Below are 1153433 nucleotides of genomic sequence, written 5' to 3' on the forward strand. Positions count from 1 at the left end.
TGCCACCCCAGATCCAAGATCCTCTGGACTACTGGGCAGCCAAACTTGATTATTGGGCGCAACTGGCCGAGTTTGCCCTGGACAAGCTTTCCTTCCCGGTCAGTAGTGTGACATCAAAATGGGTGTTCAATGCGGCAGAGGAACCCAAAGAGAACTTGCATTTCAACACATAATGTTGAGAGACTAACTTTTGTAAAGTAGAATCAGGCATTGATCAGCCAGGATTTCCACATGCCGGTGCCTAATGAATCAGACTAGATCATTCTGGAAGCCACACCAAAACATTGTGAAAAATGGCCAATTACTCCTGGCCACGTGATTTATTATTCTGATGCTGCCACCTGCCTGATGCCAGACACCTGCTGCCATCTTCTCCTACTTCCACCATCCTATGCTGTTATTGCTACTGCTGTTGCCACCCTCACCACTCTGTGACTGGGCCACCTTGATGACTCCTTATGCTGTTGCCACCCACTCCACTCTGTGACTGGGCCACTAGGCTGACTCCTCATACTATTGCCACCCTCACCACTCCGTGACCAGGTCACTAGTGTCCCTGTTTGGCCTTGTTGACATCACAGCTTATTTCGCTGTTCTCCTGATCCGTCAGAAGAACTGAAAATTAAAATTAAAACCACAACGGATCCTTTCGTTGGAGTATCCATAAGTCCTCTATCCCACGGTCAGTGTTTTGCATTAGGATTTGGAAGCCAAAAGCAGGAGTGGATCCAAAACACAGAAGACATGCAAATACTTCCTTCATGTTTCATCTCTGTCTTGGACCCACTCTTGTTTTTTCTTTGGCCTTACCAATACTGATTAATTAATGACCAAATACTGACTGTGTGAAGGCAGATGCTCAAAAGACAGGATCTGTTTTTTGTTGGGTTGTTCTTTTGACAGATCAGAAGAAGGTAAAAATAAACTTACTGCTGACACCATATCCACTCTTTCATGGGGCCACTACTTGTGTCAGTGTGTTACACACCAGCTTCTCAAGCAATCTATGTGGAAATAGGAGACATTGTTAAATGAGACAGCCTTTTCACTCTACAGTGGAGTTTGAGTGGGTAACACAATAGCTTATCAACCAATGTGGACACCCCAACAGCAGTGAGATAAGACCCTATTTGGTAGAATCAGTGTGTAACACACCAGGTTCTCTAGCAAACTATGCATAAAAAGAGACCACTCTATAGTAGAATCTTGTGCCACTGCACGGTTAAATACATTATACCTGAACCAAACATTTGACCTGTAAGGCTGAATTCACACTTTAGTTATTTGGTCAGTTAATTCCAGCAGTTACTGTATGTTAAGCCAATCCACTCTCAAATAAGGTATCAGGAATAGATCTGTGCCAGTTCTGTGTTTTGGATCCGTAACTGACCAAATAAGGGACATCCAAATAGAATTTTTGAAAACTTCACTCTTCTCTACTGATGAACTTTCAATTTTGTGCAGTGTGATAGTAAACCTAGGTTTCCTTTCAGTCCTATGTAAAGCTATTGATAGCATGATATTACAATGAGGCCTGTTAGATGACAAACTTAGCACTGCTACATCTGTACAATCAGTGACGTTCAGAAGATGATGTAATCTGAAAAAATATCATGACCCTTTCGGAGAGACCATATACTATAGCTAGTGACATTAAGGGGATAACTTCACTTTATAACAATCACTTCATCATTATCTTTCAGAACTAAAGATCAATAACTAAGCTCGGTACTTCTGTGCTAGGGTTTATTTTTTATTAATCCAAACTTTGTTTTTAGCAATTTATATTTACAATGTTGAAGAGAAAGTATTATGATCGTGCAGTCTCATTTTTCCAGGGTGTCCGGTTACTATCTAACCATAGATTAGCCGGTGCAAGATAATTTGTTTAACTCATTAAGAATGACAGAGGCCTAATGCGATTTGCTCAGCAGGTATGCTCAGATGGATGTCTGGTCGACTTTGTCCATATCAGCAGGGAACAAAAGAAAGCAAACTCTCACTAATGCTTGAAAGAAAGGAAAGGTTGGAATTGAAATGGCTGGAAATGTTTTGAAATTCATACGAATTCATTCTAGCGAATCCATTACATCTTGATATTAACCCTTCCTGATGGCTGAAGAGTCAGTAATAATGAGCCGTTTAGAAATATCTTGTCTACAGATACCAATACCCCATTTGGTTGTTAAAGATGGCAGGTGCCCACCCCTCCAATGGATTCAATTCATTCTGTTACTGACTCTTTTACCAGTTCTGAGAATAGGCAGAAGGTCTGCCAACTCAGAATAGGTCTGAGTTGGGCAGAAATTAGGAGGGGGTGATAAAACAATAAAAGAAGCATTGGTTAACTTTTTATTCTCTGTTCTAATGCCACCGCTGTAGACCTCCCCGCTGGTCTCTATTTAGTAGGGTAACATGCCCGTATACCAACGTGACTGCTGTAGCCAGATCAGTATACGGCACAAGATCACTGAGACCAATGACTGTCTGCAGCAGTTGCTTGGGTATATATAGGCACCTGTGACATCAGGGGAATAAAAAGGTAATGCTTCTGTTTTTGTGTTATTATCACATTTCCTTTAACTGCCCCTTGTGTCTTACAACAACCTTATTGACTTTTTTTCATAGTAACTGGAAGAAATGTGAATGTCAAATTGCTAAGAGAATGTTTTTTCCATTTTATCCTCACCTCGACCAGATGCATTTTTAATAGTGGGGTTTCCAACCAAATAATCTTTTTTTTAAAATTGGTAATTAAAATACATTTTGTGTCCTTTTTTGGCAATATATGGGGCTTCATTTTTATTTTATAAATTTTTTTTATTTCTGGGAAAATGAAGGGGGAAAAAATAGTACAAAGTACACCTAATATACTATGTTAACCTATTCAGAACCAGCGCTACACATGTAAAAATGTGCCTGCTTGTGAGCAGAGTAGGTGTCATAGCTGCCAGGATTCTGATCTCTTAAACAGTAGACACGCCGGAGTTAATCTCTGCGATCTGCTGTGGTCAATTGTGAAAACGGAATCTGAGGTGGCTTTCCCCAGGAGAATTGTGCTCCTAGGGCCCAAATGGCTTTCCTACATGGTGATCAGACGAGCTGTTTTTTCCCTTGTGGTAGCCTCAATACCAGAATCTGAGGCTACCACAGCAATAATTACTATGGAGCCACCTGTGACTTGTTTTATTTTATTTTAGATGCATTGGAGCAATAAAAATATTGTTACAAAAAGATGCATAAACAGGCTTTTTGGGGCTTTGATGTTTGTGGGTCATGAAAACAATGTTTTATTATATTCCACCTTTCATTTTTCAGAGCTCCTTTGGGAAATAAAATCATCAATCTGAGGGAGATGATATTGTATAGAACAGCCTGGAGAAGGATTGCCCTGAAATACTGCCCTGCTCTAGGGCTCATTTGCCATATTATATAGGTATGCCTTTAATTCTAGCTGACCCTATGTAACATACAATGTGTTATATGGAAGTGATGTCTGTCACACACGGAAGATTTCTCTGTTAAAAGGAGATTAAAAAAAAACAAATTTGTGTTTTTGCACAAATCTCTCTGCTCAGCTGATATTTATTGAGTGATGATGTATCTCGTTTTTATCCCTTTATTTTCACATAATTGCCAGTAATTAGGAATAACATTGTGATTTATATCAATGTGCGTTGCTCTAAGGGGAAGGGGCTTTCATCTTACAAAGGCAAGGTAAAGTTGCAACATATTACAAAAAAATGACTTGCTATTGAAATTAAATCGCGCTAATTGGTGTCGGAGTGATAATACATCTCAAAACACATTATAAGGGAAGGTAAAAAAAATATAATATATATATATATATATATATATATATTTATTAAAAAGTAATTCAGCATTGTGGAAGAAACTACTGATCTGACACTCAAGAGGCGTAAACATACAGAGCATGTAAAAATGACTGTTAATGAGAAAAAAGTGGTTAAAAAGTTTAAGAAACAGGCAATTAGCAATAGTTATTTCTGTAAGAGTTTGTCATGACAGAGGGGGATAAGTGCTGCCCTAAACTCCACCCACCTCTGTCCCTGCCTACTTGCACGGCCCGTCCTAACCGACGGCGTACAACTTGGTGGCAGTCCCTCGCTTAGATATGTGCAGAGGCCCAAGAAGGTAAGAGGAATACCGTAACAGAGTCAGGCAAGCCAAAGTCAAAGCCAGGAGGTCACGCGGGTACACAAGGAGCAAAACAATATTGAGGTTTAAACACAATCCGGAGTCAGAAGCCAAGAGGTCACGTAAAATCCAAGGAGGCCACAAGGTCAAGGTCAAACACAGTGCCGAGGTCAAAACACAAAACACACAGAGTACACGATATATACAATGCTAGTGAGGGTAGCAAGACCAATCACAGGCAACCTGTGGCCAGCAGGTTACCTGTTTAAATAGGTCCTCCTGATAGGTCATGTGACGTGGCCAGCGTCACATGACCCGTCCCCCGCAAGTCAGAACAGCTGAGCGCCGACTCATCAATATCGGCGCTAAGTTACCCTCGTGCTCATTGTCTAGGGGATGGAGGACACCGGCCACGCCGAGGAAGCGTAGGCGGCCGGGTCCTCCCCGCCCTCTGGTTGCTATGGAGATGAGGCCGCCGGCCGCGTCCTCGCTCCTCCTCACTAGCAGGATGTCAACGGCACTGCAGAGGGGAAGCGTGTCGCCCGCTCCCCGTTACAGGGTTGGAGAATAATTTAAAAATTTCTAAACAATAAAAATATCATTTATTTCCACTCTTGTTAAAGGAGTTGTCCCAGCGTTAAATATTATATTAAATATATATGCCATTACATTTAATATTGGATAAGGTATAATAAAATGTATTTACATACCATGGCACCACCTGGTGTTTAACGTGTATAACAATGTGCATGTCCATCTACTGAGTTTTGTGCTGGATGCCACACACATCTGCTTAGTCTCCCCACAGCCAGGACTCCAAGGAAGGACAACTGGTGAACTAGAGACAGGGTAATGGGTGGCCAAGGCTCATTCATAAATGTGTCTACGGGGGTGAAGGTTAGTCCATTTGGACTGAACACACAGAGGAACTAATGTAGATAAACTGCTAAGAAAGCTAATGCTGAGTATGACAGAAATGTGTCTGATCACACAGGACATCACAGTTTGCTGTATATGGGTCTGTGCAGTGCAGACTTGCCAGAGCACCCATGCTGATCTCTGTCCACTATCAAAAGGAGCAATGGAAGAAAATGGCCTGGTCTGATGAATCATATTTTCCTTTCCACGAGAGTTGCTTACCTGGTGAAGAGAAGGCACTATGGGAATGAAAACAAGCCAGCAGAGGCAATATGATGCTCTGGGCAATGTTCTAATGGGAAATCGTGGGTTCTGGCATCATGTGTATGTCAGATGTAACACCTAGATGCCACATTGTAAAGAGTTTAAAAGGTAATGACTTGGCCTCCATATCCGCCTTAAAATCTGTGGAAAGTACTGGAAAAACAAGACTGATCCATGGAGGCCACACTGAGCAATTTAGGACATGTAAAGGATCTGGTGATGTCTTGGTGCCAGAAACCACAGGACACCTTCAGAGGTCTTGTGGAGTCTATGCCTTTAAAAACTTTCAAGAAAGAGTCCCCACGGCTTTGGCCGATTCAAGTGGCTAAACATCTCACGCAGCCTTGGTAATTTCGTGCATGTGCCACTACAGCGAGTATCAGTGCAAGCGCGATGATAGCAAAATGAATCCACAACAACGAATCTGCATGCACCACAAAAATTTTTTACTGGCACATGCACAATCGCTTATTCAGTTTACTAGGCAAATCATTTGTGCATGTTCCAATATTCGCAGCACACGCGCAGGATAATCATTGGCCGCGCAGGATGTGCGACCATGTTAATCTGTTGGAACATTAGAGAATCATCTGTAGAGGAACACTTACAGATGTGAAATTCATTCAGATCATCCCTAATATATATATAGTATATTATATTAGCATATGCCAGATGTGCTAGATGGTAGACAAGTCTAGAGAGGCTGAATGCCATGGTAGCATGTTTAGGTCATGCAGGCTGCTTACAGTAACACGAGCAACATTTGACCTGGCATTGTCCTGTTGAAAAACAGCTCTTGGGACACTGTGGAGAAATAGCCATATCACTAGTTCCACAAACAAATAAATGTACCGGCAAGCTGTTAGTGTACCTTAAATGAAGGCTAGGGGGTCCAGCTACCGTGCATTATGCCACGGCACACCATAATCTCAGGAGTAGGACTGGTGTGACACTCCCTTGTGAAAGACAATTCATGGTGTTGACCAAGTAGTCTCTAGACCAATCTCCAGCTATTATTGCACTTGAGACAAAAGCGGCACTCATCGCTGAAGAGGACAGACCTCCATTCCAGCCTCCATGTTGTGCACTATGATAGCCTTTGATAGTGATGGCATGGGCTCAATGGAATACATTTAGCTGGAAGTCTACCTTGTAGCTCAATGTCGTGCAAACAGCTTCTGATCGTCTTTGTAGACACTGTTTGCCGCCCTAGGCTTTAGGATATGATGTCTAATTTCACTTGCAGGACAGAACGGATCACTATGCACCATTCTTCTAATCAGATGATCTGTCCATGCATAGGCTCGCCTATGTGCACCTCCTGCTGTCAGTCCAGTTCGTTGTTGTTCTCCCAACCCCTGGGACACACAACGTTGAACAGTGCGGACATCTCGGCTTAGGCGCATAGCAATTTGCCGAAATGATAAATGAAGATCTCTCAGTTCAAGAATTCTGTCCTTCTCAGTCTAAGTGGTGATAACTAGAGTGTCAATGAACAAGAGGTATTGCACAATCGTCCTACATGACAATCCAATTTTTGAAGTTTCATGTGGCTAAACTTTGCTTTCAGTTTGGCTTTAATGCCCTTCCCACATGCCACAGATTGGAGCTAGGTGCTTGAAAATTTGATCATCTTAGCGATATCTGCTACTTCCTCGATTTGCATAACCTTACGGCTAGTCCTTGGTAATGCAATTTCAATGTTGAGGAGTGTGTGTGTATATATAAATATAATACATAAAAAAAATTTTTTTTTTAAATATATATATATATATATATATATACACATACATACACACAATGTGTACATTTTAAATTATCAATTATTTCTCTCCCTGTAACTGAACTCGACCGCCAATATCCCCTTTGTAGCAGAGGAGCCATTTTTCTGTCCATAAGCAGCTTGCATTTAAGAGTATCCTGCTCATCCATCTTCATTTGAGCAGTAGGTTAAAAAATAAAACTAATGATTGCTATCAGGGAGAAGATGAGCGGCTTCACCACTGAAAAGTAGTTCTGCCACTTTTTCCCAGGGCTGACATTTTTCACTGGTTGGATATGGCTGGATATACTTGTAAACATTATTAAAAATAATAACTTAATGTTTCCTTCCTGTGACTGGCTGGCATTAGCTAGGTATTGCCAATTAGTACTTCCTTGAAGCAATATCAGCCATTTACTTTATTCTGTTTAAAATGCGATTTGTTCTCTAATTTTTGCAGCTGCTTTTTGCCAATTAGAGAAGATGGCTGTTCTGCTATTTCATCGGTTGACAAGGTGACTGCTTGTGAGTCATGGTCTGGGAACGTAACCTTTCTGATCCTCTGGGCCGTGGCACTGTGCATGGCAGGTAGACCGACACGACAACAGGAATGTATGAGCATATAGCATCCATCCTGCTTATTACAGAGGTATATTATGCTCACCATTAGTTGGGATGACACTATAAATATACAGATATTGCTCACATCTCCATATATATTGTGCAGCTTTTAAAAATCATAAATCTAGGGTCCATACAAAAAAAATACATTACATATGTCCTAGCCAGTGTCTCTGGCATTGCCCATTAAGACATTTGTAATGAAATAATTACAAACCATTTAAATAATGGAGCTTGGAAGAGAATATTAACGGATAGCCCCTTAGATAGGACAGGCATGTATGATCTTGGTTTTGTTTAAAGGGAGTCTTTCACCTAAACTGACCATTATAGAACACTAACACCATGATCTGCATTATAGTCTTCATATTGAAATGCTACTTACCGTATAGGTGTCCGTCGCTTATTTTCGCAAAAAAAACCCCACTTTTATTCAATATGTTAATTAGGTTCTGAAGGTGCCCAGGGGCGGCATTCAAGCGGTCGGTGCCCAGGCCCCTCGTCGCTTTTCATATGAAACCCCTCCCTTTTCACCCCTCTGGCCCGCACTAGGTTCTTCAGAAATCCAGCGCCGTTCACAATATTCGCCGCGCCTGCGCACTTCATTCCCCATTATGGGGAGCGGGTGGAGACAAAAATGTGGGCCAATGAGAAGGCAAGGTAACAAAAATAGCACCGTTTTTATTTGTTATTTACAGTGTTCATCTGACAGATTAGATCATGTGCTATTGTTATAGAGCAGGTTGTTACGAACGCGACAATACCAAATATGACAACCTTTTTTGTTGTTGTTTCAGTTTTACATAATAAAGCATTAAAAAAAAAAAAAAAAGATTTTTTTAGTGTCTCCATATTCTGAAAGCCATAGTTTATTTTTATTTTTTGGGCGACTGTCTTATGTAGGGGCTCATTTTATTTGGTATAAGATGACGGTTTTATTGGTATGTATTTTAGGGTGCATATGACTTTCTAAATCGCTTGGTATTACACTTTTATGATGTAAAAGGTGACAAAAAATAGCTTTTGTTGACTTTTTATTTATTTATTTTTTTACAGTGTTCACCTGAGTGGTTACGTAATATTTTTATAGAGCAGGTTGTTACGGACGTGCCAATACCTAATATGTCTACTTTTTTTTATTTATTTCACTTTAGCACAATAATAGCAGTTTTGAAGCAAAAAAAAAACAAACATATTTTAGTGTTGTCACGGATGGTGTTGCAGATAGCTGGAAGTTATGGATAAACATCTGACTGGCTTGATCCCAAACTAAGGAGCATAAAGGTGACCCCTATAAAACCCTAAGAGCTCACCCTGACTGCTATGCCCATGTAAAGGTCTTTATGGCAGACGATCTCATGCCCCCGTACCTTACTATGTGACACCTGAAAACCCTATAATAGTGAGGGTACACGACCACCGGCTCCCTGCACTTAATACAGATGGAGTCAGGGTCACCTACAATCAAGCCAGCCAGGAAACACAAATAAATGAAACAGACTTATATGAGGAATCAGGAGAAGCAGCATCCAGCAGTGAACAACTATCCAGGAAGAAGTATAAACCGCAAAGTGAGGCAGTATGGGAGGGAATATAAAGGGAGGCAATCAGTGTAAATAGGTGACAGCTGGGAGCAGGAAAAGAGATGACAAAGTGAAACCAAAACAAAGAACATCATGCAAGACGTACAGAAGAACGTCTACCAGACCTTCTGAGAGAGCTGGCGGTGACAAGTGTCTCCATTGTCTGAGAGTGATAGCTTTTTTATTTTTTGACCGATTGTCTTAGTTAGGGGCTAATTTTTTGCGGGATGAGGTGACGGTTTGATTTGTACTATTTTGGGGGACATACACCTTTTTGATCGTTTGGTGTTGCAATTTTTGTGGTGTAAAATGACAAAAATGGCTCTTTTTGGCACTGTTTTTATTTTTATTTTTTTACAGTGTCCACCTGAGGGGTTAGGTCATGTGATATGTTTATACAGCAGGTTCTTACGGACGCGGCGTATTTATTTAAGTTTTACACAATAACAGCATTTTTTTAAACAAAAAAATATTCTGAGAGCCATTGTTTTTTTTATTTTTTGGGCGACTGTCTTATGTAGGGGCTCATTTTTTTCGGTATGAGATTACGGTTTGATTGGTACTATTTTAGAGTGCATATGACTTTTTGATCGCTTGGTATTACACTTTATGTGATGTAAGGAGACAAAAAACATTTTTTTAGCAGTTTTTATTTAATTTTTTGGACTGTGTTCACCTGAGGGGTTAGGTATTTTTATAGAGCCAGTCGATATGGACGCAGAGATACCCAATATGTCTACTTTCCTATTTTTTATTTTTTTTAAATCCTTTTTATTTTATATTTATATTTTGTTTAATTCTTTTTTCACTTTTTTTTTTGTCCCACTCTGGGACTTCAACATTACAGGGTCTGATCCCTGTTTCAATGCAGACAGTACATCTGTATTTTACTGCATTGATAGTTTGCCTAGGAGACCCAGCCTGGGGGCTGGGCCTCATAGGCCTCCATACATGCCAGGCCCCAAGGCCTTGGAATGCATTGGGGCTGCCATGACAACCATCGGGTCCCCGCCACCGCAGCACGGGGACCCGATGGCTAAGGAGAGGGAGCGCAAACCTCCCATATGCCGCGGTCAGTGCTGACCGCGGCATATGAGGGGTCAATCCACCGGCATCGGCGTCATCACCGATGCTGGTGGATGCAGCAGGGATCCGACTGTCAGTAACATCACACGTGGGGGAGAGGAAGGACCACAGGACAAGAATGCTTGTCCTAGAGGGGCAAAGTACCGGCCATTTAGGACAAGCATTCTCGTCCTGGGTCCTTAACCACTTCACATCCGGGCCATTTGCCCCCTCCCTGACCAGGCCTAATTTTGAAAATCTGACATATCTCACTTTATGGGGTAATAGCTTTGGAACTTTTTTACTTATCCAAGCCATTCAGAGATTGTTTTGTTTACAATTTTTTATTTTTTTTATTCTCAATTTTCAAAATTTCTATTTCTCTGCTTTTAAAACAGAAAGTAAAACCTCACAAAATATTTATTACTTAACATTACCTTTATGTTGGCATCATTTTGTAAATGTCATTTTATTTTTTTAGGCTTAGAATTTTAGAAGCAATTTTAAGAAAATTGCCAAAACCCACTTTTTAAGGATCAGTTCAGGTCTTAAGTCACTTTGTTGGGTTTACATAGTGGATACCCTCATAAATGACCCCATTGTAGAAACTACAACCCTCAAGTTACTTAAAACTGATTTTACAAACTTTGTTAACCCTTTAGGTTTTCCAATTCATGTGAATGTAGCCTAACAAAAAGAGCTTAAGAATAAGTCCCTGATTAGCTTACAGAAAAGCCGTGTAAAAGTTTTATGGCTTAAATTGATGTTATGTTATTTTAGAGACCTGGTGCCGCACTATCTTTGGTATAGAGTTTTTAGATCTTGTAGTGTGATATAAATCCCATACAGGCAGACCACGCAGCTGCTATGGGGCCGGTGGGGAAGGGGGGCCCGCCGCAGAGTATAGGCCCCGCCCCCTAATTACCTATAATACTGGCTCCCGTCCATCTTCATTTTAAAATTCCTATAATCAGTGGAGGGGCACAGGTGGATACTTCCTTAACTGTAAGTCTCTGACAGATTATTCACTGCAATTGAACTTGCAATGGTCAAAGAGCTTCGTAAATATTGCAATCCCTTTAATTTTGCAATTAGTATGGGGCAAGATTTGATTATTTAGATAGAATTTTCTCTTTCCCAGCTTCTGAACTGTTTTAGATAAGAACGTTATGGCTGATACTGTCAAACAAAATTACAATTACTCACTCTGTGTTAGAAGAGGCTACTGAAGTTACTAATTTAATTGGATACTACTATAAAAGAGTCATCCATATTAAGGAGAGTGTTAAAAAAAAAGGCTGATTACAGACATTCACTACATTAATGTTCGTTGAAACTATAGACAGGGCCGAAGCCAAAAAATGACGAAACTGATGGCCGCTGTCATTCACCGGTAGCATAAAAGAATTGCAAAAGAAATAAAGGAAACAGGACAATAAAACAACACAGTCTATGCTCTCGAAGTCTTGAAAGTTTTGTTCCATGGGTAATGCTTATTTTAAGGCCGCAGTAAACTACAATTCTTGTTATTTACTGGTAAAGTGTGAAAATTTTTTATGGAGCCAATAAAGATCGTCTGCTTGCATGTGCTCTTACTGAAAGCCCGGGACAAATATGTTTACTAATGGAAGTCTAACTGAAAGGAGCCATAAATTTGTCACGGGCTGAGATTAATACATTTCGATTTAGCAATATGGCTCGATGAGTATAAAGGGTACATGGTTGAGTAGCAGAAATTTGCAAAGAATGTTTTAATTTGTGCAGAAATGAAACCTTTCAGTGGCTAAAGGCCAAACATTTATACACTATATTATCAATTCTAAGAGATCTATCATCTCCGCAGAGGCTGCAGGCAGCAAACTTTGGATAAGAAACTGAAAAATGTCATAAATTTTGTAAAGATATTTTAAAGAAAAATAAAAACAACATGTTAAACGTTCGGCTGTAAATTGCCATTTACAGATATGATTAATTTGTCAAGCAGGCAAAAGTCAGCAATATTTAGCAAATTTAAAATGATCAATTCTAGAATAAACGAAAGAGGAACAATAAGTAAAGCAAAGTCGGAGTATATCATTCTGTGAATATCACGTATGTCTTTAGTCTTAAAACAGACGCAAAGTGTCAAGAGCTTGGGACGGAGAGGTTTATAAAGTAAACAAATGTGGAGGATTAATGGAGACTTACTCGGAACATGTCAATGAGAAGGATTTGTTGGGACGGTCGACTGACAGAGTGTAAAAATGACATAAAACAAATGGATACAAGCACTGGCCAGATGGATGGCTGAAGGCTCGGGAGCTTGTGGGAAACTAACCCTCGATACAGTGACCGAGGAGTTAAAGTGACACATGAATTGTTTAAGAAGAAATAGGTCAGGAGGAAAATGTACACTAATTTTATTGGTTTCAAGAGCACTTCCACCTGGTATAACTTGTGATATTTCACTTTGAGTAGGCTGCTGGTCTAAAAAGGAAAACAAAGAATTACAGCAAACAGGGTGTCATCATGAGGCCTTCACAGGGCTTCTCACTTCCCCTCTATGACGTGAAACAATAACTAATGGAATTAGTAACCAGGGTACAAGTTCAATCAAAACACCTAAGCCCTGACCAATAATTTACAGACCAGTGACTGTTTTCAGTGAAGTAATTTCAATAACTTTTTAGATTGCTACAGTTCGACTCATCATCGTGCTGTACAGAGATAGCAGCCCCATTAGGTACCTGTATTCATTAATGGGTTACAATCTAAATTCCCATGTAAAGAGAATGTTCTGGTAGTTAAATATTGATAATCTATGCTCACAGTAGGCCATCGTCAATATCTGATCGTGGGGAGGGCGTCTGTCTTCCAGCAGCCCCACCAGTCAGCTCTTGGGAGGGGCAGCAGTGCTAGGTTGAGTGCTGTGGCCTCTTCCTCAGCTGGTGACAGGACAGAGCTGCAATCCCATGCACAGCCGCTATCCAATGTACAGGGAGTGCAGAATTATTAGGCAAGTTGTATTTTTGAGGATTAATTTTATTATTGAACAACAACCATGTTCTCAATGAACCCAACAAACTCATTAATATCAAAGCTGAATATTTTTGGAAGTAGTTTTTAGTTTGTTTTTAGTTTTAGCTATTTTAGGGGGATATCTGTGTGTGCAGGTGACTATTACTGTGCATAATTATTAGGCAACTTAACAAAAAACAAATATATACCCATTTCAATTATTTATTTTTACCAGTGAAACCAATATAACATCTCAACATTCACAAATAGTGTTGAGCGAACAGTTCGAGCATAGTTCGGGTCCGTACCGAATTTTGGGGTGTTCGTGACACGGACCCGAACCCGAACTTTTTCGTAAAAGTTCGGGTTCGGGTTCGTCGTTCGGCATGTATTTTGGCGCATTTTGAAAGGCTGCAAAGCAGCCAATCAACATGCATCATACTACTTGCCCTAAGATGCCATCGCAGCCATGCCTACTATTGGCAAGGCTGTGATTGGCCAAGTGCAGCATGTGACTCAGCCTCTTTATAAGCTTGTGCGCACGTCGGGACGTGCTCACTCCCGATGTGAATAGAACAGGGATAGACGCAGCTGATGCTAGGGCGAGAATAGGCAGGGATAATTGAATAACTGGAAGCAAATTTCTCTCCTCCACCTGTGATTCATCTGAACAACTGCAGCTGAGCTGCTTTTTTGATAGGGATTGGCTATTTTTAGAGTGGCCAGAGTGATTTTTCCATCCACATGTACCTGGGCTGACCGCCGGCCGCCATTTTGCGACTTGTAGTGCTGCAGCAGAAGCTGCCACAGTGTGCATTCCAAAGCTCCAAACAAGTCAGACATCTACACCTGGGATTCAGACCAATAGCGATTTAGCAGCACAGTCCAAGGCTATTTTTTTTAAAGGTTGTGCAGACCATTTTGTGGCACATGTTACTGGGCTGATAGGCGGCGGCCATCTTGGGACTAGTGCTGCAGCACAATCTCTCCCAACGTCCATTAATCACTTGTAATAGTGGTCTGTGCCATAGAAATCCTACATCAGGGACTTGGGTGTGCTTGTGTCACCCCTACTAATACCAGTCCACCTGTAATCCATACAGTGAAAAGCCATAAAGTATTCCAGTGAGGGAATTTTTTTTTTATTTAAAAAAGGCCAAGTTAGTTTATCTGGCGTTCAATATACTAGATACAGTTAGGCCTGCGTTTCATACATCTGGAATTAGCAAACTAATGTGCTGGGGCTGGGAAAACATATATGTACCCATACTAGAATCTGTCAAAGAAAGCGGTACTCACATATAACAGTCATTCCATCTGTAATCCATACAGTCAAAAGACTGAAAGTATTCCAGTGAGGGAATTTTTTTTATTTAAAAAAGGCCAAGTTAGTTTATCTGGCGTTCAATATACTAGATACAGTTAGGCCTGCGTTTCATACATCTGGAATTAGCAAACTAATGTGCTGGGGTTGGGAAAACATATATGTACCCATACTAGAATCTGTCAAAGAAAGCGGTACTCACATATAACAGTCATTCCATCTGTAATCCATACAGTGAAAAGCCATAAAGTATTCCAGTGAGGGAATTTTTTTTTTATTTAAAAAAGGCCAAGTTAGTTTATCTGGCGTTCAATATACTAGATACAGTTAGGCCTGCGTTTCATACATCTGGAATTAGCAAACTAATGTGCTGGGGTTGGGAAAACATATATGTACCCATACTAGAATCTGTCAAAGAAAGCGGTACTCACATATGAACTGCAGTGGGGTACACACCTTAAAAACCAGGCACTCGCTGAGGCTCCCCCTGCTCCCTCTACCGCTGCTGCCTCGGCTTCCGCCTCGAGAGGAATGTTGCCACCTGCCGAGCAGCAAACAGAGGATGTGCCACCGACACCACCACCACCGTCAACTAGCGTCTCCACTATATCACACAGCAGCGTTCAGCTCTCAATATCTCAAACCTTAGAGAGGAAGCGCAAATTCCCCCCGAGTCACCCTCGAGCCCTTGGCCTGAACGCCAGCATTTCTAAACTGCTGGCCTTTGAAATGCTGTCATTCCGGCTGGTGGACACAGACAGCTTCAAACAGCTGATGGCCATGGCTGTCCCGCAGTATGTGGTTCCCAGCCGCCACTACTTCTCCAAGACAGCCGTGCCTTCCCTGCACATGCAAGTGTCCGATAAAATCAAGTGTGCACTGCGCAACGCCATTTGTGGCAAGGTCCACCTAACCACAGATACGTGGACCAGTAAGCACGGCCAGGGACGCTATATCTCACTAACTGCACACTGGATGAATGTAGTGGCGGCTGGGCCCCCGGCGGACAGTTCCTTGGCGCACGTCCTTCCGCCCCCTAGGATCGCAGGGCATCATTCTCTGCCTCCTGTAGCCTCCTCCTCCTACTCGGCTTCCTCCTCCACTGCTTCCACCAGCTCATCCGGTCAGCCACACACCTTCACCACCAACTTCAGCACAGCCCGGGGTAAACGTCAGCAGGCCATTCTGAAACTCATATGTTTGGGGGACAGGCCCCACAGCGCAAAGGAGTTGTGGCGGGGTATTGAACAACAGACCGACGAGTGGTTTCTGCCGGTGGGCCTCAAGCCAGGCCTGGTGGTATGCGATAATGGGCGAAATCTCATGGCAGCTCTGGGACTAGCCGGTTTGACGCACATCCCTTGCCTGGCGCATGTGCTGAACTTGGTGGTGCAGAGGTTCATTCACCACTACCCCAACATGTCAGAGCTGCTGCATAAAGTGCGGGCCGTCTGTGCGCGCTTCCGCCGTTCACATCCTGCCGCTGCTCGCCTGTCTGCGCTACAGCGGAACTTCGGCCTTCCCGCTCACCGCCTCATATGCGACGTGCCCACCCGGTGGAACTCCACCTTGCACATGCTGGAGAGACTGTGCGAGCAGCAGCAGGCCATAGTGGAGTTTCAGCTGCAGCACGCTCGCGTCAGTCGTACTGCCGAACAGCACCACTTCACCACCAATGATTGGGCCTCCATGCGAGACCTGTGTGCCCTGCTGCGCTGTTTCGAGTACTCCACCAACATGGCCAGTGGCGATGACACTGTTATCAGCGTTACAATACCACTTCTATGTCTCCTTGAGAAAACACTTAGGGCAATGATGTTAGAGGAGGTGGCCCAGGTGGAGGAGGAGGAGGAGGATGAGGGCTCGTTTCTAACACTTTCGGGCCAGTCTGTTCGAAGTGGCTCAGAGGGAGGTTTGTTTAAGCAGCAGAGGACAGGTTCACAAGTCGCCAGCCAAGGCACTGTACTGGAGGACGAGGAGGATGAGGAGGAGGAGGTGGAGGGGGACGAGGATGACGCAAGTTCACAGCGGGGTGGCAGCCCAGGCCCATCACTGGTGCGTGGCTGGGGGGATACGGTGGACGATGACGATACGCCTCCCACAGAGGACAGCTTGTCCTTACCCATGGGTAGCCTGGCCCACATGAGCGAATATATGCTCCAATGCCTGCGCAACGACAGCAGAGTTGCCCACGTTTTAACGTGTGCAGACTACTGGGTGGCCACCCTGCTGGATCCCCGGTATAAAGACAATGTGCCCACTTTAATTCCTGAACTGGAGCGCGACCGTAAGATGCGCGAGTACAAGCGCACGCTGATAGAGGCGCTCTTGAGAGCATTCCCACATGTCACAGGGGAACAGGTGGAAGGTGAAGGCAGAGGAGTGGCAAGAGGTCGCCAACGCAGCTGTGTCACGGCCAGCTCATCTGAGGGCAGGGTTAGCATGGCAGAAATGTGGAAAAGTTTTGTCTCCACGCCACAGCTATCTGCACCGACACCTGATACGGAACGTGTTAGCAGGAGGCAGCATTTCACTAACATGGTTGAACAGTATGTCTGCACACCCCTCCACATCCTGACGGATGGTTCGGCCCCATTCAACTACTGGGTTTCGAAATTGTCCACGTGGCCAGAGTTAGCATGTTATGCCTTGGAGGTGCTTTCCTGCCCGGCGGCCAGCGTTTTATCTGAACGCGTATTCAGCACGGCAGGGGGCGTCATTACTGACAAGCGCAGCCGCCTGTCCACAGCCAACGTGGACAAGCTGACCTTCATAAAGATGAACCAGGCATGGATCCCACAGGACCTGTCCCTCCCTTGTGCAGAGTAGTCCTTATTAACTGCCTAAAACATGTCTTGTTGTGCTACGGGCCACTTCTTTATTTGATACAAATTTTATGAAACCCACAGTTGAATGAAACTCTTCTCTGTCTGGGCGCCGGGGCCTAACCAGATGAAAGTGGCCGGTTAAACTAACGGGTGACATGAAGCCATAACCTCTGCCATGCTACCTCTGTCTTCTGTCTGGGTGCTGAGGCCTAAGTCAAATAAAGCGGTCTTCTGCTGTGCTGGGGGATATGAAGCTAATCTCTGACCTCTCTCCTCTGTCTGGGTCCAAAGGCCTAAATCACTGAAAGAGGCCTTCTCCTGTGGTGTGTGATATGATGCCAGAATATGTGCTGTGGGGCCTCTCTCCTCTTCCTGGGTGCAGGGGTCAAATAAACTAAATTGTGGCCTACTCCTGTGGTGGTTGATATGATGCCTGATTCTCTGATGTGGAACCTCTCTCCTCTGTTTGGGTGAAGGGGTCAAAGTAACTAAATGGTGGCTTCTCCTGTGGTGGCTGATATGATGCCAGAATATGTGCTGTGGTGCCTCTCTCCTCTTCCTGGGTGCAGGGGTCAAAGTAACTAAATGGTGGCTTCTCCTGTGGTGGCTGATATGATGCCAGAATATGTGCTGTGGGGCCTCTCTCCTCTTCCTGGGTGCAGGGGTCAAAGTAACTCAATGGTGGCTTCTCCTGTGGTGGCTGATATGATGCCAGAATATGTGCTGTGGTGCCTCTCTCCTCTGTCTGGGTCCAAAGGCCTAAATCACTGAAAGAGGCCTTCTCCTGTGGTGTGTGATATGATGCCAGAATATGTGCTGTGGTGCCTCTCTCCTCTTCCTGGGTGCGGGGGTCAAAGTAACTCAATAGTGGCTTCTCCTGTGGTGGCTGATATGATGCCAGAATATGTGCTGTGGGGCCTCTCTCCTCTTCCTGGGTGCAGGGGTCAAAGTAACTCAATGGTGGCTTCTCCTGTGGTGGTTAGTATGATGCCAGAATATGTGCTGTGGGGCCTCTCTCCTCTTCCTGGGTGCAGGGGTCAAAGTAACTCAATGGTGGCTTCTCCTGTGGTGGCTGATATGATGCCAGAATATGTGCTGTGGTGCCTCTCTCCTCTTCCTGGGTGCGGGGGTCAAAGTAACTCAATGGTGGCTTCTCCTGTGGTGGCTGATATGATGCCAGAATATGTGCTGTGGGGCCTCTCTCCTCTTCCTGGGTGCAGGGGTCAAAGTAACTCAATGGTGGCTTCTCCTGTGGTGGTTAGTATGATGCCAGAATATGTGCTGTGGGGCCTCTCTCCTCTTCCTGGGTGCAGGGGTCAAAGTAACTCAATGGTGGCTTCTCCTGTGGTGGCTGATATGATGCCAGAATATGTGCTGTGGTGCCTCTCTCCTCTTCCTGGGTGCGGGGGTCAAAGTAACTCAATGGTGCCTTCTCCTGTGCTGATTGATATGAAGCTGATGGTTGTGCCATCTGACATGGTTGCCGGGGTCCCATTAAATTGGGGCCTACTCCTGTGGTGGGTGATCTAAATGCCTGATTCTCTGCTTTGAAACCTCTCTCCTCCGTCCGGGTGTAGGGGTCAAAGTCTGTCAAAGTCGCCTTCTCCTGTGCTGATTGATATAAAGCTTATGCTTGTGCCATCTGACATGGTTGCCGGGGTCAGATTCAATGGTGGCCTACTCCTGTGGTGGGTGATCTAAATGCCTGATTCTCTGCTGTGTAACCTCTCTCCTCCGTCTGGGTGTAGGGGTCAAAGTAACTAAATGGTGGCCTACTCCTGTGGTGGGTGATATGATGCCTGGTTCTCTGCTGTGGGACCTCTCTCCTTTGTCTGGGTGCTGTGGTCAAAATAATAGTAAGTGACCTTCTCCATTGGTGGGTGACTTGAAGCCTGATTCTGTGCTATGGGACCTCACTCCAATTAATATTGTTTAATTTTTATTTATTTTATGTTAACTCATCATTTCCCTATCTACATTTGTTTGCAGGGGATTTAACTACATTTTGCTGCCTTTTGCAGCCCTCTAGCCCTTTCCGGGTGTGTTTTACAGCCTTTTTAGTGCCCAAAAGTTCGGGTCCCCATTGACTTCTATGGGGTTCGGGTTCGGGATGAAGTTCGGGTCGAGTTCGGATCCCGAACCCGAACATTTTTCGAAAGTTCGGCCGAACTCGTCGAACCCGAACATCCAGGTGTTCGCTCAACTCTATTCACAAATATACATTTCTGACATTCAAAAACAAAACAAAAACAAATCAGTGCCCAATATAGCCACCTTTCTTTGCAAGGACACTCAAAAGCCTGCCATCCATGGATTCTGTCAGTGTTTTGATCTGTTCACCATCAACATTGCGTGCAGCAACAACCACAGCCTCCCAGACACTGTTCAGAGAGGTGTACTGTTTTCCCTCCTTGTAAATCTCACATTTGATGATGGACCACAGGTTCTCAATGGGGTTCAGATCAGGTGAACAAGGAGGCCATGTCATTAGATTTTCTTCTTTTATACCCTTTCTTGCCAGACACGCTGTGGAGTACTTGGACGCGTGTGATGGAGCATTGTCCTGCATGAAAATCATGTTTTTCTTGAAGGATGCAGACTTCTTCCTGTACCACTGCTTGAAGAAGGTGTCTTCCAGAAACTGGCAGTAGGACTGGGAGTTGAGCTTGACTCCATCCTCAACCCGAAAAGGCCCCACAAGCTCATCTTTGATGATACCAGCCCAAACCAGTACTCCACCTCCACCTTGCTGGCGTCTGAGTCGGACTGGAGCTCTCTGCCCTTTACCAATCCAGCCACGGGCCCATCCATCTGGCCCATCAAGACTCACTCTCATTTCATCAGTCCATAAAACCTTAGAAAAATCAGTCTTGAGATATTTCTTGGCCCAGTCTTGACGTTTCAGCTTGTGTGTCTTGTTCAGTGGTGGTCGTCTTTCAGCCTTTCTTACCTTGGCCATGTCTCTGAGTATTGCACACCTTGTGCTTTTGGGCACTCCAGTGATGTTGCAGCTCTGAAATATGGCCAAACTGGTGGCAAGTGGCATCTTGGCAGCTGCACGCTTGACTTTTCTCAGTTCATGGGCAGTTATTTTGCGCCTTGGTTTTTCCACACGCTTCTTGCGACCCTGTTGACTATTTTGAATGAAACGCTTGATTGTTCGATGATCACGCTTCAGAAGCTTTGCAATTTTAAGAGTGCTGCATCCCTCTGCAAGATATCTCACTATTTTTGACTTTTCTGAGCCTGTCAAGTCCTTCTTTTGACCCATTTTGCCAAAGGAAAGGAAGTTGCCTAATAATTATGCACACCTAATATAGGGTGTTGATGTCATTAGACCACACCCCTTCTCATTACAGAGATGCACATCACCTAATATGCTTAATTGGTAGTAGGCTTTCGAGCCTATACAGCTTGGAGTAAGACAACATGCATAAAGAGGATGATGTGGTCAAAATACTCATTTGCCTAATAATTCTGCACGCAGTGTATAGTGCTGTGCTTGGAATAGTATGAAGAGGCCACAGCTCTCCTCCGAGTGCCGCAGACCCTTCAAACATTTGATCAGTCAGGAATTCTTGGAATCAAACTATCCTGAGGCTGGCTGATCAATATTTAGTTCCTGGGAAACCCCTTTAATCGATCAGTCTTCCTTTTTGTGCAGTGTGGGAGGCATCCAGAGCACCCGGATGAAATGGTTGCATACAGAGGGAGAACACACAGTCTTCATGCAGATGTTGCTCTTGGTCAGATTTAAACCCAGGATTCCAGTGCTGAAAGTCAACAATGCCAACGACCGAGAAAATGTATGGCCCATGTATGATGCTTCTAAAGTTTAGTGCTGTATTCTTCCGCATTTAGACTCTTGGCCAGCCAATCTGGGATCCAGCTATTTGTGTTGAATGCAGAAATGGAAATTTTTTGTCTTGAATTAAAGTTTTTTTAAACATTTTTATACTGATAACCCATCCTCAGGATAGTATCTGATTGGCAGAGGTCTGACACCCAGGACCCCTGTCAATCAGTTGTTTCAGAAGACCATGGCACTCTAGTGGGCGACGCTGCCACCTCACACCTAAGCACAGCGCCATACATCGTATAGCGGCTGAGCTTGGTATCTGAGCTACACGTAGGCCACGTGAATGATGAATGTGATATCACTGGCCTAGTATAAGCTGCGAAAAAACTACTATGCTAACAGAAGCACTGGTGCCTTCTCAAACAGCTGATTGGTGGGGGTCCTGGGTGTTAGACCCCCACCGATCAGATACTTATGACCTATCCAGAGGATAGGTTATCAGTATAAAAAAGTCAGAAAACCCCTTTAATGGCATTTTACGTATAGATCTGTAAAATTCTGTACACAGGCCGAGCAGGTTGATTGATGCTGCGCTTGTCCTCGCCATGTACATACACATATTTTTTATAAAGGCTGGAGCACGTTATAGCGCTTTTATAAGTTCTCCACAGGATACAGGATAATGTTCATAATGATTTGTTGGACAGTCCACGATTATTGTAAGACAAGTTTTACTCTGGACAAGGTCAGCGTCTGAATCCTGATTATATTTTTCCCCCTGAGCCAGAAAACATTGATTTGTGCAGAGAGTCAACCTTGTCGCCTTTCCTGTTTCGGAAACATGACAACAGTTTGTTCTAAAGAAAAAAAAAGCCACATAAATAAATTACGACTTCACATCCGCACACAGTTTCATTTTGGAGTTGGCATTTGAATATTTAGAGAAAGACGAATATGACGTTTTTCACAAGCCGACACGACGGATGATTCTGATAATGCTGTCATGTGTAATGGAGCAGAGGCACACCATTAATCAAAACAGCCGATCAAATAACTAATTTTGCCCATATTCTTTAACGCTGACACGCTGGTCAGTAAAAAATGCATTAAAATATCTATGGATCAATAATATGCACTTGGGATTTGGTTTACAAGAGGAGATTGCACTTAATGACAGTAACAGCTCATGCTTAAAGAACAATATGTTTTGTAATGTAATCATGACAAACGGTGCATGAACTTCTGGGGGAAAGGAAGCTCTCTCCTGCAGAGCTTACAGTCAGAGACACTGTTCCTTAGATTTTATAACAGAACATAAAGCATTAGCAAATGGGCCTAATGGAGACTTATACCAGGGCTAACCAGTGGCCAAAACCACAAGAAGGGAAACAAGAGCTTACACTGGGAACATTGCACACCATTAGGCCTCTTTCACATGAGTGAGTCTTCAGTCTGCATGCGATACATGTTGCTATCGAACAGCATTCGGACTTAATCCTGACCCATTCATTTCAATAAGTCTGTGCACATGAGCATTGCTTTTCACTGATCATCTTTGCATTTGGGGGGGGGGGGGAGTTACAGCATGTTCGTTTTTCACGCACCCCTGGTTCCATATACATGAATGGGACTGAAGACATCCAGGTGCAATACGTATTTCACTAATGGTTGCTAGAAGATTAATTTTCCGTTTTTCTTCACCACATGAAAAACGGATGGAAAAAACAAAACACTGAACGCAATTGCAGAAAAAACAGATTGAACTTGTGTGTAAAACCCCTGAACAGATCCTGACACATTCAGTGATGTTAATGTAAAAAAGGCCTAAGGGTGAAAACAGCATGTCCTATCCCAGGAAAGATACTGGCATAGCAAATACTTAGATACTTAGCATAAGCTAAGGCCTCTTTCACACTTGCGTTGTTGGGATCCGGCATGTACTCCACTTGCCGGAGGTGCCCGCCGGATCCGGAAAAACGCAAGTGTACTGAAAGCATTTGAAGACGGAACCGTCTTCAAAATGCTTTCAGTGTTACTATGGCACCCAGGACGCTATTAAAGTCCTGGTTGCCATAGTAGGAGCGGGGAGCGGGGGAGCAGTATACTTACAGTCCGTGCGGCTCCCGGGGCGCTCCAGAATGACGTCAGAGCGCCCCATGCGCATGGATGACGTGATCCATGCGATCACATGATCCATGCGATCACATGATCCATGCGCATGGGGCGCCCTGACGTCACTCTGGAGCGCCCGGGGAGCCGCACGGACGGCAAGTATGCTGCTCCCCTGCTACACTTTACCATGGCTGTCAGGACTTTAGCGTCCCGGCAGCCATGGTAACCACTCTGAAAAAGCTAAATGTCGGCTCCGGCAATGCGCCGAAACGACGTTTAGCTTAAGGCCGGATCCGGATCAATGCCTTCCAATGGGCATTAATTCCGGATCCGGCCTTGCGGCAAGTGTTCAGGATTTTTGGCCGGAGCAAAAAGCGCAGCATGCTGCGGTATTTTCTCCGGCCAACAAACGTTCCGTTCCGGAACTGAAGACATCCTGATGCATCCTGAACGGATTTCTCTCCATTCAGAATGCATTAGGATAAAACTGATCAGGATTCTTCCGGCATAGAGCCCCGACGATGGAACTCTATGCCGGAAGACAATAACGCAAGTGTGAAAGAGCCCTAAGTAAAGTATGGTTACATGGCTTATTCTGTTTGAGAATCACCACCTTGTAAGCTACAACAACAAGCAATGGGGATCACAAATTAAAGTAAAATCTTAGAGACATAGGGGGAGATTTATTTCCTTTGCGCCAGAAAAGTGGCTTTAAAAAGCCGCAGGCTGTGTGTTTGTAACTTTTTAAATGCAACTTTAAAAAATAATAATAATTTGCAAGTGCCTCTTAACGCCACCCTCTGCACTTTTCTAAAAAGCGGTGTAACAAGGGAGGGAAAAAGAGCGTGGCCAACAGCTTAGACAAATTTATCTTCATTTATGCGAAACCAAAAACAATCCTCGATATGTAAAACAATGAGTCTGAGCAAAAATTGGAAACAAATATATACCTACAGGCACAGCACTATAGCAGGGACCACCAGCAGAAAGGTAAATGCCAGAATCCACCGGCCTATGCCGCTAGCACCCACCAAAAGTTGTAAAACATGTCGAGCACAACTGAGTTATACATGCATACATAATCCAGGCGTAGAAGCTGAGGCGAAACGCGTGTAGAGGTTCCTATCCTGACCTGTGCTGCCTCTCTCACCCCCCATCATGTCCTGCGGTATACATTGATTTTATTGCAACTATTTATCTTGCTCAGTTCACCCTTTCACTATAGGGTCTCACATTGCTATTTCTTGAGGGACTTACTTTTTTCTCTCTTGCTTGCTCTTATAATTAGCCTCTGCTGTACTTCTGTCCTTGGCTATTGTCTCTATTGGAGTGATAGGTTTCACCCTTTTAGGATTGGTATACGTTTATAGGATACTTTAATGTTATATATTGGGCCATATAATTATTGATATTACTTCTATGACTGGATTAGGTATGCATGCATAACTGTGCTCGACATGTTTTAGAACTTTTGGAGGGTGCTAGCAGCATAGGCTAGTCAATTCTGGCATTTACCTTTCTGCTGGTGTTCCCTGCTATTTCTATTTTATGTACATTATGATAGGTTATGATTTTATTGGTATAAAATAAACTGTATTTTTGATTATTTTGTGCATTTTGTCGTTGTTTGTTTGTAAACAACACTGTAGGTATATAATAATTTATGATGAGGTCTGCACCTCTTCATAAATTAGGCAAATCTTCCGGCAGTGCAGAGGATATCAAGACCAGCGCAGAAAGCACTGGTATTGATAAATCTCTCCCATAGTTTTATCAGTAACGTCCAATTTCAGAATGCAGCTCTCTCTCTCATATACCCACCATGGAGGCAGACCATGAGACTGTTAGGGTGCTGAATAGAGATGAGCGAATTTCTGAAAAATTTGATTCGGCCGGTTCGCCGAATTTTCCGAAAAGATTTGGTTTGTGGCGAATCATGTTAAAAAACGTCTATTTCCTGGCTGCAGAGAGCCTTTATAGTGGAGTAGAACACTGTGCCTTGCAGTAACACACATAGGGAGTCTGCTGTGGTAGTGAAACAATACTGTGAGTCAGTATGACATGTAGATGACAGGCGTCGCTCTTCGAATCACTGCACACTTCGCTTATTTGGGCAGTTACGGGGCCAAAACTGACCAAATAACTCAAGTATGAACTCAGCCTTACAGGTCAATGTTAGCGCCAGGTATAAAGAACCGTGCAGAGGCCCAAGATTCTACTATAGCGTGAAAGAGCACACTCCTTTTACACCAATTCACTGATTTCACATAGATGTCTACAGAACCCGTTCTATTAGACGCTTATACAAGTAGAGCCCCCGACAGAGTGGAGAGGGTGTCAGCAGTAAGTTTGTGTTGACGTCACTGATTATTTTGCCCTTCCTCTGATCCATCAGAACAATAGCCCCCAAAAAACTGATTCTGTCTGTGGAGCATCTGCCTTTATTCCGTCAGCATTCGGTCAGTAATCCATCAGTATTGCTAAAGCCAAAAAAAAACAGGAGTGGATCCAAAACAGAGATGACATGTGAACGGAATATTTGCATGTCTTCTGTGTTTTGTACCCACTCCTGCTTTTGGCTACCAATTCATAAGCCAATTCTGATCCAAAATAGGGACCATGTCATGCAGGCCTTACAGCTGTTACATAGACAGTATCCGCTGTGCGTCTCATTTCATGCAGGCCTTACAGCTGTTACATAGACAGGATCCCATGTGCGTCTCATTTCATGCAGGCCTTACAGCTGTTACATATACAGGATCAGTTGTGCGTCTCATTTTTCATTCCTTCTGACAGATCAGAAGAAGGGTCAAATAAATGATGAGGTCATCCAGGCCGAAAGGCAAAATAGTGGCCCAGTCATAAAGTGGGGAGGGTGGGAACAGCATGAGGAGACCACAGATTGGCCCAATGACAGAGTCTGGAGGTGGCAGCAGCATCAGGAGGAGGCAACAGAGTGGCGCAATGACAGTATGAAGGTGGCAGCAGCAGTATCAGGAAGCCACAGATTGGCACGATGACAGAGTGTGGAGGTGGCGGCAGCAGCAGCATCAGGAGGGGGCCACAGGGTGGCACAATGACAGTGTGGAGGTTGCAGCAGCATCAGGAGGCCACAGAGTGGAACAAGGACAGAGTGTGGAGGTGGCGGCAGAAGCAGCATCAGGAGGGGGCCACAGGATGGCACAATGACAGTGTGGAGGTGGCTATGGCAGGCGCAGCACTATGAAATGCCTTTTGCGCTGTGGCATTAGAAGAATTTTGATATCTCTGACTTTTATAGTCTAACCAGACTGTCTATTACTCTGTAATTCTTCTAGCGCTGTTCTATGGAAACAGTAGGTTTAAAGAGCACACCAAATGCTTGAATAAACTTCTTTATTAACTTCAACTTTTCTTCATATAAGGCCTCATGCACACGACCGTTGTTTGGGTTCGCATCCGAGCCGCCGTTTTGGCGGCTCGGATGTGGACCAATTCACTTCAATGGGGCCGCAAAAGATGCGGACAGCACTCCGTGTGCTGTCCGCATCCGTGGCTCCGTTCCGCGGCCCCGCAAAAAAATATAACATGTCCTATTCTTGTCCGCGCTTTGTGGACAAGAATAGGCATTTATATTGCCGGCGCCCGTTCCGTTCCGCAAATTGTGGAAGGCAACCCGGGCGGCTTCCGTTTTTTGCGGACCGCGTGTATGAGGCCTAACACTGCCGCCTCCGCAGCAGAAAGTCCATGTACAAAACACATGTTGAATAAAATATCACAAAATGGCGGTATGCATAAGATGGAGTTTCAACTGTTCAATCTTGTCATTCAACATAAAATGGTGGATATATTTCTCTCTCTCGAGTACCTGTACTCTCACTTTAACCACTTCCCATCTGGGCCATTTGCCCCCTTCCTGACCTGGCCTAATTTTGCAAATCTGACATATCTCACTTTATGTAGTAATAACTTTGGAACGCTTTTACTTATCCAAGCCATTCAGAGATTGTTTTCTCGTGACACATTGTACTTTATGATAGTCGTAAATTTGAGTCAATATATTTCACCTTTATTTATGAAAAAATCCCAAATTTACCAAAAATTTAGAAAAATTTCAATTTCTCTGCTTTTAAAACAGAAAGTGATACCTCAAAATATTTTTTTTTATTTTTTTAGGACTTTAGAAGGCTTAGAAGTTTAGAAGCAATTCTTAAAATTTTTAAGAAAATTGCCAAAACCCACTTTTTAAGGACCAGTTCAGGTCTGAAGTCACTTTGTGGGGCCTACATAGTGGAAGCCCCCATAAATGACCCTATTGTAGAAACTACACCCCTCAAGTTACTTAAAACCGATTTTACTAATTTTTGGTAACCCTTTAGGCGTTCCACAAGAATTAAAGGAAAATGGAGATAAAATTTTTATATTTCACTTTTTTGGCAGTATTTCCATTTTAATCAAATTTTTTCTTTAACACATCGATGGTTAACAGCCAAACAAAACTCAATATTTATTACCCAGATTCTGCGGTTTACAGAGACACCCCACATGTGGTCATAAACTGCTGTATGGGCACACGGCAGGGCGCAGAAGTAAAGGAGCGCCACATGGTTTTTAAATGTCATGTTCCATTTGAAGCCCCCCTGATGCACCCTTACAGTAGAAACTCCCAAGAAGTGACCCCATTTTGGAAACTAGGGGATAAGGTGCCAGTTTTATTGGTACTATCTTTGGGTACATATGATTTTTTGATCATTCATTATAACACTTTATGGGTCAAGGTGCCCCAAAAATTGGTTGTTTTAGCACAGTTATTTTACAGCGTTCACAGGGGTTCGGTCAAGTGACATTTTTATAGAGCAGATAGTTATGGACGTGGCGATACCTAATATGTATACTTTTTCTTATTTATTTAAGTTTTACACAATAATAGCATTTTTGAAACCCCAAAAATTATGTTTTAGTGTCTCCATGTTCTGATATATATATATATATATATATATATATATTTTTTAAAGGTTTTCCTATGTAGGGGCTCATTTTTTGCGGGATGATGTGACGGTTTTATTGGTATCATTTTGTGTGACATACGCCTTTTTGATCACTTGGTGTTGCACTTTATGTGATGTAAGGTGACAAAAATGGCTTTTTTTTACAATTGTTTTTTTTTTTTACGGTGTTCACCCGAGGGGTTAGGTCATGTGATATTTTTATAGAGCTGGTTATTACGGATGCGGCGATACCTAATATGTATACTTTTTTTATTTATTTCACTTTAACACAATAATAGCATTTTTGAAACCAAAAAAATTATGTTTTAGTGTCTCCATGTTCTGAGAGCTATAGTTTTTTTTATTTTTTGAGCGATTTTCTTATGTAGGGGCAAATTTTTTGCGGAATGAGGCGACGGTTTTATTGGTATCATTTTGTGGGACATACGCCTTTTTGATCACTTGGTGTTGCACTTTTTGTGATGTAAGGTGACAAAAATAGCTTTTTTTGACATAGTTTTTCTTTTTTTTTCTATGGTGTTTATCAGACTGAGTCGATCATGTAATATATTTATAGAGCCGACCATCACGGATGCGGCAATACCAAATATGCCTATTTAATTTTTTATATAAAAAATATATATATTTAATTCCTTACTTGGGGAATTATTTTTTTTACATGTGAAACCTTTTTTTTTATTTATTTATTTTTACACTTTATTTTTTTATTCTACACTTTGCATCCCCCATAAGGTCATACAAGATCTCTGGGGGACATTTAACTTCACATTTTTTTTCCCCCACTGTTGATTTCTCCTGTAAGGCTACTTTTACACTACCGTTCAGAGCGGGTCCGTCTGATGTCTGCACAGACGGATCCGCTCCTGTAATGCAGACATTTGGATCCGTTCATAACGGATCCGTCTGCATTATAGTTTAAAAAAAATTCTAAGTGTGAAAGTAGCCTGAACAGATCAGTCCAGACTTTACATTGAAAGTCAATGGGGGACGGATCCGTTTGAAGATTGAGCCATATTGTGATTGGTCAAAACTCCTGCTGTGTGTGAGGCTGGCTGTGATTGGTCTAGACTCCTGCCCAGCAACAACGGTTTAACTCTATGGTTTCTGTTGTTTCTGCTGTGTTATTGAGCTTCTCTTACATCCATATAATGAATCTTAAAGGCATATTATCTTTTCTGCTTTTGTGAATACAATATATAACAGTTATAGGACAGCCAAACATGAAGTCACGGGTGGCAATACCAGTAACAGCTGAAGATGTTGGGTGAAAGAAGGAGCACTTGGCATCAGATGTGTGGAAGCATCAGAAAAGTAGCTGAGGCAGATAGCCAGAAGTCTCTTGTTGGTGTGGCACCATGGATGATCTAGCCTGATGCATCAGGCATTGGTGGGTGGAAATCCTGGCTGATCCACGCCGGATTCATCTTGACAAAAGTTAGTCTCTCTACATTTTGGATGGACAAGCAAGTTCTTCTTGGGGTAACTATGGCCCCTGCCGCACTAAACACCCGCTCTGCTGCTGTTGGTGAGTAGTTTCTTCACTAGGCGGGTAAAGAAAGCTGCTCATCAGCGACTCTAGACTCAAGTTTGATCTGGAACTGCCACAGGAGCCATGGCAGCCAGTCAGACCTGCGAGAGGGCGGACAATGGCGCAGATAGGCAGCGGCCAACTGACTGCATGGGATGCCTCTATAGTAGTTCAGTTTGTCCTCCCTCTCAGCGGGTGTAAAAGAAAGCCCCTATTTTGGACCAGTAGCGAGGGTCCAACAAGGTGGAGAGCAAGAAGTCATCCCTTTGCCAAATGCTTACAATTTGGCTGTCACTACGCCAGTAAGTAAGCATGCATCAGGCCATTTGTGCAAGTGACTCAGAGGGACTTCCTGCCTTCATCTCCACTGCATACTGCCACGGTGTGTCTGGGTCTTGTGTCTTGCCTTCCTCATCGCCCTGTAGCTCCTCTTGCTGCTACTGCTCATCCTCTCCTGTCACCTGTGTAGAAAAACCACCCATTGTGCTACACATTGCTTGTGCTGCAATGTCCTCCTCCTCCTCCAGGTCAGCCCCCACAGTCCCCTGACCAGACAGATTCACCAGCACCTGTTCCAGGACATGAAGCAGTGGAATGACGTTGTTCATCCCGTAGTCCTGGCGACTGACAAATAAAGTGTCCTCCTCAAAGGGTGTGAACAAATGTCAGGTGTCATGCATGAGCTGCCACTGGCTGACATTGAAGTTACACAGGGGAGTACTCCTGTCCGCTTGGATCATCAAGAAATAATTTATGACCTTTCTCTGTTCGTATAGTCGGTCCACCATATGGAGGGTGGAATTCCAACGGTTGGAAACGTTGCATATCAGCCTATGTTGAGGGAGGTCATTCTCCCGCTGCAGCTCAAGGAGGGTGTGCTTTGCGGTGTACGAGTGGCTGAGGTGCATGCAAAGTTTTCTGCCCATTTTTAGGAGGTCTTGCAGATGGGTGGAGGACTTCAGGAACTTCTTGACAACCGGATTGAACATGTCTGCCATGCAGGGCTCAGCCCTCCTTGACGCAGCGCCGACACAATGTTCTTCCTGTTGTCAGTCACCATGGTTCCGATTTAGAGTTGTCGCGGAGAAAGACAGAATTCGATTTCTTGATGAAGGACATGGAGCAGTTCCTCCCCTGTGTGACTCCGTTCGCCCAGGCAAACGAGGTGCAGAACAGCATGACACCGCAGTGCCCTACACATGTGGTATGCTGGAGGGGCACTGTGAATTGTCCCAGCAGTGGAGGCTGAGGACACGGTGGAGGATGTCGCAGGACCAACGGCGTGAGAACGTGGAGGCAGAAGCGGCGTCACCTGCTGGTGTAGCTGTGCAGGAACCACATTCCCCCAGTGGGCCGTAAAGGACATGTATTGTACCTGACCGAAGTTACAGGTCCACACATCAGCGCTGCCGTGCACTTTAGCAGACACCGACAGGCTCAAAGACTGGCCCACCTTCTGTTCTACATACGTGTGCAGGGCTGTTACTGTATTTTTGGCAAAGAAATGATGGCTTGGGTCTCTCTACCTCGGCACGGCACAAACCATCAGTTCTATGAAAGGTGCAGAGTCCACCACTTGGAAAGGGAGGGACTGCAGCACCAGCAACTTGCCCAGGAGCACATTCAGCTTCTGCGCAGTTGGAGGAGTTCACTCATACTGTTGTCTCTTGGCAATCGCTTCGGTGATCGATTGCTGACGGAATGACTGATGTGAAGTAGGAGGAGGAGCAGAAGCATCAGGACTAGCAGATGATGGGAAAAATAGACGGCTCCCTTCGGCTGAAGTGGTGGAAGCTTGACTGCCTGAAATTGGATGCGTGCCACTGGGTGATGCAGCGGTTACTGCGGCAGGCTGGACCACCACATCGGAGCCACGGTTCTCCCAGGCCACTTTATGGTGACGCTGCATATGTTGACGCAGTGCCATGGTGCCAACATTGGCACCCTGGCCACGCTTCACCTTCTGCCCACAGATTCTACAAATGACCATGTTCACCTCCTCCGGTGGCTTAACAAAAAACTCACACACCGCTGAGTGATTTTTACCCCCAACACTCTGCACTGACTGACTGCTACCACCGCTGCTTCCGTGAACCCCTGCACCTCTACTTTCCGGGCAGGTAGGCTCCTGCAAAGCGGGTGGTCTACCCCGGGCACTTTTGGCTCCTGACATCCCACTGCTGCCACCCTGCTGACTCCCGTTCACACTAGCGACTTACTGACTCCGCCACTGCCTTACGGGCAAGCTGCCACCCTCTTTTCCCGATGATTATGAAGCCCCTAATTCACCTGGCTCCCAAGTGTGATCAGCTACATCATCATCATCGAATACGGTCTGTACGTCACTGATGTCCTCCTCAATGGTCTCTGGGTCAGGAGAGCTGACCGCTCGCAACACCAGCTCCTACGCCACTCTCCTTATTACTACTTGCCCACCTATAGGAGGAAGCGGCGGATGTCTCCTCCACATCTTGGCTGGCCAGTAGCTGCTGACTGTCTTCTAGTAGCTCATCCTCGCTGTATAGTGAAGCTGAGCCTACAGCATATAATACTTCTCTGGCTGAGGGAACAGAAAAGAACAGAGGCAGGTTGAGGACAGGTGAGGGCACAGGGCCTGCTCCCGGGCCATGCCAACTAAGGGTTGTGTCTGACGAACCCACGACTCTTGGCTGGGGGTGTCTGATGTAACTTGGGACGAAGTGGATGACTGAGTGAACCATTCAAGAACCGCTGGGTTGCTGGTCAAGACACTACTGCCTCTTGCTGCGACTCCTGCTGCCACCCCCCTTTACTCTGCTGCGACCTGTGCCTCCGCCAGAAACATTTACACTTTTTTCCCAATAATACAAGCCAAAAAATGCTTTAGAACACAGAACTGCACCGCACAAGAGAAAATAAGACATATAAATATTTCCTTGTAATAAAACCCTGTTAATGGCTGTATCAAACAGCACTTGCACCCCAATAACAAGAATGGTTTGCTGGAATTACAGAGCTGTATAATGGCAATTTGGATCCCCAGTCAGTGCAGCAAGGTATAATAGGATTGTTCCTATTACCGAGGCTGTATACTCCCCTATTGGATCCTGTCCTGGGTCGATACTGTGGAATAATTCCTCCCTATCCTTTCCCTGAACTTCTATACAACGAAATAAAAAAAATTAAGTGTTTTTTACCACTATTCTTAGAGCCTGCTGACGTCTCTCCCTGTACTAAGTACACTGGAAATGGCTGAATCCAAGATGACTGTCTGATTGGCTGCATGCATGGCATTGTGGGTGTTCCCTCGTTCCCATGTCCAAACACGTTCAGCAGCCATTTTAGGAAAAAATGCGATTAGTTACCATGAAGCATGAGAGAATTAGGATTTGTTGCGAATAGAATTTTTCCTGAAATTCGGATCGAATTCCACTTAGTCAACTTGGATTCGCTCATCTCTAATTATGTTCTAAAACCTACTGCTTCAATTGTGCACCAACTGCATTTGAGAATAATCAGCTGAGGTTTTATAGGAAAGAAAAATAGCTGCTCTCTGCTTTACATTTGAAAATTACAACTATGGTGTTGGAGTAAAAGGCTGCTTGATTAGGGGGAAAAAAAGAAAGCAATTAAGTTTTATTTAATTTTCTGTATCTTTCCTCTCTTTAAGTAATGTCTTTCCGTAATGCAGAAGTCCTAGCAGTGAAATTAATGAAGGTCTTATAGAGCAGCGCGGCAGCTTGTTATAAAGGGCCCGGCGAGGCCGCCTTTTACAGGTTACTCCCCGGAATGGCTCTAGTTTTTTTTAATACTAAATAAGTAAAGTTTAATGGTATCCACCGTATAACTGCAGATGAATTCAAAAGTTAAAATTACATTAAAAATGACCTCTATCTATTTTATGTTGATCGTTAACTGAGGATATTTCACACTGGAGATTTGTCATATTAAGGAGAATTGAAATCGCTTATATCAATTAACTATATTATATCTACAGTAATCTCTTCATAGATTACTGAAATACGTTTGATACTTACAAAAGGCGATATAAATCACGTCTAAACAGCTCTTATAAAAAAAGCAAACAGCCACAACCCGCGCTGCCATTTTTCCCCCCCTGCTTTTTCTTTGTAATTAGTTACATCTAGCTTAAATAGTAATTACAAAGGCAGAGAACTAATATAATGGTCATAATAAAATGGAGCAATTAGAATTTATAGGCCAAAGTCAGGAGATGTATGATGAATTAAAATATGTGACATGAGGGGAACCTGTCCAATGATTAACCTGTGGATTGCTGGAGGACATTGAATGAATGTATGAGACATGACTTGCTTTGCATTAGTCACTTTTTGATAGATAAGTATATTAAATGTTTTTACCTGGAGCCTATACATTAAAATGATTTACACAAAGATGTTCTGCACAGGGCTGGATTATAAATGGAGCTGATGGAGCTCTAGCTCTGGGTTCCAGATCTTCTTGATCCTGAAGGAAGCCACCTAAGTTTTATTTATAAATATATATATTTTTTAATTTGTTGATAATTCTGTATCTGGTGGGGACGATAGATAGATAGATAGATAGATAACCTAATGAATTTTCTGTATCTTTTGAGGTGTTTATAAGAGGTTAGTATGAATCCCTCAGATGCTACAATTAACACTGATTGCGGCATCTGACAGTCACATTGAGGCCTTTCAGGAGTTAAAAAAAAGAACCAACATGCTCACCTCATCCATTTGCTCACGGATTGAAGAAAATGCGCCACTTGCACGTGCTGATGTCATCACACTGGGTGAACACAGTAATGTCATCACCAATGACATCACTGCACCTGGCCAGCATCACACATCAACACTTGCAAAATTTGGAGCGTGTTCTTCAATCAAGATGGCTGCAATGGCCTCTCCACAAACAAATAGATGAGGTTGGTTTTGTTTTTTGCCGCAATTTCAGGAAAAATTGATTTGTTACCATGAAGAGTCAGTAAATTCAGCTTCATGGCGAATCAAATTTTTCCTGAAATTCAGATCAAAGTCAATTAGTTTAACTTCGATTTGATCAACACTATTTACGTTATTCACCACCTACATGAAACTTAAAGGCTATGTTCACCTTTGGGGGCATTTTTTTTTTTATTGCATTGTACTCATTTTGAGCTAAACATTTTTTAAATTTGTCTTTATTGAAAATATGGAGTCCTTTTTTTGTACAGAGCTAAGAGGCTCTAGTAGCACCCTTTGGATTTTATATCTTTTCCATCAGATCGGGAGCTGATGCCTCCTTATCTCTGCTCTCTGACCTCCTAAACACTCATTATAGCTCATTTTTTATCTTACTGATAAGAATGTGGCTTGAATGAGTGTTTATAAACTCTCAGTAGTTTTGAGAGAAGGTTTATTAGATGAACGGAATAAAGTGAAAGTATCATTCACACAGACAGCAAATAGTTAACCCTTTGTGACAAAACGGCTCAATATTTTTAACCACTTCAGCCCCCAGTGCTTAAACACCCTGAAAGACCAGGCCACTTTTTACACTTCTGACCTACACTACTTTCACCGTTTATTGCTCGGTCATGCAACTTACCACCCAAATGAATTTTACCTCCTTTTCTTCTCACTAATAGAGCTTTCATTTGGTGGTATTTCATTGCTGCTGACATTTTTACTTTTTTTGTTATTAATCGAAATTTAACGATTTTTTTGCAAAAAAATGACATTTTTCACTTTCAGTTGTAAAATTTTGCAAAAAAAAACGACATCCATATAGAAATTTTGCTCTAAATTTATAGTTCTACATGTCTTTGATAAAAAAAAAATGTTTGGGTAAAAAAAAATGGTTTGGGTAAAAGTTATAGCGTTTACAAACTATGGTACAAAAATGTGAATTTCCGCTTTTTGAAGCAGCTCTGACTTTCTGAGCACCTGTCATGTTTCCTGAGGTTCTACAATGCCCAGACAGTACAAACACCCCACAAATGACCCCATTTCTGAAAGTACACACCCTAAGGTATTCGCTGATGGGCATAGTGAGTTCATAGAACTTTTTATTTTTTGCCACAAGTTAGCGGAACATTATGATTTATTTATTTTTTTTATTTTTTTTCTTACAAAGTCTCATATTCCACTAACTTGTGACAAAAAATAAAAAGTTCTATGAACTCACTATGCCCATCAGCGAATACCTTGGGGTCTCTTCTTTCCAAAATGGGGTCACTTGTGGGGTAGTTATACTGCCCTGGCATTCTAGGGGCCCAAATGTGTGGTAAGGAGTTTGAAATCAAATTCTGTAAAAAATGACCTGTGAAATCCGAAAGGTGCTCTTTGGAATATGGGCCCCTTTGCCCACCTAGGCTGCAAAAAAGTGTCACACATCTGGTATCTCCGTACTCAGGAGAAGGTGGGGAATGTGTTTTGGGGTGTCATTTTATATATACCCATGCTGGGTGAGAGAAATATCTTGGCAAAAGACAACTTTTCCCATTTTTTTATACAAAGTTGTCATTTGACCAAGATATTTATCTCACCCAGCATGGGTATATGTAAAAAGACACCCCAAAACACATTCCTCAACTTCTCCTGAGTACGGGGATACCAGATGTGTGACACTTTTTTGCAGCCTAGGTGGGCAAAGGGGCCCATATTCCAAAGAGCACCTTTCGGATTTCACTCCTCATTTTTTCCTGAATTTGATTTCAAACTCCTTACCACACATTTGGGCCCCTAGAATACCAGGGCAGTATAACTACCCCACAAGTGACCCCATTTTGGAAAGAAGACACCCCAAGGTATTCTGTGAGGGGCATGGCGAGTTCCTAGAATTTTTTATTTTTTGTCACAAGTTAGTGGAAAATGATGATTTTTTTTTTTTTTTTCATACAAAGTCTCATATTCCACAAACTTGTGACAAAAAATAAAAACTTCCATGAACTCACTATGCCCATCAGCGAATACCTTGGGGTCTCTTCTTTCCAAAATGGGGTCACTTGTGGGGTAGTTATACTGCCCTGGCATTCTAGGGGCCCAAATGTGTGGTAAGTAGGTAAATGACCTGTGAAATCCGAAAGGTGCTCTTTGGAATGTGGGCCCCTTTGCCCACCTAGGCTGCAAAAAAGTGTCACACATCTGGTATCTCTGTATTCAGGAGAAGTTGAGGAATGTGTTTTGGGGTGTCTTTTTACATATACCCATGCTGGGTGAGATAAATATCTTGGTCAAATGCCAACTTTGTATAAAAAAATGGGAAAAGCTGTCTTTTGCCTAGATATTTCTCTCACCCAGCATGGGTATATGTAAAATGACACCCCAAAACACATTCCCCAACTTCTCCCGATTACGGAGATACCAGATGTGTGACACTTTTTTGCAGCCTAGGTGGGCAAAGGGGCCCATATTCAAAAGAGCACCTTTCGGATTTCACAGGTCATTTTTTACAGAATTTGATTTCAAACTCCTTACCACACATTTGGGCCCCTAGAATGCCAGGGCAGTATAACTACCCCACAAGTGACCCCATTTTGGAAAGAAGAGACCCCAAGGTATTCGCTGATGGGCATAGTGAGTTCATGGAACTTTTTATTTTTTGTCACAAGTTAGTGGAATATGAGACTTTGTATGAAAAAAAAAATAAATAAAAAAATAAGCATTTTCCACTAACTTGTGACAAAAAATAAAAAATTCTAGGAACTCGCCATGCCCCTCACGGAATACCTTGGGGTGTCTTCTTTCCAAAATGGGGTCACTTGTGGGGTAGTTATACTGCCCTGGCATTTTACAGGGGCCCTAATGTGTGGTAAGTAGGTAAATGACCTGTGAAATCCTAAAGGTGCTCTTTGGAATATGGGCCCCTTTGCCCACCTAGGCTGCAAAAAAGTGTCACACATGTGGTATCGCCGTATTCAGGAGAAGTTGGGGAATGTGTTTTGGGGTGTCATTTTACATATACCCATGCTGGGTGAGAGAAATATCTTGGCAAAAGACAACTTTTCCCATTTTTTTATACAAAGTTGGCATTTGACCAAGATATTTCTCTCACCCAGCATGGGTATATGTAAAATGACACCCCAAAACACATTCCCCAACTTCTCCTGAGTACGGCGATACCAGATGTGTGACACTTTTTTGCAGCCTAGATGCGCAAAGGTGCCCAAATTCCTTTTAGGAGGGCATTTTTAGACATTTGGATACCAGACTTCTTCTCACGCTTTGGGGCCCCTAGAATGCCAGGGCAGTATAAATACCCCACATGTGACCCCATTTTGGAAAGAAGACACCCCAAGGTATTCAATGAGGGGCATGGCGAGTTCATAGAAATTTTTTTTTTTTGGCACAAGTTAGCGGAAATTGATATTTTTAATTTTTTTCTCACAAAGTCTCCCGTTCCGCTAACTTGGGACAAAAATTTCAATCTTTCATGGACTCAATATGCCCCTCACGGAATACCTGGGGGTGTCTTCTTTCCGAAATGGGGTCACATGTGGGGTATTTATACTGCCCTGGCATTCTAGGGGCCCTAAAGCGTGAGAAGAAGTCTGGAATATAAATGTCTAAAAAATTTTACGCATTTGGATTCCGTGAGGGGTATGGTGAGTTCATGTGAGATTTTATTTTTTGACACAAGTTAGTGGAATATGAGACTTTGTAAGAAAAAAATAAATAAATTCCGCTAACTTGGGCCAAAAAAATATCTGAATGGAGCCTTACAGAGGGGTGATCAATGACAGGGGGGTGATCAATGACAGGGGGGTTGATCAATGACAGGGGGGTTGATCAATGACAGGGGGGTTGATCAATGACAGGGGGGTGATCAGGGAGTCTATATGGGGTGATCACCACAGTCATTGATCACGCCCCTGTAAGGCTTCATTCAGACGTCCGGATGCGTTTTGCGGATCCGATCCATCTATCAGTGGATCCGTAAAAATCATGCGGACGTCTGAATGGAGCTTTACAGGGGGGTAATCAATGACAGGGGGGTAATCAATGACAGGGGGGTGATCAGGGAGTCTATATGGGGTGATCACCACAGTCATTGATCACGCCCCTGTAAGGCTTCATTCAGACGTCCGGATGCGTTTTGCGGATCCGATCCATCTATCAGTGCATCCGTAAAAATCATGCGGACATCTGAATGGAGCTTTACAGGGGGGTGATCAGGGAGTCTATATGGGGTGATCACCACAGTCATTGATCATGCCCCTGTAAGGCTTCATTCAGACGTCCGGATGCGTTTTGCGGATCGGATCCATCTATCAGTGCATCCGTAAAAATCATGCGGACATCTGAATGGAGCTTTACAGGGGGGTGATCAGGGAGTCTATATGGGGTGATCACCACAGTCATTGATCATGCCCCTGTAAGGCTTCATTCAGACGTCCGGATGCGTTTTGCGGATCGGATCCATCTATCAGTGCATCCGTAAAAATCATGCGGACATCTGAATGGAGCTTTACAGGGGGGTGATCAGGGAGTCTATATGGGGTGATCACCACAGTCATTGATCATGCCCCTGTAAGGCTTCATTCAGACGTCCGGATGCGTTTTGCGGATCGGATCCATCTATCAGTGCATCCGTAAAAATCATGCGGACATCTGAATGGAGCTTTACAGGGGGGTGATCAGGGAGTCTATATGGGGTGATCACCACAGTCATTGATCACGCCCCTGTAAGGCTTCATTCAGACGTCCGGATGCGTTTTGCGGATCCGATCCATCTATCAGTGGATCCGTAAAAATCATGCGGACGTCTGAATGGAGCTTTACAGGGGGTTGATCAATGACAGGGGTGTAATCAATGACAGGGGGGGTGATCAGGGAGTCTATATGGGGTGATAACCACAGTCATTGATCACGCCCCTGTAAGGCTTCATTCAGACGTCCGGATGCGTTTTGCGGATCCGATCCATCTATCAGTGGATCCGTAAAAATCATGCGGACATCTGAATGGAGCTTTACAGGGGGGGTAATCAATGACAGGGGGGTGATCAATGACAGGGGGGTGATCAGGGAGTCTATATGGGGTGATCAGGGGTGATCAGGGGCTAATAAGGGGTTAATAAGTGACCGGGGGGGGGGGGGTGTAGTGTAGTGTAGTGGTGCTTGGTGGGACTTTACTGAGCTACCTGTGTCCTCTGGTGGTCGATCCAAACAAATGGGACCACCAGAGGACCAGGTAGCAGGTATATTAGACGCTGTTATCAAAACAGCGTCTAATATACCTGTTAGGGGTTAAAAAAAACACATCTCCAGCCTGCCAGCGAACGATCGCCGCTGGCAGGCTGGAGATCAACTCTCTTACCTTCCGTTCCTGTGTGCGCGCGTTCACAGGAAATCTCGGCCATCGCGAGATGACGCATATATGCGTGACTCTGCGCAGGGCTGCCACCTCCGGAACGCGATCCTGCGTTAGGCGGTCCGGAGGTGGTTAATGAACGCCAATTGAAAAAGTTATTTTTGCCAAAAAGGAGTAAAATGCAATCATAAACAAAATTGCTCCAAAAGGTGTACAAAGCCTTTAAGTGCACCTTTTCTTCAGTGCATCTTTCTTACTGATATTTGTCACATGACCTTTCATTGTACTTGCAGCTCATAATAAATAAAGAGGTCACCTCCTAGCATTCCCTGATACTCTCCCTAAGCTGCTTAACAACATGTGCAAATCTCAATGGTAGAAATGCACATGCACAGGAACCTGAGACTGCTGAAACACTGCACCAAACCCTCAGCTTAGGCAACAGGGAAAGAGGCAACCAGCTCCTTCCAAACTGAAGGAGCTAGTGTCTCCCTGAGGCCAAGTCAGGGCAGACACACCAAGAAAAGGGAAAGGACTTAACGTGAGATGTAACTGGAACAGGATAACCACCACACAAGCAGAGCACTCCACAGAAGAGCTTTCAGCCGCAAGGAAACAAGTGAGAGGCGGAACATATAAAGAGCCACCTGACTGATAATGAGCAGCATCTGCGAAGGGGTGGAACTTGTCAGCAACAATGAAAACAAGACATCTGTCAAATAGACTCCTGAGTATTCTGTCTATTTGAACTTCTAAGATCTCTCTCAGGGCCGGTGGTGACAGTACCCCCCCTTCTACGCGTGACCTCCGGGCACCCAGGACCAACTTTATCAGGGTGGGCTCTGTGAAAGGGTCTTCAGAAGCCGACTGGCATTCACATCAGTTGCCGGGACCCACATTCTCTCCTTCGGACCGTAACCCTTCCAATGAACGAGGTATTGAAGGGAACCCCAAAAACGACACGAGAGTCAATGTTATGCAAGCGGGTGTGGACCCACTGCGCCACTGACTGGGTATACTCCAGAGGGGCGTAACTAAGCAGCTACCTGGTATTCACTAGATCCCCTGATGGTGGGGATAGGCTTGGGCTGTAGGGTAGCTGCCAGGTGCTACTCTAGAGTAGTCCCCAAGTCAGTGGCAGCTGAACAGGGGGTCAGAGTGCTCGGTGCAAGCACCAAGGGGACGTACGAGGCCTGGGAGGTACGGGTCAGGACAGGCGGCAATCAAGCGAAGTCCGCGAACAAGATCAAAAGGTCAGGGGCAGGCAGCAAACAGGCAAAGTCCATAAACAAAGTCCGAGGTCAGAGGCAGGCGGCAGAAAGCAAAGTCCAGGAGTACAATAGCAGGATTCGGTACACAGGAAGGCAGACAAGATAAATACCTTTGGACAGGGACTAGACAAGCTAGACACTGAGGTTGCTCAGGCAACTTCCTGTAGTAGGAAGTGCCTTTAAATACATGCTGCAATCCGGCCATTGTCTGCTGAGAGGGCGTGTATGTGTTGCCACATAGGAAAGAGACACACCCACGCAAGCTTCAGCAGCAGTGCAAGTCTCCAGCAGCAAGGAAACACTGGCATGGATCACATGTAGCAGAGTTAAGTTAGTTGCTGCCCGTGTTTGTCAGCTGGGCGGCAGGAGGGAAAAGAGGGAGCCCGGCGCCTGTGCTGGCGCCGCTGCCCCTAATAGTCAACAACTCTGGAAATTTGAAACTCCAGATTCCCGTCAACAAAGACAGGTGGAGGTTGCAAGAAAGATGGTACAGCAGGTTCCACATAACTCTTTAACAAAGATTTATGGAAGACATTATGGATCTTCCAAGCTTGCGGAAGATCAAGGCGAAAAGAAACCGGATTAATAATGGCAGAAATCTTGTATGGACCAATAAATCTTGGACCTAACTTCCAGGATGGCACTTTAAACTTAATGTTCTTAGTGGACAACCACACCAAATCACCCACATTCAGGTCCATACGTTTATACCCATCGCCCATCTTTTTTTAATTGATTTGAATTTTCCGCCACATAGATGATAAGGAAGAAGCAAATCTCTCCTCATCAGGAATACCAGAGGAACTATTCCCAGAGAACGTACCAAACTGAGGGTGAAACCCATATGCACCAAAAAATTGTGACTTATCAGTGGACTCCTGACAACGGTTATTCAAAGAAAATTCAGCCAAAGACAAAAATAAGGACCACTCCTCCTGATACTCAGCAACAAAACACCTCAAATATGTCTCCAGTTTCTGGTTAGTGCGTTCAATTTGTCCGTTCGACTGAGGGTGAAAAGTCGAAGAGAAGGACAAACGACTCCCCAGGCGAGTACAGAAAGCCTTCCAGAATCTGGACACAAATTGAGTCCCTCTATCAGACACCGCATCAGAGGGAATGCCGTGTAATTTCACAATGTTATCAACAAATGTCCGAGCCAGAGTTTTGGCATTGGGTAAACCAGAAAATGGAATGAAGTGTGCCATCTTACTGAAGTGGTCGACCACCACCAAAATCACTGTCATCCCCGAAGAACTGGGCAAATCGGTGATAAAGTGCATGGACAAGTGCGTCTAGGGACGGGATGGGATGGACAAAGGAAGAAGAGATCCTGAGGGCCGAGTATAAGTCACCTTGGCACGTACACAGGTCTCACAAGCTGCCACATAGCCCTCAACACTCTTACGTAAACCCGGCCACCAAAATCTCCAAGAAATAAGATCAACAGTGGATCTGCTCCCAGGGTGTCTAGCAAGGACAGTATCATGATGTTCCTTAAACACCTTGTGACGAATCTCAGAAGGAACAATCAACCTCCCTGGGGGACAGAATTCAGGTGCCTTTCCCTGAACTTTCAACACCTCTGCCTCCAGTTCAGGATAGAGGGCGGATACAACCACCCCATCAGCCAAAATCGGACCAGGATCCTCAGTATCACCCCCCCCATGGAAGCTACGCGACACGGCATTCGCCTTGACATTCTTGACCCCAGGGCGAAAAGTGACAATGAAATTAAATCTGGTAAAAAACAAAGACTATCTGGTCTGCCTTGGGTTCAAAAGTTTAGCCGTCTTCAGGTAGGCCAGATTTTTATGATCGGTAAATACAGTAATGGGATGAATCTCTCCTTCTAACCAATGACGCCATTCCTCAAAGGCCAACTTAATGGCCAGCAACTCTCTATTGCCAACATCATAATTTCTCTCGGCAGAAGAGAGTTTTTTCCCCCAAAAAAGCACAAGGGCGACATTTGCCAGGAGAAGGACCCTGCAACAAAACTGCACCAACTCCCACTTCTGATGCGTCCACCTCAACAATAAATGGCTGAGACACATCAGGCTGCACCAAAATGTGAGCAGAAGAAAAACATTTCTTTATAGTGGAAAAAGCATGTAACGCCTCTTCCGACCAGACAGAGAAATCCACCCCTTTCTTAGTTATGTCAGTCAGAGTTTTGACAACAGTGGTATAATTCAAGATACATTTTCTGTAGTAATTGGTAAACCTCAAAAACCTCATAAGCGCTTTCTGATTCTCAGTCACTTCATATATTATCATACAGGCTGTTAATGGGGTCATCCAATACCCATAATGACCCCCAGAATGCCTCGGCACCTCCTTTTGAGCATACTTACGTACCTGCTCCCCGGAGTCTGATCCGGATTCCTGCACTGCCGTTGCTGCATCTCCCTATTACACGGATCAAAATATCTGGCGACGGGGGTAGCAGCCAATAGCAGGCCGCAACAGTGACCTAGAAACGCGGGCGACACTAGGGAAACTGATCACCATCGCAGCCTGTTATTGGCTGCTCCCCTAGTCGCCGGATGTTTTGATCCACGTGAGAGGGACATGCAGCAGCGGCCGTGCAGGGATCCAGAGGGACGCGGGCGCCGGGGAGCAGGTAAGTATGCTCTAGAGGAGGGGCCCGGGCATTCTGGGGATCATTATAGGGATTGGATAACCCCTTTAAAGAGAATCTGTCATAAGGCGCATGGTCTGTGAATTTCCCATGCAAATGGAGTGCATCATATTTTACAGCAGGATAAATGCAGTAAGTCACATATCAGATGGCAGCTTTACAATGGGGTGGTAGTTTGAATAGATGGTGTGAAAATGCCCAGCGCTTAAACCTCTAGACCAGGGATCAGCAACCTTCGGCACTCCCAGCATGCTCCATTAATTTCTATTTGAGTTCTTAGAAGAGCAGAGCAAGTATTCATGCTGGGAGTGGTAGTTTCACAACAGCTGGCGTGTCGGAGTTGGACTGCCCCTGCTCTAGACTCAATTCTCTGTTCTTAGCAGGAGCTCCCATCCAATGGATTCACCATTAACTCAGTGTACTCTTCCAGGACAGATTCCATTTTAGAGGACTGTGCCTGGAATCTGTATCTGGCAGTTTTGGCCTCATTCACATGACTGTATTTTTGGTCCTCATCTGATCCGCATTTTTTGAAGATTGGATGCGGACCCATTCATTTCAATGGGTCAGCAAAAAATGCATTCAACACACTGTGTGCTTTCCGCATCCGTACGTCGTCGTAGTCCCACAAAAGAGACAGACTATGTCCTATTCTTTTCCGTTTTGTGAACAAGAATAGGCATTGTTTCAATGGATCCGCAAAAAAAAAACAGATGCAAATCGGATGTCATGTGGACAACATCCGTATTTTTTGCAGATCTGCATTTTGCAGACCGCAAATAACATATGGTCGTGTGAATGCACCCTTAGCCTCATTCAGTTGAGTGGAGATGAGTTACAATACCAGACACAGCCCATGTACAGATGTGGCAAGGTCTCCTTTTTCAATTCCTTGTGTCTTCCATAGAATATACTGGAATTTTTTGTTGTTGCTAGAAACAGAAGGATTTGACTGCAAAGAAATCCAAATAAAGGATATTACAAAATAGAAGTTCTACACTTTAGCCCGAGGTAGATCTCTGAATTAAAGGGGCTACAGATATTTATGACGTATCGTCAGAATATTTTAATGTCAGATTGGTTTGGATCCGGCACACTCACGATCAGCTGTTTCTTGCAGCTGCCGCACCCAAAACTATACAGTGGACACGTGAATGGGAGCTTAGCTATAGTGACCTGTCAAGACACTACACCATCTATAGAGCGCTGCTCTGTCCACAGCATAGTTTCGAGCACCACAGATGCCCGAAACAGCTTATTAGTGGTGTTGCTGAGTGTCAGACCACCATTAATTGATATCCGGAGGATAGGTTTTTGATACCTGTTTTGGGCAGCTGAGGAGTCAGAAACTATACTGTGTACACTTGAATAGGAGGTATGATGAGCTGTTGTGCCTTGGTACGGCCACTGCACCATGTACGGAGCTCAGTACACATCATAGGGACAGCGGCTGCCCAAAACATCTGACTGGTGGGTGCCGGGAGTCAAAGCCCCATTGATCTGATAAGGATATCCTGAGGGTAGGTCATCAATAGCTGTATCCCGGACAATTCCTTTAAGCCAAGAGAAGTGCAGTAAATAGGTTCATATACATCATATTGGATCAGCTCGGTGACGCCTGTAGAGCAGATGCATTTCTGATACACCTTCATTACACCTGTGCAAAAGGGACATAATCCTCCCTATCGCCCCATGCTCTATGTGGGCAGTAGAAGCTGCTGTTGTATCTGTCCTGGGAAGAACACAATGTTACATAAAGCCGATGAAGGAAATCTATGGTATTTTTTGTAAAAGACAGTAGTTTCTCTAGAATCCTTGCCTCTTTTTTTGTCCTATCCTATCTGCAGGGTATTGACAGCTCTGACAAGACTTTGATTATCTAGTCAGCGGGAGGCTGCAGCTTGTCACTTGTCAGGTGTTAGCAGACAGTCCTGCAGTTGATGAAACAATTGGAAGGAGATAGGCTGAGCATGAGGAATATCAGGGGTCATCAGGCCTGAAATACTGAGCTGTCTCTATGAGGGTTACTATACACCCTCATTAAAAGCTCCGATCAGTCACACAAAGAATGGGCAATGCACCCAAATTGTACAAGGTGAGAAAACCTGCATGGCATATATTCAATGCATGGCATAATTGATTATAACAGGTTAGAAGGGGCAGGATTTCAGATACAACAAAGAATTAAATGATTATTTATGAGACAAATATGTGTCACATGTCAAAAAAAAGAAATCATAAATTACAATTAATATCATATCAGGATTTGTACATTAAATAACTCACGACTACATTAAATTATTACTGGTTAGTTACCATAAAAGTAATAAGTAAACTTTTTGCCTTCACTGTTGTATACTTTGCATATATTTAACTTTATCTATCTCTTTCTATTCTTGTGTTACATCAAGTCATACACCATTCACACAATGAAACGCAGCACAGCAATCGCAAAGTTCTTTTCATATTTCCAAGTGAGCACAGAATTAATACAACAACCAGGAGTAAGTGTCTCATAAATGGGGCAGGAAACTTGGCGCTCTCAATATGCTGCATAAAAACTACAGGGCACATTTATTAAGACCAGCGTAAAGCACTATGCGCAGGCCTCTCCATAACTTTGGCGCATCCAGCGCCAGTTCTAAATGTAGGCCAGCTTCTTAGCTGTCTTACATTTAGACCTGAAACAGGCGTAGAAAATGGTAAATGAGATGTCCATTTCCCCTCCACGCCCCCAATTTTAGACCTGGTGTGGGTGAGGCAAAGTCGCAGATAGCAGCACAACTAAACATTGTGCTGCCATCTGCACCTGAAATATGCCTAATATAAGTGTATTTCAGTATAATAAATGCCCCACTCAAGGATTTAAAGGGGTTATACAAAGTTTAAACATGCCCCCAATGGCTGGACCCTCATATAGATTATACTTACCCTGCTCTCCGGCACCTACGTAGTTCCTGACCCCTGTACCACCACCGCTGAATCTCCAGGTGACGCTAGAGAGGCAGCAGCAGTCGTGTGGGGATCAGAAGCGACATGGGTGCCGGGGAGTGTGGTGAGTATTATCTATATGAGAGGCCCAGGCATTGGGGGTCATGTTTTAGACTTTGGATAACCCCTTGATGGCTGTAACGGTTGCTGTCTGCTGATGTTCCCCTGCTTACCACCATGGTCCTAGGCTCTGTGTTCGTGGGCTCTGTCCTTGCAGACATCATACATGTTGGAATTCCCTCTGCGGTTTCCTTCCAGCCCTGGGCACAGCATTCTTTCAGTTTGTTCTCTGTAGCACTTCCTTAAGAGTGCACGTCACTTCCTGTGATTTATGGGATAGCACATGTGACCGTGCTGACCAATCCTAGCCCTGCTGCACCTATACAAATGGCTCAATCCCCTTGCCAAGTGCCTGAGCATCAAGGTTCTTGTGTCCTGCAAAGGTTGCTGACATCTCTGCTTTGTTTGATCCCTGTCTGCTTGACTCGACTCTCCTGTTGCTGATCTAGATTGTCTGACCTGTACCTATTCCGCCTGCCCTAACCTATTGCTTGTTTTACTCTGCATCTGCCTCATCCTTCGGTCCTGCACTGTTGCTCCTGGTTATAACTCAGCCTGATGTCTACGTCTGTACCTCTAGTACCTTGCCCTGGTATCCTCTAGTCCGTCTGGACCAGATGCCTTGTGTGCCAATCCTCCTCAAGAGATAGCGACCTGGTGTTCCCCTCAGGAAAGTCTATCCCCACCATCAGGGGTACTGCGAAGAACGAGGGGTTCACTTAGACACTGCTGTTAGAGGAGGTAGGCACAGTTGGTTCACACCCGTTGGTTCGTGACAATGGCCCTTTGATGGACCTCATGGTCGTGATTAGTGATTACAGTAATTATTGAAGTGAAAGGAAAATAATAAAAATTCATATTCCCACTACTTCCGATAATAAAAGCTCCACAAAATATGTTTGTACATCTCTCCCAGCCCCTACAAAGTGCTGTCAGCAGTTTAGCATGGTCAACACTACTGACAGACTCCTTTTAAGGGTAAGACAACATAGGACCGATGTGCTGTAGATTTGCCATCATGGATTTGTGTGTAGCAAGCCCGCAGCATTTTTCAGTAGCAGCACAGTGGATGAAATCTAACTACCAGCATAAAATACCTGTGTGTCTGTACCGTAAAGAACTCCACAGTCTCTCCATATAGTCTGCTTTCTGACCTAGCTTTTTAACTTCCTCTTTGCTTGGAGTTTCAGCATGGCAGACAGTCTCACTTAACTGTTTTAGTCAGACCGTTGACTGAGGCCAGAGGGCGTAACCCATGCAGTGACTGAATTAGAGCATCACACATTACACTGGTCAATACAATGCATCGTTACCTAGGCAAATCAAGATAATAGAGCCATCATACTGTAATCCCACTTCCACTCCTATTATCATGAGGATTACCCTTCAAATAACATCTTTAAGTCATAGCAGCAGTAAATTGACTATAGATTATTGATTGATATAGGAGGTCTTATGCAGGGGCGTAGCTAGCAGTTGCTACCGGGCCCAGGAATCTGAGGGTGCCCAAAGACCCTTGTGCTGCAACACCGGTGTTATAGAAATTGCTTGCTGGGAGGGCTCTGTTATAGATTTTTTGCTCCCATGCCCCATGAGCCTTTAGCTATGCCCCTGGTCTTATGATTTATTTGACCGATACAGAAAGACAATGGGGTTAATTTATAAAGACTGTCCTTTTTTGTTAATTTAAGACACAGCCTTCTTCATAAATTAGTCTCATCCTCCGGCAGTCCATGCACCTAGTTTGAAATCTTCTCCAGTCAAGGACAGGACTCCACGGACTGAACTCTGAACTCCAGTTTAGATGTCTTTTACATAAATGTTTGTGAATTTTCAGAAGCCTATGGCCCAGCTGCTGCCACTCTCCACTCTCGAGGATGGCTTGAAAACGACTGTGCGACAAAATATTGTTGCACAGGTGTTTAAAAGGTTGCACAATGGGGTTTTCAACTGTATTACTGCCAAGAACTGGTGTAATGATCTCAGTAAAATGACCCCTAATATTTAGCATCTCATTTTCAATAGCATAGCACTGCCAAAATGAAAAAAAGAAAATTTGACAAAAATGTAAAAAAAAAAATGAATTTCTATGGAAAAAAAAAAAATAACCTTTCGGATTCAAGTGTGCCTTTAAAATCAATCAGCAAAGCTACTGAACGTCTCTGTGTAGCCCAAGCCTAAAGGCCCTATTACACAGAGCGAATATCGTACAGATTCTCGTGCATGCGAGCGAAAATGAACGAGAATCGTGTAATGTAATAAGCATGAACGATTCAAAGATGAGCAACAAATGGCTTGTTTCTCATCCATCATGATCTTTCAGCATGCTAAAAAATTATCCTAGTTAATAGATCCGTTCGTATAATATGGAGTCGTTTACTCGCTAACGATCTCATACATGCCTTTTGACCAAGCATTTTTCCCCCATCTTTACATGTAATAACAAGGAACAATTTAAAAGCAAGCGAGTAACAACCGCAAGTACCAACGATTATCTGTGTGTAAAATAAGCTTGATCTGTACGACATCTGCTGATGTAATAGTACGTAAGGGTGGTTTAAGTCCACACTGTCTGCTAATGGAATAAGTGTTAACTTGTTGCTGTTTGGTAATGGTTAGACGGATTGCCTAAAACTGTGTTGTCATGGGCAAACAGAAACAATTTAGCGCTCATTTCCTAACCAATCCATGCTGAGCTGCAGCTTGAATGTGTGATTTATATGGGCCCTTTACGGTGTTACACTGTGTCCCTACAGTACCATATTACAGACCTACTGGCACTTGTGAGACACTAGAGTATCTGCGAGACACTGTAATCACCCCTAAAAGCTATACATCTGGGGGGATCGGGAAGATACCTCCATAACATCATTTTCATTGGAAGCTGCCACAATTTTATTGTCACAGTTACAAAGAAAAACAAGATTTGTGCACACAGAGGTATATGTGATGTTTGGGCCATAGAAGGCGTAAGGACCCTACTGCAGATTTATACAATACGGATCCATGATAGGACTGTGTGCATGACCCCTTAGTCTAAGGATACTTTCACACTAGCGTTTTTCTTTTCCGGCATAGAGTTCCGTCACAGGGGCTCTATACCGGAAAAGAACTGATCAGTTTTATCCCCATGCATTCTGAATGGAGAGTAATCCGTTCAGGATGCATCAGGATGTCTCCAGTTCAGTCATTTTGACTGATCAGGCAAAAGAGAAAACCGTAGCATGCTACGGTTTTATCTCCGGCGAAAAAAACTGAAGACTTGCCTGAATGCCGGATGTGGCATTTTTTCCCATAGGAATGTATTAGTGCCAGATCCGGCATTCAGAATACCGGAACGCCGGATACGTCCTTCCGGTCTGCGCATGCGCAGACTGAAAAAAAGGTGAAAAAAATAAATGCCGGATCCGTTTTGCCGGATGACACCGGAAAGACAGATCAGGCATTTCAATGCATTTTTTCGACTGATCAGGATCCTGATCAGTCTTACTAATGCGATCAGTTGGCATACGTTTTGCCTGATCCGGCAGGCATTTCCGGCGACTAAACTGCTTGGCGGATCTCTCTGCCGCAAGTGTGAAAGTACCCTAAGCTGGAGGAGAGGTAAAATCAGACCACGGTGATGTGATGTACAGCATAAACAAAGGAATAAAGTGTATCTTGATATACTTTGTACTTCTTTTCTCTCTCTCATTACTCAGACTCCCAGGTCTCCTAGACAACTACATAAACCCAGCATACTCTAAACCAAAGCACATTTTAGGACAAGTCACTGACTGTGAGCATCCAGGATCACACCTGACTTGTCCAGCGAGATCCCAGCAGATGTGACCATTACTCGGTAAGACAATTGAATTGTTCCTACATGTTGTTTGCTGGTTTCCAATCAATGATGCAGCAGAGATGGATATGTGATTCTGGTGGTGCCATAAATAAAACTCTCTGCAGAGAGTCCTGGAAGGGGAGTGGAGATGAATGACACAGACCGATCAATGGGTTATCACTGATGGTTTCAATCTATTTTATTGTTATTCAAGTCATCATGCAATCTAAAGTATTAAAACAAATGACTGCAAGCTATTGATGTTTTTCTAGACAGTTGATTTACTTCTTTCACTATGACGGATTAAGGAGTTTATATTAAGACAAAGACCCACGTGGCTCGTTAATGTCCTAACAATATAACTAAAATTGTTGTAGTATTACCTGCCAGAGGTAAGGAGTGAAATATTGTGTAAAATGAGAAACACTAGATAACAAGGATATTGTACATATAATGGTCAGTGGAATGTGATAGTCCTGTACATACAAGGCAGTATTATATTGGTTATATTATTGTACATAGGAGCAGTATTATAATAGTTATATTCTTGTACATAGGAGGCAGTATTATAGTAGTTATATTCTTGTACATAGGAGGTAGTATTATAGTAGTTATATTCTTGTACATAGGAGCAGTATTATAGTAGTTATATTCTTGTACATAGGAGCAGTATTATAGTCGTTATATTCTTGTACATAGGAGCAGTATTATAGTAGTTATATTCTTGTACATAGGAGGCAGTATTATAGTAGTTATATTCCTGTACATAGGAGCAGTATTATAGTAGTTATATTCTTGTATATAGGAGCAGTATTATAGTAGTTATATTCTTGTACATAGGAGCATTATTATAGTAGTTATATTCTTGTACATAGGAGGCAGTATTATAATAGTTAACAGGCCCAGACTGGCCCACCGGGGAGGCAGGGGATTCCTCGGTGGGCCCCCAGTCTCCTGTGCCTGGAGATAAGACGTAGGAGTAATTATTTCTCTTGTTTCTCAGGAGAGATAATTATTGTAGCCACTAGGTGGCAGTATTGCACAGTGATGCAGCCTCCTACTGGTGTAAGTTGTAACGGAGGCCTCGATGTATCTTCTAAACTTCCGGTCTGCTGGCAGTGAAGGAGGAGAGAACATGTCTGGCCTCCCTGCTGTCAGGAAACTGGCTGCTGGAGAGAAGGACTCCTCTGCGGTGCTGGGCTGATTTCTCAGGTGTGTGACAGTAGTGAGCTGTAGGAGACTGTAAGGGGGAAATAGGGGATTTGTTTATAGCAGACACAGATCTATGAATGTATGCTGCTCTCTGCAGAGTTCAGAATGGCATTGGGGGGACTCTGCCCTAGGATCCCCATTGCATCTGCTTTAGGTGCACCCTTATAAGTGCCCCAGCTCCAGATGCCCCCACTCTAAATGCACCCCTAATATTGTATCTTTTCCAGTTGCCCCCTAATACCTCTGCTCCAGGATCACCACTATTACCCTGCCTCAGGTGACACTAATGCCTCTGTTTCAGTTATGACCCTTTGCTCACGTTGCTCCTCTGGCACATTTGCTTGGGCTTTGTTAAAGGTTATGACCTGCAAAGGGGGTTGGACTTATGACTGAAAAAGTCTGCACAGTGTGTCACATTCTCCAGTATTGAGAGGTATAGATTACATGGTGGTAGTTATGATATTCCGTATTTACAGGCATCACTGCTGCTATGTAAAGAGATATTGGTCGTGGAGTGGTGGATGGTTTAAAGGGGTTGTCCAGGTTCTCAAGTTATCCTCTCCACACCATAGGGCATAACTATACGATTAGTGGGGCCGATTAAATTGCCCCCCCCCCCCTTATCAGATGATCTGCCCATATCATGACATCACATATGTTCCACCCCTTTCTCAGCATTTAAATTAAAAGAACTGCTATGTTTCCCTTAGGGTTAATCAAGCTTCTTGTAGCTGTCTCCCTGACTGCCGCTAGAGGTGCTTCCGCGATTCTCGCTGTAAAAATTACAGTGGGAAGACGCGGAACATAGTTTTGAATGCGTGCGCATGTGCATTCGCAGCTGAGAGGAGGATCGGGGAGAAGAGTTCCCAGTACCGGCGCTGGAGAAAGGTAAGTGGCTGAAGGGGTTTTAACCCCTTCAGCCCAGTGGGAGGGGGACATGAGGGTGCCCCACTCCTAACAACTATATAGTGCCGGGAAAATGAGTTTGTTTTCCTGGCACTATAGTGCTCCTTTAACACCAGTACTGCACAGTGTCTGTTCTCTGCAGGAACAGGCTATAGACACCAGTACCACTACATTAAACTGTAGTGGTTCTGGGACTATAGTGTCCTTTTAATGTGAGGTAAATTAGTTTCCAATGTAATATTAATAACTAAACAATTAAATAATAAACATATTGCATTGTCTACTTACCACCAGGACAATAAGATGATCTGGTCTCTGGCTGCAGTCTGGCTCTTGGTCTGGCTCTGGGGACTCTGGCTCTGGAGACAAACACCAATGTCGCCCTGGGGAAGAATAAAGCAGCTGCACTCCAATCCAGGAGCCCACTTCTGTCCCAGAAGGCACTGGGAGGCAGGAAATTGCTGGTGGCTGGCTGCTCGGCTGCTAAGTGGCCTTGCCTTCCTTCTTCGCTCCACCCCCTCTCTGCTCTGCGTGCTCAAGGGTGGGAGGGGTCAGGGGGGGTAAACTTAGAGATCAGGGCGCACAGTGCGCGGCTGTGCGCCCTTGAGCTACCCAGCCTTCCATCCAAGTCGGCAGAGCTCCGCCTCCACCCTCAGCCTGAAGGTAAGCTCAGTCAGACCAGAGAGACAGCAGTGTCAGTCTCTCTGGTCTGCTGCGCCCCCACGGCTTCACTGAGGCTCTGGACTGTCTGTAAATCATCTCTGGCCGCCGGCTCAGTGCTGTGCCGCCTGAGGGATTCTTACTAGAGCGCTCAGCCGCTCAGGCGGCGCAGCCTGAGGAGCGCCGCCGGCCGCCACTTAACCAACGTTTTTTTTTTTTTAAACGCACGGTTACGGCGCCCCCTGCTAAATTGCGCCCTAGGTCGCTGCCTAGGTCGCCTTACAGGTGGCGCCGGCCCTGTATCCCCGATCCTGTGGATAGACGATAACTAGAAAAGTGGACACAGGCCCTTTAACGGGCATTTCTATTTTAGTTTGACACATATTTTGGGCCACATTTTTATATTTTTGTTTTTTACCCAAAGAAAACCTTTAAGGATAGGGAATGTGAAAAGGTCCAACAGCTATGACACGACAGGTGATAAGTGTCTGATTGATGGGGGTCTGACTGCTGGGACTGCAAGGGAAGGTGGTCTTAAGACCCTTGTGTACATAGATTGGCGGTAATGTAATTGAATGTCTCAGGACCCCTTTTTTCATGATCAGTGGGTGTTCCAGCAGTCAGACCCCAGCAATCTGATATTTATCACCTATCCTGTAGATAGGCAACAGGTCATTATGGTAGGACAATAATGTTCATTGTGTTACCCTAAACATATAAATTTCACTTTTCATTTCATTTGCAGACGAATTCAATAAGTATTATGCATTTTTGTACTTCCCGCCTTTTATGCTAATTAACGTAAAAGAGTCATATCTTACTTGTGTGACCAGAAAAGAGTCATATTTTCAAGCTCTGACTCATCTCAGGTTAATTTGCATATGTATCAAATCGTTTTTTTTACACAATAAAAGCACACAGAGCTATGGGGACTGGGTATTGCGGATGTGCTAGCGGCCATCTAGCAACCCATGTCCTCAGCTCTATACACAAAATCCCGGTGACAGGTTCCCTTTAAAGGGGTAAAGGGTTTGTCTCACTTCAGTAAATGGCATTTATCATGCAGTTAATACAAGGCACTTACTAATCTATTGTGATCATCCATATTGCCTCCTTTCCACATTATACACAGCAGGTATCCGTGGTTATTACCACCATGTAATCCAGCAGCAGTGGCCGTGCTTACACACTATAGGGAAAGGCTGGAAGTGAGCATAGGCCAACACCTTTACCTATAGTTGCAAGCACGGCCACCGCTGCTGGATTACACGGTGGTAATAACCATGCATACGTGCTGAGTATAATGTGATGGAAAGGAGGCAATATGGACAATCACAATACATTGTAGTAAGTGCCTTGTATTAACTTCATCAGTGGCATGTGACCCATGTACAAGTGTCTTATGTCCCACATCTGTCCAATGAGTGATTGGTGTGCGCTGCATGTGTCTTGTTTCTGCCTAACTTAAGTGCAGGATATCCATATATGTGTAAATTCTGCCACATATATGTTTGTGCATTTTGCTGTGAATGTCTGCTATCATACTTCGTCTTTAATATTTCGGTTATCACTGTAAATGCTCATGAACACGACTGTTGGATGTTTTGCAGTCCGCAAAACATGGATACCGGGTGTGTGCATTCCACATTGTGCGGAACAGAACAGCCGTCCTCTAATAGAACAGTCCTATACTTGTCTGTAATGTGAACAATAATAGGAGATGTTCTATCATTTTGCAGAACGGCCATGCGAACATACAGCCACAGAATGCACACAGTCATTTTTTTATTTTTTTTGCTGCCCTATTGAAGTGAAGGGAACGGTACGGACATGGAAAAAAAAAAAGTTTGTGTGAAGGAGCCCTAAGGTGAGCCCCCAGAATCTGTTACACTGGTGGGCCCTAAGTACCCCAGTCCGACACTGGTAGTTATATTCTTGTACACAGGGGGCAGTATTATAGTAGTTATATTCTTGTACATAGGAGGCAGTATTATAGTAGTTATATCTTGTACATAGGAGGCAGTATTTGTCACGTTCGGGTGTGGGAGGGAAACACCACACCAAACATAGGAGGGAAAGGGGTGAGGGAATAAGGCCTGGAAACTAGGGAAAGGAGATGGACACCAACTAGTAAAACCTTATTCAAAGTCCTGACTAACTAACAGTATGAACAGACCCCAGAGGTAGGCGAGTTCATACACAGGAAAACCTAATGTCCTAACTCAACCTGTTCCTCCAAAAGGAAGGACGATCAGGAGTCACCCTCAGGCCTTAATACAAATGACAGGGAAATGCAATACACAAAATAACCCAAACAAAATGCAAAAGGGAAAGAAAACACTTAACTTCAAGTGGCTATGGCACCACCAGGAACTCAGCCGAGATCCACACACCAGCTATCCACAACTAAAACTGAAGCTATAAACCGCATAGCATAGTGGGAGAAACAACAATAAATAGAGAAGGTTAAATGACCCTAATAGCCACACCTGGGGAAAGAAGGTGTAGCAAGCACCAGAAACAATAGAGACGTCATTTGATCCAAAAGGAAAACATGTCAGATCAAACCACGTGTTGCCAGTCTCACCGATACCGTGACAGTACTCCCCCCTTCTACGCGTGACCTCAAGGCACCCAGGACCACCTTATCCGGATGAGACCTGTGAAAGGCTTTCACCAAACGACTGGTATTCACAGCAAATGCCAGTACCCACATCCTCTGGTCCATAACCCTTCCAGTGAACAGGATACTGAAGAGTAGTGATGGACGAACATTGGCCAGGACAGTTTGCGAACGCGATCAAATGTTCGTGAACCGCAAGTTCGCAGCGGGCCCCATTCACTTTAAAAGGCAGGCAAATTTGAAAAACCTTCAGCTCATATTTGCAGCCACCAAATACTTAGTAGAAGTGCACATATAGTCCCACAACATGGACAGTGACATACTAGAGGGGGATCAATTACAAAAATTCTAACAAAAAATATATATCTTAATCAGGGGACATTTTTATGTGTCTTAAAGGGAAATTCTCTGAAATGTGCCCTGTCGGAGCCTAGAAACATTTTATTTTAGGCCACAGGAGTACGGGCCTTAAAAATTAGGCATTCACGCGACATAAAAGAAATTCTAATTAAGTGGCTCGAGGTACATTATGCGGTCAATGGATAAAGATTTTACTGTAGGCCACTGGACTACAGGACCCAAACATTAGGCATTCATCGGACAGAAAAGATCAAGTGATTATTTGGCCCAAGGTATATTACACAGTCAGTGGATATCAATTTTACTGCAGGCCAGTACAAATACAGGTCAAATACATATGTTTAAAAGAACTAAAAATATAAAATTGGAATAAAAACATGGCTAACGAAATCCCCCCTCTTGAAAAAAAACCCTAATGATAATTGTTGAAATTCAATAACACTTGGTCGTCACTGGTGTTGAATTCCTCCAAGGCCCCAACAATTATTCATTCACCGTAAAGAAAAGAACAAGTAAGTATGTGGTTGGAGGTAGATTACATGGTCATTGGATATCAATTTTACAGCAGGCCAGTGTATTATAGGCCCCAAAAATAAAGCATTCACCGTACAGAAAAGATCAAGTGATTATGTGGCTGGAGGTCTATTAGACGGTCAATGGATATCAATTTTACTGAAGGCCAGTACAAATACACGTCAAATACATATGTTTAAAATAACTAAAAATATATTTTAAAAAATCCCCCCTCTTGAAAAAAACCCTAATGATAATAGTGGAAACACGTGGTCGTCACAGGTGTAGACTTCCTCCGAGGCCCAAAACAGGAATTCACTTGACAGAAAAGGCCTTTTATGCCGCTGTATTTACCTAAGGCAGGGACCATTATTTGTTCTGGGTGATGGCGGATATTTGTGGGCTGCCATGAGGAAATTCAATTAAATGTGGTCGTCGCATGTGTTGAATTCCTCCGAGATCCATGCCTCATGCATTTTTAGAAATGTGAGATAGTCCACACTGTCGTGAGCTAAGCGAGTGCCCTTATTAGTCATGATCCCCCCTGCTGCGCTGATTGTCTTTTAGGACAGGACACTGGACGAGGGGCAAGCCAAGAGTTACATGGCAAATTGTGCCAGCTCTGGCCACAGGTCAAGCCTGCACACCCAGTAGTCCAGGGGTTCCTAGCTTCTCAGAGCGTCCACATCGGCCATTAACCCAATGTAGTCGGACACCTGTTGGTCTAGGCGTTCCCTGAGGCTGGATCCGGAGGGCGGCTGTCGATGGGTTGGCTGCAAGAGTAATCTCATATCCGAAGTGACTAACACGTCTTCAATCCGCCCTCTTCTTGCATGCGCTGTTGGATTGGTACCCGCAACTGTTTCTCTGTGAGTGGAAATTCCTCTGCCAGCGCACGCAAAAGCAGAATGCAGCATTTATCTCAGCAAGGCCTCCAAGTGCTGCATTCTGACAGCCTTCTGTGATGCTGGTAACATGTCCGCAATTTTGTGATTGTACCAGGGGTCTAAGTACATTGCCACCTAGAACTGGTCTTTGCCCTTTATGCTTTTTATATAGGGGTCCCTCTTCAAACACTGGAGCATGAAGGCCTCCATTTGCACTAAACTGGAAGCGGTGGAGTGGGCTGGCTCCTGCTCATCATCCAGGATAATGTAGTCCTCGGTCTCCTCTTCCAGCCACGGACAACACCAGGGATCCCAGAAAAGTTTAAAGCATGCTCTTTTGCTCCTCCTCCACCCCAGCACCATCCTCCTCTGACTGCTCTTCAGACTCCTGTTGACTTGTCTCAGATGGAGTAGCCCCCCCCTGGGAATTCATCCAGCATTGCGACTTCCTCATCTTCCTGCTCCTCAACGGCTTGATCAATGACACACGCTATAGAAAGAAGGCGTAAGGTACGATGTCACTGATGTCACCCTGGCTGCGACTGAACAGTTTGGTGATCTCATCAAATGGCCACAGAAGTCTGCATGCGTCGCGCATGAGCAGCCACTGGCGTCGTACAGGTAGTTGTTAACTGCACATTTCTACTGGAGCAGCCTATCAAGCATATAAAAAGGGGGAGTTCCAGCGCGTCGGGCAGTCAAAAAAATCAGACGTCTGACGGGCAGGTGGTGTCGCCGCTGAACATCAGCAAGGCGAGCCATGGTCATGTAAGATCTTCTAAAATGGCCAAAGATTTTCCTGGCCTGCCGCAAGACGTCCTGGACCTCTGGGTATTTGGCAACGAATCGCTGCACTAGCTAAGTTCAGGACGTGTGCCATGCATGGCACGTGTGTCATTTTGCCCTGCTTCAGAACGCTCGGCAGATTGGCACCGTTGTCGCACACCACTTTACTAACTGTCAAATTGAGCAAGGTTAGCCACTGATCGGCCTGTGACCTCAAAGCTGAAAGGAGTGCAGGACCTCTTGGCTTCCAGGCACAACAGCCGCAGCACAGCATGGCAACGTGTCACTTGGCACGTCGAATAGGTTCTGGGGAGCTTGGGGGGGGGGGCTCAGAGGAAGAGGCGGTAGCAGTGAAAAAGTAGGAGTCAGCCGAGGAGGAGACGGAGGATAGAGTAGGAGGAGGAGAAGAAGAGGCAGGCCTGCTTGCAATACATGGCGGTAACACCAAATCCACACGGGTTCCATGCTTGATGACCATCAGAAGGTTCACCCAGTGGGCAGTAAAAGTTATGTACCTTCCCTGCCCGTGTTTGCTAGACCATGTGTCTGTGGTCAGATGTATCTTGGCACCGACACTATGTGCCAGAGATACATTCACTTGCCGCTGAACGTGGCCATATAGCTCTGGGATGCCCTCCTGGGAGAAATATTTTCTTCTGGGGACCTACCATTGCAGTGTGCCAATGGCCAAAAATTTTCCAAAGGCCTCTGAGTCCACCAGTTTACATGGCAGTAGTTGGCGGGCTAGCATTTCCAACAAGCCAGCAGTCAGCCGGTAGGTTATCCGGCGTCGTCATCTTTTTACTCTCGAACATTTGAGCCACGGAAGCCTGCCTTCTGCCAGATGAACGCGACGATGGCATGGTGGAAGGTGGAGTGGAGGACAAATGGGAGGAGAATAGAGAAGGAGAAGAGGCAGGAAGTGCAGCGCCGGGAGTGTGGCTTGGTTCTGATGGTGTTGCTCCCACTAGGCTCGGTGATGGGAGGCCAGGTGCCTTCTTAAGACGGTCATACCTAGGTGAGTGTTGGGCTAACCGCGACTTATGCGTTGATAGCACAGGCTGCAGATGGCTACACTATTATCAGCAGCTGACACGTTAAAAAAAAAAAAAAAAAAAAGCCCACACTGTGGAGCCATGTGCCAGCATCCTGGGAGCGCCAGGGTGGCGACCGTTGATACCTCCTCGCCAAGAATGGCTGCGCATCAATAAGGTCTTGGAATGGATGGGAAAATAATTCCTCTGACTCGAGCGGAGGGGATATGGTGGTGGTGGTGTCTTTGGAGGTGCACACAGCAAAGAGTGAAGAGCGTGCAGATAGAGAGGATGAGGAGGGTGCAGAAGCGGAAAGCTGAGTGAGCCACTCAACCAACTCTGGTGCATCCTTTGAAGTAATCACACGCACCTTCTGCAACTTCCCACTTAGGCTCCGGCCTGGTGCACCTGCCCGACCCCTACCACCTGTGGAATGGCCTGCCTCTTCCTCTGCCTGTCATTTTCAAAATGACCCTGTGAAAAAAGTCCCTATAGAAGAGCAGTATTTGTGGAAGCAGGTATATCACACCCCTGCCTCAATCAGTTTTTTAGAGGACAACTGCTGAGGTGGGACACAGTAAGACAGCTATTTGGAATTTCTTAAATGATCCTGAGGGTTATGGAACAAAAAAGTCAAGTGGAAGACCCAAAAAAAAATTCACCATCCCTGAGCCGGAGGATCCAATTGGCTGTCCGTCAAGACACCGGACGATCCTCGACCCAAATTAAGTTCCTTACTGGTGCTGACTGCAGCCCCATAACCATCAGACGGCATCTGAGATTGAAGGGCTTCAAAAACACGTCTCCTTGAACGCCACAGAACTGCTCGTTTGGACTTTGCAAGAGAGCACCAAACATGGGACATTAAAAAAATTTAACCTTGATGGTCCTGATGGTTTCCAACGTTACTGGCATGACAAGCAGATCGCACCTGAGATGTTTTCTACGCGCCACAGTGGAGGGGGCGCCATAATGGTCTGGGGTGCTTTTTCCTTCAGTGGAACAATGGAGCTTCAGGAAGTGCAGGGGTGTCAAACGGACGCTGGCTATGTCCAGATGTTGCAGAGAGCATTCCTCATGACTGAGGGTCCTCGACTGTCTGGTAACGACTGGGTTTTTCAACAGGACAACGCTACAGTACACAATGCCCGCAGGACAAGGGACTTCTTCCAGGAGAAGATCATCACTCTTTTGACCCATCCTGCGTGTTTCCCTGATCTAAATCCAATTGAGAACCTTTGGGGATGGATGGCAAGGGAAGTTTACAAAAATGGACAGTAGATGGCCAGACAGTAGATGGCCTTCGTGCGGCCGTCTTCACCACTTGGAGAAATGCTCCCACTCACCTCATGGAAAAGCTTGCATCAAGCATGCCGAAACAAATTTTTTAAGTGATCAACAATAACGGCGGAGCTACTCATTACTGAGTTCATGTTTGGAAGTTGGATTTCTGTTTTAGGGGGGGGGTTTATTATTTTTTTTGGAGGTGTGGTCCTAAACTTTTGATCAGCTGAAAAACACCCTGTTTCAGTTTATTCGTTGTTTTCATTAAATTGAATGCTCTAAAAATGTTTTGTCTCACTCCCATTTCTTCTTGTTGCATGTTGAAGCTCTACTTGGAACCTTGTTAAGATCCAGCCATGCTAAATAAGATTTTTTGCCATTTTTCAAGTGGTCTTAAACTTTTGAACAGGACTGTATGTACAGGGTGGGCCATTTATATGGATACACCTTAATAAAATGGGAATGGTTGGTGATATTAACTTCCTGTTTGTGGCACATTAGTATATGTGAGGAGGGAAACTTTTCAAGATGGGTGGTGACCATGGCGGCCATTTTGAAGTTGGCCATTTTGAATCCAACTTTTGTTTTTTCAATAGGAAGAGGGTCATGTGACACATCAAACTTATTGGGAATTTCACAAGAAAAACAATGGTGTGCTTGGTTTTAACGCAACTTTATTCTTTTATGAGTTATTTACAAGTTTCTGACCACTTATAAAATGTGTTCAATGTGCTGCCCATTGTGTTGGATTGTCAATGCAACCCTCTTCTCCCACTCTTCACACACTGATAGCAGTACCGCAGGAGAAATGCTAGCACAGGCTTCCAGTATCCGTAGTTTCAGGTGCTGCACATCTCGTATCTTCACAACATAGACAATTGCCTTCAGATGACCCCAAAGATAAAAGTCTAAGGGGGTCAGATCGGGAGACCTTGGGGGCCATTCAACTGGCCCACGACTACCAATCCACTTTCCAGGAAACTGTTCATCTAGGAATGCTCGGACCTGACACCCATAATGTGGTGGTGCACCATCTTGCTGGAAAAACTCAGGGAACGTGCCAGCTTCAGTGCATAAAGAGGGAAACACATCATGTAGCAATTTTGCATATCCAGTGGCCTTGAGGTTTCCATTGATGAAGAAGGGCCCCACTATCTTTGTACCCCATATACCACACCATACCATCAATTTTTTTGTTCCAACAGTCTTGGAGGGATCTATGCAATGTGGGTTAGTGTCAGACCAATAGCGGTGGTTTTGTTTGTTAACTTCACCATTCACATAAAAGTTTGCCTCATCACTGAACAAAATCTTCTGCGTAAACTGGAGGGTCCTGTTACAATTTTTGTTTTGCCCATTCTGCAAATTCAGTGCGCCGATCTGGGTCATCCTCGTTGAGATGCTGCAGTAGCTGGAGTTTGTAAGGGTGCCATTTGTGAGTAGCTAATATTCGCCAAAGGGATGTTCCACTAATGCCACTCTCCAGTGACATGCGGCGAGTGCTACGCTGTGGGCTCTTGCTGAATGAAGCTAGGACAGCCACTGATGTTTCTTCATTAGAGACATATTTCATGCGTCCACATTTTGGCAAATCCAACACTGAACCAGTTTCATGAAACTTAGCAAGCAGTTTGCTAACTGTAGCATGGGAGATGGGTGGTCTCGTAGGGTGTCTTGCATTGAAATCTGCTGCAATGACCCGGTTACTGCGTTCACCAGACATCAACATAATTTCTATTCCCTCCAAACGTGTTAACCTCGGCGACATGTCAATGGCTGTAAACAAAGAGAAACTTGTAAATAACTCATGAAAGAATAAAGTTACGTTAAAACCAAGCACACCATTGTTTGATGTGTCACATGACCCTCTTCCTATTGAAAAAACAAAAGTTGGATTCAAAATGTCCGACTTCAAAATGGCCGCCATGGTCACCACCCATCTTGAAAAGTTTCCCCCCTCACATATACTAATGTGCCACAAACAGGAAGTTAATATCACCAACCATTCCCATTTTATTAAGGTGTATCCATATAAATGGCCCACCCTGTATATTATATATATATATATATATATATATATATATATATATATATATATATATATATATATATATATACACACATATACACACATATACACACACACACACTCACCTAAAGAATTATTAGGAACACCATACTAATACGGTGTTGGACCCCCTTTTGCCTTCAGAACTGCTTTAATTCTATGTGGCATTGATTCAACAAGGTTCTGATAGCATTCTTTAGAAATGTTGGCCCATATTGATAGAATAGCATCTTGCAGTTGATGGAGATTTGAGGGATGCACATCCAGGGCACGAAGCTCCCATTCCACCACATCCCAAAGATGCTCTATTGGGTTGAGATCTGGTGACTGTGGGGGCCATTTTAGTACAGTGAACTCATTGTCATGTTCAAGAAACCATTTTTCCAGTCTTCAACATTTCAATTTTGGTGAGCTCGTGCAAATTGTAGCCTCTTTTTCCTATTTGTAGTGGAGATGAGTGGTACCTGGTGGGGTCTTCTGCTGTTGTAGCCCATCCGCCTCAAAGTTGTGTGTGTTGTGGCTTCACAAATGCTTTGCTGCATACCTCGGTTGTAACGAGTGGTTATTTCAGTCAACGTTGCTCTTCTATCAGCTTGAATCAGTCGGCCCATTCTCCTCTGACCTCTAGCATCAACAAGGCATTTTCGCCCACAGGACTGCCGCATACTGGATGTTTTTTCCTTTTCACACTATTCTTTGTAAACCCTAGAAATGGTTGTGGTGAAAATCACAGTAACTGAACAGATTGTGAAATACTCAGACCGGCCCGTCTGGCACCAACAACCATGCCACGCGCAAAATTGCTTAAATCACCTTTCTTTCCCATTCTGACATTCAGTTTGGAGTTCAGGAGATTATCTTGATCAGGACCACAACCCTACATGCATTGAAGCAACTGCCATGTGATTGGTTGACTAGATAATCGCATTAATGAGAAATAGAACAGGTGTTCCTAATAATTCTTTAGGCGAGATATTATACCCGCATGGGTAATTAAAGATTTTTTCTTCTTTTACTTTTTGGAGTGCTGCCCTTTTTGTTATATATATATATATATATATATATATATATATATATATATATATATATATACATACATACATACATACATACATACATATACACACACACACACACACATACAGTGGCGGAAATAATTATTTGACCCCTCACTGATTTTGTAAGTTTGTCCAATGACAAAGAAATGAAAAGTCTCAGAACAGTATCATTTCAATGGTAGGTTTATTGTAACAGTGGCAGATAGCACATCAAAAGGAAAATCGAAAAAATAACTTTAAATAAAAGATAGCAACTGATTTGCATTTCATTGAGTGAAATAAGTATTTGAACCCTCTAACAAAAAAAGACTTAATACTTGGTGGAAAAACCCTTGTTTGCAAGCACAGAGGTCAAACGTTTCTTGTAATTGATGACCAAGTTTGCGCACATTTTAGGAGGAATGTTGGTCCACTCCTCTTTGCAGATCATCTCTAAATCCCTAAGGTTTCGAGGCTGTCTCTGTGCAACTCTGAGCTTGAGCACCCTCCATAGGTTTTCGATTGGATTAAGGTCCGGAGACTGACTAGGCCACTCCATGACCTTAATGTGCTTCTTCTTGAGCCACTCCTTTGTTGCCTTTGCTGTATGTTTTGGGTCATTGTCGTGCTGGAACACCCATCCACGACCCATTTTCAGTTTCCTGGCAGAGGGAAGGAGGTTGTCGCTCAGGATTTCACGATACATGGCTCCGTCCATTTTCCCGTTTATGCGAATAAGTTGTCCTGTGCCCTTAGCAGAAAAACACCCCCAAAGCAAAATGTTTCCACCCCCATGCTTGACGGTGGGGACGGTGTTTTGGGGGTCATAGGCAGCATTTTTCTTCCTCCAAACACAGCGAGTTGAGTTAATGCCAAAGAGCTCTATTTTGGTCTCATCAGACCACAGCACCTTCTCCCAGTCACTCTCTGAATTATTCAGGTGTTCATTGGCAAACTTCAGACGGGCCTGAACATGTGCCTTCCTGAGCAGGGGGACCTTGCGAGCCCTGCAGGATTTTAATCCATTGCGGTGTAATGTGTTTCCAATGGTTTTCTTGGTGACTGTGGTCCCTGCTAATTTGAGGTCATTAACTAACTCCTCCCGTGTAGTTCTAGGATGCTTTTTCACCTTTCTCAGAACCATTGACACCCCACGAGGTGAGATCTTGCGTGGAGCCCCAGAGCGAGGTCGATTGATGGTCATTTTGTGCTCCTTCCATTTTCGAACAATCGCACCAACAGTTGTCACCTTCTCTCCCAGCTTCTTGCTAATGGTTTTGTAGCCCATTCCAGCCTTGTGCAGGTCTACAATTTTGTCTCTGACATCCTTGGACAGCTCTTTGGTCTTTCCCATGTTGGAGAGTTTGGAGTCTGCTTGATTGATTGATTCTGTGGACAGGTGTCTTTTATACAGGTGACTAGTTAAGACAGGTGTCCTTAATGAGGGTGACTAATTGAGTAGAAGTGTCTAACCACTCTGTGGGAGCCAGAACTCCTAATGGTTGGTAGGGGTTCAAATACTTATTTCACTCAATGAAATGCAAATCAGTTGCTATCTTTTATTTAAAGTTATTTTTTCGATTTTCCTTTTGATGTGCTATCTGCCACTGTTACAATAAACCTACCATTGAAATGATACTGTTCTGAGACTTTTCATTTCTTTGTCATTGGACAAACTTACAAAATCAGTGAGGGGTCAAATAATTATTTCCGCCACTGTATATATATATATATATATATATATATATATATACACACATACACACGTAAAATTTTATATCTGAATACCCCAGCAAGTAATGGGAGAGGGGGCCTATATAGGCTATGTCCGGAACATGGCCGCCATTTTGAAAACCGCCATATTGGATTAAGGACACGTTTTTTCCAATGGGAAGGGGGTCATGCAGCATATCAAAGACCAGAATTTTTAAACTGGGTCCACGGATCTCTAAACTTTGACTCCCGTAATTTATTACTTGGCCTAGAAAATCCACACCTGATCGGTTAGTGAATATTTTCCCATTGGTAATAAATGGAAAGCGTCATGGAAATGATCAGGCTTTTACTTTTTTTTTTTTTTATCCTATGTAGAAGTGATTTTGCATGTGTCAGCTGGCTTGTTAGCATGGAGGCAAGGAGGAACGCAAATGTCAGCCCTACACAATGCTTATGAGCGAGGAAGGTTGTCATAGTCCAAGTGACCTTCAGGTGATCTGGAAACAGATCTCCATTATTTCCTCTTACTCCTCGCCAACACACAGAACCCCCCTTGAAAAAGTACAGGAAATGCCTGGCAAATTAAAGATAGTGGTTATTGAGTCCAAAAATACTCTTGCTGGCGGCAAAATACATTTTTAATTATTTTCTTACTAGCTGTCATTTTGCATAAAGCTGCCTGAAATGTCTAAGACAAGCCAAGCAAAAAAAAAAAAATTGCTCCAAACTAAGTGGTATCAAAGATCAAAGGCTGCTCGCCACGGTTTTCATATATGGACTTCAACCAAGCGTTAACCATTGACACTGGGAAATCAACAGTTAGAGAAATTATTTTGGAGGCGCTGTGTCTTTAAATTAGAATTTTGGAGTAACATGCCATATTAAGAAATTGCTTAACTAACATTCCCTAAACTAATACTATAATTACATGCCTGGCCAATGATGGATTTAGTTTTCTTCTGACCATGACAAAAGAGCAATGAATCGAGAGTTATTGCATTAGGTATAGCCTAAGTTTTGAGGTTAGAGAACCTTTATGAAAACCAGGGATAGCAGGGTGCTACAAATAGTTAAACAATATATTTTCCATAGAAGGAGGTTATTAAGTAATGAATGTCATGCTCAATGAGACAGCCCTTATTTTATTATATTGTGGGTTGTCCACAATAAAACTCATCATAGGGGGCTGGGGGCTCCAGCAATAATTTGGGGAAACCCCAGTGTATATATAATGTGATGCCTCCAGAGTAAAGGTTTCAAATGGATGTGGCTCTTGAGTCTAGGTGGCACAGCGCTGGACATTTAGTCTGGGACCTATGGAAGAATGTACAATAGTCCCTAATAGGAGTCACTGTTTAGGAAAACCTAGGCAAAAGGGGGTTGAGTTTGGGACAAATCCAAGAAATTGCAATATCAGTCACACGTGTGATATCTTACAAAAAGTAGTGGTTATGGAGGGAAAAGGCTGTATTACACCAGGCTATTCTGCAGGCGATTGTCGGGAGGGAATTGCCTGCTCGCTAGCAGAGGAGAATGATGCTATTGCATGCAGCGATCTCCTCCACAGCATGGTGAGGAGAGATCCTTATGCCATCACTTGTCCTCATGTGTCTAGTTATTTGCCGGCAGCAGGTCGTGATTAGACAGCACGATCTGTCGCTGCCAAATCATGGACTTTCAGCATGTTGAAAAGTCACAACTGCCCGATGAATAAGTGTTTGCTCAACAGTGGTGTAGTGTCCCACTCCAGTTGGATGGGAACACTCCAAATTGCTATATGTCATTTCATGCCATTTTATGCATTTCCTTCTTCACAGCTGCTAAATTTCTATTTCTGGCTGGTGAATGCATTACATACATCCAACACCAGAGGTCTCTGTAACACCATTTATATAGGTCAGCTACAGGAAGTAAGGGAGAGATTAGGAGTGAGGAGTTAGGAGAGGAGACAGGCCTAGCCCAGGGGAACCATACTACTGCAACCTTTGTAGCCCAAGACTAGGACTTATTGATCCTTTACTGTAATGACCTTTCCAGGGATTAAGAGAATAATTGCTGTATCTTATGCAACCTTTTCAAAGAATGGAGCAGAGAGTTTGCCTGCCATGAGGAAGACCGCCCTTGGATGGCTGAATTACTGAATCACTGAATATTGCTGAATTGCAGAATAGAAATTACAGAGGATCCAAACTATTATTGAAAGGCTGAGTAACCAGAGCAAGATCAAGAACCAAGTATAGTAAGATCCGGCAAGCCGTATACAAACGGATCAGTCTCATCCGATATCATCCGGAATAACGGATCCGGTATTCAAAGATCAAAAGAGAAACTAGCTCCTCCTTTATCTTGGCACATGCGCAGACCGGAAAACCGGATACGGCGATGTGGCAATTTCCAAAACACTGGATCCGGCATTAATACATCTCTATGGAAATGAATGCCGGATCCGGCAAGTGCAGTATTGTTCCAGGATTTTGGCCCAAAAAAATACAGCAGCAAGCTGTGATATTGTGTCCGGTCAAATACTGGACAAAGGACGGAACGGAAGACATCCTGATGCATACTGAACGGATTGCTTTCCATTCAGAATGCATTAGGACAAAACTGATGCTTTTTTTCCGGTATTGAGACGCTTTACCGGATTTCAATACCGGAAAAGAATAACACTAGTATGACAGTACCCTTACTTATTCCTCCACAGAGTAACATAAAATTCTCTTACTACTAAAATCACTGTGGAATCGCTGCTTAATCTCTAGCAACTAAATTGCTTCAGGGATTTCACAGCCATTTTATTTGCAGTGTAGGTGTAGTCTACTTGTGACCATGTTTCCATTCCACTAATGCAGTCAGCACAGCTACAAACATGTTCTAATAAATAATCAAGTCTGATCCAGTGCAAGGAGGAGGAGATCCGGCTGCTCCGACAACATTGGTTTGTTTGTTAAAAATCAACATTTCAGTTGATATAATTGTTATAATTGACTGTTAATTAATTCCCATGGTGGGATCCTTTCTGGGCCCTTACGGTTTACCAGTATCCTATCCTGAAGAAATGAATAATTTACAGGCTGTTCTGATGACTGCGATGTTGGGATGTCGTCTGTACAACATAGTGCATGATAAAATGATTAACCCCTGCAGCGCTGGAAACTTATCCTGCCAAGTGCAAAGGCAAGTCATCTTTTTAAAAGTCATTGTCTTGTTTCCTCCTAGGATATGCTTCAGAGGTCATTTTCTTTTTTCCCCCTCTAAAATCATATACTATAAATATTTATGTACGCAGGTTAATTAAAAAATACATATTACCAGGGATTTTGCTTGCATATTGAGTTTATTAGGTTTATTGTCATGCTCGGTCATGTGGCTGACATTTTTATTATCCTAATGAATGAGAGACATGAGATGAGATAATAATGCTTTCGATTCATCCAGTCAAAAGAAGAAAGAAAAAATGCCGCTCATTGCCAGTTTATAACCTTGTTGATCAAACCTGGGTTGTTGCTAATATTGCATTTAATAAGGGGCCAAATCATTTCATCACCATTTTGGTGATGGTAAGATTTTATTGTTCTGCACAAAGGTGTCTTTCTGATGGGGATGTGAAATAGAAAGCAGGTAGCAATAAGTAATAGACTGCTGAGGATGCGGCCTCTTTGTCCTCCAGCAATCTTTTAGCTTTTTACATGATGTCTTCTTGTAGCCTTTAGCCTTCAACTTGAGGAGGAAAACATTTTTAGTGCATGGAGGAAGTGAAGGATATAATGTATGGGTACTGCGGGCAGCACAGTACGGGTACCTGCACACGGTGCTAATTTGTGTGCAGAACATACGCATAAAGTCAGCACCAACAAACGCACATAAATACGTTTCTGCGTTTTTTGTTGTGGATTCAACCCCATTGGAGTTCATGGGGAAAACCTCTCTACAGAAGGTGTGGAAGCACACAAACAATTGACATGCTACAGATTTAAAAATCTGCACCGCAGGTCAATTTCTGCATGGAAGAAAAAAAGCAAATTGTTCATTTAATTTATCAAATCTCATTCATTTTACATGGTACTGTATTTCTCTGTGGATTTTTCCACACGAAAATCCATGTGGGAAAAAAATGTATGTAATCCGCATTGTGTGCAGCTACCCTCATAGGGTAGCATTACTGGTTAGCACTATTATGTATACAGCATGATTGCCACTATTGCTTAGACAATGTCTGGTCTTATTATATGGCCATTCATACACCTGGTTCTATTATTTGGACATTATATGGCAGTATTGTCTAGGTATAGTATGGCACCATCACTATTCGCACTTGTTCACATGGTAGATTTAAAATCTATCAAAATCCACTGCATATATTGTGACAGAAACCGCTGTGGTTATTATGTTTAGATGCTGTGGGCCCACTTGCGACTTAGATCTTTGGAATGAAAACAAACTGCAAGTGGACAGTAGTGATAGACAAACATCGGCCGGGACGTTTCGCGAACGCGTGTTCGCGATCAAATGTTCGCAAACCGCGCATTAGCGGCGGGCCCCATTCACTTTAATGGCAGGCGAACCTGAAAATCTTCAGGTCATATTTGCAGCCACCAAATACTTACTAGACATGCACAAATAGTCCCTCAACATGGACAGTGACATACCAGAGGAGGATCAATGGCAAAAATTCCCACAGAAAAATATATGTATTTTAACCAGGGGCCATTTTTATGCGTCTTTAAGGGAAACTCTCAAAAATGTGCCCTGCTGGAGCCTAGAATATTTATATTTTAGGCCACGGGAGTACAGGCCCCAAAAATTATGCATTCACCTGACAGAAAAGAACAAGTGATTATGTGGCTGGAGGTACATTAGGCTGTCACTAAATAAAATTTTTACTGTAGGACAGTGGAGTACAGGCCTCAAAAATTAGGCATTCACCTGACAAAAGAACTTGTGATGATGTGGCTGGAGGTACAATAGGCGGTCACCGGCTAAAAAATTTACTGTAGGCCAGTACAGGCCCCAAAAATTAGGCATTCACTTCACAGAAAAGAACTTGTGATCTTATTTGTCTGGAGGTACATTAGGCGGTCACTGGATAATTTTTTTACTGTAGGCCACTGGAGTAGAGGCCCCAAAATGTAGGTATTCACCTGACCGAAAAGGCCTTTTATGACGCTGTATATACATAAGACAAGGACCATTCTTTGTTCTGGGTGGTGGCTGATATGTGTGGGCTGGCATGAGGAAATGCAATTGCACGTGGTACTCACAGGTGTTGAATTCCTCCGAGATCTATGCCTTGTTCATTTTTAGAAATGTGAGGTAGTTCACACTGTTGTGAGCTAGGTGAGTGCGCTTATCGGTCACTATCTCCCTGCTGCGCTGAACGTTCTTTCGGACAGGACACTCGACAAGTGGCAAGCCAAGAGTTCCATGGCGAATTGTGCCAGCTCTGGCCACAGGTCAAGCCTGCACACTCAGTAGTCCAGGGGTTCCTCGCTTCTCAGAGAGTCCACATCAGCCGTTAACCCGATGTAGTTGGACACCTGTCGGTCTAGGCGTTCCCTGAGGCTGGATCCAGAAAGCGGTTGTCGATGGGTTGGCTGCAAGAATGATCCAATATCCAAAGAGACCAATACATCTTCAAACCGCCCTCTTCTTGCAGACGCGTTAGAATTGGTACCCGCACCCGGTTCACTGTGAGTGGAAATTCCTCTGCCAGTGCCCACAACAGCATAAAGCAGTATCTCTCAGCAAGGCCTGGAAATGCTGCATTCTGACAGCCCTCTGTGATGCTGGTAACATGTCCGCCATTTTGTGTTTGTACCGGGGGTCTAAGTACGTTGCCACCCAGTACTTGTCCTTGACCTTTATGTTTTTTATAAGGGGGTCCCTCTTCAAACACTGGAGCATAAAGGCCCCCATTTGCACTAAATTGGAAGCGGTGGAGTGCCCTGGCTCCTGCTCATCGCCAAGTAGAATGTCGTCCTCGGTCTCCTCTCCCCAGCCACGGACAACACCAGGGATCCCCGAAAAGTCCCCCTCAAAGCCTACTCTTCTTGCTCCTCCTCCTCCTCCCAGCCACCATCCTCCTCTGACTCCTCTTCACACTGCTGCTGACTTGTCTCAGATGGAGTAGCCCCCCTGGGAATTCATTCAGCATTGCGACTTCCTCATCTTCCAGCTCCTGCTCCTCGACGGCTTGATCAATGACACGACGCAATGAACACTCCAGAAAGAAGGCGTAAGGTACGATGTCACTGATGGCACCCTGGCTGCGACTGACCAGTTTGGTGATCTCATCAAATGGACGCAGAAGTCTGTGAAAAGAAACCAAGCTCCCCAGAACCAGTCCTGCTGCAGAGTTCGTACAGGTAGTCGTTATTGGCACGTTTCTGCTGGAGCAGCCTATCAAGCATATACAAAGTGGAGTTCCAGTGTGTCGGGCTGTCACAAATCAGACGTCTGATGGGCAGGTGGTGTCGCCGCTGAACGTCAGCAAGGCGAGCCATGGCCATGTAAGATCTTCTAAAATGGCCAAAGTTTTCCTGGCCTACCGCAAGATGTCCTGGACCCCGGGGAATTTGGGAAGGAATCGCTGCACGACTAAGTTCAGGAAGTGTTCCATACATGGCACTTGTGTCATTTTGCCCTGTTTCAGCTCGCTCAGCAGATTGGCACTAGTGATGAGCGGGAGGTGCCATATTCGATTTCGCGATATTTCGCGAATATTCGCATGAATATTCGTGTTATATTCGTCGAAATCGAATATTCGCAATTATTCCAATTATCGCGAAATTATTTTTTCGCATATTGCGAATATTTATCTTGATAGTATAAGGCAACATTCCTATGCTAATGACTATGGCTAGGCTAATATGTGTATTTTACGAAATTTCGTAATATTGCTCTAACTTCGTCTCTTAGAATATTACGAATATTCTAAAAGACGAAGTTAGAGCAATATTAAGAACATTTGCAAAAGTCGAAATTGCGATGCGAGTAATATAACACGAAATAGTCGCATGAAGATTTAAACTTAGCACTGCTATATTCGATATTCTAGCCTAATATGGAATATAGCTGTGCTAAGTTAGCACTGCTATATTCCATATTAGGCTAGAATATGGAATATAGCTGTGCTAAGTTGAAATCTTCATGCGACTATTTCGTGTTATATTACTCGCATCGCAATTTCGACTTTTGCAAATGTTCTTAATATTGCTCTAACTTCGTCTTTTAGAATATTCGTAATATTCTAAAAGACGAAGTTAGAGCAATATTACGAAATTTCGTAAAATACACATAGATTGTATTTAAGCTAATATACTGCTATAGTAATAATTTTTAATAGTGTACATATTTTACAAAACTTAAGTTCAGAAGAGGCAAAAAAAAATTACAGGAAAAAAAAGGGATTATAGCACTATATTAGCTAAATTACAATCTATATGTGTATTTTACGAAATTTCGTAATATTGCTCTAACTTCGTCTTTTAGAATATTCGTAATATTCTAAGAGATGAAGTTAGAGCAATATTACGAAATTTCTAAAAGACGAAGTTAGAGCAATATTAAGAACATTTGAAAAAGTCGAAATTGCGATGCGACTAATATAACACGAAATATTCGCATGAAGATTTCAACTTAGCGCTGCTATACTCCATATTCTAGCCTAATATGGAATATAGCAGTGCTAACTTAGCACAGCTATATTCCATATTAGGCTAGAATATGGAGTATAGCAGTGCTAAGTTGAAATCTTCATGCGAATATTTCGTGTTATATTACTCGCATCGCAATTGCGACTATTGCGAAATTTCGTAAAATACACATATAGATTAGATTGTAATTTAGCTAATATAGAATATAGCAGTAAGTTGAAAACGCCACTGACTGGAGCAGCCAGGAAGCCAGGAATCCAAAGGACAGGTAAGAACAACTTTAGGGAAGTGGGAAAGAAAAAAATATAATAATAAAAAAAAAGAAAAAAAACGAATATTCGATTTCGCGAATATATAGAACGATATTCTAAATATTCGCGAAATCTCGAAATTGCGATATTCGAGAAAAAAATTCGCAATTCGAATATTCGCGCTCAACACTAATTGGCACCGTTGTCGCACACCACTTTACCAACTGTCAAATTGAGTAGTGTTCAGCACTGATCAGCCTGTAACCGAAGAGCTGAAAGCAGTGCAGGACTGGTGTGGCTCTTGGCTTCCAGGCACAACAGCCGCAGCACAGCATGGCAACGTCTCACTTGGTGCATCGAATCGGTTCTGGGGAGCTTGGGGGGTGCAGTAGAAGAGGCAGTAGCAGTGGAAAAGGAGTCATCCAAGGAGGAGACTGGATGGAGTAGGAGGAAGAGAAGAAGAGGCAGGCCTGCATGCAATCTGTGACGGTAACACCAAATCCACACAGGTGCCACGGGTTACATGCTTGACTGCCATCAGAAGGTTCACCCAGTGGGCAGTAAAAGTTATGTACCTTCCCTGTCCGTGTTTGCTAGACCACGTGTCTGTGGTCAGATGTATCTTGGCACCGACACTGTGTGCCAGAGATATATTCACTTGCTGCTGAACGTGGCCATATAGCTCTAGGATGCCCTTCTGGGAGAAATATTTCCTTCTGGGGACTTTTCATTGCGGTGTGCCAATGGCCACAAATTTTCTAAAAGCCTCCGAGTCCACGAGTTTATATGGCAGTAGTTGGCGGGTTAGCAGTTCCAACAAGCTAGATGGGCAAGAGGGTTATCCGGCATAAACAACTTTTTACGCTCAAACATTTGGATCATGGAAGTCTGCCTTCTGCCAGATGAATGCAACGACGGCACAGTGGAAGGTGGAGGACAAATGGGAGGAGAGAGGCAGGACGTGGAGCATCGGGAGTGTGGTTTTGTGGGTCCTGACGGCGTTGCTCCCACTGGGCTCGCTGATGGGAGGCCAGGTGCATCCCTAGGTGAGTGTTGGGCTTACCGTGACTTATGCGTTGAGAGCACAGGCTGCAGATGGCAACACTATTGTCAGCAGCTGACATGTTGAAAAAAGCCCACACTGCCGAGCCATGTGCCGGCGTCCTATGAGTGCAAGATGTGAACGTGCATGGTGGATGGCTCGCTCCAGATACATTTGCAGTCTGCTTTTTGCCTCCAGTGCACTGCGAGTTCAGCCTGCTTCTCCTCCTTCTCCTCCCTATCTGCTGCTCCTCCCCTCCTCTTCCTCTCTTGTGGGCACCCATGTGACGTCCATCGACACGTCATCATAGTCACCTTCACCACCACTGAAATTAGAGATCTCGGAGTAGGCAGCAACAGAGGGGACCACCCTCCTTGGACTGATCTGGGTACTTTCGTCAGACCGCTGGGTGGCGGCCTTTGCTACCTCCTCTTCCTCATCCGATGCCAAGAATGGCTGTGCATCGGTAAGGTCTGGGAATGGATTGGAAAATAATTCCTCTGACTCGAGTGGAGGGGCTATGGTGGTGGTATCTTTGGGGGTGCACACAGCAGAGAATGAGGAGTGTGCAGATACAGAGGATGAGGAGGGTGCAGAAGCAGAAAGCTGAGTGAGCCACTCAACCAACTCTGGTGTGTCCTTTGACGTAATCGCACGCCCTTTCTCCAACTTCCCACTTAGGCTCCAGCCTGGTGCACCTGCCCGACCCCTACCACCCTGCGGAACGGCCTGCCTCTTCCTCTGCCTGTCATTTTCAAAATGACCCTGTGCCAAAGTCCCTAGAGAAGAGCAGTATTTTGTGGAAGCAGGTATATCGCACCCCTCAATCAGTATTTTGTGGAAACAGGTATATAGAACCCCTTAATCAATATTTGGTGGAAGCAGGTATATCGCACCCCATAATCAATATTTTGTGTAAGCAGGCATATTGCACCCCTCAATCAGTTTTTTTGGGGGCAACAGGTATATCACACCTATTGCAAATAGCTTGTTCCAATAGTGCTTGTCCCTTTATATACCTGCGGTATAGCAGCAGAACAGCATACAACTGCTGCACAATACAAATGAACTATATACTATCTATGTTAGAAAGTATATTATAGGTTTTTCACACCCCTTAATCAGTTTTTTGGGGGGGCAACAGGTATATTACACCAGTTGAAATTAGTTATTCCAATAGCGTTTGTCCCTCTATATAGCTGCGTTATCACAGCAGAACCGCACACAACTGCTGCACAATATAAAATGCACTATAATATACTTTCTATGTTAGAAAGTATATTATAAGTATATCACACGACTCAGTATATCACGCCTATCGATAGCACACCTATACCAGTCCTTAAAAGGACGTTTGTGGCCCTATTAGCTAGCGTTTAGTGTCCCTAACAGTCTGTCCATGCTCCACAAAGCAACCTCTCCCTATACTGGCAAAACTCAGAATGTAAAATGGCTGCCAGATCGGGTTCTGTTATAGGGTGGGGGTCAGTCCATATACTTAAACGTCTCAATTGACTGTCCTGTCCCACCTGATGGATGTGTCATGGGTCAAAGTTTGACGCAATGCAAAAGAATATGGCGCATGTGAACTTCACCATATTTTCACATGTTTGGCGAACTGCGAAACGACCGCCGGGTGAACAGCAAGACCATCTCTAGTGGACAGCTGCCTCAGCTTCAAGTGGCTGCTGCCCACACACCACGCCATGACTTGTTAACAGGCAGGATGTAAACTGCAGTGCTGCCTCCCATTGCATTGAAAGCAACAAGAAGAAGACATCACGTTGCTGCCAACAGAATTTTGTTGTGGTAACCGCGCCAAAGTTCTGCTGACAAACTCAACTGTGTAAACAGGCCCTTAGATTATAGCCACATGGGGAATTTATGGATTTGCTTTGGATTTTCTGCAAATTTGCTATGGATTTTACCCTAAGCATTGAAAAAGATGAAATTCACAGTATACATAAGTTTACATGCTGTGGCTTTAGATCTACACCACAAGTTTCACTGTAGGTTTTTCATGGAGTATATGGATTAGATTTAACATGGTGCTATAATATGCTGCAGATTTTACGCATGCAATTCCACAGTGGGTCCACCATGTATGTACCCTTTTTTTATAGACTGTAAGGCAATAATATGTGGCTTGAATCAATGATTTGTAGCGTATAGTAACTGTGTAGTGAATTAACTGCAGCACGTTGCACAAACTGCATCAAAGTGCCCCCAAGTCTATGATCATACATTGTACGAAAACTATTAACAGAACAGCATTAGAAGTTCTCCTTAGTCGTGGCATGTATCCCCAAGGCTACATGTACCAGGATGAGAACCTAGGCTGTACATAAAACAGGTGCAGTGAATACACTTTCTGTCCTCTGGGTTATTTGCAGTTCACAAAAGTGTTTTTCTCCATGTAAACCCTACCCCATTTTTCTTCTCTTGGATAAATGATATACTCAAAGATCCAGCAATCTCACATTCTTGGAGCAGTCACAGAGAACTGACTTTCAATCAATCTGACAGCTCTGTCAGTGGCCTCAGGATTTCTGGCTGATTGACAGCACGCAGATGGTGGACGTATGAAGCTGTCACCCTGGTTGATGTTTGTCTTTGAGCCGTGTGCAATCACAGTTAAGGAAGAATTGCAGCCCAAGGTGATCTCTTGTTTAACTAGAAGACTTTTTAAGTCGTCTCACTGATGGCCGTGTCAGAAACTTGCCAAAAGGCCACTAAACTCAAGAAATCTAAATTGCTCTGCCCTTAAGAGGAGAAACACTAAATGTGAAGTTTATGGGCAAGAAACTCCGCAGAGAAAGAGAAGTCTCTGGACGGACAGAGCTGCTAAAAGTTATTTTTCCCTGCTCCATGTACACAACTGGCCGCAGAGCTCGGCGAACATGCTCCAGGCACTATGAAGCAACACAACTTTTATAGGCTCCAAGATCTTATTTAATAACTGGTCTAAAAGAAAATACATTGGTTCAATAGGGTTACAAAGAATGTAATGAAAAACACAAACCCCAACAAAGAAAAACAGAGGACGTTGAACTCACGGATGGATTTAAAAAAATACCAAACAGAGCTTAGGATCTTGGAGTGAATTAGAAGGACAGGTTCAACATAAGTTTAAATATGAGTCTTGGAGGTGTAGTTATCTGACATATGTCTCGGGTCTGGGAAGAGGCAAAGTTTGAAATTGTAGAACCCCAATGCAAACAGTGTATAGCCATCATTACTAGTCTCAGTGCGGCTATAGAAGAGTAACAGCTTTACAGATACTATACAATGGTAAAGAGGTGCCAACTGAAGAGCACAGAGGTGGAATGGGAACTTAAAGTGGTTGTGGGAAAAAAAATGAAAGTGGCCCCATGTTGTAGGCAGGTCCAAATTGACAGAAGCAATACTGTAGTGCAGACCAAAATACTGCCTCAACAAAACCAAATACCACAGTGCATCCCAAAGTACTGTAACCTGTGGTACAGTATGAAATGTATCATCGTCCTGAGGATGGCAATACAATTGAATTCAGGAGGACACCCGATGCCAGTGCCTGATGCTCCTACATTAATTGATGCTGCGAGTATCAGATCTTTATGTACCTAGCTGGTGACCTGAGGACTGCTTGGGCGGGCCCCTGAGCATAACCAGTCCATCTCTGGTAGAGCATTAGAAACCAGCAATCTAAGGTCCCAAGCACCTATAGAAGAGTATAGGGTCCTATCCATACTATTTGTGCCACTTTTTAGACAGATTTTAGGAGCAGAAACTTTAGTAAATCTAGGCCAAAGTTTTTTATGGCTCTGTAGTAGCAGGGTATATTATAGAATGATGTGGTTCAGACCCCTGAATTATTTATGACACATATGGCAGAGGTTTATGCACTCCAAAATGTCAGTTAAAAGGTAGACAATAAAATTTACTTTGCTTAACCCCTTGAGGACCCTCGCCGTATATGTACGTCGCTGGTGGACGTGACTTAAGAACCAGCACCGTACATGTACGGCGGGCTGATCAGGCGGGTGCAGGAGCTGCGTCCCCCTGATCAGCGGCACGGACCCGGCAGTCATATGTCTACTTCATGTTTGGATCATTTTGTAAATTACATTTTCTTTTTTTGGGACCTTAGAAGGCTTAGAAGTTTAGAAGCAAATCTTAAAGGGGTTTTCCGAGTTATGAAAAAAATATATATAGCACTGAAAATCTGATGGGCAGCAATATATAACTGAGCTAAGCAAGTTTTATGCAAAAAAAAATAAATATATATTTCCTCATTTCCCTGGTTCTTTTCTGGCCCTTTGTTTACATGCAATAAAAACAATTTCTGCCCCTCCCCCCTGCTCTGCTAAGGGAGTGGCTACAAGAGCTGCCCTGAGTGACATGTCTGCCTGCTGGGAGACTCAGCAGCATGTTGTATGTGTAGAACTACAAGTCCCAGCTGTATAATGACACTGCTAAGGGAGTGGATACAAGAGCTGCCCTGAGTGCTGGGAGAATCAACAGCAACTTGTAAGTGTAGAACTACAAGTCCCACCTGTATAATGGCACTGCTAATACACATAGGATCTTATCCCTACCTTCTTGTGCAATGCTCTCTCTAGTCTGTCAGCTCCTGTGCCCAGAATTGTCACTGCTGCTGCTAGCCAGTGTGTGCAGCTGAAGGGGTTAAGAATCCTAGGAGAGAGCAGATGGCAGTGAAGGGGGCATGGCCAGCACAGTGACGTCTTGTTTACAGGCTTGTAAACCAACTTTATCAGAGCAGGGAGAGAAGCTGACATCACAGGTCATGTGACCCTCAGTGAAATCTGAGAAACCAGCCACTGGGGATAAAGTGAGTTAATTGGAAAGCTGTTACATTTGCCTAGTTAGGAACATAGAAAGAACAAACAAAAAAACTCGGACAACCTCTTTAACATTTGTAAGAAAATTTTCAAAATCCAATTTTTTAGGACCAGTTCAGGTCTGAAGTCACTTACAGTTAGGTCCATAAATATTGGGACATCAACACAATTCTAACATTTTTGGCTCTATACACCACCACAATGGATTTGAAATAAAACTAACAAGATGTGCTTTAACTGCAGACTGTCAGCTTTGATTTGAGGGTATTTACATCCAAATCAGGTGAACGGTGTAGGAATGACAACAGTTTGTATATGTGCCTCCCACTTGTTAAGGAACCAAAAGTAATGGGACAGAATAATCATCATAAATCAAACTTTCACTTTTAAATACTTGGTTGCAAATCCTTTGCAGTCAATTACAGCCTGAAGTCTGGAACGCATAGACATCACCAGACGCTGGGTTTCATCCCTGGTGATGCTCTGCCAGGCCTCTACTGCAACTGTCTTCAGTTACTGCTTGTTCTTGGGGCATTTTCCCTTCAGTTTTGTCTTCAGCAAGTGTAATGCATGCTCAATCGGATTCAGGTCAGGTGATTGACTTGGCCATTGCATACAATTCCACTTCTTTCCCTTAGAAACTCTTTGGTTGCTTTTGCAGTATGATTTGGGTCATTGTCCCTCTGCACTGTGAAGCACTGTCCAATGAGTTCTGAAGCATTTGGCTGAATATAAGCAGATAATATTGCCTGAAACACTTTAGAATTTATCCTGCTTCTTTTGTCAGCAGTCACATCATCAATAAATACAAGAGAACCAGCCATACATGCCCACGCCATGACACTACCACCACCATGCTTCACTGATGAGGTGGTATGCTTAGGATCATGAGCAGTTCCTTTCCTTCTCCATGCTCTTCTCTTCCCATCACTCTAGTACAAGTTGATCTTGGTCTCATCTGTCCATAGGATGTTGTTCCAGAACTGTGAAGGCTTTTTTAGATGTTGTTTGGCAAACTCTGATCTGGCCTTCCTGTTTTTGAGGCTCACCAATGGTTTACATCTTGTGGTGAACCCTCTGTATTCACTCTGGTAAAGTCTTCTCTTCATTGTTGACTTTGACACGCATACACCTACCTCCTGGAGAGTGTTCTTGATCTGGCCAACTGTTGTGAAGGGTGTTTTCTTCACCAGGGAAAGAATTCTTCGGTCATCCACCACAGTTGTTTTCTGTGGTCTTCCGGGTCTTTTGGTGTTGCTGAGCTCACCAGTGCGTTCCTTCTCTTTAAGAATGTTCCAAAAAGTTGTTTTGGCCACGGCTAATGTTTTTGGTATCTCTCTGATGGTTTTTTTTTTTTTTCAGCTTAATGATGGCTTGCTTCACTGATAGTGACAGCTCTTTCGATCTCATCTTGAGAGTTGACAGCAACAGATTCCAAATGCAAATAGCACACTTGAAATGAACTCTGGACCTTTTATCTGCTCATTGTAATTAGTTTTAATTAGTTTTTATTTAGTTTTTTACAATGTTCATCTGACAGGTTAGATCATGTGCTATTTTTATAGAGCAGGTTGTTACAGACGCGGCGATACCAAATATGACAACTTTTTTGTTGTTTGTTTCAGTTTTACATAATAAAGCATTTTTGAAAAAAAATAGTGCCATAGTTTTTGGGGGGCATACACCTTTTTGATCACTTAGTGTTGCACTTTTGTGATGTAAAGGTGACAAAAAAATTGCTGTTTTAGAACAGTTTTTATTTTATTTTATTCTCTGGCGTTCAGGTGAGGGGGTAGATCATGTGATATTTTTATAGAGCCGGTCATTACGAACACGGCAATACACAATATGTGTGTTTTTTTGGGTTTTTTTCTATTTTTTTCTCAATTTTGTGTTCTATTTTGGGAATTTCTTTTTTTTACTTGAAACTTAATATTTTTTATTATGAAAAACACTTTTTTTCACTTTTTTTTTGTCCCACTATGGGATTTCAACTTCTGGGCTCTGATCCCCTCTGCAATGCATTACAATACAACCTGTATTGAAATGCATTGGCTATCACAGGCAGGCTAGACAGCCTGCCTGTGAGACGCAGCCTAAGGGCTGGATCTCACAGGCTTCCGTAGAAGGCAAGCCCCGATGCCTATGGAAGGCATCGGGCTTGCCTTCTCTGCCATCGGGTCCGCCACTGCAGCGCGGGGACCCGATGGAGATGCGGAGGGCACCCATATCCTCCGCAAACCCTCTGCATGCCGCGGTCAGCTTTGACCACGGCATACAAGAGGTTAACACGCCGGCATCGGGGTCTTCACCGATGCCGGTGTATGCAGCAGGGACCCGACTGTCAGTGATTGCCGGGTCCATGCCACTGATCGGTCGGGCACAGCTCCTGCATCCACCCGATCAGCCTGCCGTACATGTACGTCGCTGGTCCGTAAGTCACGTTCAGCTGTGACGTACATGTACGGCAAGGGTCCTTAAGGGGTTAATATAGCAGTGGTTTTATTCAGGTGAATAGGAGCAGTACTGCAGTAACCAGGCATGGCCTCCATACAGTGGATGAAGTTGTTTAGCTTTGATGCCTGGTTTTGGCACCACACAGCAGATTAGTGGGAGTGCAAGAAGTTGGATCCCTGACGATCTGATATTGCTTAGCTATTCTAAAAACATTAAAAGGAGTTGTCCCACAAAAAATATACAACAGTTGTCAAACCAGCACCTGGAACTAAATTATTTTGTAGTTGCATGTAATTAAAATTTTTATATAGCCACTGAGTTATTCAATAAAATTATTTGTATAATGCCACCTGCTGTTTGTTCTTTTTCTCACTTCCTAGTCCTGCTCACCGACTAGGATTTCAGCTTGGGCCCCCCACCACCACCTTTTCTCGGTGCTTTATGGCGAGGGGCAGTGGTGCACCTAGTCTTTCTGGTGCCTGAAGCAAAAATTGAAACATTCCCCCCCAGGGATGGACTGGGACAATAAAGTGGCCCTGGACTTCAGCCAGACCGGCCCACTTTATTTTTCCCAAACACACTCAAAAAAAAACATAAGTAAAAACATTCCACTGTAAGTATAAGTATGTTTCCATCTCCTCTGTCATCTACTATCTCATGCGTTATGTCTTCTCCTCTCTCTAATCCTCTGTCTTTTTTCAGAACTTCTCTCTCTTGTCTACACTCATGTTCCTGCTCATCTCCTCTATCGTCTTCACATTCATCGCCTGCCTCATGCTCCCTCTCCTCTCCACTCTCCTCTATTGTGGACCCAGCCTGAGAATAGACATATAGTAAGTCACAACTGTAGGCTAAATATGTTCCATAAAGTCCACAAATCTGTATGTGGTTTAAGAAGGAATAAATAATAATGTCTGACTTACCATAGCAGTCAGGCCCGCACTGCTCTCAGCTTTTGCGGACGTTCCAGCAAATAATGCATCTAATTTTACACATTTAGTGGCATCTGCCTCAAGTGCTTGCCTTTTTTTGTCTCTTAACTTCTCGGCTCCTCCCTTACGTTTAGTCTTGTGTTTTAACATGTTTGTTGTTGCAAGTCACACCTAATGGCAATAGGTAACACTTGTTGTTAACCTTACTTGCTGACGCTGTGGTGGTGGCACTGAATTATCGCTGTACTCGTACACTTTCTCGTTCCTCCTCGGCGGCGCTGGCTCCGCCTCCTCTTGTTGCTTGAACGGGCTCGGCTCCTCCCATACTCCTCCTCTCCTCCCGCATACGGCCGTGAGCGTGACCCCTGAGATACCTCACGTCGCTGGGAGGTGATCAGGGCCGCTCTAAACATAGGAGGAGGCGGAGCCGGAGGGAAGTGGCAGGCCAGCGCAGCTTGATGGACGCCGGTCATTGGCTGACGGCGCCGCCGACGCCAGCCGCCAGGTAAATGAATCAAAATCACACAGAAAATGACAGTGATTGACAGCCGGCCCATAATTCGATCGGCCCACCGGGATTCTCCCGGTACTCCCGATGGCCAGTCCATCGCTGTTCCCCCCCCCCCCCCCATGCCAAATTCTCAACCTAACCCATTCCCTCCAGTCCTACTGTTAAAGGTAGTTGTCCTCTTTTTACTACCTAAAGATAGGTCATTAATATCAGACCGATCTTTCGGTGACGTCATCGGAGCAGGCGCACTGAGGGAGTGCTGAGGAGGCGAGCCTCCTTATCTCAGAGCGCCTGCGCCGAATCAACACAGGCGCGCGATTTTTGAAATGCTGACAGGCTGGCCGGAGGAGGAGATCGCGGCTGGCCCTGTCAATTAACAGAAGGAGGGGGCGGTTTTCTGCGGCTGCTACCAGCAAGTAGACTCCCTACTTGCTGGTAGAAAGGTAATTAGCATATCATAAAAGTAAGTTTTTTGCTAAATCTACTGAACGAAAATTATTATTAACATAATGTATGGGAATATGGCAGGGTAGGGATTATAAGTACACAAAAAAAAAAAATGAGTTTAGTGGGGTGACAGAAGCCCTTTAAGGTTAAAGACATACTTGGAAAACATTACATACAGCGCTACAGAACATACAGGGTAATACAGTCCCACATATGTACCTCTTCCATCCAGTGATGTCTCCTCTGATGTAGATATTCTCTTTCCTCATCTTCTCCTTCAGACCAGACTGCCATGGTGACAGACAAGACAGACATCTTACTTTCCTACTTTTCCATCATCCTCCTCACCTTTTCAACACCCCATTCTGAACCCCCCCCCCCCCCCAATCCCCAATACTATACTGTAGAAAAAGTCCCCCTGAAAATACTCATACCACACAGATAGTGTGCCAGTACAAAAAAATACCCCAGATGATACCCCCCTGTCTCAGACCAGACCCCCTTTAGACCTCTGTCAGACCCCATATCAGACCCCCATTTGACCTCAATGTCAGACCCCACCCCAATAGTTGCATGTAATTAAAAAACCCCATTAGACTGCCAGACCCCCATATAAGACCCTCAATAGACCTCCAGACCCCCATTAGACTTCAGACCAGACCTCCAGACCCCCATTTGACCTCCAAACGTCCATATCTGACCCCTATTAGACCCCCAATCAGACCCCCATTAGACTTCCAGACACCCATTCAGATCCCCATTAGACCTCCAGACCCCCAATCGGACCCCCATTAGACCTCCAGACCCTCATTAGACTTCTCTAGACCCCTAGTCAGACCCTTCAGACCCCTAATTAGACCCCCAATCAGACCCTTCAGACCCCTAATCAGACCCTTCAGACCCCCAATCAGACCCTTCAGACCCCCAATCAGACCCTTCAGACACCCAATTAGACCCTTCAGACACCCAATTAGATCCTTCAGATCCCCAATCAGACCCTTCAGTCCCCCATATCAGACCTCAGATCAGACTATAAAATAAATAAACAAACTTACCTCTCCTGTGCCGCTCCTCTTCCGGTCAGGCTGTCTCCTGGCCTCTCATCTTTTTTCAGGTCCCGCGCTGCAGTCACCTGACCTTCTTCAGCGTCAGGTCAGAGTGCGCTATGTACGTCCTGATGCTGCAGGCAGCCAGGACACAGCAGCGCGGGCACTGGGAAGAGCGAGCAGGAGGAGGGGTAATTACTGTACAGCGCTTCTCTCCCCCTCCTCCTGCAGACTAGTGAGAGCTTTCGTTATGTAAGTGCTCACTAATATTCCCTTTATAAGATGCAGTGCATCTTATAAAGGGAAATATACGGCACCACTGGCAAGGGGGGCCCTCTGCCCAGTGCTAGCACATCCTTTAGGGCAAGTAGCAGTTATCTTGTAGGCAGCACTGATAGTTTTAAATTATATCTCAGTTAAGAAAAGGATTTTATAATAGAAAATAAACATTACGTTTTAAGATATGATTACTGGTAGCGCATGTAATTAAGAGACAACCATTGGTCCTCCGGACCATCTGTAAATATTGACCCCTGGCTTAGGGGCCCGGTCGCAACTGCGACCGCTACGACCCCTATAGTTACGCCAGTGCCAGCAGTTAAAACCAGATAGCGACATATATCCTGTTTTACTAATCGGTTTTCATTTTTAGCTGCGATATCACCTATTGTGAATGGTGCATCTTGTGTTGTATGTACACACTGGATATAATGAGGCTGCAATGATAAGGAGATTATAGTAGTAAAGTCATCTGTACAGACCAAGAAGTGGAGCCTATTGGGCTTAGTGGCCAGTGCGAAAACTGCACGATTTTTTTATTTATTTTTATATATTTTAATATAGATATTGACATGGAAAATTAAAAATAACCACCAAAAATTCTTTAAAAACATAACAATAGGTCATCATTTTCTAAATACAAATTTACTTTAAGTCAAAGAGGCAGTCCTATCAGTGATTGACAGCTATCGCTATATGCACAATCAGAGGGAAAGCTGTCAATCACTACAAGTTATACTGAATCTTTTCCTGTAAGACTATATATCAATCTGAAACACCAAAACTAAATTCCCATAAAAATATATCAGACCCATATATAGTCAAATTATCAACACCAAAAAGAATATATGGGTACTCACTAGATCACATGAAATATTATGCCAACACAAGATATACTGTATTACAGTGATTATAATACAATTTTGTATAGTTTGATTATATCTTGTGTTGGCATACTATTTCATGTGATCTAGTGAGTATCCATGTATTCTTTTTTGGTGTTTATATATCAATCTGCTCAGCTCCTCCTGCTCTATAACATGCTGCCTGCAGCTCAAAACACCGATGTTCAATATAACAGGTTCCCTTTAACAATAGAAATACTACAAAACTATTTTACCAAGCATTATTATTATATATTCACTTTTTAGTTTTTACTAGGACATCTTGAGGGTTAAGTGGAAACTAGATTATGCTTGCAAATTGTTTTCTCTTAATAACTGATGATAAGATTGATTCTTTTTATCAACCATCTATGTAACACAACACAAAGCTGATCTCTCCAGACTAAAAGAAATGTCTCAATACAGGCATTAATTAAATATTTTTTTTTTTCCATTCATGTGCATTAATGGCAACCAGGCTTCTACAGAGAATGGTCATTATTACAGACAGCAATGGAGACATAAATTTCCAGATAATGAAAATGTCAATTGGGTAAGAGTCTATCACAGTGCATGCTGATAAGTACGACCTTTCCCTCTGTCTACAGTCTAAGTCATGTTTCAAGAAGAGTAACATGTAAGGTTAAGTCTTATTTATGACGGGGTTCGAAACAGAAGCCTTTAAATGACAGATCTCACATTCATTGTACCTTGGTTTGGCATTGAAACTTCCTCCTTAAAACTTACAAGGTCAAAATTAGCCAATACTTTCCATGTCTTTCTTTCGCAATGTACAGAATTTAACAGCCACTTAATTAAACAAAACATGCAGCCAAAAATAGGGGTCCCATTATGATGATATAATAGAGTGGAGCAATATTAAAACACACACACACAGAAAACAAAAATGCCTGCTTTCTTCCAAACACAAGTTCAGAAAAAGTTTGGTTACTCACCTTACCCAGTTCCAGCGGCATCCTTTGTCATGTCCTCTGGCTGCATCTGGCCATAGCTCTCCTCCTCTGCACAACCTGCTCTGTCAAGTTGAAAAGCAACAAGCGCTCCTGGAAGAAGTTGGTCCTTGCAATCTATGTAAAGGAGATTCCAGTCCTTCCACCTCGCCTGCAAATGAAATTACATCATTTCTTCAGTTCTTGATCCTGTTGCGTTGAGTTAGTTCCTGGAGCCACTCCTGTCTTGCCCCTTGGATTTGTCATCTGGTACCTGTGGTTGCACCCCTGGTATCGACTCCTGGCCTGTCCTTTAACTTGGGTTCCGTCTGATCCTTCAGCTTTCTTTATCCTCACTACTTCTCTGCTGCCTACGTTCCTGACTTTGTTACAGTTCCTTCAGTGAACTGACTACAAATTACTGACTATTCTGTGGACTGTGACCTGGAAATTTGACAAGGAAAGTCCATGTAGAAGTTAAAAGCGAGGTAAACGGATATTCCTTAGACTCCTCACTCAACAGTAGAGAGCACAAACCAAATGAAGCTTTGAGAACCCACTTTTCTGTTGAGAAAATAAGCTTCTCCCATTGTAGAGACTGAAAGATGGACATGACATCCAGAATACAATGTAATTTATGTAAATCTATTTTTGAATGTCCGTAACAACATTTAACGGAAAAGTTTAGTTGAGTATTTTTTTTTTATGTTTTTAAATAATATCAATTTTGACTGGCATTGCCAATTAAACATTCATGGTAGAGGTAAATAAAAGAATGAGGAAATGTAACATCGGCAACTTCACTGTTACACAAACACATATAATTTTATTTAGATTAATCTAGATCTGAAAATTGAGGGATGTCTAGATTTACCAAGTTTCCATATTTTAGCTTTAAGTTTGAGTGCCATGTTTCTTCCTGAGTAAACTGCGCTTTCTAGCGCTGAGCGGTACAAGGTTGAGTTCATAGGAGTAGTTAAATTATTCAAATTCTTTTCTAATCTAGGGTTCAGTCACAAACAAGAATGCTGAAGGCACAATGCATTTTCTATGCAGCACAGATTAAACTATGCGATTTTATACTTTCATTAAAAAGACATAACAATGTGTGGGATTGAGGATGAACAGACCCTGATTTCAGTGCTTGAGAAAATAAAGACTCACATAAATTCTTGTTGTAAAACTTGAAATTGTTCTCTCACTATTCCTCCGAAAAAGTATAATTTTTACAAATGATATCTATAAATTCATCCCACGTGGAAGTATGCATAACAGACTGCTTAATATATAAAAGGCATCTGAGGGGAGGTGGGGAGGGGGGAGATTAAACCTTTCTCTGCCGGTGCAATAGACTCTTTTTACTGAAATGGCAAATGTTTTATTTTATAAAAGCACATAAAAACCGTGAGCAGTCCTCAGCGCTACTCCCAGCATACAATGTAAATCCGACAAGACCACTGACATTCAGCCTGTATGTTTGCTACAGGTAGTAGAGGTGCAAACATGCAAAACTTTTGTATTGACTATGCGTTTTAAGATGCAGCTCCAAATCTATTTATGGCATTTTATGTTAGAGCCATAATAAAGGGGTTGTCTCACTTCAGCAAATGGCATTTATCAGGTAGACAAAGTTAATACAAGGCACTTACTAATGTATTGCTATCCACATTGCCTCCTTTGCTGTCTGGATACATTTTTCCATCACATTATACATTGCTCGTGTCCATGGTTATGGCCATCCTGCAATCCATCAGCGGTGGTCATGCTTGCACACTATAGGAAAAAGCGACAGCCTATGTGCGCTCCCATGGTCCTGGCCACCAGAGACAGGCCGATGTCTTTCCCATAGTGTGCAAGCATGACCACCGCTGCTAGATTGCAGGGTGGTCATAGCCTCTTGATACAAGCAATTTTATAATGTGATGGAAAAAAGAATCCAGCCAGAAAAGGAGGCAATATGGACAATCACAATACATTAGTAAGGGTCTTGTATTAACTTTTTCTACATGATGAATTCTGTTTGCTGAAGTAAGACAACCCCTTTAAGCATTATTGCTGCTCATATTAAATGGAGGGTGTTGCATGTGCTATTTCAGAATGCAAAAAAATCCAGATATTTTGCAATTTGATATCAAAGACACCTGAGCACGTACATGTCCAATTTCATGTGACTCCATGGGCTAATGTTAATGTCAATAACATCATACATTTCACTTGTATTTGAAAAGTATGATAACCATGATGGTGAACTCACCACACTCTACATGTGAGCGTACTTTTATGGCCTAACACACTTCACATTATCTAGAAAATCAGGACCATGAAGTGCTGTGGCAGGGAGTCACACTTAACGTACTGATACGCTAAGGTTGCTCTCAGGTTGTTCGACTGGTCTTTCTCCTGACTCCCCCATTCACATGGGTGCTTGGCCGAGTGTGTATATGATATGATGTCATGGTGGAGAAAGCTGGTGCCAGAACCTCACAGGAGCAAAGGATTGGGCACTGAAATTCAGTGATGACAGATGAGGAGAGTTGGGGGCTTCCCTTACACATTAGATTATTGGACGGTTAGTTTGGACAACAATAGTTTAGCATGTATAGAACCTTCCTCCCTATGGTCACATTAGATGGATTTACACGTTAAATATACCAGCTCTATGCAAGCTAGTCATCAACAAGGTTCAGTTTGGTTGGATCAAAAATAAAATATAAAAAAATAAAAAAATAAAGCGCAAAGTGCATTTTTACATTATCTCGAATATCAGTACCAGGGGGTTTGCAGTAGGGTGCTGCCGCATAAATGATTAAAACGATTTAAATAAATGGGTTTATATAGAAACATAAATACAGCACTGCACATTATCAAGAATTTCTCATATAGGTGGAGAACATTCATAAAACACCTGAAAACTGTAATAATTGCAATTTAGACTATTTATATACCCATGTGGAGTGGCAACTGAATACCAGGACATTCTGCTGGTAGTGCTCATGCAGTCAGTGCTAGAAGCTGCCCATCAGCAATGGGAAGCATTGTGTGAACCCACAGAGTTTTTGGATTTGCTGATGAGTCCTATGGGGGATTGCGGTGAAATCTGTCTTTTGGATGTTAAAGACACATAAAAAATTTTTTTACAGTGTCATACTGGTGGCAGAGTAAAAGGAATTTTTATTGTATGCATAAAACAAAAGGGAGACCTATATTAAAGCTTTTATGCCACTACTGTGGCTGACAAAAAAAAGCAGCAAATTACAGTGAACTTCAGATTTGTGCCATAATGTGCAATTTTTTGGACGTTCTTGACAATTATGGATTATGAAGTGGTGAGAAAAGGGGTGGGACTTATCAGGGGGGAGGAGACTATTCTGGCCCACTGTATTTACTATAACTTAAAGGGAACCTGTCCCCTGGATTTTGGGTACAGAGCTGTGGACATACGCTGCTAGATCACCGCTAGCACGTCCGCAATATCCAGTCCCCATAGCTCTCTGTGCTTTTATTGTGTCAAAAAAACGATTTTATAGATATGTAAATGAACCTTAGAGGAGTCCTGTCTCCTCCATGCTTGAGAGACGAGTCCAGCGTTCTCCGACTCTGAGCCCAGCCACGCTCACTGTGAAGGAGCCCACACCGCCCCGCATCCTCCGAATCTCCTCCTTGCTCCCCAAGGTTACAAAGCTAGAGTGCCGTAATCTCGCGATGCGCAAGCTAGCGCATGCACAGTGTCGGCATAGTCTTCCTTCCCCGTGCTGGCATTAGCCTCAGGGAACAAACTGTGCGCTAGCTCGCGCATCACAAGATTACGGCGCTCTATCTTTGTGACGTCGGGGAGCAAGGAGGAGATTCGGAGGATGCGGGGCGGTGTGGGCTCCTTCACAGTGAGCGTGGCTGGGCTCAGAGTCAGAGAACGCTGAACTCATCTCTCAAGAATGGAGGAGACAGGACTCATCTAAGGATAATTTACATATCTATAAAATAGTTTTTTTTTTTACACAATAAAAGCACAGAGAGCTATGGGGACTGGATATTGTGGACGTGCAAGCGGCGATCTAGCAGCCCATGTCCGCAGCTCTGTACCCAAAATCCAGGTGACAGGTTCCCTTTAAGCTAGACACTAGTATAAGTTATAGCTCTAGTCCTATTTCAGGCCCTGACTGTTAAAGAGATCAGTTTCTGGTGCATGGAGTGCAAGAGATGCACCTAATTCATTAAGAGGCATTTCCCTCTCAGTAAATCAGGCGCATCTTACTCCAGTGCACAGAGGATCAAGCCTCACATATGGGAAATCTAGTTCTTTGGAAGGAAAAATGAAAAAGCTCCAACAACATAGGGTCTAGTTTTAGGGACTCTACAAAGTGTATTTCAATTAAATTTTTTGAATTAAAATAAATTACAATTTGATAAGACCTAATAAGACCCAGCCAAAGGATCCATAGGAGCAGGAAACTAGATTGGCAAGAGTCATTTTGGCTATGGGCCCACTAAAATATGCTGCCATTGGTGCTACCTGCAAACCTACATTAATATTAACTGGCGAGGATCAGTCCATTTTTGGAAAATCTTTCAATGGACTTTTCCAGACATTCTGACCACCCTAAATGTCAATTGCCACAGCAAAAACATAATTGTGCTTGAAGACATCTTTCCTATGTCTTACAATGAAATATACACACTTGTACCAAAAGAGCCAAAACAAAGAAGTTACTGAAATCTTCAGCAGAAAAGGAAATGACCTATGATAGACAATTTCAATATAAATTGCTAAAATAAGACCACCACCCCATAAAGTAAAATATATTGCAAATAAGTCTGCAGTGTGGTATGATCCTCGGGTCATCTGTAATGTATTTAAAATTTGCTTGAAACAGAACAGTTTAGTTAACCTACGCTGCATAAATCCGCAGGGGCACCTTCCATGATACAGCGTAATAAAAATAGTCTATGCATTATATTGCAATGTCATAACTCATAGAAGGACCAATGCGTGCGATTCAGCAGATGCCTGCAGAATCTTTCCAGTACAGAAAATACTTTGAAAAAAATGACGTCATTTTCTCTACAGAATATTATTGTCTTATACATTCAATGGGCAACTTCAATAACACATTTTATATAGTGTGAGAAGGCACAATGCCATAAGGAAGGTGGGGTTTACGATTAACCCAGCCAAATGTGCCCTAGGGATGGAGGAAACCAGATACCTGGGCTACGTAGTGGGGAGAGGGGAGATTAAACCCCAGCTTAATAAAAAGTAGAAGCAATTCAAAATTGGCCCCACCCACTAACAAAGAAGCAGATCAAGGCGTTTCTGGGTATTGTGGGATACTATAGGCGGTTTGTGCCCAGGTTCGCAGAAAAAGTGGTTCCCCTGACTGACCTGACAAAGGGCATGAAGTCGGCCATGGTGAGGTGGTCCCCAGAAGTAGAAAGGGCCTTTTAGGAGCTTAAACAGGCCCTATGTAAGCAACCCGTGTTGATAGCCCCAGACTTCCCCATGAGTTTGTGGTCCAGACCGATTCCTCCGATGTAGGTCTGGATGCAGTCATGTCTCAGGTAGTGAATGGAGAAGAGCACCCAGGAATATACCTTAGTAGAAAACTGTGCCCAGCAAAAAGGAATTATTCCATCATTGAGAAGGAGTGTCTGGCCATAAAATGGGCACTAGACTCCCTCAGGTACTATTTACTGGGAAGGAGGTTCAGGTTAGTGTCGTACCATGCCCCACTTAGGTGGATGCGAGAGAAGATCGGGAATAATGCCCAAGTTACCCGCTGTTTCCTTGCACTTTAAGATTTCTCCTTCTCAGTAGAACACAGGCCAGGCAAGATGCAAGGGGATGCGGATGCCTTGTCAAGGGTACACAGTCTGATGGCTAAAGATGCCCAAGCCCCCGGCACTGGACAGGGGGGGGGGGGGGGGGGTATGTGAGAAGGCACAAGGTGCCATAGTAGATGATACATACGGGTCACCGAGGTGCCTGGCCTCGGTGAAAAGAACCGGTAACATTTTGTCAGTAGGTTACTGGCACTTGTTAGTAGTAGTTTAGCTGCTGGCTGCAGCTTAACAGGGCCGGGTTTCATTGGAGTAGTCAAAGAGCAGGGTGGGATGACTACTCCCACGCATCCAGACCAGATTTTGGCTGGCCTATATATGCTAGGAAGCCCAGGAGAGCTAGGGGTGGTTCCTAGTCTGGAAGTGTGATAGACTGGGAGTACAGCTGTGTAGAGTATTTCAGCGGAGAAGCCTGCTATTTCCAAGTCTTTTCCCCCTCAAGCTGGTGGTGGAAACCAGGAACTACAGAGGACTGTGAGTCAGACCAAAGCATATGGACTGTGTTTTGTGGGTTTATATGCTGAAGTAAGCGAATATTTGTTGAATCCGTTTTGGACAAAATAAAAAGATTATTGTTTGAACTATATCTGAAGTCCCCATTTGAGCTGATCGCCACAATAGGAATATAATTCATTTAAACTGGTATCAATGGACAGATTATCTTAGCAAGGCTGTGGCAGGAGCAGCAGAAAATGAAGTGTCTGGTTGCGATTAGTGCAGAGAACGTTCCCTGGGACCTGGATCGGCTTGAGTTGGGAGTAAAAACTGTGGGTTTACAGCAGATTTCACCCTATGTATTTCAAAGGGTGAAATCCATGGATTTCTTACCAGCGTTGGAATAACCAGGGGCAGACATACTGCCTGTGCAGCAGTTTCAGCTGCCCCACGTCCCAGCGTGGGAGGGGGCCCATTCTAAGCAGCGGCCAGGCCAAGGAAAATAAGTGCTTCCACTGTAGAAGCGCTAAGGTGATACAGTTGAACGCTGCAGTTGGGCAGGGGATAGACGTCCCCCTTCCCTGTTCCTCTGATAGGCTTCTGGCCTAGTGCCTGTAACCTATCAGAGGCCAGTGCAGGCATCACAATGACATCATGACGCTGCCTGAGCCCGGCAGCATGCAGCTCAGGACACAGGCTGGAAGAGGCCTGCATCGCATCGCAGAAAGCTGCAAGGAGGTAAGTATATGTGTTTACACTATGCTGCTGTCCAGTATGGGGAATTGGGAGAGGAGCACTATGGGGGCCCTATATATTGGCATTATATACTGGCACACATTATGGGGGCACTATGGAGAAGTGGGGGAGAGGAGCACTATGGGGGCAACTACTGGGGGGGCATTTTATACTGGCACACATTATGTGCATTATGGGGACACTATGGATAAGTGGAAGAAAGGAGCATTATGGGGGCATCTACTGAGGGCACTATATAGGAGTATTTTATACTGGCACAAATTATGGGGACATATAAGCCGCTTCTAAACCACAGAAATTTCAAAGCCACTGAAGAAGGTCTGCATGGACCAAAACGTTCGGTTTTTAATGTGGAAAGTGCTAATTTATTAATTTTCTGTAAACTGGATCATAAACCTCTGAATGTGAAAATCACAAAATAAATAATTTTTTATTTTAAAGACTATCTTGTGTGCTGCATATTTATACTACAGGGCCAGGCAGGATAACTTTGGAGGAACCTGGTCCTGTCCATCAAGACGAGAGAGGCAGAGAAGCAAGGCACACATTGTGCTTGGCCCTGCTCTCGTCTGCTCATCTATATATACAGTCCTGATCAAAAGTTTAAGACCACCTGAAAAATGGCGAAAAATCATATTTAGCATGGCTGGATCTTAACAAGGTTCCAAGTAGAGCTTCAACATGCAACAAGAAGTAATGGGAGTGAGACAAAAAAAAATTTGGAGCATTCAATTTAATGAAAACAACGAATAAACTGAAACAGTCTGTTTTTCAGCTGATCAAAAGTTTAGGACCACATGCCTTTAAAAGGCCAAATCTGTGCAAAGATGTGGATTCATTGTCATTTTCTGTCAGGTAGTCACACGTTGTGATGGCAAAGGCAAAAAACACTCCCTTTTTGAACGTGGTCGGGTTGTTGAACTGCATAAGCAGGGTCTCTCACAGCGCGCCATCGCTGCTGAGGTGGGACACAGTAAGACAGTCATTTGGAATTTCTTAAATTCTTAAATGATCCTGAGGGTTATGGAACAAGAAAGTCAAGTGGAAGACCCAAAACCCAATAAAATTTCATCAGCACTGAGCCGGAGGATCCAATTGGCTGTCCGTCAAGACACTGGACGATCCTCGACCCAAATTAAGGCCCTTACTGGTGCTGACTGCAGCCCCATAACCATCAGACGGCATCTGAGACTTAAGGGCTTCAAAAACAAAAAAAGTCTTCAAAGACCTCGTCTCCTTGAACGCCACAGAACTGCTCATTTGGACTTTGCAAGAGAGCACCAAACATGGGACATTCAAAAGGTGGAAGAAAGTTTTATTCTCTGATGAGAAAACATTTAACCTTGATGGTCCTGATGGTTTCCAACGTTACTGGCATGACAAGCAGATCCCACCTGAGATGTTTTCTACGCGCCACAGTGGAGGGGGCGCCATAATGGTCTGGGGTGCTTTTTTCTTAAGTGGAACAATGGAGCTTCAGGAAGTGCAGGGGCGTCAAACGGCCGCTGGCTATGTCCAGATATTGCAGAAAGCATTCCTCATGACTGAGGGCCCTCGTCTGTGTGGTAACGACTGGGTTTTTCAACAGGACAACGCTACAGTACACAATGCCCGCAGGACAAAGGACTTCTTCCAGGAGAATAACATCACTCTTTTGGCCCATCCTGCGTGTTCCCCTGATCTAAATCCAATTGAGAACCTTTGGGGATGGATGGCAAGGGAAGTTTACAAAAATGGACAACAGTTCCAGACAGTAGATGGCCTTCGTGCGGCCGTCTTCACCACTTGGAGAAATGTTCCCACTCACCTCATGGAAAAGCTTGCATCAAGCATGCCGAAACAAATTTTTGAAGTGATAAACAATAATGGCGGAGCTACTCATTACTCAGTTTATGTTTGGAAGTTGGATTTCTGTTGTTTTTTTTTTGGGGGGGGGGGTTAGTTTTTTTTTTGAGGTGTGGTCCTAAACTTTTGATCAGCTGAAAAACAGCCTGTTTCAGTTTATTCGTTGTTTTCATTAAATTGAATGCTCAAAAAAAGTTTTGTCTCACTCCCATTTCTTCTTGTTGCATGTTGAAGCTCTACTTGGAACCTTGTTAAGATCCAGCCATGCTAAATATGATTTTTTGCCATTTTTCAAGTGGTCTTAAACTTTTGATCAGGACTGTATATATACAGGTCCTTCTCAAAAAATTAGCATATTGTGATAAAGTTCATTATTTTCTGTAATGTACTGATAAACATTAGACTTTCATATATTTTAGATTCATTACACACAACTGAAGTAGTTCAAGCCTTTTCTTGTTTTAATATTGATGATTTTGGCATGCAGCTCATGAAAACCCAAAATTCCTATCTCAAAAAATTAGCATATCATGAAAAGGTTCTCTAAACGAGCTATTAACCTAATCATCTGAATCAACTAATTAACTCTAAACACCTGCAAAAGATTCCTGAGGCTTTTAAAAACTCCCAGCCTGGTTCATTACTCAAAACCGCAATCATGGGTACGACTGCCGACCCGACTGCTGTCCAGAAGGCCATCATTGACACCCTCAAGCAAGAGGGTAAGACACAGAAAGAAATTTCTGAACGAATAGGCTGTTCCCAGAGTGCTGTATCAAGGTACCTCAGTGGGGAGTCTGTGGGAAGGAAAAAGTGTGTCAGAAAACGCTGCACAACGAGAAGAGGTGACCGGACCCTGAGGAAGATTGTGGAGAAGGACCGATCCCAGACCTCGGGGGACCTGCGGAAGCCACCATGTACAGGCGTGTGCAGGAAATGGGCTACAGGTGCCGCATTCCCCAGGTCAAGCCACTTTTGAACCAAAAACAGCGGCAGAAGCGCCTGACCTGGGCTACAGAGAAGCAGCACTGGACTGTTGCTCAGTGGTCCAAAGTACTTTTTTCGGATGAAAGCAAATTTTGCATGTCATTCGGAAATCAAGGTGCCAGAGTCTGGAGGAAGACTGGGGAGAGGGAAATGCCAAAATGCCTGAAGTCCAGTGTCAAGTACCCACAGTCAGTGATGGTCTGGGGTGCCATGTCAGCTGCTGGTGTTGGTCCACTGTGTTTTATCAAGGGCAGGGTCAATGCAGCTAGCCATCAGGAGATTTTGAAGCACTTCATGCTTCCATCTGCTGAAAAGCTTTATGGAGATGAAGATTTCATTTTTCAGCACGACCTGGCACCTGCTCACAGTGCCAAAACCACTGGTAAATGGTTTACTGACCATGGTATTACTGTGCTCAATTGGCCTGCCAACTCTCCTGACCTGAACCCCATAGAGAATCTGTGGGATATTGGGAAGAGAAAGTTAAGAGACGCAAGACCCAACACTCTGGATGAGCTTAAGGCCGCTATCGAAGCATCCTGGGCCTCCATAACACCTCAGCAGTGCCACAGGCTGATTGCCTCCATGCCACGCCGCATTGAAGCAGTCATTTCTGCAAAAGGATTCCCGACCAAGTATTGAGTGCATAACTGAACTTAATTATTTGAAGGTTGACTTTTTTTGTATTGAAAACACTTTTCTTTTATTGGTCGGATGAAATATGCTAATTTTTTGAGATAGGAATTTTGGGTTTTCATGAGCTGTATGCCAAAATCATCAATATTAAAACAAGAAAAGGCTTGAACTACTTCAGTTGTGTGTAATGAATCTAAAATATATGAAAGTCTAATGTTTATCAGTACATTACAGAAAATAATGAACTTTATCACAATATGCTAATTTTTTGAGAAGGACTTGTATATATAAAAAAGGACGTATGTATGTATGTATGTATGTATGTATATATATATATATATATATGTGTGTGTGTGTGTGTGTGTGTGTGTGTGTGTGTGTGTGTGTGTGTGTGTGTGTGTGTGTGTGTGTATGTTCCACGAAAACTCAAAAACGCAACCATCCATTTCAACGAAACTTGGTATACACATCCCTTGCTACCTGGAAATAAATCTTGTGGGGGTCTCAGCTCTCTAGGACGTACCATTCCCGAGATATTCCCAAATTAGCCAATACAAGCCTGCCATCCTTTTACTTAAATCTGAACTGCCATACACACGGTCACATGTCCCAATAGAAGCTCGCAGGTCCTACTCCAGGTTTCCATAACTAATCACAGGTTTTAGCAGTTCGCAGGTCCTGAAATATTCAGTCATATGACATATGGCGGCACAACTACACTGCTACATGCATGGGGGGCAGGGCCCACTATTAAACGGACGGGCGCCGTGGAGGTCACTGTTAAAGGGGAGGTCACTGTTAAAGGGGTGGCAACTGTGAAAGTCACTGTTAAAGGGATGGTCACCATTAAAGGGGCGGCCATTGTGAAAATCACTGTTAAAGGGGCGGTCACCAAAGTCACTGTTAAAGGAGCAGCCACTATAAAAGTCACTGTTAAAGGGCGGTCACTATAAAAGTCACCGTTAAAGGGGAGGTCACCGTTAAATAGGTGGCCACTATGAAAGTCACTGTTAAAGGGATAGTCACCATTAAAGGGGCGGCCATTGTGAAAATCACTGTTAAAGGGGCGGTCACCAAAGTCACTGTTAAAGGAGCAGCCACTATAAAAGTCACTGTTAAAGGGCGGTCACTATAAAAGTCACCGTTAAAGGGGAGGTCACCGTTAAATAGGTGGCCACTATGAAAGTCACTGTTAAAGGGATAGTCACCATTAAAGGGGCGACCATTGTGAAAATCACTGTTAAAGGGGCGGTCACCAAAGTCACTGTTAAAGGAGCAGCCACTATAAAAGTCACTGTTAAAGGGCGGTCACTATAAAAGTCACCGTTAAAGGGGAGGTCACCGTTAAATAGGTGGCCACTATGAAAGTCACTGTTAAAGAGACGGTCAATGTTAAAGGGACGGCCACTGTGAAAGTCACTGTTAAAGAGGCAGTAACCGTTAATGGGGTGACCACTGTGAAAGTCACTGTTAAACAGGCGGTCACCATTAAAGGGGCAGCCACTGTAAAAGTCACCGTTAAATGGGCGGCCACAGTGAAATCACTGTCAAAAGGGGCGGTCACTGTTAAAGAGGCAGCCACTGTGAAAGTCACTGTTAAAGGGGCGGTCACCGTTAAAGGGGCGGCCATTATGAAAGTCACTGTTAAAGAGGCTGTCACCGAAGTCACTGTTAAAGGGGCGGTCACTGTTAAAGGGGCGGCCACTATAAAAGTCACCGTTAAAGGGGCGGTCACCGTTAAATAAGCGGCCACTGTGAAAGTCACAGTTATTTAAAATTGCAATAAATAAATACCCGAGCAACGCTGGGTTATCAGCTAGTTTACCTTCAAATTAAAAGTAAATTTTTCTCCAGAATGAAGCAATGGATTGCTAAGTTAAATGCTTCAGTACATTCAGGTGAGCTAGCCCTACCAGGCAGCATGCCTGGTGTAACAGTAAATTTCCTTATGACAGATTCCCTTTAAGGCTGCATGTACACAGCAAACACGTGTGCATGGAGCCTGTTTGGCAGTATATGTCCATACAGTGCCATATTCTCTCCTATAGGCAGTGTTTCTTGGGGAGAATACCTCTGTAATACAGAATCTGATGGAGTTTGCCATCAAATTCCATATGAATTCATGAGGAAAAAAAACCTCTAGAGGTACACAGTGGTACAGCATGGGTGCACACATTTCTATAGGTGTTGCCATATTACAGAATTGTACCACGCAGATCTATAACACGACTGCATGAGCCCTTAGGGATGGCTTTATGATCTAACAAACCATTGGACAGCTTGGCAGTAATATCTCTTGCGCTACTGCACGCATCTCTCAGGCATGTGCTTATTCTAGCTTTATTCACCTAGGATAGATAGACAATAATTAACACAATAAAAACTCGGTATGATGTCCAGGTGAGAAAAAACTTGAAATTGAAATTAGCTGGGATTTAATGGATGCCGTTTCTGTGCCATGTTTTAATTTCTTATCTTTACAACTCCTGGACCTGTACCGGTCTTGCTGCAGTGGTTCATCTTGTCTGCCTGGGAAAAAAATAGAATAGTGTTGCAGCTCCGCTGCCGATGTAAAAACAGCGACATCCGCTGGACGGTCGCCCCCTTGGGTGCAATAACCATCCCTGATCTCTAGTCATATGTTGAGCACATCTGGAATCTAAAAGGGTCAAGATCTATTGTAATACCGCACTGTCTCATCCTTCTGTCTCTTTGATGAGCAACAGTTTTGAGATTTGAGAGCATTCAAGCCTCCTTCCTGCTCCATCGAGTGAGTCTTATTTCCTAGGCCACGATTATGCAGACCAGACCATTTGGTATCTATGTATCATTATACCGAGCTCATATATAAAACATCAGCAGTATGGCGGTATAATATTTTCATATCCCCAATCACAAAAAGCAATGTTGCGGCCAAGTCTCACAAAAAATATGCTGTAAATGTAAGCCTTAATAAGTCTTGTTCCGTTGAAAGGAAATAAAACCTGAGTATTAATGAGGTATAATTATATATTTAAAATCTTTTTCCCTTGTGCAGTATATAGGATTAATGCCAGTAAACTCATAAACTGCAGCATTCTAGTCCATTACATCTGCAATGATTAGAGATAGTTTGAACATCTGGCATATAATCTGTGATAGAAAACAGCATTCCACTCTTTTAATGGACGTCTGGAGGCTACACGTATCTGGTTTTATCTCTTTTCTTTTAACTCTTTGTTACAGAGGAAAGATTGGGCTCGCCGGTCGGCTTTTGTTCTGTGGATTTTTTTTTTTGGATTTTTTTTTTTTTAAGAGCTGCCAAATCTTGATATACAGAGAGTGGAGGCTGGTTGTTTTTTTGGGTACCTTTTTAGAGTAAATTTCAAATGGATCCCAGAGGAACCATAGATGTAGCCATGAAAAAATTTATTTCTAAGCCTATTGTGTTGTGCTGCAGTTTTAAGGTTCCCAGAAAGTCCCCAGTCTCTGCATTTCTCAAGACTGTACACCTACTCAAGCAGCTGCGACAAGGCTTGGAGGGAAACCAGGAGGATAAGAGAGAGACACAGTATGCCTCATTGTGTGGGCTGAACTGATGTGTTTCATTCAAACACAAAAGTTACATCAAGAGAAGATCGATCTGCAAGTCATTTAGGCAGTGAGGTTACTGGAAACTCATGGGTTCCAGCAATCCAACCCCTTGTCTGCTTCATTACAATCATTTTGGAGAATAGTGTAATTGACAGATGTTCCAGCGGTGACCAGTATGCCTTAATGATCCTGTAGAAATGGCCAGTATTCCCAACAGCAGGCAATGCAGAGGCTAGCATCTAGTTCAGGGCTCTGTCTGGTGTGCAATACAAAGCCAAATGTGAGCTGATAACATTAGTATTTTTAGAGGTGTTTCTGCCCATATAGTATGTGTTACCACCTGGCATTTTTATTTATTTTTTTACATGCCTAGCGTTTTTGTTTTTGAAGAGAAAAGTATGTGCCACTTTGTGATGTCACTTCCTCTGTAGAGCAGTATGGGGAAAACATAGTATGAAAAAACATCATTAAGGCTACTTTCACACTGGTGTTTCTGGGTCCGCTTGTGAGATCTGTTTCAGGGCTCTCACAAGCGTCCCAAAACGGATCAGTTCAGCCCCAATGCATTCTGAATGGATAAGGATCCGTTCAGAATGCATCAGTTTGGCTGCGTTTGGTCTCCGTTCCGCTTTTGAGGCGGACACCAGAACGCTGACGATGCGGAGACAAACGGATCCGTCCTGACTTACAATGTAAGCCAATGGGGACGGATCCGTTTTTACTGACACAATATGGTGCAATTGAAAACGGATCCGTCCCCCATTGACTTTCAATGTAAGTCAGGATGGATCCGTTTTGCCGTAGACTTTTTTTTTTAAAGAATAATGCAAACGGATCCGTCTGTGCAGATACAAGACAGATCTGCACCGAACGCAGGTGTGAAAGTAGCCTAAGAAAAGCCAACACACGTGTCTTTTTGAAGCAGGAAAACAAAAATAAAATCCAGATCCAATGCATGCTTCAACATAGAAAAATGCAACTGACACAAAAACATACTTCATGGGTGAAAAAACACCACTACAATAAAAAAAAAAAAAGCTGTTTGTCCTGCATCTTATTTTTTTCACACCAACAAAAGGAAAAAACAGCCACAAAAAATGTGTGACACTGGCCTAAATGTATTATATTTTTTTTTAAAAAACAATGATTAAAAGGTGTTGGCCACTTTTGTGGCTAGTTGTGACTAATGTGTATGTAAGATGACTATATAGCACTTAGTAATGTATTTGTTGATATTCTGTTTGCTATATTTCAAAAGCCATACCCACTTGTTGGGCAAATCTTCTGTGCTGTCTGCATAGAGGTCCTATCCATAAGATGGCCGCTAATGGAGGGTCATGTGACCAGGCAAATCACCTCCATGTGATCTCTTCCTCCATTTAGGCTCCATTCACACGTCCGTGGTGTGTTGCGGACCCGCAAATTGGGGCCGCAAAGATCGGGGTTGCGCTCCGCAAACGCGGATGCGGACAGCACACCGTGTGCTGTCCGCATCCATTCTGTCCCCATAGAGAATGAATGGGTCCGCACCCGTTCCGCAAAATTGCGGAAAGGATGCGGACCCATTTGCGAACGTGTGAATGGAGCCTTAAACACACTGCACCTGCACTAAACTCTTAATAGTGCAAGTAGAGATGGCAGGTGCAGTGTATTGAATGGAGGAAACATCACATGTGTCCACTGGCGGATCCAGGGGGCGGGGCAACGGGGCAATTGCCCCCCCCCCCCCCCCGAGCTGGCAGTGCGGCCCTGGTCACAAGTGGGGGGTGGCGGCGGCAGGGCACAGGGAGATGAGCGATTCCATTGTGGAAGCACTCATCTCCATAGTCATCTGTATCACCATCCTCAGGACAGCGATACAGATGGCTGTGCTGCGACAGGGCAGGGGAGGGGAGGGGAGAGAGAGGCGTGTCCCTTCCCCTTCCTCTGATAGGCTGCCGGCCTAGTGCCTGCAGCCTATCAGAGGCCGGCGCGCCGCCTGAGCCGTACAGCGCAGGACACAGGTCGGAAGAAGCCTGCATCGCATCGCTGAGATGGAGTTAAGTGTTTTTTTTTTTTATTATATGTACAATACTTTTACTGGCACATTGGGGGAGCCTCTTATTACTGGCACATTGAGCAGTATAGGGGGGGCTCATTACTGGCACATGATGGGGAGTGCTTATTACTGGCACATGATGGGGGGGCTCATTACTGGCACATGATGGGGGGCTCATTACTGGCTCATGATGGGGGGGCTCATTACTGGCTCATGATGGGGGGCTCATTACTGGCACATGATGGGGGGGCTCATTACTGGCTCATGATGGGGGGCTCATTACTGGCTCATGATGGGGGGGGCTCATTACTGGCTCATGATGGGGGGGGCTCATTACTGGCTCATGATGGGGGGGCTCATTACTGGCTCATGATGGGGGGTGCTTTTATTACTGGCACATGATTGGGGGGCTTTTGTTACTGGCACATGATGGGGGGTGCTTTTATTACTGGCACATGATTGGGGGGCATCAATGGGGGCACATTTTACTGGCACATGATTGGGGGCATCTACTGAGGCCACAAAGAAGGGATATTTTATATGGGGGCTCTGTACAGTAGCATTTTATACTGGGACACATTATGGTGGGTACTATGGGGAACGGGGGAGAGGAGTACTATGGGGTCATCTACGGGGGGCACTAAGAAGGGGTATTTTATACTTGCAAATTATGGGGGACACTGAGGGCATCTACTGGGGCCCTATATATGGGGAATTTTTTACTGGTACATTATGGGGGCACTAGGAGGAAGGGGGGAGAGAAGCACTATGGTGGCATTTACTGGGGACACTATATAGGGGTATTTTATACTGGCACATTATGGGGGCACTATGGGGACATTAGCTCAACTGGGGGCATTACAAGGGGGTATTTTTTGTCACGTTATAAGGAGAATTATTTCTACTGGGGGGGCATTATGGTGGGCTTTATTACTCCCCCATGGTATGAGCCGCCTAGTAGCAGCACCAGCCTCTCTCTGCTTTGCAACCCCACTGCCCCTTCTCCAAATCCTTATTATGAAATCTTTCTCATTAGGATAAAACACAACATCAGCTCCACCGAGCCCCCCAGCCAAAGTGTTAAAGTGGTGTCTGAGATCCCCAAGGGCCAAGCAATTGTAAGTTTTCATGTGAAATATGTTTATGTTATACACATATAGCATACACTATGCCACACAATATACAGTATACCTCTACACTGCGTAGTCTGTTCTATAAGCACCATTGTTTTGTTGCGGCGGACAAAAAATAATCTGGAAGTGACGCTCCCGAGACCAGGCTCTGGATCCGCCACTGCATGTGTCATGGGTGAGGTATAAGAGGGAACACCACACCGACAACAGGAGGGAAGGGAAAAGCCACTAGGCCTCAATGCTAGGGAAAAGGGGAAGGGTCACCTCCTAAATAACCCTACTCCTTGCCCTGTCTCCTATCCGTATAGGCACTGTTGATTGTGGGTTAGAGAAAACACTAGTAGTTTGTGATGAGGCAGAACTTGGTTTACTTGTGTGGATTAAGTTCCAAACATACAAGACATTTCAGCAAACTGTAACAGCAGCCATCTTGGTATAAAGAGAGAGAGAGAGAGAGAGAGAGAGAGAGAGAGAGAGAGAGAGAACCAACAAGTTTTACAGATATGCACAACTGCTAACCTTAACATTCAGTGCCATCTACTGGTCAAGTGATATTAATACACAATACTGTACATGGTACATGCTGTTGCATCCCCAACACCCCCTCTTCAACGGCATGTGCTTAATTATACGACATTCAGTCTCTTTTGTAGAAAACAATGACGTTCCATTGGCAAAGGTTTGGTTGAGTGTGCGTCTGCAGTCATCTCCTCTGATGGACAGTACTAGATGTCGATAACTCCTTGTTCTTGCATGTCCCTGAGCACATGATATTTTACATCAATGTGCTTGGTTCTTGGGTTAATCTTCTCAGAGTGTGCAAGCTTTATGCATCCCTGATTATCTTCAAAGATGGGTGTGGGTTGTGACATATTCAATCCTATGTCTAGTAGAAGTTGACAAATCCAAATGGCGTCTTGACATGCATGTGCTGCTGCTATGTATTCCGCTTCAGTTGGAGAGTGCAACAGTCACTTGTTTCCGACTAGACCAGCTTATGGTTCCTTGTCCATACTAGAAGATGTAACCACTTGTAGATTTGCAGTCAGTGGTGTCTCCAGCCCAAATCGGCATCCACATATCCAATCAGTTTTGGGTTTGACGATGCTGGAAGTCGCAGCTTCATCCGATTTGTACCCTTTAGGTACTGTTTTACCCTTTTTACTGCGTTCCAGTCGCGTTGACAAGGTGTTGCGACTTTCCTGCAAAGTATTCCCACTGCTACGGTGATGTCTGGTCTTGTCACGGTGGTGATATATAGCAATTTTCCGTTTGCCCTGCGGTAATAATCATTGTTAGGTAACAAGTTTTCTGTTCCATTTGTTTTTCGGATAATCTGGTTCCATTGGTTTCTCGCTTCCTTTGCATATTGCATGTGAAACAGTTCTACTATTTCTGTAATTTTATGACTTTAGTTAAGAAGATAGCTTCCATCCTCTTCCCGCTCCATTTGAATTCCTAGGTAGTGAGTAATGTTCCCCAACTCTTTAATTTCGAAATTTTGTTTCAGTTTGTGAACTATTTGGTCATAGTCCCCTTCTTGTTCAAAACATGTCAAGATGTCATCAACGTAAATTAGGATGTATGTCCATTTGTTCTGTTGATTCTTTGAATACAGACATGGATCTGCTTTACTTCTTGAGAATCCTTGTTTTGTGAGTATTTCGTAAACTTTTTCATTACACACTCTCGCCGCTTGCTTGAGCCCATTGTTGCTCTTTTGCAGTTTGCATACAAGGTTCTTTTCCTTCTCAAATCCTGGTGGCTGTTCCATGTATAGATCCTCCTTGATGTCTCCACACAGGAAAGCAGTTTTGACATCTAGGTGCTGCACTTGCATTCCCTTTCCTGGCAGCATTGCTAAGGAGTGTTCTTATGGTGGAATATTTCACAACTGGAGCAAATTTCTGGGAGTATCCCTTGGCAACTAATCTTACTTTGCATCTATAGATGTTTCCTTCTGCATCATATTTCACTTTAAAAGTCCATTTGCTTCCGATAGTCTTGCTACCAGGAGGGAGTTCGGTTAGTGACCAAGTTTTATTTTCTTGAAGTGATTTTACTTCTTCAGCTGCTTTTCTCCACTGATCAGCTTCCCTTCTCGGCAAAGTTTCTATGTCTTCCCAGGATGTTGGCTCCTGTGTTTGATGTGTTTTAGCAGCGTATGATAACCTGCGGGGTGGTATCTCTTTTGTCATCCGAGAGGATCTTCTGATTTCTTGTTGTTCAGTGGGTTCTACTGGCTCGTTGATTGTAAGTTCCACTTCTTGTTCTGGTTCTTGTCCTGCTTCGCATGGATCAGCGTTTCTTGCTGATTCAGTTCACAAATCCTCTCCACATTTTTTAAGAATTGTATTATCTGGTGCTTCGCGTTCATCAAAATAAACACTGCGGCTTACTGTGACCTTGTTGGTCTTTGGACAAAGGATTCTATATCCCTTACTCTGCTCACTGTAGCCCACCAGAATTCCTTCTATGGCTTTGTTCTCCAACTTGGAGCGTTTCTCACTTGGAATAGGCATATGCTTTACAGCCAAACACTCTGATGTGCCCTACGTTAGGTTTTGATCCATTCCACATTTCATATGGTGTACTTACAATAGCTTTTGATTGGAGCCTGTTTTGTAGGTATATGTTGCAGTCATTATCGCTTCTCCCCAGTATTTGTTAGGTAATGCAGCATCTGAAATCATACATCTGGTCATTTCTACAAGAGTGCGATTCTTTCTTTCTGCTACGTCGTTTTGCTCAGGAGTGTATGGTACAGTTGTTTGGTGTATAATACCTTGTTTCTTTAGGTATGATTCAATCTCTGTACTCATATTCCCCTCCATTGTCAGTGCATATTATTCCAGGTTTCCTTTGAAACTTGTTGCTTGTCATAGCTACAAACTCTTCATGTTTTTCTAATGTCTCACTTTTGTGCTTCATTAGATACGTTATTGTGTACCTAAAATAATCGTCGATGAAAGTCAGTAAATATCTGTTCCCGCCGGGTGTGATGGTTTTCATTGGTTCGCACACATCACTGTGTATCAGTTCCATGGGTTTAGTGGTTTTTCTCTGACTGGTCTGTGGAAGAGAGGTTCGGGGGGGCCTTTGCTTTGATGCAACACATGCACTTGCTGAGTGTGTGGCAAGGAAATATTTTCATGTCTTCTGATAGACCTCTCTTTGCAAAGTCCTTTATAGCTTCTGGGTTTTCGATGCCCCAATCTTCTATGCCACAGGTGGATGCACTTGTCATGTGGGTTATGAGTTGCCGCTTTAGCCTTCACACTTTCAGTGAGGAGTTTGTACAGATGTTCATAACCTTCCTCTTGCTAGAATTTGCTTTTCATTTTGAATTGTGCATTCATTACCTCTGAACTGGACAGTGAGTCCATTGCTTGCAAGAGTTTTAACTGATAGGAGGCTTCCTTCTAGGCTTGGAAAATACAGAACATTCTTTACAAGGATTTAAATAATAATAAAAACAGCCCCAAAAGTACGTTGCCTAATAGCGTCGCATGTCCCAGTGGTGAAGTGGGTACAGTTCACACAGGTAAATGCGTTTCTTTTTGTTGGACCGCGCTGCCTCAGGAGTAGCAGAAATCCCACATTCGAAACCAGTCAAATAATCGCAGACATGGGAAAGCAAACAGGCCAGTCGAAGACTTTCCTCCTCTGCCTTCCAGGCTTCTATGGAACACCAAGAATGCAGCCAATAGTGAAGTACCGTCACATGAATTGGAGTAAAACAGGGTTTATGATACTCACAATATACAGGTGAAAACGAGCAATGTACAAAGGATCAATCACCTGACCCGGGTTTCGCTCAGTCGAGCTTCGTCAGGGGTATTCTTCGAGCCCCTTCCAGGGAGGTCTTATAAGGGGTCCAGGAAGGTCCACACCCACCACCCCGCTCAATCATGGGTGGGTGTGGACCAACCTGACCATGTCCGCGATTATTTGACTGGTTTCAAATGTGGAATTCTTTACAAGGATGCTCTGCTTGCCCCCTGATGGCGTTTTGAAGTTCAGAAACCGATGACCATTACCTTCCGCTGTAATACTTTTCCCATTTGCTAGAAAGTCTTTGTCTTTTACACTAAAATCTATTTCTGTGAAGAATGTCTTGTCGCTTGTCATGTGACTTGTTGCCCCTGAATCAATTTACCATCCGTGTGAGGTACTATTCTGAGTCACTTTAAAAGTACCACTCCATGATGCACTCTTATTTTCTTTCATGACGGCTTTAGCTCTTTCTCTTGTGGGTAGCTCCCACTTTCGCTGCTCAGCTTTCCAGATTGAACAGTTCTTTTTCAGATGACCGGCCTTTTTGCAGCGAAAACATACCTTGGTTTCTTTGCTTTGTCTTATGCCTTCATGCACCTTCAGAGCTGTCTCTGATCTCTCGTTCTCTTCACTATGCAGATTCTCCTTTCTTCTGCTGTATTCATCAATTAATTTTCCCTTAACATATTCTAGCATCAGTTCAGTTTCTGGTCTAGTTTCTAAAGCATTTATAAGGGCACTGTATGATTCTGGAAGACTGCGTAGCAGTAATGCTACTACATGATTGTCTTTCATTTCTTCACCTATTGCACAATCTCTAGCATAGCCTTTACATGTTCACCCATTTCCTGCCCTTTTTTCAGCCTCATCTTATACAGTTTACGCAACAGATATAATTCATGCAGTTTTTATAATGCAGTCCACATACCTTTAGCTGGGTTTTCTTTCCTTATATGAATGAGTGGATCATCCTCCACTAACAGGCTTATGTAGTGGCGTCGCTACAGGGGGGCGAGGGGGGGCAATGTTATTCTTTACCCCCCCAGGTGCCCCCCCGCTGATTCCCCCCAAAGCAGGCCGGTGAATACTAATGAGCGCTTCCATTATGGAAGCGCTCATTAGTACCGAAGGACCAGGAAGCGGTAAACGCTCTGTACTTACCACTTCCTGGTCCTCGGCTGTCGGCTGTGCAGGGCTGCGCACAGCGTGAGGGCGCTCTGTGACCTCACGCTGTGCGTGCCAGTTCAGAGCACAGTCAACTGAGGAGAAAGAAAATTGCAGGCGGCGTCCAGGAGCAGGAGAGGTAAGTGTTTTTTTATTTTATAAAAAATGTGGCTGCTGGGGGCATAATAAGGGCTAATCATGAGAGGCATAATGGGGCTAATTGGAGGCATATGGGGGCTCATTAGAGGCATCATGGGGGCTAATGAGGCATAATAGGGGCTAATGAGAGGCATCATGGGGGCTAATTTGAGACACAATTGGGGCTAATTAGACTATTAGAGGCATATGGGGCTAATGAGGCATATGGGGGCTAATGAGGCATATGGGGGCTAATGAGGCATATGGGGGCTAATGAGAGGCATAATTGGGGCTAATTAGAGACATAATGGGGGCTAATTAGGCATATGGGAGCTAATGAGGTATATGGGGGCTAATAAGAGGCATAATGTGAGCTAATGAGGCATAATGGCTTATAATGGGAGCTAATGAGGCATAAGGGCTGATATGGGGGCTAATTAGAGGCATGGGGGCTGATATGGGAGTGATGAGAGGCATAATGAGGGCTAATAAGAGGCATAATAAGTGTCATCCACAGATGCCCCCATAACAGTGTGTCTTCCACAGATCCACTATAACAGTACGCCTGCGCACTGACGAGAGACAGAAAGAAGGGGAAAGAATCAGCGGAAGCAAGCAGAGGACGGCACAGCAGACGACTGAATAGCTTCTTTTGTAAGTAAATTGTTTTATTATAAATGTATCCCTGCATACCGCAATTCTCTCGTATTTTGTAATCTTATTTATATATACTTATTTTGTTTTTGCCCCCCCATTTTTGACTGTGGTATCTTTGTGCCCCCCCCCCCTCCCTATATATTGTTCCTAGAGTCGCCACTGGGCTTATGACTGCTTTTTCTGTCCCATTCTTCCGGGGGGTGGGTGTGTGTGTGTGTGTGTGTGTGTGTCTAGTACCTGCCACAAGTTTTGCTATTGTAAACTTCATATCTGAAGCACTTGACATCTTTCAGTGAATTGGATACAGCATTCGTTTTCTCACACAGGATTTGGTAGGATCGTAGATGCAGCACTTACTTGCTTGTAGTTTTCCCTTTTTCTAGTGTCTAGAGCTGGGCCCATACCTGTTGGTTGTGGGTTAAAGAGGACACTAGTAGCTTGTGATGATGCAGAACTTTGTTTACTTGTGTGGATTAAGTTCCAAACATACAAGACATTTCAGCAAACTGTAACAGCAGCCATCTTGGTATAGAGAGAGAGAGAGAGAACCAACAAGTTTTACAGATATGCACAACTGGTAACCTTAACATTCAGTGCCATCTACTGATCAAGTGATATTAATACACAATACTGTATATGGTACATGCTGTTGCATCCTTAACAGGCACACCCCGAAGTTAGGAATGCCCATACAATGTAACCTGAGACCCTGGAGACCCTAAGGATCCCTATAGATAAAGGCTGGGCTTAAGGCGACCCGCTCCTTCCCGGTTGAAGGAACCAGCGTCTCCCTGAGGCCTAGTAGCAACAGACACGGGGAGGGACAACAAGACACAAAGAAGCAAGACACTTAACTTCTGAAGAGATGGACGAGCATGGACTCCAGAGAGGACAACACACCAGCTCTTCCAAAATCCAAATGAAGCTATCAACCGCATAGCCAGAAGGGTGAGGTCAGACTATATAGGGGAGGTGTGATGACCACCAAGCTACATCTGAAACAAGGGGTGTGGTCATGAGCAATAACAACAACTGAAGCAAGTAACCAAAGAGGCCATTTGGCTACACGTGAAGGAATCTGTCTCTTTGATCTCCTGACATCTGTCATAGGAGGGACCATGACAACATAAAGGTGATTCACCTGGTCGCATGACCTTCCATCAACAGCCATTTTGTGAACAGCCCAAAAGACAAGGGGACATAGCTTATGAAATATAGAAAATGGCGCAGTGTTTTAACAAAGGCTATATTAGTAGGTGCCATATAATCATCTTACAAACAGGTTGGCCAACCCCTTTAACTATTAAATCCCCACCGCTACAGCACCAATACCCCAGTAGGCCAAACTAGTGTTTGGTTACTTTTCCCCAATGTTGACATCGCACACATCCTGTTGACCACTGCAGCCAATAACTAGTCTCAGTAACTGTGCACTGTACATGCTAGCACCACAATAAACATACTGATTGGTTGCAGTGGTCATGTCACGTGGATGTCAACTCTGCAGGAAAAGCAAGCAAAAGCTGGCAGAGACCACTGAAGCATCAATTCTGGAGTGGTGGTGGATTGGAAAACATGCAAAGTGCACCATAGAGTGGACTCTATGAGACCAAGACAAATGGTGTGCAGGGATGGTGGATTTGCACTCATTTATACATGCTGTACAAATTAGGCACAACTGTGTATCAGGTGCGGCTGCAGCTCCCTCTGTGAGAACTGGGAATCCGGTTTTACTAAAGTAAATAATGCAAGGAAGGAATGCTGTAAACAGAATCAAGGTTCGGTTAACACTTTTATTGAAAGATAGGACAATGAGGTTCAAAATACGACTTATTTCTTCCGAAGGTCCAGAGGAGCTGAAGAACCTAAGAAAGAAATAAGTCGTATTTTTAAAAGAGCTGCCCCTTCCTCCAGTATAAAGGAAAAGCAATCTTTGATTTTTGGCGGCACTTCTGTTTACAGCATTACTTCCTTGCATTGTCAACTCTTTTAAAAAGCCAGTGGTTGGTTATACAAAACAGGAGCTCAATCACCTAAAATAGTCTGGAAGCTACCATACAACATAAGAAAGCACAATAATAACTAATAGTGTTGAGAAAACCAAAGCATTCAAAGCGGAATGCGGTCTTAGGTTTAGGAAAAAAAATCGATTTGCAACTAATCCAAATTACCTTGTGCTTCGGGGTAATTATTCAAGTTTTCCTAAAATGGCAGCTGCACATGTTACAAAGTAAAACGAACTGTAGAGGAGACAAGCCCAGGAATGCAAGATCTCCCATAATGCCATGCAGCCAGCCAATTCGCAGATAGCCATCCCCTGTGATGTCAAAGCCCTATAAAACTCTCATCCTGCATGGTCTCCGCCATTGTCCTGTGGGCTGAGCATAGGGAAAGTGTTGCTGAAAATGATTAATAGAAGAATACTGTAGAGGAAGAGTGCAGGGAGACTTATTCTGTGTCAGTTTTATTTTATTTATTCCTAAATTTACTTATTCCTACATCAGCCTTAAACTAAGATATGTAATTCAATACCAATAATATGGACGCCTTTATTATTCCAGTGCCAGCGTGCCAACCAATACCATCCAGTCTGCTCTCCTTAGGAGGCCATGCCCTAACGATGACTATCCTCATCTTTTGCTGGATTTACTTCTTCCAAATCATCCTTCTTGGCCTCCATGTCCTAGAAAAGTCATCAAGATGCAGAGAGAGGAGGAGATGGATGTTCCTGATGACATATTCTCATCGATATTAGATGATATGGAAGAGGAGGAAATCAAATGGTAGAAGAAGAAGAGCTCCCACCTGTAGGGCAGGAGAGAGCTGGGGTTGTTTAAAGGTGCATCAAAAGGTGCTGTGTGGCCATTAACAATGCAGACCAACTATACAGTGCAGTCTTCATTATTAAATGAAAGGCAGCTGCGGGCTAATTGGTCGCACGGTTCTTCGCCGCAGCATGGCCACTCCGTGTGGTAGAGTGGCCTGGGTATACCTGATTCACAGCGATTTGTATCAAATTAATTCATAACGAATCAAATTTCTTATGGAACTCAGTGGATCAAATTTTTTCGAATACTTTGCTCATCTAATAACTAATACACAATGCATGAGACAGCACAGTGAAAAGTATACAAATGAGCTTACAGTTCCAGAACCCTGTTCACCATTGCTTTTCCTGTGAACTTAAGAAAATACAATGCAATCTGTGGACAGTTACAGAGATGGAGGAACGAACAACATTTATATACAGTTTTATGGGGAAAGATTCAGTAAAACTTGTATTTTATTAATTTTAATCTGTGCTCATGTTTAGCTTAGGAGTCCAGTGGGCGATTATAATGATGACTGACAGCTACGTGCATACTTATACAAGTAATGCCTAATACACACGTCAGTGATTTCCATCAGTGATTATAAGCCACAACCAGGTGCGGCACTAAACACAGAACAGGTGCAGATCTTTCCCTTAGACCTTATCTCTGAGGAGGCTCCAATCCTGGTTTTGGCTCACAATCACTTATGGAAATCACTGACCAAACACTGACGTGTGAATGAGGCTTATTTTTCTGTTTTTCTGATCCGTCATCCGTGATGTGAACCAGGCCTAAGGCTGTCAATCACTGAAAGAACTGTCCACTGGACTCCTAAGTTCAGAAGGAGTTTAGTGAGAAAGCATTCAGCAAAACGTGTAATTTATTAATTTGAATCTCTGCTCATTCTGGAGTCCAGTGGAAGGTCCTTTCAGTAATTGACAGCTTTTCTTGTATAAGTGTGTAAACATTGATAGCTGTCATTTTTTTAGGACTGCCCACTGAACTCTTAAAAGCCCATAATGAGCAGAGTTTTAAATTTATAAATTACACGTTTTTTTTTTTTTTTTGTTTGTTTTTTTACCACAAAACTATATAATTAATCTGCTCATCTCCTTCTGCTCTTTAACATTCTTTGCACTGCAATATTTTGGTAAAAGGTTCACTTTAAGTTCCACAAAGTTGAAAATAATCAATTTTAGACTGGTCAAGTCCAATATATGCTAATTACATTAACATAGAAAAACCAGGAATCACAATATTTCCTTTATATTACAAGCAGGAGCATAGACAGCTAAAGTATTGCCCAATTTATGATGCCACGAAACAACACTCTGTACCTCAACTCCCTGCAACCCAGTGACTAAGAATGGGGTAGAAGTGAGATATTCATGTTAACTGTCACGTCCGATTTTATAATGGTATTAAGCATATGGAATTATAATGAAAGAGCGGCTAATATAACTACTCCAAGGGATCTCAGCACTGATGAGATAAAGTAGTGATCTTCCAACCCAAAATAATTTATAACGGAGAATAATAGATTGTATTCAACTGCAGAGCAAATGGACATAGTGCAGGCTTAATGTGTAGTATCTTTTTATCTGAAATACATGTAATCGACCATACAAACCCCATTGATTCTAAATGCAAAATGAATATTCCCCAAAGAGAAATGCCTTCACAATACAATATATTAGTTTTTATATTGACTTAACAGAGAGGAAGAAAAAAAAAACACTCCGCAAAATGATAATCATGTTTCCTGTGCAGTAATTAACTTCTGATAAGGACACATTAATTATATCGAGTGATGAGAGTTTGGGGATATTACACGGCTTCACATGGGTATGTAATATAATTTATCACAAATCACAGAGCAATAGGTAATTATATTTGAACATAACAATACCTCCAGTGTATGAAGAGGCAAAACGCTGCAGAAGACCCGGCCACTGAACTAACAGTTTACATTACAATTTGTAGCGAGCGCAGACTATGGAGACAACATGGGGCAGGAGTTTCAGACACTATACTTTATGGAGGGACTAAACTGAAGGTAATTTATTAAAAACTATTATTATTCACATTTTATTACATAAGTGCTAATACTTCAGAAAAAGGTTTTGTTTTTTAGGTTATTGCTTAATCTGAAATTATTATAAAGATGCACAAGTAACACAGTATGGCGGCACTGTTGATGACAGACCAGTAGGGATTCTATGTGCAGCCATAGTCTATGTTCAGGTCTGTCAAATTTATATACTGCAAATCTGACACGTAGTTTATGGCAGAATCACAAGGCTTAGGCATGGGCGTGCCGCAGACCCATGTGAAGATTAGCCCCGTTGTCAACCAACCCTCCTAGAAATGTTCCATTGCATTTGAACATGGTCACATAAACCCCATTTCCACTACATTATATAGTGGTTGTGCTTGGTATCGCAGCTAAGCCCCATTCACTTCTATGGAGCTGAGCTGCGCCTAGGCCATGTGACCGATGAATGTGCCGTCACTCGGCCTTCTCGAACATCTGATCGGCGGGGGGGTCCCAGGTGTTGAAGCCTCACAATCAGATACCAAAGTCCTATCCAACGGAATCTCGGACGGCAATTGGTTTTGCAAATGTATGAAATATCATGTGTAGGCATTACACCTTAAAGGGGTTGTCCGGGTTCAGCTCTGAACCCGGACATACCTCCATTTTCACCCAGGCAGCCCCCCTGACTTGAGCATCGGAGCAGTTCATGTTCCGAGGCTCTCCCTTGCCCTGTGCTAAATCGCGGGCAAAGGCATTTTCAAGAGTTTCGGTGACGTACTGGGCTCTCCTAGGGGCTACCAGGAAGCCTGGTAATGTCACCGGCACTGATGGGTAGGCTTTAGCACTTCCCTAGTCAGTAAACCGGCTAGGGCAGCACTAAAGCACGCCCATTTGAGCCGGTGACATCACCAAACACACTGCCGGGCGGAAGCTTCCGCCCAGCGGTGTGTTATTGTAAACAAAAGCGCAGCGCAAGGGAGCATGAGATGGTCCGATGCCAACATCAGGGGGGCTTCCTGGGTGAAAATAAGGGTATGTCCGGGTTCAGCTCTAAACCCGGACAACCCCTTTAAGAGTTAATGCCTCTTGTCAAAAAAGCATCGCAATTATTAGCACGGGTATGAAGAAAATCAATATTTTTTCATGTGCTACTTTATTTTTGGTTCTTTAGGTGACAGATAATATAAAGCTTCTAGACACTCCAGTAGGATGAGAACCAATTTTTCTCTGTAAGGCTACTGTTCGGGAATCGCCTCTGTTAACGAGATATTGCTCTACTATAAAACACAGTTAAATTGAATTGATACATATGGCACCAGGGGTGCATGATGTGTTGTGCTCATCTTGCTTTGAGAATATGACTTTGGAGTAATGATCCAATTGTTAAATTTGTATTTTGAGCAGTTTTAGGCATTCCTCTGTATTCATGCCTCGGAGTCACTGCTGGCTCTAAAAGCTATGCATAAGAGGGATACAAAAATAATAATAAAAAATTGGTTATAAAAATGAAATTGGATGTAAATGTCCATTCGAACACAGACCCCAAGTGCAGAAAAACAACTTGAGATTCCATTAATTAATACATCACCAGATACAATGTCTAGTTATCTGGCGCCTCAGATACAGAACACATGCTCATTAGCCTTATGTACATCAAGCAAAAAAATAAAAATAAAAATGCCATTTATTCTTTTTAAAATAATGATTTGCTTTATGTTCGGGATGCGGCCGTGTAACACGGTTGCTAAAATCATGAGAGAAAAAAAATGTAATTGCAAATCATTTACCATAAAAAATAATCAGTATGAGAGGAATAACAACCAACACTACAGTCATACGCTGTAATTATAGGTCAGGAGCTACACAGTGACTACAGCCATGCAACCTTGGTCTCAATTCGAATCATGCAATCCGATTTTTGTCAGACAATTCTCTTACCTTGGGTCACACTTACACACAAAGCTCTTTACACAAATCTCCTAAAAGAACTTCACATATGACCTCCAGTCTGTCCAAGGCTTTTCAGACTCTTAAGGCCCTTTTACACGAGCTTCCATGAACCTTCTTTCCTAATCATTCCCCACAAGCAGCTGGCATATAACTAAACAACTGCTTATTAATGGCTGTTCACATCTTTTAGGCTTAGGCTACATGGAGATCTCGGCCACGACACCAGTCGCACAACCAAGGATCACTGTGTAGTAGTGCAGATGTAGTAATGAATGGGGTCGTACCGTCACAGGTTGACTTCCAAACTGCCATTACCACAGCCCCGTAGTATTGTTAAAAGAGAAGTAAACTTTTATTCTTTAGTCAACGCGTTTCGAGGGCGCACAGCCCTCTTCATCAGGACAATAATGGCATATACAGAATAGTGTCAAGGGATCGTCTTTTAAACAGTATTTTGGCGGAGAGCCAGTATGCGTGACGTTACTAGTGATGTCAGGTAGATGCCGCCCACATCTGCCTGACTGACATCGGAGATAAAGGCTAGTTTCTGTACATTTGCTAATTACTATCTATATGGTCTATGTAATTGCTAGGTGGAGCAGAGATGTGTTTATATGTTAGGGTATTAAGTGTCTGTAACTTTACTGTTACTATGTCGAAACAGACCGACAGGATGTACCTTTGCTCGGCCAGTAGCAGTATAACAACATCAGTACATCGACACTATATGCTGCGACCAGTAGTGTGCATTCCCACTGCCGGTCAGTATCAGACCTGACGCTGGTGATGATACCATCCCCTTTGGATCCCTCTGATACCATCTCCTAAGGAGCCCACTAGCAGATTCGGGCTTGCGCTCTGCAACGGAGAACAGCGCGATCCGCCGGTAACCTCTGCCCCCAAATGCCAGAAGTCTAAACCAACCTACAGGATGTACTTTCCTTAAAAAAATAGGAGCATTATAATATAATCACGTCCATACTCTATGCTGCGACCTGTAGTGCACATCCCCCGCTGCTGGTCAGTGCCAGATCTGAGCGCTGGTGATAATGCGATCCCCCTCTGGATCCCACCTTTAGTTTGCACCCTGCGGTGGGTGACAGCGCGACCCTCGGCTAACCTCTCTGCTTTCCCCTGCTGTCAGTAGCTTAATAAAATATAGCAGCAGATCGTGAGTGCAAGGATAGGACTGCCCGAACAAGTCCCCTTCCCGACACATGCAGACACTTAATACCCTAACATATAAACACATCTCTGCTCCACCTAGCAATTACATAGACCATATAGATAGTAATTAGCAAATGTACAGAAACTAGCCTTTATCTCCGATGTCAGTCAGGCAGATATGGGCGGCATCTACCTGACATCACTAGTAACGTCACGCATACTGGCTCTCCGCCTACAAACCACTGGCCTGCGCGCCAAAATACTGTTTAAAAGACGATCCCTTGACACTATTCTGTATATGCCATTATTGTCCTGATGAAGAGGGCTGTGCGCCCTCAAAACGCGTTGACTAAAGAATAAAAGTTTACTTCTCTTTTAACAATACTACGCGGAACATTGCCTCCTGTTTTAAGCGCCACTACAAAAGGTTCGAAAAAACTGTGATTTCTTTCTTCTAAACTTGATCTCTCTTGTCACATCTGGGGCAAAGAAAAGGAACCTTGGCAGCAGTACAGGACCCCGCATGCTGGACAGGAAAATACCAGCAAAAGCTTCATACAGTTGTTGTGGCTCCTCACAACAATAAATGGTAAGCGCTTCTTATATATAGTGCCTTAAAACTGCCATACAGCCACACACACGAGGCGCGGCCTCCTGTCTCCTTTTTTTTTTCTTTTTTTATATTACCACAACCCCAGAATTGTAAGAAAATCCAGCAAGGTTTGATTTTTTATTTTATTTTTATTTTGGGGTTTCAGTTGTGGCAGCTTGAGAGTTGCACCGTGACCCTGTTCATTTCTACAGCTGCAATGCGGCACGGTGATCCTTGGTTGCACATTAGATGTTGCAGCCAAGATCGCTGTGTAGCCCCATAATAAAATGCTTGTTTGTCAGCGACACATCTTCTTGTGCAAACAAGGGATGTGCTGCTGACAAACGCAAACTGAATGGGGAGAATGATCGCATTAACAATCATTTATCCCCATACAGTATGAGTGGTGCATTTAAATATGTAAAAAAAGCTCCGATCTATAAGTGTGAAAAGACCTTTACATACTTATCTTTCCCCTGCATTCACTTACAAAGATTACTTCATGTTATCCCACTCTTCACCCTATGGGCATATGCACATGGCAGTGCAGGTTATACGGTTTTTGCTGCGTTTCCACACCCTAATCTGCATGTGTTCTTGCAGAGAGCGTCTGGTAAGCTGGTGCAGAGGATGGGACTGGTAGTGGCCCTGATGAGATGTAGAAGCCTTGTATCAAGGTGTACTTCCTCAGGAGTTTGCTCCCTGGAGTTTGGTACAGTGAACAAGTGATGTGAAGGAAGATATTATAGAATAGTATCTTTCTTTACTGAGTGCAAGAAACAAGTAGGGTGTTTGCCCCTCATCAGTGTGGAGTAGGATTCTGGCTGGCTGAGTACGATGCCTTGAATGCAGCTTAGGTAGTGTCAGGGGCGTTGCTAGGTTAAAACATTAGGCCCCTGATGGGAAAACAAAATGAAAAGAAGAATCCCCCTAGGAAAGAGAACCATCTCACTAGCACCACCATGTGGAAGTGGCTCCCTGTAAGTCATAGTCCGACTTGGGACATGACTAGGCACTCAGCCAGCCAAAATCCTACTTTGTATGAATGAGGGGCAAACACCCCGAAACAGCTGTCTACTGATGGATATTTGGCCACCGCAAAAAAATATATCCTGTCCTATTCTTGTCCATTTTGCGGACAAGAATAGGCAGTTATATCAATGGCTGTCCGTGCTAATCCGCCAATCGCCGAACGCACACCGACGCCATCCGTGATTTGCGGATCCGCAATTTGCGGACTGCAAAACACACAACGGTCGTGTGCATGTAGCCTAAGTAGAAACTGCAGAGGATGTTACAGTGTCATATTGTAGTGCATAGCTTTTTTTTCAATCCCCCAAAATAGTGCTTTTTTTGCACTCAATGACGAAAACCGCATAAACAGCTGAAGTATGAAAACTGTAGGTAAGGGCTCATTCCTCCGTGCCCGCATGGCGGACCACAAACGAAGGGCCCTTAATATACAGACACTGTCCGTGTGAATCTCACATCACGGATGTGGGCCCGCTGACTTGAATGGGTCCGCAATCCACAAGATACGGCGTAGTGAGAAGACACGGATTGGAATCACTACAAAGCACTTCTGTGGGCTTTTCGGTTTGTGCCTCTGCACCGCAAAAGATAGGATATGTCCTATCTTTTGCAGTATATTGTGAATCGCGAACCCATTCATCAATTGGTCCACGCCGCAATACAGGATTCACTCGGCCGGTGACCATGCATTGAGGACCACAGATTGCTGTGCGCAGCACGGGCGGCCTACGATTGCGTGAATAAACCGTAAGAATAATGAAATTAGTTGCACTCTTTCCCTAGGACATTCTCTTTAAAAATGATGCAGAAAAAACACACCATCTGCCAAGAGTCCTTGATTAGTTCCACCTGGTGGTCATTATTAGCACTGCAGTGTTCAGATAATTCAAGACTCCAGACAAACGTTAGGATTTATGCCAGCCAAAAAAACTAAACAATTTTTTACAGGGAATTGCTTCGTTTTGCATGTGTTTATCAGCTGCACAATTTTACAGGTAAAGCATATAAAAAAAATTTCCAAAAAATGCTTCAACTTTAAAAGACCATATAACCCAATAACCTAATGATAAAACTGCGGCAATACATGGTATTAAGTGTGTGGGTTTTGCCATGTGCTTTATGATGGTGCAGCACACACTACCTGCTTGTGTGAAAAAACTGTTAGGTTGGTTTGTCACACAGGGTTTTGCAGCTTTTTTGTGTGTTGTGAAGGAGGTCGTATCAGTTTAAAAAGTTATTTTCTAAACCTAATGTCTTTTATACATGGCTGTGTGTGGTTTGTTAGATGGCTGCATTTCCTGAACCGACAAACGCACTGCTCATAGTGATCTATTCTGCTGCAAGTTCCAGCCTGACCTCAGTTCTAGTGTTCTGTACTCACAGCATCATTTGAGTACAGGACAGTGGACCTGAAGTCCGGCCGGAACTATGACCAGGGAGCCTTGTTTGGTCGGGGAAGTGCATTCACGTGGTGCGTATCTCACACATCACAAATGGCCACGTGAAAGTGGCCCAAGGTAAAAATAATAAGCTAAGAAATATAGCTTGTTTGACTATTTCCACGCCACCAATCTCATAGCTAACAGCATAATTCAGAATATTTAAAGGCTGTCTTTCACCAGGAAACTCACTGATAAGGCAGGTACAATGTCTTGCAGGGCTAACTTTGCTTAATTTAACGATACCTTCCACTTAGAGATCGGTTTCTTCATTCTGGAGAAAAAGAGACTTTTAACCCATATGCAAATGAGCAGTTAAAAGAATTTTCTAGGACTGTAAGGAGGCTTCAAGCAAGGAGCCGCAGTTTTTGTGGCTTGGATGCAGATCCATTTACTTCAATGGGGCCGCAAAAGATGCGGAGAGCACTCCATGTGCTGTTTGCATCCGTTGCTCCGTTCCGCGGTCCGCAAAAAAAATATATAACCTGTCCTATTCTTGTCCGTGCCGTTACGCAAATTGTGGAACGCACATGGACGCCATCCGTGTTTTGCGGGTCTGCAATTTACAGACCGCAAAACACACAACAGTCGTGTGCATGAGGCCTAATACTGATGACCTGTCCTCTGGTCATTAGTATTAAAGTCTGGATAGGTCATCGGTATCTGATTGTGGGGGTCCGACACCCGGGCGTATGTAAAAATCACTGTGCCCCATAGTAAGAATCTGAATTGGGCCCCCTTGTCAGTGACCCATAGCACCTGTTAGGATACATGCATATCTGCTGCAGCGGTTCCACCAGAAGCTCTGTCCCAGATTGTGGCAAAAACTAAGGGCAAAGTACCATTGTAAGCTAGATCTCGACTGACCCCATTATTGTGAATGGGATCTGACATGTGCCAGCAGTGTTCGGAATAGGCTGGATCTGGCGATTCTGGTATTGTGTTCCTATGCTGGAGCAGAAGACCGAAATCTGATTGCAAGTACCAAGCCTTCCCCCATGAACTGTGCCTGCTGCTGTGTGAGATTGTGAAACAGCTCTTATTGCATGAACACTGTTGTTTTGCTGTTTGGCCACAAGAAGACGCCGTTTCCCCACACAGCTAAACAGACTGCTCAGATTTAAATATTCATAGGAGGTGGAGCTGTGTGTCTAGAGGAAGGAAGCTGGCGTCCATCTTAGTTGCAGACTGGAAAAGTGTGTGAGAGAAGAAATCCATTAATTTCCTAGCGTGGAATCACCCTTCTGCGACCAGGACTGCAGCCAAGTGAAGCTGATCGCGTCCAGGACCTGGATCCCGTCCAGGAGAAGGAGTACAGCTGCCAGGATCGCTGATGAGAGCTGAAGAGCAAAGCAACGGACCCTGCGGTACCGCACGTGTGTTGGATCAGCCTTTGTTCAGTTCGCAGTCACCAGCTGAGGCAGAGCAGACCCGGGTCAGTAAGACAGAGCGTGCACGCACCTCAATATAAGATTGGCGCCTAAATACTAGTGTTGCTAAGTGGCAGGCTACCAAGAATTGCTGCTTGTTTATCACAAAGACTTATCAGTTAAAGTTTTGGTTCACTCCGGAGAACAGAGGACTTCACCATAATCTCCAGTTACCCCAGCATGTTTATCGGGAGTGATATATATTAGGCACGTGCCACATTACCAGTTTTGGGAAAAGGGAGGGGGAAATCACTGTATAGGCCGGTAAGATTGTAAGCTTCGGTGTCGCACCGCGGGCTAGCCTGTATCTCACACTCACACGATTGTTCCTGTTCTTCAGGGTAATAACAGGTATGGCAAGGCAGAGGTAACTCTGCTCGCAGTAGGTAAATTGCGCAAGTGTTTTCCGGCTACTATCGTAGAGCGCCGTGCTGTACGACACAGGGGTCTCAGCCTCCGGGCTGAGTGTATGTAATCTGATTTTATGTTCACTGCATTTGGGAGTGTGTTTGATATCCTGTAACAGCAAAACAAAGTCTGTTCTATAAGAGCTGGTGTCAGAGTCGTTTTCCTTGTTCGGGACTTTGCTGTATCCTGGGGAGCCCACCCCGGTACACGGCTTACAGCTGTTTCACCCTTACCACCCCCCTTACCACCATCAAGTGTTGATTTAGTGGTTATGCTGCTGGCAGAGTGCAATCTGGGCCTGTATCAGATCTTCACAGAACTGGACTGGAGTCTGGACTGGTGACGCTGCTAGGTCATGTTAGGTCTGGACTGGTCAGTCAGGTCACAGTGAGACGAGTGCTGGCAGAAGAACAGGGCTGGAACAAAGTAGTTTGGTGCCCCAGGCATATTAGGCAAATGACGCCTCCTTGTAAAAATAGGACAGGTCATCAGTATTAAAGTTTTGGAAGAACCCTTTAAGTTCACACAGGATGGGCACTAGCTTCTATGCACCCTTTCTCCTCCCATTTCCTCAGCTAGCCCCTCCCTTACCCCCTTGATTGACAGGGCCAGAGTGCCGCATAGTCATCTCTCCTGACCCTATCAATCAAGGAGATGGAGGGCCTGGCTGAGGAAGTAGGAGGAGCAAGAAGTACTGAGTGGCTTGTACCAGCCATCGGAGCACTTAAAGGGGTTATCCCATGACTAATGTGCAATATGCCGGATTGGGGTTATGCAAATGTAACATCCCAGAGTTATGTTACTAAACTCTTTCTCCCCGCTACATCCTGTTAAGTGTATGTACAGGGAGTACAGAATTATTAGGCAAGTTGTATTTTTGAGGATTAATTTTATTATTGAACAACAACCATGTTCTCAATGAACCCAAAAAACTCATTAATATCAAAGCTGAATATTTTTGGAAGTAGTTTTTAGTTTGTTTTTAGTTTTAGCCATTTTAGGGGGATATCTGTGTGTGCAGGTGACTATTGCTGTGCATAATTATTAGGCAACTTAACAAAAAACAAATATATACCCATTTCAATTATTTATTTTTACCAGTGAAACCAATATAACATCTCAACATTCACAAATATACATTTCTGACATTCAAAAACAAAAACTAATCAGTGACCAATATAGCCACCTTTCTTTGCAAGGACACTCAAAAGCCTGCCATCCATGGATTCTGTCAGTGTTTTGATCTGTTCACCATCAACATTGCGTGCAGCAGCAACCACAGCCTCCCAGACACTGTTCAGAGAGGTGTACTGTTTTCCCTCCTTGTAAATCTCACATTTGATGATGGACCACTGGTTCTCAATGGAGTTCAGATCAGGTGAACAAGGAGGCCATGTCATTAGATTTTCTTTTTTTATACCCTTTCTTGCCAGCCACGCTGTGGAGTACTTGGACGCGTGTGATGGAGCATTGTCCTGCATGAAAATCATGTTTTTCTTGAAGGATGCAGACTTCTTCCTGTACCACTGCTTGAAGAAGGTGTCTTCCAGAAACTGGCAGTAGGACTGGGAGTTGAGCTTGACTCCATCCTCAACCCGAAAAGGCCCCACAAGCTCATCTTTGATGATACCAGCCCAAACCAGTACTCCACCTCCACCTTGCTCGCGTCCGAGTCGGACTGGAGCTCTCTGCCCTTTACCAATCCAGCCACGGGCCCATCCATCTGGCCCATCAAGACTCACTCTCATTTCATCAGTCCATAAAACCTTAGAAAAATCAGTCTTGAGATATTTCTTGGCCCAGTCTTGACGTTTCAGCTTGTGTGTCTTGTTCAGTGGTGGTCGTCTTTCAGCCTTTCTTACCTTGGCCATGTCTCTGAGTATTGCACACCTTGTGCTTTTGGGCACTCCAGTGATGTTGCAGCTCTGAAATATGGCAAGTGGCATCTTGGCAGCTGCACGCTTGACTTTTTTTCAGTTCATGGGCAGTTATTTTTGCGCCTTGGTTTTTCCACACGCTTCTTGCGACCCTGTTGACTATTTTGAATGAAACGCTTGATTGTTCAATGATCACGCTTCAGAAGCTTTGCAATTTTAAGAGTGCTGCATCCCTCTGCAAGATATCTCACTATTTTTGACTTTTCTGAGCCTGTCAAGTCCTTCTTTTGAACCATTTTGCCAAAGGAAAGGAAGTTGCCTAATAATTATGCACACCTGATATAGGGTGTTGATGTCATTAGACCACACCCCTTCTCATTAAAGAGATGCACATCACCTAATATGCTTAATTGGTAGTAGGCTTTCGAGCCTATACAGCTTGGAGTAAGACAACATGCATAAAGAGGATGATGTGGTCAAAATACTCATTTGCCTAATAATTCTGCACACAGTGTATAATGTCATCCTGTGTAATTTATATCACTTTCTCAATTATGTGCATTATCCAAGCCTGTTACATATAATTTGCTGTAATTTTCATGTTCACCAGCAGGTGGCAGCAATGTATTCAGCAGGTCTTAGTTCAGTTTAATGTTTCTAAACTGGAATAGTACATTCCAGTTTGGCCCCCCTCTATGGGCAGAAGTGGGCTGGCCCATGTCCTGTCTCATGGGGAGGAAAGGAAGTATAGTTACTGTACCAGCCACCCCTGCTTGGGGAAGGCTGTGTTGGTAGGAGCCCCAAGAAATAGGGATCCCAAGCCAGGATCTATCTCGGCTGAGACCAAAGATCACCATCCCCAGACTGAGCCCTCAGCCTCAGTGCTGGGAGAAAGTAAGCAGCACCTTCAGAACTACCGATCTCCAGGACGAAACATTCCCTGCGGGCAGAACTGTGAGTAACTTATCCAGAGACCGGGAGAAGCCAAATTCCTCCTCAGCTAGTCAGGCCCACACCAAGCAGAAGATAGAGCAAAAGACAGATTCCTGCCATATTCTCCAGGCACATAGTATAGAAGCAGAAGAGATATTGATCCCTGCCATACATTGCCAATACCTGCTGGGACCCAAAGACTATTGCTGTATCTCGTATGGATTAAAGCTGCAACCAGTAAAGACAAGTTGAACTTTATTACAAGTCTGGATCTCATTCATTATTACCAAAATCACTCAATTACTCCTACTAGCAAACTCATTTTATTGCAAGTGAGCCAGGATCCAGGAGTCTAGCCGTACCAAGGTAGGAGACACTGTTGACACTATACCTACTACCATACAGAGACATTATACCCCTCTGGCATTCCTCACCTGGTACGTGAGTAGCAACACCTTAAAGGGCCCTGTGTTAGTACCCTGCGCACGCTGCAATTGGCGTCACGAACAAAAACCATAGCCTATTATACACATATCCTCACCCACTGCATTATTTTGGCGTCCGCCTAACCGTACCACGGTCCTGCTCATTGAACACACTGACGCTATAATATGCAATGACTGGGTCAGGTGTAAATGATAGTTAAGAGTTTTTGTTTGTGACGCCAATTGCAGCATGCGCAGGGTACAGTCTCAGGGCCCTTTAACATGTTGCAACTCACATACCAGGTTAGGAATGCCAGAGTGGTGTAATGTCTCTGTGTTATAGTGGCAATAGTGTCAACGGTGTCTCCTACCTGGGTACGGCTGGACTCCTGGATCCTGGCTCACTTGCAATAAATGAGTGTTGCTAGTAGGAATAATTGAGGAACTTGGTAGCAATGAATGAGATCCAGACTTGAAATATAATTCAACTTGTCTTTACTGGAGGCAGCATTAATCCACATGAGATACAGCAATAGTCTTGGGTCCCAGCAGGTATTGGCAATATGTGACAGGGATTACTATCTCTTCTGCTTCTATCATATGCCTGGAGAATATGGCAGGAATCTATATCTTCTGCTCTATCTTCTGCTGTGTTGGGGACTGACTAGCTGAGGAGGAATTTGGCTTCTCCTGGTCTCTGGATGGTACTCACAGTTATGCTCACAGGGAATGGTTCGTTCTGAAGATGGATGCTTGCTTGTCACCAGTTGAGGCTGAAGGGCTCAGACTGGGAATGAAGATCTTTGGTCTCAACCGAGACAAGATCCTGGTTTGGGATCCTTATTTCTGGGAGCTCCTACCAGCACAGCCTTCCCCTAGCCGGGGTGGCTGGCACACTAACACTAACTTCCTTTCCTCCCCATGAGGCAGGACATGGGCGAGCCCACTCTGCTCAAAGAGGGGGGAGCTAAACTGGAATGTACTATTCCAGTCTAGATATGCTAAACTGAACTAAGTTCCTGGTAACACATTGCTGTCACCTGCTGGTGTACATGGAAATTACAGCAAAATACATGTAACAGGCTTAGAATATGCACATTTGTGAGAATGCGATGTTAAATTACACAGGATAACAATGCAGATACACTTAACAGGTTGTAGCGGGGTAAAAGAGTTTAGTAACATACCTCTGGGATGTTACAAATGTAAAAAATGAAAATCAGACATCATATAGAACATGACTCTTTCTAACAAAGCTAGAACCAGCCCTGTACCTCACATGGATCCAGAGATCTCCCCATTCATGGCTCTGCTAGATTTATATCAAGCTGACAGCACAAGGGAGTGTCTTTTCAGCTGCAGCTAAGGTGGCATGTCTCAGCTCTCCCTATCACAGCTCAGGAGGCAGTTGAAGGATGAAACTGAGCATGTGCGGCCTTGTTAGTGAGAAGGTCAAAGAAATAAGAAAAAAAATAAATAACTGCAATGGCACTATACCGATGCATTTTATTGAATAACTCAATGGCTATGATACATTTTTTATTACACGAAATTACAAAAGTATTCAGATCCAGGTGAAGGTTTGAAAACTGTAGAATATTTTTCATGGGACAACCCCTTTAACTGTCCATTTGCATATGTATTACACGCACTAAGTGAAAGGTATCATTACATTCAGCTGAGGCAGCCCTACAAGGCATTGTGCCTGGTGTATCATTGAATTTCCTCCTTTCCTAATTTGCTTAAACCCCCACTCCAGACTCCTTCCCCCTATTTTCCAGGACTGTTGGCTACTATGTGATCTCTTAGGACACCCCCTGCTGTTTCGTACTGACCACTGGTACAAGGACATGTCCCATCAAATGACACCCCCACCACCATGCTGACGTCACTATGGGAAATATGATGAGATCGCCAGTGATGAGCAGCAGGGGCAATATTTGAATTTGCGATATTTCGCGAAAATTCGTCATATATTCGCAAATTCGTGATCTCCAGTCATTATTTTCTTGATTGTGAAAATCGGCAATCGGAAAATTAGCGATACGAAAATTCACGATCAACACTACTCCTAAGGGTGCATTCACACGACCGTATAAATGGATCCGTTCCGCAAATTTGCGGAACGGGTGCGGACCCATTAATTTCAATTGGGCCGCAAAAGATACGGACAGCACACCGTGTGCTATCCGCATCCGTTGTTCCGTTCCATGGCCCTGCAAAAAAGATAGAGCATGTCCTATTCTTGTCCGCAACCACTTAGGTATTCTCTATATAGCGCTGGCCATGTGCAGTCCGCAAATTGCGGAATGCACGCGGCCGGTATCAGTGTTTTGCAGATCCGCAATTTGCGGACCGCAAAACACTTACGGTCGTGTGAATGCACCCTAAAGTCAAAGATATTGCAGCCTTCTCATTGGCCCATAAGCAAGAAGCAGTGAGGGATCATGGGTACTGATGAAAATAAATCTAGAATATTCGCGATTACGAAGATATAGCACTATATTGCAGATATTCGCGAATTCTTGAAGTGACAATATTCGCGATAAAAATTATCTATTAGAATATTCACGATCAACACTAGCGGTCGCTACGGCAAGCAGTCATTGGCTGCCATGGTCATGTGATATGTCTTCACTATGGACAACAAGTCATCACAGTGGATTGTCGACAAGGAGCGCAGAGGAACTCGGAAACATGGTGGCACGGTAACAAACAAGAATCAGTATGGTACAAAATGTAAGAAGAAAATTTCTTAAGCCCCTAAAACCTTATTAATGTAGTAGTGATTAATAAATATGGAGGTAATGTACCTTTAAATGTACATTGCTGTGGCGTTACACTATATTATGTGACTAACGGTACATCGGTTTTCAGTCATGTCTTCTCAGGAGTCTCCATGTTCAGTAAACAGTGACGTTTGCATCGCAATATGCTGTGGAATTAGGACAATTTATCTCAATATAAAAAATTTTTTATCACAGATTTTTGAGTTTTTACATAAAATTTACCTCCGGATCGAGGAACAAGCCTAACAGGAAACACTAGGTCTGTGTATACAGACAGAGCTGAGAAACAGAGAATTACCTATACCAACCAATCAGATTCCAGCTCTTATTCCACTACAAGGTGAGAAATAAAAGCAGCTTTCTGATTGGTTGCTATGTTCACCTCACCTTCTTGCTGCAGTAGTAGTTTTTATAATCCTGTTTTTACAAAGAAATTCTCAGAAATTAAGATAATTTATCAGTTTACCTCATTATTTCATTTTTGTACCTCAGTTTTCTTAGTTTTTACATAAAATTTACCTCAGGATCGAGAAATAAGCCTGACAGGAATCACAAGGCATCGTGTATAAAGCCAGAGCTGAGAAGGAAAGGAGTTACCTATACCAACCAATCAGATTCCAGCTACTATTCTACTGCAAGGTGAGAAATAAAAGCAGCTTTGTGATTGGTTGATATAGGCACCTTACCTTCTTGCTGCAGTAGTAGTTTTTTTTATAAACCTGTTTCCACACACAAAAAAAAAAAATAGGAATTAAGATAAGTTATCAGTTTATCTCAATATTTTTCACTTTTTACATTAAATTTACCTCAGGATCAAGGAACAAGCCTGAAAGGAAACACAAGGCATGGTGTATAAAACCAGAGCTGAGAAGAAGTAGAGGAGTTACCTATACTAACCAATCAGCTTTCAGCTCTTATGCCATAGCATAGTGCGAAATAAAAGCAGCTTTCTGATTGGTTGCTATGGGCACCTCACCTTCTTGCTGCAGTAGTAGTAGTTTTTAATAAACCTGTGTCTCGCTTGTATTTCCTGTGTTTGATGTAACCCAGCTTTCCCACGTTCAGCTGGAGTTGTCATTTTTACACCCTCCCCCCAAAAAATGCAGGAAAAAAAAGCCACTAGAAACCTTCATGCCTCATTCACACATACATGGACCACAGTCCGTGAAAACCTGTCCTGCCGAGTGCACGGCGTCATTGGTTGCTATGACGCCGTGCTCTTTCGTGCCACCGCTGTACAGTAATACACTCGTATAGATTATACGAGTGTAGTACTGTACAGCAGCGGCAGCACGAAGTGCACCGCATCATAGCAACCAATGACGCCATGCGCTCGTGCACTCAGCAGGGTGGCAGGCTGGGTTTTCACGGACCGTGGTCCACGTATGTGTAAATGAGTCCTAACACAGATGGTAACCACTATGGTAGTTATCACTAGGCTTTCCCAGACCCCTGAATGACAAACCTGCAGCTACCATCCTCTGCTCCGGCACCACCAGCATGATTTACCAGGCTTTGGCATTCCATAACCTGGAAAAGTTGGGTGGCCACACTTGTAGGAGCTGTACTGGCGGCCAGGCTGGTTATCACCCCACCGTCATAAAAAAAATAATATATATATTTTTTAAAATATAAAACATACTGTTTTTAACTAGATATACATATATATGTTACAATATAGCTTACATAACTTATGGCACAAGCATGGTGCTCATGTGGCATGCTGAGACTTGTAGTTCCACCTTAGTTGGACACGGGAGGCTTGCATAATTGGGTATTTAAACTTGAAATCACATTATTTTTGCAGGACTGTGGGAAGAATCTTATTGAAAATATGCCAAGGTTTTCATACCTGATGCACGTCCCCTATACCAGCCACGCCGCAGTGACCATGCTTCCAGTCAGTGCATGTGGCCATCTGGGCTCTGCTGCTTCAGCCTGGTTTGGATCAGGAACATTCAGGTGGGTGCAAAATTCCTAGCACCTGTGGAAACCTTTTTGCAGTCTGCTACTCTGCTTGGCAGTATGCTCCTGGTGTAGAACCTGCTCCTCCTCTGTCCTGTAGTAAGGTAAGTGCTCCGTCCAATGCATAAAGTACATACCACACCTTTAGGATACTGCGACCTTCTGCTGGCTATAAGTGTTTGTATTAGGTCTCATGCACACAGGACAGATGAAATCCTATGGGCTCTACTCTATAAACCACCACTGTAAAAATCTCATGCACACAGAACACCCACCGGGGGGTCATTTATAAAGTGATTTGCGACTACTTTTGTCGTAAAAAAAACTCGCAAGTCCCTTTTTTGACCGGACATTCTATAATATTTTGTCGCATGGCCGGTTTTAAACTGTGTTTGACGGTTGGGCGTAGCATAGGCATGTCGGGGGCAAATTTACTAACTTTTATGCCTGGAAACGGGTGTAAATTATGGTGAAAAGCTGGTTTTAGTAAATGACCCCCACAGTTCTGGGCTATGTTCACACATTTAGGACGTGATGAGGATTTAGGCATGACTTCTGCATCTTCCTCCCTCCCATACAAGTGAAAGGAATACTTCAAAACCCATTTCATATGTTCTATAAAAAATTAAAATCTGCATGGATTTTTGTGTGCACTGCGGGGAAAATAAAATTGCAAGAGTAAGGCCTCGTGCACACGATCGTGTGCCAGCCGTTCCATGCATTGGGGTTCCATGCCTCTGTTCCGCGCCGCTTCTTTCGGATTGCAGACCCATTCAAGTGAATGAGTCTGCAAACAGTGGGCACATGGCCAGTGCTCGTGCATTGTGGACCGCTATTTGCAGTAAGCGGCACGGGACGCACACATTCGTGTGCATGAGCCCTAATAAGCATGCACATTACATTACAATGGTGCTAAACCTGGAGTGTGTCTGCATAAAATGCCACTGAAGAAGCCACAGTGCAGAGGTTTCTGCCACATATATCCCAAATTTTTCCCCTGACAAAATCCTCCATCTGAACCTGCCCCTAGGGTGGCTGCACACAGAGGGACAGATTTAGGCCTCATGCACACGGCCGTTGTGTGGCCGTTCCGTGTATTGGGGAACGCAATGCACGGGCAACAACTTGAATGGTTCCGTGGTATGTCCGCACCGCGAAAAAATATGACATGTCATATTTTTTGCTGTGCGGAACCACGGAAAGAAACACCACTCAGTAGTGCTTCCGATGTTCCGTGACTCCGTTCCGCATCTCCGGAATTGCGGACCCATTCAAGTGATTGAGTCCGCATCCGTGATGCGGGGTGCACACGGCCGGCAGCCGTGGATTGCCGACCCGCCGTTTGCGGGCCGCAATACGGCCACGGCCGCCCAACAGCCGTGTGCATGAGGCCTTATGTGCAGAAAATTGCATGAAATACACACCAAAACTGCACAAGAAAGGTGCATAAATCTGCACTACTTATTGTGTTTTTGACACATTTTTTATGTGTATTTGATGCAAATTTTCCACAGATCTCACCCTTCATTTGAAAAGGGTGAAATCCAAAGCTAAAACCACAAACATAATTGACAAACTGCGGATTTGGAAATCCACACTGCAGATCAATTTCCACATAGAAAAAAATATGCAAAGTGTACGTGAGATTTGTGCAATCTCGTATACTTTGCTTGTAATGTACTACACTGCGTTTTTTCTGTGCGGAAAAACCGGGCATATGGACCTATAGAGTGTATTGTGACATTGTAGCACAGGCCCCGTCATAAATGAGGCTCATCCTCCGGTGGTTCGTGCATCTAAACAGAAATCTACGGCAGCTCTGAGCTGCCGTAGATTTCTGGCTTCATTTCAAGTTTGTTGCTGTGGCTGGTCCTGCTCTTACCACACCCCATTTTCTGAAAAGTAGCCAGGGTGGCGTAAAACTTCCCTTTTGCATTTATAAAGTCGCAAACACATGTGTTTGCAACTTTTTAAAGGGTTTCTCCCACTTCGTTTGGACATATTTAGCTGTCAGACACTAGCGATCCGCTAGTGTCTGCTCTACCAAACAATGCTATTATAATAGCTTTATGTGCAACCGTTTCCATAAAAAACGAACTTTTATCGATATGCTAATGAGCCTCTAGGTGCTATGCGGGCGTCTTTTCAGCACCTAGAGGCTCGGTCTACTCACACAAAATGCCGCCCAGCGCGTCCCTCCAGCCCGCCCATCTCCTCTGGAATGCGATCCTCCCTCTGAGCCAGCGGACGAATTCTTGCGCATGCGCCATGTGCGTCTGTCTTTGGCGCAGGCGCAATTAATGTCTGACCGCTTTCTGCACAGACATCTCCACTGCGCCTGTTCCTCGGAGCACTATGACGTCATCGGCGCAGGCGCAGTGGAGATGTCTGTGCAGACATTAACTGCGCCTGTGCCGAAGACAGACGCGCACGGCGCATGCGCGAGAATTCGTCCGCTGGCTAAGAGGGAGGATCGCATTCCAGTGGAGATGGGCGGGCTGGAGGGACACGCTGGGCGGCATTTTGTGTGAGTAGACCGAGCCTCTAGGTGCTGAAAAGACGCCCGCATAGCACCTAGAGGCTCATTAGCATATCGATAAAAGTTAGTTTTTTATGGAAACGGCTGCACAAAAAGCTATTATAATAGCATTGTTTGGTAGAGCAGACACTAGCGGATCGCTAGTGTCTGACAGCTAAATATGTCCAAACGAGGTGGTAGAAACCCTTTAAAGCCATTAACTACACAGTAGAATTTTAATCCTGTAGTGGAGCACAAGGCAAAGACTGACACTTTTTAGCCTCATTGGATAACATGGATAGTTGCCAAATGTCTTGAAATTGCCGGGACTGTCCCTGATTTTCAGAGACAGACCCAGCAAATTCGCTCTGTCCTGTACAAAAAATGGGCTGGGCTAGCACAAATGGGCATTACCAGTGGGTTTGGTTCGTTCCCTGGGGCGGGGCTTATATACCGCAATTTTTACCGACTGAAATGTTGGTAAGTATTTTCTGGCGGAATTTTTTTTTGTGCGGATTCCACAGACGGAGTCAGACCCATTCAACACTGCAAAAACATGTCCCTCCACACTGCAAAAACATGTTCTATTTTTTGGCTGGGCGGAAGCATGGAGAGAAACCCCATGGAAGCGTAGCACTTTCTGGACTGCAGACCCATTCAAGTGATGCGGTGAGCACACGGCTGGTGCGCGCATATTGCGGAACTGCTGTTTGCGGGCCGCAATATGGGCACGCCTGGACAACGGCCGTGTGCATGAGTTCTTAAGCTGATAAATCTGCTTTGTGAATGTACCCCTGGGCTACAACAACAAAAAATAGACATGGTGCAGAGTTTCAGAATCCGCTCTGGCGGCCAATTACCGCTCTTAAAATTTCCACACCGTGTCCATGAGATTTTGATAAGTTCATCTACTTAGCTGGCACGGCATTACACTGCATGCCAATCCATGCAGCATATGCACCGTGTGCAAGTACCCCTAGGGTACCTAACCTACCCATGTTGCGGATTCCTTTGTGAAAACTATGCAATATACGAGTGGCTGCACACAAAATCCACATGAAATTTGCACCAAACCACAAAAAAAAAATGCACATACATCCCCATTATTTATCATGTTTTTTGTGTGGTTTTATGTGGTTTTTGGTGCAGATATGATTTCAGCAGATTTCACCCTTCCATTGAGAAGGCAGGTCAATTTCTGCCCTAAGAAAGTGTACATGAGATTTTTCTAATCTCATACACTTTTCTGGTGTTGTATTACGCTGCGGTTTTTTCAGCACGTAATTGCGTGCTATTGGTGAGGTTTGGGTGTAAAAGCGCACGGAAATTTGTGCGGATCTTCTGAGTGTTCACCAACACCCATGTGAAGGTACCTTCAGGCCATGGATTTTAAAATGTAGAGGGTGAAATTTGTTGCAAACCAGCAGTTTTCTGGCAAGCTTTTTAGCAACAAAACCCACTACATCTGGCTATACCCTTAGGGTACATACATCAGATATGTGTAGTACCCAAAGAGGGGCACTACCATTCTTAAACCTAGCTACTGTCTCTAATGGCTAGCAAAGAATGTCATCTGTGTATTTATTTCCAGGTCCTCTGATACTGTGTCTTCAAAATTTTGCATTGTATTTCAAGCACTGTGCCTGGTTGTCCAGCAGGTGGCAGCAGGCAGATAGAGATCTTTAGATATAATGGAACTTACCATTCCATTCCCTCCCCCCCCTTCCTCTTTTGGGCAGAATTAGGATAGTCCTGCTTCCTATCAGAGGAGGGCTTGCAGGGAGCTATAGTTGAGTGGAGAGTTGAAAGGAGATGAGACATGGTGAGGGTAGCGCCCCCCGTCCTGCAGCAGGAGTCTTCCAGGGGAAGCAGCTCATAGAGCACCAAATTCTTTGAAGTTCATTGGAGTTGGAGTATTACGAAGGGATCAACAGCCAAAGGCACCCCATTCAAAGGTACCAGAATTGCTAGAAAGTACAGTAACCAGACTGAAGCCAGAGAATAACACAGCAGAGAGAGATAAAGCAAAATATTCAAGTTCACCTGCCGGTTTACCCTTAGCCTGCTACAGCCAAGAGACAGATCAAGTATTGTTTGGATGACACAATGTTGTCGCAAGTTTATTCAAGTAAAAACTGTTAAACTTCACCAAGTCTGGACTCAACTTATTCCACCAAATATGACTCCTTTGATGCTAGGGAGCAGGTAGGAGCACTGTGACGCAAAACCATCAGGGCCACAACATACCACTCTACATTCCTCACACTGGGACCCGATAGCGCCCTTGGGAGGGGGGGGGGGGGGGGGGGGGGGGCGGCCCGGCCCATCGCATTTGACATCGCAGGTTTCTGTGCTGCAAATCTGCAAAGTTGTACAGTACCAGCAAAGTGAATGAGATCTAAGAATTCTAATGTTCACGCTGCATTAAAAATGCTGCATGAATTAGCCTGGGTGCAGTGCATTTTGTAATGGAGAGAATTCAAGCAGCAAAACCAATGTGATTTATGAACTTTTATTGTAGTTTTTGCTGCTGCGGACTTTAGAACTGGTCCTTTCAAGAATAAATGCACAGTAAGTGCGGCAAATCTGTGTGTCCTTGCATTCTCACTGTGGCCTGGCTTTGAGTTCCCATTAAGTAGAAAAATATATTTTTGCTGCAGATTGTCACATCTCCGCTCAGTAAATGACCCCCTATGTCCTTGATGATCAGATATGCACCAGTTTTCTGGCGTATATCTGTTGCACCGCAATCTGCGACTTTTCTCTGCTCATGCCAGGTCTAAAAATGGGGGCATGATGTGGGGCGGGAAGGGGACTACTGGCTGGCCCTTCTCATTTATCATTTTCTACATATGTTTTAGGTGTAGAAAATGGTCTAAATTTAAGCCAACAAGGAAGCTGCCTTACCTTTTAGACCGGTGGTGGATGGGCCAAAGTTATATAGACGCTGGCACCTCTACATAACTTCAGCGCATCCAAAGCCAGCAGAAGGGGTTATTAAGACCGCTGTCTAAAACCCTGATCTTAATAAATGACCCCCATAGTGTATATGTATAGACAGTGCTCCATATTTATTAAGTGCCGTCCACTAGTTTTATAGATTGATGAGCTACTGAGCTTGTGCAACGCAGTGAACCTGGTACCAAGGGTCCCTGTTGGTAATGGTGGTGGTACCCAGGTGTAGAAATGGCCGAGTGGTATAGGGTGGCCTAAAATGTCCCTTTAAGTGTACTTGTGTCACGGTGCTCCTACCTGGATAAGCCGGGCCCCAAGCCTTGGCTCCGAAGCAGAGAAATAGGGGTCCAGACCTTGTAATGTAGTTGAATAGCAGCTTTACTTTGCATAAACATTCTCCAAAACGGTTTACAGACTTTATATTGGTCCTAGCAGGCTTTAGCATTAAAACTCTGGCAGGCAAACTCAACTCTGCTACATCTGTTGCTCTCTGGCTCTGCTGTACTGACAGGCTGGCTTGATAGCTGTATAACTTAGCTTCGTCTTTATGCTGCAACTTCTCTCTGTAGTCACTCTAGATGATGCCAGGGAATCTCTCTCCTTGCTCCTGAGGTTTCCAGTTTCTTCCTCCAGGTCCAGCAGAGCTGAAGGTGCTCTGGCTGGCTTGTTGTAGCTTGGCATGGGCACGTCCAACAGCGACGTGCCCAGCATTTGCTTCCTTCCCTTAGCAGTGAGTAAGCTGGACTGCACACTAAACTAGTCCCCACTCTTCCTGCAGGAAATGGGGCTCGCCCACTCCTCCACAGAGGGGGTTAGAATGAAATGGAAAGCTCCATTCTACCTAACTGTAGTTCTGCCATACTTGCTGCCACTTGCTGGTGAACCAGTCACATTACACTTGAACATAACAGTTACAAACAGATTAGGAATGCACAGTGTAGTGGACCTGAACAAAATACGTAAGATGACATTATATTAGCACATTAAAGACAGTAGTGGGGTGAAAAAGTGTTAATGCCACTCTAGGGTGTTACACTTGGTCTAAAGTTATCAAGATGGCGCTGACAGTCTTGTTTGGCAGTAAAATTGTGCTGGTCCATAATGCAGTTGGTGCCTTGTTTTTCTCTTTTTGCTGCATCCTTGTGCATGCCTTTCATGATGCACATCACGTTTCCAGACTCCCGTTAAACTAACGTATTTTCTTTCCATGTCTGTTCCGTTTTGTTTTTTTTGCGGACTGTATGTGGAACCATTCACTTCAATGGGTCCGCAAAGAAAAAACTGAAGTTACTCCGTGTGCATTCCGTTTCCGTATGTCCTTATTTCCGTTCCGCATTACGGACAAGGATAGCACTGTTGTATGAAGGGCCAGCTGTTCCGTTCCGCAAAATACGGAATGCACACGAATGTCATCCGTATTTTTTGCGGATCGCAAAATATATACGTTTGTGTGCATGAGCCCTAAGTCCAAAAAGTGTCACAGTATAGAGCAGGCGAATAAATACATTTTTATCATTTTTCCAACAGGTTGTTTGCCGCACTGGTGCAATTGATTTGTGGCATCCATGCCCAAGGTAGGTGACAGCAGAAACTGTGCTCAATATGTGCAGCTATTCTGCTACAGATTTTTATTTAAATGCACTTCCGATTTGCTGTAGAGTCCACCCTTTGAGCTGCAGAGGGTGGAATCTGCTGCAGAAAACCACAAGATCAATTGATATGCTGCCGATTTGATTGCGGACATTTTCCCAGTATGTGGATGATATTTTTTTTAAATCCCATGCACTTTGCTATGAATCCACGGTGTTTATGCTAGGTGTGGCCACGTGAATATTTCTCTTGTGGATATCCCCTGATATTATTGGCGGATGTTCACTGTGCTTCCATTTCCCACCATTTTCAAGATCTGCGTTTGCTGTCAGTGAATAAGAATATTTTTGTTAATGGTGACTAAAAACCTGCTCACAGCTGAGGGTTTGTTACCCTTGTTCTCATGTTTTATAAGCTAAGTACATCAGCAGTTACACAGAGGATTGCCTAGACCCAAAGACGTAACTACCATAGCAGCAAACCATTCGACTGCTATGGGGCCCAGGGCAAGAGGGTCCCAGTTGGGATCATCTCCTCTTCTACTGGGGTCGAAAACTTGGTCTGGACTCTACCCTCTAAAGAAACAACTGTTAGCAAATGATGCAGTGGGAAAAAATGGTCCATGGGTCACAGAAAGGGGTTTAGGCGGAAACCCTTCTGTCCTGTGTGGGGGCCTTGTTTGCTATGGGGTCCTTACGCCACTGCCTAGACCAGACACAATTGTAGACATTGAGGTAATTATCAGGATAGCAGGCGTAGCATCTGCAATGGGACTGCACAAATAAGTGGTCCTCTCTCCAACATTACCATCTGATGTTCAAGGATATAAATCCACTCATGTGATGATGTAAGTAGGAACAAGGTTGCATGTGACTGGAGCATGATTTGGGTGGGGGGTCAGTGGGGCCGGACCAGGAGCACAGCGTTAGGGGTAGGCCATCATGACGAGGGTTTAGGAGTAAGAGAGGAGGTAGATAGGTTAATAAAAAATAAAAAATGGCAGTGGTTCGTGGGAGGAGTTGTAGTTATGGTAACGGAGGTGGGTAGAGTAAGGTTTTAAATTTGATAGGAGGCGTGAGGAATGCGCCATGTTGGGGTTCAGCCAGAAAACGCCCCCACCCTCCCACCCATTAAGGTCATCGTTTTGGTAAGTATGAGGTACATGTCAGCATATGTCGGCAACAGGTTAGTTAGCATTGTACGTTTGAGGTGGTGTTTAAAAAAGTTAGGGCTGGTAATAGTCGCGGCAGTCGGGAGGCGGGGGAGGTCCTCGAAATTGGAAAAATATTGTGGTACTTGGGGATGGGAGGGCCCCGCGGGAAGGGCTGGACTCTCATGGAGGATCTGGAGTTGAGGAATTAAAGGCAGCCATCAGTTGGTGCCTCCGAAGTGGGTTGAACGGCTGGGGGTAAGATGGAGTAACCGATTGGGTTTGAGTTCTCTGGTTTTTGGTTATTTAACTGTTATGTTGTTATTTATTTATTTAAATAAACGGCTGCTGTGGCCGATTATAATACGAACTGTGGTTATTTGGTATGGGATTGGGGAAGTCGAGGGGGGTAAGGGGGGTTGTTGTGTATATATATAAAAAACAAAAAAAAAGTACCTAATACCATTGTCCTGATGTTGCAGTCTTAATGTGCCCAGATACCATCAATAGCTATCGTCTGATTGTTCCCTTATACAATGCCAACAGAGAAAGCGACTGTCTGACACCTCTTCTGTCAAAAGAAAAGGATCGGGCATTGGAATTGAGCACACCCGATCCTTATTTCCCCCTTCATTATCTCTTAATGGAGCAGGTGATAATTTACTGTGCATGGTGACCTTTAGGGTTAGATACTAGATGTAGCAGGGTCTTGAGTAGCCATTGAGCATAACACAATGTCTAAATGATTATCTCTCCCGCTAAAAAAAATCAGGGGCACACATCAGAGGAGCCCAGAGATTGGCCTATGTCAGGATTCATTGGGATGAGGTTGTGATGCTGCGAGTGTTTACTGTCCCTGCGTCTCTGTGGAAATTATCAGCGTCTTGGACTGGCACCTACAGTCTACACTCAGCTAAACATTGCAGAAAATGTTCTGACCTTTTTGAACTGCACTTGATAATTGATTATGGCGGAATTTAGCACTGACCAGAGGAGCCATCACAAGGCTGTCACTGTCCATGAGTCGCCTTGGAAATGTCTGCGGTACACTGATTTCTGAAGTGTGCCGCCAAAACTTATATATTTTTTGCAATCAGAATATTGGTGTATTTTGGATGATATACAGCTCATTCATTGCATGATACAGAGGCCCAAAACTCTGTCCAGTTTTTATTTCCTCACCATCTCTGCTAACAGAATGCAGACATTCTTACTTACACCCGCCAGCTCAACACTTTACATGATTACGTTATTGGCTGATTCCTCGGGTACTCCTACTCCATTACTTTATTCTAAACCCTACTGCACACCCCAACCCATAATAAAACACAAACACCATAGATGGATTTAATCGGCCACAGCAGCCATTATATTGAATACTTAAATACATAACATAATAACAATAAATTAACCCAGACGAAGGAGGTCCTAGAAGCCCCAAATTTTGTCAACCCCCCCCCCCCCCCAAAACAACACGGCAAATCCACTTTGCCTCCAGCCGTAGAACACCAGCTCGGAGACACCAAGTGATGGACGCCCCCCTGGAACTGACCAAGTGCCCCACCATAAGAGTCCAGCCCCACCATTGAGGCCCTCCCATTTTCAAATTCCAAGCCCTACCACCAGCTTTGAGGACCTCCTACTGCCAACGATGCGCAAATTGACCCTCCACCCTCAAGCTTGCGCGTTCCTCCACACAACTAAAGCCCTCTCAATTCCTCCCTGAAGCCCCAGCCACCACAAATCAATGCCTACCCCGTTTAGGGGAACCCCATCCAATCCCCAAAATTAGCCAACACCTGACTCCAACTGCAGATGTCCCACAACCCCAGATGTCCCCACCGCCTAGCCACAAATTTACCAACTGCCCTATTTACTTTTATACGGCCTTTATTAATCCGGTCAACTGAATGTGCCTCCCTGTATTGGAAGTCCTGCAGTGTATTTGAGCTGTTTTAGTAGATGGTTCAACGTCCAGTATTAAGTCCACTGTATTATACTGCGCAGTATACCAAAAAAAAAAAAATTGTTTTACTTGGAGCTTTGTATTTAATGTTATCAAGTAGCAGCTCCAAAAATTCAGCGGTTTCTAAATGGTTAATACTTGCGGAGGTTAATATAGATATAGTAATGGAGATATCACCAAACTTCATATAGATGTCCTATTTATAAGGGATTTATAATGTATATAGGTAGGCTAGTACTTTTCATATAGAAGCGGACCAGTATTGACTCGTGCCTCCAGTGGTGTCCCATCTTGCACATATATACCGGCCGCTATTACCTGTCCCGGCGTCTCCACAGGCTATTGCCGCTGTTGCATAGCCAGCGCTCTGTGCGCGTGGTGCTGTCGGCCCGGCATCCCACGTGGTTCTGAGCTGGGATGTTTGAGTAGTGCGATCTGCTCGGTGTCCCACCTGGCTCTAAGTTGGGATGTTTGGATGCGTGTGCGGGCAGGTAGTTTGGTTTGTGGAAGCGCTTCCAAGGACTACATCAGACCAGAATGGAGTGCGCAGGTTCTGTAATGTGCTTTACCAGCCGCGTTTCGAAGTCTCACTCTGACTTCTTCATTAGTGGTGACCCGCCTCTCTCCATTCAGTGCTTTTATACTTATAAAGTATACATAAGGTTGGGCAGAAAAATCCAAAATGGATTTTGATTTATTTGTATGTTTTATAATCCTCCTTTGAGGGCACATTTAACATAAATCCAGGACCAGATACAATTACTTACATATTGCCACAATTTCACCATATTTGTATTCAGTATATCAAGATGCGGTACCGTTGCGTCTTTTTATGTACCGTACCGTTGTCTTTCTGTAGCGCCAACTCTTTTGTTCACTTTCTTAATGGTAATTTTTATTTTTTTTGGTATACTGCGCAGTATAATACAGTGGACCTAATACTGGACGTTGAACCATCTACTAAGACAGCTCAAATACACTGCAGAAATACACTGCAGGAATTCCAATACACGGCAATATCGATGTATATTTGGAAAGTATTGTCAATTTACGCTGTCCATTTTTAAATCTAGAGACCACCTGTCTGATTGATGTGACGCTGAATACAGTTATTTGGGGCATTTGAGGACAGACTTGCTTTTAAGGTTTTTTAAATTATTTTATTTTCTGTTTGGACTACACTCGCCAGCCAATTTAGGGAGGTTTATATGTATATCCATCTAGAGAATATTTTATCATTTTATGTACTTTATTACAGTATATATTATATCTTTTAACAGCAATTTTTTTATTCAATAAATAGTAGAGCCGGACTGGGGGGCGGGAGCCTTTAGGGGAGGCGACCATGACGGGGGGGTGGTTAGCGAGACCCCCCAGTGTAGGGATTGGTAGGTTTAATTTAGTGGGGGTGGCTGAGGGGTTAAATGTGGTGAGCAGCAGCCGGTCAGGGGCCATTTTGTGAGGCAAGCGGACGAGCGCCAAGTCCTGACTCACCGGCATGGAGGCGATCATCCAGGAATTGCGGAAGGCGGCAGCGGAGCGTGGAGAAGGGTGGCTGCAAGAGCGGGTACAGGAGCTGCTGCGAGGGGAGGCGGAGGTTCCAGTTGTGCCTCCGTCTGTGGCATCCCAGCCGCGGCGGGCCAGGCCGCCGGCGCGCCCCAGCCTGGAAATGGGGTCCCCTCAGGCTCAGCGTTGGAAACGGAGCCCCACCAGGGACCCTTCACGCCGGGGGACAGCTGATCCAGTCCCTCCCTGCACCCCCGGTCGTGGAAGGAATCTGAGGATTCGGCGGATCCCACCCGCAGGCCGTGCCAGGTCTGCCCGGCGGTTGACCCGGCGTTTGGATTCCGGACCGGGAATGGCGGCCCCAGCCTGTGGATCGGTGGCTGGGGGCCCTCAGGAAGGGAAAGATAGAGGGAGGTACGGGGCTGCTGCGGGGGAGGGGACCGCCTCCAGCAGGCCCTCGGCGGGAACAGGCAGAGAGGAGGAGGAGGGAGGCTCCGCCTCCTCTGAAGATGGACGGGTGCTCTCTGGGAGCTACGTCCCTGACTCCAGCGCGGTCAGGGGGACATCTGGCTGAAGAGGATCCAAGGAGGTCGGGACGTCAGGATTTAGGATCTGCGGCTGGTGGGGTCACAGCACCCACGCAGCCAGGTGAGGCACCTTGGGGTTCGGTAGTACAGTTGGGGGTTGATTTAGCAGGCAGGGATGGGGGGTCCCAGTCAGATCTAGGTAGGGGGTCCCAGTTGGATCTAGGTAGGGGTTTAGGTCAGTTGCCTGGAGGCTTGGCAGGTTTGGTTGCGGGCTTGGGTGGGGGGGGGCTGTCCCCGTTACCGGCTTGGGGTGTTGGGGGTCTTGGCGGAGTTGGGGACGTTGGGGCGGGCGAGTACGGTCTCTGTGCAAACGCAGGCGGGGGGTCTGGGGAGGAAAAGGGGGCGAGGTTGGATGACAGGGCAAAAGGTGAGGTGTATGTCTATTTTGAGGGACCGTTGGGCGCCCATTTAAAACAAGAGTTAAGGGAAAAAATATGGAAAGGGGAGTATGTGGATATTTTTTCCCTGCTTACCTTGAAATTTTTTTATTTAGATAGGGCAAAGCGGGATGAGGGCAAGAAGGAGGAGGAAGAGAGACGGAAACATCGGTTAATTCCGCGGACGTTTGCCAATTGGTTGCAGGCGTTCGCGATTTTGGCTAGTGTCATTGGGGAAAAAGAGCCGGAGTGCTGCTCCGTGCTTTTTTGTTATCTTGATGCGATAGGGGAGGCGTATAGGGTGTATGGGGGTGTTGCGTGGCTGCGTTACGACGAGCAGTTCAGGCAGCGGAAGGCGGTGCGTCCGGGGATAAAATGGGACCACAAAGATATCGCCTTGTGGTTAAAGGTGATCGCGCCGGTTAGGGCTGGGCAGTCCTTTCGGGTGGAATCTAGTAGTGGGGGGCAGTCCGGATTTGCAGTGGCATCCGCAAAGGGGCTGTGCTTCCTTTTTAACGAGGGGAGTTGCAAGTTTGGGGCAAAGTGCAAGTTTAAGCACGAATGCTCCACTTGCGGCGGATCACACGGAGCCTCGCGTTGTTTCTGGGGAGGTAAGCAGAGAGGGGCGGACAGTTTTGGAAAAGGGGGAGACGCCAGTGCGGCTGGAAAGGATGCGGCCTTACCTCGATAGGTAGGCGGCGGCTTTGTTGGAAGAAGGGTTTGCGTCGGGTTTTCGGATACCGTTTGTTCAGTTCGGCGCTCGTTTAGTTAAAAAGAATTTGCGTTCGGCGTTGGAGCACCCGGGGGTTGTTACGGATAAGTTGGGTAAGGAGGTTAAGTTTGGTAGGATGGCCGGCCCGTTTTCGGTGCCGCCTCTAGCGGCCCTGCATCTTTCCCTGCTGGGGGTGGTCCCGAAGAAGGAGCCTAATAAATCCTGGCTGATTCACCACCTGTCCTTCACTAGGGGAACGTCAGTCAATGATGGCATAGACCCGGCTTTGTATTCCGTGGTTTATACGTCATTTGACGCGGCAGAGGCATGGGTGAAGCGGTATGGTAAGGGGGCGCTTATGGCAAAGACGGATATTGAAGCAGCGTTCCGTCTGCTGCCGGTGCATCCGGATAGTTTGCATTTGTTGGGGTGTTTTTGGATGGGGGGGATTTTTGTAGACCGTTGTTTGCCAATGGGTTGCTCCCTGTCATGCGCGTATTTCGAGACCTTTAGTTCATTCTTGGAATGGGCGGTTATGGAGGTGTCGGGTTGTAACTCCGTCATCCATTACTTGGATGACTTCCTTTGCGTGGGCCCAGCGAGTTTGAGGGTTTGTTCAGTTTTGCTAAATACGCTATGTGGGTTATTTGGGCGGTTTGGGGTTCTGTTGGCGGGGGAAAAGACGGTGGGGCCTACAACTGAATTGAGTTTCTTGGGGATCATGATTGATTCAGAGTGGATGGAGTGTAGGCTGCCATCAGATAAATTGAAGGATTTGAAGAGGGAGGTGGCCAGGGCGGGGCGGTTGGAAAAAATAAAGCTTAGGGAACTTCAGTCGCTCCTTGGTAAGCTGAACTTCGCATGCAGGATCATGCCTATGGGCAGGATCTTTTGTAGGCGATTGGCGGGGGCGACATCCGGGGTGCGGGCTCCGCATCATTTCATTAGGCTGGGCCGGGAGTTGAAGGCTGATCTAGTGGTTTGGGGTTCGTTTTTAGATGGGTATAACTGTAGGTCGTTGTTTATGGGGGAGTTGGTGGATGCGGTGGATTTTTAGTTGTTTTCAGACGCGGCTGGGGGTTGCGGGTAGCTGGGTCCAGAGGGGTTGGGTACGCAATCTGGCCCTATTGGAACTTTTATCAATTGTGGTGGCGGTAATGTTGTGCGGGGAGTGTTTCCGGGACAAGAAAGTTTGCTTTCATTGTGACAACTTGGGGGTAGTTCAGGCGATTAACGGTTTATCGGCCTCATCGCCATTGGTGATTCAGTTGTTGCAGAAGTTAGTGCTGAAGTGCCTGGTACTTAATGCTTGGGTGATGGCTGTGCATGTGCCTGGGGTTGACAACTGTATCGCTGATGCTCTCTCTCGTTCACAGTGGGACTGGTTTCATCAGCTAGCTCCGGGCGCGGCAGAGGTGGGGGTAGAATGTCCAGCCTCGCTGTGGAACGTTCTGGAGTAGCAGTGTCGGGCCTTATCCGATCATCTTTGGCACCTGGTACGTGGGAACGGTATTCGAAGGCCTGGGAGTGTTGGGAACAGTGGCAGAGGAGTTTGGGTGTGGGCGACGAGGATTTGGAAATACCGATGTTGTTTATTGGGCATTGCAGGGATGAGGGTTGGTCCGTTTCTAGGATGAATAGTTGCTTGGCAGGGCTGGTCTTTGGTTTTAGGCTTAGGAATTTAAGGGATGTGACTAAATCTTTTTGGTGGTGTGGGCCATGAAGGGTTGGCGGCGGGAGAAGGCAGGGGCAGACTCTCGGCGGCCTGTGTCATTTACATTGCTGATTAAGCTGGGGGAGCAGTTGGGGAAGATGTGTAGGTCAGTGGGGGAAGTAAAGTTGTTTAGGCTGGCTTTTTCATTTGCGTTTATTGGGGCGTTGCGGCTCGGAGAATTGGTTAGCCCGACAGTGGTTAGAAAAGGGGGGTTGTTTAGGGATGACGTTGATGTTTGGCCTGATAGGGTGGAATTCGTGATTAGGCGTTCTAAGACTGACATGGAAGGAAAAGGGCGGCGGGTTGTTTTGTTTGAAATCCTGGGTTGTTTGATGTGCCTGCTGCGTTGCGCGCGGGATTTCATGGGGGACAGGGTGGGAGATGGGTGCAATCCGTTATTGGTTCACGATGATGGTTCCTTTCTTTCTCGATTCCAGTTTTCGGCAGTTTTTAGGCGGTGTTTGGCTGAGTTGGGGGTGGGGGAGTTAGGTTTTTCCAGCCACTCGTTTAGAATTGGGGCGGCGACGGAGGCAGCTAGATGGGGGTTAGGCGACGACGTCATAAAAAGGATCTGTAGGTGGGAATCTGTATGGTTTAGGTCATACGTAAGGCCAGAGGGTGTGATTGGGTGGGAGGTAGTGGGGAAAGGTGATCAGTAGTGGTGGCATGGTTGCTTCTTGTTTTTCTTTTTGTTTCCTTTGTCGTTGCAGGTTCGGACCCACCGTTGGTTTGGCTGTTGGGTCACTCGTATGTGTGGTGGGGAGCTGCCAGGGCTGCGGTTAGGCCAGACGGTTTACAACTTGGTTTGGCTCGTGAAGTGGTGGTGGTAAGGTGGATTAGCAGGCGGGGGATGATGTGGAGTGGGGTTCTTCCGGAGTTTAACAGATTTGTTAGGCAGGACATGGCACCTGATGTTTTGGTGCTACATGTAGGGGGGAATGATTTGGGTGGTCTAGGCCCTTTAGGGAGTTGGTGAGAGATGTAAAATTCGATTTGTTGAGGTTATGGGCGTTGTATCCGGGAATAATAACAGTATGGTCGGACATTGTGCCGCGAACGGTTTGGCGGGGGGCTCGCTCGGTGGAGAGTTTGAACAAGGCCCGAGTAAAAGTCAATAGGGCTATTGGGAGGTTTATGATGAGGAATGGGGGTTAGCGGTGCGGCATAGGGATCTGGAGGGGGGTGTTGGGGGGGTTCTGGCGTAGTGACGGGGTGCACCTCAACGCCCTGGGGTTGGATATGTGGAGCTTGGCAATACAGGAGGGCATGGAGATTGCTGTACAGGTGTGGAGGGAAGCACGGGCTTGAGGGAAATCAAGCCTGTGCGTTTGTGGCGGTGGGAGTTCCTTGGAGTCGGTGTGATTTGAGGGTAAGGAGGATGGGAGGGCCCTACATGTGGGGCTGGACTCCCAGGATTGTTGGTTGGATGTGGCAGAACTGTCAGGGTGAGCCATCAGGGGTGCCTCCGAGCTAGTGGTCAACGGCTGGGGGTAAGTCGGCTCACCTCGGCACGGTTGTTTTGGGTTTTAGGGCTTCAAGGACCTCCCCCTCGGAAAAGAAGGGACATACAGGTGAATGTGTTTTGGTTGGCATTTATGAGGTTACCATTGTTATAATACTATATGTATGTTTGTAATAAATCGGCTGCTGTGGCCAAATTAATCCAAAAAAGCAGTGTCAGTGTCCTTATTGGGGTAGAGAGGGTTGAGGGAGGCATATTGATTGAGGTGGGGTGGAGGTATGGCCATGGGGGTCGAGTGGTATTAACCAGTACCTCCGTCAAGTACACTATAATCTATTATCTCCGTGTGACTCTGGATTTAGAGTGCCTGTCTATACTACTACATATTTATCTGTTTTTGACTGATTGGGCGAGTCAGATTAGACACAGAGCACCCAATACATACTGACAAACAGGTGAGCCACCACATTTTCTGTCTTATAATGTGAAACTTGTGTATATGTAGACTGGCTGAAGAAGACCTGCCTTTGGTAGCTCATCTTTCTTATGTCAGCCTAGTAGTAAATATGCAGAATTAATAGGGTACGTAAGAATTTTATCAACACATCTTTAGATTTTTTTGCCCGTGTGGTTACACCACAATGCCTGTTATATGGATATTGCCCATTAAATAAAATGTAAAGCCAAGTCATCATTTTTATACTCCAGCCATAAATTTTAAAGTAGGAGATTTCTTTTTTAATTCCCATCTAAAAAATTTATCAGAACGAAATGATGAGAATAAAACTGGTAACAAGCCAATCAAAAAGTGACTCGATGGAATGTGTAATTACCAAAAAGTGATTGTTTTGATAAAAGCTGAAGCCTGTTATAACTATTCTATCCTCAAACTGTGTTTCCCCCAAAGAATATGAATAAAGAATTTTATTCTGTTAGAGTTTAGCTCTTGGCCATAAAAACCAAGCATGAAAAGATGCTTTCCTCATAGCGACCAATTGGCATATGGAGATTAAAGGGCAATGACTCCCCTGCCCCCCATTTATGCAAAAAAAAATCACCATTTAAAAGTGACCTAAATAAGTCTATTGGGGTCCCAAAATTAAAAAAAAAATCGCCCGTACTATTAAAATATATTCATCCCGCATGGAAATGAAAAAATAATAAGTCAAAATGGATGATTTGCAGTTTTTTTTTTTTGTTGCGTCTCCCACAAAAAACAGCCCTCACACAGCTCTGTACATATAACTGCAAAAAAGTTATAGGGGTCAGAATATGGAGAATAAAAGAAAAAAAACCTGGATTTTTGTTTTCACTATAAAATGCAAGAAAAATTATACGTATGTGGTATCGCCATAATCGTACTGACCTGGAGAATGAAAGAAACTCATCAGTTTTACCTTATAGGGAACGCCATAAAAACAAAATCCATAACACTGTTGTGGAACTGCATTTTTTTTTTTCCAATTTCACCCCATTTGGAATTTCTTATCCACTTCTCATGAAATTGTATGCAACCGTTAATAGTGCCATTAGAAAGTGCATCTTGTCCCGCAAAACACAAGTCCTCATGCATTATGTGAATGAAAAAAATTATGGCTTTGGGAGGGTTGGGAGTAACCAAAAAATAAATAAAATGGAAAATCACCCTGTTTTAAAAAGAAATAACCTGTGGGACCACTGGAGCTGCAGTGCCGGAGCGGTGAGGAATTTACCAGGTGAGTTATCGTTATCTTGCATCGATCACACGACTGTGACGGCTGCAGCCAGTTATTGTTAGACCGCTGAGGACAATAATTGACTAGCGGTCATGTGCACATGGTTGCAACTTCATTACTGCAGTATGGGTTAGAAAGCGTGGCGGTGCTGGTGCTGGTGCTGCCGTGCTTTACCAGGTGAGTGTTAGTTTTTGTTTTGTTTTTTTTTCATTACGCCCTCTGCTCTCAGATATTTATAAAAAAAAAAAACCTTGACAACCTCTTTTTATAAGACGCCTTTTCCCTCCCTTTCGAGTATGGACCCTTGTCACGTACATAGAGCCCTGAAAAAATCTATACCGTGCACCCATGCCACAGCGGCTCCCATTGTGTAAATAACAGTGTGTATGCAGACCGTGTCGCATGAAATATAATGCAGTATACATTTACTTATGGCTAACAACCTGAGAAAGATTGCTTTTTCGATGCCGCTGTGTTTCCTTGCGCAGAGCGAGTCGGGCCCCATCCCATTACCCGAAGATCTTTTTTCATTCGGTTGGTCACACTTGAACTATACTTAGCAAATTGATAAGGTTCCACTGTTAAACTTTATTATCAGTGACACGAGCCTATGACACTTTATAAAAAGAATAATCCCGAACAATCTCTAGGTAATTAACACCTAGATAAACAAGCATAAATTTGGATATTGCCTTTATTTGGACTAGCACTCAAATATGCGTGAACCATGCTTTTTTTAATTAAAAGATAAATCCATATGACACTTTGCCTCAAACTTAATTATTCAGCATAGTATAATAAAAAAAGAGAGCCCATTAAACGTGTCTTGTTCCGTGTGCCTGTATTAACAGCAGAACAGTTCAGCCTGGGTCATTTAAATTTCCTCCGCCTTTATAAGGTGCGCATCTAGCAACACCAACAGGTAAATAGCAGCACGGCTTGTAAAAAAAAATTAAAAAAAATCCTTCCGTCTGCTGCCGCTTTTTTTTTTTTTTTTACCATCCCTGTGGAAATTTCTGAATATTATGACTATTCTGGCGTTTCCTGCTTGTGCGAAAGCCTAGGAAATAATGAAATACCGAGCAATTTCACTAGTGTTTACACAGCCGCCTTCTCGACGTTGGCCAACCGCCAAGACGCAGCGGACTGAATGGAAGTCAGATCCAGCACGTCAAAAAAAATCTGTGTCCAAAAACAGGAGGTAACGTGTGACATGGTGTTCACCGTGCAAATGTTGTGAATATTAAAGGGGTTGTCCTACTAGCGCACCATATTCATTTTGCAGATTATCAAAAATGAAGCATATTTGCCATATACATGCTATGATATTTACTTGCCTAGTATGGCGCAAACTGGTTTATAGCAATGTCCACCCGTCTGCAGGATCAACCCTATGATAGTTATTATCTTATTCAGTAGGATCAACCCTATCTTGTGAAAATTGGTATCATACTTTTATGACTTATGCAAATGAGGGCTTCAGTGTACCAAGGGCATGACCTTGCCCCTTGGTGCACTTCAGATTTCCAGTACTGGCCGTGCCCTACAGTGCCCTGAAGACCCTTAATGCAACAAGGGGCAGGGCCTAGCCCTTTCGTGCACTTAAGCTCCTCAGCTTTCCAGTTATGGCCATGCCTCTTGGTGCACTGAAGTCCCCATCTACATAAAGAATAAGTCTTTTTTTTTTTTCTTGGTAACACCAAGGTGTCATTTTATTCAGCAGGATCAACCCTCATGTTAAGCCACACCCCAAATCACATCTCTTTTTACCCGTGTAAACTTATTCGGTATATTTTGATGGGAAAGTTAGCAACTTTCACACAAGATCAGTCACCCTCCCCACTGCCAGGTCTGTATACAGCAGGGCTGCTAATAGAAATAGCTTTATTTCTTGCTTGTCAGGGAAGGAGTAGAATCTCTGCAGTAGTATGGCAGTAAAGCTGGGAAGACTCCTTCTGCAAGGGAAGTAAGAAAGAACTTTAAAGTCAACTGCCAGAGGTGGAAGGATACTGATTCTGTCCAGAGCCTGCCAGCAGCTAGAGAAGAGCGAATTTTTCTAAAATTCGATTCGGCCGGTTTGCCGAATTTTGTGAAAAAATTTGGTTTGATCCGAATTTATTTGCGGCAAATCGCGTAAAAAAAATTGCTATTTCCTGGCTGCAGAGAGTCTTTATAGTGGTGTAGAACACTGTGCCTTCCTGTAACACGCATAGGGAGTCTGCTGTGGTAGAGAAATAATACTGTGAGTCAGGATGGCATCCAGATGACAGGCGTCGCTCTTAGAATCACTGCACACTTCACTTATTTGGGCAGTCACAGGGCCAAAACTGACCAAATAACTCAAGTATGAACTCAGCCTTACAGGTCGATGTTAGCGCCAAGAAGCGCAATCCTTTTACACCTTTGTCAGCTGATTCCACATAGATGTCTACAGATGTGTCGAAGTGACCCCTGTTGCCACGGCCCCTTACTCTGCTGCAACCTGTGCCTGCGCCAGAAACATTTAGGCCTCTGCCACTCTCCTGTGCAGGGCCTGGCGCTTCTCTGTCTCACATACTGTTAGATCAAATAAATAAATAAAAAGGAAATTAAAACACCCCAAAAAAGTCAGTAATTTTCTCACTTCACCACACAACGGCTAATAAGCCCCCCCCCCCCCCCCCCACACTAATACGCACAAAAAAAGGGCTTTAGAACATATAACTGCACCGCTGAACGGCAAATATATTTTTCTTTTGCCACTAATACACGACAAAAGGCTTTAGAACATATAACTGCACCGCTGAACGGCAAATATATTTTTCTTTTGCCACTAATACACGACAAAAAGGGCTTTAGAACATATAACTGCACCGCTGAACGGCAAATATATTTTACTTTTGCCACTAATGCACGACGAAAAGGGCTGTAATTTTCTCACTTCACCACACAACGGCTAATAAGCCCTTTTTATTCCCACTAATACAAGCCAAAAAATGCTTTAGAACATATAACTGCACCGCACAAGGGCAAATAAGACACAGAAATATTTCCTTGTAATAAACCCTGTTAATGGCTGCACCCCAATAACAAGAACGGTTTGCTGAAATTACTGAGCTGTATAATGGCAATTTGGATCCCCAGTCAGTGCAACAAGGTGTAATAGGATTGTTCTTATTACCTAGGCTGTAAAATCCACTACTGAACCCTGTTCTACATAAAAGCTGTGGATTGATTCCTCCCTATCCTTTCCCTACACCTTGAATAATCTTTTGCTGCACTTGTAAATCGTTTTTTTAGCACAATGAAGTTTTTCCTAGCACTGTCCCTAGCGCCTGCCTACTTCTCTCGAAAATGGCAGAATCCAAGATGGCTGAGGCTATTCCCAAAGTTCTCACACGTGCAGCAGACATTTTAGGAAAAAATGCAATGGAAGCGTGAGGAAATTCGGATTCAGTGCAAATCAAATTTTTCCTGAAATTCGGATTCGGAATTTCACTTCGTCAACTTTGATTTGCTCATCTCTACCAGCAGCATCTGGGGGGAACACATGGAATCATAAAATTATTTTAAAAAAAAAGGTATTTTTTATGGTAGAAACATTGCATATAATACTGTAAAACAGCTGTAAACAACCTCTCAGGACTTTTTGATTAAAGGTTATACATTGGATAACATGATTAATGCTGAATTCTATTGAGGTGTAGGACTGTACACTGTCATATGATGCATACTCTATGCTTCTTTTTTGCAGTTTCTTTTATAGCTTTGCTAAATGTTTTCGAGCTCCATCAGATATTGTCTCCTATTAATTAAATTGCACCCACCCCAACGGTTATACAAAATGTCCTAGCTATAGAGTGTGATGGTTATGTATAAAGGGTAAGGATGGGTTCAGACCTGAGCATATTCGATATGCGCTTTTTTCAGGCGTTTTTATCGGGCGTTTGTATCGGGCGTTTTTAATGGGCGGAAACAAGCAAACGCCCATTTAGGCGCGTTCCCGCTGAAGTCTACGGGCAGGAACGCGCGACAATACGCCCCAAAGAAGCTCCTGTACTTCTTGAGGCGTAGGGCGTTTTACAGCGCTTTCGTACTCGCTGTAAAACGCTCAGGTGAGAAACATGCCCATACGGAAACATTGGTTTTTGCCTGTTGAGCGTTTTACAGCGTGTAGGAACGCGCTGTAAAACGCTCAGGTCTGAACCCAGCCTCAGGGTTCAGTGGATATAGAAGGCCATATGCCACAGTTTGTTTTTCTTATGTTATGGCCGCAAAAACAAATCCGCAAAAAATACGGATGACGTCCGTGTGCATTCCGTTATTTGCGGAACGGAACAGCTGGCCCTTGATAGAACAGTACTATTCTTGTCCGTTATGCGGACAATAATAGGACATGTTCTATCTTTAAACGGAAATATGGAAACGGAAGGCATACGTTTTTTAATTAATGGTTCCGTATACGGAACGTAAAAAACGGAACGTGAACATGAAGAAAAAACATTTGTGTGCAAAAGGCCTAAAAGTCTGATGGCCCGCTGGAATTAGTTGCTCATGATTCCACTTTCCAATTTGTCTACCTTTCTGCTTTAAAAAGGAACAGTGTCATTAGAAAATTACCTATTGCTTAAATCATGTTTTTATGTTAGACATGTATTTAAATAAATTTGTGATCTTGCTTTTTAATTTTCCATGTACAGCGCTGACCAGGACTTTAAAGATGGTGCATGCTCGTGAGAGCGGCGGGCAACGTAGCTATCGGATGCCTGCTATTTCATACCCATGGCTAATGTCAACGACTGGCGGTAATGCCAATTGCGGACATTTAACCCTTCAAATGCCGTGACTATGGCATCTGTGTGCGCGAAAATAAAGATTCTGCTTCCGGGTGTGCTTTGGCTACCCCTGGTGGGGATCGGGGGAGCCAGAGTGTGTGTGCAGCAGCCCCTGACCTCCTGTGTGACAGGAGGCTGCTGCACACTAATTCCTATGGAGCCCCTCCCTGTGGCAGAGCTCTATAGGAACACAGTATGATTCCCATAGAGTCCAATGCTAATGCATTGGAGTCTATAAAGGAAGCAATCTAATGATTGCTTGTTATAGTTCCCTATAGGAACTATTAAAAGTGTAAAGATAAATGTTTTTAAAAATTAAAAAGTATAAAAATTTAAATCAGCCTCTTTCCTCAAAATGAAAATAAAAAACATATAAGGGGCCTTAAAGGGATTGTCCAGGATTAGAAACACATGGCTGGGCTCCTCCTCCTAAAACAGCGCCAAAGCTCTCCACTGGTTGTGCCTGGTACTGGAACCGAACTGAAATGGATGGGGCTGAATTGCAGTAGCACACATCACCTGAAAACAGGTTTTTGAAAGTCAGCAGCCATGTGTTACTAATCCAGGACAGCAACTTTAAAGACCATATCACATGTCGGATATTCCTTTTTTGCAAAAGCCTGTCTCTGGAAATGACAAATGTAGCCAAGGAACGTAAAAAAAGGGGCGTACTAAGATTGACACTTATCACCTATCCACAGGATGAGTCATGTGTGTCTGATGGGTGGGGGACCCACCTCTCCTGTTTGAATGAAACAGCAGTTGAGCATGCACGCCGCTGCTCCATTCAAAGCCTATGGGACCACTGATGTTGTACTGGGCTATATTCGGCAGACCCATATAAACTGGATGCTCAACTGCTGCTCCATTCAAACAGGAGAGAGAGGATCCCTATACTCGATAAATGTCATTCTTAGTACAACCTCTTTAAATATTGAGAATATAATGCATTGTGGTTATATGAGACAACATTGCACATGAATAACCAACCCCCATCATGATGCCAGAATGATCTTTCAATTTATGTCTTCATTAAATGCCAGGAAAACTTTTTTTTTTAAAGGGGTTGTTCCATTAAAACAATTGTCCCCTATCCACAGTATAAGGGGATATGTGATCGGTGGGGGGTCCGACTGCTGGGGACTGGGCTCCCCAGTTTGGTGTGGTGGTGTCATATACAGTCCTGATCAAAAGTTTAAGACCACTTGAAAAATGGCAAAAAATCTTATTTTACATTGTTGGATCTTAACAAGGTTCCAAGTAGAGCTTCAACATGCAACAAGAAGAAATGAGAGTGAGACAAAACATTTTTTGAGCATTCAATTAATTGAAAATAACGATTAAACTAAAACAGGCTGTTTTTCAGCTGATCCAAATTTTAGGACCACATGCCTTTTTAAAAGGCCAAATCTGTGCAAAGATGTGGATTCATTGTCCTTTTCTGTCAGGTAGTCACACGTTATGATGGCAAAGGCAAAAAAACTCTCCCTTTTTGAACGTGGTCGGGTTGTTAAACTGCATAAGCAGGGTCTCTCACAGCGCGCCATCGCTGCTGATGTTGGACGCAGTAAGACAGTCATTTGGAATTTCTTAAATGATCCTGAGGGTTATGGAACAAAAAAGTCAAGTGGAAGACCCAAAAAAATTTCATCAGCACTGAGCCGGAGGATCCAATTGGCTGTCCGTCAAGACACTGGACAATCCTCGACCCAAATTAAGGCCCTTACTGGTGCTGACTGCAGCCCCATAACCATCAGACGGCATCTGAGACTGAAGGGCTTCAAAAACAAAAAACGTCTTCAAAGACCTTGAACGCCACAGAACTGCTCGTTTGGACTTTGCAAGAGAGAACCAAACATGGGACATTCAAAGGTGGAAGAAAGTTTTATTCTCTGATGAGAAAAAGTTTAACCTTGATGGTCCTGATGGTTTCCAACGTTACTGGCATGACAAGCAGATCCCACCTGAGATGTTTTCTATGCGCCACAGTGGAGGGGGCGCCATAATGGTCTGGGGTGCTTTTTCCTTCAGTGGAACAATAGAGCTTCAGGGGCGTCAAACGGCCGCTGGCTATGTCCAGATGTTGCAGAGAGCATTCCTCATGACTGAGGGCCCTCGTCTGTGTGGTAACGACTGGGTTTTTCAACAGGACAACGCTACAGTACACAATGCCCGCAGGACAAGGGACTTCTTCCAGGAGAATAACATAACTCTTTTGGCCCATACTGCGTGTTCCCCTGATCTAAATCCAATTGAGAATCGCAAGGCAAGTTTACAAAATGGACAACAGTTCCAGACAGTGGATGGCCTTCGTGCGGCCGTCTTTACCACTTGGAGAAATGTTCCCACTCACCTCATGGAAACGCTTGCATCAAGCATGCCGAAACAAATTTTTGAAGTGATAAACAATAACGGCGGAGCTACTCATTACTGAGTTCATGTTTGGAAGTTGGATTTCTGTTTTGGGGGTGTTTAGTTTTTTGGAGGTGTGGTCCTAAACTTTTGATCAGCTGAAAAACTGCCTGTTTAAGTTTATTAATTGTTTTCATTAAATTGAATGCTCAAAAAAAATTTTTTTCTCACTCCCATTTCTTCTTGTTGCATGTTGAAGCTCTACTTGGAACCTTGTTAAGATCCAGCCATGCTAAATATTATTTTTTGCCATTTTTCAAAGTGGTCTTAAACTTTTGATCAGGACTGTATGTGGTCATGTATGTGTGCTGCAGCTCCATTTAGCTCCAGGGACTGCTGGAGATAGTTCAGCGCTTGTACTTGGTTATCTCCCGCAGCCCCATAGAGTTGAATGGAGCAGAGAACGCACATGTGGAGCACAGGCCCCAGTCAGGGTTAGACTGACCCAGCAGAGTTCCACAGGATCCTCCTGTGGGCCCAGACTATAATACTATAATGGGCTTCAGAGGACCAGGTGCAAAAAAAACATTTGGCTACTCTTTAAAACCATTCACTTGCCACTAGGGCCTGTTTCTTTGATCTAAAACATGTAAGGTTAGGTACACACCTCCATTTAACTGATCTGGCAGGCTGTTCCAGAGGAGAACAGCCTGCTGGAGGTCACTGGATCCAGCCTAGCCAGATACTGCTGTTCACTGCGGGACCCAATTGACTATAGTGAGATTCATCCTCTCTCCGGCATGAGTTCTGGGTTTCAGGAAGGCAAAAAAACACTGCATGCACCAGTTTTCATCTAGCCAAAACCCTGCACTCATGCTGGAAAGCAGCCAGATCCCATTATAGTCACTGGAGTTTGGCAGTAAACAGCAACATCTGGCTGGCTGTTCTCTGCCAAAGGTGTGAACCTACCCTTAGACAGTACTGATGATGAAGGGTTGGCCCCAAGAATAATTTCCTCTCGTGGGCCCAAGGAACCCAGTTCAACATTGGACTCTGTTCTTGTGATGGGCAGCTGTCCGACCGCTGGGGCCACCGCCAATCAGGAAATTATCCTGTATCCTGTGGACAGGCGATAAGTTGTCCTAATGGGACAACCCTTTTAAGAAACCTATCCTCTTCCTAAAATAATAGTAAAAAAAAAAATATATATCAACAGAAAAAAACAAAAAAATAAAATTCTGCTTGGAATCACCAGGAAGTAATAAAAGCTTGTTTTGTTTAGTCTTCAGAGGTAGAGGTTTTATTGCGTAAAACACAGAATAAACTTTTACTGTTTCAAAGACATTTTATTCTAATAGGAGAAAAACAGTCATTGCTGAAAAAAAACAATTTAATACTTTTTGTACCAGAATAAAGTTATGTCGACTGATGTCATGTCTCTCCATAATAAATAATGACCAAGAATAAAGTTTAAATACAAAGTCCTCTACTTCTTACAAGCATAGCAACAGATTCCTCTACTCCTATCATTCTCTGATTCTTCTCCAAGAAGAGAATTTTTTTTTCATTTCTCTGTGTAGGAATGTAGACAATATTATTATGACCAGAACTACAGACAACAGGCATTACAGAGGGAAAAACATGACATGTTTATATATGAAGAGCACGATTATGTTCAGAAACTGACAATGTATCACTGCCGCTGTCACTTGCCAGGACTACAAGTTACAAATGAGAAAGGGAAAAAAAAAAAGACAAAAAAAGTCTCTGCCGAACTGGTAGGGTAAGGGGACTGCTGGGAAGAATAGTAGGATTACATGGGTGGTAGCACTGGACTATGGGCTCAACATACAAGCACATCACAAGGAACAAGAGATGGATCCAGTGTTGCAAACAAATTATTGCCTATCTGATCTGCAAATTCTCAGAGGAGACAAAAAATACTGAAAATAATTTAAAAAGTGCAAGAAATTGTGTTGTTTTTTTTTTATATTTTTGATTTAATATTTTTTTTGCGAAGAGAAGATACCGAAGGCAGCTGCGCAAACACACAAAGCAAGCGACTGACATTGTCACTAAACACAGTAGTGCACTTGAAATCCCTAAAGCTTACTACAGTCAAAGAAAAAAAAAATCAACAATATTTTAATATATTTTTTTTTTCCTCTGAAACAGTTTCATTTGTTTTTCACTTTTTCTTGAGTAAGGCAGTGAGAACTATTCTAGAAAATAAAAGCCAAACGGAATAAGCAGCTTGCTCTACGTGAAACGAGTCCATTACATTATGACCTCCCAGGAAAAAAAAACATAAAAAGAAGAAAAAAATCACTAGGGTGTCTTCTTTTCTTTCAGGCAGTGTATGTAAATTGTACTCTTCAATCTCCTGAGATATGTTTCCAGTCTCAGAGCAGAGCATACAGAATTCTATTTACATTGATTGCAGTTCAGTACTTTTGTGAAACCGCTTCAGGCAGAGTTAAGTTTTTTTTTATTTTCTTTATTTTTTTTGTTGTTTTTTTTTAAGGCTGTTGGGATCAACACCCTGCTCTCAGCCTTCTTGAGATATTTTGTTCTACTGAGTCATCTTTTCTTTTTTTTCCCACTATTTTCAAGACATTTGTACAGTAGTTGTAACAGTTTTAATACAAAGCACCAGTTCTGTTTGTCTCACCAAAAAGCGTAATTAAAATTTGAAGAGCCGTGACTGAATCCTTTTTAATTAAAATGCAACAATTGGAAACTGGAATAATTGTGACGGGGGGGAAAAAAAATAACAAAAAAAAACCTCTCAAATTTGCCAAAAATATAGAATCTGTTTCATTTGTTCGAAGAAAAACAATGCCCATCCTCCGCTAGAGACTAAAGAAGCCATATGAAACTTATATATATAGCTTAAATTATAGCTTAAATCACCTACCGTACTTTGGAGGATTAGTTTTTAAGTAAAGGTAACAAAAAATAAAATACTATATTATTCTCCATTCAAATAAAATTAAAAAGTAAAGCAAATCTGATATATATATATATTTAAATTCAAGTGCTGAAAAGGGCCAGTAAATTATACTGTGTGCAGAGAATTATTTGTTCGGCTGCATTCGAAGAGACGCAGAAAATGGAATATTATATTACATTTTTTTCTTTCCAATATGCTGTAGGTCAGTGGTGACCCCAGCTTGTGGGCTGTCTTAGATTTCTCTTACAGTGCGGCTGTAACACCACTTCAATTGATTTCTTCCCTGTAATGACAGCTCCAGTCAGACTGGCACCATGGCAATCTACCAACTCATCTCATTACTATGCTCGGATAATGACAGAAGCTGGTGTCATATTATAAAGGTGTTTTCAACTATGAAAACATGATGCCCCCTCCCTCCTCTCTCTCTCTCTTCAAGGCAGCTTTGAATCATCTCGACAGTATCGTTTTTCTGATAAGAGCATCTTGCGTTAGACAAACATTACTCAAAAAGTCTTTTGATGCTGTACTGGACCTCTGGTCCCATTTATATAATCGAAATGACATGGTTTGGAAGTTCTTGTTGCCAGGTAACAGTCCCGCAGCCATATTTATTTATTTTTTTCGAAGAGGGGAAGGGCATGGTTGTATGTTGTGACATTCAAAGTCTCCCAGGTTTTCTGTCCTACACTGGTCAATGGAGTCAACGAAAAGTCCTATTGCAATATACAGATTGATTTGACAGCGTGGATTAGTCCTGGGGTTTACTGCCCTCTGCTGGAAGCTGCGTGGAATTCCCAGGCTTGGGAGGCGCAAGTTCTTCACAATTACCAGTAGTCTCTGCCAGTTCAACCCTGGAGCGCTTGAACCTTCGGTCTGGGTATTGACTGTTGTCGAAAGGCATTCGATGGACACATAGGACGTGGGTCTTCAGGTTTCCCTTTTGAGAGGCACTGTATGGGCAGTATCTGCACTGAAAAGGCCTTTGACCTGTGGGAAGAAAAACAATGGATATATTTTAGTTTAGCAAAAGGTTTGAAATATACATAATGCGTTGTGTGACTTTAGAATAGGGCAAGTGCATAAAAAGTGGTGCTCAAAATGCAATGCTTCAGCTAGATAAGCCAGTGTGCCACAGTTTCATCTATTTTTTTCATAGAACGCTCTGTTCATATAACAGAGATACTGGATCTAGCCAAAGTAGATCCCCAGGATTGCTATAGATCAGTCTTTTCAAAGGCCATATGACGGTAGCGGGGATGGTCACCACTACAGTAAACCAAGCTGTCCTAAAGGATTCCCTATTCTCGTTGACGTCTCGCCAAATATATGGAATGCTAAACAATAATTTATAAACTTGTGAGGAGGCTAAATGGATTGTAAGTGGGAACAGGGGCCAAATAACCCTTCTTCTCTATGGACAGGCCTTGCTCTTAGGAGTTAGGTTTTGTGCACATGGCCACATACTGTATTATGAAGGTATGCTCACAGGGGTTGGCACCAGAATGTGGCTTTTACATAGAGACTAAATCATTCCGTCATACAGAGATTTGGTGCTGCATGTTCATGAAGTTTGAAAGGGGTTGTCCGGCCTAAGAGATGACTTAACTCCTGCCCAAGAAAAAAATATATATTCACCTGTCCATAAAGCTGCGGCTCTCTTCCTGGCCACTTATAGTTACCCCACTGGACCAGAAGTGGCATGGTCCTGTAAATGCTGTCACTTATCACTGGTGTGAATGGTGCGTCACTGGGAGCCACAATGGTGGAAAGGTGAAAAACCAAAGATCCAAGAACTTGACTTTAAATGTAGCAGCAGGGTGCAAGCCTGGACACTACTCCAGTAAAACTTGTCCTAGTGCTCGGCTCTTTCTGAAAGTACATAGACTTTAAATGGGGTGGCAGGGCCCATGATTGACCATGCTGAAGTCTTGTCTCTGTCATTAGGGTGTGGAACACCACTGATCTCATATCATTTATCCAACTGATTGGTGATAAATTATTCTGACCAGACTACCCCTTTAAATCTCTCCACATTTAGGGGCAAAAAAAAAGTATTTTTATTTTTTTGGCTCAAATCCTCATGAGGAAGAATGTCTTGTCTCATAAGAGTTGAGGATGAAGGTATGTCATGGGACCCCTTTTACCTCTGCTGATTGGCCTACAGGTGGAAGAGGCGATGATCTGAGGCAAAGTACTTTCCAGCTGGATGACCTGCACTTCACAAGGTGGTTTATTTAATAGACACAAAGCCACCATTAGTTGACTGCTTTTCAGGCATCTATCTGCTGAAATAAATGTCAGGGGATCTGCTCTGTAATTTTATTATGTGACTGTACCCCCTTTTGTGGAAGGGAGATTCTAGAATAAAGTGCTCAGTCAGGAGACTCTCTATCCTGAATCAATAATAATCATGTAAGATCTAGAACATGAGCTAATGTCTATGATAATGACATGAATACAGATGAGGAACATTTTATGAAAGAGTCTCCCGAGTGAATCTGATCCAAAACAATTTCACCTGACAGTCCTATTTAGAAAATGGGGCACAATGCTAATTACAAAGGCGACTTCAGCTTCTTAAACCAGAAATAGGATAATGATACTTTGCTCTGATTTTTTAATAAGGCACCAGGGATTTTCTTGAATCAGCCTCAAGGTCCAGTATAATACTAAAGACATCAAGACATACCTTATTAAAATGTCAGGCATATCTACTGGGCTCTACAGACATGATCTTTAGGATGGAAATATGCCAGGTTTTATTGGCTACCGGTATATATAATGTGATAATGCAGCAAGTTTGGCAAAATCATTGTCAAATTGTTGCCTTAGAATGACTTCCCTTTTCCCATAGGATCAAGCTGACCACAACAGACCTTGGCCCAGGCAGTAGGAGCTCAGCATGGATCAATGGCTTTCTGCTGTGTAGTTAGCAGAGGTATTATATTCGATGCAGGCCCTTGTTCGGCTCATGGCATTTCTACTCAGGAGTGATGCTCTGTGTATAAGCATAAGGAGTGGGGGAAATATCCATGATGGAGGCCTTAAAGTATATGTTGACTTTAAAGGGGCTGTGCACCCTGTTTATACTGATGACCTATCCTCAGGATAAGTCATCAATATCTGATCATGGGGGTCCAACACCTGGAACTCCCGCAGATAGGCTGTTAGAAGACAAGGTGGCGTTCCTACACTGCACTTTATCTCGGAAGTGTAGTGTAATGACGAGTACTCGCTCTATTCACGCGTAGTGTAATGAAGAGGAAGCGGCACTCATACGGATCCTCGCCAATCAGATATTGGTGACCCTTCCTCAGAATAGGTCATCAATATAAACAGGCTGCACAACTCTATTAGTTCCAATGTCCTATGCTGATTTCTTAATATTCCTTTGCAGCAGTTAATGCTCTGTTTGGAGCTCCAAATCTCTTGCATAGAGCTTAAGTAATTGGTAAATAAGTTTTGCCTTCTTCCAACACTAGGGGGAGCTTAGTAGGTTGCTCCATACAGTTTTATTTATTTAGCGCAAAATGTTACCACTATGCAATAAGCTTCTAGGCTTCGTCTAGTGGTGCCCGTAGGCACCTGGAATTGTATCATTTAGGGCTCCTACACACATGAATTTGGTCTGGCATATTTTTGCAGCTAAAATCTTTTATTTTGTATGGTGTTTTTATGGTGGCATATTTAAATTGCATTTTTTAAGGATGTTGTTTCCCTATAGAAAAGGGACTGGAGAACCTCCCAAAAAAAGGCCATTGTTTCAACATGCCAAAGACACACAAAATTCATCCAAGTTAAAAAAATGCTACTGGTAAAACAAAAAAAAAAAACCTGAAGTGTATCCTTCACTTCAAAATTTTAATAGACTTTCAGCTAATATCTGGAGCTGGCATTTCTCCTGCAAAAGAAAATGCATGTGCAGAAAAAACATAAAATTATGTTGTTGATCCATTCGGAGAGGTCATCAATATCAAATTGGTGGGAGTCCGACTCTTTGCATCCCCGCCACTGCTTTTGGGATAGCGCTGCGGCCTGTTCATGTGAATGGGATTGGTAATTTCAGTACCTTGAGAAAGTATTGAAATTGGTGGTTAAAAAATAGTGTTCTGAGGGGGACACTCGCTGTACGATTATTTCCTGGGGGTACTCTTTTGTAAATGGCAATTTACTTCATCTTCATTTTTACATGAAGACAAAGTTTTTATGGGCTGCAGGAAAATATGCAGCGCTCACAAAAAGTATCCTCTCGTTAAACACCTTGTGTAAAGCAATCTGTCACATTTGAGAACGAGGTGGTGATTTATGTTGATGAATGCGGCGTCATGTAGTTACTGTTATGATAATGCTTGATTTCCTCACAAAACAATAGAATCAGATTTAAACTGCTAATTCATAATCATGTTTTAGACTACATGCTTAAGTGAAAAAGTAAGTAAACGGGGCAATCTAACTTTGGTATAAAGACCGCATTAAGGTTACATGCACACGAACGTGGTTTGGTTCCGCATCTGAGCCGCATGAGCTGTCTTGTTAATTGAAAGTTTTTTAAGTTAATTACCTTCTGAAACACCCCCCCACCCCAACTGGTAACACCCAAGCAGGAAGGAGGAAGAATTAAAAGTAAGACGTGCAAGCCTCCATTTTATTGAGTTTACAACGAAACATAAGAAACAACAATAGAAAACTCTAGTCCATTGCAATTAAAACACATTACATCATAAAGTAGTAAAAATATCAAAAATACTCCATGCCTCTTAACAAATTTGGCGACTCTTCTGGCAACCCCTGAGCTAGAAAATCAAATCTACTGCAGGTATGAACTGACCGACGTTGAGTTGTGCTATAATTTCCATCAGTTTATGGTGTAAATAATAGTAAACCACATTGTGTGCCTGCACCCGCCTCTCCCACTAAGCCCCACCAACTTTATTGTAAAGAGGCATGAAAACAAAAATATTTCTATATTTTTTTTCGCACAAAGCAGGCGTGCACCAAAGTTTGCGACTTTTCTTATGCATCCTACATAAACTTGATTTCCTGAAAATGTGAAACCCTTTTTAAAGGGGTTGTCTCCTGAAGTCCACACCTGCCCACTTGCCATATCTAGGACTTGTGGACACCATATAGATGAGTCACTCACTTGTGACTCTCCTCTATGAGCTGGAACAGAGAGTCGATCTAGAAGACCCGACCCATCTGCATTATACCGTTGTTTGGTTTGGTTCAGAGGCTTACATTCAGCCACATGTCATATTCTTTCCAGGCGTAGGTACATATATTAGTACGTCTTAATTATACTTCAAATTCAGTGGAAACTGATTTGCACCATGTAAATAACCAAACTGCCCAAAATAATTTGATAATCTGATCATTTTGATGGCTCTAAAATACATTCTAAAAAAGCAGGATACCCAGGCCCGCAAGCGAGACATTACCCACACATTTTTTTTCTTTTTTCTTCTTTTCCTAACAGCTGTCTTGTTAATTGAAAGTTTTTAAAGTTAATTACCTTCTGAAATGTTGATCTGTCAGGCATCGTGTCAAGATATATCAGACACATGGTAGCCTAGATATGACACCATTTGTGGTGCCAATACCGCTCCCTCGCACTGTGTGTTTTCAAAACACGGTCACGGTGACAACCATTTACACCGCGCTAATTAGGTTTGTATTTGCTTAAATGATATGATTTATGTAAGTGCTCATGTTGAAGTCAGCATGTCATAAACATGTGGAAAGATTATTACGCAAAGCTCAATTTTAGTAAAAAAAAATTTTTTGAAAAAGAATACGTTTTTCTAAAATACATCAACATAGCTGTATAAAGAGATGATTACAGCAATTGGTAGCACCTTAAACCTTTATCCAGGCTCCTAGAGGGCTGGAGATATACTTGAGGAGCCTATTGAGCCTCAGTCATTGGTGTCGGATAACCCCACCCTATTCACTTTTTTTTTTACTTTTCATATAACTGGAGCTAGGCATAGGATGCCAATACAATAATAACAAATGTGTCCAATCATTTTTTATTATAATCTTATTCTTTTTGCCAGTTTTTTTTCAATTGAGAAATCTATGGTTGGAAATAGAAGTAGAGTATTTGTTACTAGGCCAAAAAAGTCTTAGAGGACCCATCAGCTCTGTATGATATGTCTGTTTTAGTACTTGTAATTTAATACTTGTAGTTTTAATACTTGCATTACCAATTCTGGAACATTTTTTTTTTTACTTTGTGCTGGGTTGTTACTCTGTTATTCCTCCTAGAAATATGAATAAATTGACAACTGGGTGTTACCTGTTGGGGATGTGTTCCTACACACCCTGACTCTGCCCAAATTCAGTCACGTGGCATCTTATTTTTTAGCTGCTGACCTTCTTGTTGTATCATTATTATTTTTTTGGACTATATCTATGCACTTTGGTTCATAAATATATCCCAAGGGCCTTAGGGCTGATCACATGCATCCGTCCAGGGTCTCCGCTGTTTGAAACAGCAGAAACCCGGCGGCTATGGCGCCCGCTGCACACGTGAGCGGAGCCATCTTTTAAGTGGCGACTTCTGCCGTACATGTATTTGGACTATATCTATGCATTTAGGTTCATATATGTATCCCAAGGGCCTTAGGACTGATCGCATGCATCCGTCCAGGGTCTCCGCTGTTTGAAACAGCAGAAACCCGGCGGCTATGGCGCCCGCTGCACACGTGAGCGGAGCCATCTTTTAAGTGGCGACTTCTGCCGTACATGTATTTGGACTATATCTATGCATTTAGGTTCATATATGTATCCCAAGGGCCTTAGGACTGATCGCATGCATCCGTCCAGGGTCTCCGCTGTTTGGAACAGCAGAAACCCGGCAGCTCTGGCGCCCACTGCACACGCGAGCGGGTGCCATCTTTTAAGTGGCGACTTCTGCCGTACATGTACGGCAGAGGTCACCGCGAGGTTAAAATGTGTCACATTATTTGAAGTAAACTAAGCCAACAAATAGGTGTTTTAAACTTAGACTACACCAAGGGCACTCCAAACAAAAAAATAAATATTTTTTTTTTTTTGCACAAAGCAGGCGTGCACCAAAGTTTGCAACTTTTCTTATGCATCCTACATAAACTTGATTTGCTGAAAATGTGAAACAATTTTTAAAGGGTTAACAACAACTCCCAGCATGCACACTTGATCGGCTGTTCTTGGAACTCCTATAGAAGTGGGTGGAGCATGTTATGAATTGTAATAAAACAACAGCTCGAGTACTAGAGGTTGCTAATCCCTGGTGTAGTCTAACTTTACAACACCTATTTGTTGGCTTAGTTTACTCCAAATAATGTGACATGTTTTAAGCCACGCCTATTTCACCTGAAGTCACGCCCCTTTCATTTATGTACCTTGTCTGACAAGACAAAAAAAGTGTCTAAAATGATTGAGTGCCTATACAGTAGATGCAGCAGATTTATCAACCAGCCTCAGCCACTGTGATAAAGCTTAGACTAAGTCTTGGACAGTATTAGTAGATCTGTCCCAGTGCGGCTCATGTTCTAAAGACTGGTGTTTCATATCATGCGCCGTTTAGTATGTTTGTCACGTTTTCTGCTGTAAGGGAGCCAGAAACTGAGATCTATTCCAGCTCGGTGCTAAACTAAACAAAATTATGGTAAATGTGTTCCGCTGTTTTGGCCCCGCCCTTCCCACTAAGCTCTGCCCACTTTCTTGAAAAGGAGTGAGAAACAAAAAAGTCCCCAAATCTTTAGCCAAAATGTCACTTGGAGTACAAATTGTTTTAATGCCCCCCGATACCTGAGGAGGCGAAGCATGACGCATACGTTATCCATATATTGTCTTAGACCAGCCCCTGAGGGACGCATTGTATCAGGTCTGCAGGAATTCTCCCATAGCTAAGATTTAGTTCTCTTTTAGATTCTATTCATTTCTGTAAAAACTTTGCTAACAAATTTTTATTTATTTTTTTACAAAAGTCTAGACCCATCGTAAATTAATTTGAATCCCTACAGATTTACAATAAACAACAAAAAAATCCCCCTAAATAGGTCTGTTTTCTTGCTGATGCCCCCTCCTCCCTCCAGTAATCATTGAAACTTAACCTCAGGGCTCTAAGCCACCTACGAACATAGAGACTCTCTGAGTAATTCATGCACGGTCCATTTGTTTTATTGCCAAATTATTCCATATTATTCCAAGTCTGTAATGATGTAACGTATATGAAATTTCGGACCGACAGTGGATGGAGTCAGTGCGGATCATAATAACTATTCCTCTGTACCTATTAAAGAGAGATTACAGACTGAAGCGCACTGGGCAGGCCTGCGGCGGCAAATAATTATTTATATTAATGATTATACAATGTAAATAAGGCACCCCCCCTCCCCCCAACGAGGAAATAACATATCTCTATGGAAGGTTAACATTTCAAGCTCCTTTATGTCTGGGATCAGTAGAACAGATAATGTCAGGATTAGATAGAAAATCCTATTAGTCAGGCATCCTTGGATAATGTCAAGTGTTACACTCTAATGTAAAAACCTTAAGACATGAATCTTACACTTGGTGGTGAGCTCCACGGTGCAGCTGGCTATATCTGAATGTCTGTGTCCGCCCAATACCAACGATCATGTCCTTAATTCAACCAAGGGTAAATGTATTTGGTGAAAATCATCTCAGGCTGTGGATGTTACCTAGCTCCTCCCCCCCCCCAACTATTGGGAGGTATCGTGAGCTTCATTGCGTAATTCAAAATGGCTGACAAGAAAGGGATAAGGAGAAAGAGCAGGTTAAGCATGCGCACTGCTCTCTCCATTACTTCCAATGGGAGTAAGACCCCATCAGGACATCCTTCTTCCATATTCCCTATAAGAGCAGTTGGGTGTCCTAGAGGTGGAATCCTCCATTCAAGTTGCCCCTCGATGTACACACAGTGGAAATTTCACTCAGATCTTGCCATGTATTCCTCACTAAAATCCTGCCCGTTCCATAGTGTCCGATGCAAACCTGCATTCTGTTCACATGGCTGAACAATTTTTTTCAATGCAGTTTTTACATTTCCATCAAGAAGTATTATGTCACTTCTCCATGTGGTTTCCATATAGAAACCATAGTGGCTTAGCTATACGCAGGTTAGACTTATTGAATAGTACTAGTACATGTGCGGACTGATGGAGGTTTTAATGCAAATATGCATCAGAAATCCTGTTATGGCAGTGGATGTGGAACCAGTGTGACAATCAATAGATTTGACTTTGGGCTAGACCTAAGGGCGTCATCCTGTTGGTATTCACCCTTTATCCCCTGTACAGGGATCTAGACTTCGCAGCAGGGGATGCAAAGGAACCACTAGACCGCTACCACCTGGAGTAATCTCTGTGTGCAGAGTACCAAGGAGTCAGGCAAAATCATGGTCAGAGCAGGCAGACTACGCACTTTACGGTAAACGGTGTGAGGTTAGGTCAGGCAGTGAAGGGTCAATATGGAGGTCAGGCAACAGAAGGTTAGAATCTAGTAAACGGGCAGAAAGTCAGTCCTTGAGCAGATAACAGAGTAGATACCTTTACAAGATAGTATGACGCTAGAACATCTATTGCTCAGGCACCTTCCCACAGGGGGATGTGTCTTAAGTACCCTAGGGTTGCCACCCATTGGTTAGTGAAGATTGTGGTGCATACATGCTGACCCTTTAAGAGCTGGAGAGAGACGAAAAGGTCTTGGCAGCAAGCAGGCAGCAGGAGAGAGAGAGCAAGCCTGGAGGCCAGGCCCACAGAGAAGAAAACAACAGGAGGCAGATCGGGACTACACGGGGAGAGGCAAACAAAGCAGAGGAGGCTGAGAGCCACCGCTGTAATAAATGCAAGGGCTAGCCTTGGATTTCTAATGTGGAGAAAAATATGAACATACCATTACATTTTCCCACTTGAACCACCCTGTGTGGAAATGGCTGATTGTTGGGGAGCTTCATTTTGAGAAAGGCTGGTCCATTTGGGACAACTCCTTGTACAAGAGTAGGATGAATCCTTAAAAAAATAAAAATAAAATAAGTATGCACCTCTGCACAAGTTGTTTGTGGTATTGCTATTGTGCTATCACTTTGAAAGTGCTGACCTGTAATATCACACACAACCCATGGACATTTGTGACCCTGTTTCTTGAGGAGAGCAGTCATGTTTTTTCTAGATGCCTAAACACCATTGCTACACACAGTCCTGTTGTACATTTTTTGCAACTTTTTCATTGTGTTGTTTGCATTTTTCTTAGGCCTCATGCCGTTTAGTGTTGAGCGCGAATATTCGAATCGCAAATTTTAATCGCGAATATCGCCACTTTGAGAATTTGCGAATATTTAGAATATAGTGCTTTATATTCGTATTCGCGAATAGTGTTGAATATTCTATTCGCGAAATTATCGCAAATTTATAGCGAATATTCATCCAAACTTTCGCGAAATATTGCGAATTCGATATTGCCTATTCCGCTCATCACTAATGCCGTTGTGCGCCCCCGTGGCTGTATTGCAGCCTGTATACAGTGGGTCCGCAATACACGGGGCACCAGGCCGTGTGCACCCTGCATCACGAATGTGGACCCATTCACCTGAATGGGTCCGCAATCACTGAGGTGCGGTGCGGAACGTAAGCACGGATCGGAAGCACTACTGAGTGCTTCCATGGTGTTTCTGGCCGTGCCTCCGCACCGCAAAAAAAAAATAGAACATGTTCTATTTTTTGCGGTGCGGACGGATCACGTACCCATTCAAGTTGAATGGGTCTCGATCCGTCCCGGCCGCCGCACAGACGTTGCCCGTGCATTGTGGACGGCCGTGTGCATGAGGCCTTACATTGTGGTGAATATTTCTTGATCCTGGTCTCCACTGTCCACCGTTGTGGGTCATAGACATGACATGAAAGAAGTTAGATGTGTCAGCACAATAGTGTCAGGCTCCCGGTGGCTCAGTCATAGAGGATACAAATTGGTTCCATCATCTCTGGTTTGCAGACAGCCGTACTCTTGTGTGGCGCTTGCAGTTTATGATGTTACACTAGACGTATTTTATATTAAGTCATAAAAGAACGTTCTTCCATTCTCTCCTTGCCTCTCGTTCTTTCTCTCTTTACCAGCCAAGATATTCTCTAAATTGAAAGGTGTCAGTTTTTTTTTTCCCCTTCCCGTGGCATCATCCGGAATGAATGGCCGAGAAGATGACAGATGTTCGCAAACGGCCGCAATGAGGCATGCCAGTGCTCCAGTCTAATCCATTCATTTCACCACCGTCACATAAACCAAAACAAATGGGCGCAGGCTACTATTATCCGGGAATACAACAGAGTCTACTTTGTTTCATTATTTACTTCAATGTACGTTGTCTTTTTTTCGTAGGGTGAAGATGATAAGGCGGTTTAACCTTTTCACCGCCGAGGATTCAATAATTGAGATTTGTCCTGCTTGTCGCTTTCAACAGCGCAGGGAAAATGATTCATGAAAAACCCAGGAGATGGAGCGCAGAAATAATGGTTCCCTTCAAAAGCGCTCAATATGTTTAGATAGTAAAATCTTGTAGAAAATCTTAAATGTGTAGCTCTACTTTTCAGCATCCTTTTATGTGAACGGGGATTAGCTGCAATACCAGACACAGCCTTTGGACTAGAGAGGTGCTGTTTCTAGGAAAAGCAGACCCCTTTTTTTTCTCATTTCATACAACCCCTTTAAATCAGTATCAACAAGTCTTGGATTCAAAATTCGTCTTCTAGTTTTTCTGCTCTCAGACTACAGGACTTCATTCTCACTGCTGCCCCCTGCTGGTTTGGAGACTATATTGAGCCTGTTCCTCATTGGGGATGACGTACCTTACACTATTACAGTACTGTAGTCCTACAGTGTTTTTGTTATAGGGCAGGGGTCAGCAACCCGTGGCACTCTAATTGTTGTGAAACTACAACTCCCAGCATAAACGCAATGCAGCAACACACTGCAAACACAAATAATAAAGTAAATACAATAGTGCTATACTCACTATAAAAAATTTGCTGATGCAACATTATAAATGTGAGATTTATACAACATTTCTACGAAATTATTTGTGCCTGTCCACCAGCGTCAAGGTGATCTCTTTAGGACTGAAACCTACACTAAATAGTACCTCCTCTGGTGCCATACTGGCCTCTATTAAAGTCAGGGAATGCAGGTTCCACATGCATGCTGAGCCCACACTATGTTATACCTCTTTTGGTGCCATACTGGCCTACATTAAATTCAGGGAATGCAGGTTACACATGCATGCTGAGCCCACACTATATTATATCTCTTTTGATGCCACAATGGCCTCCATTAAATTTAGGGAATGCATGTTCCACATGCATTCTGAGCCCACTCTGTATTTAACCTCTCCTAGGGCCAAATTACCTTCCATAACTGCAGGGAGAGCACGCTACAGCTTTATACTTGCACTAATTAAAGTCTGTCTATGGAAGTACATGACCAATGGAGTCAACCACACCTCCAATGCAGACTGCAAAAAGTAAAATAGAGGTTAGTCAGCACATCCCAGTGCGCAGGTGCACATCGCCATGGCTGAATTTAATGGAGGCCAGTATGGTACCAGTGGAGGAAGTATTTAGTGTAGGTTTCTGTCCTAAAGAGATTGCCTTAACGCTGGCAGACAGGCACAATTTTTTTTGTACAAAATGTATTTGTCAACAATCTCACATTTATAATGTAGCATCAGCATTAGTACATTTTCTACAGTGAGTATGGCACGATTGTATTTACATTGTTATTTGTATTTGCAGAGTGCTGTTGCTGTTGTTTGTTTTAGCGCTTTCAGCCATGGTGACATGCACCTGCACATTGGGATGCGCAGAATAACCCCCATTTTTTTCTTTATAACTCCCAGCATGCTCCAGTAAACTTTGTGGTAATTCCAAGAGCAACTAAGCAAGTGTTTATGCTGGGAGTTGTAGTTTCACAACAGCTGGATGGCTGGAGGTTGCTGACCCTAGTTAAAGGAGTTCTTCTAAGCTTCAAGGGAAAGGTTGAAAGTAGGATTCTAAATCAGCTCTGGATGTGACTGGAGTATAAACTATGATGCAATGTAGCTCAAAATCAACTTTTGTTGGGTGCACATGCAACAGACGGGGGGTGACATAGGCCAGGGGGTCCCTTATTTAAGATGTTAATAAATGTAATTTTTCGGAACACCAGTTGCATTTCAACAACGAGGGACTGGGTCCCCCTAAGTAGATGGTGTTACCCAGGTGTAGGAATGCCAGAGTGGTGTAAGGGTTGCCTATAATGTCCCTTGAGGTGCGGCCTGCACTTGTCACTGTGCTCCTACCTGGATATCCTGAAACCCTAGGCGTTGTCGCCGAAGCAGTGCAAATAGGGTTGTGGATGAAGTGGGTGAAGAAATAAATTAAGTCCAGACTTGTATTGAAGTAGTTAACAGCTTTACTTTGCATAAACTTGCATCAGGGAACAACTGTAATGCCCCCAAGTGGCATTACCACTCCTACACCCAGCTTCTGTCTGTATATGCAATAACCATGTCATCTTATGCCTTTATTCCAGGTCCTTCATGTAGTGTGCATTTCTTCCTATGCATTAGTGTTGTTCATGTAATAACCTGGTTCCCCAGCGAGTGGCAGCATACTTGGCAGTGCTACTCTACAGAGGGTGGAACCTGGCTTTCCAGCTCTTATACTCTCCTCCAATGAGAAAGTACAATCTAGTTAGAATCAGTTAGTTCCTGTACTCCATGCTGTAGGGAGAAAAGCAGACGCTGGTCCCTGTGGGACTGAGCTCTTCCTAAAAGGACAGACTTAGAACAGCAGCATCAAGCAGAAGGGAAAGCATATCTATTTAATATTGCTGACAGAGCAGAGAGAGTACACTACAGATTCAGCAGAGAGAAGTTTGTTTTGCAGAAGTTGTTTGCCTGCCAAAGTCCTGCTAAAACCTGTTGGGAACCAAGACAAGTTCTGTGTATTGTTTGGATCACTGTTTATTACAAGTAAAAGCAACTGTTCAACATTTAACCAAGTCTGGACTCAACTTTATTTCTACACTATCCAAGTTAACTACCCCTTTTGCACTGCTTCGGACAACCACGTCTGGGATCCAACCGTATCCAGGTAAGGAGCACCGTGACACGTGCACACAACATCTTCAGGGATATTGTGGCCACTTCTACACCACCCTGGCAATCCTACACCTGGGTACCAACAATTCACTTAAAGGGAGCCTTGTGCCTCTGTTGCTGGAAGGCAACTGGCGTCACGACTACTTACTCTAACAGAGGGGCATATCGTAAAAAACCTCTTAAAGGGTAAGGGATACCCCAAACACTGAACCTGTCCTTTGCACAACCTTCCAACTTTATCTTGGTTACCAGCATGCTTTGGCATGAAGTTCTGGCAGGAAAACTATTTCAGCTCTGCTATGTTGGCAGGATTAAGTAGGAACTTTTCTTTTTGCTGCAACTTAATCTTCTGTAGTCTGACTCCATCTTTATCTTGATCTGTACCTGGGTCCAGGGAACTTTTCTTCCTGGCTTCTGCGGCTTGTAGCTTGGGCCTCTATGCCCAGCAGAGCTTAGGGGTGCTCTGCTGGCTAGCACACAGCCTTCCCCTTACAGGGGGTAGACACAACTAACTTCTAACTAACGCAACTCTTCCCTCTCTAGAGAGGGGGCTAGAATGGAAGAAGGGTTCCATTCTCGTTAACACAGCTCTGCCAGAAGTGCCGCCATCTGCTGGTAGACCAGGTACATTACATGGGAACATAACCTTTGCATAGAAATACACACGGTGCAAGACATGGTAATAAATGCATATGATGACACAGGATCAACCATAGGAGATAGTGGGGGGGCAAAAAGGTGGTAATGCCCCCTAGCAGGGCGTTACACAAATATGCACATATTGCCCATTCATATTATATACTTGTCACTATGGCATTGCACCAAAATTCGGTCACATAAACCACCACAAAGCAATGCCAATTGCAATATTAAAAGGGTTATCCAGGATTTTATTTGATGGCTTCTGCTCAGGATAGGCTATCGATAATCTGATCTGCAGGGGCTCAACACACTGCACACCCACCAATCAGCTTTTTAAGTAGCTCCAGCACGGGAATTATTCTGCTCTGTCAACTCCTATTAAAGTGAAAGGCAGCAGCACTGCAGTGACCTGTTCCGTGTACTATAGAAATGGACGGAGCTGCGTATTTCTGCGCTGGAGCTATCCAGAAAGAGCCGGATCTTCACCCATCAGACATTGATGGCCTGTCCTGAAGATGGGCCATCAATAATAAAACCCTAGGCAACCCTTTTAAATTATCCCAGACAATATGATGAATATTGATATAGTACAGGGTCATCTGTGCACCTCATATATGTAAGTCACTGGATTTTACGTACTTTATTTACAGTATACAGCGCAAATTTATTCTGCAGAGCTGTTCTAATGGCCTCCCAGTCCCCACTTATATAGAAAGCCAAATGTTTTTGCAGTGTGGGATCAAACTATGTTAGGGAGCATTTACAAAACTGTATTTTCGGTCCAAATCTGATCAAAATTTTTTGCGAATTGCACGGGGACCCATATAAGACCTTACAAAATATTGACCGCACACGAATGTCATTTGTGTGCTGTCCACATCCACTCAGCTGAGCCATAAATTATAGAACATATCCTATTCTTGTACGTTCTGCAAAAAATGCGGGATGCACACGGTCCACATCCATATTTTGAAGAGCTGTGATTTACGAACCGCAGAACGGATACGGTCATGTGAATGCACCCATAGACTGAGCTAGTTTGCTGTACAGAGATTGTCCTATTGGGGATTAGAATATTAATTCCAAAGTAGTTTATCTGCGTGTTTTTTGGAATGTTGGAGCACGCCGGCGTAACCCGAGGAAGCCCACATAACTACGGGGTGAACACGCAAGCTCCATGCAGATGTCATTCTTAGTCAGGTCCAAATCCAAGTCCCCAGTGCTGTATGGTAAGAGTGTATACCAGTGCACTGGCCATTGGCGCCAGCCTCTACATAACTTGGGCGCATCCACCGGCGGCCTAAATCTACGCCAGCTCCCAACGAAATCCCCTTTGCGACTGAATCTGCGACAGATATACAAAAATTGGCGTATATCAATTCATAAATGACCCCCTTAATACTTTATAATTACCCCACCCCCAAAATAAGTTATCAACCCTAGTAGCAAGTGATCCGCTCTACTATTGGCTTTACATGAAGCTGCCTGCTGTGACTCCTCATGTTTCGGTCAGACTCCATTATAGAGGGTCTTCTAGTTCTCTAATGCTCTACTCTGACCCTGACATTTAAAGGGGTTGTGCAGTACAAAGATACAGGTTACAGCCCCTTTTAATGCTGTATGAGACTGTGCACAAAATAACCTAGAAATGACCTTCTCTTACCACAATCTAATGGCAGCCTCTGCACCGTCACAATGCAATGCAAATCCAAGAGTTTCCCCAGAAATCTCATCTTTTTGGGAAGCAAATACGCAGAGAGAAATGGAAATATTCTCTTTTGCATCTGAACATTTGCCCTTTTATAAACGAGGCCCAATATGTACAGTCATATGAAAACAACAACTCTCCCCGCGCCTCTAACGTGCTGCAGTCATAAAATACAGCAGCTCTTTAATTCTGTGATTTTGGTGATAAACGCCAAGAAATTGCAAATTTGCATGTGAAAAAAATATAGACAGGAAACATTAAGTTTTAAAAAAATAATTAAACCTATCGTTTCTGTAAGTATATTTCCTCTGTAATTACTAACCCCATGGTGTGCCTGTACGCAATAAATACGGGCGGATATAAAAAGTAACACGTTTAACCGCGACTTTAATGAGATCTAAAACACTTTTACTGCGGAGGCTTGGAACTGGGTGGCGCCGCTGAAGGGGTTAACTTTGTCCTAGGGCTTCTCTGCTAAAGGGGTTAATTAATCTGCTTGGAACGACGCTTCTCAAACTGTCTCTTATGTGCAATTGTCTCATTTGATTCCTAATCCAGCTTTTTTTTTTTTTAGGCTAATAGGTAATGCATTTTTAATGCCAAATAAAACGGCAAATATCATAAAAGCTTTTAACGGCCTCTAGTCCCTCCTCCATTTTATATGTGATTTTAAATGAACGGCCAGCCGCATGAAATATAAAGCGTTTGACGGTGATGCAGCCGTCCGCGTTGACCGAGCAGATCATTCTGACATATTGCGTTGCCGCTCGTTCTGAAGTATAGTAGGGAAAAGTTCATGGCTTCAATTCTGCCGCAGACGTCACCCCGCTCGCCGGCGCTCTTGCTGCACGCTCTCGTCCAAACACTGCAGCAGCCAACATATTAATTCCATAAATAAGTTGTTTTAATTAAGGTGTCTAGATGCAGAACTTTTGTAAGAGCAGGGGACGTAAGTTTCCACATAGCTGCATTCTCTATTAAACAGAACATGGGGACCGGGGGATGGGGTATCATTCATGCAGCAAGAAGTTTTGCCCATAATGGTACATTTCCCCCGATTGCAGAGGGGTAACATTTAGGCTGCTATGAAATGCATCTGTCACTTTTTCATCTCGGGTAGCAAAAAGGTTAGAGGCACCACTAGTTTACTGTCATCTCCATCAATAGAAACGCCAAATAAACTACAGATACTTAAAGGGATTGTCTGACCCCCACCACAGTTGTAATTATGTTCCCGAATCTGCTCTACCCAAACAAAGGCACTAACCTAGTCATTGGTGCTCTGTTCCAGGGCTGAGGGTCTCATCTCTGCTACTTCCAGTCTCCTGTGCACTGTAAGTGTTATTATGTCCCATCCATCTGTCACCACCAGTTCTGTGAGAAGGTCTGTTAGACGTTCTTCTCTACCTCTTGCATGACGTTCTTTGTTTTGGTTTCACTTTGTCATCTCCTTTCCTTCTCCCAGCTGTCACCTAGTTACACTAATTGTCTCCCTTTATATTCCCTCCCATACTTCCTCACTTTGCGGTTTATACTACTTCCTGGATTGTGTTCACTGCTGGAGGCTGCTACTGCTGATTCCTCAGATAAGTCTTTTTTCCTTTATTTGTGTTTCCTTGCTGGCTTGATTCTAGGTGACCCTGACTCCGTCCGTATTAAGTGCAGAGAGCAGGTGGTCGTGTCCCCTCACTATTATAGGGTTTTCAGGTGTCACACAGTCTAGGTACGAGGGCATTCAATCGTCTACCATAAAGACCTTTGTATGGGCATAGCAGTCAGGGAGAGCTCTAGGGGTTTTATAGGGCTAACCCATATGCTCCTTAGTTTGGGATCAAGCCAGTCGGATGTTTATTTATAACTTCCAGTTTTCTGCAACACCATCCGTGATACCATCATCAAGCAGACTACTGCAGCCATTCACTGGTTTCAGCACGTACTGTACATGCCGCTTGGGGACACGTCACAGCTGAGGTCATGGAATGGCTGCAGTGACACACATCACAACGGACAGAATGTCACACTCGCTGTCCACAGGGAGCTAAAAACAATGCGGAGGAGACTAGGTAAGCAGCACCTGTCTGTCTTAAGGCACATAACTAAAATTGTGGTGCTTTTAAAGAGCAAGTTCACCCAGTAGGGAGGACTGGCGGGAGACTCTGAAAGCATCAGAATGGGATCTGTGGGCAGTGGCAGATTGGCCATAGACCTTACAGGGAAATTTCCCAGTGGGCCGATGGCCAAGGGGCTGCTTGGGCCCTCCTCACAACGGGCCACTGGAAATTTGTGGGGATGTATTTTGTGCTGCTGGCAGTATTTTGTGAGGGACTATGGTATTTGGATTTATTGGGGTGGTATAATCATAATGTGCTGCAATATGGCATTGCTGGTGCAAGGGGCGCCTACCCCCAGGGCCCTCCTATAACGCGACCCAGGTGTATGAATGCTGAGTGGTATAGTGCGGCCTATCTGTTTCTTTGTGTGTCACGGTGCTCGTACCTGGATACGGCTGGACCCCAGGCTTTGGCTCCGAAGCAATAAATAGGGGGAATAATTGAGGGATTTGAAGAAATAACTTGAGTCCAGACCTTGAAGTTCAGTGGCAGCCTTACTTGAATAAACATTTCTCCAAACAGTTTCAGGTTTTGTCTTGGTTTCAGCAGGCTTTAGCATAAAACTGCCAGGCGAACTCAATTCTTCTTCTATATCTTTCTCTTACTCTACTGTACTGACTAGCCTAACTTATTGTCTTTGTTTCCTCTTTATGCTGCACTTCACTCTTGTAGTCAGACTTATGTTCAGCCAAAAAGTAGGTTGGAATCCTGGCAGCTCCAACATGGAGTCTCAACCAGAACTGCCCCACCTCCTTCTGGTAGCAAGTACTGGCCCACTTCTGACCAAAGGGGGAAGGAATGGAATGGTGAGTTCCATGCTTTCTAACTGATATCTGTGGCGCCGGGGCTGTTAGTGCATCCAGCGATATACTCAACTGGCTAACTGTAGATATGGTCCAAGAGAAGTTAAATAGGGTAAATGTGAACAAAGCTCCAGGTCCAGATGCATTACACCCAAGAGTGCTTAAAAAGCTCAGTTCAGTCATTGCTGTGCCTCTGTTTATAATTTTTAAGGATTCGCTAGGGACTGGTACAGTGCCAAGTGATTGGCACAAGGCAAACGTGGTGTCACGGCGGGGAGTGGGGGAAACCCCCCACCGTGCGGTGTCAAAGGGTAAAGGGGATCAGCCTGGCCAAAAAGGAGTGAGAAGGGAGCGGGTCACCTCCTACAACATCTCTAATCCTCTCCCTGACTCCTCACCATATGAGCGGACCCCGATGGTAGGATAACTCATACTCAGGATACCTAAAGACCCTAAGTCGGCCTGGTAATCCCTCACCAAGGAGCAGGGAAGAGACGACCTGTTCATCCCAGTAATGGAGGAACAGGAGTCTCTATCTGAGGCCAGGCTGCAAGGAGAGGGGAACACATACAGCTATAGAGATGGCAGGTAAGCGAGACCAGTAACACAGTTACCTGCCACAGACACACTGACTGGAACCCGTGCACAAGTGCTAGTGTCCACACCAACATTAAAGGACACAGCACACACCACGAACCACACAGGGACCCAGGACACTCATAGCTGCAATAAATGTGAGACAGGGGAATGTCTTAAAACCATGCTGGACACCAAACACTACCAGACATGTAACACCAAAAATAGACATACCAACACCCTGATCAAAACCCACTCCATACACAAAGGGACAGGAAGGGAAGGAGACACCGGAATAACATTGAACATCTATGACCACAAGGGTGGCCTTCACTGGACAGATGGAACAACCAGACACAGCATAACTCCAGCACACACCAAAGCTGGAGTACCACTGAGCTACAGGCTTCCAGCAGAGACTAAAAAGCCCTAGCAGCCACACCCACAAACACATAAACCAAGTGTACACCAAACACTAGGAAGGGAGTTAATCCTTCCAACACCAAACAGAGGAAGGAAGCCACTTAAAGGGGATGTGCACACACAAGCAAACTAAGCCACACGTTATCACCGGCAACAGCATGCATGGCAACCATGTCACGGCAATCACCCAGAAGGCCGAGACACTGCCACTGCATGCTCAAACGGCAACACGTTGCCGCGGGCAACTGCAAGTGTGGCAACAGTGTCACAGCACAAACCAAAGGCTGTGACACGTGGTGGCCATATTCAAAAAAGGATCAAGGTCCTCCACAGGTAATTATAGACCAGTTAGTTTAACTTGTGTTGTGGGAAAAATGTTTGAAGGACTCTTAAGGGACTATATACAGGAGTATGTGACTATAAATAATATTATAAGTGATAACCAACATGGGTTTACCAAGGACAGAAGTTGTCAGACTAACCTGATTTGTTTTTATGAGGAGGTGAGTAGTAACCTGGACAGAGGGGCGGCTGTGGATGTAGTGTTTCTGGATTTTGCAGAGGCTTTTGATACTGTCCCTCATAGACGCTTAATAAGTAAAGTAAGGTCTATTGGCTTGGAAAGTATAGTTTGTAATTGGATTGAAAACTGGCTGAAGGACCATGTCCAGAGAGTTGTGGTCAATGATTCCTATTCAGAATGGTCCCAGGTTATAAGTGGTGTACCCCAAGGTTCAGTGCTGGGCCCTTTATCATTTAATTTATTTATTAATGATATTGAGGACGGGATTCTATTTTTGCAGATGACCCTAAGCTATGTAGTACTGTACAGTCTATGGAAGATGCCCACAAACTACAAGCTCATTTGAACACTCTGAGTGATTGGGCATCAACTTGGCAAATGAGGTTCAATGTGGACAAATGTAAAGTTATGCATCTTGGTAGTAATAATCTCTGTGCTTCATATGTCCGAGGTGATGTAACACTGGGAGAGTCACTTATAGAGAAGGATATAGGTGTCCTTGTAGATGGTAGATTAAATTACAGCATACAATGTCAATCAGCTGCTTCTAAGGCCACCAGGATATTGTCATGTATTAATCGAGACATGGACTCGCTGGGCAGGGATGTAATATTACCACTTTACACAGCGCTGGTGCGGCCTCATCTGGAATATGCAGTTCAGTTCTGGGCACCAGTAAATAGAAAGAATGCACTGCAGCTGGAAAAAGTTCAGAGGAGAGTGACTAAACTGATCAGGGGCATGGAGGGTCTTAGTTATCAAGAAAGATATTAAAATAATTGAATTTATTTAGTCTTGAGAAGACACATCTAAGGGGGGACATGATTAACCTGTACAAATATATAAATGGGTCATACAAAAAATATGGCGAAAAGCTGTTCCATGTAAAATGTGCTCAAAAGACAAGGGGGCACTGCCTCCGACTGAAGAAGAAAAAGTTCAGTCTCCAGAAGCGTCAAAGCTTCTTTACTGTGAAAACTGTGAATCTGAAATAGACTTCCTCAGGACGTGGACAGTTTCAAAAAGGGTTTAGACGAATTCTTAAAAGTAAAAAACATTAATGCTTATGAAAACGTGTAGAAATCGGAGTCTCAATTCCTTTTGGGATTCGCATCCCCACCTATCCCTTGGTTGAACTTGATGGACGTATGTATTTTTTTCAACCGTATTAACTATGTAACTATAGCTCTGTCGTGTTTGCTGCCACCTGTTGGTGAACCAGGCAAATTACATGAGCAGTTACACAGCATTATTAGGAATGCACAGTTTTGAGAGATCTGGAAATATATTGGTGACATACAGGTTAGACCATAAAAGATAGTAGCAAGGTGCAGAAGTGGTAACACCACTCTGGGGTGTTAGGCTACTTTCACATCTGCGTTGGGTACGGATCCGTCTGGTATCTGCACAGATGGATCTGTACCTATAATGCAAACGATTGTATCCGTTCAGAACGGATCTGTTTGCATTATGAAGAACAAAGTCAAAACGGATCCGTCCTAACTTATATTGAAAGTCAATGGGGGACGGATCCGTTTTAAATTGCACCATATTATGTCAGTGAAAACGGATCCGTCCCCATTGACTTACATGGTAAGTCAGGACGGATCCGTTTGGCTCCGCATCGTCAGGTGGACACCAAAACTCTGCAAGCAGCATTTTGGTGTCCGCATCCAGAGCAGAATGGAGGCGGAACGGAGACAAACTGATGCATTCTGAGCGGATCCTTATCCATTCAGAATGCATTGGGGCTAAACTGATCCGTTTTGAACCGTTTGTGAGATCCCTGAAACGGATCTCACAAACGGAATTCAAAACGCCAGTGTGAAAGTAGCCTTACACTGGCTCCGCATACTTGTGTTGGCCATGGCTTCCATCAATTTGGACCAGACTACAAAATGGGGCCACTTTTAATATTTTTTCCAGGGCCACTTTAAAGAGGACCTTTCACCGATCCTGACATTGTGAACTAAGTATACAGACATGGAGAGCGGCGCCCGGGGATCTCTCTGCACTTACTATTATCCCTGGGCGCCGCTCCGTTCTCCCGCTATGCCCTCCGGTATCTTCAGTCACTAAGTTATGGTAGGCGGAGATTTCGGTCACTAAGTTATGGTAGGCGGAGTCTGCCCTTGTTCTGCTGTAGCGCTGGCCTATCGCAGCGCAGAGCTCACAGCCTGGGAGAAAAGAACCTCTAATCCCATCCTCTCCACGTAAGGACAAAAGGATTTTACAGAAAGAATGCCAATGGATCTATAGACTAAAATCATCCAGTCCGGATGGCTTGAATGAACAGCTATCATTTGGCTGTTTCTTATAATACCCGGATTCTCTCTCTCTCTCCTCCTCATACCCTGTTCTATATATATATATATATATATATATATATATATATATATATATATATATATATATATACCTCTCCTGTTGTTCCCTTATGGTTCCCCCACCCTTTTTCTTTCCCCTCTCCTTCCTCTCTTATCTGTCGCCAGCTTCCAATGGGGATCCTATATGTATTGTTATTCATGCCATTTTACTTGTTATCGGATCGCAAGAGATCTAAAAAAATATATTGTAAAGCCACAACTGGGTCACCCTTATCATATGTGGTTGTCCTTTCTGTGGTTTGGTATATGTGGACAATAAAATAAATGTCTGGTGAACTGGATATATTGGTCTTTCCTGCTTGGTATATTTACTGCGTGTCCTCCCTCTTCCCCCTGTGTCGGTCTCTGGAGTCCCCTCCGTCTTGTGATATTCTATCTGAATAGTTATCCAGAAGTACTATGATAACCTTTAGCCTTTTCATATGTCTGTATAATTAAGGGATTAAAAAGATATTTATTATTGGGGGTACCTTATGCAAATAGTATTCTGGCTGGATAGGGCGTGATAATATTTTTCCGTTCTGTATGGCTATATATGAGTGTCCCTGATGGAACGCATTAAGAACCAGTAATCAAATGTAATTGCCGGACTGTGGAACGCATAGAGATATTATCACTTCCGGTCTCTGAGCCCGATGTCGCTCCTACATCCGCATTTGCGTTCCAGAGCTGTTTACTGATTTTAGGGCTGTAGCGACTGATGTCATTTCTGTTTTGGACACTGGCTTTGTGCGTCATTTCCGATTAGTGGAGCGCAAATGCGTTCCAAAGCGGGGTTATGTTTGGGCTATGATATGATATTTCTGTAAAGGTACTCCTCGATTCTGAATCTGGGCCGATTATCTGTACATAATATGTATTATGGATGAGTGGTCCCTTTGTGTGAAGTGATCTGGGATGAAACCTTGGAGGAACTGATGATGAGGCCGTATGAGGGGGAGGGACTAATTATGGGAGGACATGTTATAAGGCGCCAGTTTTTGAACTGACATGGGGACACCGGTCATCTTGAGCCTACATCCTAGGGCTTCTTCTCCTAGAGGGTCTCGATTGCGGAACACTGGTTGGAGTATCATCCTCCTCTTCCCCTGACGAACCAGTCGTGATTTATAACGGCTGGGGAAACGTAACGTTGGGATTAGTTTGTGTTTGTCATTCAGTATGTCCTTTGTATGTTTATGTGCTCAGCCTTCCTTCTTTAGGATAGGGGTGTCTAGGGGATACTAGACTAGAAAAACAAGGACAGGGAGCCCCTACCTTCAAGGGGTGTCCCTGGGCTTAGCTCAGCTAGGGATTTACAGGGAATATTTTAGGTCTTTCATCGTGTTTGACTAACCAAATACAATGTTGGTGGATTTCTTATCCTTGACACCACTTACAAGGTCCTGTTTATCATCTTCATCCCAGGACTATCTTCTGTACATCATCCATATCCCTCCGCTCGGTCGAAAATCACCCTACCTATTGTGATTTCAGCTAATCGTCAGTAACCATTGAGTATCTTTGATACTGAGGGCAATAACATACTGAGTATTTTTTGTATATGTATGTGTCATCTTGATCCTTGGAATTTAGCCCTGCCTGGGGCCAATTTTTATATGATTGTTTAATAAAAGGTATATTTTAGCATGATGGGAAGGTGTTCATGATAATAGTGTTTTATTCTTCCCTGGTCGATATTTGCTGCTGTAGCAGTGTTTGTGTGGTACAAGTGGTACCTTGGAACCGAACCACAGTTCGGGAAATGTTTTTTTACAGTGGAAATTGATTTATTAAGTTATTATGCAATGTCTTGCGAGACTTCGCGAAGTAATAACTTCGGCTCATAGGAGCCAATACATTGTACTACTGTACGTAGCGCTCGCTCCATACAGTATTCAAACAAAGTATTATTTTAATGTGTCTGCTCACACATCAGTATTTTTTTATACTGACACTGGGTCAGTGAAAAAAAAAATCACTGAGACATATAGTACATGCACAAAGATATGCACTATGGCTCCATGAAAAAAACACGGATGGCATCCATGTTGCATCCGTGTTTGGGCCGTTTTTCACTGATGGAAATGCCTTAGAAATTAACTTTCAGCTGAGCAGTGTCCATAGAATACACACGGACCAAACACTGACATCTTCATGGATGGAACACAGACTGCGTTTTCCACGGACGTCATACGGACACAGAAATGTGAACAAAGCCTAAGAATGGTTTACTTGCTAGACAACCCCTTTATTCGTTGCCAGGAACGTAGCCCCATTTCAGTTGGTGAGATGACCTGTTTTTGTGCATGCCGCTGAATTGATTGGTAATGCTAAGCATTGATCCACTGTAACTTACTGTATCCATTATACCACACACAATTTGACAACATGAGACATGGGGTGATTCTGTGCACTGTAGCATCTACAAAGATGACACGTGAGATTTTTAGCAGTTTTTTTCCAATGACTGTACATAGGAATGATAGGCATGTGCAGATTGTATATGTAGTATGCTCTTACTAAAGCCTTATATAAACACTCTTATACTTAAGTCATGATAAATAGGGACCCTGCTTTGAAATACTTTACTATGGAATCTACAAGCTTCTTCTGTGGATGTATTTGTGCATCTGAAGTGCCTGAAAAATAGCTTTTTAAACATGGTGTCAGCTTTCATCGGGGCTACTGTTAATCTACTTACATCCATGTACAAAATGACCACAGTGTCCCTAATTTCCAGGTACATGATTTTAAATAACATAAGTATTACAATAAATATACATAAGATGACGAATACCCTCTTTCTAAATGTCATTCATGTCATAAAAAGAGGCCAAATTTCATATTCTTACTATGGAAGATGTTTTATCCTGTGCTTAATACTAGAGTTGAGCAAAGTTTTAAAAAATTGGATTTGGCATCTTAGCCAAAGTTCTTCAAGAAATTTTGATTACTTACGAATTAATTTGTCACATTTGTATACCCAGGCCACTCTGCCTTAGGGTACGGCTACACGGAGCGCCCTGCGGCCATGGTGCGGTTAAGATCCGCGTGGCCAATTAGCTGCAGTTGCCCTTCATTTCATAATGAAGACTGCACTGTATAGTCCTCCTTCATTGGTAATTGCTGCACGGCACCTTTCATGCACCTTTAAACAGGGGCTGTACCCACTTCTCCAACCCCAGAGCTCTCCTGCCCTACAGGTGGGAGCCCTTCTTCTGCCATCTGCTTTTACTCCTTTTCCACATAATCTAATATCGATGAGAATATCTCATCAGGAACATCCAGCTTCTCCTCTCTCTGCATCTTGCTGACTTTTCTAGGACATGGGTGTCACGGAGCGCCAAAGGCACACTCTGTCTCCCATCACCCGCAGACCTGCTGCTTAGCTTTGGGAGTGAGGATCTGTGTTTGGCCTCGTTCCCAGGGCGGCTTTGCTAGCTGGGAGGCTCCCTGCTCCTAGGTCTGCCTTGAGCGCCGAGCTGATCACTCGGTGCTCGACTTGTCTGTCTGTCGGTCATGTGACGCTGGCCACGTCACATGACCCCACTATAAATACAGGCTGCCTGCTGGCCACAGGTTGCCTGTTAATTCTAGGTTCCTGGCTATTTGTTGGACTACTGAATACTACCTGATCCTGTTCCCTGACGATCCTTTGCCTGCTCCTCCTGTACTGCGCATCTCTCCTGGTATTCTGACCCCGGCTTCCACCTGAAGATTCTTTGCGGACTCCTGTTGTACTTTGTTTCTCTCCTGTTATTTGACCTCGGCTTTTCCTGACTATTCTCTGCTCATTCCTTAGTACTGCGTAGCTCTCTAGGTATTGACGCGGTCCGTTCACGTTCCGTTATTTGTCTTGTCTGTCTTCCCAGCACGTATCCTAAGTTAGGGACTGCCGTCTAGTTGTCCCCTGTCATTAGGACTTGCGAGGCAAGTAGGCAGGGCCAGGGGTGAGGGTGGAGCGCAGTGGTCACTATCCTCCCCCCTGTGTGTAGTGTACGTGACTGTCACAATGGGGACTTTTAAGGATGATTTGGAAGAAGAAAAGCCAGCAAAATATGAGGATGGTCATCATTACTAGTGTTGAGCACGAATATTTGAATAGCGAATATTAATCTCGAATATTGCAACTTCGCAAATTCGCAAATTTTATGAATATAGTGCTATATATTCGCTATATCGAATATTCGTAATTTTTTTACATCTGAAAACATGATTCCTCCCTGCTTCTTTCTTGTGGGTCATTGAGTCATTGGCCCACAAGCAACTAAAGCAGGAAGGAATCATGTTTTAATATGGAAAATAAAACGTTATTTAGAATATTCGTCTTTTTTTTTTTTTTCAATCTGTACGGTCGTTCACATACTCCTCCCTGACAAGCGTCCCCGTCACCATGGTAACACCTGTGGGTTAGAAAAATACCATCGGATCTGAGTTTTCCCTGAGATTGTGAAAACTCAGATCCGATGGTATATTCTAACCCACAGGCGTTCCCATGGTGACGGGGACACTTGTCGGGGAGCAGTATGCCAAAGTGGAATAAGAGTACACATAAAATAAAAAAAAAGACGAATAGACTGCAATTTAGCTAATATATATAATCTTCTTTTTTTATAGTCAGTTTTTTTTTGTCTCTTCTGAAGTTCAGATTTGGAAAAAATGTACACTATTAAAAAAAAAATACTACAGCACTATATTAGCTAAATTGCAGTCTATATGTGTATTTCACGCATATTCGCTATATTGCTATAACTTCGTGTTTTAGAATATGACAAATATAACGAATATTATAAAAAACCAAGTTATAGCAATATAGCGAATATTCGTTATTTAGAATATTCTTTTTTTTTTCTTCCAATCTGTACGGTCGTTCGCATACTCCTCCTCGACAAGCGTTCCCGTCCCTTGGGAACGCCTGTGGGTTAGAATATACCATCGGATCTGAGTTTTCACGATCTCAGGGAAAACTCTGATCCGATGGTATTTTATAATCCACAGGCGTTCACATGGTGACGGGGACGCTTGTAGGGGAGGAGTATGTGAACGACCCTACAGATTGAAAAAAAAAAAAAAGAATATTCTAAAAAGCCAACCAAAAGGAAAGTTGCCTTATATAGTTAAAAGAAAATCGCAATACGCGAATAATTAAATCGCATATTATTCGCGATAAATGAAGTGAAATCGAATATGGCACCTCCTGCTCATCACTAATCATTATGACCTGCCCACCTAAGGGGAGCAGACTTGCCTCTCATTGGTTGGCACACTGGCACTGGAATAATAAAGACTTACATCTTATTGGTATTGAATTACATATCTTAGTTTACAGTTGATGTAGCAACAAGTAAATGTAGGGGGGGAAAAAATAAAACTGACGCAGAATAAGTCTCCCTGCACTCTCCCTCTCCAATATTTTTCCATTAATTGTTTTAAGCCACACAGTCCCTAGCATATGAGTGCTTGCCACGTCTCTCATATAAATCACAGAAATTGAAAATTCAGTAATGCAAATTAAAAGGAATTGTATGAATGCAGCTTAAAATTAGAATTGTATCTCAAGACACTGATGCTCCTATTGCTTAACCCTTTCTTTACTGAACCACACAGCAGCAAAGAAAAAACAATACCATAACCACGAATGGGCAGATAGCCCCTCCCCTTAGCGCCAGTATAAAGGGAACTCCTGTCAAGCCATCTTCCTCTTTCTTTGCTGCTGCCACCCAGCTAAGTATTCCACTGACCTGTTTTGCAGGTTTTTGGTGGTTTTTATTTCTGGGATTCCCCCCCCCCCCCCTTTTCTTCCTATTAGAGCGTTTTTTCCTCATTTAGTTTCCATAGAGTGTTTAATTCCTCATTTTGGGTTTCATATTTATGTAGGTTATATATTTGTTATTCCTGGTTTTATTTTAGGTACTTTTAGTGCAATTTGGTCTGGGGGGGAGCTCTTCTCCCTGTCCCACCTCTGTCCGACCGCCCTCTGTATCTCTATCGGCTGGGCAGTGTCCCCCATTGGTGCCATTTACCTGTGTTTTTTTTCTTCCCCTTCGTCCACTCGGTCGCGCCCAAGATCTTGCGAGTTTTTGCGGGATCTCGGGCACCATCTTAGTTTTACTGCGCCCGCATTACAACCATCGGCGTTCGAAGTCTCGTGAGATTTCGGACGCCTTCTTCCGCCGCGCCGCTGCTTGTATTCGGCGGGCGGCCTCTGCACTGCTCACTCGCTCCTGCAGGTTCTCAGTTTTTTAGGTGTGGGGTGACTAACCCCACTTCTGGTTCGGGGGGGGATTGTTATTATTAGTATCACCCGCTTCTTTAAGGTTTTGCCCCGTATTATCATGTCCTCTCATAGGACCCCTACACCAACTAGTGATGGCCCTAATCAGGAGGAAAAAACCCTCCTCCCACTAGGCAGGGGATTATGCCGGCATCAGGGAGGGTATTACCTGTGGCTTCTGAGGCGCAGGCTCTGGCCCTTCAGCAGTCAATATCAAATGCCATTATGACTGCCATGGGCTACATGTCATCTGTGCTAACACACTCCATTTCCCAGGTCCTTATTGCCAACCCACCCTCTAGTCTGGCCTCTAATCCATCTCCCTTACCAGTCCCAGCTGCCTCCAGAAATGATGACAATGATGGCCTAGTACCATCCCATGACGGCGCGCTGAGGTCGCGCAAACGAGCTTGTCCGTGCCAGACAGAACGTGCACGGCAATGGAAGTCGGCCCGGTCTCAACCCGAGTCCGATTCTGACTCTTTTAGAGAGTCCGAGGAGGAGGCTTTGATGGAATCTCCGCGCGATTCCGATGAGGAGGGCATAGACATGTCAGCTGACCAAGTGGCATCAGTGTCTTTTGCACCTCGGCCTACTACTGCCAAGTCGGCAACGACGTCCGATCCGCCCGTTCCCCTTACGGACCCTGTGGGCGACCCTTTATTTGATCCGGACTCCCTCCACCACCCTAGGTCTGCAGAATGGCTCCCGGCTCCTCATGTAACCAGCTATTTGGAGACCATGGTCCGTAGACCTCTTAGTAAGGAGACACGGAATAAACTACGGGCCGAGTGCCCACGTCCGGCTATCTCAAACAAGGTGTGCAAAACGCCTGTTGTGGACCCTAAGATGGTCCAATTTCTATCTAAATCGGGGTTTAGTCCCAGGAGAGGCCTAGATTCGGCTCTACGAGCCTGCCAAGACAAGCTACTAGACATCTTGGGGCCCCTAGCAAAAATGTTTGATATGGCAGAGTCTGCCAAAGCAGAGGGACAACAGGTCGACCCGGAGGAGCTCCGAGGTTGGGTCCAGAAAGCCATTTGCATGGCAGGTAATGCAAACACGTCGCTGGCTATCGAGCGACGCAAGGCCATTTTGATGAAAATAGAGCCTAAACTGACCAATATGGCCCTAACGGAGTCAGGGAAGGAGGCCCAAGGGTTTCTCTTCGGAGACCCGTTTATAAAAGACCTCAGGAAGTTCGTAGGAACCTTCACCGCCCTGGATAAAGCGCAGACATCCATGCGCAGGGTCTTCAGCAGTAGGGTTTCCTCCAGGGCCGGCAGTGCAAGGGGCTGTTTGTCCGGCCGCTCCTCTTTTCAGACCCGGGGCACGGGTCGAGGAGGCTCCTTTCCATCCTACCGGTCTTCAGGCCAAGATCCAAGACATCAACCGTCCTTTTTCCCATCCCGTGGCGCTGCAGGAAGAGGGAGAGCATATAGAGGAAATCCGAACCTCAGATGCCCCTTCGGTAAGTCTCCCACCTCGTCTCCTTTCTTCAGACAATTATGTCGGGGGCAGACTCCAACATTTTTCTCATGTTTGGGCGTCCATTACCAGCGACCCGTGGGTTTTATCCACGATTCGGGGGTTTCACATAGAACTAGTGGGGCCCCCGCTAGTTGCTTCCCCGCTTCATCCCATAATCCGGTCTCAAACTTCGCAATCCCTCATAGACACGAAATTACAAGCTTTATACCTAAAGGGAGCCGTGGAACTGGCTCCTCACGCTCACGGCAGGGTAATCAGCAATATTTTTCTTGTCGAGAAGAAAGGGGGTCAACATTGCCCCGTCATCAACCTCAAAGCACTGAATGCTTTCGTCAGGTATCGACATTTCAAAATGGAGGGCATCCACCTTCTAAGGGACATGCTTCTTCCAGACGATTGGATGGCGAAGTTGGACCTCAAAGATGCGTACTTGACGGTCCCGGTTGCACCCTTCTCCAGGGACCTGCTCCGGTTTCGCTGGCAAGGGAACATTTGGCGTTTCACGTGCCTTCCATTTGGCCTCTCGTCCGACCCTTGGTGTTTCACCAAACTCATGCGTCCGGTTGTAGCTTGGCTCCGCAGCTGGGGGGGTGAGACTTATAATTTACCTGGACGACATTCTGATCATGGCCAGGGATCGTGCTACCCTCCAGGCCCATCTCCAGATGTCTTTAGACCTCATCTCCAACTTAGGTTTCGTAATCAACCGCGAGATGTCCTGTCTTACCCCGTCCCAAACCATGGAGTTTCTCGGTTTCATGGTGGACTCTGCCTCTTTGACACTCAGCCTCCCTTCAGCGAAGGTTCGGATGATTCGCAAGGAGTTGCGCCGCACCCTGACTTTATCGTAGGTTTCTCTCCGACATCTGGCCCGGGTGATAGGTCTCGTGTCATCTTCTATTCAAGCTATCTTCCCGGCACCTCTGCATTATCGAGCTCTCCAACGACTCAAGATCGCCCACCTGCAGGCGGGTGCGTCGTATGCGGATCTGATCTCCTTGGATCCAGAGACACGGGACGAACTGGAATGGTGGATTGGCAACCTTTCCACATGGAACAGCAGAGCAATCTTCGGTCCGCAACCGGATATAGTAGTGGAGTCGGATGCCAGTCTCCACGGCTGAGGAGCCCACTGCGAGGGAGTATCCACCGGAGGCCCATGGTCAGCGATCGAGTCCCACCTACACATCAACGCTCTGGAACTCTTGGCAGGTTCTTTTGCGATTCGCAGCTTCACCAGTGGGAGAGCCAGGGCATGTGTCCGCCTCCGGATGGACAATGTCTCCGCGGTTCGCTACATCAACTCCATGGGGGGTACCCGCTCCACCATGTTGACCCACTTGGCGAATGAATTCTGGGATTATTGCTTGACTAAACAACATCTCGGTAGTGGCAGAATATCTTCCCGGACTCCACAACACATTGGCATATTGGAGCTCGCGTTACATTTCAGATGCCAGCGACTGGAGATTAGATGTGAAGGTATTCTCCACCATCTCGTCACATTGGGGTCTGTTCTCTATCGACCTCTTTGCGTCTCGCTGGAACGCCCAACTTCCCAGATATTTCAGTTGGAGACCAGATCCGGCCGCAGAGGCGGTAGACGCGTTTCTTCAACAATGGTCGGACGACTTGATGTATGCCTTCCCACCATTTTCCCTAATCCCTCGAGTCCTAGCCCATGTGCGTCGCCAAGCATCGGAGCTTGTTCTAATACTACCCTTTTGGGGACCCAGTCTTGGTTCCCGCAGCTGCTAGAACTACTGGTGGACGAACCCCTATTACTTCCCAACCAGTCGACTCTGCTGCTAGGTCCAGTGAATCAGCCGCACCCTTTGCTTTTGGAGGGCTCCTTGCGTCTGCTGGCGTGCAGAGTATCGGGGTGTCCTGGCAAACCCCGGAAGTTTCGGAGACAGCTAGATTCCTTTTGGAGAGCGCGTGGGTCCCTGGAACCAGAAGGTCCTATCGGGCAGCCTGGCAATCTTGGGCTAGTTGGTGCTTCCTTCGGAACCTGGATCCCACTACTGCATCTGTGAAGGATGTTATCCAGTTCCTCACCTCTCTCTACGAGGAAGGCAAGGCCTATCGCACTATTAATGTGTTTCGGTCAGCTATTTCTTCCGGGCATAGAGGTTTTGAGGGTTGTCCTGCGGGGTGCCATCCTCTGGTATGTCGGTTGCTTAGAGGTTCCCGCCTCACTCGGCCTCCTCGACCACGCTTTACTAGCTCATGGGACGTCTCCACAGTGTTGTCATTCCTTTCGGCTTGGCCAGCTAATGATGTCTTGTCGCTTCGCCAATTGTCGGCCAAGTTGGTCACTCTCTTTTGTCTTATCTCGTGCAAGAGAGTTTCGGATGTCCGAGCTTTGGATCATGACACCCGGTCATTTACTCCGGAGGGGGTGACATTTAACATTTCTCACTGTACGAAGACCAATATCAGTTCAGTCTCTTATCCTAGTTTCCCTTCATCTTTGGCGCTCTGTCCGGTCGCATGTTTGAAGGAGTACGAATACAGAACTCGGTCGCTACGGTCCCTGTCCTCTTCACAATTATTAATTTCATTCTGTAGACCGTATGCTCCGGTTACATCGGTCACGCTGTCACAGTGGGTGAAGTGGATTTTATCCCTGTCGGGTATAGACACTTCTATCTTTACGGCACATTCCGTTCGTGGGGCTTCCGCCACGTCTTTGGCTATGTCAGGTGCACGCCTAGAGGTCATGAAGCTGGCGGACTGGTCGCGAGTCTCCACTTTTAGGGAGTTTTATTTCAGACCAGATCCTCATGTGTTCGCCTCTATTGTTAACCGGCTTTAAACTAGCAATAGGAGCCTCCGTGTCTTGAGATAAAATTGCATGATTTTCCTAGTTTATGACGTAAAGTCATGATTTTATCAAAGACACGGAGGTGAGTATTGTCCCACCCTTTTTTTCCCTCCCCTATTTGACCTTTTGCATTATATATTTCTGATATGTATACTTATTTGACCTTTTGCATTGTATATTCTGATATGTATACTTATTTATAATTGCACTCTGTTTACCTGTTCTAGTGTTGATAATGTAGACGCCTTGGTTGCGTTCTCTCTACTATTTACCTGTTTTATTTCTTCTCAAAGGTTGAATCTGGAAAACATCGGATGGGAGGTTGATTTCCTACATACGCGGACTGTGCTTCGCTGTCAGGCTCACCGTTCGGTTGTTTCAAGTTGGTTTCGTCTACGGTTCGAGTTGATTAGTTCCTTCAGGTGGCGTTTTTTCCATTGAGGAGGGTGTCAAGTCGACAAAGAAAGAGGAAGATGGCTTGACAGGAGTTCCCTTTATACTGGGGCTAAGGGGAGGGGCTACCTGCCCATTGGTGGTCATGTTATTGTTTTTTCTTTGCTGCTGTGTGGTTCAGTAAAGAAAGGGTTAAGCAATACTCACCTCAGTGTCTTTCATAAAATGATGACTTTACGTCATAAACTAGGAAAATCATGCAATTTTGTGAAAAGGTTTAATATTCTAGGCTCAAAGTGTCACACACTAGTCAGCTATTTAATACATACCTCCTGAGCAAAGGGTACCTTAAAATTGAGACTTTGGGGTTTCATAAGCTGTAAGCCATAATCATCCAAATTATAACAAATAAAGGCTTGAAATATCTCGCTTTACATGTAATATGTTAGTTTCACCTTTCAAGTTGCATTACTGAAATAAATGAACTTTGCACGATATTCAAATTTTTCGAGTTTCACCTGTATAACACTGCTCCTTTGTACAAGAATATAACTACTATAATACTGTTCCTATGTACAAGAATATATCTACTATATTAATACCTCCTATGTACAAGAATATAACTACTATAATACTGCCTCCTATGTACAAGAATATAACTACTATAATACTGCCTCCTATGTACAAGAATATAACTACCTTAATACTGCTCCTATGTACAAGAATATAACTACTATAATACTGCTCCTATGTACAAGTATATAACTTCCTTAATACTGCTCCTATGTACAAGAATATAACTACTATAATACTGCTCCTATGTACAAGTATATAACTTCCTTAATACTGCTCCTATGTACAAGAATATAACTACTATAATACTGCCTCCTATGTACAAGAATATAACTACTATAATATTGCCTCCTATATACAAGAATATAACTACTATAATACTGCCTCCTATGTACAAGAATATAACTACTATAATATTGCCTCCTATATACAAGAATATAACTACTATAATACTGCCTCCTATGTACAAGAATATAACTACTATAATACTGCCTCCTGTGTACAAGAATATAACTACTATAATATTGCTCCTATGTACAAGAATATAACTAATATAATTCTGTACCTGATGGACAGAAATGTATGAATACTGATAATGTTACCCCTTTAGTTAATAAGAACATGGTAGTGAATGGTTCAAAGAATGTTGATGTCTACTCAGAATTATTTACACTGTGTATTGGGGTATTTTGAATTCTTCCCTTTCATCAAAAGACAACTAAATTCCAGTCTTCGGCAATGTGTCAGCATCACCCCAATTCCCGTTACTATATAAACACCCTTTTTTGCGCCATTTATGAACAGTATACCGTTCTCCCTGTTGGCCCCTGACTGCTGGAGGGAGGTCGATTTCTGAACGGTTAACATAAACGATCACAAGCAATGGCTTCCTCAAGGCGCGACCCCATGACATATTAGGATGTTAATGCATCGGCCCCGGTAACCTTTCCTCCTGTAATCTGTGCACTGGGAGTGAGAGGAAGGAGAGGCTTGTACTGGGCTCCATGACAGCGCTCCCCACAGCTGCGCAGCATTATTCATAACAACTTACAAAAAACACACACACAAGAAGAAGAAAAAAAGCGAGACGTGTTGAATTTCGCCTATGGCGGAATACCGTTACAATTACTGGCCCTTCAGGCTAAAACAATAAAGGCATATAGGAAAATCGGAGATTTCCCCCTTAAAGCTTCACAACAAACCTCAGCAAAAACCACATGACTGCCTCGCACCATATCCCTGGTGTGTTCAACGCAGCTTTGGCAGAAGATCAAAATTACACTTATATAAATTCCATCTGATGCCAGAGCTACCATCTGTGAGCAAAACTGCTTCACCTCCGTCTGCACACAAAGCCACTCTCCCATAGACAAGGGGAAAGGAGGGAGAGGAAAAAAAAAAATTTGATTAATTTGCAGAATGCTCCTGATTCGCTCATATTTTATTATAACTGCTCATCAGCACATGACAAATTCCCAACACTCTGCATAGGAGCCCGGACGGTTTCAGCAGTTTTTTTTTTTGTTTTGAGCCGGCACCTGACAGGCTGCAGAGCCACTAATGACTTTCAGATGCTTACAAACAGTAATTCTATCTTCAGAATGAAAAAAAAAAAAAACACAAAGGAAAAAAAAAAATAAGACTAGAGTTATGGTCAATCTTACTTGCCGGCTGCAAAGCAGACAGGCTTTTTAACTCTTGCTGGTAAATAGGGTCTTGTGGGGCATTTGATACCAATAGGAACTCCCCCATGGGAGATGTGATAGGACCTGGCTGTGAGCATGAGCAGACATTATCTTCTAGCTGGTCATACAGTAGGGAGAGCATGGCGCATACATAATTCCATGGGAATGATACATACAGATAATGCATTTCCTATAGACAGTACAATTCCAGTAATGCTAAACCTGCCGGGCTGGGTGGAAGCTGGATCAGCAGGCTCGTATTATTGGGCTGAGCGAACATCCATAATAAATCATCTTTCTGGGTTTTCTTGCTGTTTTTTTGTTTTTGTTTTTTTATAGTTTCTCACCAATCTAAGATATGTGTATATATATATATATATATATATATATATATATATATATATTTGTAATTTTTTGGTCCATCCAGAATTTGAGGCCATTGAGTGCTGGACTAAAGGAATTCTAAGGATGTAAATTGCCCTTATTCCAAATGTCAAGGTTTCCTGTAAATCACTGATATGGAATATATATGGTTATGAATTAAAAGATGGTAAGCTCTTGAGACAAGCTGTAGTAATTATGGGTCCATGTGGTCACCTCAGTGCTGCCCACAAGATTGCTACACTCATCTACTGAAATACTCTGTGCACTTAGGGACCTTGCTTCTTCCCCTATTGATACTCCCACTCTGTGACCTCCTCCCTGTCTTCTTTCCCATTTATCAATCATGATACTGCCCTGAAACTTGCAGATTTTTTTCTTTACTAGCATCACATGAGTGTTTCAGGTCACTGCTTCCTACAAGATCAACATACTCCTCTCTTGAAATTCTCTGGGCAGCCGGGGACCTTGCTTCTTCCATTATTAAAGTCCCCATATGTGACCTCCTCCTTGTCATCTTTTCATTTTACCCAAATAATAAAAGTGCCCTTTTGCCCTCACTTTTATCATCACATGTGAGGACAGGTCACTGCTTCCCACAAGATCATCGCACTCTTCTGCTGCTGTTGTGAATAATCATATTACCTTATTGGGTGCAGGTTAATTCTATCCACACCCATTTCTAAAGCACAAAACAAACAGGAGGTAAGCAATGTACTGTAGATGTGGTGTGGAGGAGACCTCAGGATGCCAGTGGGTTGTAAAATGTCTTGGTGCTCTACTTAATATTAGCTGTGTCCTTTCCAGTATGGTGCTGGGGTAAGATAAGGCCCCAGACGCCATGATTGGTGGGGAAGTAAGTGTAAAAGTGCTTAGACATGGGCGCATACATGCGCCAGTGACTATCTTATAAAGGGAGTGTCCTTCTGGCCCAGGGAGGACTTCTTAGGCCCATCATTTCTTCACCCACTGTGCCGGGTTACACCAAAGACCTCTGCCTGGGAGGATACCATGAAGGTGCTTATAGATGGGGTGCTTTTTACTCACTGGTCTCCTTGGTGGTCTGTGTGGCAACATCAGCCATACAGAGACTGGGACATTCGGAGGAGGTAACGATGACAGCCTGACCTATAAGCTGGTCCCAGGCAGACTCTGCAACGCATAGCCAGCATTTAGCCACATACTATACCCCTTGGAAGAATTGCACATTTTAATTTGTGTCATGTAGGACCCACCACTAGTGTCTTGTACAGTAAGTTAAACGGTGTAATGTTCAAGAACCATGCCGCAATGCAGGAGATGATGGTGCCACTCTAAAGTTGGCTGGATGGTTGTTACCCCAGAAGAGCGCCTTATTAAATTTTTAGTTGGTCACTAAAGTTGACCGTGTTGCTGCACCAAATTGTGTCAGTGGCGTTTTTCCCCTCACCGCACCCCACTGACACTTGTGGGGATGCTGCTAGTGACCCCAGCACTGACATTACAGCTAGACAAAAATGTTATGGGTTGTCAGTGGATATATATCCTTGCCCCACAATGAATTATCCACACAACTATATTTATATAATGTCACATCATTAATCCTTCCATCGTGTCTTCTGTTTGGAATAGAATTATGCTCTGCAGTAGGAGTCTGCCCACAAGACCATGAATAAGGAGAACCTCTAATGCCCATGCCGAGACAGGCAGAGCGCCCTGACAATTATCCTGTAACATAAACACTTGGCCAGCGGGTACAATAATGCTGGTGACATCTATGCAGTAGAAAACGGCATAAAATGACCCAGCTTGCCCTTTTTAAGCTGAACATACTGTAGGAAGATTTATGCATTTTTCATAAGTTTCCCAAATTAAAGCAGCCTGGTGACCGCTGCACAAGAGAACTTTCCACATGCTCCTCCAAGGCACTCAATGCAGAATACACCGCAATAAAATATCATGCTGCTGTTCACTAATGTATAGATTAAGAACGGATATTATATATATTTATATATATATATATATATATATATATATATATATAATTTTTTTTCCTTAATTGATATATAGCGCACATATTCTCACTTACTATGCTTCTATCTACATAAATATGTAGGGAAAATAATAAATAATATTTCAAATGAAGAGTTTTTTTTGCCTGTATGATTTATGGTATCAAATAAAACCTTTTTGTCAGCACAAAGTGGTATTTTTTATTCCTTCACTGATCATTGAAAGTATCTTGAAAATGGAGATATGCAATAGAAAGCTTGACTGCTGAGGGGGCAGCAGATACCGTAGACTACGGTTGGCCCAATCTTCTTTCCTCATGGGCGGGGTAAACCTGGACGAGGGGCTTCCTGTGAAAAATAATTTAATAAGTGAGAGGGTAGTCAGCCTGGGGGTTATGCCATCCTTTTCTTCTACAAGCAATGGAAAAGGAAGAGGATGAACAAACACTATGTCTTCTTATGCCAAGAAAGTTGGCAGGAGCATAGCTCTAGGGGGTGCAGAGTTAACAGCTGCATCTGAGCCCTGATGATAGAAGGGAACAAAAGATCCCTCTGACACATAAAAGGCACTGGTACAATAAGTGACTAATGATAGGTGGATGGTTTACTAATTTTCTTTTTGCATTGACTATGATGTCTATGATGGCTAACCTCCGGAACTCCAGCTGTGGTAAAACTACAACTCCCAAGATGTACACTTGCTTGGCTGTTTTCAGAACTCCATAGAAATAAATGGAGCATGCTGGGAGTCATAGTTTCACCACAGCAGGAGTGCCAGAGGTTAGCCATCACAGACCTATGTTATAAGTTACATCTGTGATTATTGGCGTGGTGCTGCAAACCAGATGCAAGAACGGGTCTCTTTGATTCCCACCGAAGAGGTTTGCTCTCTGCTATGTGCGCTCCATGGTAGCTAACAGGAATTTTTTTTAGGTGTAAGAACATGTTCATAGATGGTAGATCACCATTGGCAAGAGTCCATTTATATTTTTTTCCAGATATTCCCAATTTATTTTGGCCTGAAATTTTAAATTCTACAGAAATGCAATATTCTCATCTCGGAAATGAAACTTTTACAACTCCGATGCAATCATCATATGCTATACAGACATCTTCTCTTATTTCTTGTCTCCAAGAAAAAGAAAAAAAAATGGCCCTGACTACTCATAACTGGTTTCCTCTTCCCCCTTTTCCAGTACTTAAGAGTCCACTTTATTCGCCTATGGCCACATCTGGCCTGCAACGGTGGCTTCTATGTATATTTTAATGTAAGATCCTGTTTTCCTGGGCGCGGTTTTCAGTGCTCCGTTGCCTGTTTCACATTAGAATTTTTTTTTTGGGAGTGCGAGAAAATAAAGATTTCCAGAAAAGCACATCGGTCTACATCTGAAAATTCACAGAAGGAACAGGCAATAAACTGTGATGCGCCATCTGTCCGTAGACAATAATCTGCGTGTTCTCAATGCTTACAAATTACTTAGCAGGCAGCCCAACCAAATTATCGTGCCCCTTAAATAGAGCGGCAGTTTCGGAACAGGAACCTTTCTTTTGATGTCCCTTTATGTTTTACAAATCTCACTTAAATTGATTGCTAACGTTGGAGGTGTTCCTCAATGATGGCGTAAGAGTGTGAGGCTCTTTATTCTTGTAATTTTTTTTTTTTACGAGACAGATTTAGTCCACAGTTATGGAAGAACTGACTTCCCACCTGAGAACCTTAACAGAAAATCTTCACCTCCCGCCGTAACCTGTAATCACAGTCGCCAAAGGTGCGACCGCTGCTCCACGTTTACTGTGCGACAAAACGGCTTTTCTTTCTCCTTTCTGGATTATTCCTTCCAAAGAAAGCTGTAAATAGACAAATAAAACTGCAGGCAGGAGGGAAAGCGATAAAAAGAAAATCCAACATAGTAACCGAGGCTCACTTAACAGGCGCTTAGACCCAATTTCATGTACAGTAAAAAAAAAACATATATATCTGATTGTTCGCTATGCTTTAAAAGCAATCAGAATTTATTTTGGGTTATGAAATTTTACACCCACACATCTTAAAACAGAGATTTAGAAAACACGGACTGGAAAAAAAAAAGAGAGAAAAGCTTTATTTTTACGTATGTTTTGCCAAAGGCTATAAATACCTATTGTGTGCAGTTTTTCATCTGTGTGTCTTTTACATCCTTAAAGGAACACTCCTCAAAATACTGGTAAGCTGTTTTCTGTCTAATGTAGGCCTGAGGGGGTGGCGCATGACCCAGGGTTTTGCCCCTTTGGTTTTGAATCCCTATAGAATGCCAACAATCCTGTTCAGAGCCTTACGGTTTCTGAATGAAGAGACTCAGCAGATCTTTTTCGGGGGAAAAAGTATGCAAATTAGCTTGGAGACTCCTTCAAAAGGTAACGCGTTGACCGCTTTTTCAGGGTTCTTGCTTCCCATCAGTACAGAACAGGATACTGGTTGACTGGATGGTTCTCATTTAAAAAAAAGGGGCAGCATAAATAAGAAACAGTACTCTCATGAGCTCCAAGGGGATGGGGGAAGCTCATCAAGTCAACCAGTACCCTGCTCTGTACTGATGAGGGATAAAAACCTTGAAACGGGTGTCTACACTTTTTCCTTTTGGCGGAGTCTATGGTTTGGCTGCTAAACTAATTTGCATACCTTTTCCAATGAAGCATTGCGTGAAATTATCTACATATACTCACCTGGACTCTAAAATGAGAAATGGGTCCCCCACCTCTGAGCCTGCTTGAAAGCATCTTATCAGACCAACCAACCAGTACCCTGCTCTGTGCTGATGAGGGGCAAGAACCTGAAATGACTACAGATGGTTGTTCTTAGTTTGATAGGAGTTGCTGGTTTGACGGACAAAAGCTAACTTGCATACATAACATATGTATACGTTTTGCCTTGTCTGTTTCTTTAAAGGAATGGAACTTAACCCCATCTCAAACCTGTTGGATCTTTAAAGGGGTATTCCCATCTGAGACAATGGGGGCATATCGCTAGGATTTATCCCCATTGTCTGATAGTTGTGGATCCCGCTGCTATATTGAGAAAGGAAAGGAGAAAGTGGTGGCCGGAGGACCCTGGCTTTCCCCACAGTAAAATTCCCATTAAGCCCTGCCTGTTGCAGGGCGTAATAGGTACACAGTGATTTTCCCATAGACTATAATGATAAAACACTTCAGTGTATGGTAGAAATGATCTAGTGTTCGCATATTTAAGTCCCCTAGGAGAAGCTAAAAATTAAGTTTAAAAATTTTTCTAATATTTTTGAAAAGTTTTTAGAAATATCAAAAACAATTATATTAAACATTCCAATCACCTCTCTCCATTTTTACATATAAAAATAAATCTGAGGATAGGTCATCAATAGTAAAAACCCAGACAACCCCCTAGATATGTTGTAAATGTGTTATCTGTATAAATCCAACCACTGGGACTTAATAATCCTAAGGACAACGGGACATAAATCCCAACTCTTTACGCATGTATCTACACATGCACTGTTATACAGCTGGGAAATGTTCTGATAGGATAGGTCAGTGATGGCTAACCTATGGCTCTCCAGCTGTTGTAAAACTACAATTCCCACCATGCCCTGCTGTAGCCTGATAGTTGTAGACTGTCTGGGCATGCTGGGAGTTGTGGCTCTCCAGCTTTTGCAAAACTACAAGTTGGCCATCCCTGCTGTAGGTCATCAATAGAAAAAGCCCGGACAACCTCTTTAATATACTGTGACTCCAGTATAGGTCCACTCTTTTTATTAAGTGATAGATTTGGTCTACAATTCTGACCTTTTATTCCTACTATTGTCCATTAATTCATCTTCTTCTTTCGTAAAGCAGCAGGACTGGCAAAGGACAATCTTCCTCAACATGATCCGTCATCTTGGATTTTTAGGCCAGTTGTTGGTGCTCCTCTATGAATTTGCAGCTGACCAGACTTTATGAAGCTCAAACACAGCGTTGTCTCCTTTTGTCTTGTTCATGGTCATCTATGTCATTAATACTATCAACCAAGAGTACCAGTGTCCTCCATTTGATAGCTAGTTTCCATCTCACATCTATGGCCAACTTTAGAAGAAGATGCATCAAGGTTCGTAGATGGTTTACCATGTCTCTTCAGTCTAAAGTATATTGGTGCCAAATGTTGGCATCACGACCATAGAATTTCATAGTATACATCAATGTTTTTCCAGGGTCCTCAATTTTATCCAGTTAAAAAAAAAAGTTGAAATTGCTTTGAAAAGTATACAGCGTTTTATCTGTTGTTATGGAAAACAGATGTTGAAAGAAGCTAGATATCAGTCTGATAGACAGCCGTGCCAACCTCAACAAAACGCTGTTATTTGTTTGCGACACTTAGAGGGAACAGACTCAATGTACGAAACCCTTTCAATACCTTTTTTCTCTTTTCTCTTGTACAGTTCCAAAAGCCTCTTATAATCTTCGGTTCAGGTCTAAACCTTTTAAGCAAGTAAAAATAGACTATGGGTCTATGAAGTATTGGGCTTTGAAACATCTTTCTTGCGCAGAGAGAAAAGGGCAGTGAGCAGACGGAAGACAAAATGTCAAATGACAATAATCCATTTGTTAAAATACCATGACAGGTTCACTATATACATGTTTCCACCATATGTCTGACAGAAATAGCTGTCTGCGAGAGTGGAATCAGCACGTTTGTGGAGACGTGCGGTGCGATGCCCAGCCAGATTTCATTTTGTTTTTTAAAGACTTAGATTTAGAAAAGGGATAGGCGTGAAATGTTCTTGAAGAAACTCACATTTTATACAGGATAGGGGCAAACTGTTTGGAAATTACGTGTCTCAGATGGAGGATCATTCTGAACAGTGTCTTCCTATAATGATGACCTTACAAAGGTTCTGAAAGGGTAAGAGGAGATGAACCAGGGGCGTAGCTATAGGGGGTGCAGAGGTAGCAGTCGCTACCGGGCCCAGGAGCCTGAGGGGCCCAAAGACCCTTGTGCTACATAAGAAGACACTGGTATTATAGAAAGTGTATGCAAGTTACACCTCTGGCTGGACAGAAGGGGTTAAGTTAAGAATTTGGTATGGAGGAGGGGGGGGGGTGCAGTTTCAATTTTTGCCTCATGCAGCACAAAGGTTTGAGGGAAGGGGGGCCCAAGCTGAACTCTTGCACCAGGGCCCATGAGCCTTTAGCTACGCCCCTGAGATGAGCAAATCAGTTTTAGAAGAATCAAATTTGACTTGAATTTTCAAAAAATTTGGTTCAAATTGGAATCTGAATTTTTGGCAATTAGATTTGGACAAACTTCTCAAAATGGCATCAGCCATTTTTCAAATCGGAAGACAAGAAAGATGAAAGAAGAAGATTACATGAGCCAGGAGGTGGGTGTGTGTGTATACAGCAGCAGGTGTTTGCCACCAGAAATGCAAAAAAGTTTTTTTTGTTTTAAAAGAGCAGTTACCACCCCGAGCCATGCATTTACCCATAGCCAGATATGTTGCTGTCACTTCTAACGTTGACTTGGTGTTTAAGAGCTTGAAATGAGTTGCATACAGTCCTAGGAGACCCCAGAATGTCATCCACAACTTTACAGGGCAACTGAAGTGGTTTTGATTTGGTTTGATTTTATTCAGACCTGAATCAAATCACCCAATTGATTCGGTTGAATCGAATCCGAATTGAGTTTCAAGAAATTCACTCATGACTATTAAAGGGCTTTCCACAAATAATCAATTTGTTATACCCTAAATATCTTATAAATTGGGATCTAAAGGATGGAATGCTCGTGTATCCCGAATACGGGGGTGTCTGGTATCTCCTGTAGTTCAATGGGAAGTGACCATTCACTCTCGTTTGTGGGATTAGTGGAGGTCCAGTACTAAACCTATACCGATAACATAGCATATTATATGGATTTACCATTAATGTTTATTGTGGGGAAAACCCTATTAATGGTGAGTAATAGGATGTCCCTTAGTGAGACTCATTTGCTTCGGCATGCTTGTGGATATTAAGGCATAGTCTTCCTTAACTTCCTTGAGGTTTAGTATCTTGGAGTATATAAGTAATGTGTGCGTTCTGTCAAGGATATCTATAATCTCTGACATCAACAAAATGGGACAGGGGGTGGATTACTTACTCCATTTCCCTACAGTGAGCAGTCTGATTACTGGAACAGCCTAGAGTGGGTCAACCAAAATAAGGATAAGTGCCACTAGTTGTTTTTACTTTAAGGGGTTTTCTGGGTCGTTTTACTGGCTAGGGCAGCGCTAAATCCCGCCCCCCCATCAGTGTGGGTGACGTCACCGGGCTTCCTGGCAGCCCCATGGAGAGCTCCGTTACATTACCGCATCTCCAAAAAATGCCTTTGCCCTGTGTGATTTAGCGCAGGGCAAAGGAGAGCATCGGAGCATGGTCGTACCCCAACCAATGACTCTTGTGCATCTTGTCGAATTGACAGGTGTGTATGGACAGACAAAATTTATATTGGAGTAATCCACTAATTCTCAGCATTTTACTTTACCCATTGGTTTCAGATTTAGATAAGGTTGAGAGGAAATGTCACAAGATGGCATATCCATGTCAGATATCCTTTCCAGAGGTCTCGTGCCTCCATAGACCCTTTAACATTCTCTTTCCATTTGACCACAATCTCAGAAAAGATGTCAAGTGGTGGACTGGAGATGTCACTAACAGTTGTCTTCTCTCCAGGGTCCACTCAGCCATAGCCACAAAATAATACCTGTACTTACATAGTAATATCTAAAGAAACCCTGTCTGAAGCAACTTTTTATGTTAATATGTATAATGCATATAATGCACCTCTTTATCTCCGAGACCTGAACCCCGACCCCTTTCCTATTTGTTACATTTGGGATGTTATGGATTATTATGATACAAAAAGGTATATGAAACTAGTTTGTAAGTAAACTTCCAGCATAACACCCCAAAGAAAAACTGTGAAAAGAAAATCCAACAGGGCTCCATGGCATCTTTTGGTTGTTTGACAGTCACAGTCGGGTCCGAACCATAATCAAAGGAATTTCCAGTTTGACCTCTCCCCTTAGGATTCTGGTCTTGTGCAATTCCATGCTATATTTCAGCTCTGTGCTGAATTACCAGAAATTCCAGATGCTGGATTACAAATATGGCTGCAGTATACCAAAATAGAGTACTTGCAAATTGTTTCTTGTTGCATAATGTTCTGATGTGTTGTATTACCGATATAGTTTTGTATGGCACAGTCACGGTTAACAGTCCTGACTCTGCCCTTGTAGGAGTCCAAGAGATGGACTTTGATCCGCCCCTAATTAAGTTAGTGACACTTTAGTGTTCGCTGAGCTACATGTCCACATTCCTTGGAGATTGGCATCAAGGAAGCCATCACTACTTTACAGTACTCCAGGAAAGATAGAGATAAAGAAAGAACTAGAAGGCACAGAATCTGCATGGCCGAGCACTGGAGTCAGTCAGTAAGGTACTGTATTTGTTTAAGGTGGGTAGAGGCTTTATTGCAGTGAGAGGGACATTGCTAATACAACCTTCAACACAGTCCTGTACAACCGTATCGTTAATCCTCCACCCCTCAGCTGGGACTTGCAGACAAGTTTGCAAGAACCATATTGTCACCCTTAGATTTTGCAGAGGGAGACTTTGGAGAGTTAGAGGAAAGGAGTACTACAACCCCTATTCTTGCTTATATCTGTGCATGTGCATCCCTTTTTGGGGATACTTGCACTGTGAATTGTTAGGAACTATGTCTTATACCTTTAGAGGTACTACAACTTCCATTTTGTACTTTAGTAAAGAGAGACTTATCTATTTTCTACAACTGTCCTATTTACTGACTCCAGCACCATTTACTGTCCACAGTATCTACATCTCCTGCCTTGTACCCATATAACACAAAGGGGAACCCAACTACAATCACCCAGAAGCCCCAACACCTAGATTTGTTCCAGGAAAAATAAGTGCATCTCCTTCTGTTGCTACCCGGCCCTAAGGAGTATCGATGTCAGGATTGCTACTATGAATAACTGTTGGAGCCAGAGCCACTACCACTTCCGTCCTCTGCTCCTCCGGGGCTTGAGGCATGGCCACATATGGTCAAGCGGACCTGCCAGAATCACACAGCAGCGAAATCAGCACCAAATCATTTGAATTCTGGTCTACAATTCGTCATGGAAATGTTGCAGGTTTTCTACAGATTTCACCTTCTGCATTGCAGAGGTGACCTCCATCACAGAAATACACAACATAAGTTGACATGCTACAGTGCATATGTATCATGTACGCGAGGCGTAGCCGAACCCTTGAGGACTTTTACAACTAGGTACTAGGTGTATAAGCAATTTACTAATGTACTGTACTGCTCTTCGGTTACTGGCATGCAAGCAGATGCACTGTCATAAGTTTATCAGGCTCAGTGGCATCCAAAAATGTATTACTTGGTTCCCCATTGGCCCATACCTTAAATACAGTCTTGACGGCACATCATTAAAAAGGGATACACAGGAAAATCAAAACCCCGGGTCTATGCATCTACATTCTTTCCTAATGAAATAAATGCCAAGACGAAGCGGTGTTCAATTTAACATAACATCATAAAAGTCACTTTAGGATGAAAACTAAAGAAATTATAGTGGTTACTATCCAGTTTCTGGGATCTCTCCTGAGCCAGCTGGCTGCTGGCTCCTTACCACAGGACCTTCTAAGGTTTTAGGATTCCTGGTAAACACTGATAGCTTTTGCTGCCAACAACATAGTTATGGTTTTCATCAATTCAAACTAATGTGCACCATATCATGTCTTACATGATGGCCGGGATCTCGTTCCAATTTCACATTATTCTTAAAATATTAAGTTCAAAGCATGACTTACAAACTGGTAAACTGACTGTCCAGGCTCCAGAGATACTGCAAGACTAGACACGTTAAAAAAGGGATCTGTGGTTTAGACATCAATAAAGTTTTCTGAAACTTTTCAAGATGACTGTTGGCTAAGGAGTATGACAGGGTGCTGGCTTCCGAGGGGGTGGGGGTTGGGTGGTGATGGGGCTTGCTGTAACACCCCAGAGTGGTGTCACCATTTCTGCACCTTGCTACTGTCCTTAATGGTCTAACCTTATGTCATCTAGCATTCTATTCCAGGTTATCCACAATGTGCATTCCTAATAATGTTTGTAACTGTTATGTTGACGTGTAATGTGTCTGGTTCACCAGCAGGTGGCAGCAAACATGGCAGAGCTACAGTTAGGTAGAATGGAGCTTTCCATTCCATTCTAACCCCCCTCTGTGGAGAAGTGGGCTAGTCCCATTTCCTGCAGGAAGGGTGGGGACCAGTGAGAGTTAGTCTAGTTTACCTCCTGCTAGGGGAAAGGTGTGCAGGGGGAACGTCTCTGCTGGACATGCCCATGCCAGCCAGAGCACCTTAAGCTCTGTTGGTCATGGAGGCCAAAGCTTGAAGCCTCAGGAGCCAGGAGGAAAGTTCCCTGGCATAATCTGGAGTCAGACTACAGAGAGAAGTGCAGCATACAGATGAAGCTGAGTTATACAGCCAGCCTGTCAGTACAGCAGTGCCAGAGAGAAGCAGATGTAGCAGAGACGAGTTTGCCTGCCAGTTTTAATACTAAAGCCTGCTGGGACCAAGACAAAGCTTGGAGACTGTTTCTGATGAACGTTTATTGACGTAAAGCTGCTGTTCACCTATATACAAGGTCTCGACTCAATCTTTATTTCAAATCCCTCAATTATTCCCCCTATTTATTGCTTCCGAATCCAGGTAGGAGCACCGTGACACACATAAAGGGACATTCTAGGCAGCACTATACCAATCGGCATTCCTACACCTGGGTCGCATTGTGGAGGGCCCTAGGGGGAGGCACCAGTTGCATTATCAACAAGACACGTTGCCTTGCCCATGGGGAAACTGGGGCAAGGAAATATTTTCCATGAGTGAAGTGAACTTTAAAATATACCTGCCACCTTTTCATATTAGTGATCAGGGAAGGTAGGGGTTGCAGCGTGCCACCCTTTGTTACAATCAACTCCGCCCCTTTACTACTATAGTGCAACCGCCGGTCACTTTAGCTAACCCCCCCAACCCTTACTGCCCCCACCCACTCGGTTTGTGTTTAGGCACCAAAACTGCTTCTGATGACACACACAATTAAAGCAGCTCTCCCTGACATCACCTCTTTTTCCAGGAGAGTTGGGGTCTTAAAACAACTCGTCGGCCACTGTCTGTATGAGCCATCACCCTTGGGAAATAATTATATGTAGGGGTTGCACAAGCTTAACCACTTCCCATCTGGGCCATTTGCCCCCTTCCTGACCAGGCCAAATTTTGCAAAACTGACATATCTCACTTTATGTGGTAATAACTTTGGAACGCCTTTATTTATCCAAGTCATTCAGAGATTGTTTTCTCGTGACACATTGTACTTCATGATAGTCATAAATTTGAGTCAAAATATTTCACCCTTATTTATGAAAAAATCCCAAATTTACCCAAAAATTTGAAAAATTCGCAATTTTCTAAATGTCAATTTCTCTGCTTTTAAAACAGAAAGTGATACCTCATAAAATATTTATTATTTAACATTCCCCATATGTCTACTTTATGTTGGCATCATTTTGGAAATGTCATTATATTTTTTTAGGACGTTAGAAGGCTTAGAAGTTTAGAAGCAATTCTTCAAATTTATAAGAAAATTGCCAAAACCCACTTTATAAGGACCAGTTCAGGTCTGAAGTCACTTTGTGGGGCCTACATAGTGGATACCCCATAAATGACCCCATTGTAAAAACAACACCCCTCAAAGTATTCAAAACCGATTTTACAAACTTTGTTAACCCTTTAGGCGTTCCACAAGAATTAAAGGAAAATGGAGATCAAATTTTTAAATTTCACTTTTTTGGCAGATTTTCCATTTTAATCAATTTTTTTCTTTAACACATCGATGGTTAACAGCCAAACAAAACTCAATATTTATTACCCAGATTCTGCGGTTTACAGAAACACCCCACATGTGGTCATAAACTGCTGTATGGGCACACGGCAGGGCACAGAAGAAAAGGAACTCCACATGGTTTTTAGATGCCATGTCCCATTTGAAGCCCCCTGATGCACCCTTACAGTAGAAACTCCCAAGAAGTGACCCCATTTTGGAAACTAGGGGATAAGGTGCCAGTTTTATTAGTACTATTTTTGGGTACATATGATTTTTTGATCATTCATTATAACACTTTATGGGGCAAGGTGACCAAAAAATTGGTTGTTTTAGCACAGTTTCTATTTATTTATTTTTACAGCGTTCATCTGAGGGGTTCAGTCAAGTGACATTTTTATAGAGCAGATTGTTATGGACGTGGCGATACCTAATATGTATACTTTTTCTCATTTATTAAAGTTTTACACAATAATAGCATTTTTGAAACAAAAAAAATATGTTTTAATGTGTCCATGTTCTGAGAGCTATAGTTTTTTTATTTTTTGAGAGATTTTCTTATGTAGGGGCTCATTTTTTGCGGGATGAGGTGACGGTTTTATTGGTACTATTTTGTGGGACATACGCATTTTTGATCACTTGGTGTTGCACCTTTTGTGATGCAAGGTGACAAAAATTGCTTGTTTTGACACAGTTTTTTTTCTTTTTTTTTTACGGTGTTCACCCGAGGGGTTAGGTCATGTGATATTTTTATAGAGCTGGTTTTTACGGACGCGGCAATACCTAATATGTATACTTTTTTTTTATTTGTTTCACTTTAACACAATAATAGCATTTTTGAAACCAAAAAAATGATGTTTTAGTGTCTCCATGTTCTAAGAGCTATAGTTTTTTTATTTTTTGAGAGATTTTCTTATGTAGGGGCTCATTTTTTGCGGGATGAGGTGACTGTTTTATTGGTTCTATTTTGTGGGACATACGCGTTTTTGATCACTTGGTGTTGCACTTTTTGTGATGCAAGGTGGGGTTAGGTCATGTGATATTTTTATAGAGCTGGTTTTTACGGACGCGGCAATACCAAATATGTCTATTTTATTTTATTTTTTTAATTTTTTTTTTTTTTTTTTTATTCCTAACTTGGGAACTTTTTTTTTTTTTTACATGTGAAACCTTATTTTATTTTATTTTTTCAACCTTTTATTTATTTATTTTTTTACACTTTTCGTCCCCCATAAGGTCATACAAGACCTCTGGGGGACATTTGCTTCACTTTTTCTTTTTTTTTTCACAGTTGATTTCTCCTGTAACTGGGGCTGACATAGTAGCCCCAGTTACAGGACAAATGCACCCCTATAGAGGCTGTACAGCAGCAATCCAGCGCTGTACAGCCTCACAGCAGGGCTGATCGAGGTCTCTGAGAGACCTCACACAGCTCCTGCACACTCCGGTCACGGCGGTCACATGACCGCCGGGCCGGAACAGGAAGCGCACAGCGCTGTGTCTTCAGCGATCGTGAAGGCAGGGACACCTGGGAACTGTCCCTGCCTTGTCTTAGGGTTGCCCTGCTGTCACTGACAGCGGGCAACCCGATCAGCAGCTGCACGATTAGCGTGCAGCTGCTATTTCTGACAGGACGTTTTAAAACGTGCTGTCAGAAATAGACGTCCACCCATAGGACGTTTATAGTCTATGGGCGGACGTGAGGCGGTTAAAGGATAATTGTCTTTTTTATTTTTGTTTGCTAGTTTATTAGAGCTAGGCATGTGTACCTGAGTTAGTCTGTCAATGATTGCCAAAAGATCTGTAATTACCTTATAATAACAGCTTTTATTAATGTCTCCTGTCCCTTTACACTGCTCCCTTAAAAGACCGTTGCTATGGCTCATCTGTCTCCGGCTAGGAAGACAGAGGGGCGGCCCTTCACACTGCATGCCTGCATTAGGCTTTAGTGTGAGGAGGCGTGTCTCTCAGTAATCTAATCTGATTGGCTGGCAGGAAGCTGCTGGCTACAGCAAGTTTGTATGTGACTTGAGGGAATGTAGTTTAGGCCTCAGAGAACTGGCAGAGGAGCCATCTTAAGAAGATCCTCATAATGTAGGATTCAAAACAGCCGTAACTAAGGGGAAAACTCAAGGAAAACAGTGGTAAGTGAAGAAACTAAAAATTGCTTTCTGCATAATGCTGCTGCAGCAGTAACATATGCTAAAATAGATTTTTTTAATGAAAATATGACAGTTATCCTTTAAATACCTTAGATGCCACACTCTGAAGTGGCACCAGGAAAAAGTTGGAGCATCCAATCATGTCCCTTGAATGACCGCCATAAAAAGACTATACGGCAGTCATTAAGGGCTTAAGATGACCCTTTACAAAAAGAAATTAATCCTTTTAGTTTATAAAATCCAACAGTCGTCTTTAATATTGCTTCATATTTCAATCCAGCCATTTCATAGTTTTTCTGAGAATGCCTGGTGACAGCCAGTATGGCCACCATCACAGATGTTGTCACTTAGTCCTCTTGCACACGAACATTTTTTGTTTCCGTTTCCGTTCCGTTTTTTGCGTTCTGTATACGGAACCATTCATTTCAAATGGTCCTCAAAAAAAAAAAAGGAATGTACTCCATATGCATTCTGTTTCCGTTTTTCCGTTCCGTTCAAAGATAGAACATGTCCTATTATTGTCCACATAATGGACAAGGATAGTACTGTTCTATTAGGGGCCAGATGTTCTGTTCCGCAAAAAAGGGAACGCACACTGATGTCATCCATATTTTTGGCGGATCCGTTTTTTGCGTACTGCAAAACACTGAAACAGCCATACGGTTGCGTGCAATAGGCCTTTCTTATACACTTCAATGGCCATTACAAAATAATACAGGAGTGCAAGGAATGTACCGTAGCACTGCTGAGCTAGACATATTCAAGAGGTGTCAAAGAAATCTGACAATCCATTTGAGAGCTGAAATGGTAGCCATTGTGGTTGTCACCAAGCTTTCCCTGAAACAGTAGAATAGAATCTTTAATAACTTGAGAAGACAAGAGAGTCTTGCAGACGCCATCGGACAAAAGAATAAAATCTGTGAAGATGTCTTGGCAGAGCATGTCGATGTGGCAAGATGATATATTGCTTATAAGTCTCCTTCTTTGATCGGTTGGTGACCGGGCTCCTTATGCCATTGCTTACAATTAATTTACCTTTTGCTAAACCATCGGGTAAACGGAAGGAATGCGTGTCCTTGAATTCACACTGAACAATGACAGTGATTATTTCTAATAAAGGGTCCCACTGTCTTCCTCTCCACGTTAAACTAAAAGGACTTTATCAACAGCCGATGCTTAGGTAAACAATGCCAACGCAACGCAGTCCTTAATAAAGTTCACTTATCCACTGAGGGATGTATGGAGACGGCAGTGCGAAGTACCATGCTCTAAAAGCTGCAAAGCTTAAAGGGTTGTCCACAATTTCAATATTGATAGCCTATCTTCAGGACCCCGTACCTCTGCCAATCAGCTGTTTCCTCGTAGCAGTTTTTATGTAATGGACAGAGCTGGTAACTGCAACGCTGCGCCCGTAGATATGAAAGTTACCGGTGTGGTCCACTACACAATGGACAGAGCTGTGTAGTTCGGTGCCAACTTCCTACTACGTAACTATGGCATAAGAAGATGGCTGATCAGTAAGGGTGGCGTGTCAGGTACTCACTGACCTGATATTGATGGCCTATCCTGAGATAACCCCTTTAAAGAGGTCCTCCAGCTAAAGGTAATCTACCAGTGTGGCAATAAGATACAAAAAAGAGCTCATTGACAAAAGTGGCCATACGCCTTCAGAACCATTTGGCCAAATGCTTATTTGTCTAGCAGCTATTCCTCCTAATCCCCTGCATCCTACATGGATAGCACAGTTCATACATGTGTTTTCAAGAAATAAAACCAATATGCTTGACCCTTCTTTTCCCCAGACATCTTCCTTCAGAGAGGAGTAAGGACACCCCCCCCCCCCCCACATCATATGATTGGCCAGTTGCACTGAAATTGTCGGGTTTAGCTGACATTTATCTAATGTGTATGGTCCAAGAACTGAGTTATCTAAGACAGACTGGTTGATATGAACTCACTGTCTGACAACTTCAATGACTTTGGTTGGCAGGCCTTGTATCTAGGGTTGACATGAAACATTTCGGGGCCCCGTACAGTTAAATGGTCAGGGTTCTCTGTACGTCTTGTGCCTGTGCTCTTGGCTTTTTTTTCTGTCTATCAAGCCTCCTTTAGATGCTGGGGCTTTCCCATCACCATGGTACAATGGTGAATTTCCCTGTAGGAGTTTTTTTCAAAAATAAAGTTGATGTTATGTTTGTTTTAAAAAAATAAATAAATTAAATACCAAATATTTGGCATCCTTTAAGAAGTCATTGGGCACTGATATGTTATCATGTGAATAGCACATTGGTGCAACTTCATCATCTAAATGCCTCCCTTTCAAGAAGGGTGGGAGGGACAGCGCTAATTGCAAAGCATTGCATCTCTCTTGACTTTGTAGCAAAGCAGGCAAATATTTTTATAAAGAAAAAATGTGAGGGATTCAGTCAGCACAACCCTGTATGCAGGTGCACATCGCTATGGCGAAATACACATACAAACGCAAAAACACAAATGCAATAGCACTCTGCAACCAGCACTCTGCCCTGCCTCTATGCTGGATGTTGAATGAGGCATTGGTGTACATTTTGGCCAAAGCGTAATAAGCCACTCACCACGTCAAGGTCGCCTCTATGAGTGGTCCCTAACACTAGTTCCTACCCGTTTATGGGCCATGATCGCCACACAAAGTCCAGGGAGCGCATGTACAGCATGCACGCCAGGCACACTCTGCTTTTAACCCCGTCCGATGCCGTGACAGCTTTCATCGGATCCAGGGATGCAAGTACCAACATGCATGCTGAGCCCACTATATACTTCTCCTGGAGCCAAATGGCTACTGGTAGGCGCTGTAAAAGTAGACTCAGTTTTATACTGACTTTAAAACCAGCGTCCAGGGCAGACTAACTGGTCAGGTGTGCATGACTGCATGGAGATCGCCACGCCTCCAATATATACTACAAAGAAAAAATGTGGGGGATATTTTTAAAAGGTTGAGTATATCAGGTGAAACTGTCTTGGTCTCATGGCTTCCTTTATAACAGAAACCATGACGGCAGTGCCGGATTCATCAACGAGGCCGACGGACACCACTGTCTTGAAATGGGGTCCTTCTGGGTTCCAGAGAAAATGCATATCATTTTAACAGGAAGAACAATGCAGCCTGCTGGGCTATTCCTCCCGCCTAATTCTAACGCGGCTCTGACAGTAGTGTCAACCCAACAACCTTAGGTGGACGTCCTGAGCAGGAGGAATCAACAGAACACCAGAGGGCTCCATAACAAGTGTGCCACGGCAATATTTACACACAGGGGGATATATATATATATATATATATATATATATATATATATATTGTTTTTGTGTGAAATTTAATAATGGGATATCCCCTTTAAACTTCATCTGAAAAGCCCTTTTATGGAGCACAACCTTGTTCCACCATGGCACCAAAAATAAATTGGTTGAAGCCAACACAGAAACAAATGCAAAGTTTGGATTACAAGCCTAAATAGATTTTTTTCTAGCAAGTAATAAAAACAGCATAAAATGTAATAAAAAAAATATAGAAACTTTCTATAAAATCCCCAGCTATGTCCTGTGTACATTGTGCCATTTGCAGGATTACAGTTTACCTACCTCTAAGCTGAAGGGCCTATTTGTCTGCTTTAAGTGAAATCACTCAATTCTCAAAAGTCAGTGGAGGACTTTGGACGGGGGGAGGGTGGAGAGAGGCCACTTCAAATAAGTTCCATTAATCAAAAGGCACAGTCTAATGTAAGTAATACTTTACAATTAGAGTAGACAAGATGGAAGCAAAAACCATCTATCTCTCTTACACCACACGATCATCGATTCATAATCAGAAGACTGGGAGTCTCACAAAGATGCATTTACAGGGCTGGGGGGGGAGGAAGGAGAAGGGGGGGATTGGTCTGAGCTGGAGATAATGAACACAAGGAGAGGGAGCAGGCGCTGGGGGCTGCGAAAAGATGACAGATTGGTTCAATGGTGACGGATGACATACAGATGAGTACTGATACCTGACAGGCAGCCGAGTGATGACTGCAGCCCTTTTCTACCATTATGATCCTCAATTATCTCAGTAAGGACTAAAGAGGGGAGGGCGAAAAATTAATAAATAAAAGGATTGGCGCATCCCAGTCGCTCAGTCCTGACCCCCCCAGTAAATACTTTTATTTTTTGCAATTTTATCACCACTTTGCCAGTCGTATACATTTTCCTGCAGAAGAATGAAGGGGAGGGGTTGAGAATATTGTAAAATTACAGAATACGTCCATCTGTTTTGCAATAAAATCCAGAATCTTCAGGGAGAGAGGGTGAGTTTTGGAGTAGGATTTTTTTTTTTAAAGGAGGTGTGTGGGGGGGGCTTTATTTTCTTCTTCTGCCACCTCTTCGAAAAGGAAAGTTGCCAAGATAAATCTACGATTTGAATGACCTCATTTTGGAGCCTATTCTTCTTTCCGCAAGCAGGAATTAGAAGTTCGGAAGTGACTCAGCCTGTTTAATGATTCGGCTGTAAGAATGAGATCTGGGGGTATAACTCGTCCACATTTTGCAGGCTTTTTTCTAAGACCACAGGAAACTTTATAAATGGGATATTTTCTGTGCCGAACAATAATACTATTTTCTGAGCGCCCACGGAATTTTCATTGCTGGACGGAGACCACAAACGGAAATGTTAACCCTTCATGTGCAAAGATGGAGAAGAAACTAAAAAAAAAGAAACGCACAAGTGACTCGATTTTTCCAAATTTAAGATTTGAGTCTCATCTAGGCTAAGTTTGGTAAGCCTATTCACAAACTGATTCATAAATCTCAAAGAGCGGAGTTTAAGGAACACTTTAGGCAAAAGTAATAAACTGTGTTATGCGTATTGCAGGGTGCAAAGAGGCGGAGCATGACACAGAGATTGAAAGATCACCAAGAAGGAAAGTCTCAGGACACCTTTTTATTTCAGAAACTAAAGGGAAAATGAAATATCTGAATACCCCAGCAAGTAATGGGTGAGGGTCCTATCTTTTAGGTTAAGTCCGGATCATGGCCGTCATCTTGAAAGCCACCATATTGGATCAAGGACAAACTTTGCCCAATGGGAAGGGGGTCATGTAGCATATCAAAGAAGACCGCAATCAGATTTGGAGGATCTCTTGTGGTTCAATAGTTATCAACACAGAAAGTTCAAAACTTCAAAGTTCTGAGTTCATCACCAGGAACAACACATTGAACATGTCAAATAGCTGTGCATCACAAGGAACGTTCCCGGTTGTTGTTGCAACAATCTGTGTTGTTAAATTTTGAACCACAAGATATTGAAAATCTGATTGTGGAAATTGATTTCTGAGAAAATTCTGATCTACTTCCATGATATGCTACATGACCCCCTTCCCACTGGAAAAATTGATCCAAGATGGCGGCCATGTTCCGGACAAAGCCTAAAAGATGGGCTCCCTCAAACATTACTTGCTGGGATATTCAGATATTTAATTTTCCCTTTTGTTTCTGAAATAAAAGGGTGTCCTGAGATTGTTGACTCACCATGTATATCAGTGTTGCTTGGACTGTTCTTTTACTCTTTGGAACCAGCCATCTTATAAATTTTCAGTTTTTGTTCATTCTGCCTCCCAGAGAATGGAATAAAAAGTGCAAAAAAAAAAAGTATGTTCCCAGAATGGCACAAAAAACAAGACCTAAAAAGGCTCCATCAATGGAATAATAATAAAGGCATTGTTCTCAGAAACGAGTGACACAAAAACAGATATATATGTATATATTTTAAAAGCCTTTTTACCGTGCAAAACTAGTAAACACAATTTTATATATATATATATAAATATATATATATATATATATATATATATATATATATATATATATATATATATATAGTGTATATATATAAATTAGGTATATTAATAACCATGGCATCCCCCACAATAATTTTAACAAGTAATTTAAACGCAGTATTTACACTCCGAACAACTTATAACGTTTTCAATATATTATAAACCCCCAAAATGGTTCCATAAAATAAAAATGACTCATCCCACAAAAAAAGAATAAAAAAACAAGCGCTTAGGCTCATTTCACACAAGCGATGAGTCAAGGTTTGTTCAGAGAAAAACCCTACGGTTTTGCATACTGTATTTTTCACCCCAAAAGATGCAAAGTGGGGGAAAAATGTTACGGTGTCTTATGGGGTGAGTACTAATGAGCGCTTCCATTATGGAAGCGCTCATTAGTACCGGAGGACCGGGAAACGATGAAAGCGTGTCAGTTCACAGCAGGAAGAAGAAGAGAGCTGGATCCTGGGAGTCCGGAGCAGGAGAGGTAAGTTTATTTTTTTATTTTATATGCTCTCAGGCATGGGGGCTGATCTAAGGCATTGGGGTCTCATTTGAGGTCTGAATGGGGGAGTCTTATTTATATTGGGGCTGTTATCTGAGGTCTGTTTGGGGGTCATTTACATTGGGGTCTGAGCTGAGGTCTGATTGTGGGTCTTAATATTTTCAAATGTTTTTATTTAAGGTTGACATAAGAAAGAGTAACATACATTTTACTAAGAGCAGTAATATTGATCAGTATTATTTATACAGGCATGCTCAACCTGCGGCCCTCCAGCTGTTGTAAAACTACAACTCCCACAATGCCCTGCTGTAGGCTGATAGTTGTAGGCTGTGCTGGGAGTTGTAGTTTTGCAACAGCTGGAGGGCCGCAGGTTGAGCATGCCTGCTTTATATGTCTCTAGTGATGGTCCCAATACAGGTAAATAGAGCAATATATTAAAAGTCCTTTCGTCAACCTTCCGACGTCCGTCGCTTTTTAGAAGGGGAATAAGGGGAGGGGGAAAGGATGGGTGTGGGGAAAAAGTGGTGAAAGAACCTTAACTAAATTCTCTACAAACCGCGGAGCCAATAAAACATAACATTAGCCCAGCTCATTCATCTCCTCGCGCAGGGACCCCCATTGAGCACTCAGATTAAATCACATCCCTGATATAGGCGGGTCATTTAATAGGATTCGTGTCTGGTACCAGGAGGTGAGCTGGAAGAATTCCTGAATACATCTTCTAAGCCGGAGGGGCAATATATCTATAAAACTCTCCCAGCACGCAAAAAATTGCTTCACGTGAGCCTCCTTTTTTGAAGACGCCGCTACCCAGTCCATCTTCATTAAAAAGGAGAGTTTCTTAAGAAATAACTTAAATGGTGGGGGTGTAGGATCGATCAATGTATGGAGGATGGTCTTGACTCCTGCAGCTGCTATTAAACATAGTAGTGTCCGGCTGCCAGGGGTGCACCGCGTTGTGGTCGAGTCAATTTATCTAAAAATGGCCCATATAGGGTCCAAAGGGGCTGCTGACGTCAGATGGGTGGTGGTAAATTTGTGTATTCTATCCCAAACGGATTGTATCACCAGGCATAGCCATAAGCAATGAAAAATGTCTGCTCCTGCCTCTCTACAACGGAAGCAGCTATCCGATTCAAAGATGCCCATACAATGGCCCCGTACCAGAGATATATATGCCCGGTGATAAATCTGCAAGGTCATCTCCCGGTAGCGACTGGACGGCAAATAGCGGAGGTTGTGTTCCAGGGCCTGATACAAAGTGGACATCGTCAGTTGCGGGATATCACTGAGCCACTTAGTTATTGCCTATTGCCCTTGACTATAATGTAGAGGGGTATTTAGAAATTTATAGTAACTGGTGGTATGTCCCCTTAAGGTAGGAGTATGTTTGAGAAAGGCCTGTAAAGCCGGACTCCATTCTCGAGGGGTTAGGTTGGATAGTAACTTCTGGAGATAGCTACTGGCTTGTAGGTAAGAAAAAAATATTAACTTAATGGTGGTGTATTTAGTTTTGAGAGTTTTAAATGACAGTATCTTGTGTGGTGTGGTCCACCAAGTGGCTGAGCAAAGTTATTCCTCTTATGCCATTCAGAAAAATCTCTATGTGGTGACCCCATTTGGAAATGTGGGTTAGCTAAGAGGGTCATATGTAATGAGTTGTTGGGGTGTACATTTTTGAGGATTCTCATTTTTTGCCATGTCCGCCAAGTGCACATTAATAAAATGTTTTCCCTGGCTTGTTCTGGGATCTCTGGGATCCCATTGGGGTCTGGATTAAGTTAGGGAGGGCTAGTCCGGGTATAAAGGCCTGTTCCTGACCCCAATTTGAGAACATGGACGTGTGGTATATCTAGTCTATAGCAATTCTCATGAGAGCTGCGATATTATAAGCCCTTATTTTAGGAAAATTCAGCCCCCCATTCAATCTATAATCAAATTAAATCCCAGCAGGCGTATCGATCTTTCTTCAATGCTTTATTGATCTATACACAGGACGCGTTTCGTCCCGTCCAGTTGATTTTCTTCTCATCCCTAGGGCGTAAATATATTGGTAGTGAATGTAAAAAAGGTATAACAAGCAGGGGAATTCCACCATCTTAAGAATGTACGTCCGCCCCATATATGACAAAAGAAGGTGTCGCCAGCCTGCCAATGTGCCCTTCAAGTGCACGTATATAGGGAGCGATGTTTGCATTGTATTATTTGCCCGGTGACTTGGTGATCTGTACCCCCAGGTATGATATAGAGTGCGAGCGCCATTGAAATGGGTAATGAGTACTGATCGGCAGGAGCAATATTAGAATTCGCAATATTTTGCGACCAAAGTGTGTTTGAGATTTTTGTATGTAAATTGGCAATCTGCGGGATAGGTGTTAGACTCACATATTGTTCCATTGCTGACCCGTCACAGATGATTGTACTGTATGCAATACTATTGGCACTTTAACATGTTTTTTTATTTTTATTGTCAGGTATATACAATTACCCTTATTTATATGCTATTTGCACCTGTGACACATGCTGACAGTATCTGTGTAGGGGGAGATGTTGGTTTCATGGTTCTCACCTGCTGATTTTATGATGTGTTTTTGTGATATTTTGTCTTGATGCGATTATGTTCAATAAAGCTTATTTCTCTATACTACATGTGTGGTTTAGTTGGGTTGGTATATAGAGTTACTATGGTTCCACACATGACACACATGCTCAGTTTTACAGCCTTTGTTATTTGGTGTTCTAAGTATTGTTGTGAACTTGTGACATCACAGCACTATGTATGTATGTATGGACAGCAGAACCTACAGCTACACTATATCACTATCTAACCTACACTTGATATCTCCCACTAACTATCTGTAATATATATATATATATATATATATATATATATATATATATATATATATATATAAAAACTAACTAACTAATGTAATGACACAGGAAAGCACAGAGCACAGCAATGACACTGCTCTCTCTCTCAGAACTGCAAAAATCTGCAGAAAATTGTTGCTGGGGAGGTTCTTATATAGTAAGGGGTAGGCAACTTTCCTATTGGTTGCTAGGGATGTTGCTAAGCTCAGACAAAGACATTGCAGCCTTCTCATTGGCCCACAAGCAAGAAGGGAGGTTACTGATAAAAATAAAATCTAGAATATTATAAATTACGAATATATATCACTATATTCTAAATATTTGCGAATTCTCGAAGTGCCGATATTCGCGATTAATATTCGCTATTTGAATATTCGCGCCAAACACTAGTAATGAGCATGGCTTTAGATTTATCCAGATTTAGGGTATATCCTAAAAGTTGTCCAATATCCGTAAGATTCTGTAATGTTTGTGGGAGTGTGATTTCAGGGTTTTTGATGATTAACAGAATATCATCTGCAAATGCAGCCAGGGTGACTAAATCATGACTATGAATAGGAATAATGTGGCGCACAGGAGTAACACACAAACCAAATAGAGGTGCACACAGTTTAAGAGGAATCACCCTTCCTCCCAGAATAAAAGACTAATAATGTAATGTAACCGGGCACACTCAATATATTGGGATCATATAGAATTTATTATGTTCGTAAAATTATTGGGATAATAAAGAATGGATGGGTACTTTAGATGTACAATCACTGTACACAATTATTAACCCACAAAAATGGCAAACAGGCGGTTAACACCGAATTACAAAAAGAGGGAAGGTTAGATCCTGGACAAATAGCGTTTTTAGTAAATAGTATAGATTTTATATTGACACACAATTATTTTAATTTTGGTGGTGATTTTTATCTGCAGACGCAAGGGACGGCTATGGGCACCAGGTTCACCCCCAGTTATGCGAATTTGTTTATGGCTGACTGGGAGGAACAAGTCATTGCCCCCCAACTGGGAACGGACCTGGTGCTTTGGAATCGATATATCGATGACATACTTTTCATTTGGCGATCAGGTAAAGTAAGTTTGGACAATTTTTTGAGGGAAATTAATTTGAATAATTTGAACTTGAAATTTACACACACTACGAACAAAGAGAGTTTAGAATTTTTGGAGTTAAGAATATATGTGGAGGCGAAGAAACTAAAAAGCTGTACATTTATTAAACAGTCTACTAGAAACAGCTACATTTTATACAGCAGTTGCCATCTACCCAGTTGGCTCATTAACATACCTCAGGGCCAATTCCGTAGAATTAAACGCAACTGCACGTCAAATGAACAGTTTGAGATAGAAGCTGATAGAATGAAAAAGGCATTTATGGAAAAAGACTATCCCACAGAACTTTTAAATGGAGCATTGGATAAAGTGAGAAAAATGGAAAGGGAGGATTTCTTTAAAGATAATATAGCGGACAAAGAAGGGAAGAAAGAGGATATCCGCATAATCTTACCGTTCAATAATGAATATAAAAAAATTCAAAAGATAATACATAAAACATTGGCATTTGATAAGAAAAGACAAAATAATAGGATCCACTATCCCAACTAGGCCCCAAATTACATTTACCAAAGCATCAAATTTGGGTAACATGGTAGCGCCAACAATTAAAAAGAAGAGGAACATTGTGAGTTTAGTACAAAATTGGGCGAAATATGGAGGGATTTTATAGATGTGGCCAATGTGGGAATTGCAAAATTACCTCATTCCCACGGAGGACAAGTGAAATCACTTCAACTGTGAATAAACACAAACATAAAATAAAGGAATTCCTATCCTGTAACTCTAAAGATGTAATTTATATCATAGAATGCCCATGTGGTAAACAGTATGTGGGAAGGACAAAGAGGACTCTAAAAAACGTATTTCAGAACACTTCACTAACATTAGAAAAGGCCTAGAAACACACACATTGTCCAACCACTTCAAAAAAGTTCATAACAAAAACCCAATGGGTATTAAGTTTGCAGCTATCGATAAGGTTAATAGAGATTGGAGAGGGGGCAATCATATAGGTAAGATGTCTAGATTGGAAACTCAACGGATATATGAATTAAACACATTGCTCCCAGGAGGATTGAATGCAGAGTTTGAGCTTTTTGGTTTTCTGTGATTTTGATGGACGCTCTCTGTCGATGGTATAACCCCACCCGGTATATTCTATCTAGGGGCGGTTGTTCCCTTGGCAGCGGGCGGCCGTCCATGTCATCGGGTCACCTTCTAGTTCACTCTTTCATTCTTCTACCTCAGCCATTACAGTTCATTCTTCTGCCTTTAGATATAACTCTTCACAAATTTCAAACATAATACCAAAATACAATCCACAGTGTAACAAATAATTGATGTATGGACTAATGTACTATAAAGAAAGGTTACTACTTGGGTTGATTGCATACCACAGCATGCAACAATGAAACTAAATAAAAATAGAAAGCATTGAGAGATATGAGAAACCGCATCAAAACCGCACTGATATCGCAGGGGTCTCATAGCGTTTTGTGGTTTAAAGGGAGCAGGGACCTTCGATAGGAAAACGTATAGAAAATCATGCGTATTAAAGATTGCTTGAATGTATTTATACTAAGTTTTTTAGAAAGTTTTTTTAGAGCATTTTATTCAATGGTGATATTTATTGTATTATTATAGTGGCCTGAATTATTTAATAAGATGGTACATAGGGTGCATAGGAATGCTAAAAAATATTTATTAGTGATATAATGAAACAAATGGAATGAAACTTATCCATTGAAAACAAATCCATATCGGGTCTTTGAGAAGACCAAAACACCCTATACAAGGGGTGATTTTATGGGGGACTGAGAACCACTGAGGAAGGGGTCATTTAGAACCCCGAAACGCGTTTGGTCAAGGATCCCCCAGAAACATTGGAACACTATTGGATACAAATTGTCCGTGTGTCAATTTACCCACAAGAAACTGTCCAGTGCACGAGGAGTGGAAAGTTACTGCACTACTACAAGCTCTAACGGCCGTATACACGTGCAAACAACCACCAGCGCAGAAGTCGGACGAATAGAGCTTGCAGGACACCGGTCTCCTTTTGCACAAGGGAGGTGTTCAGAGCGACAATCGGGGTATGCAATAAGTGCGTTATGCACTTTTCCAAACAGGACGACAACAAGAACTCACATTGGAAAGGAGCAGCATTCAGTACAGTTCAGCGGGACGCCGCTGACTTGTAAGTATAGCTGGACGCCGCTAAACTTTTACTTACATTTAAACAATATATCTGGAGTATGCATTTTGATTGAGACTGTTGATACCATCTATACATATTTTCGCAACAGCAGCACGGATTTGATGCCGGTATATACCAATATTGGAAGCAAAGTTTATAGGATGACTATAATCCGGACTATAATCCGATGAGTAACATCCATCAAGCCAATTCGCCTGTAGGTCCCTATTGGACCCTTGCTTCCAGTGTGTTTCATGTAAGAATATTACATCCGGCTTCATGCGTTTTAAATGGGTGAGTAAATTTTTTCGTTTGACTGGGTTATTGAGGCCCGCTACATTCCAAGATATTAGTTTAAAGAGGACCTTTCACTTGTATAAACTATGTGAACTGAGTATGCTGCCATGTAGAGCGGCGCCCGGGGATCTCACTGCACTTACTATTATCCCCGGGCGCCGCTCCGTTCTCCCGTTATAGGCTCCGGTACTTTTGCTCCTTAAGTTATAGTAGGCGGGTCTTCCCTTGTCCTGTGGGCGTCTCCTTCTCCTAGGCTGCAGCGCTGGCCAATCGCAGTGCACAGCTCACAGCCTGGGAGGTTTTTTTCTCCCAGGCTGTGAGCTGTGCACTGCGATTGGCCAGCGCTGCAGCCTAGGAGAAGGAGACGCCCACAGGACAAGGGAAGACACCGCCTACTATAACTTAAGGAGCAAAGGTACCGGAGCCTATAACGGGAGAACGGAGCGGCGCCCTGGTATAATAGTAAGTGCAGTGAGATCCCCGGGCGCCGCTCTATATGGCAGCATACTCAGTTCACATAGTTTATACAAGTGAAAGGTCCTCTTTAAGTGTGAAGGGGGTGTGATAGTCCCCTGTGTCATAAGATGTGTGTGATGTCATTTGATCTCGAGGCTATGGTGTAGAGATTCAAGAATTGCATCATGAGTAACTATTCTCCGTCGTCCCAGCAGCGACAGAGAACAGTGTGGCGAGACCGAGGTGGAGTGCTCAGGGGCCTGCGCGCCGCGGCCAAGTTCCTGGAGGAGGAAAATAAGAGGCGATGAGCGGGCAATAATAGAAACGGAACATACAAAAAAACATGTAAACAAGTGCACATTGGTGCAAACAAAGGCGGGTCTCATTGTAAACAAAACAGCGTCCCGTAGACTAGTACTGTGGGGGCAGTGAGACCCATATGTTGCCCATGATAGAGAGATCACGGGCATAGAAAGGTACATGGTACCCTCCCATTATGGTGGTACAGGCTTCAGTTCTCCTGATCAAGGCGGAAGTGGCGTCGGGCGTCACGCGGATCTTCAAAAATTAGCACTCGTAATTTTGCCGGATAAAGCAGCTGGAATCGAATCTCCCTGTCTTGGAGACCTTGGCATATTGAAATAAATGCTCTCCGTTTCTGGGAGACCAACGCGGAAAAGTCCTGAAAGAGCAAGACGTTGTGTCCCCGTATTTTCAGGGTGCGTTGGCCTCGGTACGCGTGTAGGATCTGTTCTTTAATCATCCAATTCCAGTATTTTGCGATTCACCGGACGGGGTTGTCCATTCCAGCTGGTTTAGATGGTCTAATTCTGTGTACCCGTTTTAATATGGAGTTTATCAGTCAACATCTTCAGGCTCAATGCCGCAGGCATGTCTACGGCAAGATATGTGGGTAGGTCATCCCCAGTAACACTCTCCGGGATGTCTATGAATCTAAGGTTGTTGCGGCGATCCCGATTCTCTAGGTCCTCCAGTTTAGCGGTTAAAGCTGACTCTGCTTTTCTACATTGTTGTACGGTGCGTTCCAAGTTGAAGATGGTTATTTCCTGAGATTTTTTGAGAGTTTGTGGTAATTAATTGTAAGGCAGAGTTTATAGAGGAATGGAGTACCTCCAGTCTTTTGTCAAAGAGAGGTAGGAGAACCCTGGAGACTTCTTGCACCACGGTTGAGGCGTGATTACAATCTTCCACCGGGGAATGCTAATCTGTAATAGGTTCAGACGAGAAAGGCATATCTGAGGCTGATTGAGATGGGCCTTAGGTATTCCTGGGTGTTTTTTTGGGCAATTTGCCCGTAGATTTGGACATTTTAGTTGAGATATCAGTGGCGGTTATTGCAGATTGCGCTTGAGAGGAGGTACGTGTTGTTTTAGAAGAGTTCTTGGCCACAAATTTGTCCATAATCTCTGTCAGGTTTAAGCCTGTGCAACTGATGTTTGAATTGCGTTAGGTATTTGGGAGGGTAATCCCTGTAAGGTATTTATTCCATTAGGGAGAAAAAGCTAAATTTGGCCATAAAGTGTTGTAGAAGCATCAGTGCTATTAGATTGTTATTCCGTAATAGGCCACAAGGTGTCACTATTGGCTCAAAAGTGACTGTGTGGAGATAAGTGAGGGAATTCCAGTATGAATGGGGAAGCGCCATCTTGAAAGTACTCACAAGTCCCTTGTATCGCAGGTATGGCACCTTCTTCACTCCAGGAGGGGTGTCTGTGTGGGATCGCTGGTCTCCCTCGCAGATGCGATATGTTCCAGCAGCTGGTGTTATACAGTGCGGTGGATGGAGGCAGACATCGGTGTTGAGGGTGTTCTTCAGGGCCTTCTCAGAAAGGTGTTTTAATGTTGGCACTGGCTCCACTGCTGACCCCGGTGGCTGGAGTTGAATGGGTCTGGCGTCGAAGATGAAGTGCAGGTCGCAGCCGAGCGGACCGCCGGCCTACAAGGATGCCGTGCAGTTCACTGCCGCGGACTCTGAGGCAATTCTATCTTCTGACCTCCAGGCAAAAACTGTCAAAGGGGGTTTGTCCCCTCTTTGGCACCGCGTCTGTCGCTCTATTAGGCACTAATGGCGGTGGATTTCTTGGCTGGTGAGGAGAGCTCCGTTTAAATGCGGCCATGCTGGATACCCCGCCCCCGGAAGTCCTTGTGGGTCTTATTAACATTGGGGGTCTGATTGCTCATCTGATCTGAAGTCTAATGAAAAATATTATTTCCTTATTGTCCTCCTCTAAAACCTAGTTGCGTCTTATGGGCCGGTGTGTCTTAGAGGGTGAAAAATCTGGTAAGTTTAATCAGTTTTGTCTGCAATTGTGTTAAGTGTTCCAGCTTTTTCCACGTGGATGCAATCAGTTTTTAATGCATTTTTGACGCACATGAAGAAAAGCTGAAGAATAACAATCTACATCTCATAGCAACCATCAGTGAAAAACACATGGCAATTCCATTTTTTACGCAGGTCCCATTAATTTCTGTAGGGCTAGGGCTAGGGCTGCATGGAAAATGCACAGAGATGGTCAGGGAAAAATGACACTCATGTACACAGACCCATTGAAATGATTGGGTCAGGATTCAGTCTGGATGCATCCAGACAGTAAACTTGCTCATGTGAAAGAAGTCTTAGAAAATGAAGACCTCAAGACCTAAAATGGCATAATGATGCCAGTTCTATATTAAATAGTTGGCCACGTACTACACAAAATCCACAACCAGTGGGTTAATTTATCTTATGGCTTCCACTGGTGATGCCGGGTGCCAAATAAATCATTATACAATGATCCAAAATGATGCCCAATAATATGACACATTAAAGGTGCAGGGCATTTCTGATGGCTGCTTTGGTACCGTAAACTCAATGCCTATCGGTTCACACACTTGTCTAAGATCCACTTTTTACAATCCACTGGAAAGGGGTAGTGTATTAAGAATGTATGACATTTTACTTTCTGCTGCCAGAAATTGGGGGTATTTTTTTAAATAAAATTTTATCCAGCCTGCTGTATAAACTGCTTGATGTCTACATTGGATACCTTTATCTCCCATGTCTGGCCTTTGAAAAGCTGGAAATCCTGTTCACAGACTGAAACACTGAACCCCATATTTTGACAAATATGATAGACTTAAAAAAATTGCAATGCATCCTCTGCTATGCCATACACTACTTGTTTTTCACCCATAGACTGCAAAACACAATTGATGCAGTTTGGGATCCATTATGGAGGTAATCCACTTGCATACCTTTGTATAACAATAAAGCTTTTTTTTTTTTTTTTTAATACTGTAGAATCCCCATATCCAAAAAGAAAACCCAGATGATATGTTACTTTTGTATGGACAAAAAAAAGGGTTAAAAACCTCTCTTTGGAGTTTACAGAACTATAATTTTTAGACCCATATTCCATAGCTGATTAACCAGAGCAGGTTTACACAGCTATCACTTACTTATGGGACAAATGTGCAGTGTAAACCCCTCTGTGTTTTACTGGTTACGTTGATTGATTGATGATGTTCCACTAGGTATGAGAGACAACTGGGGATTAACAAACTGCTGAACACTACTATATAGAGATTGCAGAAGCCGAACTGATCAGCATGGCAGGGACTAGAGCTCATCGCTGCGCTCCACGGCCTCAGTGGCCCCAGTCATGTTGACAGTAATTTACAAGTTAAAGAGCAATTCCAGTCACAGTTGATATTATCAATGAGACAGCAAATGGGTCTAAAGCTACATGAAATAGCCAGTTTATAAAAGTAGGTATTTCCATAACCTTTTTGCAGTTATTCTAAATACCATTGCCACCATGCCTCAAGGTGGAGCAAGAGATTAATATTTCCTAGGAGCTCAGTTTTGCCCTTTGCTAGTCTGTGCACTTTGAAGTCTCAAGGTAATGGGCAAAATGGAAACTGTTTTGGAAGTATTACCACTATACTACTGTCTCCTATGTAAGATAACATATCTACTGTAATATTCCTCTTGTGGATAAACATTTTACAAGAATATAACTACTATAATACTGCCTCTTATGTACAAGAATATAACTACTATAATACTGCTCCTATGTATAAGAATATAACTACTATAATTGTCACGGGGCGCCAAAGGCGCACTCGGTCTCCCATCAGCCGCAGACCTGCTGCTTAGCTTCAGGAGCGAGGATCTGTGTTTGGCCTCGTTCCCAGGGCAGCTTTGCTAGCTGGGAGGCTTCCTGCTCCTAGGTCTGCCTTGAGCGCCGAGCTGATAACTCGGTGCTCAACTTGTCTGTCTGTCTTGTCTGTCTGCCACGTCACATGACCCTCAGACCCCACTATAAATACAGGCAGCCTGCTGGGCACAGGTTGCCTGTTAATTCTAGGTTCCTGGCTATTTGTTGGACTACTGAATACTCACCTGATCCTGTTCCCTGACGATCCTTTGCCTGCTCCTCCTGTACTGCGCATCCCTCCTGGTATTGTGACCTCAGCTCCCACCTGACTACTCTTTGCGGACTCCTCTGGTACTTCTCTACTTTCCTGGTATTTGACCCTGACCATTCTTTTCTTAACCCTTTGTACTGCGTAGCTCTCTTGGTTCTGACCCGGTCCGTTCACGTTCTGTATTTTGTCTTGTCTGTCTTCCCTGCACATATCCTAAGTAAGGGACTGTCGTCCAGTTGTCCCCTGTCAACAGGACTCGTGAGGCAAGTAGGCAGGACCAGGGGTGAGGGTGGAGCGCAGTGGTCACTATCCTTCCCTCTGTGTGTGTGTGTGGACGTGACCGTTATAATAATACTGCCTCTTATGTACAAGAATATAACTACTATAATACTGCTCCTATGTATAAGAATATAACTACTATAATACTGCCTCCTATGTGCAAGAATATAACTACTATAATACTTGTATTGCCTGTCTATTTTGGGAGTGCACAATAATGTCATGCTGTATAGAGACTGGGGGTGTCTCTGTTTTGTTGATATATTAATATCCTCTGGTGCACGTTTAGTTGACACCTAAAAGCCCAATTGAACTCTTAGGGTGCTTTCACGTGTGCCAATTGGCACTGTTGTTTTGCCCTACAGCCAATTACTGCATGGTAAAAATACATGCATTTTGCCACAAAAGTTTTGGCCATACAGCTTCTACACGAGAAATACATTTTTTCAAATGTTCCACCTGAAGAAGGTTGCATTGCAAAACTTCGGTAATTTATATCAGGTTTTCTGAGCCTGGTTGTTGACACGAGGCATACCTAGATAGTGGACCCTTTGGGTTGCCACAAATGGAAGTCAATGCCTCTGGTGTGGAATTCATGGGCAAAGGCTAGTTTAAATTAAAAGAAGTTCATAGTAGCAAAATAAGGAGACAGAATGTTTAGTCAATCAAGCAAAAGGTCAAGACTGGCAGAGTTCATGTAGACAAGGGCAAACTCAAGCAGTAGAAGTTCAAAATCAAAGGCAATCCAAGTTAGTACATGCACTGCAGAAACTAAAAAATCTATTGCTCAGACAAGAAGCAGTGAAAAGAGACGTCTTTAACCCCTTCTACCCCGGGCCAGTTTTCGCCCTTCTGCCCAGGCCATTTGTTGCAAATCTGACATGTCACTTTATGTGGTAATAGCTTTGGAACACTTTTATTTATCCAAGCCATTATGAGATTGCTTTATCGTGACACATTGTACTTCATGATAGTCATAAATTTGAGTCAATATATTTCACCTTTATTTATAAAAAAAATCCCCAATTTACCAAAATTTTTGATAAATTCGCAATTTTCTAAATTTCAATTTCTCTGCTTTTAAAACAGAAAGTGATACCTCATAAAATATTTATTACTTAACATTCCCCATATGTCTTATTTATGTTGGCATCATTTTGTAAATGTAATTTTATTTTTTTAGGACGTTAGAAGGCTTAGAATTTTAGAAGCAATTCTTAAAATTTTTAAGAAAATTTCCAAAACCCACTTTTTAAGGACCAGTTCACGTCTGAAGTCAATTTGTGGCGCTTACATAGTGGAAACCCCCATAAATGACCCTATTGTGGAAACTACACCCCTCAAGTTACTCAAAACGGATTTTACAAACTTTGTTAACCCTTTAGGTGTTCCACAAGAAATAAAGGAAAATGGAGATGAAATGTCAAAATTTCACTTTTTTGGCAGATTTTCCATTTTAATCCTTTTTTTCCTCTAACACATCAAGGGTTAACAGCCAAACAAAACTCAATATTTATCACCCTGATTCTGCGGTTTATAGAAACACTCCACATGTGGTCATAAACTGATGTAAGGGCACAAGGCAGGGCGCAGAAGGAAAGGAGCGCCATATGGATTTTTGGAAGGCAGATTTTGCTGGACTGGTTTTTAGATTCCATGTCCCATTTAAAGCCCCCCTGATACACCCCTACAGTAGAAACTCAAAAAAGTGACCACATTTTGAAAACTACGAGATAAGTTGCCAGTTTTGTTGGTACTATTTTGGGGTACATATGATTTTTAATTGCTCTATATTATGTTTTTTGTGCGGCAAGGTAACCAAAAAATTGATGTTTTGGCACCGTTTTTATTTTTAACAACATTCATCTGACAGGTTAGATCATGCACAATTTTTATAGAGCAGGTTGTGACGGACGCAATGATCAAATATGTCTACTTTCTATGATGTTTGTTTCAGTTTTACATAATAAAGCATTTCTGAAAACAAAAATTAGGTTTTTGTATCTCCATTTTCTGAATTTTTCTGCCTATAGTCTTGTGCAGGGGCTCTTTTTTTGCAGGAAGAGTTGATGTTTTTTGTACCATTTTTGGGTACGTATGATTTTTTGATCATTCATTATTACACTTTATGGGGCAAGGTGACCAAAAAATTGGTTGTTTTGGCTCAGTTTTATTTATTTTTACAGCATTTACCTAAGGTATTAGGTTATGTGACTTTTTTATAGAGCAGATCATTACAGACGTGGCAATACCTAATATGTCTACTTTTTCTTATTTATTTAAGTTTTACACAATAACAGCATTTTTGAAACCGAAATAATGATATTTTAGTGTATCCATAGTCTGAGAGCCATAGCTTTTTTATTTTTTGACCAATTGTCTTAGGTAAGGATTCCTTTTTTGCAAGATGAAGTGACGGTTTGATTGGTACTATTTTGGGGGGTATATGCCTTTTTGACCGTTTGGTGTTGCAATTTTTGTGATGTAAGGTGACAAAAATGGCATTTTTATACACATTTATTTTTTTTTTTTACGATGTTCACCTGAGGGGTTAGGTCATGTGATATTTTTATAGAGCTGATTGTTACGGAGGTGGCGATACCTAATATGTATACTTTTTTTATTTATTTCACTTTAGCACAATAATAGCAGTTTTGTAGCAAAAAATAATCATATTTTAGTGACTCCATTGTCTTAGAGTTATAGCTTTTTAATTTTTTGACTGATTCTCTTAGGTAGGGTCTCATTTTTTGCAGGATGAGCAGACTGTTTGATTGGTACTATTTTGGAGACCATACGCCTTTTTGATCACTTGGTGTTGCAATTTTTGTGATGTAATGTGACAAAAATAGTTTTTTTTTACACATTTTTTTGTTTTACGGTGTTGACCTGAGGGGTTAGGTCATGTGATATTTTTATAGAGCTGGTTGTTACGGACGTGGGGATACCTAATATGTATATATTTTTCTTTTTATGTATTTCACTTTAGCATAATAATAGCAGTTTAGAAACAAAAAAATTATGTTTTAGTGTTTCCATGTTCTTAGGTATGATACCATTTTGTGGGACATATGCCTTTTTGATTGCTTGGTGTTGCACTTTTTGTGATGTAAGATGACAAAAATTGGTTTTTTTTTACACCGATTTTTATTTTATTTTTTATGGTGTTTATCGGACAGGGTGGATCATGTGATATATTTATAGAGTCTGTCATTACGGATGCGGCGATACCTAATATGTGTGTGTGGGGGTGGTTCTGTTTTTTATTATAAAGTAAGGGGAAAGGGGCGTTTTTTTTTCTTTCTTTATTTACTTTATTAATTATATTACTTTTATTAATTTTATTAAAAAAACACTTTTTTCAAACTTTTTTTTCTTTACTTTATTTCTGATGTTCTCTTTTGGGGGTCTGATCCCCTCTTCAATGCATTACAATACATCTGTATTGTAATGCGTTGCCTGTTCGTGTACTACAGTGAGTAGTACACTAACAGGTTGCCTAGGAGATGGGTCTGAGGCTGGATCTCCTCGGCACCCGTAGAAGGCAGGTCCCGATGCCGTGCAAGGCATTGGGCAGCCTCTGCACGGCATCGGGCTGCCTTCTAACACATCGAGTCTCCGCCACAGCAGCGCGGGGACTCGATGCGCTCCCTCACCCGACACAAACCCCTTCTATGTCGCGGTCAGCGCGGACCACGGCATAGAAGGGATTAATCTGTAAAATCTGTAAACAGCGATGCCGGTGGATACAGCAGGGGCCCGGCTACCAGGGACTGTCGGGCCCCTGCAGTGATCGCGCGTGCACCGCTCCGAGGCCGGTCCGATCACCATGACGTACTATTACGGGAACGCAGTGGCTTCCATGACGTAATAGTATGTCGTGGGTCGGGAAGGGGTTAATCCCGGGCCTGTTTTTAGACCAGCTTTTATCCAGACCTAGGTCTTCATGGTTACAGACTACAAACAAACATAATGTAGTCTGATATTGTAGTTTTTCTTTCTGATTTGGTTACAATTTAAAGGATGTAACAGAACCAAGAGAAAAAGCCTAGTTTTATCACTGGAAAAGCCTTGTATACTTTTCAAGTTCTTCCCCCAAAGTAGCTAACTGCTTTTTTTTGTGTAATGGTCAATACGTTTATAGCACTGATGAGTCTTTTACCACACTAAATTCTTCATCCATGCTTTGTTGCGTTTTCCACTACTACTTCAGTAAAATGAAATACTTTCAATAATAATAATAATAATAATAATAATGGAAACCTCATTCCTTTCTAAGTACACTCCATATCTTTAATGCTCTGTGCTGCTGGAGGACTTCATCCACCATGTAGCTCATAGTCTGTAATACGCCTCTTACCTTCTTTGCCCTTCTCACACCTTGACACAGTCCCTGCCAATACCTACTATAACAAATCATGCTGTTATGAACTCTGGTATGATCTGTTGAAACTAAAAATAGTTGTTTTTGTTTTCCCTTTTTATTACATTTGATACTTTAGATCTGTATACTCTTTCTACGGGTACATTCACACGACTGTATGTGTTTTGCAGATCCGCAATTTGCACACACGAATACCGGCCGTATGCTTTCCACATTTTGTGGAATGCACACGGCTAGCCCTATGATAGAAATGCCTATCTTTTGTGGGGCCACTGAACGAAACTACGAATATGGACAGCACTTGTGCTGTCCACATCTTTTACAGCCCCATTGAAATTAATGGATCTGCATCCGTTCCATAAAATTGCGGAACAGATGCACACCCATAAATACAGTCGTGTGAATGGACCCTAATACTGCATATACGCGTGCTCCCGCAGGAAACAGAAGTCCTGAGTCAGACATGTTCAACTTTATTTCAGTGGTATAGTAATAGGATTCATTAAATCAGAATTTTGCTTTATTGATTTATTTTTATATATATATATGGCTTAATTTAGATTCTTGAATTAATGGATTATTTTTGGACTCTGCAGACCCTCAAATAATAAAAATAATTAGGAAATGGGAAAATCAGTACTTAATAAATTCTAATTTCCTGCCTTCAGGTAGAAATAAATTTAATTTAACAAACCTGTACTCTTATTATTGTTGTTGTTTATGCAATTATTTAATCCTTGTTTGATTGTTTATACTGTTGGGTTATTAAAATATTTTCATTAAAATATAATTATTCTATCCATATTTTTTATATCCCTAAACTCATTTATATTTACCAATAAATGGATTATATTTCATACATATTATAATTCTAATTTGGTTAATTTTGTTGATTTGAAAGTTTTAAGATGAAATGAATAGATATGTCATACAATAATATTTCATACATTGGAAATAATTTCATTATTGAGGTTGCTACTAGTTTTACTACACTTTATAAGTTATGGCACAAAAAAAGAATGCAAAGTTTTAAATTCATTCCATCCAAAGTAATAAATATGCTTTATCGTATTTTACAGTAACAGATTCAGAATTTTCCCAATGAAAAATAACCTTCATTTCAATATTATCTCTCTAGGTTGTGATGTAAAAAAATAAATAAAAGAGTTAAATAATCATAAACACAAATATCAGACACAAAATCTATAAAAAGCCTCATTGAAATGTAAATTACTTAAAAGCTGTTTACCAATTCATGTATAATAATGTCAAAATGGTCATTTTTCACATCACTCTATATTGAAGCCAACCATTGTTCAAAGAAAGAGAATTCCGCGCCCAATAAACATATGCAATAGAGTCGTACAAATTTTTCTTCTATATTTTATACCAGCATTAATTTTAATTTGAAATAAATAAAAAAAATTGGTCTCCAGCACCATCTAGAGTCCAAACATGTGAACACCGCCGGAGAAAAATGGGAGTGCAGCTGAATAATTGAATGAGAGGGCAAGTTCAATCAGGGGTCACCATCTGCCTGACTAGGAACTGTTGGCGCATTTCAACTAAGCCTCAGTCGCATCATAAACGCGCTTATCATGGCTCCGAAAATAAAATAAAATCACTCTTACAATAATCTAATTATAAGGGATAAAGAAAGTAGCCATGGATACAGGATGAAGTTGACAAAATTAGTGAGATATTGGAAGATGTATCAGCGCACAGACAGAGATGCAATGAACACAGCGCTGACATTAAAACCTCATAGACGCGGTGTCTATTCTTAACCGTGGTAATGGGCCCAGTTAATGGTCTGTTTGTTAAGGAGACTTGGGAGGCTCAATATAAAGGACCAGCGTAGAGGACCTTGGCCGGATATTAATCCTAATTACATGTTACGTGATATGGCTTTGTGTGGCAGTCCAGGGGCTAATTTCATATTTCAAAGATGTAAATATAAATCCTAATTTTTATGTGGCCATTTCTCTATGGCTCTTAAGCACCTAGCGGTCAGTTTAATCATTACTGGTAAAACTCTGCTTTATCTATCTCATATCTATCTATCTATCTCATATCTATCTCGCTAATTTATGTTTCTTCTATCCTCTATCTTATATTGGTCTGCATGCCTGTCTATCTCATATCTCATTCTACGTACATATCCCTATCTTTCATATATCTACCTTTCTATCTTATAACTATAGTTCTATCTATTTATCTATCTATCTATCTATCTCTCATATGTATCTATCAGTAATCTATCTCATATTTTTCTAAGTATCTAGTTTATGTATCCCACAGACTTTACACTAACATTGATGCCTTTGACTGACGTTTCCTTACTCCGGTTAAATGCTGGCTAACTTTACACCATTGTTTTGAGCCCAAAAAAAAATCACCCCATTTATATATCTGGTGAATTCTTAAACTACACCTTTTCTAGACATGAAAAAAGTGTCTTCACCCCTTCTCTCATTTGGATGTAACTGTATATCTAGATTGCATGTAATTTCACACACCCAGGCGTACAGTTACACCCAAATAGTTAACTGGGGCTGACACTTTAAAGTATCACAGCCCCGCATTCTCCTCTCTCTCGCTCTGATTGGTTCGTCTGTGCAGCGGAGCGTGGCAGTGAAAAAAATGCCAGGTTCAGGCTCTGACCTCGACTCTGGAGATCAGATCGTGAAATTAGCCATGCCCCCTGATGTCCCCTGTGCCCTTGTATGCCGCCTATGCCCAATTCTATCCCCAATGCCCCCTGCAGCCCCCCTGTGTGTGGTCCCTCATGTTGTATGCTATGGTGACAGCTTATGAACAGAGCCGCCACTATCAGCAGCAAGTGGCAGCTGTAACATACAGCTGACACTCTGCTGCAATGGCCGAGATCGGTGCTGGCACCAGTTTCAGCTGTTTAACCCCTTTGATGCAGCGGTTCCTACGCGCTGTAAAACGCACAACAAGGAGAAACCAATTCTTCCCTATGGGAATGGTTCTCACCTGGGCGTTTTACAGCGCGTACGATCGCGCTGTAAAACGCCCGACGCTCAAACAAGAACTTGAGCTTCTTTGGGGCGTTTTGTCGCGCGTTCCCGTACATAGACTTTCGGGAACGCGCGACAATGGGCGTTCGCTTGTCTCTGTATGCACGCTTGTAAACGCCCGTACAATCGCGCATACAGAGCGCTCCTTTCAGAACGCTCAGGTGTGAACCCAGGGTCACGAGGGTAATACTGACAGTGCAATGCAGTAGATGACTATGGCAGTGCACTGTACATCAATCAGCCCCACTGGATCTTGAAGGTCCAAGTGGGAATTGATAAAAAAAAAGTGTAAAAATAAAAAAAGTTAATTTTTAAAAATAAATAAAATTAAATAAATTGCCCTTTCCCATGTCCAACATTTATAATAAAAAAAAGAAAAAAGAAAATATACTACACATAATTGGTATCACCGCGTCCGTAACAACCTGATCTATAAAATGATCATGTTACTAATCTCATGTGGTGAACAGCGTAAATTTTTTTTTTAAAACTATGACAGAATTGCTGTTTTAGTCACCTCACCTCCCCCTAAAAAATTAAATAAAAAGCGATCAAAAAGTCAAATATATCCCAAAATTATACCAATAACAAATACAGCCCATCCCACAAAAAACAAGCCATCACACAGTTACATAGGTAAAAAAAAAAAAAAATGTTCAGGATGTTAGTATATGATGATGCAAAATATTGTTTATTTTTAATACAAAAGTGATTTTATGTTGAAAAAGTAGTAACCCATAAAAACTATATAAATTTTGTATCATCATAACTGTATCAACCCACAAAATAAAATTATAATATCACATCAGATCAGCTACATTGGTGAAAAAATTAAAATGTTATGGCGCCTAAAAACAATTTCAGCTATTCTATATTAAAAAAATCCAGATGCCGCTCCTTCCTGTCTGAATGCTGCAGTGCCCCCAATCAGCAGCTTATAACTACATATGGGGTGTTATTCAGGAAAAAATGTGTAACAAATTTTGGGGTGCATTTTCAACTGTAATGTCTTGTGAAAATGAAAATTTTGCGGCTAAATCAACATTTTATTGGAAGTAAAATGTAATTTTTCATTTTCCCAGCCAAGTGCTTTTAAATTCTATGAAATACTTGTTGGGTCAAAGCATTCACTTCACCCCTTGATCAGTTCCTTGAGGGGTGTAGTTTTTTGGGGTTACCTTTCTAGGGGTACCTCCTGCTCTCTTTAAATGTGACATGGTACCCAAAATTCATTCCATCAAAATCTGTCCTCCACAAAGAATTTTGCGCTCCTTTCCTTCTGAGTCCTGCCGTGTGCCCATGAAGAGATTTTATGACCACATGTGGGGTGTTTCTGTAAAGCGCAGTATCAGGTTAATAAATATTGTGATTTGTTTTGCTCTTAACAGGAAAAATTTAAAAAAATGGAAAATATTTACACAAAACAATACATTTTTAAATTTCACCTCCATTTTGCTTTAATTCCTGTGGAACACCTAAAAGGCTTAACAGACTTTGTAAAATCATTTTTGAATAAATTGAGGGGTGTTGTTTCTAAAATGTGGTAATTTTTGGGTGGTTTCTATTATGTAAGCCTCTTTAAAGTTACTTCAGAACTGAATTGGTCCTTTAAAAACACAGTTTTGAAAATTTTCTAGAAAATTTCAAAAATTGCTTCCAAAATTCTAAGCCTTCGAACATCCTAAAAAATAAAATGAAATTTACAAAATGATGTCAACATAAAGTAGGCGTATGGGGAATGTTAATTAATAACTATTTAGCGAGGAATCACTATTTGTCTTAAAAACAGAGAGATTGCTAATTTTTTATAGATAAAGGTAAAGCCATATCAACTTAAATTCACCACTAACATGAAGTACGATGTGTCACAAAAAAACTGTTAGAATCGCTTGGATCAGTAAAAGCGTTCCAGACACTGGCGTAACTATAGGGGTCGCAGGGGTCTAGAGGTGTAATAGGGGTCAGATATGTGAGTTTGGAGGTCAAATGGGGGTCTGGAGGTCTGGTCTGAGGTCTAATGGAGGTCTGATTTGAGGTCTGACAGAGGTCTAAAGGGGGTCTGGTCTGAGATAGGGGGTCTTATCTGGGGTTTGATATGGGGGTCTGATCTAAAAGGTAAGGGGGTATTTTTTTTTGTACTGACGCACTATCTGTGTGGTACCAGTATTTTCAGGGGGACTGTTTCTACAGTATAGTATTGGGGATTGGTGGGGGGGGGGGGGCAGAATGGGGTGTTGAAAAGGTTAGGAGGATGATGGAAAAGTAGGAAAGTAAGATGTCTGTTTGTTAAACTCTGCAGAGACGAGACGCAGCTGAAAGAAGTCACCATGGCAGTCTGGTCTGAAGAAGAAGATGAGGACAGAGAATATCTATATCAGAGGAGACATGACTGGATGTAAGAGGTACATATGTGTGGCTGTATTACCCTGTATGTTCTGTAGCGCTGTATGTAATGTTTTCCAAGTATGTCTTTAAAGGGATTGTCCACTTTATTTTTCCTACGAGCGCTGCCTTCTCTACTGTTTACTTGCTCATCACTGCAATTGCTGCGGTGAGCAGGTGAACAGAGCAGAGAAAGCAGCTCTCATATCAGCACTGCCCTCTCTTCAAACAGCTGATCTCCCATCACCCCTGCCGGTCTGATATTAAAGGGATATTATCATCTTAATGATCACTGTTAAATCTGTTAATGATTTGACAGTGATCATTTTTCGAAATACATTTTATTACCCAATTCCCACTTTTTTAGAAAATAAGTCCCCTCTTACCTGATGTTGTCTTTGGTCTCCCCTGGTTACGGCCACCTCTCCTGTCGAATCCCGCCGGGCCGCGCTTGCACAGAAGACTGAAGATTCTCTCCCGACCGGACCGCGCAATGTCCTGAACACGCACGCCGCCATGCATGCGCCATGATGACTTCTTCCTGGCCAGTATAGTACAGAGCCGCGAACGCGCACGCCGGCTCTGTACTATACAGGCCAGGAATAAGTCACCATGGCGCATGCGCGGCGGCGGCGTGCGCGTTCAGGACATTGCCCGGCCGGGAGAAAATCTTCAGTCTTCTGCGCAAGCGCGGCCCGGCCGGGGAAAGAATCCAGGAAGTGAACGTCGCGCTCAAGGAAGGTAAGTATGAAAAGGGAAGATGAGAATACCCCTTTAATGACCTATCTTTAGGATAGTTTGTCAGTAGTAAAAAGAGGACAACCCCTAACAGTAGGACTGGAGGTATTGGGTTAGGTTGAGAATTTGGCATGAGGGGAGATGTTTAAATTTTTGCCTCAGGCACCAGAAAGGCTAGGTGCACCTCTGCCCCTTACCATAAAACACCTACCATAAAGGGAAGGTGGTGGTGGGGGGCCCAAGCTGAACTCCTGCACCAGGCCCATGAGCCTTTAGCTACGCCCCTGGTTCCAGAGTTATTACCAGATAAAGTGACACATGTCAGATTTGGACCAAATGCTGAAGCCCAATTTTTCAAACTGGCTTTTGCTGGAAGGGGTTAAATAGATAATGAATATAGGAAATGAGACGTGCACCAGATTTATACCAGAATTCTAATGCATCAGAAATAGTACATTTTCCCCATCTCTTCCATCTCGGGTGCAGAAGGTTTCGAGCGCCTACAAGTCTTTCGGTTTCCGCTTTAGAATGGCTTAAAAAAAAAAAACCAGTCGGGCTGGTAACAAGGGCATTTGTTGTGGGTCCAATAGGAGCATTTGTTGTGGCCCCCACACTGACCCAAAGCACTAAAGCTGTGGTAAAACTACAACTCCCAGCATGCTACATTCACTTCTGAGAACAGCAAAGCAAGTGTGCATGTTGAGAGTAGTAGTTTCAACACAGCTGAAGTGCCAAAGGTTGCTGGTCTCTGTTTCTCCAGTTGATGGCGCTGTCCATCATCTACAAGGATTAGAAAAACATGACTGCCTTACTCTAAAAACAATGCCACACTGTCCTGAGGTTTAGTCTGGTATTGCTGATCACCCCCATTCGCTTTAATGATGCAGAGCTGCAATACCACACACAACCTTTTTGACAGGTGTGGCACTGTTTGTTAGAAATCAGCCATTGTTTTATAATCATGTGCAGCCCCATTTATCCCCTTAGTGAACAGCATGTTTAGGCCTTAATGACCAAGTGATTTTATTTTTTTATTTTTTTATTGTCTCATTCCAAGAGGGTTCGTTTTTTAAGTGGGACAAGTTGTAGTTTTTTATTGCACCATTTTGGTGTACACATACCTTACTGATTAACTTTTATTAACTTTTTCTTCAGCAGTACTGCTGCCATTGAGGTTTTTATGTTATAAATTGTATAGGGTTTATTTTTCGGCATAAGTAACATAATAACTTTACTCTGTAGGTCAATACAATTACAACAATAACAAATACATATTTTTTTACCGTTTTACTACTTTCGCACAACAAAACCCCTTTTTAAAACAAAAAACATAAACCATAATTTTTATATTTTTAATTCTAAGGAGTTGTGTGAGCAAAGAAAAATAAAACTTTTCTGTCCAGTCTCATAGACCCTGGCACTCCAGAATCCAGTTGAAGTAGGTCGTCTTCTCTATATTTCAAAAGTCCTATGTTATGATCTGCGCTGCCTCAAAATCCACACGGAAAGAGCAGGAAAGGAGCATCCGCTTGTGAGGGCTTGATTTTTGAGAGGGGAGTTGTGTAAGGGCTTGATTTTTGTGTGACGAGATACTTTTTATTCATACCATTTTGGGGTACATAACACTTTTTGTTCTCTTTATTTTTTTTGGTGGCAAATAAGCAGAAAACGGCAATTCTGACAGTGTTTGTTTTTAATGCATTCACCGTATGGGATAAATTACATGATAATTGTGTAGTGAGGGCGATTATGGATGTAGCGATTGCAAATATGTGGAGGGATTTGTATTTTTGCAATTTCTTTCATAGAAATGCATTTTTTTTTCAATGGAAAAAATATTATTATTTTTTTATTTATTTAATGAAACTTTAAAAATTATTTACTAGTCCCACAAGGGGATTGTAACAGGCGATCTATCGATTGCTTATTATTATTACATTGTACAGCTTATACACTCAGTGCTATTCTGACAGTGATCATCACGGTGTGCCAGAGAGGTACAGCCTGATGGGAAACACTGGAGCCAGGCCTGCCGTACACAGACATCTCATCTTATTTTTGGGCTGCCAATGGGAAACTAGAGGAAGTCTGCTCCCTCAGTAGCAGCTTAGATGCCAGGGTTGCTATTGACTGTGGCATCTAAGCAGGCGTTTCCCCTCTCATGTGAGATACGTAAAGTACCTAGACTATGCTGCTGTAAAAAGGCCCAACTTAAGGGCCCTTGGACACAACCGTATGCTCTCCGAGACATACGGTCCGTTAGCAGGCCATATGTCCCGTAGCGGTACTGATTGTGCGCACGGGAGCACACAGCATCATAGATTACAATAATACTGTGCATATATGATCTTATGAGTGCAGGACAATAGCACCACGGGTGGCCTGACGTGCACAGTATCATTGTAATCTCTGACCAAACACTGAAGTGCCAAAGAGGCCTAAGACCTCTCAGTGACTGCCATAAAAAGGTGTATTAGGGTTACGCACCCAATCGTGTACTTACTAGTGATATATTTTACAACTTTAGGGGATGCAGTATCTTACGCTGGGTTCACACCAGAGCGTACTGAACGTACGCTCTGTATGCGTGATTGTACGGGCGTTTACAATCGCGCCGCGGAGACAAGCGAACGCCCATTGTCGCGCGTTCCCGGAAGTCTATGTACGGGAACGCGCGACACTACGCCCCAAAGAAGCTCCTGAACTTCTTGGGGCGTCGGGCGTTTTACAGCGCGATCGTACGCGCTGTAAAACGCCCAGGTGAGAACCATGCCGATAGGGAAGCATTGGTTTCTCCTTGTTGAGCGTTTTACAGCGCGTAGGAACGCACTGTAAAACGCTCAGGTCTGAACCGGCTGTTAAAAGGAATGTCCGTCACTCATGCTTAAGTCCAATATCCTCTGCTAATAAAATTATAATATTTATGATATTAATATATGTTTTTCAAGGGCAGAGGTCTGCTTTTCCAATACAGAGCTCCAAATCCCCTGCCTATGCGTTCAGGAAAACTGCAGTTTCCAGTAGAGAGGGAGCTGAGGAGCTTACACTGCATGCTGTTTTATTGTAGTATGCAGTAAGCTCCTGAGCGTCCCCTAGTGGTTGCTGCAGAATTTTATATACAGTAGCTATGCAGAGGATTTGGAGTTTATATATCAGAAAAACTGAGCGGTGACCTCCAGAAAGTTGTATTAAGAAATAAATCATTACAGAATGCTGGACCCATTCATGGTGGACATACATCGTAAAGACATAAGTTTATTCTCCTTCCTTCTTGTCACTTTCAGATTGCTATTCATTTCTACATTTGAGTTTATTTTTATTTTTTTCGTTTTTTTTTTTTTAGATGAAACAAAAACATATTTTTTTTTCTCTTTTCTCTTAATTTTAAACAAAATGGATTTGTGAAAACATTGTTTTTAGAATAAACTTTGCGGGATATATTCCCTAATTACCTCCGGAAATGTAATAAAGTTCTCCAAAAATTTATTAAAAATCATATTTAAAGCTTTCTCATAAAAGCCCCGTTCAGAGGAGACACATTTGAATCCTCTAAGGCTCCTTTATTGAGGAAAATATTAATATTTGCACAGCCTCTAAATTGGAATAAAATTACAAAGAGGCATAGATATCCTATATCACATTTTATAAACGAGTTGGAAATGTGAGAGCAAACACGGCAACGCATTCGAGACAACGTAAATAATCGGGTTAGAATGATTTTCAATCGCATTTCGCGACGATGTTCATTTATTAAGTGCATCTATGGGAAAACCGCTTATTGAGACGCAACGAGAATGAAGATATTGATAAGGCGGCTGAACGCGCATCTGATAAGCAATTAATTGACCTGCTTGTTAATAGGATTTGGTTGTAACCATTGTGTCTTAGACGGGCGCTAATTAAATGATATTGGTGATGCACTATTGTAGCACTTGGCTGTACAGAGCCATTAACGCTCTGATCACTGTTTGACCAGGAACCGGCTGATGAAGATCATCTGTCTCTATAAGCGGTGATCTATATTTTCTCTGCAGATGTATAAGGAATATATTGGGTTTCAGCGCAGTCATTAGGGTGGACTGTTATCTTTTTAAAATTTAATTCACGGCTAGGTGGCAGCACTGAGTAAATTCTGTATCCCGTTCGTCACAACCACAGACTGTCAGGACATGCTGGGAGTTATAGTTGTTGCAGAAGCTGGAGAGCCTCATTATTGGAGGAAGAACGTGTGTTTCTATTTTTTGTCTATTTTAGATACTGTCTTTGTCTTTGGTTAATGGAGTCTGTCACCAGAACATTCACTATAAACCGGACACCATGCCTTGTAAGGCTAGATCAGCTGAATGTAATGATAACTTACACTCATTTATTCATTGCTTCATTCTGGAGAAAAAGTGCAATATGTAAATGAGCAGTTAAGTGCACCGAGGGCGGGCCCAAGCCATATCGTGCACCCTTGCTCCTCCTGTTTCCCCTGCCTGCCCCGCCCTCTCTTTGATTGATGGGCCCAGACAAGGTGATGACGGTGTAGATAACTGACCCTGTAAATCAAGAAGGAGAGGGAGGGTCTTGCTGAGGAAGCAGGAGGAGCAAGGATGCACAGAGTGGCTTAGCCCTGCCCTCAGTGCACTTAACTGCTCATTTGCATATGGATTAAAAGTACTTTTTCGCCAGGATGAAGAAGTTCATCACTATGTGAAAAGTATCCTGACATTCAGCTAAGCTAGTCCTGAAAAGGCATTGTGCATGGTTTATGGTGAATTTCCTAAAGACAGACTCCCCTTTAAGGGGCACTCTAGCTGTATCTATCTAAATAATACATTTAAACTCTGCTCATATCAATATCAGAGCCTACATCGCAGTTGCTGTCATACTAAAAGGAAAAATTAGCATGTTATTTTATTTTTATTTTTTGTTAAAATGATGGACACCTTGGCAGAACCCAACAGATTCCATTATTAGTCAACGAGGTCCAGTAGGCACTGGTATCCACTGTGTGACGGATTCAGCAGCAGAGTGATGTGGCTTCTGTCTTAAAGGGGTTTTGCCATGACAGACAATGTGGGCATATCGCTAGGATATACCCCCATTGTCTGATAGAGACAGAGGTGGGACCCGCACCTACACAGAGAACGGACCGGGGAAAGTAGTGGAGGGCGCACTGTGCATGAGCGGCTGCCCTCTATTCATTTCTATGGGGCTGCTGAAAATAGCCAAGCGCTGGCTTGGCTATTTCCGGCGGCCCCATAGAAATGAATAGGACCCGGGGCCGCGCATGCGTGGTGTGCTTCCATTCACTTGTATGTAACCCAGGGTCCTCCAGCCACAACTCTCCCCGCTCCGTTCTCGTGATGTGGGACCCGCACCTATCAGACAATGGGGGCATAGACTAGCGATATGCCCCCATTGTCTGTGATGGGAATACCCCTTTAAAGGAAAGCCACAAGTAATATGTTACCTCAGCCTGACGCTGGCCATAGGCATAAGATGGGTCGACTAGAATATGAATAATCCCGCCAGCAACTTCCCAGATGAAACTAGCCAATTAAACACATGGAGGCACATTTATTAAGTCTGGTGCCAGTCATAATAAAGACCGCTTTTGAGCTACTAGAGATTGAAGGCTGAGTGGTGCCAGCAGGAGTGCTTGCTCCTCGCAGATATTGCCCTTGCTAGATCATTTGGCCACCATGGAAACCTTTTTCTGTAAATTGTTAAAGGGGTTATCTCATAATTTAATGTAAAAAATGAAAATAATATGCCATAAAGTACAACTCCTTTCTAGATGAAGTTAGAACCAGCACTGTACCTCACATGGATCTAGAGATCTAGAGTGCTTGTGTCAGTCTGCACTGTAGTTCTGGCATTATATTCATGAGCCAAAAGACTCACAATGAACAATGATATAAGCTCTGCCCACATGAATAGCCCTGCAGAGCCTTAAAGGGGTTTTCTATCTTCGGGGGCCTTTTGGTCAGACCCCTCTTCATGAGGAGGGAACTGCGGAGAGAATTATACTTAACGGCTCCCTGCTGCCGGGTTCTGACTCCTTCACTTCCCCTCCGCTGCTTCAGTGCTCTGGTCCCTGCGTGTCGACATCTGGTGTGACGCCCGCTGCAGCCAAAGTCTGGCCAAAATAGTGACGCGTCCCCCTTATGGCACACCAATGGGTCATGTGGAACAAAGTGGGGGGGGGGCACTGCTGTGGCCAGTGATTGGCTGCATCGGCTGTTGACACGCAGGGACTAGAGCGCTGCAGGTGTGGCGGGGGAGTGAAAGAGCCAGAACCCAGTGGCAGGAAGCAGGTAAGTATTCTTTACTCTGCATGTTCAGCCATGTGGTGTGGTCTGCCCGAAAGGCCCTCAAACATGGAAACCCCCTTTAAACCTCAAGTTGACAAATAGTAAAAACAGAATTTAATTGGTGAAATGATTATGATTAGCGAATTTCAGGATAAATTTGATTTGCCATGAAGCCGAATTTTCTCATGCTTTATGGTAATGAATCGATTTAACTTAAAATAGTGTAAAAAACAAAAAAAAAGAATACTTACTTGACCCATTTGCTCGCAACGGGCCAGCCGCCATCTTTCTTGAAGATCTCTGCCGAAATCCTGTGCACAGTGATGTATGATGTCACCACGGGCCAAGCGAGATTTCACGCCAGAGCAAGATGGCGGCAGCCGGCCCGTCACGAGCAAATGGATCAGGTAAGTATAATTTTTTCAGTTTTATTTTTATTTTACACTGAATTATTCCTATCAGATGCGATCAGCGTCAAACACGATCAGCTACGAAAGCGGCATCTGAGGGCTACATTGACAGGTGCAGAGCAATCGCCGCTCCCTGTCATTGCACCCGCTAATAAAAAAGAATGCACTTCGATAAAAAGTAATTTGTCACAAAGCGGATCTTTTTGTAAAATTTGGCAAAGCAGCAGAATAGAATTTTACAAAACTTCACTCATCTCTAATTATAAAGCATTGCTGTAAGGCCTCCTGCACACAAACTTTTATTTTTGCGTTCCGTATACGGACCTTATACGGAACCATTCATTTCAATGGATTCGCAAAAAAAACTTAAGGTACTCCGTATGCATTCCGTTTCCGGATTTCCGTTCAAAGATAGAACATGTCCTATTATTGCCCGCAAATTACTTCCGTGGCTCCATTCAAGTCAATGGTTCCGCCAAAAAAACTGAATGCATACGGAATACATCTGTATGTCTTCCGTATCCATTCCGTTTTTGCGGAACCATCTATTGAAAATTTTATACCCAGCCTAATTTTTTTATGTACTGTGAGGATTTCGCTCTGGTAGATCGGGTAAGCGGGCGCAGTACAGAAGCAAAATACAAGTTCTTAACTCAAAACGTCAGTGTTTATTCACACCTGAGGCAATTTCACAAAACAGCACGTAACTTTGCAGTCTTGGTGTTAGGCTGGGTTCACACCTGAGCGTATTCGATAAGCATTTTTTACAGGCGTTTTTGTGGCGTATTTTGGTGCGTTTTTGTATTTTGGAAACGCGCGTAGTACGCACGTTTGTGTGATTAACCACAGAGGCATCCAATGAAAAACAGCCACAATACGCGCGACAATATGCCCCAAAGAAGTTCCTGTACTTCTTGGGGCGTAGGGCGTTTTACAGCGCGTTCGTACGCGCTGTAAAACGCTCAGGTGAGAACCATGCCCATAGGGAAACATTTGTTTTTGCCTGTTGAGCGTTTTACAGCGCGTAGGAACTGTTACAGGGGGTTCCGATCCAGTGCTGGAGAGGGGGTTGCAGAGCTCTCCAGAACATATCAGCCAATAGTCTATCCAGCAAAGCCGTGGGACTCAGCACATCAGGCTCTAACAACTTTTGCAAGAGGTGGAGTAAGTAATAATACTGGGTCCTCGCAGGCTCAGCCGGCTTAAACCCCCACTGATGTACCCGCTGGGCCCGGACGAACACATTCACCCCAGTCTTTACTTTTTGGTAGTCGGCCACTTGATCGTCCGGCAAGTCGAAATACACGCGCTGGGAATCAGATGCCAGGAATGGAGTGACGACCTCAGCCCACTGGTCATGGGGTAGCTTTTCCCTGATGGCCACTTTCTCGTACATCGCCAGGTAGGATTCGATGTCGTCTGCAGGGGTCATCTGAGGAATCGCGGCACGGACTGCTTTCCAGGCATCGTGGACGCTCTGGGTTGCTGCAGGTCTGTCTCTCGCTGCTGCAGATTAGCCTCCATGAGGGCCTTCACAACAGCCTCCATTTTGTCGTGGGGCACTGGTTGTAATACAGCTGGTTTAATGTATGACATACAACCGTGCCTGAAAAATGCAGAAACCAAAAATATCAGTGTTCACGCCAGCCTCAATGCTCCTGCCCGCATCCTCCACCAATTGTGGGGTTTTGCTATGGTAGATAGGGTAAGCGGGCGCAGTACAGAGGCAAAATACAAGTTCTTAACTTAAAACGTCAGTGTTTATTCACACTAGAGGCAAATGCACAAAACAGCACGTAACTTTGCAGTCTTGGTGTTAATTCACACACAATGGAAAGTTCATATAACACAAGTCATCTTGCTGGCAGCTCTGCCTCCAGTAGTCCACAGCAGGCTTTAGGGGGCCTGTTTACCCAGCATGCGGCTCTCAGCTCTCCAGAACGGCACAAAGCCTTTAGATCCCAAAAGCAGAGACCTCTCTGCTGAGCCCAGCTGCCTATTTAAGGACAGCCAGGTGCTGCCAAAACCCGGACCGGCACTTAAACTCTGGTCTGGTATTTGACCTCACCTGGCTGGAAACCAGCCCAGCCGCACACGCTGGGAGGAAAATACCTTCCTTGCCAGACACAACCCCTCACTGTGTCACAGTACTTACTGTTTAAACATTATTGTATGCTTCCGTTTCCGTTTGCGATCTGCAAAAACCGGATCATAAACGGAAACCAAACGGAATGGCAAAACGGAACGGAAACACTACTGAAACAAAAAACTGACAATGGATCAGTGAAAAACAGACTGCAAAATACAGAAAAATCCATACGGTCGCGTGCAAGAGGCCCAACAGTAATCTGGGAATATAGCTTTAAGGCGCACTGAAAACGTCTCCCTCTCCCCCACCATGAGCTGCTTGCTGTATAGACTAAAAGCTGAGTCAAATTAATATCCTGGTATGAACGATGCTAGTAAAATCTGACCCAGCACAGTGAAATTTGATTAATAAGTGTACACTTAATGTATGCAAATGTATCGACCTTTGTCTATAATCAGGACTGCTGACCACAAAGTACGGTCAACAGCAACCAACAAAATATACCGCGTGTCATAAGCAAATCAGCCAGTCAGCAAATCCAAGAGCCGATATTCTGCTCAAAGCCTTCATCCGTTTATAAAGCTCAGGTTATCTGGGTATAGGTGCAAAATGAGAGGAGGAAAAAAAAATAAAGTTATTTAAAAAATATGTCTGAGTGCAACTCTAGTAATGAGTGTGCCCGCATCCTGGATGTACTCTTATGCCTCATTTTCAAGGGAGTAGTACTCCCAGTTTGCCTCTTACTGGATGACCACCATTTGGGTACATGTGGTTAGAAGCTACAGGTCAGTCTATCTGCTGTACAGTACACTGCTGTTAAACCACAACTCCCAGCATGCACACTTACTCTGCTGTTCTTGTAACTCCCATAGAAGTGAAAGGAAGATTCTGAGAGTTGTCGTTTCAGAACTGCTGGGGTGGCGGAGGATGCTGATCTTTGTATTAGTGCTGCATGTGTGCTGAGAGGAAGACACGGGGCGGCATTGGATGGCAAACTGAGCTAGGTTGTAAAGGAGGCACCATGCTGGGGTGCTAAGATATATGCAAATTTATTATTTTAATTGGTACTACTGCTATTTTTGCTTATAAATGTAAGGTCTTTAAGTATTTTAGGACAGCGGTATGCCGGTGGCAGATGCCTATTAGACAAAGCGATCTGCCACCAGCAGATCCTGATCTTTCAGCATGCTGGACAGCCCGATAAACGAGCGCTTGCTCGTTCTTTGGCTATTTAGCGGCGATTATTGTGCAGAAAACTGGCAGTCTAATATACCCTTAACTCATGCAGATTTTGCCATAGACGTATCGCTGTTTATGCTGCAGATTCACTCCAGAATTTGTCACAGATATTATTTCCACTGAAATTACGTCCCAAGTGGACATACTCGTAGGCTAGGTGCACACTGCTTTTTTTGGAGGAGGATTTGAGACAGATTTTCCTGCTGGTAGACCTCCAGCATTATCAACCTCCGGCTCTCCACCTGTTGCAAATCTATAACTCCCAGCATGCACCTTTTGCTTGGCTGTTCTCAGAACTCCGATAGAAATGAATGGAGCATGTTGGGAGTTGTAGTTTCAAATCAGCTAGAGTGTTCCAGGTTGCTTATCCCTGCTGTAACTACTGTAGGTTATTTTTTTTTTTAAGTACACCCGTCGCTGTACTGATGTATATACCTGTATGACAGTACATACCACATATTGCATTACCAGAAACTCTTTCTAGATTAAAAGCTACGAAAAGAGGAGGAAAAAATAAAACAAATAGCATATTTGCTATTATTTATTTATTTATTTATTGTCTGGATGCAATGTTATATCACAGCATCAGCTGAAGGTAATGATATCTTTCTCTTAGCAATCCATTGCAATCCATTTCTAATCACTTCAGTCATTTTTGTCCATATGCAGATGAGCAGTTAAGTGCACAGAGGGTGGGGCTGGCGAGACGACTGTGCAGGCGCCTGCACCCTGTCAATCAAGAAGGAGAGGATGGGGATAGCAGAGGAAACATCAGCTTTTAAAGGGGTATTCCCATCTGGGACATTGATGGTATATGGCTAGGACAGGATCCCAGAAGTGAAGAGCGCACACTACACATGCACAGCCACCCTTCATTCACCGCTATGCAAGTTCTGAAAATAGCTGAGCTCTACTGGGACCTCTTCTGGAGATAGGAGAGGGCCCCAGAGGTGAGACCTGCACTTATCTGACTTTGGTGGCATATCCTAGTGATATGCCATCAGTGTCCCAAATGGGAATACCCCTTTAAAAACAGTCCAAGTGACTTACTAAATAGTCTCTCCTTTCAATGTGGGCTGCAGCTCTCCTTTCTGATTCTGGCTTTTAACGCATGTGCCGATCATGTGACTTCCCCTTTCTGTTGCTCCGCCTCTTTAGACGAAACGGGGAAGTTAGATTGTCAGACAAGATGTCTTGCCGCAGCATTGGAAAGCTGGAACCCTCAGGTCACGTGACTGCCGTTCCGAAAGGGAAGAGTATTTGGTAAATCACAGTTTTTTTTGTCCCTGCACAGCCCCTTTAAATAGTATATTCTGCAGTTAGGTGCATGTATGCAGTGGATTCCTATGAAGGAATGTGCTGCGCCCGTCAGACGTCAGTCAGCATGGGGCAGTCTGAGTAGACGTGTTTAGGTAAGCGGGGGCGATTTAAACACACACATTCAATTACGCATTATTTAATTTAGCACTGCGGCAATGCAGGGTGGACATCTCCTACCGGCGCTCTTTAAAATGCACGCGACCTTTCCCTCTCTTCCGCCCAAAACTTAATTTTGGTGATTAATGAAATAACCTCCAAAGCATTAATCTGCCTATATGAAGGATTCAAATGAGAAATTATTGACAGCTGATAGCCCAGAAATGTCGAGATTAAGCACATTTTCTCTTCTGTCCATCCGAATGTTGGAAAATCTATTGATTGGAATATGACATTGTGTAGAAAGTATCATAAATCTAAACTCCATTAGATTAACAGTGGCATTCAATTAACATAAAATGACATTCTACAGGAAGGCTGCGCCTGGTGATCTATACGCCATGTACATATATATGTTGCTTTGTCATATCGCTTTGGAGTTGGGCTGCACTTACATGCTATTTTAGCACTGCATAGATAATTGAGAGCTTTAAAGGGTTACTCCACCCCAAACCCCTGCTACTCCATATCACACATTCATGCTATGGATTCCTTGCGGCCATGACTGACTTGCAGTGCTGGGATCCTGGCTTCCAATCTGCATGGAGTCTGTACATTCCCCTCATGCCGCATGGAATTCCTTCCCACAATCGATAGGGCTCTTGGCTTCTTATATAACTGCCTCTAGTAGGTAGGTAGGTAGGTGTGCATGAGAAATTAGCACATAAGTAGCACCATGAGCAATACTGGCTATAATAACCAATGTCATTAATTATCTCAAAGAATATCTAAGGTTATGGGGGCAGCACAACTGCAAACTCTGGAGAGATGATCAGTATCTGATCGGTGGGGGTCTGACACCTGGGACCACCGATCAGCTGTTTAAGAAGGCACTAGCTCTCCTGTGAGTGCCGTGGCCTTCTTGCAGCTTACCAAGCACAGTATCCTCCATTGGATAGCGCCTATGCCTGGTATTGGAGCCCAGCCCCATTCATGAACAATGAGCGTGTCGTCTCTGGCCTAGGTTAAGCTACGAGAAGGCCGCAGCACTCACAGGAGCGCTGGTTTCTTCTCAACAGCTGATCAGCGGCGGTCCTGGGTGTTGGACTTGCAACGTGCCAGTCCACAGGGGTAGAACACGTGAGGTTCACGGTGGGCCGAAGTGTACAAACAGACCATCGGTTACTCACGGTTTAGCAGACGAGTCCCTGGGCCGGCAGTGCAGTGAAGGGGAGAACAGCACTGGATTCTCCGGGGCACAATCTATTACGGGGGGACACCGGCCAGGGGGTGATTGAGGTGCCCTTGATGGTGCTTGGGTTTCTGAGTGCTTGTGCGGCTGGGCCCCTGGTTTAGGTGGTGTCGTGACGCCAGCACCTTGATGGTGCAAAATGTTGAGAGTGGTAGTAGTATGAAGTAAGAAGAATGAGGCAGGTTTAAATCCAACTGAGAACTTTACTATAACCAGCTTCTTGATAACAATTTGCATCCAGTAATAAAGCAGTCTCTGATACACAGGCAAGTTGGATGTGATGAATCCCAGTAACAGGCTGCGCTGGTAGTAATGTGTCAGACTAGGGTAGTTAGTTAGGTACTCGCTGATATTCAGCTCTTTGCCTTGCTTCAGTCTCAGTTGAGGTAGTTCAAGTCTTAGTCTTCTACACACAAGTGATGCAACAGAAAATCTTATCTGTCCTTAGAATAACGGTGAGGCTACCGGAAGCTAATAAGTCCTTCACCTAGATACAAAGGCGTCTAGAGCCTAGAATAATGGTTTTGTCCTTCCTTTGTTTTTATCCAACAATAAACCTGACGAAATTCACTTGTTACTACTGGAAAGTGAATGGGAGAATATAGACTTTACCTCTGCCTGTCTTCCTGGCTTGATACTGAGATACACGTTGGCTCCTCTGGGCCGTGGAGCCCAAGAGAGAGCTGAGAGGAGAGGAGAGGAGAGGAGACCTCTCCTTCCCCCTAGCTCCTCACTCCATCTCCACTCCTCACTCTCACCAACTCCCTAACTAGGCCTGAACTGTGCTATATATACTGTGGTGCTACCCCCATCTAGTGGTGGAATGTATGTAGTGCACCTTACAGCCTGATAACAGCGATTTCACAATAGAATGAAATACAGCATGACATTACAGATGACAAAACAAGCTTTTGCAGTGGCCACCTACGCTAGTGGGACGCTTCAGACTCCCACAGATCCGATACTGATACTCGTCAGTTAAAAAGTGTAAGAATACCCCTTTAATGCCAGTGGAAAGAAGGATTGGCATGTTGGAGTTCAGCATACACAATCATTGTTTCTTCAGGGAGATCAGCGGCACCAGTTCTGTTTGGCAGCCATGTATTATCTTGTTCATAAACTTGCATGCATGTTTATGAAGGAGTCAGAATATAGCTGATCATTTGGCTGACAGCTGTATAAAGGATGGATGGATCTCAATTAGTCTCGGGGACCTCTAAGAACCGGTGTACTTATACTCACATCATGTGACAGATGGATTGCACACAGGGGGAACCTTATTCAACTAATTATGTGACTTGGGAGGTGAATCAGTTTGACCGGACCTTATTCAGGGATGAAAACATATGCACTCACAACTTTATGGGTTTTGTTCCTTTTTTATACTAGTTTTTTTTTTTTTTTTTCCCATTGTAACAACTTGGACTGTTCTGTCAGGTCCATTACATAAAATCTATTTTAATTCCAGGTTGTAATGCAACAGTAACTGGAAAAAGGCATTGCAAATCCAATGCTTTACAGGGCTCATTTTAACAAGTTATATATTACAAAGTGTAAGACTGCAGCACTATTTGACCATGTTTTAATAAGTCATTGTAACAATGTACATGTGTGAATATGGGTATCAGTATTTCACAATGATCATATAACTATAATACTTGTAATAACACCGTATATTGTCTTCTATACATAACATTGCTGCATACACCGGATTGTGCCTTTGGTTTTTACATGCAGATTACTTTCTACATTTTCTGCAGCCACTTATTTTGTGGTCACAGGGCTCCCTCTTGTGGTAGAAAAGCATATATATGCAGGTTGTGGTTGGGCATATTTTCTTTTTAGTTATTCTTTTTACATCAACAAAAACATATTTTGTGCAGCAAATGAACATCAAAGAGATGAGAATAATATATAAAATCAATGCGACGCAATACTTCTAGCTTTAAAATTGCCATAGGTTAACCCTGAACAGGCTGGGAATATGTAATTTTTCTCTTAATAAAAAAGGTAATTCTTTTCCTTTGGTCAAATGTAAGAAAACAGGTGCAGGGATTACAAGGCCAAAAACACAGGGACAGTCCATGGATGACATGCAGCAATGTAGAAGGAACATAGTTCACACATATATGATATATATTATTCAGGGCTAGGAGACAAAAGTATAAAGTGTGTGAACATGGAGGAAACCAAGCTGAGCAGCAAGAATCTAATTTAATCCCTATGCATTTTGCACCTTATTGACAAGCAATTATTTTAGTTTTTTGATCGCCGCATTCCAAAAGCTATAACTTTTTAAATGTTTCCGTCATTGTAGCCGTATGTGTGATTGTTCTATGCAGGTCAAATTGTAGTGTTTAATGGCACAAATTTTGGGGTACAGGAGCTCAGTACAGTATTAGAATGTATTGGCTCCGATGAGCCAAATTTATTGCTTTGCGAAGTCTCGCGAGACTTTGCGCAATAACTTCATAAATTAATTTGCACTGTAAAAAAAGCATTTCCCGAACTCGGGTTTGGTTCCAAGTTCTGGAAATGTTTTTTTACAGTACAAATTAATTTATGAAGTTAAAGCAATAACTTTGGCTCATCGCGGAGCCAATACATTCTAATACTGTACGGAGCTCCTGCTCCAGACAGTATTAGAATGAAGTTTCATGCGAATCGACTTCGAAAGTTTCATCCGAAGTCGATTCGCTCATCCCTAATGATAACGTTCCTTCTCGGGTCAGTGCGATTATAGTTGTGGCATATTTTTTATGGCGTCCACTTTGCAGGATAAATTATATGAATATTGAATCGCTTGGGTTGTTACAGATGTGGTGATACCAAATATGTGGAGGAGATTTTAGTTTTTCTATTTCGTTCCATTTTTTTATGGAAAAAAACTTGTGTGTTTTTAACAGATTTTTTTTTACCTAAACTTTATTTTTTATTTTTTTTAACCACTTATTACATACTATCCTTTGTTCACTTCCATAATACACTGCCTTTCTTTTGTAGTAAAGTGTATTATGCCGTCAATACAGGGCAATATCTTCATTTGACCCCCGTCTGCCATGTACAGACATCAGTACCCCATGATCTTATTTGCGGGGTTCCGACGCCTGACAGAGGGAGCCTCCTCCCTCTGAAACCACTTAGATGCCGGTTACTATTGACCGTGGCATCTAAAGGGTTAAACGGCTGGGATTGGCACTTCTGCCAATCCGGGCCAGTAAAGCAGGAGCCCGGTTGTCATACAAAAGCCACGCTCCTGCTCTCCACTGCACAGGAGACCCGTGTAGTGCTTATTCTAAGCTGACATAAAAAAATAGTGGTCTAGAATAAGGCCTCGCAATGACCGTCGTAAATAGCCGTATCGTGATCAGTAAGGGGTAAACTATGACCACAAGATTTGATTTGTGCTCACAAGATTTGATTGAGAAGTCATTAACTAATATCTATATATACGAAAATTATCCAAACTGAGACTCCAGTATGCCAATTGCATATTTCAATTAGTTGAAATTCGCCATTGAGGACCGGTCTTAAAGGGGTATTATCATCCTAGACAATGGGGGCATATTGCTAGGATATGCCGTCATTGTCTGATAGGTGTGGGTCCCACCGCTGGGAACCAGACCTATCTCGTAAACGGAGCCTAGAAAGTCACAGAGAGCACACCGCGCAAGCGTGGCCGCCCTCCATTCATTTCTATGGGGCTGCCGGAAATAGCAGAGCGCTGAAATGGGAGTGGTGGCCACGCAAGCGTGGTGTGCCCTCCGCAACTTTCAAGGCTGCGTTTATGAGATACTGTAGGTGCAGGTCCCAGGAGTGGGACCCACCCCTATCAGACAATGGGGGCATATCCTAGCAATATGCCACCATTGTCTAAGATGACACCACCTTTAACTCTGCTGCCTAAGACTTAGGGCACGTTCACACAGAAAACCGGCTAAACCGAAGGCAGACATCTGCTGTAGTTTCCAGCTGCGTCCTTCCGGAAACCATACCAAGAGAGGTCATGGTTATTCTTGGCATAAACTACAGCCACATGAATGGCACCGTCAAAGAGAGGTGGTTTCTGTGTGAACGCTGCACAGTTTTTGGTGCAGAATCCACGCCAAATTCCACGGACAAAAACCTCCATGTGGACAAGGCCTAAGAGGTTAAAAACCTAACAAAATAGGATTTCTGTTTATATTTTGCATTCCTTTTGTATCTAACTTTGAATTTATATTTCTATATTTACAAAGTTGCTTCTATCCAATCAATACATAAGTAACTGTCCCCATACGCCCTTCTGCGGACATTCAACTTACCATCCAGGAGCCTGGTCCCCTGGAGACATATAACCCAGTTATCAGGAAGGGGCTGCAGAATCCATATAAAAAAAAAAAAAATGTTTCAGGGTTTGTTCATTTTGGGGATCTGATCTTTGATTATTATATTAATATAGAATTTTGATCTGGGGTCTGAAATTATTCTGCATATATTAAGCCACGACCTTTTACATAAACCAGCCTCTTGAAAAGATTGCAGCCTTTTTTGCTGCATAAAATGCTGGCCCCTCAGTACTTAAAAGCTATGTACACCTTCAGGGACATATGTTTATAATTCCATTTTACTCATTTTGGGCTAAAATTTTTTTTTCAGTTGGACTTTATAAAAAAAAAAATACTCAGGTTTTGTGATAAAAGGCCCTTTAAGGCTAGGGCTACACGACGACATGTGTTGTGTGACATTTTGTCTCAACAATTTTTATGATAGGCTATGGTGTCGCACTGCGACATGCGACATGTTGCGACTGTGACACGACAGACGCCAAAAAATCCATCCAAGTTGGATGCATGTAGCAGTGTAGTTGTGCCCTATGTGTCGTGTGACTTGGGTTGGCTGGGTTGTTATGGAAACCTGGAGTAAAGCTGTGTGTGTGGAGAGTAAGGGCCTGCGAGCTTCTATTGGCTGATAAGGGACATGTGACCGTGTATGGCAGTTGGCATATGAATAGAAAGACTTGCAGGCTTGTATTGGCTAATGCAGGTTATTTTGGGGGAATATCTCAGGAACGGTACGTCCTAGAGAGCTGAGACCCCCACAAGATTTTTTTCCTGGTAGCAAGGGATGTGTATATTAAGTTTCGTTTAAATGGATGGTTGCGTATTTTAATTTTTTTTCGCGGAACATACACACATACGGTATATACGTCCTTTTTAATATATATAGATATGTATTTTTTTTTTTTCTTTGATACTCATTCGACTGGCTTTCTCAGTTAGAACATCTTGTACAGGAATTCTCCGACATTAAATACTGGTGGCTCATGCATTTTTGTGCAGTTTTTCACAGCTGAAGCGATTAGGCATGATTTCACTGCCTCGTGAGAGGTGTCAGAACAGCATTGGAAGTGGCAGACAATAGATGCTGTTGCAATGCTGTTCTAACACTTCTCCCAAAGTAGTTTAATCACACATAATGGGTGTAGTCATGCAAATGCAATTAACTCCATGATTGAAGCATGAGTCACCAGTATTTAATGCCTGAGATTTCTCCTACAAGCCATTCTAATTGAGAAAGACAGTAGGAAGACTAGCAAAACTTATTAAAGAAAAATAAATACTATGTGTTTATGTATGTGTGTATATGTGTGTATATATATATATATATATATATATATATATATATATATTGTAAGGGATCGCCTCCTTTCAGGGGGGTCACAATCACAGATTTCTTCACCAGACACCAAGTTTAAGGTCCAAACTTGTGATTTATTCAGGACACTTCAGCCAATACAGGTAATAAAGTCGCAGCTTCACCTAAAAACGTGTGACATCCACACAATATAATAAACACTTGCCTGACTAGGCTCTAACTAATACATATAACGTGTCTCCCTGACTCACCTACATAGCACAGTTCACACACTGTCTCAGCTGTGGCTTTCTCAGCCCAAACAGTCCAGCAGCCTCCAGGCTGTGACAACTCCAGTACCTTTTTGGGGATTATGGCCCAGTAGTCCTCCTGACTCTGGCCGTGCGACCCTCGCTCCACAGGCGTTGTTGGGCCCCCCAAACTTCGGGCTATCACGTAGCCTTGTAGCCCCTCAACCTTCCTGGCTGAGACCACTCAGAGCCTCTGCAGGTCATTGTTCCAAATCACTCTCTGTCTTAGACTGACACCCTGAGAGCTGATTGAAGCCAACCTGATTACAGCAGGCTTCACCTGCGGTCCCCTCAGGGCAAAGGGAACACCCATACTGGAAGGATGTGGATTGGCAGATCCAAGTACCAAACCTATCTGCCAATCCAAATAAAATCCAGCCCAGAACACAACTTAAACAACACTGTCTCAGAAACTACACTTTGCTGAGACTACTGCAGTTTTCTGTATTTTAGTAATCCCACCTGGCTGAGGTGTGATATACATGCCTCCCAGCACTTAAACTGTACACGTCACCACAATATAAATATATATATATATATATATATATATATACACATACACGCAAGTCCAGTTTTTCTGACTTACTTATACTCATATACCATAACTAGAGATGAGAGAATTTCTCAAAAATTCGATTCGGCCGGTTAGCTGAATTTCAAATAAAAATTTGGTTCGATCTCAATTTATTTGCGGTGAATCACTTTGAAAAACGTCTATTTCCTGGCTGCAGAGTGCCTTTATAGTGGTGTAGAACACTGTGCCTTGCAGTAACACACATAGGGAGTCTGCTTTGGTAGTGAAAAAATACTGTGAGTCAGTATGACATGCAGATGACAGGCGTCGCTCTTAGAATCTCTGCACACTTCACTTATTTGGGCAGTTATGGATCCAAAACTGACTAAATAACTCAAGTGTGAACTCAGCCTTACAGGTCAATGTTAGCATCAAGAAGAAGCGCACTCCTTTTACACCGTCTGCAGCTGATTCCACATAGATGTCTACAGAACCTGTTCTATTAAACGCTTATATAAGTAGAGCCCCCCGACAGAGTGGAGAGGGGGTCAGCAGTAAGTTTGTGTTGACATCACTGATTATTTTGCCCTTCCTCTGATCCGTCAGAACAATAACCCACAAAAAATAGATCCTGTCTGTGGAGCGTCCACCTTCACTCGGTCAGCATTTGGTCAGTAATCCATCAGTATTGCTAAAGCCCAAAAAAAACAGGAGTGGATCCAAAACAGAGATGACACTTGAATGGTAGTGTTGAGCGAGCATGCTCTGCCGAACTGCTGCTCCGCTCGAGCATCGCTATGCTCGGCACATGGCGGTACTCGGCCGAGTACCGCATGTGCTCGAGCACCATGCTCAAGTCTCCTCCCCACACGTTTCTTGGCTGCTATGCAGCCAGTAAACGTGCAGGTAAGTACTGCCATCACTGTAATGCCGTGGCCTTGTTGGTTACTGGCATTACACTGATTGGCTGGCCGGAACACGTGATCGAGTGCTATATAGCACCCGATGGCGCGTGTTCGGCTCATTATTAGTCAAGGAGAGCTGCGCTTAGGAAGGGACAGATAGTGTAGGGAGTGTGATCGCAATCTATTTTGTTGAAAAACTTTTCAAAGACCCAAAAGTCCTATTGTGTGTGGTGACAGCAATATAATATAGCCATCAATTTTTTTTCCCATACTTTTTCTATAGAGCGTGTCTGAAGTGACTTGTGACATCTGTGCAATACCTTCTGTGTGTCAGAGCCAGAGATAGAAAAAATATAAGTGAAATCTAGTATATTTTTTACATACTTTTACGTACTTTTCCTATAGAAGGGTGTCTGCAGTGACACCTGTGCAATACCTTGTGTGTGTCAGGGCCAGAGATAGAAAAAAATATAAGTGAAATCTAGGATATTTTTTCCATACTCTCATGTACTTTTCCTATAGAAGGGTGTCTGCAGTGAGTTCTGACATGTGTGCAATACCTTCTGTGTGTCAGGGCCAGAGATAGAAAAAATATAAGTAAAATCTCAACTGCAGGCCCTCGCATATAATGTTTTACAGGATCAGCTGACCTGCAGGCCCTCGCATATGTTTTACAGGGTCAGCTCACCTGCAGGCCCTCGCATATAATGTTTTACAGCATCAGCTCACCTGCAGGCCCTCACCTACAATCTTTTACAGGGTTAGCTCACCTTCTGAGGACGACAGCGAAGTCTTGCCTGTTGGTACTCTGGCACACATGGCTGACTTCATGTTAGGCTGCCTTTCCCACGACCCTCGCGTTATACGCATTTTAGACAACACAGATTGCTGGTTGTTCACCCTCCTCTACCCTCGCTACAAAGAGAACTTCTCATCTCTCATTCCTCTGGTGGAGAGGACAAGCAAAATGGTGCTATACCAGAAGGTCCTTGTTGAAAAATTGCTCCAAAGTTTATAGGGCAGACATCCAAATGGATTGTCGCCGTCACGGGGACGTGCGATCGCCTAGAAGTTATCTAGAGTCAACAAAGTGGCAGCAGGCCCTCACCTACAAGTCCAGTCTCAGTAGCCAAGAGTCTAGTCAACGCAATCCTCACCATGACGGCACACTGGGTGAACGTTGTGGAGGCTAGGAGCAAGTCAGCTGCTGGCACCAGACTTGCCCTCCAATAGATCCTTGTTAATGGAAAGTGTACTCATTCCAATAACAGGGCCGCTTAGGAGTGCTGTATTGTTATTTATCGTTACTACCTCCCCGAGCCGGGAGTGGGTAATTGCCGCGCGCCTGCTGCCTTCCTTGGACGCTTGTGCTTTAATAACTTGTCCCACCCTCTCTGGGTGGTTCTCAATTAGGAAAAAATAGGGGCAAGGCAACAACAGCCAATCAGATTTCAGCCACTGACCTCCCTTGGATGTGGTAGCCGTTTCTCAGGCTCCCTCTCCGGCATCGAACACGGATTCCCCCTTACCCGGGGTTGACGCTGAAAATAACATTGAAAGTTGATAGGGCAGACATCCGAATGGATAATCGCCGTCACAGGGACGTGCGATCGGCCCCAGCTTATCTAGAGTCACCAAAGCGGCAGCAGGCCCTCGCCCCTAATGTTTTAGATGCTCAGATAAGCAGGCCCTTGCTCCAAATGTTTTTGAGGGTCACCAGCAGGCCATCAATCATAATTTTTTAAGGTTGTGTATGATGTCCTCCTTTTGTGTAACAAAGGGTGTTTTGGAGTGCCGGTTCCTTGTAATTTTTGGCAGCCCTTTCACTTAGTGCATCGGCTTTATGAGTGTAGGAGTCCCACTACCTGAACTATTGTACCACAATGTGAATGAGGCCCTCCATTATGTGATATACAGGTTGAATCAGAGTACCTCTAACTTGTAATTTTTTGGCAGCACTTGCACTATATATACAAGTAAATATACAGGAAAGAATGTTTCTTAACAATTTTTACTCTAAAATAGTTTTTTTTTTCCGGTTTTGTGCGTATTATTATCAGTATGTAAAAGTGGCATACTACTCGGACAACATGGTTCCCAGCAGCGACCTGGGAGTCCAAGATGCATCCAGACATCCTCCCCATGCTGTTCCCGAACCATTTAGGTGGTGTTTCCATCAATTTCTGACCTTTTCCTATGAACCAGGCACCCTCCCCTCTTTAGAGCAGGGGGTGCCTGGTTTAATGCTCGGGTTCTCCCTTTGACTTCCATTATACCCGAGCATCCCGATGTGTTCAGCCAGAGCACCCGAGAACTTTGGTGCTCGATCAACACTAGTGAACTGAATATTTGCATGTCTTCTGTGTTTTGTACCCACTCCTGCTTTTGGCTATTAAATCATAAGCCAATTCTGATAGGGACCATGTCATGCAGGCCTTACAGCTGTTACATAGACAGGATCCACTGTACATCTCATTTTTCCTTCATTCTGACAGATCAGAAGAAGGGTCAAATAAATGATGATGTAAGCCAGGCTGAAAGACAAAATAGTGGACCAGTCATGAAGTGGGGAGGGTGGGAACAGCATGAGTAGTCTACAGAGTTGCCCTATGACATAGTGGTGAGGTGGAAGCAGCATGAGGAAACTACAGAGTGGCCCAATGACAGAGTCTGGAGGTGGCAGCATCAGGAGAAGGCAACAGAGTGGCACAATGACAGTCTGGAGGTGGCAGCAGCAGCTTCAGGAGGAGGCCACAGGGTGGCACAATGACAGTGTGGAGGTGGTGGCAGCAGCATCATGAGGCACCATGGATAATCTAGTCTGATGCATCAGGCATTGGTGGGTGGAAATCCTGGCTGATCCACGCCTGATTCATCTTGACAAAGGTCAGTCTCTCCACATTTTGGGTGGACAGGCGAGTTCTCTTTGGGGTAAATATGGCGCCCGATGCACTAAACACCCGCTCTGATGCCACACTACTGGCTGGGCAGGACAGCTTTTCCAGGGCAAACTCTGCCAGTTGCGGCCACAAATCCAGTTTGGCTGCCTAGTAGTCCAGCGGATCTTCAATGTGCCAAGTATGCCACCACCTGCTGGTCGGCCATGCTCCAGGTCTAGCTGCTGCTGGTGAGTAATTTATTCAATAGGCGCGTGAAGAAAGCTGCTCATCAGCGACTGTAGACTCAAGTTGCTGCTGATGGAGCTGGAACTGCTTCTACCCCCCCCCCCCCCCCCGCCACAGGTCACCTCCTAAAGCATCCCTAATCCTTGCCCTTATTCCTCACCGTATGAGCTGACCCAGATGGTAGGTGGGCTCATACACAGGAACCTGGGCCCTGAATCGCCCTGATGATCCCTGAAACAAAGAAAGGGCTGAGACAACCTGTTCGTCCCAGACACGAATGAACAGAGACTTACAGGCCTAGCTGCAGGGGAAGGGACAGGCAGTGCACAGCTACTGAATCGGCAGGTAAGAGCCCAGTGGCAAGAATAACCACTGAACCAAGAACAACGGTATACTTGGTAACTTACCTGCCTGCTGGAAGGCACACCAGAAGACCACACCACAATGAACTGGAACCCATGCAAATGTACTGCAACCCGAACACCATACCAGACCAGTACAAACCGACACACCAGCACTCCAGCAACTGTGCACTGACCTGTGTTTTCCCCTCCGAGGAACCCAGGGTCCCTCTCACCGAAGGCAAGACAGACAGGGGAACGTCTAGCAACCATGCAGGACAACAACACTAGACAGACCAGACATGGAACACAACACTAGACATAACAACACACCCTGTACATAAACCCACACCAAACAAGGAGACATGTAAGGAAGGAAAGAAGACAAAGGAAAGACATCAGATCACATCTCATGACCTCGATGTCTAATTCGGTGGCCCTCACACTGGACAGATGGAATATCCAGAAAGAAGCATAACTCCAGCGCACACCAAGGTTGGAGTACTACTGACCTCAGGCTCACAACACCGGAATTAGTAGAGCTATGAGGCCACACCCAGCACCACACCTTAACCACATACACACTGGACTGGGAAGGAACAGGGTAAACAGGAGCAGTTCACACACATGCAGAAACAACATGTTGCCCCAGGCAACAGCATGCACGGCAACGTGCCACGGCGCACTACAACAAGACCGAGGCACAGCCTTGACACATGAGCAAAGAAGCCGCCCCCCCCCCCCCCCCCCCGGTCAGACCTGCGATAGGATGGACGATGGCGCAGATAGGCAGCGGCCAACTGACTACATAGAATGTCTCTATAGTAGTTCAGTTGGTCCTCCCTCTCAGCGGGTGTAAAAAAGGCCCCCATTTTAGACCGGTAGCGAGGGTCCAACAAGGTGGAGAGCCAGAAGTCATCCCTCTGCCGAATGGTGACAATTCGGCTGTCACTACGCAAGCAAGTGAGCATGCATCAGGCCATTTGTGCAAGTGACTCGGAGGGACTCCCTGCCTCCATCTCCACTGCATACTGCCACGGTGTGTCTGGGTCCTCTGCCTCGTCTTCCTCAACGCCCTGTAGATCCTCTGGCTGCTCGTGCTCCTCCTCTCCTGTCACCTGTGTAGAAAAACCACCCATTTCACTACACATTGCTTGTGCTCCAATGTCCTCCTCCTCCTCCTCCAGTTCAGCCCCCACAGGGCTCATGTGGCCGTGAGATCTAGGCGCCACATCTCCAGTTTCCTGACCAGCCAGATTTACCAGCATCTGTTCCAGGACATGAAGCAGTGGCATGAGGTTGTATATCCCGTAGCCCTGGCGACTGATAAATAACATGGCCTCCTCAAAGGGCCTGAGCAAACAGCAGGTGTCACGCATGAGCTGCCACTGGCTGACATCGAAGTTACACAGGGGAGTACTCCTGTCCGCTTGGATCATCAAGAAATTATTCATGGCCTTTCTCTGTTCGTATAGTCGGTCCAACATATGGAGGGTGGAATTCAAGGGGTGGAAACGTTGCATATCAGCCTATGTTGAGATAAGCCGTTCTGCCGCTGCAGCTCAAGGATGGTGTGCTTTGCAGTTTACGAGTGGCTAAAGTGCATGCAAAGTTTCCTGGCCATTTTTATGATGTCTTGCAGATGGGTGGAAGACTTCAGGAACCGCTTGACAACCAGATTGAACACGTGTGCCATGCAGGGTGCATGGCTCAGCCCTCCTTGACGCAGCGCCGACACCATGTTCTTCCCGTTGTCGGTCACCATGGTTCCAATTTTGAGTTGTCACAGAGAAAGCCAGGATTCGATTTCTTGATGGAGGACATGAAGCAGTTCTTCCCCTGGGTGACTCCGTTCGCCCTGGCAAACGAGGTGCAGAACAGCGTGACACCGCCGTGCCCTGCACATGTGTTATGCTGGAGGGGCACTGTGATTTGTCCCTGCAGTGGAGGCTGAGGACTGGGTGGATGATGAGGAGGCAGAGGCGGACATTGTCGCAGGACCAACGGAGTGACAACGTGGAGGCGGAAGCGGGTGGGCCATAAAGGATATGTATTGTCCCTGACCGTAGTTACAGCTCCACACGTCGGGGCTGCCGTGCACTTTGGCAGACACCGACAGGCTCAAGGATTGGCCCACCTTCTGTTCTACATACGTGTGCAGGGCTGGTACTGCCGTTTTGGCAAAGAAATGACGGCTTGGGACTTTCCACCTCGGCTCGGCACAAGCTAGTTCTCTGAAAGGTGCAGAGTCCACCACTTGGAAAGGGAGGGACTGCAGCACCAGCAACTTGGCCAATAGCACATTCAGCTTCTGCGCTGTTGGATGAGTGCACGCATACTGTTGTCTCTTGGCAATCGCTTCGGTAATCGATTGCTGACGGAATGACTGACGAGGAGTAGGAGGAGGAGCAGGAGCATCAGGACCAGCAGATGATGGGAATGACAGACAGCTGCCTTGGTGGAGCCTTGACTGCCTGGAATCAGGTGCGTGCCACTGGATGATCCAGCGGTTGCTGCAGCAGGCTGGACCACCACATCGGAGCCACGGTTCTCCCAGGCCACTTTATGGTGACACTGCATATGTTGAAGCAGGCACCCTGACTACACTTCACCTTCTGCCCACAGATTCTACAAATGTTCAACTCCTCCAGCGGCTTAACACAAAAAGTTTGGCTCCCGGCCTCCCACTGCTGCCACCCTGCTGACTCCTGGCCACGCTAGCGACTTGCTGGCTTCGCAACACCAGTTCCCACGCCACTATCCTCATCCGTACTTGCCCGCCTACCGGAGGAAGGAGCGGATGTCTCATCCACATCTTGGCTGGTAGTGATGGCCGAACATTGGCCGGGACGATTCACGAACCTCGTGTTCGCGGCGGGCCCAATTGACTTTAATGGCAAGCAAACCTGAAAAACCTTAAGGTCATATTTGCAGCCACCAAATACTTACTAGAAGTGCACAAATAGTACCACAACATGGACAGTGACATACCAGAGGGGGATCATTGGCAAAAATTCCCACAAAAAATATGTATTTTAATCAGGGGCCATTTTTATGCGTCTTCAAGGGAAACTCTCAAAAATGTGCCCTGTTGGAGCCTATAAATTTTTTATTTTAGGCAACGGGAGTACAGGCCCCAAAAATTAGGCATTCATCTGACAGAAAAGAACTTGTGATCATGTGGCTGGAGGTACATTACGCTATCATTGGATAAAAATTTTACTGTCAGCCAGTACAGGCCCCAAAAATTAGGCATTCAGCTGACAGAAAAGAACTTGTGATGATGTGTCTGTACGTACATTAGGCGGTCACTGGATACAAAATTCACTGTAGGCCAATACAGGCCCCAAAAATTAGGCATTTTTATGCCACTGTATATACATAAGACAAGCACAATTCTTTGTTCTGGGTGGTGGCGGATATATGTGGGCTGGCATGAGGAAATTTAATTACAGGTGGTCGTCACAGGTGTTGAATTCCTCCCAGATCCATGCCTCATTCTTTTTAGAAATGTGATGTAGTCCACACTGTCATGAGCTAGGCGAGTGCGCTTATCGGCCACGATCCCCCCTGCTGCACTGAACGTCCTTTCTGGCAGGACACTCGACGAGGGGCAAGCCAAGAGTTCCATGGTAAATTGTGCCAGCTCTGGCCACAGGTCAAGCCTGCACACCCAGTAGTCCAGGGGTTCCTCGCTTCTCAGAGCGTCCACATCGGCCGTTAACCCGATGTAGTCGGACACCTGTCGATCTAGGCGTTCCCTGAGGCTGGATCCGGAGGGCATCTGTCGAAGGGTTGGCTGCAAGAATGATCTCATATCCGAAGTGACCAACACATCTTCAAACCGTCCTCTTCTTGCAGGCGCGGTAGGATTGATATCCAAACCTGTTTCGCTGTGGGTTGAAATTCCTCTGCCAGCGCCCGCAACAGCAGAATGCAGCATCTCTCGCAGCAAGGCCTAAAAAAGGCTGCATTCTGCCAGCCCTCTGTAATGCTGGTAACATGTCCACCGTTTTGTATTTGTACCGGGGATCTAAGTACTTTGCCACCCATTACTGGTCCTTGCCCTTTAGGCTTTTTATACGGGGGTCCCTCTTCAAACACCGGAGCATGAAGGCCCCCATTGCACTTAATTTGAAGCGGTGGAGCGCCCTGGCTCCTGTTTATCGCCCTGGAGAATGTTATCTCAGTCTCCTCCCCCCAGCCATTGACAATACCAGGGATCCCTGAAAAGTTTAAAGTCCCCCTGAAAGCCTGCTATTCTTGCTCCTCTTCATCCTCCCCCCAGCCACCATCCTCCTCTGACTCCTGCTGACTGTCTCAGATGGAGTATCTTCCTCTGGGAATTCATTCAGCATTGCGACTTCCTCATCTTCCTGCTTCTGCTCCTCGATGGCTTGATCAATGACATGACGCAATGCATGCTCCAGATAGAAGGCGTAAGGTACGATGTCACTGATGGCGCCCTGGCTGCGACTGACCATTTTGGTGATCTCATCAAATGGCTGCAGAAGTCTGCATGCGTTGCGCGTGAGCAGACACTGGCACGGTGAAAAGAAACCAAGCTCCCCATAACCTGACCTGCTGCAGAATTCGTACAGGTAGTTGTTAACGGCATGTTGCTGCTGGAGAAGCCTATTAAGCATATACAAGGTCGAGTTCCTGCGCATCGGGCTGTCAAAAATTTGACGTCTTGCGGGTAAGTGGTGTCGCCCCTGATTGTCAGCAAGGCGGGCCATGGCCTTGTAAGATCTTCTAAAATGGCCAGAGATTTTCCTGGCCTGCCGCAAGACATCCTGGACCCCGGGGTATTTGGCAACGAATCGCTGCACGACTAAGTTCAGGACGTGTGCCATTTTGCCCTGTTTCAGCGCACTCAGCAGATTGGCACCGTTGTCGCACACCACTTTACCAACTGTTAAATTGAGCGGGGTTAGCTACTGATCGGCCTGTGACCGCAGAGCTGAAAGCAATGCAGGACCAGTGTGGCTCTTGACTTCCAGGCACAACAGCATGGCAACGTCTCACCTGGGACGTCGAATAGGTTCTGGGGAGCTTGGGGGGCGCAGCAGAAGAGGCGTTAGCAGTGGAAAAGGACGAGTCAGCCGAGGAGGGGACGGAGGATGAAGTAGGAGGAGGAGAAGAAGAGGCAGGCCTGCATGCAGTCCTTGGCGGTAAAAACAAATCCACACGGAAGCCACGGGTTACATGCTTGATGGCCATCAGAAGGTTCATTCAGTGGACAGTAAAAGTTATGTACCTTCCTTGCCCGTGTTTGCTAGACCACATGTCCGTGGTCAGATGTATCTTGACACAGACACTGTGTGCCAAAGATATATTCACTTGCCGCTGAACGTGGCAATATAGCTCTGGTATGCCATTCTGGGAGAAATATTTCCTTCCGGGGACCTTCTATTGCGGTGTGCCGATGGCCACAAATATTCTAAAGGCCTCCGAGTCCACCAGTTTAAATGGCAGCAGTTGGCGGGCTAGCAGTTCTGACAGCGGTCAGCCATTGGGCAAGAGGGTTATCCGGCGTCATCACCTTTTTACGCTTGAACATTTGGGCCACGGAAGCCTGCCTTCTGCCAGATGAACGTGACAACGGCACGGTGGAAGGTGGAGTGGAGGAGAGAGGAGAAGGACAAGAGGCAAAACTGGGCTCGGTGATGGGAGGCCAGGTGCCTTCTTAAGGCGGTCGTCCCTAGGTGAGTGTTGGGCTTACTGCAAATTATGCATTGACAGCACAGGCTGCAGATGGCAACACTATTGTCAGCAGCTGACACGTTAAAAAAAGCCCACACTGCGGAGCCATGTGCCAGCGTCCTGGGAGCGCAAGATGTGATGTGCATGGTGGATGGCTCGCTCCAGATTTGAAGTCTGCTTTTTGCCTCCTGTGCCCTGCAAGCTCTGCCTGCTTCTCCTCCCTATCTGCTGCTCCGTCTCTCCCTCTGAACTCCCCTCCTCTTCCTCTCTTGTGGGCACCCACGTGACGTCCATCGAAACGTCATCATCGTCACCTTCACCACCACTGACATTTAAGATCTCAGAGTAGGTAGGCAGCAACAGTGGGGACCTCCCTCCTTGGGCTGATCTGGGTACTGTCGTCAGACGCTAGGTGGCGGCCGTTGCTACCTCCTCTTCCTCATCCGATGTCAAGAATGTCTGTGCATCGGTAAGGTCTGGGAATGGATGGGTAAATAATTCCTCTCACTCGAGTGGAGGAGCTATGGTGGTGGTGAAGTATTTGGTGGTGCACACAGCAGAGAGTGAGGAGGGTGCAGATACAGAGGATGAGAAGGGTGCAGAAGTGGAAGGGTGAGTGAGCCACTCAACCAGCTCTGGTGCGCCGTTTGAAGTAATCGCACGCGACTTCTCCATCTTCCCACTTAGGCTCCGGGCTGTTGCACCTGCCTGACCCCTAACATTCCTGCGGAATGGCCTGCCTCTTCCTCTGCCTGTCATTTTCAAAATGACCCTGTGCCTAAGTCCCTAGAGAAGAGCAGTATTTGTGGAAGCAGGTATATCGCAGGCCTCAATCAATATTTGGTGGAAACAGGAATATCAAACCCCTTAATCAGTATTCTGTGGAAGCAGGTATATCGCAGGCCTCAGTCAATATTTGGTGGAAACAGGTATATCGAACCCCTTAATCCGTATTGTGTGGAAGCAGATATATTGCAAGCCTCAATCAATATTTGGTGGAAACAGGTATATCGAACCCTTTAATCAGTATTTTGTGGAAGCAGGTATATCGCACCCCTCAATCAATATTTGGTGGAAACTTGTATATCGAACCCCTTAATCACTATTTTGTGAAAGCAGGTATATTACACCCCTTAATTATTATTTTTGCCACAACAGTTATATCACATCACCCTGTTTATTTGGGGCAACAGGTACAGTGGCGGAAATAATTATTTGACCCCTCACTGATTTTGTAAGTTTGTCCAATGACAAAGAAATGAAAAGTCTCAGAACAGTATCATTTCAATGGTAGGTTTATTGTAACAGTGGCAGATAGCACATCAAAAGGAAAATCGAAAAAAATAACTTTAAATAAAAGATAGCAACTGATTTGCATTTCATTGAGTGAAATAAGTATTTGAACCCCTACCAACCATTAAGAGTTCTGGCTCCCACAGAGTGGTTAGACACTTCTACTCAATTAGTCACCCTCATTAAGGACACCTGTCTTAACTAGTCACCTGTATAAAAGACACCTGTCCACCGAATCAATCAATCAAGCAGACTCCAAACTCTCCAACATGGGAAAGACCAAAGAGCTGTCCAAGGATGTCAGAGACAAAATTTTAGACATGCACAAGGCTGGAATGGGCTACAAAACCATTAGCAAGAAGCTGGGAGAGAAGGTGACAACTGTTGGTGCGATTGTTCGAAAATGGAAGGAGCACAAAATGACCATCAATCGACCTCGCTCTGGGGGCTCCACGCAAGATCTCACCTCGTGGGGTGTCAATGGTTCTGAGAAAGGTGAAAAAGCATCCTAGAACTACACGGGAGGAGTTAGTTAATGACCTCAAATTAGCAGGGACCACAGTCACCAAGAAAACCATTGGAAACACATTACACCGCAATGGATTAAAATCCTGCAGGGCTCGCAAGGTCCCCCTGCTCAGGAAGGCACATGTGCAGGCCCGTCTGAAGTTTGCCAATGAACACCTGAATGATTCAGAGAGTGACTGGGAGAAGGTGCTGTGGTCTGATGAGACCAAAATAGAGCTCTTTGGCATTAACTCAACTCGCTGTGTTTGGAGGAAGAAAAATGCTGCCTATGACCCCCAAAACACCGTCCCCACCGTCAAGCATGGGGGTGGAAACATTTTGCTTTGGGGGTGTTTTTCTGCTAAGGGCACAGGACAACTTATTCGCATAAACGGGAAAATGGACGGAGCCATGTATCGTGAAATCCTGAGCGACAACCTCCTTCCCTCCGCCAGGAAACTGAAAATGGGTCGTGGATGGGTGTTCCAGCACGACAATGACCCAAAACATACAGCAAAGGCAACAAAGGAGTGGCTCAAGAAGAAGCACATTAAGGTCATGGAGTGGCCTAGTCAGTCTCCGGACCTTAATCCAATCGAAAACCTATGGAGGGAGCTCAAGCTCAGAGTTGCACAGAGACAGCCTCGAAACCTTAGGGATTTAGAGATGATCTGCAAAGAGGAGTGGACCAACATTCCTCCTAAAATGTGCGCAAACTTGGTCATCAATTACAAGAAACGTTTGACCTCTGTGCTTGCAAACAAGGGTTTTTCCACCAAGTATTAAGTCTTTTTTTGTTAGAGGGTTCAAATACTTATTTCACTCAATGAAATGCAAATCAGTTGCTATCTTTTATTTAAAGTTATTTTTTCGATTTTCCTTTTGATGTGCTATCTGCCACTGTTACAATAAACCTACCATTGAAATGATACTGTTCTGAGACTTTTCATTTCTTTGTCATTGGACAAACTTACAAAATCAGTGAGGGGTCAAATAATTATTTCCCCCACTGTATATCGCAGCCCTCAATCAGTATTTTGGTGGGCAACAGGTATATCACACCCGTTGCAATTAGTTGTTACATTAGCGTTTGTCCCTCTATATAGCTGCAGTATCGCAGCAGAACCGCACACAACTGCTGCACAATACAAATGCACTATAATATACTTTCTATGTTATAAAGTATATTGTAAGTATATCACACCCCTCAGTATATCACACCTATCAATAGCATACATATACCAGTCCTTGAAAGGACTTTTGTGGCCCTACCAGCTAGGGTTTGGTGTCCCTAACAGCCTGTCCCTGCTTCACAAAGCAACCTCTCCCTACACTGGCAAAACACAGAATGTAAAATGGCTGCCAGCTCTGGTTTCTTGATAGGGTGGGGGTGTGTCCATGTGCTGAAACATCTCAATTGGCTGTCCTGTCCCACCTGAGGGATGTGTCATAGGTCAAAGTTCGGTGCAATGCAAAAGAATATGGCACTGGCAGACATCGCCATATGTTCGGCGAATCGCGAACGCGCAAAGTTCCCCGCAAAACGACTGCTGGGTGAACCGCAAGGCCATCTCTATTGGCTGGCCAGTAGCTGCTGACTGTCCTCAGCTGGTCCTCGCTGTATAGTGGAGCTGAGCTCACAGCATATAATACTTCTCTGGCTGAGGGATCAGAAAAGGACAGAGGCAGGTTGAGGACAGGTGAGGGCACTGGGCCTGCTCCCTTGCCATGCCAACTAAGGGTTGTGTCTGACGAACCCACCGACTCTTGGCTAGGGGTGTCTGATGTCTCTTGGGATGAAGTGGATGACCGAGTCAACCATTCAAGAACCACTGGGTTGCTGGTCAACACATGACCACTAGATGACACTGGGAGCTCAGGCCTCTCGCTGCAAATCCTGCTGCCATTCCCCCTTACTCTGCTGTGACCTGTGATTGCGCCAGAAACATTTAAGCCTCTGTCACTTCCCTGTGCAGGGCCTGGCACTTCTCTGTCTGACATACTGTTAGATCAAATAAATAAATAAAAAGGAAATTAAAACACCCCCAAAAAGTCTGTAATTTTCTCACTTCACCACACAACGGCTAATAAGCTCTTTTTTTCCCCACTAATACACACCAAAAAGGGCTTTAGAACATATAACTGCACTGCTGAACGGCAAATACGGCAAATATATTTTGTTTGGCCACTAATACACGCCAAAAAGTGCTTTAGAACATATAACTGCACAGGTGAATGGCAAATATATTTTGTTTTGCCACTAATAGATGCCAAAAAGTGCTTTAGAACATATAACTGCACCGCTGAACGGCAAATAATATATATTTTTTTGCCACTAATACACGCCAAAAAGGGCTGTCATTTTCTCACTTCACCGCACAACGGCAATTTTTTTTTTGTGCCACTAATACACGCAAAAAAGGGGCTTTAGAATATATAACTGCACCGCTGAACGCCAAATATATATTTTTTCCCACTAATACAAGCCAAAAAATGCTTTAGCACATATAACTGCACCGCACAAGGGCAAATAAGACTTAGAAATATTTCCTTGTAATAAACCCTGTTAATGGCTGTATCACACAGTGCTTGCACCCCAATAACAAGAACGGCTTGCTGGAATTACAGAGCTGTATAATGGCAATTTGGATCCGCAGTCAGTGCAGCAAGGTGTAATAGGATTGTTCCTATTACCCAGGCTGTAAACTCCCCCACTGAACCCTGTTCTGCTTCAATACTGTGGAATGATTCTCCTTATCCTTTCCCTGAACTTCTATACAGCAAAATAAAAGTTTTCTATTCTTTCCTAGCACTGTCCCTAGCGCCTGCTGACGTCTCTCCCTGCACTAAGTACACTGGAAAATGGCTGAAGCTATTTATAGGGCTGTGACATCACAGGGCTGGCTGTCTGCTGATTGGCTGCATGCATGGCATTGAGGGTGATCGCTCGTTCCCAGAGTTCCTTGCTTCATATCCAAACACGTGCAGTGAGGAAATTTGGATTCGGTGCGAAACAAATTTTTCCTGAAATTCGGATCGAATTCCCCTTCGTCAACTTCGATTCTCTCATCTCTAACCATAACCTGAATGAATGAGGACCTTCGCAGACATAGATCTGATGTAAATGTACATGTTCTCTTTGCAACGCTGCAGATTGTGTTGGTGCTGCATACATGATTATGCTGCACTAGTTGTTATATTGAATATGCTAACACTTTCCTCAATGAATGCAAAGTTTCCTGTTCAGGACAAGTCGAAGTTTAACAGCTTTGTCCCTCCTCCTCCCTGTGCGTTAAGCAAAAGACGGTCATCAGCGGGGAGGCATTGCTGCAGGCGCAGGAGTTAATCCCAACCTCTAATACTTCTGTTCCCATTTAAAGCATAGCACTTGCACAAGATTCACGCTCCCCATGTTAACTTTAGTATAACAATAACCTCATTTGTTGGACACAGATGACACAAAAAACAAAAATAGGTTTGAAAGGCTTCAAAAGGACGACGTAATCATGTGCAGGCTTTTGGCTTAATCGGGATAAACTATATGTACAATCCTAGAAGACTATAGTCTAAGCTTTCACCCCAGCTGAGCTATTCGGAAAGATATTGGCCAGACCACAAAAACCATTTTGGTCAATAGTCCGCTGTTCTCCTCTCTCTAGGCAACGCATTTCGGAGCCTCCTCTCCCAAGCTTTATCCCTATACTCCTCAAACTCTCCTTCTCCCAGCCTTCGTCGCTCCCCTTTCCAAAAATAAGCAACGAAAAAAAAAATTACAATACACAGGATTTCAGTTAAAAATAACACCAGCCATTGTCGCCTGCTTACGTGAGATCCAAGGGCTATTGTTGCTTAACATTTTACAACATGAATAGAAGTAACCTAGCTCAGAGCCGGGGAGTCACATACTGTTTCTTTGGCATGTCTAAACGTTGGGCCCATCTGTCAATGTGGCATCGTGCCCATCATCAAGGTGGTTTTATTTTCCTCTGGGCAAAGGTGCCAAACAAAGATGGATTAAAAGGAATGGACCATGTTCTTTTCAGGAAGGGGGGGAAAAGAAATATAAAAAAAATATTAAAATAGTGAGAGGTTAATGCAGAGCAGAACTTTATAGAAAAGACCTTTTGTGTTTCTTGTGGTGAAGACCTGGCAGCTTACAATGGAATTGGCCACGTTTTTTTATTTTTAATTTTGCAGTTTTTATTTTTTGGGGCAGTCATGCTGGCTGAAGATCAAACTCTTAAAAATTACAATATGGGGAGTACGTGCTCTGTGCAACCCTGTGCAATTATTATAGGACTATTGCTTTTTCTCTGTGTCGTCCTCTTGTAGTTGTATATTGCATTTTTTTTAGTTCTATCTGTATCTGGAAAAGCTGAGTAACAGCTAGTATGTAACAGCTGCCACATGGACTGTTACACAAACCTGGTTTTCCAGGTTTGTGTAACATTTTAAATTTCACGCCCAGCCTGCTGTACCTATTGAAATTATGCATGCTTACTTGCTCCCCGCTGTTCTGCCTTGGCTCCCCGAGTTCCTGGCTCCCTTCTGAGGTTTTCGGGTTCCCACTCTGTAAACTTTGGAAGGACGGGGGTTATGTGCACCGCTGCAGCCAAGGACTGGCCTCAGCAGTGACATGTCCCTAAGTGGCACATCCCTGCTGGGTTATGTGCCAGTCATTGGCTGCAGTAACGCAGTCAGTCAGAAAATGTACACAATGCGGACAGTAAGACTGCAGAAGGGAACCAGAACAGATAGGTGAGTATGGCTTTTACAATGGGTACATCAGGCTGGGCTTGAAATAAATAAAAAAATATATATATTTAAAATAAAATGCACATAAATAGAAAACCCCTTTAACGCCCCTAGTAATTAGTTCACCATAAGGACTCTCTCATGCTGTATTCGCCACTAGAGTCACTGCTGTCCTGCTGACATGGATGCAGCTTCGCTTGCAGTGAACCACGTCTCACCATTGTTGAATTCCGGCCATGGTCTTTCCAGAAACACAATGCCCACCCACGGTTCTTCTTCCACCATCCTCTGCTGTGTATTACATGCTCACTACACAGTTGTGATATACATTTATGTACTTTGCAATTTCTATGCTAACTCCCCTTAAAGGGATTACACAGGTTGCAATCACAAATGGGTTCCTAAGTCTTGAGGGCCCCCTAGTCCTTGCATGAGCAATGTCTATGTCATTATTAGAGTGAAAATACAGATCTGTTTCAGCGTGATGTCACCTGACATCACTGGGTGTTGGGAATGGTGACTTACTGATTATAGTTTTTACATTGTGGGGCTCTAGAGCTTTAGTCTGTATATCTGTATATAATACCATTTTGTGTATACAGCTCCAATGTAGAACCTGCGTATAGTCTGATCCAACAGTCATGCCTTACTTTACATATTTTGCTACCTTTTGTCAAAATACAGCTAGTAGAAGAACAGAATGAGGGAGGAGAGCGACATAACTGCAAGGTCTGACTACACCGTGTTTGGTTGTAGTCTGTCTCCATGGAGACACATATAGCTGCACTAGACTGTGTTAAAAAGGAGATTTTTTTAAAATCAAGACTAATTATGAAATTCTATATTTATTTATTTTTGCAGAGAGAGGAGAAAACGTATTTCATGTGCAGGGAGGTCAAGTGGAGGGCAGATACAGACACAGGCCCTGATTTATTGTACCTTCACTCCAGAATTCTGGCTTCAGAAAGTCGCGAAATAATGCTTTTTTTGTAAGCGATTGTGCAAAAAATTTTGACTTTTTATACTCGCATCAGTTTTGTAAAATGGGTGGGTGTGGTTAGCTATGTTAATGAGTTTCACTCCAGATTTATCATTGCAACAATTTTAAAAAGTCGCAAATAAGTCGCAATCTCATTCCAGGAGGAAGCTGGAGTAAGAAAAGTGGAGTAGCCAGAAGTGTTAGGTTTAAGGACAAGCCAAATTTAACCTGTAACAATTGATAAATGTGGCACAAAGCCCTCCAACACAGAGTGAAGCAAATCTGACTTCAAATATTCTCCCCGTGATAAATTCCCCCCCCCCCCCCCCCCCCCCCCAAATCTGCTCACCTTTCCAGGACATAAACAAGGAGAACAAGTCAGGTCCGGTCAGATCTCTGGTCTGAGAGTGGCAGATACAGAAGACAGCAAAGATACGACTTCCAACACAAGTAGTATTTTGTTTTTATCCCTCTTCCAGGTTACTACTACATGTTGTTGTGGAACGTCACCTTCCCTTCATCAGGAGATGTTCTATCCCCGAAATGCAGAGTTTACTACTGTTTACAACTACTTGGGTTGGAACTCCTGCCGCTCTTCGTATTTTTGCTGACTTTGTTTTAGTTTGGATATATTGGAGCAAAAAAGCGGTTTCACTGGGGAAGTACCATTTATAATGCAGCATTTCTGTGTTAAAAAGAAACTGCCTCAATAACCATATTTTTGCAAAATACATTTAGATAAAGAACCCCTTTAAGATGAAGCGCGAGGTCACTAGTCCTCTCCACTCAATCTGGCCAGTGCAGTTTCATCCTCTGTGGCCCAATATGATCATAGGATCCCTAAAATTGCCTTTTAAAAGAATGAACATATTTTCACAGGCTTTCCAATACTAAATACAGAATCCTCTGTACGATACACGTGGATGGGGATTTCAAAGCCCAATCCACATGTTTCGGGAAAAATCTGCAATTTGCTTTGAATTCCCTTCGGATTTCACTCCGATGCATGGAGTAAAATCCGCAATGAAGCTGCATCACAATCCAACGTGGTCACTTGGTGGATTCGCCACCATATTTACACTTGCCGTCAGGCCCGATTTGTAGAGGTCTGACAGGTCATAGTAAGTGGACCTTCCAGAATCCGCAATACTGTCCTTCCCACGCGCTGAGACCCTGAAGCCTGTATTTCAGATTTAAACACCCATGAAGAAACCTTGTCGCTGGCGTGTAGCGGAATCATAATTTGTACTAATGGGGCTCTCAATTAACAAGCGATTAGGTAATTACGGCTATCAAAGATTTAATTTAATAATTTAAGACAGGTCACGGATTTTGCATTCCACAAACCGTGCAGGATATTTAAAAAAAATTAATTTTATTATTTAATTTTTTTAGTTGTACCTCGTACACTCTCATTCTTTCTCTGGCGCCATTACAGACAAATTTATTCTTAACAGCACAAAAAAAGAAAATGAAAAGGAAAATACTTTTTATAAGCTGTACCAGGCCTTTTACTGGACAGCTATGACTAACAAAAACAGCTGCAGATTTTAAAGGGCAGGAGCTGAGATGATGCTTTAAAGATAGCATTTTAATATTGTTTGTGTTATAGGGAGATAGAAGGCTCGGCGACTTATTTTTTGAATTAACCGTGAACTTAAATGAACTCCGGGTGCTTACGACTGCTTTTACCATATAATACATTTTGCAGCTGCTGAAATACAGAATTTCTCTTTTGAAAGCTGTTTATTACAGAATCCGAAAAAAAAAAAAAATCTCAAATGATATTGGCATCCAAACCTAGCCATATGTTCATTTGACCTAGGATACATAAACCTGTTGTTTAATCCAGAGAAAGGATTACAGTCCTATTTTTTTTTTAGTAAGTTCCTTTCATATGGAAATGTCTTTTCACTGCACAGATTTGTATTTAATGATACAAACATAAAAAAATAAAAAATGAAAAAAAATTCCCATGTTTTTTTATTTCATCGCGGTGAATGTATAGGTTTTGCCGAGTTTCAACAAGCATACATTAATGTTAATTTCATCAATCTCTTTTGTATTGTGTTAATGTCACAATCTGCTCCCAGATCTTGCCAAGTTTCTTAACTGTCATGTTAATTCCGAGACCTATTCTGCGCTCTTTGACATTTCAGGACAGAACATGGCAGTAAAAATAGATTAAAAACAGCTTAGATGTATTATAAAATCCAGAACTTTGCAGATGGTGGCATTAGATTTGCAGAATAAAAAAAACACACACCAAGCAGCTTGGTACAATATAATAACACAGTAGTCCATTGATTTTGAGAGTAAATATCTCAAAGGCAGTAAAAATCATTGTGGTCTGAGCAAACTGATGAGAAACAACACAGCAATCAAAGGGGAGGGGGGCCTAATTAATTTAAAGGACAATTCCAGTCACAAGTCAAATTAATATCATTGTTCTAGTCATTGCTCATAGAAAGAAATAGCTTTTGTTGTTTGAATGTGTATCCTAAATGTTACTCTAATGGTGCCTTAGAATACAGCTCAGATGTTATAATGTTCTAAACTTACTGTCACCTGTTCTGATTAGTAAGTACCTGGTATAAGGAGAGTGAAAAAAGTAGCGAAAACTGGTCAAAATGTGGCACTGCAGCTATAATACTGATCCATATAGAAAAGAATAGAACTATTACAATACTGCCTCCTAAATACAAGTATATAGTATAATGTACACTGCCCCTATGTACCAAAATAAAACTGCCATAATACTGCCCCCTATGTACAAGAATATAACTGTTGTAATACTGGCTACTATGCACAAGAATATAACTAATATATTATTGCCCCCTATGCAACTACTATAATACTGCTCATATGTACAAGAATATAACTACTATAATACTGCCTCCTATGTACAAGAATATAACTACTATAATACTGCCTCCTATGTACAAGAATATAACTACTATAATACTGCCTCCTATGTACAAGAATATAACTACTATAATACTGCCTCCTATGTACAAGAATATAACTACTATAATACTGCTCTTATGTACAAGAATATAACTACTATAATACTGCCTCCTATGTATAAGAATATAACTACTATAATACTGCTCCTATGTACAAGAATATAACTACTATAATACTGCTCCTATGTACAAGAATATAACTACTATAATACTGCTCCTATGTACAAGAATATAACTACTATAATACTGCTCCTATGTACAAGAATATAACTACTATAATACTGCTCCTATGTACAAGAATATAACTACTATAATACTGCCTCCTATGTACAAGAATATAACTACTATAATACTGCTCCTATGTACAAGAATATAACTACTATAATACTGCTCCTATGTGCAAGAATATAACTACTATAATACTGCCTCCTATGTACAAGAATATAACTACTATAATACTGCTCCTATGTACAAGAATATAACTACTATAATACTGCTCCTATGTACAAGAATATAACTACTATAATACTGCTCCTATGTACAAGAATATAACTACTATAATACTGCCTCCTATGTACAAGAATATAACTACTATAATACTGCTCCTATGTACAAGAATATAACTACTATAATACTGCTCCTATGTACAAGAATATAACTACTATAATACTGCTCCTATGTACAAGAATATAACTACTATAATACTGCTCCTATGTACAAGAATATAACTACTATAATACTGCTCCTATGTACAAGAATATAACTACTATAATACTGCCTCCTATGTACAAGAATATAACTACTATAATACTGCTCCTATGTACAAGAATATAACTACTATAATACTGCTCCTATGTGCAAGAATATAACTACTATAATACTGCCTCCTATGTACAAGAATATAACTACTATAATACTGCTCCTATGTACAAGAATATAACTACTATAATACTGCTCCTATGTACAAGAATATAACTACTATAATACTGCTCCTATGTACAAGAATATAACTACTATAATACTGCCTCCTATGTACAAGAATATAACTACTATAATACTGCCTCCTATGTACAAGAATATAACTACTATAATACTGCTCTTATGTACAAGAATATAACTACTATAATACTGCCTCCTATGTATAAGAATATAACTACTATAATACTGCTCCTATGTACAAGAATATAACTACTATAATACTGCTCCTATGTACAAGAATATAACTACTATAATACTGCTCCTATGTACAAGAATATAACTACTATAATACTGCTCCTATGTACAAGAATATAACTACTATAATACTGCTCCTATGTACAAGAATATAACTACTATAATACTGCCTCCTATGTACAAGAATATAACTACTATAATACTGCTCCTATGTACAAGAATATAACTACTATAATACTGCTCCTATGTGCAAGAATATAACTACTATAATACTGCCTCCTATGTACAAGAATATAACTACTATAATACTGCTCCTATGTACAAGAATATAACTACTATAATACTGCTCCTATGTACAAGAATATAACTACTATAATACTGCTCCTATGTACAAGAATATAACTACTATAATACTGCCTCCTATGTACAAGAATATAACTACTATAATACTGCTCCTATGTACAAGAATATAACTACTATAATACTGCTCCTATGTACAAGAATATAACTACTATAATACTGCTCCTATGTACAAGAATATAACTACTATAATACTGCTCCTATGTGCAAGAATATAACTACTATAATACTGCCTCCTATGTACAAGAATATAACTACTATAATACTGCTCCTATGTACAAGAATATAACTACTATAATACTGCTCCTATGTACAAGAATATAACTACTATAATACTGCTCCTATGTACAAGAATATAACTACTATAATACTGCCTCCTATGTACAAGAATATAACTACTATAATACTGCCTCCTATGTACAAGAATATAACTACTATAATACTGCTCCTATGTACAAGAATATAACTACTATAATACTGCCTCCTATGTACAAGAATATAACTACTATAATACTGCCTCCTATGTACAAGAATATAACTACTATAATACTGCTCCTATGTACAAGAATATAACTGCTATAATACTGCTCCTATGTACAGGAATATAACTATTACCATACTGTCTCCTATTGACAGGGATACAGCTGATCAATCCCCCTGTATAAGTTTGCCCTTAGCCCAAAAAACTCCTCCACATTTAGATGATATCTTTTTCTGGAAACTTCCTTCCTTTCAGTGTCATTTCAGCCACATATTACTTTTCCATCATGTAATTGCTGACGTATTTTGGCATATATTTATAGCACTCACTGGGGTTAAATAGGATGCAGCCATTGTGTGTATATGTAAGATTAAATATCACAGTGCATGCCATCAAAATGAGGCAGCAGCGGTATTAAGATTCATTTTTATATATCCCCTTTCTCATGTTTTTTTTTTTCCAATTCTAAAAGAGTTTTTACTTTTTTTCATATAAACTAAAACTGTAAAAAAAAAAGATATAATTGTCCCTTGGAGAGAATCAGAGGTTCAAGTTTACAATTTCTGTTGCACTTTTTTTAAATTAATTTAAAATATAATTTTTTATTTTTTTTGGCTAAAAGAACATTTATTTTTATTTTCCTTTTACTAAATGCTCATTCCAGAATGGTTGATCGGATGCTCACATCGGAAGCCAAGCCAAGCCCTCTCTCTTTTTTGTACTTTTTTTTCCCTTCTCCATGACTTGCTCTGTTCTGTTCCCACAACCTAGACAGCTTGTCAGAGCAGCTTAAATAAAACAGTGTACGGCGACTAGGAAATGCCATTCGGTCCCAATTGATCTCCTAATATTCTATGTTGAAATGATAATTGGGTACAGTCCTCATTGGGGAGGAAGAAAAAAAAAAAAGGCGAAAAAGAAACAAAAGTTTGTTTCAGTCAGCGCACGGCATTATCTCTGGTGATGTCTTCGAATGAACAGATACATTAAAACAAAAAAAAACTAAAAACCCAGGGCTATATATCCCCCATCTGCTGGAGCCGGCCGTCCACAATTCTTTTCAGCTGACATAATCCAGATTGATTCGTTCAGCAGATAAACTTCAGAACCCTTCTGCCCTTTATAGGCGCAACATAATACTGCTCTTTATTCAGTAACAATGTAGCATAATGGGATCAGAATGTATGAAATGACTGTACTTAAATGACTGTGACATACGAGGTTCTAACACAAATTGTTGTTTAGAAAAAAAAAAAAATCATTATTAAAATGTTCCTGCTCTAACAAGGTCAAATAATTGTAACTTGTCTTCTTTTTTTTTTTTAAGGGAAGAAACATAGGATTTAAAGGGCATCTGTCAGCAGTTTTGTCCCTATGACACTGACTGACCTGTTACATGTGCTCTTGGCAGCTGAAGACATCTGTGTTGGTCCATGTTCATATGTGCCCGCGTTGCTGAGAAAAATGATGTTTTAATTTATGCATATGAGTCTCTAGGAGCAATGGGGGTGTTGCTCTGCTCTCTCTGCAACTGCTGCATCCTCTGCAGTTTGATTGACAAGGCCAAGTGAAAATGTGATCGTGCCTGGCCCTGTCAAGGAAGTGGAAAAGGTTTCGGCAGCTGCAGAGAGAGCTGAGCCTCCCGGTGTAACAGCATTGCCCCTGTTGCTCCTAGAATTTTAAAATTTCATTCATTTTTATTGTGTTGCAGAGGTCCTCATATCCTGTAATGTCTACATAGAAGCAGAGGAGACATGGGCTAGCCCGCAGACCTCCTGTGTATAAAACTACGATAAGCCTGCAGAGATTTCTATCCTACATCAACCTTTATATCCAGCACATATGTAGGGAAAGCTAGGCAGCAGGTCTCCCTTTGTAAGAAAAGGATCGGGCGTGTTCAAATCAACATGCTCCTCCCTACTTTCTATTGACATCTGCTGTCGGGGAAGAGTGCATTTGATGCTCTGTCTGTCCCGCCATTATCAATTACTTTGGCTGACATTCATCTAATATTTATGGACACATTTATGGTCAAGTTCTGCTTCCTGTCAGGGAATGGAAGCATTTCTGTATCCAGCCTACATAATCCTCTGTTAGTAGTAAAATTTCTCTACTATCCTGACACATTGTAACAAATTATCAATGTGGTTGCTCAGCTCACAGAGGATTGTCTGGACTGGATACAATTGTGAATCAGATTTTGAAAGCATTAAAGGGGTTGTTCACCCTTGGGAGCTTCTCAGACAGACCCCCCCCCCAGGCCGGACCTACTAAGGCTACTTTCACACTCGCGTTTTGTGCGGATCCGTATCTGCACAGACAAATCCGCACCAATAAAAGTCTAAGCCAAAACGGATCCGTCATGACTTACATTGAAAGTCAATTGGGAACGGATCCGTTTTCAATTGCACCATATTGTGTCAGTGAAAAACGGATCCGTCCCCATTGACTTACATTGTAAGTCTAGACGGATCCGTTTGGCTCCGCATCTTCAGACAGACACCAAAAAGCTGCAAGCTGCGTTTTAGTGACCGTCTAAAAAAACGCAACGCAGCCAAATTGATGCATTCTGAACTGATCCTTATCCATTCAGAATGCATTGGGGCTAAACTGATCCGTTTTGGACCGCTTGTAAGAGCCCTGAAACGGATCTCACAAGCGGACCCAGAAACGCCAGTGTGAAAGTAGCCTAACCTGATCCCCGTCGCGGCTCCTTTGCTCCCCCGATGTTGCTGCAGCTCAACATCCGGTTTCACGCAGGTCACAACGCCTGGCTGAAGTTGTGATGTGTCATATGACCCAGTGACTTGATACGTGGGGGGGCACATCACCTCTGCGGCAGCCACATGACCCATGCCAAACCGGATGTTGACGTGAGATGCTGCAGCCCGGAGATGGAAACCAGCAGTGGGGATCAGGTATGTATGACTCTGGCCTCACTGGGGAGTCTGCCCTTTAAGTCTGTAAAAATGTCCGATGTCTGGATGTCAACAAGAAAATAGTTACAAACTTGCAGAAAACTTTTAAAAGATTTTAAACTAGCAATATGGATATTATATCAAGGTTGCAGAAGGGCTTAAAGGGCATGTAATAGTATACAGACATTCCTAGAGAGAGAGAAAATGTGACCTAAAGAAATTGCGCTTAACAAAGACCTGCTTTTATCCCTTTCCTCCTTCTACAGATGAGAATTAAGAAATAGCAGAGGACTAATCCTTTTGGAGTGGGTCTCTGGCTATTCAGGCCATGGCAAATCATACATTCTTTTTGTGACAGGGCTTGAGTGACATTTGATCAGACAAACCCCAGATTCAATAGAGGTGCACAGTGTTCAAAAACACACAGAGCGGATTGCAAGGTAGGACATTGTTCGGCCGGCGAGGGTCTTAGAGCCGCTGAATGCAACTTTTCTTGTTAAGACACAAACTACCAGCAACTCGGTGACACTGTGACGGCTCTCTCAAAGAATCCAGGCTGAAAGGACACAAAATGCAACGTGCAGAAATGTGTTCATGTGTTTATTTCCATCAGGCCCCTCTCTCTCTCGGGCGCATAAAATATTAGAACAAGTGTCAATTCATGTTAAAAATTTTGGAGGGGCGTATAAGCATCAAATAGGACCTGGAACAAAGGGACGGTTGTGTGACAGGGACAAAAGTTTAACACTGCTGGAAAGTCCGCCGTAGGAATTCTGCAGCACGATGACGGGACATGTAAAATGGAAGGGTTTTGGTAAAATGTCCTGTTTATGTTTATCACAAAGCAAAGACCCAGCGGCCGATGGGGCCCGAGATGCAATAGAGACCTGACCGTTCTGCAGGTGCAGAGGACTCTTGCTTTGTTAAGTACAGTGGATTCGTAATCTGTGCGAATGGAGTTTGTGCAAAATATGGAGGCAATGTCATAGGCAGCTATTCACATCTGTATGTGCTGCATATTTTCCAATATTTAGAATGTTCCAATCTAGGAAGAAACACAGTGTGTAATAGGGCATCCATATGGAACAATACTGACTGTAGTATGGTACGCAATACAATGTTGTGCGCTATATCGTGATTCAGACTTCACACACAAATGTATATGAAACCTAGCTGTCTAGATACATTACTTCTATTTCGGAGCTGCACTCCCTATTCTGCTGGTAGAGTCACTGTGTACATACATTACATTACTTACCCTGTACTGATCCTGAGTTACATCCTGTATTATACTCCAGAGCTGCACTCACTATTCAGCTAGTGCAGTCACTGTGTACATACATTACTTATCCTGTATTGATCTTGAGATACATCCTGTATTATACTCCAGAGCTGCACTCACTATTCTGCTGATGGAGCCACTATATACATACATTACATTGCTTACCCTGTACTGATCCTGAGTTACATCTTTTATTATACTCCAGAGCTGCACTCACTATTCCGCTGGTGGAGTCACTGTGTACATACAGTACAGACCAAAAGTTTGGACACACCTTCTCATTCAAAGAGTTTTCTTTATTTTCATGACTATGAAGGCATCAAAACTATGAATTAACACATGTGGAATTATATACATAACAAACAAGTGTGAAACAACTGAAAATATGTCATATTCTAGGTTCTTCAATGTAGCCACCTTTTGCTTTGAATACTGCTTTGCACACTCTTGGCATTCTCTTGATGAGCTTCAAGAGGTAGTCCCCTGAAATGGTCTTCCAACAGTCTTGAAGGAGTTCCCAGAGATGCTTAGCACTTGTTGGCCCTTTTGCCTTCACTTTGCGGTCCAGCTCACCCCAAACCATCTCGATTGGGTTCAGGTCCGGTGACTGTGGAGGCCAGGTCATCTGGCGCAGCACCCCATCACTCTCCTTCATGGTCAAATAGCCCTTACTTTCAAAGTTTTCCCAATTTTTCGGCTGACTGACTGACCTTCATTTCTTAAAGTAATGATGGCCACTCGTTTTTCTTTACTTAGCTGCTTTTTTCTTGCCATAATACAAATTCTAACAGTCTATTCAGTAGGACTATCAGCTGTGTATCCACCTGACTTCTCCTCAACGCAACTGATGGTCCCAACCCCATTTATAAGGCAAGAAATCCCACTTATTAAACCTGACAGGGCACACCTGTGAAGTGAAAACCATTTCAGGGGACTACCTCTTAAAAGCTCATCAAGAGAATGCCAAGAGTGTGCAAAGCAGTAATCAAAGCAAAAGGTGGCTACTTTGAAGAACCTAGAATATGACATATTTTCTGTTGTTTCACACTTGTTTGTTATGTATATAATTCCACATGTGTTAATTCATAGTTTTGATGCCTTCAGTGTGAATCTACAATTTTCATAGTCATGAAAATAAAGAAAACTCTTTGAATGAGAAGGTGTGCCCAAACTTTTGGTCTGTACTGTACATTACTTATCCTGTATTGATCTTAAGATACATCCTGTATTATACTCCAGAGCTGCACTCACTATTCTGCTGGTGGAGCCACTGTGTACATACATTGCATTACTTATCCTGTACTGATCCTGAGATACATCCTGTATTATACTCCAGAGCTGCACTCACTATTCTGCTGGTGTTGTACTGACCTTGAGTTCCTACTCTAAAGCTGCATTTACTATTCTGCTGTTTGTTTTTGGAAAACAGTAACAAGCTTTTTGAGACATACCATTGTTCGTTTTGCTGAAGGAGTTAGTTTTAATTACACCAGATAAAATGTTCAAATCTTATCAGTATGGAAATCGCTAGAGCGAGCTGTGTGCAGACACTGAACAAGCAGGGCACACTCAGAGAATGCAGTTCAGGCGCATAATACAGACAGGCATCCGAACAGGACAAGTTCTTAAAGTGGACAGTGTGAGATATGGGGGCGACAGATGGAATGGAGGGACATCCACAGAGAAAAGGACAAGAGAAGGAGGACACCATGAAGAGAGAACTGTCTTATTTCTGTTCCATTATCATATTATCTCCTGCCTATCAATATATTACTGATTTTATTGATGCATTAACAGAAGTAAAGCATATAAGCCATGGCCCAGCGCTCAGCCGGCTCTGCTATACGTCTCAATGCAGATTACCAAATATAATTATATATTCAAGTACTCTGTTTTGAGAACCAATAAACGCCAGCTTGATGGAAATTTGTCCATTACTTAATTTTTTTTTTTTCAGTAAGATAAAAAAAAAAAAAAAACTAAAGTCGTATTATCCCATCAATGCGAAAGAATAGACAAGGTGATAATACAGTTGTGTTAAAGCCTCCCTGTATTTACTCATGTGTGAAAGCGTTATGTCTGGTCACATAATTGGCACTCTTCTGCGGAATATTTCACATTTTATAATGAACATTAAAAGAGTTTGTGGATCATTACTTTATATGAGTTTCAAAGTTATTACATAAAATCCCAACAGGAAGGGTCATAAATTATTTCATCTGCAGGCCTGGCCTTAGTAAACAGAGTGGGGGCTCCACGGCCCAGCGGCCAGAGCCATGACGGTCGGCAATGGACTTTCTATACCAGGGGTGCTCAACCTGCGGCCCTCCAGCTGTTGTAAAACTACAACTCCCATCATGCCCTGCTGTAGGCTGTCTGGGAATGCTGGGAGTTGTAGTTTTGCAACAGCTGGAGGGCCGCAGGTTGAGCATCCCTGTTCTATACAATCTAATCAGAAGCCTGCGCTGTTAATGGGGTTTCCCACTCTAGCGGTACATGGCATATGGCTACAATATACCATCACTTATGGATCAGTGTGGGTCCGATTGCCAGGGAATTATCCTCCCACCTCAAATCCCAGGTTATAATTCCCTTGAAATTTTGGGCTGCTCAGCATTTCCCCCCCCCCCAGCTCCATCCAACCCCACCCGGTACACCGCATATCTTCCTCATGACCCTCCCTTGCTAGCTATTGTTACGTCACGTCCACAAGCCGTCTTCAGTTACTTGTCTGACTGCGCATGCGCTGCCTGCCACATACGCAGTCCAGATTTAGCCATATAGGTCGCCCCTTTGATTGTGATTAGAAATGAACGAAGTTTGTAAAAATTCTATTTGACTACTTCGACCAAATTTTACAAAAATTATCTTCGCAACAATTTACTTCGAAACGCATTTCTTTGTAAGTAGCATGCTCAATTAAGGGAAATGGCGATTGCGCCGCCCCTCGTCATTGCACCCCTGATGAATATTAAGGCCTTTCGGGGGTTGATCAGTTAAAAAATATATATACTCACCTTACCAATTTGAGCGCGAAGAGACCATCGCAGCCATCTTGCTTGAAGATCCAAAGCGATGTCACCTTGCATGAGATTTTGTGCGGGATCTTCAAGCAAGATAGCCTCAGCGGCCTCCACGTTCAAATGGATGAGGCGAGTATGATTTTTTATTTTTACCGCCATTTCAGGGAAAATTGATTCGTTACCATTAGGCACGAGGAAATTCGGCTTCCCGGCGAATCGAATTCTCTTAACACTATTTGTGATGTCAAGTATGATGACATATACATTGACAGAGAAATTTAGTGAGGAAAGATCACGTGAGAGTGTATGACATAATGTATGATCTAATGAACCGGAAGATGACCCAGCACTGAATTTGCAGAACGCTAACTCAAGTAGAAGTATATTTTGGGGCCTGTTCACATGGCAGATTTTGCCTTTGCAAAATCTGCTATGGTTTCTGACAAGGTTTTTCACTTTGAATGCTCCCCGTTTAGCCCCATTGAATGGAGCAAAAGAACAGGTGGCCCAGCACTGAATCTAGATACTGTGATAAATGACAGGGTGGCTTGTTGACACCCTTTCTCTGGTCGCAGCACCCAGGGCACATGCCACCACCTGCACCCCAGCTATCCACCTGATAACATTTTGACTGCACCTAGGGGGAGCATACGAGCTCACTGCATACTGTTTTATTATTAAGCTCAATGCATAACAGCAGGAAGCTCCCCCTAGTGGTGGCCGCAGGTAGCCAGATTTTTTACATTTAATTCTGTATCCATACAGGGGATTTGAAGCTCTGTGTCTGAAAAGCTGAGCTCTGACCGCTATAAAGGTATTAGAGATGAGTGAATTATATATTTTGAAATTCGTTCATGCTTTGTTTGGTGGTAAAAGCAGAATTGCGCTATGGATTCTGTTACCATGGACCATAACGCAATTCTATGATGGAATGCCTTTAGGGGCATTCCATTATTCATTCCTTCATAATAGAAGTCTATGGGCTGCAAAGCGGATATGTCCCGTTTCCGTTATGCAGGAGAGGACACCCCTGCATAACGGAAACGGGACGGATCCGTTATGCAGCCCATAGACTTCTATTATGACGGAATGAATAACGAAATGCCCCTGTAGGCATTCCGTCATAGAATTGTGTTATGGTCCGTGGTAACGGAATCCATAGCGCAATTCTGATTTTACCACCAAACGAAGCGCGAACGAATTTCATAAGATGATATTCGCTCATCTCTATAGTAAGAAATGTATCAGGTTTTATTTTGGATTAAGAAAATCAAAAGGGTGCAGTAGATACTCCCGTCAAATCTCTCTGACAAAACTGAAGCAGAAAAAGGAATCTACACAGCGACAATTGTAACAATTTCCAGCAATAAACGGGAAAACAAAAGATTATGTTACTTCTGCCGAGAATACAATGCCCTTTGATTCAGACATAGCTTTAAACTCAAGTGTTTTTTTCTCTCCTGTTCTTTTCTTGTGTATTTTTTCAGCAGCCCATCAATTACCCTTTTCACACTGAAATCCGTAAGGCAAGCTAAATAGGAGGGGAAAAAAGGAAAATTATAACTAAATGAAAAAAAAAAAGACAAATGAAAAGGGTGAGACAATCGTTATAAAGAGATCACTTCAAACAGTGCTGCGGAGAGGATGTAGGGTGGCTATATGTACATGGGGGGGCACTTCTTTGGTTATGATTGTGCTGCTTCATACAGTAATCAGCTGGTGATTATACTGTTACAGATATGGGTGCTACATGCATCAATAAAGGTCACATAAATGCATGCCGGAGCTTCTTTTAGTTACTTTCTTACATGGTCTCAAGGGTTTACAAGCCGAAGGGGCAGTGGAGAACCTATGTAGGATCCTGTCAGCAACAGGGGGTCATGGAAAGAGGTTGGATGTGGAATCATACACCACGCGCCCCTTTATAATGGGGGGCCCAGATAGACCACTGCTGTGGTGCACCATCGCTTCTCATATTGTGGGAGTGGAAGAATCAAGGCCTCCCAGCGGCACAGAGGAGTTCAGGAGAACAGAGTGCTGATCTTGTGAAAATAGGGTCTTTGTAGACAGACAAAAGGTGAAAGAAACTGGGTCCTGGGGCAGCACAGAGTGTTTCAGGAGAGGAGAGTACTGATCTTGTGGAAGGCAGTGACCTGCCCGCTCATGTAGTGATGTTGGTAAGGACAAGACTGAGAAATGAATAATGGTAGAAGCAGGGTCCACCAGGGGCACAGAGTATTTCAGGAGAGGAGTGAGCTGATCTTGTGGGAGGCAGTGACCCGTTCACATACATGATGTTGTCCTTGAGGATAGAGCTGCGTGTGACCGAGCCAGTGCCATCACAGACTGACAGTTAAAGGGGACATTGATGGCACATTGCTAGGCTATGCCATCAATGTCAGATTGGTGGGGGTCCTCCTTTTGTGACCCGCTCCCATCCAGAAAACAGGGTCCACGAAGTAAAGCCAGTGCTCGCCTGTTTTCTGAACTCCCATCCCAGTGAATGGAGGGTGGCGATGCATGCACAGCTGCTATCAACTCACTTCGAGGGTCCCGTTCTGGAGATAGGTGCGGGTCTCACCTCTGGGACCCGCGCCTATCTGCCATTGATGTCATATCCTAAGCGATATGCCGTCAGTGTGCCAGATGGGAATACCCCTTTAAAGGAATTGTGCCTACAGCAGCACAGAGTGTCTCAGGGGATGATTTCCAATTTATTTATTTATTTTGGGGGGGGGGGGGAGCAATGGCCTGATTATTTATGTGATGATGTTAGTGAGGACAGGGCTGTATGTGATGGAGACATTGAGGAGGGGAATGTAGAAACGCATTAAAAAATAGAATTAGGCCTCATGCACACGAACGTATTTTGTTTCCGTGTCCGTTTTTTTCTTTTTTGCGGATAGGATGCGGACCCGTTAATTTCAATGGGTCCGCAAAAAATGTGGACAGCACACCATGTGCTATCCGCATCCGTATGTCCGCTCCGTAGCCCTGCAAAAAAAAATAGGACATGTCCTATTCTTGTCCGTTTTAGGCATTGTTACAATGAATCCGCAAAAAAACGGATGGCATACGGATGGCATCCATTTTTTTTTTTTGCAGATCCACAAGTTGCCGACCGCAAAACACACACGGTCGTGTGCATGTAGCCTAAGAGCTATACAGAGGTGAGAACCCAGCCCAGCTCTCAGCACAGAGTATTTCAGGAGAGGGATGTGCTCAGCTTGTGGGAGGTCACAAATCCAGCATCCACAGCAGCACAGAGTATTTCAGGGTGCTTATCTTGTGGTAGGTTACATAGTAGACGGTGCAGGATTTCCTAGCAGCACAGAGTGTTTTAGGAAATCCTTGCTTGACGTTGCTGAAGACTTCGCTTGACTCATCTGACACTTTTACGTGTTAATTATTCTATTGTCGTGAGATTATCCATTCATTATGATGCTGAGCCCAGGTGGCGGGGAGTTTACAAACTCTAATTTCTGATCATTTCCCTACTTTTGATGCATCCCTTTACCGACTATCTCCCTCCATGTCTCGCCCTGCACTCCTGAAATGGGATCAATCACTTGAAATTCTATTAAAAATATTATTTTCCTCACACCACTCCATGTTCCCCCCCCTGTCTCTGCAGCCGCATCCGACTGACTGCTCATTTGCTGCTTGATAAATCTTGAGTATTCTGCAAAAGTCTCACTTGTGAATTGACATGAGGAAAACACTGTTTTGGGCTTCCATTAACACCGCTTTCCCCTCGCGCTGAAGGATTTTAAAATATCTGGAAGTTACTTAAAGAGGCAATTGCAAAAGTGACTTCTCCTTGAGAATTAGAATATTTTCCATCCTGATGTACAAATGTAATATTCATGCCTGTGAGTTCCATCACGATGAAAGGTGAGACACTCGGAAGGAAATAACAAAAACAGGCAATCGGTGCAGTTTGTTTTAATGTCTGCCACCTGCAGAAGACCCGTCTAGTGTGTTATCTGATGGAGAGCGCAATCCCAAGTATAATGTGGTTTCCATATCTAAATCAGTTTGGTTTCCTCCATCATATTTCATCATGGACAGAACTTTATCTATAGCCATGGTTAAAGGGGCCACCCGCTTTTGTTTAAAGGGTCTTCCAAGTACTTCATATTCCATCATGGACAGAACTTTATGAATAGTGATGGTTAAATGGTCCGCCTGCTTTCCCCCAACATTAAACTGATCACAGTCTATCCTGCTGCTGAGACCACCGATCAATTGATCAGCTGTGATCTGTTAAGGAACCGATCAGCAAGTGTTCAGTAATCCTGACGCTCCCCTGCAGAAGAAGGGAAGTATTACACAACTGTCATTGAAATCAATAAGCTGTAATGCGTGGAGGGGTTGGGTCCACCAGAGGAAGACTTTCTCTATGTAGAGTTAAATTATAAGGGATTTATGGTACAGGACTTTAGCTCACAGTTATTTCAGTGGCGAGTAAAGTTGCATATGCAACCAAGTCTTCCTTAAGTGAGGATAGTGTAAGGAATGGAGCACCGCACACTATATAAAACTGGTGCCAGCAAGGACTCAGTAGTCAGTAATCAGTAGTATGAAATTTGCAACATTGCGGTTATTCTTTTGCAATTAAGGTAATTCATTATTACATCAAAGTTACAAAATTGAAAAATCTGTAATAGATAACCACTCTTTATATTGACGCTTGACCGGACTTTTCGGTTTAAAAGGACTAGTGTTGGTCAAGCACCAAAGTGTTCGTGTGCTTTGGTGCTCGAGTAGAACACTTTGCGATGCACCCGAGCACAATGGGAGTCAATGGGAGAACCAGAGCATTAAACCAGGCACCCCCTGCTCTGAAGAGGGGAGGGTGTTGGGACTTAGGAGTCCCTGCTCTGACTCCATATATAACTATGTCCATATAATGAGTCAGTGCTTGGGGACACCTAGTGTATTTAAATCTAATTTAGCCTCTATTTCTGAAAAGTTTTTGGCGGGATTCAAACTCACAACCTTCTACATTACAGCCAAGAATCTTAACCACTACACTATACAGCTGCATGGTCAGTTACTTAAGAAAATACAATAAAATAAAAATATGAGACTTCTGCTGTATAGGAATACTTACTAGTAGTAAGTATTCCTATACAGCAGAAGTCTCATATATATATATTTCTTTTTAAGTAACCAGTGGCCATGCAGCTCTATAGTGTAGTGGTTAACATTCTTGGCTGTAATGTAGAAGGTTGTGAGTTTGAATCCAGTCAAACTTTTCAGAAATAGAGCTAAATTTAATTTCAACATATATATAAGTTTTTAGCCATAATATATTTATATATATTATTATATATTTAGAACAGGGCTCGACAAATCCCAGGTGCCAGGTCGCCATGGCGACCAGGAAGTTGGTCCTGACGCTTGGGTATTTGTCAGCCCGTTTTCAAAGGTGCCCGGGCGACGGGTGCGGAGCTCCGGAGGGAGCCATTCTGTCCAGAGGCAGCACAGGAGTGGAGATGAGCGGAGAGCTGTGTGACGGTGCCTTAGGTTCCATATATGCGGCTGCTCTTTGGACACACTCCCTGCCCATGGCTGAGCGTACGCCGCGGAAGTCCACTGTGACAGATGTGGTGTGATGAGGAGAAGCTCCGTCCTGCCCCCAGCGAGCTCGGGCCGCCCATCTGCTCTATAAGCGGAATGCAGAGTCCGGCCTGGCAGCACGTTAAGCGGCTGCTGTGTCTGATGGGCTGGAGGCCTGACCTGCTGTGCGGGGCCATAGCGCTGACCTGCGCCCTCCTCGTGGCTCTCAGGTTCACCTGCAGGTAACTACCCACCCCCAGTGCAAATTACTACTACTCTCATCCAAGTGAGGGCTGAGGTGTCAGCACATGTACACTGTATGTCATAGTCCTATATACTGTACATATATCATGGTCCTGTATACTGCGTATGTAACATAGTAAACATCACATGTACACTGTATACAGATCATAGTATACAGCAAGTACACTGAATGTCAGTCCTATATACTGTACATATATCATGGTCCTGTATACTGCATATACCATACTATACAGCTCATGTACACTGCATATGTAACATGGTATACAGCACTATTGGGGGGGGCTCTATGGAGAAGTGGGGGGGGAGCACTATGGGGGCATCTACTGGGGACTTTATGACGCGGCTCCGCCTGGCTCCTAACTTTTTTTGCGCGGGTGCAATGTGTTTTGATGCGTTTTTCACGTGTGTGATTAAAAAACGGAAGGTTTACAAACTACATCTCTTAAGCCTCATTCACACAGTCAGTGTTTGGTCAATGATTTCCATCAGTGTAGTTGAGCCAAAACCAGGTGCGACTCTAAACACAGAACGGGGGCAGATCTTCCCCTTATACCTTATGTCTGTGGAGGCTCCAATCCTGGTTTTGGCTCACAATCACTGATGGAAATCACTGACCAAACACTGACGTGTGAACGAGGCATTAGGCCCCTTGCAGACGAGCGTATCCGGATGCGTCCCGGTGCATTGCGGCAAACCCGCGCGAATAGGTACGCAATTGCAGTCAGTTTTGACTGCGATTGCGTTCCGTTGTTCAGTTTTTATCGCGCAGGTGTAATGCGTTTTGCACGCTCGTGATAAAAAACTGAATGTGATACACAGACCCGAACTTCTTCACAGAAGTTCAGGTTTGGGTTCAAGGTCGTGTAGATTGTATTATTTTCCCTTATAACATGGTTATAAGGGAAAATAATAGCATTCTGAATACAGAATGCATAGTACAATAGGGCTGGAGGGGTTAAAAAAATAAATAAAAAAAATTTAACTCACCTTAATCCACTTGTTCGCCGGCTGCGCGAACAAGTGGATTAAGGTGAGTTAAATTTAAAAAAAAAAATTTTTAACCCCTCCAGCCCTATTGTACTATGCGTTCTGTATTCAGAATGCTATTATTTTCCCTTATAACCATGTTATAAGGAAAAATAATAATGATCGGGTCCCCATCCCGATCGTCACCTAGCAACCGTGCGTGAAAATCACACCGCATCCGCACTTGCTTGCGGATGCTTGCGATTTTCACGCAACCCCATTCATTTCTATGGGGCCTGCGTTATGTGAAAAACGCACAAAGAGGAGCATGCTGCGATTTTCACGCAACGCACAAGTGATGCGTGAAAATAACCGCTCATGTGCACAGCCCCATAGAAATGAATGGGTCCGGATTCAGTGCGGGTGCAATGCATTCACCTCACGCATTGCACCCGCGCGTGTGAAACACTTGCTTGCGGATGCAATGCGTTTTTCACTGAAGCCCCATTCACTTCTACAAATCAGGTAAGTATGATTTCTTCGGCTGGCGGGTCTGCCTGAAAGGCCTTCAGGGTGAACAATCTCTATAAGCCACCCAGTACTTACTACTTTCAAGAATCCATCTATGTACAGCATTCTGTATATGATCCACAGCTTCTATATCAGTACTGTGATTAAATATAATTGTATACTATGAAAATGCTTTAATACAATGTTAACATTTCTTGGACACGTACAGAGTAAGTCGCTCCTCAGTTTCCGTGTCCTTCTCCCTGATATCTTCATAACTTATGTTCAGAAAATGATTCTGAACTTCTTAGGATTATTCTGCGCCCTCAAGTCAATTTGGACTCCTGCGGATTTGCAGCATCTATAGCTGGAGGCCTCTAGGTGGCGCTGAAGTAGCACAGCTTTGTCTTTTCCAAAGTACAATGAAAACATTAATTTGCTATGAGATAATTTTTGACGTAGATGTAAAATGGTGCCCATTCGAACTCAGTAATGAAGCATGGTGCATTTCTACAGCTCCTAATTTGACTAGTTAAATGACTCCATTACGTGTCTAACAGACAGAAGCAAATAATTTCTGGTCAGTTGATGCTCAGTTATCCATGTTATTTTCCTCTCAAAATAAAAGTCTGTAACCCTCAGTTTCTTTGTCTTTATCATTAATACAATTAAAGCAGATATTCAGGATGCAAAATACAATGCCTATATTATGATGAGAACCCCAGACCGTCATAAATTCACTTCACCCACAAGTCCTCATCGATCGCCTATACGTTGTATGATATTTATTTTCTTTTTGTCATTTTGCGACAATTAGATAAAAATCTGGATCCTATCGTTAGATTGTAAATGTAAAAGCCATCGCTCTGCTCCATATTGTAGCATCCGTTCTATTACATTTACTTTGAAAATGTCACAAGGCAATTTACTTACCACTAAGAAATAATAATTATTGCCATTATGTTCCATAAATGTTTCTTTCCCTTCCTGAAACAAACAGCGATACAATGTATCGTTTTACACACATCGCACACATATTAGGGGGGCACAGCTGTTTTCATCCTTCTCTTAAGAGCCATGTGATTAAGTTAAGGGATATCAGATAATCTGAAGCTCTCGTTCGATTGGTTTCCCCGCAGACACAGCGGCTTTTAAGTTTTAAGTTTATGTAATGACATAGTTTATGAATCTGCCGCTAATTATTACAGAACACCTGTGGTCTGGTCTCTTTAAATGCATAATAAAAAAAGAAAATGGTTGCGTGTACTCATCTGCCTAAGTATGATAATGTGTCTGTACTTATACACACATGCAGGCAGTGTGTACCACATGAAATATTGATGAAGTCATAAGCAGACAGACAAGAATACAGACGGATTCATGGATGGACAAATAAATGGAAATTTGATATATACTGTATATAGAGAGAGAGAAAGGAAAGCTTTAGTAGACACTTATGTGTGAGACGACTAACGGATTGATAGAGACAGATAATTTGATAGATTTGAGATAGATATGAAATGGATAGAAAGATGGACAGATATGATAGACAGATATACAAAAGAGACAGATATGATAGAGATAGATAGATAGATATGAGAGAGAGATATGATAGAGATACAGATATGATAGAGAGATACTGTATACATAGATATTAGAGAGATATGATAGATACAGATATGATAGAGCGATATAGACAGATATGAGAGATAGAGATATGATAGAGATACAGATATGATAGAGAGATACTGTATAGACAGATATGAGAGACAGATATGATAGAGAGAGAGATAGACATATATGAGAGAAAGATAGATACATATGACAGAGATATGATAGATACAGATATGATAGAGAGATATAGACAGATATGAGAGATAGATAGATATGAGAGAGATATGATAGAAGATACTGTATAGACAGATATGAGAGACAGATAAGAGAGAGATATGATGGATAAAGATATGATAGAGAGATATAGACAGATATGAGAGACAGATATGACAGAGAGAGAGAGAGAGAGACATATATGAGAGAAAGATAGATACATATGACAGAGATATGATAGATACAGATATGATAGAGAGATATAGACAGATATGAGAGATAGATAGATATGAGAGAGATATGATAGAAGATACTGTATAGACAGATATGAGAGACAGATAAGAGAGAGATATGATGGATAAAGATATGATAGAGAGATATAGACAGATATGAGAGATAGAGATATGATAGAGATACAGATATGATAGAGAGATACTGTATAGACAGATATGAAAGACAGATATGATAGAGAGAGATAGACATATATGAGATAAAGATAGATACATATGACAGAGATATGATAGATACAGATATGATAGAGAGATATAGACAGATATGAGAGATAGATAGATATGAGAGAGAGATATGATAGAGATACAGATATGATAGAAGATACTGTATAGACAGATATGAGAGACAGATAAGAGAGCGATATGATAGATACATATATGATAGAGAGATATAGACAGATATGAGGGAGAGATATGAGAGATAGATATGAGAGAGAGAGAGATATGATAGAGATACAGATATGATATAGAGATACTGTATAGACAGATATGAGAGACAGATATGATAGAGAGAGATAGACATATATGAGAGAAAGATAGATACATATAACAGAGATATGTTAGATACAGATATGATAGAGAGATATAGACAGATATAAGAGATAGATATGAGAGAGATATGATAGAGATACAGATATGATAGAGAGATACTGTATAGAGATATGATAGAGAGATATAGACAGATATGAGAGATAGATATGCAGAGATATGATAGATACAGATATGATAGAGAGATATAGACAGACATGAGAGAGAGAGATGATAGAGAGAGATATGATAGATACAAATATGATAGAGAGATATAGACAGATATGAGAGATAGATATGAGAGAGAAAGATATGATAGAGATACAGATATGATAGAGAGATACTGTATAGACAGATATGAGAGAGAGAGATATAGACAGATATGAGAGATAGATAGATAGATATAAGAGAGAGATATGATACAGATATGATAGAGAGATACTGTATAGACAGATATGAGAGATAGATAAATATGTGATAGAAGATGGATAGATATGAGAGAGATGGGTAGATATGAAATGAATAGTTATGAGATGCATAGATAGATGAGAAAGTGAGATATGAGAGAGATATATGACGGATAGGGATCACAAATATATTGGAGCACTTGACTCTATCCGCATATAAAGCTATTGTAATGTTCTGCTGTACCAACCATTTTCTCCAGTCTCAGGAAACTTATACCACCTTGAAAAATGTAGCCAAAGTGACCCACGCCTGTATTTCGCATTACGAATTCCCATTACGCAATTTTTACATTGCCGATTTTTCGCATTTAATAAAATAATCTCGAAATTCGCAAATATATGACGAATATTTTACAAAATATTTGTGAAATATCGCGAATTCGAGTATAGCCCCTCATCACTAATAACCATCCTCATCTTTTGCTGGATTTACTTCTTCAAAATCATCCTTCAAAGTCTCCATGTCCTAGAAAAGTCAGTAAGATGCAGAAAGGAGGAGCTAGATGTTTCTGATTACATATTCTCATTGATATTAGATGATGTGGAAATGGAGAAAAAGCAGACGGTAGAAGAAGGGCTCCCATCTGTAGGGCAGGAAAGAGATGCGGTTGGAGAAGTAGGTACAGCCCCTGCGCATTAAAGGTGCCGCGTGGCCATTAACAGTGAAGACCGACTATACAGACTAACTAACCGTTGTACTGCAATCTGTGCCTGAAATACGCCTAATATAGGTGTATTTCAGCATCATAAATGGCCCCCTCAATAAAAAAATAAAAAAATGAGATAGATATGAAATAGATATTAGATAGAGAGTAAATAGTGCAGATAGATACAATAGATATATCAGATAGATATACCAAACAGATAAATGTGTACTAGGTACGGATATAGCAGGGTTAACACACATGCTTTATGAGACATGTTATCTAAACTAAATGCATTAAGCAATTGCTTTTCAATGGCTTTTGTTTCAAGATAACGCGATGAGTTAAGAAATTTGAGTTGAGTGTGTGTTACCCCTGCTACATCTGTATAGAGATACAATATCATACAGATATGATAGAAATGAGGTAAACATTTATTAGAGATTGAGAGAAAGATATATAGAAAGTAGGAGATGCAGAGACAGCTAGATAAGTGTGTCCGCACCCCTTTCCCCCCCCCCCCCTTCCCCCTGTCATGAAGTGCCACGGACTTCTATACACCGACCCCGGGTGTGTCCCCATTTCTCAACCCCCTATTTCCCACATGCTTTGGCAATACTAATGTATAATTTTAGACCTGCCAATAAAACTTTATTTATTGATTGATTGATTGATAAGAGATAGATATACATTAGATAGAATGTGAGATATAGTAGCTATCACATAGATACAGATTAGTAGAAAAATGCCAGTATGAGATAGATTAAATGGAATAGATTGAGTACAGTATGACATAGGTATTAGAAATATGAGATAGGAAATTGTAGATGTGAGATAGATACAGATATGAGGAAGATAGAGATATTAGACTCAGAGAGATAAATATAGATGATTGATGGATACATAGACAGATGAATATGTTTGATGGCTAGATGGATAGATACAGTAAATATGTAGATATAGTAAAGAAATAGACATTAAATTGATAGCTGCCATATCTTACATCCTATCACCTAGACACACACACACACACACATATATATACTCACCTAAAGAATTATTAGGAACACCTGTTCTATTTCTCATTAATGCAATTATCTAGTCAACCAATCACATGGCAGTTGCTTCAATGCATTTAGGGGGGTGCTCCTGGTCAAGACAATCTCCTGAACTCCAAACTGAATGTCAGAATGGGAAAGAAAGGTGATTTAAGCAATTTTGAGCGTGGCATGGTTGTTGATGCCAGACGGACCGGTCTGAGTATTTCACAATCTGCTCAGTTACTTGGATTTTCATGCACAACCATTTCTAGGGTTTACAAAGAATGGTGTGAAAAGGGAAAAACATCCAGTATGCGGCAGTCCTGTGGGCAAAAATGCCTTGTGGATGCTAGAGGTCAGAGGAGAATGGGCCGACTGATTCAAGCTGATAGAAGAGCAACGTTGACTGAAATAACCACTCGTTACAACCGAGGTATGCAGCAAAGCATTTGTGAAGCCACAACACACACAACCTTGAGGCGGATGGGCTACAACAGCAGAAGACCCCACCGGGTACCACTCATCTCCACTACAAATAGGAAAAAGAGGCTACAATTTGCACAAGCTCACCAAAATTGGACTGTTGAAGACTGGAACTATGTTGCCTGGTCTGATGAGTCTCGATTTCTGTTGAGACATTCAAATGGTAGAGTCCGAATTTGGCGTAAACAGAATGAGAACATGTACCCATCCTCTGATGGCTACTTCCAGCAGGATAATGCACCATGTCACAAAGCTCGAATCATTTCAAATTGGTTTCTTGAACATGACAATGAGTACACTGTACTAAAATGGCCCCACAGTCACCAGATCTCAACCCAATAGAGCATCTTTGGGATGTGGTGGAACGGGAGCTTCGTGCCCTGGATGTGCATCCCTCAAATCTCCATCAACTGCAAGATGCCATGCTATCAATATGGGCCAACATTTCTAAAGAATGCTATCAGCACCTTGTTGAATCAATGCCACGTAGAATTAAGGCAGTTCTAAAGGCAAAAGGGGGTCCAACACCGTATTAGTATGGTGTTCCTAATAATTCTTTAGGTGAGTGTGTATATATATATATATATATATATATATATATATACATATATACACACACACACACATAAAGATAAATAGTTATAAGATATGATATATATTTGAAAGAGATACAGATATTAGATACCGATATGGGGTAGGAAAATGCACATAGACAGAAGGTGGATATGAGATACAGATATGTAAAGATATGAGATTAGATATATTGAGATAAATACAGATATGTTATAGATAAGAGACAGCTAGATATATATTACACAAATGTTAACCCCTTAACACAAAATCACATACATGTACATGATCAGCGTTTAATGTATGGAACAAGTTCACATGCTGAGCTCAATCCATACATGGTGGGTGCCCGCTGTATAACACAGCCAGCACCCAGCCACAATGACCGTGATCGGCAATAATGCCGATCCCTGTCATTCAACCTCTCAGATGCCACTTTCAATAGAAACCGTGGCACCTTTGGGGTTAGGCAAATGGAGGAGGCTCCCACTACCTTCTGATCGGAGCTCCCACGGCAAAATCGCAGGGCACCAATCGGTTGCCACAACCGCCTCAGGTCTTGTGGAGGTCATCAGTCTTGTCATGGGTAACTGCCTGAAAATCCATGCCTCAGGCATGGCTTGGCAGTCAGTGTCTCAGAATCCCATAGACTGCAACAGTATTCTATTGCAGTCTACGGGACAAACTATCAGAAGATCGTATGTTCAAATCCCCTAATGGGACAAAGAGCTGCTGTGTAAAAAGTAAAAGAATCTTACATATAAAATTAAAAATAAACATAATAGTTATCGCCACATCCTGAAATGCCCAAACTTTTAAAATATGAAAATATTTTTCCTTTGCGGCTGTAACAGGATTAAAAAAAATCCCCAATTTGCCATTTTTCTACTCAAAAAATTGTACCAATAAAAATTACAGTTCCCCCAGAAAAAAATGAGCCATCATACAACTGCAGACAAAAATATAAAAAAAGGCATGGCTATCAGAAAATGGCGGTGCAAAAGAAGGGAAGCATTTTAATTTTTTTCAATGGTTTTTATTTTTTTAAGTAGTAAAACAAACCAAAAACTATAGAAATTTGACATCTCCTTAATCATACTGACCAACAGAATAGGGGTGTCATGTCAATTTTAGCGTGAATTTTTAGAGTGAAAGCTGTGATATCAAAATAAAAAACTAATTTATTTCATCTGCACTTTTTAAAAGCCATAACTTTTTTATTTTTCTTTATTGACACTCATTGGTCAATAAAGTGACTTTTTTTTTCTATATCTTTTTTATTTATTTTTTTACGAATTTTAAAATTTTTGCTTTTTCTCGACCCCCTCCACCCTTTAAGCTCTTAAACATAATGACAGCAATAACAAATAATGTTAATCTCAGAGTGACACTGACATATATAGCTATGGGTAAACACATGGTTGGCAGTGTTAACAAACAGCTTGTTCAAAAACATTTGTTATGCTTTTTTAATATTGGATGTTGTTTAACCCTATTAAGAGCCTGGGATTTTCCATTTTTGTCTTTTCATTTTTTTTTACTCCCTACTTTCCCAGAGCCATAACCTTTTTTATATTTATGTTCACATAGCTGTTTGAGGGCTAAATTTTTTTAGCAAAACATGTTGCACTTTCTAATGGCACCATTTATATTCCATATGATGTAGTGGGAAGCTCGAAAAAAAAATTCAAGTGTGAAATTGGGAATAAATGCAATTTCGCCATGAATTTATGAATTTCATTTTTACGGCGTTTCGTACACAGTAAAACTTACCCGTTCCCTTTATTCTCTTGGTCATTGTGATAACAGTGATGTCACATTTGTGTAGTTTTTCTTGTGTTTTAATACTTTGGGGGGAACAAAATGAGTTTTGCTTTGCATCACCACATTCTGACCCCCATAACTTTTTTAAATTGACATCTACGGGACTGTGTGAGGACCTGTAGTTTGCATTGATGGTTAGTAAAGCAATAAAAAAAACTATTCATCAATGAAACATATAGGATGAACACATTTATATTTTAATAGTTTGGACATTTTAGAATGCGGCAGGTCAAATGATGTTTGCTTTATTGTTTATGTTTACACTTATATTAAATCCTCTTGGGGGACTTAAACATGTGATCATCAGATTGCTTGTCCCATAGGCTGCAATGAATTACCACTACCCCTGGTGAAAGCTGCCTCAGGTGCTGGAACCCAATTGACCACAGCATCTTAAAGGTTTAATGTCTGTGATCAGCATTAGCACAGCAGAAACCTTGTGGCTATGGTACCCACCTAACTCTGGAGTGGGTGCCATCTTCAAAGACCTGAATTCTGCCGTACATATAGGGCGGAAGTTAGGAAGTGGCTTGTTGGGAACAAACATCACAAAAATTATGCCGTAATGGGGACAGACCCTGTCTTGTTTATACACATGAACAGAAACAGTGGCTTGTTTTGCACAAGTGTCCAAAAATGTATACACACACAAGTGTTGTCAAAAGAAACAGTGGATTGTTTTGAAGTTAAAAAAGCCTGTTCTGAAGTTAATTTGGTTAATAAAGCAGTTAGGTACTGTAGGGATGTGGAAAGGGTAAGGTGTGTAGGGGTTAGGCTACATTCACACAATAGTGATAAGTGGACACGTGACAGCTGTCACAAGCCCTTTTTAAGAACTATGGTAATCTATGGGGTTATTCACACAGCCATTTTTGACAGTGAATAATGGACATCCATAAATAGGATGTCTTATTTTATCCGTTTTCACCGATCAACAGCCCCCATAGAATTGAAGGGGACCGTTTTTTAACATCCCTCTCTCAGAAAACCATTAACGGACTGTTTTGCAGTTTTTAATATCCATTCTTTTCACTGTCCTGTGAATGTAGCCTAATTGTGGCAGCAATAGTTGCAATAGCAGCACAGATTGTAACAGACAAGGCGGTAGATGGGTGTGCAGCTGTGTTGGGGTAGTAGTAGTAGTAGTAGCTGTGTAGGGGTAATGGAAATGGTATTAGGGGGATTAGCAGAGGGAGTAGTAGCTGCAGCGGTGGAGGCCACCATCAGCAATGGCAAAATTTTGGGAAAGAAACTGAACTGCGCCACATTTAAAGAATGATGAAACAAGTATTATAGACAGCTAGACAGAGGGACCAATGCCTGTTGAATTCAACTTTGGGGAATTGCGTGATTTTACCACAACTAAGTGGTATGGCAGCAACTGCACTATCAGCAAGTAGGAGTTCAGCTTGCACACAAGCTAATTGCTGGTCACAAATATTTTTCTCATGACCACACATTCCATTATAGATGTCTAACAATAGAGCAGAGGGTTAGGAGTCTGATCAGGAGAAGAAGCAGCTGATGATGATGACAAGAACACTGTAGTAGGGATGCAGACTGGCTGCCACAAAGAAGACCGGGAGAAGGAGGACAGACTTCTTCTGATTTGGAATGCTAAACAGTTCTTTTTTCCCACAGGATTCGGTAATACCACCTGCAATAGAGCCCTGGTTACCTATGTTTGTGTTAGAATGCCCATGGCTTATTTTAATCCTGCAGATCTTGCACGCGGCAATGGTTTCGTCTGCAAGATCTTGTCTAGAGGAAAATGACCATATGGGAGATACTCACACAAAGCTAGTGGTAGCCAAACTTGCCCTAGGTCTGGCACGTTCTAAGCCTGTGACCACAGTATCAACAGCATCAAAAGTTCTCAAGCTGACCATATCAGCATTAGATCTGGCCCTGCTAGTTTTTTTGGAGGTTTTGGCCATACGTTGCCTCTACTCATTATTGCTGCTGTGGCCACCACCTTCCTCCACAGATGCCCCCTCCTTCTCAGCACCCTATTCTGGCTCCACGGTCCTGTCCAACACACAATCATCATCATAGTACTTGCCCTCCTCACTACTTTTATCAGACTATGATATGTCATTGTGGACTCCTTGGCCACCCTCCCAATTCCCTCCTCTATATTTTCCCCAAGTGCCACTGTCGATACCACTGTCCCTACCTCCACAACTGTGAATACAATTGCCACTGCTACCACCAATACAGCTATGCATAGGGTCCCCTGCCTCCATCTGAGCCTCCTACCTATGGCAGATGCTTCTCACGCAAGTCTTCAACTGGAAGACTTTCTTGAGTATCTTCCATAGCACGTGAAGTTTTGTTGCCTCTTTTTAGTGAAAAGAAGGTGCTTCACTATGCCTTGGCTCCAAGGGACAGTGTCAGATTCAGAGGTTACCTCAACATCATCCTGCTGTGAATGAGAGGAGGAGTGAGCCATCCAGTCCACAATCTCATCCTCTTTGTCCTCAATAATAATGTGACACCTATCAGAAGTGAAGGAAGACTGTGGCCTACTACTGGCCTGAATCTTGGATGACAAGGAATGGGTCTTTCAATTTGCAATCTTCCATTTACCAGTCATTTTTATTATAGGGCTATAAATCAAAAGTCATGGGTTTGGTACACAGATTATTAAATGTTACTAGCAAAACTATAATTGTTTTCTGTAATTTAAAGACAGAAGTGCAATTACACATCCCTCCTCTTCTATAAACACACTGAACACTGGAATTGACAATTTACAGTAGTAATAATGCAGTAAAATGCTTGTGCTGCACCCACATGGTAGCTTGAAGTAATACATGTTCACTAAAACGGGTATAATGATGCAGTGTTGGTAGTAAAACATGTTCGCTAACAGGTATAGTACTGCAGTTTTTGCCATAAAATGCTTTTGCTATAACTGCATGGTAGCTTGAAGCAATACAACACATTCACTAAAATGGGTATAATAATACAATTTTGACTGTAAAATGCATTCACTAGTGAGTGTACTAATCGCGTTATTGCAGAAAAATGCATTTGCAACTTTGCTGTAACTGAATAGTATCTTGCAGTAAAATACAGTACGTTCACTAATACAGGTATATTAATTCACTGAATGTATGCTATTGGGGTGCTGGCAGTAAGCCTATGAAATGTAGACTTTTTTTCAAAAAAGGAAGCTGGCTGGCTGTCCATATACAGAATTTTTTTGTGTGTTTGATTAGTTGTAGTGTCCACTCATTTCATTTCATGAGTGTCCACTCATTACATACAGCTTTTTCTTTACTTCTTATTCTGCTTTTACAATTATCATACACAGATGTAAATTCAGATAAGATTGCAAAGGAAAAGGCATTTCCCATATTTTATAATAATTTGGTTTTGTCTTCCTATTCTTTTCTATTCCCTCTCCTGTACTTCTCCTCTTGTATTTAGTACTTTTCCAGTAATTTTATTCTCCTACTGTCTTTTTGTATTGTATTGTATTCCTTACTCTGCCTTCCCTGCCTTTTTTCCACTTTCCACCCCGTCACCTTGTTTCTGTCATATGTGTCTGACATACCGTATATGACCAGTAACTTTCTTGATTTCTCATTGTCAACTTTATGTTGCCTCCCTTTACCTTTGTTCCATTTCCTTCTTTTGCCTATAACACACCCCTTCTCCTTTTTACCATCCCTGTATTTTTCTTACTTTATTTCTCCTTTTGTCTTACTTACATTGCTTTCCTTACGTTGTCGTTTTCCCCTCTTAACCTCTTCCTTTGCTATCATTATATTTAGAGATGAGCGAATTTCTAAAAAAATTTGATTCGGCCAGTTGACCAAACTTTTTGAAGAAATTTGGTTTGATTCGAATTTATTCGCGGCGAATCGCGTTAAAAAACTTCTATTTCCTGGCTGCTGAGAGCCTTTATAGTGGTGTAGAACACTGTGCCTTGCAGTAAAACGCATAAGGGAGTCTGCTGTGCCAGTGAAACAATACTGTGAGTCAATACGACATGCAGATGACAGGCGGCGCTCTTAGAATCACAGCCCACTTCACTAATTTGGGCAGTTACGGGGGCAAAACTGACCAAATAACTAAAGTGTGAACTCTAGAGATGAGCGAATTCCTCAAAATTCGATTCAGCTTGTTTGCCCAATTAAAAAAAAAAATTTGGTTCGATCCGAATTTATTTGTGGCGAATCGCGTTAAAAAGCGGCTATTTCTTGGCTGCAGAGAGCCTTTATAGTGGTGTAGAACACTGTGCCTTGCAGTAAAATGCATAGGGAGTCTGCTGTGATAGTGAAATAATACTGTGAGTCAGTATAACATGCAGATGACAGGTGTCACTCTTAGAATCACTGCACACTTCACTTATTTGGGCAGTCACGGGGGCCAAAACTGACTAAATAACTATGAACTCCGCCTTATAGGTCAATGTTAGTGTCAAGAAGAAATGCACTCCTTTTACACCGTCGTCAGCTGATTCCACATAGATGTCTACAAAACCTGTTCTATTAAACGCTTATACAAGTAGAGTCCCCCGACAGAGTAGAGAGGGTGTCAGCAGTAAGTTTCTGTTGACATCACAGATTATTTTGCCCTTCCTCTGATCCGTCAGAACAATTACCCCAAAAAAACTGATCCTGTCTGCTGAGCATCCGCCTTCACTCGGTCAGCATTTAGTCAGTAATGCATCAGTATTGCTAATGCCCAAAAAAAACAGGAGTGGATCCAAAACAGAGATGACACGCGAATGGAATATTTGCATGTCTTCTGTGTTTTATACCCACTCCTGCTTTTGGCTACCAAATCGGAAGCCAATTTTGATGGGACCATATAGGCCTTAGAGCTGCTACACAGAAAGGCAAAATAGTGGCCCAGTCACTGTGGGGAGAGTGGGAACAGCATGAGAAGTCCACAGAGTGGCCCTCTGACATAGTGGTGAGGTGGAAGCAGCATGAGGAGACCACAGAGTGGCCCAATGACAGAGTCTGGTGGTGGCGGCAGCAGCATCAGGAGGCGGCCACAGAGTGATACAATGACAGTGTGGAGGTGGCGGCAGCATCAGGAAGCCACATAATGGCATAATGACAGTGTGGAGGTGGCAGCAGCAACATCAGGAGGCCACAGAGTGGCACAATGACAGCATGTTGAGGTGGCGGCGGCAGCAGCATCAGGAGGAGGCAACAGAGTGGCACAATGACAGTGTGGAGGTGGCAGCAGCAGCATCAGGATGCCACAGAGTGGTAAGGTGACATAGTGTGGAGGTGGCAGCTGCATCAGGAGACCACAGAGTGACCCAGTGACATAGTGTGGAGGTGGCAGCATCATCAGGAGACCACAGAGTAACCCGGTGACAGAGTGGGGAGGTGGCATCAGCATCAGGAGACCACAGAGTGGCAAGGTGACATAGTGTAGTGATGACAGTAGCATCAGGAGACCACAGAGTGGCAAGGTGACATAGTGTGGAGGTGAAGTGGAGAAAAGAAAAAAGAAGGAGGTTATCCAAAAGCTACCAGGGACTGTGTTTTGTCCCTGAAGAGAAGGATAGAGAAGGGGCGCCACCAGGACCGTACGATGGAGGGATTAGAAAAAAGGAAACAGTAGAATGGAGAGGCATCTCTGGTGTAGGATAAAACCAAACACCACAGAGAAGTTGAGATAAATCGGTGAAGGGTAGGGAACAGGGGGTAGTCACCCACCCCGAGTGTCACACCGGTCACTGTGAAAATATATAAAGTCGAGCGCCAAACTCCCAAAAGACAGAGTAAAAATAGGTGGTGGTGTTAGAAAATCGTTGACGGTATCAAAAATCACCAAACTCAGGTGCTATAGACTGATAGGTAGAGCACAGTCGAGGGTAGGTAAAAAGGTGACAGGAATAAGATAATACTTGTAATATTATTAGGTCAAATCATGCAGCACTAAAAATGAATAAGAAATAGATGCATAAAACGAAGTAAATTCTTCAAGAATGTTAAAAAATATTAAAATTATAGAGATAATAATACAGATAAAATCATTGGTAAAAATCCACTCACTTCACAGGGGGGTCGCCACCAGGATAAACTCAAGACACCTGTGGCAAGTCATCCCCCTAAGCCGGGATCGCGTATAAGTTGTTAGAGCTTGACGTCTACGACCCGGCTGTGCAGCCTGGTTGGTAAAGCAGCAGACAAATCAAAAGGTACGTAATCAATCCTCTTTATTGGTATAATGTACGGCTCAACGTGTTTCAGGGGTCATAATACCCCCTTCATCAGGAGCAGAATATAGAATAGACATAATGTATGGGCTTTAAATACATGTGGATGTGCCGTTTTGGCGCCAAAAAACAGTGGGTGGAGTTACAAGAAATTACATCATCGTTATGGAAATCAGAATAAAGGTTGTTTATATCATAAAATAAAAGTACATTGGTGGGGCTTGTGATGGGTATAAGGCTAAACACCTATATATATATAAAAAAAACTATATACAAAGCTGCCCTCAGATCATTAGTCTGTCTTTGTAAAATCGCTTACCGCGCGACCGGAAGTCAGGTGGGTGGAACGCAGCGTGCGTTCCACCAGACCATATCCGGGACAGAGTAAGCCGCGACCGGAAGTTGCTATAATAGAAGTGAGTGGAACTTCTACTATAGCCACCTAGTGCATATCCGGAACAAGGGGACCGGAAGTTGGCCTGTGGAACGCACAGGTGGCTATAGTAGAAGTAAGTGGAACGCAGTATGCGTTCCACCTAGTGCATCTCCGGAACAAGGAGACCGGAAGTTGACCTGTGGAACGCACAGGTGTCCAACCATGCTGCAGATAGAATCATCTCCTCGGAAATATCGTCGCCCGAATCCGGAAGCGACGGCACTCGTGGTGGGAGGTTACTTTGGTGGAACGCAGATGTCAAAGTGTTCTGCGTTTCACCTAATTGGTCTATAGGGGGGGGGGGGGGTATGTGAAAGCGAATGCTATGTCTATGAAATGCGAATATTAATTGCCTACTGGACATACAAGAAAAAATGCACAGACATCAATAAACAAATAGTCATGGAAATATATCTGGTAAATCAGTCAATGGCATTAAAAGGAATTTTAAAAAGACCGGGAGTATATCAGTAAAAGGATCAGTAAAATGAAGGAATATACGCACCTCGATTATCCCTATATATAGCTACAGGGATTATGTCGGTGATAATATAATATTAGTGCTAATATAAAGAAATAAGTGGGTGTCGACTTAAAATCAAATAACATAAAAAACATACATAGAGACTGGTTTATATTGGTGTCCATGGGGAATATATATATGCCCGCACTGTTCAGCAGAAGCGTATATATATTCCCCATGGACACCAATATAAACCACCCATTTCGCTACACATTGCTTGTGCTCCAATGTCTTCCTCCTCCAGTTCAGCCCCCATAGGGCTCATGTGCCCGTGAGATCTAGGCGCCACGTCTCTAGTTTCCCGACCAGCCAGATTTACCAGCATCTGTTCCAGGACTTGAAGCAGTGGAATGACATTCATCCCGTAGTCCTGGCGACTGACAAATAATGTGGCGTCCTCAAAGGGCCTGAGCAAACGACAGGTGTCACACATGAGCTGCCACTGGCTGACATCGAAGTTACATAGGGGAGTACTAATGTCTGCTTGGATCATCAAGAAATCGTTCATGGCCTTCCTATGTTCGTATAGTCGGTCCAACGTATGGCAGGTGGAAACATTGCATATCAGCCTATGTTGGGGGATGCCGTTCTGCCGCTGCAGCTCAAGTAGGGTGTGCTTTGCGGTGTACGAGTGGCTGAAGTGCATTCAAAGTTTCCTGGCCATTTTTAAGATGTCTTGCAGATTGGTGGAAGACTTCAGGAACCGCTTGACAACCAGATTGAACACATGTGCCATGCAGGGCGCATGGCTCAGCCCTCCTTGATGCAAAAACACTGCAAAACATTGTAATGCTTTTTGCACGCGCGTGAGAAAAATCGGCATGTTTGGTACCCAAACCCGAACTTCTTCACAGAAGTTCGGGCTTGGGATCGGTGTTCTGTAGATTGTATTATTTTCCCTTATAACATGGTTATAAGGGAAAATAATAGCATTCTGAATACAAAATGCATAGGGCTGGAGGGGTTAAAAAAAATAAAAAATAATTAAACTCACCTTAATCCACTTACTCGCGCAGCCTGGCATCTCTTCGGTCTTCTTCTTTGCTGTGTGCAGGAAAAGGACCTGTGGTGACCTCACTCCGGTCATCACATGGTCCATCACATGATCTTTTACCATGGTGATGGATCATGTGATGACCGGAGTGACGTCACCACAGGTCCTTTTCCTGCACACAGCAAAGAAGAAGACAGAAGAGATGCCGGCTGCGCGAGCAAGTGGATTAAGGTGAGTTAAATTATTATTATTTTTTTTTTCCCCTCCAGCCCTATTGTACTATGCATTCTGTATTCAGAATGCTATTATTTTCCCTTATAACCATGTTATAAGGGAAAATAATAATGATTGTCACCTAGCAACCGTGCGCGAAAATCGCACCGCATCCGCACTTGCTTGCGGATGCTTGCGATTTTCACGCAACCCCATTCATTTCTATGGGGCCTGCGTTATGTGAAAAACGCACAAAGAGGAGCATGCTGCGATTTTCACGCAACGCACAAGTGATGCGTGAAAATCACTGCTCGTGTGCCCAGCCCCATAGAAATGAATGGGTCAGGATTCAGTGCGGGTGCAATGCGTTCAACTCACGCATTGCACCCGTGCGGAATACTCGCCGTGTGAAAGGGGTCTTAGTCCTTCTAATGTCCTCCTTGCATTGCATTCCTTTCCTTCATTTTAGTCATCCACTTGCTTCCATATAGTTGCTGTAATGCCAAGCCTGTACTTGTTTCCTTCAGTTCTACAATTGTCTTCCTTGCTTTGCCTCCCTTTTGTCCAACCTTCTTCCATTTACTGTACATTTGTTTCTCTCCTATCTTCCAAATTTATACATAACCAATAACTTTATTCCTTCAATTCTTAGTGTCCACTTTGCATTGCCTTCCTTACCTTTCCTTCCCCTTGCCATCCCCTCTACTCTTTGCCTTCTCTGCACTTTTCTTCCTTTATTTCTCTGAATGTCTTACATACATTGCCTTCCTTATTTTATCCTATTTCTTTCTTAATCTGTCTTCTTGCTATGATTAAATTGCCTTTTCTTTTTGCATCCCCTGTATATTTCACCCCATGTCTTCCTTGCATTGCCTCCCCGGCCTTGTCCTATTCTTCCCTGGCTTTTATGTCATGGTTTCGCTCAGCTCTTCACATGCACCAAAGAGTTAAAGGGGTAGTGCCATGATTAATGTTCAAAATGAAATTCAGACAACATATAGAGCGTGACAATCTCTTCCTAACAAGACTAGAACCAGCTCTGTACCTCACGTGGATCCAGAGCTCTAGCCTTTCATTGCTCCTATTGCTCAGCTAGATTTATTTCAAGCTAGCAGCACAGGGGGTGTGCCCTTTCTCAGGGGGCGTGTCCATTTTGCTGCCGCTGGTTGCAGTTGAAGGATGGAACCGAGCATGCATGTCCACCTCATTGAGGTGGACAGAGAAATTAGATGAAGAACAAACAGCAGGTGGCACTATACACATAGATTTCATTGAATAGCTCAGTGGCTATAACACATTTTTAATTGCATGCAATTATAAAAAATATTCAGCTCCAAGTGCTGCTTTGGAAACTCTAGAATATTTTTGTGGGACAACCCCGTTAAACACCGTATTTCACAAGACAGAATGCAGTGCAGTGACTAATACGTAAGAACACAGACAATACTGTAATTAAGATGCTGTACTGAATCCTAGAATAACGCAGCTTCCACACCAGAGAGCTTCAAATTCCAAATGCAGCTAATTACTTTACAAATGGTGGCGCAGGAAGGGGTTAAAACTTTATCCGTCTGTCTGTGCACCTGTATTGGCTGGAATTAAATCATACTCCACTTAATATTCTCAATTCCATAAATACTCTTTGCACAAATGGATAAAGCGGCGGCCATTTATTTTACTCTGATACACATTTATGCTTTTGAATCCCAGGCACTAAATTTAAGCACGAGCATAAAGACTTTCTGACTTAGTAAGTGAAATCGGAAGTAAATCACAAGTGCATACAAGACACAGAATAACAAGGACTTAATTATGACCACTGCAGGGTAAAAGAATCATTAAACTGTGCGGGGTGCGAGGACTGTCTCAGCTGCAGCAAGCTGCTCTGAAGAGAGCCTACAAAATGACTCTGTGTGCTCGGGATTCGGGAAGTCTTACCCTGCACCTGGCAGGTTGTCTTTACTGCACCATCTGAATCTTATACTATTTCACCACTGCAGGACCAGGCAACCTGTGGTCGAACCACAACTGCCAGCAAGTTTTGTGAACCACCTCTGCTCAGGAAATTGATTCCCCAATTATTCCTGTTTAAATTATCCACATTATAAATAAATCATATGCAAATGTCACATTGTTTGTGTTATAGTTAAAGATTTCTTCCTCGTCTGCAGCTGTGAATGGATATTAATCTCTACCGTCTATAGATGCAGCAGAGCTGAATGCGTCTTCTCTTTGAGTAAATTGAGTGATTTATGTATTTTTATATTTGCATCCACACCCTATCCCATCTTGTGTAGGATGCCATTGTGGTGCATGTGATCCGCTGCCGACATCCTCCATTTTTCTGAGGGATTGCATTTAGCAACGGATCACATGCGCAGGAATTGCTCCCCCGGTTATAGACACGCCACAGTGTTTGGGGTTTTTGAGCATTTCCTCCCATTTAGGCCACTTTATTTCAGTTATTTGTCTTCTCTTTAAGGCCTTGTTCACACGTCAGTTATTTGATCAGTTATTTTCATCAGTTGTTATGAGCCAAAATAGGTGCAGGTCAAAAACACAGAACAAATTTTTTCGTTATACCTTATCTCTGTGTAGCCTCCACTCCTGGTTTTGGCTCACAGAAACTGATCAAATAACTGACGTGTGAACTGGGCCTAACCTGTCAAGCTGAGCGGGATTTGATAGGGCCAGATTGTGACTCATTCACCCAAGGGCCTGCCTCTTTTCCTTCCATACTGCCTCTCTTTTTTTCTATTTTTCTTTCTTTCTCTCTTTTCTTCCTTTTTTTCTTTCTATTCTTCCTTCTTTCCCTCCTTCCTTACTTCCTTTCTCTCCTTCCTTCCTTTTTTTTTTCTTCCATTGCTCTCCACATGTCAGGCACCGACAGCTTTGTAAGTGCAGTTCAATTTATGTAAAAGTCAATGTATTTCTTCAGAAAGGCATTATGGGTAGGTTTGGCGCGATGTAAAAGCTGTCATTGTAACTCATTTCCCCAAGAACCCACCTACTTTACCTCCATCCTTCCTCTTTTCTTTCTTTCCTTTTTATTTTCTTTCCCCTCCCTCCCGTTCTTCCTTCATTCCTTGCCACCTCCCTCTGCACGTCATGCACAGACAACTTTGCAGTTCAACTTGATATAAAAATCTATGTAATTCCTTCAAAAAGGCATGCTTGGACATGAAGCCACACAGCTTTCGTATGCTATCCTGCAGCAGATTTGCCCACAGAGGTTCCTGCTGCACCTGTAGATCCTGCACAATCGTAGGGTGCTGAAGCTAGCATCACAGCTGGTCCCATAACTGCAGTTGGGGCTGTGTGTCGCTCTGCAGGATTAACGGGGGGGGGGGGGGGGGGTGTAAAGATGGTGCCACTTGTGTCTGGATAGTGGACAACGAACCTGTGGGAGCTGCTCTTGTTTGTCAGTGGATCAGATGATTGTCTCTACTGGTTGTCTGTCTGGGCTATCCAAAGCCTGTCAGACCAGGGATGCACCCCCTTTTCAAAGTCTGTCAGCTGGGCAAAATGTCTGCAAATGCATCAGAGGCATGTCCAGCAATTAACAATCTCTCACCCAGAGGTACACTACCCAAAAGTAGCCTCTGTGAACCTTTTTATAGGGCAACAGGGGAAGCACTTTTACGCCCTCTTGTGACAAGACCCGATATCTAATCTGACCACACTTGTAATCATTTACATATCAGCCATTCTATCTGGGTGCAGTGTACTTTGCTTTACTCATGTTTTTACCAAATTCTTTTTCCTTCTTGTCTAAGCCTGATTTCAGCAGATAGCAGTGCATTACAGGAGCTTAGGCGACAGCTAAGGAGTGCATTGTGGGAGCTCACCTGTTAGGCCCCAACTATTTTGACACTATCTACTGTCTGTACGTGAATGGCAAGAAAACATGAAAAAAAAATCAATGTTGTTCTAAAAGTAGTCAATTAATTGTTTTACGTGATTTTTGAAAGGGGAATTAGGCTTTGTTTTTAGTATTTCATGAGAATTTTTATTCATAGTTTCTATCACAAGAATTTGCATACTCCTTTAAGCGGGGTGCTCCTTAAAGAGACCATTGCTGTACAGAGACTTATTGGCAATGCTCCATGGGAAACAAATATGCAAAGAGGTATCTCCCCAAGAAAGAGAACCATCTTGCCAGCGCCACCTATTGGAAGTGGCTCCTTATGAGTCCAGACTGATGAAGGGCAAGCACCCACAAACTGTTGTCTACAGGATGGTTATCTGGCCTGGCTATATTCCCTTGTCAAATCCCAAGGCTTGTTGGAAAGTCGGATCTTGACTCATAGGGAGCCGCTTCCAATAGGTGGCTCTGGCAAAATGGTTCTCTTTCTTGGTGGATACCTCTTTGCAGACTCCTTTAATAAAGAGCTGTAAGATGCTCTTAGTGTTGTGCTACAGCAGGGTGTACAGCACCCGCTCGGTGGTACTGGGATGCCAGTCAGAAGAGTGTTGCACATACTAATTATGCTTCTTCTTTGCCTGATTGGCTTAAAGAGGACCTTTCACCTATTCTTACTCTATGAACTAAGTATACAGCCATGTGGAGCGGCGCCCGGGGATCTCACTGCACTTACTATTATCCCCGGGCGCCGCTCCGTTCTCCTGCTATGCCCTCCGGTATCTCCGTTCCCTAAGTTATGGTAGGCGGAGTCTGCCCTAGCGCTGGCCAATCGCATTGCAGAGCTCACAGCCTGGGAGAAAATAACCTCACAGGCTGTGAGCTCTGCGCTGCGATTGGCCAGCGCTAGGGCAGACTCCGCCTACCATAACTTAGGGACTGGTATCTCCGCCTACTATAACTTAGTGAGCGGAGATACCGGAGGGCATAGCAGGAGAACGGAGCGGCGCCCGGGGATAATAGTAAGTGCAGTGAGATCCCCGGGCGCCGCTCCACATGGCTGTATACTTAGTTCATAGGGTAAGAATAGGTGAAAGGTCCTCTTTAAAGGCACCACATGGTATCAGAATACAAGTGACATGGCCACGACCACGTGCTGCCTCCTGGCCAATCAACTCAGGAGCCACCAAAATTATGCACTTTTGAAAAGCACAATACTGAGCTTCTTATACATTGCTGTGTATGATACGCTGGCAGATTTACAGTATTATTCTTTTAAAATTCAATTATGTTTCTGTTAGGTTGACAACTAATGGCAATACAATTTAATTTCCATTTAAAGGGTTAAACAGTTTATTGTATTAAAACAAGTAGTGGGGATTGATACTACCTCTCCGTATATTGTCTTTACAACCATCTGCCAGTAAGAGAAAAAACAGTTACCACGTTGTAGAATAGAGCGATACGTGGCGTTATTAAACGGGACGCATTATGTGAGATGCAGTAGCGTGCGGTAATATTTACACTAGCGAGTCCTGCGTGTTTGCATTGCAGATATGACCTGAGATGATAGACGAGCATATTGGAGCCATGTAACAGTTTTTTTATTTTTTTATACCACAACATGTGAGAGTCCACGGGTCAGGACAGGTCACATCTGTACGTTACATGCTAGAGCTGGTGTGACATATGATGAGAGACCGTAAATATCTCCATATTTGTGAAATGCCAGAAAATATAGCAGGTTTCCGTGGAAGACTGTCACAGAGAAGCAGTGTTAATTCTGCCTGGAGATGAGGATAAGTACTGTTGTCCTCTTAGATGCCAGAAGGGTGTTAGGGCTCAACAGGAACCCAGGCCTTGATGAGTCGGCCACCTGTGCACCCATTAAAGCTGCACCCCCCCATGTGAGTGCAGTGTGCAAACCCCCACAACTACATCACTTCTGCACTGCCAATCCTGGTGGGTGCATTAGGCAAAAGTGATAATTAAGATAAAGTAGCCCAATGCCCTTAAAGGGGTATTCCATAAGAATATATCAAGGGGAGAAAAACAACTGGATCGCACATCCACAATGCTATGCTTAGATCTAATTAAACTTGCTTCTCAACACAATATTAAAGTGTACAGCCCCCTATACTGCATGCTGTGCAAGAGGCATTAGTGTACATTTTGATCAAAAGGCATAAGCCCACTCACCACGCCAAGGTCTCCTCTTTGAGTGGGACCTACTCTGACTAAAAAAGGCGCAGCACAATGCAGTGACAAAGCGGCACTGCCCTAGTAGGCGGCAGGACCCAGGAGTCAAACAGCAACCCTGCTGTCTGACAATGCCACCCATGGCACTGGGTCCCACCAGCACAGCGCCACAAAAACAGAGGCCACCACGCAGTCCTGCACCATGTGAACAGTTGTCTAACACAACATGTCCATTGCTATCAGGAACTGCAGGTCAAATACCACTTATATGCAGACTTCTGCAAAATTAAAACCACCTGTGCCAAATGGGAAGAGCGCTGATACCAGTAATAAAGAATAAAGATTCAACATGCATATATCAAGGGGAGAAAAACAGAACTGGATCGCACATCCATTAGAAAACAAAAAATACAGAAGGCGATGAAGCGGGTCATCGCAGCAGCCAGTGATTGGCTGAGTGGCATTCCCAGCTGTTTCCTGCCGTGTCAAGACAGGAGCAGGAAGTGGAGCGCAGTAAGGTTGTGGGTCGGCAAGGTGAGTATAACTATCCCGTAACCATCCAATAATTTTCTTTTCTAATGTAATATCCCTTTAAGTGTTCAGTTTTTCACATTTTATATACTGTATGTACGGTATATATTTATTCACCATTTTTTTTATATATAAAACAAGATGTTCATCATCATGATTTAGCGACTAGGTACACGAAACTTAAGGTAGCATTCTCCTCTCCAGTGCATGACTCGGTTCAGATGTCTCTTTTACGCTTTTGTCCCGTTTTTTTGCAATCATTTTCTCAAAAAGCCACCAAAATTGCAAGGTTTGAATACATCCTAACCTATATTAAGATGATGATTCTTAATTTTATGCTAATTTCCACTTGCTGATTCTCAAAAAATTTACATGATTTGGGTTTATTGGCTCTTTCCATATTCTCCCTGAAAGCAAAAGGTTAATGATTCTCAGTATTTGCAGAGCAGAGAAAATATGTTTCTGTCATCAGTAACACTTCCATATAAGAGTTACAATTCAGTTCAGCTTCTGCCAAAAAATATTAATATGCTTTAAAAAAAAACTACACGCTGAGTTTCCATTAGAATTCCATAACTCTATGTAATCGCGATCTACCGGGATTTCTACTTATTTCTCCTACAGCAAAAGGCAGCAAAATAAAAGTTGCACTACCCGAGCAACGCACTTTCATCTTCTTCTCTGATTGGGTTACTTTAACCTTTAACCCCAGAACAATCCTAATTTGCAGAGTACAGTATGCCAAGGTCGGAGGCCCAACACCACTTGCAATGCGACCGTTTGCACTTTTGCTGAGCTTTCATGTGGCAACTGGTTTCCTGTACAAACTCTGCTCCCCTAACCTCATTGGGATCAGGTTCCATTCTGGTTTGAAGATGTCAAGGGGTAGAAGGACATGTTCCCTTTCTTTCAACTTAGCCCCTAAAAATGTACCTCCCCCCCTCTCATCCTCCCCGGTTCCATAGACCCAGAAGGAGATCTGCTTTATTAAGAACTCTAAAAAAGGCTGATGTGTGTGCCCTCTTTGTGGTACCCAATGGACATCAACATCAGCAGAGTGCCCATCAACATATGCAATGGCGGACAGAGCAAGGGGTCCATGTGCAACAACCTTTAAAGGCCCCTGCTGACTGAATGCATGACTTTCAGGATAGGGCACATTGATATTTCTCTCTAATAGGGATGAGCAAACCCGGTGAAGTTCGGGTTCGCCAGGTTCGGCAAAAGTTCAGGTTCGGGACCCGAACTGGACCCGGGCCCCATTAAAGTCAATGAGGACTGGAATTTCACTTTATTATTTTCCGTTATAACATGGTTATAACGGAAAATAATAGCATTCTTAAGATAGAATGCTAAATAAAATGGCCATTGAGGGGTTAAAAAAAACCCTCACCTCATCCACTTGATCGCGCAGCCTGTATCCTCTTCTTTCTTCAGGACCTGCAAAAGGATCTGCGATGACATCACTGCGCTCACCACGTGGTGAGCGCAGTGACGGCATCGCAGGTCCTGCTGAATGAAGATAGAAGATCTTCAGTGAAAAAGTCCGGGTTCGGTTGCGGGTACCCGAACTCGCAAAGTTCGGTACGAACCCGAACTTTGCAGTTCGGGTTTGCTCAACCCTACTCTCTAACACTCCAACCGATTCACAGGAAATTAAATAAGAGAGAGCGTGCATCATAGGACCATGTGGGCAGTAGAATGAGAGAAAGAGCCAAAAAGAACATTCTCCTGGGTAAGTTGTGATCAGGACACAACAACCTGAATGGCCTATGCTGATTATTGAGGTGCAACTCACAATCCCTGCCAGGTACCCAAATTGGTCCAGAATAGGCTTGAGCAATGCGACCTTCAGATCATAGATCCGTAGTCGATTCGTTCAAATACTTTCATTTTAATGCTGTCCCCGTATGGCATTAAAATGTATTGGCTCCGTGGAGCCAAAGCTCTTCTTGCCCGAAGTCGAGCAAGACTTCTGTGAATTCCTACTGAATTCCTATTTCTGCTTATTTAAAAACAATTTAAAATAGCAATCCAAACTGGGCTTTAGTACGGAGGTACGGAGGTACAATTATGCACAAAGTAGGAATTAACTGAAGTCGTTATCTATGATCCGAAAGTCGATTCGCTCAAGCCTAGTCCGGAATACATGCAGGCAAACAGTAGAGTAAGAGGGACTTGACAGCAGCGCCACCTCTATCCACACAGCAGTACATCAGAAGAGTTTTATTGGCCTCTTTACAACGCGTTTTGGGACCGGACTAGTTCCTTCGTCACAATCCAACAGTAAAGAGTCAAGACATTCCTTAGCTGTATCCCTTGTATGCAACTCACATTGCGTTACTCACCTTGATAATCCCCCGCCACTGCTGTTCTGGCACTCACGGGGTCCCCACTGGTCTCTACTTCCTGGTGCCGGCTTGGCATACAGAAAATGGCAGGAGATGCCGGCTTGGCAGCAGCAGTGACCCACTCCAACCACGGATTGACCAAGTGGCATCGCTAGTATTCCTTGTGTGTTGAGTCAGGACCAGGAAGTGGAGAGGAGCAGAGATCTGGGGAGCATCGGAACAGCAGTGGCAGGGGATCGATGAGGTGACTAACGATTCATTTTTTTTAACCCATTCTGCTAATTACAAAAAAAAAATTTTATCCCACTGAAACATCCCTTTAAGGTAAAAGTAGGCTCAGCAGAGTTTTAGGGTCCATTCACACGTCCGTAAGTGTTCTGTGGATCTGCAAAACACGGACACTGGCAATGTGCATTCCGCAATTTGTGGACCGCACATCGCGGGCACTATTATAGAAAAAGCCTAATCTTGTCCGCAATTGCGGACAAGAATAGGACATGTTCTATTTTTTTGCGGAAACTGAAGTGCGGATCCGCAAATGCAGATGCGGACAGCACATTCTGGCCCCTTTGAAAATGAATGGGTCTGCACCCATTCCGCAAAATTGCGGAACGGATGCGGACCCATTTTGCGGACGTGTGAATGGACCCTTAGCTTGCTTTTTCTATAACCAAAATTATGCTGCCCCAACCCAGTGTCCAAACACCCAGGCAAAAGGCAGAGTGATTTGCTGGCACCCTCCATGGCACCCACTGTGGGTCCTATGTGGGATGTACAACACAATACATATGTAGCTTGCTGTCAGCATTACTGTGTCTTCTGCAAGTGTAGAAGTATTTACACCTATCAGTTTTTCTGTCTAGGTGGACACAGGGTCACTGAAGACGATACAGACAGAATATGGGCATTTCTGCATCGCTGCTATTCGTTCACCTCTTCCCATCCTTGCACCTTGCTGATCGTTTAGCCTATACTCGTATGAATACAATCCTGTCACCGGGAATTGAGGCCCAAAGTGCCTTATGCCCCACTGACGTCATAAAATTCTTACAGACCTGCTAATAGATGTGGCTGAATCTACTCAAACCATGCTTCAGTCATACAGAACTATTCCATATAGCTGGCTACATCTGAGGTCTGTGACACTTCTATCCATCCATCCTGAAGATAAAGATAATTTAGTTACAGTCCTAAACTGGAGGAATTACATTTTCAAGCACTTACAAGGACATTAGCAATGTGATCACTGTGTCTGAATTCAGTGACAGTGGTCATATGGTCTGGCAATGTACATATCAATAAGGACACATTAGCAGATACAAGATAATTGTGGAGTCCAGTTCTCATGACATTGGGGGTGGATGGAGATAGACAAGCGATAAATAGATGCATAGTGTCCCTGTTTGTTAGAAACGACTCTAGGTTTGTAAATTTCTGGAGGACTAAGAATATCCTAGCGAGCAAGCAACACAACCAAAGTGATGATGGGTGGGGGCGCTGTTCCATTAGTGTCTATGGAAAAATTTACCACCAACCAAGGTGAAAAGTGGTACTGCAAGCATAAACAAATAATGCACATGGTCTACTGAAGGATCCATAGTCTATGGTGCTACATTCCATAACTACAATGATCTCAGACCACATGCTTAGTGGTACTGTATCTGTGTAAGAAAAACCCAAAGACTGAGGGCAACAGATCTTTACCTGCTGCTGGGTGTCTGTCACCCACAAGATGCCAGAAGAACCCCATGATGTTGTGACTCCCATCCATTCATCAGCAGGCCTGCTCCTTGGCCTTTCCTAGAATCCATAGACCGGAAAGTAGGAATCAATCTTTGAGTTGGAAGGCCACAGCCCAGCCCATTGATTGTATTACCCATGGTCATTGGAATCCTTTTACACTCACGAAGCATCTATTAGGGTGAACTTGGTGATCGATTTTCATGAATGTTAAATTCATAAAGATGGAGAGCCCAAGCAGTAAAGCCAACCGGTGTTCATAAGGCATGAGATAGACCGTTATAATAGTATCGACCAGCTTCACTGCTGAATGGAGGGAAAAAGATCCCATTTCTCTATATGTAACATGCGATTGGTACTTTTCAAACACTGTCAGAACCAACCAATGAAGGAATGCCCCCAACACATCCAGAAATGCCAAGTTTAATGCAAAGAACCATAACCCTACTCTTTTTTTGCACCAAAATGCTGGACTTACGGTACATTAAAATTGGAACTCTTACAAAGTATATCTGATTAGTTAGGACATTTAAGACGCCAATGTAACAGCACCCAATTCTTCTTCCAGATCACCCTTTTTTCCTTCCATTTCCTTCTTCCAGACCCCTTGTTTTTATTCATTTCTGCTCATTTCTTTAATCAAAAATCAGCACCGTAATTGAACATTAATTGCCAAAAAATTTAAATTCAAATGAGTTCTTGGCTTTGTGCTTCCAAGTGAGGTTACCTACTAAACACGGCATGTTCTCCACGATAAATACTTTAAATAATGATTATTTATACCTCGCCGGAGCCGTGCCAGGGGCTGACAGCCTCTCTATAGTCGCCCGTGCCTGTCCAAGGTCTATACTTTGCAGCCGTCTGTTTTTGCACCACCATCACGCTCCGTAAACAGTCTCCACCTTTAATTCCAAAGAATTAGCAAGACAAAATGTAATTTTCAAGTCTTGTTCTACATCATGATATGTTTCTCTTTCAGAACACGGTGCTGTCATATTTTCCTACTGTGCCAGCTGTTCCTGTTCCTGCCACCATAGCAACCGCTGTGAGTTGGTTGAGTGTAGTGCCAGCCAATTGGGCACCTGTGCTAGCCTGCACCCACCAACCCCCTCCACCTGCCGAACCTGCTAGTCCTTTTCTTTAATGTTGCTGTTTTATTTCGGTGTAATGAATGTATGAGTTTACTGGGCAGATTTGCCCCCCGGTAACATCAGGACCCTGCAGTAAGCAGCAGTGGTTGTGAGCGTGGCTATCTGTCGGGCAGAGGAGCTATAAGGAAAGGTCAGCCAGGATTAAATGCACCAGCGTGGCCATGGCTGAGGCCCTAATAAGGGTCGGGCTTTGTTCAAATCTAAATGTCATGGAGGAAGGGCGGGCAAGATCACAGCTCTCTGCGCCTGATATTAATGTAGTGATCAAAGCATCATCTGCTTGAATGTAGCAGCCTCCAAATCTATTGATTCACCACTTAAGTCATGTTTTATAGGAAAGTGACATTCTGATCACAAGAAAAGTTTATACACTGCAATCCCCTGGAGAGATGAGGAGAGGTTGTTACATTGTATATAACCCGGGAATGATGTCACATTGTATATAACCCGGGAATGATGTCACATTGTATATAAAACAGGCATGATGTCACATTGTATATAACCCGGGAATGATGTCACATTGTATATAATACAGACATGATGTTACATTGTATATAACACAGACATTATGTTACATTGTATATAATACAGACATGATGTCACATTGTATATAATACAGACATGATGTCACATTGTATATAACAAAGACATGATGTCACATTGTATATAACACAGACATGATGTTACATTGTATATAATACAGACATGAAGTCACATTGTATATAACACAGACATTATGTTACATTGTATATAATACAGACATGATGTCACATTGTATATAACAAAGACATGATGTCACATTGTATATAACACAGACATGATGTTACATTGTATATAATACAGACATGAAGTCACATTTTATATAATACAGACATGATGTTACATTGTATTTAATACAGACATGATGTTACATTGTATATAATACAGACATGATGTTACATTGCATTTAATACAGACATTATGTTACATTGTATATAATACAGACATGAAGTCACATTTTATATAATACAGACATGATGTCACATTGTATATAATACAGACATGATGTCACATTGTATATAATACAGACATGATGTCACATTGTATATAATACAGACATGATGTTACATTGTATATAATACAGACATGATGTTACATTGCATTTAATACAGACATGATGTCACATTGTATATAATACAGACATGATGTTACATTGTATATAATACAGGCATGATGTCACATTGTATATAATACAGACATGATGTCACATTGTATATAATACAGACATGATGTTGCATTGTATATAATACAGGCATGATGTTACATTGTATATAATACAGGCATGATGTTACATTGCATTTAATACAGACATTATGTTACATTGTATATAATACAGACATGAAGTCACATTTTATATAATACAGACATGATGTCACATTGTATATAATACAGACATGATGTCACATTGTATATAATACAGACATGATGTCACATTGTATATAACACAGGCATGATGTTACATTGTATATAATACAGACATGATGTTACATTGCATTTAATACAGACATGATGTCACATTGTATATAATACAGACATGATGTTACATTGTATATAATACAGGCATGATGTCACATTGTATATAATACAGACATGATGTCACATTGTATATAATACAGACATGATGTTGCATTGTATATAATACAGACATGATGTTACATTGTATATAATACAGACATGATGTTGCATTGTATATAATACAGACATGATGTCACATTGTATATAATACAGACATGATGTCACATTGTATATAATACAGACATGATGTCACATTGTATATAACACAGGCATGATGTTACATTGTATATAATACAGACATGATGTTACATTGTATATAATACAGACATGATGTTACATTGTATATAATACAGGCATGATGTTACATTGTATATAATACAGACATGATGTTACATTGTATATAATACAGACATGATGTTACATTGTATATAACACAGACATTATGTTACATTGTATATAACACAGACATTATGTTACATTGTATATAATACAGACATGATGTTACATTGTATATAATACAGACATGATGTCACATTGTATATAATACAGACATGATGTTGCATTGTATATAATACAGACATGATGTTACATTGTATATAATACAGACATGATGTTACATTGTATATAATACAGGCATGATGTTACATTGTATATAATACAGGCATGATGTTACATTGTATATAATACAGGCATGATGTTACATTGTATATAATACAGACATGATGTCACATTGTATATAATACAGACATGATGTCACATTGTATATAATACAGACATGATGTCACATTGTATATAACACAGGCATGATGTTACATTGTATATAATACAGGCATGATGTTACATTGTATATAATACAGACATGATGTTACATTGTATATAATACAGGCATGATGTTACATTGTATATAATACAGACATGATGTTACATTGTATATAATACAGACATGATGTTACATTGTATATAACACAGACATTATGTTACATTGTATATAACACAGACATTATGTTACATTGTATATAATACAGACATGATGTTACATTGTATATAATACAGACATGATGTTACATTGTATATAACACAGACATGATGTTACATTGTATATAATACAGACATGATGTTACATTGTATATAACACAGACATGATGTTACATTGTATATAACACAGGCATGATGTTACATTGTATATAACACAGACATTATGTTACATTGTATATAATACAGACATGATGTTACATTGTATATAATACAGGCATGATGTTACATTGTATATAATACAGGCATGATGTTACATTGTATATAACACAGGCATGATGTTACATTGTATATAACACAGGCATGATGTTACATTGTATATAACACAGGCATTATGTTACATTGTCTATAATACAGACATGATGTTACATTGTATATAACAGGCATGATGTTATTACATTGTACAGTGCATTCGGAAAGTCTTCAGATCAGACACTTTTTCATTTTTTTCAGATTATGTTGCAGCCTTGTAAAATAAAATAGAAGTTACAATTTTTTCCCCATCATTTTGCATTCAATATCAAATACTAAGAAAGAATGTTCAAAAATGCTAATTTACTGAAAAGGAAAAACTAGAATCTTGCATTGACATAAGTCTTCAGACCCTTTACTCAAGATTTAGTTGAAGCCCCTTTGGAAATGATTCCAGCCTCCGGACATCATGGGGATGATGCCACAAGGTTTACACCTTTTCTGCAGATCCTCTCCACTTCTCCAGCTCAGTCACGTTGGATGGGGACCATCGGTGAACGGTCATTTTCAGGTCTCTCCAGAGATGTTTAATTGGGTTCAAGTCAGAGCTTTGGCTGGGCCACTCAAGGACATTCACAGACTCCTCTCTAAGCTGCTCCTGTGTTGTCTTGGCTGCATGCTTAGGGTTATTGTCTTGTTGGAAAGTGAACCTTCTGCCCAGTCTGAGGCCCAGAGCTCTGGATCAGGTTTTCATTAAGAATATTTCTGTACTCTGCTCCATTCAGCTTTCCCTGAAATCTTACCAGTCTCCCTGTTTCCCCGAGCATGATACTATCTTGGTATCATGTACTTACCTGTCCAAGCTCACCTGGCAAGAATGGCTTCTCTGTGGCGGCGCCATCAACACTATGACTTTTCCCTGGCAACCTTCCCGATCGACCACTGGGTTGGTCGTCCTATCAATGTGCAGGGATGCTGGGCCATGCTGACATCAAGGCTTCTAGACTTCTAGACCTATAAGATAGCAGAGATGCCGGGCCAATCAGACTTGGCACTGGCCTCCCGTGCTTCCTCACTAGAAGGTTCTTAACTACTTCTTGGCTTCAAGGATCTCTATGACCTTTGGATTGCCTATGATTTCGCCAATGACTGACAATTTTACCACCAACAATCTCCTAGCGCTCACTCTGTCTGGTATTAGACTCTGTATTTGCCTCTTGTTTTGGTTCTGATGTTACTCTCTGGTTTGGTGTCTGGCTTGTATTTGGTTCTGCATTTGGATTCAGACTCTGTTCTTTGTTGTGACCGTCTGGTTTTGACCTGGTATGTTTGATTACCCCTTCTCCGGCTTGTTTAGGCCCTATGCACTTAGCCAGGTGAGGGCTGCCATTTAGGGCAGATCATCCAAGTAGGTAGGGACAGTGGTGTGGTTGGAATTTAGGGTTGCACTGTTCCCTACCTTACATAATCCTAGGTTTCTACATAATCCCAGATGCATTATCTTGCACTTATCAACATTCAATTTTAGTTGCCAGATTTTTGACCGTTCCTCTAGTTTTCCTAAATCCTTTTCCATTTGGTGTATCCCTCCAAGAACATCAACCCTGTTACAAATCTTTGTGTCATCAGGAAAAAGACACACCTTAACATCGAGGCCTTCTGCAATTTCACTGATAAAGATATTAAACAATATGGGTCCCAGAACATATCCCCGTGGGGTACCTCAGGGATCTGTTCTGGGACCCATATTGTTTAATATCTTTATCAGCGAAATTGCAGAAGGCCTCGATGGTAAGGTGTGTCTTTTTCCTGATGACACAAAGATTTGTAACAGGGTTGATGTTCCTGGAGGGGCACACCAAATGGAAAAGGATTTAGGAAAACTAGAGGAATGGTCAAAAATCTGGCAACTAAAATTTAATGTTGATAAGTGCAAGATAATGCCCCTGGGGCGTAAAAACCCAGGAGCAGAATATAAAATCAGTGATAAAGTCCTAACCTCAGTATCTGAGGAAAGGGATTTAGGGGTCATTATTTCAGAAGACTTAAAGGTAGGCAGACAATGTCATAGAGCAGCAGGAAATGCTAGCAGAATGCTTGGGTGTATAGGGAGAGGCATTACCAGTAGAAAGAGGGAGGTGCTCATGCCGCTCTACAGAGCACTAGTGAGACCTCATTTGGAGTATTGTGCGCAGTACTGGAGACCATATCTCCAGAAGTATATTGATACTTTGGAGAGAGTTCAGAGAAGAGCTACTAAACTAGTACATGGATTGCAGGATAAAACTTACCAGAAAAGATTAAAGAACCTCAACATGTATAGCTTGGAAGAAAGACGAGACAGAGGGGATATGATAGAGACTGCTAAATACATAAAGGGAATCAACAAGGTAAAAGAGGAGAAAATATTTAAAAGAAGAAAAACTGCTACAAGAGGACATAGTTTTAAATTAGAGGGGCAAAGGTTTAAAAGTAATATCAGGAAGTATTACTTTACTGAGAGAGTAGTGGATGCATGGAATAGCCTTCCTGCAGAAGTGGTAGCTGCAAATACAGTGAAGGAGTTTAAGCATGCATGGGATAGGCATAAGGCCATCCTTCATATAAGATAGGGCCAGGGGCTATTCATAGTATTAAGTATATTGGGCAGACTAGATGGGCCAAATGGTTCTTATCTGCCGACACATTCTATGTTTCTATGTTTCATCGAACCAGAAAACCTTCTTTCTCACAGTCTGAGAGTCCTTTAAGTACTTTTTTTGCAAACTCCAGGTGGCTTTAATGTGTCTTTTACTGAATAGAGGCTTCTTTCTGGCCACTCTACCATAAAACCCAGATTGGTGGAGGCTGCAGCGATGGTTGACCTTCTCGATGTTTCTCCAATCTGCACAAAGGGTCTTTGGTGGAGCTTAGCCTGAGTGACCATTGGGTTCCTGGTCACCTTTCTTACCAAGCCCTATTATTTCCGTCTGAAATAACGGATCTCTGGCGGAAATGTCTCAAACGGATGTCAAATGTGCATAACTGATGCACAGGATCAGTTTTTTTTACAGGATCAATTTTTATTTATTTTTCTGCTCTTCTGACAGATCAGAAGAATGGAAAAATAATGGTGATGTGAACTCCTCCTTACTTAGTTTGGTGGGGTGGTCAGCTCTAGGAAGAGGCCACTATGCTCTTAAGAAATTTTTGTGTACCCTTCTCCAGATCTGTGCCTTAACACAATCTTGTCTCTGAGATCTACATGCAGTTCTTTCCTCCTCATGACTTGTTTTTTTTTCTGATATGCATTGTCAGCTGGGAGAACTTATATCAACAGGGGTAGTGAGTCCAGCTGAATGGGGGAAAACTTGAATTATTTTTGAATTTAGCACATTCAGACATAACAGATGCTTACCTAAAGGACTCTCAGACTGCGAGAAACAAGATTCTCTGGTATGATGAAACCAAGACTTTACTTTTTGGCCTGAAATTTAAGCTTTATGTCTGGAGAAAAACATGCACTGCACATCACCTGCCCAATTCCATTACTACAGTGAAACATGGTGGTGGTCAGGGGCGTTGCTAGGTTAAAACATTCGGGGCCCGAATGTACTGCCTGTCTGCTAGATACAACTGTATTGCCATCCTCAGGACAGCAATACAATTTAATTTAATGCCCTGCAAGAGCTGAAGGACCTGTGATGACATCACAGGTCATGTGATCAGTGCTAAATGCAGTAGCTCAAAAGGACCTGCGATGATGTCACCGTCATGTGACCAGTGCAGGAGAGGACGGCTCAGCAGTCAAGAAAAGTCGTGGGAAGAAGCTGAGGTGAGGTCTGCTACATGAGGAGAGGTAAGTGAAAGGGTAGATTAATCAGTGTGAGAGGCAGAGCAATGTTGGGAGTTGTAGTTATTTAACTGGGACTGTATGTTAGGGCTGAAGGGAGGGAAGTTATTTACATGGGACAGTGAGGTGGAGTGATGTTATTTATATGGGACTGAAAGTTGAGGGAGTGATGTTATTTACATGGGAATGTATGTTGGAGGTGGCTGGGGCAGGGTGATGTTATTTACATGGGACTATATGTTGAAGGCAGCTGTGGGAGGGAGTGATATTATTTACATGGGACTGAATGTTGAGGGGTAATGTGATTTACATGGGACTGCATGTTGGAGGTGGCTGGGGAGGGGGTATTTTTTTTTACATGGGACTGTATGACGAAAGTGACTGGGTGAGGAAGTGATGTTTTTTTTTACATGGGACTGAATATTGAGGGGGTGATGTTCTTTACATGAGACTGTATATTGAGGGGGCAGGAGAGATGGTGTGATGGTATTTACATAGCACTCTATGGCGGAGAAGGGAAATAATGTTATTTACATGGGACTGTATTTTAAAGGGGGCTGTAGATAGAAAGGGATGTTATTTACATGGGACTGTATATGGGAGGGGGCTGGAGAGATAGTGTGATGGTATTTACATAGCACTCTACGGCGGAGAAGGGAAATAATGTTATTTACATGGGACTGTATGGTAGAGGGGCTGAGGAATTATAATTTTTAAGGACAGAAGAGGAATATAACTACAGGGGGCATTATAAATACTGGGGCACTTCAGGGCGAGCATTATAACAGTAGGGGGCACTGTGGGGGCATTTTAAATCCAGGAGACATTAGGCGTTCTTATTACTACTGGGGCTCTATAGGAGGGACTTATAGATCCGCATTATTTCTACTAAGAGCACTGTGGGGGTCTTATTACTACTGAGGGGTCAGTAGATAGCTTTATTACCACTGGGGGAACAATATGATTTCTTTTTTCTACTAGGGGCTCTTTAAGGGCATTATTAATACTGGAGGGCTCTTCAACTAATGGGGGCACTCTTGGGGAGCATTATCACAGTCTAGAAGGGAATTACTATTGGTGGTACTATGAGGAGTGCTGTTACTATGGGGGGCACTCATTTTTCTTCAGGATAGTATTTGGGGGTACAGAAAAATGAGGAATCTAAGATGTCTGTGTGTCACACTCTGTAGAGACGAGGCACGGCTGAGAGAAGTTGTCCGGACGGAATGGAGAAGATGATGACAGAGAAGATCTACATCAGAGGAGACGTCACCTGAGAGAAACTGGATGTGAGAGGTACGTGCTGCTGTATAGCTGTATAGCTATAGCGATCTTAGGGGTTGGTTGGTCGACTTAGAGAATTGGGCCATGTGCATTGGGGCTTGGGCCCCAGATCTTTTGAGACCCTAGCAACGCCCCTGGTGGTGGCAGCCTTATATGAGGGAATTTTTCAGCAGGTGGGTCAGGGAAACTGGTCAAGGTTGAGAGAACACAGGGTAGCAAGGTTAACACACAAACTCTTAACTCATCGCGTTATCTTGAAAAAAAAGCTATTGAAAAACAATTGAAGGTGTTTGCTTAACGCATTTAGTTTAGAGAACACATCTCATAAAGCAGATGTGTTAACTCTACTACATCTGTACCATCGATCAAGCATTTTAAATCGCAGTGAAAACATCTGAAATACTAGTATACTAGTCCAAACTCCATGTCCCGACATCTCACAAATATTTAATTAAATGTTTATATTTTAAAAAACATAAAAAATACACAGGGTAGCGTACAAAACATCAGTGATTAATAACATATTAGGTCTAAATCCACACGGTTCCAATTTATTTTATTTTTTTATTGATTTTATTCAAACCAGCATATAGGTGACTACTACACCAATATACATGGCAGAGCATAAAATTATCTGTAATAACGAATTTAGTCCTAAATCCGTTTTTGTTGATTTCTGTCTCAACACTTTTTAAATCCAATTTTTTTGGGGTGGTTGTTGAATATATTGAAACCAGCATACACTGTATGTGATTACTACACCAATACACAGGCTAGCGCACAACATTAACTGTGAGGCCCAAAAATGTCACGGCTACGAAAGGGTTCCATACAAAAGACCCAGAGCCAGAATGTGGGTAGTAGCAGCACCAACTATCTGGCCAGAAGCAGTAGTAGTAGACTGCAGTTGTTCCTGGCTTCGGAAAGGTGAGCGCAGGATGACCTGGAGGTGACTCTGCAGTCTGACACTGTGCCGTGGAGCCAGTGATCACAGCTTTCCTCCTGCTCCTCCTACTTGCAGCCCCTCAGAAGGCTTTCAGCTGTGTCCTTTCTGTCTTCACTGTCCCTTCCTAGTGGGACATCTTCCTTTTTCCTTAGAAGTGGCAAGAAAACCCCATCACACCCTATGGCAGACAGTCAAGAAAGTCTCCCTGCTAATGACTTGTGTGAGAGCACTCACGGTTTGGGCTGCCCCGAGGAGAAGGTTCGGGAGGAGGGGCCCCATGCACAGCATGGTGGTGGAAACAGTGGCATATGTAGCCACGGCTTTGGAGGTAAGGGAAGCGACAGTGACAGTCAGGGAAAATGCAGAGCAGGGGAGGGAGGCCCAGGAGCCCACCATGATATCACAGTCTGATAAATGCGGCAGGGAGGGTGAGGACTCTGATTGATGTGCTGGATAGAACCTGGGAGCCGGATCGGGTGCTGAGGAGGAGGTAACGTCAGTGGAGAAGGCCGGTGGTGGCAGCAATTTTTGAAGAGATGCTGACGCTCATACAACAGGTGGTGAGGAAGGAGGAGGAAGAAGAACAGCTAACAAATCTTGCTGTCTGCCCTGTAGCTGTTGGCGACCCACAATGAGAAACTCCCATGGGGGAGGAGGAGTCAAAGTTGGAGGAGCAAGATGATGATGACAGTGCAACCGGCCAAGACACCCAATCGACTCAGTGGGGGGCAGAGTTGGAAAAAACTGGCTCCTCTGGCACGCTGGCCAGAATGGCGACCAGTACACTCACTTGCTTACATAGTGACAGGTGCTGTGGTGAAATCGAGCAGTCTGATGATTACTGGATAGACATCACTTTTGTCAAAATGAACCAAACCTGGATTCGGGAGGATTTTGACTAGGGTGGCCAGACGTCCGGTTTTAGGCCGGACAGTCCGGTTATCTGGCTCCCGGTCCTCCATCCGGAGCAGGGCCTGGACGGACACAGGGATGTCCACCCTTTCAGTAGCTCAAGCTCAGACAGCAGCACTGCGCTGTCTGAGTGTGAGCTGCAGCAACTGACTGGGGCTTCTCTCACCCCCAGTCAGTCACTAGAGCCACAGACATGGCTCCCTGTGGCTGACTGAGAGGGAGAGAAGCACCCTGGCTGCCCCCAACTCACCTTCCATTCAGAAAGTTCTTCCCTCTCCTCCTCCCGTTTTTTCCCCTGGCCGACGATGGGGGCGTCGCTTCACGGAGGCTGAGTCATGGCCACTGAGGTCTGGCTTTCTCGGGTGAAGCCAGTGGCCACCCTAATTTTGACACTCCTCTGGCTGTGACCGATGAATACATCTGGATTTGTTTACAGTGGCCCATCTAGCCACTGTTGTTGCCTGCCTGCTGTCCTGCCTCCATCATGGTCTCTACGGCTGCAGCTGCTTCCATCATGCCACTGCTGCCTTCAAGGCACTGCTGCTGCCTGTGCCTACCACCATCTTCCGTAAGGCTGCTGCTGCCTCCATCATGCAGCTGCCTGCCTGCCAATGTGTACCATATGGCTGCTACTGCTAATCCCCTACTGCCACCACTATTAACACAAAGCATCTGCCACTACCACCACTACTACTGCTATTACTACCCATAGACAGCCAACCTACTGCCTTGTATGTTCCATGCTATACTGCTGCAGCCACTATTACTATTTTCTTCTGACAATCAACACTTGTGCGTGTCTTATGGGCAAACATTCTGACCCTGTCAAGACATAATTTTTGGATGCTTGGTCTCCCAAGCCACTTTAAAAAAAAAAAATTATCCCATAACACCATGTGTGTTTAAACAATTTTTGTATTAACATTTTTTTATTTTTGTAAATTGAAATTTTTCAGGATAGCATATGTGCATTACAATGCAGTGAGCAAAGGTCATAGGAAAAAAAGAATAAAATATAAAAGCATATATAAAAATGTTAAATGAAAAAAATATAGGAAGGAATCTGAAAAAGCATAACACATGTGCCAGTATGCTGTCTTTTTAAACACAATGTATGGTAACGCCGTCAAACGTGCCTTTACTCGTAGCTCAGTATGTCGATGTCACTCAAACATCATTTACTACTGTTGTCATTGCGTTCCAGAGCTTGGGGAGGGAAAGAAAAAATGATAATAATAAACAAAACGAGATAACAAGTCCTAGGAGACTAGAGGGTGTTTATATACCAATTTTCAGGGCAATTGGAGCAATTTTGGTTAGGTCGATTCGAGTCCGAAAGAAACATTTTCAAAAATTTGAACCTGAACCAAATCTGGAGTGGTTCGCTCATCTCTAGTCTAATTGTCAGTGCAAGTTTTTAGTTTTTTCTTTTCAGTGAGAAAGCAAAGATTTTTAAACATGGGGAAAAATCTAAACTTTTTTTAGTGCAAGATCACGACATAGAATATGAAAGGGTCTAAAGACTTTCCAAATGTATTGTGTGTGTGTGTGTGTATATATATTTATAGTAAATGCATAGCAATACTGTCTACTTCCCCGGACGTCAACTAGTACAGCCTCTCTGAAGACGTTAAGTGTATGGCTATGATTTCCTTTCATCCTGTATGAGGTACAAGTGTACCCATGGGTCATCAGACACTTAGAAAAACAGGTTTATTCACAGTGACCATTCATGCATTTAGTCTGTGATACAGACTACAGACCCTAAGCATCAACGGCCACCTAACCGCACTACAGACGCTCAGCTTTGCGTAATATTAAAATAAACAACATTTACAACCATGACACACACAATTCACCAAACTGATATCAGAGGAGAATGACACCGTGTGAGGAGAGGGAGTTCATATCACTATATAACAGAAACTCATACCAGCTGCACATATATAATTATATACAGGAGATACCCAGGTTATACCATCATGCTCCATATCACTATATACAGTCCTGATCAAAAGTTTAAGACCACTTGAAAAATGGCAAAAAATCATATTTTACATTGTTGGATCTTAACAAGGTTCCAAGTAGAGCTTCAACATGCAACAAGAAGAAATGGGAGTGAGACAAAACATTTTTTGAGCATTCAATTAATTGAAAATAACGATTAAACTGAAAAATGTCTGTTTTTCAGCTGATCCAAATTTTAGGACCACATGCCTTTAAAAGGCCAAATCTGTGCAAAGATGTGGATTCATTGTCATTTTCTGTCAGATAGTCACACGTTGTGAGGGCAAAGGCCAAAAAACTCCCTTTTTGAACGTGGTCGGGTTGTTGAACTGCATAAGCAGAATCTCTCACAGCGCGCCATCGCTGCTGAGGTGGGACGCAGTAAGACAGTCATTTGGAATTTCTTAAATGATCCTGAGGGTTATGGAACAAAAAAGTCAAGTGGAAGACCCAAAAATATTTCATCAGCACTGAGCCGAAGGATCCAATTGGCTGTCCTCGACCCAAATTAAGGCCCTTACTGGTGCTGACTGCAGCCCCATTTGAAGGGCTTCAAAAACAAAAAACGTCTTCAAAGACCTCGTCTCCTTGAACGCCACAGAACTGCTCGTTTGGACTTTGCAAGAGAGCACCAAACATGGGACATTTAAAGGTGGAAGAAAGTTTTATTCTCTGATGAGAAAAAATGTAACCTTGATGGTCCTGATGGTTTCCAACATTACTGGCATTACTGTGTGGTGACGACTGGGTTTTTCAACAGGACAACACTACAGTACACGATGCCCGCAGGACAAGGGACTTCTTCCAGGAGAATAACATCACTCTTTTGACCCATCCTGCGTGTTCCCCTGATATAAATCCAATTGAGAACCTTTGGGGATGGATGGTAGTTTACAAAAATGGACAACAGTTCCAGACAGTAGATGGCCTTCGTGCGGCCGTCTTCACCACTTGGAGAAATGTTCCCACTCACCTCATGGAAACGCTTGCATCAAGCATGCCGAAACAAATTTTGGAAGTGATAAACAATAACGGCGGAGCTACTCATTACTGAGTTCATGTTTGGAAGTTGGATTTCTGTTTTGGGGGGGTTTAGTTCTTTTTTGGAGGTGTGGTCCTAAACTTTTGATCAGCTGAAAAAAAGCCTGTTTCAGTTTATTTGTTGTTTTCATTAAATTGAATGCTCAAAAAATGTTTTGTCTCCCTCCCATTTCTTCTTGTTGCATGATGAAGCTCTACTTGGAACCTTGTTAAGATCCAGCCATGCTAAATAGGATTTTTTGCCATTTTTCAAGTGGTCTTAAACCTTTGATCAGGACTGTACAAGAAGATGTATAACTTATACCAGCTGTACATATATAACTATATACAGGTGATACCCAGGTTATACCAGCATGGTCCATATTACTATATACAAGAAGATGTATAACTTATACCAGCTGCACATATAGAATTATATACAGGAGATACCCAGGTTATACCAGCTGTACATAGATAATTATATACAGGAGATACCCAGGTTATACCAGCATGGTCCATATCACTATATACAAGAAGATGTATAACTTATACCAGCTGTACATATATAATTATATACAGGAGATACCCAGGTTATACCAGCATGCTCCATATCTCTATATACAAGAAGATGTATAACTTATACCAGCTGTACATATATAATTATATACCGGATATACCCAGGTTATACCAGCATGCTCCATATCACTATATACAAGAAGATGTATAACTTATACCAGCTGTACAGATATAATTATATACAGGAGATACCCAGGTTATACCAGCATGGTCCATATCACTATATACAAGAAGATGTATAACTTATACCAGCTGTACATATATAATTATATACAGGAGATACCCAGGTTATACCAGCATGCTCCATATCACTATATACAAGAAGATGTATAACTTATACCAGCTGCACATATATAATTATATACAGGAGATGCCCAAGTTATACCAGCATGGTCCATATAACTATATACAGGAAGATGTATAACTTATACCAGCTGTACATATATAATTATATACAGGAGATACCCAGGTTATACCAGCATGGTCCATATCACTATATAGAAGAAGATGTATAACTTATACCAGCTGTACATATATAATTATATACAGGAGATACCCAGGTTATACCAGCATGGTTCATATCCCTATATACAAGAAGATGTATAACTTAGGCCCTTTTCACATAAGATAGAGTTTTCTGCGCGGGTGCAATGCGTGACGTGAATGCATAGCACCTGCACTGAATCCCGACCCATTCATTTCAATGGGCCTGTGTACATGAGCATTTTTTTTTCACGCATCAGTTCTGCGTTGGGTTAAAAGCGCAGCATGTTCTATAGTCTGCGTTTTTCACGCAGCGCTGGCCTCATAAAAGTGAATAGGGCTTCAGTGAAAAAAGCATTGCATCCGCAAGCAGGTGCGGATGCAATGTGTTTTTCACTGATGGTTGCTAAGAGATGTAGTTTGTAAACCTTCAGTTTTTTATAACACACGTGAAAAAAGCATCAAAACACATTGCACCCGCAGAAAAAACTGACTAACCGTGCTTGCAAAATGGTGCGAGTTTCACTGGATGCACCCTGAATGCATCCGGAGCCAATCCATCACGCTCGTGTGAAAGAGGCCTTACACCAGTTGTACATATATAATATATATAATTTATATACAGGAGATGCCCGGGTTATACCAGCATGCTCCATATCACTATATACAAGAAGATGTATAACTTATACCAGCTGTACAGATATAATTATATACAGGAGATACCCAGGTTATACCAGCATGCTCCATATCACTATATACAAGAAGATGTATAACTTATACTAGCTGTACATATATAATTATATACAGGAGATGCCCAGGTTATACCAGCATGCTCCATATCACTATATACAGGAAGATGTATAACTTATCCCAGCTGTACATATAGAATTATATACAGGAGATACCCAGGTTATACCAGCATTCTCCATATCACTATATACAGGAAGATGTATAACTTATACCAGCTGTACATATATAATTATATACAGGAGATACCCAGGTTATACCAGCATGCTCCATATCACTATATACAAGAGATATATAACTTATACCAGCTGTACATATATAATTATATACAGGAGATACCCAGGTTATACCAGCATGCTCCATATCACTATATACAAGAAGATGTATAACTTATACCAGCTGTACATATATAATTATATACAGGAGATACCCAGGTTATACCAGCATGGTCCATATCACTATATACAGGAAGATGTATAACTTATACCAGCTGTACATATATATAATTATATACAGGAGATGCCCAGGTTATACGAACATGGTCCATATCACTATATACAAGAGATATATAACTTATACCAGCTGTACATATATAATTATATACAGGAGATACCCAGGTTATACCAGCATGCTCCATATCACTATATACAAGAAGATGTATAACTTATACCAGCTGTACATATATAATTATATACAGGAGATACCCAGGTTATACCAGCATGTTCCATATCACTATATACAAGAAGATGTATAACTTATACCAGCTGTACATATATAATTATATACAGGAGATGCCCAGGTTATACCAACATGGTCCATATCACTATATACAAGAGATATATAACTTATACCAGCTGTACATATATAATTATATACAGGAGACACCCAGGTTATACCAGCATGGTCCGTATCACTATATACAAGAAGATGTATACCTTATACCAGCTGTACCTATATAATTATATACAGGAGATGCCCAGGTTATACCAGCATGCTCCATATCACTATATACAAGAAGATGTATAACTTATACCAGCTGTACATATATAATTATATACAGGAGATGCCCAGGTTATACCAACATGGTCCATATCACTATATACAAGAGATATATAACTTATACCAGCTGTACATATATAATTATATACAGGAGACACCCAGGTTATACCAGCATGGTCCGTATCACTATATACAAGAAGATGTATACCTTATACCAGCTGTACATATATAATTATATACAGGAGATACCCAGGTTATACCAGCATGGTCCATATCACTATATACAAGAAGATGTATAACTTATACCAGCTGTACATATATAATTATATACAGGAGATACCCAGGTTATACCAGCATGCTCCATATCACTATATACAAGAGATATATAACTTATACCAGCTGTACATATATAATTATATACAGGAGACACCCAGGTTATACCAGCATGGTCCGTATCACTATATACAAGAAGATGTATACCTTATACCAGCTGTACATATATAATTATATACAGGAGATACCCAGGTTATACCAACATGGTCCATATCACTATATACAAGAAGATGTATAACTTATACCAGCTGTACATATATAATTATATACAGGAGATACCCAGGTTATACCAGCATGCTCCATATCACTATATACAAGAAGATGTATAACTTATACCAGCTGTACATATATAATTATATACAGGAGATACCCAGGTTTTACAGCAAGACACGGAGGCTCCTATTGCTATCTCCTTCTTTACTGTCACCACACAGCAGCAAAGAAAAAACTTTACATAACATGACGTAACCATAGTAACATCTCCCTCCCCTCATAGTCCATATAATAGACGGCTCCTCCTATAGATCCTCCTCTTTCTTTGCTGCTGCCACCAAGATAAGTACTCATTTTGGCAGCTCCTGTGTTTAGATTTTATATCTTATATATAGCTTATATATGTAATTATATTACTGTGTATTTGTCACTTGCTGTTATTTCACGCTTCTGCTAGCGTGTTTCTTGCTGTTCATTGCCTGGGACTTTGCTCCCTGTGCTCATATCATTTACCGCTTTCATTTTATTAAGGTTATTTGGCCTGTTTTACCTAGTCCTCCCCCTCTGGCCCTATAGGTGCCGATTATTGCGGTTTATCATTGTACCCCATTATATTATTCCTTTGCAGGTTCCGTTCCTACCCCATCGGCGCTGCGTTTCCCGCGCTCACCTCAGTCTTTTCCTATGGCCGCGTGATCTCGCGAGATCTCGGCGGCCATATTGGTACTCCTTTGGCCGTCTCCCGCTGTTCTCGCGGGATTTCGGCGGCCATTTTAGTTTTCTCTGTTTCTTCCCGCCGATTCTCGCGGGATCTCGGCGGCACTTCCTGGTTCTCCGCTTCCGTCCTAGGATCCAGTCGCCGGCTCCGGCGCTCCTGCACATCGGGTGACTAACCCTGTTTCAGTACCTATTCTGCTTGCCCTGCAATATAACAAATATATCCGGCCTATTAAGCCCTCATTTAGCCCCACCTTAGACCAGTGTAACCTAGTGCCACCTTCAGTCAGATATACAGGGTGACCGTCCTGTTTCCTATCATGCCTCTAACCGATCCTACCCCTGAGGCCTCTGCACCTTCATCCCCTGGGAGGGATGCCCATATTGGAGTTGACACTCAGGCAGTAGCGCTGCAGCGCTCTGTCACGGCCGCAATTACTGCTGCAATGGACTCCATGTCCTCTGTGCTGTCTCAGACGATAGCACAGGCTCTGTCTGGTCACCCTGTTTCAGGGTCTGTGCAACCTGCGGCCCCCACAGCTCAGCAACCTCCTATGAATAGTCCTGTGTCACAGGTACAATTGACTGGTGCGCCTCCGGCCACCCTTGAACACGCGCATAGATCGCGTAAGAGAGCCTTTCCGCGCCAGGCAGAACGGGCGCGGCCTTGGAAATGCGCTAGAGCGCAACAATTGAGCGATTCTGACGCCGAGTTTGGGTCAGATGAGGAGGCCTTTGCTGATACAAATGCTGAGTCTGAGGATGAAACGCATGCGGGGCCCAGTTCCCCCCTCTGCCCCACTCCTTCCACTTCTCAAGTGAAGGATTCCTCTGCGAGGGCCACTCCGGCTTCCTCCCTTGTTGACCATTTGGGAGAGCCCATGTTTGACCCTAACGCCCTCCACCATCCCAGATCGGCGGAGTGGCTGCCGACGGACCATGTTGGTAAATACCTGGAACATTGGGTCCGCCGCCCCCTTAGCAAGGAGGCGAGAAATAAGATGAAGGCTGAATGCCCTAGGCCCATTGTGCCTAATAAGGTTTGTGACACCCCTGTGGTAGATCCCAAGGTCACACAATTCCTCGCCAAGTCCGGCTGGAATCCCCGTAAGGGGTTAGACTCAGCTCTGCGCAGCTGTCAGGACAAGCTCCTAGATGTGTTTGGTCCTCTAGCCAAACTGTTTGAGATGGCTGAGAATGCCAGATCAGATGGGTCCCCTATTGACCCTGAGGAAATGAGAGGCTGGACCCAGCGTGCAATCTGCATCGCGGGCAACGCCAATTCCTCTCTAGCAATAGAGAGAAGGAAGGCAATTTTATTTAAAATTGACCCGAAACTGGCCAACCTGGCCCTTACCGAATCAGGCGCAGATGCTCAGGGTCATCTCTTTGGAGACTCCTTTATTAAGGATTTAAGCCGGTTCGTGGGAGCATTCACTGCCCTAGATAAGGCCCAATCTTCAATTAGGAGAGTATTCCAGGGACGGGTCTCCACCAGGGCCGGCAGTATTAGGGGCCGTCTGTCCGGCCGTTCCAATTTTCAAACCCGCAACGCGGGCAGAGGCTCCTTTCATCAACGCCCCGCCTTCCAGGAACAGAGGTTTCCATCCCCGTTCTTCCCGGCCAGAGGTGGACAATGGCGTGGCAGACCCTACAGAGGAAATCAGTCCTCAAGACGACATTTCGGTAAGTCCTCCCCCGATGGGGGCTTCTTTGGAGCATTGCATAGGGGGCAGACTCCTGCATTTTTCCCCTGCTTGGGCGGCAATAACATCCGACCCTTGGATTTTATCCACTGTAGAAGGCTTCCACGTGGAGCTCGTGGCTTCGCCAGACCAGATTCCAACCCCTCCCACCTCCCTGCTGTCTCGCCCCGACGCCGCGCTGGTAGACCTAGAACTCACTTCCCTCTACCACAAGCGGGCGATCGAGAGGGCACCACCAGGCATGTCAGGTGTCATCAGCTCTATCTTTCTGGTCCAGAAGAAAGGGGGTCAGATGCGCCCTGTTATCAATTTACGGGCTCTGAATGCGATCGTCCGCTATCGCCACTTCAAGATGGAGGGCATCCATCTACTCCGAGATCTCCTCATGACGGGCGATTGGTTTGTAAAACTAGACCTCAAGGACGCTTACTTAACAGTACCTGTGTCCGCCCCATCCAGGGACTTACTGCGTTTCCTGTGGAGGGGAGAAATCTGGAGGTTCTCTTGCCTCCCTTTCGGCCTTTCCTCAGCGCCATGGTGCTTCACAAAACTTATGCGACCAGTGGTGGCCTGGCTCCGCAGTCGTGGGGTACGCCTCATAATATACCTGGACGACATTCTTGTCATGCACCAGTCAGCCTCGACTCTGTTGATACATCTCAGCTGGACGACGGACCTTCTATCCCGTCTAGGTTTTCTAGTCAACCACGAGAAGTCGTGCTTAGAACCATCGCAGAGGATGGAGTTTTTGGGGTTTACCGTGGATTCGGTTTCCGAATCCCTCTCGCTTCCCGCACCGAAGCTGCGTTCCATACGCAAGGAACTCAGACATGCCCTGTCTATTCCTCGGCTGTCCCTACGCCATTTGGCCAGGATCATAGGTCTTCTTGCCTCTTCGATCCAAGCAGTGTTTCCGGCCCCATTGCACTACAGGGCCCTGCAGCGCTTGAAGATAGCGCATCTCCGCTCTGGCGCTGCGTTCGCAGACACTCTGATCCTGGACCCGGAATCTCGGGAAGAGATCGCTTGGTGGATCGACAACCTGGAAGCTTGGAACGGCAAAGCGATATTCGGTTTACATCCCGATTTCACTGTCGAGTCGGACGCCAGCCTTCACGGTTGGGGTGCCCACTGCAACGGGATCTCCACGGGTGGCCGGTGGTCCACAGAAGAGGCGCGACTTCATATCAACGCGTTGGAACTTCTTGCCGGTTCCTTTGCCATTCGGAGTTTCACCAACGGGATGGCTCGGGCGTGTATTCGTTTGAGGATGGACAATGTGTCTGCAGTGCGATACATCAACCGGTTGGGAGGTACGCGCTCGGCTACCTTGGCTCGGTTAGCGAAAGATTTCTGGGCCTTTTGTCTCTCCAGGGATGTCATGGTTCAAGCGGAATTCCTCCCGGGACTCCACAACAGTCGGGCGGATTGGGGCTCTCGATACCTTACGGACAGCAGCGATTGGATGCTAGCGCCAGAAACATTTTCAGAGTTATCCAGGAATTGGGGTCCTTTTGCGATAGACCTATTTGCCTCACGTCTGAACACCCAGCTTCCACGGTTTTTCAGCTGGCGCCCGGATCCGGCGGCAGAGGCAGTGGACGCGTTCCTGCAACCCTGGTCCGGTCCGCTGATGTATGCATTCCCGCCATTTGCTATGATCCCGAGGATGATGTTACATGTTCGTCGTCATCTGGCCGAATTGGTAGTGGTGGTTCCCTTCTGGGGGACTCAGGCTTGGTTTCCGTCACTACTGGGTCTCCTGATAGATGTGCCGTTTCTTCTCCCGAATCGGATGGATCTCCTCCAGGACCCTCGAGGTTTACACCACCCGCTCCTGTTGGACGGATCCCTACGTCTGATAGCCTGCCGGATCTCAGGACGCCTGGAGAAATCGGTAATATTTCAGAGGCAACTAGACGCCTTTTGGACAACGCATGGGCTCCCGGCACCAGAAAATCTTATCGGGCAGCCTGGCGATCTTGGTCTAGTTGGTGCGTGGAACGGGACTTGGATCCCGTTTCGGCCCCTGTGACCCATCTTTTAGATTTTCTTACCTCTCTTTTCGAAGCGGGTAAAGCTTATCGGACAATTAATTTGTTCAGATCCGCTATTTCGTCTACGCATCAGGGTTTTGATGGTGTCCCTGCGGGACAGCACCCTTCCGTATCGCGTTTGCTTCGCGGTTCCCGCATGTCTCGTCCTCCCCGTCCTCGCTTTACCACGACTTGGGACGTGTCTTTGGTTTTGTCCTTTTTATCCAACTGGCCAGGTAACCCGGATCTCACCTTACGGCAGTTGTCGGCTAAGTTAGTGGTTCTTTTTTGCCTGATATCCTGTAAGCGGGTCTCTGATGTTCGGGCACTTGATCATGACGCCAGATCATTTACTCCGGAAGGGGTCACCTTCAATATATCCAGACGTACTAAGACCAACATTAGGTCGGTCTCTTACCCATCGTTTCCAGCCTCACCGGTTCTTTGTCCGGTGGCTTGTTTGAAGGAGTATGAATCTCGGACGCGTGCTTACCGGTTGTCTTCGGTTCCTCAGCTTTTCTTGTCCATTCGGCATCCATTTGGTCCTGTCTCCAGCCCTACTTTGGCGCGTTGGATGAAGTGGATTATGTCGTTAGCAGGAATTGATACTTCCATATTTACAGCTCATTCCGCTAGAGGCGCATCAGCTACCGCCTTGGCTGTTTCGGGGGCACGATTGGAGGATATTCTACGTCTTGCGGACTGGTCTTCGGCATCGACCTTCAGGGAGTATTATTTTAGACCGCCTCCACATTTGTTTTCTGCTGTGATTGCTCAACTTTAAACTTAGCAATAGGAGCCTCCGTGTCTTGCTGTAAAACTAGGTGATTTTCCTAGTCTATGACGGAAAGTCATGGTTTTATTAAAGACACGGAGGCGAGTATTGCCCACCCTGGGATTCCCTCCCTTACAATGTATTTTCTGTGGTTTTTACTCTGATTTGCATGCTTTGTCTGCATAGTCGGCTTAAGATATTTATGATGGCAGGATCGCGTATGACTAGCGATGTATTCTTCTGTCCATTGCTTAATTTGTTTATCACTTTCAGGAGGAAGTTGATTCGCTACGGGCTTCAATTGCTCTGCTCCAGTTATAGCCATGTTGGCTTTCAAGGAAGAAGGGTTCCAGTGATCTCAGCTGATGGTGTTCGTTCGGAGGTTCCGGTGGTTCCGTGCTGGTCGTTTTCCCGATTCAAGGTTCCGGTTTCGTGTTCGGGGGTTCCGGTCATGGTGTCAGGCTCGTAAAGAAAGAGGAGGATCTATAGGAGGAGCCGTCTATTATATGGACTATGAGGGGAGGGAGATGTTACTATGGTTACGTCATGTTATGTAAAGTTTTTTCTTTGCTGCTGTGTGGTGACAGTAAAGAAGGAGATAGCAATACTCGCCTCCGTGTCTTTAATAAAACCATGACTTTCCGTCATAGACTAGGAAAATCACCTAGTTATACCAGCATGTTCCATATCACTATATACAAGAAGATGTATAACTTATACCAGCTGTACATATATAATTATATACAGGAGATGCCCAGGTTATACCAACATGGTCCATATCACTATATACAAGAGATATATAACTTATACCAGCTGTACATATATAATTATATACAGGAGACACCCAGGTTATACCAGCATGGTCCGTATCACTATATACAAGAAGATGTATACCTTATACCAGCTGTACATATATAATTATATACAGGAGATACCCAGGTTATACCAGCATGGTCCGTATCACTATATACAAGAAGATGTATACCTTATACCAGCTGTACCTATATAATTAGATACAGGAGATGCCCAGGTTATACCAGCATGCTCCATATCACTATATACAAGAAGATGTATAACTTATACCAGCTGTACATATATAATTATATACAGGAGATACCCAGGTTATACCAGCATGGTCCATATCACGATATACAGGAAGATGTATAACTTATACCAGCTGTACATATATAATTATATACAGGAGATACCCAGGTTATACCAGCATGGTCCATATCACTATATACAAGAGGATGTATAACTTATACCAGCTGCACATATATAATTATATACAGGAGATGCCCAGGTTATACCAGCATGCTCCATATCACTATATACAAGAAGATGTATAACTTATACCAGCTGTACATATATAATTATATACAGGAGATACCCAGGTTATACCAGCATGGTCCATATCACGATATACAGGAAGATGTATAACTTATACCAGCTGTACATATATAATTATATACAGGAGATACCCAGGTTATACCAGCATGGTCCATATCACTATATACAAGAGGATGTATAACTTATACCAGCTGCACATATATAATTATATACAGGAGATACCCAGGTTATACCAGCATGCTCCATATCACTATATACAAGAAGATGTATAACTTATACCAGCTCTACGTATATAATTATATACAGGAGATACCCAGGTTATACCAGCATGCTCCATATCACTATATACAGGAAGATGTAAACTTATACCAGCTGTACATATATAATTATATACAGGAGATGCCCAGGTTATACCAGCATGCTCCATATCACTATATACAGGAAGATGTATAACTTATACCAGCTGTACATATATAATTATATACAGGAGATACCCAGGTTATACCAGCGTGGTCCATATCACTATATACAAGAAGATGTATAACCTATACCAGCTGTACATATATAATTATATACAGGCGATACCCAGGTTATACCAGCATGCTCCATATCACTATATACAAGAAGATGTATAACTTATACCAGCTGTACATATATAATTATATACAGGAGATGCCCAGGTTATACCAGCATGGTCCATATCACTGTATACAAGAAGATGTATAACTTATACCAGCTGTACATATATAATTATATACAGGAGATGCCCAGGTTATACCAGCATGCTCCATATCTCTATATACAAGAAGATGTATAACTTATACCAGCTGTACATATATAATTATATACAGGAGATGCCCAGGTTATACCAGCATGCTCCATATCACTATATACAGGAAGATGTATACCTTACACCAGCTGTACGTACATACAGATGCCTGTGTAGTGTAGGTGCGGGTCTCTACCCCTTCTTTGGAGCCCCCTCTATAAGGATGAAATGTGCCTCCCTTTAGAACTTCAACCAATTAACTCATCTATATCATCAATAGAGCAACAGTAAAACAGTAATTAGTTGTGTGGTGCAGTTACCGGCCTGGGTTTCTCTGTAGAAACGTACATTTATTGTCACTGCACGCGTAATTTCAGCTGTTGAAAACACGGGTAGAAAGCTTTTGTTTATGGCGCCTGGTTCAGTGTGAATTAATTTCAAGGTTACTCGCACCTTTTTGTCATCACTCTATTACCAAAATAAATTTGGTTTTAATTATCTTGCTTATTTTCAAGAAATGCACCAACCCGGAGTGATAAATGTCATGTTTCAGCGCTGTAATTCTACATTTAGTCTTTATTCCTGCCTCTCACCTAGCAGTCGTATTCCCAGAACACATAACTAGGCTATTATCCACATAGACTCATCTGTTTAGCCTTAAGGCTTCCTTAAAGTATGCTTGATCAGAAAAAAAACGGATTGCTGGCAGCCACCATGGCATCTGTAGCGGCGATATGCATCACTTGAATGTATTTTAAGGAGTTCTCGGAGTTCTTCATCTTGCAATTTGCTTACATGAGATTTTATTTTGTCTTGTAAGGATCATCTATACAGTAACAGTCTATAAAGTAACGACACTGCTGCTGTGGAATTAAACAAGGTAAAAAATGAATGTGACTACATTGGAATATCAGTGTACAGCCATATTTGTACTATAGAAGGAGAGTCACTGTGTACATACATTACATTACTTATCCTGTACTGATCCTGAGTTACATCCTGTATTATACTCCAGAGCTGCACTCACTATTCTGCTGGTGGAGTCACTGTGTACATACATTACATTACTTATCCTGTACTGATCCTGAGTTACATCTTGTATTATACTCCAGAGCTGCACTCACTATTCTGCTGGTGCAGTCACTGTGTACATACATTACTTATCCTGTACTGATCCTGAGTTACATCCTGTATTATACTCCAGAGCTGCACTCACTATTCTGCTGGTGCAGTCACTGTGTACATACATTACTTATCCTGTACTGATCCTGAGTTACATCCTGTATAATACTCCAGAGCTGCACTCACTATTCTGCTGGTGCAGTCACTGTGTACATACATTACTTATCCTGTACTGATCCTGAGCTACATGCTGTATTATACTCCAGAGCTGCACTCACTATTCTGCTGGTGGAGTCACTGTGTACATACATTACATTACTTATCCTGTACTGATCCTGAGTTACATGCTGTGTTATACTCCAGAGCTGCACTCACTATTCTGCTCGTGGAGTCACTGTGTACATACAGTACATTACTTATCCTGTACTGATCCTGAGTTACATCCTGTGTTATACTCCAGAGCTGCACTCACTATTCTGCTGGTGGAGTCACTGTGTACATACATTACTTATCCTGTACTGATTCTGAGTTACATCCTGTATTATCCTCCAGAGCTGCACTCACTATTCTGCTGGTGCAGTCATTGTGTACATACATTACTTATCCTGTACTGATCCTGAGTTACATCCTGTATTATACTCCAGAGCTGCACTCACTATTCTGCTGGTGCAGTCACTGTGTACATACATTACTTATCCTGTACTGATCCTGAGTCACATCCTGTATTATACTCCAGAGCTGCACTCACTATTCTGCTGGTACAGTCACTGTGTACATACATTACTTATCTTGTACTGATCCTGAGTTACATCCTGTATTATACTGCAGAGCTGCACTCACTATTCTGCTGGTGCAGTTACTGTGTACATACATTACTTATCCTGTACTGATCCTGAGTTACATCCTGTATTATACTCCAGAGCTGCACTCACTATTCTGCTAATGGAGTCACTGTGTACATACATTACTTATCCTGTACTGATCCTGAGTCACATCCTGTATTATACTCCAGAGCTGCACTCACTATTCTGCTGGTGCAGTCACTGTGTACATACATTACATCACAAGGTAAATAAACAGCGTATTTCCCTAGTTTAGCCTCACACATACTGCTGTATGATAGATTGTTAGTATGGCACCCATAACCTTCCATAGGCCCATAGTATACCTCGGAGTGCCTCTGATTTTATAGGGAGACTTTTTTTTCTTTCATGGACAGAAGTAAAAAAAGTCCGTTTTCTGCTGGAGAAGCATTGCAGGGCAGCAGAGAGGCGCCATTTGGCATTATATGACCCACAGGGACTCCGCATTGTCCCATACTGGGAGGTGGCTTTGCTGTGCCTGAGACTTTATTCCATATTGTCCTATAAAACATACCTCACTGGCAGCAGGGGCTCCTCCCGGGTATTCTCCTTCTAGGCGGTTATCGCTCATGTCTTAAAGGACACTCAGATGTTCATAGGAAATTGCATGAATAGCAATTCCCAGTATGTTTCTGAATTCACTTTCACTCTGCCATGTAATAGCCCACTGTTATCATCAGGATTAGGCTACATGCACACGAAAGTTGTTTGTTTTTCGTGTCCGTTCCATTATTTATTTTTTTGCGGATAGGATGCGGACCCATTCATTTCAATGGGTCTGCAAAAAATGCGTGTGCTGTCCGCATCAGTATGTCCGTTCTGTAGCCCCGCAAAAAAAAAACAGAACATGTCCTATTCTTGTCCGTTTTAGGCATTGTTACAATGGATCAGCAGAAAAAAACCGATGGCATATGGATGTCATCCGTTTTTTTTTGCGGATCCGCAATTTGCTGACCGCAAAACACATACGGTCGTGTGCATGTAGCCTAATCCTGCAGAACAAGGAGGTAACTCCACTAATATTAGACAAGGAAACTGTTAGTTAAGGAAGTGCCCAGTATATACAGGTAGAGCAGGGCTGTCTGAGACCTGAGACCCATGAATTCGTGTACACTTCCTACCCGCTGTGAATCTCCCTACACTAGGTCCATAGTCTTGTCTATGTCTGCTAGGCACACAAGCTGCCACCAGGGAAACATAGCCCGCTTCTGTTCAACCTCATTAGTTTTGCTGACTGGATTCTCGCTGTGCCAAGTGCTTACATTTAAGTTTTGAAAGCAGAACTGGTGAGTGGATGGTAAGATTTCCTCTTTTTTTTTTGTATTATGCCGTCCAAGAACCATTTGTCCATCAATTTTGAAAATGAATAGTGATGTTTTCCTTTTTTCAGCAAAATTGCAACATTTCCCAGTAATTAAATTGCTGAAAATATCCCCCATTCTTTTACAGCCAACAGAATGAAAGCTTTGTACGAGATGTCACGCTTAACGTAAAGTTTTTGCAGCATTCAGAAAAGCGCAGCTTATCGTCCCTTCACTGCTGGGACAAATTACTGCCTGCAGGTCTGTGGCTGAGAAGGGGTTAAGCAAGAATATTTGGCAACCTATGCAAGAAATATTTAATGGGGGGGATTTTTTTTCTCTCTTATATCTCTTCAAACGTTTTTAGTATTTGATCACTTTCATGTAGGTTCTTTGTTTTCTGCCAGCATTTTGGTTGCCAAAATTTTTTAACATACCTTTAACTTCTGCAAAGTTTCTTAAAAACAAGCCTTCAACATCACATTCAAGTTTACTTATAGGATTAATCTGCATAATATGTCACTGTGTACATACATTACATTACTTATCCTGTACTGATCCTGAGTTACATCCTGTATTATACTTCAGAGCTGCACTCACTATTCTGCTGGTGCAGTCACTGTGTACATACATTACTTATCCTGTACTGATCCTGAGTTACATCTTGTATTATACTCCAGAGCTGCACTCACTATTCTGCTGGTGCAGTCACTGTGTACATACATTACATTACTTATCCTGTACTGATCCTGAGTTACATCCTGTATTATACTTCAGAGCTGCACTCACTATTCTGCTGGTGCAGTCACTGTGTACATACATTACTTATCCTGTACTGATCCTGAGTTACATCCTGTATTATACTCCAGAGCTGCACTCACTATTCTGCTGGTGCAGTCACTGTGTACATACATTACATTACTTATCCTGTACTGATCCTGAGTTACATCCTGTATTATACTTCAGAGCTGCACTCACTATTCTGCTGGTGCAGTCACTGTGTACATACATTACTTATCCTGTACTGATCCTGAGTTACATCCTGTATTATACTCCAGAGCTGCACTCACTATTCTGCTGGTGCAGTCACTGTGTACATACATTACATTACTTATCCTGTACTGATCCTGAGTTACATCTTGTATTATACTCCAGAGCTGCACTCACTATTCTGCTAGTGCAGTCACTGTGTACATACATTACATTACTTATCCTGTACTGATCCTGAGTTACATCCTGTATTATACTTCAGAGCTGCACTCACTATTCTGCTGGTGCAGTCACTGTGTACATACATTACTTATCCTGTACTGATCCTGAGTTACATCCTGTATTATACTCCAGAGCTGCACTCACTATTCTGCTGGTGCAGTCACTGTGTACATACATTACATTACTTATCCTGTACTGATCCTGAGTTACATCCTGTATTATACTTCAGAGCTGCACTCACTATTCTGCTGGTGCAGTCACTGTGTACATACATTGGTGCAGTCTCTTATATCTCTTCAAACGTTTTTAGTATTTGATCACTTTCATGTAGGTTCTTTGTTTTCTGCCAGCATTTTGGTTGCCAAAATTTTTTAACATACCTTTAACTTCTGCAAAGTTTCTTAAAAACAAGCCTTCAACATCACATTCAAGTTTACTTATAGGATTAATCTGCATAATATGTCACTGTGTACATACATTACATTACTTATCCTGTACTGATCCTGAGTTACATCTTGTATTATACTCCAGAGCTGCACTCACTATTCTGCTGGTGCAGTCACTGTGTACATACATTACATTACTTATCCTGTACTGATCCTGAGTTACATCCTGTATTATACTTCAGAGCTGCACTCACTATTCTGCTGGTGCAGTCACTGTGTACATACATTACTTATCCTGTACTGATCCTGAGTTACATCTTGTATTATACTCCAGAGCTGCACTCACTATTCTGCTGGTGCAGTCACTGTGTACATACATTACATTACTTATCCTGTACTGATCCTGAGTTACATCCTGTATTATACTTCAGAGCTGCACTCACTATTCTGCTGGTGCAGTCACTGTGTACATACATTACTTATCCTGTACTGATCCTGAGTTACATCCTGTATTATACTCCAGAGCTGCACTCACTATTCTGCTGGTGCAGTCACTGTGTACATACATTACATTACTTATCCTGTACTGATCCTGAGTTACATCCTGTATTATACTTCAGAGCTGCACTCACTATTCTGCTGGTGCAGTCACTGTGTACATACATTACTTATCCTGTACTGATCCTGAGTTACATCCTGTATTATACTCCAGAGCTGCACTCACTATTCTGCTGGTGCAGTCACTGTGTACATACATTACATTACTTATCCTGTACTGATCCTGAGTTACATCTTGTATTATACTCCAGAGCTGCACTCACTATTCTGCTAGTGCAGTCACTGTGTACATACATTACATTACTTATCCTGTACTGATCCTGAGTTACATCCTGTATTATACTTCAGAGCTGCACTCACTATTCTGCTGGTGCAGTCACTGTGTACATACATTACTTATCCTGTACTGATCCTGAGTTACATCCTGTATTATACTCCAGAGCTGCACTCACTATTCTGCTGGTGCAGTCACTGTGTACATACATTACATTACTTATCCTGTACTGATCCTGAGTTGCATCCTGTATTATACTCCAGAGCTGCACTCACTATTCTGCTGGTGCAGTCACTGTGTACATACATTACTTATCCTGTACTGACCCTGAGTTACATCCTATATTATACTCCAGAGCTGCATTCACTATTCTGCTGGCTCAGTCACTGTGTACATACATTACTTATCCTGTACTGATCCTGTGTTACATCCTGTATTATACTCCAGAGCTGCACTCACTATTCTGCTGGTGCAGTCACTGTGTACATACATGACATTACTTATCCTTTACTGATCCTGAGTTAGATCCTGTATTATACTCCAGAGCTGCACTCACTATTCTGCTGTTAGAGTCACTGTGTACATACATTACTTATCCTGTACTGATCTTCAGTTCAGTTTCATCCTGTATTATACTCCTGTATTCCGGCTTGTTCGAGTTACCCCTCCTCTAAACTGATAGGCATGTGACCAGAAAAATAGTGAGTACAGCTCTGGAGTATAATAGAATACAGGATGTAACTCAGGATCAGTACAGGATAAGTAATGTAATGTATGTACACAGTGACTGCACCAGCAGAATAGTGAGTGCAGCTCTGGAGTATAATACAGGATGTAACTCATTATCAGTACAGGATAAGTAATGAATGTACACAGTGATTGCACCAGCAGAATAGGAAGTGCAGCTCTGGAGTATACTACAGGATGTAACTCAGGATCAGTACAGGATAAGTAATGTAATGTATGTACACAGTGACTCCACCAGCAGAATAGTGAGTGCAGCTCTGGAGTATAATACAAGATGTAACTCAGGATCAGTACAGGATAAGTAATGTATGTACACAGTGACTCCACCAGCAGAATAGTGAGTGCAGCTCTGGAGTATAATACAAGATGTAACTCAGGATCAGTACAGGATAAGTAATGTATGTACACAGTGACTCCACCAGCAGAATAGTGAGTGCAGCTCTGGAGTATAATACAAGATGTAACTCAGGATCAGTGGAAAATATGTAATCCAATATATTAGCTGATGAAGCCTGGTCCTTCCTGTGAACAGCAATGAGACTAGTGCAAACCACACTCAGTGAAGGGGTCTGTTTTAGTATCATACGGCTATACAGATGACGCCGCTCAATCAAACTCTTACATAATGAGATGTTAATTCCCATTCTGCTTATGTGTAGCATACGTGTGTGTAGCTTTCATCACTCACACTGAGAGGACATTTTCAGTGTTTATTTATAGAGGAGTCGGCTGAGAAGATACAACACACAACAGATGTACATTGTGTAGCGTAGTCACCAAATTACCCACAATGTGTCCAAGACAGGACGAGGCTGCCTGAGCATCAGAGGGGGAGGGGAGCAGATGACGAGGTCACAGGATGACCCGTGTAAGGTCATGATAGAGGAGGCTACTCTTTTTAATGCATTCCCCCATACATAATGTTTTATATTGAGGTTTTTAGCCTTTATAGGTTAGTTTTATAAACTTTCCTATAACCATCTGATTCTCCAGAATATTTGGTAATCTAGATCTGAGTCATTCCTACCAATACTGAATTGAGGGTGATGTCTAGGATCTCTGGGAGAGCACCAGAGCTGGCTCATGGAGTCTTCTAGGTCAGGCAATGCTCCCTGGGTACAAGGACATGCAGATTAGCTCTTTTCCAAGAGAATTTAAGGCGTGCCACCTAGTGGAGGACGCTGCTTTATAGTCCATGTCTGACCATATAACAGACCTTGTGATCATGTGACAATGGATATTAGCAAATCCAAGAGCCTTCTCCAAATGGAAAAGAGAAGACAATGCCATCTCTAATGATCAGCTGATCGACGTTGGTTCTCCAGCCATAGATGTCGGCTGCTGTTGGAAACATAAAGTCTTACAAACTGGTACTTGATGACTTTCCACTCTGGCTCTTCGGGGGGTCTTGAGTAGGGGGTCCCACTATGACATCCATATGCCCTAATACCTGGCACAGGGAAAGTGTTTGCCTTTGCCCTTAAATGATTTTTCCAATATTAGAAAAACATGGCTTTTTTTTTTTTTTAAACAGCACTACTCCCGTCCACAGGTGGTGTGTGGTATTGCAGCTCAGCCCTATCCACTGTAACGGAGTTCAGCTGCAATACCAGACACAACCCATCACAGGTGTGGAGCAGCCATGGCTTTTTTATCCTCTATAGTGAAACATGGGGACTCCCTTAATTTGGGGTTAAATATTGCACAATTTTTGCAACTTGAACCATTAAGAAATGAAATCATTGCAGTTACATTGACCACGTGTATGGTCACTGCAGGGCAGGTGTCCTGTTTCGCACAGTCGTACATTCGTATCCTGCCGTCCTGCGCGTTCTCACCACTGGACTCCGATTCTGCAGTTTCATACTAAACCTGACAAGTTCCAGGACAACGAGCTTTGCCAGCATTTCCTCCATTTTGCCAGCTCAGTTGCAAGCGAACAGATTGTATCTCTATGAAAAGCAATGGACGGAACAAATTGCATTAAATTATGTAAAAATGGCACCGAGGACGACTGTCAAACACCCTGGAAGGCAGCGAGGTTCATCCTGACAAATATAAGGATGTCTTTTAGGTACTGGAGAAGAAGAAGCTAATTTCAAGGTGACATCACCTCGGGCAACCAATTTTGGGGGGTTAGAGCCTGCCCGAGGTAGTTTGCTGGCAGTGCCAGGATTGTGGCTATGTAATGATGCAGAATGAAGGGTTACCCAACCACACAGATGGGTAAATGTAATGGAGAGGGTGCCAAGTGCGTTCCATTTGTACCGTCTGCCTGTACCCTGGCCACCTGCCAAAAACCATGACGTCCACATAGTAAAGCTGAAGAAAATATGTGCATTTATGACCCTTTGGGCTCATGCACACAAACAAAATTATTTTCCATTTCCGTTCCGTTTTTTTACAGGTCTGTATGCGGAACTATTCACTTCATAAAAACGGAAATGACTCGGTGTGCATTCTGTGTTCGTATGTCCACATGTCCGTTCCATTAAAAAAAAGTAAATGCCCTATTCTTGTCCGTTTTGACCCATTTCACCCTTTTCAATGCAAAGATAAAATCTGTGGAAAAATTGCAAGTAGCACATCTGGCTTTTGGTGCGGAAACGCACAGAAATCGGCAGGATAAAAAAAAAAAGTACAGATTTTCTGTTTTGAAACCTGCATCCATGTGCAGGTAGCTTAAAGGGGTTTTCCAGGCTGCTGACATTGATGACCAATCCTGAGGATAGGTTATGAACATTAGGTCAGTGAGGGTCCACTCCTCCACCGATCCACTATTCCCTGCAGCCCCCTGTGCTGTTAATAGCATTGTGTATGGAATAGAAAACACAGCTCCGTTCAAAGTGTAGTGGCCGTGCTGGGTTACTGCAGCTCCACTCCCTTTGAAGTGTATGGAAGCTGACCTGCAGTGTCCTGACACCACCACTGCTGGTCCATTCATAGTGCACGTTCCAGCACCAGAGGCTGCAAGGAACAGCAGATCAGTGGGGGTGCTATGAGGATAGGTCATCAATGTCAGGAGCCTGGAAAACCCTTTTAATGCTAAAGTTGTCATATGTTATGGTGCGGTATGTTTCTACGTCAATGAGCGGAATTAATATATTTTGTTGTCACATGTTACAATAGTCCCTATTTATGATGCTCTGATACTCCTGAATTCACGTGGGGACAAAGCCTTAGACAGAAGGCGAAAACTGTGTAATCTATTAAGTTAAAGTTGCAGGACGGTGCGTATGTTCCAATCACATCTGGAGATGAGCCCTCCCTAAAGACATGATTGGTCCATATAAATCACAGATGATACGAGGACCTCCCAGGAATGATTTGTGCCCTAAGCAGTAGATTCCTCCTCCACTCTTCCTGGCAGATAATACAAAAGGCGTTACTTGGCAGTGTGCGGCAATGAGCGCAAGAAAAGCTCTCTAAGGCCTCGTGCACACGACCGCTGTTGTGTTCCGTTCCGCAAAATGGGGTTCCGTTGTTCCGTGATCCGTTTCCGTTTTTGTTTCCGTGTGTCTTCCTTTATTTTTGGAGGATCACCAGACATGAAGTCAAGTTTGCCATGCAAATGATAGGAAAAAAACGGACGTGGACGCGCGGACGCGGATGACAATCTTGTGTGCCTCTGTGTTTTTTCACGGTCCCATTGACTTGAATGGGTCCGCAAACTGTTTTCCGTGCAAAAAATAGGACAGGTTATATTTTTTGGACGGACTGGAACCACGGATCACGGATGCGGATGACAAACGGTGCATTAGCCGAGTTTTCAACAGACCCATTGAAAGTCAATGGGTCCGCAGAAAATCACGAAAAACGGAACAACGGACACGGAATAAAACAACGGTCGTGTGCATGAGGCCTAAGACCGTACAGAAGATAAAACCTTGGTGTGAATCTTTCCACATAATTTTTCCTCTACTTAAATTTGAAAAGTCTTTCAAAAGTACCTTGTGATAAAATTGCTTACCATTTCTAAGAGTCCTGTTTGCTGTCATTGAACTGAAACACTCTTCTACACATGCATACTCTAGGCCAGTGATGGCGAACCTATGGCACGGGTGCCAGAGGCGGCACTCAGAGCCCTCTCTGTGGGCACCCGCGCCTTGGAAAAAGTCTATGGCGTACCAATATGCTTTAGACTTTTCCTGCCATTCATCAGCGCAGGGCGCACTATGAACAGCACAGGCAGCGCACTGAATGCAGGCGGGTTATTATAGCTAAATGATAAAGTACATGGAAGATATACTATATTGGTATTCAGGTTAAATTGCCGTGTTGGCACTTTGCGATAAATAAGTGGTGGTTGGGTGCAGTTTGGGCACACGGTCTCTAAAAGGTTCACCATCACTGCTCTAGGCGAAAACCCTGTCCAGACTATTTAGCACAGCTAGAGATACTTCGTCACGAAGCCCATTTCTTTGTGAGTAAGGCCCAATTCACACAATGCGGATCTTCAGAAACTATGGATGACGTCCGTGTTGCATCCTTTTTTTTTTAGCGGACCCACAAAACTGATAAGAATAGGACATGTTCTATCTGGGGCTGCGGAACGGACATACGGATGTGGACAGCACACAGTATGCTGTCCGTTTTTTTTTTTTTTTTTTTTGCAGAACCATAGAACTGAATGGGTCAGTGTGCAAAACACAAAAAAAGGGGGATGCGGACCTAAAATACAGTCGTGTTAATGTGCCTGATACATTGTAGCTAACTACCAGGGCAGGAGAAAGATTTGTGCGGCTGATGAGCTCACAGAGGATTGTCTAGACTGGATGCAACTGTAGCAACCAATCATCTGTGAGAAGGAGAAGGTCTGTGCTGGTTTCCAGCCACTGGATGTCAACAAGAAGGTTCCCACTCACTGACAGCAAGTGGAGAACAAAGTGAGGAATTGAAGCCCAAATGATATTAAAAAGTAGCAGAACGTTTCGCCACACAATGCACGCGCCGCACTAAGCATACTTTTAGACAAACTACACGGACAGCTCAGCTCTTATGTTCTGCTCCGTTTCTGTTTTGCTCTATATTTCTCCGGATCTTGTGAACTATTTTGACAAATATAAATGGCAAAATTCAGCTTCCCGCACTCCTCAAAGCGCACATCAAAACACTGTCTTCTGAGGAGTGCACAGCGATCTGGGAGGTGTAATTGTCTCGCTGCTTGCATATGCGCCGATAACTTAAAGAGAATTAAGTTTAATTCCTAAATATGTCGCGTTCATGGCAGGCATCCTGCCATTTATTGACAGCGCCGCTGATGAGAGCTGGAGCCGGCAGAGACTCAGTGTGACGTCACTGAGCAAAAAAAAAAAGGCCACATGACAGGTGGATGTGACATCATAGGCCGAGGAAGAGGCGGTGGAGCTCGGGCACTTTCAGCAGCTGAACAGCAAGGATGTCCTGAGTCGCACTCACATTATTCAGATATTGATGACCTATCCTGAGGATAGATCAATAATATTTAACTCCTGGAAAGTCCCTTTGAAAAGTGTGAAAGTAACTCTTGTATGTATTGGCAGCACCTGCAAAAAGTGCAGCTTCTTTCCAAAAACAGCACCACACTTGTCTGTGACTTGCATCTGGTATAGCGGCTCTCAGGGGCGTAGCTAAAGGCTCATGGGCCCTGGTGCAAGAGTTAGGCTTGGGCCCCCCTTCCCTCAGTGCTTTGTGTGTCTTCTTATGCAGCACAAGGGTCTTTGGGCCCCCTCAGGCTCCTGGGCCCGGTAGCGACTGCTACCTCTGCACCCCCTATAGCTACGCCCCTGGCGGCTCTGCTCCGTTCCAGTGAAGCTGAGTCGCAACTCCAGAAACGACCCATGGACAGAGGTAGAAGAAAGCAGCCATGTGTTTCTAATCCTGGAGAACTCAATAACACCAGACAGAGTTTTGGCAGCAAACAGCTCATTTTTGCCGCAAGAAAGTTGCCCTCAGCAGCTCATTTACCCTAAAGCGGCCACTACTGGCAAAATGCAGAATTACATGCAGCCACTAGAGTGGTCATCCATCCATATTTCTGATATTTTGTCGACATTTTAATTGGTACCGTATTGGGGTACGGATGATTTATTTATTGCTTTTTTTATCACCAAAGGTAATGCAATTATAATTTATTTGATTATTGCTGCGGCTGCGATTAGTAACGTTTCGAATGTATGGCTGTCACGATCAGTGTAAGGGGAAAACTCCACACTGAACACAGGAGGGAAGGTGAACAGTAACTGGGCCTGGAAACTAGGGAAGAAACAGGTCACCTCCTAGACAACCCTAATCTGGGCCCTAACGATCTATCAATATGAATAGACCCTGAAGATAGTAATATTCATATGCAGGATACCTAGGCCTTTATATCCCTATAAGGCCCTTGAGAAAGGTTAGAACCAGAGACAACCCATTCCTTCCCAGATGGACGAATTGAAGTCTCTGTCTCAGGCCCAGATACAAACAGGGAATATAACAAACGCAAACAAACGCGACACCTAACTTCTGTAGAGATGGACGAGCAGGAACACCAGAGACAAACTCACACCAGCTCAGCCAAACCCAAATGAAGCTATCTACCGCATAGTCAGAAGGGTGGGGTCAGACTATAAAGGGTAGAAGTGATGACCACTGAGCAACAGCTGAGAAAAGGGAAGTGGTCATTAACCCTATCAACACTGAATCAAGAGAAATCAATGAGGGTGTTAGATTCCTCCACGCTCAGCCAATCTCCTTGATTTCCTGACATAAGTCACCTGAGGGACCGTGACAATGACCTTCTTCAGACTGATGCCGCTTGTAGAAGAGAATTAAATGATGTGGTAAGTGCTTATGAAAGAACAGCAGATCACGCTGTATGGTAGGTAAAGGGCGCAGCGCAAAAAATGGTATCAAGTCTCAGTGACATCAGCTATGTACAGGACGGAGGTCGGGTTGTAATCTTATGGGATCTGTATGTGGAGTTCGGTTCCAAACCCAAAATATGGTGCTTTGAAAATGAATCATACTACATTCCTGGTTTTAGGGTCTCTTCATACTGTGCTGATATAGTAATACAACAGCATATGTATAGTGGGCTTTACATGTCTTTGTGCTGCGGCAGACTGAACTATTCCATACAGCAGAAAAAATGTGTAGTAAAGTATACTGACCCAACGGAGGACAAAAGGCCAAAACCATAATCCTGCCACACGACTTTCAAACAACGTGAAAAGGGACAAATCTGGCAACGCAAAATATTTTGTTGCGTCAAGACATACTTCTAACCCTGCCAAATCTCTTTCCATATATACTCAATCCTATTAGTCTCCTTTGTGCCCCCCAGCGATGATGCCTCCCTTTTTTGCCCCCTCAGAGAAATAATAACCCCTTTGTGCTCTCCTCATATTAGTTATGCTCCTACTGCTTCCAAACATAAGGACTGCCCCTTCAGTCTCCCCTGAAATAGTGATGTCCTTATAGTGCCCCCTTACAATAATGTTGGCCCCTTAGTGCCCCCTCACAATAGTAATACCCCTTAGTGATACTCCCCACACAATAGTGATGCCCCTATAGTTAATAAAAATAAAATGCGCCTAGCCCCTTTCCCATGATGAATGGAGCACATCATCGCCTGGACTGTGCTGTGTCCGGCTCAGCTCAGCAGGTGCGATGACGTCACCGCACCTCTCCTGCCTCGGGCGCAGATCATGGGAAGCAGATAGACTTAAAATTGGGACATATTGCAGCTGTCCCAGGACATTGGCCAAAATCTGGAACTGTCCGCTGAATTGGGGATGGTAGGGAGGCATGCATAATATACATTTTTTAAAATTTTAAGACCTCTGCTTACTGTCGAAGAATAGGAATGGCCTTGTTCTAGCTAGAGGCTGAGACCTTGTATAGACCTAATGCCAAGGGTCTGCTACAATTGTGTCCAGTTTGGGCAAAGCCTGAACTCCAAACTGATACATCGCCTGCACTGATACAGTGTAACAAACTGTCAGGGCAAGAGTGAGCTTTACCTAATAAAAGGGTTGTCCCATTAGAGACAACACTTTTTATTTTTCCAAAATGTGGCCCCCTGCTGCGATCACCTGCTCGCCCCCAGATCCTAAACCTGGCACCCTGGGAAAACAGGCACTTTTGTTCCGTCTGAAGATTTAGGCTGAGGCTGTAAAGCGACTTGTGGCAGCACGGCGTAAGAATACAACTACTACTAATAACCCAGCAGGTTTGGATTTCTTCCAGCTGTTGTGTCGCAGTCACTGCAACTTGTGCGACCACATTCACTATCATTAGTTGTGATGTAGCAGTGCGACCTTGAATTGTGTAGCCCTCACCTTACAGCACACCTATTTTGAAAAGTTCTGGAAATAGATAATAAAAATTTTAAAAAGTTTTTACCCCCCCCCCCCAACAATTCAACCATTAAGTGAAAGGTTTTCCCACGCGTTTCAAAAGGACAAAAAAAATAATCACTATTATGTGAGTTAATTTCCGAAGCTCGGATTGACTCGGTTGGAGGTAAAGTATAATTTTCCCCTCTTGTTTTGACTGCGGCTAGATTGACAGAGAGTTGAATGTTTTTCAAAAATGGCTGAGTCAACAAGAGAAGCCCTCGCTGACTACCCGGTAGGACTGGCGCCGCATTGTACGGAGGAGCGAGGCTGTCAACAAAGAATACTAGTTTTTGACAAGATGTTATCGGCTGCTATTTTTACAGGTGGGCTCCATCCTTTACCATGTCACCGCCGCAGCTCGTCGAGGAGAAGCTTTTCTTCTTAAATACAATGGAAAATGAAGACCTGGCAATTTTCAGCATGTACTGCCCTTTGTCGTCACTCAGTGAAACATATTTGATCTTTTGCTAAATTGTCTTTAATTTAAATGGTTGCCCAAAATAGCTCGGCAACGTGCATGGCTGCAAGAGACACAATGTCCCATCGACGGTTCGGATCTGAACCCTGCTGGGAATTCAGCGATGAAGCTATAGCTAAGAATACATTCTTCTCAACATCTGATGTTTGATGCCGAGATGGCAGGAAAAAAAATGAAAATCACAACCTGTTTTTCTGCAAAATATTTATTGAATATATACATAATTTCCCTGCGACCTTCTTCTCGGCCCCTCCCCCACCTTGTTAACTGCCGTCGGGCCCCTGAGATGGTCTGCCTAGTATATTAAAACTTTATACAGTATTCCGGCGCACATATAAATCTGGAGAATCACTTGTCACTATGCATTTGCAATCATAATTGTTTTTTTCCCTGACTTCAATAAATCGAGCAGTCTTCTCGCAGCCACCTGAATATTGTATTCAGCCGCCGACAATGGCGGGGACGGGAGGGGGTGCAGGCTAGTGGACGCAATATAATTTATTATCTGTCAGCATCCATGAACTGGATTGTGTCTCCCCGAAGAAAATATAAACTGTGATTTTCGATACAACTTGGTTAATTTGTCAGTGGTGAAAAATCCCGCCGAGAACGTCAGATGTGGCTGGTTATGTCTCTGTGACAGGTGGGTCTGGAGAGGTTTAGGCCTATGACGGTTGGGGACCAGAGGCAGGAAGGAGGTCTAAGCATTTAAAGGAACACTCTGTTCAAAACTGTTGCATTGTCTTATATCCAAAGGACAGAGCAGGACACAAGGATGTAAAGAATACCAAAGAGAGAACCCTTGTGTCGTGCTCCGCCCCCGCACCCTCTGTACCAGATGTGTTCCTTATGAGGGGGTGTAACGACACTGGTGGTACACAAAGATACTTGATTGGATAGTCACGAGAACTGCCCAATGTTGTGTGTATGGTCTTATCCTAAAGCATGAGAATGGCAGATGAAGTGAATAATGCTAATTATCTGGTGGCGATGAAGCCTGTCAGGCGGTGGGGTATATTAGATAGGAAGGGGACAGTCAGTTATTTTAGTTTATGTATTGGAAGCAGGAATATGGGGAAGTGTAAGGATCTGAGTGACTTTGATAAGGGCCTATTTGTGCTGGCCAGATGACTGGGTCAGCGCGTCTCCAAATCAACTAGTCTTGTGCGGTGTGTAGTGGTTAGCACCTAGCAAAAATGGTCCAAGGAAGGAGTTCCGATGAACCAGCAACTGGGTCATGAGTGCTCAAGGGTCCCTGATGGACGTGAAGACTAGAGTAATTAAAAAGGACAGCTGGGTGCATGTGCCTCACTTACCTGGGGAAGAGATGGCTCCAGGTGCACCATGGGAAAAAGGTGGCCTGGTCTGATGAATCACGTTACAATGTGGATGACCAGGTGGGCATGAGTTAACTACATGGAGAAGAGATGGTACCAGTTGCACTATGGAAGGAAGGAGGCCTGGTCTGATGAATCACATTACAATGTGGACGACCAGGTTGGCATGAGTTAACTACACGGAGAAGAGATGGTACCAGATGCACTATGGAAGGAAGGAGGTCTGGTCTGATTAATCACATTACAATGTGGACGACCAGGTGGGCATTAGTTAACTACATGGAGAAGAGATGGTACCAGATGCACTATTGAAGGAAGGAGGCCTGGTCTAATGAATCACATTACAATGTGGAAGACCAGGTGGGCATGAGTTAACTACATGGAGAAGAGATGGTACCAGATGCACTATGGAAGGAAGGAGGTCTGGTCTAATGAATCACGTTACAATGTGGACGACCAGGGGAGTGTGAGTTACCTACATGGAGAAGAGATGGTACCAGATGCACTATGAAAGGTGGAGGCATGGTCTGATGAGCCACCTTGCATTGGCGGTGCGAGTTACCTACATGGAGAATAGATGGCACCAAGTGCACAATGGGGAGAAGACAAGCCAGCAAAGGCAGTATGTGATGCACTGGGCAATGTTCTGCTGGAAACCATGGGATCCTGGCATCATATGCATATTCACTTTAGAAAAAAGACGACTGAGGGGAGATCTAATTACTATGTATAAATATATCAGGGGTCAGTAGAGAGATCTCTCCCATCATCTATTTATCCCCAGGACTGTGACTGTGACGAGGGGACATCCTCTGCGTCTGGAGGAAAGAAGGTTTGTACACAAACATAGAAGAGGATTCTTTATGGTAAGAGCAGTGAGACTATGGAGCTCTCTGCCTGAGGAGGTGGTGATGGTCAGTACAATAAAGGAATTCAAGAGGGGCCTGGATGTATTTCTGGAGTGTAATAATATTACAGGCTATAGCTACTAGAGAGGGGTCGTTGATCCAGGGAGTTATCCGATGCCTGATTGGAGTCGGGAAGGAATTTTTATTCCCCTAAAGTGGGGAAAATTGGCTTCTACCTCACAGGTTGTTTTTTTGCCTTCCTCTGGATCAACTTGCAGGATGACGGGCCGAACTGGATGGACAAATGTATTTTTTCTGCCTTATATACTATGTTACTATATAGATGAAACATGTAACACCTAACTAACATTGTATAGAGAACTATCCCCTACATGCCGGAAATGGCTTCTTTCAGCAGGATAATGCCCCGACCACACTGCAAAAATTGTCCAGGAATAAGGAACATGACAGAGATCAAGGTGACGACAAGCCATGTCAATTTATTTCTCTGCCCAGAAATAATGGTGACACTCCAGAACTTCAATGGTTCCTGTGGAGTATGTCGAATCTCCTATACAATCCAGTCCACCGTCACTCACGTTAATGGTACATTCACATGACCAAATCCATTTTTTGGTCTGCACTTTCCGCTGGTCTCATTGTCAAAATACCTTTTCTTGTCTGCAAAACAGACAAGAATAGGACATGTTCTATAGCTTGCGGCACAGCTACATGAATGCGGACAGCACACAGATATCCGCGTTTTTTGTGGCCCCATAAAAATTAAAGGGTCTGCGCGTTATCTGCAAAAAATGTGAATCCAACACAAACCAAAGATACAGACGTATGAAGACTAAGAAGACTCTTTGAGCACTTGAAGGAAAATCCCAGAATGTGTTCTACTGCATGCCGCCAGAGTGCTCCCGCCATGGCCCTGTTCTCTGGCACGCCAGATCTTGGTCTTTACTATATTTTGCTGTTTACTTGAGCTGACTGCTGTACGTGGTAATGGGGAGAAGGGGGTGGGGGGCTGATAATGACATCGCTGGACAAACATCTATTTCATCGTTTTATAGCTTAGCTTTATAGAGTGATAAAAATAAACCATCTGTCCTCGGCCGCACCAAGGCAAAAAAGGGGTCTTTGTGCACTCCTAATGAATATAAACACATAGGGATATTATAAAAGGATGAAGATGCTGGCGCACAAAGAGCTTGTCATGAGCCTTGTGCCATAAGTTGCATTCTGTCCCGTTCTGCGCCTCCTGCAGCAATAAGTGACCCATTATAGCTTAAAATTCCCTCCAGACCTTGCATTTCTCATCTCCTTTCATATCGACGCTCGCATCCACCTGACGCCCCTCCGTGTCTTTATGCCCTCAGCAAAAAAGCTGTAAAAAGCCAGAAAGTCCCTCTCTTAGGATCGGCAGGTAATGTATTAGACATAATTAATTAGCACATCATATACTTCAATACACAATGTTCAGACAGACTTGTAATCAGCAGATCTTTATAGAAGCTGATTTCCTGACGCATGAGCCTCCCTGGACTAGTTAAGGATGTATAGAATGCACGTGCTGCTGGAAATTTCTTATCATTACCGCTATAGGGAAAGGTGTTCTGACGGCATTGCTTTTTTTTTTTTTTTTTTAACATTCTTGCTAATTAGACTTTGCAATGAAAGGAACATAATTGGAAAAGGTATTCCTATAATAAAATCGACCATCGATTCAAAACAAAACAATAAAATGTTATTGCTTTAGATGGTGGAATTCTGTCCACTTATTGCTGCCACTAGGGGGAGCTTGCTGCATACTGTCCATCAATGATAAGTTAGAATGCAGGAAGCTCCCCCTAGTGGCTGCTGAAAATTTAGATCTGCAGCAGGAGAAATGTAGCATTGCAAAACTGACTTTCCTCTTACCGATTTTATTAAAATAACATTGTGCCTGGGGGGTATAGAGGTAGGGTTGCAGGGGTGCAGAGAAAGTTACCAGAGTAAGAGTGTTAAATTGGGATGGTGGCCAGGTAGTAGTGCAATGAGCCCGACCGTGGTACGGTTAGGCGGACGCCAAAATAATGCAGTGGGTCCGGATATGGATATAGAAGTCTATTGTTTTTGTTTTTGATGCCAATTGCAGCATGCGCAGGGTTCAATCTCGGGGCCCTTTAAGGTGTTGCAACTCACGTACCAGGTTAGGAATGCCAGAGTGGGGTAATGTCTCTGTGTGGTAGTGGTAATGGTGTCAACGGTGTCTCCTACCTTGGTGTGGCTGGACTCCTCAATAAATGAGTGTGTTGCTAGTAGGAGTAATTTAGGGATTTGGTAGCACTGAATGAGATCCAGACTTGGAATATAATTTGGCTTCTCCTGGTCTCTGGATGTTGCTCACAGTTGTGCTCAGAGAGGACGGTTCTTCCTGGAGTTCTGGAGGTGGCTGCTTGCTTGTCACCAGCTGAGGCTGAAGGCTCAGGCTGGGAATGAAGATCTTTGGTCTCAACCGAGACAAGATCCTGGCTTGGGATCCCTATTTCTGGGAGCCCCTACTTGCACAGCCTTCCCCTTGCAGGGAGAGCTGGAACACACTGGATCTAACTGTTTTTTTCCCTCCCTTGCTGCAGGGTGTGGGAAACTCCACTTCCCTTAAGCAGGGGGGGCAGAACAGAACTGGAACGTTCCATTCTGAATGGCCATAACATTAAAACTAATTCTACCAACGATGCTGCCACCTGCTGGTAGACCTGAAACATTACAAAGAAAATATCACATTTAAAATGGTTTCAACTGCACAGTGGTGAATGACATGAGGGAAATCACATCAAATGACCGTGTTGATGCCCTTAGCAGATAGTAGCGGGGGAAAAGAGTTTAGTAACATAACTCTGGGATGTTACAGTAGCATCGTTAAAGGGGATGCAAAGGTTACTGTTGCAGATGGACACCAGTGCCCAAGGAAGTGGAAGGAAAAAGGTCATCTGCCCATAAGAGGGCAGCAAAGCTTTAAATATCACTTAAATAGCTGGCACAGAGCTTCCATTAAGGTCTAGGAACTCCTGACTATGCATGCTCGTCCATGTCTCTTCATAGGACCATTCTAGCCTTCTAATTAATGGAGTTGAGAAGGATTAGAGAAATATGTCTCCCTTCTTCCAAAAACAGCACCACAACTGACCACAGGTTGTGTGTGTTATTGCAGCCCAGCCCCATTTACTTCAATGAAGATGAGTTGCAGTACCACAGATAACCTGTGGACAGGTGTGGCGCTGTTTTTGGAAGAAGGCAGCCATGTTTTTTTCTAATCCTATTTAACCCCTTTTGTTGGGTCTTCATGCAAATGAGGAGTCTGTCCTAGATGTTCCCTAAAGAAATGTCCCTGAAAACCCGAAGAAAAAGGCACGGCACTCAGTAAATGGTAGAATAAAAAGTTTAAATTCCTGCTAAGGTCAGCGTCTTTTCACCCCCATTACCAGAAAATGACCTAATAAAAGGCAGGCTAATGAGGCGTTATTAAAAATGCAGTGAGCTAGATTTGGGGCTAATCTGGGTGCACTTTCATGGGGTGAGATAGTCTGCGTCTGTCCAAATAGAATGAATCGTTTCAAGCAGATGAGAGATGATAAATAAAGAGGAAAAGTCCAAATACCATTCAGAGCAGAAACTGGTTCTGAAGTGATAGATGTTTTTGTAATGACTACGGAAAATGGCAGTTTCATTGCATTGGGGGTTAAAAAAAAAGAAAAAGAAATTCTGAATCCTTATGAGAAATTAAATTTACTTTGATTGTCATTGTAACAAGACCCTCATCTTAGCGACTCCATGAAGATGTTGCCCTTGCTGGATTTGAACCCAGGACCCCAGTGCTGCAAGTTAAGCCTAGTTTTACACTTGAGTTTATCTGATCCATCACACAGAACAGCCTGCTGGAGTTCACCGTCCTAGCTGGATACTGCCATTGACTAAAACCAGACCCGGCCGCTCATGCCAGAAATTGTCCGGATCCCCACTGGATTCCATTATAGTCAGTGGGGTCTGACAGTGAACGACAGTATCCAGCTAGGCCAGATCCCCGCTAGATTCCATTATAGTCAGTGGGGTCCGACAGTGAACGACAGTATCCAGCTAGGACGGATCCCCGCTGGATTCCATTATAGTCACTGGGGTTCGACAGTGAACGACAGTATCCAGCTAGGGCGGATCCCCGCTGGATTCCATTATAGTCAGTGGGGTCCGGCAGTGAACGACAGTATACAGCTAGGCCAGATCCCCGCTAGATTCAATTATAGTCAGTGGGGTCCGACAGTGAACGACAGTATCCAGCTAGGACGGATCCCCGCTGGATTCCATTATAGTCACTGGGGTTCGACAGTGAACGACAGTATCCAGCTAGGCCGGATCCCCGCTAGATTCCATTATAGTCAGTGGGGTCTGACAGTGAACGACAGTATCCAGCTAGGCCAGATCCCCGCTAGATTCCATTATAGTCAGTGGGGTCCGACAGTGAACGACAGTATCCAGCTAGGACGGATCCCCGCTGGATTCCATTATAGTCACTGGGGTTCGACAGTGAACGACAGTATCCAGCTAGGCCGGATCCCCTCTAGATTCCATTATAGTCAGTGGGGTCTGACAGTGAACGACAGTATCCAGCTAGGCCAGATCCCCGCTAGATTCCATTATAGTCAGTGGGGTCCGACAGTGAACGACAGTATCCAGCTAGGACGGATCCCTGCTGGATTCCATTATAGTCACTGGGGTTCGACAGTGAACGACAGTATCCAGCTAGGCCGGATCCCCGCTAGATTCCATTATAGTCAGTGGGGTCCGGCAGTGAACGACAGTATCCAGCTAGGACGGATCCCCGCTGGATTCCATTATAGTCAGTGGGGTCCGGCAGTGAACGACAGTATCCAGCTAGGACGGATCCCCGCTGGATTCCATTATAGTCAATGGGGTCCGGCAGTGAATGACAGTATCCAGCTAGGACGGATCCCCGCTGAGATTCCATTATAGTCAGAGGGTTCTGGCAGTGAACGACAGTATCCAGCAAGGCCAGATCCCCGCTGGATTCTATGATAGTCAGTGGGGTCTGGCAGTGAACGACAGTATCCAGCTAGGATGGATCCCCGCTGGATTCTATGATAGTAGGAGTAAAGAAGAAAAAAAGGGAGGAAGTTACTTCAAACCTAGAGGGATCAACAAATCCCACCAAAGGATGAAATAAAGCTGGGCGCCGACAAGGATGTGGGTTAATGATATAAGGAGGTGGATGAAAGTAGAATTCCGGAAGGCGGCTCTGAAAGAAGTGTTCTGAGGACCTAAAACACTCTCAAATGGCAATGTCAGGAGTGCGGAAAAGGGTGGTGTCAGTGTGAAGAATGACACAGTAGAACGCTATGTGGAAAAAAGGGGGGGTAGGGAACAGGTAGGAGAGGAGGTGAGTGCCGCTCTGTCAGCAGTAACGGATAACTATAAGGGTGATAGCGCAGTTAAGCAGGTACAATAAACGATGACTATAGTGGTAAAATGTATTTGCTCCTGAGAAAGGGGAACTTTTGTCCCCGAAACGCGTTGAGCCACATATCCTTGCTGAATAAAGTGATTGACCTGAAGCCTCTTCGTTGTGCGGCCATCTGTCACCACCACTCTACATGCAATCGTTGCCGGGGGGGGGGGGGGGGGGGGGCTTAGTCACAGGTGTTATGTGCTTATCCTGATGACCACCCCCCTAGTGAAGTAAGTGCATAATTATTTTATCAAATATTTTATCAAATATTTCATCAACTTCTAATGATTTTATATTTCTTATAGTCTGACTACATTAATGTTATATGATATTATATCCTACTATATTACTTTCTACACAATTTGCACTTAGTGTCATCCACATACTATCGTTATTCTTACATTTTACCACTATAGTCATCGTTTATTGTACCTGCTTAACTGTGCTATCACCCTTATAGTTATCTGTTACTGCTGACGGATTCTATGATAGTCAGTGGGTTCCGGCAGTGAACGACAGTATCCAGCTAGGTCGGATCCCCGCTGGATTCCATTATAGTCAGTGGGGTCCGGCAGTGAACGACAGTATCCAGCTGGGCCGGTTCCCCGCTGGATTCCATTATAGTCAGTGGGGTCTGGCAGTGAACGACAGTATCCAGCTAGGGCGGATCCCCGCTGGATTCCATTATAGTCAGTGGGGTCCGGCAGTGAACGACAGTATCCAGCTAGGTCGGATCCCCGCTGGATTCCATTATAATCATTGGGGTCCGTCAGTGAATGACAGTATCCAGCTAGGTCGGATCCCCGCTGGATTCCATTATAGTCAGTGGGGTCCGGCAGTGAACGACAGTATCCAGCTAGGCCGGTTTCCCGCTGGATTCCATTATAGTCAGTAGGGTCCAGCAGTGAACGACAGTATCCAGCTAGGGCGGATCTCCGCTGGATTCCATTATAATAATTGGGGTCCGGCAGTGAATGACAGTATCCAGCTAGGGCGGATCCCCGCTGGATTCCATAATAGTCAGTGGGGTCCGGCAGTGAACGGCAGTATCCAGCTGGGCCGGATACCCGCTGGATTCCATGATAGTCAGTGGGATCCAACAGTGAACTACAGTATCCAGCTAGGCCAGATCCCCACTGTATTCCATTATAGTCAGTGGGGTCCGGCAGTGAACGACAGTATCCAGCTAGGTGGTCAGGTTATGTCCACACGGACATACACTGCTGATTTGCCGCTGCAGCAGATACAATACCAGCAAAGTGGATGGGATTTTAAGACAAAAACAAAAAAAATCTCCATCATAAATTAACCAGAGTAGGGGGTTTTAAATTCACAGAATGTCGGTTTATACTGCCGATTTCCACCATGGGTTTCAACCATGCACATGGTGAAATCTGTAAATCTGCCGCAAAATCTGTAGCAAATCTGCCACAAATTTGTTTTGGACTCTTCCAAATTCTGTCCTGTATGGACACACCACATGGGTACATGCAAAAAGCTGCAGCATGCAGCATTTTTGATAAACAAAAATACCACTTAATGAACAAAAACGCCAGTAGCAAAAATCCTTTTTTCGTGTCCTGCGATTCGTATTTCACAACGACCTTCAGCTAACATCTGGAGCTTGTGTTTTTATCACCCAAAAAAAACACCCAAAAACCATGAAAGTGCAGAAAAATGCTGCCAAAGACCTATTTAATAGCGCCAACCTAGTCTGTGGGTTATGTCTGGTATTGCAGCTCGGCTCCATGCACTCAAATCTTGGAAAGTTGATATCTATAGATAACCTGCCAAACAGATGCCTCTTATTAATATTCATATCAGTGCACACACGGGAGGAGGGGGAAGCGTGACTCTTTGAAATCTTGCAAAATCTCTTCTGTGGAAATTAAAAATGTAAGGTATAGTGTAAACAATGTATATCCACAAAAAAAAAAAGGTACAAAGCCGAAATTAAATTCCTTTGAGTGAATGTGGAACTCTAACGCCCCAGTGAATAATAGCGCTTCCCGCTGTCATGTTTAAATAAAGGTTATTAGATTCAAGGACAACTTTGTTTCTTTTTTAAGTGTCAGAACACGTACATTTTCCGAGACAATGCTCCTTTAATTTAAATATGTATAAATATTCAGGTGCTTGCAAAACCAGCGCGGCTCCATTGTAATTTTCGCTTATATAATGAGCATGACAACACAAGTTTGCAAAGCGAGGAGTTCTCAAAACTTCACACTTTTCATAGAGAAGCTTGACGTCTAATCTCTCAAATTATTTAAATACAGTGTATAGACGCTACAACAGGAAATGTTCTGGGGTCGTCAAGGCAACTATAGCCGAGCCAATGCTAACACATCAATATTTGCATTGTACGTATCCTGTAAAATCAATGTTGATATTGGGTGATTGGTGATGTCATCGCTGAGGTTTGGTGGAAGGCTCTCCAATAGTTGGCTTTTGTCATGGGACTTGGAGGTCCATGCAGTCCATCACAGAGACTTCTGTAGTGTCATACAGCTCTCTAGGCAACTGGGACCTGAAAATGGAATATTGGTTTTTCAAGAGAACACGTCGGCAGGATCAACCCTATTAAACCACACATACTACCTTGTAGGGTTGAGCTTGCCGATTAAAATTACACCTGTCTTGTAAAAATCGGTTGCAGCATTTCTGAGAAAAAAATACTTTAACTTTTTATATAAATGAGGGCTTCTGTACGGAGGGGCGGGGCCTAGACCACTCTGTATACCTCAGCTTTCCAGTGCTGACCACACCCCTCGGTGCACTGAAGCACTCATTTGTATAAAGAATAAAGGTCCTTTTTCTCGAGAACGTTGCAACTGATTTTTACAAGACAGGTATCATTTTAATCAGCAAGATCAACCCTAGAAGACAGTGTGCTTGGTTCAAGGGGGTTGATCCTGCTGGGAGGTGCTCTTTAAAGGGGATATACAGATTTAGAAAAGCATGGCTGCATTTTTTATTTTTTTACAGAAACAGCTCTGCCCCTGTCCACCAACTGTGTCTGGTATTGCAACTGCGATCCATTGAAGTTATTAGTGCTGAGCTGCAATACCACATACAACCTGTGGACAGGTGTGGTGCTGTTTATGGAGGAGCCATGTTCTTTCCACCTTTTTACAACTCTTTTAAGAATGTCAGAAAGGGCCCATAAAACGTTTACTATATCTATCGCTTGACGTTACAGCTCAAAAATTGTGGCAAATCTACTCATATGTCCCTGTGACAACTCTTCCTGCCAGTGCACTGCTGGTTTCGCCTTTTGTGGATTCAAATCACCAACTGCATCAATGTCGGCTTGTTCTCTCATAGGTCTGTATGGAGTGGGTGCTACATGTGGAGATCACCCACCATCCAGTCTCCAGAGTTGGCTACCACAGTGTTCATAGCGTGGTCTAGGGACCACCATATTCCCAATACCGGAGGGGCCCTGACCTGTCAGACATTTATACAAATAGATTCAATAGAGATTTCCTCTTGTCTCCATCAGCACAGAAGAATGGACCTAGGTATCCCTGGCGGGTCCCCGGATGTGGATTACTGACTGGTCGCGGATCCAGGTATTGATCCAGATTGTTATATTTGGATATACTTGTGCAGTTGCTCTTAAAACTTGGGGCAACTTTTCAAACTTTTTTGGGGCAAACCCAATTTAGGGCATTAAAAGACATCTCATAGTGCAAAATCTGACTAAGAACTCCTGCTTCATTCAAGGTGGGATAAACGTCAATGGAAATAAGAGTTAATGGAGAGAAGAGAGAGTTATCACGACGTCAAGGCCAAATCTTTTCAAAGACAACAGAGTCTTTATTTGCAGATTTTTATGAGTCAACCCCAGCTCTTATCAATCCATTGTTATCCCGGGAATATGAAGCCGTATACAGGATCATGAATACACTGCAGCACAATAAACAAGCCGTGGATTTCTAGTATCACGCAGGACTTTAGAAAACGTGTCCTACAATAGAACATTGTGTCAGTCCATATCCCCCAAATATATTGATGGCCCATCTCTTATAGTTATCAGCCTCACAACAAAAGCGTTAAGAAGGCCTGACCTGACGGTGATAACAGGTAGGGCCCTTTCTACAATGCGGTGGTAAAGCTTCCCTATATCCAGTTATACAAAGGGATATATAACATGTATGTGTGTGATTCCACGCCCTTTACCCATCATGCTTGGACCCTTCGTTCCTTTTTTGTCGGCTGTGGCATTTCCTATGCACTATATGCACTCACTCACTAGTATTATATGGACACTATATGAATTGATTTTCCACCTTATACATTTCAGTTTGCATTTTCTGGCTCTGCCATATGTAGCCTTTGGTGACCTAAACTTTGATTACCATCTGCAGAATTTTTGCCTGTTTTTGGACCTTTTGTGCCTGCCGATGATGATGCCAATAGGTTAACTGGTGAAGGCGCGTCAGTGATACATTTATAAAGTTACAGTAGGGTTCATTAGGGTCAACCTAGGTGCTGTACCAGGGGCAAACCCAGGACTAGGACCATGAACATGAAAGGAACAGTGGATGCCTCACTGAGTCTTTATGAATAACTGTATGGTATGGGGTTGTTGCCATATCCTATTCTATTTCATTTTTGGTTGTTCATTGACATTTTTGAAATGTATAGGTTTTAATGTTTTTTTTATGCAGTGATTTCGTTTTTATGTCTTGATTACCTTGTGTTATTCAGTAATGACCTTTTTTGCCACCTTTATAGCGGTATTATTTCCTTTAGAAGCAATCCTGCCTCCCATATGTTCTCTCAGATTCCTCTGCTGTCATTTGATCGGCTATAGGTAGCCTCATTATACTTTGAACGCTGCATTGCTCTAGGTCCATGCAGTGTGTGTTGTTCCTCCACCGTGGACCAATGGGCCACCTTAACTACCGTAAATGAAGGAGAAAGTCTAAGTGATTTGTGCCAAATATATAAAAATTTGCGCTCTCCTTAATAAATTTGGCGCAAGTCAGAAATCTGCGTGACAAGAAAAATTACAAATTTTAGCACAAATTTGTCATATCAACATTTGCAACTTTTTTTTGGGCAAAGTTTAAGCCAACTGCTTAGTTAAGGTGGACCAATGCTTCAGCTGATGTATACCTCTGATGGTATGCTCCCACTGTGAAGGCATATAGCAGGATATATTGATAGTACAACCCCCTCCTTCCTCTAGATCCTAAACTAGACTGTGACTGGAGTAGGTCATCCCCCAACCAATCCCATTCTAACCTGCTAATGTATTATGCTATTCCATACCTTTTCTGCGGCATACTGACCAGACTGGCTTCTCTCTGACTAAGGGAGCCATATGGACATGTTTAATACATACACTTACCTAAAGAATTATAAGGAACACCATACTAATACGGTGTTGGGCCCCCTTTTGCCTTCAGAACTGCCTTAATTCTACGTGGCATTGATTCTACAAGGTGCTGATAGCATTCTTTAGAAATGTTGGCCCATATTGATAGGATAGCATCTTGCAGTTGATGGAGATTTGAGGGATGCACATCCAGGGCACGAAGCTCCCGTTCCACCACATCCCAAAGATGCTCTATTGGGTTGAGATCTGGTGACTGTGGGGGCCATTTTAGTACAGTGAACTCATTGTCATGGTTAAGAAACCAATTTGAAATGATTCGAGCTTTGTGACATGGTGCATTATCCTGCTGGAAGTAGCCATCAGAGGATGGATACATGTTCTCATTCTGTTTACGCCGAATTCGGACTCTACCATTTGAATGTCTCAACAGAAATCGAGACTCATCAGACCAGGTAACATTTTTCCAGTCTTCAACAGTCCAATTTTGGTGAGCTCGTGCAAATTGTAGCCTCTTTTTCCTATTTGTAGTGGAGATGAGTGGTACCCGGTGGGGTCTTCTGCTGTTGTAGCCCATCCGCCTCAAGGTTGTGCGTGTTGTGGCTTCACAAATGCTTTGCTGTATACCTCGGTTGTAACGAGAGGTTATTTCAGTCAACGTTGCTCTTCTATCAGCTTGAATCAGTCGGCCCATTCTCCTCTGACCTCTAGCATCCACAAGGCATTTTCGCCCACAGGACTGCCGCATACTGGATGTTTTTCCCTTTTCACACCATTCTTTGTAAACCCTAGAAATGGTTGTGCGTGAAAATCCCAGTAACTGAGCAGATTGTGAAATACTCAGTCCGGCCCGTCTGGCACCAACAACCATGCCACGCTCAAAATTGCTTAAATCACCTTTCTTTCCCATTCTGACATTCAGTTTGGAGTTCAGGAGATTGTCTTGACCAGGACCACAGCCCTAAATGCATTGAAGCAACTGCCATGTGATTGGTTGACTAGATAATTGTATTAATGAGAAATAGAACAGGTGTTCCTAATAATTCTTTAGGTGAGTGTATGTCAGGAGCCTTAGGGTAGTTTCGCACACAAATTTCTTTGGAAAAATGCCACAGTTTTTGCGCTGATTTTTCATTATTAGCCAAATCCAGAGGTGGATTCGAAAGGAATGAGAAATATAAAGTAAGCACTTATTGTATACGTCTTATTCCTGCTGGATCAAACGGAATCATCTGCTCATTCTAGGCCTATAGGATTTCCCATGCCTGTACCCTGTTATTTGGGAAGCCTTGGTATAGTGTTTGAAGACCTTCAATCTATATCTCTACCAACCCAAACATGATGACCCCTTCAGTGAAAAGCTTGACAATTCCACCTTGATAGATCTTTGAAACACTGTCAGCCGTATCTTCCTTCCATCATTTCTGGGAGAAACTTCTGTCAGAAGAAAGGAACAAATTCCGATTTAATTTGAAAATGAAAAGACGAGCATTAAAAGTCCCTGTTGGTGGCGGAGACCCAGAGGAGGCTCCAATCACGGGCGATCCGTGAGATTTGTCTGTGAGGAATGTGTCAAAATGAACATATGCCTGACAGAAGTATTTGTTTTACCACTGAGAGAGGAGTACAGATTTCTTTTTACATAATTAGAAGTTGGTACATAAGAAAGATTACGTCTCCTCCGTTGGATACCCAAGATGCACAAATTGTTTCCCGCACTCCACGCAAGGCAGAGAGTAAATACACAAATGAAATTGTGAGTTCTCGTTAAGAAATTGTAGACTACAGGCAGGCAAGTTCTTGGCACGGGGCGCGCTGTATTACAGTGCAGACGATATAAAAACTAGTGGGCGTCTGTCAGATGAGGCTGGAGTGAAAAAGATCTTACAAACTCTGCAAGAGCTTCATACAATTTGCAGGAAATTTTTTAGTAAAAATTAAGATACAGTATGCATTTGAATGAGATGTGACGGCTCTAAGCTTTTTAAGCCCCTGAAGTAGCGTAACCTACACTCATATGTGCATAATCTAAGTATGCCTACAGAAACATAGCATTAAAGAGGACCTGCCACCAGATTTCACAATGTAGACTGCATGTGTCATTAAACAGATCTGTTAGACCTGATGAGGCTGATGAACTTGCTTTGAAAACCCATGTCACTATGACTCTCTAGTCATTTTTGAAAATGTTCCTGATATTAAAATGAGCATATTATAGGTCCAGCTAGAGCCTTAGACAGTCGATGAGTCCTGTATAATCAGGAGCTAAGCTCAATCTCTGTCCACAAAGCCTGATTGACTGGGTAGTGTGGAATTTCAGCAGCAGCAGGGGAGGAGGTACACTGAAAGGAGCTCATCAATCTGGTAATGAATTATTAGGATGTTCATAGGATATTGCGCAGGGCTAATGTACTAAGAATGAAAACAACCCGTTAGTGTTGAGCAAATCGAAGCATCCGAAGCATTATTCAGTCTGAAGTTTAGGAAAAATTTGATTAGCTGTGAAGCTGAATTTCCTTGTGCTCCATGGTAATGAATCAGATTTTTTCTAAAATGGCTGCTGCACGTTTTACAAAGTAAAAGTAAGAAACTTAGGAACATGATATGACCCATAATTCCATGCAGCTAGTCAGTCAGCAGATAGCCATCACCTGGGATATCACAGCCCTATAAAAAGCCTCATACCAGGCGGTCTCTGCCATTTCACTGTGAGCTGAGCTTAGGAAGAGATGTGACAAGCGCTAATGCACTTAGGACAGTGTTGAAGAATGCTTTTAATTGTATAATACTGGATAGGGAGAGTACAGGGACAATGCAGGGAGAGCATAGGGAGAGTTATTAGACACTGTAGGGAGACTGCAGGGACAATACAGGTTGAGTGTAATCGCCGTGTGCATCCTGTTCACCTGCTGCCAAAATCCCAGTTAATATCTAAGTTTATACACAGTATATAGAATTACTACTGTGCCTCAATATTAAAGGGTGGTCTAATATATCACCATCTGTATCCTGTTTACCTGCTGACACATTTGAAGTTAATTTGTTAGTTTATACATAGAATTATTGTGCCTCAGTATTAAAGGGTGGTCTATTATATTACTGCATGCATCTTATTGAACTGCTGACCATTCCTAGTTAATCAGTTACATTACTGGTACAGTTACTGTAGACTATGGCCAACAGACAGTTGACTGGGCCCTCCAAAGGAACTGCTGCATTTCCCACTGGTCCTCACCCCCTCTCCAGCAGTCGGGGCTCGTCAACGTCAGCAGAAAGGAGCTGTCATTTCTTCTTGTGTCACTCTGGGAATGCCCATGACCGTTTTGCTCTTTTTTTTTAACAGTTCGTTGGATCCAACTGACGGTCATCCGCTGCACCAGGAGGTACTCTTCATATGTAGTTTCAGGATATAAGGGTTAAAGATAAGTATAACGTTAATTATTAGGTAAAATGTATATAGTGTTCAACTATTGGCCCCATGTGGCCCCTATATGTAATTCTCATACAAAGAGGCATGTTCAGGAGATTTCAGGCCGCAACAGCAATAATTGGCAAACTATGCCACGCACCTAACATGCCAAACCCCATACCAGCAACAGCATTTTTTTGGCCACCATATTATATGGCAGATACTAGATTTCTCCTTATGTCTTTATGGTAATAATCCTGCGGCCATGTTTGATCCATCCACCATGTTCGGCTCATCTGGTATTAACTGTAATACATGTTTAAAGCGAAATTCCATCCGGTTCATTGTACTGTATACAGATGAAACTCGAAAAATTAAAATATCGTGCAAGAGTTCATTTATTTCAGTAATGCAACTTAAAATTAGAATATTGTGAAAAGGTTCAATATTCTAGGCTCAAAGTGTCACACTCTAGTCAGCTAATTAATCCATACCCCCTGAGCAAAGGGGACCTGAGATTGAGACTTTGGGGTTTCATAAGCTGTAAGCCATAATCATCCAAATTATAACAAATAAAGGCTTGAAATATCTCGCTTTGCATGTAATGAGTCTCATATGTTAGTTTCACCTTTTAAGTTGCATTACTGAAATAAATGAACTTTGCACGATATTCAAATTTTTCGAGTTTCACCTGTATATTTGTATAGTTAGTGATTTTACACTTTGTGTATGGAGATCTTTTTTTTTTCTTTTCTTTTTTTTAAAGGGATTCATGTCTACAGTGTTAAAAAATAATTTCTGTTCTTTCAGTAGTTTTCCATTTGACGAAACAGAGTCATTTACAATATTAATGTGGACATTTTTATGCTTATTCACAATCTGTTTTTGAAAGTTCTTCATTGTTTGTATAGGTTTTCAGAGCATACAGTACCGGGCCATTTTAGTTTTTGCATTTTCCTTTTTTCCTCCCAACGTTCCAATTGCCGTAACCTTTTAACATTTTCCATTCATATAGCTATAGGAGGGATTATTTTTTTGGCGATAAGTTGTACTACTTATGAGCACCATTCTATTTACCATGTCTTTTATTGGAAAATGGGGGGGGGGGGGGGGAAATCTTGTTTGTTACCAAACTTGAATATTTTCTTATCTACTACTTAAAAAAAATAATAAACGTTTGAAGCAAAATCAACATTTTCTTTCCATCACCATTTTCTGACAGCCAGATACAGAGCTGTATGAGGGCTTGTTTTTCGCGGGACGAACTGTAGATTTTATTTGTCCCGTTTTTGTGCTATGTATGACTTTTTGATCACTGTTTTTAAATTTTTTTTGGGGGGGGGGAATTTGAAAAAAAGGCAAATAATGTGTTTTTTTCTTTTCTTTCCATTACAGCAATCAACGCACAAGAAATGTTTATTAGTATTTGAATAGTTCAGACATTTTCGAACTAGGCAATTTGTTTTTTTGTTTATATATTTTGATATATAAATTGGGAAAAGGGGTAATTTAAACTTTTCATTATTATTTTTTTTACTTTTACAGTGACAACATTTAACCCCCTTAGGGAGCTAGAACCTGGGATCTTTTGACCCCTTGTCCTATTCACCCTAATCGCCATTCCCCGTCATTGCGGCCAGGTGTCTGCACCCGTTGTGTATGGGGCAGGTTCACTGCAGCAGCCCCTTCCACACATTTCATTGGCCACCATGACATATGAGTATACCTGATTTATAGCGATATATGACAAATTAATTTGTAACAAATCAAATTTCTTGTCGAAGTTCGGTGAATCGACCGAATTGAATTTTTCAAAACTTCGCTCATCACTACATCCCATAATTAGAAAAACAGCAACTCCACAAAAATAATCAATATGGGGAAACCAGTCTGCATGATAATGGTTACCAAATATTTTTGTTTCTATATTCTATGATGGTGGATACTAGAGCGCTTCGGATCCAGGATCCGACGCTGCTTCTTTGAAAACTTTGTTTGAATGCTGTACGGGGACGAGTCTCGGTACAGCATTCAAACGAACAAGGTGACTTTGGATCTTGGATCTGAATCGCACTTCGCTCAACACTAGTGGCTACTGTCCTGATGAACTTAAGCCATCCATGTAGCCATCATTCATCTGAATGGCCATCATGTAAGGCTGGATTCACACGTCCGTGAGATACTGGACTGGCATCCTGCTTAGTGCAGGAGCACACAACGTCATTGGTTGCTATGACGCCGTGCGCTTTGTGCTGCCGCCGCAGTACAGTAATGCACTCTTATGATCTATGCGAGTGTATTACTGTACAGCAGCAGCGGCACGAAGCCCGCGGCGTCATCGCAACCAATGACGCTGTGCACTCCTGCACTAAGCAGGATGCCAGTCCGGTATCTTACGGACCGTGTTCCACGGACGTGTTAATTCAGCCTAATACTTCATTTCCCTGCAGTGGCTTCTGCAAGAGAAATGCCTGACTGTGGCTTCCCTGGCATCGAGCATCTGCTGCTCAGGTAGCTGGACGCCCACATAACATTTATCCTCTATCCGAAAATGCTTGTGACAGGAATACCCATTAGAGTTTGTGGATTTTGTTGCAGATCCAACTCTGATTTGGCTGTTGAAATCTAACCCATGGGACTGTACCCTTCACATAGAAATTTTGTTTGGTGTTTTTATCAGTCCAAAAACCAACAGAAAAACAGCATGCATTTTTTTCATGTGACATGCATTTGCCCTGATTTTAATAAAAGAATGCATAGCCAAAATGTAAAAAAAAAATTGCACCTCAAGTGAAAACAAAATGGCACAAAGAAATTCAAAATTATAATTCCTAAAGACTTGAACCCTTTTCACACGGGCGAGTTTTCCGCACGGATGCAATGAATCCTGACCCATTCATTTCAATGGGGGGGGGGGGGGGGATTCATGAGAGATGTTTTTCACGCATCACTTGTGCGTTGCATGAAAATCGCTGCATGTTCTATATTCTGCGTTTTTCACGCAACGCAGGCCCCATAGAAATGAATGGGGCTGCGTGAAAATCGCAAGCAAGTGCGGATGCGGTACGATTTTCACAGATGGTTGCTAGGAGATGATGTTAATAAATAGGGATGAGCAACCCGGACCCCATTAAAGTCCATTTACTTTATTATTTTCCATTATAACATCGTTATAATGGAAAATAATAGCATTCTTTAATACAAAATGCTAAGTAAAATGTCTATTGAGACTAAAAAATAAAAAATAAATAAAACAGTTACTCACCTCATCCACATGATCGCTCAGCCGTTATCGTCTTCTTTCTTCTTCTTGCAGGACCTGCAAAAGGACCTGTGCTGACGTCATCGCGCTCACCACGTGTCCTTTTGCAGGTCCTGCAAGAAGAGGAAAGAAGACGAAAACCGGCTGCGCGATCTGGTGGATTAGGTGAGTAATTGTTTTATTTATTTTTTAACCCTCAATGGACATTTTTCTTAGCATTCTGTATTAAAGAATGCTATTATTTTCCATTATAACTATGTTATAATGAAAAATAATAAAATCTACAGAACACCGAACCCAAACCCGAACTTCAGTGATTAAAACGCATTAAAACGCTTTGCACTTACCCAGAAAAAACTGAACAACACAACGCAATCGCAGACAAATTGCATGCAAACTGAATCCGGGCCTTAGTGTGTTTAAAAAAAAAATTGTTTAAAACCAGCCAAATGCCGGTGCCACACAGTTTTTATGGTGTTTTTGAGGGTTGATTGTACTTGTTTTGGCTGGTGTTTTGCAGCAGTTTTTTAGGCAACAATATGCCAGCTCCAGATGTCACGTGTGAAATATTAATTCCAGGACACCTAAGTGTTTTTTTTAAAATGGGGTTTTTGTGGGTCAATGTTTTTTCTTTTGTTTTTTAAATCATGGCATGCTCAGGCTGGGGTGTTTCCTCCCCCCCCCACCTCATTTCCTGTTGTTTCTCTCCCATAGCCTTCCAGTGATATTTTTTTGCACTGCATGGAAAATCACAAGTGTCAGTGTGTGTTTTTTAATGGTATTTTTGCATGGCATTTCTTTTTTTTTTCTTTTTTTTTATACCAATGATTTTTACCCATGCTGCAATACGTAGGAAGTGTCATCATGGGGGTGTACATACTTTTCTCATAAAAAAAAAAAAGTGCAAGGTATACAAAAAAATACATAAAAATTAGCAAGTGGTTACACTACACTATGTAGGCAAAAATGTCTAAAGAAAAAAAAGGCTGCAGTGTACAGAATTTTTCTGGTCAACCACAAAAATAATTAAGGGCTAGTTCACAGCGGGCGTTGTTCCAAGAATGGACGACATGAAGGGCAGAGCAGCATCCCATTGAAAACAATAGGAAGCAGGTTCAACGCGGCTGCCAGTGGCTGATTCATGCTGAATCTGTGTGAACAGGACCTAAACCTGAAAACACACTTTTTTTCACACTATTTTTTTGGCCTTGTTTTATGCACTTTTACGGTTTAGTTAGAATTTTTTGTACTTGCTGTTTTTAGTACAGTATTTGCAGTAAAAATGCCAGCTCCAGTTGTTAGCTGAAAGTCTATGGGAAAGATAAAGCGCAGGACACACAAGTGATTTTTGCTTAGTGCCATTTTTGTCATTGATAGTATTTTTTTTAAAAAAATTTAAAATGCACACGTTGAAGCTTTAGATGATTTTCCAGAAAAAACACCATTTAAACATTTGCAAAAAAATAAAAAAAAATAAAAATCCCACATACTGTTAGCTGAAAGTCTATGGGAAAGATAAAAGCGCAGGACACACAAGTGATTTTTGCTTAGTGCCATTTTTGTCATTGATAGTATTTTTTATAATTTTTTTTAAATGCACACGTTGAAGCTTTAGATGATTTTCCAGAAAAAACAGCATTTAAACATTTGCAAAAAAATAAAAAATTAAAAAAATCCCACATACTTATCACATATATGGTATGGAAAAAAGAGAGTTTAAGTGACAAAAAAATGCCATAGCAAACTAATGTGTAGGGGCTATATAGGTGGCTTCTCTACATCTTTCCTCTATGTATCCTGCACCTTCTCCAATAACACACAACGCTATGAATGACTAAAGAGTTGGTGAACTCTAAGCTCAAGGCTTTTAAGAAGGAAACATAAAAAGTTTTTTCTTTTTTCTTTCTTATCTACTCTACAAATCCCAGGCCTTGGAGGGCTGCGGATAAACCCTTGAACCCCCGAACAACAATTTTATTTAGAAAGTTGATTTATTCATAAGCAAATAGGATACAGTGTGGATAAAGGGGAAGGATGGGGAGGCAGTTATTAGATTAGGCCAGTACAAAGGCCTCACTGTTGCAGCCGGCGGAGTCTCAGCAGTTACTGTACCTTTCAAAACTAATATGTAACCATATCGCTTCTAAAAGACTGATTCATATTACTCCCAAACCATGAGAAGTTCTGTCTCATCCCCACCACAAGAAACTCGAGTCTGATTTTAATGAGCCTCATTTGGAATGTGGCCTTTGAAAAGTAGTACATTGGAAAAGATGGAACATTAAATTTTGTAATGATGTAAAACATCTTCAGTTTTTGACAGGACAATGGCGCTTATTGTGCTTTATGGCCCCAGTGGTGATTCAAAGGTCACTTTGTATATGACTCCATAGACAGGGGCAGCAGTGAATGAAAATTAGGTTACATGTGATCAACTTTATTATTAATCAGATGAAAATGGATTTTTAACATTTTTCTAATGAGCAAAAAGGCAAAGAAAAAAAAAAACAGAAAGTGGAAAATATCAGGAATCGAGGCGGGCAGGAGGGGACGGTAAAGACCAGACGTGTTTAGTGAATTGCCGGGGAGGGGGACCCGGCTCTAATGTGAATTTACTGGCTAAAATTAAGCTGGAGATACACACTGCGCGGCATTAAAAATGTGCGGGGAAAGGCTGGAGGTTTTACGCGGCTATTTGCTATCTGCTCTCTCTCTCTCTTTTTTTTTTTTTTTACTTTGCAATTATACTATGTCATGTTCAACAAGTACAACGATTGCACATGTCCAATTACAAGGAAATATACCGCGGGGATCTGGCCCAGGTCCCCTGTTTCTTCTTGTAATGTCTGGTCTGGAGTTCTCTCCGGTGCAGAGAGCGTTAGGATCCTCAGGGAAAGATGTAACTGGTGTTAAAGGGACAAGGCTTTTTATATTCGGGCTTGTGTATGATAAACTGGAGGATCCTGGGGGAATTGCCAGGCCGTAGCAGTGGCGTTGCGAGATGCTGTATATACTATATGTTTACCCAACACCTAAGGGCTCATGTACACTTCAACAAGATCACGTGCATATCCCTATATGAGGGCACACCGACTCCCTGCTGGTTTGTATAATGGCCGTGAGACGTAATTAGGATTTCTGTAAGACTGTGTTTACAACTAGTGATGGCCTTGCGGTTTGTCCGGCGGTCGGGTTGCGGCGAATTTTGAGTGTTCTCGATCCGCCGAACATGCGAACATATGGCGGTGTTTGCGCACCATATTCTTTTGGATTGCGCTGAGCTTTAACCAATGACACATCATCAGGTTGGACAGGACAGCAAATTGAGACGTTTCACACCCCCACCCTATAACAGAACCCAATCTGGCTGCCATTTTACATTCTGTATTTTGTCAGTGTAGGGAGAGGTTACTTTGTGGAGCAGGGACAGGCTGTTAGGGACACCAAACGCTAGCTAATAGGGCCACAAAAGTCCATTTAAGGACTGGTGTAGGTGTGCTATCGATAGGTGTGACTTACTGAGGGGTGTAATATACTTATACTTTCTAACATAGAAAGTATATTATAGTGCATTTGTATATTGCAGCAGTTGTGTGCGGTTCTGCTGCGATACCGCAGCTATATAGAGGGACAAACGCTACTGGAACAACTAATTGCAATGGGTGTGATATACCAGTTGCCCCCCAAAAAAACTGATTGAGGCAGGGGTGTGATATACCTATAATATACTTTCTATATAGTGCATTTGAACTGTACAGCAGTTGTGTGCGGTTCTGCTGCGATACCGCAGCTATATAGAGTGACAAACGCTATTGGAACAACTAATTGCAACGAGTGTGATATACCAGTTGCCCACCAAAAAAACTGATTGAGGGGTGTGTTATACCTACTTTCACAAAAGACTGATTAAGGGGTTAGCTATACCTGCTTCCACCAAATATTGATTGAGTCCTGCAATATACCTGCTTCCACAAATACTGCTCTTCTCTAGGGACTTAGGCACAGGGTCATATTGAAAATGACAGGCAGATGAAAAGGCAGGCCGTTCCACAGGGTTGGTTGGGGTCAGGCAGGTGCACCAGGCCTGAGCCTAAGTGGGAAGTTGGAGAAGGCGCTTGCGATTGCTTCAAAGGACGCACCAGAGTTGGTTGAGTGGCTCACTCACCCTTCCGCACCCTCCTCCCACTTTGTATCTGCACCCTCCTCACTCTTAGCTGTGTGCACCCCCAAATCCACCACCACCACCATAGCCCCTCCACACGAGCCAGAGGAATTATTTTCCCATCCATTCCCAGACCTTACCGATGCGCAGCCATTCTTGACATCGGATGGGGAAGAGGAGGTAGCAACGGCCGCCATCATTCGGTCTGAAGACAGTACCCATATCAGCCCAAGGAGGGAGGTCCCCGCAGTTGCTGCCTACTCCGAGATCTCAAATGTCAGTGGTGGTGAAGGTGAGGATGATGACGTGTCGATGGACGTCACATGGGTGCCCACAACACAGGAAGAGGAGGGAAGCTCAGAGGGAGAGACGGAGCAGCAGAGAGGGAGGAGAAGGAGGAGAAGCAGGCAGAGCTCGCAGACTGCAAATGTATCTGGAGCTAGTCATCACCATGCACGGTCACTTCTGGCGCTTCCAGGACGCTGGCACATGGCTCCGCAGTGTGGGCTTTTTTTAACGTGTCAGCTGCTGACAATAGTGTTGCCATCTTCAGCCTGTGCTGTCCACGCATAAGTCGCGGTAAGCCCAACACTCACCTAGGGACTACTGCCTTAAGAAGGCACCTGGCCTCCCATCACCAAGCCCAGTGGGAGCAACGCTGTCAGAACCCACAAAGTCACACTTCCGGCGCTTCACGTCCTGCCTCTTCTCTTTCTCTTCTCTCCTCCCATTTGTCCTCCCCTCCACCTTGCACCGTGCCATCGTCACGTTCATCTGGCAGAAGGCAGGCTTCCGTGGCCCAAATGTTCGAGCGTAAAAAGATGATGATAACCCTCTTGCCCAACGGCTGACCGCTGGCTTGTCGGAACTGCTAGCCCGCCAACTAGTGCCATATAAACTGGTGGACTTGGAGGCCTTTAGAAAATTTGTGGCCATTGGCACACCGCAATGGAAGGTCCCTGGAAGGAAATCTCCCAGAAGGGCATCCCAGAGCTATATGTCCACGTTCAGTGGCAAGTGAATATATCTCTGGCACACAGTGTCGGTGCCAAGATACATCTGACCACAGACACGGGCAGGGAAGGTACATAACTTTTACTGCCCACTGGGTGAACCTTCTGACGGCCATCAAGCATGTAACCTGTTGCTCCCGTGTGGATTTGGTGTTACCGCCACGGATTGCATGCAGGCCTGCCTCTTCTTCTCCTCCTCCTACTACGGCCTCCGTCTCCTCCTTGGCTGACTCCTCCTTTTCCACTGCTACCGCCTCTTCCGCTGCGCCCCCCAAGCTCCCCAGAACCTATTTGACGTCCCAGGTGAGATGTTGCCATGCTGTGCTGCAGATGTTGTGCCTGGAAGCCAAGAGCCACACCGGTCCTGCACTGCTTTCAGCTCTGCGGTCCCAGGCCGATCAGTGCCTAACCCTGCTCAATTTGACAGTTGGTAAAGTGGTGTGCGACAACGGTGCCAATCTGCTGAGCGTGCTGAAACGGGGCAAAATGACACACATGCCGTGCATGGCACACGTCCCGAACTTAGTCGTGCAGCAATTCGTTGGGACGTCTTGTGGCAGGCCAGGAAAATCTCTTGCCATTTTTGATCTTACACGGCCATGGCTCGCCTTGCTGACGTTCAGCGGCGACACCACTTGCCTGTCAGACGTCTGGTTTATGACAGCCTGAGGCGCTGGAACTCCACCTTGTATATGCATGATAGGCTGCTCCAGCAGCAACGTGCCATTAATGACTACCTGTACAAACTCTGCAGCAGGACAGGTTCTGGGGAGCTTGGTTTCTTTTCACCGCGCCAGTGGCTGCTCATGCGCGACGCATGCAGACTTCTGCGGCCATTTGATGAGATCACCAAACTGGTCAGTCGCAGCCAGGGCGCCATCAGTGACATCATACCTTACGCCTTCTTTCTGGAGCGTGCATTGCGTTGTGTCATTGATCAAGTCGTCGAGGAGCAGGAAGATGAGGAAGTCGCGATGCTGAATGAATTCCCAGGGGGGCTACTCCATCTGAGACAAGTCTGAGGAGGAGTCAGAGGAGGATGGTGGCTGGAGGGAAGGAGGAGGATGGTGACTGGATAGGAGGAGGAGCAAGAAGGGCAGGCTTTGAGGGGGACTTCAAACTTTTCAGGGATCCATGGTGTTGTCCGTGGCTGGGGGGAGGAGACCGAGGACGACATTCTCCTGGGCGATGAGCAGGAGCTCCATCACTTCCAATTTTGTGCAAATGGGGGCCTTCATGCTCCAGTGTTTGAAGAGGGACCCCCGTATAAAAAGCATAAAGGGCCAGGACAAGTACTGGGTGGCAACGTACTTAAACCCCCCGGTACAAGCACAAAATAGCAGACATGTTACCAGCATCACAGAGGGCTGGCAGAATGCAGCATTTCCAGACCTTGCTGCGAGAGATGCTGCATTATGCTGTTGCGGGCACTGGCAGAGGAATTTCCACCCACAGCGAAACAGATGCAGGTACCATTCCTACCGTGCCTGCAAGAAGAGGGCAGTTTGAAGGTTTGTTGGTCATACGGATATGAGACCATTCTTGCTGCCGATCCATTGACAGCCGCCCTCCGGATCCAGCCTCAAGGAACGCCTAGACCGACAGGTGTCCGACTACATCGGGTTAATGGCCGATGTGGACGCTCTGAGAAGCAAGAAACCCCTGGACTACTGGGTGTGCAGGCTTGACCTGTGGCCAGAGCTGGCACAATTTGCCATGGAACTCTTGGCTTGCTCCTCGTCGAGTGTCCTGTCCAAAAGGACGTTCAGCGCAGCAGGGGGGATCGTGACCGATAAGTGCACTCGCCTAGCTCACAACAGTGTGGACTACCTCACATTTCTAAAAATGAATGAGGTCTGGATCTCAGAGCAATTCAACACCTGTGACGAATTTCCTCATGCCAGCCCACACATATCCGCCACCACCCCAAAAAAAGAATTGTCCTGGTCTTATGTATAGGTGAAACTCGAAAAATTTGAATATCGTAAAAAGTTCATTTATTTCAGTAATGCAACTTAAAAGGTGAAACTAATATATGAGATAGACTCATTACATGCAAATAGAGATATTTCAAGCCTTTATTTGTTATAATTTGGATGATTATGGCTTATATCTTAAGAAAACCCCAAAGTCACAATCTCAGGTACCCTTTGCTCAGGGTGTATGGATTAATTAGCTGACTAGAGTGAGCTGTCTAGAGTGAGCCTAGAATATTGAACCTTTTCACAATATTCTAATATTCTAATTTTAAGTTGCATTAATGCAGCTCCTTTTAAGTTGCATTACTAAAATAAATGAACTTTTGCATGATATTCAAATTTTTTGAGTTTTTTGGGGCCTATACTACAGTGGCCTACAGTTCTATTTTTATCCAGTGACCGCCTAATGTACCTCCAGCCACAGAATCACAAGTTCTTTTCTGTCAGGTGAATGCCAAATTTTTGGGGCCCGTACTCCCGTGGCCTAAAATAATTTTTTTCTAGGCTCCAACAGGGCACATTTTTGAGAGTTTCCCTTTAAGACGCATAAAAATGGCCCCTGATTAAAATACATATTTTTTGTGGGAATTTTTGCCAATGATCCCCCTCTGGTATGCCACTGTCCATGTTGTGGTACTATTTGTGCACTTCTAGTAAGTATTTGGTGGCTGCAAATATGACCTGAAAGTTTTTTCAGGTTTGCCTGCCATTAAAGTCAACACGAGGTTCGCGAACCGTCCCGGCCGATGTTCAGCCATCACTACCAGCTAAGATGTAGATGAGACATCCGTTCCTTCCTCCGGTAGGCGGGCAAGTACGGATGAGGATAGTGGCGTGGGAGCTGGTGTTGCGAAGCCAGCAAGTCGCTAGCGTGGCCAGGAGTCAGCAGGGTGGCAGCAGTGGGAGGTCGGGAGCCAAACTTGCCCAGGGTAGACCACCTCTGGTATATCACTGTCCATGTTGTGGGACTATTTGTGTACTTCTAGTAAGTGTTTGCTGGCTGCAAATATGACTTGAAGGTTTTTCAGGTTCGCCTGCCATTAAAGTTAATGGGGCCCGCCGCGAACGTGCGGTTCGCGAATTGTCCCGGCCGATGTTCGTCCATCACTATTTACAACTGCATCGCAGATTGCATCACAATTGATGGACAAAGTAGCACTGCATGCAGAACTATGTATTCTAGCAAAATAATAGACACCATCACAGAACCTGATTTACCACAATATAAGAGAATGAGGTCTGTCAGGCACTGTTGGAGTCTGCCGTGTTTATGATGCAAGCCCCCACACGTGTGTGAACAGAGGCTAAGGTGGGCCATACACATAAGGTAGCTGAGCGCTAGTTCACTCAACAGATATCTCTTCCACCCCCCATATACCTGGAGAGGGGAGTAAGCCACTGCCACTCTACTGGCGGGGTCTTATCTGTTGAAATGAAACATGCCCAATCCTTATCTCCTCCAACATCTTCCATCGAGGGAGAGTAGAGAGCCCACCCCCGGTCCAAACATATTAGTGGGGTGATGGGCTCAGACAAAATTGATGGGCATGTCCAAAGCTAATCTAATGTGTATAGTCAGATAATTAGAGGACCCTTATTAAAACACATTGGTGGTAATGCCACAGAGGACAACACCCCAAATACCACAAGTCAATGCATCCCAGGCCATATATATATTTTTTTTTTCAGAGCAATTAATTTATCTACATATGCTTTTAACTTTTTTTTAAATTTGGATTACATTTGGTTAGAGCTCACGTTTTCAAGAAAATGACTGAAGAGGTTCGAGACACCCATAAATTCTCGAATAGACAATTATTTTATTGTGGGAAATATCATTTTGATAATCCCCTAAATGAGATCGCTACCCTACACGAAACAACAGAGTGGTCTCCAGCTTAGGCTAGCTCCGTAGCCGATTTCATTGGGTCATGTGACCCTGAACCAGGCTCCTCCTCTCCAGAGAAACGGCAAACAGGCCTCCCTGCAATTATAGAAAGGAATTAGAGTATGGTGACATGATTAAACACCAGGAGGGACCATCACTTTGATTTCTGCCATGTTTTACAGTGTTATCTAATCTTAGACAGTCTGGATGAAATGTGGCTTCTCATAAAAGTGCAGGGTCTGGGTAAAATAAAGGAATGGCTACACTGCGTCTTTTGGATAGACCATTCTCTTCCAAATGCCATAATGCTGGAAAGTTTTATTGTAATACAGACCACTCTTACCAGGGCAATAACCTGTCTTATGCCTTTTATATTAGACCAGACCCCTGCTTTAAATGAAGTTTATAAAGATTACTATTACTATTGTATCGTACTTAGCATGGACCGTCCCTTTAAGAAGAGAATAATCTTTTGAATGTTAAACCTGAAGAGATATTTGTTCTTTACAACATTCAGAGATGGAAGGAAATTCCCAGTAGATCTGCAAGCGATCTGGAGCTGATTAAAACTCACTAATATACCACTAAACCTTCCAATGCTCGAGGAACCAAAAACGCAATCAAACAAAATACTTCACTTATCTCAAAACATTGGAAATTGTAACCTAATTCATTTAGAAATAAGTGTTCGCTATTTGTCTCCTCCGAGCCTGGAACAGTCAGAACAGAATCAGCACTTTAAGTGTTGTCTTCATCAGGTTATTGAGTGAGGTTTGATTGCAAGCTTTTATGACTAATTGGCAGCCCTTATACAAGTTCTGAGCCCCCCCCCCCCCCCCCCCCCCTATGATGAGATGTGAGCACAAAGAACAAAGACCAGAAGCTATAGAAAACTTTTCCTCATAAATTTACTTCACTTCTTAGCTGCCTTGTGTGATTTTATTAAAGCTGTTATATTCTTGTACATACCAGGCAGTATTATAGTAGTTATATTCTGGTACATAGGAGCAGTATTATAGTAGATATATTCTTGTACATAGGAGGCAGTATTATAGTAGTTATATTCTTGTACATAGGAGGCAGTATTATAGTAGTTATATTCTTGTACATAGGAGCAGTATTATAGTAGTTATATTCTTGTACATAGGAGGCAGTATTATAGTAGTTATATTCTGGTACATAGGAGCAGTATTATAGTAGATATATTCTTGTACATAGGAGCAGTATTATAGCAGTTATATTCTGGTACATAGGAGCAGTATTATAGTAGTTATATTCTTGTACATAGGAGGCAGTATTATAGTAGTTATATTCTGGTACATAGGAGCAGTATTATAGTAGTTATATTCTTGTACATAGGAACAGTATTATAGTAGTTATATTCTTGTACATAGGAACAGTATTATAGTAGTTATATTCTTGCACATCGGAGCAGTATTATAGTAGTTATATTCTGGTATGTATGAGGCAGTATTATAATAGTTATATTCTTATACATAGGAGGCAGCAATATAGTAATTATATTCTTGTACACAGGAGACAGTATTATAGTAGTTATATTCTTGTACATAGGAGCAGTATTATAGTAGTTATATTCTTGCACATCGGAGCAGTATTATAGTAGTTATATTCTGGTATGTATGAGGCAGTATTATAATAGTCATATTCTTATACATAGGAGGCAGCAATATAGTAGTTATATTCTTGTACACAGGAGACAGTATTATAGTAATTATATTCTTGTACATAGGAGCAGTATTATAGTAGTTATATTCTTGTACATAGGAGCAGTATTATAGTAGTTATATTCTTGAACATAGGAGCAGTATTATAGTAGTTATATTCTGGTACGTATGAGGCAGTATTATAGTAGTTATATTGTGGTATATAGGAGCAGTATTATAGTAGTTATATTCTTGTAGATAGGTGGCAGAATTATATAGTTATATTTTTGAACATAAGAGCAGTATTATAGCAATTATATTGTTATATTCTTTTACATAGGGGGCAGTATTATAGTAGTTCTATTATTGTACATAGGAGCAGTATTATAGTAGTTATATTCTTGTACATAGGAGGCAGTATTATAGTAGTTATATTCTTGTACATAAAGGCGGTATTATAGTAGTTATATTCTTGTACATAGGGGGCAGTATTATAGCAGTTATATTGTTTTATTCTTGTACATAGGGGGCAGTATTATAGTAGTTTTATTATTGTACACAGAAGGCAGTATTATAGTAGTTATATTCTTCTACATAGGAGATAGTATTGTAGTCATATTCTTGTACATAGGCAGTATTATAGTAGTTATATTCTTGTACATAGGAGGCAGTATTATAGTAGTTATATTCTTGTCCATAGGAGCAGTATTATAGTAGTTATATTCTTGTCTATAGGAGCAGCATTATTCACCACTTCACAAAAGACTTCTCATGCATTAATTTCATCCTTGGGGCTCATCTTTTCTTTTACCGTCTCCCTGCCTGTTTTCCTCTCCCAGGGGGAGCTTCATGTCTCCTCTGCAATAACTGGTTCTGATACAGTGTGTATATTAATTCCTTCACAACCTCATAATGTACGGTATTGTACACATAAGCAGTGTCAGAGCCTCCTAAGAAAAGAATGATCCTCCTGTCAATCAGTCTCCACAGAGATGTTCTGCTGCAGAGGTGTGTAACATAGTAAAATGTACTCCTGACTGTAAATTACAAGAATGTGAGAAAACACCAAGGAACACTGGCTCCTTATTCAGATAATTATAATTTACAGTAGTAGTAGTAGCACTTGTAGAAGCCCTTTATGACTTGTAAAACCTACACTAGCTGCTGCAAAACCTCCAGGAGATTCCAACTCCTCTTTTAAAAAGAGGTTCTGCAGTAGTTCAAGGTGTGTATGATAGGTCATATTATTACCCATATAGTAAATTACAAGAATGTGAGGTGTCTCTTTGAAGCTTTATAACATCCTGTATGGCTCTGGTACAGCTATAATCCACAGTAGGGCTTATATAGATACTATGGGGGTCAATTAATATTCCCTATAGCTGGAGGTGGATCTGCCGAAGTTACAGTCAGGTCCATAAATATTAGGACATCAACACAATTTTAAGATTTTTGTCTCTATACACCACCACAATGGATTTGAAATGAAACAAACAAGATGTGCTTTAACTGCAGACTGTCAGCTTTAATTTGAGGGTATTTACATACAAATCCGGTGAATGGTGCAGGAATTACAACAGTTTGCATATGTGCCTCCTACTTGTTAACGGACCACAATTAATGGGACAATTGGCTTCTCAGCTGCTCCATGGCCAGGTGTGTGCTATTCCCTCATTATCCCAATTACAATGAGCAGATAAAAGGTCCAGAGGTCATTTCAAGTCTGCTATTTGCATTTGGAATCTGTTGCTGTCAACTTTCAAGATGAGATCCAAAGAACTGTCACTATCAGTGAAGCAAGCCATCATTAGGCTGAAAAAACAAAACAAACCCATCAGAGATAGCAAAAACATTAGGCGTGGCCAAAACAACTGTTTAGAACATTCTTAAAAAGAAGGAACGCACCGGTGAGCTCAGCAACACCAAAAGACCCGGATGACCACGTAAAACAACTGTGGTGGATGACCGAAGAATTATTTTCCTGGTGAAGAAAACACTCTTCACAACAGTATGACAGATCAAGAACACTCTCCAGGAGGTAGGTGTATGTGTGTCCAAGTCAACAATCAAGAGAAGACTTCACCAGAGTGAATACAGAGGGTTCACCACAAGATGTAAACCATTGGTGAGCCTCAAAAACAGGAAGGCCAGATTAGAGTTTGCCAAACGACATCTAAAAAAGCCTTCACAGTTCTGGAACAACATCCTATGGACAGATGAGACCAAGATCAACTTGTACCAGAGTGATGGGAAGAGAAGAGTATGGAGAAGGAAAGGAGCTGCTCATGATCCTAAGCATACCACCTCATCAGTGAAGCATGGTGGTGGTAGTGTCATGGCGTGGGCATGTATGGCTGCCAATGGAATTGGTTCTCTTTTATTTATTGATGATGTGACTGCTGACAAAAGCAGCAGGACGAATTCTGAAGTGTTTCGGGCAATATTATCTGCTCATATTCAGCCAAATGCTTCAGAACTCATTGGACGGCGCTTCACAGTGCAGATGGACAATGACCCAAAGCATACTGCAAAAGCAACCAAAGAGTTTTTTAAGGGAAAGAAGTGGAATGTTATGCAATGGCCAAGTCATTCACCGGACCTGAATCCGATTGAGCATGCATTTCACTTGCTGAAGACAAAACTGAAGGGAAAATGCCCCAAGAACAAGCAGGAACTGAAGACAGTTGCAGTAGAGGCCTGGCAGAGCATCACCAGGGATGAAATCCAGCGTCTCGTGATGTCTATGCGTTCCAGACTTCAGGCTGTAATTGACTGCAAAGGATTTGCAAACAAGAATTAAAAAGTGAAAGTTTGATTTATGATTATTATTCTGTCCCATTACTTTTGGTCCCTTAACAAGTGGGAGGCACATATGCAAACTGTTGTAATTCCTACACCGTTCACCTGATTTGGATGTAAATACCCTCAAATTAAAGCTGACAGTCTGCAGTTAAAGGACATCTTGTCCGTTTCATATCAAATCCATTGTGGTGGTGTATAGAGCCAAAAATGTTAGAATTGTGGCGATGTCCCAATATTTATGGACCTGGCTGTATGTAGAGGACTTTTGCGTCACACTCCACGCCAGAAATACACCTAATAAAGGCATATTTCTGTAATGACACCCTTAAAAGAGGAGACAGTGAAATGTCACCTGGAGTCTGCATCAATCAAATTTTAATACAATTCATTACTTAATAAATATAATCCTCTTATCCTACGCAAGAAAACATCATGAAAAATTCAGAGGCCTTCATAGGCGCGTACAATGTGGCTGGATGTATTTCCTCCATGAATACTACATTACTATGTGTCACTTCTTTATTCCTCTTGAGGTAACGGCGACGCTCCCCTCTTTTCATTATTATGTTAATCAATCCCCCCATCATCTGGAAACTTCTTATTTTACAGATTTTCTTCTTTAAATCTTATCTTTCTGTGTCTGGTGCAAGCATCATATGTTTTTAATTAAAATACTTGGATAATATGATAAAAACGGAGAGGATAATATATTATAATAGGGGAATGAAGGATTGGTCCTCCAAACTTTGGAACCGATAGTTGAATAACAATATATTTTGATTATTCTTTTTTATTTTTTATTTATTATTTTCCCTCTATGTCTCTCAGGGGGGTTATGGGTGGGGGGGGTCTTAGGTAAAAAATAGACTGAAAAATGTAATTAGTTTTGTGTGTATTTTTTTTTTTGCGTGTTTTGTAAATGAATAAAAATTAAGTAATTAAAAAAAAAAGTTAAAAACTAGTCATAGAGAACCAGTTCTGGGGATGAGGCTCATCATCCTTTTATTACTAATCAGCAGATTTAAAGTGTTTGATCAGGATTAGTAAAACATGGCTGCTTCCCTCCAAGATAGCGCCACCCCTGTCCACTGATTGTGTGTGGTATTGCAATTCACCAGCTTTGCTGCAATACCACACACAACCCAAAGACAGGTGTAGCACTGTTTTTGGAAGAAAGCAGCCATTTCTTCTAAGGCTACTTTCACACTAGCATTTTTTGCAGATCCGTCATGGATCTGCAAAAACGCTTCCGTTACAATAATACAACCGCATGCACAGTCATGAACGGATCCGTTTGTATTATCTATAACATAGCCAAGACGGATCCGTCATGAACTCCATTGAAAGTCAATGGGGGACGGATTCGTTTTCTATTGTGTAAGATTGTATCAGAGAAAACGAAACTGAGCCAAACGGATCCGTCCTGGCACACAATGTAAGTCAATGGGGACAGATCCGTTTGGCTCAGTTTCGTCAAGCGGACAGCAAAACGCTGCAGGCCGTCTCCAGAGCGGAATGGAGACTGATTGGAGGCAAACTGACGCATTCTGAGCAGATCCTTTTCCAATCAGAATGCATTAGGGCCAAACTGATCCGTTTTGGACCGCTTGTGAGAGCCCTGAACGGATCTCGCAAATGGAAACCCAAAATGCGACTGTGAAAGTAGCCTAACTCTAGGCAACCCTTGGGATCCAACCAAGTATAATATCTACATGAGGTTTGTACGTTTTCCCACAGTGCAAAGACATAGAGATAGGTTAAAGTGGAATTTAGAGTGTGAGCCCCAATGAAGAGAGTGACAACCTCAGTACAGCATCGGCCCCACAGGCATTGAGGCAGGAGTCCCAGCAGACAGCTGCAATACCAGACCCACCCATGGTTAAGTGTAGTGCTGCTTGAGGAAGAAAGCAGGCATGATTTTCAAATTCTGTGCAACCCCTTTAATTATGGTTCCCACTCAGCTTTCTCCAAACTCAGAATGGTACCTGCAATGTAACTACATGAAGACAGAGGTATATACATGGACTACTGGTGATCTCAAGACGTAGGCTTCATCATTGTGATCTGTGAGGTGCTGGTACATTTTGGGTGGGGAGAAGAGCTCATAGTTATGAGCTCTTCAGGAATAACTGAACACTCCTAAACATTTTTGAACTCCAGTCTCCTCCAGTGATGGCCAGTTCGCATTGTTCGCCCGCGAACATATGCGGGCTGCCATCTTTTTTCACAAGTGCGCGAGCCGGTCTTAAAAAAAGTGCGGTCAGCGAGAGCAGGCAGTTCCGAGAAAAGCCACCGGGGGCCTTCATCGGGCTGTTCTCGGAACGGCCTGCTCCCGCTGACCGCACTTGTTTTCAGACCGGCTCGCGCACAGGCACAGGTAAGGGCTTACCTGTGCCTCGCCGGACTTGTGAAAAAAGATGGCAGCCCGCATATGTTCGCGGGCGAACAATGCGAACTGGCCATCACTGGTCTCCTCCTCTTATGTGTTCCTTACCTGCACGGTGTAAGGTGCGCTGTTACAGTATGGTTCCTACATTGTAGCAACACATGGCTGTTACTTATTTTTTGAATCCGACAAAATAATCATACCCCAAACCTCTTATGTAATTCAGATTTTTCCTAAACACGCTCTCATGTGACACCTAAGTTCCTCCCAGAGAGGAGAAATATTTTAGAAAGGTTAATAAGAAAGAATGCAATGAAGTACAGAATTATGCCTGATTCACACGTCAGTGTTCGGTCAGTGATTTCCATCAGTGATTTTAAGCCAAAACCAGGTGCGGCTCTAAAAGGCAGAACAGGTGCAGATCTTTGACTTCTACCTTATGTCTGTGGAGGCTCCAATCCTGGTTTTGGATCACAGTCACTGATGGAAATCACTGACCAAAACACTGTGTGAATGAGGCTTTAAGGTTTTACTATTTCAAGATTGATTGTCATGGATCTCCTACTTGAGGAGGTTGTTAAAGGGGCTGTCTTATGAAACAACCCCTTTCACTACACTCTATTAGGGCATATGGATTTCATAGCAGAAGGTTCCCTTCCCTCTAGCCTGGGCAGAGAACCAATGACTTAAAGGGAACCTGTCACCAGTTTTATGGTGTCCTAACTAAGTGCAACATAAATAAGTGACTGATTCTCTTAGCAAAATGCTGGGTCACTTTCTTTAATTGACCCAGTCAATCTGCCAACATCTTGTATTGAAAAGCTCCAGCTGATAATGATGAGTCCTGAATATTCATGAGCTCCTGACTCTCCCCGCCTACCTGCTGCTGATTGACAGTTATTTTCCATATGAATCAGCAGCAGGTGGGCAGGGGAGTGGCTATAGCTCTGAATTAAAAAAACGCTGGACTCACTGACATCACGCTGGACTCAAATCAGCTCATTAGCATGCGGCATCTTTGTGTTTATATTATGAGGTAACCATCTGTCACACCAGTAAGTGAATACATCTAAGGTACTTTTTAGTAGTTAATGATTGTATATAATTAGTTAGATTATAATCAAATATCCACATGACAGGTTCCCTTTAAGCTGGATTTACACTGATTGTCGGGCAGATTATCAGGAACGAAAGCTTTTTGATGACCTCCCTGTGTTTAGGTTCAGCAGATTACCTGATGAACAGGGCAACAAGCCTTAATCCGGATGTCTCAATCATCGTTTCTGGGCAGCAGATCGTGCTGTGTGAACCGCAATCTGCTGCCAGAAACAATCAACTTGTATGAGGACGGGTGACTGCAGTGGCCATTGCTTCTCCCCATACAGTAGAGGTGATCATTGCCTGTAAATGCCGCTCTTCACCTTTACTGACAAGAGGGTAATTATCGGGGAAGAACGCTTCCTTCCCAATAATTGACTGTTCCATCGGGCCTCGTAAATCCAGTAATAAGACAAAAGATCGCCTTCCCCGGCAATCAGCTGCCATGTTTTCTGAAGCCGGCCCCACGGAGATCAGGAAGATTGATGGTGATGCTTGACTTACGTGGTCTTGTCATGGTTAGCTTTTCTACTGCAAGGAACCGACGTTTGGGTGTTAAAAGAATGAGAAGAGCAACGAGGCTGAATATCAAAGCACTTTATACAACAAAAACACAAACAGGTAGTAGCTTACACATGAAAATGTACAAATGTGCTCCTCCATTTGGATGGAGGAAGCAAAAGACCGTTAGAAGTCAGCATGCACGAGTCAGAAAGTCCCAGTGTGCCAATATCCTTGATGGGGGGGGACACGGAAGCTTCAGGTCACATTGCTATGATGGCATTAGCTGGAAATCGTTGACCTCAAGGACTTATGCTCCACCCGATCTTCCAGCTCATTACTGCTTGTCTGTGCAGCGTATCATATAGGATGACATCATTGATAGGAACCCCATCTCAGTCTTAATGTGTTTCATGCTATTGCCCCTCCTCAGACGACCAGGATTGTTCACGTCCCTTCTGACTATACATACCCTTCTAGGATAGCTCTATGTATCGCCACCGTTAAACTTTATAATACATAATAATATACAATAAAAATACAAATACATCATAATATACAAACAGCAACACATTGATCTAAAAAAAGGTGTCATATCAAAATCACCTCTCAGACCTCCAGGAAACTTAGCCAGGGTATAAGACTCCACTACTGTCCAAATGGAGATGTTTCCACCATCAGTCTTTACGCTAGTATCTATGGGCGTGGCCTATGAGGGCACAGCCCACAATCGTTATACTCAAGGCTTCTGGTTGATGCACACATCGTCTTTTCCGTTAGCTAATACTTAAATAATATGATACTCTGGTTCCAGTTTCCTTTTGGTTATTCTGATGTAATATAGATTACAAGTACAGCAACCAAGGTAAACAACAGCAAATTTATTATTACCACTACAGGAACCATGTATTGTATATTCTCTAAATGGACCATCAAATTTTATTTTTTTATGCATTAGTGTAATAAATTGATATTTTTTTTCACAACTAGTTACATTGTTAGTAGGTCGTACTGGATTATCTGAATGTGCAATTTTTAGCTAATTTGAAATATTTTAATAATTTTTATTTTATTCTTTTTAAACTACAAGACAGGCAATAAAATCTGGAGAATTTGATTCTTTAAAACAGAGAAATATAACCAAAAATATCCATCTCCATGTACTAATAATACCCTAATTTAGCATCTATACAATGTCCCTAAATTATCATATTTGCCATTTTCTAAGAAAGAAAGATGTACAAGTGTAAACACTGTATATCAGTGATATCCTTCAGCAGTGTATCGAGAGGTGGAAAAAAGGCTAATAATTTAAGAAAGTCTGCCTGCTTCAAGACGTCTCGAATGTTCGTTACCGTATTTATTGAAGAATAGCAGCTGATTACGTTTATGTGAAGGTTCAGAGTAACGGGCTCCGATGAGAGAGTTAACATTAACGAATATTAAAAGTCGTCACAAGTGATTCTTCTCTGTCTAAAATGTAGGGGTTGAGAATGGTAATAATCAGAGATTATAGGACAAGGAGCCTTACACCCCCCGGTTGTATTATTCTTTTTTTTTGCTTTGCCACAGCAGAAGAATATCATCGATGTACCTCTGCCACAGAACCCTATGAGACGGAGGTACATCAAAGAGACAAACCATCTCTCAGTCCAACATACAGAATAGCAAAACTAGGTGCAATCAGGGTCCCCATGGCCGTCCTGGTTGTCTGTAAAAAGAAAAAAGAATCAAAAAAATAATTATGCTGTAAAATAAAATGTAAAAAAAGATAACAATGTAACAAAATGCCTAAAATAATGTTTACGATTTGCATGAAACACATCAAAACTGGGGGTTATTTGATGTCGTCCTTTGTGACAAAGATACACAGATAAGCAATAAGAAGTCAACATACAGGTTAGAGCATAGGTGACGTCTGCGCCTCGTGGCGAGGAATTCCCTATCTGCATCTAAAGTACGTCCAGGAGGTATGGTGAGGTTTCCTTATTACTTTCCTCTATACCTTAGCATATCTTTTAATTATTTATCAAGATAGGCAAACTGGAATACCATTCTCATGGATTTGGATACGATGGGGCAGAATTACTTATCCTGGGACAGTCTAAAGATGTGTCTGGTTTATCATCGTGGCTTGGTGGATAGCTAGGGCACCTTTGTCTAACTTTTTTTTATCACTTATTGGTTGGCTTGCTTTGAAAGAAAATTCTGTGCAAAAATTTTGGAGCAATTTTAGCAAAAAAATTATGCATCTTAGGCAACACACGCTTTTTCACTGGCCACGCCCCTTATAGAGCTGGATTTTTTTTTTAAAGATGCCCCAAATTTCTCCAAAAATGCACTAAGTTGCACCCAATTATGCCAAATGGTGCAAAATCTTGGAGGATTTTAAAACCTTAATAAATGTGGACCAATGTGAAAGTCATGAAAGCAGAAGTCCAGGTTGAATATGTGAGTATCTACAGTATCTATCTGCTCTTTATTTTCTTCAGTCCTGATCAATTTGCTGATTAGCTTGGCTCCATTAGGACACAGCTATGATAAGTGACTCTAGGTGAGCGGCATTGTCTACTGGAGTCTGAAGTAGTCTGAGATGGCCTCCACTGATTTACTGCTTCTGTAAAGCATGGAGGATAGAGCAGCAGACCCTGAGAGCACTGGGTATTAGAAACCACAGAGTCTAACCACTTGGCACAAAGATCTGGGGAACTAAACACTGGGCACAAGGCGCTGGGGCCAAAGACAATTGTATATAAACCACTTAAGGGTGCCTTTAGCCTTGGACACAACAAAAATTATTCTAAGAACTTTACAAAATTGACAACCTAAATTTACAAAACACCACAAAGTGAAAATGCGTCTCCTAGACCAAGAATTACGACCTGATATAGACATGTAAAGCAAATGCATATGTCTCACACGCTTATGTTATAAAACTGAATCCCATAGTGGGCAGACTCGGATCTGTCCTCATCTGAAGAACCTTGGAGGAAGAAAAATATGTATATATTTGCAAGTGTAAGACAAAGATTCGGTGTCTTCTTTATGAATTGTGTCACTCGGGTGAGATAAAAGAGGACGGTGAAATGATCGCGCTGCGTACACTGCCGAGAACCGGAGGAGGAGGAGGCTCCACTTTCAGTCTAATGATAAGTTTGTCCTGACTTTTCAATCAGCACATTGTCTATTTCCTGAAGACAGCAAATACATAAATAATGACTGCTAATAAGCTGCTATTATTATCTCCTGCGGCAGAGAGAAATCTAACACTCACCTCTCCTCCGCGCCATGGTTACTATACGGAATACCTGATAGCTGACCCCTATTCTTCAAACCAAGATAGCTTCCTTTATTCTATCACTTATACCACAAATCAATCTATCTATCTATCTCATATCTATCTTATATCTATCTATCTATCTCATATCTATCTATCTATCTTATATATATCTATTATCTATCTATCTATTATCTATCTATCTATTATCTATCTATCTATCTCATATCTATCTATCTATCTATCTCTCATATCTATCTATCTCCTATCTATCTATCTATCTATCTATCTATCTATCTCTCATATCTATCTATCTATCAATTATATGTGGCAGATGGGTCTCTGGGTCCCCTCAGGCACAATGTTCCAGGTGTGATGACAACCTTTGCCCTCCTTTAAATCCCTAATCTCTTTTATCTATATATCTGTGAAATCTGTGCTTCTCGGACCCCTTTCCTCTGCTTCAGGTTTGATAAACGTCCTCTGTAGTTGATAAAAAAGCGTCGGATCGTAACAAAGACTGCACTTTCCATTTAAAAACCACTTCACCAGGGGAACAAATGTTCCTTTGGAAAATGTTAATCATAGATATGTTTTAATTATTTAGTGGCCTATTTCAGCATATCTAGGGCAAAATTACCAGTGGTGTCATTAAGGTACTGAGCCTGGTGTGTCTGGCACCTCACACCTGCACGTCCTGCGCACTCACCTGTGAACATATGTACCGCTCACCTCCCACCATCGCCCGCTCAGTTTATTATTTTTACTATAGTTTTCTTATTAATCCACTATTAGAATTTAAATCTTGGTGGACATGTAATTGCAGCAATTTGCCATAATCTTTTACATGAAATATGAGATGGTCTCAGCTGGGTCCTGGATTATCCTATGTTACTCTTCATATAGGTGATCGATTGTAAGGTCATGCACAACCTACAGCACCATACTGGCTCAGGGTTGGGTGGAGATGCAGAAATCTACAGGACCATACTGTATCATTATGGCAGATACTGGTTTGAAATCCGTAGAATATTTTTCATGGGACAACCCTTTTAAAAAGGCAGATATGGCGGCACAGGTAGTGTTAGTGCTCTATGTCACTATAAAGAGTCATGTCTACGGGTCTCTATCCCAAAAACGGACTACACAGCATAGGGATTGGCTGCATTTGTACCAGGTACTGTGTGTGTATACCCTGATTTAGCTACTATACCCACAATATACCCCAAGACACTCTATAGGCAATTAGATTATGTGGGAAATGTACATATTTGGCCTTATTCTGTCCTTCTGTTGTCTCATAGGAAAAGAAAAACATAATGTCAGTCAAAGACTAAGGGTACTTTCACACTAGCATTAAAGTTTTCCGGTATTGAGTTCCGTCATAGGGGGTCAATACCAGAAAAAAACGCATCAGTTTTGTCCCAATGCATTCTAAATAGAAAGCAATCCGTTCAATATGCGTCAGGATGTCTTCAGTTGAGTCCCTTTTTTGGTATTTTCTCCGGCCAAAATTCCGGAACACTTGCCCGATTGCCATTGAAATGTATAAATGCCGGATCCGGTACCAAATGTTCCAGAAAAACGGATCCGGTTTCCCGGCCTGCGCATGCGGATGACTCCGGAGAGACGAATCTGGTATTGCAATGCATTTGTCAGATGGATCCAGATTCGGAAACAAATTATATCCGTTTGCATACAGATTTCTGGATCCGGCAGGCAGTTCCAGCAACGGAACTGCCTGCCGCATTCTTTTAAGGCCTAGTTCACACGAACGTATGGCTTTTATAGTTTTTTGCGGTCCGTTTTTCACGGATCTGTTGCTCCGTTTTTGAGTTCCGTTGTGTTTCGGTTTCCTTTCCGTTTTTCCGTTCCGTTTTTCCGTATGCCATGTATAGTATACAGTAATTACACAGAAAAAATTGGGCTGGCCATAACATTTTCAATAGATGGTTCAGAAAAAACGGAACAGGAACGGAAACGGAAGACATACGGATGCATTTACGTATGTGTTCCGTTTTTTTTTGCGGACCCATTGACTTGAATGGAGCCACGACCCGTGATTTACGGCCAAATATAGGACAAGCTCTATCTTTCAACGGAACGGAAAAACGGAAATACGGAAACGGAATGCATACGGAACACATTCCGTTTTTTTTGCGGAACCATTGAAATGAATGGATCCGTATACGGACCGTATACGGAACACAAAAAAACGGCCCGTACACTCGCAAAAAAAACGTTCGTGTGAACTAGGCCTAACACTAGTGTGAAAGTAGCCTAAGGCGTCACTTGACAGACAGCGATGGTGCCCAGTGGACCCGGATGACTATAATAAGGTCTGTGAATGGTCTGAGAATTTTTGACTGCTCCTAATAGTATCTCCAGAGCAGATGCGAATGAAGCCCAATAAAGATAAAAATAGCAAAAGAGTTATATATTATTAAGAAAAAAAACTAATATATACAGTAAATAAATATGGCTGTTGACTGCCTCAGGTGACGCAGTCCAGCCCTGAATAGTCTTGTGAAGCTCTTGTCATTATTTTATCGATTTAAGGTGTCCATGTCTTCAAAGCCTGCCCCGCATGCGAATAATCACCGATATACAGGTATTTGTTTTTGATTAAGCGAGCAGCTCCCTGAGATGGGACGCACATTAAATGTTCGATAAACAAACCCCACCTTCAAAATTGCATTTTGCAGCTATATGTAAAGATGAACACAAAAACAGCAAAAAATAAATAAAACAAAACAAAGATACTAAAGAAAAATATAACAAATAAAGAAACAAAGGAACAAGTTTAAGGCTGCTTTCACACTGGCGTTTCTGGGTCCGCTTGTGAGATCCGTTTCAGGGTTCTCACAAGCGGTCCAAAACTGATCAGTTCAGCCCCAATGCATTCTGAATGGATAAGGATCCGTTCAGAATGCATCAATTTGGCTGCGTTTGGTCTCCGTTGCGTTTTTTAGACGGTCACTAAAACGCAGCTTGCAGCGTTTTGATGTCCGCCTGACGATGCGGAGCCAAACGGATCCGTCCTGACTTACAATGTAAGGGTCCATTCACACATCCGCAATTCCATTCCGCATTTTGCAATAGCGGACAAGAACAGGCATATTCTCTTAGTGTCGGCAATGTGCGGTCCGCAAAATGCGGAACGCACATTGCCGCTGTCCGTGTTTTGCGGATCCGTGGATCCGCAAAACACACACGGATGTGTGAATGGACCCTAAGTCAATGGGGACGGATCCGTTTTTACTGACACAATATGGTGCGATTGAAAACGGATCCGCCTCCCATTGACTTTAAATGCAAGTGAAAACGGATCCGTTTGCATTATCATGAACAAAAAAAAAAAAAAATTTGTTTTTTTTTGTTTTTTGTTCATGGTAATGCAAACGGATCCGTTTTGACTTAGAATTTTTTTTAAAAGAATAATGCAAACGGATCCGTTCTGAACGGATCCGTGCTTTTGCATTATAGGTGCGGATCCGTCTGTGTGAAAGTAGCCTAGGCATTGTCTCACTTCAGCAAACGTCATTCATCACATGGAGAAAGTGAATAGGAGCCACTTACTAATGTATACTGATTGTCCATATTGCCTCCTTTGCTGTTTGGATTCATTTTTCCATCACATTATACACTGCTTGTATCCAGGGGTTGCAGCGCAGATACGAGGTGGTCCGGACGGGAGCTGCTGTGCGTGTGTGCCTATGTGTGCTCCTACAGTTCCGGCTGAGGACTGAGCTTTTTCCTATAGTGTGCAAGCACGTCCACCGCTGCTGGATTGCAGGGTGGTCGTAACCCCTGGCAACAAGCATTGTATAATCAATCTGAGGGGAAAATATGAATCCAGCCAGCAAAGGAGGCAATATAGACAATCACAATACATTAGTAAGTGTCTTGTATTCACTTTCTCTACATGATAAATACCATTTCTAAGCGAGACAGCCCCTTTAAAACCAAGCGCTATATCTAGATCTCCTTTCATACCGCACGATCTTCCTCCGTCATGCTAATGAGAAAACTATAATTTTATGACCTTTTTATGATGCAATCGACATAATGGAATAAAATATTTTTTTTACAAAAAAAAAAAATCTATATCAAAATAAATTTATGAAAAATGAAACAAAACTTGCCATGAAGCCAAAAAAAGTGAAACTATAAATCACATTTAATTTTATATATATATATGGAAGAAAAAAGGCAGCACTCCAGATTAGTGAAAAAAAGTGGTTGGTTTATTCACCCATCGATGGGTGAATAAACCATCCACTTTTTTTCACTAATCTGGAGTGCTGTCTTTTTTCTTCTATATGTACTTGGGACCTTGGTCACAGACCCCTATAAGGACTTGCACCCGCGTTTAAAGTGTGCTGCTTTTTTTCTTTTCTTCTCTTTATATATATATATATATATATATATATATATATATATAGTGTGTATAGTCAAAGTTTCATCTTAATGGCGAGAGCATTCCTTAAATGAATATTAATGCCACTGCTCTGCAACATCTGTTTCTATTGATGAATGAAGGCCATAAGGTCTGTACAGTATAGAGTAATCTGCAATATAATAAAATGGTGCAGGATCCATTTATCAAGAATTTTACATGACCAGATTGTTGGTTCATCGATGTACCATTTGACAGATGTGTCTCTTACAGTCAATGTATTTAGAGTCAATACTTCAACGTAACAGCTGCTCGCATCAGTAAGTGATTTTACTGGTGTCAATAGTGGGAGTTTGGAGAGAATTAGCTGCTACAGATAATCTAGTTAGATGTTACCAGGATCTCTCTGGGCCATTAAGTGTCTCTGATTTTTTGTAGATGCTTAGAATCTGCCAGGAGGTTTTTGTTACAATGTAAATCTCGAGGTTTAAGACTTCATGCACACATCCATAGTCTGGATGGATCCATAATACAGCGCCCATAGTGTGACTTCGATTTTACCATAGCATGTTCCATCACATGAGGCACCCCTATGGGTTGTAATATAGGTCTGCCACGTGCATGAGCATTTAACAAGGTCTTCCCATAAACATCAATGACCACTGGAAGCTCCATGTGAGAAGAGATCCTAGAGTCCCCTGTGTGAACGATGCACATGTGTGACCACTCTATTCGGTGTCTAGAGGACCATCAAGTACAGTTCTCAGCTCAGTCAGTTCCACAGATGTCAATGGAGCAGTGGTCACACATTCACATTACTACGCCATTCATATAAGTGACTCAGGGTCCCCCATTCTAGCGATTGGTGGTGGTCCCAGTGGTCGAACCTCCACTGATCATCCATGTATCGCCTATCTACAATTAGTTTATGGAAAAACATGTTTAAGGTCCCATGTAAAACAATTGTATTCTATTTCATTATAAGCATATGTGGCTCCCATTGGCTTTATGGTCAGGTTTTTTAGGACCATAAAAATACTACAGTGAAAGTCAAAAGTCAGGACAAGAACTTGACCCACTTTTATCTTGATAAGTTCTAAAAAAAAAAAAAAGATTCAATACAGCTCACCATGGTAGACTCCAGTCCCTGCGTCCACGGTGCCGGGACTTCTATGTTTAGTAGGCTTGTGTGACTGTTAGCTAGTAATTCCAGCAACTATTATAACTTCATACAAATTTTAACTTGTCCGTAAAATAAAAACATAGTTAAATCCATCCATAGTACATTCTGCTTACAAGTTTCAAACCCTCTTGGCTCTTATTCATAGTGAATAAGAACTAAAAGGGTTCAAAACGTGTAAGCTGAATGTACTTTTGGTGTCCATTTCTATGTTTTTCATGTAAGGACAAAAAAAAAAATTTGGATTTTATTAAGTTCTAACCGTTGCTGGAATTTTTGATAACAAGTTTTACTCAGATTGGCAACTTTAAAGAAGGTGGGGGTATCGGTAAGATGCCTTGGGTATACACCACATGAGCTCAATCTAATATTGTGATAAAGATTGTTGGTTGGTTTCAAGGTTAACATCTGATACCGTACAATGGACTTTGTTAGACAAGAAGATCCATAGTAAACATATTTGGTAATTTAACGATTGGACAATTTATGGCATCATACGACTTGGTTCTCTCTACATTTTGCTCTAATATATGAACTTACCGCAGAGGTCAGGTCTTTTCATACATCCGCTGTTTGCTGTGTTGCTTCCAAGTCCATTAAAAGCAGCCATGCCCTCAGAGCTGTATGCTCGGAGAACGGAGAGCATATTCACTTGCTTCTCCAAAGCATCAGGAACTGGTGCTTGATCAAGTTTTGCAGAGCTTTGTGGAGCATCGTGGGGTAATGGAAGATTTGGATGCCATGGCTTCTCCATCAGTTGAGATGTTGGGGACCCCATATTTTCTGAAGACCTTAGAGGGGTTGAATTTGAGTCAGCATCTTCCATGTCATTTTCTTCTTTGTTATGTTCATCATTCATGTTTTCAGGTTCTGTTTCAACTTCCTCCTCTTCATTTTCATCTTCTTTGCATGTTTCCATGTCCTCAGAGGAGGATTCATCAGAGAGATCATCAGTAGCAACTGTATTCACAGAGTCACACTGCAATACATGGGAGTCATCGTCAGGTGGAGACTGAGAGTCAGTGTCCATGTGTTGCACGTTGGCCCCTACTGAACCTGGGTAGACACCAAACTGCTTATAGAATTCGGTTGGGAAATTATTAAACATGGCATCCATATGACTGGGCCATGAACTACCTTTATGATCAGGTAATGTCTCCCTAGTGTTGCCTTGTAGAGCTTTTTCAGAAGTTTGCAATGGGCTCATTTTTGAGGTCATCATTTCCTTGCTACATTGGACTGAAGAAGACGAGGCCATAACTTTATTGGCTTGTCCTCCCATTGTACAATCTTTACGTTTTGCTTTTCCGAGATGGTTTGCTTGGAGATGAAGGGCCATCAGTTCCATGGAGGATGTTGTAAACGAACAAAACAAACAACCATGCCAAGCAATGTTATCTTGGACCGTGATCGATGAACCTGGAAGTGACTGGGCATCTGGCCTCACAGACAAGTCCAAAGGTTCATACTGAGATTTCTCCATTTTTCTCAGAGGTATTTTGTTTTCCGATTTATCTTCACCATTGTCTGATCTGGGGGCTTTTAAAGGAAGTGAGTCAAGTAAAGCCTTCTCCTTCAGTTCTTTTTCTTTCTTAAGAGAATTTAGAACAAAGCTGTCCATAAAGGCTTGCAAAGAACCTTGAAAGTTCACACCATTGCCTACAATGTTAGGGTATGTTCTTGCAAACTCTGCAATGCTAGATGCTTTTGAAGACATCTCAGATTTTTTCAAGGCTTCTGATGAACACTCAGAACTAAGGCCGCTTGACTGGCCCTGGCGGTCTCCGGAAGACATAAACCCAGTCTGCCACTGTTGGGACATCATTCCACTTCTGAAGTCTATTCCGGGAAGGCCTTTAAATGCTCCTCGTAATATGTCTGGTCTCATAAAGAGGGAGCTCTTACTTGATGTTTCATCCTTGTGGTCCTGGTTTGGTGGATGCCCATGGACTGGCAGTGGACCAGAGCCATTCTGCCTTTCCCTGTGGTGGCGCTCCAGGTGGTACTTCAAGGATGCTGACTGGGTGCCAGCATAGTCACAGTGGGGACATTTATAAGGCTTCTCACCTAAATATGAGCAAAAATAAATAATGGTCAAAAGAACTGACAGTCACAGGTTTTTAAAACCACATAGCCTTGACAGTAACAGATTTAAGAGCACCTGTCAGTAGGGCTAACTCTATTACCATGCATAGTCTCTGGGAGGGTTGATCCTGCTGATTAAAATTATACCAAAGTGCATAGCTAGCACTGGAAAGCTGAGGCCTTGACCCCATCACTTAGTGCTCTAAAGCTCTCATTTGCATGAAGAATAGAGATCATGCCACAACCAATTTTAACAAGACAGGTATCAATTTTAATCAGCAGGATCTCTACCAGACAGCATACCTGGTTTAATAGGGTTGATCACGCTGACAGGTGTTCATAATATATTTTAACAAAATTGGATATGTCTTTATGTATTCAAAGGGGCTATCCAGGATAAGAAAATGGATCCTTACTTCCAAAAACAGCACTATAGGTTGTGTGTGGTATTACAGCTCAGCCCCATTCATTTTAATACAGTTTAGAAGCAATATCGGACACAACCCATGGACCCCGTGGCGCTGTTTTTTTGTTACTATGGGTTAACACACAATCTGGTGACTTTACAAAAGGTGATACAATTACCTATACTACTGCAGCAGACAGTAGTATTTTTTCTGTTTTTCAAAAAATATATATTTCTGAACAAAATATTCTGCTATTCTTTTCTTTTAGGCTATATGCACACGAACGTTATTTGTTTCCGTGTCCATTCCAATTTTTTTGGCGGATAGGATGCGGACCCATTCATTTCAATGGGACCGCAAAAAATGCAGACATCACACCGTGTGCTTTCCGCATCAGTAGGTCTGTTCCGTAGCCCCGCAATAAAAAATAGAACATGTCCTATTCTTGTCCGTTTTAGGCATTGTTACAATGGATCCGCAAAAAAAAAAAAACGGATGTCATACGGATGTCATCCATTTTTTTTTTTTGCGGATCTGCAATTTGCAGACCGCAAAACACATACGGTCGTGTACATGTAGCCTTAAGCTGTTGAAGGATGTATCAATTAACCTTAGAATATCATTAAATATTTCTGCTTTTCATGTTCACTCTTCTATTTAATTATTATTATAATGGAAATATTTTTTATTTTCTGGTTAGGAATTAAAAAAAAAAAAAAAAAAAATCCCTTTTTCAGATGGATTTTTAATGTCTATATTAATGTATATTCCATTTTTTTTTCCATTCGGAAAAATTCACTTTGTCTCCTTGTAAAACGAGAAGTTTTTAAGATTCTAAACCTGTGGATTAAACATGAGTGAAATAAATGTTAATGAGCTGATCGGCTGAGGCTTTCCACATCCGTAATTGTTGTGAAATTTGTTTCATTTATGCACATGGCAACCATTTTTAAAACCTAAAAATTTTATGGCACTGTTACGCAAGGCTGAAATGAATGATTTAAGTCGTGCTCTGCAGTAAATCATGGATATAATTAGCAAATGGCATACTGCACGAGTAATTTATCATTATTTAGAGGGCAGCATTCCAGAAGAATTCTGAGATCTGCAGCCCCTCTGCATTGTTACTAAATACGGATTTATAAATACAGATTCTCTGCAATATTAAAGCTATTGCCATCGCTGCGCAGAAGTGCATATACCGTAGGTGAGATTACACGTAGCCAATAAAAACATATATAAATATAAAAACCTCGCTAATGAAGGAATGCAAAATATATCAAGATCCTCGCTGTTATATTGTAATTATCTGCAGAGCCTTTGCAGTCATTTCCATACGTGCTGATAGTTTTTCTGGTCCACAAATATAATCTGTAATGTGCCTGCAGTATATGTATATATAATTACTGGGGGGGGGGGGAGGCAAGCTTAGATTCTGATTCAGGAGTAAGATATGAGCATCGAGCGCAGTTATAATTTTATTTTTAATGATTTAAATAATCCTTGCATTCTTCTATTTGTATGAATCGGAATGCAGAATTCAGCAGCCTATTTATTTTTAGATATTTTTCATGTAATTTTCTTTTCTTTTTCATTTAATTTTCTTCATTTTTAAAAAAAAAAATTTATGTGGAGCCATTCTGGAAATTCTTATAGTCAAGCATATGTTTCTGCAAGAAAATCAAAAATGTCACAGGACCATAATGAGCTGGATTAGACTGTCCGATGGTCCAGAATGTTTGGTGGTATGTATGCGTAGAGATGTGTACTGTATATGCATATAAAATGACAAAGAAATATTTAAGATGTCCGCTACTACTAATACGTTAATTTAAAAGACGGCACTCCCAGAAATTGAGCTTAACTAACGTTGAACTCAGATGATAGTTAATGTACTGTAGCTCAATAGTTGCAGTATACAGGAATTCAGCAGACTTACAAGTACATGATAATCATAGGACAAAAGATAACTGAGACGAGGGTTGATAGAAAAGTTGATTTCGGGTAGTAGGGAAGTTTGTACAAGTTGAAATTGAATCTGTCACGCTCCAAAGGTGTGCAACTCTCCAAATATTTGCTCAAGTACATTCTTCATCACAAACATTGTATTGATTGCAATGGGTACCGTATCATACTTGGTTTTCCCTGCTTTTTCTATTTTTAAAAATGAATGCTAAAGTTAAAAGATGGCGCTAAGAGAAATTGTCCATAACTAATCTAGATGATAGCTGCGCTCCAAGGCTACCCCATCTGGAATTTAGAAGCACAATACATCCGCACTATGGGGGTCATTTACGAGCAAATTGCGGATCTGCAAAACACGGATGTTTCTTGCTGACTTTATATGATTTACTAAAGGTCTGTATTTGCAGTGCATAGGCGCCTTGCACGTACACAAGATTTTTATGTGACAGTAAGGGTACTTCTACACGGCAATTTGGGCTGCTCTATTCATTTCTAGGGCAGCCCTGCTACACTGCGATACTTAGGAGCGACATGAGTTGAGCCCAAAACTGCTTTGTAGACGTACCCTAACATGACAAATATAAGCGTAAACGAGACATGGGGTGGAAAAATGTTGTATGTAGGTTGCATGAAGTTTATGGAAGGAAGTCAAAATTGAAACTGTGGTACTGAAAAGGTAATACTTGAAATATTCACCCGGACATACCTCCATTTTCACCCCGGCAGCCCCCCTGACATGAGCATCGGAGCAGTTCATTCTCCGATGCTCTCCTTTGCCCTGCGCTAAATCGCGCAGGGCAAAGGCATTTTTAGGAGTTCCAGTGACGTACCGGGGCTCTCCATGGGGCTGCCAGGAACACCGGTGACGTCACCAGCACTGATGGGCGGGATTTAGCGCTGCCCTAGCCAGTAAAACGGCTAGGGCAGCGCTAAAGCCCGCCCATCAAAGCCGGTGACTTGACTGAACACACTGCCGGGAGGAAGTTTCCGCCCGGCAGTGTGTTATAATAAACAAAAGAGCCCGTGCCCTGCGCGATTTAGCGCAGGGCAAGGGAGCGCATCGGAGCATTAGATGCTCCGATGCTAGCCTCAGGGGGGCTGTCTGGGTGAAAATAAGGGTATGGCCGGGTTCAGCTCTGAACCCAGACAATCCCTTTATGTACATTGTTCATTACCCATAGTCCACTGTTTGCAATGGTAAAGTAATAGGGGAGGCGCTCTAGGGAAATTCAAAACTTGCTGATGGAGTCCTCTTCAGATTTATAGCTGATTGGTTAAGTTCCCAAAAGAGGGGCTGACTCTGATCAGTTTATTGTCGTTTAAAACGTAAAAAGCAGAAAACCCCTTTAAGAGTGCATTCACACGACCGTATAAATGGATCCACATCCGTTCTGCAATTTTGCGGAACGAGTGCAGACCCATTAATTTCATTGGGTCCGCAAAAGATGCGGACAGCACACCGTGTACTGTCCGTTCCGTGGCACTGCAAAAAATATAGAGCATGTCCTATTCTTGTCCGTGGAAAAGAATAGACATTCTCTATATAGAGCCAGCCATGTGCGGTCCACAAATTGCAGAATGCACACGGCCAGTATCCGTGTTTTGCGAATCCGCAAAACACTTCTGGTCGTGTGAATGCACCATAAAAGAGAATTTGTAACCTACTGGGGACAAGACAGTGACAGCTATACTGGGCAGCACTGGAAGCTACAGTCATTCCTATCGTCCACTGCAACGGAAAGTTACTGCGATCTTGTAGCCCACATGGAAGACCCATCCAGGCCCCTGACTAACGAGAGCTTCAGTGTCACATTTAGGACACTGTTCTTGTCACTGAGGGTACGTGTAAATTGACAGTGCACTCAGAAATGATAATTAAGCTCCTCAGATACCTTCTGTCCACTGTACAGCACCTGTGTGGGTAATTATATCACTTCACATGAAAACCATATATTTTTCAGGGACTATATTTAGACAGATGCCAAGCAGTTTCAAACTGATCAGTTCAAGTGGTTTGAGAATTTAGCCTAAATGTATATTTTTAGAATCTGCTAATCTCTTGAAATTAACTGCGCATAAAGACCGTCGCCGTGTGATTTTATGATTTATTCGTATTGTAGAGAACCCTTGTCAACCGACTGGATATAATTCTACTCTTCAAAGAGTTGAATTCTGCCCAGAATGTTACATACACAGCAGAAACAAAACGTGTTCTACTTCACCCAGGCCTCCAAAGCTCATTGCCATCTGTGGCAAGGGAAGTTTCGACCCTTTCTTGACACTACTATTTAGATGTTTGAGCACTTGCTCCCCCTGCCCTTCTCCCATATGATGTTCCGTCCAGTTAATCTCATAGGGTACACTGGTGTGGTCAAAACTATATTCAGCTAGCCTTTTTGTTGCCACTCTCCATCTGTCCGCTGCTTCAGAATGGAGTGGATGTGCAGATGCTGGTCAGTGATGTCATCAGTGACGTCATCAGCTGTACTCCTAGACTGAGCTGGCAAGTGGCTACCAGGATTGGACTCTTGGCTAAAGAAAGAATGTTACCCCATGAGGGAGCCTTCTCTGTTATGTTCTTCACTGTTTGCTACCTTTTAAGCTCATCCCCATAGGACATAGCTTTGATAAGTGACTCCTGCTTCGCTGCATTGTCTATTGGCATCTGTGGTAGTCTGCAATCCACCTCATCCTGTCTCATCAAGAGGCTCAGGCTTCTGCTTTGTCCTTCACCATGCATTACACTGCTGTAATGGGCCATCAATGTAACAATCCTGGAATAGCCCTTTAAGGAACTGTAGCTACCCATATTGCAGCTTTTGCAGTATTAAAAAAAAAAACGCAAGACAAGTTTCAAAATGGCTCTTTAGAAAAACATAAATAAATCCCAAACTTGCTTTCCTTTACCAAAATTTTCTATACAGTCACAGATTTCCATCCATCCCTTACTATTTATTACAATATATATTCTTATTTGTCTCATATTTATTTCATACTGTATTTAGAGGGCAAAAAAAATTAAAATTCTTCTACTATTAAATGATGGCACTCCCCAACTGCTCCACATTCCATGTGTCTCAACTTTTTTGTGGGTTACATTTTCGGCACTTGTTTTACTTATGTAGATTTTTCAAACGTCTTTACTTAAGGGTGGCCAGATGAGAGATGGACGGCGGCGTTACACTGAAGTTTCGGGACATTAATATAAATTGCACTCTAATTTCCCCCTAAAGCATATATACATATATACATTGTAAACCTGCAGATCTTTAACGCAGCTGCTTACTGCTAAACAGTGCCTTGTCCAGAAGGGGACAATCTGTGCCTCTAATTGCTGTCACTGAAGCCGAGATTCATTATGTGACTTTCCCATTAAAATGTGAGCATTAATTTGTATAATGAAATATCACCCGCTGCAGTGTTCATTAGCCATGCCCTACTGTATACTGAACATTGTTAGCTACCTAGAAACTGTAGTTAATTTTGCTAATGGATATTTCTCTACTTAGTGTTTGCTATGAAATTTATACTGTAACATTACCTCTTAAACTTTTAAAGAAATTTAAATTCAATCAATTATTCCCAACAAAAGTTTGGGATGTCATTAAGCCAGAAATCGCTAGCACTGCAGTGTTACAAAAAGAGAAATTAACAAAAAATAAAATAAAATAATGAAAAGGACAAAAAAAAACTATTTTGAAGCCAAAGCAGAAAGTAAAGGAAGAAAGATTGAGTTTGATGATTTTATTCTAGCCAAGGATGAAGGGGATTTAACTCCAAATAATAAAGCTAAGTCAAGAGCAATACTCATTACTTAGGGCTCATGCACACAACCGTATGTATTTTGCAGTCCGAAAAAAACAGATCCGCAAAAAAAAGAAATACGGAAATGGAATGCACACGGAGTAACTTCTGTTTTTTTTTTTTGCAGACCCATTGATATGAATGCAAAAAAAACGGAACGGACACGGAAAGAAAATACTTTCATGTGCATGAGCCCTTATAGTGGTTCCAGTTGTTTTTTTTTGTTTTTGTTTTTTACAAATCCAAAAATCTAGATATAGTATTCTAAATTGAAATATACAATAGGACAGTGGTCAGCAAAGTGCGGCTCGCGAGCCACAAGCGGCTCTTTAGATCCTTCAATGCGGCTCTTTGGTGCAGGCTGGCGGGTGGGCGGCCGTGCAGCTATATCGCGCCGCTCAAGCTGCTTGCAAAATGTCCGTCATGCGCCTCCTGCCCCGTCTGTCTGCTCCTTCCACTTTATGAATGAAGCAGGCAGGTGGGGCAGGAGGCGCATGACGGAGGGTGAGATGTCACGCAGCGCACAGCAGCAAAAGGGCGGGCAGCGGCGCTCTAGTTTGGCTGCCCACTGCCGGCCATGTGAGGAGTGGTGAAGAGGCCGCCGCTCAGGAGGAGCGAAATGTCCTGCAGCAGAAAGGTAGGAGCTGCCCCCGGTGTGTGCCCAGCGCCGGGCACTGCACCGGCCCCGCCGCAAGTGTCCCTGCCTCCTCCCTTCCCCCCACTAATACATTACTTTACTTACTAGAAGGCACTTATGGGGGATATCTGTGGATAACGCACTTATGGGGGATATCTGTGGATGACGCACTTATGGGGGATATCTGTGGATGACGCACTTATGGGGGATATCTGTGGATGGCGCACTTATGGGGGATATCTGTGGAGGGCACTTATGGGGGATATCTGTGGATGACACATATTTAGCATCTTATGCTATATATGCGTCATCCACAGATATCCCCCATAAGTGCGTCATCCACAGATATTCCCCATAAGTGCGTCATCCACAGGTATCCCCCATAAGTGCGTCATCCACAGATATCCCCCATAAGTGCGTCATCCACAGATATCCCCCATAAGTGCGTCATCCACATTACATCCACATCTGCAGACAAGTTTAATAAAAGTAAAAAATGATAAAGATAAAATGAAATAATAATCAAGATCCAAATAAAAGAAAGTACACATAAAAGTATGCAAAAACACACTCTGGGCTCATGCCCACTAATGTAAGGGCGCCGTGCCTGTGCTGCAGACCGCAAATAGTGGTCCGCAATGCACGGACACAGACCATGGGGCAGCTGCATGAGGATCGCGGACCCATTCACTTGAATGGGGTTCGCGATCCGCATTCGACTGCCCGCACCGCAAAAAAGTAGTGCATGCTGAAGTGAATGGGTCCATGATGCAGGCTGCACACGGCCGTGTGCAGCCCGCATCATGGACCCATTCACTTCAATGGGTCCAGGATCCGGGATATGAGTGCTACAGAGTGCTTCCGTGGAGCTTCTGGCTGTGCCTCCGCACTGCAAAAAAGTAGTGCATGCGCTATTTTTTTGCGGTGCGGAGGCACAGCTAGAAGCACCATGGAAGCACTCTGTAGCACTCATATCCCGGATCCTGGACCCATTGAAGTGAATGGGTCCTTGATGCGGGCTGCACACGGCCAGTGCCCGTGTATTGCGGACCCGCCATATGCGGCCTGCAATATGGCAAAGGCGGGCACACGGTCGTGTGCATGAGCCCTAATAGTCCTCACTAGTACTGTTGACGCAATATTTTAGGTTTTAAAAATGTGGCTCTCGAAAGAAATTTCAATCGTGGTTTTGGCGATATTTGGCTCAGTTGACAAAAAAGTTTGCCTACCACTGAAATAGGAGATAAAAAAGACAACCAAAGAAGTAGTGGTCCCAACTGGCCAACCCCTTCATAAAATGATAATCGGCTGATCATTGTGGGTCCCGCTTCTTTAATTCTCAGCCATCAGCTGTTCTCAGCAGGGAAAGGTTGAAGGAATAGGTGACCATGCACAATAGGATTGCTCTAAGCCCACCAGAGTGGGAGCCTTTTTTAAGGTCATAAATGACCTTATAAAAATGTATGGATCATGGTTGTCTAGATGGGACTTACCCTTTACACAACACAATAACAACCAAGATGTGAAATCCTGAAGTAGTGTCCTTGTTAAGGAACCTATGACTTATGACTTCATACATGACATTTCCTTAATCATGTTGTATTTGTAAAAAAAAAAAAAAAGCTCTTTCCTTTTGAAGCACAGTGAATCCCTTGAGATGACCACCCTAAATTGCATTCAAAAGTGGTTGGCTTCTCAAAGAAGATGGAAAGTATGTATATGGTGGAAATGAAAATCTGTCACAGTAAACCTGGTCTGGATAAGGTGGTGTTCTTAAAGTGGCGCTCTTTTGGATAGATTTCATTGTATATGTATTGACAAACAATGGAGAGGTGATCCCAACTGGCCAACCGCTTCTTAGGAGAAAGTCACTTAATCATGGGCAGGGTCGGACTGACACGCCTAGTCTGGTGTGCCAGTCCGACCATGCAGAGGATGTTCCGGTGGGCCCTGGCTCTGATACCATAATGGGTCCCAAAAAAATCCCATTTGACTGCCTTTGGAGCCGATTACTTGGAGCCTATGAATTCATACATGAGCCTTCTTTGATTATGTTGTACTTGTGAAAAAGCACCTTTCTTTGAAGCAGAGTGAAACCTCTTTGGGAAAACTGCACTCAAAAGTGGCCTTTTGGTGTGCTGGGAATTTTAAAGTATAATATGTGGTGGAACTGTAAATCAGTAACAGAAAATCTGGTCTTGATAAGATGTGGTCCATATGGTCTGTAGGTGAACACTATCACCATGCAATCCATACATGATCTTGACTTTACAATCTCAATGAATGGGCAAAATCACATTGGTTACAGGAGAGACAATGGTTGGTTACAATGACCAAATCTGGTCAATGAAGCACAAGAAAAGGCTTCTTGCTATGTGCACAATTCTTCTGGATGGTGTTTGGGGTCAAAAGTATAGGCAAATGTCTCACCAACATTAATGATTTGGAAAGACATCTACGTAACCAATGTAATCTGTTCCCACATCCTTAGACTTTGTTGGTAAGACCACCTCATGAGTAGCCTCCTAAAAACAAAATGGACATGGACGTTGTTCTACACATAGACCTCAAGTAAGTGGACTGATGGTTCCTGGTCTGATGGTGACTTTCCATGACAGTAACTTGTAGACCCCCTACTTCTAGTGTGGACAACAGATCTCACGTAAACACCAGAATAAAAGTAATGCTACGTTCTCGTCCTGGGTTTAGGTCTTACCTGTGTGTATCCTCAAATGCACCTTAAGGTGATGTGAAGTCCTAAAGGTTTTCCCACAGTAAGGACAGTCCTTCATAGCTGAGCCAAGGTTTCTGTCCCTCATCATAGCTTGTTGTTGTGCTCCTGTACATCTTCCAGTGTCGTCCCCCATATCTGTAACACAGAGACGATCACTTCTAACATCACTTCAGCCAGACGCTGTGTAATTATAGCAGGGACAGTATCAGTACTCTGCCTGTCTGTTTCATTTGTTCTGTCAATTCTTGTGATTGTGATTCTTGGGGATAATTTCATCTTTTTAATCATTATTTTAAGCAGCATATGGTATCTTAATAGTGAACGGAGTTATAGAAGAAAAGAACCAGCTGTGGAGGCAGATGCCTGGAATTATTTTTTTCTAGGCACAAAAAAATCCAAAAGTTGGAAATTAGAAGAACTCCAGCATAATCACGTAACATTATTTTTAGTATTTACCTTACATGATTTTGATCAATTACTCCCTTGGATCTAATCAACGTTAGGGGGTCGGGAGTGTTAAATGGCAAAATCTAAATATGTGCATCTAGAGCAAAACTAATTCACCCCCTAATGCTACTGTGATTTTTGCCCAATTTTGGCAAATCCCAAAACAAAATACTGAAAAGAGAACTCGCACCATGAACACTCAGTTCTCCTTCATATGGGTGAAGAAAGTATCTAGTCCCACAATTATAATTTTGCATTTCCTTTTTATGTAACTTTTTTGTTTGATTTTTTTTTAGGTCTTTTTTCATCAGATGAGATTCTCCTGATCCCTGAGGCCAAATGATAAGACTATAAGAACCTGTAGCTACGACAGAATAACTAATAGACATAAATGAGTATATTACATGAGTACTATGTAACTATGAGTCACATGATCCCTTCCAGCCAGTCAGCAGCTCTGATAACAATCATGTTATCAGTTTATGACTTTTGCTTTCTAAAGCAATTACATCCCTTACATTATTGTACTATGTGATATCTGACTGTTCCTTCTGAAAAAATTCAAAAAATTGTCTTGTGACATTGGTGGATTGGAGCTTTTATGAAACTGTAGCCATGTTTGTAGTGTGAATAGCTATTCACTGGTTTCTAGTCAACTGTGAGGAAGAAGGGGAGAAAAAATTCCAAAATAGAGTGTTAATCGAAGAACTTTTTGGATGGGAATCCAAAATATCTTGGAATAACCGCAGGGTGTCAAAGGGAGGAGGAACTATTACCAAATATTGAGAGGTGGGAGGCTGCCAGTAGTGACTGTAAGTGTAGAGCAAACTATGTATATGAATACAGAAAGGAAAGAAAAGGAGAATCACAGCTACAAAGACGGCGCCAAACCCCTAGTAACCATTATGATTGGTGATCAGAATAGGGATTAAACATAGGAATGAAGAATATTCATGAAATAATAAATAAATAGGTATTCCAACCAATTAGGTTATGACCTGGAGTATGAAGAAATAATCAAATAAAAACTCTTAAAAGCTTTTTCTAAAAAACAAACTGTAAACAATTGACTCTTTACTGGGGAGGTAGTCTGTGGGATAACCTCAAGACACCCACAGACTCAATATCCCTGGATCGCTTGTAGTATGCCCCTTTTCTGGTAGGGTTGTCCTTCAAGAGAAAGGTTATCCCAAAAAAACTCATAAGAGAATCTACTAAGAGAATCCTTAAAGAAAATCAAGAGGAAGCCTTAAAATCAAAACACACGGGGCCCGAAAAAGCACAACATAGTACCTCTAAGGATTTCCAACTGAACCTTATAACCAGATATAATTTAAAGCATATGGCGATTAGACAAACATTAACCAAACATTGGGGAAGGCTTCAAAAAGACCCTATCCTAAAAAATGAATTACCCCGTTTTCCCATTATTACTTACCGAAGAGCACAAACCCTGAAGAACATTATTGCACCATCTTGCCCCAAGATCCAGAAGAAAGAAAAGGAGATTTTACATCCATCTATAGTAAAAGGAAAACCCCACCAGAAAAGGGGCATATATATGTATTTATTTGATTATTTCTTCAAACTCCAGGTCATAACCTAATTGGTTGGAATACCTATTTATTCCAGTTTTGAACAGTTTTGAAGTTTATACAGTTTTGAATAGGAACCCTCAGTCTGCCCCCCTTTATCAGAGGGCAGAGACCTTGCACCCTAAGGGTCTGTTCACACCTCTAGCATCTTCCACTGATTCAGGGCATTTTCCGCTGCTAAATCCACATTCAAAACTCAACCAGCAGCTTCCCCTTTGACTTTAATGTCAAAAATTCTACCCTGTACAAACCTTTCAGCCCTTTTGAGTAGCTGATTTGAAAAATGCGTGAGAAGTGACACTTTACTTCTTTGAAGCAGATTTGATTATGGATTCCATAAATGTCAATGGGGAAGCATGAAAACCTCAACCAAAGTCTCTGCTAAAAATCCTGTAAAACCACCACCAAATCACGTCTGCCACCAAAAAATCCAGTTTTCAGCTACAGATTTTTCTGCCGTGGATTTTAGCTGTGTGAATGTGACCTAAATCTTTTTATTGTACATTTCTTTTTTTCTGAGGTTATGAATCAAGCAAGTGATTCTAGATGTAAACATCTCTGAAGGCAAGCTACACGTTAGATGTATGTCGGCCAAACCCGCTGATTTCAGCAGAACATCTAATGTGTATGGGGTCCCCTCGACCACCGAAGAAATCCAGTATGCCTATTGCTCTCTGGAAACAAGCAGTGAAGGGTCTGGCAGTGGCCCTCTACCATGTGTCTATCGAGATCGGGATCCATAGCTCCGGTATAGCTTGACATGTCCAAGTCCACCTTGATACAGCACATCAGCTGGGCCAGCATAGTTCTTCAGGAAACCTTGCTTGCCATGCTGGTAGCTTACATGTCACATTTAACAAAGCGGAGTTGGGAATTTTGAGTCATTTGAAAACATAGTGCAAAGTTTCCAAGGGAGGGAGAATTAAAAAAAGGTTATTTTCGGCCTAGTACATGTCCACGTGAACCCCAAAGGGCCAATTACAACAGATTCATATAACCAAGCTTGCCAAACAGCAAGCTTGGACTGCTGCAAGACCCCTATGCGGTTCTGCCATGTTTTCGGGGAGGACTTTTTAAAGAAAATATTCTAGGAAATGCTGCCCAATGTCTGCGTGAAATTTCAAAGAATAAATGGTTAAAAATAGGAAGTGAAAAACCAACAAACCAATAAATGGCTAAATTATCCAATAAAAAAATGCCTTTTTATATTTATATTGAAAGTGATTCCATCTTCATTCCACGTCGCCTATTGAAAATGGGATTCGCCATTATTCTCATTTCCTTTTTTGCATACATTTTTTTAAATAGACCAGCTGCCGTCACTGTGCCGCTCGCCGGCGATTCCTCTATGTAAACAGCATTTGGCACTAAATGCATATAAATGCACACCGGTATACGTCCGCTCTATAGCCGGTATTGATCATTAATGGCTTTCGAATGCTAGCAGTTTAATTAATGCCAGCCTGGGAACATTACTTCATTGAATTGTCTCAGGCATATGTGTCGGGAACAAATTCTATTGTTATCTTATCAATATTTACACAGCTGGAAAATTAACTAGGACCCGTTCAAGATAAAAAATATCTTTAGCGCAAAATATTCCCTTCTCAAGAATCGTTCATAAGCGACAATGTAACTGTATAGACTGAACAGAATAATGGATGATGATTCGGGCCACGGAGTTTAGGGCGAGATTTTCCAAGTTGGAAATTTAAAGAGCTTTTGAAAAAAAAAAAAGTTTATTTAAAAAATTCCTTAAAAGTAGCGAAGGATAGAAATGTTGTGATCCGTAGAATATTTGTTAAAAAAAAAGTAATAAATGAAATTCTAGCACTTGGGCTGATTTCAAAATACCTTGAGATTAGTGAAAAAAAATCAAATTTCATCTTCTTTTAACTTTTTCATCTAAAAATGCCGGGGTGATCACAGAAGTTCATTTTTTACGCTACGTTAAAGAGAGTTGTGGTATCAGGGAAGGATACTGAATTGGTACTCTATGGAGTTTTAACTTAAAGGGTATGTATAGGACTAGAAAAACATGGCTGCTTTCGTCCAAAACAGCGCCCCACTAGTCCACGGGCTGCTTGTGGTATTACAGCTCAGACTCATTCTCCTTGGTGGAGCTTAACTGTAATACCCATTGACAGGTGAGGTGCTGTTCCCGAAAGAAAGCGGTCCTGTAGGTTTTTAAAATCTATAAGGGTGCATTAGGAAACAATATGAAAATTTAAAGACCATCAGTCTCTATAGATGAAATACTGGCCACCATAAACAGCAGCTGTACACCTCTGACAGACTTGCAGGGCAATGATGAATTTGACATTTATAAAAGGAAGTTACTTACCGTACATTGAACAGGGGCGGACTGGCCATAGACCCTAAAATTACCGATGGGCTGTTGCCATGGGGGGCCGCCCAAACCCTCCTCACGTCTACCAGCCAGGTACATAACAACCTGATGCCCCAAGTGTTAATTAATGTTGGGAACGTCAGGTACTTATGTACCTAGCCAGTGGCTGTAGGTGTTCTCACAGGGCTTCTTCCCCCACTACAAATGGGCTTCTTCTATTAAGTATTTTGTGCTGCGCTGTGGTATGTGGTTCTGCTGAGGTGGTATGATGCACTAGGTTATTGTTGGCCCCACCTACAACATGGAGTCACTTTTATTTATTTTATTTTTATTTTTTCCAGGGCCACTTTAAGATCTCAGTCCACCCCTTACATTGAAGGATAACTCCAGCCAAAAACATTTTTATGCCGTGTGCAGATTCTGATGGGTGGGGCATGACAAAGGGATTATCTCTTTTCAAAATGGTGTGTCATGCTCCGCCTCCTCGGGTCCTGCACTAGACATGACACAATGTATCACAAAAAAAACAAAAACACTACAGTAAAGTTCCTTCAAACCTAAATCTTATCGTTCTGAATTCCTCACCATCTGACAAACATAGCCCAGCTGTCAGACAGATAATTGACCAACTATTTTAGTGGCTTAATCAGGACATATAAAGCATGGGGGTTAATTGTGGGAAGAGTTTCAGAGGGCACCGGATCTGTCGTTTGACGGGCTGCAGAGATTTTGTTGACTGGTTCAATGGAAACCGTGAGGAATATTTTGGGTCCCTCTCAAATAAAGAAATTGGCTCAGATTTACTAATGTATCTGCGCCAAAAGTGCAAGAAAAAGCAAGTTGGTGCATCCAAGGTTTATACACTTTTTTCCCCAACATGCTTGACAAGGTGTGGGGCTTCATTTGATAGGAGCATTGCCTAAGATGGGCCATTTTGCGCCACAACTGCACCACAATTCTGGCATGAAATTCTGTCTCAAGCCGTTAGTTGGTATAGAGTCAGAGAAAAGTGTCCGGCACCAGATTTATCCTCCAGCCTGAACCCCGGTGGATAAATCTGGTGCAGGTCTGGCTAAGGCTATGCCATCTACAGGCTTAGTACATCTGCGCCATTATATTAAACATTGTATCAGGTAATGTTATTTATATTGTATATTCTCTGTCCTGAGGGGCGAGCATCTAGGGTCAGGGGCCGCCAGTAGGATAATGAGGGTTGTGTGCCTGAGAAAACCACCAAACCTCATAGAGATCCCCTTCTCTGTAAGGAGAGATGTTTAGATAGATTCAATTTGCAGTAATAAAATTACATAAATACGCCATAAACACTTTAAATCTGCCTTTGACATGGTTTACAAATAGATATGACACAAAAAGCCGTACATCACGGGGTAATTTAAGTGTTTGTAGAACTGTTTATGAAATTGGCTTGTTAAAAGTTTAACTTGTTCAAAGCCGCCAATGAGAAAACTGACTTTAGTTGGTGGAAATTTTTTAGTTTTTTTTTTTTTTCTGGATATTTTTCATTTATAAACACAGAATACATGGAAAAGAACCCTGCGTAATTTTTTTTTCCTTGGCATAAAACTAAAATTTGAGGACAAACAGCTTGAAGATGTAACGTGAAAATTTAATAGGGGAGGACCAAACATGATTTTGATGTTTTGTTTTGTGATTTTTTTTTATTTTTATACATTTTATTATGACTCCATGTAGATATGATAATGACCTAATGAGACAATTGAAAAGAGTTTAAAAGAATCAACAAAGGCTCAAGACACACACAGAGGTACGTGGGTGGCCAGGAGATGTGGCCTTTAAGATATTCCATGTTATAAGCTTCTTAAGAGGAACTCATGCTCATGAATAAAGAACCATTGGTGTCTTTTTCACAATGCGAAGCTGTGGGTCGCCATTTTTATCACTTAAATGAGGTAGAATCGCATCTTCTGTAATGTCTGGGGATGTTTTAAGACTTAAAAAGGATTTTTTTAGGCTGAGCATAGAGTTGTAGACACATTTTATGTAAGTTTTTTATCATAGTTTTGATAGTACGGACATTGAGTGTGTATGGTGCAACCTGATATTCGAAATTGGTATTGTAGGTATTAAAGAGGACCTGTCGCCGCTCCTGACACGCCTATTTTAATAGCTTCATGCATTCCCTATTTAATGACAATTCTGGAACATCTATTCTTATGACTCTATGTTGTGCCGTTCCTTTATTATTCCTGCTAGAAGTTATAATTGAATTGCTATTAGCCTTCAGTAAGGGTACAGAGGGGAGGTAACCAGTGGGGGAGTGTCCCTGTACAGCCTGACAATGGCAGCACTGATTGGATAGAGTCAGACTGTGCAGGGACACACCCCCAACTGGTTACCTCCCCTTTGTACCCTTACTGCAGGCTGCTAGCAATTCATTTATAACTTCTAGTAGAAATAATAAAGGAACGGTACAACATAGAGCCATAAGAATAGATGCTCCAGATTTGTTATCACATGGGGAACGCATGAAGAGATTAAAACGGACATGTCAGGAGAGGTGAAAGGTCCTCTTTAATGCTAGGGTTCAACAAGTAACAAAGTGTGTGTCAAGTTGGGGGTGTTGCACAGTCTACTGGCAGTTATGAACACATCCACCATTAAGCTAGGGCTACACAGTGATCTTGGGCGAGACAGGTGTCGCCCGATCAATTATCGTAGTGTAGCAGTGCCGCCAGAGAAATGAATAGGGTTGCAGCGATGGACTTTTTTGTGATTCTGGGGCCGTGGTTGTGTCAAACTTACAAGTTGTTCTGCAACCCCTTTCACTTCTATGACGGCACTGTGACACTGCGCTACTTGCCAGGTGACACCTGTCTTGCCCAAGATCACTGTGTAACCTAGCCTTAGAACAATTTCCAGTGTTAAAGAGCATCTGTCAGCAGATTTGTACCTATGACACCGGCTGACCTGTCACATGTGCGCTTGGCATCTGTCAGCATCTGTGATGGTCCCCTGTTTATATGTGCCCGCATTGCTGAGAAAAATGATGTTTTAATATATGCAAATAGGTCTCTAGGTGCAACGGGAGCGTTGCTTTTACATCTAGAGACTCTGCTCTCTCTGCAACTGCCACGCCCCCTGTACTTTGATTGACAGGGCCAGGCATGACTACATTTTCACTGCCTGGTCCTGTCAATCAAAGTGCAGAGGGCTCGGCAGTTGCAGAGAGAGCAGAGCGTCTATGTGTAATGGCAACAACCCCGTTGATCCTAGAGACTCATTTTTCTCAGCAATGCGGGAACATGTGAACATGGTGGCCATTGAAAATCGATATAAGATGGGCAAAAACTAACTAAAGTAAACAAAAGAATATAGCAAAAATGGTCCTAATGTCCCAATGTGTACCAGCACATTTTTCAATGGTTTAGCCTTAGTTCTTGATGCAAAATTTGTGTGGCTATTGAGAGGATCTGGCAACTATTTTTTACAATTTTTCATGATCTCATTTTTTTTACTTTTTGTATTTTCTTCTTGCATTTGGACTGCGTTTTTATGCTCCTCTTGTTAAAACTACCGAAACCCCAGAACAACTTTTCCGATCATCCGCCATTTCAGTGGTCCCCAAGTTCCAGATTATTGGTATTTTACTGGATACGAATATATATTTTTTTTATTATTTTTTTTTCCTGCAAGACCAAGACTGTAATTCCAAGAGCACTGAATCTATAACAACAAATTACTTGCATTATACCGGTGGAAAAGTCAATGATTAATTTCAAGTATTGAATTTATTTCAATATATTTCATTAACTTTATTAACTTTTCCAGAAAGAGAGAAAGAAAAAAAATTAAAATCTCCGGCAGCATTTATTGCTAAAAAGCAAATATTAAATGAGTGGCTTGTGAAAGAGAAATAAATAACCGAATCCTTAACATCTCCCCGGCCTGTTAGTGTCTGAATTAACCATGTGAAATGACGGCATTTTGTAATAGATGTATTCTGAAGGCTACAAATTGGGGCCTGGTAGCTGGGAGGCAGGAAATCTGCACTTAGTGGGACTGGAGAAATCCTAATCCGTTCTTTATTTCTTGACCTGCATTTTTTAAACATTCAAAGTAAATGGTGGATACAATCCACATTGTGACATTTTCTCATTCTGCCTCTGTTCTTCACCGGGAGAAGAAAAGAGCTTTGAAACTGGTGAGTTACTGAACATTGGAGTTGTAAAAAAAAAAGAGATCAAAAAGGTAAAAAAAAAAAAAAGGTTGCAAAAAAAACTAAAGGGAGGAATGCCCACAGTTAATGTTTTACTCTTCAGTAATAGAGTTGGGGGTTCAATGAGGCTCTCATCCCTTAAAACCTGGTTGCCCATAATACCTCATTAGTTAATGTGGTGATCCACAGGTTTAGGATACTTCTAGAGATCCAATGAAATCTCTAGTGATCCGGTGGTCTTTACTTCTGATCCCCTTGTGATCAGAAATATGTCTCAAGGCCCAAGTGTTGAAGTGTAGTAATGCTTTCCTTCACCTGAGCCCAAAATTTAGCGCTCCCCATCTCAAATTTAGGAATTAATTAAACCAGCTTACAACATGGAAAATTACTTATTGCCTTCTCACTGGGACCCATCATCCAGTGTGTATTCTTTTCAAGAACCTCCTAGCTATGCCCCTAGTTGACGTTAGGAGCCATCATCTAGGGCCCATACACTTCAAAAACCTCCTGGCTATGCCCTATCATCTAGGGAGCATACCCTTCAAGAATCTCCTAGCTATATCCCTGGTTGACATTAGGACTCATCATCTAGGAAGTATACATTTCAAGAACCTCCTAGCTGTAGCCCTGGTTGACATTGGTACTCAGCAGCCATGGTGCATACCCTTCATACACCCCTCTAGCCTTGTTTTTTGTTGCACTCCCTGCACTCAGCTCAGTGGTCAATAAAACTAGTAAGAGATGGTGGGGGAGCAGCTCTATACTCACCAGATAGAGGAAGAGCCAGATATATATGGTGGAAAATACAATAAAACTACAGTGAAACCTCTTTGAGATGACCGCACAAAATTGCATTGACAAATTAGTCTTTTGGACAGTGGGTGGTCCTCTCAAAGAGCATGACCAGTATAAACTGAATATAGGTAAACTAAATCCTTCATAGAAAAATCTGGTCTAGATGGGGGGTGGTCTTCTTAAAGAAGTAGTCCGTGGAGAGCTATAGGCATACGTTTAAACCTCTCCAAAAGACCACCACTTTGAGGACACAACCTTCTTGGTGAGACAAGACAAAATATATATTTTTATTTCCACCATATTTTATAAATAATGGCCCTCTCCTTCCAGAAGACCAACCCTTAGAAGACCACTTTCAGTACCGGTTTGGGTGGTTGCCTCAAACGACTTTGGTTTGGAAAAAAAATCATGGTTGCACAAGAAAGGTCTCATGCACACGAACGTATTTTTGATCCGCATCCGATCCGCATTTATTTTTGTTTTTGCAACTAATGTATGAACCAACCCCCCAAATGTCACAAAGCACTACAACTCCCAGCAGTCACAATCAGCAATTGTTTTACACGCGTCCACATAAGACACAATGTAACATTTACTACTTCACTGTATCGTTTTCTGCATCAGTCCTGTTTATTTTTATTTTTTTGGGTCGTGCCCATATAAGGTCAAATTAAACACTGCTGTTCCTATGAATTGGCAACAAATGTGTTTAAGGGAGGGACGGACTACAAAAAACTGAAGGGAATCGCTAATCAGGATCCATCACCACTGCTTACTCGCTGCTTGGTGTAAAGGTTGCCAAAAATCTGTGAGGCAGCAAAATAATACTAATAACACAAAAAATACAAAAAAAACGTAACAGACTTGTGACAACGCTGTCCGGGCCTGCGAGCCGCTGACACTGAGCAGGCAGGGAATGCAGGCCTTCAATGTCAACTAATAGGCTGAACAGAGGAGGGGCCAGGTCCGCAGATTAAGTTAGAGGGCAGGTGCCTGTCTTGTGTAAGATGCCGACATTGAGTAATGACGAATGTGGAGGAACCCTCGAATACATCAGATATAGAAGGCTAATTTTGCCTTGTGGCGCTGCAGGGATTAATAGGGAGTCAACATTGTTTCTTTTTAGCTCCTAAATACATTAAAACATTCAAAAGCATATTTCTAGGTTAACCCCTTCAGGACAAGGCTGCGGTTAACCGCTGGTGAGTGCGGTGAGGGAACGGCTGCGCACGAGGGACATCCTCCTGCTGGTGATTATGTAGGCACAGTGGCAGTGCCCGCGCCATCGCCATGATGTAATAATAATATATCAAGGTACACTTCACTACCTGAGAGTCTTCATGTCCCAAGAGGTTAAGATGTGGAGTGGGGGGGGGATAAGGAAAGGTCATCAGTATCTGATTGGTGAGGGTCTGACACCGGGGACCCCCGCCGATCAGCTGTTTGAGAAGGCACCGTTGCTGCGGCCTTCTCCGTACTCAACTAGCACAGCGCCGTACATTGTATAGTGGCCGTGCTTGGTATTGCGCTCAGCCCCATTCACTTCTATGGGACTGAGCTGCTCCTAGACCACGTGACCATTGAACGTGATGTCACTGGGCTAGGAAAAGCTGAGAGAAGGCTGTGAGACTACTGCGAGCGCCGCTGCCTTTTGAAAACAGCCGTGAAGGCCTAAATATTAATCTCAGATGCCGCGATCAGCGATGAACGCGGCATCTGAGGGGTTCAGTGACGGAGGGTGCAATCACAGATTCCCGTTATTGCACTAGCTACTTACAAAGAAATGCGATTCGTGACGAAGTAATTCGTCACAAAGCAAATGTGTTTGAAAAATTCGACGAAACAGCTGAATCGAATTTTTAAGAACTTTGCTCATCTCTACTGATGACCTACCCAGATATTAAAATCTCGGAAAACCCCTTTAAAGCTGCAAAAAGTTGCACATTTTTGCAATTGGGCCTAGAGTGTGTTATTGGGGTGCGTTCACATTTGATAGCGGTGGCAGAATCGGTGGTTTCTGCCACCGTTGTTCACTTTAGTAGCTGTGAACCCACTAACAACTAAGAATGAAGTTAAAAAGTGAGTGGCCACCCACTGTGGCTTCAAGCGCCGCCTGTCCGCACACTGCGCCAAGGAGGGACATGTCTCTTAGCGCAGTCATAGTTTTAAACCACTGGCCCGTTTACTGCACCGCTGCCTCCGATTGAAAAACAATGGGAGGCGGACACCGCGCAGCCGCCAGAATTTGGCTGCTGTGACTGGGCCAAAATTCTGTTGGCAAATTCTGAAGTTTGAAGGTACACTTAAGACCCAACTGATACATTATGTACCCCTTTTTTGACCTGGTTCCTCAATGACTTCATTTAACCACATGGATCCCAAAGCAAAATCTATATCGGGGCCCCACCTAGCAAGTGCCATTTATGATACTGGGGTCTTTTTATGTGGAAGATAAGTCTTTGGGCCCCCTTAGGCACTAAGCCTGGATGCAACTGCTGCTGCTAGACCCCTTTAACTTGTGTGAAGTAGTGGCACAGCGTATGCCTCATATACGGATATGACCAACTCAGCTTTGCTACATCTGTACTTGTCAGTTATATGTGTATTTCTAAAGCCTTCATGTAATGGAGGGAGATTGTCTGTAAAGCATCCTGTCCCTTTAAAGGGAATGAGCCGGCCGCCCTAAAGCGCCTTCGCAGGTGAAGACGGACGGCTTAGGAGGGATCACATTTCCTGCACCCTGTAATATCCTTCATTTAAAAATTGGCAGCCGTGGATTCCCAGAAGCAGCTTGGCCTGTGTGTGTCTCTTTAACCAGCTGAGTGATCCCGGCTTTTAATATAGCTGTACCAATTATTGTAAAAGTCATCGAGACCCTTCTAACCACAAATATTGACAGTTTATTGCTCGACGCTTTCATGACATTTGAAGGTCACATCATACATAATACATAGTCTTTTATAAAAGTGTCTGGGACACAGATACATGATCAGCAATTACTTCTGCTATTTGGGCCGTATTGATTGGGATCTTATTCAAAGCCAAGCAGAAGACGGGATCAAGGAAAAACAGACGATTAACATAGAAACAGAGTGCAGCTCCAACACCCCCAGCCATATTTATTCTATCAAATCCTTAGGAAGGGGCTGAGCGGGGTCAGGAAGAAAGACTGGCTCATTCTCCAGAAGGGCGCCACTCCGGTCCATAGGTTGTGTCTGGTATTGCATCATACATACATGGAGTGCTGCCGTCTTTTTTCATATATATTTACATGGGACTTTGGAAGGATTTGCAACCGCCACTAATGTGTGCTGCTTATTTTTCTTTCCTTTTCTATCATACATACATACATACATCTATCCATGTATCTATCGATCCATATCATATATTTATGCTCTATCTATCTCATATCCATCCATTATCTATCTATCTATCTATCTCATATCCATCCATTATCTATCTATCTATCTATCTATCTATCTTATATCCATCTATTATCTATCTATCTATCTATCTATCTATCTATCTATCTATCTATCTATCTATCTCATATCCATCCATTATCTATCTATCTATCTATCTATCTAATTATCTATCTATCTCATATCCATCCATTATCTATCTATCTATCTTATATCCATCTATTATCTATCTATCTCATATCCATCCATTATCTATCTATCTATCTATCTATCTATCTATCTATCTATCTATCTATCTATCTATCTATCTATCTATCTATCTATCTATCTATCTATCTATCTCATATCCATCCATTATCTATCTATCTAATTATCTATCTATCTATCTCATATCTATCTATCTATCTATCTATCTCATATCCATCCATTATCTATCTATCTTTTCTCTCTCTCTATATATATATACACACACTGTATATCTCTATATATTGTATATTACTGTAGTGTTTTTTCGTTTAGCACACCGTCAGCACACACACAACATAAATTTTTGCCTGAAGTTTATTACTTGACTCGTCTACTTCCCAACAACACATATGTGGTCCATAAAATAAATATTCTGATGAATTTATTATTGGATGTTGAGGTTTTTATCTTTTCGAGAGCATAAAATACACAATCTGTTAAAAAGAAAGCTTTTTTGCTTGCCTCTCACTGTATTTTTTAACTGGTAATTGTACGTACATATTTCTGTTTTATTGTTTAAATCCTTTTTCTCCAAATTGAGTCGTTAACACACCAGCGGAGAAAAAAACACAGAAGCAAAACAGAAAATTACCTTTTTATGTACATTGCAAATAGTATTTATTATGCTTAACACCCAGGCTCGGCTGCCGCTTCTATTTTCTCAGGATTTTGCTAGCCCTATGTAATGGGGTCTATAGGCTCTGGAGACGGTATATAATGGTATAAGGGTGTCCAGGGTAATCATTCTGCTTACAGTGCCCTATGTGCACACCCGGACTTGTACTGAACCTATCCTGTAGTGTTGGCTACCTCTTCACATAGTCTTTTACCAGATGGGCTCTGGAATCATAGGGACCCGACATGTACTTGGTCTCCAACTGGTGTTTAATATGGTGCAGTGACGCGTCCGCTTGGTGTCATCAGAAAGTAGTCTTCAAGGTTATAAGACAAGTTCCTTTTAAAGGAGTTGCCTAGGATTAGATAAATGGCTTCCTTTCAGAAACAGCGCCACTCTAAACCATAGGTTGTGTTTGGTATTGCTGTTGGGTCTCGGGTTTTTCTTCATCAGGAGGAAAGTTCAGTTCCCTATTAGGGCTCATGCACACGACCGTATGTATTTTGTGGAACAGAACAGCTGGACCTTAATAGAACAGTACTATCCTTGTCCGTAATGCAGACAATAATAGGACATGTTCTATTTTTCTGCGGAACAAAAATACGAACATACAGAAACGGAATGCACATGGAGTAACTTCCGTTTTTTTTGCGGAACCATTGAAATGAATGGTTCCGCATACGGTCCGCAAACAAACGGAACGGACACGGAAAGAAAATACGTTCATGTGCATTGACCAAGGCTTACTTTGGCACCCAGAGCACATACCTGGGTAGCCCCCACCCCCCCGCCCCACAGTTAACCCCTGGACAATATATATCCATGCATTGACCATTAACCACTTCATTATTGGGCAATTTTCCATTTCTATTGGGCAATTTCCATTTTTGCTCCCTGCCTTCCCAGAGCCATACCTTTTTTTTTTTTTTTTAATTGGGTCAATTAGCAGTATGAGGACTTGTTTTTTACAGAAAAAGTTGTACTTTTTTTAATGGCACCATTTAATATTGTATACAATGTAGTCGGAAACTGGAAAAAAATGGGGTGGAATAAAAGAATAAAAATAAAAAAAGCAATTCTGCCACAGTTTTATGGGTTTCGTTTTTACAATCACAGACATTGCCTTTGGGTGTCTGCTGCTTAAAACTGCAGAAACCCAGTGACTATGATGCCCACACTGCTCTAGAGTAGGCTCCATCTTTAAAGACCCTACCACCAATGTGTGTATATATATATATATATAATCATGCTGTGGTACGGAATAGTGTTGATCCCGAATATTCTAATCGCCAATTTTTATTGCGAATATTGGCACTGCGAGAATTTGCGAATATCTAGAACAGTGATGGCTAACCTTGGCACTCCAGCTGTGGTAAAACTACAACTCCCAAGATGCCCCCCTTGCTTGGCTGCTCTCAGAACTCTATAGAAATAAATGGAGCATGCTAGGAGTCGTAGTTTCACCACAGCTGGAGTGCCAAGGTTAGCCATCACTGATCTAGAATATAGTGCTATATCTTCGTAATCGTGAATATTCTAGATTTTCTTTTCATCAGTACCCATGATCCCTCACTGCTTCTTGCTTTTGTAGACCAATGAGAAGGCTGCAATATCTTGACTTTAGGAGTAGTGTTGATCGTGAACTTTCATATGGCGAATTTTTCGATTACCGATTGTCACAATCAAGAAAATAATGACTGGAGATCTCGAATTCGCGAATATATGACGAATATTTGCCCAAATATTTGCAAGATATCACGAATTAGAATATTGCCCCTGCCGCTCATCACTGGTAGGGAAGTGGTAAATAGTGAAGTAAATAGTTCTAGGGCTCCATGGATTCAATTTGGCAAAAATTCACATTTGAACATCTCCTAGCTTGGGTGGGTGGTCCACCAGGTCTAGGAATGTTCTCACTATAACTTCCAATAGATGGCAGACGGATCTGCAGCAATTCAAATATCACATCATGATGGTAAACTTAATTCAGGTGTAGAAATGGTGTTTGAAATGTCGAAACCACAGAAGTTTTGGACTCTTCTACTTAAAATCAAAGACAACTTTTCTAGTCAAGGACTTTGTATATATTTAGGCAATTTACTCTTGATTTCTAACCAGGGAATGCATGACGTCGTATAGATACCTTACTGCCTGCAGGAAACTGTGCTCAATACTCTATCAGGGACTGACTTGTCTCCCTGGGCAGAAAATGAACAATATCTTGGTCTTTCGACATGAATGCAACATTGAACGTTTCCTTTGTTCCTCAACCACGTGTATGATCAATCAGCACAGGTGTTGATACAGTATATAGTTATTAGATACTTGCTTGAATGGTTCATTTGATAAAATGTGGACAAGAGGAACATTTTGTGACATTAGTAAAGTTGATTGTTGTCCATAGTAGGCTTCCATGTTGTCCCTAGTTATTGCCATTTAGTTAATTCAGTGCAATAAATTGGTAATTTCGACTGGCTCTTGGCAATGCCATCAATTCCAGATGATGGACCTTCATGCTGACGAAACACGGAGGCCCACCTTGAAGTGCCAACTTGACAAACCAGTGCTCTTTGCAACCAGTTGTGTAAACCGCCCTCCACCATAAATCAGTCCTGTAATTTAAGACACCATTGGTATAAAAAGCCAACTCATCTGTATATTGGGTATTGTGTGTATATGCTTCATTTTGTCCTTCAACTGACAAGAAGCCAATGCAGATGCTTCAACAAACAAACAAAAAAAATCGCCTAATTCTTGTTATCGCCGAGGATGCCTTTGTGTTAACAGCTGTTGGATCTTCAGAATTACTTTTAAAGAGAGTTTTGCAGAATTACAGTAGTATAATGATCAGACCCGCACTATTGTTGTAAGACATCTTGAGGAAAAATAGTTGTCTTTAGAGTATATTGTGATTAACCCATTCAAATTTACTTTTCCCTGAAGGATTTAGTCGTAGAGTAATCCAGCCCCATTTTCATTTCATTGCCTTTGATATACATTATGTTGATGCGGAAGTGGTTCAGAGACATCCCAGGCCTCGTATGCAAGAGCAGAAAATGATGGAGAGAATGGGGCTTCTTACCTCATCCGCTAGTCAGATGAGAGTTTTTGTTTTAGCGGAGAACCAGATGTTGAAAGACTCTGATGAAATGTGGGCCATGATCATGACTTTTAATTGGTTAACTTCAGCGAAATGTAGGAGTAACATAAGGTATAGAAGGATAAGAAAGAACAGAAAACAACTTAAGGTTCCAGTATTTTCTCAGCCTAAGTTCAAGATGTAATATGTAAGGGATGGGAGAGGCTAGGGTGAAACAAGCTACACCGCTGGAAGGAGGAACATAGTCTGGTGCAAGACTACTGCAAGGTCAAATCTGACGGACGATAGATGAAGTATATTTGTGTCTCATAAAACCCACATGTTTTTGGGCTCCAGGGCCCCTTTCTCAAGTTACAAAAGACAGAAGGAGCTTCCCCTCTTTGCTGCACCCAATCAATGCCCATGTGTCCCAGTCTATTTAAGGGTCCTTCCCAGGCTGCTCTAGGCCTAATAAAAAAAGTTCAATTTTTGCATTGCTAGTCCTCTATATATGATCATACTCTACCGTGACCTGTGTGCATCTTGCCACCTTGCTATCAGATACTGGTGTCTGTCACCAACATTCCACCTGGGATGTTTATGGCACATTGATGAGATGCACCATAATTGTCTGATAGGTGTGGGTCTTATCTCAGGAATGGGGCCCGAATTAACCTGAGAGCAAGATGCACTTGCACAGCCACCCCTGCATTCACCGCTATGGAACCTACTAGAAATTTCTAGAGTGCTGAATGCGGGGGTGACTGCTCTGACAGCTATCCTCAAGGGGAAGAACATCCAAACATCATGGATTTCAACATGCCCAAACCTTTGTTATCCTGAGAGACATGCTCCTGCATTAGGCGGTCACAATTTTCCCAAATTTGCTCATTTTGGGGTGCAAAGGTGATAGAGAATTTGGCCAAATGAGTACTGTGCATGTCCCATTATATGTGGCATGGGTAGGAAGTATTTTGTGCCTGTACTCTCAATACGATATATGTAGCGATTGCACCGACTCAGTGGTATGGGAAATAGTTCCTGGTAAATTAATCTCTCCTTACCACTAAACCAGTTTAAAATGGAAGAATCCAGTTATAATCTTAGACTTTGTGTTTGCAGGGGCTCATGTAATGATTTTTGGTTTGTAAGGTGTCCCGCAGGTGTAGTCTACTTCAGTGCACCTTTGTTATATATTTAGTACAGTCATTTTTCTGCCGTGGCGAGCGACCGCTCCTCATTGTACTGCGCTGGTTTGAGATGAAACCTCTGCCGCCTATTCCGCTATGTGTAAAATGATGAAAGGTGGTCTCCTGAGTGGTAACATTGTCTCGCTCTGTGCCATACATTGCACAGATGACCCACTCCTAATTATGTTCTTTAAAAAACAGGGAGCGCTTTACCGCCACGATATAAAGCCACCCTCTGCTAGCCTCAGGCTGCCCCTCTGTCTGAAAGGGAACCACTATGAACACACCATGAAACAAGCTAAGCACAAAATCTCCTGTGAACGAAACACATTACGGTAAGGGGGGGACTGGGGTCTGCACAAGTTGGAAATCTACAGATTACGCCTTTCGTTGGTTAAAACATACATTAACTCTTTACAGGATGTGTTAAAGGTGACATATAGCATTATAAAAACATGGCCAATGTCTTCCAGAGACAGCGGCACACCTGGCAGGTCTGGTATTGCAGCTCCGCTCCATTGATGTGAATGGGGCCGAGCCGCCATACCGTACACAACCTGTAGACAAGTGTGGTCCTATCTTTGGAGATAGCAGCCACGGTTTTCTAGAAATGGACACCCCCTTTAAAGCCTAAGTGATGCGACTGCTGTTAACGCCCAATATCCCTCCTTCCCCTTAGGATACGTACAAGAAGCTGAGATAATAGTTGCTGTTTGATACCGTCCTCCTGCCTTATCTGTGCCTTCCTGTCAATCAGCGAGGTTCCAAAGATATACAGAGCCGCTTGAAGGGGGTCTCTAACTTTCACGGTGCCACGGAAACAGAACATGGTGGTCACTGGTAGTTTTTCACCCGTTTTTCACACCTTAACCCGGTAGAGCTGCTACTTTATTAACCAGGGAAAGAAAATCACCAAAGACCAAGAATCCTTCCTCGTCACATAGAAGTCTAAAGAAACCCTATCAAACAGGTCTGCATATCTCAGCTTCCTGGTCTCGTGAGATTTACAATGATATTAAGTTATGGGTTTAACTGTAGTCCACTAGGTCGGATTACCCTACTTCTACGTAACTCTCACCCACTCCTCTATAGTCCATATTAATGACTCAACACCGGCATGGACATGGCCTTCTCCTGTACCCATCACTGGAGAGAGATGACTAATAGGCTGCCATTAGTTTAAAGGGTTTACAAAAAATAAAAAAGGGTCTGATGGCAAAAGAATCCGTTATATGGTTTCAGGGATTACCTTAGCCTGAACGGCGTTGCCCCCACCATGACCGTGAGTAAACATGCCAGTGTGCAAAGCTTTCCCAAGATTGTGGCAGATTGGTGCTGAAAGTGTTCACCATAGATACAAGATGTCCTCCACTTCCTCGTATGTCCGGTGTCTGCGCTGAACCATACTGCATGCGCAGTAGAAGACTCAGCCACCATCATGGGAAAGCCATGTGGTATTTAGAATTCTACATTCTACTAATGCAAGTTTTGTAAAATGAGAAGTTTTTCAGAAAAAGAGTACCAGTAGGGACACACCAAGGCTGTAACCATACAGCACATGCATTTTTTCCTTAATTTTATTCCAGGAAGACAATCCAAATCTGAGACATTATTCTAGCGGGCGCAGGATGCAATTATAAATTATGGCTACACATTAAAGCATATATTTCACATCAATCGCCTGCTCTAAAATATAATGCAATAACCGTCAAATGTGATTTATATTTTTTGGTCAAAACAGCTACAAAAATTATTTAGTAAAAAGTACATTATGTGCAGAAGATGATCACATTCCAGCTTTACATTTTCATGGCTGGGAAAGGTCAAATATAAAAGCAGTTTACTAATGGCGGAAATTAGCACCTAGCCAAAAATGTGGAGGGCTGGGGCGTTGTGAAATGTCTGGCGTTGACTATCATTGGTGCACTCCACTCTACTGCAGGCATTACATAATAGACCGAAGTAAACTCATGACCTCCAAGTCAATGGTATACTGATTGGCCTAATTTACATAACATTTTTCACTATGTCTGTCTAAAATCATGAAATCAGACCCCATTTCTGGCACTGAACCCTAAACTGAAGCTTCTGCTCATTGGCCCAAAAGAGTTTTAATCCAGGAAGCAAATAGACTGCACTTAAAGGGATTGCTTGGGAGGATAAAGCTTTTTAGATAAGAGGTAGAATGGATTAAAAATATAAAAAATAAAACTCACTTCCCTGATCCCCCACTGTTGCTCCAAAGCTTACAGGTCTTCACTTCTTGATCCCACCTTAACAAACAGGAAATGCCCACATAGTCGATCACTGGCCACAATGGAGACCTGCCTTAACGTGATAGAGAGGGCATTTCCTGGGCTTCGAGACTGGCTCAGGAGGTGGAGACCCGCACAGCAGTCACCGGTTTGTCTTCACACTGATTACGGACTGAAGGTTCCTTCTGCGGGCACCTTCTTATGGGTGTGCGGTACCAGTTTTTACTGTTCTCGGACACACCGAGTCAGGATCATGTAAAGAAACCTCTAGGGGCTATTTTTTTTAGTTTATTGCCCTGACAATATAAACTTTTGGGGAAATTGAGTAAATACATTTTGTGTGAAGATACTGTACTATACACAGGTTGCGTGTGGTTTTGCAGCTCCTGTGGAAGTGAATGGGGCTGAGATCCTATGGAACCTTTTTTTGAGAAGACACAGCCATGATTTTTTTAAATCCTTTGCAACCCCTTTATGTATCTGGCATTAATTTAACATTTTAAGCATCCCCTCCACCCCAAATATTTGGGCCGTCTCCCTAAAACAACTCCATTGCATATTAAAGCATACGGACATCGTATGGGGTGGAGGTGCCTTTCTAGCAGATCGGGCCCCACCGTGAATTTTGTATGACTTATCACTATGCAATACTACTTTTACCCTGCAGGCTTTTGAGAAGCCATACTTAGGGTGATCGCCTGATTGCCATGTAGGGCTGCAGTAACCCAACGCGGTCACCAAATCTGCTGCTGTCTCTGTCCACTATGTTATTTCCGACACCTGCTCAGAACATCTGATTGGTGGGGGTCCCAGGTGTCAGACCCCTACCAGTTGACCTATTCATCAGTATCTAGAGCCCCAAAGACCCCCTTCACTGCAAATGGAAACCAAACTACTGAATCAACCAAAATAAATTCTTTTTATGCACAAAATATAAAAAATATGTAATTCCAAACCATCCTGTAAAATAACATAAAAAAAAGAATATAACAGATTTCTATTTTGACTGCCACAAAAAGATACAAACGCCCCTCTGATGGCCCCACCTCATTCCCATTAATTACTAGACAGCTCCAGCTTGCTTTCACAAGAGCCTTCTTTCCCCATAATACATTCCATCTTAATTGTTTTGTGGTTTTTAATTCTGCAAAAAAAAAAAAAAATCTCCATTATTCTAATGCATGATGCGTCTGGCGACCTGACAATGCGTGCCCTTCTGAAAGCAAGAGGAAAAAAAAGAAAGCTGGGGAAAAAAATTTATATAAATATATATTGGTACAGTATAGTGACATCATTTCAAAGGCAGAAGCTTTTAAAAATGCATCCAGAGGGGATTTATTTCCGTACTCCAGAGCAACGGAACACCATCCAGATGATGTGCTCTTCTTTCTCTTCTTTTACTTGGAATTTTGCCATCTTTGTCAATGCTCGCTTCATGCAAGTTAATCAATTTGAGGTTTAGTTACACTGCTGAGGCTTGCATTCTATAGATTGCTAGAAAGTAATTCGAACTTGCAGAATTTATTAACCAAACACCAATTATCATTAAACAGCACTGCATTATCCAGCTTTACTACCTGACACAAACTACTTAATGAAATTTTAGATTAAAGTTATTCACTGGTTGATTTATTGTACTAAACCAATGTAGCTAAAGTACTGATGCTAGTTCAAGCTGATTTTTTTTTTTTTAATGGTTTACCCAAGGGACTGCTAACCCTTACTGGTATCACAGCAACGGGTGTGCCCCAGACAAAATATTTGATTTTACTCCCCCCCCCCCCCCCCAACCTTTATTTCAATATAGTGCTGTATGCTTACGAGAGGGAGGAGGGGGCGTCAGCCATGACCTATGAAGTATAAAAAAAAAAAATAATGTTTACAGCACAATGTTTGCAAGATGAAACAGCCGCAAAATGTGTTACATATAAGACTTCAGAGTAAACAGGAGCACCAGATGTTCTTTGATGTTAATAATGGCATTTATTATTAATATTAATTAGACTGCATTCAGCAATACATTTGGGCCACTTCCAAGTCAATTAAGGAAAACGACATTCGGGAGATGTTCTGAACGACATTTTAAGGCAGGTGTTCCACAGCTCCCTAATAAAACAATTTTTCAGGCGCTTGAAAAACAACCAATTTTGAAAAATAAAAAAATAAAAATAAATGTGCGGCTCTCTTTGGTGTTAATTTTTGCATTTAAAAAATTATCAACAATTTCAGCAGCTACGATAATAATAGTACAAAAAAACAAATAGATTGAAGATGAAGAAAAGCCCTAATGGAAATTAATAGCATGCTAAGTTAACCCTGACTATAATCGATAACAGGGCAGTGTTTCAAGGTTGCTGAATGGAAGATAATATTTTTATTTTTTTTATTTAATCTGCACAATGCACCTTACACGTTCACCATCTAAATGGGCCTTTCAAATCGTGTTATTGCATTCTAGCAAACTATACGAGAGACAAAAAATAGCAACAAAAAGCCCCCACAAAACAATATCGTATTACCTTTCTTGTCAAATATGTTGAATATATTTAGAATTTGAAAGAGGTTCCAGTTGTATTTAGTCAATTTTCCATCTCGCTACATATTCATATTTAATCTTCCTGAGACATCTATCATTAATGGAGAACATAAGTTAGGAAATTGCCCGCACAATGCGGAGAGTGATTTAATATTATTTATGTGAAGGTTGAAGAAATACGGCGTGATGATTTTACATTTTACAGTTTTGAAAAGGCAAATGGGCCCTTGCATCGATGCAAATGGGGTTTATATTGACCATCGTAATTAAAGTTTGTTTTATTTTGCCTACCGTTTATGGAGGATCTGCATTCATATTTAATGACATAAATGAGATATTTTGCATTGTTATCAAGGTGCACAGACGGAAAAAAAAACTAAAAATAAAGAGCTGAAGATTTAAAAAAAAAAAAAACACACACACACACAAAAGACCATAAACCACCAAAAAGTAACAAAAATTTGATGAAAAACCATAAAAAAATGAAATAAAAACGTGGCAATGCTGCTGATTTTCAATAAATTTGCCAAAATCTGTATGTTTTGCAGTCCCTGATAGGTTATTCAACAATAGAAAAGGATAGTCAATGTACAAATGAAGTAAAAGTTCCAAAAACAGCACTTCTCTTCTCCATAGTGTGCATCTGGTGTTACGGCCTACCAAACTCACTTGTATAGTGCAATGGGCAAGAGGAGAAAAAAAGGGAGAACTAGTTTCCCCATTTCCCACAACAAGACGTCTAGCACAAAAATATCAAGTCCTCTTCCAGATCCTCTGCTGAGGAGCGGTGGACATCTCACTCCCTGTCTGATGGTGGACCAGAAGCATGGAGCTATATAGTCCATTAGCACTATAGGCTCTTTAACTGAATTTGGTTGATACATCTACATCTTCTCTACAGTTTAGAGATCTGGAAGCATCATCGATGTGGCAATGAGATATCCTTAGGTTAGAGGCAGACTTTGCGTGATCTGCATGTGCCTAAAATCCTAGCCACATGTGGTGACTAATGGCAGCAAGATTTTGTAAGTAAAACTATAGTCACAATTTTAAAGGATAACTGTCATATTTTTTTTAATGTAATTGGATTGGTCTGACTAAGTTTACCTTTGTTCCCTAGTTAATACTTTTGTACAGGTATTGAATTACCTAGTAATAGAAGCATGTACTTTCCTCCCCCAGGCATTTTAGTGGTGAGGCTAAAACAGCATTGCTAAGTGTCCTCCGTCTCCTATCTTTTATATTTACAGAAGACGGAGGACGTAGTAGTGGGCAGTCCTTAACGCTGCCTGCACGCTCCCGTCGGACAGGGATAGTGCCGATATTCGCAATAAAATTTGCAATAAGAATTTGCAGCTAGTCAGGAGGAAGAGGGCGTGTTTAAGTCTGGAGGAAGCCGGTTGGTTGGGGTGAGTCTGCGAGTTCCCGAGATGATCCAAATGAATTCTGGGTAGTTAGGGAGGAAGGTCTTAGACTCAGGGAAAGGCCATCAGCGCCCATCTTGAGAAGATAGTCAGAAAGAAGTCTTGTGAGGAGTGGTTGCTATGGACGGAATCTTATTAAACAAGTGGTATGTGAACACAATAATTAGTGATTATGGATTATCACCGTGGCAGCAACAAAGTATCTGAAAATTTTATTTTGAGTGAAAATATGACAGTTATCCTTTAAGCAGTCATTGATCCCAACATACTTGGCCAACTTCTGCCTATACCGGTAAAGTGTAACTGTCATTTAAAGTTTATTTTTTATTTTGTGTAGGGGCAGGGATATTAACAAATTTTCAATAGACTTCATTATTGTTTCTAAGCAGAGTCTGTCTTCGGTCTTCAGTTCTACTGAGCACTGGAGACACCTGTGTATAACATACAGAGACTTCCATCCTGCTTCTCGTCACTACCCCAGTCCCTGACTATATACATGTGCCCTAACTATCGCTGCCCATCTGATGTGTTACACATAGCCATCTTCAGTGCTCAGTAGATAGACTCTCCTTAACAATGCTTAGTTAGAGCTTCACAAATAAGACTCTTTATATTCTGTGTTCTAGTTCAAACAAACATCTTTCCCTAAATCATGTTCAAGCTAAGAAATCTTCAAGCTATTGTTAATGACACTACCATTGTTTTCCCATAGACTTCGAAGCAGGGGCAGACTGGCCATATACCCTACAGGGAAATTTCCTGGTGGGCTGATGCCCAGGAGGCCACCTGAGACCTCCTCATGGCCACGGACCAGGTACATAATGATCTGATGCTCTTAGCTTTAATTAATACTAGGAGCATCAGGTAGCCACAGATGCCCTCCTGAATTACAATGTATAACCTTCCTCAGTGTCGATAGGGCAGTATTTTATGCTGTGGTATGTACTGTGGTATTTAGTGCTGCACTATGGTATTGCTGGCCTGCCTACTTCTACTGTCCCTGCCTACTGTGTCCTATAATTTGGGGCCACTTTTATTTTTTTATTTTTTTTTCAGGGCCACTTTAAGTTCCCAGTCCGCCCTTGCTTCGAAGGACTATAAGTTCACTGTAGCTGAGACTTCTCATGTGAACATGTTGTCTTCATTGACCCCAGCTAAGAAATCAGGTGATCAACAGAATCAGAAGCAGCATAGAAAAACTAGTATTACATGATGTAAATGGCTGACCTACATGGACCACTGTGTCCATCAGAGCATCAGCCACTTTCAGCTAGCTGCTCTTCACTATTAATCAAACCTATTTTCTTATGTAGACTGTTTCCCGATGACAACATGCCCCCGATGACAACATGATCTCAAATGGTTGGCAATATTGTGGTGATTGGCTGACCATCTTCAACGCCTGCTTTTATCCAAAGTAGATGTTTTTGTTCCATCATCTTAAAAAAAACTAGCTTAAGCTTAGCCTTGATTTTGGTCTAGGTGTATTACATTTTGATCGGTTGATCATGAGAACCACTAGGATACTACCAGGATGACACTCTCATCTAATAATGTAGACTATCTTCTTGTCTCATAATGAAGGACTATCCATCCCTTGCTGTATTTTTATAAATGGGAGAAGGTCTGATAATGTCAAGAGAATATGGGGAGCAGAGCAGAGTTATTGGAGGGGGTCCAGGACCCTCATCCATGGCCAGAGAACAGTGTGGCCACAAAGAATGACTAACAGCCTGGGGAACCCCAGAAATTCATGACTTCGATGGAAACTTCATGTAATGCTTAATTTCCCCTGTGGTGACTCTGCAGTGAAGTTGAACAGTTGGTGCTGGGTCTCCTCCCAGCTTACAGCTGATCACTGAGAATACAAGTGGTGGGACAATCTGTGAACAACTTAAATGTATAATCAAGGGACTTGCCCAACAATAGCTTTAAATGTTGACTTTAGCAGCGTTTTGGTGTCTGCCTCCAGAGCGGAATGGAGGTGGAACGGAAGCAAACTGATGCATTCTGAGCAAATCCTTTTCCATTCAGAATGCATTAGGGCAAAACTGATTAGTTTTGGACCGTTTGTGAGAGCCCTGAACGGATCTCACAAACGGAAACCAAAATGCCAGTGTGAAAGTAGCCTAACTTATAGAATCATGCATTACGGGGTGGCTCCAAAGACTGTTATATAACACTTGCCTTTAAGACGGTAACATGCAAGGGGTCCATTAAGACAACCAAGACACCCCATCCCTTGAAACTTTTTGTTGACAGATGTTGTTAAAGGGGCTGCAGAGTTTCAGATAATAAAAAGGTTAAAGACTGGTAGGAAACAGTGTGAGGGTTATATAGAGGGTGCCTACTAGCGTACCCTCACCTGGCTTTATTGACAGGTCTTCTCCTATACATGAAAAGGAACAGAGCAGTCAATCAAGGTGAGTTAAGCATAGGGAAACCAGTGGAGAGCTGCCCTTCTTGGCTCTTCTTCCCATTCTTGGCTTGTTTTTAAACTAAATTTCCTCTGAGATGCTGCAGGATTCCCCTTATAGGAAAAGAGACCTGTCAAGCCAAGCCATGCATGGAAAAGCAACCAGGGACCCACCCGGGTTACAGCGTAAAACATAGCTGGTTGTAACAAGGGAGCCTGTCGGGATTTCATGCCATTTGTTGGCTGGGTAGAATAAATCTCTTGACAGGTCCCTTTCAAAACAATGGGCACCCCCTTTAAGGAGCTATGTGCATGCATCTAACAACTATGTTAACATCTAGTTCTTTGAGAAGAACTAGAATTTCTGACAACATTTCTCATTATTTGCATACGCAATACACCAATCTCTATCAGAACAACAAAGCACCAATGAACAGTTCAGACAATTGGATCTTGTTGATAAGGGAAGACGCATCAAACAAATAACATCCACGTTACAGAGCGGTTCTGAGAGCGAGCGCCGAGAACTCCACCATTCCAGTCACCTCAATTTGAACAAACAGGTTAATGGCATTTATTAAAGATCTTGATTAATTTAAATTTATCTGAAAATGAAGAAGCAAAAACACTGATTAAAGACAAGAATAGTCTGAGCAACATTAGGGCAAAATAACAGCGCTGCATTCTAATGAACTCCCAAGACTTCATCATCTGCAAGTGCGCCGCCCCCCCCCCCACCAATCCAACATACTTAAAGTACATTAATACCATGCAAGTCCATTGCAGACGCATAACAAGGGGGACGACAAAAAGCATAAAAAAGGCGACAAACAGGATAATATTTAATAAAAGGCTCGAAGGCAATAAAAAGCAGACAGGAAACACAAAAGCAAAAAAAAAGGCATAAACATCAACATTTGCATCTCTCGTCTTCGAGACCCTGCCCTGGAAATCAAGAATACAATTCAATTGTTTGCAGTGTTCGCCAGACAAGAGCCGGGATTTATTTTAAGTAGATATCGCGCTGATCGATGTCGAAAGTTATTGCAATAAAAAAGAGAAAACTGCCTTCCGAGCTTACATTAAACTCAGACTTAGAAAAGCTCACATCTCACCAATGTTCTCCTGTTTGGCATGTGTTTTATGCTCGGCACCATAGTCTAGTACATTAGCAATCTGTGCCTTCATTTATCAGCGCTACATTTTGAATTGTATATTTATGGCACTGTGCACTTTTCATAGCTGAAAATTAATGAACATGCCTCTCTCATAACAAACAGGCACCTGTGCGGCAGAGATAGCAATCGGAAACAGATTTATATTTATTAGCATGTTTGGAGGGTAGAATTTCTGTGAGCCTATCCTGAAACATTGATTAAAATTGGATAATATTCCCACACAAAAAAAAACAAAAAACATTAAAACCTTCTCGTTTTAATTTATGCTTATGGTTTTTGTGTGTGAAGCTTTTTTTTATATTTTGCTATTCTGCTCAATTTTTCCTGCCAGTAATATTTAAATGTTGAGAGGTGGTGGTTATTTTTCAATCCAACGAACAAAACACATTTAAGGAGAATATATAAGCGACACTGATATGAGCTCGTTTCCGAAAAATGATTCATCGGCTGATTACGTAAAGAAAAATGGTGTAACATGTCTGAAATGTTAATAAAGGGTAAAGGAGACATGTTCCGTGATTTTGTGGACCACGCTGGTATAACCTGGGTATCTCCTGTATATAATTATATCTGTACAGCTGGTATATGTTATACATCTTCTTGTATATAGAGATATGGACCATGCTGGTATAACCTGGGTATCTCCTGTATATAATTATATATGTATAGCTGGTATAAGTTATACATCTTCTTGTATATAGTGATATGGAGCATGCTGGTATAACCTGGGCATCTCCTGTATATAATTATATATGTACAGCTGGTATAAGTTATACATCTTCTTGTATATAGTGATATGGAGCATGCTGGTATAACCTGGGCATCTCCTGTATATAATTATATATGTACAGCCGGTATAAGTTATACATCTTCTTGTATATAGTGATATGGAGCATGCTGGTATAACCTGGGTATCTCCTGTATATAATTATATCTGTACAGCTGGTATATGTTATACATCTTCTTGTATATAGAGATATGGACCATGCTGGTATAACCTGGGCATCTCCTGTATATAATTATATATGTACAGCCGGTATAAGTTATACATCTTCTTGTATATAGTGATATGGAGCATGCTGGTATAACCTGGGCATCTCCTGTATATAATTATATATGTACAGCTGGTATAAGTTATACATCTTCTTGTATATAGTGATATGGAGCATGCTGGTATAACCTGGGCATCTCCTGTATATAATTATATATGTACAGCTGGTATAAGTTATACATCTTCTTGTATATAGTGATATGGAGCATGCTGGTATAACCTGGGCATCTCCTGTATATAATTATATATGTACAGCTGGTATAAGTTATACATCTTCTTGTATATAGTGATATGGACCATGCTGGTATAACCTGGGTATATCCTGTATATAGTTATATATGTACAGCTGGTATAAGTTATACATCTTCTTGTATATAGTGATATTAACCAGGCTGGTATAAGCTGGGTACTGTCTATATATATATATATATATATAAAATTATATTTATATTACTTGGTCAGTTCTTTGTAGCAGTTTTACGATTGGAAACTACTAGAGCTGAAGACAGTGGCAAGAAAACCACAAGTTGCTAAGGCCACATCCACGTATATCATGAGGTTATGATTCCACAGTTTTGCTATTGTGCCCCTTGAACAGAACTGCTTTAGTCAGATGCCCGTTTTGCTAGCACAGTCAATACCGTTAATAATCCTGTATACAACTTAACATGACATACAACCAAGTTTACTGTATGTTATAACAAAACAAAAATAAAAATCTCTTGTTTTGCTGAAACATTTTCGCCGCTTCTGTGACCTTCACAAGCGTCTGATGGATCCTTCATGTTCTCGAATACTGAGATGGAAATAAATATGTTTTCACCTATAATAAGTTACACAGCACTAATGGGCTGAACATCATTTATATCAAATTACATTCTGTATTTTTCATTGGCTGTCAGATAATGTGTTTCTTAGGTCAGGCGCTGGCCTCTTAACATGTTGATTGCCTTACTGAGGCATAAGTAATGTCGTACAGACATAATCTTGCATCCATCTTTAACTAGTGGCGTGAAGGGGCAGGAATCAGTCAATTCGTAGCCCAGCGCTGAATGAAATAATCAGAACTTGTCCATTTGCTGGGGCTCGGGAACATTGAATCTGACAGCTGATAAGATGACGGGTGCCCTTTTCTTAACTAGTGTTGTCTATTGGCCCCTATTGCAGATTTGACCTTTTTTCCTACATATTTACTTTTCATTAAACTATCGAGTTTTCTTGAGGATCAAAACAGAAAACGTTATTACTTGTTCTGTGTGTAACGCTAGGAAAAAGACGAAAGCTATACAGGATGTTGGAGATCAAAGGCTGTCCTCGTCTGCGGTGGTTGTCCACTTTAGAAGCATGTCATTGTTGGCCACCATGCTAAGAAGCATTGGGTTATTGGCAGAAATCTTGACAATGAAGGAAAGTCTAGAGATGAGTGAAGTTCTCAAAACTTTGATTCGGCTGCTTTGCCAGATTTCACAAAGAAACCCGCTTTGTGACGAATTACTTCATCACGAAGCTCATTTCTTTGTCAGTAGCGGGCACAATGACGGGCAAAGTCATGCTGCTTGTGGCCACATCACCACTGAAGCCAGTCAGTGGCTGCAGTGGTTTATGTGACCATGCCCAAAGCAGCCAAATATAAACAGTACTGGGACGGGAAGATGGAGAAAGCGAGGGAAGCATGGAGGACCAGATCGAGATGGAGCAGGTAAGTTTGAAATTTCTGTTTTAGGGCCATGCTGAGGGCACCTGGTAAAAAAATATATATATTTTTACAGGAAAAAAACCTGCATATAGATAATTTTTTATTTTTTTTTGTTACTGATCTGAATATATTTACTTGGTCTTTCATTCTAAAAACATTATTCCAAATGATGGTCAATCTGCCACCTCAGTCAGAAAATTATAATGTCCGAGTTTTGGAAAAAAAAAGATATAGCACTGCAAATCTGATGGTCCGCGATATATAACTAAGCAAGTTTTAGGCAAAAAAAAATATCTATTTCCTCATTTCCCTGGTTCTCTTCTGGCACTTTGTGTACTTGCAATAAAAACAATCTCTGCCCCTCCCCCTGCACTGCTTAGGGAATGAATACAAGAGCTGCCTTGAGTGACATGTCTGCCTGCTGGGAGACTCAGCAGCATGTTGTATGTGTAGAACTACAAGTCCTAGCTGTACAATGACACTGCTAATACACACAGGATCTTCCCCCTACCTGCAATGCTCTGCAGAACTTCTCTTTGAGCTCCTGTGCCCAGCATTTGTCTCCTCACTGCCTGCAGCTACACAGTAAACACTTCAGCCCTGAGTCTGTGCAGCTGAAGTGAAGTTAAGAGTCCTGGGAGAGAGCAATAAGCAGCAGCCCGCAGTGCAGGGGGCGTGGCCAGCACAGTGACTTCTCATGTACAGATCTCTCAGGCTTGTGCACCAACATTATCAGAGCAGGGAGAGAAGCTGACATCACAGGTCATGGGACCCTCAGTGAAATCTGAGAAACCAGCCACTGGAGATAAAGTGAGTTAATTGGAAAGCTGTTACATTTGCCTAGTTAGAAACATAGAAAGAATAAAAAATAAAAAAAAAACTCGGACAACCCCTTTAAGCTTCAAATGTTTTATATATGGAACAATGCAAATATTGTACATTAAATTTACCACAATTGTATCCGTTTTTTAAGGTGAAAGCTGCTAATACCATGGCCTTTCTGCCAACACACCTTCATGAAAATCTTTCCATTTATAGATAGCTTTATTTGTTCCATGCCTGCTGGACGACAAGTAGATATGATAGATAGTGTTATGAGGGGTCTGCCTGTTGCTTCCAGTTCACCTAATTATTCACTTTGCTTGTGTCGTTGCTATGAAACTGCCATGCATCAGATTCTAGGTTTGGTTATTGTCTAACCTTACCTGGTTGATTAGGCTGGAGTGCTGATTCTTGAGTCTACTTATATCCAGGCCTTACTTAAAGGGGTTATCCCACTTTTCATTTTCATACCTGCCGTTCACTTCCTGGATTCTGGCTTGGGGCGGGCTTCATCTTGATTGAAGTCTTCTCTCGGCCGCGCCGCACGCTGGACAGAATGCGCACGCGCCATGGTGACTTATTCCTGGCCAGTATAGTACAGAGCCGGCGTGCGTGTTCGCGGCTCCGTACTATTCTGGCCAGGAAGAAGTCACCATCGCGCATGCGCGGCGGCGTGCGCGTTGAGGACAGCGAGCGGCCTGGCCGGGAGAAAAGAAGGAGTCTTCTGCGCAAGCGCGGCCACTGGGATTCCGGAGAAGAGAGGTGGCCGTCACCAGGGGAGACCGACTGACAACAATGAGGTAAGTGGGAATGAATTTTCTCCTAAACGGTGGGAATTGGTTAATCAAATATATTTACAAAAATGATCACTGTCAAATCATTAACAGATTTAACAATGATCATTATATTGGGATAACCCCTTTAATTATGGTGGCTATGTATAGTGTTTTGCATGTGCATTTCTGCCCAGATTCAGTTTTTCTGATCTTGTTCTAATTTAGTGTGTATTCTAAAATCTGTAGTTCCACGAAGTTTAGTGTGTTTTTGTTTGGAATTAGTTTGTTGCTGAGCTGTTGTACCGTATTGTCCTGGTAAGATAGAAATCAGATGGGGCAAGCTCAGTATTGCTCATTTTCTGTTCACCGTCATTCATCTGCTATCTTATTATCATCCACTATTGAGTTTAATGGGCCCTTTACACAGACCTGGAATCTTAAAGATAATCGCTAATGAGTGTTCAAAGTTATGGTGTAAATGTACCGCTGATTACCCGATGAATGAGCGAAATGCTTGTTCATCGGGTAATCTGATCGTTTGTGTGGACACAAAAAGCAAAAATCGTTTGCCGGCAGCAGGTAGTGCTGTGTAAACACAATCTGCTGCCAGCAAACAAGTCAGTATGGGCAAGAGCGATGGCATTAGCAATCGCTCCTCCTCATACTCTGGAGGAGATCGCTGCATGTAAATACAGTGATCTCCTCCACCAGCGAGCAGCAGATCTCCAGGAAGGAAAGCTTCCCTCCCAACAATCTGGTGCTCTGTCATCCCGTGTAAAGGGATCTTAAGCGTCTTGCTTTCTGCCAGTATTGATATGGGCTTCATATATGTGGTTTTTGCCACTGTCCGGCTGTTGTGCAGTTTGTCCCTTCTGTAAATCTTGGGGGCATCTGAGTACCATAAGCCATAGTTGGGGCTTGGAAAAAACGTCTTCTAAAGGTGAAGTCTAGGTCTGCAGTCTTTTGCACAGCCGACGTCATGATGGATGGATGGATAGATAGATAAGAGATAGGTGGGCAGATATATAAGAGATAGGTAGGTAGATAGATACATATGAATAAGAGGATGCTCAGCTTCCTCACCCAGCACAACGTCCTCCTCAAAAGCCAAGCAGGCTTAATGCCAAACCACTTCACCGGGGACCACATCTACACCCTGTACAGCCTCATCAAGAGCCACATGCTTTATGCAGATACCCTTCTGCTACTATCATCAACTGGGAAAGGTCTCCAAAATAACCTGGAAACTGTGGAGAAATTCAGCACCATGTGGGCGTTACCCATAAATCCAAAGAAAACCAACATTGTGGTGTTCCATAAGAGAAAACAGCCGGGCGTCCTCCCTTCCTGCTAAACAACTGTGCTCTTTCAGAAACCGACAGGTACACCTACCTGGCACTAGAAATTAACCTGTCAGGAAGTTTTAAGCAAGACATAGAAACACTGAAAGACAAGGCATGCAAAACCTTCTATGCGATCAGAAGTCGTCTGTATCATCTCAAGGCACCAGTGACCATCTGGCTTAAAATCTTTGATAGTATTATCGCCCCAATCCTCCTGTATGGTAAATCCCAGACACATACCCAGACTGGGACCCTGGGCCAACAGAAATATTCCATCTAGAAATCTGCAAACACCTTCTCGAGGTCCACAGGAGCACTTCTAGCAGCGCCTGTTGGGCAGATCTGGGCAGATTCCCCCACTTCACCTTGCTGTCCAGAAGAGGGCGCTATAATTCAGAGTACATCTACATAGCAGCATTCCCGGCTCCTACCATCACAAAGCCTTGCTGCACCAAGAACCCCTAGAAAAATGAAGCACCCAGCAACAAGTCACCGAAACCCAGTCTGACCAAGGCACCAACCAACTTTTTAGAATTTAGAAAGGAAACCCACTGGCATATATATATATATATATATATATATACACACACACTCACCTAAAGAATTATTAGGAACACCTGTTCTATTTCTCATTAATGCGATTATCTAGTCAACCAATCACATGGCAGTTGCTTCAATGCATTTAGGGGGGTGCTCCTGGTCAAGACAATCTCCTGAACTCCAAACTGAATGTCAGAATGGGAAAGAAAGGTGATTTAAGCAATTTTGAGCGTGGCATGGTTGTTGGTGCCAGATGGGCCGGTCTGAGTATTTCACAATCTGCTCAGTTACTGGGATTTTCACGCACAACCATTTTTAGGGTTTACAAAGAATGGTGTGAAAAGGGAAAAACATCCAGTATGCGGCAGTCCAGTGGGCAAAAATGCCTTGTGGATGCTAGAGGTCAGAGGAGAATGGGCCGACTGATTCAAGCTGATAGAAGAGCAACGTTGACTGAAATAACCACTCGTTACAACCGAGGTATGCAGCAAAGCATTTGTGAAGCCACAACACGCACAACCTTGAGGCGGATGGGCTACAACAGCAGAAGACCCCACCGGGTACCACTCATCTCCACTACAAATAGGAAAAAGAGGCTACAATTTGCACGAGCTCACCAAAATTGGACTGTTGAAGACTGGAAAAATGTTGCCTGGTCTGATGAGTCTCGATTTCTGTTGAGACATTCAAATGGTAGAGTCCGAATTTGGCGTAAACAGAATGAGAACATGTATCCATCCTCTGATGGCTACTTCCAGCAGGATAATGCACCATGTCACAAAGCTCGAATCATTTCAAATTGGTTTCTTGAACATGACAATGAGTTCACTGTACTAAAATGGCCCCACAGCCACCAGATCTCAACCCAATAGAGCATCTTTGGGATGTGGTGGAACGGGAGCTTCGTGCCCTGGATGTGCATCCCTCAAATCTCCATCAACTGCAAGATGCTATCCTATCAATATGGGCCAACATTTCTAAAGAATGCTATCAGCACCTTGTGGAATCAATGCCACGTAGAATTAAGGCAGTTCTGAAGGCAAAAGGGGGTCCAACACCGTATTAGTATGGTGTTCCTAATAATTCTTTAGGTGAGTGTATATTATATATAATATATATATATATATATATATATATATATATATATATATATATATATATATATATGTATATATATATATATCAGAGGGGGCAAAAAAAATCTAATATATACAGAGTATGAAAGGGTAAAATAAAATATATACAGAGTATGAGGGGGCAATCATTCAACTATATACAGAGCTGGCAAAATGGTATATATCTACAGAGTTGAAAGGGGCAAAATTCAAACCTATAATGGGGGGGGGGGGGCCAATCCAAAGTTTGCCCTGGGGCCTATAGAATTGCAAAACGCCACTGGATATGAGATAGTGTTGTAGTGTAGCAGTCAATGTCTTTTCCCATCGGTGATTCTCCAACGGATGCGCTGAAATATCCTATAGTGTTGGAGTAAATGTCCGCCATTGACAGCATAAATAAAAAAATCCCACTTTTAAAAAAAATCATAAACATAAGGTGAACATATGCGATGTTCGGTCCGCCCCCTATTTGTCATCATTGTGTAAACTTTGACCCTGTACCTCACAGTCAGCAGACACATTCCAGCCAATCAGCATCATACCCTCCCTCCCAGACCCTCCCACCTCCTGGACAGCATCCATTTTAGATTCATTCGGAAGCTGCAGTGTCACAAATTTGTTGTAATACAGGTTATATTAATCGCATTGCGAATTCAACTTAGGCTGGGTTCACACTTGAGCGTTTTACAGCGCGTTCAAACGCGCTGTAAAACACTCAACACATGAAAACGAATGCTTCCCTATGGCCCTGGTTCTCACTTGAGCGTTTTACAGCGCGTTTGAACGCGCGGAAAAACGCCCTACGCTCAAACAAGTTCTTGAGCTTCTTTGGGGCGTTTTGTTCGCGACATCTCTATGCCTGCAGCGTTTTTCTGTCTGCCATGTGGTGCGGAGCAAGACGGATCCGTCCTGACACACAATGTAAGTTAATGGGGACAGATCCGTTTTCTCTGACACAATAGAAAACTGATCCGTCCCCCATTGACTTTCAATGGTGTTCATGACGGATCCGTCTTGGCAATAGAAGACATAATACAACCGGATCCGTTCATGACGGGTGCATGCAGTTGTATTATTGTAACGGAAGAGTTTTTGCAGAACCATGACTGATCTTCAAAAAATGCTAATGTGAAAGTAGCCTAATTGGTACAACGATCTCCAAACCCAGTCGTAGCTCCATCCATCCCATGTACAAATATCAAGCCATAATGAATGCAAATCCAATCAAACACCAAACAGCTGCTGTTTTATCTGAAACCCATTCTACTGGTTCCAGGTCATCTGACTACTGGGCAAAGGGATTTTATTACCCGCACTGGTCGTGACCTATAACGGAGAAAGCTCGTGTCCTAGCTGCTGTTCTGCTATAGTACTAGGAATGCTCTATGTAGGACTAAAAAATATTTTATCATTTTATGAAATGACACTACACATTGGTGTTTCCTTATGGAGCAGCTCCTGGAAGGCATTTGTGGCATTATTTCTTAAAGCGGTTTCCAGGGCCAACATACTCATCAATATGAGATTAGTGGGGTCCACCAATCAGCACCACCACCGAGCAGCTGTTAGTGGCAGGCACAGGTTCCCCGAGTACGGAGCAGGAGCTCTAACACTCCATACACCACATAGTGGCCATTTTTGAGTACTGAAGCTGATGCCCCTATCCAAGTGATTGGCAATTACTAGCATTAAAGGGGTTGTCCAGAATTAGAAAATCATTGCTGCACTTGTCCTTGGCTTGTGTCTGGTATTGTAGCTTGAATGAACTGAAGTAGATGGGGCAGAGCTGTAGTATCACATGCAGTCCACGGATAAGTGTAATGCTGTTTTTGGAGAAAAAAAACAGCCATGTTTTTTCTAATATATTAAAGTGGGGATCTCACTATTAATAGCCTAAGGTAGGCATCGGAGTTTCCTAACTGAATGGCTTTTCTTTGTTAGGACGTAGCCCCATTTTTTTTTGCAGGAAAATAGTACAGATGGGAATATCGGGCATAAAAACATCCATATGTAAAGGCTCTGTGGAAGCGTCCCAATACCAACCATCAAAACTGTGTATCGTCCCGATCGCACATTGCTTATTGACATAGCAAAGAATGCTGGGAATGCTGTCAGGATTCCCAGCATGGCTCAGAACAATAGGGAGATTTTGTGAGATTTGCCTAGTGTTGTGCAAGTTCCCAGCCTGCTAGCTGGTGAGAACGGGCTCATTGTACAAAAAGGTGCACTTATGGCCTCATGGTTAGAGCAACGGGGGAGGGTCTGCACCAAACACATTCAATATATATATTGGTGATATTGGGCCTCCTCTTATTTTAACTGCTTCCTGGATTTAGATTACCATCCATGAATTAATAAAACATTAGGGTACGGTTTTTCTTTTTCTTTAGGGCAGGTGGCACATAAATCCGGCAAAGGAGCAGACTACCTGTCACGGTGGGGAGTGGGGGGAACCCCACACCATACAATGTCTATATAGACCATGCCACTAGGCCTGGGAGCCAGGATAAGAGAGCAGGTCACCTCCTATGCATCCCTAAATACAATCCCTGACCTCCTGACGGTATGAGCCAACCCTGATGGTGGGATGGCTCACACCCTGAACCTTGGACCCTAATTCGCCCTCATGATCCCTAATGGTATTGAAAGGAGAATGAGACAACAGGTTCCTCCAAGACACGGAAGAATCGGCGTCTCCCGCAGGCCTAGCAACAATGAAGGAGCAGAGAGCAAGCATAAACACATAACGGCAGGTAAGAGCCCAGCGCAAATGACACTCACTGGAACAACCGCCACTTAAGTATAATGCTTCTAAAATTGCCAAGTAACCATGGCAGCCAGGACTGCAGTAGCGTCTTGGCTGCCATGGTAACCGATCGGAGCCCCAGCGATTAAACTGGGACTCCGAACTGAACTCTCCGCTGCCACCAATGATGGGGGGGTCGGTCATTTTAATTAGGGGGGGGGAGGGAGGGGGGGCCGGCCGCACTGGCCACCAATGTGTTAAATACAAGAGAGGGAGGGAGGGGGGGCCGGCCGCACTGGCCACCAATGAGTTAAATACAGGGGAGGGAGGGGGGCCGCACTGGCCACCAATGAGTTAAATACAGGGGGGAGGGAGGGGGGGTGTCTGCCCCCTGCTGCCTGGCAGCACCTGCCAGGCAGCAGGGGGCAGTCATGTACACAGTTATTTTAGTATATTCTAACCTGAAGCGTCCCCATCACAATGGGAACGCCTCTGTTTTAGAATATACTGTCGGATCACGTGAAGTGAAAAAGCAGATCTAAAAAGCTTTTATGCAGACGGATCAGCGGATCCGTCTGTGTGAAAGTAGCCTACGGACAAGGATGACGGACGCGGATGGCAATCTTGTGTGCATCCGTGTTTTTTCACGGACCCATTGACTTGAATGGGTCCGTGAACCGTTGTCCGTCAAAAAAATAGGACAGGTCCTAATTTTTGGACGGACAGGAAACACGGATGCGGCTGCAAAACGGTGCATTTTCCGATTTTTCCACGGACCCATTGAAAGTCAATGGGTCCGCGAAAAAAAAACGGAAAACGGAACAGCGGCTGCGGATGCACACAACGGTCGTGTGCATGAGGCCTTAAAGGGGAAGTGTAAAATAATGCTAACAACACGTTGCCACCAGCAACAAGCATGCACGGCAAAAGTGTCACGGTCCACTACCACCAGACCATGATAGCCGTGACACTACCAGAGTTACTGTATCTTGCACAGCCAGACACCACCTCATAACATGGGATCCAGTGAGTTTCCAGCATTTGGCCAGATGAATACTGCTGCATGCTTTGGTATTCATCTGGCAGAGAGCTGGCATTTCTACTGGAAACTCGCCGGATCCCATTATAGTTAATGGGGATCCAGCCAAATGCGGCGGTGCCAGGCCTCCTGCACACGACCGTATGGCTTTTTCAGTGTTTTGTGGTCCGTTTTTCATGGATCCGTTGTTCTGTTTTTTTTTTGTTTCCGTTTCCGTTCCGTTTTTCCGTATGACATATACAGTATACAGTAATTACTTAGAAAAAATTGGGCTGCGCATAAAATTTTCAATAGATGGTTCCGCAAAAACGGAACGGATACTTTAGACATACGGAGTACATTCCGTATGTGTTTCCATTTTTTTTGCGGACCCAATGACTTGAATGGAGCCACGGAATGTCAATAAAAGGACATGTTCTATCTTTCAATGGAACGGAAAAACGGAATACATACGGAGTACATTCCGTTTTTTTTGCGGAACCATTGAAATGAATGGTTCTGTATACGTACCGTATACGGAACACAAAAAAAGGCACGTAAACGGAGAAAAAAAACGGTCGTGTGCAGGAGGCCTCAGGCTATGCCAGATATGGTGGTTCTAGTAGTCTATTTGTCTGCCAGAACAGACTATCAGATTTACCTGCTGGAGATTTTAGCCTAAGTAATCCCTTAAATGTTTCTTCTGGTCTTTGTTAACGAATCAAAATGCTTTGTTGAATGCATGTGTAGGTATCCCACCTAAAGTCGGTCATATATTCTAGATGCTGTTGACCAAAAACTTTACAGCTATGTCTCCTGAACTTCCCTTACACATGCCCTCTCGACCCATGTGGTCTGAGTGGGGAGTAAGGAATAAGTCGCTGCAAGACACTTCTGCCGTGGGTTTTCTTAAGAACTGAGGATCAGACATATTGAAATCTGACTGCTCTATCACATTCTCACCCAAATCTTCCATTGGGGAGAGTTAGGAGGCCTACGTACATAAAACAATAAGGTCTACCTTCCAGGTTCCCTATTTTGATGCAAAATTTTGGAGGTTCTGAATATTTTTGGGTCTACAAGAAGAAAAGCAATTTCCAAAGCGTGTCAAAGAGTAAAATATTTCTGAATAGTCTAAAACTGACTCAGTGGGATGATCATATGGAATATATATGGACAATAGGGGAACCTGTAAAAATGATAGTCAAGCCTTGTAAGATGAATACATGACAAATTCTCACACACCGTGTGCTGAAAGAGTTAAGTCAACAGGATAAGGAGCCTGCAATTGCTGGTTGTAAAATGATTTTCTATTACAATACTGCTCATTGTGAAAATGACCTTTTCTTAAATCAGTTACCGAAAAACAGTCACAAAATTCTCCTACGGAAAAAAAAGAGCCATTAATTCCAAAATGTGCCACCAGCATCTCACTCATCCCTAAAACAAAGGCCATTGTGAGATGACTTCACCGGACAAGAAACGCGTGACGTAACGGGCGCTGATCTATACATTTAGATAAGCACTGGGATTTCTTTCATGATTTCCAAGTTATTCCAAAGAAAAACAGAAAAGCTCTTTATAAAAGAACTGAGATCAAATTCCAGAGGGACCCACACTTTGTCTTCAGCTTCAAAAGTTTAAAAAATTCCATTAGAGTTTTGACCAGAAAATGAACATCTGCCATATGGAAATGAAACATGGTGGTGGAAAAACTGAACTACCGCAGGGTCATAAACAAAAATAAGGATCCCAGTTCCACTAGTAAGTCAACAGTCTTCCTCAAATCATGTACTGTACATTGGTTTATATATGTGGATGAGGACTCAGTGTAAGGGCTCGTTCACACGAACGTGTGAAGCCCGTGCTGTGGTCAGCAATGCATGGGCACCGTCCGTGGGGCAGGCGCATGGGGATCGCAGACCCATTCACTTGAATGCGTCCGTGATCCTTCCGTTCCGCAAAAATATAGAGCAAGTTCTATCTTTTTGCGGTGCGGAAGCACGGAACGGAACCCCATGGAAGCACTCCGTAGTGCTTCTGTAGTGTTTCATTCCGTTCTTCCGTTCCACATCTCCGGATTTGCGGACCCATTGAAATGAATGGGTCCGCATCCGTGATGCGGAATGGCCACGGAACGGTGCCCGTGTATTGCGGATCCGCAATACGGCAACGGGCATCACACGTTCGTGTAAACGAGCCCTAAAGGGAAGAATGCATTGAGGCGTCCTAAAGTGGGGGCTGGGGTAGGGTGATCCGAATCAGTCTCCTCTCCTCTGTATATGCCCATATTGTATGACTAAATGGGATCGTAGACAACAATTTTCTACAATCAAATAATATATTTTTTGTTTTTGCTCGATTGTTGGTGATAAAAGAATGTCTTCTCATCTGTTTCATCTGTACAGTTCTTGGTTCTAAATGATAAATTTGTTGCCACAGAAGCCACAACAATCACCGGTCAGACCTTCTTTAGAAGACAAATTTAAAAGTCCCCCCCTCCAGAAACTCCACACTCCTGCCTATGGGTTGTGTCTGGTAATACAGCTTGGCCTTGGACAATCCGTAACTGTATGAAGGTCCGCTTGGGACCCCTACTGATCGGCTGTAATCTGTGGAGAAACTTGCCAGTAAGTGTTTAGTTTCCCTACAGCGCCACCACAGGGGAAATGAAGCATTACAACATGCTCACTCAAATCAATGGGCTGTCTTTGTAATGCAGGACAGGACAGGTCCTCCATGAGCCAGACACATTCTTTGCAGACAACTTCCAATAGTTGATCTCTTTCTACCCACAATTCTCCAGTAGGGTATATGAAAATGGGTTTTCTAAACTGGACGACAACCCTTTCAATTGCGCTGATGCAGTAACAGAGACAACTTGTGGACAAGGGTGGTGCCGTTCTGGGGAAAAAGCACACCCTTTCTGCTACTCCCTTTACGCTTATTATATATTATTTACATTACATATTTTGTATATACATTATGCATGTAAATATACACATACACACGCCTTGATGTTACTGGGTGCTTGGTAATTATCACCATGCCCTTTTGCAAATTATTTTTTTCTGCAAATTTTCTGCTGACAAAAAAAAAAATGATGTCACTGGAAAGAGGCGGGCCTGGGCTGTGAAATGTAGGTTCACTGACTGCAGTCAATCGCCTCTGACAGGGCTGACTAGTCAGGAGGAATACTGGCACGCCACGACACTACCATAGTCTATTTTTTATCTCGTTCACATTTATAGGATTTACCTATCTGTCCCACAACAGACCCACTCATTGAGTGCAAGCCAAGTCAGCACGATTGTGTTAATTAATCTGCTATTGTGAGTAAAGGCACAGCTGCAGCGCTTTCAAAGATATGTAGTCAAAAGCAAACAATATAATGTTAAGCTTCTGACTGCGTACTCTGTTACCAATGGATGTTTATGAGATGTTAAAATCATAAATCATCCATCTCTTTTTTTTCTAAATAATAATAAAAATTAAAAAAGACCTTTAAGTAAAAAAAAAAGAAAAATTATTCCAAACCTCAACTGTGCATTTTGATGCCTGAGCTTTGAAGTGGCTCTTTGTTTCAGTCGAAACATTTATCTGGGAGGCAAAAAAACAGTAGCTAGGAAGTGATCTGAGCAATTAATATAGCGTGTCACTGAAAAACCATAAGAATAAAATAAATAAATACATAAATTAATAAGTAATAACAAAAAGACATATTAGTAAAAAACAAAACGGATAAAAAAACAGGAATAAAAAATAGAATAAATAATAATAATTCAAATCAAATACAAAAAAATAGGTATAAAAAAATTTATAGTAAAAAAACTGAAAAAGCAGCAATAAAAAAATAAAAAGATAGGAGATAAAATAAAAATAAATAAAATAAAGGATTAAAAACTATAAAAAATAGAACAAAACTCAAAATAAATATGACAGAATAAAATAATAAAACAGAAAAATAAAATAACTATAAAATAATATAGCAAATATATTAAAATGGCTAAAAAAATAAACACATGGGAAAATGAAGCTGCCATGTAAATTCAGAGATTGTTAAAATAGACTAAGCACCTTTTAAACGGAGCTTAGCTAGTTCAGAAAAAAAAAAAGGTGCGGAGGAACTGGGAGGGGGGCATGTATTCTTCGTTGTGATTCAAAACGCTTTTTTTTCCCCTTCCTCTGGACGAATACATGCATCTCTCAATTGAGGCTTCACAGTAAGGGCCTATTGAAAGGGAAGTCCTGTGGATTTGCTCAGGCAGTGGATTCACAAGGAGCAGTTGGCTAGCCAAAATGAAGTACAGACTATTAATAAAAAATAATTTCCTTATTTGTTGCGGCAAGGGAATATTTTTCGGAAGTAAGTCTACATGCTTTCTGCTGTGTTACCCTTACAGAGTATTATTTTCTTTTTTTTTTGCTGGTAAATGCAGAACAGTAAATGAGCGTGTTCACGTCCATCCCACAAATCATGGTGATTTAGAAATATTAAAATCTTGGCAATATGTCTAAAAAGGACTGAATGGAGCAGAGAGCATCAATGTAAAAGAAAGTAATAAAGGTTAGAGAGAGAGTGTTTTCAGGGGGGTTAAGGGAGATTAAGGAGCGTTACTTTAAAGGCCTTTTAGATAAAAGGCCAAAAAATTACAGATATACCTACATATATACCGAAATACATGCATATACTGTACTATATATATATATATATATATATATATATATACACATACACATTGTTAAATCTATTAGCTGTGCACTTGTCAGCACACTTCTAATGCTACTAGTCCTATTTCCATACCCATACCATTTTTTATTTATGCAAATTAGTACCTAGGTGCAAGGAGGGTGTTGCCATTGCACCCAAGTCTCCACTCCTTTTCATTCCTTGCCATGATGGAATCTCTGCCCACCTATCTCCAACCATGGACTGCGCATGTGCCAAATGAGCTGCCACAAGACTTCGGTCCAGGCAAGAGTATGTCTTAACTGCCTGGCCTTGTCAGTCAAAGTGGTGGGGGTGTGTCCTGAAATGAAAAGGAGTGGAGCCTGAAGTGCAATGGCAACACCCTTGTTGCATCCATGGGATAATAAAAAAATAATAATAATAAGGCTAATTTCTCCACAATGGGATCACGTATCGAAAAAGGACCAAGAGCATTAGAATTGTGCTGACAAGCATGTATCTCGCATAGCTGGTGGATTTATAACTAGGTATTCGGTGAGCATAAACTGTAGCAATATATATTGTATGTATATAAATATTATATATGCATTAATTTTGGTATTATACATGCAGGTCTATCTGTATATATGTAAATAAAGCAGATTCCCTTTAACTCCCAATGAAGTTGATTTACTATTAAATTCTATGTATGGCAATAACAATGTCCTGACAAGAAGATAATATGCATGCCCTGTAGCTCAATGCACAGCTCGATATAAGCACATACACTCAGTACCTGTCTATGGCCAAGTGCACATCTTCTGAGCAAAGATACAACCAAAAGATCTCCATAAATCCACATATAGTTGGCTCGAAATTAAGTGATGAGAGGGCAATCCCAGGTCAAAGAACCTGTGGAGGCCAAGACTATACTTCTGGAGAGTACCTCTAGACCAGGAGTGCAGAACGTTTTCCCGTTGGGGGTCACATTGCCAGACTGAACCAATGAAAAGGGCCGAAAATAAAATTTAAAGAGGTATTACCAACTGAAATACTATTTTTATGGCATATTGTACATACAGCATAATACCATTAGTGTCTGGTTACACCTCCAGGACTACCATCTAATGGGAGAATGCATGAAAGATACATGTGAGCAGCCACAAGACATACATGTCTGTTACCAGATGGTTGGGGGCCGCACAGAATGGTATCAAGGGCCGCAGGTTGTGCACCCCAGCTCTAGACCATCCTAATTATTTTGGATGCCGTTCCTCTGATTAGAAGCCATGTGCAAGGGTCTCGGTTTAGGAAAAAAAATCTACTTTCAACTTATGCCCCTCCCAGCAGAGTGTGGTCATGTGACATTTCATACAGGCTAAGAAATAAGCAGGGGCGGGTCTATATTTTTTTTTTACGTTCTTTGATTGGCAGTTTAGGGAGCAAGTACTGAATGAACTGCAGCTAACAGTTATAATAGGACATCAGACAGATGTTCTAATCCAGGGGAAACTTGGTTAATTACTAGTTAAGTGTTACCTTTAACGGTCCATTTTCTGAGGTGGAGCTAAACCTACAACCCATTTCAAACCGCATCAAATTTGTCTTATAAGAGGAAAAAGTGGAATTGTATTAGGCTAGCATCGTTGCTTTCAAAATACCCTCAACTGTGGAACATTAGCCCAGGACTGATCAATTACCCCACCCACAAACCGGTAATAGCAAGAATTGTATGCACAGTGCCTGGTACCGGTATCTAGAGGCTGCAAAATACTTGCTTTCCAGCTATCAAGTGTGACTAATGCTAATCGGCCGGCAACCTAAACCCACAAAGACATTGTGTAGGCTGATCTGAAAACAGAAGAAAAAGGAACATATTTAAGGAATTCTTAAAATGTTTGTGTATTGTTGTTTGTGGAAATGTTAGCCGTGAAACTGTGTTTTACTCACTTAATTGCTCCGAGTCCGGCTTATATTATACACTTGTTGGAAAATGACGTTTCGCATATTGCAGAAATTGCTAAAGCGCAACGTATAATAAATGATAAAGTGGTTTGAAATAAGCGGGTATAGGCGAGCGGGTGGGGGTTTGTGTTACAAAAGATCTGCACCAACTGAGTCACTAAAACATTCTTGTTCAGAGGACTTTTAACTGGGCTACAATTTGTTAAGCGAGATTCCCTGACAGACGCATTTTATATGCAAATATATGTTTTTAAATCCTACAGAGTTTCTCTGTAAATGGGAGGAAATATATATGGTCCCATCCAGTTAATGATGTCTGATGGAGAGAAAAAAAAAAAAAAAATACATCGATAGTAAACTCTGGTTGCTGGCATAGTGGGCCCACCACAGACCAATTACAACAGTTTAAGTGAACAAAAGAATGTTCTTGACCACAGACTATACCACATGTACAGTAGGATCAGTAGATCAGTGATACAGCTTAAAATGCATGTGGAAAACTTCTGTAGCCCTATTGAACCACCACAGACCGCGTTGTAATTCAGTGGGGTCCACCACGAGCTGTTGATAATCTGCAGTGTTGAAGGATTTTGCAGAATGTCATGGCTTCCACTGTAAATGAAAGATGTGAGCAGAGTCTACCTATCATGTACAACAGTTGAGTTACCTAGAACACTGATTGTATACTTTTTGTCTAGACCATACCTAGATGAGACCACAAATGGGTTCCTTTGATTACCTGTGGCTTCCTGCGCTCAATGAAACTTGGAATTCCATAATCTTCTCATTGAGGATAAAAACTGAAAAAAATATAAAATGAGGATAGTGTTTTTGACTGAAGAACATGGTCAACTGCTTAGAACCTTCCATGAGGGGTGACCATAATAAATGATTTTGAGATTTGCTGAACTACTGTAGGATCTTTTTTTTTCTCACAAATTTGCTATCGTGATCTCAAATGATCACAGATATGTGTCGGAAAATGGGTAAGTGATTTATTAGGCTGTTGGTCATTTAACGTTGCCTTCATAATTAACTATTGATCATTTGTTACAGTAAGTATACTTTTTTTTTTCTGGGAAGGCAATGTCACTAACGGTCTGATTAAACCTATGGAGTCAAAAAAGTCTCCAATTTACTGGATTAGTCTTCTCAATGGCTGGATCTCCAAATGAATGGCTGTTTACCATCTAAGCCTAGCTAGAGTACATTTGGTAGGGATTGTGACTATTATGGCCATATTAACATAGTAGCTGTGTTGATCTAGAACACGGGTCGGCAACCTTTTTCAGACGGAGTGCCAATTTAAGAAAAAAAAATCAAAGTTGAAGCACTCAGCATTCCAGGTAATACAGGAAAGTCATATAACACAAACTGTATGTGACAAAAAAAAACTAATAATCAGTTTAGCTTACCACTCAATGCGACCCTTGTTCCTGACTTTCTTTGCAAAGACGATCCAGCTTTAGTTCATATGAGGAGACTTTTAGGTCCCTCTGGCAGTCACATATAGGCTCACTATACTCCACACCACATAAAGTTGTCAGAAGCTTGCTCCCCATCCCCCCCCCCCCCCCCAGCAATCACATCTAGGCTCACTATCCTCCACACCCCCTAAAGTTGTCAGAAGCTTGGCCACATTGACCCCCCATTACTCCCAGCAGTCACATACAGCTTCAACATCCTCCCACCCCCAAAAGTTGTCAGAAGCTTGCTCCCCATCCCCCCAGCAATCATATGTAGGCTCGCAATCTTCCAACACCCCCAAAGTTGTCAGAAGTTTGCTCCACATTGTCCCCCCATTTTCCCCAGCAGTCACATGCAGGCTCACCATTCTCCCACCCACCCAAAGTTGTCAGAAACTTGCCCCACATTGTCCCCCCATAACCCCCAGCAGTCACATGCAGGCTCACTATCCTAAACCCATCCCCAATTTAGTCACAAAGCTTCCCCCATTCCCCAAGCTCACTATCAACCTTCTATCTGACTGGCCCAGCACATCATCCCCTGCCGTCCCCTATGCCACTACTACTCCTTACCCTCTGCTGTTACCTGTGCCACTACTACTCCCATCTCCTTAACTGTCACTTGTGTCACTATTAGTCCCATCCCTGTCACCTGTGTCATTAATCCCATCTCTATGCTGTCAGCAGCGCCAGCAGAACAGCAGTTGAGGAACACTAGCGGTACAGCAGCCAGCCAGCCCACGAGGTAGTGGAGTCTGAAGATGGCTGGCACGGCGGGAAGCATGAGGGGCGGGCCTTGATGATGGGTTCTGTGTAGCGCATCAGTACTCAGCAAGCCAGCCAACGTGAGGCAGTGGAGTCTCGTAGCTGGTTGGCACTGCGGGAAGCATGCGCGGCGAGCCTAGCAGACCCTGTGTAGCGAGTCTGAGTTTTTTAAAATGAAAGGTGCAGTACATTGCGATGCAGTGTGACTGCGTGCCAGTCAAATAAGGCCTGTGTGCCATCTCTGGCACGTGTGCCGGGGGTTGCCGACCCCTGTAATAATCAGTTGTCTAGCAAACCCTTGCAATCCCTCTACATTGTGTCATGCATCTGTTTATTCCTCCTAGAAATGTATGAATAAATTCACAACTGGGTGTTACAAGTTGAGGGTGTGTCCCTGTATAGTCTGACACTGGCCAATCAGTGCGTAGAGACTCAGAGTATGTAGCGACACGCCCTTTTGACAAGATAAATGGTCTGAGGAATGCACAGATGTCATAGGGTCACATAGAAATACTTAAAGGGTTTCTGTCACCAGAATTGACCCTATTAAACTAGCTGACATTAGCAATGTGCTAATGTCAGCTGAACCTAACTAGTCTATTCCTACTTTTATCTATGCCCCCGTTACGCCAGAAAGCTAACTAACGCCCCCCCCCCCCCCCCCTGCACCTAGAGGCTAATTAGCATATTATAACAGTTATATTTCTGGAGTAACGGGGGCACAGATAAAAGTAGGAATAGGCTAGTTAGGTTCAGCTGACATTAGCACATCGCTAATGTCAGCTAGTTTAATAGGGTTCATTCTGCTGACAGAAACCATTTAATGTGAGATCAGAGTGTGTGGAGGGGTAGAAAGCATCCAAGGAAAGCAGTTCACACTGGCCACTGGCTGGAGATGGGGGGAAAGGCAGCAGCATCCTAGACGCACAGATCCAGCATCTCTTACTGGGAGGAACACACCACATGAGAAAAGTCTGAATCTAGAAGCAGGCTGTAAACTGAATATCAAGGGGCTGAAAATAATAACAGGGATGCAATTGCAGTCCAAAAGGTAACCAATAACACAGATGTCCATGAAAATTATGAATTAAAAAAAAAAAAAATATATATATATACAATAGTGCAAGTGTGCCCCTCTCCCTGTATGATCTTTACCCCCCACTATGATCTGCAAATAAACCGCTTTATGCATACAAAAAATCCCCAGCACTTGGCAGTTCATTAATGAAGCTGGGCAGTCCAGCACCCATCACGGTCATGTTGCACGCCCCTACACAAATGGCTGCTGGCTGGTACTGAGCTGCAATGCCCGCTGCTGGGGAAGTTCTGCAGATCTGGAGCAAACAAGAAACAGCGTGGACAATATTCTGTATCAGAGAATGAAAGGCTTCGTATGGAGCACAGTTACAACAGCTGAGCTTAGAGGGGAGAAAAACTTGCTGTTTTGCATTTGACTGAACCTGATACCGAGGAAATCTCCGCCATGTTAAATATTGTTTTTACTATAAAATTCTGTTTATTATCCTCTGAAATCATAGCCTGCCAATCCAAACACTTCTCAGCGTGATAAGGCCGCTGTCAAAAAATTTACTTTTTTTCCATTTGTTTTTAACAGAACAAGCCATGATGTGCTTACAACAATAACATGTTTACTGAATAATATATTCCATGCATTTAAAAATGAGATTAAAGCCTATGGAACTGTACGGAGGACCAGCAAGAAAGAAAAAGTCCTCACTGCTGGTACAAACTGGATCTTTTGCTCGCAGAGTTGGGGGGGGGGGGGGAGGTGGAACTTCAAAGGGGTGGTCCCATCTGAGACATTGAAAGCTTATCACTAGGATATGCCATCAATGTCAAATAGGTGAGAGTTCCACCTCTGGAGCCCATTTCTTTCCCCAGAACGGGGATGCCCAAGTGAAGAGAGAGCAGCCACGTTGGCCAGCCTCCATTCACTGCTAGGGGACTGCCGAAAATGGCCAAGTGCGCTCACTCAGCTATTTTTTGAAAGGCCCACAGCAGTGAATGACAGCAAGCCAAACATGCATGGTGTGCTCTCCTTCATTTCGGGGGCTCCTTCTGGAGATAGGAGTGGGTCCCGAAGGTGGAACCCTCAGCTATCTGACATTGGTGGCCTATACTACTGATAGGTCATCAATGACCCTGATGGGAATACCCCTTTAAGCCTATTTAGGTGATAGCAAAATGATATTCAAGTTTAAATTTAGAAGGAAGAATACATAGTTGTGAATGTGCATTGTTGTGATCGTCCACATGATGGTCTTCATTAACCTGGCGTAGACTTCAGTTTCATGAACACAGACTGCCAGAGATGCAACTAATTTATTTAGAGGCACAACCACTCAGTAGGAATGACTAGGGCACCATCGCATTCCAAGGACAGCCATTCATCTGAACAGTTGTCAAGTAATCCTACGTTTTACATGGGAAATGCCTGACTAGCTGTGGCTCCCCCGGCAAAATTAGCAGCATCCTAAATGAAGTTGTCGCTGATGATACAACCCCTTTAAGGAGCTACTGAAGTAATTGTGAATCAAATCACATGAGAGAACTACAGGTTGACGCCCATTGATGTGAACCATGTCTGAGTCACTTCCACCACTGACTGGACACTCTGATGGTGCTCGTACTTTGAACACTTGGGTACTTAAAGGGGTCATGGGAAATCACTAGGATATGTCATCACTTTATGATGGTGGGGGTCCAACCTCCTTGCTCCCCATCAACCATGAGAATAAAGAGACAGTAATGCTGGTGCAGTGCTTCTTCATCTTCATTGTCCTTCCCTTATGCAGCAGCCCCAGGCCACTCAGCTGTGCAGGGAACTGGATCACTGCTCCATTTGAGTGAATGAGTGCAGTGCAGCCGGGTGTCAGGGGCACCTCTGTGCAGGGAAAAATCAGAGCGGGCACAGTGCTATATCAGCTTTGTCCCATTAAGAAAACCTATCCCCTAGATAGGGGATAAGTGTCTAACTGGCAAGGGTCCGACAGCTGGGGCCCCTGCTACTCACAAAAACGGGAGCACGTGCTCCTCAGACAGAATGGAGCGACGGTCACACATGTATTCCTTCACTGCATCCAGCTCTATAGGGCTGCTGAAGATACCTGAGGGCTTGTACGCCTCTAAAACTGAATGGAGCGGCACTGCCGTTCCATTTAAATGAGGGATCATGGGCCCCTGTTCTTGTGATTGTCGGGAGGCCCCCTAGGATAGGGGATGTTTTCTTAGGATCCGAAGGTATCTCAGAGGTTGGATCGCCATCAAGTGATGGCATATTACAAAAATTTGCCATTACAAGTCATGGTAAAATCCCTTTAAAATCCACACCGCTAGACAAATGTTTTTGAAGAAAGCAACCAGAGGACCATTAGCTGCTAAACCAAAGGAATATTACCGTAGATCTATCGACTAAACATGATGCAAGTCTGTTTATTGTACAATCTACTTTCACTGTAAAAAATACTGGTTTTGGTGTCCTACAAAAAAATGTGAATGTGACCAGAAATGCCCCTCGTCCCCTCAAATGAACCCAACCTAAAAACTGAATAAGATGAAGACAATCATCAGCCTCATATTCGCCTACAATGAAATGAACCCAGTGGTTTGGAATGTGTTAAAACAAGTTTACTGTACACTTTGGTCGTGTCAAGTCACATGACCCCCTCTCTCTCTCGCCCACTCCTCGCCCCCCAGACCCATAAAAAGCTGCATACCATCCCCAGGCCCCGGTGCAAAGTTTTGGCTCTCGCAACAAGGAGCAGCTGGGCCAAGCTACCAGGGAATGATAATGACCTTCGAAATCTGCTGTTAGCTCTACAACAATAGGGAGATCAGTCTACTGGAAAATTGCGTTCATCAGCTAACTCTGCTCAGTTACTAATTGACATTGCCAAATATTTTAAGAACAATTGGAATGCACAAGACAAAAAATGAAGATCTTAATCCTCGGGTTTCATTTTTTTCTTCTTGCCGTTCTTAGTCTGTTGAGGAGATGTCTATCGTCGGGCTGAGCGGACGTCGTCATTAATCTGTGTGCTTCACTTGTCACTCACTCGTCGCTCATAGCCATAAATAGAGGCTAAACTATATGGGTTCTTTGGGAATTTTGTCTTGGGGGCCAGGATTCTCATGGTTTGTTTTTGTTTGTAATCAATTTGCTGCGGGGGACACGTAGAGAAGAGGTGGCCATCTTGTAGACAGAATCCAGAGAAAGTGTACTGCAGCCAATTAATTTACCAGGAATCTATGACATCATCACGGTACCAATGACATAATAAGAATCACAGTTGGATTAGTTGTTGGTGTACATGGGGCATTTTCATAGCTCACAAAAACCTATATGCACAAGTTATAGATCATTTAAAGGAGTTCTCCAGGATTTAGGTCTCTTGGAAAGGTCATCAATACCAGACTGGTGGGGGCTGACACCCTGCACATCAGCTGTTTGGAAGAAGCTCTGTCCATTGTGTCATGGATAGTTAATGCAGTTCTGCTACCATTCAATTCAATGAGAACAGCACTGCCATCACCAACTCTGTCCACTACACGGTGGGCAGCATTGTGTAGTTCCAGCTCCCGAGCTACTCCCAAACAGGTGATCGGCAGGATTGCATGGTGTTAGACCCCTCCGATCGGATACTGATGACCTATCCTTCTTGATCCAGAGAAAGGTAAAGATATAAGCCACGGGCCAATTTATCCTATTGGGGTAAAACATTCTTCCTGACTGAGACGATTAGACAAGATCGGTGTTGGATAAATATTTATACACATTTGCAAAAGCCTTTATGTTTTTTGAACTCCACATATCATCTAGACCTAGATTCATAATAAAAGATAATAAGTATTATTCCCCTCACTGATCCCCTGCCAACGATGTTCCTGCACTGCTCAAATACCCCACTTCCTGGTCCGGCTCCACACACAGGAAATGACTGCTCAGCCATTGCCGGTAGGTTGAGCCAGGTCCAGGAAGTAGACAGCAGCGGTGTCCAAAGCAGTTTTGCCACTTTACAAAGATGCAGTCCCATAGATAAACTTCTTCTCAAGAATAAATTTGTAATAATGGGGTCATTAGTCATACAACCCATGTATGCAGTAGCCATAGCAGAGCTTACAAGGCAATGAAAAGTGGACATGCTGTCCTGTATAGTTGGTGTTTGGACCCTGGTCCCTCAGTATGATGCTCTCTAGTGGGCACACTGTGCCCCATTCTTGTATTGTCCACGTGGTCTTAGTTGGCCTAGTTTCTTGACTATTGATTTTCTCCTTGGCACATAGTTAGAGGATAACTCTTTCAAGGAGAAATTAAGGCTGGTGGAGACCCCTTGTCCCCTTACAGAGTTATGGTATGGTATTGTCCATACCTTGTACCCACAGAGTTTTGGCATGCCCTGGTGCATTATAATAGGAGCTGGTATAGCATGTCTCAGTGATGTCACCATTGATAATTAAACCTGGAAAGGTGTTCTTGAATGCCATCATGCAGAAGAAGGAGCTGTCAGTCAGAAGGGGCCATTACCTGGTGTACTGCACTGAATTCACAATGGATGTTGTTCTGCTAGAAATGTTGCACCACAGCCTCGCTAGGCAGGGTTGAGGTGAGTCCATATAACTATGTGTTGGGCACCTCTAGAGTCAAGACCCCAGAGCTTGAAGCAATGGCCAAGTAGAGGCTCAGCAGAAAGAAACATGCTGTGATTAGAGAAAGCCAGGGATCGTGTACACCGGTAATAGACCCATACTTTGTAAAAAGGGTGCAAGAGTCAAGTGGTGTAAACTGAAAGTCACTGTCATGCTGAATTGTGTTTCAAAGTTAATGTGGTACACTGTAAGAGGTGGTTACCATATTTATGGACTGTGTGAACTGTGGACATGAACTGTGCCAAAAGAGGCCACGGTCTGTTCAACTGCAAGTGTTGCTGCTGTGCATGAATGAAGCTGAGGCTGTTGAGGGTGATTCTGGAAACTGATAGTTGTTTAGCAGTCACATAGATGTCTACCCATCACAAACAAGAGGCTAGTACAACCCCATGAATGCATAGGTGGGGGCATGCTGTGTTACATAGTTGCCTCCTTCGGACCCATAGCAGTTTGGATTGTTCAGGCAAGAGCAATCAGCTATCTTGAGAATGACCTGAGGCCTCAAAGAAGACTGTTCTGGAACTAGTCCCTGTTCTACTATTGAAGTATATTTTCCCACCACATGTAAAACAACATCAAATTGTATACCTGTTCTATAGTCTGTAACCAAAATGCTTGTGTACCACTTAATATGACAGTAACCACTAAGAGTGTTATGCTTCTACATGAGAAAATTGTTCCAGTTTGCACCTAAAAATGTCTGCAACATTCCAGAGAGCCATAGTGCCCCTTGCAAAGTGGTGGTTTTCGCAGCCATTTTGGATGAACCAGCTTTTGCAAGCAAGTTGGGCAATGGAGACTCTGGGGCATGCTCCTTGTGCCCTCCCTACAATTTTGGCTCTGCTCTCATTATAGAACTGCGTATATAAAACCTAAAAAAAACTGAATTGTGTTGGTTAGATAGACTAGACTCAATATGATTGTCAGGGTTCCCATACTGCACCAGTTACTTATATATAAGCATCCCTTTCCTTGTTGAGGCCCTTAGACTTGTAATGCTGCTTTACAAAGAATTACATCAGGTAACAAAAGCCTTTGCCTGCTCTCATAATGGGACTTACTCTGGAGATCACTTGGAGAGCCGGGAAAGGCGAAGGGTTTATGATTAACTTATTCTGCTGCTATCATGTTAAGAGCACTAGTTACCGAAAGGAATTTCATTGCTTAGGTTTCTTATAAAACACAGTTTCTCAGGCCCTTGTGACCTGGCTTTCTAAAGAAACACAAAGTAAAAGAAGTGATATCGATGGTCGGTTTCTTGAGACGTCCTTCAGAAGTTGAGAATTAGTTTTGGGTTTTAGTAGTTCCTGGTATTTCATTTAGCTGGATATGTTTTATTGTAGCATTTAATTAATGCTGTAGATTACACACTTAAAAAGGCGCAGTTCCAGCATAAAAAAATGCAGTTTTCCAAATTAGTCGTTAAGAGCAAATTTATACTCGAGGAGCCTATGTGGAGAATCATCAATATTTACTAGGAAAATGAACTTAGAGACAGAGTGGGGAGTACGGGACTGTCCGCTGAAATTAACAAGGTCCCAGTACTGCATTAACACAGTAAATATTACGAGCTTGGAACTTTTGGTGAGACTTGAAGAAGGTTCAGATTTGTTATAACTTTCTGAACTTCGTTATTCTAAGAGTAATAATGGCAGATCCCAACTGGTGAGACTTTTACTGCAATAATGCACCCACCTACTACTTTAGAAGACTGGTCAGACACGCAATCTGTGTATCTGTAGTGACAAGTCGTTCAGGTTTCATAATAAATACTATCTTCATTGAATCAAATTATTAAATTATGGATGTGCTGGGAGTGCATTGCAAACCTTTCTTCTGATCATGGTGGTGGAAGATCTTTAACCCCCTAACTGTTTTGCCCCAGTCCAGCTCCAGCAGTGGGAAAAGTAGCTAACTGGAGGGCAGAGGGCTGCTTTAGATGCTGCGATCTCCTGAATGGTAGCAGCTAGAAACATGCAACTGTTCTTGTTTGAAAGTTGACATTCCAAGCTTTCAAACAATACATTCAGTACAGGGGAAGATATCACTGATAGAAATCGGCACACTGTGAATGCAGCTGAAAGTGAAAGTAAAAACAGGTTTTACCCGCGATTATTCCCAACTCCATTTCTAACAGTGATTTCTCCTCTGTTGAGTTTAGCTGTCATTCTTGTATGAAAGCCTGGACGGTCAGCTTTCAAACAAGACCAGATGCATGTTTCTAGCTGCTACCATTCAGGAGATAGCAGCATCTAAAGCAGCCCTCCCCCTCCAGTTAGCTACTTTTCCGACTGCCGGAGATGGACTCGGGCAAAACAGTTAGGTGGTTAAAGGGGTTTTCCAGGCTCCAGCCCAAGCCTTCTACAGGCGGCAATGCACATCACAACCACTGGGAGCTGCGTACAGACAGATATAATAAACAACTTCAGACAGAGTATCGCACAATTATGTTTGAGAGCTGGTCTTGTATCATTTACCTTGGGACATTTTGAACCAAGGGGAAAGATAAAGATAATATTTAAGGACTATATAGCAGTATTTTATAGGTGGTGTATGGCATTTGCATAGCACTATATGCAGTATTATCTAGACTGTAAAAATGGAAAGTAGGGAACTGTACTTTTCTTGTTGCCCAGGGTTTAGTTACTGTGGGCAAGTGCTCTACTTTCCTTGCACCAATTTTGAGAAATTTTTTAGAATTTGTTTTCCCATGCAGTTTTATTACGGTATTATTTACAATTTGTGCGGTATGGTAGTGGCTTTGTCCTCCAGCCCTCTGCAATGTGTGAACCTGTCCTATGGTGTCAGCCACTCCATATTCAGTCTCTTCTAGAATTGTGGACAAACATCTATTATTCAGGACTCCAGTATTGCACTTGGCACCCAGGACTTGACCTGATCCAACACTGATGCCCTTTATAGATCTGTTTGAGATTATCCATCTCTGATTTCTTCAGGGTCATATGTCACATGGGAAGGAGTGAAATCTCCAGATGTAAGTACTATAATGTATAAGGCAGACAATATCATCATGACACCTGATATACAGTAGAAGCCACAATTGAGTCTCGGAAGCGTAATTTTTTTGCCTTGTTTCAGATCCTTCTTTGCAGTGTTCTGTATCTGTGGGTTTTCTACCTCACTAACGAAAATAGCAATGTAATTATTATGCAATAAAAGACTAAAATGAATACAAGGACATGTGTATAGAATATATCTGTACATATGGTGCAGATCTGTGGGTCATCTGAAGCATATGTTCCTATGCCGGAATACATACATGTTTATATATAGGACTATAAAAAAACTCCATGGAAAATAGTCCTACAATATGTGGCATCAACTACAGATGATACATAACCCGTATCATACCATTTAAGATGTATTATGATCTTCATTACTGGCCTGCACTGTGAGCTTTCCAAACTACAACTCCCAGCATAGCCTGGCAGGACACATAACAGCTTTTATTAATGTATGCATTTATTGAAAATGTTCTACAATTTTGAAAATTTCACTTAATTTGTATATATAAAGTGAAACAAATCCTGGTTCCCCCGCACCTGTAATCATTAAAATAAGTGCCCCCATCGCAGATAGATACTGTAGATGGATATACTGTAGATATATACTGTAGATGCATGGATAATGTGGATGATGGATAGATGGACACTGTAGATAGATTGATATACTTTAGATAGATACGATACATGGATAGATGGATTGGATAGATAAAATAGATAGATAAATTGCATAAATTAGATAGATAGAAAGATTAGGTAGATTCGATAGATAGGATGGATAGATAGATTAAATACAAAGATAGCTAGATAGATACTGTATATAGATAGATATATATGAGATAGATATGAGATAGATAGATATGAGATACGATAGATAGATATGAGATAGATACTATAGATAGACAGGATAGATAGATTAGATGGATTAATTAGATAGACAGGTAGATACTGTAGATAGACAGATTTGCAGCGTACTGGTTACTGGGGTTTTCTCCGGCAGGGCGGCCTCTTATCTCCGGTCACGCACTGCCTTGAGACCCCTCATACTCTCTTATTTTCCAGACTAAATGGCTGATTGCAGAAATCAATGTTGCTAATAGTAACAAGTTATTGTGTTATATCTTGATTTCCTCCCTCGTTGGGTCTGCAGGATGATTACAGTATTAGTAGAAATTCTAGCTTCCCCCCTTTTACAGATATACCAGAGGCAGCAGAGAGCGTCACCGCGCACAATCCATAGTATAGATTCTGTAACGTTGCACAGACTCGCACACTGGTCGGAGACTACATATTGCACAGTAAATTACCAACCATCTGTTTGTGTTCACAATGCCTGGAGGACTCTTTAAAAGGTTCTTTGTTCTTCCTTTCACAGTGACATAGATGGCAAGCTATTACCAGGGCATGTACCTTACCTCAATATCAGTCTGGAGGTTAGCATGGCCTTGAGGATTGGGAGGAAGGCTTTTCCAGTAGGCAAATACAATTATGGATCAACAAGGCAAGTGTCCAGGAGGAGAACCATTGAGACGTGTTCTACAGGAATATATATGGGGTTAAAAATAGGAGAACAAGGGTTTATGGTGTCAAGATGTGGTCTCTGGACACTGATCTTGGCCACGAGGGTTGATGCTGATGCATGCTTTCGTTGCGCCCCCTACATGATCATGGTGCATTTATGACTTAAGCTGGCCAAACACATTAGACAAATGTTGTCCAAAACCGACGATCATCTAATGTGTATGGGGGTGTCCCAACTCTCCCCGACAGCAGATTTGGGGGAGATAAGGATTGAGCTGCAGGATTTCAACTGCCCAATCACTTTCAGAAGGCATCCATGGTTGGCCAATCCATGCATAGTGGAGTCGGGACAGACACAGGACTAAGGCTGACAGCTATTTAATGTGTATGGAGAGCCTTAGTCCTATACAAATCCTACCCATACATGGTAGACACGGCCCATTGATCCACCAAGAATACCATGTAACCACAGCTTGGTTCCCCTTTTGTTTAGACCCACCTAATCACGTGAATACCCTATTAGAAGATGTATTGTATGCTCCCCACAGTCCTACGGACTAGATCTCCATTTTTGGAGATCCATTTCTTTCCGTCCATTTATACTGACTAGGTGAAAGTTATGTAAGATGTGTTCAAGTGGTGCTACTATATGTATACATTAGCAAAAAAGGTATCTGTCCAAACCAAGCTCCAAAGACATACTGATGACATACTGATAGGGACCTTAGATTGTGAGCTCAATTGGGGACTGTTGGATGCTAATGTCTGTAAAGTGCTGCGGTATATAGTAGCGCTATATAAGTGCATAAAATAAACAAGTGCATAAAATAAAAATAAACCAGTGTTACCTCTGTAAACGGAGAATGAATTTGCCTTTTTTAGGCTACTTTCACACTAGCGGCAGCCTTCTCCGGCAGGCTGTTTTGGCGGGTGAACAGCCTGCCGGATCCGTGCTGCCGCTAGTGCACGTGTGCTGCCGGAGGTCCGCTCCGGCCCCATTGACATGTCGTAGTTTTATTCTGGCCGCCTCTTGGCATGTTTGCCGTGCTGCCGCCGGAACTCGGGCCCGCATCTATTATAGTCAATGGGGACGGAGCGGACCTTCGGCGGCACGCGTGCACTATTGGCACCACGGATCCAGCAGGCTGTTCACCCGCTGGAACAGCCTGCCGGAGAAAGCTGCCGCTAGTTTGAAAGTAGCCTTACCACTAGGGAACATGGGTACAAAGAATATTAGAAATTATACTTTGTGCCTTTTACATGGTCTCAAAGGGATTATCCAGGGTTAGAAAAAACTTGGCAGGCTTGAATCTGGTATTGCAGCTGATCTGCATTGACATGAATGGGTCTGAACTGCAGTACCACAGACAACCTGTGGACACATGAGGCACTGTTTTTGGAAGAAAGTAGCCATGATTTTCTAATCCTGTAAAACCCCTTTAACTTGCTAATCATTTACAGGAAGTTTTGCATTGTCCTACAGGCTTTAGTGGTTTATAGAAAGTAGATTCTTTACCTGAAGAAGAAGGTGATGACGGGTGCGGGCTATCTTCCTGTGCACTTCCCGCTTGGGAAGGTGCACCACCCGTTCCGCTCTCTTCAGTGATGTTCGACGATCCAGGGGTGGTAGATCGGCTCATGGATTGAGATTCTTGATCGCTTCCTGACCCTCGACGATCCTCTAGATTCATATGGATGCTCTCTTCTTCCGTCTTTTTCTCTCTTTTGTGGACTCGTGAGTGCACGACGACTTGGTGATAGGTTCTGAAGACTCTTCCGCAGTCAGGGCATTCGGTTGGCTTATCTTTCGTGGACCCATGCATGTTGTACTCGAGCCCCTGGTTGAGGCCATGTGACAAAAAATCTCTAGTGCTTTCTAACAGTTCAAGTTTGGATGGCACGTCTCTCTGATTGCAAATTTTCGAGCTGTGAACTAAATCAGATTGCATTTTCTGTTTGGAGCCATCTGGTCCTAGAATAACATACTCTCTCTTTTCTTTATCAAATAGAACTCCAGTATTTGCTATTGAATCTTCATGGTTATGCTGGATCTGCTGCTCTTTAGACAGGAAGCCATGCTCCATAGCCATTCCTCTAGCCATTAGTTGCCAGGCCTGGTAGCTGTTTACTGGATCCATCTCCGCAGCCTTGGCTGCTGCTTGCAATCGTTCTATGCAGCTGGATTTCAAGGGAGGCACCAGGTTGAGAGAGCCAAGTAAAGAATGCTTATCTCTTTCGGATATGTTATGAGCCAAGCTAGCAATCGGCGACAGCAGCTTACCCAGAACTTCCTTGTCTTTCAAGTCTCCTTTGTTGTACACGTGACCATGTTCACTCAAGCTTGCTTTTTCAGATGGCATGAAGCCACTCTGCAAACATGATATGTATCTGGAGTACAGATTTGCATGGGATTCTTGAGAAACACTACTCATGGAGATTGGCACCTCGGCTTCGCTGGGGGATTTGTTCTTCACAGACAATTTGTTCAGGTGAACCTTCATGTGGTTCTTCAGGAACCAAGGCTCCTTGAATCGCCTTCCACATATCTGACAACAGTGCTCAAAAGAATCCTTGTGTTTCCTCATGTGGCCTTTTAAGAACCAAGCTTGACTAAAGACTTGTCCACACACCTCACAGCGGAACTCATTGGTCGACTGTTCTCCATTTCCACTGGACCCTTGGCCTTGAACAGACTCTGCAGTAATGTGAGCTTTCTCGACATGACTAATCAAATCTTCCTCTTGAGAAGCAGCAAAATCGCATAGAGTACACTTATAAGGCTTGTGCAGTATTCTGATATGTCTATCAAGCTCCTCTCGTTTCTTAAACTTTCCTTTGCAAAAGGTGCACCTGAATCCAGTGGTAGGAGCTATTGCTTCATCTTGAACGACTGAAGGTTTGGGAGAAGGTGCTTTACTGGAAACATCTGATGTACTGTGATTAGGTTGCACCGAGATATGACAATTAGATAACGGAGATTGCTGTAAGTGCTGCTGTTGTGGTTTCACATCAAGTCGGGGTTGAAGAAGGCTGCTTTTCATCTGTTTGTCTCTTAGTATTGCTCTTTCCTCCAATTCATGCAAAAGTCGGTTTTCTTCTCTCACCCTTCCTCGACCCTTGCCGAGATTACCAAGTTTGTGAGTACGAAGATGAATCTTCAGGTTACCTTTTTGGGCAGCTCTATGGTCACAGTACGGACACTTAAAGGGTTTTTCACCGGTGTGAGTACGCATGTGGAGGGATAATATGCTATTAAAACGGAAACGTTTGCCACAAAGTGGACAAGGGTACTTTCTATTCTTCCTCGCGTCATCCTCAATATCGTTCATCTGGGACATGATCCCAAGGTTTTGTCCATTTAGAAACTGTTGAAGGTCTACTCTTCCATTGAGTCCACTTTCAACCTCTCGATTCAGTTGGTTGGCTAGCAGAGCCATCTGACTGCTGATTGGTTGACTTGTCATTGACACATGACTGTTTTCTTCAATGGGTGTTGCAGACTTGTCCTCACTTTTATGACGGTTTTGCAGCTCCGGGAAGGCGTGACTGAGCTGGGATGTGATCTGGTGCAGCTTTTGACTCATTGAATACTGGCCATTAAGCAAAGAGTTATTGAGGTGAGTGTCAACGTCAGGCACAGCCGAAGAAACTCCAAGGCACAAACTAGCTTCCTCCATTCCTACGATAAACAAAAAAGCATAGGAGATTGTTATGCTCATGGATTTCCGACATACAGACATTCAAATACCGATTTTATAAAAATTAAAGGACTTAAATAATGGTGATGGGCCGCAGAGTTCAAAAACAATCAATCTGCAAATGCAACAAATGCAAAAACACTTAGGTTTAGTATTAATCTATGACTAAAGTCTGCCAATACCGCGGTGAATAGGCCCGATCTGCAATACCAAGGACAGCTTCTATACGGTGTACGAAATTGTGCTTGGTAAACTGCGGGGAGGCGGCAATGCTCCAGTGAGCAATGCAGCTTCCTTCAACCAGGTGATCCGTGACGGGAGTTGGACCACCCCCGATCTGATATTGATGACCTATCCTTAGAAATTTAAGCCCCACCCATGATCTACCCAGAGACAACAATAAAATCACTCAGGATGTAAACTGTGAGATAAATTTGCATAAGCCCTGCCCCTGAGGTCCGCTTAATGGGAGAATCTTGCAAAAAATGGGACATTGGGAGGTATAAAAAAAGACAGATATAGAATCTCAATATATACCTTTATATAGCACCAAGTTGAATGTGACCCATGCTATGAGCTGCCACTGAAGGTTTTTGTGTTACCAAAGTATTCTAAATTTCCTAAATGAAGCCATGAAAGTGAGGCATTGTCCTTCAAAGCTTTGGCCACATTCAGCAGTTAATACACACGCATCCAGCAGTTAATATACAAATGAAATATAAAACTTTGTCTGTTATTTGCCGAGCCCACAGACCGGCTCTGGCATACAATAAAACATGATAATGTTTTGAATAAAAATAAAAGGACAAGCTTTCCAACAATAAAAAGGATTTTGCCATAGTCAACAAAAAGTGCAGTAATATCTCATTAAGCTGATTAGTATGCTGCTTAGGAACAGTACTAGGTGCTGTAACACATGATTATAATCGTAAAAATCCTTCAGTGTTTGCAAGTAAGCATTAACGAGGTATATTAAATTTTAAGGAGACTGACTAGCGGATCTGCAAAACCTTCAAGATTAGGATTTAACCCTCAAAATATTCATAAAAAAATCTTTATGAGAGCAGCATATCAACATGGAGAAAAGTAAACTGTTATTAAACCTGTCATTATCAAACCAACACCGTGTGCAAAAGGGGCTGGAAACTCGCAAGAAGTCAACTTAGACTTGCGTATGTGGTGCGGTGACCGCCCTGCTCTCAGGAAGAATTTTAAGACCTTACAAGTGTTTACGGATTACAGCTCTTGGCTTAAAGAAGAAAACAAAGTTCTTATTTCTTTATATCTAAAAATAAAAAAAATAAGAAAAACAGATTCACACTGAATGGAAGCTAGTAGGGTGGCCATTTTGCTGATAATCCCTGACAGGGTAGGAAAAAACAAGTACTTGTTCAAAATGGCTTCCATTCCATGGCTTCATTTTTTCACTATGCATTTTTTTTTTCCACATCTACACCTTGTACCCTGGCTACACTTCAATTTCTAAGAGCAAGAGGGTAGTCCTTCTCAACTTTGGTGTCCTTTGATGTATGCAACTTTTTGTTGGCTCTCTAAGAGAATTTCCACCCAAAAATATCTGCTCCATAGTAAATCAAAGGTTAGTCACCAGCATTTTTTAACTGTTTGCTTTCCTTAAAGGGGTTTTCCGGGAGTTTAATATTGATGGCCTATCCTCACAGGAGCTGTAGGTTAATGCAATGGGTAAAGAGAGCAAGCAGAATAAAAGTTCATATTCACACTACTCCACCAAAAAGAGGTTATGTCTGTCCTGCTCTTCCCTCCCCCTACCTAGCGCTGTCAACAGTTTTGCATGGTCCAAACTGCTGACAGACTCCTTTTAAAGAGATACTAGAATTTTTGAAGACAGCTTTGTTGCAGGGGTCATTTTCACAAAAAGAAAGAAAAAGAAAATAGCTGTGCTATTAAAATAAAGTCATTAAAGTTAAAGGGGTTGTCAAGTTTAGGACATTCTGAGTTAAAGTAGTTTTCTGGAACCTTCACACTGAGGACCTATCCTTAGGATAAGTTATCAATATCAAACTGCCGGCGTGCCGGAACATCATACAGAGTGCCGAAACCAGGCACAGCTCCATCCACTGTGCAGTGGCCATGTCTGGTTACTTCAGCTTTCTGCCCATTCACTTGTATGGGGACTAAAGTAATCAGACCGGCCCACTGCATAGTGTACGGAGCTGTACCGGGTTCTGCATGTTCGGCAATAAGCTGACTGGAGGAGGCTCCCACAGTTGGACCCCGCCGATCTGATATTGATGACCTGTACTAAGCAAAAAGCATCAGTATTAAAGGGGAAATCCTAAATCCAGGACCTCCATCAACTATCTGAAACGGGGATCAGTTTCTATAAGTGTCACACATTCTGGAGGACCTGGCAATTCTATCTAATACACAAACAGGCCACTGATTTCAACAGACATGTAATGCTTCATTTCTCCTGTGGTGGCGCTGCAGGGAAAATGAACACATGCAGCCCGATTCCTCCACAGATTACACCTAATCACTGGGACTCTGTGATTGGCTGATTTTGGTTGACCCCTTAAAACATAGCAAACAATCCCTTTAAAGAGGAGACATGTCTGTTTTAGTAACTACTTGCACCCCCACGTAATAACAGTTCTGGAGCATGTATTCTTATGACTCTAGGTTGTGCCATCCCTTTATTATTCCTACTAGAAGTTATAAATGATTTTCCTACAGTTTACAGTGAAGGTCCAGATGGTTGTTACCAGCTGCGGATGTGTCCCTGAACACTGGCAGCACTAATTGGATAGTGTCAGTTTTTGGAAGGACGCATCCCAAACTGGTAGCACCCAGCTGGACCCAGCTAGTAATTCATTCATAACTTCTGGTGTGAATAGTAAAGAAATGGCATATCATAGTCCTAAGAATAGATGTTCCAGAACTGTTATTACACAGGGAATGCGGGTAGGTAGTTACTAAAAATCCATCTTGGTAATTTCGCCCCCGTGTAGCAGAGGTTGTAGTAAGAGTAATGCACTTCTGCTTGCAGACGCTGCGCCTCCGAGTACCGAACCTTTTCAGGGTCATTAAACGGCAGTAAACATTATTATAAAAATAAACCACAGATTTCACGCTTACATTTTAGCCCAGAGCCCGGTTTGCTGAGCACGTACATTTTTTCCCCCCATCTTGTACAATCAGCACTGTGACATTTGGGCACATAAACATATTACATCACTGATATGGCAGGGCCGGGTGTGTGCCTTTATATAACGGATATCAAATGCCCAGCCTCATAGTCACTCACTGGTCAGGACTAAGCACAGGCGATTGTTCTGCCGAATTTAATAAAATGTTATAGTTAGGTATAGGAAGATAATTACAACATACTAAAATAATAAGTGAACAAATAAAATTACTATAAATATAGTAATAAAAGTATAAATATCTTAATAATACAAATAATAACACAAATCTAATAATTGCATATATAATAATAAATTCTAATGACCTTTTCTGATAATAAGGGCCCTCACTGTAAATTATTAATAATAGTAATTACTACAATCATCTAAGGCTGACATTATGACTTTCGTTCTATGACTTTATTGTTACTATTTATTTGAGAGCGCCATTAATTCCATCAAGATGGCGTTACACATACATAACCTAATACAACACACTTACAATGTGCGCGGACTGGTACAGAGGGGGGAGAGCAGCTTACAATCTACGTGTGCAGGATCCATTTTCAGTCAAATATCAGCAAAGCCTGATTGACCCTATTGACCTTATCGGGGTCAGGTGGGATATCAGTATTTTTGACCACAATTATAGTGCAGTCTGCAGCATTGTTTTTGCTGTAAAAAAATACCGGAAATCCAGACAGATCTAACACAAATGTGAACAGTGTCGTAAAAGGGTTGTCTGGCCAATTAAAAATGTTTAGAAATGGCTCAGATTGCTGTAAAACAACATTTTAGGGCACTTTCACACTAGTGTTTTTGTTTTCCGGTATTGAGTTCCGTCCTAGGAGCTCAATACCGGAAAGAAACTGATCAGTTTTATCCTAATGCATTCTCAATGGAGAGCAATCCTTTCAGGATGTCTTCAGTTCAGTCCCTTTTACGTTTTTTTGACAGAGAAAATACCACAGCATGCTGCAGTTTTCTCTCCGGCCAAAAATACTGAACACTTGCCGGAATGCCGGCATAATTTACATTGAAGTGTATTAGATCCGGCATTAAGTGTACCAGCAAAACGGATCCGACCTTCCAATCTGCGCATGCGCAGACCTTTAAAAATGCAAAAAAATTAATTAATACCAGATCCGTTTTTCCGGATGACACCAGAGAGATGGATCCGGTATTTCAATGCATTTGTCAGACAGATCCGCATCCTCTGCCGCAAGTGCGAAAGTATACTAAGGACCCTTTCACACGGGCGAGAATTCCGTGCGGGTGCAATGCGTGAGGTGAACGCATTGCACCCGCACTGAATCCGGACCCATTCACTTCAATGGGGCTGTGCAGATGAGCGGTGATTTTCACGCAACACTTGTGCGTTGCGTGAAAATCGTAGCATGTTCTATATTCTGCGTTTTTCACGCAACGCAGGCCCCATAGAAGTGAATGGGTCTGCGTGAAAATCGCAAGTATCCGCAAGCAAGTGCGGATGCGGTGCGATTTTCACGCATGGTTGCTAGGAAATGATACGGATGAAAGCAACCCCGGACCCCATTAAAGTGTATTCATTTTTAGCATTCTTAATGCAGAATACTTACTAAAATGTGGATTGAGGGGTTAAAAAATAAAAACAATTAACTCACCTCATCCGCTTGATCGCGCAGCCGGCATTGTCTTCTTTCTTCTTCTTTCAGGACCAGCAAAAGGACCTTTGATGACGTAATCTTCTCTCTTCATTCAGCAGGACCTGCGCTGATGTCACCACGTGGAGAGCGCGATTACGCCATCAAAGGTCCTTTTGCAGGTCCTGAAAGAAGAAGAAAGAAGACGATGCCGGCTGCGCGATCAAGAGGATGAGGTGAGTTAATTGTTTTTATTTTTTAACCCTTCAATCCACATTTTAGGAAGCATTCTGTATTCAGAATGCTATTATTTTCCCTTATAACCATGTTATAAGGGAAAATAATAAAATCTACAGAAAAAATAATAAAATCTACAGAAAAAACTGAACATCGGAACACAATCACAGTCAAAACTGACTGCAACTGTGTGCCTACTCACTCGGGTTTCCCGCAATGCACACGCGACGCATCCGAAGCAAATCCGGAACGCCCGTGTGAAAGAGGCCTAAAAGGTTACACCTCATTGATCCCTTGATGCTCTCTTTCAGATGCTCCCGTGCCGGTCTCTAATTCCTGCTGCCTCTTGACACACAGGAAATAGCCGATCATCCAATCACTGGCTGACATTGCTCACCACTGACATCACTGATTGGCTGAGCAGCCATTTCCGGTGTCAGAGGCATCAGGATGTGGAGACTGGAGTCTAAGGGGATCAGTGAGGTATGTTTTTTTTATTTTTTTCTACAGCGTTCGAAACCTATTCTAAATAATCCCTTTACAGTCACTGTAGGTAAAAATAGTCACAAATAATAGTAGTAACCATATATAAAATACGCAATAAATAATAAGAAAATAGTAGTAGTGTCCTTACTGAGGACTGACTTTTGTAATTGCCAGAGTATTTTCAGTGCCACAGGAAGGGATATGGGGGACAAAGAGTTAACTGTCAACTTTAATTTCCGACAGTTGACGAAATGATCAGTTACCTATAAATAAATCTAATTAAGACAAATCAAACACACAAATTATATGTTGAAGTACTTTAGCTGATCAAGCAAGTTACAAGATGAGGAGCAGGAGAGAGAAAAAAAAATCTTCTCTAAATGATTACAAGTCTGGAAACAAAAATTTCTTAAAGGGGCAGTCACGCTTAGTGTCAGAGCCCTGGAGCAAATCTAAAGATAAAGATCTGATCAGACAAACATTCTGATTTTCAAAATTCATTCTTACGGGGGACACAGACAGAGATAATCTGCAAGAATCATAGTAAAAAATCAGGAACTATTTGTCCAGAGCCAAGGGCTTTTTTCCAGCAAATTGCTGTTCAAAAGGACCTGTCAGGCTGGTACAGCACATTTATGAATGGATTATGCCTACACTATGAGCACAGGACCTTTATTTATATGGCATCTTACAAGGTTAGGTAAGAGTCATGTTAAAAATTCAGTCCTATCCACAGACAGCAGGTTATAGACCGGGAGGATGGATATATGTTCATGTGGGAAAAGATTCAGTATAACTTGTTACTTACTGCTCATTCTAGGGTTCGGAGTCCAGTGGGCAGGCCTATCAGTGATTGACAGCTATCTCTGAAAGCATATTCATACGGGAGAGACTGTCAATCACGGATATGACCGCCCACTGGACTCCGAAACTCAGAACAAGCAGATTTACAGATTCTTATCCTATAAAAACTATATAACAATCTGCTTTATAACATGCTCCCTGCAGATCTTTCTGCATTTCATGGTGACAGTTTCCCTTGAAGAGCCACCGCAGAAACAAGACGACATATAGCACATGAGAAAATCTATTTCTAACAAAGCTAGAGCCAGCCCTGCCCCCCACATGGATCCAGAGATCTCTTCATTCATTGCTCCCATTGCTCCGCTACATTTTTTTCAAATCTGGCAGCTGCTATAGTTCATTCCTTATCAGGGCTCAGTGGGCGTGTCCTTTCTGCTGCAGGTCCCTCCCCGTAACGGTTACAGCTTCTAACAGATGAAAGATGGAACTGAGCATGTGTGACCACCTCAGTAGGCGGACTTGCACATTACTATATGGATTAAACAGCGGAGGCACCATTATAATGAAGTAAAGAGAATAAATCATAACTGGGGCATATTTGTAATAGAATGTAAATGACAAAAGTAACTCGTTTTCCATGCTAAATTCTATTAAAAGAACATGTATTGGTGACACAACTTCTTTAACCTTTATCAAAACTACAAATATTTTAAGGGCACTTTCACTAGCGTTTTTGTTTTCCGGTACTGAGTTCCGTCACAGGGGCTCAATACCGGAAAAAAACTGATCAGTTTTATCCTAATGCATTGTGAATGGAGAGGATTCCGTTCAGGATGCATCAGTTCAGTCCCTCTTACGTTTTTTGGACAGAGAAAATTCCGCAGCATGCTGCAGTGTGATCTCAGGCCAAAAATACAGAATACTTGCCGGAATGCCGAATCCGGCATTAATTTACATTGAAGTGTATTCGTGTCGGATTCGGCATTAAGTGTTCCCGGCAAAACGGATTAGGATTTTCAGTCTTAAAAATGCAAAAAAAAATTAATACCAGATCCTTTTTTCCGGATCACACCGGAGAGACGGATCCGGTATTGCAATGCATTTGTCAGACAGATCCGCACCCAGATCTGTCAGACAAATGCCATCAGTTTGCGTCTGGATTGCCGGTTCAGGCCACGGAACTGCCTGCCGGAATCCTCTGCCGCAAGTGTGAAAGTACCCTAAAGCTACAAAAAAGTCAGTAAATTAACCTTCAAAAACCTCAATCTTAATACGTAGTGCATAAAGCCATAACTAAGTAAAGTCCATATTTTTGAGGCCATTGACCTGGGATAGAACGAGAAGCCAAAAAACAGACCATAAAGACTAAATAAAACCATTGAGGGAAAAAAATCAACCTGCAAATTGTACTCACACCTTCAGCATTTACTACACTTAGAGTCAACAAGTCTCATGATCGTCAATGACGATGCCGAGATTAGTTCACTGAATGTCTGCAGTGCTGGAACAACTAGGTACCGATATAAAAAAATAAAAATATGTAATACTAAAACTTCTGGGTCACCATCCAGATAACATTGTATCTAGGGTTCTTCTAGTGCCAAGCATTTTCCCTCTTTTTGAATTTCCCCAAACATGAAATGTAATGTTAAACGCTCGTATTTCAGACAGATCAAAGCCTGATTTTTTCGTAAATATTCATAAATGATAACCCAGCGAGACTTCCTTCACCAGGCACCTGTCACATGCAGGAGCTCGGCTACAAATCTCCAAATGAGCGCACAAAATCAATAAAAAAATCCAAGCACATAATCAGATATTCTGTTGTGTGGAAATTGGAAGGGATCCAGGATTAGGCTCGACAATGCAGAGGATGGAGGGATGGAGGGGGGGAAGGTGCAAGGTTTCTCATGGCGTCCATCATCCTTCCTTGTGCTGCCGGTCAGGTCAGCAGATCAAACCTGTTGCCTTTTAATGACACGGACTTCTGGAAAAGAAGCTAAACCGGCCCATACGTTCTTTTTGACCTAAACAGAAAAAAAAACATCTGCTGGTTGACTCATGAGCTGTTTTTGGCGACGATTAACTGAAACAGAGTCTGTTGTGGATCGGTTCTATCCCAGCAGTAGGTGTCACAGGAATAAATAGATGGATTTCATGGGACGCAGACATCATTTGCCAAGCAAAATGCGTCAACACAAACATTTACAAAAATCACACTTTACTCCTTCGGAGCTGGAAAGCTTTGTATCCGGATCTCAGCATGGCGGCCCCGCAGGACTGGAAATCAGCATTTGTTTCTACTTAGCAAATATCAGCTATTTTTATAAATCACAGAAAAATGACTTGTTGGCAGCAGTGTTGATGACGATTATTCAAAAAGTTAAGCAACTTCTTTTTTAAGACATTTTACCTATTCTGAATTTTTTTTTTTTTATTACTCTTAAGATGAGGGAATCACAGGTAGCCAGTAATATTGTGACGCAAGTCAGCACGGTGGCTCAGTGGTCAGCACTGTTGTCTTGTGGCTCCGGGGTTCCACGTTCAAATCCATCCAAGGGCAACATCTCAATGGTTTTTTTGTGTTCTCACCGTGTTTATGTAGGTTTCTTCCCACAGTCCAAAAGCATAGTAATTTGGAATTTATATTGTGAGCATCATGGGGAAAACAGACCAGAATTGGCGATGACAAGGTGGCAAAAATTTCCAAAAATTATACACTGTAAACATAGAGACACGACTGTTTTTGGTTCGCTACTAAGGATGTCCAGCAATCACCATGAGACAATGAAATCTTGCAAGATAATGAATAATATTTCTAATCAAATATTTCGGCCCAGTGCAAATTTTGTCTTTACTTTTATGTCGTAAAAATAAATAAATATAATAATCCCATAATACAGCCTTTTATAAGCGGTAGATTTCTGAAATAGAAAAATATAAAGCACACCTCCAGCCTCTCTGCCCCTCAAGCCATACTTTTAGAGGTCCAAGACCAGAGATGTGGGCTGTTGTATGCAGGGTCCTCATACTGGAGAGCTCGGTAAGCTTCTTTTTGGGAGGTACTATTTTTTATTCAGTTTTATTTTTAATAGTGCTTGCATATTTTACAGCACTGTACATAGATTGTTGAGATCATTAGGGCTGACAATCTAAATTCTGAATGAACCAAATTTGGATGTTTTTGAAGAGTTTGAGGAAATCCACAAAATCAGGGAGAGAGCCTACAAACTTCATGCTTGGTTTGATTTGAGCCCAAAACCCCGGTGCTACAAGGTAACAGTGCCAACCTCTGAGCCCTTGTGATGCCCCTGAGGTATTTACCAGTAGCTTTGCTTTTCAAGAGTTCAGAAATAGTGACTGTAGAGTAAAAAAACAAAAAACAAAAAAAAGCCCTATAGGCTATTCATAGTGTGTGTCACAGGCAAGTACAGAGGCAGCTAAACCAGGGGAACGACATTACATACAGCAACCTAGACCTCCGCCCTCTGGACCCCTGTGAGTAGGATTGGGGATGTTCTTTGCAAACATTAAACAAACAATCCAAGAAAAACGGATATGCGGGCCAACATATAATAGTGCTATTGTGCCTGGAATGCAGTGTAAAATGCACCACAACTTGGTGCATTTCTGGCACAAAATGTTGCATCAAGTGCTACACATATCAAATGTGCCAAAATGAATAATCCACAGCACCTCATCTGATGAAGGGTCTTGACCAATTTGTGCCAAAATGTTATGTTTATAAAAAGTCTACAAGGTCACCAAAACTTTTCACTGTGCATGGTTTTAAGCCTAAGATTGCTGGTACTAGTTCCCAAGTAGCTTCAACCCAGGCAGTAGATCCCTCTCCTATCACTAGATGCCGAGTCTTGCTGATTACTTGCAATCATTTTATAAATGTAATTGTTTTCAGCAAGGTAAAAACATCGAGCTGGGACGGAAATTAAAAAAAAATAAAAAAGTCTACACGAGGATACCAAAGAGGGGGATTACAATAAAACCTAATGAGCTTAGACTCAAGGCAGCTCAAAGCATTATATGTTCAGAGCAACTTTATTTTGACAAAATGTCTGTTTGTGTTACGGAGTAAAAGGGGTATTATAAAAGGCTCATTTCAAAAGGTCAGGCTGAATTTTAAATCTGTAAAAAGGCTTTGGAAGAATTTTACCTTCAGCGTTTCTAAACTCTCTCCACTTATGTCAGAATCAAAGACACATTCTGAATTTCCAAAACAGTTTTTAAGTTGTAGACCCCTGGGCCACCTTGTTGTCTCTTAAGTTCCAGACCACCCTCAGGCTACCTTATGCTTACAGGGACCCCTTACTGGGATAATGCACACAGTGATGTCACAGAACAGGGATAATGCACATAATGATGTCACAACACGGGGATCATAAACACAGTGATGTCATAGCACAGAGATAATAAACACAGTGATGTCACAATACAGGGATAATAAACACAGTGATGTCACAGTGCAGAGATAATAAACACAGTGATGTCACAGTGCAGAGATAATAAACACAGTGATGTCACAGTACAGGGATAATACACACAGTGATGTCACAGTACAGGGATAATACACACAGTGATGTCACAGTACAGGGATAATAAACACAGTGATGTCACAGTGCAGAGATAATAAACACAGTGATGTCACAGTACAGAGATAATAAACACAGTGATGTCACAGTACAGAGATAATAAACACAGTGATGTCACAGTACAGGGATAATAAACACAGTGATGTCACAGTACAGGGATAATAAACACAGTGATGACAACATAGGGGTATAATAAATAATGATGTCATAGCACAAGAATATTGAAAAAGAATAATGACCCTTTATATCGTCCATATAATCATTGCCAACTGAACCTTATGTCTGAGAGATGACACCTATGTTCATGCCCTTATGATATTCCACCTCTCTATTCTTAACCATCCCCATTTAGGACAACATATTTTTGTCCCTCACACCCCACCTCTTTTAGTACCTTTCAGAAAAACACAAATGCCAAGTCCCGTTATTATGACCACCTCCTACTTTTGACATCAGCAATGCGTAGCTCATGAAGGAAGTCACGTGTGGTGAGCTGGCTTGTTAGGTACATAAGGTGTTGTCCTGGGAAAAAGGGACAATTTATCAAAGGAATGATTATTGGCTTTTGGGCCAAGGGTGGTGGTATTTCTGAACCTATGCAGTTTGTGAAGTGTTCTTTTGCTGCTGTGGTGAAAGTGTATCATGAGTGGAGAAATAAGTGATGTGGAAACTGTGGAGCATCACGTGCCATTGATGTGAGAGGTGAACGTTGGCTACGAAGGTGCGCGAGGGTGGACCGACACTCTACAGCGGTAGCAGCTCACTGCCAAAATGAAGCAGGGAGCTACCAGACGTGTGTCTAATACAATAGATCAGTGATCCCTACTGTGTAAGGGGCTCCTAAGCAGACGGATGGTCACTGCTCCTCTGCTAATGAAGTTTTATTGGCAGAAAAGGCTTCAATTTTCATGGCAGTATCAGAATTGGACCTCTGCAGATTGGTACAGGCTTGCCTTCTCCGATGAGTTTCACTTTCTGCTTCATCAAACGGATGGACGTTGCTGTGTCAGGTGAGTAACATCAGAGAACAAACCCTCTGCAGCCATTGCTGGAAGAACACAAGCTGGTGCTGGCAGCATTCTGGTCTGAGGAAGGTTTTTGTGGCATTCTTGGGGCCCAGTCATCCATGTGGAAGCACTCTGAGCTGATTTGGGTATGAATCCATCCTTGTAGATCACATACACCCATACATGCTGATTATCTTCCATGGGGCAGATGGGATCTTCAAGCAAGACGATACGACATGTCACACAGCTAGAAATACCCGACCTTGGTTGGAAGAGCATGACCAAGACTTCCAAGTATTACCTTGGCCCCTTAATTCCCAGGACTTAAAGAACCCAATTGAGCATCTGTGGGACCACCTCGATGGTCATGTTCCCTCTATAGATCCCCCCACGCCCCCTCGAGCAGCTGTGGGATGCACTTCAGTCAGCATGGCTCCAGATACCTGTGACAAACTACCAGGACCTTATTGAGTCCCTCCAGCCCGTCTAGCTGCTGTCCGTGCTGCACACGGCGGGTACTCTGGATAATAGATGGGGATCATAATAATGTGACTTAACCGTGTAACAGGTTTTTAATTCCCTGCCATGTCCTGTGGCATCTTTGGCACTGGCGGGTGGGGAGTGGGTTTCATGTGATAATGGGGTAAAATGGCACACATCATATTGTTTTGTCAAGCATAACCCAATAGGACATCAGCCTCATTGGTGAATCCCTGGGTAATTTAAATGACCAGTTTAAGCCTGTTAATGATTGTGAAGCCAGTGCACAATGTATATTCCTGCAGAGGATTATGTAAATTACTTTTAATTACCTCATTAATATGCAGCCGTGATATTTCTAGGATGGGGGAGTTTATATTAATGAGCAATGTATAGGAAGTTGAGGTATAAAAGTTGTTGATGCCAAGTCTGACCAGCCAAACTGACGGCCGGGGATTCATTTGGAATTTTATTCTTTATTTAATTTTTTTCTAAATTTCTTTATTATTTTTCTTCCTCCCTTACGTCCTTTTTATGTTGCCAATGTTAAGCCATAGTGGGCTTCTCTTAAAAATATTGTTTCATTATTTGCATTTCTAATCGTTGTTATGGACCCAAGTTTTCTGCAGAACAAAAAATTAACTTGTGTTAAAGGGGTTTTAGGCTTTGGACAAACTTATGACCCTTGACAATAAGCCGATCACAAAGTGTTCCCCTCCTGAAATCCCCAGTGATCGGCTGCAATCTGTGGAGTAACCTGGTAGTAAGCGTTTGATATTCCTACAGCACCACCACAGGAGAAATGAGGCATTACACAATGTCCATTCGCATCAATGGACTGTCCTCTAGAGAGAGTGAGATGCTCTTTTAGCTGTTCTCTCCACTCAGGTCAAGAGATGTAGATCCTCAGCAGAGGCTCCTTGTCTATATATTCAGAATTGGTTTTCTAAATTGGACAACCCCCGTAAAGTCATTAAATTCCAGCCATTGACTAGAGTGGAGTCTGCCATTAGATATACAGTACAGACCAAAAGTTTGGACACACCTTCTCATTCAAAGAGTTTTCTTTATTTTCATGACTATGAAAATTGTAGATTCACACTGAAGGCATCAAAACTATGAATTAATACATGTGGAATTATATACATAATAAACAAGTGTGAAACAACTGAAAATATCTAATATTCTAGGTTCTTCAAAGTAGCCACATTTTGCTTTGATTACTGCTTTGCACACTCTTGTCATTCTCTTGATGAGCTTCAATAGGTAGTCCCCTGAAATGGTCTTCACTTCACAGGTGTGCCCTGTCAGGTTTAACAAGCGGGATTTCTTGCCTTATAAATGGGGTTGGGACCATCAGTGGCGTTGAGGAGAAGTCAGGTGGATACACAGCTGATAGTCCTACTGAATAGACTGTTAGAATTTGTATTATGGCAAGAAAAAAGCAGCTAAATAAAGAAAAACGAGTGGCCATCATTACTTTAAGAAATGAAGGTCAGTCAGTCAGCCGAAAAATTGGGAAAACTTTGAAAGTAAGGGCTATTTGACCATGAAGGAGAGTGATGGGGTGCTGCGCCAGATGACCTGGCCTCCACAGTCACCGGACCTGAACCCAATCGAGATGGTTTGGGGTGAGCTGGACCGCAGAGTGAAGGCAAAAGGGCCAGCAAGTGCTAAGCATCTCTGGGAACTCCTTCAAGACTGTTGGAAGACCATTTCAGGGGACTACCTCTTGAAGCTCATCAAGAGAATGCCAAGAGTGTACAAAGCAGTAATCAAAGCAAAAGGTGGCTACTTTGAAGAACCTAGAATATGACATATTTTCAGTTGTTTCACACTTGTTTGTTATGTATATAATTCCACATGTGTTAATTCATAGTTTTGATGCCTTCATAGTCATGAAAATAAAGAAAACTCTTTGAATGAGAAGGTGTATCCAAACTTTTGGTCTGTACTGTATATCAGTATATGTATGCGACCGATGGACACATCTCATAGACTTCATTAACATGAATGTTCAGACATCAAGGGTTATATTAAACGAATGTCACTAAGGACGGGGAGTGCCCTGGCTGCCAAGACCAAAACCAGTTAGTGCACCAATCAAAAGAATTATCATTCTCTCTACTAACATTTTTGAGGGCCACCACTGGGCTGTGCCATCTGTATGAGATATGAGTCAAATCTGTATGAGTCAAATCTCATAATTAAAGTAGTTGCCAGAAACAACATACATTGATAACCTTTCCTATAAATAGGTTATGAGATCGGTGGGGGTCCGACACCCAGCACCCCCACCAATCATCTGTTAGCGGCCACAGGTTTAGGAAGTAGACAGTGCACAGGGCAGGATGACTACAACTCCGCGCGGTGTAGTGGCCATTCTCTGGCACTGCGGCTGGTTCTTCTCTTCAAGTGAACGGGCTGCAGTACCTATGAATGGCCACCACACAGTGTACAGTGCTGTGGTCTTCCTGCTCCATACACTATTTACTTCCGGAAATGCCTCTACGGCTAACAGCTGATCATTGGGGGCACCAGGGGTTGGACCCTCACTGATCTCATGCTGATGACCTATGCTATCTTATGGGACTACCTAATACATGGAGAACGTCTCCCTAGATGCTAGACACCCCCAGACTATCAAATACAAAAAATGCAAGCACTCAAGCCTCAATGATTATTTATATACGGTTTAAACTAGCATACAATCCAATATATATTTGTAAAAAAAAAAAAAAAAGAAAACGGGCATTCATAATTCACGCTATACACATTTTTTTTTTTCAATATACCAATTTCCATCAAAGGTGTAAGTCCACACTGTCCTCTTGAAAAAACTGAAAATGCTGCAATTAGACAAAATTATGCACATGGAATTGGAGCTGTACCTCTTAATTAGCTATAGCTGATGAAGTGACTTCTCAATTATCAAATTTTTTATTTTATTTTATTTTTTATTTTTTGGGGGTGGGGCTCCTTCAGTCCAGCCATTTGAAGTGTCTGATCATCCGGCACTTACCGGTACCTTGTCCCATAGGCTCAAGATTAAGATTTGTTACTGTCCATAGCCTTGTCCGCCTGTAATTAACTGCCTATCCCACCTGCTAATTAAATGCTCAGATAGGTTCTGGAATGGATAAAGGTGATCTACTGGTCAGTGATTTGGAAACCCAATTAATGTTACTAATGGTAATGAATTTACCAACGAAATTGAAGTCCCTTACAAGAGCACGTTTCCATCACCACGTGAATAGTCACCACCAGGTGAGGGGATCCTGCTTCTACTGCCTGAGAGTTTTGATTGAAAAAGTATTTGCCCCCTTTCAGATGTCCCCTTATTATTCCTTGTTGGTTACAGTATACTCTAGGCAAAATGGACCTGAGTAATTTCACAACATGCACAAATAACCTTTGTGAAAAAGTAACTACCCCCCATTACTAGGCACGCCGTCACATACTCCTGATACACATTACATTAACATCAGCCAAACTTGACGACTTCAATGGGACTGGCCAACCATTCAATGTGTATGGAGGTGTCTTCACTCTTCCTAGATGTCGGGGGGTGGGGGGGGGGGAAGAGGACCGGACATTTTGCATCTCAATTGTCCAATCCTTTGTTCTCAGGGGAGATAAGTCACCCCCAGAGGTATCTGCCAGTGACTTATTCTCCTTTGCCCCCTGAGCCCATTTACACAATCAGACTAATTGAGGAGTGGTTGAGAGGAACAGCTGTCTGCCCCTAATGAGCAGCTATTTAAAATGTACGGCCACCCTTAGGCTAGGTTCACACCTGAGCGTTTTACAGCGCGTTCCTACGCGCTGTAAAACGCTCAACAGGCAAAAACCAATGTTTCCCTATGGGCATTGTTCTCACCTGAGCGTTTTACAGCGCGTACAAACGCGCTGTAAAACGCCCTACGCCCCAAGAAGTACAGGAGCTTCTTTGGGGCGTATTGTCGCGCGTAACACCTCTGTTTTTCATTGTATGCCTCTGTGGTCACTGGTCAATAGCAAGAACGCGCGTACGACGCGTGTTTCCAAAATACAAAAACGCCCCAAAAACACCCGATAAAAACGCCTGTAAACAGCGCTTATCGAATACGCTCAGGTGTGAACCCAGCCTTAGGGCTCATGCACACAAACGTATCTTCTTTCCGTGTCCGTTCCGTTTTTTTTTGTGGACTGTATATGGAACCATTGATTTCAAGGTACTCCGTGTGCATTCCGTTTCCGTATGTCCATATTTCCGTTCCGCAAAAAAATAGAACATGTCCTATTATTGTCCGCATTACGGACAAGGATAGTACTGTTCTATTCGGGACCAGCTGTTCCTTTCTGCAAAATACGGAATGCACACGGACGTCATACGTATTTTTTGCGGATCCGTTTTTTGCGGACCGCAAAATACATACGGTCGTGTGCATGAGGCCTTAGACTGTGCCAAATTCCTCCTTCTAGAATTTCCTTCCTTTAATATATAGCTGGACTTAGGCTGACCGTATTGATAAAATGGTCATCTCTACCAACCCCCCTATTTATAGGCACGCATTGATTGAGCGTCCATAGAGAGAAGGAAATATGACGAAGTCAGTCATGTCTGGTGGGAACTTATCTCATCAGAGAACGGGCATGGTGAACTCTAACAGGTTAATCCTTCCTAATCCAACATCTGCTGAGGTTAATCTAATATGTATGTCCAGCTTCAGGTCCCCTAGGGTCACTTACCATCACCCTGACTATGTTCAATGAGTGGTGTCTAATTTGAATTAAATATCAATGGCTGTAGGTCATTTGGTTGGTTAATTAAGGGGGCAGTTACTTTTTCATGAGCATCGCGTAACCATTCCCCTTTAAAGATTACAGTAATTGTCTTGGTATTGTGGGGATTCGCTCTGGTAGACAAGGTATGCGGACGCAGTACAGAGGCAAATTACCAGTTCTTAAATCAAGTCTTGGTGTTAGTTCACACACAATGGAAAGTCCATAGAGCAAAAATCACCTTGTTGGCAGTTCTATCTCCAGCAGTCCATAGCAGGCTGCTTTTAGGGGGCCTGTTTCCCCTAAACATGGGTCTCAGCCCTCCAGCACGGCACAAGCCTCAGATCCCAGCACACACACTTTGCTGCTGAGCCCAGCTGTCTTTTAAGGACAGCTAGGTGCTGTCAAAACCCAGACCGGCACTTAAAATCCAGTCCAGTGTTTGACCCGACCTGGCTGCAAATCAGCCCAGCAGCACACACTGGGAGGAAAATACCTGTTTTCCCAGACCATACCCTTCACTTTGTCACATACCCCCCTAAGGGGTTGAACACTCGCCTGACAATGTACTCGGGACAGGACATCCGCGTTTCCCTGTAACCGGCCTGCCCTGTGTTCCACTGTAAATTTAAAGTTCTGTAGGGAAAGGAACCATCGGGTGACCCGGGCATTTCTGTCTTTGGCTTGGATCATCAACTTGAAAGGGGAGTGGTCGGTTACCAAGCGGAATTTTCTCCCCAACAAATAATAGCGGAGAGACTCGAGTGCCCACTTGATAGCCAGGCACTCACTCTCGACTATACTGTACCTGGTCTCGGAGGCATCCGTCTGTACTATAAATTCCTGCTTGACCTCGGGCGTTTCGAAAACCGGGGACCCACACAGGGCCGACTTCAAAGTGGAGAACGTCTCTTCCGCCCGATCATCCCAGTGAACCATCACTGACTTATGTCCCTTCAAAAACCCTGTCAATGGTGCGGCTATCGTAGCAAAGTGGGGGACAAATCTCATGTAATAGCCCACCATCCCCAGGAACGACTTTACTTGCCTAGAGGTGACAGGTCGGGGCCAATCCCGTATCGCCTCTATTTTGTTCACTTGGGGTTTGATGACTCCGCGCCCAATGACATACCCTAGGTATTTAGTCTCCTCTAACCCTATCGCACATTTCTTTGGGTTAGCTGTTAGTCCAGCCTTCCGAAGGGAGTCCACTATGGCCTGTACTTTGGGAAGGTGACTTTCCCAGTCGGTACTGTGAATGACAATATCATCCAGGAAAGCCGAGGCGTACCACCGATGTGGACGAAACACAATGTCCATTAGACGTTGAAAAGTGGCGGGGGCACCATGCAGACCAAAGGGTAACACCTTATACTGATACAGCCCCTCAGGCGTGATGAAGGCAGTTTTATCTTTGGCAGTCTCCTGCCAGTACCCTTTTGTGAGGTCCAAAACAGAAAAATACCGTGCTTGTCCTAACTCCTCGATTAGATCATCCACCCAGGGCATGGGGTATGCATCGAATTTAGATATCTCGTTCAGCATACGAAAATCGTTACAAAAACGTAAAGTCCCGTCCGGCTATAGGACTGGCCCACTCACTTTTAGACTCCTCGATGATGTCTAGCCGCAGCATTAGCTGCACTTCCTCCGATATGGCTTGTCGCCAAGCCTCGGGTACCCGGTATGACTTTAACCGTACTTTTGCCTGAGGCTCAGTGACAATGTAATATTGGATTGCGGAAGTGCGTCCAGGGAGGTCCGAGAACACATCCGTGTTCCAACTAATGAACTCCCTGGCCTCCTGAGCCTGTTTAGAGGAGAGGCTGTCAGCAATTTTTACTGTGGCAACCGCTTCCCTTGCATCAGACAGAGGGGCCGGAACCTCTTCCCCTAGAAAACCCGGCCGCGGTCTTTCTTCAGTACAGGTCTCTATCTTTCCAAGGTTTTTGTAAATTAACATAGTAAACCTGGTCCACGGTCGGTACCAGAACCAAAACCCGATCACCCGGGTTAAAGATCCGGACCCGGGCCTGCCGATTATAGATCCGACTTTGTGCTTGCTGAGCTGCCTCCATATGCTCTCTAACAAGAGGTAACACTGTCTCTATCCTTTCTTGAATCTGGGTAACATACTCAAGGACACTCTTGTGCGAAGTAGGTTGCTGTTCCCACGCCTCTTTGGCTACGTCCAATGTCTGCCATATAGCAGTTCGAAGGGGGAGAACCCAGTAGAGGCCTGGGGCACCTCTCGCACAGCAAACATGAGATAGGGCAGAAGAAGGTCCCAATCCATCCCATCTTTAGACACCACCCTTTTTAACATTTGTTTTTTATGTTTTGTTAAACCTCTCTACCAAACCGTACGTTTGCGGATGGTACACGGACGTCCGTAACAGTTTGATATGCAGAAACCTACAGAGTTCCCTCATTACCTTGGACATAAAAGGGGTCCCCTGGTCAGTAAGAACCTCTTTAGGTAGCCCCACTCGAGAGAACATCTCCATTAGCTCATTGGCTATAAGTTTAGCCAATGTATGTCGCAGTGGCACCACCTTGGGGTACCAAGTGGCGTAGTCTAGGACGACCAAGATGTGTTGGTGTCCTCTAGCAGACTTCGGTACTGGGCCTACGAGGTCCATAGTGATTCGCTCAAACGGTACCTCGATGTTCTGGAGAGGTACCAAGAGACTGCAGAAAAGGTGCTGGGGGCTAGTTGCCTGGCAGGTCGGGCAAGACTTACAGAATTCGACCACCTCCCTAAACACACTGGGCCAGTAAAACCGTTGTAGTATTCGGTCCTGTGTTTTCTGCCTTCCCAGATGACCCCCGAGAACATGTTGGTGGGCTAACTCTAACATGAGTTTGCGATAAGCCTGGGGCACCACCAACTGTTCAATGGGTTCACCCCGCAGCTGGTTTACCCGATACAACATATCCTGATGAACCACAAAACGGGGGAAACACCGACTCTGCCCCAGCTTGTTGTGGTTCACCATCTACTGTTAAGGCTACTTTCACACTTGCGTTCGAAGCGGATCCGTCTGGTGTCTGTACAGACGGATCCGCTCCTATAATTCAAACGCTTGCATCCGTTCAGAATGGATCCGTCTGCATAACAGTTTTTTTCAGATCTGATTTTTCACTTTGTGAAAACTCCGATCCGACATTATATTCTAACACAGAGGCGTTCCCATGGTGATGGGGACGCTTCAAGTTAGAATATACTAAAAGAACTGTGTACATGATTGCCCCCTGCTGCCTGGCAGGTGCTGCCAGGCAGCAGGGGGCAGACCCCCCCTCCCTCCATTCCTCCCCTGTATTTAACTCATTGGTGGTCAGTGTGGCCCCCCTCCCCTGTATTTAACTCATTGGTGGCCAGTGCGGCCCCCCTCCCCTGTATTTAACTCATTGGTGGCCAGTGCGGACCCCCCTCCCTCCCCTGTATTTAACTCATTGTTGGCCAGTGCGGCCGGCCCCCCTCCCTCCCTCCCCTATATTTAACTCATTGGTGGCCATTGTGGCCAGCCTCCCCCTCCCCCCCCTGTTTTTAACTCATTGGTGGCCAGTGCAGCCGGCCCCCCTCCCTCCCCGTTTTTAACTCATTGGTGGCCAGTGCAGCCGGCCCCTTCCCTCCCCCCCTGTTTTTAACTCATTGGTGGCCAGTGCGGCTGCCCCCCCCTCCCCCCCCTGTTTTTAACTCATTGGTGGCCAGTGCGGCCGGCCCCCCTCCCCCCCTAATTAAAATGACCGACCCTCATCATTGGTGGCAGCGGAGAGTTCCGATCGGAGTCCCAGTTTAATCGCTGGGACTCCGATCGGTAAGCATGGCAACCAGGACGCTACTGCATTCCTGGCTGCCATGGTTACTTAGCAATTTTAGAAGCATTATACTTACCTGCGATGTCTGTGACCGGCCGGGGGCTCCTCGGTAAGTGACAGGTATGTGCTATAGGCAATGCGCCGCACAGACCTTTCACTTACCAGTAGGAGGAGCGCCCGGCCGGTCACAGACATCGCAGGTAAGTATAATGCTTCTAAAATTGCTAAGTAACCATGGCAGCCAGGACTGCAGTAGCGTCTTGGCTGCCATGGTAACCGATCGGAGCCCCAGCGATTAAACTGGGACTCCGATCGGAACTCTCCGCTGCCACCAATGATGGGGGGGTAGGTCACTTTAATTAGGGGGGGGGGAGGGGGGCCGGCCACACTGGCCACCAATGAGTTAAAAACAGGGGGGGAGGGAGGGGGGGCCGGCCGCACTGGCCACCAATGAGTTAAAAACAGGGGGGGAGGGAGGGGGGCCGGCCGCACTGGCCACCAATGAGTTAAAAACAGGGGGGGGGAGGGGGGACCGGCCGCACTGGCCACCAATGAGTTAAAAACAGGGGGGGGAGGGGGGGGCGGCAGCACTGGCCACAAATGAGTTAAAAACAGGGGGGGAGGGGGGGGGAGGCCGCACTGGCCACCAATGAGTTAAATACAGGGGAGGGTCTGCCCCCTGCTGCCTGGCAGCACCTGCCAGGCATGTACACAGTTCTTTTAGTATATTCTAACTTGAAGCGTCCCCATCACCATGGGAACGCCTCTGTGTTAGAATATACTGTCGGATCTGAGTTTCACAATCTAACTCAAATCCGATGGTATATTCTAACATAGAGGCGTTCCCATGGTGATGGAGATGCTTCAAGTTAAAATATACCATTGGATTGGAGAAAACTCAGATCTGATGGTATATTAATAGGGACTCCTGACTTTACATTGAAATTCAATGGGGGACGGATCCGTTTGCAATTGCACCATATTGTGTCAACGTCAAACGGATCCATCCCCATTGACTTGCATTGTAAGTCTGGACGGATCCGTTTGGCTCCGCACGGCCAGGCGGACACGAAAACGCTGCAAGCTGCGTTCGGGTGTCCGCCTGCTGAGCGGAACGGAGGCCAAACGGTGCCAAACTGATGCATTCTGAGCGGATCCGCATCCACTCAGAATGCATTGGGGCTGTACGGATCAGTTCGGGGCCGCTTGTGAGAGCCTTCAAACGGAACTCACAAGCGGAACCCCGAACGCAAGTGTGAAAGTAGCCGAATACATTTTCCCAGGCTCGGGATAGGGTTGGGTCCTGGTGTTGTGCAATACCCAAATTATCCCCGGAGACATTGAGGTCTGCCAGCTCATGCCCCGGCGGCAAGTCCACCACGTCTCCCACCATTACATTCAGTGGGGTTGTCTCTCCCTCTTCCACCAAATTGGCGGTCACCCCTACCGCTGGCCCTTCGGCCTCGGGTTCCCAGGGTTCTGGCCTCCCTCGGAGCCAGGCCACTCTGCTGGGGTTACGCCTGTCTCATGGGTATCAGTCACTTTTGTAGCAGGCCACAGTGTCAGGAAACCCGGGAAGTCTCTCCCGATTATAAGTTTGTAGTGTAAGTTTGTAGCAACTGCCACTTCGTGAGTCCACCTGCCGGCCCCAGTGGTTAGAGACACCAGGGCGGTGGGATAGTCTTTTAAGTCCCCATGAATGCACATGACCCCAACTTTCCGGCCAGTATGCTCAGTGGACCGTACCAGGGGAGCCCTTACTAAGGACACCAGACTCCCTGAGTCCAGCAGGGCCTCCGCTGGAGTATCTCCCACTTCCACCTGGCACAAGTGATTTAGAGTTTCTGGGGTACCTGTTGCACACAACTTCCTGGCATATAGAGACTGACGGTAGCCATAGTTAGTGTCCATGGGTTCAACCCGATGGGGACAGTCAGCCCTTACATGGCCAGGCTCCTGACACCGCCAGCAGTCTATGTGAGCAAGGTCTGCAGTGGGTACATCCTGGGCGGGTTTTATCACCTCAAACCTCCGGGCCTGGGGTGGAGATTTCCGGGGTTTGACTGGCCCCCTCCCGAAAGATTTCTGGTAGCCTCATAGTATTCAACCAGGTCCACCATCTCAAGGGCATTGCCAGGAGACACCTGGCCGATCAAGTGCTGGAGAGGGGGTGGCAAAGCCCTCCAGAACATATCAGGTAACAGACGATCCAGCATAGCAGTGGGGCTCAGCACGTCAGGCTGTAGCCACTTTTTCAAAAGGTGAAGTAAGTTATAATACTAGGGTTTTTACGGGCTCAGCCGGGTTGAACCCCCACTGATGCACCCGCTGGGCCCGGACCAACACATTTACCCCCCTTCTTTCCAGAATCTCACCCTTGACTTTCTGGTAGTCGGCCGCTTGATCACCCGGCAAGTCGAAATACACCCGCTGGGAATCGGATGCCAGGAACAGAGCGATGACCTCAGCCCGCTGATCTCAGGGTAGATTCTCCCTTGTGGCCACCTTCTCGTACATCGCCAGGTAGGTTTAGATGACACCTGAGGGTGTCATCTTGGGGATCGCCGCACGGACTGCTTTCTGGACATCATGGGCACTCTGGGACGCTCCTGCCGTCTGTAAAGCCATCACGTGTTGTATCAGCAGCTGGTTTGTTTCTTGCTGGTGTTGGTTAGCCTCCACGAGAGCTTTCAATACAGCCTCCATTTTGTCACGTGACACAGGTTTGAATTTAACTGGTTTAATCAAGGACATCTAGCCGTACCCGAAAACAAACATATTTCGGCGTTTACGCCAGCCTCTCTGCGTGTGCCCGCATCCTCCTCCAATTGTGGGGATTCGCTCTGGTAGACAGGGTATGCGGACGCAGTACAGAGGCAAATTACCAGTTCTTAAATAAAATTTCCGTGTTTATTCACACATAAGGCAAAAACAAAACGTCACATTGCAGTCTTGGTGTTAGTTCACACACAATGGAAAGTCTACATAGCAAAAATCACCTTGTTGGCAGTTCTATCTCCAGCACTCCATAGCAGGCTTTTAGGGGGCCTGTTTCCCTTAAACACAGGTCTGGTCTCATCCCTCCAGCACAGCACAAGCTGAGCCCAGCTGTCTTTTAAGGACAGCTAGGTGCTGTCAAAACACGGACCGACACTTAAAATCCAGTCCGGTGTTTGATCTCAGCCCAGCAGCACACGCTGGGAAGAAAATACCTGTTTTCCCAGACCATACTCTTCACTGTGTCACAGTATGGAATGGGGGTTTTGTCCACTTCTCTGCATTTTGTAAAGAGATCAAAAAGAATTCAGACATAAAAAATATTTTCACATTATTGTGTGTAAGGCCCCAGTGTGAATACTTGTGGAGCATATTGTGCAGTATATTTACATTATATCTATATTCTACCAACCCTTGAAGTTTGCTCTCACGGGAAATAATGCATAAACTGTTTTTTCAACCGGCCACTCATAACTACCATGTATCCCAGGAATGTGGAGACATTCCAACTTCTCACTGTAGACATAGACCTCACTATCCACTCCAATAACAATAACCTGTGAGCTGCAAAATGCATTAAAGTCACTTACAAATCTGTAACCCTAACCATGCCTGGTATAAACATGGATAGATGGGAAGTTCCCCTAGGTAAAGTTGCATCTCTCATAGTTAGGATCCACGGTCTACTGAGCTGGTGTATTTAACTTCTTAAAGGTAATATGGCCTGTTGAGCTGTTGTACCTACGCCTATCATGTGATACTGATTGTGGAGCACTGTATCTAAGCCTATGATACAGTGATATTCGCCATGATGAAATGTTAAGAGTTACAAAGTCTACAAAAAAACTGTTAAATGGAATCAAAGTGTTTGCACTTTGCTGTGGGTCACCTGTTCCTTTTGTTGATCCAATGCTCTGTTCTTGAGTTATAATTTTTCTTAATAAGAAAATTAGACCTTTGGTGCAATGAGGGCATCACCGTTGCTCTTGTTGCACCCAATCTCCACTCCTTTCTGTGGCGAGCCCCTCCCTCACTGCTTTCCCACTGCCTGTCCCTGTCAATCAAAGCAAAAGAGAGATGGGCTGGCCGCAGAAAGGAGGGGTGCCTGGGTGCAATAAGAGCAAAGGTGGGGCCCTCATTGCACCAAAGGCCTAATTTGCATATTAATAAAAAGTATTACAAGGCCCCATTCTCGCGACCCTATTTTTGCTCCATGTCGGATCTGCACCCATTCATTTCTATAATGGGATTTCTGCAAAAAAGATAGAACACGTCCTTGCCTGTTTTGCGGACAGGAATAGACATTGTTACAAGGGGTCCACAAAATAAACCCCAAAAAACGAATGCAACATGGACGTCATCCCTATTTTTTGCGGATACGCATTTTGTTAACTGCAAAATAAATACAGTCATGTGAATGCACCCTAACTCAGGAACAGCGTCTCAGATGAACAATATTTTAATCAGGTGAACCACAGTTATGTGTCTATGCAAGCAGCTGGATAAGGAGATTATTGGTGACAGATTCTACTTGGGTTTTCCAGGATTTTTAGATTGATGGACTACCCTCACGATACGTCATCAATAAGAAATCGATGGGGGGGTCCAACTCCTGCCACACCCGCTGATCAGCTGTATAAAGAGGCTGCGGCTCTGTGTAAGTGCTTAGGCCTCTTCCTACGTCATGTGACATCACTGACTTGCGATACTAAGCACAGCCACTAACAAATGGTTGGCACTGTGCTTGGTAAGCTGCGAGGATGCCTCCTCAAACAGCTGATCGGTGGAGGTGCCGGAAGTGGATATTGATGACCTGCTGATAGACCATCAATATGAAAGTCCCGGAAAAACCCTTTAATCTTCAATTAGAAGGTCAGAATCCCCTATTATCTGCTTGGATCATGATGTTCCGTAGCTGTAGGCCATCATGAGCACCAAAGAACTACCAGTTTTTGGGTTGGGTATGAAGTCAATACTTTAGTTGGATGTTTTATGCAGTTGGTCAACTTGGACAGCTGTTGGAAATTTTTGCCATCCACAGTAAATTACTGTAACATCTCCATGATCATAATTAGCCATGTGCTCCAGGACTTGATGTTACTGGTCTTGGGCATCATGATTTCAGTCAACAAAATGGCCTAGCCAACCATATAGGTCAACCTTGGCCTACTCAACCACATACATCAACCTATCACTGGCATTCGGAGGATTAATAGTTAGTACTATAATGGTTTCCACCATTGAGAATGGTAAAGATGTGTAATTTTAATGGGTAATAAGTTTGGTTTTACACATCGAGCCATAGAATGATTGGCAGTACCGGTACTCTACAATATACCGCCAGCTACCAACATCGAAATATTTTATTAACCATTCAGGATGTTACTATTTGGTCTCCAGTCACAGAAGACAAAGAATGGATTGGTAATTATTTGCGCCTCGTCGGTAACCTAGGATAAACCTTTGAAGCGTGGCCTGCCGACGATAGCAATCAATATGACTGGAGAACATTGAGCCGAGGGTTCGAGAGAGCCGACATAATATGAAGTAAACAATAATTGTGAGCGATATACTACCACTAAGTTCTAATATGTGCTTTAAAATAATTTCAGCTTTCATTTTGTGATATCTAGTAATTACAAAGACATATTTAGTAGGAAAGAAAATGTAATTATAATAATTGAAATTAATTTGTAGTGTTGTGTAATAACTGCCTACTACTAAACATTGCTCTGCAGCTACTGATAATAGACCACGGGAAATCCGACGTTCCAGGGTACAGAAACCTTAATAGCCATATATAAAAAGCTTGTGAAAGGAGGGTATGAAGACCGCGTGGGTTCACGGGAGAACGTGTGTAAAGTTATTTCGTTTGTATTCTGGAAATCAGAAGATGGGTCCTTTTGGGGTAGGGGGGTATAAAACATCAAATAACATAAAGTAGGACATTTTGGGAGCCATCTTTAGGAGCACTTCCAGCTAGATTTGTCTTGTCACACTATATTCTCTGGTCAGCTATGATTAGATATTTCCAGTGGAATTAATGGTGCTCTACCATAGATCCTGTATCGGAAATGTCCAGTGATAGAAACTCCCACACTACGCAGAAGGGGTTTGGAGAGTCTATAGGTCAACAGTGATGTCCTCTTCTAATATACAGCATATCAGAAGAGGACTCTAGGTGGACTCCCCTAAGAAGGTGATGCATTGCTAGTTTAGTGTTGTGCTCCCTTCAATGGTTTTCCCTGCCCAGCAAAGTCCAGGCCACGGAAAGCAAACCCTTCATTCTCAGAATCACTGGGGTTCTCAAAGTCATAAAGTGACAATATATCCCACTGATATATCATCACTTTATAGATCTTCTATGCACTGCGTTTAATGGGGTCTTTTTTTACTCACTTATCTGGAGGACTTTGTTCCCTTTCTGTGGGTGGACAGCAACTCACATGGGACAATCGCGCACCTGCACCTCCCAGAATTCATTGCAATTAGCTCTTGTTAACTCCTACCTCTCCTGCACAGAAAGTAGTCCCCATGGGTACACCCAGTATGTAATGTCCCCACAATTTCCTTCTCAGCTGCCTAGAGAAGGATGTAGCTATATATTTCTAAAAAAATTGAAGTAGGGAATGAATGAAAGGTGTCTGCTCAGGAAGAGACTAGGGAAGCTACTGAGCATGTAAGTCCACCTCTGAATGCAGAAGAAGGTGGACCAGAAGGAGAAACAGCAGGGGGCGCTACCAGAGGGGAAAATGAAATGTGTATATGTTTTGCCTGGAGTGTATCTTTAAGAAATGCTGACAATGCTCACCTAGGGGGCTTCTCCAATATAGGGGCAGGCAGCTCCAATGCAGAATGATCACCCGCCAGAGACACCATATGCTGCATAGGAAAAATAGTTATGTACCATGTAGCTTGGCCCAATCCCTGTTAGTACAGCCAGTGCAATTTGCAGGTTACACAGTGAACGTCTGCACACGAGATGATCACAGTCCTGTCACAATGTAGGGAAACTGCTGACAAACTGCATAATGCAGCCCCCCAAAGTCTCCCTATATCAGGGTAAATGGGCCAAGACCTCCGATTAGTAACCTATATTTTAAGAGAACGGTTAAGCCTGGGGAAAAATGAGAGGACTCAATATCCTGCTGAATTGGAGTTACATTGGCCAACACTTCTGAGGTCTCCAACATATCAAGGGGCAGAGACGTACAGCTGGTTCATGAATAGTGCCAAATCATTGCTTAGCTCCACAATGCCGCATTGTGCAGTGTGAAAACACGGACTATATTTAGAGAGGAGGCTAAGTAGGTACAACTAAAAAGATGAATGTATGAAGGTCAGTCAGAAATATTTTCATAACCGCAGCCTAAAATGTCATTTTTGGTCATTTTTTATTTATTTATGTATACGTATACGTAAATGACTGCAATTTTACCTTATGAATAAATGCATGTAATAACAGTAATACATATAATTTTCCTGTTTATTAGGTAATTTATGACATATAAAGATTGTATAGATCCTTTTTTTGCAGTAGATACAACTGCCTAAATCTACTGTCTCTATTGCCCATTCACATATTTAATATTAAATATTTGAAATAATACATAGATATGAGACAGATATTAGAGAAATAGGCAGATAAATAGGTAGGTAAACAGTAAGAGAGAGAGAGTTCTTGCATTGTATTTATTTTTAGATAAACAGATATCAGAGAGATCAATATAAGAGATTGATTAGATAGATATGAGATAAATTGGTATGAGAGAGATGTATGATAGAGAAATGGATGGATAGATAGATAGACTGATATAAAGATGGAAAGATACCTATAGGTAGGTCGGTAGATATGAGATAGATAGATATTAAATAGTTGATAGATAGATATTAAATAGATGATAGATAGATATTAAATAGTTGATAGATAGATAGATAGATATTAAATAGATGATAGATAGATATTAGAGAGATAGATTAAGTCAAGATATGAGATAGATATAGATAATAGAAAGAAAGATTGATTGATAGATATTTGATCGATATTAAATAGATATTAGATAGATAGATAGATAGATCATCCCTTTGCTGTCTCCTCCTAATGTTTCCTCCCGCAAAGCTTCAATATGACAAGCGGTGGTCTCCATCTCCCCCTGCTTGTTGACCAGCCCATTCCAAGAAAACATAGTTCTGACATAATTCATGACCATTTGGGCGGGGATTCTGACAGAGAGGATCATGGGAGGCCTGGTCGTGATGTCAGTGGAAATACAGTCTCCCCAGAGAGGATTGCAGTAAAGTGACCAGTGACCACTCTCTGGAGTGAGACAGAACAAGTGGTGCAAGTGCATTAGTTTGTTGCAGGGGAAGAACTGGGAAAGGGAATAATTTATACCCTGATAACCAGAGGCGTAACTAGAAATGACTGGGCCCCACAACATATTTTTGAATGCCCCCCCCCCAGTAACTTTTTTTTGCAACCCTCTCCTCCTGTGCAACCCCAATTCTAGATCATTCTCTTAGATAAAGCCACGCGGCTGCTCCGTTGGTTTCCTACTTATTTACTGTATATGATAAAATCTGTTAGTCCTCCTCCTGGGTAGGCCCTTTCCGAGTTCAGACCCCAAATCAGCTGCTTCCCTTATAGCTATGCCCCTGCTGATAACCCCTTTAAGAAAGCGGGTGCCTCAGAAGTGATCACAGAAGGTGCAGGAGATGAGCACTTTGTCTTGAGGGTAAACGGATAAGAGTAAATATTGTAGAGACCACGGTATAAGTATCGTGTCACTGTGCGCACACATTACCGCAAGGTTAACGTCAATGAACCCGACATCGGTGGAACCCAAAATAACCCATTCAAGAGAGACGTAAGATATAATTGCTGTTTTCTCTATGTATTTTCCCTTCAGTTACACTGCCATAATGATTCTGCATAACAGATTGAATAAAGTGCTGTTGTGACAGGTGGTAGAATTCAGCTAGTAAGCATAGAGACAGGGTTCAATTTAGTTTGTGAATCCTTTAATTGTTGTGCAGCTAATTAAAGTAGCTTCTTTACACTCGCAAGTGTTTACCGCAGCTAGTATGCATACATGAAAAATTAAATTGTGCCTTCAAGGGCTGAGAAGTATAGAAAAAAAATCATAGCTTAGGCTGCAAACATCCTCACCACTAGCAAATCGACGCATTTCACAATTGGAATTTGTAAAACTTTTTGCTAAGCAAATATAGAGCTAATTAGAAGTGTTCGTTGGACCAATTAACATTTAAATAAATAAGCCATATTGCACATTTCACAGTCTTTATTTAATGATGCTCCCTAACTCATCGGTAGAAGACGAAGAAGAAAAAATTCCTTTAAGTACGAGAAAAAAAAGCACAAAAAACAAAACACATGTCACGAAATGAAAGACGTGGAACGAGAGCGGATCGCGCTGCCTTCCACTTTCTTCTTTCTCCCTTGAAGTCTTTACTCAACGGTAAGACCCATTATTGGAATAAAAAGAAGGAATCCTCCTCGCTTCATCTCCTCAAGTTCTCTCTCCATGTCTTTGAATCAAAACCGGGAGAACATATTTGATAACCATTTAATCTCGGCTCTAATGTGTTGTCTGTTGACAAACCATCGGGTTCCCTTACTGGAAGGGATCAGAGATGGATAGACCTCGAATGGAGTGGAAGATATCTTAAGACTCTTGCTTTGGAGCTTTATAAGGCTTTGATTTCTTAGAGAATACAATTGGTAATGGGGGCAGCACTTTACTTGAAGGAGTGCTACTGTTTGGGCAATCTATACTCCTTCAGTGGCAGTAAATGTTCAGTTCCCTAGCACTGCCCCCGCTGGGGAAATAAAGCATTACACAATGCTTAATAACCAAGGGTTGTCTATGTTATGCAGGACAAGACAGGTCCTCCAGAGCAAGAGGTGCTCTTTGTAACTACTCTCCACTATGGCCAAGACAGGAGGATCCTTAACAGAAAACCCTTCCCTTTATTAACCCTATTAGGGTAGATGAAAAAGGGTTTTTCTAGGTTGGGTAACCCCTTTCAGACATTCTTCAATCTCCTACTTTATCTAACGTCATATAGACACTCAAAAATGATATGGGCCAATAACCAGAACCTTGAGAAATCATCCCATTTTCTTATATATAGTAATATGGATCATGCTGGTATAACCTGGGCATCTCCTGTATATAATTATATATGTACAGCTGGTATACGTTATACATCTTCTTGTATATAGTAATATGGATCATGCTGGTATAACCTGGGCATCTCCTGTATATAATTATATATGTACAGCTGGTATAAGTTATACATCTTCTTGTATATAGTGATATGGACCATGCTGGTATAACCTGGGTATGTCCTCTATATAATTATATATGTACAGCTGGTATAAGTTATACATCTTCTTGTATATAGTGATATGGACCATGCTGGTATAACCTGGGTATGTCCTCTATATAATTATATATGTACAGCTGGTATAAGTTATACATCTTCTTGTATATAGTGATATGGACCATGCTGGTATAACCTGGGTATCTCCTGTATATAATTATATATGTACAGCTGGTATAAGTTATACATCTTCTTGTATATAGTGATATGGAGCATGCTGGTATAACCTGGGCATCTCCTGTATATAATTATATATGTACAGCTGGTATAAGTTATACATCGTCTTGTATATAGTGATATGGAGCATGCTGGTATAACCTGGGTATCTCCTGTATATAATTATATATGTACAGCTGGTATAAGTTATACATCGTCTTGTATATAGTGATATGGAGCATGCTGGTATAACCTGGGTATCTCTTGTATATAATTATATATTTATATATGTACAGCTGGTATATGTTATACATCTTCTTGTATATAGTGATATGGACCATGCTGGTATAACCTGGGTATCTCCTCTATATAATTATATATGTACAGCTGGTAAAAGGTTATACATCTTCTTGTATATAGTAATATGTGTAACGCCCCGCAGTGGCATTATCACCTTTGTGCACCCCCACTATCTCTTTTGGGTGATTCTGTGTCATCTTATGTACCAATTTCCATGTCCTGCAAAAATGTGTATTTTCTATGTAATGTTGTGTTAACATGTAATGTGCCTGATCTACCAGCAGATGGCAGCAACAATGGCAGAGCTAGTTTGTCTGGAATGGAACTTACTATCCATTCTAGTCCTCTCTAGAGAGGGAGGAGTTTTAGTTAGTAAAGAGCAGTTCAGAGAAGCCCCTGGATGGGGAAGCAGCAGGTCCTTGTCTCTGCTGGGCGAGCCTGCAGAAGTTAGTTGAGCTTACCCCCTGTAAGGGGAAGGCTGTGTTCCAGCCAGCAGAGCACCTTCTGTTCTGCTGGGCCCAGAGGCCTGAGCTAAGTGCCTCCAGAGTCAGGAGTAAAGATTCCCTGAATGAAGACAGAGATAAAGACAAAGATAAAGATAAAGACTGAGTCAGACTACAGAGAGCTAAGTTGCAGCAGAAAGCAGAAAGAGTACAGATGTAGCAGAGCTGAATGTGTTTGACTGCCAGAATTAATGCAAACAAACTGCTGATAACCAAGACAACGTTGGAAGGTTGTTCCCTGATGTTTATTCAAGTAAAGCTGTTCCAATAAAAGTTTAGACTCAATTTATTCTGCAAGTCCCTCAACTGTTAACCCTATTATCACTGCTTCGGACGACCACACTCGGGGTTCCAGATATCCAGGTAGGAGCACCGTGATAAGTGCAAAGCCGCACCTAAAGGGACACTATAGGCAACCCTTACACCACTCTGGCATTCCTACACCTGGGTTCCACTATCACCTTCTACATAGGGGAACTTAGTCTATCATTGCTTAAATGCAACTGGCATCACAACAAAAACTCTAAAAACTCTCATAACACCTGTAGAAGAGCCCCCAAGCACGGGAATGGCCTATTGCATATGGATCATGCTGGTATAACCTAGTTATCTCCTGTATATAATTATATATGTACAGCTGGTATAAGTTATACATCTCCTTGTATATAGTGATATGGACCATGCTGGTATAACCTGGGTATCTCCTGTATATAATTATATATGTACAGCTGGTATAAGTTATACATCCTCTTGTATATAGTGATATGGAGCATGCTGGTATAACCTGGGTATCTCCTGTATATAATTATATATGTACAGCTGGTATAACCTGGGTATCTCCTGTATATAATTATATATGTACAGCTGGTATAACCTGGGCATCTCCTGTATATAATTATATATGTACAGCTGGTATAAGTTATACATCTTCCTGTATATAGTGATATGGAGCATGCTGGTATAACCTGGGTATCTCCTGTATATAATTATATATGTACAGCTGGTATAAGTTATACATCTTCTTGTATATAGTGATATGGAGCATGCTGGTATAACCTGGGCATCTCCTGTATATAATTATATATGTACAGCTGGTATAAGTTATACATCTTGTATATAGAGATATGGAGCATGCTGGTATAACCTGGGTATCTCCTGTATATAATTATATATGTACAGCTGGTATAAGTTATACATCTTGTATATAGTGATATGGAGCATGCTGGTATAACCTGGGCATCTCCAGTATATAATTATATATGTACAGCTGGTATAAGTTATACATCTTCTTGTATATAGTGATATGGAGCATGCTGCTATAACCTGGGCATCTCCTGTATATAATTATATATGTACAGCTGGTATAAGTTATACATCTTCTTGTATACAGTGATATGGACCATGCTGGTATAACCTGGGTATCTCCTGTATATAATTATATATGTACAGCTGGTATAAGTTATACATCTTCTTGTATACAGTGATATGGACCATGCTGGTATAACCTGGGTATCTCCTGTATATAATTATATATGTACAGCTGGTATATGTTATACATCTTCTTGTATATAGTGATATGGACCATGCTGCTATAACCTGGGTATCTCCTGTATATAATTATATATGTACAGCTGGTATAAGTTATACATCTTCTTGTATATAGTGATATGGAGCGTGCTGGTATAACCTGGGTATCTCCTGTATATAATTATATATGTACAGCTGGTATAAGTTATACATCATCTTGTATATAGTGATATGGACCATGCTGGTATAACCTGGGCATCTCCTGTATATAATTATATATGTCCAAATTCCTCTTTTAAAGGCAGGAGTGATTAGAATATGAGAGAAAAGAAGCTATAGGGAGATTACCGTAAATTCCCCATGACTGTTCTCCCTGACCTATATTCTGTCAATCAATTAGATGGGGTCTTATAATGGCAGAATAGGTTAAGTGCATATTCGGTGCGTTACTGAACTACTTTTACTCTATAGGACTTCTTGGGGTCCAGCAGGGGCAGGGCCATCGGGAGGAACCTATGCTTGAAGTGCAGTCACAGGAAGCAATTCTGATAATATATTTGAGAATCTTGGCTTATCTAATAACGAAGGCCTGTATTACACCAACAGATTTTTTGACCAATCATTGGTCAGGTGGCCGTTTACACACACAGATCTTTTGTTATACACACTGACTATTGGTCTGATTGGACAGAAATTGGTCAAATAATCTGTTGGTGTAACACTGCCCTAAGAGGGACTGAAGATGCCCTGACGAGGACCTCAAGGTCACTAGTATTGAACATTCTAATCACGAATTTTCCAATTGACGATTTTCGCAATAAATAAAATAATGACTTGAGATCACGAATTCTAGAATTTACTAATTTATGGCGAATATTAGGCCAAAAATTTGGGATATATGGCAAATACGAATATTGCCTATGCTGCTCATCACTAAAGGTGACATGCCAGGTCCGCTCGCCCGGAACACATTGGGTTATCGGCACGTTACTGAATATGTCTTGTTTTGTGTATTTTCGACTCAATTTGAATGAATGCAGAAATCTCAGAGTTGAGACGCTCTGACATGAATTATTCTCTTCAGAAGTGAAATTTCTCTGCAAGGCAGTAAAAAGGTCCTGGAAGAAGGAGGTCTGCTTTAAATAAACTGGCATTCAGAGTGAGCTATTCCCAAACTGCTGGTACGGGTAGCGGTTTTTTAAGCGCAGCACTCCCTGAATCGGCAGCTTTCTGCTTTGAAGAATTTGCATTTGAATGTTTATGTGTCATGGGATTTAGTAAACAGAATAAAATACCTTCCTGCTATTGTTTTGTTCTGCAAGTTTTACTGCTGAGCAGATAGCATTAATGTATAGGCTTCTTGCGGGAGGGGATCGCACCGCAATGCTTTATGGCTTCAGACGCCTTTGTTAATTAACCCTTCCGTGCAAAATGCCTTCGATTTATCTGCCTGTTCAGCTGCCCTCCTCCTATAGACGCTGCTCATCGAAAATCGTCTGTAGAGACGATAAAACCATATAACGCTGGGGAAAGGTCTGCGGATGCGCTATGCAAATGTGACGGGGGAGGGGTGGGATACAATAAAAAATAAATGTGCAGAATAAAACCAATGGGGTCGCTGTTAGTTTGTAACCTTTCAATAGAAGTGACGAAATAGATCTGAAAGGATACGTTCATGAGAGTGTATGGACTGCTCGGAGGATAGCAATGGTCCTTGCAGCGCTGGAGGGTCCAGGGTTCGAATCCCACCAAAAGCAACGTTTGTATGTCCTCCGCGTGTTTACGAGGGTTTCCTCTGCGGAGGCAGGTTTACCTACCATGCTCCAAAAAACATACTGATAGGTGCATTTGGAATTTACATTGTACATCTAGATGTAGCAGAGTGGAGTCTGCTGGGATGTCCTTGGTTTTCCTCATGTCTGCAGTTTCCCTAAGACCTCATGCACACGATCGTCTGCATTTTGCTGTCCACAAATTGCAGATACGGATACCATCCGTGTTGCATCTGGATTTTTTGCCCGCGCTTTGTCCGCGTTTGCTGGCCCAGTAGAGGACGCGTTCTATCCGTTTGCGGAACAGACATACGGATACAGAAAGCACGCAGATCATCCGTGTGATTTCCGCGTCTGAATGTCCGTTTTGCAAAAGGATAAAACATGTCCAAAAAATGAGGGCCACTGACCAATTGAAGTCAATGGGTCTGCAAAAAAAAACTGCGGACAACACATAGACCACATCTGTATTTTGCAGACCGCAAAATCGACCCTGCCGTGTGCATGAGGCCTACAAGCTGCACTATTGCCTACCCCGTTACAAGACCGTAGTGCAGGGCCAGAGGGGTCAGTGCAGGGATCCTCTCTGCTGCTGCTTTTTGTCATGCTCCACCCCCTGGCCCTGCACCAGGAATAATACTGCACTTTGCTTGAAGTTATAATTGGGCTGAAAATACTCAGCTCAATGACAAATCCAGCTCTGCCGTGCAGATAACTGATGTTATTCACAGTCTATTCTATAACTGCTCCATTCTTCTCCTTCTCACCATGGGTTTCCCTGCTGGGATCTCACAGGACTGATGGCTGCTCAGCATATTACATCCCGGTCAGCGTGTTATCTGTCCCAGGTGGGACCTTCCATCATATGTAATTAATATGATGATGTATGAACGATGGTAAAGCTGCTGATAAGTACACAGGCGACGGTGGGGCAGCTATGTGTGTCTATCTATAGATGTGGTGGACGGGATGCTGGGAGTCGTAGTTGTTTGGACTGACGTAGGGCTGCAGGATACGCAGTATCCCCGCGCTGGAGGAATCGCTCATTCTGCTATATCATACACTGAACTCCCTTCTCTGCCAACAGCAACGCCACTCAATTAACCCTCTGGCAGAGATGAGCGCTCCGTGTGAATGGTTTCCTTCCCGTCTACATGACTGGGAACATCTTCTGTGTCACACTCCATGATGGCCGCCTGACTCCGCTGGTAAAGGCTGCTAGACAACAAGGAAGGTGATCCCCAATCCTTTGGCTTCTTCAATTCTGACTGTGACGCTCAAGACAGAAAAAAATATATTTTGTAAGCTTGCCCAAAATTGTCACTTTGACAGGAGCGTGAAAGCATTGAGCACTTGTTATGCCGGGCATGAAAATATCTAACTGGCTCCATGAATATCAATGGACTGAAGAGCAAAATCACAGCTGGTGAGGGTGCTGCAAATTCTGAGGGCACAACCCAAATTTAGGTTCCAGAATACTGATATATAGGATACGGGTCAAAAACATACTGAGACAATGACACTGATACTTGGGGTACAGGAAAATGACACGCTGACACTTGGGGGACAGGAAAATGACACGCTGACACTTGGGGGACAGGATAATGACACGCTGACACTTGGGGTACAGGATAATAACACGCTGACACTTGGGGGACAGGATAATGACACGCTGACACTTGGGGTACAGGATAATGACACGCTGACACTTGGGGTACAGGAAAATGACACGCTGACACTTGGGGTACAGGATAATGACACGCTGACACTTAGGGGACAGGACAATGACACGCTGATACTTAGGGGACAGGACAATGACACCCTGATACTTAGGGGACAGGACAATGACACGCTGATACTTGGGGACAGGACAATGACACTGACACTTGGGGACAGGATAATGACACGCTGACACTTGGGGACAGGAAAATGACACACTGACACTTGGGGGACAGGATAATGACACGCTGACACTTGGGGACAGGATAATGACACGCTGACACTTAGGGGACAGGACAATGACACGCTGATACTTAGGGGACAGGACAATGACACGCTGATACTTAGGGGACAGGACAATGACACGCTGATACTTGGGGACAGGACAATGACACTGACACTTGGGGACAGGATAATGACACGCTGACACTTAGGGGACAGGACAATGACACGCTGATACTTAGGGGACAGGACAATGACACGCTGACACTTGGGGGACAGGATAATGACACGCTGACACTTGGGGTACAGGATAATGACACTGACACTTGGGGGACAGGATAATGACACGCTGACACTTGGGGGACAGGATAATGACACACTGACACTTGGGGGACAGGATAATGACACGCTGACACTTGGGGGACAGGATAATGACACGCTGACACTTGGGGGACAGGATAATGACACGCTGACACTTGGGGGACAGGATAATGACACGCTGACACTTGGGGGACAGGATAATGACACGCTGACACTTAGGGGACAGGACAATGACACGCTGATACTTAGGGGACAGGACAATGACACGCTGACACTTGGGGTACAGGATAATGACACTGACACTTGGGGGGACAGGACAATGACACGCTGACACTTGGGGTACAGGATAATGACACCCTGACACTTGGGGGACAGGATAATGACACGCTGACACTTGGGGGACAGGATAATGACACGCTGACACTTGGGGGACAGGATAATGACACGCTGACACTTGGGGGACAGGATAATGACACGCTGACACTTGGGGGACAGGATAATGACACGCTGACACTGGGGGTACAGGATAATGACACGCTGACACTTGGGGGACAGGATAATGACACGCTGACACTTGGGGGACAGGATAATGACACGCTGACACTTGGGGGACAGGATAATGACACTGACACTTGTGGGACAGGATAATGACACTGACACTTGGGGGACAGGATAATGACACTGACACTTGGGGGACAGGATAATGACACACTGACACTTGTGGGACAGGATAATGACACTGACACTTGGGGGACAGGATAATGACACGCTGACACTTGGGGGACAGGACAATGACACGCTGACACTTGGGGGACAGGATAATGACACGCTGACACTTGGGGGACAGGATAATGACACGCTGACACTTGGGGGACAGGATAATGACACGCTGACACTTGTGGGACAGGATAATGACACGCTGACACTTGGGGTACAGGATAATGACACGCTGACACTTGGGGTACAGGATAATGACACTGACACTTGGGGGACAGGATAATGACACGCTGACACTTGGGGGACAGGATAATGACACGCTGACACTTGGGGTACAGGATAATGACACTGACACTTGGGGGACAGGATAATGACACTGACACTTGGGGGACAGGATAATGACACGCTGACACTTGGGGGACAGGATAATGACACACTGATACTTGGGGACAGGATAATGACACGCTGACACTTGGGGACAGGACAATGACACGCTGACACTTGGGGACAGGATAATGACACACTGACACTTGGGTTACAGGACAATGACACGCTGACACTTGGGGGACAGGATAATGACACTGACACTTGGGGGACAGGATAATGACACTGACACTTGGGGGACAGGATAATGACACGCTGACACTTGGGGGACAGGATAATAACACGCTGATACTTGGGGACAGGACAATGACACGCTGACACTTGGGGACAGGATAATGACACACTGACACTTGGGTTACAGGATAATGACACGCTGACACTTGGGGTACAGGATAATGACACGCTGACACTTGGGGGACAGGATAATGACACTGACACTTGGGGGACAGGATAATGACACGCTGACACTTGGGGGACAGGATAATAACACGCTGATACTTGGGGACAGGATAATGACACACTTGGGGGACAGGATAATGACACTGACACTTGGGGGACAGGATAATGACACGCTGACACTTGGGGACAGGACAATGACACGCTGACACTTGGGGACAGGATAATGACACACTGACACTTGGGTTACAGGACAATGACACGCTGACACTTGGGGGACAGGATAATGACACGCTGATACTTGGGAGACAGGACAATGACACGCTGACACTTGGGGGACAGGATAATGACACGCTGACACTTGGGGGACAGGATAATGACACTGACACTTGGGGACAGGACAAAGACACGCTGATACTTGGGGACAGGATAATGACACTGACACTTGGGGACAGGATAATGACACTGACACTTGGGGACAGGACAAAGACACGCTGATACTTGGGGACAGGATAATGACACGCTGACACTTGGGGGACAGGATAATGACACGCTGATACTTGGGGGACAGGATAATGACACGCTGACACTTGGGGGACAGGATAATGACACTGACACTTGGGGTACAGGATAATGACACGCTGATACTTGGGGTACAGGATAATGACAGGCTGACAATTGGGGGACAGGATAATGACATGCTGACACTTGGGGGACAGGACAATGACACGCTGACACTTGGGGGACAGGATAATGACACGCTGATACTTGGGAGACAGGACAATGACACGCTGACACTTGGGGTACAGGATAATGACACTGACACTTGGGGGACAGGACAATGACACGCTGACACTTGGGGGACAGGATAATGACACGCTGACACTTGGGGGACAGGACAATGACACGCTGACACTTGGGGGACAGGATAATGACACGCTGACACTTGGGGACAGGATAATGACACGCTGACACTTGGGGGACAGGATAATGACACGCTGATACTTGGGAGACAGGACAATGACACGCTGACACTTGGGGTACAGGATAATGACACTGACACTTGGGGGACAGGACAATGACACGCTGACACTTGGGGGACAGGATAATGACACGCTGACACTTGGGGGACAGGACAATGACACGCTGACACTTGGGGGACAGGATAATGACACGCTGACACTTGGGGACAGGATAATGACACGCTGACACTTGAGGAACAGGACAATGACACGCTGACACTTGGGGACAGGATAATGACACTGACACTTGGGGTACAGGATAATGACACTGACACTTGGGGGACAGGACAATGACACGCTGATACTTGGGGACAGGATAATGACACGCTGATACTTGGGAGACAGGACAATGACACGCTGATACTTGGGGACAGGATAATGACAGGCTGACAATTGGGGGACAGGATAATGACACTGACACTTGGGGCACAGGATAATGACACGCTGATACTTGGGAGACAGGACAATGACACTGACACTTGGGGGACAGGACAATGACACGCTGATACTTGGGGACAGGATAATGACACGCTGACAATTGGGGGACAGGATAATAACACGCTGACACTTGGGGTACAGGATAATGACACGCTGACACTTGGGGGACAGGATAATAACACGCTGATACTTGGGGACAGGATAATGACACGCTGACACTTGGGGACAGGACAATGACACGCTGACACTTGGGGACAGGATAATGACACACTGACACTTGGGTTACAGGACAATGACACGCTGACACTTGGGGGACAGGATAATGACACGCTGATACTTGGGAGACAGGACAATGACACGCTGACACTTGGGGTACAGGATAATGACACGCTGACACTTGGGGACAGGAAAATGACACGCTGACACTTGGGGGACAGGACAATGACACGCTGACACTTGGGGGACAGGATAATGACACTGACACTTGGGGTACAGGGTAATGACAGGCTGACACTTGGGGCACAGGATAATGACACGCCGACATTTGGGGGACAGGATAATGACACTGACACTTGGGGACAGGAAAATGACACGCTGATACTTGGGGTACAGGATAATGACACGCTGACACTTGGGGGACAGGATAATGACACTGACACTTGGGGGGACAGGATAATGACACGCTGACACTTGGGGGACAGGATAATGACACTGACACTTGGGGATTCACAATTATATAGGTGCGTGTTGTTGTGGCTTCCCAGCCTAAACTTAGTAGTGGATTAAAACAACAGCACTCCTAACTTCACATTTAAGTGACGTTTCGGTACAAAACAATGACCTAATAGTCTCATTAGAACGACGTCAAGTGTGACCATATTTACACAAAAACCAATACAATATTAAAGTTCTCAAGTTCAAACTGCAATGTCTCCACATTGTTTTCCTATCATAGAATGTATCTACTGGGCTTATCGTGTAAGTAAAATGCTAATTACCAGGTTACATATTGATGGAAGCAGCTATGTACATTTTAGCTCATGGTATGCTCAGTATCTGTATACTGAGCATACCTAATAGAAAATGTATTGAAAGAGTTAACTATACAAGGCAAACGTGAAAGAACAGATGCGACCACCCTAGTGTACATCGTGTGCAGATCCTCCTCTCTGTGTGGTACAGTTAAGGACATATATAGAACTTATCAAGACATAGGTCCTAAATTAAGCAATTCGAAACAACAGGTAAATACTTCCAGTTAGCACACAATATTAAAGGTAAGACTCTGATAAAAGAAGGAACCGGGTGCCCCCATATGGGGTTGGACTTAACAAGTTGCCGGAGAGAAGGAGAAGTGAGAGAAGATATATGTGGAGTAACGAGCCTGGGAATGGTGTATACGCACCTCGGTATTGGCTGACTCTACAGGGAGACAGGTTCCCTTAAATTCCCAGGTCCCGGAAGTGGGATGCGTTCCACAATGGAACACATATTAGAATTAAGCATAATTATATACAGGATCTCTCAATGGAGCTAATGGCATAGGTATATTGGTTTGTTTTGTCCTGGGTTTAAACTGTAGGGCTAGGAAGAAGACAAGGAGCACGGTGTTTAAACAGAGTCTTACCTTTAATATTATCTGTAAAGAATAAATCAAGGCAACTGGACTTACTGTAGATTTCTTGAAAACGTTTCACTCGTTCTTCCAACGAGCTTTCTCAATTCTGAGTGACTGTACAAGAATTCTCTGGGAATAAATATGTAACTGAATCAACATCTGGTAATTATACCCAGCATGAGGTCAGAGGTCATTATACCCAGCATGGGGTCAAAGGTGTTGATTCCATTATCCTAATTGGAGTCAGTAGGTGATAATGACCTCCCAGAAAAAGGTGTTAAGACAGCATTGTATGTGGCAGACAATAGATGTCTAACCCCCCCGCCTCTATTCAAGCTTGGCTTCTCCATTTTTACATAGATGGCCTCCTTCACACCTCGTTTGTACCAATCGGCCTCCTTATCCAAAACACGTACTTGACTGTCTTCAAAGGTGTGACCTGTTTCTTTTAGATGTAAGTACACGGCTGAATCTTGACCAGAGGTTTTGGCTCTTCTATGCTGAGCCATACGCTGATGTAGTTGTTGTTTTGCCGATATACAGTTCTGAGCATTCCTCATTGCACTGGACTGCGTACACAATGTTGTCCATCTTGTGTTTAGGTGTTGGGTCTTTTGGGTAAACCAGTTGTTGCCTCAGTGTGTTGCTCGGTTTAAAGCAGACAGGGATGTGATGTTTATTAAAAATCCATTTGAGTTTCTCAGACACCCCAGCTACATATGGGATAACCATATTCTTGCGTCTGTCCTGCTTCTCGCCCTCACTGGTAGTCTTGGTGCTCTTTCTTCTCCTTCCTTCTGTTTTGACAAAGGCCCAATCTGGATACCCACAAGTTTTAAGTGCCCCTCTGAGGTGTTTGAATTCCTTCACCTTGGCCTCTGTGCTGGTGGGGATTTTCTCTGCCCGGTGATGTAGGGTCTGGATGACTCCCAGTTTGTGGTCTAGAGGATGGTGGGAATCAAATAGCAGGTACTGGTCTGTGTGTGTTGGTTTTCGATAGACCTCTATTCCCAGCTTCCTTCCCTCTTCCACTGTTATAAGACAGTCCAGAAACGCCAGTTTGTTGTTCTGCATATCTTCCCGCATATTGATGTTATAATCCACTGAGTTGATGTGGTCGGTGAAAGCCTGTAACTCTTGTTTATGAATCTTAACCCAAGTGTCATCCACATATCTGAACCAATGACTCGGTGTAATTCCCATGAAAGTGGTCAGGGCTTTCCTTTCTACTTCCTCCCTATACAGGTTCGCTACAATAGGTGAGACTGGCGATCCCATAGCACAGACATACCTTTAATATTGAGTGCTAACTGGAAGTATCTACCTGCTGTTTCGAATTGCTTAATTTAGGACCTATGTCTTGATAAGTTCTATATATGTCCTTAACTGTACCATACAGAGAGGAGGATCTGCATACGATGTGCACTAGGGTGGACGCATCTGTTCTTTCACATTTGCCTTGTATAGTTAACTCTTTCAATTCATTTTCTATTAGTTAGGACTCATGCACACGACCGTTGTTCTGGTCCGCATGCGAGCCGCAGTTTTTGCGGCTCGGGTGTGGACCCATTCACTTCAATGAGGCCGCAAAAGATGCGGACAGCACTCCGTGTGCTGTCCGCATCCGTTGCTCCGTTACGTAGCCCCGCAAAAAAAATATAACATGTCCTATTCTTGTCCGTTTTGCGGACAAGAATAAGCATTTCTACAATGGGTCGCCCGTTCCGTTCCACAAATTGCAGAAGGCACACAGGCGGCTTCCGTGTTTTGCGGATTTGCAAAAAACGGAATGGTCGTGTGCATGAGGCCTTATCCTGTATACTGAGCATACCATGAGCTAAAATATACATAGCTGCTTCCATCAATATGTAACCTGGTAATTAGCATTTTACTTACACGATAAGCCCAGTAGATGCATTCTATGATAGGAAAACAATGTGGAGACATTGCAGTTTGAACTTGAGAACTTTAATATTGTATTGGTTTTTGTGTAAATATGGTCACACATGACGTAGTTCTAATATGACTATTTTGTATTGTATGTATTATTTCACAGTGTTTGAAAAAGGTCATTGTTTTGGACCGAAACGTCATTTAAATGTGAAGTTGCCTTACGAATAAAACCTCTATTCTGCATACATTAAGAGTGCTGTTGTTTTAATCCACTACTGACACTTGGGGTACAGGATAATGACACGCTGACACTTGGGGGACAGGACAATGACACGCTGACACTTGGGGACAGGACAATGACACGCTGACACTTGGGGACAGGATAATGACACGCTGACACTTGGGGGACAGGATAATGACACGCTGACACTTGGGGGACAGGATAATGACACGCTGACACTTGGGGGACAGGATAATGACACTGACACTTGGGGGTACAGGATAATGACACGCTGACATTTGGGATACAGGACAATAACACACTGACACTTGGGGACAGGATAATGACACCCTAAAACTTGGGGACAGGATAATGACACGCTGACACTTGGGGGACAGGATAATGACACCCTGATACTTGGGGACAGGATAATGACACCCTGATACTTGGGGACAGGATAATGACACGCTGACACTTGGGGGACAGGATAATGAAACGCTGACACTTGGGGACAGGATAATGACACGCTGACACTTGGGGGACAGGATAATGACATGCTGACACTTGGGGGACAGGATAATGACACGCTGACACTTGGGGGACAGGATAATGACACGCTGACACTTGGGGGACAGGACAATAACACGCTGATACTTGGGGACAGGATAATGACACCCTGATACTTGGGGACAGGATAATGACACCCTGATACTTGGGGGACAGGACAATAACACACTGACACTTGGGGACAGGATAATGACACCCTAAAACTTGGGGACAGGATAATGACACCCTGATACTTGGGGGACAGGATAATGACACTGAAACTTGGGGGACAGGATAATGACACTGACACTTGGGATACAGGACAATAACACACTGACACTTGGGGACAGGATAATGACACCCTAATACTTGGGGACAGGATAATGACACTGACACTTGGGATACAGGACAATAACACACTGACACTTGGGGACAGGATAATGACACCCTAATACTTGGGGACAGGATAATGACACTGACACTTGGGATACAGGACAATAACACACTGACACTTGGGGACAGGATAATGACACCCTAATACTTGGGGACAGGATAATGACACGCTGACACTTGGGGGACAGGATAATGACACTGACACTTGGGGGACAGGACAATGACACGCTGACACTTGGGGGACAGGACAATGACACGCTGACACTTGGGATACAGGACAATAACACACTGACACTTGGGGACAGGATAATGACACGCTGACACTTGGGGGACAGGACAATAACACGCTGATACTTGGGGACAGGATAATGACACCCTGATACTTGGGGACAGGATAATGACACCCTGATACTTGGGGGACAGGACAATAACACACTGACACTTGGGGACAGGATAATGACACCCTAAAACTTGGGGACAGGATAATGACACCCTGATACTTGGGGGACAGGATAATGACACTGAAACTTGGGGGACAGGATAATGACACTGACACTTGGGATACAGGACAATAACACACTGACACTTGGGGACAGGATAATGACACCCTAATACTTGGGGACAGGATAATGACACTGACACTTGGGATACAGGACAATAACACACTGACACTTGGGGACAGGATAATGACACCCTAATACTTGGGGACAGGATAATGACACTGACACTTGGGATACAGGACAATAACACACTGACACTTGGGGACAGGATAATGACACCCTAATACTTGGGGACAGGATAATGACACGCTGACACTTGGGGGACAGGATAATGACACTGACACTTGGGGGACAGGACAATGACACGCTGACACTTGGGGGACAGGACAATGACACGCTGACACTTGGGATACAGGACAATAACACACTGACACTTGGGGACAGGATAATGACAGCCTAAAACTTGGGGACAGGATAATGACACGCTGACACTTGGGGTACAGGATAATGACACGCTGACACTTGGGGACAGGATAATGACACCCTAATACTTGGGGACAGGATAATGACACGCTGACACTTGGGGGACAGGATAATGACACTGACACTTGGGGGACAGGACAATAACACACTGACACTTGGGGACAGGATAATGACAGCCTAAAACTTGGGGACAGGATAATGACACTGACACTTGGGATACAGGACAATAACACACTGACACTTGGGGACAGGATAATGACACCCTAATACTTGGGGACAGGATAATGGCACGCTGACACTTGGGGTACAGGACAATGACACGCTGACACTTGGGGTACAGGATAATGACACCCTGAAACTTGGGGACAGGATAATGACACTCTGATACTTGGGGACATGATAATGACACGCTGACACTTGGCGTACAGGATAATGACACGCTGACACTTGGGATACAGGACAATAACACACTGACACTTGGGGACAGGATAATGACACCCTAATACTTGGGGACAGGATAATGACACGCTGACACTTGGGGGACAGGATAATGACACTGACACTTGGGGGACAGGACAATAACACACTGACACTTGGGGACAGGATAATGACAGCCTAAAACTTGGGGACAGGATAATGACACTGACACTTGGGATACAGGACAATAACACACTGACACTTGGGGACAGGATAATGACACCCTAATACTTGGGGACAGGATAATGGCACGCTGACACTTGGGGTACAGGATAATGACACGCTGACACTTGGGGTACAGGATAATGACACCCTGAAACTTGGGGACAGGATAATGACACTCTGATACTTGGGGACATGATAATGACACGCTGACACTTGGCGTACAGGATAATGACACGCTGACACTTGGGATACAGGACAATAACACACTGACACTTGGGGACAGGATAATGACACCCTAAAACTTGGGGACAGGATAATGACACGCTGACACTTGGGGGACAGGATAATGACACCCTGATACTTGGGGACAGGATAATGACACCCTGATACTTGGGGACAGGATAATGACACGCTGACACTTGGGGGACAGGATAATGGCACCCTGATACTTGGGGACAGGATAATGACACGCTGACACTTGGGGGACAGGATAATGACACGCTGACACTTGGGGACAGGATAATGACACGCTGACACTTGGGGGACAGGACAATAACACGCTGATACTTGGGGACAGGATAATGACACCCTGATACTTGGGGACAGGATAATGACACGCTGACACTTGGGGGACAGGATAATGACACTGACACTTAGGGGACAGGATAATGACACACTGACACTTGGGGGACAGGATAATGACACGCTGACACTTGGGGGACAGGACAATAACACGCTGATACTTGGGGACAGGATAATGACACCCTGATACTTGGGGACAGGATAATGACACGCTGACACTTGGGGGACAGGATAATGACACGCTGACACTTGGGGGACAGGACAATAACACGCTGATACTTGGGGACAGGATAATGACACCCTGATACTTGGGGACAGGATAATGACACGCTGACACTTGGGGGACAGGATAATGACACGCTGATACTTGGGGACAGGATAATGACACGCTGACACTTGGGGGACAGGACAATAACACGCTGATACTTGGGGACAGGATAATGACACCCTGATACTTGGGGACAGGATAATGACACCCTGATACTTGGGGGACAGGACAATAACACACTGACACTTGGGGACAGGATAATGACACCCTAAAACTTGGGGACAGGATAATGACACCCTGATACTTGGGGGACAGGATAATGACACTGAAACTTGGGGGACAGGATAATGACACTGACACTTGGGATACAGGACAATAACACACTGACACTTGGGGACAGGATAATGACACCCTAATACTTGGGGACAGGATAATGACACTGACACTTGGGATACAGGACAATAACACACTGACACTTGGGGACAGGATAATGACACCCTAATACTTGGGGACAGGATAATGACACTGACACTTGGGATACAGGACAATAACACACTGACACTTGGGGACAGGATAATGACACCCTGATACTTGGGGACAGGATAATGACACGCTGACACTTGGGGGACAGGATAATGACACTGACACTTAGGGGACAGGATAATGACACACTGACACTTGGGGGACAGGATAATGACACGCTGACACTTGGGGGACAGGACAATAACACGCTGATACTTGGGGACAGGATAATGACACCCTGATACTTGGGGACAGGATAATGACACGCTGACACTTGGGGGACAGGATAATGACACGCTGACACTTGGGGGACAGGACAATAACACGCTGATACTTGGGGACAGGATAATGACACCCTGATACTTGGGGACAGGATAATGACACGCTGACACTTGGGGGACAGGATAATGACACGCTGATACTTGGGGGACAGGACAATAACACACTGACACTTGGGGTACAGGATAATGACACCCTGATACTTGGGGTACAGGATAATGACACTGACACTAGGGGACAGAATAATCACACGGTGTCATGTGAATGCCGCCCCATGTACCTCTAGCATTCATGTCATGCTGCTATCCGCTCTCAGGCAGCTTAGACAATACAATATCCCTTATGTGAGATTACAGAACACTTGAAGTAAAGCTTGGGGCATAAAAGTGATTTACTTTGGTTCCAGGGAAGGACGGCACAACATAGGGCTGCCTCCTCATAGACAAAGGTGATTAGACGTGATGGAATTAATGCTGGCGCTCTCAGAAATCTAACATTTTCGGGACATTTGTCTTTTTCTTTTTGCTGTAGAACTAATGTAAAGCAATGATTTCTTTCCATGCTGCAATGCCTTCACTTCATCTGCAGATCTGGAGCGGCCTGAGATTTAAGGATAGGTTCTATGGAAGAGAAAAATGACTTACGAGCCACACTCTCCCCGTTCTAATGGGACATAGCCAATTCTCAATCCTTTCTTCTGCATCACAAAATCGGCCATAAATCGGAAGAAGACTTTCTGCCATTCCATGTGTCAGGATTCTGAGAGTTGACTTGTAATATTTAAGTAAGCGACGCAGCAAGTGGATGTAAATCACCGCACGATTCTCTAGTGATGAAGGAGACTATGGGCAATGTCATGACTGCACAAAATAGAGCCTACTACCGAGACATAAAAATAGCAATGGAAAATGTTTTTGTAAATATATTCCTGAATAGGAATGGGATTTCCATAGACCAAGGGCAGGAGTCAGCAACCAACTCAACTAAACATATGCCAATGGCCTATTGTGCTGGGAAGGCCCATGGTAGTCTTTATCTAAGCTGGTCAAGCCTATGGTGGTGCAGGGGGGTGGGACACTCATGTCCAATGGCCCACATACCCCCGGTGCCCCCAGCAGATCGTGTGGTTATTTAGAAAATTGATAGGGTTTAGGTGCATCATGGGTGACATTTGCAGATTTTCAGTGGAATACAGCAGCAAAATGGTTGAAATTTGGCCCAATGTGTGATCAATGGAGAAGTCAAAATCTGAAACAAAACCTGAAAGTCTGCAGTTGCGAATCCATACCATAATCGGCATGACTTGGTGGGATTTCCCCTCTGGATTCCTCTGCAGCCTTAATCCAGTAGATGTGGGCATACCCTTACAGAGGTCAGAGATTTGTTTTTCCATAAAGAGCTCGAAGAATCACTTGCACAGACATACGTACAGTTAAAGGTGATTCACACATGGCAGATCTGAGGTGCGGGTTCAATACCGAAAAAAATTACATTTTAGCACCACTAGAAGGAGCTAAAGAGCTTACTGCATACTGTTTATATATTGAGCTCAATAGTAACACAGTATTCAGTAAGTAGCTGAGCTCCCCCTAGTGGTGACTGCAGGAAATTGGAATTTTATCACTTAACCCTGGGTCTATAGAGGTGATTTGGAGCTCTGTATCAGTAAAAAAAAAAAAAAGACAAAAAAAAATAAAATAAAGATACTATATATTACAAATTTGGCATCTAAAAACAACACTAAATTTAAAAAGTGGAGATTCATTTTCAATTACAAATGACTAGGTGACGGGCCCAGCGAATATCCCATCCCACCCTGCCATGTCACAAACCCACCCAACCTAAGTCCTTTACCGCTGCCAAGTCCAACAACGCACACAATCAGGACCATCCAGCCCAAAAGGGATTAGTCCTTTCCATTCTACCATCTGTAAGAAAGGAGCAGTGACAGTAACAGCACAATTAACCAAATGTCACCCAGAAAGCAGGAAACTAATCACCCATCTCTTTCCTCCGAGAAGAACGAATTAGAAGATATTTAACAGCGACGCCACAATGGAACCTAATGGAATTTGGGGAAGAACAATAATCTTATTGCAGAGGTAGTGACCCCGGCGGCGTACCTTTTCTTATTTGCAATTTTTAATCAGCTGAACCCTCCCCAATCTCTGCGGACCGTGCTCTTGTTTAGAGATCACCGTTCTGGACGCGCACGTCTTTTTCTCGGCATGTGATTAAGTTAACAATGTGCTGTTATTTGCATGAAGATTTACACAGGGCTTTCTCTACAGCTGCTCCCGAAGACTTGCTCTTTCTCTGTAATGCGATAGCGCAGCAGTTAGTAAATGCAACCTTTGTCACATCCAGGTGTGCTCACTTCAGCTTGATCCCAGCCGTTGCGAGCAATTTTTCATTCTCTTTTTTTTTTTTCTTTCTCCTGCATTTACAGGCTTTATTGTGGCTACATCTGGAGCGAAAGCTGACTTAATAATTATATACATTTATGAAAGCAAAGATATATTATCGGGATCTCAATATTTTCTGCTCGTATCACCTTACTTTAATTTGCATTTGTAAAGAGTCGCTGTGCATTAGTATTAAAAAAAATCTATAATAAAGTGGAACGATGCATTAATCAGAGGCTTTCTGCAGCTGTGAATGGATGGATGAATAGCACATAAATAAACGCTTTAAATAAAACAGCCTGCTATTAATATCTCAGAGGGGGATGGAAACAGAATTTCGGAGACATTTTGGGGCTTGGGTTAAATGGAAAATTAGCCGGATACTCTTTATTTTAGATTGAAGACTCCCGAGTGCCCTGGGGATGGAAGAGCCAATATTGGTACAACTGCAAGGTCTTAGTCCACAGCAAGGGTTGCGTGTTCTGCAGAATAATCCTTACTGAATGGGATGACATGGGTATGGACCCCTTGGTTTGGTTACATGACCATGAATTTTTGCTGGTGGGACTTAGGAAAAGTAGACAAACAGCATGGCTAGATTTTTCCCTATTTTGTTGGGTGATGGACAAAGACCACTTCTATTCTACGACGGGTGAACATTAACAGAGTTTTCTGGCTAGTTATGTTTAAAAAAAAAAGATTCGAATGCTTTGAAATAATAAAAGAAGTCATATTTGCCTCAAGGCTCCCCCACCACTCCCATTCTGACACATCCTAGGTTCCCATCTGTCTCTGTATTTTCTGGTCCATCTGTGACCACTCAGCCAATGACTAGCCGCATGAGTGACCCACTACAGCCAGTGATAGGCTGAGTGGTCATATTTCTGTGTCAAAAACAACCAGAAAGTACAGGGTCAAAAGTCTCAGGACACCCTTTTTTTTTTTTTTTTTTTTTAAAACGAAAGGGAAAATAAAATACCCCAGCAAGTAATGGTTGAAGGAGCCTATCTTTTAGGCTATGTCCAGAACATGGCCGCCATCCTAAAAGCTGCCATATTGTATCAAGGACAAATATTTCCAATGGCAAGTGGGTTATATAGAATATCAAAGAAGACCAGAATTTTCTCAGAAATCGATTGCCGCAATAAGATTTGCAATGTCTCTGGTTCAAAGGTTATCAACACAGAAAGTTAAAAACTTCAAAGTTCTACGTTCCGCACCAGGGACAACATGTTGAACAAGTCAAACAGCTGTGCATCACAGCGAACGTTCCCGGTTGTTGTTGTAACTTTCTGTGTTGATAACTTTTGAACCACTAGAGATATTGCAAATCTGATTGGCAATCTATTTCTGAGAAAATTCTGGTCTTCTTTGATATGCTACATTATCCACATCCCATAGGACAAATTTGTCCTTAATCCAATATGGCGGCTTTTAAGATGGCGGCCATGTTCCAGATATAGCTTAAAAGATAGGCCCCCTCCCCCATTACTTGCTGGGGTATTTAGATATTTTATTTTCCCTTTCATGAGACATTATCCATATTGATTCCTTAGTTGGATCAGAGATCATACTTGACTTAATCACTGGGAAAAAATATGATTTCATGAAAACCTATTAGGATTTGGAATCAGTTTTTATGTTTCAATGGTACTCAACCGAAGTGGCTACCCTTATTCTAGCACTAGGAAAGTAGTGTGGAGAGGAGACCCCCAAATAATGTAGAACTGGTGAGACAACAGCATGGGCCAGACATCCTCAAAGCAAGGCAACATTTCCATTTGCGTTCATAAAGTAACTTCATGTGTATGATGTGTAGTTATAGGTTATTGATGCCTTTTGGTGTTGATGATGGACAATCTATATTATAGTTGTAGAACAAATACAGTATGTAATTCGTAACAAATACAATAACTTCTACGCAGCTTCCACTCATAGCTCTAAGCATAGAAAATTAATACTTATAGACCCGTAACCAAAGAAGATTCAGAAGACAAGGTCACATTTCATCTCCTGAGCTACCATATGTCCCATAATTCTGATTATGAAAATGTCCCACCCATCTCCTCAAAGGCTCAGAAAATACAACATAAATGATCATCTGGGGAAATCATCTGGATATATATATCAATAAAATGAATTGTCAATAATCCATCAAAAGGTCGGGGTAAAGTCACATCTCGAAAGAGAAGGAAATCTACGATGGGAAAGCGAGGGGGGACATTTTAATACGAAGTTTTATATATATATATATATATATATATATTACTTTATTACTTTTTTAACACTTTATTATTGGTTTTAAGAGGTATTAAAAAATGTATTTAAAAAAATTAAGGATGTTTTTATTTAGAAAAATGCAAAATTGATGTAAAAATGCCATTTCGAGGCTAGATTCACACTAGTGGCAAATTCTTCTGGTAGGCTGTCCCGGCAGATGAACAACCTGCCAGAAGACTTTGAATCAGGAATAGCCGGGTACTACCTGAACCCGCCAGTGCCTATTGACTATAATGGGATTCGGCAGAGATCTGGACAGTTTCCGGCATTAGTGATAGGATTTGGCCAGACAAAAAAACGCTGCTTGCAGCAGATTTTATAGTTATGGTCAATGGGGCGTAGCGTGCTCTCGACTTTTCTGGCTATGCCGGATGTGATGTTTTCGAAAAGACATGTCTTCAGAAAAAGCGGAAAGATTTACTGCTAGTTTGAAACCTGTCTTACCCTGGTTGGATGTGAACCAAGACTCCATGTAAAAACAGAGATAACCAATAAGCTCTTCCATAAAAAAAAACATAAATTACTAAATATTTCCTTTGATTTATCCTCATTGTTCAGCTCTGATCGTGGCACCAGCTCCTTGGAATCACCTCTATCAGTCATGAATCTGCTCCATCTTACGGCCTTCCGTAGAGAAGAAAGAATCCTCACCAGAACGTCCCAACTCCTGAACTTGTGAACTGTTTTTGTTAAAACATGAAGTGTATATTTGATTTAACTATAGAGACTTCTCTCCAAGTCCTGACAACAGGAACACACACATATTGTATGCATTAAAAACAAAACAGAAAAGACCTTTTAAAGAAGGGCACATTCAGGAATGTTATGTCCAAGGCTAAGCATTAAAGCCCAGTACAGTTTATTATCCAGCCGCGCTCATAAAGCGTGAGATAATCCAATAATCTGAATAGATATGGAAATTGCTATGTATGCAAAATCCTATGTATCCTAAAGGCCCTTTACATGGGCCGAGAACCCTAAAGATAATTGCTAATGAGTGTTCATAGGAACACTTATTAGCGATCATCTGGCGGTGAAAATGTACTGCCGATTACCTTGCTCTTTTATCGGGTAATCTGATCATTTGCAGGCAGCAAATCATGCTGTGTAAACATGATCTACTGCGAGCAAACAGCGAGTCAGTATGGGGAAGAGCGATGGCATTAGGGATCACTGCTCTCACATACTGTGGAGGAGATCGCTGAATGTAAATGCAGTGGTCTCCTTCACCAGCGAGCAGCAGATTGTCAAGAAGGAAAGCTTACCTCCTGACAATCTGCTGCTCTGTCGTCCCGTGTAAAGGAACCTTTAAAGTAGGCCCACATTGTAAGGCCATATTCACTATGGCAGAGTAACAGACTGCCAGAGTTCACTGTATCTGGCATAGCCGGTGTCACGCTTCGGTGTGGGAGGGAAACACCACACCGAGCATAGGAGGGAAGGGGGGAACAGGGAATCAGGCCTGAGAACTAGGGAAGGAAGATGGACACCTCCTAGTAAAAACCCTAACCAAAATCCTGACTGACTACCAGTATGAACAGACTACAAAGGTAGGTGAATTCATACGCAGGGATAACTAGAATCCTATCAAGGCCTACAGAGCCGTGGTACTAATGACAGGGACGAGACTACTTGTTCCTCCAAAAGGAAGGACGAACAGGAGTCTCCTACAGGCATAATACAAACAATAGGGAAATGCAACACACAGAACCCAAACAAAATACAAACGGGAAAGGAAAGACTTAACTTCAAAGGAGCAATGGAAGCACCAGGAACTCAGCCGAGATCCAACTACAATCTATCCAAAGGTACAAACAGAAGCTGTAAACCGCACAGCATTGTGGGAGAAGCAACTATAAATAGAGATGGTTAAATGACCCTAATGGCCACACCTGGGGAAATAAGGTGTGGCAAGCACCAGAAACAATACAGACGTCATTTGATCCAAACGGAAAACATGTCAGATCAAACCACGTGTTGCCAGTCTCATCGATCTTCTGCCACCTGTCGCGGGAATGTCCATCACGGCCGGATCCCCATTCACTATAATGGGATACGACGGCTTTCTGGCATATAAACCGGTTTATGGACGGACAAAAAAAAATGCTGCATGCAGTATTTTTTGTCCACCCAAAACTTTGGCAGTCTGTTTCTCCACTAGAACAGACTCCCGGCACATCTGCCGATCAACTGTTTGAAGAGACCGCAACACTCCGGTAAGAATTGGGGCTCTTCCTAGTCCAGTGATGCCATGACTGGTCACATGGTCACATTCACCTATTCAAGTGAATGGGGCTGAGCTGCAATACTATGCACAGCCGCTATCCAATGGACAGTGCTTGATAAACCGTGAGGCGGCCACGGCACTCTGGCCTCTTCAAACAGCTGATCAGTAGGGGGATGCGTTCAATGAAAAATGTGCGATTTCGCAGGCAAAGTAATTCAGCTTTGCCTGTGATAGCGTTCAGCTGTTCAGTTTTTATTACGCGGGTGCAATGCGATTTAATGCGTTTTGCACGCGCGTGATAAAAAACTGAAGGTATACAAACAACATCTCTTAGCAACCATCCGTGAAAAACGCATCGCATCTGCACTTGCTTGCGGATGCGATGCGATTTTCACGCAACCTCATTCACTTCTATAGAACATGCTGCAATTTTCACGCAACGCACAAGTGATGCGTGAAAACCAACGCACATGTACACAGCCCCATTGAAATTAATAAGTCCGGATTCCGTGCGGGCGCAATGCGTTCGCATCACGCATTGCACCCGCGCAGAATACTTGCTCGTGTGAAAGTAGCTGTAGATCCGCCAGTTCCGTGGGTCCTCTTCTGCCATCCAAGATGGCCACTCAGACGCTGTGAATCAGTAGTCCAAGATAACTTCCTACTTGTCCAGCCCTGCTCTTGGATTGGCTAGCATTGTTCACATGAGAGGTGCTGGCCAATCCAAGGACAGGAGGAAGTGTCTTGGGCTACCAAATGCACAGTGTGTGTTTGGCAGTCTCAGAAGCGGTGCAGTCCAAACCTGAGCATTGGTGGATCTACAGCTAAAAAGATGAAAAGGGCCGGCCAACACCAAGTAAGTGTTCTGTTCCATAGTTAATGTAATTTTTTTTGTCTTGAACCGGAGGGTCACTTTAATGCTTATGCAAAAATGAACCTCTCAGTAATAATTTTCTCCTACAAATTGACTATTAGGGGACTGAAAAACCACACAGCCATTAGCAATTTGACAAGTGATGCCAACCGCAGGTCAGTGCAGTTTTTTAGCAGCACTGTGTCCATACCATAAGGGCCAGGCCAATACCTAAAGACCTTGCATAATGAAAGGGAACCATAACACATGGGGTACACTATTTTCTGGTTCCTCTGAATGGTACTTCAGGGGCGGGCCGCTTAACAGGCCCAATAATTCAACAATAATGGGAAACAGATTGTACTTTTGGTCAACCCTTACCCCATTCCAGGGTCCCGACAGCATGTGAGCAGCCAATCAGACTGTTGGGTACATTAGCATCGGGATAATCAGAGACATTTGCTGCCTGGCGCCAGAGGGCACCCTACAACTTGTTGGCATTAAAAGACATGTAAATATGGACTTTTCTATATGGAAATTTGAAATGAAAAGGTGCTCTCTTGTGCCGCAATAAAATCTTCCCATCTGATTTACAAAACGGTTCAAGTGATTCATAAATAATGAATGGAAGTTTTTAGAAGCAACACTCAAAGCTTTATTTACTAAGAAATGCTAATCCTTAATTAATGTGTAAATCCTTAAGTGCAAAATTAGCAATTAACTCAATTTTGCAATTTTTTTTTCTGCCCCAAGTTGCTTATTTTTGTCTTTTCTTTTTTCTTTTTTTTTTTGTGAACCAGTTTCGTTTACCAGACACTGACAGACCTGCCAGAGGTCATGTCTGGAATCCCACGGCCCAAATAGCTCACAAAAACTGTGTGGTACCTTTTTAGAATAAAAAAAACCCCATAGTGATCTGTTTTTCCCCCCGCAAAAACAGCGCCACTCCTGGACATGGGATGTGTCCTGTATTGCAGCTCAGCTCCAAAAAACTGAAGAGGGCAGAGCTGCATGCATGACATGAGGACTGGTGTGACACTGGTTTTATAAGAAAGCAGCTATGTTTTTGTAATCCAGGACAACAAATTTAAGTATTATCCCTAATTGTCTAATGTAAAATATTCATCCAAAGTACAATAGGTAATAGTCCCACATGGCTAAAGAGCATGAGGCCCCAACCCCAACACTTTAGCTTAGAAGAAGATAAAGTGATCACACAGTATATTTTTCTGTTTTTTTTTTATCCCAAATCTTTGAATGGCCCGAGGTTCCAGAGGCTGGGGGTCACTCTTTTCAGAGCAGGTGTTCCATCTACAGCCATGCTAGGGATAACCCACATCTGCAACTATTAGTAGTCCTGGAAGTAGTTGTAGTGGAGATGCATACCAGGTGCGAAGATGAATGTTCTGGAGTAAATGTATATTGGTCTAAGTGGTATGGTGGTCTTCTAAATGCAGGCATTATAGCCCACTCATTTACTGTATATCTTGCTTCTATAACTGATGCAGCACTGATCTTAACAATCCTTAGTTGTCCCTCACCAGAGCCATTGCTAGGGTCTCAAAAGATCTGGGCAAAATACTTCAATATTACTTTATAAATATATTCCCAAATAGCTTTCACTAATTATAATTGCCCATTTTGTCAAGGGAGCAAACATCAGGGGAAATAAAATGGCGGCCGTCCTATCAGTACACACAAAATCTGTTACTTCAGAGCACTGAGCTAAAGAGCTGCCTCATCCTCCTCTCTGCTTTGCTTGCTAGGGATTATGATCCTTAATACAGATGGTAGGATCTTCAGCTGAATCTCTGTAGGATTGAAGTTCATGAAGATATATGAAGAACAGAGAGGATGGACAGGACAGATTGTGGTAATGGAGACTGCATAAAAAAGCTGCTGCTCATCAGCAATATCCCCATTTCCTCTCTGTACTTCATGTGTCCTCATGAACTCTATTCCTACAGAGATTTAGCTGAAGATCTTCTCAGCTGTATTCAGGATGATCATAATTCCTGGCAAGTAGAGCAGAGAGGAGGATGAGGCATCTCTTTAGCTCAGTGTTGTAAAGTCACTTTTCTTGTCCTCCTATGTGATTAGGACAGGTTTTGTGTGTACTAATAGGACGGTGGCCATTGTATTTCCCCTGATGATTCCTCCCTAGAAAAAAGGAGCCAATATAATTAATGAAAGGTATTTGGGAATATATATATAATAATATTTAAGTATTTTCAGTCATTTTATTTTCTTAACCCCTTAGTGACCACCAATACGCCATTTTACTGACATAAACAAAGGGAGTTTAAGACAGATAGCTGGTGTTAATCAATGATTATATGTACCCAAAATGGTGCATTAAAAACTATAACTTGTCCTACAAAAAATAAGGCCTCATAGGGGTATATTGATGAAAAAACATGGTATGCAATTTTGAAAAAAATGTGCATTGTCACTAAGGGGTTAATTCACGGAGAACCTCTTTATTGTTAATGGACTGGCCATTTTTATAAACTGTGTATGTGCACATCCAGACTTTCCCTTGACATCTACTGTCAAGGGAAAGATGGGTGGCCCCTCAACACATTAGACGAGGACAAAGAAGAAATGGGCTGTTGGATTTTAACATAGCTGATCCTTTTGTTTTCAGGGGAGATAAATGGGAAACAGAGGGGTATGGAAGTCGCTTACTCCTCACTCCCCATTCAGAACACATCAACACTTGGCCAAATGATGCATGCATGTGTATGGAGTGGCTGGAAGTTATAGCTGTTGGCCGAGCTTTAGGGCCCCGTTACGCAGGCGAACTCATCAGGCAATTATTGAGAACGAAACGTTCATTCCCAATAATGGTTTTCTCTTCAGAGGAGGTGAGAGCCGCATTTACATGGGGAGGAGTGATCACTGCTGCGATCGCTGGTCCCCATAGAGAATCCTTGTTTACAATACAATGTGCTGCCAAGAAATGTTTGGTGTCTGCACCAGCGTTGCCTACACCCATGGAACGAGCATTTGCTTGTTTACCGGGTAATCGGCGACACCTTTACACAGGGTTATTATGCAAAGGCTGTTCCTTTAATAACCGCTCCTGTAAAGGGATCTCCAAGAAATTTCAGTGCACAACCTCAAAGACACTACCATCCATTTCTTCACTCCCCTTAGGCATACAAACGTGAAAAAAGTCATACAGTAAAGCTCCTCACAGCTTTCCCTAGGCCAACGTTGGCCGGCAATCCTTAAAACTGGAGACCTGCCTGCACCATCCCTCTAATACGGCTTTCTATATTGCATTCTAAAAAAGAAAAAATCTCCAAAAATGAACACGACCACCAAATGCTAAGAGTCACCGGCTCCACCCAGCTCCCATCCACACCAGTTATTTTCGTCGTCATGATGATATGACTTTTGGCCCACACGCACGTGTCAGCGGCTCCACCATCTCTAGAGGCTCGCAAAAAAAAAAGGAGACAAAAAGGAATGTGTTTACAGCTGTACAGTACACCAATACAGATTATATGTTTTCAGTGTTGCGGCCACAACAGAATGTTAATTAGCGTGGAGTAGTGATGAGAACGGCTGTGAGGGCCTTATTGTTCCATTATTTCATGCAGACCAGCTGCCTTTGTTTATGTCACTTATCCTCTTGAGCCTCAGGTTTTGCTCCAAAAATACTATTCCAATACAGCGTTAATATTTTAAAAACACGGAGGTGGCACGTTGTCATTTTTTTTTTCTCCCTTTTTTGTGGTCGCGTCCGCCTTTCGAACTGCAGATACGCTAAGCTGCCCCGATTCTCTATTTAGAAATTATTTAGCAGCCATGTCGAGACGCTGCCTGAATTCTAAAATATTGGCTAACTGTTTGAACTTCACAAAATGCATAACTATCCTGACATCACTTATGAGATTTAGATTGGTCAGTTAATGGAAGTCTTTACCAAAATCAATACCATAACAGCTCCTTGCAACAGACGCCCCCCCCCCCCCCCCCCAACCTCGAAACAAAAAAAAAAAAGAGCAGCCTTCTACGAGACTGCACTGCTTAAATGAGACGTCAGTCAGCGTCGGCATACAGATATCTCATTGCAGAAGCTCAAGTGTTACCATCCCCGTGTCCTCAAATCCCCACATCACCTTTTTTTTTATTTTTTGTAATTTTTTGTAATTTTTTTCTTATTTCGGTCTTTGTTGTTACACATGTTATTTGGATGAAATGCTCTTGACGTTACTGATTGCCGCTATATAAATGTTATAATGAAAAACAAGTTCATTTGTTTATGTATATTAATGCCGAGCAGAGGTAATATTGACATCTGCTCAGCAGATTTTTCGCGACTTGGTACAAGCGCAGGAATCCTCATCGTTTGGCTGGATTTGTGAAGGCTTGGATGAAATTTCTCTGGTAAATATGCTACTTGTAAACTATTCAGCCCTGTTTCACATTTTTAAATTTTATACTTTTTTTCCCCCCCTGTTAAGCCCCAGAAAAGACTGTTAAATGTAAAAATGGCTGCGGAGATCTGTGCATCTCGGTGCGCCGATTCAGCCTTCGTTATGACGTAGCTAAGGGCATATTCACATCTGCGTTGGAGGCTCCGTTCCAGGCCTTCTGACAAAAAGAGCGGACAAAAAAGTTCTGCATGCAGAAATTTGTTTCTACCAACAAAAAAAAAAACGGATCTGTTCGGCTCCATTGGTTTAATTTTTGTGGCGAATCTGGCACTTGCATTATTTTTGTTGTTCTGCTACTGTAACAGAGCAGAACAATGGAAATAACCAGCACAGATATGAACATGCCATAAAGTACAATAATGACATGTTTAGCATTAAGTCAATATAAATGATGTGACCGAGTAAAGGGGTTGTCCGCCTTTTTCTAACTGATGATCTATGCTTTGGATAGGTCATCAGCATCTGATTGGCGGGAGTCCGACACCTGGGACCACTGCCGATCAGCTGCTTGAGAAGGTGGCACTGCAAGCTTTCTTGCACCCAGGCCACATGACATCACTGGCATGCGGGAAATGGCAAGAAGGCCACGGCGCTACTGCAAGTTGATCATGGGGGTCCCGGGTGTCGGATCCCTGCCAATCAGATGCTGATTACCTATCCAAAGCATAGATCATTAGTAAGAAAAAGGCAGACAGCCCCTTTAAAAAAGGAAAAAAAAAAACCTTCTATGGTATTGGTGGGACAGATTGGACAGACTATTATTGATCCCAACCTACTTTTAGGATTCTCCTTTTCTTAATTGTTAAAGTTGCAGGGAGGGTTAGGGTAGAGCTAGTTCAGGCCCAGGAAGGGAAGGAGCGTAGCTCTAGGTCTAGGGGATGCAGAAGTAGCAGTCGCTACCGGGCCCAGGAGCCTGAGGGGGCCCAAAGACCCTACGTAAGACACCGGTAATATAGAAAGTGCATGCTGGTCAAGTTGCACCTCTGGCTGGAGGGAAGGGGTTAGGTCAAGAATTTTGCATGCAGGGGCGCCATTTCCATTTTTGCCTCAGGCAGCACAAAGGCTATGTGCTACTCTTCTCCTAGCCACAAAGCACTGAGGGAAAGGGGGCCCAAGATGAACTCTTGCACCAGGGCCCATGAGCCTTTAGCTACGCCCCTGGCCCGAGGTTCCAGAGGCTGGGGGTCACTCTTTTCAGAGCAGGTGTTCCATCTACAGCCACGCTAGGGATAACCCACATCTGCAACTATTAGTAGTCCTGGAAGTGGTTGTAGTGGAGACGCATACCAGGTGCGAAGATGAATGTTCTGGAGTAAATAGTGTGCAATTAACCCCTTGATACCTGGGGAGTCTGCAGATTATTTTGTTTAAAGCTCACAGCATTCATTAACCCCATATTGCACAGTTTAGGAACCCGCTGCTGATACACTGGCACAAAACCCAACACCACTATTATCTAGATTGCAACAGACAGCATGCCGCAACTCTAAGAACTATAGTAACTTTTTCCTATTAATTTTATTTGATAAACCAATAAAAGTTATATTTTAATTCACCTCCACACAAGGTTCTAGATAATCATATTAGATTAAAGTTGTAGCCTGTCTCAGAGGGTAAAAGTTCAAAGTATGTTCTAGAGGGGTCCATAAATGTCAACTTTTTCTAGAATTTTCGAGAATTTGTAAGATTTTGGGACTACTTTGGGCAAATAATGGACCTCTTTGTAAAGACTGGACTGTACAACAAGCATGACTTCTTCAGTAGTGGCCGGGCAGTCTACCTCCTCTAGGTTATCCTAGTCTGGATATTGGGCAGATAGAAGGTATACAGCAAGATAGTTGGGTCACTTGTAGGCTTAAAAGGATAATAACTCTTTACTAGGTTTCCATGGCCAATGAAGTGGTGTATTGTAATTCAACAGAGAGGTCTTAACCATTCATAGGCCATGGGATGTGAAAGAGTGACCATATTGCTCTCACTAGATTATATGACCCACGTAATCTCCCACAGGGGTCTTCTGAATGCCATGGATCTTCTGGAATGTTATTATAACTTTGACAGAGAGGTGTAATAAGACTATAGGCAGTGTTTTCAGGAGATGTTGCTATGTAGGCCTAAGGACAGGAAGAACCAACGCTCTTGGCTGGGGTGGAGCGCTGACAAGTAGTGGGGCTGAAGATATGGGTCTGCAAGATCTTATAAAAGTAGTCCAATGCACAAAATGGCAAAAAGCATTACGATCCTGTACCAAGATCTTCACTGAGTACCTGAGGAAGAACCTGGAACGAGATCAAGACGTGTTATTTTGTTTAATGATATCTGCTACTTTTGTAATACCTTGTGGACCAGCACCTTCTACTCAGCATAGCTCGACACCAACCAGGAGCAGTTTTTCTTCTCCATACACCTTCAGTTTCACCGCCAGACTTATTGCTAGCTATGGAGGAGCTCCATTCAGTGCAGCAGCTATTCCAGTACTTCGAGGGGTTGTGCCAATTCACTGCACCGCTCCTGCAGGTTAGGAGGTCTACAAGTGGTAGAGTTGTCTGCATTTTCCAAGAGCCTAGTGAGAATTTTGCACTTGGAAATAAGTTTGCTAAAACACTGCTTAAATCACTATCTGATAAAAGCCGAGAAATAGGTAAAACGAAGGCGACACTTTTCGAGAGGGTAACTGCTTGAAGTATTCCTAATGCGGTCCAGTAATGAGAGCGTTTAATGTATTCTCCATCCAATGACTCTGGGAACAAGGAGCATGCCACAGGTACCAAGCAATCTTATAAGCGGCATTTGCTGCCTCGGACCGTCCTCCTACTGTGGTTGCAACATAGATTTTTTTTTTAATTGGATCCAGGAGCTAGCTAAATTACCCAGTCACTGCATGTTAAAGAACCCGGCGCCTTTTATAGAGTAATAATACACTTTCTATTACTGCTCATCACTCTGTGACAGTCCTGTCTCCTCACTTAAAAATAGCCAATTTCTGTTCATTAGCTTAGCAGTATACGTGTGTACATAAATCAGGCTGATGGAAAGGCAGGGAACCTCCTAACCGTCTACTCTCCCGGCCGCCAATGGGAAGTCCCCCACCAGTATGGCTTGATAGTTCTCTGACCCTTATAGGAAAGGGGCACAAGTGCACAGACACGGACTACTTGGAAGTAAATATTGGCAAATATCGCTCAATATGCATTTCCTTGGGCTATATTCAGGTTAGCAGTACCATGGCAGAATTATACTACCAATCCCGATGATATACCTTCATAGTATACTGGTATAGTATACCTTCATAGTATAGTATATATACGATCCGTAAATGATGGTGGCCAAAGAGTGAAGTAAGGCGCCTCTTCTAACCTGGCACTGGGGGAAGTCAGTCACTGATGAATGAACCCCTCAATTTCAGCAGGACTGGCCAACTATTTAATGTGCATGGGGATCCCCTGACTCTACCCAGTCAGATAATGTCCAAGGAGAAAAGGTTTGGGTGCACTAAATTTCCAATGACCAATACTTTGTTCTTCCAGGAGACAAGACGCTGCCAGATGTCTTTCTTCTCTCTCCTCATTTAAATTACATACACGCTCTGGTGAACCGAGCATGCATGTGTATGGGGGAGTCGGGAAAGACGGCTAAGTATTTGGATACCTTAGGTCTATTTCTGGAATACTTCTTCAAGAGGATTCTTCAGGACCTGGGGGTGAAGGGGCCACAGCAAAACTGCACATGGCGAGCCGCTGTGCAAACAATGTAGGGGACATGGACCTCCCAGCCATACTATGACCCATTCATTGGGCTGGAGGTTGGGAACCCCCACCCATCGACAACAGGCCATCACTGATCTCATCAGTATTGTGTATTGTACCAGTGGGTTTACCTGTGACCTATTAATTTGGCTCCTGACGTTTGCATTCATACCCTATAGGTACACACAGAGTGAGCACACACAGATATAGATATATACTGGTCTCCGGAGGGGTAAATGTCTCTCATTTGCAGGATGAAAGGAGGATGATGATGTGATCCTGATTACTGATTTATCTCTTGATGTCACTCCGTGCAGCCTGCATTTATGCTTCCTAAGAATAGTCCCCTCAGCAATGACAGCAGTTTGTGGTGTGATAATCTGTTGTATAGTCACCAGATGGGCCAAGACCGGTCATTGCAGATCCAATCTGCCCTGTGATTATTACTCGGCTGAGGTTGTGTACAATGCTGAAACCCGCTAATCTTCATTAATTTCATTATTTGTTGACCGGACGAATTTAAGAGCCTAAATCCTTAAAGGAAAAGTAGCCTGGAAAGTGTAGACGAGGACATGTTTGGAAGCTGCAGATCAAGAAATGCCTCGACTCCAGGTCATTTTATAGATCATTATCGCTTAACCATTCATTATGTTTTTTTTTTTTATTTGAACCCTCATCACATCTGCAGCTGCTATGGTGGGCTGGCGAGGCATGTGCCCCCGGCCACAGGAGGCAGGAGTGACTCTGCAATTGCTAGGTGAAGAAAGCCCCCTCCATGACTCTTGTTCTAGGGAAGAACAAGTCCAAAGAAGATTCATAGGGTTGGCACTATGCATTAGGGCTGCTTGTCATTTGTTTGCCCTTTCTTAACATGGAAGAAGGGAGTAGGTTACTTTAGGGTAGGATTACAGTTTGTGAAAGCCATACAGCAAACAATTTCGTAGGGGTAATCATCCCATGGGTGTCAACAGGTGCATCCTCTCTTCTTTGTAACCCAGTGTAGAACCAGATTATGGTCAGTGGAAATACCTAGTTAAACAATTTGATGAGGGACCCATTCCATCTCCAGGAGCCAACCTGACATCAGAATAGGCGCCAGCATGTGGTGAATGGGGTTTCAGATTAGTGGTGGCCACTAGAGATGAGCGAATCGAATCCGACAAAGTGAAATTCAATCCGAATTTCTGGATAAATTCGATTCGCCTGGAAGCCGAATTTCCACGTGCTTCGTGTCAGCGAATCGATTTGACCTGAAATAGTATAAAAAAAAAAAAAGTTCAAACTTACCTCTTCCATTTGCTCGCGACGGGCCGCCAGCCTCCATCTTGTTTGAAGATCTCGGCCAAAATCCCGTGCGGTGCAAGATTACATCATCACGCCAGCCGGCGTGATGATGTATTCTCACGCCGCACAGGATTTCGGCCGAGATCTTCAAGAAAGATGGCGGAGGCTGGCGGCCCGTCGCGAGCAAATGGAAGAGGTAAGTTTGATTGAATTTTTTTAATTTATTATTAATTATACACTCAGATGCTGCGATCATGTATGAACGCAGCATCTAAGGGGTACAATGACGGGGGCGGCGCTATCGCTGCTCCCTGTCATTGCACTCGCTACTTAAAATTATCACAAAGCAAATGCGCAGGGTTGAGAATCCGCAGAAAGAATCGGCATGCTGCAGATTTAAAATCCGCACCGCGTGTCAATTTTTGCATGTAGATGAGATTTGTACAGATCTCCTCCACTTCGCGGCTACTTTACTGAACTATGGAATCCAAATCCCCAGCGCATACGTTACATACAAAACGTGCAAATTCCATAGCAAATGACATAATAAGATATAATAAGTATCCGTCGATGATATTCTATGAACTAAGCCGGCCATGACACCGCTGACGAGACGGCATCTAGCTCCAGTCACTGTAAATCATGGGGAACATGAGATTTAATGAAAAAAATATCTGAGGGGTCGGCCCGCAGCGGAGCGACCCTGAGATTCTGTACATAAATACCGAGGCCCTGAGATGTCCTTAAAATCCCACCGAGAGAAGATTTCTTAGGTATAAACTGTGTTCACGCATCTCATATCTATAATGTAATATATAGTATAATGTGCACCCACAGATCCAATCTATTAAAATGAATACTAAACTTTACAAATATATTTTATTTCTTACCTTGTACCGATCCCAGGTTATGGACTGTATTATTATACTCCATTGGAAACAGTCAGCAAGTTTATCACTTTAGTTGTTCAGTTTATAATGCACAGGGATAGTTTTTTCCTATAACTGTCCAGAGCCTGGTGAAAAGATGGTACGTCCCTGAATGCTCATCACCAGAACGCGCTCTGTGCAGACACTGAACATGCAGGGGTTGCTGGAAGACTTCAACTCTGAAGCCTGCAGAACATTAAGCACAGCTCTGGAGTATAATACAGGATGTAACTGAACTGAGGATCAGTACAGGATAAGTAATGTATGTACACAGTGACTGCACCAGCAGAATAGTGAGTGCAGCTCTGGAGTATAATACAGGATGTAACTCAGGATCAGTACAGGATATGTAATGTAATGTATGTACACAGTGACTGCTCCAGCAGAATAGTGAGTGCAGCTCTGGAGTATAATACAGGATGTAACTCAGTATCAGTACAGGAAAAGTAATGTAATGTATGTACACAGTGACCGCACCAGCAGAATAGTGAGTGCAGCTCCGGAGTATAATACAGGATATAACTCAGGATCAGTACAGGATAAGTAATGTATGTACACAGTGACTGCACCAGCAGAATAGTGAGTGCAGCTCTGGAGTATAATACAGGATGTAACTCAGGATCAGTACAGGATAAGTAATGTAATGTATGTACACAGTGACTGCACCAGCAGAATAGTGAGTGCAGCTCTGAAGTAAAATACAGGATGTAACTCAGGATCAGTACAGGATAAGTAATGTATGTACACAGTGACTGCACCAGCAGAATAGCGAGTGCAGCTCTGGGGTATAATACATGATGTAACTCAGGATCAGTACAGGATAAAGTAATGTATGTATACAGTGACTGCACCAGCAGAATAGCGAGTGCAGCTCTGGGGTATAATACAGGAGGTAACTCAGGATCAGTACAGGGTAAGTAATGTATGTACACAGTGACTCCACCAGCAGAATAGCGAGTGCAGCTCTGGGGTATAATACAGGAGGTAACTCAGGATCAGTACAGGGTAAGTAATGTATGTACACAGTGACTCCACCAGCAGAATAGTGAGTGCAGCTCTGGATGTAACTCAGGATCAGTACAGGATAAGTAATGTAATGTATGTACACAGTGACTCCACCAGCAGAATAGTGAGTGAAGCTCTGGAGTGTAATACAGGATGTAACTCAGGATCAGTACAGGATAAGTAATGTAATGTATGTACATAGTGACTGCATTAGCAGAATAGTGAGTGCAGCTCTGAAGTAAAATACAGGATGTAACTCAGAATTAGTACAGGATAAGTAATGTATGTACACAGTGACTGCACCAGCAGAATAGCGAGTGCAGCTCTGGGGTATAATACAGGATGTAACTCAGCATTAGTACAGGATAAGTAATGTATGTACACAGTGACTGTACCAGCAGAATAGTGAGTGCAGCTCTGGAGTATAATACAGGATGTAACTCAGGATCAGTACAGGATAAGTAATGTAATGTATGTACACAGTGACTGCACCAGCAGAATAGTGAGTGCAGCTCTGGAGTATAATACAGGCTATAACTCAGGATCAGTACAGGATAAGTAATGTATGTACACAGAGACTCCACCAGCAGAATAGCGAGTGCAGCTCTGGGATATAATACAGGATGTAACTCAGGATCAGTACAGGGTAAGTAATGTAATGTATGTACACAGTGACTGCACTAGCAGAATAGTGAGTGCAGCTCTGGATGTAACTCAGGATGTAACTCAGGATCAGTACAGGATAAGTAATGTAAAGTGTATATACACAGTGACTCCACCAGCAGAATAGTGAGTGCAGCTCTGGAGTATAATACAGGATGTAACTTAGGATCAGTACTGGATAAGTAATATAATGTATGTACACAGTGACTCCACCAACAGAATAGTGAGTGCAGCTCTGGGGTATAATACAGGATGTAACTCAGCATCAATGAACATGTCTTTAAGACTCAACCTAATGTAGACGTGTATCAGTCATCAGCCTATCAGTGGCACACATATGTAACGTATAGGTTTCTGGTCAGCCACGTGTACATCCAGGACAAGCTACATTTTGTACGGCCACTGATACAATCATCTTGCACGTTTGTGGAAAGAATACTGCAGCCGCCTGCCATCAGCACGGGTACGTGCACTATATGTGTGCACTCCTCTGAATGACCTTTGCAGTCTAGAACGTGGCCATGTCGTTTAACCGCGCTATTCTGTTTATGCACCAGACCAATACTGCAGAAAATATCTGTCAGCTGAAAGACCAAACAAACACAATAACCCTTCTCCTCGTCTTTCCTCCATAAATTAATGTTATTTTATTCCAAACATAATAGCATGCCAAGTAAGAGAGGGGAAAAAAACAAAACAAGAAAGACGCTGGTGGTGGAGAGCTCCCCGGCTAGAAGGGTTAAATTTATGTTCCATTACAAGCTCCCATTTTTTGTTTCATCTTCTCAGTAAAACACATAACTTAAAATGAAATCAAATATTAAAAATGACAGACTATATAAGTGCTGTGAGTAACTTCAGGTCACGGAGGGAGGGAAGGCAGGCGAGTTGTCAGGCAGTATCTGTCAGAGTGAATTAGACACAATCAAGAGAGACTGAGGGAGAAGGTGATTGTTATTAGGCAACAGGGCTGCGAGCTGCCTGCCCAGATGTGGTCATGCATATAAAGAGCAGGAAATGGTCGCTTAATTCAGGAAGCCCTAGCAAATAGGGCAACACAAAGGATAAAAGTCCTTTGTTGCTAATAAGCTGGAAGTTTCTTTGATAACAAGCAGGGTTAGGATGTAGAGGGAGGCGCGGACTTCTCACTTATGCATAGACAATATCCAGCAAAATGTGAGATGCATCCCATACAAACCGAACAAGTGGCAATATTACTAAATATTACTGTTGTATGGCGCTTCATTCGCATAAAGGAAATTATACATCTTATGGTCTCTGCCATACCTGGTGGACACAATGCATCCTTTGGTCTTCTCTATACTTCGTGGACATGATGCATCTTATGGTCTCTTTTATACCTGGTGGACATGATGCATCTTATGGTCTCTTTTATACCTGGTGGACATGATGCATCTTATGGTCTCTTTTATACCTGGTGGACATGATGCATCTTATGGTCTCTTCTATACCTGGTGGACATGATACATCTCATTATCTCTTCTATATCTGGTGGACATGACACATCTCATGGTCTCTTCGATAGCTGGGGGACATGATGCAACCTATGGTATCTTCTATACCTGGTGGACATAATGCATCTTATGGTCTCTTCTATACCTGGTGGACATGATACATCTTATGGTCTCTTCTATATCTGGTGGACATGACACATCTCATGGTCTCTTCGATATCTGGGGGACATGATTCAACTTATGGTATCTTCTATACCTGGTGGACATGATGCATCTTATGGTCTCTTCTATACCTGGTGGACATGATACATCTTATGGTCTCTTCTATATCTGGTGGACATGACACATCTCATGGTCTCTTCTATATCTGGTGGACATGATGCATCATATGGTCACTTCTATACCTGGTGGATATGATACATCGTATGGTCTCTGCCACACCTGGTGGCCATACAGTAATACATCATATGGTCTAGTCTACATCTGGTGGACATGACACATTTTATAGTCTCACCTACACCTGATGGACATTTTATATCTTATGATCTCCCCTAAACCTGACGGATGTGACACATCTAATGGTCTACCCTACCCCTGATAGACATGACTCATCTTATGGTCTCTGCTACACCTGATTGACATGACACATCTTCTGGTCTATCCTACACCTGATAGACATGACACATCTTGTAATCTTCCCTACACCAGATGGACATGACACATTTCAAAGTCTCCCCTACACTTGACAGAGATCTGTCTAATAAATTGCTTCACTCCTTGGGTCACCCACTGACATTGATCATTGAAAGTGGGGGGAGGTGGGTTAGTTTTACTGCATTCTTCCTTGGTTGCCATAAGGTTTTAGATATGCCCCCAGTGGATTTAAAAGCCTATTTAATTATACAATATGTATGAAAAATCCACACCTTGGAATATGCATACAACTAATGATCAATGTGTATGAATATTTTCAAGGAAGAGGAAGAAAATCAATTTGGTTTTCTGTTTCGTCCTTGGAAGGATTTCATGGTGTATCACGTTTTCTATGTACCTGAGCAGAATACATATATTTGATTTGCACGGCATGCACTAGTATGGACAATGACTTTTCTGGAGACAAACACTTAAAAGTTTTAAGCATCGTCTCCAAAGAGTATAGGATATTGCTGTGTGGTCCTCGAGATCCCTTCAACATGTACACTGAAGTTAGAGCACAGAGGGCATATCATATGGGTTTGTCTCTCACCTACAGTGGAATCCTTCAAAAGAAACCTAAAAACCCATCTCTTCAGACAAGCCTACAACCAGTGACCCTGCTGCCTCTATACCGCCATGACCAGCTTCACCCTCACCTAGTGTGCTTTTCCCATACCATGTAGACTCTAAGCCCTCACGGGCAGGGCCCTCTCTCCTTCTGTACCAGTCTGTAACTCGTCTTGTTTATGCTTAGTGCAATTGTCTCTATTATGTATGTGCACCGCTTATCATATGTACAGCGCCATGGGATGAATGGCGCTTTAATAGTAAATAATAATAATAATTTGTCGATACCCAAGTTACTCTTTTGGTGCAGAAACCTTGGGTGATGAGGTTACTGGAGACAGCTTTCTATAAAGAGATTGCGACTGTATCCTGGCATCATTCAGCCATCTTTCCTTTTTGCTTTTGAGCTTGGTGTCTCCCAAAACTTACTTTTGCTTTGATTTTTATACTTCTACAAGGCTCTTAACATTGGCATAACCCCACAGCAAAGATCAAGCTAAGACTCCCGAGATGGTTCTACGTGTTGCCACCTAAGACAGAAGGGCCTGGAACGTGCACACCCTGGGACTATTCCTACCCCTTTCATGCTAACACTTCAGCTCCTCTGGGGAGTGGAAAGTCACAGAGCTCCTCCCCAGCCAATAGCAGAGGGGATATGAACAAGCAGGACTCGGCCATATCCAAGGTCTGCATAGGTGTTGCATGATCTGAGTTATAATGCATAAGTCTGACTATCTTCATGGTGCCCATACACATCAGTGTAACATTGGCCAAATCGACTGACTATGGGGGTGTCCCGGCCCTCCCCAGTGGCTGAAGTATTGGGAATGTTTAATTTCAATGCCGGATCTTTTTGGGCAAAGGGGAGTAAACCGCCGCTGACGTATCTGACAGTAGCTTACCCCCCCCTTCCTTAATGAGAACGCACGTTCCCATAGCTGTACCGATCATGCATGTATATGGGAGGTTTTCTATCAAAGATGTACGGCCAGCTTTACTCAGTCTTCACAGAGAGGTTGTCTCGTCGAGAGCGCTCCAGTTCCTAAAGCTGTCAGTATATTGTTTTACCAGAGGCAGAAAGTCGCTCTCTTTTACTTTGTATTCCCAGCGCTGCAGAACCGGCGAGCTCGATCATAAATAGCCATGAGAAATTAACATTATAACGTAATTTAATCAAGATATTACACATTGACAGATGACTGTGCGTTACCCGGCAAAATCCTTATTACTAATTCACTAACCTTATTTTTAGACTTGTTTCAAGTGTTAATTACTGGTCAATGAGAAAGTAGGTTAAGAGTTTGCAAAAGCGAAATCTTTTATTGGAAAAAACAGTGAACAGGTGGTAAGCCCCGATCGCAGGGAACGTCGCCTTCGGGCGCAATCTTCCAGCGCGCAATAAGATATGGCTGCCCTGCTTTGCTGTCTTAACGTTTCCTGCCTGCATACGCATCTTGCAGATGTCTCTAAATAGAGAAAGACCTTAAATTTTAGGTTGCGCGGAGCAGGAATGAAAGTTTTCGTAATGAGTTACTTTATTTAACTAAATTGATTGGGTCGTAAAATCACAATTGTAACATCGAGAGGATTATGCTGATTTTTATAATAATCTTACATATCATTTAGCTGTATGGGCAGGGTATGCCACAGAGGGAGCACCTATTCCGTTTCTGGTTGTCTGTAAGACAGCAGCAGGAGAGGAGTGTGTTGTTCTTGTAGGGGGGAAGTGACCTGTCCACTCATGTGATGATGCTAGTAAGGACAGAGCTGTATATGGCAGGGGAAGTGCCATGAGGTGAGGGGTTATGGAGACAAGTGGGAGGTCAGAGGCTGATAGTAAATGAAGCAAGGTGTTTTAGCAGGATAAAGCATTTCAGGAGAGGAGTGTGCTGATTTTGTGGGGGGAAAGTGACCTGTCCACTTATGTGATGATGTTAGTAAGGACAGAGCTGTATATGGCAGGGGAAGTGCCATGAGGTGAGGGGTTATGGAGACAAGTGGGAGGTCAGAGGCTGATAGTAAATGAAGCAAGGTGTTTTAGCAGGATAAAGCATTTCAGGAGAGGAGTGTGCTGATTTTGTGGGGGGAAAGTGACCTGTCCACTTATGTGATGATGTTAGTAAGGACAGAGCTGTATATGGCAGGGGAAGTGCCATGATGTGAGGGGGTTTGGAGACAAGTGGGAGGTCAGAGGCTGATAGTAAATGAAGCAAGGTGTTTTAGCAGGATAAAGCATTTCAGAAAAGGAGTGTGCTGATTTTGTGGGGGGAAAGTGACCTGTCCACTCATGTGATGATGTTAGTAAGGACAGAGCTGTATATGGCATGGGAAGTGCCATGATGTGAGGAGGTATGGAGAAAAGTGGGAGGTCAGAGGCTGATAGTAAATGAAGCAAGGTGGGCAGGATAAAGCACTTCAGGAGAGGAGTGTGCTTATTTTGTGGGGGGAAAGTGACCTGTCCACTCATGTGATGATGTTAGTAAGGACAGAGCTGTATATGGCAGAGGAAGTGCCATGATGTGAGGGGGTATGGAGACAAGTGGGAGGTCAGAGGCTGATAGTAAATGAAGCAAGGTGGGCAGGATAAAGCATTTCAGGAGAAGAGTGTGCTGATTTTGTGGGGGAAAGTGACTCGTGCACTTATATGATGATGTTAAGGAGATCAGAGGTGTATTGTTATAGGGAGAGTGTAATGATGTGAGAAGGTCATAGGTTAAGAGTTATAAAGCAGGGTACCCAGAAGCACAGAGTAGTTCAGGATCTTTTCCGTTCAGAGACAGCAACTACCCCTATTCTGCAGAGAGATTACAGCATATATTACAGTATATAACCTTGTGTTCCTGGTATGTGGACAGCGGTGTTCATTATACAGCTATTGTCTCAGTTATCAACCATCCTAATAATGAACAGACAAAGGCAGACCCAATAGACCATGTTGTGTATCGTGAAATGTAAAATATGCATGAATTAACAGTATAGAGAGGCCACATACACACGGTACGTGAATAGCTCTCCAAGACGGACGTCACGACGGGAACCTCTTACCCCGGACGCCCTCTTGCCCTTTGTGCCTCCTACACTGTTAATAAGATGTAATGAGCCATCCATACATTGCGTGTGACACTTCCTCCCGTACATTTGCCTCCATGGAGTCTACGCTTTTGTTTCCAGCGCTTGTGGCGTTTGTTTGCCATCATTTCTGTGGTGTGAGGTTGTAAATGGCAGCGAGTAATGACTGTCGTTAACACGTTGTTAGGATAAGTGATAATTCACACCTAGGGCCCTTTATCTCTTCCGTGGTAGTGGGATCAACGGGCAAATCCGGGCTCGGAGGGAATTCTTCAGCTTTACAAAAAAAACGAGCAGGGAGATGGTGGCGAATTGAAGGGAGTTACTATGTTATATATAGAAAATGTAGCAGGGTGACGTACGCAGATTATACAGTGTAACGGTATTACATTAGTAGCGCCTGGCCTTTCTTAATTTAATGTGGTTGCAGGAGATTAGAAAAACATGGCTCCTTCCTTCCAGAAACAGCGCCACTCTTGTCAGTTGGCTGAGTCTGGTATTGCAGGCTCAGCCTTATTCAAGTGAATAGAGCTAAGCTGCAATACCGGGCACAAACCATGGACAAAGGTGGCGCTGTTTCGGGAAGATAGTTCATGTTTTACTGCAGTATAGGCAATACGCCCTTGTAATGTATGGCAGGTCACAGCATAGACAGTATGCGGGCAGCTTCTCGCTGGACCACCCTCTATGAGCAAATCCTTGCAGATGCACCAGGTCATATTTTACCTTGTTGGGCATACTCCTTGAAGTGTACCTGCCAGAAGTACTGGTCTAGAGGGATCTGGATGTGAAAATGAAGGAGCACACTGCTAACCCTGCCACCCAAATAGAGGGGCTTCTGCCCCCTCATTCCTTCCATCGGTGAGGGACTCAGCACCCCCACTATGACATGGCAGAAGATTTCTTGTCCAGGATTAGATAAACATGGCTGCTTTCTTTCAAAAACTGCACCACTCCTGTTCACAGATTGCTTGCGCTCTTGCAGCTCAGCGACATAGACTCCAAACTGCAATACCAGCCACAACCCATGGACAGGGGTGGCACTGTTTTTGGAAGAAAGCAGCCATGTTTTTTTTAACCCAGGACAACCAACCCTTTAAACTATAGGTTTAATTAAAAGTGGTTTTCTGGGATTTAAATATTGATGAGCTATGTGATCAGTTGGGGAACGACTTCCGGCACCCAGCCGAGCAGCTGCATGAAGAAGCCTTTTCTCAGGCATGGCCTTCATGCAATACCAAGCACGGCCACTATACAATGTGCAGCGCTGTGCTTGGTAAAGTATGAAAAGGCAGCAGCGCTCATGTCAACAGAGGATTGGCAGGGGTGCAGGGTATCGGGCCCCCACCGATATGATATTGATGACCTATCATCAACCCTCCTAATGTAGCCGCTTTCCTTATATGTCTGATCAGGTTGTTAGATGATCCCATTATAGGATTTGTCTCATGAAGTCCCACTAGGGCCACGAGCATACAGCGGGGTCTAGGATGATCTCCGTTCCGGTTGTCAGACTCTCCGTTAGGCCCTGCAGCTGTAATACTACTATATACCTAATATTACGCTCATGTTAAATGGGCAGAATGATATTATAGAGGGCGTTCCCCGCACTATGAGCAGAATGATATTATAGAGGGCGTTCCCCGCACTATGAGCAGAATGATATTATAGAGGGCGTTCCCCGCACTATGAGCAGAATGATATTATAGAGGGCGTTCCCCGCACTATGAGCATAGCGGGAGAGCTGTGTAAATCGGGAGGATTTCCAACGTATCCTAATGTATCCATGGCCCATAGGCTCCATATTAGAAAAGTGCACTTTTTGGTAGACTTTTATTGCGAGCTAGAGAAGTAGAAGGTATGCAGGCTCAACAGGGGCCAAAAGGAGACGATTGCGGTCAATGGGGGCCTATGGATATGACTGACTTATGTGCTGCTGTTTTTAAGTAAGACCTAAGGAGCCGCGTTTCTCGGAAGGAGCGAACTAATAATTTTGTAAAGTGCCGTTTCAGTGTAAAAAAATCCACACAGAAGGGTGAGGGATTCTGCCGAAAAATTTGCTTCACCCATTTTGTACGACTTTTGAGTAATTACGCATCGTTTCCTTCCGTTCTTTCCTGTAGTATATATCAAAATTCTGCTGGTTGCCCTTGGAAACAGACCCCATATTCAGCTCCTCCCACCATCAGACATGTGACCTAACAGCTCAGCTGTCACTGGGTGACTGAGCTCCCACAATGCACTGCTCCCTGGTCACATGAAACCGGCAGAATACTGAACGTAGCTTTGGCGGTGAACAGAGAAGAAATCAAGATACCACGGAGGCCAAGTTTATACAAAAGCGATTAAAAATGATAATAGAAAGTGATCCCCTCTTCGCAGGATAGCGGAGAAGTATTAGATTATTTGGGGGACCACCTTTAATCACCCCCATAGGGACCCGCTAAATGAGCGGAGCGGCAGGTCGAGCATGCACACTGCTGCTCCTTTATTTATCGCTAGGGGGGGGTCCTGGAGACAGCCGCGTGCAGCGCTTGGCTATTTCCAGAACTCCCATAGAGATGAATGGAGTGGCCGTGCGCATGCTTGACCTGCTGCTCCATTCACTTCGGGGAGGAGTCCCTTGAGGTCCCCATGCTCATGATCAGTGGCAATCATACCGCCAGGAACTCCACCGATCTCATAGTTATGTCCTATCCTGAAGATACAACTCAAATACCACCTTTAAAACAACCCAATCAGGAAGTTGTCGCCAGCGGCACAGATGCAGCAATCCGGATGATTGGGAAGGCCTCGCCATAATTCTCCATTTCATCGCGTGTCTTTCGCTGAATCTATTTTAATCTCCTCCCTGATTTGTTTGTGTGAGGCTGTTCTGAATAACGACAGGCTTTTCTAGGAAAAGAAGATGGGAGCAAAAAAAGAGGAAATTCTGGCAAGTGGCTCCTTCAAGGTCTCAACGCATCGGTTTTTCACAGGAAAAGTGTGGCCGGGCCTCCGTTCCATCATCTATAATCATAAAAACCCCCACAAGTTCTTCCCGGAAAAATATGCAGATAAAATATGCAACAGGATATGATATTTGCTTACCAGATGTTTAGTCTTTGCCTTTGAAGTTTCCTTTTTAATCTTTTCTTGTAACATATATTAAATAGATATAGTCGGCCTGTTCATTGTGAGAGCCTTCAGCTTCCATGCTATCCATTCATGACCGTGCCAATTAAATAATGTGGCTCATCTATGCTGGTACATCCATGCCACTAGGTCTACTTTTTTTTCTCTATTCAGGAACAGCGCCACTCTTGTCCACAGGCTGTACCAGGTATTGCAGCTCAGCTCTTTTTACTTGAATTGGGTGCTGCAAAAACTCATGTTCAAGATGCTACTCTTGAGGGAAACAGTAGTGTTGGAGAGTCTACCGCCCTCCCATGTCACCTTCTGGTTGTCAGCGCTGCACTAGCTTGCTGTGATGGAGGCAAGATGCTGTAATGTAGTTTTCCCCCTGCGCCAAATTAGTTCATGTAGGAGGCCATTTTGAAAAATCTGTTCTTTTGGGGTTGAACGCAGTTCTTGTGGTACTACATGTCTTAGTAGATACCTTACTGCCCAATGTTCAGGGCAAAGGGGATAAACAGGAATGGCAAGGCAGAAAAAAATGTATATAGCGTATAGCAACTGTTACCTCATATGTTCAAAATGCTAACAAACAGCTAAATAAAGATGGAAAAAAATAAATGCCATAATGCAATGCTGTATACACAGGGATCTCTAATGGGCAAGGCCGGCCCTAGGGGTGTGTGAACTGTGCGGCTTCTCAGGGCACATCAATGGAGCGGGCACCAGTGTTCGTCAGGAACATCCCATCAACCACGTCAAGCCTACTGCTTGTTTAGGCGTTTACTGCCCCCTCCTCACATTTCCATTATGCTTTAACCCAACGCATAACAAGTGGAAGGAGCCGTCAGCAGCTCCTAAAGGACATCACTGACAGCTCCTAGGCAAGATGATGTGATGCTTACCACTTCTAATCACTTATGAAGCATCAGAATCCATGAGACCCATATATTACAAAAACTGATTGGGGCAAAAAGGTGGTAGAGATGTGATGGGGACTCTACTCAAGAGGCATGAAAGCCCGTTGGTATGGTGGTAGCTGGGAAGCTTACTAGTAAGGGTCCACATGTATCAGAGTGAAGAGAGTTAAAATGCAGAACAGGGCACTATCCAACCTAGGGCTGGCCCCTGCAACTGATTGTCTGACCTGTGTGGAAAGCCCAGTAAATGCAATGGAAGGGTGCCAATGCTTGCCCCGTGTGGAGCTCTTCTGTGTAGGTTACAAACTTCACATCATCGTCACAAAAACTTGGGGAGTCATTTATCAAGCTGAAATGTGCCTCAATTAGGCGTATTGTAGGCACAGATTGCAGCGCAACGGTTAGTTGAGCCGCAATCTGCGACTTCTCCCCACTCACGCCAGGTAAAAAAAAGTGGGCATGGCGTGGGTGGGGAAGGGGACAGGCCGGCAGACCCATCTCATTCATCATTTTCGACGCAAGTTTCAGGCATAGAAAATGGTCTAAATGTAAAACACCTACAGTAGGAAGCTGTCCTACGTTTAGAAGTGGCGGTGGATCCACCGAAGTTATAAAGAGACCTGCGCCTCTTCCTAACTGCGGCGAATCCACTGCCAGAGCAGGTCCTAATAAATGACCCCCTTAGTATTTTATTTTTTGGAAGGGTTGCCAGTGGCAAACCGACCTGCTGCTATGACCTGCCAATCGGATGTAATCTGGGGGGGAGCTCAGCAACAAGTGTGCAATTTTCCTGCAGCACCACCGCAGGAGAAATGAAGCATTACACAGTTGTCCATGTACTGTATGGACAGGCTGGGTCCTCCAGTGCTTTTCGTAACCGCTCTCAGCTTTGACTAAGAGATGAGGTTCTTGAACAGGCGACCCACCCCTCCAATTCAGAATTCAGAATGTTCTTATAGCAAAACAGACAAACCATTTACAGCTAATATTCGTAATGTGATCCTGTTTTGACCTCATCAGTCTTGGTCTTGCCCAAGGATCTCATTTTCTTCTACTAATGTCTAGGATTATCAAAGGGAGTGGTTGTTGGGATTTTAAAAAGAAAGATTGGCAAAGAGCAGTAAAGTTGAATATTTTGAAAAAAACATTATACTTAATTGTTCAATCTCTTGGCACCTCAGTGTTGCCACCCTGGTGGTCCCTACTGGTTTACTGTTACTTCCCCGCAGCAATGACGTGTCATACATGCCTATTACCGCTGAAGCCAGTCTCTGACATTCATGTTGATGTAAGCAAACTTAGCATATATGTCATGTGTCCACTGAGGCCAGTGTGTGGATGTACGTGATGTCATCACTGCAGGACAAGTAGACAGAGACTGAGGAGGACTACCAGACCGGCGATAAGGCAACAAGGAATTCAACCACATCTTCCTGCTATTTTCCATTCGTGGAGAACCGTAAATAACATCCTACGACCACAAAAGAAAAAAAAAACATTCCACGAAGAAGACGTCCTTACCTCAACAACCAAACTGCATGCTTGTTTTAAGGGCAGACAGTCTGAAGAAGACGCCGGACCTCTTTGACCGGGCAGAGCTTTTCGAACGAGAGGACGTCGATCTTCCTTTTCTTCCCCTAAAAGAAGACAAAACACAAAGCAATGTCACAAAAAAAAGTTTTAAAAAATCTGCCAAATTGCAAAATCCGCAGCAGAGGTCAAGAAATATCAGCGGAAAAAGGTGAAAGATGAAATAGAACCCCGGCGGCTATGAATGAAAATCTATCCTCCAAGCAAGGCCACCGGTGACGTTCTTCAGACGGGAAGCCAAACGCTCGGTGGCAGCGGGATCCTTCATTCTCATCAGATCAATACAAGCTTATATTTAAAAAGATTCCAAGCAGCTGCCATCTCTTGACAACCTGCATTTTGTGCTCGTGCGAGATCAGGGCAGGGACTGCGGGGAAGAAGCAGCTTTTAATACCATTTACACCTGAAGACACAATTCCATTAAGAGGCCTTGTTTTGTTAAAGGGACACGGACTGAGATTATTTTATTGGCAGTTGTTGCTAAGTCTCTTTGTCCTCCTGTGACTCTCCGATGCCACCTTTTTTTTTTTTTTCTAAGCCCATTATATATATGCACCTAGAATTTTCTTTTTCAAGCTTCCAACTCACCCAGTAGTACAGAAAGCGAAGCCGGGAGCTAAGAACCGGTGGCGGCTCTAATCATCTGTACGACAATATTTGGTATCAGGCATCCTAAATAGATTATCACCAGTCCATCTGTGTCATTATTGATTTATAAGGGCTTTAAGCTGCTTTAAAATGGAAGTTCTCCCGCTAAGGGGGCTCCGTGTATATAAATCACAGCCGTACTCAAATATAACAGACATCGCTCAACATATTGTTCCCCGGTACACCGCCACCCTCCACCCCGCCCCCCTTCCTTTCCCTTCTTTCTTTTTAAACCATAGCAAGAAAGCGGAAAATGATAAATTGTTTCTAATATACTGATCTAAACTGATATGCAAATGGCGGGTGTATTTTTTAATATATTACTTGAGAGAAGGGAAAAAAGCGAAGGAGAGGGAAAAAAAAAACGTCATTAACATATGAATGCTATATGCAAATGCGAGTGACAGAGCAGATGTTGATGAATGTAATTGACCTATATGTGAATTGCATTAGAAGCCTTAACGCTATTAATTCACTACCCCCCCCCCCCCCCCCCCGAAACTTGATATTGTCCAAAAAAAAAACAAAAAAAAAAAGAAATAAAAAAACAACACTAAATCGTGTGGGAAGTGATTTGGACACAGATCCGGGGATGCTGGACGAAGGTCATCAATGTGCCTGTCATTTTCATTCTTGTCTCTGAGATGACATCATCACGTGACGGGGCGTATCGATCACCTAATAGCATTCTGAAGACACGATGGGTGGGGGGGGGGGGGGGTCATACCCGACTTACCCCCCCCCCACCCCCATTTATTTTTCCTTGTCATAAATGCATTCTACCATTTAATTCTGTTTATAAAGTGCCCCCCCTTCTGTCCGCAGACCACCCCGTATATGATAATGTATTATTGCCAGCCAGTCAGCTGAAACGTCCCCCCCCCCCCCCAATCTAAGAGTGAAGCGCCATTGTGTATATATAGCCGGCTAACAACTATGACACATAGTAATAAGAACATACTTAATAAATTACTGCTTTCAGGTCTAGCAAGCTGACATTTCTCTGCGAGGGACAATTTTATATTTGTGGCACTGAGCAAAATTGCTTCATGGGAAGGCAGGGTGGATTAGCATAAAAATTAACACTTAAATTTCAGCTTATTTTCCACCCTCTCTTCCTGCCACAACAATCAATTTCCCTTATAAATCTGATTAGATTTTACGATGCTTGTTATTCAAAGCATGTCTCGGCACAGCATTCACAGGCACCAAGACTATTTGTTTAAATAGGGGGGGAAAAAAGGCAGATAAAAATGTAAAAAAAAAATAATATGTATAGGTATTTTTTTTATTTTATTTTTTTATAACCACGTCTTCCCCTTTTCTCATATTGTAGCATCGGTAATTGATTGCACACATTAATTAACATGTGAGGTAGGATTGCTGCATTATGCATGATTTATTTTTTCATATCTTGTTGGTTCCTTTGCTCGCTGCCCTTGCTGCGGCGAGGACACCGGGCTGCGTTCGGGTCCGAGCACAAATGCCAATGTTCGTTCCTCTGAAAGTTATTAATGTCAGATACGAAATTAGTTTTTTTTTTTTCTTCTTTTTTTTAACTTCGCCTCCCTTTTACTAATCCGTAAATACGTAAATACAGCCCTAAGAAAAGATATGGAGCGGCCGCAGAGAAGATGCAAATATGTTCATTAAGGCGTCGCTTAAAAAACAAAAAACACATGGAGTGGTCCGAAGAAACAACGTGCAGTAAAATTTTTAAAAAAGAAGTCTAAAGAATGGCAGTAAAAGTTTGCCGTCCATCAAGCCGCTCAGATTGACGATGTTCTAAGGAAGGCATTTTGACTGCAGATTTCTTTAGAGTTTAGCAAGGACACAAAATCTTAACACTGGGTGTTTTAATAGACTTCATATAAGAGTCCAGTATGGAAATTTCTGCCGGTGTCGTTGGGGCGGGTTTAACCTGGCAGTACCTTACCTTCAGTAACCAGTGAAGTTATTGTTAAGCACTGCAGTTTTTCCAAAGCTTTCAATGGTATATGGGGCCCCATTATGGTGCCATGTTTTGTCAGCCAGGACAATACGTCCCAGTGTTTGATCCTTGGGCTGTTTCCTCAACCCCCTTTTTTGCTAACCAGGCCACCGCCTATCAGTAAATTGGATGGGACCAAGCAGGGCTGCCCATGGGATGCCTCAACGGTACGTAAGCCCATGCTTGGGGAAATGGACACCTACCTCCTTTCTTTCTTTCCTGTATACTTTGCCAGTTTTAAATCAAGAACAGGAAAGGATGATGATGTTCGGTAGAAGGACACCATGGGCAGGTAGTTCATTACCCTTTTTTTCTCTATAGCTAGCCAATGGTGCAATTGACCCACTTGGAAATTGGTCCTTGTATTCCTTAGGGTCACCTGTGCCAGTTTTTCTTAAATGTAATGAATGCACAAAAAAGAGAGGAACCTAGAAGAATTGGCATACCCTAATGGTGAGCAAGTGGCTTTTTATGCTTAGATGGAGGAAGAGGAGGGAAAACGAGGGAAATGTATCATGTATTGACCCCACAGCCACACATCAGATGGTGGCTTCCACTGAGAAACAAAAGATTGGGCGTTAAAGTTCAACATGCCTGATTCTTTTGTCCACTGATATAATCTGTCGATAGTTGGTCGGTCCCAGTGAAATTGAGATTTGTTTTAGTCAACTTTTCTTTTATGTGTATAGGGGTATTAAATGGGGGGTATGCCATAAATGTTCAATAGGTGCAGGCCCCACCTTTGGGACTCACTCCTATCTCAAGAATAGGGCCCAGCCATGAACAAAGAGCACATCGGCATTTGCATTGTTCAGAGAACAAGCTACACATGAGCGGCCGCCCTTCCATTCACTGCTATGAGATTTCCCGTAGTGGTGAATGGAGGGTGCCCGAGTATGCACAATATGCTCTTCATTCAATTCGGAGACCCTTCCTTGAGAAAAGAGAATGCCCCAGAGGTGGGACCCACTCCTATCGGGCATTTATGGCATATCCTATAGATATGCCATAAATGTCCCAGTTGGCACAACCTCTTTAGAACAATCCAAGCACACTGGAGAGTTGTATGTAAGGTTCAATGAACGTAAGCTCTTCAGGATACAAGCTCTAGGTACACAGTAGTTTCTTAGTCTGGTAGAATGTGAATCCAGCTTTAGCCATACCTAGTAATGATACCTGGTAATTAGGCACCTCCCTACTTTCTCAGGAGCTTCATCTATAAATATTTGTCGTGGTAAATCTGGTCATACACGTTAGATAAATGTTGTCCAAACCTGCTGTTTGAAAGAGACCGGCAGACCATCTAATAACAGCAGGTGTTAGAGGAGATAAGGGTCAGGCATGTTGGATTACAACTGCCCAATCCTTTTTTCTCTGGGATATAAGCCATGACCCGAGGTGTTCAACTGCATCCTCTTCCCCTCTACCAACATTCAGGACACATGTACGTTCTACTCTGAGCCCAGCATACATGTGCATGGAGAGGTTGGGAGAGACAGACCAAAGTAGCTACCAAATGTGTATGGCCAGCCTTAGATCTCAGGCTCTTGACTTAGGTAGAAAGATCTAGGTGAAAGATTAAGGTCTATATAGTAGAGATGTACTAATGTGTCTCATCACAATAGGAACAAGGTATGCGCCTTCTCCCAGAGTGAGGACAATGCTGGAGCGCCATGGGCCTCAGATGAGCTCCTCAAAGGGCAAATGTGTAGGACAAAACTGGAGGTACCTTTATGAGCTTCCAACCAGATAGTGTATGTTAGAGATGGAGAGGGTGAGGTGCAAACATCCTCACTAATGGGTCTAGGCATTTATGATTTCCACATTATAATAACTATGATGATAACACAACGGCATAATATTCTACTAACTGAGCAAAAGATAACTAGTGGACCCAGAAGCATGGCGGATAGGTAGTCATCTAATTCGGGGACCTGGTGTCTGAGGCCCCTGTGCCACATAAGCAAACACCAGTATTATAAATGGGGGTCCCTGTTACACATTTAATATTGGGGTCTGGAAGCTTCAAGTTATTCCCCTGTAGACAATTTGCCTCTGCTGTATGGAAAGGCCTGGAATCTATGACCATCCGTGATGGAATTTGGGTACAGTAAGATAAATTACATATTAAGAGGCCATGAGTATGGCTCCCATCCTCTCTATCATATTAACAAGACCTTGTCAGTGCTCTCCATTAATTACAGAAAACCCTTTACCCTTCTAGATAGAGAATAATGTTCAGGTCCCAATTATGGGTAAGGGTTTCCAATGTAACGAAGAAGCCATGATACGAGTCCAGGTGTCGGGCCTTCTTCAGGATGCCTTGAAATAGTTACAACGATCTACTTTAAGAAACTCCTTAGACTGAAGCTGAAGATATCATTATGGCGGAGGGTTTGCATCACAAACAAAGAACCTTTTGTGGGAATGAGATGCAAATGATATGCTAATCACCCACAATCATAAGCATAGCCTATTAACTAAGTTCGATTAATGTTGAAGCCACTAAATAATGTCACAATAATTACATCATATGTACACCTGGCATTAGCTCCCACCCAGACCCCTGAAATGGGGGATATTGCTGGAGATAGGCCAGACATGCTAATTCTATTCAAGAGGGATTATTCCCAGTGAGCGCAGACACATATCTCTCTCCGTATGTGACATTTCAGGCTGAGACTGGTGGGACAGACGACAGTTCTCTCGTCCCGGTGAAGATCTGAACACCGGGCCCCATTTACAATATTTATAAATAAACATCATTATTTATTTTCACAGATGGGGCCCATTGATGGCGCTGTGGCTTTCTCTCGGGGGATCCCTACATCTTGCAGCTTGGGTGAAGGCAAAAAAAATATACGAGCCTTGATCTTTAAAGGGAATGCGTCATCAGAAAAATGATCAATAGTTTAAATCAAGTTTACATATTTTTAAGGAAGTTTGACGTTATGATCTACAGTATATTTAGTAAAAATCCCAAAGTCCTGCAATTTTCACTTTGGCCATTGAGCCTCACAATAGGGGGGGGCACTTCCTGCTCTGTAGAGATCACTTCCCAGCAGTCATTTTATTATTATCTGCGGCAGGATTGCCATAACATGTAATACTTATATATACATAACACAGGAGCCACCATTTACAATAGGTGATGGACACAGCTGACCTCCTCCCCCTCCCTGCTCAATGACCTCTGCACAGGTTACAGAGCATGCCCACAACACTCTCCCATAGAAGTCCCAAATTAGTCGTCTATAGACTACAGGTTGCTTTGGTCCACGTGGCTATCTCTGAATGCTGTTAACAGTAGCTCAGACAAGATGGCCATGTACAGAAAATAAAATATAACATCTATCATCAGGAAATAAAAAAAGGAAAAACAATGATGTACGAGTAAAAATACAAAATTGGTGACATTCCCTCAATAAAGAAAAATACACATTCACTTTAGCTCTTTTTTTCTTTAGATTCTTTCTGGTCAATAGACAACCTTCTGGGCTTCAGATATTAAAAGCAAAACGAAAAAGTGAGCATCTCATAAGCGGGGAAACCTAAAGGAGATGTACTGCTAATGCGCAGATTGCAGAACCTACTGCGCATGCGTGGAAATACAAGACCAGGCAAGAGCCCAATGAGGAGGCCAGGCCCTGTCAGTCAAGGGAAGGCGGCATGTCTGAGATGGGAAAATGGGATGAGGTGCACTATACTAGGGTCCGCCCCTTGCTACATTGAAGCCCCAATTAACATATTTATTAAAATAAAGATAACTTAAGAACAGCACAACAGATTTGGGTAATATATCACTGTTTTAATCATCGGGCATAATGCCTGGTACAATGAGTTGAGTTTTCTTTACAGTTCCTCATTAAAGAGTTTTTCCAGAATTTTCATATTGATAGTCTATCCTCAATATGTGATGTGTGGTGGTACGACTCCCGGCATCCCTGTCAATCAGCTGTATGAAAAAGGCATCCCGTGAGCACTTAGACCTCTTCCTAGGCCACGTGATGTCATGTTCATCAGTCACGTGACCAAGTGAATGGAGCTGAACTGTGATACCAAGCACTGCCACTATAAAATGGACGGCGCTGTGCTTTTTAAGCTGCGAGGAGGTGGCGGTGCTCATCAGAGCTCCAGTGAGCGCCACTGCTTCCTCAAACAGCTAACCGGTGGTGGGGTGCCGGGAGTCGGACCCTCACCGATCTCATATTGATGACCTATCCTGAGGATAGACCATTTATATGAAAATCCTGGAAAATCCCTTTAAGGGGAATTTAAAGGGATTGAACACTCTGGATAGCCCCTTTTCCAAATGTCATACTTGACCGGTCAATACCTTCTTTCAACCATAGCCTAGAAAGGTCTTCATTGTGGACGACCACTGTTGTCTTTGGATTACATGGATGCCAGCTGAGTGGAGTCCGAGCACTGGGAATCACTATGATCCTCAGTCGGGGAATTGACCAAAGATGGATGACCCCTTTAAAAAATCCAAATAGTAACTTCTTGCTATGCATCGCCATATTTGTTTTTTTTCCCATTGGGAATTCCAGATATTGAGTCACTGCCCTGTCAACATGGGAGAACATTGGGAATACAATAGCTAAAAAATGCTATTTTAATAGCCCTTAAAGGGATGCCTCACTAGAGACGACCCCTTTTAGAATGTGGCCCGATGGCCCGCTCCTGGCAAACAGGGTAATATAGTATTACACGACAATGGCCAGCCTTGTAAGGCCTCATGACCGTATTTTGGATCCACATCCGATCCGGAGTTTTGTGGATGATGTCATCAGTGTGCCGTCCGCATCCGTATGTCCATCCTGAAAATGACAGAACATGTCCTATTTGTGTTAGTTTTTTGGGCAAGAATTTATATTAATGGGAGTGAGAAAAATGTGGATTGCACACGGAAAGTGTCTGTATTTTGGAGGTTTGCGGACCGCAAAACGGATACGTTCATGTACATGTAGCCTAGAGTGGAAGCTGCTTGTAAAGAGTGGATGTCGGTTCTGGGGGTCCTGGGTGAGAGACCCCTCTCTAAGACCTCGGTGGTCACCGTGAGATGAACCCCTTTAAGGGCACCTGACCCCAGCCAGCAGTTGAAGGGTTAACACGTGCATTATAAAGTGTAAGTGGCTGGTATGGTAATTAACCCTTCGTCACATCTGTATCAAAGTGGTTAACGATTTTTTTCTTCTTCGTCAGAAGGTTTTGCGAGTGCAGTTTATTTTCACGAGCGCGCATTAATTAACCCCGCATGTCCTATCTCCCGGCCTATCAAGCCAAGGACATTCATTTAAACATGTTTATTATGAAATGTTTGCATTCTGCACATTTGCGGCCCACACACGCACGCATTATTTCATCCTCGTTCCCTGGAACATTTTTTTTTTCTTTCTTTTTAAACTTAAAAGAACGTATTGTTTTTGATTACTAAACTCTTTGGCACTTCCCGATCTGTCTCTTCTGCAGGCAGAGATGTGGAAACGAACTGAGGTTTGTGCGCCCGATATGCAGGATGCAGAGCTTCTATCCCTTGAGATCTCTGCTTGCTGTTGGTGAACAGAAACATTGTCCTTTATAGTCAGAGTCTGAAAACTCATCCTGATCTAATCCAGTTGTCACAGCCGCGTGGCTTGTTGCTGCGTATCTGAGCTCTCCCTCCTAACAAGTCATTAAATAAGAATGTTCAAATTCACTGACAGGAAGCAGAGAACCTGAAAATGCTTCATCAAAGTGCATTCAAAAATTGCAGAACTTTAGATTATATTATGATCTAGATAAAATGGAAACTCCCTTTAAATAGTAACCGTAATATGATAAAAAATGATGACATGCAGGGGTGTAAGCCATACAGGAATGGGACTCCTGGTAAAGCCCCCGTCCCCCTGACACTTCTAGAAGAGGAGGAGGTGGTGATCGCGTGGCTAATTGACCACGTTCAGATGGGGCCCATCTGCTCTGTAGGGGCCACAAAACACCTTTCCAGTGGTATGTCATCCGTACCGTTCTGACGATTATCCTGCAGAGTTTATCCCGAGGAAGGCAAAAAGCCTCCATGAGGTACAAGCAGATTGACTCCTCTTAGGGGAAAGAATCCTTCCCAGCTCCAAATCCAGCAATCGGAATCAATCCCAGTATCGACGAGCCTTCTCCAGTAATCTACTAAATATAACTTACAATTACAGATGAGCCAATTGATTTAAAATAATTTCAATCTAAATTTGGAAAAAAATTCAAGATGCATTCAGATTCGAATTTTTGGGTGATTCAATTTGGGTGAAAAAGGGAGAAAGAAAGAGAATTATTATTTTTTTAAATGTAAAGAAATTAAGAGACAAAAGATGAAAAACGAGTCCCATGAGATCTCAGAGTGTCACATACACATTTTCGGGCAATTTGGAGCACTTTTGATGCAGGTCTAATTGATTTGGGACCAAATTGAATTTAGACGACCGATTCCACCAAATTCTGAGTAATTCTGAATTTGTAATATTATTACGTTCCAGAAACACATCCAGGCCCCTCTTGAATTCCTGTATTGTCCTCACCATCACCACCTCCTCAGGCAGAGAGCTCCATAGTCTCACTGCTCTTACCGTAAAGAATCCTCTTCTATGTTTGTGTACAAACCTTCTTTCCTCCAGACGCAGAGGATGTCCCCTCGTCACAGTCCTGGGGATAAATAGATGATGGGAGTGATCTCTGTGCTGACCCCTGATATTTTTATACATATTAATTAGATCTCCCCTCAGCCATAAATAACCCTAATTTGCGTGCAGTCCACGCGTTCCATTTGTTCCTTTAGCTGTCCTCGTCTGACCCTGCTACAGTACTGTACACAACCCTCTAGGACTATGTTCTCGTCATGTACAGCTCTGCCCCTTCTGATGACCCCGTGATCTTATTAGCCTTGGGAGCAGCTGCCTGACCCTGGTTGCTACTAGAGATGAGCGAAGTTTTGAAAAATTTGATTCAGCGGTTTCACGAACTTCGTCAAGAAATTCGATTTGTTATAATTTTAAATGACTTCGTTACAAACCCCTTTTCATCGTATGGAGCGGGCGCTCGATTGTGTCGGCCTCCATCATTTAACCCCTCAGATGCCGCGTTTAATACCGATCGTGGCATCTGAGACTCACATTCATCTACTCAGGGGTCACAGCCAACGTGATCATGTGATGACGTCTTCGCGGTCTCTGCAGGTCCTTTGGCGAGTTTTCACAGGAGCGGACGACCTCTCTGCGATCAAGTGGACGAGGCGAGTATAATTTTTTTTATTTTCAGCCACCATTTTAGGAAAAAAAAAATTATTTGTTACCATAAAGCATGAGGAAATTCGGCTTTGAAATTCAGAACGAAGTCCACTTTGGATAATCCGATTCGCTCCACGGTAGTTGCTACAGTTTGGTTTATGGTCAAGTAAAGGTCCTCTGCAGCAAACACGTTGGGAATCTCCTGACTACGTCCAATGATATCACCATTTTAGGGGATTGCAATTTAAGCAACTCCCTGATTTAGCATCTGTAGCCAGAATATCAGTGTGAGAAAGAGATCTTGTTGTAGCAGAGCTGTGTGTGCGTATCCTGGTACCGGGCAGATGGAAGTTCTACGCTGAAGCTGTCATCTTTTGATTAAGAAAAGGAAATGATTTCACTAAAAAGCTATTCCCTCTTGTGTTGTTTAGTTTGAGCTGTGATGGCTCTTACCACCGATCTGGACACGTTTATTGAGCCTCGTAAGTAACTCCACTCTCACCACCATCGCTGGAACCTCATCAAACTCCCTTTACCATCGTGCCAATTATCTAAATATCATAACTATAAAATATCCAAAACCCGTCCCCCCTCCCCCTACTTTAAACATCTTTGTTACAAAGTTGCAAAGTATAAACAACATCGGAATCTTCCTAAACAACGCCGTAAAAAACGCTCTTAGAAAAAAAAAAGCGAAACAGAAATGCAAAGCTTCCATCTGCTTGAGGATTTTAGTTTTTTTTCTCGCCCCGCTCCCTCCATCGACGGCTATGTGCCAGTGTAGTGACCCGTGCCTTACTAAAGAGATTGCTGGGGTCACCCACTGCAAAAACAAAGAGCGAAGCCACAATGATTGAATCCTTCTCTCCAGTCAGTGGGAGACGCGCAGCGCCCAGCGCCCAGCGCCCATTTGTCATCTTCTTTCAATTCTACTTAGCTTTGTCTGTTTCCGGGAAAGCTGGGTGAATGCCATTATAACCGTCACTACTACCACCCAACTGTATGTGTGACCAATTCGCTTCCTGATGCATCTACCCGCAGATCCCTTACTGCTGAATTACTATGCGGATGAGCCATCAGGATGACCGGAAAGATGGATGGCGATTTCTATGCTGCCTATTGGTTGTCACCCAGCTTTCCCAGAAAGAGCGGAATATAATCCAACTACCTGACAGAAGAAGGAGATAACGTGTGGATGAACATTTTTGGGTTCACTTTAAACAGCTGCTGACTGGAGGAGCTCTGCTGACAGACAAGCCGCGGGTGCACTGCCCCCGTACTGAGAGCGAGGGGGCCCCAAATAACCACCAAATCAAAGCAGACATGTGATAGACCAGGGATGCTCAACCTGCGGCCCTCCAGCTGTTGTAAAACGACAACTCCCACAATGCCCTGCTGTAGGCTGATAGCTGTAGGCTCTTCGGGCATGCTGGGAGCTGTAGTTTTGCAACAGCTGGAGGGCCGCAGGTTGAGCATGCCTGTGATAGACAGCTAGGACTAGATATATAGATGGAGAGAGATTAGATAGACAGATATTAGATACATGATAGAAAGATAATTTCAATAATGTGAACAGCACAGCAGAGATGGTAGCGTCGTGCCAGCTGCGGAGGCGATCCAACATCCAATCAAATAAATAAAAAATTCCAGATAGATAGATAGATAATAGATAATAGATAGATAGATAGATAGATAGATAGATATGAGATAGATAGATAGATAATAGATAGATAGATAGATAGATAGATATGAGATAGATAGATAGATATGAGATAGATAGATAGATATGAGATAGATAGATAGATAGATAGATAGATAGATAGATAGATAATAGATAGATAGATAGATAGATAGATAGATAGATAGATAGATAGATAGATATAGATAGATAGATATAGATAGATAGATAGATAGATAGATAGATAGATAGATAGATAGATAGATAGATAGATAGAAGACAGATAGATAATAGATAGATAGATAGATAGATAGATAGATAGATATGAGATAGATAGATAGATAGATAGATAGATATGAGATAGATAGATAGATAGATAGATATGAGATAGATATGAGATAGATAGATAGATAATAGATAGATAATAGATAGATAGATAGATAGATAGATAGATTGATGATAGATAGATAGATAATAGATAGATAGATAATAAATAGATAGATAGATAGATAGATAGATAGATAGATAATAGATAGATAGGAGATAATTAGACATAAATCACAGACTGATAGACATATGACGCACTGGTCTGTACTGCAGGGGGATAATAAGAACTTGTGAATATTTCTCTTTTCCGCAGCCTCCTCCTCTCTGTTAATGACTTGTCATCAGCCACAATTATCTTGGTGACAGACAGTAAACACTCGGCGCAGGCTCCTTGGAGAGGGAGACATTTCTGATTTTATATGTTATTACTATTTATGCTCCTAGACATGGATGGCTGATTTATAAACACAGGGATGTACAGAGCAGAGGGCGGCACTGTACATGAGATGTGCGGTACAGAGCGAGAGCCGCCCATCAGGGCTGGATGAGGAGTGTGAATAAATGCTACACAATATATACATATGTATAGAAATGTATCCGTGTATTGTGTGTATGCATCAATGTAGTATGTATGTATCAGTGTAATATGTGTGGTATGTGAATGTACGGTGTGTGTATGCATCAATGTTAGGCCTCATGCACACGGCCGTTGTTTTGGTCCGCATACAAGCCGCAGTTTTGGCGGCTCAGATGCGGACCCATTCACTTCAATGGGGCCGCAAAAGATGCGGACAGCACTCCATGTGCTGTCCGCATCTATTGCTCCGTTCCGTGGCCCCGCAAAAAAAAATATAACCTGTCCTATTCTTGTCCGCGCTTTGTGGACAAGAATAGGCAGTTATATTAAAGGCTGTCCCGTGCCGTTCCACAAATTGCGGAACGCGCACGGACACCATCCGTGTTTCGCAGATCCGCGATTTGCGGACCGCAAAACACACAACGGTCGTGTGCATGTAGCCTTATATGCATGGGATGTGAGTATATTGTGTATATGTATCAGTGTAATCAGTATGGTATGTGAATGTATTGTGTGTATGTATATATACAGTACAGACCAAAAGTTTGGACACACCTTCTCATTCAAAGAGTTTTCTTTATTTTCATGACTATGAAGGCATCAAAACTATGAATTAACACATGTGGAATTATATACATAACAAACAAGTGTGAAACAACTGAAAATATGTCATATTCTAGGTTCTTCAAAGTAGCCACCTTTTGCTTTGATTACTGCTTTGCACACTCTTGGCATTCTCTTGATGAGCTTCAAGAGGTAGTCCCCTGAAATGGTCTTCCAACAGTCTTGAAGGAGTTCCCAGAGATGCTTAGCACTTGTTGGCCCTTTTGCCGTCACTCTGCCGTCCAGCTCACCCCAAACCATCTCGATTGGGTTCAGGTCCGGTGACTGTGGAGGCCAGGTCATCTGGCGCAGCACCCCATCACTCTCCTTCATGGTCAAATAGCCCTTACTTTCAAAGTTTTCCCAATTTTTCGGCTGACTGACTGACCTTCATTTCTTAAAGTAATGATGGCCACTCGTTTTTCTTTACTTAGCTGCTTTTTTCTTGCCATAATACAAATTCTAACAGTCTATTCAGTAGGACTATCAGCTGTGTATCCACCTGACTTCTCCTCAACGCAACTGATGGTCCCAACCCCATTTATAAGGCAAGAAATCCCCCTTATTAAATCTGACAGGGCACACCTGTGAAGTGAAAACCATTTCAGGGGACTACCTCTTGAAGCTCATCAAGAGAATGCCAAGAGTGTGCAAAGCAGTAATCAAAGCAAAAGGTGGCTACTTTGAAGAACCTAGAATATGACATATTTTCAGTTGTTTCACACTTGTTTGTTATGTATATAATTCCACATGTATTAATTCATAGTTTTGATGCCTTCAGTGTGAATCTACAATTTTCATAATCATTAAAATAAAGAAAACTCTTTGAATGAGAAGGTGTGTCCAAACTTTTGGTCTGTACTGTATATATGAAAATGCATGGCACGCATGGGTGAATAAAAGGATCCCACTATTTTCACCTATTGGAAGTGCTGCGGTGTGTTTATTATTATTTTTTAAATATTTATATACACCCGCATACACACAGTATATTGTTTGCAACCTACAACCACCAGTATCATGGGCTGAACCTGCCAACAGCACTGCTTCATTAGGACCAGTACCCAATAGGTTAACTTTAAAGTCACCAAATCTTTTGTGCCTTTTTTTTTTGGAGATAAGCGGCGCCAAATACTATTGGACGCACAAACACCTGAGCACCATTTACATGTATAAAGCAAGCCTGGAAATGCTGTTTTTTCAGCATTCGATCTATCCAGGACCTGGCTCGGGGAAGCCATTCAGAAATGAAATGGATAAGCGGCGCCAGCACTTCTGCGCACATGCACCAAGGTCAATAACACCCATATGCCAATCCCAATTGGCTCCTGATTCTAGTTTCCTCCACACATGCGCTTGCGATCCGCTCACCATAACGACACATCAGGTGACCAGATTTGACAGGTACGTGCAACCTATCAGAAAATATGGATATTTGCTTCATTTACATAGCGCCGGCGTATTCTGCAGCGTTGTACGGCGTCACTCACACCACTCGCTCTCCCCACAATCTAAATTCCAAATTAACCTTTCAGTATGTTTTTGGAGTGTTGGAGGAAAGCCATACAAACACAGGGAGAACATAGAAGCTCCATGAATACGTTGTCCTTGGTCGCATTCGAATCCTGGACCCCAGCGCTGCAGGGCACAGTGCTAACCCCTGAGCCACCATGGGAAACACGCTGGCGGTATAGAAGGGGCCACCCACACCTGGTTGGACTCTTATGAAGCAGATCAGCCCCCAGATTTGATCATAAATGAGCCCCAATATTTCCAGCACAGACGGCCATGTGATCCGCGTGCCCCTCCGCAGCACCGACCTCTTCGCCCTTCGTTTATACCGCCAGATCATATACAGCGGCAGATTCTCCTTTCACACTTTATCTAAAACACACCAGGAAAATAAATAAGAACCTTGGAGTGAAATGATTGTCTTCTCAGGATTTCTATAGCAGAGACTGCTGCGCGACACTAGCGGAGAGCGGGTGTTCCTCTGTCAGGAAACATGCAAGATCAACATTAATACCGCGCTCACCTCTTAATACGGTTATAAAACCGATTCCCTTTATACACTATTAACCCCCTGCGCTTTCAAGCCTCCAAACAAAAGTGCCGCTCGTACAAAGAAGGTAGACAGCGCGCAGACAAGTGCGATACGGCGCTCAGATCCATGGGCGAGTTGAGGAGGTTAATCAGCCGGGGATTTATTGTAGCAGAAGAGAAATGTATTCGCATGCGAACGGATCAGTATATGGCAGCCGCAAATGAATGGTGAGGGGGCCACAGTGCCACCCGAATCCTCAAAATACCAGTCAACAATTCCTAGAAAGCAAGTGAAGAACAAAATAAAGTACATGCTCTTGGGGCCAAGAAAGCACATCTTTAACTATCCTGAAAAGCGTTTAGGCCATGATAGTGACGGACGAGGAACAAAATAAAATGAACGCTTTTGGGGCCAAGAAAGCATAACCTTGAAAGAATTTTCGAAAATCTTTTTACTGATGACCGATCCTCTGGATAGGTCATCAGTATCTGTTTGGTGGGGGGGGGGGGGGGGGGTGTCTGACACGAGGACCCGCGCTGATCAGCTGTTTGAGGAGGCAGTGGCGCTCCTGTAGCACTACGGCCTTCTCCCTGCTCACCAAGCACAGCGCCGTACATTGTATAGTGGCTATACTTGGTATTGCAGCTCAACCCCATTTACTGAGTTCCATCTAGGCCATATGACCAGTGAGCGTGACGTCACATGGCCTAGGGAAAGCTGTAAGAAGGCCGCGGTGCTACTGCAAGTGCCTTCTCGAACAGCTGATCGGCAGGGGCAGAAAACCCCTTTAACTATCCTAGAAGGCTCACTGGAGATGCCATCATGGCAGATGAAGAACATAATAAAATGCTCTTGAGGCTAAGAGTACAAAACCTCGGAGGAGACCTGGTCATGGCTGTAGGCTGTGCTACTAGGAGGTGACCTACTGAGTTTCCTACATTGGGCCATGTTGTAACAGGACATTTGTCGATTCAATATTTGACATACAACATCCCACCCCGGCCAGATGTTACATGCCATTTAATTGCTGCCATCAAATTCTCATATGAACTTAAAAGGATTGTCCAGCAATGTCAGAACTGCTTGGAATGCTACAAGATAATAAAATAAGTCTTAGTCAACTTACCGATCCGCACTGTCCCAACATTTCCCAATCCCCTGCTAGACTTTGTAGATCTTGCTCCAGCAATAACATCCCGACACTGACATGTGACCTCTACAAGCAATAATTGGCTGCAGCTGGTGACCTGTCAGCACTACTAGGGTCACCACTACAGCCAGTGATTGGCTGCAGTGGTCAAATCCATCCATGTTGGGTAGAGCAGACGTACAGAGGCTGGTAGGGTACCAAGGAGCATTGGAATGGATTGGTAAGATAAGTATTACTTCTTTTATTATTTATGAGTATTCTAAGTGGTTTTCAAAATAATTTTACATGGCTGGAGGACCCCTTTAAAGAGGTTTATCTATGCATTTAAGTTAGGGAATATTTTTAGGGTAGGTCATAATTTACAGACCAGTAGTGGTCTGACCATTGGGATCTCACTGTTCGCTAGAACAAAGCGGCCACAGAGCTAGTAAAGGACAGTGGCAAGTTCTTGTGATCAGTGGTGGTCTCATCAATTAAAACACACTCAATGGAGGACTGTTTGGAAGTTGTATGATGTAGAATCTCATAGGCGCAATTATGGTTAGGTGGAAATATGGTGTCTGAACCCTGGCCAACTGGAGATTTTTTTTGGTGAGCCGTCCAACCCTAAAATGATGCAATATCCTGTAGTACCAAAAACATTAGGGAAATGTAGTTGCCCTTCAAACACTTTAAGTCTTTATCCCAGTCCTCAACAGAAAAAGGTGTCTCTATAAACATAGGAAGTCAACTAATAGGTTGAGCATGAGGTAGGATGCAATATAAGACGATTTCATATTGATTTCATACTCTGGTGATGTGTCTATCAAGAACCATGCCCTTCTAATGCCTCTTGAAAAATGCCTCTCAGAAGAAAACTAGGCTTCCAAGGGATGGAGAGTGCATCCACTACTGATACCTCAGATATAAAAAGATATGGAAGTAAGCCAAGCACCATGAGGCTTAAGACATAACCTAACCACTGATCCACCATGCTGCCCATAGACAATGTTCCTGATAGAGCAATATAGTCTCCAGTCTATGGGGCTGGAGATAAAGATCTCCTTGAAGGAAACTCTTTTTCTTGACTGATGTTCTGTGTTATTCCTCTTTGGCCACGCCTGAACCTCCATGTCCTGCAAATCATTATTTGAGAATACCATAAGTTATAATCATAGTTAAAACAGTGCCATGATAGAAAAGCTGAAATGAGTTCAAGGAGAGGAACATTTGCTCGCCTCGTGTGCAGCTTTATTTGTCAACTCTGAAACGAGTGTAGAACCACTTTAAACAAATTATCTAAACAATTACCATTTATAAGAGGAGGATATTAGAGTTCACTACCGAGTGTCCTGCTTATTATCACAGGATATTGTTTTTAGTTTTTACTTGGCAAAATCTCCATCTTTCCATGGAATGGATACAAAATAACAAATCAAGCCGTCTTCACTTACTTTCTGCGAAGAGTTTATGGAAGGATACAAAGAAAATAAATGACTTAATCAGATATCCATTAGTGAGAGCAGACTACACCTTAGGGGTGCAGATAATATTGGGAGGCAACCGTTGACCAATAGCAGCAGAGTTCCATTGGGGCCAATTCATGGTAGATCTTAGGCCATACACATTTGATAAATGTCAGCCAAGAACCGATTCAGCCATCTTTCTAATGTGTATGAGAGTGTCCCAATTCTGCCTCAATGGCAGGGATAAGGGTTGAGCATTTTGGAGTAAGTATGCCAACTCCTTTTGTTCTCAAGGGAGATAATACATAACCATAAATTTATGGAAGTGGCTAATTCCCCACTCTCAAGTGTGCATGCACATCAAGAAGGGCTTTCACTTAACAGCTATTGAAGGTGTATGGTCACCTTTATACAAGAGGAAGACTCATCACCTATCATCCCAATGTAGTATGAGAATGCACGCAATGTAGGTTTATTATGGAAAAATCTGGAAGAAACTCACAGTACTGTACCCTGCCTGAAGTGTGCCTGTTCCATTAAAGCTTAGGAAGATCTAGACCTAATGAAAATCCATGATAACACTGGCAATCACAGAAAGTAGGAAGACATTCCAAACTGAAGGATAACCTGGGCAGGGGTGAAGAAGTAACCGTCAAACCAAGCCCAACACCTAACAAGAAGACACGAATATTATAAATGGTACATATTAGGTGGTGGCCCAGTTATAGATTTTGCATTGGGACCCAGAAGCTTCAAGTTACGTCTCTGTTCCAGAATTTGTGACAGGCCAAAGGGATATTTAATCACAATGTTTGCACTACCAAAAATCACCAGACTATCTTGGAGCTTAGAAGAAAGTTTAGCTATAGAAAAGTGACCTGATCATTATCATTGGTGGCAACATCTGTTAGAACAGGTCACCTGGGACAACAAATCCGTCCCATCCTATAGGATGGTTGGGTCTTTGCTTTGACCCCCAACAAGATCTGGTTCTCAATCGAATGCACTGCATATTAGACAATTCTTTAATCACGTTCAAAAAGTTTCCACAGACCTTCCATTATAGTCATAGATGTGAGCTCAGAAAAGTGATCTTATATCATGGGACTAATACTCCTATTGACCAAACTGTTGACAATCCGGGTTCTTGAACTTGTGACAATAAAACCGATCTAATTTCTTCATGAAATCAGGGAAATGTTTTTTTCTCTTTTAAGTCAAGAACTTCTCCAATAATCAACAAAGAGTTAAACGCTGATTCTCGAGAGAAAACTATTTTAATATCAAGTTCTAATATATTTTAATGAAGAAGCACTAGACTAATTTCGAAATGAACTCGGGGACAATTATGTATGTCACAGCCGCTAACTTTATAAGGTAAGTAAATAATGAACATGATGGTACAGAGAACACACCAGTGTAACACACGGTACATGACCAGGCTCATAACTGTAGTATTGTCCAGTCATAATACAACGGTCTCCAAGCAGAGGCATGCCAGCTGCTGAAAAACTACAACTTCCATTATGTCCTGACTGCCAGGGGCTCCAGGATATTAACTTGTAGACTCAACCTTTGCTACATCTGTACATTTACCATTTGCCACATGTTAACTTGACTCTTAACATATTAAAGGCACAACCACTACAAACTTTAAGTTAACACTTAAGGGAGTATTCTGGCTATGTGAAGCTATGCCCTATCCACAGAACAGGTGATAACTATTAGATCCATGGGGGCTTTACTGTTGGGATTCCAACCAATGAAGAGCCTGGGGGTTCCCATGTGGTAGAGAGTCCTCATTCTCGTGATCAGTGGTGGTACCTCCACAGATCTAATAGTTATCCCATATCCTGTGGATAGGAGATAACTTCACCTAACCAGAATATCCCTTTAAAAGAGTTTATCGGGAAGATAAGATTTCTTTTTTTTTTTTTTACTAAAAATGGCCAGAATGGGTTAAAAATAAAAATAAACATTCCTCCTCCTCACTGCTGCCATTCTGATGCCACTTCAATCCCTACTGCTCTCTACTTCCTGGTCTTGGCTTGACACACAGGAAATGGTTGCTTACCCAATCACTGGCCGCCTCACCCATTTCCTGTGTGTCAAGCCAAGACCAGGAAGTAGAGAGCAGTGTCATAATGGCAGCTTAGTGGGGATCCTGAGTTTTGCATATTTTAACCCATTCTGGCCCTTTACAAAAAAATATAAAAAATCCACACTGACAACCTCTCACACAAAAAAAGCTACTGAAGAAGGCAAAGTTTCCTGTAAATGTGTATTTAATGCAATGGCATTTGCTACATCTGTACTGTATCATGAATTGTTACAGAGCTTTTAAAATGTTTTTGAGTACTCAAGACGATCTTGCAAGCCCACCAAGTTCAAAAGTTCTAATATAAGTGATATTCCATTCTAGTACATCTAACAAGCTATACATGTTCGTTGTCACTGGGGGAAGGTCAAAAGATCTTTCTGGAAATTAATTCAGATGAATCAATTTCTTAAAATTTGATTCAGGTCTGATTCAGCTGAATGACCGATTTGGCTGATTTCCATTGATTGCCTGGAAAAGTCTTTATCTCTCTCACCCTGATTCTTCCGAACTGAATGACACAAAATTCAAGTTCCGTACAAATCAGAACTTTTTGAAGAATTTTAGAATTGATTCACTAATCTCTGGGAATGACTTTTCTTCAAATGTAAGATCTTTTGTACAAAGATTCAAAAAGTTAAACCACGGCCACCTTCTTTTCAGACAGTTATAGTCATTGATTTCTTTTCCGGTATTGAGTTCCGTCCTAGGGGCTCAATACCAAAAAAAAAACTGATCAGTTTTATCCTAATGCATTCTGAATTGAGAGCAATCCATTCAGTATGCATCAGGATGTCTTTAGTTCAGTCACTGTATGGCTTTAGGACGGAGAAAATACCGCAGCATGCGGTAAAACATTCAATGTTAAACTTCCCCGACAAATGATTGGTTTGATTAACTTTAGACTAATTTACAGCATATGAGTACCTTAGCTCCGCAAGTTTTGGAATGTTACAGTCCCCACATAGTCACAAACGTACCAAAAAATTGTGAATATTTTCCTTCTCAGTCCAGAACATCTCTGCAGATTTAGAATTTTTTGATTTTTTTTTTAATGACTATTACAATTTTCTGTACCCTTGTGTCATTAACCTTGTGTATTTTTCTTTTTCTTCTTCACATTTTCTTCTTTTCAAAAACCTGAACAGGTACCCCGACGTGGATAACAGCCTATACCAAATGACCGTGATCTTTAATAAAAATATTTGGGGCAGATTTTCAAACATCCCATGACGTTGTTTGGTTTCACAGAGCACACATCAGAGGCAGCCGAGCCGAGTGATCAAAATATAATCACCGGCAATAAATAAATAGTCTTTACATTATAACAACATACAACCAACGTACTATACGCTGAGTCTAAGCAGAACCTCCAGCCAAGAGTCAAAGAATTCAGACTTGGAGGAAAACTGATGGCCTCCCCAGAAAACTAATTCATGTCCAAAAATCTCAATTTGCTACAAGTATTGAATGACACCAATGTGCATATATTAAACCATAGTTATTGCTTTCAAAAACATTCAACGCCCATCACTGAAGAACAACACAAGGCACCATCATCGATGGTAATATTACTCTGAAGCCTATATGACTGTCATCACGGGTCCCACTCCCTATTGCAACATTTGCAAGTGTCCACCAGACCTAGTTCTAGTGGTAGTCAGCCTATGATCTAAATGAAGGGCAGAAGGATGAAATAAGGGGGTATTGTCATTCCCTTGCTCCATCTTTAAAGGGGTTTTCTGAGAATTTTTATGTGACTCCTAACTTTATATAAGGTCCTAATTGAGGTCTCCAAAAGCATAAATCTTTAAAGGAATTCTCCACCTCCCTCCATTCTTCCTGGTATTTAGCATATGTCTTCAGAGCCTCTGGGTTTGTGCACTGTGCTATCAATCTGTCAGGACTATCATTGACCTCCGTGGCTTCCACATGACTATTACATAGCGTATGATAATGTAGAGCGACTGAAGATAGTTCTTAAGGGTAACCAAGGGGAGGAAATTTAATATTACCTGCCTGTTAGGTATGGGCGGGTTGTGCCAGAAAGAGATGTTGATATGACTTGATAGGACATATGAAAAATGGTTACCCTCATGGTAGGGATGGGGCAAGGGGGGTGACGGGGCATGCTGGATTCGGGGCTGGGTGGTTTAAAGAGGTTCTCTGGGCTTTTTCATATTGATGACCTATCCTCAGGGGCACAAAAAAATAGTCCGATTTACAGAGTTACGGCAGTGAACTGCCTCTTTGCCTCCAAATTACGGAATGCCTAGATACGACTCTGCCTTCAAGAGACAACCCCTTCAAATATGGACAATTCCTGTAAATGGGTTGTTCAGGATTTTTGCAAAAACAGAATCACACCTATCCACAGGTTGTGTCTGGTTTTGCAGCTCAACTCCATTAAAGTGAAAGGCGCTCCACTGCAATACCAGACACAACCTGTGGACAGGAATGGCACTGTTTTTAGAAGATAGTAGCCATATATTTCTAACATTGCTAAAGACCTTCTTGGGCACATTGTCTCAATTTGAATCACGCCAAAAGCACTGCACAAATATCCCTCACCGACGAAATGTCATGCACTGTTTTACTAGATTTTTTGGAGGAGCTGTATATTTAGCCTCGTTTCAAGTGAAAACATGATTAAGATTTGCAGAAGACAGCAAAAAAATGTATTTTTTTTCCCCCTACCAGAAAACTGCAGCCGCCTTCAGAAACAGCAAGATTCTCAGGCAAATTACTGCCGCTGTTTAATCAATGTTATTTTTTATCACTCGCGTTTCGTTCCTCCATGTCAGCTCCTACCACTAAAATACATTTCATCAAGGTTGGTAAAATGTTTAGAAAAGAACAGATGTCAGAATATGGGTATTGCCAATAACTCTGATGGAAGCCAGTCATTTCTTTCCTGTCCAAAGGCAAAACGGAGGAGAAATGTTGCCGGCTGCGTACAATAACTCAAGATTTACGGCAACATTAATGGTCGTAAACCGGAAAAGTACACAAGAACCATCTCCATTTTTTCAAGCCACCATGGAGGGAGGAGGATTGTTTCATGTCTAAGGGGATTTTTTTTTTGTGGAATCAATTGGGAGTTAATTGTCCCAAAAATGTAAATATTCTTCTAGTTGATGCGGCTTCGAAGACAAATTACAAATTAGGGGGCGAGAAATTTTGTTCGATACGATTGGTTCAAGAGGCTGATACTGCACAGTCTCTTCAATGAGGGCCAGTACCCAACCGAGCTTCATCCAAGCTAGCCATTAACCTGCACTGTACTGATGAAGGGTAAAAAAACCCAAACGATGCTGTCTACAGATGGGTTTCTGGTCAGGCTGATATGCGCTGATTTCCACATGGAGCATTGCCTGTCAATAAGTCTTGGATGATCTACTCGTCTAATATAAGACCTTAGAGGGTGAATCTTTGCCCAATTAGACAATTGCTTTGGTGTTGGCTGTCGAACCTTGCATACTGCATCCAGAATAACTAAAAATTGCCCCTTTGGCCAATCAGAAGTGGCAAGAAAACTCAAGTGGTAGATTTAAAATTGAATAACGTGTTTTTAGATTAAAGCCGCCCCAGTGATCTACCATTCATCATGGGTTCAAATTTTCTAAAGGGCCAGTTTACTTGGGCAGGAATGAACATTCATATTAATAACTGCCCCATTCTGTTGGTTGCACATTGCCCAGGGTGCTGCCAACGAAAAAAAAAGTGGGCAATCATTGGGAATGAACAGTTCCTTCCTGATTATTGCCCTGCTGTAAATGGGCCCTAACTCCTAGTGATCAGAGGTTCTCTTTAAAAGATGGTTGAGTTTGCAAGAGCCACTCTTTCCAGTCACTCTCTGATATGGCTCATAGACTCCCCCCCCCCCCCATGGCATTTATATGTCCAATAGGGCATATGGAAAGGGGTTGCCTTAATTTAGGGGTGTAGCTCGGAAGGGGACTAGAATACTAGAATCAACAAGCCACAGGTTTACATACAGGTTTAGGGTAGCAAACTCCACTTTACCCTTGTGAAGGAAAGCCTAGCTATGAGGCAAACCCTGAAAAATAGAGAATTCCTTTACGTTTCCATCTTTGCAGCGAGGTTCTGGAAGGAAACTGGACAACCCAGGGGTCAGCCTGCAGTAAAGAACTGATCAGTATTTACCTGGCAGATCCAGCGCCACTGCTCTGCTACTCTTGGCTGTTTGCCTGGCGGTGATGTCTTGTTGACATCACATGTCTGCTGCAGTCGATGACTGACCTCAGCAGTGCACCACTGAGGGTATAAGGAACCCGTCCAGGAGAAGTTTCCTCCTGAAACCGGACAACCCTCAGATGCATCATTCTGAATATGTTGAATGCAGTTTTGATCGTTAAAAGGATGTCCTTGTGATTGAGCATGAGTTCTACGCTAGCCATAGAAGGGGGTCTTAAGTGGGGGACCTCTCTCTATGATGTTGATATGGGACAGCCTTAGATTTTATATAAACAAATCAGTTCTGAAGTTTTTTAAATTATTTCTTGACTATTGGACCTAAAGTTCTAACAAGTTAAATGGAAAGGAAAAGGAACTTTTAGATTTTTTTAAAAAACATGTTCTTTATGTGATGAACAGAATACAAGGCCCTTACTTATTTATTTTCCCATATCTACCCTGCACCATACATTTTGTGACTTGTAGTCGAGTTCCCGCAGCCTGGGCTATTGATTCCATTTGGAGGAATTTTTTATGCATGCATTTCTGTCCATAAAGTAACCAAGGCTTTGATTAATCCGTTGTCATTCCTATGACTGTGAATGGACAATAAATTCTTTGTTTCCATTTTGTTGATCTTTCAAAGGTCAAGTTTCCTACCTCAAACATTCCAGCGGTCGCCGACAATGTGTTTTGCTATTTGGTACGTTGTCCCTCTCCTGGAGCATTAGTAAATGCAGCGACTCCAGTTATTAAGCTGCCCATAAATGTATTTATTTATGTTGTAATGGAGAACAGCAAGCGTCATGTATTAAAACTATTTTCTTGCTCATATCCAATGGAGAAAATGAGACGGATTAGCTCGGGGTAAAAAAAAACTCTAAACAACAACAGGAAAATCTGCGCCTAAACACTGTCTTTAAATTCCACACTTCCAATCAGTGTATCAAGTCATTGTTATGAGATGTTAATTACAAAACAGCCATCCGAGCAGATTTAACAAAATACCTTAACGGATTAGGCAAAATGTGTCCACATGCAAAAAAATTACTTGTCTGTGTTTCTGCAGCTACAAGGAAATGGGTCATTCCTGCCTGAGAGTAGAAATATATATACATATATATATATATATATATATATATATGTATATAAAGCTTAGTGTATGTGTGTATTTCCACTACAGGAATCCGCACCGTCGCATTTACAATCATGAAATTTGGCACACAGGTACATCAGGTGTCCGGGAAGGCTTTACACCAGGTCTCAGCTCTCTAGGACGTACCATTCCTGAGATATTCCCAAAAAATGCATCAGCCAATAGAAGCTCGCAGGTCCTTAGTCTCCACATACACACAGTTTTACACCAGGTTTCCATAACAAACCAGCCATTTTTCTTCACTGCTGTAGGTCAGCTTTAAAGGTGCAGGGCACTGTGGATGATACTGTTAAAGGAGCGGAGTGCTGTGGAGGTCACTGTTAAAGGGGTGGGCTGCTGTGGAGGTCACTGTTAAAGGGGCAGGTGCTGTGGAGGTCTCTGTTAAGGGGGCAGGGAACGTCGAGGTCACAGTTAAGGGGACGGTCCGCTATAGAGGTCAGTGTTAAGGGGTCGGGGTGTTGTGGAGGTCACATTTTAAGGGAACGGAGCTCTGTGGAGGCCAATGTTAAGGGGGGCGGGTTATTGTGAAAATCACTGTTAATGAGACGGGGTACTGTGGAGGTCACTAATAAAGGGACGGCCGCTGTGGAGGTCACTGTTAAATGGGAGAGCGCTGTGGATGTTACTGTTAAGGGGGAAGGCAGCTGTGGAGGTGACTGGTAAAGGGGCGGGGTACTGTAGATAACAATATAATAAAAATAAAAATAAAAAAAGGAAATATTAAAATTATTCATTTGCTGTATTGGACATGTAAATTATCTATCTATCCATCTCTATAATACATTTGGAAAGTCTCACACCCTTTTTTTATTTTGTTATGTGGTGGCCTTGTACTAAAATTTAAAAAAAGTTCACATTTTCCCCCATCATTCTGCACTCAATACCCCATAATGAGAAAGAAAAAACAGAACAAAACACATTGACATAAGTATTCAGACCCTTTACTGAAGACTTAGTTGAAGCCCCTTTGGCAGCGATTACAGTTTCCAGGCTTCTTGGGGATGATGCCACAAGATGTGAACACCCAGATTTGGGGATTTTCGGCCATTCTTCTCTCCATATCCTCTCAAGCTCTGTCAGGTTGGATGGGGGCCATCAGTGGTCAGCCATTTTCAGATCTCTACAGAGATGATCCATTGGGTTCAGGGCTCTGGCTGTGCCACTCAAAGACATTCACAGAGTTCTTCCTAAGCCAGTCCTGTGTTGTCTTGGCTGTGTGCTTAGGGTCATTGTCTTTTTGGAAGCTGAACCTTCAGTCTAGTCTGAGGTCCAGATCTTTGGATCAAGTTTTCATTAGGAACATCTCTGTACTTTGCTCCATTCAGGTTTACCTCAACCCTGACCAGTCTCCCTGTCCCCCTAGCATGATGCTGCCACCATGCTTCACTGTAGGGATGGTAATGGGCAGGTGATGAGCGGTGCCTGTTTTCCTCCAGACGTGATGCTTAGAATTGAGCGTCTTCTTTTAGGTCACTCTGCCATAAACACCAGATTGGTGGAGGCTGCAGTAATGGTTGACCTTCTGGAAGTTTCTCCCATCTGCACACAATAATTTTGAAGTTCAGCCAGAGTGAACATTGGGTTCTTGGTCACCATTCTTACCAAGGCCTTTCTCCCCAGATTACTTAGTTTGGTGGGTAGGTCAGCTCTATCAAAATGTGAAAAAAACGAAAAGGTCTGAAGACTTTTCAAATACATTGTATCTATCTATCAAAATTTTGGATTGTTATTGTAAAGGGGTAGCAAAAGATTTTTTCCCCCCCCCATAAACAGCACCTCTCTTTTCCAAGGCTACTTTCACACTAGCGTTAATATTTTCCGGTATTGAGATCCGTTATAGGGTCTCAATACCGGAAAAAAACGCTTCAGTTTTGTCCCCATTCATTGTCAATGGAGACAAAACATAACTGAACAGAACGGAATGCACCAGAATGCATTCCATTCCGTTTGGTTGCGTTCTCATACCGGAGAGCAAACCGCAAAATGTTGTAGTTTGCTTTCCGTCCAGGGGCTCTGTCATGACCCCCAATGCAAGTCAATGGGGACGGATCCGTTTTCTCTTAAACAATATAATACAACCAGATCCGTTCATAACGGACACAGATGGTTGTATTATCAGTAACAGAAGCGTTTTTGCTGAACCCTGCCGGATCCAGCAAAGACGCTAGTGTGAAAGTAGCCTAATTGCTTTTCATCCTCATGCAATTGAATCAGGCTGAGCTGCAATACCAGGTACCACCCATAGGCAAGCGTGGCTCTGGTTTTGGAATAAAGGCATATGTATAATTTAAAGGGTATTTCCCATCCTAGACAGTAATGGCATGCCCGCAGGATACCTCTGGGACCCATCTCCAGCACGGGAGTCTCCTGACCCGCCAAGGAACCCTGCTTGGCTGTTTTCAGAACTCCCTTAGAAGTGAATGGAGCAACCTGTGGATGTATGGCCACCTTTCCATTTACAGTGTCTGTGGGACCTGCATCTGTCAGACATTATGGCTAATCTGTGTATGCCATAATGTCTAAGAACGGAATACCCCTTTAAATAAAAGAAACAATTGCCAATGATTACCATATTATTGGGCCCCAAAGGTTCTACTGGTCTGGATTTTTATCAAAAGATCCAATTAGTACATTGCATCGGAGGCCCCAGCATTGATTCCCGCACATTTAAATTTTTAAAAATGGTGCTATTTATTTCCGTCTAAACAATGGTCAACTTAGCGGACCAGACAGACCTCTTTGAGTTAATGGGGTCCAATGGCTGCCGGCGGCATCAATCTTTTGAAATAAATCCAGCACTGCAGAGCCTTAAAGGGGTTGTCCTGTTACAACTTTTCCCCTATCTACAGGATAGGACATAAATGTCTGATCAGTGGTGGTCCAACTGTTGGGGGCCCTGCCGGCCATGAGGATTTCCCCCGTTTCAATGGAGTGGCAAACATAGTGCCGGATATAGTCGTGTACAAGTGTTCAGCCATGTCCAGCAGTCCCACAGAGCTCGTCCAACGCGCCATTCAAATGGGGTACACGGGCCCCCGTTCTTGTGATGCGCTGGGGCCCCAGCAGTTGAACCCCTACAGAAGAGATGGTTATCTCTTGTTCTGTAGATGTAACGGGACAACGCCACGAAAGGGGCTATCCAAGATTAGAAAAACATGGCTACTTTCTTCCGAAAACAGCTCCACCCTTGCCCACAGGTTGTGTTCGGTATCGCTTCTCACTTCACTTCAATGGAGCCGAGCAGCAATACCAGTCATGGATAGGTTTGGCGCTGATTTCAGAAGGAAGCTGCCATGTTTTTCAAATCCTAGATAACCCCTTTAATACAGAATATTTCTATAAAAAACTGTAATATTTAAGGTTACTTTCCAAAACGGATCAGTTTTGCCCTAATGCATTCTGAATGGAAAAGGATCCGCTCAGAATGCATCAGTTCGCCTCCAATCAGTCACCATTCCGCTCTGGAGGCCGCCTGCAGCGTTTTGCTGTCCGCCTGACGAAACTGAGCCGAACGTCACAATGTAAGTCAATGGGGACGGATCCGTTTTCTATGACACAATAGAAAACGCATTGACTTTAAAAGGTGTTCAAAACGGATCCGTCTTGGCTATGTTAAAGATAATACAAACAGATGCATGCGGTTGTGTTATCTGAACGGATCCGTCTGTGCAGATCCATGACGGATCCGCACCAAACGCGAGTGTGAAATGTTACAATTTTGGACACAACTTTAAACAATGTATCCATTCTTGATCTGATGGAATACAACAGGTGGAGGGTTTGTTGTCATTTTTTTATATTTTTTTTTTATTATTAATACAAGGTCCACACAAGATGAGAAGCCTCATCTGGCAGGACACGCATGAGAAGACGAGCGATGAGCGTTACCGACCCGATCCTGCCGCTGTGGTGTAGAGATATGCCTGCCTTCCCTGTCCCCTATTATCTCAGCCCTTGAACCCTAGCAAACAATGGGTTCATGCAGAATGAAAGTGCCAGACTTTTAATTGTATATATTTAGTCACGCAAACGCAGGCGACGGCCTGAGAAAAAGGCAACTTACCCCCGTCAAGGAGCTCTGAATTTCACAACCTGCTTCTAGATTCAGACATTTAGCACAAGACTGGGAAACGCAGCGACTTCCACTGGACGGCGTTAACCCTTCACTGTCTGGATGTACGAAGAAAAGTTTCTCCTAACTTTTTGAGGTTTTGTTTTTGCTTATACTATTCAAAACACCCCCCCCCCTCCCCTCCCCCCTAGACTGCGGGCAATTAGTAGGATTGCAAATAGCATTGTACATTGGCAAGTTCAGAAATGAAAAAGAAAAAGAAAAAAAAGGAAAAGCGAGGGGTCTGGAAGAATGTGCGGTTTATGCTAAAATTTCGCTGTCAATCAATTCTGCATGTCTGCGTGAAACTGATGATCACATCATCGTGTTAGTCTGCCTGACTGGCTCGGCACAAAGAAGGTGGGAACATTTTCACAAGCAGGGATGTCAGCACTTGAAAAATCAATCACCATCTGTGCTCGATTTCTGAGAGGGAGAAAAACAAGGCCTGTTTAAGAAGACGCCAGAACAAAATAAGTTCAATGTTTGGAAATAAACCAATGGGGTCAGAATCAACTTCAGAGGGTGGAGGGGGAGACGGAGAAGACGTGGATCCGAGCTGTCTGATGCTCATTCTGTGTGTGTGAGGGGAACGGAACATTGCGACGACGGGGAAAACGTATCAGGTCTTACAATCACTGGATCTGGTTACTGAGCTCTGATCAAATGCAGGGATTCATCAACATCGAGACATCTCCTAGTCATATGGACCAAGAACTGCGAGGAGGACACGTCGTATGAAAATATCTTATCTGTCCATAGATAGAAAGATATGAGATAGATAGATGATAGATAGATAGATAGATAGATAGATAGATAGATAGATAGATAGATAGATAGATGATAGATAGATATGAGATAGATAGATATGAGATAGATGGATATGAGATAGATAGATAGATAGATAGATAGATAGATAGATAGATAGATATGAGATAGATAGATAGATAGGAGATAGACAGATATGAGATAGATAGGAGATATATAGATAGATAGATAGATAGATAGATAGATAGATAGATAGATAGATAGATAGATAGATATGAGATAGATGGATAGATAGATGGATAGATAGATAGATAGATAGATAGATAGATAGATAGATTGATATTACATAGATAGATAATAGACAGTATATCTATCTATCTATGTCAGTGTTCCTCTGCTCCAGTCCTCGGCGCCCACTATCCGGTCATGTTTTCGGGATTTCCTTAGTATTGAGCAGGTGATATAATTAGTGTCAGTACATCAGGACTTACCTCAGGTATTCATTCTGTGGGATATTCTCAAATCATGACCAGAAGGTGGGCCCTAAAGGCTGGAGTTGAGGAACACTGATCTATATCATATCTATTTCCTATCTAACCATAGATAGACAGATAAATAGATCGATAGATATAAGGAAATAAACAGACAGACAGATCTCATATCTATCGACCTAATATCTATGTATCTACTATATCATATTTCCTATCTATCTCATATCTATCTATCTTGATCTATCTCCATCATATCTCTATCTTATCTATGTACTATCTACTGTATCAATATCTCGTATCTATGTATACAATATCTATCCATATTACTCTCTATCTAGTTATTAATAAACCGCTTGGTGCATATCTTCTGCCCTCCCCTCTGCACAGCCCTCCCTACATGTTCTATGTACAGACTCATCTCCAGAAACCCATCTTGTTCTCATAGATTACCAGGATTGGGTTTCCCAAAAATGAACAGGTAACCAGTCAGTGCCCATCTGCACAGCGGAGATGACGAGGCATGGAGTGTATTGTCAGGAGAAATATCCCCTCCTCCAATCCACCAATGTGGGACCATTGTGACCGAGGCCTAACCGTAACCAGATGTGTTTAGGGATGAACCAACATGTCAAAACTGGTCCAAAGCACTGACAGCATAGCTGCCAACAGTCCCAATTTTGCTGGGACAATCCTGTAAATCGGCCTGTGCAGGGATAGGAATTCTGTAATCTGCAAACCACTGGGATCACTTTGGGGACGTTTCCGAGTGGCCCAAGGAATGGGCGGTAAACCTCCCGATTTTCCCTTTTATATGTTAGTAGCTATGTGATGGAAAGGGTTGTAACATCTCCAGAACTGAGGCCTCTCAATGAAACTGAGACACCAAGTAAAGCTGCACCCGACTACATTACTGGCGCCAACATGACATCACGAGTGTTCCACCATGCCATTCTACAGGAGGGCAGGACTCCATATGAGTAAATGTCACATGGGGGGCGGCAGGATTGTAAAAATGATACTGCCTTCCCAGTATCTAATACTGTTGATAGAGCTGCTAGGGGCAGGAGATCGCCCGTTTTTCTGGCAAATTGGCCTGAAATATAGATGGATCCTGTGCCGAGCGTTTAGGGACAGAAGAAAGACTATTACTCTGTAGCAGAGAAGCCGCGGCATCCTAAAATATCCCCATAAATCTTGGCGAGAAAGCCGATACCCCGCACAGTATCCACAGGCCCGCGTGATATATGGAATAATCTGAGGCCTGATAAAATATGCATACATATTTATTTATACCCATAAATATATAATTACTGGGGCTATAATTGTGCATTCAGCACTTACTTACAAGAACATTTCGAAACTATAAATTGAGAGTTAAAAATACAAAAAAAAAAATTCAGAGAACCCTATTACATGAGCACCGCAATTCGGGAAGATTTCCTATACAATGACCATCAATTTTTCAAATTGCGAACTCTGAGAGTTGCCATAAAGCAAACGTGGTGGCCTGAGAGGCAGCCGGGCATCCATCCTCAGCGCCGGCCTCTATCTTCACTGGCACAACTGTGTGAGAAACACCAGCGAAAAACTGCTGACACAGCAAAATCACCACGCTCGTCACAAACAGCTTCCCCGAGCTGAGGAGCAACGTCTGACCAGCGTCACAGAGCGACCTACATACTGATGGGGGGGGAATGATATACATGATGGGGCCACAGACCACCGTGGGTACAGTGGAGAGCACCCCCAGTGTAGGGAAAATGATGTACTTATCCCACCAGGTCTCCAAACTACACGACTGTAATTGTCACCCCAAGTGTCATTGTCCTGTCCCCCAAGTGTCAGCGTGTCATTATCCTGTACCCCAAGTGTCAGCGTGTCATTATCCTGTCCCCCAAGTGTCAGCGTGCCATTATCCCGTCCCCCAAGTGTCAGCGTGTCATTATCCTGTCCCCCAAGTGTCAGTGTCATTATCCTGTACCCCAAGTGTCAGCGTGTCATTATCCTGTCCCCCAAGTGTCAGCGTGTCATTGTCCTGCTGTCCCCCAAGTGTCAGTGTCATTATCCTGTACCCCAAGTGTCAGCGTGTCATTATCCTGTCCCCCAAGTGTCAGCGTGCCATTATCCCGTCCCCCAAGTGTCAGTGTCCTTATCCTGTCCCCCAAGTGTCAGCGTGTCATTGTCCTGTCCGCCAAGTATCAGCGTGTCATTGTCCTGTCCCCCAAGTGTCAGCGTATCATTGTCCCGTCCCCCAAGTGTCAGTGTCCTTATCCTGTCCCCCAAGTGTCAGCGCGTCATTATCCTGTCCCCCAAGTTTCAGCGTGTCATTATCCTGTCCCCCAAGTGTCAGTGTCATTATCCTGTCCCCCAAGTGTCAGTGTCCTTATCCTGTCCCCCAAGTGTCAGCGTGTCATTGTCCTGTCCCCAAGTGTCAGCGTGTCATTATCCTGTCCCCCAATTGTCAGCCTGTCATTATCCTGTCCCCAAGTGTCAGCGTGTCATTGTCCTGTCCCCCAAGTGTCAGCGTGTCATTATCCTGTCCCCCAAGTGTCAGTGTCATTATCCTGTCCCCCAAGTGTCAGTGTCCTTATCCTGTCCCCCAAGTGTCAGCGTGTCATTGTCCTGTCCCCAAGTGTCAGTGTGTCATTATCCTGTCCCCCAAGTGTCAGTGTCATTGTCCTGTCCCCCAAGTGTCAGCGTGTCATTGTCCTGTACTCCAAGTATCAGCGTGTCATTGCCCTGTCCCCCAAGTGTCAGCGTGTCCTTGTCCTGTCCCCCAAATGTCAACGTGTCATTGTCCTGTACCCTAAGTGACATCGTGTCATTGTCCTGTACCCCAAGTGTCATTGTCCTGTACCCCAAGTATCAGCGAGTCATTATCCTGTCCCCAAATGTCGGCGTGTCATTATACTGTCCCCTAAGTGTCAGCATGTCATTATCCTGTAACCCAAGTGTCGGCGTGTCATTGTCCTGTCCCCCAAGTGTCAGCGTGTCATTATCCTGTCCCCCAAGTGTCAGCGCGTCATTATCCTGTCCCCCAAGTGTCAGCGTGTCATTATCCCGTCCCCCAAGTGTCAGTGTCCTTATCCTGTAACCCAAGTGTCGGCGTGTCATTGTCCTGTACCTCAAGTGTCAGCGTGTCATTATCCTGTCCCCCAAATGTCAACGTGTCATTGTCCTGTCCCCCGAGTGTCAGTGTCATTATCCTGTAACCCAAGTGTCGGCGTGTCATTGTCCTGTCCCCCAAGTGTCAGCGTGTCATTGTCCTGTAACCCAAGTGTCGGCGTGTCATTGTCCTGTCCCCCAAGTGTCAGCGTGTCATTATCCTGTACCCTAAATGTCATTGTCCTGTACCCCAAGTATCAGCGAGTCATTATCCTGTACCCCAAGTGTCGGCGTGTCATTGTCCTGTCCCCCAAGTGTCGGCGTGTCATTGTCCTGTCTGCCAAGTGTCAGTGTTCTGTTTTTTTTCAGTTGCTCTACAATATCTGCTAATGCCATTTTAGGGACCCTGTCCCCCCATTAAGCAGGGACCTGGAGAGTTATCATAAACTTGGGCAGTGATGTACTGTTACTGGCAGTATTACTCACCTCCTTGGGGTAGCAACCACTATGGGGAAGCGGCATTCAGAGCAGTGGTCTTTTATCACGCTCGTTGGCCACCACCACCATGGACAGGCCCAAACTGTAGATCAATGAGGTTGATTCCGGCCGTGTGCTGCAGACTGTAGAAAGGACTATTCCAGTCGAATTCGCTCTTTACAGATTCTATGTAATTAAGAAGTGTTTGCATTTTATAGTGTTCTGTGTATAGATTGGGGAATCGTTCTGCGGGGAGTGATAACAACCTTTAATAAAGAAGAAAGTTATGGAAAACCTCGGGACCATCACCAGCTGAGACCTCCGCACAACAGCTCTACAGCAATGAAATGAACAAGAAGGAGATCAGTTATGGGGGGGTTAATGGGGATAGAGAGGGGGCTCAGCCCTCACGCACAACAACCTAGGCATGAAATTCTACCAATGTAAGATCCACATCTAATTATGTTGGAAGGAGATGGGTCCTTCACCCACCTCATGCCACTACTCCTCCCAATGGCTGGATGGCTTTGATAGGGACAGACTCATCTTGGGTGCACTGCATGCTGACCAGTGAAGGAATGCTTGTCTGCAGGTGTATATGTAGCAAAAACGTAAAAGAGGCCCCCTACCGGTTCATGTCATCAATGGCTAAGAATTTCTGATCCCAGCAAGCTAAATAGCAACTCCACCCGGACTCGTATTAGACACAAGGGTACCAGTTGCCTGAAATGCCACCCATGCAGGACAAACATGCCTTTTATGAAGTGTTTCTCATCAGGAGTAGTGTGACTATTCAATTTTATTCTGCCAGGTTCTGCTTCGGCAAGTGTCCAGGAGGAGGAGCTTTATGGGGAAGACTCTCTGCATTGACCTGTGTCGCAGCTCCTCTCCTTAGCTCTAAGTATTGGCTGTAGCATCTAACCAGGAGACCACTACAGCTGTCACTCAGAGAGCAGGGAGGGGCTGTGAAGTAGCTCAATACAGAGAGCTCTTCCCATAGAAGCTCCGCCTCCTGGACACTTGCAGGAGCAGAACCTGGCAGAATTAAATAGAATATTCACACTGATGAGAAGTCCTGCTCCCCCCAGTCCCCATCTATAGCAGTCTGGACTGTAACATGGTCCTAAAATAAGCACCATATTCATGTTTGCCATAGTTCATGTCTCTTCCTAGGGTGGTCTCCACACCAGGTACCCAAGCGTAGATTCTACAGAAGAAATCTGAGGGTCATCGTTGTATTTCTTCTGCGGCACGAGGATACAGAACTGCGGGTGGAAAATCGGCAGCATTTTCATTACCGGTATGGAGAAGAATCTGTGAAGCCTCATCCACACGGAATCCTCATGGAAACTGATTCTAGATCCACAGTTTGGTGCAGGTTTTTCACTTCTGCAATGCAAGGTGGAAAATCATATCTGCAACAAATGCGAATGCAGCTCATGCTGATTTTGCTGCGGAAACAAGGTCCTATGTGAACGCTGCCCAAATCTAACGGTTCGAGACTGCTCGAGTACCCTAATCTATGGCCCCGATCCCTAGAGTCACGCCCGTCACCTTCTGCCTGTCCTCTTGTTCCCCTCAGATTCAGAAATAATCGCTAATCCTGTCCTCCTAAAAGCTGCCGGGCGTCATGCGATTAGCGCTGGGTAACCTCGCGTCGGTCGGCGCCGCTCTAAATACATTTTGATGGAGAAATAATGACTCTAATCGTCCAAACAAGTGAACGTGAGCGAGGCATTCATCATTATTATCCTCGTTATCTCGCGCTGATTGGAATATTATACCGTCGTCCCGCACATTTAGGACCTTCTCCCCTCCTAGCGATGGAACGGAAACACCATGTTAACCCTTGAGCTATGAGACCGGGCTCCATATTTGCATCTTCATGCGGAATCCACACATATATTATTCAAATTGGGTTTCCTCGTTTCCAAATGACTCGCACATATATTTATCACCATCTCAATGCCCCTCCACCCATATGTGCCTCCCTCTGTAAGTACCCAGAGACATTCTGCATCACCCCACCCCCACCCACCACAGTATCTTCCCCAGCCATCGGTGTAGTGAGCGATGCCTTTCTGGAAAGGTCCGCTTAATTATGAAGGTGTGACGTTATTTGGGATCTGCCCACTGATGTCTGAGGGATGTTTGATACTTTGTATTACATTTGAAATTAGATGTGTCTTTTTTCCAAGAACAGCGCCACCTCTGTCTGTGGGTTGTATGCAGTATTGCAGCTCAATCTCTATTCATTTTAATCTTGTTTGACCCCTTTAAATTACTGTCCATCTACACTTGGCAGCAGAAGGCATCTGTGTTGGTCCCATGTTCAAATGTGCCCGCATGAAAAAAATGATGGTTTAATATATACAAATGAGCCTTTAGGAGCAACGGGGGTGTTACCGTTATACAAAGAGACTCTGCTCTCTCTGCAACTGCTGCGCCATCTGCACTTCGATTGACAGGCAGTGTAAATGTGATCCCGCCTGGCCCTGTCAATCAGAGTCTCTTGGTGTAATGGTAACGCCCCCGTTGCTCCTAGAGGCTCATTTGCATATAATAAAACATCATCATGTCTGGCCCGGTCAATGAATCTGCAGAAGATGCAGTAGTTGTAGAGAGCAGAGCCTCTAGGTGCAATGGCATTTCTCTCAGCAATGCGGGCACATATGAGCATGGGACCAACACAGATGCCTTCAGCTGCCGAGCGCACAGGTAACAGATCAGCCAGTGCTGGGGCGGACTGACCATTCGGGCACTCAGGCATGGACCGAGGGCCCGCGGCCATTAGGGGGCCCCGATATAGGCAGATACTCTGCTAAAGCACATTAGAAGACGGTCGGGACATTATCAGCATATTATCAGGTGTCGGTATAGCGCATACTATCATATAATCCAGAGGAGACCGTCACCCATCAGCCATAAGTGCCGGAAGTACTGCCGACCTCGGCACCTATACCCGAATATGGAGTGGAACACAGAGACGTACGTCATGTGGAACGCACAAACCGGAAATAAGATATCAGGCAAGGAAGGGAGACCTCTAGTTGCGGAAATACAATAAACAGGAAGATGATGCTGCCCTGAGTAAGTGGTGACATGTCTGTAACATACGATCTGCCCTGCAGGATGGCAGTGTACAGTGTTCATGGCGTTTAAATGCCCATCATCATAGGTGCAGCTGTGGATAGGTGGCACTGTCATAGTTACTAGTGGTATAGACGTATTTTACACATGTAGCCTGCCTGTTCACCTGTGCTCCCATCTCCTGTCCCCCCCCCCATTGACCCTGCTGCCCCTCCTCCTGTCACCCCACTAGTAACCCTGCTCCCCCCACTAGTAATCCTGCTCCCCCCTCCTCCTGTCACCCCACTAGTAACCCTGCTCCCCCCACTAGTGACCCTGCTCCCCCCCTGCTTCCCCTCCTCCTGTCACCCCACTAGTGACCCTGCTCCTCCCACTAGTGACCCTGCTCCCCCCTCCTCCTGTCACCCCACTAGTAATCCTGCTCCCCCCTCCTCCTGTCCCCCCCCACTAGTGACCCTGCTCCCCCTCCTCCTGTCCCCCCCCCCAGTGACCATTCTCCCCCTCCTCCTGTCACCCCACTAGTAATCCTGCTCCCCCCTCCTCCTGTCCCCCCCCACTAGTGACCCTGCTCCCCCTCCTCCTGTCCCCCCCCCCACCAGTGACCCTGCTCCCCCCTCCTCCTGTCCCCCCCACTAGTGACCCTGCTCCCCCTCCTCCTGTCACCCCACTAGTGACCCTGCGCCCCCCTCCTCCTGCCCCCCCCCACCAGTGACCCTGCTCCCCCCTTCTCCTGTCCCCCCCACTAGTGACCCTGCTCCCCCCTGCTTCCCCTCCTCCTGTCACCCCACTACTGACCCTGCTTCCCTCTTCCTGTCACCCCACTAGTGACCCTGCGCCCCCCTCCTCCTGTCACCCACTAGTAACCCTGCGCACCCCTCCTCCTGTCACCTCACTAGTAACCCTGCGCCCCCCTCCTCCTGTCACCCCACTAGTAACCCTGCTCCCCCCTCCTCCTGTCCCTCCCCCATTAGTGACCCTGCTCCCCTCCTCCTGTCCCCCCCACTAGTGACCCTGCGCCCCCTCCTCCTGTCACCCCCACTAGTGACCCTGCTCCCCCCTCTCCTGTCACCCCACTAGTGACCCTGCTTCCCTCCTCCTGTCACCCCACTAGTGACCCTGCGCCCCCCTCCTCCTGTCACCCACTAGTAACCCTGTGCCCCCCTCCTCCTGTCACCCCACTAGTAACCCTGCGCCCCCCTCCTCCTGTCACCCCACTAGTAACCCTGCTCCCCCCTCCTCCTGTCCCTCCCCCACTAGTGACCCTGCTCACCTGTGTGTTCCTGTACGGAGAGGAACCTGGCTGGAGAGTGGTGAGGCCTAGCTGTGTCTCTCTCCCTGTGTGTCTGTCTCTGTGTGTGTCTGTCCCTATGTGTGTCACCATCACCATGTCCACAGTGTCCCTATGTCTTGACGCAGCTGCATCAGGACGTTCTGTGCGGGGCAAGAAGAAGAAGATGGAAGAGGAGGCAGGGCCACCAGCATGGAGTCCATGGGAGAGACACAGGGAGGCACACTAAGGACGTAGGTAACACTACCACTTGATCTACACTAGTGTTATCTGTGGTTTTACATAGGACTGCAGGTATCACTACCATATTATCAGCACTAGTGTTATCTGTGGTTTTACATAGGACTGCAGGTAACACTACTACATTTTCTGTACTCAGATAGCCATCACTGTGTTATCTGTGTTGTTACATAGGACTGCAGGGGACATCTACTATGTTATCACTGTGTAAGGGGGCCCACTGAGACTTTATCGCCCAAGGGCCCACATGAGCCTGGAGCCGGCGCGGCACAATATGTGGGTGGGGCTATGTTTTGGTGTGGCTTGAGGGTGGGCGGGTACACAGGGGCCCCATAATCTCCTACTGCCCGGGGGCCCCATGAGTTGCCAGTCCGTCCCTCAGCCAGTGTCATAGGCACAAATCTGCCGACAGATGCTCTTTTAAGATATCTCATGCCTGCAGTCTAATGTGCCTTCATTTCACCTACAAGTGGCTGCCACCATAGAACAATAACTCATGTTTGCAACTTTCTAACCAGGCTGGAGAGTCGCCCATAGTCCAGGCGGACGCGCCGTTTCCCAGCATTGTATGGAAAGCAGATGTCTTATTGGAAAGTGATAAAAACGCGTCGGTTACCTGCCAAATGTGACACGATACGGAGCCTTCCCTGATAGATGCCGCTATCACCTGAGCACGCCGAGCCAAGGCAGATGATTCAGATGTGCGCAGAAAAACAGCTCTAATACTGCGCTGAGAACTTCAGATGAAAGCGCGGCAGAACAAAGGCGTCCTGTGTGCGGAGAGACATTCACATTCCCAAATATTTTATCACTCAACAAGTACTGGTCCGCCGACTAATAATGACAAGTAACAGATGGACGGCTGCAGCGCCGTAATGGAGGAAGAGACTGATCTCAGCACAGCCAGCATCATTCCACAGAGGGATACAAAGCGAGACATTATCCAATGCTGTGTGTGAATCTATCTCTATATAATGTACGGCAGTGGTACAATCTATCAGTATATAATGTACGGTAGTGGTGGAATCTATCTCTATATAATGTATGGCAGTGGTGAAATATATCTCTATATAATGTACGGCAGTGGTGGAAACTATCAGTATATAATGTATGGTAGTGGTGGAAACTATCAGTATATAATGTATGGTAGTGGTGGAATCTATCTCTATATAATGTACGGGAGTGGTGGAATCTATCTCTATATAATGTATGGTAGTGGTGGAATCTATCTCTATATAATGTATGGTAGTGGTGGAAACTATCAGTATATAATGTACGGGAGTGGTGAAATATATCTCTATATAATGTGCTGTAGTGGTGGAATCTATCTCTATATAATGTACGGGAGTGGTGGAATCTATCTCTATATAATGTACGGGAGTGGTGGAATCTATCTCTATATAATGTATGGCAGTGGTGGAATCTATCAGTATATAATGTACGGTAGTGGTGGAATCTATCTTTATATAATGTACGGGAGTGGTGAAATATATCTTTATATAATGTACGGTAGTGGTGGAATATATCACTATATAATGTACGGGAGTGGTGAAATATATCTTTATATAATGTACGGTAGTGGTGGAATATATCACTATATAATGTACGATATAAAGCTGATCTCTAGTGAATGAATAGGCTGTAGTGTTGGGCGAGCATGCTCGGCCGAACACCAGTTCGGCTCGAGCATCGCTATGCTTGGCACATCGCAGTGTTCGGCTGAATACCGCGTGTGCTCGCAGCCAATAAACGTGCAGGTAAGTACTGCCATTCACTGTAATGCCGTAGCCATGTTGGTTACTGCCATTACAGTGATTGGCTGGCCGGAACGCGTCATCGGGTGCTATATAGCACCCAATGACACGTGTTCGGCTCAGTATTAGTCAGTGAGAGCTGGAGAGCAGAAGGGAGAGATAGTGTAGGAAGGGAAATAGGAATATTTTCGTTTTTATACTTATTATAGACCCAAAAGTCCTTTTATGGACTATTGCGTGTGGCAGCAATATATATTTTTAGCGCAACCTGCACTAAATTGCTGAAACTTCTTAGAGACCCAAAAGTCCTTTTAAGGACTATAGTTGTATCTGGCAGCAATATATATTTTTAGCGTAACCTGCGCTAAATAGCTTGCAATTGTTTGGCCGCTGCAGACAGCGACTTTATCTGCGCTACATCTCCTGTCTAACGTGTGCGCAGCCTAAAAATATCTGTGACATCCAGTGTACTTTTTCCGTAGACAGTGTCCGGTGCGGACAGTTACATTACCTGCGCTACATCTCCAGTATAACGTTAGCCCATCCTAAATATCAGTGACAATAATTCAGTGTAATTTTTTATTAGGCCGTGGTGACAGCGACATTACTTGCGCTATACCTCCTGTTTAACGTGTGCGCATCCTACAAATATCAGTGACATTCTGTGTACTTTATTTGCACATACACTTACAAAACCTGCGCTACTGTACGTGTGACATACTTGCAAGTATATACCATTTAATATGCGCAAGGCAAGCAGTAAGGGACGGGGAAGTGGCCGTGCTGCTGATGGTGCATGCAGAGGCCGTGGCCTTGGGCTCGGTAAACTGTGCCTGCTGCCAGAGCACAAGAAACACACTCATCCACGATACCTAGCTTCATGTCCCAGTTGGCAGGGCGGCGCAGGACACCACTCTCGAAGTCAGACCAGTGCGACCAGGTGGTCGGTTGGATTGCAGCAGATAATGAGTACAGTCGGTTAAGCACCACCCTGTCTTCCACAAAGTCCAGTCTCAGTAGCCAAGAGTCTGGTCAACAGAATCCTCACCCTGATACTCCTTTCATCCACCATGGAGAGTCTTGGCAAACAAGTGATCCCACACTCGGATATTCCGAGGAGCTGATTTCATCGTCATTCCTTAATTTTGGCCTCTCGCCAAGCCCGCTTGAAGAGGGACATGAGGAGATCTCGTACCCTGATTCCCAAACTCTGGAGCATCCACAGTCAGAAGAAGATGACGGTAGGGAACGGCAATTAGTGTTTCACAAGGTGGGTGATGATGATGAGACACAGTTGCCAATAAATCAACTGCAATTAGTGTCTCAAGAGGTTCATGATGAGGATGAGACACAGTTGTCAATAACTGAGGTTGTTGTTAGGTCAACAAGTCAGGAGGATGACCAGAGTAAGGAAGTGGAAGAGGAGGTGCTGGACGATTAAGTCACTGATCCAACCTGGGAAGGTGGTAAGCCGAGCGAGGACAGCAGTACAGAGGGGGAGGGATCCGCAGCACCGCAACAGGCTGGAAGAGGCAGTGGGGTGGCAAAAAAAGGGAGAAGGCGGGCCACGCCAAACAGGCCCGCAACTGTTCCCCGGAGCACACCCTTGCGGCAATCTCCCTTGCCAAGGGGAAGGTGTTCTGCAGTCTGGCGCTTTTTTGAGGAAAGTGCGGACGATAAAAGAATTGTCATTTGCAACCTGTGCCGTACCAAAATGAGCAGGGACGTGAACACTAGCAACCTCACCACCACCACCATGATCCTCCACATGGCATCAAAGCACTGTAATAAAAGGGACGAACGCCTGGGTCCACAATCAGTGTCTGCGGGTCACACCACTGCCTCCTCTTCCCCTGTGCTACGTGCTGGCCAATGCCCTGTCCAAGACGCAAGGCTGGATGCCTCCCGCCATGCACCTGGACCTTCGCAAGCACCATCAGCGACCACATCTACTTCTGTGTCCCAGCGCAGCGTACAGATGTCTATACCCCAGGCCTTTGAACGAAAGCGCAAATACCCAACCACCCATCCACAGACCATAGCACTAAATGCGCACCTTTCCAAATTGCTGGTCCTGGAAATGATGCCATTTAGGCTTGTGGACACTGAGGATTTCCGCAGCCTGATGGCGGCGGCGGTCCCGCGGTACTCTGTCTCCAGCTGCCAATATTTTTCACGGTGTGCAGTCCCAGAGTTACACCAGCATGTGTCACGTAACATCACCCGTGCCCTGACCAACGCAGTTATTGGGAAAGTCCACTTAACAACTGACACATGAACAAGTGCTTTTGGTCAGGGGCGCTACATTTCGCTGACGGCACACTGGGTGAACGTTGTGGAGGCCGGGAGCGAGTCATACTCTGGGATGGCACAGGTGCTACCGACGCCAAGGATTGCGGGCCCTACTTCCATCAGGGTTTCCGCCGCCACTTACGTTAGTGGCTGCAACCCCCCTTCTCCTATTCCACCTCCTCCTCCACTTCCACCTCTGAATTATCATCTTGCAGCACCAGTCAGCCATAAGTCAGTAGCTGGAAGCAGTGTAGCACTGCAGTGGGGAAAAGGCAACAGGCCGTGCTTAAATTGATCTGCTTAGGGAACAAACAGCACACCGCCGCAGAGCTGTGGCAGGGTATAAGGGACCAGACTGAGCTGTGGCTCTCGCCACTCAACCTGCAACCAGGCATGGTTGTCTCTGATAATGGCCGGAACTTGGTGGCGGCTTTGGAGCTCGGCAAGCTCACACACATACCATGCCTAGCACACGTGTTCAACCTAGTGGTTCAGCGGATTCTCAAAACCAACCTAATTTGCCTGAGCTACTGGTGAAGGTGCGCCGTGTGTGTGCCCATTTCCGCAAGTCATTGACAGCTTCCACCGGTCTGGCAACACTGCAACGTTCAACATGTTGGCCAGGCTTTGTGAGCAGCAGAGGGCAGAAGTGGAATACCAGCTGCAACATGGTCGTCGCCTTTCCAGTCAGCTTCCGCTCTTCACAAGCGAAGAGTGGGCATTGATGTCTGACGTCTGTTAGGTTTTACACAACTTTAAGGAATCAACACAGATGGTGAGCGGCGATAACGCTATTATCAGCGTAACCATCGCACTTCTGTGTCTACTCAAACGCTCACTGCTCACAATGAAGGCGGACGCTTTGTGGAAGAGGTGGAAATGAGGAAAGACATTACACAGGATGATAGACAGACCACCCTCCGTTCGTCTTCTCAGCGCAAATTGGATGATGATGAGGAGGAGCAGGAGACGGTTGCCTCCGCTACAGAGGGTAGTACCATTGGAAGTTTTATTCCATCTGTTTAGCGTGGATGGGTAGAAGAGGAGGAAGAGGATGAGGAGATTGAGAGTCATCCTCCTGATGAAGACAGCGAAGTCTTGTCTGTTGGGACTCTGGCACACATTGCTGACTTTATGTTAGGCTGCCTTTCCCGTGACCCTCGCGTTGTACGCATTTTGGCCAACACCGATTACTGGTTGTTCACCCATTTCTCATCTCTCATTCCTGTGGTGGAGAGGACGAGCAAAATGGTGCAGTACCAGAAGGTCCTTGTGGAAAAATTGCTCCAAAAATTTCCAGCTGCAGGTATTTAGTGCTGCTGGGGGCATAATAACTGATAAGCGCATCCGTCTGTCAACTGAAAATGCTGACAGGTTGACAGTTATAAAAATGAACAAGGCCTGGATTGCCCCTCAACCATAATGTTTTAGATGGTCAGCTCAGCAGCAGACCCTCTCCTCTAAATTTTTAGATGGTCAGCTCGGCAGCAGGCCCTCGCCCACAAATTTTTTTAGATGGTCAGCTCGGCAGCAGGCCCTCGCCCACAAATTTTTTAGATGCTCAGCTCGGCAGCAGGCCCTCGCCCACAATTTTTTTTTAGATGGTCAGCTTAGCAGCAGGCCCTCACCCCTAATATTTTTGAGGGTCACCAGCAGGCCATCAATAATAATTTTTCAAGGGTGTGTATGATGCCCTCCTTTATGTGTAACAAAGGGTGTATTGGAGTGCCGGTTCCTTGTAATTTTTGGCAGCCCTTTCACTTAGTGCATAGGCTTTATGACTGTAGGAGTCCCACTACCTGAACTATTACCACAATGTGAATGAGGCCCTCCTTTATGTGATATACAGGTTGTATCGGAGTGCCTCTTCCTTGTAATTTTTGGCAGCACTTGCACTTTATATACAAGTAAATATACAGGAAAGTATGTTTCCTAACAATTTTTCCTCTAAAATCGATTTTATCTTCGGTTTTGTGCGTATTATTGTCAGTCTGTAAAAGTGGCGTACTACTCGGACAACATGGTTCCCAGCAGCAACTTGGGAGTCCAAGATGCATCCAGACATCCTCCCCATGCTGTTCCTGAACCATTTCGGTGATGTTTCCATCAATTTCTGACCTTTTCCTGTGAACCAGACACCCCCCCCCCTTCCCTCTTCAGAGCACGGGGTGCCTGGTTTAATGCTCGGGTTCTCCCATTGACTCCCATTGTGCTCGGGTGCTCGGCAGAGCACCCGAGCATCCCGAGGTGTTCTACTCGAGTACCCGAGCACTTTGGTGCTCGACCAACACTAATAGGCTGCGCTCAGTGATGTCACTGCTGGTCTCTAGTGAATAGACAGGCTGCATTCTGTGATGTCACCACTGATCTCTAGTGAATGGACAGGCTGCATTCTGTGATGTCACCACTTATCTCTAGTGAATAGACAGGCTGCATTCTGTGATGTCACCACTGATCTCTAGTGAATAGACAGGCTGCATTCTGTGATGCCACCACTTATCTCTAGTGAATAGACAGGCTGCACTCTGTGATGTCACCACTGATCTCTAGTGAATGGACAGGCTGCACTCTGTGATGTCACCACTGATCTTTAGTGAATGGACAGGCTGCACTCTGTGATGTCACCACTGATCTCTAGTGAATAGACAGGCTGCACTCTGTGATGTCACCACTGATCTCTAGTGAATGGACAGGCTGCATTCTGTGATGTCACCACTGATCTCTAGTGAATAGACAGGCTGCATTCTGTGATGTCACCACTGATCTTTAGTGAATGGACAGGCTGCACTCTGTGATGCCACCACTGATCTCTAGTGAATAGACAGGCTGCACTCTGTGATGTCACCACTGATCTCTAGTGAATAGACAGGCTGCACTCTGTGATGTCACCACTGATCTCTAGTGAATGGACAGGCTGCACTCTGTGATGTCACCACTGATCTTTAGTGAATGGACAGGCTGCACTCTGTGATGTCACCACTGATCTTTAGTGAATGGACAGGCTGCACTCTGTGATGTCACCACTGATCTCTAGTGAATAGACAGGCTGCACTCTGTGATGTCACCACTGATCTCTAGTGAATGGACAGGCTGCACTCTGTGATGTCACCACTGATCTCTAGTGAATAGATAGGCTGCACTCTGTGATGTCACCACTGATCTCTAGTGAATAGACAGGCTGCACTCTGTGATGTCACCACTGATCTTTAGTGAATGGACAGGCTGCACTCTGTGATGTCACCACTGATCTCTAGTGAATAGACAGGCTGCACTCTGTGATGTCACCACTGATCTCTAGTGAATGGACAGGCTGCACTCTGTGATGTCACCACTGATCTCTAGTGAATAGATAGGCTGCACTCTGTGATGTCACCACTGATCTCTAGTGAATGGACAGGCTGCACTCTGTGATGTCACCACTGATCTCTAGTGAATGGACAGGCTGCACTCTGTGATGTCACCACTGATCTCTAGTGAATAGATAGGCTGCACTCTGTGATGTCACCACTGATCTCTAGTGAATGGACAGGCTGCACTCTTGATGTCACGACTGATCTCTAGTGAATGGACAGGCTGCACTCTGTGATGTCACCACTGATCTCTAGTGAATGGACAGGCTGCACTCTGTGATGTCACCACTGATCTCTAGTGAATGGACAGGCTGCACTCTGTGATGTCACCACTGATCTCTAGTGAATGGACAGGCTGCAGTGTGTATAAAGAAGAATACAATCTCACTATATTGCTAAACGTAATCTCTTCATTTAGGATGGGTGGACTGGCCATAGAACTTACAGGGAAATCACCTGGTGGGCCAATGCCCAGAGGGCCGCCATCCAGGTACATAAAGATCGGATGCACTCAGCATCAATTAATGTAGGAGCATCAGGCACTTATACACCTGGCCCGCGGCCGCAGGTGCCTCCTGAATTCAGCTGTGTTGCCGTCCTCAGGACGACTTTATGCTGCACTGCAGTAGTTTGTTATGCTGGGGCAGTAGTTTGTTATGCTGGGGCAGTAGTTTGTTCTGCTGGGGCAGTAGTTTGTTATGCTGGGGCAGTAGTTTGTTATGCTGGGGCAGTAGTTTGTTATGCTGGGGCAGTAGTTTGTTCTGCACTACTGTACCGCTGGCCCTGCCTGATTCTGTTGTCCAGCCTTCTATCAGTTTGGACCCGCCTACAGCATAGGGCCACTTTTAGGATTTTTTTCCAGGGACACTTTAAGTTCCCAGTCTGCCCCTGTCATTTAGTATTATCCTGCAGTGTTCATATAAAATCTCCCAAAAAAGTCTTCACAGCGGCAAACCAGATTCCTGCTCGTCTGTCAGTGAATGGTCGGATCTCTGACAAAATGTGACAGGAGAGACAAAAGGAAGGACACAAATATCCGTACCTGTAGTGTCATACTCACCGGAAGCGTCATCTGTGATTAATACATGGAGATTTACCGGCAACATATTTACAGTACATCCATGTTTTACCAGGTCTATCTATCTAAAATCTAATCTATTATCTATCTATTTATCTATCTATCATCCATTTTTTTTATATCTATTATCTATATCCATCTATCTATCTCAAATGTAAATCTACCTAAGGAATCTATCACAAATCTACCAATCTATCTCAATCCATCAGTCTGATCTAAGTGGACGGTATAATCAGCCACTTCACACGAGCTCCAGGGAGTCAGATGTTTTCTATCTTTTAGGGTCCATTCACACATCCGTGTGTGTTTTGCGGATCCACGTATCCGCAAAACACGTACTGAGGCAATGTGCGTTCCGCATTTTGCCAGCACTAATAGAATATGCCTATTGCTATTGCGGACAAGAATAGGACATGTTCTATTTTTTTCGGGATCGGAATTGCAGAGCCAGAATACAAATAAATGGGTCCGCAATTCCATTCCACAAAATGCGGATGTGTGAATGGAGCCTTATTCTCTACCAGTTTATTCCGTGATGTCTCTGGTGCGATCCTTCGTGCGAGCGATCCCAGGGTTTATGTGTATGAGCTGGTCCCATCGCCAATGATCCGGCCTGGTGACATACCCATCCCGTGGAGCAGGTCGCGGTGTTGTTTGCAGGTGTCTGGGAATGTGCGCGCTCGTACCGAAAAAAAAAAAAAAAAAGTCCTCCTCCATTATTAAGAGTGAATAGTTTTCAATGAAATGAGAAGTGACGGAAGCAATACATCTCAGCGAGGATTAATGTCAGCGCCACTTTACTGTGATACACTGTGACAGCACATCAGATGCGCAGGCACAAGCGGGCTCTGCTCCTACTTCTTACACCCACAAACATGACCTGAAATGTCTCCCTCTTTAAAGGTAACGTGGATGATGTTCTCCGGAGAGCGGCGTCCTCCGAGACCAGCATTTACCGCCATAAAGATCATCGCGGCCCCTTCTAGAAATGCTCCAGCTTTGACAAGGTGCCATATGTTGTCATTTTAAGAAGATGCAGATCAAAGTCAACCGGAGAACAGGCCTACCTTATGGCAGCGCCGGCGCGGTTCTTCGCGGTCGCCGAGCTGCTCAAATTGTTTTTTTTTCTCTCTGACGTGTTTTTCGTGTAAATCACTGAGTTAAGAATAGTTACGTTTCTTCAGGCGTCCTGCGGTGATAACAAGGAGGATGCATTACCCCCCGGGGGGAATCCTACGGCTCGTCGAATGCTGATTACCGCACATATAAGCCAATCAGGTTCTCAGAATTTTTACACCGCAGCCAATCAGGGGGTCACTGGAATATTTAAAGGTGCGGCTGGGACGGGAGAGCATGTGGAGGGGCTACAGTTCTAGAAAGTAGCATTTTGACAAGGATGCATGTGACGGGTCACAGGAGTGCATGTCACTGCCTCCCATAAGATTAGCACATTTCTCTCCTGAAACACTCTGTGCTGCTGAAAGTGCGACTACTTTCGCTATCCATCTGTGATCGTTCCCTTCCCTCACATCAAGGCACTGCTTCTGTCACATGCAGCCCTGTCCTCGCTGACAGCATCACCACAGCAGTGCATGTTACTGAAATACTCCTGAAATACTCTGTGCTGCTGAAGGTGCAACTACTTTCACTGTCCAGTCCTCAAATCATGCCCCTTCTCACACGCAGGTGTGCACAGGTCACTGCCTTCCACTAGATCAGCTGCACACTCCGCTCCTGAAATACTCTGTGCAGCTGAAGGTGCAACTCCTTTGGGTGTCACATGCCTTGCCCTGCAGCCCTGTCCTCAGGGATACCATCTTGCAAGTGGACAGGTCACTGCTGCACGTGGCATCAGCAGGCTCCTCCCTGAAATACTCTGCGCTGCTGAAGGTGCAGCTCTTGTTGCCAGCCACCAGTGATGAAGTAGGGGCAGAGGGGAGCGATCACAGACTCACAGTGAAAGGACGTGCACCGCACCACCCCCAGCAGCACAGAGTATTTCAGAGCTGGGAAAAAACCCATGTACTGCTGACCCTTACATGTTTTATATACTTTCCCATCATCCTTCGATACTCCGGAAGGCCGGATTAGAGCCAAATTCACAAAGCAATGAGACCTCGGCGGCGGAGCGCTCAGACGTGATGCCTTTTTCCCCCCCGGCGCTCTTGTCACTGACATCAGATGTCTCTTCTGTTATGAAGGATGTCTCGAATGCGCCCAAGTACTTATGAATCTACGCCATAAATGTAAATCTCTCTGTAGGCTTAAGTGCACATAAATCCTTAACTTTTCTTTTAATCAGTTGTGCATTATATACTCCGATGAATAACTGGAGCGGAATGTCCTTTTAATCATTGGGATGTGTATTAGGATCAGCAACTTTAACACTTCAGATTTTTTTTTTTATAGAAATAACTTTCTTTAAAAGGCACGGGTTTAAGGTGAATCTGTCCAGAGACGGGGAAGCTGCTGCCCGTCATTCTTCATCTTGTAGCCGTCAATTCAAGGGGACGATGACAGCAGCGGGGGAGGAGTGTCCTGACTCTGTGGGGGACAGTCACCTGTCTATTCATGGGATGAGGTAGGGACTGTGACAGGGGAAGAGTCACGATGTGGGGGGGAGGAGGAGGTCATAGATTAAGGCCCCTTTCACACGGGCGAGTTTTCCCGCGGCGGGTGCAACGCGTGAGGTGAACGCATTGCACCCGCGCTGAATCAGGACCCATTCACTTCAATGGGGCTGTGCAGATGAGCGGTGATTTTCACGCATCACTTGTGCGTTGCCTGAAAATCGCAGCATGTTCTATATTCAGCGTTTTTCACGCAACGCATGCCCCATAGAAATTAGTGGGGCTGCGTGAAAATCGCAAGCAAGTGCGGATGCGGTGCGGTTTTCACGCATGGTTGCTAGGAGATGACAGGGATGAAAGCAACCCCCGGACCCCATTAAAGTAAATTCACTGTATGATTTTCCCTTATAACATTGTTATAAGGGAAAAAAATAGCATTCTTAATACAGAAGGCTTACTAAAATGTCCCTTGAGGGGTTAAAAATCGAACAAAAATTAACTCACCTCCACTTGATCGCGCAGCCGGCATCGTCTTCTTTCTTCTTCTTTCAGGACCTGCAAAAGGACCTTTGATGACGTAATCTTCTATCTTCATTCAGCAGGACCTGCGCTGACGTCACCACGTGGAGAGCGCTATTATGTCATCAAAGGTCCTTTGCAGGTGGATGAGGTGAGTTTTTTTTTTTTTTTTTAACCCCCTCAAGGCACATTTTATTAAGCATTCTGTAGCATCATGTTATAATGGAAAATAATAAAATCTGCAGAACATCTAACCCAAACCCGAACTTCAGTGAAGAAGTCCAGGTTCGGGTCTGGATACCACGTTCAGTTTTTTCTGACGCGCGCGCAAAACGCATTGCACTCGCGCGGAAAAAACTGAACATCGGAACGCAATCGCAGACAAAACTGACTAAAATTGCGCGCCTACTCGCGCGGGTTTCCCCCAATGCACCCTGAACGCATCCGGCCCTCACCCGCGACCCCCGTGTGAAGGGGGCCTTAGAGTTACATAGTGGAGGGGTACTGTCCACAACAGCACAGAGTATTTCAGAAGAGGAGTGTGTTGGGTGTGTGGGGGACAGTGACACGAATGTGACAGGGGCCGTGTCACAATGACAGGAAGGAGATGAAGATAAGTGAACGGTCATAGACTTATTTAAGTCGTAGATGGTATTTGTCCCCCAATAGTATAAAGTACGTCAGAAGAAGAGTGTCTTGATTATGTAGGTGTTAGTGACCTGTTCTGGTCCGCATCCGAGCCGCAGTTTTTAGGGCTTGGATGCGAACCAATTCACTTCAATGGGGCCGCAAAAGATGCGGACAGCACTCAGTGTGCTGTCCGCATCCGTTGCTCCGTTCCGTGGCCCTGCAAAAAATATATAACATGTCCTATTCTTGTCCGTTTTGCGGACAAGAATAGGCATTTCTACAATCGGCCGCCTGTTCCGTTCTGCAAATTGCAGAAGGTACACGGGCGGTTTCCGTGTTTTGCAATTTGCGGACCGCAAAAAACGGAATGGTCGTGTGCATAAGGCCTTAGAGTTATATACTGGATGGACAGTTTCCTTAAAGGGGTTCTCCAGGTATTAAAAAAATTTAAATACTTAAAGGGGTTATCCAGGTTCAGAGCTGAACCCGGACATACCCATATTTTCACCCAGGCAGCCCACATGATGTTAGCATCATGCTCCGATGCGCTCCCTTACCCTGCGCTAGATCGCATAGGGCAAGGGCTCTTTTGTTTACAATAACACACTGCCGGGCGGAGGCTTCCGCCCGGCAGTGTGTTTGGGGATGTCACCGGCTCTGAAGGGCGTGCTTTAGCACTCCCCTAGCCGTTTTACTGGCACCTGAACTCCTGAAAATGCCTTTGCCCTGCGCGATTTAGCACAGGGAAAAGGAGAGCATTGGAGCATTAATTGCTCCGATGCTCAAGTCAGGGGGGCTGCCGGGGTGAAAATGGAGGAATGTCCGGGTACAGCTCTGAACTTGGACAACCCCTAAAACATTATTTTATAATGAAAATCTTTCCTAATACCTTTTTATTAGTTCTAATGGCTTGTTTTGTCTGGTGAGCAATCATTAGGAGAAATAAAATGGCCGCCATTCTATCAGTACACACAAAACCTGTCCTAATCACACAGGAGGACAAGTTACTTCACCACAATGAGTGCTGCCTCATCCTCCTCTCTGCTCTACTTGTCAGGAATCATGATCCGGAATACAGGTGAATCTCTGTGGGAATGGAGAAGAGGAGACATGAGAGGAGGGTGAGGTGCGGGCTGATGAGCAGCAGCTCTTGTATGCAGCATCCATTACCACAGTCTGTCCTGTCCATCCTCTCTGTACTTCATGTCTCCTCATGAACTAAATTCCCCAGAGATTCAGCTAAAGTTCTTATCATCTGTATTCAGGATCATAATCCCTGACAAGTAAAGAGGAGGATGAGGCAGATCTTTACTTCAGTGTTGTAAAGTAACTTGTCCTCATGTGTGATCAGGACAGTTTTTGTGTGAACTAATGGGACAGCGGCCATTTTGTTTCCCCTGATGATTGCTCCCCAGACAAAACGAGCCATTATAAATAATGAAAGGTATTTGAGAATATACTTATAATAAAGTAATATTTAGGTATTTTCATTTTCTTAATTCCCGGAGAACCCCTTTAAGAGCGCAGAGTGTTTCAGCAGAGTAGGGTACTGATCTTGTAGGGGACAGTGACCTGTACACTCATGTGACGACGGTGAGGGCATAGATGCATGTAATAGGGGCAGTGCATACAGAAGATGCTGGAAACAGTACGGTCATCCAGCAGCACAGAGTACTTCAGGAGAGGTGTGCTCATCATTGGGGGGGGGGGGGGGGTGGGTTGTGATCTGCCATTCATTAGGATTGATTATGACAAGGGCGGTATCATAATGTGAGGGAGGAAGGGAATGAAGACTGATAGTGGATGGAAAAATGTTCCCAAAAGCACAGAGTATTTCAGTAGAGGAGGTTTCTGATCATTTAGAGGGCAATGACCTGTCCACTCATGTGATGATGTTGGTGAGGACACAGTGCAGTGTATACAAAAGATAATGGAAGCAGCACAGAGTCTGTCCGGTCTATTCACCTGATTACTTTAGGGCAGGAGTCAGCAACCTCTGGCAGTCCAACTGTTATGAAACTACAACTCCCAGCAAGCACCACTGACATGCTGGGAGTTGTAGTTTTACAACAGCCGGAGTGCCAGAGGTTCTTGATCCCTGTTTTAGGGAATAAAAGCATACCTAACTGGAATTTTCCTATTCTTTGGGATTTGGTTTCATCCAACCACTGACAAGAAGCAGAGTTGTAACCTTATGGCTGTTGTATGACCCTGCAAAGACAGCAGTGGTTGAGGGTGTCGCCTCCATTCCCACTGCTGATTGGCTGAAATTAAAGCCCACTCAGGAGGCCAGCACGCAGGTGGGGCGGCATTATTTCTCTAGTATATTTGTATGTGGCCCAATGATACATCAAATGAAAATAAAACTAGATACATTGTTTCCGGGATTAGATACATTGTTTCCAGTGGGTGTGCCACTGGGATGACTGGTTGGTATCTCTGGAGCGGCTGAGAGGAAGGCCTCCTGCACACGACCGTTTAGTTTTTTCAGTTTACGGGCCGTTTTTTGCGTTCTATATATACGGTCCGTATATGGAACCATTCATTTCAATGGTTCCGGGGAAAAAAAACGGAATTTACTCTGTATGCATTCTGTTTCCGTATTTCCGTTTTTCTGTTCCGTTGAAAGATAGAACATGTCCTATTATTGCCCGCAAATCACGTTCCGTGGCTGCATTCAAGTCAAAGGGTCCGCAAAAAAAAAAAAACGGAACACATACGGAAATGCATCCATATGTCTTCCGTATCCATTCCGTTTTTGCGGAACCATCTATTGAAAATTTTATGCCCAGCCCAATTTTTTCTATGACATTACTGTATACTGTATATGCCGTACACGGAAAAACGGAACAGAAACGAAAACACAACAAAAAACGGAACAACGGATCCGTGAAAAACGGGCCATGACTGAAAAAGCCATACGGTCGTGTGAAAGAGGCCGAATGGGGTGAGCACAGAGACGTGAAACCCTGGGAAAGTTTTCCTGCGGTTCTAAATTGCGTCTTGCACTCGCATGCAATGTAATCGTCTTGGCCTGTGTGCACACTGCGCTGCTTCTGACTCTTAAATAATTTACTAAAAAGCGGCACGTCTCCTCCTGACTGCGAAAAGGAGCTCATCCCGACTCTGCGACTCTGCTACCAACTCTGCAGACATCTCAGAAATGTATCGGCGGCGTTCCTCCTAGGACAGCAGTCTTCTTCTTCGCAGTCGTCACGTCTCCCCTGAAATACCTTACGAGAAGAGATGAGATAGACGAGAGAAAATCTGTTCTCACGGCTGCTCTTTTGGCTTTGCCGCTGATCCCTGCCAAGTCTACCTAACTTCTGACCTGTTAAAAGCACCATCTGCAACTCAAGGCGATGCTGATCGCGGTATCATGATAAATGTGGGGCTGTAATTGCAGCGGCCTTGGATACAGTCACATTTCATGGAGATGTGTATCATGCCTGGGATGCTGCACAAATGCTCTTTTTCTATCCACGCGTCGTGTGCAAGGGAACTGCTCAACAATGGGGGCAAGGGGGTCCGCAGAGGCCGAGGGAGTTTGCATTGCAAAAATTCCTCTGCAAGGACTGTTCTATAATGCAATGAGAATAGAAGCAAGCAATGCCACTGGGTCCTCTTTATCAATAGGACTGTGCTACAGGGTATGGGCAATGCCCAAGGGCCAGGCCGCCGAGGGGCTCAGTGACTCTATTGGTAGAGCAGATGATGTCTGGGGCTTTTGTCATTTTTCCTAAGATGGGCCGATTTTTGCTAAATGCCCAGAAATCAGGCATGTGATATGGCGAACCATCCTATCTGTTAAAGGAGAAGTCTGGTCCAGAAAACCCATCTTAAAATATCCTATATAAGGGAATTTCGATTTTAAGGGGGTGCCCCACAATAAGAATTTATCACCTATCCACAGAACCTGTGGGGGTCTAACCATTGGGACCCGTATTGATCACCAGAACGGTGTCCCGGAGTGTCCCTTAAAAAACCACAATACTGAGCCCCATCTAAGCTGCCCCGCCTTCTGTCAGTTTGGACATGCCTACAACATGAGGTCACTTTTAGTTTTTTCCGGGGCCACTTTAAGTTTTCAGTTCGTCCCCGCAAACGTGTCATATTGATATCAATGGGCACTATATGCAGTACTTTATTTCACCTATAGGGGGAATCAAACACTTTCTACCCTGTTCCTCTGCAGATCACAGCAGATGGCTGGAGTTCCCGATTTTGAGGAACCCCTTCTGACCAAAACCCTTTTTAAAGAAGCACTCCAATGTTTATTCGGAAATTATTCCACGACCGCTCATGCGGGTTACACATCAGGAATCTGGAAGATCAGGCAGTTCTGTGCTAGACCATTGAACTCAAGGGGCCACTGAACGCAGTGTTAAAGGCATGTGTATAGTGCGTTATAATCGGCTGATTCCCGGTGACTAGTTAAGGGTAAAATGTTAAGTGGTTAAAGCCTGGCGGACCGGCGGCCTTGGTTATGAGCTGTCGGTGGCCCGGCGGCTTCTTATTTGCAGATTCTCTTACACCCATAGACTGTTTTGAATGCTAATGTGAGCGCTCCAATTAAGGAATGAAAAAAGCGCTATTTTCCATGCTGAGATTTTCTACTGAATCGGCAAAGACCTAAAGAGCCTGAAGCTTTTCAGGGAAGACCAAAGATTAAACAAACAGGGCCCAGTGAACATGGAAGTGAGCGATGCGCTCACGGGGAGGACGCAAAACAAAGGTACAGTCAATTCAGTGATACCGAAGCCAAAGTGGTGTCCGGGCAAAACCGATTGTAGGGAAATTGTCACAATCCCAGTTTTCTGCCCACAAATTCTGCATTTTAAAAACAACTATTTAAAAATATCAAGATTCGAATAAACATTTGCATTTGCTGACACAATCGTGAGTAGCCAGTCTCAGGATACGAGGCCTGACCATGACCCCTTCCCAATTCATATGGTTTTACAGTAAGATTACTGCAGTCTTGTACTGACTGAGGGTGCACTAGAGAAGAAGCTGGCAATGTTAAGTGCTTTTGGTACCCAGCCCTGGTTTAGAAAGACACATTGGTGATCATATGATACAAGTAAATGGGTGATTTCTTGAGTTCTCCAGTACCTCCTGAGTCCTCCATTTTTCGAAATTAGAAGCTTATGGTGGTCAACAGCGCTGAGCAAAGGGTCAATACTCATATTGCATGGTTTCCATTTTCCTCACGATCTCTTCAATAGCTGTCTGACGATCTCCAGACAATCCCATGCAAGTGCACGTTTATGGGAGAGGGCTCAGCTGGGGAGAGAGGAGACACCTCTGGTAGCAGATAAAAGAGGTCCATGTGCCTGATTCTTTCCTCTACCGAAATCTCGATGGAGAGATGGGGGCTCCCAAACACACTAGACCATTGTCAACCCATCCAACTGAAAATGACTGGTTCCAACAACACTCTAATGTGTATGGGGTGGGCCTTTACAAACCAAAGAGCCCACAGACTCACTCCATTCTGTCCACAAGCCTAACAGCATTACTAAAAGAAACAAAGCAGCCAACCAAAGGTTCCTTCAGTTCTTCTTACCTAGAATAGATGGAAAGGGCTACCTTTTCTAGGAACTCCAGTCAAAGGAGTATGGAGGAAGTTCAGGTCTATGAGCGCTGTGCTCTCTCCAGGGGACAAGTCTATATAATGCTGTAGACTGAGACCCAAGGAAGGGCAAAGCATCCATAGACCACCCAACTTCGATGACTGGAGCTCATGGAACTTGATATGAGAGGTCTCTTGATATGGCTATTGTGGGCACTAAAGTATTTTTGTTCATTGCAGTATCTAAGCATGATGGTATGAACAGGCTCCATATTGAATACCCCATGTGCCAATACATTATATAAACAAAAAAGCAAAACAGATCTACCAAGATGCCTACCATGGCAAGCAGTAGTTAATCTGCTTGCGTTTAACCCTTCCATTGGACCCACCTACCAGCGCCATACTCCCCTCCCCACACCTCTTTCTACAGTATAAAGCAAAAGCCTTAACTTTCAACTTGCAAGTGTGGGGCGACAAACGGAGCTTCCTAGCGATTTAAGTCGCTTCAAAGAGATCCCATTTATTTGTTGTTGATTTTAGAAGATGTTTTTGAGTGAATGCAAAACAGATAATTAATTATGTTGATTGCCGAATGCTGAATCACGTCCTAATGTTACCTGAGAGAGGAAAACATCTTCTAGAGCCTAATGTGTTTTCACCCTCAAGTACGAATCACGACAAAACCAAATTCTTCCTCCCCGGTTGATTTCCAAACAGGAATTATTAAAAAAAATAAAAAAATAAGGATCATTGGGAGGTAAAGAAGTGGAAGATGTGGGAATATGCATGTAATTGTATGTTGGGTGAAGACAGGATTACGTCTTATGGTTAATGTGCTTTGTGCTCCTTCCAGAGGGTGTCCTGCGTTGGTTCTGATGTTCTAATCCCGTAACTACAATGTATAATATTTACATTTCTGTCTTCCTCCTATCACAGAAGGATGACCTACATATGTCACTTGAAGGAGAGCAAGCGCTTTCTGAAAGCTATAATCAGCGTGCATTTAAGACAATAGCAACACGGCAAAAACAAACAGGGAGCCTTCATTTCCCATCTAAATGAAGGGTTCTCGACCCAAGCAGGTGGAGGAAAATGGGGCCATTTTGTTGGTGGTACCATGATGTCACCTTTAGGTTGCATCCAATTTTTGCTTCGACAGATGAGTTACTAGGACACGTTATAGCTGTAAGTGAGATGGGCGACGTCAGGGATTAGGGCTCAATATGACGGATACATTAACCGTTCCTGACGCATAGCAGCTGTTGGCTTCTTTGTTATGATCTATTGTTTGTGCCTGTCTTACATTGCCCGGATATCTTTTATAGGCAACGTAATAAACAAGTCCTTGGTCACCAGGGAAAATTTCAGATGTTAAAAACTGACAACACCAAACCTAAACATTTGCTACAAGGATCCAGTTGTCTATTTGGATCATAGAGATGAGCCACACCCTTTATTGTGGTTTTCAGACTTGACTCTACTCAACATGACATCACCCTTTCCCCATCCCAGTGATGTGATGTCTCTCAAAGTCTTAGACTGTAGTGGATGATCTCACAGTTCAGTAGGGTTGGGCTTTAACATAGAAGACTAAAGAATAACAATTTGGTCAACATTATCTATGGTGGCTGCATCTGAAAACGGATGGTCCCAAAGCTGTCCAATAAGAGCCAAACCCCTTTTTCAGTAGACTTAGTCCAAGACTGAGAGAGTCACATAAGCAATGAGAAGGTAAACAATGGATTGAAGCTGGTAGTCAACTTATGCTCAACTGACATTAGAACATTGGAGGCCAGATTCACCATTTTTGCAGGGCTGGTCGATAGTCAGATGACATCATCTCTCCCCTGAAATCATACCCCAATCCTTTTGTTCTCCTTGAAGATAAGCCACCACGAGAAGTCTCTGGCAGCAACTTTCTCCTCTCTCCCCATTGACAACAGAAACACGCTTAGTGTGTATGTGTATGTGTAAGTCAGAAAAGATAGCTATCAGGCGACCTTCAAGCAGGCCATACACTGTATGTGATGGTTTGTGAGCTGAAAATGACAATTGTGTATTTGGGCCTCGAGACTCTTCCCCAATAGCAGATGTTGGAGCAGAATAGGGTTGGCTACATAGGATTTCAATTGCCTGATCTTTTTGTTTTTCAGGTATTGCTGAGCTCACCGCTGCGTTCCTTCTTTTTAAGAATGTTCCAGTTGTTTTGGCCACGCCTAATGTTTTTGCTATCTCTCTGATGGGTTAGTTTTTTCAGCCTAATGATGGCTTGCTTCACTGATAGTGACAGCTCTTTGTATCTCATCTTGAGAGTTGACAGCAACAGATTCCAAATGCAAATAGCAGACTTGAAATGACCTCTGGACCTTTTATCTGCTCATTGTAATTGGGATAATGAGGGAATAACACACACCTGGCCATGGAGCAGCTGAGAAGCCAATTGTCCCATTACTTCTGGTCCCTTAACAAGTGGGAGGCACATATGCAGACTGTTGTAATTCCTACACCGTTCTCCTGATTTGGATGTAAATACCCTCAAATTAAAGCTGACAGTCTGCAGTTAAAGCACATCTTCGTTTCATTTCCAAACCCATTGTGATGGTGTATAGAGCCAAAAATGTTAGAATTGTGTCGATGTCCCAATATTTATGGACCTGACTGTATATATGAAATACCTATCACAGTAACATAGTTTATAAGGCCGCAAAAAGACATCTGTCCATCCAGTTTGGCCTGTTATGCTGCAAGTTGATCCAGAGGAAGACAAAAAAACAAACTGTGAGGTAGAAGCCAATTTTCCCCACTTAACTGGGATTTTCCATTTTTACTTTTTTGTTTTTAACTCCCCGTCTTCCCATAATCCTAACTTTTTTTATTATTCCATTCACATAGCCTTATGATGGCTTATTTTTTGCGGGACAAGTTGTACTTTCTAATGGCACCATTTACAGTTGCATACCATGTAGTAGGAAGCGGGACAAAAATTCCAAATGGGGCAGAATTGCGAAAAAACGCAATTCTGATAAAGGTTTTTATTTTATTTTTTTACACTGTACACTATAGTTCGGTTCCAACAATACCACACTTGCGTTTTAATACTGATTTTTTTTTTTAAACCTTTGAGGAAAAAAAAATGTTTATTTCATAACCATATTCTGACCCCTATAATTTTTTTGTAGCTATGTGTACGGGGCTGTGTGAGGGCTCATTTTTTTGTGGGACGATCTGTTCTTTTCAGTGATACAAATTTTAAGTGTGTGCAACAATTTGATCACTTTATATAAAAAAATAATTGGGTAGTTGAAGTGACAAAAAATGGCAAATTGGCTGTTTTTATTTTTTTCCCTGCTACGCCATTTGTCGTATGCCATTAATATTGTTATATTTTAATAGTATGGGCATTTACGCACGTGGCGATGCCCATGATGTTTATTTTTTTATTGGTTAAGTATTTTTATTTTAAGGAAAGGGGGGCGATTTGAACTTTTAGGTTTTGTAAAAACTTTTTTTTTACTTTTATTAAGTCACCTTGGGTGACAATAACTGGCAATCATTCGATTGCCCATAGTATTCAGTGATGGCAAAATAGCCATCATTGAAGACTTAATTTGCTTAGTGGCCTGTATTGATATATACATCTAATTGACTCTGAAGCCGGCTAGAGGCTTCGGTCAATTAGTGCAAGGTAATAGGTTCCCCGATCTTAGCCAGGGAAAGCTGTTACCAGATCGGAAGCGCCCGACTTCCGATTCCAGTCTGCGCAGATGCCGTGGTCACATTTGACCACGGCATCTGTAGGGTAAGATGTATGCGATCAGCCTTATGGCTGATTGCATACAAGTGCCACTGGTCTCTGCTAATTAAAATAGCAGAAACCCCGCTGCACGTGCGAGCGGGCGCCATGTTTTGGGAATCGGAGCCATGATGTACAGCTACCTCATGGGTCCTTAAAGGGTTAAGGGGAAAAAAATTCCTTTCCGATTCCAATCAGGCAATCAGAGTAACTCCCTGGATCAACCACCCATCTCTAATAGCTATAACTTCAGAAATACATCCAGGCCCCTCTTGAACTCTTTTAGTGAACTCACCATCGCCACCTCCTCAGGCAGAGAGCTCCATAGTTTCACTGCTCTTACCGTAAAGATTAAGAATTAAAGATCTATCATGTGAGCATCAGACAAAGATTTCAAACATGGCTGACTTATTTCCACACAATGAAAGATCCTGGTCAAATATATTTGAAATTGGCCATTGTCATAGGTTAGCCAAAATGATCAATCATTGCCAAATTTCATCCACTAAACATTCATTATGGTTCAAACTGTCAATTTTTATCAACTAGTCTACTGTATAGGGAACCTTTACTGGAACCAGAATGTGCTGTACATCAATAATAGTAGCAGTGGTAATGTACAAAAAAATACTCAGCCAGAGTCCTTTAAATGACAGGGTTCAGGTAGTTTAGGGCATCAACCTTCCCTCTGATACAATATATCCTGTTTATGTTGCTCAGTAATGGTAAGATTGCTCGCTTGGCTCTACAAACGTTGACTTTTGAGACACTTGTATTTCACCCGAATGGCAATTGTGTCAAGGGGGTTATTCACAAAAGTATGGCAGCCATTAGCATTCTAAGCGACGTTCATTTAAATGTCCATTAACCACCACTCACATCTATCTCGGTGTAGAGGGTATCCCCCAGAGTGGCATGGCAGCCTCCCAAAGTGGTCATAAATTCTCAACTGACTTCAGTAAATCTCAGTCTATATTTGGCATGAGTTTTGGATGTATGTCTGCGGAGAATTTAGAATGCATCTCGCTCTTTTTCGGTCTCTAAGTGATACCAGCTTCTGCAATTGCAGCCAACTTCAATTAACCAATGTGATGCCAAATCTTCTGGTATAAGAAGCTTTCCGTACAGAAATCACTGAGAATCCAATAAATACGACTTGAGTCAAGAACCTCTCTGTTTTAGGGACACGTCCTATTGCTCCATAACACATCATTATGTAACCTTATCTGCAGCTCATATAATATCCTTCAGGAGTGCTATACTGTAAATTTAGCATAATCAAATGTTCCTCATCCTCTTTTAGGGTCTAAAAATATGGCGCTGCATTGAAAATTACATATATCGCCTGCCGCTTACACTGCTGTTCTAAAACCTCTCCCAAGGCAGCTTCAGTCATGCAAATTGCATTCAACGACTTACCTCCATGAGGTTCTGGACGTTGTGTTGATTATGATGAACAGTTTATGCTGACTGACGCATGAGTCACCAGTATTTAAAGTAAGATATTTATTGTACAATTGCATTCCTTTTGCCAATTTTTTACTGCGCCTCCTTTGGACCATCTTGTGTTTCCGACTCGCTCATGCATGCAAAGATTTTTTAAAGGAAAAGTTCCTTTCTCTGTCTTTCCATCTGACCCAACCAACTTTGCCTACTGAATTCAAAGTCCCAAAGGGAACATGACCTAGTCCCCCAGTCCTGAGAGCTACTGATATGGCCCCATGCAACAAAACAGGCTCCCCACTATCAAATTTAAACTCCTTTAACCAGTGTCCCAACAGTCATAGTGGAGCACAGTTTCAAAATGGCTTTCTATGGAATGGGGATTGTTGAGAAGACACCAGTCTACTGGAAAATAACAATCACAATGCACAAAATATCCTCGCAATCTCAGTAAATTTCCCTTTTCTTTAAGAAATGATTGCATCTTGTGTTCCTCGCCTCATTTTTTCCCCCTCTCCATGCATTTACTTACCTTGAAATTAATCAAGTCCGGACATTGTCAATATCTGTTCCAATGCACAGACTATGCAGGTAATATTTATTGCTGAGGCAAAAAATAATAAAATATACACTTGAGGTTAATAGATAAATTGATATGCGCATAGAAGACCATAAACAAAAGATACTAATATATGACAGAAAGCTCGATACCAGCTCAATCAGAACATAAATATGGATTTGGTGATACAAATGGACTCTGGAATCTAAATTCCAATCATGTCAGCTCTGTAATTTTAAAAATAAGAAATCGAAGAGGAGGACAAAATAGGCTTCATATGAATGCATATTGTTAAGGAGCGGGGGAGGGGTACTGCTAGATCGTCAACACTCTGCATGAAATTTACACTGAAATATGCTAAAATGTGATGAATGTGAATCTCTATGATTCGGACCTGCATCCTTTCTTTGGAAAGGTACTGTAAATAGAGAGTGGTAATGAACCAATAAGTAAAACAATAGAGCTGAGCAATGTTGCTTGTTGACTTGGTATTCGAGAACAGAAAGAAGGATTTCACTAGGTTCACTGTCATCTTCATATTTCACATATGACGGATGACAACACTTTGAAAAGAAAAGGTTTTAGCAGACCCTCAACTGATCGAGAATGAGCCAGTCGTAGACCAACCCTTAATAAAGAGTTGACTACACATACGTGGCTTCCATCAAATTCATGGGAGTTAAGAGAAAGTACAAGTGCCCTTATTCATAGGAAAATGAAGTTTCATTTTAATGGAATGAAATGGACATGTAAAGGTCTGGACTAGCACTGGTCCAATCTTCAATGAGGAGTAGACTACATATACGTAGCTTCCGTTGAATTAATGGGAGTTATGGGAACCTATCACTCATATCACTCATAGGATACTGATACTAACATTCATTTCAGTAGACAAAGGCTTAAAAAATGTGGTGGTTCAATCGTCAATAGAGAGTTGACCAAATTTACATGGCTTTTGTTCAATTAATGAGAGTCATGGGAACCTGCAAGTCCATTCACTGATAGGATACCATATCTAAGGTTAATTTTAGTGGAGAATGGCTGCAAAAAATGTGGTGACCATCTATCTCATTGAAGGTTCAGACTAGGGCTGGTCCAATCTTCAATGAATACACAGGATTCCACTGAATTCATTGGAGTTGTCTGAACCTACAAGTGCCCTCACTTATAGGATATGTCAGTTGACATATGTTGTTGCTTGCCTCTTTACTAGGGACCTGGACCAGGACTGATACAACTTTAATAAAGGGATGACCACATACGCAAAGCTTCCATTTAATAAGTGGGGTTTATGAAAACCTACCACCCTCACCCATACAATACTACAATCAATATTAATTTCAGTGGAGATTGTCTGAAAATATGTGGCAGTCACCTCTCCATTAAGGGGTCAGGAGTGGGCCTGCCCAACCTACAATAAAGCAATGACCACATATGGGTGGTTTCTTTCGAAGGAAGGTGAGTTCTGGGAACCTACAAACTCCCTTACTCATGGGAAAGTGTAACAGTTATTTCAGTGGAGACTGACTGCATATATGTGGTGGCCACCTCTTCAACAGGACTGGTCCAATCATCAGTGAACAGTTGACTTCATACACATGGCTTCCATTGAATTAATTGAAGTTATGGGAACCTACAAGTGCCAGCACTTACAGGGTTCTCTTATTTAGATTAATTTCAGTAGACGATGGCTGCAAACACATGGTGGTCATTTTCCACTGGTCCAATTTTCAAAAGAGAGCTGACCACATATACAGGTGAAACTCGAAAAATTAGAATATCGTGCAAAAGTCCATTTATTTCAGCAATGCAAATTAAAAGGAATTAATTAATGCAGTTTAAAATTAGAATTTTGTGAAAAGGTTCAATATTCCAGCCTCAAAGTGTCACACTCTAGTCAGTTAATTATTTCATACCCCCTGAGCAAAGGGTACCTCAAAATTGTGACTTTGGGGTTTCATAAGCTGTAAGCCATAATCATCCAAATTATAACTAATAAAGGCTTGAAATATCTCGATTTGCATGTGTTTTACCTGTACATAGCTTACATTCAATTAATTGTAGTTGTGGGAACCTACATACACCTGTGATCTCACAGAATGCTGCAACTAACATGAATTTCAGTGGAGAATGGCTAAAAATATGCTATTGGTCACCTTTTTACATAGGGTACAGAAGGGGACTAACACAATCTTCAATAAAGTGATGGTCATGTATTTGTGGTTTCCATTGAATACATTGAAGTTATGGGTACCTATAAGTGCCCTCACTCATAGGACTACAACCTCCATCCATTTCAGTGAAGCCTGTCTACAAAGGGGTGGTACAGTATGTGGTGGCCACCTAACCACTGAGGTCCTGGACTAGGGCTGCCCAACGTTCAATGGAGTGAAGAAGGCACTGAGAACCTACCATCCTCACTCATAGGATACTACAAACCTACATTCATTTCAGTGGAGACTGGTTATCTCTCCACTGGGGGTCCACACTATGGCTGGCCCAAACTTCAGCGGAGAGCTGACTAGATGTATGGGGTTTCCATTCAATTTTGGGGAGTATGGGAGCCATGTGGCATCCCGATCTACCGTTAAAAGAACAGTATAACACCAAAACCATGCAAATGGGGGACCTATTAGCAGTTCTAAAAATGGTGGACATCAGTGTTGGGTGGCCAATGAGAAACTATCCATCCATCTGGGTAGTATTTGGTGGCAGGGCAATGGTAGTGATGAGTCTTGTTCTCTTGATGCCCAAGGCAGAGGGGTTCTGAATGCCCCAACACAAAAAAGTTGCTAAAGGGTCAATCATTTATTTACTTGCCCCCTCTCTTTAACCGAATCCCTAGCGGTCTTCCTGACAGTACATTCCGCCCTCCACATATATGCAGTTCGCAATGCCATGCACTTCCAGAAATCGCACCCTCCCTTACATAGCACTTTAGCCTACTCTGCCTACCCCTTGTCCCATCCCTATATGTTCCATCCATGCAGGTCTAGAGAATCCAGTTCATCTGACTTGTATTGGTTTTAATCTGTAATAACGAATAAAGCCCCTTATGTAAGAGTCAGGTGTCTGGGTTAATATACTGATCCATAGCAATGCAGACCTTACTGTTGAGATTACCCCCCTCCAACGCTCGCAGCGAGGGCTGGCAATAGTAAATTTCATTACGTCTGAGTAGCGGGAGGGGGGGGGGGGCTGAGCTACAAAACAGTAATCCTGTCTTTCAGCACAAATGTTATAGGAAGCTATGAATTCGGTAGATGTGAATGGGATGTTAGTACATGTTTTACTAAGGTATTATAATGGCAGCCTATTATTAGATCACATTAATCATTACTGTGCCAAAGGCACTGACAGGCTCGCTGAATACGATTGAAGGGGTTGTAATGGATATAAATTACCTATTGTGTGATAAAAGGATTTTTACTAAGAAGGTAAGAATAAAACAGCAAATTCAAGTCTGACTGCCGTAGTAAAAAAAAAAAAAAGAAACCCAAAAATAAAAGTAAGTCAGACTCAGGGAAATTCTCATATTCGGGAGGTAAGCAGTTTTTAAACAAGGTGGCCCATAAGACACATAAATTGTATACTATGCAAAATTAATTTCTTGATGCATAATGCTATCAGGTTGGAGCAGCAGCGGCTTCTATCCAGGAAGTGATTTTCTAGACGGCTAAATCTCTTTAGCACGGTGACATTCTGTGAAGTGACAGCACAAAACGCTCTCCCCGTTTCTGCCACCTAGTCTGAAATCATTCCCGTGCTGGAGAGGGTATGTGCTTCTTGATTGCAATCGTCTATAGACTCGCCCCTAGTATGTTTCCAGCTCAACAGAAACGTCTCGGAGGTGCCGACGTCTTCCGCTGGACATGTTAACTAGAGGACCCCAAGTAATGAGTCTGCAGATTGCAGACTGAGGCTATATTCACACAACTGTAAGTGTTTTGCGGTCCGCAAGTTGCGGATACCAGCCGTGTGTGCGTTTCGCATTTTGCGGACCGCACATGGCCGGCGCTATATAGAGAATGCCTATTCTTGTCCCCGGTTGCGGACAAGAATAGGACATTTGCTATATTTTTTTGGCGGGGCCAACGGATGCGGACAGCACATGGTATGGTATGCTGTCTGCATCTTTTGAGGCCCCATTGAAATGAATAGGTCCACACCTGTTCCGCTAAATTGTGGAACGGATTTGGATCGCACCCTGAACCTCATGTCAGGTGTATGGGAGTTGTCATATTTGACATGCCTATTTTAGTAAATACTTGCATTCCCAATAAAAAAATCTGCAGCACTTTTTTAAGGATCGTTTGCCATCCCTCTGTCATTCTTAAAGGAATTCTACAGTGTACTGTTTGTCTGTCGTTTTGCCTAGAAATTTATGACAAAAGCGACAATTGTAGTGGTCGCTAGTGAAAGGATTTTGATATCTTAGAGCGTGTCACAAAATGGGTGTGGAGTCACTGTGTCACTGAACAGATGTGACACGGCGTTACATCAAAGGGTGTTACCCAAGTAGCCCCCATGTACAGGGATCTGGACTCCACTGCGGGAGAATCATTAGGTCACTGTCTCTTGACGTAGTCTCTGTTCAGTGACAGTTGATCCAGGCGGATCAAGACAAACTGGTGTGTGGCACCAAGGGGACAGGCTAGAGCGTAGTCAGTGGACAGGCAGAGCTCCGTTCAATCCAGTAAACAGGCAGGAGGTCAAGGCAAGCGGCTCAGGTTCAATACGGGAGATAGGCTGTAGTCAGATCAGGAAGCACAAGGTCAAATTCGGTAAACTGGCAGAGGTTGAGCATGGGAAATCAGAATGGAAGAACAGTGTAACTTCACATATACTAGCAAGCTAGAGAACCTATTGCTCAGGCACCCTCCTACAGGGGAAAGTGTCTTAAATACCTTGGCAAAGCTTGCCATAGGCTGTGGCAGATTAGGACGTGTATGCTTGCCTTTTAAATTTAGAAATGTAAAAGGCTAGCTGTAAGAAAAGTGGCTTAGGCTACTTACACACTGGCGTTTTGGTTTCCGTTTTTGAGATCCGTTCAGGGATCTCACAAGCGGTCCAAAACGGATCAGTTTTGCCCTTAATGCATTCTGAATGGATAAGGATCCACTCAGAATGCATCAGTTTGGCTCCCTTCCGCCTCCATTCCACTTTGGAGGCGGACACCAAAACGCTGCATTTTGGTGTCCGTCTGACAACACTAAGCCAAACTGATCCGTTCTGACACACAATGTAAGTCAAGGGAGATGTATCCCTTTTTGAAAACGCATCCGTCCTTCATTGACTTTCAATGGTGTTCAAGACGGGTCCGTCTTGGCTATGTTAAAGATAATGCAAACGGATCCGTTCTGAACGGATGCATGCGGTTGTATTATCTGAACCGATGCGTTTATGCAGATCCATGACGGATCCGCAACAAACGCAAGTGTGAAAGTAGCCTTACTTCTTCTTGCATACTTCTAGCATTCATTTCTAGGTTTACTCTTCCTTTAAGAAAGCAGAGTGAGACCTGAGACTTTGATGACCCTGATCTAGACGACTTGCCACCAATCTATGAGTATGGCGATGAAATGGACTGAGGGGCAGTGCTGACTGAGGACTTTGGGATGCCACCGGCAGGATATTCTGGGCACCGCAATGTTGACAGGTGGGTGAGTGATACACCGGGAAGATACAAGTAGGGAGGACTTAAGAGAGATTAGCCAGGAAATAAACCCTAATTTTTCCGGTGGAATATCGCTGACTACACTGATCAGGGTTCAGCGACAAGGCAATGAGTCTGGAACGCTGACAGTGGAGTGACGGAGTAGTTGTCATATGGACAATAGAATGAAGTAACACAATTAGTATAAAATTACACTTACCCGGTCTGTAGAATCAAACATTCAGATCTGTCTGTATTGTCAACCGCTGAGTGCTGAGAGGGCGCGGAGATTCATTCCTGGAGGAGAGATGGGGAGAGGGCGCTATTTCATTATCAGTCGTCCATTAGTAATATTTCTAACCTATGGTGCAGGTTTCATTATTAAAGGTATGTGTGCACGGATTAGAGAGCAGTTACTAATCAGAAAACTCTTCACTCACAAAAAAATAAAAAATAGGCTAAACTGAAACGGAAAATACAAGACATTGAGGAGAGGGAGGAGGGGGATGCAGCTGCAGCAGAATCTCTCCCTTAGTGTCTGGGGGATCATGTTACAGTCTCTCAGTCAGACTGGGAGAAGGGAGGGTTCGATTTGAAGGAAACATTTTATTGGCTCAGAGCAAATATCTCAAACTCTGACGCCACTGCATGAAGCAGAAAGGGGAGAAAAACCCTCAAATTAATAGGTAACACATTTCTTAACCCCTTAATGGTCTCCACCGGCTGAAGTACACACTTTAAAGATGGCGCCTACTTCGCAGCAGACACCCGGGGGCATGTGAAACCCCGTTCTAAAGATATTACCTGCTTCGCCGCTGGGTGTTCTACACAGCAGACACCCGGAGGCATTGTTTGTGATAGACATTAACACTGATCACTGATATTTAACTCTTCAAATGCCATGGTCAATTGTGACCATGACATCGGAGTGGTGAAACCCTAGGAGCACTGTGCTCCCGGGACCCAAATGGCTCCGCCGTCCGAAGTCAAGAGAGCCATTTGGTTGCTATGGCAGCCTTTGGCCTTCTGAAGGCTCCAAGGCCGGACACAGCAATGTTCTTATGGAGCCCTGCCTGTAGCTGGGCTCCATAGGAACATAGTGAATTTCCTATAGGCTGTAGTGTGAAATCATTGAGGTCTATGGGAGATGGGATCAGACGATTGCATGTTAACTCTTAGAGGGACATAAAATAAGTGTAAAAAAGAAAACGTTTTAAAACGTTTTTCAAAATATAAAAAAGAACAATTACATTTTTTTAATAATCCCCGTATTAAAAATAAACAATTAAAAAATAAACATAATTTGCATAGCTGCATCCCACAATTACAACTCAACTCCCAAAAAAATCTATCAAAAAGGGATTAAAAAGACAGAAAACTCCAATAATATTAATAAACACTACAGATCCTCCTGCAAAAAATGACACATTCCACAGCTCCTCATATGGAGAGGCACAGACAAAAATTACATTTTTTTGAAGTTTTAATGATCAAAACACTAGAAAAACTTTAAAAAAAATGTGGCATCACTGTAATCATACTGACCCAGAGAATGAAGAGCACTGGTCTAGAGAATGAAGAGCACTAGTCTAGAGAATTAAGAGCACTGGTCTAGAGAATAAAGAGCACTGGTCTAGAGAATGAAGAGCACTGGTCTAGAGAATAAAGAGCACTGGTCTAGAGAATGAAGAGCACTGGTCTAGAGAATGAAGAGCACTGGTCTAGAGAATGAAGAGCACTGGTCTAGAGAATGAAGAGCACTGGTCTAGAGAATGAAGAGCACTGGTCTAGAGAATGAAGAGCACTGGTCTAGAGAATGAAGAGCACTGGTCTAGAGAATGAAGAGCACTGGTCTAGAGAATGAAGAGCACTGGTCTAGAGAATGAAGAGCACTGGTCTAGAGAATGAAGAGCACTGGTCTAGAGAATGAAGAGCACTGGTCTAGAGAATGAAGAGCACTGGTTTTACTACATAAGGAACAACATAAAAATTTAACCTATAAAACTGTGTCGGAATTGCATTTTTCTCCCAACTCCACCCCATTTGGAATTTATTTCCAGCTTTGCACTACATCGTATGCAATATTAAGTTGTGCTATTAAAAAAAATGCAATTTTGTTCTGCAAATAACAAGCCCTCATATAGCTATGTGAACAGAAAATTAAAAAGTTATGGCTCCCGGAAGGCTGGGAGTAAAAAACGGAATTGAAAAAACAGAAAATCCTTAAAGGTTTAAGAGGTTGGCCAGCGCGGGACATTAATGGCATACCACTAGGATATGCCATCAGTGTCAGATCGGAGCAGGTCTAATCTACGGTTTTCAAACCAGCACCTGGATCTGAATACTTTTGCAATTGCCTGTAATTTTAAATTTTGTACAGCCAGTGACCTATTCAATGAAATCTCTCTCTATAGCGCCACCTGCTGTTTGTTCTCTTTCTAATTTCTATGTCCACCTCACTGAGGTGGACACACATGCTCAGTTCCATCTTTTAACTGCCACTGGCCACTGGGGAGATCTCTGGATCCATGTGAGGTACAGGGCTGGTTCTAGCTTTGTTAGAAAGAGATTGTCACGTACAACATGGTGTATAATTTTCATGTTTTACATTAGCCATGGGATACCCCCTTTGGGTCACACATCAGTCAGCAGTTTGGCGCCACCCTGCTGTTTCCAATGGTAACATCAGAATTTTAAAAGCTGCTCTGGATGTGAATGGAGAGAATCTGAATTTTTGTTTACCAGTGTCTCCTGGGAGATGATCTATTAAATTGGAGGGGTAGAGAGAAAGGGACATTTTGGATAACTCTCTTTTGGATGATGTATAATGAAAGATGGAGAACTGGGAAGCCATTGAAAACAGGCAAAACAGTGACTATGTGAATGGAATTATTGCCTTTTCCGTGTGACATCACTATTTTATCAGAGCATCTTCTGGCTAAGCCCTTATATCATCACGGTGGGCTAATATAGCGCCAATGGCATTCTGAATACACTTTCATCTATCAGGACATGTTGGGAGTCGTAGTTTGGCTACACAGCTGGAATGCCACTGACTAGAGTCCAAAGAAACAGGAGACAAGACATTGCCCGGCTAAAGAATGTCACAGTGTCAGGGAACAGAGGGTTAAAAAGACCCGTTTTGTGTATGCAGCTTCTATACAGAGCTATGTGTCTCCATGATGGTGGTCACCCATCCTCCTCTTCTATGGAATGTAAACTAATAGGAGCAGGGGCTGAAAGAAAAGTGTAACCCATGGTTGTGGCATCAGGCTACACAGGGTTGTCTTTCTGTAGTCTGTTACCACGGAGATACACGGGTCTGCATAGAAGCTGTGTAAATGAAACGGGAAATTTAAAATGAAGACTACAGTTTCTTCATGTTCTTATTTTACTGCAGTGACTCAAGAAGAGTATAATCCTGGCAAAATGATAGATCATCCAAAATATTGGAAAAAAGGGACGTAAAAGGTGAAGAGATGTAACAGAAGAGGGCGCGCTGGACGGGCGGGGCACAGAATCCTGCGCGCTCTTATACTGGACCGTACGGCACGGATACTGGGGACCCACCTGTAGATCTTGCACTGCTGGGTCAGTTGAATGTTTGATGGAGGAAAACACAGGAATGGAACCGGTTCTGTAAAATAAAAAGAGCGCGGATTATTATAAAGTATCCAACATGACTAATAAATAATCTATCCATCTACAGTATGTGTCATATCTATCCAACTATGACTGATTTGATTAATCGGTGTATCTATATCATATTCATTATTTTTATATATTTCATATCTTTTTATATCTACCCATCCGTCTACTGAACTTATATATCTCCTATCTATCTATCTATCTATCTATCTATCTATTTATCTCATACATATCTATCTATCTATCTTCTATCTATTATCTCCTATCTATCTATCTATCTATCTATCTATCTATCTTCTATCTATTATCTCCTATCTATCTATCTATCTATCTATTATCTATCTCCTATCTATCTATCTATCTATCTATCTATCTATCTATCTATCTATCTATCTATCTATCTCATATCTATCTATCTATTATCTATCTATCATCTATCTATCTATCTATCTATCTATCTCTTCTATCTATTATCTATCTCATATCTATCTATCTATTATCTATCTCCTATCTATCTATCTATCTATCTATCTATCTATCTATCTATCTATCTCTTCTATCTATCTATCTATCTCATATCTATCTATCTCTTCTATCTATTATCTATCTCCTATCTATCTATCTATCTATCTATCTATCTATCATCTCTTATATATCTCTCATATCTATCTATCAATTTAATTCAATTCAATAAAGCTTTATTGGCACGTCCAAGTCAAACATTTAGCATTGCCAAAGCAAAATAAATAATAGGTATTGTAGAGGGGGGTGGATGTTGGGTTAAAGGGGCAGTATGGGGGTATAATAGTCCATGGTGTCTCATCTTCCTCTCAGTTAGAGACATATTGGGCAGCGATCTCCACAGTGGACTCCTCTTCCCCCAGTAGGATGTGGAGTTTGCTCTGCTCATCTATGGAGGTGAAATCTGGGATGTGAGCGGAGAGTCTCTGGAAGTAAGTAGCCCTCACAGGTGAGTATTTGCTGCAGTGTAGCAAGAAGTGGGCCTCATCCTCCAGGGCCCCCTGCACACAGTGCTGGCACAGTCTGCTCTTCCGCAGCTTGTATGTCTGCCTGTGCCGCCCCGTCACCATCTCCAGGCTGTGGGCGCTCAGTCTGTACAGGCCCAGGCTCTGTCTGTGTTTGGGGTTGGGTATCCTCTCCAGGTAGGGCGCCATGGTGTAGTCCCTTTGCAGTGATTTGTATACGGTAAGTTTCTATCTATCTATCTATCTATCTATCTATCTATCTATTTCATATCTATCTCATATCTATCTATCTATCTATCTCATATCTATCTATCTATCTCATATCTATCTATCTATCTCATATCTATCTATCTCATATCTATCTATCTATCTCATATCTATCAGTCTCTGTCTCTCATTTCTATATCGATCTATAGTCTCTATCTCATATCTATCTATTCATCCCAGGCTCCATTAATCATCTTATGATTATTATAATTTTTTATTATTATTATTATTATTACTAATAATATATTGCACAGGGCAAAAAATATGTCCCAGGTAACCTGAATATAAAACAAGGAAAATGAACAGCCAGCAGGTTTTATTCTTCTATCCATTTCCTGAACTAGGAGACACCGAGCGCCTCACACCTCATTTACAAGCTTTAGACCTAAATCTGCCCATACACATTCAATAGGTGTCGGATGAACAAACGTTTGGCCGACAGCTATCTCTCCCGACTCCCTATACACATATATACGTTCTATGGGGAGAGCGGAGAAAGCTGCTGCCAGAGACTTCTGGTGGTGGCTTATCTCCTAGGAGAACAAAATAATCGGGTGAAAATATCCATTCCACCCCATCCTCGACTCCCATCACATAATGGGTCGGCGGAGAGTCGGCAGCTCGCCATACACATCAGTGTGTCGGCCGGGTTCAGCTGACAGAGGTCTAATGTGTCTGGACAGCTTTACTGATACAGTCCTGTTCTAGAACAGTCTCTCGTGGCTGTGACAATATCTATCGGCAATGGCCTACATTCCTGAGGCACGGTGGATGGTGAGAAGCACCCAGGAGAACATGTTCTACAGATGTTCATGCCAGTCTGACTTGGTACTAAATAAGATATAAAGCCCCATCAGCTGCGGGCTCCCGGTGACCTCCAGTTCTCATCCTCTGGCCCCGTCTGCTGTGGTCAGCACGGATAGTCCATTCTTCATTAGATGTAACCAGCTCTTGAAGCTATTTTAATTGACTTATAAAACATTCATAAAAGATCCATCGTTTCTTAGCATCTTCTGTAACTGGAGAATATTGCTATTTATATACCAGGATTATTCAGGACTTCAACCAATTAGTCAATCGTCAGCAGAGGCAAAATATCCATAGATCCGAGGATCCAAAGTTCAATGACACATATCAAATATGTCCATCTATCTGGGTATCTGCTTAGCAATCTACTTCATGTAATCTATTTAATACATATTTATCTCTCATATATATCTCAAATCTATCACATGTCTATCTACTATTTTTCACTATATCTATCTATCTATCTATCTATCTATCTATCACCCATCTACTACATCTCTCTTTTTATAGCTTATATCTAAGTCATATTTATCACATACCTATCTATGGATGTAATGTCTATTTATTTCTTCTATCTATCTACTGTATGTATATACACTCACCTAAAGAATTATTAGGAACACCTGTTCTATTTCTCATTAATGCAATTATCTAGTCAACCAATCACATGGCAGTTGCTTCAATGCATTTAGGGGGGTGGTCCTGGTCAAGACAATCTCCTGAACTCCAAACTGAATGTCAGAATGGGAAAGAAAGGCGATTTAAGCAATTTTGAGCGTGGCATGGTTGTTGGTGCCAGACGGGCCGGTCTGAGTATTTCACAATCTGCTCAGTTACTGGGGTTTTCACGCACAACCATTTCTAGGGTTTACAAAGAATGGTGTGAAAAGGGAAAAACATCCAGTATGCGGCAGTCCTGTGGGCGAAAATGCCTTGTGGATGCTAGAGGTCAGAGGAGAATGGGCCGACTGATTCAAGCTGATAGAAGAGCAACGTTGACTGAAATAACCACTCGTTACAACCGAGGTATGCAGCAAAGCATTTGTGAAGCCACAACACGCACAACCTTGAGGCGGATGGGCTACAACAGCAGAAGACCCCACCGGGTACCACTCATCTCCACTACAAATAGGAAAAAGAGGCTACAATTTGCACGAGCTCACCAAAATTGGACTGTTGAAGACTGGAAGAATGTTGCCTGGTCTGATGAGTCTCGATTTCTGTTGAGACATTCAAATGGTAGAGTCCGAATTTGGCGTAAACAGAATGAGAACATGTATCCATCATCTGATGGCTACTTCCAGCAGGATAATGCATCATGTCACAAAGCTCCAATCATTTCACATTGGTTTCTTGAACATGACAATGAGTTCACTGGACTAAAATGGCCCCCACAGTCACCAGATCTCAACCCAATAGAGCATCTTTGGGATGTGGTGGAACGGGAGCTTCGTGCCCTGGATGTGCATCCCTCAAATCTCCATCAACTGCAAGATGCTATCCTATCAATATGGGCCAACATTTCTAAAGAATGCTATCAGCACCTTGTGGAATCAATGCCACCTAGAATTAAGGCAGTTCTGAAGGCAAAAGGGGGTCCAACACCGTATTAGTATGGGGGCACTAATAATTCTTTAGGTGAGTGTATCTATCTATCTAAAATCGAATACCAATCTATAATCTTTTGTTCTGTCTACCTAATTACCTATTTATCTTTCTATATGTCTCATATCTATCTAATAACTGTCTATCTCACATCTATCTATTCATATCTATCTATCTAATATCTATCAATCTCATATCTATCTTCACAAGTTCTTATTATCCCCCTGCAGTACATACCAGTGTGTCATATGTCTATCAGTCTGTGATTTATGTCTAATTATCTCATATCTATCTATTATCTATCTGTCTTCTATCTGTCTTCTATCTATCTATCAATCAATCAATCATCTATCTGTCTTCTATTTGTCTTCTATTATCTATCTATCTATTATCTATCTGTCTTCTATCTAACTTCTATTTATCCAATACCCATCCATCCGCTCTTCTAGTTCTACCCATCTGCAGTGCACATCATTTTGGTTTATTTCTTTGGACATCTGCATAAGGACTGGTGGAAATTTGAAGAGATGACGGTGGATTAATGAACTATGTGCAAATATTCTGCAGAAATTATGACAACCATCATGCTACGGGCGGCACAGGTTGTGACTTCAGCGCCTGGGAGCCATTGTAATTACAAGCCTCTGTGCTAACGATAGAGAGAATCCATTTTCTAACCCAAAATCAAGAGTGAAACACTATAGCAATCACCGGCTACAAAGACTGTGAACCCTTCTCCGCTGTCTGATTATGCAAAACTAAATAGACCTAAATAGACCCCAGCCTTCTGCAAATTATGTACAGTGTTCACTAAATTATGATGAAGCCTGTAATTTCACAGCAATGAGGAGGTTATTAATCCTCATCCGTGTGGACAATGATGTGAGGAATGCACTAGATTGTACAATTGGATCCATTAAATATGAAAAAAAAAAATCTACTTTTACTGAGCAGAAATACGCAGGTCTTCTGGTGGCCGCGACCAATTGACACAATTATGGGAAATCTGGACCTGATGCAGAATATATATGTATGAAAACTGTGTACAAAAAATCCCAGTGTTCCTTGCAGGATGTGATCGGGCAGGGAATCGGTGGTTAATGGTTTGGTGCAGGGAGAAAGCTTCGCTGGGCTGCAAGAGACACTTCTGCCTTTTGTCTCATCTGATCACTTGCTAAGAAATACCCAGATGGGCACTTCATGCCCAGTCATGCTAATTTGCAGCTTCTTAAAGTACCATGTTAAATAACTCAATCCCCTAATTATGACAGCATGCTACTTTGGTTATGGGTCTCAGATCACTCACTACTAGTTCAAGTCGGCCATGGAATAAATCCATAGCTAAGTGTACGTTTTTATGGAACGTCAAGGACTTGTGTCCTGGTCGCAACGTGGTATATTTCATGCCATCCAAAGTTGACTTCTAACTATCTACCAAGGACAGAAAAAACACCCATGCTGCCCACCCACTTAGAACTATCTGGTTTGACATACCAGAGCCCACATGTGGCCCTCTTGTTTCCATCCTTTGTGGTCCTCATGGTCAGTTTCTAGATACAAACTAGGAATATCCTATACATGGTCCTGCCAGGCAAAGATAATCTACACAAGTACAAGGTGATGGCGGTCACACAGATTTCATAATCAAGACTTATATGGGCACCAGGACAGTTATTTTATGTAGTGATTCATCTTAAGCTGTCCATACATTATCCAGAGGTGTGTTGGTCAAATGCCCTATTGACCAACATCTCTCTCTCCTGGCCTCCATTAACACATGCACCTTTGGTGGTGTCTTATCTCCCCAAGAACAAAATGATCAGGCATCTTGTCAGACCCATATTTCCCTCAATATCTGCTATCAGATGAGCATTAGGAGTTCTCCATACAAATCAAATGATAGACAGGTTTGGCCAACTGGGTGAGGCTAGCTTTTGTCTCTGTTTAGATTGCTTTCAAGCCTTCTATTCTAGATATACAGTTGCAAGAAAAGGTATGTGAACCCTTTGGAATGATATGGATTTCGGCACAAATTGGTCATAAAATGTGATCTGATCTTCATCTAAGTCACAACAATAGACAATCACAGTCTGCTTAAACTAATAACACACAAATAATTAAATGTTACCATGCTTTTATTGAACATACCATGTAAACATTCACAGTGCAGGTGGAAAAAGTATGTGAACCCTTGGATTTAATAACTGAACCTCCTTGGCAGCAATAACTTCAACCAAACATTTCCTGTAGTTGCAGATCAGACGTGCACAACGGTCAGGAGTAATTCTTGACCATTCCTCTTTACAGAACTGATTCAGTTCAGCAATATTCTTGGGATGTCTGGTGTGAATCGCTTTCTTGAGGTCACTGGGCCATTCCAGAAGGTGTATTTTCTTCTGTTTAAGCCATTCTGCTGTTGATTTACTTCTATGCTTTGGGTCGTTGTCCTATTACAACACCCATCTTCTGTTGAGCTTCAGCTGGTGGACAGGTGGCCTTAAGTTCTCCTGGAAAATGTCTTGATAAACTTGGGTATTCATTTTTTTCATACTTGGCTTCCTCTGTGGTATCCTCCCATGAAATCCATTCTTGTTTAGTGTTTTACGTATCATAGATTCGCTAACAGGGATGTTAGCATATGCCAGAGACTTTTGTAAGTCTTTAGCTGACACTCTAGGATTCTTCTTCACCTCATTGAGCAGTCTGCGCTGTGTTCTTGCAGTCATCTTTACAGGACGGCCACTCCTAGGGAGAGTAGCACCAGTGCTGAACTTTCTCCATTTATAGACAATTTGTCTTACCGTGGACTGATGAACAGCAAGGCTTTTGGAGATACTTTTATAACCCTTTCCAGCTTTATGCAAGTCAACAATTCTTAATTGTAGGTCTTCTGAGAGCTCTTTTGTGCGAGGCATCATTCACATCAGGTAATGCTTCTTGTGAAAAGCAAACCCAGAACTGGTGTGTGTTTTTTATAGGGCAGGGCAGCTGCAACCAACACCTCCAATCTCATCTCATTGATTGGACTCCAGTTGGCTGACACCTCACTCCAATTAGCTCTTGGAGATGTAATTAGTCTAGGGGTTCACATACTTTTTCCACCTGCACTGTGAATGTTTACATGGTGTGTTCAATAAAAACATGGTAACATTTAATCCTTTGTGTGTTATTAGTTTAAGCAGACTGTGATTGTCTATTGTTGTGACTTAGATGAAGATCAGATCACATTTTATGACCAATTTGTGCAGAAATCCATATCATTCCAAAGGGTTCACATACTTTTTCTTGCAACTGTACATCAGGAGGTTTTCCTAACAGACCTCCAATGGAAGGCTCCGGTATGTGCCACTGTATAAGCAACGTTGGCCAAAGCCAAGTAAAACAAAATGTTTATTACATTTTTTGGGATGGCTCTACATAGAAAACCCCAGTCTAATAAGCCTTTCTATACAGTATGAAAAAGGCTGGTCAGCAACATATACCATCCATGACAGAAGCTAAAAAGATTATTGTTTGATCTCCATCAGGTGAATGGGGGCCTATGGCTAAGTGCAGCATATGCACAGCCTTACTGCTTCCATATAGTTCCAGAACCAGAATTCACGAGTCAGGAAGTTGGATCACAATGCAGTTTGATCCCTAAAAGTCAAACTAAGCTAAAATGTAAGCTAAGACAAGTCATTGGAGGGTTTTGAGTCCATGGGCATCTGTGCAAGTGTAGAGCCCTTCATAGTATAACTGAGCAATTTGTGATCTGAAGCCCTATGATGTGCCAAGAGGATTCTTCTGCGTGCATGGAATGGAAGAGCCAAGAAAGAGGGGCTCCTGTGGGTGCATCTGATTTGGTGATAAATTGGGGACACAATATTTTCAATCCCACCTTCGTCAGAGGTTCAGGGGTTGTTTATGGGTGTAGATGTCCTAACATTACAGGTGAAACTCGAAAAATTAGAATATCATGCAAAAGTTCATTTATTTCAGTAATGCAACTTACAATTAGAATATTGTGAAAAGGTTCAATATTCTAGGCTCAAAGTGTCACACTCTAGTCAGCTAATTAATCCATACCCCCTGAGCAAAGGGGACTTGCGATTGAGACTTTGGGGTTTCATAAGCTGTAGGCCATAATCATCCAAATTATAACAAATAAAGGGTTGAAATATCTCGCTTTGCGAGTCTATCTCATATGTTAGTTTCACCTTTTAAGTTGGATTACTGAAATAAATGAACTTTGCACGATATTCAAATTTTTCGAGTTTCACCTGTATAGGGTATGTCCTGTGATAAATGTAAGAGATTAACCACAAAATTACAGGACCAATACAGTAACACCTTTTAGTGTGGAGTCCATTGGTCTGGCAACATAGCTAACAAGGCACTGATCAAAAATAATCTCAATGCCGTTAGGTTGGAGAGGCTGACAAACCATTGGAGACACCACAGGAAGAGCCTGATAAAGTCACCATCCAGCAAACCAACTAATCTAGTGTATCACTGCTCTTGAGTGCCCTCGCAATAACGTCATCTTGAGTGAAGGTCTCGAGCCGATGAAATACTGCAAATGTCTTTCATGACGCTTTCCAATTGTGATTTTTGTCTGATTCTGAACGTTGCTTTGGAAATCTCCCAAATTAATCTGAGTTCAATTAATGAAATGCTCTACATCAATTAATTAACTGGGCTCAGGATGTCTCAAGGCAAACAGATGGGGCTAAACTTTGGAAAGAGGTGAAAGTCATTGTATGCAGTAGAGCTGATAGACCTCCATGAACATGCCTGTAGGATCACATCCTATGATGTTTAAATGCTTATTTGCACTGGTGGGGTCTTCTATAGCCTCTCTAGTTTCAAGGGACCCTGGCTCTAATAGTTGGTCCAACTGCACCCACTAATGTGGCTTCTACAACCGAGGCCAGCACCAGATGGATCTGAATCCTTGGAGTTACCAGTCTAATTTACCATATGCTTGACACGTATATATTTCCTCAAATCCCCAGAGGTTCCACATGACTAGAGAAGCCCAACTTCTGCATAGGTTGGCCTATGATGTTTGCCTTACCCCTGAGATGAGGGAAGAAGCACCTTGCCCAATTTCAATAATATTAAATTGCATGTGGCCCAAAAATCTTCAGCAGGGAACCACTGCATCCCTCAGTTCATTGGTGGTAGGTCGTCTATGGCAGTATTTCTCAACTCCAGTCCTCAGAGCATACCTTCCAGTCATGATTTTAGAATATCCCACAGAATGAATACCTGTGGTAAGTCCTGATTAGTGTTGAGCGAGCATGCTCGGCCGAACACCAGTTCGGCTCGAGCATCGCTATGCTCGGTACATCGCGGAGTTCAGCCAAACACAACGTGTGCTCGAGCGGGATGCTCGAGTCAGGGTATTTAAATCTAATTTAGCCTCTATTTCTATGCAGAAGATCGCTGTACAGTAAGTCCGCGGCTTAGGAGTACCTGCTCTGACTCCATATATAGCTATGTCCATATATGGAGTCAGTGCTTGGGGGGACACAGTGTATTTAAATCTAATTTAGCCTGTATTTCAGAGGCAAGGCACTTAACCACCTTTTGCATTAGAGGCAAGGCACTTAACCACTCAGCTATAATATCTGGATAGCCAGTTACTTAAAAAAAAAATATAATATGAGACTTCTACTGTACTGTACTTCTACTGAGACCTATATACAGAAGAAATCTCATATATATATATATATATTTTTTTTTATGACTAGCTATACAGCTATATAGTGTAGTGGTTAAAGTTTTGGGCTATGTTGCAGCAGCTGTGAGTTCAAATCCCGTCACAAACTTTTTCAGAAATAGAGGTTAAATTAGATTTATATATTTTATATATTTTTTTGTAATTGTAAAAAATGTATGGCACAAAATAAATGTGTAATTACTAGATTACTATATAGATAAAATCATACTTCTGATATATATGAATGCATAATATGTGGGAAACTACTACTGAAATTTTAGCCATAATTATTTTACATATATTATCATATATTATATATTCTAAATATATAATAATATGTTTAAATTAAGTTTTGCCTCTATTTCTGAAAAAGTTTGTGACAGAATTTGAACTCACAGCTTCTGCATCACAGCCCAAAACTTTAACCACTACACTATATAGCTGCATAGCCAGTCACTAAAAAAATATAAAATATGAGACTTCTACTGTATAGGTCTCAGTAGAAGTACAGTACAGTAGAAGTCTCTCTTTTTCTTTTTTTTTTTTAAGGTAACTGGCTATGCAGATATTATAGCTGAGTGGTTAAGTGCCTTGCCTCTAATGCAAAAGGTTGTGAGTTCGAATCCCGGCAGAAACTTTTCTGAAATACAGGCTAGATTAGATTTAAATACACTGGGGTGTCCCCAAGCACTGACTCCATATACGGACATAGCTATATATGGAGTCAGAGCAGGGACTCCTAAACTAGAGTCCTGACACCCTCCCCTCTTCAGAGCAGGGGGTGCCTGGGGTTCTCCCATTGACTTCCATTGTGCTCAGTAGAACACCCGAGCATTGCAAAGTGTTCTACTCGAGCACACGAGCACTTTGGTGCTCGCTCAACACTAGTGTCCTGATGCATTGACACTAATTATATCACCTGCTCAACAATATTAAGGAAATCCTGAAAACATGACCAGCAGGTGAGCCCTGAAGACTGGGGTTGAAGAACACTGTTTTATGGGATACCCAAAGAAATTTAGGTTTCTCATCCAATACAATGGCAGTAAGAACCTTTTTTGCATAGATGAAGTCTTCCAAGGCAAATATGCAGAGTAGCTATGTACCTGGAACTGCACAAAAGTCTCTTTTCTTCTTCAGCCATACTGTTGACTAGAATGCAAATGACTACCGCTCAAGGAAAAAGAGGTGGCCCAGGCATTCTGTGCCTCATACCTCAGCAGTGGGTCATAGGATGACTATTAAGTCCATCTAATAGATCCCCAGGTAAGAAAAAAAAAAAAAAAAGCCCAGCTGGGGCGATACCCGTTAGGGCTACGTTACTGTATCTTTAATAAGCCAATCCTCATGCACATTAACAGTGTTGAAAATTCAATTGCAAAACTCTTTGTCTGTTGTCTGCTTACTCTAAAGATGGTCTTTCTTAAACAACAGAGCACCAAGGAGTCGTTAGGGCTCTCTCTTCATTACTTCAAAAAACCAATCATTAGACACCAGAGTATATACGTAATTAGAAAATCACTTCCTTTGCAATCCAAGCTAAGTAGTTTACATACTGTAATTACAGGGACAAAATCAATTTTTAATCATTTCACTGATTGGGCTCATCAGCACTGTGGGAACGTTGTAACCTGCTTGTTGTGCATAAGCAACATCTGGGCTAAAACAATTACCCTTTGTTTGCTACAATGTTCCTTAAATCTCATTTTTATATATTTTTTGCAACAGATTTACAAAAAATTAAAAAAAATGTAAAAAAAATATATATACATATATTGAACGTGTTTGTCCTTGATCTAGAGATAGCCCTAAGTAGATTGTGCTGCACGGCTCATCCGACGTACAGTTTCATGGCACAGTTGCAGATTTTTTTTCTTCCCTCTCTCCAGTAAAATAAAAAGTATCTGATTGTTTTAAAGATGCATTCAGCTGGCTAATTGTTCTATAGCTAACACATGGTGTTCAAACAGCCCACACATTACAAAAAACGCTCATCTAGAATATAATGCCCAACTATTACTGAGCTGGGGGTTTATACTTGCGCTAATATAAATGAATGGATTTTATCAAAATTAAAAAGGAGAAAAAAATTCTGAGAGGCTGAGGATGTGTGAAAAATAGATGGTATGAATTGGCAAGGCGAGCCTAACCATTTTGTTCTCTTAATAGGAAGTGACCTCATTTACACTGGGGTAATAATTAGTAGCGCTTCAGTGACAGTTAAGAAAAAAAAAAAGTTTTCAGCATAATAAGGCAAAATCGCTTTTGTTCGAGATTCAGGATTCCATATTAACCCTTGCCAAGCAAAGAATAAAAAAAAAAAAGAATGCAACGCTAATTGCTAAAATGGTACTCCGGGAGAATGTGTTTTTTTTTTTTTTTTTTAAGGAGCAGTCACCATACACTTGTTTTTGGATTTAAAGGCACAGTAAATTATATATATATATATATAAAGTTTCTATGATAGATACTATTCATGGATGTTGTCTGCTAATCTGACTAGCTCATGCATCTAGTAGGCTCCAAAGTGCAATTTTTTGAGTTATCGAAATTTATGTTTAGGGATTTATGCAATTCAGAAAAGTCTAGCGTTCACCATCTTGTACAGGTTCTGATATTGGTGCTGTATATAGTAGAATTTAATTTGAAGCTTTGACAATTTTATTCACTCTTTTTGTGAATTCTTGATTAATTGGTGGGAGGTCTCCTGTAATGGATCCTCATCTGTTGGTCAGAGTAGTGTGCAATTACAAAGAGCGCCTCTTTCTCTCTCTCTGGAGGACCAGTTCTGTCCTACATTGCATAATACTTCACTTCACCTGTGGTGGCGCTGCAGGATAATTGAACACTTATTGCAAGGTTTGCCCAAAGATTGCAGCTGATTGCTGGGGGTCTCAGCAAGGGGACACCCTGTGATCACGTTATTTTCAAGGGACCCTTTTAATATGGACTTAGATCAACAAAACATAGGTAGATGTATCATTGCACCAGCACTCTAACATTTACCAGTCCTCCAACTCTTATATGGAAGTTAGAGGTCTCTGGGTAGAAAACAGGGGCGGACTGGCCATAGACCCTACAGGAAATTTTCCCAGTGGGCCGATACCCATAGGGCCACCTGAGCCCTCCTCACTGCTCTTGGCCGGGTACATACTATTGGGAAAACTATAGGAGTCATTATTAGAGGAAGTCCGGGCAGCATGCTGAAGGTAGGGCTGGTTTGGTGTTGTGGCCCACATCTCACCTTCTAAGCCCCCTGCTCCTTATCCATATTTTAGACAATTGGAGGAGGGAAGAACATGGCAGCTACTGATGGGCAGCTTCTGGGGAGGTATTTTGTGATGCACTGTCGTATGTATTGTATTGGCCCAATCTACTTGTGTTTCGCCACCATCTGTCAATTTGGATCCAACTACAACATTGGGGCAATTTTTAGTTTTTTTCCCCCAAGATATCTATTGGTATTTTTAATTTTCCTTGGATGTTAAATGGACAAGCTTGGGTCGAGTAGGGGCCATCATTAAATACATAATACCCTCATAGTTTTTGGGTGTTTTTATATGAATGGTCTTACTAAAGATGGCAGCCCGCATGTGTTCGCTGGCTAACACTGCGAACTGGCCATCACTGCCCATCACATCTAACAAACTGAAACAATAGGGATGATGATATTGCTTCCATACCATCCTCTAAGGGTGCTTCTTTGGTGTCTCTAGAAAGGAGAGACCCACCTGAGATCAATTCTCCTAACCTATGGACAGTGACAAGCTATTCAACACTTACTCTTCCCTGGTCACCAAAATTGGGAATTGCATGTGGGCTGATTGCTGGCTGTTTTTTAGCCATCATAGTAGGGTCAAGCACTAGATGTGAGTGATGCCAAATATCACAAAGGGTAGTCCTATTTGACATTTGGCTAGGGGTCCCTTTTTCTCTTTGTAATCAAGACCCAATTATAAGTTGCTTACCTGACACCATGTAACATACCAGATGCTAAAGCTTCAACATTCAAGATTTGCAGGCTTGGTTTTACTTATTGACTAACTGGTTGAAATTTTCACCAAACTATGGAAGCTGCAAACACTTTCTGCCTTTACACAGACGTTTATTTAGGTCTTTATTAGGAATGTATTGTTCTCCTGCATCAATTTTCCCATGAAAAATCAGCTTGCAGAGGAAAGCACATCCATCGTGCCCAGTAATGGACTTGCACTGAGGGGCAAGTTGCTTAATCAATGCTATTGTTTGTAACAGGAACCCACAGCTTGCGTTAAGGAGGCTGGTCAATTGTACAACTTCACTATTGATATTCTCTACATGTAAAGCATTCCCAGCCTCCCAGGTTAATTGATATATCACTACATTATGCAACCCAATCAAGAACCAGCGCTACCCTTTATAATGGCTGCTTTCAGAAGGTTGTGATACTTGCATCTGCCACAGCTGGTCTGGAAGCAAACTGTGAAACTCCCAGTGTTTACTACTCAGAAGGGACGCGGACATCTGAACCAACCACACATTCATAAGGGTTGTAATTGGTTTTGCATAGTACAGGCAGCATGTGTCAGTGTGCCCAAGCTGTAGATCCTGGTACACATCCACCCCATGAAAGCTATCAATGAATATATCAAGGAATTCAATTGACTACCAGGTGGTATTTGCTGCCTTTTGTGGCTTCTGTTTGCCTTACATATGGCGGTTCTTCAATGCCACTGGCACTATATGCAAATGAGATTTTTTTTAAAACACTGAATTTTCTATTGGTCTAGTCAGAGGTAACGGAACACATTGGTTCTGGTGAAAGGAACTGAAGGACAATGGAATACCGATGTTCAAGAACACAATGGAGGGTCAGTAAAACATATCAAAGGTTGGCCCATCATGATAGTTAAAGTGAATACATACACAATATAGCAGTATAAACCAAGCCAACTGGACATTCGCAATGTCCTGGTCATGAGACGCCAGCCTTTGTGAATGAATTTTGGCTTTGTCCCTATATGTCAGAAATTTCTGGACACCTTCTTCATAGCTGACACAAGTGATAACCTAAAAGGGGTGGTCCAGGTCTAAACCCTCTCCTAAAATAATGGTCTACACCATTTATGATTGGCACAGTAAATATAACAAATGAATACCTTCAACATGTCCTAATGAAATTAGTACAAATTGTCACTTACATCTGCTCTGGACTTTAACTTTCCTGGGTATCAAAATATGGACTTTGTAAATGTCCAGGGCAGAGGAGAAATCAGCTGGGGCATGTTTGGTATTGGGATGAAGGAATCTTTGGATCGGTTGGCATGAGCTAATCTGCATATTTCTTTCCCATGGAGCATTGCCTGAAAATAAGTCTCCATACATGTGATAAGTCTCTTCAGTGAGAACCATTAGCCCCAGTTCTGATCAGTCCAAATACTAGGTAAAGCCATAATCGTGGCAGTTGGTTCATTACTATCCTATAGTGGGTCCTTCTCTTGAAGGTGATTATAAGGGTGGGACTTAGGTCTTTTTTAGGGCCACTTACAGGTGTATGTGGGCCTTTGGGAAACAGAGTCACAGTGCATCCCATGTCTACTCCATCCTCAGTTTGCCGAGTCTACCTCTTAGCATTCCCTGGCATCTTCACAAGTGTGCCTGCCCTGTGGTGATGCCAGCCCTAGTCTTAATGGAGTTTATGGAGGGGATACTATCACCCACTGTGCATCCTTGTAGTCCTCCACTGTTGTGCCCTTTGCCACAGCCTACGTACCTACAATAGGTCTCGGCTGAGTGTGTATGTGTTCTAAGTGAGGCTTAAGCAGCTATCAGACTTCTTTGCTCTTGGCTTTTCTCCCCTTAGAACAAAAGGATCGGGCATTAAAATCTACTTAATCCTTCTTTCTCCCAACATCCTCTGTGGGACTACAGTTGGCACACCACTTGTACACGTTAGTTGGCCAGTCCAACCAAAATCGTCAGGCTCGACTAACTTTACTATCCAGTGTGTAAACACCTTTAACTTTGTCAATAGATAGGGGTCCTAGGATGGGGAAAGCGATACCTCATTAATTCATTAATTTAATGTACCCTAAAAGTCTATTTTTTTTTAAAGTAGTCATCAAATTCCAGACAGTCTCTAATGCATACATAACATGTTTCAGGAAACAGTTTCAGGAAAGGGAGGCCTGAGATGGGCTTAATAATGAATTGAGGGTTTGTAAACCAGAAGAATTTTCAGATTGTGTTAAAAACCCAAGAACTTTTCTATAACAATGAACCAGTTTTCTAAAAAAAAAAAAAAAAAAATCAAGATATAAATCGCATTAAACATAAGTAATACAAGAATTTACAGGACGTGATACTAAGATATTTTCAGCGCAGGATTTGCATTTTATAACTGTTTGGTTTAGCTGGTAATCCTATTTTTTCTACCTAGGATTTTCCATTGTTTGCTCGGCCTAAATAATATTAGTAATAATTGAGAGATGAAAACATGCAATGACGGCTGTAATAGGGAATTCTAAATATAATCATTGTGGACGAGGGTTCGGCGGCTGCAGAGCAGAATGAACCAGGAGTATCCATAATCCATTTGTATTTTTGCCCACAGATGAAGAAGTCTTCGCTAATATTGGCTGTCTTCCCGCAGCAGCAACAAAATGGTACTTACACAATGGCACAAAGAGAGATTCATAGAGCGCACACAATGCTTCTGTCTTATTGCATTCACCAATCCTTCATTATTCAGATTTTTATTGTTACCTGCCGGCATGTCTCTTAAATAAAACTTTGTTCAGCAAATGAGCCGAGCCCTCGGCAAGTTTAAGCCATTTAAGGACAACCCTTCAAGAATTGTTTTATTTCCAATGAGTGGTAAACACAATTAATACCAAGAAGACCTACAGTCAGGTCCATAAATATTAGGACATCGACACAATTCTAAAATTTTTGACTCTATACACCACCACAATGGACTTGAAATGAAACAAACAAGATGTACTTTACCTGCAGACTGTCAGCTTTAATTTGAGGGTATTTACATCCAAATCAGGTGAACGGTGTAGGAATTACAACAGTTTGCATATGTGCCTCCCACTTGTTAAGGTACCAAAAGTAATGGGACAATTGGCTTCTCAGCTGTTCCATGGCCAGGTGTGTGTTTTTCCCTCATTATCCCAATTACAATGAGCAGATAAAAGGTCCAGAGTTCATTTCAAGTCTGCTATTTGCATTTGAAATCTGTTACTGTCAACTCTCAAGATGAGATCCAAAGAGCTGTCACTATCAGTGAAGCAAGCCATCATTGGGCTGAAAAAACAAAACAAACCCATCAGAGAGATAGCAAAAACATTAGGCGTGGCCAAAACAACTGTTTGGAGCATTCTTAAAAAGAAGGAACGCACCGGTGAGCTCAGCAACACCAAAAGACCCAGAAGACCACGGAAAACAACTGTGGTGGATGACCGAAGAATTATTTTCCTGGTGAAGAAAACACCCTTCACAACAGTATGACAGATCAAGAACACTCTCCAGGGGGTAGGTGTATGTGTGTCAAAGTCAACAATCAAGAGAAGACTTCACCAGAGTGAATACAGAGGGTTCACCACAAGATGTAAACCATTGGTGAGCCTCAAAAACAGGAAGGCCAGATTAGAGTTTGCCAAACGACATCTAAAAAAGCCTTTACAGTTCTGGAACAACATCCTATGGACAGATGAGACCAAGATCAACTTGTACCAGAATGATGGGAAGAAAAGAGTATGGAGAAGGAAAGGAACTGCTCATGATCCTAAGCATGCCACCTCATCAGTGAAGCATGGTGGTGGTAGTGTCATGGTGTGGGCATGTATGGCTGCCGATGGAACTGGTTCTCTTGTATTTATTGATGATGTGACTGCTGACAAAAGCAGCAGGATAAATTCTGAAGTGTTTCAGGCAATATTATCTGCTGATATTCAACCAAATGCTTCAGAACTCATTGGACGGTGCTTCACAGTGCAGATGGACAATGACCCAAAGCATACTGCAAAAGCAACCAAAGAGGGAAAGAAGTGGAATGTGATACAATGGCCAAGTCAATCACCTGACCTGACACCGATTGAGCATGCATTTCACTTGCTGAAGACAAAACTGAAGGGAAAATGCCCCAAGAACAAGCAGGAACTGAAGACAGTTGCAGTAGAGGCCTGGCAGAGTATCACCAGGGATGAAACCCAGCGTCTGGTGATGTCTATGCGTTCCAGACTTCAGGCTGTAATTGACTGCAAAGGATTTGCAACCAAGTATTAAAAAGTGAAAGTTTGATTTATGATTATTATTCTGTCCCATTACTTTTGGTCCCTTAACAAGTGGGAGGCACATATACAAACTGTTGTAATTCCTGCACCGTTCACCTGATTTGGATGTAAATACCCTCAAATTAAAGCTGACAGTCTGCAGTTAAAGGACATCTTGTCCGTTTCATTTCAAATCCGTTGTGGTGGTGTATAGAGCCAAAAATGTTAGGATTGTGTCAAAGTCCCAATATTTATGGACCTGACTGTATATCTGAATCCTATCTAGTACTAAGTCTATGACCGGGGAACAGAGAGGCTGGCACTGATGCACTTTGTCTTGGATACTATTGGCTTGAATTGAATTCTAATGGCATTGTGAAGTTCATGTTGAGTTCCTAACAACCCGCACCTAGCTGGGTGTCTAAAGCAATGGATGGAACGGATTCTAAAGATATAGTGACCATAACGCAAGTAGAAACCATAAACCATTGAAACCAGCAAAATTTTACCCATGTATCAATCATACAATGTCATATCTGCTCTGGTGGGTCTTTGATACCAACATGAGTACTTCTTAAGGTGCCTATACACATAAAAATAACGGCGGCCAAACCAGCCAACTATTTTGTGTGCATTGGAGTGTGTCTACTGTCCACTAAAGATGTCAATGTTGACTTCCAATGCCTTTTTGTTCACAGGGGAGATAAGCCACCTCCAGAAGTGTATGACAACAGCTTAACCCCCTCTTCCCACAGAGAACAAGTGCATGCTTGGTAAGGCCATGTGCATAGATGAGAATAGGGAAGAATAGCTGTTGGCTACAGCTACTGAAGGTCTATGGGCACCATTAGATTCTCATTCCTTTTCAAAAATAAAATATTGCATAGATTCTCATTCCTTCCACAGTGATAGTCAACCTGAAAACAAGTCCCATCTCTAACATTACCACCAGCCGAGACATTACACTCAAAACTAAATAGGCTGTGAGTTGGGTTGTTGCCACAGAGAATGAACATAATGGATGTAGAATACAAAAATACTTGATGGTCACCGCTGCTAATACTACAAGCAATGTCGAGGGAAGAACTACAGTAACCGCAAATGCTACCATGAACAGGGGATGATGAGGTTTAGACATCTCAATGCTCATGGACCTCTACTCAATAGTCTCAATATGACATCTCAAGGCTCATGGACCTCTACTCAAGAGTCTCAACATTGTCTCAAAAGATTACTTAAATGGGCTGAAGGACTTTCTATAAAAGAGGTCTTAAAAATGATCAACCAAATTCAATTCTCTAAAGACATGGAAGACAGGACTCTTCCTCAGTACCTTCAGGGGGCCTTCATGGAATAGATGCCAAGCAATCCACTGACAGAACAGCTGCTCTGTCAAGACCTTTGAAAAGAAGATTCCTTGGTCTGAGACTTTTCATGGAAACCGTCAAATGAATATGTCTTGTAGAGCCCTGCACATACAAATGAGCTCAAATGATCAAAAATTAGTAGCACAAAAGCCATTAACATATTAATCCGTCAATGACACGGCTTGGGTGGGGTGATGCGTCATTCACGATGAGAGGCAGCTCTTTGAGTGACGGCGGGTCAGACGGAATGCCACCAGAGAATATGACTGGTTGTTAGGGCAGTTAAAGGGTTATTTAAGAAGCAAGCCAGGTGGGAAGAGCGCTTTCCATTTGCTGTCAAGCCCCAGCATATTCCAAACCTGCAGAGCATTGCGCAACTGGTCTGCATCTTATTTCTATGCCATGCAGAGCCTTCCATCCTGCAGTGAGACTGCGATAAACAACAGGAGCAATAATTGACTAATCAGAGTCACTATTAGAAACACCTGGCATGTTTCACAACTGCAGGTTCAGAACAAAAGAGCAAGGATTAAAAAGAGACAAGTGAGAGACAAGCTGGCATTATTAGCTAAGCCAAGTCAGAGTGGCATGTTGTGTGGTGGCAAGATGTGACACAAATGTGGGTCTCAAGGGTACATAATAACATGGGAGAAGGGAGGCACCCAACTACTGCTGGGCATCATCAGAAGTTCCACTAAAGCTCACAGAAGAAACCACATCTATCCATTACGTAAAATAACAGACGAAAGTTAAACTACTGTTCCAATGCAAATTTGTTATCTTGGCGGATTTTCACAGTTTCTGACACAATTGTTCATTTTGAATGTCGCAGACCTGCTCACAGCTGGGCTTCATTGAATGAAAATAAACCGCAAGCACACAACCACCTCTGCTTTAAGCGGACATCTGGACACCACGACAAAAAGGGACATGTCCCTTCTTGGCATGCTTACGGCTTTGAACCGACAACCCGCAAACTGCCGAACTGTCTTCACATAGTAGGCAATATTTTAGTAGTTATATTCTTGTACAAAGGAGGCAGTATTATAGTAGTTATATTCTTGTACATAGGAGCAGTATTATAGTAGTTATATTCTTGTACATAGGAGCAGTATTATAGTAGTTATATTCCTGTACATAGGAGCAGTATTATAGTAGTTATATTCCTGTACATAGGAGGCAGTATTATAGTAGTTATATTCTTGTACATAGGAGCAGTATTATAGTAGTTATATTCTTGTACATAGGAGGCAGTATTATAGTAGTTATATTCTTGTACATAAGAGGCAGTATTATAGTAGTTATATTCTTGTACATAGAAGGCAGTATTATAGTAGTTATATTCTTGTACATAGGAGCAGTATTATAGTAGTTATATTCTTGTACATAGGAGCAGTATTTTAGTAGTTATATTCTTGTACATAGGAGGCAGTATTATAGTAGTTATATTCTTGTACATAGGAGGCAGTATTATAGTAGTTATATTCTTGTACATAAGAGGCAGTATTATAGTAGTTATATTCTTGTACATAGTAGGCAGTATTTTAGTAGTTATATTCTTGTACATAGGAGGCAGTATTATAGTAGTTATATTCTTGTACATAGGAGGCAGTATTATAGTAGTTATATTCTTGTACATAGGAGCAGTATTATAGTAGTTATATTCTTGTACATAGTAGGCAGTATTATAGTAGTTATATTCTTATACATAGGAGGCAGTATTATAGTAGTTATATTCTTGTATATAGGAGCAGTATTATAGTAGTTATATTCTTGTACATAAGAGCAGTATTATAGTAGTTATATTCTTGTACATAGGAGGCAGTATTATAGTAGTTATATTCTTGTACATAGGAGGCAGTATTATAGTAGTTATATTCTTGTACATAGGAGCAGTATTATAGTAGTTATATTCTTGTACATAGGAGGCAGTATTATAGTAGTTATATTCTTGTACATAGGAGAAGTATTATAGTAGTTATATGCTTGTACATAGGAGCGGTGCTGGGCTCCTTCACAGTGGGCGTGGCTGGGCTCCAGAAACGTTAGTAACAGCCCCTTGGGCTCCTTACTTGCCTCATTTACATATATATAAAAAAAAAAGATTTGCCTAAATAAAAGCACTCAAAACAGCTATGGGGAATGTATATTGTGGACGTGCTAGCGGCAATCTAGCAGCGCATGTCCGCAGCTCTATAGGCAAAATCCAGGTGAAATAATCCCTTTAATACAAATGACAGGGAAATGCAACACACAAAATAACACAAACAAAATACAAAAGGGAAAGAAAACACTTAACTTTAAGTGGCTCTGGCAGCACCAGGAACTCAGCTGAGATCCACACACCAGCTATCCACAACTCAAACTGAAGCTATAAATCGCATAGCATAGTGGGAGAAACAACAATAAATAGAGAAGGTTAAACGACCATAATGGCCACACCTGGGGAAAGAAGGTGTGGCAAGCACCAGAAAAAACACAGACGTCATTTGATCCAAACAGAAAACATGTTAAATCAAACCACGTGTGGCCAGTCTTGCCGATCTCATGCAACCTGTCGCGGGAACGTTTGGCTTTCACCAAATGACTGGCACTCACGTCAGATGCCGGTATCCACATCCTCTTCTCTGGTCCATAACCCTTCCAGTGAACAAAATACTGAAGAGATCTACGGAGAACTCGAGAGTCAATAATCTTGGCGATCTGGAAATCCAAACTGCCGTCCACCATGACAGGAACTGGTGTCAAGGGGGATGACCCCAAAGGTTCAACATGTCTCGTCAACAAAGATTTGTGAAAGACATTATGAATTTTCAGAGCCTGAGGAAGTTCAAGACGAAAAGCTACAGGATTAGTAATAGCAGTGATCTTATATGGACCAATAGACCTTGGACCCAACTTCCAAGAAGGAACCTTCAACTTAATATTTTTAATATTTCTTGTGGACAGCCACACAGAATCACCCACTCTTAGGTCCGGACCATTCATACGTTTCCTGTCAGCCACACGTTTATACTTGTTGCCCATATTCATCAAGTTATTTAGAATTTTCCGCCATATAGTAGACAATGATGACGAAAAACGTTCCTCCTCAGGGATACCGGAAGTATCCGAACCAGAGAATGTGCCAAATTAAGGGTAATACCCATATGCCCCCAAAAATGGCGACTTAAGAGTGAACTCCTGTCTACGATTGTTTATGGCAAACTCTGCCAAAGACAAAAACGAGGACCATTCCTCCTGGTTCTCAGAGACAAAACATCTTAAGTAAGTCTCCAGACTCTGATTAGTGCGCTCCGTCTGTCCATTCGTCTGAGGATGAAAAGCAGAAGAAAAAGACAGTTGTGCCCCCAGCCAAGTACAGAACGCCTCCAGAATCTGGACACAAACTGAGTCCCACGATCCGAGACCACGTCAGAGGCAATGCCATGAAGTTTCACAATGTCGTCAACAAACACTTGCGCTAGTGTTTTAGCATTAGGTAGGCCAGGCAATGCTATAAAGTGCAACACTTTACTAAAAAGATCAACTACCACCACAATAACTGTCTTTTTAGACGAATTAGGCAGATCGGTTACAAAATCCATTGACAAGTGAGTCCATGGTCTGGACGGGATGGGCAATGGAAGTAGAGATCCGGAAGGTCAAGTATGTGTCCCCTTAGCGCGTGCACAGATACTACAGGCTGGCACATAGTCCTCAACACACTTACGCAACCCCAGCCACCAGAATCTACGAGAGATGAGGTCGGCAGTGGATCTACTCCCAGGGTGTCCCATAAGAACCGTAAAGTGATGCTCCTCAAACACCTTGTGACGCAATTCTGATGGAACAAACAATTTCCCAGAGGGGCAAGACTCCGGTGCGTCTCCCTGAGCCTCTAACACCTTCACCTCTAGGTCAGGGTATAGAGTGGATATCACCACCACCCCCTCCGCCAGTATCGGACTCGGATTTTCAAAATCAGCACCTCCAGGAAAACTACGTGACAAGGCATCTGCCTTGACGTTCTTAACCCCAGGACGATAAGTGACAATGAAATTGAATCTGGCCTGCCTCGGGTTTAGTTGTTTAGCCGACACCAGGTAAGCCATATTTTTTTTATCTGTTTACACTGTAATTGGATGAATCGCCCCTTCCAACTAATTATGCCACTTCTGAAAAGCCAACTTAATGGCCAGCAACTCTCTGTTACCCACATCGTAATTTCTCTCTGTGGCAGAGAGTTTTTTTTTAGAGAAAAAGGCACATGGGCGCCATTTACCAGGTGACAGGCCCTGCGATAAGACTGCTCCTACCCCCACCTCGGACGCATCAACTTCCACAATGAAAGGTTGTGATACATCCGGCTGCACCAATATAGGGGCAGAAGCAAAGCACTCCTTAACCGCAGAAAAGGCTCGCAACGCAGAATCAGACCACACTGAAACATCCGTCCCTTTCTTAGTAATGTCAGTTAAGGGTTTCACCACTGTCGAATAGTACTGAATACATTTTCAGTAATAGTTGGTAAACCCCAAAAACCGCATAAGAGCCTTCAGATTTTCGGGCCGATCCCAGTCCAATACAGCACAGACTTTCTCTGGATCCATTCGAAAACCTGAAGATGACAGCAGGTAGCCCAAAAAGTGCACCTCGTGTACAGCAAAAACACACTTCTCTAATTTTGCGTACAATTTATTAACTCTTAGGATCTGTGACACCTGTCTAATGTGATCCTGATGTGTCTCCACGTCTGGAGAATAAATTAGTATGTCATCCAAATACACGACAACAAACCTCCCCACAAGGTGATGAATAATGTCATTCACAAAATGCTGGAAAACCACAGGAGCATTGGTCAACCCAAAAGGCATGACCAGGTTCTCAAAGTGACCCTCTGGGGTATTAAAAGCCGTCTTCCATTCACCCCCTTCCTTGAACCTGACCAGATTATATGCTCCCCTTAAGTCCAACTTGGAGAACACCTTGGCATCAACAATCAGGAATCAAAGGAAGGGGCAGGGCTGTCTTTAACACGGGGCAAAAGGAGCAGCTGCCCCGGGCCCAGTTGCTCCTGAGGGGCCCAAGGCAGCTGCCTCTTGAGCCCTGCTGGCCACTGCCCACAAATTCAATGTGTCTCCACACATTCTATAATAGCGCTCTACTCTCTCTTAGCGCTATACCATCCCCCTACACCAGCACTACACTGTCCAGTGCTGGTGCGTTCCATCACACATAGACCCGCTCGGAGGCTTGACACGCACCCTTGTGCGCATGCGCACAGAGGGAAGTGCGCCCTTTAAATGCACGCCGCTCCTTCTCACTAGCGGCTCAGTACAGCAGCAGTGCGGACGCACGCTGTCAATTTTGGAGCACTTTGTCACCCACCACCCACCACCTACCACCTTACCTGCAACAAGCGGCACCAGGTATCTCCCTACACCACACCACCGTATTTCTGCATATTCTTTTCTTTTCCTCCCTCCTGCCTCATTATGTTGTCACATGTTCGCTGAACTTGGCATCCAATTGAATCAATAGACACTTAGTATGTTTTTATTTTTATTTCACCTCACTACTACCAACAGTTCATTATATATTTTTATATATATTTATATTGTTTGTATAATGTCACCTGCCTACCACTTACGGTTCATTTCACACATACCAGGTATTCCCCTATACTATACCCAGTCATCTAACCACTATTACCCTTCTTCCCTACTTTCCCTGGAGTCTTCAGAACTGTAAGGCCCCTTGCACACGCATGAGTATTTCGCAGGGGTGCAATGCATGATGTGAACACTTTGCACCCGCACTGAATCCTGACCCATTCATTTCAATGGGGCTGTGTACCTGAGCGATGTTTTTCACGCATCACTTGTGCGTTGTGTGAAAATCGCAGCATGTTCTATATTCTGCGTTTTTCACACAACGCAGGCCCTGTAGAAGTGAATGGGGCTGCGTGAAAATCACATCGCATCCGCAAGCAAGTGCGGATGCGATGTGAGTTTCACGGATGGTTGCTAAGGATATGATGTTAATAAATAGGGGTGAGCCATTTACTTTATTATTTTCCATTATAACATGGTTATAATGGAAAATAATTGTATTCTATAATACAGAATGCTAAGTAAAAGTCCATTAAGGGTTAAAAAAGAATTAAAAAAATTACTCTCCTCATCCACTTGATCACGCAGCCGGGATCCTCTTCTTTCTTCTTCTTGCAGGACCTGCAAAAGGACCTTTGTGGACATCATCGTGCTCACCACTGAACAACGCAACGCAATCGCAGACAAAACTGACTAAAATCGCGTGCGCATTTGCGTGGGTTTCCCACAATTCACCCGCATCGCATCCGGCCCTCACCCGCGACGCCTGTGTGAAAGAGGCCTAAGTATTTACAGTAATTCACTGTGGAGGGCGTGATTGCATGCTAGGATGTGGGAAGGCGGGATCCAGGGGGCCCAAGTAAATTCTTGCCCAGGGTCCAATCAATATTAAAGACGGCCCTGGGAAGGGGGTAAGGATCACAAACAGTAATACGATTGAGCACACGGAAATCCAGACATGGCCTAACAAAAACCCTGCTGTCACTGGAGATTTGGAAGTTCTTATGTGTCCTTTAGCCAAACTCTCGGTAATATACTCTCTCATGGCCGTTCTTTCGGGTCCAGAAAGGTTATACAACTAAATTTGGGCAACTTAGCTCCAGGAATAAGGTTGATAGGACAATCATATTCCCGATGTGGAGGTGAATCCTGGCATCCACTTTCAGAAAATACATCGTCAAAATCAGATATAAAAGAGGGTAATGTTTTAGTGGTTAAAGCAGAATCTGTCTAGCTTGCCAATCGATGGTTAGATTGTGCTTGCTTTTAACCACAGTAAACCTAGAACCAACGAAGCTGGGAGACCCTCCAACACAAAACACGAGATTAATTCCTGATGAAAGTCACCCACTCTTAATCGGGTGTCATGCACCATCTGAGACAAACACTTCTGAGTTAGAGGTGCAGAATCAATAGCAAAAATGCACTTGGAGACAACCCGTGCATACGGACGAACTGAGCATCAATCAGGTTCACCCCGGCCCCACTGTCGATAAACACCTCAATCCCCACAGTCTTGGACTCTAGCGCCACCTCAGCAGTCAAGAGAAATAGGGTACTACCAGTCAAAGACAAATGCACATTCTCTGACTCCCCTCTCACCCCTCCAAGAGTCAGATTGGAATTAGACGTCACCCTTTTTTTTTCTTTTTGATGCTGAATGCATGGATATACATCGATAAAGTGTCACTTTTGTCCGCAGAAAAAACACACTCCCTTCCTACGACTAATACGCTTAAAAGCATATCCAGGAGTAGCTCCCCCTAATTGCATGGGTTCGTCCCCAGACATAAACCTAGGAGTATCTTCACCCAAAGTGTCAGAGGAAGATGATATGTTTTGTGATAGTACGTTGTGAGAGTGGGGGCCCCTAGATCTCTCTCTCAGGCGTATATCAATGCCTACTGCAAGAGACATAGCGGCTTCCAGAGACTCAGGATTCTCATGAAAGTCCAAAGCGTCTTTCAACCTCCCTGATAATACCTGGCAGAACTTACTACGGAGAGCCGGATCGTTCTACTCAGTATCCATAGCCCACCTCCTAAACTCCGAGCAATAGATCTCAGCAGAACGCTCTCCCTGATGAAGGCCACGTATCTTGGTCTCGGCCAGGGAGGTCTGATCCGGGTCATCATAGATGAGACCCAGAGCTTTGAAAAATTCATCCACCGACCAGAGACACTGCGATCTGGTCGGCAGAGAAAAAGCCCATGACTGAGCGTCCCCTTTAAGCAACAAAATAACCACACCAACTCTCTGAATCTTATCCCAAGATGAATGTGGACGTAGCCTAAAATACAATTTGCGCGCTTACCTAATAAAAAGAAATTATCTGTCCGGGAGGGCAACTTTAGGTTTGAGACAGGCCTGGGAACCACCACTAGGACCAGCAGCCTGTGGTCTCTGAATCTGCGAGATGGTCGTGCCGAGGTCAGCTACCTCCAAAGACAGCCCCTGCAGCTGTCCAGCCAGTGCAGAAATAGGATCCATGGCTGTACTGAGACAACAAAAAAATGACGGTTTTGGCGGTTTATAATGTCATGTTCGGGTGTGGGAGGGAAACACCACACTGAACATAGGAAGGAAAAGGTTGAGGGAATAAGGCCTGGAAACTAGGGAAAGGAGATGGACACCTCCTAGTAAAACCCTAATCAAAGTCCTGACTAACTACCAGTATGAACAGACCCCAGAGGTAGGGGAGTTCATACACAGGAATACTTAATGCCCTAACACACCCTATAAGACCCTGGTACTAATGTCAGGACTGAGACAACCTGTTCCTCCAAAAGGAACGACGAACAGGAGTCACCCTCAGGCCTTAATACAAATGACAAGGAAATGCAACACACAAAATAACCCAAACAAAATACAAAAGGGAAAGAAAACACTTAACTTCAACTGGCTCTGGCAGCACCAGGAACTCAGCCGAGATCCACACAACAGCTATCCACAACTCAAACTGAAGCTATAAACCGCATAGCATAGTGGGAGAAACAACTATAAATAGAGAAGGTTAAATGACCCTAATGGCCACACCTGGGGAAAGAAGGTGCAGAAAGCACCAGAAACAACACAGACGTCATTTGATCCAAACAGAAAACATGTCAGATCAAACCACATGTTGCCAGTCTCACCGATCTCCTGCCACCTGTCGCGGGAATGTCCGTGACAATACCATATACTCACTTCCAGACAGCTGCTGGATTCTCAGACCTTTATAAAGATTCAACATCTAAAAACAACCAAATCCGAACGTATGCATTAATAAAGCGTGCCTGATAAACAGGTCCTTAAGTGATCAACTAAGTTTATATTCTCTCTCTTCCAACATGTAAATTATGAGATGCGCCTGTGACTTCATTTACTCATCTTAATTTCAATCACATTTTGCAAGATTCAAATCAGCTGTAATTATTTTACATTTTACAGTACACCCTATACTCATGTCGTGCATACGTACCGAGGTAATTATGGGGCAGGAAGCACAGCTATAGATTCACTTGAAAAAGACGCAGATTGGATTAACCATGGATGTACTTTACTTTAATTCAAACACAAATTAAAGCACTAATTTATGCATGTCATTGTGAGGACCTGGACATTTGCCTCAGCAGAGGTGGCTAAAGGTATTTTTAGGTCCTGAAGAACATTGTTTTCTATTAGGAATTTCAAAAATGCTCATATCTCCCCTTGTATAAAATTTCCTCCAGACTTTCCAAATCTCCAGCTGTTAACATTATGAAATGTCCATCTGGCCTACCAGTAGTGCAGTAATTAACCCAAGTATACTTTGGTTTTAGTAGTCTTTCTTCCATTATGGTGACCATAAATGGGCCAATTTTATGGCCTCATACAATGATGATTTAGAGCATTGGGCCATGCCAATGCTTGGAACCCCTTGATAAGGCACAAAATTGGACTTTTTACCTAGATACATCCAGAAGCATGTATGTATATATGTCCGAACATGGTACTTGGAAGCCTCCAGAAAACTGTCTATGACTGACGTTGGCACTTAGGCTTTCAGAATACCATCTATAGCTACCTTGGTACTCTGATGCCTCCAGGTGACTGTCCATGGCTGATCTTGGTGCTTAGAGACCTTCAAAAGACTGTCTATGGCTGCACTTTATACTTAGAGGCTTTCAGAAGACTGTATATGACTGTACTTGTTATGTGGAAGCCTTCATAAGATTATATACAGCTGAGCTTGATACCTAGATGCCTCCAGAAGACTATGTCAGTTCTCGGTATTTGTAAGTAAGCCTGTCTACATGTTGTCAATACTTTGAGGCCTCCAGGAGACTGTCCATGGCTGTTCTTGGTATTTGGAAGCCTTCCGAGGATTATGTATAGCTGACCCTGGTATTTGAATCACTCTTGACTGTCTATGGGTACCCATGGTACTTGGAGGCCTCACGTTCATTAGTCACGTATACACTAATTATTACAACAAAGATATTTACATGACAAAAGAACCAAATACTAAAGACATAAGACAAATTGGCATTTTACATAATTCATATCATTCTTCACCAAATACGGCTAGTTGTACTGTCTTTAAAGGGTAAATGGTGGCCCTCTAGCTACAAAATTGAAGAAACCCCTTAGTTGGTGACCAGAAGCACAGCCTGGATCTTCTAAACCCCAGTACAAAAGCTTTACCTTGGCCATAACCAACAGTGGCATTCGAGAGAGCGGGTGAGACTGCAACCTTTGAACCCTTAATTACAACCTCTCTCTTAATGAGTGCTTCTTCTTAAAGGTCTACTCTAAATCAGGCTTTTCTGCGCATCTTCACTGTTCACCTATATGGAAAGAATCTTTAGGCTGACCAGGCACAATTGTAGACCGTACTGTTGGTTAAAGGCTCGGACAGTTATTTTATGTTTGAGGCATATCTTTATGTGACTCTAAAGGTCACCACTGCTACATTCCGCTACACGATCTCCCTGGTCCTACAAGTCTTCTGCCTTGGGAGAACCGATGATTCTGCTCTTTTCTTCAAACAATACATCAAAGCCCTTTACATCTCCTGCCGCCTCCAACTCAAAAGTAGCTCTCAGATCCACACATTCCTCGAACTGGAGCCTACAAAAATGCTTGTACATGTCCTCATCATCTCCCGCTTAGACTACTGTATCATCCTCCTCTGTGGCTCCTAGCACTCTCCCACCCCTCTAATCTATCCTCAACTTCTTTAGCCTACATCTTTTCTCTCCTCAACATCTCTCTTCTCTCTGCCAATCCCTTCACTGGCTCCCCATTGCCCAGAGAATCCAGTACAAAACACTAACTATGACATACAAGGCCGTCCACAACCTGTCCCCTCCATACATCTGATTTCCCGATACCTTCCCATACAATCTCCAATTCTCACAAGACCACCTTCTCTACTCTACTCTTATCTGTTCTTCCCAAAATCGTCTCCAAGCTTTCTCCTGTGCCTGAAAAACCTCCTCTTCAGACAACCCTACAATCAACAGTAACCATTCTGCCACCTACTGAATCCTGCCCCCATCCTTGTAGATTGTAATCCCTCGTGGACAGGTCCTCTCGTCTACTTTACCACCTTATAACTTATCTTGTTCATTCTTACTGTACTCGTTTTATGTATGTACACCCCTCTTCTATACAGCCATTTTTTATGGGGCTGTATCGAGTCATTTTGCAGCTCAGAAACTGATGAACTCTGCCCGGCTCCATTTGTATCGAGGAAAGACAAGAAGGCAAATTATGACAGTGACAATTTTTTTTTTTTTTTTTTACTTATAACAGCATAATAATTATTTCAAGCAAATCAAAGTGCAGAGTAAATAGGGTGAAGACAATGGATGTGTTTTCAACACCCTGTGGCCAGATTTACAGGGCAATTTGCAACCTATCAATCCTCAATCAAAGAGCAGTTAAGATGTTTAACCAGCATCACTACACCTAAGCCCGGGATAAATGGCATGTTGCATCTATAATATCTGCCGGATGAAGGATAGCACAGAGTTAATGATGCAGCTGCTTCTATCTGAATCACAGAGGCTAATGGAACTGTTAACCATCCAGCACCCATTGCTCGTGAATCCCTTCGCTTTCTATAAAAAGTGCAACTAGGGAATGCAAGAAGGATAAGAGGGTCGGTTGAAGACATTCTAGAACGTTCAGACGAAATGTGTTCTGGCCAAACAAAATTGACAAATCTGAAATTCTATGCTAAATCTACAGAAGCAAAGAGAAATCAGTAGCTGCCACATACCCCTGGACCCATGTATTTTGAGGTAAAAAGAGAATTCGACAGAAAATTCCAACCTTCTGTATTACTTCCAACCCCCAACAGCACATATTAAATAAGGGTCAAGAAGAACTAGAGACACTAGGTTTTAGAAAAACATGGCTGATTTTTTTTTCTGAGAACAGCGTCACACCTTTCCACAGGTTGTGAGTGGTATTACAGCTCAGCTCCATTCTCTTCAAGGACCCCATGCTGCAATATTAGGCACAAGGCATTGAGATGTGGTTTGTTGCAGATAACAGCGTTATCTCCATTTGTTGTAAGTTGGGTGGTAGTCATTGCCCCTTGACGAGAGGTTGACCATATGGTTTTTCAACAAGTTGACAGAAGGTCTAGAAAGATCCGGGCCCCCATAATCATGAGGTGGGATCATTTATATTGTCCATTCCTTGTATAGTAGGTTCAGAAATCCTTAAAATGACTAAATCCTAAACCCTGTAACCCCACCGATAAGACAAAAGAAGAGATCCGGCATATAGAAGAGTCACCACAACAAGGGATGGAGGGAGGGGAGTTATCACATAGCACACCAAATTGTCACATTCTTAACAGCCCTTGCAAATAGCATATTCAAACGGTCTATAGCACTTTATGGAATCTGGAGACAGAGTTGGCACGCCATTGTTCTTCGAGAAAAAAAAAATCTGCATTTTAACAGCTACCATATAATTTGTGAGATGCATTTTGAGATGATCTGAAAACTGCAGCAGGAGCCTCCATCAGTCAGAAGATGTAGATGGATAATTCACCAAACTGTCACATGATCTTCCATCAGCCTAAAGATGTGAATATATTGCCATGAGCTTCGGGAATAATAGGTGCACCTGTTAAAAGTGTCACCTCTGTTTGCTAATTGTCTCCTTGAGCTACATTTTACTTCTAATGCATTTATTTTTTGACAGGCAATGTCTATTTAGAAATCACATTACTTCAAGTGCAATTGTTCTTTTGTCTATCAAATAAATGAAGTGTTGTTACACAGATTTCAGGATCTGATTAGGAAAGTGACGGTGCCCCGGGAAGGTCAACAATCAGTTATTTACCTGGTAGAAAGATGACAGGTAGCTCGCGTCAATGGCGGAGCACCAGGGTAGGGGCCTCATTTGTCAAGAGTTCGCAGCTTGCCGTACGGACTGCTATGATGCAATTAGTGTTGTTTGGTGGCTCAGATGATAAAACAAATTTGTGTCGTTCCGAGATACTGCCCAAAGAGATTTATGGAGACGTTGGACAGATTGTATATAAAGTATCAGCGGAAGGAACTCAAAGAACCACGGCAAGGATGCCATAGACATATAAAGACATTACCCTCAAGAGGAGGACGAAGGGACATCAGGCTAAGGACACAAATTACTGGAAATATTTGGACAAGTTGGTAACCAGCCTCTTGTTTTTCAATGGGCCCCATATATTGAGCATGATGTTCTCCAGGAGGGTACTTAAGAGGCATGCTAAAATTTCATAAACCTCCATGTTCAAGAGGTTGTCTTACCATGGTAACCCCTCCTCAAAAAGCATTCTATATGGAGATCAACTGATCACCCCAGGTCTGGTTACTGAGGCCCCTTGCTACAGATGCCCACAAAGTCCCCTTTTAGTGATATGGCAGAGAAATGTATTACATGGTGCCCATGATAAATGATGGGCACCATGTCAAGAAATGACTTCATCAAGTCTTCCAACTTCCCGTCCAGGTTAATATGTGCCAACTGGAAATATTGAAAAGGGGTGTTCTGATAAGACAACCTCAATATTGCACTGCAACTGGGGCAAAAATTATACTAGGCAATAGCAATTTGATGACAAATTAGAGTGGTGTGTAACGTGAAGCCTTTATTTCTTGGCCTGGAATAGATGGGAACAATAATTATACTATGTACTTTGGAGCCCATATAGAGATTTTTCCAGCTTGTCTTGGTCCTAAGCAAACAAATAAAGGTCTTGTTGGTCTTATATCTTACCAAATTTCTGGGACCACCAAAGGTTGTCATGAGCTAGCTCAAGGGTTGGGAATAATCTTTGGCTATGGTCTCTTCTTTACACTAAGAATGCCAGTTCTCAATAACCTACCAAAGACCAAAAGAAAATATGTTTAAGATTTTCTAGGTGGCAATAGAAAGACCTTTTCTAAACAATGTCATCAGCCATGAAATATATTTTTCATCGACAGAAGCCATATGGATAAGAAGACCAATGCTCTCCAGGGCTGGTACAAGCCAAGTAAACTCTATGATTATTTGTAACCTTTGAAGAGCTGTGGATGTGTTTAGTCTACAAGGTCTGTCCACCTTGTGATGAAGCAGAAGGAAGAGCAGCTGTATAGGCAATCTCTAATTCACAATGACATCTGTCAAAACAGTAACACAAACCTCTCCCAACTATATAAAATCTCAAAAATACAATTCAACGGCAGTCATCTTCAATATCAATAAAGTGTCAACCAAACCTTGCCTAAAAGTCTACTTAAAGAGTCCTTCCCCCCAAAATTATAGAATCCCCTGTCAACTAAAGTCATTGAGAGGAACTCTTCATGGGGATCGAACATCTATTTAGACAATTTTAAGTTAAATTCTAGATAACCTGAATTACAACCAATTTGACCACCATGACACATTCCAAGGGGCCTGGAAATCTGCCCCAATATATAATAAGACAACAACATATATCCCGCCCCTTGTTATTTTGATAGTATGTACTAATGGGTTTAGTCTCAAGGTCGGTGATGAAATGACTGGAGTATCTCTGTAATATATGTGCTTGTGGTATGAGCTTTGTGAGTGTACTAAATTCATCGGGGGGAGGGGAATGAAGATTTTTATCAGCCAAAGATCACAGTGATGCCAGTAAAGGCATTTACACAGATCAGTCTCAATTACTGTCAGTCCCATGCAAGAAATAAAGGAAAACACCTCTCCAATTAGTGAATAGGCAAACAGACCTTGACCAATATATACCAGTGAATGTAAAACAAGACCGAACAGGAGAATACACTTGTTTCTTTTTGAGATCTTTTTTTTTCTGTAGTGAAGAAATTTGTGATCTCTGTCTTCATGTCCTCATGTGGTCATCAGTTGGTCAACTACATAAAGAAGTCAGAGCAGATATTACAAATAATTGCAAAACCTCCTTTATGGCTCCTCATAGGCAGGTCAGGGGGGGAGGTGTCCAGGCCAGCCCTTAATGCCACACCCCAGAGGAGCTGACTAAGGAGTAAGCTGTGAATTTTTAAACTGGGAAAAGCATAAAATTGTTGAATTAAAAGAGATTCTCACATTTCTATGATTTACCAACAATAAATCATTCATTGCCTGAAAAACAGTGATCTGAATTTCAAATAAGAACATCTGGGAGATTTCCACTTATTAACAGCTGGTCACATCAGTGATGATAATTCCGTAGATCTAAACTAATAATGCACATACCTAATTATCAACTATGAAATGACTTAAATCCTAGACATTTTTCACACTAAATTTACACACAGTTTTTCCTAGTGCCTGACCTAAGGGGGCGGAACATGATACAGGGATTCAAAGGACGCCCAAAAAAATTTCCTGTTACATGCTTGGCCCCTCAGGGTCTGCACTAAAATCGATTTCGCCTGGAGTGTCCCTTTAAGGCCTCATGCACACAAACTTATTTTCTTTCCATATCCGTTCTGTTTTTCTTGCGGACCGCATACAGAACCATTCATTTTAATGGGTCCGTAAAAAAAACAGAAGTTACTCCATGTGCATTCCGCTTCCGTATGTCCGTTCCGCAAAACAATAGAACATGTCCTATTATTGTCCGCATTACGGACAAAGGTAGTACTGTTCGATTAGGGACTAGCTGTTCCGTTCCGCAAAATACGGAATGCACGCGGACGTCATCTATATTTTTTGCGGACCGCAAAATACATACGATCGTGTGCATGAGGCCTTAGTCCAACATGTGGCTTCACATCATACTGAGCAATCTCTGCATGAAATAACTGGATCTTCACAAAATCGTATCACGGATGCCCAGATCTGTAGAACTTCTCTCTCTGTCTCATCTGCGGCTGATAACTTGTATCTCACTTTCTGATTATACCATCCACTTTTTAACATATATCAAAATGTGCCGCATGGCGTCAGCAAAGAAAAGGTTTTGAATATTAAACTGCAGATGTTACCAGGGGAAAAAAAACTGAGTTTTGGCTCATTTTGCAGCCAGAATATCCACACAAATGAAAGAGCAGTCACATGTGTTACTTCTGGAAACGAATCTGATAAAGGTGTTGTGACTACACAGCAAATGCAAAATGTCTCACTGTGATTCCAATATTCATCATCCAGGGTGTGTGCGGCAAAATGTGCTGGAGACGACACGTGCATGTTAGCTTCCAAATTCAATGTGCCGCTGATAGCCAAGAAATTGTAAAAAGTAGCCTAAAAATAATTTGTACAAAAAGTGATAAGTCCCATAATAATTCCTAAAACTTGAAAGATTTAAAGGGACAGCTCAGCTTTTTCCAGGAAATTGATCATTTGTAGTCTGCTCAGCAGGCTGAGACTGCATACCTAAAATAATGTAATTCAATGACCAGTTCTTTGAGTAAAATCTCATCCCCAATTGGTGTGGGGGCGCTTTTGTATTGGTGTCTATGGACAGTATTCATTGCTGTGGTGAAAAGTGGTACTGCAGCATGTAACAAGAAGCCTAGTTTCACAGGGGCGTCCTTGTGTATCCATATTATAACTGAAAGTCCCGGTCTTACCACGGTTATAATGGTTCAAACCGACAAGGCGTGTGGTCACGTTACGGTCATAATAGGGGTGAACAAATGCATCCATATTACGCTTGTGAAAACTACAGAAGGCAACAAATTTTAAACCCAAATGAAAAATTCTGCAACTGTTAAATATACGTAACATTTTAATTCTGCATAATTTTCAAGACCTCTACTTGCTGCAGGTGAATAAAAATATTTAATACGAAAATAAAGTACCGTAGGGAACAACAAACCTAGTTCTTCTCACAGCTGAGTGTTTGCCACAATTGTATCTGGTAAACACAATCCACTGTGCAAAACCTCTTGGACTCTAGACTGATACAATGTAGCAGAGATTTGTGCAGCTTCCTTCAGAGAGGATCTAGATCTTGAGATTTAGTTCAGCCACAGATTTCAGAATAAACAGCAAACAGAGATCTTGAACTGTTATGGTATTGAACGGAATCATACAACAATTCAAGACCATTTACATAAAACTGGAAAATCCCTTTAAGTCCTTGAGGCCTCCAACAAGTGAAGACCTTTGAGTATCTGGAGTTCAGGCTGGAGGTAAGATTACCCCGCTCCCTGACCTCCAGCCATGCTTCGTCTGTGTGGAGGCGGCCGCGGCTCAGGCCACCTCTGATGCTTACAAGGGAATTCCAAGCACTGCAGCTATTCAAGTGCACTGCCAAAAACAACAGGGGGAAAAGCCAAGGTCCCTCCAGCCCAAAGTCACGCTATAGACTTGTCCACCCTCCCTCAAGGCTTCCCCCTCCTTGCTCTTTGAAAGGAGTTGCATGAGATTACAAAAAGGACCTGCCTTCTTTTTTCCCCAGAAAACTGTGGCACCTTTGTCTATAGGTGGTGGCAAGAAGTGCAGGTCAGGACCAAAACAACTGCGCAGTGCTCCAAACCTCCGAGAAAGGAGACAAACAGATATGAGAAGGACAGACGGATAGATAGACAAGTGATTGCTTGATAGATATATATGGGAAGGGTGGATGGATGATAGATATGAGATAGATAGATAGATAGATAGATAGATAGATAGATAGATAGATAGATAGATAGGAGATAGATAGATGATAGATAGATAGATATGAGATAGATAGATGATAGATAGATAGATAATAGATAGATAATAGATAGATAGATAGATAGATAGATAGATAGATAGATAATAGATAGATAATAGATAGATAGATGATAGATAGATAATAGATAGATAGATAGATAATAGATAGATAGATAGATAGATAGAAGAGATAGATAGATAGATAATAGATAGATAGATGATAGATAGATAATAGATAGATAGATAATAGATAGATAGGAGATAGATAGATAGATAGATAGATAATAGATAGATAGGAGATAGATAGATAGATAGATAGATAGATAATAGATAGATAGATAATAGATAGATAGGAGATAGATGGATAGATAGATAGATAGATAGATAGATAGATAGATAGATAGAAGAGATAGATAGATAATAGATAGATAGATAATAGATAGATAGATAGATAGATAGATAGATAGATGATAGATAGATAGATAGATAGATAGATAGATAGATAGATAGATAGATAATAGATAGATAGAGAGATAGATAGATAGATAGATAATAGATAGATAATGGATAGATAGATATTAGATAGATAGATAGATAGATAGATAGATAGATAGATAGATAGATAATAGATAGATAGATAGATAGATAGATAGATAGATAGATAATAGATAGATAGATAGATAGAAGAGATAGATAATAGATAGATAGGAGATATAATCTGTAGTGTCCCTCTATTCTGACTCCTATCAATACTCGTCTGCAGCACAATTAAATCTGAAATGTAATTATCCGCCTGATTTTGCGCTCCGCTGACCTCGCTGGCTTTATCCGCAGTGAAGGTCCTCGGATTTGGGGAATAATAAGACGTCTTTGTCAGGACTCAATTATTTATTTTAACTGAAGAGAAATTAGTTGTGAGGAAAATAAAAAACCAGTGAGAATGTGCGCGTTGTCGCCGGCGGTCCTGGGAGATCCATGAGATTCTGATTACAGTAATCGCCTGGTATATAGGGATATTACCTCCGCAGTAATGGATTCCAGATGACACTACTGTGTGCGGCGCAGACACATTCACTGGAAGCCGCTTTCTGCTCCTTGTCCGGGTGATTTACCTCCTATACAGCTAGAGAGAAAGAGGCTTAGACGTAAGACAAAAGTAAGCGCCCCCTCCAAGGTGACGGATACCTTGCATGATATCCCGAGCCCCACTCTGAAGGGGCCAATACACTGACAGCTGGGATCTGAACTATTATATTAGTATTACGTTCACTTGTCCCCTGGAGTTGCTGATAACAGGGAGTATTAGCCATCACATTCATCCCTAAAGTTAATGCACATGAGACAGAATTTTACGTTTCGTTTCCCTTTAAGGGTTACCAAACTGACCCGCCAAGTCCACCCTCATCACTGACCATTGCTCAAACCAAAAGTGGTGCACCCAAAAATAGTCTCCCTAGGCTATAGTATCTCATTTAAAGGAGAGCTCAAGAATTAGAATGCAAGGAGGCTTTCTTCTAGCAACAGCGCCACCTGTCCATGGGGTTGTCTCTGGTATTGCAGCTTAGCTCCAGAAGTAAATGTGTATGAGCTGCAATATCACAAACCACCTGAGCACAAGTGCGGTGCTGTTTTTGGAAGGTGCAACCATTTTTTTTCAAACCTGGAACATCCCCGCCCTAAAGGCAGATTGTTGGTATTTTATATGGCAAAGGGAGTTTTGGGGCTCTCAGGAAACAAGGCACAGGGGCCACTGCTATCTGCTACATCTGATTACAAATAATTTTATGCCATGGTTAGCCCATAGTGGAACCCCTCAACTAGTTAAAGGGGTTGTCCCAGTCGGACAATCCATGTACCTATGTACGGATTTCACAGAGGACTCAGGACGCGTCACCACCCCTTCTCCGGCTGCATTATCCCCCAGCTCTCAGTTTAAAGGGGTGGTGTGTGATGGAAAATCCTAGGCTACTTTCACATCTGCGTTCTGCTGTCCGGTTTTGGGATGCGGCACAGGGTCTCATAACCGCAGCACAACGCTTCCGTTTTGACAGTGAAAGGGGACAAAACTGAACAAACCGGAATAGAGCGCACCAGAATGCATTCCGTTCTGGTTTGTAGCGTTCCCATGCTGGACACAAAACCGCCGCAAACAGTGTTTTTGTGTGGGGGCATGGGAAACTGAAGAAGCCGGATCCGGCACCAAAAAAAACAAACGGATCCAACATTAAAACCACTGTAAGTCAACGGTTTCGTAATTTCAGAATGGATGCAGCCGGTTGTATTATCATAACGGAAGCGTTTTGCTGTGGTTTTGAGATCCCCTGCTGGATCTCAAAACCGGACAGCAAAAATGCAGATGTGAAAGTAGCCTTAGGGCTCATGCACACGACCGTTCTTGTTTTGCAGTCCGTTTTTCACGGATCCATTGTTCCGTGTCTGAGTTTTTTTTCCCCTCCGATTTAAATCCTCTTCCGTTCCGTTATTCCACAAAACATATCCGTATGGTTTCCGTATGTGATCTGTTTTTTGCGGATTGGAAACGGAAACAGTAACTTATTAACACATGAGCAATATGGGATGGGCTTAGCATTTCTATAGTATGCATCCGCAAAATACAGATGACATACGGATGCGTTCCGTGTGCGTCCCGTATTTTTTGAGTACCCATTGACTTGAATGGGGCCCTGGACCGTGGTTTGCGGACAATAATAGGACATGCACTACTTTTTTGCTGAACGGAAATACGGAAATGGGATGCACACGAGGTACCTTCCGTTGTTTTTGCGGACCAATTAAAGTGAATGGTTACGCATACGGTCCGCAAAAAAGAAAGGAACGGAAGCGGAAAGAAAATACGTTTGTGTGCAAGAGGCCTTACACTGACGATAGTGTTTGATGTACAGGCAGCACGTTATAGAGCAGGAGGAGCTGAACAGATTGATTTATGATTCTGTAGAACTTGTCTCTTATTGGTTGCCGTTCCTATCAGTGCCCGCCCACTGGACTCCTCATCATCGAAAGAGCAGAGAGATAAAATTAATTACACACAAGTTATACTGAATCTTTTCCCACAAACCTGTATATCAATCTGCTCGGCTCCTTCAGCTGTGCAACACGCCGCCCGCAGATGTAGAAGGTGGCAGGTTCCCTTTAAGCAAATAATCGCCTAATATCATGGAAAATTCCACACCCTGCGCTTTCTTATTTTTGCTAATTTTTTTTGGTTTCATCGACTGTTGTTTGTCAACACATTTGCGGTAAAATCATAACAACACGAGTTAGTTCTGAAACCTCAGAGTCGTCTGAGTGTCAATCCAGAAGGAGCGGTGGAACAGTCCAGCGCTGGTTATGACAAAGCGCCGGCCGCCCATTATTGTTCTAGGGGCTTCTCCATACATCTCCGACATTCACAAGATATTTGTATTTGGAAATTATCCTCCTTTAATAACGCAGAAATACACAAGACCTGGGGAAGGAGAAAACCAGATATAATGGGAAAAGCAGTCAGCTGTTGACGACATATAGATTCCCTGAAAATCATTTACAGCGACCGGCGCGGCAGACGAGTCAAAATTTTTGAAAAAAAATATTTCTTTCCTGCGCTGGTCCAATGTAATTCATTTTCTATCTCTGTTCATTAATCATTGTTAAAATTAGTGATCCATCCCTTCCACCGCGCCATCTGCACTCAGCTACGCAACAAACATGACACCTTCCTGCATAATAAAAGCTGACAACTACGAGGAGCCATCTCCAAATAGCTTTCTGCATTTTTGCTCCTCGAAAACTGATTCTGTTGTCAGACACACACTGATTATTTAACCAGAAATCTCTTTTTTTCCTTCTTCGTTCTCACTTCACAGTCGGATAAATGTATTCAGGCGTTTATGGACATATTGGGAGTCATATACATATGCGCAGAGAGGTTTATCATATATATAGAGGCAGACAGATGTGTAATGAAGTCTTGTATTACTTTGGGTTTGCATTTTTCCTTAAAGGGATATTTCCCATCTGAACATTTATGGCCTATCAATAGGATAGGTCATAAACGTCCGATAGGTGCGCCGGCCTCTGATAGGCTACAGCCACTGGGCCTGAAGCCTATCAGAGGGAATGGCGGGGGAGGGAGGCATCGCTCTTGTCTCCATTCACAGCATTCTTCAACTTTATCGCTGTCCTGAGCAGGGAGATACAGTTGAATATAGAGAGATGAGCACTTAAATGGAATCGATCATTGCCCAAGGCACTGCCATCGCTGCCCCCACTTCTCCATAGGTGGCACCGCCTGAGGCAATCGCCTCATTGGCAGTGCGCTCCTGCAGGCGATGGACAGGGTTCTGTCACGCCCTGCCCTGTGGGTGTTCTGAGGAGATCTGTCAGAGATGCTGCACGTGACTCGATCAGACAGTTTGTGTTGTGGGTTTGAACTGAATCCCACCTCCTCCCAGGTGTTGTTCTTTAGGTAATTGGTGAGGCTATTTACTCCTCCCGTTCCCTATAGCCTTTGCGGGTTATAGTTCTGCCTTGTGTGAGCTCTGAAAGTTTGGTGGATCGTCTGCTCCAACACATCTCTAGATAAGTCCTTTTCCCTTCTGTGTCTGTTTTTACTAGGCCTCTAGGGTGACGCTAGCTCCTTCGGATGTTGAAGGAGCTGGATGTCTCTTTCCCTCTTCCCTACAGCTGAGGGTTTGGTTCAGTGTGTTATAGTCTTAGGTACGTGCGCATGTGCATATCTACCATCGAGATATGCACATGGGCATAGCAGCTTAGGGAAAGTGTTTTAGGGATTGCTAGGAGGTGACCCCTTTGTTCCCTAGCATTTGGGGCCTAGTCAGTTGTTTTGTTTGCCTTGTCGTGTTCTGTTTCCTTCCCTTATCTTACCTACAGCGACAGGTTTCCTCCAGACAAGACACTTAGCATTGAGGTCAAAAAGTTCCATTTTGGTGTCAGACGATCAGATAATCTTGTTTCTCACAGTCTGAGAGTCCTTTAGGTGCTTTTTTAAAAATCTTTATTTTATTTTTTTCAAATTCCAGGAGGGTTTCATGAGGCTTCTTTCTGGCAACTTCAACCAAAAAGAGACTTGATTGGAAAACTGGATATTTTTTTAAAATTTATTTTAGCACAAGGCCGCAACAAAATGTATATATGTAGATAGAAAGAGGGATGAATATAAGATAGATATAATATCTATCTCCTATCTATGATTTATCTATTTCATAGATTTCTATCAATCTATCTCTTATCTAGCTATCTAATATCCCTCATATGTATCTTTCCACTATCTATCTATCTAATATTTATTCATCTCATATCTATCTATTTATCTCTATATATCTCTTTTTCTCCTACCTCTCTCTCATGTGGAAATTGTAGAATATTCATTAATAAATTCATATTCTGACTGCCCTATTAACCCTTACACCCCCGGAACATTTTTCTCTCTCTTCCTCTTCCCTCTCCTTCCGCCAGCAGATAGATCTCACTGGGGGATTTTTTTTCCCCCTTTAATGAAGATAAATACAAATAAACAGAAATGGTCTCTTTGCGTCTCTCCGATGCTGGCCCCCCGCTTCCTCGGCGGCAGCAGCATGTCTGCACACTGACACATTCAATTTCAGGTTATCAGCACATGTGAATTTTAGAATGGTGATTGGGACAGAGGGCAGGCCTCTCCGGACTGATTAGCATCATTTAAGAGCGCGCTCACTTGCTTGCTTGGCCAGCTGCACGGATTCCATGATGTGTGGCCTTTTAGTGCTACAAGTCAATACATAGCAAAGTGATGTGAATGAAACAAGGACACACGCAGAAAATCGCATCATCCGTCGTCTGACGAACCTTCCCGATTTACTGCATGCTGTAATAGATAACAAAGGCGCGGCAAATAGAAAAATGTAGATCAGAAAATAATGAGGGGTGCAGGTGTGATTATATTGTCACTGTCATATCATGTGATCACACAGCTGAGGGGTTGGTACAATGTATCAGTGTGTGTACAATTCTCTGCTAGATTTTATCTACATTGATACATTGTAAAAGACCATTAGTTGTGTGACTGAGAAGGATTAGGTCAGGACCAGATCCCTTCTTTTAAGGCCTCATGCACACGGCCGTTGTTTGAGTCCGCATCCGAGCCGCAGTTTTTGCGGCTCGGATGCGGACCCGTTCACTTCAATGGGGCTGCAAAAGATGCGGACAGCACTCCGTGTGCTGTCCGCATCCGATGCTCCGTTCCGTGGCACCGCAAAAAAAAATATAACCTGTCCTATTCTTGTCCGGACAGTTATATTAAAGGCTGTTTGTGCCGTTCCGCAAATTGCGCAACGCACACGGACGCCATCCGTGTTTTGCGGATCAGCGATTTGCGGACCGCAAAACACACAACGGTCGTGTGCATGTAGCCTATACACGTCCGTGTGTGTTTTGCAGATCCACGGTTCCGCAAAACACGGACACCGGCAATGTGCGTTCCACATTTTGCGGACTGCACTTAAAAGAAAATGCCTAATCTTGTCGGCAATTGCGGACAAGAATAGGACATGTTCTATTTTTTTCAGGAACGGAATTGCTGACCCGGAAGTGCGGATCCGCAATTCTGGATCCAGGCAGCACATAGTGCGGTCCCATAGAAATGAATGGGTCCGCAATTCCGTTCCGCAAAATGCCACGGTTTTCAAATTACCGGCTACTGGCTGTGCGATTTTTCAGGTATGTTTTCCCTGCAAAGACTGGCGACCCGTGGCTATCTACCTACAAAATCATGCCATTAGCAATTGATTTGAAAATAGCAGTAATTTGTACTAAAACCTCATTGCTGGCGTGGTTTTCGGCCCCATGGCGGTCACCCAGCAGCAACTACACGTGGCTACAGCTCAATGCTCTGGAGGTCCACATGTAAAATACAAGCTGTCAGTTAACCAGAGATCCCACCCAGCAAGCTGTTACTTATACAAAAACTAGAAAAATATCTAGTTCAGCTCAGCCGCTATGTCCATCATGCCACCGTTTCTGTTGATGAAAGCGCATGGAGAGGCCCCAATCTCAGTCCTGGGAACTTGCACAATCTTGAGGGGGGAAAAAAAAACTCCAAAGCACTTGGAAGTCTAAAATTCATTAAAAAAATCCATAACACATAATAAAAAAACATCCACTGAGAAAAAAAACCAAAGAGCTAACAACCGACACACAAGGGTTCAAAACGCGTAGCTTTTTGGTATTTTACGGTGGACTGTGTCACTACGTTTTTAGAAATTTATAATGAAGATGTTTTTATGAAGTTTAGTCTTTCAAACGCTGGAGGTAATAGGATTTCCCGAATAAAAAGCCCCTATTACATTATACATGGAGGTTATAAGAGGCGGCTGCAAAACGAGGGTCCTATTTAAGGTATATGGAGGTATGGGAGAGGGCTAGATTAAGATCCCCTGTTAGGGTATATGGCGGTATTAGTATAGCATCTTTTTGGATACAGGGAGGTATTAAATGAGGATTTCCTCATCCTATTAGGTTCTTTAGGCGGGGTAGGTAATCGAGGATGGACTCCTGTTAGGATGATAAGGGGGAATAGATAGGGGTCCTCCAGTTGGCATCCCCAAGTATTCACCACTTTAACAGACCTGCTTTCACGCTGGATTCCTTTAATCCGGCATTCATGAGATCCTCATAGGTGTCAGATTATTAAATTCTGGATTAGCAAACTGCTTTAAAAAAAGAAAGAAATTAGACAGAAGCTGTCAGGGTGCACTGGTTTGAATTGAGGAGACTCAGCTGGTTTTGCAATGCCCCATGGGAGAAATATGCAAATGAGCTCTCCTCCAGAAGAAGGAAGCCGCTGTCTCTCTCTAGTGCCACCTATTGGAGGAAACTACCAAGAGAGAAGACTCTTGTAACTGACTGGCTTTGATAGTACAGACAATCTGATAGTCTGGCAGTTATTTCAAATGCCGGATTAAAGGAACTCAATCATCTATAATTCAGGAACTGTAAGATGTTGCTGTTTAGAGGTGACGCAAGGGAAAGTCACCTCACGAGATGATGCCCCACACGGGGCTGATGAATGGGCTGCTGGATGACAGACAGCCTTACTGGAAGATTACCGTCGGCCCCTCGTGCAGCGCTCCACATTAAAGTCTTCCGCATTTTGCAAAATTGCAAACAGATGCAAGTGAAGTACCTGCAAATAATCTGCCAAGACCAATTGCAAAAGGGAGATTTCAAAATCTGTGGAAGTCATTAGGACATGTATTATTTTTGCAATGAATAGGCGCCAGGAGTGTCTGACGAAGCAGATGGGTGCTGGCTGCTTTAGAGGAGATCATCTGAATATCAACCGCTAAATGAAGACATATAAGCCATAGGAAACAATTAGGGTATAATGGCGAATGTCTCACAGCTAATTGTGAGGATGCTCCTTCAGCAATGTGAGACCCTGACTGTCTGCTCCATCTTCTACATGATGGGGAGGGGAAAGTCAAAGGCCATGAGAGCAAGATAGCAGGTGTGGCCCATACTGGGGATGGAAGTTTTTACGTAGCTCAACATTTGTGGAAAACACAAGACAAATTCCTTTAATTTGGCATCTGATAGTCCAGAACTGAAAATCTCTGTACTGTGACATCGCTGTGTTTATTATCCCTGTACTGTGACATCACTGTGTTATTATCTCTGTACTGTGACATCACTGTGTTTATTATCCCTGTACTGTGACATCACTGTGTTTATTATCCCTGTACTGTGACATCGCTGTGTTTATTATCCCTGTACTGTGACATCACTGTGTTTATTATCTCTGTACTGTGACATCGCTGTGTTTATTATCCCTGTACTGTGACATCACTGTGTTTATTATCTCTGTACTGTGACATCACTGTGTTTATTATCCCTGTACTGTGACATCACTGTGTTTATTATCTCTGTACTGTGACATCACTGTGTTTATTATCCCTGTACTGTGACATCACTGTGTTTATTATCTCTGTACTGTGACATCACTGTGTTTATTATCCCTGTACTGTGACATCACTGTGTTATTATCTCTGTACTGTGACATCGCTGTGTTTATTATCCCTGTACTGTGACATCGCTGTGTTTATTATCTCTGTACTGTGACATCACTGTGTTTATTATCCCTGTACTGTGACATCACTGTGTTTATTATCTCTGTACTGTGACATCACTGTGTTTATTATCCCTGTACTGTGACATCACTGTGTTTATTATCCCTGTACTGTGACATCACTGTGTTTATTATCCCTGTACTGTGACATCACTGTGTTTATTATCTCTGTACTGTGACATCACTGTGTTTATTATCTCTGTACTGTGACATCGCTGTGTTTATTATCTCTGTACTGTGACATCGCTGTGTTTATTATCTCTGTACTGTGACATCGCTGTGTTTATTATCTCTGTACTGTGACATCGCTGTGTTTATTATCCCTGTACTGTGACATCACTGTGTTTATTATCTCTGTACTGTGACATCGCTGTGTTTATTATCTCTGTACTGTGACATCACTGTGTTTATTATCTCTGTACTGTGACATCACTGTGTTTATTATCTCTGTACTGTGACATCACTGTGTTTATTATCTCTGTACTGTGACATCACTGTGTTTATTATCTCTGTACTGTGACATCACTGTGTTTATTATCTCTGTACTGTGACATCACTGTTTATTATCTCTGTACTGTGACATCACTGTGTTTATTATCTCTGTACTGTGACATCACTGTGTTTATTATCTCTGTACTGTGACATCACTGTGTTTATTATCCCTGTACTGTGACATCACTGTGTTTATTATCCCTGTACTGTGACATCACTGTGTTTATTATCCCTGTACTGTGACATCACTGTATTTATTATCCCTGTACTGTGACATCACTGTGTTTATTATCCCTGTACTGTGACATCACTGTGTTTATTATCTCTGTACTGTGACATCGCTGTGTTTATTATCTCTGTACTGTGACATCGCTGTGTTTATTATCCCTGTACTGTGACATCACTGTGTTTATTATCTCTGTACTGTGACATCACTGTGTTTATTATCTCTGTACTGTGACATCACTGTGTTTATTATCCCTGTACTGTGACATCACTGTGTGTATTATCTCTGTACTGTGACATCACTGTGTTTATTATCTCTGTACTGTGACATCACTGTGTTTATTATCCCTGTACTGTGACATCACTGTGTTTATTATCTCTGTACTGTGACATCACTGTGTTTATTATCTCTGTACTGTGACATCACTGTGTTTATTATCCTTGTACTGTGACATCGCTGTGTTTATTATCTCTGTACTGTGACATCGCTGTGTTTATTATCTCTGTACTGTGACATCAATGTGTTTATTATCCTGTACTGTGACATCACTGTGTTTATTATCCCTGTACTATGACATCGCTGTGTTTAATATCCCTGTACTGTGACATCACTGTGTTTATTATCTCTGTACTGTGACATCACTGTGTTTATTATCTCTGTACTGTGACATCACTGTGTGCACTATCTCTGTACTGTGACATCACTGTGTTTATTATCTCTGTACTGTGACATCACTGTGTTTATTATCTCTGTACTGTGACATCACTGTGTTTATTATCCTTGTACTGTGACATCACTGTGTTTATTATCTCTGTACTGTGACATCGCTGTGTTTATTATCTCTGTACTGTGACATCAATGTGTTTATTATCCTGTACTGTGACATCGCTGTGTTTATTATCCCTGTACTATGACATCGCTGTGTTTAATATCCCTGTACTGTGACATCACTGTGTTTATTATCTCTGTACTGTGACATCACTGTGTTTATTATCTCTGTACTGTGACATCACTGTGTGCACTATCTCTGTACTGTGACATCACTGTGTTTATTATCCCTGTACTATGACATCGCTGTGTTTATTATCCCTGTACTGTGACATCGCTGTGTTTATTATCTCTGTACTGTGACATCACTGTGTTTATTATCCCTGTACTGTGACATCACTTTGTTTATTATCTCTGTACTGTGACATCACTGTGTTTATTATCCCTGTACTGTGACATCGCTGTGTTTATTATCTCTGTACTGTGACATCGCTGTGTTTATTATCCCTGTACTGTGACATCACAGTGTTTATTATCCCTGTACTGTGACATCACTGTGTTTATTATCTCTGTACGGTGACATCGCTGTGTTTATTATCCCTGTACTGTGACATCGCTGTGTTTATTATCCCTGTACTGTGACATCACTGTGTTTATTATCCCTGTACTGTGACATCACTGTGTTTATTATCTCTGTACTGTGACATCACTGTGTTTATTATCTCTGTACTGTGACATCACTGTGTTTATTATCTCTGTACTGTGACATCACTGTGTTTATTATCTCTGTACTGTGACATCACTGTGTTTGTTATCCCTGTACTGTGACATCACTGTGTTTATTATCCCTGTACTGTGACATCACTGTGTTTATTATCTCTGTACTGTGACATCGCTGTGTTTATTATCTCTGTACTGTGACATCGCTGTGTTTATTATCTCTGTACTGTGACATCGCTGTGTTTATTATCCCTGTACTGTGACATCGCTGTGTTTATTATCCCTGTACTGTGACATCACTGTGTTTATTACCCCTGTACTGTGACATCACTGTGTTTATTATCCCTGTACTGTGACATCACTGTGTTTATTATCTCTGTACTGTGACATCACTGTGTTTATTATCCCTGTACTGTGACATCGCTGTGTTTATTATCCCTGTACTGTGACATCGCTGAGTTTATTATCCCTGTACTGTGACATCACTGTGTTTATTATCCCTGTACTGTGACATCACTGTGTTTATTATCCCTGTACTGTGACATCGCTGTGTTTATTATCCCTGTACTGTGACATCACTGTGTTTATTATCCCTGTACTGTGACATCGCTGTGTTTATTATCCCTGTACTGTGACATCACTGTGATTATTATCCCTCCTTTGTTACATTACATTGTGCGTTAGAGAGACCAAAAAAAACATAATCTTTCCTGAACTCACAGCTAAAGGTGGTCATGGTTTTGCTCTGGGGCCCCAAGGCTACTTGCTTGGACACTGCTGTGGAGGACTCAATAGAGCCATGCATTACAAGGTCACCATATAATTCCGCATACTTGTTTTCTGTGTCAATAGCTTCCCTAAAGGTTCAAGACTGCAAAATCAGTATGTTTATGCTGTATTGCATCGTATAGAAAAAAAATTCTATTGACTTCAATGGGTCCACGGTCCTCATTTTGTGGACAAGTATAGGACATGTTTTATCTTTTTGCAGAGCCGACATATGGATGCGGAAAGCACATGCATCATCTGTGTGTTTTCCGCATCCGTATGTCCGTTCCGCAGGAAGATACAATATGTCCACAGAGTGTTGACCACAGACCCATTCAAGTCAAAGGGTCTGAAAAAAATGCGGATGGCACAAAGAACCCATCTGTATTTTGTGGATCTGCGATTTGCGGACTGCAAAATTGATACATGAGGCCTAACAGTTACCTTTACTATGCCCATCCAATATATGATAATGACACATATATTCAATGCCAGACTACTAAGGGGGTTTCAGAGACTGAATTCCAGTCTGGGCCCACAGACCTCATTATGATAGTGAGTATATTATATGTATATATTATTTATTTGCATTTATTATTTTTGTTATTGTTTTTTTCTGCTATTTAATGTTTATATTTTTTATTTCATAAATATTTTATTTATTTTTTGCCATAGATCTTGGCAGAGTTCTAAACATTGGAAGACTTTGCGTTGCATATTACGTGTCGTATATTCTCTCCAGGCTTTGCCAATAATCTGGAGATATTCGGAGCATTACCGGCAGAAGTATCCACTATTTCTGCTCAGTCTCCGTGATTTTTTTATTTTTTTTTCTACTTATTTCATTGGAATACACAGTTAATCATTCAACGTGGACGTCTGTAAAATTCTATAGGAACGGCCGGGGAAACCATACGTGGAAAGCAAGAGGAGGAAACAGGAGGCAGTACAAGGCGATAAGCTACGCCACATCAAAGGAGAAAGTCTATTATAGGAGGTAATAAGTAATAAAATGATCATTTCTGGTGCATGATATGTTGCCATGGAAACACTCATTTAACACGGCATCATTGTGTGGCGCAACAATGGGAGTCAAAGAAAAGTGCATAAAATTGATTGTAGGTAAATATTTTGCATGTGTGGACGTGGTGTCAGTCGCTTTAGAAATCTCCGGCACAGTGGCGGTTTAGGACGCACGGGTGTTTGCGGCATCATCCTGCTCTGTAGACTTTATCGTTCCCCTTGAACATGTTTAATGAAGTTATACTTCAGATGAAGAAACATGAAACACGCTCCTGCTGCACCCCAACTACAGATGTCCCCGCCAGCCTCTGATACAATGCGTATGTACAGATCTGAATATGCTAGACCAGGGATGCTCAACCGGCGGCCCTACTGCTGTAGCAAAACTACAACTCCCAGCATGCCTGGACATCCTACAGCTTGAGCATCCCTGTGCTAGACGATCACTGGTCCAACTGCTCGAGTTACGTAGTATATGGCACCGACGTCATCATTCATATCAATCCCAGCAGATAGCACAGTTGACAACACAATGTGGGACTTTTAAGCCCCACCCCCTAGGAACACCGAAAAAATGAACAGAAAATGGGCACAACCTGGCTACTTTAGGGTAAATTTGCATAAGCACCACCCCTTTGTTGCTGGCCTCACCCCTTTCTACCCGTTTTATGTTTTTTTTTGGCAACTATGAGATAGTGGGCGCCAAAGTAGTAGTCGTACCAGAGTCCTAGTGTCTGGGGGGGATCCAAGGGCCACATAAGAAGACACCAGTATTATGACTGGCACCTGCTCCAGATTTTGCATTAGGACCCAGGAGCCTAAAATGATGCCGCAACTGGGAGCAAGCCCAGAGAAGAACAGGGGAGACTACACAAAGTCTAGGCAGATGTTGGCCCTGGTCAGATTCGAACCCAGGCCCCCATTTACAGAAGCTTCCATCCTGCTCTCTGTCCTTGGTCATGCCAACACTCATAGCGTTGTATTAAGCTGCTCCAACCGTTACATCATTGATCTTCAACCTGTAGCTCTCCAGCGATTGCAAAACTACAACTCCCAGCATGCCTTGGCATTCCAGTTTTCCCAAACATATTGCCTTTAGCCCCTACAATCATCTTCCATCATCAGCTTACATGTAGCTCTGTAGCTATAGAGCACTTGTCACTTCTCCTGACAGGACTACGTGCATCCCCCATGGAGTATTTGTTCTTATAACTATATATTGTTCCATTTCTTTATTATTCCTACTAGAAATTATGAATTCATTTCTAGCAGTTTGCAGTGAAGGCCTAGATGGGTGTCATCAGTTTGGGGGGGGGGGGGGGTCTATGCACAGTCTGACACTATCCAATCAGTGCTGCCAGTGTCAGACTGTGCGGGAACACCCCCCAACTGGTAACACCCATCTGGACCTGAACTTCTAGAAGGAATAATAGAGGAATGACACAACACAGAGTCATAAGTATGGATGCTCCGGAACTGTTATTACACGGGGAATGCAAGTAGTGCAGAAACAGACAAGTCAGGAGAGGTGAGAGGTCCTCTTTAATGGGTGCTGGTGTTTCTCCAGAGCACAAACATGGGAGAAAGTGAGGAAACCTACTGATACCATGTGCTAACCACGTTTCCAGAGTTGTGTCTCCAGCCTCCAGTAATGCCTACTTTTATTAAAAACTAGCAGAAAGATTTAGCGGAATAGGGGGCACGATCCCTAATATCCATACAACCGCACCCTGAAAGCAATGCCCCTGGCCTGCCGCGGCGCGCGTTCTTCCTGCCCGCTCTCACATTATCACCTTCAAAGGCCATTTCTTTTCTTTTCCGATTTCCAAGGTTTCTTCTCTTACCTGATAATAACGTTCTGCAAAGTGACTGCAGGACGAGCAGAGAAGCGAAGACGCATCCTCAGCACTTAACCTTTGTCACCGGAAAATAAAAACTCCAAATGTGCTCCTTAACATAAAAAGATAATGCTTCCTATGGAAACGTCACAAGTCGGCGAGCGATGGGAGAGAAAGCGAAATCACTCAACGGAGACAAAAGGAGGAACTTGGCAAAACCTAGAAAGAAAAGCCACGGGTATGAGACGATACAAACAGATCCCTACAAAACGCCAATCTAATGTGAAATCCAGAAAAGCAAGGTCTCTGTCCTCTCCTGAAATTCTCTGCGCTGCTGGAGGATCCAGCTCCTACAACCATCTAATGAGTCTGTGACCGCCCACTCGTCTGCATTCCCCTCCTTTACATAATGACATTGCCCCTGCCATATTCATCCCTGCCCTCACCAATAATGAGTGGACAGGTCACTGCCCCCCACAAAATCAGCACATTCCTCTCCTGAAATACTCTGTGCTGCTGGGAGCTCTGCAAGCGGAAGGCAGTCTTAGCTTTGACCTTGTCTCCATCCTTCTTACGCCATGACTCGTCTCTGGCCCTCTCACATGCACCACTGTTCTCTATCACATGAGTGGAAAGGTCACGCCCCCCCCCCCCCCCCCCACAAAATCAGCACATTTCTCTCCTGAAATACTCTGTGCTGCTGGAAGAACTGACTCCTTCCATTGTGTAATTCTAACTCTGTGACCTCCCTTCTGTCTCCATTCCCCATCTCACATCGTGGGACACTGCCCCGACCACAGTGAGCCCTGTCTTCACCAACATCACCAGGTGACTGGGCAGGTCACTGCTCCCGCCACAAAGTCAGAGCACTCCTTTCCTGAAACACTCTGTGCTGCTGGGAGCTGAGAAAGCTGCACTTAGTCTTAGTTTAGACCACGGGGCCATTGGAAAGAGGGGGCCCAGTCTTGGCTAGCCCCCCACTGTATGGAAACTGCCCAGTGTTCACGGAGGAGTGCAGAGGATAGGAACAAACACCAGACCCTTCCTATAAAAGCCAACACTATAACAGGGGGACTGTTTGGATTTTTTGTGTGGAGCTACCTCCCCTGTTTGCTTCTGCCCGGTATTGAACAGTAAGGCCTATTGCACACAAACGTGTGCGCTCCGTGGCCATATTGCGGACTGCCTTTGCGGATCCACAATCCACAGACACCGTTCCGTGGCCATTCCGCATCACGGATGCGGACCCATTCATTTCTAGGGGTCCTCAAATCCGGAGATGTGGAACAGAAGAAAGAAACACTACGGAAGCACTATGGAGGACGGAAGGATCGCTGACCCATTCAAGTGAATGGGTCTGCGATCCCCATGCGCCTGCCCCACGGACGGTGCCCGTACATTGCGGACCGCAGCGCGGGCACGGGCTTCACGCGTTCGCGTGAAAGAACCCTAAGGTTAAGTTCACAGGCAGCAGGTTTATTGCAAAACATTTCTGCAACGAAGAACCAATCCCCTCCTGTATGCATGGTTCTAGACAGGAAAAAACAGCAAACGCCATAAATGATGCTGCAAATCTGCAAATAACTTCAGCCCCATTAGAAATCCACCGACACCTGGACCCCCCTGCATTCCTATATGTGATTCCCCCGGTTGTCACAGCTTAAAAAGCTTAGCTCCGCTCTGGCCACACTTGCTGCTATGGCCTAGGATAATGCAGAGGAGGAGGAGGGGGAGGAGGGGTAGGGAGCAGCATATTTTAAAATACAAAGTAATCAGATAAAAACATCAATAGTTTAATCCGAACCCTTCGTAATACCCCGGAACAATGGCGCGAGCTGTGCTCTAGGACTGTACCCACGTCCTAGGTATTTAGTGTATGTGACAGCTTCTCTCAACTACCCGGAGCATTCCTTCCTGTTCCATTGTTGCTGGCGAAAGAGAATTCTGTAATTGAGTGGTACGGAACATGTGCCCTCCTCGCTGCAAGATGACAGATGGATTATAAAAACTTCAAAGCGGAGCATTTACAGCACCAGGGGAGAGATCCTGGGTATTTGAACTCTCTGTCTATACCCAGGAGACAATGGCACTCTGACATGGTGCATATATCAAGAAGCGCTTTTACTAGATAGACATAATCTTTTCTTTCAGTTCATATTTAACATTCTGTTAGGAACAAGTTTGAGCCCGGCTAAGTGCGCCTCGCCTTAATGCCAGCCACCGTGCCCTGCCAGGCGACATGCCCTGGTTTACGCCAAATTGGCGGCGGAGAACAACCCCCTTAAGGCACATGACACCTTGATTGAAATATGAACCTGTGTAACTAAGACGAGGCGGAATAAGGGGTCACCCCAACATTTACTCGTGGAAATAATAGGGAATAATAGACGCACATCAACACAGCAAAAAAAAAAAACAGCCTAACGTATTATTTTATAACGGTTACGATGATATTTACTATTTTTTTTATTATGTATACATAACTATATTAATATTTTTTATATTTTCTAGCTAAAAGTTATAGTTTTAAAAAAAAATTAAACTATCATTTTTACATCATTTTTGTACAATTCTAATCCATATATTTTTAAGTATTTTATTTTGCTTATACTATAATGTATTATGCTAATATATTTTTTTATTTACTCTTTAATATATGCATTTTTTAGATTTTAATGTTATATATTAATGTTGTGTTTTTTTTCATTTATTTATATTTTTAACTTTTTTATTCTTTTATTTTTATGTTTTTACATTTTATTTTTAAACTTTTTATTCTTTCATTTTTATATAATTTAATTTTTGTTTTTAACATTTTAACTTTATTCTTTATGTATTTTTTTTTCTTCTCTTTTTTTTTATTATATTCTTTGCTTGAATTAATTTTCTATATCTTTATATACATATAAAATATATATATATATTTATACAGATTTTATTGACGTTGATTTTTATCTTAATTATCCCGATTGCCCATCGTGCAGTCAAACACTGCAAACTCTACTTATTTAATACAGAACTGGTCAAACAACGCGCCTAACACATGCCTGGCAGATTAATCCGATTAATTTGGAATGTACTAAATGCGGTTGTTTTATCTAGAGCTGATTGCAGAGAGAACAAAAAGGGAAAAAAAATATATAAAAAGTGGCAAATTACATTCAGGAAATGGTTTTGAGATGTGAAAAATTATGCTTTGAAACTGCTGGAAATTTTTATATATATATATATATATATATATATATATATATATACACACACTTCACCGATACAGTGATGATGCTCTTAAAGGCAAATACATTTTGCAGGGCCCAGAGTGAAATTCCAAGGCCTGTTCCTTTAAGGTTACATGGATGTTCTCATTGATGGGATCAAGTACATTTCAGGTCTCAGGGCAGCGTAATGTTAGTAAATAGGAAACTTCCCTTAAAAGCGCAGACATATGGCGTCGTGGCTGAGCGTTGGACATACAAATACAATTTTTGCAGACCCTCAGTGTAAGTCCTCCCATCAAACAACAGACAAAGGCAAATCCTCATACAGCAATGGCTTTGTGAGAGCCAACTCCATAACGTTCCCACAAAGCTGCGCTAACAATTCCTTTCATATCGCTCAAAAGCCTATGTTATAGCCACAATTCCAGGCATTGTTCGCTCTTTGGAGACCTTTATCCTTCAATTAGCTTTAATAGAAAAGAGAATTTATGTATCTGCACATCCTCCACACATTCTTGGTGACCAGCCCTATTCACTTAAGAGCAGCAGAGAGGACTATGGGTAAGGATATGCTAATGAGAAGGCTTCATAAGGTCTATGTACACAGGCAAATAGTATAAAAGGCCTAATACAAACCCCCCATTGTGTCCGAGTCACAGAAACGCCTTGTATCTGCTTTTATAGAACTTTTAAAAAAGTGCAAAAGTAGGTAGCACTAGAATGTCTGTGCAGCTGAATGTAACCTATTGTCCTCTGTTATCAGCCAGTCTGGGGAGAGGGCGGCTGGAGCTTTCTTCAAGGAGAGGACCATCAGGAAATCCAGTCAATTCTCTGCCCCCGTGAATACTACTTTAGGTCATACCTATTGTCTGATTTCTCCACTTCTTCCAAGGGTTGTCCACTTTTAAGAAAAGCATGGCTGCCTTCTTCCAACCCTACTCCTGTCCAAGGATTGTGTCTGGTGTTGCAGCTCATAAACTGACAGAGCCACCATGCTATTTAATAGGGTTGATTCTGCTAACAGGTGCTCTGTAAAGCTAGTGCAGGGTCTGGGGGTGGAGCATGACAAAGGAAATAGAAAAACACCAAAGAACAAATCCCTGTCATGCTCCACCCCTGAGGTTCTTCCATTGACTTACCCGGACAGTTTTTTCAAGCACTGTCTCTGGGACACGAATTTAGAAACCCACATGTTTATTCTGATCAGAGGCGTGTATTTTTATAAGTGCAGTGATAATTTATGTATAGGCCTGGTTTATAATAAGCATAGAGAGCGGCACATCCTAGATGTGTAAATCATGGATATATGAGGTGACTCCAGATTTCAGGAAAATAAACCGGTGAGCGGGTCACTTACTTTGGCACAATCTTAGCAAAATTTGCTGCAAGTCTGTCGAACTGTCGCTGGGTTATGCAGGGTAAAGTTGACTCTAACCAAAGCAATTTATAATGTACAATGTATGCGGATGTGTTCAGTTTTAAACCCTTTCACTTTTTGTTTTGTTGCCGCCTTGTGCTAAAAAAAAAAATTATAAAAAATTTCCACCATGAATCTGCACTCAATACTCCATAATAAGAAAGTGAAAATAGAATTTTTGCAAATTTATTAAAAAGGAAAAAAGTAAAATTTCTCATGGACATAAGTATTCATAACACAAATTTAGCTCTGGGGCCTCCCATTTCTCTGGATCATCTGTGACATGTTTCCGTACCTTGATTGGAGTCGCCTGTGGTAAATTCAGTTGATTGGGCATGATTTGGGAAGACACAGACCCGTCTATAGAAGATCTCACAGCTTACAACACATATCAAAGCAAAAACCAAGCCATGAGGAGGATAAAACTGCCTGTAGAGTTCAGAGACAGGATTGTATGGAGGCACAGATCTGCAGAAAGGGGCAAAAACATTTCTGCTGCACTGAAAGTTCCCAAGAGCACAGTGGCCTCCATATTTCTTAAATGGAAGAAGTTTGGAAAAAAGCAGGACTCTTCCTAGAGTTGGCTGTCCCACCAAACTAAGTAATCAGTGAAAGGACCTTGGTAAGAAAGGTGACCAAGAACCCAATAGTCTCTCTGGCTGAGCTCCAAAGATACTTTGTGCAGATGGGAAAACTTCCAGAAGGTCAACCATCACTGCAGAACTCCACCAATCTGGGGTTTATGGCATAGTGGTCAGATGCCTGGAGTAGGAAAAAAAACACCTAAAGGACTCTCAGGCTGTGAGAAACAAGATTCTCTGGTCTGATGAAACTATTATTGAACTTTTTTACCTCAATTCTAAGCGTCACGTCTGGAGGAAACCAGGTCCTGCTGATCACCTGCCCAATACCATCCCTACAGTGAAGCATTGTGGTGGCAGCATCATGCTAGGGGGAAAGGGAGACTGGTCAGGGTGGAGAGAAAGTTGAGTGGAGTAAAATACTGAGATATTTTAATGAAAACCTGATCCAGAGCTCTGGACCTCAGAATGGGCTGAAGGTTTACGTTTCAACAAGACAATGAACCCAAGCACACAGCCAACATAACACAGGAGCGTCTGAGAGACAACTCTGCGAATGTACTTGAGTGGCCCAGCCAGAGCCCTGAACCCAGTGGAACTGGAGAGACCTCACAATGGGTGTCCACCGACGGTCACCATCCACCCTGACAGAGCTGGAGAGGATCTTCAGAGAAGAATGGCAGAAAATCCAGGTGTAAACCTTGTGGCATAATCTCCAAGAAGACTGGAGGCTGGAACCGCTGCCAAAGGGGCTTCAACTAAGTCCTGAGTAAAGGGGCTGAAGACTTATGTCAATGCAAGACCTTAGTTTTTATTTTTCAATAAATTAGCAAAAATCTTTAAGATTCTGTTCTCACTTTCTCATTATGGGGGACTGAGTGCAGAATGAAAACTGGGGAAAACTGGATTTTTTTTATTTTAACACAAGGCAACAACATAATAAAATGTAAAAAGTAAAAGGGTCTGAAGACTTTCCAAATGCATTGTATCCATAGGCTGTGCCCCAGAGATCTGATAAGCCCAGTTTGGGAGAAGGGACACCCTGTTACCAGTGCTTATCTAGAGTCAAGAGAAGGGAAGAGCCAGTCACAGTCTCTCCAATGTATTCTATGGGAGTTCCAAGAACAGCCGAACATGTGCACATGCTGGGAGTTGTAGTGTGACAGCAGCTGGAGTGCTGGGGGGTTGCTGACTCTTGACATACGGCTACCATTCTTGTGTTACAGAACTCTATGGAAACTGCAGGAAAGGTCAAGAGAACCAGCACAGACGTAAAACAGCTGAGGGTTTGTTACAATCTGGACGAAAGAGATGTGCACTGCTCTTGTGTTCAGCTCAATGAGGACTGTCCAGACTGGATGCAATTGTAACAAATCCTCAGCTGTAGTATTAGGCTCTTGTCAGGGCCGTCTTTAACAAGGGGCAGCTGCCCCCGGCCCAGTTGCTCCTGGAGGGCCCAAGGCAGCTGCCTCTTGAGCCCAGCTGGCCACTGCCCACAATCGCCGGCTCCGTGTCCCGATCCTATCCTTCACTATGTGAGCGGCATGGAAGCAGTGAAAGCTCTATACTCCCCTCTTCCTGGTCCTCGGCTCTCCGCTGTGAAGGCTGCGCATATGTGAGGCATATGGGGGCTGAAAAGAGGCATATGGGGGTTGAAGAGAGGCATATGGGGCTGGGGGTTGAAGAGAGGCATATGGGGCTGATAGAGGCATATGGGGACTGATATGGGGGCTAATATGAGGCATATGGGGTCTGATATAAGGCATATGGGGCTGATATGGGGGCTGATATGAGGCATATTGGGGTTGATATGGGGGCTGATATGAGGCATATGGGGGCTGATATGAGGCATATGGGGTCTGATATGAGGCATATGGGGTCTGATATGAGGCATATGGGGCTGATATGGGGGCTGATATGAGGCATATTGGGGTTGATATGGGGGCTGATATGAGGCATATGGGGGCTGATATGAGGCATATGGCGTCTGATGTGAGGCATATGGGGGCTGATGAGAGGCATGGGGATCTTATCTGAGGTCTGATTTGGGGTCATTCACATTGGGGTCTGAGCTGACGTCTGATTGGGGGTCTGATCTGAGGTATTACTGGGGTCTTATTAACATTGGGGGTCTGATTGGTGGACTGACCTGAGGTGTCATGAAAAATATTTTTTTATTATTGTCCCCCTCTAAAACCTAGGTGCGTCTTATGGGCCGGTGCATCTTATAGGGCGAAAAATATGGTACTTGCTTGCTCCTCCTCCTGACCTCCCTTGCCCTTTGCGTACACAGCGCGCCGTGACGTCACACGGAGGCACTGCAACTCTAGGGTGAGCCAAGCTCTGGTCTCCTTCCTTCCTGCAGAGCGGTGCCCACTTCCAGCCCTGAGCCCAGCTGCCCAGAGCACTGATCCTGAGCCGCTGGAGTCTACAGAACTGTAAGTATTTACAGTCATTCACTGAAAGCTATAATATATATATTACTTGTTTTATGTGAGTAAGGGTGCTGGGTGGATGGAGGGGTTAGTAGTACAGTGCTATCTGCACATTGTAAAAAAAAAAAAAAAAAAAAAAAAAGTAATCTTCAAAATACTATATATTTGTGTCAGAAGTTGTGCTTTTTTAATTTTTAGAATAATGACGCAGCCATTTTATTTGATACTTGTGTGCCGATACTTTTTTTTTTCTTTATATTAAGGGACACTATAGTCACCAGAACCACAACAGCTAAACGTAGTAGTTCTGGTGTCTATAGCATGTCTCTGCAAGCTTTGTAATGTGAGCACTGCCTTTTTAGAAAAAAAGCCAGTATTTAAATTAATGCCAAGGAACACCTCTAGTGGCCGCTCATCAGACGGCCGCTCATCAGACGGCCGCTCATCAGACGGCCGCTCATCAGACGGCCACTCATCAGACGGCCACTCATCAGACGGCCACTAGAAGTGCTTCCTAGTCCCACACTGGCATTCACGCTAAACACTCCTCATAGAAATTCATTGATTCAAAGCATCTCTATGAAGCCACGCATGCGCAATAGCCTCCCAATGCTTCCCTATGGGAAATCAGTGGGTTGGCTATGATATACTCACACACTGCACATTTTATGTGTGTGTGTTGCGGTGGGAAGGCGGGATCCAAGGGGCCCAAGTAAATTCTCGCCCAGGGTCCAATCAATATTAAAGACGGCCCTGGCTCTTGTTGTAAGGAAACGTTCACACGTCGGATTAAAATCCTACTCGTAGCGCTGCAACAGAAATCCGAGGCTGAACTCTCAGATATCCGCAGCAGATTTATGTGAGGATTTGGCCCACTGTCAGACATTAAGGGGTTAATCTCTTTATTTTTATTTTTTATTCAAAAAATAAATTGAAAAGCCACAAAAACACAAATCTGCTCAACTGGGTTACAGAAAACCCCACCGACATGATGAATTCACGCGGATTTGGAAGGGGAATCTGCAAGAAATGCGAGATACGTAAACATAACCTAAACAAGAATACTGCATTCAGTGACAGGAAGCAGAGTTATTGAAAAAAAGGTGAAGAAAGAAATCTAATATAAAACTGCAACATTGTATCAAATTTTTGTCCCCTTTACATCATTCAGCCCCCTTCACATGTAGCAGCGCTGCCCTGGATATCTCACTTTGATCACGGGGAAGGGGGGAGAAAAAAACAAAAGCAAACATGACATATTTGGACAGATCTGACTCTTGCGTCCAATGCTTGAACCACGACGTCACTAACAGGATGAATATTAACAACGAGACCCTGTCAGATCGACTCGCTTGGTCTGAGCCCCCCTTTTATTTTGTTTTACGCAGTAGACGCCATCATATATGGACAAAGCGAGGACGCTTCTTAAAGCTTGGAAAATCCTGATTAATTGCAATGATGAGAAGAGTCTGACGCTCCACACCATAAAAAGTCAAAAAAACTGATTCCGAAATAAATGTTGTTCCAAATTATTTATACATTCTTCCCTTTTCTGCCTAATCTCCTGTCTAATCTGCCGGATGATGAAAGGAAAGGGCCTTGGCCGGCACATCGGCTACTGTATCGCGAAAAGGCAAGAAAAATGCGCAATTTGTTACTGTGAAATATCTAATTAAGGTCAATTGTTTCTTTAAAGACAATAGCTTTCCGAGAAGAGAGCACAGAGGAACACAACACAATCAATTACATTCAACCGTCCCAAGATGTCCTGCATCTCACCATCTATGATGCCGAGAACATAGATCTGCAGAGCGCGGGGGTGATGGGGGGAAGGGGGGGGGAGTTGGCACGTGAAAATCACAACTTATGTACGGGGGAACCTTCAAATAATTCAAACACTTTGTATTCCAGCAGTAAAGGGAAAAAACTGCATACTGAACCAAAAGACGCAGGGTTTAGAAGAGCGAGTCACTCTGTGCCTCATACCTCAGTAGCATATGTAGTAGTGCAACATTTTCGAAAGCACCACAATCCGGACCCCAGATACATTTTTACCTGCGCAGATACATTGCAACAAACTATGAGGACAAGAGAGAGATGTGTTGCTGCTGTTGTGTTCGAGTCACAGAGGTGGTCTGTCCAGGCTGGATGCAGTTGTAACAAACCCTCAGCTGTGAGAAGTATTAGGCTCTCGTTGTAAGGATACACTGACGAGTTGGATTAAAATCTGACCTGTAGTGCTGTAACGGAAATCTGAGGCTACACCCAAATATATTATTAAATTTAATACCGTATTTCTTGCTCTAAAAGTGGGGGAAAATGGCTGTGCGTCTCATGAAACAAATATTAATGAGCACTTCCATAATGGGGAGCAGTGAATACAGCGCTCTTGGTGTTGGCTTTACTCACCGTTCCCTGGTCTTCTGCTAGCACTGTGCTGTGTCCTGACCGTGTACAGCATCAGGACGTAGCATGTGTAAGCGCCCACTATGATCTGACACTGTGCGGCGTCAGGTCACAGTGCAGCGCTGCAGGAACAGCGCGCTGGATCTCATGAGTGGCGGCGCCATTCGGAGCAGGAGAGGTAAGTTGTTTTATTTATTTTTGTCTGATGAAGATTAGGGGTCTGATCTGAAGTCTGATGAAGATTGGGGGTCTGAAGAAGATTAGGGTCCGATCTGAGGTCTGATGAAGATTGGGGGTCTGAAGAAGATTAGGGTCTGATCTGAGGTCTGATGAAGATTGGGGGGTCTAACCTGAGGTCTGATGAAGATTGGGGGTCTGATTTGAGGTCTGGATGAAGATTGGGGGTCTGATCTGAGGTCTGAAGAAGATTAGGGTCTGATCTGAGGTCTGATGAAGATTGGGGGTCTGATCTGAGGTCTGATGAAGATTGGGGTTCTGAAGAAGATTAGGATCTTATCTGAGGTCTGATGAAGATTGGGGGGTCTGATCTGAGGTCTGATATAGATTGGGGGTCTGATCTGAGGTCTGATGATGATTGGGGGTCTGATCTGAGGTCTGATGATGATTGGGGGTCTGATCTGAGGTCTGATGATGATTGGGGGTCTGATCTGAGGTCTGATGAAGATTGGGGGTCTGATCTGAGGTCTGATGAAGATTGGGGGTCTGAGCTGAGGTCTGATGGAAATTTTTATTTTTATTTTTTCCTCCTCTAATACATAGGTGCATCTTATGGTCAGGTGTCTTATAGAGCAAAAAATATGGTGTATATATATATATAATGTTATATTGTTACATTACATTTACATTTTGTAAAGCACGCCAAACGAATAAATGCACTTCCTGGTCTATACTGGTACATAAAAGTGTCAGGAATCTATCAAATTAAAAGGCATAAAGCTTTAGCTATGGGTGTTTCATTTTCAGCATACACATAAAACTTCCTGGCTCCAGAGACTTGGCTGAAAACAAATAGCAGCAATAGACTACATAGAAAACATTACAGCAATGCATATAGTAATAAATACTGCATCATAATAAAGGTAGTCGTTTCCATTTGTGACAACCCCTTTACGCCAGGCCTTTAAAAGGGTTGTCCAGTCAATTAAAAATTTTTGATTAAGGGATCACAATAGTGTAACGTAATAAAATAGGCCACATTCACCTAACTGATCCCACCGCCTCCCAGGTTCCTGCTGGCCTCTTCTTCCTGGTCCCTCTCAACACACAGGAAATGGCTACATACATCAGCGATCCGACACAGCCGGTCATGTTTAGCTTATGAGGGAAGGGTTCCTTAAAACTCCCCCATCAACCATAATCAAGATTGTATCACAGACTTCCTGAAGCCTATGTAACTTGTGTCTATACATGCTTCCATCATGTGTTATACCAAGAGTAGTTCCTCAGGGGCGGTGCTTGACTCAAAGAATTAGACTGAATGAGGGGCTTAACAGGCCTGTAACATGTCAGCTGTAGCATCAGATACAAAGAATGACAGCACAAACATGAATTGAAGTGTATATACTTTTCCCTCACAATAACCCTTTAACTCACAAATGATTCAGGCATATGACACACCTAGATGTTTTCTATTGGGGCCCCTATTATTTTCTAGATAGATAGATAATCTAAGAAAGACTCTCCATACTGCTGGGGCAGGAGGAGAACACAGCGGCCATAGCAGCACAATATATTACTGCCTGCCATAGACTGAGAGGACTTCTTTACCCCCACCCTGGATGTGTCCCCATCACCAATCCCTACCCACTTATTTCCATTTATTACTTGCTTTGGCAATACTAATATTTATTTAGCCCTGCCAATAAAGCTGATTTGAATTTACATTTAGAAGATAGATATGAGATAGATAGATAGATAGATAGATAGATAGATAGATAGATAGATAGATAGATAGATAGATATGAGATATATAGATAGGAGATAGATAGATAGATAGATAGATAGATATGAGATAGATAGATAGATAGATAGATAGATAGATAGATAGATAGATAGATAGACAAATATAAAAAGATAGAAAGATATGTGATAGATACGAGATATATAGATATGAGATAGATAGATAGATAGATAGATAGATAGATATAGAGAATGATACATATGAGATTGATAGATATGATATAAATAGATAATAGATAGATATGAGATAGATAGATATAAAAAGATAGATAGATATGTGAAAGATATGAGATATATAGATATAAGATAGATAAATATATAGATAGAACACAGATAGAATAGATACAGATAATGATACATATGAGATTGATAGATATGATATAAATAGATAATAGATAGATGGATAGAACACATAGAATAGATACAGAGAATGATAGATATGAGATAGATAGATATTAGATAGATAGATATGATATAAATAGATGATAGATATGAGATAGATAGATAGATACAGAGAATGATAGATATGAGATAAATAGATGATAGATATGAGATAGATAGATACAGAGAATGATAGATAATTTGAGGACATTACACTTTTTGCAGACACACTAGTTTCGAGACTTGTATTTAACTTCATTTAATTCTCCTAATTCTCTCCCAACGCGATAATTAAAACATAAAAGTAAGATAAGAAATGCTGTTCACATGCCGGCTATTCTTAGTGCAGGGTCCGGTCAGCGGACGCAGCTCTTAAGAGCTCAGCCTTCTGATTATAACCTTGAAAATCAATCAGATCTGAGAAATAGCAGGAGCAAGTCTGTCAATCAACAAGATATAAATTATATATCACTTCTCCTTTAAGACAGACGCACCAGCAGCTATGGCACTTCGCAATGAGGACTCAGTCTATCTAAAAAAAAAAAAAAAAAAACGCCAAAATTCCGTGTCTTCATAGGAGAGTACAGGTCACAAATTGTTCCTATTGCCTGTGTACATCTGCTGCCTCCAAACAATGCCCCCATTTTAATGAAAACGTCATTAGTCTTTCAAAGCGGAGAGCCACGGCCGCGGCTGCTCTGCATAAATTAGAATTTAGTCGATAATGATATAGAGTAATCACAGGAAAATTGGATTAATACATTATCAAAGATGCTTCTGGACATCTGGACTTTGGGAGAATACGCGCAGATTATAGGGTACGTGATGGACACAAAAACAAGGAGCCTCATTTCCAAACACTTTTTCCTTAATTAGGGCTTCAGTGGTGCAAACACAAACAATCCTATTGAGCGAGGTGACTTTCCAAGATGATGATGATGATGATACCGGGGAGGACGGGATACAAATGTATCATTTCCTGTCTATGGGATCAGCGCCTCATACTCATTTGCTGCAACGGGCACAGATTTTCAGCTCTGACAAATTGGCATTTTTTTTCCTTCTCCATAGAAAACCAATATTCTGCGCCCCTTGATTTATGTCAATGATGTCTGGATAGATTATGTGTCACGTCTGACCTTAGATATTTTGGTATTAGAACGCTGCCTTTTATCTTGAGAAATATCATTTATTTATTTTTTTGAAAGAAGCTTTTTAACAAGAAAAACAGGTTGAAGAATTTGCTTCTTCAAAAATCTATTTTATATTGCACTGAACACACAAATTATTTGTGTTTCAAACGTCAGGTAACAAGAGGGTGAAGAGGAAGATTATTTTACCCACCTCAGGAAAACAAAAAACTAATCTTTTATAGTTATATATGTTATTGGAAAAGCCTGGTGACAACCAATATGGCCACCAATACTGGGTCTACAGGGGTTGTCACCTAATTTTGCTTAGTTGTGATGGCTAAAAAGGAGGCAGCTGCCCTAACCCCCTATTTTTTCACTGCATGTTTGGAGAGGTTGACACTGCCTTACATCCATTTAGAAAAGATCAGTCGCTTTCTAGACTAAGAAAATGAAAAAGGGTAGCCACAGTTATAGCTGGCGACCAAATAGTTCATACTGAAAGAAAGGTTCTTCAATCCATGAAGAAAGCCAGGAAGAAGAACCAATGCATCGAGTTAAAGTTGCAGGAAGTACCAAGTTATTACACGTTAAAGTTGTCAGAGGGCGCAATGGAATTTTAACGTCACATAAGGAACCTTGATTATCAAAGGTGAATCTGGTCATTACGCTAGAAACGTGGTACAATAAAGTGCAAGCCATTTGCCCGAGTTATTGGCAAGTCAAAAGTTTAAACTAGCATGTATCTGGGAGAGAAGACAAAATTCTGATGAATACATCCACATTACAGCCCATGAAACAAGTACTGACAAGGACTGCATTGTCCTGAACGTTCAAAACAACCTGCAAAAAAGTGGAGAATTCCTTTAAGTTAAATCACAAAAACCAAAATGAATCTAAGGTATTAGAGATACTGAATACAATGCCCTTCCAACATACAGACCGAAGGATGGTCAAGCATCTGTGCAATGAAAGGGTTAAATCCATGGCTCTCCAGGAGGAGAAAGGTCGGATTATATTACCAATAGGTCATAGATGGCAGATATTCAATCTTCATATTGACAAAAATCAAACAACACAAATTATAGGTTTTCTATAGAAAATAAAGTGCAAATTCATCAGGACGGAAGATTAATATATGAGGAGAGACAACAAGACCCAAGCGTCCTCACTGATTCAAAAAATAATCATTAGCCACATGGCAGGAACATCCCAACCTCCAGATTATTCCTTTGATATTTTAGTTTTTCAATATATTCAATCTCTTTGAAGAGCGAAAAAATTGAATTCTGCCTCTTCTGATGGAGAATTCTTGGTTGATGTATGATAAAGACAGAAAGAAATCATCGATGTAACTCATATAGGGCAGGTGGATACCAATTGTAATTTTCTATCTAAACGTTCCAGGAGGTTCCTAGCATTGGAGATATGAGACAAAGTGACCACCAGGATGGAATTTGCGGAGTTCAGGTTGGTCGATCTAATGATGAAATCTACAATCAGCTTCATACAGCTGATAATAAAATGAGGTGTGATAAATGACAGTGTCCCTTTAAGATGGCTGGTGGTGAACATTTATGGTGCAGTTGGTGGCCCTCACACTGGGAAATGACCATTTATTAAACATGACGTAAAACCGATGGGTTCTGTCTGTGCGATGAACTTGAAAATATCAATATTGTGCCACATGTTCAATTGAGAGCATAGAGAATAAAAGTAGACATTTTTGATGGGTGCACATAATTTTGCAAAGTGCAATTAAAAAAAATATGTTCTTTAAAACTCTCATCTATCCAGAATGAACAGCGGATGCAAAGAGCATATTGCTGGATGACCCACTCTTGCCATGCATTATACATAGAGATCATTGATTTCAGTTGGCACCATGTAAATGTTTTAATTCACCTGTGATGGCACTGCCGGGGAACTGAACACCAGCTGCCAAGTTTCCCCACAGATTACAGCCTACAGGTAGATGTCTCAGCAGGTTATTGTTGGGGGACCCTCTTAAAAGAAGAGATTGTCCAAGGTGGACAAACCCTTTAGATGACCATATGCTAAAAACATTTAAAACAATAGAAGCCTTCAAACTCACTTAACGGGACAACCTTTTTTTTTTTTTTTTACCATTTTTACAATTAATCAACTTATCTCTTTCAAATCTTCATTCACCATCCTCTAATCTAGAGACCTTTCCAAAATATCAATATACACACCAAACACACCCTACCTAGTCTACTGCACCCCAACACAAACTGGCCAAATCACCATTTTGTCACACGTTTGTGTAATTATAAAAACGGAGTTTTAAAGTTGGCCTTAGATTACAGGAGATAGGGAGGTCTGGTTTCCAGCAAGACTTTTCCAGAACACAATCCAAAAATAGTGGGGAACCCTACTTGGGCCAAATATCTGCTAAAGCCAAAGGCCATGTCTAGAGTCTCAGAGGCTCCTAGGCCATCACAGATTTTCATAGGTTACCTTGTCAAATAAGACAACCCCTTAAATTCAACCTTCCAAACTCTTGCATAATGAATTTGGGGACGTGGTCTGCCTAGATGGTCGAATGAACACTCATGACCCCTCTATATGCACTATTGAACTTTGTAATGCAGAGATGGTCTCCAAATAGAGAGAGTACAGAAGATGATATATCTCCTAGAGGGATAGTTCTCTCACAGACAATGGCCAATATATGATGGAGCTAAAATGTGTCACAGCAAATCTGGCCTGGATAAATGGGTGGTCTTCATGAGATAGTTATTTGCAAAAGTTTCCTTGTATAGGGAATGTTTTTGGATTATCTACTGGTGACCATGGCCATGTTCTAAGTCACCTAGTAGTAAGCGGCGCACATTCCAAGTAAATTATATCTTATGCCTTTAATGTGGCATTAACCAAACCTATCATGTTTCAAATCATCAAATGGGCATAGTAAAGTATATAAACATGGTTTTTATGGGATGAGATCCCCCAAAACACATTCAGCCCCAGACTGATACACGTCCGACTCTGCCGCCACCACGCTGACATTTAGTCTAAGACCTTTCAAGTGGAGAACCACTATTAGACATTAGACAGAAATGTCGGCATTGACGGACTATCGGATACATTACGCTCCATTAAATTTTACGACCTTTTTATCCGCTTTTATTTTTTTAATGCTTTTATTTTTTTGGCCCTTGTGTTACGTTCCCTGCTAATTCCGTAAAGCGCGGCAATAAAATTTCTCACGTTATGAGATTACCCTTTTATTAGAGGGTTTATAGGTTGACTTTTCATCCAAACGTGGTGGATGAAAGCAAAAAAAAAAAAGAAAGAAAAAAAATAATTAAAATAAAAAAAAGAATAAATAAAATAAAAATAATGGCTTCCCTTAAAATCCCACAAAACTCCACCAAGGTAACGGCTTTAATTAGCCCTCAAAACAGCCGCACATTAACATCTCCTACAAGTAAAAATAAAGCAAAGTTTTACAATTACGGTTTTATGTGGGAGAAATTAAAGGCCCGGCGTAAATCGTAGGAGAAGGACTCCATTTTATAGAGGCGCGACTGCTCCTTTAAGATATATATGGAGGGAGAAAAAACAGCGGATTTATTTACTAACAATGGAAGGAAATTACATTTGATTAATGGACTCGTTTCCCTAAAGGCACAGCAATAAGTCCTGTATTTGGCATGCCAAGTTACAAATGGCCAATACTTACTTAAAATTATCTTGCGCGCAATTCAGCTATTTAATTGTCATTTTAAAATCATGCATATTGATAGTGAACTGTTGTTAAACCGTCTCCTTTCCAACAGAAATATATAACCCTCCCCTCTTGAAATATAAAAGCTGGCCTGATAGTACATAATGAGCACTGCGGGAGACAGACCCTTAAAAGAAGTACATTAAGCAGAGTAAATTCTCTAAGCGGCAAAGAAATATTTAGACCAAGACATTACATTAATACATTGAGGCCTGGGAGAGACGCAGCTCGCTTCTCAGTGGTGTTTCTTACAATTCAGTTAACATTGCAGGGGACTGATTTATGGTTTAAAAAAAAGGGGAAAAAAAAAGAAAAACGGAAAAAAATATAAAATAAAAACTATACATAATGGACCTTCTATAAAATACAGATTACGGTATTTCTACAGCAAATGCGTTTTTTCTTACAAAATTTCTACCACGTCATTGTTTTTTCAGTACCAAGACATAAGTGCAAACAGGTCATAGCCACAACTACGCCAACAATGGAGACCGATTTTTAATTTTTTTTAAATTGCGCAAAAACAGCAAATGTTCCGAAGCTCAAAGAATCATTATACATCATAATGTCACAATCCGGAGGTTTGCAAGTAGGAATCCAAAAACTCTAGACCAAATATGACCTGAGGCTACATTTTTTTTTTATCAAAAAGTTATTTTTGAGAAAAAAAAAATAACACAAAACCAAGAAAATTCCTAAAATATTACTTCAGCCCTACTCACCTCTTCACTAACAAAGGTTAGAGTATATTCACACAGTGCAGTCAAATAGTATGGAAATAAGACGTATATTTTTGTGAAATCTCAAGGGCGTCTGATTAAAGGGGTTGTGCCACAAAAAATATTCTACATTTTTCAAACCAGCACCTGGATCTGAATACTTTTGTATTTGCATGTAATTAAAAGTTTTGTATAGCCAGTGAGTTATTCACTGAAATCCATCTCTACAGCGCCACCTGCTGTTTGCTCTTTTTCTAAATTCTTTGTCCAGCTCACTGAGCCGGATGCACATGCTCAGTTCCTTCCTTCAAGTGCCACAAGCTGCAGCAGAAAGGGCACACCACCTGAACTGCCATAAAAATTTAATAAATCTAGCAGATCGATTGGAGCAAAGAATGGGTGAGATCTTTGGATCCATGTGAGGTACAGGGCTGATTCTAAGTTTGTTAGAAAGAGATTGTCGTGTACCATGAGATGTCTGATTTTCAATTACCCCTTTAAGGTCTGGATGGCCGGTTATGGAGATCCATGTCGTTGGATCTGTAATAGGCCACCCATAGGCTCCTATAGGCCCATATTTTAAATCTTATATGGAGGCACCCATCATTTTTTTTTATAAATTCATGAGAAAATATTTGGGACAATGGATTATATCTGTGATGGCTAACCTTTGGCACTCGAGCTGTGGTAAAACTACAAACTACCAAGATGTTCTCAGAGCTCCATAGAAATGAATGGAGCATGCTGGGAGTGGTAGTTTCACCACAGCTGGCGTGCCAGAGGTTAGCCATCACAGGATTATATGGTTCCCCATGTAACCGACCGCTTCATAACAGGGAATGGGGGGCTCCATCTGCTCAGCGGGTTTAGCGTCACAGAAATCTAGGATGCTTCATGTGCTCATGTTTATACGGAGATAAAAATAATTGCGAATTCTCATTTACAATTTTCTTTTAATTTTTGTTACCTGATACAAACAGAATTCAATTGTCAGAATCTATAATTAATAAGAACAGAGAATGTGAAAGGGACGATGATAAGAAAGGGACATCGCACATTTCTCAAAATAGTTTTTCCTGTAGTGCTCTTGATCAGTTTGTGATTTGACTTGCAATCCGTACATTACACTAAATTGTTCTTGTGCGGCACCGAACTGATTCCTAAACAATTCCACAATCTAATAGACCGGACTGGGATTGGGGCATATTGCTGCTAGTAGACGGCTGAAGGCTAAAAATCACCAAGGGACACTTACCTGTGTCAAAGCATAAATCTGATTATATGGTTGGTTGATAAAAGGTAAAACAGGTTATGAATAACATGCGTACCATTTCATGCTATGGTCTACATTATGGTGACTCAATGCTATGGTCTACAGTATGGTGACTCAATGCTACGGTCTACTACATAACGGTGACTCAATGCTACGGTCTACAGTACGGTGACTCAATGCTACGGTCTACAGTACGGTGACTCAATGCTACGGTCTACAGTACGGTGACTAAATGCTATGGTCTACAGTACGGTGACTCAATGCTATGGTCTACAGTACGGTGACTCAATGCTATGGTCTACAGTAAGGTGACTCAGAGCTATGGTCTACAGTACGGTGACCCAATGCTATGGTCTACAGTACGGTGACTAAATGCTATGATCTACAGTACGGTGACCCAATGCTAAGGTGTACAGTATGGTGACTCAATGCTATGGTCTACAGTACGGTGACTAAATGCTATGGTCTACAGTACTGTGACTCAATTCTATGGTCTACAGTACGGTGACTAAATGCTATGATCTACAGTACGGTGACTAAATGCTATGGTCTACAGTACGGTGACTAAATGCTATGGTCTACAGTACGGTGACTCAATGCTATGGTCTACAGTACGGTGACTCAATGCTATGGTCTACAGTACGGTGACTCAATGCTATGGTCTACAGTACTGTGACTCAATGCTATGGTCTACAGTACGGTGACTCAATGCTATGGTTTACAGTACGGTGACTCAGAGCTATGGTCTACAGTACGGTGACCCAATGCTAAGGTGTACAGTATGGTGACTCAATGCTATGGTCTACAGTACGGTGACTAAATGCTATGGTCTACAGTACTGTGACTCAATTCTATGGTCTACAGTACGGTGACTCAATGCTATGGTCCACAGTACGGTGACTAAATGCTATGGTCTACAGTATAGTGACTCAATGCTATGGTCTACAGTACGGTGACTCAGAGCTATGGTCTACAGTACGGTGACCCAATGCTAAGGTGTAAAGTATGGTGACTTAGAGCTATGGTCTACAGAACGGTGACCCAATGCTAAGGTGTACAGTATGGTGACTCAATGCTATGATCTACAGTACGGTGACTAAATGCTATGGTCTACAGTACTGTGACTCAATTCTATGGTCTACAGTACGGTGACTCAATGCTATGGTCTACAGTACGGTGACTAAATGCTATGGTCTACAGTATAGTGACTCAATGCTATGGTCTACAGTACGGTGACTCAGAGCTATGGTCTACAGTACGGTGACCCAATGCTAAGGTGTAAAGTATGGTGACTTAGAGCTATGGTCTACAGAACGGTGACCCAATGCTAAGGTGTACAGTATGGTGACTCAATGCTATGGTCTACAGTACGGTGACTCAGAGCTATGGTCTACAGTACGCTGACTCAATGCTATGGTCTACAATACAGTGACTCAATGCTATGGTCTACAATACGGTGACTCAATGCTATGGTCTACAATACGGTGACTCAATGCTATGGTCTACAGTATGGTGACTCAGAGCTATGGTCTACAGTACGGTGACTCAGTGCTTTGGTCTACAGTATAGTGACTCAATGCTATGGTCTACAGTACGGTGACTCAGTGCTGTGGTCTACAGTATAGTGACTCAATGCTATGGTCTACAATACGGTGACTCAATGCTATGGTCTACAATACGGTGACTCAATGCTATGGTCTACAGTATGGTGACTCAGAGCTATGGTCTACAGTACGGTGACTCAGTGCTTTGGTCTACAGTATAGTGACTCAATGCTATGGTCTACAGTACGGTGACTCAGTGCTGTGGTCTACAGTATAGTGACTCAATGCTATGGTCTACAGAATCGGGACTCAATGCTATGGTCTACAGTACGGTGACTTAGTGCTATGGTCTACAGTACGGTGACTCAATGCTATGGTCTACAGTATGGTGACTTAGTGCTATGGTCTACAGTACGGTGACTCAATGCTATGGTCTACAGTACGGTGACTCAATGCTATGGTCTACAGTACGGTGACTCAATGCTATGGTCTACAGTACGGTGACTTAATGCTATGGTCTACAGTATAGTGACTCAATGCTATGGTCTACAGTACGGTGACTCAATGCTATGGTCCACAGTATGAGGACTCAATGCTATGGTCTACAGTATGATGACTCAATACTATATTCTACAGTATGGTGACTCACTGCTATGGTCTACAGCAGGGATGCCCAACCTGCGGCCCTCCAGCTGTTGCAAAACTACAACTCCCAGCATGCCTGGGACGCCTACAACTATTAGGGCATGCTGGGAGTTGTAGTTTTACAACAGCTGGAGGGCTGCAGGTTGAGAATCCCTGGTCTACAGTATGGTGACTCAATGTTGCGGGAGCTGGAAGTAGGAGGGTCCGGCTCCCGAGGGTGGCTGTAGTAAGGAGAGTGGGGCGTGCTGCCCAAGGACCCTGGGAACCATGACAGGGCCACTGGAGAGCTAAGGAGCCGTGGACTTGCGTGACTGATCTGAGAGAAGAGCTGCCCCCAGGCCTGTGACCTCCCCTGGCCATGTTGTGGCAGTGAAAAGCCCGGCCTGTCAGTCTTCAAGTAAGTGATTTGCCCCTCCCCATTCATGGTTCTGTCCAGTCTCCTAGTTCTCTTCTTTCCCTCCCTCCTCCTGTCACCTCACTAGTGACCTTGCTCCCCCCTGCTCCCCCCTCCTCCTGTCACCCCACTAGTGACCCTGCTTCCCCCTCCTCCTGTCACCCCACTAGTGACCCTGCTCCCTCCTTCCTCCTGTCACCCCACTGGTTACCCTGCTTCCCCCTCCTCCTGTCACCGATCAGTTTCCATTCAGGATCCTGTCTTTTTACCGGACACAAAAGTGCTGCATACAAGTCTTTTTTGTCTGGTCTTTCGACAGAATCTGCAACAGAGGCTCCAAATGCAGCCTCCAATGATTTGAAGGCATACGTATTATGTATTTTAGTAATGCTCACACGTGCCCCCTCACAGTGTTTGCATTTCTTTCTGGCAAAGCTACCTGGTTCTGGCCCACGAAATTTATACCATGTCTAGTGTGGCCCTCAGACGAAAAATGGTTGGGCACCACTGGTCTACAGTATGGTGACTCAATGATATGGCCTACAGCATGGTGACTCAGTGCCATGGTCTACAGTACAGTGACTCAATGATATTGTCTAAAATATGGTGACTCAATGCTACAGTCTACAGTATGGTGACTCACTGCTATGGTCTACAATATGGTGTCTCAATGCTATGGTTTATGGTTCGGTGACTCAATGCTATGGCCTACAGCATGTCTGGCGTCAGCACCCAGCATACCCAGGCAAATGCAGGGGCCCACTGCCTTAGCTATAGAGGCACCCCCTGCAAGACTCTTTATAAGACGCAGTGCCCAGAGAAGATGAGGGAGTGCGACTGCAGGGGAGAACACCCTACCGGGAGAGTGACAATTTAATGTATTTATTTTAAAGTCTGATCTGAGGTCTGATACTTGGGGGGTCTGACATGGAGCTCTAATGGGGGTCTGATCTGAGGTCTGATACTTGGGGGGGTCTGCCATGGAGATCTAATGGGTGTCTGATCTGAGGTCTGACATTGGGGCCCATCTCATATGAAGTCCTGATCTGAAGTCTCACATTGAGGTCTAAAGAAGGTCTGATATGGGGGGTGGGTCTGACATGGAGTCCTGATCTCAGGTCTGATGTGAGGGTCACACATGGAGGTCTAAAAGGGGTCTGATCAGAGGTCTAATATGACGGGGTCTGACATGTAGGTCTAATGGGGGGCTGATCTGAGGTCTGAAACTTGCTTTTGATCTGAGGTCTGATATGGAGGGGTCTAGCATGAAGGTCTGATGAGGGGTCTCATATGAGGTTTGATATGGGGGTTTGATCTGAGGATCTGTTATGGGGTTCTAAGGATCTGATATGTACTGACACACATTATAAGGGTAGTTTTTTTTACTTGTGCACCTTATAGGGGTATTTTTTGTGTTGGCTCACATGCTCTGTCTATTGTATTTGCCAACATCTATAATACATGCAGTTTCATTGCCAGGTGCGTCATGCAAAATGCTGCTAGGGGGCCCCACTGAGACTTTATCGCTCAAGGTCCCACATGAACCTGGAGCCAGACCTGGTCTACAGTAAGGTGACTCAATTATATATTCTATACTATGGTGACTCAATGCTATGGTCTACAGTGTGGTGACTGAATGCTATATTCTACAGTATGGTCCCTCCATGCTATGGTCTACAGTACAGTGATTCAACTCTATGGTCTATATTATGGCGATTTGCTGCTATGGTCTACAATATGGTGAGTTGGTCTACAGCATGACGACTCAATGCTATTGTCTACAGTAATGTTCACAAACAAAAGCCTAGGTATCCATACATTATAATGGACTCCTTACATGATGGTGTCCTACTGGAAACTGTGGATTAGGAGCAGGGTGTACTAACATCAGCAAGACTCCTCCACCCATCGTCTTTAGTCTGGTCAAGAAGACCCCCATGGGTCGTGGGGATAAGTGGGCTCCAGTGTCACTGTTGCTGTATACACCTGTATTTTGGTGATTCAAATAAAGACCGGGATTTTTTCACTATGTCCTTCTGGTGCCGGAGCTTCTTTCTATTTTGTGCAAGAAGACCCCCAGTTTGTAAAGTGAAACAATGGAAGTGTACGTATTATTTGGCAACAAAGTGGTTAATCAGCAGTAGATGCAGGGCTATGTCCTTGTTGGATATTTTTACGAGTTGGGCTCTGCCTGGTGTTTATAATACATAAAAGCATTTTAATAACTCCGTTTTCTGTGTCGGGAAACGCCTTACATTAGGTAATGCGAGCATAAATAAAATATAGAGCTGTGAAATGCGACGCCACAAACCACCGGTTCGTATATTTAGCAGGATCTCCACCGAACTGATAAATATTTAGACTGGAGCAAAATAGCTGTTTTTTTGGTATTACATTTGCCTGCCATATGTGATTGATTTGGTGGCTTACTTGACAGTCGTGTATAAACATTTGCTGCAGAAGAATGTTATTCATGGGCGCAGGAGAAAATATATCACTATTTATACAGGCATGCACACACACACTGGTATATAGGTCCATACACACTAAACACCAGGGTAAGGCTATACTGGGATTCAGCAAAGGGGACTTTAGACTAAAGCTTGGCCAAAATGGACAAACAGGGTATGTTGGATGATTGACATCAAGGCATCAGACCTCCTATGGTGCCTCTGCAGAACATTTACCCTGGGGGTTCCAGTAGCTTACCGAGAATATCATCTATGATCTGTGGTCATCCCCAGACAGCATAGTAACACCAGTGATAAATCCTAGTATAGAATGGCCTGCACCACTCTCAACTTTAGTTGAGGTTGTCTTCGTTTGGTCCGGCTAAGGCTGGACTGCATTTTATTGTGAGGACCTGGGCTCAATTTTGGGATGAAGAATTTATGTAGTTGTACATTACCCTATGCCTAGTGCATATGTGGGCAGTAGACCTCTGGTGGGTCATTCCACCACTGGAAACCTGTAATCATGAGTTGGTGACATCTATGTCCACACAAGTTTAGGGTTCCATAGCTTGCTTCAAAAATACTTGTGTGTTCCCCTAATGGGGTCTAGTCACAATAGGGTCCAGAAGGTCCGGCAGAAGACAAACTCATGCGGAGTGGGCAGTGGAGCAGATCAGTTAGTTTTAAGCTTTATCATTTTTGTCACTTTATGACCAGACTGTGAGCAAAAATGAAACAAAAGTTGGGCGAGGATCTACTCGATAAAGAGGGTGGGTGGGCATAAGGTCCACTCTTCATTTCATCTGATGGGCCCATGGTTACCCAGTCTAATATTCTCAAGGGCAGGGCTGTAGAGGAGCATGGTCTTCTTGAATACACTCCTAGCAGGATGATTTGGCAAGGTGAGCTCCATACGGACAGATTAATTCCACTGGTAATCAATTCTGCAGAGAGTACTGCCATAGTCCCACCATAGTGGTCCTCAAGGACATAGGGCAGTAGGATGAAGAAGGATATGTGCTCAGCTCTATTTATACCCTCTCAGAGAACCCCTTTAATTGTCTTCTGACTGTCGAAATGAACCACTGAGTTCTGCCACGGCTGCCTCATTAGATAAATTCGACATGATGATACGGCAGCTCGTGGGTACGTCTGCGGATTGGTCACAGATCTATAGGTCTGTGCCCCAGACCATCTGCTAGAGTACAGATACAAGAACCCAACGGAGTCGCCCTGCTGAGAGGTTATTTGTGATGTCTCTTCCAGGAGCGACAGGGAGCTGCCCGACTGTTCTACAGGTCACTGAAAATCTCCAGGAGCAAAACTGTTCCTGATCTGCTGAAGTCAAATATTTCATAAAGAGAAAATGGAGGAAATAATCCTGTAACGCTACAGGGTTCATACTTATCGTGTCATCTTATCTGATCTCACGTAGGACTATTGTACTGATCTGGAATCTGCTGCTCACTTTCTCAGACTGTTTGCAAAACCAAAATGTAAAGCTTGCATTTAAGCTACATTCATGTTTTAACTCTATTGTACATTTCCATGTAGACCTGGTTTCCCGAAAAAGTTGATTAATTTTGTAAATTCTTTACATTGCTTATCCTGTACTGATCCTGAGTTACATCCTGTATTATACCCCAGAGCTGCACTCGCTATTCTGCTGGTGCAGTCACTGTGTACATACATTACTTATCCTGTACTGATCCTGAGTTACATCCTGTATTATACCCCAGAGCTGCACTCGCTATTCTGCTGGTGTAGTCAATGTGTACATACATTACTTATCCTGTACTGATCCTGAGTCACATCCTGTATTATACTCCAGAGCTGCACTCACTATTCTGCTGGTGCAGTCACTGTGTACATACATTACTTATCTTGTACTGATCCTGAGTTGCATACTGTATTATACTCCAGAGCTGCACTCAATGTGTACATACATTACATTACTTATCCTGTACTGACCCTGAGTTACATCCTGTATTATACTCCAGAGCTGCACTCGCTATTCTGCTGGTGCAGTCACTGTGTACATACATTACTTATCCTGTACTGATCCTGAGTTACATCCTGTATTATACTCCAGAGCTGCACTCACTATTTTGTTACAGGATGTAACTCAGGATCAGTACAGGATAAGTAATGTAATGTATGTACACAGTGACTCCACCAGCAGAATAGTGAGTGCAGCTCTAGAGTACAATACAGGATGTTACTCAGCATCAGTACAGGATAAGTAATGTATGTACACAGTGACTCTACCAGCAGAATAGCGAGTGCAGCTCTGAGGTATAATACAGGATGTAACTCAGGATCAGTACAGGATAAGTAATGTAATGTATGTAGACAGTGACTCCACCAGCAGAATAGCGAGTGCAGCTCTGGAGTATAATACAGGATGTAACACAGGATCAGTACAGGATAAGTAATGTATGTACACAGTGACTCCACCAGCAGAATAGTGAGTGTAGCTCTGGGGTAGAATACAGGATGTAACTCAGGATCAGTACAGGATAAGTAATGTATGTACACAGTGACTGCACCAGCAGAATAGTGAGTGCAGCTTTGGAGTATAATATATGATGTAACTCAGGATCAGTACAGGATAAGTAATGTAATGTATGTACACAGTGACTGCACCAGCAGAATAGTGAGTGCAGCTGTGGAGTATAATACAGAATGTTACTCAGGATCAGTACAGAATAAGTAATGTAACCAACAGAATAGTGAGTGCAGCTCTGGAGTATAGTACAGGATGTAACTCAGGATCAGTACAGGATAAGTAATGTATGCAACATTAAGTCCAAAAAAATTGAAATTATAGGTAGGTTCTACACTCAGCTTGAGATATTTATGTATGTGTGATGCCTGTCACTAGCCTCCTTTGCCATACATGAACCCCTGTGTGTGGCCCATGTACATACGAGTCCCGTTGACAGCTGCAAAATCATCTGCACTACAAGCCATATCCAATAACAGGACAATAAAACTTCTCCCATCGGTCTCTGGAAACGGTTACATGAAGGATTACGGTACTTTCACATTTGGAGCAGATTACAACTTCCCAGGTCTAGAAGCAATTACTAAGGAATTCTCCATGAAAAACCTATAGAATCTACAGAGAAATATTAAGTGCGTATCCAGATGTAGCAGAGCAGAATTCATCACTCGGCTGTGATTGTCAGGTATAACCACTGTATTACTGAAGGTTCTGTAACGGTCTAAGATACTTTGTGTTCCAGTCTCTTACTGCTGTCAATGTGGGGAAACATTCTGAACTGAAACCCTTCCTGATCCTGTCCTATTCACAGACGCACATGGTTCATCACAGTTCTCTCTTGTAACAAGACGTGCACCTGATTGTAAACTGGAATGTTTCCGTTCACTGACTGCAAGCAGAAATCTTGGAAATGGTGGGAACAGTAGGATCACATATTCTACAATTAATCATTTCAGCAACCTCCAAGGTTAATGGCAACACCCTAAGAAGTTAGTACACCTCTACCAGTAGGTAACCCCAAAGGATTCTCTCTCTCTCTCTCTCTCTCTCTCTCTCGGGATCAATATCACCCAGTCTTGGATCAGTGGGCTCGATACTCACATGTTGTCAGAGGTGGACCCTCAATTATTACTCTCTGAGGGGGAGGACATAGGAACCTCAGTACGACATTGTTACAGCCTCACATAGAATACACTCACAACTAAGGCTACTTTCACATCTGCGTTTTCAATTCCGCTATTGAGATCCATCATAGGATCTCAATAGCGGAAGAGAACACTTCAGTTTTGTCCCTATTCATTGTCAATGGGGACGAAACTGAACTGAACGAAACGGAGTGCACCAAAATGCATTCCGTTCCGTTTGGTTGCGTCCCCATCACGGACATAAAAACGCTTTCCGCGATATGGTGGAGAGCAAGACACAATAGAAAACGGATCGGTCCCCCATTGACTTTCAATGGGGTTCATGACGGATCCGTCATGGCTATAGAAGACATAATACAACCGGATCCGTTCATGACGGATGCATGCAGTTGTATTTTTGTAACGGAAGCATTTTTGCAGATCCATGACGGATCCGCAAAAAACAACAACGCTAATGTTAAAGTAGCCTAAAGTGCCCAGTACTTAGAGGCTATGTACACCTTTGGTGGCAATTTTTAAAAATGATGAGCTGTTTTCCCTGCACAGCTTTCAGTTTATCTACTAGCAGGATATGAATTTTCTCTCTCTTCCATCAGGTGGGGAGCTGAGGGGCTCCTTATCTCTGACCTTCTAAACAATGATCAAAGCACAATCCTTATCTTACTGATACAAATGTGGCTTAAATGAGTGTTTATGACCTCTTAGTAATTTAGAGATAAGGGTTATTAGATGACTGGCACAAAGTGAAAGTAGGATTCACACAGCTTGAAAAACAGTCAATTCTTTGTGACAGAACGGCTCAATATTTTTAATTAAGACCAACTGTAAAAAAGATTTTTAGCCCAAAATGAGTAAAATGCAATCATAAAAAAAATGTGTTCCTGAAGGTGTACATCGCCTTTAAAGGTGAAATCCAGTCCGATTTCAGAATGACAGGACTTTATAGAGCTCAGAGCCCTTTGACACGGCACAGAGACGCAAACTCTCATCGATATGAGTGGTCCTGTAACAGAAACCTCCCAGCAGTGCCAAAGGGGCTTGAATTCTATACAGAGCCCTGCCAGACTGAAAAATCCAGGGGTGGTCTGAGATCACTCCTGCAGATCTATCACTTATCAAAAAGATATATTCACTGAAGCTCCCCTTTAAAGGGAACCCAAGCTAAATATTCATAGGACGAGGGTCCTTCATTTAAAGTTAGTGGTCAGAAAAGGAGCGCTGACGATCATACAGCAGAGTGATTTGCAGATCGTTACAGATCTAACAATGTGATTCCCAATGGCACATTCGGCTCTGCTACATCTATGTACCTATACTATCATCCACCGACAAGCAAGACTCCCTGCGTGCCGCTGACGGGGCGTGATGCGTTCCTTACCACGTGTCAGCCTTTCCAGCTCGGCCCTTGCTTTGCAGATAGAGGTTAAGCATCTTGGTCACTTGAAATCACCAGAGACCGGGATGAAGTCTACGACTTGTCAGGCTGATTGCGATGTTTTCTATCTTGTCTATGTCACAAAATGGCTCTAAATCCCTTCAGCGAGGTTTTATTTTTAGAGCAGTAAGGGGAAAAAAATAAATAAAAAAAACTATGCATAATTTGGATCGCTTTCCTGACACTTACGAGAGGAGCGCTAAAAATGACTTTATTTAACATAAAAATATCCAATTAAGGCTTTATTCAGGAAAAGGCTCCACGAAAAGAAAACAAAGTCTTATTAAAGATGGAGACGTTCTGTTTACTTTAAGTCTTTGTTAATTACAAGTATCGGCGGACTTTATTGTCTGTGCGTTAAAGCAAAATCTTAAAGCGACAGTTCTTAATAGTCTGTGAAAAGTTGATTATCTCAAATTAACAAGGTTGAGAAGCCGCTCTCCGTCACTTTACGAGCCTCTACCCCTCCTTGCAGAGCTAACAAGACGTTCGGCCGAGGAGTTGACGAGAGGGAACTTTTTAAGGGGACGCTGGCTGCAGAGTCACTTCTTCTACTCACATTTTTTAATTTCTGGACAAGCAAAAAAAAAAATGTACTCATTGTCGAAAAGCAAAAAGAGCAGAGATGGGTGTGAAGACTTATGCATCTTCTATATGTGGCCAGTAGAGGCGCCACACTGGGGGTAAATGGTAAAATCCGTGGCATGTTCCATTATATAATGCATTAGGCAGTTTAGGCCGGGTTCACATCACCGTTTTATTTTCTGTTCTTCTGATCCGTCAGAAGAACGGAAAAAAAAAAAACGGATTCTGTGCATCCGCTATGCACATTTTGCATCCGCTTTAGCTATTTCCATCTGAGGTCCGTTTTTTTTTTAGATGGATAGAAAGTACTGACGTCTAAAAAAAAAAGTTAATCAAACGGAAATAGTTTTTTAAAGTTTTTCTGACAGATCATAACAATGGAAAATGAAACGATGATGTGAATCCGGCCTTCTTGGGACTGTACAGCAAAATGATATTGATGACTTAGGCCTCATGCACACGACCGTTTTTCGGGTCCGCATCCGAGCGGCAGTTTTTGCGGCTCAGGTGCGGACCCATTCACTTCAATGGGGCTGCAAAAGATGCGGACAGCACTCAGTGTGCCGTCCGCATCCTTTGCTCCGTTCCGTGGCCCCGCAAAAAAAATATAGCATGTCCTATTCTTGTCCGTTTAGCGGACAAGAATAGGCATTTCTACAATGGGCTGCCTGTTCCGTTCCACAAATTGCGCAAGGCACACGTGCGGCTTCCGTTTTTTGCGTATCCGGACCGCAAAAAACTGCACGGTCGTGTGCATGAGGCCTTATCCTCAGAATAGGTCATCAATATCAAATCGGCGGGGGTCCGACTCCCGACACCCCAAGCCGACAAGCTGTTTGAAGCAGCAGCGGCGCTCACGCCAGCTGAAAGCTGTAGTTGTAATTACACTGCGCCGCCGCTATAAACGCGATAACGCGCAGGTAATTTTAAAGCGGAAGCAGCACTTACACGAGACTCGCTACCACTTCAAACAGTTGATCGTGGGGGTGTCGGGTGTCAGACCCCGGCCAATCTGATATTGATGACCTAACCTGAAGATAGGTCATCAATATTGTGGCCCTGCCCAACCCCTTTAAGACAAGCGTAGGAGTGCATTACAGACACAAGTCCTGACCTGAACTGACAGCATCGGATCCTCATCAGGCTACATGCACACGACCGTTGTGTGTTTTGTGGTCCGCAAATTGCGGATCCGCAAAACACAGATGGCCTCCGTGTTCGTTCCGCCATTTGCGGAATGGCACGGACAGCCATTGATATAACTGCCTATTCTTGTCCGCAAAACCTACAAGAATAGGACAGGTTATATATTTTTTGTGAACCATGGAACGGAGCAACGGATGCGGACAGCATCTTTTGCGGCCCCATTGAAGCGAATGGATCTGCATCCAAGCCGCAAAAACTGCGGCTCGGATGCGGCCCAAAACCCTGTTTATGTGCATGAGGCTTTGAGTTTGGGTCAGTAGACCGGCAGTGGGGTTGGGACAAATGCTGGGACTGTGCTCATGTCAAACCAGCCTTAGGGGGGAGAAGGACACCACCGCAATGTAGTGCCATATGGCAGCACGCACTTTCTCACTGTACCAATACCATGTGCATTCTCCATGAAATAGCAAATTCTAGACCATTTTTAAAGTACTCTGTATTGTATCATTCCTCTGTTATTCCTGCTAGAAATACTTAGATAAATTGACACCTTTATAAAAGAGCAGTGACCCTACACAGTCTCACAGTGTCAACAGTGACTGGACAGGGTCAAACTCTGCAGAGACCCCCCCCTCCCCCCCAACTGGTAACAGTCAGTCATTAATTTATTCATAATTTTCTAAGAGGAATAACAGAGGAACAGCACAAGGCAGAGTTTAAAAAAAAAGATGCTTTAGAATTGTTATATTGTGGGGAAAACTGAGATGTCAGGAATACGATGTGACTATGTTACCAGGGCAGACCTGCCATTCAGGAGTCTGGAAAAGCTGGTCTTCCGCCACTACAATGGCTGCCATATTGATTTTCAACCGGCATTACCAGGAACATTTATTGAGATGTGATATTTAGAGGGAGATGCAGTAGAATTATTTTAATAGACCTTTCAAAGAATGCTATTTTTTTCCTAAAAAAAATCTTGAAAATGTTGCTAAATTTTTATATTTCCTGATATAATTATCACCTGTATTTTCTGCCCATTCTCCCCTCTACCAGCCTCTGACGAATTCAGTTACTTCCGAGACACTCACAAGGTCTCATCACTCCCAGCAGGGACTTGCACAGGACAAGGACTGACCGCCCTCTTGGCTCCTCCAGTGCTGATTATGAAGCACGTTGTGCAGAAACCTTAAAGGGTTGTGAACATTTTTGCAACCAAATGTGATGCTCTAATTTGTCAACACTTTGCAAAGCAACTTCAAAAGTGGGAATGTCGGTCAACTTCCTAGAAGAAATCCTTGGTGCAGAAGTCTTGGTGGCATTTGGAGACTTTGATAGACTTGGGGCGTCTAAGTAGGGTGCTTGCTTCCAAAATCTCCAATGGTCACCTGAGAGGGATTGCAGCAAGTGTTTTATTTCCCTGCAGCGTCACCAGAGGCGAAATGATGCATTACACAGTTGAAATCAATGAACTGTCCGTGTAATACATGGGTCCTCCGGAGTGAAAGGCGCTCTTTATAGTGGCAGTCTGCTCCGTATGAGAGAGGAGAGTCCTGAACAAGGACCACTTATAATTAACACTGTTCTGTAATGGATGGATTTGATTTTTCTAAGCCAGTCTACCTCTTTGCAGAGATCCTAATTTCTAACCCAAAACTTTGGAAATTTTGGAAAAGTAGATCCTAAACTAGTAACAAGTGTAGTCAGAAAGAAAGACAATGTGTTAAATTGACTGAATCGGCCCATTCTCCTGACAGTGCTGGATACAGTATACTGCAACATTGTTTCAAGAAAGTGAAAATATTGATACAGTCTAACATGAAGGGTAAACAATAGGATGTACGCCCTAGGATCCTGTTAGATCACTATGTGAGCCTCTTGGGGGTCAGATGTAGCTAGGGGCATCACCATGGATAAAAACCAATGTCTACAACTTCCAAGAAACTGAATGAAACAAACAATCGAGACTCTTCTAATAAGGCTACATGCACATGACCGTATGTGTTTTGCGGTCCGCAAATTGTGGACCTGCCCCAAAAAATCGGATGACATTCGTATGGCATCCGTTTTTTTTTTTTTTGTGGATCCATTGTAACAATGCCTAAAATGGACAAGAATAGGACATGTTCTGACGGTGTGCTGTCTGCATTTTTTGCGGACCCACAAAAGAAAAACAGAACGGACAAGGAAACAAACAACATTCGTGTACATGTAGCCTAAGCCTAAAACTCTGCCTCTAAGTCTTCAGCCACAGCCACCAGTGACCACCATGACCATAGAAAACATCCAGACTACTTAAAGGATGCCTGTCAGCAGGATTAGCCTTATTAAATCAGGTATACTGGCTGGTAGCATCAATCCTGCTGATTAAAATGATACCTGTCTTGTGAAGATCGGTTGTGGCGTTCCTTAGACAAAAATACTTTTATTCTATATACATAGGAGGGCTTTAGTGCACTGATGGGTGGAGCCTGGTCTCACCTCAGCTTTCCAGTGCTGGCCACGCCCCTCAGTGCACAGATGACAGCATTTGCATAAAGAATAAAAGTACTGTTTTCTTGAGAACGCTGCAACCGATTTTCACAAGACAGGTATGTTTTTAATCAGCAGGATTAACCCTACCAGACAGTATGCCACGTTTAAAGGGGTTGATCCTGCTGACAGGTGCCCTTTAACAGTTTTGCTACCAGATATTGGAACAGACCACTGTCTTCTCAGGTTTAGGAGACGCCTGTAAGACACCCAACATATCAACCCAAGGGCCATACCTATATAGGCATTCTGTTTGGGTCTTGTGGATAAGGAATAATAATCTGGAATCTGATAATCTGGTTGATGATCTCTCCCAGAAGGAAGCCTTTTCCTCCATTCCGATTAGGTGTCACGTGCCCCCATGGTTTGGCACCTCGCAGTTCCATCTTTCTATGAGGTGAGTCACAGATTAATCCTTGTCCCATGGAAAGGAATTGAAATATTTGAAAAAGTTTCAATTAAAAGTTTTATTTTAAAAAAAATAAAAAAATATTTATAACTTTGTATTGATGTGCAAGAGTGTGTGTACCCAGATAAAGCAGAGCTGAACTGTTAATGCATTGTGGTAATTCAAAGCTACAATAGCTGTGCCAGATGACAAACTCAGCCCGACCACTCCATCATCATCATCTTACCCCGTCAGGTCTAGTCAATAGGTGGAGGTAATCACAGACAATCGCCGCTCCATAAACGTTACTCAGCGCGTTAAATGTCACACAATTCCGTAGACAGACTCGGGAAGCTTTTTTGCATCTCTCAGCCCACAAACAGCACCAGCCAATGGGCGCAGCCATTATAAAAGCGCCTGCCACTAAAATATTATAATTTCTGCATCGGAATCACAAATGTTACTGTATGCAATAGTGTGATTGTCATGGAAACCTTTGATAGGTGAGATATGGATTGCACTAGAGTGGAATAACAATTTCCCCACGTTGCGCGCTCACTCCAACTCCATGTATCTCCATTTAAAGGGCCAGCCCCAGGATTTAAGCAGTCCGATAGCTCACACCCCGGAACATTCCTGGTGGATCTTAATCCTTAGACAGAAGCTAATTAAATAAATATAGAAATAAGCAGAGTCCCCTGAAGTGCCGATGTTGTGTCTCTGTGCTGAGCCCCTTCCTTATAATGCATGCATTTATTTCCTCTTTAATGCACCTGCTCAACAATTAGCCTAAAACACTCTGATTAATCTGCCGTTGCCCGGGCAAAGAATATGTTAGTAAGAAGAAATATTGACTGGCTCCATAATTAACTTTTCTATAAAGGAGAGTGTAGCAATATTCAGAGGGGGCGAGATGGGGAGAGGTCTACGCATGCATTTTCATTACTATGTATTGGGGAGGGGGGCTATTTTCAGAGGGTCATTAGTGGAGGGGGATTAGGTTATTTTACTAGGGCAAATATGGAAGAAGGGGGGGAGGATTTTATTATAGGTTTATTATTGGGGAAGGGTTATTGTTAGTGGTATGTAAGGAAGCCAATATTGGGAAGAGGGGGAGTATGATTTAATATTGGGGTGTAGGCTTTTTTCATAGGGTCAAAACTGAAAAATGGGAGAAGTAGGATTTTTTTTTGCATAGGGGTGTATGCTACTTTTATAGGATCAATATTGGACATGGGGAGGGGTACGATTTTTAGGATTTTACTACAGGATTATTATTGGGTGTAGATTATTATTAAATGGATGGGGTAAGATTTTTAGGCATTTAGTATAGGGTTGTCATTGGGGTGTTGACTATTTTGATAGGGTCAGTATTGAAGAGGGGGAGAGGTAAGATTGTTAGTGTTTTACTATAGGGTTATTATTGGGGTATAAGCTATTGCAGGGCTGGCCAACCTGCGGCTCTCCAGCTGTTGCAAAACTACAATTCCCACCATGCCATGCTGTAGGCTGATAGTTGTAGGCTGTCTGGGCATGCTGGGAGTTGTAGTTTTGCAACAGCTGGAGAGCCGCAGGTTGGCCAGCCCTGCAATAGCTTATACCCCAATAATAACCCTATAGTAAAAGCTATTGCAGGGCTGGCCAACCTGCGGCTCTCCAGCTGTTGCAAAACTACAACTCCCAGCATGCCCAGACAGCCTACAACTATCAGCCTACAGCATGGCATGGTGGGAATTGTAGTTTTACAACAGCTGGAGAGCCGCAGATTGGCCAGCCCTGAGCTATTGGGTCAATATTGGAAAGGGGGAGAGGTAAGATTGTTAGTGTTTTACTATAGGGTTATTATTGGGTGTAGATTATTATTAAATGGGTGGGTTGTCATTGGGGTGTTGACTATTTTGATAGGGTCAGTATTGAAGAGGGGGAGAGGTAAGATTGTTAGTGTTTTACTATAGGGTTATTGTTGGGGTTTAGGCTATTTTGATAGGATCAATATCAGAAAGTAGAAGGGATATGATTTTTAGAGTTTTTGTTTGGGGTTATTATTGGGGTTCTGGCTGTTTTATTGATTATTATGGAGGCGAATTGGGGAAGGATATAAATGTATTATTGGGCCATTATTGGGGGGTATGTACCATTGGGGGGGGGGGGGGGGGGTGATTTTAAGAGCGTAGGGGTCAATACTATTTTACTAAAGTCATAGGGAAGGGGGTGGTGAGTGTTAATACATTATTTTTCTATGGCCAACATAGGGGAGGGGGATATGCTATTTCGATGGAGATGATGATTTGGTTATAGGGGTATATATTGCCATTATCGGGGGTATACACGATCTTGAATTTGAATATTGGAAAGGAGGGGCATATGCAATGTTTAACTTGAGGAGGGGGAGTAAGGGTACTTTCACACTTGCGGCAGAGGATTCCGCCTGCCGTAGGGCAATCCGGACGCAAACGGGTGGCATTTTTATTTATTTTTTTGCATTTTTAAAGCTCTGCGCATGCGCAGACCGGAAAACCGGATCCGTTTTGCCGGAACACTTAATGCCGAATCCGGCACTAATACATTTCAAAAGGAAATTAATGCCGGATCCGACATTCGGGCAAGTGTTCCGGATTTTTGGCCGGAGAGAAAACTGCAGCATGCTGCTGTATTTTCTCCGGCCAAAAAACGTAAGAGGGACTGAACTGATGCATCCTGAACGGAATGCTCTCTATTCAGAATGCATTAGGATAAAAAACTGATCAGTTCTTTTCCGGTATTGAGCCCCTAGGACGGAACTCCATGCTGGAAAAGAAAACCGCTAGTGTGAAAGTGCCCTGAGTTTGGCCATTACTGGAGGGTATGATTTGGGCTTTTTTTTTTAGGGTGCACTCACACGCTGCAGATTTCCCCGCAGTTCCATTCACCTGAATGGGGCTTGCAGAAATCCATATGCTTACCGCTCCTTTCAAATGAATGGAACTGAATTTCTGGTAAATTCTGCAACAAAATCTGCAGCGTGTGAACGCGCCCTCAAAGGGAAATGATTGGGGCTGAGTAAATATTGGAATAGAATTATGGATCAAAAGGTGGAATTTACCATTGTGATAGGGTCATGGCAAGGAAAGGGCAGGCGCGCCGTGTTTTGGATTAATGGGAGCAGATGCCGTTACGATGGAGTATTTCATAGGGAAAAGGAACGTGCCACCCCTTACAGGGTGGTCGCACTTGAAAATGGAAAGTTGAGAAAGTTTCATGAGGACAAACTTTGCCGCAGGAGAGGACATGTCATTTAAAGGGGTTGGATTATGCCTTGTAATGAGTCGTACAAAACCTTCAACTTCTGCAATCTGTGCACAACGGACCAACTCGAACAATTCCCATATCTTAAAGGCTCCACGGATCTCGCCAAATAGTAGGGATATCTATTGTCACGGTCCAGGGTGCGCACAGTTTGTGCTTTAGTATGAATATATGAAAAACACAATCCGATTAGTAATGGAGCAAATTATAGCTTGCAGCAATCAACATTGATTTTGCATAGACCACATCATAAATGATGCACAGAACAGGAAATGTCTGTATGAAAGCTTCACCTAGACCCAGCAGAAGCCCAGGAGCAGGTAGGGCAGGATTACAGCCCTCCATGGGGGGCCCCACCGGAGCTCCACCGATCAAACAATACAAGTTCTTTCAACTGATTAACTCTGTGACCACCGAGAGGACTTGTCAGAAGAGACACTTGGCTTTTCAAAGGTCTTGAGGCCTTGGTACGTACAGATGTAGCAGAGCTGACTTCATGTGATTGCTTCATAGGTCTACAAGGTTCCACTCAGCTACTCCCTGATCATCAAGCGATTCAGACTGAGCAGATAAGGTTACATTACCATGGGGATCCATAGTTGAATGGAAATGCCTTGAGTCTAGATCTTAACTAACCGGTTCAGCTCTGCTACATCTGTATATCACTTAGATTTCTTAGCATTTAGGCTACTTTCACACTCGCGGATCCGTCATGGATCTGCACAGACGGATCCGTTCAGATAATACAACGTTCAGAACGGATCCGTTTGTATTATCTTTAACATGGCCAAGAGGGATCCGTCATGGACACCATTGAAAGTCAATGGAGGACGGATCCGTTTTCTATTGTGCCAGTGAAAACGAATCCGTCCCCATTGACTTCCATTGTGTGCCAGGACGGATCCGTCTTGGACACCATTGAAAGTCAATAAAGGACGGATCCGTTTTTTATCGCGTCATAGAAAACCGATCCATCCCCATTGACTTACATTGTGTGTCAGGACGGATCCGTTTGGCTCAGTTTCGTCAGACGGACACTAAAACGCTGCAAGCGGAATGGAGACGGAACGGAGGCAAACGGATCCTTTTCCATTCAGAATGCATTAGGGCCAAACGGATCCGTTTTGGAACCGCTTGCGAGAGCCCTGAACGGATCTCACAAACGGAAAGCCAAAAACGCCAGTGTGTAAGTAGAATAAAATACATGACAGTAGAAAATGATACTCCGTTAGGAAAACCATTTCTAGTTATGCAAAAACTATACAAAGTATCATTTCCTATAAACCTCCTGAAAGATTCACGGAGCGTTTACACCTAAACCGCATAAAATGTATCACAAAATATTTACAGCTAGAATTTTCCCAACATTCAGCAGAATTGAGAAATATTGTGCAAAAAAGGCCCAAGAAAAACGAAGAATGAAGTCGTTTCCGACCATTTTATAACCCGTCCATCCCATCAGGACGTGGAAGCACAAGGATAAGGAGTTTCAAAGAAAGTTGTGGGACCTGCACTTCTCCTGCTCTTCCCAGATGACACCGTACTCACGTTGCAGCCGCACGACTCCAATGTATTCCAAAAATAATAGTAAGATAGTACAAGGCAACCGGGGCCGGACGCAGCCTCCAGCAGGGAGTGGGGCTGTGGTAGCAGATCAGTGATCAGTACCATCCTCTGCCCTGGACGAGTGTCAATGGTGATGTCACCGCTGCGTATATGTCACTTATCTTAACCCATGAGAGACCATGGAGAGTGTCAGCCATCGGTTCCACTGGAAAAAGAAGGGGTTAAAGCTCTTAAAGTTACCATAGAACTTGTGTTAGGAATTAAAGGGAAAAGGATTAACAACTATAAATATGGACGACCCAAGTTCTACAGACCTGATAAGTCACCGAGAGACTGAAGGAGAAGCTAATGGCAGGAAAAGAGCAAATAAAACAAAACTGCCACCACAAGGGACGCGAGTTGTCAATGTCTTAAGGGATACCCGTCATTAAAAAATAAAAAATAAAATACAAATTTCCTTCAAAAACACTTGATGCATCTGTGAAGTAGCAAAAAGTTCCAAAGCTAAAAGACACAATCTGCGCCGAAACTCAAAAATCATCACTGAATTACTATAAAATAACTAAGAATGTGGCAAAGATGGAAAGATAGATAGATAGATAGAAGAGATAGATAGATAGATAGATAGATAGATAGATAGATAGATAATAGATAGATAATAGATAGATATGAGATAGATAGATAGATAGATAGATAGATAGATAATAGATAATAGATAGATAATAGATAGATGATAGATAGATAGATAATAGATAGATAATAGATAGATAGATGATAGATAGATAGATAGATAATAAATAGATAGATAGAGATAGACAGATAGATAATAGATAGATAGATAGATAGATAGATAGATAGAGATAGACAGATAGATAATAGATAGATAGATAGATAGATAGATAGATAGATAGATAGATAGATAGATAGATAATAGATAGATATGAGATAGATAGATAGATAGATAGATAGATAGATAGATAGATAGATAGATAGATAGATAATAGATAGATAATAGATAGATGATAGATAGATAGATAATAGATAGATAATAGATAGATAGATGATAGATAGATAGATAGATAATAAATAGATAGATAGATAGATAGATAATAGATAGATAATAGATAGATAGATAGATAGATAGGAGATAGATAATAAATAGATAGATAGATAGATAGATAGATAGATATGAGATAGATATTACATAGATGATAGATAGATATGAGATAGATAGATAATAGATAGATAGATAAATAGATAGATAGATAGATAGATATGAGATAGATAGATAGATAATAGATAGATAATAGATAGATAGATAGATAATAGATAGATAGATAGATATGAGATAGATAGATAGATAGATAATAGATAGATAGATAAATAGATAAATAGATAGATAGATAGATAATAAATAGATAGATAGATAGATAGATAGATAGATAGATAGATAATAGATAGATAATAGATAGATAGATAGATAGATAGATAGATAGATAGATAATAGATAGATAATAAATAGATAGATAGATAGATAGATAGATAGATAGATAGATAGATAGATAATAGATAGATAATAGATAGATAGATAGATGTGTTTGATTGGATAAACCCAGAACAATAGATGTCTATTAATCTACAGCAAAGCTGTGACCGCAGACAATGACACATTGTAACAAAGATTCTCATGCATGTTCTGAAAAATCAAATAAAAATAATCTGCATATCTGATAAAATGTACACAACTCCAAGGTCAGATTTTGTCAGTGCCTTAAGTGGTGTCCCCTAGCCAAATACTTAAAAGGGAGAACAGACAAGCCTATTGGTGAAGTTCTGGGGGTCACTAATGGATCCGATTACAGGACAGCAGTCACTGGGGCTGGCCCAGGACATCATGGGTTTGGTAATGGTGATGTTGTTTCCAATGCAAAAAAATGTTTGAGGAAATGATGAGAGGTCAGAAGCCGGATAGGTGGCCGCAGCGCTCATATAGAAGGTAGAAAGTGTCCTTAGGAGACGGCGAGAAAATAAGATAACTCTCTATTCAATATAGATGTGTATTTGTCTATCCATCTCGCCCTGATCTTGTATATAGCCATCTCTCTAATATCTATCTCATATGTACTGCATCTAGTTTTCTATCTCATATCTGTCTGTCTATCATCTGTCTATTATATATCTCTCTTTCTCATATCACTCTAGCTATCTATATGTGCTATATCTATCTATCTATCTATCTCATATCTATCTATCTATCTCCTATCTATCTATCTCATATCTATCTATCTATCTATCTATCTCCTATCTATCTATCTATCTATCTCATATCTATCTATCTATCTATCTCCTATCTATCTATCTATCTATCTATCTATCTATCTATCTATCTATCTATCTATCTAATATCTATCTATCTATCTCATATCTATCTATCTATCTATCTATCTATCTATCTATCTATCTATCCCTCTACTATCCATCATACACAGTCACATACAGATGTAAGCACATACTAATAGACAGTCAATAGTCAAATTAAAATGAAACATAACCGTGATTGTAATTATCACATATACATGTGTGTATATATGTGTATATTTCTATATATACAGTGTATTTTTATACTTGTTTGTGTAACGTAGTACACAGTATATATATATTTATGCGTGTATATATTGAGGTATGTATGTACATAATTATGTGCACATATAAAATATGACTAAACATGTACGTGGTGTGTATATGTATGTGTGCATTGAACGTGTGTATATTCAGTATATTATATAATGTGAGCAATGAAATATATAAAAAAAAATAAAAATAAAATAAAAAAAATCACAAAATAGCTACTGGTAATTCCAAACCGTTACAATGACGACATAAAGCATATCTATGAGTCATATCCGCCCAGTGTGTATCATATACAGGTATACATCGCCTCCTCCTGTGACAGGTGAGAAGCACGAAAACTGCCCAAACCGCAGGAGAATACGACGTCACCCAGCCTTCATGATGAAATCTGAGGTGTGACATCTCCCAGGCCTGTCCTCCCTGCAATAACTACAGATCTCGCACGCTTCCTGCCCTGCAGTTCCTGTGGCTCGTGCGCCCCTGTGCTGGACTCGCTCTGCTTATTCTTGGGGTTTGGGGGCACAAGAAGATTGGGAAGAAAAGTTACAGCTGAACTAAATCCCTGCGAAGGCAGGAAACTTCCTATCCTCCAGGCTGACAGGGAAAGTTGCTGTGGCGGCTGCTCTCACTGGGGGGCTCGCAGTGCAAGGGGTCAGGGGGGCTGCACTGCTAACCGCTGCCCCTGTTGGCTTTACAAGTACACTGCAAAAAAAAAGCGGGAAAACCTAAAATATCCGACACAGACACCACACGTACCCCTCCCATCTCATCTTGACTATAAGACCCCACTACATGTCTACACGCCCTCCCCGCCACCAGACAGAGCTGTCAACTTTAACCCCTGGTGTAACAATCACAAAAAAGACCCCACAAAGACCTCACAACGCCCCAGACGGCTCGAGTTCCCAAGACACAAGGTTTGAGAGGTTAAAGCCAGTCTTAAAGGTCCAGTCACTGGGGTTCGATTGGCAAGGGTTAAAGCCGAGGCTACGGCAGACGCTTTGGCAAACGGTGAATGGAAGGGTTAAAAAGGGGGGGGGGGGGGGAGGAGGAGAGTGAAAGGACAAAATATTCACAGAGAGGATTATAATTTCCAATTACGGCAGTCTAAAATATGGCCTCCCATCCGTCAGTGATGAGGGTGACAATATGCATCCATTCCACATAACCGGCTCCCTGTAAAATCTATACAAGCTGCCAGGGTAAGGGGGGGGGGGGACCGTGCCTGGGAGGGAAATAGAGGGCTGGTCCAGGGCAGAAGGGGTTAATCTATATTTACGATAAGCTATTTAGAAAACAAGTACAAGGATATGGACCTATTTGTGTGGACATTGTGTACAAAACAAGGCAGCATCTATTTGTAAATATACAGACGTAGCAGAGCTCAACATGTTCAGGCGGTGCCCTCATACTAGCAAGAATAATAGAGTAGCTTTACCTGCAGTCCTATGCAAAAAAAAACAGAGATTCCTAATGGCAAAATCATCTCTGCTGCATTTGACAAATTCATCTCTGCTGTGCTGCAACTGCATCACCTCATGTCCGGCTCTGTCTAAAAGAAATTCTTTTTCACTTGGAAGCTTCTAAAGACCCAGGGAAAGTGGAGCTGTCCCCAACACAACTTCATTCCCACGTGGAGGAGAATTAATGGGATGAAAGGTTACCCAGTCCCTCTGCGAGCAGATCGTCAGCTCAGCTATGGAGGGGGGGGGAGGTAATCCTGGTTCTTGCAGGTTACATGGGATTTTTATTTTGTTATCTACTGTACTAAATATACATTTCCTGCCTGGCAAAACAATACAAGGGTGAGAACATGGCAGAGTCTCCTCCCTGGCAGGTCCCTCTAATGAGTCTAACAGCAGCGGATACCAAGCAGGTTCTAGTCCCTGGTTGACACACAGCTCATCCTGCAAGTCCCACATCACTCAGCCGGATCCGATTCCTAATAATATACTATGTGCATCTACAGCACCGTAAGGGGCACCTTACATGGCCACATCCATGCAACACAGCACATGCCACATATGATGCGTGCGCTGCTACAACCCCCATTAACCTGTCTGTCCAAAATCATATCTATATCCTCCCCCCCCACAAAAAAAAAAAAGTCTACAATAGTTAGAATCTCCCTGTTACAATGTATCGATAAGAATTGTGATGGACAGGTTGGGCTCCCAAGGGGTTCAGCAGCAGCAGAGAATACAATTCTGCATGTATGCACTAGATGCCACCCATCTACAGGAGCCCGCATCCAGCCATGGCACTCTCTGGCAGGTGCTCCTCCAGCCCTGGCCACCTCTGGGGACCCCAGAGCTTCAGCCTGACATTTCCAGCCTCCCCTGAATGTCACTTGCCTTGTGCAAAGGTGGGGGGAAGAGGTCGATGAGAACACAAAATGGCAGGTCTCTAAGGCACCACAAGTTTGGCACATGCCACCTGCAGCACAGCAGAGGGCACCTGGGCACACAGGGGGCATCCCCGGCCACTTCTCCAAAACTTTCTCTGCACCAGACATGAAACCTCACAACTTTTTTTTCCCCCCCAACAAGTTCAGGAGAAGACCCCCCCCCCCCCCCCGGCCCCCCTCCAAGAGCCGCAGAGAGGAAGCAACTTGTTACAATGTATCAGCTCCTGCGACTTTTCCCCAGGCTGAAGCGCCATTCCCCAGCTTTTCATGCCAACATCACAGCTACTGAATTATCCCATATCCAGTGGGTTAATCATGGCACCAGGCCCCTGCAGAACACAAGAAGGCAAGGCAAAAAAATACACAAATGATACTTCTACAGAGGAAGAGGAGTGTCAGAGAACTGGACGGCCAGCCACAGCGCAGGGGAACCCCAGGGCCCCCCCACCATCTGCCTCTCTTACCTTGCATGGGTTCAGCACAGATCCCCGGACAAAGTGCTTGATGCTTGCAAAATGCTGGAGCTCAGTGAATAATGAGACATGTCCATATGATTGACTTGTTCATGTTATGTTTCTGGAGGAGGAAGAGGAGAGAAGGGGGAGAAGGAGGAGGAAGGAGGAGGAGGAGGGGGTGGGGGGGCTCCTGGGGGGGTGGTAGCTGCCAGGGGGTCCCACTTGTCTTAAGTGTCCCCAGCAGCTCCTGGGCAGAGGGTGCTCATGTGTGTGCGTCCTCCTGGCAGAATGAGCCGGGTTCATTGATATAGATCATAAGACATTCCCTTCCCTCTGACTCCCCCTATCTGGTAGGTGAAATGCATTGTACCATTAACAAACCCCTCTCCATTGTCGTCTTGGCATAATTCACAGCAACTAGATAGCTCTTGCGGCATTTAAGCTTGGATGAGCCCCTCCATGCAAGGAGGAGAACAAGGAGAGGAAGCCTTGGCACTGCCAGGGGCTGCTGCATCCATCCCTGCCCTCCCTGCCAGTCACAATGCACTGACCTTGATGCTGACTTCTTAAACACATCTGGGTGTCTGATTGCCAGTCTGCACAGGGGGTGCCTGCTAGTGGTGGGGGGCACACATACAGAATGCACACTGTGGAGCAGAGCTGCCCCCTTACCTGCTCCTGGAAACTATTTGGGAAACTCCTGGCTCTGTCCCCTTGAGGGTTAAGCAGATATAGGAGAGGAGGGGGGGACCAGTCGCAGCTCCCTGCATCCAAGACAAGTCATCAGCGATGAAATGATGCTCATCCGCACTGTAACCTTGTGGCAGATTTAATGTAAATAAGAGCTCGGTGGTGCCAATGGCAGGCACACACCGCCTTAACCCCTGCACTGCCGGAGGGAGAAGGACGGGGAGGGGGGGGGGGGGGGGGCACGGAGTGGCATGGTGGAAATGCGATAAGAGAAGAAGAGGGTTTTTTTGGGGGGGAGGTGGGGGATGTTGTTTAATACACTGCAGGCACCAAGGGGTTAAGCCCCTGCCATGCCATCTTGCATTCCTCTCCATTAAATCTGACTATATTTACATGAACTATTTAGGAGAACCCTGAAAACAATACCCACTGCCAACCCATTATGAAAATATGATTTTAATTAATCACGTAGTAGGCATGGAAATTAGCATACAGTAATTAAACTTACAGGCGAAGAAGGAGAAAAATCATCATCCTCATCATCATCATCATCACGGTGACTTAAAAGGACCAAGATCCTTGCAGGGAGTTTTATTAGAGAAAAAGCAAGGAGAAGTTCATTTCCTCTTGGCTTTGGTGTTTTTTTCGTGCGATTTGGAGACTTTTAGGTTGGCATCGGGTTAAGGGTTCTCTTAGCAAATCAATGCCTGCCATGCAAGGTGGGGATGTGACTGATGGAATATTATATTGCTATACAAAGCAGAGGGGAAGGGGGGGGGGGGGGCGGGAAGGAGGGGAAAAATGCAATTATGGATTGTGTCCCATAGTTTACAAAAGCAGGGTCCTCAATGGAGCCTTTGTTGTGGGATTATATAATGAATGTGCGGTAATTATGGGAAAAAGATGCAGAAATATTACAAAAAGTATCAAGATTACAGTGGAGGGAGGGAGCTGCTCCTCGGGGCAGGGAGGGGGATCTCATGTCACCTTACCAAAGGGTTAATAGACGCTAAAATTCTGGTATCCGAGGGGGTGACAATAAGAAAAAGGAAGGGGGGGGGGTGAAGTCTGTGATGTGCATGATTAACAAGAGATGGAGACGGATTGATTATTCAAAATGCCAAGCCACAGGGACTCTTAAAACATTGATTCAGGTAAGACTAGTTTCATCTTGACTGAAATGAGTTCCCTAAAGATGCTCGGGATACATTTTAAATCTGTTTACTACATCAATGAATAAAATCAGGATACAAAAAGGAACAAAAAAATAAATTAAAAATATTGCCCGTAATGCCAAGCACAAGAAAGTTTCATTTAAAGGGACACCAAAGAATCACGGTTCAGAAGCTGCTCGTCCTCTTCCCATCCATAGGACAGAAGGCATGGAATTGGGAAGGATTCCTATGATACACCGCCACCAGCGGCTGATAACAGAGAGCAATAGCTGGTAGTGTCCCTTTAAGGGAAAGATCTGAATCAAGCCTGTGCGTGAGCGGCGTTACCGCCTGCATCGCGTTGTCAGGTGGTCGTATGAGATTCAGCGAAAAAATATTATATTTCTGCTATAATGAGACCTTTAATGAGATCTATTTGGCAATTTTTCATAGATTTCTTTGATAAAAAATTACTATACTCAAAAGGCAAAGGAAGCCAACATTTTGAAACACCGAGGGACCGGGTGGACACGCCCTCCTGCAACTTTGTTTTTTTTGCTAAAAATGAGGAGCGACTGAAATTTGATACAAAAGGGTCATAATATTTAATACAGAATATATTAAAAACGCGCCCACTTCTGGACAATTTGTTATAGGCTTGCACATGGCGCCTCTTTATTTCTTTTTAGTGATAGAATTAAAAATAAAAAAAAATAAAAAAAGTTTTATTACCTCCATCAGCGGCTCAGAAGTGCTGTTTTATTTCCGTATCGCGCTGCTGACCAGACCCTCACAGCACGAAGTGTACAAGCAGCTGAAGTGGCTGATAACGGACTGTGGAACAAATCGGGAGAAGGTAAAGTCCGGGTTTAACGTCTCTTTTTTCATTCAAATGCATAAAAAAATAATACAAAATGTTATTAGAAGATTTTTTTAAAATTGTTGCGTTCTTATTGCGGAAGTCAGCAGTAAGGGTAGGTTCACACAGAGTTTTTGAGGCCGATTTTCCTGCAGGGTTATTTCGCCAAAGACAGAAGACGTGGATCCAGCAGGAAAGAGAAGTAGAAGTCCTTCCTTTATACTTCCAGTTCCTTTCAGATCTACTTCTGGCTTTGGCTGCAGAAAATTCTGCCTCAAAACCTCTGTGTGAACCTACCCTAAGCTCTCCTGATGCTGAAGTGGCTGATAACGGAGAGCTATTGATTGCCCCCAACTTCCCCGGAGAGGCGGTAGACTCTGAAGCACCCTAAACATTAAAAAAAAACTATTATCTAAAAAATAATTAAAAAAAATTGGAAGGTAAAAGCAAAATCAAAAATAACAAACAAAAAAAAGTACATTTCTTTGAGTAAACAGCAGGGGGCATTGTAGAGAGGGGGCAGATTAGAAGAAAAACTTCTGAAGAGTTTTTGCACTCGCGAGCGTCTCAGCTTCTTGATATATAAATCACATCTTTCTCATACAGGATGTAAAAAAAAAAAAAAAAAGTTTTCGCATTGATTCCACATTCTCCGGTTTGATGTGGATGAAATTCCCATCGAAGCAAATGACAAAATGCAATGTTTTATTCCTGGGAAATTAGCATAGCGATCCCATCAATAATATCACTATCTCTATGGGAATGGTCCGGGGACGGTGGGGTGTTCACTCTCTTCCGATTCTTCCCCAATCCACCGATTATACTCCGTCTCCTTTGAGCTGGGCTTTTTTGTAAGTCAAAGCAATTCTTTAAATGTGACATAGCTGACAAAAGGGAGCGAGGGGCGAGGAAGCTGGTCAACAAAGCTGACATACAGTTTTTATGAAAGAGGGGGGGGGGGGGCAAGGTTAGAGTTTAACCCCACTGACGACCATACAAATACCCCTCATATTATGTTTGTACTGTTGGGTAAAAAGAAAAAAAAAAGCTACAGTGAAATTCCTTTAATCCGGCATCGGATGATCTGGAAAGTCTGTTAAACCGGCACAGGACTACAACAGAATGTGACATTCCGTAAAACCAGAAGCCTCAAAATCATCTGATTAAAAAAACATATATGTTTCTTATGTTCATGTCTGCCCTTTCTACATTTTTCTATTAGGCATCTTAAACTCCAGAATGTTTTCTAATCTGGCATTTGATAATCCGGAAACCCAGGGAAAAGCCCAATTAAAAGAAGTCTTCTTATAGACAGTCGAGTCCCATTATTATGACCACAGCTAATATCCAGAGTAACCACCGTGTGCAGCGCGGACAGAGCCTAGATGGGCAGAGCGGACAGAGGCTAGATGGGCAGTGGGGACAGAGGCTAGACGGGCAGCGCGGACAGAGGCTAGACGGGCAGTGCGGACAGATGCTAGAGGGGCAGCGCGGACAGAGGCTTGACGGGCAGCGCGGACAGAGGCTAGACGGGCAGCGCGGACAGAGGCTAGACGGACAGCGCGGACAGAGGCTAGACGGGCAGCGCGGACAGAGGCTAGACGGGCAGCGCGGACAGAGGCTAGATGGGCAGCGTGGACAGAGGCTAGATGGGCAGCGGGACAGAGGCTAGATGGGCAGCGCGGACAGAGGCTAGATGGGCAGCGTGGACAGAGGCTAGATGGGCAGCGGGACAGAGGCTAGATGGGCAGCGGGACAGAGGCTAGATGGGCAGCGCGGACAGAGGCTAGATGGGCAGCGTGGACAGAGGCTAGATGGGCAGTGTGGACAGAGGCTAGACGGGCAGCGCGGATAGAGACTAGACGGGCAGCGCGGACACAGGCTAGACGGGCAGCGCGGATAGAGACTAGACGGGCAGCGCGGACACAGGCTAGAAGGTCCTGGTAGGTTCTTACAGGTATCTGGAGCCATGCTGACTGCAGTGCATCCCACAGCTGCTGGAGGGTGTATGAGGGGGATCCATAGAGGGAACGTGACCATTAAGGTGGTCCCACAGATGCTCAGTTGGGTTCAAGTCTGGGGAATCAGGAGCCAGGGTAGTACTTGCAAGTCTTGGTCATGCTCTTCCAACCAATGTCTGACATGTCGCCTTGTCTTGCTGGAAGATCCCATTCGCCCCGTGGAAGACAATCAGCATGTATGGGTGTACGTGATCTGCAAGGATGGATTCATACACAAATCAGCTGAGAGTGCCTTCCGCATGGATGAGTGACCCAGAGAATACCATGAAAACCTTCCCCAGACCATAACGCTGCCACCATCTGTTTTTCCAGCAATGGGGTTTGTTCTCTGACGTTTCTCGCCTGACACAGCAATGTCCATCCGTTCCATGTAGCAGAAAACGTCACTCATCAGAGAAGACAACCCTTTGCCCAACTCTATTACTGCAGTGACCGTCCGTCTTCTCTGGAGCCCCATACGCAGTAGAGGTCGCTGAACTGTTCTTTCAGATACACGAATGGTAGCCTCCGGGTTCATTTTGGTGGCGAGCTGCTCCCCTGTAGCCTGTCGGTCCGCCCTTGCATGGCTGTCGTTCACCTCTCACATCACGCTGCACAGTGTCAGAAATACCGCCTCGGCCCAAAAGCCAATATTCATACCTTTTTACAACTCTGATAAATCACCCCTTTTACCCATGACAGCAACGAGGAATATGTGTGCAGACAGCCTATCACACACCTTATATACCCACCGAGCCAGCTCACCACACCTTATATACCCACCGAGCCAGCTCACCACACCTTATATACCCACCGAGCCAGCTCACCACACCTTATATACCCACCGAGCCAGCTCACCACACCTTATATACCCACCGAGCCAGCTCACCACACCTTATATACCCACCGAGCCAGCTCACCACACCTTATATACCCACAGAGCCAGCTCACCACACCTTATATACCCACAGATCCAGCTCACCACACCTTATATACCAAGCGAGCCAGCTCACCACACCTTATATACCCACAGAGCCAGCTCACCACACCTTATATACCCACCGAGCCAGCTCACCACACCTTATATACCCACAGAGCCAGCTCACCACACCTTATATACCCAGCGAGCCACACCTTATATACCCAGCGAGCCAGCTCACCACACCTTATATACCCAGCGAGCCAGCTCACCACACCTTATATACCCAGCGAGCCAGCTCACCACACCTTATATACCCACCGAGCCAGCTCACCACACCTTATATACCCACCGAGCCAGCTCACCACACCTTATATACCCACCGAGCCAGCTCACCACACCTTATATACCCACCGAGCCAGCTCACCACACCCGACTTCCTTCATGAGATAAACGGTGCCGACACCGAGAGTAGGAAGTGCGGGCACCAGTCCATTCACTTCTATGGAACTTTTCCCCATTCCAATTGAAATGAATGGAGGTTGGCCACGCATGCACTGTGCGGTCGCCTTCACTTTGGGAGCTCCGTCCTAGAGATGCAGGTGTGTGTCCCAACTTTGGTATCGGTGGCATATCCTAGCTTGAAATATCCGAGCGATATGCCACCAATGTTTGAGGTCAGACCACCCCTTTAATGGGAACCCGTCATCAACGTTATGCTGACCTCACTGAGGGCAGCATAAAATAGTGACAGAAATGCTGACTTCAGCGGTGTGTCACTCATGAGCTAAAAGTAAGTGGTTGCTGAGAACCAACATCATAATCATTGCAGCCCAGGCCTGGAAAAGAGTCACATCCATCTGAGAAGAGTCCTGGTTATTCATCATCTCCTGCTCTCACCCGTCTGTTGATGATTGGCAGTTCTCTCCTAGACAGAAGGGGAAAAAACTAGGGAGAAGAAAGACTGTCAGTCATCAGCAGGCGGGCGGGAGAGCGGGAATTCATGAATAACCAGGACTCTACTCAGATGGCCGGGACTCTTCTCCAGGCCCAGTCTGCAATGATTGTGATGTTGGTTCTCGGCAACCACTTACTTTTAACTTTTAAATGACAGACCGCTGAAATCAACTCACCTGTCTCTGCTTTATTCTGCTGTTAGTATGGGCAGCATAGCTTTGATGACAGGTTCCCGTTAAGGTTTTTTCAACCTGATGATTGACTTGTATATGTTTTTTTTCTTTTCACATCTATCTAATAACCCAGAATAAATTGACAATCTGACACCCACTAAATTACGTTGAGGCCGGAGTAAAGGAGTTTTACTGTAATCACATTTTTATTCCCATATATTAGCAAGATTTATTTGGCTTTGATAAATGGTTATGATGGTTATAGTCAATCTAAACAAATGATAATAGTAACAATGTTTCATGTTTTATTATATTTTTAACATGTATTGCCTCTTTCCCACATTTTCTTGAGTTTATTATACCATCTATGGTCGTTTCGCAAATCATCAAGTAATAAAAGTAAGTAGTTGAAGCTTAAAGGGGTTGTCCGGGTTCAGAGCTGAACCCGGACATACCCTTATTTTCACCCAGGCAGCTCATGCTCCGATGTGCTTCCTTGCCCTGCGCTAGATCGCGCAGGCCACGAGCTCTTTTGTTTATCATAACACACTGCCGGGCGGAAGCTTCCGCCCGGCAGTGTGTTCGGTGATGTCACCGGCTCTGATGGGTGCGCTTTAGCGCTGCCCTAGCCGTTTTACTGGCAAGGGCAGCGCTAAATCCCGCCCATCAGTGCTGGTGACGTCACCAGGCTCCCTGGCAGCCCCATGGAGAGCCCCGGTTCGTCACCGGAACTCCTAAAAATGCCTTTGCCCTGCGTGATTTAGCGCAGGGCAAATAAGAGCATCGGAGAATGAACTGCTCCGATGCTCAAGTCAGGGGGGCTGCCGGGGTGAAAATGGGGATATGTCCGGGTTCAGAGCTTTAAGTCTCATGTATATCGCAATAAGTTCCAGCCACTTCCAGAAGGTGGCGAAAGTGAGACGGTTCTCTCTTCCTGGGAGATACCTCTTTGCACATTATTTTCCCATAGAGCATTGCCACTAGGCTCCCATACACAGCAGGTCACTTTAAGGCAGTGCTTCTCAATTATTTTCTGTCATGCCCCCCCTAGGAAGAAGAAAACATTTCGCGCCCCCCGCGCGAATGTAAATAGTATCATTTGTCTATAAAATTGTTATAAGTACACCTCTGCATAACACTGTATCCTTATTAACGTATAAGAGAATAAAAAAAGAAAGAAATGTGGATCGGACACTCACTTATGGGGTTATCTGTGGATGACGGACACTTATGGGGGGATCTGTGGATGACGGACACTTATGGGGGGGATCTGTGGCTGGCACTGTTACAGGGGGATCTGTGGCTGGCACTGTTATATATGTGCCATCCACAGACCCCCCACCCCATAACAGTGCCATCCACAGATTCCGTGTGCCCACCGCCGCCATTTAAAGTTATTAAACATGCCCCCCTCACTCCTAATAGTACCGTATATCCGAATTTCTTCTGTATAATGCCGGCAGGCAGGCCGGGCGGCCAACGCGTCCCTCAGTGACGTCACTTGTCTGCGCCGCCTGCTTCATTCATAAAGCAGGCGGCGCAGGCACGTGACATCACTGAGGCATGCGCCAGCCGCCCGGCCTGCCTGCCGGCATTATACAGAAGAAATTCGGATATACGGTACTATTAGGAGTGAGAGGGGCATGTTTAATAACTTTTAATTCAATAATACATTTTATATTAGTATACCGGAGGGAGCGGTGGGGCGGGGCTATAATACAGTGACCGCACCGCCCCACCGCTATTGCCGGCCCCCAGCTCCTCCTCCCAGTCCCTCCCCCGGCCCCCGCTGCGTACATCGCGTCCAGTGCCTGCGCCGGCCTCTGATCAGACGGCAGATGAGCGCTTCCACAATGGAAGCGCTCATCTCCCTGCCGCATATTACACTGCGAGCTGTCGGCCGCCCGGCGCCCCTGTTGCTATGGCGCCCTGTGCGGCCGCACAGCCTGCACACCCCAAAGGCCGGCCCTGGGGGGCGCGTCCCGCTATTTAAGATACACTGCTTTAAGGAGAGCCAGTACCCTGCCTAAGGATACTTTCACACTAGCGTTTTTCTTTTCCGGCGCTGAGTTCCGTCCTAGGGGCTCAAATCCGGAAAAGAACTGATCAGTTTTATCCCCATGCATTCTGAATGGAGAACAATCCGTTCAGGATGCATCAGGATGTCTTCAGTTCAGACTTTTTGACTGATCAGGCTTTTCAGAAAACCGTAGCATGTTGTATTTTTACCTCCGGCCAAAAATCCGGAACACTTTGACTGAACGCCGGATCCGGCATTTTTCCCATTGACTTGCGTTAATGTCCGGCGCCGTGTGTTCCGCCAAACCGGATCCGGCTTTTGCATGTTAAACCTGAAAAATGTTAAAAAAAAGTTAAAGTCCATAAAAGGCGGATACGTTTTTTCCAATGCATTTTTTCATTGTGATCAGAATCCTGATCAGGATTCAAATGTAATCCGTTTACACACGTTTTTCCGGATCCGGCAGGCAGTTCCGGCGACGGAATTGCCCGCCGGATTCAAACAACGCTAGTGTGAAAGTACCCTAAGCCACACTACATTCCTGTAATCCAGAATCAATGGGACCCCATAGTCTGGATCTATGGACTGTCATACAAGAGAACAAATCTCAGCTGAAAAGGTAGAGAAAGCCCAAAAGTAACTAAAACCTAGAAAGTTAGTAAGCGCTACAACTCTGATTTCCACTCAGCTCATATTTCCGCACCATTTGATATTGGAGTCTTGTGCTGGATTATCAGACTTTCTAGATTATTGGAGGCTGGACTGGAGGAATGTCGCTGCCATTCCCTTCAATGTAACCGGCTCTGTCCACAATACAATTGACTGAGTTGTGTAGTTCCATTGTCGGAGCTACAGAGGAAGAAATGGTCGGCGGGGGTACAAGATGTCAGGATAAGCCAATCAGATATTGATGAGCTATCCTGAGGATAAGCCATCACTTGTAATATCCTGGACAACCCCTTTAAAGGGAGCGTGCCGCCAGGAAATTCACTATAAACTAGGCACGGTGCCTTGTAGATCTAGCTCAGCAAATGTAATGATGTCTTTCACAGCTTTTAATCCAGATGCAAATGGACAGTTAAGTGCACCAAGGGTGGAGCTAAGCCACTGTGTGCACCCTTGCTCCTCCTGCTTCCTCTGCAAGCCCCTCCCTTTCCTTCTTGATTGACAGGTCCTTGCATGGTTATCTCGTCTGACCCTGTCAATCTATTAGAGGAAGCAGAAGGAGGAACGGTGCACAGAGTATCATGGCCCCACCCTCAGTGCACTTAGCTGCTCATTTGCATATCAACTAAAAGTACTTTTTCTCCAGAATGAAGCAGTAGAGCGCTAAGTGAAAGGTATCATCACATTCAGCTGAGATAGCCCTACAAGGCTTTGTGCCTGGTTTACAGTGTTGTTTCTGGTGCCACCTTCCCTTTAAGGTCCACCCCTTGTGAAGTAAATCAGTATAAACCCCAGTCCTTTCCAGGGGTCGTGCTAAGACCAACATCCGCCCTATGTATCTAAAGCAGGACATCCACTCTGCCATCGAAAAAGATATGACTGTGCAGCCGCCCAAACCCAGACTGCTACACAGTGACGGAAAGACAGAGCTTACAGTGCAATGCAGTGCAGCGTCATGTGTAATACAAGTCTGATATTGGATGTTGGACGCCATAATTGTTGCACAGTAAGCGATCAAACCTCTTCATATCACAAAAACACATACAAAAAAAAAAAATCTTTATTTCTCAGCTGCAACCAAATATCCTGTCTCATCATGAGAAGAATGAGGGATTCCTGGAGGAATCGGATGCTCGCTTTTTAGTGTCCAGGGGCATGCGGCATATGGCAATACCCATAGGATTTGCAATGGTGTCTGGCTGCTTGCCATAGTTCATGGGGTATTGAGGAATACTCCCATTATTCCCATACACTCGGTGTCTGTTGTCAGCGCCATTATCTATCCATCTCCACCAACCTGGGAATTGTGTCCACACACAGAACCTCAATGATCTAATACAGACATGTGAGCATCATTGATAACAGCTCACCGATGCCAAAATCCTACAATACAGATATCAGCCACAACTTTAAAACCACCTGCCTAATAGTCTGTAGATCCCTTTGTATCACTAACACAGCTCTGACCCATCGAGGCAACTCATCACCCTGATCTTTGTTATGTTCCTCATTCCTGGACAGTTTTGGATTTTTGCAGTGTGGTTGTGGCATCATCCTTTTGGAAGTGGTCACTGCCATTAGGGGCTACCGCGGCCATAAATGAGGGTACATGTCTGTACAGTGTTAGGTAGGTCGTACTGTAACGCCCCAGAGGTGCATTACAACCTTCCAAACCTCCCCACTATCTTTTATGGTTGATTTAACGTCATCATGTATATTTATTTCCAGGTCCTGCACATTGTGTATTTGCATTTCTGATTTTGTGACTGTTAACATGTAATGTACCTGGTTAACCAGCAGATGGCGGCACCAATGGCAGAGCTACCTAGCCTAGAGTGGAACCCTTCTGCTCATTCTAGCTCTCTCTAGAGAGGGAGGAGTTTTATTTAGTGAGAAGCAGTTGAGAGTAGCCCCTGTATGGGGAAGGCAGCAGGCCCTCGTCCCTGCAGAAATGAGTCTAAAGTACCCCCTCCAAAAGGTGAAGGCTGTGTGCCAGCCAGCAGAGTCCTGTCTGCTCTGCTGGATCAAGAGAAAAGAGCAAAGAGCCTCAGAAGCCAGGAGGAAAGGTTCCCTGGATAAAGACAAAGATAAAGATACAGATAAAGACTGAGTCAGACTACAGAAAGCTAAGTTCAGCAGAAAGTAAAAGCTTCTATTTGATCCTGGTAGCACAGCAGAGCTAGAGAGTGACAGCAGAGCTAGGTGTGTTTGCTTGCCAGAATTTATGCCAAAGTATGCTGGTAACCAAGACCAAGCCTGTGAATCGTTTGAAAGAAAGTTTATTCAAGTAAAGTTCCTGTTCAACTTCAATAAAAGAAGTCTGGACTCAATTCATTTCTTCATCCCCTTCATCTTCTATCCCTTGCACTGCTTCGAACGACTACGCCTGGGGTTCCAGGATATCCAGGTAGGAGCACCGTCACACGTGCACAGCCACACCTAAAGGGACACCATAGGCTACCCTTACAACACTCTGGCATTCCTACACCTGGGAACCACCAATACCATCTATTTAAAGGGACTCTGTCCCTTGTTGCTGAAATGCAACTGGCGTCACAACAAAAACTTTTATTTAAAGGGAGCCCCTGGAGCACGCCCATGTCCGTGGCCAGGACCCAAGAATTCCAGCAGAACATTGTCCAGACCATTTGTCTTTTTCCCACAGTGCACCTGGTTCCATCTCTTCCCCACACACACTGGGCTGTCCACATGATTTAATATCATCCAGCAGACCAGACCGCATGGTGCTATTCGTTCTGAAAGGAAGTAAAGCACACGCATCCATCCGTACACATGATGATGTAACGTGATACGTAATTCAGCAGACCAGACCACCTTTTATCCATGGTGCACCTGCTGCAATCTCTTCTTCTGGTAAGTGACACACACGAGGTACCATGATTCATCAGACCAGTCAATGTTCTTCCATTGCACCATGGCACAGTTCTGGTCCTCAGGTGCTCATTGTAGACACATGGTGGTGGCCAGGGTCAGCAAAGGTGCTCTGACTGGTCTGTGGCTACACAGCCCTATACACAGCAAGCTTCAACACCCTGTGTGTTCTGACTGCTTTCTATCATCGCCAGCAGGAATGGTATTGCTCTTCTGTGGGATTCAACCAGGTAGGAAAGCCTTCACTCCCCACACATATCAAGGAGCCTTGGGCACCCCCTCATCACTGGTTGTCCATCCTTGGACCACTTTTGATAGCTACAAATTATTACATTCTGGGAACACCCCACAAGACCTGCCATTTTAAAGATGCTCTTGGTGATTTGGGTAGACAGCACATGTGGTCCTTGTCAAAGTAACTCCGATCCTTAAAGGGGTTATCCGAGTTAACTTAATTTCTCTCTATGGCTTTATTTCCCCTATACATTAGTTTTCCTAAATAACTTGCAGTACCTATCTTGTGCCGTTTCTCTGCTACACTAAAGAGTCATGTGACCGCCCACGTCATCAGCTGTGACGTTCCGTTTACATGGAGCTCTCTGCTTGTCGGAGTGACTAAGCCATGTAAACGGAACGTCATCAGCCTTGGCCACGCCCCCACCTCTCTGGATTACAGTCCGTGCGGCTGTGAGTTGATCGCGCATGCGCGATCCTCACTTGTGCCGCGGCTACCTCAAAGTTCCTCCCTTCGGCTAATAGGTCAGGCAAAACCAGCAATAGCTTGGGGCCCCGAACTGGTTGGGGCCCCGAGCTGGCCAAGCATAGTGACAGTCAGAAGATCCATCCAATGGTATAAAATATTCTAACCCCCAAGCGTTCCCATGGTGACGGGGACGCTTGCCTGGTTAGAATATACCATCGGATCTGAGTTTTTCGAGCTCAGTGAGATCGTAAAAAACTCAAATCCGATGGTATATTCTAACCCCCAAGCGTTCCCATGGTGACAGGGACGCTTGCCTGGGGATTAGAATATACAGGGAGCTGTAGTGAGCTCTTTACTTGCATTCTTGCCTCTGTACTCCGGTAATAGCAGAGCAGGCAGTTCGGGGGGCGGCGCTCACTCACTGTCACTGACGTCACGCGCCTGCTCCTCCCACTAGGCGGAGCAGGCGCGTGACGTCAGTGAATGAACGCTGCCTGCACTGCCTGCTGTTGTTACCGGAGCTCAGCAAAGTAAGAGTCAGAGACTCATAGATTTCAAAATAATAATAAAATAGCTCTGCATAGAAAAATGAAGTGAATGATTAGTACTGCTGCTGTGAGCGTCGGGGAGGGGGATCTGTGGATGGCACTGTAGGTGGATCTGTGGTCTGTGGATGGCAGGCAGTGCCATCCACAGATCCCCCTACAGTGCCATCCACAGACCACAGATCCCCCTCCCCTAAACAGTGCCATCCACACAGATCTCCCCCCTAAACAGTGCCATCCACAGATCCCCCCTCCCCTAAACAGTGCCATCATGATGATCAACCCCTCCCACAAATATTCATGAGGGAGAGATGAGTCATTGTTGTTACTGCTGCATGTAAACACAGCAATAACAGAACCTGGAAAAGGTGTAAAGATCGGTTTTTTTTCAAAAAATCAAGCTTGACTAATGTATATGTATATCCTGATTAATTTTGTTAGGTTTTATTTTTTTTCCCATAACTCGGATAACCCCTTTAAGCTTGCCGATTTTTGTTGTCTTCTCAAATTAAAGGGTTGCCCTACCTGAGGCATTTATGGCATTTTGATGTGATATGTGTTTAAATGTTGCGAGTGATATAGGTTTTGTGGTCCCACTCCATCATAGTCTATTGAGGGTACATAACTGGAGAGCCCACTCTATGGTCAGTGAACTTAAAGGCGGTTGCCTTATGAAGACAACCCTTATTCGTTGCACTCTTAGATGGACGTTATAGTTTGTGTGTGTGTGTGTGTGTGTGAGGGGAGGGGGGCATACTGGTGGATTTGAGACATCCTAGTATTAAGTGGCCATCCAATTATCTGATAAATTTCCAGGTAATACTGCATTTCTTAGCAGTAGCTTTCACTGGCAAAATCAGCCAGGAGCAGGACCAGGACCACAGACAATTAGTTGATAGCCCCAGGGGTCTCATTTTGAGAGGGATTGTCACTGATGAGACAAACTCTTTAGTGCACAGTGACCACAAAAGGGTTTCCCTACCTGAGAAACCCAATGGGAACCAGTGACCAAGCACCATCTATTTCCATAATTGAAGGCATATGCTATATACACTCACCTAAAGAATTATTAGGAACACCATACTAATACGGTGTTGGACCCCCTTTTGCCTTCAGAACTGCCTTAATTCTACGTGGCATTGATTCAACAAGGTGCTGATAGCATTCTTTAGAAATGTTGGCCCATATTGATAGGATAGCATCTTGCAGTTGATGGAGATTTGAGGGATGCACATCCAGGGCACGAAGCTCCCGTTCCACCACATCCCAAAGATGCTCTATTGGGTTGAGATCTGGTGACTGTGGGGGCCATTTTAGTACAGTGAACTCATTGTCATGTTCAAGAAACCAATTTGAAATGATTGGAGCTTTGTGACATGGTGCATTATCCTGCTGGAAGTAGCCATCAGAGGATGGATACATGTTCTCATTCTGTTTACGCCAAATTCGGACTCTACCATTTGAATGTCTCAACAGAAATCGAGACTCATCAGACCAGGCAACATTTTTCCAGTCTTCAACAGTCCAATTTTGGTGAGCTTGTGCAAATTGAGGCCTCTTTTTCCTATTTGTAGTGGAGATGAGTGGTACCCGGTGGGGTCTTCTGCTGTTGTAGCCCATCTGCCTCAAGGTTGTGCGTGTTGTGGCTTCACAAATACTTTGCTGCATACCTCGGTTGTAACGAGTGGTTATTTCAGTCAACGTTGCTCTTCTATCAGCTTGAATCAGTCGGCCCATTCTCCTCTGACCTCTAGCATCCACAAGGCATTTTCGCCCACAGGACTGCCGCATACTGGATGTTTTTCCCTTTTCACACCATTCTTTGTTAACCCTAGAAATGGTTGTGCGTGAAAATCCCAGTAACTGAGCAGATTGTGAAATACTCAGACCGGCCCGTCTGGCACCAACAACCATGCCACGCTCAAAATTGCTTTCTTTCCCATTCTGACATTCAGTTTGGAGTTCAGGAAATTGTCTTGACCAGGATCACCCCCCTAAATGCATTGAAGCAACTGCCATGTGATTGGTTGACTAGAGAATTGCATTAATGAGAAATAGAACAGGTGTTCCTAATAATTCTTTAGGTGAGTGTATGTCTTGAAGAGAAAACCCCTATAAATTGTTTTTTGGGAACTAAAGGTGGTCCCTGGAATAAGATATTGGTTGGCAGACCCATTCAATGTTTCTACAATTTCTGGAGTAGGGTATAGGTCCACATGATAAACAATGGAGGTTGGCTTTGTTGGATTCAGGTAATTGTAGTATTCCAATCTTGCTTGCCCCAAGATGGATACTAGAACTAGATTTGTGGTCATACATGGTCTGTTTCAGGGTAGTGATCCATGATTTGACCCAATAACTGGATAAGAACAAGGGAGATATCAAGCACTTTGATAATGGGAAGAGGGTTAAGTAATAATCGCTGAAGGACTAGACCATGAGGCTTAATCTGATGACAGGAAGATGTCTTACCAACTGCTGGTGGGGTTGAGACACTTGCTTGGTTACCAAAAGATCCTAAGCCTCAAAAAAATGGTTGGATGTAAAGACTCTACATAGAGGAGCAAATTAGGGAAATAAGGTTCGAACGCTTGGACAAATTCCCAATCACATACATGACTCTGTTAGCTTCTTCTTGTAGATCTTTGGGTTCCTGTGTCAGGAGCCCAAGACAAACTTGATGAAAAATGTCACCTAACAGGTGACCATCGTCACATCATCGATGTTAAGTCACTGACCATCTATACGTCTCCCTTATACTGAACATTTGTAATAACCGGGATTTTATTTTCCTGCTCGCTGGATGTTTTTTTTCTTTGACATCCATATTCCAAATTGAATCAGTTAATTTCAACCAAGACACCAGCTCCTGAAAATTGATTAAAAAAGTCAAATGTTCTTAATTAAACTGGAAATTATTGCCTTCCCCTTTCCAGGATAATGATATATTTCTTGTCTGTTTTTATATTTGTGAGTGATGCAGAAGAACAGAGTTGCAGCTGTAAACCAGGTTGGGATCCATTCAGTGAAAAATAATATTTCCCACTTTGTCTTGTGTTTGGTTGGCGTTTTGGATGGAGCTCCTGGCTGCTGATGCGTCTCTTTAATTACTACACATATACCATACATCAAATGAGGGCTTTTTTGAAGGCTGGTAAACCCATCAACTTCAGCTGGACCGGACAACTATGTTATGTGTATGGGAGTGGCCCACCATTCCGCCATCAGCAGATATCGAGGGGAAAGGATCAGGCTGTTAAATTTCAGCATGCCCAATCCTTTTGTAAACAGGTAAATAAGCCGTCATCAAAGGTGTCTGGCAGCGGCTTATCTTCCCTGTGTACAAAAGGAGTGATAGGTGAAATGGAAAAAAAAAAATAAAAAGGTAAAGGAGCACCAAAAAGCTAAAAGAGAGTTTAAAATCTGATTAATCCTAAAGCCAAATGCCTGGTGTGGCCACAAGAACCCTCAAGGAGTTGGAACAGAGGACACCAAACGTGCCAAAGGGCAGAGGATATCTATATCAATAGTTGTATAAGAGAGCTCGTATCTCTCTAGAGATAGCAGATTCCAAGTGTAAAAGATGTTAAAGGAAATAGTGTAATGAAATTAATAGAATAATCTAATAAAAGATTACATAGCTAAAGACACTGCAGATTTGGTCCACTCTGTGGAATCCAATATCATATTCACACAAATATTGTGTCTTACTCGCTTCACCAGGTAGGGTGGCGCAAGATAAGCACATAACACTTGTCGCCAGACCCCGCCTCGCCGAGGACGCCTGTAGATTGATTTCCCTTGTCGTCCTCCTAATAGATGACCCGATGAATCCTATCTGACGAAAAATACTACATGAAACTGTCAGAGGACCCAAGTAGTGATTTTAAGATAGCCCTAGCAGCACTTATAGATAGGGGACGCGCAGACGAAATCCTCACCAAAAAAGAAACCCAATTTCTGAAGATCTCCTTTCCCTTTACACCTTATTTCTACTTTCTACCAAAAAATCATAAAGCCCTCATTAACCCCACAGGTCGTCCAATTATCTCAGGAGTTAACTCTTTGACCTCCAACCTTTCTGCATATATAGATCATATACTACAAAAATATGTTAAACATTTACCCTCTAATGCGAGAGACTCTAGTCATCTTATTACACCCCTTCAAGACACTATTTGGGAGCCGGGGATGCTGTGGGTCACACTAGACGTGTCGGCACTATATAGTAACATCCAACATCACCTAGGCATCGCAGCAGATGAAAGCTTCCTGAACGAAGATTTTTTCTTACCACCAAACCAAAAAGCTTTCATTTCAGATTCCATCCAGTTTATTCTGACTCACAACTATTTCCATTATAAGGCAGAGTTCTACCTCCAGCAATGTGGAACAGCGATGGGCACCAAGTTTGCCCCTTCATATGCAAATTTGTTCATGGGGGCCTTCGAAAAGATGGAGGTCCTCCTTAATCATCATGATATCAGTTTGTATAAAAGATACATAGATGATATCATTTTTATTTGGAAGGGGGATCTCTCTTCCCTATCTCCATTCATCCAGAAACTTAATCAAAACACTTGGAATCTTACCTTCACTGCTCATTCTGACCCCAAGTCTATAGTTTTTTTTAGATCTTAACCTCCAAATTCGAGAGGGTCGCATCATAACGAGCACGCATTTTAAAGAAGTAGATGCAAATAGCTATTTGGACTTTAACAGCTGCCATTTTCACAAGTGGAAAAAGAACATCCCCTACGGGCAGATGAAACGGGTCCGTAGGAATTGCTCGGATGGTTATATCCTAGTAAATCAACAGAAAAAAAATCAGAGACAAGGGGTACCCAAAGAGCCAAATACTAGACTCCAAATCTAAAATTCTGAAGGAGAGTCAGACCGATTGTTTAAAACCCCGTATGACCACGTCTGAACCAAAACCAACGGACGTTCAACTAAATTTTTTTACGAGGTATAACTCTCAGCATAAATCCATTAAACAGATTCTCCAAAAACATTGGCCAATTCTTCACCAGAGTCATTGGTAAAACCCTTCCCATTAGACCCAATATCACTTTCAGACGAGCAAAGACTTTGAAAAATATACTAGCCCCTTCGTGCCCAAAACTTCCCATTTAAAACATCGCTGCCCCTGAAAGTAATTCAGTGGTAACACCTAAGGGGTCCTTTCAATGTGGCTCCTAACGATGTATGCGTTGCCACACTATCTCTAATAATGTTGATACAGTGACCATCTCGAACACAAGGGAATCTATCCCACTCAGACACAACATGGATTGTATCTCTAGATATGTCATCTACATGATGGAGTTCCCCTGCGGCCTATAGTACAGTATATAGGACGCACCACTCAAACTGTAAGAGATAGGCTCAACCAACCCCGGTCCAACATTACCTGAAACGCGGAGTGTCCAAACACTTCTATGAAATGCATGCGGGCAACTTTTCAGGCCTAAAACTGACCCCCATAGACTTAGTTCCCCAATCATACTCCCAGCTGTGCAAAAAGGAGATGTATTGGCTCTAGAGGTTCAACACTCTGTCTCCGTTCGGTCTAAATGAAACTCTAGAATACAGCCACTACTAGTCATAGTTTTGGTCTTAACCTTGTATGTACAACACTATTCGTCACTTGACAACAAATAATAAGTTGCTATAAGTTCCAATCTAAGTACCCCCCGTGTTACCACTGATGGATAGTATTTTATGATAACATTGTGGTTATCACTACCACCATCAATATCATATTTTTCAACTTTCCACTTTCAGTGTAAGGGGCTCTGTGCAGCTTTAGTTTTTATCATCAATTGTCCCCTTTTTTTATCATCAATTGTCCCCTCTTTTATTATAATACAGGCCACTGTTTCTCCTTCTAGTAGTGGTTCTGACGAGTGTTTTTTATTTCAATTTTTTTCAATAATACTGTTAGTCCACGACTAGAAGTAGGATTAAATATCCTAATCCCTCTCCCCCTTTTTAAGTGAGGAATGTTTGCGTTCCAGTGTGGAACGCAGAAGCTTTATTATTGCTTTATTATTTTATTGTGTCTTTTTCTAATCAATGCCTAGCGTAATTCTGGCCCTCTGAACAATAATAGTATTCCCTTCATATTATATATACTTATATCGCCTTATTTATTTATTCGCATCTCTCTGCATTTGACTCCCTCCACTCCTGGAACGCATCTCCGGCTTCCGGGGACACGTGACCGGAAGTTGGCGCATTATCAAACAGATGCGCTCCCCACATACACAGGACTACAGGCCCTGCAGGGTAATTGTTTGACTTTTTTTATATATATATAGGTTTTATATAAAATTTTGCCACAACATGCTAGTATGTTGATTGAGATTTAGATTCATCTGAATATGCGTCCCATGGATGGAGCACATTTCCGTCACGTGACCGGAAGTGGACGCTCCACCACGAGGGAAGGTCTGTTGCCTCCTCTATACTATAAATTGTTGTGATATGTACATGTATGTATGTTATGCTCCTGAGGAAGGGGTCTGTGGATACCCCGAAACGCGTTGAGTTTCTTTTTGAATAAAAAGTACCTTGGTTATCTGCTGAAGTCTATTAGGAGGACGACAAAGGAAATCAATCTACAGGTGACCTTGGCGAGGGGACGGACGGACTGGTGACAAGTGTTATGTGCTTATCTTGCGCCACCCTCCCTGTGAAGTGAGTAAGACACAATATTTGTGTGAATATGAATATGGATATGGACCATATCTGCAGTGTTTTTAGCTATGTAATCTTTTATTAGATTATTCTATTAATTTCATTACACTATTTCCTTTAACATCTTTTACACTTGGAATCTGCTATTATTTGACTCTAGAGAGATACGAGCTCTCTTATACAACTATTGAATCACTACCTCTGTTTATATCTGGGTTTCACCTAGTTCCTCCTTGATATAGATATCCTCTGCCCTTTGCCACTTTTGGTGTCCTCTGTTCCAACTCCTTGAGGGTTCTTGTGGCCACACCAGGCATTTGGCTTTAGGCGTAATCTGATTTCAAACTCTCTTTTAGCTTTTTGGCGCTCCTTTACCTTTTTATTTTTTTAATATTTTTTTTCACCTATTGCTTATTGCGACCTGCTAGTCAGGCCAGTTTGAACAAAATTGTTCATTTCTAGTGTGAGCAGCCTCCCTACCAGCACAATTCTCAGGTCAGTACTTAGTCTTGCAATCCCTTTGGCGCCCTGTAATCCTAATTTCCTTCCTTTTTCTCTCAACTCATTCCTGCACCTCTTATCCAATTCCCTTTTCCTCACCCCCCATCCCCCTTCCCCTTCTCCCCTAATTACTATGTTCAAGATCTTCTACTCATGCTCCTTTTTTTAATTTCTACAAAAGGAGTGGGCATGTTGAAATACCCCTCTACCTATAGAGATCACCAGGATTTTTGGCTGAACATGCATGTGTATGGGGAAATAGAGAAAAACAGCTCTCGGCAAAACAAGTGGGCTTTGACTAAGAAACGTCAAGCACGTTACACACTTTGTCCACCTCTATCACTGGGCCCTAACCAGTGGTTCTCCATCTGTTACTCGTCACTATACAAGCTGTTTAATGGGGATGGCTATAGGTTGCCATTCATAATATAGTCTTGGGAAGGTTTACGGGAGCCATACATCACAGAACATACACTTTCACTTTGTCTGACGATGGCGCCACTATTTATGTAAATACCATGTGTTAAGTTATAGCCCAGAGGTAATATTATTGCATTTTAAGAATGTTCCGCATGGGCGGAGTTACTTGCCACTATGGAAGTTGCATAATGGGATTGCTATAGGTTGCCATTCATAATAAAGTCATGGGAAGGATTACGAAAGCCATTACATCACTAAATATACATGTTCACTTTGTCTAAGGATGGCGCCACTATTTTTGTGAATACCATGTGTTAAGTTATAGCCCGGAGGTAATAATATTATTGCCTTTTAAGAATGTTCCTCATGGCCGGAGACACTCGTCACTATAAAAGTTGTTTAATGGGATTGCTATAGGTTGCCATTCATAGTACAGTTATAGGATGGTTTACGGAAGCCATTACATCACTGATTACTGAACATACATGTTTGCTTTGTCCAAGGATGGCGCCACTATTTATGTAAAAAAACAGGTGTTGAGTTATAGCCTGGGGGTGATAACATTATTGTCTTTTAAGAAAGTTCCGCATGGGCAGGGTGACTCGTCACTATACTCGTTGTTTAATGGGGTCTCTATAGGTTGCCATCAATTGGGAGGTTTACATTACATTGCTGAATATGCATGTTCGCTTTGTCCGAGGATGGCGCCACTATTTATGTAAATACCATGTGCTGAGTTACAGCTAGGAGGTGATAATATTATTGCCGACTTCCCCATTTCTTTCACTGCTTCTTATTGAATTAGGACTTGCAAAGAATTTTACTTAAGTTATGGCTGCAGAGACTCGATAGTTTTAAATCTATGTTTATTACTGCAATAATATATTTCCTCTAGTGCTGCATTGTAGATATGTCACCTCGCTGTTTGCAGAAGGAATACAAATCCTCCCACAGTTTTAGCACATTCTCATCGGCCTTATTGCCTAAGTTAATATTGTACTCGTGACACAGGCTATTGTGGTGGAAATCAAACAAGCTCTCTACCCATCAGAGAGCGCAGATTGAGGGCGACAGTGGAAATCTGTCACTTCCGCTGTGTAGAAGACGACCAAGGCAAGAAGTACAGATTACAAGGTGAACGAAAATAAACTTAAAAGGGAACCCCCTTTCTGAAGACACTCAAGACGAGAACCACGCAAACTAAGAATATCCAGTTTTATACAGCAGTGTATGGTATTAATTGGGAATTTAATCAGTGTTATGAGGGCTCCATATGGCTGTATTTTGTGGGAATCATATGACAGTATTATGTGTACCCTTTAATGAAGAAGGGATGCAAATGAGCTCTTAGCAAGCTCTTCCTCTAACGCCGCCAGATGTTATTAAGGCGCTCTCCTTAAGGAGAGATAGTACCCCCTCACACCCTTTAATGATTTATCAATTAGATGTTGCATATTATGTGGACGTATTATGTTGGATTTATATGGCAGTATTATGTAGGGAAGATATGGTAGTATGATCTGAGCTACTTAAGGTGGAGCATTAAATGGAAGCTGCATGTTATGTGGGCTCTATAGGGTAGTTTTATATATGAAAACAGTATAATTGAAAGGGCTCACACTAGAAAAAATGGACAATGGAGGTTTCTCCACCTGTTGGACAACCCTCTGTCCAAAAAAGGGGGCTAAAAAGCCAGATAATATATATAAATCAGACAGGCATAGTTTTATATATGTGCTTTGAAAGAGGGTTAAAGGGGTTTTCTGTGATTTTCATATTAATGGCCAATCCTCAGGATCATCAATAGGAGATCGGCGGGGGTCCAAATCCTGACACCTCCGCCAATCAACTGTTTGAGGAAGATGCGGCTGAGCGCCATGGCCTCCTCACAGCTTACCAAGTACAATCCATCCATTTGATAGCGGCTGTGCTTGGTTTTGTAACTCCATTGAACAGGACTGAGCTGCCCCCAGTCCATGTAACCAATGAACATGATGTAACTGCCCTAGGAAGAGGCTTTAGCACTCATAAAGAGCTGTAGAGTCTTCGCAAAGTTTGGCGGGGATGCCAGGAGTCAGACCTCTACTGATCTGATATTGATGACCTAGCCTGAGGATCGGCCATCGATATGAAAATCCTGGAAAACATCTTTAATTGGATGTTATATACAGTTGCAAGAAAAAGTATGTGAACCCTTTGGAATGATATGGATTTCTGCACAAATTGGTCATAAAATATGATCTGATCTTCATCTAAGTCACAACAATAGACAATCACAGTCTGCTTAAACTAATAACACACAAAGGATTAAATGTTACCATGTTTTTATTGAACACACCATGTAAACATTCACAGTGCAGGTGGAAAAAGTATGTGAACCCTTGGATTTAATAACTGGTTGAACCTCCTTTTGCAGCAATAACTTCAACCAAACATTTCCTGTAGTTGCAGATCAGACGTGCACAACGGTCAGGAGTAATTCTTGACCATTCCTCTTTACAGAACTGTTTCAGTTCAGCAATATTCTTGGGATGTCTGGTGTGAATCGCTTTCTTGAGGTCATTCCACAGCATCTCAATCGGGTTGAGGTCAGGACTCTGACTGGGCCACTCCAGAAGGCGTATTTTCTTCTGTTTAAGCCATTCTGTTGTTGATTTACTTCTATGCTTTGGGTCGTTGTCCTGTTGCAACACCCATCTTCTGTTGAGCTTCAGCTGGTGGACAGATGGCCTTAAGTTCTCCTGCAAAATGTCTTGATAAACTTGGGAATTTATTTTTCCTTCGATGATAGCAATCCGTCCAGGCCCTGACGCAGCAAAGCAGCCCTAAACCATGATGCCCCCACCACCATACTTCACAGTTGGGATGAGGTTTTGATGTTGGTGTGCTGTGCCTCTTTTTCTCCACACATAGTGTTGTGTGTTTCTTCCAAACAACTCAACTTTTGTTTCATCTGTCCACAGAATATTTTGCCAGTACTGCTGTGGAACATCCAGGTGCTCTTGTGCAAACTGTAAACGTGCAGCAATGTTTTTTTTGGACAGCAGTGGCTTCCTCTGTGGTATCCTCCCATGAAATCCATTCTTGTTTAGTTTTTTACGTATCGTAGAATCGCTAACAGGGATGTTAGCATATGCCAGAGACTTTTGTAAGTCTTTAGCTGACACTCTAGGATTCTTCTTCACCTCATTGAGCAGTCTGTGCTGTGCTCTTGCAGTCATCTTTACAGGACGGCCACTCCTAGGGAGACTAGCAGCAGTGCTGAACTTTCTGACAATTTGTCTTACCGTGGACTGATGAACAGCAAGGCTTTGGAGATACTTTTATAACCCTTTCCAGCTTTATGCAAGTCAACAATTCTTAATCGTAGGTCTTCTGAGAGCTCTTTTGTGCGAGGCATCATTCACATCAGGCAATGCTTCTTGTGGAAAGCAAACCCAGACCTGGTGTGTGTTTTTTATAGGTCAGGGCAGCTGTAACCAACACCTCCAATCTCATCTCATTGATTGGACTCCAGTTGGCTGACACCTCACTCCAATTAGCTCTTGGAGATGTCATTAGTCTAGGGGTTCACATACTTTTCCCACCTGCACTGTGAATGTTTACATGGTGTGTTAAATAAAAACATGGTAACATTTAATCCTTTGTGTGTTATTAGTTTAAGCAGACTGTGATTGTCTATTGTTGTGACTTAGATGAAGATCAGATCACATTTTATGACCAATTTATGCAGAAATCCATATCATTCCAAAGGGTTCACATAATTTTTCTTGCAACTGTATTATTTGGACTCTACATGGTGGTAATATTTGGGATTTATATGGTTTTATTATGTGAGCTCTTTAAGGAGAAGTATTAATTGGAAGCTGCATACAGTGCCTTGAAAAAGTATTCATACCCCTTGAACTTTTCCACTTTTTTTCACGTTACACCCACAAACTGAAATGTATTTTACTGGGATTTTATGTGATAGACCAACACAAGGTAGCAAATATGTGTGAAGTGAAAAGAGAATGATACATGGTTTACAAAAAAATTTATAAATAAAAATCAGTAAAGTGTGGCAAGTATTTGTATTCAGCCCCCCTGAGTTAACTCTTTGTAGGACCACCTTTGGCTGCACGTCTTTTGAGGTATGTCTCTACCAGCTTTGCACATCTAGAGGCTGAATGTTTTGCCCATTCTTCTTTGCAAAATAGCTGAAGCTCAGTCAGATTGGATGGACAGCGTCTGTGAACAGCAGTTTTCAAGTCTTGCCACAGATTCTAAGTGGGATTTAGGTCTGGACTGTGACTGGGCCATTCTAACACATGATTATGCTGTAATATAAACCATTCCATTGTAGCTCTGGCTGGATGTTTGTTTAGGGTCATTATCCTGCTGGAAGGTGAACCTCTGCCCCAGTCTCAAGTCTTTTGCAGCCTCTACCAGGTTTTCCTCCAGGATTGCCCTGTATTTAGCTCCGTCCATCTTCCCATCAACTCTGACCAGCTTCTCTGTCCCTGCTGAAGAAAAGCATCCCCCCAGCACAATGCTGCCACCATCATGTTTCACGGTAGGGAGGGTGTGTTCAGGGTGATGTGCAATGTTAGTTTTCCGCCACACATAGCATTTTGCATTTAGGCCAAAAATTTTACTTTGGTCTCATCTGACCGGAGACTCTTCTACCATGTTTGATGTGTCCTCTACATGGCTTGTGGCAAACTACAAACGGCTCGCTTGCTTTCAAAATTGCCTTTCTTCTTGCCACTCTTCCATAAAGACCGGATTTGTGGAGTACACGACTAATAGTTGTCCTGTGGACAGATTCTTCCCACCTGAGCTGTGGATCTCTGCAGCTCCTCCAGAGTGACCATGGGCCTCTTGGCTGCTTCTCTAATGAATGATCTCCTTGCCTGGTCTGTAAGTTTAGGTGGAGGGCCATGCCTTGGTAGTTTTGCAATTGTGCCATACTCCTTCCATTTTCGAATGATGGATTGAACACTGTTCCGTAAGATGTTCAGAACTTGTGATATTTTTTTGTAACCTAATCCTACTTTACACTTCTACACAGCTTTATCCCTGACCTGTCTAGTGTGTTCCTTGATGTTTATGATGCTATTTGATCAACAAATTACACACAGGTGGAATCTATTTACTAATTAGGTGACTTATTTGGTCACATTGGATTTTATTTAGGGGTATCAGAGTACAGAGGGCTGAATACAAATGCATGCCACACTTTTCAGATTTTTATTTATTAAAACTTTGAAAACAATGTATTATTTTGTTTTCACTTCACACATACTTGCTGCTTTATGTTGGTCTAAAAATGTGGAAAAGTTCAAGGGGTATGAATACTTTCTCAAAGCACTATTATGTGGGCTCTATGTGGTAGTATTATGTGGGAACTATATAGCTGAACTTTAACAGAGCATTAATTGGATGTTGCATATTATGTGGGCTCTTTATCATGGTATCATATAGTTGTATTATGTGCGCTCTTTAAGGGGAAGTATTACCATATTTTTCCGACTTTAAGATGCACCGGACTATGGAAGTGCTCATTAGTACAGGAGGACGGGAATTGGTGAATGCAGCCCTCCTCCTCTAAAACCTAGGTGCATCTTATGGGAATGTGTGTCTTATAGGGCCAAAAATATGGTATGTGCTTTATTTGATTATTAATTAGATGCTGCATATTATGTGGGCACTATAGGGCGAGATTATGTGGGATTTATATGGTAATATTACAGAATATATTGTAGTATTATATAAGCTCTTTAAGGGAGTGTTATTAGCTATATGTTGTACAGTACAGACCAAAAGTTTGGACACACCTTCTCATTCTAAGAGTTTTCTTTATTTTCATGACTATGAAGGCATCAAAACTATGAATTAACACATGTGGAATTATATACATAACAAACAAGTGTGAAACAACTGAAAATATGTCATATTCTAGGTTCTTCAAAGTAGCCACCTTTTGCTTTGATTACTGCTTTGCACACTCTTGGCATTTTCTTGATGAGCTTCAAGAGGTAGTCCCCTGAAATGGTCTTCCAACAGTCTTGAAGGAGTTCCCAGAGATGCTTAGCACTTGTTGGCCCTTTTGCCTTCACTCTGCGGTCCAGCTCACCCCAAACCATCTCGATTGGGTTCAGGTCCGGTGACTGTGGAGGCCAGGTCATCTGGCGCAGCACCCCATCACTCTCCTTCATGGTCAAATAGCCCTTACTTTCAAAGTTTTCCCAATTTTTCGGCTGACTGACTGACCTTCATTTCTTAAAGTAATGATGGCCACTCGTTTTTCTTTACTTAGCTGCTTTTTTCTTGCCATAATACAAATTTTAACAGTCTATTCAGTAGGAATATCAGCTGTGTATCCACCTGACTTCTCCTCAACGCAACTGATGGTCCCAACCCCATTTATAAGGCAAGAAATCCCACTTATTAAACCTGACAGGGCACACCTGTGAAGTGAAAACCATTTCAGGGGACTACCTCTTGAAGCTCATCAAGAGAATGCCAAGAGTGTGCAAAGCAGTAATCAAAGCAAAAGGTGGCTACTTTGAAGAACCTAGAATATGACATATTTTCAGTTGTTTCACACTTGTTTTTTATGTATTTAATTCCACACGTGTTAATTCATAGTTTTGATGCCTTCAGTGTGAATCTACAATTTTCATAGTCATGAAAATAAAGAAAACTCTTTGAATGAGAAGGTGTGTCCAATCTTTTGGTCTGTACTGTATATTATTTGGGCACTATATGATGGTATTATGAGAGCTTTGGCAGCATTACCTTTTCACTATATGAAGGTAAATCTGTACAGTCCTGATCAAAAGTTTAAGACCACTTGAAAAATAGCAAAAAATCCTATTTAGCATGGCTGGATCTTAAAGGGCTTCTGTCACCCCACTAAACAGTTTTTTTTTTTTTTTTTGGTTACTTATAATCCCTATACTGCGATTTATGCATACATACTGTAATTAATCATTTTGGTTCAGCAGATTATGTTAAAAACGTACTTTTAAAATATGCAAATTACCTTGCTACCAGCAAGTAGGGCGGCTACTTGCTGGTAGCAGCCGTATCCTCCTATCCTAAAGACGCCCCCTCCGCATGTTGATTGACAGGGCCAGCGGACGGGATCTTTCTCTGCTGGCCCTGTTTGCATTCAAAATAAGGCGCCTGCGCCGTACCTGTTTGCATTCAAAATAAGGCGCCTGCGCCGGCCGCTCCATCCTCAATGCGCCTGCGCCGATGACGTCACATCTACATCCGGCGCAGGCGCATTGAGGATGGAGCGGCCGAGCGAGCGTCCGCCTCTCAGTGCGCCTGCGCCGACTGAAGACAGGTACGGCTCCAGATTTTGAATGCAAACAGGGCCAGCAGAGAAAGATCCCGTCCGCTGGCCCTGTCAATCAACATGCGGAGGGGGCGTCTTTAGGATAGGAGGATGCGATTAGAGGTAATGTCAGGGGATGAGTGGATGTTTTCTTTAATGTAGACACCAGAGTCTTGTGGGACTTTTCAGCAAAAACCAGGTGCGGCTCTAAACACAGAACAGGAGCAGATCCTTCCCTTATATCTTATGTCTTTGTGGAGGTTCCACTCCTGGTTTTGGATCACAATCACTGATGGAAATCACTGACCAAAACAATGACGTGTGAATGAGGCATGACATGTTAACTTGTGCAGGAACCCCCTCTTCACAGGCGTTGCAATATTAGCAAGCAAGGGAGTAGAGACTTTATCCAAAATTGTTTGAAAGTTGATTGGGGCAAACAAGGACCAACTCCTGTTTTGGGTGGTTAAAGGGGTTGTCTCATCTCAGACAATAGGGGCCTATTGCTAGGATATGCCCCCATTGTCCGATAGGTGTGGATCTCACTGCTGTGACATGCACCTATATCAAGAACGGAGTGGACCAAAGTGGTGGTTGGAGGACTCTGGTTCGGCCACCACCAAGCTCTCCCCCCATAAAAGTAAACTGGAGCGCACCGTGCATGACCGGCTACCGCTTCCTTTCACTTCTATTGGCCAGATAGAAATTGCCGAGCCAGAGCTTGGCTATTTTCGGAGGCCCCACAGAAATGAATGGAGGGTGGGTGGCTGCATGTGCCCAGTGCACCCTCCACCACTTTTGGGACTCTGTTTAGGAGAGAGGTGTGGGACCCGTACCTATCAGACAATGGGGGCATATTCTAGCGATATGCCCCTATTGTATCAGATGAGAAACCCCCTTTAAGGGTGTTGGGGTGTTCAGAAGGGGCGCTAAATATGTGTCTTTCCTTACCTTTCCTCTTGGCTTGAAATATCCCGAGATGATCAGTTTAGAAAAATACATGACATGATGACACTCTGCCAGGAGACGTTTATGCTATGTGTGTCTATATGTGGCCACCTAGTGGCTGTGAGGTGAACTGCAGGATTTTGCTAGCATGTCGCAAGATGTTTGGAGTCTTTAACAAAATTTCAGAAAGGTACAGGTGGACACATGTGTATCGTAACCTTTGTTAAGGGGCCCCCACACCTCTGTGGGTCCTGGTCTCCGTTCTATACACTGATAATTCAATAGGCAGTCGACTACCCAAGGAGGAGAAATAATACAGTATCTAGCATCAAATAAAGGGTTAAATTGTGGAAGGGAAAACTACCAACCAGAATTCACAGAATACATATGGATACAGATATCCTTGACCTAAAGCATCTACGAAGCAAAAGGCAATGTGTGAGAATACAGGTATTATGTGAAGGCAGGACTGCAGCCGCTTTGTCTCCAATGTGGATGGGCGGATTGGAACGTTATTATTCCTCGCTCTACAGAAGTATTTCTATTCCACTTTCAAAAGATGCCAAACCTGAGAGCCCTCCAGTCCTCTTATTCTATAGACACACGGCTAAAACAATGGCTCAGGAATTCATTCTTCCCTTCATCTGGTACATAAGGAAACATTTTAAATTGGGAACACGATGCATTCTTCCAGATATCTCTATCATTATCTATAGTATCTATCAGATTTCTATATCTATCCATCACATTATCTATAGTATCTATCAGATTTCTATATCTATCCATCACATTATCTATAGTATCTATCAGATTTCTATATCTCTCCGTCACATTATCAATAGTATCTATCAGATTTCTATATCTCTCCATCATATTATCTATAGTATTTATCAGACTTCTATATCTATCCGTCACATTATCTATAGTATCTATCAGATTTCTATATCTATCCGTCACATTATCTATAGTATCTATCAGATTTCTATATCTCTCCGTCACATTATCTATAGCAGTGGTGCACAACGTTTCCTGGTTGGGGGCCACATTGCCAGACTGAACCAATGACGAGGGCCGAAATAAAAATTTAAAGGTGTATTAACAACAGAAATATTGTACTTATGGCATATTGAACACACATTATATACCAATAATGTCTAGTTACACTTCCAGGACTCCCATCTAATGGCAGAAATACATGAAAAATACATGTGAGCAGCCACAAGACATAGGCATACATGTCTGTTACCAGATGGTTGGGGGCCGCACTGAATGGTATCAAGGGTCGCATGTGGCCCCTGGGCCGCAGGTTGTGCACCCCTGATCTATAGTATTTATCAGACTTCTATATCTATCCGTCACATTATCTATAGTATTTATCAGATTTCTATATCTATCCGTCACATTATCTATAGTATTTATCAGACTTCTATATCTCTCCGTCCCATTATCTATAGTATTTATCAGACTTCTATATCTATCCGTCACATTATCTATAGTATTTATCAGACTTCTATATCTCTCCGTCCCATTATCTATAGTATTTATCAGATATCTATATCTCTCCGTCACATTATCTATAGTATTTATCAGACTTCTATATCTCTCCGTCCCATTATCTATAGTATTTATCAGACTTCTATATCTATCCGTCACATTATCTATAGTATCTATCAGATTTCTATATCTCTCCGTCACATTATCTATAGTATCTATCAGATTTCTATATCGATCCATCACATTATCTATAGTATCTATCAGATTTCTATATCTCTCCGTCACATTATCTATAGTATCTATCAGATTTCTATATCTCTCCGTCACATTATCTATAGTATCTATCAGATTTCTATATCGATCCATCACATTATCTATAGTATCTATCAGATTTCTATATCGATCCGTCAAATTATCAATAGTATCTATCAGATTTCTATATCTCTCCATCATATTATCTATAGTATCTATCAGATTTCTATATCTCTCCGTCACATTATCTATAGTATCTATCAGATTTCTATATCGATCCATCACATTATCTATAGTATCTATCAGATTTCTATATCGATCCGTCAAATTATCAATAGTATCTATCAGATTTCTATATCTCTCCATCATATTATCTATAGTATCTATCAGATTTCTATATCTCTCCGTCACATTATCTATAGTATCTATCAGGTTTCTATATCTCTCCGTCACATTATGCATATCTTTCTTTACATTTCTAATTCTATATGTCACATTATCTATATCCAACACATTTCTATATATTTCCATCACATTATCTATAATATGTATGAAATTTCTCTATCTATCTGTCTCATTATCTATAATATTCACAATATCACATTTCTATATCTATCTAATCATCTGTAGTATCTGTCACATTTCTATATCTACAGTATATCCATCACATCTATAGTTATACTTTAAAAAAAATATATATTCATCATAGTGATTTGTCTATATGTTATATCCATTTGGCTTATAATCAATCTACAGCTAATACTTGTATCTGTCCATATCCAGCATCTATATCACATGTCTATGAATATATTATCTATTTCATATCTGGATCTACACAGCCTATTATCTATAGCTGGCTCATGTCTATGTCCATCTACAGCAGTGGAACATCTATCAATCATATTTGTATCTATTTGTCCTATATCTAATATGTATCCATGACATTGGTGATAGATAGAGATTATTAGTACATGATTGCAATATTCTTTTCTCTTTTTCTCTTCTCTTCCATGGCAGCCGGATGCCAGTCTCACACACCAGCTCTGCCCATGGTTAACCAACTAGAAGCAGAGTGCAACATTTGCCTGTTATTTTCAAAATTTGCATGGGGATTTTCATCCATTCCAGTGATTTACCTCCCCAGAGACAGAACATGCCATCTGTGAGACACATCCAGTCCCCACCAGCTTAAGGCATGCAAGTGCCAACCGACAGTCCAACATATTCCATCTGTACCATATGTTGGCGTCCCTCTCTCGTCTACTGCAGATACCCGGCGCCATTCACGAGCCGCTCTCTTCGCTTGGAGGACGAGACTGGTGTGTTTTCATTTGGCACAGAACAGGGTTAGATTTTAGGTTTAGATGGAGATGGAAAGTGGTGAATTACTTTTACTCTATGTAGTTTTCGCATTTAACCCCTTGAGAACTGAACCGACTGTAGTAGGCTCCCCTATGAACTATTCCAGGAGACTCAACAACTATCTATTATCTATCTCATATCTATCTATATCTATATCTAATATCTATCTATCTAATATCCATCTCATATCTATCCATCTAATATCTATCATCTATCTAATATCTATCTCATATCAATCTATCTATTATCTATCTATCTATATCTATCTAATATCCATCTAATATCTATCTATCTATCTAATATCTATCTAATATCCATCTAATATCTATCTATCTATCTATCTAATATCTATATCTATCTATTATCTAATATCTATATCTATCTCCTATCTATCTATCATCTATCTATCTATCTATCTATCTATCTATTATCTATCTCATATCTATCTATCTATCTATTATCTATCTATCTATCTATCTATCTATCTATCTATCTCCTATCTATCTATCTATCTCCTATCTATCTAATATCTATCTATCTATCTATCTATCTATCTATCTCATATCTATCTATCTATCTATCTATCTATCTATCTATCTCATATCTATCTATTATCTATCTATCTATCTATCTATCTCATATCTATCTATCTCTAATCTGATATCTATACTTACATTGGGTCCTTAGCTACAAATTAATAGAAGCTCCTGTCAGCCCAGTTTTGTCAGCTATTATCCCAGTTGGGGTCCTGCAGCTTATAGTGTGTATATGCCACATAGGGAAACCCCTTGTACTTCAAGGATTTTGTCACCAGGTAATTCTTGAACAAAGCTGGACTAGATGCCGCCGTCACGCACATTGATTGACCCCACAAATGCCAATAAGAAGCCCATAAAATGTGCCCCCCCCCCCCCCCCCCATCTCAAACACAGGAATTTGCTTCTATGGAATCAAAGCCTCAGTCCAGGATGTCATGTGACCTTTTCCTGCTCTGCTGATTGGTTGTCTGTTGCATCTGTAGGCAATGCCGGTGGACAGGGAGCTCTTGCAGATCGGCGGACATGCAGCGTACACCGTCTCACCCTCCGAGTCCTAGATATTAGGGAAGGTTTCTAATGATATATGGACATACTAACCTCGACTTAAAGTGGTTGATTACTTTGGACAAAACCTTTTTCTTAGATGGGTGTGTGATCTCAGGGTGTCTTCCTGATCAGCTGTGGGAGAACCTGACAGCAAGTATTTCATTTCTCTGCAGCGCCACCACAGGGGAAACAAGGTATTACACAGTTCTCCCTGAAGCCATTGTGTAATGCAGGCATGGCCAATCTGCGGCTCTCCAGCTCTTGTAAAACTACAACTCCCACCATGCCCTGCTGTAGGCTGATAGCTGTAGGCAGTCTGGGCATGCTGGGAGTTGTAGTTTTGCAGCTGGAGGGCCTCAGGTTGGCCATCCCTGGTGTGATGCATGGAGGTGTCAGACCTCCAAAGTGAAAGACAATCTCTGTAGCTGCTCTGGTCTTGGACTCTCCATTTCTTTACTCAGAATTCCCCCATGAGGCATCGGAAAATCAGTTTTCTACTCCGGACACTCGCTTTGTGGCATAGTCACCAGTGCAGCTTTATAACGGTATACTATAGCATTATATTATAACGGTATACTATAGCATTATATTATAACGGTATACTATAGCATTATATTATAACGGTATACTATAGCATTATATTATAACGGTATACTATAGCATTATATTATAACGGTATACTATAGCATTATATTATAATGGTATACTATAGCATTATATTATAGAATCTACTATTTGAAGAGGCTCGAGCCAACAAGTTCAATGGCATCTACTACACTTGCACCCCCAATCCCCCCCCCCCCCCCCCAAAAAAAATGGCACTTGGGGGGAATCTAAAGGATGCAAATTAAAGGGATTGTTGGCAAACCCCCAAATGGTGTAAAATTTTTAGAAATGACTTTATACTCATCCATTACTCTAGCGCTATTTTCTGGTTCGCTGTTTCTGTCTTTAGAAATTGCGTTGGTAATGTGGCGGCATACATCACGTGACAGCTGCAGCCAATCACTGTCCTTAGCGGTCTACCACTATGGCTGGTCGGGACCTCCTGCTGCTCTACCGGCACCACCAAGAGTTAGGGGTGAATATAGAATAATATTTTATTTTAGACTTTTTTAATTATTTTGGAAAACCCCTTTAACATATGAACCAAACATTTTTCCCATGGAGCATTGCCAATAAGTCTCCATACACCCACTAGGTCTCAGAACAAGTATCCCCCCCCCCCAAACTGCATCTAAGACATCTCTTCAGCCAACCATTACTGACCGGGGGCAGAAACCCCGAAACAGCCGTCTGCAGGTGGTGGACGGCTCGTGTAGATGCATGCTGTATATCGACTCTCTAAAGGTTCGGAGGGGAGATGCAATGGTAGACGTTATACAAGGGTATATTAGATGGCCTCATTTTAAGGGGTGGTAGTTGTACACCCTAGGCTATACTGGAGGCGCTCAGGGTGCCCCCCGGTGGGATGTTATATCCTGTTCATCAACACAAACACAGTCCTGAGTTCAAGAGTGTCAATGTATCTCAGAAGCGATAGGGATACAAATGTCACGCTGTGCGGATTGTCACTCGGGGAGCAAATTGTAGGTGACTGGAGGGAGGGTGAAGCACGCTGCGTCTCGTCCTGCGAACAGTCTACAGATCGGCTCCTCATAAGGCTCATATTGTGATTTAGCATAATGAGCCTATCCGAGTGACTGAGGACAGATGTCACTGCTGAGAGTGCGCAACCATTTATCTCTCAAGGCCTTGTCTGCCGAAAAAGGCCTGCCAGTTATTAGCAATAATAAAAGCCGGTGACCTATAATTTTATTGGATGGACCCCGCAACTTCTGCCGTCCTAAACAATCACAGGAGCGGACTGCGCGCCAAGTGCAGCGGCTTTACTAGGAGGAAAATTACCATCTCTCTTAATGGTAATGTTCGCAGGCGCTTTGTCTCCGTCAATTAATACGCCGCTTGTCAAATCGGTGGCGTCCGCGATCACCTGTCCGGTAATGAAGGAGCAGCCACCGTCAGCGACGAAATGTGATCGAGAAGTGGCGTCTCCTGCAGACGCCAAACAATCGGTTTATGGCGTTACTGACAGGTGAATGTTTGAGTGATCAGCGCTCGGATGGGTATGTGTATAAGGCAGGTTACAGGTAGCTGTCCTTAAATACTCTGTACTGTGGAGCTAACTTGCTCTTAACGCTAGCAGTCTGTGCCTTCTACCTGCACTCACATGAAATGGAAAAGTCAATCCCCTCCTGAAATACTCTGTGCTGCTGGAAGACTTGCTCAGACTTCTTCCACTACCACTCAGCACTGTCCCTGCCCTCACTAAATATCCGAGTCGATATATTCCTGCCCCCCCCCACCCCGCCCAAAGATCACCATACTCCTCTCCTGAAATACTCTGGGCTGCTGGAGAACCACACTCCTTCCACTACCTCTCGGCAGGTGATATCTCACTTATCCCTATTCGCTCCATGACACTGTCCCTGCCCTCACTAAATATCCAAGTAGACAGATCACTGCCCCCCCTCCCAAGATCACTGCACTCCTCCCCTGAAATACTCTGTGCTGCTAGAGGTCCCTGCACATTCCATTACCTAACCCTCAGTCTGTGAAGTCCCGCTTGTTTCCATCCCCCTTCTCACAACATGACAGTGTCATTATCACATGCAACCCCGTCCTCTCTTTACATGAGCACAACCCTCTCCTGAAATGCTCTGTGCTGCTGGAGGACCCTGCACCTTCCATTGCCTAATCCTCAGTCTGTGATCTCCCGCTTGTTTCCATTCTCTCGTCACATCATGATACCACTTATCACATGCAGCTCTGTCCACGGTAACATCATCACCCCAGTGGACAGGTCACCGCAAGATCAACAAGCTTCTCACCTGAAATACTCTGTGCTGCTGGAGAATCCTCAGTCTGTGATCTCCTGCTTGTTTCTATCCCCCTCCTAACATCACCCCTCAACCACCCCTGCCACATGCAGCCCTGTCCTCGCTAACATCATCACCCAAATGGACAGGTCACCACAAGAGCAACACACTTCTCACCTGAAATGCTCTGTGCTGCTGAAATGGTTGCAGCTTTAACCTTTATTTTGTCTGTGACCTCCCATTTGTCTCTGTCACCTCCTAACAGCATGACACTACCCTGCTGACATGCATCCCATACCCCTTCCCAAGATCAGTACATGCCTTTCCTGAAATACTCTGTGCTGCTGGGGAAACTGCTCCTTTGTTTATGCAATTCTTACTCTGGGACTTTCCTTCTCACATCATTACCACATGATGTACAAGTATATTAGTCTTCTATGTAGCCAAAAATTCTAGTATAATTCCATTAATCTGGCATCTGATAGTCCGGCACGGCAAAATAATTTGGATTCTGACAAAATCAGTAGCAGAAGACTGAGCAGAGATAGCGAACGTAAGGACTTCTTCAGGTAATAAACCATACTTATATATTAAGATATGGTCATCCCATCATCCAGAACATTTGATAATCCAGAATGTATAAAGTACTGTGTATGCTGGATATGAAGAGCGCTCTCTCTCCGGGATACAACCATATACGCTTACATAAGACAGTGCGCTCGCACGTAATTCCGTTTCTGCATCTACTTGACCCGGATTATGAGACCATTAATGGAAGTATAAAAATGTAAAGTCGTCTAATGATTTCTGATGGCTGCGCTGAAAAAGTGGTGAGGGGGGGGGGGGGGGGGGGGGGGGGGGGGGATGGGGGTGAGCAGGATATAGGCCGTCATGAATATACATCCGTCCACCTCTCTGACCACCAGGTCCAGGGATGGCACTGGAGACCATGTCCCGTAATAAAGTTATAATGATGTGATCGAGAAATGATGTATGATCCATGAGAGGGGCCATAGCAAGACCAAACGGCGCCCGCTCCTATGCTGGTCAGCTCGTGGGCACAGAAGCATTCCTGCACGTGTTGACAATGCCCACGAGAAAGAATGTGCTGGCCCCTCTCATCTTAATGGGCCCTTTTAGAAAAGTACCTCCATACTGTACACATTCATAGTACCGCTATACTGTACACATATAAAGTTCTCTTCTACGTGATACATATACACTATACTCACACAATAGACATTATACATGCACACATACACATTACGTACATATAGACACAAATTACACACACCCCCGCATATAGACATTACAGATGCACACACGTCCATTACATCCATATACACACACGCACACACACTAGACATACTTACCTTTCCTGCAGAGGTGTCACATTCCAGTCGGCTTTCTCCAGCTTCTGTTTATCCTGACAAACCTGTTGCCTGGATCAAGTTACAACAGCTGGTAAGAGGCTTCAGATGTTGTAACTTTTTGAAGCACACCCAGAAGGAGAAGAAGGAAAGGATGGATTTTCAGAGCTCTCCTCCACATCCCTTCCTGTCTGCACCTGTGGAAAGTGCCCTGGGTGCCCCTTCCCCCAGATAAATACAAGAGTATGGCACCCTTGAAGTAAGGCGGCACCGTTCTGGTTGGTCCCAACCCCCTTTTCTACTGGGTAGTGAAAATCTGGGTGGTATTCATCTCTCCAAAGGGACTACCTGATATTTCAGGTGTACACAGAGAATATAATTACATCTGGCCATCATATGACTTGTATCTGCCATTTATCAGCAGCTCGCCCTCCGTAAGCGTTCTAATTGTGTTATCCCAAAGTGCGCTGACACTAGCAGCTGTGATGTCTCCAATACACCACAAAAAGAAAAAAAAGAGGAACTCCTGCTCCTCTGACTGTCTGTAGCACACCATAAGAAGCTGCAATAGCATGGAGGACATTATACTGCAGTACTGAGCAGTGTAGTCAAGAATCCAGCACTGAGGTGAGACATTAAAACACTTGGTTGAACCAGCAGCCACATCTCTGGGTCTCTCTCTGCCTCTAGCTGCTCCCAGCTTCTCTCCTCCATACACTTTTGTGGACAGCAACTGTAACCTAATCCCTCAGTGATCTGATAACCATCTCTGACTCAGTGAAGATGTATTTAACCAATGAATTGTGAGTTTTTGACCAGAGCAGGAGGCAGGAAGGGAGTAGAAGAAGGAGCTGATAAGTGGAAAAAGAGGGATTTTTCTGTAATATGATATATTCTAAAGTTTCTTATGTAATGAGTACCCTGAAAAGTGTGTGGAGCGGGAAAAGTACAACAAAGCCCTTCTGTCTCAAAACCCAGCATCATAATGGGGGGGGGGGGGGGCATTTGCTTTGCTATGTGAAGCCCTGTTTTCATTGCACAACACTGCTCACAGAGGATCGTCTGGTTATTACAGCAAACCCACACTGATGTGAGGTATAAGGTTGGGATAGGTTCAGTTTTTGTATTTAAGCAAGAATGCTCCTGTTCACTGACAGCAAGCAGATACCTTGAAACATTACATATTAATTATTACAGATTTGCAGAACTTTTACAAGTAAAATGAATTCACTGAAGATCAATTAGCACATTTAGATGTTAGCTGGCCTACAGTCAGGTCCATAAATATTGGGACGTCGACACAATTCTAACATTTTTGGCTCTCTACACCACCACAATGGATTTGAAATGAAACAAACAAGATGTGCTTTACCTGCAGACTGTCAGCTTTAATTTTAGGGTATTTACATCCAAATCAGGTGAACGGTGTAGGAATTACAACAGTTTGCATATGTGCCTCCCACTTGTTAAGGGACCAAAAGTAATGGGACAATTGGCTTCTCTGCTGTTCCATGGCCAGGTGTGTGTTATTCCCTCATTATCCCAATTACAATGAGTAGATAAAAGGTCCAGAGTTCATTTCAAGTCTGCTATTTGCATTTGGAATCTGTTGCTGTCAACTCTCAAGATGAGATCCAAAGAGCTGTCACTATCAGTGAAGCAAGCCATCATTAGGCTGAAAAAACACAACAAACCCATCAGAGAGATAGCAAAAACATTAGGCGCGGCCAAAACAACTGTTTGGAACATTCTTAAAAAGAAGGAACGCAGCAGTGAGCTCAGCAACACCAAAAAAAGACCCGGAAGACCACGGAAAACAACTGGGGTGGATGACCAAAAAATTATTTCCCTGGTGAAGAAAACATCCTTCACAACAGTTGGCCAGATCAAGAACACTCTCCAGGAGGTAGGTGTATGTGTGTCAAAGTCAACAATCAAGAGAAGACTTCACCAGAGTGAATACAGAGGGTTCACCACAAGATGTAAACCATTGGTGAGCCTCAAAAACATGAAGGCCAGATTAGAGTTTGCCAAACAACATCTAAAAAAGCCTTCACAGTTCTGGAACAACATCCTATGGACAGATGAGACCAAGATCAACTTGTACCAGAGTGATGGGAAGAGAAGAGTATGGAGAAGGAAAGGAGCTGCTCATGATCCTAAGCATACCACCTAATCAGTGAAGCATGGTGGTGGTAGTGTCATGGCATGGGCATGTATGGCTGCCAATGGAACTGCTTCTCTTGTAGTTATTGAGGATGTGACTGCTGACAAAAGCAGCAGGATGAATTCTGAAGTGTTTCGGGGAATATTATCTGCTCATATTCAGCCAAATGCTTCAGAACTCATTGGACGGCGCTTCACAGTGCAGATGGACAATTACCAAAAGCATACTGCAAAAGCAACCAAAGAGTTTTTTAAGGGAAAGAAGTGGAATGTTATGCAATGGCCAAGTCAATCACCGGATCTGAATCCGATTGAGCATTTCACTTGCTGAAGACAAAACTGAAGGGAAAATACCCCAAGAACAAGCAGGAACTGAAGACAGTTGCAGTAGAGGCCTGGCAGAGCATCACCAGGGATGAAACCCAGCGTCTGGTGATGTCTATGCGTTCCAGACTTCAGGCTGTAATTGACTGCAAAGGATTTGCAACCAAGTATTAAAAAGTGAAAGTTTGATTTATGATTATTATTCTGTCCCATTACTTTTGGTCCCTTAACAAGTGGGAGGCACATATACAAACTGTTGTAATTCCTACACCGTTCACCTGATTTGGATGTAAATACCCTGAAATTAAAGCTGACAGTCTGCAGGTAAAGCACATCTTGTCCGTTTCATTTCAAATCCATTGTGGTGGTGAATAGAGCCAAAAATGTTAGAATTGTGTCAATGTCCCAATATTTATGGACCTGACTGTATATATGTTTTTATGGCTAGTATACAGGGGAATTGCTATACATGCGCTACCCCGAACATTTAAAGGGGAAGCTCTGCTTTTCATACATCACCTGCAGGTAAGCAGCAGACCGTACGCCAGGTCTCATTATTGTGTTTAGATTACAGGTAATGCAGGAACATAGGACCATCGCCTTATATAAATGAGCGCCGATGACCCTGATCCGTCTTGTTTAGCTAATGTGAATTTAAGGAACACGTGTGCTGCACCGCGGTCTGCTCCAGCTGTCGGCCAACCCTAAACTGATCTTTTTTTAAATTCAGACACTTAAAATGGTAAAGTGCTCGGCTTCAATAAATTAAAATGGGAATCTGCTCTGCATATCAATATGGAATTATTAGAGCATTAGATCCGGGCCGGGGTTATGGGGGGAGGGGAGGGGCGCAGACTCGATATATGAAATGAGTTTACATTGATTAGATTCTTCATATTGAAAAAAAGAGAGAGAGAGAAAAAAGAATCCTCTTCTCACCCGAAGCTCCTCCGCACCCGTATGTGGCCACTCAGCAGGGTGACACATCCAGCCCGACCGTATTAGCCGGATCCATGGTGAAGAACTCCTCATTTACCACACATTAATACCAAAGAGGGGGGGCGGATGTCCGACAGATGTGGATATTGAAGCTGACTGAGCGACCAGGAGGAGAACAACCACTTTGACAAAGAATGATGAAAATAATTGCTAACTGGTGCAGCATCACCCTCCGACGAATCCCCAAATTGGTTAGCAGTGAAAAAGAAGAGGTGACATCCCTTTAAAGGGAAAGTCCAGTCAACGTGGCTATGAACACCAGAAGTACAGGGAACATCCTGCAGTTACATAGTAACTAAATAATTAGAAAAACAAGTGTATTTTGCTTATACAACTTGCCTTACAGAACTCACATCGTACATCAGGATAGAGCGCAGACTGCAATACACTATTATGGGCGGGGCTACGGATGCACTGTGCTCACTGTCGCCATCTACTGGGAAATGCACTTTGTATGATTTCAATGAGCAGTGGGAGGAAGGGAGTGACAACTGGTCTGGGCACATTTTGACTCGTAAAGTGGCATATTGCAAAAAAGTATCACAGCAACTGTGGAACGGAGCCTTGGATCAACAAAAGGAAAACACTGCTTTAATCTGGTGAACCACAGCTACTAAGGCTATTTTCACACTTGCGGCAGTGTGATCAGGCGGGAAGTTCCGTCGTCAGAACTGGCCGCCGGATCCGCCGATCGGGATGTGACTGAAAGCATTTGTGAGACGCATCCGGGTGCGGATCCGTCTCACAAATGCATTGCAAGAACAGATCCATCTCTCCGCTTGTCATGCGGACAGACGGATCCGTCTTGTATCTTTTTTTACATTTTTACCGGTCTGCGCATGCGCAGGCCGGAAGGACGGATCCGGCATTCCGGTATTTTGAATGCACTAATATATTCCTATGGGGAAAAATGCCGGATCCGGCATTCAGGCAAGCCTTCAGTTTTTCCCGCCTGAGATAAAACCGTAGCATGCTACAGTTTTATCTTTTGCCTGATCAGTCAAAATGACTGAACTGAAGACATCCTGAGACATCCTGAACGGATTGCTCTCCATTCAGAATGCATGGGGATGAAACTGATCAGATCTTTTCCGGTATAGAGCCCCTGTGATGGAACTCAGTGCCGGAAATGAAAAACGCTAGTGTGAAAGTACCCTAACATACTGCAGGCACAAAAGAGCTGCACAGAGGAGGCTAGAAGAGAAGTGAAGACTAAAAAGCTCCCAAAGGTAGCAAATAAAAACAGCGCGCTGGAGGTACACTGCACTGGCTTCCATTCATTAGATGATATCATAGTGTGAATGCAGAGTATGTAAGATTGGATGATGATGTCACAGAGTGCGCGCAGAGCATGTGGCACTGGATAATGTCACAGAGTGAGTGCAGTCTATGTGGCACTGAAGTATGAAGTCACAGAGTGGATGATGATGTCACAGTATAAATGTAACCTGTAGCATTGAATGATGAAGTCACAGTGAATGCGGAGTATGTACCATTCATTGGATGATGATGTCACAGAGCGAGTGCAGAGTATGGAGCATTGGATGATGATGTCACAGTGTGAGTGCAGCCTGTAGCAGTGAACCATAATGTCACAGTGAGTGCAATCTATGTGGCATAAAATTATGATGTCACAGAGTGAATGCAGAGCATGTAGCAAGGAATGAGGATGTCATAGAGTGAGTGCGGAGTATATGTAATTGGCCTGTAGCATTGAACTATGATGTCACAGTGAGTGCACTCTTTGTAGCACTGAATGATGATGTCACAGAGTGAATTAAGAGTATGTGTCATTCATTGGATGATGATGTCACAGAGTACATCCCCTTTGTGCAGGTTATGATGTCACGCAGTCCAATAGCAGTTTATTCTCTCACTGGAGGTGTACTGCTCTACATAGTTTGTATGGGGGGGGGGGGTCCCAGAATAATTTCCTCTAGGGGGCCCAAAGAACCACAGTCTGACACAGGGGACCATCTATTTGTAAATGCACTAACTATGGAGAAGAGCGCCATTTACCAGATGCCAGCCTGCGATCTTCGTGACTGCGACCATCTTTACCTGATAACACCAGGGATGCCTGGAATTATCCTATAAATGCGAACCCCGCTTTGTGACAATTCAGCGTTAAGAGTCTTTAGTGATAATCGAGGAATAATCCTTCGTTCTCGGGCAGGATGGAGAGCGGGACACAAGTGTGGATGGGATTTCAGGTGCTTTGCTCTTTTCCCGTCTTCACCGCAGGAAAAGCAAGTCGCAAATAAATATTATGTGGAGCGGATCTATTGTTAGCGAGATTGTATTTGTCCACTAAATATTCAAATCACCGCTTTAAGGGCCGGGAAACATTGCGTCTGTGCATGATCTGGTTACATTATATCCTATTCTTCAGCAGCTCTTGACAATCGCATCTCTACTTATTGCCTTTCAGATTATCCGTCTGGGCTGAAGATTTGGCGGTGGGGGAGGCCCCCGTACCTCGCCTCTGTCGTATCAGTTTTCAGTATCACTTTCCTATTTATCTAAGAGCTGATCAGACATTCATAGCTTTATTTTCTTCCCCGAGACATGTCTAGAAAACAGGCCATTATTGTTGTACTGCAGGAGGGTGCATCCAGCTATTAGCACAGGCGCATGTAGAACCAAACACACGCATCGCTCATGGGCTGGGACACAATGGAAATCATTTTTTACATAGGACTGCATGTTATCCTGCCTTATCATAACTTGAAAAGTTAGTATGATACAGAGCCAATGCAGACTTACAGGAAGACAGCGCGAACCCGGCTCTGCTACACCTGTAGATCTACTTACTGAGCATGTTGCCGAAAATGTATCTATGTTTCAATTTTGTCTACATATCCCATATATCCCCATATCTATCACATCTCCATCACATATCTAGTTACCCATTTGTCTGTTCCATATCCATAATCATTCATCTTATTTATTCTATCCCTTCAGATAGATATATGTCATTAGATAGCTATGAGAGAGATAGATCAATAGATAGAGATAGACAGACATATACAATATATAAATAGATATGGGATGGATTGATAGATATAAGATATATATGAAAAGGAAAAGAATATGAAAAGTATTAACATATAAGAGAGATAGATTTTCTAAAGAGAAATAGATAAATAAATATATGTATAGATAAATAGATATGAGACACATGGATAGATATATAGATAAATACACATATATATATATATATATATATATATATATATATGAGATGGAAGGATTGATAGATAGATATGAAATGGATCAACAGATACAATAGACAGATATTTAATAGATAGAGCAATAGATAGATAAATAGATATGAGACAAATTGATACATAGATTAATATATGAGATAGATAGACACAAATATATGAGATGGATCAATAGATAGATAGACAGATGATAGACAGATAGATAGATAGATAATAGATAGATAGATAGATAGATATGAGATAGATAGATAGATAGATATGAGATAGATAGATAGATAGATAGATAGATAGATAATAGATAGATAGATAATAGATAGATAGATAGATAGATAGATGATAGATAGATAGATAGATAATAGATAGATAATAGATAGATAGATAATAGATAGATAGATAGATAGATAGATAGATAGGATAGATAGATAGATAATAGATAGATAGATAGGAGATAGATAGATAGATAGATAGATATTAGATAGATAGATAGATATGAGATAGATAGATAGATAGATAGATAGATAGATAGATAGATGGATAGATAGATAGATAGATAGATAGAGTGAATGAGAATGAGACATTGCGATCCTTTGTGACATGTCTTCGGCTCTTTCAGAGCGGCATATCGCTTTTATCCTTTATTTTCGCCGCTCAACGTATTAGGATAATGTTTCAGCTTTCCTGCACTTATCACAACATTAAGAGCTGTAAAAACAAAATTATAAAGGGAGAAGGAAATCGATGGAACAGAAAAAAGCCAGTAAAAGCGGTGAGAATAAGGAAAAGAGGAAGACGAGGCAGGGAGAGGCCCGAGCGGGCGGCCATTAGTGGGATCATATCCTCCGTGTATTATGATATATGATCCGCTCAGCTGTGCAAATGAGGACACTGAGTGACCAGCGACCAGAGGCGGCCCACCCGGAAATCTCTACTATTTCTCCATTCACACATCAGCAAAGTTTACTCCATTTTAGAACTGAGTTTTTAAGGGGTTGTATAGAATAACAAACACATGGCTGCTTCCTTCCAGAATCAGCACCACACCTGTCCACAGGTTGTGCCAGGTATTACAGCTCAGCTCAATTGTACTGAATGGGTTGGACTCAGCATTAATTTAGCTCAAGGTATTACATGGGTAAGTATAGTACTTTTATTTACTGGTTGGCATTATACGGCCATTGTATGTGTGCAGTGTCTGGGTCCGGCATACTTGTTTTGCCCAAAGACCTCCACCAATCTTGATCCTGCCCCATCTAATTTTAATAAATACATTACCCAAGATGACACCATAACTCACTGATATAAGCAACCACACTACAACATGATGCTTTTCCGTTATAATGCTCCAGTAAAAAACCTCCGATCCCTTTAATCCATAGAATGGCGAGGCTACAACCTCCTATAATTACTACACTTTAAAGACTATGTACACCTTTGGAGGCAATTTTTTTTTATTATTACTGCATTTAACTTATTTTTGGCTAAAAATCATATTTTCAATTGGCTTTTATTAAAAATTTGATACATATAAAATTACAAGCAAGAGGCACTCCGATACAACCTGTATATCACATAAAGGAGGGCCTCATTCACATTGTGGTACAATTGTTCAGGTAGTGGGACTCCTGCAGTCATAAAGCCTATGCACTAAGTGAAAGGGCTGCCAAAAATTACAAGGAATCGGCACTCCAATACACCCTTTATTACACATAAAGGAGGGCATCATACACACCCTTGAAAAATTATGATTGATGGCCTGCTGGTGACCCTCAAAAACATTAGGAGCAAGGGCCTGCTGCCGATCTGACCATTTAAAAAATGTTATGGGGGAGGACCTGCTGCCGAGCTGACCATCTAAAACATTTTGTGGGCAAGGGCCTGCTGCTGAGCTGACCATCTAAAACATTATGGTTGAGGGCCTGCTGCTGAGCTGACCATCTAAAACATTATGGGTGACGGCAGCCTAAGAAGCATGTTGATATGATGGAGGAGGAGGATGAGAAAAGGGAGATTGAACTTTATACCCTTTTTTTATGGTGGAAGGGGTGCATGTAAATACAGTGTATTCAATACACCATAAAAGCCACACTTAAAGTGCCTTTATGTTCAGCCGCTTTCTTCTGGTGGAGTAGAGAAGTCAGGGGCAATGCAGGCCTTGTTCATTTTTATGAGATTCACCCGGTCAGCATTTTCAGTTGACAGGCGGATGCGCTTATCAGTTATTATGTCCCCAGCAGCACTAAATACCCGCTCTGGCAAAATGCTGGCGGCGGGGCAGGCCAGCACCTCCAAGGCGTAGAGCACCAGTTCATGCCACGTGTCCAGCTTGGACACCCAATAGTTGTAAGGCACACAGGGATCACTGAGGACACTGACATGGTCTTCTACGTACTCATTCACCATCTTCCAAAAATTTTCCCTCCTTGTCACACTAGGCCGCGCATCAGGTTGAGGGTGCTGGCGGGGGGTGTCATGAAACTGTCCCAGGTCTTGGAGAGTGTTGCCCTGCCTCTACTGGAACTGCTGTGTGTTCCCCTCGTCTCCCCTCCTCGGTTGGCCAAGAAACTCTGCAGCCAGCATTGTCAGCTGGAAATTTTTGGGGCAATTTTTCCACAAGGACCTTCTGGTATTGCACCATTTTGCTCGTCCTCTCCACCACAGGAATGAGAGATGAGAAGTTCTCTTTGTAGCGGGGATCGAGAAGGGTGAACAACCAGTAATCGGCGTTGGCCAAAATGAGTACAATGCGAGGGTCACGGGAAAGGCAGCCTAACAAAGTCAGCCATGTGTGCCAGAGTCCCAACAGACAAGACTTCGCTGTCCTCGTCAGGAGGATGACTCTCAATCTCCTCATCCTCTACCTCCAATTCTACCCATCCACGCTGAACAGATGGAATAAAACTTCCATGGGTACTACCCTCTGTAGCGGAGGCAACCGTCACCTGCTCCTCCTCATCATCCAATTCGCGCTGAGAAGACGAACTGAGGGTAGTCTGGCTATCACCCTGTGTACTTTCTTCCCCCATTGCCACCTTTTCCACATGCAAAGCGTCATCCTTTATTTTGAGCAGCGAGCGTTTGAGTAGACACAGAAGTGGGATAGTTACGCTGATAATAGCCTTATCGCCGCTCACCATCTGTGTTGATTCCTCAAAGTTGCCTAAAACCTCACAGAGGTCAGACATCCATGCCCACTCGTCGCTTGTGAAGACCGGAAGCTGACTGGAAAGGCGACGACCATGTTGCAGCTGGTATTCCACTACTGCCCTCTTCTGCTCACAAAGCCTGGCCAACATGTGGAACGTCGAGTTCCAGCGCGTGCTCACGACACACAACAGTCGGTTAGCTGGCAATTGCAAGCGCTGCTGCAGCGTTGCCAGACTGGCGGAAGCTGTCAATGACTTGCAGAAACGGGCATACACGCGGCGCACCTTCACCAGTAGCTCAGGCAAATTGGGGTAGGTTTTGAGAAACCGCTGAACCACTAGGTTGAACACGTGGGCTAGGCATGGTATGTGTGTGAGCTTGCCGAGCTCCAAAGCCATCACCAAGTTACGGCCATTATCATGCCTGGTCATAGGTTGAGTGGAGAGAGCCACAGCTCAGTCTGGTCCCTTATACCCTGCCACAGCTCTGCGGTGATGTGCTGTTTGTCACCTAAGCAGATCAGTTTCAGCATGGCCTGTTTACGCTTCCCCACTGTAGTGCTACACTGCTTCCAGCTACTGGCTGATGGCTTACTGGTGCTGGAAGATGATAATTCAGAGGTGGAAGTGGAGGAGGAGGAGAAAGGGGGGGTTGTAGCCACTAACAAAGGTGTCGGCGGAAACCCTGATGGGAGTAGGGCCCGCAATCCTTGGCGTCGGTAGCACTTGTGCCATCCCAGGGTACAACTCGCTCCCAGCCTCCACAACGTTCACCCAGTGTGCCGTTAGGGAAATGTAGCGTCCCTGGCTAAAAGCACTTGTCCATGTGTCAGTCGTTAAGTGGACCTTCCCAATAACTGCGTTGGTCAGGGCACGGGTGATGTTACGTGACACATGCTGGTGTAAGGCTGGGACTGCACACCGTGAAAAATATTAGAGCTGGGGTGAGTACCACGGGACAGTCGCCGCCATCAGGCTGCAGAAAGCCTCAGTGTCCACAAGCCTAAATGGCAACATTTCCAGGGCCAGCAATTTGTAAAGGTGCGCATTTAGTGCTATGGGCTGTGGGTGGGTGGCTGGGTATTTGCGATTTCGTTCAAAGGCCTGGGGTATAGACATCTGTACGCTGCGCTGGGACACAGAAGTGGATGTGCTAGCTGATGGTGCTTGCAAAGGTCCAGGTGCATGGCGGGAGGCATCCGGGCCTGCGTCTTGGACAGGTGATTGGCCAGCACGTAACACAGGGGAAGAGGAGTCAGTGGTGTGACCCGTGGACACAGGCGTTCAGCCGACCTATTAGGGTGCTTTGATGCCATGTGGCGGATCATGCTGGTGGTGGTGAGGTTGCTAGTATTCATGCCCCTGCTCATTTTAGTACGGCACAGGTTGCAAATGACAATTCTTTTATCGTCCGCACTTTCCTCAAAAAAGCGCCAGACTGCGAAACACCTACCCCTTGGCAAGGGAGATTGCCGCAAGGGGGTGCTCCGGTGAACAGTTGCGGACCTGTTTGGTGTGGCCCGCCTTCTCTCTTTTGCCACCCCTCTGCCTCTTCCAGCCTGTTGCGGTGCTGCAGATCCCTCCCGCTCTGTACTGCTGTCCTCGCTCGGCTTGCCACCTTCCCAGGTTAGGTCAGTGAATTTATCGTCCAGCACCTCCTCTTCCACTTCCTCACTCTGGTCATCCTCCTGACTTGACCTAACAACAACCTCAGTTATTGACAACTGTCTTATCCTCATCATGAACTTCTTGAGACACTAATTGCGGTTGACTTATTAGCAACTGTGTCTCATCATCCACCTTGTGAGACACTAATTTCCGTTCCCCACCGTCATCTTCTTCTGACTGTGGATGCTCCAGAGTTTGGGAATCAGAGCACAGGATCTCCTCATGTCCCTCTTCAAGCGGGCTGGGCGAGACGCCCAAATTAAGGAATGGTGATAAAAACAGCTCCTCGGAATATCCGAGTGTGGGATCACTTGTTTGCCAAGACTCTCCATGGTGGGTGGAAGGAGGATCAGGGTAAGGATTCTGTTGACCAGACTCTTGTATAATGACACTGGACTTTGTGGAAGACAGGGTGGTGCTTAACTGAATGGCAGCATTATCTGCTGCAATCCAACCGACCACCTGGTCGCACTGGTCTGACTTCGAGAGTGGTGTCCTGCGCCGCCTGCAAACTGGAACATGAAGCTAGGTATCGTGGATGAGTGTGTTTCTTGTGCTCTGGCAGCAGGCACAGTTTCACCGCGCCCGGGGCCACGGCCTCTGTGTGCACCATATGCAGCACGGCCACTTCCCCGTCCCCTACTGCTCGCCTTGTGCATATTAAATGGTATATATGCTTGCAAGTATGTCACACGTACAGTAGCGCAGGTTTTGTAAGTGTACAAATAAAGTACACAGAATGTCACAGATATTTTTAGGATGCGGAAACGTTAAACAGGAGGTATAGCGCAAGTAATGTCGTTGTCACCACGGCCTAATAAAAAAATTACACTGAATGAATGTCACTGATATTTAGGATGTCACTGATACGCACACATTATAAAAAAGATATGGTACAGGTAATGTCTGCAGCGGCCAAACAATTGCAAGCTATTTAGCGCAGGTTGCGCTAAAAATATATATTGCTGCCAGATACAACTATAGTCCTTAAAAGGACTTTTATGTCTCTAACAAGTTTTAGCAATTTAGCGCAGGTTGCACTAAAAATATATATTGCTGCCACATACAATAGCCCTTAAAAGGACTTTTGGGTCTATAACAAGTATAAAAACTAAAATATTCCTATTTCAATCCCTACACTATCTCTCCCTTCTGCTCTCCAGCTCTCCCTGACTAATACTGATCTGAACACGTGTCATCGGGTGCTATATAGCACCCTATGACGCGTTCCGGCCAGCTAATCACTGTAATGCCAGCAGCCAACAAACGTGCGGGGAGGAGACTCGAGCATCGCACTCGAGCACACGTGGTATTCGGCCGAACACGGCAATGTGCCGAGCATGCTCGCCCAACACTAGTTAATATCTATCCCTTATATCCTTCCTGTATCTAATGCTCATATCCTTCCTGTATCTATCGCTCATATCTATCGCCCACATCTATTGCTCATATCATCCCATATCTGTCACTTATATCCATCCAATATCTATCACTTATATGCATCCCATATCACTAATATCCATTGCATGTCTGTCGCTCAATATCTAATACATATATTTCTCAAATCCATCCCATATCTCTTGTACAGTATATATTACTCATATATTGTTCATTTATGTCTTGTATCTATTGTTTATAATCATCCTGTATCTATCGCTCATATGCATCCTATATTTATAATATCCATGCCATATCTATCCCCTATTGCTCAATCATACTCATACCCATCCTGTATCTAAACCATATCTAGTTCATGTCTATTTCATATCTAGCTCATGTCAGTCCCATATCTATTGTACATTACACTCATGTACATTGCATATCTGGTTCCTTTCCTATAGCTATTGCTTATATTTACATATATATCACTCCTATACCTTTTGCTCATATCTATCCCATATCCATCCCATATCTACCAATCATATTTATCCCACATCTATTGCTCATATCCATAGCATATCTATTGCCATTTCCATCCCATATCTATCACTCATATCCATCCCATATTTATCACTCATATCCATTCCATATCTATCACTCATACCCATATCCATCACTCATATCCATCCCATAAAACTTGATCATATCCATCGCATATCTATTACTCAAATCCACCTTATATCTCTTGCTCATATCCATCCCATATCTATCGCTCATATCTATCCCATATCTATCACTCATATCCATCCCATATCTATCGCTCATATTGACCCCATAACACTTCATCATATCTATTCCATATCTATCAGTCATAGCCACCCCATATCTATCGCTCATATCTATCGTTCATATCCATCCCATATCTATCGTTCATATCCATCCCATATCTATAGTTCATATCCATTCCATATCTATTAGTCATATCCATCCCATATCTAATGCTCATATCCATCCCATATCTAGCGTTCATATCCATCCCATAGCTCTAGCGTTCATATCCATCCCATATCTATCGCTCATATTGACCCCATAACACTTCATCATATCTATCCCATATCTATCAGTCATAGCCACCCCATATCTATCGCTCATATCTATCGTTCATATCCATCCCATATCTATCGTTCATATCCATCCCATATCTATAGTTCATATCCATTCCATATCTATTAGTCATATCCATCCCATATCTAATGCTCATATCCATCCCATATCTAGCGTTCATATCCATCCCATATCTAGCGTTCATATCCATCCCATATCTAGCGTTCATATCCATCCCATATCTAGCGTTTATATCCATCCCATATCTAGCGTTCATATCCATCCCATATCTAGCGTTCATATCCATCCCATATCTAGCGTTCATATCCATCCCATAGCTATCATTCATATCCATCCCATATCTATAGTTCATATCCATCCCATATCTATAGTTCATATCCATCCCATATCTATCGTTCATATCCATCCCATATCTATAGTTCATATCCATCCCATATCTATCGTTCATATCCATCCCATATCTATCGTTCATATCCATCCCATATCTATCGTTCATATCCATCCCATATCTATCGTTCATATCCATCCCATATCTATCGTTCATATCCATCCATATCTATTCGTCATATTCATCCCATAACACTTGATCATATCCATCCCATATCTATTGGTCATATTCATCCCATAACACTTGATCATATCCATCCCATATCTATTGGTCATATTCATCCCATAGCACTTGATCATATCCATCCCATATCTATTCGTCATATTCATCCCATAATACTTGATCATATCCATCCCATATCTCACTCCCATGATGTTTTCCTTACCACCATCTTCTGACCAGGAACAGTAGTACATGAGATGGGATTCATACGTTCACACGTCTTCCTAAGCAGATGCCTGGATCAGTATCTCTGTTCAGGCAATTAATGAAACAGCAGCATGTGAATTGTGTTTACACGTGGTCAGGAGGATGTGACAGGTGTAAAACTCAAGTATCTATGGCAGATTTTAGAGTCTGTTATGTTAATATGTAACAGCATGAATGTACCATCACTGATGCAGTAACACTATAGAAATACTCTATGAAATAGAAACAGTAACATGTAATCTAATGATCAGGTGCCATCATAAGTGCCAGGTCCCATAAAGCGCATGTCCGGTTAGTCATCCTATCATTAAAGCTGCTGAGCATCTTCTAACATACTTTGTGTTTTCAAGATCTCTGGTTGCTGTAAGTGAATTGAAAACCTCATGGTAGAGGAGGATCTATCCTTAGCATAGATCAGGGATGGCCAACCTGAGGCTCTCCAGCTGTTGCAAAACTACAACTCCCAGCATGCCCATGCTGCCTACAGCTATCAGCCTACAGCAGGGCATGGTGAGAGTTCTAGTTCTACAACAGCTGGAGGGCCGCAGTTTGGCCATCCCTGGCATAGGTCATCAATATCAGATCAGTAGGGGTCTGACGTCCAGCACCCCAGCGCTGTGGCTTCAATACAATGGCCCCTTCAAACAGTTGATTGGAGGTATTACCAGGAGTCAGACGCCTGCTGATCGGGCATCTATGGATTATATGGAGAATAGGTCATCGATATTTAAAGGGCCCTTTACACGGGTCAAGAATCGTACAGAATGTCACTAATGAGCGTGTAAATGTAACACTTGTTAGTGATGATTGGGCGGTGTAAATGTACCGCCAATTATCCGATGAACAAGCAAAAAGCTCATTCATCAGGTAATCCGATCGTTTGTGCGCACGCCAGGGCCATTGCTAGGGTCTCAAAAGATCCGGGGCCCGAGCACCAATGCATATGGCCCAATTCCCCCTCAAACACTAGCACTGAAGACATTTTACTGTACTTGCTATACAGCAGCACGTACCTCTCACATCCAGGGCCTCCCAGGTGACGTCTCCTCCGATGTAGATCTTCTCTGTCATCATCTTCTCCATTCGGTCCGGACACTTCTCTCAGCCGCCTCGTCTCTGCAGAGTGTGACGCACAGACATCTTAGCTTCCTAACTTTTCTGTAGCCCCAAATATTATCCTGAAGAAAAATGAGTGCCCCCCATAGTAACAGTACTCCTCATAGTCCCACCAATAGTAATTCCCTTTCTAGAATGCTCTCATTAGTAATACTGCCCCCTACTGGACCCAACAGTGATAATGCTCCACAAGAGTGCCTCCATTAGTAGAAGAGCCCTCCAGTATTAATAATACCCTCACAGAGCCCCCAGTAGAAATAAGGCCCCCTATTGTTCCCCCAGCGGTAATAAAGCTCCCGACAGACCCCTCAGTAGTAATAAGGCCCCCCATATTGCTCTTAGTAGAAATAACGCTCTTATAGATCCACCAGTAGTAATAAGAACGCCTAATGTCCTCTGGATTTAAAATACCCCCACAGTGCCCCCAGTATTTATACTGCCCCCTACTGTTATAATGCTCACCCCAAAGTGCCCCAGTATTTATATCGCCCCCTACTGTTATAATGCTCGCCCTGAAGTGCCCCCAATATTTATAATGCCACCTGCAGTGCCCCCTGTAGTTATATTACTCTGTTTAGTGTCCTCAGAAATTATAATTCCTCAGCACCTCTGCCATACAGTCCCATGTAAATAACACTATTTCCCTCCCTCCGCCATAAGAGTCCCATATAAATACCATCATACCATCTCTCCAGCCCCCTCCAACATTCAGTCCCATGTAAATAACATCCCTCTCTATCTACAGCCCCTCCAAAATACAGTCCCATGTAAATAACATCACACCATCTCTCCTGCCCCTTCTAATATACAGTCACATGTAAATAACATCACCCCTCAATATTCAGTCCCATATAAATAACATCACTCCCTCCCCCAGACACCTCCAACATACAGCCCCATATAAATACATTAACCCTCAACATACAGTCCGATGTAAATAACATCACCCTACACCAGCCACTTCCAAATTTCAGTCCCATGTAATTAACATCACTCCACCTCACTGTCCCATGTAAATCACTTCCCTCCCTTCAGCCCTAACATACAGTCCCAGTTAAATAACTACAACTCCCAACATTGCTCTGCCTCTCACACTGAGTAATCTTCACTTACCTCCCCTCATGTAGCAGACCTCACCTCAGCCTCTTCCCAGGGCTTCTCTTCACTGCTGAGCCGTCCTCTCCTGCACTGGTCACATGATGGTGACATCATCGCAGGTCCTTTTCAGCTACTGCATTTAGAACTGATCACATGACCTGTGAGGTCACCACAGGTCCTTCCGCTCTTGCAGTGCATTAGATTCAATTGTATTGCTGTCCTGAGGATGGCAATACAGTTATATCTAACAGGCAGGCAGGATATTCGGAGCCTGGGACAAAACATCAGGGGCCCAGGCCCCGAATGTTTTGACCTAGCAACACCCCTGGCGCACGCAAAAGTGATCATTTACCGGAAACAGATAGTGCAGTGTGAACACTATCTGCTGCCAGCAAACAACGAGTCTCTATGGGGAAGAGCGAGGACATTAGTGATCGCTCCTCCCTATACTATGGAGGAGATCGCTGCATGTAATTGCAGAGGTCTCCTCCGCTAGCAATGAGCAGATTGTCAAAAAGGAATGCTTTCTTCCCGACTACCTGATGTAATATCGTCCCGTGTAAAGGGACCTTTACTCTCAGATATCGATTCCTCTTAAAGAGTTTACTGTTTTACTACACACTGATAAAATTTCAGTTGCTGAACCTGGAAAATCCCTTTAAAAAGCACCTGTCATCAAGAAAATCTTATTGCCTGGTAAGTTGATTCTGCTGATTAAAGTAATACCTATCTTGTGAAAAACGGTTGTTGCATTCCCAAGAAAAAAAAACACTTTTATTCTTTCTGTAAATATGGGCTTCAGTGCACCGAAGGGCGTGGCCTGCACTAGCAAGCTGAGGAGTTTCAGTGCACCGAGGGGCGTGGCCTGCACTAGCAAGCTGAGGAGCTTCAGTGCACCGAGGGGCGTGGCCTGCACTAGCAAGCTGAGGAGTTTCAGTGCACCGAGGGGCGTGGCCTGCACTAGCAAGCTGAGGAGTTTCAGTGCACCGAGGGGCGTGGCCTGCACTATCAAGCTGAGGAGCTTCAGTGCACCGAGGGGCGTGGCCTGCACTATCAAGCTGAGGAGCTTCAGTGCACCGAGGGGTGTGGCCTGCACTAGCAAGCTGAGGAGTTTCAGTGCACCGAGGGGCGTGGCCTGCACTAGCAAGCTGAGGAGCTTCAGTGCACCGAGGGGTGTGGCCTGCACTAGAAAGCTGAGGAGTTTCAGTGCACCGAGGGGTGTGGCCTGCACTAGAAAGCTGAGGAGTTTCAGTGCACCGAGGGGCGTGGCCTGCACTATCAAGCTGAGGAGCTTCAGTGCACCGAGGGGCGTGGCCTGCACTATCAAGCTGAGGAGCTTCAGTGCACCGAGGGGCGTGGCCTGCACTATCAAGCTGAGGAGCTTCAGTGCACCGAGGGGTGTGGCCTGCACTAGAAAGCTGAGGAGTTTCAGTGCACCGAGGGGCGTGGCCTGCACTAGCAAGCTGAGGAGTTTCAGTGCACCGAGGGGTGTGGCCTGCACTAGAAAGCTGAGGAGTTTCAGTGCACCGAGGGGCGTGGCCTGCACTAGAAAGCTGAGGAGTTTCAGTGCACTGCGGGGATAAGTCCGCCCTTAGGTTACCGATCCTTTGACTTATATAAAGATTAAGAGGGTCATTTATGAAAAAATATACGCCACTTTTTGGTGTATTTAAGGCATAGATTTTGTTGCAAAGGTAATTTGCAGCAAAATTTGTGTCTTTTCGCCCGTGTAAGCTACTTACACCTGTTTTCTCTAGTCCCATAAAAGGGGGTGTGGTGTGGGCGGCAAAGAGGGTCGGCCGGCCTCATTCATTTTCTATGCCTGCTTTAGATCCCTAAAACACCATAGGGTCAGGCTACCATTCTGGGGCACTCATTTCAGGGCCATTCTCCCACATAAGCTATTTGTGGGATTTGTTTAGGATGAATATAAAGGGTAACTTTGATTATATGGCCATACCTATAAAACACACACTACAGTACAGTTAAACCTCTGATCACCCAAAACGGCAGTGAAAATGGTCTTCTACAAGGGTGGCACTCTCAAAGAAGGTGGCCAAGATCAATAGGTATTGAAAATAGATAACAGAGAAGGATCAGGTTAGGTGTGCTCTTCTCAAAGAGGTTGTTTCACTGTGGACAAGTGACATCATCAGATATGATGACATCACACCAGATAAGAAATGCACTATAGTACAATGAAAGCTCTTTGATAAGGCTGATCACCCAAAATGACAATGAAATGGTCTTCTACAAGAGTGGAGTTCTCAAAGAAGATCTACAGGAAATTAATATACAAGAGAGGAGGATCCGATTAGGCATGGTCCTCGTTGTAAACAAATGACGTCATTATATACGATGACATCACACCAGAGAGCATCTATGTACCTTATACTATGTGTGTGCAATGGGATAGTGATTATTCTATGGGGAAATTCATATAACATCTCGTTGGTCTCTATACCCCTCATGGTGACCCTGGAGACCCCCTCTGGTTATAACGATTCAGCTCCATTTGCCACCCCTACAAACCATACTGCCACATCTCCAAACAGAGAAATGGCAGCCATGGAGGATGCTCCCTTTTGCCTATGGTCTTCTAAATAAGGGTCTATCCATATTGAGTGGATATTCAAGCCACCTTGACAGCACTTGCCCCAATATCTATTCCAATCCCACCAACCTCTAAATCTCTGAATTTTAGTGAACTTCCCGAGCTAATTTTACAGTGTCTATTGTATAATAAGAGGGAGCTGAACAGCGATATCTTCACATAGTCTGCATTTTGTCACTTCTTTCTCATGACTGCTCCCGGTATAAATATTAAAGCCAAGACAAGGCAACGAAAGGAAGATCCTGTCATCAGGCGGCGCCGTCATCCGGTCAGATTCTTCAGTTTCTCGTAAATAATGACTACATATCATTCCAAACAAGCACGCATTAAAACTTTTATCAACCAAACTGGGACGTGTCTGATTTGAGATGTGTGACAAGGCGACTTCAGAGGTATGTTGGCAGCCTGCAGAGTGGGGAATTCACTAAAGCTCCTGTAATGGCTTTCAATGGCAGTTAACGCCAACTAAGCTTCCATTCCAGAGTCTTGTGAATCCGCTCTTCGGGATGGTTTATAAGACTTCATTATTCACTGCTGTTGCTGAAATCCACCCCGAGCAAGACCCATTTATACCGTATATGTTCCTGATGGAAAACTTTCTATATGAACTAAAAATCTGACCAGAAAGGTTTAGAGTAGATAATCATTAAAGGGGTTGTCCGACACAAAAAAAATCCAAAAATGGAAAGGAACATGTTAAAACAGTAAAAGAAGTTATAGTCGCGGTTCATGGCCTGCTTACTATTTGTACTTTACTGATTGACCAGCAAGGTCTATGCACACACCGAACAAGCAGGGAATGCTGGGAAATTTGAAAGGGTTTTCCAGGATTTTGATATTGATGACCTAAGCTCAGGATAGGTTATCAATAGTGTTGAGTGAATCCAGCTTCAGATCAGAGATCCAAAGTTGACTCGTTCAAACACTTTGTTTTAGTGCTGTCCGTAGACCTGTCTCCATACAGCATTAACCACCTATGGACCCTGCCATTTTTCACCTTAAGGTAGAAAGAGAGGAGCATCCCTCGGCGCAAGGAACCAACCAGATGCGGATGATGAATCTTCAGATATATTTATTGCAACCACATTTTCACCCTATGGTGCGCCCTGTTTTTCTGTTTATACAGTTAACAACTTGCTCTTATACGTAAATTTTTCACCTTAAGGACCAGGCCATTTTTGCAAATCTGACATGTGTCACTTTATGTGGTAATAACTGTAAGAAGGTACCTGGAATCATCGTGGATGTGTCACTGCCTCCCCGGGGAGAGATCTGAGAAGATCAGATAGACTTGCGTCACGTGAGTCTATCTGACAGGTTTTTCTGTGTTTACTTTCTGTTTGTGGTTGTTGGCAGGATCCCACCTCTCCACAGGTAGGGGGCCACCAACACATCTTGGTCATCCTGGACTACGCCACTCAGTACCCGGAGGCGGTGCCACTGCGACATACAGTACAGATCAAAAGTTTGGACACACCTTCTCATTCAAAGAGTTTTCTTTATTTCCATGACTATGAAGGCATCAAAACTATGAATTAACACATGTGGAATTATATACATAACAAACAAGTGTGAAACAACTGAAAATATGTCATATTCTAGGTTCTTCAAAGTAGCCACCTTTTGCTTTGATTACTGCTTTGCACACTCTTGGCATTCTGTTGATGAGCTTCAAGAGGTAGTCACCTGAAATGGTCTTCCAACAGTCTTGAAGGAGTTCCCAGAGATGCTTAGCACTTGTTGGCCCTTTTGCCTTCACTCTGCGGTCCAGCTCACCCCAAACCATCTCGATTGGGTTCAGGTCCGGTGACTGTGGAGGCCAGGTCATCTGGCGCAGCACCCCATCACTCTCCTTCATGGTCAAATAGCCCTTACTTTCAAAGTTTTCCCAATTTTTCGGCTGACTGAATGACCTTCATTTCTTAAAGTAATGATGGCCACTCGTTTTTCTTTACTTATAATTTGTATTATGGCAAGAAAAACGCAGCTAACAGTCTATTCAGTAGGACTATCAGCTGTGTATCCACCTGACTTCTCAACGCAACTGATGGTCCCAAACCCATTTATAAGGCAAGAAATCCCACTTATTAAACCTGACAGGGCACACCTGTGAAGTGAAAACCATTTCAGGGGACTACCTCTTGAAGCTCATCAAGAGAATGCCAAGAGTGTGCAAAGCAGTAATCAAAGCAAAAGGTGGCTACTTTGAAGAACCTAGAATATGACATATTTTCAGATGTTTCACAATTGTTTGTTATGTATATAATTCCACATGTGTTAATTCATAGTTTTGATGCCTTCAGTGTGAATCTACAATTTTCTTAGTCATGAAAATAAAGAAAACTCTTTGAATGAGAAGGTGTGTCCAAACTTTTGGTCTGTACTGTATATGGCCAAACTCATAGCAAAAGAATTAATGGAGATGTTTTCCCGAGTGGGGATACCCAAAGAGGTTCTGACTGACCAGGGGACTCCTTTTATGTCCAAGGTCATGCGGGAGCTCTGTAAGTTGCTAAATATCAAACAGATACGGACATCCGTCTATACCCCCGCAAACTGACGGCCTGGTAGAGAGGTTTAATCAAACGTTAAAAACTATGTTAAAACGAGTAGTAGCTAAGAACAGAAAGCACTGGGACCGCCTTCTGCCCTATCTTATGTTCGCAGTGCGAGAAGTGCTCCAGGCCTCTACTGGGTTCTCGCCCTTCGAACTACTATATGGCAGATATCCATGTGGTCTGTTGGACATACTGTAGCCAAAGAGGCGTGGGAACAACAACCCACACCATATAAAAGTGTTGTTGAATACGTCACTCAGATGCAGGTACGTATGGAAACCGTGTTGCCGCTGGTAAAGGAACATATGGAGGCAGCTCAGCGAGCTCAAAGTCGGGTTTATAAATCGGCAGCCTCGGGTCCGGATCTTTAACCCGGATTATCTGGTTTTAGTTCCGGTGCCGACCTTGGACAGTAAGTTCCTGGCTAGGTGGCAGGGGCCCTACGAGGTACTCGAGAAAATTGGAGATGTAAAATACAAGGTACACCAGACAGGGCGGCGAAAGCCGGAGCAGGTTTACCATGTGAATTTACTCAAACCGTGGAAAGATAGGGAGACCTGTACAGAAGACAGCCCGCGGCCGGGTTTTCTAAGAGAAGAGGTACCAGCCCCTCTGTCTGATGCAAGAGTTGCGACTGCCACAGTAAAAATTGCTGACAGCCTCTCCTCTAAACAGACTCAGGAGTCCAGGGAGTTTGTTAGTCGGAACACGGATGTGTTCTCGGACCTCCCTGAATGCACTTCCATAATCCAGCATGACATTGTTACTGAGCCTCAGGCAAAGGTCAGATTAAAACCATACCGGGTGCCCGAGGCTCGGCGACAAGCCATATCGGAGGAGGTGCAGCTAATGTTGCAGCTAGACGTCATTGAGGAGTCAAAAAGTCAGTGGGCCAGTCCTATAGTATTGATACCCAAGCTGGACGGGACGTTGCGGTTTTGCAACGACTTTCGAAAACTTAACAAGGTTTCCAAATTCGATGCGTATCCCATGCCCAGGGTGGATGAGCTCATGAAGAGTTTAGGACAAGCCCGTGATTTTTCTGTTTTGGACCTCACGAAAGGGTACTGGAAGGTGCCCTTAACGGAGGCTGCCAAAGAGAAAACTGCCTTCATCATGCCTGAGGGGCTGTATCAGTACAAGGTATTACCCTTTGGTCTGCATGGCACCCCCGCCACTTTTCAGCGACTAATGGACATTTTGCTTCGTCCACGTTGTCAGTACGCTTCGGCTTACCTGGACGGTATTGTCATCCACAGTACCGACTGGGAAAGTCACCTACCCAAAGTGCAGGCTGATGTGGACTCCCTTAGGAAAGCTGACCTAACCGCTAACCAAAAGAAAAAATTTGCCATAGGGTTAGAAGAGACTAAGTACCTGGGGTATTTCATTGGGCGTGGAGTCATCAAACCCCAAGTTAACAAAATAGAGGCAATACGGAATTGGCCCCGACCACCACTAGGCAAGTAAAGTAATTCCTGGGAATGGTGGGCTATTACATGAGGTTTGTTCCCCACTTTGCTACTCTAGCCGCGCCCTTGACAGGGCTCTTGAAGGGACGAAAATCACTGATGGTTTGCTGGGATAATCGGGCGGAAGAGGCTTTTGCCGTTTTGAAGGCAGTTCGTGGTACAAACGGATGCCTCCGAAGTAGGCCTCGGTGCTGTACTGTCTCAGGAAGTCAACAGGGAGGAGCATCCTGTTGTCTTCCTAAGCCGCAAGCTCACCCCAGCCGAGACCAGGCACAGTATAGTGGAGGGAGAGTGCCTGGCTATCAAGTGGGCACTCGAGTCTCTCCACTACTATTTGCTCTGGAGAAAGTTCCGCCTGGTGACCGACCACTCCCCTCTCAAGTGGATGAGCCAGGCCAAAGACAGGAATTCCCGGGTCACCAGATGGTTTTTGTCTCTTCAGAACTTTAAGTTCTCGGTAGAACACAGAGCAGGCCGGTTGCAGGAAAACGCAGATGCCCTGTCCCGGGTGCATTGTCTGGGCGTGTGTCCATCCCCTCAGGGTTGAACAAAGGGGGAAGGTATGTGACACAGTGAGGGGTTGTGTCTGGCAAGGCAGGTATTTTCCTCCCAGCATGGCTTCCAGCCAGGTGAGGTCAAATACCGGACTGGAGTTTAAGTGCCGGTCCGGGTTTTGGCAGCACCTGGCTGTCCTTAAATAGCAGAGATGTCTCTGTTTTTGGGATCTGAGGCTTGGTGCCGCATGCTGGGGAAACAGGCCCCCTAAAGCCTGCTGTGGACTACTGGAGGCAGAACTGCCAGCAAGGTGACTTGTGTTATATATGAACTTTCCATTGTGTGTGAATTAACACCAAGACTGCAAAGTTACGTGCTGTTTTGTGCAATTGCCTCAAGGCTGAATAAACACTGATATTTTGAGTTAAGAACTTGTACTTTGCCTCTGTACTGAGCCCGCTTACCCGATCTACCAGAGCGAAACCCCACAATAGTAATACCTCCAAATATAGTTATTAATTTACATTACCAATATGTCTACTTCATGTTTGGATCATTTTATGAATTACATTTTATTTTTCAGGACGTTAGAAGGCTTAGAAGTTTAGAAGCAAATCTTGAAATTTTTCAGAAAATTTCCAAAACCCACTTTTTAAGGACCAGTTCAGGTCTGAAGTCACTTTGTGAGGCTTACATAATAGAAACCACCCAAAAATGACCCCTCGAGGTATTCAAAACTGATTTTACAAACTTTGTTAACCCTTTAGGTGGAAAATGGAGATAAAATTTCAGAATGTAACTTTTCTGGCAGGCGTGGTGAGGGAAAGACGCTCGCAGGCTGCCAGCTTCCTCACCGCTCCTGCGCCGAAATACTGAACAGAGCGAGATTTCACCAGAGCACAGGGCTGGCAGACAGATGCGAGCGCTGCCTGGCCCTGTCAATCAGGACTTGGAGGGAGGCGACAAAGGTGGGAGAACGGAGCCTCTAGGAGCAAGAACAACGACCCCCCCCCTCTCCTAGAGGCTAATTAGCATATTATAAAAGTTAGATTTCTGCCGTAACGGGGGCAAAGTAGGAATAGGCTAGTTAGGTTTAGCTGACATTAGCACATCGCTAATGTCAGCTAGCTTAATAGAGTTAAATCTGGTGACAGAATCCCTTTAAGTCATGTCCAGAGATGACGTACATGGGTCATTAAGGGGTTAAAATGTCTGTGTAGGCAAAATTTATTTCAGCCAACGGCGTGCAAGATTTCAGTGAATGATTCCGGTAATCACTTCTGCGTCTTTAAACACAGTTTAAATTAGGAATCTGAAGTTGGGATTGGTACCGAGGTAGCAGCCAGTACCAAACCCGACGTCGGATTCCTAATTTTAAATGTGTTTAAAGATGCAGAAATGATTACCGAATTCATTCACCGATGTCTCGAGTGACTTCAGCTGAAATGAAGTTCGGCTCCACGGAGCCAATATATTTTACTGCTGTATGGGGACAGCATTAAGATAGAAATTTTGGAACTAATCGACTTCAGATTGATGATCCGAAGCTCGATTCGCTCAAGACTCGCTATGAAGATCAGATTGTCAGGGATCTGACACTCAGCATCCCCGCCGATCAGCTGTTTGAGGAGGTCACAGCCCGCCAGTGAGCGCCAGGGCCTCCTCACAGCTTACCAGGCACAGGGTCGACCATTGGATATCAGCTGTTCTTGGAGTCCCTTTACATGAATAGGACTGAGCTACGCCGAGGTCACATGACCGATCAACATGATGTCACTGGCCTCTTCAAACAGCTGATTAGTGGGGGTGCTGATCTGATATCGATGAATTATCCGGAGAACAGGCCATTTTTATCAAAATCTCAGACAACTCCTTTAAGCTTTGACCTATGCTAAATTGTATACTTCGGGCTTAGGAAGAAGTCCATCTGTAGAACACAGACGCTGCAGCGGCATCCTATTCTTGTGTGCCTGTATTGAACATCAGAGGGCACTAGATCCATGGTCAGGACAATTTGGGAAGGAGCTTTGGCGAAGACAGGAAGTGGAAATATAAAGTTGTTCCAGTCAGTGCACATGGGAGCAGACCTGTTCCTGAGAGAACACGTTTGAGCTGTGTCCAGAGAAGCAATCTAATCGACCATTTATCTGCATCTTATGAAGCGTCCTGGAGCAAGGGTACTTTGGACTATGGATGTTTGTGGACATTTGCCCTTATTGTTACTATGCAAAGCCATGAGCTCACTACCTTAGTGCACTTGGAAGGGTTTCTGCTTAGTGTTGATCGCGAATATTCTAATCGCGAATTTTTTTAGCGAATATCGGCACTTGGAGAATTTGCGAATATCTAGAATATAATGCTATATCTTCGTAATCGCGAATATTCTAGATTTTTTTTTTCATCTGAACCCATGATCCCTCACTGCATCTTCCTTGTGGGCCAATGAGAAGGCTGCAAAATCTGTGACTTTAGGAGTAGTGTCGATCGCAAATTTTCATATCGTGATTTTTTGTATCGCAAATTCTGATTGTCGATTATCGCAATCAAGAAAATAATGACTGGAGATCACGAATTCTCGAATTCGCGAATATATGACGAATATTCGCAAGATATTGCGAATTCGAATATTGCCCCTGCCGCTCTTCACTGTTTATGCTATTGTTTACAATTATACTGTTTTATATTGTTGAACTACCTTTTATATGTTTATTGTAATATATCCTGTTCTATTGCATTATATCTGTACTGCACTGTGGAAAGGGTTAATGCAAAGCCAACTAAGGCTACGTTCACATCTTTGCTTTAGCCTGATCCGGCAGGGATCCATAAAAAAGCTTCTGTTATGATAATACAACCGACTGCATCCGTTCTGAAGGATCCGGTTGTATTATCTCTAAAATGACCAAGACGGATCCGGCACTAAAACCATTGTAAGTCAATGGGCGCTGGATCAGTTTTCTTTTGTGTTCGAGAAAATGTATCCGGCACTATTGACTTACATTGTGTTACTCCGCATCTCATGCCGGACAGAAAACCACTGCTTGCAGCGTTTTTCTGACTGGCACGGGAACGCAACCATTCAGCATTCTAGTACATTCCATTCAGTTTTGTCCCCATTGACAATGAATGGGAACAAAACTGAAGCATTTTCCTCCAGTATTGAGATCCTATGACAGATCCCATTACTGGAAAGGAAAAACGCAGATGTTGAAAGTAGACTAATACTGAGAGACTTTGGGACTTTGTATCTAAGCAGCATGTGGTGAAGCCTCAACAGTGTCTGGGGGACGCGGCATAGCGGTGGGACCACCCCATTACCTGACTACGTACCCTCTCAAGATTACTTACCTGTGGATAATGGGCCTATGGTGCATGATGTAACTCCTCCTTGTCTTTCCGATGGTAAAGGTAAACCCTTGAAGAGCGTAAAGCATCTTATATTGGAAACCTGTGAAACCACAAGATCTTGTTAATATGGGTGAAGAGTAGATAATTGAGTATCTAATATATAAAGCTGAGTGTATGTGTGTGTATGTATGTGTGTATGTCCGCTAAAGGAATCCGCACCGTCGCATTTACAATCACGAAATTTGACACACAGGTAAATCAGGTATCCGGTAACGGTTTAGACCAGGTCTCAGCTCTCTAGGACGTACAATTCCTGAGATATTCCCAAAAAAATGCATTAGCCAATAGAAGCTTGGTCACATGACCCTTATCAGGCAATAGAAGCTCGCAGGCTGTTAGCCTGCACATATACAGTTTTACTCCAGGTTTCCATAACAACCCAGCCATTTTTCTTCACTGCTGTAGGTGAGCTTTAAAGGAAATCTGTCACCAGGATAATCGCTATTGAAGTAAAGCCATGGCCTAATAGCACTTAGTGCCTTATTTCAAGATGTGCCTTTGTTCCAGCACTAGATGTTTTTATCCTCTGAAAATCCAGTTTATTTGGTATGCAAATGAGCCAGTAAGGTGCCCAGAGGGGCGTCACTCTTTCAGGAAGGAAAAGGGGGTTAGTCAGCACATCCCAATGAGCAGGTGCACGCTGCCATGGCTAGAAACCCAAATCCGTCCAGGCCCCGCGCCAGATGGAGGACAGGGAGTCTGAAAGCCGGACTGTTCGGCCTAAAACTGGACCTCTGGCCACCCTAGGGGCAGGCTGCTGTGGAGGTCACAGTTAAGGGGATGGTCCGCTATGGAGGTCAGTGTTAAGAGGCAGATTGCTGTAAAGGCCACTGTTAAGGGGGCGGGCCCCTGCGGAGGTCACTGTCAAGGGGGTGGTGTGCTGTGAAACTCACTGTTAAAGGGGGAAGGCTGCTGTAAAGGTCAAAGTTAAGGGGGTGGGCTTCTGTGGAGGTCCAATTTTAAAGGGACAGGGCACTGTGGGGGGGGGGCAGTGGAGATCACTGTTAAGGGGGCAGGATGCTGTAGATGTCACTGTTATAGTGGATAGTGTCGATATCTTTTAACGACACACACAAACATTAAATGAAAGAGATTAAATATACCCGAGCGAAGCCGGATCCTTCAGCTAGTTTCACTATAAACTACTGCTCTGTTGTCGGTGCAATAAGCATCATGCCCAGTCTTTAAAATTTGTGCCACCTTCACCACCACCACAAATGTTTCCGATGATGCTACCATAGCCTTTAATGGTGTCAGACTACCCTAGCTTGGATAGATTTACCATTTAGACTGCCCGGAGTGAGAGATTTGAAGACTTATATATTCAGTAAGAGTATAGTGACATATTGTGATGTGGAGGGCATAAAATAAATGTATAGCCCAATTCCTGGCACCACCGCCAATCAGCTGTTTGAAGAGGTCGTGGTGCTCTGTTGAGTACCGCAGCCTTTTCCTAGGCCAGTAATGTCACATTCATTGGTCAAATTGCCTATGTGCAGCTCAGTCCCATTCCAGTGAATGCAACACCATGTAGAGCCACTATACAATGTACAACGCTGTGCTTGGTAAGCTATGAAGAGGCTGCAGTGCTCACCAGAGCGCTTTTTTAAACCACTGCTCGGCAAGGGTGTCTGACCCCCCCAATTAGATATTGATGAATATAGGGAATAAATATTTAACTCCCAGAAAACCCCTTTAACAAGCTCTACAATTCATTGCAGTATTCCAAAAACATTAGCAATTTTCCTCTGACCCTTAGTTTCTTACAGTACCATTTTCTACACACTCCTGTAGTTTCTATATGACGTCCTATAGGGAATGGAACAGATCATACAATAGGTGATCCATCTGCTACATTTCTCTTCTGCAAGAAAATAAAAATAATAAAAAAAAATTGCAAAAATTATATTTTAAAAAATGGTATGCTACCTGCTCACAACTGGTTTATTAGTTAATAGCTACAGGCAAGGCCAAAGTCAGTTAATACTCCAGCTGTCCAGTCATTAACTGCGGTAAAGACTGATTTTTTAGAAGCCTATTGCCGTTATAAAATATTCTCCAAAGATTATACCAGCAATAACGCCGAGAAAAAACACAGTATTAGCGGTTCTAGTCTAACTGTATGGCTGCATTTGAAAAATTGGTCATTCCCAAACGGTCTATAACCTATTTTCCTACAGTCAAAAGCAAGTTGAGCTCGGCTGACTTTATAGTAGCAGGCAATAAAAATATTGGCTAGGTTAAATTGTCAGTGTATTACGACATTAACCATTATTTCACTGTCTTTAATTTGGCTGTTTGCGGAATCTATGATTATTTAATGTGGAAGTAAGAGGCTAAAATCGGTTTCGGCTTTCAAGACCGCAGACCCCCCCCCCCCACTTCAAAAATTAAACGAACACATTTCAGGCCGGTAAATGGCACTCTGTGTAATGTTGTTACAGCCACCGGCCCTTGTTCTACTCCATATATTTACATTCAATGTGTGACATTATTTCTTCTATAATTTATAAGGCGCCGGGTCTGTGCGCTAGTTCACTGGGTAAAAAAAAAGTCTCGTTATTGAAGCTCGTAGGGGGAACCGCGGCTGAGCTGCGGTAATAAAAGACATTTCGAAGGGCATAAGGAGGTGATGGATTTGCAGTGGCGTCAATAAGATTGGCAGGTGTTTCGTTTTGTTTCATTTGAGTGAGAAGAAAATATGAGCTGTTTTCATGAACCACTGGTAGAGGAGACAAGATGGTGACCAAATGTCCCTCCTGGAACATTCAGATGAGGTCAAGAACCAGGCAATCCCCTGTGCGAACAAGGATTAAAGGGGTGTTCCGAGATTTTGATACTGATGACCGATCCCCAGAATTAGGTCATAAGTATCTGATCATTGGGGGTCCGACACCCGACACCCCCGCCGATTAGCTGTTTGAGAAGGCACCAGTGCTTCTGTGAGCACCACTGCCTTCTCTCAGCTTTCAAGCACAGCGCCAAACATTGTATAGCGGCTGTGCTTGGTATCGAGCTCAGGGCCCATTGAAGTGAGCTGAGAGAAGGCCGCGATGCTCACAGGAGTACCGGTGCCTTCTCAAATAGCTAATTGGCAGGGTTCCAGGGTGTCAAACCCCCATTGATCTGATATTGATGACCTATCAGTATCAAAATCTCGCAAAAAAACAACAACCTTTAATTCTGCCCATAATGGTCAAGAAGCTGCACATGTCCCAAGACAACTTCCATGATGTAGAGCGTCATCAATAGAAAACGGTCATAGCCTTAACTATACTGTAGCATATTCACAATAGCCTCCAAAGTCAGATGCCAGGTCTGCTATGTCCTCCATAAAAAAGGAAGCCATACTCACTAGATGAATGTGTGTGGAGTAGTAAGTTACAGGATAGTCATCCATAGACGGCCTTAGAGAGACAGTTTTCTTTCTTTTGGAGGAGAGCTAATTTGCAAACCTTTTTCCAGGAAGCATTGCCTGCAAGACTCCTACGACAGCTACTGTCTCCACCAGGAGAACCAATATCCTCACAAGGGCTATGTCATACCCATCATGCAGCAAGTGCAGTCCTAGCTTTAATTCATGCCAGAGAAAGGAGGAACCCTGCCTAGCCCCCTCAGCCTTACATCATACAAGACCTAAAGGGACTGTCCCCAAAGGTAAAAGCCAACATTCAACATCAGAAGAGAGCATTTATACCTCTGACTGTTTCCAAATTGTTCTTATTGTCAAAGTCAAACCCTTTGTGACAATATCCGATAGAGAATGTTAAGCGAATAGTAATTAGAACATCACAATCTCTTGTATTTTAATATCATTCGCCTTAGCTGGGGCTGGCAGGAACATTTGCATTTTTTTGTCAATCTGGTCAACTCTATCTAATATGAATCAGCTTCTAAACAAACACCATCAAATATTCAGAAACTGTTCCATTGTTCTGCGCCGTCGTATATTTTCCTCCAATAAATTGAAATTCACTGTTTTACATGATCTTCATATACTTGGCAAGCGCGAGAGAAAAATTACAGATACAATAAATAATTTGTATTTACATTTCTTTAGCTATGGTAATATTGTACTTTAAAAAGGCATGATAATAAATCAATATTATGGACTTCAATATAATGGTCTAATGCAATTTCATTTTTGAATATGACAATCATAGGAATAAAAGTTTTCTGGTGAAAGCAGAGAACCGGGGAAATCATTTCGAATGAAACATTGAAATAGATTGGAATATATTCTACCTCTCCGTGTGCAAATGTCTGGAGATCAACGACTCAGTCAGGCTTCATCCAACTCACTTGTTTTGATGAGGGAAGAATCAAGACCTTAACCCAGGGTAAATCCTAAGGGAATGTAATTAAAGAAAGTTGCCCTCCCTTGGGCTACTAACACCAGTAAGGCATCGGCACGTGGATAGATCAAGCATTCACTCAACACCAAAGGGCCATTTGTGAAAATGGTCATCTGCATAGGAAGTACCACCAAAGACCAAAACGTTCCACCATAGACTATCTTCAGAAAGGTGAGTAGTCATACAAGTTGTCCAAGGATTTTTTTGTTTACCACGAAGTTACTCCCAGAAAAAGCCGATACAAAACCCCGTCCTTGTAAGATCAACTACTTTGACATCATCAACTTTATTGATGAGGGTTTGAATCAACTGCTTCATTAATTACACCCCAGGGTTAAATACTAGAGGAACATAATTGAAGAGATATGGAGTTGCCCATCCTCAGGTGTACTAAAGTAGGTTGTGGCTAAATGAACCATTCACTCAACACAATAGGGTCCTTGGTCACCTGCTCACCTCATCTGGACTGTATAACTCAATGCATACCCCCAAAGAACAGCACTTTCCACCCTACGCTATCCTCAGGTAGATGAGCAGTCATACTGTATAAGTTATACAAGATTTTCTTTATTTTTCTTTTACCATTAAATGACTCCCGAAAAAAAAAACACTCATAAAGGTCAACTGCAGATCAACAACTTGCAAACTACAAATTGGCGTGGGATTAAAAAGCTGTTCAACCCCAAGGTGTTCAACCCCATATGCAGTGGTGCATCTATACGGGGGGGGAAGATCCTGCATACAATGGAGGATGCCTGTAGCAGACCACAAGTAACACAATGGACATCCTACACACAATAGCAAATGTGTGGATGTGATAAACAGTAAACATAATATAACAAAAACAAAGACAGATGCACTCTGCTGTCTTACCAAGCCCTCAATGTAGGACATGTTGGCTAATCTCTCAATTTCAACACCAGTTTGAGAGCTTAGTAAGACCGCAGAGTGCACCTGTCTTTGTTTTTGTTATATCAGATCAACAACTTAGCCATCGTCAACCTCACAATATTAATGGAGGTTGAAGTCAACTACTTATGGTTATTGCAAAGGTGTATTAAAGTAGTTTGTGATGTTAAGAACTATTCACTCAACATCATAGGGTCATTGCACATTTGGGACAATGCTCATCTCATCTGAACTATATAATTCAATACACAGGAGGTACAAGTTGTCCAAGCTTTTTTATTTATTTTTATAATAGGTAGCCCTATTTAAAGGGGTCTATGAGGACTTAGATATCGATGACCTATCCTTTGGATAGGTCATCACTGTCAGATTGGTGGGGGTTCTAATGACCTCCCCAATCAGCTGTTTCGGGCAGCAACATGAATCCAAAACTATACAGTGGATGGAGCCAGAAGCAGAAGGCTGTATAGTGGCCATGCTAGGGACTGCGGCTCCACTCCCATTCAAGTGAATGGCAGTATGCCAGTGCTAGAAACTGCACACAGGACAGAACCGGATGTCGCATCCCCACTGATCTAACACTGATGACCTATCCTGAGTATAAACAATAACTATTTACGTCCTGGAAAACCTCTTTAAGTCCCCCTCCACCAATTTAGAGCTTAGAGGAACAACTAATTGTGTCTGAAAGCCTGGAATAGGTTCTAGATGCCCAATTGATGGCTCTACAACTCCTGTGCCAGTCACAAGCTGGCGGAACATGTTGGGAGTTGTACTTTTGTAGCAACTAAAGATCTAAAAGTTGGTCACTGATCAGGAATCTCATATCGACAACCTAGGTATCATACATCAATACTTGCCTATGCCAGATACTCCTGTATCATGGCATCAACTATTGGTCAATGTACCAAGAATGATTTTTAGTGCCCCAAAGAATTTTCACAGATTAACAGTATTTCAGTAACCTCCATAGACCTTAATGGTGCTAGATGGGTTGGGAGTGAGGTCATTGGAATTGGAACCAGTCTACAAAATGGCTGCTTCTACTAAATATTAGCATTGATTCACTTTAATAGGAGATACAGTAAATTGCATTATGATTTCCACCCCATAAGAAAATACAGTGTACAGACTTCATTAAGGATCTGTAGTTGTATTTTCGAGACCTTCCAAAATTAGAATTCGAGTTGGAACATAGAAATGGGAAAAGCTGGGAACACATCAATTAAATATTTTTTCTGTCAAAAAGTCGATTTGCACACATTTCATCTAAGAGTTCACATGCTCAAATTGGCTCTGTACCGATGAAGAAACACGAGCAGAGCAAGATGGGAGCAGATTCTACAGAGTATGCAAATATTACTTGAAATGTTGAATACAGAAGGCATTTTGTTAGTTTTTGGATAAGCACGTGATTGTTAGAAGAAATGGAAAGCTACCAGTAGATGGAGACTTCTGTCTCTGGTGGGGGTTTGATGCCACAACCTATTGGGATAAGTTGAGTTGAGTGCTGGATAAATGGTGAGGATTAAGAAAGACAATGATAATGGTGACAGAAATGGCTCTGTAGTGCCAACGAGGCCCTACTCAGTTCCAGGGATTTCGACCACTGCGAGAAGTCCCACCAGATGTCTGTGCTTAGACAGACTTCTATCCCCACATAAGACATCTCTGGGTCATGGAGGGACCACCTCTTTTCCAATACCAACACAGAATCCCACATTAATGACTGTGGTGCACCACATGCCTAGCGCTCGCCCAACGGTTAGCAAGTCTTACCGGTGCCTAACTGCTACCTCTTGGCTAACAGATTCATGTAACACAACCTTAACTGTGAGCTTGCAGGTTGCAGAACGATGGCTCGAAAACACTAAAATCCCTGTCAGCATTCACAATCTCTTTTTGTCTGCTGCACTCGAATGGCGTTGATGCATGGGGCTTTGACACTTTATCTCTTCAGGTACTTAACATCTGACCCAATTGGTTAACACTGTCTGTGTGACCCTCAGTCCTGAGATGAGGCACAAACTGACCTGGGAGCACTGCAGGGAGTCCACAAGTTCTAGTGGGTTAGTGTTCACTGCAATAAGAATAGGAGACTTTCTCTGCAATTCCACTGGTTCCACCCTATTTCAATGGACTCTAGACAGCTTGCTATTCTCCTCCAGGGAAGCTCTTACAGCTCCTCTCCACTCCCACACTTGAACTATGTCCAACACGAGCCATTGAAAAATGGTGGAGGAAGGTTGTGAATGTTCGTTGTCTATCTAGGTCTACGTCAAGTGTAGAGAAACCATTTGACTTCACACAAACCCTGGAGATAGCCCAGCTATAATTAAATGCTTGTGGTGTGATTGACCACCTTACTTGATCAAACTATCAATCATTCTTTATTCATCAAACTCCTGAGGAGATCATGAAGTGGTGCCTATTGCTACAGAAAGACCAAAATCTCTAACAACAGTGATCCATTATGGAGTCTGAAGGTCTCACTAATGAAAAATTACAATCTACGTTTTTTTTACAACATAAATACAGTACACTGGTTGGCTTGGACCTCTTGGCCTTTGTGGACCTATAATCAAATGGGAACCACCAATGTATCAACACAACAGAGGACATTGGTGACTACTAATATGTACTATCACAGGATTTTAGAGCCTCCACCTACAATGTTGCCTCTTTGTCTAACCTATTATATCATACTAGATCATCAATGTGCTGGTGAAGCCCTCAGCTTTGGCTCCAGGATGGAGGAGCTTGCTAATAAGCAAGAATAAAGTGCAGACTTCATTCAATATTATGGCTTTAAGGTTAGAAATATTACATTGCTTGCGGGCAACCCTGCAAATATTGTGTATGGTGCAATTATCTTGAATGAGCGCAGAGAAGCTTTTTGTTTCCTCAGAGGTTTTGTTTTAAATGCAAATTTTCTTGTGTATCTTACTTAGACCAAGAGCATCCTTTACCTTGTTTTATAAAATGATTTTCAGAAGAGCATTACAGTCTTTGATGGTCTAAAGTATAAACAGCTCAGATGCTCCAGTATTAACACCCTTCCCCCCACCATAAAAGAGGAAGTAAATTCAATGTGACACACATGGGGACAGCGGTGAATCTGCCATAGAGGCAGACCATAAAACTGCTAAGGGGCCTGGCACTAAACTGCTTCTATGGTCCCAGACATTTCCATCAGTCACCACTAGGTGGAGCTCAATGCAAAGCGATTATTTGCAGCTTAAATTGAAGTCAGTGGTAACTGTATAATTCCATATGCACTGAGCTCCCCCTAGTGGTGGCTGCAGTCAGCTTTTAAATATAGCAGGAGATTTCACTTTATATATATATGCCAGTCGTCTGGTATAAATTCAACGATAACTACGGTGTTCAGTATGAGCACCATTGTTTATAAATCACCTGCTCCACTTTTTCAAACACGGTCGGATAAGGGCTTATTTACACATCAATGAATCATGGTCATGTTCTCCATGGACACCACATATACTCATTAATTCTAATGTGTTTATTCACACCAGTGGAAAAACCACAGAGACATGCACTATTTTGGTGCGGGATGTGGACCAAACAGTCCCACTGAGGTCTATAGGTCTGTGAAAACCACTGACATAATGTGGATGGCATCAGTGTTCTGTGAAGCGTTTTTTCATGGACCATTGGTAGGAGATGCTCTGGAAATTCATTTTCACCTGAGCAGTGTCCATGGAATACAGAAGACACATGGAAGACAAAAAACAGACACACGGACCAAACACGGATCCTTTACAGACATCTTCCTAGAGGAACCACTGACCATGTTGTCACAGATGTCATCACGGATATGTGAATAATGCCTAAAGTGGGTGATCTGGAGGGACACTTCCTTTTATTACAGTTTAATTTATTAACAATCTCTTTCACTTAATAAAAAATAAATCATAAATTAATAAAATATTAGGGGTGACTGTGAATGCTTAATGGGGTTGTCCCATCTGAACATTGATGGCATATTGCTAGTATATGCCATAAATGTCAGATTGGTGCTGGTCCTACCTTTGGACCCGCATCAATATCCAGAATAGGGCTCCTGGAGGAGAGCCAACCTCGAATACGTCCTCTCTGTTCACTGCTGTGGGAGTTCTGAGAATAGACAAGTGAGTGTACTTGGCTATCGACAAAAATCCCATAGCAGTGAATGAAGAGCAAGCCGCGCAAGCGCAGCCACCTCTCTGTCCCTTGCAATGGGACTGTCGAAAACAGCCAAGCCAGCACTCGGCTATTTTCTGAAGTCCCATGGAGGTGAATAGAAGGGTGGCCATGCATTCACGGCTGCTCTCCTTTCACTTTGGGGACCCCCGTTCTAGAGATAGGAACAGGTCCCAGAGACCTGCACCTATTTGACCTTTGTGGCATATCCTAGCAATATGCCATAAACGTTGAGATGGGACAACCTCTTCAACTGGGGTGGGGGGCCCATACTAACTTTTGCTATGGGTCCCTATGAGATCTGTATGCTCATGGCCCTATGAGATCATCTGTGTATGCTTCTACATAGTGAGGAGTTATTATGATTACAAGTGAGATCCCACCGGTCATGGTTGTACCATGGAAGCCAACATATGGTTGGTTGCTTTGGACTATACCATCGGTTACTCCAGGTTTTTTTTTTTTTTTCTGCCCTTTGTACAAGTATTAGGACATTCCATAATTACTATTGCTTCTACACATATAAAAATTGGGAAGTACATGGGTTCAGGCAACAGACATCATACCATGTGCATGATATTCACTGGTTAGGAGAAGAGGTTGACCATGAAGACCTTTCGCTCCCCTTGACTCCTAGCATAGAGGACTAGACCCTAAAATGGCTGCACCTTCAATCTATTCACTTATTTTCCTCCCCAAGATACACCGCAATTTTGGATCCGTAGGAATAAAGGTAAAATAATACCTTCTTTTTGAACATAACCAATCAGCCATCCTTAACTAGTCCTTATTACAACCATCCACCTCCCATTTGGAGCGCAAAAATGAGACGAAATATATTTTGACTGGTTTATAAAAAACAACGTGACATAAAGTAATATTCATCTTTGATGAATCCAATATTCTTGGGGAATGATATTAGGCAGTATCTATTATATCTTTCATTGTGTTCCCATCTGCCCTTTTCAGGAGCTAAATTATGTGCATTAGTTCGTAAATGGGCTAATGCCTGTCTGTATTTAGAGGACTGCATGCCGTGAATATATTCTCTGCTTCAAGAAGTAATTGGTAATTACAATGGTCATTTAAGCAATCACTGTCTCTGGTAGATTCATGTCATTCTTAAAAATAACTAGCTCTTAACCTTTGACAGAATTCTACAGAAACTGTTCATCAACGCCTACGCTTTGATTAATTTCACACATACACAAACCTGTATCAATAAAAGTGATGGTTTTACATTTGTTAACCAGAGTAATTTGCCTCACTCATCAAAACAGCTTAATATCAGGTATCTGTGAGCTCCAAATCTCATTAGTTTCCTCTTATAAACACTTTTTATGGTGCCGAGCCTTGATGAGAAAACCCGCCATACATTGCTTCTTTTTGCACTTTTTTTTCTCCGTACCTACGGAAGATGGAGGACGTCATCTGTAGACCTCCTGCCGGCCGCTTGAACGGAGCAAAATCTTTCTGAGATTGAGTTCATACCAGGAGAACAGTGATGAAGTTATTAAAGAGGGACCATCGATGAGTTGTATCATCAAGGCCTGATGCAGTGGCCGGGTTTGGGGTGGCCCCAACGCTATGCTGAGCCCCACCATCAAGGTGTCACTTTGCTGAGGTGTGGTGCACCCTAATGGAAAATACTTCCAGAGAGTCAGGGTTTGCAATAAACCAGCATGCTTCTTTACTGGAGGAATTCAAGTGCAAATCAATACAGGCAATGCACTGAGCTGGATTCTACAGTCTCCCATCTGGTAGAAGAAGGTTCTGTGCTGAGGAAAGGCCTGAGCTAGTGGTCTCTCTCTCTCTCTCTCTCAGAAGGTTGATACCCTGGCCAAAGCGCTGGAGGCCCGGGGTCTGCGGCTCAGTCTTCTGGATGTCCTTCTGGTCAAAGAGCTGGTGACCAAGGGTCTGTGGCAGAGTATCCTTGTCTCAGCGTCTTCTTCTGGTGACTTATGCAGTTCGGCAGAGTCTATCCTACTGGTCTAAGGGCTCTGACTGCTCTCCTTATGTACAGTTTCTAACTGAACTAGAACCTTTTAGTGGGAGAGGCGGAGTGGAGAAGCACAGCCTAATCAGAAACAATGTGGCAATTTCAGTCAGTCATAGACTTGTATAGAGTTTCAATACAAATCTATGGGAATGACTAAGCAGTTTTTTCCAGACATAAACAAGTCTTCAGATGTAAACAACAGAGTTAAACCAGACAGTCAAAAAGTCATTGGGCCTTATTCATCAAAACTGCCTAAGAGTAAAACTGTCTTAGATGCCTATAGAGTTTTATTTTTTGCTATGGGCAACTAAGACAGCTTTACCCGTAGGCAGTTTTGATAAATGAGGCCCATGGTGTCCATTTGTTTTTCCCTCCAGAATTTTGCATAGTCCCTTATAGTAAGGCCTCATGCAGACGGCCGTTGTTTTGGTCTGCATTCACTTCAATGGGGCCGCAAAAGATGCGGACAGCACTCCGTGTGCTGTCCGCATCCGTTGCTCCGTTCGGTGGACCGCAAACAAACAAACAAACCATGTCCTATTCCTGTCTGTGCTTTGCGGACAAGAATAGGCAGTTATATTAATGGCTGTCTGTGCCGTTCCGCAAATTGCAGAACGCACACGGAAGCCATCCGTGTTTTGCGGAATCGGCGATTTGCGGACAGCAAAACACACAACGGTCGTGTGCATGTAGCCTAAATGTAAAAGATTTCTAACTTCTCAGTGCATAGATACAAAGTCCCAAAGTCTCTCAGTATTAGCTGGCTGTGCATTAACCCTTTCCATAGAGCTGTGCAGATATTGTGTAATTACAGTGCAAATGAACAGGATATATTACAATACACAAATAAAATGCAGGTCAACAATATAAAACAGTACAAGTATAAACAATGGCATACATCACAGTGCAAGTTAACCCTTCAAACTGCAATAAAATAGCGAGTTCACGTGTTTACGTAGTAGAAATAGAGCAAATGTCCACAAATGCCCATAGTCCATAGTACCCCCCAAAGGTTGGTCCACACCAAATCCAAGAACGTAGGGGGTTCAAGCATCTGCCCCTTGTGTGTTTTCCTTTGTTGCGTCACTCCCAGTTGTTCCACTCCAAAACTTTCCACCATTCAAACAGTAAATCCCCTTTCTGACTGCCCACGCTGACATACTCATAGGAGTTTAGGAAGCTGAGATCTGGTGAGCTGTTTGTTGGGGTCCTCACATCATAAAGCAGCTTTAGCTTTCTTTCCCGTAAAAGGGTGGTATTTCTTCACATCTTATATTTCCTATATTTTCTTAGTTAGAGACAGACATTAAAGCAGCACTACACTGTAACGAACCCAGCAAAAAGCCCCTGTATCTCAGCTTCCAGAGCCCCGGTTAGTATGTCATGGGTTCACAGCTAGGTTTTCCGTCAGGCAATAATTCAGTTGGCTGCTCCAGCCTTGCCCCGAAATACCCTGACAAAGGCAGATTTGTTTGCTGATGCACCCCTAACCCCTAGGATTTAAGGAGATATATTGAGGTTGACTGTAGTAACTACTCCACTGTCCAGGATTAGAAAAACATGGCTCCTTACTTCTGAAAACAGCGCCACACCTGTCTATGGGTTGTTTCTGGCATTGCAAGTCAGGATCATTGAAGTCACAACTCCAGTTGGGGGGTGTCCCTGCACAGTCTGGCGCTATCCAATCAGTGCTGCCAGTGTTGGAATGTGCAGGGACACGCCCTCAACTGGTTACACCCAGATGGACCTTCATTGCAAACTTCTAGAAGTATTAATAGAGGAATGGCAGAACACAGAGCCATAAGGCCCCTTTCACACGGGCGAGTATTCCCCGCGGATGCGATGCGTGAGTTGAACGCATTGCGGCTGCACTGAATCCCGACCCATTCATTTCTATGGGGCTGTTCACATGAGCGGTGATTTTCACGCATCACTTGTGCGTTGCGTGAAAATCACAGCATGCTCTATATTCTGCGTTTTTCACGCAACGCAGGCCCCATAAAAGTGAATGGGATTGCATGAAAATCGCAAGCATCCGCAAGCAAGTGCGGATGCGGTGCGATTTTCACGCACGGTTGCTAGGAATTGATCGGGATGGAGACCCGATAATTATTATTTTCCCTTATAACATGGTTATAAGGGAAAATAATAGCATTCTGAATACAGAATGCATAGTACAATAGTGCTGGAGGGGTTAAAAAAAAAATAAAAAAAAATTTAACTCCTTAATCCACTTGCTCGCGAAGCCCGGCATCTCTTTCTGTCTTCATCTTAGCTGTGCAGCAACAGGACCTGTGGTGACGTCACTCCGGTCATCACATGGTCCATCACATGATCTTTTACCATGGTGATGGATCATGTGATGGACCATGTGATGACCGGAGTGACGACACCACAGGTCCTTTTCCTGCACACAGCTAAGGGCTCTTTCACACTTGCGTTGGCCGGATCCGTCGTGTAGTCCATTTGCCGGAATTACACGCCGGATCCAGAAAAACGCGTGAGAACGCATCATTTTTTCATTCCGGATGCGTCTTTCCGGTTTTTTTCCGGAGATACGGATCCGGAAATCCTGAATGCAACACTCACGTTTTTTTTCTGGATCCGTCGTACGGATCCGGTAGGCAGCCGGATCCGTCGTACGGATCCGTCGAAACAGCGGATCCGTCGTGAATTTTTGAGCGGATCCGGTATGCAAAATAAACTAATAAAATATGCAAATTTTTTGGTCTATAAAAGTAACCTTTAGGGGACTAGCTCCTCAGATTCTGTTAGGATTGTCGCCAGGATGATGCCTGAACAAGAGTTTGCTTTCAAAGCCCTGATCTTGGTTTCAAGATGGAGGAAACAACAGCGAGATAGACGTCGTCGTCTTCGTCGGTATTGGGTTCATCCAATTTCGTCAGCACGGATTACCGAAGGAGCATTTGAAGTCCTGTACCCGGAATTGCGTTATTATCCTGAAAAATTTAATAATTTTTTTCGCATGAATATGGCTAGCTTTGATGAGCTCCTAGACCGAGTATCACCGAAACTGGCCAGGATGGATACGTATTTCCGCAGGAGTGTGTCACCTACAGAACGACTCATGTTGACCATCCGGTAAGATAATGACATATAGATATATTAATTTTAATTATTTATATGTGTTGTTTAGTATTTATATTTCATTACCAATTTTTTTTGAAGATTTTTATAGCAGCTATACTAAAAATCTGGATGTATTTAAATATTACAGGCGGTAAATATATATTGATGCTTTCAAGTATTGAAAAATTTTACTCCTAACGATATTTATGATAATTATAGTGATTCAGGCCATATCAAATTTGACAAATCCATAATCTAAAATTTTTAAGTATTTCAAATTACTAATCTAATATTTTATTTATTTTTTCCTCAGCTTTCTGGCTACAGGTGACAGTTTCACGTCGCTACACTACCATTTCCGGCTTGGGATTTCAACAATAGTAAAAGAGACGTGTCAAGTTTTATGGGAGGAACTGCATGAGGAGTTCATACCTAGTCCCAATCAGCAGAGATGGCTTCAAATTGAAAAAAAATTTATGAGGTATGCCAATTTCCGCATTGTTTCGGCGCAGTGGACGGAAAACATATCCGTATTATAAAGCCACCAGGTACTGGATCTGATTTTTTTAATTATAAAAAGTATTTTTCAATTGTTTTAATGGCCATCGCTGATGCTGAGTACCGGTTTGTGGCAGTTGATATTGGTGCATATGGCCGCACCAATGATTCAATGATTTTTAAAAACTCTTTCATGGGACGGAGCGTGTACAATCGGCAATTTGACTTTCCACCTCCTGAACCTATGCCTGGAACCGACAGTCCACCACTGCCATACGTCTTGGTGGGTGATGAAGCTTTCCAAATGTCTGGAAACCTGATTAAACCCTACTCCAGCCGTGGATTGGATGCCACAAAACGCATATTCAATTATCGGTTAACAAGGGCACGAAGAATGGTCGAGTGCACTTTTGGGATCCTTGTCTCTAAATGGAGAGTTTTTGCTAAACCGATTCAGTTGAAGATTAAAACAGTAAACGAAGTGGTAAAGTGTGGGGTAGTTCTTCACAATTTCATACGGACTAAAGAACCCGCCATTGAGCGAATAATCGAGGACAGCGAAATGACTAGCATTGAAACTTTTGGACCACGTGGTACTGTGGCGGTGTCCGCCATGCACGATTCATTTGCTGCCTACTTCAGCTCAGATGCTGGACGTTTACAGTGGCAGGACCAGAATGTTTAAAATTGAAATTTTTTACTGTTGCTGTTTTTTTTCTCCAAAAAATGTTTCATTTATAAAGTTTAATAACTTTTTCAAATATAGTAGTATGGTGTTTCTTTTTAAATTTATATTATTTTCACAAAAAATCTGATCACCACATGAATAGCCACTATCATTTGCTGGCTCCCCAAGCGGTGGGAGAGCATGTCAGGCCTTTATCCACCACACCCTCTCCCACCGCCTGTAGAGCGACAGTTCCAGTGTCGCTCCCCAAGCGGTGGGAGAGCATGTCAGGCCTTTATCCACCACACCCTCTCCCACCGCCTGTAGAGCGACAGTTCCAGTGTCGCTCCCCAAGCGGTGGGAGAGCATGTCAGGCCTTTATTTTTTAGATAAGTATAAAAAAACACAAGGACACATAAAAACTTTTAACAGATTTTTACAGAATTTTTTAAAATAAAAATATATATAAATAAAATAATATTAATATAAAATTTTCAAACAACAAAAATTACAAATCCTGGTATTGAGGATTTGGAGGAGGAGGTTGGGGGGTGGAAGGCAGTGCACGGCTTGATCCCTCTCCACCGTCGTATGTTCTGGTGGACTCTGAAATGTGTGATGTGGGAGGAGAGACAGCGGGAGTATGCAAACGGGATGGGGGATTGGGTGAAGGAGTTGTCCGAGCCAACGAAGAAGGAGTGGTGAAAGTTGATTGTTGAAAATAGTTAGGAGGAGAGAGAGAACAGTGGTGAAAAGGCTCGGGGGTTGTAGAATGGGGAGGTGGTTGAGGTGGACGGGTTGGAGTTTGCGGAGGTTGGAAGGGGTGAGAAGGTTGGAAGGGGTGAGAAGGTTGGAAGGGGTGAGAAGGTTGGAAGGGGTGAGAAGGTTGGAAGGGGTGAGGAGGTTGGGAGGGGGGATAGGAATGGGAGGGGGGATAGGAATAGGAGGGGGGGGATAGGTTGGTGGTTGGGGGACGGAAGTTGTGCGGTGTCTCAAATCCCACACCACATCCTCCACCCTACGTCTGAACTCCAACACCTGGTCGGGCGTGAAGTCCGCCACCAGCTGATTAACTGACGGCCAATAGGGTTGTAGCGGGCCCGGCTGAGAAAACTGCGCCACACACTCCCACAGACTGTTCAGCTCGGCCTCCATGGCTACAATCCTATTGCTGTAAACCACACAAGGTCTCATACAAGAGCCTTGTGAGGTCTTCATAATCAGCTTGGCGGCTTCTACCGGCCCTCAAAAAGTGGCGCCATAACGGCCATTGTTGCGTCACCAGAGGGCACCAGTAAAGGACGATTTGGGTCCTGACCAGGTGCTGGACGAGGTGGAGAGGGATCCGCGGGTGGCAGCTCAGCAGGGACCGCCTCTTGATGACTTTCACAAGGAGGTTCAAGCGCCCGAGTACTGCTAGTTCTGTAAAAAAAAAAAAAAAAAGAAAAATTTGCATGTATTTAAAATTGATTTCAACATTTTAACATTTTTTTGGGGAATTTTTTACTTACCTTCGCAGCTCTAGGGTTCTACGTAGGAACCCTAGGGCAGCCGCATAGCGGTACGGCTGCCGGCGGGTTCCGCCAGACCCACTCGGGCGATTGACCTCCTCATTATAATCTTTCTTATAGCGGTCCCTTATTGAGCGCCATCGCACCATGACTGCCGTCTCTGAAAAATATAAAAATAAACATTACTCTCAAATTACTGGCATTACCAAACTGCAGCCCTACAGCTGTTGCAAAACTACTACTCCCAACATGCCTGGATAGGGCATGATGGGAGTTGTAGTTTTGCCACAGCTGGAGGGCCGCAGTTTGGACATGACAGATAACTAATCAATTTAAAAAAATCTACTTACTGCAATCTTCCTGTTGGCCTTCACTGAGGTCGTCCCAATCCGGCACTATTTTGCAACAAATCTCCATCCACAGACTCCGGGTCAGGTGATGATCTGCATGTCGGCGGTCGGTATGGTCCCAGAGTGGGACGCGTTCCTCCACCAGATGGATGAGGAGTTCATTGTCTATATAGAAACCGGATAATTCCTCCTCATCCGTTCTGGCAGAGGCCCTTGAACCCTAAAAAAATGAGAAAATAATTTATTAATTTTAAAAAATAATTTAATAATTACACATATGATATAACAAGATTCAATACTGAGAAATACTCACACGTCCCCGACCGCCGCGTGCTCCCCGGCGCCTTGTGGGTGGTTGCTGACGACCTCTTGAGGCAACAGTAGGATTAGACTAAAATAAAAGAATATCAAACTTTAATAACCAAAAATTTAAAGAATTTAGAAAAAACACAATACATTTCTTTTTTTTTTTTTAATTACCGATTCATGGTGTCCACCCCCGACTTCCTCCTCTCCCGCTGTCGGAGCAGGGCCGGAATACGTCTCCTCCATTGACGACTGCTGTAAAAGAAAAAAAAAAAAATTAATATTTTGGACATGGATGGGATAATAAAATAAAACTTTAAAACATGACATACCGTTTCCAAGCGAACTCGTTGGCTTGGAGGAGAGTTCCCAGACTCACTTGAATAGCCTATTGAAACAATTAAAAATAATTAATCAATTAATTTTGAATCATTGAAAAAATTCCCTCAAAAATGATACTTAGGCCTCATGCACACGACCGTTGTGTGCATCCGCGGCCGTTGTTCCGTTTTCCATTTTTTTACGCGGACCCATTGACTTTCAATGGGTCAGTGGAAAAATCGGAAAATGCACCGTTTGGCTTCCGCGTCCGTGATCCGTTTTTCCAGTCCGTGAAAAAAATATGACCTGTCCTATTTTTTTCAATGACAACGGTTCACGGACCCATTCAAGTCAATGGGTCCGTGAAAAATCACGGATGCACACAAGATAGTCATCCGCGTCCGTGATCCGTGTCCGTGATCCGTTTTTCCTATCATTTTCAATGCAAACTTGACTTAATTTTTTTTCACTTTTCATGTCTGTGGGTCCTCCAAAAATCAAGGAAGGCACACGGAAGAAAAAACGGTCACAGATCACGGAACAACGGAAATCCGTTTTGCGGACCGCAAAAATAAACGGTCGTGTGCATGAGGCCTTACTGGACAATTTTTTTTTCAAAAGTCTGAAGATCACGGCTGTCTCCCAAAAAAATATAAGCTAGAAAAATGAGAACAAAAAGATGAAAGTTAACACATTAATACCAACTAGGGGACTACCACCCCCAACATCCACCATGCAGTCACCCCAGCCAGCTGCAGTCCCAAAGCAAAAGCACTTGGGCCTGAAGCTGGGGTGACTGCATGGTGGGTGCTGGGGGCAGCATTTTCCAGGGGACTACCACCCCCCGAAATTCATTAGCTGCCTCCTACATGCATCTACTATGTCTAGGACATAGTAGATGCATGTATTTAATGTATTTTTAAAGACAAAACACACACTGAACACTCACCTCCAGGAGCTGATGACACGACCTGTCCTCTCCCGCGATGGTTGTCTGGGGAACTTCGCGCCAGCCAAGACCTTCCTACTTCTTGGCGCAGGCGCAACTTCTGGATCCGTCGTTGCGTCGTAACAACTGAAGATGTTAGGACGGATCCGGAATAATACATTTCAATGGGCTATTATTCCGGATCCGTCGATGCGGCAAGTGTTCCGGATTTTTGGCCGGAGCAAAAAGCGCAGCATGCTGTGGTATTTTCTCCGGCCAACAAACGTTCCGTTCCGGAACTGAAGACATCCTGATGCATCCTGAACGGGTTTCTCTCCATTCAGAATGCATTGGGATAATCCTGATCAGGATTCTTCCGGCATAGAGCCCCGACGACGGAACTCTATGCCGGAAGACAATAACGCAAGTGTGAAAGAGCCCTAAGATGAAGATGAAGTGGATTAAGGTGAGTTAAATTATTATTATTATTTTTTTTAACCCCTCCAGCGCTATTGTACTATGCATTCTGTATTCAGAATGCTATAATTTTCCCTTATAACCATGTTATAAGGGAAAATAATACAATCTACAGAACACCGATCCCAAGCCTGAACTTTTGTGAAGAAGTTCGGGTTTGGGTACCAAACATGCGCGATTTTTCTCACGCACGTGCAAAACGCATTACAATGTTTTGCACTCGCGCGGAAAAAATCGTGCATGTTCCCGCAACGTACCCGCACCTTTTCCCGCAACGCCCGTCTAAAAGAGGCCTAAGAATAGATGCTCCATAATTGCTATTACAAGGGGGGTGCAAGTAGTTACTAAGGAGAGATTACAGGTGCTCTTTAAAAGGGTTATCTCCTATCCACAAGATAGAAAGAGTGGGGGTATCCAACCACTAATCACAAGAGTGGCTGATCTGCTGCTCCCCTTATAATGCCCGGGCGCTATTATCACCTGCCGAGACGTAGTGACCCTTTAAGTCCTTTCTGTCTATCCCGCTCTGCAGTAAACCGGGCCTCAAAGCGTTAACTGCCTCATCCGTCAGGAGCCGCCTCGCATCCAAACAATATGACATTTCACTGCGGCTTTGTTGTCTATTGTTTTCATTTCTAGGTCAATTAAAATTAATATATTTTTTTGGGTTTGAGTGTCTTCAAAAAATGTAAAAATCCTGTAATGCCGTCCATATCAGAAGATGGTGGGAGTTTGTCATGGGAACACGATGACATTATCCTGCCCCGGACCTGCAGGGCAAATCTTTTTTTTTTTCTTTTTTGCTGGAACAGTAAGTATTACAAAAAGCTTTCAGAGCGTGAATAGATTCTGCGCTATGATCAATTTAGGGCTGGACGATCTCGGCATGTTAATATAATTATGCGGAATTATACCGCTCGCATCACTGGGGTAAATCGCGCTGCATCCGGACGGTTTGTAAATTAAGGATGTGCAAATTGGAGGTGCACAGTGGTAATGGGATTGAACAATACAGGGAGAATGTACAGTGCATTTCAATATCCAGCTCCCATTGTAGGGGCCCCCAGCAAAGCAGCGGCAGAATACACCGCACCTTGTGTCACTGACCCCCTTATACAGGTTTTCTGGGATTTTTTTAAAATGATAACCTATCATCTGGATAGGTCATCAGTGGGGTCCGACACCCGGGACCCCCGCCGCTCCCAGTAGCAAGTACATCTCCGTACATTATATAGCGGTTGTGGTATCGCGCTCAGCCCCATTCACTTCAATGGAGTTGAGCTGCAAATAGGCCACGTGATCAGCAACCTTCAGCACTCCAAGCTGTGGTGAAACTACCACTCCCAGCGTGCACACTTAGTTTACTGTTCCCAGAACTCTCAAAAAGTGAATGGTGCATGCTGGGAGTTGTAGTTTCACAACTGGAGTGGAGAAGTGTCACGGAACCATGAACCAGACGTACAACAAGAGATAAATGAAAATAAGAAGGCTTTATTGAAAATAAAGCTGAAAAGCAAAAGTCCAAACGGATGGTGAAACCGAGCAGAGTCTTTGCGAAGCCAGAGGTCAGGAACCAGAAGGGTAGTCAGACGAAGCCAGGATCAGGAACCAGCAGGGTAGTCAGACGAAGCCAGGATCAGGAACCAGCAGGGTAGTCAGACGAAGCCAGGATCAGGAACCAGCAGGGTAGTCAGACAAAGCCAGGATCAGAAACCAGAAGCAGCAGCAGTCTTAGAAGCATGTGAACACAAGAGGACCAAGCAAGGAACTGAAGCCACAGACCTCCTATATATATGAGCTAGGCATCCAGCTCCTCCCAGGGGAAGGAGGAGCCGCAGGGTGGAAGGCTACAAGAAACCCAGGACCCAAGATGGCCGCCAGCACATGTCAAACGAAGGAGAGCAGCAAGCAGGTAAGACCATGACAAGAAGGCCGTGCTGCTACTGTGAGTGCCAGTGGCTTCTCAAAAAGCTGATCGGTGGGGGCTCAGACCCCCACTGATCAGATATCGATGACCTACCCTTTCATTGACTCTCTAAGCACAGCTCCCCAGCTCTAGGGCCAATGGTTTTATCGGATGTTTCGCTCAACCTCTAGAGGGTGCCGTGAGCAGCAGCATCTGGGTACAGCAGTGGTCTCCGACGTGTGGCTTCCCAGCCATTTCAAAACTACTACTCCCATCATGCTCTAATAGTCGCAGGCTGCCTACTTGTCGTTTTTTCACACACTAGTATGGACTTGAACCACTTTTAGACCTTACAGGAGTTACACAGATTGATGAGCTATCCTCAAGATAGATCATCAATATCAGATCAGTGGGGGTCCGACCCCAGCCATGTTCACCGATCAGCTGAAAACGATACAACATATGGAGCTGGAAGCAGACAGCGCCATGCAGTGCATAGTGGCCGTGCAGGGGTACTGCAGCTCAGCTGCTGGAAACTACACAGTGGAGGGAGCCTTCTGGTAAGGAAGCTTCCCAAGACAGCTGATCAGTGAGCGTCCCCCATAACCCCACCCTGTCTGAAAATGATGACCTCTAATGAGGATAGGCAATCATTATTTGCAGCCTGGACAATCCCTTTAAGTAGAATTCCGCTTTGCAGGGTGCCCCCCCCCCCCCCTAAACACCTGCCAAAGGGCTGCAGAGGGGAGTGGAGTAACCACAGGAGTGCAGGATCAGACTATAATCACTAACCATGGAGACCTATAGCTATAACCGGGAGCTGCATACACAAAACGATAGAACCTACTGAATTAATATTCTTTGAAAAGTTTTATATATTTTTTCTACTTTTGAGCCATTCCCAGGGCCCCAGACACCTGCCAAGAGGATGCAGAAGGGAGTAGAGGACCACGTAACATCTGGATCTGACCACGACCGTAAAGACCTACCTATAACCGTGCACAGGAGCTGCCTACACAAAACGACAGGATAGATTTGATGGAAACAATTTGCAAAGTTTTTCTTTTGGACGCCCAGGTGCAAAAAGATACATGGTTGCCAAAGTGCACGCACCCTACACACCGAGTCTTATGATGTAAATACATCAAAACACATATCCCCCCCCCAATAATTTTTTTTCGACATCCATCCACGCTGAATATTACCGCACTCATTCAACCTTAAAGCACTGATGGCTTTCTGGAATGGTAAAGTCGTAATAACAATCATATATTTCGAAAAGGCGAACGTGTCATTAATATCGCAGCCAAACAGTCGCCATTAACTCACAAAATGAGCCTCTCCGAAATGTTTGATTAAACCTGTTGGGTTTTTTTTGTGTGCGTTTTACACATTCGATGTACATTAGCAGGTAGTGGAGATCGGCGGCGCTCGCCGCGGCTGATTTCTCATTTGTGCTCTGTTGTTCATTTGAGTTTCCATAGACGGAGCGTTTGACGTCTCCCTTCCGCTGATGGACATGCAGAACAGCTTGCAGGTCGCTCCAGTTAAAAGGCAATTCTGCAAGAAATGGGCTTATTTTTAATTTTGACCATCGATGTACAATAAAAAAAAAGCCATTGGAATCAAGATAAATGCGGCCGTTGATATTTGTGGTAAATGTTTATCACTGTCGTCTTTCTCTGGGAACTGCCAGGCTGATGGCTTCTGTGAAATGTGGAGTGCCAGCCACAGGGCATCCTGTGTATTTTACCCTACAAATTGCAGCAATTGTGAATTATTAGGTTTGTCGTCTTTATCGCGAAAAAAAAAAAGTTTGGAAATGTTCTCACTGCAGTTTTGTTCTTGGATGAGGTCTATCGCAGGGATACGAGAACACTGTGGATTGTGCGTAAAACAGGGGCTACGGGGGGCCTCGAAGTAGATGCAACAGGGGAACAACCAATCTGTAACACACCAAGCTGAGAAGATCTGGGGGCCAACTATATCTGGTGGGACCACAACATGCCTACACATTCCAAGGGACCTCAAAATCAAGGGATCTATGGGTGACATTGCAGCGGGTCATCTGAACTGACTGCTAGAAGAAGACTTTGAGAGACCCCCTTGTCTTTGTAGCTGATGTCACCATCATGGAGGGTTTGTAGGTACATCCAGACTGGGAGTGCACTGTGACCCAAGGCAACACCAGCTACAATGATATGCCCTTGGGTAAAAGATTCAAAGTGAGTTTCAGAACTACTGCACCCTCAATATTGAGCACTTTTATGCAGATCACAATGTGCACCCCCTCCCCGCCCCCCAAAGCTAATGGACCCAACATCCGCCCAATTTTGCATGGTGCTTACACAACCTGTGACTCAGGGGGAGTGTGTAGGATATTACGTAGCTGGATGGCGTATGAGGGCAGTGTGCAGAATACTATGTACTGTAGTCGGTAAGGTTACAGGGGCAGAGTGTAGGATAATATATAGCCAGTATGGTTACGGGAGGCAGTGTGTAGGATAATATGTAGTTGGTATGGTTATGGGGACAGTGTGTAGGACATTATGTAGCCCAGGCATGCTCAACCTGCGGCCCTCCAGCTGTTGTAAAACTACAACTCCCATCATGCCTTGCTGTAGGCTGATAGCTGTAGGCTGTCCGGGCATGCTGGGAGTTGTAGTTTTGCAACAGCTGGAGGGCCGCGGGTTAGGCATCCCTGCTGTGTAGCTGGTATGGTTACAGGGGCAGTGTGTAGGATATTATGTAGCCGGTAACGTTACAGAGGCAGTTTGTAGGATATTATGTGTCCCATAGGGTTATGCAGGCAGTGTGTATGATATTATGAAGCTGGAAGAGCTACGGGAGCAGTTTATATGACATAATATAGCTGGTAGGGTTACTGGGGCAATGTGTAGGACATTTCATAGCCAGTATGGTTACAGGGGGCAGTGTGTAGGATATTATGTAGCCAGTTGGGCTACAGGGGCAGTGTGTAGTATACTAAGTAGCCAGAATGATTACGGGGGGCAGTGTGTAGGATTTTATGTAGTCGGTAGGATTATGGGGGTCAGTGTGTAGGCTATTATGTAGCCAGTAGAGCTACAGAGGCAGTATGTAGGATAATATGTACCCAGTAGAGTTACTGGGAAAGGAGTAGGATATTATGTAGCTAGTAGGGTTATGGGGCAGTGCGTAGGACATTATGTAGCTGGTATGGTTATGGGAGGCAGTGTGTAGGACATTATGTAGTCGGTAAGGTTACAGGGGCAGTGTGTAGGACATTATGTAGCCGGTATGGTTACGGGAGGCAGTGTGTAGACATTATGTAGTCGGTATGGTTACGGAGACAGTGTGTAGGACATTATATAGCCGGTATGGTTACGGGAGGCAGTGTGTAGGACTTTATATAGTCGGTAAGGTTACAGGGGCAGTGTGTAGGACATTATGTAGCCGGTAGGGTTACGGGAGGCAGTGTGTAGGACATTATATAGCCGGTATGGTTACGGGAGGCAGTGTGTAGGACATTATATAGCCAGTATGGTTACGGGAGGCAGTGTGTAGGACATTATATAGCCAGTATGGTTACGGAGGCAGTGTGTAGGACATTATGTAGCCGGTATGGTTACAGAGGCAGTGTGTAGGACATTATGTAGCCGGTATGGTTACGGAGGCAGTGTGTAGGACATTATGTAGCCGGTATGGTTACAGAGGCAGTGTGTAGGACATTATGTAGCCGGTATGGTTACGGAGAAAGTGTGTAGGACATTATATAGCCGGTATGGTTACGGGAGGCAGTGTGTAGGACTTTATGTAGTCGGTAAGGTTACAGGGGCAGTGTGTAGGACAGTATGTAGCCGGTAGGGTTACGGGAGGCAGTGTGTAGGACATTATATAGCCAGTATGGTTATGGGGCAGTGTGTAGGACATTATGTAGCCAGTATGGGAACGGGAGGCAGTGTGTAGGACATTATGTAGCCGGTATGGTTACGGGAGGCAGTGTGTAGGATATTATGTAGTCGGTATGGTTACGGAGACAGTGTGTAGGACATTATATAGCCGGTATGGTTACGGGAGACAGTGTGTAGGACATTATATAGTCGGTATGGTTACGGGAGGCAGTGTGTAGGACGTTATGTAGCCAGTATGGTTACGGGAGGCAGTGTGTGACACGCTGATGTAGAGTCTAGGGTGGGGGGTAGGCGGTAGTATGTTGAGTCAGACCGCTGTGGCGAGTGCTAGGACATTACATCCTTCTAGGCAGCCAATCATCTTACACATACATACGAGTAAATCTACAGGTTCTCTCAGAATGTAAATCTCATTGTTCAGTTCCATTTAATTTTATGAGATATTAGAAATTGCATTTCATTTGTAATTACGTTGAAATTGTCTGCATATTACATGCCGTCCCCATCAGCAGGCACTGACCACGAGTCAAGCATCGCAGCGAGTCCCAATTATCCGACAGCTTCTCCAATTCACAGCAATTTCCAGCACCTAAAGAATCCCTATTAATGTCTATACTGTACAATACATGAGCACAGAAACCTAAGCACCAGCAGGCTGCCGAGCCAGCGTGTCTATCCGGTGTGATACGGTCTGCTGAGCCCATGTATCTAAGCCTACTACGTGTTATACTGTCTGCTGAGCCTGTTTATCTAAGCCTACCAGGTGTTATACTGTCTGCTGAGCCCATGTATCTAAGGGTACTTTCACACTAGCAGCAGGATGGATCCGACAGGCTGTTCACCCGGTTAGATCCGTCGTGCCGCTATTTCGCCGTGCCACCGCTCTGTCCCCATTGACTATAATGGGGACGGGGCGGAGCTCCGGTGCAGCACCGCAGTGCATGGCGAAAGGCCGCCGTACTAAAAGTACTGCATGTCCGACTTTTTAGTCCAGTGGCCTCTCACCGCGAACTGCGCCGGAGCTCTGCCCCGTCCCCATTAAAGTCAATGGGGACGGAGCGGCGGTACGACGAAATAGCGGCAGGACGGATCCGACAGGGTGAATAGCCTGTCGGATCCGTCCTGCCGCTAGTGTGAAAGTAGCCTTAGTCTATGATTTGTGATACTGTCTACCAAGCCAATGTGTTTAAATATATCCTATATGATTCTGTATACTAAAGCCAGTGTATCATGTGCGATCCTTTCTACGCCAGTGTATCTAAGCCAATAAAATGCAATAATGTCTATGCAGCCAATGTTTCTAAGCTTATCATGTGTGATACTGTCTAAGCCAGTGTATCTAAGCTTATGAAGTGTGATCCTACTAAGGCCTCTTTCACACGACCGTATGGCTTTTTAAGTGTTTTGCGGTCCGTTTTTTTTGTTTCCGTTGGGTTTCCGTTTCTGTTCCGTTTTTCCGTATGGCATATACAGTATACAGTAATTACATAGAAAAAATTGGGCTGGGCATAAAATTTAAAATAGATGGTTCCGCAAAAACGGAACGGATACAGAAGACATACGGATGCATTTCAATATGTGTTCTGTTTTTTTTTGTGGACCCATTGACTTGAATGGAGCCACGGAACGTGATTTGCGGCCAAATATAGGACATGTTCTATCTTTTAACAGAATGGAAAAACGGAAATGGAATGCATACGGAGTACAGTCCGTTTTTTTTGGCGGAACCATTAAAATGAATAGGACCGTATACGGAACGCAAAAAACGGCCCATAGACGGAAAAATAACAAAAACGGTCGTGTGAAAGAGGCTTGAATCTGTGGGGCACATTTACTAAAGTGTTTGCGCCTGTTTTTACTCTTTTTACTACAGAAAATACGCTTGTTTTGGAGGCTTTTGTGCATTATTCGACTATTGTGATTTTTGGGACTAATTCAGAAGTTTTCTAACTTCTGCAACTTTTTTCAAAAACATTCCAATTTCTACTCCACTCCAGGGCTGGCGTACTTTTATTCTTCTGTTTTGACGACTGTTTTGCACACAAATGTATTTTTTGTCCGTGTCCATTCCATGTATTTTTGCAACCTGTATGCGGAAACATTTACTTCAATGGGGCTGCAAAAAAAATAAAAAAATGGGAATGTCTCTGTGAGTGTGTCCGTATGGTCATTCTGCAAAGACAAGGACAGCCACAAGGACAGCCTGTAACAGTGGATCCGCAAAAAAAAAAAAAAAAAAAAGCGACACGGACGTCATCTGTTTTTTTGGGCGGATCCGTGTTTTGCGGATCGCAAAATACATACGGTCGTGTGCATGAGCCCTAGTCTAATTTATTAACTGCTGTGCGACTTTTAATAAATACTCGGCAAATGAAATACTCCTGTCTAATTTTATGGCCACGAACAGGCGAGCTTGATAAATGTGCCCCTGTGTATCTAAGCTGAACGCGTGTGATACTGTGTATCTAAGCCCAATGGAATCTGATTGGTTTCTATGGACAATTCAAATCTGCAGGAAACTGCTGGATGGCTGATGGGGGTTGTAGTGAGGGGCTCTGTATATGGCATGCTGGTTTCCCGTCCCGGACTCTCACTCTCTACAGCTCAGCATCCGCACATTGTGGGGTTCCTGTCTGCATTCCCTTTTAAAAGCCGGGGGCACAAACTTTGCGGCTGGCTTTTGTACGGGCAGGGATAAAGTGCGGCCTCTCTGCTGGCAGTTGAGTAAAGTGGGATGTATGGCGGCATAAACTGTGACAAGCACCTTCTCCTGGCGCTCAGGCAGTTTTACGGCAGCGGCGCGCAGATGTTAAACGCTGCTAAATGTTCATTTGCAGAAAGCGCACAAGGTTCCTGACTCTTTTAGCATCAATTAGACAGAAAAGCCGTGAATATAAAACCTCATCTCCCAACATCTAGTGAGTGACTACTGCGAATCTCAAGAAAACAGCCGAAGGAAGGTGTGAACAGCGCTGTATACCCAATCTCTGCCACGTGATAGCCAACACATTGAAGGGGCCTCTGCAGTCACCCATTGGGGATGAGACTTTCCTAACATTCATTTATTTACTTAGACATGAGCAGCACAGAGTATTTCAGAAGAGGGCAACATAGCACTAAAGGGCATACCATGTGACTTGTACATTGTGACAGATAAGCAGGAACACGCATGTGCAGACTTCACATGTATAATCCCTATGGAACTCTGACCTTAAAGGGGTATTCCGGCCTGCAGCAATTATCGCCTCTCCACTGGCTAAATGCTAGATTGATGGGGTCCCCACAAACTGCTAGGACGTACAATGAATGCCAGTGCCAGACCCCAATGCCCCATACCCCTAAGGTTCATGAACGGAGGGGTGGACAGGCATGCTCAGCCTTCCTCAGTGCCATTGACTTTGATTGGAGCGGCGGACAGGCATGCTCAGCTATACTTATCTGTACCATAGACGTTGAATGGAGGGGTGGACAGGCATGCTCAGCTATACTTATCTGTACCATAGACTTTGAATGGAGGGGTGGACAGGCATGCTCAGCTATACTTATCACTACCACAGACTTTGACTGGGAGTGGCAGGGTGCATGCTTGACCGCCATTATACAGTAACTCCTCCTAGCCCTGGTCTTGTGGCTGGAGAACATGGGGTAATACCTGAGGGTCCCAGCACACTAGTCTAGCATCTATCACATGGCCGGATTAGCCCTGTAAGACTAGAGGGGCCCCCAGCAGCACAGAGCATTAGCTGCTTGTAGGGGAGGTGTGATGATGATTGTGGGGGCTTTAGGGGAGGCTGAGAGACCACAGATTACCCCCAGAAGTGACCACATCATTTACCCCAGCTACCAGGCACATGAGGGGCAGGGTGGGGCTCACCTTGCACTGGGTGCTGCTCAGGTCCCTCCACCATCAGCACAGGCTGTGGAGACCTGGTGATTGCCGCCACCTGAAGAGCTCAGCTGGGGAGGAACCTACTGCAGGGGGAGGGAACAGCACAGAGGGTTTCAGGAGACTGGGCTACCTGCACTGCACACAGCCGTGGTAAGTCACCCCAGTACCTGCGTCTATTAACCCTTCATGTACTGACGTTACACACAGAACACCAGACATTGGGTGCAGGTGTATCTAAGCTTGGCATGTGGTCAGCTGGTGTATGTACCTAAGCCTGCCATGTGGCTGTGATATGGGGTTACACTGCATAGTCATGTAGCTTTTAAGGACAGTGTGATAGTGGGTCTGTGTATCTAAGGGCTCTTTCACACCTGCGTTCTTGTCTTCCGGCATAGAGTTCCGTCGTCGGGGCTCTATGCCGGAAGAATCCTGATCAGGATTATCCTAATGCATTCTGAATAGAGAGAAATCCGTTCAGGATGCATCAGGATGTCTTCAGTTCCGGCTGCGCTTTTTGCTCCGGCCAAAAATCCGGAACACTTGCCGCAAGGCCGGATCCGGAATTAATGCCCATTGGAAGGCATTGATCCGGATCCGGCCTTAAGCTAAACGTCGTTTCGGCGCATTGCCGGAGCCGACATTTAGCTTTTTCTGAATGGTTACCATGGCTGCCGGGACGCTAAAGTCCTGGCAGCCATGGTAAGTGTAGCGGGGAGCGGGGGAGCAGTGTACTTACCGTCCGTGCGGCTCCCCGGGCGCTCCAGAGTGACGTCAGGGCGCCCCAAGCGCATGGATCATGTGATCGCATGGATCACGTCATCCATGCGCATGGGGCGCTCTGACGTCATTCTGGAGCGCCCCGGGAGCCGCACAGACTGTAAGTATACCGCTCCCCCGCTCCCGCTCCCGCTCCTACTATGGCAACCAGGACTTTAATAGCGTCCTGGCTGCCATAGTAACACTGAACGCATTTGGAAGACGGTTCCGTCTTCAAATGCTTTCAGTACACTTGCGTTTTTCCGGATCCGGCGGGCACCTCCGGCAACGGAAGTGCACGCCGGATCCCAACAACGCAAGTGTGAAAGAGGCCTAAGATAATTATGTGTGATACTGTTTACTAAAGAAGTGTATCTAAGCTTATAATGTGTGATACTGTCTGCTGAATCTTTGGATCTAAGCTTATCCTGTGCGATACCGTCTGCTGAGTCAGTGTATCTAAGCTTACCCTGTGCGATACCGTCTGCTGGGTCAGTGTATCTAAGCTTATCCTGTGCGATACCGTCTGCTGGGTCGGTGTATTTAAGCTTATCCTGTGCGATAGTCTGCTGAGTCGGTGTATCTAAGCTTATCCTGTGCGATACCGTCTGCTTAGTCGGTGTATCTAAGCTTATCCTGTGCGATACCGTCTGCTAAGCCAGTGGGCCGCATTTACTAAGACCGTATTTTTACTCCGGTCTTAGTTTCCCCTATGCGCTGCCGCTAGATACATCTTTCTAGATACGCCATAAATTAGGCGCATCAGTGGCAGTCCGTGCTCCTGGAGCTAACTTTAGCGCCTGTTTCCATGCAAATATGTAAGTGAATTTACCGGGCCCCCCGCCCTCCTTGGTATCTAAGCCTATCGTGTGATACAGTCCGGCGAGGTGTGTATCTAATCCTGTCATTTGTGATACTGTCAGCTGAGCGACTGTCTAAGCCCACAGTGTGTGATACTTTCTCTGAGAATTCGGACTCCTCTGGGGGCGCACACAGATTTTTGGGGGTATTGGGGATCATGAAGTTAAGACTGGGGGGGACACTGTCTTAGTTCCCCATAGCAACCAATCAGATTCCATCTTTCATTTTTAAATGCTTCTATGGAAAATGAAAGGTGAAAGCTGATTGGTTGCTATGGGCAACTAAACCAGATTCAGCAGTGATTTGATTGGCTGCTGTCTTCTTGCGTCACTTTCCCTTATGGAGTAGTTGCTTGTGTCTCGCTCAGTTTTTTGCCAGCATCTGTCTACGACTGGACTGTATAATCTGAGAGACTGCGACGGTGACTGCGGAGACCACCAGCGAAACCACAGCACAGATAAGACCCTCTCCTGCTAAGTGTATGGTGCGGGAGGGGGAACAGCATAAATAAGCAAACTGCGCTTGACCCAGAGACCACCCGTCTTCTCCGGACCCTGACACCTCCAATTCATACAGCATCAACAAACAGTCACCTGTGAATAAAGCGCCTAGAATTACACTGCGGTAGAGGCTGTCCATCCTGTCACCGTGGTCATATCTATAAAGTTATTCAAAATGAAAATAATACGGGAAGCTAATGTTGGGCCGTGCACCTTCCGGTAGATGGTTACCTCAGCAACGGCCCCACAGGAAGCGCAGGAGCGTCTCTCCGCACCCAGCGTCGCCTGCCTTCCTCTGCGCTGCTCCTGGACATGAAGGGGATTAGCGCGGACGCGGTGCGTGTCCATAGGAGGCGCTGATGGACGGGAGGCACCTCATGACCACCAATCAGCGGCCATTTTCAGGAACATAAGTGGAAAAAAAGCCTTACTGAGGGTCCGTCCACCAGGGCCATCTTATTGAGGGGAGGGCCCAACTAATCTGCTGACTGAGGAGAGGGCCCCGCTAAACCTTCTGAGATGGGTGAGTGAGGTGATTATATTGTATTTGTCAGTGTCTCCACCTCGGACCCTCATTACATAAAAAGTTGACTAACCTGTAATATACTCCACAGCTGCAGTCATAATTCTTCTGGTTGCTAGTGGAAACTATCAGTAAGCTTGTCAGCAGACACAGTGATAACAGGGTAGCTGCGCTTCTATAGTGGAGAGCGGCAGCGTATATAGATGACAAACTCTTCAAATCATGATCACAAGTAGAGATGAGCGAATTTCATAACGGAAATGGGACGGATCCATTTTGCAGCCCATAGACTTCTATTCTGACGGAATGAAAGGCATTCCGTTATAGAATTGCGTTATGGTCCGTAGACTCCGTAGTAACGGAATCCATAACGCAATTCACCTTTTACCTCCAAACAAAGCGTGAACGAATTTCAAAATATGAAATTCGCTCATCTCTAATTACAAGCTCAAAGAATACATTTGACTTAAAGGTGACTCCTCCAGCAGAATAGTGAGTGCAGCTCTGGAGTATAATACAGGATGTAACTCAGGATCAGTACAGGATAAGTAATGTATGTACACAGTGACTGCACCAGCAGAATAGTGAGTGCAGCTCTGGACCAGCTGTTCCTGAGCTGCAATTACCGGTGGGTGTGGTCGCCTGTGGCTGCGTGTGCTGGTGCTCCTGAATCGCTTGGAGGAAAAATCTATCCACCTGAGGCTGGCTCTCTCAGGGCTGGTGCAAGGATTTTTGCCAACTCAAGCGAAGCTACATTTTGGCGCCCTTCGCCCCCCCCACTCGCAGCTCACCTGGCCCTGGTCCCGTCTGCAGCAGCTGGCTTTTCCTCTGTGTGGTCCTGGTATCTTCTCTCTGCTTCAGACAATCGCTGGTTTGAGGACCGTATTTTTCGCCCTCTAAGATGCACCGGCCCATAAGACGCACCTTTTTAGAGGAGGATAATAGTAAAAAATATTTTCCATTGCACCTCAGGTCAGACCTCAGATCAGACCCCCAATGCCTCAGATCAGTCCCCCATGTCAGCCATCAGTCCCCCATGTCAGCCATCAGCCCCCCATGTCAGCCATCAATCATGCCCCCCATGTCAGCCATCAGCGCAAATAAAATAAAAATAACTTACCTCTCCTGCTCCTGGACGCCACCGCTCCTCACCACCAGCGCTCTCTCTCTTCTTCCTGGTTCTCGGCTGTCAGCTGTGAAGGCTGCGCACAGTGAGGTCACATGGTGCGCAGCCCTTTACAGCAGACAGCCGAGCGGAGGACCAGGAAGCGGTGAGTACAGATCCTTCACCGCTTCCTGGTCCTCCGGTACTAATGAAGAGCTTCCAAAATGGAAGTGCTTCATTAGTATTCGCCCCCTAAGACCCAGCGTATTTAAAAAATAAAATAAAAAGTTTAATTTTTGGTGCTTTGGTGATGAGCTACCACAGGAGACGTCTGGGGAAGGAAAAAAGCTAAGAAAACCAAGCTCCAGGAGCAGGTAAGATTTGTATACACCCCCTTCCCTAGGACCCCCGGGTCGGCCGCAGGGCCGGCTCACTGTATTAGCCCCTCTTCTCAGCCCAGCCCGTGTCCTGCAATGGACTCTGTGCAGGAGAGAGTGGAGAGTGAGGTATCCAATATGGTGGTGAGCTCTGTCTCTGTTTGCAGTAACAGGGATAGAGCTGGTGCGGCACTGGCTGAAAACCCGGACAGGATGGTTACTGCGGGGGATAAGAGAAAAGGCTCTGGCGCTGATGTTTGCTCCCTAATGGGGGGAGGGGGGGCGGCTTCACACCAGAGTTGGCTGCGAAAGCTCTGGTGGCTCCGACTGCTGATGATGCTGTTCCCTCAGGGCAGCAGAGGCATGAAGGAGCTGCTGGGGCTAATACTGTTACGCCTCCCAGTTTTAGCTGGCCAGCTAAGACCTGTCCTAGGTTGCTAACATAGCTTATATGTTTATACAGCTATACCTGCCAATAACCTAATACAGTTCCTATGTTTGTGTGTTAAAGACAAAAGTTATTTACAGTGATTTCATGTTTGGATGTCATATAACTGTTATATATATTGTGTTCACAGAAGCAGAAAAGATAATATGCCTTTAAGATTCATTATATGATATGAGGTAAGCTCAATGCACAGCAGAAACAGGAAGCATAGAGTTAAACTGTTGTTGCTGGGCAGGAGTCCAGACCAATCCCAGCCAGCCTCACACACAGCCTGTGTGGGAAATTCCCTAGCAGGAGCTGCTAGAAATTATTATTCACCAGAGAGAGAAGCTGAACAAACACTCACTCCACTGAGCTGTGTTTTATGGAAGCAGAGAGGCCAAAATAGGTATTTAAAACAGTTATATAATGTTCCTACTGTTAGTATAGTGATTAGAACTGTATACTGAACCAGTTATATGTGTGTTTACTTACAGTTACACCAATTGCAAACTGCAAAGTTCACAATCCAAATTCAAATTCCATATTGCAATCCAAATTGAATACAACCATACCAGATCATACTCAACCAATCTGCAAATAGTTACTGCTAACTGCATATTGCAAATTGCGACCAAATTCAGCAATTGAACTATTAGTTAGACCTCAGATATACCTCTCAGAGAGATCATAAAGTGCTTAAATAACTTAGTGAGAGTACAGATACTGAAGAGAAAAATATAGCCACAATTTTATGTTGAATGACAAAATTGAACAGTTGAACCACCATCTTATGCATACCGCCATTTTGTGATATCTTTTCAAGACGTGTTTTGTACATGAACTATCTGCGGCGGAGGCGGCAGTGTTATGAAGAAAAGTTGAAGTTAATAAAGAAGTTATTTCAAGCATTTGGTGTGCTCTTTAAACCTACTGTTTCCATAGACCGGCGCTAGAGGAATTACAAAGTAATAGACAGTCTGGTTAGACTAAAAGTCAGAGATATCAAAATTCTTCTAATGCCACAGCGCAAAAGGCACTTCATAGTGCTGTGCCTGCCACACCAATAAAAGACTAGAACTGGGACTAAAACCTTTGTTTTGTGTTGGCGCTGCTGGTCCAGATGAGTGATGCCATGAAAGAACAGATCAGCAGCGTCTGGGTTCGGATCAGCGGCGCCCAGTAATTGATCAGTGGCGCCCAAAAGTTGTGAAGAATAGTACTGATGAAGCGGAGGGCAATGATAAAAGTGGGGTTGGGGCTGCTTCTAAACAGGGTAAGCATGCTGACTGGCCCCTACACAAGGGGCTGGCAGCCTGTCTTGTAGAGGCAGCTCTGGTCCCAGAGGTATCAAATCTTACACCAAAACACACCGGTTCAGCCAGTATGAGTGAGGGAATGAGTGGAGGGGAGAATGTGGAAGGAGGTGGGGGGGGATGTTTTTGTTAATAAAAATGTGTCTGGGGGTTTGGATGGTGGAGTGAGTGGTGATAGGAGGGAAGGAAGGGTGGGCACAGCATCTGTTATAAGTGAGGCTGATTTGGTGATAGAGGATATGGAACTGGGTGGTGGAGGCTCTTTGGTAAGTGGGGAGGGTGTGGGACCTGGTCCTGTTGCCCCCCGGCTGCGGCAGCACCTGTGCGCAGCTATGCTAATGTCGCAGCCAGGGGAAATAGGGGGCCCTCCTTGTCCTTTGGCTCTGGGGACGGCGTTTTGCAGCAGCGTCTTCTGGAGGCTCTACAGAGAGGGGAGAGAACAATCAATGTAGAGGGTAGGGAGGTTGATCTATCCTTCCGGATAGAGAGGCATGACCTCTCATCCTTCTAAGAGGAAAGGAGCAGGGACAGCTGGGCAGGGTGGTCTCTATAGCAATGTGATCCGTCTGAGGTGGAGGGGCAGTGATACATGTCCTTCAAGATCATAAGTAGTTGAGCTCCTGCTAAAGATGGACTTCAAGGAGACTGACATCTATGCCTTGATACATCCCTATAGGGCCTCCGAGTTCGATGTCAGCTTTGTTTGGCGGGAGGGGCTTGAGCTCTTCTGGTCTAACTATGAGGTGGCAAGGAACAAGCCCAGTTTGCGAAACTTTGCCGTGCAGGCAGTGTCTTGTCAGAACAATGTCAAGAGGGTGACCGTTTTAACCCTTAAAGAGTCACTCTCGTGTATGGACATCATGATGTTGCTTGGCCGATATGGGGAGGTGGTGGAGGTTCCCAAGAAGATAATATGGCATCTGGTCTGGGGCCTTGACGTTTACGGTAAAACTTAAGCTTTCAGGAAACACGGTTACCCACATACTATCTGCAACCTTCCTTGGAAGGGATCACATCCAGATTTTTTACCAGGGTCAGCAGAAGCTCTGTCACAGATGAGGCAGCCCCACACACTTCAGTGCTAACTGCACTGTACAGAAGTACGTGCTGTGTGGGGAAATAGGTCGCCTCGCTGCATCATGTGCAGAGATTAGGTGTCACCTGTGTGGTGACTTAGGTCATCCATTCAGTCACTGCCCTCATTCCATTGCCAATGCAGTCAATACCCCGGCGGGAGAAAGCCGTGAGGCCAATTCTACTAGGGGAGAGGCTGGCAGAAGTGAAGGAACAGAGGGGCCAGGGAGGAAAAGTAATCAAAATATGCCTGCCCAACTGAGGCGTCAGGAAAAACAGGCAACTGGGGAAACTGGGACAACCTCTGATCTTGCCCCTGAGGCTGTTGCTACTGCTGAGGCCCAAAGGGACAGTAAAATGTATGAGGAAATTAGGAGGATCCAGGAAGAGGAAGGTGCCATCTCCTCAATATCCCCTCATGACAAAAGTATAGATGGGAAAAGTGGGGGATGGCAAGAGAAAAAGCAGAGTAAAAATCGTATACGGAAAAAGGGAGATTTAAGGTCTTCTCACACCCGCCAGATGCCAAAGGAAGGTACAACTAACCCCACTCTGATTAGTCTCTCAAACAGGTTCCAAGTCATCAGTGACACCTTCCCCTCTTTGGGGGAGGGAACCGGGGGAGAGGTTCTGGGAGTTGCGGTAGCATCGGGGCCTGCGGAGGATGCCGAGCCTCTTTCTCCTGAGGAAAATATGTCCTCAGGGGTGGGGGCTGGCCTGTAATCAGAGCACCAGGACAGAGGTGAGATGGACACATCTGTTGCTTTGAAAAGTGGTAAGCCTTCATCTGATGGAAAGGATGGCATGGGCAGTGGGAAAAAGAATGCCGTCTAATTCAATCACCCATGATGGCGGCACCCACTCCGTTAACGCTGGCGTCCATTAATGTCACCAGAATTAAGTCAGATACGGCTAAATTTGTGGCCTTTTGATTTTTTTCAGCCGGGTTGAAGCTGACATTTTATTTTTCCAGGAGACCTGGCTGCCAGATTTGGTGGCCATATTTAAAGCTAAAAGTGAGTGGAGGCGCGGAGCCTCCTACTGGTCTTTTGCGGCCGAGCCGTATAGCGGGGTTGCGGTCTTTTTTACTGCACCGGTAGAATGCCGACGGGTTATTGAGTTAGAAATGGGGAGGTGTCTGATCTTGGATGTCCTCATGAAGGGACAAGAACTTAGTCTAATTAACATCTGTGGTCCCCAGTCCAAGTGGGACCGGAAGTGTCTCTTATGAGGATCAAGCTCTATGTTTTTATAAGTCGGCAGATATTCTTTGGAGGGGACTTCAATACTGTCACGAGGCCCCAGGATAGGGGAGGTTCCAGGGACAAGCTGACTTAAGACAGCGTCATGCTTAATAGTATAGCTAGTGAGGCTCGCCTGGTGGATGTCCACATCCGGCCACCTGGGGTTCACCTATCATAGGGGTAGTTGTAGGTCTAGAATAGATAGGTTTTATTTAAAGGAGGAAGCCGTCTCTTCAGCCGTGTCTGCTGTAGAGGTGGCGTTCTCCGACCACTGTTTCATTTTGTTTTCTCTGAATGTTAGAGACCCCCCTAATGGGAAGAGGCTACTGGAGGCTCAATTTATCTCTCTTGGAAGAAGCGGCAATAAGACAGTCCTTTGAGGATTTCGTTCAGAGCCAGGTACCATTGCTGGATCTCTGCAGCAGTAAGTCTGAGTGGTGGGAGATGTTCAAGGAAAGGGTGGGGAGATTCTTCTGCCAGCTCTCAAGCCTCAGGAGTCTGAGTAGGTACCGCCTGTATCAGGGTCTGAGGAGGAAACTCGAACGTCTTGTCTCAACTGGGGGTAGCCATGAGGAGATCTGCAGAGTAAAGTCTTTGCTTATGAGGTGTCAGTACGATAGACACGCATCTTTGGTTTTTGAGAGGGATTACGGGAACTACCGCTAGCCCGACCCTTACAGAAACTGCAGGATGTCAGTGAGTAGTAAGATTGTGTCAGGACATTGATAGTACGGGTTCCCTAAGAAGGTCCAGATCAGGGATCTTGGAGGTCGTTATATCCTTTTACTCATATCTCATGGCGAAGAGGGATCTTGATCGTGATAAGACATTGGCTCTCCTGGCTGAAACTGTTCCTGAACCAGGGGCAGACCCCTCTCTTGACGTTTTGACTGAAATGATCAGAAAGAGGAAGTCAGTCTTGTGATTGAGCGGCTTGCTCCCAAAAAATCACAAGGTTCGGATGGCTTAACATCTGAGTTTTATAAGACCTTTTAAGGACACCTTAGTCCCCCTCATGACTGAGGTATTTAACCACCTCAGCCCCCAGTGCTTAAACACCCTGAAAGACCAGGCCACTTTTTACACTTCTGACCTACACTACTTTCACCATTTATTGCTCGGTCATGCAACTTACCACCCAAATGAATTTTACCTCCTTTTCTTCTCACTAATAGAGCTTTCATTTGGTGGTATTTCATTGCTGCTGACATTTTTACTTTTTTTGTTATTAATCGAAATTTAACGATTTTTTTGCAAAAAAATGACATTTTTCACTTTCAGTTGTAAAATTTTGCAAAAAAAACGACATCCATATAGAAATTTTGCTCTAAATTTATAGTTCTACATGTCTTTGATAAAAAAAAAATGTTTGGGTAAAAAAAAAATGGTTTGGGTAAAAGTTATAGCGTTTACAAACTATGGTACAAAAATGTGAATTTCCGCTTTTTGAAGCAGCTCTGACTTTCTGAGCACCTGTCATGTTTCCTGAGGTTCTATAATGCCCAGACAGTACAAACACCCCACAAATGACCCCATTTCTGAAAGTACACACACTAAGGTATTCACTGATGGGCATAGTGAGTTCATAGAACTTTTTATTTTTTGTCACAAGTTAGCGGAAAATTATGATTTTTTTTTTTTTTTTTTTTTTTCTTACAAAGTCTCATATTCCACTAACTTGTGACAAAAAATAAAAAGTTCTATGAACTCACTATGCCCATCAGCGAATACCTTGGGGTCTCTTCTTTCCAAAATGGGGTCACTTGTGGGGAAGTTATACTGCCCTGGCATTCTAGGGGCCCAAATGTGTGGTAAGGAGTTTGAAATCAAATTCTGTAAAAAATGACCAGTGAAATCCGAAAGGTGCTCTTTGGAATATGGGCCCCTTTGCCCACCTAGGCTGCAAAAAAGTGTCACACATCTGGTATCTCCGTACTCAGGAGAAGGTGGGGAATGTGTTTTGGGGTGTCATTTTATATATACCCATGCTGGGTGAGAGAAATATCTTGGCAAAAGACAACTTTTCCCATTTTTTTATACAAAGTTGTCATTTGACCAAGATATTTATCTCACCCAGCATGGGTATATGTAAAAAGACACCCCAAAACACATTCCTCAACTTCTCCTGAGTACGGGGATACCAGATGTGTGACACTTTTTTGCAGCCTAGGTGGGCAAAGGGGCCCATATTCCAAAGAGCACCTTTCGGATTTCACTCCTCATTTTTTCCTGAATTTGATTTCAAACTCCTTACCACACATTTGGGCCCCTAGAATACCAGGGCAGTATAACTACCCCACAAGTGACCCCATTTTGGAAAGAAGACACCCCAAGGTATTCCGTGAGGGGCATGGCGAGTTCCTAGAATTTTTTATTTTTTGTCACAAGTTAGTGGAAAATGATGATTTTTTTTTTTATTTTTTTTTTTCATACAAAGTCTCATATTCCACAAACTTGTGACAAAAAATAAAAACTTCCATGAACTCACTATGCCCATCAGCGAATACCTTGGGGTCTCTTCTTTCCAAAATGGGGTCACTTGTGGGGTAGTTATACTGCCCTGGCATTCTAGGGGCCCAAATGTGTGGTAAGTAGGTAAATGACCTGTGAAATCCGAAAGGTGCTCTTTGGAATGTGGGCCCCTTTGCCCACCTAGGCTGCAAAAAAGTGTCACACATCTGGTATCTCTGTATTCAGGAGAAGTTGAGGAATGTGTTTTGGGGTGTCTTTTTACATATACCCATGCTGGGTGAGATAAATATCTTGGTCAAATGCCAACTTTGTATAAAAAAATGGGAAAAGTTGTCTTTTGCCAAGATATTTCTCTCACCCAGCATGGGTATATGTAAAATGACACCCCAAAACACATTCCCCAACTTCTCCCGATTACGGAGATACCAGATGTGTGACACTTTTTTGCAGCCTAGGTGGGCAAAGGGGCCCATATTCAAAAGAGCACCTTTCGGATTTCACAGGTCATTTTTTACAGAATTTGATTTCAAACTCCTTACCACACATTTGGGCCCCTAGAATGCCAGGGCAGTATAACTACCCCACAAGTGACCCCATTTTGGAAAGAAGAGACCCCAAGGTATTCGCTGATGGGCATAGTGAGTTCATGGAACTTTTTATTTTTTGTCACAAGTTAGTGGAATATGAGACTTTGTATGAAAAAAAAAAAAAAAAAAAATCATCATTTTCCACTAACTTGTGACAAAAAATAAAAAATTCTAGGAACTCGCCATGCCCCTCACGGAATACCTTGGGGTGTCTTCTTTCCAAAATGGGGTCACTTGTGGGGTAGTTATACTGCCCTGGCATTTTCCAGGGGCCCTAATGTGTGGTAAGTAGGTAAATGACCTGTGAAATCCTAAAGGTGCTCTTTGGAATATGGGCCCCTTTGCCCACCTAGGCTGCAAAAAAGTGTCACACATGTGGTATCGCCGTATTCAGGAGAAGTTGGGGAATGTGTTTTGGGGTGTCATTTTACATATACCCATGCTGGGTGAGAGAAATATCTTGGCAAAAGACAACTTTTCCCATTTTTTTATACAAAGTTGGCATTTGACCAAGATATTTCTCTCACCCAGCATGGGTATATGTAAAATGACACCCCAAAACACATTCCCCAACTTCTCCTGAGTACGGCGATACCAGATGTGTGACACTTTTTTGCAGCCTAGATGCGCAAAGGTGCCCAAATTCCTTTTAGGAGGGCATTTTTAGACATTTGGATACCAGACTTCTTCTCACGCTTTGGGGCCCCTAGAATGCCAGAGCAGTATAAATACCCCACATGTGACCCCATTTTGGAAAGAAGACACCCCAAGGTATTCAATGAGGGGCATGGCGAGTTCATAGAAATTTTTTTTTTTTGGCACAAGTTAGCGGAAATTGATATTTTTAATTTTTTTCTCACAAAGTCTCCCGTTCCGCTAACTTGGGACAAAAATTTCAATCTTTCATGGACTCAATATGCCCCTCACGGAATACCTGGGGGTGTCTTCTTTCCGAAATGGGGTCACATGTGGGGTATTTATACTGCCCTGGCATTCTAGGGGCCCTAAAGCGTGAGAAGAAGTCTGGAATATAAATGTCTAAAAAATTTTACGCATTTGGATTCCGTGAGGGGTATGGTGAGTTCATGTGAGATTTTATTTTTTGACACAAGTTAGTGGAATATGAGACTTTGTAAGAAAAAAAAAAAAAATTCTGCTAACTTGGGCCAAAAAAATATCTGAATGGAGCCTTACAGAGGGGTGATCAATGACAGGGGGGTGATCAATGACAGGGGGGTGATCAATGACAGGGGGGGTGATCAATGACAGGGGGGGTGATCAATGACAGGGGGGTTGATCAATGACAGGGGGGTGATCAGGGAGTCTATATGGGGTGATCACCACAGTCATTGATCACGCCCCTGTAAGGCTTCATTCAGACGTCCGGATGCGTTTTGCGGATCCGATCCATCTATCAGTGCATCCGTAAAAATCATGCGGACATCTGAATGGAGCTTTACAGGGGGGTAATCAATGACAGGGGGGTGATCAGGGAGTCTATATGGGGTGATCACCACAGTCATTGATCACTCCCCTGTAAGGCTTCATTCAGACGTCCGGATGCGTTTTGCGGATCCGATCCATCTATCAGTGGATCCGTAAAAATCATGCGGACATCTGAATGGAGCTTTACAGGGGGGTGATCAATGACAGGGGGGTGATCAGGGAGTCTATATGGGGTGATCACCACAGTCATTGATCATGCCCCTGTAAGGCTTCATTCAGACGTCCGGATGCGTTTTGCGGATCGGATCCATCTATCAGTGCATCCGTAAAAATCATGCGGACATCTGAATGGAGCTTTACAGGGGGGTGATCAATGACAGGGGGGTGATCAGGGAGTCTATATGGGGTGATCACCACAGTCATTGATCACGCCCCTGTAAGGCTTCATTCAGACGTCCGGATGCGTTTTGCGGATCGGATCCATCTATCAGTGCATCCGTAAAAATCATGCGGACATCTGAATGGAGCTTTACAGGGGGGTGATCAGGGAGTCTATATGGGGTGATCACCACAGTCATTGATCACGCCCCTGTAAGGCTTCATTCAGACGTCCGGATGCGTTTTGCGGATCGGATCCATCTATCAGTGCATCCGTAAAAATCATGCGGACATCTGAATGGAGCTTTACAGGGGGTTGATCAATGACAGGGGTGTAATCAATGACAGGGGGGTGATCAGGGAGTCTATATGGGGTGATCACCACAGTCATTGATCACGCCCCTGTAAGGCTTCATTCAGACGTCCGGATGCGTTTTGCGGATCGGATCCATCTATCAGTGCATCCGTAAAAATCATGCGGACATCTGAATGGAGCTTTACAGGGGGTTGATCAATGACAGGGGTGTAATCAATGACAGGGGGGGTGATCAGGGAGTCTATATGGGGTGATAACCACAGTCATTGATCACGCCCCTGTAAGGCTTCATTCAGACGTCCGGATGCGTTTTGCGGATCCGATCCATCTATCAGTGGATCCGTAAAAATCATGCGGACGTCTGAATGGAGCTTTACAGGGGGGTAATCAATGACAGGGGGGTGATCAATGACAGGGGGGTGATCAGGGAGTCTATATGGGGTGATCAGGGGTGATCAGGGGCTAATAAGGGGTTAATAAGTGACGGGGGGGGGTGTAGTGTAGTGTAGTGGTGCTTGGTGGGACTTTACTGAGCTACCTGTGTCCTCTGGTGGTCGATCCAAACAAAGGGGACCACCAGAGGACCAGGTAGCAGGTATATTAGACGCTGTTATCAAAACAGCGTCTAATATACCTGTTAGGGGTTAAAAAAAACACATCTCCAGCCTGCCAGCGAACGATCGCCGCTGGCAGGCTGGAGATCAACTCTCTTACCTTCCGTTCCTGTGAGCGCGCGCGCCTGTGTGCGCGCGTTCACAGGAAATCTCGCCCATCGCGAGATGACGCATATATGCGTGACTCTGCGCAGGGCTGCCACCTCCGGAACGCGATCCTGCGTTAGGCGGTCCGGAGGTGGTTAATGAGTGTCTCTCCTCGGGTACTCTATCAAAGTCAATGAGGAGGTCGACCCTAATCATTCTGTCAAAGGGTAAAGATCCATTGCACATTGAGAACTGGCATCCCATAGAGCTCCTCGGTGTGGACAGAAAGATTCTGGCGAAGGTGCTATTTAATCGGTTGGTGAAGTTTGCGCCCCAGCTCCTTTCTGGGGCCCAGCATTGCTTTGTTCCAGGCCACAGTACTTTTAGTGCTGTGCTCAGTGTCCGGGAGGCCATGGAGCAGGGCAGGGCAGGTCACTGGAAGGGGTACATGCTGTCCTTGGATCAGGCAAAAGCATTTGATATCGTTGACTGAGTAGCTCTGGTCTGGCCTTCTGAGATATGGCCTGCCGTGAGGGTTTGTTGATTGGCTTAAGACCTTGTATGCAGGAGGAGAGAGTTTCCCACTCGTAAATGGTTGGATTGGCCGCCCTTTTGAAGTGGGATCTGGGGTTTGCCAAGGTTGTCCTTTGATCCCGTTATTGTACGTGTTTGCGATTGATCCCTTCCTTAGAAGGGTTGATCGTGGGCCGTTGGTGGGTGTTCGGACGGACCGGGCAGCTTCGGAGACCACACTGAGGGTGGTGGCGTATGCTGAAGAAGTAACTATCTCTGTGTGTTCGAGAGGGGAGGCAGAGTGGGTGCTGTCAGAGGTAGAACGCTACTCAGAATCATCTGGGTCCAAGATCAACCGGGATAAGTGTGAGAGTCTCTGGCTGGGAGGTGGAGATCCTGGTTTTGATCTCCCGGACACCCTTCCAGAGCCCCAGGAGTCTACAAAAGTTTTTTTGCAAAAAAATGACATTTTTTCACTTTCAGTTGTAAAATTTTGCTCTAAATTTATTGTTCTACATGTCTTTGATAAAAAAAAAATGTTTGGGTAAAAAAAATAAAATAAATGGTTTGGGTAAAAGTTATAGTGTTTACAAACTATGGTACAAAAATGTGAATTTCCGCTTTTTGAAGCAGCTCTGACTTTCTGAGCACCTGTCATGTTTCCTGAGGTTCTACAATGCCCAGACAGTACAAACACCCCACAAATGACCCCATTTCGGAAAGTAGACACCCTAAGGTATTCGCTGATGGGCATAGTGAGTTCATCGAACTTTTTATTTTTTGTCACAAGTTAGCGGAAAATGATGATTTTTTTTTTTTTTTTCTTACAAAGTCTCATATTCCACTAACTTGTGACAAAAAATAAAAAGTTCTATGAACTCACTATGCCCATCATGAAATACCTTGGGGTCTCTTCTTTCCAAAATGGGGTCACTTGTGGGGTAGTTATACTGCCCTGGCATTCTAGGGGCCCAAATGTGTGGTAAGGAGTTTGAAATCAAATTCTGTAAAAAATGACCAGTGAAATCCGAAAGGTGCTCTTTGGAATATGGGCCCCTTTGCCCACCTAGGCTGCAAAAAAGTGTCACACATCTGGTATCTCCGTATTCAGGAGAAGTTGGGGAATGTGTTTTGGGGTGTCATTTTACATATACCCATGCTGGGTGAGATAAATATCTTGGTCAAATGCCAACTTTGTATAAAAAAAAAAAATGGGAAAAGTTGTCTTTTGCCAAGATATTTCTCTCACCCAGCATGGGTATATGTAAAATGACACCCCAAAACACATTGCCCAACTTCTCCTGAATACGGAGATACCAGATGTGTGACACTTTTTTGCAGCCTAGGTGGGCAAAGGGGCCCATATTCCAAAGAGCACCTTTCGGATTTCACTGGTCATTTTTTACAGAATTTGATTTCAAACTCCTTACCACACATTTGGGCCCCTAGAATGCCAGGGCAGTATAACTACCCCACAAGTGACCCCATTTTGGAAAGAAGAGACCCCAAGGTATTCGCTGATGGGCATAGTGAGTTCATGGAAGTTTTTATTTTTTGTCACAAGTTAGTGGAATATGAGACTTTGTATGAAAAGAAAAAAAAAAAGAAAAATCATCATTTTCCACTAACTTGTGACAAAAAATAAAAAATTCTAGGAACTTGCCATGCCCCTCACGGAATACCTTGGGGTGTCTTCTTTCCAAAATGGGGTCACTTGTGGGGTAGTTATACTGCCCTGGCATTTTCCAGGGGCCCTAATATGTGGTAAGTAGGTAAATGACCTGTGAAATCCGAAAGGTGCTCTTTGGAATGTGGGCCCCTTTGCCCACCTAGGCTGCAAAAAGTGTCACACATGTAGTATCTCCGTATTCAGGAGAAGTTGGGGAATGTGTTTTGTGGTGTCATTTTACATATACCCATGCTGGGTGAGAGAAATATCTTGGCAAAAGACAACTTTTCCCATTTTTTTTTTTTTATACAAAGTTGGCATTTGACCAAGATATTTATCTCACCCAGCATGGGTATATGTAAAATGACACCCCAAAACACATTCCCCAACTTCTCCTGAATACGGAGATACCACATGTGTGACACTTTTTTGCAGCCTAGGTGGGCAAAGGTGCCCAAATTCCTTTTAGGAGGTCATTTTTAGACATTTGGATACCAGACTTCTTCTCACGCTTTGGGGCCCCTAAAATGCCAGGGCAGTATAAATACCCCACATGTGACCCCATTTTGGAAAGAAGACACCCCAAGGTATTCAATGAGGGGCATGGTGAGTTCATAGAAAAAAAAAAATTTTGGCACAAGTTAGCGGAAATTGATTTTTTTGATTTTTTTTTTTCTCACAAAGTCTCCCTTTCCGCTAACTTGGGACAAAAATTTCAATCTTTCATGGACTCAATATGCCCCTCAGCGAATACCTTGGGGTGTCTTCTTTCCAAAATGGTGTTATTTGTGGGGTGTTTGTACTGCCCTGGCATTTGAGGGTCTCCGCAATCATTACATGTATGCCCAGCATTAGGAGTTTCTGCTATTCTCCTTATATTGAGCATACAGGTAATGAGATTTTTTTTTTCCGTTCAGCCTCTGGGCTGAAAGAAAAAAATGAACGGCACAGATTTCTTCATTTGCATCGATCAATGTGGATGAAAAAATCTCTGCCAAAAAAAGAAAAAGGAGGGGAAAGGCGTCTGCCAGGACATAGGAGCTCCGCCCAACATCCATACCCACTTAGCTTGTATGCCCTGGCAAACCAGATTTCTCCATTCACATCAATCGATGTGGATGAATAAATCATTGCCGGGATTTTTTTTTTTATATATACAAAGTGTTTGCCAAAGTATATGAACACCGCCACCTCCTCAGCTCATATGCCTCGGCAAACGTATCTTTTACTGCAGAGGAGAAATCTCGTCTTGCAGCGCCGCATACACCGACTTGCGTGTAATCTGACAGCAGCGCAATGCTTCTGTCCTAATGCACATCAGTGCTGCAGCTAGTCGATCGGTTGGTCCACCTGGAAGGTAAAAAAAAAAAAAAAAAAACAGGCCGCAACGCAATAAATTTATTAACTTTTGAACAGAACATATTAAACTTTTTTTAACTGAACGTTCACTTTTTTACTTACCGGTATTTTTTTTTTGTTTAGTTTTTTTTTACCTTTATAGAACAAACCTCTCCTTCCCCATGGGACAATGTGCAAAGCGCAAATCGCCCAAAGATGTGGCGAAGTACGTTATGCACTTTATCCCAGGTGAAAGGAGAGGTTTGCAGCAGCTGAGAGTAAAAGGGCCCTAATAGCCCTGTGTGCCTGTCCTGTGAGATGCAATCCCTATGCTAGGTGTACCTGTGTGTGGTACTTCCGGAAACACTCACCAAAGCATAGGGCAGGGTGGTCAGGACAGTCAGGACAGAAATAGCGGGTGTCACGCCTTATTCCACTCCTGCTACAGACACGACATCTTTTTCGGGGTGACGGTTGGGTTGAGGTACCAGGAACGACACTGGGGAAATGTCGCTCGTGTAGACGGCTAACTACACTGGTGGATGGGGCCACGGAACCTCCTGGGTAAAGGAGGTTCTCGATGATCTCTTCCTGGAATTTGAGGAAGGATCCTGTTCTCCCAGCCTTACTGTAGAGAACAAAACTATTATACAGCGCCAATTGAATTAAATATACAGACACCTTCTTATACCAGCGTCTGGTTCTGCGGGAAAATAAATACGGAGACAACATCTGGTCATTGAAGTCCACCCCTCCCATGAACGCATTATAGTCGTGGACACAGAGGGGCTTTTCAATGACACGGGTTGCTCGCTCAATTTGGATTGTCGTGTCTGCGTGAATGGAGGAGAGCATGTAAACGTCACGCTTGTCTCTCCATTTCACCGCGAGCAGTTCTTCGTTACACAAGGCAGCCCTCTCCCCCCTTGCAAGACGGGTGGTAACGAGCCGTTGGGGGAAAACCACGCGACTAGTTCGCGCGGTGCCACAGGCGCAAATCCGTTCTAGAAACAAATGCCTAAAGAGGGCCACACTTGTGTAAAAATTGTCCACATAAAGATGGTACCCCTTGCCGAATAAGGGTGACACCAAGTCCCAGACTGTCTTCCCACTGCTCCCCAGGTAGTCAGGGCAACCGACCGGCTCCAGGGTCTGATCTTTTCCCTCATAGATCCGAAATTTGTGGGTATAGCCTGTGGCCCTTTCACAGAGCTTATACAATTTGACCCCATACCGGGCACGCTTGCTTGGGATGTATTGTTTGAAGCCAAGGCGCCCGGTAAAATGTATTAGGGACTCGTCTACGCAGATGTTTTGCTCGGGGGTATACAAATCTGCAAATTTCTGGTTGAAATGGTCTATGAGGGGCCGAATTTTGTGGAGCCGGTCAAAAGCTGGGTGGCCTCTGGGACGGGAGGTGGTGTTGTCGCTAAAATGCAGGAAACGGAGGATGGCCTCAAATCGTGCCCTGGACATAGTAGCAGAGAACATGGGCATGTGATGAATCGGGTTCGTGGACCAATATGACCGCAATTCATGCTTTTTAGTTAGACCCATGTTGAGGAGAAGGCCCAAAAAAAATTTAAGTTCGGAAACTTGGACTGGTTTCCACCGGAAAGGCTGGGCATAAAAGCTTCCCGGGTTGGCGGATATAAATTGTGTGGCATACCGGTTTGTCTCTGCCACGACTAAGTCCAAGAGCTCCGCAGTCAAGAACAGCTCAAAAAATCCCAGGGCCGAACCGATTTGAGCCGTCTCAACCCGAACTCCAGACTGGGCGGTGAAAGGGGGAACTAATGGTGCGGCTGAAGTTGGTGACTGCCAATCAGGGTTTGCCAGCACCTCAGGGATTCTAGGGGCTCTACGGCCTGTCTGTGCGGTGGCTGCGACGGGGTAACTACTGCACGTGCCACCGTACCAGCTTCAACTGCCCTTCTGGTGCTCGCCACGTCACCATGTTGTACGGCAGTGCTGGTACTAGGTCCAGGGAGGGCTGCGCTGCTGGTGTATGCCTCACCACGTGATCCGGCAGCGACAGCCCCACTCTGCTGCTCTTGAAGCGGATCCTGCATAACCTGTGGTCTAGCGACACGGGGCCTGGTACGCCTGGTGCTATCAGGGACCTCCACCTCCTCGTCCGAACTTTGGGTCAGAGAGCCACTGCTTTCCACAGGTTCATATTCTGACCCGCTAGATTCGTCAGATGAGGGTTCCCATTCCTCATCCGACTGGGTCAGAATCCTGTAGGCCTCTTCAGAAGAATACCCCCTGTTTGACATTTTGGACTACTAAATTTAGGGGTATTCCCTGAGACTACCCAAGAAAAAAAGCAAGCCTGTCTTACAAAGGGGAGGCTAGCGAAGTACCGGAGGCCGCTGCGGTTGATAAAAAATATCAAAACTGATTTTTTTATCGCCGCAGTGCGTGTAAAATGAATGTGCAGTGATCAAAAAAATATATATTTTTTGTCACTGCGGTGGGGCGGGCGTGGGTGAACGCACGTGTGGGCGACCGATCAGGCCTGATCGGGCAAACACTGCGTTTTGGGTGGAGGGCGAGCTAAGGTGACACTAATACTATTATAGATCTGACCGTGATCAGTTTTGATCACTTACAGATACTATAAAAGTACAAATGCTGATTAGCGATACGCTAAACAGCGAATAAGTGACTGCGGTGGGCTGGGCGCTAACTCACGCTAAACTACCTAACCAAGGGGCCTAAACTAATCCTAAAACCTAACAGCCAATACTAGTGAAAAAAAAAAAGTGACAGTTTACACTGATCACTTTTTTTCCTTTCACTAGTGATTGACAGGGGCGATCAAAGGGGTGATCAAAGGGTTAATTGGGGTGCAGGGGGGTGATCTGGGGCTAAAGTGTGGTGTTGGTGCTACTCACAGTTCAGTCTGCTCCTCTGCTGGATCCAACCGACGAAAAGGACCAGCAGAGGAGCAGAGAAGCCATATAACAGATCATATTTACTAATATGATCTGTTATATGGCTTGTGATTCGATTTTTTGAAAATCGCCAGCCTGCCAGCCAATGATCGTTGCTGGCAGGCTGGTGACGAAATTGTTCTTTAAATTTTGCCGGCCCGCGATGCGCATGCGCGGGCCGGCTTTGAGCGAAATCTCGCATCTCGCGAGATGACGCGTATATGCGTGACTGTGCGCAGCGCTGCCACCTCCGGAACGCGAATCTGCGTTAGGCGGTCCGGAGGTGGTTAAGCAGCTCATTGTAGTTGATAACCTAATCTGTTCAGGTCCCTTTACACAGGGCGACAGAGCAGGAGATTGTTGGGAAGGAAGCGTTCCTTCCCGACAATTGCCTGCTCTTTAACGGAGGAGAACGCTGTATTTACATGCAGTGATCTCCATTGTATGGGGAGCAGTGATCACTACTGTCATTGTTCTTCCCCATACTGACTACTTGTTTGCCGGCAGCAGTTCGTGATTACACAGCACAATCTACTTCCAGTAAATGATCATTTTTATGTGCGCACAAACGATCGAATTACGGTACCCGTTCGTTCATTAGGTAATCAGCCTACACGGCATCCACCACAGCCATTACACCCAAGAGCTACTAAAGCAAGCAACGTGTTAACGCGTGTGAACTACACTGTGACAATATGTCTACCTTTATTTTTTATTACATAATAAAGCATTTTTAAATCCTGTTTCCATTTCTGAAAGCCATATACTTTTTATTTTTCTGCCAATGATCTTGTGTAGGGACTCCTTTTTTGCAGGAGTTGACATATTTATTGTAGCATTTTTTTGGGTGCATATGATCTTTTGATCATTCAAGATTACACTTTTTTGGGGCAAGGGGACCAAAAAATTGCTTTTTTTTTTTTTTTTTTTTTTATAGCATTTACCTAAGGGGATAGGTCATGTCATTTTTATAGAGCAGGTCGTTACAGACGCAGCAATACCGAATATGTCTGTCTTTTTTAAAAATATTTCTATTAAAGGGATTGTCTCATCTCAGACAATGGGGGCATATTGCTAACATATGCCCACATTGTCTTATAGGTGCGGGTCACACCGCTGGGACCCACACCTATATTAGGAACAGTAGCCCTGAAAGTGGTGGAGGGTGCGCTGCGCATATGCAGCTGCCCTCCATTTATTTTCTACGGAGCCGCCACAAATAGCCGTGTGCTGGCTCGGCTATTTCCGTCGGGCAGTGCGCTCCCATTCACTTCTATGGGGAGACCGCTTGGTGGTGGCCGGACCGGAGTCCTCCAGCCACCACCTTGTGGGGCTCCGTTACTGATATAGGTGGGACCCACATCTATAAGACAAGCCATATGCGCCCATTGTCTGAGATAAGACAATCCCTTTAAGTTTTACACAGTGAAAAATATATTTTTGTGTTACCATTTTCTGAAAGCCATATTTTTGGCGATTGTCTTATGTAGGAACTTGTTTTTTGCAGGATGAGGTGACCGTTTGATTGCTACCATTTCGGAGTACATACCAATTTTAGATTGCTTGGCATTAGACTTTGTTTTGGCACAGTTTTTTTTTTTTTATTGCATTTACCTGAGGGGATAGATCGTGTGAAATTTTTATAGAGCGTCGTTATAGACCCATAAGATGCACCCCCCCCCCCCCCCCCCCAAAAAAAGTGGGGGGAAAATGCCCCTGTGTCTTATGGGGTGAATACTAATGAGCGCTTCCATAATGGAAGCGCTCAAAGCGGTAAATGATCTGTACTCACTGCTTCCTGGTCCTCGGCTGTGCAGCCTGAGGGCGCTCTGTGTCCTCACGCTGTTCGCGCCGGTTCACAGCACAGCCGATGGAGGAGGAAGACAGAGCGCAGGCAGTGAGGAGTGGCCGCGTCCAGGAACAGGAGAGGGAAGTGGTTTATTTGTGAGGTCTGATTGAGTGTCTTATTAACATTGGGGGTCTGATTGGGGCTGTGAGCTGAGGTCTGATTAATATTGGGGGTCTGATATCTGATCTGAGGTCTAATGAAAAATTTTTTTTTCTTATTGTCCTCCTCTAAAACCTAGGTGCGTCTTATGGGCCAGTGCGTTTTATAGGGCGAAAATTACGATATGTCTGTTTTTCTTTTTTTTCTGTTATTTATAATTTTATATGACTTTTTATTATGGGAAAGCTGCTTTTTTTTTTTTTTTACTTGAAACCTAGGTATCTTACAGGTTAATACAAAAAAAACATAAAAAACTAAAGCACAAAATGAAACAAAAAATACTGTATTTTTTTTACATTTACGTCTACGTAGCTGTGTGAGGACTCTTTTTCTTGAGGGGCCGATCTGTACTATATTGATACCGTATGTTGGAGTGTGTATGACTTTTTTAGCAATTTTTATTCACATTTTTGTAGCATGCAATCATAATTGTGATATAAAATTACAGCATATTGCAGGATAACTACAACTCCCAGCAGGTCCTGAAGGTTTGCCTCTCACAGGGCATGCTAGGAGTTGTAATTTATTAAGCTATAGATTTACATATAATACTGTCTTGGGGGACTAGCGTCAGCCTGTCCACCACTGAGTCACAGGCAGCTTCTGTTTCATGGGGGACACAGCAGCACCACCAGCTTGTCTGCAGACTCAGGAGCACAGTAAAAGCCGCAGCCGCGCTCTGCAGACTCTAGAATATGGGCGGGCGGCAGGGCTCTGTGAGGACGCACCGTGCGTGCAGCGCAGGGAGTGAGAAGGAAGCGCAGGCACCACACCACATCAAGAGGCGGGTCCTGCCGCCCACTGAAAGATGGCAGCGCCAGCATCACTGCAGGGCAAGTGAAGTGGCGAGAAGATCAAGATCATCTCGCCACCTTCTGTATGTCTGTGTAGCTCTGCTCTTCCTATTGAAGCGGCAGGCAGCGGAGCTTGCCAGCAGAAAGCTGGGGCTGCCTGCCACTGCTGATTAATATGTAGACCAGAGGTCGCACTACATCTTTTCCAGAAGAGTAAAAATACTCCCCTTAACAATTTTGAGGAGTATTTTTAGACGAGGAGGAGTACAAATTTTGTGGTAATTCATATATATAATGCATAGGCCCATATAACGTTATGAGGCTGATATTTCTGCAGGGAAACCATTGCTAGTCTCTCATGCAGAAATAAATGTAGACAATTTTACATTTATCCAACATCATACACTAAACATAAGACCACTGCTGCCATACACAACGCCCGCCTGACGCCGCCGTACACTGCGCCCGCCTGACGCCGCCGTACACTGCGCCCGCCCGAGGCCGTCGTACACTGCGCCCGCCCGAGGCCGTCGTACACTGCGCCCGCCCGAGGCCGTCGTACACTGCGCCCGCCCGAGGCCGTCGTACACTGCGCCCGCCCGAGGCCGTCGTACACTGCGCCCGCCCGAGGCCGTCGTACACTGCGCCCGCCCGAGGCCGTCGTACACTGCGCCCGCCCGAGGCCGTCGTACACTGCGCCCGCCCGAGGCCGTCGTACACTGCGCCCGCCCGAGGCCGTCGTACACTGCGCCCGCCCGAGGCCGTCGTACACTGCGCCCGCCCGAGGCCGTCGTACACTGCGCCCGCCCGAGGCCGTCGTACACTGCGCCCGCCCGAGGCCGGCGTACACTGCGCCCGCCCGAGGCTGCCATGTATTTTAGTTTATATGTCTAAGTCTGTTTGTATATATTGGTATGTAGTGTGTGTATATAGGTTGTATATTTGTATAGTGATGTCTATATTTTATAATTTGGGTTGTTGGGTGTAGTGTTAGGTTGGGTGGTGGGTAAATGGGGGGAGGGTTTTAGGGTTCCATGGGACATTGGGGACTTTTAGGGTATATGGGAAATTCTGGGCTGGTTAATGGACGTCTGTTATCATGTACTGGGGGCATGGGATGTGGGACCAGCTCAGGGCCCAAAAAAATAAATAAAAAACAAGTGTGTGTTTAATTGGGGTGTTGGTGTGTGGGCTTTGTGTAAAGTTTTTTTTGTAAATTTTCAGTATTTCTCTGAGTGTAGGTAGGGTGCAACCGGATCAGTACATTGATATTAAAATAGAAATTGTAAATACTGTATATAGTGGGTGTTCTATGGGGGAGTGAGTGTTGGGATGGACCGATGTTGTCTGTACCGTGCTGAGGTGCATTATGTCCTGTATTTTTCATTTGGGTTGTGTGTTATGTTTTGTTGTGATTTCTGTATTTATTTATTTATTTATGTTTTTAAATTTTTTATAAAAGAAATACAGGATGTAACTCAGGATCAGTACAGGATAAGTAATGTAATGTATGTACACAGTGACTGCACCAGCAGAATAGTGAGTGCAGCTCTGGAGTATAATACAGGATGTAACTCAGGATCAGTACAGGATAAGTAATGTATGTACACAGTGACTCCACCAGCAGAATAGTGAGTGCAGCTCTGGAGTATAATACAGGATGTAACTCAGGATCAGTACAGGATAAGTAATGTATGTACACAGTGACTCCACCAGCAGAATAGTGAGTGCAGCTCTGGAGTATAATACAGGATGTAACTCAGGATCAGTACATGATAAATAATGTATGTACACAGTGACTACACCAGCAGAATAGTGAGTGCAGCTGTGGAGTATAATACAGGCTCTGTGTACCAGGAACAGTTGCACTGTGCAGTAATATCTTGGTTTTCTTCAGGGTAGGTTGCAGTAGTTGAAGAGTCTTGCTCCCCCCCCCCCCCCCCCAATCCCCCGGCACTTAATATGACGCATTTCTCAGCAAATAAGACTCCATTTGGTTCTCTCTGTGCCTACTCTATCTTTTTGTGTGCTCTCCATTGCAATGTGTGCCTGAATACCTTCTCCCCCCCCCCCCCCCCCCCTTCCCAGACTCCGGAGACATGTTCGCCACCATCCCATACATTCAGATCGGATTAATTCATCTACATAGACCTCCCGAGCCATAATAAACACAACTCAACTCAACACGGCTTTAAGACTTTAATTTTAAGAAAGTTAATTTTGGGCCGAGTTTCTCTCCCCGGGGGTTATAATCCCAATCAAATACCTTTTTAAGAGTCTTACGTCTCCCACTATTTTGGGGGGGGATTTTATCGCGTCTGCCGCACGAGGCTTCATTTTCATATCCGAGCAGATGGGATGAATTGTCATTAACACAATCTGACAACTCTAAAACTGAAATATCGTCACAGGAAGGCGCCCAACGAGTGATCTCAATGTTATTGCAATGAAAGCTAAAATGCCTAATAATGATTTGTAAAACGCGTCAGCCCTCGCTTCAAACCATGCAGGTTTTTATTGGGATAATTCCGGGGCCTGCGTTTAATGCCCCGGCCTGAGGATGATGAGGAGATCATCACATGGAGCCAGGCATCAGAGTTAAGGTGAGTCTAATGAGGTCTAATGCAGCGCGGCGGCGGCGAGCCAAGGTACCGCTCCCTTCTATTACCCACCATTCTAATAAAGATCCTACTTTATGCGCTGGAATCAGCATTGGAATAGATGTCTACATATATATTTATAGACCCCGTTTGGCAGCGCCTCCGCCTGTATTTATGCTGGGTATTTACATTTTAAAAACAGTGATATTTCTGGCAATCTTCACTTTATTACAGCAGAAAATAGCTCATTGGAATACAGGCCCTAACGCTCATCCATCAAAATTAACTCTCTGCCGCGACGACAAACAGTTTTTATTTTTTTTTTCACAAAGTTTTCCTTTTTGCCGGTTGTTTCCAAGAGTTTGGGAGAAAAACAAAATTAAACTCTGCTTACGATAAGGGTATGGAAAGGGTTAATTTTGGCTGCTTAATAGGGGATTGGGCAACGTTTTAACTTGATTAAATTACTTTGTGTTTTTATTCTTTTTTAATTTATTAGATATATATATTTTTTTTTAATCTGTTTTCACTCATATTAAACAGGCATTTCTTGTTCTGTAGAGGGCTCTTCTCAGCAGTCATCTCATTATCACAGGCGGGATTACAGTAACTGGCATCATCTATATACAGACCATTTGCGATAGGTGATTAACAGAGCTCACCTACTCCCCTTCTCTGCTCAATGTCCTCAAGACAAGTTACAGAGCATGCTCACAACACTCCACTATTGAAACCGATAAGCCAAGGATGTCAAACTCATGGCCCTCCAGCTGTAGGCTGTCTGGGCATGATGGAAGTTGTAATTTTGCAACAGCTGGAGAACCACAAGTTTGACATCCTTGGCTTATTGGTTTCAATGGTGGAGTGTTGTGGGTATGCTCTGTGACTTGTCTTGAGGTCATTGCACAGATATAGCGGTGTATATACACTCACCTAAAGAATTATTAGGAACACCTGTTCTATTTCTCATTAATGCAATTATCTAGTCAACCAATCACATGGCAGTTTCTTCAATGCATTTAGGGGGGTGGTCCTGGTCAAGACAATCTCCTGAACTCCAAACTGAATGTCAGAATGGGAAAGAAAGGTGATTTAAGCAATTTTGAGCGTGGCATGGTTGTTGGTGCCAGACGGGCCAGTCTGAGTATTTCACAATCTGCTCAGTTACTAGAATTTTCACGCACAACCATTTCTAGGGTTTACAAAGAATGGTGTGAAAAGGGAAAAACATCCAGTATGCGACAGTCCTGTGGGCAAAAATGCCTTGTGGATGCTAGAGGTCAGAGGAGAATGGGCCGACTGATTCAAGCTGATAGAAGAGCAACGTTGACTGAAATAACCACTCGTTACAACCGAGGTCTGCAGCAAAGCATTTGTGAAGCCACAACACGCACAACCTTGAGGCGGATGGGCTACAACAGCAGAAGACCCCACCGGGTACCACTCATCTCCACTACAAATAGGAAAAAGAGGCTACAATTTGCACGAACTCACCAAAATTGGACTGTTGAAGACTGGAAAAATGTTGCCTGGTCTGATGAGTCTCGATTTCTGTTGAAACATTCAAATGGTAGAGTCCGAATTTGGCGTAAACAGAATGAGAACATGTATCCATCCTCTGATGGCTACTTCCAGCAGGATAATGCACCATGTCACAAAGCTCCAATCATTTCACATTGGTTTCTTGAACATGACAATGAGGTCACTGTACTAAAATGGCCCCACAGTCACCAGATCTCAACCCAATAGAGCATCTTTGGGATGTGGTGGAACGGGAGCTTCGTGCCCTGGATGTGCATCCCTCAAATCTCCATCAACTGCAAGATGCTATCCTATCAATATGGGCCAACATTTCTAAAGAATGCTATCAGCACCTTGTGGAATCAATGCCACGTAGAATTAAGGCAGTTCTGAAGGCAAAAGGGGGTCCAACACCGTATTAGTATGGTGTTCCTAATAATTCTTTAGGTGAGTGTGTATATACACACACACATTGTATGTACTGTACTTGACTGTGGGGAAGCCATCTTGCCTCAGCTGCTTTCAAAGGGGTTTTTATTTGCCTTAAGAAAGACTTAGAATCTTTACTCCTATTAGGCAGTCATCTCATTATCAGAGGCAGGAATGCAATGATGAGTATCACCTATATACATATTACACAGGGGCCACCATTCAGAGTAGGTTATTGACAGAGCTCAACTGTTCCCCCTCCCTGCACAATGACCTCAACACAGATCACGGAGCATGCCCACAACGCTCTCACATTGCCAGCAATGAGCCATCTCCAGGCTGCAGTTTCCTATGGTCCGTGCAGCTGCTGTATAGTATATCTCTGAATGGTGCTTAAAGGGAACCTGTCATGTGGATATTTGATTATAATCTAACTAATTATATACAATCATTAACTACTAAAAAGTACCTTAGATGTATTTACTTACTGGTGTGACAGATGGTTACCTCATAATATACACACAAAGATGCCGCATGCTAATGAGCTGATTCGAGTCCAGCGTGATGTCAGTGAGTCCAGCGTTTATTTAATTCAGCGCTATAGCCACTCCCCTGCCCACCTGCTGCTGTTTCATATGGAAACAAACTGTCATTCAGCAGCAGGTGGGCGGGGAGAGTCAGGAGCTCATGAATATTCATGACTCATCATTATCAGCTGGAGCTTTTCAATACAAGATGTTGGCAGATTGACCGGGTCAATTAAAGAAAGTGACCCAGCATTTTGCTAAGAGAATCAGTCACTTATTTATGTTGCCCTTAGTTAGGACACCATAAAACTGGTAACAGGTTCCCTTTAAGGGGTTTTCACACCTGGCCACAGCCCCTTAGCTTTCCAGGGCCGCCTCACCCCCCACCCCTCACTGGCTCTGAATCTCTTTATTTGCATAAAAAAATAAGTTTTTTGTTTTTTTTTAAGATAGGATTAACCCTACCAGGAAGTGTACTTGGTTTAATAGGGTCGATCCTGCTAGCAGGTGCTCTTTAATGTTTTGGGAAGCATCATACCAGGAGAAGTGGGGGATCGGTGAGGTGAGAGCATCATTCTGACTTCCCCTTTAAGGGGTTACAGTAGTTGTACAATCAGAACAGCCAATGTCTCTGTGCCTTATTAGAGGGGGCCCTGGCTTGTGAAACCCCCTCTTAGCCAAAGCTGAATTCAGGGGGGGCTCCGAGTGCTATTTGACGGGGCTCCTGGGGGCTGATCGTGGAGGCGGTTCCCATTAAAGGGATAGTTTATGATGAGACAACCCCTGCCGTATTCTGAAGCTTTTCATGTGTCTCTTCTGCCTTCTTCCCAGATATTCATATTTTTCTCTCATTTTCTTGGGTGCCTTTCAGATATTAACGCCGGAGTCATGATCCAATTGAATTGTGACATTGAGATAAGAATTTAGAAGGTGAAATCCGAGGCTTGTTAAACGATGAATCTACAAAGTGACACCAGCGCGAATGTGAAACGCGCCGGGATCCGGCTCCAGGCAGCATTTTAAAGGTAACGAGATTATATTGTCTTTTTAATGATATGTCCCCTTTAAGCTGGGTGCTGTGTAATATGGAGGCCCGGGGCTGGGCGCTCACACACAGGTCAGGGTTTCACAATTAATAATGTCAGATATATATTGTAATTTATTATTATTGAGCCCGCTCCGGGCTGCCTGAAAACACAGATTAACTTGAAGGATAAAAATGATTTATGGGGGAAATGTTAACTTTTCAGGCGGCTGCGTTCTCCCACGTGTCAGATACTGTTTAATCAGCAACCTATAGCTATTGCTTGTGCCATGTCCATGGCGGGTTTCAGTCCAGAATTGTAGAGGTCTGGAGAGTTGGCGTTTGCACGGAAGATGCCCTATACATTCTCCCGTATAGGTTATGTAGTCATTATTATTCTCCTTTTTCTGCACAATGAATAGGATTAGTTCCGACGTTTGCGCTCCAACTTCTGCACTAATACCACCGCCATAATGCACATTTAATACTGCTACATATGATAACGCCATACAGTACTTACATAGCATTACCATACAGAGCCCATGTAATACTGCTATATATCTATAATTGTGCCATACAGAGCCCATATAATACCGCTATGTATATAATAGTGCTATATAGTCCATATAAGGCCTCTTTCACACGAGCGTGGCGGATTGGCTCTGGATGCGTTCAGTGAAACTCGCACCATTTTGCAAACAAGTGCAGTCAGTTTTGTCTGTGGTTGCGTTCAGTTGTTCAATTTTTTTCCACGCGGATGCAATGCGTTTTTCACTGAGGCCCCATTTACTTCTATGGGGCCAGGGCTGCGTGAAAAAACGCAACGCAGAACTGATGCGTGAAAAAAACCGCAGACCAATTGAAATGAATGTACACAGACCCATTGGAATGAATGGGTCAGGGCCTAAAGCCCCTTTCACACGAGCGAGTTTTCCACGCGGGTGCAATGCTTGACGTGAACGCATAGCACCCGCACTGAATCCTGACCCATTCATTTCAATGGGCCTGTGAACATGAGCAGTTTTTTTCAAGCATCAGTTCTGCGTTGCGTAAAAAACGCAGCATGTTCTATATTCTGCGTTTTTCACGCAGCCCTGGCCCCATAGAAGTGAATGGCGCTTCAGTGAAAAACACATTGCATCCGGATGTAAGTGCGGGTGCGATGCGTTTTTCACTGATGGTTGCTAAGAGATGTTGTTTGTAAACCTCCCGTTTTTTTTTATCACGCGCTTGAAAAACGCATCAAAATGCATTGCACCCGTGCTGCAAAAACGGAACAACTGAACGCAACTGCAGACAAAATTTGCTTGCAAAATGGTGCGAGTTTCACTGAAAGCATCTGGAGCCAATCCGCCACGCTTGTGTGAAAGAGGACTAATACTTCTATACCATACAAAAACCATATAATACTGTTGTGTGTGTGTGTGTGTGTGTATGTATTGTGTGTGTGTGTGTATGTATGTATATGTGTGTGTTTGTGTGTGTGTGTATATATATAAAATAGTGCCATACAGTGCTTAAGTAACATTACCATACAGATCCCATACAAGGCTTTGGGGTCTTTGTCACCACCCAAGAGCATTGGCGGGATGGTTATTGTTATTTTTGCCATCCAAGAGTTTTGGGGGTCATTATCTGTTTGCCACCACAGCATTTCTGGTGATCATTTTCATGCTGCCCCCCAAGAGTTTTTAGCATTCACTGTCCTATTACCACCACGTGTCAGGACTATAGCAAGTTCTCCATTGTCTATATACGGTATATATATAACGCCCCCCTCCCCACATGATGAACGTGCTGTCCGCGCCTGTCACTTTTCTGTACGTTTTATCTGTAATTTTTTCTCATCTGTACATTAAGGAAAACAACACATGATAATAATAGTTTTGTGGGCGCCATCTGCTATAATAATTCCCAGCTGCAGCATTAAATAACCTCGTTACACTTCGTAACAAAAGATATTGATGTATATTTAACCCAGTGTTTCCTAGTCTGACACCAAGCTCAAGATTCGGATTTATTTATGCTGTATATTAACCATTTAATTGATCACGTTCATTTTACGGCCATTGACGCTTTCCGCTGTGCCCTTTCCTTATCTGTGGAGGGCTCGTCCTCTCAAATCCAGGTGGTCTGTCAGAAGCCCCTTCATTAGTGCACAGTCCGTAAGGTCATTCAGAGGCGTGTGCTAAGTGATTGGTCCGGCTCTGCCATGTATGATGAGGTGGGTTGCAGGGCCAGCACACCAACTCTCTTTATATAAAAATTGGTCATGCAATGTGCACAATCCCTATGAGCCTTAGGCTAGAGAGACCCGACGACGTGTGTTGCGCAACAAAATGGGAACAACTACACCGTGACGTGTCGCGCAACATTGGTGTCCCACCAATGTTGCGCGCCATTTTTTTTGTGATCGTCAATGGTGTTGCACTGCAACATGCTGCAACGCGACAGTCACACAAAAATCCAACTTGGATGGATTTTTGCTGTCTGTCGTGTCGCATTTTACAATGCAACACCATTGACTATCATTATAAAAAAATGTAGTGTGACTTTTCAGCGACACATGTCATTTTGTAGCCCTAGCCTAAAATATTGAATATTATTCTATAGCGCATAATCCGGGGGGACGGTTGCCAGCAGCAATAAGCAGAAATTTTAGAAGGACTCCTTTGACGTCAAAACTGCAGATGACAGCCATAGTAATTCTATATGTAGCCTCCAAAGGCAGCTCTGTTAAGTGTCATTCTCAGTTTTGTGGTCACTGACTAAGGTCTAATATAACCAACCATGCCCCCCCCCCCCCCCCGACCAAGTGGGTAGCCAGCTGATGCTCAAACGCTGCACTAGGGTACTGTCAATTAATGCTTGGGACCAACGCCGACGACCCTGCTGTCACCTTTCACCCAGACTTGTATTAGAAAAAATACTCTGAAAAATAGAACAGCAAAGTGCTGCCCCCTGAGTCCTGCCGCCCTAGGCACTGGCCTACAGGTGCCTAGTTAAAATATGCTGTTCTTATGACTCCATAATACAGAACTATGGTGAATCTTTGCACACTGCCCTACTATGTTCATGAGCCTTTAAAAGTGATCAGGATGGGGTATTTCAAAATATTAAAACCTCAGAATGGGAATTCATCCAGCTGCTGTCAGATGCCATTAGACATGTGACATTATAACGCACGGTCTTGCGGTGGAATCCCTGCAATATAAAAACCTATTTTTTTTCGCTGCAGCGATCCTTTAATTTGGCTGTAAGAGATCAGTCTTCCATTACCGCAAAAAGGCTGCGAGATAAATATGACCCAATATCCTGCAAATGAAAGAAAAAGAGCAGAACACGAGATAAAATAGACGACTATTATCTGCATAAAGTAAAGTGACACTAAGACATAAACACAGTCTACCAGATGGCTGGATCCACCACTGTTTTCAACCATCTTTGTTTGCTGGAAGCACCGCGCTGAGGAGCGCTAATTACTGCATCCTGTTGCTATGTGGTACGGGCATGGCACAGACTGAATTAGGAACTACGAAAAACAAGTGCATGAATTTATTAGCAAAGCTTTGCCTCTCATTTGTAGGGAAAGAGAAATAATCTTTAACCCGTTTCCCTCTTCTAACATATGGTTGGGCAGTGTGCCCAGCTGTGCATGGATATGGTGAATTTGTAGAATATTTCTTCATTCACGTTTTAATATTTATGGGTGCAACAATCTAAGGCTGGGTTCAGACCTGAGCGTTTTACAGCGCGTTCCTACGCAGGCAAAAACCAATGTTTCCCTATGGACATTATTCTCACCTGAGCGTTTTACAGCGCGTACGGACGCGCTGTAAAAAGCCCTACGCCTCAAGAAGTACAGGACCTTCTTTGGGTCGTATTGTCGCCCATAGACTTCAGCGGGAACGCGCCTAAATGGGCGTTTGCTTGTTTCCACCCATTAAAACGCCCGATACAAACGCCCGATAAAAACGCCTGTAAAAAGCGCATATCGAATATGCTCGGGTCTGAACCCAGCCTAAAGACTCGGCATAGTCTGCCTACGAGGACATGACCTACAACCTTCAGATGTTTCTTGCTCTATCCACTTGACTCTTGCCTGCCTAAGCCAGATAAGGTCTATCTGGACCGATCCAGCATCCTCTACTGCCTAAGTTCATGAGGAAACCCTGCCTGTTCCAAGACTAGTGTTAAGCATCCGAAGTGGAATTCGGTCCGAGCGAAGCCAAATTTCCTCACTCTTCGCGGTAACTAATAATTTTTCCTAAAATGCCAGCTGGAGTTGTCTTAGAGAGAACAGGAAAAAAAATTCACTCACCTCATCCACTTACTTGCACAGAGGCAGTCCGCTCCTCTCTTGATTGAAAAAGACCTGCCGAAGGACCTGCACTGAGTGTGATGACGTCACCACGCCCTCCCGGGCCTTTTTCACACAAGAGAGGAGCGGACTTCCTCTGCACGCGCAAGTGGATGAGGTGAGTGAATTTTTCTAATCCAAAAGGCCATATTGCACTAGCGTATTACTGTTTTTAATGGCCGTTAGACGGATGCACTTCTGTCTAAGCGGCCGTTAAAAACAGTCCCATTGATTGATAGGCTGAATAAGGTTTTAACTTTGCGATTCGTGATGAATTAATTCATAACAAATCAAATTTCTTGCCAAACTTTAGCAAAGCTGCCAAATTTTTCAAAACTTCGCTCATCTCTGCTGAAGACTATGATTATATCTGATCAGCCCAATCACTTTTCTCTTATGTTTGAAGGTTAACCAGCTCAGTGCACCTGACTGCAGTCTGTCTGATTGAAGGCTCTTCAAAACCAATCTAGCCAACTTTAGTGCTCAATTTCATGAAGGATATGCTGCCTGTTTCCACCAAACTGATTGATTCCTGAAGACTATGATCACATCTGATCAGACCAATCACTTTTTCTCTTAAATTTGTATAAGGACATCCTGCCCAGTTCACCCAACCCCCTGGCTGCCTAACCTTGATTAAGACTTTCCAGACTAGGGCTGCACGATATGGGAACTTTGTGCGATTGCGATTAGGGCCCTAAAAATTGCGATAACGATATGCGATGCGATATTTTAAGGGAATTGTGCTAGAGGTCTATTTGCTTGGATTTTCCCATATGAGCCGCTGACGCGGCTGGGTATGACATAGTTATGGGGGATCTGTGGATGGCACTGTTATGGGGGATCTGTGGATGGCACTGTTATGGGGGATCTGTGGATGGCACTGTTATGGGGGATCTGTGGATGGCACTGTTATGGGGGATCTGTGGATGGCACTGTTATGGGGGATCTGTGGATGATGCACTGTTGTGGGGGATCTGTGGATGACGCTGTTATGTGGGGGATCTGTGGATGACGCTGTTATGTGGGGGATCTGTGGATGACGCTGTTATGTGGGGGATCTGTGGATGACGCTGTTATGTGGGGGATCTGTGGATGACGCTGTTATGTGGGGGATCTGTGGATGACGCTGTTATGTGGGGGATCTGTGGATGACGCTGTTATGTGGGGGATCTGTGGATGACGCTGTTATGTGGGGGATCTGTGGATGACGCTGTTATGTGGGGGATCTGTGGAGGATGCTGTTATGTGGGGGATCTGTGGAGGACGCTGTTATGTGGGGGATCTGTGGAGGACGCTGTTATGTGGGGGATCTGTGGAGGACGCTGTTATGTGGGGGATCTGTGGAGGACGCTGTTATGGGGGATCTGTGGAGGACACTGTTATGGGGGACCTGTGGAGGACGCTGTTATGGGGTGGATCTGTGGATGGCACTGTTATAGGGGATGTGTGATATGACACATAGGGCCATGAGGGGGGCCAGCATAAGACACACATGTAGCATCTTATGCTGGTCCCCCTCATGGCCCTATGTGTCTCCTCATGTGTCCTAAACTGCGCACATAACTGGCTTTGTGTGTAAAGTATTTTACTACTGTCTGAAACAATCTCTCTCCTATTGATAAAATGGCCAGCCTCTACTAACTTTCACTATGAATGCACTGCAGCGAGCGGGCCGGTGTTCTGGCACTTTTCTATACCCGGACAAAAGTCTATACCCGGAAGTGATGTAGCTGCACCGGAATTCACGTGGACGCGTTGGAATCAGCTGGAGGAGGGGGTGTGCGCGCTGCGCAAGCGCATTCGGCTAAGGTATAGTAATCTGGCAGAACGCCGCGAGCCCGTAATCGACATTAATTTGTACCCTCGCGGGCTCGCAATGCATCGGGCTCGGCCTCGCTGCGCTCGGCATTTGCTAAAAATATCTCTATGCCGCCATTGATAGTAAAGAAAGAAATGGATGGTAAAGAAAGAGATGGATGGTAAAAAAAGAGATAGATAGTAAAGAAATGGAGGGCTGGGAAAATGCAGGGGCGTTCTGCCAGATTAACATACTTTAGCCGAATGCGCTTGCGCAGCGAGCACATCCCCTCCTCCAGCTGATTCCAACGCGTCCACATGACTTCCGGTGCAGCTACATCACTTCCGGGTTTAGACTTTTGTCCGGGTATAGAAAAGTGGCAGAACACCGGCCTGCTCGCTGCAGTGCATTCATAGTGAAAGGGAGTACAGAGGCTGGCCATTTTATCAATAGGAGAGAGCTTGTTTCAGACAGTAGTAAAATACTTTACACACAAAGCCAGCTATGTGCGCGGGGCCCCTTCATATATAATCGCAGCATTTTCGGGTCGGCCAAATCGCCATATCGCATTTGGCGATTATCGCGATTCGATTATTTTTTCGACATATCGTGCAGCCCTATTCCAGACCGATCCAGTCTGGTAAGGCAATGGGTGTGAAACCACTGCGTCCACCACCAGGTTTGACTTTGGGATAATCCTAACTGTGTTATCCTGGCAGTCCCTTGGTATTCACCCTTTAAGCCCTATACAGGGATCTGGACTTCATTGTAGGGGAGCCACTAGGTTGCTACCTCCTGGAATAGTCTCTGTGATTGACAGCTGACTCATGGGGTTCAGAAACACCGGTGCGAGGCCCTGTGGGTTGAGGCAGAATTTTTGTCAGGGACAGGCCTAGGTCAGAGCTGGAGGAGTACAAACAATATGGTAAACAGTCTGAGGTCAGGGCAGGCAGCATAGGGTCAGTATGGAGGTCAGGCACAGTTCAGGTCAGGTAGCAAAGGGTCATAATGGAGGAATCGGGCAGAAGTCTGTATACGGGCAATCAAACAGATACAGCACACCTTTTGCAGGCCTATTCCTCAGACACCTTCAGGAGAAGTAAATTAGAGTGCTTTTAAGGCTACCTGCGCACATTGTGGATTATATGCATTTTTTCCATGTGGATTCTTGGCTCTTTTGCATGTTTACCAGCACCCCTATGCAGGTAGACTAAGAGCTGGCAAACACATACGCCCTACGGGTAGAAAGGAGAGGTCTGGCTGGCAAGGACAGGCTGTGGCCTGCAAAGAAACAGAAGATCCCTGACAACCGGGCCCACTGCCTGAAGAAAGTGATAATACATGATTAGCCCAATCACTTTTCTCTTATGCTTGGTAAAGGGTGTTCAACTCAATCCATCTGACCCCTGCCTACTTTATGAACTTGGACAGTAGTTTTCTGAGCATGGGTGGATTGGCCCTAGACTCCACAGGGAAATTTCCCTGTTGTGGGCAGATGCCCAGGGGGGGCTGCCTGAAACCTCACGGCCAACAGCCAGGTAAGTAATGATCTGTCGCTCCCAAAGTTAATTGACCCTGGGAGCATCAAGTACTTATTTGCCTGGCCGACAACCACAGGTGCCATCCTGAGGCAACTGTATTGCCATCCAGAGGCAATGGTAGTAGGAGGACGTAAGATGGCAGCTGACACTGGCCACCACAGAGGGGCAGCTTCTGATGAGATATTTTGTGCTGCTGGGGCATTGTTTTATGCTTCTAGCGCAGTTTATTGTGTTGCAGTGAGTATTTGGCTCTGCTAGGGCTGTATTTTGTGCCGCAATATAGTATTTCTGGCCCCAGCTACTTGTGTCGGCCCTGCCTTCTGTCAATTTGGACACGCCTACAACATGGGGCCACTTTTTTTTTCCACGGCCACTTTAAATTCTTAATCCGTTCCTGTTTCTGGGTTAATCTGAAGGACATCCTATTCTATCCAAACCATTGACAACTGACGACTTATTTTACCTGATCAGCCCAATCACTTTTCTCTTGCCTTTGCTTAAGCCTACCCAATCTACCCAAGGTTCTTGAGAAACTCCTACCTGTTCACCCAACATCCTGTCCATATCCTGCTGAATCCACTGAACCCAAATTTTGGCAAGGGTGTCCATCCTGTTCCTTCTCATATATACTTTGTGAAGTCTATCCTTCTTAATTTATCCGACCACTGCTTTCTGAAATATCTTGCTCAATTCAACCACCCAGACCACCTAAGTTTTGTGAGGGCCATGTTGAATGATCTATCCAACCCATGCCCTGCCTAGCCTACTTTTAGCTATTGTAACCCCATTGCCTGTTGCAAGAATGTTGTAAAGGACTGAAACGAGTGCTCGTGAGATTGGAACAGGAACCAAACCTCACCTCCGAAGATTTCTTAATGACTTTCCAAGTTGTTGACCGTTTGGTCCCTTTCAATGGAAATGATCAGATCATGCAATAAGGCTCAAGTTACACTACAAGTAGTGACTACATATCCTCAACCACCAAGCCTGTCCATGTACATTTTCATTGAAGGATACAGAAGTTGGCTTATTGCTCAACCCTTCTATGGAAAAGCTGGATCTCCTCATGTATGACACAATGTCAATGCTCTGAGAAGATTACGCCATTATCCAAGTTGAGAATTTCTCAAGCAGAATTTAATCTTTTTTTTTTAATATGGCCTTGGAACAAGTTAGAACTCTACATAAATGGCTTTGGAGAGGGATCAATATACTGATCCATGCCCCCTCTTCTCACAAACCACTGCTGTTCTCTGCAGAAATACTTATTTTCAGATAATCAAAAACCTTCAATTAGGACAAGCGTGAAACAATGGAGAACGTCTGTGTGAGGCTTTCATCCATCCAGTGCTGTCACTGCACATTCATTTATATGGATGGGAAGGGGGGGGGGATAAAGTTTATTAAAGAGCACAATCCAAAAATACCCTGGCAAACGGCTATTGACACCTGTGCAGTAAATGTCACCATCCTTCAATACGGTCCCTGAAACCCCTCACTGACCCCACATATGTTCTGCTAATTGTCCTCAAATGCACAGGATAGGGTGCAAAGTGCGGAGACTACAAAGAGCTGGAACAAAGGCGCTGAAGGGTTCATTACAGGAGTGTGGGAGTCGGGCTTTTTTTTTTATCTGTCAAGTGCAAATGAAGACAAAGAAAATCAAACAATTTGTTGTGGCGTGCGAAGAGAAAATTATTCATATGTGGATGTGCGAGGTAAAATGCCTTTAACCCTTTTTGTGTCATCAGGATGTATATTTAAAGGGGTTTTCCCACATCAAATTAGCCAGCATGGGAGATAACTGTTTAGATTGGAGGAGCCACACCAGTCATAAGAAAGAGGGGCCCAGCTATTTCCCCCCTATTTAAATTAAGCAATAGTTGAATATGCCTGCTCCATTCAAAATCTGTGGGACTGCTGGAGATAGGTGAATGCTGTGTTAACTTGGTCCCATAAAGAAAAATGGAGAGGCAGCGCGTATGTGACATGGTGTGCACAGTGACTCCACTAGCAGAATAGTGGGGGCAGCTCTGGAGTATAATACAGGATGTAACTCAGGATAAGTACAGGATAAGTAATGTATGTACACAGTGACTCCACTAGCAGAATAGTGAGTGCGGCTCTGTAGTATAATACAGGATGTAACTCAGGATAAGTAATGTATGTACACAGTGACTCCACCAGCAGAATAGTGAGTGCGGCTCTGTAGTATAATACAGGATGTAACTCAGGATCAGTACAGGATAAGTAATGTAATGTATGTACACAGTGACTCCACCAGCAGAATAGTGAGTGCAGCTCTGGAGTATAATACAGGATGTAACTCGGGATCAGTACAGGATAAGTAATGTAATGTATGTTCACAGTGACTCCACCAGCAGAATAGTGAGTGCAGCTCTGGAGTATAATACAGGATGTAACTCGGGATCAGTACAGGATAAATAATGTAATGTATATTCACAGTGACTCCACAAGCAGAATAGTGAGTGCAGCTCTGGAGTATAATACAGGATGCAACTCAGGATCAGTACAGGATAAGTAATGTATGTACACAGTGACTCCACCAGCAGAATAGTGAGTGCAGCTCTGGGGTATAATACAAGATGTAACTCAGGATCAGTACAGGATAAGTAATGTATGTACACAGTGACTGTACCAGCAGAATAGTGAGTGCAGCTCTGGAGTATAATACTGAGTAAGGTTTTATTCAGATGTCAGTGAATCATGACTTGTGCTTCTCCATGGACATTACATCTACCCATTGATTTCAATATGTGTATTCACATATCCATGATTTACCATGGCCCAGGGTTACAGCACAGAAGCATACCCTTTTTTTCTGTGTTTTCGGATCCATCACGCAAATTATAATCTATGGGTCCATGAAAAAACACAGGCACAACATGGGTGGCATCCATGTTTCATGGATCGTTGCTAGGAGATGCTCTTGCAATTCTTTTTCAGCTGAGCTGTGTCTGTGGAATATGGGAAAAAAGACATACGGATTCGTTGCGTATGAACCACCGACCATCTTGTCACTGACGTCATCACAGACCTGTGAATAAGGCCTAGGGTGTTTTATGTATGTTTTATCTATTGAGCCATTTCACATCACAGTTTGTATATGGTGATACATATTGACACCATACGTCTTTTGGGGTTAGTTGTCGACGGGGGTGTAGAGTCTCCAGTGAAAGCTGTACATATTATATGGATAGGTTTGCCGGTTCAGTTATTGGATTTGCTTCCAGATGTTGGCAGCCGAGTTGTAATAGCCTATTACGCTTTGTAATAACTCTGCCTCTGTCTATGCTCAATGATAAAGACTCTTAATGGAGTGTAATGTGCAATTAAGCCAGGTTTACAAAAAATGAACTAAAATAAAATATGACCCCTGCCAACTGGCCGGCGAGGAGTAACTGACCGACCCTGCGCTAAAATATATTACATATCTGCCTGACCATTCTTTATTACCCCATCATTTTCTAGAGATTTTATAGGTACGATCTGAAAATGCTCAGATTCTATACCTGGATAATATTCATGTGGACAACGTGGGATCAGTGCCCAGTATCTGGGAGTTGGCATCGGTTTTAGGGGCAAGTTATAGCTCAGACATCATTTTTATATTTTTTCTTAACCCTTTTTTAGATATTGTTCTTCCTCTACCAAATTATACCTGCTAAAAGTAATGGCAATTATGCTGGAAAATTCTGTGCTCCCAGCATGCATCATGGTTATGCCCATCCACCATGCTTCATACAGTTTTGCACTGAGCTCAAGCCCACCAGGAACTCATTGTATGGACAGCTGATTTCTTTTAATGTAGGATTAGAGAAAAAATTAGCAAAATGGTGCATTTACAATTGCTGTTTTTTCTGGACCCTTGGGAAGAGTTGGCAATTTAGTTAGCAAATAAGTTTGGGTTTCTTTTTAACTGCAGAATAAGAAATCAATCTGAGCAAAAAAATTGTTGACCATGGCTCTTGGGGACATTTTGTGGCACAGGCTTGAAGGGAGAATGGTATTTTCCCAATTCAACTGGAAGACCCATCATCTGCAGTCAGAGGCTGACCCTTCACCTGGACTAGAAAAACAGACTTCCAACTCAAGTGACCAGAGGCCAATCTTCCACTTGGTACTGAAGGAAGATTCTCCACCCATGCCAGAGACACAAGTCAAGTGTAAAACTTATCCTCCAAAGCCAGAGAATGGCTCATCATCTGGTACCAGAGGAAAATCCATTGTTTAGAGCAGAGATGCTCAACCTGCGGCCCTCCAGCTGTTGTAAAACTTCAATTCCCAGCATGCCCTCCTGTAGGCTGATAGCTGTAGGCTGTCCGGGCATGCTGGGAGTTGTAGGTTGTAGCTGGAGGGCCGCAGGTTGGGCATCCCTGGTTTGGAGCCTCAGGTCAACCCATGGCCTTGAGCCAGTGACCTATTCTCCACCCAGAGGCACAGACGTGTCAATAATGAGAGAGAGAACAACTCATCATGCTATAAAAATACCCATTGCCCAGAGCCAGTGACCGACCCTCCACCCATGCCAGAGGCACAGACTTGAAGGAGAAAGGTCTTCCATTTGAAAATTCCTATCGTCCAGAGCTAAAGAATGACTTCTTGTTCAGTGCTAGCAGAAGATCCATCATCTGGAGTCAGTGATGGACCATTGGACCAGGGCCAGAGACTTACTTCTCACCTGGGGTCTGAGTCCAACCTCTTGTCCTGGCTGGGAGATCATTCTAGGATAATTTATGTTTGAATTTGATGACTTGCTGATCTCAATCAGAATACCATACTGAGGAAAATTCAAAAGACCAATGGTCTTTGGAACCTCCCCTATAATGTGGCATTTATATATGGGGTGCATCTTGTACCCATGTATAAATGTATTTTGGAGTTGCTCTTTAAGGAGTTCTTTGCTTTACATATATTTTCTCCATTATAATGGAGCTGTGTCCACAGCTGGAAAATGTAGTAAGTGAAAGGACACCCAGCTGTTCTCCCTGACAATGCAGCTTGAATAGAATCAAGTAAATATTCCAGAATAATCCGTAACCCATCGAGATGAGCTTCAGTAGTGTTTCCAGCTGAAGCACTAGAATAGACCTGGAGATGGATATGATCTGGTGCGGGGAATCATTGCAGGATGCCAGCAGGTGAAGGAGGGAGCGATTTATAAATAAATCAGACTTTATTAACGCGGCATGTGAGTAATTAAACACTCCCTCCTTTAACATCTGTGTCAAGTGTCGAAAACCATTTGCTTGTCTTTGATATGCCTGACAAATGCTCTGTATCCGTGGTGGGCGGAACGCAAGGTCAGGCAGTTTTTCTCAACAAGAACAGGTGAGTGCAGAGGACGAAGAATCCAGAAACGACTTCTTTTAATGGGGGCAGGACCGGCTCTGGTTTTTACCCATCAGTTTGACTCCCATAAGGAGGATGAAGAAAGGAGGGTACCCATCGTTAGATGGCTCCCTGTGCAGCTCCTAATAGTCTACTGTAATACAGTGTTCAAAGGTAAAGCACTTCTCCAGAAAGAAGGAGAACTGTCTCTGTGGTGCCAGCTATTGGCTGGCTATTCTGTAGGTCAACATCTGATCTTTTTAACAGGCCGTTCAACGTGACTAAGGTTATAAGCCAAACCAGAACCTTCTCCTTAAGGAGTGCAAAGTAGAGGACTCGTTTGGCTGAGTTAACGGCCATTGATGTGGGTCCAATGAGAATAAAATTTCTTCTTGTGGAGGGCGCCATATTGTTATAGGGAGTATTATAGGACAAGACAGTAGAAAATAAAAACCCAAACGAAAAGCTGTGCCCACAACAAACACCACTACGATACAGACAACCATGACCGAGGAACCAAAAATCCCAGGATGCACTCCAAAGCCAGTGGACAAGGATTCAAGACTGAACCAGCTGCACAGAGCTATTTCTGTACCCAAAGAGGAACAGAAACTAAAGGTATATACAGGCATAACAATCAAAAATCCCCTCAGAGCAAACACCAGACTAAGCAAGTTGATAACAGAACAAGGTTCGGGCGTAGGGCAGTTGCCCCAAACAAAGGCTGAGAAACAGTCAAGAGATCCCTGTTGCTCGTAGTAGCAATGCACAGCGGTCCAGAGCTTGAGCCACTTGACTTTAGAACACCCTTCTATGCTTTTCATTTAACCTAACAGGTCACAGGCATGGGGGTTCGGCTGTATGACACAGTCCATCAGGGGCGGATTGGGAATTTAAAGTGGCCCTGGAAAAAAAACTAAAAGTGGCCCCATGTTGTAGGTGGCGCAACACAAGTAGGCGGTGACAACAGTAGTAGGCAGAGCCAGCAATACCATAGTGAAGAACACTATACCTCCCCAGCAAAACCAAATACCACAGTGCAGCAGAAAATACTGCAACTGAGGATGAGGATGCAGTTAAATTCAGGAGAGCACCTGCGGCCGCTCGACTGGGGCATAGGAGAGAATCGGATCGTTCTGTACCAGCCTGGTGGATGTGAAGAGGGCTTGGGTGGCCCCGCAATGCATCGGCCCACCGGGAAATTTCCCTGTAGCATCTATGACCAATCCGCCCCTGCAGTCCATACAGTATCCATTGATGTATAATACCTAGTGGCATACAAAGGAGCGCTTAATGAAGGCTAGCGAGATATTGCCTGATATTTACAATTAAACCCGCCATATGCACATTTCATTGCTACCATTGTCACAACACCACACGTTTCTTCAGTCTTTGTTAGAGTCTGACAAATCCCCCATTGTGCGACAGATTTTGGGCTCCAAGACACGCTGGCAATATTACATCATTACATATGGCAGCATCACACCCCATAAGCGGCAGTGATCTGGGAGTTCAGCGGGGGTCCGAGTAAGGCAGGAATACCACCAAGGATAAAAAAGTACTTCCAAACCAAGGCTTCATTCACCTTGTAGTGGAGGATGCCACATACTTATTAACTCTGAGCCAATCAACCCGTCCTCGCCCACTGCTCAGAGTGTGTCGTCTCCGCAGATGGCCCGAGATGTTAATGTGTGACAATTTTAACAGTGAACTAAGAATGTTTTCTAAAACCAACATTTGTTCCACCGCAAAAAAATAATTTCACTCCCCTCTCAGAATTTTGACACAGATGGTAGAAATTATAAAAAAAAAAAAAAAAGAAATGTTCATTTAGGAATCTTAAATATGTGGATTAATAAGGCGCCTTTTAAATCTTTATTTCAAAGCTGAATATTCATATGGAATGCGGATTCGCCAGCATTTATTAAACGCTCGCCTGCGAGAGACATAACACTCGGTCTTGTCACATTCATAAGCTAATATTTGGGATCTGTATTTGCAAAGTTGTCTAGTACTAATAATCTGGATTTGGGATAATTTATGCTTCCACCTTGGCATAAATGTTGATTTTTAATTTTTCTTTTTTTGTCTTTTTCATTTTTTATTTATTTTTTATTCTAGAATTTTTAGAAAACTACCGTATTTTTCACTTTATAAGACGCACCGGATGGTGAGACGCACCCCAGGTTTTAGAGGTTTTCTTCAGACCTCATATCAAACCCCCATAAATATCAGGACATCGGATCAGACCCAAATATCAGGACATCACATCAGACCTGCATATTAGCCCTCCATGTCAGACCACTTCAGATCTTATATCAGCCCTTTATTTCAGACCCCCTATCATACCTTCATTTCAGACCAGACCCCTACCAGACCTCAAATCAGCCCTCATTGTCAGACCCCCCATCAGACCTCAGATCAGCCCTCATTGTCAGACCCCCCCCCATAAGACCTCAGATCAGCCCTTTATTTCAGCTCAGACCCCTATCAGACCTCAAATCAGCCCTCATTCCCAGACCCCCCATCAGACCTCGGATCAGCCGTTATTCCTTGCCAGAACCCACATCAGAATAAAAAAAAAACTTCTCTTACCTCTCCTGCGCCGCGACTCCTCTCCATCTCCTGCAGCAGTCGCGCTCGCCGTCTTCTCCGGCCACCGCTGTACTGTCACCAGGGCCGTCTTTAACAAGGGGCAAAAGGGGCAGCTGCCCCGGGCCCAGTTGCTCCTGGCGGGCCCAAGGCAGCTCTCTCTTGAGCCCTGCTGGCCACTGCCCCGGGTGTCAGGCTGTCAGCTACACAGGGGGGGTGCTGCCATGCCTGCCGGCACTCCAGGCAGCGAACTGTGAGAGCTGTGATTCTTTTAGGAGAAAGGACCTTAGATGACATCATCACCATGTGACCAGTAACCTAGCAATATTACTGGTCACATAGCTATGAGGTCATCAAAGGTCCTTTCTTTCTACCAGGAGTGTTGCTGCAGGAGAAGTTTGCCTTAACTGTGGAGCGTTTTTTGTGAAAATTACATCAGGAAAAGGTGACTGGGCTGTTATGCTAATATACTGTAAGCTACTGTATACTGTGGGGTGCTGTATATTGTGTGGTGCTATACTGCTCTACTGTATAGTGTGGGGTGCTGTATACTGTGGGGTGCTATACTGCTCTACTGTATACTGTGGGGTGCTGTATACTGTGGGGTGCTATACTGCTCTACTGTATACTGTGGGGTGCTGTATACTGTGAGGTGCTGTATTCTGTATAGTTAGGGGTGCTGTATACTATGGGGTGATGTATATTGTGGAGTGGTATACTGTGGGGTGCTGTTTACTGTATACTGTGGGTTGCTGTACACTATAGGGTGCTATACTGCATACTGTGGGGTGCTGTATACTATAGGGTGCTATACTGCGGGGTGCTGTATACTATAGGGTGTTATACTGCATACTGTGGGGTGCTGTATACTATAGGGTGCTATACTGCATACTGTGGGGTGCTGTAAACTATAGGGTGCTATACTGCGGGGTGCTGTATACTATAGGGTATTATACTGCATACTGTGGGGTGCTGTATACTATAGGGAGCTATACTGCATACTGTGGGGTTCTGTATACTATAGGGTGCTATACTGCATACTGTGGGGTGCTGTATACTATAGGGTGCTATACTGCATACTGTGGGGTGCTGTATACTATAGGGTGCTGTATACTATAGGCTGCTATACTGCATACTGTGGGGTGCTGGGGTGCACTGTAATGCTAGGGTAAGCCGAGCCCCGGTCTCCTTCCTGAACTGCAGAGCGGTGCCCACTTCCAGCCTGAGCCCAGCTGCCCAGAGCACTGATCCTGAGCCGCTGGAGTCTTCAGAACTGGAAGTATTTACAGTCATTCACTGTACTCTACCAGTTGTGTGGATTTTTTTTTTTGTGTGTTGTGGTGGAGGGCGTGATTGCATGCTAGGGTGTGGGAAGGCGGGATCCAGGGGGCCCAAGTAAATTTTTGCCCAGGGTCCAATCAATATTAAAAACGGCCCTGACTGTCACCTGACTGAGTGCAGTGTCAGGTCATAGTGTGCGCACTACGTCCTGACGCTGTAAGGGGTCAGGACAGTTACACCAAAAAGAAGCAGCCCAAATTCAATTGTATGCTATGCTTCACCACAAAAGCTAATCACACCAAACCACAGAACACAGCATATAATAAATTCACAAAATATTTTATTAAGTACATATTAGAACATACATGATTAAAACAGTAGCAGTGGCACATATACACCGGAAAAACAAAGAACCACAACAATAGGCCACATATCAAAAACCAGACCCCTTATAGAGTGATAGCCATTCAATCTCTATTATGCCTATTATATGGTAAATAGATCACAAATATAGTTAATGTATTAACTTCCTTATGGTAACATAGGCAATCAATAAGAGAGAGTGGCTATCATATGCAAAACATATAACAATTTAAAGTGCCAAGTGCCATACCACATATACACCAATAAAGAAGTCCTGATGACCGTAAATATTACCGACCATGTAGTTTCAGCCTCGACGCGTGTTTCACATATAGCTTCCTCAGGGGTCCCCCGAGGAAGCTATACGCGAAACGCGTATCGGGGTTGAAACCACATGGTCAGTAATATTTACGGTCATCAGTACTTCTTTATTGGTGTATATTAGTGTTGATCGAGCAGGCTCGGCCGAACACCAGTTCGGCTCAAGCATCTCGATATTCGGCCGAATACCGCATGTGCTTAAGCGCGATGCTCGAGTCTCCTCCCCGCACGTTTGTTAGCTGCTACGCAGCCAATAAACGTGCTGGTAAGTGCTGCCCTTCACTGTAATGCTGTAGCCATGTTGGTTACTGGCATTACAGTGATTGGCTGGCCGGAACACGTCATCGGGTGCTATATAGCACCCGATGACACATGTTCGGCTCAGTGTTTTTCAGGGAGAGCTGTGCTAAAGAAGGGAAAGATAGTGTAGGGAGTAAAATTATTTTTTTATAAGTTGAAAAACTAGTCAGAGACCCAAAAGTCCTTTTTTAAAGGGTTTCTGTCATCAGAAATTCAGTCATGTAGCTGACTGACATTAGCGATGTGCTAATGTCAGCAGTACATAACAGTGTTCTTTATAATTGTATTCCTGTTGCGGTTCTCCTAAAAAACACACTTTTAAAATATGCTAATGAGCCTCTAGGTGCTATGAGGGTGTTGATTCAGCACCTAGAGGCTCAGTCTACTAACCATTTAGCCCGCTCAGGTCCTCCGTTTAACCCGTCCCGCTCCTCTTGAGTGACGTCCGAGTTATCTGGATAGCTGAAGAAATCCCGCGCCTGCGCCGTCCCGTTCTGTATTCGGCGCAGGCGCAGTGAGTGAAGGTCGCCTGCGCCGAATACAGACAACTCGGACGTCACTCAAGAGGAGCGAGGCTCATTAGCATATTTTAAAAGTGTGGTTTTTAGGAGAACGGCGGCAGGGATACAATTATAAAGAACACTGTTATGTACTGCTGACATTAGCACATCACTAATGTCAGTCAGCTACATCACTGAATTTCTGATGACAGAAACCCTTTAGGGACTATTGTTGTGTGTGGCAGCAGCAATATATATTTTTAGCGCATCCTGCGCTAAATTACTAAAACTTTACAGACCCAAAAGTCCTTTTAAGGTCTATTGTGTGTGGCAGCGATATCTATTTTTAGCGCATCCTGCGCTAAATAGCGTGCCATAGTTAGGCCGCTGCCGACAGCGACATTATCTGCGCTACATCTCCTATGTAACGTGTGCGCATCCCAAAAATATCTGTGACATCCAGTGCACTTTTTCTGTAGAGGATGTCCGCTGCGGACAGTGACATTACCTGGGGTACATCTCCTGTGCAACGTTTCCACATCCCAAATACCTTTTTTTATTTTTTTTTGTGCATACACTTACAAATCCTACGCTACTGTACGTGTGACATACTTTCAAGCATATATAACATTTAATATGAAGAAGGCGAGCAATAAGGGACAGGGAAGTGGCTGTAATGCTGATGGTGCACGCAGAGGCCGTGGCCCTGGGCGCGTTGAAACTGTGCCTGCTGCCAGAGCACAATAAAAACAATCATCCACGATACCTAGCTTCATGTCCCAGTGTGAAGGGCAGCGCAGTACAACGCTCTCGAAGTCAGACCAGTGCGACCAGGTGGTCGTTTGGATTGCAGCAGATAATGCTTCCAGTCAGTTAAGCACCATCCTGTCTTCCACGAAGTCCAGTCTCAGTAGCCAAGAGTCTGGTCAACACAATCCTCACCCTGATCATCCTTCCTCCCATCATGGAGAGTCTTGCCAAACATGTGATCCCACACTTGGATATTCTGAGGAGCTCTTTTCAGCTCCTCAGCCCGCTTGAAGAGGGACATGAGATCTTGTGCCCTGATTCCCAAATTCTTGAGCATCCACAGTCACAAGAAGATGACTGTGGGGAATGGCAATGGTGGATGATGATGATGAGACACCGTTACCAATAAGTCAACGGCAATTAGTGTCTCAAGAGGTTGATGATGAGGATGAGATACAGTTGTCAATAACTGAGGTTGTTAGGTCAACAAGTCAGGAGGATGAGCAGCGTGAGGAAGTGGAAGAGGAGGTGGTGGACGATGAAGTCACTGACTCAACCTGGGAAGGTGGCAAGCCGAGCGAGGACAGCAGTACAGAGGGATCCGCAGCACCACAACAGGCTGGAAGAGGCAGTGGGGTGGCAAAAGGGAGAAGGCGGGCCACACCAAACAGGCCCGCAACTGTTCCCCGGAGCAACCCTTGCGGAAATCTCCCTTGCCAAGGGGTAGGAATTGTAATTTGCAACCTGGGCGATACCAAAATGAGCAGGGGCATGAACACTAGCAACCACACCACCACCAGCATGATCCGCCACATGGCATCAAAGTACTGTAATAGGTGGGCGGAACGACTGGGTCCACAATCTGTGTCTGCGGGTTACACCACTGACTCCTCTTCCCCTGTGTTACGTGCTGGCCAATCCACCATCTAAGGAGCAGGCCCGGATGCCTCCTGCCCTGCACCTGGACCTTTGCAAGCACCATCAGTGACCACATCCACTTCCGTGTCCCAGTGCAGCGTACAAATGTCCTTACCCCAGGCATTTGAACGCAAGCGCAGATACCCAGCCACCCACCCACAGGCCATAGCACTAAATGCGCAACTTTCCAAATTACTGGCCCTGGAAATGTTGCCATTTAGGCTTGTGGACACTGATGCCTTCCCCAGCCCGATGTCTTCGGCCGTCCCTCGTTATGCAGTCCCCAGCCGTCACTATTTTTTACGGTGTGCCGTGCCCGCCTTACACCAGCATGTGTCCCGTAACATCACCCGTGCCCTGACCAATGCAGTTATTGGGAAGGTCCACTAAACCACTAAAACATGGACAAGTGCTTTTGGCCAGGGATGCTACATTTACCTGACGGCACACTGGGTGAACGTTGTGGAGGCCGGGAGCGAGTCATACCCTGTAATGGCACAGGTGCTACCGACGCCAAGGATTGCAGGCCCTACGTCAATCAGGGTTTTTGCCACCACCTACGTTAGTGGCTCCAACCCCCACTTTTCCTCCTCCACCTCCTCCTCCACTTCCACCTCAGAATTATCCTCTTGCAGCACCAGTCAGCCATCAGTCGGTAGCTGGAAGCAGTGTAGCACTACAGTGGGGAAGCGTCAACAGGCCGTGCTTAAGCTGATCTGCTTTGGTGACAAACAGCACACCGCCGCAGAGCTGTGGCAGGGGATAAGGGACCAGACTGAGCTGTGGCTCTCACCACTCAACCTAGAACCAGGCATGGTTGTGTCTGATAATGGCCGTAACTTAGTAGTGGCTTTGGAGCTTGGCAAGCTCACACACATCCCACTCAAGAGGAGCGGGGCGGACTAAACGGAGGACCTGGGCAGGCTAAATGGTTAGTAGACCGAGCCTCTAGGTGCTGAATCAACGCCTTCATAGCACCTAGAGGCTTATTAGCATATTTTAAAAGTGTGTTTTTTAGGAGAACGGCGGCAGGGATACAATTATAAAGAACACTGTTATGTACTGCTGAAATTAGCACATCACTAATGTCAGTCAGCTACATAACTGAATTTCTCATGATAGAAACTCTTAAGGGACTATTGTTGTGTGTGGCAGCAGCAATATATATTTTTAGCGCAACCTGCGCTAAATTGCTAAAACTTTACAGACCCAAAAGTCCTTTTAAGGTCTATTGTGTGTGGCAGCAATATCTATTTTAGCGCATCCTGCGCTAAATAGCGTGCCATAGTTTGGCCGCAGCAGACAGCGACATTATCTGCGCTACATCTCCTATGTAACGTGTGCGCATCCCAAAAATATCTGTGAGATCCAGTGTACTTTTTCTGTAGACGATGTCCGCTGTGGACAGTGACATTACCTGGGGTACATCTCCTGTGCAACGTTTCCACATCCCAAATACCTGTGACATTCTCTGTAATTTTTCATTAGCTGCTGGTGACATCAGCGACATTATTTGCCGTATATCTCCTGTGTGACGTTTCCACATCCCAAATACCTCACCCTGATTTTGGAGGATGGTGAAGGAGTACCTAGAAGACCGTGTCAGTATCCTCAATGATCCCTCTGTGCCTTACAACTACTAGTTGTCCAAGCTGGACACATGGCACGAACTGGCGCTCTACGCCTTAGAGGTGCTCGCCTGCCCTGCTGCCAGCGTTTTGTCAGAGCGGGTATTTAGTGCTGCTGGGGGCATAATAACTGATAAGCGCATCCGCCTGTCAACTGAAAATGCTGACCGGTTGACTCTTATCAAAATGAACAAAGCCTGGACTGCCCCTGACTTCTCTACTCCGCCATAGGAAAGCGGCTGAACATAAAGGCACTTTAAATGTGTTTTTTATAATGTACTAAATACACTGTATTTCCATGCACCCCTTCCACCACAAAAAAAAGGTATATGGTTCAATCTTCCTTTTCTCGTCCTCCTCCTCCTCTTCCATTATATCAACATGCTTATTTGTGGTCACGGCCACGGTACACCGAGTTAACTTAACTTATCGACACATACAAACCCCTGGAGTACTCAAACGGTCTGAAATGTGCCATGACTGCCTCGTCGAGAGTATACCTGAAAGCATGATATCCAGAAAACTTTATTAACAAATCACAAAACCAAATTCTGAAAAGCACATGAAATCTCTCGTTCAGGATTGGGAATATATCTATGAAAACAAGATGAGCGCCACCGGCCTAATTTACGTATTATGTGAGCGGGTACTTTGTTTATGCTAGCCGCCGAAGCTGCGCCTATTCTAAAGGAATGCCCGGATATGGAGGCTGGTTCAATACCTAAACTGGTGGCCAATAGACGCACATGGGACACAAACTGAGACGTGGACAGCGGTACTGAGTGAAACGGTAACAATGGACTATCTGGACTACGGTCTGGCAGAAAAGTTGTTAACTGATGTAACACCTGAACTGGACACCAGCGGTGGGTCGTACGGAAATATCTAACGTGCGTAGGTGGACCGACCTGAGAAGTTTTGGTGACAGGTAAGACCAGTCAGAGTCCCTTCAGAGTCAGAAACTAGCTGTTTGACAGTGGGGAAATAACTGCTGAGTGTTGTGCATGTGAACTCCCCTGGTCTAAGGAAACCATAAAACGCTAGGTAAATGGACGCTTTAATGACCAGACTATGAAGTACTCCAAAGGGATTCTTATCCAGCAAGTCAGACATCTGTCTGAAGACTTGCCCTGAAATTGGTAGCCTACGACTGTTATCACTAACACGGCTATTTTGTAACCCTCGTAACGCGGCTTTAATCACATGCACAGAGAACAATGAACCCCTTTCGGGATGCGAGACAGAAGAAAAATGCTGAACACCCGCTAGGTAAGATCTGACGGTACTATGACTCAGATGTACCTCCGTGTGACAATATCCAAAGAACGCAAGAATATGATTAATGGAAGGCATATTGCCCTGGGGTTGTATATGCTGAAACTTAAGAAACAATTGCCACCCCGTGTTATAAGCTCTAATGGTATTGGGTGAAAGGGATTTAGCTATTAACTGGCGGGCAGTGTCCAGGTGTCTATTCAAACCAGCGTTAATGCCGAATGCGGAGGGCTCGTGTTGGCCCAACATCTGCTTTGGTCATGACCTGTGAAAAAAGGTAGAAATTAGCCCTGGACAAGACGTCGGCTGCAGTATTTGTCGTAGCGCATATGTAGGAGAAGCTGAAATAGAAATTAAACTGTAGATAAAGCCGTACTAGGCGGTTCATCAATGACATTACGGATGCCGATTTTGACTTGCCACTAATAACAATATCTGCAGTGGCCGGACTGTCGGAACTGAACATTACCATCCGGTTAGACCAGGAACTACCCCAAACATATGCTGCAGCCACTATGGGGTATAAGACACAAAAGGCCGAGGACTGAATGAAACCTGTACGTGCTGCTACTTCAACTGGCCATGTCTCAGCTAACCAATGCGTATCAAAAATAACTGTAAAACCATTACTAGTAACGGCTACAAAGACTACCAATGAACTCCTTGAAGTCACCGAAATTAACATGGAGATACCGTTCCACTGATCCAAATGTTGCCACATCACGAGGTCCGCCTCAGCTTCTCTGTCCAAATAGACCGGACTGTCCTGACAAGGGGCTGTCGCTAAGAGGGCTAACAACCATGCAATGAAGGATCTACCTTGCGGAATTATACGCATGGCAAAATTCAACATACCTAACAACGATTGTATTTCAACATTACAAGTTACCTTACTGACGGTAAATTTGTGTATAACTTCCCTAATACTAGATAACTTCTCTTCGGGCAGTCTAGCCGTCATGCTTTGCGTATCTAACGTAATACCCAAAAAAGTAAGGACAGAGGATGGTCCCTCAATCTTGTTTGGGGCTACTGGAACACCCAACTGAGCAAAGCAAGCTAACAGTTTTTGCAAGTTACTTGAGTGACCCGCTGGTGGTTCGATCAAGAGAAAGTTGTCCAAATAATGGATGACATGCTGGCAAAGACATGAATGCTCTAAGATCCAATGCAACGCTTTTGCCAGTTGATCAAACAACCAAGGACTACTCCGGGAACCGAAGGTGAGTTTGGTGGCAAAGTAATAGCTATTTCTCCATTAAATCCCATGCCATTGCCAAAGTTCGGGTTTGATCGGGAGTAATTTGAAAGCGTCCGAAATATCAGCTTTAGACAACGCTGTACCTGGACCTAACTGTAAAATGATTGCGATTGCTTGATCGATGGACGCATACTTCATACTGACCTCTTCGGCAGGAATAAGGGAGGAGCCGTGTGGAGCGTATAAATCATATATCATCCTTTCTTTTTTGCTGAATTTCCCTGTTACCACCCCTAACACTTCATCGATCAAACGGAGAAACTGAAAAGGGGCCTATAACGAAGCCTTTGTCTAACTCATTTTGTAAAAGTCTGTCTATTGAAGACGGACTTTTACCCGCGGACTGTAAGTTTTTACACTCAAAAGTAAGTTCTGGTAAGGCCACCAGGCCAGTGTGAAACCCTGAACTAAGACCAGACACAAGGAAATCAACAAAACATGGATCTGGATGTTTCAGTAAAAGCGACTGCAAGGAATCCACATTAATAACACTCATGTAATTTTTATCTGCCTTCAATGTACAAGTCACTTTGGGATGGGCTCTGAAACAGTTAAGACAAATATGCAGGAGCCGACATTGACCATAATTACAATTTGCGAAATTGTAATTCTTGCAAATTTGCGATCTACCTAGAAACTTGACTGGACGACTGAGCTTATCTACTGCAATTACATTTCTACTGCTGTCTGATGGACCAGCTAACGGAGTAGTCGTACTAAGAGCAGCACGGGTAGCTACATTGTGACACCACTCTGATGAATGGAATATAGATTGGCATGACGAGCAGGCAGGAGCTTTAAGCCCTGCAAAATGCCTGCAGAACAATTCGGTATCTAACATTGCCCAATTGACTGAAAACTGAAATTGACTCAGCGCTGCTGCCGCTTTGGCGAAGAACGAGCAATGATAGTCATAAAACGCACATCCTGCATATTTGTATCCCAACTCGGTAACTCTAAACATATAGAGATCCAATTCCTCTCTTCTCTCAGGTCGGGTAGAGCACACAACATCCCTGAATAGGCTGAAAGCCAATACAAATTCGTGGATGGTCAATTTCCTATTCAATCTATGATCCCGACTCTTGAGACACATCACCACACGCAATGACTCTATTCTCAGACAAATCGCGAGTGGCGATTAACAGAGACGCCAGATTCACATCCCTACCCTCCAAGATATCTTTCTTGATATTGGGAGGGATAAAATGTGCCGGAGTGACATTGGGTGAACTAGCATTACCACCAAACGTACTTGCTACAGGTACAACTGCGGTTGACACCTCCGGAGATGAGCTGGACATAGTCGTCACCCTAGACTCCACTGACTCCAACCTTGCTTGCAAATTTGTTAAGGAAGTTGTGACATTATTAAACATAGCATGCAGCTGGGATAACGAAGTCTGGACCGTGACCATAGACACCTCCTCCTGATTTAACTGAGCAGGGGCCGTCGCTAAAAGACGATAAAGTTCCGCCTTTCGTGCAGTAGCCGGGAAAGGAATACCCCTCCTAGTTAATTCTGATATGAGTCTTGGGATAGTCCAGTTCCGTAGTGAAGGAACGCTGCCAGATTCCGACATCCTAGAACCATTTTCTTCCACAGAAGCATCCACAATGTCAGACCCGTGAGACAAAATAGCTGTAGAACAAAATACGTGTTTAATGGTATCTGGGAACAGTGACTGATACCATCACCGTACCTCTGTGACCAAACAAAACACATCCAGACTGAAACGTAATGTGAACCAGACATCTAGAAGCTCCAAAAAGACCCGTGATCAGTGAAAGTTTATAACTAGAAGGCTTACCAATGTCGTCCGAAAAGAGACTCTGAGAAATCCAAAACAGACCAACCGAGAAAACCTGCCCATATTAAAACATATATTTCCTTACCATGAGGAACATACTGAAACATACGAGATTGTGCATTAGCCTAATCAACGTATGACATAAATAAATTTATCGAAAGCACATTGATCCCTGCCGAGCTAGAAGCACGGAGGCCCGTGCCAGACATTTTAAAGAAGAATAAAATGTATAAATAACACCCCTTTTTTTTTTTTTTTTTTGCACCCCACCTCTCTCCTACAACCCCCCCCCCCCCTTCCTCCACAGTACAAGTAAGTCATGCGGCTCTGGTACATTATAGGCCTAAAACAATTGTGCACCTGAAATTCCCCAGCAAAGCCAGCGCAGCCTGGGGCCCCCAGAGATGACCCAGGCTCATAAGCTGTACTCTGAGTTAACTTCATTCCTCTGCAGCTGACCTTCTCCCCCCCCCCCCTCTCTTCCTAAACTTCGACACGGAGTCTCGCTGACTCCTGCACCCTAACGTGCCGGTCACGTGGGAAGCCGAACGAGACTTCCAGACCGGCCGCTCCGGTGCAGTGATGCTCCACTTTACCATAGGAGCCGACACTGCCGGCCGGACTAGGGGAACGAGGGATGTTACACATCGGCTACTTACCTCCACGGCTGCTCACCGCCGAATGCGCACCACACCGCTACTCACAAGCACGTGACCGGAAGTACAGACGAACAGGCGAACGCTCGAAACGAAGCGCTGCCCCCCATGGTAAGATGCCGGTTTATAAGGGCAATAGGCCCCTCCCACAAATACAGGCCAACATATTGGCCTTAAAACTAGTCTGCCCTCGCTCCTAATGTTGTAGAGGGTCAGCTCACCAGCAGGCCCTCAACCATAATGTTTTTGAGGGTCAGCTCACCAGCAGGCACTCAACCATAATTTGTTCGATGCTCAGATCAGCAGCAGGCACTCGTCCCTAATGTTTTAGATGGTCAGCTCAGCAGCAGGCCCTCGCCCGTAAAGTTTTAGAAGGTCACCAGCAGGCCATCAATCATAATTTTTCAAGGGTGTGTATGATGCCTCCTTTATGTGATATACAGGTTGTATCGGAGTGCCTCTTCCTTGTAATTTTTGGCAGCACTTGCACTTTATATACCAATAAATATACAGGAAAGAATGTTTCCTAACAATTTTTCCTCTAAAATCAATTTTATCTTCAGTTTGTTGCTTATTATTGTCAGTCTGTAAAAGTGGCGTACTACTCGGACAACATCATTCCCAGCAGCGACCTGGGAGTCCAAGATACATCCAGACATCCTCCCCATGCTGTTCCCGAACCATTTCAGTGATGTTTCCATCAATTTCTGACCTTTTTATGTGAACCAGACCACCCCCCCCCCCTCTTCAGAGCAGGGGGTGCCTGGTTTAATGCTCGGGTTCTCCCATTTACTTCCATTGTGCTCGGGCATCCCGAGGTGTTCGACTCGAGCACTTTGGTGCTCGATCAACACTAGTGTATATGTGGTATGGCACTTGGCACTTTAAATTGTTTGTTTTGTATGTGATAGCCACTCTCTCTTATTGATTGCCTATGTTACCATTGGGGGTTTAATACATTAACTATATTTGTGATATATTTACCATATAATAGGCATAATACAGATTGAATGGCTATCACTTAATAAGGGGTCTGGTTTTTGATATGTGACCTATTGTTGTGGTTCTTTGTTTTTCCTTTGTATATATGCCGCTGCTATGGTTTTAATCATGTATGTTCTAATATGTACTTAATAAAATATTTTGTGAATTTATTATATAATCTGTGGTTTGGGGTCAGGACAGTGCAGCGCCGCCCCCAGGAATGAAGACCAGAAGGGTGAGCGTTACAAGCGCTTGCAACCCTTCACTCCCTACTCCCGGCACCTAAAGCATACTAGTGAGCACTTCCATAATAGAAGCGCTCACTAGTATTCTTTTTATAAGACGCAAAGCCATTTCCCCCCCACTTTTGGAGGCAAAAAGTGCGTCTTATAAAGTGATATATGGTATCTTCAAATAAAAAAAACTGTTATTTTTGGCATAGGTTGCCACTGCATTTACTTACCCTCCACGAAATGGATCGCTATTGAAATATTTTTGGAATAGCAACTGCATTAGTGTCTGCTGACTTGTGAAATATGCATAGGTTCATGCAAAAAGCCAAAGAATAACCTAAAATAATTGCATAAACAGGTATGTTGTTAAAGGGCAGCAATCAGCAGTTTCAACCCTATTTAACAGGGCCTTCTGGCTGGTAGGGTTGATCCTGTTAATTAAAATAATACTAAATTGGTGGTGGTGTTCCCCCGAAAAAATACTTTAATTTTTTTGTCCAAATGAGGGCTTCAGTGCTAATAGAAGCTGGTCCTAGCCCCACCTCACTTCCAGTGTGGTCACCCCTCTTGGCACACTGCAGCCCTCATTTGTATATAGTAAAAAAAAAAAGTCATTTGGAACACAAAAACTGATTTTCACCATACAGGTAACATTTTAATCAGCAGGCTCGACCCTACCAGCTAATATGTATTGTTTAATAGGGTAATTCTGCTGTCAGGAGCTATTTAAAGGGGATGTCTACTTTTAAGCAATCTCAGGTTACACCAACAAGAAGTTGATTTTGTGGTCTACCACTGCTTGGACCCCCAGCAATCAGCTGTAATTTGTGAGGACACCTGGAAATATGTGTTTAACCTCTTAGGGGAAACTAAGCACTACGCAGTGCTCCTTGAAACCAATAATAATCTATATTTATGGAGCGCCACCATATTCTGCAGTGCTTTACAAATCAGAGGGTTCATGTACAAAACAAAAGACATCACAAAGTTACTGGCTAATGTACAACTGAAACACTCACAAAGGGCCCTGCTCACAGGAGCTTACAATCTATGAGGAAGTGGGGGTGACGAAGTGGGTGTGGGACTGTTAGAAGATGGCGTTCAGGTCTCAATAGTTGGGGGGGGGGGGTAACTAGGACTACAGTCAGTTTAGGAAGCATGATAAACCTGCCTTTAAAAGATGTGTTTTTTAGGCACATTTGACGGCAGGAAAGTTGGGAATTGACCTGATATTCCAGGGCAAAGCATTCCAGAGAGCAGGTGCAGCTCGAGAGAAGTCTTGAGGATGGGAGTAAGAGGAACGAATTATGGAGGATGTTAATCTTAGATCACTGCCAGAACAGAAAGCACAAGTAGGGCAATTGGCTGTATGTGTAATGTACAGTAGGGTCCTCCAGAACCAGAGACGTTCTCTGTCTTGTTGTTTCTGTTATGACTCCCACGTGCATTGACCCTCGAGGTCTGCATAAAAAAATCTGTATATTTTTTAGGTTGTTTTAATGAATTCAGGCAAATATTATATTTTTGTAATGAAGTAAACAGCATTGATCACTTGGGAACAATTGCTCCTGTCAGGGATAGAGAAAATTGGAGTGAACAGTCATTTCTTGAATTTGATCTTTTGGAAGCAGGAAAATGAGAAAGTTAAGGATCTAAGCAGCTTTGACAAGAACAAAATTCTAATGCCTAGACAACTCTGTCATACTGTAGCATCTCCACATTGTCTTGTGGGTTGTTCTCAGTAGATCGTAGCTATTACCTACCAAAGGAAGGACAACCGGTGAACCATTGACAAGGTCATGGGTGCCTAAGGCTCATTGATGTATGTGGTGAGTAAAGGCTCTTCTGGTACAAACTTATAGAAGATCTGCTGTGGAGCAAAATGGTAAAAAAGGTTCCTGCTGGTGTTGCAACTCGTTGTGTAAGGGGCAGTCACATACCTTTCAAAGTGTCCATGCAGAACCCTGTCCACCGCCGGAAATGCCTACAATGGGACGTGAGCTTCAGACCTAGACCAATGGAAAAACATGGGCTGGTGAATCATGTTCACATCATGTGGGTGGCCGGGCGCGTGTGCGTCACTTATCTGGGGGAGAGATGGCAGCAGGTGCACTATGGGAAGAAGACAAGCTGGCAGAGATAGTGTGACGATGTGGGCCATGTTCTGCTGGTAACTTTGGGTCCTGGCATCATGGGGATGTGACACATACCACCTATCTACAGACACAAAAAGTTATATCCCAAGTAAAGGGAGGTTTGGTCTGGGAAAACAGGTATTTTCCTTCCAGCATGTGCTGCTGGGCTGATTTACAGCCAGGTGAGTTCAAATACTGGACCGGATTTTAAATGCCGGTCTGGGTTTTGGCAGCACCTGGCTGTCCTTGAATAGGCAGCTGGGCTCAGAAGCGAGGTCTCTGTGTTGGGATCTGGGAGCCTTGTGTCTGGATGAAGGTTTGCTACCTGTTTGGCGTGAATTGCCGCATGGTGTGAATTACCACCAACACCGCAAGGTGACTTTTTGCTTGATTATGACTGCTTGTTTTGTCACTTGCCTAAAGTGTGAATAAAACCCTGAACTGTTTGATCCAAAGAACTTGTTGTTGCCTTTATACTGCGCCCGCTAATCCTGTCTACCAGAACGAGTCTCCACAATGGATATTTAGCTTGGCTATTTTCCCTTGTCCTGTCCCAAGACTTTGACTCATAGGGAGTCACTTCCACAAAGTGGCGATAGTGAAATGGTTCTCTTTCCCTGGGAGATACCGCTTTGCATAATCTTTTCTCATGGAGCATTGCCAATAGGTCTCCATGAAGGTCTGGTCTCTTTAAGAAGAGCCAGTACTCTACCTAAACTCCAAATATCTACATACAAATACCCTCCTATATGCAGCGGTGCCCCCTATCGTTAGTGGCCTCTTTCAGCAGAATAATGGTCTGGCCACATTACAAAAATTGTCTAGGAATGAAGAACATGACAAAGAGATGACTTGTCTCCAGATTCCAGGATCTCGAACCGATCATCATCTGTGGGATGTGCCAGAAAAACAAGTCTCATCCATGAAAGTCGCACCGAGCAACTTCCAGAATCTGATACCAAAGTCGCCTTAGAAGTCTTGAGGAGTCATGTCTTGATGGGTCGCAGAGGGGGTGTACACACTATTAGGCAGCTGGTCTTAATGTTATGGCTGATCAGTGTAAACATAGCATTTTCCTCCTCTGTTCTCTGTGATATATGTGAATGCATTTGCTTATTTTGCATAGTTAAATGCTGCCTCTGTTAGAATCACTCACTGTCTGCTGTGATATCAGGGGTGTCAGGGATCCGGCTGCTGAGAACCAGACGATATTAGATGTATTGACAGCTGTCTACGGCAAGTGAGAGCAAATTAGACTGAGAGGGCAGGAGCTGAAATGTCACCGGTGGGCGCGCCGCACTTATCATTTGCCACAATAAGTCATTTTTCCACCGCACTCGTCTTTATGGAGACCTTCTCTGCTCAAAACGCATCAGCAAATGAGCATTTCCTCTAAGAAACCTGAATCAACTCCCATATATTTACCTCTTCAGCCGGGAACAGAAGGACACAGGATTATAACCCGTTGCCCCAATATGTTTACTTCGTACATTACACCTCATTAGCTGTTTGCATGAATAGAAAATACACAAATGCCTTTAATTCATAGCAAGCATGTGGCCGTCTGAAAGCTAGAGATGCAGAGTCCTATCAAATAGACTTTTAAAGGGCGTTCCCACCCATTTTGTATTAAAACATGGATGTTCTTTTTTATTTTGGAGTCAAATCACAAGGGACATAAATAAAAGCAAGCAAGGAGTAGTGTTGATCACGAATATTCGAATTTCGAATTCTTATCGCGAATATAGGTACTTCGAAAATTCGCAAAAATTTCAAATATAGTTATATATATTAGAAATTTCGAATATTCAAATTTTTTCTGATTTTTTATTTTTATTTTTTCAATTTTTTTTTTTTTTTTTTATCAGTACACATGATCCCTCACTGCTTCTAGCTTGTGGGCCAATAAGAAGGCTGCAATATACTTGACTTTAGGACTAGTAGTGTTTGCGAATTTTGCTCTATATTCGTTTTTTTGAATATTCGCTATATTGCTATATATTCTTGTTTTAGAATATTACGAATATTCAAAAAACTAAGTTATAGCAATATAGAGAATATTCGAAAAAAATCGAATAGAGCAATTTAGCTAATTTAGTGATATAATCTTCTTTGTCTAATAGTTGTATGTTGAAAAATTCGCAATAAAAAATTCGAATCCGAAAATTCGAATTCCGAAAATTCGCATATTACACAATCATTACCTTCCCGATTTTTTGAGTAAAAAAAAAATCGTGAATTTTCGAATTTTCGCCGAATATTCTACAAAATATTTACGAAATATCGCGAATTCGAATATGACCCCTGCCGCTCATCACTAGCAAGGAGGATATCTTGTCCAACAATGCACCCTCCAGGGACAGGAGGACCTGGCATGTTTTTGTTCTTCCACCTCTACATCTTCCAATCCATCCCTTGTTGGGGGGATGGGTAGTGTGACCTTTTCCGAAGTCATACAACTATCAAGGAAAAACATGGGGTCCTTGGAGAGAAGGACCCATCTTTGGTTGGTCACATTTCTTTAGCTGTTGAGTGGAAATAATCTGTGAAGGCCCTGTTTCTCCAGTAGGACTGCATTGTTGGCCAACAAGAGGGTAGTACGTTGGGCCAGTGGTCATGAATAGGATATAGAAAATGTAAGAAACCGGCCTTTTTGTTGTGGGTGGCTGTCATCTAAGTACATCACTGAACCTTAACCGTACTTGCTTATGCTGATGTTAGGTTTTGGAGACTGGCTTGTATACATTTACCCCACCCATGCAGAAACTGCAAGGGTCCATCTGAGCAGGAGCATAGACATAAGGGGTGCATGGGTGTCAGTCGCACATGTCCCTGGTGCCTTTGAAGGCTCATAAGCCCCTTGTCCACATAAGCAGGGACTGGTATAATAAATAGTAGGTTGGGGGCCCCATGACAGATTTCATATAGGGGCCCAAAGCTTGAAGTGACACCAAAGAAAATGAGCTTGGGCTCTCTTTTCAGTCTGAATCTAACCCCATGGGCTGTCTCTATAGGTGCCCTCTCCCTGTGTGGCCCTATAGGCACTACCTCTGTCAGAGGTGTAATTTTTAGCTTTCGGGCCCTGTAACGGGCCCCCACGTACCATGTGTTATTTATTATACCAGTGTCACTTTATGTGGCAGAGGGTCTTATGAGCCTCCTAAGGGAACAGGTCCATATTTGACTGCTATCAATGCACGCCCCTGCTCAGATGGGCCCTTGCAGCTTCCGCATGGGTGGGGTGAATAACACTGGCGTATTCCTATGTGACAAAGGTGCCTTTGGGTCACTTCATTCACCAGTGCACGGACGCGACTGCTACATCTGCACCATCTATAGATACACCCAGGATAAGCAGGCAGCATCTTATATATTGTATTCTATAGTATACTGTAGACTGCGCTGGTGCCAACTGTGGAGTCACTGTAACATACCATAGCGCTGCAACATGCAAAGTGCGCTCATTGGACTTTGTGTTTGCAGTACGTATCGGAAAATAAGCAAGCTAAATATTGTTTGTTACAAAACAGATGTCAAATAAAATGCGACCATATGTGCTATAAAACACTTCTCTTATTTCTTTCCCCTACACAGCGTTTCAAGACAGACAGTACTTTATGGAAGAGATCGCTAGAGAAATATGTAAATATTAAGAGATCACAGCATTTTTATATGCCGCTTTACTGTCTTGTTTCTGGAGAAATATCTGCATGGAAGAAAACCATTTTCAAGATGATTGTAATTTGCTGCCTTATTCTCAGCCATTTCTTCATCATGGAGGTTCTTCTGTCAAATCGGAGCTGCTTGGTTACATGCTAGGGGTTGTCCAGGTGGAAAGGTATTCTTTAGAGAGGGCTCAAAATTAGATGCAGTTCTCTGCCTCTGCTTCCCATCTCTACACACTGGAAATGCCTGCATTTGGCTGCTCAGGCAATAGTTGGCCACAGAGGTGACTATCCTTGGTCAGTGATTGGATGAGAAGGCATCTCTAGGCAGTTGGGGGGACATTTATCAAATCTGGCCTGCCAGTTTTTTCTTGGCAAAAAATTGTTGCAAATGCTGTGGTATGCAAGATTTTGTGCAGAATTTTGCAACTTTTCTTAAGCTGCAGCTTCCCGCACCACTTTAAGAAGTGGAGTGAGAATTTGGTCAGGTTTTACGAGTAGATCACTTTCAAGTCACATTTATGAAATGCAACTTTGCCAAAAAAATTGCAACCAGCTGCAAACCCACGCCAAGCATCCCCCAGGTGTACTTTTACTGAAACAGGTGCATGAGCATTGCACTTGGGGCGAATTTTATAAAAACTGCCCACCATGTTCAGGTGAGCATAGCAAAACCATTCTAAAAACTAACTTCAAATGCACCTACAGTAATACATTTCTCCTTTTATGCATACGGGATAGAAAATGAAAAAAGAGTTTACCTCAACAACCCCCTGCCGATTCCATTCCAACATCTCCGCTGCTTCCTATTCCCATCTCGACACGCAGGAAATGGCTGCTCATCCAATCAATGACCTCTGAGTAGGCATCTCCAGGCATTTCCTGTTTGTGAAGAGCGGACCAGGATGCAGAGACCAGCAAAGATCTGGTAATCAATGGAAAATGAACTGTGAGGGATCGGTGAGGTTGAATGTCCGCGTTTATTTTAATTTTTTATTTATTCTACTTTGATATAAATTTGTACAAATGCACTCCCTTTTAAGATCCTCCTCATAAACAGTTGACCACGTGCTATGTATTCGAGAAGACATGATGGGATCAAACCTTAGCTTGTTGGATTGCATATTATTGTCACCAGTACTGCCAACATGCGTCATCATGCCTGGTAGTAGTCTGTCTCTAGAGTGGCCTTATGTCACGGCGGACATGCACAGTTAAACAGATAACACACCAACCAGGCTCTGGATGAGAGACAGGGGAAGGGTCACCTCCTAATTTATCCCTGACCTCTTTCCCTGCAATGCTCAGCCCACAGACAAATCTTGATGGTAGATTTGCTGTGTCCACCAACCTATACTAACAGAACCCTGAACTCCCTGAGATGGTGAAGTGGGGAGAAAGGAGCTGCCAGCCCGCACAGAACCTGGATGGGTAAGATGACATAAACAACCAAACAAGAAGACACTTATCTGCTGAGAGCAGGAACAAACAGCCAACCTTCCTTCCTAGCTTCCAAGACCACAATGATGAGTATAATCTGCTCAGAGCACTTTAGCTGGAGACTATTTAAACTAATGACTCCACCCAGTACACCTGATGCGAGGCGGATCCAGCACAGCATCAAAACAAATACTAGTCTCGTGCTGCAATCCTGGCTGACCTCCGCACATCGTCAGAGTGGGGCATGACACCTTATGTGACAAAGGTCCTAAATTAATAACCTTGAACCCCGTTGACATTAATCAGGTCTGTGCCACTCTTCAGATTTGTCAAAGCTAAAGCCAGATCTTTGGTGGCATATATGTTAAGAATGGCTGTTGCGTGCCACTTATGTGGAGAAGAAATTTTGGTGGACCATAAAAAACCCAAGGATGAATATTTGGCGTTATCTCCTCACACCCATGGGGCATCTGGTTCAAGACTTCTAATAGTCCAGACTACAAAGCAACAAATAAACCATACCTGATGGTCCAGCTTGGCCTCCTTCTACATCATAGTACCATCAGTAAACAAATAATGCCCTGGAGGTTTATGGCCTCCTTCTATTGTATTGGGCGTGAGCAGGGCAATAAATACCAGCCTCCTGGTTCAGAATTATGCCGATCCCCGTTGCCTGCATGACTCTGCAGACATATGCTGCAATGTTCTGCAGGGCTTGGTTTATGAACCAGGAATACCCCACAACTCTCTACTATGAATGTTTAATTCACACTTAAGAGAACTCCCTTCATACAGATAACTCCTTACTGGAACTTACTTTCACACTTAAATCTCCAGCAAAGTGTGGAGAGCATTACTGGTTATAGGGATTCAGCCACCAGTAAAGGGGAGGCCCCCGTACTGTAATGCACTGGTGGAGAAAATGCGAAAACAACTTAGTGGTTTCCTCAATTCCCCAGTGGGATCCATCATCCTAGAGACCAGGAATAGCAAACGAATTAGCAAAGACTGTAAACAAAATGTCTCCATCTGTGAATTAGAGGGTCAATTACTGCTCCCTTCTGAAAACAAGGAATCAAGCAAGATCCCATAATTGTAGTTATATTTGTGTACATAGGAGGCAGTATTATATAATTATATTCTTGTACATAGCAGGCAGTATTATAGTAGTTATATTCTTGTACATAGGAGCAGTATTATAGAATTTATATTCTTGTACATAAGAGCAGTATTATAGTAGTTATATTCTTGTACATAGGAGCAGTATTATAGTAGTTATATTCTTGTACATAGGAGGCAGTATTATAGTAGTTATATTCTTGTACATAGGAGGCAGTATTATAGCAGTTATATTCTTGTACATAGGAGCAGTATTATAGCAGTTATATTCTTGTACATAGGAGCTGTATTATAGTAGCTATATTCTTGTACATAGGAGCAGTATTATAGTAGTTATATTCTTGTACATAAGAGCAGTATTATAGTAGTTGTATTCTAGTACATAGGAAGCAGTTTTATAATAGTTATATTCTTGTACATAGGAGCAGTATTATAGTAGTTATATTCTTGTACATAGGAAGCAGTATTATAGTAGTTGTATTCTTGTACATATGAGCATGATTATAGTAGTTTATATTCTTGTGCACAGAAGCAGTATTATAGTAGCTATATTCTACACAGAAGCAGTATTATAGTAGTTATATTCTTGTACATAGAAGCAGTATTATAGTAGCTATATTCTACACAGAAGCAGTATTTTAGTAGTTATTTTCTTGTACATAGAAGCAGTATTATAGTAGCTATATTCTTCTACATAGGAGGCAGTATTATAGTAGTTATATTCTTCTACATAGGAGCAGTATTATAGCAGTTATATTCTTATACATAGGAGCAGTATTATAGTAGTTATATTCTAGTACATAGGAGCAGTATTATAGTAGTTATATTCTTGTACATAAGAGCAGTATTATAGTAGGTATATTCTTGTACATAGGAGCAGTGTTATAGTAGTTATATTCTTGCACACAGGAGCAGTATTATAGTAGTTATATTCTTGTACATAGGAGCAGTATTATAGTAGTTATATTCTTGTACATAGAAGGCAGTATTATAGTAGTTATATCCTTGTACATAGGAGCAGTATTATAGTAGTTATATTCTTGTACATAGGAGCAGTATTATAGTAGTTATATTCTTGCACACAGGTGCAGTATTATAGTAGTTATATTCTTGCACACAGGAGCAGTATTATAGTAGTTATATTCTTGTACATAGGAGCAGTGTTATAGTAGTTATATTCTTGCACACAGGTGCAGTGTTATAGTAGTTATATTCTTGCACACAGGAGCAGTATTATAGTAGTTATGTTCTTGTACATAGAAGGCAGTATTATAGTAGTTATATCCTTGTACATAGGAGCAGTATTATAGTAGTTATATTCTTGTACATAGTAGCAGTATTATAGTAGTTATATTCTTGTACATAGGAGCAGTATTACAGTAGTTGTATTCTTGTACATAGGAGCAGTATTATAGTAGTTATATTCTTGTACATAGGAAGCAGTATTATAGTAGTTATATTCTTGTACATAGAAGCAGTATTATAGTAGTTATATTCTACACAGAAGCAGTATTATAGTAGTTATTTTCTTGTACATAGGAGCAGTATTATAGTAGCTATATTCTTCTACATAGGAGGCAGTATTATAGTAGTTATATTCTTCTACATAGGAGCAGTATTATAGCAGTTATATTCTTGTACATAGGAGCAGTATTATAGTAGTTATATTCTTGTACATAGGAGCAGTATTATAGTAGTTATATTCTTGTACATAGGAGGCAGTATTATAGTAGTTATATTCTTGTACATAGGAGCAGTATTATAGTAGTTATATTCTTGTACATAGGAGGCAGTATTATAGTAGTTATATATTCATTCTTAGGAGGTACAATAGTCTAGTACATACATTTTCTGTTTGGTCTGGTGGTACTAAATTATTGTTTTGGTGTTTTGAATATGATGAGTCAATCAGCTTTTCTGAAGAAATAAGATGATTCAAATGCTGTAAATAGGGATGAGCGAATCGACTTCGGATGAAACATCCTAAGTCAATTTGCATAAAACTTAGTTTCAATACTGTACGGATCGATTGCTCCATACAGTATTAGAATGTATTGGCTCCAATGAGCTGAAGTTATTAAGCGACGTCTCGCGAGACTTCGCATAATAACTCCAGAAATTGATTTATACTGTAAAAAAACATTTCCCGAACTCTGGTTCGGTTCCAAGTGGTACCAATACATTCTAATACTGTACGGAACGCTCGCTCCGTACAGTATTGAAGCAAAGTTTTATGTGAATCGACTTCGTGTGTTTCATCAGAAGTCGATTCGCTGATCCCTAGCTGTAAACACTACAAGTTATCTACCAAAATAGCTATGATGCTTATGGAGTTGTCAAAATCAATGAACTGGCTGAAGTCCGCTATTTACTATGCAGGGCATTGAAATATTTTCAGGAGAAAATAGACGTACAGAAGTTCTGGGCAATGTTTGGGATCTACTGTTATGATCTTTATGTTGTCGCCATTAGAGGAGTACTATAGGGATTCTGTCCTCTCTCGGGACAACCAGCGAGATGAAATATTCTTTGAAAAGATCCCACAGGCCATTTAAGTTGGGCTTCACAATCTCTAGACACTAAATATGCATCATGTAAATCGGGATGAACAGAATGCTTAAAGTATGCTGCCAGGAGCTACATTGTAAAACAAAATCTGGATACCACAGGAATGATGACATCAGCAGGGGATGCTTAGCTGCTTCCCTCCTACCGTAGGAAATATATTGAGAAAACAGAGGACTTGGAGCAGATGTATCTAGTGAAATAAGGAGCATCGCAGTCCCTGGCACTCCCTGCGCTTCCATATGGGCCGGGTTTTGTAGTAGTGCAGCTGCAGCAGAGCAGATTTGAAGTGTTGGCAAAATGGCTCATCAGTGTTCTGTAATTCAGTCTCAGCTTAAAGAACAAATCCATTCATGCAAGAGAATTCTACACATTCACTTCCATATTACAACTGATAAATAAATGTCCATAAGTAGTCAGTATTATAGTAGTTATATTCCTGTACATAGGAGGCAGTATTATAGTAGTTATATTCTTGTACATAGGAGCAGTATTATAGTAGTTATATTCTTGTACATAGGAGGCAGTATTATAGTAGTTATATTCTTGTACATAGGAGCAGTATTATAGTAGTTATATTCTTGTACATAGGAGCAGTATTATAGTAGATATATTCTTGTATATAGGAGCAGTATTATGGTAGTTATATTCTTGTACATAGGAGCAGTATTATAGCAGTTATATTCCTGTACATAGGAGGCAGTATTATAGTAGTTATATTCTTGTACATAGGAGCAGTATTATAGTAGTTATATTCTTGTACATAGGAGGCAGTATTATAGTAGTTATATTCTTGTACATAGGAGCAGTATTATAGTAGTTATATTCTTGTACATAGGAGCAGTATTATAGTAGATATATTCTTGTACATAGGAGCAGTATTATGGTAGTTATATTCTTGTACATAGGAGCAGTATTATAGTAGTTATATTCTTGTACATAGGAGCAGTATTATAGTAGTTATATTCTTGTACATAGGAGCAGTATTATGGTAGTTATATTCTTGTACATAGGAGGCAGTATTATAGTAGTTATATTCTTGTACATAGGAGGCAGTATTATAGTAGTTATATTCTTGTACATAGGAGGCAGTATTATAGTAGTTATATTCTTGTACATAGGAGCAGTATTATAGCAGTTATATTCCTGTACATAGGAGGCAGTATTATAGTAGTTATATTCTTGTACATAGGAGCAGTATTATAGTAGTTATATTCTTGTACATAGGAGGCAGTATTATAGTAGTTATATTCTTGTACATAGGAGCAGTATTATAGTAGTTATATTCTTGTACATAGGAGCAGTATTATAGTAGATATATTCTTGTACATAGGAGCAGTATTATGGTAGTTATATTCTTGTACATAGGAGCAGTATTATAGTAGTTATATTCTTGTACATAGGAGCAGTATTATAGTAGTTATATTCTTGTACATAGGAGCAGTATTATGGTAGTTATATTCTTGTACATAGGAGGCAGTATTATAGTAGTTATATTCTTGTACATAGGAGGCAGTATTATAGTAGTTATATTCTTGTACATAGGAGGCAGTATTATAGTAGTTATATTCTTGTACATAGGAGCAGTATTATAGTAGTTATATTTTTGTACATAGGAGCAGTATTATAGTAGTTATATTCTTATACATAGGAGCAGTATTATAGTAGTTATATTCTTGTACATAGGAGGCAGTATTATAGTAGTTATATTCTTGTACATAGGAGCAGTATTATAGTAGTTATATTTTTGTACATAGGAGCAGTATTATAGTAGTTATATTTTTGTACATAGGAGGCAGTATTATAGTAGTTATATTCTTGTACATAGGAGCTGTATTATAGTAGTTATATTCTTGTACATAGGAGGCAGTATTATAGTAGTTATATTCTTGTACATAGGAGCAGTATTATAGTAGTTATATTCTTGTACATAGGAGCAGTATTATAGTAGTTATATTCTTGTACATCGGAGCAGTATTATAGTAGTTATATCCTTGTACATAGGAGGCAGTATTATAGTAGTTATATTCTTGTACATAGGAGCAGTATTATAGTAGTTATATTCTTGTACATAGGAGCAGTATTATAGTAGTTATATTCTTGTACATAGGAGGCAGTATTATAGTAGTTATATTCTTGTACATAGGAGCAGTATTATAGTAGTTTATATTCTTGTACATAGGATCAGTATTATAGTAGTTATATTCTTGTACATAGGAGCAGTATTATAGTAGTTATATTCTTGTACATAGGAGCAGTATTATAGTAGTTATATTCTTGTACATAGGAGCAGTATTATAGTAGTTATAATCTTGTACATAGGAGGCAGTATTATAGTAGTTAAAATCTTTTCCACAGGGGGAAGTATTACAATGGTTATATATTACAATAATTAGATATTCAAGTAGGCCTATTTAAGAGTCGAACATTGACATATATGATAGCTGCCTTACATCTGGTGGCATTAGAGCTCATTTGCATTCCTTTCTTCCCAGAATTCCAGAGGAGCATGTATGGCCTATAAGCCTCCTATAATCCTCCCAAATAAGGCGCTGTCCGTAAGCAGAGATTGAAGAACCCCCCCCCAAATCAAGTTCAATTGGTCAGTTTTACTGTAGATGGTTTTGGTGCAGTAATTTTGAATGTCATAGAATCTAGATGAACTTATAACTTTGCTAAACACAAATTATAACTTTGATTTCTGTATCCCTCTCGGAGAGATAAAGTTTAGCAATGAGGCAACATTAGAAACTCTATATATATTGTTGAACGGAAACCTTCTGATAAACGGTCAGGGTACAGTGCGCTGGAAATAAAGGTTTTGACCCATCCAGGGGTTCAAAGTAGTAATGACCTTACCTTGAATAGAATTAATCCATGTATTATAGGTTTCTTCTGTAAACTATCAATTTAAGAAGCTAAAGGGAAACTCTGCAAACAAAAAAAAAACAATACAGAAGCGGGTGTTTGTGTGCGGGAGACGTTTATAGGTCAGTGCTCAAGTAAGATTAAAGTACTTGCTGCCTACAGCGGAATTGACTGTAATGATTAGAAGGCGCTTTATCTGAAATGCTACCAATGTTTGTGTGGTTAAGAAGGAACATGGCATGACTCCCGTTGTTACAAAACAATATATTTCTCTAGAATGTTAATCAGACAGATGGTTTTGTAGTGAAGTGTGTGAAAAATTAATCAAAGTAATGTTTTTAACCAATAGAACAATCCCATGCTTTATTATATTCTCAATGACATCTGCAGCATATGTGGAATAGCAAAACATTTCTTCTTCTTCAGATTCAGGAGCAGCTCGGCATAACTACCATTCTTGGAGACCTACATACAGCGCCTGCAGCCATTTTGTAAAATCCACAGTTTCCACATAAAATCTATTCTTTTTATTTTTGGTTTACATCAAGCCCTACAAATGCCATTGGTTGATATACTAGATTTTGTTTCTGTTTTTCAGCTCCAATAACATGGCTTCCTGCACCAAGTTGTTGAAGAGGGTCACTTTTATAGTGGATTTTTATGTCCTTTATTTTAATACTTAGAGAATTTTGTCCACCCAGGAACATCTCCCATGGAACATTTAATCTATAAATCATTGGGTAGATTTGGCTTTTTGTTGACCATTTTGGTGGTATTTCTCCATGACATTGTCACGGCTGTATGTGAGCAACAAGAGCATACACAGTGAATTAGCTACTGACCGGACCCAAACTAGGGAGGATAAAGGGTGACCCCTGTCAGACCCTAAAAGCTCTCCCTATGCTGCTAAGCACATGTCCAGATCCAGATGGTGGATCGAGACATGCCCGCGTACCTAAGGCTGATGACCACTGTAACCCCTACAATAGTGGAAGGGGCACGGCCACCGGTGCCCTGCTCAGAATATGGACGGAACCGGGGTCACCTCGGATCCAGTCAGCAAACAAACAGAAACACACAATGTCTGCACACTTAACTGAAGGAGCTGCAGCAGCAGTGAAAACAGATCCAAAGTCAGCAGACAATATCCGAAGTACTTGCTTCAGCAGAACTCAGGTCCATTGAAAGATATCACACAAGTGAAGATACTCAAGCGAGAGATACAGCTCAAATGAAAAGTATAATCCACACCCTACCAAGGAGGAGGGGTGATTTAAAGGCAGAGAAATCAAACACAGGAGGGACAGCTGGGAGGAAGGAAACCGAAAGTAAAGACCTCAACACCGGGGCGGAGAAACAGAGCAGAGAGAACTCCTCCAAGCTCTAGTAGTGACATCATCACAGGGGTGGAGAAACAGAGCTGTGAGAACGTCTCAAAGCTCTGGTAGTGACAGACATCCACTCTTGTATTTGATTGTCGAGGTTCCTCCATGATGTGTTCTTGATTTCTGTGATGGTCTACATCCATGTCTTTGCTGATCATCCTCTTGTTACCCTCCAGTCTGTTAAGCATAGTGTTGTTTTCCATTAATTTGTTCTTCTGATTAGAATAGGATCTAGGTTTTGGCATGCATACCAAAGAGGCAGACCCTGGAGTGTTCACCAAGATGGGGCCAAGCCTTGGTTGGTCTAAACAGCTTTGCTACTCAGTGGCAAGTCCCCTTTAAAGAGAGACTGAATTTTTTAGTTCGCAAGGGGGTGAAGAATTGGTACATAGGTCAGTGGAGGGGAGAGAAAACACAAGGCCTTGGAAGCAGAACCATAGCAGGATACCCATTCTTCCATTGTTACCAGAGCCCATCTTTTCTATATATCCTTCAAAATGTCTGTTTTCGCTTTAGATGCTCGGCTTGTTTTATGGATACTAGGGAGGTCATTTTGATAAGCTAAAGTCTGTAATTTTATAGGTGGATAGCAACTGTTGTAAAGGTAGACAGACATGTTGATATTTTTGTATTGAGATCTTTTTCTTTGTACTGCTGCGAAGAGGTGGTATTCAAGGATATGGATACTTTTGACATTTAAAAAAAATGATTTTTAGATATGTTGGCTATTACATTGAAAAATAAAAAAACTTTAGTCCACAATCTTAATTCTTTAATCTGTGCCCAGTTTCAGACTTTTTTCTCATGTGGGGCCTTTCCTCCCAGTAATACATACTATATCTGTGTGTCAAGGATGTTACTGCCTTCCCCTGTGCATTCTTTCCTATCTACAGCCTATGTGAGCTGTCGTGCTTGGATTTCCCCCGATCACCACCACTCTGATCTGCCATGTACAACCTCCTCCCCCTCCCTGCTGCTATCACTAAGGGCTCATTCAGACGGCCGTATGCTGTCCGCAAAAATGCGGATCTGTTTTTTTGCGGATTAGATGCTTTCCCATTCACATCTTTGGAGCACTTTTCTTCCATTGCACAGCTCAGCAAAAAAATGAAACCTGTCCTATACTTGTCCGTGAAAATTAGGACATGGCCCTATTGAAGTCTATGGATCAGTGACAAAACGGAATGCAATCCGTTTTTTTTCGGACATGCTGAACTGTCCGCAAAAAAACAGATCTGCATTTTTGCGGACAGCATACGGCCGTCTGAATGAGCCCTAACAATAAGAGAAGGGATGTGTAGAGTAGAAAGAGATGGAAGAAACAGGAGCAGAAGCAAAATGGTAGGAACATTTTTAATAAAGACTATTTAGAAAGTTGCTTAAAAGAGTTATTCAGGTAAAGATGATGATAACCTATCCTCGGGAGAGCTGATCATGATCACATCTGCAGAGGTCTGAGTCCTGGCACCCATGGGAATTGACTGTTTCAGGGAGCCGTCGCGCTCACCGGCAGCTTTCCAAGCACAGTGGCAAACATAGTATAGCAGCTGTGCTTGGTATTGCATCTCAGCCCCATTCACCAGTGATGGCCAGTTCGCAGTGTTCGCCAACGAACACATGCGGGCTGCCATCTTAACTCACAAGTCTGGCGATGCACAGGTAAGCCCTTACCTGTACCTGTGCCGCGAGCCAGTCTGAAATAAAATGCGGTCACCGGGAGCAGGCAGTTCCGAGAACAGCCCGATAAAGGCCCCCGGCGGCTGTTCTCGGAACTGCCTGTTCCCGGTGACCGCATTTGATTTTCAGACTGGCTCGCGGCACAGGTAGAGGGCTTACCTGTGCATCGCCAGACTTGTGAGTTAAGATGGCAGCCCGCATGTGTTCGTTGGCGAACACTGCGAACTGGCCATCACTGCCATTCACTTCAATGGGGCTGATCTGCAACTGGGCCATGTGATCAGTGTAGTGTACAGTGACGTCACATGGCCTAGGAAGAGGCCGCGGCACTCACGGAGCGCCAACCTCTTCTAACAGCTGATTGGCGGGGGTCTTGAGTGTCGGATGCCCGTCGATCTGATATTGATGACCTGTCCAGAGGATAGGTCATCAATATATATTACCGGATAACCCCCTTAATTCTGCATTTAGAAGGCAAATGTAGAATTAGTGCAAAGAATTGCATAAGACTAAACAACTGGTCCTCCTTGTGCTAAACTTAATTTATTTATACTAAGTGGCTGCTTCTATGTGTTTTGTTTTTGTTTTTTTTTAACCTAAAATTTTAAATTTCCAAAAAAAAAAAAAAACTTGCCCTCCAACCTCAAGCTACTATTGGAACTTTTTTTTTTTAGGTTGCACTTGTAAACTTTTTCCCATTTTCCCCGTAGCCCACATGGATCTCTCGGCGTCGCCATGATTCTGTTCCTTCACACTGAGTTTTATTAGATTTCTGCTGTTGATATTAAGAAATCCATAATTAAGTTCATGCGTACAATTGTCAAGTAATGTGTAGTGGTGGCACAAAATATCGTTTCTTCATTTACTTAATTAGGGAGAGTAAATGTCAGCTTTGTAAAATGAGGCTCTATACCATGGTAAATGATTACACCATTGTCATGGAACCTGTTGTACATTGTCATCCGCAGTGATACAAATGTTACAACTATATAGCAAATTAAAGACGTGGCAATACTCATAACAATTATTTGTATTTATTATTTTCCCTTTAATAACGAAATCCGCTGCAAATGAAGCTAAACTTGTTTGCTGGATCTTGTTCTTTTTTTTTTCCTGGGATAATTAAAGAATATTAAGCCAGATATGTCTCATCTATTTTAGGTAACAAAAACATATTAATATAGACAATGTAAAACAACAGAGATTGCCACCGGGGTTCTCGAGCAATATAATGTCAGACATTAATGTGCTACATGGCGGCGGAAGCCCTTTGTTTTCTATTTTAGCTGATATAATAAAGGATGTGGGAAGAAGTTATTGATATGTTTACTTTTAGTTGTGGGGTTCTGGAAAGTTTACGGATTTACCCATCTCCTTTCCCATATACATGGAGGACTTGACGCTATAGACCCATAGTAAGGGCTCATGCACACGTGTGTGCCCCTTGCCCATATTGCAGACCGCAAACAGCAGGTCCGCAATATATGGGCACTCTGTATCACGGAGGCAGACCTTTTGACTTGAATGGGTCCTCAAAATACGGAGCGGAGGCACGGAACGGACGCAATACAAAGTGATTTCGTGGGATTTCGGTCCGTGCCTCTGCACCACAAAAATATAGAACGTGTCCTATTTTTTTGCAGTGCGGATCGTGGACCCATTTAAGTCAATAGGTCCACATCTACAAACAGCATGCACACGGACGGTTTGCGGTCTGTAGCACGGGGCACACACGCTCGTGTGCATGAGACCTTACAGTTGTAAACTAGGTAGATGTGCTTACATACAGCGACCAGTCTGAACAGGCTGAGCTGCAGTGTAAAGTAAGAAAAAGAGGCAGAGCTGTAGTATGAAGCAAAGAGGAGAAAGGTTTGCAACCTAAGTTACTGATGCGTTAGTGGATTTCAGACAACCTCAAACCTGGCAGCTAAATGGGAATCATTTATTAAAGCCCAGTTATAACCAGTGGAACAACCATATAGCTAGCTTTCTGAGATGCCATCACATTGCTCCAGCTCAAGTTCATGTGTAAGAAGCCAATGTCTGCCATCGTCTATACTTGTCTCTACCCTCTTATTGAGAATGCAGTCTGGTCGCCTGGTCATTTTCTCAGCCTACAAATCTGTGTGAGGTCCAGGGGTGTAGCTATAGGGGGAGCCCAAACTCAGAAGGGGCCCACCCAGGAGGAGGACTAAAAGATTTTATTGTCGGGGTCCCTCAACAGTATTATACAATGACATTATATACAGTGACACTGCAAGAAATGGACGGAGCGTCTGCTGGGCCTGGTCTGAGAGAGCAATCTTGATTAGCCACAGGAATAGGGGTTGCGAAGAAGTTGCTGGGGAAGGGGGGGCCCATTCAAAGGTTTTCTGTGGGGCCCAGTCATTTCTAGTTAGGGTACTTTCACACTTGCGGCAGGACTGATCTGACATGCTGTTCACCATGTCGGATCCGTCCTGCGGCTATTTCGCCGTGCCCCCGGGCCGCCGCTCCGTCCCCATTGACTATAATGGGGACGGGGGCGGTGCACGGCGAAAGGCCGCCGGACTAAAATTACTGCATGTCAGGTTTTTTAGTCCGACGGCTTTCGCCGTGCTGCGCCGGAGCTCCGCCCCCGTCCCCATTATAGTCAATGGGGACGGAGCGGCGGCCCGGGGGCACGGCGAAATAGCCGCAAGACGGATCCAACATGGTGAACAGCATGTCGGATCCGTCCTGCCGCAAGTGTGAAACTAGCCTTACACCACTGGTGATGTCATCTCCATTCTCCATGCTGCCCTCCTTCCCTTTTTTTCCTCATGTCTACACCAATAATTGTGAGTGCTTTTCCATGGTTATACCCCTTTTTGTCTCCTATGGGTACAGAGAGACCTTTACAGAGGGCTGTAAACCAGCCACGCTCACTTTTTGCAGGAATGACGCCTACCTGACAGCATGGCGCACAGGCCATTGCAGGAAGGTCTTGGCAGGGCTCTACCTGGGTATCTAATCTTACAATGTCTGCAGAAATGAGTGGAGAGCACAGCCCAGTACCAGAGCTGTTAAACCCCACATATACACATAGCACCCTCATTATATACTATGTAATGCACCTTGCGTCTGATTACTGGAAGTCCTCTTAAATATAACACATGGTTAGATCAACAGCGTGGGTAATCGTGGGTCTAAGACTGATTTCTTTCCAAGAAATTGGTTCTTTATCATGGGCAAGTTCAGTGGGATGATGTCTGTGCTAGAACATGCCCTCGTAGCACAGATATTTCTAGTCTTTCTGATCCTCTGCAGATATTATATGTTGGTCATTGTCCACATTTTCATAGCAGTTGTTTTCTACCTTGGGGCTGCTACTATAATTATCTACTACTAGGCAGGGCTATCGACTATTTTTGTAATCGAGTATTCTATCGATTAATCCAACGATTAATCGAGTACTCTAAAAACAAAAAACGAATTTAAAGAAAGTTTTTCTTTATAAAAACTCATCACCCCCCTGTGCCATCAGCTGCCCCCTCAGTGTCACTAGCTGCCCCCTGAGTGCCATCAGGCTCCCCCTGAGTGCCATCAGGCTCCCCCTGAGTGCCATCAGGCTCCCCCTGAGTGCCACCAGCTGCCCCCACAGTGCCACCAGCTGCCCCCCAGTGCCACCAGCTCCCCCCCCAGTGCCACCAGCTTTCCCCCCAGTGCCATCAGCTTTCCCCCCAGTGCCATCAGCTTCCCCCCAGTGCCATCAGCTTCCCCCCAGTGCCATCAGCTTCCACCCCAGTGCCACCAGCTTCCCCCCCAGTGCCACCAGCTTCCCCCCAGTGCCACCAGCTTCTCCCTCAGTGCCATCAGCTGCCCCCCCAGCGCCACCAGCTGCCCCCCCAGTGCCATCAGCTGCCCCCCCAGTGCCATCAGGCTCCCCAATGCCATCAGCTTCCCCCCCAGTGCCACCAGCTGCCCTCCCCAGTGCCATCAGCTGCCCCCACGTGGCCATTAGCTGCCCCTCCAGTGCCACCAGCTTGCCCCCCAGTGCCACCGTCTCCCCCTCCTAGCCATGTCCCTTTCCTGTAGGGGCGCCGCTCCACAGCTCCTCCATCTCCATCATATCCTAGTGATATGCCCCCAATGTCCAAGATGGGCCAACCCCTTTAAAGGAGTTTTCCGAGACTTTTTTATACTGATGACTACAGCTCAGGGATCAGCAACCTCCGGCACTCAAGCTGTTCTGAAACTATAACTCCCAGAATCCTCCTTTCACATCTATGGGAGTTAAAATAACAGCCAAGTAAGTGCATGCTGGGAGTTGTATTTTCACAGCAGCCGAAGATTTCTGATCCCTGCTACAGATGATACTTGGCTGCCTGAGAGGCCTTGGTTGAGGTACTGTTTTTCCTTATGAAGGACTGGGAAAAAATATATGAAAATTAGCACCTCTTACATCTACTAGCATCAGATAGGCTTGGGAAAGCTAATTTGAACATCTTTCCCAGAAATCTAGAGGGCATTGCCTAGCCTACCATACTCCACACAGGTAATATACATAATAGGCCCTCCCCGTAATGAGAGAGAGCACTCCCAAGATAACGCATGTATATTGTTAAGAAACCCACAGTAGCATTCTAGTGTCTCTCTCTCCCGCACTAGCATTCTAGTGTGTCTCTCTCCCGCAGTAGCATTCTAGTGTCTCTCTCTCCCGCAGTAGCATTCTAGTGTCTCTCTCTCCCGCAGTAGCATTCTAGTGTCTCTCTCTCCCGCAGTAGCATTCTAGTGTCTCTCTCTCCCGCAGTAGCATTCTAGTGTCTCTCTCTCCCGCAGTAGCATTCTAGTGTCTCTCTCTCCCGCAGTAGCATTCTAGTGTCTCTCTCTCCCGCAGTAGCATTCTAGTGTCTCTCTCTCTCCCGCAGTAGCATTCTAGTGTCTCTCTCTCCCGCAGTAGCATTCTAGTGTCTCTCTCTCCCGCAGTAGCATTCTAGTGTCTCTCTCTCCCGCAGTAGCATTCTAGTGTCTCTCTCTCTCCCGCAGTAGCATTCTAGTGTCTCTCTCTCCCGCAGTAGCATTCTAGTGTCTCTCTCTCCCGCAGTAGCATTCTAGTGTCTCTCTCTCCCGCAGTAGCATTCTAGTGTCTCTCTCTCCCGCAGTAGCATTCTAGTGTCTCTCTCTCTCTCCCGCAGTAGCATTCTAGTGTCTCTCTCTCTCCCGCAGTAGCATTCTAGTGTCTCTCTCTCTCCCGCAGTAGCATTCTAGTGTCTCTCTCTCTCCCGCAGTAGCATTCTAGTGTCTCTCTCTCCCGCAGTAGCATTCTAGTGTCTCTCTCCCGCAGTAGCATTCTAGTGTCTCTCTCTCCCGCAGTAGCATTCTAGTGTCTCTCTCTCTCCCGCAGTAGCATTCTAGTGTCTCTCTCTCCCGCAGTAGCATTCTAGTGTCTCTCTCTCCCGCAGTAGCATTCTAGTGTCTCTCTCTCTCCCGCAGTAGCATTCTAGTGTCTCTCTCTCTCCCGCAGTAGCATTCTAGTGTTTCTCTCTCTCCCGCAGTAGCATTCTAGTGTCTCTCTCTCCCGCAGTAGCATTCTAGTGTCTCTCTCTCCCGCAGTAGCATTCTAGTGTCTCTCTCTCCCGCAGTAGCATTCTAGTGTCTCTCTCTCCCGCAGTAGCATTCTAGTGTCTCTCTCTCTCCCGCAGTAGCATTCTAGTGTCTCTCTCTCCCGCAGTAGCATTCTAGTGTCTCTCTCTCCCGCAGTAGCATTCTAGTGTCTCTCTCTCCCGCAGTAGCATTCTAGTGTCTCTCTCTCTCCCGCAGTAGCATTCTAGTGTCTCTCTCTCCCGCAGTAGCATTCTAGTGTCTCTCTCTCCCGCAGTAGCATTCTAGTGTCTCTCTCCCGCAGTAGCATTCTAGTGTCTCTCTCTCCCGCAGTAGCATTCTAGTGTCTCTCTCTCTCCCGCAGTAGCATTCTAGTGTCTCTCTCTCCCGCAGTAGCATTCTAGTGTCTCTCTCTCCCGCAGTAGCATTCTAGTGTCTCTCTCTCTCCCACAGTAGCATTCTAGTGTCTCTCTCTCTCCCGCAGTAGCATTCTAGTGTTTCTCTCTCTCCCGCAGTAGCATTCTAGTGTCTCTCTCTCCCGCAGTAGCATTCTAGTGTCTCTCTCTCCCGCAGTAGCATTCTAGTGTCTCTCTCTCCCGCAGTAGCATTCTAGTGTCTCTCTCTCCCGCAGTAGCATTCTAGTGACCGAATGTGACATCGCATGGCTTAGATTAAGTTGCAAGAAGGCCGTGGCGCTACTGTGAGTGCAAGTGTCTTCTCAAACAGCTGATCGGTGGGGGTCCCGGGTGTCGGACCCCTCACCGATCAGATACTGATGACCTATCCAGTGGATAGGTTATGGCTTAAAAAAATCTGTAAAACCCCTTTTAAAGGGGTATTCCAGTTACCATAAATGTAACTTATGTTTTAGACTAATTCATCATCAATAATTACCTAATATAATGTAAATTTCACATATTTACCGTTCAATAGTTATAAATAGAGATGAGCGAATTTCATATTTTGAAATTTGTTCCCGCTTCGTTTGGTGGTAAAAGCAGAATTGCGTTATGGATTCCTTTACCACGGACCATTATGCAATTCAATGACGGAATGCCTTTAGAGGCTTTCCGTTATTCATTCCATCATAATAGAAGTCTATGGGCTGCAAAACTGATCTGTCCGGTTTCCGTTATGCAGGGGAGTCCTCTCCTAATCCTGAGTCCTCTCCTGCATAACTGAAACGGGACGGATCCGTTATGCAGGCCATAGACTTCTATCATGACTGAATGAATAACGGAATGCCTCTAAAGGCATTCGTCATAGAATTGTATTATAGTCCGTGGTAACGGAATACATAACGCAATTCTGCTTTTACCACCAAATGAAGCGTGAACGAATTTCATAGAAATTCGCTCATCTCTAGTTACAAAAGTAGTTTTTTTCCTCTGCTACCCACTGTGTTTCCTCATAAATTACCATGGCATAGACCTGTAGTTCTGAGCCTTTGTTAAGGGGTTCTCCGGGAATTAAAAAAAATAAAATACTTAAATATTACTTTATAATAAATATATTTCCAAATACCTTTTATTATTTATCATGGCTCGTTTTGTCGGGTGAGCAATCATCAGGGGAAACAAAATGGTTGCTGTCCTACCAGTACACACAGAACCTGTCCTAACCACACAGGAGGACAAGTTACTTCACAACACTGAGCTGAAGAGCTGCCTCATCCTCCTCTCTGCTCTGTGGGAATGGAAATGATGAGGAGACATGAAGTACAGAGAGAAGGGTGGGGGTAATGAGTAGCAGCACTTGTATGCAGTATCCATTACCACAGTCTGTCCTGTCCATCCTCTCTGTACTTCATGTCTCCTCTGAACTAAATTCCCCTCAGAGATTCAGCTAAAGTTCTTATCTGTATTCAGGATCATAATCCCTGACAAGTAGAGCAGAGAGGAGGATGAGGCAGCTCTTTACCTCAGTGTTGTGAAGTAACTTGTGATTACTGGTAAGGCAGCGGCCATTTTGTTTCCCCTGATGATTGCTCCCACGACAAAACGAGCCATAATAAACAATAAAAGGTATTTGGAAATACCGTATTTTTCGCCCTATAAGACGCACCGGCCTATAAGACGCACCTTGGTTTTTGAGGAGGAAAATAAGAAAAAAAATATTTGTAACCAAAAGGTGTGCTTTTGGTGGGTTTTGAATTAATGGTGGTCTGTGGATGACACTATTATGGGGGATCTGTGGATGACGCACTGTCATGTGGGGGATCTGTGGATGGCACTGTTATGGGGGACCTGGGGATGGCACTGTTATGGGGGATCTGTGGATTGCACTGTTATGGGGCATCTGTGGATGGTACTGCTATGGGGTGGGGGATCTGTGGATGGCATTGTTATGGGGTGGGGGATCTGTGAATGGCATTGTTATGGGGTGGGGGATCTGTGGATGGCATTGTTATGGGGTGGGGGATCTGTGGATGGCATTGTTATGGGGTGGGGGATCTGTGGATGGCATTGTTATGGGGTGGGGGATCTGTGGATGGCACTGTTATGGGGTGGGGGATCTGTGGATGGCACTGTTATGGGGTGGGGGATCTGTGGATGGCATTGTTATGGGGTGGGGGATCTGTGGATGGCACTGTTATGGGGGGATCTTTGGATGACACTGCTATATGTCATCCACAGATCCCCCTCATAACAGTGTCCCCTCTGCTCACCACAGTATTTATAAACATTAATCCTTATCCTGTTAATAAGTTTAACTAAAGCTGCGCTCTCCCCCGTTCCCCTGTATCAGTACAGCACTTACGAACACGCTTCCATAGCAGGCAGAGCGGACGGCAGCAGTAACGTCACTCACTGACGTCGCGCGCCTGCTCCGCCTGCTTCATTCATAAAGCGGGAGGAGCAGGTGCTCGACATCAGTGAGTGACGTTACTGCTGCCGTCGGCTCTGCCTGCCATGGGAGCTTGTTCGTAAGTGCTGTACTGATACAGGGGAACAGGGGAGAGCGCAGCTTTAATTAAACTTATTAACAGGATAAGGATTAATGTTTATAAATGCTGCGGTGAGCGGAGGGGCCCGGTGTAAGAGTACAGTGACTGCACCGGGCCCAGCCGCAAGTTCCGGACTCCAGCCCCTCCACTCTCCCGGCTCATAGATCGCAGTCTGCGATGTAAAATGGAAGCGTTCGCCCCATAAGACGCAGGGGCATTTCGCCCCCCCCCCCCCACAGACTTTTTTTGGGGGGAAGTGCGTCTTATGGGGCGAAAATACAGTATATTTATTATAAAGTAATATTTAAGTATTTTCATTTTCTTAATTCCTGGAGAACCCCTTTAGGTCGAGCATGCTAAGTGTGTTGCTATCAATTCTGTAGCTAAAGGTCTTGTGAAACAAAGAGTGTGTTGGTGTGCTGCTGATTACTGAGGGGACGTGACTGCACTGTATGGCAGGCAGACAATCAATAAACATCAAGCGCAAACTCGCAGCAATTAAGCTAAGGATTGTGGGGATTGTAGTCTTTGAAATTTTGTGAGGGAAGATCAGGCGCCATGATACTTGCAGTGTGTTGCACTAGACAAGGGGATTGTAAGGTAAAATGAAGCTCTGGTTATATGTGTAGGTATGGGTTCTGGTTGGGTCACAGCTTGCAGCCTTAATGCAGTTTTTCAAAAATTAAGTTACTTTACCGGAATACCCCTTTAAATGAGGATGTGTTGTTCTTCCTTGACCTGGAGCTCTATAGGAGAAATGCCAACATGATCCCAATCCCATGTTCTTGGAAATGAGGAGTGCCTGATGTTGGACCCCCACCAATCATAATGTTATATAGGCTATCCTAGAGATTGTAGTACCTCTTTAAGTAAGTTGTCCATGATAACCCTCTTTATAAGACCAAGATCAAGGGGAACCAGGTCCACGTCCCCATCTGAAGAGTTGTCTTTGCTTCTACAGCCACTCTGCTATTTATCTCTATGGAGAATCATGCACAAGCACAGCCAAGCCTCTTGATAGGAACGTTGACCTTGGGCCTTTCCATTTTAGTAATGTTGGTGGTCTACTGGTCAAACTCTTACCTATGTGTATAGATACCATCTTTCTGTGCACAAATTGTCAAAGGTATGTGCTCCTACATACTGAGTGTCCACTTTTCACTGACTGTATTGCACTCTCTAGTGACACATCCCTTCGACGAGGGGAATGGTAACATCCAGTTGTCAGGCTTGGTCTACGTGGATTTGCTATAACGGACATGTTAGGAGAGGTAATAGCTTCTATATAAATCCATTGAGTCACTGGTGACATCATGTGTGACTGTAGATGTTCTCTTTCCTTTTCTTCTGCATCTGGCCCAGACCAATATGGAAACTTCTCCTGGAGACTGCAGAGTTTGTTGCCAAGACATATTTGTTCTCTTACTGCTGCAGCCATCCCTAGCCCCTGTAACAACAAAATTAAATCCACACAATATTATTTCAGACCCCAGGCCAGACCACAAAATAAATTTAGCACCAATATACGTTTTTGTATTTAACCTCTGATTTACCCCCGAAAAGCCTCAATGCGATCAGCGTTGAACGTGGCATCTGAGGGAGTAGAGTGGTAAGGAGTGTCATTACGCTTCGCTAAATACAATGGAATGCGATTTGTGATTAAAGGGGTTCTCTGGGTTCAGAGCTGAACCCGGACATACCCATAATTTCACCCCGGCAGCCCCCCTGACTTGAGCATCGGAGCAGTTCATGCTCCGATGCTCTCCTTTGCCCTGCGCTGGATCGCGCAGGGCAAGGGCTCTTTTGTTTACAATCACACACTGCTGGGCGGAAGCTTCCGCCTGGCAGTGTATTTGGTGACATCACCAGCTGTGATGGGTGTGCTTTAGCGCTGCCCTGGCCGTTTTACTGGCTAGAGCAGCGCTAAAGCCCGCCCATCAGTGCCGGTGACGTCACCGGGCTTCCTGGCAGCCCCATGGAGAGCCTGGTACGTCACCGGATCTTCAAAAAATGCCTTTGCCCTGTGCGATTTAGCGCAGGGCAAAGGAGAGCATCGGAGCATGAACTGTTCCGATGCTCAAGTTAGAGGGGCTGCCGGGGTGAAAATGGAGGTATGTCCGGGTTCAGCTCTGAACCCGGACAACCCCTTTAAGTAAATCGTAACAAATCAAATTTCTTTGTGGCCTTCGGCAAAGCTGCTGAATCAAATTTTTGAATCTCTAATCATAAACCCCAGAAAAAATACAGGCCCCTCACCAATCCCCTTGAACAAATGAAGTCGCTCAGATACCCTTGATGTATTGCATTCATCCGACCCACAACCAGACCCCCTAAATGAATACAGACCCCCAGATCAGAAATCTAAATGCAAACTCCAGGCACTTCTATACAGCTCTTCACACTTTTAATCTCTCCTCTGTGAAGCTTTGCAGCTCTACCTCTGGCTTCAGGACCTGCATAGTTCTTGTCCTTATCTGTGCAGAACCTTCTACAGTTATTATAGGCCCTGCACACTTCTGTTCCTTCAAGGATCTGTACATCGCAGTTTTGTTGAAGTTTTTGGTATGATTCCTGACAAAAACCATGACAAAACCACAATGTGACCAAATCTTTTGGCATATCGGGTGGTCGTGGATGAATTGGAGATTCTGGAGAAACTGTCATCTAGTTAACAAGAGTCAAAGCCAATGTTCTAGCACCTGTGAATTATGTTCCCATATAGCTCAGTTTAGGACCATCCTACGTTCTTGACTGTAGGAAGAATCCCAATCCACCCAACCAGCTCCAAGTGTTTATGGCCACTTGAGTAAAGTCATACTGGACCCAGTAACTGGGTGCTGAGTGCCAGAGGGGACACAAAAAAGCCACATTTAGAAACCGAACTAGGGCAACAATCTGAATCTTCACCCCGGGTGAAAAAAAAAAGTCTACCTACATCTCTGGCCCCAATATGTCAACCTCAGCTTGACAGGATCACCAGTGGCACCCTTAATGGAATCTGCCCAGTTTTAGCCTGGTGCTACAGCCATCCCTGACAATCCACCTTTCTTTTTGGACAAAGAAAAGGGTTGGTTGAGGGGAATGAGATGCAATATTCCATGCCGCACTTCGTAAATTACTTCCCTCGGCTCTTAAACCCAATGCATAGAAAATAAAATATGTATTATTAAAGCTCCCTATACATCTGCAGGGATGAATTATGTCTCATTTATCATGTGATGCAGTGCGGTTAAACTTCTGATTTTTCTCCTTATTTTCTTCTTTTTTTTTTTGCTCTTTGTGTTTCATGTTCATTTGTTAAAAAAAAAAAAAAAAAAAAAGCAACAAGATTTCTGCTCGCGAGACAGATGAATAATCAGGTTTCAGTCAAGGAACATAACAAAATGGTAATGTCTTGGTCTCAGTCATAAAGGATAAAGAATTTAAAACTGCCATATATTTTTTTCCCCTGCAAGCGTTATTTTCTTCATGCCTGGAGTACAGCAATCACACCGTGATGATGTGAGCCATACCGGCTTATTCATTACCTTTTCTTTTTTTTTTTGTCTCCCTCCTCACTCTGAGCCATTTATCATAAACAATTCATAAACCAGGGTTGTATTTGTGATAAGAAAATTAATGTTAGAAATTAGACCACGCTGAACAATTTGCACTGAATGTAATCTTTCAGTCCACGTTGACCTAACCCTTTATTTTTCTAATTTTTCATTCCTGAAAAAATAAATAATATATATACATTTTTTAAATTGACTACCTAATTGAAGGTAGATAAAAAAAAATCTGAATAAATTGAGAATGATATACCATAAAAATATAAACATGAACATTAAGAAAAATACATCTAGTTTTTTTTATTCCATTTTCCCGCTAAATAAAAAGGTAAAAAAAAAAAGATATCTTTGCTATTGTCTGTCTCCATAAAACGCCAATACTTTACTGTTCTAGGGCAAGGCCTAGTGTATTTTTATGTTTTTTATCTTTATTATTTTTTTATTTGATTATCTTAATTATTTTATTTTTTATCATGTTATCTTTTTAATTATTTTATCTTCATTTCCTTTAATTGAATCTTTTATGTTTTATTTTAGTAGTTTATTTTTCACAATTTATTTTATATTTATTAATGTATTTATTTTTTTTATATTTTTTTTAATTTTTGCTACAGACTGGTTCAGCCACCTCTGGGTTACAGGCTTTGTCAGTTCACAGTTAATTAGCCATGCATAGCACGTCGAGCAGTTACTAGCAGACAATATTACATCTCGTGATACAATTGGATATGACATTTGGGTAAATACACAACTTGTTATTATTCGACAATATTTGGTGCAGTGTCAAAACCATTAATGGCTGAAAGAGTTAACAGAAGTGAGATGTCGACCTGCATTCCTGCCATGTATTGTGCTATTTTAATGATTGTTGCATTTTTTTTTTTTTTATTTGCATAAATGACCGTTGCAGCATGGAGCATTGGGTAATGGACTGTGCATTTCTTGCAGGTGACAGGTATTGGAGTGGTAACCGCCATACACTTATCATATGGTTATATATGTAGATGCAGCCACTCATTGGCGCCTCATCTTTTCTCTCCCTCTTCTTTTTGTGATCACTGATGACAATAGGCAGGCAATTATTTAGCCTGTGTGTCTCTAACATTATTTTAGCATGGCTGAGTAATTATGTATAGCTTACTCCTGACTCACCCCTTTCTCTTAAATAGCTTGGTATTTTATGTGTGGTTTTGATTTAGGGTTATTAAAATGGTCTCTGAGTAACAGAAAACATGCAGCATTTCCTGCTCCTTGCACTGATCTGATTTCAAGCCATCCATACAATAAAAGCACACAGCCAATTCCCATTAATAGCCGGCGTGCATGCAGAATTGATTTTAGGTACTGTATTACAGCTGCCTGTATCAAGACGACAATGCGCGGATTGTTAATTATTTGGGGACTGGAGGGTTCGTAGGGCCGGTGGTCACACGACTGCAGCTTTTATTAATCTCCATGCATAATGATAGGTATAGCCCCCCCAGTCCTTTGCCATTGGTGGTGCAATGATCTACAGTCCCTCAGATGTCTGCTTGACTGGCTTAAAGGGCTAGTCTCGTATAGACTGCTACCTGTACGATCAGTTGATCCCAATGGGTTCAGTCCCCGGATGTTCAGCAGAGGCTGTGATCATGTAATATATAGATGGCCTGGATTCAGAATAGTTTGGCAGCTCTCTGCTTTGGCTCAAATAGACCGCCAACCCTTCAACCCATTCATCAGTATATAGGTCGTGTTCCTGGATGTTCGACCATGTAGGCTAACTTGATAGTGCAACGACCGGACACCCTAGGGGTGATGTGTGTGAGCGTACTAGTGATAAGGTGCCGAGGATAGTAGTACTCATGGTTAAGTTGTCCCTTGGGGCCGGCGTGCAGTGGATGGGGAGACAGCACGAAATCCTCCGGGGGCACTCTCTGTTGCGGGGAACACCAGCTAGATGTTTGTTGAGGTGTCCATAATGGTAATTGGTGTTTAAGGTGCTTTGGTGGCTGGGCCCCTGGTTCGTGACGATAGCACCGTAAGGTGCAATTGTTGAGTGTAGTAGAAAGGATGAGGAGTCAGTCGTAAACCAGTTGAACATTTACTGAAAATCAATAGTCTCTGGACAGTTGGTACACTTAATCAGTGGAAAGCTTTTTGTATAGCATAAGTAATAATAAGTTCAATTGTAATCCTGTTATCAGGTAGTGGCCGTTGTCAATGGAGGGATTTTTCTACTGCTGATACTTTACAGGCAAACTGAAGATTTACTTTAGGTTCCATCTCTAGCACTCTGGTACTGGATATGATATTTGCTTACTTTATATTTTGAGTTATCCAATAAGGGCGTTCCCCTCACGGCAGATCATATAATAGAATTCAAGGTCCACTATATCCTGGAAGGCCTTGTAGTGGTAAAGACAACTTTGCGCATTAATTGTCTATTTGGGTCCCGGCACTCAGAAAGTTGCTCTCAGGCACTTGTGCTAATGAGGTCCATAAGCTAGATTCAGCTGTAACACTAGTCTCTCCCCATATCCAGACATAGACTTACTTGTCTGTGCTAAGCTGCTGTAGATAAATGTTAGGTGCACTCCCCTAGCCTGGCCATGACCAAGGGGTAGAAATAGCAGATTACATGGTGGACGATGCCTGTTTCTCTCCTCCATGAACTTGCTTCTTCTCCTCTCACTAACTACTAACTTCCTGTTCTCCTCTACATTCTGCTCTAAGCTAGACACACCCCACTTTATATATTATGTGGTGCCAGCACCACCTAGGGGCGACTGGGTACAATGACATTGCCAGCCTGATAATAGAAAATACCATACAATGCAAAGACATAGGCAGATGTTTAAAGTGTCCAATTTACACACACATGTGGGACGCTGCAATAGGTCAGGTCCAGAATAGTTAACAACTCTCTGCTCTGACCCATATAGACCACCAACCTTACAATCATCTGAAAGGTCATGTTCCTGGATGTTCAGCCATAACCTTCCCGTACAAAGGCCGACCATGTAATACATGGACAAGCTGGGTCCAAAATAGTTTAGCAGCTTCATGTTTGGCTCATATAGGCTGCCAACACTACAATCATCTGATCAGCATAGGTCTTGCTCCTGGACGTTTGGTCATACCATTCCTAGTCTAAGGCCGACCATGTAATACATGGATGAGCTGGGTCAAAAATAGTTTAGCAGCTCTCTGCTTTGGCTAATATAGACCACCAAACTTCCCATCAATTGATCACCATGGGTCGTGTTTCTGATTGTTCACCATACATTTCCCCTACAGAGGCCAACCATGTAATACATAGAAAATCCTGGTCCAGAATAGTTAGCAGCTCCCTGCTCTGACTCATATAGTCCACCAACCTTAAAATCAGTTGATCACCATGGATCCTGTTCCTGGATGTTTAGCCATATATTTCCTCTACAGAGGCCAACCCTGTAATAAATGCATGGACTGGGTGCAGAATAGTTAAGCAGCCCCCGGTGATCAGGTAATTGCCATGGTTCCTGTATCCTTCCTTTATATAGGCTGAGCATGTAATACGTGGAAGGTCCAGAATAGTTAGAATCTTCCTGCTTTGGCTCATATAGACTCCCAACCCAACGATCAGCTGATCAATATCAGTCCGGTTCCTGGATGTTTGGCCATATATTTACCCTACAGAGGCTGACCATAAGGACAGGCTTGGTTCAGAATTGTTTAGCAGCTCTGTTCTCTGGCTCATATAGACCGTCAACCCTACAATCTTCTGATCAGCGCTGGTCCTGTTCCTGGTTGTTCGGCCATATTCTTCCCATACAAAGGCCAACCATGTAATACATGGGTGGGCTGGGTCCCAAATATGTATGGCAGGATGTCCTGCCATACATTTACCCTAAAGAGGCCAACCATGTAATAAATGCATGGACTGGGTGCAGAATAATTTTGCAGCTCACTGCTCTGATTCATATAGACCACCATCTGTACGATCTGCTGATCACCCTTGGTCCTGTTCCTGGTTGTTTGGCCATATATTTTTCCCATACAGAGGCCGACCATATAAGGCTTCCTGCTGTGGCTCATATAGACCACCAACCCTGCATCAGTTGATCACTACGGGTCCTGTTCCCTCCATGTTCGATCATACCCTTCCTTTACAAGCGTCGACTATTTAATGCATGGATGTTTTGGGTCTATAGGGGTTATGAACAGGAGATGTGTTTATAAGAATTAAAATCTTGAGAGTTTTCCTTTTTTATTTTTTTATTACTCCGTTGTTGAAGACCCTGCAAGATCCCACCTATCCATGCTAGATATCTGAGCATTTTAGGCCTGTTTTCCTTGTAGGACAGCTTGGATTCCACTCTTAGCAAATTTGCAATTTTGGATTGAAGTGTATTCCAACTGTCCTTGGGATAAGAAGGTGATGAGGAGATGAGAAGATTGATATATGGTTTTGTTGGAGAACATTCAGTAGAACTTACCATTGATTGATTAAAATCTATGCTTGTTCTGGGCTTAAAGTCCACTGGGCGTTCTCAATCAGTGTATGGTAGCCATCTCACTTAAAAAGACCGCCCATTGGACTCCCAAGCATAGAAACAGCAGGGATTTCTATCCATAAATTACTAGCTATACTGAATTGAACTGTAAGTTCAATGTGAGAGGTTTCCTTTAAATCTTCTAATATGTCAAGCTACATCTACCTACATCCATCTACAGAAGGGTTTTACTTTACATTTGTACTACAAAAGATTCTCCAACAGTAAAAGGCATTTAGAAAAACCCTATTCACCCGGGCGTAAAGAGTTCACGCTCCGCCATATGCTTCTCAGAGAATACTGTGCCCTAGAACATAGGTCCGTAATATACAGTAGAGACATATTGTAGGTGCCTTGCCAGCCAGATCTGAAAGATCTCCCAATGGCTCCTGGCCATATAATTGTTGCTGGAAAACTGTACAACTATTTTTAGTTTGTTTTTACAGAAAATAATATCCTGTTGCTATCTGGAAACCAACAGCATGCTGCTTGTTATTATTATTATTATTATTATTATTATTATTAGAAGACTTTACTTAATGCATAGATTGCAAGTGACGTTCTGCTGGGAATTGGCTTTCATTGGGTTACTAACGCTTCCATAAGCCGTGCTGTCCTGTGTGTGCCTACAAGCTATGATTGGAATAAAAATAAAGTCATATGATCAGTCAGCAGCAGCTACCCTACCCGGTGACAGCTTCCAGATACTAATGCATTTATTATATCTCGACTCCTTGTAAGGTATCTTCATTTACCTTGATTTTACTCTGTAATGTAAAAAATATTTACATACTGTAGTTATACATGAAAACTATCAACATGCTGCTGACAGACTTTATTTAAAGGGGTTATCCAATTTCTCAAACAGCCCCCCCCATATGCCGGGCCCCTCACAGGTTATATACTTACCCCGCTCCTAGTCCCAGCACCGCTTCCTTTACACTGATCACCCACGATGCTAGCAAGTTACCCGATACCGGAGGTTTTCATCCGTGTACAGGGAGAAGCAGCAGCGGTGCGGGACCAGGAGCGGCGTAAGTATATTACCTGTGAGGGGCCCGGCATATGGGGGGGGCTGTTTGTGAAATTGGATAACCCCTTTAACGCATAGAATACAAGTGATGTCCTTGTGTGAATAAACATTTATTGGTTTACTGATGCGTCAATCAGGGTTTCCCTACAAGCTTTGACACCTGCCTACTAGTAGCCACCATACTAGCTGACCGTTAGTAGATACTAAGGTGTAACGGCAACGCCCTTGTTGCTCCTAGAGGCTCATTTTCATATAATAAAACTTAATTTTTCTCAGCAACGCGGGCACATACAGTATAGACCAAAAGTTTGAACACACCTTCTCATTCAAAGAGTTTTCTTTATTTTCATGACTATGAAAATTGTAGATTCACACTGAAGGCATCAAAACTATGAATTAACACATGTGGAATAATATACATAACAAACAAGTGTGAAACAACTGAAAATATGTCATATTCTAGGTTCTTCAAAGTAGCCACCTTTTGCTTTGATTACTGCTTTGCACACTCTTGGCATTCTCTTGATGAGCTTCAAGAGGTAGTCCCCTGAAATGGTTTTCACTTCACAGGTGTGCCCTGTCAGGTTTAATAAGTGGGATTTCTTGCCTTATAAATGGGGTTGGGACCATCAGTTGCGTTGAGGAGAAGTCAGGTGGATACACAGCTGATAGTCCTACTGAATAGACTGTTAGAATTTGTATTATGGCAAGAAAAAAGCAGCTAAGTAAAGAAAAACGAGTGGCCATCATTACTTTAAGAAATGAAGGTCGGTCAGTCAGCCGAAAAATTGGGAAAACTTTGAAAGTAAGGGCTATTTGACCATAAAGGAGAGTGATGGGGTACTGCGCCAGATGACCTGGCCTCCACAGTCACCAGACCTGAACCCAATCGAGATGGTTTGGGGTGAGCTGGACCGCAGAGTGAAGGCAAAAGGGCCAACAAGTGCTAAGCATCTCTGGGAACTCCTTCAAGACTGTTGGAAGACCATTTCAGGGACTACCTCTTGAAGCTCATCAAGAGAATGCCAAGAGTCTGCAAAGCAGTAATCAAAGCAAAAGGTGGCTACTTTGAAGAACCTAGAATATGACATATTTTCAGTTGTTTCACACTTGTTTGTTATGTATATAATTCCACATGTGTTAATTCATAGTTTTGATGCCTTCATAGTCATGAAAATAAAGAAAACTCTTTGAATGAGAAGGTGTGTCCAAACTTTTGGTCTGTACTGTATGAACATGGGACCAACACAGATGCCATCAGCCGCCAAGCGCACATGTAACAGGTCAGCCAGTGTCATAGGGATAAAACTGCTGACAGATGCCCTTTAATGCTTTCACATTATCCAGGGTTTCCCCACAACCTCTGATTAGAATAAAAATAGAGTCATAAGATCAGTCAGCATCAGCTTCCCTCGTAGCTGAGAGTTTCCCAATACTAATACATTTATTCTACCTTGTGTCCTTGTAATATATCTTCATTGTGTCTACTTTGGTTTTACTCGGTAATATAAAAACCAATAACTGTACCTAGTTCTACCTGGAAACCATCAGCATGCTGCTGACAGATTTGTTATTATTAGACTTCATTTTGCACGTTGAGTGTTTAGCAATATCCTGCTGTATAGTCTTTCATTGGCATATTAGTGCATTAATGAGCCACGCTATCCTGGGTTTCCCACAACCTATAATCAGAATAAAATATAGTCTTAAGATCAATCCGCAACAGTCGCCTGACCGTTTCTAGATACTAATAGTTATTCTACCTTGTGTCTGTGTAATACATCTTTATTAAGTTTGCTTTGTTTTTACTTTGCAATATAAAAACAATTAATTTCCTTTTGCTACCTGGAAACCACCAACAGGCTGCTGCTGACTGACTCGTTATTCTCGTTAGAAGAATGAATTTAGTGGATTGAGTCTGTCATGATGTCCTGCTGTAATATAATGGGTGGAGCAACATTTTGATAAACTAGTTGGTCCTGGCTTTCTCCAGATCCTAAAATTAGAAAAAATAAATAAATCGTCATAAGATCTGGCAGTAGTATCCACCCTACTTGATGACAGTTTCCAGATATAAACACATTTATTGTACACCACAAAGACTGAAAAATTTTAAATGATAGGGGCGATCTCCAATTCAATGTAGGGTTGTAGTGATGTAGGTTACCTGATGGAAAACCGCCATATAGGTGCACCATCATATAGGTAACATATCAGGAAAGACATGTCACCCCTTTGCCAAGAATTATGGTCCCAACATTTCTATAAAATACATTGTCTCAAGGGGCTCAGTCACCTGGGTGGGGGAAAAAAAGCGCACAGAGAACTGCCGAAGAAAGTCAAGACAAGCTTCACTGTATGGCGGGTGAATTCTAATACTTTTTTAATTATTAGTCATAAATTGTTTCCAATTTTCTGTGAAAATTAGACTTGGTAATTCATCATTTCTTGTTTATAGAGTAGAATTTGCTGATGAAAACAATGTGCTAAACTTATTGATTCATGACAATTGTTTAATTATTTATCATGGCAGGATTTTATTAGCATTTTTAATATTGCAGATGTGTACAAAGGCTAAGAAGTTATGTGCCGCTTTTGTTTAGCGAAATGAGCTGGAGATGACTGGTGTGTCAGGACGGGAATTTTATGTCTACCAATAAAGTTATTGATATTGAATTCCCGCGTCGGTTATATCGATTTATGATAAAGGGAAGGGGGGGAGATGATACCGACCCCTGTAATATATGTTACAACTCATTGAAATATTTCCCATCCCGAGCTAAAGAGAACTAGTCGACTTTGAGATGAGACCTGAAGGGAACGCATGTAATTACCGTCTAGTTGACTGCGGTGAAGCTACGTTTCGATCTTCATCCTCTGCACAGTTTGAAAATTTAGATCCAAAAATTGCATGGATATCTGCTGCCCAAGGGATTGTGCAGGGTTAGGAAAACATGGCTGCTGTCAGGCCATGGTTAAAGGGATTGTGTAGGGTTAGGAAAACACGGCTGCTGTCAGGCCATGGTTAAAGGGATTGTCTAGGGTTAGGAAAACACGGCTGCTGTCAGGCCATTGTTAAAGGGGTTGTGTAGGGTTAGGAAAACACGGCTGCTGTCAGGCCAAGGTTAAAGGGGCTGTGCAGGGTTAGGAAAATGTGGCTGCTGTCTTCTAGAAAGTGCCTTGTGTCCATGGGTTTTGTCTGGTATTACAGCTCAGTTTCAGCTGATGTGAATGAGGTTCGGCTGTGATGCCACAAACAACCAGTAGACAAATGTAGCGCTGTTTTTAGAAAAAGCAGCCATGTTTTTATAATACTGGACAACCTCAATATGTTGTATGTCTTTAAAATGTTTGTCGTCTTTTGCAGAATTAAAGGGGTTATTCAAACCTGGAAAACCCACCCACAATGCCCAGGTCCCTTATACAGAGAATTCTTACCTGGTCCCCGACGCCTGTGTCCTTCCGGATCCCTCTACAGCAGTCACTACAGGGTGGGCCATTTACACTCACCTAAAGAATTATTAGGAACACCTGTTCTATTTCTCATTAATGCAATTATCTAGTCAACCAATCACATGGCAGTTGCTTCAATGCATTTAGGGGTGTCGTCCTGGTCAAGACAATCTCCTGAACTCCAAACTGAATGTCAGAATTGGAAAGAAAGGCGATTTAAGCAATTTTGAGCGTGGCATGGTTGTTGGTGCCAGACGGGCCGGTCTGAGTATTTCACAATCTGCTCAGTTACTGGGATTTTCACACTCAACCATTTCTAGGGTTTACAAAGAATGGTGTGAAAAGGGAAAAACATCCAGTATGCGGCAGTCCTGTGGGCAAAAATGCCTTGTGAATGCTGGAGGTCGGAGGAGAATGGGCCGACTGATTCAAGCTGATAGAAGAGCAACGTTGACTGAAATAACCACTCGTTACAACCGAGGTATGCAGCAAAGCATTTGTGAAGCCACAACACACACACAACCTTGAGGCGGATGGGCTACAACAGCAGAAGACCCCACCGGGTACCACTCATCTCCACTACAAATAGGAAAAAGAGGCTAAAATTTGCACGAGCTCACCAAAATTGGACTGTTGAAGACTGGAAAAATGTTGCCTGGTCTGATGAGTCTCGATTTCTGTTGAGACATTCAAATGGTAGAGTCCGAATTTGGCGTAAACAGAATGAGAACATGTATCCATCCTCTGATGGCCACTTCCAGCAGGATAATGCACCATGTCACAAAGCTCCAATCATTTCACATTGGTTTCTTGAACATGACAATGAGTTCACTGTACTAAAATGGCCCCACAGTCACCAGATCTCCACCCAATAGAGCATCTTTGGGATGTGGTGGAACGGGAGCTTCGTGCCCTGGATGTGCATCCCTCAAATCTCCATCAACTGCAAGATGCTATCCTATCAATATGGGCCAACATTTCTAAAGAATGCTATCAGCACCTTGTTGAATCAATGCCACGTAGAATTAAGGCAGTTCTGAAGGCAAAAGGGGGTCCAACACCGTATTAGTATGGTGTTCCTAATAATTCTTTAGGTGAGTGTATATGGATACACCTTAATAAAATGGGAATGGTTGGTGATATTAACTTCCTGTTTGTGGCACATTAGTATATGTGAGGGGGGAAACTTTTCAAGATGGGTGGTGACCATGGCGGCCATTTTGAAGTCAGACATTTTGAATCCTACTTTTGTTTTTTAATCAAACTTATTGGGAATTTCACAAGAAAAACAATGGTGTGCTTGGTTTTAACGTAACTTTATTCTTTCATGAGTTATTTACAAGTTTCTGACCACTTATAAAATGTGTTCAATGTGCTGCCCATTGTGTTGGATTGTCAATGCAACCCTCTTCTCCCACTCTTCACACACTGATAGCAACACCGCAGGAGAAATGCTAGCACAGGCTTCCAGTATCCGTAGTTTCAGGTGCTGCACATCTCGTATCTTCACAGCATAGACAATTGCCTTCAGATGACCCCAAAGATAAAAGTCTAAGGGGGTCAGATCGGGAGACCTTGGGGGCCATTCAACTGGCCCACGACGACCAATCCACTTTCCAGGAAACTGTTCATCTAGGAATGCTCGGACCTGACACCCATAATGTGGTGGTGCACCATCTTGCTGGAAAAACTCAGGGAACGTGCCAGCTTCAGTGCATAAAGAGCGAAACACATCATCATGTAGCAATTTCGCATATCCAGTGGCCTTGAGGTTTCCATTGATGAAGAATGGCCCCACTATCTTTGTACCCCATATACCACACCATACCATCAATTTTTTTGTTCCAACAGTCTTGGAGGGATCTATCCAATGTGGGTTAGTGTCAGACCAATAGCGGTGGTTTTGTTTGTTAACTTCACCATTCACATAAAAGTTTGCCTCATCACTGAACAAAATCTTCTGCGTAAACTGAGGGTCCTGTTCCAATTTTTGTTTTGCCCATTCTGCAAATTCAGTGCGCCGATCTGGGTCATCCTCGTTGAGATGCTGCAGTAGCTGGAGTTTGTAAGGGTGCCATTTGTGAGTAGCTAATATCCGCCGAAGGGATGTTCGACTAATGCCACTCTCCAGTGACATGCGGCGAGTGCTACGCTGTGGGCTCTTGCTGAATGAAGCTAGGACAGCCACTGATGTTTCTTCATTAGAGCCATATTTCATGCGTCCACATTTTGGCAAATCCAACACTGAACCAGTTTCACGAAACTTAGCAAGCAGTTTGCTAACTGTAGCATGGGAGATGGGTGGTCTTGTAGGGTGTCTTGCATTGAAATCTGCTGCAATGACCTGGTTACTGCGTTCACCAGACATCAACACAATTTCTATTCGCTCCTCACGTGTTAACCTCGGCGACATGTCAATGGCTGTAAACAAAGAGAAACTTGTAAATAACTCATGAAAGAATAAAGTTACGTTAAAACCAAGCACACCATTGTTTTTCGTGTGAAATTCCCAATAAGTTTGATGTGTCACATGACCCTCTTCCTATTGAAAAAACAAAAGTTGGATTCAAAATGGCTGACTTCAAAATGGCCACCATGGTCACCACCCATCTTGAAAAGTTTCTCCCCTCACATATACTAATGTGCCACAAACAGGAAGTTAATAACGCCAACCATTCCCATTTTATTAAGGTGTATCCATATAAATGGCCCACCCTGTACATCTCCCCGGCTTGCAGATCACAACATCCGTTCATGGGGGTGGGGGCAGCCACGATGCCTGTGTCCTTCCGGATCTCTCCGTGATATCATATGTGGTGCATTGTGTCCTGCTATTGGCTGCACAACCCATACCCCCACCCCCCGTCAATGGATGTTGTGATCTGCACACCAGGGAGATGCAGTGACTGCTGTAGAGGGATCCGAAAGGACACAGGCATCAGCGACCGGGTAATTATTCTCTGTGTGAGGGGCCCGGGCATTGTGGGTGGGTTTTTCATGTTTGGATAACCCCTTTAAGCAGAACCTTGCAATGAGCTTCTTGCCCCCTGCAGCCTTCCTCCCTGTGTGTTTTCCTCTCGTTCTCACAGAGCTGTGAGTGCCTAATGAACCTACAGTATAAATACACATACATTTTCACTTCAGCAGGTGACCCACCCCAGGGATGTCTATAGGCACAGGCCTATTGTGCCTGTAGATGAATCTGACTCTTTAGGTAGCTCTAGGTAGGGACTTATTACCACTGATAGGACTCTCTACAGACTCAGGACTGAACTTGTTTTGGGCTACAAAAAACAAAATGGCTGCACACCATTATATACTGTATACAAACAATAGAGCTAGGAAATGGGGGTTATTCTAGATAAAAGTGGTACAATACCGACTATAAATGAGTATACATGAATAATGGATGCTCTTAGCGCACATACATGTCGGGCCCATCTACCAGGCGTCAAGGTGGCTTCCGCAGATGGGTCCCTATCACTAAAGAAACTGCCTCACTTTGGACTTACTTAAGCCTACAATATTCAGGGCAGTGTAGGAACCAGCTACAAAACTTGTTTTGGGCTATGACGATGCTCAAAGAGCACTAGGTGGCCACTGGCATCCTTTAGTTTCAGGTATCTCTCAACAGCTCACCAACTCCTGCAGTTCCCTCACTCTCAGGGACCCCTCTGAAGACTATCTGGTTTCAGACCCCGTCTGGCTTTAGCTCTGTCTTTCAAGGTGTCCCTCTCTTCACAGGCTTAGCGGCTATGGGGCCATATCACAATCTACTGGCAGCGGCCAAAGCCTCAAACCCTTCTCTGGCTGGAGTGCCCTCACACTTTCCACTCTACCTCTCTACTACCAGCCAATGGAGCCAAAGCTTGGAGGTTTATGCCTCACCAAGTGACCTTATGGCTCAACATCTCTATCACCGCAATGGCCACTGTGATGTCGGGATAGGGCTCCCAGGACAATGGTCCCTGGTAACTGACATGACCTCCTCCTGGAAGATGCCGTAAATGAAGGGCCCTTCCTGGTGCAGCTCACCAGCCCCTATGGGTACAGAGACTTGAGGTCATGCAAAAAATTTATGGGTGCATCCTCTTCATTTCTATTGGTGCCAGGTGCCTTCACATATTACAAGTATATGCCAGGGTAGGCGGTGAGGACAATCGGGACATGCATCCTAGGTGCTGGTTGCCAGGAGGGGCACCAAGTCAGGGTATTTAGATGGTGAAGGAAAGCCTAGCTTTGAACCATAGATGCAATGCAGCAAAATACAAGAAGTTAAAAAAAGTAAAAAAAACAAAACCTTTGTTTTGCCGTTCGGGGAAATCTCTACCGGGAAATTCTCCAATGTCTTTTTTTTTTCTATAAACAGTTTCCATTGATATTTAACAAAGAGAAATCGCATTAAGTACGAGCGTTTGTGCATTCAAGCCAAAGATAGGTTCAAGAGCGTCTCGCTGCCTTACCTTGGCGTACAGATCTTTGTGCCTTTGTTCGCCGTTCTCTAACTCAAGGACCAAGTAGCATTAAACCCGGCTCTTTTTACAGCCTCGGCATTGTGGCAAAGCAATGGCTTTGTGTAGCGACAGGGAAAACACTAGTTGCCGAGTTGATATTCTTAAAGTTAATGAGGCAGCGATTGGCGGCGCAGGAGCCAGTTAACGGGACGTGTTTTCTTCTCATCGACTGGTATTCATTAATAAATGAAATTAATTTGTTAACTCGCCGGCCTCTCGTAGGCAGAAGGATGGCCCGTGTAATTCGTAACCACTGTGTAAACATTATTACCATTAACGATTACGCTCTACTATCAGCGACATCAATCTGCCAAAAGGATCGTATCCTCTTAGTCGTAGTGGCCTGGGAGCCTTTCCGGGAGATGTACGGCCAAGGCAGGAGACAGCGATTTGCACAGGAAGAATCCTGTAGTCTATGAATTACATACAAGAAGGCGCGTGTGAAAATCTCAAGACTGGATAGAAGAGGATTAATTGGGTTGTTACAGACGACATATACATAGTATGCAAGATTTAGGTACAACCCCAAGATGGCCGCTTTAAGGCAACTTTATAGGGGTAAATATGTGTGTTATTAGGGGTTATATAGCATTAAAAAAAGCATGGCTGCTTCACTCTAGAAACTTCAATGGAGCCGAGCTGCAATACCACATACAACCTATGGGCATATGTGGCGCTGTTTGAAAGCAGCCATGTTTTTGTAATCCTTTTTAGCAGTTAAAAGTACTAGTGTTGCCCTTTGTTCTAGGTTTTCTGTAGTTGAGTCAAAATCTGACAACTAATATGACTGACGTCACAGAGGTTGTTACTCATATTTTTCACTGTCCTAAAGGTGTAACATTTCTAGTTAGGCAGCAGTACAGTCTCATCGCCAACATTGTGGCATGACTAGGTATATTTGGCATTTAGGAGACTTAGAAAGTTGGGTGAAAACAAAGACGGGGGGGGGGGGGGAATAAGTGCAATGGGTTGTCAGTCATCTTCTACAAAGCCAAGTATAATCAAGAATCCTCTGACTGCAGGGACTGTCTAGACTGGATGCAGTTGTAATAGTCCTACAGCGGTGACAAGTATTACAAACTTATGAGCTTCAAGGTGTAAATAATGAAGCTGCCATTCACTGGTGGCAAGCAGAGATCTTGAAAATGGTTGAGAAAAAAAAAACTAAATTAGAATGACTGAGAGATACATTTTGCCATGTTACATAAAACTAGAAGCCCCAGAGGGACTGGATGATGCATATATGGTGGTCCAGGTCCCTTACCCAGCCACACAGACCCCGTTCCTCTGCAGCCTGACCAACCTTCTCCCTACACCTCTGCCTAAGGTCTCATGCACACGACCGTTGTGTGTTTTGCGGTCCGCAAATTGCAGATCCACAAAACACGGATGGCGTCCGTGTGCGTTCCGCAAGTTGCGGAGCGCCACAAACAGCCATTAATATAACTGCCTATTGTCTGCAAAACGGACAAGAATAGGACAGGTTATATTTTTTGGGCGGACCACGGAACGGAGCAACAGTGCTGTCCGCATCTTTTGCGGCCCCATTGAAGTGAATGGGTCCACATCCAAGCCGCAAAAACTGCGGCTTGGATGCGGACCAAAACAACGTTCGTGTGCATGAGGCCTAAAAGGGCAAATGCAGGATTTTTATCGGAGGGTTCCTAGTGCAGTGGGGCCCAAAGCTAATTGAAAATGAGCCTCCTATGTCCCCTAGCCCCCATTATGCTAATTTTGCCACATTCTATATGTAATACATATACAAATACAGTTTTATATATTGCGTTTTTTTATAGAGGTTGGTCAATTCTTAGAGAGGTCTAAAGTCTGCTTTCTGATAAGAGAGCACCATGTGGATTTATACAGCGCCAATATAACTCAACAATAAATCAGTAAACAGTGAGCTCCCCCTAGTGACAACAGAATGTTTGTTTTCTCCTTAACTCCTCAGAGGCGGGCTTAGGTTGGAGCCTCCCCTGCTTAGTTTACCAATGCACCCTCCATAACCAGCAGCCCACCCTATGGAATTCATTGGTGCTGAATAGCAACCATATATTTGCAATGGACAATTATATAGCACCTAATGATCCTGTAAATATAACCTAAAGACAATACCACTAATTATTGCTACAAAACAGGGGGAAAAAATCTGTTTTACAAATAATACGTACGGGGGAAAAAAATTCCCACTGTGCTCCCAACCCGGGACAAAGCTATGTCCTCTTAGTGTTATCCTGTTTGGAATGATGCATAACATGATTTCATTGTTCTTTAGCCTGTTGGAAATTATGCATAAAAGCAATTTGCATAAATTATAAGAAACAAATTATTTATTTGGAGCAAAGCAGAGCCGACTACCCATGGACCCAGATGGTAAACCAATGACCAAGTCTTAGTATCGCAGCAATGCCAAGCAAATATGACTGTGCTTATGGCCTGGTGATGCTGGAGCCAATTTACTAAAGGCGTCTGTACACTCCACTGCTCAAAGGAAAGCGCGGTCTGCACGGAATATCAAACACACGACTTCCCAAGAAACCGTAACCGTATAGGTAGAGACAATTAACTCCTATTACAGGAAGCGCATGCCAAACTATCCTCCACTTAAATGCCGGCCGTATCATCTCTGGATTATTATAACAGAGAGTTCAACTTTTAATCATTATCCCGTTTCCTGGTAATTATTGTCGAGGAAAGGGCTGAAACCTGAGACCTCACTTTATGCTTTTTCCTGCTAATGTCTTCATGAACGAACATTCCCCATTTAAATACTTTTTCAGACGGCCCTGAATTTGCTCCCGTGCTGCTAGGACAGGCCCACAAAAAACAGAAATGAGGGCTTCAGGGGAAGAATTGCAATTATAATGCTCTGCTCATCGGGTTCAAGTGAGGCCGTACTGGGGACGCAGTTGAGGGGAGGCCGACATGATAGGGTTTGGGCTGAGTGGGCCGGCAGTGTAGGGGTTAAGGAGTTTGAAAGGATGGTGGGTGGAGAGTAGAGTGGGTGGGCTGTTAGGTTAGGTTATAAGAGGGGGAGGTAACCGGCGCCATTTTAGTCAGTTAAGCTGAGGAGAGAAACTACCACTCACATCATGCAGGCGGTGGATCTGATCATCCAGCAGTTGCGGGCAGCGGCGGAGGTCCGGGGACCCGAATGGCTGCAGGAGCAGGTGTCCGGCCTGCTCCAGGGGGCGGCGGTGAGTACTGTCAGCTCACCGCCACGGGCGAGACGGCCGCGGCGGGTACGGCCGCGGCGGGTACGGCCGCCGGCGCGCCTTAGTCCAGAGGTGACCCCCAGGGCTCGGCGCCGGGTGCGGAGCCCCTCCGGGGACCCTCCGCAACCGGGGGCTGGCAGGGTGTCGGTTGCCAGTGCCGCCCGGAGGGGGAGGAATCAGAATGCACGGCGGGGGCCAGTTTCAGGCGGTGGGATTCCTTCCCCGCTTTCAGCATCGCGAGACGTGGGATCGGGACCAGGTTCGGGGGGTGCCCGTAGTCCAGGGGAGGCCGCTCAGCGAAGGAGTGAGGTCGGTTTAATCGCGGCTGTGCGCTTGGAGCCGGTGGTGGTGCACAGGCCGGAGGAGGTGGACAGACATCATGGCGGAGGCTCCGCCCACGGAGGAAGGTCGGGTCAGGACGCATCCAGCCGGCTGGCTGGGATGTCTGCGGCGGCAAGTCAGGAGTCCCTGGAAAGAAGAGAAGAGGATGGGAGCATGCCAGAAGATCATCAGGAGGCAGGATCTTCGGCTGCGGGGTTCACAGCCCCCCGGCAGCCAGGTGAGGGGGTTGGGGGGGCACTTAATCCATGGGCGGGTTGCCCAGGGGGGATGGGAGGGTCACAAGGGGACCTGGGAAAAGGTTTGGGGCAGTTTTTTCAGAGTTTGGCGGGGTGGATGTCAGGTTTTGGTGGGGCTGGTGTTTCCCCGGTGCAGGCGTGGGGGATGGGGGCCGGGGGTGGCAGGGCGGTTGGTGAGGCGGTTGGCAGAGCGTGTGATTCGGTGTCGGTGCAGACCCAGGTGGGGGGGGAGGCGGATAAGCAGGCAGTGGAGGACGGGCAGTGGTTATGAGGAGGAGGAATTTGCGCTCGGCATTGGAACACCCGGAGGTGGTGGCTGATAAGTTGGCCAGGGAAGTTGCGTTAGGGAGAATGGGCGGTCCTTATTCGGAGCTTCCGCTGGCTGGTTTGCGTGTATCACCTTTGGGGATTGTACCTAAGAAAGAGCTGAATAAGTTTCGGCTCATTCATCATTTGTCATACCCGAAGGGTGCGTCGGTCAATGAGGGTATTGATCCGGAGCTTTGTTCGGTGGCATACACTTCATTTGACGCGGCGGTAGGTTGGGTGCGGAGGTTAGGGGTGGGGACGCTGTTAGCTAAGACAGACATCGAGGCGGCGTTCCGGCTCCTGCCTGTGAATCCAGACAGTTTGCATTTGTTAGGGTGCTACTGGGATGGAAAGTACTTTGTGGACAGATGCTTACCGATGGGGTGTTCTGTGTCTTGTGCATATTTCGAAGCGTTTAGTTCATTTTTGGAGTGGGTTGTTAAGGAAGTTTCGGGTTGTTCATCCATTATTCATTATTTGGATGATTTCCTTTGTTTGGGCCCGGCAGGGTCTAAGGTTTGTTCGGTGTTGTTGAGCACGGTAGAGTCGGTTTTTGGGAGGTTTGGGGTACCATTGGCAAAAGAGAAGACTGTGGGTCCTACTTCGGAGTTGAGTTTTCTGGGCATTATGATTAACACAGATAGGATGGAGTGTCGTTTGCCTGAGGAGAAAGTACAGGATCTGCGGCTGGTGGTGGAGCAGGCGCGGAGGGCAGTGAAGATTAGGCTGAAGGATCTGCAATCTTTGTTGGGTAAGCTCAATTTTGCATGCAGGATTATGCCAATGGGGAGGATTTTTTGTCGACGGTTGGCGGGGGCTACGGCGGGTGTTACGGCCCCGCATCATTTTGTCAGGTTGGGTAGGGAACTTAAAAGGGATTTGGCGGTTTGGGCGGAATTTTTGCTGCATTTTAATGGAAGGGCGTTGGTTTTGGGGGAGGCGGGGGATAGTTTCGATTTTGATTTGTTTTCAGATGCGGCTGGGGGGTCAGGTTTTGGGGTATATTGTCATGGGCAGTGGTGTGCGGGGAGTTGGCCTATTTCTTGGGTGGAGCGGGGTTGGGTTAAGAACCTGGCGTTATTGGAGCTTTTCCCAATTGTGCTTGCAGTAGTTTTATGGGGGGATTGTTTTAGGAATAAGAAGATTAGATTCCATTGTGATAATTTGGGGGTTGTACAGGCCATTAATAACTTGACAGCGTCGTCGCCGCCTGTAGTTTGTTTGTTGCAGCATTTGGTTTTAGTTTGTTTATCACTGAATGCTTGGATTGTGGCTGTTCATGTGCGGGTGTGTCTAATGAGATTGCTGATGCCCTTTCTCGTTCGCAGTGGGAGCGGTTTCGGCAGTTGGCGCCGGAAGCGGACGGCGAGGGGTTGGTGTGCCCGGATTCGATGTGGGAGCTGTTGGAGGTACCATAGGAAGGTTGCTGCAGGACTCAATGAGTGCTGGGACGTGGGTAGCTTACGGTAAAGCATGGAGTGAATGGCAGAGGTGGTGTGAGGATTTGGGGGTGGTAGTGGATGAGGGGGAGACTCCTCTGTTGCTGTTCTTGGGGCATGTAAAAGAGCAGGGATGGTCTGTTGTGAAAATGAATAGATGGATGGCGGGACTTGCTTTTGGCTTCAAGTTGAGGGGGTTACTGGATGTTACAAAGACTTTTTTGGTAAGGCAGGTGTTAAAAGGTTGGAGGCGTGGGAAGCGGGCGGATGACAGGAGGAGGCCAGTCTCTTTTGAGTTGTTGGTAAAATTGGGTATGCAAGTGGAGGTGTGTTGTCGATCAGTTTGGGAGGTAAAACTGTTCAGGGTTGCTTTTTCCTTAGCGTTTTTTGGGGCATTTCGTTTAGGGGAATTGGTGTGTGGCAGTGTTCGGTCTGTTGGTGGGGGTTTGTTGAAGGAGGATGTTGGGCTAGCAGGGGACAGGGTTGTCATTAGGATTCGTAGTTCTAAGACGAACAGGGAAGGAAAGGGCAATTATGTCCGGTTGTTTGAGGTCCCGGGTTGTGCTATGTGCCCTGTACAGTGCTTGCGGGAGTATGATGTGGGTGGTGTGACAACAACGGGTCCATTGCTTAGGCATGAGGACGGGTCATATCTGTTGAGATATCAGTTCGTGGCGGTGTTTAAGCGCTGCCTGCGTGAGTTGGGTATTGCAGCGGAGGATTTTACTGGGCATTCATTCAGGATAGGTGCCGCCACTGAAGCGGCGAGAGCAGGGATGAGTGATGAAGTGATTAAGAAGATTGGGAGATGGGAATCAGCGAGGTTTAGGTCTTACGTCAGGGTGGGTTTGTTGGTTTAATGATGCTTGTTGAATGATGGAGTCTTGTGTTTTCTTTGTTATATCTTGCAGGTGATAGGCCCGCGTTGATTTGGATACTTGGACACTCCTTTGTGTTTTGGGGGGCGCTGAGGGCGGATGTTCGTCCGGATGGAAGGCAGTTGGGGTTTGATCGGGATGTTGCAGTTATTCGTTGGATTGGGGTAAGGGGTATGTTGTGGGAAGGGGTTATGAAGGAGGTTCACCGGTATGTACGGCTCGGTAGCCCTCCGGATGTATTGGTGTTACATGCGGGGGAAAATGACTTGGGGGGTAAGCCGGTTAGGGAGTTGATTAAGGATGCAAAATTAGATTTGTTGCGTTTATGGTCTTTGTTCCCTGCCATGGTAACAGTTTGGTCGGACATAGTGCCTCGCCGGGTGTGGCGTGGGGCGAGGTTGGTGGAGCGTCTTAACAAGGCGAGGGTGAAGGTCAATAGGATTTTGGGAAAGTTCATGGCAAGGAATGGGGCAGTGGCAGTGCGTCATATGGAGCTGGAGCCGGGTGTGGGGGCTTTATGGAGAGCGGATGGAGTACATTTAAATGCTTTGGGGATTGATCTGTGGTCGCTTGGTTTGCAAGAAGGGATTGAGAGGGCTCTGAGGTCATGGAGGAACGCGCAAGCCTGAGGGAGGTTGTCAGTTTGCGCGTCGTTGGCGGTGGGAGGTCCTCGAAGTTGGTGGTACGGATACTTCGGAAAAATGGGAGGGCCTCAATGGTGGGGCTGGACTCCCATGGTTGGACGGTTGGCTGGTGTAAAAAGGCGTCCGTCAGTTGGTCTCCGAGCTGGTGTTTTACGGCTGGAGGCAAGATGGATGGGCCTGTTTGGAGAGTTGTGATAACGAGTTCTGGGGCTTCAAGGACCTCCCTCGTCTGGGAATAAACAACTGGTGTTATGTTTATTTATGTTATGTATTTATTAATAAACGGCTGCTGTGGCCATTTAAATCCAAACTGGTCTCAGTGAGTTATTGTTAGCTTTAATTGGTGAAAAGGGGTTGTGAAAGGGGTTTTGGTAAGAGGCCCACGAGGAATGGACAATACCCTACTCAAGTGAGGCCGTACTGGGGACGCAGTTGAGGGGAGGCCGACATGATAGGGTTTGGGCTGAGTGGGCCGGCAGTGTAGGGGTTAAGGAGTTTGAAAGGATGGTGGGTGGAGAGTAAAGTGGGTGGGCTGTTAGGTTAGGTTATAAGAGGGGGAGGTAACCGGCGCCATTTTAGTCAGTTAAGCTGAGGAGAGAAACTCCCACCCTCCCGCCCTTGTGGTACAGGGGTAAGGCAGGGGACGGTTTTTTCGCTGAAGAGTTAAGAAGGAAGGGGTGTCTGTTTTGTGTGCAGTGTCTTGTGTGTGTGTATGTTTTTATTGTCGTGGCAGTCGTTGGCGGTGGGAGGTCCTCGAAGTTGGTGGTACGGATACTTCGGAAAAATGGGAGGGCCTCAATGGTGGGGCTGGACTCCCATGGTTGGACGGTTGGCTGGTGTAAAAAGGCGTCCGTCAGTTGGTCTCCGAGCTGGTGTTTTACGGCTGGAGGCAAGATGGATGGGCCTGTTTGGAGAGTTGTGATAACGAGTTCTGGGGCTTCAAGGACCTCCCTCGTCTGGGAATAAACAACTGGTGTTATGTTTATTTATGTTATGTATTTATTAATAAACGGCTGCTGTGGCCATTTAAATCCAAACTGGTCTCAGTGAGTTATTGTTAGCTTTAATTGGTGAAAAGGGGTTGTGAAAGGGGTTTTGGTAAGAGGCCCACGAGGAATGGACAATACCCTACTCATGTGATTTGGGTTCTAGATTATCATTAGCACAGTATTTTATGTGTTTTTCAGCATGGCATACAGAAATATCAAGTTTAAAGGAACGATCTGGGTCAAATTGTACTGTATATGGCAAGGCCTGAAGGGGCAGAGCTTGGCTCAGGGATTATATCTTTGGTGTCCTATGTGTCATGCTCCACCCCCTTTAGACTCTGCACTAGGCATAATACAGTGTATCAATTTTGCCTGTAGTGTTATTCCAGCAAAAAATAAGTTATTCCCGGTGGGCGTCTGACCATAGGAGTCCCTTTTCCCTCCATATGAATGCAGTCAAACATGCACGCCGCTGATCCATTCATCTCTAAGAGACCACTGGAGAGGAGTACTGCAGTCCCATAGAATGGAGTGGTAGTTGGCATTAGGGATGAGCGAATCGACTTTGAAATCGCTTCGCATAAAACTTTGTTTAAATACTGTGTCTTGCAAGACTTCGGGTAATAACTTCAAAAATTAATTTCTACTCAAATGATACCTTGGAACCGAACCCGAGTTCGGGAAAAGGTTTTTAACAGATTAGGAATGCCAGAGTGGTGTAATGGCCTATAATGTCTATAATGTCTTTGTAGCTTTATGGTAGTTGTTTCCCGGTGTCTCCTACCTGGGTACAGCGGGGCTCCTGGCTTAGTTGCAAAAAATTTGAGTGTAGTGAGAGTAGGAGTAATAGAGGAACTTTGCAGAATAAATGATGTCCAGACCTTTAGATGAAGTTCAAACGTTGCTTTACCTGAAATAACTTGCATCCAAACAGTATACAGCTTTGGTCTCTTGGTCCCAGCAGGTTTTGGCAAAGATTGGCAGGAATGAGTACTTCTGCTTTAAATGTGTAGCTTGCAGGATAAACGTCTGCTTGGTAGCTCTGTAGCTGTGGCAGGGTTAGCTTCTGCACTTATCTGTAACTTCTGCTGTGTGGGGACAGACTAGCTGAGGAGGAATAGGCTTCTCCTAGGACTCTGGACTTATCTCACAGATGGATTCTCAGGGGATGCTTTCTTCCTGGAACTCTGGAGTTTGACTGTAGTTTCTGCTTCTTCATCCAGCAGAGCTGAAGGTGCTCAGACTGGGTATATGGCCACGTCTCTTGCGGAGACGTGCCCTTACTTTCTTCCCTAACGAGGGAGTACTACTCAAAACTCTCCTTTCCCCAACAGGGGGTAAACTATATCTGGTTCTAACTGTTTTTTCCTACCCTTGCTGCAGGAAGAGGGACTCTCCCACCTCTCTCCAGAAAGGGGGGGGGGGGGGGGGGCAGAATAGAACAGGAATTTTCCACTCTGAAGTGCCATAACATTAAGACTATCTCTGCCAATGATGCTGTCACCTGCTGGTAACCAGTGCAAACCTTGAATCGGGCCCCCCCTCCCCCAATTTTTACAAAGAGGCTGCAATTTTTTTTTACACTAAGCCCAATGCAAGGCTACACTCACCCAGTCCTAATAAAATCTGGTCCTACCATATCCAGGGTGTCGCTGGCGTTGGCGTGATGTCCACTGGATCCAAAACAAGGTCCCTGCGGTGATAGAGAAAAAAAGAATAATCACATAAGGAAGGGATAGTGACTGCCCCTGTGAAATCACCAGCAGGGGGCGCTGTGCTGGTCCTGTAAGACCGAGCCATGCCAATGTATAGCAGGGTAATCTAGGACATTTCCCCTAAATGCTGCTACACAGTACTAATGCCCACATTGTGGCCACTCACAGTACTAATGCCCACCTTGTGGCCCCTTCGCAAAAGTTATGTCCTTCTTGTGGCCCCTCACAGCAGTTATGCCCACCTTTGTTCCTGTCACAGTAGTTATGCCCACTTTTGTGTCCCCTCACAGTAGTTATGCCCAGATATGTGCCCCCCTCACAGTAGTTATATCCAGATATGTGCCCCCTCATAGTAGTTATACCAGATGTGTCCCTTCATAGTAGCGATGCCCAGATATGTGCCCACTCACAGTAGTTGTAGCCAGATATGTGCCCCCTCACTGAAGATATTCCCAGATATGTGCCCCCTCACAGTAGTTATGCCCAGATATGTGCCCCTCACAGTAGTTATACCAGATATGTGTCCCTTCATAGTAGCGATGCCCAGATATGTGCCCCCTCACAGTAGTTATGCCAAGATATGTGCCCTTCACAGTAGTTATGCCCAGATATGTGACCCTCACAGTAGTTATAACAGATATGTGTCCCTTCATCGTAGCGATGCCCAGATGTGCCCCTCACAGTAGTTGTAGCCAGATATGTGCCCCCTCACTGAAGATATTCCCAGATATGTGCCCCCTCACAGTAGTTGTAGCCAGATATGTGCCCCCTCACGGTAGTTGTAGCGAGATATGTGCCCACTCACAGTAGTTGTAGCCAGATATGTGCCCCCTCACAGTAGTTGTAGCCAGATATGTGCTCCCTCACAGTAGTTGTAGCCAGATATGTGCCCCCTCACAGTAGTTGTAGCCAGATATGTGCCCCCTCACAGTAGTTATGCCCAGATATGTGTCCCTTCATAGTAGCAATGCCCAGATATGTGCCCCCTCACAGTAGTTATGCCAGATTAGAGATGCCCACCATCATCATCAGTGCCAGGAAGGGAGTCACACACTGCACAGGGGGCACCATCATCATCATCAGTACCAGGGAGGGAACCACACACTGCACAGGGGGCATCATCATCAGTGCCTTTCTTCCCCCCTCCCCCAGTTTGCAGCTTTAGGGAAAAAAAACAAAAAAACACATGCTTACTTGAGTCCTTGATGATGTTACTCCCACACTCATTCCCGATCTTTCAGCGCTCCTCCCACAGCCAGCAGCGCGACGTGCGGCCAGCAGGGGGAGCACTGGAGCCCTGCTTTACTCTGGATACAGCCCGGCCGGCAGTGACGAGAACTGCCGGGTGGCTGTGTGAGTGTGCGCGCCCCCCTTTGCCTCTGCGCCAACCCCCCCCCCCTTCCCGGGTCATATTATACAGTACATGTTTGAAGAGCACTCAGACGGGGGCCCGGCATTGTCACTGACTTAGGGGCCCGGTCGAAAGTGTGACCACTGCGACCCCTATAGCTATGCCACTGCATTTAACATAGTTTTATATGTACATTTCTGGAGGACATAATATAAATGACATCAGATGACATTATAAGGAGTGCTTAGAAGATAGTAGCAGGGTAGAGGCGTGTAGTAACACAACTCTGGGGTGTTACATTCCCCCTTACTTTGAGTCAAGCCATCCTCGGCTTGTGCTTAGGATAAGAAGATTAAGCTCTGGGTACCCAATTAAATACAAAGTGCTGCATGAGATACATATAAAGACATACAAAGACAAACATATAACGGCTACCCTAAGGTTCCTGCCCGCATGAGTAGGGTGTCTTATTAACAGTTGCCCTCTTGGTATAACCAGTGAACCAACGGTCTGCACTAAGCAATCATTACTGACTAGCTTTGAGTATACTGAGCTCTAGTACCAAAGAAAGCATGGGGGTATCTTTACTCTGTAATCCCACCATTGTGTAATGAAATGCCCGCAAATGGAAGGGTGGTTTTATCCTGTATTCCCTTCTCTGCACCAAAGTCTGAAAATAAGACTTATGGCACGATCACTATGGTGAGTAATGGGTAGCTAATTGGCTCTAAGACGGCGCTCTAGGCCTTAGGCATAGGTACAGAAGGGGAGGGGGAGCATGGTTCTCCCAAACACTTCTGGCAGTCACAGGAGGAGGGTATAATAATCCCATAAAACTCCGGGAAGACATCATAGGATGGGGGTGCAGTAATTCCGTACCAATCCTGGCACATATAACAAACAGGAAGGAGGGGTATATTACTCCCCTAACCATTGCCGAAGCAGCGGGGTTACCCGTGTTGATGCTGGACCTGCCTGGGACTTGCCACTTGGCACCACCTGGGTACCTAAGTTATGGCGTCAGGTGTAGGCCATTAGTATTTGCATCCGTAGAGACAGTCTGTATAAAGAGAGTAGAGCTGTAAAGCAGAGCGACACAAAAGAAAGGCGCTAGTGATCTGGCTAAGTGCAAAAGTTAGCTCAAAATCACAAAAAGTGCATAGATTCACATTGCGGCACATGGAGAAGAATACACACAATGGGCATAAGTGCTTGAACGTTGCCTAACCTGTAGACATTGAAGTAAAATTAGTGCAAAAAACTTATGCAAATATCAGTGCAATCATTATCACCATTATATGCTCAAACATGACTTGAGTCCCTTTTCTTGAAGTGCTTTAAAGTGGACATACGGAAAAGTCCATTAGTCTCTTGGAATCCTCTGGGAACAAACAAACGTCACGTGTAACCCACGGGAAACAATAGAGTTAATTGCAATCCATACGTGATGATTTGTAATCCAATAGGAGGTATATTTGTAATCCAAGGTATGGTATAAAACAGTAGGTAAAAGCACATAAAAAAGCAGCATTATGAGAACCATAGTCCCATGAGGCTCTCAAATAACCTGAGAAGGGGGGAAAAAAGGAAAAACAATGCACAAACTTTGGCACAAACTGGGATGTAGACAGTTGCTGAAGTGGGGGGAGTCCTAACAAATGTGGCCATCCACCTGAGGCTGCATCAAATGGCAACTGAACAAAATAAACTGGCCAACAGTCCTTCAGTTTTCAGGACCAGTCCACACTGTGGCTCCCATAAGTTCTCTTTTATTTAAAAGAATGAAATATTGAGTGTTGGGGCTCTTTAAATAAGGACCTCCACTTCCTCTTCACTGCTAGAGCTACTAAAGCTCATGAGAGGGCGCTCCTGCCTCTGGTAACTAAGCCTTGCGGCTGTTGTGGCGCACCACTGCCTGGAGAAAGCCGCTGCAACCTGCTGCAAGCCTGGATCCCCTGTCGTTGCAGAGACAGGCAGAACCTCTGGCTGAAGGGGTTCTTGTTAGGCCAGCGAGGGGCGCCTGTGGAAGCATTCAAGGTAAGACATAAGGTGCACCCTGGGATTAAAGGTCAAAACAGAGTTATTTATTTGGCCCACCCATAGCGTTGGGGGCGCAGCCAGGTCAGGAATTAGTGGCTCTGGTTCGAGCTGGGCTTGTTCCCTGAACCGCAGCTTGCCATCTGGGGATTCTTGCAGGCATCTTACTCTTCCAGCATAACCTGGTTCTTCCTGCCAGACCTCTGGGATTATAGCAGGGGATAGTGGCTTGGCCAGGAGGGTAATTCCTGCAGCAAATGCGCCTTGTACTGAGCGCATCGGGCTGTATTTCACCTGGTCCCCGACGTGCAAATTGGGGCAGGCCTGAGGCAAATAGTTCCTCTTAACGGAGCGACGGCCAACAAATAGTTCCTCCCCGCTGTGGTTATCTTGGAGGAACCCAACTCCTCTTTCCACTGAGAACCATAAAACAGTTCCCGTACGCCTGACTAGTTTAGAGTCAACTGGCCGGGGGTCATCTAGGACCTGTTTAACCCACTCTTCTACCGCCGTCTTATACTACCACTGACTCTGACCATGGAAGGTTATCTTGAGGGGGGCCTCGGGGTTGAGGTGACTTGGCCTGGGGTTTCTCTTTCTGGGCGGCGGAGTGGAAACTCCTGCAGCCTCCGCAGCGCCAGCCAGGGTGCGAAGAAGGGCCTCTCTGGGCTTAGCAGAGGTGTCGGGGACCACTGGGCGCGATGCAGGGGCAGCTACGGGCTGGACCGGGGCCTCAGGGAGCGGAATGGCTACAACCTGTTGTTGCGGCCGGGTGGCCAGTTCCAGTGCATCCTGCTGGTGCTCGGCGGTGGTCGTGGCCGTCTCTGGAGCTGCGGACATCTCAGGTGCAGTTACGCCAATCACTGGGCCAGGTCGTGAGGTCGCAGATGTAGTCATCCCCTCTGGGGCCTTGTTAGTGGTGGCAGCTGCTTCCGCAGGAGCGCGCTTGAGTGCGGTGGCCATCTTGGTTTCAGGAGTGGCTGCTGTTTTGCTGTCCGAGGAGGAATCCACAGCCTCCGGAATCCTGGCAAGTAATGAAGGGCCGCTTCTCTGCACGAGTTGGGAGACCTGGATCTCCGCTTCTTCTCCAATGGTCAACTGATCCCACTTTGGCTGCTGCACTCTCAACGCCATCTTTCTCTCAGCCATGATGCAGACAGGAAGAGAGGGTGGAGCCTGTGGGGAGGAGTCTTCACTCCCTGGGCTTGCAGTTCAGAGTTCATGGTGGGCAGGATTTAGGTTTCCCGCTTCTAGAGGGGCGTAGTCAGCATTTTCGCGCTCCTGAGAGGGCGTTCCTGGGTTTTCCCGCTTCTGAGGGACATGAAGAAGCTGCGCCATTACAGAAATATGGCAAATTAACCCTCGAAGTGTTTAGCTCTTTCTTGCACCGCAATAAAAGCAATAAAGTCAATTTTCAGGGTCTGGACACAGTTCTTAGGCCTTGTAGTAGTGTTAGATACACAATTCGATCCTGTTCGTGACTCCACTTTTCATGCAATAGCCAGGTACGGGTGGATAATATTCTGCATTTGTCGTGACGCCAATTGCAGCGTGCGCAGAGTACTATCCCAGGGCCCTTCCAAGGTGTTATAACGCCCGTCCCAGATTAGGAATGCCAGAGTGGTGTAATGGCCTATAATGTCTTTGTAGTTTTATGGTAGTTGTTTCCTGGTGTCTCCTACCTGGGTACGGCCGGACTCCTGGCTCCTGGCTCATTTGCAATAAATTTGAGTGTAGTGATCGAAAGTAGGAGTAATAGAGGAACTTTGCAGAATAAATTATGTCAAGACCTTTAGATGAAGTTCAAACGTTGCTTTACTTGAAACAACTTGCATCCAAACAGCATACAGCTTTGGTCTCTTGGTTCCAGCAGGTTTTGGCAATGTTTGGCAGGAATGAGTACTTTTGCTTTAAAGAGGTTGTCCAGGTTCAGAGCTGAACCCGGACATACCTCCATTTTCACCCAGGCAGCCCCCCTGACATGAGCATCGGAGCAGTTCATGCTCCGATGCTCTCCTTTGCCCTGCGCTAAATCGCGCACGATGCTTCCACCAATCTATTATGCCCCATATAGTGAATACTGGATAACTTGTAAATGAAAGGCCCCTTTAAGATAAATGAGCATGGCACCATATCCCCTTTATTCTTGGTTTCCTAGCTCACAGACATCCTAAGTCTTAAAACTACAACTCCCAAGATGTGCACTTGCTTGGCTTTTCTTAGAACTCCATACAATTGAATGGAGCATGCTGGGAGTCGTAGTTTCATCACAGTTGGAGTGCTGGAGGTTAGCCATCACAGATTATTCAGACCGCTTTGAACAAAAATATAAATGCAACACTTTCGGTTTTGCTCCCATTTTGCATGAGCTGAACTCAGATCTGAAACATTTTCTACATACACAAAAGACCCATTACTCTTAAATATTGTTCAAAAATCTGTCTAAATCTGTGTTAGTGAGCACTTCTCCTTTGCCGAGATAATCCATCCCACCTCACAGGTGTGGCATATCAAGGTGCTGATTAGACAGCATGAATATTTCACAGGTGTGCCTTAGACTGCCCACAATAAAAGCCCACTCTGAAATGTGCACAGTTTTGCCTTACTGGGGGGAGAAGGGGGGGGGGGGGGGGTCAGAAAACCAGGCAGTAAACCAGTCAGTATCTGGTGTGGCCACCATTAGCCTCACGCAGTGCAACACATCTCCGTTGCACAGAGTTGATCAGGTTGCTGATTGTGGCCTGTGGAATGTTGGTTGGTGAGGTGATGGTCGTGGATGAATGGCACAACAATGGGCCTCAGGGTCTCGTCAGGTATCTCTGTGCATTCAAAATGCCATCAATCAAATGCACCTGTGTTCGTTGTCTATAACATACGTCTGCCCATACCATAACCCCACCGCCACCATGGGCCACTCGATCCACAATGTTGACGTCAGCAAACTGCTCACCCACACAACGCCACACATACTCTCCAAGAGCTAATTGGAGTGAGGTGTCAGCCAACCGGAGTCCAATCAATGAGATGAGATTGGAGATGTTGGTTACAGCTGCCCTGCCCTATAAAAAACACACACCAGTTCTGGGTTTGCTTTTCACAAGAAGCATTGCCTGATGTGAATGATGCCTCGCACAAAAGAGCTCTCAGAAGACCTACGATTAAGAATTGTTGACTTGAATAAAGCTGGAAAGGGTTATAAATCTCCAAAAACCTTGCTGTTCATCAGTCCACAGTAAGACAAATTGTCTATAAATGGAGAAAGTTCAGCACTGCTGCTACTCTCCCTAGGAGTGGCCGTCCTGTAAAGATGACTGCAAGAGCACAGCGCAGACTGCTCAATGAGGTGAAGAAGAATCCTAGAGTGTCAGCTAAAGACTTACAAAAGTCTCTGGCATATGCTAACATCCCTGTTAGCGAATCTACGATAAGTAAAACACTAAACAAGAATGGATTTCATGGGAGGATACCATAGAGGAAGCCACTGCTGTCCAAAAAGAAACATTGCTGCACGTTTACAGTTTACACAAGAGCACCTGGATGTTCCACAGCAGTACTGGCAAAATATTCTGTGGACAGATGAAACCAACGTTGAGTTGTTTGGAAGAAACACACAACACTATGTGTGGAGAAAAAGAGGCACAGCACACCAACATCAAAACCTCATCCCAACTGTGAAGTATGGTGGTGGGGGCATCATGGTTTGGGACTGCTCTGCTGTGTCAGGGCCTGGACGGATTGCTATCGTCGAAGGAAAAATGAATTCCCAAGTTTATCAAGACATTTTGCAGGAGAACTTAAGGCCATCTGTCCACCAGCTGAAGCTCAACAGAAGATGGGTGTTGTAACAAGACAACGAGCCAAAGCATAGAAGTAAATCAACAACAGAATGGCTTAAACAGAAGAAAATACGCCTTCTGGAGTGGCCCAGTCAGAGTCCTGACCTCAACTCGATTGAGATGCTGTGGCATGACCTCAAGAAAGCGATTCACCCCAGACATCCCAAGAATATTGCTGAACTGAAACAGTTCTGTAAAGAGGAATGGTCACGAATTACTCCTGACCGTTGTGCACGTCTGATCTGCAACTACAGGAAACGTTTGGTTGAAGTTATTGCTGCCAAAGGAGGTTCAACCAGTTATTAAATCCAAGGGTTCACATACTTTTTCCACCTGCACTGTGAATGTTTACATGGTGTGTTCAATAAAAACATGGTAACATTTAATTCTTTGTGTGGTATTAGTTTAAGCAGACTGTGATTGTCTATTGTTGTGACTTAGATGAAGATCAGATCACATTTTATGACCAATTTGTGAAGAAATCCATATCATTCCAAAGGGTTCACATACTTTTTCTTGCAACTGTATATATATAACAAAAAACAAAATGGCTGCACACCATTATATATACAAACAATAGAGCTAAGAAATGGGGGTCATTCTAGATAAAAGTGGTACAATACCGACTATAAATGAGTATACATGAATAATGGAAGCTCTTAGCGCACATACGTGTCGGGCCCATCTACCAGGCAATATGTTTGCTTCATGGATATGCACCTGTGATCCTGAAGGTTTTAGTCTAAATTTTCTTTATATATATATATCTGTTGTATATTATCCTGTTTCTGGCTGGAAGCCAACAACAAGCAAGTAGACTGGCTGCTGTTGATGGATCTTATTGTTTTATATTATGCTAGTTATAATTGGCAGATCACCTTGAGTCTGATATACGTAGGAAATTATGCAGCGTGCTACACAGTTCTGACACTCCCTGGCAGGGACGTCGTTAGGTCAAAACATTCGGGGCTTGAGCCCCGGATGTTTTGACCAGTGCCCCGAATGTTATGCTGGCAGGACTCTCCTGCGCCACTCTACACCAGCCCCGCCGCTCACAGGACAGGAGAATACATTTATAAACTGTAATCCTAATACGTATCCTGCTGTAACTGAACTTTAAATCAGCATGCATCTCATTACCATCTTACACACTCAGCTCCGGAAACATGCAGTGCGGGCGGCGCTGGCTCACTGACGTCACGCACCTGCTCCTCCCACTAGGCAGCGCAGGCGTGTGACGTCAGTGAGCGAGCACCGTCCGCACTGCATGTTTCCGGAGCTGAGTGTGTAAGATTTAAAGTTACTGCAGGATACGGATTTCTGAGGGGATGATCTGTTGGGGTGCCCAGACAGCTAGGCCCTTCACAGTAGTTATTAACCCCTTTCCGCAGTCCTCCATTCACTGAAGTGGGGACTGCTGAAAGGGGTTAATAACTACTGTGAAGGGAGGACTGCTGAAAGGGGTTAATAACTACTGTGAAGCCCCCCCCCCCCCCAGGTGATGGGGACGTGGCTTGATTGGGTGGAAGCGTGGCTTCACGGGGGCGTTATACAGTAGGCTTGTGCCCCAGATGTTTTCAGACCCTAGCAACGCCCCTACTCCCTGGGCTTGTGCAGTGACGGGAAGGAGACACCTTTCTTCTCATGGGGGCACAATCTGGTCCCCAGGGTTCTTGACGGTTGATGTGCCCATGATATTTGATATTAGTAGTTTTGAGGTGCAAGACAGGGTCCCAATTCATGTCACCAATTTTGCACAGTGTAGTGGTGCAGAAAGCAATGATGGGCAGTTGTACAGCAAAACAATTCTTTACTGGAGAAGTCAAAAGCAGATCAGGACAGTTCTTAGCATGCACTGACTGACACTTTCCACAGATGTTACAGCTTTCATGGCTGCACAGGTTGTTAATAGGCCGAAGTGTCTGTTTAGAGCAATGTTTAGAGCAACTGTTCTTCTCTAGCTGACTTTAGACATAAGCATCCAGGCACAAGGTGGAACATTTCTCTTTTCATGCAACCAAAGGGCAGTTCCCTAACATCAGACTAAGTTCTGCACCTTTTTTTTTAACAGGTTGCTGTACTTAAATTATACATCCAAAATCCACTATGGGATGATATGGTACATGACAATCTCTTTCTAACAAAGCTAGAACCAGCCCTGTATCTCACATGGATCCAGAGATCTCCACATTCATTGCTCTGCTAGATTTATATTAAGATGCAGGGGCATAGCTATAGGGGGTGCATAGGTAGCAGTCTCTACCGGTCCCAGGAGCCTGAGGGGGTTCAAAAACCCTTGTGCTACATAAGACACTGGCAGAAAGTGCATGCTGGTCTATTTACACCTCTGGCTAGAGGGGAAGGGGTTAGGTCAAGAATTTGGCATAAGGGGGTGCCCTTTCAATGTTTGCCTCTGGCAGCAGGAAGGCTATGTGCTACCCTGCCCCTTGCCAACAAGCACTAAGGGAATGAGGGCCCAAGCTGAACTCTTGCACCAGGGCCCATGAGCCTTTAGCTATGCCCCTGTTAAGATGGCATCTCAAGGGGAGCGTCCTTTCTGCAGCAGCTCAGGGGCGTGTCAATTCTACTGCAGCTCTCTCCCTATCACAGCTCAGGAGGCAGTTGAATGATGAAACTGAGCATGTGCGGCCATCTCAGTGAGCCAGTCAAAGAAATAAAAAAAAGAACAAACAGCAGATGGAGCTTTACAGATGCATTTTATTCAATAACTCAATAGCTGTAATATATTTCTAATTACAGGCAATTACAAAAATATTCCGATCCAGGTGCTGGTTTCAAAACTGTAGAATATTTTTTGTGGCACATCCCCTTTAAGTTGCTTAAATGCATATTCAGGCAATGGAGGCAAACTCATGAACCCATTTGCTATAGAGCCGATAAGGTCCTTTTCAGATGGGTTATCTCTACTGGACTTTCACTACACCTGTCTTTTCATCTGGCCTGCTTTTGTCAGTTTTCTGGTCTTTCTGGTCTTGTCCTGGTTGGTACCTGAATCCAGGACAGGAACTACTATCAGCAATACATTTTTGCATCTCTCTTTCTTTCTGTCTCTCTGAAAATTACCTTTATAGATCCTTAATACAGTGCACACAGCATTATTCTTTTTATTGAGACTGTAAAATTTGTTTTGTTTCTAATTCTCCAGGCATGCTATTATTTTGGTTCCCTAAGGCAGGGGTGTAACTATAAAGGTTCAGAGGTTGTGCCTTTAGCTGGGCCTTGGTGGTCTGAGGGAGACCATTGGCCCACTGCCAAATGAATGAACACTGGTTCTATAAATACTACATGGTGCTAGTGGGGACTTTCTATACATTTTGCTTCGAGGCCTATGAGCCACACTGTCCCATAGGGCCCCCAAAGATCTCCATATTATTGTATTTGCCCAGTAGAGCTTCCAACCAATAGACCTGATCATAAATAATAAGTTGTCATCAGTTGGAACACCTTAAACGAGTTGTCCAGGATAATAAAAACATGGCTGCTTTCATAAACAGCGCCATGCCTGTCCATGGGTTGTGTCTGGTATTGCAGCTCAACTCCATTGAATTGAATGTGACTGAGCTGCAATACCAAACACCACCTGTGGACAGGAGAGGCGCTGATTTTTCTAATCCTGTGCAATAGCTTTAATATTTACTCTTTGATATGAACACAGTTATACTTCTACTGGAAGAAGAAGGAAAAAGTGACTGATCCTTTACTGTGACAATCCATCTATTATATCAGAAGTTTTTCCCGTGTAGCTCACAACTCATAAAACTCATCTTTGCTCTTCGGCTTATGATATTTCACCACCAGTGCATTGATCAGTGTATCTGCTTAATTCTCAGCATCTTGAATATTTATGGGTCTCTTGTATTGTTCCCCACTGCGCCTGTAAAACATTTTGTTACTCACGTGAGTGGAGAATGACAACGCAAACACAGATAGAGCCCTATTATGTTCTGATAAATCATTTTGGGGTAGCGTATTACCCAATATATCTAGCCCGAGTTAATAAAAATTGGAAAACAACTCCCAGGAGAAAGCTGTAACAGAATGTGAAAGATCTTATTGTTTACCAGTCGGCATAGGCAGTATTCTAATGAAAAAAAACATTACGTGGTGATTAATTGCACCGTTACCAGGAATTAGGGATGGCATTGGGTTTGGGATCTTCATGCATTGTAAGAGAAGCTATCATCCTTGATAAGACCTCTATCCATAGATCGTAGAGGGAGATCCGCCCAAGTTTCAACTCGTCAATCCGCTGGCCATGAATGGTCAAGTAGTTTTCCAACTTGACGGTTATTTGTAATATTGGCAAACAGTTGGCCTAGTGGTGAACGTGGCCCAAATTAATACCTGAGAGTATTTTGTTTATATTCTGGACACCTGTGCCATGTTCTACTTGGTTTGGTGGTCCCACTGTCAGCCAAAGTCCATCCAAATTTGATAGGCAAGGTCTCCATGTGGTCATGTTGGTTCTCTATGAGTACTCATATAGACAAAGGGTTGGATACCAGTAATTAAAAAAAATAGAGTGTGGACATTATGTTTCTGTTAGACGGGTTGTCCTCTTCTTGTATAACATCCTCCATTCTATGTGTGAGCCTGAAGAGTGTATTGGTGAACCCTTGTATTGATACTTGCATATAGAGCAAATTATTCCTATGGAAGCCTTCATATTCTTTTAAAGAGATTGGTTTGATGTTATAGAAGAGGGCTGACCTCCCTTGGTGGACCTGCAATGTTCATTTATTGAATAGCCAGATGTTACTAACCTCTACAATGATAACTAGGAGTTAGAAAAGACGGACCCGTGGTGACCATCTGGTCATCAAGCTGACTTCCATGCAAAGAGGGGTTGTTTTTATGAGACAAAACCTTTATGAGATGATATATCATAAATGTTTTAAGGAGTTGTCTGGCTGGTATGTATTTTTAATTAATGATTAAGAAAATAAAAGAAGACCACTATCTGTACTAACCGTGCTTATGCTCTGACACATTCAGGTTCTCCACCAGTCCAAATTCCTGGTCCATCTCAACACGGGAAATGTGACCATTCATCTGATGGCTGGTCAGAGAGATGACCCACCAGTAAAGACCGGCGGGGAGCCCAGGAAATGTGAGAACGGCAGAGGTAGGGGATTGGTGAACTAAGTGTCACTTTTTTTTAGGCCATTATGAACTTTAAAAATTTTTTTTTATTATATCAGCCGGACAACCCTTTTTATGACTCTCTTTACTGGGGAATGGTCATTTATGGCCAAACCCAACTGGTCATTTTTACTTACAAACAATCAGGTTGGACAGTGGGAATAGACCACTTATATAGGTCCATTGGAAACCACTTCTGAGATATGGGTTTTCATGTATTTAGGGAATAAAGCGAGCCCCCTCCATTAGTTAAACTCAAGACCTGGTCACTACAGACAGACTAAACCCATAACATGTCATATTAACAAAAAATCAAGTGTCCCTCAATGGGATAAAAAAAATAACAAACTTCATAAAGAACATCTATTGCTTGAAGAGATGTTGGCACTCATTTAGCTCCTCCCCCGAGGAACTCTAATTGATTGTGCTTTCCCTTTTTGGCTCTTACTACGCCTTTGCACTCATTTCCTCTATGGAGGAGCATTTTCATATAAAACATGTAACATGTAAGGAAAAGACTGCCCCACTTGATGAAATGCGATGTTCCCCTTTAAGCCCAGAAAGCCACATTTTCTATCTGGTTAAATTCTAACACTCAGTATTAAGTCTTTCCATTGAATTGAAGGGTTTATTTCTCTCTCTTCACTGCGAAAATCCTTGCTGTAACCACATGCCTGCCGCGAGTTGATTCAGTCACTACTATAAAATTAACATAGGTATTAAGTGACCCGCGGTCCTAAGACTTTCACAAGCTCCTCCAACAAGCAGTCACCTCGAAGGTTAACAGGATAAAGAGCCTAATCATTATACCAGCTTCACAAAGAAGCAATTAGGAACCTTTACAAAGTGGTTACAGATCTAGTTTTGTAAAATAGGACTCAGACAAATATTAGTTGAAAGAAAATTACAGTACTTGTCCAAATTAATACCTACCATAGACATTTTTAATCTACACAAATCGTCAACAAACGATATACATGAAAAACCTCATGGGTGGCGGATCTCAAAGGAAATATATAGCCGCTCTCAAAGTGTTTTGTTCAAAGACAACCTGAGGGGAAGGTTAACAGCTGAGAGTTTTTCAAAGCGGTAGAGTAGATTTTCAAGTCGGCTGCTTGTTAGAATAGACATAACTGGAAAGGAGAAAAAAAAATAAGTGCATAACCCGTGTTCATACTAGAAGATATAATGTAGCGGATAGAGAATGAAAGTGGCCTGCTTATTCCCTGCTGTCAGGGCCCTGACCCAGACAATTAACCTGCCTTATATGGAGTGTATCACATACCGGTTATGGTATAGGAAGGTAACCTCACAGTGTGATTTATAACAAGGCGTAGGGCCAAGGTTGTATGTTCCATGGAAAGAGATGACACAGCTACTATGGGGCTCTTGGAAAGAGGGCAAGCTCTAGTTAGTCCTCTCCCCATTGGACTTGTGCAGGACTACATAAGGGAACTGGCCTGTGGGTCACGGAATAGGCATGGGGTCCGATTTGAATTATAGATATGGTGCCCATGGTCCACTGAAGAGAGCTCCTGGTCAAAAATGGTATTTAGGCCTTTGCAGTCTACAAGCCGATTTGTTGCCGAGTCCAAAAGCTCCTCTCCCGCGATGCTAGTGTAACCTTCATCGTTGTGCTAGTGGCTCTCTTTGTATGCAATGCTTTGAGCTTTGGTTCTCGGCATCCAATAGAGGACTGGTGCCTAGACCCTGATATCCAGTGCTTCAGGCTGATTTTACTGTTCTGTGTGGTCAGCTAACCCACAGATACATTGGGATCAGTAGAGGTTGACAGTGGAGGCGGAGCTATGTGCAGAGGCAGTCTTATGAGCGCAGATCAGACTGTAACCTGGTTAAAAGGCTCCGCCCATGAAGAGCTCAAACTTATGAATAGTTCAAAAGTCCCTGTATCCTTAAGGCCCTCATGCAGTTAAACGGGCTACACTGGCAGCATATCCTCCCCTGAACAGTTCGGTTGTGTCACACAGCTCACAGCACTATGTTATTTTTATATCTTACAGGGCTTTACTTTATACTAAGGAAAATGGAGGTAAATAAAAATATTGTTATGCTTGTAGGCAGAGTTGTATTAAAGCGGTTGTCCCGGTTCAGAGCTGAACTCGAACATAAGCCCCCCTTCACACATTTAGCCTGTATCAGTGGAGCAGCAGAGCATTTCTAGCTCCAATGCCCTTACTTGCCCTGCTCTGCATAGTATAAGACAAGGGCTTTTTCTTGACTACCGGTGATGTACCGGGCTTCTTATGGGCATGCTAGCAGTGAGCCCAGTGATGTCACTGGCACAAATGGGCTGTCTTTTGTGATGCCCTAGGCTGTTTTACGGGCTAGGGCAGTGCTAAAAACTGCATATTAGTGATTCCCATGCCAGTGACCTCATCGGGATCACTGCTAGGTTGAAGCCTCTGCCTAGCATACTGAAAAAAAAAGAGCCGGGTACCTCACTGGCAGAAAACAAACAACCCAAGTGGGAGCATCGGAGCAAGAAATGCTCTGATGCTCTACTGATACAGGCTAAATGTGTGAAGGGGAGCTCATGTCAGGGTTTAGCTCTGAACCCAGACAACCCCTTTAAGTGTACCATGGCCCCGGGGTTATTCACATAACCCAGTGTGAACCATATCTATAGTCAAACACACATACCCCTATCTACATTGTATATATAAATATGTATAATCTCCATAGACTACAGCATAGTCCATTCAGTCTCCTTTCTTTTTTACTGGACAAAAAAGTCCTGCATTCTTTTTGAGGGAATCTGTGATGGAGGCCCCGAAATGAGCCTCCGCCGGAGATGTAAACCGGCCTTTAAACGTACATGCAGTATATACACACATTTACACAAACACATGCATGCACATTACGAAGACAGAAGAAACATATGGGCCCCCTGGAAATGTCTGGCCCAGGGCTGTCGCTCTAAAAGTCCTTATTATAATCCGCCATGGCTTCTAGGTATTTTTGCACTAAAAAAAACCTTTTAATATGCCCTGTTCTAGATGTCACTCCCCTCGTGTCTCAGAATGGAGCACAAATCTCAAATGATCTACACACTGAAAGGTGCTTCCTCCTGTGCTAATCGTCGCCCGCTTCTGCGACATCCGACATGCATTAGGGGGGGTCTCTTCTACATGTGTTATGTGAGTTTTTAGAGTTTTTGTCGTGACGCCAGTTGCATTTCAGCAACGAGGAACTAAGTTCCCCTATGTAGAAGGTAGTGGTGGAACCCAGGTGTAGGAATGCCAGAGTGGTGTAAGGGTTGCCTATAGTGTCCCTTTTAGGTGCGGCTTTTGCACTTGTCACGGTGCGCCTACCTGGATATCGTCCGAAGCAGTGATAAAAAGGGTTAACCGTTAAGGGACTTGGTAGATGAAATGGAGTCCAGACTTTTATTAACGTTGAACACAGCTTTACTTGGCAAACTTTCATCAGGGAACAATCTTTCTTGGTTATCAGCAGATTTAGGCTTAACTTCTGTCAGGCAAACATGTTCAGCTCTGCTACATCTGTACTCACTCAGTTCTACTATGTTGGCTGGATTGAATAGGAACTTTTCCTTTTCTGCTGTATGCTGCAACTTAACTTATTGTAGTCTGACTCTGTCTTTATCTTCATCTACCTCTTTCTCTTATCCTTGTCTTTAGCTGTATCTTCTGTCTTTATCCATGGCAGCTTTCTTCCTGGCTTAAGAGGCACTCAGCTTAGGCCTCTGGGCCTAGCATAGCCGACACACAGCCTTCCCCAGCTGCTGTAGACTGACCTCTAACTAACACCTCGCTCTCTAGAGAGGGCTGGAATGGGCAGACGGTTCCAACTCCAGAGAAATTAGCTCTGCCAATGTTGCCGCCATCTGCTGGTGAACCAGGCACATTACACTTAAACAGTCATTTGCAAGGAAATAGACATATACTGTACATTGTGCAGGACATGGCAATAAATATGCAAGATGACACAGGATCACACAAAGGAGATAGTGGGGGTGTGCAAAAAGTAGTAATGCCACTCTGGGGTATTACACTTCTGAGTATTGCACATTGGATGAACACCTTGCACGGGATGGGAAGTGACAACTGTGGGGACAAGTAACTTCTGTTCCAATAAAATTTCTTATGCATTTCCACCATTTTTTTTTTATCAATGTCACAAGAAATGCACATAGTTTACCTATAAGACTGTTCTGTAAGTGTGAGATATGTCCGGTTTATTGTTCTAAGGGTCCTGTAAAATGTATATTTTATTTTAATGTTACTTTACACTTAGAGGGCCTCAAGGTCAACATGGCATCGGTCTTTTGACGCAAACCCATAAAAGCAAGATATGGATAGACGAGCGTTAATGTGCATTTAATCTGAAGTTCTGGCCGATTTTGTTCTCCGCACTCGCCACTTAATGAAATTATTTTATACTTTAATCTTAAAGTTTTCTCCCAGGAACCGGCACAAGGACAGGAGAAGCACAAACGTCACTTAGGGAATTGTTTAATAAATGTTCAAGGCTAAACGAATAGGGCAAACCTATTGCAAGACAAACTAAATAATTTATTGTAGGTTGTGGGGGCGAGGGAGAGCACATGCAGCCAAACAAGAAGGAATGTGTCTCTTAAATGTAAATTAAAGGGCCTCTCCATCTAAATAATAAGCCTAGCATGTGCTCATCTTTTTCTTTTTTTTTTTTTTTTTTGGTCTGGACAGTATTTTACTGTTTGAGTGCCAATTTGAGCCCCAGAGCTGCTCGTCAAAAGCTGCAGCCATTTTCACTTTATGCAACCTCCAGACAATCGGTCAGCGACCTGCGGACAAGTGATGCATAGACATTTGATTGCTGTTTACTGCAGGTTCTGCTCAGTTTTCCCCAAAAATCAGGTTTGCAGCAATAAAAAAAGACAGGGAAGATGGGGAGGAGGGGGTGCAGCTGTAGTGTCCCTCCATAAGTATGTGCAGATGTTGAGGATAGAAGACATGAGGCATCTAATATGCCCATGGCACAAACTGCAACTTACATTTCATTAGCTTTGCAAGCACTCGAGCTAAAAGAGGGGAGAGGAGGGGGATGCAGCTGTAGTGTCACTCCCTACGCATGTCAGCTTCCTGAGGATAGGGGAAGGAAAATATCTGAATAACTCAGGGCACACAGTACATCACACTAGGAAGAACATGTCCATTCAGCCAGCACTATCAGAAAAAGGGGGAGGAGGGAGATGCAGCTGCAGTGTCGCCCCCTAAGAGAGTCGGCATCCTGAGGATAGAGCTAGTTAAATCTCTCAATAACTCAGGGCGTAAAGTACAGACCACATCACACTAGTAACAAAAATCTCCACTCAGCAAGCTCTTAGAAGATCAGAAAGAGGGGGAGGAAGGAGACGCAGCTGCTGTATCTCTCCCTGTGTGTATATGCATACTTAAGATAAGGAAAACCCCATCTTTTAAGAGCTAGAAGATGATCAGCTTTACTGAATGTAACCTGTGTAAACTGGCACCCTCATTCACGTGGGTAACTATTAGGGGTTCGACAGTTAAGGGGGCTCAGCTAGACTGATAAAGGAGCCTCGTTTAGTAATCTTTATGTTACTGCCAATGGAGAATGGGTGAAATCTAAATGATGGAGGTTTCATACACGAGAAACTTGTCAGTTGGGAGCTTCCAACTTTCCCTAGTCAGATGATGTAGGTGGAGACAAGGATCGGGCATGTTGAATTGCACTTCCCAATCCTTTTGTCCTCCCTGAAGAGCTATTAACTGGCAGCGGCTTCTCCTCTCTCCCATAGGTGGACAGTATGTGTCCTGGGGAGATGGTTTTCTGCTATTGAAGGTATATGGACACCTATAGAGTAAAGGAGGTAGGAGACAGTCGGGGTGGGTACTCAAGAGGCCCTGGAAAAAAACTACAAGTTGCCTCATGTTTTAGGCAGGTCCAAATTGACAGACGGCGGGGGCTGCACAAGTAGGGAGGGACAACAGAAGTGGTCAGGACCTGCAAGACCATAGTGCAGTACAAAATACCACAGCCCCCCCCCCGCCACCGTATTCAACTGTATCGCCGCCCTGAGGATGGTGATACAGTTGAATTCAAGAGGGAATCTGCAGCCACTGGGCAGTTACATAAGTACCTGTTGCTTCTAACATTAATTAGTGCCAGGATCATTGGATGGCTGTACATTTGGCCAGCAGCACTGAGGAGGGTTTGGGCGGCCCCTTAGACATCAGCCCACCGGGAAATTACCCTGTAGGATCTATGGCCAGTCCACCCCTGGGGACAGTTATGAACATCAAGAGGTCAAGAAAAACTGATGATCGTAACCTAGGCGTGTCTTGAAGGCGCTACCTCATGATGATGGTCCTGGTCCCATGGGGCCCCTATGGATACTTACTACACCACTGCCCCGATAGAACTTTTAATAGATGCACCATCATAGATGATGCATGTATTCCTGTGGGTCATGGACACATTTGTTACCCCACTAAGAGGTGCAGAATGTTTTCTAGCCTTATGCTAAGATGCACCATATAATATGAGGTAAAATGGTATTCCAGTCATAGGCATATCCATTGGGGCCCTCTCCTACTGTAAGAACGGGGTCCCCTTTTGCCAATTTTCAAGCATAGCCACATCTCTGCTGATTTGAGTGAAAAAATGCAATGTCCAGCAATCATCAATGAGCACCCATTCTCCTCATAGATGAGAGTCCCAGAGGTGAGATTGATAGCATAGTCTCAGGATTGAAATACCTCTATAGATGTCATAAAAATGAAATGCATGCTGGTAGAGAAAACAATAGAACAGCGCCACCAAGTGGACGATTTGCTTTGAAAAACCAGATCTAATTTTTGGCCTCCTGTGCACATTACAAACCTTGTCAAATGAACAGCGCCTCTTTAAATAGAGAGAATACTTGAAAATAATATTTTCAGCACATTGTCTCCTTTAATTTCGTTCTCACCGGTCTCCTCTGCATCGAGTGAGGAGAGGAATTCCAGAAATCTGCCTCTAACCTCTGTTTTATGATGTTAAGCTTCCACTAAATACACATTTTTGTGTATTTCTCCCTCTTTCAATTTGTTTTTGTTAGCATTTGCCGGATATCTTGTCACTTTTTTTTATGGAGGCTAAATTTGATTTTTTTGACCTTGTCTTCACCAAAGCGGCTTATGAGATTTTACTATTTCATAAAAGAAAAAACAGTGGAGGAACGTGGGATTGTAGAAAGTGCTGAACGGTTTGAAGAATGTTATTCGATTCATCCCAACAACATCCATGCAGATGACCTGGCAAACAGAATATACAGGATCAATGGGATTAGTGCTTGGATGGAGGCTGGACGGGTGTCAAGTCTCTGCTGTTTAGATCATGACCGGACTGGGAACTTCTCAGACCAAAACTCACAACCCAACCCTTAACCCCTTAAGGACACTGGGATTTTCCATTTTTGCGTTTTCGTTTTTCACTCCCCGCCTTCCCATAGTCCTAACTTTTTTATTTTTCTATTCACATGGCCTTATGAGGGCCTTTTTTTTGTGGGACAAGTTGTACTTTCTAATGGCACCATTTATAGTTGCATACCATGTAGTAGAACGCGGGATTTTTTTTTCCTAATGGGGTAGATTTGGGAAAAAACGCAATTTTGATAAAGGTTTTTTTTTTTTTTACACTGTACACTATGCGGTAAAATTGACCTGTTATCGTCATTCTCAAGGGCGGTACGGTTACAACGATACCACACTTGTATAATTTTTCATGCGTTTTAATACTGAATTTTTTTTAAAAACCTTTGAGGAATTTCTTTTTATTTTTTTTATAATAGGCTTCAACCTATTCGATCAATGCAACGGGTTCCCCGGTCTCAGCCGGGGAACACTGTTACCGGAGCAGAAGTGCGCGACTTCCGCTTTCGGACTGCTCTGATGCCGTGGTCACATTTGACCACGGCATCTGAAAGGGAAATTATATGCGATCAGCCTTATGGCTGCTATGGCGCCCACTGCACGCGCGAGCGGGTGCCATGTTTGGGGACCGGACATGTATGGCCGAGGTCCTTATAGGGTTAAAGAGAGGGTGTCACCAGGAAATTCAATGATAAACCAGACACGATGCCTTGCTGAATGTAATTATAATCATTTCACTTTAGCAATCTGAAGCTTCATTCTGGAGAAAACAGACTTTTAATCAATATGCAAATGAGCAGTTAAGTGCACTGAAGGCGGGTCCAAGCCACTCTGTGCACCCTTTTCTTCTCCTACTTCCTCTGCCGGACCCTCCACCTTCTTGAGTGACAGGGCCAGATCCCTGCATTGTGTGGCTTGGGCTAGCTCTCAGTGCATTTAAATGCTCATTTGCGTATGGATTAAAAGTCATCTTTCTTCTTAATGAAGCAACAGATCGCCAAGTGAAAGGTATTGTTCCATTTAGCTGCATTTACAAGGCACTGTGACTGGTTTGGCAGGCAATTTCCAAGTAACATATTCCATTAATTATCCAGAGCTTTTTCTGTGTGTGTATATATATATATATATTATTATTATTTTTTTCTAATCCCCAGCAGGTGGAGAATAGATCAAGATACCTGTGTTATACTCCAAATGTTAGGGTGGTAGAGAGTCAAACATGGTCAGAAAGGGGGGGCTACAGGGCCTGTGCACATTAGACAGCTGACAATGTTGGGAAAGATTAAAGGGGTTCTCCGGGAATTAAGAGAGTGAAAATACCTAAGTATTACTTTATTATAAATATACAGGGTATTTCCAAATATCTTTCATTAGTTATAATGGCTCGTTTTGTCTGGGGAGCAATCAGTAGGCAAAATAAAATGGCCGCCGTCCTATAAGTACACACAAAACCTGTCCTAATCACACAGCAGGACACAGACACATCCTCACCTCCTCTTTGTACTTCATGTCTCCTCATGAACTCCATTCCTACAGAGATTCAGCTGAAGATCATATTAAACTGTATTCAGGACCATAATCCCTGACAAGCAGAGAGGAGGATGAGGCAGGTCTTTACCTCAGTGCCCTGAAGTAACTTGTCCTCGTGTGTGATTAGGACAGGTTTTGTGTGCACTAATAGAACGACGGCCATTTTAGTTCTCCTAATGATTGCTCCCCAGAGAAAACATGCCATTATAACTAATGAACGGTATTTGGGAATTTATTTATAATAAAGTAATATTTACATATTTTAATTTTCTTAATTCCTGGAGAACTATATATATATAATTTTTCAAACTTTGGCAGAAGTCCCACTCTAAGGCCTCATGACCACGACTGTATCTGTTTTGGGGTCTGCAAGCTGCGCATCTGCAGAATACGGATACGTTTTTGTGTGCTGACTGCAATTTTTTTGCAGACATGTTCTATTATTTTGCGGAACAGACATATGGATGTGGCAAACACACTGATGATCCTTGTGCTTTCCACATCCGTATGTCCGTTCTGCCAAAAAATAGAACATGTCCTATACTGGCCACAAAATGCAGACCAACGACCCACTGAAGTCAATGGTTCCCCAAAAAATGCAGATGCAACATGGACGGTATCTGTATGGCCTCATGCACACGACCGTTGTTTTGGTCCACATCCGAGGCGCAGTTTTTGCGGCTTGGATGCGGACCCATTCACCTCAATGCGATCGCAAAAGATGCGTTGCTCTGTTCCGTGGTTCGCAAAAAAAATATAACCTGTCCTATTCTTGTCCATTTTGCGGACAAGAATAGGCAGTTATATCAATGGCTGTCTATGCCGTTCCGCAAATTGCAGACCGCAAAACACATGAGGCCTATTTTGCGGATCACGCAGTTTGCGGACCACAGAATGCATATGGTTGTATGCATGAGGCCTAATGCTCAGACTTATAATTTGTCATTCTGCAGACCAACACGACTCGGCCATGAGGCAAGATGAGCATCTCGCCTCAGGCAGCAGCTGACTTGCCTTTGGAGGGAGCGGCAGTTTATGGTCCCCGCCATTCAGCCTCATAAGCTTCAGGCTGCTAGACATTATAATACAGGGGGAATTATAATAAAGGAGACACTACTGGGGGGCATTATAATAGAGGCCAGAGCACCCTGTGGGCACCACTGGGGGGCCATTATACATATGGGCACTACGGGAAGGGGGGGTTATATGTACTTTCACTACAGTGGGCATTATAATACAGGATGCAATACAGAGGCTCATTATATCTACAGGGGGAACTGGATTGGGGCTTTATTAATACTGGGGCTACTACAGGGAGCAATATAAATACTGGGGCCAATATAGGGGGCATTATAATTCAATTTTCACTTTAGGCAGAGAAATATTAGAATCAGCCCTGCTGCAGACCTGGCTGATCTGCAAACGGACACCATGACAAGAAGGGATATTTTTTTCTTTTCTTTCTTGGTTTTATAAGCCTTCCTCATGTGGGACAGCGTCATGTATAGCATGGTGCAGATTTCCCACAATGAGAGACAGATTATTTGTGTGCGGATCCCGTCATGGAACGGACTCCAAGAAAATGCTATATTACAGTTAGGGCTCATTCAGACGGCCATATGCTGTCCACAAAAATGCGGATCTGTTTTTTTTTGGCGGATTAGATGCTGTCCCATTCACTTCTATGGGGACCTTTTCTTCCATTGCACGACTCAGCAAAAAAATGAAACGTCCTATACTTGTCAGTGAAAATCAGGACATGGCCCTATTGAAGTCTATGGATCAGCAAAAAAACGGAATGCAATCCGTTTTTTTGCGGACATGCTGAACTGTCTGCAGAAAAACGGATCCGCATTTTTGCGGACAGCATACGGCCGTCTGAATGAGCCCTTAGGCCTCCTGCACACAACCGTTTTTTCCCCCCGTTTACTGGCCGTTTTTTGCGTTCCGTATACGGTCCGTATACGGAACCATTCATTTCAATAATTCCGCAAAAAAAAACGGAATGTACTCCGTATGCATTCCGTTTCCGTATTTCCGTTTTTCCGTTCCGTTTAAAGATAGAACATGTCCTATTATTGCCCGCAAATCACGTTCCGTGGCTCCATTCAAGTCAATGGGTCCGCAAAAAAACAGAACACATACGGAAATGCATCCATATGTCTTCCGTTTCCGTTCCGTTTTTTGCGGAACCATCTATTGAAAATGTTATGCTCAGCCCAATTTTATCTATGTAATTACTGTATACTGTATATGCCATACAGAAGAACGGAAAAACGGAACAGAAACGGAAACACAACGGAAACAAAAAACGGAACAACGGATCCGTGAAAAACGGACCGCAAAACACTGAAAAAGCCATACAGTTGTGTGCAGGAGGCCTAAACAATAAAGGCCCCATGTACACTGACTTCTGTTTCCCCCGGCCCACACGGCACACTGGGCTCATCTGTAATAGAAGTAAATGTTATTCTCCCCTTGAGGTGAAAGGACTGTATGTTTTACTTCCGGAGACCACTTTATAGTTGACTTGTTGTTGCTGCCTTGATTAGCGTATGTGATTATGTGCCGTCCACTTTGAAGACTTGTCTTCCTCAAGATGGTTGACTGTGGTTCTCGTCACCACCTTATCTTGTCCCCGGGAGGAGGCCTGTGCGGCAGTGGGAGGGACTGAGAGGAGCTGATGGGGGAGTGATTTGGCACCAAGGGGCCCTAGAAAAATCTACGATTGGTCTATGCAATTGTTAGGCTTGTCCATTGCTGCATTGGTGAGCGGTTTGTTCGGTGTTGGAGTGTTAGTGGACTGGAGCCTGACGTGGCTTGCTCATTGTGACAGAGACGGTGGGTAGGAGACCAGAGCAAGTGATTTGTGGAGATATTTGGCAACTCTCCTGGAAAAAGGAGAGACCACTTGGACTCCTGGTAGAGTTGCCAAATCTCCCTGAAAGCAGCCCTCCATGCATGTGCAGCGGCCTATTGCCACCATCTGGGGTATCCCTTGCCCCTTAGGAGGTTTCTACGAAATATGTCCCTCTTATAGAGAAAGTAGTCGTGACGCCAGTTGCAGTTAAACAACGAGGACATGGAGTCCCCTTTGTAGATGGTAGTGTTGGTACCCAGATGTAGGATTGCCAGAGTGGTGTAGAGTGGCCTACAATGTCTCTGTAGATGTTGTATGCACGTGTCACGGTGCTCCTACCAGGATATCCTTGGAACCCAGACGTGGTAGTCCGAAGCAAGTGCAGAAGGGGTTTGTTGAACTTGGGTGATGAATAAGTAGAATAAACGGAGTCCAGACTTTGTATTAACATAGAACACAACTTACTTGGCAAAGACTGTAATCCAAACAGTTTCCAAACGGTATCTTGGTCATCAGCAGGTATTGGCTTAACTTTGGCAGGCAAACACTTCTGCAACAATCTCAGCCCTGCTATGCTGTAGCTTTCTCAGCACTGCTATGCTAGCTGGAGTAAATAGGAACTTTTGCTCTTCTGCTGGAACTTAATTTAGTGGTCTGTAGTCTGTCTCTTACTTTAATCCTAGGAACTTCTTCCTGGCTTCAAGCTCTCTTAGCTTGGCTTGTAGGCAATGCGAGCCCAGGAGGGGAGAAGCAACCATGTAGAATTTTCAGACAGTGCTCTGCTGGCCGACACACAACCTTCCCCTTGGAAGGGTAAACTAGACTGAATCTCACTAGCTAAACCCCTCCCTCTCTAGAGAGGGATGGAAGCAGGGTAGTAGCTATAGGGGATGCAGAGGTAGCAGTCGCTACCGGGCCCAGGAGCCTGAGGGGGCCCAAAGACCCTTGTGCCACATAAGAAGACACCAGTATTATAGAAAGTGCATGCTAGTCAAGTTATACCTCCGGCTGGAGGGAAGGGGGTTAGGTCAAGAATTTGGCATGGGGGGTGTGCTGTTTCAATTTTTGCCTCAAAGGCAACACAAAGGCTATGTGCTTTCTGGTCCCTGGCCAGAATTGAGGAAAGGGGGCCCAAGCTGAAGTCTTGCACCAGGGCCCATGAGCTTTTAGCTACGCCCCTGGCTGGAAGGGAGCTAGAAGTTTCCTCTCCAGGGAAGCTAACATTGCCAATGTTGCTGCCACCTGCTGGTGAACCAGGCACATTACATGTTAACATAACATTTGCAAGGAAATTCATACACACACATTGCAGGAAATGGTAATAAATATCAGAACTTACGCATGATGCACCAACCAAGATAGTGGGGGGTATAAAAAAGGTGGTAATGGCATTCTGGGTCATTACACATGGTTGCCAGTTTTGAGCTATCCTCGACCCCAAAATGGGTGGTGCTTATATAATCCCCACCCATAAGTGGGAGATCCCACACATAGTTTGGAGGAATTCCCGGCACAGGGTCTATTAGTCTCTTATTTACTAATTGCATTGTTGGTAAGTACGCCTCCTTGTACTGCACTGTATGTGGCGCCAGGATTCAGCTTCATTAGGCTTACCCAAAGTACCTAGTGGGAGTAGAGAAAAGCTCAAAGAGTGGATGAAGTGTCACTCAAAATTGGGTGGGGCTTAAAAAGGGGCACTGCTAAGAAAGATAAAATTTTGGTGGCACGCTCTCACACCACCCAGAGGCCAGGCCTGGAGACTGGGAACCATTGACCACCAACATACAAGGCAGTACTTTTAAGGACATTTAAGCCCATCCCTGGGTACAACTAAACCCATGGGGACTGCTCACATAAACCTGCCCATTTTCGGCCCAGGACAGTCCCTAAAAATGTAAGACTGTTGGCAACTATGCAAGTCCTATACACCCATGACTATGTAACAGGTAAACCCAGAAGTGGAACATTTCCCTAATTATAATTTCCAGCAGAGGCAAAGAGCAAGATCTCCCCAGATAAGCTATCAGTGTGTGATTGATAGGGTCTGATCCCAGATCCAGTGAAGGCTGCAACTTCTTGTGGCTGTGCCTGGTACTGCAGTTGTGCCTCATTCAAGCCCCTTAGCTTTGCATGTGCCATCATTGGCGCCCAACTCCCCCCCCCCCCCTTTGCTGAAAAACTAAAAACCTTAAAGGCCAGCAAAAATTCTTTTTTAACTCTCCTTTTTATATTTAAACCCCACCTCCTCACACTTGGGAAATGCATGTGGCAATGCAGCGGCAATCTTCTCTATATGACGCTGCGGCTACAAAACTAAATATGACCTCCTGTTCAACTCCAAGCATAATAAATACACAATGGCTTCTACTGTACATAAATCTAAATTGTAAAACCCGAGGATGAGCCGCCAGGACAAGCAGTGGATAAAATCACAATTTAACATATAGCACTAAAAACGTCCTGGAATAATTAGTACCTTGTGCCTAAGTTAAAGCGCCACTCGACGGTCCCATTGTCAGGCCTCGATTAATAAGACAGATTAATACCGTTTTGTCTTACATAGACGCCAAAGGTCACGACGGAGGCCGACCTTGACACAATAAGAAAATTTCCCCTATTTTTAAACTGCACCTCGGTTCCTGCCTGCGCGCGTGTAATAATAAATTTAGCTAAACAAGCAGAATATGCCGACTGGTTGGTTGGTTTTCCAGATAGCATCTACATATTTTAGAAACGAACAACCTTCTAATGGAAATGAATAAGCTACTCAGCCATAAAGTTGCTATAGAAGATATGCTTGTTCTGATTGGAAAGGGCATCTGCTATCTGGCGTATTGATAATACTTTTCAAATTTCATCTGCTTTTGTTTGCGTTCTGCGTCGTCTGTTTAAACACACTGGGAATAATAATGAATCCCGGCATTATCTCCACTTTTTTTTTTTCTTTTTTCTTTTTTTTTTCCAAGGCCGAACATATAACTTTATCACAGAAATAATTAAAATTCTTTGGCACTGTTGTATTATTTCCATTAAACGTTATCAGGCAGTAACAATAAAATAACACAAGTCCAAGGCTGGCCCATATGCTAGGCTTTAAAAAAGAAAAAAAAATCATTTGTCCCAGTGTGTGAAAAATAAATAAATAAATGTAAAAAAAATTCATTTCTCCTGGAATAAATAAATAAATAAACAAAATGTAAAAAAAAATCTAATTCATTTGTACTAAAGTATAAAAAAAGTAAATAAAATTCATTTCTTCTAGTTAAAGAAAAACAAAAAAATAAAATGTGTCCTATAAAAAATAAAAAAATTATTATTTTGTCCTAGAGTTAAAAAAAAGTTAAAAAAATAATTCATTTGTCAGAGTAAGAAAATAAATAAAATGTGAAAAAAAATAATTCTTTAATCCTTGAGTAAATTAAATAAACAAATATATTGTACATTTTGTATTTATAGGATTGTCATTAAAATATATTCCCCATAAAAAAATACATTTCTCTTTCTTTTTTTTATGAGAATGGATGCTATTCACGAAATCAAAGCTCTGATTGGGTAGACAAAAAATAGATCTTTTTATCTGACAGATGGATGTTTGTGTTGATAAAACAAAAACAAAAAAATGTGAAAAAAATAATAACCCCTAGACAATTGCAGGAGGCTTTTTTTTTTTCCTAACTGCCATTTTCCCGATAAATGAAATGTTTGTCGTCGATGACGTTCCCGTTTTTGCAAATCTTTCTTTCTTGTAGACGTCTTTGCCTATTGTTATTCTAAATGAGTATCATTGGTGTCAAATATGTTTAATTTAATACGTTGATTACTACTTCTAAATAATCCTTCGCTATTTAAGAAATCACCAGCGCTGATGATTAATAATTTCAAGCTGCAATGAATAATTTGCTCACTTAAAGGAAAGAAAAAAAAAAAAACAAAAGTAAAAAAAAAAAAAATCAACATAGGTCTTGGAGAATCGCATCTGGAAGTCTTTTATGCAAACTTTCTTTTGCTGGGACGAGAACATCTGCTTTGATACGTGTAGGCAAAAAAAAAAAAAAAAAAAGAGCATTAAAGCGTGAGAGTCTTTTTGAAATGCACCTTTCAGCGAGCTACAGATGGGTCGTCTAATGAAAGGAGACTGCCAAAATATTTTCCTATCCCAAATCAGTCATTTTCATTATAAATGATGCTTTGATAATAATACAGATATTTTGCTTAATGCTCAATGAGCCGATGGAGTCATAAGCGCCGAGTAGTGAAGTGCTCCCCTAGGCCCATTACGTGGAAGGAGCCGCTGCACTTCTTGGCAGCCATTTTTAAATACCTTAGAAACTTCAGTTTCGTTAAAGTAACCATGACCCCTTAGCGTTAGCCTGTAGCTGGATGTGCTGCCACCATGACTGCACTCTTATATAGATCAGGCTTTTTTGTGAGTTTTTGAAAATAGAAATAAGGCTACTTTCACACTCGCGTTTGGTGCGGATCAGTCACGGATCCGCACCGATAATACAACCGCATGCATCCGTTCAGAACGGATCCATTTGTATTATCTTTAAGATAACATATCTTTTCTATTGTGCCATTGAAAACGGATCCGTCCCCATTGACCGGATCTGTTTGCCTCCTCATCGTCAGGCGGACACCAAAACGCTGCAGGCAGCGTTTTCGTGTCCGCCTCCAGAGCGGAACGGAGGCAAACTGATGCATTCTGAACGGATCCTTATCCATTCAGAATGCAAACTGTTCCGTTTTGGACCGCTTGTGAGAGTCCTGAACGGATCTCACAAACGGAAAGCCAAAACGCCGGTGTGAAAGTAGCCTAAAGAGTCAGGTTAAAGGGGTTGTCCAAAAATTTAAGAAATTGACCTAAAAGCTGGACATGTTCTAAAATAAAAGATAAACAATTTCTCACGTGTTAAAGAGTTTTTCCAGGACCCAGCCGGGCTCACAACCCACCTTAATTTGCGATATACTTACCGTTCCAGAGTTGCACGGATCGGCCGCTACAGAACCCAATTATGTGGCGCTCCTCTTCTGAAAATATGGAGTCTGCTTACATCACATCCTTTACCAGGTGCTACAGACAGGATGTTACTTCTGTTGGGGACGAGGCCAGTACTGTTACTCTCCTTGGTGCATGCGCATAGTCTTGAATCCTCTTTATCTGTTCATGTGCCAAGGAGAGGAATAGTTTTGGTCCCGTCCACAGACGAAGTGATGTCCCATCCATCGACCAGACCAGAAACCTAGTAAATAACGTGATGTCAGTGGAAGGAGGATTCTCAGAAGAGGAGAACCAGGTTCCTATTAGGCTACTTTCACATCTGAGTTTTTGCTAGATCCGTCAAAAACGCATCCGGTATATAATACAACCGTCTGCATCCGTTCAGAACAGATCCGGTTGTATTATCTCCCAAATGAAGAAGACTGATCAGGCACTAAATCAGTTCTAAGTCAATGGGCGCTGTTTTTATTTGTGTCCGAAAAAACGGATCCGGCACCATTGACTAAGGCCTCATGCACACGACCGTTAATCTGGTCCGCATCCGAGCCGCAGTTTTTGCGGCTTGGGTGCGGACCCATTCACTTCAATGGGGCCGCAAAAGATGCGGACAGCACTCTGTGTGTTGTCCGCATCCGTTGCTCCGTTACGTAGCCCTGCCAAAAAATATACCATGTCCTATTCTTGTCCGTTTTATTCCTACAATGGACTGCCTGTTCCGTTCCGCAAATTGCAGAAGGCACACGGGAGACTTCCGTGTTTTGCGGACCGCAAAAAACAGAACGGTGCATGAGGCCTTACGTTGTGTTTAATGATGGATCCGCCTTGCTCAGTATCCCACGACCTTCCTCAAAAACGCTGCTTGCACTCTGTTCTGTTAAATTCAGTTTTGTCACCTTTGACAAAGAATGGGGACAAAACTGAAGAGTTTTCCTCCAGTTTTGAGATCCTATGACGGATCTCAATACTGGAAAGGAAAAAGCAAATGTGAAAGTAGCCTTAGTCAGATTCACGCAATTTTGGAACAATATGTATATTTCAAACAGTCTGCTATAGGTATGTTTGGTGTAATTAAGGTGGGTGGTTGGGTCTGGGAAGACCCCTTTTAACCCCTTAGTGACCAAGCCAATTTTTTTAAAATTGCATTCCAAGAGCTAGAACTTTTTTAGTTTTTTTTAAATGTACTTGTATGAGGTCTTATTTTTTGCAGGACAAGTTATAGTTTTTAATGCACCATTTTAAGTACATGTAATGATTGATCAAAGCCAGCCGTTTAGCTAAAACCCCCTTTGTTTACGTCAGTAAAAACACGTATGGGTGGTCACTAAGGGGTTAAATCCTCCTCCGAGCCATCACCAAAGATCTGGTGGTCCTCCAGCTATCTTTATTTTCCTTGAGACAAGATGTACTGTGCATCCACGTGACCACTGTAGTCATTCATTGATCTTAGCGATGGTGCCATCATGTATGGCAAGAGACCACTGTGGAAAAACAGAGACCAGAGCAGACCATCGGAGAGTCAGTGCTGGAATGGAAGAGGATTGAACAGGTGAGCAATGGTTGTGTTTTTTGTTTTATAATAACTTATATCCTATCCATGGCATAGGTAATAAATGTCTGATTGGTGGGGGTCCCAGCACTCACAAAAATAGGGTTCATATGATCCTCATTTGAATAGATCAAAAGTCAAGCATGAGCACTGCCGTTCTATGGGACTGACGGAGAAAGTGAAACACTGCTCCATTCAAACGAAGGACATGGCTGGTGGGGATCCCAGCAGTTGGATCCCCACTGATCAGACATTTACCACCTATCCTGTGGATAGGGGATGAGTCGTCTTTCTGGGAATACTTCTTAATTCACAGAAGACCATTAAGTGGATCAATTCTTGGAAGTACATGGTCGAGTCCAATTATTCAGACCGCTTCTTACTTTTGATGTCAGCAGCGTGTAACTCATGAAGGAAGTTGGGTGTGCAGAGCTGGCTCAGTGGGTATATAAGATGTGTGATAGGCCATCTGCACACATATACAGTCAGGTCCATAAATATTGGGACATCGACACAATTCTAACATTTTTGGCTCTATACACCATCACAATGGATTTGAAATGAAACGAACAAGATGTGCTTTACCTGCAGACTGTCAGCTTTAATTTGAGGGTATTTACATCCAAATCAGGTGAACGGTGTAGGAATTACAACAGTTTGCATATGTGCCTCCCACTTGTTAAGGTACCAAAAGTAATGGGACAATTGGCTTCTCAGCTGTTCCATGGCCAGGTGTGTGTTATTCCCTCATTATCCTAATTACAATGAGCAGATAAAAGGTCCAGAGGTCATTTCCAGTCTGCTATTTGCATTTGGAATCTGTTGCTGTCAACTTTCAAGATGAGATCCAAAGAGCTGTCACTATCAGTGAAGCAAGCCATCATTAGGCTGAAAAGACAAAACAAACCCATCAGAGAGATAGCAAAAACATTAGGCGTGGCCAAAACAACTGTTTGGAACATTCTTAAAAAGAAGGAACGCACCGGTGAGCTCAGCAACACCAAAAGACCCGGAAGACCGCGGAAAACAACTGTGGTGGATGACCGAAGAATTCTTTCCCTGGTGAAGAAAACACCCTTCACAACAGTTGGCCAGATGAAGAACACTCTCCAGGAGGTAGGTGTATGTGTGTCAAAGTCAACCATCAAGAGAAGACTTCACCAGAGTTAATACAGAGGGTTCACCACAAGATGTAAACCATTGGTGAGCCTCAAAAACAGGAAGGCCAGATTAGAGTTTGCCAAACGACATCTAAAAAAGCCTTCACAGTTCTGGAACAACATCCTATGGACAGATGAGACCAAGATCAACTTGTACCAGAGTGATGGGAAGAGAAGAGTATGGAGAAGGAAAGGAACTGCTCATGATCCTAAGCATACCACCTCATCAGTGAAGACTGGTGGTGGTAGTGTCATGGCGTGGGCATGTATGGCTGCCAATGGAACTGGTTCTCTTGTATTTATTGATGATGTGACTGCTGACAAAAGCAGCAGGATGAATTCTGAAGTGTTTCGGGCAATATTATCTGCTCATATTTAGCCAAATGCTTCAGAACTCATTGGACGGCGCTTCACAGTACAGATGGACAATGACCAAAGCATACTGCAAAAGCAACCGAAGAGGATTTAAGGGAAAGAAGTGGAATGTTATGCAATGGCCAAGTCAATCACCGGACCTGAATCCGATTGAGCATGCATTTCACTTGCTGAAGACAAAGCTGAAGGGAAAATGCCCCAAGAACAAGCAGGAACTGAAGACAGTTGCAGTAGAGACCTGGCAGAGCATCACCAGGGATGAAACCCAGCGTCTGGTGATGTCTATGCGTTCCAGACTTCAGGCTGTAATTGACTGCAAAGGATTTGCAACCAAGTATTAAAAAGTGAAAGTTTGATTTATGATTATTATTCTGTCCCATTACTTTTGGTCCCTTAACAAGTGGGAGGCACATATGCAAACTGTTGTAATTCCTACACTGTTCACCTGATTTGGATGTAAATACCCTCAAATTAAAGCTGACAGTCAGCAGTTAAAGCACATCTTGTTCGTTTCATTTGAAAATCCATTGTGGTGGTGTATAGAGCCAAAAATGTTAGAATTGTGTCGATGTCCCAATATTTATGGACCTGACTGTACCTCTTTGCTGTCATGGATAAAAGGGTTGATTTATCAGAGTTGCAAAAAAGGATGATTATTGGCTTTTGGGCTAAGGGTGGCGGCATTTCTGAACCTGCGCAGTTTGTGAACTGTTCACGTGCTGAAGTTTATCTTGGATGGAGAAATGGCACCATTGTGAATAAGTGACGTGGAAACTGCGGAGAACCACTTGCCATGAATGGGAGAGGTGAACATCGGCTATGAAGGTGCGCAAGGGAAGACCGACATGTTATAGTACAGCAGGTTCCCACCAAAATGAACCAGTGGGCTACCAGACGTGTGTCTAAAACAACAGTTCAGTGAACCCTACTGTATGTAGGGCTCCAGAGCTGGTGAATGGTCTTTGCACCTCTGCTAACCAAGTTGAATGTGCAGAAAAAGTTTCAGTTTTCACAGCAGTATCGGAATTGGACCTCCACTGATTATTAAAGGGTTGTTTTCTCCGATAAGTCTAGTTTTTGCTTCATGGAACGGATGGACGTTGGCGTGTCAGGTGAGAAACATCAGAGAAGAAACACCCTGCAACCATTGCTGGAAGAACACAAGCTGGTGGTGGCAGCGTTATGGTCTGGGGAAGCTTTTCATGGTATTTTCTGGGCCACCCAACCATGTGGAAGGCACTCTCGACCGATTTGGGTGAATCCCTCCTTGCAGATCACGTACACCCATACATGCTAATTGTATACAAGAGAATGTGAAATGTCACACGGCTAGAAATGCCCAAAGTTGGTTGGAAGAGCATGACCAAGACTTCCAAGTACTACCCTGGCCTCCTGATTCCCCAGACTTGAACCCAACTGAGCATCTGTGGGACCACCTCAATAGTCATGTTCCCTCTATGGATCCCCCTCATACACCCTCCAGCAGCTGTGGGATGCACTGCAGTCAGCAGTTGGCTCCAGATACCGGTGACAACCTACCAGGACCGTACTGAGTCACTCCCAAGCCATCTAGCTGCTGTCCATGCTGCACGTGGTGGTTACTCTGGATATTAGCTGCTGCTCATAATTAGTGTTGAGCGAATTGAAACCAAACAAATTGACTTTGATCCGAATTTCCTTAGACTTCATGGTAACAAATCAATTTTTCCTGAAATGGCATTAAAATACAAAATACATTTGCGCGCGAAGAGGTCGTCGTCACCAAGCGAAATGGTCACGCCAGCCTCTGTGCGACCAAATAGATAAAGGCAAGGTTTATTTTACCCTGATTAACCCCTGAAAGGCCAAAATTGTGCCCTCAGATGCCACAATCAGCGATGAACACAGCATCTGAGGAGTTCAATGATGGGGGGGGGGGGGGCGTGATTGCCGTTCCCCGTTATTGCACCCACTACATACAAAGGAATGTGCTTCGTGAAGTTATTCGTCACAAATCGAATTTCATTGTGAAATTCGACGAAGAAGCCAAATTTAATTTTTCATAACTTCGCTCATCGCTAATCATAATAATGGGACTCGATTGTGTCAGAGGTTAAGGGGGGAACTAACTCTCCTTAGGGAGAGAGCACCTTAATCAGTGTGAGGAGACTTATAGGCCATACAGGCTCCTCTGGAATTCTGGGAGGGAAGAAATGCAAATGAGCTCTTAACAAGCTTTGCCTCTAATGCCACCAGATGTAAGGCAGTGATCCTATAAGTCAATATTCAGCTCTTAAAATAAGCCTTGAGACATGACTTGGATATTAAATAAGCCAGCACCTCATCTGCAGACAGCTGTTTCGGTGTGATTGCCCCTCATCAGAGCAGAGAGTACTGGCTTAACTGGGTAGGGGGCCTGTGTCCGAGCAAGGGGGTAACTAACTCTCCTTAGGGAGAGAGCACCTTAATCAGTGTGAGGAGACTTAAAGGCCATACATGCATTTTCATTTGCATTTCTTCCCTCCCAGAATTCCAGAAGAGCATGTATGGCCTATAAGTCTCCTCACACTGATTAAGGTGCTCTCTCCCTAAGGAGAGTTAGTTCCCCCCTTGCTCGGACACAGGCCTCCTAACCAGTTAAGCCAGTACTCTCTGCTCTGCACTGATGAGAAGAGATGTCGCAAACATAAAATTTTCCGCTTGCGAACGGCAAATGCGAATTTCCGCAAATGTTCGCGAACCGGGCGAACCGCCATAGACTTCAATAGGCAGGCGAATTTTAAAACCCACAGGGACTCTTTCTGGCCACAATAGTGATGGAAAAGTTGTTTCAAGGGGACTAACACCTGGACTGTGGCATGCCGGAGGGGGATCCATGGCAAAACTCCCATGGAAAATTACGTAGTTGATGCAGAGTCGGGTTTTAATCCATAAAGGGCATAAATCACCTAACATTCCTAAATTGTTTGGAATAACGTGCTTTAAAACATCAGGTATGATGTTGTATCGATCAGGTAGTGTAAGGGTTACGCCCGCTTCACAGTGACAGACCAAACTATGACAGACCAAACTCCCCGTTTAACGCACCGCAAACAGTCCATTCGCACAACCGCAAACTCCCCATTTGCACAAGGTTGGATACCAAGCTAGCCATGTCCCGTTCCTTGTCCTCACTGACGTCATTGAAGGTCTCTTCCTCCACCCAGCCACGTACAACACCAAGGGTCCCCGAAAGGTGACAACAAGCTCCCTGGGACGCCTGCTGTGGTTGGTCTTCCACCTCCTCAAAGCCACCTTCCTCCTCTGACTCCTCTTCTTCAGACTCCTCTCTCTGCGTTGCCGCAGGTCCAGCAATCGACGACGAGAAGGCTGCTTCTGGTGGTGATGGTGACCACAACTCTTCCTCTTCATGCTCATCTACAGCCTGATCCAGCACTCTTCGCAGGGCACGCTCCAGAAAAAACGCATATGGGATGAGTTTGATGATGTTGCCTTGGGTTTGACTGACCAGGTTTGTCACCTCCGCAAAAGGACGAATGAGCCTACAGCCATTGTGCATGAGCGTTCAGTAACGCGGCCAAAAAATACCCAGCTCCGCAGAGGCTGTCCTCTTTTTTTAATTAAAAAAATCAGTTCTTACCAGTTTAATCTCTGTTTTGTCCCCTATCAGGGGCTGGTGTGGTGTATGGAATAGATTTTAGGAACCGGGAGATGGAAAAAGATGCTTGGTTGGTCCTCTTACTTCCAATTTGGGGCACTGCGCGTGCGCCGTGCATTGTCCTGTGCAATCCCAATATGAGTGGTATGTTAAGTAGTACTATTCCTATCAGTTTAATCCCTGTTACGTCCCCTATCAGGGGCCGGTGTATGGAATAGATTTTAGGAACCAAGAGATGGAAAAAGATGCTTGGTTGGTCCTCTTACTTCCAATTTGGGGCACTGCGCGTGCGCCGTGCAATGTATTGTGCAATCCCAATATGAGTGGTATGTTAAGTAGTACTATTCCTATCAGTTTAATCCCTGTTACGTCCCCTATCAGGGGCCAGTGTATGGAATAGATTTTAGGAACCGGGAGATGGAAAAAGATGCTTGGTTGGTCCTCTTACTTCCAATTAGGGGAACTGCGCGTGCGCCGTGCAATCCCAATATGAGTGGTATGTTAAGTAGTACTATTCCTATCAGTTTAATCCCTGTTACGTCCCCTATCAGGGGACGTGTATGGAATAGAGTTTAGACAACCGCAAAGAGTTGTCAATAGTTGACACACTCATGACATAAATTTTATTCCTCTATGCGTCAATCTTGGTGTAGTGATGACTGTGCTCGTGCGCATGTTTGGGAGATTGCAGTCCATGGTGGTTTTTCAAAATTAATGTTTTTTCTATGCAAAATTATCCAGCCGATCGCTTTTGGTCTGTTCACAACGAAGCAACGACCTTATCATCTGGGGTGTGCCAACATTGCCATTGCCAACACACTCATAGAGGTGGTCGCTTCATTGTGATACGCAAGCCCCTTCACCACAACAAGGTAACGATCACGAAGGGGAATTGACACATGTATGTGCCTTTTTTTTATTTTTTTGCAGCCACAGTGCAAAACCAGAAGCCAGAAAAATTAGGCATGTGCACATGCCTGAAAAATTAGGTATTGTTGCAGCGGCTGGAAAAATTGATGTTTTCCAGGCAGAAAGTGCACTAAAACATTGCGGCTTGAACCCTAGTTGGTGGCGGAGAAGTCACGCAAGTCATCCGGCATGCAGAGATTAAATACAGCAGCGTGTGGACCATTTTATAGCCCAAGGCATCTCATCAGGCCATTTTTAGTCAAATGCATCCCCAACTGTCAGTCCCTTCGGGATCCATGCCTCATTCATCTTAATAAAGGTGAGGTAATCTAGACTTTTTTGACCTAGGCGACTTCTCTTCTCAGTGACAATACCTCCTGCTGCGCTGAAGGTCCTTTCTGACAGGACACTTGAAGCGGGGCAGGCCAGAAGTTCTATCGCAAATTGGGATAGCTCAGGCCACAGGTCAAGCCTGCACACCCAGTAGTCAAGGGGTTCATCGCTCCTCAGAGTGTCGATATCTGCAGTTAAGGCGAGGTAGTCTGCTACCTGTCGGTCGAGTCGTTCTCTGAGGGCGGACCCCGAAGGGCTGTGGCTATGCGTAGGACTTAAAAAGGTCTGCATGTCCTCCATCAACAACACGTCTCTAAAGCATCCTGTCCTTGCTGGCGTGGTCGTGGTAGGAGGAGGTTTACTTTCACCTCTTCCCCTGTTAGATTCCCGTTGTGCTGGGACATCACCTTTATACGCTGTGTAAAGCATACTTTTTAACTTGTTTTGGAACTGCTGCATCCTCTCCGACTTCCGGTAAGTTGGTAACATTTCCGCCACTTTCTGCTTATATCGGGGGTCTAGTAGCGTGGCCACCCAGTACAGGTCGTTCTCCTTCAGCCTTTTTATACGAGGGTCCCTCAACAGGCATGACAGCATGAAAGACCCCATTTGCACAAGGTTGGATGCCGAGCTACTCATGTCCCGTTCCTCGTCCTCACTGATCTCATTGAAGGTCTGTTCTTCCCCCCAGTCACGTACAACACCACGGGTCCCAGATAGGTGACAACGAGCACCCTGCCTGCTGTGGTTGGTCTTCCTCCTCCTCAAAGCCACATTCCTCCTCTGACTCCTCTTCCTCAGACTCCTCTTGCAGCGTTGCCACAGGTCCAGCAAGCGATGCTGATGAGGCTGTTTCTGGTGGTAATGGGGACCACAACTCTTCCTCTTCATGCCCATCTACGGCCTGATCCAGCACTCTTCGTAGGGCACGCTCCGGGAAGAAAACAAATGGGATGATGTCGCTGATGGTGCCTTCGGTGCATCTGACTAGGTTTGTCACCTCCTCAAAAGGACGCAAAGGCCTACAGGCATTGCGCATGAGCGTCCAGTAACATGGCAAAAAAATACCCAGCTCCGCAGAGGCTGTCCTAGCACCCCGGTCATACAAATACTCGTTGATGGCTTTTTCTTGTTGGAGCAGGCGGTCGAACATTAGGAGTGTTGAATTCCAACGTGTCGGGCTGTCGCAAATCAAGCGCCTCACTGGCATGTTGTTTCGCCGCTGAATATCTGAAAAGCGTGCGCCATGGCCGTGTAGGAACGTCTGAAATGGCCACACACCTTCCTGGCCTGCTTGAGGACGTCCTGTAAGCCTGGGTACTTATGCACAAAGCGTTGTACGATCAGATTCAACACATGTGCCATGCACGGCACATGTCTCAATGCCGCCAACAAATTGCTTCCGTTGTCACACACCGCTTTGCCAATCTCCAGTTAGTGCGGAGTCAGCCACTGATCCACCTGTGCGTTCAGGGCGAACAGGAGTGCTGGTCCGGTATGACTCTCTGCTTTCAGGCAATTCAACCCCAAGACGGCATGACACTGTCGTATCCGGGATGTGGAATAGCCCCTGGGGAGCTGGGGGGTGCAGTTGATGTGGAGCAAGACGCAGCAGCAGAAGAGGACTCAGCCGAGGAGGTTAGCGAAGAGGATGGAGTAGGAGGAGTAGAGGAGGTGGCAGCAGGCCTGCCTGCAAGTCGTGGCGGTGTCACCAACTCCGTCAGCAGGTTTACCCAATGCGCAGTGTACGTGATATACCTGCCCTGACTGTGCTTTTCAGACCAGGTATCAGTGGTCAGGTGGACCCTTGCCCCAACACTGTGTGCCAGACATGCCATGACTTCCTTTTCCACAATAGAGTACAGGTTGGGGATTGCCTTTTGTGAGAAAAAAAATTCCGCCGGGTACCTTCCACTGCGGTGTCCCAATAGCTACAAATTTTTTGAAGGCCTCAGACTCCACCAGCTTGTATGGTAAAAGCTGATGGGCTAAGAGTTCCGACAAGCCAGCTGTCAGACGCCTGGCAAGGGGGTGAATCTGTGACATTGGCTTCTTACGCTCAAACATTTCCTTCCTTGACAGACACCTGACTGTGGGCAGATGAGCAGGAACTGCTGAAGGTGAGAGGCGGAGTGGCGGATGGTTGAGAAGGGGCAAGGAGGACAGCAGTGGTTGACGTGGCTGAAGATGCTGGACCAGGAGGAGGATGGTGGCTTTGAGTTTGTGTGCTGCTTGTACTCATCATGTGTTGATCCCATAGGCGTTTGTGATGCGAGATCATGTGCCTTCGCAAAGCAGTTGTACCTAGGTGGGTGCTGCACTTCCCACGACTCCGTTTTTTTTGGCACAGGTTGCAAATGGCATCGCTGTTATCAGAGGCAGACACACAAAAAAAATGCCACACTACTGAGCTTTGCAATGACGGCATTCTGGTGGTGGCAACAGCATGCGTTGATTGGCGTGCTGTCTGGCTGACCCCGGGTGCCGATACATGCTGTTTGACTGTGCCACTAGCTCCTTGCGACGACCCCCCCCTGCTTCCAACTCGTCTCCTCCTCCTCTCTGTCTCCCCATCTGAACTTTCCCCCTGTTCTTCTTCTCTTCGAGCAGGCACCCACGTGACATCCACGGACACATCGTCATCATCAACCGCTTCACTTGTATCTGACAACTCAGCAAAGGAAGCAGCAGCGGGTACAACATCATCATCACACCGTACGTCCATGTGTGTAATGCTGCCTGACTGAGACATATCCCTGTTATCTACATCCTCTGGCAATAATGGTTGCGCATCACTCATTTCTTCCAACTGTTGTGTAAATAACTCCTCTGACAGATCAAGTGAAGCAGCTGTGGTGCTAGTGTTGGTGGTGGCGGCAGGCGGGCGAGTGGTAACTTGAGAGGTGCCCGAAGCTGAGCTGGAGGAGGATGGTGCGTCAACGTTCCTAGCGGAAGCTGTAGAAGATTGGGTGTCCTGTGTTAGCCAGTCAACTATGTCCTCAGAACTTTTCGAGTTCAGGGTACGTGGCCTCTGAACACTGGGCATTATTCTAGGGCCAAAGGAAATCACAGCACCACGACCACGACGGCCCCTGCGGGGTGGCCTGCCTCTGCCTGTCATTTTTTTTTCAATTAGTTGTACTATGCGTGCAAGCTACTGTGACACCAGATATGAGTGGTGGCACTGGGCACTGGCAGTAGTGGGCACAGTACATGTTGTAGGCCTGACACACGCTTGCAGGCAACTGCAATTAGAGAAATTACAGAGAAAGAAAAAAAAAGCAGACTGATGTACTAGCCCTAAAAAGGGCTTTTTGGGGTGCTGTCAGGACGCTGTCCTTACAGCAGATCAGATGAGACTTTGAGGACTGGAGTGGACACAGAACACTGGCCTAGCTAACGATTTCCCTATTAAATCAGCAGCAGCAGCACTGTCCCTGCTCTCACTAACACTGCAGCTTCCGAATGAATCTAAGATGGATGCTGTCCTTGCTTTTTGATAGGAGGTGGGAGGGTATGCTGCTGATTGGCTAGAATGTGTCTGCTGACTGTGAGGTACAGGGTCAAAGTTTGCTCAATGATGACATATAGGGGGCGGACCGAACATCGCATATATTCGCCCGCCATGGTGAACGCGAACAAGCGATGTTCGCCGGGAACTGTTCGCCAGCGAATAGTTCGGGACATCTCTACTGATGAGGGGCAATCACCCCGAAACAGCTGTCTGCAGATGAGGTGCTGGCTTATTTAATATCCAAGTCATGTCTCAAGCCTTATTTTAAGAGCTTAATATTGACTTATAGGATAGCTGCCTTACATCTGGTGGCATTAGAGGCAAAGCTTGTTAAGAGCTCATTTGCATTTCTTCCCTATCAGAGGTTAAAACACTATAAAATCTGTAACGGCACCCCCACCTACTATGCAGTACACGACCGTAAATACCATCTCTTGTAGATGACCCCATAACAGTTTCCCAGTGTGACCAGTCCCTCAATGACTATCTGATAGAGGATCTTACTGAAGAACCTGATGATCAGGTGTGGAGCCTGGAGGCTCACTAGATGGAGCATTACATGACGCCCACTGAAACCAATGAACGGTGTATTGTATGGATAATTCAAGCTCTGGAAAACGTAACCTTCCATTTGTAGCTGATCTGCACTTTCTGAATTTGGGGGTCCCAAAGAGGGGACTCACCTCTATTAACCCAGTAACCTTATAGGACATTGTTTAACCATCAATCGATTGGTGGTCAACAAGCCATTGATGTAGAATGGTTCTAGGCACAGTGATAGGATCATAAGGGTCTAGTGTTCATTAGATGCCTCATCATTGAACAGCCCCCACTGGGTTGGAACCATGGGCTGAATATTTTGTCAAGGTCCAGCTCCAAAAGTTTTGGTGGAGGGTGCCCAAAATCATGGTGACCAGATCCTTCTGATTAAAGGCATTGCATGTGTAGTGTACGGGGGCTGTAATGCCCGTCACTACAGAGGGTCACTTGGTGTGTTGTCGTTCCCCCCCCCCCCCCTTATTTATGGGGAGGTTGGTAGGAGTCCTCTTTATAAAATATAATGTAATGTAATGCTATGTACTTTCCCTGTTACTGTAAAATGTGCATGTACAGGCCTGTTAGGGGTGTCATTCCAGCTCTTAGTCATTAGAGGGAGCTAGGGAGCCCTAGACTATATAAGGCCCAGTCAGGGAAAGGAAAGGGGAGTTGCAGTTGGAGTTGGAGTTGGAGTTGAAGTTGGAGTTGAAGTTGGAGGTTAGACTATGTCAGAGTCAAGTCCAGGCCTGGAGCCTGCAGACCAGGAGAGGGTATTGCAGTCCCTGTAACCGGGTTCCAGATCCAAGGAAAAGGTTCCCCTCCTGAGGGTATTCATGCAGAAGCAGGAACACCACTGTTAATCAGCCTGAGGACACTGGGAGAGACAGAGGCAAGTTCAGAAAAGCAAGAGGTACTACAGACAACAGAGGAGGTACTTGATAATTATAAAGCCAAGGATATACGCCAGAGCTAGGGCATTGGGCCTTGGAGAAGAGTTTCTATGTTCCAGGATCAGTCAGGAATAGAGTGCAAGCCGCCTGTACTGCAAGTCCTGTGTTTAACACTCTGAAGTCACCTTGCTATATATTGCCTGCATCAACTGTATTGAAAATCAACTGTCTTCCAAGGAACTGCGCTTCCATCAATGTCCCTGTATGATGACTACTAAAGTTTGAGTTCTGTTTTAACATCACGTGGTTCCTCAGTTATTCCTGCTATCAGCAAACGGCGTGCCACCGTTTAATTGGCACTGGCGTCACGAACATTACTTATCATCACCTGCCCTTGCAGAGAGTCAGCTGTCTCAGGTTAGTGTCACGATTGCACTACAATACCCAGGAACACTTTTTAAACCTAACTTGAATACGCTGCACATGCACTACTTATTGGTTTATTTATTTGTTTTGCTTGTGTGATTGTAAAAATGTTGAATAAAGAAATACCTTTTTGGACCCAGTGACCTCGGGGCTGACAACAAAAATATGGTGGTCCTTGCTGATAAGATTCCATTTGGGTCTCAATTTCCTGACTAGCCCAGAAGAGGAGAGCGCAGGTAAACGTGATGTTATGCTGATTGCCGCCTGCAAAGGAACATGGACTTTTTTTCCCTGAATTCAAGCAGAAGTTGTCACTTCCCAGATGCTTCCCTGAGGAAGTAGTAAGGACAGCCATACCCAGCTTTCCCAAAAACAGACTACAATCGTTTTCTTTTCAGAGAACTGTCACGGTCATATTGGTGTTTGACCGTGACGCGGTTGCCATGCAGACTGGTTGCCGGTGGCAACGTGTTGGCAGTTTGCATGTGCACTTCCCCTTTAAGGTTTGCTTCCCTGCTGTTTGGTGAGCAAGGGGTCAATCTTCTTGCTAGTGGGCATTAAGGTGTTTCCTGGGTGTGGCCGCGGGCTTGATATATACCTGTGGTTTGCTGGCTGGGTGCAGTTGTACTACAGCCTTGCTTGGTGGTGGAGCTTTGCTCCTTGCCTGGGTGTTTCTGCCCCGTCCTTGAGGGCCACCTTGTAGGACATACTGTCACGGTGGGGAGTTGGGAAAACCCCCCACCGTACAATGTCAGAAATAAAGGGGAAGCAGTTAGGCCAGGACGCCGGGATCAGGTCACCTCCTATTGCGTCCCTAATCCTCGCCCTAACTCCTAACCGTATGAGCGGACCTTGATGGTAGGACGGCTCATACCTTGGATTCCTTTGGCCCTGAGTCGCCCTGAGAATCCCTCACATAGGAGCAGGGGAGAGACAACCTGTTCCTCCCAGACACAGAGCAACAGGAGTCTCAAAGGGCCTAGCTGCAGGGGAAAGTGGAAGACTGAATACAGCAACAGAGATGGCAGGTAAAAACACACTTACCTGCCGCAGCCACCACGACTGGAACCTGTGCATAAGTACAGGAGCCCACACACCAAATAGGACACCGTACAAACAACACCACACACAGGTATACATCACACCAGATACTGCCTGGACCCCATGCGACAAAGGTGCACGGAAGCCCCAGGCAGTGCTGCATACAGGCTTATGGTTCACCCCTCCGGGAAACCAGCCCCCTTCCGGAGGTATCAACATACCGGGTGACGAATAGCATACATGCAGGGACCAACACCAACAACATCCCAGACATGTAACAATCAACAAAACGCTTCACACACCCAGAACAGAAACCCACACCACACATACAACAAGTGAGGGTAAAGGTACATGGAGGGTACTTAAGGGAGGACAATTTATGTTCAATAAGGTGGCCCTCAAGGACTGGGCAGAAACACCCATGCAAGAAGCAAAGCTCCAACACCAAGCAAGGCTGTAGTACAACTGCACCCAGCCAGCAAGCCACAGGTATATATCAAGCCCGCGGCCACACCCAGGAAACACCTTAATCCCCACTAGCAAGAAGATTGACCCCTTGCTCACCAAACAGCATGGAGGCAAACCTTAAAGGGGAAGTGCACATGCAAACTGCCAACAACACATTGCCACCGGCAACCAGTCTGCATGTCAACCGCATCACAGTCAAACACCAATATGACCGTGACAAGAACACATTGTAGTCATTGACCAACCATGTGGCCATAAATCCAGCAGGAGTCAGGGTGGTCCAAGTGCTTGGATCGTGCTGCACACAGCGGTCAGATCCTCTGAATATGGAATATACCCACCATGTGCCCACAAAGCTCTCTCCTCTTCCTTCATTTCCCTGCAGTGTATCAATTTTTGACAAGTCATCAGCATGGAGTTTACGCTCATTTCTTACAAGGTTTCCATCTCGGCAGGTCTCTGAATGTAAACCATGAAGGTTTTCATTCACTGACACCTAAAATGACAACTGGGTCCTTTAACAGTGGATCCATCATAGCTACCTTGCCGTGACCCTAGTGTGAACAAACTATACACAGAAGCAACTCCATTCTCTCCTAACCTGTTACTTTGCAACAGTGTATCGCTGTGGACAGGGATTGTCATGTTGGGAGTTTACATTCACTTCCGTAAGCCAAAGGTTTGCTTCAATGTATTGGTGTAGATGGAAACCATCAACATGGCATCAACACTCACTTTCCAAAGCCAGAGGTTTGCTGTGCATACAGGGACAATCAGACAGGAGTCCACACTTTCACACGTTCCTGATGACATCCATAACAAGATGGTCAGTAGTTTATCTGTGAAGATGTCTTTGACGGGATCCGTGTTTGGTCCATGTGTCCGGTTTTGCCCTCCGTGTGTCTTCGTTACTCCACATACACTGCTAGGCTGAAAATTAATTTCCAGAGCATCACCTAGCAATGATGATGGCATCCGTGGTGTTCACAGACCAATAGACTATAATGTTCATAAGGTATCCGTAATTACAGTCCACTGATGTGTGAATAGATGCATTAAAGTCAAAGGATACCTGCACAGTTTGTGGAGACCACAAGTCACATGCAAAGAGGCCTTACTTCTCAAAGCCAGCAGTTTGCAACAATGTATTGGTGTATCGCTTTCCAAAGCCAAAGATTTGCTACAATGTATCTGTGTAAACAGGAACAATCCGCTTTGAATCCGCACTCGCTCTCCAAAGTGAAAGGTTTGTTACAATGTATCAATCTTGGCAAGCCTCCAAGTGTAAACAATGGATGTTCCCATTGTCTGACAGCAACCAGAGAATTAAATAGACTTCTGTCCTGTGCCTTGTCTCCGCTCCGATCATAAGTCGCTTCCCTCTTGATTTACGCCCAGCCGGGACTTAAGAAAAGAAACCTTCACGTTTCTCTTAACTTTTAAGGACGATCATTAAACCAATGCTTTGCATTTCCAAAAAGGCTTTGAAAAATAATTTATGGCGCCCGTTGTAAGGTCAGCGCTTTTTATATATTACCTCGCCGTCCTACCTACCGGCACGGCCATGAGTTACTCCGACATCCCGAAATAAAAATTAAATTGTAGTGGGGACGTTTAACTCAATTTAATTAAAATAAAGAGATTCTTGGCTTGATCCCGGAAATATTTGTATTCGCCGTTCTATTTGTTAATACATTGACATCTGCGCCATTTTTTAAATGTAGCTCTGAGTGCACTTTCTGTCAATGCCATAGATTTTTTAATAGACTGAGAAAATGCATTCCATTTCTTCTTCTTTCCCTTCAATACATCATTTGGTTCTGCTTTTTTGCCTGCATGAAATTCATTTTCTAATGGAAATATTTGTTTTGTAAATCAAATATGTATTATGCACAAAATGCAAAGTACAAATTAAATTATGTTAATGAAATGAAAGAGATATGAAATGCATATTTCATGGACAAAACATAACCTCGCCACGCAAAACCATTTCTTGATAAAATCTTTAAATACAATCTGCCGGGCTGACAGACATATTGTTAAGGCAGATAGCACCTCATTTCAATGGCTGCCTTTAATATCAGTGCTTAGTGTATGTCGCATTGTAAATAACATTTGAGATGAAAACCCAATAATGAAATACTGTCTTTAATAGTTTACCATTGATGTCAGCAGAAAATTTGTAGCGCCTGAATATTGGAAATCGGGAGCGGCTCATATATACTGCCGCGCTGTAAATGACTGCATATTTAAATGGAGCTGACTATAGCAGAGATGTTATAGATATTAGTTGTGCGCGGGGAATGTGCTGACCCCACGCTATCTGACAAAAACGCTGCCTTAAATTATATATTGGTTACACGTAATGAATAATAGATCGCCGAGGTGTTGTTTGGCTGTAATAATGCTGATGATGGGTGGGGTGGGGTGGGGTGGGGGGAATATCTCACTATTGGGATCTAAACAAATGAGATATGTATAAGAGAATTCCTTTAATCTGGTTTTCATTGGATGCCGGTTTAGAAGATATGCCGGATGATCAGAAGCGCGGACCAATATATAGGTAGAGGGAAACCCACGATTTAATCCGCAGGCAGCATGTACAGAGCAGGAGGAGCTGAGCAGATTGATATATAGTCTTATAGGAAATGAGTCAGGAAAGCTCTTTCTGTTTAGGAGTCATGTGGGCGGTCCCAGTCGTGCAGACTCGCTGTCAGTCACTAACTAGGACCACTCGCATGACCACTAAGAATAACAAGGGCAGAAGTGCATGGGTGGGACTTACATTTGAAGGTTACATGTTTACACCTCTGCATGGGTGGAACCTACATCTGAACATTCAAGGTTATACCTCTTCATGAATGGAACTTACAGTTCTTATATTGGCACACACAATTCCCACTTCTGCCTGGGTGGAACCTATATTTGAAGACACAAGGTTACACCTCTGCACGAGTGGAAGCTTCATTTCTTATATTGGAGCACATACTTAAATCTACACCTCTGCATGGGTGGAACCTACATATGAACATGTACGGTTATACCTCTTCCTGAGTGAGACTTACAGTTCTTATATCGGGACCCACGCACACTTCATGTTATACCTCTGCATGGGTGGAGCCTACGTTCAAAGATACAAGGTTACGCCTCTTCATGGGTGGAACTTCAGTTTTTATACTGGGATGTGCACACTTCATGTTATACCTCTACATGGGTGGAACCTACATTTGGAAGTACAAGGTTACACCTCTGTATGGGTAATACCTACATTTAAAGGTACAGGTAAGCCCTCTGCATTGGTGGAGCCTACAGTTCCTATGTTGGGGCACGCACACTTCAATCTACACCTCTGGATGGGTGAAACCTACATATGAAGTTACAAGGTTATGCCTCTGCATAGGTGGAACCTACAGTTCCTAAATTGGGGCAAACACACTTCATATTATACCTTTTGAGTGGGTGGAACTTGCATTTGAGGATACAAGGTTATGCCTTTGCATGTGTAGAGCCTTCATTTACTATATTGGGGCACACACACTCTAATCTACCTTTCTGGATGGGTGGAACCCACAAATGAAGGTTATGCCTCTGCATGGGTGGAACTTACAGTTCTGATATTGGAGCAAGGCTACTCCTTTGCTTAGATTGTACTAACATATGAAGGCACAAGGATACTGTTCTGTATGGGTGAGACCTACATTTGAAGGTACAGGGTGATGTCGTTCATGGATGAGACCTACATTTGAAGGTACAGGGTTATGTCGTCCATGGATGAGACCTACATTTGAAGGTACAAGTCTATGGCTCTGCATGGGTGGGACCTACATTTTAAAGTACGTTTACACCTCTGCATGGGTGGGACAATCTGAAGGCACAAGGATATTGTTCTGCATGTCTGGGACCAACATTCGAAGGTCCAAGGTTACAGTATCTTACAAAAGTGAGTACACCCCTTACATTTTAGTAAATATTTTATTATATCTTATCATAGGACAACACTGAAGATCTGACACTTTGATACAATGTAAAGTAGTCAGTGTATAGTTTGTATAACAGTGTAAATTAGATTTTCCTCAAAATAACTCAACACACACCCATTAATGTCTAAACCGCTGGAAACAAAAGTGAGTGCACCCCTAAGTGAAAATGGCCAAATTGTGCTCAATTAGCCATTTTCCCTCCCCGGTGTCATGTGACTCGTTAAGGTCTCAAGTGTGAATGAGGAGCAGGTGTGTTGAATTTGGTGTTATCGCTCTCACACTCTCTCATACTGGTCACTGGAAGTACAACACGGCTCCTCATGTTAAAGAACTCTCTGAGGATCTGAAAAAAAGAATTGTTGCTCTCCATAACGACGGCCGAGGCTATAAGAAGATTGCCAACACCCTGAACCTGACCTGCACCACGGTGGCCAAGACCATACAGCAGTTTAACCAGACAGGTTCCACTCAGAACAGGCCTCGCCATGGTCGACCAAAGAAGTTGAGTGCACGTGCTCAGCGTCATATCCAGAGGTTGTATGAGTGCTGCCAGCATTGCTGCAGAGGTTAAAGGGGTTATCTAACTGCTATAATGCCCACACCAAACGCCCGGGCCCCTCACACAAATTGTACTTACCTCGCTCCCGCCACCCACGGTCGCTTCTACCCCGTCGCGCGGATCTAAACATCCAGCAACGGGGGGGGAGCAGCCAATAGTAGTCCATGACGGGAACGAGCCTCCCTAGCATCGCGGGTGACGCTAGGGAGGCTTGTCCCCTTCCACACAAAATATTTAAACTTTGGGCACAATTTGGCCATTCTTAGGAGTGCACTCACTTTTGTTGCCAGCGGCTTAGACATCAATGGCTGTGTGTTGAGTTATTTTGAGGGCACGCCCAATTTGGTGGCCATCCGACAGTTTAGGGAGGGTGGGCAGGGACTGGTGGTGCCCCCCCCTTGTTCCCCACCTTTTGTATGGGTTTCCCCTGGCCCCATTTGGTAGATGCAGGCGGGGGTTAATGCTGGGATCCAGGTTAGAGGGGAGGAGGTGGGCGTCCAGCAGGACATATAAGCCACTGTCCCGCCTCTTCTCTCCCTCTTTGAGCGGAAGCGCTGTGTGGGTAAGCTAGCGCTCTGTCCGCATAGAGATGTCCGCAGCAGACGCCCCCCTGCGGGAGGCTTTGATGGCGAGAATGGCGGAGGGGGGTGAGGGATGGCTGCGCTCCTTTTTGAGCAGCCTCGGTCCTTCCCAGCCTTCCTCCTCCCCTGGCTTGGCGTGTACCCCTGGGGAGGAAATAATGTCCGGCTCCAGGGCTTCAGCGGGGGGCAGGCGGTCCGCTCGGCTCACCCCCCCCCCCCCCGCTAGGCTCAGGTACAGTCCACCCCCCTTCGTTCCCCCGTACCTTAAGCGCTGCTATCGGCGCTGATGCAGCTCATGCTGACCGGCAGGTTCCCTGTGCTGCCGTGCCAGCGGAGGCTCCGCCCCTTCCTGCCTCCTCTCCTCACGTGTCCCGTCCTGCTGCCGCTTGTGTGAGTGCGGCGTGGGGCAATAGTGTATGGTCAGTCATGGGAGCGCAGGCAAGCAGCTCCTCATCTCAGGGTCTCCCCCTCACCCCTCCAGTTACTCAGCCCTTGGTCCCCCCCTGTACCCCAGGGGCAGCTACAAGATGAGGGGGCTTTGCCACCAGCAGCAGCTTTAGATGTTGTTGCCTCCCCTTCTCCCATTGATAATGGAGCGCAGGTGGACCCTCCCCCCGCCCCTGTGTTGAGTACCCATCCGCTGCCAGCCCCCCCTTCCTTGACTCCACAGAGGTCACGCCAGCGCAGGGTTCTATCCAGTTCGTCATCCTCCTCTCGGGATAGCAGGAGACGCGGTCGGCATGGTTCCCGCAGGCTTCACTCCCGCCGCAGGTCTGGCGACTCGGCGTGGAGCAGGCGCTCCAGATCCTCCAGGTGGCGCTCGCCGTCTTCCTCTGAAGGGTCGGTGGCAGGTCGAGCAACGCGTTCGCACCGCAGGAGGCGGACGCGTCGTCATTCATCCAGGGTTCGTAGCCTGGTTCCAGCGACGTCTATTCAGCCTGAGGTTCCGGTGCCTGTTCCTCCAGTGGTGCCAGTCCCGTCTTCATGCGAGCACAGCCGAGTTGTTGAAGACGCTGTTAGAGCGCTTGCAACAGCCTGCCCAAGCTCAGGGGCCCCCTCCTCCCAGTGTTAAGCAAGCGCCCGTGTTGGCGGTGGTACACAAGGATTCGTGCTATTGCGGGGTTAGCCTCCTTGGCACCCACCTGGACGAAACGGTGCGGGATAAGGTGTGGGCTAATCAGTATGTGGATGTCTGGTCCCTCATATCGGTTGACCAACATACAGTGGACAAGGAGAGGCATTTCTCAGATAAACCTTCTGAGCGCAGACCCAGAGTGGCTAAGACCATGAACAATTGGTTGAAGGCCTTCCCTGTTTTGGGTTGCATTATGGGGCAGCGTCATCCTGAGCGGTGTTCCGAACTGTTCATTTATCAGGATATAATCTATAGCGCTTACAAATCTCATGGGGGTAGCGCTTGGTGGCGGTATGATGAGGAGTTCCGTCGTCGTTTAGCGTTACAACCCGAGATCGGATGGGGGGTAAAAGCTACGGATGTGTGGTTGAGATTAATGGTGGCACAGAGGCCCCCTCCCTTTTCAGCGGCAGCCGCTGGTTCAGGGGGATCGTCTTCCCATGGACCCATGGCCGCCCGCCGCCCCGGGTCTTGCTGGTTGTTTAACGAGGGGAACTGCAGGTTTGCCGGGTTGTGTAAATTTAAACATGAGTGCTCCGCCTGCGGCGGCCCTCACCCAGCTAGTAAGTGCACCCGCCCCGCAGTTAAGCCTTCCAAACATTTTGAACAAGGGGGATATAAGGACCCCGGTGAGCGTGGCACAGATGGGCCCCTGGTAAGACAGGTACCCCAATAAACAGGCTGCTGCCCAACTCCGGTTTGGTTTTTCCTTTTGGTTTTTTTAATCCCCTTTGTTCTTAACCGTTTACCGTTTTTTTCGGATAACTTGAAATCGGCTCGGGAGCTTCCAGAGGTCCTTAGGGAAAAGGTCTATAAGGAGGTTTCTTTGGGTAGGATTAAGGGTCCGTTTGATGAGGTACCGTTCCCTAATTTACGGGTCTCCCCGCTTGGCGTGGTCCCTAAGAAAGAACCGGGTAAGTTCAGGTTGATACATCACTTATCCCACCCGAAGGGTTCGTCGGTGAATGATGCCATTAGTCCGGAGGACGCTTCTGTGTCTTATGTCTCCTTTGACCGAGCGGTTGTGTTGGTCAGGGAGGCAGGCAAGGGGGCCCTCCTGGCCAGGTCTGATATTGAATCGGCTTTCCGTCTTCTCCCTGTTCACCCTGATTGTTTTCACTTGCTAGGTTGCTGTGTGGATGGTCAGTTTTACTATGATTCGTGTCTCCCTATGGGTTACTCCATTTCGTGTCATTATTTTGAGTTGTTTGGTTCCTTCCTAGAATGGATTGTTCGTTATGAGTCGGGCTCTACGTCAGTTCTGCATTATTTAGATGACTTTCTTTTTGTTTCTCCGGGTTCAGGTAATGGTTGCTTGTTATTGCTGAATATTTTTTTAGAGAGAATGGCTTAGTTTGGGGTTCCCATTTCAGCGGAGAAAACGGAAGGCCCGGTTACGTGTTTATTGTTTTTGGGCATTGAAATAGACACAGTGGATATGGTTTTCCGGTTGCCACGTGAAAAGCTTCAAAAGCTTATGGGTTTGATTGATGGGTTTTTAGTAGTCAGAAAGGTTACCCTCCTACAGCTTCAGTCTCTTTTGGGCCTTTTATGTTTTGCATGTAGGGTGATGCCCATGGGGCGAGTTTTCGCCCGGCGTTTGTCATTAGCTACCAGGGGTGTCAAGTCTCCCCGGCATCGCATCCGACTCACTGCCTCACTGAAGGAAGACCTGCGGGTTCGGAAGGTCTTTTTACAATCCTTCAATGGCCACACTTGTTACATGTCCGGGGTGACCCCCAATTCCGAACTGTCCCTGTTTTCGGATGCTTCCGGATCATGCGGTTTTGGGACGATTTTGGAGGCCGAATGGTGTGCCGCTGAGTGGCCTGACTCATGGCGATCCTCTGGATTGTGCAGGAACCTCACGTTATTAGAGTTGTTCCCGATTATCGTGTCAGTGGAATTATGGGGGGACAGGTTGGCCAATAAGCATGTTTCTTTTTGGACGGACAATTTGAGTGTGGTCTACGCTGTCAACAGCTTGTCTTCCTCTTCCCTCCCAGTTTTGGCTTTGCTGCGGCATCTAGTGCTGCGATGCCTCGAACGTAATATCTATTTTAGGGCTCGTCATGTTCTAGGGGTTGATAATAAAATTGCTGATGCCCTTTCCCGTTTTCGTTAGCAGGATTTCCGGTCCTTTCTACCGGAAGCGGATCTGGAGGGCAAGAGATGCCCGTCGTACCTGTGGGACTTGGTGGACCGCAGCTGATGACGCTGGTCAGATCTTCAGTTTCCCCTGCTACATGGCAGGCGCATGGTAAGGCATGGGCTGAATGGTGGGGAATGCTGGACGACAGAGACGTGGTCTCCCGAGATGACCTGCGCTTGGAAGTCACAATTGAGTGGTTATTGCGTGGCTGGTTAGATGTGACCAAGCAGTTTATTATTCGTCAGGCTCTAAGGGGTTGGAGGAAGGAGTTTGTGTCACAGGAGACTCGGCAGCCGATCTCGTTTAACCTGCTAGGTAGGCTTATTGCCAGGCTTCCTGAGGTTTGCGCATCGCCATTTGAGACAGCGTTGTTCTCGTGTAGTTTTAGTATAGCCTTTTTTGCGGCCCTCCGGGTGGGTGAGTTGGTTGCCCCCTCTTGTCGCAGATCGGGGGGTCTTTCTGGTCAGGATGTCGTGTTAGGCAATGATTCTTTGAGGATTCGGGTCAGTCGTTCTAAGACAGACCAGTTTGGTAGGGGTTCCTGGATTCCTCTACATCCGATTCCTGGAATAACTTGCCCGGTCCGGCTGGTAGGTAGCTATAGTGCGCTGCGCCCGGCGGGCCACAATTTCTTTGCGCATGCAGATGGTTCCCTTTTGACCAAATTCCAGTTCACCAGGGTTTTGCGGTCCTGTTTAGAGTTAGTGGGGGTGAATCCCAAGGAATTCGGTACTCATTCATTCCGGATTGGGGCGGCTACGGAAGCGGCCAGGGCAGGTTTGCCCGAATCGGAAGTTATGAGGATTGGCAGGTGGAAGTCAGCTTGCTTTGCGAGGTATATTAGGCCGGATCTTTTGTTATAAAAAAAAAAAAATGAATTAATAACATAGCCGTTTTAATTTCCAGGAGACTTTGGCCGCATTGTTCCTCTTGTTTTTGATTTGTGCGGTGACTGCTTGGTTCTAATTCTGTTTTCTTGCAGGTCCAGGGCGTCCGGCTGTATGGATGATCGGCCATGCCTACATTTTCTGGGCGGCACAGAGAGCTGATTGCCGGCCTGGCGGGAGATCCCTCGTTTTCCCGGGAAGTTGATGTATCTGCAGTACGCAGCCCTGCAGGGTATTGCGATAGTGAGGTCACGGTTACTAGGCAAACGAGGGTTGCTCTTGGTTACTCACAGTTTATAGGATGACCCTGGGCAGGCGTACAGCAGTGATGGAGAGGCTGGCACAGAAGTCCTCTGGGGCACTCTCAGTGTATAGGGACCAGGCCGGTGGTAGGTGAGGTGCCCTGGGTGTTGCAGGTTTAATGTGCCTGTGGCAAGATCCCTTTAAGATTCGTGACACCAGTGCCGGTAACGGTGGCACACCGATTTATAATAGGAATAAGTGAGGAACACAGTTTGCAGTGAACCAAAACTTTCTTTACTGGAACAGTTAACTATTTACAGTTCTGTAAGCTCAGTTCCATATGACAGAAGCAGTCTTAAGCAGGCTTATACAATGATGGCAGGCAACAATGTTCTTGCAAGATACTCAGAGAGTTAAATACACTCACAGGTCAGGCTGCACCTTTTCCTCAGAAATCCTGTGCACTATTCCTCCTGTCTGTCTTGATCCCAATGCTCTATTGGTGGCTTTATCCTTGGTAAAGAAACTTCCTCAGGTATATATCTCCTTGCATTAGATAGATCCTTCTGCTCTTCAGCTCTCTTGTCTGGCTGGAAACCCTTCTGCTCTGCTCTGTACTGTCCTTTATAGGAACTGCAGGTTTCTCAGGAGGTAACTCTTCCCCTGGTGACAACTAGAAGCCTGGGCTGTCTAGCTGAATGTCAGAAGCTCACTTCAGCTGCTGCCTAGCTAAAGTACACACACCCATCTGACTCTACACACACTTTCCCTGAACAGGACCTGACTATTTATATTAGGGGTTCCCTAGCTCCCTCTACTGTCTTGGAGGAGAAATTACACCCTAACAGGCCTGATAGTCATTTAAAGCAGGGAAAATGCACATAAATAACATGAATAAAGTGACATTATGCATCAAAATGACATATAAGACACAATGGCCCTGTTCCACAGGAGGTGAAGAACAACGTGGCCCAATTGACCCTTGTGTAGTGCCCACATTTGCCTAGTGGGACACTACATACCCCGTTGCTTTAAAGTTGACCGTCCTCGGCGCAACACAAGGGGCCCTGCCCAGCTGGAAACTGTCACCTAATAGACAAAAAGTGCAAAGCAGGAACACACATCTACATTTGTAGTACATATTTATATCAGGCAGCTCTGGTGGCAAAGGAACAAGTCTGGTGAAAAGGGGCGTCGTTCTCTTCACTCAGGATAGTATAGGGAACAGGGGGCGCTGACCTGGTACAGCGTATCAAGGATAACCAGGATAGTCCATAATAATTAGATACAGAAGTCCCATAAAACAGCATCTCAGAGGCCCTCAGGCGTTGGGGTCATCTCTGGGCACATCCCTTGAATCCAGATTTGCATATAAAAGTCCACATTATTAAAATGGCATATAAAATAGTGCTGCAATGTCCCTATTCAACCTGAAAAGGGGGTTAAAAGGGTTAAAGTGCAAGAAAAACAAACAGGCACAACTTGGCTTAAGTCCTCAAAGCAGGCAGGAGGTCCTGTAAACAGTATGGCAGCAGAGCATTAGGACTTCTCAGTGGTCTCCAGCTACCACTGGGCCGCGGGGAACTGGCAGTAGCTCAATGGTGCCAAAACGAAGGACTCCTGTCCTGTAAGGGTTAAATCCACTGTAAGGGTCCCTCAGCAAAATCAAAACATGGCCTGGCAGGCCTACTCACAAATAGGTGTCAAATTCTTCAGTTGCACACCTTGGCTCTGCTCTGGGTCCTGGCCTGAAACAGGGATCCATGATTGGCTGGGTCCACAATATAGTGTCAACAGGGAGTTGAATCAGAAATGGGCCTCTCACTGGCATAGGCCCCATAGGTCTGGGGTTGGACAATGTAGGAGGCTCCGCGGGTCTAGGAGTGAATAATGCAGGAGGCTCTATGGGTCGGGGTGACGCTGACGGCAAGCGGCGGACCCGACATCTTGAGTACCAAAGTCTCTCCGGTGCCGCGACGGCGGGCGCAGTTACAGGGGCATCTGTAACTGCGGGATAGGAACCCTAACCACTTGCTCAGGGGCATCTGAGTCCTTTGTTGGATCCTTCCTCTCAGGTGACGGAGGCGCCACTCGGGATGCGGCAAGTTGGCGCAGGCCACGAAGGTGAAGTTCCAGTCTGACGATCTGTTCCTCCAGACTTTCGGATGCTGCGTCGCTGCTGGAATCTGTCACAGTTGCAGCCGGTTCAGGTAAGGGATCCGGACGGTCTGGCTCAGTCGCCGCAGGTTCCGGCGCCGGGTCTGTACTCTTTCCTTTCCGGATAGCATCCAGGGCTGCATGGAACTTTTCTAAGTTCTCCATTTCTTTCAGAGTTTTTTCTCTGCGGGGCAGCTCAGGGTGAGGGGTAAGTACATTTTTCAAGTACGGTGGGCTGCCAAAAGACATTGGGGCCGGTGAAGGAACCCCATTCCTGATAGGTATTATGCGCTGGCTCCATCGAGCGCTCCGGTTCGCGTCCCGGACTGGTGGGCTCGTCGGGCTCTTCCCAACTTTCGGATCCTGGCTTGGGACGGCTTATAGTTGTTGCGTAGGGGCCTCTCAGGCCCTCGGCAGGGGTAAACTCCACCTCCTCTCCTTCGCGGAGGTTGTGCAGGTGGTCCGGCAGGTAACTGTGCTTGACAGACCTCCAGGTTTACATATAAGTCTCTGCCAGTCGAATAATCCTTTATAAAGCCGAAGCCCCGATCCTTATCAAAGGTCACCACTACCCCCATCCTCCTTTCCAGGCGGGGTTGAGTTTCAGTGTGGCGCTCGTAGATGGTCTTGGCCAATTCTTCAAAGTAAATATTTTTTCTTGTAGTCTTCTGTATAGCAGCATTGCGTATATCTGCCATCAATGCAGACCATTGCGCCGTGGGTCGCACACAGTCCCTCCACGAGCCGAAGTATGGCTCAGACTGCGATCCTGACGGCAGGCTGGTGGGTCTCTCCAGTCCCGGAGTGTAAGCCGGTGGCGCTTCTTCTTCTTCCAACAGAGTGGATGCCATAATTGGAACAACAGGTGAGGCTAACAAGTCGGAGCGATGCTCACTCTGCAGCATGCTCGATCCTTCTCTGGAGAGCGACAGGGCGGCACCTATTATTCCAGACAAGACCTCCCATTGCTCTTGGAGGCCACCCCCCAGGTACTCCAACATAGGGGAGGCGGAGTCCATCTGAGTAGACATGCAAATTCGCAGACAGGGCGGTGGCGCGGACATACAGTCTTTCCCGCACTTTTTAGCAGAAGGCGCCAATTTTTCCCGCCCACAAAGTACAAAGATGACGCAGGAATTATTCCAGTCAGGTTAGGTGGCCATCTTTGAGAAAAACGCTGTCCATTCACTGACAGCAAGCGGTGACTTAGAAACGGCAAACAGTCCATAAAAATACAATTTTCGCACCGCAATTTTTTTTCCAGTTCTTTGGCCCAACAATTTTTCAATAAACGGATAGGGCTTTATCACTTTATGGCAATAACGGCACACAGTTACACCCTAACAGGCCTGATAGTCATTTAAAGCAGGGAAAATGCACATAAATAACATGAATAAAGTGACATTATGCATCAAAATGACATATAAGACACAATGGCCCTGTTCCACAGGAGGTGGAGAACAACGTGGCCCAATTGACCCTTGTGTAGTGCCCACATTTACCTAGTGGGACACTACATATCCTGGAGAGGAATCCGTGGCTTACGATGGTCGCAGCTCCTTTCCCAAGTAGTGGATATTGGTTTGCAAGCCAATGGTCCGGTGATTCTGGTCATACATGCAGGGGGAAACGATATAGATTCCGTGCCCCTGGTGGTCTGATCTGGAGCGGTTCCCGTCCTTTTTTCCTGAAGTGGTTCTGGTGTGGTCCGAAGTTGTCCCTCGTGTTGTATGGCAGGGTGGGGAGGCAGTTGAGAGGAGCAGGAGAGCGGTGAATGCGCGTATATCCCGTTTTGTCCCGGGGTGGTGTGGTGGTTCGCCACCGGCAGCTCGAAGGCGATAATCGCTCACTGACGAGGCCCGATGGGGTGCATCTTTCTGATATTGGATTGGATATTTTCCTCTCAGGTCTTCAGGATGGGGTGGAGCAGGCCATGTTTTTGTTGGGTGGTGGTCGGAGCCCCGTTTGAGGGCGGTTCTCCTCCGTGGCGGCAGGTTAATACAACGGAGAGGTGTTGGAGGCAAATGGGCGGAACTGCCCGCTGGGAGACCAGCGGCTGGCAGAGCGCACGGTGCTAAGGTATATGGTTTTGCCGTTTAAATAATTAGCTGTGGCCGATTACCACCCAACAACAATTAAGTGGTTAAAAGATGAACAGTGTCAGTGTCCTTATTGAAGGGGTTTCTGGGTATTGGTATGGGGGCCAGAAGGAGGATGGAGTTCAACCCCCCCCCCCCCTTTTCCTGATTATACCGACAGTCTACACTGTTATACATTGTATCAAAGTGTCAGATCTTCAGTGTTGTCTCATGAAAAGATAAAATATTTACAAATATGTGAGGGGTGGACTCATGTATCTCTACAGGAGTAGGGCTGACTGCTGAAGGTACACGATGCCTTCCACATGGACTCAGTCAGCCGTAAAGCCTGACACCCTTCTTCATCCACCATCCAAAACAGAATCTGTCCGCCTAACTTGTTCTCTCCAGCAAAACCCATTATGTCGCTACATCTCCATGATTAAAGTTTCATTTTAAGCTAAAATCGCCCTTCCCTTGTCAGACACGAGCGGGTAAATCATGCCTCTCCCAATCGACTCGAGGTGTTTCCTTATTTATAAAGGGGAGAATGAGCATCTTTCTACCCAGAGGCATTTGCACAAAACAATCACCATAACTGGATTATTAATTTTAATTTGCACTTCTTATTACTGAACCGGGAGCATTATATTACTTCTCCGCTGCTTCAATATCATTTATATCCCCCCCAAAAAAAGTCTGGAGATATAATTAACATTTCTTTGAATTTAACGGGTCATGTTTCAATATCTTGTAGCAAGTCTAATAGTCTTGAGCAGAAAATGGCTTGTTCCAGCATATGTCCGTCCAAAATAGAACCTCGGAAATCTGTCAATCTGTGCGGAGCAGCCTGGCCGATCCCAGGCAAGGGATAAAAGGCCTTTAAGGAGTCAGATGGTGACTCTCAGAGCGCTAGTGATATGGAGATAAAGTGATAGGCATATGATATCTTGCCGCCACTCCAAGGACATGCAATGTCAGGCGCAGCGGCTGTTGCCACCGAACGAGCTGCAGATGGCCGAGTCGTTCTCGCAGGGTAAGGGGCTTATTTCAGGAGTCTGGAAATAATCACATCTTTACTATATACCTCAATGCTGCAGGGGAGGGGGAAACCGGCTAATTAACCTCCTGTTATTAATATCCTCGGCTCCGAGCGGAGATTGCACTTCTAAATTGACAACCGTCGGCCATATTGCCCTCGCGCCGGTGCTGGGGAAACCCCATTTAGAGGGTAGGTGTATGTTGAAGAGACACAGCTGTGAGGTCAGGGTGTGTTTCAGCAGTACAGAGGGTTTCAGGAGATGAATGCAGGCAGTGGCAGTGATCTGTTCACACAGGTGATGATGGGGGGTGGAGTACCATGGAGGATGACTGCAGAATAGTGGGAGGTCACAGACCGAGAGTGACACAGGGGAAGGAGCAGAGGCCACAGCAGCGCAGAGTATTTCAGAAGAGGAGCGTGCTGATCCTGGTGCTGTTGTCAATGAGGACAGGGCTGTAAGTGACAAGGGAAGTCTTATGATGGGAGGAGGAGAATAGAGACAAATGGGGAAATACAGATAATTGGAAAAAGAGTAGGGTCCACAGCGGAACAGAGTATTTCAGGAGAGGATCACAAGGAGGTGTTCACTCACTGGATGATGAGGGTGATGATGAAGGCACTGTCATGGTGGGAGAATGGAGAAAAGAAGGAGGTCACAAACTGAGAGTGACATATGGAAGAAGCAGAGACCACAGCAGTGCAGAGTATTTCAGGAGAGGAATGTTGTGGTGATGTCAATGAGGACGGGGTTGTAAGTGACAAAGGTACAGTCATAATAGTATGAGGGGATTAGAGACAAGTGGGAAAGTGCAGATAATAGTGGAAAAAGTGGGGTCCACAGCAGAACAGAGTATTTCAGGAGATGAACACTCGGAGTGGCAGTGATCTGTTCACTCATGGGATATGGGCAGTGTCATGGTGGAAGGACACAGACTGAGAGTGACATAGCGGACGGAGCAGAAACTACAGCAGCGCAGAGTATTTCAGGAGAGGAATGTGCTGATCCTTGTGCTGATGTCAGTGAGGACAGGACTATGAGGGACAGGGGCAGTGTCATGATAGGAATAGGAGAATGGAGACAGTGTACAACAGAGTATTTCAGGAGAGGATGTCAAGGAGGGGCAGTGATCTGTTCACTCATGGGATATGGGCAGTGTCATGGTGGAAGGACACAGACTGAGAGTGACATAGCGGACGGAGCAGAAACCACAGCAGCGCAGAGTATTTCAGGAGAGGAATGTGCTGATCCTTGTGCTGATGTCAGTGAGGACAGGACTATGAGGGACAGGGGCAGTGTCATGATAGGAATAGGAGAATGGAGACAAGTGTACAACAGAGTATTTCAGGAGAGGATGTCAAGGAGGGGCAGTAATCTGTTCACTCATGGGATGATGGTGAAGGCAGTGTCATGGTGGGAGAATGAAAAAAAGTGGGAGGTCATAGCAGAAGGAGCAGAGGCCACAGGAGCGCAGAGTATTTCAGGAGAGAAGCGTGCTGATCCTTGTGATGATGTTGGTGAGGACAAGGTTGCAGTCGACAGAGGCACAGTCATTATGAGTGGAAGAGAATATAGATAGGTTGGAGGATGCAGATAATAGTAGAACGAGTGGGCCCACAGGAGCACAGAGTATTTCAGAAGAGGATTTTGCAGATCTTGTGTAGGTCAGTGATCTGTCCACTTATACGATGTTAGTGTGGACAGGACTGCATGTTACAGGGGCAGTGTCGTGATGTGTGGAGGGAATAAAGATAAGTGGGAGGTCAGAGAGTTACATAGTGGGAGGAGGCAGGTCCTCCAGCAGCACAAAGTATTTCAGAAGAAGAGCGTGCTGATGTCACTGAGTACAGGGGGCAGTATCATAAAGGGAATGAGTATGAGGAAAGGGAATGAAGACAAGTAGGAGGTCACATATTTACAGTTGAGTCTTCCATCAGCACAGAGTATTTCAGGAGATGAGGGTTCATGCTGCACTTGTGTGAAGCAGCATCAGTGTCATGTACTGTAGCCTCCACCCTGCTGTTTGTATCGGTCCGCTTTCTGAGTGCCAGCTCCTGGGCCCATTCACTTAGGTCAATGTTTTCCTTCCCCATAACAATTTCCATTAGGATATAACTCACACTGCAGCTGCTGATCTCCCCCGGCGGCCACCTTTCTCTGCAGTGATTGCTGACACTTCTTCAAGGGTAGAGCATTTGTTTTATTGAATCGGAGTTACTCCTGCCAGGCGGCCTAAATCAGTGGCGATGCTCGGAGAGGCAGCATAAATTTGTAAGGCTGTGCAACGAGACCGGACAAGGTTATACGGAGCCGGATCCTGCAGGCTGCACGAGTCGCGCTGCGTGGGACCTTGTTTATACTGCGGTTCAGACTGGAAGCATCAGGTTTGGCTTCAGCAGGACAACTGTCCAACTGGGCAATCGTCCGGGGTCAATATTTCCTAGGGGTCTACCCAGGAATGGATGCCTAGGAGCGGTAAAATATTCCACTTTAAATGGCGGAAATGTGGACACTATATGGTAGTATTATTTTCATACAGTTTGGTGGTATTGTATAGCTGTAAATAGGGACATAAACCAAGCAAATGCTTGTGGCTCCTGAGATCAAGGGGCTCCCTGCTGGCCAAAAAACAAAATGACTAATGGGGCAGACATACCACCTGTGCAGCTGTCTGGGAAGGTTCTCATTCATGGTATATCGGTGGTAATGTCAGAGCAACTGGACTGGCATTTTCACTAGTCATCCAACTGGCTTTCTCAATTAGAATGACTTGTACAAGGAATCTCCAGCTTTAAATACTGGTGACTCATGCTTTAGTCAGTAAAATCTATTTATCATAATCAATACACGTCAAGGACCTCATGGAGGTAAGATGTTGATTACATGTGCATGACTGATGTTCTTAGGTGTGATTAACCTGCTTCAGAAGAGGTGTGAGAACAGCATTGTAGGTGGCAGACAATAGATGTCGCACCGTTCCACCTCTGTTCAAGCTCTGTTTCTCCAGTTTGACATAACCAGCTTTGATGCCTCCTTTGAACCAGTCCTCCTCTGTGTCTAAGATGCAAACCTTGCTATTCTCAAACTCTGTCCTTAAGATGAAGATACACAGCTAAGTCCTGAGCGTAGTTGTTAGCTCCTATGTGCTGGGCCGTACGCTGGTGTGACTGCTGTTTTGTTTCCTCAGTGTACAAGTCAGCTGCAGGGGGGCCCTATGGTTCCGCTTCACAAGGGCCCATGGGGAGAAGGCGCCGTTCCCAGCTGCAGAGCATTGCTAAGCTGAGAGTGGGGCTTAGTGGGTGATGAGGCGGGAGCTTAGTGGTGTGATGGGGCGGGGCTCAGTGTTGCACCAGAGTGTAGCTTAATGTTGATGGGGCGGAGCTTATCTGGATGAAGGGGTGGGGCTTAGGCTGCTGGGTGCAGCTTAATGTTGATGGGGCTGAGCTCATCTGGGGGAAGGGGGTGGGGCTTAACAGACAGGGTGGGGCTTAGGTCTGTTAATTTCCTCCAGAAGGGGGAGCCAGGAGTTACAAAGGGTGAGGGTCCTAATGGCAACACCCGACGCAGGTGGGCGTGATGACGTCATTGTGCGCCTGTGTCGGGACGCAGCACTATGACGTGTGCGCCCCTGCCTCATCCCGCCTTCCTCTGCGAGTAAGCTCCTGGCCCTGGACATAGGTAAGTATTTAGCTTTTAATTTATTTTATTTTTTCTATTTTATGTGCCTACTTTGGGGGACATGGGAGGTGGGGACACACAGGAGGACATATTAGTGAAGAGACAGCAAGTACATCAGGGGGGAATTACTATATTGCGGATTCTGTATGAGGGCAAATTACTATGTGGGGCCAAATTATTATGGGAGGGATCACTATGTGGGGGCAAACTACTGTGTGGGGGCAGTGTGAGGGAAATTACTATGTGGGGGAAATTACTATGTGGGGAAATTACTATGTGGGGGAAATTACTGTGTGGTGGCAGTGTGGGGCAAATTACTGTGTGGGGGCAGTGTGGGGGAAATTACTGTGTGGGGGCAGTGTGGGGGAAATTACTATGTGGGGGCAGTGTGAGGGAAATTACTATGTGGGGGAAATTACTATGTGGGGGAAATTACTATGTGGGGGAAATTACTATGTGGGGGAAATTACTGTGTGGGGCAAAGTACTGTGTGGGGGCTGTGTGGGGGAAATTACTGTGTGGGGGCAGTGTGGGGGAAATTACTGTGTGGGGGCAGTGTGGGGGAAATTACTGTGTGGGGGCAGTGTGGGGCAAAGTACTGTGTGGTGGCAAACTACTATATGGGGGCAGTGTGGGGGAAATTACTGTGGGGGGCAAATACCTGTGGGGGATTACTATGTGGCGGCAGTGTGGGGGAAATTACTATATGGGCGCGTTGCTATTGGTTAGGCACTGTAGGGGCAATTCTATTATTTCTGGGGACACTATACAGGGATTATTACCTGGAGCACAATTTAGGGTGTTATTATTACTGGGGGCACTCTAGGGGGCATTATAGCTGCTGTAGACACTATAGGGACATTTGGGGTAATTTATCAAACTGGTGTAAAGTAGAACTGGCTTAGTTGCCCAAAGCAGCCAATCAGATTCCACCTTTCATTTTTGACAGCTCTTTTGGAAATCCAGTTCTACTTTACACCAGTTTGATAAATGACCCCAATTATGTCTACTGGGGTCACTATTTTTCAGCAGTATAGTACCTGGGGCATTGGGGGGCACAACAGGCACAGTATTGGGGGTGGCAGCAGGAAGACAGGATGGGGCGGTTGATGGAAAAACTGAGAAATCTACCATGTCTGTGTTACAAACTCTGTAGAGACGAGATGCGGCTGAAAGAATTTGTCATGGCGGTCTGGGTCAGACGCAGGAGAAGAGGAAAGAGAAGGTCTACATGACAGGAGATGTCCCTGGATGTAAGAGGTATTTTAAATTTGGCGACCAAATTTTTCAGTTTAGGAGCCAATTTGGGTTATTTTTTTAGTCTGAAGATGTCATATGGCCTAGGAAGAGAATGTGGCACTCACAAAGCACTGCAGCCCCTTCATAGGGTAATCCCCTAATAAATACAAATTTGTGGGTGATTTTTCATCAATGTGTGAGGTACAACACACAGTATGAGAGGGGCTGGATCTGCTTAGATTAATTCTTATGAACTAGAAAGACATATTATACTTGCTGGATGGACACTACCAAACATACAGGAGAATACAGCACCACATACTCATTACATCCAGCCCCTCACAAGTGATGTCTCCTCTGATGTAGACATTCTCTTTCTTCTTCTCCATCCAGCCCATAACAGCTTCTTTCAGACATGTCTCATATCTGTAGTTTGCCACACATACATCTTAGGTTCCTCACTTTTTTATGTTCCTTCCAATCCTGCTGCTACCCACAGAACTGTTTCCACTGTGCTCCCTAATGCACCCAAAAACTATTCTGCAGAGATAATACTGCCTAAAGTAATATAAAAGTCCCACCAATAGCTATAATTGTCTCCCAGAGTGCCATCATTAGTAATAATGCCCCAAATAATGATAATGCCCTCCAAGAGTGCACGTTAGTAGTAGTGTCCTCCATATAGTGGCAAATAATAATGCGCACCATAGTGCACTCAGTAATAATAAGGCACCCCTGTAGTGCCCCCAGTAGTACTAAGGCGCCTTAATAGTGCTGCAGTAGTTAAAATGCCCTGTATAGTGACCCAGTAGTTATAATGCCCCAGAAAGTCTAATGCTCCCTATAGTGCCCTAGTAGTTATAATAGTCCCCGTAGTGCTCCCAACAGGTATAATGCCCCTCTGTAGTATCCCCAGTATTATAGTGCACCCCGTGGTACCTCCAGTACTTATAGTGCCCCCTATCATGCCTATAATACTTATTGTGCCGCCTTGTAGTGTTCCCAGTCTTTATAGTGGTCCCTGTAGGTATAATGCACCTTTGTAGTCCCATTATTATAGTATAGTATCCCCCTATTATGCCCACAATACTGTCACGCCCTGCCCTGTGGTTGTTCTGAGGAGATCTGTCAGAGTTGCTGCATGTGACTCGATCTGACAGTTTGTTTTGTTGTGGGTTTGATCTGAATCCCACCTCCTCCCAGGTGTTGTTCTTTAGGTAATTGGTGAGGCTATTTATTCCTCCCTCTCCCTATAGCCTTTGCGGGTTATAGTTCTGCCTTGTGTGAGCTCTGGAAGTTTGGTGGATTGTCTGCTCCAACACATCTCTAGATAAGTCCTTTTCCCTTTTTCCTTCTGTGTCTGTTATTACTAGGCCTCTAGGGTGACGCTTCGGTTGTTGAAGGAGCTGGGTGTCTCTTTCCCTGTTCCCTACAGCTGAGGGTTTGGTTCAGTGTGTTATAGTCTTAGGTACATGGGCATATGCATATCTACCATCGAGATATGCACATGGGCATAGCAGCTTAGGAAAAGTGTTTTAGGGATTGCTACGAGGTGACCCCTTTGTTCCCTAGCATTTGGGGCCTAGTCAGTTGTTTTGTTTGCCTTGTCGTGTTCTGTTTCCTTCCCTTATCTTACCTACCGTGACAAATACTTATAGTGCCCCCTTGTAGTTTCCCCAGTCTTTATAGTGGTCCCTGTAGGTATAATGCCCCTCTGTAGTCCCAGTATTATAGTGCAACCCCGTAGTGCCTACAGTACTTATAGTGCCATAGGTACATCCAGTCCTCATAGTGACCCCATACCTCCCAACTTTAGAAAAGAAGGAAGAGGGACACTATGTGCCTCCTTCTCAGTAGTTATGCCCAGATATGTACCCCCTCACAGTAGTTATGCCCAGATATGTGCCACTCACATTAGTTATGTCCATAATGTGCCCCCTCACAGTAGATATGCCCAGAAATGTGCCCCCTCACAATAACTATGCCCAGATATGTGCCCTCTCACAGTAATATGCCCAGCTGTGCTCCCTCACAGTAATATGCCCAGCTGGGCCCCTCACATTAGTTATGTCCAGAAATGTGCCCTATCATAGTAGTTATGCCCAGATATGTGCCCCCTTACAGTAGTTATTTCCAGATATGTGCCCCCTCACAGTAGTTATTTCCAGATATGTGCCCCCTCACAGTAACGATGCCCAGATATGTACCCCCTTACAGTAATATGCCCAGCTGTGCCCCTCACAGTAATATGCCCAGCTGTGCCCTCTCACAGTAATATGCCCAGCTGTGCCCTCTCACAGTAATATGCCAAGCTGTGCCCTCTCACAGTAATATGCCCAGCTGTGCCCTCTCACAGTAATATGCCCAGCTGTGCCCGCTCACAGTAATATGCCCAGCTGTGCCCGCTCACAGTAATATGCCCAGCTGTGCCCCCTCACAGTAATATGCCCAGCTGTGACTCTCATAGTAATATGTGCAGCTGTGCCCCCTCACAGTAATATGCCCAGCTGTGCCCCCTCAAAGTAATATGCCCAGTTAGGTACCCTCTTACAGTAGTTATGTGCCCTCTCACTGTAGTTATGCCCAATTATGTGCCCCCCTCACAGTAGTTAGGTGAAGTTATGAGCCCCCTCACAGTAATATGCCCAGCTGTGTCCCCTCACGGTAATATGCCCAGTAAAGTGCCCCCTCACAGTAATATGCCCAGTATAATGCCCCCCCCCCCCACTGTTAGTGATGCAGCCTGCGGCCTGTTGTCAGCTTCTTTGCTCAGGCGGTCGATTTAAAGTCAACGCGCCGTCTATGTCTTGGAGAAGGTGTGTGATGATGTTGCGATTATGTCATCACATTATAACGTTCTGCACAATTCTATTTCTCATAGGCCTCTTGCCTTGTGGCCTGTGAGCAAGAACGGTAGGGCAGGGAGACATTGACTTCCGTGTCCCCCCGCAGTGATTTGGGGCCTGGGACAGAACATCCCAGCGAGGCATACAGTCTTGTTTACATCCAAATACTGAAAAGTTTTAGGGTCGGTTACAGTTACTTCCAGTCTAGACAATCCTCTAGGAGAGTTGGACTCCAGACTGATACAGTTTACTTCCACTGACACATTGTAGCAAACTATCAGCACAGGAGAGAGATGTGTGCTACTGATGTGTTGAGCTCACAGAGAACTGTTTAGACTGGATGCAATTGTAACAGACCCTCAGTTCTGAGAGGTATCAGGTCTGTAAAAACTTTCAGTCTCTAGATGTAAACAAAAAATGCTTACATTCACCGACTGCAAGCAGAGATTTTTTAAAAGGTGAGGAACTGAAGCACTTAAATGGGTTTTCCAGGATTTATTTTTTACTGATGAGGTCATCAGTATCTGATCCAACACCCGGGACCCCCACCGATCAGCTGTTTTGAGAAGGCAGCTCATTTAGCACAGTGCCCTCCATTGTATAGTGGTTGTGCTTGGTATTGCACTCAGCGCCATTCACTTGAATGGGGCTGAGCCGCTCCTAGGCCATGTGACACAGAAACGTGTTGTCACTGGTTCAGGGAACAGCTGATCAGGTTTCGGACCCCCCACCGATCAGATACTGATATGAGGATAGGTCATCAGCAGGGGCATAGCTAAAGGCTCATGGGCCCTTGGGCAAGGGTTCAGCTTGGGCCCCCCTTCCCTCAGTGCTTTGTGGCCAGGAGGAGGGAAGCACATAGCCTTCATACTGCCTGAGACAAAAATTGAAACGGCAACCCCGCCATGCCAAATCCTTGACCTAACCCCTTGCCTCCAGCCAGAGGTGTAACTTGACCGGCATGCACTGGTGTTTTTTTATGTGGCCCAAGGGTCTTTGGGGCCCTCAGGCTCCTGGGCCCAGTAACGACTTTTACCTCTGCACCCCCTATAGCTACGCCCCGGTCATCAGTAAGAAAATCTTGGAAAACTCCTTTAATATATTAGGGGTTGACTTAGGGGAGTGGTAATAACAGTGCTGCATGTAATGCTATCAATCCAGTGAGAGACATTGGAGCGCGCTGTGAGTGACCCGGTCACCGGACTGGGCTCTGTGGCCCCCAGGTACCAGCGCTGTGACTGACCCGGTCACCGGACTGGGCTCTGTGGCCCCCAGGTACCAGCAGTGTGAGTGACCCGGTCACCGGACTGGGCTCTGTGGCCCCCAGGTACCAGCAGTGTGAGTGACCTGGTCACCGGACTGGGCTCTGTGGCCCCCAGGTACCAGCAGTGTGAGTGACCCGGTCACCGGACTGGGCTCTGTGGCCCCCAGGTACCAGCAGTGTGAGTGACCCGGTCACCGGACTGGGCTCTGTGGCCCCCAGGTACCAGCAGTGTGAGTGACCCGGTCACCGGACTGGGCTCTGTGGCCCCCAGGTACCAGCAGAGCTTCACTGCACGTTTCTCAGCTTCCTCTTCTGTGCGATCTCGTGTAATGGGATGAAGACACCTCGGCTTAATAGGTAAATATTTATTGGCACTAATTACTGCCATGACCTCATCTGTGGGAGGCGCTGCTGCCAGTCACCGGGGTGTCATTAAGGAGGCGCAGAGCAATAAGGAGGCAGAAAAATCTCTATCACTTACCGGAGGCCTGACATCAGCGGGAAGGAGCAGCGGCGGCCATTATCCACTGTGATTTACGGCACAAGGACAGAGATAAAGGTGTCAGACGTCGTCCTGTACCCCAAGTGTCAGTGTCATTATCCTGTCCCCCAAGTGTCAGCGCGTCATTATCCTGTACCCCCAAGTGTCAGTGTCATTATTCTGTCCCCCAAGTGTCAGTGTCATTATCCTGTACCCCAAGTGTCAGTGTCATCATCCTGTCCCCCAAGTGTCAGCGTGTCATTATCCTGTCCCCCAAGTGTCAGTGTCATTATCCTGTCCCCCAAGTGTCAGTGTCATTATCCTGTCCCCCAAGTGTCAGTGTCATTATCCTGTCCCCCAAGTGTCAGCGTGTCATTATTCTGTCCCCCAAGTGTCAGTGTGTCATTGTCCTGCTGTCCCCCAAGTGTCAGCGTGTCATTATCCTGTCCCCCAAGTGTCAGCGTGTCATTATCCTGTCCCCCATGTGTCAGTGTGTCATTGTCCTGCTGTCCCCCAAGTGTCAGCGTGTCATTGTCCTGCTGTCCCCCAAGTGTCAGCGTGTCATTCTTCTGTACCCCAAGTGTCAGCGTGTCATTCTTCTGTACCCCAAGTATCAGCGTGTCATTCTCCTGCTGTCCCCCAAGTGTCAGCGTGTCATTGTCCTGTACCCCAAGTGTCAGCGTGTCATTCTCCTGCTGTCCCCCTAGTGTCAGCGTGTCATTATCCTGTCCCCCAAGTGTCAGCGTGCCATTCTCCTGTCCCCCAAGTGTCAGCGTGCCATTATCCTGTCCCCCAAGTGTCAGCGTGTTATTATCCTGTCCCCCAAGTGTCAGCGCGTCATTGTCCTGTCCCCCAAGTGTCAGCGTGTCATTATCCTGTTCCCCAAGTGGCAGCGTGTTATTATCCTGTACCCCAAGTGTCAGCGTGTCATTATCCTGTACCCCAAGTGTCAGCGTGTCATTATCCTGTTCCCCAAGTGTCAGCGTGTCATTATCCTGTACCCCAACTGTCAGTGTCATTGTCCTGTCCCCCAAGTGTCAGCGCGTCATTGTCCTGTCCCCCAAGTGTCAGCGCGTCATTGTCCTGTCCCCCAAGTGTCAGCGCGTCATTGTCCTGTCCCCCAAATGTCAGCGTGTTATTATCCTGTCCCCCAAGTGTCAGTGTTATTATCCTGTCCCCCAAGTGTCAGCGCGTCATTGTCCTGTCCCCCAAGTGTTAGCGTGTTATTATCCTGTCCCCCAAGTGTCAGCGTGTCATTGTCCTGTCCCCCAAGTGTCAGCGTGTTATTATCCTGTCCCCCAAGTGTTAGCGCGTCATTGTCCTGTCCCCCAAGTGTCAGCGTGTCATTATCCTGTCCCCCAAGTGTCAGCGTGTCATTATGCTGTCCCCCAAGTGTCAGCTGTCATTGTCCTGTCCCCCAAGTGTCAGCGTGTCATTATCTTGTCGCCCAAGTGTCAGCGTGTCATTATCCTGTCCCCCAAGTGTCAGCGTGTCATTATCCTGTCCCCCAAGTGTCAGCGTGTCATTGTCCTGTCCCCCAAGTGTCAGCGTGTCATTATCCTGTCCCCCAAGTGTCAGCGTGTCATTATCCTGTCCCCCAAGTGTCAGCGTGTCATTATCCTGTCCCCCAAGTGTCAGTGTCATTATCCTGTCCCCCAAGTGTCAGCGTGTCATTATCCTGTACCCCCAGTGTCAGCGTGTCATTGTCCTGTCCCCCAAGTGTCAGCGTGTCATTATCCTGTACCCCCAGTGTCAGCGTGTCATTATCCTGTACCCCAAGTGTCAGCATGTCATTATCCTGTCCCCCAAGTGTCAGCGTGTCATTGTCCTGTCCCCTAATTGTCAGCGTGTCATTATCCTGTCCCCCAAGTGTCAGGGTGTCATTATCCTGTACACCAAGTGTCAGTGTCATTATCCTGTACCCCAAGTGTCAGAGTGTCTTTATCCTGTCCCCCAAGTGTCAGCGTGTCATTGTCCTGTCCCCTAATTGTCAGCGTGTCATTATCCTGTCCCCCAAGTGTCAGCGTGTCATTATCCTGTCCCCCAAGTGTCAGTGTCATTATCCTGTACCCCAAGTGTCAGTGTGTCATTATCCTGTCCCCCAAGTGTCAGCGTGTTATTATCCTGTCCCCCAAGTGTCAGGGTGTCATTATCCTGTACCCCCAGTGTCAGTGTCATTATCCTGTCCCCCAAGTGTCAGGGTGTCATTATCCTGTACCCCCAGTGTCAGTGTCATTATCCTGTCCCCCAAGTGTCAACGTGTCATTGTCCTGCTGTCCCCCAAGTGTCAGCGTGTCATTGTCCTGCTGTCCCCCAAGTGTCAGTGTGTCATTGTCCTGTCCCCCAAGTGTCAGTGTGCACTATGCAGTATCTGTCATGTATTCACAGTATTATGGGGCAGACATTTTCCTGGGTTACACTGGCAGTTCTCTGGGCTCCGCCGTCTGTTGAGAGTAGTCCCCTCCGCACAGATCTGCTGCTATAATTCATGTCTGACCACTTGGCCTGCGACTTCCTTACAGTTCACGGTGGCAATGTCTCGGCGCGCTGGCGTTACTATACGTTTGCTCATATTAGTCTGCTCCCGCATAATCTTTATTGACTTTAGTGCAGTAGTCTATTGATTTTAAGATTCTTTTCCTGCTTTATGACTGCCTCCTGGCACAGCTCCCGGCCACCGTCACTACTGCCATTTATCTACCCAATCAGATGCCGCCGCTATACACAGACCACAATGTGATTCTTTGAAAGCAAAATTCCGCTTTGATACCTGATGTCAATGAAGGCAACACTCCTGGTCCTCTCAGCTCCAGATTTTATTAGAAATCCTGGAATTCTTCATATTTCATCAACATTTAACACCCAGACCCCCGAGGCGTCCATCAGTCGCACTCCCCCCATGGCTATCATCCGACTTGTGTCATCAGTAGTCTGTTAAAGGTCTGCTTAATTTCTACAAATATTGTGTGCTTTTAATTCATCACCATCAAGATCTCTGCTTGATTTCAGTGAATAGAAAGATCATTGATTAAATCCAGCGGCTGAAAACCTAATACTTCTCACAGCTGAGGGTTTGTTATATTTGTATCCAGTCTGTTATAAGCTAAACAGATGAGCAGACCCAATCTCGCTCCTGTCCTGATAGTTTGTTACAATGTATCAGTGTGGTATAGAGAATGTTTAGGGATTGTCCCAGAATGATCCACAGGATAGGTAAAACGTGTCTAATAGGTGGAGGTCCTACTACTTGGTCCCCCATTTGAATGGAGTGGCGGTCGAGCATGCACGCTATCTTCACCCGTCCCGTAGAGTTTGAATTAAACAGCAACGTGCATGCTCGACCACCATATTATACAAACAGGGGACACAGGACCGTGTTTTCGTGGGGGACCCAGCTGTAGGATCCCCATCTATCAGACACATATCAACTGTCCGGCGGATCCTTCTTGAGACAACCCTTTTTAGAAGATTGTCTAAACTGGATACAATTGTAACAAACCCTCACCTGTGAGAACTATTAGGTCAGGACAGGTCTCAGGCCTCTGAGTGGAGACAAGAATGTTTCTATTCCTTAACAGAATGCAGAGATCTTGAATGGTCTAGCAGTTAATATACAAAGTATGTTTATTTTACACTGATTTAAAGAGGTTTTAAGGGAGTAGAACATTGTAGACCCATCCTCAGGATAGGCGGCCACCTCCATCAAAGCGGTCGAGGTCCGACTCCTAGCTGGTCGAAGAAACCGCCGTGAGAACAGCGCCAGCCATTGTGTAGTGGCTGTACTTGGTATTGCAGCTCAGCCCCATTCACTTGAATAGGACTGAGCTGCACCGAGGCCAGTGACCAATCAATGTGACATCACTGGCCTAGGGAGAGGCTGCAGCGCTCACCAGAGCTTCAAACAGCTGGAATTTTCGGGAGTCGGATCCCCATATTGATGACCCATCCTGATTATGTAGAACCAAAAACCTTGCACCCTTCGTAAGAGGATCACAAGAATGTTGTCTTGCCGCTGGAAACCTCAGTGATCGGCTGTGATCAGCAGCAAGTGTTCCGTTTCCCTGCAGTGCCACCACAGGTGAAATGAAGTATTGCACAGTTCCTATTGAAATCGGCGATCTTTCCATGTAATGCATGGATGTGCTGGGTCCTCCATAGTGGGGGATATTCTTTGTAGCCCCTCTAATAAATGAGGGTTCAGAATGAAGGAACAACCCTCTAATAAAGTATGGGATAATTGGTTTTCATCCCTTTTAGGAACAGCCATGCTAGGCTCGCCTTCACCTGGGGCAAGGTTCAGTTCACTGCCTTGTTGTACCCCTGCCCCACGTGTCCAGGTCCTGACCCCCCACCCCAGTGACCCCCACGTTTGTCTGTGCTGCCTCGTTCCCCTTTGCTGACGAATCCCATCACCCGTTCCGTGCGCTTGTTTAAACAGGGGCCGCTATTTAGCAGAGACTTTTACTGATGATGCAAATAATAAAAATGAGAATTTCTATTGATTTTCTTTCTTTCTTGGTGAACATCCCCCAGGACTTCTCCGGTCTCCGCAGCTAATGCACAAGTGCAAAAAAGCCTTCAAATTGCTTTTAAAATAAAGAATTACCACCTGGAATGAACGAATAGATCAGCCTTCAACGGGAATGGAAAACGGGGGGAAAAGGACACGATTTGCACATATACAGCGGAGGAGATTGCATTCGTTCCGCATGTTTCGGGGCCCGGCAAACTGGTGTTAACTTCAGGGCACGCGCCCACACTGCGTGGCTGAGGACCGCGCGACCATGCGAGCCGTGCATTCAGGGTTCATTGGTAACCTGCAAAACCGTGCACTGAATGGACAAATGTTTCTAATGAGTTAATAAAATACCACTGTGGCTTGCATGGCGGCACAGCAGCTGTGCCATGTGGCAGTACCTATTGGCAAAGGCTGGTTCAGTGTGGCATGCGCAGTAGTATCAACTTATCTTCGAGTACGGTGGAAGTTACCAGCGCCAAGAACTTGATGCAGGTGGAGCAGAGCGCAGTGTCTCATTGCCCCCATTTTCCGTGGTAGTCATCTTGCCATACTTCTTCTAAAACACAGGGGGTTGGTGTTCACACCAGGAAAATCTGGGCAGAGGCAGCACTTAATCCTCAGCGTGTTCAAAATCTGTGCTTGGTGTCAGGAAATGGAAACTTCTCGCCTATAGTACATCCAGTGCCTTGCCAGCTTGTTGCTCATACGGGTGGCAGAGGCATGACTTAAAGGGGTATTCCCAGCTGGATATTTATAGCATATGGACAGAATATACCGTAAATGCCCGACAGGTCCAAGTCCAACCTCTGGGAACATTTCTATCTCAAGAACGGAGCCCCGCTTTGAATAGAAAGCATGCCAGGCATGAGCGGTGCCCTCTCCATTCAATGCTATGGGACGTTATTTTTCAGAAGTCCCATAAAGGTGACTGGAGGAACGGCCGCGCATGTGCAGTGTGTTCTCTGTTCGGGGCAGGGCCTCCACCCATCAGACATGTGACAGATCCCTATCCATATGCCATAAATGTCCAGATAAGAATAACCCTTTAAAGAGGCCACCCAACCAAAATCATTGACTATCCATCAATAAGATAGGAGATAAGTGTATGACTGCTGAGGACCCCACTGTTCGAAGAATGGAGGGGGATTAGTGGTGGTCAGGTTTGCACTTGAGTTCCCTCCCATTCATTCTCTATAAGGCTTTCTTCGTCTGTGTCATAGAGACTGACCAGTACCGCGCAAGCGCGACCACTGAGGTGTCATTGTATGGGCGACTGTACAGAACCATACAATATATATACAGTCGAGCATCAGGCTTCCTGAGGTAGGAGTTTCCGGATCACTAACTGATTCGGGGGCGGATGTTAGCGCCTATTTATTGAATGAGGGGGTCATTCAATAGGACATAACACAACATAGACTGGTGCTATCCTAGCGGCTTTATGCCCATACACTTAGGGGGTCAATTATTAAGACCGACATTTTAATAACCCCTATAGATGGAGGTGGATCTGAAGGTATGTAGAGGTGCCGGCCTCTCCATAATTTCGGCGCATCCAGCCCCAGTCTAAATGTAAGACGGCTTCCTAGCTGGCTTACATTTAGACCATTTTCTACGGTCTGCTGGCCAGTCTTCTTATCCCGCTTTTTTACACCTGGCGTGAGCGGGTAAAAGTCGCAGATTGTGGCACAAATAACCCTTGTGCTGCAGTTTGCGCCGGAAATACGCCTAATACAGGCGTATTTCTGGATAGTAAATGGCCCCCTGAGTGCTTGTGTCTCCGTCAAAACCCTAATAATATGGTCCGCCAACCGCACCGCACAGACAGCCTCGTTCTGTCTAAATCGCACTGCAGTAAAATACTCGGGGATGTGCCATTTGTTTTAATCAAAGCCTGCGAATAGTTTGAAGGCAGCCACTTCTGAATAACCATTAAACTGCGAGGAATTCAAATCAATAATCTAATATTTTACTAAGAAGTAGGCAGGGGCATTGATCTGCTAACCAAAGCAGCTCACATTAGAAAACACACTATTTCAAAAGCAACCACAATATGACCTTAGTCGTGTCTGAGAAGGTCCCGCTAATAATTGTCGGAGCAGTAATGGCTGTATTTAGGGGGTCATTCTCCGCACCGTGATAGAAATTAGTCTATATGGGCGATGTAGCGAAAAAATAAAGGTATCAGGGAATCAAGACTGGAAGAGGGTGCAGAACGGTAGACATTAAAACAATGGGCATCAGGTTTGACTCAAATACATGAGACGCCCATGAAAGGAGAGGAGTCTTGGCCCATCCTGTGCAGAAAATGCCACCTGCAGTGAGGAGATCTAATAGATGTAACCTCACAAAGTATTAGATCTGCTGCAAAAGGTCTTCTACTCCTGGACCTCACCGGCAAAACTATATCTGTTAGACTATAGGCCCCTGGAGAATGTCGTGGTTTCTCATAGACATGTTTGACTCTGGTTAAAGGGGATGTCCAGCTTTAGTTACTGTAACTCTGTGGATTTATAGCATTTTCTTGTTACATAGCTCTGTCGTATACTGTGCATACAACAGTTGACCCACAGGGTGCAGGGCACCGAGGGGTCAGGCACAATCGTAGTCGGGGACAAGCCGAGGTCAGGGCTGGCAGAGTATGTGCAATACAGTAATAGATCCAAGGCGAGGGCAGGCAGCCAATGATCAATACGGGTAAACAGGCAGAGGTCTGTACACAGACAGACGGCAAATCTGAACACCTTTTCAGAGGGCTTGCCATGCTAAGGAACCTTATTGCTCAGGCACCTTCACACAGTGGAAGGTGCCTTAAATAACCCAACACTGCAAGCCATTGGCTTTTGAAGGTTAGGACGCAGATGCTGGCCCTTGAAGAGCTAGAGGGAAAACACACACGCGCACCTCCTGTGGGCATTGGTGGAGAGGTTTTGCCCGTAATCAAGTCTCAGCCTGTGTGAAATGACAGAGCAAGAGGAGCAGGAGGCGGGTCCGGACCGCTTGGTAAGTGTAACATCAAACCGAGTAAACCACGGCACTCAATTGTAGTGTACAATAGTGAAAATTCTTTTTTACATACAAAATTTAACAAGGAGCCATTGGCCAAAGTTTCGGTCTATCCTAGACCTTGTTCACGGCCTGTAGTATACATAAATAATAAATGGTGAGTAACATAAATAACATCATGACATAAATTACGTCAGACGCCGTCCGCCCGGCACATTTAAATGCATAGCGCGCTCACACGCCATCCTCCATGTAAGCCTTGGCAGCCAATATAATGGTAAGCTCCCACTGACCACCAACATGATTGTCTGTACCTCAATGTACCTTATACATACCTCGCTCTACTTGATGCATATCTTGCTCGATCTGATACATACCTTGTTCTATCTGATATATCTCGATATACCTTGCATTGATATACCTTAATTTACTATATACTGTATATCCCACCATTCTACTATATACTTTATTTTACCATATTTCCTATTATAAGGTTTACAGCATGAAGAATTAAAACTAAGGCCTCTTTCACACTTGCGTTATCCGGATCCGGCGTGTACTCCACTTGCCGGAATTACACTCCGGATCCGGAAAAACGGAGCCGTCTTCCAAATGCTTTCAGTGTTACTATGGCACCCAGGACGCTATTAAAGTCCTGGTTGCCATAGTAGTAGTGGGGAGCGGGGGAGCGGTATACTTACAGTCCGTGCGGCTCCCGGGGCGCTCCAGAATGACGTCAGAGCGCCCCATGCGCATGGATGACGTGATCCATGTGATCACATGATCCATGCGCTTGGGGCGCCCTGACGTCACTCTGGAGCGCCCGGGGAGCCGCACAGACGGTAAGTATGCTGCTCCCCTGCTCCCCGCTACACTTTACCATGACTGCCAGGACTTTAGCGTCCCAGGAGCCATGGTAACCATTCAGAAAAAGCTAAACGTCGGATCCGGTAATAATGCGCCGAAACGACGTTTAGCTTAAGGCCGGTTCCGGATCAATGCCTTTCAATGGCCATTAATTCCGGATCCGGCCTTGCGGCAAGTGTTCAGGATTTTTGGCTGGAGCAAAAAGCGCAGCATGCTGCGGTATTTTCTCCGGCCAAAAAACGTTCCGTTCCGGAACTGAAGACATCCTGATGCATCCTGAACGGATTTCTCTCCATTCAGAATGCATTGGGATAATCCTGATCAGGATTCTTCCGGCATAGAGCCCCGACGACGGAACTCTATGCCGGAAGACAAGAACGCAGGTGTGAAAGAGCCCTTAGCTTTATTAGACTTTACTGCCTGTTTGCATGTATGGGGACCCTCACATCTTTTTTGTAGCAATACTACAATTGATGATAGTAAACTCAGTTCTATTGAATGTATGTCTAATGTATCTCCACTATATTCCCAGTACTCCATGTTATCATGACTGCAACACATTTTAAAAGAAACTTTTGGGAAAACCACCTACCTATACCAAATCATGGACTTGCGCTCTACAATGAATTACATATAAATGTTATTTATGTTACTATATGTCACCATTTATATATAGCTTCATATTTTCTCTTCTACCTCCTTGGTTTTCTACTCTGTCATTCTTGTTTTTCTCTTCCTCCTTGTTTTACTCTTCTTCTTTCTTGTCTTCTTTCCTCCTTTTCCCTTCTTTTTTCTTCCTCCATTCCCTTCTTTCTTTCCTCTTCCAGCTTCATGCTGTCCTTCCATCTCTATATTTCTTTCATCATTGTTTTTTGCACATTTCATAATGTTTTAGTTCTCACATAAGCACTAATTCTGGATCTGGTTTTCTCGATATGTTCCAGCAGAGGTAAAGGTTATATTTAGCTGGTAACAGAGTGTAATATAAGATGACCATATAATCCACCCATCATGAATGTAGAGCAGCCGGAGCTAGAATCAGTGGCTTCACAGGTGACTACATCACCCAGGTGCAATTCAGCCTCAGTCTAGTCTATGTCAGGGTCGATAAAATTAGCTTTGTGGTTCATAAGTTACAATATCCCACTACCCTCATTATGCAATGGTATGGTATAACCTGGGCATCTCCTGTATATAATTATATATGTACAGCTGGTATAAGTTATACATCTTCTTGTATATAGTGATATGAAACATGCTGGTATAACCTGGGTATCTCCTGTATATAATTATATATGTACAGCTGGTATAAGTTATACATCTTCTTGTATATAGTGATATGGAGCATGCTGGTATAACCTGGGTATCTCCTGTATATAATTATATATGTACAGCTGGTATAACCTGGGTATCTCCTGTATATAGTTATATATGTATAGCTGGTATAAGTTATACATCTTCTTGTATATAGTGATATGGAGCATGCTGGTATAACCTGGGCATCTCCTGTATATAATTATATATGTACAGCTGGTATAAGTTATACATCTTCTTGTATATAGTGATATGGAGCATGCTGGTATAACCTGGGTATCTCCTGTATATAATTATATATGTACAGCTGGTATAAGTTATACATCTTCCTGTATATAGTGATATGGAGCATGCTGGTATAACCTGGGTATCTCCTGTATATAATTATATATGTACAGCTGGTATAAGTTATACATCTTCTTGTATATAGTGATATGGAGCATGCTGGTATAACCTGGGTATCTCCTGTATATAATTATATATGTACAGCTGTATAAGTTATATATCTTCTTGTATATAGTGATATGGAGCATGCTGGTATAACCTGGGCATCTCCTGTATATAATTATATATGTACAGCTGGTATAGGTTATACATCTTCTTGTATATAGTGATATGGAGCATGCTGGTATAACCTGGGTATCTCCTGTATATAATTATATATGTACAGCTGGTATAAGTTATACATCTTCTTGTATATAGTGATATGAAACATGCTGGTATAACCTGGGTATCTCCTGTATATAATTATATATGTACAGCTGGTATAAGTTATACATCTTCTTGTATATAGTGATATGGACCATGCTGGTATAACCTGGGTATCTCCTGTATATAATTATATATGTACAGCTGTATAAGTTATATATCTTCTTGTATATAGTGATATGGAGCATGCTGGTATAACCTGGGCATCTCCTGTATATAATTATATATGTACAGCTGGTATAGGTTATACATCTTCTTGTATATAGTGATATGGAGCATGCTGGTATAACCTGGGTATCTCCTGTATATAATTATATATGTACAGCTGGTATAAGTTATACATCTTCTTGTATATAGTGATATGAAACATGCTGGTATAACCTGGGCATCTCCTGTATATAATTATATATGTACAGCTGGTATAAATTATACATCTTCTTGTATATAGTGATATGGACCATGCTGGTATAACCTGGGTATCTCCTGTATATAATTATATATGTACAGCTGTATAAGTTATATATCTTCTTGTATATAGTGATATGGAGCATGCTGGTATAACCTGGGCATCTCCTGTATATAATTATATATGTACAGCTGGTATAAGTTATACATCTTCTTGTATATAGTGATATGGACCATGCTGGTATAACCTGGGTATCTCCTGTATATAATTATATATGTACAGCTGTATAAGTTATATATCTTCTTGTATATAGTGATATGGACCATGCTGGTGTAACCTGGGCATCTCCTGTATATAATTATATATGTACAGCTGTATAAGTTATATATCTTCTTGTATATAGTGATATGGAGCATGCTGGTATAACCTGGGCATCTCCTGTATATAATTATATATGTACAGCTGGTATAAGTTATACATCTTCTTGTATATAGTGATATGGAGCATGCTGGTATAACCTGGGTATCTCCTGTATATAATTATATATGTACAGCTGGTATAAGTTCTACATCTTCTTGTATTTAGTGATATGGAGCATGCTGGTATAACCTGGGTATCTCCTGTATATAATTATATATGTACAGCTGGTATAAGTTATACATCTTCTTGTATATAGTGATATGGAGCATGCTGGTATAACCTGGGTATATCCTGTATATAATTATATATGTACAGCTGGTATAAGTTATACATCTTCTTGTATATAGTGATATGGAGCATGCTGGTATAACCTGGGTAAATCCTGTATATAAATATTTATGTATAGCTGGTATAACATAAGCATGTACATACAGTGAGGAACAGAAGTATTTGAACACCCTGCGATTTTGCAAGTTCTCCCACTTAGAAGTCATGGAGGGGTCTGAAATTCACGTTGTAGGTGCATTCCCACTTAGAAACAGAATTCAAAAATAAAATTCAGGAAATCAGATTGTATGATTTTTAAAGAATTTATCTTGAAACAGCAAGAATTCTGGCTCTCAAAGACTTGTTTCTGTGCCTTTTAAAAAGTCCACCTCTACTCCACTCATTAATGTAACTTAGTAGCACCTGTCTGGGCTCTTTAAAGACCCCTGTCCACCCCACAGTCAGTCAGACGCCAACTACTACCAAGGGCAAGACCAAAGACCTGTCAAGAGACACCAGAGACAAAATTGTGGACCTCCACAAGGCTGGAAAGGGCTACGGGGCAATTGCCAAGCAGCTTGGTGAAAATAGATCAACTGTTGGAGCAATTGTTAGAAAATGGAAGAGGCTAAAGACGACTGTCAGTCTCCCTCGGACTGGGGCTTCATGCAAGATCTCACCTCGTGGGGTATCACTGATGGTAAGAAAGGTGAGGAATCAGCCCAGAACTACAAGGGAGGAGCTGGTCAATGACATGAAGAGAACTGGAACCACAGTTTCAGAGGTCGCTGTCGGTAGAACACTACGCCGTCATGGTTCTAGATCATGCATTGCATGGAAGGTTCCCCTACTCAAGTCATCACATGTCCAGGCCTGTCTGAAGTTTGCCAACGACCATCTGGATGATCCAGAGGAGGCATGGGAGAAAGTCATATGGTCAGATGAGACCAAAGTAGAACTTTTTGGTCTAAACTTCACTCGTCGTGTTTGGAGGAAAAAGAAGGATGAGTTGCATCCCAAGAACACCATCCCTACTGTGAAGCATGGCGGTGGTAACATCATGCTTTGGGGGTGCTATTCTGCGAAGGGGACAGGACGACTGCACTGTATTAAGGAGAGGATGAATGGGGCCATTTATTGTGAGATTTTGAGGAACAACCTCCTTCCCTCAGAGCATTGAAGTTGGTTCGTGGCTGGGTCTTCCAACATGACAACGACCCGAAGCACACAGCCAGAATAACCAAGGAGTGGCTCCAGAAGAAGCATATCAAGGTTCTGGAGTGGCCTAGCCAGTCTCCAGACCTAAATCCAATAGAACATCTTTGGAGGGAGCTGAAACTCTGTGTTGCCCCGAAACCTGACAGATCTAGAGGAGATCTGTGTGGAGGAGTGGGCCAAAATCCCTGCTGCAGTGTGTGCAAACCTGGTCAAGAACTGCAGGAAACGTTTGACCTCTGTAATTGCAAACAACGGCTTCTGTACCAAATATTAACACAGATTTTCTCAGATGTTCAAATATGTTCAGCAGTGCAAGAGAAATAAATTCTTTAAAAACCATACAATGTGATTTCGTGATTTTTTATTTTATTTTAATTCTGTCTCTCAGAGTGGGAATGCACCTACAATGTGAATTTCAGACCCCTCCATGATTTCTAAGTGGGAGAACTTGCAAAACCGCCGGGTGTTCAAATACTTCTGTTCCTCACTGTATATCTGTATCTCTATGATTTCTGAATAAGCAGATCTGACAATGGCGGACTCTCACTCCCCTTTTTCATATCTGCACTTGCTCCGATTTTGTCATGTAAAACCATCTGACTTCCCAATCCCGGCAAACAAAAGCTAATTTAGCCTCCAATCTTTTATAGCCATAACAATGATTGATGGCCGAGGTATTGTAAGTTATTTAAATATCTCCTCCATAAGGCTCTGATGCAAAGACCGACGTGGCTTTCTCTGCTCTAATTATAATTTGGTCTTTGAAACAAAGAAAAAAAAAATAGCTTTTTTTTTTTCTAGTCTACATTATTAATTGGCTATTTAATTAGGAATTCGCACAGCTCCTGATATTGGGTAAAAGAAAAAAAATTGCATAAAAAAAAAAAAAATCTATCTTCCTACTCTTGCCTTTTTGTATCATGTGAAGGTCAAAATAAGACGTGATTGTTTGGCAGCGAAGTGCTGAATTATGCCACCCAGACAAGCTTTTAACCTATGCGCTTTTACTGTGAGTGAGACGCACGGGCATGGTGATCTCTTTAAACAGTTCTCTATTGAAGAAGATTCAATCACTATAATGAATTTGAGGCCAGGCAACAATCTTCTCCACTGAAAGAATTTCTAAAAGATTATAGAATTTGTAAAACGAACAGCTCGCAGACTAAATGGCTGTGTGGGTGAATCAATTATTGCCGGGCTCAGAGTAGTCATAATATTTAGTACATATCATAGACTGTTTCAGGTACAATAAGATATGCTTGCTTTTTTTTTTTTTTTTGTCTTCCTCATCTTCTTCCTGTCTTCTTCATGCAAAATGTGTATCCGAATGTGAGCAGCTGGCGGAGTCAATCTGCAATATCTAGTTAGAACGAGTATTAAGCCAATAAAGAGAAAATCTATCTATAAGTCAAATGCATTCGCTTGTAGGTCTCGGATAAGCAATGAGCGTTCACGTCAAAAAGGAAAGGGGGGGGGGAGGGGAGTTCAACAGGAGATGGTGTCAGATGATATAATGACAGGCGGCTTTGGGTTTACATGGCGGCACTATTTAGTTAACCCTTTAGGTAAGACATCCCATCTTTTGTGCAAATTGGCCCGGTCTAGACACTCTTTTCAAAAATAGTGGGGGGGGGGGGGGGGGGGGAGTCACAACTGTTATGTTGGGTTTCCAATGCAGCAACCCCCTTAAAGGAAGAAAAAGCACTACTGTCAGTTCTTAAAGTGCACCTATCGTTATAACTTTTTATGTTAGCATATAGGTTAGTTTAAAGTAGCATCTTCATCACCTTCCAGCAACCTGTAGTTCCCTTTAACATGCCTGCAGCCTCTGTGAAAATTTTGATATAGTACCTTAGTCACTAAAAAATCCACCTAGAGTAATACAGTAAATAGAAATTAGGGAGGAGGAGGATGGAGCTGCAGCATCCCTCAGTGTCTGTGTTAGAGTCCATGCTGTCAGATGGGAGAGGGATGAAGGGGATGCAACTGCAGCATCTGTCCCTCATGGTCTGTGTTACAGTTTGTGCTGTGAGATGGGAGAGGGAGGGAGGGGATGCAGCTGCAGTATCCCTCAGTGTCTGTGTGAGAGTCCATGCTGTCAAAAGGGAGATGAGGAAGGGGATGCAACTGCTGTATCTCTGCCTCAGCGTCTGAGTCAGAGTCCATGCTATGAGATGGGAGAGGGAGGGAGGGGATGCAGCTGCAGTATCCCTCAGTGTGAGAGTCCATGCTGTCAAAAGGGAGATGAGGAAGGGGATGCAGCTGCTGTATCTCTGCCTCAGCGTCTGAGTCAGAGTCCATGCTATGAGATGGGAGATAAAGAAGGGATGCAGCTGCAGTATTTCTCCTTCAGTGTCTGTGTGACAGTCCATGCTGTGAGCTGGAGGAAGGGGATGCAGCTGCAGTATCTTTCCTTCAGTGTCTGTGTGACAGTCCGTGCTGTGAGCTGGAGGAAGGGGGTGCGGCTGCAGTATCTTTCCTTCAGTGTCTGCGTGAGAGTCCATGCTGTGAGCTGGAGGAAGGGGATGCAGCTGCAGTATCTTTCCTTCAGTGTCTGCGTGACAGTCCGTGCTGTGAGCTGGGAGAGGGAGGAAGGGGATGCAGCTGCAGTATCTTTCCTTCAGTGTCTGCATGAGAGTCCATGCTGTGAGCTGGAGGAAGGGGATGCAGCTGCAGTATCTTTCCTTCAGTGTCTGCGTGACAGTCCGTGCTGTGAGCTGGGAGAGGGAGGAAGGGGATGCAGCTGCAGTATCTTTCCTTCAGTGTCTGTGTGACAGTCCATGCTGTAAGCTGGAGGAAGGGGATGCAGCTGCAGTATTTCTCCTTCAGTGTCTGTGTGACAGTCCATGCTGTGAGCTGGAGGAAGGGGATGCAGCTGCAGTATCTTTCCTTCAGTGTCTGTGTGACAGTCCGTGCTGTGAGCTGGAAGAAGTGGATGCAGCTGCAGTATCTTTCCTTCAGTGTCTGTGTGACAGTCCATGCTGTGAGCTGGAAGAAGTGGATGCAGCTGCAGTATCTTTCCTTTAGTGTCTGCGTGACAGTCCGTGCTGTGAGCTGGGAGAGGGAGGAAGGGGATGCAGCTGCAGTATCTTTCCTTCAGTGTCTGTGTGACAGTCCATGCTGTGAGCTGGAGGAAGAGGATGCAGCTGCAGTATCTTTCCTTCAGTGTCTGTGTGACAGTCCATGCTGTAAGCTGGAGGAAGGGGATGCAGCTGCAGTATTTCTCCTTCAGTGTCTGTGTGACAGTCCATGCTGTGAGCTGGAGGAAGGGGATGCAGCTGCAGTATTTCTCCTTCAGTGTCTGTGTGACAGTCCATGCTGTGAGCTGGAGGAAGGGGATGCAGCTGCAGTATCTTTCCTTCAGTGTCTGTGTGACAGTCCATGCTGTGAGCTGGAGGAAGGGGATGCAGCTGCAGTATCTTTCCTTCAGTGTCTGTGTGACAGTCCATGCTGTAAGCTGGAGGAAGGGGATGCAGCTGCAGTATTTCTCCTTCAGTGTCTGTGTGACAGTCCATGCTGTGAGCTGGAGGAAGAGGATGCAGCTGCAGTATCTTTCCTTCAGTGTCTGTGTGACAGTCCATGCTGTAAGCTGGAGGAAGGGGATGCAGCTGCAGTATTTCTCTTTCAGTGTCTGTGTGACAGTCCATGCTGTGAGCTGGAGGAAGGGGATGCAGCTGCAGTATTTCTCCTTCAGTGTCTGTGTGACAGTCCATGCTGTGAGCTGGAGGAAGGGGATGCAGCTGCAGTATCTTTTCTTCAGTGTCTGTGTGACAGTCCATGCTGTGAGCTGGAGGAAGGGGATGCAGCTGCAGTATCTTTCCTTTAGTGTCTGTGTGACAGTCCATGCTGTGAGCTGGAGGAAGAGGATGCAGCTGCAGTATCTTTCCTTCAGTGTCTGTGTGACAGTCCATGCTGTAAGCTGGAGGAAGGGGATGCAGCTGCAGTATTTCTCCTTCAGTGTCTGTGTGACAGTCCATGCTGTAAGCTGGAGGAAGGGGATGCAGCTGCAGTATTTCTCCTTCAGTGTCTGTGTGACAGTTCATGCTGTGAGCTGGAGGAAGGGGATGCAGCTGCAGTATCTTTCCTTCAGTGTCTGTGTGACAGTCCATGCTGTGAGCTGGAGGAAGGGGATGCAGCTGCAGTATCTTTCCTTTAGTGTCTGTGTGACAGTCCATGCTGTCAGCTGGAGGAAGGGGATGCAGCTGCAGTATCTTTCCTTCAGTGTCTGCGTGACAGTCCATGCTGTGAGCTTGGAGAGGGAGGAAGGGGATGCAGCTGCAGTATCTTTCCTTCAGTGTCTGTGTGACAGTCCATGCTGTGAGCTGGAGGAAGGGGGTGCGGCTGCAGTATCTTTCCTTCAGTGTCTGCGTGAGAGTCCATGCTGTGAGCTGGAGGAAGGGGATGCAGCTGCAGTATCTTTCCTTCAGTGTCTGCGTGACAGTCCGTGCTGTGAGCTGGGAGAGGGAGGAAGGGGATGCAGCTGCAGTATCTTTCCTTCAGTGTCTGCATGAGAGTCCATGCTGTGAGCTGGAGGAAGGGGATGCAGCTGCAGTATCTTTCCTTCAGTGTCTGCGTGACAGTCCGTGCTGTGAGCTGGGAGAGGGAGGAAGGGGATGCAGCTGCAGTATCTTTCCTTCAGTGTCTGTGTGACAGTCCATGCTGTAAGCTGGAGGAAGGGGATGCAGCTGCAGTATTTCTCCTTCAGTGTCTGTGTGACAGTCCATGCTGTGAGCTGGAGGAAGGGGATGCAGCTGCAGTATCTTTCCTTCAGTGTCTGTGTGACAGTCCGTGCTGTGAGCTGGAAGAAGTGGATGCAGCTGCAGTATCTTTCCTTCAGTGTCTGTGTGACAGTCCATGCTGTGAGCTGGAAGAAGTGGATGCAGCTGCAGTATCTTTCCTTTAGTGTCTGCGTGACAGTCCGTGCTGTGAGCTGGGAGAGGGAGGAAGGGGATGCAGCTGCAGTATCTTTCCTTCAGTGTCTGTGTGACAGTCCATGCTGTGAGCTGGAGGAAGAGGATGCAGCTGCAGTATCTTTCCTTCAGTGTCTGTGTGACAGTCCATGCTGTAAGCTGGAGGAAGGGGATGCAGCTGCAGTATTTCTCTTTCAGTGTCTGTGTGACAGTCCATGCTGTGAGCTGGAGGAAGGGGATGCAGCTGCAGTATTTCTCCTTCAGTGTCTGTGTGACAGTCCATGCTGTGAGCTGGAGGAAGGGGATGCAGCTGCAGTATCTTTCCTTCAGTGTCTGTGTGACAGTCCATGCTGTGAGCTGGAGGAAGGGGATGCAGCTGCAGTATCTTTCCTTTAGTGTCTGTGTGACAGTCCATGCTGTGAGCTGGAGGAAGAGGATGCAGCTGCAGTATCTTTCCTTCAGTGTCTGTGTGACAGTCCATGCTGTAAGCTGGAGGAAGGGGATGCAGCTGCAGTATTTCTCCTTCAGTGTCTGTGTGACAGTCCATGCTGTAAGCTGGAGGAAGGGGATGCAGCTGCAGTATTTCTCCTTCAGTGTCTGTGTGACAGTCCATGCTGTGAGCTGGAGGAAGGGGATGCAGCTGCAGTATCTTTCCTTCAGTGTCTGTGTGACAGTCCATGCTGTGAGCTGGAGGAAGGGGATGCAGCTGCAGTATCTTTCCTTTAGTGTCTGTGTGACAGTCCATGCTGTCAGCTGGAGGAAGGGGATGCAGCTGCAGTATCTTTCCTTCAGTGTCTGCGTGACAGTCCATGCTGTGAGCTTGGAGAGGGAGGAAGGGGATGCAGCTGCAGTATCTTTCCTTCAGTGTCTGTGTGACAGTCCATGCTGTGAGCTGGAGGAAGGGGGTGCGGCTGCAGTATCTTTCCTTCAGTGTCTGCGTGAGAGTCCATGCTGTGAGCTGGAGGAAGGGGATGCAGCTGCAGTATCTTTCCTTCAGTGTCTGCGTGACAGTCCGTGCTGTGAGCTGGGAGAGGGAGGAAGGGGATGCAGCTGCAGTATCTTTCCTTCAGTGTCTGCATGAGAGTCCATGCTGTGAGCTGGAGGAAGGGGATGCAGCTGCAGTATCTTTCCTTCAGTGTCTGCGTGACAGTCCGTGCTGTGAGCTGGGAGAGGGAGGAAGGGGATGCAGCTGCAGTATCTTTCCTTCAGTGTCTGTGTGACAGTCCATGCTGTGAGCTGGAGGAAGGGGATGCAGCTGCAGTATCTTTCCTTCAGTGTCTGTGTGACAGTCCGTGCTGTGAGCTGGAAGAAGTGGATGCAGCTGCAGTATCTTTCCTTCAGTGTCTGTGTGACAGTCCATGCTGTGAGCTGGAAGAAGTGGATGCAGCTGCAGTATCTTTCCTTTAGTGTCTGCGTGACAGTCCGTGCTGTGAGCTGGGAGAGGGAGGAAGGGGATGCAGCTGCAGTATCTTTCCTTCAGTGTCTGTGTGACAGTCCATGCTGTGAGCTGGAGGAAGAGGATGCAGCTGCAGTATCTTTCCTTCAGTGTCTGTGTGACAGTCCATGCTGTAAGCTGGAGGAAGGGGATGCAGCTGCAGTATTTCTCCTTCAGTGTCTGTGTGACAGTCCATGCTGTGAGCTGGAGGAAGGGGATGCAGCTGCAGTATTTCTCCTTCAGTGTCTGTGTGACAGTCCATGCTGTGAGCTGGAGGAAGGGGATGCAGCTGCAGTATCTTTCCTTCAGTGTCTGTGTGACAGTCCATGCTGTAAGCTGGAGGAAGGGGATGCAGCTGCAGTATTTCTCCTTCAGTGTCTGTGTGACAGTCCATGCTGTGAGCTGGAGGAAGAGGATGCAGCTGCAGTATCTTTCCTTCAGTGTCTGTGTGACAGTCCATGCTGTAAGCTGGAGGAAGGGGATGCAGCTGCAGTATTTCTCTTAAAGTGTCTGTGTGACAGTCCATGCTGTGAGCTGGAGGAAGGGGATGCAGCTGCAGTATTTCTCCTTCAGTGTCTGTGTGACAGTCCATGCTGTGAGCTGGAGGAAGAGGATGCAGCTGCAGTATCTTTCCTTCAGTGTCTGTGTGACAGTCCATGCTGTGAGCTGGAGGAAGGGGATGCAGCTGCAGTATCTTTCCTTTAGTGTCTGTGTGACAGTCCATGCTGTGAGCTGGAGGAAGAGGATGCAGCTGCAGTATCTTTCCTTCAGTGTCTGTGTGACAGTCCATGCTGTAAGCTGGAGGAAGGGGATGCAGCTGCAGTATTTCTCCTTCAGTGTCTGTGTGACAGTCCATGCTGTAAGCTGGAGGAAGGGGATGCAGCTGCAGTATTTCTCCTTCAGTGTCTGTGTGACAGTCCATGCTGTGAGCTGGAGGAAGGGGATGCAGCTGCAGTATCTTTCCTTTAGTGTCTGTGTGACAGTCCATGCTGTAAGATAGGAAGAGGATGGGATGCAGTTACAGTATCTCTCCTGCAGTGTCAGTGTCAGAATGCATGCTCTGAGAATAGTGTGTTTGTGAGACAGCATGCTGTGTGTGTGGCAGGGGGCAGGGGGCAGCGGCAGTGTAATAATTAGAGATGAGCAAAGTTAAAAAAAAATATGATTTGGCAGCTTTGTCGAAGTTTGACAAGAAATTCAATTAGTTACGAATTAATTAATCACGAATCGCTATGTTAAAACCTCATTCAACCTATTAAGCAATGGGACTATTTTTAACGGCCGCTTAGACAGAAGTGCACCTATCTAATGGCCATTAAAAAACGGTAATACGCTAGTGCAATATGGCCTTTTAGGTTTAAAAAAAAATAATCACTCACCTCATCCACTTGAGGCAGTCCGCTCCTCTCTCGGTTGAAAAAGACCTGCCAGTAATGACGTCACCATGTGATCACGCTGGGAGCGCGCAGTGACATCATCACGGTCAGCACAGGTCCTTCGGCAGGTCTTTTTCATTCAAGAGAGGAGCAGACTGCTTCTGCGCGAGCAAGTGGAGGAGGTGAGTGAATTTTTTTTTCTGTTCTTTCTAAGACAACTCTACGGCATTTTAGGAAAAATGATTTGTTACCATGAAGCACAAGGAAATTCGGCTTAGTTTAGAATAGAACTTTTCCTAAAATTCGGACCGAATTCCACTTCAGATGCTTTGCTTCACTAAACATTAGTAATAATAACTATATAAAACTAGGTACCCTTTAAAGGGGTTGTCCAGCTGGTCCTCCTGATCTCTCTCATGACACAGAGGAAAGTGGTGAACCATCGATTGGATGAGCAATCATTTACCAGGAGGTAGAGACCAACAGGGAATAAAAAGAAAAAAGAAATAAAAAAATACTGGCCAGAAAACCCCTTTTAAGCAAAAAAATGTTCATGCTCACATCTATTATAAATTAATCTCTTAGTACTTAATTTAATAAGGTCACAATTAGCGTTATTTCTTCAGGACAGGGCTTCACCTGACTGTAACTGCTGACTGCCCCTTGTGTAGGGATAACTCCTATGTCATTGACTAGTGTGACAACAAAAATTTGACATTGAGATAATGGCCACAAACTACTACATTGTAGAAACCATACTATAACTTTGAATATAGAAAAAACAGAGCCTGTACCATACACACTCAGAGAGAAGACACAAAGCACACGTGATAGACAACGTTTGTTCATTTCACTACTGGAGTTTTCCTTTAAATCCTGTTAAAACCTTCTTTGTCAGGTGGTGGAGATGATGGCATCTTGGTGGATCCATGATGAAGGAAAAGGGAGGGTGGATCTATGGCTTCCATGTTGACTTCTGATATTCATAAGGTAAGTCTAATCCAACCCGGACCTCGTACACTACCGTTGTGTAGGTATGTATCTTATGTAAAGATACTCAAGGTCCACAAGGAGTTCTCTGACCCTACAGAGTCTGGATATCCACAGTCTACCTCACTAATGGTCATTGCTTGGATTGGGTTGGAGTTCCCTTCATGTGTCTTCAGTTGAGTTGACCGTTGAGTTCTTCAACCCTACAATATCTTGGTGTTACTTGAGGCGGATTGAGGTCTCCATCTTACAAATTTTGTGGCGCATGGTTATTACCATTCTACCAGCTCTACGCAGGTATAATGTGACCTTCAGTCATAAAGATTTTGGAAGAGTGGGTCACAAATAGAAGAAAATAAGGAGTTTGTTTATAGGGTTTCTGGCCAATTCCAGCTGTTTTTATTATTATTTTTTCTTCCTCTTTAGTTATTACTGAAGAAAAGAAAAATATAGCTGTTTTTATTATTTATTTACTTATATAAATGGATTGTTATATAAATATATTTTTATTTATTTGCTTATATAAATAGATTATCAAAATATTTATTATTATTATTATTATATTACCTATTCCTATCACATGTCTCTAGTGCATGGTCTTGAAGAACCCTCTCCACTAAACCTTCCATAGACGATCAGAAGGACTCCACTGTTGGGGGTGGTTTAAAGTGATGATCTGTGGTGGTAAGTAGTGTTGAGCGAACTTCTGTCTAAAGTTCGGCTTCCGGTTAGCGGAGAATCCCGATATGGATTCCGAATTCCGTTGTGGTCCGTGGTAGCGGAATCAATAATGGCCGATTATTGATTCCGCTACCACGGACCACAACGGAATTCGGAATCCATATCGGGATTCTCCGCTAACCAGAAGCCGAACTTTAGACGCCGAACTTAAAACAGAAGTTCGCTCAACACTAGTGGTAAGCCATGTCCTATCTAAATTATATAGAATTGCATTAAGTGAATAGGGTTGTATGGGATTAGGAAAACTGTCTGCCTTTTTCTAAAAACAGTGCCACACTTGTCAGCAGGTTGTGTCTGGCATTGCAGCTCATCTCTACTGAAGTGATCTGAACAGAGCTGTAATACCACAAGGTGTGGCGCACTTTTTGGAAGAAATCAGCCAACATTGTTTCTCATAAAGAATGGAGGCAGAATTTTGCGTGTGTGTGAACCCTTTTTACAGGGAATGACAGCCAGTCGCTTCTAGAAGGGCACACAAAGCAAAAGTAGAACCCTTTAAGAAGGGTACCAGTACAGTGACCTATCAAACCTGAACTTGTGGGCACAATAACCATCAATATACATAATGTAAGGCTTTGAGGGTCTGGCTTTCTCCACAGTTGCTGTTTACTTAGATGAGTGCCAGTGGGGAGGAGCTTGGCACAGCCGGTGATCTATTTACTGCCCATTGGCAAAGATTGGCACCCCCTAGTGGTGACAGAATAGACATGGAAAATTGATTAAAAAAAGCATGTCTGCCATCATGTATAGATCAGTTAAATGAGACTGAATCACCCCCATACAGATAATGGTGGAATATTTGGAGGCTGCAGATGAATACATTTTGCCGGAGCTGCCATGTTGTGAGTCGTCTTCTAGCAAATCTTAAGTACAATAAAGTCTATTGATTGATAGATTGATTTTTTAAGGAGCCTCTCGCCTGTAATTCCTTCTGCCTTTTAATGCCCTTGAATTCTTGTGTAAAATCCTTTATGAATCAGACCTTTTGTTTTACAATATGAGATTTCTTTTTCACAGGCGCATGAAACTTTATATAAATGCTAATATAACTAATCACAGCCTCTAATGATGGAAATTCTCCTGTTTTAATTACACGGAGGATATTTTGGATAATGTCAGTAGTTCGCGTCGCCTGTAACCCTTTCATTGTCATCAGGAAGATGTCATTTGTGTAGTTTCCCCCCCCCCCCCAAATATATCAATATGTATTACCTCAATGTGGACAGCGAGATAATTCCGTGGGGGAGGTGCGCAATCAATAATTTTTCCGTTAAGTCAAAATAGCATAGTAATATTTTCATAAAACCTGTGTCCTCCTGGTCTCTTGAAGCTGCTGTTTAAGGAAATGAATAGCATTATTACTGCAATGTTTAGGGCGATGATATCCTGCAATATGCTGGGGTCCAGTACTAAAGTAACATTTTATTCTACTGTCTGCTTCATGTGTGTGCGTGTGTATATATTATATATATATATTCATTTATTTATTTCAGTTTCTATTCATTTAGGGTCATTTTGTTACACAGGATAGGGCAGAGATTTCACACTTAAAGGGGTTGTCCAGGTTCAGAGCTGAACCCGGCCATACCCTTATTTTCACCCAGACAGCCCCCCTGAGGCTAGCATCGGAGCATCTCCTGCTCCGATGCGTTCGCTTGCCCTGCACTAAATCGCGCAGGGCACGGGTTCTTTTGTTTTCAATAACACACTGCCGGGCGGAAGCTTCCGCCCTGCAGTGTGTTCGGTGACGTCACCGGCTCTGAGGGGCGGGCTTTAGCGCTGCCGTAGCAGTTTTACTGCCTAGAGCAGCACTAAATCCCGCCCATCAGTGCCGGTGACGTCACCGGGGTTCCTGGCAGCCCCATGGAGAGCCCCGGTACGTCACCGGATCTCCAAAAAATGCCTTTGCCCTGCACGATTTAGCGCAGGGCAAAGGAGAGCATCGGAGCATGAACTGCTCCGATGCTCAAGTCAGGGGGGGTGCCGGGGTGAAAATGGAGGGATGTCTGGGTTCAGCTTTGAACCTGGACAACCCCTTTAAAGGGGTTTTCTGAAACTTTAGTAATGATGACCTATCCTCTGGTGATTGGTGGGGGTCCGACACCCTGGATCCCCGCCCATCAGCTGTTCGAGAAGGCACTGGCGCTCTCCGCTTTTCCTAGACCAGTGATGTCACATTCATCATTCATGTGGCCTAGGTGCAGCTCAGCCCCATAGAAAATGAATGGAGCTGAGCTGCGATACCAAGCACAGCCACTAATATGCACAGCGCTGTGCTTGATCAGATACTAGTGATGACCTATCGAGAGGATAGGTCATCAGTACTAAAGTACTGGAAAATCCAAAATTATTGTGAAATCGCAGATTTTTCAGGCTATAAATTGTTTTAAGGGCCTCTGTCAGCAGATTTGTACCTATGACACTGTCTGACCTGTTCTATGTGCGCTTGTCAGCTGACGACATCCGTGTTGTTACCATGTACATATGTGCCCGCATTGCTGAGGAAAAAGCCATAGACCTTACAGGGAAGTTTCCCGGTGGGCCGATGCCCAGGGGGCTGCCTGGGCCCCCGTCCATGCCATCACGTGATCAAACGAGGGGTGGAGCAGCAATCACAGGATCAATATAGGGAGTGTCTGTAATATACCAGGCACTCCCCTTCAGTGATGCCGCAAGGGGCGGATAAACGCGGGAGAGGATGTCCGTTAAGTCACAGTCATCCTTGTCAGTTTCTCCAAAGTGGCGCTAAATAAGTTCCAGCACCAATCACTTATTTAGCGCCACTTTGGAGAAACTGACAAGGATGCCTGTGACTTTACCGACATCCTCTACCTTGAAACGCGTCGGGCAGTGTGTTTTTGGCATATAGCTGCATTTTGCTTGCTATTGTGGGCTCATTTATAGCATATCCCTTAGTGTGCCAACATAGTTCCCTCGCTTGCTCCCTTCTCTTACGAAACTGGGCAGTCACATGGCGCAGCGTAGGGACAACTTAGGAGGTGTAGACATATAGGGAGGGATCAATAGGAGAAAGAGACCCCGTCTCCCTTCCCCTCCCACTCCTCTGCTCCTGTTCAGGTCTGTTGGCACTACATATAGCAATTTTTGTACTATTTCGGCATTGAGTGATTTGTAAGAAGTGTCTTGTACTGTGGCGAGCGACCTTTTCGCCTCCTTTTAGGTATTTTTAATGATGCATTAAAAGTTAAGTCTTATTTGAGGTTACCCAACAGTTCTGTTCATTTTCAGTTGCAGAGAGAGCAGAGCCTCTAGGTGTAACGGCAACACCCCCGTTGCTCCTAGAGGCTCATTTGCATATATTAAAACACCATGTTTCTCAGCAATGCGGGCACATAAGAACATGGGAACAACACGGATGCCTTCAGTTGCCAATCGCAGGACAACAGTTGTCACTTCAGATCCAGGCCATCCTCTCCTCTAGGGTGCTGCCACCTGTTCTACTTGGATCATACAAGTAGAGAAACTATCAAGGACAGATACTATTTCTCCACTTTTTTTTTAAGCCACTTCTGGTTATGGCTTTAAAAACTGCACCAAAAAAACCTGAACGTGTGTCAGCACCCTTGATGAAGGCCTTCTGGTGATCAGCTGTGATCGTCAGGCTAAGCTCTGGGCTGCACATTTCTCCAACAGCGGCCACTTCAGGGGATATTAGGTATTACATGGTGCGGACTCTGGAGTAGGAGCTGCTCTCCTTCAGCAGGCTAATAGAGGGGTTCTCAAGCTTATGAACTCCCCCCCCCCCCCCCCCCCACCCAACGCTATGATGTCCATATGCCCTAATAGGTCCTAAAGGCAAAGGCTCTCCTTTTAATTAGTAGGACACAAAGGTGGTCATAGCCCCATCGATGTCAATTACAAGATCCTAATATGTATATATCATATTGTGTATTGATCATTCCATATCCATTTCAGGCCTGGGAGAAGCAGACTGTAGGACTCAAGGACCGTCCATCGCTCCCTGATATCAGCCATTTCATTCTGTGGAGAAGCTCGCTGTAGTACAGGTGAAGAACTTCGATTGTCCTCTAATATCAGGCTGATTTTAGGACAGGCGAATACAACCTATCGCTCCCTGTTATCAGCCATTGCTGTGGTCATCTGCTCCATGGTGTCTTCCTTACGTCACATATCTCCATTGCAGAGAACCTCCATTTCCATCCACATGTGTGACTGATCTCGGCAGCTCCTCTTATAATGCTCCAGCATTATTATAAGGTTTCTCAATCTCCTTTGATTGAACCACCAGAAAGGTCTGATGCCCTGCTTCTCCACCCGCAGGTGTATCAATTAGGCTGCTGGGGCCCAGGGTGGCCCGCGTGTAAGACGTCTGTGTGCGGGGAGTAATGTCAGGGTGCTTATCGTATCAAACATCTCGCAGTACACCGCGGCTAGCACTTTTTAAAATTCTGATCTAGCATTGTGTTTAGTGACAAAGTGGATTAAAGTGAATTTGATAAGCGTGCACCTGTGTCCTCTGGGCTATCTCGAGCTGTCGATCACTTTCCTGCAGGCAGCGATCCTCGTGTCTATTCCGCATGATGCCTCTGCTTGACTGATGTAGCTGGGAAGATAGCGGCAGGGGCCCTCACTGTACACGGGGGGGGTAGCGGGGTCTCCTCACAGCCTCCGCTATAAGGTGCACCTCTAACATTATGCCATCTCCATGGTTGGGGATTTCTATATCTTCCAATACCTTGTATAAACATGAGTGGGAGCTGGGACCACTGGAATTATTTCAGTAAAGCGCCTCGACCCCCCCCCCCCCCCCCCTGCTTGGCCGTGATAACCTTGGCGGTGTTTCGTTGGACATATCAGTTGCCCCTGCTGTAAGGGTTAACACAGAGGATCCAGTCCTGTTCACAAAGCTGAGGTTTTGTTACAATTTATCAGGGTGAATAATAGATGTCTCCTGGAATCCATGGTTTATTGCTTTAGGCCCCATTCACACAACCGTATTTCTGGTCTGCCTATAATTCGCATGTTTTGTGGACAGGATGCGGACCCACTCATTTCAATACGTATGTCTGTTCTGTAGCCCCGCAACAAAAGATAGAAGGTCCGTTTTGTGGACAAGGATAAGCATTGTTACAACGGATCCGCCAAAAATAAAAATGGATGTAACACGGACGTCACGTGGACGCCATCTGGATTTTTTGCGGACCACAAAATACATACAGTCGTGTGATTCACACTTAACCTACCCTAATGCACGCTATTTCCTAATTTTTGAGATGGGACATTAAGGAGATTCTGAAAAGTGACATATTCTGCTGGTTATTTACAAGGACTGGCTTTTTATACTGGTCTTTGTTTCCCCCCTGCGCTGCTGGAGGATTCGCCTAGTTTATGAGGAGGCATGCACTTTGTCATAAATTAGGAGCAACTCCGGCAGTCCGTGCGCCTGGAGGAAAAACTATTCCTGCACTCATTATTCTGCTGGTGCAGTCACTGTGTACATACATTACATTACTAATCCTGTACTGATCCTGAGTTACATCCTGTATTATACTCCAGAGCTGCACTCACTATTCTGCTGGTGGAGTCACTGTGTACATACATTACATTACTTATCCTGTACTGATCCTGAGTTACATCCTGTATTATACTCCAGAGCTGCACTCACTATTCTGCTGGTGCAGTCACTGTGTACATACATTACATTACTTATCCTGTACTGATCCTGAGTTACATCCTGTATTATACTCCAGAGCTGCACTCACTATTCTGCTGGTGGAGTCACTGTGTACATACATTACTTATTCTGCACTGATCCTGAGTTAATCCTGTATTATACTCCAGAGCTGCACTCACTATTCTGCTGGTGGAGTCACTATGTACATACATTACTTATCCTGTACTGATCCTGAGTTACATCCTGTATTATACTCCAGAGCTGCACTCACTATTCTGCCGGTGCAGTCACTGTGTACAGACATTACATATCCTGTACTAATCCTGAGTTACATCCTGTATTATACTCCAGAGCTGCACTCACTATTCTGCTGGTGCAGTCACTGTGTACATACATTACATTACTTATCCTGTACTGATCCTGAGTTACACCTGTATTATACTCCACAGCTGCACTCGCTATTCTGCTGGTGCAGTCACTGTGTACATACATTACTTATTCTGCACTGATCCTGAGTTAATCCTGTATTATACTCCAGAGCTGCACTCACTATTCTGCTGGTGGAGTCACTGTGTACATACATTACATATCCTGTACTAATCCTGAGTTACATCCTGTATTATACTCCAGAGCTGCACTCACTATTCTGCTGGTGCAGTCACTGTGTACATACATTACATTACATATCCTGTACTGATCCTGAGTTACATCCTGTATTATACTCCAGAGCTGCACTCACTGTTCTGCTGGTGCAGTCACTTTGTACATATATTACATTACTTATCCTGTACTGATCCTGAGTTACATCCTGTATTATACTCCAGAGCTGCACTCCCTATTCTGCTGGCTCCAGAGATGAAATCTTTAACATCTTGTATTTGATGTCTGCACAGTTTGTTGACTTTTCTCCTGGGAAGTGCAGTCTTTCCACCAGTAACTCTACAGTCATCTTGTGTAAGAAGTAATTACTCCTCCCTCAATCTTAGGGGTCAGCCAAGCGGTTAGGAATATGGCTGTCAACAAGCTTACTGATGGTCTCCCCTACAGCGTCTGGTATAAAGCCATAGCAATGAGCTTCTATGTGACCCCCATACGGAAGACTCTCCACGACCATGGATTACATTGAGATGAATGGCACCCCTTTTTTCCCGCAGTGGCCGCTGCTGGATCCAAGTCTACATACAAAGCAAAGTCAGAAATTACCTTCCTTACAGGTTGAAGATGATGATGGATGAGTTCCGGTGAAGTTGCACCCCCAAAATTCATATCCCCCTCTATTTTAACACTGTGATAACCAACCAATGGGTGGAAAACTCCCCCAACTGATCCCACAGTTACCAGATTAAGGCCCCATGCACAGGGCTGTATGTATTTTGCAGCCCACAAAACATACTGTAAGTCCATGTTGCATCCGTTTTTATTGCAGACCCATTGACTTCAATGGGTCAGTTTTCCGCATTTTGCGGAACTGACATACGGATGCAGAAAGCACGTGGATCATCCGGATTTTGCTGACCGCATCATGCGCATGAGGCCTAAGGGAAATTTGTAATTTTACACAAGCGTGTGCATTTCTATACGGCGGTGGAGTTACGGGTGTTGTCGGGGTGGGGGATGGGCGCTGTTGCATTTACTGATTTACAATGTTTCCTATTCTTGACACTTGTATCATTTGGTCCGATTCTTTTAACCTTTCGCGGAAGAACGTTTCCCGTACCGAATACTATTATCACTTAAAAAAAAAATTCTAATAAATCAGTCAGGGAGCAGTTGAAGCGGCGGTAAGTGGTGTCCGTGTGTGGGCTGCGCGTTAAACCGCAGTGAGGTCTATTATTAGTTTAAGCTGCATATTCATTTGCAGAAACGGTAATAATAGTATCGGTTCACATTGAGAGAATGGAAATAATGATACATTATAATGTCATTTGTACAACGTTACAATAGATACATCGGAAAGCAGCGTGAGCCGCTGAGTTAGGAAATGTATGTACGAAGGTGGGGAAAGAAAACAAATTGTGGGGGGGGGGGGTGGAGGAACGCACGTGCCTGCGGAAAACATGGCAGCCGCCTGTGACCTTACAGTGGAGCGCTGGTCGGCAGGCTGGGGCCACAGGTGGAACTTGATGTTTCAGGGTCCCAAGACAAAATCTATGACAGCCCCCCTAAGCACCAGGGGCTGACGGCTACCTCTGGACCCCCTATAGCTACACCCTTGACTTGTTCATACAGCGCCGTACATTGTATAGTGGCTGTGCTTGGTATTGCAGCTCAAGTGAATGGGGCTGAGCTGTGCCTAGGCCATGTGACCGATGAACGTGACATCACTGGCCTCTTCATACATCTAATCGGCGGAGTTTGCGGCCGTCGGACCCCCGCCAGTCTCATATTAATGACCTATCCTGAGGACAGGTCATGAAAATTTTAAATCCCGGAGAACCACTTTAATGTAAATATGATGATTATGATACACCATCTGGCAGGCCTTATGTCGCTGTGAACCAGCAGCATGGTACTGAGAAATGCATGCCCAGTGTATTGATGCTATGCCATGCGTAAGGTGTGTATTGTCAGTGGTGACTGTACATGGGGTCTGAATAACAACCATTTGAGTGAAATACCCTCAGACAGGGTGTCAGTGGACACCCAGAAATGTGTGAATGAAACCGCACCGGGGTTAATATGAACTACACTGCATATGTAGAGATGCTGCACTATGAATTAGTTGATGTGTCAGCAATTAAGAGGTTTATGGCCATGCATGCCCTAAATCTGGGCTTGTAGGAGTTATGTCTATGACATCCCCATGCTGTGTAATAGTACGGTTATCAAGCTGATAGAGGTGCCCAAGAGGACTTATTAGTAAACACAGAATATGGAGGCTGTTCTTGTAGAACTCTATATCTGCTGGTATAGAGAGGACCAGCAGCCTTGCATGGTAGTTAGCTAGCAAGTGGGGGTGAGTGACGCTCGCACATTGGTGCCCCACCCTAGAGACCTAGGCATCAGTTGGAGCAGTGAACAGTGGTTCCGAGCCCTAGGTCAGGAGAGGCAGACCAGCCAGTCTGCCGCAAAGGGGGTAATGTGTGTAGAGAGTAGAGACTGTACTAATGAGAGAGAGAGTCTGCATGTGCAGATAGCTGTGGGTGATAGTGAGCAAGCCTGTTGCCTCTGAAGAGACTGCAACCACCAAGCCTGTTGCCTCTGAAGAGACTGCAACCACCAAGCCTGTTGCCTCTGAAGAGACTGCAACCACCAAGCCTGTTGCCTGTAAAGAGATTGTTTGTAATCACCAGGCCTGTCACCTCAGAAGAGACCATTTGTAACCACCAAGCTTGTTGCCCCTAAAGAGACTGCAACCACCAAGCCTATTATCTCTAAAGAGACTGTTTTCAACCACCAACCCTGTTGCCTCTAAAGTGACTAATGGAACATGGGGGCCTTCAACAGATGTGCATCTGTGTTGCTATAGACCAGACATTGCACTGAATTCACAATAAAAGGGGAGGCGATAGCAGGGGCTATGCATTGCAGTGAAGCCTGGGTGACTCTGTGACTCCCTTACTTCTGGTAGTGGCCACTGTAACTTAGCCGTTTTTGGAGCATGATAGGAAGTGAATACAAAATCAGCACGCAGTTCACAGCAAAGACGGAGGCTTGAGCAAGGGAGTTTGGAAGCCATAATAGCAGCCATTTTGGCTGGTACACAGTTCTCCAAAAATGGAATGGAAGGGCACGCAATTTTTGAGAAAGAGGTCTACTCCTCTTAATGGAAATCTCTCCTATGGTCCTTTGCAGGTGGCCCTGGGTTGTGCATGATAACTATAGCATTGTGGACTGGATAAATAGGGAAAAGAAGGTGTGGAAAACTGGGATATATTGTAGAACCAGGAAGGTTCTGAAAACCTGATCAATACATAACTTGGAAGAAAATATTTAACCTGATTATCATCCAGAAGAACTAGACTATTATATTGTGGGTGGAGAGATAGTTTTAGCCTGACTACATCAGCTTTATGTGCAGACACTGGAGGTTGAGCACGTTGATCAGTGGTGATTCTCAAAGCAATGCACAACGTGGTCTTAGCTCCTCGTGGTTGATACCTAGCGGGACCCCCTGTCCCACCACCACAGAGTGGGCTTGAACAGACTGAGTGCGGAGAGATCAGACTGTGACAACAACATAATAAACGTCTCCTCCAGACTGCAGGAATCAGAGCTTTGGATGCCATAATAAATGTTTGCAGCTATGAATCCAGGGTGCAGGCAGCAATCTGCTCTATAAATACTGCAGAATCACTTACAGCAGGATGCATTGCTTCACTGGAGACCTCGTAAATTATACAAGAAAGGCATAAAGCACAATGTAACATTCTAATGTATCGATAAAAACACATTAAAATTCATCAATTAATATACGAGACTAAAGGTGATGATTTTATTCCGTGTAGAATCCGATATGACGGTGACAGAGTCGTACGCAGGTCGCTGGAATAATTCTTCCTAAACAAGAGGAGTACAAAAAGCATGTTAAACGGTCGACTCATTGCATGGAAGATGAAGATGTGGAGGATGGAAGTTGTAGTCATGTTTGTTATCTATGATACAGTGGAGGGACAAGGCATAGGTAGCACAATGGATGCTCATACTTGTTTCCATGAGTTATTTTTAGTGGTTTAGTACCATTGGCCCTGGTGTCTGGTGGTTTAGTGCCATTGCATTTGGTATCCGTGGTTTTGTGCTATTTGTCTTAGCATTTGCTTTTTTTAAAATTACCATTGGCCCTGGTGTCTAGGGATAGACTACCATCGGTTCTGGTGTGTAGTGGTTTATTGCTAGGGGCTCTGGTGTCTAGTGGTGCAGTCTCATTGGCCCTGGTGTCTAGTGGTGTAGTGCCAATGGCCCTGGTGTCTAGTGGTGTAGTGCCATTGGCCCTGGTGTCTAGTGGTGTAGTGCCATTGGCCCTGGTGTCTAGTGGTGTAGTGCCATTGGCCCTGGTGTCTAGTGGTGTAGTGCCATTGGCCCTGGTGTCTAGTGGTGTAGTGCCATTGGCCCTGGTGTCTAGTGGTGTAGTGCCTTTGGCCCTGGTGTCTAGGGATAGACTACCATCAGTTCTGGTGTGTAGTGGTTTATTGCTAGTGGCTCTGGTGTCCAGTGGTGCAGTCTGATTGGCCCTGGTGTCTAGTGGTGTAGTTTCATTGGCCCTGGTGTCTAGTGGTGTAGTGGCATTGGCCCTGGTGTCTAGTGGTGTAGTGCCATTGGCCCTGGTGTCTAGTGGAGTAGTGCCATTGGCCCTGGTGTCTAGTGATTTATTGCCCTTGTGTGCAATGCCCTTTATCCAGGTGTCAAAGTTTTTTCATTCCTGGTACTGGGTATTTTATTGTCCTAGTCATTTATAATCTGTAGTTTCCCATTCTGAGTTGTGAAGGTTAGTTTCCCGCTCTGTAATGCCCGGTTGTGTGGTGCCCATCAATGGTGTATTGCTCCAGCCACTGATATCTGTTGGTTTAGTTGCCCAGTCCCTGGCATCCGGCTGTTAGCATTAGTGCACCACGCCCTTGCATCCTGTGACTGGGGCCCCTAGTTTCTTGTATCCAAGGACTTTAGTCCTGTAGTCCTTGTATCCATTGTTTCCTAGTCCCTGGTATCTCGTGGTTTCCCTATTTGCCGCTTTGCTGTCTTCTGTGACAACCTGAGGCTTGTGACCACCACTAATTTTATAGCAATGTTTTTAGGTTACTATATTAAATTTAATATTTGGCAGTATTATTTGAGTACTGTATGTTGGCATTATCTAAGCATTGTATGGTGGTATCTGAGGACTGTATGGTGATATTATTTAAGCACTGTATGGTATTTTTTTTTTATTATTGTATGGTGTTATTTGATCACCGAATGTTGATGGTATTTTGGTATTTGTGCACCATATGGTGGTATTATCTGAGCACTGTATGAGTTGTTATCTGAGCACTGTTTGGTGGTATTAATTGAACACTGAATGGTGGTATTATCTGAGCACTAAGCCAGTGGGGGGGGGGGGGGGGGGTGCACAGGTTCCCCCTTGCCAGTGGCGCACCTCCAATTACCGTATCTTTTGGTGTATAAGACCGTGTGACTTATAAAGAGCTCACTGGTATGCAGGAGGCGGGGGGAGCGGCGAGTAAAGAGCTGTAGAGGTGAAGCAGGAGAAGTAAGTTCACTTATTTATTTTAAGGTTTGATCTGAGGTCTGATATGGAGGTCTAAAGGGGGTCTGATCCGAGGTCTAATATGGGAAGGGTCTGATCTGAGGTCTGATGCGGCAGTCTGATCTGATGTCCTAATATAGGGTTCTAACATGACATTCTGATGGGGGTCTCTTCTGAGGTTTGATATGGGGGTCTGATCTGAAGATCTGATATGGGGGTCTAATTTGAGGTCTGATATGGGGTCCTGATCTGAAGATCTGATATGGGGGTCTAATTTGAGGTCTGACACGGGGGTCTGATTTAAGGTCTGATATGGGGTCCTGATCTGAAGATCTGATATGGGGGTCTGATTTGAAAGGTAAGAGGGTATTTTTTGTACTGCACACAATAGAAGGTGGTATTTTTTCTACTGTTGCACAATATAAGGGGGTATGTTTATACTGGCACACATTAAAAGAGGTTATTTTTTTACTGGCACACATTATAAAGAGAAGTGTTACTACTCATGGAGTATGGGGAACATGATTACTAGTACGGGCACAATGAGGGCATTATTACCATTGGGTACCATTGGGAGCACAGGAGGCACAGTATAGGGGTCAGGATGAGGTGTTAAGAAGGTGGGAGGATGATGGAAAAGTAGGAAACTAAAAGATGTCTGTTCATCAGACTCTGCAGAGACAAGAAATGAAAGAAGTTATCATGGCGGTCTGGTCGGAAAGGAGAAGATGAGGAAAGAGAACGTCTACATCAGAGGAGACGTCACTGGATGTAAGAGGTGTGTGGCACTTTATTGTCCTGCATGTAAGCGCTGTATGTAACGTTTTCCAAGTATGCCTTTAACGGTAGGGCTGGAGGGAGGATTAAGGTTCAGAATAGGGATCAGCAAATTTCATATTTTGAAGTTCGTGTTGTGGTATTTACTGAATTGCGTTATGGATTCCGTTACCTCGGACCATAACGCAATTCTATGATGGAATGCCTTTAGAGGCATTCCGTTATTTATTCCGTCATAATAGAAGTCTATGGGCTGCATAACGGATCCGTCCTGTTTCCGTTATGCAGGGGAGTCCTCTTCTGCATAACGTAAACCGGACGGATCCGTTATGCACCTTCTCTATAATGAGACATCCTCGGTCGTGTCCTCGCTGTAACACGTAGCGGCAGTCAATGACGGTCCTAGACGAGGGGCCCTCTTTAGTGCAGCAGCCGCTGTTAGGGCTATTATGGGATCTCTAAATGAATACGCTCTCGCAGTATATCTCAATTGGCCGGGGTTTAACAAGCTGCCCACTCATGGACACGATTTATCGCCACTTGAAGTATTTCATGATAGATTAGAAGTACAGTGCGAGACCTCACTTCTTCCCATCCGTCGCCCCTGTTCCACTTCACAATCCATTCCCTTCACTTGGGGACATTCGGTGTTAATAATTTAATACTCTCCGCACATTGAAAGATCATTCTGAAGAGCGGAACTTTTATGGCTGGACACGGCCATCCCTGAGCCCTGCGTACGGCACTGCGGCTGCGGCAGGATGAGCTGGGGAATAAAGAGTTAACGGTTCTTCATCTCTGACTAAATACAGTATGCAAGCGAGCTTATGTCAGCCAAACTGGAAGGGGGGTCCATCTGTAGATGGCTGTGGGGTTCTTGCCCCCTTATCATTCAGTCGGCTAACGAGGGGCAGGAACCATGAAACCTCTGTCTACAGAATGATCTGTATACGTTTTTTCCCATAAAGCATTGGCCCCTGGGTCTCCTCAATGAGAGCCAGTCCTCCTTTCTCCTGAGCTGATGACATACACAAAAGGACAGAACAGCAGTGGTCTCCAGCCTGTGGCCCCCACTTGTTGCAGAGCTACAACTCTCAACATGCCTTTCAGGCCATGCTAGAAGTTGTTGTTCGGAGTCACGGGTTGGAAACCAGCAGTTTATGGGATTAAAATACAATTAGGAAAGATGGGACTGTATCTGGGGGTCACCAAAGCTTCAGACACCAAGGAATGGGGGGGCTAAATCAATGGGAATTCCCCCCCATGAGATGAAAAACTGGGACTTCAAACCTCTGGAAACCACCAAGATCTGGGGTATCTCCATTATCCTTAGGATGTAGACAATGGAGATTTGGTAAGGAACTGGGGCAGAACGTCACAGGGCACCCCAAAGAAATCGGTTTACCCACTGGGGACCTTTTATACCATGTTGGGCACCAAGAAAGCTTTTGGTCCTGGAAAGAAGTGTCCACAAGGGTAAAGCTTGTGCCATGTGAAGGAAGGAACCGCGCCACTCTCGTCCATAGGCTGCGTCTGACATTGCAATATTCAATTGAATAGGGCTGAATTGCAACACCAGGTACAGCCTATAGACAAGGGAGGCGCTGTTTGTCAAAAAAATCTCAGATCCCCTTTTGCTGTACACGGGGACTTAATGCATCAATTTGCATAATGTATTGCTGCTTATGGAAGCGAGGATTATGATATTCGCATTTACCCCTCTGGTGCTGACCTGACTATGAAGTCCTGATGAAGTGTGTGTGTATATATATATATATATATATATATATAAAAGTTTATTTTCCCGGTCGGGCTTGTTTTCTAACCTTACAGCATCCTGTGTGTTGTAATTCGCCACTAATACGTAAATGATGAATCGGTGGCAGCTGGAAACCACTGGGATAAATGTGAGATGTTTTCAGATATCATTCGTAAAATAATTGATTTTGGGTTTGTGCGCTCGACACCCATCCCTCGGAATAATGAGCACTGGGGAATGTGTCTAATAACAGCACGATGCTGGCAGTACATGGCGTCACCATCCAGTGGCGCTCCTATCATGGCCATGAATCCAGCTGTCCTACCTGTGCCGTCCCTTCGGGTCACTATGGGTAGTATGAGTGCCCTATTGTGACGCCCATACTGCCACCTGTTGGGTGCAGCTTGTAAACGTACTGGGACAGATGGGCAGAGGCCAAACTGTGCAAAATAGTCGTTCAGGGAACTCTACATATGTGGTGATGACTGGAAGGAGGAAGGTCCTGGCAGGGCAATAGAGATGTTCTCTATTATAATGTCTCCAGAGATCTCCGATCATGGGCACATCTGGATGCTTAAAGCTGCCGACAGCTATTCCTTCTGACCTACCATAAACACGTAAGCTCGACTTAGCATGGGAGAGGGGAAGAAGCTAGTGTCGGACAGCTCTGGCAAGAGCTCATTTCTCGTGAGATGAAAGAATCGGGCATGTATAAATCCAATATGTCTGATCTTCTTGCCCCTGACATCATCTGTTGGACGGAGAACCAGCACACCCCATATACATAAGATAGCCAGTCCCACCAAAATCGTCAGCTTTGGCCTTATGTGTGTGGCCACATTTCTGTGTTGGGCAAATGCTCGTTTGGTTAACAGTCATCTCCCCAATTCCCCTCTATACACATGCACGCTCAGCCTGACGTGCAAGTGTTGTGAATGGGAGAGGGGAGAAAGCCTCTGGTAGACAGGCCAAGGAAACGATGGGCAGCTCCATCCTTATTTCTCCCATCATCTGCCGTCAGGGGGAGAGCCAGGACACCTCCATAACACAGGACATGGTTGACCTAGGTTTATCGAATGTGTGCGGTCAAACACCCTTTTTAGATCTAGTAGGGTGCAGACAATGAGTCCATGGTTGACTGACTTCTATGTGTTTGCTTTCCTATCTGTGATCCACATTGGGGACCTGGTGATAAGCAGCTGCTGGGGCCATGGGTTTGAATCCAACAAGACCAGCAATCATATGTTTCCATATATGTTTCCATTTCTGTCTCCTACTCACAGAAACTTCTCTGTATTACAGGAGCACTCTGGGTAAAATTGACAGTTACACTGTGTGAAGCCTGGTGCAGGACCCGAGGGGGTGGAGCATGACACAGGAGTCCTCTCTGATGTTCTTTAAATCCCTTTTGCATACCCTGCCCCTGAGGAATGAGGAACACAATTCATGAAATCCTGCATCCCACCTAGAACAGACTCCACCTCGCCCTCTTTTGCAGCCACACATAGGAGAGTTGGCTAGGCGCGCACATGACCCTCTAGGCTACTTTCACATCTGCGTTTTCAATTCCGCTATTGAGATCCGTCATAGGATCTCGATAGCGGAAGAAAACGCTTCAGTTTTGTCCCCATTCTTTGTCAATGGGGACAAAACTGAACTGAACGAAACGGAGTGCACCAAAATGTATTCCGTTCCGTTTGGTTGCTTCCCCATCGCGGACAGAAAAAGCGTTTTTCTGTCCGCGATGTGGCGCGGAGCAAGACGGATCCGTCCAGGCACACAATGTAAGTCAATGGGGACAGATCCGTTTTCTCTGATACAATCTGGCACTTTCAATGGTGTTCATGACGTACCCGTCAAGGCTATAGAAGACGTAATACAAACGGATCCGTTCATGACGGATGCATGCGGTTGTATTATGGTAACGGAGCCGTATTTGCAGATCCATGATGGATCCGCAAAAAAAACGCTAATGTGAAAGTAGCCTCAGGTCTAGGGGCGATATGGAGACGGGCATACTGGTGATGTCAGGAGAATCGCAGGCACGCACCTCCACTTTTTCATGGCTGGATATGATCACCAATAGGTCAGTGTTTACACTACTCATACAGACTTGAAGTTTGGTTCCTTGCCTTGGCAGCACATGCTCCTTTAGCTAAACAAGCTCCACACTACGTTGCCCCCACTAGCCACACATATAAGCCCCTATAATGATAGAGTCAATCATGTAGTGCCCCAAAACATATCATTATGTGCTTGGTACCTCCAATCATAGAGCCTGATGTTGTGGGTGGTGAAGGCCACTATGGTCTCACTTGATACCCCAGGGCCTAAAATCCCTTTGTGCCCTCCATATTATCCGGCCCTGACCCTCCAATTCGGAGCCCACTTCCTTTAAGCCAGATCGGTATAAATCCAGAATTGGGCACCATACCAATGCAGAGTATACCTGCCATCAAACGCGTTTCAGAACAAGTCTACACATGTGCCTGGAGAAACGCAAACAATACCATCGACTGCTTCGAGGATAAGCTTCCTGGCGAAAAATTAAAAAGACATTTAGTGAAATGTTTCCAAGTCTTTGTCACTTGTCCCCCATCCCCCCCATAAGAGAGGCTGCATGGTTTCACCCAGCATTCGGATCACTAATTTATGTCTTATTGCCGATCCCCACACATTTTGGAAGCACATGAAATGAAGCGCGCTCCCCCTCCTCTTAAGGCCTTCGAGTGCATTTAAATCAGGTTTTTTTAATTTAAATAGTTGTATTGCTTCCATCTTCGCGATAGTGTGTTCAAGGACATTCAGGTCTCTGCATATAATTAGAGACTAATAGAAGTATATTAAAAAAACCTACAGCAAACAGTAATCGCACCAGCACTTGGTAGGTTTTGAAAGGGATTAGACAACAATACTCTGTGAAAGTGTAAAGGATTAAACGCACAGGGGAAACTATTTCAAATGGTTTTGTCTTCATTATTGCTTCAAACAAGATGTTCCAAGATCATAAACTCTGCAACGGGAAGATATTTGAAGGGGGTTCTCCAATCTGCACAATCCTTTTTCATTAGAAGAGCTTCTAAAAATGAGCTGTCCCCCAGCAATCGGTGGTGATCTGTAGAAGAACCTGGCAGCAAGTGTTAGTTTTCCCTGCAGCACCGCCACAGGTGAAATTAAGCATTACACCATTCTCATTGAAATCAATAGGCAGTTTGTATAATGCATTGAGGTGCTGGGTCCTCCAGAATGAGAGGTCATTTTTGTAACTGCTCTTCACTCTGGTTAAAGGGAGTCTGTCAGCAGTTTCGATCATGCTAAACTGCTGACATAGCTAGGTACGGTCTCGGAAGAGTGGTACAAACATACCTTTTGTGGAGCTTTCCTCATCGAGTAGTGTGAAAATGAAGTTTTATTCTGACAGGTTCTGCTCCTAAAAATGTCCAGGAGGTGGAGCTTCACTGTAATGGATGCGTTGCATTAATTGCTTCACAGCTCCTCCCCTCTTCCTACAGCTGTCACTCAGAGCAGAGGGGAGGAGTTATTAATCAGCTCGATGCAGAGAGCACTTCTCAGTGAGGCCCCGCCTCCTGGACTCTTGCAGAACCTGGCAGAATAAAACTTCATATTCATTCCTGAGGAGAAAAGCTCCACAAAAGGTATGTTTTTTTTATTGCTCTCCCCAGCCACTACTTAGTGCTGTCAGCAGTTTAGCATTGTCAAAACTGCTGACCGACTCCTTTTAATAGATAAGGGTGCTGAGAAGAGCGGTGTGCTGAAGTGATTGGGAGCAGCGCTGCAGTAACCAGCTCTGTCCACTGCACAATGGATGGAGTTGTATATTTTTGCCACAGACCTACAGCAAAACAGATGATCCGTGGGAGTGCAGGGTAACACGTAGCAATGGCCTATCCTGAGGACAAGCCTTCACTTGCAAAAGCATGGACAACACTTTTAAGTTTTCACAATCAGTCCTTTAGTAGCTGCATTATGTAAGAGGTTTAATCTGCGCATGCGCTGTATGTAAATTACCTTGCAGGATTGATGGAGGTGGATCTGCTTGGCAGAAGGGTCACGCCCAAGTCAAGACCAGTTTTGCTTGATTGACATCCATAAGGACAAGATACCTTGTTGCAAATCCGTTCTTAATCCTGGGCATGCACCACTGTCTTCTGGATGTCGGTAGGCTTCGCATAGAGGTGCTCGTACTGAAAAAGACCCCCTCCTGGTGCTCAAAATTGCCTGCCAGCAAAGGAATAAAAGTATGATTTTATCGACAGTGATGAGGAAGGAATCATTTTAAACTGCAGGATCACCCCTGCCAGGGTAGGTGCTTGGTTTAATAGGGGTGATCCAGGTGACAGAGCCTCTTTAAAGAGCATCTGTCAGCAGATTTGTACCAATGACACTGGCTCACCTGTTACATGTGCAGCTGTGTTAGTCCCATGTTCATATGTGCCCACATTTCTGAGAAAAATTATGTTTTAATAAATGCAAATGAGCCTTTAGGAGCAACGGGGGCGTTACCGTTACACCTAGAGTCTCTGCTCTCTCTGCAACTGCCGCGCCCTCTGCACTTTGACAGGACCAGGCAGCGAAATCATCATCACACCTGGCCCTGTCAATCAAAGTGCAGAGGGCCCAGAGTCTCTAGGAGTAATGGCAACGCCCCCGTTGCTCCTAGAAGCTCATTTGCATATATTAAACCTCATTTGGGCGCATATGAACATGAGACCAACACAGATGACTTCAGCTGCCAAGAGCACGTGGAACAGGTCAGCCGCTGTCATAGGGACAAGTCTGCTGACAGATGCCCTTTAACTCACGGAGGATTGTTTCTGTATGACCACCCACAACATATATCATTACGCAGCCCCCCTCTCTCCTGTCTTACGGACTCTAGAAAAGCTGAGCGACAACCCAAAGATCTGCAACCCTATTTGTTGTCACCCAGCTTTCCCTTGGGCACATGCCTTTTTTTTTTTTTTTGGGGGGGTGGGGGTGGGCAGCGCTGCTAATTATAATTAAATTAAAATGAGCAAAGCTGGACTAGTGATGTGACTACAGAAGATGAATCTGGAGGGTATCCATCAAGGCCTATTACAGAGAGGCACGTCTCACGAGGAGGGATCTGCAGAGACGCAATGGAGGACATTTAAGCGATGGCATGCGGGGAAAGTTACCACGAAAAAAACAAGACCCACTGTTTTATGGCTCCAGTGCAAACTGTTCGGAAGCCGATCCTGACTGAAAGCAATAAGGCCCTCGTCTGGAGGAAACCTTCACTTAATTCTGCTCTAAATGATTACACGTCGGCAGAATGAGCCGTTCTGTTAAATCCGGCTTAATTTATAAGCGAGGTTGTGTCATCTGAATCTATTAGGCCTTTATCTATGTGGTTCCTAATAGAAAAAGTGCGTCGAGTTGGTAGGGAGCCCGCGACGAATGGCTCTCTCACACAGAGCATTACCCAGATAAGTAGCTGAATAACTTTTGGCTGTCATTTGAGCGTTGGCGCCAATGTCTCACCCTTTATCTGCTGTCATCGAGAATCAGGACACTCCGATATTCCCCTGAAAAGAGGGGAAACGAGCCGAAGGCTCTTCTCAGGATATACATAACCTGACAAACTGAGCGATTTACTGCCCCGCTCACACAATGCATCACTCCAGTCCTCCAATATATTCCGAATATCAGCTATAATTTACCTGCAACCAACAAGATGTGTTTATGTCCTGCAGATTTTTTTCCTTTTTTTTATTTTTAATTTTATTTGCTTTTTTCTTTAATTTCTTGATCATTTTTTATTTAAATTAATTTTAATTTCTTTATTTGTTTGCAATTTATACTCCTTTCTCTAAATTTATTTTGATGGATTTTTATTAATTCCTCTAAATTGATTTTATTTATTTTGTATTTTATTTATTTTTCTTCAAAACCAATTTCAATTTTTTTTAAATATTTTTAACTTTTATTTATCTTTGGTCTGTGATTTATTTGTCTATTTTGTTTGATGTTATATGTGATTTGTTTTTAGTTTTAGGCAGTGTTTTTTTTATTACTTTTCCTATATTTTTTCCTTACATTTCCTTTTTTAATTGCTTCTATTTTTTTCTATTTATCTTTAGGCGCTTTAATTGCTTGAATGTATTTTTTCATAATTTTTTTTTCCGCCAATTTTTTAAGTATAAAAAAAATCAGCTTTAAAGTTTTTTTTCTCAATTTTTTTCCCCTAGAGTGTCCACTCTTGAATCTTCTGTTACATCCTGGATTAATATAAATTCTATCAGCCCGTATTGTGAGAAGCCTAAATGGTGGTGAAAGACAGCGCTATTCTCTAATAACAGACAGCTATTAAATCTTTGCCTGATTTTTTTTTTTTCCCACCATTATGAAAATAAAACAGTAATCTCTCTGAGGTTTTTTTTTTTAATAAATGTGATACGGTATTATATTGAATATAATTATAGCGAAAGTGATGCCAGGGACAGACGCGGCCAAAGACGTGAGATGGGTATCACTTTCGCTGCCAGGCAGGGGGAATGTACAGATGTATTTAGAGGTGGAATGTTTTAAACTGGCAGACATCAGCATATTTTTTTTGCTCTTTGTACCTTGATATGGTGGCGGGGGGGGGGGGGGGGGGGTTGAAACGTTATATCTTAGCTTTTTTCCTTTAAGTCGTCCTTGCTAAATGAAACAAGATCACACACTGAATGTTACTGTTTGGGTTCATTCGTAGACAAAAAAAAAACAAAGTGCAGTCAGGAATGTTGTGTGTAGCCTGCACATTTTGGGTCTTTTTCCTCTGCTGGTTTCCCTCTCCATACCTGATGTTTGGGTGTTTGGGCAGGCTCTTTCTGATGTACTGTAAGCCAATCAGATGTCTCCCCCAGTGAGGGGGAGAAACACTGCAGCTGCATCCCCCTCCTCCCTGTCTGTTGTACTGATGGCTATTTTGGAGACTGAGGAGGTTTGTGAACATTTATAGAGAGCCTGTAGACACAGAGAGGGCTGCTGGAAGGTGAGGAAGATGCCCCTTTCCATTTATGCAAACCTGAGTATGACTTTAAAGTGAATGTCCACCCTCTGATCGGTGGGGGTCTGACCACTAGGACTCCCGCTGCTCATGAGAACAGGGATCTTGTGGCCCTACATGAATGGAGAAGCAAGTCACGCATGTGCTGTGATCATTCTCTGTGGACCACTGGGAAAAGCTGTGTGTTATCCTCTGCTATGTCTGTCTGTCCCATAGAGAATAAGTGGACATGCACAACCTTCTGTTCAGAGAATTGGACCGCATGTGGATAAGGGGATACTTTCAGAACTTGGCACATGCCCCAGGTGTCTCATACTAACCTAGAATGGGAGTTTGACTCTCTAATGACAACCCAGCTCCTGCTTAAACATCCACAATTGGAGGAACCCTTAATCCCAGCCATGTAATCCTATGATCACCATGGTCAACGGAGACCATGGCATGATAGAAGGGTTTGATGGGTTCTTTAGCCCTCTGGATAGGTCATCATTATCAGATGAGTGGGGGTCCGATACCCAACACCCCTACTGATCAGCTGTTCCTGGCAGCGACCAGTGCCAGGACCAAGCTGGAGGCAGACATCTCCATCCCCTGTGTAGTGGTTGTGGTTCTGGTTGGGGGGGGGGGGGGGGGCTGCAGCTACATTCTCACTTGAGTGAATGGGATCTGAGATGCAATAGATGGAGGCTACACGGATGGATGGAGCATTTTTGCTTCTGTCCCAGTCCACTTTGTAGTTTCCATTGCCGGCTGTGTGCTCAAAGAGCTGATCTAGAGTGAATATATACTATGCCAGGTGTTGGACTCCCACTGATCTGATACTGATGAGCTATCCTTAGGACAGGCCATCAATATCTAAAAAACCTTTTAAATATTTCTGATCTATGGTTCCTGCAGTCACCACTAGGGGGAGCTCAGTAGTTTACTGAATACACCGAATGCACTCTCTAGTGGTGGACATCTGTATGGGTGATCTGAAGTTCTGTTTCAGAAAAATGGAGCTCCAATATCAATAAATATATGTAGAGGGATGAACCTATTCAGAAAATGGGTCGCTCTAGAAGTAAGTTTGACATGGCCTTAAAACCCAAAATACGTGATCTGACACCTGTCTGTCCTGTTTACGCTGAATTGAAGGAATTTTCTGTATTTTCATCTGTGTATCCTTGTTTATGAGTAAAAGCATTATAGAGAGGATCTGCAGTCACAGGACCTGACCTCGCATTCAGTTTGTAGCTACAATACTGAGGAGAGGGGGATCTTCCTATTCTTTGTTACATTGTAGTCACCGAACTTTCTGATGAAATGTATAATTATTTGAGTCATGTAAAAATCCAAAGGTTACACTTGTGGTTCAGCACCAATGAACTTGCTTTTCTCTAAGAGGCGCTTACCCCATTGGGCCACGTTGGACCCTATCACCTTGTTTATCAGACTAATCTTTTTCTGCATCAAAAGGTTTTGTAAGTCCAGGGTAATTTTTGGTCACAGTAAAACCACGTTTACCACGTCCTCAATGAGGAGGGGGGGGGGGGGGGGTTGGACCCCAGATGCTTTGCCTAGGGTCCCGGATGTAGAGACTGCCAAGGATACAAGTACATTTCCATCCTCTCGTCAGCGATACAGCGGAATAAGGCAGACGGGTGCGGGAGCCATTGGCTCCAATCCCACAGTTCACTCTCATGGGCCACTAGACCTGAAGCCGACGAGACAGTAAAACGGTACAGGTAGTCACAAAGCAAAGATGCAATCATGACTGCCTGCACCTGGACTCATGTAACTCAGGCCACAGGCCAGAAGAGGCCAGTGACCTACATTGTAGAAAGCGGCATGGCGGAGGATTCAAGTGAGGGTTTTCATTTGTGTTTCTTTGTGACTTTGGCGGAACATACTATTGGGAGCACTATGTAGGGCATTATAACTACTGGGGGCACTATATGGGGTATTATAACAACTGGGGGCCCTATATAGGGCACTATAACTATTGGGGGCATTATGTGGGTCAATATAACTACTAGGGCACTATAGGGGGCATTATAACAACTGGGGGCACTATATGGGGCATTATAGCCAGTGGGGGCACTATATGGGGCATTATAACCACTGGGGGCACTACAGTTGAAACCAGAAGTTTACATACACTATATAAAAAGACACATATGCATGTTTTTCTCAATATCTGACATAAAATCAGAATAAACCTTTCCGTAATTATTATTATTTGCCAAATGCGAGAATAATGAGAGTGAGAATGTTTTAAGGCATTTTTATTACCTTCTGCAAAGTCAAAAGTTTACATATATTTCATTAATATTTGGTACCATTGCCCTTAAAATGTATGACTTGGGTCAAACGTTTTGGATATCCTTCCACAAGCTTCTCACAATAGTTGGTTGGAATTTGGGCCCATTCCTCCGGACAGAACTGGTGTAACTGAGCCATGGTTGTTGGTCGCACCTGCCTTTTAAAGGGAACCTGTCACCGGGATTTGGGGTATAGAGCTGAGGACATGGGTTGCTAGATGGCCGCTAGCACATCCGCAATACCCAGTCCCCATAGCTCTGTGTGCTTTTATTGTGTAAAAAAACCGATTTGATCCATATGCAAATTAACCTGAGATGAGTCAGAGCTTGAAAATATGACTCTTCTCTGGTCACACAGGTAAGATATGACTCTTTTATGTTAATTTGCATAAAAGGCGGGAAGTACAAAAATGCATAATACTGATTAAATTTAAAATGAAATTAAAAGTGTCATTTATATGTTTAGGGTAACAGAATGAACATTTAGAAACGCTCAGTGAGGGTAGCATAGTAGAGGTGACAGGTTCCCTTTAAGCTTTGCCCATATATTTTCAATAGGATTGAGATCAGGGCTTTGTGATGGCCGCTCCAAAACATTGACTTTGTTATTCTTAAGCCACTTTGTAACCAGTCTGGCAGTATGCTTCGGGTCATTGTCCATTTGGAAGACCCATTTCCGCCCAAGCTTTAACTTCCTGGCTGATGTCTTGAGACGTTGCTTCAGTATTTCCACATGATCTTCTTTCCTCATGATGTCATCTATTTTGTGAAGTGCACCAGTCTCTCCTGCAGCAGAACCACCCCACAACATGACGCTGCCGCCCCCGTGTTTCACAGTTGGGATGGTGTTCTTAGGCTTCCAAGCTTCTCCCTTTTTCCTCCAAACGTAACGATGGTCATTATGGCCAAAAAGTTTAATTTTAGTCTCGTCAGACCACAGGCTTTTTTATGTTTCTTTTGGAGTAATGGCTTCTTCTGGGCAGAGTGGCCTTTCAGCCCATGTTGATAAGTCCTCGTTTGGATATTGACACAATCTTACCAGCTTCCGACATCATCTTCACAAGGTCTTTTGCTTTTGTTCTTGGGTTGATATGCACATGTCGGACCAAAGCGCGTTCATCTCTGGGACTCAGAACCCGTCTCCTTCCTGAGCGGTATGATGGCTGGACATTCCCATCTTGGTTGTACAGATGAACGAGGCACCTTCAGGTATCTTGAAATTGCACCCAAGGTTGAGCCAGACTTGTGCACGTCCACAATTCTCTTCCTGGTATCTTGGCTGATTTCTTTAGACTTTCCCATGATGCCACACAAAGAAGCAGTGTGTTTCAGGTGTGCATTTAAATACATCCACAGGTGTCTCTAATGAACTCAGATGTTGTCAACAAACCTAACAGAAGCTTCCAAACACATGACATCATCATATGGGCAGTCCAGAATTGTTTAAAGGCATAGTAATCTTAGTGTATGGAAACTTTTGACATTGCAGAAAGTAATAAAAATGCCTTAGTACATTCTCACTCTCTCATTATTCTGTCATCTGGCAAATAATAAAAATTATGGTAATTCTAATTGACCAAAAACAGGAAAGGTTTATTCTGATTTCATGTCAGATATTGAGAAAAACATGAATCTGTGTCTTTTTATATAGTCTATGTAAACTTCTGGTTTCAACTGTATATGGTTAATTATAACTACCTGGGGCACTATACAGGACATCATAATTACTAGGAGCACTATGAGAGCATTATTACTCCTGGGGGCACTATATGGAACATTATAACTACTGGGGGCACTATGAGAGCATTATTACTCCTGGGGGAACGATATGGGACATTATAACTACTGAGGTATCTGTGGGAGCATTATAACTACCGGGGGAACCATACAGGACATTATACTGGGGGCACTACACAAAGTATTATAACTACTGGGGCCACTATGGGGGCATTATAACTACTGGGAGTGCTACAAGGGGATATTTAAATGGGGGCACTATAGGAGACATTATTACTACTGGGACACCACAGGGGGCCCATATTACTACTTGGGTCATGATAGGGGCATTATTACTACTAGAGAAACTGGGGGAGGGGCATTATTATTATTGGGCTCAATATGGAGGGCATTACTACTAACGGGTCACTCCTGGGAAGCATTATCACTATTAGTAATGAGAGCACTCTGAGAGAGAATTATTACTGTTGGTTGGACTTCCAGGAGCACTATTACTGTAGATGGGGTTATCTGTGTGGCACTATTATTCTTTCCATATACAGTGGGGGAAATAATTATTTGACCCCTCACTGATTTTGTAAGTTTGTCCAATGACAAAGAAATGAAAAGTCTCAGAACAGTATCATTTCAATGGTAGGTTTATTGTAACAGTGGCAGATAGCACATCAAAAGGAAAATCGAAAAAATAACTTTAAATAAAAGATAGCAACTGATTTGCATTTCATTGAGTGAAATAAGTATTTGAACCCCTACCAACCATTAAGAGTTCTGGCTCCCACAGAGTGGTTAGACACTTCTACTCAATTAGTCACCCTCATTAAGGACACCTGTCTTAACTAGTCACCTGTATAAAAGACACCTGTCCACAGAATCAATCAATCAAGCAGACTCCAAACTCTCCAACATGGGAAAGACCAAAGAGCTGTCCAAGGATGTCAGAGACAAAATTGTAGACCTGCACAAGGCTGGAATGGGCTACAAAACCATCAGCAAGAAGCTGGGAGAGAAGGTGACAACTGTTGGTGCGATTGTTCGAAAATGGAAGGAGCACAAAATGACCATCAATCGACCTCGCTCTGGGGCTCCACGCAAGATCTCACCTCGTGGGGTGTCAATGGTTCTGAGAAAGGTGAAAAAGCATCCTAGAACTACACGGGAGGAGTTAGTTAATGACCTCAAATTAGCAGGGACCACAGTCACCAAGAAAACCATTGGAAACACATTACACCGCAATGGATTAAAATCCTGCAGGGCTCGCAAGGTCCCCCTGCTCAGGAAGGCACATGTGCAGGCCCGTCTGAAGTTTGCCAATGAACACCTGAATGATTCAGAGAGTGACTGGGAGAAGGTGCTGTGGTCTGATGAGACCAAAATAGAGCTCTTTGGCATTAACTCAACTCGCTGTGTTTGGAGGAAGAAAAATGCTGCCTATGACCCCCAAAACACCGTCCCCACCGTCAAGCATGGGGGTGGAAACATTTTGCTTTGGGGGTGTTTTTCTGCTAAGGGCACAGGACAACTTATTCGCATAAACGGGAAAATGGACGGAGCCATGTATCGTGAAATCCTGAGCGACAACCTCCTTCCCTCTGCCAGGAAACTGAAAATGGGTCGTGGATGGGTGTTCCAGCACGACAATGACCCAAAACATACAGCAAAGGCAACAAAGGAGTGGCTCAAGAAGAAGCACATTAAGGTCATGGAGTGGCCTAGTCAGTCTCCGGACCTTAATCCAATCGAAAACCTATGGAGGGAGCTCAAGCTCAGAGTTGCACAGAGACAGCCTCGAAACCTTAGGGATTTAGAGATGATCTGCAAAGAGGAGTGGACCAACATTCCTCCTAAAATGTGCGCAAACTTGGTCATCAATTACAAGAAACGTTTGACCTCTGTGCTTGCAAACAAGGGTTTTTCCACCAAGTATTAAGTCTTTTTTTGTTAGAGGGTTCAAATACTTATTTCACTCAATGAAATGCAAATCAGTTGCTATCTTTTATTTAAAGTTATTTTTTCGATTTTCCTTTTGATGTGCTATCTGCCACTGTTACAATAAACCTACCATTGAAATGATACTGTTCTGAGACTTTTCATTTCTTTGTCATTGGACAAACTTACAAAATCAGTGAGGGGTCAAATAATTATTTCCCCCACTGTAGTATATGGGGCCATTGGGTAGACAGCGGGAACAGTTCTGGGTGTAGCAGCAAGATGACACTGTTGAGGAAGCAGGAGGGGGAAGATGATGGAAAAGTAAGGAACCTAAGATTCCTGTGTGCCAAACTCAGCAAAGATGAGACGTCATCATGGTGATACCGACTGAATGGAGAAGATGAAGAGAGAAAACGTCTACATCAGAGGAGACATCACTGGATGTAAGAGGTGACATTAGATGTAGAAATTACCTCCCATCTGACTGGGGTTGCCATATTTTTTTTTTTATTTCATTTGCTATGGGGTATGCACTTTATGATATGAACAATTATTCCCTTTGAGGTACTTAATATAAGAGTTGTAAAGGAATTCAGAAACATGCCTGCTTTCTTCTAGAAACAGCGCCTCTCCTTTCTGCAGGTTGTGTATGGTATTGCAGCGCTACTCCATTGAAGTGAATGGTACTGAGCTGCAATACCAAACACAACCTGTGGACAGGAGAGGCACTGTTTTTGGCAGAAAGTAACCATGTTTTTCTATCTATCCAATCATCCGATCCTGCCCCTGGCTAGACCCAAACTGCTGATTTCTCCTCACCAGGTACTGCAGTGTATTCGTACATGGCGGTCATTCAGATAAATGGCCATCCATGCAATCGATGGATGGGTTGAGTTGTCAGGGTGGCTCATGGGGGTCTCAAGCAAGAGACTCTCTATGGCATCCATAAATTGTTTAACCCTTCATACATCTAAAGGCTACTTTCACACTGGCGTTTCTGGGTCCGCCTGTGAGATCCGTTTCAAGGCTCTCACAAGTGGCCCCAAAATGGATCAGTTTAGCCCCAATGCATTCTGAATGGATAAGGATCCGTTCAGAATGCATCAGTTTGCCTCCGTTCAGCCTCCATTCCGCTCTGGAGGCTGCTTGCAGCGTTTTGGTGTCCGCCTGGCGATGCGGAGCAAAAACGGATCCGTTTGACTTAGACTTAAACTTAGATTTTTTTTTTTAAAGAGTAATGCAAACGTTTCCGTTCTGAACGGATACCAACGTTTGCATTATAGGTACGGATCCGTCTGTGCAGATACCAGACGGATCCGCACCTAAACGCAGGTGTGAAAGTAGCCTAATGTAATATCATTCCTGCCCTGACAACTGCTTCCTGCCTTTAAAGTAACTTTTGCAAATCTTGTACCTACTACAATGCAGAAAGACACAAATTGCCTGCATTATGTCCCTCCCTCGCTCTTCCCCAGCCCTATACATGCTTGCATCTCCCCATAGCCCTGGCAGGCAGGCAGCTCTTCTTCATTATGATGTGGGCTGCTGTTGACATTTTTTTACATTGCTGCCTTTTGTCGGCCCCGGCTGGCTAAGCAATTCTATCTTAAGGGCTGTTTTTTATTAAATTTGCAAGGTACAAAACTGTGACTGACAAATATTCTCTATACTTATCCGAATGCATAAATAATAGATCTCTATCTGCTGCAGTAAAGATTAGACAAGAGGTCAAGTTTGAAATGCAAGTCATTTTCATACAGCTTGCTCCTCGATCTTCAGAAACATTTAAATATATTCCAACGAGCGCATATTTTAAAAAACATATTTTTTTTTCTATCGCTTTTTGATAGGTATGCGGAACGTTAACATTATTTGCAAGGCAAGAAAAGAACAGGATGTGTCTTATTAAACTTTGCAGCTGAATTCGTGATGTATTTTGGTGACATCATTTATTTTCCTGTTGATTTTGCGGTTTTCATTTATTTATTTTTATTTATGTATTTTGCTCATATGTTTCCTTTTTTTATTTGTTTCATTTTTTTAAACTTATTTACTTATTTTTTGTTTCTTATTTTTATTAATTATTTTATGTATTTTATTAAGTTCATTATTTATTGTTTTACTTTACATTTTTTAATTTTCTATTTCATTTTGTTACTTTGATTATTTACTTTATTATTGTTTTATGTATTTTACTATAGTTTTATTTATATTATTTTATTGTTTTATTTTTTTTGTTATACTTTGTTATACATCTTCCACTCTCCTACCCAATTCTCAGCTCATACTCCCCACAATCCCCCACCCCCACATTTTTTTTTTTTTGTGAGGCTATTATGTATGATAAATAAAACAATAGAGAGAAAACAGTCAGATTTCTCATCAACGTCTTGTGGAAAAAGCTGCGGATAAATGAGCCTGAGAATCAAAGGAAGATTACATGGCTGACCATGTATCATCCACTATGTATTGAACAAAGATGAAACCGCCATAAAAGTGGTATTGTGCACTGACGACGGCTCTGCGGCTCTGTGCATGACTAATCTGCCTTTTTGCATTTATTTTATTCAATCTCCTTTGACTTTCTGCTGGTGACATTTTTGCTACACTCAGTAAATTTGAATGAATAGGCAATTTTAAAGAATTTCTTTATGGGCTTTTCGGAGGAGTCGTGAGTGCGCCTTGGATCTTTGTTCTGACTTAACAGTTTAAACGTTCTCCATTGTGTGAGGTGTCATCAGCGCAAGAGCAAAGGACGGGCGCAGCTCACCTGATATTTTACCAAACAATGTTTCTGAACTGTTTGCATTTGCAAAACTGCGGGAAAAGACAAAAGGCTCATCCTGAGCTTGTCTGGTAGAGACAAACTTGTCTACAGCAGCAAAATATTCCCTTGTGTATGTTATATGATTTGTATATAGCGCCACCGACGTGTTCTGTGGTGTTGTGCGGCAATTGGCTTCAGTGGTGGCGTTTATGGATGACCTGGACAGGGTGGGACTGCTCCACCAGAGCATGAGAAGATCTTCTGGTAGACCAAGGCTCTGAGATAGTGATAAGGTCACCTACAGCAAACGACACGGGCCACTTTCACTGTCATATGTATTTAAATTCATTGCTTGCAACATATATCTTTAAATCAATATTCCATTGAAGTCCATAGAAAGTGAATAGACGAAAAGGTGTGTTGCTATTGCCATATATTTATCAGTTCAGATAGTCCATCTCTGAAAGCGAGTCCACTAAAGGTAGAAAGTCAGCGTGCCAAGGCGTTCGACAGCGACGTTTCGGCGGACACGCCCCCTTTCTCAAGCAATGAATTGAAATACATATGAAACTGAAAGTGGCCCTTCTCGTTTGTTGTTGAGGTGTATTGTGGACTGGGAGAGTCCTGGGACATTGTGAGCAGTGCGGTGCTATATCCTCTCGAGATATTTTGATTGTTAGATAAGGCCACCTACAACAGGGTCTAGAGGCTCCATACTTCACCTGATAGGGGGTGTAGCTGGCTAGCTAAGACCTGTCCTAGGTTGCTAATACAGCTTATATATTTATACAGCTAAACCTGCCAATAACCTTAATACAGTTCCTATGTTTGTGTGTTAAAGACAAAAGCAGAGTTATTTACTGTGACATCATGTTTGGATGTCATATAACTGTTATATATTTTGTGTTCACAGAAGCAGAAAAGATAATATGCCTTTAAGAATCATTATATAAGGTAAGCTCAATGACACAGCAGAAACAACAGAAAGCATAGAGTTAAACTGTTGTTGCTGGGCAGGAGTCTTGACCATTCACAGCCAGCCTCACATACAGCAAGAGTTTTGACAAATCACAGCCAGCCTCACACACAGCCTGTGTGGGAAATTACCCTAGCAGGAGCTGCTAGAATCATTACACCAGAGGAGAGAAGCTGAACAGACATTCACTCCACTAATAGCTGTGTTTTATGGAAGCAGAGAGGCCAAAATGGGTATTTAAAACAGTTATATAAGGTTCCTACTGTTAATATAGTGATTAGAACTGTATACTGAACTAGTTATATATGTGTTTACTTACAGTTCCACCAATTGCAAATTACTAATTAAATTGCAAACTAAAAAGTTCACAATCCAAATTCAAATTACATTTTGTAATCAAAATTGCATACAACAATACCAGATCATCTGCAAATAGTTACTGCTAACTGCATATTGCAAATTGCGACCAAATTCAGCAAGTGAATTATTAGTTAGAAGCCCAATGGCTTAGGTAGGTTTAGCGTAGGACCCACCTGACCTGAGACCACCTTGGCGCTTGGTAGGCGAGCACAGATGTGTTTTGATCAAAATGTATTGACTAAGTGTCTCAGATTTTATCACATCAGAGTGAGGACTTTGTCTATATATAAAATGCTTGCATCTATTTTATTAAGTGCATTATTACCTTATTTCTGTGTTGTTGTTTTTTCATGAACTATTAGTTAGACCTCAGATATACCTCTCAGAGAGATCATAAAGTGCTTAAATAACTTAAAGTGAGAGTACAAATACTCAAGAGAGAAATATATCCACCATTTTATGTTGAATAACAAGATTGAACAGTTGAACCACCATCTTATGCATACCGCCATTTTATGATGTCTTTTCAACACGTGTTTTGTACATGGACTATCTGCTGCGGAGGCGGCAGTGTTATATATGAAGAAAAGTTGAAGTTAATAAAGAAGTTATTTCAAGCATTTGGTGTGCTCTTTAAACCTACGGTTTCCATAGAACGGCGCTAGAGGAATTACAGAGTAATAGAAAGTCTGGTTAGACTAAAAAGTCAGAGATATCAGAATTCTTCTAATGTCTAATGCCACAGCGCAAAAGGCACTTCATAGTGCTCCACCTGCCACAGGGGGCACTGTTGAGATTATGCATTGTTTTTGTGTAGAGAGTACATAGATGGATAGGAGGCCCCTGGAACCATATTCTGAGCCTCTTCCTTCTTACTTGACCCTTGTATCTCTGGGGTTGCACATTTCATGTTGAAGGGTGGACATTGGGCTCTTCACTCATTTTGACCTGGTTATGGTTGCTACTTTATGATAACCTGTGGTACTCTCTAGAATGGGTGATGTATATGGAAATTTTCAGGCTGGGCACTAGATATGGGGTATTCTGGGAGGTTCTGTATTGGCCACTCTCTGCTACTGTATATGAAGGTGGTTGGCACTCTGACTGGGCACTGTATATAGGGGGGGTGCTCTCTGACTGGGCACTATATATGGGGAGTGCTCTCTGACTGGGCACTGTATATGGGGAGTGCTCTCTGACTGGGCACTGTATATGGGGAGTGCTCTCTGACTGGGCACTGTATATGGGGAGTGCTCTCTGACTGGGCACTGTATATGGGGAGTGCTCTCTGAATGTGCACTGTATATGAGGAGAGCTCTCTGACGGCACTGTATATGGGGGGTGCTCTCTGGGCACTCTATATAGGGGTGTTCTCTGATAGGGAACTTTATATGGGGAGTGCACTCTGATTGGGCACTGTATATGGGGAGTGCTCTCTGAGTGGGCACTGTATATGGGGAGTACTTTCTGGGCACTGGATATGGGGGGTGCTCTCTTACTGGGCACTGGATATAGGGTGCTTCTGGGCACTCTATATGGGGATGCTCTCTGACTGGGCACTGTATATAAGGCGTGCTCTCTGACGGTACTGTATATGGGGGGTGCTCTTTGGGCACTGTATATGGGGGTGCTGAGGCTGACTAGACACTGTATATGGGGGGTGTTCTCTGACAGGGAACTTTATATGGGAAGTGCTCTCTGACTTGGCACTGTATACAGGGAGTGCTCTCTGACTGTATATAAGGAGTTCTCTCTGACTGTTATTGTATATGGGGGGGTGCTCTCTGACAGGCCACTATGTTGGAAAAGTGTACTAGGACAACTTTGGAGAGCCCCTCACCATTTGTCCATGTGGTGGATAGTTTGTTTCTTCTGTGACTGATGCTGTTTATGGGGCACTCTGACTGGGCACTGTATATGAGGTTGCTTTCTGACTAGAAAAGATATATATTAGCACTTTCTAAATAGACAGTGAACTTGTTAGTCTTCTCTGTCTAGGCACTGTGTGTACATGGAGTACTCTCTGACTAGGCAGGTGCTCTTTAACTAGGTACATGGAGGTGCTCCCTAAATTGGCACTGTGTATGGGGCGCTCTCTAAATAGACACTGAATATGGGGGTTAATCTTGTCTCACTACACACAGTATATAAGGGTATTCCAGGCACTTTATATAGGGGTGCTGTCTGACTAGTCACTGTGAATGGGGGCACTGTACATGAGGCTTCTCTCTATAATGGCACTGTGTATGAGGGGCACCCTCTGACCGCACTGAATATGAGGGTGCTCTCCAAATAGGAATAGAACATGTGGGCACTTTCTTACTAGGTATTGTGTATGGGACACTCTGTAAATAAGTGTTGTATATGTGAGCACACTCTGACTAGGTACTGTGTATGGGCGCACTCTAAATAGGTGCTGTATATGTGGGCACTCTCTGACTAGGTACTGTGTATGGGCGCACTCTAAATAGGTGCTGTATATGTGGGCACTCTCTGACTAGGTACTGTGTATGGGCGCACTCTAAATAGGTGCTGTATATGTGAGCACACTCTGACTAGGTATTGTGTATGGGCGCACTCTAAATAGGTGCTGTATATGAGGGCACACTCTGACTAGGTACTGTGTATGGGCGCACTCTAAATAGGTGCTGTATATGAGGGCACACTCTGACTAGGTACTGTGTATGGGCGCACTCTAAATAGGTGCTGTATATGAGGGCACACTCTGAGTAGGTATTGTGTATGGGCGCACTCTAAATAGGTGCTGTATATGTGGGCACTCTCTGACTAGGTATTGTGTATGGGGCACTCTCTAAATAGGTGATGTATATGTGGGCACTCTCTGACTAGGTACTGTGTATGGGCGCACTCTAAATAGGTGCTGTATATGTGGGCACTCTCTGACTAGGTATTGTGTATGGGGCACTCTCTAAATAGGTGCTGTATATGAGGGCACTCTCTGACTAGGTATTGTGTATGGGGCACTCTCTAAATAGGTGATGTATATGTGGGCACTCTCTGACTAGGTATTGTGTATGGGGCACTCTCTAAATAGGTGCTGTATATGTGGGCACTCTCTGACTAGGTACTGTGTATGGGCGCACTCTAAATAGGTGCTGTATATGAGGGCACTCTCTAAATAGGTGCTGTATATGTGGGCACTCTCTGACTAGGTATTGTGTATGGGGCGCTCTCTAAATAGGTGCTGTATATGTGGGCACTCTCTGACTAGGTATTGTGTATGGGGCGCTCTCTAAATAGGTGCTGTATATGTGGGCACTCTCTGACTAGGTACTGCATATGGGGCGTTCTCTAAAAAGATGCTGTATATGTGGGCACTCTGACTAGGTACTGTGTATGGGATGCTTTCTAAATAGGTACTCTATATTGGTATGCTCTCCAACTAGGCATTATATATAGGAGTGCACTTTGAATATCTGTATATGTCAGCACAGTTGGACTAGGCACAACATTAATTTCCTGGTACCCAGTGCAGATTATTTAACAGGCCTGCCACCTGCCATGTACATTACTGTTGTGGTCTTAGGTGTCAGAGAAGCCTTTGGGCCCAGGTTCAACTTCTACAGTACCTCTACACCCCTATAGCTGCTCTGTGTATTGGACACTTTTTGACTGTGCAGTGTATATGGGGTTGTTCTGTGAAGGGGCACTATGTATAGGGGTGGTCTGTGGAGCACCGGGCACTCTAACTGGGTCAGTCCCTGGTTGGCACCATGTATGAAGTGTCAAAGGGAGGTGTATACTGTCCCTATACCTTTCTTAATCTAGCATAGCATGGAGACCCACCATCTGTTATATCTGTCTAGGCTGCTGATATACCTGGCCTGTCTCCGCCTGCACAGATGATGGCTAACAAGTATGAAACTGTTGTATGCAGTAAATCTGCATCTTCTCTGGGTAGTATTTGGGACCAAGAAGCTACAACAGCTTTTATAGAAATTGTGGAGAATTTGTTTAGTCACAAAGTCGCTAACACCACATAATGCATAGCCCATGCTTTCTCCTATTTCCCTCCACTTTTTACGTAGCTTCTCTTGTTCCTCATGATCTATGCCCACCTGGATGTGCAAAGTTATAAGGAAGGCGTAAGTTTTATGTCCAAGGATATCCAACTAGGACCCATTCTCTCTCTACCCTTTGCAAAGAAGAGGGAAGAACGTGGAAGACCAAGATCTTTGGGTTCCCTTTCCAAGGAAGGGGTGGAATGATAACTCCTGACTTTTTCTTCTACTAGTATTTGGGTACAAAAAAGGCACAGAAACCATTTTTAGAAACGATGGCACTTTCGTTTATCACTGAGGCCTCATAGAGAAGCAAAGCCCCTTCTTTCTCCTCCCCCTTCTCTTCTACTTTCTATGCAGCTTCTCTTGATCCTCCTGATCTATGGCAGCCTGGATGTGGAAGGCTGGAAGAATCAGGGAAGTTGTACGTTTCATGTCCAAGGATGTCGAGCTAGGCCCCATACTCTCTCCACCATTTGGAAAGAAGACGTGAGGGACAGAAAGACTGAGGTTTCTAGCCTCCCTGTCCCACAAGGGGTTGGTATGATGGCTCTTGACCTTTTCTTTCACTAGTATTTGGGTCCAGAAAGTTACAACAGCCATTTTTAGAAACTATGGGGCACCTTTATTCTAATAAAATAATAAAGCCCCATTGCTGGCGGTGGATCCGCCAAAGTTATGAAGAGGCGCCTCTCCATAACTTCGGTGCATCCAGCGCCAGTTCTAAAAGTAAGACAGCTTCTTACCTAAAACAGGCGTAGAAAAATGAGATGAGTCTGCAATGCATGTCCCCTTCCACGCCCACAATTTTAGACCTGGCGTGAGCGGGGAAAAGTCGCAGATAGCGGTGCAACTAACTGTTACGCTGCTGTCTGTGCCTAAAATACACTGTATTTTAGCATAGTAAATGAACCCCTATGTATCTTTTGTTTACTCGCTGAGTCACCGAGGCCTCATAGAAAAGCAAAGCCCCTGCTTTCTCCTCCCCCTTCTCTTCTACTTTCTATGCAGCTTCTCTTGATCCTCCTGAACTATGGCAGCCTGGATGTGGAAAGCTGGAAGAATCAGTGAAGTTGTACGTTTTATGTCCAAGGATGTCCAGCTAGGCCCCATCCTCTCTCCACCATTTGGAAAGAAGAGGGGAGGGACAGAAAGACTGAGTTTTCTAGCCTCCCTGTCCCACGAGGGGTTGGTATGATGACTCTTGACCTTTTCTTCCTCTAGTACTTGGGTACAGAAAGTTACAACAGCCATTTTTAGAAAAATGGGGCACATTTATTAAGACTGGCGTTTTAGATGCCGGTCTTAATAAAGCCCCATAGCTGGCGGAGGATCCGCCAAAGTTATGAAGAGGCACCTCTAGAGAAGCATTTGTTTAGTCACCAGGTCATCAAGGCTTCATAGAGAAGCATGGACACTGCTTTCCCCTCCCCATTCTCTTCTACTTTCTATGCAGCTTGTGTTGATCCTCCTGATCTGCGGTAGAATTGATGTACAAAGCTTGACGAATAAGCTTTAATAAGCTTTAAGCTTTTATATCCGAGAATGTCCGGTTAGGCCCCATCCTTACTCCACCATATATAAAGAAGAGGGGAGGAATGAGAAGAATTCTTGAGCCTCCCTATCCCAGGAGGGGTCAGTATGAGGACTCCTAAACTTGGAAAGCAAGAAATTGTAAGTTTCATGTCGATGGATGTCCAGTGAGGCCCCATAATCACCCCACTGTTTGGAAAGAAGAGGGGAGGGATGAGAAGACCAAGATTCTTGGGCCTCCCTATCCCAGGAAGGGTTGGTATGATGACTCCTGACCTCTTCTTGTACCAGTACTTTGGGGGGGGGAAACTACAGGAGACATTTTTAGAAACTGTGCTTTCATTTAGTCACTGAGTCACCAAAGTCTCTTAGAGAAGAATAGCCACTGCTTTCTTCTCCCCCTTTTCCTAGTTTTCGTGCAGCTTCTCTTGATCTGTAGCAGCCTGGATGTGGAAAACTAAAAGAATCGGTGAAGGCATATATTTTATGTCCAAGGTTGTCCAGTTAGGCCCCATTCTCTCTCTAACGTTTGGAAAGAGGAGGGGAGAAATGGGAAGGCTGAGATTTTTGGATCTCCCTATCCCAGGAGGGGTCGGTATGATGGACTTCAACAGAGGTTCTTATTGTAAAATCCACATTTCTGCCACCTGATGTTCCTGGCACACTGTGCAGCGGGTACAGCTAAGCCGTCTTTCGATGTAGCATCACTTGAAATCAAATTCCTTGTCAGTGTTGTTGCTGGTTCACCCCGGGCTGAGGTAGAAGTAACCTTTTATTATGGCCCGTAATCCTTTCTGTGGATGGAGGGGCGTTCCAGACGCCTCCGGATGTAAGGAGAATGAATTACTATTCTAAATTATAACAATACAATTAATCTGGGGATTAAAAACAAAGTCCAGGCAGGAGCAGAGAGTCTGAGAAAAGAGTCAAAGGGGGTAATTATGGCCTCGGAGTCTACTTAAGGTGGAAATACGAGTGTGCTACAACCTGGAGCAGACGTACGGCCCACCTCTGGAGTATAATACAGAATGTAACTCAGGATCAGTACAGGATAAGTAATGTATGTACAAAGTGACTCCACCAGCAGAATAGTGAGTGCAGCTCTGCAGTATAATGCAGGATGAAACTCAGGATCAGTGCAGAATAAGTAATGTAATGTATGTACACAGTGACTGCACCAGCAGAATAGTGAGTGCAGCTCTGGAGTATAATACAGGATGTAACTCAGGATCAGTACAGGATAAGTAATGTATGTACACAGTGACTGCACCAGCAGAATAGTGAGTGCAGCTCTGGAGTATAATACAGGTGTAACTCAGGATCAGTACAGGATAAGTAATGTAATGTATGTACAAAGTGACTGCACCAGCAGAATAGTGAGTGCAGCTCTGGAGTATAATACAGGATGTAACTCAGGATCAGTACAGGATAAGTAATGTATGTACACAGTGACTGCACCAGCAGAATAGTGAGTGCAGCTCTGCAGTATAATTCAGGATGAAACTCAGGATCAGTACAGGATAAGTAATGTAGTGTATGTATACAGTGACTCCACCAGCAGAATAGTGAGTGCAGCTCTGGAGTATAATGCAGGATATAACTCAGGTTCAGTACAGGATAAGTAATGTAATGTATGTACACAGTGACTCCACCAGCAGAATAGTGAGTGCAGCTCTGCAGTATAATACAGGATGTAACTCAGGATCAGTACAGGATAAGTAATGTAATGTATGTACAAAGTGACTCCACCAGCAGAATAGTGAGTGCAGCTCTACAGTATAATGCAGGATGAAACTCAGGATCAGTTCAGGATAAGTAATGTAATGTATGTATACAGTGACTCCACCAGCAGAATAGTGAGTGCAGCTCTGGAGTATAATACAGGATGTAACTCAGGATCAGTACAGGATATGCAATGTAATGTATGTACATAGTGACTGCACCAGCAGAATAGTGAGTGCAGCTCTGGAGTATAATACAGGATGTAACTCAGGATCAGTACAGGATATGCAATGTAATGTATGTACATAGTGACTGCACCAGCAGAATAGTGAGTGCGGCTCTGGAGTATAATACAGGATGTAACTCAGGATCAGTACAGGATAAGTAATGTATGTACACAGTGACTGCACCAGCAGAATAGTGAGTGCAGCTCTGGAGTATAATGCAGGATATAACTCAGGTTCAGTACAGGATAAGTAATGTAATGTATGTACACAGTGACTCCACCAGCAGAATAGTGAGTGCAGCTCTGCAGTATAATACAGGATGTAACTCAGGATCAGTACAGGATAAGTAATGTAATGTATGTACAAAGTGACTCCACCAGCAGAATAGTGAGTGCAGCTCTACAGTATAATGCAGGATGTAACTCAGGATCAGTACAGAAGTAATGTATGTACACAGTGACTCCACCAGCAGAATAGTGAGTGCAGCTCTGGAGTATAATGCAGGATATAACTCAGGTTCAGTACAGGATAAGTAATGTAATGTATGTACACAGTGACTGCACCAGCAGAATAGTGAGTGCAGCTCTGGAGTATAATACAGGATGTAACTCAGGATCAGTACAGGATATGCAATGTAATGTATGTACATAGTGACTGCACCAGCAGAATAGTGAGTGCAGCTCTGGAGTATAATACAGGATGTAACTCAGGATCAGTACAGGATAAGTAATGTATGTACATAGTGAGTGCAGCTCTGGAGTATAATACAGGATGTAACTCAGGATCAGTACAGGGTAAGTAATGCATGTGCACAGTGACTGTAGATTAGTTCTATATGTAAATGTTCACTTTAAATTCTGGAGTTGATTTATTAAGATATCAGGAACAACAGAATCCCACGTCCCCTCTGATTTTGGAAAAGGCCAGGACGTCGGTTCGCCACCAAAGGTTTTCTCTTTGTTTCTTGTTTCGAGGAGTCGTTATAATGCACCATTAAATGAGGGATTAACCCGATGCTGTAAATGCAATTATAATATTTCTTCTACCACAGAGTTTAACAAGGGTCCCTGTAATGAGAGCTGCATTCAGCAACGATAAGGGTTTAGATCCCCAGTTGGATGTTTTTGACTTCAGGCAGGTAGTCCTATTAACACACTTGCTAAATTTACGGCAGATTAACAGACATGCGAGCAGCATTACCCCACATGTCACCTCTGCCTCAGCTCTAATGGCTCCAAATACGACATCTCTCAGAGAGATTCTATCACTGCCGTAGAAGTAATAGCCCTGCCCTCCAATACATCATGGAAAACACAGGAGGGGGAATGTTCTGTAAGGGAGAAGATTGTTAAATCATAAATAGTATACAAGACCATGCACTATTATAGGCCCCCCCCCCCCCCCCCCCCCACGTTTATTATCCCGGGACAGCATAGACGTTTTAGGGGTGTTTTTGGGCGTCTGAAACTAATGTATGAGGTAAGTGAAGTGACAACCATTGCTCCTCAACCACAAACTGGGGTGCTCAGCTTTTGGAGGGGGTTTTCAGTTTTAGGTAAGTACAGCATGTTATTATGAAAAGCTCCTTAAAACTTTCAAAATCTCTGCTTCCTGTCGTCAATCCGGATCATTTCAAGGAGTGCAGTTTTGCCACAATTGTGGCAGTAGCAGAAAATTCCCTCCTGAACTGATAGTTTGCTACAATGTGTCAGTGCAGGCTCAATGTATTTCCTTTACATTGTCTACACTGGATACAATTGTAACAAATCCTCATCTGTTAGATGTATTTGCAGTTGTGTACCGTCGATGTAGGCAGACTACGCAACTTCTAGGGGCCCAGGCGGGTAAGGGCATCTGGCGCTGAACTCTTTCTTCTTTTCTCTACAAGAAAACACTACATTTTCATACATACATATGCCACTAGAGGGAGCTCAATGTGAAACAATTACTTCAGCTTCCATTCCATTAAATGGTGCCTGTATACATTTCTATGTGCTGAGCTCCCCCTAGTGGTGGCTGCAGGCAGACAACTTTGTAATAGAAGGAGATTTATCAATATATTTTTTTCCAGTTGTCTGCTGTGATTACATTAGGAAATGGGGTGATCAGGATGAGCACCCTATTTATGAAGACGTTATTCAATTTTTTTCTGACATAGAAGTCGGTTAAAGTGGGTTAGGTGGATTGTAACTTTTTTTTAAATTACAATTGTTTAAAATTTCTTCTACTTAATTAAAAAAAACACAAATTCAGAAATCTGGGGAGTTGCGCTTTACGTTGCCTGGGAATGAATGGTATATACAGTACAGACCAAAAGTTTGGACACACCTTCTCATTCAAAGAGTTTTCTTTATTTTCATGACTATGAAAATTGTAGATTCACACTGTCTGAAGGCATCAAAACTATGAATTAACACATATGGAATTATATACATAACAAACAAGTGTGAAACAACTGAAAATATGTCATGTTCTAGGTTCTTCAAAGTAGCCACCTTTTGCTTTGATTACTGCTTTGCACACTCTTGGCATTCTCTTGATGAGCTTCAAGAGGTAGTCCCCTGAAATGGTCTTCCAACAGTCTTGAAGGAGTTCCCAGAGATGCTTAGCACTTGTTGGCCCTTTTGCCTTCACTTTGCGGTCCAGCTCACCCCAAACCATCTTGATTGGGTTCAGGTCCGGTGACTGTGGAGGCCAGGTCATCTGGCGCAGCACCCCATCACTCTCCTTCATGGTCAAATAGCCCTTACTTTCAAAGTTTTCCCAATTTTTCGGCTGACTGACTGACCTTCATTTCTTAAAGTAATGGTGGCCACTCATTTTTCTTTACTTAGCTGCATTTTTCTTGCCATAATACAAATTCTAACAGTCTATTCAGTAGGACTATCAGCTGTGTATCCACCTGACTTCTCCTCAACGCAACTGAAGGTCCCAACCCCATTTATAAGGCAAGAAATCCCACTTATTAAACCTGACAGGGCACATCTGTGAAGTCAAAACCATTTCAGGGGACTACCTCTTGAAGCTCATCAAGAGAATGCCAAGAGTGTGCAAAGCAGTAATCAAAGCAAAAGGTGGCTACTTTGAAGAACCTAGAATATGACATATTTTCAGTTGTTTCACACTTGTTTGTTATGTATATAATTCCACATGTGTTAATTCATAGTTTTGATGCCTTCAGTGTGAATCTACAATTGTCATAGTCATGAAAATAAAGAAAACTCTTTGAATGAGAAGGTGTGTCCAAACTTTTAGTCTGTACTGTATGTACTGGGAAACTTGGTGGGCAGGGAGGGGGGCCCATATTAAGTTTTGTTATGAGATCTGTGTACACCCCTGTATATTAGGATTATGCTTTTTTTTTTAACTTTTGGAATATAAACGAGAATGTTTTATATCTGAAGGTTTGCTACAATTGTATTTAGTCTAGGCATCTCCAGCACAAATCTCACTCCTGTCCTGGGTTTGCTGCAGTGTGTCAGTGCAGGTAAAATGAGTCCTAATAATAATTTATCACCAATATAAACTGTCACATATGGATCGGTGAAAGCCCTTCCTTGCACGGACGGTGCTCTGAGCCCCATTGGAGCTGTGCTGTCACTGCAGCCCGTCATTCTGATAGTCATGAGGTCAACCAGCAGCCCCTCCCTTCATCAGAAAGTGATCCTATATTCCAGCCATATGTCCTCAATTTTCATCTAGCCTGGATACAACTGTAACATGTCTTCAGCTGTGAGAAGTGTTAGGGCTGTACAGGTCTTAAAGGGGTTGTGCAAGTTTATTTATTTATTTTGTAAAAGGAATGGAAGCTATTACAATAATAAAAAAATCTTGTACTCTCCTTCCGAATCTCTGTTCTAGCATCGCTGCAGTGATGATGTGCCTGTATATTGCATGTCACCGCGGCAGCCATTCACTGGCCTCAGCAGTATATGGCACAAGACCACTGAGGCGAGAGGTGCGATATATATACGTTCAGATCAGCGCTGCAGTCAAGAAAACAAAGCCTGGCAGGGAGGATCGGAGCGCTGGCGCTGGAATGGAGGGGGATCCATATGGTAAGTATAGTTTTTTTTTTGTTTGTTTAATAGCTTCCCTACCTTTTTTCAAAAGATTTACTTGTATAAGACCAAGACTGGATGTAAATGTCTCCATTCACTGACAGCAAACAGAGCTCTTGGAAATGGGTATGATGGGTAATTAACCTTCAATGACATAAGCCACCTTAGTCGCTGAGCCGCTCACATAGTATATAAAGAAGACCCCGTTACATGTTACTGGCAGGACGCAGACCCCCACAACCACCATATTGGGGGGCAGGCACAGATGTGATCTTCTCTCTAGCTTCATCAGTGAACGAGCAGTGTCACAATCCGCGCTCTCAGCCAGCAAGATGTAATTTATTTCCCGGGATGCTCATAAATAAATCACCCTGTGTGTCCAAACCAGTGACCCTGCCAGTATTCTTCTGATTCCCCAGAACAATATATTTCCCTCGTCGCCAGCGACTGATTTATAGATCACGAAAGGAAGAAAAATGCTCCAATTACACCAAGGGTTGTTAACCTGAGACACTTGGGGGTTACCCAGATGCTTCATTGGGTACTTCAGACTGCGCAGCGTGAACGGAGACAGCGAAAGCAGTTCTACTATTCCCTTAAATGCCGGCAAAAAGTTACGTTCCTTCATACTTTGGCCTTTTGGAGACAGCACCAGGTGAAAGGTTTCCATAGAAGTTGTAAGAACTATAATGGGGGGCCGTGTGGCTCTAATATTATGTATTATTAAGTATTGGTATGGTTTGGGTATGGCTTCATACCAAGGGAGTCAATGCTTTATGTACACCTGGGCGGAGAAAGGAAGGGATAGGAGAAGACCTGTAAGCCTATGAAGAGACCTGTGACTGTAAGTGGATGTAGGAATGGGTGGAGAGTAAGGGTGAGGACATTTCTTAAAATTAGTTTCGTGTTTGATTTGTCAACATTTGGAAAAAGAAAATCGATTTTCGTCCAAATCGATTTTACACGATTCGAAGTACAGTAGCCCCTATTGCCCTGAAAATGGGTATATAACAGTGCGTTTAAAACCACAGTGCTTTTCATAGTCCAAAGCTTCCAAAAATTGTCCCTTATCAGGAGCAGATGTAGACATACACGGTGTTATGGCAAAAAGACAATGGCTTGTTGAGGAACTAAGTGTCCAAGAATTACGCCTTAATGGGGGCAGAATGCCTGCTCTTATTTATACACGCACAAGTGGTAATTGTCGAAATGGTAGTTCTGAATGAGCCTGTGGATGTGAAAGGACAGGATAGTAGAGGCACGTGGCCCCAATAGTAGTGGCAGCAGGAGCATGGAGCATGCAAACCAGTAGATGTGTGTAGTAGTAGCAGTGACAACTGTGTAGCGGTAATGGAAGTAACATTAGAGAGATTAGCAGCAGGGCATAGCAACCATGGCAATGGTGGCAGCAGCAGCCGTATGGTATGGAACATGATGGAGGGCAAACAGCACAGTGGCAAAATAGGGGATCGTCAGCGAGGGCAGATCTATTCATTGGTCTCAGCTGGAGAAGTGTGAACATCCTCACAGATCCAAGCCTAGTTCTTTGTAGCATACCAAATCACAGGGGAAAACGCGTGAGGCTCACGGTGGGCCGATGAGTGCAAAGGTTAATGTACTCCCTGGGCTGGCGTGCAGGGAATGGGAAGACAGCACGAAATCCCCCGGGGCACTCTCCATTACAGGGAACACCAGACAGAAGTTGAGGTGCCCTTGATTGTAATTGGTGTAAGGTGCTTTTGCGGATGGGCCCCTGGTTCGTGACGCCAGCACCGTTAGGTGCAAATGTTGAGAGTAGTAGCAAGAATGAGGAGTCGGTTGTTGTAAACCAGTTGAACATTTACTGAAGAATCAATAGAATCAATAGTCTCTGGACATTTGGTACAGTTCATCAATGGAAAGCACAAATAATAATAAGTTCACTGGTAATCCTATTATCAGGTAGTGGCAGTTGTCAATGGAGGGATTCTTCTAATGATGATACTCTACAGGCAATGATCCTGGTGGTAATCCCAAGTTCACTCTATAGCACTCTGGTACTAAAGTATGCTGATATATATAGTAGTTACTATGAGCTATCCTTTAAGGGCGTTCCCCTTGCGGCAGGCAAACATGTCTGCTTCATTATTTGCAGGATACTCTTCTAAATAGGTTTAGATTTTTCCACTAGGACCCGGAAGGGCTTGTGTAGTGGATAAGGACAATTCTGCGCACTAACTGTCCATTTGTGTCCCGGTACTCAGAAAGCTACTCCTGGTCACTTGTGCTAGTGAGGTCCATAAGCTAAGTTTAGCTGTAACCCTCGCTAGGCTCTCTGCATCTTTGTACATAGACTCACTGTCTGGTGCTTGGTTGCTGTGGTTGTCTTCTCCAGGCTTGATCAGGGCCCAGAGGAAAGGAAATCAGCTACATGATGACTTTAGCCTGTTTCTCTCCTCCATGAACTTGCTTCTCCTCCTCTGACTCTCCAACTTCAACTAACTCTGACTAACTTCCTGTCTAGACACACCCAAGCTACATATATTATGTGGTGCCAGCACCACCTAGGGGCGAGTGGGTGTAATGACATTGCCAGCCAGGTAGGAAATACCTTACATTGCAAATACATAAATATTCAGATGTTTAAAGTGTCCCATTTACACACATATGTGGGACGCTGCAATTCTTTTGACAAGTGATGCTTTGGACACTGGCAGAGAACAATTTGGTCTGTTTGGGTGTCAGCACGCCCCCTGCTGCACTGAAAATCTTCTCTGAGTTGACATTGGAGGTTGGGCAAGAGAGAACAGAGAAAGCATACTGGGCCGGTATTCTAGTCTACCTGTCCAGAAGTCTATGGGATCAAAGAACAAGGTATGCGGCATTGAGGCGGTAGGTCTTAGTTTGCTGATTTGCCTCAGCCTGAAGCAGCACATGCAGAAACTGTTCCATCAAGTTCATGATGCTGAACTGACTACTTCTGCTGCAGCTTCTGCTGCTTTTGGCGGTGGGCGGAGGGTGACTCCCTTTCAGACATGCTGACAGCAGGCGTCTGCTCACCAAATGCTGCGGCAAGCTGCGTACACAGTGTTTTATGGTAATAAAGTAATTTGGCCTCCTTTTTGGCACAAAGAATACATTTTCCATTTGCATTGATAGATGTCAATGCGTAAGCTAGTGAGCATACAGGTCACTATTCTAGCCAGCATTCCAGAGGAGACAGTTCTTTCTGGCTGTGACCCAGATCTTGGCCGATGTCATCATCCTGCTCCAACACCAACTCCTTCTCCTTTTCCTCCTCCAGTAGCAGCTCCTCATCTCATCCTCCAGTGGCAGCTCCTCCATGGGACTTTCTCCTTGTGGGTCCTTAACTGCTACAGGGCAGACAGCAAGATGTTAGGTCTCCTTCACACCTCTGTTTGGAGATCCGGCAGGCTGTTCTGGCACAGAGCAGCCTGCTGGACGCCCTACTTCACCACTGGATCCCCATTGATTGCAGTGGGGTCCGGTGGTGATCCGACCGATTTCCTGCATAAATGTCTGGTTTTGGCCTTTTTGAAGGGCTTCAGCACCAAACCTGGAAACACATGCTCCCTGCTGAGGTGGTCTAGTGCATGACAAAATCATTTACGGCTTTCCACTGCTCAAACAGACGCTCTAGCATGTGCAATGTTGAATTCCAGTCAGCTGGAATGTCGCAGATTAAGCAGTGTAGCAACAGACCGCTGTGTCGCTGCAAGTCCAGGAGAGTGTTCCTTGCTACATAAGAATGGCTGAAATGCGAGGACAGTCTCCTTGATATTGCCAGCACTTTGTGCAAGCCAGTGTACTTTGCAGGACTAGGTTGATGATGTACACCATGCAGGGAGCAGGGAGTTAGGAAAACTAGAGGAATGGTCAAAAATCTGGCAACTAAAATTTAATGTTGATAAGTGCAAGATAATGCACCCGGGGCGTAAAAACCCAAGAGCAGAATATAAAATCAGTTATACAGTCCTAACCTCAGTATCTGAGGAAAGGGATTTAGGGATCATTATTTCAGAAGACTTAAAGGTAGGCAGACCATGTCATAGAGCAGCAGGAGATGCTAGCAGAATGCTTGGGTGTATAGGGAGAGGCATTACCAGTAGACAGAGGGGGGCGCTCATGCCGCTCTACAGAGCACTAGTGAGACCTCATTTGGAGTATTGTGCTCAGTACTGGAGACCATATCTCCAGAAGGATATTGATACTTTGGAGAGAGTTCAGAGAAGAGCTACTAAACTGGTACATGGATTGCAGGATAAAACTTACCAGGAAAGGTTAAAGGACCTTAACATGTATAGCTTGGAAGAAAGACGAGACAGAGGGGATATGATAGAAACTGCTAAATACATAAAGGGAATCAACAAGGTAAAAGAGGAGAGAATATTTAAAAGAAGAAAAACTACCACAAGAGGACATAGTTTTAAATTAGAGGGGCAAAGGTTTAAAAGTAATATCAGGAAGTATTACTTTACTGAGAGAGTAGTGGATGCATGGAATAGCCTTCCTGCAGAAGTGGTAGCTGCAAATACAGTGAAGGGGTTTAAGCATGCATGGGATAGGCATAAGGCCATCCTTCATATAAGATAAAGCAACAATTACATTTTTGAAGTAAAAATTTTTTTTTAAACATACAGTCTAATATCTGATGTGTCCGCTAACATGGATGACACAACGCAGTGTTTGAGGTGAATTTTTTTCCACTAGGCCTGAAATAACACTTGTTTAACTATGAAATTATTGGACTAATATGTAGGAAAACACTGTCTTATGCAGTGCTTCTTCTAACACGGTTAGAAAAATGCAGTGTTTGCAGTAGACTAGACATTCAATATAATAATGGTGTCATTGCCTTAAATGGCTTTTGCACTAAGGCAAAGCATGTAATAACATGGACAGGTATAATACACTTAAAGAAATGTACAATTTCTCAGCAGCAGAATGCTGTGAGGCGCTGTGCTGGCAATAAGCCTATGTACAAAAATGAGGTTTTGGGGGGAAAAAACAAAACTATCTTTCTGTTCAAATGGGAAAAAAGTTTTTTCTTGTAGGTTGGTATTGTAACACATAATAAGTTGCTGCAGCAGCTGCTGCTGTATTAAGCAGTGTGCCCATGCCCTCACTCCCTCAAAGCTTTCCCTGATCAAAGTCCCGAAAATCTACACAATGACTTCTTTCTATTCTGTCCGTATACTTCATTATTAGAGATGCTTGTGCCTCTGTATCCTATGTAAAATATATTTTTTTTAATGGACACTGCCAGAGACCCATCTACCCTCATCAACAGTTCAACACAGTATGGAGTTTGCCCGTTCTGCCCAGGTGTCTCCCTACCTGCTGCCACCCCCAATTTGTTGATGAAACTGTATGCCAGCTTCTAAGCCAATTCTTTCCCCTCCAGTTCCTTCCAGTTTCATGTGACCATCCTTCTTCTTGCTCCCTTGTGGTTTTTCCCCGCCAATTATCACAGTAAAATGGTGCTGCGATTTCTTTGAAACAAATCAAAAATCTTCGGCTTCATTTTGCAGCCGAATATTTGGGAAATTCGCAATAAATCCTATTAGTTTAGAATTTATTTGCTTAGCCTTATTAGAGACCTGTTAGAATGTATGGACCTCTAGGCCTGGCTAGAGCCAGAGAACCAAAGTAGACCTGTAAAAGCCTAGGTAGAGAAATGGCAGTAGACTTGTAAGCCTGAGCGTAAGAAAAGATAGCAGAAAAAACTCTAGCCATGGGTAAAGGAAGGGATAGCTGAAGACTTGGAAGCTTGGGAAGACATGTAAGCTTGGGTGGAAGGATATCAATAGACCTCCAAAACTTGTTCGAGACAGGGACAGGAGGAGACATAAAAACCTGTGTAGAGTAAGGAATGGGAATAGACATGTAAGCCAGGGTTTAGAAACAGATAGGAGGCATGTAAGTGTGGGTATGAAAAGGTACATGAGAAGACTTCTTAACCTAGGAGGAGATCTGCAAGTGCGGATGGAAGAAGGGATAGTGGTAGACTTGTAAGCTTGGCAGTAGATATAAGCATGGGTAAAGGAAGGGATGGGAGTAAACTTGTAAGCCTGAGAAGAGACCTAAGCATGGGTGAAGGAAAAGATCGGAGTAGAGTTGAAAGCTTGGGAGGAGACCGGTATGTGTGGGTGGAGGAACAGATGAGAGGTGACCAATAAGCCTGGGTGAAGGAAGGGATAGGAAAAGACTTGAAGGAATCGGAATAGACTTGTAAGTCTGGGAGTAGATCAGTAATGGGAGTAGATTTGTAAGCCATCATGGAAGAAGGGATAGGAGTAGATTGTAAGCCTGGGTGGAAGGAAAGGGTTTGAGTAGACTTGCAAGCCTGGTGGAGGAAGGGATGGGAGTAGACTTGTAAACAGCGCCGTCTTTAATATTGATTGGACCCTGGGCAAGAATTTACTTGGGCCCCCTGGATCCCGCCTTCCCACACCCTAGCATGCAATCACGCCCTCCACCGCAACACACACACACACAAAAAAAAAATCCACACACCTGGTAGAATAGTAAACTTTAATAATGATAAGTGGCCAGTAGAGCTTGCAGACACCAGAACTACCACGTTTAGCTGTTGTGGTTCTGGTGACTATAGTGTGCCTTAATATAGAGGGGAACAAAAGAATCAAATAAAATGTCTGTATCATTATTCTAAAAATTAAAAAAGCACAACTTCTGACAGAAATATATAGTATTTTGCAGATTACTTTTTTTTTTTTTACAATGTGCAGATGGTACTGTACTACTAACCCCTCCACCCACCCCTACATACAGGGTAATACAGCGCCACATACCTCTTACATCCAGTGACGTCTCTTTGATGTAGATGTTCTCTTTCCTCATCTTCTCCCTTCAGACCAGACCACCATTTTTCAGCCATTTCTCGTCTCTGCAGTTTGACAAACAAAATCTTAGTTTACTACTTTTCCATCATCCTCCCATCTTCTGGACAAATCATCCTACCACCCCCAATACTGTGCCGCTGTGCTCCCCAATACTATACTGCAGAAACAGATAAACCCCCTGATAATAGTAGTACCATGCAGATAGTGCCCTTCAATAATTATTGGCACACAGTGCCCTAAAATAACTGCGCCCAGGAAATAGTGCCCCTGACACTAATAGTGTAAACATAACGTCCCTCAAAAATAATTGTGTTAAGCTGATACTGTGCCAAGGTTCCCCCACAGTAATAGTGCTCCCAAAAGTCCCACCAATAGGAATAATTCTCTGCTAGACCACACATGGTAGTAATAGTGCTTCTACAGTGACCCCCACATGTCCCAACTGTGCCCCAGAAGTAATAATGCTCCCATAGTGCCCATACTAGTAAAAAAATAAACACTTATACTTACCTCCATCAGGCTGGCAGCGATGCAATGCAGGCCTCTTCCGGCCTATGTCCCGCGCTGTACGGCTCAGGCGGCACGATGACGCCTAGTGCCTGCAGCCTATGAGAGGAACGGGGAAGAGAGACGCCTCTCCCTGCCCTGCCCCGCTGCACATCTATCTGTATCGCTGTCCTGAGGCCGGCGATACAGATGACTATGGAAATGAGTATTTCCACAATAGAAGCGCTCATCTCCCTGTGCCCTGCCGCCGCCCCCCACTTGTCACCAGGGCCGCGCTGCCTAATTGGCGGAGTGGCACTGGCCAGCGGGGCTGTGGCGAAATAAACAGTAGTAGGGTACTACATGTGACACACGGAGACAAAAAGATTAATTAGGCCTCACCACTGATAGTTTTAAAGACTCATGTAATGTCTAAGTGTATAGCGTGATAAGGAATAAATTTCCCTTTTTATTAAAAGTTAACGAATAAAAGTACCGTTTTAAATAACAAAACAGTACATGATCCAAAGACGTATCCAGGTCATGGTGGACCACCAATTAGCTTGCACTGGCCAGCGGGGCTCAAGAGGCAGCTGCCTTGGGCCCCCCAGGAGGAACTGGGCTCGGGGCAGCTGCCCCTTTTGCCCCGCGTTAAAGACGGCTCTACTTGTAAGCCTGGGTGGAGGAAGGGATGGGAGTAGACTTGTAAGTCTGGGAGGAGACATGTTATGGTGGTGGGTGGTGGTGATCTATAAGCCTAGATGAAGGAAGGAATGAGAGTAAACCTGTTAGCCTGCATAGAGGAAGGAATTGCAAGAGACGTGTAAGCCTGGGAGGAAACCAGGAGAAAGCGAGGAGAGAAGATGAGGAATAACTTCTGTACTGACTTTTTCCCTCCAGCAACTTCTGTAGACGTCGGCGAGACAGTTGACACTTGTAAGGACGCTCACTGTATAATTTCCTCCAGTGCAGTTAAGGGCTTATTTAAATAATGTTATCACCAGAATATTATAACTAATTAAGATCTGACTACACAGCTCATAATATTATACAAAAAAGAGATAAATACACTTTAAAAAGTTTTTGGGGTCATTTAAATAATCACATCACCTGGCTGTCTGCTGAGCGCTCAAACTTCCAAGGAGCAGCTTTAAAAATATGTATATTTCATGTAAGTGCGGGAGGATCAATTAAAGAATTAAAGTTAATGCGCTTCATTTTCATCTCACATAATGAATATATTATCCAAACGAACCAATCTGTTTTCCAGAGAAAGGCATTCATTATATTAGCAATCAAAGTGTATACACACAAAATTCAAATTTATGAGTTTTAACATCCAGGCAATAACCGAGGAACTGGATTTGGAGGGCATTACCCGTCTCCCAAATGATTCACCGCTCAAATGGAAGAAGGAATTTTTTTAATTTTTTTTTTTTCTAGGACTGTCATTGCCGCCAGAAAAAAATAATAATTAATATTAGTAATAATAATAATAACGATGTTACAAAGACGAGAGCACATCTAAATATTATTAGTGCTATAAGGTCCCAAGCATATTTCAAAGAGGTCAATTCAAAGAGGTCGTATGGACTTGAACGTTATGTAGCTGACTGACATCGGCGATCTGCTGATAGTACATAACGGTGTGCTTTATAACTCCCTGCCTGCCGCCGTTCTTTTAAAATACTTTTAAAATATGCTAATGAGCCTCTAGGTGCTATTAGGGCGTTGCTTCAGCACCCAGAGGCTCGGTCTACGCACCCTTCGGCACGCCCAGGTCCAGTTAATTGACTTTTGAATTCTCCTCAGTGTCCTGTAAATCCCGCGCCGTCCCGTTTAGTATTCAGCGCAGGCGCAGTGAGTTAGGGACAGCTGCCGGCTTCCTCACTGCGTCTGCGCCGAAGGAAGGAAGCCGGCAGCAGGAGCGCGTCATATATCATTTAACCTAATAATGACCAAAAACCTACACAGACAACCTATGAGGGCCACATATATTGATTAAATCACAACCTATAACACTATGTGCATCCCCAGATCACCAAAGAAAAAGCGACCACATGTAAGCAAAAAATATATACTTTATTAGAACAACACAGTAAGGCCTCTTTCAGACGGGCGTTGCGGGAACATGCGCGATTTTTCCGCGCGAGTGCAAAACATTGTAATGCGTTTTGCACTCGCGTGAGAAAAATCGGCGTGTTTGGTACCCAAACCCGAACTTCTTCACAGAAGTTCGGGTTTGGGTTAGGTGCTGGGTAGATTGTATTATTTTCCCTTATAACATGGTTATAAGGGAAAATAACAGCATTCTCAATACAGAATGCATAGTACAATAGCGCTGGAGGGGTTAAAAAAAATAATAATAATAATTTAGACTCACCTTAATCCACTTGCTCGCGCAGCCGGCATCTCTTCTGTCTTCTTCTTTGCTGTGTGCAGGAAAAGGACCTGTGGTGACGTCACTCCGGTCATCACATGGTCCGTCACATGATCTTTTTACCATGGTGATGGATCATGTGATGACCGGAGTGACGTCACCACAGGTCCTGTTCCTGCACACAGCAAAGATGAAGACAGAAGGAGATGCCAGCTGCGCGAGCAAGTGGATTAAGGTGAGTTTAATTATCTTATTATTTTTTTTTAACCCCTCCAGCGCTATTGTACTAAGCATTCTGTATTCAGAAGGCTATTATTTTCCCTTATAACCATGTTATAAGGGAAAATAATGATCGGGTCTCCATCCTGATCGTCTCCTAGCAACCGTGCGTGAAAATCGCACCGCACTTGCTTGCGGATGCTTGCGATTTTCCCGCAACCCCATTCATTTCTATGGGGCCTGCGTTACGTGAAAAACACACACAGAGGAGCATGCTGCGATTTTCACGCAACGCACAAGTGATGCGTGAAAATCACCGCTCGTGTGCACAGCCCCATAGAAATGAACGGGTCGGGATTCAGTGCGGGTGCAATGCGTTCACCTCACGAATCGCATCCGCGCGGAATACTCGCTCGTGTGAAAGGGGCCTAAAACACATATAATGGAGTCTTACATCATTGGGTGGAGTAAAATGAGTATACGAGAGGGATGCAGGGGGGAGGGGACCGATGAATGTGAATACCTGTAGGGCAGGGGTGTCAAACTCAAATTCATCGGGGGCCGCATCAGCAGTTTGGTCACCCTCAAAGGGCCGGAAAACTTACATTTACTTGGCTTGGCCCTTGGGGATCTCGGACGCCACTTCCACACTTTGGCCGGGTGCTCGGTGGAGCTGATGAGGTGTTTTATCCTAATGAGAAAGATTTCATAATAAGTATTTGGAGATAATAGCAGCCCCCAGTAATAACAGCCCCCAGTAATAACAGCCCCTCTGTGCCAGTAATAACAGCCCCCGCCAGTAATAACAGCCCCCTTTGCCAGTAATAACAGCCCCCCCCCCTTTGCCAGTAATAACAGCCCCCCCCTTTGTCAGTAATAACAGCCCCCCCTTTGCCAGTAATAGCAGCCCCCAGTAATAAGAGCCCCTCTGTGTCAGTAATAACAGCCCCCGCCAGTAATAACAGCCCCCTTTGCCAGTAATAACAAACACCCCCCCCCCTTTGCCAGTAATAACGGCCCCCGCCAGTAATAACAGCCCCCCCTTTGCCAGTAATAACAGCCTCTGCCAGTAATAACAGCCGCCCCTTTGCCAGTAATAACAGCCCCCCCTTTGCCAGTAATAACAGCCCCCAGTAATAACAGCCCCCGCCAGTAATAACAGCCCCCTTTGCCAGTAATAACAGCCCCCCCCCTTTGCCAGTAATAACAGCCCCCCCTTTGCCAGTAATAACAAACAGCCCTCCCTTTGCCAGTAATAACAGCCCCCGCCAGTAATAACAGCCCCCTTTGCCAGTAATAACAGCCCCCCTTTGCCAGTAATAACAAACAGCCCCCCCTTTGCCAGTAATAACAGCCCCCGCCAGTAATAACAGCCCCCGCTTTGCCAGTAATAACAGCCCCCCGCTTTGCCAGTAATAACAGCCCCCCCCTTTGCCAGTAATAACAGCCCCCGCCAGTAATAACAGCCCCCCCTTTGCCAGTAATAACAGCCCCCGCCAGTAATAACAGCCCCCCCTTTGCCAGTAATAACAGCCCCCGCCAGTAATAACAGCCCCCCCTTTGCCAGTAATAACAGCCCCCCCCTTTGCCAGTAATAACAGCCCCCGCCAGTAAAAGTATTGTACAAAATAAAAATAATAAAAAAAAACACATACTTACCTCCATGTCAGTGATGCGATGCAGGCCTCTTCTGGCCCGTGTCCCACGCTGTATAACTCAGGCAGCGCGATGACGTCATCGCACCGCCTCCACCGGCCTAGTGTCTGCAGCCTATCAGAGGAAGGGAAAGGGACACGCCTCTCCCTCCCCTACCGCAGCACAGGCAGGCATCTGTATCGCTGTCCTGAGGACGGCGATACAGATGACTGGAGATGAGCGCTTCCCTGTGCCCAGCAGCCGCCGCCAGCTCACTTGCCCGCCGCATATCGGCGGCGGCTGCGCGGGCCACATGACAAGGTCTGGCGGGCCGGATTCGGCCCGCGGGCCTTGTGTTTGACACCCGTGCTGTAGGGGAAGCAACAAATGTAATTAAATAAATAAATACACAAGTGTAAACGTTGCCCCAAGTTAATAACAGAAAATGAAGGAAATAGATACTACAGCAGGTTTCCACACACAGGCAAAGAGCCCAGTAAAGTACATGGCAGTAGTGCCTCAGGTAGACCAGGAGCCACATTGTAAAGAAACGTATTAACGGTCACATCACCCATCCTCACTTACCCTACGCGTTTCGCCGAATGGCTTCGTCAGGGGAAGTCAACTAATAATGACCAAGTGCAGTACATGTACACCGAGGGGGTAAAGATTCCGCCATCTACCTGGCACAGGGACGCGTTAGTAGGGAAACCTGAGAAGAACACGTTTCCAGCAGCTTCTGTCTTCCTTAGGCCTCTTTCACACGACCGTTTCTCTTTTCCGTTTATGGGCCGTTTTCTGCGTTCCGTATACGCAACCATTTATTTCAATGGTTCCGCAAAAAAACTGAATGTACTCCGTATGCATTCCGTTTCCGTTCCGTTGAAAGAACATGTCCTATTATTGCCTGCAAATCACGTTCCGTGGCTCCATTCAAGTCAATGGGTCCGCAAAAAAAAAAACGGAACACATACGGAAAAATGCATCCGTATGTCTTCCGTATCCGTTCCGTTTTTGCGGAACCATCTTATGAAAATGTTATGCCCAGCCCAATTTTTTCTATGTAATTACTGTATACTGTAAATGCCTTACGGAAAAACGGAACGGAAAAACGGAACGGAAAAACGAAAACACAACGGAAACAAAAAAATGCAAAACACTAAAAAAGCCATACGATCGTGTGAAAGAGTCCTTAGTTGAATCTACATAATGCTAAATGAACCATGTAGTGAAGAGCCAATGCCACTACCCGGGCGGACTGATTGTAGACCCTCCCGAAAAGATTCCTACGGGGCTTATGCCCAGGGGTATTTGGTTCTGCTAAGGCAGTATATTATGCTGCACTGTGGTATTTGGTTCTGCTGGGGCAGTATATTGTGCTGCACTGTGGTGTTTGGTTCTGCTGGGGCAGTATATTGTGCTGCACTGTGGTATTTGGTTCTGCTGGGGCAGTATATTGTGCTGCACTGTGGTATTTGGTTCTGCTGGGGCAGTATATTGTGCTGCACTGTGGTATTTGGTTCTGCTGGGGGGTATATTGTGCTGCACTGTGGTATTTGGTTTTGCTGGGGCAGTATATTGTGCTGCACTGTGGTATCTGGTTCTGTGGGGGCAGTATATTGTGCTGCACTGTGGTATTTGGTTCTGCTGGGGCAGTATATTGTGCTGCACTGTGGTATTTGGTTCTGCTGGGGCAGTATATTGTGCTGCACTGTGGTATTTGGTTCTGCTGGGGCAGTATATTGTGCTGCACTGTGGTATCTGGTTCTGCTGGGGCGGTATATTGTGCTGCACTGTGGTATTTGGTTCTGCTGGGGCAGTATATTGTGCTGCACTGTGGTATCTGGTTCTGCTGGGGCAGTATATTGTGCTGCACTGTGGTATTTGGTTCTGCTGGAGCAGTATATTGTGCTGCACTGTGGTATTTGGTTCTGCTGGGGCAGTATATTGTGCTGCACTGTGGTATTTGGTTCTGCTGGGGCAGTATATTGTGCTGCACTGTGGTATCTGGTTCTGCTGGGGCAGTATATTGTGCTGCACTCTGGTATCTGGTTCTGCTGGGGCAGTATATTGTGCTGCACTGTGGTATCTGGTTCTGCTGGGGCAGTATATTGTGCTGCACTGTGGTATTTGGTTCTGCTGGAGCAGTATATTGTGCTGCACTGTGGTATTTGGTTCTGCTGGGGCGGTATATTGTGCTGCACTGTGGTATTTGGTTCTGCTGGGGCAGTATATTGTGCTGCACTGTGGTATCTGGTTCTGCTGGGGCAGTATATTGTGCTGCACTGTGGTATTTGGTTCTGCTGGGGCAGTATATTGTGCTGCACTGTGGTATTTGGTTCTGCTGGGGCAGTATATTGTGCTGCACTCTGGTATCTGGTTCTGCTGGGGCAGTATATTGTGCTGCACTGTGGTATTTGGTTCTGCTGGGGCAGTATATTGTGCTGCACTGTGGTATTTGGTTCTGCTGGGGCAGTATATTGTGCTGCACTCTGGTATCTGGTTCTGCTGGGGCAGTATATTGTGCTGCACTGTGGTATTTGGTTCTGCTGGGGCAGTATATTGTGCTGCACTCTGGTATCTGGTTCTGCTGGGGCAGTATATTGTACAACTACTACATTGTGCTGTAAAACATAAAAAATAGTAAAACATTAAAAAAAAACTACAAATTGCCCCAGTGCAGAACTCCTCCTTCTGTTCCCAACATAGATCCACATAATTGTCTTCAGCCACCACTAGGTGGAGCTCATTGCAGCTTTTTTTTTACAGCTTCCATTTATTTTAATGGTAACAGTATATATTTTTATGAACGGAGCCCCCCCCTAGTGGTGGCCGCAGGCAGTTTTATCATGTGCTATATGAAGGGAAGCAGAGGATTTCCAGCTGCATAGAGGAGACTTATTAATGTATTTATACCAGTTTTCTGGTCAGATATGGTTTTCTGAGACCGCGCCATATATTTGAAGCACCTGCTCCACGGAGGAGTCGACAGAAGTGGATGATACAATACAAAGCATGATTTTGTTTTAAAAAAAATAAATAAAAAATCCTCTAAACTTAGTCAAAAATCTCACTGTGAGGAGGGAGGTGGAATGCAAAGTTTTGCTATGGGGACCATGAGACCTTTCTTTGCTCCAGAAATGCAGTCTGTGTCCTTAAGGGGTTAAATCTGTATGCAGGGAGCTCCAAGGGTCAGGACTAGAACATCTTTTGGGGTTAGTCGGCGTCCTGGTTATAGGACCCCCCGTTGATCTCTTATGCCCTCCTTTGTGTTCCAATTCTACCCTATTCAAGATCTCTGCTTGCTGTCACTGCATGGGAACTTTCTTGAAATCCCGCACAGGGTAAACATCTCTGAGACTGATACATTTCATCTGTCGCTTTGCTACAATGTATCGGGACAAGAGAGAGATTGGCGGTTGCCGATGTGTTTAGCTCACAGAGAATTGTCCGGACTGGATACCAATGTAGCGATTTCTCAGCTGTGAGACGTATTTGATCTGTTCATTCCTGTTCACTGACTGCATGCAGAGATCTTGAAAAGGGAAAGGAGCTAGCCGAGAGAGTGCAGTCCTGCTCGCACGGCTCAGAACTCTCTTGTGCTCAGCTGGACACCATTCGCTTCCAGTCTGGATAAACCCCAAGAATGTTTCCAAATTTTCAGTATCTGTTTGCTGTCAGTGAATGGAAAGCATAAGAAAGCTGCATAACTTTTCATTGCCCAACATTTTCGTCTCCTGCTCTCTTCTACGAGAAGTTTGTTCTCCAGGAATGAACTTTTCTCGGAGCGCCGGCCGGATATACGCGTCCCATAAACCCCTTTACGGCTCTTTGGGAATCTCAGCCGCTCTCTTATTACTAAGACTAATATTTCGGGTCCCATTAAAAAAAAAATAATGACAAGAGGAATCGACCCATAAAATGTTTTACACCTCGCAGTGATCGCACTGGTAATGCCGGCCGGGAAGCAAAATTAGCATTTTTATCGGTTTGGCGGTAGGGAGGGCCCCGTGTCGGCGCTCACCGGCTCCTTTAATCCCAGCCAGGGCTTTTATATGCCTGAGAGCACCTTATGATGCTGTAACTAACCTCAAACCCCGAGCAGCGGGAGGCGAGCAGACCTCCAAATCCAGCAATGTCATGCTTTACAGGCTCACTCTCTGCAACAGCATGAATGGAGCGCAAAGAAAAAAAAAAGTGGTTGCCTTGGAAACACTGGAGTCTTGGTAATTATTACTGTAACTGTGTCTGCACACCCCACCTATAAGAGAAATGAATAATAAATCCTAATCACTCAATGGCAGCTCCCACTGTGCTCTCTGCCGCACCCTCCTGGCCACGAGTGGGAACTGCAGCCCAGAAATCCAAATGGAAACAGAATAGCATTATGGTGACTGCTTTACTTTAGCTTGATACTTGATATCCAGGTAGAGATGCAGCAGAGCTGAACTTGCTGAGTTACGACTCCTTTGCAAGCCTTTTTTTTTCCCATCTAGAAATGTTTGTAAAGACTCTTTCAAGCATTTTCAATGGCGTTTGTGACATTTGAGGAATGAATCAGAGAAAAACAGTAAGGCCTCTTTCACACGGGCGTCATATTTTTGGCCCGGATAATAGGCGGGTGCGTTGCGGGAAAATGCGCAATTTTTCCGCGCGAGTGCAAAACATTGTAATGCGTTTTGCACGCGCGTGAGAAAAATCGGCATGTTTGGTACCCAGACCCGAACTTCTTCACAGAAGTTTGGGTTTGGGATCGGGGTTGTGTAGATTGTATTATTTTCCCTTATAACATGGTTATAAGGGAAAATAACAGCATTCTCAATACAGAATGCATAGTACAATAGCGCTGGAGGGGTTAATAAAATAAAAAAAAATTTAACTCACCTTAATCCACTTGCTCGCGCAGCCGGCTTCTCTTCTGTTCTCTTTTTTGCTGTGTGCAGGAAAAGGACCTGTGGTGACGTCACTCCGGTCATCACATGGTCCATCACATGATCTTTTACCATGGTGATGGATCATGTGATGACCAGAGTGACATCACCACAGGTCCTTTTCCTGCAATCAGCAAAGATGAAGACAGAAGAGAAGCCGGCTGCGCGAGCAAGTGGATTAAGGTGAGTTAAATTTTTATTTTATTTTTTTAACCCCTCCAGCGCTATTGTACTATGCATTCTGTATTCAGAATGCTATTATTTTCCCTTATAACCATGTTATAAGGGAAAATAATCAAATGATCGGGTCCCCATCCCGATCGTCTCCTAGCAACCGTGCGTGAAAATCGCACCGCTTCCGCACTTGCTTGCGATTTTCACGCAGCCCCATTCACTTCTTTGGGGCCTGCGTTGCGTGGAAATCGCACAATATAGAGCATGCTGCGATTTACACGCAACGCAGAAGTGATGCGTGAAAATCACCGCTCGTGTGCACAGCCCCATAGAAATGAATGGGTCCAGATTCAACTCACGCATTGCACCCGCGCGGAATACTTGCCCGTGTGAAAGGGGCCTAAAAATGCACAATGCTGCTTAGAAAGACTTTTCAATATATTTTTTGCTATAGACTTTCAAATCTAAAAATAAAATAAAAAATACTGTGAAAAACCAATGAAAACACCACATAAAACCATGTTGGAAGACTGTGTGTGAATCTAGCCTTTTGCATCCGTGGGCATTCCGCATTCACTTCAATGGGCCCGCAAATCCAGAGATGCGGAACGGAACCCTATACGGAAGCACTACGGAGTGCTTTCGTGGGGTTTCGTCCCGTACGTCCATTCCGCAAAAAGATAGAACATGTCCTATCTTTTTGCGGATCGCGGACCCATTAAAGTGAATGGTTCCGCAATCCGCTGGGCGCACACGTTCGTTTGCAGGAGGCCTTAATAACACATTATCTATTCACAAGATAGGTAAAAACGAGGGTCCCCTGTGTGACCGCCACTCTATTGACTTCTATGAGCACAGTGCTCGGACAGCGCCTTCAGTGGTCATGCTGCTGTATTTATACAGAGGACCCCCTTTCCCATCATCAGTGGGGGGTCCCAGCAGTCCTACATCTCCCGTTGAAAAGCCCTTGGGAAAACCCCACTAGAGCATGCAGTTATTTTTTTCCATGCGGATGTTGGCGTATATCACATGAGAAAATCCACGTGGAATCTGCGCAACCGGTCATACACATGGATTTGAAATCCACACTGTGAAAAAAAGGAAAAAAAACAAGCAGGAACCACGTGTGCAAATGCCAAACTCAGCTCTGCTACATTTACAGCGTCGTACTCTGAACATTGACCTTCGCGTCATATAATCGGACAGTGGGACTTCTGTAAGAGGGATATGTAATTCCTATCTTCTACTGCAGCAAAGCTGAGTTCTGGTGATGTGTTGGCTTTGGTCTTACATAGGACTGCAGGTAAACCTAGTGCATGGTCTGTAGTAGCTGGACACTAAGGGCTTGTTCACACGACCGTGCCGTGTTTTGCGGTCTGCAGAACACGGATGCCGCCAGTGTGCCTTCCGCAATTTGCGGAACGGAAGGGACGGCCCATTATAGAAATGCCTATTCTTGTCCGCAAAAACGGACAACAATAGGACATGACTTATAATTTTTGCGGGGCCACGGAACGGAGCAACGGATGCGGACACGGAGTGCTGTTCTTTTGCCCCCCAAACCGCAAAAAATGCACCTCGGATGCGGGAAACAAACCAAGGTCGTGTGAATCAGCCCCTAACAATGGAAGTTCTACGCCTGCACTAAAGTAACAAATTTTGTCTCAAGTCTGTTTTTGCACCAAAATTTGCAACTTTTCTCCCGTTTCTGACGCGCTCACCAACGTGTTCTGACACAAATCTATTCGGCAGAAATCTACTGCCCCTTAACACCTGGAATCTACACCAGCTCCTTGCCGGGATAGACTCGACTTTCTGGAGCATGGACCTTCCTGAGATGCCCCAAAATTAGAAGAGGTGTAAGAAACACCAATCAATATCCCCTGGAGGGTGTTTGATCTTTTGGGTGCAGGAATATGGGCAAGGACCACATTGTGAGGTGCAGACGGCTGGGATGGGGCATCTCTATAATATCTGGTCTTCTGGGGCGTTCCTGGTATGTCGGAGTCAGTACCTACCAAAACTGGTCCAAGGAAGGACAACCGGTGACAAGGTCATGGAGGCCTAAGACTCCCTGATGTAGATAAACCTGACGGTAGAAAGGTGTTGGGGGACACGGGGCGACCCTGGACCAGTCAGAGCACCATGCTGACCTCTATCCATCCCCCGAAACACCTGAGAATCAGAACTGGACCGTGGAGCAATGGAAGATGGCGGCCTGGTCTGATGGATCGCGTTACATCATGTGGACGGTGGGTGTATGTGCGGCACTTACCTGGGGAGGAGATGGCACCTGGAGCACTATGGGAAGAAGACGGAGGAGGAGGCTGCTGGAGACCTTGTGTCCTGGCTTCATGTGACACGTACCACCTACCTAACGCTGTACAGGTAAGTACATGGCAGCGGTGCCCCCTCATTGTACTGGCAGGATAATGTCCCGGCCAGGGACTGAGGAACACGACAAAGAGATGATGGCAGATCTGACAGGAGAGGAACAACACGGCCCGATTCTAAGAAACACTGCTCTCAGGTTTCATTTCATAGGGAATACTTTCTGACACGGACATGGCAGGGTCCTCTGTGACAGATCTTAACCAACTTGTCAATTAAGAGGGTGATACAAGGTATTTTTTAAGGCGAGGTGGGGGAGCCCTTTAAGAAACAATCCCACGCAGGAGAACGGTTAATAGATAATCTGCGCCATTAAAAATGAAAGGTGAACTTCTTTTCCTCTAATTGCGGCTCACCTTGATGGAGGCTGGCGGTGGGTATGCGTCGTGCGCCCCTTGCTCGCTGTTAGATTGATGGAGCCTCCTATTAATGTGCAGGCGGAGAGTGAGCAATTAGCCCCGGCAGGCGATCTATCCATCTCCCCGGATGCTGCGCTCGCGCTCCCATCCTGCGCAGTTTATTTAGAACTTAGGACACTTGCAATGATTTAGTGGCCGTTGATGGAAGAGGCTCGGCAGGGATGGGCGCCGCTCACGTCTCAAGGGTTAATGCGGGTGACCGGGCGGCCATTTGTAAGACAGAAACTTAGAATCTGTGCGGGTTCACCCCTCGTCATCCGTTACACTAGACCCTGGCACAGCAGAGCATGCCCACTAATGGGGGACACAAGCTCTGCCCGGCAGTCTATATATGTCAGTCTCCTGTATAGCACAGCCGCCCCCAAAACGACAAAGGGTTAATGAATTTGATCCGTTATTCCAGTTCTGCAACTTTTTTTTTTTTTTTTTTTATAAACTGCATGCAATTCCTTACTATTTTCAAGATCTCCGCTTGCTGGCAGCAAATAGGAACTTTTTTTTTTTTTAAATCTTTTTTTCAAAATCTATACAGACCCAATACTTCTCACTGCTGAGTGTTTGCTACAGTTGTATCCAGTCTAGACAATCCCCTGAGAGGTCAGAGGCTTGTTTAGAATGGATACTATTGTAACAGATCCTCAGCTGTGTGTCCCCCTGACTCAGGTTCAAGAAAGTAGGTCTTAGGCTACACGCACACGACCGTATGCCATCCGTTCTTAGTTTTTTTGCGGATCCATTATAACAATGCCTAAAACGGTCAAGAATAGGACATGTTCTATTTTTTTTGCGGGGCTACAAAACGGGCATACTGATGCGGACAACACGCATTTTTTTGCGGACCCATTGAAAAGAATGGGTCCACATCCTATCCGCAAAAAAAACGCAACGGACACGGAAACTAAATAAGTTTTTTGTGCATATAGCCTTAGGTCCAGCGCCTGGGTATAAATAGGAATGCCCTGTTCACTGACAGCAAGCTGAACTCAATGGTGAGGAATTGATACGAAAAGGGGGCAATAGGCTGGCGTTTTAGAAATCCAGCGCATCTTTTGCCAGTCAATAAACCTACGGTATTTTCTGATGTAATTCTATAAAACTGTCGGACCGTAGGAGGCCACACCCGCAAGAGGCATAAAACGCTAAAAAGTTGGAAAACTTCCGTGCGAATGATGAATGCATAAAAATCTCCCATCCTGCATGCTAGGAGTTGTAGTTCCACAGGCTGTAGACCGGTCGGTACAGATACATTGTATTCCATTGCGTGTACGGCATACTGGGGGTTGTAGTTTCACAAAAGCTAGAGAGTCGCAGGCTGTGGCTTCCTGTAAGGACTCTGGGGCAGATTTACTATTCTGGTGCAAGGACCTTTATAAATTCTAAGTATCGTAAATCCTGCGCCAGATTTACGTCAGAATTCTGTCCGAGCCCAAAAAAACTGTCTAGTCCGTTTAATCCACCTCCGAGATGGCAAAGTTTCACTCCAAAAATGTGGCACGGAGTTGAATTTAGGCCCCGCCCCCTTCCCTGGTAAGCCACGCCCATTGTCAGACACGGCTTTAAATGCTAAGTAAAGGCTCTTGCACATGACTGTTGTTTTTGTCCGCTTTCACTTTAATGGGGAGCGCTGTCGGCATCCGTATGTCCGTTCTGCGGCCCTGCAAAAACAATGGAACATGTCCTATCTTGTCCGTTTTTAGGCCTGTTGTGTGCCCCCGTGGCCGTGCTGCGGCCCGCAATGCACGAACACCAACCGTGGGGCAGCCGCAGCGGATCACGGACCCATTCACTTTAATGGGTCCGCTTTCCGCAAATAGATAGAACATGTTCTATCTTTTTGCGGAACGGAAGTACAGGACGAAACCCCACGGAAGCACACCGTAGTGCTTTCCGTAAGGTTCCGTTCCGCATCTCCGGATTTGCGGACCCATTCAAGTGAATGGGTCTGCATCCGTGATGCGGAATGCCCACTGAACGGCGCCCGTGTATTGCGGGTCCGCAATACGGCCACGAAGCGCACACGTTCGCGTGAAAGAGGCCTTATGGACAAGTATAGGACAGCTCTATAGAGGGTAGGACGTTCCGTTCCACAAAATGTGGAACGCACCCGGCCGGTATCCGTGTTTTGCGGACTGGAAAAAAAAACGGCACCGGCCATGTGCATGAGCCCTAAATGTGCTGCGAAGCACGCGCGCCAGTTCTTCGGTGCAATTTCAATAGTAAATCTGCCCCAACGTATTGCATCATCCTGATCTCCAGCCAGGTACAGATGCATTGTATTCCAGGGCATGCTGGGAGTTGTAGTCGCACAAGCCTGCAGACTTCAAGGACACAGCTGCATTGTATTCCACTGCCTGCGGAGGTCAAGGTAAGGCAGGGAAGGAGTTAACGAGGGCGCATGTTTATTATAACAAAACCCCCAAAAATGTATTGATCGCCCGTCCATCAGTGGCCGCCCTGCCTGGCATTTTGCTTCTCGCTCAATTTTTCCAAATATTCAAAATGTACCTACAAATAAAATCTGCTAAGTGCTCGAGTCGAGATTATCGAAGTGTTAAAGGTCGTCGTCTCCTCGAAGAAGGAATCAAAGCTCGGCCACAACATCTCCTGACGAGGCCTAATTGGTCTTGTTAGTTTATTGAAACAAAAATGCTTTCTGCCGCCGCCGCTCGGGGACGAGACTTGTGCAGAATGACGGGAGGTGACAACGTCCTGTCACTCAAACCGCGGGTCAGAGGCGAGGAAATGGGATATTAACATCCTGCCGCTTGTTTTCCGAAGCCCGCCACCGGCCGGACCAGGATCTGTAAACAGGAGCCGCCACCGTTCCCTAAAGGGGTCACTGAATTGATGTACTTTTCCGATATACTTCCTGCATCTCTGCTTGCTGTCAGTCAACAGGGGCCTGAATTGGTTACCTTTAGTGGATACAAGTCTGTCCCGGTCAATAGGGCTCGTTACGAGCCCCGCACCCGTGTGTCAGTCACATGGCGACCGCATTTCTATTTGTGCCTCTGGTTTTATGTGTTATGAGAAGTTCTCTGCCATTTTTATTTTTTTTTAATACGCTTACTATGGAAAAAGCATTGAAGCAGAAAGATCTCCGATTCCTGTCAAGGAGTGAGACATTCTAAAAATTACACTCCTCTGCACAGACCCCATACTTTTCACAGCTGAGGATTTGCTAAAATGTATCCAGCCTGCATTCCATCCGCTGATACATTGTAGCAAACTACCAGGTGAGAAATTGTGAGCTCAAAACACAACAGTAGCGCTACTAGAGGACAGGTGGAGCTAGATATTGTGTCCATTCACTGACAGCCAGCAGCTTGCACATAGCTCATGAACAGGCTGGGGCCCACAGTGATACCATGTCTCAGTCTGACTGGTTAGTTCACAAAGGATTGTCTAAGGGCTCGTTCACATGAACGTTTTTTGCGTTCCGTATAAGGAACCATTCATTTCAATGGTTTCGCGAAAAAACGGAAGGTACTCCGTATGCATTCCAAGATAAAACATGTTTTTTTATTATTATTGCCCGCAAATCACGTTCCGTGGCTCCATTCAAGTCAATGGGTCTGCAAAAAAAGACGGAACACATATGGAATGTACTCCGTATGTCTTCCGTATCCGTTCCGTTTTTGCGTAACCATCTATTGAAAAATGTTATGCCCAATTTTTTCTATGTAATTACTGTATACTCTATATGCCATACGGAAAAAACGGAACTGGAAACACTACTGAAAAAAAACGGATCCTGGAAAAACGGCCCGCAAAACACTGAAAAAGACTTACGGTCGTGTGAACGAGCCCTAAACCGAATGCACTTTGTAGCAAATAGTGAGCTGTAAACTGCTTGCAAGCAGTGAATGGTAACTTAAAAGGGGTTTCATCTGATCGGTGGAGTGCTGCGCATCCTCTCAGCTCACCGAGCACAGCGCCGTACATTGCATAGTGGCTGTCCTTGGTATCGCACTCAGCCCCATTCACTTGTATGGGGCTGATGCTCCTAGGCCACGTGACCAATGAAAGTGATGTCACAGTGGCCTAGGGAAGTCGAAGAGAAGTGGCCGCAGCGCTACTGCGAGCGCTGGAGTCTTCTCAAACATCTGATAGGCTGGGGGTCCCGGGTGTCAGACCCCCACTGATCACATACAGAGGATAGGTCATCAGAATAAAAATCTCCGAAAACCCCTTTAAAAAGGCTTGTTCTCACATCAGAATTGGGCAAGAATCCTGAAAACAAGCAGACATCTTGAAAATGATGAGCAATTGAACCACTGTCGATTAGAAAGTTGCATAAGTTGTTCAGGACACGGTGGGTCACATTTATTGTCATAAAGCCTGAAGACCCCCTATAAATAGGTTCTTCCGGTGGCCTATTGCGACCTCTGCCTACAAGGGGTCCTGGCGCTGCTAGTCAGTGCCTGGTTGTAGCGGGACTCCTTCTAGCAGAAGCAGCCAGTGACCCCCCAGAGCTTGGCTTCACAAAAAATAGGGCGCGAACGTGGGACAGGACGGACCTGGTGCTGGATGAGGGTAAGAAATTATTTACAAAATTTAGATTCCCTGCTAAAAGTAACCATAGCAACCACAATCATGGCCTCCGTCCTCACTCCACCCACCTATCTACTGAATTGATGCAGCAGTAAAGAAATCCCGGAGACCGGACTTCACGGTAAAAACTTTTATTTTTTTTTCCTCTTACATTTAGACATTGTGTGAAAATAGGAGAAAACAATTCACAAGAAAATTTTCTTTGGAAAAAATACTTAGAAAACGCTACTTTCCTCTGACAAAGGGGATATCTAGGACGCAGCAGTGGTCTGAGGACTACTGCTACTACAACACCCAGCATGCCCAGGGCTGGCTGCATCTTTCATACCCCATGCTGGACTTTTGGCTGCGGTGACACTACAAGTCCCAGCGTGGCCTTACAGCTGGAGAGGCCCGCAACTGGTCTATATTGTCTGAACAATGCAAGAAGGAAATCCCTTAAAGGGGTCCTCCCCACTGCTGGACGGTATTTATCGCTTTACTTTTGAATCCAGGCAGCGTTTAGTTTTGCCGCCCTTGGATAGGACACAACCAGCTGGAGCAGCAGATCTAGGTTGTACCCAAGGGTAACAATGAAAAGTATGTCTGGGGGTAACAGGGACTGAGCTCAGACCCGAGACATCATCTAATCTAAAGGGGGTTTTGTAAAGAAACTAAATATTCCAGCTACTTGGAGGCAATGATGTAATGCGGTGCGCTGCCACTAGAGGGGGTGATACTGCAGCAACACATATGGTGTAGCCTTAAAGGGGCAGGAGCAAGGACATCCTGGAATGCCATAGGTGGGCAAATTGATCCCTTCTGTTCTAGGTCCCACTGTATTTCACTGTCTGGGGGATTGATTTGTTCATCTCTATCAAACCTATGCATAGAAGCAAATGGGGCTGCTGAAGAAGCACTCTGGCAATGTATTATTGTTTTGCAGGTATAATGCTACCTCACCAGCAATATTCTAGCAGTGTCTTTTGCCTCATCCTAGCTCAGTTGCACCCGTACATTGGGCCCTTTCATTAATACGGGTTCCTGGTCATGTGATCTCCTGTCCAGTGTAGACAGGAAGTCGGTCTCTGTGTGGCTGACTTCCTGTGAACTATAGGGTTGCATCAGCCCCTATTAGATCCTGGCAGCTCTCAGACCCCTCCCCTCCCCAACAAGCTCCACCCTCCATGTTTAGTGTGTTGCTGAATATATTAGTTTTGACTTCTCTAATAGACCAGGTGAGCAGTGAATCCATACAATGATTGGCTGCAGAGATCTAAAACTCCCAACTCACTGTGTGCAGAATCTCCAGTGTATCCTAGGAGATGAGCTTCACACTGCTTTCCTCCCTGAACCGACAGGAAGAAACCCATCAGAAGCAGAAGGCAGGGGAGTCAGGCCTTAGGCCTATTGCACACGGACGTTTTTTTTCCCCGTTTACTGGACGTTTTTGCGTTCCGTATACGGAACCATTCATTTCAATGGGTCCGCAAAAAAACGGAATGTATCCGTATGCATTCCGTTTCCGTATTTCCGTTTTTCCGTTCCGTTTTAACATAGAACATGTCCTATTATTGCCCGCAAATCACAGTCCGTGGCTCCATTCAAGTCAATGGTCCGCAAAAAAACGGAACACATACGGAAATGCATCCGTATGTCTTCCGTTTTCGTTCTGTTTTTTGCTGAACCATCTATTGAAAATGTTATGCCCAGCCCAATTTTATCTATGTAATTACTGTATACTGTATATGCCATACGGAAAAACGGAACGGAAAAACGGAACAGAAACGGAAACACAACGGAAACAAAAAACGGAACAACGGATCCGTGAAAAACGGATCGCAAAACACTGAAAAAGCCATACGGTCGTGTGCAATAGGCCTTAGTGTGAGGAAACTTCACCCTCTCTGTCTCTTCAGAGGCATGATACGATATGCAGGCTGCATTTGTGGAACCATATGACAGAGGAATCAAGATGGCTGACAACCATGAAAGTCACATCAACCAAAACATGTATGCACAGAACCTGGTATTCCTGCAGTAATGGCCTACACTGCTTTAGGGCTCATGACCATTGGGTGTTTTGCGGTCTGAAAATTGCGGATCCACAGAACACGGATACCGGCCATGTGCATTCTGCATTTTTCAGAACAGGAACAGCCGGCCCCTAATAGAACAGTCCTATCCTTGGCCGTAATGTGGACAATAATAGGACATGTTCTATTTTTTTTGTGGAATGGCCATTCGGAAATGGAATGCACACAGAGTCATTTCAGTTTTTTTGCGGCTCCATAGAAGTGAATGGTTCCGCATACGGACCACAAAAGAAAAAACGGAAAAGACACTGAAAAAAAAAAAAAAAAAAAAAAAAAGGTGCATGAGCCCTTATATAGACAATATATGTTTGCTGGAGTACACATAACTTCTTATGTAGATTACATGCTGAGTCCATTGAGTGACGTCATGTACTTGCTTGTTCAGGGTCTGCACAGAGCTTGCTCTGGTGATTTACTGTACTTTTTACTACATTAAAAAATCCTCATCTAAGCTGCTGGAGGTGTCTGCCCTCCAATAATAACCAGCAGAATAGTGAGTGCAGCTCTGGAGTATAACACAGGACCAGTATAGGTGACTCAAGTTATTCTGTAGAATGGCGTTCATTGTGGGCTATGCACCCTGTACTGGGGAAAGGGAATTTTATAGGGAGTTTAACTTTCTAGGCCGGTGCCAGAGGCGGCACCCAGAGCCCTCTCCGCCCTGGAAAAAGTCTATGGCGTACCAATATTCCTTAGACTTATCCTGCCATTCATCAGCACAGGGCGCGCTATGAACAGCACAGGCAGCACACTGAATGCAGGCGGGTTATTATAGCGCAATGATAAAGCACATGGAAGATCTACTATATTGGTATTCGGGTTAAATTGCAGGGTTGGCACTTTGGGATAAACATGTGGGTTTTGGGTTGCAGTTTGGGCACTCGGTCTCTAAAAGGTTCCCCATCACTGTTCTAGGGCAAGAGAGTTAACGTTACAGTTGCACAGTTTTGCAGTGAGTTTCACTGTAGCAGCTTATATTATCCCCTAGAAGACCACATTACTAAGGGGGCATTTACTTTACGCTACATTCCCCTGCGTGGTGTACTACTCTTTAGGCCCCAGACAGACAGGAGAGTTCAATGCGAGAAACTCGCCGCGTGTGAGTCCTGACCTCTGACCGGCTCGCACAGCATTAGGGCTCTATGTTGCAGACCGCTACACAGGCTTAGGCCTTGTGAGTCCCGCATTGCGGTGCAGACCCATTGACTTGAATGGGTCAGCGATCCGCAAAAGATAGGACATGTCCTATCTTTTGCGGGGCTGAAGCACAGATCCAAAAGCCCACTGAAGCACATCAGAGTGTTTCCATGAGCTTCCGATCCATGCCTCCGCAAAAGACAGGACATGTCCTATCTTTTGCCGTATCTTGCACATCGTGGATCTATTCAAGTTAATAGGGCCGCATCCACAGCATGAAGTGCACAATACGGGCACGGAGCCCTTACGTTTGTGTGAATGAGCCCTTATACCGATTTATAATGCCGTGTGTTCTTGCGAGACCTGGAATGTATTGAATTACATTGACATAATGCAGTGCGATCCTTCAGAGGAGCGGAGGTCAGAACCGGAACTCACACTGACACATGCAGCGAGTTTCTCGCATTGAACTCGCTCGTCTGTGTCTGGCCTCAAACCTTTACTGAGAGCCGGGAAGGGGCAGCAGCGCTTCTCGCAGAGCTCTGCATCTTTGGCTTGCATCTGCTCAGCTCTGCTTTTCCAGCAGGCGGAGTACGGATCCATAGAAAATATACAGGATATGTGATCTGCAGGCTGAAAAAGCAGAGCTCCGAGAAACTGCTGCACCTTCTGTGATTTCAGTAGAGGTTAAGGTCCCTTTTAAAGGGAAATTCCACCTAAAATGAGCCCCTGTCCATCCGTCTCCTCACCCTCATGTCTGCTTTGTACTCGGGTGTCGCGATTTGGCACAATGTGCCGCTTCCTTCCATTTTGGAAACCCCCTGCTGGGGTGCAGGTCCGTCACTTTACATGACGGCACCTGATATGACTCTCCTGAGCAGAACAATCCTGAAGGGTTCCACGTCCTGTCAATAAAAATGCATGGCAAAAATGTCTAAATCTTATGAAATGGCGGACTATAACCCCCATCATTGTGTGCAGCATAGGATCTGGGGGGCGTTTATGGAGTCCCTCGCCGTCACTTTAAGACACACAAGTAAACTCTGCAGACTGCACCACTCAAAGTAAATGGTGAAAATTGCATATTTATTTAAAAAAAGACATTATCAAAGTGATTGTGAATTATTGTCATGATTACAGGTAACGGCGAGGACAACACCGCCCATCATCTGGCACAGAGCGAACAAGTAAACAGGATCCAGACCTGACCGCTGCGGGACGTGGGATCGGGAGTTATTTGTTCTGCTGTATTCTGGCGGCTTTGAATTTCGAGACTCTTTTTGGTGCCTCCTCGACGACCTCTGATGTGACTTCTTCAGATTTTCTTTCCTGGATGGTGGGCAGGCTGGGGTGGGCGATGCCAGTCACTGGCACGGATATACAAGAAAGGCTCTTTTTTCTATTACCATTCCTGAAAATGGCTGGAAAATAGCGATAATCATATGGTCAGTGGATCTTAAAGGAAGGAGAGGCACAAATGTATCGTCCCTGCCCACAGGTACGCACATAAAACAAAGCAATATGCTTCACGTGGTCGTGAAGTTATGTCTTGGGGTTATGATCAGCTTGGATCCTTCCCTCACCCCTTATATTCAGTCACTTGCCCGCTTATACCACCTGTACATCAAAAACTCATTATGTCCTTCATTACTAATCATCTTGCCCGCACTAATCTCTCCCCACTCCAATTCATCCTCCACGCAGCAGCCAGTCCAACAGCTACACTGACGCCCCCACCCCTGTGCCAGTCACTGCACCGATGCCTCCGTCCTGTGCCAGTTGCTGCACCGATGCCGCCGTCCTGTGCCAGTTGCTGCATCGATGTATCTTCCCTGTCCCAGTGACCGATGCCTCCACCACGTGCTAGTCACCGTCCTGATGCCTTTGCCCCATGCCAGTCAGTGTACATGCCTCTATATCCTGTCCCAGTGATTGCATCAATGCCCTGGTTGCCCATCCTGTATAACGTACAATTTACACGCATCACTCACACACACTGTGCTGAAGCGCCCGATGTCTCCATCTACCACCCTACCTGAGCTCTACCTTCTGCACCAGTTCTCTGGAACGCTCTACCCCAGACAGTCCGATTCATTCCCAACATCCATAGTTAGCAGTGTGCACTAAAAATACATGTATTGAGGGCGAACTATTACATTTCATGAATCGGCTCCTGTCCCATTATCCCCACACTCCATGCACCTCTATACATCTGAACTGTGATGTAATTGGTGGTACGCGTCCCCTCCGGATTCTAAAGCGCTACAGAATACGTTTGTGCTATATGAAGATTGCCCTTCCTTCATGACTATGGAGGGAATGGTACTGCTATCACAGTAAGGCTCCATTCACACATCCACAATTCCGTTCCGCATTTTGAGGAATGGAATTGCGGACCCATTCATTTCTGAGTGCTGCCTGGATCTGGAAATGCGGACCCGCACTTCCAATGATAACAAAAATAGAACATGACCTATACTTGTCCGCAATTGCGGACAAGAATAGGCATTTAGAATTTTCTATTAAGTGCCGGCAATGTGCGGTCCGCAAAATGCCGAACGCACATTGCCGGTGTCAGTGTTTTACGGATCCGTGGATCCGCAAAACACACACGGATGTGTGAACGGAGCCCAGAGAGAACTGCTCTGATAATATTTCTAGCACAGATTCCACCAGTCACTACAACATACCTCTTAACTGGCCTGGATTTCGGCGCGGCCCCAGAAGGGGTGCGGTATGTCCTGATTTCAACTGTATCTGCGTCCCAAGGACACAGATACAGTTGAATGCAATGGTGAAGCAGGAAGCCATCAGCTCCTTGCTCCACCATTCGTCAGTCTGTAAGCTCCTCAGCACACGTGATAGTGAGGTCGCTGCGCAGATCATGAGAGCACAGCCTGAGGAATGATCTGCTTTCAGGGGCTTCACAAACGTGACTGGGGCAAGAATATTGTATGTGGGCAGCACTACAAATTATTAATCGCCATAAAATCCTAATGCGGCACAGGTTCTCCTGACTACTTCCTCTTGGTCCGAACAGCAGGGTTTTCCCTATGGTCACTGGGACTTAGTGACTTACAGATTTAATAGACAGGCCTTTTCATGGGGGTCTTCTCAGAGAAAACCCCTTACAAAATGCAGTGCAGACACGGATTTTGCTGAGGGAAGACATGTCTGATTAGCCGTCAGATCTAGAGCATAGACCGCCTTTAACGTCCACATTCCCAGATAGGAAAACGTGGACAGGGGTTGCTGCCATGATCCAACCCTTTTAAACCCGAGCGATCCTGGGGTCTGCTAGGTAATACATAGGGGTGAAATATGTGCAGAGATTTTCCTGCCTGCAAGCAGAGGTCTGTGTCACTTCTTTAACGATTCCTTTCACTGACAGTTAGGACTACAATTATTCCCTGTGCCTGGTCCGTACTGTAGTGATCTCCATCTGTTCCAATCTACGACTCCCAGCATGCGTCAAGCTTTCATGTTGCAAGTGCCGGAGAGAGACACAGGTTGGAGAGACCAAGGGGCTCAATGGAGACTAGCCATGGCCGGACCTCCGATCTCACCTCTAATGGTCCAGACAACGGGGAAGCCTTTTTATGCCCCCGGTCGTCCTCTTCGCTGTGGTCGCTAAAGGTGTTGTCCTCCAGGCTGACGTTTCTTATAAAGCTTCTCCTCTCCTCAAATTCGTGGGAGCTGTGATCGCTGTTATCGCTGCACACGCTGTTCTCACGGCTTCGCGACTTCATGATTGATTTCCGGGGGACGTATTCTCCGTTGACCACGTCCACAAACACTCTGCAATGTAAAGTACACAGCTCAGACCCGGGGGGACTGGTGGAAATAATTAAAGCCAAATATTTCACAGAGCTCCAATTTCCTATCCTACTTTTCACACAGCCAAAATTCTCACTACATGAATCCACCACTAGAGGGAGCTCACTTTGTATACATTTATACAGTGCCCATTGAACTCTGTGCATAAGTCAGTGGCTAGGAATGGTGACATTTTCGCTGCCTGGCCCTGTCAAAGTGCCTCTAGGTGTAACAACAACGCCCTCGTTGCTCCTAGAGGCTCGTTTGCATATATTAAAACATCATTTATCTCTGCAATGCTGGCACATAAGCCCTTTAAGCTCCCCCTAGTGGTAAGTTCAGCCACTGCAGGGGATTTCTAGCACTACAAAGCTGGGGACCCCCTCTGACATAGGGACGAGTGAGATGGCTCTGGGCTTGTGCTATGTGGGTAACGTTGGCCCTGTAATTCGGCAGACATTGGCAGTAGAATCCCCTCGGGGCACTTGTATGCAGCACGTGAGATCTGTCTGCGTGTGGCCTCTACCTGTAAATGTCGGCCGGGGTCTTGATCACTGGCAGCTCCGGGGCAGAGTGACCATTTCCATTACTGTTTTTCCTTTTCCTTTTTGCCTCTTCTTTCTTTTCACTGTATTTTAAAGTTGTATTTTTTCCTGTGTTTATTCTCACCTGTGGAAAAAAATAATAATAAAAAAAGAATAATATTTCAGACTGAAAAATCTGAAAAAGTTGGTGAATGATGAGAAAAGTCTCAGTTTAGGATAAAGCTGGCACATGTCATGGTTTATAACTTTTTCGCACTATTTATGGCAAAAAACTGCTTTAGAATAGTCGGCCTTTGCATTTTAGTTCTGGGCAATCTTCAGGATGTCTGCTTGCAGTCAGTGAATGGAATTCATTTTTATTTTTTTACATCCAGAGGATGAAAACTGATTAGGGATCGACCGATATAGATTTTTTAGGGCCGATACCAATACCGATAATTTGTGAATTTTCAGGCCGATAGCCGATAATTTATACCGATATTCTGTGAAATTTCATTTTTGAAAAAAAAAAAAATTCCTACACACATCTGCTGAAAATGAATATTTTTATTGTTAATGTGTAGCGGTAGCTGCGATCCGCGGCACCTAATGGGTTAACTACCGCAGATCGCAGCTACCGCTCATAGAGGTCGGGAGCCGGCTATGTGATTCTGCAGCCAGCTCCCGCCTCCTGTATATGAATAAATGAGAGATTTATGTTCATTGGTGGCGCAGTGACCACAGCCCCTCCCCTCCTCTTGTCTTCTCCCCTCTCATTGGCTGCAGCAGCAGCACAGGGGGAGGAGACACTGCTTCCTTCTCCCCTGTGCTGCTGAGGGAACACGGAGAGCGATGAGAGCAGCACGATCTGTGTTCCCAATACGTTATCGGTATATCGGCAAAATAGATGCCGATACCGATAACTGTCAAAATCCTGAATATCGGCCGATAATATCGGTAAAACCGATAATCGGTCGATCCCTAAAACTGATCTTGACCTAGTTTACACAAGAGAGCAAAACCAGTGTGACAGCAGACAGGGTTTAAAACTCGCTGACAGGAAGCAGAGATCTTGAAAATAGCACAGAACTTAAAACAGACTACTGGACAGTGGCCGAAATGCTTGTTATACTTGATTTACATGAAGACGCCTGGGGGCCAATCTATCTAGACCCGAGTGGTGGTTGGCCGTTGTAAGCGCTCACCCTTTTTGGTTCTACCATATGAGAAAATCGTATTGTCGCCACTGGATTCTTTCCGCTTCCCAAATCCTCCTCCTCGTCGCTGTGGTGTGATAATATGGAGCTGTTGACGTAAGGCCTGTTCTGCGTCGACTCGGACTTGGCACGACTGCCCTGAGCTCGGTAGTCACCATCCACATTCAGATCGGTCTTCAGATTCTCTTTGTCTTCTTCATTAGTTTTATTTCTACAACGAGACAAAAAAAGTTAGAGTCCCCCTGAAACCTAGAGAGTTTTGGGTGGAGGCCTCCTTTAATTAGAATTTCTCTAGCTTACATTGTGTTTCCATTCCTTACCAAGACCTCTGCTTGCAGTCAGTAAATGTTGACATTCAGTGGCTTAAAAACCATCCTGAATTAGGCTACTTTCACACTAGCGTTAGGTCTGTCAGTCAGACTGCTGGATTTGTACTAACGCTTGCACACGCGTGCTGCCGGAAGTCCGTCCCGGCCCCATGGACTATAATGGGGACGGGCGGGAGATTCGGCCGCAGCACGGCAAACACGCCGAGAGGCGGCCGGACAAATACCGCTGCAGCCGCATCTCCCGCCCGACTGAAACAAAAAAAATAAAAATAACAGCTTGCACTGATACAATGTAGCAAACCGACACGCCAGCAGAGGTATTTGTGCTGCCGATTTGCTTAGAGTTGTCAATACGTGAGTGAACTGTAACAAACCTTCTGCTGTGAGAAGTTTTATGTCTATTCAGTGGTTTAAGCCTCTGGGTGGAAACCAGAATGTCCTGAATCGGAGCCATAAAAACCCTAATCTACATAAAGCTGGAGAACCCCTTTAATGGTCTGTACGTGTCTGGCCTGGGCAGCCATTGCGCTGGTTCTGGCTGACGTTCGTACAAGTTCCCCCCACAACCATCAGGGCGACCTACTGCTCCAGCTCTCCCCGCATCTCCTCCTGCTTCTCCAGCTCCTCCAGCCTCGCCCATAGCTCTGCGTTGTCTATGAAGCCATCTTTACTTTCTCCTTCCCGGAAATCCACCTTGGAGCTGTCTGCGGCCTTTGGTTTAGAGTGAGGTTTGTGAGCTGTACGGTGTTTGCCTGTGAGGAAATTAGCCGTCATTAGCAGAGAATCTACAGATGTAAAGGACATTCCCCCACAGAGGTACAGTGTATATTCATACTTATCCTGTATTATACTCCAGAGCTGCACTCACTATTCTGCTGGTGCAGTCACTGTGTACATGCATTACTTATCCTGTACTGATCCTGAGTTACATCCTGTATTATACTCCAGAGCTGCACTCACTATTCTGCTGGTGCAGTCACTGTGTACATTACTTATACTGTACTGATCCTGAGTTACATCCTGTATTATACTCCAGAGCTGCACTCACTATTCTGCTGGTGCAGTCACTGTGTATAGATATTAAATTAATTATCCTCTGTTACATCCTGTATTATACTCCAGAGCTGCACTCACTATTCTGCTGGTGCAGTCACTGTGTACATACATTACTTATCCTGTACTGATCCTGAGTTACATCCTTTATTATACTCCAGAGCTGCACTCACTATTCTGCTGGTGCAGTCACTGTGTACATACATTACTTATCCTGTACTGATCCTGAGTTACATCCTGTATTATACTCCAGAGCTGCACTCACTATTCTGCTGGTGCAGTCACTGTGTACTGCGGTGCTATTGTCACAACTCTGCTGGCGGTGTTTGGAAACAATCAGCAAGCTCGTCGTCAAACCCCACACCTAGCATCTAAATGGAGCTGAATCTTTTTAACATTACAGAGTACATTCAGAACATATGACATCACTGTGTGCGCTATGCTATGGCCACACGTAGCGGAAATTATGTATTTCCTTTCATCAGGCTTTCTGAGAGGCAGCAGATACAGATGAGATATGACTATCCCCCTACTCCCAAAAAAAAAAGAAAAAAAGATACTTTCACACTTGCGGCAGAGAGATCCGGCAGGCAGTTCCGTCGCCGGAACTGCCTGCCGGATCAGGCAAAACGCATGCCAACTGATGGCATTAGTAAGACTGATCAGGATCCTGATCAGTCGAAAAAATGCCTGATCAGTCCAAAAAAATGCATTGAAATGCCGGATCCGTCTTTCCGGTGTCATCCAGCAAAACCGATCCGGCATTTATTTTTGTCACCTTTTTTTCAGTCTGCGCATGCGCAGACCGGAAGGACGGATCCGGCATTCCGGCAAATCTTCAGTTTTTTTCGCCGGAGATAAAACCGTAGCATGCTACGGTTTTCTCTTTTGCCTGATCAGTCAAAATGACTGAACTGAAGACATCCTGATGCATCCTGAACGGATTACTCTCCATTCAGAATGCATGGGGATATGCCTGATCAGATCTTTTCCGGTATAGAGCCCCTGTGACGGAACTCTATGCCGGAAAAGAAAAACGCTAGTGTGAAAGTACCCTAAGACAGGTCCTATTTGTTGCGCGTGGACCCGGGAGCACACAGGTGGTCATTAAAAGTCTAGTTAGAGCGGAGCCACACCGCGCTGCAGTCAGACTTGAGTACAGATTCGGAGGCGGTGAGCAGAACTCCGACCTGTTTTTCCATCCCCCCCCTCCCTCCCCCCAACGTGATTATGCAACTCGTTTATTTCTATTGCCATCTGAAATCTTCCCTCTCATTGCAAGTCTCCTGCGCCGGTAATAGAAGATGCAACACAGAATCTTCGCTCCGCTCCGCTATGAATTTTAATCCCTCTTAAAACAATTGGCCTTGATGGCAGAGAGCAAAAGATCAATGCGGTAAACAGCGGCTGACATCAGCGCAGGCGATGGGGAGAGGAGGCCCGCTCCCTACATGTATCATACGTGCAGAGCCTATAGACACCTGCACGTCTAAGAAAGACGAGAGACTGAAAGCATCAGACGGCCGTGGGAAATGTAATACAACTCTAAGGGGGATGAAGACTTTTGCAACTTTTGCTTGCCCTCTCATCATTTTGCTACACGAGCTTCCATATGTTCCAAAATACAGTTGTGTGTCCCTGTCTCCTAAGAGCAGACACAGATGGCAAAGGGCCCCTGTGTGAGTAAGTGTGTGGGCCCCTGGCTCTCCAGAGCAGGTGCAAATATAGCATGTCTGTCCCTGCTGCCTTCCCCGAGTCTGTAGGTTATCCAGAAGAGAAGACCTTAATACACAACTGCATGACCCGACTACACAGGATTTGTTTGTAGTCTGTAACCATGGAGACACATAGGTCTTCATAGGAGCTGTGTGCACAAAACAATTTCTAAGCAAGGACCCGTATCCCTGCTCATGGTCGACTTATACTACGTGAATGAGTCACTAAAATAAAGGTTCCCTTTTTCACAGTCTAACGAGGTATAGAGAGTAATACACAAATCTGGTACATTTTACTTAGCAAATCTCCCACCATTTGTGATTCCATTTCTAATTTTTAAGATCTGTGCTGGCTGCCAGTGAATGGAAACAGTCGTGTTACATCAGGTGGGTAGAAACCCGCACTGATCACATCCAGCTGACAGAGGCACAGCCATGAGAGCGTTCCGACACACTGTGACAAGCCCTGCACCTGTGTCAGTTAAATATGATCAGGATGGTTGTTCAAGCAGGAAGAATGTTTCCATTCGCTGCCAGCAAGCAGAGCTGACGAAGACCTGAAAAACAACGTATACTGTAAACTGATAAAAGCTGCACAGCACAATGACATAAAATACAACGTGAAAATGATCTACTAACCAACAGAATATTGTAAATGGTGTAAAAGCCAAAGGAAACGTTGTCCCTGTGATGTCACATCCATAGTCATGTGACCTCATCATTCATGGGCGCTACACGTGTGCATGCAACTGCACAAGATCATAGAATTGTGCTACACAATCTCATTGATGGTACCTCTACCTGCGGCCATGTTTCATCAGCTCTTTATTTAGCGTGTAGTACTGCACTCCACCTGTAGTGGCCGCTGCAGGAGAAACCATCAGCTTTCTAAAGCCTAACCTGCAACGATCAGCCGATTACAAGGAGACAACATGTACAGTGGTAAAATGAGGAGCGGTGTATGAAAGTGACAGATTGTGTACTATTATTTCAGCAGGTTTAGATCAGACGACTGTACGGAGAAGAGCGATGGTGAACAGAGAAGAAAATGACGCCATATAGTGCAGAAGACGACTGGAGAATAGAGCACAAGACTCCGAGCAATGCCCCTCTCCAGGGTGTTAGGACTCATGCACACGGCCGTTGCCCGGCCTGCAATACACGGCCCGTGTGCACCCCACATGACAGATCGCGGACCTATTCACTTCAATGGGTCCGCAATGCGGGAGATGCAGAACGGAGGCACTACGGAGTGCTTCCGGGAGTTTACTGTACATGCCTCCGCACCGCAAAAAAGTAGTGCATGCATACTTTTTTGCGGTGCGGACAGATCACGGACCCATTCAAGTGGAATGGGCCTGGATCTGTCTGCGGCAGCCACACGGATGTTGCCATGCGTTGGGGACCCCAAATTGCGGTCCCCAATGCACGGAACAGCCGCGTGCATGAGCCCTTAGTCAATGTAGCGGTAAGGAGGCAGTGATACAACGGTGGATACACTGTAAGGAGGATTACAGGCGGCATACCTTTGGTGCACACTGTGTCCGTGTTCACTTCTTCCTTGATATCAAAGAACTCGCCGGATTCCTGCACCGGAAGCAAGAGATGGGAGATCAGTAATATCCAATCTATACCGCCCCTCCCCCAGCCCTCGTGTGGCCCCTTACATTGTTCATCCTCTGCAGGTCCTTTGTGAACTCCACCCTGGACTCAAAGTTCTTCCTGGCTTGCTGATATCCATCCAAGGCTTCCCTGACATCTGGAAGACAAGAAATGCTCAGGTCACACCATAACATTCATCAATGTACTGCCCCTAAAACTACAACTCCCAACATATGCTGCTGGCGATCATCCACGGAGGAGCCCGTCAGCGAGTCACTGCATAGTGAACAGTTATTCAACTTCCCACTAAGGTTTGCATTTCAAATTACTCGCTTTCCAGACCTCTGCTTGCTGTCAGTGAAGTGGATTGGGGGGGGGGGGGGGGGGTGCAGCTTGATGTGAATAGATATGAACATTAGGATTATACGGTCACAGATCTCTACACAGCAGTTCTGGGTGAAAACACAATAAAATGTACATATAAACCTGATTAGGGGGGCGCCGATGTTGGGCTTTTGCCTCGACGGCTCCCCAGACGCATCACAAATACTTTTCTATTGAGTATCTGCAGTTTTTGTGTACGCAGCGCGCGCTAATCTCTTTAGTCGTTCCAGCGGATGCCGGCGCGTTTCAGGGCCTTCAATTTGATTTTGATGAAACTTTTTTTTTGGAGTTGGTTGTTCCTTTGAGGAAAAGCTTTATAACTGGTAACTTTCCATTTCTTAAAGTACAACGGGCAGGGGGGGGGGGGGGGGGGGGGTCGGGGGTGTAGACGACCTGCTGAGCCCCGAGCACTGCAGGTAATAACACCACACATCAATCTTTACGAGAGTGTCCCATGTCCCCTGTGTGACTGGTGCAGCACTCCACCGTGGCTTCAAGTGTCATAGACTGTGTGTGACCACCGCTCCATTCACACAGGGGACCCCCTTCATGTGATCGATGGCCCCCACCATTCAGCAATCACCTATCCTGTCAGAGCTGCAGCACGTTACTGGACTGAGCCCGTCCCACGCCATACAATCCCACCGGATTTCAGTAACCAATAACAATCCCCTTTAAGGCTCTATATATAACCCTTAAAAAAACGTGGTCATGTTAATTGCGCCTGTGGGGACCTCCTAAGGGCTCATTCACACCACCGTATTCATTTCAATGGGGCCACAAAAGATGTCCACATCAGTCGTTCCCCCGCAAAAAAGATAGAACATGTCCTATTCTTGTCCGCAATCGCCGATAAGAATAGGCATTTCTATAATGGGTCGCCTGCTCCCTTCCACAAATTTGCACGGTGGTGTGAATGCGCCCTAACTGAGTCTCTGCGGCCGGACACGCTCTTACGACAAAACCAGGTCTTTTAAAATAAAAAAATGCAGGAACTGAACGCTGGGCCCTGTGGTGGGGCGCAGGCCGGCGCGCGGACCTTCTCATGGGCTGTGTTTTCTTTCCCGTCTGGTGCACTAATTCTGCTCATTGTTCTTCCCCAGTAAGGACACTGTCCTCGAGCCCGGCCTGTCACTGCTGATGACCCGCGAAAACGGCCCCCCAGAGGTCACGTGGCAGATCCAGCTCCTTCACTTTTGCAATTATTTTTTTCCCATTTTTGACTCCCCCCCCCCCCCCCCCCTTTCCTTTAAGTAAGAGGGGCTTTTCAGTATCGCCTCTCCTTAATTAACATAGCAAAAACCTAAGCGTTAATAATATCTGGCAGCGGAAGGCGCTCCCGAAATACACCCGACTCTGCAATCATCTCCATAAAGCCGCAGCTGATTTTTATGTGTTTTTTTTTTTTACCCCCCCCACCTTTGTTTCCCCCCCGCTTCTCCTGCGTGCAGACAGCTGTTGCGGCGAACGGGTTACAATAAGGGGAAGAAGGAGAAGAGAAAAAAAAAAAAAAAAAAAAAAAGAGAGAGATGGCATTAACAAAATGAAAATGACGGTGTAAACAGTTCATAAAATCTCGCAGCCCTGATGTCGCTCTAGATCATTAAATTTCTGCAACAATTAGACCTTTTCTCACGGCGGCAAATTGGACCGGTTGCCATGGCAAATCTGAGCCCTTAAGTCATATATCTTTGATTGCAGAAAGGTCAGACGCAGACAGCCTAATAACTCAAGAAGCTGTTTGACAGATTTCATCGGTGCATGGTCACAGAACAGCGCAAAACGGTGTCGGCAGTTGTTAAAAGCAGAGGGTCAGGGAAAAGGTTGAGGTTGTGGAATGTTTTTGCTTCACTGAACCCAGCAAGATAATGTGTCTAACCAGCGCCGGATCTAAAGAACATTATTTTAGGTAGGAGGTCAAATCAATAACTTTTTTTTCTCCCTTCCCTTACACCCCAAGACGACGGCAAAATATTAAAAGGGAAGGAAAGAGGAGGTTACCGCGAAACATTTGGAATTATTTTTGATATTATGTGTCCACTTATTAAATAACATTAAAGGGGAGGGGGCACGGACCATGTAACGCGGAGGACTGTTTGATTTCAACATGCCCAATCCTTTTCAGGAAGACATGGCGGAGTCTGGCAGGGGGCTTATTCCTCTGTCCCTAGAGAGTGACCTGCACGCGGCGGAAAATCTGCAGCGTGACGCCGGGGCCACGTAGAGGCGATCTTCAAAAGCGTGGAAGCAGATCTGCAGGGCGGAGCTCGAAATTCTCAGCACGACCATCGCTTCTGCGGATTTTCAGCGCAGAATCCATCCCTTGCAATGCAAAGAGCAAATCCGCAGACAAAGTCGGCAAGTAACAAATGCAGCGAAATCTGTGTAAACTACACTGCCCTTAGGGGACACGTGCACACTGGGCCGGGCCGAGCATGCCTGTGTATGGGGGTGGTTTGGAGAGGTAATCGTCGGCTGGCAGCTACGGGAGGTCTATGGTCGGCCTTACCCTCCGCAACTTGAACCTGAACATATTAAAATTAGTAATTTTTGCTCAATTAGTTTAAGGCCTCATGCACGTGGCTGTATTGCGGCCCGCAAACAGCGGGTCGGCAATCCACGGCCGTCAGCCTTGTGCACCACGCATCACGGATGCAGACACATTCACTTGAATGCGTCCGCAATTCCGGAGATGCGGAACGGAGTCACGGAACGGAACACCGGAAGCACTACGGAGAGCTTCCGTGGTGTTTCTTTCCGTTGTTCCGCACCGCAAATAAATACGACATAACATATTTTTTAGCGGTGGGACAGACCACGGACCCATTCAAGTTGAATGGGTCCGGCCCGCTGCACGAATGTTGCCCGTGCATTTGGGACCGCAATTGCAGCCCTCAATGCACGGAACGGCCGTGTGCATGAGGCCTAATTTTGTGTTATTGAGGGTGTTACTCCCCCCTACTGAAAAAGATGTTTAGGAGGTGGCCTTTTTTCATACCTCCTCACCTCTCTTCACCCAAGAGGGCACTTTTATGTTTTTACCCAAAATTGGGGGTTTTCAATTCCATGTCTGTCATTCCTGTTATGGCGAGAACACTGTAACACCTTTACCAAAGAGGATCAGAAAACGTAGGGAAAAATTCATCTATTAGATAAATATATTAGAAAATAATAATAAAAACAAACAAACAAACAAACCAGAATACAGGGCCCATCTCCTGTAGTAAATGCTTGCATTCTAACAATTCTAGAGCATCTTTCCTTAAAGGGGTTGTCTCGCTTCAGCAAATGGCAGCGCGGAGACGAGGTGGCCGAGACGGGAGCTGCTGCGCATGCGTGCCTCTTATGGTCCCGGCTACCAGACCGGCGCTTCTTCCTAGACTGTACGAGCACGGCCACCACTCCTGGATTGCAGGGTGGTCGTAACCCCTGGAAACCAGCAGTGTATAAATGAATCCAGCCTTCAAAAGGAGGCAATATGGAGAATCACAATACATTAGTAAGTGCCTTGTATTACCTTTCGCTACATGATAAATGCCATTTAGAGGGGTTGTTTCACCTGGACCACTGGTTATATATCACAGCGAAGTTTTAATGCGAATCGAAGCATCCGAAGTCGATTCGCTCATCCCTAATCAGTAGGATGTGCCACTAATGTCCGATAGGTGCGGGTCCCATCTCTAGAATGAAGCACTCCGATAACATGAGCGCACCGCGCATGCTCAGCCGCCCCGTAATTTATTTATATGGATTGGCTGAAAAATAGCCATGCTGTGCGCTCAGCTATTTTCGGAAGTCCCATAGAAATTAAAGGACAGCCCATGCGCAGCCGCTCCATTTACTTCTATGGAACTGCCGGAAATTGCCAAACCAGCACTCGCCATTGAAATTAGTGGAGGTCGGCTGTGCATGTGCATGTGCGGTGCGCTCTCGTTTTCTTTGGGAGCTTCCTTGTAGAGATGGGACCCGCACCTATCTGACATTGGGTGCACCAATGTTCCAGGTGAGACAACCCCTTTAAAACTGTGTTGTTCCTCTGTTATTCCTGCTGGGGAAGTATGAATAAACCGATGTTGGGTTTGTCCCTGCACAGTCTGATTAGCGATGACGGTGCCAGACGTAGGGAACAGTAGCACCCAGTTCTTCTCAATTTAAATATTCATACATTTTTAGTAGGAATAGTAGGGGGTCCACTGCAGATTTCTAAGAAAAGATGCTCTGGAATTTGTCACAAGTGGGAATGCAAGTAGTTACTAAAACAGACCTGTCAGGTGAGGCGACAGGTCCTCTGTCATGGGGCCAGCCGATTATACAGATTCCAGGCGGCCCCCGCCTCTCCTATGTCATGTCATGGGCAGCAGAAGCAGCCTTGACGTGGGAGACTTCTTTAACATTCATGTCTGGTAGGATGGAGGATTGCGGAGGGACAAGGACATTAAGTGACTGGGCTGAAGGCTTTTAGGAACATTTTATCCTCATCAGTTGACAAGGTGGATTTAGTGAATGATGGGGGTAGTAGTACACGTCAAGTAAGAGAAAATGCTGGGGACCCCACAGGAGTTTTAGTGCTGTACACTAACTCCCAACATGCATGCTATCAGAGCATGCTGGGAGTAGTAGTGTGCCAATAACTGCAGAGCCACAAGTTACAGGCCATTGCCCCGCGTACATTAGGAGGCCGACTAACCAACAATGAGCCTTTACCCCATCTGCCCCTTAGGTGGCACCCACCATGCCTGCTCGAGGCTAAGGGACCTGGTGATTTTGTGAATCCTGTTCCCCATACACAGTGACATACTACAGATGCCGGATCATCAAATATTCTGGATTACTGGATGCTTATACAACTGACAATGCCGCTATACTAATTCCTAATCGGCTTGTGCGCTCCTATGGCAATGCCATGCTAGAAACAAGCGGCGGATTATCAGGGTCTCCAAATGCCAGTTATGTTATACATGACGTTATACGGCGTCCGATTCTCCATTACTTCTGATAATCCAGCAGGTTGTAGGTCCCACTCATGCTGGATTAAAGGAATTTCACCATTTTGCAGGACGTGCGCCGGCGCCCGATCATGGCAAGTAAAAGTGCTGCCATATTGGAGTGTAACCTGGGAGTAAAGATGGAGGAGCAGCCAATTAGGTGACGCATTCCGAATTGTGCCGCCCTCCTACAGGAGCTGCATCAACATGATGCAACCCTGGCCTGAGATGACCTGAGATCAGAGCCGTCATTTAGCGTGTCGCCCCCCACATATAGCGCACCTTCGGTCGTCTTCTACACCTATAAAGCGGAGAGACCTGGGAGTAACGTCACAGCTGGCAATAATTCATCCTCCATTTGCACAGTGCGTCCCCTGCGCCCGCCTTCGACCTTGTGACATTTATTATCTATGCATTTTATTATCTTTTTTTCCCCCCTCTTTAAAAATCGATAAAATTACAGTCTAGGGTGATTTACATACTTTACGCTCTCCCCTTCCCCCGTCTTGCCGATCTTTCTAAAATATCAATACTTGAGCTGCAGGAGCCTTGGCCTGTTCTAAACTGGGAGGTTATTAAAGCGGCCGTCTGGTGGCCGCGCGCCGCAGCTGACAGCTGTTTAGCATTACCATGTAACCCCTTCCCCGCTGGTGGGACTTGCCGACACAGGGAGGGGCGTGTACGGTTATACAGAAGGGTTAAGCGGCCGGGGGGGGGGGGGGGGGGTCTGCAACGATCGCCGGGGGAATCATATCGACGTCCCGTGTTTGGCCTCCAATTAGCAGAAGGCGGTGGAATGGTGCGAGGTTGCCTCGTTATGCGTCCTCCGCCATCCTAAAGCCCCTGAAGAGTCATCTGCGAATCTCAAGATCAAACCACAAGTGTCTGGCGGCAGCTGGGAATCCTCACCATCCTCGAGTGTGGATATTAGAGCGGCGAGGTTTAGTTCGCCGTCCAAAAGAGCGCTCGACGCGGATTGATGAGGACACCTTCGAGGAGCTCTCCTGTATATAAAAAAAAAAAAAAAGAAAAAAAATTCCTGATCGCAACAAAGTGGGCGGGCAGGCCAGGGTTAATGACAAAAATCATCATTAACCCCCGATTGTAGAATGGAATTCTACATCACAGCAGGGTTCACAAAGGGTATAAAATAGAGAAACTTCTATCCCTGGAAATACCGTGGGAAAGGGGGGTCTCTAATTCGTAATATGGACCCCTGAATACTGGAAAATGAATTCAAACCTCCGATCTCAGACCAGACCTCTAAATTAGGACAGACCCCAGATAAGGAGCCTAAAGTAATCCGACCCCTTTATTAACCAGACCCCAGACGAGGCTCCTAAAGTAATCCGACCCCTTTAATAACCAGACCCCAGACGAGGCCCCTAAAGTAATCACACCCCAGACAAGGCCCCTAAAGTAATCAGGCCCCGAACCAGACTCCCTATATCAGACCCCAGACAATGCCCCTAAAGTAATCCGACCCCTTTATTAACCAGACCCCAGACAATGCCCCTAAAGTAATCACACCCCAGATGAGGCCCCTAAAGTAATCACACCCCAGATAAGGCCCCTAAAGTAATCCGACCCCTTTAATAACCAGACCCCAGATCAGACCCCTAAAAGGAATGACACCCCTGGAGAGGCCCCTATATTAACCAGACCTCTAATTTGTTCAGACCCGTTTATTAATCAGACTCCAAACAAGGCCCCTAAATTAATCAGACCCCAAACCAGACTCCCTATATTAAATCAGACCCCAGAAGAGGCCCCTAAAGTAAATTCAGACCAGGCCCCAGACCACTACATTAAAGGGGTTCTCCTGACTTTCAACATTCATGGCCTCTCTCATCCTTATCAATATCAGATCGGTGGGGGTCCGATTACCGGCACCCTCGTAATCAGCTGATTGAAGGCTTACCGGTGTGTGGGCTCTTCATTACTTAGCACAGCGCCACACACTTAATACAGGCTGTATATGGCACTACGCGTATGGGAATCAGATGGAGCTACAATTAGCAATCCTGAGAGTAAAGTCAATCACCGCTTTACCCGCCAGTGCATGCGTTTTAGCGCCCTGGAGTGCTGCAGCGGATGAGAGAGCAGATGCTGGACAGACACGCCATTAAAGCTACAAGGGTTTTGGCTGCTCGAAAAAGACTGTTTCGTAGTGGAGGTTTCCTGGCACGTTCTTGCACTGATAGCTATATGCGACATTCCTGGCGGTGGGGGGCGGCCCCCTCCCAGCTGCACGCATGGATCATACGTGAAATGGGTGCCAACTGCAATCTGCATGCACTACAACGGCGCCACCTATAGCACAGGAAGAGACTGCTGCCTACACAGATGTAGCAGAGCAGAGGTGGTTATTAAGCACAGCTTACGGGGTTAACTTAACTAGTGGCACAACAAACATGCTTACACAGCCAGATTTGGCCTTCAGGAGTCTTGGAAAGCTGGATGTGATGTACACTGTAGGTGGCCATATTGGCTGTCACCCAGCTTTCCACAAACTCTGCATGGCAACACTGCCTAGACATACAGCTATGAAGAATTGGCGTTAGATGTATGGGAAAGCCGGGTGACAACCTCCGGGGGAGCAATAACGGTTGTCACCCAGCTTTCCCAGGCACAGATATAACTAAGAGATGGCTGAATTCTTACTGGTTTCTTTCCAAAGCCGTTTGACAACCAACATGGCAGCACTGCCACCCAGCTTTCCCAGGCTTCTGAACGGCAAACCTGCGTTGTTATAAAACCCTACAGGTACAAGACATTACTAGGCAGGTCAGCCATTCAGCAGTCTGGAAAAGCTGGTTCGCCACCCTACTGAAAGGGCATCAAGAAAGGTCGCCACCCAGCTTTCTCAGAAACAGATATCTATATGGTAACCAGATAAAATTTTAACTCCATTTCTTGGGGTGCTGTTTGAAAACCATCAGGAAAAGCTGAGCGGGAACCAAAGCTGGCGCCACAACGGCGGACATTGCGGTAGTCACCCAGCTTTCCGAGAAACAGATTACCGCTTCTCGGCCCCCTGCCCGAGGCTCCATTCCCGAACCCTGAAAGTCTAGCATCATCCTATTAACCCATCACAGGGATCATTGTGATGGGCTTTCAAATTAAAGGCACTTGAGTCTCTGAGCTGATTTCAAGGAGGACCCGAAACGCGCAAGTCTCAGCGCCGCCGCCGATTACCCTTCCAAATGATCCTGGTCTGTATTATATCAATCAATGACGAAGCGTGCGCCTCCAGATTTCTTATTTCAATAATACTGATAATTCCCCCCCGTTTCCTCTCCCAATGATTTCTTTTCTTATGCTAAGCAGCTCCGAGCACTTTTTTTTGTTGCGCCAGGATATTTATGCCGCCGCGTCAGACGCGTTATTGCTATTTTTGGCGAGTAAAAAAAAAACAAAAAAGTGTCTTTTAAAGAACTTTAATGGCTTAATATGTGCAACGCGTTTTGGAAGGCAGCACAAAAGAAAGGAGGTAATTATGACCCCCCCCCCCTTCCCACCCCAAAACTCCCGCAAGATTATTATTGCCAGGCAAGAGGAGAGACATAAAATAAGACAACGCTGAGATATTCGCAAACGTCTTCCAGATCGACCTGAGAGTGCCAGGAAAGAGCGAGCCGCAGCTCTGCACCCGAAATGCTGCAAATAACCCCGCAGCTGACGCCCCGACACCGCTTACACCTGGTGAGGAGAGTCTCACTCCCTACATGCTGATGGTTTCCCATCAAATAAACCACCCTCTTCAGCTGTGAAAGCTGGTTGATGGCTGCCATTACAGCTCTCACCAGGGGAAGGGGGGATTCTGGACAGTAGGAAAGCTGGGTGACAACTGGTATGACCACCATACAGTTCTGACTGGGGTAATCACTTAGCTTTCCCAAAGCCCTGAAAGGGAAATCTGATTTCCAGCATAGGGATATTGAAGAGAGGCAGACTCTGCATTCAGGACTGTAGGAAAGCTGGGTGACAACTGGTGCGGCCACCGTACAGTTCTGACTGGGGTAATCACTCAGCTTTCCCACGGCCCTGAAAGGGAAATCTGATTACCTGTGCAGGTGGACTTTGTAATCAGGACTGTCGGAAAGCTGGGTGACAACTGGTACAACCACCATTACAGTGCTGAGTGGGGTAGTCACTCAGCTTTCCCAGTGCCCTGAATGGGAATGCCAATGAGTAGTGCAGGGATACTGGAAATATTCACATCGGGTATGCAGGGCTGTAGGAAAGCTGTATGACAACTGATACGAACACCATTACTGTTCTGACTGGGGAAGCTGATCCATAGAGCAGGGAGAGTGGAGAGAAGCGAATATGGTATTGACGACTCTAGGAAAGCTGGGTGACCACTGATACGGCCACCATACAGGTCTGACTGGGGTGGTCACTCAGCTTTCCCACAGTTCTGAATGTGAAGGCTGTTGAGTAGCACAGGGAGAGTGGAGAGCGGCAGGAAAGCTGGGTCACAACTTATCCAACAGAAATACGCCATCTGCTCATAAATGAAGCCTGACATAACAGATCTGCATGGATATGAACCAAAATTTTTTCCATTCACTGACATGGAGCAGTGTCCACTCTTACTGTGACTGGGGTGGGATTCACCACTGGGGGACAGAGACAATACACCGGGTCCTGTGACTGCACGGCAGGGCGGAAGACGACAAAACAGAAATCCCAATCACGGGAGGATCGCCCCCACCCCAGACATTCATCTCAGCGGAAAACCAACGTCAGGCTGAGCGGAGGAGGGGTCCGCGTGTGTCTGGGGATTGCACCATCGTTCTCACCTGAGGGTCCCCGAGGCGCCTCCAGACGATCTCTCCTGAAACGCGCTTACAGATCATTTTCTATTACAATGTAACTTAAGTCTAATCACTTGTGCTGGGAAAATGTCAGGAGCTCTGAGCGAGCGGGCGCTGTGTGCGGGGGCCACTGCAGGAGTGTGGCACCCCAAAACACCCCCCAGGAGATTTAAAGGGGTATTCCCATCGCTAGGGTGAATGGGGGTCCAACCTTTGGGGACCCACATTCTCCTAAGAATCAAAAGGCCGCTGCGCTGCATCCCCCCACCCCCTAATTCCCTACATCAGGGGGCGCCGCTGTGGAGGAAAAACTTACCATGGGATGCAGCATCGTGGGCCCTTTGTGGCAGTCACCAAGGGTCGGACCCCCACCACTCAAAGTGATGGCATGTCCTAGTGATGCAAGATGGGAATAGCTCTTCAAGTCCTTAAGTCGCCCCCTTCTGTTCAAACCTTCCTTCAGACAATCCTTAGTTTTATCAGTCTCTGGGAAAGATGGGTGACCACCATCAAGTAGTGCAGTTATATGGGAGCAGGGGTAATCCCTGTCACCCAACTTTCTTGGTCAACTGAATGGCAAATCAGTCATGTTGCAATATGATGGACAGAAGAGAAGCCATTCAAAGGGAGGCAAAGAAAGTTGTGACAGCGAAACACCCCCCATGACTACATAACCGAGTCTAAGAAAGCTGGGTGACAGTGACTGCTGTGAGGGCAGCCATACTGCTAGTCACCCAGCTTTTCCAAACTGTAAGTCTGCCTACAGCAGAGATCAGCAATTTTCCAGCACTTCAGCTGTCCTGAAACTACAACTCTCAGCATGCTCCATTCACTTTTACGGGGGTTACAAGAACATCCAAGCAAGTGTGCATGCTGGGAGTTGTAGTTTCACAGCATCTTGAGTGACGAAGGTTGCAGATCACTGGCCTAGAGGCAGGTTTTTTCATTCAGGAGTCTAGAAAAGCTGGGGGCCACTGACGCATCCCTTGCTCCCATACGACTGCACAACTAGGTGGATTTGTCATAAGGGAGTCTGGCAAAGGCATTTTCACCCAGCTTTCCCAGAAAGAGATACAGTGCAGAAAGGAGTCTGTAAGGACCGGACGGAGGAGGCCGACTGAAGGACCTACATTCGCTGGGCAATGTTTTCTAGCTTATAGGAGATGTGCTCTATAGGGAAGTGTATATTCTCCGTGCAGTTAACCCCTTCATCTCTGACTTCTCATCATGCGGGAAAATCAAGACCTCAAAAATAGCAAAACCCATCGAGTCCTGACGTCCCGTCAGCAGAGGCCTCCTGCATATTCCCTGGTGCCGGCGCCATCATCGCCTGCGCAGGATATATTTAGGCTCCTGATTAGCTTCTCCCTTAATCAGGAGGGGAAGGTGAAGTGTGAGGAGCGCCATTCCCTCGGCTGACTTCATTCTGTGCCGACTGTAATTACTGTGTTGGGAGGCTGTGAATACTTTTGAAACTATTTGTTTAAAGCACCTAAAACCCTATAAAAAATTATATATAAAAAATGCATTTGGCAAGTCTTCAGACCGGTTCCCCATCATTCTGCTCTCAGTTCCCCATAACCCGAAAGGGAGAACAAAAATGTTAAAAATCTTTGCTAATTTATTGAAAAAGAAAAACTAAAATCTTGCACTGACAAGTCTTCAGCCCCTTTACTCGGGACTCGCTTGAAGCCCATTTACTCGGGACTCACTTGAAGCCCCCCTTTACTCGGGACTCACTTGAAGCCCCTTTGGCAGCAATTCCAGCCTCCAATCTTCCTGGAGATGATGCTACAAGGTTTACACCTGGATTTGGGGATTTTCTGCCATTCTTCTCTGCAGATCCTCTGCAGCTCTGTCAGGTCGGATGGTGACCGTCGGTGGACTCTCCAGCCATGGTCTCTCCAGAGATGTTCCTTTGGGTTCAGGGCTCTGGCTGGGCAACGCATGGACATTCATGGAGTTGGCCCTCCTGTGTTGTCTTGGCTGTGTGCTTAGGGTCATTGTCTGGTTGGAAGGTGAACGATTTGCCCAGTCTGAGGTCCATCAGGTTTTCATTAAGAATATAAGCTCTGGACTCCTTGGATTGATGCCCCCGGGCTGGCGTCCAGGGAACTTCAGAGATACCGTCTGGGATTAGTGTGAGGGTACTATCGCTCATTGTACATATATGGCTTGGTGATTGGCGATTTCTCATAGAAGACATGGAATGCTTCTACGATATGCAACGTAGTGTGGGGAGGGTATGGCCGATAACAAATGTATATTCCAACTCCGATTATAAGATCACAAATTTTCTCTCAAGATTTTGTGGGATTGTTGTAGGGATGGAGCTTGTGCCTGTGTAATTTTTATGTGGTTGTACTGGTGTAACCGAATGTTGAAGCTATGGAAGATGGAGGGCATCGCAATGATGATTTGTGGGGGGAGGGTATGTGGGGGTTGGGGCCTTATGTTTGTATTATAAAAAAATGCTAATAAAAAATTACTTAATTTAAAAAAGAATATATCTCTGTACTTTGCCCGATTCAGCTTTCCCTCATCCCTGACCAGTCTCCCTGCCACCACCATGCTTCACTGTAGGAATGGTATTGGGCTGGTATTGAGCTGGGCCTGGTTTCCTTTAGACATGACACTTAGAACTGAGGCCAAAAAGTTCAATCTTTGTTTCATCAGACCAGAGAATCTTGTTTCGCACAGTCTGAGGGTCCTTTAGCCGCTTTTTTGGTAAACTCTAGGCAGCTTCCATGTGTCTTTTACTGAGGAGAGGCTTCTTTCTGGCCACTCTGCCATAAAGCCCTGATTGGTGGAGGCTGCAGTTATGGTTGACCTTCTGGAAGTTTCTCCTATCTACCGGTATACACAGGATCTTTGGAGCTTAGCCAGAGTGACCATTTTGTTCTTGGTCACCTCTCTTACCAAGGACCTTCCCCCCAATTACTTAGTTTGGTGAAACAGCCAGCTCTAGGAAGAGTCCTGGTTGTTCCAAACTTCTTCCATTTAAGAATCATGGAGACCACTGTGCTCCTGGGAACTTTCAGTGCAGCAGATTCATTTAGTCCCCTTCTCCAGATCTGTGCCTCCACACAACCCTGTCTGAGCTCTACAGGCAGTTCTTTCCTCCTCTTGGCTTGGTTTGTGCTCTGATATGCATTGCTAGCTGTGCCACCTTCTATAGACTAATCATGTCCAATCATGAATTTACCACAGGTGACTCCAATCAAGGTGCAGAAACATCTCAAAGAGGAAGAGAAATGGGAGGCCCCAGAGCTAAAGGACACGCGTCACAGTAAAGGGTGTGAATAGGAAATTTTTATTTAATAAATCAGTAGTCTGTGCTACACCAGCTTTGCACCCTCGATTTCTGGATCTGTGGGGGTTCCAGAGGTTGGACCCCACCAATCATACAGAGCTGGCATATCCCAGCAATACTCTATCGCTTGGTTTAAAGGGTTATAACTTTCATTAGTGGTGTCTGTAATAACCAATGCACACAGATTGTCACCCAGCTTTTCTAGTCTCCTGAATGGCAAATGTGCCTTCTTATATGTTGACATAGAAGCTTATTTTTCAAGCTTTTTTTTTATTTAAAAAAAAACAAACAAAAAAACATGGACCTGAACAAAAAACTAAAAACTCGCTGCAAGTACAAGAAAAGGCCACTAGAAAGACTGCATTTCATAAACTCCCATAGACCTAGAGCTCACATCTGCGAACAGTCCGGAAATCCTGCCAGAACCGCAGACACCCAGAACCGCTCTTACCTTCCAGGATCATTTTTCTATGACCATCCAAAATTCCAGAATATTTGATAATCCAGAACCTGTCAGATTAAGGGTCCATTCACACATCCGTAAGTGTACTGCGGATCCGCAAAACACGGACACCGGCAATGTGCATTCCGCAATTTGCAGACAGCACATCGCCGGCGCTATAATAGAAAATGCCTAATCTTGTCCGCAATTGTGGACACAAATAGGACATGTTCTATTTTTATGCGGAAACAAAAGCACGGATACGCAAATGCGGACAGCACATTTCGGCCACATTGAAAATGACTGGATCTGCACCTGTTCTGCAAAATTGCGAAACGGATGCGGACCCATTTTGCGGACGTGTGAATGGACCCTAAAGGAACTGGACTTTGTAAGGAATAACAAGACGTGAAACCGGTTGAGGTGCGGCAGAATGGGAGCGAATCAGTGGTCAGCACTTACAACACAGGGGTTTGGCGAGATGTGAAGGGAGTAGATTCGTCAGTCTAATGGGAGTGATTGCTCCGTGTACCGCTCTCACCTCCGTGCTCCATACAATCATTTTTCTAATTTCCTACTTACGTTTTTTTCTGTGATCCACTAAGCTCATCGCCTGTTTTGCTGAACATTTGGCGAACCAGTTGTCCCCGAGTAATACGGTAATTTCATTGGTTTGGACCAGGCGCCCGGGCATGAAAGCCAGAGGACCAAAAGGTACCTGGGAGAAAGAGGAGTTTAACACTAAAGTGCTTAGGGGAGGGGGGGGAAGTAAACTCAAAGTGTTTTTAACTGTATACATATTTAATTTTCACTCTTTACAGTGCAGGAAAAAAAATAAAAAATAATCTCCACATCCTGGAAACCATCAACAAGCAGGTTTGAAATTGGGATATTAAGAAAAGGGCAGTATTTTGCATTTAAATGATGATGCCAAGATAGAAACGTATCCTCTGTATAGGGTATAGGTGTCTGATGGGAGGGAGTCCATCCGATAGTAACCCCACTGATCACGGGTCCCGATAGGACTACAGCATCTGGTCGAGTATACACAACTCTCCTCCATTCATTCTCAGTGGGACTGTTAAGGATATGGGAGCACAGTACTCATCTCCAGCAGTCCCATACAAAATGAATTGGCAGCAGACCTGTGCCACCTGCCGCTCCATTCATACACCGATCCGACATTAAAAGGGTTTTTCGAGATCAGTATCTAATTGGTGGGGGTCCGACAGCCGGGACCCCCACCGATTAGCTGTTTGAGAAGACACACGGTGCTCCTGTGAGCGCTGCGGCCTTCTCTCAGCTCACCAAGCACAGCGCTGTACATTGTATAGTGGCTGCGCTTGGTATCGCACTCAGACCCATTCACTTCTATGGGGCTGAGCTGTACCTAGGCCATGTGACACATAAACGTGATGTCACTGGCCCAGGAGAAGCAGGGAGGAGGCGGCGGCGCTACTGCAAGCGCTGATACCTTCTCAAACAGCTGATCGGCGGGGGTACCAGGTGTCGGACCCCCACAATCAGATACTGATGACTTATCCAGAGGATAGGCCATTGGTATTAAAAACTCGGAAAACCCCTTTAATTACCCTATCTTGGCACAATTAATAGGATCTCATTAGTAACAACTAGTGTTGAGCGAACTTGTGTTTTAAGTTCGGCGTCTGAAGTTCAGGTTATCGAAGAATTCCGTTATGGATTCTAAATTCCGTTATGGTCGGTGGTAGCGGAATCCATAACGGGATTCTTCGATAACCCGAACTTAAAACACAAGTTCGCTCAACACTAGTGACAACTGTTCTGCTTGTTGATGGTTTCCAGGCCGATTGAACCAAAAAACATGTTCAATTGTGCAGCACTTACCATAATATCATAGGAGAGCTTATCGGGCAGGGTTCCCAGCCGCTCTTGAAGGGCATCGTAGTCTTGTTCTACCTTCTTCCTAGAGAGAACAGAGCAGCGTATGACACGTGAGCAGTAAATCCTTTACACTTCTACCCCCGTATTAAAAGAGTCTGCTGTAGGAAGGCGTCCTACACTGGCGGTGTAAAGACGACTGCGCCGGAAAATCTACATTCTTTATTAGTTTGGGATAATTTGCTTACTTTCATCATTATTTTATTATAAGCCTTTATTATAAACACCAGCTTATTTTTCCTTACTATTAGAATTAGTGTTGTTGCTATTTTTATTATTATAGGATTCTGTCTTTAGTTTTATGGCTATTTTCGGCGGGATTTTTGGTATCTCTGCGGTTTTAGCGTTATTACTGCTATCGTCTATGAGCATTATTACACAGTTTATTATAATTGGCCTTGCTACTTTTATTACACCACAATACGAACGTCATCTTTTTCGCCAGTATTGTCGCTGTGTTTATTACATGGTTACTTTATGATTGTTCTTAATATTATTGTTATGGTCGATACTGTTTTTGCGGTTATCGGTCTTGCTGTGGTATTATTATTACTGCTGCTATCTTCTATGGCTCTTATTATACGGATATTATAAATGACCATCACTGAGGGATTTAGTATTAGAATACACTTCTCTAATAAGTTATGGCTGTCATATTATCATCATCTTGGCTATTTTTATTTTATTACTTTTTTGTAATTATCACTATTGGTATTGCTATTATTTTATCACTTTTGTGTTTTTTCTAGCAATTATCACCATCATTATTATTATTTTATTACCGTACTTTTCATTTTATAGTAATTATCACCATCACTGGTATTATTAAAATGTTATTACTATCACGTTATTTTTTATAGGAATTACCAATCATTAATATTTGCATTAATCCTTTATTAGTTTCATGTTTTGTTATAGTAATTATCACCATCATTGGCATTTTTGTTATTATTTTAATACTTGTGTTATTTTAGAGTAATTATTACCATTATTGGTATTTTTATTAATATTTCATTACTTGTGTTCTTTTTTAGTAATTATTACCATCACTGCCATTTTTATTGTTAATATTTTATTACTTTTGTGTTCTTTTTTAGTAATTATTACCATCATTGATATTTTTATTAATATTTTATAGTAATTCTTACCATTATTGATATTTTTATTAATATTTCATTACTTTTGTGCTATTTTATAGTAATTATTACCATTATTGATATTTTTATTAATATTTCATTACTTTTGTGTTCCTTTTTAGCAATGATCACCTTTATTGGTATATACTGTGCTCCGATCACTACTGTATGCGTCAGGAAATTGTCAGGATCCATAGATTTCTATTGGTCCAAACAGTCGATCATCAAGCGGCAGAACATATACCCTGAGGTACCCGCTCCCCTAAAACATTTGCTGCCGTTCCTTATTATTGAGGCCACGAGGCTCATCACAAAACCAGCTCCGTGGATTGTGCCGTGCGCGGCCCTCTAAGAGCCAGTGACGTCACATTGCCCGTCTCTCTCTGACGCATCCCTTACGTTAAATTCACGAGCAGCAGGAACCCATGGCGTGCACGTCACCGGCATCTCACTTACCAGTGCTGGACCTTCTCCTCGCAGCCGCTGACCACCTGTCAGAAAAACATAAAAAAAAAGTAATAAATAAAGTGCATGCAGGAGACGGGAATATCAAGACATCAGCGGCACGTACAGGGGACGCTCGCAAGTCGCAGATAAACATTTCCAGCTGCCGGCAGAAGATCACAGTCGACTGCAAGGAGAGGAGAGTGGAAAAATATCTAGACATAAAAATAAATAAAAACTGCCTTGATACTGACAGGAGGACATTTTTTTTTTCACTTTCTTTTAAATCTATAGGATTACTATTACTGTATTACATTATAAAATAAATTGTTTGATTATTATTGTTATGTTTATTTTAGTCATATTTACTATGATTACATAATTTATCATTGTTATTTTATTATTACTATTATAATGTTTATATCATTATGACATTATGTTATTAAATACTATTTTCATCATTATTCGATTATTATTACATTATGATTTCTATTAGACAATTATTGGCTTATTATTAAATTATTATGCGCCATTTTACTCTCCATTCAGAATGCACGGGGATATACTTGATCAGTTCTTTTCCGGCATTGAGCCCTTAGGGTACTTTCGTTGCCTGAACTACTTGCGTTGTTTGATTGCGGCAGGCACTTCCGTTGCCTGAACTACCTGCCTGATCAGGCAAACTGTATGCAAACGCATGTCATTTTTTCTGACTGATCAGGATCCTGATCAGTCTGAAAAATACCTGATCAGTTATTTTTTTCACATTTTTAAAAGGTCTGCGCAAGCGTAGACCTGAATAACGGAACAGTCAATGCGGCAATTTGAATGCCGGATCCGGCACTAATACATAACTATGGGAAAAAAAAGGCGGATCCGGCAAGTGTTCCGGAATTTTGAACGGAGATAAAACCGCAGCATGCTGCCGTATTATCTACGTCCCGAAAAGTCAAAAAGACTGAACTGAAGACATCCTGATGCAAACTGAACGGATTGCTCTCCATTCAGAATGCATTGGGATAAAACTGATCAGTTCTTTTCCGGTATTCAGCTCCTAGGACGGAACTCAGCGCCGGAAAAGAAAAACGCTAGTGTGAAAGTGCCCTTAGTCGCCGATTATTTTTAGGCTACCTCAAAATCAAACAGAAATTGGCACCAGGCAGCGAGCAAGTGCTATCCCGTGTTATCTAAGTATATGGGGCCTCCTTGCTCTCCCCACACCGGCAGAAGGATCGGGCTGTTGGACCTCACCATGCCCTACCCTCTGGGGAAGATAAGTCTCCACCCGCTTTACACCCCGGTGCTGAGCATGTACAGGGGGTGGAGGAAATCGCCATCACCTGACAGGTGTCTCCTCCTTCATATCGGAGTAGAGTGGGAGCCACCACGTTGTCACAGACATCCGCGGCGCCGGGAGGACCCCCCCCAATGACTTATAATTGGGCTCGTCAGGTTCTGCCAAGGTGTGGGTTGTTCTGACGCGACATTTTCTCCTCCGGCACCGAGGTGAGGGGGCCTAATAATAATAGGATATTGCTAATGATCATAAAAGGTTAACTCCGTTATTAAAATATAAAAATAAATCAATGAAATAAAGGGGAATTGTACGAATATGAAGCACAGCAGCCCTATTAGAGAGACGTACAGCCTAATTATATCTTTATATAGGAGATGGCAGATAAACACTTCCAAACAAATGAACGTAATATCTGCATGACTGCGCCTCCAAAAACCGACGGGGAGGGAGGGGGTGTAGGGTTTTATCCAAATCAGACCTCTACTGCACCCGTCCAGGATTAGAAGAACATGGCTGCTTCCTTCCCAAATCAGCAGGACTTAAAGGGGTAGTGCAGCCAGTACATATGGATGACCTCTCCTCAGGATAAGTCATCAATATCTGATCGGTGGGGGTCCGACAACCGGCACCCCCGACGATCATCTGTTTTAAGAGAAGGCGGCGCTCATACAAGGGCTACTACACTGCGCCGGCGAGACAAGTGCTTGCTCTATTCTGAGTACTTGTACTTACAATACTCCACTGCAAGGGAGACGACGTGCAGTGCAATGAAGGGGAAGCAGCTGATTGGCAGAGGTGCTCGGAGTCGGGCCCCCACTGATCAGATAGTGATGACCACAAAAAGGTAGGTCATCAATAGGTACTGGCTGCAGTGCAACGGCACCATCTACCCTCCTCCTTAATAGGTGTACGCTCCCCAGTCCTTCTTACTGGGAGGGGACGGCGCTCAGGAACATGATGCAATTCTGAATAGTCCGTCACATCAGGATCAGGCAACGTTCTGATCTACATTTGAATGGCCTTTGTCAAGCTTGCGCGTCCTCTACTTAGGCATGGTGAAGACCACCTGTAGGCCAGGCCAACCAGGGTGGGCCATCAGGTGGAGCAAGAGAGGGGACGGGAGGAGATGGCGCCCTAAAGGGTGAAGGAAGAGACGGGGGTAGGAGGAAAGGACAAGCAAGGAGGTGGGGAGAGAGGGGGCAGGAGGAGAGAACACACAAGGCGGTTAGGCAAGAGGGGCTGTGGGAGGAGAACCCATGCAAGGGGGTACGGCACGAGAGGGGGGGTGGGAGAGGAAAACACTTTAGCCCTCAAATTGTGCTCACTAGTAGTCCCCTTCTAGGTCCTCCAACTACATTCCCCTTCTACGAATGCAGATTTCGCCGCCATCCACTCTGCTGCAAGAACTATACTCTGAAGACATGCAATCCCACACCTACAATACCCCACAATGCTCCCAAAATACACTGGTAGGTCAACATCCAGTGAAATGGTCCTCAGCGTGTGGGAAATAGGGAATTTAGACTGTCAGCTCCTGGGGACGGGGCTTCGGTTGGTGTTGTAATACCATCAATAACCAGTCTCCATGTCCAAAGCAGGGGTTGGACGAAGATCCATTGAAAATTGAAGCTTCCCATTATAAGTATTCAATAGGGTAGTGATGCCCACCCAGTAGCAAAACTACTATTTCCATCATCCTACGATTTCCAATGTATGCTGAAAATTGTACCAATGAAACAATTAGAGAGAAATGGGGCATGATGGGAGTTGTAGTTTTGCAACAGCTGGACTGTCACAGGTTGGAGATCACTGCATTAGGGAGCCCAGTACAAACCCATATGGGCTTAGGTGCAACCTACCAGTGCCAGCATTAGGAGGGGGCAAACTGGGCAACCGCCGAGTGCCCCGTCCCCAAACGGCCTCTCTGGAGATGAGAATGGAGTGGAGCAGACGGAGGAAGCATAACGTCCACCATGTCTGTGGGAGAGTCACCCCCAAGTTAGCAGTAAGTACCGGACACCCAAGCACACAGCGCGGAGTCTGGGGGAGCCTGGCATTGTAACAAGGTGGCCCCTGATTCCAGTTTGATGACGACATGTGGCCCCTGATGTCCTCCTAGTATGACAGGGTATGTATGGGGTCCCCATTAGGTTACGTTATTTCCCTGAGATGTGGAAGTCCCCGAACTCTAGCCACTGCTGTGACTCTAGTATGACTGTTGGTCAAAAACAGCACAACGCGCTTGCGCAGTCATCCTCCATTCACCACTATAGGACTTTCAAAAACAGCTAAGTGCGCTCGCTCAGTTATGGGACTTGATAAATAACTGAGCGAGCGCACTTAGCCGTGTTTGAAAGTCCTACAGTGGCGAATGGTGAGGACACCATGCATGCACAGGGTGCTATCTGTTCATAGCTGGACCCCATTCTGGAGAAGGAGCGGGTGCACCCATCAATAAGCCATAAATGTCCCAGATGGGAATACCCTTTTAAATGCCAACGTTGACTGGGCACCAAAAACTACAGAGTCGCCATGATGGTCTTGGCCAGACCGTAAAGACGGGAAAAGTGTAAGCGTCCAATCGGAGATGACATCACTTTAAGTGATTGGTTTTAAAAGAGGTCCCCCATTAGGCGTCAGAGGTCAGTTGATCGGCGGGGGTCTGACATTCTGCCAATCAGCGGTGCGGGAGTAGCTCTGTGCAGGGTGTATGCCCTGGAGCTACACAGCGCCGCCCATCAAGTAGTGGACAAAGCTGGCTACTGCACTCACTCTGCCCAACCACCTACTAATGGGAGGAGGTGACCCAACTGGATTTCACACTCCCATGGACACCGCCAAGGACCCACAAGTTCTAATCCTGCCCCCCTCCTAACAAAATTCTAGCAATTTTTGGTTTTGGCTCTTTTTTTTTCCCTTCCCAAGTAAATCTAAGTCTGAACAGAAACTTTATCATTTCCACTTTGCGGGGTGGAGGGTAGGCGCCATTCTTCAGGGGAATGATCCATATGTGACAGTGGCGTGCCGAGCCGCGCTCAGGCCATAAATCTGCATTGATCTTTGAAGCTGCCATTTTACTCCAGCAGAAAACGACGCTCCGGTGCCCATTTCATGTCGCCGAGCGGAGATTTATGTGCGGCTGGCGCAACATCTGCCAGCACATTTGTACTTGCATCCGAGAAGGTACACAATGCTTCCACAGCTAAACAAACACTTTCCCGCTTCCGAGGAAGCGGGAGGGGCAGCGGGACGTCACTCTCGCCCCCATTAGACGTCGCCCTGTGGTGAAATACAGCTCGCTCCCCTCAGATGGGGGGACGTGGGAATACAACCTTGGACGGGCTGACAGTTACCTGTGTGAGGGACGGAGCCGTCATCCATCATAAGGCGGCCGCCGCTGGAGGTCAATGCATTCTGGCAGCTACTGATAAGCTGCTTATTCCAGCATCAGAAGGAGAGATATGGCGGCATGTCAGCTCACTTGGCTGCCAACCCCTTCCACAGATTGGCAGCAGCTAATCTCCAGGAAGTACAAAGGATTGGGTAGGTTACAATCCAACATGTCCGATCCTTGTTTCCTCGGTTGTCAGGAGACGGTCATGATGCCCCCAAATACAATAATACGCTGCATTTATATAATGTGCAATGGCAACCATAGGTGGCATGAGAGTGTGCCAAGAGGGCAAGAGAGAATGGTATGTAGCAGGAGGACATGTACAAATGGGTGGGGCCTGAGAGCATGGGTGGGAGGAGTGTGTGCATGGGGGTGGGGCAAGGCAGAGGGTAGTGAGAGAATGATAGAAATAAAAAGAGGTGGAGGCGGGGGGCAGGGAGGTGAAGAGAGAGCGAGAGAGAAAAAGAAAGCAAGGAGAGACAGAAGGGAGAGGTAGAGGGCGGGGGTGGGAGGAGAGCGAGACAGAAGGGAGAGGTAGAGGGCGGGGGTGGGAGGAGAGCGAGACAGAAGGGAGAGGTAGAGGGCGGGGGTGGGAGGAGAGCGAGACAGAAGGAAGAGGTAGAGGGCGGGGGTGGGAGGAGAGCGAGACAGAAGGGAGAGGGCGTGGGTGGGAGGAGAGGTAGAGGGCGGGGGTGGGAGGAGAGCGAGACAGAAGGGAGAGGTAGAGGGCGGGGGTGGGAGGAGAGCGAGACAGAAGGGAGAGGTAGAGGGCGTGGGTGGGAGGAGAGCGAGACAGAAGGGAGAGGGCGTGGGTGGGAGGAGAGGTAGAGGGCGGGGGTGGGAGGAGAGCGAGACAGAAGGGAGAGGGCGTGGGTGGGAGGAGAGGTAGAGGGCGGGGGTGGGAGGAGAGCGAGACAGAAGGGAGAGGTAGAGGGCAGGGGTGGGAGGAGAGCGAGACAGAAGGGAGAGGGCGTGGGTGGGAGGAGAGCGAGACAGAAGGGAGAGGGCGTGGGTGGGAGGAGAGGTAGAGGGCGGGGGTGGGAGGAGAGCGAGACAGAAGGGAGAGGTAGAGGGCGGGGGTGGGAGGAGAGCGAGACAGAAGGGAGAGGTAGAGGGCGGGGGTGGGAGGAGAGCGAGACAGAAGGGAGAGGTAGAGGGCGGGGGTGGGAGGAGAGCGAGACAGAAGGGAGAGGTAGAGGGCAGGGGTGGGAGGAGAGGTAGAGGGCGGGGGAGGGAGGAGAGCGAGACAGAAGGGAGAGGTAGAGGGCAGGGGTGGGAGGAGAGCGAGACAGAAGGGAGAGGTAGAGGGCGGGGGTGGGAGGAGAGCGAGACAGAAGGGAGAGGTAGAGGGCAGGGGTGGGAGGAGAGGTAGAGGGCGGGGGAGGGAGGAGAGCGAGACAGAAGGGAGAGGTAGAGGGCAGGGGTGGGAGGAGAGCGAGACAGAAGGGAGAGGTAGAGGGCGGGGGTGGGAGGAGAGCGAGACAGAAGGGAGAGGGCGTGGGTGGGAGGAGAGGTATAGGGCGGGGGAGGTAGGAGAGGTAGAGGGCGGGGGAGGGAGGAGAGATAGAGGGCGGGGGAGGGAGGAGAGGTAGAGGGCGGGGGAGGGAGGAGAGGTAGACAGAAGGGAGAGGTAGAGGGCTGGGGTGGGAGGAGAGCGAGACAGAAGGGAGAGGTAGAGGGCAGGGGTGGGAGGAGAGCGAGACAGAAGGGAGAGGGTGTGGGTGGGAGGAGAGGTATAGGGCGGGGGAGGTAGGAGAGGTAGAGGGCGGGGGAGGAAGGAGAGCGAGACAGAAGGGAGAGGTAGAGGGCAGGGGTGGGAGGAGAGGTAGAGGGCGGGGGAGGGAGGAGAGGTAGAGGGCGGGGGAGGGAGGAGAGGTAGAGGGCGGGGGAGGGAGGAGAGCGAGACAGAAGGGAGAGGGCGTGGGTGGGAGGAGAGGTAGAGGGCGGGGGAGGTAGGAGAGGTAGAGGGCGGGGGAGGTAGGAGAGGTAGAGGGCAGGGGAGGTAGGAGAGGTAGAGGGCAGGGGTGGGAGGAGAGCGAGACAGAAGGGAGAGGGCGGGGGAGGTAGGAGAGGTAGAGGGCAGGGGTGGGAGGAGAGCGAGACAGAAGGGAGAGGGCGTGGGTGGGAGGAGAGGTAGAGGGCGGGGGAGGTAGGAGAGGTAGAGGGCGGGGGAGGGAGGAGAGGTAGAGGGCGGGGGAGGGAGGAGAGGTAGAGGGCGGGGGAGGGAGGAGAGGTAGAGGGCGGGGGAGGGAGGAGAGCGAGACAGAAGGGAGAGGTAGAGGGCAGGGGTGGGAGGAGAGCGAGACAGAAGGGAGAGGGCGTGGGTGGGAGGAGAGGTAGAGGGCGGGGGAGGTAGGAGAGGTAGAGGGCGGGGGGGGAGGAGAGGTAGAGGGCGGGGGGGGAGGAGAGGTAGAGGGCGGGGGAGGTAGGAGAGCGAGACAGAAGGGAGAGGTAGAGGGCAGGGGTGGGAGGAGAGGTAGAGGGCGGGGGAGGGAGGAGAGCGAGACAGAAGGGAGAGGTAGAGGGCAGGGGTGGGAGGAGAGCGAGACAGAAGGGAGAGGTAGGTGGGAAGAGTGAGGTAGATAGGGAAGGGCGGGAAGAGAGAGTAAGGTAGAGCGCAAGGGTGGGAGGAGAGCAAGCTAGAATGTGAAAAAGTGTCCCCAAGTTGAAGGAGAGTCCAAACTGATAGATGGTGGGGAAACACAAGTAAGCAGGGACAACAGAAGTAGGCGTGGCCAAGAATACCACAGTGCAGCACAAAGTACCGCCCCAGCAGAACAGTGATGATACAGGTGGGCACCTGCGGCTGATGGTCAGGTGCATAATAAGTACCTGATGCTCCTAGTGTTAATGCTGAAAGCATCAGATTGCTATGTATTGGACCATAAAAAAGATTGTGTGGCCTCCTGGGCATCAGAGTGAGGTGGGGCGGGAAGGGCAGAGCGAGGCCGAGCGCGGCGGGGCGGGAAGGGCAGAGCGAGGCCGAGCGCGGCGGGGCGGGAAGGGCAGAGCGAGGCCGAGCGCGGCGGGGCGGGAAGGGCAGAGCGAGGCCGAGCGCGGCGAGGCGGGAAGGGCAGAGCGAGGCCGAGCGCGGCGAGGCGGGAAGGGCAGAGCGAGGCCGAGCGAGGCGGGAAGGGCAGAGCGAGGCCGAGCGCGGCGAGGCGGGAAGGGCAGAGCGAGGCCGAGCGCGGCGAGGCGGGAAGGGCAGAGCGAGGCCGAGCGCGGCGAGGCGGGAAAGGCAGAGCGAGGCCGAGCGCGGCGAGGCGCGAAGGGCAGAGCGAGGCCGAGCGCGGCGAGGCGGGAAGGGCAGAGCGAGGCCGAGCGCGGCGAGGCGGGAAGGGCAGAGCGAGGCCGAGCGCGGCGAGGCGGGAAGGGCAGAGCGAGGCCGAGCGCGGCGAGGCGGGAAGGGCAGAGCGAGGCCGAGCGCGGCGAGGCGGGAAGGGCAGAGCGAGGCCGAGCGCGGTGAGGCGGGAAGGGCAGAGCGAGGCCGAGCGCGGTGAGGCGGGAAGGGCAGAGCGAGGCTTGGACTTCAATTTAGGAGGAGTCAGGATGAAGCCGCCATCAGAGGACCTCCTCCTCCTCCCACACGAGCTCCGGCTGAGCTGCTCCATACATTTACCTCTACATTAGAGAGACACGTTCCTCCCTCTCGTCGGGAGCTGAACACGCAGCACACATTAAGCACATGCCATGCACGCGGCCTGTGATGAGCGGCAGTCAGCTCATGCATGAAGCCACTTCTCCCGTCTTGCATCCTCTAAGAGCAGCGCATTCATTAACCTCGACATGATTATCCTTTCACGGCTGCATATTAACTAGTTACATATTCATAATCATTTACATTATTTAAAGGGCCGTCTATGAGATTCGCTCGACTATATCCATTAACTGCGGTGATAAAGGTTACAGAAGATATTTTACTTAATGTTTCCAAGAAGCTACTTTAATTAGCAAATATGCAAATGAAGCATATTTTTTGACAGATAGGGCCAATGCCACCAGTTCATATGTTCCTTCTAAAAGCCGTGGACGCACAAATAAAGCGCTGGGTGCGGCGCCGCTCAGATTCCGGGCATTAATAAAAGGAGTCTCTGCTGGAGGGCGACGCCCGCTGCGTCCGATCCTCATTTCTTGCGTCTGGATAGAGGGCGTATTACATCATCTTCCAGAGGAGCCCCGGGATTCTCCAGTGCACTTACATTGGGGCCCTAGAGAGGCTCTTAATGCTCAAAAATTAACCCATGCTCTCCTGTTACTTTCCATACTGTAAGATTGAGGGGGTCTGGTGTGTCGAGGGATCTGGGTGTGAGAATGAGTTTAGGGGGTCTGGAGGGGGGGTGGTTGCGAGTTGAGGTGTCTGGTGGAAGGGGTTGCAGGTGTGAGTTGAGGGGGGTGAGACGAGGGGTCTGGGTGTGAGAATGAGTTTAGGGGTCTAGTGGGGGGGCGGGAGCGAGTTGAGGGGGCGGGAATAAGTTTAAGGGTCTGGTCTAGGGTCCGACTGCGGGACAGCATCTGTTGGTGCTCGCTCGGATCTTCCCCTGACCGCACACCCAGATAATCGGAGTACCCCTCATCTATTATAACACAGTCTATTGCTGCCATGTATCAGCCATATTCAGGGGCGGATTGGCCATAGATCTTACAGGGAAATTTCCCGGTGGGCCGATGCCCAGGGGCCCACCCAAGCCCCCATCTCATAATGAGCCATCAGCGGTAATTAATGCTGTGAGATTCAGTACACATGTACCCGCCAGCGACATGTCCTCCACCTCACCTCCTAAGCCCCCTGCGCCATATCTTAATAAGAGACAACTGGAGGAGGAGCACAGACGACGGGGGCTACTGACGGCCACCACAGAGGGACAGCTTTTGGGGCAGTGTATTGTGCTGCACTGAGGTATGTGGCATTTTGCGCTATGGTATGGCTGACCCCTCCGACTTATGTTGCCCCGCCTCTGTCAGTTTAGATATTCCTACAACATTGGGCCAATTTTAGTTTTTCGTTTTTTTCCAGGACCACTTCTAAGTTCTCAATCCGCCCCAGGCCATATTGGAGAGTGGCCTAAAAGACTGGAGAGCCCTAAGCATCGAGCCGTTATCAGACCTAAAATAAGTGACTTCCCGCCAAGTACTTCTCCGAGTCGCCCGGAATGTTGCTGCAAAAGTTATATAGGTAAAAAAAAAAAGAAAAAGATTAGCTGATTCCCTGGCAAGGCAGGGGTTAATGCGATCCTGGAGAGCTGTCCAAATCTAGTTCTGAAGGACTCTGACAAGTTCATCTTTTCAGGGCGAAACTTACCGAAAAAAAAAAAACCTTTCCTGAGCAATAAGTGCAGCAAAAGATAATGGATTGCCTGTTAATTAGAAAAATTAGGAAGCGCTGGCAGGTCGGCGGCCCCTGAGAATGAAGTTGGACACGACTGGTGGCAAAAAAACAAATGGCTTTAAATCGTGATTACCAGAGCAGTCCATAATGCGGCCATTCATCTTCCCGGCCCTCGCCGTCTTCTAAAACCACAATTATAAACTGTTTCCTGGGCCGCGGTGTGAAAAATCTCCCTGTACTCTGATTACCCGGGCGTGTTACCGCAGCCGGCCACCAGGGGGAAGCAGCGATTCCTCTCCAGCTCCAAAATGTCATAAACAACACACAAACAGTACACGTGGCCAATGCAAAATCCTACAGCGCCATCTGCTCCCATTCACTGACAGCAAGAGGAGATCTTGAAATGGTGAAGAAATTAAATACATTTAATTTAGTATATTATTAAGTATATTAAAGAGCTACAGAACTTTTCATTATTCAGCAGTTAACCAAATCATAACTATAGGGGGTAGAGACCTCTCCCTGGATACCAATTAGGGTGCTGGAAAATTACCTGCTGTACAGGCCCCACTTTATACAAACCATAGACCCCACCCCTCCTGTTTGCAGACCCCACCCCTCCTGTTTGCAGACCCCACCCCTCCTGTTTGCAGACCCCAGACCACACCTCTCCTGTTTGCAGACCCCAGACCACACCTCTCCTGTTTGCAGACCCCAGACCACACCTCTCCTGTTTGCAGACCCCAGACCACACCTCTCCTGTTTGCAGACCCCAGACCACACCTCTCCTGTTTGCAGACCCCAGACCACACCTCTCCTGTTTGCAGACCCCAGACCACACCTCTCCTGTTTGCAGACCCCAGACCACACCTCTCCTGTTTGCAGACCCCAGACCACACCTCTCCTGTTTGCAGACCCCAGACCACACCTCTCCTGTTTGCAGACCCCAGACCACACCTCTCCTGTTTGCAGACCCCAGACCACACCAATCCTGTTTGTAGACCCCAGACCAACTGATAACATCCCTAAACAAGACCCACTGCCCTTTAAAATGACCAAAGCCCTGTTACAGACCCCCTCTGTTTACAGACATAGAATGTGTCCGCAGATAAGAACCATTTGGCCCATCTAGTCTGCCCAATATACTGAATCCTATGAATAGCCCCTGGCCCTATCTTATATGAAGGATGGCCTTATGCCTATCCCATGCATGCTTAAACTCCTTCACTGTATTTGCAGCTACCACTTCTGCAGGAAGGCTATTCCATGCATCCACTACTCTCTCAGTAAAGTAATACTTCCTGATATTACTTTTAAACCTTTGCCCCTCTGATTTAAAGCCATGTCCTCTTGTAGCAGTTTTTCTTCTTTTAAATATTCTTTCCTCTTTTACCTTGTTGATTCCCTTTATGTAGAGGTGGGACGACAAATCCGTCGAATCCACGAATCCCTCGAATCTTGCTGGATTCGAAGGATTCGTGGACTCGAATCTCGACCTCATTTACAAAATTCGAATCTGAATCGAATCCCGGGTATAGTCATCTACAGTGCTGCCCATAATTATTCATACCCCTGGCAAATTGACTTGTGGTGAAGGAATGGTTAGCAGACAACAACATGAACGGTTTGGAGTGGCCCAGCCAGAGTCCAGACTTGAATCCAATTGAGAATCTGTGGAGGGAGCTAAAGATCAGGGTGATGGCAAGAAGACCCTCCAACCGGAAAGATTTGGAGCTCATTGCTAAAGATGAATGGGCAAAAATACCTGTGGAGACCTGCAAAGAGCTGGTCTGCAATTATGGGAAGCGTTTGATTGCTGTAATAGCCAATAAAGGCTTTTTTATTGATTATTGAGAAGGGTATGAATAATTTTGGACTGGACACTTTTTGCTCAAATGTGAATAAAAGCTGAGAATTTTTTTTTCCCCCCACAATAATGCCTCTTGTACATCGTCTTATCTTTTGGGAGACACCTATGTCATTTCCTGTCAAAAAATAATTTTTATTCAACCAGCAAGTAATTTTAAGTCAAAATTTGTCAGGAGTATGGATAATTATGGGCAGCACTGTATATCGCTAAGGACAGCGATACAGATGCCTTGCCTGTGCTGCATCAGGAGAGGGAGATGAGTTTCTGCTGGGATTCGAACCCACGACCTTCTGTATCAGAGGCAAAAAGCACTTACCCACACAGCTATAAGAGCTGCATAGCCACTGACTGAAAAAATATGAGACTTCTACTGTAGACTCTGTTAGCTGTTATAGCCAGTGTACATCTATACACATGACAGCTGCCCCAGCACACTCCGCTCTGCTATATCTCTATATGATAGCTGCGCCAGCACACCCAGCTCTGCTACATCTATACACATGACAGCTGCCCCAGCACTCTCAGCTCTACTATATCTCTATATATGAAAGCTGCCCCAGCACACTCAGCCTGCTACATCTATACACATGACAGCTGCCCCAGCACTCTCAGCTCTACTATATCTCTATATATGAAAGCTGCCCCAGCACACTCAGCCTGCTACAACTATACACATAACAGCTGTCCCTGTACACTCAGCTCTGCTATATCTATATATCTGTAAGAATTACTATACAGTAGATAGATATATAGAGATATAGCAGAACTGGGTGTGCTGGGGCAGCTATCATATATAGCAGAGCTGAGTGTGCTGGGGCAGCTGTCATGTGTAAAGATGTAGCAGTGCTGGGGCAGCTGTTATGTGTATAGAAGTAGCAGTGCTGAGTGTGCTGGGGCAGCTGTCATGTGTATGGATGTACACTCTCAAAGCTATGACAGAGTCTACAGATGAAGTCTCATTTTTTTCAGTCAGTGGCTATGCAGCTCTTGTAGCTTTGTGGTTAGGTGCCGTGCCTCTAAAGTAGAAGGTTGCGGGGTTCGAGTCCCAGCAGAAACTCTTCTGAAATACACAAGCACTGACTCCATATATGGACATACAGCGAGGGACACAGGCCGGAAGAGGCTGTATCGCATCGCTGACATGGAGGTAAGCATAAGTGTTTTTTGTTTTTTAAATACCGGACTGTTACTGCCACATGGGTGGAGCAGAAGGCACTATGATATTGGCACATGGGGTGAAGGGGGGAAGGAGAGAGGCACTTGATACTGGCACATTGGGGGGGGGGGGGAGATGGCACTATGATACTGGCACATGGGGGGGGTGAAGGAGAGAGGCACTTGATACCTTCACATGGGGGGGGGTTTGGCACTTGATGTTGGCACATGGGGGGCATCTATGGGGACAGTTACTGGCACATTATTGGGGGACACTATGGGGGCATCTACTGAGGCCACAAAGAAGGGGTATTTTATATGGGGGAGCTCTGTGTGGCACTACTATTATCAGGGGGTTTATCCGTTTCTGCAGTATTGCATTGGGGAGCACAGCGGCACAGTATTGTGGTAGGATGATTTGTCCAAAAGATGCGAGAATGATGGAAAAGTAGTAAACTAAGATTTTTTTTTTTGTCAAACTGCAGAGACAAAAAATGGCTTAAAACTGGTGGTCTGATCTGAAGGTCTGAAAGGAGAAGATCAGGAAAGAGAACATCTATGTCAAAGAGACATCACTGGATGTAAGAGGTATGTGCGCTGTATTACCCTGTATTTCCAAAAAATTTTAGAATCAAAATCCAAATACTTTGTTAAAAAAGTAAGGACTCTTTATTTTTTCATATTAAAAGAATATGGAGTTTGGATCACTTTGTTTCTTACACCGTTCACCCAATTCTTATGTACAGGATTCGTAGGATTCGAGATTCGAAAGATTCGAGAACCTTTTCAGATTCGGATTCTAAATAAATTGGATTTGTCCCACCTCTACCTTTATGTATTTAAAAGTTTCTCTCATATCCCCTCTGTCTCGTCTTTCTTCCAAGCTATACATGTTAAGGTCCTTTAATCTTTCCTGGTAAGTTTTATCCTGCAATCCATGTACCAGTTTAGTAGCTCTTCTCTGAACTCTCTCCAAAGTATCAATATCCTTCTGGAGATATGGTCTCCAGTACTGCACACAATACTCCAGATGAGGTCTCACTAGTGTTCTGTAGAGCGGCATGAGCGCCTCCCTCTGTCTACTGGTAATGCCTCTCCCTATACACCCAAGCATTCTGCTAGCATTTCCTGCTGCTCTATGACATGGTCTGCCTACCTTTAAGTCTTCTGAAATAATGACCCCTAAATCCCTTTCCTCAGATACTGAGGTTAGGAATGTATCACTGATTGTATATTCTGCTCTTGGGTTTTTACGCCCCAGGTGCATTATCTTGCACTTATCAACATTAAATTTTAGTTGCCAGATTTTTGACCATTCCTCTAGTTTTCCTAAATCCTTTTCCATTTGGTGTATCCCTCCAGGAACATCAACCCTGTTACAAATCTTTGTGTCATCAGCAAAAAGACACACCTTACCATCGAGGCCTTCTGCAATTTCGCTGAAAAAGATATTAAACAATATGGGTCCCAGAACAGATCCCTGAGGTACCCCACTGGTAACAAGACCTTGGTCTGAATATACTCCATTGACTACAACCCTCTGTTGTCTGTCCCTCAGTCACTGCCTAATCCATTCAACAATATGGGAGTCCAAGCCCAAAGACTTCAATTTATTGATAAGCCTTCTATGTGGGACAGTATCAAAAGCCTTACTAAAGTCTAGATAAGCGATGTCTACTGCACCTCCGCCATCTATTATTTTAGTCACTTAATCAAAAAAAATCTATAAGATTAGTTTGACATGATCTCCCTGAAGTAAATACATGCTGTTTTTCATCTTTCAATCCATGGGATTTTAGATGTTCCACAATCCTCTCCTTAAGTATGGTTTCCATTAATTTCCCCACTATTGAGGTCAGGCATACTGGCCTATAGTTGCCCGATTCCTCCCTACTACCTTTCTTGTGCATGGGCACAACATTTGCTAATTTCCAATCTTCTGGGACGACTCCTGTTAACAGTGATTTGTTAAATAAATCTGTTAATGGTTTTGCTAATTCACCGCTGAGCTCTTTTAATGACTTATTTGTATTAATTTTAGACAGCTGACTTAGAACCTCTTCCTCTAAAGACACATGCATCAAAAGATTCATTAGTCTTCTTTCCTAACTGAGGTCCTTTTCCTTCATTTTCCTTTGTAAAGACTGAACAGAAGTATTCATTGAGGCAGTCAGCTAGTTTTTTCTCTTCTTCCATATACCTTCCTTCTTTTGTTTTTAATTAGGTAATTCCTTGTTTTAGTTTCCTTTTTTCATTTATGTATCTTAAGAATGTCTTATCGCCCTTTTTCCCTGACTGAGCTAATTTCTCTTCTGCCTGTGCTTTAGAAGCTCTTATAAACTTGTTTGGCCTCTCTCTGCCTAATCTTATAAATTTCCCTGTCATCCTCGTCTTTTTTTTTTATAATGCCTAAATGCTATCTTTTTGTTTTTAATGATTTTGGCCACTTCTGCTGAGTACAAGGTTACAGTCTGTTTAGAAAGGATCGTCAAAACCGGAGAGGGGGAGGGGTCTTCTTTTATGTAAAGTCCTGTCTAAAGCCCACACTCCGTGAAGATATAAGTGAGAGACATGAACATGTGGAGTCACTGTGGGTAGAGATACATGGAGCTAAAAACAACAATAAATTACTAATAGGAGTTTACTATAAACCACCTAATATACCAGAGTCCACAGAAAATCTACTACTAAACGAGATAGACAAGGCGGAAAATCATAATGAGGTGGTTATTATGGGGGACTTCAACTACCCAGATAAAGACTGGGAAACTGAAACGTGTATATCTCATAAAGGAAACAGGTTCTTGGCAATAACCAAAGACAATTACCTCTCCCAACTGGTTCAGGACCCGACTAGAGGGACGGCCATACTGGACTTAGTATTAACCAATAGGCCTGACAGAACAACAGACGTGCAGGTTGGGGGACACCTGGGAAATAGTGACCATAAAGTAATAACCTTCCAATTATCATTCAAAAGAGCGTTTCTACAGGGAGAAACAAAAATACCAAACTTCAAAAAAGCAAAATTTAGCCATTGGCCTAACTAACTGGGACAAAGTCCTCAAAAATAAAAATACAGCCACAAAATGGGATATCTTTAAAAGCATCCTAAAATCTCATTGTGAGAGGTACATACCTTATGGGAATAAAAGGTTAAGGAACAAAAAGAAACCAATGTGGATAAATAGAACTGTAAAGAAAGCAATAAATTACAAAAAAGAAAGCATTTAAATCACTAAAACAGGAGGGTGGCACGGAAGCACTGAAAAACTATAAGGAAAAAAATAGAACATGTAAAAAACAAATAAAAGCAGCCAAACTAAAGACCGAGAGATTAATTGCCAAAGAGAGTAAAACTAAGGGCTCTTTCACACTTGCGTTCTTGTCTTCCGGCATAGAGTTCCGTCGTCGGGGCTCTATGCCGGAAGAATCCTGATCAGTTTTATCCTAATGCATTCTGAATAGAGAGAAATCCGTTCAGGATGCATCAGGATGTCTTCAGTTCCGGAACGTAACGTTTTTTGGCCGGAGAAAATACCGCAGCATGCTGCGCTTTTTGCTCCGGCCAAAAATCCGGAACACTTGCCGCAAGGCCGGATCCGGAATTAATGCCCATTGAAAGGCATTGATCCGGATCCGGCCTTAAGCTAAACGTCGTTTCGGCGCATTGCCGGAGCCGACATTTAGCTTTTTCTGAATAGTTACCACTTTAGCGTCCCGGCAGCCATGGTAAAGTGGAGCGGGGAGCGGGGGAGCAGTATACTTACTGTCCGTGCGGCTCCCCGGCGCTCCAGAGTGACGTCAGGGCGCCCCAAGCGCATGGATCACATGATCGCATGGATCACGTCATCCTGGAGCGCCCCGGGAGCCGCACGGACTGTAAGTATACCACTCCCCCGCTCCTACTATGGCAACCAGGACTTTAATAGCGTCCTGGGTGCCATAGTAACACTGAAAGCATTTGGAAGACGGTTCCGTCTTCAAAAGCTTTCAGTACACTTGCGTTTTTCCGGATCCGGCGGGCACCTCCGGCAACGGAAGTGCACGCCGGATCCCAACAACGCAAGTGTGAAAGAGGCCTAACCCTAAAATGTTCTTCAATTATATAAATGTTAAAAAGTATAAATCTGAAGGTGTCGGTCCTTTAAAGAGTAATGAGGGGGGAGTCGCAGAGAGCGACGAGGAGAAAGCAAAGCTGTTAAATATTTATTTTTTCTCCCCTGTATTCACTGAGGAAAATAAACTCTCAGATGAAATGCTGAATGTAAAAATAAATTCCCCATTAAAAGTGTCCTGTCTGACCCAGGAAGAAGTACATCAGCGACTTAAAAAGATTAAAAAAGACAAATTGCCAGGACCAGATGGCATACACCCCTGTATCCTAAGAGAATTAAGTAATGTCATAGCCAGACCCTTATTTCTGATATTTTCAGACTCTATACTGACAGGGAATGTCCCACAGGATTGGCACATAGCAAATGTGGTGCCAATATTCAAAAAGGGTCCAAAAACAAAGCCTGGAAACTATAGGCCGGTAAATTTAACATCTGTTGTGGGTAAACTGTTTGAAGGTTTTCTGAGAGATGCCATCTTAGAGGATCTCAACGGAAATAAGCAAATAACGCCATATCAGCATGGCTTCATGAGGGATCGGTCATGTCAAACTAATTTAATCAGTTTCTATGAGGAGGTAGGTTCTAGACTTGACAGCGGCGAATCAATGGATGTCGTATATCTGGACTTCTCCAAAGCATTTGACACTGTACCACATAAAAAGTTAGTATATAAAATGAGAATGCTCGGACTGGGAGAAAACGTCTGTAAGTGGGTAAGTAACTGGCTCAGTGATAGAAAACAGAGGGTGGTTATTAACGGTACACACTCAGATTGGGTCACTGTCACAAGTGGGGTACCTCAGGGGTCAGTACTGGAGGGGTCACTGTCACTAGTGGGGTACCTTAGGGGTCAGTATTGGGCCCTATTCTCTTCAATATATTTATTATTGATCTTGTAGAAGGCTTGCATAGTAAAATATACATTTTCGCAGATGACACTAAACTGTGTAAAGTAATTAACACTGAAGAGGACAGTATACTGTGTATATACTACAGAGGACAGTATACTGTGTATATACTACAGAGGACAGTATACTGTATATATACTACAGAGGACAGTATACTGTATATATACACTACAGAGGACAGTATACTGTATATATACTACAGAGGACAGTATACTGTATATATACTACAGAGGACAGTATACTGCATATATACTACAGAGGACAGTATACTGTGTATATATACTACAGAGGACAATATACTGTACATATACTACAGAGGACAGTATACTGTACATATACTACAGAGGACAGTATACTGTACATATACTACAGAGGACAGTATACTGTACATATACTACAGAGGACAGTATACTGTGTATATACTACAGAGGACAGTATACTGTATATATACTACAGAGGACAGTATACTGCATATATACTACAGAGGACAGTATACTGTATATATACTACAGAGGACAGTATACTGCTACAGAGGGATCTGGATAGATTGGAGGCTTGGGCAGATAAGTGGCAGATGAGGTTTAACACTGACAAATGTAAAGTTATGCACATGGGAAGGAATAATGCAAGTCACCCGTACATACTAAATGGTAAAACACTCAGTAACACTGACATGGAAAAGGATCTAGGAATTTTACTAAACAGCAAACTAAGGGCTCTTTCACACTTGCGGCAGGACGGATCCGACATGCTGTTCACCATGTTGGATCCGTCCTGCCGCTATTTCGCTGTGCCGCTGGACCGCCGCTCCGTCCCCATTGACGGCGCAGCACGGCGAAAGCCGCCGAACTAAAAAGTCCTGCATGTCCGACTTTTTAGTCCGGCGGCTTTCGCCGTGCTGCGCCGGAGCTCCACCCCCGTCCCCATTATAGTCAATGAGGACGGAGCGGCGGTCCGGCGGCACGGCGAAATAGCGGCAGGACGGATCCGACATGGTGAACAGCATGTCGGATCCGTCCTGCCGCAAGTGTGAAAGAGCCCTAAGCTGCAAAAAACAGTGTCAGGCAGCTGCTGCCAAGGCCAATAAGATAATGGGTTGCATCAGAAGGGGCATAGATGCCCGTGATAAGAACATAGTCCTACTACTTTACACATCACTAGACAGACCACACATGGAGTACTGTGTACAGTTCTGGGCTCCTGTAAACAAGGCAGACATAGCAGAGCTGGAGAGGGTCCAGAGGAGGGCAACTAAAGTAATAACTGGAATGGGGCAACTACAGCACCCTGAAAGATTATCAAAATTAGGATTATTCAGTTTAGAAAAAAGACGACTGAGGGGACATCTAATTACTATGTATAAATATCTCAGGGGTCAGTACAGCGATCACTCCCATCATCTATTTATCCCCAGGATGAGGGGACATCCTCTGCGTCTGGAGGAAAGAAGGTTTGTACACAAACATAGAAGAGGATTCTTTACGGTAAGAGCAGTGAGACTATGGAGCTCTCTGCCTGAGGAGGTGGTGATGGTGAGTACAATAAAGGAATCCAAGAGGGGCCTGGACGTATTTCTGGAGTGTAATAATATTACAGGCTATAGCTACTAGAGGGGGGTCGTTGATCCAGGGAGTTATTCTGATGCCTGATTGGTTATTCCCCTAAATTGGGAAAATTGGCTTCTACCTCACAGTTTATTTTGCCTTCCTCTGGATCAACTTGCAGGATGACAGGCCGAACTGGATGGACAGATGTCTTTTTTCGGCCTTATGTACTATGTTACTATGTTACTACGGTGGTCTCTTCCTTTTTTTGCTTTTACTGACAAGCCTAATGCCATTATCTGTTGCCTTCAATAGAGCTGCTTTTAAGTAGTCCCATTTCTCCTGGACTCCATTGAAACTGTTCCAGTCTGATAGGGACTCGTATACCACTAATCTAATTTTAGAAAAGTCAGTTTTTCTAAAATCTAAAACTTTTGTTTTTGTGTGGTGTGACTCAGTCCCTGTACTTCTAGTAAACCACACTGACTGGTGATCACTAGATCCCAAGATTTCCCCTACAGTAATATCAGATACCAAATTCCCAGAACAGATAAGGGGCACCCCAAAGATTTGCTGCGGTCAGGTGATACATGTTCGTCGTGTATACTCCTTTAAAAGGGGTTCTCCGGGAACTTGACATTGATGATCCTCTGGATAGGCCATCATTACAGATTAGCAGGGAGGGGGGGGTCTGACTAAGTTATTTGAAGAGACTGCAGAGCTCCGTACTACACTGCAACATTAGAAACGTCGCAATTTTTATAACGATAGTCTATGGTGTCGCAATGCGAATGGATTTTTTGCGACTGTCGCGTCGCAGCATGTCGCAGTGCGACACCATAGGCTATCGTTATAAAAACTGTCGCGCGACATTGGTGCGACAAAATGTCGTCCTGTAGACTTAGCCTTAAAGGGGTAAGTATTGATGATTAACCCTCAGGATAAGTCATCAATACCAGATCATGGGGGGTCTGACTCCCGACACCCCTGCCGATTAGCTGCTTGACAGTATACCAGGCATTCTATTAGGCCTGTACCAGCCAGCGACTTTGGCAGAAGGCGGTAGGACTCTATCCAATGTTGCCCCCAATGTGTTTGACTTCTCCCACCTTGAATTAATAGAAGCGATTACCAAAAGCCATGTGATGGTTGCGCCAGCGCTTTTTTTTTTTATTCCGTTTTATAAATCACTAAAAAGTTGCAGCAAGACGCAACGGCTCAGACTTGGTGAGGAGCTTCACTCTCAAGCCTTGCACCAGTATTATTCATGTTGCAGATGCAATAAGTATGATGGGAACAGGGGGAGACGGCCCTGATCACATGACTACACCCATGGGCCTGAAGGTGGTGCCCAAAGCAACCAATCAGGTCGCTGCTCTCGTTTTCCAAAGGGCATCTAAAATTACAAAAAAAATAAAAAATTATTTTAGAGGGGCAGTCTGATATTCCACTTTTCCTTGGCACCAGCAGCTTTGCAGCCACCCAAAAAAAAAAAAAAAAAAAAAAAATACATTATACAGTAAATATCTCTGCTTCCTGTTAGTGAATATAAACATTCTTGTTTAGATCTAAACCTGTGCAAGGCCCGGGCATCCCCCCCGTCCCTCCCAATACACCTGGGTCCGCCAGGCAACCACCCCTGCCGGTTCATAGAGGGGCCCCAAATGTCAGTTTAACCCCTTTGACCAGTTGTCTTCCAGCCGTCCCATTAAGAGCAGCTGCTGCTATATTAGGTGTGGACGGCGCTGACCCTGCCGACAGCTGCGCTCTAGTCTCGTGCCTCCACATGACACGTACAGCGCTCGTTATAAAGGAGAACCCCACAAGACATGGAATGAACACTGACATATCCATCACGGGATGAAGTTACAATCCACTGGAAGAATAGCCGGTGTCCCTCTGACAACACTTACTGTCCCATTCATGGAGACAAATCAAATATATATTTTTTAAAGATATAAGAAGAGACTCGATTGGCGGCAGAGACCCCATGACAACACTGAGCTGCCAGGTCTGCATGCCAGGAAGTGTTGCCATAGGGACACAAAGGCAATTTTTAAGTCAATATTCCCACGTCAGAATGAACCTTCTGACCTCGGAAAGTGACAGCCGGGGGTCTTCATCATTAGATGACATCATCGGTGGCTGGTCAGATCGTTGGGGGCGGGGTTTACACATTCCACACCCTGAGAGAGGACTAGGGCTCTTTGATTACTTTCTGAGGTTTTGAGGCTCATGGATCCGGCCTGCACTGGGAAGCGCGTCATATGAGGAAGCGTAAGCCCTGATTAATCTCCTTACAGGGTCTGAGCGCGGGTCTAGAGATCCTGGAGATTATTACGCCCCGGTCATGTCCCTGTGTGTGTACTGAACACATAAAGAGGAAGTGCACAGCACTGGGGGAGGTGGAACCACCAGTAAGACACGCTAACTGGGAATAACACACTGTGCAGGAAGATCCAGCAAACCATCAGTGGAGTTTACCAGTAAACTGCAGCTCTCTCTCTCGGATTTTGTTTGGTTTCATGCAATTTCCAAGATTGCTGCTTGCTGTCAGTGAATGGAGGAGACCTGTTGGTTTACATTCCGAGGCTGAAAACCTGCACAGTCCTAACAATACAGGGCTTGTAAGGCCTCTTTCACACTACTGTATGGCTATTTCAGCGTTTTGCGGTCCGTTTTTCACGGATCCGTTGTTCCGTTTTTTTGTTTCCGTTGTGTTTCCGTATGGCATATACAGTAATTACATAGAATAAATTGGGCTGGGCATAACATTTTCAATAGATGGTTCCGCAAAAAGGGAACGGATACGGAAGACATATGGATGCATTTCCGTATGTGTTCAGGTTTTTTTGCGGGCAATAATAGGACATGTTCTATCTTTCAACGGAACGGAAATACGGAAACAGAATGCATACGGAGTACATTCCGTTTTTTTTGCGGAAGATTGAAATGAATGAGCGGATCCGTTTGTATTATCTGTAACATAGCCAAGACGGATCCGTCATGAACATCACTGAAAGTCAATAGGAGACGGATCCGTTTTCACTGGCACAATAGAAAACGGATCCGTTTGGCTCAGTTTTGTCAGGCGGCGCTGAAGGCAGCCTCCAGAGCGGAGTGGAGACGGAACGGAGGCAAACTGATGCGTTCTGAGCGGATCCTTCTCCATTCAGAATGCATTAGGGCAAAACTGATCCGTTTTGGACCGCGAGAGCCCTGAACGGATCTCACAAACGGAGAGCCAAAACGCCAGTGTGAAAGTAGCCTAACTTGGGAACAAATCCCATCAGCGGCCTGCGTGGGGGCCCCAGATACCATAAAGGGCCACTGTGAAAAGTCACATGACCAGTGTGACTACTGACAAACAACAGGGTGATCAGTCACATGACGGGGCGGCTGCAGGTAATTGGGGTGTCATCACAGAAGAGAAAGCAGATTAGAGGGACAGCAGGTGAGATGGGCGATATATGAGCCCAGGCTGCAGGTTATTGGGGTGACAGGTGAGCCCAAGGTGCAGGTTATTGGGGTGACAGGTGAGCCCAAGGTGCAGGTTATTGGGGTGACAGGTGAGCCCAAGGTGCAGGTTATTGGGGTGACAGGTGAGCCCAAGGTGCAGGTTATTGGGGTGACAGGTGAGCCCAAGGTGCAGGTTATTGGGGTGACAGGTGAGCCCAAGGTGCAGGTTATTGGGGTGACAGGTGAGCCCAGGCTGCAGGTTATTGGGGTGACAGGTGAGTCCAAGGTGCAGGTTACTGGGGTGACAGGTGAGCCCAAGGTGCAGGTCACTGGGGTGACAGGTGAGCCCAAGGTGCAGGTTACTGGGGTGACAGGTGAGCCCAAGGTGCAGGTTACTGGGGTGACAGGTGAGCCCAAGGTGCAGGTTATTGGGGTGACAGGTGAGTCCAAGGTGCAGGTTAATGGGGTGACAGGTGAGTCCAAGGTGCAGGTTACTGGGGTGACAGGTGAGCCCAAGGTGCAGGTTATTGGGGTGACAGGGTCATGTGAGCCCGAGCTGCAGGTTATTGGGGTGACAGGGTCATGTGAGCTCGGGCTGCAGGTTATTGGGGTGACAGGGTCATGTGAGCTCGGGCTGCAGGTTACTGGGGTGACAGGGTCATGTGAGTCCAAGGTGCAGGTTACTGGGGTGACAGGGTCATGTGAGGCCGGGCTGCCGACATGTTTACGGAGTACAGGCGGATATCTGAGCCGGGCTGCAGGTCAGTGAGGTCGCCCCCGTCCTTACCTTGCTCTGCTCCTCCTGCAGTCGGGTCACCTCCTGGGTGTTGAGCCGCTGCCTCCCCTCATCTCTCATTTCGTCCATGCTCCGGAGCTCCAAAGACGCCCCTCTCTTCTCTCATTGGTCAGCAGAGATCAAGTGCTGACGTCATGATCTCGCGAGACCCTTCTCAAAAGCCCTACTCTCACGTGGAGAAGGGGGTGTGTTCGTCTCACCATGGCAACACCAAACCACGTGACTCCCCCTCCCACCCGTCGTCTCCCCTCTCTGCGGTCATGTGACTCCCAGGAAACGCACAGCTGGAGGAGAAGCAGCAGCAGTTGCCCATAGCAAACAAACAGCTGAACACCGGAAACCGAGCTGTTGCTATGGGCAACTGCCGGGGTAGCCATAACAACAAGTGTGATAAAAATGCAGCAGCAATAATAATAATCTTTATAAAGCACCAAGGGTGGCTTCTTCCATGGGGCGTCAAAGAACCTGCGCCAAACCCATGCACAAAAAAGCTCAGTGTGGACAAGGCCCATAGAGAAGGTCCGCAGCACATCTGGTGCAGAGAGTTGCGCAGATTGTGGCGTGGAATCCACACAGAGTGAAGTTATGAGCGCGGGGCGGACGCTCTCCGCAGCGTGTGAATGAGGCCTAAACTCAACATACTGTGAAAGACAGATGGAATATCTGAGGGACGTGGCCTTAGGGTTGCCACCTTTCCCAACAAAAAATACCGGGCAAGTTAAGCCACACCCCAAAGGGGGTGTAGTTGTGGGGGCGTGGCCTAACACGGGGTGTGAAGTCGCTGTCATACTGTGGCTCCCCAGGAATATTAAAGCCCCCATTATCGCCCCCAGTAATAGTAATACCCCCATGAGTGTGCCCCGGTAAGAGTAATGCCCCTATTAGAGTAATGTGGCCCTCATCCCCCAGGAACCGTCACTCGGGGCCGGCACACTGACTGGAGAGTGTTGTGTGAGAGTCCGGCAGCTCTCCTGGGCCCGGTAACGGAGACCGGGGGAGGTGATAGGAAAGGAGCGCAGGCCCGCGGCTCGTCTCATTGTTACCCGGACTGATCTGGGAGTGAGAGCAGCTCAGTCCCGGCGCGGCCGCCATGCTGTGGGGCGAGGGTTTGCTTCATGCTCCTGCTCCTGACCACCCGCAGCCACCAGCTCTCCGGCTACCAATCCATCCTGACCGGCGGCCTTGTCCTCTTCAGGTTCGAGACGGTCCAGGAGTGCCGGCCGCTCACAGCTCGCCGCCGCTCACTCACCTCTAGCTGTCAGGACCGTGAGCGAGCAAGTCAGACAGTCTGCACTGCAGTTTGAAATGAATCCTGTGCCCGGGTCTGAGAAAGGCTTGTACCCGGACACAGGATTACAAACCCGGACTGTCCGGGTCAATCCTGTACAGGTGGCAACCCTACGCGGCCTCCGGATGTGATGGCTGTGGGTCCAGTCCCCAGAGAGGTTCAGTTGCAGTACCCAGGCTCACTACAGGGGTTGCAGAGGTCACAACTGCAACCAGGACCCAAAGCCCCCCGCCCACAGGTTCCCCTTGGCGCACCGCCAGTTACTGTATATTTCACTTAATAAGATGCAAAACATAACTATACACTCCAAATCCCACCTAGCCCTCTCTACACATGTGACCCCTCACAGTAGTTATGCCCTCATATGCCCCCCTCATAGTAGTTATACCCACATCTGCCCCCTTCACAAGAAGAAAAACAAACAGTAAATACTCACCTTGTTCCTCCCTGTGCTCCCCAGCATGATACGGGCACACATCACACTGCTGGGCGGTGTAGGAGGAGCACATACTGATTCCCCGGCCTGCACTGCTCCTCCTACACAGCCCAGCAGCAGCGGCAGCAGCTGAACCGAATGGTGAAGCAGGGAGCGGACAGCTCCGCACTTCACCATTACAGGCAAATATCCCTACGTTCTATTGTTGAAAGCGAGACATACCTCAGCCGCTCAGGGACAGCCACTGAAATGCAGTGAAAGGGGGCGGCCCGCCCTGGGTACCAGCTGTCAGGGGCTGCCCGATGCAATGAGCGATTCCATCAATACAGATGGAAGCGCTTATTCCCTCCTGCAGGCGCAGTGAATGGTGAAGCAGGACCATTTACCAAGGTGAGTAATTAGTTTCTTTTTTTATTTTACTGCTGTGAAGGAGGCACAGAGAGGGCATTACTACTGTGAAGGAGGCACAGAGAGGGCATTACTACTGTGAAGGAGGCACAGAGAGGGCATTACTACTGTGAAGGGGGCACAGAGAGGGCATTACTACTGTGAAGGAGGCACAGAGAGGGCATTACTACTATAAAGGGGGCACAGAGAGGGCATTACTACTGTGAAGGGGGCACAGAGAGGGCATTACTACTATAAAGGGGGCACAGAGAGGGCATTGCTACTGTGAAGGGGGCACAGAGCGGGCATTACTACTGTGAAGGAGGCACAGAGAAGGCATTACTACTGTGAAGGGGGCACAGAGAGGGCACTACTACTGTGAAGGAGACACAGAGAGGGCATTACTACTGTGAAGGGGGCACAGAGAGGGCACTACTACTGTGAAGGAGACACAGAGAGGGCATTACTACTGTGAAGGGGGCATAGAGAGGGCATTACTACTGTGAAGCGGGCATAGAGAGGGCATTACTACTGCAAAGGGGCATAGAGAAGGCATTACTACTGTGAAGGGGGCATAGAGAGGGCATTACTACTGTGAAGGGGGCATAGAGAGGGCATTACTACTGTGAAGGGGCATAGAGAGGGCATTACTACTGTGACGGGACATAGAGAGGGCATTACTACTGTGAAGGGGGCATAGAGAGGGCATTACTACTGCAAAGGGGCATAGAGAGGGCATTAGTATTGTGAAGGGGGCACAGAGGGCATTACTATTGGGAAGGTCGCATAGAGAGGGCATTACTACTGTTAAGGGGCACAACATAATAATAATCTTTATTTATATAGCGCCAACATATTCCACAGCGCTTTACAATTGTTATGGAGTACAGAGAGGCAATATCTACTGTGAGGAGGATACAATGTGGGCATAACTACTGTGAAGGGGCATAGAGAGGGCATTACTACTGTGAAGGGGGTCACAGAGGGCATTACTACTGTGAAGAGGGCATAGATAGGGCATTACTGCTGTGAAGGGGGTCACAGAGAGGGCAAAACTACTGCGGGGGTGCCAGAGAAAAGACCCACGCCGGGTGCCAAACACCTTAGGCATGCCAATGAAGAAATGTGGGACGGTTGGGAGGTATGTCTAACATGGAGATCTGATGCAGGTCTGATCTGAGGTCTGACATGGGGATCTGATCTAAAAGGTAAGGGGGGATTTTTTGGACTGGTGCACATTATAAAGGGTGTATATTTAGTACTGCCGCACATTATAATGGGGTATATTTTTGTACTGGTGCACATTATAAGGGAGCATTTTTTGCAATTTCAATTTGTGCTTAAGGCAGCAGAAAGGCTATGTGCTTCCCTGCCCCTGGCCACAAAGGACTGATGTAAGGGGGGCCCCAAGCTGAACTCTTGCACCAGGGCCCATGAGCCTTTAGCTACACCCCTACTCACAAAGGTGGCAGTAGGACTCCGAAAGGGCAGTCTGGGAGGGCTGGCATCTATGCATCCATCCACACGCTGCATCCGGGATGCCATCACACAATGCCAGTTCTGAATCTCACCTAACACATTGATCAGAGGAAAGTACAGTCGCCCTCCATGCTTTATCCTGCAGGCGATACTGCTTGGCCCATCTGATCATCAGGGCATATATACTGTATACAGGTGTAATTCTTCCATAGATAGGAAGAAAAATCCCACAAAACCCCACTGAGAAATACAGACCAGACGCTGTGTGTGAACATACCCTTGGCTCTCCTACATGCCATAAAAATCATATTTTTTTAGTGACATTTTCTTCATAACATATAAAAAAAAAAAGTCCCATGTGATTGCTGCAGCGGTGACGAATACGCACTAAAGCTCCATTCACACTCCATGAGACACGTGGAGGTAGGGGGCGCTGTACTCTACATCTCCAGCAGTGCTCCACCGGCGTTCCACAAAGGGGGAGACATTGGGATCATTCTTGTGATAAGTAGGGGTTCCGGCGGTCAGGTGCAGTCCAGTGGAGATCTAACGGAAATGGTGCGCAAAGGGGTAAAATGTAAAATAGTCATGTGACTAGAAATGTCCCATGATGCAACTGCACCGCCACCCGCGGTTGGAGTTGTTTTGGCACAAGACATCAGCTTTAAATTTCCAGTTGAGCTGAAAGTAACACAATGGATCTGCGGCTCAGGCAGAGGTCAGATACCCATCCCTGACAGGTGTGAGCGGCAGAACAGATGCGCTGAGCACCCAGGGGCGCTCGCTGCACCCGATCCTAAAGTTCACTGCATCACCGATCCCTGCCTGTGATTTGTAATGTCATTTATGACTCTGGAAAAAAAAAAGCTGTAAATCTATCACTTCTGCCTCCATATGTTCCAGCCCCCGGGAGCGGACACGTAAAGAAGCCATTTCTATTCCTTCCCCGCTGCACTGACGATATTACTACTGCCAAACACTGAACACTATGGGGGGATTTATCTAAACTGGTTCAAAGGAAAAGGGGGCAGTATTATAGTAGTTATATTCTAGTATATAGGAGCAGTATTATAGTAGTTATATTCTTGTACATAGGAGGCAGTATTATAGTAGTTATATTCTTGTACATAGGAGCAGTATTATAGTAGTTATATTCTTATACATAGGAGCAGTATTATAGTAGTTATATTCTTTTACATAGGAGCAGTATTATAGTAGTTATATTCTTGTACATAGGAGCAGTATTATAGTAGTTATATTCTTGTACATAGTAGCAGTATTATAGTAGTTATATTCTTGTACATAGGAGCAGTATTATAGTAGTTATATTCTTGTACATAGGAGCAGTATTATAGTAAGTATATTCTTGTACATAGGAGGCAGTATTATAGTAAGTATATTCTTGTACATAGGAGCAGTATTATAGTAGTTATATTCTTGTACATAGGAGCAGTATTATAGTAGTTATATTCTTGTACATAGGAGCAGTATTATAGTAGTTATATTCTTGTACATAGGAGCAGTATTATAGTAGTTATATTCTTGTACATAGGAGCAGTATTATAGTAGTTATATTCTTGTACATAGGAGCAGTATTATAGTAAGTATATTCTTGTACATAGGAGGCAGTATTATAGTAAGTATATTCTTGTACATAGGAGCAGTATTATAGTAGTTATATTCTTGTACATAGGAGCAGTATTATAGTAGTTATATTCTTGTACATAGGAGCAGTATTATAGTAGTTATATTCTTGTACATAGGAGCAGTATTATAGTAGTTATATTCTTGTACACAGGAGCAGTATTATAGTAGTTACATTCTTGTACATAGGAGCAGTATTATAGCAGTTATATTCTTGTACATAGGAGCAGTATTATAGTAGTTATATTCTTGTATAAAGGAACAGTATTATAGTAGTTATATTCTTGTACATAGGAGCAGTATTATAGTAGTTATATTCTTGTACATAGGAGAAGTATTATAGTAGTTATATTCTTGTACATAGGAGCAGTATTATAGTAGTTATATTCTTGTACATAGGAGCAGTATTATAGTAAGTATATTCTTGTACATAGGAGGCAGTATTATAGTAAGTATATTCTTGTACATAGGAGCAGTATTATAGTAGTTATATTCTTGTACATAGGAGCAGTATTATAGTAGTTATATTCTTGTACATAGGAGCAGTATTATAGTAGTTATATTCTTGTACATAGGAGCAGTATTATAGTAGTTATATTCTTGTACACAGGAGCAGTATTATAGTAGTTACATTCTTGTACATAGGAGCAGTATTATAGTAGTTATATTCTTGTATAAAGGAACAGTATTATAGTAGTTATATTCTTGTACATAGGAGCAGTGTTATAGTAGTTATATTCTTGTACATAGGAGCAGTATTATAGTAGTTATAGTCTTGTACATAGGAGCAGTAATATAGTAGTTATATTCTTGTACATAGGAGCAGTATTATAGTGGTTATATTCTTGTACATAGGAGCAGTATTATAGTAGTTATATTCTTGTACATAGGAGCAGTATTATAGTAGTTATATTATTGTACATAGGAGGCAGTATTATAGTAGTTATATTCTTGTACATAGGAGGCAGTATTATAGTAGTTATATTATTGTACATAGGAGCAGTATTATAGTAGTTATATTCTTGTACATAGGAGGCAGTATTATAGTAGTTATATTATTGTACATAGGAGCAGTATTATAGTAATTATATTCTTGTACATAGGAGCAGTATTATAGTAGTTATATTCTTGTACATAGGAGAAGTATTATAGTAGTTATATTCTTGTACATAGGAGCAGTATTATAGTAGTTATATTCTTGTACATAGGAGCAGTATTATAGTAAGTATATTCTTGTACATAGGAGGCAGTATTATAGTAAGTATATTCTTGTACATAGGAGCAGTATTATAGTAGTTATATTCTTGTACATAGGAGCA

General features: G+C 43.9%; 2 protein-coding genes and 2 long non-coding RNA genes across 6 annotated transcripts; 1 reads left to right on the plus strand and 3 right to left on the minus strand.

Annotated features, from left to right (window-relative positions):
- Positions 1-160320: 160320 nt before the first annotated feature.
- ZNF536 (zinc finger protein 536) lies at positions 160321-730209 on the minus strand. Of its 3 annotated transcripts, none has more exons than XM_040410153.1 (8): positions 730095-730209; positions 633960-634026; positions 630610-630686; positions 562357-562472; positions 480153-482315; positions 420686-420838; positions 409612-411138; positions 160321-160582 (listed from the first exon to the last, which is right to left on the minus strand). In XM_040410153.1, the coding sequence occupies exons 5-8, from the start codon at positions 482311-482313 to the stop codon at positions 160344-160346; spliced, it is 4080 nt and encodes a 1359-aa protein (XP_040266087.1). In that variant the 5' UTR covers positions 482314-482315; positions 562357-562472; positions 630610-630686; positions 633960-634026; positions 730095-730209; the 3' UTR covers positions 160321-160343. The 3 variants fall into 3 exon arrangements, with proteins under 3 accessions (XP_040266087.1, XP_040266088.1, XP_040266089.1); XM_040410155.1 differs by lacking the exon at positions 160321-160582 and adding an exon at positions 400328-401926; XM_040410154.1 differs by lacking the exon at positions 420686-420838.
- An 83090-nt stretch (positions 730210-813299) lies between these two features.
- On the minus strand, positions 813300-813754 carry LOC120981196. Its single transcript, XR_005774637.1, has 3 exons — positions 813679-813754; positions 813512-813589; positions 813300-813418 (listed from the first exon to the last, which is right to left on the minus strand). It is a non-coding gene; the product is annotated as an uncharacterized LOC120981196 (long non-coding RNA).
- A 171876-nt stretch (positions 813755-985630) lies between these two features.
- LOC120980313 lies at positions 985631-987930 on the plus strand. The gene is made up of 3 exons (XR_005774503.1): positions 985631-985669; positions 986884-987015; positions 987890-987930. It is a non-coding gene; the product is annotated as an uncharacterized LOC120980313 (long non-coding RNA).
- Positions 987931-1096343: 108413 nt separating this feature from the next.
- URI1 (URI1 prefoldin like chaperone) lies at positions 1096344-1146971 on the minus strand. Its single transcript, XM_040409737.1, is given in 12 exon segments — positions 1096344-1096705; positions 1096708-1096731; positions 1098877-1099108; positions 1099653-1099795; positions 1100856-1101078; positions 1101780-1101948; positions 1105491-1105551; positions 1105632-1105723; positions 1120096-1120231; positions 1121380-1121458; positions 1123026-1123060; positions 1146872-1146971. Coding segments are annotated over 12 exon segments (1434 nt in total). The 5' UTR covers positions 1146950-1146971; the 3' UTR covers positions 1096344-1096543.
- Between the last annotated feature and the right edge of the window lie 6462 nt (positions 1146972-1153433).

This window comes from Bufo bufo, chromosome 10, assembly GCF_905171765.1.
Source record: "Bufo bufo chromosome 10, aBufBuf1.1, whole genome shotgun sequence".
NCBI classification, from domain to species: domain Eukaryota; kingdom Metazoa; phylum Chordata; class Amphibia; order Anura; family Bufonidae; genus Bufo; species Bufo bufo.

What these genes read in the sequence shown, in the direction of transcription:
- ZNF536 (XM_040410153.1), bottom strand. Translation starts at nt 482,313, where the DNA reads ATGGAGGAAGCTAGTTTGTGCCTTGGAGTTTCTTCGGCTGTGCCTGAC. An exon ending in GCATTTGAGGATACACACAG is followed by an intron (nt 411,139 to 420,685) that starts GTAAGACCTAAA and finishes GCTCATATTTAG; the next exon opens with GTGAGAAGCCTTATAAATGT. An exon ending in GAAAAGACCTGACCTCTGCG is followed by an intron (nt 160,583 to 409,611) that starts GTAAGTTCATAT and finishes TTCTTCCCACAG; the next exon opens with GTCAAAGGCCTTTTCAGTGC.